At 38.7% G+C, this 1124499-nt stretch overlaps 7 protein-coding genes and 3 long non-coding RNA genes across 36 annotated transcripts; 7 read left to right on the forward strand and 3 right to left on the reverse strand.

Annotated features, from left to right (window-relative positions):
- Window positions 1–1902: 1902 nt before the first annotated feature.
- Window positions 1903–437841, reverse strand: DOCK4 (dedicator of cytokinesis 4). Of its 7 annotated transcripts, none has more exons than XM_070617598.1 (53): window positions 437436–437841; window positions 254062–254145; window positions 251171–251211; window positions 249091–249146; window positions 245074–245170; window positions 239918–240066; window positions 234792–234876; window positions 228219–228370; window positions 209489–209570; window positions 208885–208945; window positions 204289–204421; window positions 200377–200465; window positions 173697–173822; window positions 164519–164643; window positions 163556–163718; window positions 157808–157914; window positions 143024–143180; window positions 137490–137587; window positions 137295–137378; window positions 137022–137122; window positions 134867–134948; window positions 133641–133811; window positions 129164–129356; window positions 116615–116742; window positions 113995–114129; window positions 98864–98962; window positions 82411–82505; window positions 73012–73087; window positions 70991–71091; window positions 70219–70277; window positions 62810–62958; window positions 61046–61131; window positions 56348–56374; window positions 56108–56203; window positions 55195–55255; window positions 50940–51033; window positions 42989–43137; window positions 40922–41008; window positions 39023–39127; window positions 33840–33981; window positions 32042–32208; window positions 29236–29322; window positions 21035–21211; window positions 20190–20273; window positions 17090–17209; window positions 16617–16738; window positions 16222–16288; window positions 15057–15138; window positions 14773–14882; window positions 12977–13049; window positions 11100–11213; window positions 8300–8361; window positions 1903–4534 (listed from the first exon to the last, which is right to left on the reverse strand). In XM_070617598.1, the coding sequence occupies exons 1-53, from the start codon at window positions 437470–437472 to the stop codon at window positions 4091–4093; spliced, it is 5871 nt and encodes a 1956-aa protein (XP_070473699.1). In that variant the 5' UTR covers window positions 437473–437841; the 3' UTR covers window positions 1903–4090. The 7 variants fall into 7 exon arrangements, with proteins under 7 accessions (XP_070473699.1, XP_070473697.1, XP_070473700.1 ...); XM_070617596.1 differs by having other exon boundaries at window positions 16168–16288; XM_070617599.1 differs by lacking the exon at window positions 56348–56374.
- Window positions 437842–437859: 18 nt separating this feature from the next.
- On the forward strand, window positions 437860–556202 carry ZNF277 (zinc finger protein 277). Of its 4 annotated transcripts, none has more exons than XM_070617604.1 (12): window positions 437860–438164; window positions 498572–498773; window positions 506725–506813; window positions 507095–507177; window positions 530045–530136; window positions 536289–536399; window positions 538837–538969; window positions 545258–545325; window positions 546480–546576; window positions 548336–548378; window positions 549408–549582; window positions 551033–556202. In XM_070617604.1, the coding sequence occupies exons 1-12, from the start codon at window positions 438074–438076 to the stop codon at window positions 551217–551219; spliced, it is 1371 nt and encodes a 456-aa protein (XP_070473705.1). In that variant the 5' UTR covers window positions 437860–438073; the 3' UTR covers window positions 551220–556202. The 4 variants fall into 4 exon arrangements, with proteins under 4 accessions (XP_070473705.1, XP_070473707.1, XP_070473706.1 ...); XM_070617606.1 differs by having other exon boundaries at window positions 437987–438164; window positions 498576–498773; XM_070617605.1 differs by having other exon boundaries at window positions 438008–438164; window positions 507098–507177.
- Window positions 556203–610510: 54308 nt separating this feature from the next.
- Window positions 610511–656328, forward strand: IFRD1 (interferon related developmental regulator 1). Of its 5 annotated transcripts, XM_008527851.2 has the most exons (13): window positions 610511–610600; window positions 610783–610847; window positions 638306–638410; window positions 638555–638639; window positions 639443–639567; window positions 641651–641808; window positions 644713–644763; window positions 644850–645025; window positions 645108–645216; window positions 650838–650972; window positions 653080–653208; window positions 653616–653711; window positions 655553–656328. In XM_008527851.2, exons 3-13 carry the CDS (start codon window positions 638362–638364, stop codon window positions 655640–655642), a joined length of 1203 nt encoding a protein of 400 aa, XP_008526073.1. In that variant the 5' UTR covers window positions 610511–610600; window positions 610783–610847; window positions 638306–638361; the 3' UTR covers window positions 655643–656328. The 5 variants fall into 5 exon arrangements, with proteins under 5 accessions (XP_008526073.1, XP_008526072.1, XP_008526071.1 ...); XM_008527850.2 differs by having other exon boundaries at window positions 610544–610847; XM_008527849.2 differs by lacking the exons at window positions 610511–610600; window positions 610783–610847 and adding an exon at window positions 633181–634157.
- Window positions 633706–634023, forward strand: LOC139083051 (uncharacterized). Its single transcript, XM_070617611.1, has one exon. The coding sequence runs from the start codon at window positions 633706–633708 to the stop codon at window positions 634021–634023; it is 318 nt and encodes a 105-aa protein (XP_070473712.1).
- Window positions 656329–660415: 4087 nt separating the features above from the next.
- On the forward strand, window positions 660416–670555 carry LSMEM1 (leucine rich single-pass membrane protein 1). Of its 2 annotated transcripts, none has more exons than XM_008527846.2 (4): window positions 660416–660732; window positions 664392–664523; window positions 666217–666345; window positions 669957–670555. In XM_008527846.2, exons 2-4 carry the CDS (start codon window positions 664397–664399, stop codon window positions 670085–670087), a joined length of 387 nt encoding a protein of 128 aa, XP_008526068.1. In that variant the 5' UTR covers window positions 660416–660732; window positions 664392–664396; the 3' UTR covers window positions 670088–670555. The 2 variants fall into 2 exon arrangements, with proteins under 2 accessions (XP_008526068.1, XP_008526070.1); XM_008527848.2 differs by lacking the exon at window positions 660416–660732 and adding an exon at window positions 662767–662865.
- Window positions 670556–696424: 25869 nt separating this feature from the next.
- LOC139083052 (uncharacterized) lies at window positions 696425–810429 on the forward strand. 8 transcript variants are annotated; one of them, XR_011539546.1, is made up of 8 exons: window positions 696425–696545; window positions 729021–729164; window positions 751744–751854; window positions 751968–752165; window positions 763227–763376; window positions 794058–794172; window positions 797152–804916; window positions 807269–810429. It is a non-coding gene; the product is annotated as an uncharacterized lncRNA (long non-coding RNA). The 8 variants fall into 8 exon arrangements; XR_011539543.1 differs by lacking the exons at window positions 696425–696545; window positions 729021–729164 and adding an exon at window positions 751517–751653; XR_011539547.1 differs by lacking the exons at window positions 696425–696545; window positions 729021–729164; window positions 751968–752165 and adding an exon at window positions 751517–751653 and having other exon boundaries at window positions 794054–794172.
- An 11795-nt stretch (window positions 810430–822224) lies between these two features.
- Window positions 822225–865913, forward strand: LOC139083053 (uncharacterized). The gene is made up of 2 exons (XR_011539550.1): window positions 822225–822283; window positions 865625–865913. It is a non-coding gene; the product is annotated as an uncharacterized lncRNA (long non-coding RNA).
- A 7093-nt stretch (window positions 865914–873006) lies between these two features.
- LOC139083056 (uncharacterized) lies at window positions 873007–986540 on the forward strand. Of its 2 annotated transcripts, none has more exons than XR_011539557.1 (3): window positions 873007–873136; window positions 926368–926534; window positions 986312–986540. It is a non-coding gene; the product is annotated as an uncharacterized lncRNA (long non-coding RNA). The 2 variants fall into 2 exon arrangements; XR_011539556.1 differs by lacking the exon at window positions 873007–873136 and adding an exon at window positions 922940–923182.
- TMEM168 (transmembrane protein 168) lies at window positions 898565–923575 on the reverse strand. 5 transcript variants are annotated; one of them, XM_008542406.2, is made up of 5 exons: window positions 923316–923575; window positions 917537–918793; window positions 904761–904903; window positions 902559–902833; window positions 898565–900559 (listed from the first exon to the last, which is right to left on the reverse strand). In XM_008542406.2, the coding sequence occupies exons 2-5, from the start codon at window positions 918662–918664 to the stop codon at window positions 900012–900014; spliced, it is 2094 nt and encodes a 697-aa protein (XP_008540628.2). In that variant the 5' UTR covers window positions 918665–918793; window positions 923316–923575; the 3' UTR covers window positions 898565–900011. The 5 variants fall into 5 exon arrangements, with proteins under 5 accessions (XP_008540628.2, XP_008540626.2, XP_070473716.1 ...); XM_008542404.2 differs by lacking the exon at window positions 923316–923575 and adding an exon at window positions 922942–923181; XM_070617615.1 differs by lacking the exon at window positions 923316–923575 and adding an exon at window positions 922583–922942.
- On the reverse strand, window positions 937706–1008118 carry SAMTOR (S-adenosylmethionine sensor upstream of mTORC1). Its single transcript, XM_070617612.1, has 5 exons — window positions 1007790–1008118; window positions 992734–992875; window positions 981750–981920; window positions 950540–950654; window positions 937706–940903 (listed from the first exon to the last, which is right to left on the reverse strand). Exons 1-5 carry the CDS (start codon window positions 1007947–1007949, stop codon window positions 940274–940276), a joined length of 1218 nt encoding a protein of 405 aa, XP_070473713.1. The 5' UTR covers window positions 1007950–1008118; the 3' UTR covers window positions 937706–940273.
- Window positions 1008119–1124499: the final 116381 nt, after the last annotated feature.

Here is a 1124499-nt window from a genome sequence, read left to right on the forward strand (position 1 = left end):
TCCCATGTAGCAAAAAACACTACATCAATATCCAATCTTGGAAAAATATTGCTGGTGGCACTAAAATTGGTACAACACTTTTGGGAAATAATTTGCCAATATGCAAAAGAACATCATTCCTTTGCCTTTCCAATTTCAGTCTTGGAATCCATTTTAAAGAAATAATCCAAAACATGGAAAAATCTGTAAGAACGTGTAAGAATAGTCACAGTGGTGTTATTTGTAGAAGCGAAAAAATGGAAACGATATAATGTCCGTTAACAGGGTAATAGCTAAATAAATTGTGGGATATATATTTTGCTTTTTACATACATGTAATAATATGAAAATAAATACTTGCTATAATGTTAAACAAAAAATAAGGATAGTATGTCCAGGTACACTGTGATTACAACTATGTAAAACATACACGTTGAGAACTGAAACCATCTACCCTATTCAACTTATGCCTCCATGAATATGACTTCACTATTCCCATGTTCATTAGCATAACTTTACTCTTCCAAGAGTCTCTTGGCCAGGAAATAAATTTATTGTTCATAACAGGAATTTCTCTATAGATCCATCAAATCATCAATAGGAAGTATCAACTGAGTTTATGATGTCCTAAGACTCTTTGAACCCCTCAACTCAAAATCCTTGCCTTAATGTTTCCACCAAATCTGAACAATTATATCATGATCTTTACTCAATCTTAAACAACGCCTGCTCATTGAAAGACCCAGTTTAACAAAACTCCAAGATTTCAATAAAATCTGGGCTTGCCCTCCCCTGCTCTGAGACACCACCCAAGCTCTGCTGAGATGGAGCTCTCCCTTAGGGCAATGAGCGGTAAATGCAGCCCTGTCTTATTAGCATATCGTGTTGGTGATACTTGGAAAACCAGCATCCAACAATACAGAAAAACTATGCAATATATACAGCTAGAAAAAGACAAAAGGAATATGTAAAAATAAGAACAGTTCTGTTAGGGGATTGGTATTCTGTCAACTTTTCAAGCCTTTTTAAAGGTATTCTTATGTAATGAGGGCAAGGCTTATTTCAATCAATATCTAAAAACTCATTTTGGTACAAGCCGCCTTTTAATGTGTAAAGATCAAAGAAAGGCAAAGCTATGCAACTTGTTATTCTCTTTGTTGTGCTTTGTACAACAATCAATAACAGTCTAAAGAGAAGACTGCTTAGGTAGGAAGCAGAGCTGTTCATATTGTAATTATGCTTGTAGAATCAAAATACTTATGGGCTCTGTTGTAATGAAAATGATCCAAAAATGCTCTAAAATCACTTAATGTTGAGAAACAATCATAAGGACACTGACTATGGCCTTTAAATGGGTTTTGGGTCTTTAATGGGACAGAGGCTTTAGACAATGGCTTGCTTAGCACTGAGTTACATAAATGTTGTCGACCTAACATAGCATAGATGCGTCTCACAAAATTAAAAGCCAGGCTTTACTGACAGAAATTTTGTAGTCAATGGGTTTGGCAGAGTTTGTCAAATATATTTCCTATCATTTTATGAAAATCAGGGAGAAAAGCTGGCATGTGGATAGTTTGTCACAGCTGACAAAGGCGACACTCAGGTACACCTTCATACCCCTGGCAGTTAGCTGTTTTGTGTCAAGTTTTCTAATGCAAACAAACTTTGATGGCTTGACTTGTTAAAATGGGCTCTGGTTAGGCCAATTAAAAGCCACTCAGGTAAATGTTACCTTCTCAACTTTTTTTCTCTAGGGCATCAATAAACTTTGTAGGGAGAAGTACATCAATCAAGGCATAACACCAAAAAACAGGATCTATCAACAAAGAAGTCTGGAAATTTCAGTATGACACAACCAGGAGATTTACACAGCTTCTGCTCCAGGTAAAGACACACCGATGAAAGGAATAAAGACAGAAACGCTAAGATTAATCAGGTAATTTTATTTAATATTTACCATTCAGCAGCAACCAATATGAACATCTGAGCTAACAGAATCTCTTGAAGTTGTCTGCTATGTAGCTGCTTCAGAAATACAAGCACATGATAAATTTAACTGTTCATTGCCAAAATTTTTTTAAAAAATGGCTTCAAGAGCAAATAACACTGATTTATACTGTGCCCAAGCACTAGTCAACAAATCTATTAAATTACAGAGGAAAAGGAAATCAAAGAAGCTTTGTTATCTTATGCATGTCACCTTATTTAAATGGAAGGCTTCATCTCTTTAAAGCAACAGGAATATGGAGCTTCCTATATATATATTTATACATATACTTTTTTTAAAGGATGTGATTACAAACACAAAGTGTTATCATCAAAAGCAAAAGCTAGTTCAAGAAATTTCCAACTGCAAAACTTGCAAGATACAAAGCTAAAATTCATATGTTCCTTTTCTCAATTATGAATACTTTCACTAAACATAAATATTTTAACATATATTAATTTTTCTGACATTCAAAATTGTAGTCAATATGGCAGAATTATTGTTAAAAGCACATATGTACAAATATTCTTTTTCCATACATAAAGTATTTGGCATAATTATAATAACAATCATACTGCATCCTCAACTGTTTGCTTTTATTTTTACTTTTTTTTACACATAATGGTATCTCTTATTAAAATTAACCAGTTATGTACAAAAATACTTGAACATTTATTATAGAAAACCTCTATAACCAGCCTCAACAGCGTATACCTGCTGAATGGTTTCATAAGGGAATATAAAAAAGTGGTCACTGCCTTCCAGGTAAGCTATCAACAAAACAAACACAGTTAAACTACAATGAGCTTCCCAACAAAAGAGGGAAAATATTTAACAGTATGATTTAAAATACAGTTCATATCTATTGTCAATTGAGTGTTATAAACAGTCAGTAAAAGAAAAAACAAAGATACAAAATACATTACTACATACAAGGTGCTTTTTTTCACACTCCTACAACTGTGGCATTCGCATCCCTATCTAGATCTAAGATGCTATGTTGCAATATTTAAGCCAGAGCCGTCCACAGCCATCATCCTTCAACAAAAGGACAACAGGATCAGCTAAGAAGACAAGCTCCACTGGTAAGAATGGAGAGTTGTGAGGAATTTTTTATTTTGTGCAGGACTGAAAGTTAATGCCCTTGGCTTTTTAAAGTCCTTTTGCCATTTAATCATGCTAATATATTTTCTCAAAGGTTTTTATCTTCATTTACACTATTGATTTAATACTGTCCTGTATTGATTCCTGAATTCTTGTTAACGGGACACATTAATTTGTGCCTGTTTAATACATGAACATCTGCTCTTCTTCAATGACAAATGTGGTAGAGGAAACTATCAAGTAAGGAAGCACAAGATTCAAGTAAACATTTCTGGGGTCGTTTGCTTAATCTACCCGATTGGAACTCTGAAAGTAAATTGCACCTTAAAAAGAAATACAGTAGATACTATGGTGTCAGAGTACTAAAGGATTTACCAACCAATTCACAAAGTAGAGTTTTAAGAATGTAGACAGCTGTCAAATGTCAAAAGCAAACTTAAGAAGTATTCTGTTTCAAGAACAAAACAACTTCCGGTCTCAATCCTTGCAACCCCTTAACTATTTTGTCTAACTAGCCTGCTTCAACTTTTAATTCTGATGATGTGCACTGATCAGTCTGCTCATGGAAAGAGCCAGAAATCTCACCTTATTTACAGATGTCTTCTGCAGTAAAGACCGTTATGTTAGGATGTGCAATGACTTAATAAGCTTTCTCAGAGTATCAAGTATTCAGTAAAAAGTATACAACATTATCACGCATCGTATTGTTTGACAATATTGTTTTTAAGATTAAACTATGTAAAAAAAGGGAACATAAAAAGATACAAAAGGAGTCTTCATCATTATTTACCACTTTCAAATGAGAAACGTTTTAATGAAACTCAGCCATACTTCATATAACATCTGGTGCTTTAGATCAGTAACTTAATATTGTGCAACATTATATTAATAAGCAAGTTTTAATTCCATTTAAAGACAAATCTGAGTACGTTATTAAAGTGCCTACACTAAATATCTTATCATACTTCTTATTCTCCTGTAAACGGCAAAGAATTCATCGCAGGTGAACAGAAAAGTGACTCATAACTGCGAGACCTTCCGTGGCAGGGGCCTGGGCCGTGGCGCGGGGTCAGTCCTCCGGGTCCCATTCTCCAGGTGGCTCGATCGCGCCGCCAGCGGCTTGGGGGGCAAGGCGGGCGGCTCGGCAGTGGGGGGGACGGGAATGGACAGGCTGTGAGGTAGCGGGACCGGGCGCCGCAGAGTCCGCTCGTAGACGCTGTAGGGTGGCGGCGTCTTGCTCTCCTTGCGCACCGGCTCCTCCGGCCCGCTGTAGCACGGCCCCGGCCCCGGCCCTGGCGCCGACGGGTCATTCACCTGATTTTCAAAGCCTGAGGTTTCCGACGTGCTACACCGGCTGAGAGAAGAAATCCCACTGCTGTAGCTGCCCGACAAGACCGGGGAGTTGGAGCTCAGTCCTGGGGAGTGATACTCCACGGGAGATGGGGTGAAGGATTGCACAGAGCCCTGCGCAAGCGGAAAAAGGGAGACAGCAGAGTCAGGAACACTGTGATGGGCTGAACCGCATCCCCCCAAATTCATACATTGAAGCCCCAACCCCTAGTACCTCAGAACGTGACTGTATTTGGAGGCAGGGCTTTTACAGAGGTGGTTATGTGAAAATGAGGCTTTTTGGGTGGACCCTAATCTGATATGATTGATGTCCTTAGAAGAAAAGGAAATTTGCATACAGAGATACCAAAGATGCCTGCACACAGAGATAAGACCCCCTGAAGACAGAAGGAGAATGTGGCCTTCTATAAGCCAAGGAGAGAGGCCTCCGGAGAAACTAAGCCCAGCGGACATCTTGGTCTTGGACTTGTAGCCTCCACAACTGTGAAAAGATAAATTTCTGTTGTTTAAGCTGCCCAGTCTGGGGTGTTTTGTTACGGCAGCCATGAGGGACCAACACAAACACCCAGACTCAAATTTGAGTGTTGTCATTCTCAGCACTGAACATATACGTCAGGCATTTATCTGCCAGGCCCACCATTCAGTCACTCCACCTCACTGCCTCCTTCTTATTTTCAGGATAGAAGATAAAAGTAATCAGAAAGGAAATTCAGAGGCATAGAATTAGTCTCATAATTTGAAAGATAGGGAACTGGCAAAAAGAAAAAAAAAAAAGAAAAACTCTGAGGGTGCCATTTCCCCTTTCTAGCTCAGCAGGGCATGAGCTCAGAACGGTAGGACAGGATGGCAGGACGCAGGGCAGCTTGACAAGCAGGCCGGACTCCCACCAGAGAGCTCAGGAGGAATGAGAGGCACCGCGGGCCTGCATTTGATTACTCTGTCCCAGCGCCGACTCCTGAGCTGACGCTGCACACTGGCGGCCCTCAGGCTCTAGCTTGAGATATGAGCTGCTTCATCTGCAGCGTTTTTAAAAACTTAGTTGCTAAGTCAGGTTTAAACAGGAAGATTTCCCCAAAAACTCCAGATTTCTAGCATTTCGTAAAGAACTGGCAGTTCTAGCAACAATGGCTCACATTCTCTTAATGGAAATAATCTTTTGAAGCTGTGCAGGGGCTGTTCCCTTTAGAGGGAGCATGAATTCCTCCCCACCCGTCCATATAGTATTCTGCCTACCTCCTTCACTCATTTATGTTAGCTCGCTGGCATCTGAATTTGCTACTTCCCCAACTGGTTTCCTAAAGAAAACAAGTCCTAAGAGATGTTCTGAGAAAAGAGGGTTCTGCTGGGAAATGCTGCATACTACATACTCCTTGAGTATATTCAAAGCATATTCACATGTAAAAGTCTTACAGTAAAGAAACCTAAATGACTTCGTTCAGCCCAGTGTTTTCTAAACTTACTTGACCGTAGACCATTTTCCTGTTTATCACATAACGGCCTATCAAACTTTAATGTTCTATGGAACACACTTTGAGAAATGTTGTCCTAGATGAACTTTACCTTGATCTCTTTTTCAACAAATTAATACTGGTAGACACAAATCCTTTCATTTAGCAAGAGCCTAAAATTAAGCATGGCCAGTTAAGAGATCTAAGGGCTGGCCCCGTGGCCAAGTGGGTAAGTTCGTGCGCTCTGCTATGGCAGCCCAGGGTTTCTCTGGTTCGGATCCTGGGCTTGGACATGGCACTGCTCATCAGGCCACGTTGAGGTGGTGTCCCACGTACTACAACTAAAAGGACCCACAACTAAAATACACAACTATATACTGGGGGGGATTTGGGGAGAAAAAGCAGATAGAAAAAAAAAAAAAGATTGGCAACAGTTGTTAGCTCAGGTGCCACTCTTTAAAAAAAAAAGAAAAGAAAATCTAAATTCCCTGCTGTTTTTGTCAAAAATGAGACTCCAAGTTCAAAATCAGGCATGTAAGCTCAGTCTTCTCCACAGGGTTAACTCCATCATGTAATTGCTGACAAAACTCTCAGTTAAGGCAGCAACGCTGCATTCTAATCACAGCAAAGTCAGTAACTTGGTAGCAGTGTGCCCTCTAATGAAACCCAGGAGTTACAACACCGATGTTCCATCCACTTTCTCTTCAAATTCTGTTTGTAAAGCTGTAGCTACAAGGCTGCATCTGGCCAGTAAGAACATACGCAGGTCTGCAGGGAGATGGTATACACCACCTTGCTAACTAGGACTATTTTGTAGCTACTTGAACATTTTCATCCCTTCAGTTCTTTTTATTTTTAAAGAATCAATCTCCAAGACTCTTATCATCGTATTACTACTCTGCAAAATCAAGTTGAAAAATGCAGATATTAATTCCATAGAAAGATGCGGGGGCTCTTTGCGAGTACAGGTAAATGTAAAGCTGCAGAAACACCACGTTGCCTTCCTTCCCATCACATCAAGATGACAGCCCGTGGCCACCACAGCGAATGCAGTCGCACATACTTTATGTTTAACGGCTGCACTGCAGAATGACAACAAAACTAGCAAGTAATTTGCACTCACCAGCAAATTTCTACATCAGAAACGTTGGCAATGCAAATGAAATCACACTTCTTTGCATATTTCTCCATCTTTTTGGCTTTGTTTTCCAGATTCTCAATTTCTGTCAGCAACTATCCTTAGCACCACAGATGTATCAGATCACGACCTGCCCCTCTTGTGTTTGTAGAAGGTAATTTGTCTTTTTCTTTCACATTAGCTGGAAATATCTCATCAACAAAAGGACATGGAGCATGTAAATCCTAAGTCACTTGGGTACAAAATCATTCTTTCAATGCTCACTTCAACCTCATCTTTGCCTCTGGTGCGGTAGCTCTGAACACCAACATCTATAGGTATGACAATCCTTGCGGCCAGTCTGATTCAATTTGGATAGAGACTAAATATTATTCTTTACCTTCATGAGGAAGTTTGTATGTTTAGAGATGTTAACTAGCCTACGTCTACACACTAATTCAAATGTCTCACCTTTAAAGCTTTCCAGTTTGTTCCCCAGAATTTTTTAATTCATTTTACTGCTTTGTTTTTTATTATCAAGTATGGTTTTTGTTTTTTTGGTGAGGAAGATTTGTCCTGAGCTAACATACATTGCCAAGCTTCCTTTTTTTTTTTTGGCTTGAGGAAGATTAGCCCTGAACTAACACTGGTGCCAATCTTCCTCTATTTTTTGCATGCAGGATGCTTCCACAGCATGTCCAGTGAGTGGAGTAGGTCTGCGCCCAGGTCCGAACCTGCGAACCCGGGCAGCCGAAGCAGAGCACATGGAACTTTAACCACTTGGCCATGGGGCCCGCCCCATGAAGCATGTATTTTGAATATAAATGAAAGCTTTACTTATTCTCTAAAATATTCAAAGAGAAAAAGTTGGGTTCAGCTTTGTCAAAACGAGTGAGGCTTACCCTAAAGGCAAAAAGGCACAGGAGAATACTAAGTAGATCTTGATTATTGATGTTTTTCAATTGAAGTGATTTGTTTTGGGATGTCTCTTAAACCAAAAGACCAGGCCGAAAACGTCCTGGGAGATACTCTGGGGCCATATTTCTTTCCTAATTTTTGGTCTGTACATTCTCATTGCCACCATTTGGAGAATGGGGCTAATAATCTTAGAACAAATGGCTACATTCCCAGAGAAGGCTCCCTAAAGGGAAAGCCTAGTGTTGTTTGCTCCCCATCCTCTTCTACCCCTTCTTCATGTGCTCTTTGCCTGGTCTGTGCAAATGAAAGCCCCTCACTGATGCACCGGGGATGAGTCTCGGAAAAAAGGAACGTGGGGCCAGTACATTTAGCCTCAGTCTAAAGAAAGGCCTGTACCTTCAATGGAGATCGCCCGGCAGGTGAGGGGGATACTGGTGTCGTGTGTCTTGCTGGTGAAGCTGTAAACAAAGAGAGATCATTTCAATTAGGAAAAACCAGATGGTTGACTATCTGCAGATACCCTCTGTGTGTATAAACCCATACAGATGATGCAGTGCATAAGGATCTCCTAGGCAAGGGGGCGAGGGGGAGAATCTAAATGATGCCTGTCCAAAACAGATTCCTCTCAAAGGATGGCAGCACCCAGACATGGGATAATCAGGGAAAAGTCACCAGAGCATACATGATGCTTTAACCAATGTGACAGGGCCCCAAACTAGTCCAGTGTCCCTTCCATCTCCCCAAAGTTCAGATGCTTCTGCACTGCTTGATCTATTTCAAAAGGTGCTTTTAGGTGGGAGGTGCCAGGGAGCAGTCCTCAGAAAACAGCCTAGGCAACTTTGGCCTGAGCAACGGGAAGATCAAGGTCACCTAGTCAGCTTAGAATAGATCCATGGGAATACATTTATACAAGCCTCCCTTTCACATCCCCAATATTCCCCAAACAGACAGAAAACCCTTGGCCACATCCATAGGAGAGGTGAGAAGTTTTCCACCTCTCCCCCTAATGCCTGTACTCAGGTGTTCCCTTGTCCTCGGGGCTGGTACTCCATGGATTTCATCATCATGGCAAAGAAGAGCTCTCTCTCTGTTTCTCCCACTAGATTTTCAAGTCCTACACCTGGGACACAGCATATGTGATGGCACTGTTTTGTGTGTCTGCTTGTGGAACAAATCCAGCTCTCTGAAGCATCGCCATGCACTCTAAGAGCCTGCTGTGACACAGTCAACACTGAAGCGTCAGCCAGATTTCCCAATTCCACCTACACAGGTTTCAGTGAGTTCAGGGTTTATTGCTCTGTGATGAGCTGCCATTCTCCCAGCTGTCACAGTGAGGTTTGTAACTCTTAAGAAAACTACAGAAAGGCTGAAAGAAAGACAGACAGTTACAGATCCCCCCAACAGTGACCACAGACGATGACATGAGGACAGACCATGAAAGCAATCAGTGCAGAAGGGAAGGCAGCCCTGCCACGTTAACTTGGGAGAGGTGAGGTCATCTGCATGCTCTGGGTCTTAAGGGATCAGGGAGAAGGGTCCAATATCACACTGTGGGGTTGTGCAGTCTCCCTCTTGCATGCTAGGGCATGCTGTCAGTGTGTGTCATGTTCCAACACCAGTGTTAGTTCTATCCCATCAGTCGTGGGTGTTGATTACGGAGGGAAATCACGTATGTATAGAGAAGCCAATCCTGATTGGGAACTGTAAGATTTACTGTTGCTTGGGGCCCTCCCCTCTTCCTCTTGACTCAGGCGTTCACTGACACCACCACTGTGAACTCCACAGCAGCCCCTGCACCCACTGTGTGTTCACAGAGATGTTTCTCTAGAAAGGCATTCTCCCCCAGAGACCTAAAATAATTCTATCAGTATCCTTGTCTACAAGTTTGACTTGGCCTAGGAACCGAACCACCAATATTACTGTTCCTTAGAAAATGCTTTTCAAGTTCCCAACTTTAGGGACACAACTAGGTTTAACTGGAGAGTGCCTGAATATATGTACATCATGAATAAAATACACATTCTTGGTTGATGAGTCTTCATCTTCCATGGTCTCACTAATGCAGACTATCAATTAAGCCTAAAGTTATTTCCTGTTTTGTTTAAAGATTTCACATGCCTTTCAAAACCTGTTGGTGACTTCTAGCTTTGGTAAGTATGGAACAAACTGGGTAACATAGTTTACTTTAAAAAGAGGGAAAGTCAGTTTACTTTTCTTAGTTTAAGGGGAAAAAAAAAGATGAGATACTAAAACACAGCCAATGAAACATGATCAACCCAGAAAAAATCCATGAAGGAATAGTGTCATCTTGTCTCTTGCCTAAGGCCAGTTATATTTGTGAAGCTTCAAAGCTACTCTAGACATAGGTAAGTGTTGAAAAGACTCTCCCCACCACCAGGATAGGTAGAGTCAGTAAAGTAGGTCAGGTTCCTCTTAAAGACTGCACCCTACTTAGGTCACCAAGCAAATAGCTTGTTCAGGAGGAAGGGGCCTGTTATTGCTAAAACTCACAAAGGAAGTTTCTTAAGAATAATTTTCAGTGGCTCTCAAAATCTAGAAAGGGTTAGTAAAATACAGATTCTAAGGTCTTACGCCAGAAATACTGAAATTCTGATTCAGTAGTCTGAGATTAGGCCCAAGAATTTGCTTCTTAAACCACTCCCCCAGGGGAGGCAATGCCCTGAACCAACCCTTTGAGAAACAGGAGTCTTGAAAACAGATCTCTCTAAGCAACAGATAGCTATGGATACAACGCTAGTTGGTCCCCACAAGCCTATTAAAGTTACAGTTAGTCAATTCCTATTTAGGGGCAACCTTAAACCCTTACATGAGCCCCAAATAAGACTGAACAAAGTGGCTGAGTTAGCATAAGAATGAGGTGGGTAAAGCGAAGCACAGAGAAAATGCTAGTGGCTTAGCAAGGTTAGGATACCTCCCCACATTTTGAGATGGTGCCTTGGAGGAGAACATTCTACAAAATCTGTCTGTGGGGTTTATTAGGAACGGAGGACTGTTTGACTTCGTGTACCAGAAGCTCAGGAAAAAGGGACAACACTGGAAATGAATTATGCAGTTACTAAGGTTTTTACCTCAAACACCAAAATGCCTACCTTTCTCTGAGGAATTCACGACAAACTGAAGTAGTCAATAAAAGTTATCTGATAAAAGTGATTGTTCAAATGCTTCAAATACCCACCAGTCTGTGTGGGTCTTGGAGGGACAGGGGGAGAGATAAGCTTCCCACTATCCGACATGTTCTTGGCTTCTTTCCCACTGTCCAGGCTCCAGCTGCTAGGGGTGGGATTCACAGCTGGAAGGGAATAACACAGCTAAAAACACATGGTCCACTCTGCCCTTCAAACGCTTGAGATCTTAAAAGAAAGAATTATCCAGAATAAAAAAAAATAATAACTGGATTTAAAAAAAAGCCAGGAAACCTAACTACTAAAGCTTTATTTAATTGCCTACCTCACAGTTATAGTTGACATTTAACTGGGTGACAGCACGTCTCTTTATTTCCCTCGAGCAGTGAAGCAGAACTACAGATCTCTACACTAGACTAGAAATGTTGAGAATGACAAATGCATCTAGATGTGGGTAACAGATGGAGATATAGTCATTATTTTAAAACTTGTTTTTTAGTGGAAATTTCTGGACAAGGGGCACCCAAAAAGGAGGAAGGCAATGACATGCTAATATTTCAACTGTTTGGCAGAATTATTGGGATGGACTAGCCACTCTACAGTGTGCTGTTGATCAACTCTTTGAGGAAAAGACCCTTGTTCCTGAAATCATTGGATTATACTGAAATACGTCCTAAAAGAAAAATTTGGAATACTGACAGTCTTATTCCTTTTCTGTAATTTGCCTGTTCCATGCTTCAGTAAGATGCAGAAACATGGAACAACCCTGTTAGGAACAAGGGCAAGACACACAAGGTTATAAATAGCCACTATGCAATGAGTTTTACAAGAGCAAGTGTTGCAGGTGGCCGTGGCCTGCTCCCTGTACAGACACTGCCACCTGATGGACATGTCTAGGATTTCAACATTTTACCATTCTTTAAAGCATGGCATTCATTTAATGGGATGGAATTACCACTCTTAGAATCCTTTTTCTCTGTTCCTCTTAAATGTGCCTTGTGGTTTTCTTTGGTAGAGGGGTGATAAAAATACCCCATTCTTAAGTTCTCTGGACAAAGATCAGTATTTGACTTGTAACATTAAAGCAGAATTTGTGTTCTAAAATAATTTTGGCCAGGGTCTTGCTAATTTTGATCTCCCAAGGAAAGTTTTAATGTTAACTTATTGGTGTACTCAAATGACAATACAGTCTAGTTCTAAATGAGGGCAATTAAAGCGCACTTTATGGGGACATTTCGTTAGTGACTCTTGATTCATTGGCTCGTGGGACGGCTCCGAATTTTGAGGCTTGACCCCAAGAGAGGCAAACGGGTGACTTGCTGCAAGCCCCCCACCCCCAGCTGAGGAAGTCACATTTAGTCTGCTCTGCATCTTCCGCTGTGTTGCACAGACTGATGCTAACTGGCTATTAACAGCTATGCGCGTGTTTGTTTCTCATTTTTTGTGTGACCTTGCAGCAGGGCACACTCCATTTTGCACTGGATTGCAACTCTTAAGTAGTATTTGAGTCACCACAAACAACAGATGAGCTGGCAGAATGAGCTTTGTAAGGGAGATGAAGGGTGGGACCAGGGAATCAATCTGGGAAGGTGCTGTTTCCACGGTGCTGAACAAGTAGCCTAATTGGCAAAATTTGCTTCAGGAAGCGCGGGAATTGCCTCAGTGACTCGCTGAATGACACCCATAGCCAGTGAACAGAGGAGTGCCTAACTTGCTCAGATTCTGCTGTTAAATCCTACAAGAAAACAGTTTTTAAAGAATGCATCATGAATGACTGTCTTCATTAATCCCTTAAAGAGCAAATTAGTCCTGATCATTAAAGATCTGGAGACCTGCCTTCCACAAAGACACATGGAAGACTGGAGAAAATGAGAACAAAACAACCCCTGACACATTCCAGGACTGATGAAGGGGCTGGCTTTACACCCACCTTTCTCAGGCGCAGAAAGATTTGGGTCGCTGCGTGGCAAGGCCCCGTCTCCAATGTGGTTAAACAGCAGCCTCTGGAAGGGACAACAGCCTATTTTTATGATGCGATATGCTGACATGGGAAACCTTTTAGAAAACGAGATAATTATCTCATTACTGAAACTTTTTGTTCAAAATAATTTTTATATGGTGTATGATGAACCTAGGAACAAAAAATTTAATTATATTTAAGGAAAAAAGGGGAGAAGAGCCTTGGATTTTGAGAAAGAGAACACAGTGTTTAGAAAGTTTGTATTAGATTTTAAATATAAATGGTAAATAAGTTTTCATAATAGAATGTAGGGAAAAATAAATAATAACTAGCAGTGAAGCTCTGGTGCTCTTTATAAAGATAAAGGCTAGACTGGCAATATGAAATGCAAATAAATAAGAATTAAAGGAGAAATATTAGCAAAAAAAATCTCTAGTGAATGGATTTCACATTTTAAATCCAAATTAGGTTAAAATGTATGAAATGGTCAACAATATTCTACAATTTTTAACCCACAAAAATGCCAGTTTTACATGGTTCTACCTAATATATTAAAAGAAAAAGCATGAGTCCTTAAAAGTAGGTGTGCCATGGCAATGTGTATTATTGAAGTTTTGGCAACATACACACTGCTTCAAATTTTACCAAAAGTGGGACACTTGGGAGGCTAATCATGGAAGGCTCTCAGAGCCCCGATGCTGGCAACATGCTCTCCAAGAGCAGATGGGACAAACTGTGAAATTCCCTTGCAACATCAAGTGGCAAAGGGAAATGAAACTGGTGAGCTGGTTCAGCCAAACGCACTCAGCTATAATTTCTGCGAGACACCAGTGCTGTGCAGATGAGGTATCCTGGGACTTCCTGGAAGATCACACAATCAGCAAAGACAAAGCAATCAAGCCAATTCCCACTCGCTCTCATCCATTTCCAGATGCAGCTACAGACTTCTGCCAGGATGGTGTAGAAAAACAGAGAAATTAGCTGGAGTATAAATAGCTACTGTTCTCTGCTCCTGAGTTATTCCCCAATAATCGGTACAACTCAGGGATACTCTTGAATCTTCAACTTTGAAACCACTCTTCAAAGCCCTTGAAGTGCCCAGAGGGCCAGGCCCTTGCTCAGACTAAAAGGGATCACTTCAAAACGAAGTCCAGGCCGGAGGTGACGGCCGTGTTCCCTTACTCCTGAGGAGCGCAGGGAACGCCGAGGACTCAAATGCTTCTCCCTCCATGCGTTAGAGAAGAATGGCAAAGGCAAATGGAAATGGCCCCTGCACCCTTGGGGACCTCACAAAGGAATCAACTGCAGCTCTCTCAAACTAGGCAGAGGCCAAAAGGAAGACTGCCGGGCAGACCTTGCTTCTCCTCAAGGGTCTTTTGCTAATGTGAGAAGTTTCTCCAAATTTCTACTACACACACAGACACACACCCCAGCTCATTCGCCCCATTAGCCCCGGTAATGTTTAAAGTAAAGTAGCAACATGAAATGCAGTCAGATCCAGGAGGGTAAAATCATTTCCCAATTTTCCTCTCAGCTTTACCGCCCAGGCAACAACCCCTGTATCTGCATCAGAAATAGGGCTCAAACCAATTCCTAACAAGAGGCACAGAACAGAGGTTCACTCTTCACCCAGCTGGAGCTGTTGTCTCCCAGGACCTGCTGTCACAGCTGGGTGCCTCTGGCAGCTACAGCGTGTTTCTGCGGAGATATGTAAGCAATTCCAGACTTTTCCTTGTTTTCTAGTATCGCCATCCCGCAAGGACTACCTGAGAAGGCTCCACAGGTGTTGGATAGATGGCACTGCATGGTCTCTCTCTTGGGGACAGGCAAGAGTTTTCTCTGGAATGTTTGTGTTTGTCAGACAACAAAGGAGAAGCTGGGAAGAGAAGGAAAGAAAGCATCATCAGTGAGGTGGTGGTGCTGGACCTGTTGGCGGGAGAGGGCTTGAGTGTTGTGACAGCGGCCACAGTTTAGGAAATTGAAGCCACAGCTCCTGGGGGCTGGAAGGCTCTCTAAGCATCCTTAGTCTACCCCACACCCTGGCACTGACCTCTGGCACTCGATGGAGCAGAACTTGTCACATTAGGCGAAGCTGAGTGAGTAGAGCTCAAGCTTGAGGTAGATGGACTTGGCTGGAAATACATGGGAGCTGTTATCACACACTGCTCAGAGGCTCCAGACAACACTGAGGCGTTTGAAACAAGATCACTGACATTTTTTTTCAAATTAGCAATAAATAAACAAACAAACAAACAAAAAGAAAGCAAAAGGCCATTTAGAAATATAGAAAAATCTCACTGACTCAGAGTGATAAGGAGGCCTGTCTGAATTAATCAAGAATCCAAGATTTGGACTCCTGCCAAAGGAATGCATTCGTGTTGGTTTCAGCTACATACTGTGACTTGGGACCAGGAAGCAGTGCACCTCTTTCTAAAGTCCAAGCAGAAAGACTCCCAGCCGAGGGCATGTAAACAGGTGAGTGCTTCTCAAAGGCAGGGAATACACCTTCTTATGTTCTCCAAAAATGTGTTCAAAGCATGAATTTGGTAATATGGCTTATGCCCCTTCTCCAAAGATAGTGGTGAGGAAGATTTCAGCTTAGTCTTACTGAATTATTATAAATTCTTTATTAGTGGTGTCTAAAATTTTTTTGTTGCAAGAGTTACAACTCTTTTTTTTTTTACTGACTCTAAAATCCCTAAAAACTATATGTTCTACTTTCATAAAAAACTTTATATTATGGAAATTTCCCAATATGTACAAAAGTAGTGAGATTTTTAGAATGGACCCCTAAACCCTGTATTCTTAAGGAAAAAAAGCCACTTAGAAATGCTAAGAGGCAGGTAGGATGTGGCGACATGCTCCAGGAGTCCTGGACTGAAGAACCACATCCGAGGTAGGTCTCAAAACTAACCCCCGCACCGCTCGCCTGGGCTTTCCCATTGCTGGCTCATGTCTTCTTAGAGTGGATGGGACAGTTCTGAGAGGAGCATCTTTGTAGACTCCAGAGACCAAGATAGCCATGAGAGTGTTTAAAGGTCTGTCCTTAAGTCAAGTTCTTGCTCGTAGGTCTGTTCCTTAGCACGGCAGACTGAACAGAAACTCTCATGATCGAGACAGAAAAGGAATCAACACGACCAGACAAAAAGCTAATCAAGTACCTGCATGTTAAAGACTTCATCAGAGCTTTCTGATTGCCCTGTAATATTGCTTACTTCAGCAGAAGCTTGTGAGGACAGTGAGGAGGAAGAGTATCGGTTGACAGCTGGGTAACTTAATGGGCTGTTTCGGGGAAAAAAACATGGTCATTAACTCAGTCTCTGAATTATACTTTCTCACATGCTGGCATGGTATAAAGCCTGAGGAAAAAATATACATCCCATTTTGTTGTCTCCTGTTTGCCTCAATATAATCAAATGTTTGAGTTTATTTATTTATTTCTCATGCTGTTGCTGTTTTACCAGTGGCAGATGTCTGCAGCTGCCTCGCGGGTTAATTATTTCATTACGAAATAGCGTGTTTGACAAATTGTGCCATAAAGAATGAGAGAATCATTCCAGATCATCTTGTGGGGATGCCAGAGTGTAAGGTAATTCAGAATATGACTTACCTGCGTCTAGGAATTACCCTGGTACCATCTGGGCTCATAGAGGCAGGTGCTGAGTTTCTACACACGCGAGGGCTTCCATTAGGAAAATGGACTGGACTGGCTTGTATACAAGCAGAGAACTCCTAAAGATGCAGTAAAGAAAAATATTTTAGAAGAGGAATTATATGGGCAAAGTAACTCGTGAGATATTTTAGTATATTAGATACACATTGTAATCGTCATGAAATCTTCACATAGGGCTATTAAGATAAGTCTCAGTATTATTAAGGTTTCTCTCACTCTTTTGTTTTCATAGAAGTTGAGTGTGGAAAATAGAAGATAATGCAATTTTAACATTTGAGGGCTCCCTGATAAAAAGGTGCAGTTTGGTAGAAAAACCAAAAGATGTCAGTATTGGATACTTCATCATCATCCTTTTAACAAAAAGCAAGTGGCAGTGGTCAGACTGCCCCCTATGGACACTCTGTACGTACCTGTATCCCCAAGCTCGACTTCATCACAAAGAACTGGTCGACCAGCTTTTTGTGAAGGGGCCTCATATCTTGAGGCACAAACTTCTCATGCACGGCCAAACCAAATTCCAAAATCTGTGCCTTGATAATAACATAAGGAAAAAATCCACATCAGTGAGCAACTCCCTAAGTGCCTGCTAGGGATCAAGCACCATACCATACATTTTGCATGCATTATTGCTAATCCTCTCAATCTGACAAGATAGGAACAACCCTTAACTTACAGGGAGGACACTGAGGGTCAGAAAAATCCTGCATGTAGTAAAAGACCAATAGGGATTGGAATTTAGGGCTGATTCCGAAGACTTGATTTTCCCACTACCCTAAGTTTCCTTGCCATGTATTTTAGATCTGTAACAACAATCCTTTTAAACAGTTATGTGGCCGTTGGCCCCCTCTTGAGTTTCCCAGGATGGGGCAGGGAATGGGGGCAGGAGCTGTTCCCCAACGGATCTCTTTTCTGGATGGCACCCCCTTTTCCACATTACTTGTCTTTCTTCCATCAGTTTCTTGGGTGCCCATCCCTACTTCCCCCAGATTTTTCAAATCTGTCAAGGAAGAAGTAAAAAATGAACAGGAATTCTATAATAGTTGCTATGCTTCTTGTTTTTGTTAGAAAATATTATTCTTGTTCACTTATTATAACACAACATAGAGCAGCTCCTACTTTAAAAAAAAAAAAGGTTTCCTGCCATGAGGACCCCAAAAAAGATGAACATAAACATTCACGTTTCCTTTCTTCAACTCTCAGTAGTGCTGAATTCCTTTGATTTGAGTAGCAACTGTCTCACATTTTATAAAATGCCCCATGCTAAAGTGGTCAAAAGAACAAATTTCATAGACTAGGAGGAAAGCAAATCAGAAATCACAACTTTTATCTTTACAGTTTGTGAAGATTCAAGACTGAAAGCCCGGTCAAATAGGACTGACCTCAGGGGGTTAGAGCATCTAGCACCTTCCCTAAGGGGACAGGACTGTGCCACTCCCACCTACTGCCAGCACATTTGCATAAAGATAAAAATATCTTGAAATAAACATCAAGGACACCTTTGAAAGGAATAGTTTGAGGGAGTGTGTGTTTGAGGCATAAAGGGAGCGTCTGATCTCTGTGATGTGAGAGTGGAAGGGACGCAGGAGCTGAACCTACATGTAGGAGCCTCCAGTCTTCTTGATTTTAAACACTTGTTGTTTGATGACCTCCCTTTTGCCCAAATAATGTTGTAGGTTGGGTTCTCCCAGAAGGAGACTCTGACATGGAGATTAGGACGTTTATGGGGGAATACCCTTGGGATCACTGCCTGTTCAGGGGAGGGACAGAAGCAGGATTTGACAAAAAATGTTGAGCTGCGTGGCAGTCCTGTCAGCCTCTGCCGACACCAGGGGAGCTCTGGACCTTTTAATGGTCTGTCAGAGTTGGGCTGTGTTGGGTCCAAGTGGTCAGGCTTTATATCTCCTCCTTAGTCACTGACTGTGGGCCAGCCAGGAAGGTGTTGATCTCGGGTCAGGTGGCTCTTTGTGGCTGAGGCAATCCCTGAAGGACCTGAGAGCCAAAGCTGTCTGTTGAGGGCCACCACTCCCAGCAGCTGGGGCAACAAGTCCTTTTTGACTTCTGCATCTCTGTGTCTACTAGGTAGGGTTATCTGAATCACCTCAAGAAGTCCAGATGAGGATGGTGCCCTCGCTAGCCCAACTCTCTACTACTAAGGTCCCACAAAAATGATGTGACTTGCCCAGGGTCACATGGCAGTCACTTGTACCGCTTGTCCTATGATAGAGAGCCAACATTTCCTAGGCCATGGCTCTTTCCACAAGGCCCCAGGAACACAGGTAGGCTGTGGAGGAAACAAAGTTTCCCTGATTTTATTTTTCTTGAGAGGTTTCTTGGCCTTTTTAATTTTAATTCTGGAGAAAGAATTCAGTCAGACTGAATATAGCAGGTAAGAGCCCTGGGGTGAGGCAAAAAACTCACAAGGGACTGTGCTTGGGTTAAATACAGATTTTTAAAAATCAACAAAGGCTAACATCATTCCATAATCTTAAGCATTAGATAACCTAAACGGCTCACTTCTAGTTTCTACGTCACTCCCAGGGCCACACTGAGAACTTAACTTATTCTCTATTTCCTTGCAGGTCAACTCAAGTAACTCCTTTCTCTTTTCCAGAAGCTGTACAACTGACCCCCTTCCAGCCATGGCCCTTGTCCATGGCCACGTATTAAGTTCTGTGGACCGAGCCTACAAAGCATAAAATATGAACTAAAATCAGGTACAACCTCATCATTTTCTAATCCAAAGGGGCAAGCTTTATGTGTTTATTAACTTTGGTATTATCAAGTGGGAAGAGATGCTTCTGTCACATTTTATCACCCATATTCTATTTCTCACGGGTATAAAATGTCTCTATTTCCTATTTAACCCAGACTTCCAACCATAATGTCTCCTACTTCAGAGGTTTTCAAACCATTTGCAGGCCAAGAGCTATCAATAGGAAACAGCAGGCAACAGATTACTCACTCCAGTTCTTCATACTTGATGGAACCAAATAAATAAAAATAAACTATGCTTCTTTGGAATAGAAAATGATTAGATTGTATCTAGTTTTGTCCATATCACATCATCTATAGGCTTAGTCTGCAAAACATGATACTGTTTTAAAGCAGAATCGATTGATTGCCCATTTCCTTCTTACAACATTTAAGTAAGAATCTTATTCATTCATCCACTCATTCATTTATCTGGAGTTGGCCTGAACTTATTTGAGCTCAAAATTTTGAGTGAAAAGTCGGCATCAAGCAAGTCTCCTGGGAGAGAATGTTCAAAGAACATTCCAGGAGACTACACGAAGTTATTTGTTACAAGGGGCGGCCATAGTCTACTCATTGTTAAATTTATTTTTGCAGCCAAGTGGCAACAAAAAGTGGAAATCAGCAAGTTGGGATACATTACTGGTGAATCTGTCACCCTTCACTTCCACCAGCTTGATTTCTACACCAATGCAGATCACCATGTAGCTGGGGCTCTGGACAGGCAAGCACATGGCTGGGCGGGAGACAGACCCTTACCTGCTCAAGCATCAGCTCTCTTAACCGTGCAATCTTCTCTCCATCTTCAGGGTGGCTTAAGATATATTCTTTGACAAAGAATGCCTAGTAAGAGAAGGGATAGTCAGTTTACTTCAAGAGAGTCACAAAGGAAGTGAAATAGTTGTTTTTAATGACCTGGTATGTTTAAAGAAATGACACCATTATAAACAACGTTTAGAGGGCAGATGGAGTAATTCGTAGTGTGGGCAGCTGATCAGATGGGAATATAAGGAATAGATTGTTAAAGGGAGATCATAAATTGTATAATAAGTATTTTTTGAAAAACAAACAAACAGCAAATCTAAATCAATAAGCTTTATGGCATTATATCCTAAAAATGCCTTAAGATTCAGTGTGGCCAAGATGGTGGCCTCACCTTCCAACCTATTGTGCCTTTTTGTTTAAAACTCAGAGGGCAGATGAAAAGTCCACTTAAAGTATCTTCTATACAAGATCAGACTTTTCCATGCCCATGAACCTCTTCGCTCAGGGAAATGATTTCAGGTAAGACGTTTGTTAAACAGTCCTGATACCCTTACTGCTTTTATTCATCCAAGAACAGACACTCACACATTTTTATCCTCAAAAAAATCACATATTGGGAAATGGTGTAAGTATGCATCACAAATGACTACGTTTGCTCTATTTATTTAACAAAAAGAACTGTGTCAGCTGTAGCCCTATGTCAGCATGCTAACATGTTTATGTATTAACATAACATTTTATATTAAGAAAATACGATGCGAGTACAGATTTAAAAAAAAATATTTCTAAGACCCTAAGAAATCACATCTGAAAACTTTCAAACAATGCCTAATCCTTACCTCCTGATACCTGGAAACTCCACCATTAACTGCAGCATCTATAACTCCATTCAGGCACATGGTCAGGGGATTAATATTCTGCATCTGTCTTGTCTGACACTGACTAATCAGAGTCTTCAGCTGCTGATTTTTATTTTCCAGCACTTCGATTGCATTTTCCAGAGGACTCATCTCTACCTGAGAAGCAAATGAGCATAAGTATATATTGGATTTTGTGACATTCGAGAAGAAAGATAAAGTAGATTACTCTGTTCTGAATTATCTTTGTTCCCCTTTGGCTCCCATCAATATCTCTACCTAGGGCCATCAGTAGAATAGACAGGGATGTGGAAGACAAATTACCTCTTCGATAATGAGGTCTGGAAAGGGAAAGTGATTATATCCATTGGTTGAAATGTGGTTTAGATAATCAGCAGTCATCAATTATATATTAGCACTGCAACAATCAATTTAATCCTTAAAAGAAAATCCAAGCATCTCATGTCTTTTAAAACTTGTTTTTCTTTTCTTTTGAAGGGCTAAATACTCAGGGACCCTGCATATTATTATCACTTTCTAGATGCTTTCTTAATGTAAGCATCTTAACGGGAGATATGAAGATGCATTTACAGATCTGATGTCAAGGAGCTTTCAGCCCAGTTGGGAAGATGGGACGTATGCCCATATGGACCCCATATGCATATATAACAGCACCATAAGGTGGCACAGGATGGCACACAGTTGGGAGTTATAGAAAATAAGATAATCATATACGCCACAGGATCTATTTGTTGAAGGAGAGCCAAACAGAATCATAATGACTTAAAAATTCTGGGTTGCATGGGGGACCTAATGGTGAAAATGATGAAAGTGCTCTTCAGATGTACAGCACTGTGACTGTTACTGTCATTGACATTCTATTCTAGACAAGGTCTGCCAAGCTCTCAGCTGTGCAGTAATTCAAGCTTACCATAAGCACATTTAAATATTGGTTCTTTCAGTTAAGGAAACAAATTAAGAGTTTTTAAAGGTCACTTAGATCATCTTAAGGCAACACTGAAAAGTATTAGAATAATGTGACTATGTCAAAATTAGGAATACACATTCATCAAAAGACACTATAAAGGAAAGAGAAGCCAGAAAGTAGGAGAAGAAATTTGTAACATGTAAAACCATCAAAAAGCCTATGTCAAGAATATATAAAGAACTCTTACAAACCAATAAAAAAGGGAAACAACCCAATAAAAAAATGGGCAAAAGACTTAAATGGCCATTTTACAAAGGAAGAAACCCAAATGGCCAGTAAACATGTGAAAAAGTGTTGCACCTCATTTGTGATCAAAGAAGTAGAAAATAATACCACAGTAACATACTATTAAGCACTCACCAGAATGGCATAAATAAATATGGCAATAGCAAATGAGGGTGAGAATGTGAGCAACAGAATCTCTCAGTTCCTGCTACTGGAAGTTCAAATTGGTTCAATCACTATGGAAAACAGTTTGGCATTATTTACTAAAGTTGAAGATATACATATAAATATATATAAGTATATGTGTGTGTGTGTACATACATATATATATTATATTTTACAGTCTAACCATTCTATCCCCAGACATATATCTGAGGAAAAATGAAGTAAGAGATATGTGTACATGTGTACCAGGAAACATGTACAAAAATGTTCACAATCACCTCCAAAATCCATATGTCCATCAATAACAGAATGCATAAGAATATTGTGGCATGTTGATTCAATGGAATAGTATACAGCAATGAAACAAACGTCAGTCATATGTAATAATATGGACTAATATTATAAATAATCCTGAGTGACAGAAGCAAGTTACAATAGAATATACACAGTATGACACTGTGACATAAAGTTCAAAACTAGGCAAAACTAAATAGATTTGTTTAGAGAGGCATTTATGGGAATGGATACCATAAACGTCAGGATAAGGGAGGGAGCTGTACTTGAGAAAGGCTGCATGGGAGGCCTCTAGGCTACTAATGACAATGTTCTGTTTTTCTTTACCTGAGTGGTGGTAACAGGTACTTACTTTCTAATTATTTGTGGCATTAAACCTTTGTTTTACGATGACAAAAGCTAAATAATAAAGGAAAAGTCTGAGAGCTCTGATTAACTGAATGTTGCAAAAGTAAACAAAACGTCTCAGAAAGAGAAAGCAGAACAGTGTTTGCCAGGGGCTAGGGGGAGGGGGAACAGGGGAATTGTTGTTCAACGGATACAGGGTTTCAGTTTTGCAAGATGAAAATGATCTGTCACACAACAATGTGCATATAGTTAACATTGCTGTACTATACACTTAAAAACGGTAAGACGGTAACTTGTGTTTTTGACCACAATTAAAAAAAAAAAGAAATTCACGCTCACCTTTACACATTCAAATGCTATTAATATGAAAATTTAAAAAGTAAACAAAACACAATGCAATAAACACAGGCAAAAGACAACAACTTGGGAAGATATTTCCAACATATATTACAGAGGAAGTATTAATATTTCTCAAACACCAAAGAAAATGAGACAAAAGATATGATTGATGCATTCACAAAAGAAATAGAGTAAATACATGAAAACATATCTTTTCTAGCATTCAACAAATGCCAAAAAAACAAAAATCCACTCTAGTATGATCATTTTTGGTCTATTATTTCAAAAAATTAAAACAATATACATCACCCAGTGTTGGAGAAGGTGACGGGAAAATGGGTATTTCTAAGAACACTTATCCACCCAGACACAGCAAAAACCGATACACGTCATCGTTGATCCATGAATCAGAGGGTAAACTGCAGACCCTTTGATAGATCAATTCACTTGTAGGGAAGTTATCTAAGACAGTCAAAGAAGCGTGCAAAGCATAATGTGTATACAAAATGTTCATCGAAGAATTATTTTCCTCCGGCTCCCTAAAAAGAATCAGGAGTCATTGGAGAAATGGTTGCTTTCAGGTCTGGGCAAGGAGATGTACAAGTGAGCCAGGATACCTTATCATACCAATAAGCTAGGAAGGCAGCTGGGAGCAAGGCATTACAGCAGCTGGGCGGGGTCCACTCACTCTCTTTACTGGGGGAATGTCCTTGGGGAACAGAAAAGGCAGGTGACCTGGTCTTACCTCCCTGTCAATTGAACCTTCAAATAAACAGATTAAAACTAAATGCTAGAAGGAAGAAATGTTATCTACAGAATGCCCTTAACAGGAAGTCTCCAGCTAAAGGATTGCATACAGTAAATCAACCAAGAATCCACGAAACGTGATTCCCTAAAGAATGTCTCTGAGAAGCTTCATAACTCTTTAGAGTACAAAATGGAAAGCTGCATAATTTAAATGTGCCCCACATATGAGGAACCCTGTGACTTTTGCTCAGAAACTCCATCTAGGAGGCTGGTCCGGTGGCGCAGCGGCTAAGTTCGCATGTTCTGCTTCTTGGTGGCCCAGGGTTCACTGATTCAGATCCCAGGTGTGGACATGGCACAGCTTGGCAAAAGCCATACTGTGGTAGGCGTCCCTCAGATAAAGTAGAGGAAGATGGGCATGGATGTTAGCTCAGGACCAGTCTTCCTCAGCAAAAAGAGGAGGATTGGCAGTAGTTAGCTCAGGGCTAATCTTCCTCAAAAAAACAAACAATAAAAAAAAAACAAACTCCATCTATTATTCTGAAGTATTATTATTACTGATGTGGGAAAGAAGGGTCTGGAGGACAAGGCTTGAGGTCTCCCATGTCTTTCAGCTTCAACCTAGCCTCTTGATTGCCTTGAGGTTATTAGCAGAGCTTGTTTGCTGGGGAAGATCACAGATTCCTACATCTGACTTGACAATGGGTCTGTGTGTTAGCCCAGCAACAAAGACAACTTGGATACTGTCAAAAGCCTCATGAGTCAGTCAATTTGAAGAGGCTCCCAATGGGCAAAATGGAACAATTTGAGGGGCGGCCTGGTAGCACAGGGGTAAAGTTCGCATGCTCTGCTTCAGCAGCCCAGGGTTCGCTGGTTCAGATCCTGGGTGTGGACCTACGTACTGCTTATCAAGCCATGCTGTGGCAGGCGTCCCACATATAAAATAGAGGAAGATGGGCATGGATATTAGCTCAAGGCCAATCTTCCTCGAAAACAATAAAAAAGGAAACAATTTGAAAATTAATAAGAGTAATGGATTGAAACAAATATATTTAAGTCCATGAGTTACTAATGATATTAAAAACAAAACCAGGGCCAGCCAGGTGGCGCAGCAGTTAAGTTTGCACGTTCTGCTTCAGCAGCCTGGTGGTTTGCTGGTTCGGATCCTGGGTGCAGACATGGTACCATTTGGTGAGCCACACTGTGGTAGGGGTACCACATATAAAGTAGAGGAAGATGAGCACAGCTGTTAGCTCAGGGCCAGTCTTCCTCAGCAAAAAGAGGAAGATTGGCCCCAGATGTTAGCTCAGGGCTAATCTTCCTCAAAATCCCCCCAAAACCAAAAACCAAAACAACTAAACAAAAGCCTCTCTGTCCATTTTTGTAGGGTGTAAGGGAACCAAATTACTATTTTGAAAACTGGTAAATAAAGGGAAAGAATAGAGCATTATCCTTCCTTTCCTATACTTCAGGGTAATCAAATAGTTGACGTGAGTACACTTCTCTTTATAGAACTATCCAATGAATAAATAAAGGAATGATTAAGTATCACCATTTTGTAACCCCTAAGAGATTAATGGACTGGGGCAATGATCATCAGTGGCTGCCAACATCACAAGAAAAGAGACAACCAGAGCATATAACATCACCTATGAAGTAGTCTTGCAAAAAAAAACAAAACAAGGGGCTGACCCTGAGTAGTGGTTAAGTTCAGTGGGCTCTGCTTCAGCGGCCCAGGTTCTTGGGTCCGGATCCTGGGCGCAGACCTACACCATGCTGTGGCAGTGACCCACATACAAAATAGAGGAAGACTGGCAACAGGTGTTAGCTCAGGGCCAATCGTCCTCAGCAAAAAAACTCCAAACAACCTCCACCCCAAATAAAACAAAAATAAAAACAAAATAACACCATATCAAGCCTCTAGATCTAACGGCCAATTTACAAAATACAGGAACAAAGAGACATGTTAAGTGACCTCACTGGTTTGCAATTTGCAAAATCCAGACTCAAGGAAATAATCCAAGATGAACAAACTGGTCCCTTCAACAAAAAAATTACAAGGAAATAAAGAGTGATTTGGGGGAACCTATAGATCAAAAGAGACTTAGGGGACATTTCAGCCAATTGCAACGTATGGCCCTTATTTGGATCTGGATTCAAACAAACAAACAAAAACCCCTAAAATAAATAGACTCTTGGTGCAGTGTGAATGAACACTGACTGGATATTTTATGATCAAGGAATTATTGTTAATTTTTTTAGATGGAGTAATGTATGGTATTGTGGTTATTCTTTAAAAATATACCTACTGAAATAACTATAGACGAAATAATATGATGTCTGAGATTTACTTCAAAATAATTCAGCGTGAAAGAGAATGAGTAGAGGTGCAGATGAAACAAAATTGGGCTTTTTGATAGTTGTTGAAGTAAAATAATGGGTAAATCATCTTTGTTCTATATTTTCTTTACTTTTGTCCGATACAACTTAAGTTTCTAAAGGACACTGGCTACCGTGTACAGAAATGACTGCAGGAGGGGAGGGTCAAAGCAGGTGACCTCTTGGAGATGACTGCAGAAATCAGGCACTAGATGGCGCTGTCAGTGGGGGCGTTGAGGACTGGCGGATTCTGGATAATTTTGAAAGTAGAGTCACAGGACTTTCTGATGGATATGATGCGAGGTGTAATAATAGTCTCATTACCTTTGGTTGGAGCTTAAAACAATCACTATTTGCAAATTCTATTTGACAGTTTTTTTAATCTTATTTAAAATTTTTAAAAGCTTACTTTTTAGTCAGAAAAAACTAGATATTTTTTTCTGAAAACAAGTAAAAACAATTACCAAGAAAACAGCAGTTCAAAGCCATTGTTGCCTTTGAAAGAATGGGATAATATATTCTGGGGCTATGATTTAGAGAATAAAGACCCACAATCTCATTTGAAACCTTTGGTGCCAGATGTTTCAGAGTTCAGAATTTTTCAGATTCTAGAAAGGTAATATAGGGCACATAGAGTATATTATGTAATCCTCAAGCAGGGTCTGCGGAAGTTCCCTTTAATCAAATGCATTAACATTTCTGCAGTAAAACTCATGAATATTTTTCATATTAAGTGAGCTAAAGATCATATAGGTCTTACATTAGATCAGATCAGGTTTATCACCAGTTGAGTTTTGGAGTCAAACTTAGGAACACGTCTGTAGATTTTCAGAATCTTTTAGATTTTGACATCGTACATAATGAATTTCAGTTCAGTTAGGTACATACTTACTAACTACCTACTATGTGCCCCTGATCTGGAGGACCTCATACACTAGGAATTAAGGCAGTAAACTAGCAACTTTAATAGAAGGTGGGGACATTCCAGGCAGCGGGAACAAGAGAAAGACACAAGGTTGTTAGGAGTGGGCTGTGTTCAGAGAACAAAGTACTCAGTTTGATTTGTTCTGTTTGACAGAACATAAGATTGCCTATTCTAATAAAGTAGGCAGCTGAGGTTTGAAAGGCTGTGTTTAGTAATGCTCCTTCAATCATTATCAGCATGCTGCTTTTTATGAGCATTGTGTCCATGTGTGTGTGCACATGTGCGTGTGTGAAATATTTCGAAGGTTAGGACCATTGCTGAGACTTCACAGAATTTAACACTCTGGGCACTAAGGAGCTGAAAAGGTCCTCTGAATCATTAATGCAGCATGGATGACTCAGAACATTTCTGCTGGTTGGGCCCGTGCCACCGAGCAGGAAGCACAACAATACGATTTTCTGAGCACCATGTTCAGCAGCCTCTCCTCTTCCATGAAAGGCACTGGGGTACACCATGTAAGCAACCAGCTTTGAGGACCTTTGACTCAGACCCTAGAGAAATACAACTGCACTGAGGCAATCTAATGAATTGAATTCAATTTGTTTAGGGAGCTATATGAATTCTTTGACACAGCAAAATGAAAATGCCATTAAATCCTTGTCTTAATTGAACACGATAATGGGTAGAGAGATTTCAGGTAGGACAAACCTTTCTTGGAAGACAATTTGGGCAGGAGCTGCTCTCACCTATTCATTGACAGAGCGGACTTGTTACCTAAATAAGGAAGGGGTTAAGTTATATTTGCACAATTGGCATATTTTCCATGAGCTAGAGAACTGTGGCAATCAAAGGGCTGGCTTCAGCCATAAGGGATGTACTCAGGGAGGGAGAAGGGAGGCTGCAAGATTGTAGGGCTGACATCAGGGTGCTGGCAGCCTGAAGAGCAGCCCAGGGAGCAGGGTGGGGTCTCACCCCAGACGTGGTTGCCTTCAGCAACTGCTCTCCCTGTTCACCACAACTGGGGCCTGGAGCTGGGAGCATATTTTACAACGCAAAGGGTACTTGGGTGCTGTGGTTTCTAGGTTCTGTAATGACACCCATTAGTCTCTAGCTGGTGTTCATCCAGGACTGCTTAGTGAGACCAACGCACCAGCATCCCTTCTACTGTGAACTGTAACAGCGTGACCTTAATGTGTGTCAGTCTGTCCTGAGCTTTCCACTAGCCTCACATTGACCATCAGGAAACGAAGGCTAAAAGAGATGAACATAACTGGCTTCGGAGTCAGAAAAATCTGGGCTTGAGCCTATCCTTTTCCAACATCTTGCAATGGGGCTTCTGGCAAAGGCTTTTAACCTCTTGTCACAACTAGTGAAAATAGGGATAAGAATACATACCTCATGGCTTTGATATGGTGATTAAATAAGATAATGCAGATAACCTTCTTGCACTGGCCTGGCACACAGTGAGCATAGACTGTCACAGAGCTATAGTAATTAGGAGAGCTGGAATCCAGTTCTTCTAACTCAGGGCCCGAGTTGTTGACATGCTGCAGTCATAGTTATTTTTGAGGAATCCCTTTGGCTGGCTAAACGAGGACAACAGTAATCTTCCCCTTCAAGCCTTGGTCTAGTGGTCAATATCATAAATATTCACTAACTTACTAGGATGCTTCTAGGAACTTTGAGTCAAAAGCAGAAGCAATTAATAAATGGCATGACTTCAGGTGAGCGGCTGTGATGAGAAGGAACTTGAGAATAAGCTCAGATCCTTACCACTTCACGCTTCTCCACTTCAAACCAGCGGGAAATTCCAGGCAAACTCTGCACCAAGTATAATGACGTTCTCTCCACCCAGAGACTCTAGGAAACACGAAACAAATTAAGTCCCCAGGTTGTCCTGCTTTCTAGTTACTGAGCTATGACTAATGTTTGCCATTCCATTTTATCCAGTTTCCCTTATTTCTGTCAGCTTTTTTTTTAGTATCCATGCTGGACTTCAGCAATCCCTTTGCACTCCTGAAGTGATCACAGGAAGACATTGCTGGAGCTTATGTTAATAATTCCATTGTATATTGTCTGAAACTTTTTTCTGTGTAGAATAAATGATCTACTTCAGACAGCAAGCTTAAATATATAAAAACAAGCCATCACATTATTTTCTTCACTATCTCTCTAAAATTCTAATTTAAACTCTCTTCATTCAAGGGGTCTAGCCATTTTTTTCTAGAAGGGGTAGCAGTATCAGCTGGTCAACACAGGATTAGAATAACAGAATCCTAAAGGAGGAAAGGCTTTAGGAATCATGTAGCCTGATCTTTCTGTTTTAAAGATGAAGACACTAAGCCTCAAACAGGCAACGTGACCTGTTCAGAGCTCTCTTCTAATTACGTGTAGAGCCAGCACTAGAACCAGCCACAAGAACTTCTGATTTTTTGTTGCCAGATCCCCTGTGCCACACTGTCTCGCGCCCATCTGAACTGCTGTAAAGCAGGAGGATCTGTATGTAAAAGCTGGGGCTCCCTCTGGCCAGGACAAGCACCCCCACGACACGTGAATCCACAGCTGCCTTTGGTAAGCGCTGCTGTGGATGGAGGGTTTCTCTTTTGTCAACCAGGTTTCTGTATCTATGCCTCGTTTTTCTTATTAAACAAAATGCATTCCCAAAAGGATAATAAACTTTGCAAAATTCCTAAAATAGTGCCATTTATTCAACAACAACAGAAAGTGGAAGGATTTCTTTGTGCCAGCCAAGATACACTGAAATGATTATGCCAGAGACCCTGTGACAGGAACTCCAAGTGTTCTGGTGGCAGGTAGGGAAGCGGATCAATAGGGACTCGAGGTGAAACGACAGGAATGCTGAGAAGGCAGAGGAAGAGGCAGGCACGCCATGCCACCCTGTGGGAGGAGGACAGCACTTCTCGGAGGAGGTGACACGTGAGCGGAATCTTGAAGAGTGAGTAGGAGTTTGCCAGGCGGAGAGTGGGGGAAGCACTGCAGACAGCAGGAAGCAGCAGCGCAGAGACGTGGGGCGGCTTGTGAAAGGGCATGGCAAGAGATGGGGAGAGAAATTCGGAGTCGCTGGAGCTGAGGGGAGCAGGGGGATGAGTGGGCTGGAGCCAGATGCCGAGGGCTGTAAGCACAGGAATAAGGAGCCAGATTTATTATTTTTTTAGAGGGACTGCTATACCATTGATCACTATTTAAAGTGACGGCCACGAGGAAATGTGGTGCAGTGGAAAACGTCCTAGAGAAGGAGGTATCAGAAGGCACAGGTTCTAGTGCAGGGTCTATGGGTAATTAGAACGTGACTGAGCATGTCAATTGCCTGACTTCCTATTCACTGGAATCGACTGCAATGAAAATTATATCATAAACTAATGATCTTTAATTGGTGTTGGAGGGAAAAAAAGAAAAATATAAGTATCCAAAAGGACTAGAAAATAATCAGAGATCTTTTCAAGAACATCACAGTGCTGTTTTCCAATGGTTTCCTTGCCTTGGTATTTAACCCATCAAACTTCCTTGCACAAAGGCCTGCTCTTTGTTTCAGTCCCATCACCACACTACGCAACTATCACAGCTTCCCCTTCTGATCACTTGTCTGTGAATAATTTCTAGAGTTACTGCTGGGAGCACTGGGAATTGACACTTAGGCGGAGGTGACAAGGTGAGTTAACATGAGACAATCATTACTGACAGTGTTAGGAGAACATTTCCCAGCATAAGTAGAAACTAACTATGGTGAAAGAAGCTAAGCCAATTAACCCATAGCAGTAAGTTTGCTTTGCATTCTTTATTTAGGAGGAGAAAATACTGACTACCTGGGGCTCTATCTGGTCTTGCTATGTCACTGTTGTCAAGGAAAGAGCAGATTATAATTTACCTGTGGAACAACCTTGCTCTTTTCCCCACAGTCGGGCTATAAGAAGCGGCATTCCTTTCTGGCTGAAGGAGCTCTTAATTAGCAAGGCACATTGAAACTACTCACACCAGAGAACTCAAAACATGCAAGGAGTCTTTGGTTTGCTTTTACTCTGTGTCATCTAGGAAGTCCTAATCACACACCATTCTCAGATGAAGCAGCAGCAGAAGATGGCATAGAACCTTCCCATTGTACCAGAAGTCTACCCAACCCTTCTCTTTCTCAGAAATCCTCTTTCCCCCTTCATTAGGTATTTTTTACTCATTGCACTCTACTGAATCTGAAAATACATATCCTGAGGGTCCCACAAGTGGTTCCACAGGAATGAATAGAGGACTGAGCTCAGCAATGAAATCTCAAAGACTGGTCCTAGAACCACTGGCATTGGAATTGTCACAAAGAAGCCAATTTCAGGGGCTTTTCTCAGACCTACTGAGTTAGAATTTCCAGGCTGGGGGCCAGAAATCTGCTCGGTTAGAAAGCACCCCATGTCACCCGAATACACAGCAGAGTTCGAGAACCACTAGACTACGATTTCCGGTCCCTTCTGGTTCCGTCACTTGACACTATCCTGAGTAAATATTTAGCCAGTCTTACCCCAAGCAGCTCACAGTCTAAGTGAGGAAACGGCATGTAATAAGAACTGCACAGTACCTTGAATTCATTCTCTTTATCTTTAGTGCCTTTGTGAAATGGTCTGTCATAACGGAATTTCCAGATATGATTCACTTTATAGAAACTTTTGATGTTGTCTGGAACACCCTCTCTCTGCAGCACCTCCTGGCTCTCCGGAATGGGAGTCACAGCATAGATCTGCAAATCTAGAATTAAAGAGTCAAGGAGGGAACCCAACTTGGCAAACTCCATGGAAATCTGGCTTGAGCTGAGCTGTGGCAGAGAGAAAAGGATGGTAACCATCCGGTGTCTCCGTTTGGGTTGAAGTAATTTAAAAAACTGCCAAGAAGGTCCCCAGAACTCAGTTCATAGCAAATCACTTCTCAAAAAACAGGCCTTGAATTAGTTTTAGGTAGGTGACTCTGAAAAAGTATCGGTTTAAAATTTCTATGACCTGTGAATTTATTTATCGCTGCTTTTCTTTTTGCTTTTTTTTTTTTTTTTTTGGTGAGGATGGGTGGGAATGGTTTAGATCTCAGGTACTCAGAGTTGTATTAATTCTAATCCTTGTTATCTTTAGTTCATGCATGAGATACTCTTTAGTCCATGCATGGCCATTCTTTATTTGTTTTTTAAATAATGTATAAATACCCACACAACCATGACCAAAGACACAACAGTGACTTGTATTTACCTGTGTGATGCTGTATCTGCAGCCTTCCCACATTTGTGGTATCCACTCTCCCATATCTTGTATTGATAAGCAGAATGTTTAGTTGTAGCTGATATTTTAAAAAATTACCTATATTGTAATTGTATATTTACCTCCTTCTCATTCAAACAAGGATAGCATAATATTTTCCTTTGTGTAATTACTTGCTTCTGTTGCATTTTAGTTTCTGCTTTGAAATGGGATCCATAATTATCAGTGGGAGTTTCTGGTCTTCTTTAAGATCATCAATTTCAGGAAGAGACAGAAGGATTCAGAGAGTCATGCTGGGGTGAATTCCCTCTGTCTCTAAGGCCTATGTAATTTCAGTTGAGTTGTTCATGTTTAGACAATAGGAGTGTCAATTATATAGCAATTATAAAAGACTGTCCCAGATGCCTTGGCTAAAAGCCCTCAAAAGATACTGGGGTACCTCTTTCTCTTCCCTTCCTCATTTCACAATAAAAATGTCAGGGGAAAAGGGGGTGAATGAAATGTGTCAGTAAACATAATGCTATTATTTCCTTGAACTAAAGTAGTTTCCATATGATACGCAAATTGTTCTAAAGGAAATCACTAAGAGAGCTTTAAAAGCAGGGTTGAGATACAGAAAAGGAAAAAAATTCTTTAACAGAATCTTGAAGGAATTTCTTTTCAACTGACATCATGATAATAAATAGAACAATTCTGTTTAGAAGGAGCTAAGCTAAAATTAAGATGATGAGAAAGAGGGAGAGTAAGAACATGGCAACTGAAAAGGGGCCAGGGACTGAATAACCTTACATGAAAATTCCTGTTGTCAGTGCCATGGAGTTGATTCCAACTCCTTGCAATCCTGTGTACAGCAGAGCGGAACCCTGCCCGGTCTTTTCGCATCACCCTCTCATCTTGCGGTGCTAAATCAAACAGTGCTCCACTGCTATTCATAGGGTTTTCATGGCCAATTATTTTAGAAGTGACTGGCCAGGTCCTTCTTCCTAGTCTGTCTTAGTCTGGAAGCTCTGCTGAAACCTGTCCACCATGGGTGACCCTGCTGGTATTTGAAGCACCATGAAATAGCATGAAAATGCTCTGCACCTAATGGCCAGTTCACTCTAACTGGAATCCAGCTTTTCTAGGTGTGGATACACTGAGCTTCCGCCTGGAAGATGGTCTCATCGGGCTGGTTGGCATGTTGCATGGCGATGGCGTGGGGGAACTCGTTCAGCATTCTCTGTTGGAAGGCCTCCAGTCTCTCATAGTCATGCCCTCGGCACACAAACTCCTTATTCTGGAGGCGAAATCAAAAAAGAAATTAAGACTATGCCAAAAAAATATGACACTGGCAGTAACTGAGCACATGCCCCACATCAATAGACTATAACAACAAAAAAATGCACTGGAACAGTCTGAAAAATTTGCCCAAATATTAAAATGCACGGCAAAGATCATGAGTTTCACTCTCTGTTGCTTTTAATAAGACCCAGTAGCCTGCCTTACTCTTCCCAGTTCACTTGCATGAGGTGCAAAGAGGCATCTGATTCTCAGAGCACGAAACACAAAGCAATCGTGCTTCCTCTAAATCTTAACGAGCACGTGTTAAAGATTATTTTTATAAACTGGATATCAAACTTACGTAGATAAACTAACAATTTGGAGGAAAAGAAAATAAATGCAATCTCTAAAAATGCATTTTATTGCATTCTTTTTAAAAAGACCACAGAGATCAGCCTTAACACTTTCATTAACTAGATCCCTCTGCAGAAAGGAAGGCTGAGCAGGTGTGTATTCCGGGTCTCAATACGGCGGGCGTGGGAATTTTCCTTGCCCTCATCAACCCAGCTCAGCCTCCTGTAGCCAGGAATCCTATTAACTGGCAGAAGCTAAGACTTAGGAGTTTTAGGGGCTCGATAAATGTTGAACATATTTTTGTCTGTTTTTTGTTTTGTTTTACAATAGATACGAGTACTCTGTGGGTCAGGACTCCCTCTCATTAGGTAGGAATGGTGGAGGTTATCCCTGAGGTAGGGCAGAGAGCTGGAAAGATGGGCAGGTTTCCAAAGAGTACCTTAATGACTGGGTTAGACATGAGGGAAGTCTTTCTGACAGTTTAGTGATAATGAAATTACAATTGCTGAGCACAGTCATTGACTGGCACGTTGCACATTATCTTATTTAACCCAAAAAAGCTTGAGAGGCAGTTACCTGCCCATCCTGCCCAATTTTATAATCAGAGAACTAAGGCTCAAGATCACTATGTACTTTGTCCAGGGGAACTACATTCAAACTCGAGTCTGAGTCCAAGGCCTGAGGTCATTGTGTTCTGAACATGGCCTGGTACATCCAGAAAATACTCCTAAGAGCTACCAAGACCAAGAAAGGTTGCAGGAGAGCATGTCTTGACGGTCTTTATGAAAAAGAGTGGTTTGTGGTCTGGTTTCTCAGCTCCATGAAGTTCCCATGATAGTGTAACATGCCCTAAGGAAGAACTAGGAGCAAAACTGAGGAAGCTAAAAATCACCAGTGGGCAGGGGGCTCAGGGGTGCAGCTGAGAAAAAGCAGCTGCAGGCAAGTAGAGGAAATAGGAGTGGGGACTGGGCTGTGAGAACCTGCCACAGTTCCCCACAAACTCCTGAACAAATCAAGATCCTTTGGAAAACACAAGCTAAGACAGATGACCTAGGAATCAGGACCCCAAAAGAATCCTATATTTAAAACTTTCTAGCTAGAAGTTCTATTTTCTGATGCTTTATTTTTTTTTATTCTACTCAAAAGATAATAAATTGGGGCCAGCCCTTTGGCAGAGTGGTCAAACTTTCACACAATCTGCCTTGGCAGCCCGGGGTTTGCAGGTTTGGATCCCAGGTGCAGACCTATTCCCTTCATCAGGTCATGCTGTGGAGGCATCCCACATACAAAGTAGAGGAAGACTGGCACAGATATTAGCTCAGGGCTCATCTTCCTCAAAGAAAAAGTGAGGAGCACTGATAACGGATGTGAGCTCAGGGCCAATCCTTCTCACCAAAAAAAAAAAAAAAAAAAACCCGATAAATTTGTTTGATAAAACAAGACAATACATACCTTCCTGCATATTACAGAAGTCCCAAAATAAATATCTGAATACTCTAATAACCGAAACATTTTTAAAGCAATGCTTATATGTAACAAGAGTTTGTGAAATCAGCAGAGTTACTTCTAGCATATGGTTGTTCAATGGTATTAAGAAGTCGTTTTGAGATAAAAATAAATTTGGGGTCTGATATTTGAGTTGCCAAGAAATAAAAAGGAATTAAGCATTCCCCCATCAATGCTTTTTTTTAAATCACAGATTTATCGAGATATAGTTCACATACCATAAAATTCACCCCTTTAAAGTGTACAATTCAGTTGTTTTTAGTATATTCACGGAGTTGTGCAACTATCAACGCTATCTAATTTCAGAATATTTTCACTACCCCCAAAAGAAACCCATACCCATTAGCAGTCACTGCCTATTTCCCCCTTCCCCCAGGCCCTGGCAACCACTAATCTACCTTCTATTTCTGTGGATACGCCTATTCTGGACATTTCACATGAATGGAATTATACAACTTGTGGACTTTTGTGACTGGCTTCTTTCACCTAACATAATATTCTCAAAGTTCTTCCATTTTGTAGCATATATGAGTACTTCATTCCTTTTTTATTGCTGAATATTCCATTGTATAGATATACCATATTTTGTTTATCCATTCATCAGTTGATGGACATTTGGGCTGCTTCCACTTTTTGGCATTATGAATAATGCTGCTATGAACATTTGTGTATAGGTCTTTTGTGGATGTATGTTTTCAACTCTCTGCAGTATATACTAGGAGTAGAATTGCTTGGTCAAATTTTTAATACGTAAGATTTTTTATTGTCTTTCTTTTGAAAAAGAAATATATACTTAGGGTAAAAACAAAAACCTAAATAGTACAGAGCATACAATGAAAAGTCTATCTTTTTCCCATCCTTGACCTCAGTCTGTCTCCCCAGAGGAATCATTATCCAGAGATACCCTATGCAGATAAAACATTGTCCATAAAGAACCCATTTTCCATGAGGGTAAAAAAGCTACTTAGAGCATACAATTATATAAATGTATTGTACTTGAGCTTTAAAAATTATCCTGAAATTGATCAATAGAAAGGAAATTTTTAATATTAATATTTGCTTGTTTTAAAATAGAAGAAGTGACTAGAATCTGGTTTTCTAAGAAGTCTAGGCTCATGATTCTGAAGGATGCAATGCCCTCTAGAAACCAATAGAGGGTGACCCTTCTCTTTCATTTTGAAGGAAATGTCATTTATAGTTAGAAAAGCTGTTTTTAAAAGACTGATGATATAGAGATTGATTTATTCTAATTGACTTTTTAACAAAATTTATTTGCTAAATTTCCTTTAAAATTATGGCTCCTAAACTACCACTTATTTTTTAACTTTATACTTTAATTAACATTAATTGCATAAGCTGGACAGATGTCTAGGGTACTTCACAGTACACTGGCTAGCTGAACTCAGAATTTGATTAGGGCTACATTAGGACTTTTGTGGGCCCCTTCCTTCAAAAAACATTAAAAATCATATTGTATGACTGATTTGGTATAAAGACAAGTATATCAATATTATCTGATGTATAATATACAATATAATATATATTGTAACATTTTTTTCAACCTGAAAATTCCCTTTTTCCTTCTGATTTTTACAATAAATTACAAGTTTTGTGGGCCATCTAAAACTATTATGGTCTCTAACCACTGTACCTACTGTGTATAATGGGTCAGTTAGCCTTGAGTATGATATGGAAGAAACATAATCTTTTACTTTGCATGATTTTGAGCCAACAGAGGAAGTGGGTCTGCTGTAGCAGGGTCACATGTGGACCCTCCTGTGGGGTCTCTTATGGGGTCTATGGCCCTCTGTGCTGCTCACAGCTCTAGAATGCCTCTCACTCCACTCGGAACCTGGATCCAGGCCATGTGCCCTCCGCAGGGGGTTGATGATGTCAGCCCAGGCCTAGCATCGTCCACTTTTAAAATTTAGTCTTTCAAATTCAGCAAGTCTTCTGAATTTGTCATTGTTTTTGATTCAGGATCAAGCTCCCCTCTGTCTTTAGGCAGACCCATCTTCAGAGTGAGTTTTGTGACTACGCACAACATCGTGTGGATTCTCTTTTAACCCAACAAGGAGATTTTACTTATGTCTGTGTGGCACCCAAAAACACAGTCATTTCAATCAATTAAAAATGATATCAACCTGTCATTTCAATGTTTGTTCCATGTGATACTAAAATGAATCTTTGCCTATGGTGTTTGGATATTTTGGAATATATATATGACTATATATAAATATATGAATAAATAAATATACGTATAAAACTTTCATTCTGAAAGGCAGATCAATTATTATTAAACAAACAATGAAGCCAAATCTTTCTCCTCTCCCTTCTCCTTCAAGTACCCCTAACCTATATCTACTCATAAGTACTGATAGTTAAAGCAAGATTAAGGGCAACACAAATACCAAAATATTTGTATATCGAGATTTAAAGTTTGTAATGAATTCACTCAATTTTACAAATTACCACAGACACTTCTCCTTAGCTGCTTGGGGAGCTCCATTTCCTCTCCCCACCAATGTTTTCATATAAGTAAGATGTACACACATACTGAAGTGTTCAGTAAATATCAAGCATATAAGATATTACTTGGCATGAGGTGAAAAATCACAAGAATGGAGTCAAATGTTTTATTATCCAGTAGGTACCTTAGAATGTCTGGAAAATTTTCCTTTGTAGAAAGAATTTGTACTAGCAATAAATTGGATCTCTTTGCTGGGTGACATTTACCTTTTCACAAAGTCATCAACTAGGCCAAACAACACGCTTCACATGATTCTGGAGGTAGGGTTTCCACATGATGTGAATCGGCAATGTTTTCTATAGTCTACAACTCCCAGCCTCCACCATGATCTGCTATTTTTCTCTAACTCTCCAGAAACTGCAGACCGAATAGGATAGTGACTATCCATCACACAAAGGAAACAACTACAATCACCAAGGATTGCTCATGAAGTATAGTAAACTTAGAAACTTTGGAAGAAAAATCAAAAGATTGTTTGCCATCTTGAGAAATCATTCGGAACAAAGCATTCTAGATTAGTATGATGTTTGCAAAGGAAAAGGTTAAAAGAAATCTCATTATGTTATTACCTGTCTAAAAAGGATAAAATGTCATTAGTATCTTAGTTTTCTTGATTTGGATATCTATATTGGGAATATAAAGGCAAATTAAGTAGCATATTACTTACTCTTAAGAAAAATGGAAATTTTTTTCCATAAAATCCAACTCTAAAGAACTCTGGTTCAAGACGTTGCTGGTCCATAATTTTGTCATACAAAGAGGCTTCCATCATCTAGGAAAGCACAGGAGAAATTCTAATCATCTTATCTCATCTTTCAGCCCCACCAATTTTTGGAAGAGGATATTTCCTCTATACAAAGGAGAACTCCATTTTAATTCAGTTTGTGAAAAAGAAGGTTTGACTCCCTTTCTATGCTTTAAGGCAGGGATCAGCAAACTTATTCCGTGAATGGTCAGAGAATGAGTATTTTAGGCTTTGCAGGCCATATGGTCCCTGTCACAACTACTCATTCTGTGAGGCCCACAGGCTGTAGTCTGCTGACCTCTGCTTTAAAAAAGGATCAAGTATATTATTACATGTCCTTACCAGAGAAAATGATTTCTATGCACATTCTATTGAGGAAATATTTTCTTAACATGAACATTAGCAGCAAAACCTTTCTGGAGAATCCTAGTGCCAGATGCACTCACCTGTGGCTGTGTTTCTCCTTGGACGTGGTGATTCAGGATACCTGGAAGGGGCAACCTTGCACAGGTTGGACAGGGATAAACCGACAAAGCAAACCAAAGGAAGCCCACAGTGTAAAGTGCTGTCTGGGCTGAAAGCTCTTAGTGTGTCTTTGACATTGTTGGAACTATGAAGCTCATAAAGCTCATGGTTTCCCATTTGTGGCATTATCATCCCCAGGGTTTCCAGAGAAAGACTAATATTGCACTTAAAAACTTTCCCCCTTCCCCCCACCCCCAGTAACAGCCCCCGAAAGAGTAATTGGCATGAAGTGTAATGTTTTGGGTTTATAAAAATCTTAGTGACTACGGCACCCAAGGGCACTCACGGGTAAACACTGTAACCTCGCTTCTGTTACAGGGACAGGATGCCAAGAGAAGCACGGCAACGTTTTTATACAAAACTGCAGGGCCTCCCAGAGTCAGCATGATGGACTGAAGCTAAAACAAGGTTTTTTCTCTTTGGTTTTCATGTTAGGAGAAATGTCGATGAACCGCTGACGTTAAATACTGTGCCAAAAAGACAGGGCTGGCTCCTGCCAGTTAAATAAGTTACTGATGGTGTAAAGGATTTTACGAGCTGTTAGAGGTTTACGATATCATCTCTTATAGTGCTACCTCAGAATTCAAAGACAACATCATTATCTTTTTTTAAAAATACATAAAAGCTGATCCTATTTTAGAAACCCTGAAGAGCTTAAGCGTTACAAGATGACACAAAACATTCATGACTCTGAAGAAGGACTTGGAAGACAAGAAGGACTTGTCTGAACCTGAAAGAAAAGAAGGTATAACACATCTGGTTCAGGGACACAGAACATTAAACTCCTTGACCTTAGGTACTAAGACCTTGGTTTAGATTTAACAAATAAAAACATATCTCTGAAGCTAAAGAGAGTTGACGCCTATGGAATTTAGCCCCAAAATATTTAAAAATGGGTCAGTTAGCCATTTCTCCTATTTAGTGTACAGATTATGGGACTAAGAATGGGATCTTATTACAGAGATTTGTGTACAAGTGAGAAGCTCTTCAAGCAGTGTGGAGATTTCCCTCAATAAACTAAAAGTATTCATCCTGGAGCAGACTGTGAAGTTCAGACGCAGCGTCTAGAACAGATCAAGGGCTCACTTTTTGTATCTTAATCAAAAGCATCGTGCAGATCAACTTGCTATTTCTCTGTATAAATAGCTGAGTATGCCTCAGAGGAAAGACATATCTTAAAAAAGCTTTCTACCAGGCACATCAAGATGATCACAAAGTTAATTTCATAGAACAGTACTGGAAAACTAATCAAAAAAGGATGCCACAGCCTGATCAGCATGCATCCAGGTACCTTACCCTCATCTTGCTCAGGTTTCTGTAGTCATAATAACTCTCGTACTGCTCTGCTATCTTCCGGCACAAGATGATGCCATTCTCCCAACACTGTGGACAAATGAATAATGTAAACATTAATGATCCCAGAACATTTACTTACTTCCACCCAGAGGTCAGGATACGACTGCTTCAGATCATCAAGTCTTACTTCTTTTCTTTCTTTTTTTTGTGAGGAAGATTAGCCCTGAGCTAACATCCATTGCCAATCCTCCTCTTCTTTTGCTTGAGGAAGATTAGCCCTGAGCTAACATCTGTGCCAATCTTCCTCTCCTTTGTATGTGGGATGCCTCTCTACAGCATGGCTGATGAGTGGAGTAGGTCTGTACCAGGATCTGAACCTGCAAACCCGGCATGCCAAGGCGGAGCGTGCAGAACTTTAACCACTTGGCCACGGGCTGGCCCCAAGTCTTACTTCTTAATCTGTATAACCTACTTTTAATAGTATCAGTGCAACATCAAGCAGGAAAACAGCACATAATTAACATGTAAACTATTAAAAATCTTTAGGAAGTTGGAAATGATAATCTATCACAACAGGCATTAACATATGGTGCAGAAACATTTTCTGGTGTCATTTCAGCAGCATCATCTTGAAATAACTACAGTTCCACAACAGCCCAGTAGATGAATAAACAGGCCCTTGGTGCTGAGGGGGAATTACCACCGACTCCTAAGGCCTAATTATCCACAACCGACACACTAGATTCCTCGCTTGGCTCCAATGCGCATGTAAATTGTGAGGGTCTAATCCAGCAGGTTACCCTTAGCAGAAATACAAAAATTCTTCAATCTAGCCCAGGTATTGGGCAAACCTTTTCTGCTAAGAGCCAGACACCAATACTTTAGTTTCTGTGGGCCATATAACCTTTGTCACAACTACTCAACTCTGCCATTAAAGCACGAAAGCAGCCATAGATACGAATAAACTTGGCTGTGTTCCACTAAATCTGTAATCTATGGACACTGAAATGTGAATTTCATGTAATTTTCACATGTCAGATATTCTTCTTCTTTGGATTTCTTTCAATCATTTAAAAATGGAAAAGCAATTCTTAGATTGCAGACTGAACAGAAACAGGTGGTGAGCCATTGGACCCAAGGGCCATAGTTTCCAACCTCTCATGGAGCACAAACTCCTGGGAATGGGCCAATATACGCAGCCAGAGATTGTGTAACAGCTTATCGTACAGGTGGAAACTTTACTGCAGGGGGGCACAAAGGCATTTCCTTGCTATTAACCTAAGGGACGAGAGGCCAGTGTAGTTAGACAAATAATAAGAGGCCGGGAAGGAAGCAATTCCCTTGCATCACATTTTTGGGTGTACAATTATGTTTTGTAAAAGAATGACAGCCACTGGTTTTATTTTAATTGTCTGTTTAACCTTGGCAATTTGGAAGATACGTTTAAATCTAAGACACATATCACCAAAGCATCCAAGTGTTCAACTCAACTGTGGTCAGATTCACAACTTTTCTTTAAAGAGTGTTGCAACCCTTGCAGAAAGAGGCAGGTGGAGTGAGGTGATGTGCTGAATTGTGTTAGCTCAGTGTGGTTTTTTGACGGCCCAGGGCATCTCTAAGTATATGATGAGATACCATAAAATTCTTTAAACAAACTTAGTTTCATTTATTTTGCCTTAAAAAAAAGTGGACTGCAACAGAATACATGCCAATTGGGGGTGGTGAGGGGAGAGTGATAATGGTTTTTCACCCTTATAAAATGCCTGGGTGTCAAAACCTCTAGATCAGCATTTCTCAAAGTGTGGTCCAAAGTTCACACACACTGGAATTTCCTGGAGTCTTCATTAAAATCACAGAATCCCTGCCCCACACCAGACCTACTTCATCAGAATGTCTAGGAGCGGGAACTGGGAATCTGCCTTTCAACAAACTCTTGGGTGTTTGGATGCCCATTAAAATTTGAAGGCCCCTGCTTGAGGAGGTGGGCATCAGTGACCTAGAAATAAAGGAAATGTGACACCAACACAATCACCTTGGGAGAGGTCATGGGTGGGCAGGGCTACTTACTTTGCCTCTGTCAAAGTTCTGGATGATGGCGAGGTGCAGGTGCTCTTTGCGCTGCCATTCTGTTTGCATGGGGTAGGTCAGGAACTCCCGGAGGGGCCGATCAGACCATTCCAGCAGCTCATCGTATAACAGGAGAGTATATGCAGCCTCTGAAAGTCAATGGGCAGACAGTGATTGAGAGAGGACCCCAACAACCTCCCTGCAAATGGGGCTGGTTTGGAACAAATTATAGAAAATACTATTTTCTGAATTTCATGATACTGAAGAAAAATGTCCAGAAAATATGCAACAGCAGGATAATGAATGATGACTTTGCCTGGAAGATGGAATTATCTGAGATTTTTATTAAAGCTTTTGGCTCCCTGTATCCACACACTCTCTCTTTCTCCCCTACCCTTCCCTTCTTTCTACAAGGCCTGCATGCTCCTGGGATAATACAAATGTTTACGGATATCAGTTGTAGCTGGTTCAAAGACACAGGAGATACGCCTTTGTTTGCTAGAAAAGCTCACTGGTAAATCCCCACAGGTGGAACTATGGGTATCTTCAAAAGGGTATGCTTAGGAACCAAAAAAATGGTAGCTAAATTCTTCTGGATAATAAAAGGCTGAAAAACTTGAAACTGGTGTGTGTGTGTGTTTGGGGGTGTCATGGTACAGGCAGAATTTAGGAGGGGCAAAGAAGCCAGAGAGGAGCTGAGGACAGAAAAGAAAAATTTAAAAATCTAGCAACAGAGGAGGAATTAGAAATGGTAGAAGTGTTGGATAAGAACTGTGTGTGTGTGTGTGTGTGTGTGTGTGTGTGTGTGTGTGTGTGTGTGAGAGAGAGAGAGAGAGAGAGAGAGAAAGAGAGAGAATATACACATGGTAATATTGACCTGTAGGCTTAAGCACAGTGGACAGATAGTGTACTTAAAAGAATACTTGCCATTCTGCAGGTCTCTTCTTTTCCCAAACCACAAATATGGCCAAACAGATCAAGAATAGGCACCAGAATTCATTGTCACTGATGAAGGACTATAATAATTTTTTTCCTTTAACATGATGATAGCCAACTCATTTACTAAATTGAATAAAATGGACAAACTCTTATGCTATTAATCCATTTAACTACCATCCCTATATGTCCTTCAAAAGATGTAATAGTAGCTTTTAACACAATATCACCAAATGGTAATTCTTTTTCTTCATTTATTTGCCTTCAGGGTAACTACACATAAAGCCCTAAACAGCATGTTAAGTTCTAGTCCTATGATCTGGCCATCTCAATGTATAAAGTACAGTTGTAATAAGAAAAGCCTGTGTCCCTATCACTGTTCTCTTACCTCTTAAGTGCAGAAGTCCCATGAGGCAAAGGCTCTGGACTTTCTTCCCTTTAGTTACCTTTGGTGAGCTCAACCTCCCGGCTTCAGTGGTTGTTGAGCAAAAGCTTTCATAACCCACCAGCATTCTCTTCCCCCCTCTATTCAGTTTGCACACTGTAACCAATACGATCTTTCTTCAATGCAAATAATCATGTCGCTCCCCTAATTAAAACCAGCCAATGGCTCCCAGTAGCTAACAGGATAAATTTAGGTTTCCTAAAGTGATAGAGAAAGTGCCTATGATCTGGTCTCTCCACTCACATTTTCCCATTGTCCCACCACGTGGTAGGGTAAGAAGGAGCCCTCCACTGTCTCTCCACACTACATAGTTGGAGCTCCTTGACCCCATCATCAGCTTTGGCTGAATGAGACAAGATGCAGCCCGATCCAGAGGCAGCCAGCTATAAGACAGCTGCCCAACAGGGACAGAGGTGCTTTCTATTGCAATGGGCACTAGGTGAACTCTTTCTCGTGCAGATTAAATGTGAGGTGGACAGAGAGAGTATTGCTAAAGGGGGTCAGTTAATTGGTGGATGCAGAAAGTCAGCTGAATCACCACAACATAGGTGGCCACGGAAGACTGCTTCTGACAGGACAAAAAAAGATAATAACAACCAGATCATCAGATCTGAGCTGTATGTGAATAGCCTTCTGGTTTTCTCTGAGGCCTCCTGAGATGATTTCCTGATCTTTAATTCCCCACATGTCCTTATCATAAATGCCAAGTGTCAAAGAAAACCTCATGCATGCATTTGTTCTTCCGTCCACATTCTTCGCTCCTGCCATCTGAATAAACCATAGTTCCCCTCACTACCATGCAGACTCACACCTACAGGCCCTCACATCCTGTTCTTTCAAGTCTTTCCCCCTTAAATGCCGAATAACTCCTATTTTCCCTTAACGATACAGCTCAGGAATTATCATCTTTGTCTCTCAAAATTTCTTTTGTGTTTCCCCCAGCAACTGAGCACTCGAAAACTATCCTTGAGACTAACAATTTCACAGTGAACAGGATGAGGAGGACGGAGGGAAGCCCTTTCACAGCTGAAGCTGGCAGCTGCCCACACAGAGTGACTTAGGGGACAGTGAAAGTCAAATTCACAGACACGGAAAGCAGAAAGGTGGTTGACAGGGACTGAGAGAAGGGAAAATGGGAAGTTATTGTTTAATGGGTACACGGCAGATGAAAAAGTTCTGGGGACAGATGGTGGTGATGGTTGCACAACAATGTGAATGTACTTAATGCCACTGAACTGTACACTTAAAAATGATTAAGATGGTAAATTTTATGTTACATATATTTTTCCAGAATAAAAAATATGGAGAAAAAAAGGGGGGCAGTGAAGGGTTTCTAGGCCTTAAACTGCTTTCCAAATTACACTTGCCCTGGGAAGGACCAGGGGATGACTGGAAGGTCAGGTGTGAGTCAGTTGCCTCTGGGAAGTCCGGGAAAACAAGGCACTGGCAGGCCATCAGAGGAAGCTGACAAATGACCAAATGGTGACATGAGAAAGGTGTGAAAACAAATTACACCTGTTTCAGAATTTGATTCAGAAAAATGATGATGTCTATCTGCAGTAAATGGTGTATGTAAAGGAAGCTGTAGAAAACTTTCATTAAAGAAAACCTATATACCTTTGAGATGTGAACAACATAGCAGAGTATTGATGCTGATTTTTGAACATATTAGCAAACTGTAGATTGTTATTGCAATATGCTGTAAATTTATTCTTCTGCATCTTTAGAGGACAATATTACGTATCGAAAAGGGAAGAATGAATCACATCCAAAATTTCCAACAGTCTTTTAAAAAGTATTTACAATTCTGAACAAAAGGCATCACCACATAACTAAACATGGGCCATCTCATTCCACCATTTTGAGAAGTATACAGTGAGGACAACAATATGCAAAAGAAATAACATAGGAGAAGAGTGGAGATGAATTAGGAATGGAGGCACTGTCACAAAAGGCTGGAAAGAGTTAACTCATTTAAACAGAATTCTATAAAGATAGAAAAGTTTTTCCATCAATTTCATTTTCTTCAAGGACAGACAAAAATGAGGACAGGAGAGAGATGAATAAAATGTTATATGGGAAAAGGACTTATTTCTTATGACTTGGGGGGACATAAAAACTGCAAGTTGAATAAACAAATCAAAGAAAAAAGATTTACCCATTTCCAAAATATAATCAGACAGATTTGGACTTTGTTTCAGAGAACCAAAATATATCTGTTACATATTTGGAAGAGCTTGTCCTCAGTTCGTTCTCTCCTTTCTTACTTCATGGCCTTTAAAATAAAACAAGTCTACTAGGTTGTTTTCACAGATATAAAAACTAGTTTCACTATTTCTCTCAAAATTTGGCTACTAATCACTTAAAAATTACCATTTAAACTCTCAGACAACATCATCAGCTCCAAAATCTTAGTCTACTTAATCAAAACTATCAGCACATCTGTGTGAAGAGACACGGGGGCCTCCTTAGTTATGCAGAAATTACCAACATTGAAGGAGAAAAATCTGCTCTCCAGGTGTTAAAATTTAACGGACTATATTTATTAGTGATGCATTTATTAAAATCTCACATTACTAGGTGCTATTCTAAGAACCCAGAAGACTAAGAAGAAAACATTATCTCTGTCCTCAAGGAATTCACCCTTTAACTGCAGATGGATAACTCAACTGATCAATCAGTCGATCTATCTACCTACCTACCTACGTACACAAACACACACCTTATATAACTATAAATAAAAATAATGTGATATGTGTTTTAATAGAAATCCAAAAAAAATGCAATGGGAAACGAGTTGGAAACATCACTCAGCCCCTGGGAGAGAGGTGGGGGGCATGGAGTTGGTGAGGGAAACAAAAAGAGAACCCCAGGAAGATGAAGACTTCATGGAAAAGATGATAAAGAAGCAGTGTAATGATGGATGAAAAGAAGGAGTGTAGTACAAGTGGTAAGATGAGTCTGAATAGATACGTGTTGGTTCAATTATGATGGACCTCAAATTAAGAGTTTGAGCTTTATTTTGTAAAGACGTGAATTGATAACAGAGTTATACCTAGAGAAGGGGTTGGCAAATTTTCTTAAAAGGCCAGACAGTAAACAATTTAGGCTTGCAGGTCATATGGTCTTTATTGCAACTACTCAATTCTGCCATTGCACAACAAAAGCAGCCATAGACAATATGTAAATAGTGGGTGTGGCTGAGTTCTAATAAAACTTTCTTTACAAAATCAGGTGGCCGGTCTGCAGCTTACAGTCTGCTGACCCCTGCTCTCGAGAATAACTCTGGTGATAGTTAGGAAGCAGTCCAGGTGAGAGATGCTGAAGACCTGAGGCAGTGAAAGTGGGAACAATGAAAAGGAAAGGGTTTTGAGAGACTTTTAGGAAGTAAACTCAATAGAACCTCCTGAAGAGAACACCTGAGGGAGGGGAAGAAGAGAGACATCAAAGAAAACATCAAGGTCTCCAGGCTGAGTAAACAGTGATGCTGTTAATTGATATAGTGGAACCGCAGCTAGAGGCATATTTAAATGCTGGGAACATAAGCGCTACTTCAGAAGAATTCCGTTAGTCTTTGGGGGCTATGATTCAATTCCTTGGAAGAAGAGTGTGTCAAAAGACTAAGATTTGCGGTTCCTAAATCCAGTTAAAGGGTTCTTGTTCTGGTTAAGATGTCGTAAGAACATTCTATCATATCTTTCCCAGTGATTACAAGTAAAAACTCTAGACAGAATACATAATGCAACTGTTGTAGGATTCTGAAAAGTAAGAAAGAAAAGGCAGACAGAGTAGGAAAATCAATGCTCAAAGAATGACCACACAGTGGAGAGTTCCCTGTTTTTCTTTTTTGCCTCTCATATCTCCTGAGTTAGCCTACCCTGTCTCCTGGAACTACACATGGGAACAGAAAGAAAAAGCTCCAAGAGAAGCTCCTCTAGTCAGGGAAGAGGCCCTCCTGTGAGATGGAGTGCTTTCAATGCTTCTGGTCCACTCTGAGCCCCAGGAACATAACTGCAAACCTGTCGTGGTGACACTGGGGGCAATCACAGTGGCGGCAGCAGCTTCCGCAGGCTTTTTACTTTCACTGCTTGGGCCCCAGGAAGACTAAGTGTAGGGAGTGCATCATAGTGTGGAGAGGACCAAGCCTTGGCTTTGAGTACTTTCACTCTGATCAAGCAAGAGGGCTAGAAAAAGGAGCCCCTGGGAGATGGGAAGAGTGAGGAAGATCACAGAGAGGAGGGAGATGGAGAAAGGGATTTTAAAATTCTGTGTATGATGTCCTGAGCTCGCTTCCAAGCTGTACATGTATAGAACAAACCAGAATCAACATAACAAAGGTTTTGAGAAAAGAACTATGGTATAGATCACTGTCTAGGTCTCAGACTCTCCCTGGGAGACACACATGCAGAAAAGATCAAAATAGTAGTGCAAAGGCTTTGAAAACTAAACTGACATTAGAATCACAACTTTCAGAAGGTGGTTCAGGACTTGAGGTTTGAATTTAACTGGACTGACTGTTGCTAAAATTAAAAAGTCAACATTGTGCAAAAATTTTAATAGAACTCAGAGTCTCATAATACAATATTCAGAATGTCCAGGATACAACCCAAAATTACTTGACCTCCAAAGAACCAGGAAAACTAAATAAATCTCAAAGGGACAAAGCAATTAGCAGACGTCAACCCAAGACGATTCAGACGTTGGAATTATAGGCAAATACTATGAAGCAGCCATTATAACCATGCTCCTTGAAGTAAAAGTGAACACTCTTGAAATGAACAGAAAGAGAGAAGTTCCCTGCAAAGAAACTGAAGCTATAAAAAAAAAGGCCAAATGAAAATGTTACAACTGAATAATACAATAACAAAAATAAAAATTTCACTGGAGGAACTCAATAGCTGAATATAAATGATGGAGTAGAGTCAATGGACTTGAAAACAGATCAATAGAAATTATCCAGTCTGAACAACAGAAAGAAGAAAAACTGAAAAATGAAAAATGAACCGAGCTGCAGGAGTTTATGGAACAATACCAAAAGGCCTAACGTTTACATCACTGGAGTCCCAAAAGTAGGACTGGTGCAGAAAGTATATTTAAGAAAATAATGCCTGAAAACTTCCCAAATTTGGTGAAGGAAACAAATTTAAAGATTCAAGTAGCTCAGTGAACCTACACAGAATAAACTTAAAGAAAACCATGCCCATAAATATCATAATCAAACTGCTGAAAATCAAAGATAAGGTCTTAAAAGCAACCAGAGAAAATTACGCATTACATACAGGTGAACAATTTAAATGACTGTGGATCTCCCATCAGAAACCACGGAGCTGGGGCCGGCTCCGTGGCCGAGTGGTTAAGTTCGCCCGCTCCGCTGCAGCGGCCCAGGGTTCGGATCCTGGCGCGGACATGGCACTGCTCGTCAGGCCTTGTTGAGGTGGCGTCCCACCATCCCACAACTAGAAGGATGTGCAACTAAGATATACAACTGTGTACAGGGGGGGTTTGGGGAGATAAAGCAGAAAAAAAAAGAAAAAGATTGGCAACACTTGTTAGCCCAGGTGCCAGTCTTAAAAAAAAAAAAAAAAGAAAGAAACCACGGAGGCCAGAAGACCATAAAAGAACATTTTTTTTTTTTATTTTTAAGATTTTATTTTTTCCTTTTTCTCCCCAAAGCCCCCCGGTACATAGTTGTGTATTCTTCGTTGTGGGTTCTTCTAGCTGTGGCATGTGGGACGCTGCCTCAGCATGGTCTGATGAGCAGTGCCATGTCCGCGCCCAGGACTCGAACTAGCGAAACACTGGGCCGCCTGCTGCGGAGTGCGCGAACTTAACCACTCGGCCACGGGGCCAGCCCCCATAAAAGAACATTTTTAAAGTACTGAAGCAAAAGAACTGTCCACCTAGAATTCTATATCCAACGAACATATCCTTCAGGGAGGAAGGTAAAATCAAGACATTCTCAGCTGAAGCAAAACTAAGAGAATTCTTCAACCATTTGATCTGCTTTAAAAGAAATACTAAAACAAGTTTTTTAGGTTGAATGAAAACGATAATAGAGGGAAATTGAGAACTTCGTGAATGAAGAAAGAGCAATAGAAATGGTAAATATCTGAGTAAATATAACACTATTTTTATCCTCTTTAAAATAGGTATGACTGCTAAAATTAAAAAAATATGATATTATCCGATGGAGTTTTCAATGTATGAAGATGTAATACACACGACAACTAACATAAAGTGGGGAGGACAAAGGGGCTAACTTGTATATAACTCCTATATTTAACTTGAAGTGGTAAGATAATAACTCTAAGCAGACTGAAAAGTTAGGTATGTATTTTATAACCCCAAAAGCAATCTGTAAAAAACCACGCAAAGAGATGAAGTAAAAAAGCCAATACATAAGTGAAAATGGAATACTTGGAAACATAAATCCAACTAAAAATAAATTTCCAGTTTAAAGTAGAAATGCTTGAGTCCTCAGCTCTAATCATAAAAAGCAAAGGAGTTACCATGTTTAATACACCAGTGTCCAGCCCACTTCCCCCAACCTGAGCCCAAAGACAAAGTCACCTGTGAAGTTCTGTGCTTTGAGGTGTAGATCGTACAGTTTGTGGATGTAGCGTATATACATCTCTTCCTTGTTCAATTCAGTCTTGTAGAAGTTCTGTTAAAAAAAAAGGACAGTGTGGATAGTTCCTCAACAGTCAGGCCTGCAAATAGCTGCCTTTTACCCTGCTGAAATTTCATGTCTTGAACCAAGAGAACAAATGCATTTTTCCATATAAATGTCTTTAAAAAATTAAGTAAGGAGGCCCAGTGACATTTTTTTTTGAGGAAGATTAGCCCTGAGCTAACCACTGCCAGTCCTCCTCTTTTTTGCTGAGGAAGCCTGGCCCTGAGCTAACATCCGTGCCCATCTTCCTTTACTTTATATGTGGGATGCCTACCACAGCATGGTGTGCCAAGCGGTGCCATGTCCACACCCGGGATCCGAACCAGCGAACCCCGAGCTGCCAAGAAGCAGAATGTGCGAACTTAACCGCTGAGCCACCGGGCCAGCCCCGCCCAGTGACATATTTTTAATTCAACATTGTCTGTGTTAAACATTACCTAGCAATTATTGGATAAGCTGGTAACTCTTGGGGCGTTATTACCACTGATTCACATTTCTTTTGTTACTCTCTATTATTTTTTGTTAGTTTTACTGCCAATAGACAATCAACCTTTTCCACTAAAAAATATTAAAAATACATAAGAGATTACCCTGTTTACTAAGTTTGATCAATGATATTCAAAGGATAGTTTCTTTAATTTCAAACTTCAAACATGTTTTGCTCTAAAGAAAAAAAGTCTCTATGATATATAATAAGGATGATTAAAAATAATGCAAAAGCATTTTTTTCCTGAAGAATCACATGAAAGGGGGTAAACAAAAATGTGTCTTATTGTTAAGGTGATATTCTGAGTTTCTTACTTGTGTTGGAGTTTAAAGGTTTCCGTTTATGTCCAAAACATAAAAGGATTAATAACAAGAGATTTATCTCAAATTATTGTTATGGAGGCATGCTTATTAAAAATATTTTATTTGTTTATTTAAAAAAAGTATCTGGATCTTACTAACCTTCTCTAAAATGTTTTAACATTAGTTATCAAAATCTCAGCTTCGACTTACCTGGACACATTATGCGGGCATTTTAAGGTACACTTATAAGCATCCCCACCTACTCCTTCACCACGTTAGAAAGTACATTAGTCCTCAGCGAACTTAGTAAACGTAAGAGCGAATGTATATGAAGTCGGTTTCCAGCAAAAGCATGATGCTGTGAGACTCTAAATGAGGTACTTTCAGCGAGCAGATCATTGTCCATTATGAAATCTCTGCTTAAGCCATCAAAACTATCATTATTGTTGCTATTGTTGTTTTCACTGATGCTACCTGGTATGCAGAAGAAGCGATGAGAGGGGATAAATATGCTGATCTGAAGGAGGGATAGGTTTTTCTAAGGGGGAACGGCCAGGAACTCCAAAAATTTCTGAAACTGAGTAGTAGACAAGGATTTGGTAAGGGACTAAACTCGTCAATGTGGCTGCTTAAATTGCACTTGGGCTTCAAGACTGAGGGCCTTCTGTTAAATGTACTTTTTGCTCACTACCTAACAGGTGTCCACTCATCAATATGAGGACTCTTCTAACCTTGAAACACTGACATTTAGTTCAAAGCATCATAAAAAATATTTTTTTCCAATTTATGCCATTATCCCCTCCCTTCCCCTCTTGCCTCCTGAAGAACTTGGAGTTCTTTTAAAAGCTAAGTAAATAATGCTAGTCACATCTCTCTTATTATAACCAAAATCATTTTAATTAGCAAGAATTGTTGTACCATAAACACAAGTCTAACAAGCCCACAGCAGGTTTTTACATTATTAAAGGATGATTTGCTCTAATAGCTTTCTTGTAAGATGCAGCTTTCTTTGACAACAAAATAAAGAATCACTCTATAAATGAATAATCCTCCTCAAAAAAAAGATCTCTTCAGTTGTCACATGAGAATCTTTCACATATGTCTGGCAAGACTTGTGACACAAAGGACAAAACAATAATTACATTTCCTACTGTGAATCATGTCAACGATTATGCATTTCTACCAATTTGACACTACGGTTAACTCCAATCTTGTAAAGAAAGCCAGAGCTCTCCTGAAGACAATCTGGAATTGATCTTTCCAAAGAGAAGAAAAATCTTTAAGAGGAAGTGAATATAGTTGAAGAGAACTATTTTGCTGCTAGAAAATATCAAGAACTTTCCGTATGGAGTAGAAGCTAAAAAGATGAGTTTCAAAGTTTTATATTTGGTTCTTTAATAATAAATATTCTCGTGCTAGTTTGAAACTAGAACAGCTTTCAAACAGTAACATTTTCTGTAAGGACTATTCTTGGTCACTGCAAAGCTAGAGGCATACATTCTGTGTCTCAAGTGAATACTGATGGGGCCACCGATCTTATTAAGTCTCTGGCTTCTTCTTACTGGGAGACTAGAGTAAACACATGTAGGGCAGAGTATTAATTCTTTCATGCAAGGAAATGATCTCTTCTGTTGTACCAACTGAGGAAATGAACCTGGGGTCTACATTTATTTATTTACCTCCAAACAGAGGGCACTGTGAAACAAGATGGAGACAATGGAAGAAGATTCTTCTGGAAAAAGGTGAAGGCTTTCCTTTGAAGTTATTTATGAGACTTTGTGCCTGGAGCTGGGGTAGAGCCAGGATTAAGGAGACAAACTGAGAGGATCTAAAGCTTCTAGAGCCGTTGGTTTTTCTCCCGAAACACTGATATATAAGAGAGGTAGAAGAAACTCAGGCTGAGGATCCTGACCATGGTGAAAGGTTGGCAAAAAACTGGGGAAATACAGATAGGAAATATAAAAGTAGGAATGTCTACGCTCAAGATTAGAAGTGTATGCTAAAAGGAAAGGTAAGTGGGCTGACCCAGTGAGTTTGGCCTGTTGGCCTAGAAGTTACTGTTGGGTTTGGTGACAAAAATTAAGGAAGAAAGTGCACAATAAGATGTGGCCTTACAGAAGATGCTCAGGTCTCACTATTTCTAGTGACTGGTATTGGAGGTGGAGATGTAACAAATTCAAAATGTGGAAGAAGTGGTGGGTGTGGTAAAGAAGGAGATAGTCATATACTCAGACATGAAGAACAGTGCAGTGAGAAAATGAATTAGGAAAAGAGATAAAAAGACGGTCCTAAGAAAGCAGAAGTCCTGATCTTTGAAGGAATAAACAAAACAAAACAAAACAAAACAAAGAGACTGAAACCAAGGAGCTAAGACAAGACAGAATCAGAGTGGGGGCAAACAAAACTTCAAGGTGCAAATAAAGAACAATAAGGCATGTGAGAAATTCAAACGCTCAGAGTAAGAACAAGAATATCTGTATAAGGGCCTACAATAGATGGTGAGGTTTCATCTATTCTGCAAAACAAGAAAAAGAAAGCATGATATTTACAAACTTAGAACTAGAAGCAGTCACATATTCCTGTATTTCAAATCTGATTAAGGTAAATTATCAACAGCAACAATTTACCCTATACTAAACTATGAAAAATGAATGTCTAGATGTATGGTCATTCTTTTGCTCTGTAGTGAGAATATCATTCTATTTAATAGTTAGTTATGAGACATTTTAATTTGGTTTTCCTAGGACAGTTCTGGTTTAGCCTAATATCCTCACATAATATTTAATCTTACTCTCAAGAATGTCCTGTTTGAGTGATAAGTTATATGGTCATCCTAGTTATAATCCAAGCTTTAAGAATAGTGGTGTACTGGATTTATTTTGTAAAGAAGATGGAAAGTAAAAATTAGTGTGTTAGACAGCTGTCATTTGTTCACAAAAGAAGAGATCACTAATATTTATTAGAATGTAGAATGAATATAAGAAGGACAGAAAGAGACTGTCTACACAGAAGTAAAAAGATCCGGGGACATCATGCTTTTTCCTAGGAGAGCAATAGACTCCAGGAGGGTAAAGCGATGCAAGAGGAGAAGGGAGGGCATCACTCTGGATCTTACAGAGGTCCGCCATCAGAGCTGCGGGAACGCAGCGGGTGCATTCTGCAGTGTTCGGAGCCGAGCATTTTCTGGCATTTAATTCAACCTGAAGCTCTCTATGCTTCTTCTAAAAACACTTCTAACCTCTTCCATGAAACATCCAGGTAAAAAAAAAGACACTGTGGATTAAAAGCAAACAAAACATAGTACTTCTGTGAAAACAAACAAATGTTAGGATACAAGGAGGCAAAGGGGAGTAGTTTACTAACCAGGAGGCTAACTGTGCAGCCAATCTTTTTGCCATCTACCTCTCCCATTTTCATGCAGTCCCTAAAAACAAAAAGCAACAGTCAGAACTCAGAACTTCGTTCCTAGGGGCAAACACAGTTTGTCCAAAAAGTACTGTCAGGGTACAAGAGGCAATTTGCAAGCTGCTGTTCAGATAAAGACTCAGCAGACTAGAGGAACTGCCCCAGGCTGCATAATCTCATGATCCAGGTGAGGTTGGGAGGTCAGACACTCCTGAGCACCAGTTTCTGCTGAGAATTTCACTTCCAGGTGGATTGTGCTTCCTCTCAATAGACAGAAGGCTCAGGAGAAAGAGGACTGAAGGTGTGTTATTGTATACCTCCTACAGTGGGGTGAGAAGTAGCCAGTAAGCTTGGCCATCAACAATGAGAATGAGGGTTTCATTCTTAAAATAAAACAAACACCATGCATTTAAGTGGGGCGAACTGTTTTAACAGTTTAGATAAGTAAAAAATTTTAAAAAATTATGTCTCTGAAAGGTAACAGTGTATCAGTCTCCTCCCCTTTTATAAGAAAGCAGCATGGTTGTACAATTTTCTGTTACACTGTCTTCACCCTAAAATCGATGGATCTACTGGTTCTAGTGGGTGAGTATAAACACCAAAAAAAGATTCCTTTCATAATGGGACTCTGAGAACCCTCCCAATTCACTAAGACTTTAGAAGAACCGTCAACCAAAACAAAACAGGAAAAAAAAAAGGGAAAAAAATCCTCTGAACCAACTAGTTAGAAGTCCATTCTCTTATTGCACAAGGTTCCATGGTCTGATGATCAGTTCTTTAGGGATTAACTCAAGTGGAAGGGTGATTCTATTCTAAGTCTGATTTTCTAAGTGGAGCACAGCATATCTGGAAAATGTGGGACTCAGCTTACCTGTAATCTAACAATCTCTCCATTAGTCGAGTTACAGTGGCAATTAATGAAACGCCACTTTCCCTCCATGTTTCCCGCTCAATTTTCTTCAGTAGACTGGAAAAGAAAGAACCCAGGGCATTTTCAACATTTATTTTTATCAGTCACCATGACAACCATTATACTTTCATCAGTACCTTAAATGCCTTAGCAACCACTGCAACATCTCACAAGTAGCACAATTTGCAAACAATGTCTTACCTAGGATAGGGACCAAATAGTGGAATTCTAATCCAGGAAGCATTGACAAAGCAAATTGATTTTCAGATTATCCAAGTCATAAAACATGAACACATGCATAGAATCATACTTTCAAAATATACAAGCACCTCTCAGCTCAAAGACATTTTTTCCTAGCTTCTCTCTTACACTAACAGAAGCTTGCGCCTTACCACATCAAATAACACTGCAAAAAGCAAAAACAGGAGTGCCTCTAAGTTTACTTTTAAGTAAGATCTTGCTTTATTCACATGAAATATTTTCCTACCTCTCAGTGGAGTGCATCTTCATCCAAGCAATTTTACTGCAATGCAACTGCTACAGGAAAATCCTGGTACAGACGGTATGACGTTTTGCGTTTTTTCCTTTCACTTAACATTTGCCCACTCAATACATATTGTACTATCTGTGCACTCGCTCAACAGTTTCATTCATTTTGTCATTAATCACAGAGCATTTTCTATGTGGTTGTTACAGCAGATTGATAACAAGTACTGAACCACATCTCTCCTCCTACATTTCCCCTAGTCTTACGCACCTTAGAGCAGAGGTACTATGTAAACACAAAATAATAACAATCAGAATAATTAGGATCTGTTTTACTTTCACTCCCACCTCTTGGCAAATTAACGATATACTTGGCAAAGCTTTTATGACTGACCTTTCCCGAAAAGATAAAAGTAAGAACACAAGCATGGCAATATGAGGGTACTTCCCTACCCCTCCAAGTCGAATGATCATCATTTCTGTCTCAAATCTTGTTTCCCTTTCATCTTGGTTTCAGGAATAACAGAGAGAGAAAATATTTCTTACAAGTACAATCTAAGCCTACCATATATTTTCCCTAGTGGAAAAAGAAACACTAAAGAAAAAAGCTATTTTGTCACAGCTTTGTTTTGGTCTGTGGCTATGTCCTCTCCCAATTTTTCTCCCCTCTTCTTCTTGCTTTGCCATTCCAGTGCCCAGCCTTCTGTCTTATCTCCTCATCTGTTGCCCATCCATCCCTGATCATTTACTTTTCTGGTTTATTCTGAACCGTTTCCTAGATTGGGGGTGGGAGGAGAAGTAGCATATGAAGGGATGGAGCTTTCCCTGATCAATCCCCCAGGGAAAGGTCTCCTAGTTTGTTTAAAATGTGTTTTCTTTTTCAAAACCTCCGAATAACACCTGTTTCAAGCTGAAATGCCAAATTGGTATTGAACCAAGTACTCAAATGAAAATCTGCCTGCCAAAGCAATGCAGGATGATGTAAAAATTTCCCCATGTGACAGCCCACTCATACCTCATACACTTTAGAGGCTGAAAAACAAAGAACTCAAGTTAAGCAATAATTCTAAAAATATACGGAGACTTCTTTTATGGGCATGAGTTTCATTAATTTGCACAGCCTCCTGATGCAGTAAGAAATCAGCTACATAATCCTCCGGTAAGAAGACGCAAAGCTCTGCAGGGCCTATTTCCTTGACTAACTCAAGACCCAAATGTTAGGACCAAGTCTAGAACCTGATTCATCTGCTTTCTCAGCCAGGCTTGTTCTTTCTGTTGGGAAGCTTGCTTTCGCAGTTTACCTGATACAATCTGAGAAGGGGAGGCATCAGCAAAAACAGGAGTCTTTCTAGATAACTTGTTTGATTTAGGTGGTTGGATGTTTGGACATTTTCATTTGGCCTATAATCATGCCCAGGTGCCCACATTGAGTATACAGGGAACTAATTTAATAACAGTAAAAGGTGATTTCTTATTGCTAATTGATAGGCAATGGGACTCCCTAACATCAGGGAGCAGGATAAACAATGGCTCTGCAGGACGACGTATTGTTCATCAGGCTTTTAGTCTATGAAAGAAAATGGAGGGGTGGGATTTGACCCCCAATCTACCTTTCTCTGTATCATAACAGGATTGTGTTGAGGCTATCACTCTTATATAAAACACCTGTGTCTGTGCACGCTCTTCTTAAACAACCCAAAGAGTTAGATAATCTAAAGTAGGTGTCACATAGTTAATCCTCTGTCTCCAAACTATAATTAAATGTAATCACTAAATAAAGATCTTTGAAATGATTTGGAGTCTTATACCTAAAGTAGGTGTCACATAGTTAATCCTCTGTCTCCAAACTATAATTAAATGTAATCACTAAATAAAGATCTATGAAATGATTTGGAGTCTTATTGAATTATTTAGAGCAACACATGAGGAAGCAGAGTAAAGGACTAGGGAAAGAACTGAACTGGATGTTACCTCTTCTGGAAAGCCCCTTCAAAGCCCCCAGGGCTGTAGATACCCCTACTGTGTGCTCCTACAGCACAGTCTCTACAGCATCCTCAGCTCTGGAAGAGTCCCTGGCACAGAGAGGTGCTCAATAAATAAAGCCAAATCAGTAAATCAAGCGGAGCCAGGGGATGCAGAATTCAGTCCTGAGGCTCTATTCTGGATACGTCACATTGGCGACCATGGTACACAATTCCAGCATTATCAAAAATAATAAATCCTGACTCCTACTTATTTCAAAAAGATGTAGTATGGGTAAACGAAGACAATGTTAGGGGTTAGGGAAAGAAGTTCTTAGAAAGGAAGGTACTATACAAATTTGAAGTCTCATTCTAAGGAGACCATTTTGGCAAAGAACCACATTTTCGGCAAGCAACGAGGTACTTTCAACCTCTGAACAAATTTTAAGTTTTAGACATGAATTACAGAGGACAAATGAGAATCTGTACCATAACAGCATGTGTTCCGAATTCATAACGTGCACAGTGACTCACTGTGATTACACTAATTCACTGGGATTTCCATTGCCAAAAAAGCATTTTATTGTTTCCTGAAATATAGTTAGGTTTTATTTTCTTTTCTGAGCCCAGGTAGTAATGATATTTAATTATTACTTTAGATTTTACTTATTCCCAATATGCTGCTCATAAAAGCATGAAAGAAAAATATTTATAGTAACATTTCTAGTAATACGCTAAAAAATCAACAAAAGAATAAAAATTTCCATTGATGAATCAGGCACCTTAAAATAGTCCTAAGGACAGAGGCTTAATATTTTAATCATTGGTTTGATTCTAACGTCAAGGTACATCTTCTATTTCAATGTCATATTTATATACAAGCAATCCAAATTCATGCTATAAGGCCTTTATTAAAGTAGATAAGAGGCACTACAGAACTATGTATTTATTAATCTTGTGAATTTATTATAAATAATTAATCACAAATCTCAAGAGATTCATTTCACTGAGTGCTTTCTCATTTTAGTTCTTTGTTCAAACCAAGAACTAGTCACTGAAATGAGAGCAGTCTTCAAAAGCAATTTATTATATTGGATGAGGTTTTAATCAGAATTCTTGCTAAACTCCAGCTGTCATGAAAGACAGACGCTTTGCATGCTAGAATGAATGAGGGCTTGGTGAATAATTATTAAAAGTTCCAATTTAATTACAGTATCAGAAGAAAATGGTGTTTTTCAGGATTCAATACAAAGAATGTATTTCATCACCCACGACCACAAGAAATCTGTATACCCCTCTTGGCTTTTCCTTTCAATATAATTTTCTTAAAAGCTTGAAGAATGATTTTGAATCAGGCAGGTTGAAATCTATCAGCCACTAATAACATTTTTCAAACTTATATGGTAATGTATCTACTTTTTAAAATTAATGATCATAAAATGAATTACAGAATTTTGCATTGGCTATCAGTTCTACAGCATTAATATTTAGCTTTAGGTGATACTTGGGCATAAATACAAGTAAAAGTATATTTTGTAACAGAAAAATGTATTGCTGAATTATTTTTGCACTTCTGAAAGAAATGCAAACATTTCCAAGCACACTGAGCTAGCTCTTCCTTAAAAAAAACACTTACAAATATTAGGTTTGAAACAAACATTTCCAAGCACACTGAGCTAGCTCTTCCTTAAAAAAAAACACTTATAAATATTAGGTTTGAAAATGACTAAGATCCATAGAAAGCTGTAGAGAAAACAAGTGTTAGAATTAAAATCCTGAGAACTAAAACATTCTCACATGTCCTCTCTGGCCATTTCACACAGTGGCTGAATACTTGGTACAGGCAATTTATCCTGTGACTGTGATCACATTCTATTGGTAAGGACAACCTCAAAGTCCCTTTACAGCATTCCAGTATTTCTATATCCTCCATACAAATCCAAATCACAGAAGTTACTACAAATGATTTGCTTCTGTGATGTTCTAATAAGAAACATTTAGAAAGCAATTAATAATAGAGTGAGTGATCAGTATTGATGAATTAAATCAAGTGTTGAAGAACAGATGCAAACTAGGTTACTTTTCCCAACAAATCACCCAAGGATATCTTACTTAGGAAAGCATCGCACACCTCTTTTTCTTCTTCCACTCATAACCTTCCTTAAAATCATTATCTTGCAGCCCCAGTTTTAAAATTATTAGGCATGAAAAGAGTAGGATTTGTTACGTAACACATGTGACCTGTCCTAATCAGAGATTAAAATAAGGAGACATGCCTAACCATCAAAACAATAAGATCCATTCACCAGAGTTAGGCAATTATCCTTTATTTCACACTCCACAAAGACAAAGCACTCCTGTGAGACCCAAGCTGGCTTTGTAGCTCTCAGCTGCTAAGCAATGACACCAAATCCCCTGAATAGAATTGACCTGAGATAAACATATTACTCACATACTGTTGAAGAGCTCGCGGTATGTTTCATCACCTTTGCCTTCTGACATCAGGCTATCCAGTTTGTCAATTAGCTTGGCTTCCACCTGAAACATGCCCAAATATTACTCTTTCCTCCCCTTCACAAGTAGGATTTCTAGGCAAACTGAAACATATTTATATCTGCAAGGGGAAAAGCCACAGTAAATTTTGTGAAAGTGACATTATCAGCTGTGGTTAATAGTAGACACCCCCTTGGAATTGTAGGGGGCTAATTTAGATGGAGCAACATGGCTTCAAACTCCCAGCAGGGTGGCACTTGCTGCTGCCACAGACATCTATCTATTTGTTGATTCAAACACAAATGCTTGCAGCCCAGCTTAAATGTTTGAATTCTCTTTTAGGAGCTATAAAAACTGGCAAGTCCTATTTCTTTTTTTCTTTTAATCCCTATATAAGAACATCCACAAACATTAATTTAAATCTTTGATGTGTTTTATATCTATTTTCTTTCTCAAAACAATTTCGAGGTTGCACTAAATCTCTGCTAAAGTTGAGAACTTGTCCTATCCATGTACAGATGGTAGATCCATAGAAATATTCTAAGGTAGCAATAAACAGTATGAGAGAGAAAGGGCATATTTCCTGTAAACTGTAGTCAAAACATTTATATTTTCAAGAACATAAATCCTTTAGGACTTGACTATCAGGAAGGCAGAAATATCCCTTCATCTATCTGAGGCAGCGGAATACAGAAAATGAAAAACCTCTGCATGGCCAGAGAGAGTTAAACAACTAGGAGTTGGGGGGATATTTGATTTTGTCAACAGACTAAGCCCAATTATTCCTTTGAATCAAATTTCAATAAAAGGATAAAGACAAAAGGGAAGGAAAGTGGATCCCCTTCCAATATAATTTTAAAATAGCCTTTCATTCACCTACTAGCTTTCTTGAAAAGAAATGTCCATATTGGTACAGGTGAAATGCCACGCTTTTGGCAATAGGAGGGTTCACTGTATGATTCAGCTTGCTCACACAGTTGACACCACTCCTAAGAGTTGAGAAAGGCTTTATCTGGTGAAACATGAAGGAGGGCCAAACCCTTCACACAGGTTAGGTTAGTGCAGTGACTGTGAACAGACAGTAGGACTACTACCTCCATCATGAGTGACTTGGCATAGCAAAAGCAGCTGATATCTTAGGAGATCTGGTTGTGTGATAAGAACATCTGTCTCTCCAAGACTAGTGTAGAGTTATTAGAACCTATGTCAATGAGAAATGATAGGCTCATCTTCTCAGACTTTCCTTTCCAAGAATTTCTACTGCTTTCCCTTTAAATGAATTCTTGATGCTTCAAGCAAAGAACAATAAAACATACTGTGCATCAAATGCTCAAAGCTAAGCCATTCACCAAATATAATGTGCAGACCACTGAGAGCTCAATGATTGCAAGAATCATTAACCTGATTCCTCTGTGTTGTGTCCAACTGGAAGCAAAATACATCTCTGCCAGTTCTTAAACATAGACCTGGGAAATCACAGAATTTTTTAGCTGAAAGGGAATAAAATGGTTTTTCAGGGCTTCCCCAGAAGCTCAGGGGAACATCGGACTAGAGAGGTATCCAAGGCCACATGGCTTGGGAGTGGGCAGGCCAGGCTGGAATCTGGGTCTCTTGACGGCTGGTTCGGTGCTCATTTCCCAACTCAGAGTTGAATCTGGGAGCTCAGATATGCTTGAGGAGAACTGAAACTCTTCCAGCTGCTCTGAGGAGCACATCCACCTACCTGTTTAAAATTTCCGCTCCGCCTCTGCTCCCAGTCCATCATATCATGAAAAATAGGAATCATGACATTCCGGAGATCCGGCTGGGGTATCAAGGTCACTTCTAGGAAGGGACCAATCAGGGCAGGGATGAAGTGAAGCTTGTGTTCTCCTAAATGGAATAAAATATTTGTGTTTCAGTATATTTAGTCTTAATAAGATTTTAGAAAATTAATATTATAAAATTTATTTAAAACTATTGCTACAAGTATATTCAGTTACAGTTGTCTTCCAAAGTAAAAAAATTTTTCCCTAAGCAGATACATAAACAGTAAATTTCCATGTGTTAATTAACATTTCTCCATCATTTTTTATTAAAACACTAGAGATTTACTTTGTTAACAGTTAAAAAAAGCCATATGATACAAGTAAAAATTGCTTAAATCATTAGGAATTGGTTATGTATACCATTGTACATTCACACGTTAAAACTCTTACGCAGCCATTAAAAATGAGGTTGAAGAAGGATAACAGGCAAAGTTTTCAATATAATTAACTGAAAAAGCGAGATACGATACAGTATTTAAAGGCACAACATCTTCCATTTAAAACATCTATATAGACAAATATGATAGTCTAGAAGATTATATCTGCTAATGTTAACCACAGTGGTTATCTCTGGGTAGAGGATCACAGGTGATTTTTATACATAAAAAAGATGGTTCCTATCTGTATTTTATAATTTTCCTAGTGTGTTTTTACATAATAAACACACGGCCTAAATAAAAATGTAAACGGTGGTCCGAAAAACATATAACAATTTTCTGAAAAGACTACAATGTAATAACAGTGAACTCAAAATGGTATATTAGCAAGTACTCAAAGGTATGGCGCTGATAATTCAGAGGAAAGGATGGTAGAGGGTGAGGTGGGCACAGATGATTTCATCAAGCAGATGAGTGTTGAGTTTAGTCCACTACCCTCATCATCTATGTTAAATCACAAAGAGTTTCTCTTTTTATGGTGAGAATACTGTATGCTACGGAAAATGCACTATTTCTCAAGAACTAACCTTCAACATCATGGATGAAAGCATATGATACTGAAACTATCTATTTAAAACCCACAGAGGGGCCGGCTCCTTGGCCGAGTGGTTAAGTTCACGTGCTCCGATGTGGCGGCCCAGGGTTCACATCCTGGGCGCAGATATGGCACCACTTGTCAGGCCACGTTGAGGCGGCGTCCCACATCCCACAACTAGAAGGACATGCAACTCAGATACGCAACCGTGTACAGGGGGGGTTTGGGGAGATAAAGCAGGAAAAAAAAACACAAAGACTGGCAACAGTTGTTAGCCCAGGTGGCAATCTTTGGGGAAAAAAATAAAAAATAAATAAATAAATAAATAAAACCCACAGCACAAGTTGGGAAGCTGAGCAGAAGATGGCTGGCTTCATGGAAGAGGATGATTTCCCCCTTTTCCTCTTTTCTACCTTTGATCTTTTGTAGTAAGGGTTGAATACGAACAAAATCATACTGTTCAGGCTTACTTGCCAATTTCAGAGTTATATACCTTCACATTAATTATCATTTTCTCTATTTCATTTTTTGTACTCGAAGGCATTAAGGTAGCCACAGAGCTTGGACATATATAAATCCAGGGTGCAAACAGACAGTTTAAATTTCTATTGACTTTAGAGGGATTTTTAAAGAAAAGAGAATATGAAAGAAAGAATTTGGAAAGAGGAAAAAAATGATGGATGAGTCAGCGATGGCAAACCAGCGATGGGTGTTTGTGAAGTCACTGGTTTTTGTGACTGGAAGTGCCGTGGGATATTTCCGCCGTTCTTCAGAAGGTGGCCCCATCCCTTTTTCTCAATGCCATGGGAGCTTAGCAGGACACGCTCGCAGGCTCCTGCCCAGCTGAAAGTCCCTTTATATCACTGAAGTCACACAGTCCTTTCCTCTCTGAGGATTCATCAGAAGTAATTTGTTTCTCATCCTCTCTAAATTACTTATCCACACTCATGCATGTGAGGAATAACTTGACTTTTTCTTTCCTATCTTTACTTTTTTTTTTTTTAAAGATTGGCACCTGAGCTAACAACTGTTGCCAATCTTTTTTTCTTTTTCTTCTTCTTCTTCTCCCCAAAGCCCCCCCAGTACATAGTCGTATAGCCTACTTGTGAGTGGCCCTGGTTGTTCTATGTGGGATGTGGCCTCAGCATGGCCTACCGAGCAGTGCCATGTCCGCACCCGGGATCCGAACTGGCAAAACCCCGGGCTGCCAAAGCGGAGTGCATGAACTTAACCACTCGGCCATGGGGCTGGCCCCTCCTATTTTCATTTTTGACCCAGGTAATATTTAATCTTTCCCAAGGGACTGCTTAGTTTTCCTCATCAGAGCAAGAACATCTCCTTCTTATTCATCAAAAGAAACTTCCTTATGAATCTAACCTTGGATATTTTCCTCCAAAAGAATGAATAATTTCAAGATCAACAAAGTCACTGTAGCACAATACACAGAACCATCAACTCATGGTCTTCTCCCTGTATTCCCCTATCCTCCCAACATACATATATCAAGCAGGTAACTAGCAGCCAGCGTTGGCAATTCCTTTCCTCAGTTACTTTCGTCAGGGCAGAAAGGAGAAGCAACGTGAACTCAATCACTCTTACTATCATTTGTAAAAGCCTAAACCCACTCAATCCTTATTCAAGATGTCGTGGCAAGGGAGAGGAAGAAAGGGAAAAGGGAGAAGGAGATTCTTGTAGAGACAAAGGCTGGCAAGTCCTGAGATTACCTGCCTTACACCTGTTCTGTGACCCTGCCCTGGGAGACGGCGTAGGGCTTCAGAGTCTAGCCACAGATGCTGTGCCCCAGCAGAGCCATGGACTGAAGGGACCACGTACACAGGAAAAAGGCCATCTTGGCATCTGGCTAATAACCAGGAGGGCCTCCCTGCCACCTTGACACTGTGTGAAGTCACCAAACTTTTGCAGAGCTTTTGGTGCGTGGGGTAAAGGGGGATGGGAGAGGCAAGGAGCACAAAATACAATGGAATTTCCTGCCAGCCCGGATAGTTTTCCCACGGCTGCCTTGGTGGAATGAGATTCAAGGCAGCTACATTACGATCTTTGTTTTTAATCTTTCCTGAGCCTGACATCTTTTGGCCTCTCTAACAAAGAACATCATCAACATGCACTTATTTTATTTACCACCATTTGCTTGAGTATTTTTGAATCTCTTTTTTCAAAATCTTTTCCATTTATAGATATTTTACAACCCTATTTTCTTCTCTGAAAAATTTTTTCTATGAAAAATCTCACATGTATACAAAACTATAAAGACTAAAACAGATCCCCACGTACCCATGATCTAGCTTCAATAATTACCAACAATTTTGCCAATCCTGTTTCACCTATTGCCCCAACTATTTTTTTCTCTAGCGTATTTTAAGGCAAGTCTGAGATATCATATTGTTTTACTTGTACACACACCAGTAAGCATCTTTCACAGGTAGGACATTTCATAAATACAGAATCACAATGCCTTTATCACACCTAACAAGGCAAACAATAATTCCTTAAATTAATCTAAAATCCAGCCTATATTGAAATTTCTGATTGTCCTAAAACATGTCATTTCCAGTTGCTTTCTTTCAATCACAACCCCAACAAAGTCCATACAAGACATTTTGTAGCCTGATTTTCTATTGGCAGTAAAGAAGCCACACCTACATTTACATCATCATGCAGGAATGTATGAGGATAGCCTCACTTGCTGAAAACACACTGAAAACACAGAATCTGTGCAAATCTGAACAGGCTCTCCACCATAGAAAATTTAATTCCTCTCCAATCAGCAAAGCAAAATCTTGAGGCGTGTATGGCAACAGCAAACCAAACTTCATTTAAATGATTTCTCTTTCAACTGCAGATTTAGTATACTTTCCCCATCTCTAATTGTCAGCCACATGGTCTTGTTTTGAAGTATTTAGGACACCTGCTTCTTGGGTTGTTGGAGTTTTATATTTATGCACACAGAACAGCCTGCTAGGGAAGTATTGATTTTTCTGCAGCAGTTACAAGATGCTGTGTTTGCAAATGTGGAAGAAAGAGCCCACTGTATATTTAGTAAGAATGTTAGTTCAACTAAAAATAGAAAGAAAAAACTTAACCCTGCAGCATGATGAATGCCAAAGGTGGGACACAGTAGTAAAGACTAACCTCTTTCTTTGCAGACTATTCTTGTAAGTGTAGGTACAAATGTATACAATTTTAGGGGAAGATTCATGCCTTCCCCCCACTCTTGACATAATATTTTTGGTTCTTCTACTCAGAAAATGAAAATACTGAGGAACATTTGAGAAAAGGTGTTCACTTCTCACTACTAGGTCTTTATTTTTTTTTTTTTGGTGAGGGAGATTGGCCCTGAGCTAACATCTGTGCCAGTCTTCCTCTATTTTATTTTTTGGATGTGGGGTGCCACCACAGAACAGCTTGATGAGTAGTGTGTAGGTCCGTGCCCGGGAACAAACCTGTGAACTCCGGGCTGCTGAAGTGGAGCCAAATGTAACCACCATGCCACTGGCTGGCCCCAGTCCTTACTCTTTAAATATAAACTATTTTATCAAAACCACAATTAGATACCACTTCATATCCTTTAGGATGGCTACTATCCACACTTCTGAGTTAAACATAAATTACCAAAATCTGATTTAAAAATATTGTCCAGTAAAATTTGTGTTTTCAAATTAGACCAACCGAACAGCTTCAAGTGGCAAAAAGTGTTTTCAGTGACTGTGGGCATTTCCTCTCTTCTATCTTCTAAAAGTTAGTGTTATTTGTATCTACTAAAAACTACTGAAAATCTTGGTTTATGAAATCATAAAAGCTTATTTGCTTTACTAAAACTTGGCGAATTTGTCTTTATCAAGCTTTTTCCTGTTCCACAAAAAGTGGACAAAAAGTTTAAAATATAAACTTTAAAAACTAAGCTCTTAACAGGTATGGATCATTTTTTTTGTATCCCCCCCAAAATAACTTATACATAGCCAGTGTTTTATGAACTATGCTAAATTGAATTTGTCGGTCTGTTCCATTAAAAATTACAAATCTATCATTATCTAAATAAATTCTCCTTTAGCATTCAAAATACTCAATATGACATATTTATAGGTAAACCAAATTATAACTAACATATTTTGATATTCCTAAGTAACAAGCTGACTTGTTATTTAGGTCTAGATGAGGTGTTAAAATAGTACCCTGAATACTTAATTTTTCTTATCATTTTTCAAAAATATATGTTGGAAGAGATGCTTTAACATTTCTGAACATTTTCCAATTTAAAATTCTTTTTTAAAATTCACCTTATGTTTTGGAAGTCTCAAAAAAGTCAAGACACAACTCTAGGGAAATAATGCAGAAACCAAGGAATGAAGTGAAAATTTACACTCGTCAGACACTTGAACTAGTCATGCTGAGCATCCCTAGTCGAGTAAAATGAGCTTTTCTAACAGAGTCCTAGACCTGTGCTAGAGCTAGTCTTTAGGGCTGGAAAAACAAAGAAAGGGGCCATTGTCTAGAGCATTGCTTTTCAATCTTTAGCCAAGTGCATAAGAATCACCTGGAGAACTTGTTAAAACTCAGATTGTTGTGCCCCTGTCTCAGAGATTCTGTTCCAGTAGGTCTGGGGTGGAGCCACAGAATGTGCATTTCTTACAAGCTTCCAGGTGATGCAGATGCTGCTGGTCTGTTGAGAGCCACTGTTCTAAAGACTACTGACATAGCAATGTGTTACGGGGATCAGTATGCTCCAGAAAATTTTCACATTCTCTAGATTTCTGAGGAAAATAAAGAAGTAATTTAACATAAAACCCAGAAGGATAGAAATATTTCTGTTTTAAAGACAAAACAGAGGAGAAAAGTTTATAGAGGATACAGTGACATCTTTAGGGGGACTAAAGGTGCCAGCTTTATTCAGCAAGCCAAGGGTCATGGGCCTACATGCATAGCTAACCTTGGCTTGGATAAAGATTTATGTGGAAATAACCATACTTGGCAATGCTAAGATTTATCTAGAAGAGGAAATCTGCCATGTTTTCTAAAATTCTAGCAACACAAACGAATCTGCCCTAGTCCTATCATTTTAGCTCTGACAAGAGCCTAAACAACCACAATAGCACTCCAATGCAGCATTCTTCGGAAAACACCTTGCTAAATTTATGCCAAATGCAATATGGACACTCCAAGGGCCTTGATCTGCTTTTGAAAACCAAGGACACAAAGAATCAAGGAAACAGGAAGACTGAGAGGAGTGCTCTTCAAATAAGACAATCTGATGCTATTTTTGAGCCTAATTTAAAGACACATCATGGACTTCTGGCTGGCCTTAGATAGTTGGAAGTTGCTTTCAAGATGCTAACTCACCTTTTTTTCTGAAAGTACTAGCAAGCATTGAACCCTGGGCTCAATCATATATAACAAGGCTATCTCAAATTGCAATGCATTTTTGAGAGATATACATATCCTGGTCAAAACTCACTCTGTAACATGAATTGAAGTAAAAACGGTAATGGTTCTACTTTCGCTTAAAGAAAACATATCCTGCCATCTCTAAGTTGTGCTTGAATGAACCCAAGAGAAAAGATACTTTCAGGTCATTACATATTCAATTCAAATAATTCCATCACTTTAATAAATCGCAAGGAGGAATTACAATGCAATAATAGTAAATTAATACTATAAACTTGCATAGTTAACATACCGAATTAAGGAAGTTATGAATCTCTAGGAAAAACCCCTATGCCAATAAGATTTTAAAATAATTTATTTTCTTAATATTCTTTTTTATGCAACCAAGTCTGTGCCATCAATTTGTTGAAATAGTAGGCTCTATCTGATGTGGCAGATTAACAAAATTGGATCTAATTATTTCTTAGCAACTGTAGATCCTTTTAAATCCTTTGGCTATACTCTTTATGATATAGGTCAATGTTGTCAAGTTTTTTAAGAGAAGCGATGCTTGAGTCAATGTTTCATGAAGTTTAATCTTAATTTTTTTATGATTCACAGCCTCAATCCAGAATTCCAAAAATTTTGAGTTGTTATATTTCCAAATTCTGAAAGGTTAGCTCATTGCTAGAATTGCATGTATTATTGGAGCAATGCTAAATTATAAAATTTGTCATTCAATAATAATGAAACACACAAAGGTAAAGTGATTTTTTCAGACAGATGCCAATTTAAAGAATTAGTTGTAACTCTATTCGATGCCAAAGTGTCAATTACTTTCTATAGATATCTTTATTGATTTAGACATTTGGTTTCAAATGCTGTCATTGGTAACTTGCCCTTCTTCATTTGTACACTTAAAAGTACAGTGATGAACTATAAAATGGAAGTGGCGTCTCTTTTCATCACTTACCTAGGTTTTGCCACATGCTGAAAATTTCACAACCCATTGTTACCCGCATGTCACCATACCTAAAATAGAACAAAAATCAAACCTGACACAAAAGCTCCAGAACAAAGAAGTATTTGTGTCTCTTAGGATACCATCTACCATTCTGAATCAAAAGGCAGTATGTTTCTAATTAAAGATATTTAATGTACATCTTTTTTTATTGAGGTATAATTGACATGACATTATACTAGTTTCAGTTGTACAATATAATGACTTGATATTTGTCTATATTGCAAAACGATCATCACAATAAGTCCAGTTAATGTCCATCACCATGCACAGTTACAATTTTTTTCTTGTGACGAGAACTTTCAAGATCCACTTTCCCAGCTACTTTCAAATGTGCAATACAGTATTATCAACTATAGTCACCATGCTCTACATGACATTTCTATGATTCATTCATTTTATAACTGGAAATTTGTACAATGTACATGTCTTGATGCCTCTAATTAAAATTCTCATATAAATCCTTCAGTAAAATAGATTTGTCTCATAATTTTTCGCTTCTATATTAATTTTGAATCCTGAAAGATTGAGGACAAAAATGTGCGAATAAGTTCGAAATATGGAAATTTCCAGAAAAGATTGCTTATTGTCCTCTTGGTTATTGCCTCTCCACTGTGATTTCCAGTTACAGAAATCTGATTTATGAATCACTTGAACTAAGCACCCTTTAAAAGGCACAACACTTGTGCCTTATAGTCCCACCCGATTACGCACTGGTACTTACTTTTCTAACACCTTTTTCTTTTTGGAAGGTGTGAACATCTCTAATTGCAGACACAACTGGTTTATAAAAATGACTGCAAGGTAAAAGTAGGAATCCCAGATCTAAAATGAGAACAAGATATTTAAATACTATGGTGTTACAAAAATATTTACAGGTGAAGTGACACTATATCTTGGATTTTCTTGAAAAGCGGTAAGTGGATGGGGATATAGTTGCAATAAGATTGGTCATGAGTTGATAATAGTCAGAGCTGAAGATGAGTACATGGGATTGATTACACTATTCTCTCTATTTTTATATATGCTTGAAATTTTCTATAACAAAGAAGTAAACTAACACCATCTACTTATTTATTACTTCAATGATATATCACAGGTTTCCTGAGCTCTCTTGTATATGTTAAATGGTAGATATTTTGATTCTCCTATAACATGTCTGTGTATCTCCAGGGAGGGTGAGGTATAAGATGGTTTACTTTATTCCTATGAAAATTCATTTTTTGGAACTTTTAATGTAGAAGTAAAATAAAAATACATATACTTCTTTGTATATGCTAATTGCCTTAAATTCAGAAAGTATATAAAAATTCCCTGCCCAGACAAATTTTTTGAGTCTAAGGTTTCTTACACCAAAAATAGCATCAGAATAAAATTCCCAGCAATAAACTTAACCAAAAACATTTAGGACATAACGGAAGGAAACAGCTCTACTGACACCATGTAAAATTAAAGATAAACAGCAGGAAAATATTACAAAGAATTAATATCTTTTATACATAAAGAGCTCTTACAAATAAAGAGAATATGATAAAACCCTGAGCAAAACAATGAATGAAGATCAAGAACAGACAACTGAAAAGATATGAATTTTAGTCAATAGTCAATAATTAATAACTATAAACTAATCAATAATTAGTAACTAATAAATAGTAAGAAATGCTAATTCAAGCAAAAAAGATTTTTTCCCCTAGGAAATTGTCAAAAAAAAGTCTTATTTTCTCATGTTGGTATAGATACAGGAAAACAGGCCAGCAAATATAAATGGTACAACCTTTAACTCAACAATTCCACCTATAAATATTTATCCAAAGAAATAATTAGGGATATATACCAAGTTTTATTTTGTGAGGAGTACATAAAAAGGATAAAATTTATAAGAATGAAATAGTAGAAACAACTTAAGTATTAAAAAGTAGAGTTCTGATTATCAAATTCTGATATACTAATTATTACAAGATCTGATATAAAGAAATATTGAGCAATCATTAAAATTCTCTTTTTTTTGTATATGTGCTTTTTTGTATTTTTTACTTATTGCATAAGGAAATTTTATTAAATGTTTAATATGAAAAATGTTATTTAAAAAAGAATAAGAAATAAAGATGCCAAAAAACATATGACACCACTAAGAAGGGAAGCCAACATGGGTACTGCCCACCTTTGTTTATCATTTATCATTTGCCATTTAAAAAATGTGTAAATCAAGAATTCTTAGGCACCCAGACATATCACATTATATTATAGATGTACGGAGAGTTCTGCCTTAAAGAATCTTATTAATCTTCCAGGTTTTTCTTTTGATTAATTCATTCTAAAAAATGGGAAGATGGAAAAGTAAAGGAAGTAAAGGGTTCACTTTGTAAATATGTTCCTCATATAAGCTCTACTGTAAAACATGTCTAAAAACATTAGTTCTAAGTTCCCTTTGTCACGCATGGAGATCATACAGAAAAAAATGAGAATTAAAATTTATAGTAATCATAAAGAACTCTCTCCTCTAAAGCACTATGATTTCCACCAGGATGAGAAGCATGATTACAGCTCTAATTTGTTCACAGATATAATGAAATCTCTTTTCATTTTATTCATAGTTAAAACTAATATGGCCCAAGATTAATTGAGGTAGCTGGAATAAACTTATTTTCCTATTATTAAGAGAAAGAAAATATATTAGGTCATTTCTTGAAGTACAATGTGAAACTTTTTAGCCCAAGCAGGATAGTCACCTACATGGATACTTACCTTATAATCAAAGTTTTCATTTAAGAAGTTCTTGCGAAGTGCATCTGATAGGTATAGAACTGTTGTAATAATTACGCTAGTGACAAAAAAAATACATATTAAGTTGCAGCCTTCGTATTAGTGGAAATCATTTATTAGATAAGAATAAAGAGCAACTAAGACAAAAGAAAGCCTTCTTCAGTAAGCATGTGGAACAAGATTAGATAATTCATATTTGAAATAAAAAAGAGATACCAGGCAAAAAAAAAAGGAAAAAATTTATCACTAGGGTCTGGTTCTTTGTAAAATGATACACAGAAAGATCTATGAATTCATATGACTCAGTCAGAAATACATTAATCTCTTGATGTTTCCTAATGATTTTATTAATTTCTGAATAAAGCAAAAATATTTAATACAAATATAATATTCCATAATTGCTTAACATAGAAGAAAGCCACACTTTTTAAAAATACAGAAAAAGAAATGGAACTCAAGGAGGGAAGGGACAGGATAAAATGATAGAATATAGTTTTGAGTATTTATTAGATGTGTTCTCTCTCCCCTGTTTAAAATGTTAGGGGGCATGAAAGAGCCATAGAAGGCAGATTCCCTCTCTCATGCCGACAAGCCTGTCACTAAAGGAACAATTACAGACAGTGAGATTGTCTATAAAACAGTACTAAGCTGCGTGAAACTGACAGTGAGTGTTACAGCAATTCAGAGAATGGAGTATCTCAGAGCTGGAGAAATTAGGAGGAAAGCTTGACAGAGGGGACATACATAGCCATGTGTTCTTGCTGGGGAGATTAAAAAAGAAGGGTTTGGTGAGCATTCTTGGTTAATTCTAGACTTATGTAATTTGTTCAAAATTTGTTCCTTTTTGCAGCTATAAAAGTATACATACCAAAACTGAATACATTCCCAATTGGTTCATTTAATGTTAGATACAGCATTATATTGAAATAAGACAGGCCACTCTCCAAGCTACTCTAAACTAAGCACCAATGTATAAATGGTTGATACTTAAAACTCTTTGGCCTTTTCTGGGATGCATGCGAAAGACAGTGCTTGTGATGTAATGAGGCGCCAGTCCTCACCATAGGATTTGGAATTGAAGGATGTAGTTGCATGACTCTAGGTAAAACAAAATGAAATAAAACAAAACACCCAACCAACTTCATACCTTAGTTATCTTCCTTGTAAAATATAGATCAGAAGGATACTTACTAATTAGAAGCATATTTATAGTCCTTGAAGGACATAAACGTTCATTACTGTTATCTGCTGGAAAACTCACTATTATAGCCTTCTTGTGGGGAAAGGGAACACTAACTAGATTAAGGGGTTGGATGGTTTAATGTGAAAGCTCATGGTAAAGAAAGAAAAAGAGAAGAAAACCACTACTTCTTGGGCACCTGCTCTATCCTGAGCAAGCACTGTGGTAATGCATGCACATTTTACATATGTCATTTACATCTCTCAGTGAATCTTACTATCAAAGTTAGGTATAAGTAACGCCTATGAAATTGAGAAGTCCTGTGATGTCTTCAGCCCCCCAAATGGCAGACACCATCAGTGAATTTCATATCAAAGAGAGAAATCACCTACAAATAACAGTATAAAGTGGCAGTTTTCTACAGACGCTGGCAAATTCAATGACGATAACTAAAGAAATCATTAAAGTTCCCAAAGTAGTTTATTCAGACCTTATTATATGAAACTAAAGCATAATTATCAGAAAATGGAATGCTATGAGGCAAGGAAGCAGTTCTTGGCCTAGCATCTAGAAGATTGTTAGACTGCTTTTTGTTTCATTTTGCTGAGGAAGATTGGCCCTGAGCTAACATCTGTTGCCAATCTTCCTCTGTTTTGTATGTGGGATGCTGTCACAGCATGACCTGACGAGTGGTGTGTAGGTCTGTGCCCAGGATCCAAACCGATGAACCCCACGCCACCGAAGCAGAGCACATGAACCTAACCACTATGCCACAGGACCAGACCCCTAGGCTTTTAAGTTTAAAGAAGAAAATTTTGCGTCCTTAACATGTGGTTCTAAGCACAGACATTCTACTTTGACATGCAATGGAGAAATACACACAGTCCCTCTATACCTGAGTTTTACATTAAAAAACACCTTCTGGCCCACAACTCTAGCTTGGATTGTTGCTCAGAAACAATAACCTCTGGTGTTAGTGAAATACGACATATCTGGGATTTAGACTATTGGGCTTAACATCCTGGAAAGGAGCCAACCAATTCAATCTTCCAAATGAGAAGCTATTCTGAGGTAAAGATTACTCATTTGTTATTTATATGCTGGGTCCCAAACACAACCAACATAATTCAGAGCTTGTTCAACTGTGCTTACTAGTAAACAATGTGGAGCCTCTGTGGCCTTATTATGGACCAGTGAGTCTCAATTTGGCTGCTTATTGGAAGCACCTGGGAACTTTAAAATACAGATGTCTGGGTCACATCCCCAGGGATTCTAACGATCAGATTGCAGTGCAACCTGGACTTCAGGATTGTTACAACTCCCAGGTGATTCTTTTGTACACCCAGAGCTAAGAACTCTCTACCAAGAGCAGTGCTTCTCAAATGTAATGGGTACCTTGCCATCTAGTTCAAATGCAGATTATGATTCAGTAGGCCTGGGGTGGGGCCTGAGACTGCATTTCGGACAAGCTCCAGGGGATGCTCATGCTGTTGATCCACAGCTCACTCTCTGAAGAGCAAGGCTCTAGAGAGGCCTGAGTCAGAAAAACATTCCAACAAACTCTGCTTCACATTTTCCCGGCTTCCAGAACTTTAGGCCAATGACTGTTCTTATGGTTCTTTAATGGGGCACGCAATCCTTGCTCTAGATGGAACACCTCATCTTCTCATCAAGGCTGCTTTATCATGAGGCACAAGAGGCACAGGGCAAGGGTCTAGGAGCTTCTCAGGGCCTTCAGAAAATACTGAGACCTGAAAAAACGTGATGGGATTAAAAATTAAAACTGCAAAATAAAAACTAAAAAAAGTTAATTACATGTCCACCGAATGCAACATTATCAATTTCATTAACTGTCCAATTTAATATTTGTGCAATTTCTATTACATTAAAAAATTATAGGTTGCTTTTTATAACTTTCCAAGAATTCCTAAACATATAAAAATGCTGAGAAATCACAGCCAATTGGAATGAAATGATTTTACTCATAGGCCAATAATTTAAAAAGCAAAAGGGTAAAAATTGCTTTTCACTTTTTCTTTAGTAAAATATATCTAATGTGGCATCTGAGTCTCTTTAATACAGTTCATATGATAAGGAGTAAACCTACAAAAATAAGACTAGAAAGATCTTGAAATGACTCTACCTCAACTGCTTTCCATTTATGCTTATAATGTTCAGCCCAAGTCACAGAGGCAGGTCCCAGAGCTTTTTATGGTAACTCAGCACTGAGTCAGTTTCCTGGCACACAGGTCCCCAAGCCAGCTAAAGGCATTTATACATTATTGCTCCTTCATTGTAGCGGATACCTGTGGTGGTTAGGGATCTCTCTTTACTTGTTCCTATTTATCCAAAACCATGCGGCTCCCTTGGTTTTATTCTGTTACTCATGACTCAGTCTCTGAATATGGGGACATTTCAAATCTCAGTGCTCCAACTCAATAGCCAAGAAAGGTTTGCAATCTGTTACTGCAAATGGTCAAATTACTGATATCTGCTATAGAAATGCAGGCACAAGGATCACTTGACAACCATAATCTACGGGCACAGCATGATAAAATTTACACATAAAAGAGGAACTGATGCATAGGAAATAAATGTTACTGCTTCAGGTTTTCCAGTTGCCACCTCATTCTGGCCTTTAGGAAGTATCTTTAAGCAATGCTATCTCCCTGAGAGAGAAACCTCATCTCCTATAATGTGTCCTTTTGAAAACTAACGTGATAAGGAGTGATTTTGTTTTCAGTCAAGGAAGCATGCAGTGTGGGTGAGGTAAAAAGAATGAACAAGGATTGAAACAGAAGCATTTTAAAAATGCCCTTGACCTACTCCACTGGGCACTACTGGCATAAAATCACTCATGTGGCAGCAGCCTCAGTTTTGACCTATTAGGCTCGGACCCTAAGGAAGTCTTTCCTTCTTGTATTCATTCTCACTACCAACTCCTGAAACTCACCAGGAGATGCAGTGCACAAGCAATTCCTATGTAAATATTTGCTGTAACTTTATTTAAGTTTGGCATATTCATCTTATAATATATGGTTTTGATAAAAATCAGTATCTTATCTCTCCCTGGACAGTAAAATAGTTTAAGGATAATTACCCTTAACAGAAAAACAACAAAAAACAGTAACAGCTGTGTCAATGAGTGCTTGATAGATTAGCTACTCTCCTACCCAACTTTTCATGGTCAGAATCACATACTCTGTCTTCCTTCCTGTTACCATGGATAAACTGTCAACTCTTAGCTAAGGCCAAGCTTCCTTTGTGTGCACGAGGTCAGTGTTACACTAAGAGTGGTAAGCTTCCTTCATTGAGAAGGACTTCCTACAAAAAATAATGTCACTTGAACTAAGCTGCATGCTTACACAGCTGATTTAATTTCTAGTGCAAGCTGATTGTGAACAGGTAACAGACAGTTCTCGAACAGGCACACTGAGCAATACTACACTCAAACCCCTCCCCACTTGCCTGCCTAAGGACATTGTTCCTTCACTTATCTCTGTGTTCTTTAGCATCATCAATACTTCTGTCTTTATCGGACCATTCCTATTAGTAGACCAACAGGCTATAATATTCCATATTTTAAAAAGAATCCTAGTCCCCACATCTCCTTCTAGTTATAGCCCCATTTCTCTGCTCTCTTTTACAGCAAAACTCTTCTGAAGAGCTGCCTATAATTACTGTTTTCACTTTCTCAATTCCCATCTGTTCTTGAATGCACTCTAATAAGGCTTTCATCTCCACCATGCCACTGAAACAGCACTTGTCAAGGTCACCAATATCCGTACCATGTTGCCAAATCTCAGGGGCAACTGTCAGTCTTCATCATCCTCAACCTCCCAGCAGCTCTGATACTCCTTCCATCATGAAATACTTTCTTCACAGGATGTTATACTTTGCTGGTTCTCACTGTGCATCATGGGCTGCCTGCTCCTTTTCAGCCTCCCTTTGCTGGATGCTTCTCCACATCCTGACCTTTAAAATGTTGGCATGCTCCAGGGCCCAGTCCTAAGTACTTTTCTCTTTTCAATCTACACTTTCTTCCTGGGTGCTCTCATTCCGTTCTATGGCTTCAAATACTATCCACAGGCTGATGACCCTCACATGCCATCTCTAGCCCTGACCTCTTCCCTGAGCTCCATACCAGCATGTCTAGCTTCCCCTTGTACATCGCCACTTGGATACCTAACAGCATCTCAAACTTCTGTTCAACTTAGGATTCATCACCTCTCCCACCCCCAAAGCTGGTCCTCTCTCAGTATTTTCTACCTAAGAGAATGGCACCACCGTCCTTCTGTTCACGCCAAAATTTTAAAGGCCAGTTTCAATTTTTTCTCTCCTATCCACATCCAGTCATCTGCAAGTCTTGTCATCTCTATCTCCAAAATTGATCTTCTTGCTACCTTCATTGCTATCTACCTGCTCACACCATCATCATCTCTTACCTGGATTGCTGTATTAAGCTCCTAACTGGTCCTTCCTGGTTTCTCTTTTGTCTCTCTACCCACAGATATGTGGGCCCTGTCTTTCTCTTCCAATCTCATCTTTATGGGTTCCTTCCCTCCTCGTATTTCAGCCACACTAACAGTCTTTCAGTTCCTTAAATGTGCCATATTCACTCTGACCACAGGGCCTTTGTATATGATATTCCTGTTGACAAGAACATTCTTCCTTTGCTGTTTATCTATTAACTCCTGGTTTAGCTTTCAGCTCAAGTTTTACTCCCTCATGAAAGACCCCTCTTATGCCAGTCCAGAACAAATTTCCTTTCATAAACATCTTCATAGAACTGTGCTCTTTAGCTTTATGGAATTTACTTTACACATTAGGCACTAAAAAATATTTGCTGAATGGATGGGTCCATGAATGAACGGAATCTTCGATTCTATAAATCATTTATTTGCTATATAGATCTCATTTGGAAGCTAAGTTGGTTAAAGGGAATAGTCAACTAAATAATTCAGTGTTTGGTGGGAAAAAACACAAAAGAAAATGTAGGATATATTTGAAGCCAACAGGCAGACAAGATATACAGAATAAGGGCCTGAAATGTCAAGCACAGGCCCAGGGAGCTTTTACTTTCCTCAATAAGCTAGTCTGTTATAAGATTTATTTCCTTGAAAATATGTATAAAGCTGTAACTTTATTTTTGTACCTTAATGTGTATGGGAAGGGGGTGGAGATAAGCTTGTTTCAAAGTGTCCTGTATTTTTGGTACTTAATTTTCATCTCCCTTATGTTCCTTCTTTCTCAGATTGAGCAGTTGTCCTCATCAGAAACATTTACCAAGAACTTACAGTGGGCACAATATAGCTTCGCAAGCAAGCAAGAGAAGTCACGTTTCTCGTCCTTGGGAAATTCAGCCTGGACACACTTACTATGTTACACAATATTAGAGATTCAGGTGGAAATAAACAAAAGACCATCCTAATCACCACGTGTCCAGTCACAGCTTTTGGCAGGACTTCGCATAAAGTACGGAAGCTATAGGATTCTGGACCACACAGTTTATAGATGAAAGTTAAAGGCATTTAACTTACCTGAAAACACAGGAAGAAAGGACCAACACATAGAAGAATACATATTTTGAGGGATGAGCTATTCACTTGAGTTCAAGGGCAGGACAATGGTGACTTCTCAGCTAGTTACTAACAATTCAGCATGTATTAAGTACACGAGTGGGTAGTAAAAGTGGGACTTTGGGTTAAAATGCCTCTTTGAGGGGCCCTAATTAAACATTTGTCTAAGAAAGTTAGTATCTTGGAAGAAGAGGTGGCCAATCTCCGAGGCACAGACCTGCCTCCTGCAACTTGCTTCTATGCACTTCAGCAAAGTGGGAACTTTTCTTTCCAGTATATGCTCTTTAACATATTTAAAATATCTTTAACATCCTTCAGAAATTTATTTTCCTACCAATATTATAGAGGTTAACATTTTTTACAGATAAAGCACACACAGGTGAAACCTTATATGTGGACTATATTGCATTTATAAAGCAAGAAAAATCTCCTATGCTTTCATAATTTGAATGCGAAATGACTATGACAACTAAACAAGAAGAAGAGAGGAAAAGAGAAGCAAGTAGAACAGAATAGAGTAGGTGGTCTGTTCCAAGTTGGCAGGTGCTGCACCGGGCCCTGGAGTCCTGTCTATGAATTAGGTTGGACTTGCCGCTGCCAGCCATTGCCAGTGGAAAAGCAGTGCCAGATTCCTATTGGCACTGACTTGGGTGGCAATGGAATGATATTATTGCATTTAGCAAAGGCTGATGGCCTTTTTCTTGGGTTTGCTATGGGAGTAATCTTCTGTTTAAATGTGTTACAAAGAGTTCATCTCTAACAAAACCATGCTCCTACTTGGTTAACACTATAGATAGAAATCTTGAACATCATGGATTTCCTCAAAAGCAGAATCTATGCTGTCAACCACTTGTGTGACCATGAAGTCTTCATAAATAAAGTAGAGATTTTTAGGTGGGGTAGAGAGAGATGGCATTTAATATCAAAAAGCCACATGGTTGTCATGGTTTTCAGAAGCTCAAGAACAGCCTGTGTACGTAAGGAACAAAATGTCAAGTTTACTTTCAGTTTGAATTTCTGCCACTGAAAATTCTAATTCAAATCAAAATACCCCCTTGCACACAGGGCAGGCAGAATGACCTAACGATGACACTGTGTGATGATGATGTCAGTAGCCTGAACCCCTTCCCATCTGGCTCCCTGGATCACTTCATAGCCCTCTCTAGGTGCCCAGAATGTTTGATGTTTGGTAATAGGGCCAGATATGTGACCAATAGCTCCCACTGAAATCTGCAGCATCAGGACATCCAGATGAAGAGATATTTGATTCTACTCACAGATATCAAATTAAATATGCTAAATTCTATAGAGAGCTATTTCAGTAATTCAATTAGTCTTCAAAATGGAAAAGCTGCTTCTGTACTTATGTAAAATATAATATGCCATATTATACTATTTGTTACTTCACAAAGTTTTTAACACATCATTTTAACACCTCCACATCTATAAATGTATACTGCAGCATAAGCCATATTTGGTATATCTAATAAAAATCAAATCCTGTATTCCTAGGTCTCTACTATCATCATACCTGGGCATCTGGGGAGGACATATGGCATCTTCGGGCTATGGAGGATACCTAGAGAATCCAACCTTCACCCTAAGCATGAGGGTGTTGGGGACTGAAGAAGAGGAGGAAGGAGAAACAAGCAAATGTGGGCTTAAAAGTAAGAATGCTTATGAAACAGGGTAAATTACAAGTGTGGGAGTAAAGATCAGGCCAGTTTCCTAAAGAACTTCATCTCCATTCTGTATCCTGAGACGACAGAGATAAGAAGTGAGAGAGCAGATAAATCTATGACACTTACTCTCTGGGAATGGCTTCTGCCTCCTTGTCTCCTTTTCTGGCTCCGACTCCTTCCAGCACTGACCTCAGATCATTTTATTTTTTTGCTGGATATGCTTAACATGAGCTAATCTTATCAACTCCCAGAGATTCAACTTTACATCAATAGCTTCCCAAATGTCTGTATCTAGTTCTGAACTCTTCTCAGAGCACTATTTTCAACTCTCTACTGGCCAAATCACCTAGCTTTGGAAAGGGAACTTCAATCTTCACGTGTCCAACTCAGGGTTGTATCTTATTCCCAGTGCTCAGCACACGGTAGATGCTCAATGTATTTTGTTGCATTAAAATGAATTAAGAAACATCAGAAATGACTCAGGTGTCCAGCACCAGGGCTAGTTACATAAACTATGGTACATCCATTCAATGGAATACTAAATATCTGTAAAAGAAAAAAACCAGAAAAGAATGAGCAGCTTTCTATGTACTAATGTGGGAACATTGCCAGGATTTTGAAGGGAAAGAGCAATGTGCAGAAGAGTATATATTATGCTTCCTGCTAGGCTCTGCATATAGGAACAGTGGAAGGATATGCAAAAAACTAATAAAAGTGGTTACTATAGGATAGGGGTAGGGGACAAAGAAGGTAGGAGGGAGTGTGACTTCTAAATGCATAATTTTTTTAAAAAAGAGTGAGAGAAGTTAATTCAGAGGCAAAGAAAAAGAACCCCAGGACTTGGAGATTTCAAACTTGAAATCAAACTAAAAAGATCATTTTGTACTCTCCTCTTCCCCTACACAATGCATTGAAATTATCATCAATTTAAATGTCTTACTTGTTAGCCACCAAGCGCATAACAGTCCAGTCCTTTGGAAACATCTCTGGGCGTATCAATATTCGGAACACAGTAAATATCTGCAGCAGGAAATCCTTGGATAAGGAGGAGAAAGACCATTTCACTTAGTTATTATAACTGTCAACACACACACACACAACACTGCTGTTACCATTTCCAAGGCAATTACAGAGAAGAAGGGAGCCATACTTGAACAGTGCACCCAGGAGAAGGAATCTTTACCTTCCCCTTCTCAACACCCAACTGGTTTGCTACTCCTTCCCAAATGTTCCCTTTTCTTTCTCTCTTTCGCATGCACGGTGGAAATGACTTGTCATTTCTCTTCAAAAGCTCTAAAAATTCAGGTTTAGAAATAAAATGGAAAACTACTCATAGAAGATCGGCCGGCAAAAATATTCTTTGTTTTATTATAGGGTTCTAAACATCAGAACTTTCCAACTCAAAACAATGATAAACAGTCCTGGCTCAGCTCTACTTTCTTTTAAATGGGTTAACACCATTAATACTGCATCTTCAGAATGCCTTCTAAGAAACATGGGTTTTTGCTTAAGATGCTTTTTAATGAATATAACTTTCTAAATTTTATAGAATCTGAGTGTGCTATGCAGAATAAATTTAAATAAGGATGTGTGCTAAGCTAAGCCCAGTGACGAGTACTTAGAAGCTAAGAGTGTCAAAGCATTCTTCACAGAGATGCTACGCCAGAGGGCAGTGGTATTTACTGAGGTGTTATCTTTAAACCGATCACCCGGAAACATTCTTGACAAGAAGCTCTTGTCAGACATGAAAATATCTCTTCTTAAAACATTACAAGAGATAGGACACAAAACACTGTAGCACATTACACTTAAAGGGGAATCTAGCAGATAATGTACCACATCTAATAATGAAGTAGAGCTCGCCCTACTCAAAACAAGATGGGTGCAATCTAGCTTTGATTTAGTCTATTAACTGGAAAACTTACAGACTTTTTTGTAACCTTCAGTGCTGCTGGGAAAATATATCTCACTAACAATCTGATTGAAGGCAACAGCATGGTGTTGCTTAAAATTTTTTTAAAAAAACCAAAACAGCAGAGTTTTACTTATCAAACCCAACAACACATTATGTTAAACATGTAAGCTGCCTGAACATAAGATAATGGTTGTCACTCATACCATCAGAAGAGAGAAAGAATCTAAAAAAAACTAAGACACATGTCGTAGCTTTGTGTGTGTGTGTGTGTGTGTGTGTGTGTGTGTGTGTTTTACATACTCTAACAGTTTTGATCAAGCCCATAAATATTTTGACAAGAATTTATTTTAGCTTCTTTGGCATCAACACATATGTTGATATGCAGTATGCGCCATGTGGAAATGTGCCCACTAGGTCATCTGTCTTTAAATGGCCAGACAGACCCTGTCTGTGTCTGCAGAATCACCAGACACAGAGTTTCCCAAATGTATTCCACTGCAGGTCAAATAATTTTGGAAAACACGTCACATTCTAGCCTTCCCTTGGAAGAGGAGGTCATTAGCATACTATAACTGTGAGAAGCCCTTTTTAATGCATTTCTAAAACTTATTCTAAACAGTTTTTCGGTTATTTCTTTTGGGTCTCTCAGACATGAATACATATAAACCCTGCAAAAATTGATGTTTGCATTTACCTTTCAAAGGTTATACCCCACTTTAATTTCCTGTCTTGTTGCATTTGCTTAGATATTAAAGAAAAACCATGAAAGTGGGGAGTCATTTGTTTTTCATAGTCTCTAATTAGTTAGGTATAGTTTAAATAAGTTCTGAAATAGTGAAGTTTCATCTTCTCTCCTCAAAACTTTTAACAGAATTGGAAATTGGAGGCAGCACCCTTAGGGATGGTGTGTGTGTGTGTGTATAGGCAGGGGGATGGTGATGTCAGCTGCACAGAGAAAAAAACTAGCTGAAAGACTGACTGAACTGACTACAGGAGGCAAGACATTTATCTTATGTGCTAGCAACTCTGGTGGTTCTTTTGTAGTGCTGGGGACAAAGGGAAAGTTATCTGAGGTGTAGGGGTTTTCCTAGTCCCATTTATCTCACAAAGTAAAATGTGTGGCAGCCTGTGACACCGTGCCAATGCCTATGTATTGACAGAAATCTTTATTTCTCCTAAGAAAACTTTTCAGCATCTCAAGTAGCTTTTCAGGTATTCATTCAGGCTTTATTCACCTTTATAGATCCAAACACATTCATTTGTAGAAACCTTATAATGAAAATAAAGGAACATTATACTGAAAATCAGGAAACCTAGATTTTAATCCTGGCTCTGCAATTAACTAGCTCAATGACCTCGGCAACTTATTTAACTCTTGGAACTGAGCCCTCTTACTTGGAAAACGTAGGAGCTTTAAGGTCTCTTGCCGTTAAAATCTTGGAGATTTAAAAAAGTTAATATGATCGTTTATTTATTCATGTAGTACACAAAATTTTTCTTATTTCTAAACTGTAGACTAATGTTTCATCAGATAGTAACACAAACACCTTCCATCATAGTACTTACATGTAATTTAGTTCAGCAAGTATTTCTTGTCAACTACCATGCAACACGCTTCATTTCAAACTCAGTTCTAATATTTTAAAACACTAAAACCTGAATGCTGGATTCTTCAACATCCCTCTCCTTTCTTCCCCAAATACAGTGGTATTTCCTTGTCTGCCCTCATAAGCAATTTTCAGCTCTGATTATTTCACTAAATACGTGCTTTTGCATAGATTTGTGAAATTATTTTGCACACATAACAATAACTAAGTAACAGATTCTTTTCATAATTTAAAAAAAGAACACTGCTATAATAATATCCCTGTTTGCATAGCAAGAAATAAGCGTTTCAAATGCCACCATTTTAAAATTGGCAGCCTGGAAAGCAGTTTCTTTTTTTGTTTGTTTACTTCAAATAGCACAACATGGTAACTTAAATGCTACTGCTTTTTGCTCAAATAAGGGTTCAAAATAAAGAAAGAAACAAAGAAGTGCTACTTTATAGAAACACTTTTCCTACAGTGCAAGAGGTGCAAGTAAAAAAGTTCATACGAAACCCTTCCAAAACAATAAAAAGTCCCATATTCAAGTAAAAAACAGGAGCAATTGTTATGATTTTAGAAATTATTACTAATGTTTATTCATCCATAAATATTGGCTGCTTCACTATGTACCAGGCACTGTGTAGGATACTGGGGATACCTAGTGGGGTAAGCTATATCCTTTCATTTATTCGTGCAAGAGAATCTATGGAGGGCCTGTCACACGGCACACCACAGTAAGTAACTGAACGTGATCTTTGCCTTCACGAAGCTCACAGTTTGGTGGGAGAGATGAATGTTAATCTAAAAACCATACAGATCTATGCCTGCACTACAATCTAGGATAAGACTGAGGGCCGGGTATTCCACAAAGAGCGAAGAGCACCTAGCTCAGAGGCAAGAGAGAGCACAGGGTTGCCCAACTGCAAGGGGAGCAGCAAGAAATGGGGCTGAAAGATAAACAGGGACAAATGAAAGATGGATGGATGGAAGGATGGATAGATATACAGACAGACAGAGAGATGATAAATAAACAGGCACCAAAGATAAATAAATAAATGAAAGATAAATAAATAGGGATCAATCAAAGATAAATAAATAAGTGAAAGAGAAATAAAAGATAAATCTCATACCTTTCCCATGGCAAGCAGTTTGGAAATGTACCCTGAGGGCAAACTGGAGACACTGAGGGGTTTTATGCAGATGTGTGAGAGGATCAAATTTGTGTTTTACAAAGCTTATCTGACTATAATACATAAAGAATTGTTTTGTGTTTACACACGATACTATGGTATCAGAACAGCACAAAATAGAAATTAGGTGTATGAAACAAAATTGGTCAGACACAGAAGGAGGAATTCTGAGATCATGAAACTTGAGTTAAGACATTCAAAAAAGAAAGCACCATGAGGTGGGTAAACAGACTAGGACATTGTCTGCTTATGTCAAGAGCAATGAATGGGACAGAGTTTTCTAGGAACACCTTTCCTTTACTTACCATTTAGATGATAGTCAAATCTATTTTAAAAATTTGCATAAACTTCAAATGTGTAACACCCTTGATAAGGGGTTTGAATTCAATTAAAGGGTGTTAATAATCATTATCACATTGAACTTTGTATCCTTAAAATTGAATATTTAAGTACATTATGCAAAGATAACTCCCAAATGGTCTTCAATCTTCAAGAGCTATAGAACTATTTTTCTATAATAAAAGACTCTAAGTTAAAATAATTGTATGGAAAAAGATGGCTTGTGAAGCAGGCAGACATTTATCAAGAGGGTTGATTCATTCAACAAAGATTTAAATATTCCAGGCTCTGTGCTTAGGACACAAAGACATGGTACCTACTCTCAAAGTCCATAGTCATCAAGAAGACAAGGACACAACACATCATTACGATGTATTGTTTCATGTTATCATTGGCGGGGGGTGGGGGGGGGCGGTGAACTACAGTCTGTGAAGGCTTCATAAAGAAGGTGATACACGAGTTGGATTTATAGCATGAGTTGAAATCAGGGAAGGGATTAACAGGGGTACAAATTACGCAATGGAAGCGAGGTGGTGGTGGAATAGGCATTTTAGGTAAACAAAAAAAATTCAGAAAAACAAAACCTTATATACATGTTACAAATATACAAATTTTAAGTGGCTGGAGTGAAAGGTATTTGGAAAGGGGTGCAGGACAATGAAGATGGAAGGTAGACTGAGGATAGAGAAGACTTGACAGAGATTGGATTTTTCCTGTAAGTAACATGAAGTTGTCCGAGTTTTAAAGTTGGATTGAGACTTGATCAGATAGGATTTTTGAAAGCTGGTGGGCCAGTATATGGGAGACAATGAAAGGTTATAATAATGCTGTACTTAACTTCCAGAACACATATAATCTCTTGCTTAAAGAAAGATCCCCACAGCTCTATATGAAAAGCCATGATCAACAAAGAACAGGAAGCTCACTGCTCTCTAAATATATGAAATACCAGGGATATGGACAAAACTTTAGTCCCCCGTAGAAGGTGGGTGTATAATAAAACATTATTGACTACAGAAGGAGGAAAAAACCCAATCACTTCCTAGTTTTTGATTTGGTTCATTTCTAAAATAATGCCATGTTTTAGAGAAGAAAAGCATTAAACAATGCAGAAGAGCAGCCCTCAGGTGCTGGCTCCTACACACTTCTGTTGACACTGTGACTCACACCACTCATGCACAAGTACCTGAGGACCAAGGAGAAGAAATGGCGTACTGTTCAAAATGCCAGAAGCCACTCCAATAGTAACCCTGGAGACATCCAGGTTCTTAAAGCAAGAATGGAGTTAAAACACCATTAGTCTTAGCAGATACTTGAGAAGTACATACTTTCAAAATTCATTTTGACTTTAGAGAACCATTGGGAAATGCTAGGCCAAATCTTTCCTTGAATTGATAAGAAAGAAAAAAGGAGTGATGCCAGGAATAAAGAACAACAAAAATATTAATTTGAAGATTTCTATATATAATTTTCAGTATCAATTAGATTTAAAATATGCATATCCCATGATGCAGCAATTCTACATCCAGGAAATTCATTCTACAGCAATAAGGGCACAAGTCCATAGAGATAAATGTATCAAAGTGTTTACTGTAGTATCCTGTGTAATGGCAAAAATCAGAAATATCCTGAATGCCCATCACAAGGGGAATGATTAAATTATTAGCATCCATATAATGAGATTCAGAAGAATAAATGATATAGTGAGCTATATAATATCCATGACAGATTGTGTGAAAAAAAGAACCACCAATATGAATAGTATGATTCCTTTAAAAAATTTGTGTGTGCGCATATAGCTTAGAAAATTGTCTATGAGGATACACTCCTGTGTGTTAACAGTAGCTACCTCTGGGGATTAGAATACATGTGTGTGTGGGAGAGGGGGACATATACTTTATTATTTTAAATCAGTAGGGTTATGGGGATTTTTAGTGTCCAATTCCAATATGAGTTAGAATCTTCCATTCACATCACTCTATTAAGCTGTACCTTTCCTTACTGACAGTTGCCTTATTTATTCAATTTCTAACCTATGTAGATATTAAAAAAAACTCCAAGTAACTCTCCCTTTACTAATTTGGCCTTTCTCAGACATCCCCACTTTGTGACTAGAACCATCTTACTACTTTTAAAGAGTTGGCAAATGAAATTTTATGCAATTTGATAGCAAAGACTTCAGCTTAGGAAAGTTTAATAAAGTTTAAGAAAAACCTGAGTGTTTAGCTGCCTGAGCAAAGGGCTCAGATGTTAAGAGAATTCCTAGCCCTCCTAATTACCTGGGGTTTATAATAACACCAATATTCAAGGGGGTGGTGGTATGTGAAATGAGATGCTGTAAGAGAAGAGTTTAGCTCCACATCTGGCTCATGGCTGGGGGTTGGGGTGAGCAGGTATTCCCTAACTGAGCCATGATCGCTGTTGCTGTTTATACATATCACACGCATTTATAACTTAATGACTTAGATGCCCTTGATAACATTAAGGAATTAATAGAGATTGTTTTATTAGTCTTGATATCCCTAGTGTCTACCCAAGCTGCTCAACCAATGTTTGTTGAATCAAATAATTGACACTTGTAATAAAATAATAGCAGTGCCTACCTCTGGGGTTCTTCTGAGGATTAAATGAGTTAATATTAATCAGCCTCTTAGAACAGTGCCTTGCATGTGCTAAGTTCTATATAAATGTTTGCTCTTAGAGGTCTTCAGGTCCTTTACCACCACACCCAAATCCCAAAGTCCTCTAAGATTTTTGGTTTTACAATTCATTTGGCAGTAAAATCTAACCTGGACTATTTATAGTCTTTATTTATCCTACATGGAGTGACTATTTTCTTTAACTGCAGAAACGTTAAGATGTTTGATTATAGTTGCTACCCCAAAGTCTGTTGGAGATGCTATAAAATATACAGTACCTGCATCACATTATCTTTTTGAAATCTCAAAAATTCTGATTTCTGGAATACATTTTGTATTAAGAACTTGGGATACGGGACTATGGACCAGTGCTGTTATCTTTGAAAAATCTTGTAATAAAGGTTTCAGTGGCACAGATAGGAATATTTGACTTTGAAGAAAATTGGGAGCAGGAAAAATTTATTTGTTAAAAGATGGCATCTGAACTTTTAAAATACAGATTAAAACCAGATGACTAATTAGTCTTTAGAAAAATAGATGACCTCTAGCCTGCCTTCACTGTAGTTCTCCCCTTCCATTCTTATACTGGGGAAGATGATCTTCCTCCCAGTCAAGGCTAATTCTGGCTCCTCCTGCTGCCTTCTCAGGGATCTCACCCTGTGAGTTAGCACCTCTTTCTTATATCTTCAGCTTCTCCCTCTCCACCAGCTCTGATCCTTAATATCTAAACATGCGTAAGTCTCCTCCATCATAAATATTCCTCTGACATCCAAAGTTGTCCTCTCTTCCTCTTCTTGAAACACTGTATACATCCACTATACATTTTTCGTTTTTTCATTCCTCAATCCATGACAACTAGGATTCCACCCTCACCACTGCAATGAAACTGCTCATTAAGTTCACCAACAACGTTAATGGACCCTTTTATGATCTTACTTGACATGTTCACAGTAGCAGACACGGTTCTTATTCCTCCTTAATGCTTAGGATTCTATTTAGGTCCCATTAACTTCATACTCTATATTCTCCTTCGATGTTCACATTTACTCTCATGATGTCAATTCACTGGCTGACAATTTCCAAATCTACATTTGTAACCCAGTTTAGTCTCCTGAGCTTCAGATACTGTCTATAAGACATCTCTGATTCGATGTCCCTCAGGTGACCCAACGCAGGCTGAAACGGAATTAACTTTGCTCCCAAACCTGTACACCCATAACTCCTGGGTTTCCCATGCAGTGAATGGCACCAACATCTAGCCAGTTGTCAAAGAGCCTGAAAGTCATTTTCAACTCCTCTCTCTCCTTCACCTTTTCTATATAATCAGTCATCGGGTCCTGCCAATTCAACTTCCTAAATGTCCCTACAATCTCTCATCACGATCATCTCAATTTCAGGCCACAGTTATCGCTAGCTTAAATTACTGCATCAGATACTTTACAGGGTTCTTCTTCTCATCTTGACCTCAGCTAATCCAATTTCAATAGTGCAGCCAGATAGGTCTTTCTTAACTCAAATGTGATCATGTCTCTCCCTTCTTAAAATTCTCCATAGTTTCCAAACGTCCTCAAAACAAAGTCCATACACAGGAGGAATGATGTCAGCATCATGGCAGAGTGAGCTCTTCGCTTGGACTCTGCCCACAAGATACAACAAAAAGGACATTCAAAAACCAACGGAGGACACTCACACAACATAAAAGATGTCTGACAGACCCACGCAGAGACATATGTCTAAAGGTGGAGGTGCCGGACCCCTCAGTGGAAGTGGAAGGAGGTAAAGGGATCTCCTTTTCCTCCCTGAATGGTAGCAACCCAGGGTACAGGACTGTGTGCAGCTCTGAGTGGAGATGGGGGAGGGGTGGCTCTCCATGGGAACACCTTTGCTCTCTAAGTTCCCTCACAGGCCATGGGAAAGCCCCACACAGACATGGCTAACCTATTGCAGGGATGTTTTTATCAAGCCAGCATCCTGGGAGAACAAATAGCAAGAGCAGAGCAAGAACGCCCTGGGGATTCTGCACATGAAAGTAATGCCCCTCCCCCTGCGTGGTGCACCAACTCAGCCATTCAGTTAGGGTGCTGCCATATGTTAGAAAAGCAGCAGCTGTGAGAGAGCAAGGTGGGGATCACGGCAGACTCAGGATACAAAGCTCTTGACCCTCACCCAGCGGTGGCAGGTAGAAGCTGTGATAAGATACTATCTCTATGCAGAGGCACAAATCTACGCTATCAAACAGTATGAAGAAATATACTAATACTCCAGACAGGAAGGAAAATGACAAGCACTGAGAAATCTGTCCTGAAGGTACAGCAATTTATAATCTAAATGACAGAGACTTCAAAATAGCTATCATTAAAAAAACTCAATGAGTTACAAGAAAATGCACATAGACACTTCAGAGAAATCAGGAACAAAACTAATAAACAGAATTAGTCACAAAAGAGATTGAAACTATAAAGAAAATTCAATCAGAAATGTTGGAGACAAAAAACACCATGGAGGAGATAAAAAGAAAAATCTGGACTCACTGATTAACAGAGCTGATATTATGGAAGAGAGAATTAGCAGTCTGGAGGGCAGGAATATAGAAATATTTCAGATGGAGGAGGAGAGAGAACTAAGACTAAAAAGAAATGAAAAAATTCTCCCAGAAATCTCCAACACAATAAGGAAATGCAACATAAGGATTATGGGTATTCCAGAGGACAAAGAGGAGGAGAATGGAGCAGAAAGCTTGTTCAAAGAAACAATAGCTGAGAACTTCCCAAGCCTGGAGAAGAAATGAAAGAAGCTAATCAAACTCCTAATTATATCAATGTAAAAAGACCTTCTCCAAGGAATATAGGAGTAAAGCTGGCAAAAGTCAATGGCAAAGAAAAAAACAGTAAGAGCAGTAAGGCACAAGATAATAACTTATAAAGGAACACCTATCAGGCTTTCAGTGTATTTCTCAGCAGAAACCTTAAGGCTAGGAGAGAGTGGAATTATATATTCAAAATTCTGAAAGACAAAAACTTTCAGCCAGGAATATTCTATCCAGTGAAAATATCCTTCAAATATGATGGAGAAATAAAAACTTTCCTAGATAAACAAAAGCTAAGGGAGTTCATTATCACAAACCACCCCCCCCACAAGAAATGCTCAAAAAGGCCCCATATCTGAAAAAGAAAGGGCGGGGCTTAAAAAGCCATCAGCAAGGAGATAAATAGGTAGACAAAAATCAGAAAATTGCAGCTATCAGAACAGGTTACCAAATGCTTAATTATAACAGTGAAGATAAAGGGAAGGAAAACATCAAAAATAAACATAATCTCCTCATTTAAACCACAAGTCACAACACAAGATGAAATAAATTGTGACAATAATAACTTAGAAGGGGAAAAGGAAAAGGATGGAATGGGCTTAGTCTAAGGAAATAAAAGACTATCAGAAAATGGATTATCTCATCTCCAAGATTTTTTATACAAACCTCACAGTAACCACTAAACAAATAAACAGAACAGAGATAAATCATAAATAAAGAGAAAACTGAGCAAACCAACATAGAAAACTATCAAATTGAATCAGTAGTCTAAAATACAGGGGACGAGAAGCAAGGGAAATGCAGAGGAACTGGAAAATGAGTGATAAAATGGCAGCATTAAGCCCTCATTTATCAATAATCACTCTAAATGTAAAAGGATTGAATATTCCAATCAAAAGCACAGAGTGGTGGGACGGATTAAAAAACAAGACACAACAATATCCTGCCTCCAGGAAACACATCTCAGTTCTGAAGACAAACACAGGCTCAGAGTGAATGGAAGACAATACTCTAAGCTAATGGCGAAGAAAAGAAAGCACGTGTTGCCATAGTTATATCAGACAAAGTAGACTTCAAGATAAAACAGGTAATGAAAGACAAAGAGGGGCAGCATATAATGATAAAAGGGAGACTCCACCAAAAAGGCTTAAAACTTATAAATATACATGCACCCAACTCAGGAGCACCAAAATACATAAAGCAAGTATTAACAAACCTAAAAGGAGATATTCAAAACAACACAATAATAGGGGACCTTAAACACCACACTTACATCAATGGATAGATCATCCAGACAGAAAGTCAACAAGGAAATAGTGGAATTAAATGAAAAACTAGACCAGATGGACTTAATAGATATATATAGAACACTCCATCCAAAAACAGCAGAATATACATTCTTCTCAAGTGAGCATGGAACATTCTCAAGGATAGCTCATATCTTGGGAAACGAGGTAAGCCTCAATAGATTTAAGAAGACTGAAATCATATCAAGCATCTTTTGTGACCATAATGCTATTAAACTAGAAGTGAACCACAAGAAAAAAGCTGGGAAAGTGACATATATGTAGAGACTAAGCAACATGCTACTGAACAACCAATGGATCACTGAAGAAATTAAATGATAAATAAAAAAATATCTGGAGATAAGTGAAAATGAAACTACACCATTCTACTCATATGGGATGCAGCAAAAGCAGTCCTAAGAGGGAAATTCAAAGCAATACAAGGCCCTTTAACAAAAAAGAAAAATCTCAAATAAGCAATCTTAAACTACACCTAACAGGATTAGAAAAAGAAGAACAAACAAAGACCAAAGTCAGTCAAAGGAAAGAAATGATAAAAATTAGAGCAAAAATAAACGAAATTGAAATAACAACAACAAAAAACAGTAGGAAGGATCAAGGAGGGAAGGGGCTGGTTCTTTGAGAAGATAAACAAAATTGCCAAACCTTTAGCCAGACTCATGATGAAAAAAAGAGAGAAGGTTCAGGTAAATAAAATAAGAAATGAAAGAGGAGAAATTACAATGGATACCACAGAAACACAGAGGATTATAACAGAATACTATGAAAAACTATATGCCAACAAATTGGACAACCTAGAAGAAATGGATAAATTCTTAGACTCATACAACCTCCAAAAACTGAATCAAGAAGAAATAGAGAATGTGAACAGACCAATCATAAGTAAAGAGATAGAAACAGTAATCAAAAACCTCACAAAAATAAAAGTCCAGATGGCTTATCCAGAGAATTCTACCTAACATTCAAAGAAGACTTAATACCCATCCTTCTCAAAGTATTCCAAAAATTGAAGAAGCCAGAACACTTCTTAACACATTTTATGAGGTCAACCTTGCACTGATCCCTAAGCCAGACAAGGACAACACAAAGAAGGAAAATAACAGGCCAATATCACTGATGAACATAGATGCAACAATCCTTAGAAAATATTGGCAAACTGAATACAGCAATACATTAAAGAGATGATACACCACGATCAAGTGGGATTTATACCAGGGATGCAGGGATGGTTCAACATCCACAAATCAATCAATGCGATAAACCACATTCACAAAATGAGGCATAAAAACCACGATCATCTCAATAGAAGCAGAGAAAGCATTTGACAAGATTCAACATCCATTTATGATAAAAACTCTCAATAAAATGGGTATAGAAGGAAAGTACCTCAACATAATAAAGGCCATATATGACAAACCCATGGCCAACATCATACTCAACAAGGAAAAACTGAAAGTCATCTCTCTGAGAACAGGAACAAGAGAAGTGTGCCCACTCTTGCCACTCTTATTCGACATAGTATTGGAGGCTTTGGCCAGAGCAATTGGGCAAGAAAAATAAATAAAAGAAATCCAAATAGGCAATGAAGAAGTGAAACTCTCGCTGTTTGCAGATGACATGATTTTATACATAGAAAACCCTAAAGAATCCATCAGAAAACACTTAGAAATAATCAACAATTACAGCAAAGTTTCAGGGTACAAAATCAATTTAAAAACTCAGTTGCATTTCTATGCTCTAATAATGAACTAACAGAAAGAGAACTCAAGAATACAAACCCATTTACAACTGCAACAAAAAGAATAAAATATCTGGGAATAAATTTAACCAAGGAGGTGAAAGACCTATACAATGAAAAGTGTAAGACATTATTGAAAGAAATTGATGATGCCATAAAGAAATGGAAAAATATTCCATGCACATGAATTGGAAGAATAAATGTAGTTAAAATGCCCATACTATCTAATGCAGACTACAGATTCAATGCAATCCTAATCAGAATCCCAATGACATTCTTCATGGAAATAGAACAAAGAATCCTAAAATTCATATGGGGCAACAAAAGACCCTGAATAGCTAAAGCAATCCTGAGAAACAAGAACAAAGCTGGAGGCATCACAATCCCTGACTTCAAAATGTACTACAAAGTTATCATAATCAAAACAGCATGGTACTGGTACAAAAACACACAGATCAATGGAACAGAACTGAAAACCCAGAAATAAAACCACACATCTATGGACAGCTAATCTTCAACAAAGGAGCTAAGAACATACAATGGAGAAAGGAAAGTCTCTTCAATAAATGGTGCTCAGAAAACTGGACAGCCACATGCAAAAGAATGAAAGTAGACCATTATCTTATGCCACACACAAAAATTAGCTTAAAATGGATCAAAGACTTGAAGGTAAGACCTGAAACCATAAAACTCCTAGAAGAAAATATAGGCAGTACACTCTTTGACAATGGTCTTAGAAGGATCTTTTCAAATACCATGTCTACTCAGACAAGGGAAACAAAAGAAAAATACACAAATGGGACTGCATTAGATTAAAGAGCTTCTTCAAGGCAAAGGAAACCAGGAACAAAATGAAAAGAAAACCCATCAAGTGGGAAAACATATTTGCAAGTCCTATATCCAACAAGGGGTTAACCTTCAAAATATATAAAGAACTCACACAATTCAACAACAACAAAACAAACTACCTGATTAAAAAATGGGAGAGGATATGAACAGACAGTTTTCCAAAGAAGATATACAGATGGCCAATGAGCACATGAAAAGATGTTCAACATCACTAATCATCAGGGAAATGCAAATCAAAACTATGCTAAAGTATCACCTTACACCCATTACAATGGGTATAATCATGAAGACAAAAAAATAACAAATGTTGAGAGGATGTGGAGAAAAGGGGCCCTCATACACTGCTGGTGGGAATATAAACTGTGCAGCCACTATGGAAAGCAGTATGGAGATTTCTGAAAAAATTAAAAACAGAAACACCATATGACCCAGCTATCCCACTATTGGGTATTTATCCAAAGAACTTGAAGGCAACAGTACACAGAGATTCATGCACCCCTATGTTCAGTGCAGCATTATTCCACGAAGTGGAAGCAACCTCAGTGTCCATCTACTGATGATCGGATAAAGAAGATGTGGTATATATACACAATGGAATACTACTCGGGCATAAAAAAAGACAAAATTGTCCCATTCGCAATAACATGGATTGACCTTGAGGGTATTATGTTAAGTGAAATAAGCCAGGCAGAGAAAGACAAACACCATATGATTTCACTCATATGTGGAAGATAATCTAACACATGGACAAAGAGAACAGTTTAGTGGTTACCAGAGGGGAAGGGGGTTGGGCCGTGGGCACAAGGAGGGAAGGGGCACATTTATATGGTGACTGACAAACAATAATGTACAAGTGAAATTTCAAAACGTTATAAACTATTATGACCGCAATAAGAAAACACCATAAAAAAAATAAAGTCCACACACATTTGCAGAACCTTACATCTTACAAATCTCTTCCTTACACTCTAGTCTATCAATCAACAAATATTTCTTGAACGCCTACAGCATGCTAGGCATGTTCTGGGATTTGAGGGTGCAGCAGTGAACCAGCCAAAGTTTCAGACATCAAGGAACTTATGACGTAGTGGCTAAATGTTGGGGATACACATAAACTAAAATATTCCAGATTCTAGTAAATGTCATAAAGGTGGAGTGGTGGATGTGCTATGTCAGTTACGATATTCAGGTGACATTTTAGTTGAGAGATCTGAATGTCCCAGCCAAAGATATGTCTAGCACTCACCTACTCATCTCTCAGTTCTCAGCTGAGACCTCCCTTGGGGAGTTTTTCTCTTGCCTTGAGATTGGATTGGCAGCAACTCCTGGATGCTCCAAAGCACCGTGTGCTTAACCTGTGCATTTGCCACTCACTGTGTTAATCCCGTTACCTGTCTGTTTCCTCCCCTTACAGGGACTGGCCTTTTTGTTCCCAGTTACATAATAACACCAGTAGTGCTTGGTATGCCTAAATTGCTCAATCTACGTTTCCTGAAGGCCTGATGAAGTAACTAATATCATTAAATAATTTTCCTGGCCTGAAGGCACAGTTAAGTTTGAAGAGGGAAATATATATCCTTTGAAAAGGTGTGTGGCTGACTGAAATGAGGAAAGGCCACATAAAACACTTTATCCTTTATTTCCATTTGCTTTATTATCAATAACCTGAATATTAAAGCATAAAACTCAATACTTAGATTAAATTAATCATGTTTTCCAATTGATACTTTTTTGCTACTTTTTTATGCCCAGGCTCTGTAAAAATATGTAGTCTTTTCCTACGTGAAATTTTTGAAATATGAAGTCATAGACTTCTTAAGTAAAACCTAATGGTTCCATGACTTTGTTAAATATTCAACTTTTGATGAAAGTTAATAACTGCACAATTATCTTCCTTTTTAACCACATCGATTTCTGTATGTAGAGAGGGTAAATTCTAAGCCTTTTTCTCCATTTTTAATTCTAAACTCAAGATTGAATGCAAGCATGAAAAACATGATATTTTCAGACTTGAGCATATGCCAATCAACTGACTGCTAGACAGATTACATTTGCCCAAACCTATTCTTTCTTCCATGGGACTCAGCTTAACTGTTCCAAGGTAAGTGAAAGATTCTTCTGAGATCATCCAACATCCTCCAGGCAGTTAGAAGTCAAAGATAAGTGATTTTTATGCACTATCTATGTTAAAAAAATCTACAAATCTTCCCTAAGGCACCATGAAGGATCCAATCATGCAAACTTTACAGTTAGTGACTATACCCATTGTCCTATAATATCTCCACCTCCCAGTATTTAAGTAATCCTTCCATTATGATAGCTTACATATGAAGTTGTCTGGAAAACTGAAGAGATGGAAGAGAAATAAAAGTAAATAAGAACAGATGACAGGTCATTCCTCCAACTGAGGACAATCAACATCAAAGCTTTTAGTGAACACTAAGAAGAAAGCATTAAATTTCTCTAAATCTCAGCAAAGTTTGAATTTTTATAAACCTGGCATCAATATTTTCTGTTTAATGTCAGCCTGTCAGACTAGCGCAGCATATTGGTTAAATGATAGCTGATAAAGAATATAAAATATATCTCTGCCTCCCTAGTCAGACGTTCCAGCGAGAACTCCTCATTGTGGTTTTAGAGGGATGAAAACAGCTAACATATTTATATATTCTCCCTTATCTTCCACTAAGGCAATTTCTAAGTCCAGTTAACTAGAGTTAGTGTATTCGCTTTTGTCTTGTTAGTTCTGTCACTCTGTTTCTGGTTTACTGGACTTCAGTGACAGGTGTTTCAAATCCTATGCCCTTGCCCAAAATAAGACTTAATTGCTTTGTCTGAGTAGTGGAAATCTTAAAGAGCCGAGAGAGATGAGCAGATCTGCGGATGAAGCTGAGAAAAAACAGCTTAGAATTTAATGGAAACAGGTAAAGTAATTGCCAAGAAGTTAACTGAATGATAATGAATTAGAACAAGAGAAGCTGAAAAGATATATTAAAGGAAATTTTTTAAAATGTTACTTACCCTTAGTTCTTCTTTTGTATTGAAACTATCAAGAAGCTGTTGATAATGTCTATCTGTCATTTGTCGTAATAGGGACAGGAGACAAGCAACAAACTCCCCCTAATTAAAAAAGAAGCAAGCATATTTTTTTAATAAGGACATAAAAGAACATGAGTAACTTACTTTGAACTGCCCTCAAATAGAAACTTGAAAAAACCACTATGATCCAAACTCACCCAGTGAAGTCTTTTTAATCTAATTAACCATAATATCACAGTCAAAATTTCTCCCTGTGATGATTACCATTTACTTGGTATACAAGCATTTTTTTAGAGTGGATTTTTTTAACTTGGGTGGAAGCTTTTCAGTACAGAACTAACTGCACACACTTCAAGGAGGTAAGGCAATGAGGCCCCCAACCATTTATTGAGCATTTACTACGCCCTCATTCATTATATCATTTGAACCTCTTATCAATGCTATGAGGTGGGGGGTATAATACTAATCTAAAGAAAGTAAAATATAGGTTCAGTGAGCTAAAAGATTTGCCCAAAGTCCCACTGCTAGAAAGTGACAGAGCTGTGTCAGAAAGCTGTAGGTCTTTCTGACTCCAAAACTCTTCCTCTAACTTCATGCTCCACTTTTTTTTTTTTTTAAAGATTTTATTTTTTCCTTTTTCTCCCCAAAGCCCCCCCGGTACATAGTTGTGTATTCTTCGTTGTGAGTTCTTCCAGTTGTGGCATGTGGGACGCTGCCTCAGCGTGGTCTGAGGAGCAGTGCCATGTCCGCGCCCAGGATTCGAACCAACGAAACACTGGGCCGCCTGCAGCGGAGCACGGGAACTTAACCACTCGGCCACGGGGCCAGCCCCGTTCATGCTCCATTTTTGAGTTCACATGATCTCCTCCAAATCATCAGCCTGTCTGCTGACTCACAGGGTGTAAAGAAAGCCATACATGCGCAGCGGTTAAGTTTGCACGTTCCACTTCTCAGCGGCCCGGGGTTTACCGGTTCGGATCCTGGGTGTGGACATGGCACCGCTTGGCAAAAGCCATGCCGTGGTAGGCATCCCATATATAAAGTAGAGGAAGGTGGGCATGGATGTTAACTCAGGGCCAGTCTTCCTCGGCAAAAGGAGGAGGATTGGCAGCAGGTAGCTCAGGGCTAATCTTCCTCAAAAAAAAGAAAATAAAAATAAAGCCATACATGGCATAATGGTTCTTTCAATCTCCTTTTAAAAACAGTTTAGGTTATTTGTGACCCTTTAGTGCTTAAGTGCTACCTGATTAACTCCTTAAAAGTCCACTTCTTAAAAATTAATAATGAAAAAGAAAAAAATACATAGCATCCATAGATGTGAAGACCTATAAAATTGCTGTCACTTGCATTTCTCAATGTACTTCTAATTTAAAATATTTATGTTTTCAATGCGACCTTTTGTGCTCAGCAAAGAATTTATCTGCTTTTAATTAGAGCAATAACATTTAAAACAATACAAACACAATAGGAGAAGCAATCAGTGGTAACTGTAAATTTATAGAAATGCAGTTTAATTGGGAATTGGTTTCTTTGCATTTATATGGCTCACATGTACAATTAGAGACTGAAAGCCCCCAGAAGTGGGATTTTCCAACAGAGGCAGCTAAGTCAGGACAGCCAAACGTATCACTACCATCTGCCAAAGGAGGCCTGAGGATGCTACTTAACGGCCATGTCGCGGTGATCAGAGATGCTGGCTGGCTCCTTCCAAGTGGATAATAATTTGTAACATGCAGATACAAAGAATAATTACCCCTACACAATTATTAGAGCAAATATTTAAGAAACTAACCAGTACAGGCTCACAGAAACATCCTCTAAACTCAACATAATACTTTGCTAGTGAACAAAGAAACTCTTGATACTTAACACAAAAAATGGAAAATTTAAGGGAACAATTATTAATATTTTAGTGTATGTGTGTGAGGAAACAACCCAAGGGTGGGAAAATAACTACCCAAAAGGACTGAGAAAACAGTATCTGGTGTTCACTCATGACTGGGAATGGCGCCTTTTCTCACCAGCCAGACTGGAAAAACCTCATGATTAACAGGGCATCAGTTAGACTACTAAAAAGATCTTTCCTGAGTAGCAGGCAAAATTACTCCTAGAATAAATGATGCTCTGAGCCTACCTAAGAAAGATCAACAGCAAGACCTGAAACAATCAAACAGCTCCCAAGAAAGTTAACCTTATTCCAGAGAGAGCTCAAAGATATTTTTAGGAATAAAAAATATTCACCTCCCAACAAGATAAAATTCACAATGAATAGCATTCAAAAAAAAGTTACCAGGAATACAAAGCAGCAGGAAAAAACAATGATGCAAATGAGGAGGAAAAAAAAATCAATCAACAGAAACAGACTCAGAAATGACACAGATATTAGAACTAGCAGTTAAGGACATTAAAACAGCTATTATTACTGTATTCTGTATATTCAGGAAGCAAGAGGAAAGATTTAATATGTTAATTAGAGACATGAATGATATCAAAAAGACCCAAATTGAACTTCTAGAGATGAAGACTATAATGTGGAAGATGAAAATTCACTGAATGGGACTAATGGCAGATTAGAAATTGCAGAAGAAAAGAATACTGAACTTTTGAGACAGAGTAATAGAAATTCTTCAGAATAAAACAAAGAGAGAAAAAACTAAAAAAAAAGGAAGGAAAAAAAGAAAAGTAAATACATCAATGAAATGTAGGACAACTTCACGTAGCAGAATACATACGTAATTGGAGACCTCGAAGAGGAGGAGGGGGCAGAAAAAGTAATTGAACACATAAGGGGAAAAAGTTTCAGATTTCTTGAAAACTATAAACCTATGTATCAAAGACTTCAAGAAACCCTAAGCACAAGAAAAACAACAACAACAAAAAATACACCAAGCTACATCATAATAAAATTGCTTATAGCCAGAGATGAAAACATCTTAACACCAGTTAGAGGGAAAAAACCCACATTATATATAGAGGAACAAAGATAAAGATGACAGATATCTCACTGCAAACAATACAAGCTAGCAGACAGTAAAGCAAAATCTTTAGAGTATTAAAAGAAAAAAACCCCACAACTATCAACCAAGAATTTGTTACCAGCAAAAATCTTTCAAAAATAAAGACTTTTCAAACATCTCAAAGCTTAAACAGTCTACTACTTCTATTCAACATTATACCGAAGATTCTAACCAATGCAATGAAGGAAGAACAAGAAAGAAAGAAATATAGATTGGAAAGGAATAAAAAAAAAAGCTGTCTTTATTCACAGACAACATATTTGTGTTCATAAAAACATGCTATGAAATTTACAGTGAGCTACAAGAAGTACTCAAGTGAGTTAATCAATGTCCCAGAATACCAGATCAATGCACAACAATCATTTTTACTTCTATATCCTAAAAATCAACAATCAGAAATGGAAATCTAAAATAATATAATTTATAATACCATTGAAATACCTGGTGATATAAATGAAATACTTAGTGATATAAATGACAAAAGATATGTCTGATCTGCACACTGAAAACTATAAAACATTGACGAGAGCAATTAAGGAAGACTTAAATAAATGGAGAGAGATACTATGTTCATGAATGGGGAGATTTGCTATTTTTAAGATGTCAATTCTCCTCAAATTGGTATGTAGATTCACTGCAATCTCAATCAATATCACAGCAGGGTTTTTGGGGGTAGAAAGTAACAAGCTGATTTTAACATTCATACGGAAATACAAAGGATCTGGAATAGTAAAAAGAACTTTGAAAAAAAAGAACAAAGTTCAAGGACTTATGTGACTTCAAGACTTATTAGAAAGCTATGGTAATTAAGATACTATGTTATTAGTATCCCCCCAAAAATAGATAAATAAAACAGAATTGTCAAAACCAGGAGCAACCCAAATGTCCACCAACAGGTGAATGAATAAACAAATTGTAGCATATCCATATAACAGAACACTATTCAGCATTAAAAAGGAATGAACTATTGATACACACATTGATGAAACTCAAATAATCATATTGAAGAAAACAAGTCAGATTGTCCCCCTCGCCAAAAAATGTCAACAACAATAACTTCCTGTATGATTCTATTCATATAAATTTCTAGAAAATGCAAACTTACCTGCTATAACACTAAGCAGGTCAGAGATTGCCTGGGGACGAGGTGGTATGAAGGGGCAAAAGGCAGAGAATAGAGATGAACACAAGGAAACTTTTGAGAGTGATGGACATGTTCATCATCCCGACTGCGGTGATGGTTCACAGTATACAAATTATGTCAAAATGTATCAAATTGTATACTATTAACTTCACTTTACAGCAAGATCTGTTAATGCTAAGATATTTATCCCAGGTTCCACAGCTAGAAAATGGTAAAGCTGGATGTGAACCTAGGTATCTCTGGCTCTTCTTCCTACTGCTCAGACTGATTTGACTTTACAGAGGAGACATATCTGAGTTTTGGGCTTATATTTCAAATATAAATAGGCATATAGGAATATGTCAGTTGATAACCAACGTCTGTACTTTTTAAACTCTCTATTATGTCTTGAGTTAAAAATGTAATCTAATTGGTAGAAATCTATTTAATTTCTCATCTCTTAGTTTTTCTACATCCTATCTACACTATCTCCACCACAGCTACCAGATTAATATTCCTAAATTTATTTCAACATACCATTCTGTGAATAGTGAAATACCTTGAAATTGGAAGAACGACATATTATTTATAATAATTTTAGTAATAAGAAAAATCATTCAAAAATGAATAGACTTTTATTAAGTCTTTGCAGTCAATGTACCTAGAAGAACATGTCTTTGAATTCAGGTTATTAACTATTTGTATCTGTCACATCTGGTCTAAGCCCATTGCAAACAACTTAACACCTTGACATCTAATCTTGGCACATTTACGACATGTTGTCAATCCCAACATCTACTCTATAATGTCATTTTATTTATTAATCTATTTAGGAACTCCAAGTACATTTAGTTAGCCCTGTTAAGAAGCCTAGATATCCAATATTTTACTGACATATTTTTCAGCCATAATGTAATTTTCTTTGTTTTTAAGAGATTTTAAGTGTCTATATAAAAAATCTAGACTCACAATCTGTTAAAAAGAATAAATACAAAACCATCGTTGGCCAAGATTCACTTAGTTTTGGTACTGGAAATTTTTACATACAAATCACCTTTGGAATTCTATATGCTTCTGTAGCTTGCATCCATTTTACGTATAGATTAAGTATAATGGGCATTTCTATCAATACCTGTGGATAAGAGTATTAGATGGCTACAACAAGAGTGTTCAAGAAACCTTATATTTTACATAAGCACAAAATTTTTCCAGAAATCTCTTTTTACAGAGTTCTGCATTCTTCTTCCTCCCCAACCACAAGCCCATAGTGCATGAAAACTTTGGATAAGCACACCAGACTTGTATCTTAGACATGGCCTATGCTGAGCTGAGTCATTTGCACTATAAATGGTGCTTAAAATAATTATGTGCAAAGAAAAGAAGCATTTATAAATTGTAAGGAACTCTGGAGTCCAATTACTTGAGGGTGTGAACAACACGGCCATATATGCTGCTTTATAAAATCTGCTTCCATGTACAATTAGATTTTTGAAAGGAATCGATTACAGTGATGCTTTTTTTTTTCCAGTGAGAGAGAGCATTTTAAAGTTCAAAGAACAGTTGTTAGAAGAACAAATAGTACAGTCCTTTCAAATAGTAAAAATAAGGCTGCTGTTATCTGGAATTATGATACAGGGGAAGCCAGTCCTCCTGTTGGCATTACTGGAAGGCAGGGTGACAGCCATGGCACCTTACAGAGAACTGGAACACTTCACCATGACATGCTGTGGGAAATGCTTCTACTCACAGCATGTTCACTTATTGTGGGCACATTTTCTGTAAAGACTGAAAAGTGCTCAGTGTAGGTCCGCCATGTCAAGACTCCCTATTCAGAGCGACGGTTCTATGTGAGAAAATGATGAAGATATTAGACAGGTCTTCAGTGCCCAGGGAGAAGTGACTTTGTGAATGACCACAGCATGCTTCTCACCATAAAATCAGTTATAAGGACAACAATCCAATTATCACTTCTGTAGTAATAAGAAGAATATTACTGTGACCGTTGTTGCTACCACAATTACTAATGGCTAAAATTTATTGATACTGTTTAAACACTTTTACAGATTTATGAAATCCTCACACTAACTTTGAGATAAGTACAATTATTTTCTCTATTTCAAAGACTAAGACACAGAAGCTTAGAGATCTTAGGTAATTTGCCCAAGAGCACGCAGCTAATCCCGGGCCAGAGGAGGATACAAACCAGGTCTGCCCGACTACTCACCAAAAAGTGTCTTAAAGTGTAAAATCAAAGGTGCCAAATAATTTAAGTGTGTCTTGCCTAGGAAATTTCATCCTACGCACCTTGAGAGAGTTTGTTTTTTCACCAGCAAGGGGCACAACATAGCTCCACGGGGGAAGGTCTATCTTTATGTGATTTTCCTAAAATTTAGAACCCTGGACAATTACCCTTCCTGCCCTACCCCCAACCCCATCCACAAACCTGATTCGATGACTTCTTCAAATCTCTTAGTTTGATTATTACATTGTGAAGACCTAAGGGCCATGCACAACCTAGAGAGATTTGACAGTGACAACCCTGCCTCTAGATACAAAGCAGTCTGAAAAAGTCTTTTAGCTTTTGACCTCAGGCGGTCTTTAACCATATCCAGTATTTGCGATGATTTTGTGTGCTGGGCTGTTATAATTTTAGAACCATGTTAGAACTGTATTGCCAGGAAGCAGTTAAAATGTTACCATTAAAACATAATGAAGGAGACTTTCTTGTGCTTTTGGGAAGCAGAAGAATGCATACTTTTCCCTATTCCTCCTACTAAGTACAACTAAAATCCCTCAATATTATACATAAAATAAACAGAGGAGGACTCTGAAAGGTGGAGAGGAGAGCAGCCTGGCTAGGGACCTGGGGACCTGAGGAAGGACACGGTGCAGAGTTCTCTGGGTTTTCTCTGTGCCGGGGCTATCCACACCTGGAGCTGAAGAAGCTGGGCACCTTGAAACACCAGCAACTGCAAACAAGACAAATTCTCAACAAAAGCCTACTCTCCTTGGCCAAAGGACAAGAAAAGGGAGAGTTTAACAAGGCAAAACATTTAGCAATAACTGTTCTACTCTAGCTGAACACCACAAAACACAGGCATTGCCTACACCTGCAAAGGCCAAGTGGGGAGCCCAGATGTCCACCCTCCCAAGGCTGTGACGAGACACCCCAACTTCCCTCTCCAGAGTGATGTGAGAGAAAGCCAAATATGGAGCAGGCACTTTCAGCCCACCAGTCAGTGTCAGTGAGGACAACGTGGGGAGACTGGACTTCTACCTCCGTCTGCTGGTAATGAGTTGGCACCATACCCCTTCCCCTGCCAAGTGGTGTCACATAAAGCCAGCTAAAACAGGTTTAAATAAGATCCAGAGTCTTATATTACAAAAATGTCCAGATTTCAATCAAACCCCACTTATTATACCAATAACCAGGAAGATCTCAAATTGAGTGAAAAAGACAATTAATAGATGTCAACATGAGATGATAAAGATGTTAGAATGATCTGACACAACTTATACAAAAATTAACTCACAATGGTTCATGGACTTAAATGTAAAATAAAAAACTATAATACTTTCAGGAAAAAAACTAGGAGATAACCTTCAGGGTACAGAGCTAGACAAAAGAGTTCTTAGACTTGACATCAAAAGTATGATCCATAAAAGGAAAAGATGATAAATTGAATTTCATCAGAATTAAAACCTTTGCTCTGCAAAAGACTGTTAATAGGATAAAAAACAAACTACAGAGTGGGAGAAAATACTTGTAAACTGCATATTCAAGAAAAGACTAGTATCTAGAACATGTAAAGAACTTTCAAAACTCAATAGCAAAAAGTAATTCAACTAGAAAGTAATAAAAAGACATGAAGAGACATTCCACTGAAGAGGATACAGATGCAACTAAGAATGTGAAAAGATGTTCAGCATCATTAGCCAGTAGAGAAATGTACATCGAAACAACAATAAGATATCACTAAATAACTATGGGAATTGTCCCCTCCCTACACCCCCCCCCAAAGAGTGACAACACCAAATGCTGATGAAAATATTGAGAAATTGGATCATTCATATATTGTATATAATATAAATATATGGAAAGAATGTAAAATGGTAAAGCCACTATGGGAAAAAGTTTGCCAGTTTCTTAAAAAACTAAACATGCAACTACCCTAAGATCCAACAAGTATACTCCTAGGAATTTACCCCAGAGAAATGAAGACTTATGCCTACATAAAAACCTGTACACACATGTTTATAGCAACTTTGTTAGCAATAGCCAAAATCCAGAAACAACCCAGATGCCCTTCAATGGGTGAATGTTTAAAGACACTGTGGTACATCCATACCATGGAAATTACTGAGCAATAAAAAGGAACAAACTATTGATTCCACTTATATAACATTTTTGAAATGACGAAATTATAGAAATGGAGAACAGATTTATGGTTGCCAGGGGTTAAGGCGATGGGAGGGAATGGCTATAAAAGGACATGAAGGATGCTTAGGGTGATGGAAACACTCTCTCTCTTGACTGCATTAACGTCAATATCCCAGTTGTGACATTGTACTACAGCTCTGCACAAGGAGTTCTGTAAGATGTCACCATTGGGGAAACTGGGTAAAAGGCACAGGGATATCTCTGTGTTATTTTTTTTTTCCCATTTTTTTTTATTGAGTTATTGATAGGTTACAATCTTGTGAAATTTCAATTGTACATTAATGTTTGTCAGTCATGTTGTAGGTGCACCACTTCACCCTTTGTGCCCACCCCCCACCCCACCTTTCCCCTGGTATCCACTAAACTGTTCTTGGTCCATAGTTTTAAATTCCTCATATGAGTGGAGTCATACACAGATTACCTTTCTCTTGCTGGCTTATTTCACTTAACATAATTTTCTCAAGGTCCATCCATATTATTGCAAATGGAATGATTTCGTTCTGTTTTGCAGCTGAGTAGTATTCCATTGTATATATGTACCACATCTTCTTTATCCATTCGTCGGTTGATGGGCACTTAGGTTGCTTCCACGTCTTGGCTATTGTAAACAGTGCTGCAATAAACACTGGGGTGCACAGGACTTTTGGGATTGCTGACTTCAGGCTCTTTGGATAAATACCCAGTAGTGGGATGGCTGGATCGTATGGTAGTTCTATTTTTAGTTTTTTGAGGAATCTCCATACTGTTTTCCATAGTGGCTGCACCAGTTTGCATTCCCACCAGCAGTGTATGAGGGTTCCTTTTTCTCCGCAACCTCTCCAACATTTGTTGCTATTAGTTTTAGATATTTTTGTCATTCTAACGGGTGTAAGGTGATATCTTAGTGTAGTTTTGATTTATTTGCATTTCCCTGATGATCAGCGATGACGAGCATCTTTTCATGTGCCTATTGGCCATCAGTATATCTTCTTTGGAGAAATGTCTGTTCATGTCTCCAGCCCATTTTTTGATTGGGTTGTTTGATGTTTTGTGATTGAGTTGTGAGAGTTCTTTATATACTAAGGATATTAAGCCTTTGTCAGATATATGACTTGCAAATATTTTTTCCCAGTTAGTGGGTTGTTTTTTTGTTTCAATCCTGTTTTCATTTGCCTTGAAGAAGCTCTTTAATCTGATGAGGTCCCATTTGTTTATTCTTTCTATTGCTTCCCTTCTCTGACAAGGCATGGTGTCCGAAAAGATCCTTTTAATACTGATGTCAAAGAGTGTACTGCCTACGTTTTCTTCCAGAAGCCTTATGGTTTCAGGTCTCACCTTTAGGTCTTTAATCCATTTTGAGTTTATTTTGGTGAATGGTGAAAAAGAATGGTTAATTTTCATTCTTTTACATGTGGCTTTCCAGTTTTCCCAGCACCATTTGTTGAAAAGACTTGCTTTTCTCCATTGTATGCCCTCAGCTCCTTTGTCAAAGATAAGCTGTCCATAGATGTGTGGTTTTATTTCTGGGCTTTCAATTTTGTTCCATTGATCTGTGCACCTGTTTTTGTACCAGTACCATGCTGTTTTGATTACTGTAGCTTTGTAGTATGTTTTGAAGTCACGGATTGTGATGCCTCCCGTTTTGTTCTTTATTCTCAGGATTGCTTTAGCAATTCGGGGTCTTTTGTTGCCCCATATGAATTTTAGGATTTTTTGTTCTAATTCTGTAAAGAATGTCATTGGGATCCTGATTGGGATGGCGTTGAATCTGTAGGTTGCTTTAGGTAGAATAGACATTTTAACTATGTTTATTCTTCCAATCCATGTACATGGAATGTCTTTCCATCTCCTTATGTTGTCATCCAATTCTCTCAGAAAGGCCTTGTAATTTTCATTATATAAGTCCTTCACTTCCTTAGTTAAATTTACCCCAAGGTATTTTATTCTTTTCGTTGCGATTGTGAATGGTATTGTATTCTTGAGTTCTTTTTCTGTTGGTTCATTACTGGAGTATAGAAATGCTACTGATTTATGCAAATTGATTTTATACCCTGCAACTTTGCTGTAGTTGTTGATTACTTCTAACAGTTTTCCAATGGATTCTTTGGGGTTTTCTATATATAAGATCATGTCGTCTGCAAACAGCGAGAGTTTCACTTCTTCCCTCCCTATTTGGATTCCTTTTATTCCTTTTTCTTGCCTGATTGCTCTGGCCAGGACCTCCAGTACTATGTTAAATAAGAGTGGTGATAGAGGGCATCCTTGTCTTGTTCCTGTTTTCAGGGGGATGGGGTTCAGTTTTTGCCCATTGAGTATGATGTTGGCTATGGGTTTGTCATATATGGCCTTTATTATGTTGAAGTAGTTTCCTTCTATGCCCATTTTGTTCAGAGTTTTTATCATAAATGGCTGTTGGATCTTGTCAAATGCCTTCTCTGCATCTATTGAGATGATCATGTGGTTTTTATTCCTCAGTTTGTTGATGTGGTGTATCACGTTGATTGATTTGCGGATGTTGAACCATCCCTGTGTCCCTGGTATGAATCCCACCTGATCCTGATGTATGATTCTTTTGATGAATTGCTGAATTCCGGTTGCCAAAATTTTGTTTAGAATTTTTGTATCTATGTTCATCAGTGATATTGGCCTGTAGTTCTCTTTTTCCGTGGTGTCCTTGTCAGGTTTTGGTATCAGCGTGATGTTGGCCTCATAGAATGTGTTAGGAAGTGTTCCATCTTCCCTAATTTTTTGGAATAGCTTGAAAAGGATAGGTATTAAATCCTCTCTGAAAGTTTGGTAGAATTCCCCCAGGAAAGCCATCTGGTCCTGGGGTTTTATTCTTTGGGATGCTTTTGATTGCTGTTTCAATCTCTTTCCTTGTGATTGGTCTGTTCAAATTGTCTGCCTCTTCTTGAGTGAGTGGGAGATTGTAGGAGTCCAGGAATTTATCCATTTCCTCTAGGTTATCCATTCTGTTGGCATATAGTTTTTTGTAGTATTCTCTTATAATCTGTTGTATTTCTGCAGAGTCTGTTGTTATTTCTCCTCGCTCATTTCTGATTTTGTTTATTTGAGCTTTCTCCCTTTTTTTCTTTGTAAGTCTGGCTAGTGGTTTGTCAATTTTATTTATCTTCTCAAAAAACCAGCTCTTTGTCTCATTGATCCTTTCTACTGCCTTTTTCGTTTCAATAGTATTTATTTCTGCTCTGATTTTTATTATTTCTCTCCTTCTGCTGACTTTGGGCTTCATTTGTTCTTTTTTCTCTGTTCAGTTAGGTGTGCTTTAAGGTTGCTTATTTGGGATTTTTCTTGTTTGTTAAGATGTGCCTGTATTGCGATGAATTTTCCTCTTAATACAGCTTTTGCTGTATCCCATATGAGTTGGTATGGCATGCTATCATTTTTATTTTTTTATTTCTTCTTTAATTTCTTCAATGATCCATTGCTTGTTCAGTAGTGTGTTGTTTAGTCTCCACATCTTTGTGCCTTTCTCAGTTTTTTTCTTGTAATTAATTTCTAGCCTTATAGCACTATGATCTGAGAAGATGCTTGTTATTATTTCAATTTTTTTAAATTTGTAGAGGCTTGCCTTGTTTCCCAACATATGGTGTATCCTAGAGAATGTTCCATGTGCACTTGAGAAGAATGTGTATTCAGCTCCTTCAGGGTGGAGTGATCTATATATGTCTATTAAGTCCAATTATTTTAGTTTTTCATTCAGCTCCACTATTTCCTTGTTGATTTTCTGTCTGGATGATCTGTCCATTGATGTGAGTGGGGTGTTGAGGTCCCCTACTATTATTGTGTTGTTTTTAACATCTTCCTTCAGGTCTGTTAATAGTTGCTTTATGAATCTTGGAGCTCCTGTGCTGGGTGCATAGATATTTATAAGCGTTATTTCTTCTTGATGAAGTTTCCCTTTGATCATTATATATTGTCCCTCTGTGTCTCTCTTTACCTGTCTTATTTTGAAATCCACTTGGTCTGATATGAGAATTGCAACACCTGCCTTTTTTTCCTTGCTATTTGCTTGAAGTATTGTCCTCCACCCCTTCACCCTGAGTCTGTGTTTGTCCTTGGAGCTGAAGTGTGTTTCCTGGAGGCAACAAATTGTTGGATCTTGTTCTTTAATCCATTTTGCCACTCTGTGTCTTTTTATTGGAGAGTTCAATCCGTTCACATTGAGAGTGATTATTGATGCATATGGACTTAATGCTGTCAATCTGTCGCTCATTATCTTGTTTTCCTGAGTTTCTTTTCCTGTGTGCTTTAGACTACCCATTTAATACTGCAATTTCTTATGCTGGGTTTCTTAGATTTTTCCTTATCTATGATTTGTGACTCTGTTCTGTACTTTATTTTAGTGTCTACCTTGAAGTTTGTATTTAGAATCTCGTGTATAATATAGTCTATTCTCTGGTGGTCTCTTTCTTACTCGACCAATACTGATTTAGACCCTTTGCTCTTCCCCTCCTAAATAATTATTTTCATTTTTTATTCCAACTCGTCTTATGAATTTGTAGTTAGAGTGATAAGATCGTCCTTGCTTTGGTAGTTTCCTTACCTTTACCCTAATGCTATAGTTGAATATTTGCTATCCTGTTCTGGTTCTATCCATCGGTCTCCCTAGTCTGTGGATTGTGTCCCCTTTCTCCCTTTTTTCTTTTTTCAAGTATGAGAGCCTTCTTGAGGATTTCTTGTAATGGAGGGCTTTTAGTTACAAATTCCCTTAACTTTTGTTTGTCTGGAAAAGATTTAATTTCTCCCTCATATCTGAAGGAAATTCTGGCTGGATAGAGTATTCTTGGCTGAAGGTTTTTATCCTTTAAAGCTTTGAATATATCACTCCATTCTCTCCTAGCTTGTAGGGTTTCTGTAGAGAAATCCGCTGACAGTCTGATAGGGGCTCCTTTATAGGTTATTCTCTTTTTTTTTTCTTACTTCCCTGAGTATTCTTTCCTTATCATTCCTATATGCCAACTTTACTATCATGTGCCGTGCGGTGGGTCTTTTTACATTGACAAATCTAGGAGATCTAAAACCCTCCTCTACACACATTTCTCCGTTGATCCCTAGATTTGGGAAATTCTCTTCAATAATTTCATTAAGCACACTTTCTGCTCCATTTTCCTTTTCCATATTCTCAGGAATTCCTATGATCCTTATGTTCTTACTCCTCATTGAATCCATTATCTCTCTGAGATTTTCCTCATTTTTTTTAATTCTTAGTTCTCTTTCTTCCTCTGTCTGGCGCCATTCAGCCTGTCTGTCCTCGATTATGCTGATTTGCTCGTCCAGGTTGTCTACACGGGCATTCAGGGAATCCGTATTCTGTTTTATCTGGTCCATTGTGTTTTTCATCTCAAGTAATTCTGTTTGATTCTTCTTTATGATTTCAATCTCTTTTGTGAAGTAACTCCAGAACTCGGCTTGTTTCTCTATCTTTCTCTCTACCTCATTGAGTTTTTTGATTATAGCTGCTCTGAATTCATTATCACTTAGTTTACCTAATTCCAAGTCCTCAGGACTTAATTCTGTGTTTTTATTGTTTTCCTTCTGGTCTGGGGCTTTTATAAATTGCTGGATGGTAGAGGAGCGGTTTTTCCGCATGGTGGTAGAATTCAGTTGCAGTTACAGCCTGTCGCCACTAGATGGGGGTCGAGAGCGGCATGTTAGCTCTCCGCCTTCGGGGCAAGATGGCTGCGCCCACTGGCTTTGCTGTGGGGGAGGGGATTTTACTCACACGCGCTGGTCTGGGTTCAGATCAGTTCTGTTCTCTGGTCTCCCAAGGCCCTTGATTTATAGGGTCCCCGCGGATGGAAGCTTCCCCCCGTCAGTGGGTCTCCACTGAATCAGCGGCAGGAGTCCTGGATGATCCCCCGGTCGCACGGCCCCTCCCCCGCTCCTTCCCGACCTGCGCAGCAGCGCTCGCAGACTCTAGGGGAGGGAGCGATGTTCTCTCCTACCATTCCAGTGCCTCCAAAGGGGTAAAGCTAGGGTTATGATCTCCGCCTTCTTGGTATAGTAGGTCTCTAACGAGCTGGCATTATGTTTATTCTCTGAAATTCAGTTCTTCCAATCTTGTTGTATTTTGGAGGGGAGAGTATCCGGGGTCAGCTCACTCCGCCATTTTGCTCCACCCCTCTCCAGAAGTGATCTCTGTGTTATTTCTTACAACTGCATGTGACTGTTCTCCATTTTACTCTTCTCACTTCCTCAGGCAATTCAATGGATGAAAAGAGGTTGAAAAGTTATCAAGATGACTGGGGATACAGAATCATGGGTTCATTTAAAGGGGGCAAAATAAGAGCTAATATCAAATTAGACTTTCTGAAAGTAAAAATGTCCTAATCCAAGGTCTTTTAACAAAGATACTTCTTCTCCTCCTTTCCTAGCAAAATGAAGGTTACCTAATTTATATTTGAGATGCATACAGGCCATTCTCCCAAGACCAGATTTCCTAGATTCTTACAGCAAGTCACCCTTAAAGTGACAGAAGCTTTAACAAGTGCAACTAGGCTCTATTTCATGTGTCATTGCTTTATGATCTTACAGTGACATCCTGGAACTGGAGCCGCATTGAGGAGCCAGATGGCTGAGGTCGACTGGTGATCTCCAATATGGTTCTCAGCAGGATGTCCAGCAGGCTGGCCACTATCACATCTATTTCCTCCAATACTGATTTTTCCTTAAGAGAAAAAAATAATGTGTTCAGGAAATTGTGACTTAGTATGTATATTAATCCTTCTTTAATGGAAAAGGAGACAAAGCACATTTCCAAATATACATTCAACAAGTTAGAGAACTCAAGAGCTTGACAGACCTGGACGTCATTTAAGTCATCTATGTAAATGACCTTTTATAGAAAACAAAGGCATGAGAAGTTAACAGCTTACCCAAGAGTACACAACTTGGCAGTGCAGTGGATACCTGAGATACAAATAAAAAGGTCGGGTGAGGGGCTGGTCTGTGGCATAGTGGTTAAGTTTGATGCGCTCCACTTCAGTGACCTGGGTTCGTGGGTTCAGATCCCAGGCTTGGATCTACAGCACTCATCAGCCATGCTGTGGCAGTGACTCATATATAAAGTGGAGGAAGATTGGCACAGATGTTAGGTCAGGGCTAATCTTTTTCAAGCCAAAAAAAAAAAAAAAAGAGGAAGACTGGCAACAGATGTTAGCTCAAGGTGAATTTTCCTTAGCAAAAAAAAAAAAAAAAAAATGTCAGGTGATGCCCTAGAAAGCATACCAGACTAATTCAGAGCATCAGCTATGTCACTAACACAGCATGTGACCATGGCAAGTCAGTTTGCCTTTCTGTGCCTGATTCCTCACTGAAAGTCCCTCTTGGTTCTAAAAGTCTATGAGATATTTTTCTATTTTAGGTTGTGTTTACATTTATTCTTCTCATCACTGGTGTTGCAGGAGTCATTTCCAAAGCTCTATTTTAAGTGCTAATGCCTATTCCTATAAAAACGAATTTTAAAAAATCATACATGTGAAGATTAGCAAATAGCATTCAGTCTAGGTGAGTATCATTAGCTACAGACTGGATCTAATATCAGTGGTCATGGTGGGGACCACTTTCCTGAAGCAAAATTAATACTAACCCAGACCCCAGGACTTGAGAGAGCAACCCGAATTGCTCTGCAATGACTGTATGTCGTGGATTTGAGTTCTTATTCTATCTGCACCAGACGAAATGCTAGCTACAAATGCTCCCTACCAAGGAGAGTGCCTTTGCAAAGAAACCTTCCAGAAAGAGTAAGTGTGAAAGAGCTTTTTGGCTAGAATTTTATGATAAACTTTCTTGCAAGAAAAATACCAAGGTTTTTCCCCCAGAGAAGAGTTTCTGCTCTGATTTCCTTATCAGATAAGTCCAAAAATTGACTGCAACTTCCAAACTGAAATAGAAATAAAAAAAAAATATCACCTCCACTACCACCTGAAGTTTTCAGTTTTCTGCAGCGACTTTCTAACTTACTTTTTACTCTTAGCAATTAAGAGTTTGCAAAACCATTCTAACTAGGCATGGCATAGCCATGCTTTACTGATCTGTGTGGAGACAGTTTTAAAGCAGAACTAATGTCCTCCACTGTCACCACTCTTCTCCCCAGTCCCAGATTGCCCTTGGGGCCTGGGATCATTGGGGTGCGTAAAACTCAATCATCCCTCACCGTGCTGGTCTCTATTATTATACTTACAGACACAGAGCTCCTGGCCTTTTTCTCTCAAGTGCCAACTCTGTTCCCACAGGACTGGGGCCCGATCTCCACCACTCCCACTAGGGTCCCACGCCAGCTGACTGCTGAGCTCTTTATAAGCTGATCATAAGTAAGAGTGACAAAAATGGGGAAAATGCAGCATAGTAATAACAGGGAGGTAGAGAAGCAGGAGTCTCTGTACTCACTGGCCAACCCTGCTTTGCAAAAGTTGTTACAGATGAGTATAATGCTTAATTAACAGGTGCCGATTGACAGAATTGGAATAGGACATCCTTCATAGGGGGATTTCACATCAGATGAAACCTGAGCCATGACCTGAGCCATGAATACTCTTGAGCTTCCCCCATTTATAAGCAAGCATGTGATTTTTCTCTATTTGCACTGCATCCTCTAACGCAATTGCATTGCATCAAGAGTCAGGAACACCAACAGAAATTCGCAAAGCCACAACCATTTAGTGATTACCGTTGGGGCCCAATAATGGTTGTAGTGCAAGATACCCCCAGGCTCCTGGGACTTTCCTCTGCTTCCGCAATGTCCACAGGACCAGGCCCAAGGGCAATGGCCAAGTTCTGAGCATCATCATGCAGGCTTTCACAGAATGGGCCAGAAAAGACTTCACTGTGCAAGTAGAAATTTATTCCTGCCACAGAGCATTCATCAAGATTAAAGACACATGTGGGAGGCTTTGAGATTTCTAATTTTTCTCCCTGAGTATTCAGTTCTTTCTTGAAATATAAGTTTAGGAAACCCAGGTTATTTGGGGTTACAGCAATCCCACAGGTTAAAAAAATTCTTTCAGAGGAAAAGCATCAAGTCCAAACCAGCTGGAAATAAAAGTGAGAACCTCAGAGGGTTACTCTTTAGCTGGTTTCTTTGAAGACTTTTAACACTTTATTTCCAGAAGACATTTGATGGGAACTACATACTGTGATCTGTATTTACTTACTGAACTATTTTTCTTGATGAGACAGAATACGTTGCTAAGGATACGCGCGCACACGATCAGGTCCTTCTGTTCTTGCAAGTGCATGTGGAGGTGATGTAACACGACAGGCAGGAGAATGTACCTGGAATCTGAAGAGAGAAGAAGCATTAGTGTAACATCTGTAGTCCCACGCAAACCTCGTGCAAATCCTTATCTACTCTTTGATTTTAATTGTCAAATTATTAACATATGTGGTTGAAAAGGTACTAGTTCTACAAGGTTGATATTGAAAAACAGTAGCTCCTTTCCCCAACCTGTGATTCCTGCACTCAAGAGGCCTTTGACTCTTTTATGGAAATAGGCTTATTTTTTAATTGCTTATCTCTAAATATCTAAATGGTACGCTTCGCTTGTTGTTCCCTAGTTTTTCATTGAGATTGATTATCTACTGACTTCCTACTATAGCAGATGAGACTTTAGTTTTTTTGCCCCTTTTTCTTCTCCCTAGCCTCTCAAAAGCAGTTATATTACAATTTCTGGCTAAATTAACATTTTGCATTTGCTGCCGTTCTGAAATCCAACCCTTTGTCCATGACAGGATTTGTTTTGTTTTATTTTTGCTTTTCTCTCTCTGAAAGCTTTCAGGAAATTATTCCTGCTAATTCGAAATTTCATAAGTATAAGTGCCTTGACTTGGCTCTTTACATCTATAAAGCCATGTCCTTTACTTCTGGGGACTTGCCTTGAAGTATTTCTAGGATTATTTCCTTCCCACTATTTTTTCTGTCCTCTGTCTGGAACTTTGACTACATTCATGTCATGAATCTCTTAAACGTTTATCTTCTACGTTTCTTGAACATTTTTTCATCTTTTTGTCCAACTTTCTGGGCAATTTCCTTACTTTATTTTCCAACCCTTCTATTCAATTTTCATATTTATGCAATCCTATATTTAATCTACACGAGTTCTTTCTTACTTCTAAGGCCAGTATCATGGCTGTGCAACCCATGTGGTCACACAGGTCTCTGTGCTCAGGAAAGCCCCATGCTTGGTTTAACGCTCTGCTGCACCATCACGTAATTCCTAATAATTTTCAAACAAGATGTTTTGCATTTTCATTATGCAGCCATTCCTCTTTATTTCTCTAGATGATCTCTTTTTATAGTTTCCCATTCTTGTTTCATGAATGCACTATCTTTCTGGGGCAAACAGAGATATTTTTTGACTTTTTCTTCATCCTGAATTATCTTTTTCTTTCAAGTTCTTTTTTTGTTTCTTCATTTTGGCCTCTGCCTTTCGCATTAGAGATTTTTCTCCAGAACCTGGTGATCTTTTGCTGTCCATTCATCCTTACAAGTGAGGTACTAAAATGCTAAGAGGAAAAAAAACACTGTGTGTCTGGGCAAGCTGTGGACTGGTGAAGCTTCGCCGAAGGGAGGGGAGGCAACCAGATGTTTTCATCAGGGGACCCCCAAATTTCAGAATCTGAAATGTCTTCTCGTGGGCTGCTCAGTTTCTCTAGAGAGGAATCTGCAATCTCCTCTCTGGGGAGCATGAACCCATTATCTTTTTGTAATTTGAAATCAAGAAAGGAAGAGGTTTAGTTGTGAGGCCCTGTTTATAGTGTGAAACCTCATCCCCAAATTTAGCAGTGTCTGATTCTTCTCAATCCAGGCATGTCTCATTCACTTTCTCTCGAGAGTAAATTTTCCATTTTCTTGCTAAAATAGAGGTGGGGATTGAGGCAGGGTGCTAACTGTTCCTTCTAAAGATTTTTTTAACCAATTTCCCTACTTCTAGCACTCTTAATCTTTAGAGATATCTGGTATTTTCAATTCCTGATCCTTTCTGAAACCGCCCTGAGTTGTCTGTGGTTCTGCAGTGTAAACTAGTTTGTCTCTTGGCTCCACCCCAGCTCCACACACCTGTCCATGGGTCAGCCTTCTCTTGTCTGCGGGCAGTTGCCACTCATCTTTATAAAAATTGTTGACATCTCTTAAATGTTGTCATCTTCTCTATCATTCTCCTAAACTTGTGAGATTACACACCTTTAAAAAATCCCTTTACTAACTATAGATACAAAAACCTTTTTTCAAAACTTTAGCAAATAAATTCCACCAATATATAAAGTATGTATTATTTCAGGACCAGATGAGCTTCACCCTAAAAGCAAGGTTTATTTAATATCTGAAAATCGTATTTGTATACTGTCATCAGGAAGGAAAAATAAATACAGTCGATTCTTGTTATTCATGGTAGTTAAGTTCTAAAAAGTCACTGGGAACAATGAAACAGCAAAAATTGAATCATTTCTCTTAGAGGAAATATATATATACCTGTACAATCTTACATAGATTATAATCTGAAATCCTTTAAACAACTCACTCAAGCAGATTCTCTTTTGTTTATTTTACAAAAGAGAAAACGAGGATCAGAAGTGTTAAGTGACTCGCCTGAGGCTACCCCACAAACAGGGCCCAGAGATGGGATTCAAACTCTGTCAACAGGTCCCAGAGCTGGAGCTTCTTGCACGGCACTGCCCCCTGCTGCCTCCAGCCTCTGGTCACCTCCATATGAGAGTGGAAATGAAGGCAGAGCACCGCCTTGTTCGACCTCAGCTAGGAATGTGTGCATCTTGCAACTCAAATTTTTTGCCACTCTGTGCATGTCCAGAAATGAACATGAAAGTGTCACAAATATTGATTTTGAGGTTACAAGTAAATTTTCACAAGTAAGTGAATCCATCAGTAATGAATTGTGACTGTATATGTATCAATCCTCCATTAACTGGGAGTCTTACATGGATCCCGAACTTGCCATTAAATAAGTATTTGAAATAGTAAGGTGATAAGTAACCTAAAAATTGACTTATTCAGTATATATTTCAATCTTTTGAAAACAAAATAGAAGGTATGCTTGTTGTCTTGAGTGTTTATTTTTCAACAGGATGTCTCAAGCACAAAATTATTATTTATTATAGGTCCATAATGATCATATCATTTATGGGTGTGCCCCCTTGCAAATGCCCAACTTCTTTCCCTGTTGTGCTCGGTTTTCTAAAAGATGTCATCTGTAAACAATTCAGATAGATTATTCTTGGTTTATAAAAACCCATGTGTCTTATAAATAGTTTGCATAAATTATAATTCCACTTGACTCGTTAAAAAAAAAAGGACAGCCTAAAGAACTCTATACCTATTAAAGAAATCAAATTTGTTAAGAACCTACAAGGAAAATTTCAGGCCCAGATGGCTTCTATGAATTCTATGATGCATTTATGGGAGAAGTCATATCAAATCTACACAAATCCTCCCAGAAAACAGGACAGGGAACCCAACTGACTTGTTTTATGGGGCCAGCATTATTGATGCCAAAATTAGCCAAGATGTTACAAGAAAACTACAGATTGATATCTCTCATCAACATAGATGCAAAAAGCCTTATAAAATTTTAGCAAAATAAATATATTTTACATATAGATATTATATATATATCTATATATAAATATAAAACACTATGATTAAATAAATTTGTCCTGGGAATACAAGGTTGGTTTAACATTTGAAAGTTAATCAATCAACGTAATTCACCATATTAGCAGAAGATCTAGAAAAAACATGCAAAATTCAGTATTCATTCATGATAAAACTGTCAGAAAGGTAAGAATAGATGGCAATTTCCTCAAATTGATAAGAGACATTAATGAAAGGCCTACTTTTAGCTATCATAATAGTGAAAGATTGAATGCTTTCTCCTTAGGATCAAAAATAAGGCAAGGATGGCCAATTTCATCTACTCAATTCAACACTGTACTGGATTTCTAGCCAGTGTAATAAGGTATATCCATAGGTAACAGAATATCTGATTCTGTATCCTGATAAAAGCTGTAAGGAATGCAAAGTATTCACAACAGGGAAAGTGCCTTTATCAGTGTTTGATTTATCTCATTGTTTTCTTGACTTCTTTATGAGTGTGGTTTGGAGTTTCATATTTCGTTTAATGCCTGCCACTGGGCTACCAACACAAGGAGGTCTGGCTTTGGGTTTACCATCAAAACAACCCATGTAAGGAACAGGCATTTTTCACTTTAAGAAAACGAACACAAAGTATTAAAATCCACACTCGTGAAATAATCCATCTCAGGCTTAAACATAAGACTGACCAGGGAACTTAAATACTTATTTATAAACCAATTACTTGACAAAAAGAACCAAGAAAAAGAAACTGAAAGCTTAAATGACAGGAGTCCCTGCCTGGCGATGTTTAATTAGGAAGGAAGATAAAGCTTATCTGATATGTTCCTGGAATCAGTGGGATCTGATTTCTAAAAATTCAATTTGCAACCAACTGTGAAGAAAATATCTACTGCAAAAAAGTAAGTAAGGGAAACAATTCGAGTGTGGTGTGTATAAGAAGAAATACATGACTATCCCATTTACTTTTTCTCCATTACTAGGGCAATGTCAGCCAATGCAAATGAGAGAATCGGGGTAAATGCCAAACAAGCTGACTGGTTAAAATGCTAATTTTTACCTTTAAAAGAAAACACCTGAATTCATCAAGCAGGCCCAAAGAAAAAAGAAAACCCATAGTTAAACGAACACTAACTTTCCATACACTTAACAGTAGAATCTGTTATGCAGGTTCTGCCCTTGAAAGGGTCAATACACTTATGTTCCATATCTCAGGCAAAGCTCATGGCATTGTGCGTCTTGTTGAGTGTATAAAGGAGAGGCTCTCATTTACTTTTTGTTTTGCCTGTACACACTTGTGTGGATAAAGCCAGTTTCCATTAGTAATTCCCAATGGATGTGGGGCTAGGAAGGGGGAGAGGCAGCTAAGAAATGCTGGTAGATTTCCTCCTTGAGGTTAATCTTGAGGCAAGTCACAAACTCACCTTTTGCCTCCTCTATCAACAAAGCTTTAGACTAGGATCCTTGAAGTTAGCTTCTGTCCACAAGGGAGCGAGTCTGTGCGTCCTGTGGTAGGACACAGGGTTGCCAGCACTCTCCACAAACTAGGCCTCAGCGTGGGCTGGACATCAGCGGGATGCCCAAGCAGCTGCTCTGTGGCAGCCCCAGGATGGGGAGATTGTACACTAGGTGGGCGGGGTCAGGTTGTGGCACAGCTTTGCATGTAGAAGAGCTGCTGGCTGCACAGAAGCACCAGAATGGCAGAAAACCTGAAATCAAAGCTGGGCTGGGCCTTTGTGATCAAAGCCACCAGGCACTGAACTGCCAGTATCACAGACAGCAACAAAACCTGCAAACAAGCCTTTCAGACACTGGAGGACAGACAACACTCAGAGCACAAAGGACTGCAGACAATTCAGGGGCTACATTCTCATGCAGACAACGTCAGGATCACAGAGGAAAACAGCAGTGGAGAGCCAAGGAGGATCTCCGTGTGTGGCTTACGGATATTACTCGCTGGATTTAATCCCATCCTGGCTACCTCCACCACGGGGTATCCTTCCCAAAGCAAAATGATAAGGAATGCAAAGCATCCACGACTGGGAAAGCACCTTTATCAGCGTTTGTCTGCTTTCCCTCATTGTCTTTTTGACTTCTCTTAGGAGAGATTTAGTCTCACGTTTCTTTTCATGCCTGCCACTGGGCCACCAACACAAGGAGGTCTGGCCTTAGATTTACTTCTTACTTTTGTCAATTGTGCTCTGCTCCTGATCTGGGACTCCCACACCCCATACTATTCTGTTGTCATATTCGTGATCATCTGTAGCTCAAAAGTTGCTTTTCCAATAAGATTTCCTTTTCTTTTTATAGCATCATTTATTCAATAGCGATTGCTGCTCCATCCTGAGCCCTAGCACATGACCCAGTCCATAGCACTCATTCATGAAACGTCTGTCCAGCACCGACTACGCATTAGATACTGCTATGGAAGTTGGACATATAACTGTGATCAAAATAAAGCCCCTGCCCTCAAAGGCTTTCCTTCTGTGGGAAGGGAGAGAAACTGACATTAAACAACTAAATACCCAATTCTTTAGTTACAGTTGTGTTAGGTGACCCAAGAAGCAAAAAGCCAAAGAAATATAAGCATACTGTAATAGTGATAATGGGGTGGGGAGGGAAGACAGGAGATTTCTTGAGAGAATGAGACTTAAACTGAGCCCTGAAGGGTGAATGGGGATCAACTAGGTTCAGAAAGGAGGAGGAGAAAGTGGGTTCCAAACAGAGTGAAGTAATACAGAGATGGAACCGGGCAGGCAGGCAAGGCCAGATCACGAGGCCTGGAATATCAGTCCTGGAGCGTACTCTCAAAACAACAAAACAATGCGGATGTGAGTCAAGGAGCCAGGAGTGACATCAGCTGGGATGAGTTTTTGAAAGAGAACCTTGGCTACATAGGTGGACAGGAGAAAGGAGAGATGGGAAACACGTATGGAAACAATGGAGGCTGTTCAGACCAGGTGGTAGTTTGGACTGGAGATGTGGCAGGTGGAGTGGGGAGAAGTGGCCAGATGGGAGAGATGCTATGGAGGCCCAAGAGGAGTCTTGGTGATAGGTGGAGATGAAGGGCAAAAGGGAGAAGAGGGTTTCAAGAACAGCTCTCAGGTTTCTAGGTGGATGGTGCTGCCGTATGCCAAGACAGGGAAGAGCAGGCTTGGAGGGGGACAAAGTTGAGATTTCCATTTTAGACATGCTGAGTGTAAGGAGCCCGTGAGACGTCATGTAAAGATTTTGAGAGGACAGATGGCTACTCAGTTTTGGAGCTTGGAGGAGAGATCTGGCCTAGAAGTACAACTTTGGGAGTTGTGTCAGCACATGGATCACTAATTAAGGTTAAGCGAGTGGGATGAACCCCAAGACTCACTCAGGTCTCCCTGCTACGTGGCACCGCGTACACTTGCCCCTGCACAACTGCTGTCATAACTCTAGTTACTTGTTCAACGTCTGCTTTCAGGCTACACTATAAACAGACCATGGACAAGGACTATATCTGTTTAATTTGCTACAATATTTCTAACATAATATCTGGAGTGGTCTCTGCCCACAATAAACATTTGTTGAATGAATAAATGAACTACACCATGAGTTCTACCGGATATGAGAGGCAACTGAAATGGAGGCTGACACTTCTGTCTGCAAATTTTAACACAGCTTAAATGGGAAGTGAGTAGGACGCACATCATCACAGTCCAGTTTACAATGACTCCATCTGCTGGTGCTCGCCCTGAGCCACCAGGAGAACTCAGCTACTACCATATTTTGACACAAACTGCGGCAGCTGCTTATGGCACCGGAAACAAGACACACACCCTGGCCCTGCTCCCCACCCCCTGAAAATCTTTGCAAATGTGGATGAGGGATGTGTAAGAAAGGAAAAGATCCAAATTTCACCTTTTCCCCAGTACTGTGCTTGCTCATGCTAACCAGTATTGAAAAGTTTAGAAACAAAGTAAGAGAAAAAAGTTTAAACTCGATGTTGAGTCGCCCAAAATATGGACGTTGACATTTATTTTCAAACACCACAGATAACACTTAGGGTCACAACTATGATTTTGGTGACATATATTTTTCATCTTAAATTCTATATTCAGTGATGTATTACCTAAAACACTTAATTTTATCTTGTCCCTTCTGGGAAAAGATGTAGAAATTATTTTCCAAAGAAGCTCCTTTTCAAGTACTTCTTTAAGAACTACACTTTAACGTGGTTTTAACTATTATATACTTAAAAAAATTATGTGGACAAACTTTTAATGAGAGCCAAGAATGGAGCCTGAACAAATGTGAAACTATTAAACTTTGAGCCAGTGCTCTCCAAGCTCCCTGATAGCGGAGGACACCAAGAAAGGCCTTCTCTCTTGAGTTTTTCCACTTAGAGAAAGGGAGCCTGAGGGGAACACAGCTGAGGGCAGAGACGAGGGAGGGAATGAAGGAAGCCAGGCTGGAGGCGGTGGAACGTTAAGGATTTTTAACCAAATGCTTTCTTGAAGTCTCAGACAATTTTTAAAAATATTTTTTTTATATTGGATAACCAACATGAAACCTACCTAAAAAAATCTGAAGTCTTTACACTTTTTCCAATGGCCCTGCATTCTCATTCCACTTCTAGAGAAAAGAGAATCCCTTATTTACGCGACTCTATTAGTCTTGATGAGGCCCATGTACTACTTTGTAAGCTCTGGCATGCAGAAAAGTTTTATACAAACGGCATTTTCAAGTGTGAAAGGAATCTAATCATTTGCAATTCAAGAAAAGTCAATACTAAACTATACTTTCACTATAGTTCCAAGAAATAAAACCTACTAGGCACCCATCAACTGTAGTAAGATTTTCTTGTTAAAGTTGTCAAATGAGTAGGTAAACCATCAAATGTCTTCCCTTTATATTAAGGCCTAAAATGGAGGGGGAGGGGAGGCATTAATTCCCAGAATATGCTTTTAAAAGTCTTCTAGTTCACCGTCCTCCCTGTCTCGCTTTCTTTATTTTTTTTGGAGCCTCGTATGAAATACACAAAAGTGCTAATGGGGACTGAGGAGTATCCAGCAAAAACATATAAAACTATATTTGGCTACTTTCTTAAGAAATTCCTATCCTAAAACACCCTTTCTTGGTCTTCAGGAAATAGGAAGAAGAGAACTGTGGGGAGAAAGGAAAAAGTGAGTTGTTCAATTTTTAGATCTTAAATAACTCTGTCTGGACCCCAGATGACTTAGAATTGGACACTGAATATCAATCTACTTAGATTCCAAATCTTAGCTATGTCCTTCAGGTTTGGTCAAATGCCCTAGGAGAACCCTACTACAGGATTCTAGTGCAAAGACAACTTTTGGAACTTTCTGTCTTTCCTGGTGGGTATTGTAACATCTAAGGTCTTTTTCATCAAAATGTTTTGAAATTTATTTTCTTAAAGTGTGGCCAACTGTACCCTGTACTCCTTTCTCCAGCTAATATGAACCCCAGAAAATGAACTGACTTTCCCAGATTCTCCTCACTTCTATATCACTAACCAGTTTTTCTTTGCTGATCAGAATTAAGCTCAGAGTAGCACAATCTTGGCCAGATAGAAGTTACAAATGACACTTTCTTGATTAAAATTATAAATCCCAAATGGGACAAGAAAAAGTAGAGATAAGGACTTTACATATCAACTGGATATGTAGTCAGCTAAGGACAAAGCGCCTAATTCTTGGCCTGCCTCAACGACACTTTTGTTTCTCAGAACAGAGAGTATGTGCCAAAGACAATTGCTGAAAGATGGGTCTTTAGAAAAGTTAGACTCAGAGAGAGATTTGAAGATGCTACCCTGCTGGCTTTAAAGATGGAAGAAGGGAGCCACAAGCCGAGGAAGGCAGGTGGTCTTTAGCTGTAAAAGGCAAGAAAATGGATTTTCCCCTAGACACTCCACAAAGAAATGCAGCTCTGCTGACACCTTGATTTTAGCCCAGTGAGAAGTGTTTTGAACTTCTGCCCCACAGAACTGTAAGATACAAAGTGTGTGTTGTTTTAAGCCATTAAGTTTGTAGTAAACGTTACAGTAGGAATAGGAAACTAACACACCAAAACTGTATCTAATGCATGAGTTTAATTTCTCCATATTTGGGAGACGCAATTCATTTCTTTATGTTTATAGTTCCTAGGTAATTTTTTACCCACTCCCTGTCATTTGGCTATGGTAACTTCTGGGGAAATATGACAAAACTGGGGTATCCAAATTCCAAACTCCCTAAAAAAAATCATTTCTCTGTTGTAAGTAGTAGGTTGTATATGTGCATTTCTTTTTTAAAGGAGAGATCAAAAGTGTTAACCCTTTTACCTGTTATTCCCAGGGGATTGTGGCTACTGGAACCTCTTTTACCGTGATTCTTTGTACCCTCACTATGCCCTTAATTACACAGTTTCACATTGTCCCTTTTCTTCCCCCTCCGGTTAGACGTAATCTGCCTATTTTTGTGAGATGTACCATGGTCCTTGTAGGAAATCACACTTTCCTCTTAACACAATCCAAGACATCCTATCCTATTCTTTGACACCATCTATGGCATCTACCATTTGCATCGCACATCTTCTTTTCCTTTGATATCTCATCCTTCAACTGAACGACACAGATATGCTCCATCTATCCCCAAAGTCCATAGTTTCTGACTTAGAATTTAGGAGTCACTAGAAATGCTTTCCTGGTTTCCCTGTGATTTCCCTATGATTTCTAGGTTTCTCTGTGATTGAAATAGAGGGTAGTTCAAACCTTGGAAGGCTCTTAGGGACGCTTGCTGTTTTTCTCCTTGAAGAGTGGCTCCTTCCTGATGTGCCCTGTCAGTTACACATGATAGTCTCTGTTTTCTTCAATGGTGAGTCACTAAACATCAAGCTAAGCCTCATCCTCCTGGGGCAGTGACAGAAGTCTTTCCTCTCACTAGCATCTGTGTGTGCTTCTAAGTATGCCGTTGGTCGGGAGCTGTTTTTGCTTCTCCACAAGTTTACGCTTCTCCATAGTCATCCTCCACAGGGATTGTCCCACATAACATGAGAGGCAGGTTTTCCCTTCTTTTCTTCCTCCTCTGAACCACAGTGTCACAATCATAGCCTCCCAGCACTGGCTCTGAGCCTCTCCAGGTCACCAGCACAGACACCCAGGGTCCACATTTCCTGGGTCTCCTGAGTCCTTCCACCTCCATCCCAATAAATAATCTCACTACCTTCCACAAAGACCCAATATCTTTTCTCCCAGATTGTAGCAGCTTTTTCTCTTTGTATCTCTTTAGTCTTGATTTTTCTACTACCTACTGAGCATCACTAACCAACAAGGAACTGAATCCACAGACAGAATACATCTCTCAGAGGCATATAATGAACATAATCTTCCCAAATAATTTCCTTATATTTGAAAGCAATTTTCATTATCTGTGTTGCTCTTTCGATGTCAGACTTTAACCAAACAAAGAATTATCTGGCCAGGGAGGGAGAAAGACAGCAGAAATAACCAATTCCTCTGAGATGGGGATGAACTCTGTTTAGTGAAAGCAGAATTGGTGTTCTAGTCAAACTGGGGTGCCTAGTCTGGACCTCCGGCCTCTCCGCTCCATACTCCCTGTTCCCAACCCCAGAGGAGGCCCTGATCACCGCAGCAGAACCCGCAGGGCTCTGAGAGGCAGAGTTTCTAAATCACCGCAAGAAATATCTTTTCTCCAGGATAAGATGTACTTTTATGGGAAGAAATCAGAAGGCTGAACTTTCTTTTACATTGATTGAAGCATTGTTTATTTTAGGGAAAAGAAATCAGAAACATACTAACCATCTATCAACAGGAGAAAAAATAAACTAACCATGATTACTCATTCAGTAAAATATTATACAATAGTAAACAAGTAAATGAACTAGTAGCATGGATAAATATAAAAATAGAATATTAGTCAAAAAGAAGCACTCTACAGAATGATATACAACATAATGTCATCATATAAAGACTAAAAGATGAAAAAAGTTTGAAAAGATAATAAATAATATATTTTTAAAGTTATACAATAAAGGCATAGAAAATGGGAATGGAATCTCTGATAGTGGGAATGTCTATGAAGGAAGTGAGTATACACAGGAGGGCCTAAGTTTCTTGATAATGACGACTTTCTTAATAAAAGACCTAAAGCAAATACTTGATGTTGTTAAGATTTGTTAATCATTTACTCATGTGATATCCCATTCTTGCCTGAATGTTTAAACTATTTTACAATAAAATAATGTAAAAAAAGGTTTGTTGACTATATTTGAAACCCTATTTCAAAAATACTATTACACATATATGCATTCATGTAGAAAGCTAATTTCCAATAAAATCAATTTTTAAGTTTTTAATTTAGCGATACTGATGGAAAGTTCTTAAAACAAACTTTAAAATGAGGTTGGGCTTTTGTTATTTATCTTAGGAAAAAACAGAAGAAAACAAGAGGCAATGGAATTTAATAACAGATAGTAAGACAAAGTTAATTTAGTAACTGATCACATGCTGTTGGGATAAAATAAAAAATGACAATATACCCAAACTCTCACCCAGTTTCAGAACACAGATTGATGGAAAATGTTTTTTTTTTTAATTTTTTTAATTGCACTAACATTGGATTATAACATTATATAGGTTTCGAATGTACATTGTAATATATTTCGAATTCTGTATAGATTACATCATGTTCACCACCCAAAAACTAATTATATTGATGGAAAACTTTTAAGAACAAAAGAGACAAACAAACAAGGTTCATGTCAGGTCCCTGTAAGCATCTCTGAGAGAAAACGTTAAATTTCATTGAAATTTAAAAAAATGACATCTGTAACAAGAAGAAAAGTATGCCCTATATTACAATTCTTTGTGATTAGAACCAATTATTTAATCATTAGAGTTTTCATTCTTGCTAGAAATAAAGTTTTAAGAGCCATATTTTTGTATCTGGTTACTTATTAAATTTATTCTACCATCCAAATAAACAATGCTTTTGAGAAAGTAGTTGTCAGTTTCCTTTTTTTAATTGCTTCTGCTGACCTATGACTGCAAGATGTAAGTAATGGCTTTCTAAAGACATTATTTCATCCAAGAGACTCACTACCCTACCTGGGTTGGTATAGAGCTGGCTTTCCACAGTTTTGCCGATGCACTGCAGTTTAACGGCCTGCAAGGAGTCGTCCACGTGCACGATGGTCGGCAGACTGCCCAGGGTGTCCTGTACCAAGTTGGCCACTTCCCGGACATCAAAGAGCTTCAACAGCTCTGAGTATACGGCTGGGAAGGAGCTCAGAAACACAGCCTGAAAAAGATGAAATTTAAATCAACTCCTAGATAGGCCATGAGAAATCAGATGTAAAAACGCCCATGAGTTTAAAACTGTGACAAATATTTTTGAATGGTAGGAAAATGAACATAAAATGTTTTAGTACCTAAAGCAAAAAAGGACAAAAGGGCAATTTTTAAACAAAAAAGTATAGCAACAAAGGACAATCTTTTGAAGTGAGCAAAGGTGCAACATAATAAAAATTGGGAAATTCTGGAAAATCACTGACATTAGCAAAATGATTGGAAAAACCCCCCCCACAGAATCAGGAAAATGTAGCATGATCACATGGAAAGAATGCTCAACCAAGACCTGGACTGTAGTCACTTTTATTTCTTTCCAGTTTGGAGCAGCTTTCTGAAGTACTCATTTAAATCTAATTTACCTTTAAGAAACCAAACATTAATTCCCTAAAGCACTCAACTTATTGATTAAAGGAAAAACACAGGACAGGGCATCAGAAGACCTAGACTATATATAGTACCAGCTTTGGTTCTAATCAACTCTGCGACCTTAGACAAGCCATTTTAGCCCCCTAGGTTTCAGCTTCATCACCTGTAAAATGAAAAGATCATCAGAACAACCCCTTAGGTTTTTTCAAGATCTACTGTAAACTCTGAACTGTGTGTACTAAGAACAATATCCTTTATGGAAATAAAGAAATCTGATAATCATTTTTTAAGGAAAAAAAGATGCTAACATCAAATCTTAAGGGGCATACTTAAAAAATTGGGCTAGGATTGTACACCAAAACAAAGAAACTCAGCCTTTTAAAATTCCACAAAAGGAGGGCAAAGGAAGGAAAAGTCGATCAGCCTCAACCACCTACTGAGAGAAGGAGGCATACGTTTCTATGACGCTGAAATTTGAGTGCTAGCCGGCTTACCAACGAGATCTGACACCAGCGGAAAGTAGGTCAAGTCTGCATGTGCTGATGATTCAAACAAAGAATCAAATTCAAATTCAAATTCACGGATTTTGGTATTTATCCATACAGAAGCAGCTAAAATCTATAGGAGAGCCAAGACCTGTTTTTGATACCAGAGCCATCAAAATGCTTAAGCTGCTACAGTCAACAGCTATGTTCTCCTTGACTCCTAAAAATCATAGATTCACTTGAATGAGTTTAAAATTAATAACTTGGTTTTCTCTGTTAAAGCTTATATTTATATAACCTTCATTTCACTTCGCAAAGAGCTGAGTCATACAGACGAAGTTAAAAAATAAAATAAAATGGGCTCAGCTTTCTAATCACTGAAAAATCAATGAAGTTGATTTTCCTCAGGAATCCCTAAATTCATCCATTAATTCTTTATTTATACCTTTTTACTTCAAAAAGCATTTGAATGTGCCTGCAGTGTAAGATACATATATTAAAAAGAATAAAGGATAAAGGAACAAGGACTTCGTGATGAGGGCAGAAAGACAGTTGTACCAGGGTATCTAAGCTAAGGATTTTTACTGCAAATAAAAATAAAACTACAATTTTGTTTTGACCTTCTTGATAGCCAAGAAAATAAAGAAGGATAATTAATAGAAATTTGGGGCAGGGTTTTGGGCCTCAACGCCTTCTGTTATTCCTCCTCTTCTCCTGGGGTTCCCAGGGTAGGGATCTGTCCACGGAATGGGAAACCACTGCTACAACAGCTAAGTTAGCAGCAGTCCTGCCCAGGTCGGGGCGCCCAAGGACAGAGTCATTAGAGAGCTGGGCTTACTTAGGTCAAGGGGACTAAATGAGCCTCCTACTAGGACCAGGATGGCCAGATCTGCGGGGCAGCCGTTCATTGATCCAATAGGAAGGACGGCTGGGATGGCTGCTCTGCGTCCAGGAGACAAAATTTGCCCTCAGTTGTAGCCCACATGGAAAAAATGCAAAATGGAGCAAGAAAACTGGGTTTTTGCCTTTACGGCAGCCTAACAATGGATATTCTTGGCTCTGGATGTGATAGGCAGAGTTCTAACATGACCCCCAAGACCTTTGTCCCATGGTGGTGTTCTCATGATTACATCATGTTACATAGCAAAAGGCATTCTGCATATGTAATAAAAGTTATTAATCATTTGATCTTAAAACATGGAGCTTATCCAGATGGGCATGACCTAATCACATGAGCCCTTAAAAGACAAGTTTTCTCCAGCTTGTGATGGGTGAAGTCAGAGAGATCTGAAGCATAAGGATTTGACATACCATTGCTGGCTTTGCGGATGGAGGGGCCACATACCAAGGAATGCGAGTGGTCTCTGGAAGCTGAGAGCACCCCTCTCCTCGTCTCACTGTTGGCTGAGAGCCAGCAAGGAAATGGGAATCTTGGTTTGATAAACACAAGGATTTCTGCCAAAAGCCTGAAATCTTGAAAGTGAATTCTTCCCAGGGCCTCCAGATAAGCCATCAAAGCCAACACCTTGATTCTGGCTGTAGGAAACCCTAAGCAAAAAATACAACCAAGCCTTCTGACGTACAGAACTGTGAGCTGAGAAACAGGTGTTATTTAAAGCCAGTAAACGTATGGTCATTTGCTATGCAGCAATGGAAAACTAACACACTGGATCAATCAGCTTAGCGACACCTTCCTTCTTAGAAGAGAGAGCTATGAAGGTGTGGGGTCAAAAGGGAACCTGGAATGGGAAGAGGTGGGTAGCATTCCTTATCCTCCCAAAATACAGAGGGATGAAGCGCTCATTGCTTAATAAAGAAAACTAACCACTTCATCATTTTATATGAAGTTTTTCTTAGCATCAAATTAAAATAAATTATCACACCAAAATTTACAAGGAAGGGATACTGCACAAAATAATGCAGAAAGACTTCAGTGGAGTTTACAAAGATATTCAGAAAATTTATGTACACATTTTATACATTATCTCTTGATAAAAAGCTAAAGTCAAGAAAAGAAGAATCTAATACAGCTCTTTGAAGACACTAAAGTTGTTTCACTACCTTGATTGAGTGATGGCACTTGGAGCATCAAGGGCAGTGGAAGTCAATATGTTAAAGAGATAAAAGGAGATCTGCTCTATTCCTTTGTACCACAGCAGCTCAAGTCATCTCAGGGAGACTGCTAGGATTCAATGGAAAAACAACTGAGGGAAAGGAATATTGCTTTATCTTTAAAGAAAGAAAAAACCTCTTGTATCTCCAGGAAGACATCTCAGTGAGACATTTTGACTTAAGGTTACTCTTAAGAGTAAAGAAAGTACTTTTCAGATATAAATTAGTTAAGTTTTGTCCCTGTAACTGGTAAAGGTTAAAAAGAAAAATTCAGAAATGGAAATACAAATTTTGAATAGTTTCTGTAGAAGTAGTGAAGTTCTGAGAACAAAAGAGCCCAAATTGTATCCTTGCCCAGATGGAAGACCAATCCACCTCTGTAAAGAAGAGGGTAACAAGAACACCCCCCAAACAGTCAAAAAAGTATGGCATTATTATTGGAGCGTTGGTACATTTTTGGTGTTTTGCTATTTCACATTATGCCTTCCAAATATGAAATGGTACCAAATTATAACAATACTATTAGGGATCTAGTTTTGTCTTCTAATCTCCTATCTTATGCCCCAATTCTCGATAATTATAAGTCTCTAATTTCCAGGGGATGGTAGCAAAGAGATTGCTTCTCCATCTGACAGGTTTTCAACCAAGTCATTAAAGTATACGAGAAGGATTAGGAAAGTGCAGAGAAAGATTCAGAATTATTTCTTGGAGCATGTCCAGGGCCATGTGATTCGGAAAGTGGATGGATCCTGTTCTTAAACAAAACATGTGCAGCTACTGCCAGTAATAGAATTTGGCAACAGTCGCTCAGCACTAGCCATCTAAGATCAGGCCCAGGATGATCAGGGTCAAGTTAAATAAAACAAAACAACATGCAGTTTAGCCAAGTCCAATATAATGAGTCTCAAGCTGACAGATTAAAATGCAGTGCAGGGCTCAGGGAAAACCGCAGCAACTGATTGGCTCAAGGGAAATTCCTTCTCCAAGGCTGAAGGGAACGGTGAGGCTAACCATCAGTATGTGTCCTGGTGACTGGAATTGAATAGCCTCTCCAATCAGTGGGAACAGTCCAAGGAAAGGCAGCCAGCTTCTGTTCCGCCGGAACTCAGAAGCCGGGGGGCTTTCTAAAGCCCATATCAAGTTGGTTAAGCTATAAATATGAACCGCAGCTAGGGATTTCTCATTGAGAAAACATTCACTTATGCTGCTATGTAAAAATAAACAAACTGCATTCATTTCTCTTCTATTCAGCAGAGATGAAAAAAAATTACCTGTGACTGAGATAACGCTCCAGACCCTTTGCTCTCTTGAGAGAGAAAGAAGCGGACGGACATAAGGAGCTCCTGAATGCAGCAGCGGAATTCCTCTTCGTTTTGTCCACCAGTGGCGAGGGAAAACAGCCTTCGAGACTGCACTATATACTTAAAAATATATTCTTGTGCCTTTTTAGAATAAAATGTTTAAAAGGTTAGTTCCAAGAGAAACCAAAGTATTATTTAACAATGACAAGCTAAAAACTATGGTACAACATTAGACTTTTAAATTATTGATTTAAACACTAAGGCCCCATGAGATTTTTGAACAGTATTTACTTGTAGGGGAAGACCCATTTTTCTCCAATGCCTAATGAGAGAAAATGTATAGATAATGTAAAAAATCTATGTAATTCTCAAGAGGTCCAAACATTAAATGTTTTTGATCCTCAGATGGTTTTTTAATTTAGTTAACAAAGAGATAACAGCCTGCCTTTCAAAAATGATCTTGCTTTGCTGGGAAGTCCTCTTGCCACTTGGTATTTTACCTTGAATCAGACCAAAATGATAAATTTATAATTAATAAAATGCTTGTTTTATTAAAGGCATATCTGTCTCGTTTTATCTACTGACATCAAATAGGGTGGCACTCAATAATAGGAATCGAAGACTGCCAGGGCAGTTACTGGACAACCCCTTTAAGAATCTGCATTCTTTCTGAACACGTTTGCAAATAACGTATTAGCCTCTCCATATACACTGAGCACATAGGGTCCAGAGATGCAGGCAGCGTTAAACCATGGGACCCAGTAAAACCTCAGGTTTCCTCTTTGTGATCCCTGCTAAGCCACTCTGTTCTCTCCCAAAGTTTAAGACAAATGGTTCTCAGATGGTCTCTGTCAGGGTGGTAGAAGCAAGAGCCAGGAACTCCTAAGCTTAACTGCCCATCTATAGTCTTCTCTCATAAACTCTCCCTCCAGCCAATCCTAGACTTCACTTCAGGCATTCCGGAGCCCAGAGGAGTAAGGATACAATCCCGAGAAGGTTCCACTGGGCGAGCCTGTCAAAACCTCTTTCAGATTTCAGCTCTGGAGCAGCCATAAACTGATTAAGATCCTTGAATTGGAATGTCAGTAATATATCATCACCAATTATTGCCTGTGTGCAGGAAACCAATTAGTTTAGCATCACCATGCAACAGCTCTGTCAGACTCCGATGTCTGCGATCGACAGTGTGTTATTACCTTCAGCACCTCCTGGATGTGCTCTTGCCGCTCAGCTTCTGTTATCCTGTCCACATACCACTTGAGCACTTTGATGAGATCTCTAAAATACAGGAGGAAATGTGCAGAAAGTAGAACTGTAGACATGGTCTAATTCTCAACTAAATGCCAACAAATCAAACACTTATTTTTATCACGAGGAGTCTTCTCTTCCCATCAGTTCTCACATTTTTATGTCAGACTGCTATAATAATTTTACAAAATCTGCATACCCACATCACTACCCTTTTCGAAGCTGAAGAGAGAAACACTTCCTCCCAATGAGATTCCCCTCAGTCTGGACATATGCCATCGGCCCTACTGTTTCTGGCAATGCTTCCAAATGGATAAGGACAAATACCAGAGAAAAGGACTCTGGCCAAGGAATTGCCTGGAAGTATGACTGTCATGGTCAGTCTTGGACGACAGCTAACTGGGATTTCTTCCTCAGTGACCACATCGATAGCTGGATGAAACATTCAGCTGGAGGTAAGAAGGGGTGTGCCAAGGGATGAAGGCAACACCTCCCCACTTCAAATCACATCCCCAAGGATTTATCAAGCCAATCCTCTGACCTGTGGTAAGACCAAAGCTTACTGTCAAAGGGTCCCTTGGTAGGAGAAGAATTTCCAGAAAAGCCAAGTTTTAATGTTTAAGAAACAAAAATTAAACAAAAGCAAAAAACAACTATTCTCAAGATTGCAGTCTTGCTACCTTTAACTTTGGTCAGTTCTTGGTTACTAGGAAATGGCACAATTTTTTAAAATGCTTCTCTTCTCTCTCAGTCAGGGAAGACTATATGGACACTATTTTGAGGATAATATGTCAGTGCCTTTCTGACCACCCCCAGCCCAAGAAGATTCCACAGGCCTTATTTTTCTTGTTAGGACTGATTATCCTGCTTTCCTGGCCAACCTGATGTCTTAGAAATAACACCCTTGTTCTCCAGCTTCTAATGATAATTTTAGTTGGAAGTCGTGATCCCCTCACACTAGGGCCCAAATTGTTAGGCCAAGTGGCAGAGCCAGGCCGACATTTCAAAACTATTCCTGTTGTTACATTTTACCCTCTGCAAAAAACACGTTGACGGAAGGTCACATCTTACAAAAATAACTCCATCCATTCAAACGCTAGAGGCATAAATCTTAATACGCCATGGTCGGGAATATCCAAAGTAACAGGATCAAATGCTTATTTACCTATTAATCTTTTGCATATCACAAAGATGGGGAAAAGGGGCAACAATCTGATTCCATGCTCTTTTAATATACCTCTTGGAATAGATGATTGTGCACATACAAGCGCACAGGTGCTTAAGGTATAAGGTAAAAATGTGGGCAGAATGGCAATGACAGTATTGGAACAGGGAGAAAGAACATCGGGGTACATTCCAGGGCTGTATTTAAGCAGGACCTAACACCGGGAAGATGTTATGCATTGGACAGAAAGAGAAAAGCTGTTGCCTTCTGGCAATTATCAACTAGGATGCATGGAGGCAGGTACTAGCTAAAGTCTGTCATTCTTCATTCACTTTTAGCCTTGCTTGCAGAATGTGAGCTGAGAGGAAGGATGAGCAGTTAAAGTGGCAGCTGGTCTCAAAGGGTAAAGTCCAGGACTGAACTGCTTGTGGCCAGGCACCAGGTCTCATTAATCAGCACAAAGTATAGTGCCTGGCATGTAGTAGGCACTCGATAAATATTAACAGCTGAATGAATGAATGACTTTAAAAAGCTATGATGGCAAAGGCTGTTTTCCCTTCATAATTCTTTTTCAAACACATCTAGAATCATCAAGGAGTGTGGTGATTAAATGGGACACTTGGAAGCCAAAGTGAAATCACCAGACATTTCAGATCAAAGAATATCAGGCGAAATAGAGACAAGAAGAAAACACATTATATTTTAGGTTTCAGGAATAGAATTCAGGAAGTTCTTTTTTTTTTCCCTTTTAATCAAAATAAGTTCAAGCCATTAAAAAAAGGTGTGTGAGAAAGGAAGATGCTGTCTCAAGAGACACTTCAGTTGTTGTGCTTCAGTTCTTCTTACACTCCCTTTGAAATTTCCCTATGTTGCTGGCTCTGCTCAGAAAAGCGCAAAAGGAAGTGCTCCTAAACCAATTACAAGATAAAGGGCCTTACCTGTATGCAAGTGCCCCAGCAAAATGGCTCTCAATGTAAGTGTCCATTACAGGTTTAAAATGATGAAATTTGCTATCTTGCAGCAAATTTATTATGTGAACCTAAAAAGAAAATTGAGCTTTATAAAACTGAATACAAACCAAGAGGGTTTCTTTTTGGTTCTTTTTAAGTGAACTCTTACGCTATTAAGTACACATTTCCGAAACAGGCTTATGAAAGTGAAGATTGAGAGACAACATTGTTAAGATATAATTAAAGTGAATTTAAACTCACCAAAGAATCAAACACTTTAGACCCATATTTTTGGGAGTTTTCATCTAAAATTCCAAATAAGGTATCCAGTGTATCTTGCAGAAACTGTTAGATAAAGAAGAAGTAAATGAATAAGTAAAATATCATCTGTTCTTCCCCTCCAAATATACTTTATCCCATGAATTTCCAAGAGAGGGATAACGAAACAGCAGGTACCTTTACTATTTCTGAGCCATCGATTTCTTTTAACTTAGAGAGACAGCCTGTGATCTTGTCTGGGTGGGTTCTCCATTTCAAAAGATCAAGCATATCACCTTTCCAAACAGAACAGGAAGGTTAATTGCCTTAATAGAGAACAGTTCCTCACATCAAAGTGTTCTACTGGTAAAGGCTGAATTCTCCAACATGTTGCCTGCCCCTCCTGGTCATCCAAGTTTCACGCTCCCCTACACCATGACTAGCCATCTAAGATGGTATTTATTACAGTGTATTCTAATTATTTCTCCCTTCCCAACGCTCCTGACACACAAACTCCTACTCATCCTTCAGCTCTCAGGTTAGCCGTTGCTTCATCCAGGGAACCTTTGCTGAAATCCCGGGATGAGCTAGCCGTCCCTCTGATGTGCTCTGTCGTATTCCCAGGACTCAGAACAGAGCAGGCACACAGCAAGCAGCTGACAAATTATTTGTTGGATAATTTTCTGTCTCCTCTCATTAAAATGAAAGTTTCTTGAGGCCTGGGAACCTGCTTTATTCATATTTGTCCCCCCAGCACAGAACACTCCGCCTAAAAACCAATTCCACCTGGCAATGAGCGTCTTCTTGATAATATGACCCAAATCTGGCAAGACTTGCAGGTCCCTGCACAAGGATGACAAGCCCAGTCAATTGCTACATCATCCAGTGAGCCTTTGGACCTGAGAGGGCCAGGTGCTGGACTCCTTGGTCATTTTCCATCCCAGATTCTGAGTAAGCTCAGAGCCCAGTTCTTCAATTTCCTCCCCTTCCTAAACTGACAACACATGGGCCCTCAGACTAGCAGGGTCCTCGGAGAACCTCTTCAGCTGGTGAGAGAATAAATCCTTCCCTCAGCTTTCCCAGGCAGAAGTTAGAAAAGCTCCTGAACATGGTGTCCAGCTTGACTACTCTCCAAAGGAAGCAGGAAGCAGCGGCGTCAGGAGGTCAATGAAAACCTAAGAACTGACAAGGCTCATGCTGGCAGGCTGGGAGTGCTCAAGGCAGGGAACTGGCAGGGCTGGCCACCCAGTGCCCAGGGGAGTGGAGACTAGAAAGGCCAGAGAGAAGCCAGGAGGGATTTTCTAGGCTCAACAGTAAGAAATTTACTTCAAAACACTTGTTTCAAGAGAAACCCAAATGGGACTTGCTGAGAGACAGAAAGACTGACACAGAAACAAAAAATTTTAAAAACCCAAGAAATCAAGGAAATAGTTATGATAAGAAAGAAAACCCGTAGTGCACAGAGATGAGGAAAAGCCTAAGAATCTCAAGAGGAAAGGGAAGCAACCGGCACCAACGCCAGATTCAAAAGAAAAACCTCAAAAAGGACTCAGTAAGAAGAAATTTAGTAAAAGGAACATTTATCTACAACAAATGGGGACAGAGAGGAGGAACCTCTAGAATCACAAAGATGAGGGAATTGAAAAAATACTGACTGTGAAAAAGAGATTTATGATATTTTCATAAAGAGAAAAACCTGAAAATGTTTAATATTCATGTCTAACACAGACATCCTGGAGTATGACTGAAACCAAAAATGACTGGTTATCCTTAGAACATTAGGTATTTCTACAGCGAGCCCCGCAGTGGCAGAGGCTCTACTCCATTATCCTCCCGGGCTGTTTACTGCCGCCCTCCCACCTACTTCCTACCTCCCGCATCTACCTTCAGGATACCTCTCTTCCCAGGCATCTTCACTTTTATTTTTATTTATATACATATTTTTTAATATTAAATTAGACATACTTTTTATTCATTTATTTTTATTTATTTATTTTTTGGTGAGGAAGATTTACCCTGACCTAACATTTGTCGCCAAGCTTCCTCCTTTTGCTTGAGGAAGATTGGCCCTGAGCGAACATCTATGCCAATCTTCCTCTATTTTGTATGTGGGATGCCACCACAGCACAGCTTGATGAGCAGAGTGTAGGTCCACACCCAAGATCCAAATCTGTGCACCCCAGGCCACCAAAGTGGAGCATGTGAACGTAACCACTACACCATCAGGTGGGCCCCTTTCTTCTCTTTTAAATTTCCCAATGCATTTCCCCCTGCCCTTCACTCTTCCCTTCTTGCCCCACCTCCACTCCAGCTCTCACTCTGTCTCCTTGCTCTCGTTCCCTGCCCCCTTAGAGTGAGGCTGTTGCAGCGGTGTCCAGGGCTCTGCCCAATGTAAGGAGTGGAGAATTTGTGGAGGAAGGAGGTGGCTCTGCTGACCACAAAGTGGCACCACCAGTGGCCACAGTGGGGAACCAGGAATAGGACTGTTATCAGCAGAGCTGGAAAACAGATGACAGTGGCGCAGACAATCAGGTCAGGATGGAGCTGTTCATCTTTCTTGCAAGAAGTCTGATGAATCTCTAGATTGTTCATTATGGAACAAAGGAAGAGTAGAGTAGTATGTCTGTCTGGACAAAACTAATCATATATGGAAAGTACTCAAAGTCAAAATTGTCATCTCAGGTCTCTATTTTAGCCATTTGAAGATACATTTAATTGCAGTTTAGGGGATATGACCTACAACTGAAAATGTGAATTTTATACATTCTATTTGATAAGCATTTAGGTGTACACTGTACGCCTAACCTACCAAGAGCTATAAAATAGGTGGATTACATGATCCCTACTCTTTTTTTTTTTTTAAATCACAATCTTAGGAAGAGATTGAATGAACCACTTATTATTGGGGCGAGAAGGGGATGTGGGGAAGTCAGTAACTGTGTAACTGTTAGACTAAATTTAGCATTGTTTTTATTTTTTTCTAACTTTTTCTTCTCTTTTGTTGGTGAGGAAGATTGGCTCTGAACTAACATCTGTTGCCAATCTTACTCTTTTTGTTTGAGGAAGGCCTGAGCTAACATCTGTGTCAATCTTCCTCTATTTTATATGTGGGATGTCACCACAGCATGGCTTGATGAGTGGTGTGTAGGTCCACGCCCAGGATCCGAACTCATGAACCCTGGGCCGCTGAAGTGGAGCACGTGAACTTAACCACTAAGTTAACGCTGGCCCCTTTTCTTAACTTTTTTAAAAGTTATGTTTAACAGCCCAAGGAAGCTAACAAAGAAGTAAAATAATCTCTTCCCTGATCCCTACTCTTAAGGAGTTTAAGATATTTACTTCATCTGGCAATCACAGATGTCTAGCAGAGTACTCTGGCCTTGGTACGCTATCCAAGAACGATGCTGGAATGCAGACACAGTGCAGAGACACACACCTTACAGATCCTGAAATACAAATCTGCTCTAGGAAACTGTTCCCAGAGACCACATCACTTACTAAACGCCCAAATGTAATGGAAATGGGATTTGTATATTTTCCAAGTTGAGTAAAACGAATACAAAGCAATTTAATTCCAATTTGGAACTGAATTACTTCTATAGAGAGAAGTGTGTCTAGCATGTAAATTTCAGAAAGATCAACTAACTTCCTTCCTCTTTCCTATCTCTTTGAAACACAGTATTCATTCCCTGGCTCATTTTTGAGCTGTCTTACACTGACGAGGTTAATCAAAGTCAAAATGATAATTAAGCACTTATCAGCTTCCAAAAATGAGCCAAACATTGCCTTCCATATAGTGAGATGTTTAATGTAATGATTTTGTGAAAAGTTTAACCATATATTTTCCTGAAAATGTTCTCTGCTTTTACAAAGTAACAACTTGTGATTTTCAGGATTTGGTTCTCTCCATTTTATGTTTGCAATTCTGTCTAACATCCTAAAGTCTAGAACTAGAATAAATTAAGGCACAGGGCCAAATATTTTGATGGCAGAGACTCTATCGTTAGGTTTATCTGTGTGCTTGGCATAATAATGGCCCCCAAAAGTGTCCACGTCCTAAACCCTGGAACCTGGGAACCTTACACGTCAAAAGAGATTTTACAGAAGTGATTAAGATAAAATCTCTAGATTTTAAGATAGAAGGATTATCCTGGATTATATGGTGGGTGCAATATAATCACAAGGGTCCTTAAAAGATGGAAGATGGCTAGGGAGAGAGACTTAAAGAGGCTATGCTGCAGGCTTTGAAGGTAGAGGAAGTGGTCATGAGTCAAGAAATGCAGGTGGCCCCTAGAAGCTGGAAAAGGTGAGCAAAAGGCTTCTCCCCTAGGGCTTCTAGAAGGAATGTTGCCCTGCTGACGCCTTGATTTTAGCCCAGTGCAGTGGATTTCAGACTTTTGACCCCAGAATTGTAAGATAATAAATTTTTGTTGTTTCAAGCCAGTAAGTTTATAGTAATTGTTACAGCAATAGATAACTAGTACAACCTGAAAATATTCCAGTGGAGACAGTCAGTTAAATGTGAACCTAGGCTCTACACCAGATACACAACTAACCCACATAGGATGAATAAGAATTCTGTCTAAGGGAATCAATAACAAGTTGACTTTCTTATCTTCATAACCTCCATGGAGGTAGATTGGCCTCATTAAAAATACCTGAAGTTTGCTAAATGCTTTATATTAATTACAGAGTTATGTCAATAGAGGTTTTATTTAAGTAAAGTCATAACCACCGAATACTGATAAAGTTTGGTGTAACTTGGCATATCTTAACTTGGTGATAGCTACCTTCAATCAAATTTACTAAACATAAATCACACAGTTGAGTTTTTAAAATATTTCTCCAAAAATACTTTTGGAGGGGGAGAAACAAAAACTAACATAAACGTGAAAGCATCATTTGCTAACATCCTACATAAATATAGTAGCATTGCATGAGAAATTGTTACGTATTTTAAAAGTGGTCAATATTGAAATGCTACATTTTGCTTCTTTTCTGATTCCATGTTCTAAGAGAAGAAATGCATTTCCTAATACAAATGCTGTTCTATGACAGAAAAAAAAACTAATAACACAAATGTTTAGGCACAGGAGCACTTTAGGAGACACAATACTTTATTATGAAGTGATTCTCAACAAAATGAATCTGACTTCTTAATATGGCGTTCAGGATGCTAGCCAGAAGCCTTATACAGCAACCACGAAGAACTCAAAAATGTTTAATTTATTTCCTTCATTACAGACAACGTTTTCGTGACAATTTGCCAAGGAGAAGAGCTTGCTTTATTAATCATAACTTCCTAAACAATCACTGACATAAAAAGTAATGCTAGAATAGAAAAGCAATATCCTTCTAATTAAACAAAAAATAGGCTTTATTCTAAAGCCTGCAATTAGCACTGTTTATGGAGCTATAAAACATGAGAGATTAAGGTGGTAGTATTCTGTCTTTTTCTTTTTTAAGCAGCTGGCTTTTGATGGTTTATTTGAACAGTTGTATACCTGGGTTCCAAGACTGGGATAATTTTGAAGCCCTTAAATTACATACATTTAACAGATCATTGGGTCACTACTGTTTCCATTTTATTGGAAATCACAGACAGAAGGATGAACAATTTTTCTAGTGCAAAGTTCTTAAACATAACGTTGATGTTTATTGAATATGCCTACCAAAATTCACATGAGTACTTAAGTACTAGGGCTTTCAAACAAAACAGTATTATACATTACCATTTTGTGTGAGTTTCGTGGAACACAGGAAAGATGTTATCCAAAAAGATTCCTTTGTAGCCTTCATGGTTTGATTACTATTCCCAAGGAGAATGCCCTTAGAAAAGGGAAGTTTGAGGTAGCGGGTAGTATCCTGAAGATTTGTGTTTTCTTCACACTGTTAAAAATATTTAAAAAGAAAAAAGAAAAGGAGGGGGGGAAAGACCTCATGAGAATTATTAAGCATAATTTCCATTTCTAGTGTTTATGAACTGGGAAACATTCCAAACAGCAATACGAATAGAATTTGGCTTTTAAGTAAAATGCAACAAAAATGTATAAAAGGAATTAAGCACGGATTTTGGACTCAGATCCATCTGGGTTTGAATCCCAGCTCTGTTACCTCCCACACAAGTAACTGTATCAAGTTCTTTAACCACTCGGGATTTCCATTTCTCTCTCTAAAACCTCACTGTGTTGTCATAAGAATTAGATTCCATAAAGCCTTTAGCACAGTGCCTGATACATTGGAAGTGCACAAGAAATCACACTTACAGTGGCCACAGCATTTTTAAAAAATGCTTAAATTCTTCCAACATCTTATCTAAGGCAGCTATTAAACAACTCCTTACTTTGAAAACTGGCAAGTAAAGGAAACTGTCTCTCAGGGTACTCCAATAGAGCCACTATGTGAGGGATATCTCTACTTGACTGACAATGCCAGCTAACAAATGTAAAAGAAATGACAGATTTAGAAATACAGTTTCATATTCCCAAAGTAATTCTTTCTTTAGTCAAGGATTGTCATTTAGTGCTAAGACCAGCAGGAAAATTGTGGATGAGGAAATGGATATATGATGCCAATGTAGGAACACTCACATGACTTTCTACTGGCTAGAGGACAAATATAATTGCACGTGGGGAGATCAGGTGATTGTCACGCCAATGCAGGACAGTGCAAAGAAACATATCATCATCTACAACACATTCTTACCAAACAGCTGAACCTGAATCTATCACACCTACAGAGGCAGCTTGCGCTTCATAGGAAATACAAGGGACAGAGTGACATGCTGAACAACACTATGGGGAAGCAACCAGACAAATCCAGAGGATGGTACTTTCTGAGGATGCTTGGCTTTGTCTCTTCAAGTCAATTGTTGTGGAAAAAGGGATTGTTCTAGATTAAACAACACTTAAGAGATGTCAGATGCAATGTATGGTCCTGGATTTGGACAAACCTGCTGAAAAGATTTCTTTTTTTTTGAAATTTATTCATTGACTAAGCTCTAAATGAGGTAAAAAGTCAGTGATTGGAAAAATCATTAACTGAAAAACTAGATTAAAAAATATACATATATACATATTATGAAGCAACCAAGATGTCCTTCAGTAGGTGAATGGATAAACTGTGGTATATCCAGACAATGGAATACTATTCAGTGCCAAAAAGCAATGAGCTATCAAGCCATGAAAAGACATGGAGGAAGCTTAAACGACTAAGTAAAAGAAGCCAACATGAGAGGGCTACATGCTGTATGAGTCCAAGTATACGATATCCTGAAAAAGACAAAACTATGGAGACGGTAGAAAAAGATCAGTGGTTGCCAGGGGTTGATGGGGAAGGATGAATAGGCAGCGCACAGAGGATTTTTAGAGTAGTATGATATTATAATGAATATATGTGATCATGCATTTGTCCAAACTCACAGAATGTACAATACCAAGAGTGAACCCTAAGGTAAACTATGGACTTTGGGTGATTATGATGTGCCAATGTAGGTTCATCCTTGGTAAGAAACATACCACTCTGTTGAGTGATGTTGATAATGGGGGATGCTATGCATGTGTGGGGGCAGAGGGTATACGGGAAATCTCTCTATCTTCTTCTCAATTTTATTGTAAACCTAAAACTGCTCTAAAAATTTATATATCATATAATATCATTTGGGTAAAAAAATCCACACAGAGAAACATCTAGAAAGATATACACTAAGGGATTAATAGTTAACATCATCTTGGTAATGAAAGTATGGTGGGCTTTTTTTACTTTGAATTTTCTATATATTGCTTTTGTAACAATAAGGTGATTTTAAATTAAAATTTTGAGAAAAAATACTGTAACAGATATAGAGCTGGTATAGCTTAGATTATTCTGAGTATAAATTCTAAAATTCATATGAACTTTATTCCTTAAATTTGTTCAAATATTTTCAAGGCTAGTGTCCTGGTAACAGGCAGGAGTTTAAAAGCACAGAGTCACTTTGGTATTGTAGAGTACTTTGTGTGATTCACAAAATATACGTATTTTAAATTTTAAATAATAAATCTTTAAGAAAGACTTCTCTAAGAAGTTTAGAGAAACAGAATCAGAATATTACAAGATGTTCTTACTAGCACACCTGCCCAGTAACAGGAGTACCAATAAACACAATAGACAGCCTCTATAATTCTCTTCTGACCTTGTAACTTCAAATGCTTTCTTTTATTACTGCAAGATATTTCATATAGACAGAAGAGTTCACAAAACACACATATATGGTTTAAAGAATAATTACAAAGTGAACACTTCCAATGCCTTCTTCAGAAAAAGTGCTTACGCAAAGTGATGTTGTAAAACCCTGGGTCACCGTCCTCTCCTCTCAGTCTTGTTCTTCATATCAGAGCTCGGTATAAGCAAGTCATAACATGAGTCACCGTACCCCCTACATTGATCCTTTTTCCTGCCTGGATCTGGTCTATGGGGTTAGGAACATGCTCTGGTCTGCCATCCCTAGCCCGAGTTAAGCTCCATACGTGTAACCACCACTTCCTATTGGAACCGAAGTCTCATGCAAACGTAGTCCAGACACACTATCCAACTATTTCCAGGCCTCCTCCCCAGGACCTGGAGCCTGCCCTAGCCTGGTATGCTTCATCTGTTCACAGAAATTCTGCCCTTGTAGATAAATCTCTTCTACCCCCTTCCCCCAACTAACTGCCTGGCTCTTGAGCACTTCTGGCAGCCTCTTAGAATTCCTGCTTCCTGGGTTCATCTAGCTCCATTGGTAGTCATGACCTGACCACTTCTGGGATGGAAGATATGATGGCTGTGTTGTGTCCTTAGGGGGCACTGTGAGTAGAAGACATGGCTGCATTCTCCTGGGCCAGTCATTGTAGCCAGGTTAGTGCCACCAACTCTGCTTCACTTTACTTCTCCCCTAGCATGGGAGGCCAAGACCTCAGCATCCAGTCCGTTTAAGTGTGACACCTTGATAGCTTCTTACAGCTAAACTCTAACACCTCACTCAGGTACAAAATACAATAATTAACATAAACATTACTCTGGACACAAAAGTTATTTCAAGACTTTCTACCAAGAATACTGGGGTGCGTGTGTGTGCGTGGCTGTGTGTATGTTTTGGTGGGGAAAGTGGGGCAGGGGTAGGGAGAATTACACCCATCAATTAGTAAAGAAAAGCACGTAATCATTCCTCGGTGTTTATGAACCCTTTGATATAGTATTTACCAGAGGTTCAAAACTGATTTTTTTTGTCCAGTAAGAGTCAAAGGCAATATGCTAGGTATGGGGCTAGAGTTGGAGGTTTTAGTCTATTTCTGAAGAACTTCAGTGGCCTGCAGAAATTGCAGAGAAAGTCTCATGGCATATCTTTTATTGTTCTCTGAGGTTTTCAGCACGCATCCTTAACGTACTACACAACACTGGACATTTTAAAAGCAATTCATGCAATTACCATGTCTGAGGGCTTACTAAATGTTAGGCACTAGGAAGGACTTTGCCTGTATTTTCTTATTCTCAATAATAACGCTGTGAGGTCGAACATTGTAACCTGAGGAGCTAATGTGATTTGCTCAATGTCACAATATTAGTAAGTGTCAGAGCCAGGATTTGAACAAAAGTTTGTGTTCACAACTCCTACGCAACAGGTGTGACCACAACTACTCTTCCACTGTTGTTTTAACCAAGTTTTGAATTTTTCTATAACAAATTTAAAATTTATTGATTTACAGATAACATATTGAATGGTGGGTATGGCTAAGAAAGACCAAAAAAAGTTCGCTTTTCAACAAAAGAGTATGTTTGTGGCAGACCCCCTAGGAGAGAGCTTAGAGTGATTTAAAGAGCTGAAATAGTTTCATACGTAATAGGCCTATGAGCCTTACAGCAAGATGGCTAGTCTGTGTTCTGAAACCACACAGGGAGCAAAACGGATCATATGACCTGGAGGCAGTGGGGAGGAGGGGCAGGTAGGAGCAGATGAGGCATGACACAGGAACTTGGGAATACAACAGGTGAATCAGAGATCACTCATTCATTCATTCGATGAGAGAGAATTGTTAGAAGAGAAATGGGGTTGAAGAACAGTGAAGAATAGAAATGCGGTTCCAAAAGGTAGGCCCCAAGGGCAGGGACTGGTGTGAGCAAGAGCTTAAGCCTAAAAGGTTCTCCAGCCCTTTAAGAAGAAATGCACAGTTTACCAGAAGACACTGAGGAGTGAGGAAGAATCAGCAGTAACTTCCTCAGGCACTCTGCAGCCTGGTGGGAGAAGGCTCTGCACTGTGAGCACGGTTCTGAACCAGGTTAGGGACTGCAGAAAACAAATGGGAACGAACAATCTCCTCCTTAGGTGAAGGGCAAAGAGTCAATGAAGTCATGGAAATGAAGCTGGACGAGTACGGCATGACACTGCCTGTGCTTTAGTGGGAAATATCAATACTAAGAGTTGTGGTTGGGTGCTTGAATACCTGCGAATCTGAGCAATGCAGGCTTAACAGCGTGAGACTGACGCTTTGCACGAAACTACACTACATGTGAGTTGATAAGATGGTTTTGTCACCACAGTAAAATCCAGTTATACCCCTAAATTAGATGGGTGGTTAAATATGGATCACTTGCATTCTGGGGAACACTTGTAAAACAACTGTTTTTGTTTTGGGATAGGGACATTTTTTTCTATCAAAACCAGTGTAGGCATGGAACAAGGTAATACGTATATGAGAATAATAAGACACTGTCCTCCCTGTTCTCTTGTGACAGACACAGCTCAAGTGTTACTGGGGTTACGGTAGACGTACAATGATAGCTAGATGAGGGAACAATTAACTGAGCCATTCTTTCTAGGAGAAATAAGGCAACATGACCAGTCTCATGAGGCTGCTACTGGGTTGTGGGAACAAAACAATGTCATTGTCATAGCAAAGGACAATTCTCTGTGTTTGCTTTGATAGGCTGGGATCTGTGCAACTCATCTTAAAATGGCATGAAGTTAATTTATTACAAATTAGAGAGGAGGGAGACGAGAATCAGCTCTCTGCTTTACTACTCTTGAGACTGAAATCAGATCTGACAGGAGAGCTGTGCTCCTGAGATTCTTAGAGAAGAATTAAAATGCAGACTTTGTGGTAGGAGGAGTAGTCTCAATCTTCTTTAAGATTATATAGCATGGTACACAGTCTATTCTTTGCCCAGAATTAGAATAAGTCGGTATGGTGATGAATGGTGCATCATGTCCTGCGCTACTTTTTTGACCACTGTCTTAGGCATGTGAAAGAGAACAGCAATGGTCAGTTATAAACAGTGTTCTAGAAATGTGATATCTGCAATAATGTAAGCTCTGTGGTTGAGAGATGAACATCTACAATTTATTCAGAAATAAACTGGTACAGAAATTCATAGTATATTAATCAAATTAAGGGGTCTGTAATTTGCAGGAAGTAGAGAATTAAATTTAAAAATGCAGTAAGTTAGACAATCCAGTTGGAACCATATATTACCAGATAATGAAAACCAGATTTAAATAGTTATGGCAGCAAAATACCTTCTTTTAGGGACTTTTTAAATATGATTAGGCATCTTTAATGACATTATTAAACATTTATTAAATTCCTAATATTTGCCAGTCCTTTAATTCAGTATTAAGAATGCAACAAGGAAATAAACACAGTTCCTGTCCTTGAGGACATTACACGTCTGACCTCTGCTCTTGCCTGTTAATACTGATTACAAAGCTGTGATAAAGACCACTGGATTTCAGCTCTGCCAGGGAAGGGAAGAAAGGCCTTATGGGAAAGGGACTATTTGATCTCAACCATAAAGAATAAGAGGTTCACCAAGTAGGCAAGGGAGGGAAAGGCATGTTATGTGGAAGAAACAATACACGCACGTTAAGGCACTGGAACAATACCAGCACGTGTATAACACTATGGAGACAGGGCAATTAAGTGCAACAGGGGATCCTGGACTGGATTCTAGAACAGAAAAATGACATTGGTGGAAAAACTTGTGAAATCCAAATAAGTTTTGTGTTGACAGTATTGTACCAAGGTTAATTTAGTTTCAATAAATGTGCTATGGTTATATAAGATGTTAACAGAAGGAGAAGCTGGGTGAAGGGTATATGGGAATTTTCTGTACTATTTTTGTAACTCTTCTGTAAGTCTAAAATATCTTAAAAAAACAACTGTTAAAAAAGTACAGATATATTCAGACAACTACACGTAGTTTTTAGTAAGGCTGGAGCATGGGATTTTTCAACACAAAGGCTTGGGACTCCCCTAGACCTCTTAAAATAAGAAAAAACCAAGTGATTCTGATACTTGCCTTTGGTTCACATTCTCTAGGTTAAAGCATTAGCAGGAGGTGGAGCTGACCAGTCATGCAACCACCTGTTCAGATACAGGGGGCGGGTGGGAGAAGTGAAGCAAATGCAGGTTTCTGTTCACAGCAGGGGTAGATGGAGGAGGGATAAAAAGCCCAGTTTTGGGTTTTGCTGAATTTGAGGTGTCTCTGGTGAATCCAACTGAAGATGTTCAGTAGGCTGGTAAAAGTACTGGGCTAGAAGTCCAGATCTGGCCGTGATCAGCAGAGACACGGCAAATTAACCCATGGAAGTGCATGAGATGGTTCTAGAGTGTAGGAAACACAGATGGTAGCCAAGGATTAAATCCACAATAACACAAATGTTTAAGGTGCAGATAAAGAGTGACGAATCCTCAAAGGAGAAGGATGAAACTCAGGAGAACACTGTCAGACAGATCAAGGAATATGGGATTTTCAAGAAGGGTAATCAACAGTGTTACAGGCTTCAAGGAAGACAAGCAAGGAAAGATTTTGAAAGGGTATAGTGGCTTTGACTCCTAGGTGGGTGACCTTGAGGGAGAAATTTCATTTGAGCTGTGGGGAGAGAAGCAGCCTGAGGAACAAATGGAATGTAAGGAAGTAGAGACAGTGAATGAAGACTGGCTTTTCCTGTAGGCTGGCTATAATGGGAAGGGAAGAGGGAGTGTGGTAGCCATTAAAAATTTTGTGTGTTTGGGGGCTGGCCCCGTGGCCGAGTGGTTAAGTTCGCGCGCTCCGCTGCAGGCGGCCCAGTGTTTCGTCGGTTCGAATCCTGGGCGCGGACATGGCACTGCTCATCAGACCACGCTGAGGCAGCGTCCCACATGCCACAGCTAGAGGAACCCACAACGAAGAATACACAACTATGTACCGGGGGGCTTTGGGGAGAAAAAGGAAAAAATAAAATCTTTAAAAAAAAAAAAAAAATTTTGTGTGTTTGTTTTGAAAGGAAAATGCTTGAGCATCTTTATAATCTGAGAGAATACTGCCAGAAAAGAGGAAACTAAAGTTACAGTCTCAAGAGCAAGAGGAGACATTGGGTGGAGCAGAGTCCCAGGGGAGTCAGGAGGGAGGAAGAGCCTGAGGGAAGCAGGTGGAAGAGTTCGCCTTGGAGAGGAGTCTTGCCCCACCCTCTGAGACAGGATGCAGGAAGGAAGGGAAGGATGCAGATAAGTTTGCAGGTGGCAAAGGAGAGAGCATAGGAAGTTAAGGAAGTTCCTGTCTGATGGCTTCTGTTTTGTCTGTTAAGTGACAGGAAGTGGTGGGGTAGGGAGAATGGTAAAATTTTGTAAATAGCACTTGTAGAGCCTGAGAGACGGAACCGATTAATTTGCCTGCAGTATTGATGGTCCTGCAACTATCCCCATCAGGCTGATGGTAACCTATAACAACTGTATGATTTCCTCTAGTAATGCTCAACTGCCTAGGGTGGGATATAGAAGGGAGAAATGTAGATAGACAGATCCCGAGCTGGTTTCTTCTTCCCCTGTGGGCACAGCAGAACTAAAGATCAAGGGATACCCTGGATAAGAAAAGGAAGAAAGTGAAGTCAGGTAGGGTCTATTGGAGGAGAACAAGACTGAAAAACAGGTACAGTCAGAAAACTGGAAGGTTGAAAGGTTATGGTCAGGATATTAGGAATTTAAGATTTTTCATTAGAAGTGGTTCTGGATGATTTCATCTATCCATGCATCCATCTACCCATCCATCCATTCAGTGTTTGTTTAGCACCCACTTGGGAGATCCTGCTGGCTGGGAATGAAGCAAGGCCCATGGAGAGGCCATAGCGAAGCAGAACACAAATGAAGGTCACTAGAATTGTAGTGTCCAAGAAACATGGGGATAGGGCACTGGACAGGTCAACCAGAAGGAGAAGACAACTTTGAACTAGGGGCTAGGCTGACTGTGGGAAAGTAAACAGCTGCCCCTCACCCCCACCATCCCTACCGTCTGCTACCCTGCTGGCCAGCAAAATACATATTGGTGGAAGACAGCAACTAGGATGGGTAGAAAGTTGCAGCACTGCATGGAATGAGCCTTATGGAGGGCAGGGAAGCTCTTTACAAGAGGGTGGAAAACCAGTATCTTTAAAAGCACTGGGGCATTTAGAGGCATCTGACCTCCAGGTACGGGACACAAGGACTCAGAAGATAAGCTCATGTTACTCCAGAAGCTACACAGGAAGCTCTCTCAGCAGAGAGCTGGGTGTCAGTTAAGGCAGAGCATTTTGGGCAGACTGAAAATGTAGTGGTATTACTTAGTTAGAATGAAGCAGCTTTCTGGATATCACATTAACAGCCTTCAGTGCTCAGTCCAAGTCCACCTATTAAATTATCTCAGTCTTTTGTTTGTTTGTTTGTTCAGCTTGGCATGCTGCTATGCTAAACTTAGGTCAGTTACTTTTAATTTTTTTGTTGTTTGGCAGGTGTTCATTTTTTAATTTCTTTCACAGTGTGTAATGAAACAAGGGTTATGTGCCAGTTCTCCTATGTCCAAGCCCAGAGTGGAGAGAGATGTTTCTGGCTTGTCTAACATTTATTGATCATAGTTACAGGGGAAGTTTCTTTCAGAACAGTTGGAACAGCATGTTGAGCTCTCTGGGTAGCAAGATAGGTGGCAAACCCATCAGTGTATCTTAATTTTTCACTCATCTCATATTTTCATTTTACTTATGAATGCAAACATACTATAGGAAAGGGTGAGTGGAGAGCAACAGCCTTCAACTGAATCTGAGTCCATCTCAAAGACAGTGGCCAGTGAAGAGTGGCTGTGCTGGACTTCTACAGACCAGGTGGGGAACTGAGATACAGCATAAGAAACTGAAAATTTGTAGGAAGAAACTATGAGCCACAAAGGGTTGATGGACAAACCTTTAGTTAGCAAAGGTAAAATAAACAAACCTGCCACAGACTCTTGCAGTCTAGGCCATCACATTAAATTAATCCCTCTCCAAGCAGCAAACAGGATCATCCTCTATCTGGCTGATTTCTTACCTGGCCCTTCTGCTGCTCAGACGCATTGGATCAGGAAGCCAGTAAGCACCACTCTAAGGAATCAGATTCTCTGCTAAGCAAAACCCCAGCCTGGCAGAGCTCAGTTGTTTTAGCCACGGTGGTGTAAATCAACAATGATGAATTTGCAAAAACCTTAATTTCTCAAAGGTAGATTGTATCACTATTATTATTATCATTATTATTATTTGCTTGTTTATTTTACATACATACATGCTGGACCTGAAGGTGTTTTAGAATGTATTTCCAAGGACTAAAAATCCTTCACTAGCATAAGTCAGAATGGAGACTTGAGTGCACAGCTATTAACCTTTTTTGGATTCTCACATCATGCTCCTTAAGAGACTTGACTTTTGGAAAATGAATTCCCTTATGCTCATTATTTCAGTCTCTTTTCTTAACTTGCTTTCCAGCAGGTAGCTGCACAGGGGTAGCCAAAAATATCCCTACAAAGTTAAGGAAAACAATCCTACCAGAATGCAGGGAAATAAGATTAAATCCTGTTGTTAGCCAATTAGTAATTCCAAAGGGAGGTTTTGGACTTAGCCATCAGCCACGTGGAGATATTAACGTTCTGAGATCTGTAAGAGGGACTCTGGAAGCACAAACTCTAAAGGTGACTAATCAAGTTATTTCACTTACCCTTCTAGAGTTATGACATTCAGATTTTTGTAGATTTCAGAGTTTATTTTCATTGGAAACCACTCCAAATATGTAATCAATCATGTAAAGTTGGAAATGACCTTGAAAAAGTCTTTGCCCTTAGGGTTCTTTAGCTCCTGTCCTAAAGGATGAGTCCAGGTCCTTGCCAGACTATTGACTGTTAACACTTCTGTGTGGACAATTTCCTGAAAATACACACAGAAGTGGAGTCCAGCCATCGCCCAAAGAGAAACTCTCTCTCACAAATTTTAAGCTCAAATTAGGTTATTAACCAGTCTTCAACACAGAAGCTTTCTTCTTAGCTTACTGAAGGATTGAGTCTTTTAAAGTAATACCTTACATGAGCAGCAAGTAGGTTTTAACTCTAAATATCCCAGTATGAACCACAGTTACGCCCTGTATCATATCTGCAAGAAAGAATTAAAGGCACTTTTTTCTTATGAGGAAGATCTGTTGCTAACATCTGTTGCCATTCTTCCTCTTGTTGCTTGAGGAAGATTGTCACTGAACTAGCATCTGTGCCAATTTTCCTCTATTTTATGTGGGATGCTGCTGCAGCATGGCCTGATGACTGGTGCTAGGTCCACACCAGGGATCCGAATCTGCAAACCCCAGGCCACCGAAGTGGAGTGCATGAACTTCACCACCACGCCACCAAGCCAGCCCCTAAAGACACTTTTTTGAGAGCGTTTGTTTTCTACCTCTCATCCTTTGATTTTATAGACAGTACCTGTCAATGAATGATACAGAATATGGTTTAAAAAGATCTAAGACAACTGATATTTCTTCAAAACCTTACCATAAACATTATTGTCAAGATTATACGACAGAGGAATGGTCTTTAGTTAGATGAAACTCCAGAATTAAATGGTATAAAACAAAGCTAAGTCTAACTTTTTGTCTCTTCCCATTTTTCTTTTTTCAAAATGAATAAAGATTTTAATGTTATAAAATGTCACTTATCCACTAACAAAAACTAAGCAATGTAAAAATAAAAAGAAAGTCAGTGTTAATATTTTAGGACATCCTTCCAAGTATCTATGTAAATACATATATATGGACAGGCAATTAAACAATTTTATAAAAATGGTATTACACCAAATATATGTTTCTATAAAGTGTGGTTTATCAATATAGCATAAACATTTATATAGAAATTTCCACTAAACATGATTTCAATATAGTCATGCACCACTTAATGAAGATATATTCTGATAACTGTGTTGGCAATTTCATCATCGTGTGAACATCGTAGATTGCAGTGACACAAACCTAGATGGCACAGCCCACTACACGCCTAGGCTGTATGGCACTAATCTTATGGGACCACAGTTGTATATGCAGTCCATCATCTACCGAAATGTTGTTATATGGTGCATAACTGTAAATATGTAGTATTTCATTCAAAACACTATTCAAAATATTCAAATTATGGATATAAGTAATTTATTTAACCACACCTATGTTATTGGTAATTTTGATTACTTTCAAGTTTTTCATATTTTAAGGAATCTACAACGATCATCCTTGGATCATCTTTGCTCACCTTGTCTGATTATCTTCTCCCAATAAATACCAAGACGTAGGATGGCTGAGTCAAAGGAGACCCACATTTAAAATTATCTATGTGTTGCCAAACTGCCCTCCAGAAAGACCACACCATTCACATTTCCTCTATGAATGCAAGACAGTGTTCATTTTCCCCTTAACCTTAGCTCATTTTTCATTGTATTTTTTTAAAATAATAAATGCAAGCCTACAGTTATCAGTAGGCTATCTGCCTTCCCGCCATGGCAGAGGAAGAATAAGCATTATGCTTACAGTATTTTATAGTCATAAACTGCACGTGGCCTTAAGCTGAAATTGAACTTCTTGGCTCAGTACTATGAAAAAGAAAATAATGGCATCAATTAGACCAAAAACAAAAGTTGTTATACTTGGTGAGCATTCCATATCTCTTTAAATAAGCAACTATGAATAACCCTAATCATAAGACAACTCAGCTACTTAGGGTTTTCTGTGGAACTAATGCCTCCTGGCGGGTTTATGTAATGTAGGTCTGCCCAAAATTAGACAACCTACTGACGCCATCCTGAGCCTCCTTTGTGGATGAGGAAGATCATTGGGAACATCCGCCCTTTAAATTGTTCAAGCTCAAATAAATTTTCCTATGCTTTATGGATTAGAACTCAGTGTACTTAGCAGAAATTTGTGAATGGGCGTGAGCGGATTCAAAGCTCTGACTCAAAGTCCTGTCTTTGAGAAAAGTTCTGGCCCTGCTAACAGGCACCCCTGGTAGGCCTCCGTAATGGTGTAGAATGGTTCTGTCTGGCCATCAACACCAGCTGGCCTCCTAAATGCTCACATGGAGAAGTAAGTTCTGCTACCTGACCTCCTGGCATTTTAAGCATATGGCTGTCTGTAATCAGCAACTGAGAATCTTAGTATTATTTGCACTGATTGAGAAGAGTCAACACAGACTTGACTGAAAACTTAGCATCTGCCCAAAAAAACACCCTCTGACCCACAGGTGAGAGCACCCACACATGATATGAAATATAGAAGGGATTCATTCTTCTATATGTTATTAGGAAGCTGGGAGGCTAGTTTTAATTATCTTAGCCCTGCCTTTGCTGAGTCAAGATTTAATGTTACACAGAAGCAATATTACAAATATCCATACAAAGTACGATTTATGCCTTTTGGAAGGTTGTAGCTGAAGATGTTGCCTGTCATATTACGTATGTCACATAGGGAGACTCAGACCTAAAAGTGAGATAAATAGATCATCTCAGGTGTCTAGTACATTTAGCTCCTCTGTTCGCTTTACTGGTCACTCTCCTTTAAAATATTTTTTCTTTGTATTTTAACATCGTAAGCTCCTTTAAGTCATTTTTTGAAGTAGAGAGATAGCGAGTGCCAGAAATGGAGGGACTTTAACTGTTTTTTTTGCCTTATATTCCTGGTACCTAGAACAGTGTGTGGCCTGTAGTTTGCAGTCAATAAATGTGTTTAACAAATAACTAGAGAATGAGTGATTAAAGAAATATACACATACATATACACACACACACACAAATAGAAAAGGTGTGTTGTGCATTGATACTCATTTCATTAGCAATAATCCAAAGGTCAAGAAAGTTTTTGTGTATAATCTCCTCATTCATTCAATAAATCTTCATTGCCCATCTACCACATTCCCAAACCCCTCTGACACAGCTGTTGCTCTTGAGGAATTCATAAATTTACTGGGGTGAGCCAAGGGATGTTCAGATAATCATGGAGCATGTAATGAGTACAATGGTAAGAGGTGTGTGCAGATATCCACGAACCTGAGGGGAGGGCATCTGACCAGCTTGGAATACAGGGATAGGTGCTAGGGAGTAGGGACTGTTATTATGAAAAGGATTGTGGCCAAGGTGAGCCTTCAAGGATGAGCAGGAGTCAGCAGGGGCCGGGGGGAGACAGGGGAAGGCATGACTCCAGGAGTGCCAAGGGCAGAGAAAGGAGCAGAGGAAACCAGCAGGCAGGGGGTAAGGAACTAGAAGGAGCTGGAAGAGGCTGTGGCACCAAGTAAAGGCTAGGAAGTGGGGGCTGAAGCAGTAGGGAGTCAGAAGCCTGGCATACTCCGAGAAGACTGCAACTGATCCTCTCAGAAATAGGGAGCTTTCCAGTGGGTATAAATTGGTAAGTGGCCTGGTTAGATCTGCACCTTACATGGGTCAACCCTAATGGCTGGGTGGAACTTGGACTCGAGGGAGACCCGACTCAGGTCAGCAGGACCAGTTAGCCCAGGTGAGAGTTGATAAGAACCCGGAATGACACATGGTTACAGGAATAGAGAAATACAAAGGAGAAATATTTTGCAGAAAATTGTGTACATTAATTCTATATTCTAGATTTTATAGTTACTAGTATTTCTATTCTATACTTCATTATTACTAGTATTCTCAGATAACCGCTAAGGATCTCTTGTTTTTCTTTTTATTTCCTACTACAGGATACTTTGTTCCAAATGTTTTTATGATAATTCTTGATGCAAAAAATAGAAAGTAATAACTGTTAAAGTTGTCATGACAAAGTACAGCCACTTCCCCGCTTGCTTAGAGAGAGCAGCAGACAAGAAAAACGTAATGCTGACCTTGCTAAATTCACCTCCGGGGGAATACACATCTTTAGATAAGACAGTATGCATTGGCAATATTTAAAACTTATTTGTAAGGTTTATTTAATCCTATCACAGCAATGGAAATGACTTTAAGGTCAACACATAGACTTACCAAATACCTACTCCTAAATTAAGATGAAACTCTAAATCATCTTTAAAATATGTTTTAGAATATGACATAGAATATAGACATAATACTTTTAAAATGACACTCTCCCTGCCAGCAATCTTCCAAAAAAAGTATTCTTGCCAGCCATTTTTTTCTCTTCTCCAGAGTGATGATAAGATAGTTCATAATTCAACCCTGTTTTTCACAGCTGTCACCAACATCTGAGTGACATTACCTTATGCACAATGAGCTCATGAGTGCCATCTGGAAGAGTCCTACCATCTTCCTGCATCAGGGGGACGAAAGAGAAACCAAACAACTTCTTCTCTCCTTTCTCTTTTGCTGTGGGACAAAAAAGAAAAAGAATTACTTGTTTAAGCATGTGCACAAGCTTACATACCTGTGTTTAGATACAAAGATTGTCAAGAAGCATGATCATCAAAAAATATAACCCACCCTCACCAGCTCCTTTTACACAACAGAGAGCAGCCTTTATGATGGGACCTCTGTCTACAGTAGCCACCCTCCAACCCCATAGTCCTGCCCTGTAATTTTCAAGTTACATTCCTTGACTAATTGTTTTCATGGAACTCACTATGTGAAAGTATGTTTAAAAAATTTGTGCATTGCCTGTTTCTTCTCCTCACATGCCACCCTCCACCCCTGGATGTAAGCACCATCAAGGGCAAGATTGTTGTCTGTTTTATGCTTGGTAGTTCAAAGAGTGCCAAGAACATAGTAGGTTCTCAGTAAACATATGTTAAATAAGTGAACAAGTGAATGAATGAATGTGAAATGCAATGTTTAGCTTACTACTCATGGAAAGGGAAAGGAAACTTGGTAGCCTCCAAGCCCTGTGGAATCTACCTCCTTGGAATAAGTTAGGCATGCTGAAAAACAAAATAAATGGCAACCCATAGTTTGATAAGGACTTGATGCAGTAGTATTCTGGAAGCCAGAAATGAGGCAAGGAGGTTTTCAGATGCCTAATTAAGTTACAATGGATAGAAATGTCAAGGATCCTTGGCAACTATTTGCAGATAAGGAAATTGAGGTCACACAGTGGTAGTTAGGTAACTTGCTCCTGATCTCTTGAGTACCATTCCAATTCTTTCCACCAAACTGCCTTTTCTCCAAAAACAGAGAAAGCATTAAAAGAACCTGGTCTCTTCAACTTGACTCTCCCCTTGTATTTAGATACGCAGGGAGGAGTCCTCCAGGGCCCACAGCCTATTATGGGCTGCATGGTTATTCTTTCCCACACAAGTGTGGAGTGTTATACTTGATAGAAACGTCCAGCTTTGGGATGCAGTAAGACCTGCACTAGAGGAGTCAGACATGGTGATCTTGAACATCAGACAAGAGGCTTTAGAAACACATCATCCCCTTACAATTGATTCTGGCATTTAACCGCAAGGCAGTGGAGCCCCATGCCAAGAATAGTAATTTTGGCTGGCTGGCTTTGGCTCCTAGTATGAGGACATCCCTGAAAATGTGATTATAGCAAAGAATTTTCTTTTAAAGTCATTAATTTCAACCCCAGAGAGAAACTGGGAAAATATTGGTGTTCTTTAAAGTTAAGCGAAAATCACAGCAAAAATCTCTGGGAAGAGTTTCTACATCAGTGAGAGTGCTGTGCTGCGTATAGAAGTTATGATTTCTGGGAGAAGACTTATTTGGAAATAATTTCCTAAGTTTATTTGACTTTTTTGTATTCAATTCAAAAAGACAAGAAACAAAGCAACAGTTTCCCCAAATTTGCCTTCTGTTATAAATTAAAAATAAATACCGAACAAAGTTTGAAGTACATGGCCTTCTGTCTTGAGCTATTAGATCAGGATTAATAAAGTGAATGAACTGTTCCAGACAGTATGCATAATAAGATCCCTGTTTATTAGTAAAAACCCTAAATTTATGGATTCTACCTCCTAACTTCCTAATTTATTCTTTCTAGTGCCGCAACTCCAACAAATGTGCCCCCTGTGACCTCCAATTTATTGACCCACTCCTCCTTCCCCCTCTGCTCTCACTTCCCATTTCTATGTTCTATCATTCTAGCCACTTCCTCTAAAACACCCGAGACCCCTTACTCCTCCATACTTCCATTATAACACTGCGACCTGGTTAAATCCAACTTGCAGCTTATTCTATGCCTACAACAGACTAATCTCACATTAATTAACGCACACTAACCACAAAGGGGCCCTTAGCTGGGCAAACTTTCTACATTTACCTAATCAACTTACTTTTCCACTTTTCTAGACAATTATTTCATCCATTCCACTCCATTCTCAAGCCTCCAATACACTGGCACTTTCCTCACTCTCAGCTGATGTAGTGAGAGCCCAGCATCCACCTATTAACCCACGGCATCTGTGCCCTCCTGTGCTATGCCTCAACCGCCCTACCTAAGGCTTAACCTTGAGCACTGGAACCCACACTCCTTCCCTGGCTCAATGTCCTGTAACCCACTGTTCCATAACAGCTACTATCCCATTTCTCTGCTCTCTTGTATTCTTTATAGCAAACTTTCTCAAAAGAATTATCTATAACCACTGCCTGACCTCCCTTTCCTCCATGTCACTCCTGGACTCACTCCAGCCAGGCTTTCATCACCACAAATCCACTAAAATCACTTGTCAGGTTCAATGACTTCCATGAAGCCAAATCAGGTGATCATTTCTCTGCCCTCATCTTATTTGATTTATCATTGGCACCTGACACATCTGATCAATCTCCTCTTGAAAAACTTTCTTCATTTAGCCTCCTGGATTCTCTTTCAACCTCACTGGCTATTCCTTCTTAATTTCATTAATGGCTCCCTCTCATTCTCTCAAGATCTAAATGTGGAAGTGTCCCCAGGGATCATCCTTGGACTCTTTGCTATCTAAACTCACTACTTGGAAATCTCATTCAGTCTCACAGGTTTGAAAATCATCGATGCATTAGTAATATGTTAGAGCTGGCCTGTACGGGCTCACAAGAACAGACAGCATGGCTTCTTTTCCCAACTCCAAGGTCAGTGACGTCAAGTTAGTAGCTTGAAATTGTCTTGGTGGGAGTATTTACTCCATGGAAATCAGCAAACAGTATAATTCAGGGCTCCTCTCGCCCCTCTCCACCACCCTGAGCTGCTTATTAAATATTTACAGAACACCACTGAACTATCTGTTCTCATTCTCAAGTTTAACTCACCAGCTTGGATCTCTTTCAACTGTCTATTTGACATCTTGAATGTCTAACAGACTTCTCAGATTTAACATGTCTAAAATGGAATGTTTGATTTTTCGCTCTCCAAACAGATTCCTGCTGTTGTCTTCCACACTTCATTAAATGACCACTTCATTCTCAGGCCAAAATCTTAGGCTCATCATTACTTTTCTCCTTCTTTCATACCTGCTTTGTCAATAAATCTGTTAATAAAAGAATCAAACCACTACCATCCTAATGCAAACCACTTTAATCTCTCATGTGGAGGACTGCAAAAGCCTCCTGAATGGTCTTTCCGGGCCCACCTGGCCCAATCTACAGCCTGTTTTCCATACAGCAGCCAGACTTCCCTTCAATCTGAATCCTCTAATGACTCTCCTCACTCCAAGTAAAATCCTAAGTCCTCTACATGACCTAAAAGACAAAATGGGATGGGGCTCCCCTGCCACCTCTTTGGCCTAATCTCCAAACTCACTCACTTGCTCAGTTGGGCCACCTTGCTATTCCTTGAAAATGCCAACCATGTTTCAACCTCAAGTGTTTTGTACTTACTGTTCTCTCTGCCTGCAATATTCTCTCCCTAGATACCCAAGGGCTCATGCCCTTACTTCTTTTAGGTTGTTGCTGACTGACACATCTCCTTACCAGGCAGGTCTTTCTTGACTGCCCTATGTAAAATAGCAACACAGCACCATCGTTTTCTAGGACCTAACCTCAGTTTAGTCTTCTTCCCTGCACTTATCACTACCTTATCTAGTACGTGTTTATTTGATCACTTCTCACCTGTCTTACCTCTTCTAAAACGACAGCTCTATGAGAGGAGGTATTTTGTTGTGTTTACTGAGGTATCTCCAATGCCCAGTAAAGTGCCTAGTATACAATAGGTGTTTAATAAATATTTGTTTCATGAATAAATAACATTTTTTGAATATACACACACACAAATATTTCCATGTGATAAATGATTACATTGATTATTTGTAGTTTATGGGATTATAGAAATTTTTTTTTCTTCCTTATGCTTTGCTGTTTCTTCTGAATTTTAACAATGAACATTTAAAAGAAAAAAAAATATAACCCTGTGAAAAACATTTGAAGTACAGTATACAAGAGGGCAGAGATCTAAGAGGTTTTACTGAAAATAGCCTTTATTTTATTTTCCAAGTTCTGAATTATAATTTCCTCCAAATGCTCTTTCTCCCCTTCCCCTTTGTTTCACCTTTATTTTCCTCTTTTTCTTACCTTAAAGCTCAAAGCTTGTATTAAGCCCAAATGAGAATTTATAAAAAAGATTGGTGGAAGGACAGATATGGCACCCTTCCAAGTCCTTTATGTTTTGCCACTTCAAGTCCTACCCATGAACCACTTCTGGGAATTTGGAAGAATGGTGAGACCCTGCTAGCCATCTGCCTACCTTCTGAAACATCTACAAAAGCATAATTTATAGAGGTGTCTGAGCCAATTCCAAAACATGCCACAGTCCGGCAACAAAGTCCTTCTTCTCTCCCTGCATCTTGGGTGAATCACACAGCACTCAGGTGAAGTCACCACATATCTATTGGGAATGCCCCCATCCCTTCCAGGCTAGAGAGGAGCCTGCTGCTTCTCCAAGAGTGTGATTCTTCTGTATCTCTTGCCTCGTTATACGGCTCCTGAAGCAAGATTCACCAGAACCTTCTCCGGTCACAATGTACACTTCTGGTTGTATCTAAGATAGGCTTCAGGGACACAGGGAATATCAGAAGATCCCTGGACTGCGGGTTGGTGAAGACAGGGAGTGTGGGTTTGAGAGGGTGGCAATGAGTACAAAAGAATTAAAATAGAGACAACAAGAAATTACAACTTTATGGGCAGTAACGTCCATATGGACAAATCCTACAACATCCTTATGTCCTGGTTTTTTAGGTGTTAAATGAGGTAATTACTTCACGCCATCTCTAAGGCCTATTCAGGCTGACATTACTTGATTCTCATTTGAATACTGTCAGACTGTATGGTGATGCAGATATATGCAAATAAGATATAAATCTGAGCCAATCAGCGGCTTTCCTAGTGAACTCACATGCCCAGAAAAGTCCTCATGAGTTCCCCTGAACTGTCTGAGAGCTGGATCAGCTCTTGGCTAGAGAGACAGCAGATAGGCTGGGACTGCCTAAGGTCATCTGAGCCAGTCTAGTTTTCAGTGCTGTCTCTTCCCTTTCTGTCTAATCTTTCTAGACTGTGAAACCAATGAAGTGACTTTTCTAAAGGTTGGCACCTGGGCTAACAACTGTTGCCAATCTTCCTTTTTTATTTCCTGCTTTATCTCCCCAAACCCCCCGTGTACACAGTTGTACATCTTAGTTGCAGGTCCTTCTGGTTGTGGGAAGTGGGACGCCGCCTCAACGTGGCCTGACGAGTGGTGCCATGTCCGCGCCCAGGATCCGAACCCTGCGCCGCCGCAGCAGAGCGCGTGAACTTAACCACTCGGCCACGGAGCCGGGCCCCTGAACTGACTTTTATGAAAGTGATCATTTAAGAAGAACCCTGTAGATTTCCAGAGGGATTTTTTTTCCTCCTTCTCCTTCTTCGATGTTTCAGAGAAGTTATGGGTTCTTTGAGAAGAAGTGAGCCCAGTCACCCAACAGGACTCCCCTTGCCTTCATTTCTCCCTCATGGAGGTCTCTGGTTTGTCACACGTTTTCTACAGATAAGCCCACACTGTCATGACAGCTCAACAAGCACACAATCCCAACACAACACAGCCAGGTAGCCAACCCCACAAAACACTTACTGGAACAATGCCGAAACTCAAAGCGGATATGCGCACCCCTGAATTTATCCACAGGAATGGGAAGTTTCAGCAGTTCGGACCACCTGGGACTGTTGTTATGATAAAGCACAAAGGAGTGGTACTCACTAGCTGGTGGCTCTCCAGAGCCGAAGGAGATATAATCCTAACAAAGAAACCAAACAGGTTAAAGAGAGCTTCATTTAAAGATTATTTTGAAAGCAGGAGAGAAATCACTCTGCTATATCTGCCTGTTCCCCAAATAGCACTTCATGTGAAAGCGCTTGGTCCTTAGCAGCGCTCCTTCTGCACTTGCTTCTGCTAGTGGCTGTGTCTGTTTAATTCTGATGCTGGTCTCCCAGGGCCTACTGTGCCATGGGTGGAGCTCAGTGATGGGACTGAGATGGGCAACTGCATGCCCAATTAGGGGTTCAACTACACAGCAAAGTTCTCGACCTGCTGCCGACAAAGCACATTCTGTGCCTCACTGGGAGACTCACAGAGCCCTGGGGCTCACGTGAAACACTTCTTCCAGAAAGAAACCTGCTATACCACCCAATTAGTAATACCTCAATCTGCATGCCCTATTTTGGTCAAAACGAAAATATGCAGGATTAAATGTGTTTTTGTTGTTGTTTTTACCAATTCCCAAGGACAAAGTGTTTATCACCAAAACTATGACAGATGAAAAGAAAAAAGTCAAATGGCATAAGAAAATACTGCATTTAAAGAATACTGCTAAGAAGAAGTTGTTGACACAAATTAAACTATAAGAGCCTTTTTGTTTTTCTACTTTCCTTTCTGAAAGGCATCTTAATGATTTTTCTAAAAAAGGAAAACTACATAGGGGTGGAAAAGAAAAATAAGATTGAAAACCTTGCAAGTCAGAAATTAACTGATAGCATCAAAGATGAACCCAAAGCGATGATGTGGAATTGTACCGAAAAGTAACCAGCATTAACGTACCTTCAAGGTCTGCCCACCACTCTCTACAATGAACATTGTAACTTCCACATTTCTAGCCACGCTCTTCCCTCCTTTTTCAAATTCTCCTCTTTCTATAGTGATGTATAAGTCATTCCTCATTTCACCTAGTAGGAGAGGAAAATTAAAACCATGTTATATATACTAGGAAGCATAATAAAGGACTCTATCAAGAAAAACTTCAGTTCATAAAATATACTGTTTATAGCATATACATATAAAAGTATAAATATAATATATTGTACTTTTATAAAAGGGTCCCACCCTCACTGCCAATATCCAAAAAAAGTAAAGGCCAGCTTCTGCTAGTATGAATTAGCAATACTGAAAATGTGCATTTAGGAGGTGAATACCGGGTTGAGTAGGAAGGTGTTGTCAGGTTTCACCATTTTCCAATATTTCCCTCATTTCATTTATAAGGTGTGATTACAAAATGACAGCTTAGCAGGGGTGGCTCAAAGAGACCAGTTTTAATATTTTACAGTCACAGCACTTAGAGTAGAAGAAATACCTATATGGAATAAAATGATAGGACTGCAAAGGGTACAGTTACAATTTAAACCTTTTCCAAATTTCATGGACAAAATGATCTCACTGCTGGAAAAAGCCAGATTAGTGCTTTATGAATACACATGTAGAATAATTCAGTCATACAGACAAACTTGGCTTCACATTTCTTACCATGAAGCTATAAAACAAATGGGAAAGGCCCTGGACTCAAACAGACATATTCTATGCACACGTATACCACCTATTTTTTCTCCATTGGTTATTTATAAAACTTGAATGCTTTCTAATCTTGCCCCTTTCTTATTACTGCAAGAAAAAAGAGAAATTTGATGTCAACTAGCAAACGCAGGCAAACACCCCGACAGTGCGTCTGCTGCAAGAATTAAGTTACAGGTAAGTGGTGAGTGGATAGGGAAGTGAGAAGTAAGTAAGCAAAGTGCTACTAGAAAGTTTTTGAAGGTAAATGTTGGTGAGGTTGGCATGGCTAAATTTACTTTTACTTAACATAGCTTTCAAACATTTGAAGAATCAAAAGCAATACTCTTTTTTTCTAACAAAAAACCTCCCCATAAGAAAGCAAATTAGTGGGAAGAACAATAACTGCACAAACATGCCCACAACTGGGAGATTTATAAAACTTCCTGACCAAAGTGTGTTCAAGAAAGTACCCTGGCTTTCAAAACCACGGGGGAATACCAGTGTGCCTGGTCACCTTCCTCCATAAAGACCAACTCTTTATGAAGGCATCATTCGTGAATGACCTGGGCTGACCAGGAAACAGATGGGCCACAAAATAGAGAAATTGAGTAAGTCCTAAAAAGGACGAAATATTAACTACCCTTTACAAAGAGTATAGAAAAAATACATTAATGGAAACAACTGATACAGTGGTCTCTGTCTTACAAATTTCTAGTACTCTCATACAGCCCATGCAAATCAACTTGGGAAGGCAATGAACTTGGAGTTCCAAGAGAAAAGCAACATATTTCAGCATATTGAAAATTATATTTGTAGGCTTTGAAAGTTTTTTGTTTTAATCATCTCCATTTTAAAAAAAAAATTTTAGAGAATGGCCCAGTAACTTCCACAAGATTGCTAGGTTTTTTACAAGCCAGTTCATTTTACTACTATATATATTTACCACTACACACACACACATTCTTAATGCTATTTATTTTAACACTTCCATTATAGAATGAATAATCAACTCAGACACTTTGTCCTCTGAACCAATCAATTTCAACTCAAATTAGGTCTGGTACGCTAATGGTCTGCACATGTGCTATTTGAACAACATGTTTGGGAGGAAATTCTTGACAATAGTTTTCCCACTAACAGATCTGGCAGGTAAAAAACCACACACAAATCAAGGTACTTGAGAGCAAAAGATGTTAGTTAACAATAGCAAAATTCCTTTGCTTCTTCGAGTAGGTGACACATAATGAGTAGCTCTGCTTACAAATAGACTATAAAACAAACACTGATTAATGGGAAGTATAGCTCCAGGGGTTTTTTACCTTAGAAATTTCCCATCATGAGTAATTAGCTTGTCCAAACCACATGGGGACTAACTGTCCTGCAAAACGAAGAGTAAATATTTCTTGGGAGGGGGACTTCCACTTTCATCTGCTGGAAGGACAGGGCAACTGTGACTTCAGCAAAGGCAAGAAAGGATGAGGGAGGTTTCCAAGGCAACCTGTTTCCTGTCTGCAGGCTAGGACCAAAGAAGGATAGGGGTGGGGGAAGAGTAACGTACTGGCAGCACCATGAAATTCTTCCTCCATGTATTCATTCAGCAAATATATCTTGAGCACCTACTATGTGCTGGAGATTATTCTAGGCCCCGTAGAGTCAGCAGTGAACAAAGCAAAAATCCCTTCTCCACAGAGTTTCAGTTCTAGTCATGGGCGGTCTTGAATATAGAACTAAAATATATAGCAAGTTGAACAATAAGTGCTGTGAATAAAAGTAAGACACAGAAGGGGGATAAAGAATGTTGACCAGGGGCATGGGGTGTTATATGAGAGAAGCCCCACTGAGAAGATGAGAGATCTGAGTGTTTTGACAAAGGAGCAAGGTTAAAAATGGCATTAGCCTACTAAGCCAATCCTTAGAGCCTGTTTAGCTTATAACTTAGTTGGAGTCTTCTATCTCTCCTGAATTCAGAAGAGATTCTGAATTCAAATAGGCCTGAAGGATGTAGGGTCACAGGAAGATTGGAATAATAAGATCTGGATTCAAGTCTTTCTTAGCTACTGTCTACTCCATGTGATATTAGTCTAGACCGAGTAATATAAACCTCTGGGCCTCAAGTTTTGGTGTTATTAAAATGGGGTAGGGATGGAGAGGTGGTAGGAGCAACAAGACCACTTTGTTATGTTATGCTGTTTCTATGACTTACAAAAGAACTTCTGGAATATAACACATTCATAAATTAGAACACCTTACACATCTATGTTAACTTTCTGTTCCTTAACCATCACTATCTCTGTAACCCCTTTGTCTTTTGCAAACCTATTAGACAAAAATAAGATTTCTTTGAAAAGAGAACACATGACAAGAAGAACATTTCTTCTGGATGACATTCTACATATGTCTCTCCAGGAATTTTGCAGTTTTCTGTGTTCCAAAACTACAAGGTGCCATGTTTTGCCAAAATATGCAGAAGGATAAAGTTGAAACAAGTGCTAATTAAAATCAATACACTTGAGGTGGGTTCTGGAGAAAACTAATAAGCCCAAAGGTGTTAAGAAAGCATCTTGGGTAATTAAGAGAGAAACCATAAAGTGAGTATGAAATGGATCCATAGCACCAGTGTGAAAAGCTACTTTCCCGACAATGTTTATTAACACCTTTCACTTCTCAAACGTACTACCCTGCAAATTTGATGTGCACGACACTTTGCTCTGGTTAAGCAGACCCACTGGCTGGGAAGCCTTTACACACGTGAAGGCTTCTCAAAATATTACTGTAGATGAGATAAACATAAGGCCACAACACTACGAACAAATTCAAGAGTTAAGTGACTGCAGCCAAATGGGGTCAACTTATGGCTTGACCTTAACTGGCTTGACTTTAACAGGCAAAAGGTCTCCATTAGTAGCTGAACACCTTGATCCTTGCTTCTATCCTCTGAATGCTTTGGATCAAGGCACAGAGTGCATGCTCAACACATCAAGTAAACCATTGCACCCAGCCGCAGGGGCTAGCCCAGTGCCTTATCTGTGCTGTATATTTGTTAATATTTATGGAACTAGAAAAGAAAATTTCTTGTCCTTCAGTTAAAAACAAATCAACATGTGCAAAAGACTACGGGTTTTTTGTGAACTTAGATGATGACGATGACGATGACAGTAGTAACAGATGACAGTAGTATAGTAGTTAGGTACTTTGCCAAGTGCTACAAGTAAAACATCTCATCTTCACATCAACTTTATGAGAAGACCTTATCATTTCCATCTTACAGATGAGGAAACTGAAGTGTAGAAATTAAGAAATGTGTCCAACATATTAACAATATATGTTAAAATAAAATCATATTTTTTCAGTATGAAAAAATGTAATTCAACAGGGTGAGAAAGGCCATCAAATAAGCTAGTGCAATTTAGCCTTTGTTATCAGAAGACCAGTGCCTTCAGTAATGAAGAATGTATTAGTTCTACTCTATTTCACATTGGTCGGACCAGTCTGGAAGTACTGATTTCAGTTTTAGGGACCATCTTGACAGGACAGAAACAGATAGAAACAATATCATCCAGACCATAAACAATATGGAGAAAGGACTCAGAACTCATCAGAGGAGGGATGATGGAGATAAGAGAGTTAACTGAATTTTAAAATGTTGAGGTTCCAAACAGAAAAACTCAACCCAATAGATAGAAGGTAGAGGGACACCAGTCCAAAATGAAAGAGGTCACTTTGAGAGATGACCTGATGATGTGTTCTTGGTCATAAATATCCAAGTATGAGCCAGAAAACTACCACCAGGGACTTGAGGAAGAAACTCACGCACTGGACACATGACTGGGCTAGAGGGCCCTTTATGTGGTGGCAGGCAGAATAATGACACCTCCTTACCTTCCCCCCGCAACAAAGATGTTCAGGTCCTAATCCTAGGAACCTGTAAATATGTTACTTTACATGACAAAAGAGCCTTTGCAGATATGATTAAGTTAAATATCTTGAGATGGGGAGATTTTCTTGAATTATCAGGGTGGGCTCAACATAATTACAAGAGTCCTTAACAAGAGGGAGGAGAAGGGTCAGAGACGTTGATGTGATGAGTGAAGTAGAGGTTGGAATATGTGGGGCCACGAGCCAAGGAGTGTAGGCAGTCTCCATAAGCTGGAAAAGGCAGGGAAATGGATTCTCCCTTAGGGCCATCAGAAGAAATGCAGCCCTCCAATAGCTTGATTTTAACCCAGGGAGATCTGTGCAAATTTCTCACTTCCAGAACTATAAGATAATACATTTATGTTGTTTTGAGCTATCTCATTTGTGGTGATTTGTTACAGTAGCCATAGGAAACTAATACAAGATGCCACCCACACCCAAGCTTCTATCATTCCATGACGCCTGCAAGGGGCGCAAGAGATGGGGATAAGATTCACAGGTAACTGGACATCGAAGCAGACCACAGACAGGGAAAATTTATGGGTGGGTTGAAAAGTTACCTTTGGATTTCTCACAGAGTACACTTCAGTAAAACCCCTCAATGTTTTCTCTAATTTCTGTCTGTTCTCGTTTTTATTTTGCTTTATTTTAGGGGAATACTATGAGATGTTTAGCTTTTTGGGGGGCAGTAGCTTTCTAATTTTTGTTTATGACTATTTAAGCAAGCAAGCGCAAATGATCCAATAGCACCAATGACAGGCTTACCAGAACAGTGTTGCACAGAGACAGGAGCAGGGATAGGCTGTGGCTCCCCGCTGCTCATCACACTCTAAGCCAAAGCATGAAGATCTGATAGGGCCAGTGGGGGCAAGTCCTACACCCTTGGACAGTGGGGCCTGTAAGCTTCATAATTTGTGAGGCACCAGCCCCTGCCCCAGTCTGACCTGGGGCTGGGATCCAATGTCAGCGTGACATGGTAGAACCACAACCTCCATCTCTCTTCAGTCACTGTGGCATCCATCGTTTGAAAGGCCACTATCCCCTCCACGGTCAGGAGGTTCTGCTCTGAGCTGAGTGGTTGCACCTATATGATGCAGAGGCCCATGACTTGGACTGGGGGGTGGTGAGCTTTGGTTAGATTTAGGATATATTTTTAAGTAAGATCAAATCATATCATATTTACTCCCACCTGGTTTCTCCAAAAGAAGGCTTATCTCAAGAAATTCCATCTGTTGATGTACATGTCTCTATCAGTAAGTGGTAAAGAATAATAATGCTTATATTACATATCTATAACATATTTCTCACTGCAGCCTTATAAAGCATTATACAGTCAACTTTGACCAAATAGAAATTTGACTTACCTCAACTACTGCCTAAAGACCAAAGGAAAAGGAGACTTACTCTGGATGATACTCTTTAAATAAATGAATAAATCTTGATATGTCTATCAAAGCTACTACTGCTGGCAGCCATTTGAAACACAGGCTCTGCTAATTGTTTTCAGTGAGTCTCTAGCCTCTACATCTCAACCCTTCTCTTCCCCTATCACCCCACCATTTTTACTTAATTTCTTTCAGGGTTAGGAACTTCAAAGATCTTGCTTATACTAAAAGTGAATGCACTGGAAGGTATTAATTAGGGGTTCCCTAACAAAGAGTGACAGTTTGACCAGTTGATATATGAGAACAAGTCTCCAGGGAACAGGGTACAGGTGGGGAAGATAGGGTAGGGAGACAATGAAGAAAGTAAAGACAATTTTGCCTAGAAAGAATCATAAACTCAGAGTAAGAACTGACTTTCAGGGAGGGGGTGGGGGACACAGCCTGACCTCCCACAACATTCCTGACACATCAGCCAGCTTTCCTCCAAAATGTCTAGTGGATGGAAACTCAGTCCTTCCTGAGTGTCAGCAATGGCTTGGGCCCTGCTTTGCACAGAGTCTGTTAAGACGTTCAGAGCTGGGCTGTCCAACCACTGCCACATGTGGCAACTGAGCACTTGAAATGTGACTTGGCTGAAAAGAGGTGTGCTGTAAATGCACAATACTAAGCAGTTTTCAAAGACTTAGGTTGAAATAGTGTCAAATAACTCAGTCAGAATTTTCTATAAGGGTTACCTATTGAAATGATAATATTTCGGATGTATTGGTTTAAATAAAATATATTGTTAAAGTGAATTTCATCTTCCTACGTTTTTTAAGTGGCTACTAGAAAAGTTAAAATTACATTTGTGGCTCGTATGATATTTCTATTGGAGAGCACTGATTGAAATATTTTTGCTGCTCCCTCTCTCAGGGGCTCAGAGACCAGACGAGGGAACTTTCTGCAGTTATTTGGTTTGTAGGTGGCAGTAATGGAGTTTCACAGAAAGTGACTTTTCTTCTTTGGAAATTGGATACCCTAAGAAATAAAGTGCTGAATGATGGACCGTGAGCAACAAGGAGGGTCCAGAGGACTTCTTGACAGCTCGAAAGCACGAGGGTAGATCTCCTTACACCAGGAGACATCAACTGCCAGTGCAACAGCCAGACCAAAGGGAGCATTTCTGTTTTCATGATTTTCTCATTCCAGAAAGTGTTTGGCATTGATGACATTCTGTGATCCTCAGGAAGAGTTTTGTGTACATTCCTGTCAGTGTCAGGACCACATATAATTCATTCAGCAGACAGGCAGACACTATGCTGATGAACTTGGTCCTGCTGGTATAAGCACGCGCCTCGCCCGCCCTGACCCCTATCAGAACACAAATGAACTCAGAAGGACAAGTCTAGAAAATGGAAAGAAAAAAAATCATGCTAGCAGAATGTCAGTACAACACCGGGATCAGAAATGTTCACATACATTTTCTCATTGAAGAATTCAGCTCAAGTTTTCATTAGAGCCACCATTGAGACTTAACTGACAAGTCAAAATTCTGAAAATAACAAAGAAAAACAAAACAATGACTGTGTGTTGGCCAATGTAAAAACTTCCATTGAGTTGTAAAGTTGCTTTCAGCTGTTTGAGAAATATACACATCTCTCCCTTCTCCATCTAATTTGGAAGATTAAGAAGTCAAAGAAGAAAAAGGAGAAAGGAAAAAGAAGGAGGTGCATTCAAAAACCTCTTGCAGTCCTCGACACTTCAGCCTTACGTCTGGGAGGTCTGATCCCCTGACAGTGTGGACCTTGCTACTCTAACACGGTGCGGGAAACGGACAGAAGCGAGCCTCATTCCACAGAAAGTTCATTTCCATCATTAAAGCCAAACAAGAGCTGCATGAGCACAGCACATCCCAGACAATTACTCAGCCGGTGAAGTGTCATGTTGCTTTATATTTTTCCATTTCTCAATGATACTGCCCAGAGACCAAGCTGAGCAATTCTTCTAGCAGCTGGCTACATTCTGTTCTAAAATATGTTTTTTATATTAGATTTGCCCATCAATTTGCTTCCCAGTGGGATGAAATTTTTTCTTTTTTTGTTAAAGAGGAAATACCAGTTATTTATAGCAACTCAAGGAAATAATGAACGGTTGCAAGAGCCACTGAATAACATGCCACCAAGTAAACAGTTCTATAAACAGTCATTTCCAACAACAGCAGCATGAGATGCTCCGGCATACTGGGTCCCTAAGCCAGGTCAGGTCATCTCAGGAAACTTTCCAGGCTGTTCTCTTATCCTTCCCTGCATGAACAAATTCCCATAAGGAGATGACAAAATGCTGCAACAGACAATGCCGGTCAGTGTCTGCTTCTTGTTAGGTCTTTGGTCACGGCAATCCTACCATCGGTCTCACAGCTGTGCCACGGGCCTTGTCAGATGCAACTTCTTGAGCTTGCCTCTACACACGGGATTTAAACAGTGATTTAGAGGATCTTGTTTCCAAAAATACCGTCAACAATCTGGGACTATTTCATTTGGTCTTTCTATTTTTTTTTTTTTTTGGCTGTGGACGGTGGGATGTGGGGGCACTGACAAATATTACCACTTGGCATTTACTTTAACAGTGTGACTCTCCTTAACCTCTACCTTCTCCACTTAGAAACAAATACTTTTCTGCAGTATTTTTTGGTTGTTAAGAGAGATCTGAATTATATATACAAATAGAGATAGGAAAGGTGTAGAAATACATGTGGCATTTGCACATGGCTGTTTATGTACATATACATATCTCAGGTGGAAAAATCCTTCAAGAAAGGCTAACTATTGCTCAATAACTATTCTTATAAAAACCTGTAAGGATATCCCCTCAGTGACCTCACTAGCATCTTCCTCCAAAGGGTAAAGTATTTCCTGTATACTACTTCAATTTTCCTTCTTATCATGTCATAATGTAACGTAGCCATGGCCCCCACAAGTTACCCACCCTAATATAATCAAAACATAAAGATTTTTTTTTAAAAACTTTTGCTTATTTATTATCACACACCTCATTTCATCCTTCAGGATGGCCCATTTGAACTCTTTGAAGTTGATAATTTGAAAAATTTCTCAGATGTTGAAAACAGACAAAATACTCATATTTCATCATTTGGTTCATCCCAAGTCACTTACCAGGCATAATAATATTAGAAAAACCCAACTTCCTCGTTATGGACACTCCATGAGAAAACACTGATGAGTATTCTCTTCTGATTTGTTCAATATCTCCATGTAATAGTTGTAGGGAAACTGCTAAACCTAAAGTAAATGAGACATACCAGAGTTAAAAACAGAAGAACAGACATAGCATGAACCAAAACTGAACTTGTTCAACAAGCCCAAATCTCTGGTATCACGTTTCAAGCTAAGGGTTAAGAGTCAGACAAAATCAACAGATTCTACAGGAATAATATCTAGATGACACCTTTCCAACTTGACCACCTGAGTTTTCCATTTATAAGGAGGTTTAGAGCAACTGGAAAAAACTTGAGCAGAACACCATGAAGAGGAAATCTGAGTTCTAGCCCTGACACCCTCTTGTCCAACCCCTGCCAGATGGAAATGTCCCTGCACCAACACTCATTCCAGAAACTGCCAGTGGCTACCTGGCCTAGAAGACATTGATCCCAAAATGGGAGTTTTAATTTTTTTTTTAAAACTCTATGAGGTCTACAAATAATTACTTACCAAATATCATAAAGATGAACACAAATCTAAAGACATAATTCAAAAATTTTAAGGATATTTATATAGATTTTCTTAAAACTTAAGTAACAAAGGTGATTCTAATGCAACCAAGATTATATTTTTAATATTATATACAGTATAAACTCATAATGGCATTAGTTTCTACTGAGAAGAATTTAGCAGAATGTAGGTCACTTTGACAAACAAAAGGAATTTAGTCAGTAAAGTAGTAAAATGATATTTTTTTGGCCCCAATTACAGTGACCTTACTACAGTGGGATATATAGAAGATGAATGACACTTTTTTCATATATTATTTTTCCCAACTCTCAGGCAAAAACTACAGAAAGAAAATTAATGTCATGTCTTTGTGAATATGTTTGTATATTTCCAAGAGGCTACTTCTCTTCCAGCTTTTCTAATTACCTCTTCCTTTTTTCTTCTATTATTTTAAAACAAGAAAGAATTTAAAAAGGCCCTCACTTACATTAGTGATAGAAAATGAAACCAGTCAGAGGTGACTTTTTAAAAAAAACTTTCAGACATCATCAACCTGAACTCAATTTTAAAATGAATTTGGATGGTAGAGTCAAGAGGATGATAAATCTGTACTCAAAAGCTATTCCATCTACCTCATTATTTATCACCTCCTTTCACTCAATAATATATATACTAAGCCTAAGTTCTCCCTTTCATTCATAATTTATAGTGCTACAATGCTATCTACAAACATAAACTCTAAGAATGACAACAATCATGCTGGAATGAAAATAAATGCAAAACTAATTTGCCACACATCCAGATTAGGATCTCCTTTCACTCTCCTTCAATAATGTGAATGAACAACACAAAAGCAATGTTTTGTGAGTTTGCTTGCTTGCTTTTCAACAGAGTAGTTAAAACATCAGGAAAATTCATCTTTTTAAAAAAAGCATTAGGTGCAGAGAGATGATGGAGCCTTTGTTGGGGTTCAAATCTGACCCCCAAGATGAGGCACACCCAAGGGGCAATGACATAAGAAGGACAAGAGGTGACTCCATCATTGTGTCCTCACTCTTTCTGGTGTGCGGATCTAACAGAATGTTTGTGTCAGAGAATTGTTGTGAGAATTAAATTAAATCTGGCAGGTACTTTAAATCTGCATCCCATTTTTACCTAACTCCCCTTTATCTCCTTCCCTACTCCCATTAGATTTGAGTTGGGTGACTGAAGGCAATGGAATGGAGGTGCTTCTGTCCTCCAAAAGCCACAAGGAATGAAGTAGGGGCGATCAGGCGGTCTGGATGGTTTGATGGCGACAACAGTCAGCGCAGCTTTGGGATACTTTAAGCAGTACTATTGGTTCCTTTTAAAACCCAGAGGCAGGAGAATGAAGACAAACTAACGTGTTATAATCCATCTGTCCTAGCAGCTATTTCTTCCTGACTCACACTCTCCCACTACCCCCACCTCATTACTGGTATCTCTGTTCTCCCACTTCTGTCCTTTTGCCTTCAAAATACTCACCCACACCGTCACCATCATCATTAACATCCTCAGAAGCTGATATTTGTAGAATAGCAGTGTGTGCCAGACACAGTACAGAATAACGCTCCCTCCCACTGGGGAGAACACTGTTCAAATTCTGGGGTACTATAAGCAACGCTTTCAAATAGAGAATCAGAGGGATTTAACAAAATTCTTGAGATCCTGTGACTTTTTTGTGAGTGAAGATGATTTTAGTAGGACTTCTCATCAAAGGTTCTGATCAGAGACACTGGCAACATCATGTGGTATGTATAAAGTAAGAAGAGAAAAGAATTAAGTGGTAATGAAAAAAACAAAGAGATCGTGCTCTTCAGCGTAGGGGCTGCAGGAAGGCAAAGTGACTAGGATTCTTGTTTTGCCCTCTTGGAGCCAGAATTCATTTAACCATCAGTCATCTTTTTTCTTTTCTTTTTTTTTTTTTTTTTTACATAAGCTGAATACTTTACAGAGGATAAAGAAAAGCATTCAGTCAGAGACAATGAGAATGCTACAGAAAATTAAGGACAGGAAATAGAGAAAAAATATGTTTAAGGAATAGACACAGATGTTAGCATGAACAGAGAAAAACATTAATGTTCTCTAGAAAGCAAGAACCACAGAGATGGGAGAGTGCAAAAGGACACAGAGGACCCACGGAGGAGACAACAGAGACGAGCAAGCTAGTGAATAAGGGAAGGCAATGAGGAAGTGACCAGAAAAACAGACAAAATAGTACAGGGAAAAAAGGAAAACCAAGCATGTAAAAGTTGAATGCATCCTAAAGTTTGGGTAGAAGAAATGGTAGTTTTCAATCTGGAGGTTTAGAAAGATAAAGATAAAAGCCCTAGGTATAATGATTCATTTATCTAGCCAAGTGATACCAATATGGGGGAGAGGGGAAAGTACTGCCATTTTGAGGTGACCCAATTTCTCTAGAATAAAGAACTCACAGACAGTGAAGAATTGGAAAGGTCAACTGGGCCAAGGGCCTGACTACAATCTTCTTGGCTCTTCCCAGATCATCAAATCAATTTCCACACAAAGCAAGACAAAGAAACAATGTGATGCAGTGGTGAATCCAAAGGGATCAGTCCACAAAGAGCCACTGGCATACCATTTATCTCTCAATCAGGGAAACACCTGAGCCTATTTTTAGAGTGGTCCTTAATTATCAGGACTATAGTCAACAGGTTGGATAAATGTACCGGCAGAACAATAAGAAATAACGTATTAAGACGAAGAAACTACTCATCACTTCAAAGGAGTGACTTACCAAATACTCACCCATTCCGATTACCTGAGGATTAGCCCTATCCTTTCAGGAGTAGCAATTTATGACATAGGGTATGTTTAGAGAGCAGTATTTTTCTTTTCATTCTCTTCCTTGACAGATAACTTCACCGTCCTTGCCTAACCTGTCATCTCTGGGGCTGGGGCAATTTCTAAAATTTGATCTGCACACTTTGCCCTACTCCTGCCATAATTCAAACTGCCCATTTTTGGTAAGGCAGTAACTTCCAGCTTAAGAGGAAGGTGGAAGGTGAGATAGAAGGATGTACCTGATAAAGCCCTGCACCAAAGGAACTGGTAATCCAACAATGAAGGTAAGACACACATATAAAAATAGAATATCAAGCACAATGGGTTAAGCACATGATAGGAATATTAAAATAAAGAAAAATTATTACTGATTGAGGGAATGGAAAAGCTCACGGAAAAATTTTTTTAACAGGGATTTATAACAACCAATAAGCTGAAGAATTAGGTTAAATTTTTAATTTCACAAAATATATCAATAATGTTTTAGAATCACTTTTTTCTGGCCCTTAATTTAAGTACCAAAAATGAAATTGCTAAGGGAGAAATATTCCTCTTATTGTAAGAAACAATCATTAAACAACTTTTTTTTATATCAACCTAGATGTTTAAGAGTCAATTATAATGATTTGATATGTAATTTTAAACAAAAGTATAGTCACTAATCTAGAGTCTGTCACAAAACAACATATTTTTCATAATGAAGCTTAGCTTACAGAGCAGTAGTACAGGAAAGAAAGCCTTGGTATCTGTACATCAAATGTAGTTGATTATTTGATAGCTCTAATTTCACAGGAATTGAAACTAACTCACTCTGTAAGATGGTTCCTTTTAAATTTATAAAAATCTGCACTTTCACATAAAAAAATGGCAAGCACAGCATGTTTTATAAGTAGTAGGCAAAATTAATTTTAGACTAGATCAGCCATTTGGCCACCAATGAACCAAGCAACATGGAGCTGTGAATAGCTACAACAGTGCAAAAATGGAAAAGAGTGACAAAGATATTTCATAAATACACGTTGTGATTAAGTGTGCAGTTTAAGAAGTATATCACACAGTCGCATGCCCTGTCTCAATGGCAACTTCTCTGTGCTTTGGTTTCCACATCAGTAACATAATGAAACCAACTCCATAAAATACTTTGGGCAATACCTGGCAAAAAGAAGTGCTCAAAAATGTTAGCTACTGCTACTACAACTAACCACTGCCACTACTGTTATTATATGGTAATAGAAGAGAGCGTTGTTTCTGTTCTTATTCCTCCCTGCTGAAATGTCAAGAAGTTAGCTTCCATCAAAAAACGCTGAAGCTTCCCTAAGCACCATACACAGGCAATATTCCTCTTTTTTTTTTTAAGTGAGGAAGCTTGGCCCTGAGCTAACATCTGTACCAGTCTTCCTCTGTTTTGTATGTGGGACGCTGCCACAGCATGGCAGCTTGATGAGCAGTGTGTAGGTCTATGCCCAGGATCCAAACCCATGAATCCCAGGACACTAAAGCAGAGCACGTGAACTTAACCACTATGCAACCAGGCTGGCCCCCTAATATTCCTTTTAATAGGCATGTCTACTTCCCACAGACTAGCCCAAGTACTGCAAATCTCCCAGTTATTTGAATGATTCGGTTCTATGGAGGTTTCAAAGGCAAGTCTGTCTATTGATCAGGAGCGATATCCTTTTTTTGTTTTTTTAAATTCCCAACCCATATTTATTTATTTTTTTTACCTTATTTTATTTTTTTTAAGATTGGCACCTGGGCTAACAACTGTTGCCAATCTTTTTTTTTTTTCTGCTTTATCTCCCCAAACGCCCCCTGTACACAGTTGTATATCTTAGTTGCATGTCCTTCTGGTTGTGGGATGTGGGACGCCGCCTCAATGGGGCCTGACGAGTGGTGCCATGGCCGCGCCCAGGATCCGAACCCTGGGCTGCCGCAGTGGAGCGTGCAAACTTAACCACTCGGCCATGGAGTCAGTCCCCCAGGAGTGATATTCTAATATGGGAGATTTGACAAACGCATAACTGATCAATGCAAGCAGGGAATGTGCACAAACAGACATGTGGAAACGATGAAATTCCTAAAGGCATAGGGATTCTGGTTTTGTGCCCAGATATCAATAAGCCAAAGCTCTGAACAAGTAACAAATTCTGAAATACCCTTGAGAACATATTTAGATGTAATCTGGTGAGGAGGAGAGAGGTTATTCTATTCTCTTATTCTGTATTTTCCAATTATAACGATTTTTCTTTCTCTTCTTTTCTTCTTCATTTCTATGCTCTAAATGAATTGGATTTTCTCAGTTCCGCTATTTTTCTCTCTACTATTTTGAAAGTTCTATCTTGTATTTCTATTTTTTAAATGTTTACTGGTTCTTTCAGTGAATGTGAATGTTAATTTCTTTCATTTTTCTGAAAATATCTTTATTTCCTCCCCATTTTAAAAAAACAGTTGGGCAAGTACAGAATTCAAAGTTGGCCATTAGCCCCAGCAATTTTGAGATTTTATTCCTTGACATTCTAACCTTTATAACTGCTGCTGAGACTACTACTTCTTTGGGGTAATCAACTTTTTTCTCTCTGGTTTCTAGTTTTGTCTTAGGTATTTCACGGTTGGTCACAATTTCTCTAGATACGACTTTAATTTTATTTCTCCCGCTCACGACTTTGGCTTCTTTTATCTGAAGACTCTTATCCTCTGCAAACCTCTGTAAATTCTCAACCATTTCTTTTCAAATGTTGCAGCTTTCACATGTTCTTTCTTTGGCTTTTCTGGAATTCTTACTAGATGCATGCTGATTTTTTTTTATTCAATCCTTTTTATCATTTAAATGTTCACTCAGGTTTTCCCTTGGCATTTTCCCTTTGGCATTGCATTCTGGCTAATATTCTAAGCTATAATTTTTAGTTTATTCGTTCTCTTTTCAACCACGCTCTGATGGTATTTAAGCAGTCTACTAATTTTTCTTCAATGATTTGTTCTTTAAAAGAATTTTGGAAGATCTATTAAATCTTTCTAGTCACTAGAATCTAAGGACTATAAGAGGACAAGGATTTTTATTTGCTTTCCTTAATGCTGTATTACTAGTGCCTTAAATAATACTACACATACAGATGCTCAATTAATGATTTTGATGCATGAATTTGAAAACTCTCCTTAACTTTTTCATGATGATTTCTTTCTCATTATAATTCTATTTTTTTATCTCTTGTTCGGTCATTTCATGACAGTCTATAATCTAAAATTGTATGAGGTCATAATTCCTGTTTGTTGTATCTGCTTACTCTGTCTCATTGTTGATTATTTCATGATTGATTATTACATTATGATTCATTGTGACTCATTTTCAGTGGGTATTGCTTTTTTCACAAGAAGCCTATGCACCGTAGGTGTGTAAGTGGCAATATGGAGTGGTTATACATTTACTTTTTTCAGGCTACTCAACTGGGACCAGATTTTTTACATTGAATTTTATGGCTATGAATTTTTCCAAACTATTGAGCTAGTATAAATTCAGACTAATGGCATAAACTTGGAGTTTTGATGTCTCATGGAAGAGTCACGCACCTCATCACTTTTTTAAAACAGAGAACAGCTCTTTCTGCTCCAGTATTATAAGAGTCACTTTTGGGTGCCACTTGTACACACCTAAGCCATGTCTCCACTTGCATGGGAAATTTAAAATTTAAGTCCCCAACTGTCAGGGCCTAAATTCATGGCCCCCCTTTCCTGTTAAAGCACCTGCCTGAGTGCTTCGAGTCTTGAGTTCCCTCTTCATGTCAGCAAAACTTCCTTTCCTTGCTTTGAACCTTACTTCTCTATTTCTTACCACGTCTTTGTATAATTTACCCAGCATTTTTATATGTTTGTAGTGGAAGGAGAGGTTATAATAGTTTAGTCTATCATGTTTCAGAAAGCCAATTTACCGTAAAACCCTTGAAATTTTTACTGTTTTCCAATGATGCAAGTAGTCCATGAGTAAACTATGTGTGTCTGCATGCACAGTTAAATAACTGTAAATAAGTAAATTAATTGACTAAGAAAAAATTACTCTACTTATGTAGTATACAAAGAATATCAATCTAAATTCAAAATTTAATTCAAAACGTGTTCTCTGCTCCAAAGATTTTATAAATGTACCAAAGTATAAAATAAAATCATAATATTTATTAAAAGATTGATCTAAGAAATGTAACACAATTAAAAGTAGTTAACACTGCATAATTATATATTTTTTTAATTCTTCTGAGTTTCTATGTATATACAGAAGAAAAACGATAGAATACTAAAATGTATGCTCTAAAAATATACATGCTAAAAACATCTGAGTTAAGAATAGATGTGCTAATATTGCAAAAATATTTTCACAAGAGGAGTATCCAAAGGTCACATTACAAACCAAAAGGAAAAAACACATCCCGAAAGTGACCTACAGAGGGAGGAAATGAAGAATATGTCAAGAAAAGGCCCCCCAAATTGCTTCATTTTACTTTTTCTTAAAATAAAATGTCAAATAGAGAACCCTGAATTAGGCTGCTCATCTCAACTCAGCTATAATATTCTAAAGCTTAAGGAAATTCATTTCACAACATGGCTCTAGTTGAAGAAGATTAAAGAAACAAAAAAAATCATCATATATGACATGGCACAAATCTCAATGGAATAAGGCAGGGAATGGTTTGTTTAGCAAAGGGCGTATTTTATTAGAATTGATTAGGGAGAGGACACACAAAGCACAGCAGGGAATAGTGAGCAAAGACAGAAACATATAAAATAGGTAATAGGCTGTTGGTTTCTAAGATAACTGCCATAAAGGCATGCACTTCTGAGGTATGCATAGTTATAGTATCACAATTCTGTGTGGCTACTAATATTCAGAATCCAAAGAGGGGAATATTGGATTGAGGGTAGGATGCAGGGAGAGGGATGAAAGGTTACAGGAGGAGGCTGGGCCAGATCTTGAAAGATCTGCCTTGCAATGCCATGGGAGGGGCTCAAGCCAACATCAGAAGTGATGAACCAATGAAATAGGGAATGAGGTGAACAGATTTTTATTTGGGAATGAGGATCCGGTAGTGGAACAGAAGAAGATGTGACAGGATACATATTATGGATGAATTTAACAGTCTAGGTGAGAATGAATAAGGGATTCAACTTAATATCATAAGTGATTACAGAAGATGAGAACTACCCTCATCAGTTACCTTGAGTGCACAGAGACTGAAAGTAAACCTACATATAAAGCCAGTCTCTTTCACACAATCCCCAAATAATTTCTTCGTTTCCCATTTTTATTAATTAATAATGCAATTCTGAGTCTTCAGCCTCCAAATCTTCTAAAAATCTTTGATTTCTCTGTCTTTGATGTCTCCAACATCCTATTTTAAGTTGTGTCAATTTTTCCTCCAAAAGGACCATCTAATCTGCTTTTTATTTTGGAAACATGGCAAAATTAATTTTTAAAAAGTCATATTTTCCCTTAACAATCCTATTTCTAAGTCATTATTTTAAGGACATACTACAAAATACAGCACATGGCCCCCACATTATTACTTCTAAGTATGAAAAAATTGAAGCATTTAAAAATCCAAGAATAAGAGTTGGATATGCAAATTAGGGAGTTAGACCTCAAAGTTAGGAAAAATTATGCAACCTCCCAGGATTCAGTAAATTTTTTCATCTTCTAATTATTTTCTATTTGGCACTAGGCAAACAAAGAAAAAACCTTGAGGTAAATATCTAATAATTGTGGTTTTTTCAGTTCTTTATTCATTTATGAAATAAATACTTATTGAGTGTCTACTATCACTTTAATATTGGGCATTTTAAAATTTAACTAGATTAAAATTCTTTTTTGGAAATCAGCATCATGGCTGAGTGAGTTGTTCCCTTACTCTCTCCCTGTTAAGTTATAACTAAGTGGACATTCATTAACTAGCAGAGGATTCCCTGCACAGCACAACAGGATGTTAGAGAGAGGTACACAGCTACACATCTGAAGGTGGGTGGACTGGATTCCCAGAAGGCAGTGGAACTAGGTGAGTGCACCCCTCCCACTCCCGAGTGGCAGTGAGCCAGATCTTGACTCTCACACAATGGTTGGCGCGACTATAAGAGGCAGTGGGGACAGCCCAGCCAGAACAAATGCTTTCGGAGTTGCAGCCTGGCCTATGGGAGTGCTACTGTGTCATAGCAGCCCCAGTGATGGGAACCCTCTACCTGAGTTGTGGTGGCTCAGCTCCTGCAAAGGCAACCACTCGCTGAACACAGTGCAGGTGAAAAGGAATCCTGCCTGCTCAGAAGGCACCCATATCTGGGGAGCACAGCAATTTGTTGGACCCAACAAGTGCTAGCTCAGCCCATGAGGGGGCAGCCCTAGCTCCTAGTGCAGCACAGGTGAGAAGGCACCCAGCTGCACAGAAGGCACCTCCGCCTGAGGAAGACTGCAGCCTGTGGGATCCACCAAGTGGTGGCTCAGCCTCCATGTAGGAGCCCCTCCCACATAGCAAGCAGCAGTTCAGCTGGTTCCCTGCCAAGCACAGAGGCCAGGCCTGTGGCACCCAATCTGCCCACTCACAGCAGAGGCCCTGCTCACATGAGTGTAACCTGCAGGGTGGCTGTGGCCAGCCCAGAGAAACACAGAGTAGCCCTAACTACAAAACTTCCAGCAGATGGGGCAGAAGCAGAAAACACAGCTCCTGCTCCCCCGCAGCAGTGACAGGTGGAATCCATGACCTGATATTACCACAAATGTGCCTACAAAGGATCACTTCATCAAACACCATGAAGAACCACATTAACACTGCAGAGCAGAAGGAAAATGATAAGTCTCCAGAAACCCTTCCTGAACTCACAGAAATTCATAATCTAAATGACAAAGAATTCAAAACAGTTATCATAAAGAAACTCAACTACTTACAAGATAACTCAGAAAGACAGTTCAATGAACTCAAGAATAAAATGAATGAGCAGAAGGAATACTTCACCAAAGAGACTGAAATCTTTTAAAAAACCACAAAGATTCTCTGGAGACAAAGAATACAATTAATGAGATAAAAAATAATCTAGAATCCATAAAATATAGAGATGATGTTATAGAAGACAGAATTAGTGATTTAGGAGATATAAATATAGAAAAGCTTCAGGTCGAGGAGGAGAGAGAAATAAAGTTAAAAAAAAAAATGAAGAAATCCTGATCCAATTAGGAAAAACAACATAAGGATTATAGGTATTCCAGAGGGAGAAGAGAGGAAGGAGCAGAGAGTTTGTTCAAAGAAATAATAGCTGAGAACTTCCCAAACCTGGGGAAGAAACTGGACTTAAAAATAAATGAAGCCAACAGAACTCCTAATTACATCAATGCAAAACAACCTTGTCCAAGGCATATACTATTAAAACTGGCAAAAGTCAATGACAAAGAAAAAATATTAAGGGCACTAAGGCAGAAGAAAATAACCTACAAAGGAACCCCTACGAGGCTCTCAGTGCATTTCTCAGCAGAAACCTTGCAGGCTAGGAGAGAAGAGAATGATATACTCAAAATAATGAAAGACAAAAACTTTCATCCAAGAATACTCTATCCAGCAAAATTAGACTTCAGATATGATGGAAAAATAAAAGCTTCCCCAGATAAACAAGAGCAGAGGGAGTTTATTGCCATTAGACCTGCCTTACAAGAAATGATGAGGAAAGCCCCCCTACGTGTAACAAAAAAGCAAAATAAACAGATAGAATCAGAAAATTTCAGCTCTATCTCAGAATAGGTCAGTAAACACTTAATTATAACATAAAAGATAAAGGTGGGGGAGCATCAAAAATAACTGTAAACACTTCAATTTAGTTACAAGCTCACAACACTGAAAAGAACAATTTGTGACAACAATAACTCAGAAGGGGAAAAGAAAGGGATGGAACCTGCTTAGACTAATGGAGACAAGAGGCAATCAGAAAATGGAGTATCTCATCTATGAGATCTTTTATACAAACCTAACAGTACCTACTAAAGAAAAAATCAGAGCAGAGCCATAATTAATAAAGAAAAAGAAAACCATCAAAGAAAACCACCAAACTGAAATGGCAGAAATACAAGGGAAGAGAAATAAGGGGAATATAGAACAACCAGAGAAGAAGAGATAAAATGGCAGTATTAAGTCATCATATATCAATAATCACTCTTAAAAAAATGCATTGAATTCTCTAATCAAAAGACACAGTCTGGCTGGACAGATTAAAAAACAAGACCCAACAATATGCTGCCTCAAGGAAATACATCTCAACTCTAAAGACAGACATAGGTTCAGAGTGATAGGGTGGAAGATGATACTCCAAGCAAATGGCAAGCAAAAGAAAGCAGGTGTTGCCATACTTATATCAGACAAACCAGACTTCAAGATAAAAAAGAGAATAAGCGACAAAGAGGGGCAGTATATAATGATAAAAGGGACACTCTACCAAGAGGACATAACACTCATGAATATATATGCAGCTAACACAGGAGCACCAAAGTATATAAAGCAACTATTATTAGACCTAAAGGGAGAAATTGACAACAACAGAGTAACAGCAAGGAACCTCAACACCACACTTGTATCAATGGACAGATCATTCAGACAGAAAGTCAGTAAGGAAAAACCGGCCTTGAATGAAATACCAGACCAGATGGACTTAATAAATATACAGAGAACATTAAATCCAAAAAAAACAGCCGAATTCATATTCTTCTCAAGTACACATGGAACATTCTCAAAGACAGACCATATATTGGGAAACAAGGCAAGCTTCAATAAATTGAAGAAGACTGAAATCATATCAAGCAACTTTCCTGACCATAATGCCATGAAACTAGAAATCAAGTACAAGAAAAAGGCTGGAATAGTCACAAATATGTAGAGACTAAGCAACATGCTTCTGAACAACCATTGGATCAATGAAGAAATCAAAGGAGAAATCAAAAAATACCTGGAGACAAATGAAAATGAAAACACAACATACCAACTCTCAGGGGATGCAGGAAAAGCAGTGCTAACAGGGAAATTTACAGCAATACAGGCCTACCTCAATAAACAAGAAAAATCTCAAGTAAGTAATCATAACCTAAACCTAACAGAAATAGAAAAAGAAGAGCAAACAAAGCCAAAAGCAAGCAAAAGGAGGAAAATAATAAAAATGAGAGCAGAAATAAATGAAATAGAGACTAAAAAAAATAATAGAAAGGATCAATGAAACTAGGAGCTGGGTCTTTGAGAATATAAACACAATTGACACTCAGCCAGATTCACTAAGAAAAAAAGAGAGAAAGCTCAGATAAATAAAAAAGTGAATGAGAAGAATTTACAATGGATACTACAGAAATACAAAGGATTATAAGAGAATACTATGAAAAGCTATATGCCAACAAATTGAACAACCTAGAAGAAATGGGTAAATTCTTAGACTCACACAACCTCCCAAAACTGAATCAAGAATAAATAGGGAATCTGAATAGACCAATCACAAATATAGAGATTGAAACAGTAATCAAAAACCTCCCAAGAAACAAAAGTCCAGGACCAGATGGCTTTTCCAGAGAATTGTATCAAAAATTCAAAGTTTTTTTTTGTTTTTTAAAGATGCTTTGGCAGGATTTTATTTGAGGAAGACATGGAGAGGAAGATACAGGTACAATTAATTAAGCATTTCCTCTATGGCAGACATTTCTAAATACTTGAGAGAAGTATCACCTTTTTTTGTGGTGAGGAAGATTGGCCCTGAGCTAACATCTGCTGCCAATCTTCCTCTTTTTTCTTTTTCGCCATGAGGCCCCAGTACATACTTGTATATCCTAGTTCTAAGTCCTTCTCATTTTTCTATGTGGGATGCTACCACAGTATGGCTCGATGAGTGGTATGTAGGTCCGTGCCCAGGATCCAAACCAGTGAACCCCAGGCCACTGAAGCAGAACATGAAAACTTAACCACTACACCACCAGGCTGGCTGCTAAAGAAGATTTAATACCTATCATTCTCAAACTATTCCAAAAAACTAAACAAGATGGAATGCTTCCTAATTCATTCTGTGAGGCCAACATTACCCTGATATCAAAACCAGACAAGGATAACACAAAGAAGGAAAATTATAGGCCAATATCCCCGATGAACATAGATGCAAAAATCTTCAACAAAATATTGGCAACCGAATACAGCAGTGCATTAAAAGGTTCATACACCATGATCAAGTGGGAGTTATACCAGGGATGCAGGGCTAGTTCAACATGCACAAATCAACCAACGTGATACACCACATTAACAAAATGAGGAAAAAAAACCACATGATCATCTCAATAGATGCAGAGAAAGCATTTTACAAGATCCAACATTCATTTATGATAAAAACTCTCAATAAAACAGGTATTGAAGGAAAGTACCTCAACACAATAAAGGCCATATATGACAAACCCAAAGCTAACATCATGCTTAATGGTGAAAAATTGAAAGCCATCCCTCTGAGATCAGGAACAAGACAAGGGTGCCCACTCTTGCCACTCCTATTCAACATAGTACTGGAGGTTTTGGCTAGAGTAATTATGCAAGAAAAAGAAATAAAAGGTATCCATGGGGCTGGCCCTGTGACCAAGTGGTTAAAGTTCGCGTGCTCTGCTTCCGTGGCCTAGGGTTTCGCTGGTTTGGATCCTGGCTGTGGACAAGGCACCAACCATCAGGAAATGCTGAGGTGGCATCCCGCATAGCACAACCAGAAGAACCTACAACTAGAATATACAACTAAGTGCTGGGGGACTTTGGGGAGAAGAAGAAAAGCAAAAAAAAGAAAAGATTGGCAACAGACGTTAGCTCAGATGCCAATCTTGAAAAAAAAAAAGAAATAAAAGGTATCCAAATTGGACAGGAAGAAGTGAAACTCTCATTGGTTTGCAGACAACGTGATTTACATATAGAAAACCCAAGATAATCCATGAGAAAGCTATTAGAAATAATCAACAACTACAGCAATGTTGCAGGGTACAAAATCAACTTTAAAAAATCAGTTGCATTTCTATACACGAATAACAAACTAGCAGAATGAGAAGTCAAGAATACCATCCCAATTATAATTGCAACAAAAAGAATACAATACCTAAGAATAAATTTAACAAAGGAGATGGAAGACCTATATATTGAAAACTATAAGACATTATTGAAAGAAATTGAACAAGACATAAAGAAATGGAAAGATATTCCATGCTCATGGATTGGAAGAATAAACATACCTGAAAATGTCCATATTACCTAAAGCAATCTACAGATTTAATGCAATACCAATCAGAATCCCAATGACATTCTTCATGGAAATAGAACAAAGAATCCTAAAATTTATATGGAACAAGACAGCACCCCAAATAGCAAGGCAATCCTGAGAAAAAAGAACAAAGCTGGAGGCATAACAATCCCTGACTTCAAAATATACTACAAACTTATCATAATCAAAACAGCATGGTACTGGTACAAAAAACAGACATATAGATTAATGTATCAACAGACACATAGAATTGAAAGCCCACACACCTATGGACAGCTAATCTTCAACAAAGGAGCCAAGAACATACAAAGGAGAAAGGAAAGTCTCTTCAATAAACAGTGCTAGGAAACTGGACAGCCACACACAAAAGAATGAAAGTAGATCATTATCTTTCTCTACACACAAAAATTAACTCGAAATGAATAAAGACTTGAAGGTAAGATCTGAAACCATATAAATCCTAGAAGAAAATATAGATAGAACAGTCTTTGACATCAGTCTTAGCAGCATCTTTTTGAATACCATGTTTACTCAAGCAAGGGAAACGAAAGAAAATAAACAAATGGGACTACATCAGACTAAAAAGCTTCTGCAAGGCAAAGGAAACCATGAACAAAATGAAAGACAAACCACCAAATGGGAGAAAATATTTGCAAATCATATATCCAACAAAGGGTTAATTTCCAAATATATAAAGAACTCACACAACTCAACAGCAAAAAAACAAATAACCCAATCAAAAAATGGGCAGAGGATACGAACAGACCTTTTTCCAAAGAAGACATACAGATGGCCAACAGGCACATAAAAAGATATTCAACATTTCTAATTATTAGGGGAATGCAAATCAAAAATACAATGAGATATCACCTTACACTAGTCAGAATGGCTATAATGACCAAGACAAAAAATAACAAATGTTGGAGAGGATGTGGAGAAAAGGGAACCCTCATACACTGCTGGTGGGAGCGCAAAGTGGGGCAGCCACTTTGGAAAACAGTATGGAGATTTCTCAAAAAATAAAAAATAGACATAGCATATGATCTAGCTATCCTACTACTGGATGTTTATCCAAAGAACTTGAAATCAACAATTCAGAGAGATTTATGCACCCCTATGTTCATTGCGGCATTGTTCACAATAACCAAGTTGTGGAAGCGACCCAAGTGTTCACGACCTGATGAATGGATAAACAAGATGTGGTGTTAATATACAATAGAATACTACAGTACTATAAAAAAAGACAAAATCATCACATTTGCAACAACATGGACAGATCTTGAGCGTATTATGTTAAGCGAAATAAGCCAGACAGAGAAAGACAAACACTATATGATTTTACTCATATGTAGAAGATAAACAAACATGGATAAAGAGAGCAGATTAGTGGTTATAACAGGGGAAGTGGGGGGTGGGACTATAAGGGGGCACATATGTATGGAAATGGATAAAAACCAGACTTATTGGTGGTGAGCATAACGCAGTGTATACAAAAATGGATATATAATAATATACATGTGAAATTACATGATGCTACAAACCAATATGACCTCAATAAACTAACTGGAAAAAAATGTTTTTTAAATAATACATGCATGTGTTAAATAATTCAAATTGTACAAAAGGCTCTATTATGGAAGCAAATGTATCCCCCCACCCAAGTTACTGAGTTTGATTTTCTATAATTAATCAATGTTTACAACCTCTTGTGTATCCTACCAGAATTTTTCTCTTTTAATTGTGGTAAGTGTTATAAATAAAATAAACCAGAGACTGAGACAAAAATAGTAAAGGATAAATGGTTACAGAAGGCTTTTTATTTTTGAGCAAGATCAGCTCTGAGCTAACATCTGCTGCCAATCCTCCTCCTTTTGCTGAGGAAGACTGGCCCTGAGCTAACATCCGTGCCCAGCTTCCTCTACTTTATATGTGGGATGCCTACCACAGTATGGCTTGCCAAACAGTACCATGTCCACACCTGGGATCCAAACCGGCGAGCCCCAGGCCACCGAAGCGGAACATGCGCACCTAACTGCTGCACCACTGGGCCAGCCCACAGAAGGACATTTCTGAGAGTAACATCCAAGCTTAGAAAGAGAAAACATGGCAGTGCAAAAAATGGGGAGATAATGTTAAAAGGCAGAGAGAAGAGCAGGTACAAAGGCCTTACAACAGCAAAGAGCTCGGGGTGATGGAGAAACTGGAAGAAGGCCACTGTGTTTGAAGCGAGGAGAATCAAATGCAGCTAGAGGGGAGGCTGGAAAGACAGGCAGCAGTCATTGAGGCCATAATTAATTACTCTTGTTCTACATGCAACAGGAAGTCACTGGAGAATTTTAAGTAACAAAGACAGGATCCAATTTATGTTTTAAATATTCCTAGTCTTGCCTGGAAAATGGAATCAGAAGGGGAAGAATGGAGCTGATGAGTCCAGTTAAAAGTTAAGGCAGATAAGACAAGAGATAATGGAGGCTCACGCTAATGTGGCTGCAAAGGCGACGGGAAAAAAATGGTAAAAAAGCTATAGATGGGAATATAAGAAGTCATGTCTTGATGGTATGTTAGATGTAGGGGAACAAGGGAAAATGAGGAATTAGGAAGATCCCTGAGTGTCTGACCTGAGACTCCGTGTAGAGGATGAGCCTATGAGCTGAGATGGGGAGATTAGTTAAGGGAAAAAAAGGAGAAAAAGCAGCCATTTATACTGGCTTTTATAAATATATGATTAACCTCTAGTGATGTTCTTTATTTTTCACAAGGATTTGGATTATGGTCTGGGGTCACTCGCTTTCAGCCTGAAGAACTTTCTTCAGTATTTCTTCTGAAGTGGGTGTGTTTGTAAAAAAAAAAAACCTTTCAGTTTTTGTTTGTCTTGGAATGTCTTTATTTTGCCTTGAACTTTGAAAGGTAGTTTTGCTGGATATAAGAATGTTGGTTGATGCTTTTTGTTTGTTTAACACTTTGAATATGTCATCACTGCCTTCTGACCTCCATTGTAATTTTATGAGAAGTCAGGCAATAATCTCATTGGGGTTCCCTTATATGTGATGAGTAGTTTTTCTCTTGCTGCTTTCAAGATTTTGTCTTTGTCTTTCAGCAGTTTTACTATGATGGTCTGGGTATGGATCTCTTTCTGTTTATCATACTTCGAGTTACTCAGTTTCTTGAATACATAGATTAATGTTTTTCATCAAATTTGGGAAGTTTTCTGTCAGTATTTCTTCAAAATAATTTTCCTGTTCCTATCTCCCTCTCCTCACCTTCTTGTATTCCCATTTTGCATATGTTGGTGCATTTGATGGTATGTCACATTTCTCTGAGGTTCTGTTCATGTTTCTTCATTCTTTTTTCCAAAAGAAAAATCTTTTTCCAAAATCTCCATTGTTTTCAAGAGCTCCCATAGGCTTGAATTTCTGCATACTCTCTTTCAAATAAGGTCAGTTCCTTTTCACCTGAGTTACTCTCCTTATGGACTGCCTCTTCCCCTGGCCAAATCTCTAGACTCACTGCTCCAGAACTGGAGATGGGTACAGTGGCCCATTCTTTAGAGTAACACCTCTGCTTTATGAGCAATGTGCTAGGTTGGAGCAGTAACCTCTGGTCTTCTCAGCTTGCCTCTCCTCATATGGAACCTCCATCCAATGAGTGAGCTGGGAGTGAGGGTGATCAATGCCCCAATATTCTCAGGCTGCCACACCTAGGGTAGAGTTCCTGCCCTGTGAGTGGGGGTTGTGTGGAAGAAGGGAGCTCGTGACCTCTTAGCTTTTTGCGAGGAATTTAGCAACTCAGAGCTCAAGGAGATGAGAAGCAGTGGCAGCCTTCACCTGCTGGTGAGATAGCGCATCCCATGCCTGGGAGCTGAGGGGAGGAGTTCCATCTTCTTGACTGCATCTACCTGGAGTAGAATTTCCATCATGCTGAGTAGCAGCAAGTGGGAGGAAGGAAATGGGTTGTGGCACAAGTGCCACCAACTCTCTCTGTTTTTATCAAGATTTAGTAGCTATCCCTGAATAAGTATTTCTTTATTTGCTGTAGGCTCTTAGGAAAATTTTCAGACTTTAACACTTTCAAAAAATACAATATTTACTAGTTACGGTTGTTCTAATTTGGAGCAGGTCCATTCAGCTCCTCATGCTATTATTCTCTAGTGAAACTCTACAAACACTGTTTCTTGACATTACCAGCATACTTTGTATCTGGGAGGTGAGGGGCTAAGGATAAAACACAACTGCTAGGACTTTGAAACTTGAATTGCAAAATTACTAACATCATATGAGGTACCCGCAAAACTTCCTAAAGATGGTATTATTAGATTCTTTCAGAAAATCATCTTCAATAAAATCTGTTCACTTCTGAAATACTTAGGACCTCATTGCTCTTAGAGCAATAATTTTTGCTTGTATTCCCTCCTCTGTGCCTGATTCACAAAATTCACCATCAAAATTTTACTTCAGGTATTAGAATGTTATATGATTTGTCTATAAGGTAAGAAAATTGACTTTTTAAACAAATACACTAGAAGCATTTATCCTATTTGGGTCCAACTCGAAGAGTTGGCTTCATCAAGCAGTCAGGTCCTGGTTGGATCAAGCGAAGTGTTTCCAGAGAGAGGTCAGAGACAGAATCTCAGGGTCTCTGGAGCAGTGGAAAGAATGGAAGCCAAATGTCTAGTAAGAGTGGTGTCAAGTGAGACAACACTGTTGGAAAATGAGTCAATGGAGCAAAAGCCATAAGCATTAGCAACAGATTAGAGTCTAGGAATGAGTCAGGTTAGATGAAGAAATAAGATGGGAGCCAAGACAGTACTAGAGGAGTGCTGAATGTTGTGTTAATTACATGATGGAGGGGACACAGTTGCTTAAAGCCTCTACCCAGCAGGACCAGATTACCAAATGACAGCTGTCCTTTAAGACTGTCATCCTTGAAAACCCAGACACTTATGTCCTTACTGTTGCTATTGCTCAAATTTGGGATGCATCTCCTATTTCAGATGCACTTTCAAAGTGAATTTAAAATGAAAAAAATAAAAATAAAAAACAAAGAAAGAAAGAAAATCACTCCCCTTTCTTAATAGTCACACCTTGATTCCTGACTTTCAGCCAGTATTATTCAGTTTTTGCTGACTGCCTCCTTAAACCAAATTAACTCTTAAAGGATGCAATTTTGATACAACTGAAGATAAATCAGAGCATCTGACCTTCTGAAGTCTCACCTGAAGATCTGAAGATCTTTGAACAGGTAACCCTATCTACTAGGACCTGCCTTCCAACATGTGAAGGTATGGTAAGTATGAGCAAATAATCTTGTGATTATAACTGTTAGTCCACAGATCTGTTATTTCAAAGTTTTGGGAAGGCTTTTATGTTTTCTTTAAAGAAGTGGTTAGCCCAGGGCTAAGAGTTATAGAGAAAATAAGACTGAAGCAATACATAATAAGTCATGGAATATCAAACTAAGAGACATAAGAGACATCTCAAATTGTTTCCTTTCATTGAGTCTAAACCAGAAAAGACATTTACTGACCAGAAATGAGAGATGGAGAGGGGCCCCTTGGCAAATAGTGGAAGCCATAATTGTAGGAATGGATGAAACCATTCAGAGGGAATTAACATTTCCTTTTTAACAAACAAGAATTTTCATCTTAAAGTTTCCATCCTTATTTTGATTTGGGATATCAACATTTCAATGATAGACACTGAGGATTATGTCAAAGTTAACAAAGTTTTGTTTGTTTGCTTTTTTACTGTAACTATTATTACTTATTTGTAATTTTTTCACGACAGGAAGCATACAGTAAGCCACACGCCAAAAACCACTTTTTGAAAATATATATAGAACATAACATATATGAGTGCAATTTAATAACTGATTATTTTAACTGATTGAAATCCTTGCTATAAACTGAAAATTTTTTCTATATAGCAAAGCTTCCAAACTATACTGCTAGTGATTATATCTACATTAGCAAAATATAAGTAATTTAGAGAAGAAAATTAAGTGCTAATCGCTGCTTCTATTAGCTTATTACTTGTTTTTTTTTTTTAACGTGGCTTACTCTTGTCTATGGTTTAGGCTGTATATGCAAATGTGCGTGTGGTATTACTTGTTTTTTTTAATACTGCATGAAGCTTTAAGAATTATCTTAAAGTATAATTTAATAAATTTTGAACTATATCTTTTCTTTTCACTATCATTAAAAGAGAATGGTTTAGTTTAAAGGAAACTGAAAAGATATGACAACTGCATGCAATATGGCCTGGTTTCTTTGGTTATAAAGGATGTTGAGAAAATTGTCAAAATCTGAATAAGGTCTACAGATTAGCTAAGAGTATTATGTCAATGTTAACTTCTTGATTTTGATAACTGTAGTGTGGTTATGTTGCCATGTCCTGGAGTAAACAGGGGTAGAGAGGATTCACGCCCGCAATTTGTTCTCAAACAGTTCTGAGGGGAGACAACGCATGTACGTATGTGTGATATGTACATATGTGTGTATATATGTATATGTGTTTGTATGTGTGCATACACTCCAGGAACACTGATGCAATCCTTAAGAATTATACCAATTCAGTAATATTAAATGACTATATATAGAGTTCATATATATGTGTGTACACATATATATATAAACATATATAAACCCATATATCTCTATATATGAACAGTATATATATACATATATCAGTGTGTATATATAGAGAGAGAAAGAGGAATAAGGCAAATGTGGTAAAATGTTAACCTTTGAGAAATTAGGAATTCTTACAAAATTTCTGTAAGTAAAATTAGTTTAAAATAAAAACTTTAAAACAATAAAGAAGAGAGGGGCTGGCCCCGCGGCCGAGTGGTTAAGTTCGCGCGCTCCGCTGCAGGCGGCCCAGTGTTTCGTTGGTTCGAATCCTGGGCGCGGACATGGCAGTGCTCATCAGACCACGCTGAGGCAGCGTCCCACATGCCACAACTAGAAGGACCCACAACGAAATATACAACTATGTACCGGGGAGCTTTGGGGAGAGAAAGGAGAAAAATAAAATCTTTAAAAAACAATAAAGAAGAGAGCATAGTTTGATAATTACGAAATTCCAAAAGTGAGCAAAAGGTCACATACTATATTTCTAGCCAATAGGTGGTGCCAATAAGTACCAGTTTTCTTTTAATAATATTAGAAAGCCAAGTTTCTAAAAGCAATGTTCAGAAGTCAGGAGCACTGATACAATCCTTTAAAATTGTCCAATTCAACAATATTGAGTTAAATGACTACACTGGTACCTGTAGATAGGATGTTCAACCCCTGAAATGCAATCTGACTCACTCAAAAGCCTCCTTTCACCTCAAAGAAAGAACACTGCTTACGTCCCGTGCGAAGTTAACCTGTTCTCCCTGTACACGTGGTCTCTTTATCTAGGTAACTCCCTTTACCCTTCCATGGGGGTTAAAAAGTACAATTGGCAGGAAGACAACCACGTACATTCATCTTACTAAGGCAAAAAGAAGGCTGTAGAACCTGACCTGATTAGCAGAAACGATTTCTTCTAGTTGTAAGCTACATGTGCAAACTACAGGAGTTGGGATTTCACAAATACACAGAGAATACGAAAAGATTTTGAAGTTTCTCTTAGGACATTCTGAACTAGAGCCAATGATTTTTACACAATTTATTTCAAGTCACAGAACTGAATTTGCCTCAGGAAATCATATCGGTTCAGTCTTACTTCACATTCCTAGAATTCAACTGCTAATGTCTATCAGAGGTGACATTTCTAATAACCATTTGCTCAACAAACCTAAACCAGGCTCATTTTAATGAATATTTTTAGAATTTCAAATTCTTACAATATTACTTTTGGATTTTAAAATTCCCACAGAGCACCACTTTGGAAATTTTGAATTACTCAACCTAACTAAATCTAACCGTAGAGATACATTAATTCAATTTTTTTTTTAATCTTTAAAAGTCAAATGGATCACTTGCAATTTTCTCCCAGTTTCTAAACTCAACAAAGATAGTGGTTAATGTAGCTTTGCAGCATAAGTCTTAGGTTAGAAGGAAAAACGCCAGCTAACCAGACGAGTTCCCATATCTATTAAACAGAAAAGATTACAACTCCAAGAAGAAGGAGGACTTCAATGAAGCATAAAGGGCCTGGAAATTAGCCTGTAAAATGTGTTTCAAAACTAATTTCAAAGTTATTCTTTTTTTCTTTTTTTAGTACCAATGACCAAGGAATAGCAGGAAGAAAGCAGGAACAGATACTTTGTTGAGTGAACTCAATTCTCTTGAAAACATTTGACTGCACTGCTTCCATTTAATCAACAATTCCATGGTCCAAGGAGAAAACAATGGAAGTCAACATATCTAGCCATTGTGATAGTCTGAACATTAGGGCACCCCAATTTCCAATTTCAATTCGTGTATTGTTGTTTCCCTCACTATTTTTTGCCCCCTTCCAATAATAAAGGCAAACAGCTCCTGAATACCTATCTGTTGTTCTTATAACGGCCTTTTCTCAAGACAGGGAATAGATTAGGGAGACAGAGAACAGACGACCCACCAAGACTGAAGGGTAGAAACTTCAGTGGAAAGAGTAAAGGGCTTGTTTATTTCTTAAAGTTTCTTCCTGAGTTTCTCTCTCTGGAGCAGTATTTTGGAGAGATGAGGCTTAGGGCTGGGTTTGCCTTGGCTTGAGAGAGCTGGAAGGGATCAGGTGGAGACCAGAGGAATGGAAGGCAGATAGATGCTTGCTGCGTGCAGCTGGCTGGGACTCAGGCTTGAAGGGAGAAGGATGGAGAGGGTCTGGGTCATAAGGAAAAGAGAGCAGACAGGACCTTGCAGCAGAAGCCAAGTACAAAGAGCATACATTTGGCTGCTTAGGAATCTAAGTATCACAGAAGGCAGCAAAAGAGAGGATGGATTCTGCTAAAGGGAGGGGAAACCCTTTATACAGGGCTCTATAGTACAATGGCTTCTTTCACTCTTCCCAAAGATGCAACATGTCGTTTTTCATTTCAGGACAGTGGCTGTAAGCAGAGAAGCTAACACTCAGGGAATAAGGTAGTTTGGATCTCACTGTCTGGTAGTCTCACTCAGGATTCCAGCAAAAATAAGTGGTCAGTTGGTCAATAAAATTGACTAAGCACATGGAACATGTGAGCATATCTAAACACCAAGGAAATAGAATGTGCTGTCCTTCCTTCCTGGAGTTAATCCATGTAATCAGAATGATAACAATTAAATTTAAAACACCTAAGAAGAGATAGTAGCAATCAAATCAGCAGAGACAAGATGGAAGAAATAAAGAGTAGGAAGGGCTGGTTGAATGATCCAGCCTATCAATAATCCAACTATGCTATTCTTGACGTCTTCATTAAGGAGATCACACGAGGATCCATTTTGAGAAAATGAAACAAGGTGACCTGACAACACGAAGGGGTAAAATATTCCAGATGATGACTCCAGAGTAAGTGAACGACAATAATAACTAAATTGAATAGACCCTTCTTATGAATCAAGTCCTCTGCTATGTGCTTTGCATATATTTTCTCTTTTAATCCTCACAATAAAATCTTTCCATCCTTAAAAAATGATGCTACTGTTATCCCAGTAAAAGTGTGATCCACACCCAGGACATCCTATTTCTAGAGGCAAGGCTCTTAGAGGCAATACTCTCTAAGTGATGACTCCTGTCTGTAAGCAGAGAGAAATTGGTGGTTTGGCTTGACTGGAACCCTGACCACTAACAGAGGCTTCCTAGGATATAGAATCAATTACATTAGGAATCTATCTGGAGGTATAATCATCGAGAACTTCGCCATGATTTCAGGAGGCAACTGGGTATCCCCTCAGAGTTAGGACAACGATATATTCAAACAACACAACAACAGAGGAAGTTTGTTCTGCATGAGGCATACTGCAAAGAAGAAAGGCTTGGGAGTTGACAAGGAGTTGGGAAAGAAATGTGTCACAGCGGTCCCCACATTCTGCTTAGTGAAGGCTGCATCTATGATGGTAGAGAGGGAAGGGAATACATGGGAAAAATCAGAGGGCCAGGGTTAGTTTTATATTTATTTATTCACATAAGGAAGCAAATGTAAGCAAATTAAGAGTAAAAGCACTCTTGGGGAGAAAGAACAAGATACACAAGGGCCATAGACTCCCCTCTCCACAGTTAGTGGGCAGAAGGAATGGAGCATGGCATAACAAATTTGTTTGCAAGGCATGAAAAGAACTTAAAAAAAATCCTTTAAATCAAGTCCAGAGCAGCACTGTCTAACAGAAATATGAGTCACCAATGAACTAAAAATTTTTCTAAGTAGCCATTTTAAAAAAGTGAAAACAAACAAAATTAATTTTAGTAATATAGTCCATTTAACCCAATATCTCCACAATGTTATCTTTCAACATGTAATGACTATATAAATTATTAATGGGATATTTTACATTCAGTTTATTGTACCAAGTCTTCAAAATGTGGTATATATTTTACAATTACAGCACACCTCAATCCTGGTGCTGTAGTAGCCTCATATCTACTTCTCAATAGCCACATGTGGCTAGTGCCTACCAAACTGGACAGCACAGGTCTAGAGTGTATTTAATGATAAAAAATAATCCTTGGTATCAAGAAACACCAGAAGGTTTAAAACAAAACTATTGGATTTGGCTAGAAGTCTACCAACAAATTCAGCAAAATAAGTTTTTAAAAAGCAGCAGCTCTACCATTTTACTGAAGGTACATTTAAATGAAATCATTTGGTCCCATACACAATAAGTGCTATTATAATTCTTTTACAGGAAATGCAAAGACAAGTGCATGTACCAGTTTCTAAAGTATACTTTTCACTTCATGTTGTATTCTACCATCTCCTCCTGGTTCTTTAGGGACTCCGCCCTCAACAGTAAGTATAAGGCTCTTGTTTATTTAGTGGGAGATGGAGGACTTAGTGTGAATCCAATAAAACCCAAGCTACCTCCCCAGCTCTTGGGAGAGGGAGGAGAAAACTGACCTCACCACTTATTACAGCCTGAAGTGTTGCCTCATGCATGATTGTGGATATTTACGCCCTCAATGAACTGAACCACAAAGCTTCTGTCTGCAGTTACTTTTTCTTTGTGGGTCATTTTTTGCTTAGCAAAATGGGTGCAGGTCTGAAAAAAGGGCAGTCTGAACTTAAATTCTGGTTCTTCTAATTGCCAGACAAGTTGGACTCTAACACAAATATCTGTATTCAAGGTACTTTAAAAATCAGTTTAAAAAAACAACGCATTCAGTTCAAATAACAGCTTACTTAATTTGAAGTTTCTTTACATCAATGAAAGCACATAGCTGCACAGTTTATTTTGCTTCAACATAGGTTTGAAGGGGGGACAGAAAGCACACAATATTCACCAAGTTTTTGTCTACTGACCAAACTTAAAGACGTCAGTATATGTACAACATATTCAATAATATGTTACTAGGATAAGACTATGTACCATACAATATATTACATATAACTTACAATGCTATATTTCAGTTCCCTTCTGAACAAGTGCACACACATTTTTCTCTACATGACACTGCAGTCGACATCACTCTCCTTCTTAGCCAATTTCAGTACGTGAGCCTGCATGTTTGTTCTCCAGTACAATAATGTTGCTTCCAGCTATAGGCAGTGAAGCACAGTTTTCCTGGACATTACTGACAGATTTCCATTCATCAATCCTATTCCACACAATAGTCATGAGCTCAAACTTAACTGTCATTAGGTTTTTAGCAATCAGTAATAACTTAGAGGTCTCAAGACTTGGTACCATTGAACAAATTCAGACACTCTGCCTTGTTGCAAATCAGAACAGAATACATTTTTTAGAGACAATAATAGCTACAAACCTATCATAGCAAAGGAAGATGTACCAGAATGTTGATTGAGCATTTTTAAAGATAGGGAATGAACAGAGAGGAAAACAAAGGGCAGGTCATTTCCTTCTTACACAGATAAAAGAAAGGGCCTGAGATGAAAAGCGCAAGGAGAGTCGTCAGCTTCACATACTCACCTGCATTGGAGCCAGTCAAATTATAGCGCGCATTCAGCTTTTTGATGATGTTCTCGTGGATTTGGTACCACTCACTCTCTGTGTTACACCTATAAAAACATTAACAATCTGTTAAGCTTTGAGGATGCCTGAGATCAAGCAATGACCTTAACAGCACACTTGCTCTTTTTGGTATAACTACTATAACGTGCTTCCTTAAACCTCCTTGGAGCTTCCAACAACTCACTTCGACTGACTGTCATTTTCAGCACAGTTGCCCCAAGATGAGCAGGAATGCCCATATCTGGTAATGCATGGCCACCTACTTCATGCCAGAGGCAACCAGGATGAACAACTCACAGATTGGGAGAGCACCTCTCCCCCATCAAAATCTCAGAGAACACTGCACACGGGGGAACACAGACTAAGCATCTGACTCCTTGGATTTGAATCCTCACTATTAACTGAGTTATGTTCTTTGGGCAAGTAATTTACCCTCTCTGTGCCGAGATTTCTTCATCTGTGAAATGTGAGTAACATACTAGAACATTAACTAAGCTTGGGCTTAGGATAATGCCCAGTATATGGTAAATGCTCAATAAATGTTAGAATGTGTTAGCAAGTCTCTGCCTACAATAACCTGACCAAGTTCGGCTAGAACCAAAATGCAACAAACCAAGCAAAATGAAATTGAGGGGAATACAACTTGCACTGGCAAAAGGCTGGCAAAGCCTTTTCCACTTCTGGGCTGAAAGGCACATCTCTGTCTTTTCACTCTCTCAGCCATTTCTACCTTGTTCTTTTAGCTCATATCACTTGTTAGCTCATGTTATCTTTGTTTACATGACGTAGTTCATCTAGGAGACTCTTCGGGTTCTTGAGGATTGGATCTAGGACTGCTTGATATCTGTGTCTCCCTTGGTACTCCGAACATTGTGAATGCTTAAAAAACATCAGCTCCAGGAATGAATGGTTGGATGTCCCTCTGACTGGCAACTCCTGATCATTCCTAAATATCTGAGTCTGTTATCCCTCTTTAATGACAGGACTCTCCTAATTAGGCCAGGGAGAATCTCCCTCATCTGGACATGTTTGTAAATTTGCTACTGTCTTTTATTAACCACAAATGCTCCCTGCCAAGAGTCTTGAATATCAAAGTTCCATACACTATCAATCAAAATGTTCCACAGTACAGATTCCTTTTCCTCGTGATTTTGTCTGTAGCCAATAATTCACAATTTGCTTACATATTTATTTATTTCACCACCATAGGCTTTTCCAGGATGAACATGATGGAGGTTATTTTTTGAGCCAGTTAACAGTAGGATACCAAACAGAGCACTGAATCTTGGAAGGCTGGAAAATTAAGATGAAATGAAACCATCCCACCTGTCCAGCTGTAAGACACTAAATTGCCATTTGGTACATCCTGCCTCCAGTTTTCTTATTTCAGCTCAGTGGGGAAGGAAGAAAGATGGCTTGCTTCCTATTAGATAGCTAAGTGACTCCAGAATTCATGCTTTTAACCTACAAGACTCCAAATAAAATCAAAGCTCCCAAAGTATGTGACTGAAATATCTTCCAGACTCAGATGAGGTCCTTGTTATTGTTCTATATTTGAGTCCCAGATGGGCTAAGGATTCATCACCTTAACACAAATTTCTTCGAAATTATTTCTAACTGGCACTTCCGTAAAATGTTTCACTAAATTCAAGTTCCTTCTTAATCTACAGTGACTGTTTTAACTGGCTAGTACTCCTCTTATAACCACTTCATAATTTGCTGAACTGGCATTTTTAAGAGATCACTCTTCCAGCAAGAATAACCCCAAATCTTATGTGATACTTATGAAAAAACAGACATTAAAAACCACAAAGGGCAGTAGAATTTATTTTTATGAGAGCTCGTGTCTCCCATAAGCAGAGCTGGGATTCATGGGTCTTCTTTAGCCAGCTGCATAATCAAGGGTGATGTATGCAACTGTTGGTCCCTCAGTTTTCCCAATGGCAAGATAAATATAACAATTCCTACCCACACCTGGAAAGACTATTCAAAGAAACGATGAGATTGTGTTTGTGAAGAATTTTGGTTTTCTTAAAAAGCAATGTCACATAATAGCATCATTATCACATTACTAGACAGTGGTGTGAAATAACACCCAGAAACATGCAACCTGGTAACGTGAGAGCTCAGGTTCTAAAGTCTGACAGTCTTAACTTCAAATCTGGCTCCCGTTCTTATTAGCCAGGTGACTTTGGGCAAGTTATTTAGCCTCTCTGTCCCCTTATGTGTAAAACTGAACATCTGCTTCAAGGTTTTGTTATGAGGAAAAAGTGACATGATACATACATGCAAAATGTTTAACACAGTTCCTCACACATAGTAAGCACTGTGCAAGGTGGCCATTAACACCAGTATTATTTCAAACAAACTGTATTTTATGACCTCCAGTAGAGTTTGGAAAGTGGATTACCATGGATTTAAGCCCAACTACCAAAATTGAGTGTTGCCAGGTGATAAAAAGAGTAGCAAATCTTACTCTCCACTAGTTTCACCACAAGGTTTCAAGTTTAAAGTCAGCGTCATCGATTTTCTCTCTCTTAAAAGAGATAAACAGAGTTTCTGGTCCTAAACCACAGGCTATAGACAAATCTTTGTCAACTAATTAGCAAATGTGTAGCAGAGGTCCCAGGGGCACTAGGTGGAGAACAGATAAATCCATGAAATCCTGCAGAATAGTCAAAAAGCAATTTGAAGTATATGTCCCAGAGGCAGTGGGCTGGTTGTATTACTTCCACATCTGAAAAAACTATTGACAGACACTGGATATATCAACTCAACTGCCAGAACACGAAACTAAAGCAAGCTTGCTCACGGAGGTGGTCAGTGGTGTGGTCCTCAAACCAGGAATGTGGAAAGCACCTCCCCCACCCTCTCCACCCTCAGCGGGTTTGCTCTGGGGATATCACTGCACATCAACTCTCAACTTCCACACCTATGGGGAGGTGCTCCGGGTGGGATGATAGGAAATCACGTGCATTTTAAACATCATTTAACTTAGGATTTGGAATACATTACGTGATTTTCTTAGTGAAGTGTTACAGGTTGAACTGTGTCCCCCTAGAAAGATAATGTTGAAGTCCTAACCCCTAATATCTCAGAATATGACCTTATTTGGAAATAAGGTCTTTACACAGGTAATCAAGTTAAAATTAGGTCACTAGGGTGGGCCCTAACCCAATATGACTACGTCCTTAAAAAGGGGGGAAATTTGGACACACACACACAGGGAGGTCATGTGAAGATGAAGGCAGAGATCTCAGTGATGCATCTACAAGTCATGGAATGCCAAAAACCACCAGCAAACCTCCAGAAACTAGGAGAGAGGCATGGAACACATTCTCCCTGACAGGCCTCAGAAGGAACCAACCCTGCTGACACTTTGATCTAGGACTCCTAGCCTCCAGAACAGGGAGACAATACATTTCTGTTGCTTAAGCCTCCCTGTTTATGATACTTGGTCACAGCAGCCCTAGCAAACTCATAATATATAAAGAGAAGGGAAATCACCTGAACTTCCCTTTCCTAATTCTAATTAATTTATATTAAAAATGATTTCCATTTTCTAAGAACAAATTAACTCTCTAGGGATAAAGAAATGTTAGGGTTTTAAACTCACAGAGGAGATACTCTACAGTGGACGGTTCACTCAGTTGATGAACTATATTCTTTGGTTCTCAATTTCGTAATTCCTCTGCCTGGCAAATGGTAATTGTGGGCTCACCTGCAGCCGGTCTACAGATTAGTGAGCTTTTGAGCAATGGCTCATAAACTCAACCCATCCCTGCTCTTTCACGTAAAGTAGCATCACCAGGTAGGAGCCACATGTGCCTCTGTACCCGCCCCAGCCCCCAGCACACGTGTGCTTCTTACATGTACACTTTCAGGATGAGGTCATCTTTGGTCTCTCCTGTCAGCAGGTCAGCAATGCTAAGAACAGCACAGCCAAAGGGTCGCCGGTACTGGACACTACAGGCATTCTTTTTCTCTCCTGCCCCCATTCGACCTGTCCAATTACAAAGCAAACATGGCCCAAGGAGCCATTGATTAGCACACCTTAAATAGATACAGCTACAAGATAGGCCACGTGAAATGGGACTGGGCGATGGAAATGACACAGGTTTGGGGCAACAGAAGATGTTGCTTCATTTCTGCACTCTCCTTGCCAACCACCTAGCTATGTGACCTCAGGCTTAACTCTGGGCATCAGTTATCATCTATGAAACATGAAGACGGGAGCTGATCCCAGGTTTGGGAACCCTCTCCCCAAGGACTCAGGAAGCACTCCAGGAGGTTCACATCAATAAAAGCAGTAATAGTGCCTATTTTATTTCCCTATTTTTAAAAAATTCAATTTTCAAAAAACTAATTCAAATATTTCACCTTTGAAAGGAAGTAGTTTAAGATTCTCTGAAGGTACAGCTAGTAAACTAGGGGACCAAATGAGCCTGCCTTTCCCTGACTCAGGGCTCAGGTTGACGGTAACTAAGCCAATCGCTGAAACCTCCTGGGATGGTTATCACTCTGACACAGTTTCAGCTTGTTTAAACTGCTATATCTTTTTAAGTATGTTATTCAAATATTGTTTTAATTTATTATTGTATTTAATTACCAACAAATTATTTTGAAGACAGAAAGCAGAAAGTATATTGAAGCTGAAATATAACAAGTTAATGTGAAGAAAAATAATTTTTAAAAAAATCTGCAAATCTGTTTCCCAATGCTTAGCAACACACCTATAGATGGTTTCCATCCGAGCAAAATTGTCCTACAGCACATTTAGATGACTCTAGCACTTGCCAGTCCAACATTAAATAGACAAAAAGGGATGGCAATACCCAATTTGGCTTTCATTCTTCAGTAATAAAAACTGCCTCTGCAAGAAATCATTTCCAGGGAAATGCTTACAAATAGCAGCTCAAAAACCTCTCATTTTATCAGTTAGAATCAAAACTAAAACATGGTCAAAATAAGTCAGTTGCTTTTAGTTGTGCAAAATGTAAGAATATCAAAAATCATGTTTTCATGACCTGATGGTGTAATATGTGGCCAATTATCAATGTTTTACTATAAATTTCACCTGCAAATCAAACCTTTTATAACGTCACATTTGAATTTATTTATCAACGAATCATACTTTCACTTACAGAATTGATTTAAACAAATTTAAAATTTTGGTCACTCGTTAAATGGAAAAAAAGTCTAGTTTGTCTCTATTTTGACTACTACTACAGACTGTATTAGGATGAAATATATACTCCAATCTTTATTGATATCACGATTTGAAATATAATTTTTTCCCATTTAATCATTTCCTTGTAAATGCAAGCTGACGGAGACAATAGAAAATCTGAGTAGAGTATTTTAAAGTTATTTAACCTCATACAAGAAGTTTATTAGCTAAAAAAAACATAAAACAAAAAACTCGAACCTCTCAACAAGATTATTCCCAAGGACTCTTCTAGACTCTAAATTCCTGGGAGTTTATACATGGCATGCATGTCACTCCTTTTTTCTACCCCCTTCAGCTAGAAGTGCACTAAAGAAAAAACAGTGGGTTCTTGGGGCGGACGGCAATACAGCGGAGATGAGAAAGTGTTCTCTCACAGCAACTTGAGAAGACTCTCCAGGGAAATTCTGTCACTCTCTCACCGCTGTGAACCGTAACTCCCAAACCTCCACACCACTCATGTCTTCACCACCCAATTTTAAGTTTTCTTTCCTGGCTGTGTGGAAACCTTTGGTCTAAGGACTGTACTGAAAAGCCTATTGGATGCCAATCCTCATGCTCCCAACTCTAGGATTAGTAAGATTCAGAGTTTGGTCCAAATTCTAGCAAAATAGTCTAAGTAGGAAGGAAGGTAAGAGTGGGGAAAGGTAAAAATATTTAGCAACCAGCTAAAAGCTAAAAGGGGTGATAGAGAGGTGGAAAGAACTTGAGTGGAATGGGCAGGAGGATATGAAACTATTTCTCTGTTTCTGTTCCCCTTCTCTCCAATCAAAGATCTGGGGTTTGGGGCTGGCCCAGTGGCACAGAAGTTAAGTTTGCGCACTCCGCTTTGGCAGCCTGGGGTTTGCTGGTTTGGATCCCAGGTGCGGACCTACACACTGCTTATCAAGCCATGCTGTGGCAGGTGTCCCTCTTATAAAGTAGCGGAAGATGGGCACAGATGTTAGCTCAGGGTCAGTCTTCCTCAGCAAAAAGAGGAGGATTGGCAGCGGATGTTAGCTCAGGGCAAATCTTCCTCAAAAAAAAAAAAGAGATCTGGGGTTAAATTCCAAGGCAAGGTGTTATTACTCCTGCTCTCTGCAGCTGGTGAGGGTCAGCGTGTCCTTTTCCTACTAAAGCAGGTACAAGGACATGCTAGAAAATGTAAGAAGTGTCTATCCCTAGGATTGTTGTCCATCTAGTCCTTAATTTCACTGCAGCAGACTAAGTCTTAACCTCTCTTAGAGCATCTTACCTTAAATCTTATTTCTCCTCAGTCTCAAAATATCAAACCACTAAGCATGATCATTAGGCAAGTTTTTGCAGTAATCTCAAAGACATATTAATTTGACCAAAGCTCAGGGGGAGGGGAGATTGGTAATTTCTGATTCAACATTCATTCTGACAATGCAATAATCATAAAAACCTGAGTAAAAAACACAATCACTTATCAAACACCATGTATTTGAAAGATAGCCTGTAATGGGTAATACTACTCAAGTGGCTTCCTTGGCAATAGTCCAGTGAGAGAAGGACAGAGTCACCCAGGCCACGGGCAAGCAGGGCATACCGTCACTCTGCTATGTGTGTTTCTACCACCAAAAACCTGTAGATACCTTTTAAAAAGTTCTGAAGGGAAAAGCGGTTTACTTTTCCTCTCAATGCTATAGAAGATTATATTCAAATTTTAAGAATGTTTACATGAAGATATCCAAAACCACACGTTACATTAACAATTGGTATTACAAATTTGAATAAAAAAAAAAACCCGCAAAGAATTACATAACTAACTGCACCCCTGCCATCCTGGGAACAGACAGAGGCTTTATCTCATAAACACACAGCAGCATGCATTCCAACTTTTCCAATGTTTTAAAAGATTCTTTCCAAATTTTTTCCCACATACTCATTTATAAAAAGAAAATTAAAACAAAACCAAAAACAATTTATGTTGTTTTTTATTTCCACTGTCTCTCAAATATAAAAATAGCATAAAATGAAAACAGGTTTTCAGAACAGATTTTTATGATAAAAAATAATAGAAAAATCTATGTAGGAATGACAACATGTTTTATAGTCTCTCTCAGTGCATGATGCAGTTATCACGTGCATAAAATAAAAGACTATAAAGATCACTATGCAGGATTGCATGGAAAGAGATTACTATCCTGCCGAAGTATTCCCAAGCAAATCATGTAGCACAGTTAGTGAAGAAGTGGCAACCAATTCCCAGTATCAGCTGGTTAGTTTTAACAGAAAAACTGTGTAGGCTACACATTCCTCATTTTACCCAGTTCTACTGCTATAAAATGCCTGCTTTTAGAGGCATTTCATGCATAAAAACAAGTGAACACATTCCGGCTCTGTTGTACATGTTCACTGTAGAACACCCATAGTATGTTTGCAAGATGTTAATAAATGTTATATTATATAAATGTTTTCATAGTCAAATCAAATGTGTGGAAAACTAGGGTCAACAAAGTTAAAGAGGCATTTTAATTTTTCCCTGTAGGTTTTCTCAGACCCTTTAATAAAGCTAATGATATTATACAAGTGAAAAAATACACAGTATTCAGTATTTCATTACCCTTATAGCACCTTGTATAATAATGTTCTGCAACGTTCTGCACTGTGGAAAATGCCCACTGGTGTAAAGTTTTCATAAAAACTTGTAGGAAATCCAGCTCTTAAAAGTTTATTTTAGGGGCTGGCCCCGTGGCCAAGTGGTTAAGTTCACGTGCTCTGCTGCAAGCGGCCCAGTGTTCCGTTGGTTCGAATCCTGGGCGCGCACATGGCACTGCTCATCAAACCACGCTGAGGCAGCGTCCCACATGCCACAACTAGAAAGACCCACAAAAAAGAATATACAACTATGTTTTGGGGGGCTTTGGGGAGAAAAAGGGAAAAAATAAAGTCTTTAAAAAAAAATGTATTTTATGCTATTAACGGAAAGTAGAATTTAAAAAGACATACCAAATTTTTGAATCAAATATGTTTAAGTAGTCCAATAAAACAAAATGAAACACAACAAACTAGCTAATGACCTATATGGAAAGAAAACAAAATCTATTCATGGTGGGTGAGGAGGTTGTATGTGAGTTTGGGGAGGTCAGGGAACAATTCCAAAATTCTGCGATTCTTGGATTCAAATCTGGCTTTGACTTCTTTCTGATCCAGAGAGCAAATAAACCATGACTACATTGAGACCTCTCAGCATTTCTTCTCCCTGCTTTTATCACTCTGACAAGTGTCATACCTACCGATTCGGATAATGTGCACGGTGATATAGATGTCCCTTCTTAGCTCACTGCTACCCAAATCCTACCAAAAAACAAAGTGTGGTTATTTTAGAACTCATAAAGTATGCAGAAGCATTAAAGGGCATATCACATTATTTTCACAAATAACAGAAGAAAGATAAAAATGAATGTGAATATTCTTAAAAGAATTTTTGTAGCAGAAGCAAATAGTTCAAATCCTATTCTAAAAATACCATTACAATCAACTTTACTGTAAGTCTATAATGTTAAGCAATACTTAAAAGATAAGCCAATTCTTATTTTAACCTCTCACTCATTCTTTAAACATCTTTTAAGTACGTATGTACTAGACACCACAGGCCATGCTGAGCCCTATCACCACTGTCCTTTAGTTAACAGTCCAACAGGCTCTAACATACACAAAAGGAGAAAAGGTGTGACTGTGAATGGTGGTATTCAGAATTCCAGGCACTACTGTTATTTGTGTGTTATTCACAAAGTTTGAGCAAATTCACTACGTTCTCTCACAATAATTTATTTCTCTTAAGTAACATAAAGTACAATGCGAAGAATCCACTTCCTGGTTGAAACAAGATCCACTTACCACAAAGAGAGAGCAATGTCGTTCTGGTTTATCCGGGGCTTTGGGCAGCCCGTTTCTATTCAGCCTCAAGAAAAATCTCTCACTACAAGAGAAAAAAGTTTGATATTTTGAAAATCATTTACTATTTGAGGACTCATCGCTTTTCCAGTTGCTCTTCATCCTAGAGTTAAACTCAAAACTTATTAGGCCCTTCATCTGACATCAAGTTGCTTATATAAATTAGGAGAGCACTCAGGACAATAGACATTTGCTTCACTTCTGATAAAACTGGCAAAGCAGCAACTCCAAAAACAGAAACTATAAATATACACGCAAACCAAAACTTAACTTTTAAGAGAATGGGTTTCTGTATAAGTGATATCATTGTTATTACTCTAAAAAGTAGAAAACAAGTGCACTAGAAGAAAAAACATGATCTAACATGTTTTGTGTATTTGTACCTAAGAAGATTTTTTTTATGTGTTTGTCATAGTATTTAATTAACATCATACAAGGACACCATTCTGAGTGGTAACCATCCTTTAGAAGGCTTAATATTTTATGCTCTTATAAATCTATAGTCCAAAACACAAAAAGAGAGCCCATGAAATCAAACTTGAATTTTCTTTGGTCCACAAAGGAAATGAAAACCTCAAACTCCCCACAGAACTTGCATTTGAAAATACAGTGCCACCTAGATTTCATGAAACACAAAATGATCAGGCAGTAATTCAAGTCAATAAATACTTGTAGACATCATTTTAGAGCCAAGGCAATGTGTTACCTATACTATTTATGTTCAAAAAAAATAAAATGAATATAAACCCAAGAAAAATGAATCTACCAGCTACCAGGAGCTTCTGAATTTCAACATCCTGGTGCCCATGACAGAACAAAGGGTTGCCTCTCTCAGGCACAGAACACACAGCTAACATCCACAGGACGTGAAATTAGCAATGGTGTGGCCATGCTCAGTGTAGTTTCAGTCGAGGGAACAAGTAGGGAAAAGAGTGTAGGGCATTAGTAAGGCTCAGCTCCTACCAAGTCTCTATGCTTATTCACCACTCCATGGGATCCTTGCCGTAAACAATGGCTCTGTCATCCAAACTCTCCCTTCTCCCATACAGGGGGAGAAATGAGGGCCATAATCAGATCTCTAAGGAAGCATATGGATTTGAATTTATGGCTGTTTGGGAACATATTTATTCTCTTTTGCAATCTGAATCTAGATAGATATATTTAGCAGATTCAACTACCTGGCTTGCCTTGTCTTTTTCTTCTATTATGCCTATTCCTGACCTCTCATATGAGAAAGGGCAAGCAAGATGCATTTCTATGGGATCATTTCCACACCTATTATCTACATTTTTTTCCACAGAGCGGTGGCTGATGAAGTCTGAAGGAAGAGAAGATAAATTGCTGCAAGGATTCTCAAATGAAGCTAAAGTTCCCATATGACATAATTCTGAAGCAGAGGCTGGGATGACAGATACAACTAAGGATGCAGAGTTAAATTAATTTTAACCAATTGTAATTTACTATAATGCAAGGAAAAGGACTGTTAGTTCTTTTCACAGTGGAAAAAAAATCCACTATTATTTCAAATTTAAGATATGCTAAAAGGAAATGTGCAAAAATTTATTTTGGGATAAATGAATTATGTTTTAAACACTCATTATTAGCTAATACTATTTTTTTGAGAATCCACCATTTGATGGGCACTCTGCTAGGAATTTAGATGGATTAATTCATTTTATCTTCGTTATACCCTTATGAAGGCAGTACTCTTGTTATGTCCGTTTTATAGATGGGTAAACAGAGAAATAGTAAACTGTTTTGCCCAAGATCACAAAGCTGGCGCGTGGCTGAGTAGATTCTATGCCATGTATTAATTCAAAACTCCCTTACTTCATTTGAATGTTGTAAGGTAAATTCTTTCTCTGCTTTATAGAAATACTGAGCAAATATTTCCAGAATCTTGAGATAAGGGAGAAGTCATTCGTCTACCTGGGACACCCAATGACTCAGTCAAGCTTGGTCCCAAGAGTTCAGGGTAACTCTCCCCACACCCTTTCTGGGCTAAAAGGAATGAAAGAAGTAGGAATCATTTTTTTTTTTTTTTGAGGAAGATTAGCCCTGAGCTAACATCTGCTGCCAATCCTCCTCTTTTTGCTGAGGAAGACTGGCCCTGAGCTAACATTTGTGCCTATCTTCCTCTGCTTTATATGTGGGACGCCTACCACAGCACTGCTTGGCAAGCGGTGCTGTGTCCGCACCCAGGATCCGAACCGGCGAACCCCGGGCCACCAAAGAGGAACGGTGCAAACTTAACAGCTGCGCCATGGGGCCGGCCCCAGAAGTGGGAATCTTGATGTAGTAGCAGACTTCAAAGCAGTCCCTAGTTTGAAATTGTTCCTTGGTAGTTTTCTCAATGAAACATACCGAGTAAAATGACTTGGGAAATCAATTATTTAGGAGGCAAATACAAAACTCCGAAAAGATATAAGAACTTGGTTTTAGTTAGTCAAAACTCCTGGGATTTAAGACTGGTATTTGATTTTGCTTCTTAGTCATCAGTCACCTACTAACAAGTAATGTCTATTGATTATATTTTAGCCCGAAACACAAGCAACGTGATGGTCTTCCTCCCTCCTGTATCACGGACAGCATGCTCTACTGTCCATTTTTTGAGATGCACTTATGTTTGAGGTTCCTCATAATCCCTGCTAACACATTTGAAACAAATTTCACTTTATCTCCTGACAGGTCAGTCTCACATGATGAATACCAATAAGATTAATAGACAAAAGTCAACAGGGCATTCTAGATATTAAAACCTTAACTTCAATACTGATATAAAATACTATTCTATATTCACAAGTTTCATCAATATTCTGGCAAAACAATGTTTCCTAATGTATTCTATTGTAGAAAGAGATTCCTTTTGCTCTGTCACTATTTTAATTTCACTAGTCTAGACAGAATCCTGATTATGCAAGTATTATACTATATCACATCCTGTTTCAGAAAGAATATCAATATGTAGTAAGCCAATAACATTCCCTTAGCGTAAGCATGCCTTAAGGGGGAGATAAAAATAGACTGAAGATGGATACTATGGAGAAATAAGTCATGTGCTATTTTTTAAAAACCAGACTTTTAAAAGAAAAAGAAAACCTTTGTTGCCAATTTAAAAAAATCTTTTTTGGAGGCCGGCCCAGAGGCATAGTGGTTAAGTTTCCACACTCCACTTTGGTGGCCCAGGGTTCATGGTTTCAGATCCCAGGCAGGGACCTATGCATTGCTCATCAAGCCATGTTGTGGCAGCATCCCACATACAAAATAGAGGAAGATGGGCACAGATGTTAGTTCAGTGACAATCTTCCTCAAACAAAAAGAGGAAGATCAGCTACACATTTTAGCTCAGGGCCAATCTTCCTCACCAAAACAAAGAAACAAACAAAAAAAACCACTTTATTTATTTGGTCACAAGTTGTTATACAAACTCAATCAATTTCTCTTCAGCTCTGGTGGAAATGCAACTACTTAATCAGTAAATGGTTTCAGAGAAAAGACCTATAGCAACGCACTTCAGAATCTTTGGATTACAAATAAATACCCACCCACACTCTCATCACGTTTGGAGAATAACCAAAATGTATGCCTTCAAGCCTGGGGAAAAACTGAGTAAGACAATGATATTCCATTCTGGCACATCGTCTAAGATCCTCTCACAAACTTTTGTGGCCAGATGAAGTGGTATTTTTGACTCTCTATTATAAGTCAAAGGGTGGCATCTCTGATCAGAAAATGAAACTAGTTTTTGTGAATTTAAAAAGTATCCTCTTACAAGATGTGCATACTTTCATTACATCGTTTATACCTTTTTTCCTAATCAAAGAGGTTTGTGTGTTTCTTTCTATTACATTGTGGATAACTAGAGTACAGGCCCATGACTATTAACCTTTACAACCCCAGCTGCTAGCCAATGATTTGGTACTTCCTTAGTGTTTAATTAAAGACAGAACAAATATAATCCTTCAGGAAAAAAATCCAACAAATGCCAAATAATTGGGAAGATTTAACTCCCTCCCAACTTTCTTTCTCTTCCCCATAATGTCCTTCACTTTATGGAAGGGAAAAAATACAAAATTCTCCAAAGAGAGATTTCAGTGAATGGTGCCTCACCAGATGTGAGACGTGAGAGTCACCTAATTAACTTCACGGCACCTCCAGGTTCTAGATCATGCCATTTATCCCTGTTCCCCATGCACATTTTGTATCTTTATTATACTAAACACATAGTAATGGGAATATCTATAAGGACATAATACATTTTCAAATGAGAATATTGCCTCCTTCTTCATCAAAAAATGAATAAGCAGCTAAAACACTTTGAGAAACACTGAGAAATGAGAGTTGATATTATTACCAGAAGAGAAAAATCATCATTTGACTTTCCCCTTTACTGCTGTGTTCTCCCAGAGGAGATTTCACTGCCCAAGAAATTTAGTGTCCACCTGAATTCCATGTGTGAGCCATTATAAATCACTATACTATAAATTAATGACAAATTCTTTCTTTGAAAATAATTTAAAAAATCACATTTATTATTTATAACCTGCCTTCTTGTAACAAGGAATTGAGGAAACCAAGATAAGGAAATCAGAGTGTAAATCAGCATCCTCAGAATGGCCCCTGGGGAAAAATAGTACAAGCAAATATACATCCTGTGCTAGGTATTATGACATGGCTTTACATGGAGTTTCTCATTTATTTCCCACAACCCGCTATGAGGTAGGAAGCACTCCCATCCCCACCTTACATATGAGAAATCCGGGCTTTGGAGATATTAGGAAAGTTGGCAAAGTTGCACAGTTAGTCAAGGATGGAGCCAGGATATTAATTTCCAGGGTCTGACTGCAAGTCTCACCTCTTAACCACAATGCTACATTGTCTCTAAAAGAACAGAGCATCTTGAAATGGACAAAGAGCAAAACTAATCATGTCATGTGAACCAAGGGTTTTTATTGTGAATATTTGAATAAAATAAAAAATAATAATTAAAAACGCATGAAGTCAACAGAAAAAACTAAAGGCACAAACCTATCTGTGTTTAGGGAGTTCACATCTGTGAACCGGCTCAGCTGCACTGCTGACATTCTGATGTACTCAAAAAGACCTCTGATAACGAAGAGTGTACTTCAACAGCACAGTCTGGTAGAAAAGTTCTTACCAGTGTTGCAAATAATGTGGGAGGCATGGTAGAGATCTGAAGACCCTAATGGCTTCTCTTCTTCTCAGGAGGAGAGGATGCTTCTATGTTCCTCCCCCTCCTTCTATCTAACCACTTAGAAGCAGTCATACTTCTCTGTAGGAAAGGCCCTACCTAGCATCTTGGAAGTCTCCAGGCCTGATGTGGGAGGGTCCTCCCAGCCTTCTGAGTAATCACATCAAGTAGCTGTCCCATAGGGTATTCCTAGGACAATCAGTTGCCTTCAAAGAGCAATGTACCTAAAGTTAGAAATGGCCAATGCCAAGGAGATTTTTATATTTCTCTATATGGATTCATGTTTATCACTCTGTAGCTCCCCTCTCATAAGATGTAAAACTGCCTGGTGATTTAACGTATGTGAAAGTTACACGTGTACCTTATCCAAGAATATATGACAGGGTAATATCTCGGGTGAAGCATGTGGTGTGAAAGATTAGGAGTCTGATCAATCTACAAAAAATTACAAAGAACACTTCTAAAATTATTTTGAACACTTAAATCATTGAAATAAATTTACGGTCTCCAAAAGTAACAGTAACAAAAGAGAGAAACCATTTAGATGGTCATGTTCTGGTATACTAATCCAGAAAATCATTGAACTCTGTCGTTCTTTTACACTCCTACTTTATAAAACAAATTTACCAAAAAATACTCCATGTAGCATCTTTGAAAAAGCAAAGTCACTTGTCTTAAATTTAACTATGCCATGTGTGAGGACGACAATTAATATCTATTCTACATTGAGTAGGAGTGAAGGGAGATGCTCCAGGAGCCACGTAAGAAACGTTGGGAGCAAGAAGATGGAAAGGGAGTCGTGAGAAGAGGTAAGAGATTGATTCAGCTGTGCTGACTCTAGAGACTCTACCCAAAAGGCAAGAGAACACAAATATAAGGTGATGTCAGTGCTCTATTTCACTGCTCCCCCTGCATTTTCTCAAATGCTCTCTGACTAACAGTGCATGATGCTTCCAACAATCTGTGCAGGGAACTGTTACTTGTGCTTTCCTAGAATGAGGGGCAAAGAACAACTCAAAATGGGAAAACTCAAGCACCATTCTAAATTGTTGTAATAGGGGCTGGCCCCATGGCTGAGTGGCTAAGAACATGCGCTCCGCTTCCTTAGCCCAAGGTTTCACCAGTTTGAATCCTGGACGTGGACACAGCACTGCTCATCAAGCCATGCTGACATCCCACATGCTACAACTAGAAGGACCCACAACTAAAATACACAACTATATACTGGGGAGCTTTGGGGAGAAAAAGAAAAAATAAAATCTTTGAATTGTTGTAGTAGTGGCCGGCCCCGTGGCCGAGCAGTTAAGTTCGAGTTCTCCGCTTCCACGGCCCAGGGTTTCACTGGTTCAGATCCTGGGCGCGGACATGGCACTGCTCACAAGGCCATGTTGAGGCAGCGTCCCACATGCCACAACTAGAAGGACCCACGACTAAAATATACAAGTATGTACTGGGGGGATTTGGGGAGAAAAAGCAGAAAAAAAAAAGAAGATTGGCAAGAGATGTTACCTCAGGTGCCAATCTTTAATTACTAAATAAATAGATAGATAGATAGATAGATAGATAGATAGATAAATTGTAGTGATGCCCCCAGGAGCTGGTACCACCGAAGTCCAGGCGAGATACTCTGGGGAAGTGGGTGGAAGGTGTGCTGGCGGCCATAGCGTGGTCGCTGGACCAAGAACTTTGGTGCTCACTATGGCACAGAAGGATGGAAGGGATGCTCAGCGGTAAATAGAAGACACCCACTGGCCTTCTTCTCATCCAGGGGCTCCTAAGCTGAGTGCGTACAACTCTGTCCTGGGGAGCTGCAGAAAGCCCAGGCCCTACCCTGGAGACTCTGATTTACCAGGTCAAGACAGACCTAAAAGCTTGCTGTATGTTTAAAAGCCCAGTCATGTTTAAGGGCCACTGTTTTGACCCAAATGCCTAGGTCCTAATGAGTTAAAATTGCTGACTGTCTTTTAGGACAGTCATACACACCAGAAAAAGGCAACGAATGTCTGATACCTTCAGGTCAAAGACTTTTTCCCCTTTCTTCTCCTAATCATATGACTGATACAAATGACAGAGCTTTTCCTTGGCAGTAAATGAAAGCAACTCCCCAAGCAAGTCTTCCTAGATAAAGCTATTAATGGGCTTTCTAATTTTAAAACTAAAGCAACCTTAGGGTCATGAGCTCTTCTGATTAAAGGGAAATGGAAAGAGGATGATCTTTGATACCAGGGTTTCTGTAGTCATCTACCTAAAGAGCAGATGAGTCTGAGTTTTCTTTTTTTAATATTAATGTCAAGCCCAGATTTACTCTACAAACATTTGAGCGTTGAAGGACTAAGTAGCCAGCTAATGTGATGGCCTTGCTAGGACAGTAAAGGATTTGGCTTTAGTTGAATGAAACAGGGGAGATAATTTTTTAAACTATAGTCAACTCTTGCCAATTTTGAACATCAAGCTGACTCTTTCTCACCACTTAGGATGATTTAAAACCACTTCATGATATTTTTCGTTTCAGAGAATAAAGCTATTTGAATCAGAACTCTTTTCAGGAAGATAAAACTCAATGAAAAAAAGGAATGCAATGCTTTTCAAAGTTATAAATAAGCAATGTACGGACCACCTGCTGCTTCGCATCATCAGTGCTGTTACCAGACCAAACTGACAGATAAATTAAAGAAATGATTTGGATTTACTATTAATTTGACAAAACAGTCATGACTAAGTTCAGAAGACTTGAGATTCTAGAAATCACAATGTTGAAATTCAAGTAAAATCCTTAGAAACAGCTATATTGTTTAACTGTACAATTCAGGGAAATACTTGCTTGCATTTATCCCTATAGAACTCATTAAGAATTTCATTAGAAAACAAGCTTCTCAGAGAAGTAACAAAAAGTAGGCAATGATAGGATATGGTCAACAGACACAGGGACCATGAAATAAGAAGGCCCGTATACAGGTAAAATGTCTTATGCTTATTCTTCTGGGAATTTACATAATTTGGTCATTGTAAACACTATGTCGCTGACATTTCACGAGGGATAAATCACTCTGATCTATATATGGTAACTATTCTGACCTTTCTAAAGCATCTGTAATATGGTATTTTGAAAATAAGCAAAGCTGAGCCCTTTATAAGTACTCTGGGTTGAAGTATGAAGTTCCTTGCAAAGGCAAAGAAACCTTAAATGAAAACAGAATAAATAATAAAAATCTAAGTAATTCAGGCCCTGCAGAAACAGTAAGTATAATAAATCTTTCATGCACTTATTCTCTCAAAAAGATGTTTTAAAAGGCGCTTTAGGCACTGACAAGGTTAGAAAGCATTGCTTTAGACATTGCAAATATTTTTGTGAAATGAAAACAGCATATTGGTTACCATACAAAGAGACAGCATAGAAACTCTGGACTTTAAAATATTTGTTGACTTAAAGCCTAATAGTATTTTGAATAGCAATAGAATGCAAGTTCTGAGAGGGAACAATTTTTTTTTTTCCTGTTTTATTTATTGGTGTGTCCCCAGTGCCCAGATCAGTGGCTGGCCCTGAGGAGGAGAGAAATAATTGCCTGCTGAATGAATGAACATCAATGATTCAGTAGGACTAGTGTGAAATCTCTGATGCTCAATGGAAATGAAAAGAAGATGTCTGTTTAACTTGTAGTCAAAAATCTCTAAATAGAAATACTCAAGAAGATGCTATATATTTATCTGCCAATTTTTATTTCCTCTTTTTAGCATGACAGTTTTTGCAAATGATGCTTCCCTAGAGACAGGTCTGACAGCATGGTTCTGATTAACACAGAACAACATAAAACAACTTCATAAACATTTCTGATGCCCTCAACATCTTGACTTTTCCTTCTTATGAATGAGCACATCTCCAGTGGAGCAGAAGGATGATAGCAAAAGTGAAAACAATAATGGCATGACTTTTTAATGCCTTGCCTCAACAACAAAGAAACTTGTAAGCATCCTTTAACTGCATCAATGCTCACCCTGCAGGTAAGGGAACTTACTCTGCGAGGTGCAGGTGCGGGGACACAAAGGTGATGAGAGGGTAAAGCTTTACCTTCAGAAAAGGAGCTAACGAGGGCTGTATCATAAATAATTTCTTTGTCAATACTGAATCATCTTACAACATAAACGACACTGAATACCAAAGACGTCTTTGCGAGGTGGGTTGCTATCTTATTTGGTAGGGAATTTAGGAAAACTAAATTAATTCGAATGCCCTCCAGGCAGCAGACACGGCAGAGGAGGAAAAACAGAGCTGACGAGAATCCTGGTGAAATGAACATCAATCTGGTCGTCTTGTAAAACACAGGAATAGGGGAGAAAGGCCTTCTGATCATATTCTAAAACACTGCACTATTTAAGTAAAAAGAGACAAGTAGCCTGAATAAGAGCTTGGAGCTAAAGGGAAAGAGAAAAGCCAGTTCAGAATCCATTTACCCTGTGAGTTTTACGTTTTCTGCCACTGTGAATTTCCAGTCACTTAATATCATAACGCAGTCATTTACAATTTCAAAAATAACTGGAATTGTATGGCTCTTAAAATGCTACAGAGAAAAAAAGAGGGGATCACTTCTACCCTGTGTGTTCTCAGCATGAATAAAGTTATTTCTATGCTTGTTTGTTTTAATTTAGACTCTCCGCTTGGTATGTTTCTTAAAGGACATCATTTCCTATTAACGACATTACCATATCACTAAAACAATTATTTGTTTTTGCTATGTGACACAGAAGTGCGACCAAAGAGGGAGTGAGCCACAAAATCTATTAACTTCAAAGTGACAACAATCCCCATTTTCATGCACCTGCTGGAAGAATCACACGGAGGGAGAAGAAGGAGGGTGGAAAGCAGCAGTGCCTTGAAACAGGAGGCCCTAGGGAAGGTCACTGCGGGTCACTGATGTACAGACACCCACAGTGAAATCCGTGCCAGCATGTCTAGACACAGCAGGAAATGCTCTGGGCCGTATGGAATAGCTGATATTGCCACAAGCCAAGGAGGATCTCTGAGCACCTCCTTGATCTCTTTTTGTTCTCAGAGTTATGCTTCCTGTACATACGGCCAGTCAGACTTTTCCCCCACACGGCTGCTTTGCTTTGGAGAGTTTGCAATTCTGAGTTCATTTTAGAACATAAAACCATAAAAAGAGATCTATGCCAATGATCCTTCAACGTTCAAAACAATAGACGCTCCTAATTTATGTAAAAGTATAGATGCTGAACTTGTGTGATCACACTATAATAAGTTGTAAATGATGTATGAAATGAGAAATCCTAGCACAGTGCTCAGAGAATTAAAAAACCATATCTGCTGTCTTCACTGTGTTACGTACTACAATATATACACAAAAATATTAGCATTTTTCCTAGTGTAGGCTAAAGAACTATTTTCTCTCCCAGCTCTGGTCTCTAAGTTCTGGAAAAATTTTCCCAATAACTGAGGTTTTTCAAAAGAAACATGAGTTCTTTAATTTCCTGTAAAAAATCAAAAGGCCATTAGATCATGTTAGCCTCTGAAGAGACCTACCGGAAGCTGTGGTTGTAATTTCTTTGATTCTCTACATCATTACGCTAGATTCCCGATCTTCTCATTCTTTTCCAACTGTGATGTTTCATTCTTCACCCCTACCACCTGCTTCTGATCTCTATTTCCTGAGCACCTCGGGCAGAAGCTGTCTAACATGGGCGCCAGGATTCACAATCAAGTTCAGATATCTCTGGTGGGACCCTCACAGCACTACACCAATTCTATTATTTGTCACTAACTCACTTCCTACCACACTTTTGCTCAAAGTTCACTTACCTTGTTCCCACAACTCACTTTCAGCCCTAAACTCCCTTTCATTCTCTCTTTAGCTCTCCAATGGTAGCTGACCTGGCTTCTTGACTTAGTTATAAAAGATCAAGGTCACAAACCCAGTCTCTCCAACTCAACATTGTATACCCATTTCATGGCTCTCACCTCCCTTCCTCCCGTGTTAGAAGTGCCCTTCTTTTTCAAAGTAGATTCCTTCACTTGTGTCCTAGATCCCTTCTGCCATTTGCTCCAGGATGCATTTTTGGTTCTCTAGAAGGGCCTCACACTGCTGGCAGACAACAGTCACTTCCTATGCACTTGTTTAATGAGTGAATGATGAACAAGAAAATAGAGGTAATGTGCCATTCATATAACTGTTGCATTTTCTCACCTTTGAGAGGATGAATCTGTACTAATTCAGAGCTTCTGGGAGGGTGGTCCTTATGTAGACACACGATTTTGCTTAAGCATGTAAGGTATTTCCTCTCACAGAATCTTTATTAATCTTTAAAAGCTGCCTATTTTGCTTTATATAAAAGTCAAAGCTTATGCCTTCAAGGCAATATCATAATGTCTATGTTATATAATACTGAATGTCCTAGACCTAAGGAAAATATTCCTCTTAAGTTTTGTCAAACACATTATCAAAAATATTGTCAGTTCATAGGAACCCAGGAATATTATTCTAAGCAGAATGGACTCCAGACCATCTATGGGGCTAGTGACTACACCAGACTAATACCCTAGTCTTAGTCAAAGAGATTGAAAATAATTTGTGCCCTCATTGCTTTATTGCCCACATACATAAAACAGTAATCAATTTTAAGCAAGTAAGTTATTAACCATACACACTATACACTAAAAATTAAACCAAGAACTCATATATCTATAAGAGGGAATCCACAACCATTAATTTTGTCACACTTCCCTTTATTCTTTCTTCTTTTCTTTCTGTTGTTGAAGTATTTTAAAGCAAATCACATCTCTGATACCATTCCACATGTTTACTAGTAAGTCTCTCTAAATTTTACATAACTGTAACAACATACACTTAAAACAGTAATAATTCCTTGGAATATATGGTTTCTTTAAGAATTCAAGACCAAATATCACATATCATTTCTGGTTATGTTAAAGTATAAATCATCAACATTATAGCTAATATTTACTGACCAATTATCAGGTGTCAAGCATTACACTAAGGAGTATATGTATTATCTCATTTAACCTTCAAACAATCCCACGAGAAAAGTACTATTATAATCCTCATTTAGCAGATAGTTAACAGCCAAAAGAGATATGAAATAACTTGCCCAGGCTGATGTACCTACTGAAAGGCAAAGTCAGAATTTGAACCCAAACCCTCTGACCAGAGCCGGGCCACTTACATACAAAATAGTTGTGCCTGTACAAGATACAGGAAGATATATGTCTTGAGGAGGGAGATCAATTCAGATATATTTCACAGTTCAGTATGAATCCATATTAAAAAAATCTGTGCCTCACCAATAATATTCACTACTTTTCTTTTTCTTAAGTGACAGAATTGGAGCAACATACTGAAAAGAAGGTAATTGTGGGCAATATAAAATTTATATGGAAATGAAGCATTTCAAGGAAAATGGAGAGTTTACTTGTACAATGGTAGAAAAAAAATATATAACTCCAGGAAAGTATGTAAATAAGGTACCAGTAGAAAGTAAACTTTATCTGAATTTAATTATTACAAAAATACTTTTTATATTTAATCACCAGGATAAGACTTTTTCCAGAAGTACTAGCCTGCCGCTGTTTTCTCAAATAACAGCCCATGCCAGCAGCGTGCATGCATGAGCAGCCCTACACGAAGCTGAGTACCCACTGGAGGCACGGATGTCCTATTAACTACATCCTCTGATGAGAGTGAAATACAGTAATGGGTTAGTCCCGAAACAAATTTATAATTTTAATCAATGAAGCCATAGAATACATCAGTAAACAAAGTAACAAAAGTTATAAAGGAAGTAGTCAACCAGGAAACTATGTCATCTTCACTGGTCCATATTATTTACAGCCTGTGGCAGATTAATTGACACATATCAAGGCAGGAAAGATAAGAATACACACATCCACAACTGCACAGCCTCTGGAAAGCACAAACACTATGACTGTTTCCCCCACCAAATCGTGCAACAGCCAATTTTCAATGCAAGCCAAAGGAGACATTTGTAGCATAGAATGATAAGTAGTTTGAGTTCTTTATATAAAAACCCCTCTGAGGCAATCCCATGCCTCAATTTATACACCTCCACACCCTTGCCTTTCTCTGGCCTATGGCTCATCCCACCACCTGCAATCTCAAGCTTGTTTCCTGATGCCTCCTAAAGGACCTTGATCCACGATGACTTTCCCTCTCCCCGAGTGTGGCCTTTCCCTTGTTAATGGATCCTTCCTGTCAATTCTTAACAAGCTTAAGTCTCTCCCACTCCAGTTTCTTAAAAGAATAAACCCTCAGCAGACCCCTTATCACACACTGGTGAGTAAAAATTAGTTGAGGAAGAAAAAAAGAATATTATAAATATTGAGGACAATGAGAACAGGGATGAAAAAGTGATTAAGAGTACTGATACCTGATCAGACTGCACGTGAAAAGAGCAGCTCTACTACATACCAGCTGTGTGACCTTGGGCAAGTTATTAATCTCTCTGTGCCTCAGTTTCCCCATGTATAAAAAAATGGGGATATTAATAGTACCTACCTCAGAGAGTTGTTACAAGGGACAAATAAGATAATATTTTTTAAAGAGCTTAGAACAGTGCCTGGCACATCATAAGCATTATATAAGTGTTAGTTAAATGAATTGAATAGAATCCAATAAAATAAAATAAAATTACAGACGATATTTAGGGAAATGATTCCCTGACTTTTCCAGCTATACCCTGGTAGATTGGGGAAATTACAAACTTTCACCCAGATTGAGCTCTCTAAAAACATTTTACTCATACAAAACTTAGTTTGACAAACTCTCTTATAGTGAGAAATCATACCAAGACTGTCCAAAATTCGGGGCCAGCCCCGTGGCTGAGAGGTTAAATTCATGTGCTCTGCTTTGGCGGCCCAGGGTTTCACCGGTTCGGATCCTGGGCACGGACATGGCACCGCTCATCAGGCCACACTGGGGCGGCATCCCACATAGCACAACCAGAGGCACACACAACTAGAATACACAACTATGTACTAGGGGGCTTTGGGGAGAAGAAGAGGGGGAAAAAATTAAAAAGAAGATTGGCAACAGATGTTAGCTCAGGTGCCAATCTAAAAAATAGACTGTCCAAAATTCAAATAAATAAAAGTATGTTATTTTTGCTGATAGTTGAGTCCAATGCCGCTGTACCTGGCTCTGGGTTGGTGCTGTTACACAAACAATTGAGGAAGGTAAACTGGAAAAGAAGTACAGGGTGGGTGTATTAGCAAGAGTCTGTCAGAACACGACTAAATCTTTACCAAAAGTTAAAACAAAAGGTCTCGGTGATACACATCAGAGGCCTAACATTTTGGGTCGCCTTCAGGCAGAAACTGTTTGAGATAAAATGAACAGGCTTTCTAAGAATGGCCCAACTTCAATGACAATTTGTTTTCAGTTTTTGTCAGAAAATGTACCCTTCCCGGTCCTGAGGAGCTATCACACGCTTCATTGTTCCACTGCGTGAACTAGAAGGGGGTAATTTTCACGTGTTGGCTCCATCTGAGTCCATTTGACAGCCCCAAGGACTGAGTCTAAGACATGGATCACTGGCACATGGTAAGACCCAATGCTACTATGCTCTTCATAAAAGATTCTGAGAAGAATTCAATCTAGAAAACCAATTTCTATAGAGAAGAATATTTCTGAGGCCCTATATTAGTTTCAGTATTATCATTATTAATAATTTATAACAACTTGTTATTAAGACTATCAGTCTCTGAAGCTCCAACTCTGACCAATAAAATTCTGCTCAACTATGAAAACTTTCCGACAAACACTGAAACCCTTGAGGAGGAAGGTGGCTGAGGCCAATGGGGTGGTGTTCAGGGGCCAGGCTTTGGGGCCAGGCTGCCAACTTGGGGCTCTGCTTTGCCTCTTGCCAGTTCCGTAAACTCAAGCAAGTTACCCAACTTTCCTGTGTCTTGGTTTTCTCACCTATAAAATCAGTGCTGATAATATATTAAAAGCACTGAGAACACAGTTGGGCAGATGGTTAGTGCTCAATAAATACTGGCTGTTTGCTTCTTAGAGAACGGAAGTTTAAAAAAAAAGTCCTAACCACTTGTCTGCCTTGCGAGAAGAATAAACATCTGCCTTTCCTACTCACGCCTCTCCAGGTCCTTGTACACATTGGCCCCTCCACCTGAGCCCGGACAAGGGAACTTCCTGAGATCCATGTGCAGGGCAATGTCATAAAGATTATACTTGGAATGTATTTTATTTTTTGTAATTACTCAACTATACCATCTTTTGTCTGCTGAGTTTCATTGTTTGGATTGGACTTTGAAAAAAAAAAATCAAATGATCCAGTTTCTTCGACAAATAAATGACAAGGAATTTAAGAGGGAGAGGGAAATTATAACTGAAAAGTGACTTGTGAGACTTATCAACTGGCTGCAATATACGGGCCTTATTTGGATCTTGTAAATTACAAGTAACTTATTTGGAATTTGTAAAACGATATTTATAAGCCAACAGGGGTGACCTGAATACTGATTGGAAATAGATATTTGATGATGTTGAGAATACAAACTTTTTAGGTGGCAATTCCTTTAGAGTTCCCTTTTCTAGAGATACGCCCTGAAATATTTACATTTGAAAATAATATGATGTCAAGGATTTACCTCCAAATAATCTGGGGATAAAGAAGAGGACTGGAAAGGGATTTGGTTAAAACAAGACCAGCCCTGAGCCGATCACTGTTGAGGCTGGTGTGGGTACATGGGGCTTCGTGACACTATTCTACTTTTTTATATATCTGCAAGTTTCTAAAATAAAAAGTTTAAAAAAGAAATAGAAGTTGACTTTAAAATGCCCACACATCCCATCCTGCATCCATTGTTGGGCATATGAAGAAACACAACAATACCTCAAAATCATCTTACATTTATAATACTTTTTTTCCTGAGAAGACACAAATACTTGACGCTCATTAGCCATGCCAGGCGCAAGGAAGCAGGCAAGACTTGTCATCACTTTCAAGAAGAAGGAAAAGACAGAGGTAAGTAAGTGAAGGGGTCAGGGCAGCAGCAGTCAACTGCAGAGACAATAGTCAAGCCCAGTCTTCAGATCTGTGCATGCTAAGGCCTCTTCAAAAGGTAATGGTGACAAGGCCCTGTGTAGTTTGAACCAAGGCTACTCAGGGCAAGATTTTAAATAATCCCTAAAAGAATAAGCATTGTGCTGCCTGAGGCCTGGGAACGTCAAGAAAATAAATGTGAGATGGTTCCAAACACCTTGTAAGCATATATTTTCATTCTTACTCATTCTTTTGCTAATCATCTTTATGGTGATTATAAGTTTGGGAGGTGACAGCCAATGGCCAAACTCAGTGAGTAGAAGCAGGGGAGAGGAATTTAGTCGTGATTCCTCCTAAGGCCATTACAAATCAGGTGGGATATTAGAGGAGTGTGTGTGTGACAGAAGGGAATGGAGAGGGGAAGAAGGAGGGGCAGAAAAGGGGGAAGGGAGACGGGAGTGTACACATGGCAGCCCGACCACATCACAGAGCACGAAAAAGGCCCAGCTCCTGGCCTGAACTTAGGGACCACAAAAACAATATTATGGGGATCCTACACCCAGGTTATCTTCCTGCTTTCACCAAGTAAACAGATACAAAACAAGTGGAACTCTGCCAATCAAAACCTAAAAGGATGTTTTAGAAAATTTGAAAATGATTATAAATAAGATAAAACTGGGAGACAAGGGTAATATTAATTCTAAATTAATGCAATCCTACATTAGTGCAATTGGAATATTAGCAGCAAAGGGTACTTTGTATTTCTCAAAAACTTTAGCTTAATAGGAAGAAGCAAAAGAGTAACCTCACTTCTCCCTTCTACATTCCATATAGTCTGTTACATAGTTTAGAGACCGTATGTCATACAGACAATGTGATGAAGATTTTTGTTAAACTAGACTACTTGGAAACCAAGCTCTCTATGGTCCACTTAAATATGTAAGCAAGTATTATTTCTAAATAATCTTTCACATTTCTAAAGCAAGTGCTAAGCTGTAACTTGGATCTGTTTTTCTTGCCTTTCTCTTCCCTTTTTGGTAGTGTTGATGTGTGAAGGGAGAAAGGTTTTCTAACTCCCTGATTCATTTCCTCGCACAGTGTATAAAGTAGACTTTATAACTGTATGACCATTGTTATTTCCACACCTCATAAATTCTGTCCTGGTTGCATAAAAATTCACCTTTAAATTCTATGGACAAAGTCCACCGTCAAGAAATAGAAAGTACACTTACTAATAGGTAATGACTAACATATAAATTAATTCACCAAAGATTTAATGGTTATAAATGCATAAAAATAAACACATATTTCCTAGAAAACAAATCTTTTTTAACCAGAAAAGAAATACTCAGGACAATTTTGTGTTTATAAAACAATATATATGGCTCAGTATTAATTAAAACTGTCAGCATTGGGGCCGGCCCCATGGCCGAGTGGTTATGTTCTCGCGCTCTGCTTCGGCGGCCCAGGGTTTCGCAGGTTCAGATCCTGGGCGCGGACATGGCACCGCTCATCAGGCCACGCTAAGGCAGCGTCCCACATGCCACAACTAGATGGACCCACAACCAAAAATATACAACTATGTACTGGGGGGATTTGGGGAAAAAAAGGAAAAATAAAATAAAATTTTTACAAAATCTTTAAAAACTGTCAGCATTTATTTTAGTATTTTTTTTTAAGTATGGTACAATTGGGTCATTACACGTGATTTGTGTGATACAATTTTAAATTTAAAATTTTTACTGTAAAAGATGGTGTGCAGTGTGCTCAACTTCAAAATAAATATACAAAGTTTTAAAATATTAAAAACAACCAAAACATCCACTATAAGTTTCTCCTAAATAGTGAAAACTTGCCTTAAGAGAAGTGCAACAGGTAGGACTCAGAGAACGGAGAAAGGGAAAAACAGTATGTAAAAACTGTATATCATTTCACAGCTCTGAAACTCTAATGGGAAGGTTTCCATTTTTTAGTCATCTCTTGACATCATTTGATGCAGACAGGTAAGAATAATGTAATTGCTGATTGACAATTTGAAAAATATAATGTGTTGACTCACATAAGCAAACTTCAGATTTCAGAGAAATTATATCTTCCTTGAATTATCAATACAAAGTAACTCAAACAAATAACAGGCCTGATATTAATGTCATAGTTTCATTTAATAATAATTATTATGGTTCTACAGCCCTTTTGAGTTTTTCAAAGAACTCTCGCAAGCATCATCCCATCTAACTTTCGTGGAAATCTCCAGAAGGTAGGCAGCCTAGAAACTGACAGAGTTCTACAGATGAGAAAATTGAAGCTGAGAGAAGAAAAGTGTAAAAGGCCATATATCCTAAAGTTTGCCCATTTCAAATCTCCACCATTCCAACACTAAAAAATTCAAGTCCTATCTCCATGTGCACTTACCTGATTGGTCGATTCTCTTTACTGTCAAAGAGGGAGAAGATGACCTCAAGCTCCTCCCCCAGGTTGGAACACATGAGGCTCTTCATTTGCACGAAGAGGTGGTGACTACTGGCCTGCACCGGGGTATCTTTCTTCCGATGTCGATGCTCCATCTGTATGACACCCCCCAACAAAACATGATCAGCATGGACTGAAGAAAATAATGGGACCCTACAAACTGGTGTGATTATGATGTCCTGTTCTGTAATTTTTTTGTTGTTTGCTGTGGATTTGGTATTTAACTGGATGTTAAGTTCCGAATTTTCTCCCAACTTCTGAAATAAGAAACTATGAAGTTTGTAAGACCATCAAATCTTGCTTTAAGAACATGTTTTTTAATCATCAATTTAAAATCATACCAACTCACTGAGTAGATTTAAGCAGCATAAAGTTCAAAGAATTCTATTATTCCCTTATCAACTCCCAGGATGAGAACAATTATTAGTCATGTTTAAAAAATCAGACTAAATTATATCTAACTGATCATTTCATTGATGGTAGCGGAACAATTCAGCTATGACTTCACATTTCTCATAATTAAAAGTTCTTTTAAAGCACACTAAATTGAAAAATTATGGTAGTTTTCTGAGACAGGCTGTGGCAAAAGATATTCAATCACTAGAGCAAAAAAATGTTTCTAACTTGCTGTGGGGCAATAGGGAGGCAGACTTAGGAAAGCTAGTGAGGTGTAGCATCTGTGTTTATCTCTCCTTCTGTCCTCAATACAGCCAACCTAGCTAGACTTGGGAGGCACGACCAGAAGTGAGAATTTCCACACATTGAGGGAGGAAAGGAATCAGCCACGGTTCCAGGCGTGAGGAGAACGTGGGGGTGATCATTCATTTAACATACATTTGTTAAGTATCTATTATGTGCCAAGCACTGGGAATGCAATGATGAGCAAAACCAGAAATAGCCCACACCTTCATGGAGCTTATCTACTAGAGGGAGTATCATCAACAGAATTGTCACACCCACAGATAGACAACTGCAACTGTGATAAAGGGAGGGGAAGAACCAGATTATCACGAGAATCTATAAGGAGGGATTTGACTTGTACCCTGGCAGTCACAGAAGGCTTCCTGGGAAAGTGACACTTTAGCCAAGAGCTAAAGAGTGAGCAGGAATTATGAACCACCTAGGACAGTGCTTCTCAAGCTACCTGCAATGAAGGACCAAGTTGCTTTTCCCTCTAACCCACTACAGACTGATATTTTCACAAATACAACAAAAATGTCATGGTAACGTCAAAATGCTACAAAGGTTTCTAAACATTTACCTGCCATTTTGTACTTGGGCCAGTTACAAACAGTTCACAGTCCAGCTAGTTCTTGGCCCACACTTTGAGTAGAACCGGCTCAGGATAAGAGAAAAGAGAAGACAAATACACAGGCCTGTGTTTTAAAAGAATAGGTGCTAAGAATGTGGAGGATTATTGTTTTCATAACACAGACTACTGCTGAAGCCACCTCTTTCCGATCACTTGACAATTAAAAAAAATAGCTCAGGGATTAACTCCATAATAATGGAGTCAGATCCTTTGCTTGGGGTTAAGGTACATAACTCCATTTCTACATTAGCCATCTTTTTGTTTCTAACGATAGTTCAAAAACTACTGACTGACTGACCAACATTTGAAGGCAAAGAATGCTGTCTAAAATTACAGTTGTAAATGCAGCAGTATAAAGTTTTTTCATGCTTTCATCTTTTAATCTGAACTACTCAAAAAGTGAACAGTTCAAAAACGCAATGAACCAAATGCATCTATTATTATGGAATATGCAACAGGTCCACCGGACACCTGTCTGTAAAAGTGAAGAGTGAGTACACTTTCTTTTAAAATGGACCTCAGCATTGTGGTATGTGTTGGCCATAATTACTAGAAATAAATTCCTGCAGAGAAATATTCTAAGTGTAGACAAAAGCATAATTCTGCCTCATTTTCTATAAAGCTTGCTCTATTTTGTGGTTTAAAAATTCTTTTTACTAGGGCAAAAGAAGTATCATACATTCATAAAACCACACCTCTATGACTGACAAAGAGGCTTTTTATTTTCTGCAGTTGCTACTTACTTACTGATTTACTTAAAATTTCAGGGTAACATAGTACAAAGTACTATGAAGACATGAAGTTCTACTAAAAGCTAAAGCTGGAAAACAGATATAAAAACCTCATGAAAAGAATGGACCTCAAGGAGGTGTCTGGTCTTGACTTTAAACGGTGCAAAGTTCCTACCATCAATCATGACATTCCCTGAAAACTGAATGAAAAAATTAGCTCCCTTACTCATGCAAAGAATCCAATATATCTAGATCAGTGGTTCTCAACCTTGGCTGCACTTTAGAATCACCAAGGGAGCTTTTAAAAAATACTTATGCCCAGGTCCTATCCCAGAACAATTAAATTAGAATTTCTAGAGGATGGGGGTCCAGAGAGTGGTAGTTTTAAAAGCTCCCGAGGTGATTCTAAAGTGCAATGAGGGTTGAGAATCACTGATTGAGATCATATGCAGGGAGATGCAAACCACAGCTGACTGAAAAGCGGATCCCTGCATCTTTTGTCTAATTACTGTCTTGGAACCTTTGGTCTTTGCATGCATGCCAGTAACGAGCCTGCCTGATTGTTCCCTTTGTACGTGTGACATGGATCCTCACAAACGGCACTGGAATCTCTGGCTCTGAAGTCTTCCCTCTCCCCTCGTCCATCGTTCTTCCAGGTCTGGGACGGATCTGGATTTAAGTAGGTTACGATTACTTGTTTCTCTCTTGGGAATTCACTACTTTGGGGAACTTCTAAAAATATCTCTGTGAAAATATCATTACAATAACAAAATTAAAAAGGCATGTTCACACTCGAAGAGCTATAATTTGGTAGTTATAACACAGAGACAAAAATCCAACTCTGAAATAATTTATGGTTAAAAAGGCACCTGCCAGTTACTCTAAATGTGCTTATAATTTAACTAGACCTTTGATGATGAAAAGAGACAGATTCATTCCAAAGATTTATTTAAGTGATGCAAAATTTTAATCCTCATATAATGCATTAATTACTGAGAGAATCGTCTATACCCGGGTTTTTCAACTTCAGCACTATTGACATTTTCGGCTGGTTGTTTCTCTGTTGTAGGGCTTTTCCTGGGCTTTGAAAGACGTTTAGCAGCTTTCTCTGGCCTCTACCCACCAGATATCAGGAGCACCTCTCCCTGTCCCCGCCCCACACCGTCCCCAATAGTGAACACCAAAAATGTCTCCAGACATTGTCAAATGTCCCCAGCTCTCTGTCTGAGAACCACTGGACTATCTACTAAGGATCACAAAACAAGGAGCTAACATGATCTTGGATAAAACCAAGAAGGATGCCTAAAAAGATACTCTGCATGCACAAACAACCAGAGAATCCAGCTAATAAGGTTCTCTCTATTTCTAGGATTGCAATCTGGCCTTTGGCAGTAAACCAAACGTCCCAAGTGGACATATGTTAACACTGTGCAGTTTAGCACTTTTTACTGCTTAGATGAACACAATCAGGTGAGAAAGATCTGCTAACAGGACTCTCCAAAACCTAAAGCAAGACTTTTTTTCCTAATGATGCAATATGGATTTAGCGAGATGGAAACACCTGTGTTTCAAATATGACACGAGAAGACACAGTAAAAGAAGAGAAGTGGCAACAATTAATCAAACATCCTCTGTTAGCGCATTTTACCCCCACACCATGGTCCTTGATCTGCAAGTGAAAATAAATTGTAACAACAGCAAGAACAAGGGCAAGGTGGTGCTTGCCAACTCTCCCTGGTGAAGTCAACACAGTCAGTCACTTTCATGTTATACAGAGAAAAAGACCAGTGCTACAGAGAATCTGATTATTGTGAGCCCAGAATATAAAAAGAAACTTAAAGAAGAAATTTATAATTATCTGTGTTTTTCATGGGCTACTGTCTTTGCTTTAGAAACAGTAAAATGCAACCACTACAGAGGAGAAATTAAATTTTTGTGAAAAATCACAATGTTTTATTTTCCTCATCCACAAAATGAAGATTTGGGACTACGATTTGGGCTATAAAATAGTAAAAACCCCCTCCAATGGCAGTCATGGCTAATCAATGGTAGTGTTTCCCACCACTGGCAGTCATTGCTAATCAGTCACAGCCCAGATGAGACCCCAGAATCTTCTCAACATGGCACTCTCAGCAACCAGCACTAACAAACTGGAATGTTGAAAGAGATGAAATTAATTTGCCATCTCACATATGACATTAAGTGAAAAGAACAGAGATAAAATTACATAAATGCAAAATCAAACTAGGGAAAACAAAATGCATTTGTATCAGACATTGTTAGTTGTATATCAAATGTTTGACATCCCTTGCTAAATATGGTGATGTGACTATGTCTGGCTAATGAAATGTAACTGCAAGTGTTGTATGGAATTTTCAGAAAGGCTCATTAAAGTGTTTGAATCAATTGAGAAGAACCCTTCTCCTTCCTACTGTTGGAGAGCAGATGTAATGGCTAGAGCTCTGGCAGCTATATCGTACTTTGAAGTATCCTTGATGATGGAAGCCATGCCCTGCATAGCAGAAAGATAAGAGCCTGTACTGCTTTTGACATCTTGAAACTACAGCAAGCCCAAAACTTCCTGCCTCTGGGATTACATATTGTGAGAGAGAAATAAATTTCTATCATGTCTAAGCTTCTATTGTTTATTTACTTCATGGAATACAGTCAAATCTAATTTTAAGATTTAGCATACAAGTTATCAACTATTCTTGTCATCTTGCCTCTCTAATAAGGATGAAATGAAGATGAGAAAGGAATGAAAATTGATTGAATGCTTAGGTGCTTGCAAATACTATCTGTCAAGAAAAGGCATTTTACTTGCATTTCTTATTTAATCTTCATGACAAACATGATAAGAATTATTTTCCAATTTGATAGATGAAGAAACTGAAGCTCTGAGAGATTAAACAGTAAGTCCAAAATCACAGGGCTGGTAAAAGGAAGAGATGGAATTCAAATCTAGTTTTTTGGATTTATAACCCATGGTCTTTTCATAACATCATAATGACCTCAAAAACACTGAGTGCTTGCTTATTAAGCACAAAGCACTGCACAAGATTATTTGGGGTTTAATAGAGAAAGTAAGCGTAAGACAGTACCCATTCTCAAGAAACTTCAAATGGAGTAAGAGATTTAGAAAGTGAGAGACAAAATATGATGCTCAATGAGTTAAACTAACAACAACAAAGATGTCCCATTAGAGGATGTAACTGACAAATTATACAAAATTTATTTATTGTATAAACTAAGAATTAATGATGACTTTAACTTGGAATACTCTTATTTTGTTTCCTTCTTCCATCTCTGCCTCCCTCCAACTGACCTTAAACTATGTTCATTGTAAAGGAAAGGAAATTCTCCACAAAAATAGAATTTATTCCAAATGACATAATCAGATGTAAATAATCTGAACAGATTGATGACTAAGGCAAAAATTGTAAGTGGTATTAAGAACTGCTTTCTCAAATCAGACATAAGCCCTAATGGATGTACTGATGATGTTTCCCCCACATTTTTCAGATACAGTTAATCTTGGGTCAAGAATATCCCACTAATCTATGAAAAATATTGTAAGCTTGGGAAGCTATGCAAAAGAAGCAGAATCTTCCAACAAGGACTCTACTATTTGCCACAGGCACTCCTCCTTGGAACATTATGATAAGATGCAGTAGTAACTCTATCAAAGTAAAATTACCCCTGGGGGAATGGCTTTTGAAAGCCCTTCCCAACCACATTCTTCTTCAATTTGGGGTTTGGAAAGAGCTTAGTTAGTATCAAGAGATTAGATAAATTTTATACAAGTATTAAGAATACAAGGCTATATACAAGGAAGAATGGAGCAGATTTGGGGAACCTGGATGCCAAGCAGATAACTGGACTTCAACCTACATGTAACTAGAAAAAGAACTCAAGTCATAGGTGATGCTGTGATGGGCAATATGATCAAATATCTTAGGATTAGTAATAGGCTTCAGCACGTAGGCGTGGATAGGGCTCTAGTAGGGGTAGGGGTAGGACCAGCAGTTGGAGACCAAGGAGGAGCCACTTTGAGCAGTCTATGTATACAGTGATAATGGGGCAGGAGAGAGCTAACATGTTGGTGAGCAGTGACTGGATACCATTAGTCACAGCACTGTCCTGAAACACAACAGAGAAATATGTATGACTTGTAAGCATTTCACTAAACTAGGCAAAAAGTACCAAGATTTTCAAAAGAACTTAAAACTTCTTTGGATTTACTTCCTAGTGTCTGGGAGTTGAGGGCACAGTAGAGAATGTCACGTCATTCTGAGAAAGGTAAAGTGTCTCAGTTTTCTATTTGGAGCATGGTCACCTCAGCTCTCAATTCTCTTTACTTGCTCCAAATTAAACCTGGAACATCCTGTTCTTACAAAATTAAGTAAGTATGAAGAGTGCCATGGAAACCACAAAATTAGCAGTGAGGCTGTAAGCCAAGACTTCTCTACCTACCAATCGGTAGAGCTCAGTAATGCTGATGTCCTCTGGATCCACCATTGCATACTCTTTCCTAGGCACCAGGTCCAGTCCCAGTTGTCTAGAAAACAAATTGCAAAAGTTGGGAGAAAAGTCGCCTCTATAGAATTTATTAAAAATAATTTATTTTTACTACATTACCCTGAAATTAGATATATCACACGCCATGCTTCTCTCACACATACTTTTTACTTTGCATTACTAGTTACCATGGTTGGAGTAGCCAGTGTAACCAGGTTGGACACTGGGAAGAAATTGAGAAACAGAAGACAAAGGCAGGCAAATCAGGGGGTGGGTGAGGGGATGTCACTCTCAGTGGAGAGCTCCTGCAATGGTGAGGAGCATTCAGCACTCCATAAACCACCACCACAGAAACCCTTCCACATTAGACTGGGGTGGAAACCAGAACTAGACATAATTTTGTTCTTAGAAATCAGAGTTGAGGAGAGGGGAGCTTGGTCTTTAGCATTTGACCTGGCACCAAAATACCTAGTTATGGCAGGAGCTAACTCATTCCTAATGTGAATCTCTGGTAACATGCGCATGGTTGTCATTCATTCATGGCAAGTTCTGGGGTCAGTAAAGGCAGGGGACAGAAATTAGGGCAGCGTACTTCTAGGCCTGGGGTGGTTTAGCCTCTTGTGTGTGGGTGACATGTGGCTTGCTGTGCTGAGACTATTCTAAGGTCACACATCCAGCCTCAGAGGGACCAAGTATGGTAACCGATTTGTGACATCTTACCACAGACAGAGAAAAATGAGTATAACCCTGCCAGTTTCCCTCTAGTGACCTTGATAACATATTCCTCTCCAGGGCATACACTTTACTACACTGATATCAATGCAATATAATTCTATTCATCTCCTTAACCATCCACGACCATCCCAAAGGCTTCACAATGCCTTTGTAACACCCTATAGATCAAGGCCAAGATACCATCTCTCTATCAGATGCCCCTCAACCACCCTACTCCAGGTCTCACGCTTAATTCTCTGAGGATGATGTGTTCCACATCCCTTTCACATCATCACTCTCTAACACGGAAGCCTTCCCTCATTGCACTCCCCGTTACAGAACCACAGCTTTCTCACATTTGCAATAAAAAAAATCCTGAAATTCTGTGCCCTCCCCAAAACCTCAGTAGAGGTTTTGTAGTAGAATTTATTAATTTGGCACCTACTTCAAGCCAGGCACTGCCCCAGCCCCTGCGAGGGATAGATTTTCTTAAGAAGATGACAAGACTGTGGCCTTCTTGATGGCAGGAGCTATCTTTTAGATACTAAAATAGTTTCTTAATTACGTTTCCCTTTGAGAAACTTAAAAGTTACACTTGCATTCTTTAACTTTTGTTGAACCTTCAAATAAGCAACAGCACTGCGATTTGTATTTAAATTACCCAAGTCTCCCTGTTATGGAATGAAATTTTTAAAATTTATATATTGAAGCCCGAACCCCAATATGATTATATTTGGAGATAGGGACTATAAAGAGGTAAGAGAGGTTAAGTGAAGTCACATGGGTGGGGCCCAAACCTAATAAGACTGGCGTCCTTATAAAAAAAGGAAGAGACTCCAGAGATTTCTCTCTCTCCATGCAAGCACAAAGGAAAGACCATGAGAGAAGACAGTAAGAAGGCGGCCATCTACAAGTCAGCAAGGGAGCCCTCACCAGAAAGTGAATTTGCTGGTACCTTGATCATGGACTTTTAGCCTCCAGAACTGTGAGAAAATAAATGTCTGCTGTTTAAGCAACCCAATATGTGGTATTTTGTTATGGTAGCCTGAGCTGACTAAGATATCCCCCTTGCTACACTTCAGATCTGATAAAATCTATTCCTCAGTCTCTATCCCCTCCCAAGAGAGAACCACCATACCACAATGGAAGACATCATTTGACAACATGTCAACATTGCTGAGGAAAGATTACCTAGCAAAGGAAAGAGGCTATATAACCACATAGGAATCTTGGCACCTACCTTACCCACAGCTCCTTCTATGAGAAGCCACCTACCCACATTCTCTGCTGAGGGGGGCAGAGGAGAGCTGAGGTAGTCTAGTCATCTGACCATCTCCTCTTCCTGGGCCACATCTGACTGGCCAATTGGTAGGAAACTGACCTAAAGACAATTAATCCATGGACTGGTCAGCAGCTTAGGAGTGGCTGGTATAAAATGCTCAGTCTAAACAGGAATGATAGATACTGGATCTCAATGAGATTCCTTCTTTGCGAACTTGCATCTCAAAATTCAGACAGCATCAGCCATGTGGTACAGGGAAGAAAAGATGCACGAAGGGCAGCTGATCTACATCACTGCAGAAAGAGTAAAGACTAACTCCAGGTGCAGAGGCTGTAGAGCAGGTGTGGGGTCCAGAACCTTCCTGAGCTTGTGGGCACTAGGAGCCTGTAATCTGCAAGTCTCTTCCTCTCTTAAGGCTTTGATTGTTCAACTGCTGGCTCTTGGGAATTCTGGCTGTGTGAAGAGAGTTTTATGTGTTTCTATTTCATTTTGTTAATTCCTAGATATATCCTTAGGATACCCTCCTGCTGTTTGAGGTTTCTGAGCTCACAGAACAGGATCAGGGCAGTGCTTTAAAAACAATAAGAAGAAATGTGACAAGGAGCAAAGGGACAAGATGGAAGGAGAGTTTTCAGGACATGGGAAGCCAGTGGTGGGAGGGGAGGGTCAGGTTTTACATCAACTCAGTCACCAAACTACTCTGGGACATCAGGAAGGATGGATGAACTGACTCTCTTTCCTGTATAATCTTAGCAGGAAAGTCAAAGGACAGCACAGGACTCTATGGGGAACAGAAACAGGTACCATTATCTTCTGTTTGAGCCTTCCAGGGGGAGGACACTTCTCTTGATGACCCCGTTAGGGAACAAGATGGATTATCTTCCCCTCCTCCCAAGCTTCCCCCATCCAGAGGACCTCTCTTCCCCACTCTTCAACAGTCTGATATACAACCTGAGATTGAACACATTCTTAATTTATGTTCATCCAGAGATCTACATGCTGACATAATTTTGCAGGACAATTTGACCTAGTTTAATATGCAAGAGAATTACCTGAATTTGCTTTCCATGTAGCACTATTTAATAGGAAAACTAATTTATACTTAAAGGAGTAAGATAAATGCACAATCTGCATGTTGAAAGTCATTTTTATTTAAGTGATCAAAGAAATTCAAAGAAAACAGAATGAGACGTCAGAAAATTTGTGAATTTGAGGATGATCTAAATACATCATATTGCTCATTTTCAAGCATCAATGTTTTACCAACTTACCATAAATTAGCCCCAGAACTGCCCAAAGCATAAGTTAGAACTCATGTGAGTCAAAAGTGAGTCATGATTCAGCCATAATTAATGTTTTTCCTTCCTTTCCCTTTCCTTCTGTCATTATCTTCCTTCCGAAAACTGGAAAAGCATCATCTTCTTGCCTGCTCTATATTTCGAAGCTATTTTTGATAAGCTAACTTCATCCAACTTTTTCCTGTTTACAAACTAGTCTTTTAAATGAGGACCAGCAAAATGACTAAGAACCAATATAAATCAGTGAAAACTCAAAGTTTTCTCAAAATAAAAAAGAAACAAGAAAGAGAGGCAGCATAAGTCACGCTCAAACAGCTTTCAGCTCCACCCCTCACAGCGCTGCCCCATCCCACACAGCAAGACTGCAGGCTCAATGCAAAGAGCTGGCAAATTTTCTCTCTCAGGAAATGCTGTGTGTTTTGAATCAGCTGCCCAGGAGCTGAAAGTGCCCTTGGACCTCCTCTGGTTCAACATACTCCTTCGATGGGTGAAAAAACTGACGTCAAGAAAGGCTCAGAAATTTGTCTCAAGCCTTAAAAAAAGCAGAGTAGGCTTCCTAGTCCAATGTCTTGTTACCATTCCACACCCTCACTTGTTTTTTATTCCCTAGAAGGAATGAATCTTCCAGAGATAAATAAATTAGGGCTACTCTACTAATTGTCTGTAAAAGGACGAATGGCACATCTTACTTGACAAGATACCAGAAGCTCGCTGTGTGAGATGGAGGTTTAAAACGTTTTAGTAGGTCCATGTATTGAGATCGGTAGTATGGACTGTCTTGGCAGGAATCAAAATTGGCTTCTGATAAAGCGACTTCCTATGGTTAGGGGAGGCAGCCCTCTAGTTTCAAATTGGTTTTTCCGGGATTCAGTAAGAAACAAATTTATCTGCGGTGTACCTCCTGCTGTTTTCTCCATTTCTGTCTGCTTTTTTTTATTCTGTTGCCCTAAGATCCTTCAAAGGTCCCAAAAGCAAATGGGGATTGGAGGAGAGGAAAGGAAAGGAGAATATGGCCAGGTACAACACTGAGGGGCCATTAACTTGCTTAAACTTAAGTCTATCCAAACTTAGGATCATTGTCAAAGCTGGCTTTCCTAATTTCTTAGCTACATATTAACATTCATATTTAGAACAGTATCAACCTTCATCAGAGCTTTAAGTGATTAGATTTACTGTTTAAAGTGCTTGGCTGTTAGATTAGTCACTAACAGTTTTATTTAAAAGTAAGTATTGGTCAAGAACAGCTTTTTACTGAGTTCTCCCAAGCAGCTCCTCAAAGTGGCTAATATACACACACAGGCCGAATCAGGGCAATAATCAAAGGCACCATGGGTGCACCTATCCTAAGACTTTTAATAGAGGCTGTTAGCATTACTGTCACCCTCCAGATCACACTGGCAAGCTATCACCGTGGAAGTGATACAGGTTAATAGAGTAAAAGCAAAGACACATGCCAAACCTAAACCTATTTGAAAATAAGACCTATTTTAGCAGAAGCCATATCTGATTGATCCTTGTGAACATTTCATATTCCATGAGCACATGCACACCATCACACCACCCAGGGCACTAGAGAACAAACAACATCCTGGTGCCCACACCAGCCCTGGAAGATGCGGCAGGCACTCAGCTCCATCAACCTCAGTTTGCACTAAGTCCCCCAAAGGGAAAACTGGAAAAGCCCCATAAGGCGTCTTCCAGAGATATTACCCCATGGTGGCTCACACCTCTGTCGCTTCCGTTGTGTTCAGCCCTCAGAGACTGTCCCTGTAGTGGCCAGTACTCACTCATTGCCCCAGTCCAGGCGGGCGGTGATGTGGCGTTTCACGTCCTTCATCCGGTCGTGAGTCAGATGGCCCACCAGCACCTGCCGCCGCAGATCCAGGATTTCATTCATGATGTGCCACAGCCGGTGGAAGAGGTCACCTTCATTTCTCTAGGAAATATGCAAACGTGGAGATTCGGTGGTCAGTCGCCACACTGAGTTGTGAGGCAACCACAGAGCATAGGGAGGGCAAGTCCTGCTGCCCTCTCTGTGCTCGCCACTCTGTGGACAGACTAACTCTCCCCTCGTGTCCTCAAGCACACTCACTGCTCTATATGCTTTTATTCAACTGCATGACGCTGCTCTCATGTCCAAGAATCCACCACCTTCACTTCTCAGACTCCTCAACACAGACACTTTGTGTCCCAGTGTCCTCCCTGGGCCTCCAGACCCGAGGCTCACGTACTGTGCCTCCCTTTCCACCTCAAGAGCTCCTTTCTTTAGCTCTATCCAAATTCTACCGTCCTTCAAGGCTCCACCTGACTTCCACCTCCGTCAGGAAATCTTCCCTGACAACTCTTGCTCACATTCTGGTCGCCCTTCTCTCAACCACAGCTGTATGTAATTAAGGCCAATTCAATGGAAAACACCATTTTCCAATTATCTCTTGCGTGTTGGTCTTCATGCTTTCCTGCATTTCCATCATAAGATGGGCTCACTGACGGGGCTCTCAAACTCCGTCACTCATGGATTTTCACTGCTATTACCTGGTCAGTATTCAGACCTCTGGAAAAAAGTGGTGTTTTCTTTCTTACTAGCTAAACATTCATGTAGATTCAAGATACTCTCCTGTGAAATTCATCAAGCAAGGTGGCTTAGCTGAAAGAAGACGGCTTAAACTCCTGGCTTCAAATCCTGGTTGTGCCACTTACTAGTTTTGCAGGCTCTGAGAGTGAATTTTGTCATCGTGAAACAGGGACAGTGCTTTCTCCCTGGAAGGTTGTTTTAGGGATCAGAGGGAATATTCGTGAAGAGAGCAGTACAGCACAGTGATAAAGCGCACAGACTGGATAGCCAAACCACCTCGAGCTGCTTTCCAATTGTGCCATTTACTAGCTGAAAAACCTTTGGCAATTTATTAACCGCTTTGTGTTTATTTTCTCATCTGTAGAATGGGTATCACAGTAACAACCCTCATAGGGTTGTTGTGAGGATTGATGAGTTAATACATTAAAACTTTGAGAACAATGTCGGGCCTCGAATAAATACCATGTAAGTATCAGCTCCTTCTAATACTGTTATTATTATGGGCTTGGTCCGGAATAAGCCCTCTACAAATATCGTGTCTTTACCAACACATAAGTCTATGTCTGTTACCCGGAAACTCTTAGGGCAAAAACCCTTTATAAGTATTTACTTTTCATCTTTCTTAACTTCTTTAGAAGCTATGCTTTTACTTTCTACAAAAAATTATTACTAGACTACATGCACAATGGTATAAAAGTATTGAGATCACCATTCACCGAAAGTTCTCTACAGTGATAAGGTGCCAGAAATATCAAGTTCTGTGTAATGGGTACAGAAGTTTAGTCATAACATGTTTTTTATTTTGAAAAGTAGTGACGTGTCTTCTGCTTTATCAACTCTTGGTGACATGAAGCGTTTTCACGTACTGTGCAGGTTAGACAAATGTGCCACCTCGACAAGACACATCCTCCACAATGTCATCCCTGATCCTCTGACATATAAGTAATCTTGCTCTCCTCTCAGCTCCTCCTGCACCCTACCGAGGCTACTCTTCTATTACTTCTCGCTCTCTACTCATGTTATACACTCCCATACAAGTCACCACAAGGGCACTGTAAAGCAATATTCTTGAAATTCACTGCTCAGTGTCTGTCTTCTCCTCTTGCTGGAAGCTCCCAATGACAATGGCTGTGACTGCCTTGACTAGCCCCAAGAGCTGGAGAATGAATGAAGGAATGAATGAATGAATACTGTGACGTATAGGAGGTCGTTTTTCTGGACCTTGAGAGGTGGATTCTGCTTAGGTCATGGAAAAGAATAAGCAGGGAAGATGAAGAAAAACTTGAGGAAGCCAGTGGTCAAAAGGAAAGGTCTACTCAAGTCAAAGAAATTAAGGAAGATATAAAATAAGTCAAATTGTATGCAGCAAAGCAAAGAGCCAGCTCCCTCTTGAACAGACTGTCACACTGTGAATGTCACTTGTCCGGTCCTTGGGGAAGGTGTTCGGCACTGTCCAGTGCGATGAGCTTGATTTTCTAGATGCCACCTCTAGTACTCAAGTTTAAGAGAATGCTGAGATGAGAAGGAAGCTGGATCCTTTATACAAATGAAAACAGCTGGTCAGCTTTGCCTTCAGGGCAGGGGTGGCAGGAACACTGACATACTGCAGCCCTGACCAGCAACCCCACCCTACTAATGTATGAAAACAGTACCTATCTGATTTGACAGCTAGTCATAAAATGATGTTTCTTTAAAAAGTGGATTTTAAAAATTGGTTATGAAGACTATTCAGAAATAGGAAAAATGCTTTTCATTTAATATTAAATGAAAAAGGTAGGGTACAATGTTAAACACTTGGAATAAAATAATACCTAAAACTTTCTGCAATATGCCAGAAATGTAGCAAAAGTTAATTGTGAGTATTTCAGTGTTTTAGAAAATGGATAAGTTTTCATTTGCCTCAAAATGAAAACACAGGTTTTGGAGCAGCAGATCCAGATTTAGGCTCAGGCTTTACCACTTAGCATGGGGCCCTGGATAGATTATCTTTGATAAGATTAGAGAGGTAAAAACTGTCAGAGCCCCAGGGCAGACAGAAGTAAAATATTCAGCCAAAGGCCTGCACAAAAGTACTCAGTAAAAGATGGCTGCTATATTTCTCTTAAATTTTCAATGGTTATATTACTGCTATTTTATTAAGTGATATTTTAGAGAATATTATTTAGGCTCTTACTGATGTTATTAAAAAGATCAACTAGCATTTCCCAAGTGGCTACCACGTGCTTTTATGCTAAATGTTCTACTCAATTAAGTATATCTCATATACTGCTTACAATTTACAACACATTATTACCCTCATCAAACATCTTCCAGAGAAGAAAACAGGCACCTTACAACTGTTGGAAAAGGACATGGACAGCGCTTCAAAACACTCAAGTCTAATAGACTTGAACCAAAACATCTACATCAAGAAAAGAGAAACCGAAGGTCCAACAAAGCCAAGTCAGCCTCATTCTCAAGGTCAAAAATCTAATGTCTTCAGGTTAAACTTCTCACTTGCTCCTAACATAACCGACTACCTTTCCCGTACCCAGGGAAACTTTTAAATAATTCTCTGTCTCCATTACTCAGGATACGAGGAGGTGAGGTTACTCCGAGCGCTTAGAACACACAGATTTAAAGCCAATCACGTATGTCCCCAAAACAGATGCTCACAACCTCAAAAGCAAGTAAAAATAGCTGGAAAAGGCGGAATCAAGAGGAATTCAACTTCGTTCCCCACAAGCAGCTACATAAAAGGATAAGTGCTGGTGCTCCAGCTCAACTAATGGATGAAACTTAGACTGTCATTATTTTTATAACTCTTAGGCTGGGCATTAAGGATGCAGTGATTTGAACATTTCAAATAATTTCATTTTCTATGTTAGTGTCATGCACAATATTATTTTAAGAAAAATAATACTTGGATTTTATATTCTTTCCAACATAAATTTTTTTAAAAAATCTAAAAAGGAGATCTGCTCTTCCTTTGTAGTCTCCTAGCACAGAGCCCTTGAGCTCAGTTATCTTGACTTTCCATCTACTTCATTCCAGCAAAGCTTAGATTCTGGCATTTCATCGAAGACTGTCTTACGGATTTTACTAGTGAGTCCTGAAGCCACCAGCTCGAGCAGGGCATGGTCAGAGAAATCCAACATCAAAACGGTTTTTATTAGTGACTTTTTCACATTTTTTTGCCTCAATGAAATATCCTATTACACTTTATATGTGCCAGACATTAAAAACTGTCATTCTGTGCCAATGTCCCTCACTAATTTGGATTTTCTCTTTGACAGGCTGTTTCAAATTGCTTTGTCAGGCTAAGCACACCTTTGTATTTTGAACACATCTCTCCAAATGGTTAAGCTGTTCTATAAATTTCTTTGAAAATGAAAGAAGAAATAGTATTTATCTTCCCCAAAATTTCACTACTCCCAAGGTTCCACATATGCAGTGGTTCAGAGTAAGGATATTAGAGTCACATCAGGCTCCCAGCTCAGCCATTTTCCAACTACTTGATCTCGAGCAAGTACTTTACGCTTGGCCCCATTTTCCTCATTTGTAAGCTGGGGACAATCACAGTCATTATCTCTTGAGTGGTTGTATGGATTAAATGAGATACTGCATATGGAGTACCTCCCTCAGGGTGTGACATAGAAAGCTCTGAATAAATGTAATTAGTTATAATAAGTAAATAAGTACATATACATACCCCCAAAACAGTGACCACTGTCTCTTTTTTTTAAGAAACATTCCTTTCTTTTACATATTTAGAATATCCTCATTGATTCTTGTTAAGCAGTCTATCATTTTCAGAATACTTGAATCATTTACAGAGAATTAGAATATTGTATTGAAAATGTTTATTTCTCCCTGAAAACTAAAAATATTCAGAAAGCCTAACACTAGTTCCATGTAAACCATCCTATTTGATTAGATGCCAGAAATGTATCTTTTACATTCCTGCAGCTTGAAAAAGAACTTATAAAACCCATGCTTGGTGGACATAAGATTACAACAAGACTGTCTGTTTATGCTCTGTATCTCCAATTCCCGGAGGAGTACTAATGACTTACCGGGTGCTCAAAGCATAGTTGATGCCTACTCTGGTTCAGTTCTTTCTTTTTTTTTTTCTGCTTTTTCTCCTCAAATCCCCCCAGTGCACAGTTGTATATTCTAGTTGTAGGTCCTTCTGGTTGTGCTATGTGGGACACCACCTCAGCATGGCCTGACAAGTGGTGCCATGTCCACGCCCAGGATCCGAACCAGCGAAACGCTGGGCTGCTGAAGCGGAGTGCACAAACTTAACCATTTGGCCACAGGGCCGGCCCCTCAGTTATTTCTTAAAACAATTCACGACCTGAAAAATTATGCCCTTAAAAAGTTACTTACCACATAGAGTTGTTTCCACATGGTTCCCCAGTCTCTTAATGTTGATGTCATTTCTGTGATAACAGAATCTTCAGTGGGAATAACCATTTCAAACTGTCTGTAAAATTAAAAAAGAAAAACAAAATAAACATCAAACATCAGACAATTTTCTTTTAAATACTCTAAAAGATAAACCAGGAAAAAAAGCTGCCTCGTTATTTTTGGTTCTGCAGGAAGTAACCAGCATCTGATTATGAACTTGTATCAGGAATGCTCTGTGGGTTATGGTGGTACAATATCAAAATGACCAGTCACTTCATCCGGATCAAGTTGGAGCAATGCGGTGGAGAAGCAACAACATCAGAATTTCTGCTCCAGCCACAGTTTGACCACTAAACAGAAACTCATTTAATCTCCCTGAGCCCGAAAGCCCCATGTGTAACATGAGGTCACCAGGCTTACACAAACTGTGAGATGGCTTTTGCTTTCCAAGCACGATGACCACAGAACTCAAAGGGAGTGACGGACTTGTTCAATGATCAGGATAGTATGCTGCAAGCACCCGAACTAACTTAAATAACTAGATAACACGGTACTGATTAACTAGACACACGATACTGATTAAACACTCCTTGATCTCATTAACACTCCATTTTTATTACTTGCAAACAGGACCATGAAAAATGATTAGTACTATTACTAATGTTATCACGAATTTTAGAATTTATTAAGAGTTTGTGACATCACAAATATTTGAATATCCATTGCAAAGTGCTCCTCTCTATGATTAGGGGAATATATTCTTCCTATTTCTTCTGTACAAGTCAGAAACTACACTTGGAAAATATTCAGACCAACATCTAGTAGGGTATGCACAGTGGTCCTGATGTTGAGAAGATACATAAGGAGATGAAAGGGAAAAAAAAACCCAAAAAATTTCATTTGTCCCCTGTATCCTATCTTTGACACACAATAACCTTTTTCTTCATCTCTAATTTCTTTTTTCAAGTTCTTTCAGTTTAGTTGTAGGTTAAGTGGCGAGCATTCCTACAACTTCTCAAAAGAATGCTACTGACTATATCAACGGGGGTTATTTTCTTCATTTGAGTATATTTTTTTCAAGGACAATATCTAATATGTAGAACGTAACAGCATATTAGATATCGAACATGGTTGTCTAGATGATCCAGGGGAAATGACTTCTTAGCATGAGGCTAATAACTGTTGTGCAGTTCCTATTTCATGTTATGTCCAAAGTTTGTATAACTATCTTTTGCAAAGTCTTCATGACAGCAAGTATAAAATTCTTGCCTTGATTTCTTCACCAACAGAGTCTCACCTCCTCATTTCATACTGCTACTAAAATACTTGCCCTGTGAATATTTTCCTTCTTTGTAGAGCTTAAACACAGCTGCAAATGTAAAACTGGGATTTAAAACTAGAAATAAAAGTAAACAGTAATATATGAACTGTGACATACATGGAACCTTTCATCAAGTCCACATATGACACTTTCAAATGGTAGTACGTTTATTTTGCTTTTGAAACAGCTGTTGCAATTTCAATGATTAATATTTTGAGATAGAGATTATAAAATGATCGGATGCAAGGTTAAGGAGGGAACAATGAATTTCCAGGAAAACTCGACAACGTATTTAACATTTAAAAAATGACATGACCTCAGCAGGAATTAAACAATACAGAAGTGGCCTCACTGTTCGCAAACCATAATTTAATTTAAGGACCCCCATCAGTCCTACATTGCTCCGAAGAGCCAGGAAAGAACATAAAGGCAATTCAGTCTGCAGGAAGTTGATTTGGGGTTTGTTCAACCAAAATGTAAATTTTCAAGAAGCACAAAATTGCCATTTTAGATGAGGCAGCTGTTTCTTCCTAATTATACCAAAATCAATGTTCAAATAGTCATAAGCAGTTGTCCCTGAAATTATATTTTGTTCAGTTATTTTATGAGTCCTTTGCAGCTATTTCATGCTGGTGGGCCAACAGGCTGTTAATCCCCTTAAAATAAGACAGGTAACATCAAAATCCCAAAGAGCTTCCTCTCTGGGAAAGCAATCACCTGGTACTACGTGTTCTCAAACGTTTTCAGGCTAAACTTTTTCTTCCAGTTAATAGTCCCAGAATCTAGGGTCTCAACCAATTCCAATGACATATTTTTACAAAATAAATTTTAGTTCTACCCCAAAGTTCTCCTGCTATTTAATGCTCATCATGCCCTGTGTCTAGTGGAGAACCCATAACCAAGTCTTAAACTTACACAACCAAATTCTGAGACAACTTTACCCACAACCGGCTACTTACTAGGACAATTAAATAAATAAATAAACAAATATATAAAAGTACTTATTTTAATTAAAATTATGTCCCACCCCAACCTGCTTTCACTGGGTGGAGTGATGTCTTATACCATCTTTGCTAGCATTCTCTCTTTTCTCTTCCCCGACAGGTCAGAGTGTAAGATGGGGCTGGGGAGTCCTTGGCTCTGGAGAGTTGAAAGAGTAGGTTCGGGCTTGGGGCAAAGGCAGAAAAGAGGACTGGCTGCATGGATCTGCCCAGGTGGACACTTCAAGGGCCAGGGTAGAGACCCTGACTTTCCACATTGCCTAGCCCAGATCACTAGGGCAGAAAGGTCTGAACAAAGAGTAAGCCTATGGCTAAAGTGTTTTCTGGAGTGTTCTCTGGTTTAGTCGAGCGGGGCTGGATAGTGTCAAACCCAGCCTGGTGGGAAAACTCCAAAAGGACTGATAACTCTGCTGGACTCACTTCTGGTGGATTACAGCTGCACAATATTTCTGAAGGACAGACGTTATTAAAAGAGTAGCGGTGGAGGTAACTATTAGTATTGGAATTACGATGATTTTAATCTAGTGTTTTAAATAATTACCACTACTACTACCAAAAGAATAATATTGCTTAAAGTAGCTGACATACATAAGATATACAGTGTAAGGATCTCCTACACTCTTTAAGTTTTAATCCACATAGGGAACAGGGTATTTATACCAGAGACTCTCAGCCATCTGCAGAAGTTATTTCATTGAACTCAGATTTAATATCCTACCTTTACAGAGGGTGGATATAAGAATCATCCATTTGAATAACATCCTTGGAACTTTTTTGGTGAAAATGAAGTTTGAAGATATCATTTACTATGCTTTAAAATGTGCTTTACTAATTCAAATAAATTGCTATGTTTTGCTATTTGAGGAAAAATGTTATTTCTCTGGCTGAATCTGTATTCTTTCTTTTGTCATAAAATGAAAATTATTCAAGGATCCAACTCATATGCCTTGTGGCATTGGCAGCAAATGTTAGGGTCCAAATCCATGTCCCACTTATAATGAATGATCTGCTCAGATTAACCACTTAATAAGCAAGTTCCACTGTTTTATCCTGTAGTATTTTATTTGAATGATCTGTTATCCTGATAGCTGCTTCAAGTCCTTTTGGAAATAGACTGGAAAAACTTTTTAAATATATGAGAAATCCTAGTAACCGATGGACTCAATCAAAAAAAATATATCATAGAAATGCTGTTCCCTGAAGTAGAATAGAGGCTTTGTGAAGTGGTCACACAAGGATATGGGGATAAGGTATTATCCCCAATTAGGAAAAGACAGTCAGATATGGCTGCTTATAATCAGTGGTGAATCCAGGAAATTCCTGGGGTTTGAGACATGACTCAGCAGTCAATGGGTCTGACTGCCATGATACCCTACATAGCAGGAAACCAAAAAGAACCAACTCCTTCTGCATAGGTTTAGGCTGATTCCATGATTTGTGGACAGTGAGAGACCTCCAGGGCCCTGGATCCTACGGTTGTTCAGCACACACAGATGTAGTGTGTTTAATCTTCTCTAACAACCGCCTTAGTGTAATCTATCTTTATTAAACAACATAGACAATGGCATGATCATCTATAGTTCATTTTTCAAGATAATTACTAAGCCTTCAGGTTTCAAAATAAGCATTGGTTCTGTGAAAATCCTCCAACTATTAATAAAACTCATTTCTTACCCTTTGTTCTTTACACAGGCATTTTTCAAGTGAACATAGCTGGAAGGAAATATACCCTAGAAGAGAAAAACGTGAAGGTTACGGTGCTAGCTGTCTGTTAAGGGAGGGTTAGTTTCACAAATCATATGGATAAAATACAGCCATACACTAAAAAAATACCAAGAATAGGGAAAAACATCTCTATCACATCTATAGGCTAAAATCTATTATAGCTTAGATCCATTCCTTTTATTTTCTACTATTCATTTGTTTACAAATTGAGATACTCTAAAATAAATATAAAAATTAAGTCTCAAAAAATATATTCTTTATAAAACAGAAAATTAAAAATTTTTTCAAGAATTCTGTATAAAAAGCATGCTGAATAAGAATCTTTTAAAAATATTGCATTGGTCTGAAAGAAGGTTTTTTGTTTGTTTTGGTTATTCTTTTTCTTCTCTCCAAAATACTCATGTGTCTATTTAAAAACACACACACACAAAAAAAATACCATTGCGAATTTGGAGATAACATGTATATTATGTGTTACGGAAGATCTCTGGTGAAAACAGAGCAGCAATTAATCACCAGGCTGCCATTCTGATGGAACAAAAATTAAACAAAAGAAGCCATGCTGGCTTAAAGCTCTTTATTGTAGGGAAAAGACAGGGCAAGGAAATTGTTCCTTTGTTCTAAATGAGAAATTGAAAGAAACAACATAAAAACAAAATGAGCATCAATTTTATTATCCATTAAATGATAACATCCTCTGAATGATTTTTCATGTAGTATCAAATGACAAATTCAATTAAATATTTAGGAAAACAAATGTCATTTGAATACATTATCACCATTGTGGATCCAAGGATAACATAAAATTTAATAAGCAAATTGTGCATATTCAACAATAGTAAATAATTATATAGGTTAAAAAAAAACTTTATTTTCTTCGGAACTTAAATTTACCTCAATATGATAGGAATAACAAATAGAGTAATTATAATCAAAAGGAAAAGTCAGAACTTGAGGTTTGTTAGAACAATGAGACAAGTAACAGAAACCATAATAGATTTTTTCCTCAAACATGGGTAAATGAATAATTAAATACTGAAGCTATATTTGCATGTGCCTTGCAGATGTTCAAAAATAACTTTAAATGAGGGCTAAAGTATTTAAAAAAATTAAATTTGTATACTCTTTTGTCCCTCAGGCTCTCTTTTAGAATGACCTAAAATAAATGAAATAAAGTAATTAAATACAGTTGGATGATCCAGAAAAAGGTATAGTTAAACAGAAAGGCAGGCAAAAGAGATTAGATTACTTATATTTTGAGAATGAATAATGATACAGTGTCTTATCTACAATTCTAATAAAGCCAGAATTAAACCAAAAAATGAACATGACATATAAGAAAATATTAGAGAATGTGGGAAGCATGGGAGAAAGGTGGGAAGATTAGAATAAAGTAGAAAAACATAGATATTAGCAAGGATTAGCATCAAAATCATAAACCATACACACGAAAGGTAAAAGAAAAATCATATTTCTTCCCACTATAATTCCTGAGGATTCATATAAATTATATAAAGGATAATGAGTCTTAGTTTCTGTCTGGAATGGTAAGAAAGAGGGACTCTCTGTAATATGGTTTTCTCACATTTCAGCTCCTCAAACCCAAAGGTACTCTTAATATACCCTAAAATAAACTCATTTCTCCACACCACTATCTTATAAATGATACCACAGAAAGCATAAAGATTAAATACTTCTATTCAATATTTCTTTTGGAATATATATTTCTCCTGCCTGAATTTTAATTTCGCTCTCTGCGAAACTAACACTTCAAAAAGATTTTGTTTATATATAATGAGCTTATTAAGGTCTTCTCAGTACAAATTTCAAGAGCTACATACGATTATCATTTGAGTAGCATGTCTTAACTATAATCCAAGATCAAAGGAATTATGAAAATCTGTATTGCCATTTAGCATTTCAACTAAGGGTCCCAACTGTAATTTTAATTGCGTAATGAAATAAAGTAAAATAACTATCTTTTACAAAAAGAAATCCCATAATTACGGTTAGAAGTAATAATTTTTACCTTGATATTTGGGTTTTTTAAGGCAAATCCTCTGTACCAGCCTGTGAAGAAATAATCATGATCATATTTTAATAAAACATAACAACATTTTAAAGAAAAGAAATGACTACAAATGAATCTAAACTTTGCTGATGAAATTTTACCCTGTATGTAAATATTCTAGGTATAAACACGGTGGGGGCTGGGATTATGCCAGACTGAAGCTCAATGGACTAATAGTTTAAGTATTCTATTAATAAAAATGTTTAAAGAATAGAAACATGTGGGGCCAGCCTGGTGGCACAGTAGTTAAGTTCGTGCGCTCAGCTTTGGTGGCCCCGGGGTTGGAGGTTCGGACCCGAGGTGCAGACCTACGCACCACTTATCAAGCCATGCTGTGGCAGGCATCCTACATATAAAATAGAGGAAGATGGGCACAGATGTTAGCTCAGGGCCAATCTTCCTCAGCAAAAAGAGGAGGACTGGCTGCGGACGTTAGCTCAGGGCTAATCTTCCTTAACAAAAAAAAAAAGAAAGAAACGTAAAATTGAAGTAAAGTCTTTAGAATCAGAGCATTGGACTTAAATTCTGGCTTTGTGACTAATTAGGTATTTAATCTTGGGCAAGTTAATCGACCTCTCTGAGTACAGTTTCTCTCCATTTTATTTTATTTTATTTTTTTTGAGGAAGATCAGCCCTGAGCTAACATCTGCCAATCAGGCCGCCAAACCAGAATGTGTGAACTTAACTGCTGTGCCACCGGGCTGGCCCCTCTCTCCATTTTATAAAAGGCTACACAAGATTTCAGGGAAATTCAAGAAGCTACACAAGATTTAATATACTCTCAAATTCTCTTTGCCTGACTATAAAGCCCAGACTCTATTTCCACAGAATGGTGCTCAGCCAGCAGTCACGCAGTGAATTCTCACATCCTTCAGCCCACCATCTTGGGTTAGGATCAGCCTGATGACATAAGAAGAGTGAAACCAGGTCTCATCCACTAAGAGAATTAATGGGTACTCTCTCATCGACACAATCTCCTACTAACTGAGCTCACCATAATTTTTATTCTGTAGAATGCCTATTATGTAACCCCAAGCACCCCTCAATCAATTTTAAAGTACTATCCTTAAGGGGGAACATACTTGTTTTGGTTTAAAACAAGTACAGAGTATATATATGAACTTATATGGTTAATATACAACTCCCTTATAACTGTATTATTTTCAACTTAGAGTTTCTTCAAGTATAGAAACCATTTTGCTTATTGGTAAGAAATTATTTTATCATGTAACAAATGTTCTGTCAAATTGGATTTTTTAATAGAATTTTTAAAAAGAAATATTTGAGCTTTGTATTTAACTAGTTTTGTTCCTCATAAAGTTTTCTTAAAAGAATAGATTGTAAAATATTGTGCCTAACAGTTTTAAAACCAGAAGAAAGCAAAATGAATTGAGAATCAGAATCTCTCTATTTCAGAGTTTATTAGATCCCTTAAAGACATATCTGAGAAATATATCCATTCTTAATTAAGTATTCCAACAGAAACCAAAACTTTTTGAGAATTGCAGAAATGTCACAGAGAGCTTTCTGTCCAACTGCACCATACAGAAAGGTTTTTAGATTACAAAACAGTTCCCATAAGCCATGGAGCCCATTTTCATGCACCAATTCAAAACAGATTTTATATTTATCTGCGTACAAAGTAGAAACACACAAAAATACATCTAGCAATGACAGAGAAAACCTTATTATATTTTTAAATATATCAATTCCATTGGACAGAACAAATGTCCACATATTATCACCATTTTTTTTTTTTGAGGAAGATTAACCCTGAGCTAACTACTGCCAGTCCTCCTCTTTTTTTGCTGAGGAAGCCTGGCCCTGAGCTAACATCATGCCCATCTTTCTCTACTTTATATGTGGGACTCCTACCACAGCATGGCGTGCCAAGCAGCGCCATGTCCGCACCCGGGATCCGAAACCGCAAACCCCGGGCTGCCGAGAAGCGGAACGTGCGAACTTAACTGCTGCGCCACCGGGCAGGCCCTATATTATCACCATTTAATGCCAGGCTCTACCTAATGTAACAGTTCTTTTTGAGGTAACATAATTTAATAATGAAGCTTGATTTGATAGAATGTTACTATATTATAAATTCCTAACCAGGCAACATTTTAGTAGTAAATATAAATATTATAGACATACTGATGGGGCTTTAAAATATGGTCATTTGGTTAACGAGAAATAAAGAGTAGTCACTTCAACTGGGATCTTTTTAAGGACTAGAGTTTAAGGATGTTTTGTGGAACAGGAATGGAAACATGAGAACATATTAGCTATTTCGATTTAATGAGTTACCTGCTACATAAATTAATAATAATCATACAAGTTCATATAATATATTCCACTAACATTTCAAATGCAATGAATAATTTCAGTCCTAATTTAGGAGAATGAGAGGGGGAAAGGCCTGGCCAGGAGCCCTTCCTGAGGCATCTGGCTACTCAAGCTTGAGTAAGCCCTTTCTGCTCTGGACTTCTGTTTCTTCTTGTCCTGGGGGACCTAACAGATCATTGAGATTCTAAGAAAGTCCTTCTAGTTTGGCACCGAGTCATGAACTCCCACAAACACAGCAGTCTCGTTGCTTTTTGTGTTGGCATCTAGTAAAAATAAGGAAATGATGTTAGGAAAAAATACCATCAACTTAACAATACCAAATGATGCTTTCCTGTAAGCCAAATAGTGAATATGCAAGAAACAAGTTTTCTCAAAAACGTTCCCTGTGACTACTGGAAAAATTCCAGAGATTAATAGAGGTATGGACAGAAGTTTATAAACTTTATGAACTGTCCTATGGTAAGGAGGTCGTCCACACAACCTCAAACAGTCACCACTAGCCCACTTACCATCACATTTCTCCAGGATCTGAACTGTATCTCCAATTTCCAATGACAGCCCATATGGGACGGTTCCTCGAAAACTGGCAATAACTGTAGAAAATGATATAGAATATATGAAGATAACCACATCAGTTACAGCTGGTTATATTGCTTACTATTAAATGTTATCGACTAGGAAATGTGAATGTGAATAAAAAGTACACTTTAATAGCTGGTTTAACTTTATATATTTTTGAAGAGAGTCAATCTCTAAGCTTACATTACTTTGCCAACTTCTTGGTTGAATAAGTATTATAAATATGAATTTCGAAGACATGAAATTTACTACTAAAATAGTACACAATATCAAGAATATCACCCAGTAACAGATATAAACAAAAATATTGCCTGCAGAGCTCCGTAAGGAGCTGTGCCCCTCTTGCTCACTGCTAAATTCATGCTCCATCCAGGTGCCTAGCACACAGTAGTTACTCAATAAATACGTGTTCTATTTTTAATCCATGGTAACATTTTATTTAGTAATGACTGCACCCCTCCCGTAGGATTAAACACACAGCCCCCATGACCATTCCCATGGGCCTTAGCTCTCATGCCAATTGGAATTGTTGGATTGGTGGGGGGGGAGGCTGTCAACGCTAAGCCCTACCTGCTGCTTATAGATTGACTGGTTTCTGAAACATTTCCCAGGGCTGGGCAGGACTAGGATGTAATACCAGAGAGAAAGTGTACATAGATTAGTCATCCTCAGATGACTCAAGGGATTAGAGAAAGAATGAAGCACAGTGATGCTCCCAGAGATGGTAATGCTTGAGTCATAAAGGAGACAACAATGGAGAAATAAAGAAAATGAACCTCAGCACTCGAAAAGACAATAGACATCTCCTGTTCAACACAACGTATGCTGAAATCAACTTGCAATTCACATCAAAAGAAAATGAGAGTAAATGCTTTGACTGCACGATTTTTAAAAGATCAAAATTTTGGAAGTGAATTTTATAATTCTGTTCCAGATAGTGAGATTTAGATACAACCCCAATCCCCAAAATAAATCATCGCCACTGTTGTGAATGTATTTTAAAAGCCTGAAGGAACACATGAATCTGTCAAAAATCAAAACATGCCAATAAGTAATGGGCTTTTAGAGAAGTCTAAAGCCCTTTTACGATCACAAAACAAAATTAACAGTAGAAATCAAAACACAGGACAGAAAACATAACCCAAACTACATGAGTTGGATGAAAATAACGACATTGTAACCAAGTTAGAACATTTTAGACAAGCACTAATTCGTGATGTCATTTGCTAACTATAATCATAAATACCATATGGCCTCATACTGATGTGCTAGAAGATGTTCAGTGGAAAAATAATCAAGGGTCTGTATATCTTGACAGATTACATCAAATGACTGTCAGAGCCCTCTTTGTACAAGGGGTCAACAACTGAACACAGTAGATTGATTACAATTTAAAAGACTTCAAAACAAGCTTGCACCCAGAATGGCCTTTCTAAACTCATGAAGTTACCTTAACCTCTCACAACCCTAGTGGTTCGACACTGCTCTACTGACGTTGCTCTTAGTGGTCTAAGTGCGTGGACTCCCTAACACAGCTCCACACACAGCTCTCACCACTCAGAAATCTTCTACTTCCCAAGGCTGCCATGAATACCTTCCCCACTGCTGGTTGCTCTCTCCTACCGCTCATGACCTTCTTGAACACAGCAGTCCCATTCACGGATTTCATTTCTTCACCCTCCCTTCATGCCTCAGCCCACAATACAGCCTTCACCGTGTCCTGAAAATGCTCTAATAAAGTCACTAGTCCCCTCACTGTGACTACATTCATATCACCTTTCAGGAGTCTATCCTCTCTTGAATCTTCTACTGTTTCTCTCACCCTCCAGCCTTCTTCTGCAGACCATCTTTTCTTAGCTGTCCTTATAAATATTAGTGTCATACAGGGGCTACTCTCAAGATGCTGAAGTGTAAAGACCAGGCTATAGGAAAATAACATCAAATTTGATATGATGAGACATGGGTTTGAACTCAGATCTTACTACTTATTAGCTGTATGACTGGTCAAGATGCCAACCTCTCAGAATCTCCATGACCTCATCAGGCAAATGGGGGTAACAATAAAGGAATTGCAAAAGGTAGTGGAGGATTAAATAAGGCATCCATCAGAAATAATTTACCACACTGTCTGGTATATTCTAGTTACTTAATAAATACCTCAATTGTTTGAACCACACTTTTTCTCTTCTATCCATTCACATTCTCCCATATACAGTTGGAGAGAGTTCTAAAACTTCCAGATCCCCTGTTGATATGTGACTTGCCAAGTCTTTCTCCAGTCTTGATCTGTGCTCTGAGCATCTGACACAAACTTACAACTTGTCTATCTCTATTTAGATGTCCAAGCACCTAAAACTTAGCATGCCTCCAACTGAACTCATTACCTCCCCTCAGTCCCTAACCGAATCTAAACAATTTTCTCTCTCCCAACCACCCATTCTACAATGTCAGTCTTCTGCTGTTAGTCCTACTTTATCCTGCTATTCCTAGGTTGATTTCTCTGCATCTCTCAACAGGTCCACTGCAAAGCCTTCTGGGAGGTCTCCCTGTTTCCATGGCTGTCCTTCCTCAACACACTGTCCACGATGCCACCAGTTACCTTTGATTTTGCCATGTTTGTGATTAAGCAGGTTCTTTTTTTGTATGTGGCATCAGGAAATTTTTTTATATTTCTTTTATTAGGTTCAATTTCTTTCCTAGTAAAGGAAAAGGTAATAAAATATATCATGCAGTAAAAGACAACAGCTTAATGAGGTTAATTGTTTTCCTCTTATTTCATGATGCCGTTTAGCTCATACAGTCCTCGGGTGTCTCCAAATCAGATCCTCTTCCATTGTTCCCAGTTTCGTTGAATGCTAGCACCGTCCATCAGCTATACACGCAAGAAACCCAAGGGTCATCCAGATGCCCCCTCATCCACATATCCAACCCATCTCAACATCACAGTGACCTTAGCTCTTAAGTATCTCCCCAAATCATCCTTTCCTCAACATCTCCACTCCCACCACTACTCCAGCCTTCCTATCACCTCTTGCCCAGCCTTCTCTAGCAGTCTCTTCATAGGTCTGCACCCATATAGTCAGGTTCTTCTCCAATCCATTTCTCACACAACAGTTAAAGAGGTTTCTTCAAAATCCACATTTGATGATGTAAGCATCCTCCTAAATATATCGAAGCTCTGAGAACAATATAAAAATCACTACCACAGCCTATAAGGCCCTGCCCTCTCTACCCTGACTTTCTGTACTCCAGTCACAATGACGCTCTGTCAATACCCTCCTCACTATATTCCCTCCCACGCAGGACTTTGCATGTGATTGACCCCTTAAAAGAATACTCTTCCTCTCCCTCCTTTCCAAGTTAAGCTGTATTCATCCTTCATACATAGATTCAGTGGTGTCTTCTCAGGGAAGCCTTCATTGATATACATCCCCTCAATCCAACTATATGCACTCATAGCACCATATACCACTCAACCACATCACTTATTTGTGCAAGTTTTGGAATGATGTCTCCTGCAATAGACCATAAGTTCCATGGATGGAAGGACTGGGTTGGTTTCAGCTTCCAATTGTACATCTGACTCAGTACAGAGCCTGGCACACAATTTGAGCTCAGTAAATAATCAATGAGGGAAAGAATGATGGCACGGCCATTACTGCTAAACGTTCTGGTCTTAAGCAGTCAGGTTCCTTTATTATTGGCAATACTATTTTAAGAGGGCACTCAAAATTCTAAGAAACAAACTACATTACCTGTGAAAATTTATTCTTTCATAGGAGCTGTTTAAAACTGGGCTGACAGTTTGTCTGGGTCATAACTGTGTATCATCTCATTCCTTACCCAAGAAGTCTACGTGGGTGAATTCTGATGTTACTCTTCAGCTGTATAATATTTAACTCTTAAAGGGAAACTAATAAGTTCTTCAACTTCACTGGGCTTCAGATGCCTCCTCTATAAAACAAAGGAGTTAGATGAGGTGAACGGAAAGGGGCCCTGCCAGCCTAAAATTCTGCAAGTCTGGAGAAGGCCTTTCAGCTCAGCACTGACACAGCATAATACATACTGAAGAACTCTATCCCCAAACCAGCCTGACTTTGGTTTTAGTCACTGCCTGAGTTCTGAAAGAATGGACATCTGTCCCCACCTGAAACAGCCATCTTGATAAAGCAGAAGGGAGGATAAAGGATGCTCTCAGCATCTCATACAAGGTCGTTTCCCACTGCTCTCCTGCCACTTCTCCTGCTTACATCCTACCTACTTCTCCACACACTGCCCTATATTCAGCCATCCCAAATTCTCATCAAGCTCTTTCATACAGGCCTCAGTGCCTTTATACATATTACTCCCTTTTGGGGAGTTACTTTCCCCTCCCCTTCTACACTAGGAAAGGCAAAGGAGCCTTAGTTTAAGGTCTAGCTGCAAGGTTAGCTCTTTCAATTTCCTGATGCTTCCCCGTCCCTTTCCTCATCCTTGGACTCAAATGAAATCAATCACTCTCTCATCTGTGCCCCAAGGACACTCTAATCACACCTTAAATACAATAAGGTATCACATAATATCACAGCACTTTATTTATCTTTGTCTTTCTACTTGAGAACATGAACTATTTCTAATCCATCTTCAAGACCCAGCATAAGAGTTTCTGACTGCATGAATGGAGAATGAATAAACACATAGAATGAAAGAATGAAGCCACTGAAAAATAGCACCCAGGTTTTAATGAGTTCAGAGAATGCAGGGACACCTCTCACAAACCTACAAGTAAGTGTTAAACTGTGGATCATATTGGAGAGTAACACATTTTCAGGACATAGTTCAAGGCATCACTTTGATCTTTACCCTCTAAAACGGCAAGCCATTTTCAATCTTTGAGTTATACAAATAACTCCACCTTGCAGTGTAGTAAACTCACAAAAGGCTTATGAAAGAGAAAGTTGAAAGGGGGAAGGCAGTTCTAGGCAAAAGAGAGAAAGATTTGAAAACATGATTGGCTTATTTTATTACTAGTAGCATGTAATGTATCATAAACAAAGGAGAACTGGTTTAAGTGGTTACCAGAGGGGAAGGGGGGAGGGAGGAGGGCAAAAGGGGTGATTAGGCATAAATGTGTGATGATGGATTGTACTTAGTCTTTGGGTGGTGAACATGATGTAATCTACACAGAATTTGAAATATATTACAATGTACAACTGAAAGTTAAATAATGTTATGATTCAATGTTACTGCAATAAAAAAATAAAAATAAAAATAAATGACTTTTAAAATAAAATTTAAAAATAAATAAATAGTGAGTCAACTTAGGAGTCAAATCAGTATTGCTGTGTTCAAATGGGAACAACCATCTTTCTGGTTTTATGAATATCCAATAAAAAAATAAACTTTTTTTGAACGACAAAAAAAAAAAGGAAAACTGGTTTAGGAAAGCAAAGATTCAAAGATAACACAGGCATGCGTGAAACCTCAATTTGCACTTCCATCAAATGCACTTAAAGTATATGTTATTTTTAGATTCCATTTTGGATACTTTTTAACTAAATCCCTTTAAGTTCTTCCAAGCATTTTTGCATGAAATAAGTCTAGAGGTGAAAATTCATTTTGTCCTCAGTTATTGTAAAGTAGCTATGTCTCTACACAAAAGTCTTCTCAGTGTACACTTCCCAGGGGCATTTTTCCTCCAGTAACACTGGGGTTTTGAACATGACCACACGCTGTCTTGATCCCTTGATTTCCTTTCCCTGTTTGTTTTCTTATGAATTGAGCAACTTTAGTAGCTACAGAAAAGATCACAGAGAATGAACCCTCTATAGAGCTGGAAATATAAAGGCCCAAAACTATTATTTCTGTCATAAGGACCTGGAGAGCACAATTTTAAATAGCACACAAAAACAACTGCATGGTATTATGTTCACCTCTGCCCATTTGCTACCATGTAAAAATTTATTCAGATTAACAAACATGTATATAAACCTAGTTTATGTTTAAGTCCTTTAAAAAATATATACGTAAGCTGAAAGTGCTAAATTTATAGCATATGTATCTGGAAAATCATGTTATAAACAGTGGCCTATTATCACTTATAGCGTTATTCCTTCATTTAATATTAGTTTAGACTTATTGACAGCTTATTAAAAATTGAATGGCTGTGAGAAACATCCTCATATACAACTCATAAGTATTTTCTATGAAAAAGGTAAAAAGAAAGCAAAATTCTCCTGTGAAGTAGGAACTCATTTCTTAGCTTCAATGATACCGTTTGCTCATGCATAGAACAAATTCCAATTTTGAAACTTTTAAACTTACTACAAAGAAACTCAGTCACAGAGTTCTTTGACTTTTAAAAGCAAAAACAGAAACAAATTATAAAAAACTATTAAAAGCCAATCACGTAGCTCTACATGGCAGACAATAACATATTCTTCATCATCATTGTCAAAGTAACATTTACGATGATTCTACTCGCCACAATTCAATTCAAGCCTGGCAAATGCCGCCCTTGCCCTTTATGGGCTGACAATCGAAGATGAATGGATCATAATGTAGAAAAAAAAGAAAATGCTTTGCCCTTTGTGACACAAAGGAAGAAAATCCATCTGTCAAAGTCGGACTTTTGGTTTCATCTTTTTGTTAAAAGGATCTGCAGCTCATGAACAGGTTGTGGTCTGAAAGGTCACCTGTGAGCTGCCTATTTGCAACACAGAACACGGAGCTACTATTCTCAAGTTCTGAGATTATCCCACAGAATCCTATTTAATACAAAAAGGAAACCACTATTTTTCACAACAAAAACGCACCAGAAGTTAAACAAACATTTCTTCTTTTCTCCTTCTTCTTCTCCCCAAAGCACCCCAGTACATAGTTATATATTCTAGTGGTGAGTACCTCTGGTTGTGCCATGTCTGCGCCCAGGATACGAACCGGTGAAATCCCGGGCCACCAAAGCGGAGTGAGCGAACTTAACCACTTGGCCACAGGGCTAGCCCCTAAACAAACTTTTTTTTTTCTTTTTGAGGAAGATTAGCCCTGAGCTAACATCTGCTGCCAATCCTTTTTCTGCTGAGGAAGACCGGCCCTGAGCTAACATCCATGCCCATCCTCCTCTACTTTTTATGTGGGATGTCTACCACAGCATGGCTTACCAAGTGGTGCCCTGTCTGCACCTGGGAACCCAACCGGCGAACCCCAGGCTGCCGAAGCATAACGTGCAAACTTAACCGCTGTGCCACCAGGCCGGCCCCTAAACAAACATTTTTATGTGAGTAGTTGTAAAATCTTGAATGCTGGTGCTTGAAGCAGAGGAGCGACAGTTAGAAAACAGTCAAGACACAGGTATTGACCTCGCGAACATTCTAAAGGAACTCCGTTTCTCAGAGAACACTTGAATTAGTTCTTTCCTACGTCCACATTCATGTCACATGGCACATTTGGCTCTGGGTTGTCATTGATGTATCCACGTAGGTTTATCCGTTTTTATGAGTATCACGGTTGGGGGGACCCACAAAAGGAAAAGAGGAGAAAGAAATAGAATTTCTGAGGAACTTGGATAAGAGCTGGAGGAAACAGAGAAAAGAGAAGGAGAACTAAATTCATTTCAGGGACTTTATTTTGTGAAATGGTGAAACGTGGAAGAAGAGAACAAGGGGTCATCTCTTCTGCACATGGACACAATCCTCTTAAAGAAAGAAAATATGGTGGAGAAAACCAAGTTAAGTGTCTAAAAACAGATGCTTCCCTTTTTACAGGTGTCTGGGGTAGGGCTTGAGGGAAGACACACTAGAATTCAATGGAGATTTCTACTGGTATTATCACTCGTGTAGGACAGAACTGTCTTTCTCCCATATCCACAAGATGTCTTTCCCTTCCACAAGACAGAGTTAAGAGCAAAGTGGTCATTCCTAACCTGAAGGGACTCCCAGCTGAATATCAGTAAGTATGACAGCAGGACTATGGGAGCAAGTGGTCCAGAAAGAATGAAAAAGAAAAAAACTCAAAGGAAATGTGGGAGGGGGAGACAGGGTGGTAGCTCCTGAACATTGATTTGATGTGGAAAATGAACACATCAGGAAAATTAAAGAAATGCCGCGCTCCGTCTTTTCGTCCTCAGACTTGCCATGTGTTTGGGATCTGCCTCCGTTCTGGTAATGGACTGTGCCCACAGGCCTCACACTCCTGGCAGGCACAGCTGTGAAGCACAGATGTATGCACACTTACAAATAGGACTCCATCATATGCCACAGGTACCATGGTCAGGCCTTGAGACATGTCACACGACTCCCTCTGGCCTAAGCGACTATGAAAAATCAGAAGCGTATGGAATAAAATGTATTCGTTTCGGACATTTTACAAGTACCACTTGAAAATGTATTGCTGCACTTGACTGTTATGAGGATAATTTTACCAAGGACAGCAGAACTTCATCCTGCTTGAACCAGTGCACGTGAATATAAAGAATGGTGGTAGTACCGTGATGCAACACCAAGGTCCTTCTCCAGAAATGGCTGAAATTCTCCCAGTTGCTGAGAGCGCCAGGGCAGGGAGGCCTGGGGTTGTCTCTGCTGAAGAGAGCTGCTTTGCCCAAGGTCATGGCCTCTTCCCAGGACCGCTTGCCTCCAAGGACTGACTAGGTGGGAGTATGAGGGCCAGGCCCTCACACTACAACTCAGTACAACTCTGAAGGGCCAATCCACCCCAAGCGACAAAGGCTGTCAGTGAGTCAGCATCGCGGTCAACTTCTCCCTCCACCCAGTCCTGCTTCCTCCCTCTCCCTTCCACAGGTGTGAACCCCAAGAGCACTCCCTGATAAACATCTAGCTAATCTCCATCTCAGAGACTGCTTTCTGGAGAGTCCAACCTGCTACAGGCTTCAAAGGTTTACCCACACGGAATTTACTTCTTGTCAGATTTATATCCAAGGCAGAAGGAAAATAATATTATTGGATCCCTATTTTGTGTTAAGAGTTTTGCTAAATTCCTTATGTATTATTTATAATCTTCTATGATGTAGGTGTTTATTTTCCCACTTTAGAGACAGAAAAGAAAGAAGAAAGAAGCAAAAAAGGAAATGAATGAACTATCAGGAGGGAATTAATCTACATTAATATTTATTTGATGACATTGTCACTGTCGCAGTAAATGAACCAGTTTTATTCCCCAAAGAACCACAGACATACTCCTCACCTTAGTTTTAATGTTACAAACGCAAAGGGACTTTCTGAAGTGGCTACAAGAATAATTGAAGGTCAGGCAATAAAACTCGGAACTAATTATTGTATTCATCTATCAGTACTTTTAAAAACAACTTAATATGGAGCCAGCCTGGTGGCATACGGTTAAGTTCGCATGCTCCACTTTGGCAGCCTGGGGTTCACAGGTTCAGATCCCAAGTGTGAACCTATGCACCGCTTATCAAGCCATGCTGTGGCAGGCACCCCACATATAAAATAGAGGAGGACTGGCGGTAGATGTTAGCTCAGGACTAATCTTCCTCAAAAGAACAAAACAAAACAAAAAAACTTGATATGATAGGTTATGGTTTTGGCCAACTGCCAGCCAAGAGTAGCATCTTAGAAGAGACAGAGTTTGAACAATTACCTCAAAAGCACCCCAGCACTTAGGAAAGGGAGACAGTGTTAAGAGAGATGGAGGCCTGGGGCTGGACTCCATTACCTACGAACCAAGTGGTCCTTGGTCTCTCCATTTACTTAGCCAAGATGACATCATCTGCTGGGCCTACCTCACAGAGATGTCACGAGGATCTAATAAACGCATGAGAACAGGATTTGTAAGTCTATAAATATAAGTAAATATGAGATACATATTAGTTTTTCATCATCATTGATAAGTGGAAACTTGGAGGCTGGATCTGAATCTGTCATGGGCAAAAACAAGGTTTCCACTTACAATAGTAAGTCAAAAGCTCCTTCTGTTATTACAGCATCTTGGAAATCTTTATTAACAAGTTAAACTTAGATTCAAGCTCAGCCACTCGAGAGGAAAAACTAGCTGATACTACCGCTGTCTCTGATAAAACAGGAAAAAAAATATCTTTGGCAAATGAGACTGATAAGGAAAGTAAGATAGTTAAGAGGGATTTTCCTAAAATGCTAAGGCAGAGATGAGAAGGAAAGACACTCAGCTTTTAACATGCACTCCACCACAATAATGCATCATTTGTCCGAGGGCTAGCAGACAGCATCAGGAGGGAAAAATTACAGTATAATGCCTCCATGTCACAAAGTAGACGAAGTTAAAGAAAACAGTAATTTCTTTCCCCACAATCCAAGTGAAAAATTTTCACTAAGTAAATAGCATTTGCAAGCAAACATTGAATCTACTACCAAGAATTTGTTTAAAAAAAATATATATATATATATATGGGTGTGTGTGTGTGTATATACATATCCCTTTTCCAATGTGAGATGGTTAATGTTAAAATTACATTATTTAAGGGGCCGGCCTCATGGCCAAGTGGTTAAGTTCACACGTTCTGCTTCGGTGGCCCAGAGTTTCGCTGGTTCAGATCCTGGGCACAGACCTAGCACTGCTCATCAAGCCATGCTGAGGTGGTGTCCCACAGAGCAGATCTAGAAGGACCTGCAGCTAGAATATACAACTATGTACCGGGGGGCTTTGGGGAGAAGAAGAAGAAGAAAAAAGATTGGCAACACATGTTAGCTCAGGGCCAATATTTCCTTTAAAAATTACATTATTTAAGAGAATTTTTTATTCTCTTAAACACAGGACTAAGTTTCCTAACTTGTTTTTGATTTAGGTTTTTGCTATAAGGGAACAGAAAAAAATAATCTTTTATATTCTTCTGTGTCTTGTTTTTCTGATTTATCTCTCTGAGCACTAAATACCCAAAGTCATGAAACAGCTAGCACAGGAGAACTGAAGTGGTACACCTGGCCCAAACCATCTCTGCCTTCTCTATCCTGCACCAGCGTGACTCATGGGCCCCCAAACATGGGGTGAGGCCTGCTTGTTACCACAGACTCTTCTAACCTTCTCTCCAACCTAATATTCAGTTCTGTCTCATCTCTGGTCATCCATCTTCCCCATACAATGAAACAGTCATGTTTCTAATTTTTCCTCCATAAGGTTTTCTTTTTCAATTTGAATTTTTACATCCATTCCCAAAGCTGACTTTTCAAGAGGTCTGCTAGAATATTACCTACAAATTGCATAACTCTCATCTGAAGAGAATCAAACTCTAAGGTCCTACTCTTTATTATTCCCCCTTCTGCTCTGATGACTAAGCCAATTTTCAATTTTGAACAAACCCTCGTTTTGGCCATGGAAAATCAGGCAAAAACAACTTCTCTAGAAAGCGGGGAGCTCTCAATGGAGAAATGGAACAAAATCCAAAGTTCTTTGAAACTCTAGCTCCTGCACACTTTTCCAATCTCATCTTTTATACACCACATTCAACAGCCTCACTGAACCTCTTCTCTGTGCCATAGCAAATGCTGCAAATGCTTTTCCCTGTCTACTTGGGATTCTGGCTCCTATAGGCCTTTCCCACCAGGCGTTCTTCAAAACAACTCAGGCATCATTCTCAAGGAAGGCTTACTCCATCCCCCATTCCACTGCACCCTCCCATTTATATCCCTCTAACACTTCTTACATTCATTACCTCAAGGTTCAGGGCTCCTTTATGTTCTCAATACCCTGCACAATATGTGACACCCAGTGGGTACTCAACAAATATTAGTTGAATATAAAATAGAATGAAATCACTAAAGTGTGCAGTTTACTCATTTATTCAATCAATGGTCACCTTCCTGTATGTGCCAGCACCGTAGCAGAATAGTGAAAGTATCACTTGGTACCTGCTTCATCAAATTCATAAGTCATGAGAAAAAACATTTCCTAAATCTTTTGTTTCCTACAAAATACAGTATCCCCAGTGATTTTTAAATGTATACGTAAAACCGATACACATAGTTCTATTATTCTTGTGTGGGGAAAAAAAATAATTAAGTCCATGGTCCTTTTTTCAACTTTCAATTTTGAAATAATTTCAGATTAATATGAAACTTACAAAAATAGTATACAACTTCATATACCCTTAAGTTAACTTCAGCAAATGTTAAGATCTTAAATAAACATAGTATACTTACCAAAACTGGGAAGTTAATGTTTATACAATACTATTAACTACTGTACAGATTGTATGCAAATTTCACCAACTGTCCAACTAATGTTCTTTTTCTGGCTAAGGATCCAATCCAGGATTCCATGTTACATTTAGCTGTTATATTTCCTTAGTCTCCTTCCATATGACAGTTTCTCAGTCTTTCTTTGTCTTTCATGACCTGGATGCTTTTAAGAATACCGCCCAGTTATTTTGCAGAACGTCTCTAAATGTAGGTTTGTCTAATGTTTCCTCATGATTAAATGGAGGATATGCAATTTTGGCAAAAATACTACAGAAGTGATGAAGAACCCTGCTCAGTCTACTCCGTCAGGAGGTTTATGATAGCAATGTGTCTCTTTACTGGTGATGTTAACTTTGATCACTTGGTTAAGGCGGTGTCTCCATGTAAGACGTACTATTTTTTCCTTTGTAATTAACAAGTATCTGGTGGGGAGACACTTTGAGACTATGCAAATATACTAGTTTTCATCATACTTTATACCATCCATTGATGACTCTTGCCTACAACCTTAGCAAATTTAACTCTGAGGGTATTTCACAGGGTTATCCAGACACCGGTGGATTATTTTAATTGCAGTCGAAACATGTAATGGGTCCTTTTTGAGTAGGCACAATATCCTGACTTTAGTCTTGATTTCTTGAGCATAAAGCATAAAATTAACACCGCTACTACCATAGGTATCCTTGAGATGACCTGCTCATCACAGCAAATGAGATAAAACCTCAACCTCGCACAACTAAAAAGACCTGCAACTAGAATGTACAACCATGTACTGGGGGACTTTGGGGAAGAAAAGAAGAAGAAAAAAAAATTAGCAACAGACGTTAGCTCAGGTGTCAATCTTCAAAAAAAACAAAAAGAGAAAAAGCTTAACCTTAATGTTTCATTTGTTTCAGAAAATGAACAAAATTAACATTTTGCCCAATTTTCAGTACACAACATGATCTCTTTATTTTTTTTTTTATTTTTATTTTTTTTTATTAATGTTATGATAGATTACAAGCTTGTGAGATTTCAGTTGTACATTTTTGTTAGTCATGTTGTGGGTACACCACTTCCCCCTCCGTACCCTCCCCCCACCCCCCCTTTTCCCTGGTAACCACCGATCAGATCTCCTTCTCAATATACTAATTTCCACCTATGAGTGGAGTCATATAGAGATCGTCTTTCTCTGAGTGACTTATTTCGCTTAACATAATGCCCTCGAGGTCCATCCACGTTGTTGTGAATGGGCCAATTTCGTCTTTTTTTATGGCTGAGTAGTATTCCATTGTGTATATATACCACATCTTCTATCCAGTCATCAGTTTCTGGGCGTGTAGGCTGGTTCCACGTCTTGGCTATTGTAAATAATGCTGCGATGAACATAGGGGTGCAACGGACTCTTGAGATATCTGTTATCAGGTTCTTAGGATAGATACCCAGTAATGGGATGGCTGGGTCATAGGGTATTTCTATTTTTAACTTTTTGAGAAATCTTCATACTGTTTTCCATAGTGGCTGTACCAGTTTGCATTCCCACCAACAGTGTATGAGGGTTCCTCTTTCTCCACAACCTCTCCAACATTTGTCGTTCTTGGTTTTGGATGTTTTTGCCAATCTAACGGGGGTAAGGTGATATCTTAGTGTAGTTTTGATTTGCATTTCCCTGATGATTAGCGATGATGAACATCTTTTCATGTGTCTATTGGCCATATTCATATCTTCTTTTGAGAAATGTCTGTTCATGTCCTCTGCCCATTTTTTGATCGGGTTGTTTGTTTTTTTGTTGTTAAGCAGTGTGAGTTCTTTGTATATTATGGAGATTAACCCTTTGTCGGATAAGTGGCTTGTAAATATTTTTTCCCAATTAGTGAGCTGTTTTTTTGTTTCAATTCTGTTTTCCCTTGCCTTGAAGAAGCTCTTTAGTCTGATGAAGTCCCATTTGTTTATTCTTTCTATTGTTTCCCTCAACTGAGGAGTTACAGTGTCCGAAAAGATTCTTTTGAAACTGATGTCAAAGAGTGTACTGCCTATATTCTCTTCCAAAAGACTTATTGTCTCAGGCCTAATCTTTAGGTCTTTGATCCATTTTGAGTTTATTTTGGTGTGTGGTGAAAAAGAATGGTCAATTTTCAATCTTTTGCAGGTGGCTGTCCAGTTTTCCCAGCACCATTTGTTGAAGAGACTTTCTTTTCTCCATTGTAGGCCCTCTGCTCCTTTGTCGAAGATTAGCTGTCCATAAATGTGTGGTTTTATCTCTGGGCTTTCAATTCTGTTCCATTGATCTGTGGACCTGTTTTTGTACCAGTACCATACTGTTTTGATCACTGTAGCTTTGTAGCATGTTTTGAAATCGGGGATTGTGATTCCGCCGGCTTTGTTTTTCTTGCTCAGGATTGCTTTAGCAATTCGCGGTCTTTTGTTCCCCCATATGAATTTTAGTATTGTTTGTTCAATTTCTGTGAAGAATGTTCTTGGGATTCTGATTGGGATAGCATTGAATCTGTATATTGCTTTAGGTAGTATGGACATTTTAACTATGTTTATTCTTCCAATCCATGTACAAGGAATGTTTTTCCATCTCTTTATGTCATCGCCTATTTCTTTCAAGAAAGTCTTGTAGTTTTCATTGTATAGATCCTTCACTTCCTTGGTTAAGTTTATCCCAAGGTATTTTATTCTTTTCGTTGCGATTGTGAATGGGATAGAGTTCTTGAGTTCTTGTTCTGTTAGTTTATTGTTAGTGTATAGAAATGCTACTGATTTATGCACGTTAATTTTATACCCTGCTACTTTGCTGTAGTTGTTGATTATTTCTAATAGTTTTTCTGTGGATTCTTTGGGGTTTTCTATGTATAAGATCATGTCGTCTGCAAACAACGAGAGTTTTACTTCTTCGTTACCTATTTGGATTCCTTTTATTTCTTTTTCCTGCCGAATTGCTCTGGCCAGCACCTCCAGTACTATGTTGAATAGGAGTGGTGAAAGTGGGCACCCTTCTCTTGTTCCTGTCCTCAGAGGGATGGCTTTCAGCTTTTGTCCATTGAGTATGATGTTGGCTGTGGGTCTATCATATATGGCCTTTATTATGTTGAGGTACTTTCCTTCTATACCCATTTTACTGAGGGTTTTTATCATAAATGGGTGTTGGATCTTGTCGAATGCTTTCTCTGCATCTATTGAGATGATCATGTGGTTTTTGTTTTTCATTTTGTTGATGTAGTGTATCACGTTGATTGACTTGCGGATGTTGAACCATCCCTGTGTCCCTGGTATAAATCCCACTTGATCATGGTGTATAATCTTTTTGATGTATTGCTGTAATCGGTTTGCCAAAATTTTGTTGAGGATTTTTGCATCTATGTTCATCAGTGATATCGGCCTGTAGTTCTCCTTCTTTGTGTTGTCCTTGTCAGGTTTGGGGATCAGAGTGATGTTGGCTTCATAGAATGTGTTAGGGAGTTCTCCATCTTTCTCAATTTTCTGGAACAGTTTGAGGAGAATAGGTATTAAGTCTTCTTTGAATGTTTGGTAGAATTCTCCAGAGAAGCCGTCTGGTCCTGGACTCTTGTTTTTGGGGAGGTTTTTGATTACCGTTTCTATTTCCTTACTTGTGATTGGTCTATTCAGATTCTCCATTTCTTCCTGATTCAGTTTGGGGAGATTGTAGGAGTCTAGGAATTTGTCCATTTCTTCCAGGTTGTTCAATTTGTTGGCATATAGTTTTTCATAGTATTCTCTTATGATCTCTTGTATTTCATTGGTATCTGTTGTGATTTCTCCTCTGTCATTCCTGATTTTATTAATTTGCGATTTCTCTCTTCTTTTCTTGGTGAGTCTGGCTAGGGGTTTGTCAATTTTGTTAATTCTTTCGAAGAACCAACTCTTTGTTTCATTGATCCTTTCTATTGTCTTTTTTGTTTCAATATCGTTTATTTCTGCTCTTATTTTTATTATTTCCCTCCTTCTACTGACTCTGGGCTTTGTTTGTTCTTCTTTTTCTAGTTCTGTTAGGTGTCGTTTGAGGTTGCTTACGTGAGCTTTTTCTTGTTTAGTGAGGAGAGCCTGTATTGCGATGAATTTCCCTCTTAGGACTGCTTTTGCTGCATCCCAAATGGTTTGGTATGTCATGTTCTCATTTTCATTTGTCTCCAGATAATATTTGATTTCTTCTTTAATTTCTTCAATGATCCATTGTTTGTTGAGAAGCGTGTTGTTTAGTCTCCACATTTTTGCACCTTTCTCTGCTTTTTTCTTGTAGTTGATTTCTAGTTTAATAGCGTTATGATCAGAAAAGATGCCTGATATTATTTCAACTCTCTTGTATTTATTGATGTTTGCTTTGGTTCCCAAAATATGGTCAATCCTTGAGAATGTTCCATGTGCACTTGAGAAGAATGTGTAGCCTGCTGTTTTTGGATGAAGTGTTCTATATATATCTATTAAGTCCATCTGGTCTAATTTTTCATTTAATTCTATTATTTCCTTGTTGATTTTCTGTCTGGATGTTCTGTCCATTGGTGTTAATGGTGTGTTGAGGTCCCCTACTATTATTGTATTGTTGTTGATGTCTTCTTTTAGTTCTATTAAGAGTTGCTTTACAAATTTTGGTGCTCCTGTGTTGGGTGCGTATATATTTATAAGTGTTATGTCTTCTTGGTGGAGAGTCCCTTTTATCATTATATACTGTCCCTCTTTATCTTTCTTTATCTGTTTTGCTTTGAAATCTACCTTGTCTGATATTAGTATAGTGACACCTGCTTTCTTTTGTTCATTATTAGCTTGGAGTATTGTTCTCCCTCCCTTCACTCTGAGTCTGTGTTTGTCTTTGGGGCTGAGGTGTGTTTCCTGGAGGCAGCATATTGTTGGATCTTGTTCTTTGATCCATCCTGCCACTCTGTGTCTTTTGATTGGGGAGTTCAATCCATTTACATTTAGAGTGATTATTGAGACGTGGGGGCCTACCACTACCATTTTGTGTCTTGTTTTCCGGTTTTCTTCAGTTTCCTTTGTTTCTCGTCCCATGGTTTAATCTGTTCTGATGTAGAGCTGCTACTCTCTGTTGTTGTCCTTCTACTTATCTCCTCTGCTCTTGGTTTTGTAGCCCCTTTCCTTTTTTGGATTTTTCAGGAATGAGGGTTTTCCTGAGGATTTCCTGAAGAGGAGGTTTTGTGACAATGAACTCCCTTAATTTTTGTTTATCTGGGAAAGTTTTTATTTCTCCATCGTATTTGAAGGATATTTTCGCTGGGTAGAGAATTCTCGGCTGTAGATTTTTGTCCTTCAGATTTTTGAATATATCATTCCACTCTCTTCTAGCCTGTAAAGTTTCTGCTGAGAAATCTGCTGATAGCCTGATGGGGGTTCCTTTGTAGGTTAGTTTCTTTTGCCTGGCTGTCCTTAGTATTTTCTCCTTGTCGTTGAGTTTTGCTAGCTTCACTACTATATGCCGTGGAGTTGGTCTTCTTGCATTGATAAAGTTTGGAGATCTATTGGCTTCTGTCACCTGAAGATCCATCTCCCTCACCAGATTTGGGAAGTTCTCAGCCATTATTTCTTTGAATAGGTTTTCTGCCCCTTTCTCCTTCTCTTCTCCCTCTGGTATACCTATAATCCTTATGTTGCATCTCCTAATTGTGTCTGATAATTCTCGGAGAGTTTCTTCATTTCTTTTAAGTCTTGCTTCTCTCTCCTCCTCTGCCTGCAACAATTCTATATTGCCATCTTCCAAATTGCTAATTCTTTCCTCCATATTATCGGCCCTACTGTTCAGAGCATCTAGATTTTTCTTAATCTCCTCTATTGTGTTCTTCATTTCCAATATTTCTGTTTGGTTCTTCTTTATCGTATCAAACTCTTTTGTGACATAGCTCCTGAACTCGTTGAGTTGTCAGTCAGAATTCTCTCTTAACTCATTGAGAATCTTAATGATGGCTGTTTTGAAGTCATCATCATTTAGGTTATATATCTCATTTTCTTTGGGATTGTTTTCTGTGTATTTGTTACTTTCTTTCTGTTCTGGAGATTTAATGTATTTTTTCATATTGCTTGATGTTGTTGATTTGTGCCTCCGCATGGAGATAGAGTTTAGTTGCTCCTTTCACTTGTTTCAGCTGCTGCGGTGGGGGGAGCAGCTGTTTATACTTCACCAACCAGGAACCCTGTCCGTAGTTGCTAACTGGGCCTGGGCCCCTCTTCGTAGCCACAGTGGCCCTTTGGATTCCCTCCTCTGCCGTGGGGGCCGTCACAGGGGGGCTTCAGGCTGCAGGTGCCTACTGTTGTTGCCCACCTAGATGCGCTCTCTCCTTGGGGTCTGCAACGGTGTTATGGGCTTTTCCAGCGGCCAGGGGTGGGATCACTTATATTTGTCGCTCCGTTGCTGTCGGCACCCACCAAATCTCACTTGTCCTCTATGGGTCGCAGGAGAGCTATTGGCATCTTCTACAGTCTGTGGTTAGTACACCTAGCTATGCTGCTTTTGCCCTGGGGTCTTCCAGCCTTGTGGCTGGCGGCTGGGTGCCTTCTACTGGTGCTGTGCAGAGGCTTTCCCTAAGGCTGCTGTGAGCCTGTAGGGTTTCCCCCTAGGCTACTAAGCTGGGTCTCTGGAACTCTCTCCAGCCCCAGTCCTCTCCGAGATCTCCGGCAATCCCTAGCCTCACCGGGTGGGCAACGGCAGCTGGGGGTCGCCCCGCCCTCTGGGATTCTCTCCGGGCCTCTCCCGGAGCCGTGAATGCTCAGCGTGGCCCCTCTGCTAACGGCAGACAGAGAGTTTTGTCTGCTGCCCGGGCGGAGCTCCGGCGCTTCCCCTCCGGGTCGCAGAACCGGCCTTTGAAAGTTCCCCCAGCCCCGGTCCTCTCCTCTCCGAGATCTCCGGCAATCCCTAGTCCCACGGGGCGGGCAACGGCAGCTGGGGGTCGCCCCGCCCTCTGGGCTTCTCTCCGGGCCTCTCCCGGGAGCCCTGAATGCTGGGCGTGGCCCCTCTGCTAATGGCAGACAGAGAGTTTTGTCTGCTGCCTGGCGGAGCTCCGGCGCTTCCCCTCCGGGTCGCAGAACTGGCCTTTGAAAGTTCCCCCCGCCCCAGTCCTCTCCGAGATCTCTGGTAATCTCTAGCCCCACGGGGCGGGCAACGGCAGCTGGGGATCGCCCCGCCCTCTGGGCTTCTCTCCGGGCCTCTGCCGGGAGCCCTGAATGCTCAGCGTGGCCCCTCTGCTAACGGCACACAGAGAGTTTTGTCTGCTGCCCGGGCGGAGCTCCGGCGCTTCCCCTCCAGGTCGCCGAACCAGCCTTTGAAAGTTCCCCCAGCCCCGGTCCTCTCCGAGATCTCCGGCAATCCCTAGTCCCACGGGGTGGGCAACGACAGCTGGGAGACCTCCGTGCCCTCCGTGTCTCTCTCTGGGACCCTCCGGGCGCCCCGAGCACCAGGCTGGGTCTCCCCGCCAATGGCGGGGAGAGACTCTCCCCGCGGGCTCAGGTGTGCAACTCCAAAGTTTCCCTCTGCGTTTAGGAGTAATTGCGGGGGGTTTAGGTAGGGTTCTGGTAACCTGTTTCCACCGTCGCTCCTCTGTTGTGTTCTCGCTCCTGCCCTAGATGTGTGTGGATCCTCTGGGGGCGTCCGTTGGAAGAAAGCCACTTGCGGGTACTAGGCTGCCCGTCGGGGTCGGAGAGTTTTCACCTATTTCCACATCCTCCCGGAGGAAAGTCCATCCGCCTTCCGATGTATAGTCGCGTGGGTGTCTCAGACGTCCTGAGATGCTGTCTGGATATCCTTTGTCAAGCGATAAGTGTCCAAATAATTGTAGACTCGAAGGGCGAGAGACAAAGAGGACTACTCACGGTGCCATCTTCCCCCTCTCAAGATCATCTCTTTAGATACTATTTCCTTAACCAAAGAACTTACATATGTGTGCTTGGTGAAAGAGAGCTTTTGAACTAGTTTCAGCCAACATTTTCAAGGAAAACCGGATGGGTTCTGTCATTAACTATAACCATCTGCAAGTTTGAATTAAACCTGTCTTTACTGCACTTATTAATGACCGATAAGGAAATTGTGGTAAATTTTATATGTATTTTATTCCATGGCAGGAATCTAGCCTTCTGTGATGGCTAGTTTTAGGTGGTAACTGGGGCACAGGGTGCGCAGATTTAACATTATTCCTAGGTCCGTCTGTGAGGGTGTTTCTGGACCAGATGAGCATTTGAATCAGTGGACCGAGTAAAGCAGACGGCTCTTCCCTCCCCATGGGGTTGGGGGGCGTCAGCCAATCTGTGGAGAGCTGAAAAGAACAAAATGGTAGAAGGAGGACTTCGATCTCTCTGCCTTCCCGTCTGAGCTAGGACAGGAGTCTTCTGCTGCCCTGGACTACAACTTACTCCGCCAGCCCTCCAGTTCTCAGAACTATCTCACTGGCTTTCCTGGGTCTCCAGTCTGCACTGTGGGACTTCTCTACCTCTATAATCACATGAGCCAATTTCTTATAAATCATACCTATATAGGATTATATAAATATATATAATATGCATAATATATAATATAAAGTATATTATTAAAATTGATTATCAAAATCTTAACATAAGACATTGACTGCAAACTACAGTGAGTCTCTAACTCACAAATGATTTACATCTTAGAAATTTTATAAAGTTGGGTATTTAGAATCAATGACTGGATTCTCAAGCAACCACCTAACAGCCTACTTAATCAATTAAGCAGCTGAAATAACAACTTCATGCAGTGAAGATCGGGGGATGGGAGGGATGTATAGTGGAGGAGGCGTACCATGGGGGAGGTAGCGAGGTACTGGCAAATGCGCAGAGACAAGGGCATGAGCTAACTGCTTCCCAATACCATGTTTCTCATCTTGGTCTCCTAGAAAACCCCAGTCTCAGACAGGGCCACCACACCTCACTTTGTCACGACCTGGTGATCCATCCACACTGCTCAGTGCCCCCAGTACAGATAGTGCATCTTGCTTTTCTTTTATCATCTCCTTTTTCCCAGGGGAACATGGTTGCATTAGGAACACCTCTCTCTTTCAACCCCACTCCCACCCCAAACCCCAGGGCAGACACAGTAGTTACCTGACCCACGGGAGCTGAGGGAAAGAATACCCACGTCCTCTGGAACCTGATAGTTCAGCCCAGTCATTCTTTAGACTTGTACAGTATTAAAATTGGAAGAGCCTTACAGGAATAATCACATCATTACACACACGGTATTTGAAAGCTGGTATTCATTTGGCTTATGTCATCCAAGAAATTCATCTAACCTTGTTATTTCTACTTGGTAAATTCTCTATGAAGTGTTTCTGCTTCCCCTCAATGATTATTTTTTAAATGAAAAGATATTAAGAGAAGAAATGCTGCTAGTTTATCTTTGAGGTTTTAATGACATGTTAAGGCAAAACTCAGGAAACTAGAACAGCCAAATCAGGGAACCAAGATAAAAATGAACATTACCAACTCAGCACTTATCAATTATAAATGAACTTTTAAATCCTTCCTCAGGGTTTTTAGCAGGCACCAAGTTTCCCTGGGGATCATGCCCTCTGTTCTTTCCCTCTCCCAATTTGATAAACTAGCGAAGCAATTGCTTCCATGCCTTTCTTCTCACTGTAAATTTTAGCTAATTATTGATCCCAGATGTTGTCTACAATAACTGAAATCCAGATTTGTTTTTAGCACACTGCTGCACTACTTTAAAAAAAAAGCTTTTTAAAACTACTCCTTCTCCCACAAACACATCTCATTTTTTCATAGAGATTAAAAATCACTGTGCTTGCCTAGGGTTAAAAATCTTTGTAAATATTTTTCCTTTTCTCCTCTATAATCAAACTTGCCAAATAAACTGGATAAGTTTTCCAAAGTATCTTCAAAAACAGACAACAGGTCTAGTGTTAGGGCCAAAGCCAGTCATTTATTTCACAATATGCTAATTAGGAACAATCCATCTATTGCAATTCTTTGGTTCAAATGATAATTTTGCATTTGTTTTTATTTTTCTGAGCATCACTGGAGGTGACTCAGTCTGTTCATGAACTAAATCTGACAATGTGAATGCCCTTGAGGCTATGTACAAAGTCAGTGCCTTTAATATGCCAGCCAACACAGAGTGAAATAACAAGTGCCCAAAGATAATAAGATTAGAACGAGAAAAAAATATTCAAACAACACAGAAAATTTTACTTTTTGGAAGATAACCTCAAATTTCCCAAAGTAACCTCAAATTCAAAAATTAAATTGAAGATGAGACGTATTTTTCCACAGGTGTTTGAGAATTTAAAGATAATTCCACTTAGAAAAAAGAATTAGGAACTAAAATTCCTAAGCATCACTAGAAGTTATACTTACACGGAATATACATATAAAAAGATATGACTGTTTCTTCTTTTATTAATAACTACAACTGTTTAAAAAGTACCTTGTTTTATAGCCTCTGGTAATAGCCATATATTACTTACGCCTTATAAAGCATTCACAATTTTCTAAAAGTTTCACTATTAGTAATAAATATAGGTAAATGAAGTGAATTCTTCAAGTTAAAAGTTAATCTCTATAAATGAATAATTTAGCTATTTCTAAATATTAATGAATGGATCAAAAAACAGACCATAGGCCATCAAGACTCCAAAATAATATGCTTTAAAACTCTGAATTTATCAACTTCTTATAAAATTCAAAAATACAAGCAAATAACTAAATATAAATAAATGTCCCTGACAACTCTCTTAACTCTAGCTCTTATAGCTGAGTGAAATATTAGTAAAAGATTAAGACAGTTCTTGAAAGTTTTTTCAATCACTGAGTTTTAACATCTTTTTGTGTACTAAATATTTGTGCATTTTTTTAACTTTTCCAATGAATCCAGAGTAGCAGACCTGTCTACTAGAGAATGCAGTCAAAAAAAAAAAAAAATTTGTCTTTCTCTGAGTTCTTTCTAAAAACATCCACAGCCAGGAAGGTCATTTCTGCCTGTTTATTTACCAGGAGATATATGTAGAACTAAATTATATTATGCCAGAAAATTCCAATTTACAATTGGAGCTACACAGTTAAAAATACCAAACATTATAGGGAAAAACTTTCTATACTGTATTTGAAGCTGTAAGACAGGTATATAAGTCTTAAATCTTTCTCAATCATGTCCTCGCCACCACCTGCCCCAGTTCTGACAAATAGCAAGCAACTAGGACATATTAACCAAGATCTCATCAAAATAGATGAGGTTAAAATGTACCCACCCACCCCTCCATCAAGCTAATATTTTTCTTTCTTTGCCATAAGATTGAATCTTTTTTAGCTCCTGATACACATGTAGAAATAATAGATCATTCTGTCAGTTTCCCAAAGACTAGTGGGGCCCTGCTAGAAGTAACATCTGTCAAGCTACTTAACGTGCCTGAATCTCAACCCTCCAAGGTGAAAAAATTCAACTTCACACAATTCCCCAGCTGTGGAAGGTCTTTCTGATTGTTAAACAAAACATCACCTCAGTTTGAATCCCTGATGCCCTTCCCTTAGTCTGCACCTTGCACCTACTGGCCTTGTGAGAAACAAATTTCTGAATTCACATTTGTTTTTGGAAATTGAGTAAATGTCAATCATTTCTCGAAGACTAGTCTTTCGCTTAAATGATCAAATCTTGAATATTCCAAACCCAAGAGTCCTGTAAGATCATGTGGCACAGAAAATAGACTGAAACTGACTTAGCTTTCAATGCCAAAGAGCCATTTGCACCCCACAAGTAAAATTTCTAAAGCAAATTTAATAAGTGAACAAAAGCTGGGCAACAGAGTCAGGGAGCTAGAACGTAACGTGAAGTTGTAATAGCTGTTAATAACAATGGCCTGGCTTCAGAGGAACACCATCTCCAGAGATGATGTCCTTCAGACTTCAGGGTCTACAAAATAGTGTAGTTTTGAGAAGTTAGAACTGGCTCATAGAACTGAAAAGAACACCTCTCTCTCTACAGTCCCGCTCTCCTCTCCATTTTATACCCCACTACTCAACAGAATACTGTCATTAATGAGTTTCAACATCAGGAAATTGCGGAGGAGGGTTCTTGGATACACCAGTGCATATTTGATTCTACAGCTGGGCAATATGTTTATAAATCATTTGTATTTTTCATTCCCAGTAATTTCCTGTGTTCCTTAGCCCTCCTCCTTGCATTGTTTCAGTGGGACAACAAAACAAATAAGACAATTCTCAGTCTTCTACTTCCCAGACAGGCTTATTCATTTCCCCGTCAATAGTTGAGAAAGTCAAGCCTTCCATTTGCCAAGGCTTCATTAGCCTAGAGGTCTGTGCTCACTGCACCATGGTATTCTGGGAGGGACCGCAATAATAGCAGCCAAAGTAGAGTAAAAACGGCAGCCTGGTATAGCTAATAGGTTGGGTCTGAATTAGCTAACTTCCCTCCTACCCTCAAGAGAGACTACAGTAGAAGGCAGCTGAGAATACAGAATCACATTCCTGCCAGGTCTGCAGGCTGTGGAGTCGACAGCCCAGAACACAGGCTGGATGGAGGCTGCAAGCTGAGTCTAGAAAGGTCAACACCACCAGCTGGATCTAAGGTGGAGGCCAAGTGAGGATGAGAGATGGTCCATTACCATGGCCTACCCATGCAAGGAAACAAACACTAGAGGGTACACAGAGGGCAAGAGCTGATGCCCAAAGCCACTGTAACTTCTCTCTTCTAAATTATTTTGGTTCAGAAACCAGCCTTTTAGATTCAGGCTAAAAAGAATCAATAAACTGCTAGAATGAGTATTATGAGCTTTACATGATGGACTTCAGCAAACCTATGTTGTTTGTTCAGAAAATTACTTGTCAGTTCTCGGCCGTGTTGTATATAGGTGAGTCCCAGAGATGAAATGTTATAGATACTTAAAACTAGGTGCCTGTTCTCAAAAGGCCTATACTTAGGTGAAGAAAAAGGGCAGACACAATGAAAAATAAGTTAAAAATCAATCCTGTTAATCCTTTGACTAGCTTAGAAAAAAAAAGTAGTGCATGAATTTCATACATAATTCTCACACATAAACTGAATAAAAACTCCCCAGGCTACTTGCAGTACCGGAGGAAGCCAACATCTTCCAAAAGGCAAGTGAGACTAACATATTCCATGAGTCTGAGAGTCAGCTCCAGCATCTTATATCATGCACAAAGGATTCCATCATCTCCATAAATTCACCCAAATCTACTCAGTTAATTTTCCCCTATATTTTAACAGCTTCCTTAAAATCTATGTCTTCTAATTCACTTACTGCACAGGGAGTTCTGATCGAATACTTTCCCAAAAGATCCCCCAACCAGTGCTATCTGCCAAACGTGCCTATACACAAAATGGACCAAGGCTCTTTCTTTTTCTGGTGCGGAAGATTGGCCTTGAGCTAACATCTGCGCCAATCTTCTTCTATTTTATGTGAGAGGCCACCACAGCATGACTTGAGAGCGGTGCTAGGTCATCACCCACGATCTGAACCTGTGAACCCCAAGGCCACCAAAGCAGAGCATGCAAACTTAACCACTATGCCACCAGGCTGGCCCCCAAGGCTCTTTCTTACGGGTGTCCCACGAAGCACCTTCTCCCTTCTTCCCAAGTGTAAATAGACCAACAGACTACAGGACAGCCTGGGGCAAGCCCCAGAAAGCTTGCGCATCATGCTAAGGGCGTACAAAATGCTATTTTTATAAAATTTGCATTGGATTATTTATGCTAATTAATATCAAAATTGTAAGATGAGAAAGCCCACTAGCCATTAGCAGGGACACACTTTACTTAGTACTGTTCTATATCATGATGGCGTGAGAAACATTTAGAAGTAAAAGTTTTACCTGACACCCCTCATCCCTTGGTTTCTCCCAGGGGATGCTTGGTATGTGCTTAGCACATTATAATCACCCACTCAGTAAATGTTTATTAAACATCTACCATAGACTGGGTACCACTCTATGTACTGAGCCAGGAGTATCCACAAATGTATTACAATTACTCCTCTCAGCAACTCTCTGCAATAGGTATTATTATCTGTATTTTACAGAGGAGGAAAGCTGGGCCTAGACAAGTGAACTGATTTGCCTAAGGTCAAAAAGCTTGATGGAACCCCAGGAGGGTTCAAACCCCGGTTGGCTGATAGACGTCCCAGCTGTAATTACAGCTCCTTGAGAGGGAAACAGGCACCACAGCTATGGTAAGAGCACCACTCAGACTTCTGTATAAGTGGGTTCAAATCCCACTTCTGCTACTTATTAACCATACTATGCCTCAGTTTCCTTAAATGGTAAAATTGGTGTAAAAGCAGTATCTGCCTCATAGCATTATGTGAGGACAGAATGAGTTCCACAGAGAACACGGAAGGCATTCAGCACAGTGATTGGCACACTTTGGTGGTCAATATATGTGGGCTGTCATCATTGGTACCTCTTCTACCACCACTACTGTAACCACTTGGCAAGTAGGTAGCAGCAAGAAATGTTTCTCTGATGAAATGCTTATTTCCTTAATCTCTAACTGCTGTGTTTTATTGGCTGTAAAATTTCCCCTAAGCATTCAAAGCCAAAGGTCTGCAGATTGCCCCAGAAACAAAGTACAACTTTTATCAAAGAGAAGCCTTTTCTAGCTGGCCTTCGTGACGAGATTTCCAGGCTTTGTACATAAAGCCGAGGGAAACACGCAGAAGCAGAAGCGCTGCAGCTGTGACGTGTACTTGGTGCTGAGTTAATGCAGAGAACACAAGCAAAGGCCTCTGCTGTCCCCCTTAAGATTCACTATTTACTCCCATTCAAGTTGTAAAGAGCATCCAAGAAAACCCGGCCAAGCGATGGGGCAAAGCTGAGCTCTCATGCATAAAGACACGCCATCGGCAAAACCGCAGTAAGAAAGTCTGCTACTAGATAACACCACGCCTTCTGGATCAGAGAACAGAGGTTTTATGTCATTGTGCTTACTATTTTTAAAATCAGCAATGGTGAAGGCTTTTTTCCCCTAAACTTTGTCCTTGGAATCCCACCACTAGAATACTAATGAAAGAGAGACAGGCTTTTGTACTCCATCTCCTGAACAGTGGTGGTATGTAACTTGTGCGGCATGATTTCTACAACTCGAAAATCCGCATAGAGAATCCTCAACTTATCAATTCATGGTATGTCTTTGAGGAATTAACATAAATAATTCTCAAAGGCAGACTTGTTCTTTAATTTACATCCTAGCTTTTTTCATGTCATTATAAAACAAAACCTTGATATTTAATGTTGCTAACTGCTGGCCAGGAGACCAAGTGATACCAGTACAGAAAAATGTCTCTTTCCCTTGATTTGTCAACCATACGCTGGTCAATAGCTTTCCTTCCTAAACTGCTTTGTTTATGCCTTTCAGAGGCAAGAAAACGTTTATCATGTATATGTTGGTTCATCTTGACTTGTTTTCAAGAAAGATTACTTATGACATAAGTACTGAAGAACATTGAAAAGACGTAATCAAGGACACAATGTTTTCAATTTTCTAATAAAATGATTTCATACAAATAATCAATTTGCTTTAAAAACTTAGTATATAATTCAAGTGTTTCAAGAGACCATTCTCAGCCTCCTGGCTTCAAATATCAAGTAAATGCTTATGATTCCCAAATTGATACAGCTAGTTGAGATTTATCCCTTAACTCCAGATTAGTATATTCCAACTTTCTGCTTGATAATTCCATGCAACTGAATCCTAATCTCTTTCCCACCCTATCTGATTCCACAATCCAAAATCTGTTCCACTCTCAGCCTTCATCTCAGGAAATGGCACTGCATCCTTCCAGCTGCTCAGGGCAAAACCTAGGAGTCATCCTTGCCCCCTTCCTCTTATATCCTTTAACAAAACCCATGAAAATTTACTACTTGTAAAGTATTTTTAGAGTCTGGCCACTTGTTACCCTCTCCACCAATACCAATCTGGTCAAACCACCATCATCACTAAGCTGGATTAGTTGCCTCTTAGAGCTCTCCCTGGTTCTAAAACCTTGGTTTTCAGATAGTCAATTCTCCACATAGCAGCCAGAGTGATTCTTCTAAAATTTAAGACAAATTATGTCATGCGTCTGCACAAAATAATGAAACTGGCAAACAGCCATTGATGATTAAGTATCTAGGTACTAAAGTTTTTTCCTTTTTGCAATTACTGATTATAGCTTTTAGCTGTTTAACCCACTCGTTGTTAACCATGCTGCTTAGGCAATATGCTATCTGACTCCCACTAGGTTCCTACAGATAACATCTCCCTGGAGCCTGGGTCACCATGGTAATGGGTGTGTGGGTTGTTTTTCAGGAATTAGAACTCCTTGTCCACTTCAGGCCGGTTGAGACCACCAACTCATCAACTGGGCCTGCAGAGATGTCGGATAGGCAACCTTTTGACATCAAGAGGCTAGAAAATCCACCCTCAGATCATGCTAACGCCGCCATTTTGTGAACAGGGGTCATATGAAGAAGCATGAAGTCTGACTACACTTGCGCAGATGATCATTTACCTCACCTCTCCTCACCTCCAATCATCTAACATCCACATTTCATACCACCTTGCCCCCTCCCCCATAAATATCCCTGAGTCCTTATTTTCGGGGAAGCAAATTTGAAGTTCATGCTCTTGCTTCTTCACGTGGCCGCCTTGTGAGTAAACACTCTCTCTGCTGCAATCTAGTCATCTCGGTGTTTGGCCTTCTGCACGGCGGGCAAAAACAAACCTGGCTCGGTAACCATAACACAGTTTCTTCCTCCACAATACATTGGTTATTTTCATATCTCTGGCTATCACAAACAGTACTGCTATCAAGACCTGTATTCTTAGCCATGTATAAGGTAAAATTAGCAAAATGATACAAAATCTTTCACAAAATTAGCAAAGTGATACAACTTCTTCCTCACTATTTCATGCTACTAAATACATTTACAAAATAACCACATTTCCAAGTTTAGAAATTTAGTTTGCATAACACAGCTGGTCATTAAGAAAGCACTAATCAACAGAAATGTTGAAGACCAACCTAAAGTTATTTGGTGACATGGATGATAGTACAGATGTTTTCCAAATGCTGATATAAGCCAAATCCTCAGGGTTCACTCAGCACCTCCCATATGCCAGCCCCATGCTGGGCTCTGGGATCCAGTGATGGATGAAAAAGCCGCTGTTTCTACGTTCTCCTCGCTAAGCTCCCTATTCAGCTCTATTCTATGTGTGAAATCACCGCCAGCTCAGAGGCGCTGTGGATGAGGACAAGGAATACACACAGATCCAGCTTCTGATCTCTATTGTGAATGGTAGCAACATGCTGTTTATTTGAGTTATTTTGGATATTTCTTGGCCTTTTCCTCTCAGTTCAGAGTGCTTAGTAATCAGATCGGCCACTCCACCAGTGTGATATACATTCTCCTTTTTCAGCCATCCTCACGCTGCCTCCTGCCTCAGCCCCTCTGATTTTCCCTCCATTCAGGTGCCAGCATGATCTATCCCAAGATGAGCTGATCGCGTCTTCCCCACATAAAACCCTCAGTGACCCCCTACAACTGCCAAGATAAAGACCTCAGCCTCTGTAGCCTGGCCTGGATACCTGCCTTACTTTGGGGCCTCCTGTCTCACCATCCTTTATCCCGCATCAGCATCACCAGATTCTTATAGTTCCTCTCACTCATGATGCTGTTTCTTAACTCCCAGTGGCTTACATGGATCTTTCCGCTGGGAATAGCCTTCAGCCCCAATCACCGCCTGGTTTATTCTAAATCATTTTTAATTCCACTAAGAGGGTGTCACCTCCACCAGGTAGCCTTCCCTGCCTACTCCTGTACACATATAGAGCTATCTCCTCACCCCCAAGGCTCAGTAAATGCCCTGTCGTGGTACTCCCATGATACCCAATGCAAACCCTTCTCATTGCACTCACCTCTATACTTGTACAAGCATCAGTCTCCCCCATTAAACTTTAAAGTCCCAGAACTTTGTCAACACATAGTACATTGTCTAACACAAATGAGACGCTTAATAAAGGCCCACAACCACCTTTACACCTGTCCCTTAGAACAGGTATCAGCAAACGACAGCCTAGCAGAGCCACATCCAGCCTGTCACATGTTTTGGTAAAGCCCATGAGGTAAGGACGGGTTTTACATTCGTAAACGCTTAGACAAAAATCAAAAGAATGGTAATAATTTGTGATATGGGAAAATTATGTGAAGTTCAAATTTCAGTGTCCATAAATAAAGTGTTATTGGAACATAACCATGCTCGTACTGTCTGTGGCCACTTTTGTAGTACAAAGAACAAGACTAAAGGTGTGCACCAACCAGTATGTAGAAGAGGGAATATTGACAGATCTGGGAGACGGATGATAATGCTGCTGAACAAAGACAACACCTGACTGGAGTTTTAAATGATGAAAAGGATTGCAAGAGATAAAGGGAAAGAAACAGCAAGCCATTTAGAGAGCCACTAGAGCATGAAGTACAGATCTGAAGGCATTGGAAGCAGTGACTCCACTTTTTTAAAGATTAACTTGAAGAAAGCCCCAGAATAGGAATACGTTCAAAGTCTAAGCTCTCTGAGGGCTGAGACCCTTAGGCTGAGAACTTAACAGGTGACAGGAAAGATAAGAAACAGGTTCCAATATCTTCCTAGAACTCTATGAAAACGTACTCCAAGAGTGAAAGCATTTTGTTGGCAGAGTGGAGGCCAGAGCTTCCATCGAAAGAACCAACCAGCGTTTGTTTGAAAACTGCTACCTCACCATTCCCATCACAGAACCACATCATCTCATTAGCATGATCTCAGCACAAGTAATTAGCTAAACTGGTTACTGCCTGATAATGCCTTAAAAAGACCCAGTTAACCTCTTCACTTAACGAATCATCACGTGGCCGATATCAAGTGGGAGAAATTTCAATGCAGAAGGAAGCTTCCTGAAAGAACCTGGATCAAGTGAAATGGAAACTCAGAGAAGAATGAACATCTTCAGTCATCCGCTACACAGCAAGTCACAGCAGCACTGAGTCCAACTGCCTCACTGGGTTCCCTTCGTCTGTCTCTCTCAGCACTGATGACACACATCTCACACTGAATCATACCACAACTCTGTCTTGCTCGTGTGGTTGTGATTTTTTTCAGACTTCTAATTGTTTAAAAATAATGATAATAATAATAATAAAATAATAATAGTCATTCTCCAGCTGACCACCTAAAATGTACAGTCATGTGCCGCATGACGACATTTTGGTCAACAATGGACTGCATATATGACAGAGGTCCCATAAGATTAGTACCATACAGCCTAGGTGCGTAGTAGGCTATGTCATTCAGGTTTGTGTAAGTACTCTATGATGTTCGCACAACGACAAAATCGCCTAACAACACATTTCTCAGAACATATCACCATTGTTAAGCGATGCATGACTGTAAATCAGATACCTAGCAGGGCTGCTCCTACAATATTATGATGCAAGCAAGGTACATTCTTAGTTTTCCCTCCTCTGTCTCTCGTCACCCAGCTCCCTCCAGCTGCCCTTGAAGAATCTGTCACTGAGCCTGTGGCACTCAGCTCGGAAATGTGCCTGCATATTCCTTTGTTCTGTGTCCCATGATTGGGGCCCACGGGATCCAAACCAACCCGATAAGCTAATCACTATGAATGTGCAAGTAGAGAAAAGCTAAATGGCCACTCCCAGGAAGCATAATCATTTCAGCTACAGCCTCTGGATGAAGAGCACACCTCCAACCTCCCACTCCAGCACATCTGATTCATCTGGTGCCCACAGGAGGAGGAAGAGCATATTTAACCTCTCAGGTTGTACAGCATGGAATCGCTTCTTTCCTAGGTAGGTCCTGGATATAAATCTGTCTTGTAAAAATGAAAATCCTAAGCAGCCTGAAGGGATGAAAATAAATAGAGAAAAATAATTCATAAAATGTCACCACTCATTTTCAGCACAGGACCAAGAGTTGGTGTTTGCAACGTCTTTTGCAAAGTCAAATTGACGTTGGATGAGAACTGCTATTAACCGTTGAACTTCCACGGTAATATGAAGGACAGAACTTGTCACTTTGGTTGGGATAATCTAAAATGTCAGCCAGCAGTCACTCTTGCACTTACACGGAAATTCATTAGTTCCAACAGATAGCAGTGTTAATGAAGATGGTAATTGCACTCACTGGATGGTCTGTTTGCTTGTGTTGACAAAAGGAAATATTATTATGAACCAATCTGGTCCCATTTAATCCTTGCAAATACAAGGGTAAAATACAGATGCATCACAGAAAGAAATTATTTGTAAGTAATATGGCTGAAATTAAATTGTATCATGATTATTTTTCTAAACTTTTATGACAAATAGCTGTAATATTTCAAAAAAGATCTGAATGTCTAAATCATTGCAAATGTAACTCTCTGGTTCAAAATGACTTAAGTGCTTTGCTTATATTACAAAAGCAAATTCCTTAAGTGCAAGAACCACTTTATTGGCACAAAAAACTTTATTGGTGTCAAGAACTTAGCTACTGGCATGTTATGTCTCTAATTCAAATGCTAGCTTCAGATTCATAATGACTAACACAGAGGATCGGGATCTTGGTTTTGCAGAAAGCAGAAAATATGCCCTGTCAAGCCTATATAGCATTTGGGTGTGGAACAGCCATCTGATTCCTAAGGAGAGCACACTGAAGACTGAGATGAAGGCTCGGATGGGAGCTGAGGTTGGGTTTCAACAGTGAATGCTCAAATCTGAGACACAGACGTCCAACTGTACAAATACAATCCCTGTCCAAAGCCAATCACAGAGAACCCCCTTGGGCTGTGTTAATGCCACCAGAGTTAATGCAGCTAAATAATGGATTCACATTTTCCAAGTGTTTCTAAATCACAATGGAACTACAAAAATCATGAAACACTAACAAGGTGGCTGGAGTGAGCACATATTGCGCAGCTTGCCTTTCATCTTTTCTAATCATTCTACTCAGTCTCTGTAGCGCGGGGCTGGCGGGGGGGGGGGGAAGGCCCCACACATTTCATACCCCCTCCAACTGGACAATAAGCAAGGTCTTCCAGATTCTTCCCTCCAACTTTAACCAGAGCTGATGAGAAAGAAGATCTTTGATTCTTTTGGGACTTTGAGCTCTAAGACATGAAAGGCTAGAGCAACACAGATAGAGCTTGCTAGAAAAGGAAGCTTTCCCAGCGGGATGAAAAGAGCTCTGGGGATACAATGAACTCTTGGATCTAGCAGTTGCTGGAGCAAGAGTGAGCGGCTCAGATTTTTCAGTTAATGGACATTTTTCTAGCTGGTTTGAATTTGGGGAGATTGCCATTTGTAACTAAGTGTACTGGCCACATTCTATTGCAAACGCTCAGAAAGGGATGCAACGTAGGAGAAGGAGTGGAGTCTTTTAAGGTAGAAGTCACTGGTATGTATTCTCTTGTATCTACAATTGATCATGGTGAACCTTTTTCCCCTTCACTTAGTGCCACCAAACCATAAGAGAGCAGAGGAAAAAATAGCAAGAATATTACCTAACAGAGGCGTTCCACAACCATGGCCACTATCTACCACCAACTAGGCCACAGAATCAGAGGCACCAGCAACCATGAAAAAGTAAGCAGGGATCCAAGGATCCAAGGATGCTGAAAGAGAGGCTGGTTTAGACTCCGTCTTAGTCACTTCCGGCTGCAATAACAAAGTACAAGAGACTGGCTGACTTACAAACAACAGAAACTTATTTCTCACAGTTCAGGAGGCTGGAAGTCTGAGATCAGGATGCCAGCATGGTCAAAGAGCCATAAATGCACTCGGCTGGTGAGAGCCCTCTTCTGGGTTGCAGACTGCCGACCTGCTGTATCCTCATGCGGCATGGCAGAAAGGAGTGAGCTAGCTCTCTGGCGTCTTCTTCTAAGGGCCTTAATCTCATTCATGGGGATTTCACCCTAATGACCTAATTACCTTTCAGAGACTCTACTTCCAAATACCATCACATTGGGGTTAGATTTCAACATAGGAATTTGGGGGGAAAACAAACATCAGTCCATGACAGATTCCCAGCAAATAAGAGTGGCCTTGACCCCAATTCACTGCTGACCCAACTAAGACATCACGCAGTCAATCGACTCCCTTTCTTGTCTGCTGGTCTTCAGTGGAGCTAGCTGCAGCATCTCTCTCTCATCTATTTAAGGTAAGATGCCAAAGAGCTTTTTCTTTAGGAAACCTTAATTCTACTCCTTTACTCTTCACAGACCTCCCCTTCTCTGTCTCCCTTCCTTCCTCCCTCCCTCTCAATTGTCCTTCTCCATATAAGCTTTATATTTTAAAGACTGATTACATCTCCCTACAAACTTCTCAAAAGGAAAACCAGGCCCGGTTTTTATAACGTTTCAGTGTGTGCGCTGCTTTCTAACCTTTCATTAAGTTGAAGCCTCTTCCCTCAGCCCCCACACTCCTCCTTTTTCTCTCTTGAGCTGTACCTCATGGACTGACTGCTTTCCAAAGAGAATTTGCTATGTGTAGTTCATCATTTCAAGCCTCTTCAAATTAATCTCATTGCTACAGGGTGATTTCTTGCTTCACTCCAAGAACATTTTTGAAACTATGAGATTAACCCTTAAAAAATACCGACTTATAAAGAAAATGTTGACAAACCAAAACTAAAGTGAGGTGAACATATCATTAAAATGCCTCCTGCCAAAATAGCAAAAGATACATGCAATGTACATTAGAAACTCAAATCAACCAAATCAAGTGATATTGCTTCCTGAGAGTGACAACAAAAAGCATGTCTACCAAAAAAAGAAGGCAGTGGGTTTGCATGACAAGGCTGGCCATTATTATCTCCATAGGAACAAGACTAGAAAACACAAGTACAAATGCTGAATCCACGCAGTGTGCGGCACAAAATTCATCGGAATTTTTAATCTTGTCATAAGACTCTTAAGTAGGTCACGGCTAGCTTAAAAATTTTTGACAGCAAGAGAAGTGTGACGAGTGACAATGTGGACATCATCTTGGAGGAAAAGTCGGTATTTTGCTATTCTGACAACGTCAGCTGCATTAACATTATGAAATATTTAGGAAGAGAGTATACAAAAATATCTACTCCAACAGAGAAACTAAAGTACTATACCATCTTCAACTAAAATATTTGATAACTAATTAGGCTTAAGGTGATGCTGACCTTCAATTGGAAATCCTAAGTGAATGGCTACAAACACCAAATACAATTAAGAAGTTATTTATACAAATAAGCTGATTACACTTTAAAAAAAAGTCTTTCACATATTACTACAGTGATGTCTCATATGAATGCTGTCCTGGGCTTCCACTTCTGGGGCTGCTCGCTTTATTTTTAAAAAGGGCCTTTTGGTATTTTGGTATTCGTTGCAAGGCACCAAAGCGTTCAGGAAGGATCTGTCTTATTCTGAATTCCTCCCTACACCATATTACGTTGCAGTCAGATTCCTGTGCCTTATGTGAACGCCATATAAAACAGCAAGCAAGGAAGTGGTTGAAAGGTAGACTAGATTTTATTTCCAGCCCTAACATCGTGACCCTACATTAGTTATTTTTATTGTCTCACTTCGCCCCAATGCCTCACATACTCACCTGAAAAGGGGGGATGTGTAGGGAAGAAGTGAAAGTAAATGAATTGCCTTTTATTCATAGCTTCAAATGAACATCTAAATATCAACTGAATAATTTTCTCTAATATATTTTACTTCCCATGAGGAGAAAACGTTCTAATCTCCGAGAGAAAAAAATCTTTTGTTATAACTCCCAAAGGAAGGGGGAAGGGAGGAGTTAAAGCATTCTTTATATAGCTAACAAATGTAAATAATAAAAATCTCATTGGAATCACTTCTGACTTCAAGGACTAAATTCATCTGTTTATTTTAGCCGTAATAAATCTGAGCAAGCAAACAATCCTAAAAGACACAAAGGTATATTTTTAATTTTTTTCCAATTTCTATATTGCATTTGTTTCTGGAAAGCTAATATAAAGCAAAGAATTCCAAAAGAAATTCAATATACAGACAGATACAACAGAATTAGAAAATAGGCCAAATCTCCTTTTCTTTCTAGAATAGAAAAAAATGGGCTAACAAAAGCAAATATAAAAATGATCATTTCTCTTGTTATCTACTGGTTTGAGGCTTGAAGAAGAGAAAGATTTTGGAAACACATAAAACTTGAAATTTATAAATGGGTTTTTGAATACTCCTGACCCCATCCCCTACAACAGAAGAAAGCCAAACAAAAAACCCTGTTCAGGAGGCTGGAGGTAAACGCCATTTACTCTGATGGCGCATACTACATCCTACTAGTGAACTCTGCTAGCAGCACTTTCAAAATGTGCCTCAGATTTCTTCCTGAAATTTATTTGTTTTCACAATGTTTTCTCACCTTCATTCAAAACTTCAAACCTTACTCCCTTTTAGGCTGCATCACTGTTTTCCTGACCCTGTAGGTTAAGACTGGACTTCTCTTTCTTGACTTTACAGGTTAGGGATACTTGATCAGCTTTCATGGACACAAAATTACTGAAGCAGTTCTGCAAAGCACATGGGGAGACAGCCAGAACTAGTTTCCAATGCTCATACTTATTGCCCCAAGTAACACTGTCCTTGGAAATCTGAGCCACTACTTCACTACTAGGACTTATAATCTTCTCTATGCCTAAAAAAAAAAAAACTTAAGTCTCAAGAGAATGAGTAAGCTCAATGTAAAACCTATATCAGCATTCATGTTTCAGTGTTAAATATAAGGCACAGTCTGAAGCAATCCTTAGAAACAAAAGTCTCAAATAGTAATATCTAAATGTACAAATCCTGGGCCAACCCGATGGCCTAATAGTTAAGTTCGGCGTGCTCCACTTTGGCAACCCAGGTTCGGTTCTCGGGCGCAGACCTACACCACTTGTCTGTTAGTGGCCACTCTGTGGCAACTCACATACAAAAAGAGGAAGACTGGAAGTAAATGTTAGCTCAGGGCAAATCTTCCTCAGCAAAAAAAATTTTTACAAACCCTGCAATAAAGGAGCATATTTTCAATTCCTGGGCTAATCTATTGTGCTTTTGATTGCATTTTAGTTCTAAGCTCCCTCTCAAACCTTTTTTTTTTTTTTTTTGGTGAGGAAGATCAGCCCTGAGCTAACATCTGTGCCAATCCGCCTCCATTTTGTATGTGGGTTGCCACCACAGTGTGGCTGATAAGTGGTGTAGGTCTGCGCCTGGGATCTGAACCTGTGAACCCAGGCCACCGAAGCAGAGCTCACTGAATTTAACCACTAGGCCATGGGGCTAGCCCCTCAAACCTTTATTTTTATTCAAAGGGCCTAATATTTTCACTTGCATACATAGTATGGGAAAGAGAGGGAGAGATTCATGTGTGTATTTGAGCGGTAGGATGGGAAAAGGAGAAAGAGGAAATATACAAGGAAAAATCATTTGACCAACTGCGATACCAAAGTTTTATAATGGATTGGGTAACACTAGTGGAATCAAACAGGATTATTGAATCTACTTCCTCAAATGGTTAATAGAAAATTTAAAAAATCTTTTTAAAGTAACTAAACAAGGAAAGGAAACTAAACTATGTGCCATCTTTTGAAAAGTGGCAGCTGGAGGAAAGGGACAACACCCTTGAATAACTGAGTCCTGCCTAGGTACTCCGCCCAAGAAGTGGTGATGGGGAAAAAGAATGAGCTGACTAAATCTTGAACATTCTCACTTAAATGCTCTCAACTGGAGCAGCTGAATTGAAAGTCCTAAAAAAAAAAGAAAATCTTTGAGACTAGCATTCTGTACCTCCCCGGGTGCCCCAGGCTTGCCACATTTGAGAATACTGAGCAGAGTTAGGGTCAAGCTGAATCAGCTGTGACTACATCAAGGGGGCAGGGGCCTAAGGTATTTAAATTTGTAGAAAAGCAAGAAGATCCAGATAGGATGACCAACCATCCCAGTGTGCCTGGGACTAAGAGGGTTTCCCGGAAGGTAGGACTTTCAATGCTAAATCTGGGAAAGTCCTGGAGACGCCAGGTTGGTTAGTCCCTTAGATCTAGGTCCTCCAGCAAAAACAGCTGGAGCTGAGTTCTCCCCATTTTCAAGCCTTTGGATTAACAGTAATGCACTGAAGCTGATAGTCAGCCCTCAAATAGTAGGTAGGGATTTGAAAGACAACTTAGTCCCAGATAAAGTAGAAACAGGATCAAGTGAATTCACTTCATCAGAAAAAACAGATGATGCGGAGAGTGGCCACCATTATGCATGAGCGAGATGAAATAAGGAAAGTTATAAAAATATATTAAAACAAAAAATAAAAGGATCTAGCATGCAAACAACAGATGTGGAACTAAGAGTGTAAGGAACATAACCTCTGATACAGAAGACTTTCAGTGAATGTTTCACATTCTATAACAACTTCATGAAACTATGAATTCTATAAAACAAGGGCCCAAAGCCTAGATTATATGAAAGGAAGATTACAGAAACAAAAAAATGCATAGAAAACAAAACAACAGTATTAGACAGTTAATAAGAACATTAGAAGTGGCAAGTGGCAGAAGAGATGAAAATCTACTTAATGGCATCAAGTAAATGTTAGAGATAATCACACTGAATGAAGCAGGAAAAGACAAAGGAATCAGGGAACTAGAGAGAAGGTTATACACGAAGAATCAAGATAACCCAATGTAAGGACGATGGTGGTTCTTAAGTAACGCACACATACACATGCAGGAAAGACAAAAGAAGAAAAAAGTGTTCATATTCAAAAAATAGAGTAACTATACAGAATTATAACACACTCATACAAAGCTATCCAAAATAAAGGAAGAACTCCAGTTGCAGATCAAAAGGGCATTCTTATGCCAGGGAAAATGTACACACAATTTTTTTAAAAATCAAGCAATTAAGTTATTGAACATAAGAATAAAAAAATTTCAGATGTTAAGTATAAAAAGCAAGTCATCTACTAGAGGAAGAAAGACAAAAAAAACAGACTGACTACAGATGTCTTTACAATAATATCCAATGTCAGAAGACAGTGGCGCATGTCTTTAAAAGAGGACGGCACGCATGACCCAAGAATATTAAACCCAGCTAATCTGCGGTTCAAGGATAAAAGCAAAAAGCAGGCATTTGCAAACACTTAAAAACTCAGGAAACAGGGTATCCACGAGTCTTCCCTTAGAATAAACAAACCAGAAACACTACTTGACCATGATGAAATCTGGATAAACAAGAGATGAATCAAAATAAAGAACTCAGAAATGGAAAAACTGTGGCGAAAAGACCCATGATGAGCACAGACTCTATTTAAATACAGAACTAAGACTAAACAATTTGGGGATTATGATTGCAGATCAGAGTATAAATGCTGTGAAACCTGAAAAAAGAAAAATGAATACAAGAAACATCAGGGGAGGTGGGAGGAAGCACGAGTTTGTTAATCTCCTCCTGTTTCCTAACAAGGAGACAATCCATAATGTCTAAGCTGTTTTAATTTAGTTTGTTTTTAAAATTTTTAAGTCGAGGTATAATTATATATAATAAAGTGCACAGATCTTGAGTATACAGTTTGATGGGTTTTGACAAATATAGACACTTGTTTAACCAGTACCCCAATTAAGATACAGAACACTGACATCATCCCAGAAAGCTCCCTCTTCAGTCAATTTTCCTCCCATTCATCTCATAGGCGACCACTGTTCTGATTTCTATCACCATAGATAAGTGTTGCCTGTTCTGGAACATAATATAAATGCACTCACATAATATACACTCTTTCATGCCTGCTTTCTTTGCTCAGCGTAACATCTATGAGAGTCATCCATGTTGTTGCCTATCTTAAAGTGTTTTCCTTTTTTGTTGCTGGATACTATCTCGTTGTCTGAAGGTACCACAGTTTGTTTATGTAAATTGTTTCTAAGTGCTTAAGAATAAATCAGAAATGAACATTCTTGCAGAAACCTTTTTATGGACATGGGTTTTCACTTTTAGGAGGTAAGTATCAGTAGAATTATCAGATCCTAAGATAGGGAGGGGTTCATTTAATTTTATAAGAAATATTTTCCCACAGGGTCTGTATCATTTTACATTCCCACCAAGAGTATATGAGAGTTCCAGTTGTTCCACATCCTCACATAAACTTTGTATTTTCAGTATTTTTAATTTCAGCCATTATCATGGGTGTGTAGTGGAATGCCATGATGTCTTCCTAAAGGTTCTTAACTCTTCTTTACCTTGGAGCCATTATTTTAGATACTAATATTTTTATGATAAGAAACATAATCAGAAGTTCAAAAATTCCTCCAGTGTGATTTCATTAAATATAATTCTTTAAATTTTAAAATAGGATGAATAACATAACCACACTGTTATAAAATTATTCATTCCTGTCTCCCTCTATCCATCCATCCACCCATCTATCTGTATACTTGCAGAGACTGCATATTCCCCAAATGATAACATTCTATTTCTGGCAGGTAAGATCTGGAGGTGATTTGTAAACGTCCTCTTTGTATTTTTGTCCATTCCATGAATTTCATAAAATGAACATGCCTCATATTTTAGAAAAATTGTGAAACCATTATTTGTTTAGTGAAAAGTGGAAGCCATATAAACGCACATAGAGAAAAATATGGTGTCGACATCAAAGTGCTTTTGAAAAATTAATTAGCAGGCATATTGATAAGGTCATCTCTATTTTGGAAACTTATGACTCCTCAAAACCTTTGTAGGGAAGGGGCTGGCCCCGTGGCTGAGTGGTTAAGTTCGCGTGCTCCGCTGCAGGCGGCCCAGTGTTTCCTTGGTTCGAATCCTGGGCACGGACATGGCACTGCTCATCAAACCACGCTGAGGCAGCGTCCCACATGCCACAACTAGAAGGACCCACAATGAAGAATATACAACTATGTACCGGGGGGCTTGGGAGAAAAAGGAAAAAAATAAAATCTTTAAAAAAAAAAAAAAAAAAAAAAAACCTTTGTAGGGAAGAGTGATAGAAGAGGCTGAGTGGTGACAAACACTAATGTCACCCTGCCACACAACTGGATGAGGACCGAAAATCAAGATGCCAAGTGAGGTCAAGAACAAATAGTTTGGAGGTGACAGGACTGTCACTCCTGTGTCACCACTGGCTGCAGAGCTTCAACTGCATTCAAGACAGGTTATATCCTACCCTGTCACTGAGTGTGTATCCTGAAAACCAATACCAGTGGGACCACCTTCTCCTCCAGGTGATCAACGTGACAAAAATATAAAATTCAAGTAGAAACTGAATAACCCTCAATCAGAAAAGTAAGTCAAACCCTGTTTTGGTCCACAGAAAGGACATAACCTTTGGCACCAGCTAGAATCACCAACTCTAATGTTTTGTGCTCCTTAGTCACCAACTCTAATGTTCTGTGACTACAAAAAGGATTGTGTCTATTCCACTCTGTAGGAACTTTTTTAAAAAGCAGCATATTAGACCAATGTCACTACCTTCTCAGCCTAAATGGTGCATACCAACAAGTTCACCCACATGGAGGTGTTCATGTCCACTTTAGGCAGCTCCTTCACTTCTAAGAGGTGGTTTAGTCCGTTCACAACACAGAGTGAATAACAGGAAAGTGATTTAGACAGGAGAGGCAGAACAGAGAAGCTGTGGGTCTTAACAGTCATATACCATAATACATAATATTGTCCCAGGCTCAGTGCATTTCCAAGATCCCCCAGAATCATCATCCATATTTAAACATATACTTCCAATGCATTCCACACTTAAATATAAATGATGTCAGAATTCTCTGTAACTCTTACATTATTATTTGAATGAAATGATATTTACCGATTACCTATAGTGTAGAGAATCCTGACAATTCCCGCTGATAAGGTTGAACTATCAAGCCCTTACTGGGCTCTGTAGAAAATTGAAGGTTTTAAAGATGATTTCATTTGGGGGTCCCCTAGAAACGCATCAATCCAGTTGTAAACTGTTATTCTTCCCTTTTTTTTTTTAAAGTAGTTGTCTTCTTGAAATCTTCTGGATTTTATATACTATACCTATCCTTAAAGCAACCCTGGAAAGATGGATGTGGGAAGCAAAGCCTTCCCTTTCTGAAGGATTTCCTGATTCCCAAAGAGCTGAAGACTTGTCCCTGGCGAACCTCCTTCTAGACCTGTGGACTAGATTAGATGCACAGGTTTCTCCTGTTTCACTGGTACTGCGCTTTAAAACAATTATAATTACTGCGAACATTTAAGAATTTGTAGTTTTTCATAAATAAATTTAATTTCCAGCTTTTCTTGAAAAAAGAAAAGTTATTTCTCATGTCAACAAGTTAAGTAACTGCTGATCCCTTTAGACGAAAAAGATAGCCTCCAATTATCCCTATTATTTACATCTAGCCCTGTCCATCACGCCTGGCACCAATAGGCACTTGAATTTTCAGCCCCTACCATATACCATGTGTATTCTACTGCAATTACCTTATTCATGTTGCTGTTTTCATTAATAAAATGTGAGTGACTTAGGCATCTTGTGTGAGTGATTAAGCTGTCTTGTATGTACCCTACAACCTGGGAAAATAAAGACCCTCCATATATGTATGCTGGCCCAATTTAAAGTGAGGTCAAAATGTTTTACAGAGGAAATTTAGTGAAATCAATAATGAAATAACAATAAGTGATTAAATGGAAATCTTCCAACAGGATTCTCAAGCAACAGAGATTAAATGTCCAGTTTCTGCACTATCAGATCTCATCTTATAACTGATTAGCATTCTAAACAGAAAGGTCTTCATGTCTAAGTGACACAAACAGGAGAAATTGTGCCACATGCAGACTGTGTACTTTTGTTTTAATATGTAATGTGATAATAGAAGTTTAACTAAATAAATCATGGCACTCCATACAGAGGGATACTCGCATTAAGAATGATGTACGACAAACAAACACATAGCATTGGAGATTGGATTGGTGGTTACCATAGGGAAAGGGGGGAGGGGGAGGGCAAAAGGGGTGATTAGGCTCACATGTGAAGGGATGGTCTATAATTAGTTTTTGGGTGGTGAACATGATATAATCTACACAGAATTCGAAATATATTATGATGTACATCCGAAAAATAAATTAATTAAAAAACAAATGATGTTGTAGAAGGAAACTTAACCGCATGAAAAATTGATCAAGAAATATCATTCAGCGAAAGGAGCATGTTCTAAAATAATTGACGCAGTATTATTCCCTTCAAAAAATATGTATACAATCATACATATATGCATTAAGTATGAACATTTGCATATATTAGATTCTATAAACATGCATTAAAAAAGAAAAAAGTATACTGAATGTCCAGTTACCTTTGGGTGGTGGATTTAGAAATAATTATTATTTTTCTCTTTTTTTACATTTTTAACCAGGTATCATTTTTCAGCTCAGCTCAGGCTGAGATACAGCCCCAAGTTGAAACCATTAGTTGAGACATCTTATGAACTATTTTCTTTGGGTTTGACAGGGAAACATTGATGAACACTGCTGATAAAAATCCTTCCAGAGTCTCAAATACCCATCTATTGTGACAGGAAGGTCACAGAATGCCCAATTATTATCATTCTTTTCAGAAGAGGTGAGACCCTGAGGTGTAGCTGTCAGAATAGATAAGAATACACAATTATAAGAGTAAAAAAAGTATTTCCTCTGACCTCAAGGAAATGGGGGAGAGAAGAAAATGAGGTCAAGGTATATTTTCATATTAGTCAACATTTTTCATCAAATCACAACCTTTAGCAAATTTTAAGTATCAAAATATGCTATAATTTAATGTACATGAATAGACAACAGGTAAATTTTAGAAGAAAGCATTGTCACTGACCATCCAACCATTCAATGGATAATGAACAATTTCAAAAATGATAAAAGTTAACGATTCCAAATTGTTCAAATATTATGTAATAGACGTGGACATAAAACCCACATCTTCAAATTGCAAACCCAATACAGTTTCCACTCTATCACTGCTTCTTGTTCCCTTTCACCATAGGGGTAACACAGGACTAAAAAGAATTTTAATTATAGTTCCTGTACTGCTATCAACTCTCATTTTGCAAAGACACTTCCCATTTATGAGTTTCCTTTCCTCATTAGTAAAATGAAGGATCAGACCTACATGATTTCCATAATCCTCCCAGCCCTAAAATTCTGTGATTTAATGTCAAAGAAAAGACATTTGCTTAGGTCCCAGGCTGCCCCTTTTTGTACCCCATAGCCTACTTCTGGAGAGCCAAGCCGAACACCACCGGGTTCAGAGTGCCACCCAATAGGCTCACAGAGGAGCACTGCTCCCAAAGTAAGGATTCTCCAGTTTCTAGATGGAGTGAAAATAACAACCAGTTGCAAGGTGGTAAAAAGTAATAATCTCTGAGGATGTCCATCTTTCATTTAGTGACCCTCACTCCATGTGCTGGAACAGACGTCACTGGAGTCCAGAGGAATCACCGACTGGAGATGAAGACACCACGCTCCAAGCTCATGCCTTATTTGACTTAGGACAGGAATAGCATATCAAAAACATGAAAAAGGATATTGGACCATAGACAATGAAAAAGGATCAAGAAATTGCCAAACACTATTGGACAAAACTCAAATCCAAGACAGCAGAGATACATAAAACTCGTAGCGCTATGTGAAAACGCTGGAAGACCAAGACATGCTGAATGAAAATCGCATGAAGGCCACGTGACAAAATTTAGAGCAATGATATCGGGGGGGGGAAAAGGTATTTAGTTAATAATGCACAATCTATTTAAAATTAAATCTTTGCTGTCCAACCACTTGCTATCTGAATGACCAATCATCTACGGACAATAATGCCTCTATTAACTCACCTTACTTAACACTCAGCATGTCAGACGGAAGAAGAAAATAAGTAGTCATTATCACTTACCCATGAAATAGAAACTTTCACATGTCTTAACCAATACTATGTCACTAAATCTCCATTATAATCAAAAAGAACCTAAATAAGGTCATTATTCCCTCCAAAAATATTACCAACTTCACTAATAAATCATACTCAATTCTTCTACCTTCAAGAAGCCACCACAAATTAACTCTTACTCACAAAAGACGGGGTCTTAAAAACAGGAGCTTACTTGTTTGGATCCGTACACAATGATGCATTGATAAATAAAAGAACACCAATGAGATGTTACAATGTGGATAACCAACACATTGTCTAAATGTTAAAGGCAAGATTAAGATCTCTATTAAAAAGGCATCCAAAAAAACCATCAATGGAGAAAATGAAGTGTCACAGAATCATGAATGTTTAATGAAAAGGCAGATAAGTCATTCTCACAGAACTCAGTCAATTTAAAGAAGAAAATAATGCAAAATAGCAGTTTGTTAGCAACCAATTACAAGCACCAGTAGATCGAAATGTCAGGGAGAGAACAGACAACCCTGAAGAGAAGGAATATTTGAATATTTGATCTCAATATGGTTTATTCATAGTATTTGAATACTCCCAGATATCAAGCAAATTCTGGGTCCCCTAAAAGTTGTAATAAAAGCTCTTAGCTTCCGTTCTGAAATAAGAACCTTAGACAACACTTAGCAGGCTACATTACTTTGCATTTGAGCTATGGACACTCTGGTTTAAAAAAAAGGATTTTCTGAAGATCTCCAACTAGTTAATGAGAATAATAATAACAATAATAATTATTATTATTTTATTTTTATTATTATTATTATTAGAGCTGCAGCTTTACTTGGATAGCACTATCTATCTAATAGATATTGACAGAAGTGCTTTATTTATTTCCTGTCAATTAATCTTCAATTACTCCTGTCAATTACTCTATGAGGTAAATACTATTATCAACCCCACTTACAGATAAGAAAACTGAAGTACAGAGAAGGTAAGTTGTTTATCCAAGGTCACACAGCAAGTGAGTGGGAGAATTAGGTTTAGAACATAGGAAGTCTGCTCAGAGTTTGTACTCTTAAACATTGTCTGACACCACTGCTTACCATCCTTGGCTTTTATATTAGTGGGGTGCCCCCTTCTATTACTATAGCAACATGAATGGAAAACTGTGCTTGGGTGGAAATAATACCGAAGAGGAGTTAAGTGACATGGGTCAAGTGACACAACTTGTGTCCGTGGGTACCTCACTCTGCTTCCCTGGGCTTCAGATTCTTCATTTGCATAAAGTATGTTCTGTATTAGATAATCTTAAATATTATTTTTATCTAGTGCTCATCACAGTGCATAAATTTGTTTCTTCTACTTTCATTATAAAATGCCATAACAAATTTTTACCTCTAGCCCAAACTTCTCTCATTCTTCGCTCGTAAATCCATGTATCTACTCGATACTTCCATTTGTGTCTAATGACGTACCTTAAACATACCAGGTCCGATATCAAATTCTTTCTTCCCACTTCCCCCCTCCAAATCCCCTGACCCACTCCAGTTAAACTAAACAGAATTCTCTTCCAGCAGTTGTTGAGGCCAGAAACATTAGAGCTATCCTTGATTCCTTTCTTTTTTCACACCCTACGGCCATCCTTCAGCAAACCCAAAGATGAGTTCTCCAAAATACATCCTGGGTTGACCACTCTCACCACATAACCACCCCCACCCCAGCCCAAGCTCTCCATAATCCTCACCTGGACTATTTCAACAGCTTCTAACCACTCCCCACCACCCCCAAAGCTTCTTCCCTTGCTTCACATGGCAGCAACCAGTGGTATCCTTCTAACATCAAAGTTCCTCAAGACTCTCCTCTACTCAGCATCCTCCAAGGGCCTTCCCATCTCACTCACAATGAAAGCTCACATCCTTCCCACCATGTTAATAAAGCTCCAGGTTATCTAGTTCCTCACTCCATGCCAACCCCCATCTCCTCCCCACCCGCACCTTGCGGAGCTCACCCCCTGCCATTCTCCCCTTGTTCATTCCACTTGCCACTCTGGCCTCTTTATGGTGCTTCAATCACAGTCAAGCACACCCTCCTTTTCTAGTTTTTATACCTCTTTCTGTCTAGAATACTCCTTCCTCAGACACCTGCATGATTTGTCCTCTTAATTCTTTAAGGTTTCTCCTCAAATATCACCTTACAAAGAAAGGCTTTCCTGACTACTGGACAAAAATAGCATGCTGCCACTATCAAGCTCCATCCCTTTACACTAATTTACCTTTATAGCATTTGCTATTCCTAGACCCCCACCCCATTATCCCCTCATTAAAATGTTACTTCCATGAGACTAGGGAACTGTTCACTGCTATGAACACAAGGACTGGAACAGTATCTGGCACACAGCAGATTCTCAATATACACTTATTAAACAAACAAACCAGCAAATAATGATCATAATGGGTTACAATGATCATTTGCCACTAAAAGCTCCTTGGCCGAGAAGGATCAAGTCTTTTCATCCATACCCACTTGAAACTTAGCATTTCCCTAAAAGAGAAAAATTGCTTAATAATATTTATCAAACAAATGAGGGCTTCCCGCCCCCCACCCTGCCAAAACATTCTAACTCCCTTCTGTGACAGGAGAACTAGCAGATTCAAAGGTCATGTCTCTAAATCTCATAGGCTGGCAAAAGCATATCATTGTGATCAAGAGAGCACTGTTGACTGAAAAAGCCCTAACAGACATCAAAGGCACCACCAGAGCAAATGCTGCCATTTAAAAGATGACGGAATATATTTCAATTGCCATTTGCCAAAAATTTTTTAAAAAGCATATTAAAATTCATGCCTCATAACGTGAAGGAAAAAACAGGACTCTTTCCATGGACTAGAAAGCAAGCAAGTTCCCCTTAGCTATCATTTATAAGTTTATATTCATGGCATATGGAACTACTGCTTAGGGAAATCATTGTTCAACACCCTGCCCTTTGAATAACAACTTAAAATAAAATAAACAGAATAACTGGTCAACTGAAAACCTACATCTCATTTGAGCTTGTTTCTTTGCTGGATATGCTTGTTATTTGCTAGATTCTGGGAATTTTTACTAGTACTGGTGAAAAAAAGCAATCCTAGGCCATTATACCTCAAAATCTATAGAAGACAATATAAAGGCAATAATCACCCATATTCATGCAAACATAATCACCATCTATACAACTTTCGAATTAACAAAAAGACAGCATCCCTCAGGGAGCTTTGGGTACCAGTTAGCCTTTGTCCAAGTCAGGGGCTGATTTCAAGAATCAAACGTCTATCTCATTTGTCCTACCTCAAAGCATTCATGAAAATTCAGATAGCTCAAAAAATAGATTTAGGGAAATTGTATTCTTGTAATAAAGAACAAAGGCTAGTAGTAAAAAAGTAAAAACCATGATAAGGAGAAATAGTCTCCTAGGAAGCTGCCAAATTGGAAAAGAAGAAAAAATCCTTCACTGTAAATGTATACCTAATACTTCTGCTTCCAACCAAGACAGAGCAACAAAAACTAGACTCAACCTGCTGCCTGAAACAACCAAAAAACTGGATAAAATATATGAATCAATGGTTTTGGAGACAGTAGACATGAAACAGAAAAAAGGATAGTGATCCTTGAGAGAGGGGATGCGCAGGATGTGAGCCCTATGATTGCCTCAGCTTACTGCCTTGAGAGAGTGTCCAGGCCATGGAACACTGAGGAGGAGCCCAAATGGAGCCCAGCAGACTCCTTGAGTTGAGGAAATAAGGGCGGGGAATCTGGGGAGACCAAGGTAGCTTAGAGTAGCAGAGAGGATAGAGCAACACAGAGAAAGAACTGCAAAGGTCTGCCGAAGTTCTGCCTCAAGTATTCAGGAGAGTAGTGATCAGAGCACGTATGTGAGGAAACTACATGAGTCTGAGGAAAGAATCACCCTAAGGGATTGGGAAGAATAGTGTCTGGAACCCACACAAAGCCTGTTGCCAACAGCCAGGCTGGAAAACCTCACCATTCACGAGGCATTAGGTAGAAAGGAGCTGGCCTCAGCAATGGGCCAAAAGTAGCCCTGGACTAAACACTACTCTGTCCTAACAAATCTTAATACCAAGATCAGAAAAATCATATTAACTGTATCCCAGAATGAAGGTTATGAATATTTATAGGAATTCAAAATATTCATCACTCAGAAAGGTAAAATCTACTGACAGGCAAAAAAAAAGTACCAGAAACGCAAATAGGCAGGAAAATATAGCCCTTCATGTGAAGAAAAATCAACCAATGTAAAATGATTCCAAACCAATACAGATGTTTTAACTAGCAAAGACACTGGAATAGTATTGTAGAGACTTTTTAAAAAGAACCACTAATGGGCTTAACAGTAGACATTGCAAAACAAAAGATTAGTGAATTCGAAGACAAAAATACCAACTATACAAAGTGAAATAAAGACAAAAAAGTTTTTAAATGAGCACAATATTAGTGATCTACGGGACAACATCAAGTAGTCTCTTATGTATGTAATTGGAATCTCCACTGGGGACGCAAGGACAAAAAATGTACTGAATAAATAAGGACTAAAATTTTTTGAAATTTGATGAGAACACAAACCCACAGACCCAATAAGCTTAAATAAGCCCAAGCATAAGAAGCATAAAGAAAAGTACACACCACACACAACGAGATTGCTTAAAACCAGTGATAAAGAGAAAATCTTAAAAGCAGAAAGAGAAAAAACACACATTATGTACAGAGCAACAAAAATAAGAATTACCACAAACTTTTTGTCAGAAACAATGCAAGCAAGAAGACAGTAAAGAAATATCTTTAAAGCATTGAAAAAAAATCAACCTAGAATTCCAATCCCATAAAAGTATTTCTCAAAGACAAAAGTTAAAGACTTTTTCAGACATCCCAAAGCTGAAAGAATTCATCAGCAGGGAATATTAAATTAGGAAGTCCTTCAGGCCAATGAAAATATGAACATACACAAAGGAAGAAAGAGCACCAGAAATGGTAACTACATGGGCAAATATTTCTTAAAATTTGCTATTATTTAAAGCACTTTAAACGTCAATTGACTGTTTTAACAAAAACAATAATGTATTCTGGAGTTTAAAACATATACATAAATAAAATGTATGACAATAGGACAAAAGTCTGGAGGGGAGAAATGGAAGTATATTATTATAAGGTTGTTATACTATATGTGAAGCGGTACATCATTTGAAGGTAAACTATGATAAGTTAAGGATGTATGCTGAAACCTTAAAGCAACCATTAAATAACCAAAACAGGTACAGTTGATAAGCCAACAGAAGAGAAAAAAAATAATTATAAAAAATACTCAATTCAAAAGAAGACAGAAAAAGAAGGGACAAAAAACATATAAGACAAATAGAATATATATAGCAAGATGACAGATTAAAATCTAAACATATCAATAATCACATTAAATGTAAATGGTCTAAGCACCACAATTAAAAGGTAGGGATTGTCAGATAAAAAATTGAGATCAACTCTATGCTGTCTACAAGAAAAGCACTTCACATATAAAGGCACAAGTTAACATTAACATGGCAACATTAAGTAAAAGAAAGTTGGAGAAGCTATACTAATATTAGAAAAAGTAGATTTCAGAGCACCAAATATTAGCATGAATAAAGAAAGTCATTTCATAATGATAAAAAAAAGTCAATTCATTAAGAGGGCATAACAATCCTAAACATTTATATACCTAACGACAGAGCTTAAAAATACATCTAATTACAGTTCTAAGTCAGATGTGCTTGAAAGAGTGTGGTGTTTGGAGCCTTAGAGACCTAAATCTGATTATTAGCCTTACCACTACTAATTTTGTGACCCAGGCCAAGTGATAAAACTCCTCAGAGCTTCATTTCTTCATCCATATTATAGGCATATTCAAACCTACCTATTTTAAGGATTTAAGAGGATTTGTCTTAACACTTAGCATAAGGTTTGATACAGAGCAGGAACTCAAAATTGGTTATTTTCCTCTCCTTTTACTTGTCACTGTATCCGTTTCAGCATTCCTTCTAAAATGAAGATTCGCCATCACAAATAAAATCTGGCATTTTCTCCCAGAATTTAAAGAGGTCTCTCCTATAAGTTTTTAAAATACTGGTCATCTTTGCACCAGGCTTGTTTTATTTAAATTTTAAGAGAAGCCTCCAACTGAGATAAAAGGAAAGTAGACTATGGTGGTAGCTCTGTTACCATCCAATTCTAAGGTCACTGGGTTTATTCCTAGACTTTAAATGAACTGTACACAAATCAGAACACTCCTAAACTTGGTGTTTACTTGCCCAAAAACCTTTTTAGTATTCTGTTTAATCCATGTAGATTATATAACATTATATGGGTCCAGAAAGAAGTACTTTTGGGTACTGGATTCCAATTGGTCTTCCACATTGTCAAACAACTATTTTGTAGAAAATTAAAGGTAATAATTGATATGAGTGACTCATACAAGTAGTCATGATCATACTTCTAAACAAAAGACAAATGTTAGAATTCATTGGGGAGTCATAAAAAAACAAAGAGCTCCAGCTTCTAGTACATACTTCCTCTTTCACCATTAACTTTCACAATAAGGAAACGGCTAGTCTCAATTCTGATTTTTCACTGATTTACAAACCTACCTATGAGTTTGTGCTGTCAGGGCCAGCCCAGTGGCAGAGTGGTTAAGTTCATATGCTCCACTTCGGTGGCCTGGGTTTCGCCAGTTCGAATCCTGGGTGCAGACCTACACACCACTCATCAAGCCATCCTGTCACAGCATCCCACATACAACTAAGATATACAACTATGTACTGGGGCTTTGGGGAAGAAAAACAGAAAGAGGAAGATTGGCAACAGATGTTAGCTCAGGGCCAATCTTCGTCACCAAAAAGCATACCTTAAAAAACAACAACAACAACAACAATTTCATGTTGTCAAGACAAATTGAGATTGCCAAGTATTATTAAAATCTAAATTCCGAAGCTAGAACATCTATGGCTTGTTTTTGTTTAGCTCAATATTTCAAAATTAATAAATTCTGATTATGGCATTACACAGATGAATCAATAAATTGTGAACAATACCCTGTGGCTTCGCAATACAGCCAACCAGGTACACAATTCTAAGAGTATACAGCCATTGCCCACAATTAAAAAGAAAACAAACAAAACAGTCTTAGGTGTACATATACATTAGTGCTATAAATACGATTGTACTATACAGTACTATGATCACACACAGAACAATTAGTGGAACCATAAAAAAATAAGGTGTTACTTTTAAGCTTTAGGAAGGTAGGCAAATGTAACAGCAAAATCAGTGTGGGTGGGAGTTGTAACAAAAGGTTTCATGAATGAGTTGAGAATTCCTCAAGGCTTTGTGGGTGGAAGGCTAAAAATTCTCAGACAGGACAAGGTAGACCATTTCAGCAGCAGGATTTATTCAAATAACAGAAAGTAAATCTAGTGGCACCAGATAACAAAAGACCTTTTAGCTTCTGCATACACATTGTTATGCTTTTGAGATGGATAGTTATCAATGACACTAAATGACAGATTCTTTTTAAATGACCTCTTTTACTGAGGAGAAGAGCTCAGAAGAATGTAGAAGGATTTAGAAGAACATGTAGGCTCAACACCCTTTGACGTTAATTTCTGAAATAAGATATCTAAAAATGATTGGAATCATTTTTACAGAAGCCATTAATAGGTCAGGAAAAGATCAGTGAAAAGAGTAACATTTTCTAATAATAAAATTTAATTTGCAACCTGGTTGCAAGTATTTTTTCAATAAAAACTTGAGAGTATGAGGGAAAGAACCTCTGGAGCTGCTCAAATGATACTAAATTATTATATGAGATGATTTGATATTGCTATGAAAAATATTCAGGCATTTTTTTAAAAGGAAAGAAAAAAACTCTTACATCATCCCAAGACTATTCCAATTTATTTCTCAGAAGACTTACTTTTTTTTTTTGAGGAAGATTAGCCATGAGCTAACATCCATTGCCAATCCTCCTCTTTTTGCTAAGGAAGATTGGCTCTGAGCTAACATCTGCGCTCATCTTCCTCTATTTTAAATATGGGACGCCTGCCACAGCACGGCTTTATAGACGATGCAGAGGTCTGTGCCCAGCATCTGAACTGGCAAACCACAGGCTGCCAAAACAGAGTGCACGAACTTAACCGCTATGCCACCGGGCCAGCCTGGCCCCTCAGAAGACTTACTTTTAATTCAAACCTTAAAAAAGGTCTAGCTAGATAAACAGATCTCTATATACCTATACCCATATTTATAGATCTATTAAATTTTTATATATATTTATGTTTATATAGATGGTTATATATATAATATTTTATATATAAAAATATTTTTAAAGTTACCTTTTAACATCCAAATCCCAATACTCCTCTTAAAGAAAGCTCCATAAATACACGTAACGTAGCATTCAGTAGAATTCTGGACTTTGATTCAATATTCCTTCGTATTTTTCCTTCCTTCCTCCTTTTTGGGCATATAGTGTATTGAAGATTCCTGTGCTGGATTTCTTTCAAATCCATTATAAGGTTATGTTATTTCATCTTGGATCTCCAAGTCTCTGTTGGGTCAGACTTGTTTCCAACATACCAATTTACCATCTTTATCTTCACATTCTGTTGTAATGCCCTAGACTCAGCCCCAAACCACTATACAAAAAGCTTTGCTGCTTCGCACTCACCCACTAGCAATAATGGTTGCTGTTTCCTCATAGAAGCAGCTGGGCTTGTACACCCACCCCCTCCTCCCACCACTACCCTTTGATATGTCCCTGCATTCATTTCACGCTCCTCTCCAATATTATTATTAAGCTCTTAATTCTTCCTCTCAACTTTCTCATTTTACAGTTTGACAAACTAAGGCCCAAAGAAATTTCTGTTTTAGAATCAATGGACATAACACATCCATGTGATTCCAATTTCTTGTTTTGCTTTCTAACTCACCAAACTTACAGGAAGGAGTTAAAAAGCTAAATGAAAGCCAGTTAAATGCTACAGCTTCCCCTACCCAGTGTTTATTCATTTCAATTATTGTTATTTCAAAGGACTCATATATAATGAGACTCAACTCTCTTAACCATTCAAAGCCTGGAGCTAATAAAAGCACTGATTCTCACTGACCAGCCATCATTCTGGAGAGGCAATGGCAGGCCATAAACCTTACTAATTATAGTACAATATTTGGCCACAGGCAAGACCCCAGGGTGCTATTTATATCCTACTCCTCAGATCAGGTTCAAGGGTTTGAAGTTCAAGGGAAGGACAAGCAAGGTGCCACAGTCAGACTTCACTGCTGCAGACCATACCACAAGATTAAACACAAGGCAAGTAAAAAACACCTTTGTTCATCTCATTTTTATGATTTAGTGCACGTGCCTATCTTGAAAAGGATTTTTCTGTAAGAAAAAACAATCATTCCACTCATTTCCTCCGTGCACAGATCCTCATTTCTCTAAAGTCCAAGAAGTAACTCTGCCCCCTCTCATGGAAGAATGCACCACTAACTAGTACAACCCAAGAAGGCATCAGCCAGCTTAATTACAAAGGGTCACAGACATCATAATAATAAACAAAGGGCTCTTTCCAAACACTTGACAATACTCAACTTATGCTATAAAATATAAGGATTTATTTCAATAGTTTATTTAGAATTTTGCTTGCTCTCCCACTCAAAGGTACGCATGGAATCACTAGATCTTGTAAAACCAGTTACAACTATTGGAATGTGTGGGAGAAAGGTCCAAGGGGAAGGCATTAGCAATATCATCAGCATCACACCCTGAGCCAATCCTTTGGGCTGGAACCTGACCCAGGTACCTGGGTGAGGAGTAGAGAAGAACAGATCGCCAAGTGAAGACGGGAGCTGTTCCTGGAAGAGGGGGCAGTGGTTGCCAGAGAGGCACACGACAAATGTCCAGGAGGACGCCCGCTGAGCTGCTCCAGCTCCCTCTGTGTGAAGTCATAAGGTATTTCTTAGGAAGCACTCCTCTGAGGAAAACAGGGACTAAAAACGAATGTATTCAGAACAGTGAGGTTCAGAAAATGAGCACCCCCACTTCTGAACTGGTCACAAAATAAGGACTCACTCAGCATTAGGTGTGGGACTGCAAAACCTTAAATTCCTTGGATAAAAGTTATTTCCAACTTCAAAACGATAAGATCTACCATTATACACCTTGGTAAATCTCCATGTGGCCCTACTACAACTGCTCTCAATTTCCAGAGAAAAGAAGCTCCATTCTCCAAGTACTCCCAGCATTAAAACCCTGACCTGGTTGCCAAAAACAACACAGAAGTCATGATTCTATTAACTGACTTCCAGCTTTGCATCAGAGAGCCCGGATGTTCCTCTTTTCTAAACTAGCCTCTAAACTGCAAATTTTTGACCAAAAAAACCCCACAAAACTACAAAATAATGAAATACAACTATGTATTTTCTAGTTCTTGTGGGGAGAAAAAAAGTTTTTCGTGTAACATTGGGTTTGCCTGCCTCTGCTCTCAAATCCTTTTAATTACGTATAAGTAATTCACTACAGGTTGAATTCACTTATTTTATTCTTACATAGAACTTTTAAAGTTAATTTTTGAACAATAAAATAGGCAATATTTTCAACACCCTTGAACTTATTCAAAAAAAGATTCAAGTAATTTAAGCTATATATATTACAGGAAGTTAAAATAAATTTAACTTGTTTAATATAAAAAGAAAATATAAATTAAAGAAATATGAAGCAAAGGAAAGTAAAGGTATGAAAGGAAGATAAAACCAGGAGGAGGCCTTGTATTCCAAAGGTACTCCATGCATTTCCATATACTGCAAAAGATGGAACAAAGAACAGCTCCAAATTCTTCCTACACAAAGACAAAGAGGGAAGTGTGATCATTGACAAGGATCTCAGCATCCGTAAGATAAAAACAAAGATACGGCAAAAGAGAAACACAATGAGATCCGATACTAAGATCAGAGAAAGCTTTTTCCTTCCTATCTTGGATCAAACTGTGTTCGGCTAGCTTTGGCTGGGGAGGTCCGAGGGAGGCAGCTGGGCAAGGAAGGAGGCAGGTAGATCAGATGAGATTTCAGCTCTTCAACGCTGCTTCAAGAAGAGCAGCTCTGCTTATTTTTCCATAATTGGCCTCTCTGTAAGAAGTTATTTGAAAAAAAAGGCTTATGTGGCTTTATTTTAAACAAACTGACAACCGTTGATAGAGTTAAGATCAACCACAAGATGAACCACTGACGCATGGGAATACATATTAGAATTTCTTTCTCTTTTTTTTTTTTCACCTTAAATATAAATTAAGGTCTCCTAATGTCTATCAGATGAACTCTCCCCGGTGCATTCCCTTAATCCCGTGGTAACGGAACCGTGAGCCATCCGGAGAGAAAAGGGGGAATTCCACCAGGAGGGAGGGGGCCGTGCAGTCCCACACTTGCAGCATATTGTGAAGGCTGCAGTGCACCTGGGCCGGGCTAAGTGGATTTACAAACAAGATTATATCAGTTTAATTGAACTCATTTGCAAAATGGGCCGATGGCTTAAAAAGATTCTTGCAAAGAAAACACGGATTAAGGATATCGCTACTAACCTAAGCACAGGCAAACAAACAAAAATGGTAAAATTGACACTTCTGTAGATTTACCCTAATCACAGTACGTAATAGGTAAAAAGTGAAGATCTAAACAGATCTGAAAATAAGAGGACAAAAACAAGTCATACAACACAAGGCTGAAATAATCAAGAAAACGATTTGAAATAGGGATTTTTATACCCATTATCACTAACAATGAATTGTGTCCTAACGACATTTTGTGTATTAAATATTAGCTATTAAAACTAAACATCAAAATAAACTACTTAATGCAAAACTTATCAAACTGCATACTTCAAAATGGGCGCAGCTGATTGTACACCAATTATAATAAAAACAATGAGGTGAAAGATAATAAAGGACTTCGATATCAACCTTCAAACGCCTGTATCACAAAAGAAGTGAACTAAGCTTAAAAATAATGAAGCCTGTTTAATCACACTGTTCTCACTAAAATTATATGATTATGTTATATGATTTAAAAAGGTTTTAGAGTATTAATAAAAATTAAATGATGAGGTTTACTTTACCTTTATCTCATCCTATAAAAGTTTTTGTGCTTTATATTATGCTTAAGAGTATGTAGTACATGTATATAAATTATAAGGAAAAGTAGATATTTGGGGAGTACAGACTCAGATTTTTTACCACTAGAGTTTCACTAAGATAGAAGATATTGTATGAACCGTATAAAGTAGAAATGTCTGGAAAATGTGTGGATATGTGCCTGGAGAGAGAGAAGTCCAGCAGCACTGATAGCACCTTATCTTTCTTTCTTCCTCCCCTTTTTTTATTCCTCTATCTTCATCCCTACCTTTGCAAATATATTTTTGTAATCTATGGTCTAGGTAACTCTTTTTTTTTATATATAAATCATTGAAACCTCTGTTATAAGGAACAGCAAGCATTGCCTCCTCTATTCCACAAAGGTTCCAAAAGCAATATGAAGTGATGACATAATGTAATGTGCCTAAATTATTTTCTTAGTATGAACTACCCCAGGATAATTCACATTAAATTTCATTTGTGACCTTTCATCTAAGCCACCCTGCTTGATTAGAATCTCTAGCATGTCTTTTCAGCCCTTTCAAATACTTACTATCCTGAAAGGGGCTTCCATAAACTAAATTTGTCACCTGCTCCCTGTTTCATTAACCCAATCATGAACACATTAAATATTGAGTCCCTGGGGCAAAGGCCTCATGTAACCAATTCTCAGAGCTTCAGTCAGGCAAGAGCCTTGATTATAGGTTTGTTTGCTATCTTATAAGGGACATGGGCAAATAACGAGCAAGAAGACAATGAAGTAAGCTGAATAGAAGAAAGGGAGAGAGGAGGAAAGGAAAAAAAGCAAATTTGGGCATGGGTTCCATGGGTATAGACTGACAAAGGTCAAAGTCTGCTTCTTCTTCCTCTTCCCAGATCGCCAAGGATCACACTGTCCCGGAAACTAGGAAGAGAAGGCAGGGAGCTACAGTTCAGAGAGCAGAGAAAAGCTAAGTCATAGCTCAAAACTCTGAAGAAAAAGCTGATCTGAGTCAAACATTAACCTCCACTCTTTAGGACACCAAGGGCTTCCTAGTCTAATTTGGCCTAAATTTCAGAAGCTTCAGGAAGACAACCCTGTTTCAACCACTCAGGACATTCAGAAGCAAATGAAATCACAACAATGCTCTTAAACACACGTAACAATTTCACATTCATAGAATTACACTGCAGCTTTCAGAATTTTCTCAATTCAATGGAAAATAAGATCATCATAACAAAACTTAGAACCTACTCCCAATCACCTAGCAAATTGAGGTGTGATGATAATAATCATCCTATATTTTCCTTCATTTTCATTTAACAGCAAAAGTGATATATAATTATTTCACCAACTCACGATATGATTTAATCAAGGAGAACTCTAGATACACAGCCCTGACAAATCAACCCTGTCTCCTCAAAGAAGTCTCTCTACTAGATTTAACAGGGATAGTTGACTAAAGCAATAATTTTTTGATTAATACAAAAATTAATTTAAAATAAACATGAACACATCAAAAGAAAAAAGGATGAAAGCCATGGGACATGGAGGCTGATAAGCAGTTACAGAGATGGCGATATGGACACCTTCCAATGTCTTTGTCTAAAACTTTGAGAAATCTTCCTTTTCAGATGCTGGCAGTTACTAACCTCCCTCACCAACTCAGAATAAAAAGAAAGAGAATACACTGAAGAGCTAAGAAAAAATTTTAAAGAAATTTTTTTAAGAGAAAACCTTAGGAAATTTCTTGGGTATAATGGAAAGAATGAAGATCATTTCCAAGGTGGTGGCTAGAAGGATCACCACGTTTAATTCAGGAATGCACAGGCTTGACATTCGTCCATGTGGCCCATTTTCCAGTTAGGCACAGAGAAAGCACATCTGCAAGGGCTGCCAGCTCCACCAGAGAGCGAATTTCATTTCCAGCTCCTTCAAGGAGGAATTACAGAGAAAAAGAATGGATGAGCTTTCATCTTTGATTTTCAAGCCATTTATAAATGTCAAAGCAAAATCTAACAGGAAAAGAATGACTTGAGATCATAAAGTTAAGATGTATTTGAGATAACAGTTAATAATCCCTCACATCCTGCTTTACCACTTTTTCCTTTTTTTCATCCCTTTATTTCACCCAAATGAACACTTTCGATATAAAAGAGAAAGGATGGAGTTAAAAACTACTCATCTCCCTCCTCCCCCATCTGGGGGTGTCTTTCCCACAAGTGATGACGACCACACATGTGTACAACAGCATTTCCAATAATTACCACTTGGGATGGATTCGAGGCTACACCCTCACGTGTGAAGGGACTGTTGTGCACCCTTCGGAGAACAGCTGCATCCTGCCCTGGCTGGCCTGCCCTGTGCCCTCAAGGACTGAAGGAGGTGGGTCACACAGCCAGGCAGTTGCAGGATTAAACCACAGACATTCAGTCACAAAGCAACAATAGCCACGCTGGAAAAGACTATCCCTGAGTGCCAGGCTTTGGTTCATGAGGTAGCTCAAGACAGATGCGCAGGAATTAAGAAGCAAACATGGCCTTCCTTCAAGGGAGCTGAGCCCTGGGTCCGCTACACCAGCCTTCCTGTCACCTGCTTTCTGTTATCTCATCCTTCTCTCTGATATGGAACAAGGGTCAGCACACACAGCAAATTCTTTACCAGCTCTCTGGCCACTTAAAATGTCTTATAAATAAATACACCACAGTTTTCCTTTAAAAAAAAACTTATAAATCTAACTTTGATTCACAGTAGTCTTTCTCGAATTTTATTTTGTGGAACAATATTCTGGGAAGATGTGAATAATGTTCCACTCACACACAAAAAGGTATACATGATTTTAAAAATGTCAACAGGTTCCTTTGCTGGAGAACTTCCCAGTGTCTTTGTTACATTAATCTTCACTGGGAATCTCCCAGAGGGATACAAAGTGATGATGGTAGTGGTGATGGAAATGTTTACTGAGTGCTTAAACAGAAGCCAGACCAGCATTATCTCATATGTTTTACATACATTATCTTATTTAATCCTCAAAACAGACCTACCTAGTAACTAAAATTATAGAGTATAAAGAAAGAGAACTGAGGCTCAGAGAGGTCATAACACAGCTACTAAGTAGCAGAGCAGGAACCTGAACCCAGATCTGGCTCCAAAGTACTTTTTTTCATTCATTCATTCAGTGAGCTAGTAAATATTTACTATGCGTAGGACACTCCTAATTAATATGTATTCTGTCCTACTGATAATATTGATAATTATGACCACCACCTCTCCTCCCACCAACTTTATATTTAAAAATATTTCACACCTACATGAGTTGAAAGAAAATCACAACGAATATCCATTCCTACTGTCCAAACAATTCACTTTGTGTAAAGCAAAGAAGTTTCAAAAGAGAAGAACATCATGGAGATAGGGAAAAAGCACTATAAACATTCACAAGACATTCCGAAAGGACGGTTCTGCCTCCAGTAAAAACAAGGCTAATTCTTCAATCTTATATTTTATTCCAAAGTGAAGGTGGTTGTCATTGTGTGTATATTTACCTAGCGCTTTATATAGCACCTCCTGATGAATACATTGTAAGGACCACCAAGATGAGCTATCCTTATCTCTGCTGCATCTCCAGAACCAAAAGCAGTGATACCATGAGAAATAGCTCAGGGTTGAAGTTAAAGAATTCAATTTGTAAACACATGCATAACTAGAAGCATATATTCTACAACTTTTGCTGTGTCCTTCCTGATAGTACAATAGCTCTCATTGCCTTTACATCATGTGTGTACTCAAGTCTGGGTGTACATCTGAACACAACAGCCCACCCTGCAAAAAAAAGAAATTATAAGCAGAAAACTAATAAAGAGAGAGTCCACCTAAAAGATACAAAGCACGCAGAATCCCCCAACCTAAAGAACCACATGGGTGAAGACATCTACAATACCTTCCACTCTCCTGAAAATTAAAGCTTTGGTTCAAGAGGAGTCTCAAGACAGACACCCAGGGGCTCCGGAATGCTAAGGCTGCACTTGCTGCATGCCAGCCTTTCACAGCCCTTCCATCATCCTTCCATCTTACAAAAGGCAACCATAAAAATGAAGGGCATTTACTGATGGGAAATTCTCTTTAAAATTTCTCCATGCTTCATCTCCTACTTTATGATCTCTGTATCTCATTTGCACCCTCTCAAAGATGTAACAGACAATGAATACAGACCTGGCTCATGTTTTACAATTTTGCAGGGTAGGAGTGGAAGATGTAAAATATGAGCATATCTTAGAAAAGGGGATTGTAGAGGACATCTGTCATAGGACATGTGTGAGCACCCAAAATCTGGTTATTTCTTGTCTTCTTTTAAGAGGAAGGGGCTGTCTTTGACAGCTCCCCATACCGTGAATCCTCCCTTGCGGCTGGATGAAGCCATGAGACCAGGGTCTATCACTCAGATGCAAGTGTTGATTAGTAAGTGAACTATGTGAGGAAACAAGCTGTGTCCAGAACATCCATTTTGCCGACAGAGGTGATGACAAAGGTGTAGCGTTCTGGAGTCAGAAGTGGCAGCAACTTTGTGGATCACAGCAGAGGCAATGTGATTCTTGGCTTGGCGGCAGCAGCAATTCTCTTGTCAGACTAGTCTCACGGAGTGTGCAAGGAAACGTTCGTGGAAATTTAGCATAGAGCATGTGTCAGCATCCTTTCAAAGAGTCTACAAGCCAGCTAATATCCTATAATAAATCCCACTTAAACCAGCTAGGGTGGACTCTATTATTACATCAAAGAAGCTCAGCAGATACAAAGCTCAGGAAAGGAAAGGTTTTGAAAACCGCAAAAGATCCCGGCCAGTGGAGCAGAAGTTTCATAAGCTAGTCCCACCCCACTTACCACTCCTCCATCTGTATTACAGTAGGGACACTAAGCCAGTCCCTCTTTCGTTTAGGGTTATTTCAATCCAAAAAAGTAGTACAGATTTCTCTCTTGGTCCCAATAGCAGGTAAGTAACAGGTGCTTTGTCTTGTTAGACTAACTCCTATGGCAAATAGGGGATTTTGTCAACTACAAGAAGGCAGATTTTGTGAGCCGAATTGTGTCATCCTCCCCCTGACCCCCCCACCCACCAAAATTCATATGTTGAAGCCCTAATCCCTAGTATTTTGGAATGTGACTATTTGGGGACAGAGTCTTTAAAAGGTGATTAAGTTAAAATGAGGCCGTCAGAGTGGGCCCTAATCCAACCTGACTGCTGTCCTTCTAAGAAGAGGAAATTTGGACACACACAGAGACACCAAGGATGCACGAGCACAGAGGAAAGATCATGTGAGGACTCAGGGAGAAGGTGGCCACGTGCAAGCCAAGGAGAGAGACCTCGGGAGAAACCAACCCTGCTGACACTTTGATCTTGGACTTCTGGCCTCCAGAAATGTGGGAAAATAAATTTGTCACCTAAGCCACCATGTCTGTGGGACCTTGTTATGGAATACAACAACATACAGGGCACTGACTGGACATGGAATCAACAAAGGAGGTTCTTGCCTTCATCCTGCTGTGACCAGCACTGGTTCCTGGGTAACTAGTTAAAAGAACTTTGAACTCATCTCTGCACTGTCTCTTCTCTCCGTACATTGCAGATGCACTGCTCTCTTGATTCCTCAAACACACCAAGCTTTTGCTCACATCAGCACGTCTGTGTGTGCCACACCTCGGCCCAAAGCCTCTTTCCCACACTCTTCATCCGGCTGGCTCATTCTCGGTCTGCAAGTCCTGAGACTTTGTGTCTTTCTCTGAGAAGCTATCCCTGACCATTATGTCCAAAGTTATTTTCTCTCAGTGCCTTGTCTTTGAGCTACTTACCACAATTTTAATGATTCTTTTTGCTTCCTTGGTATTTTGCTGTCTTCCTTGGTAAAACATAAACTCCATGAGGGAGAATGCCACGTCTACCCTGGTCATCACTGTATTCCCAAAGCCTCGCAGAGTGCCTGCTCCCAGCTGGTTCTCACAGATGCTGATGAATAAATCCGTGAACTGGCTCTTGAACTCCAGTCCACTGAATGGTGTTGGGCTGACTATAGAAACCCCGAGAGCTTATTCTTCCCAGGAATCTGGGAAGAATAATCATCCCTATGATTCTGATTCAATTGGCCTAGGAATTTAACAAGCTCCCCAGATATTTGTATGAACAGCTGGCTTTGGAGCCCCTAAACTAGATAACTTCCCAGAGCCGCTTCAAAACTAATTCATCTCCATACTTTTTCCCCCTTAAGTTATCATATAAGCTATTTTAAGATAGAACAAACACTGCTGGTGGAATCACTAAGGGAGAGCCACCATCATCGCCATGTGATATGACACCAGGCATCCAAAATGGAGCTTCTGTCCAAGGATCAAAAAAATTCAGGGAGAGCTATGGCATCACCACGTGATAAAACACCAGGTGTCCAGAACGGAGCTTCTGTGCGAGGATGGAGCAAACAGACACACTGACTCTCACACCTGAGACTAAAAGCAAATGACGCAAATGTCCACTCTGGTTATCTCCTGGTAGTGAGTACACGAGTAATTTCATATCCTTTCTTTTTAGCTCTTTAAAAAATGTTACACAATGAATATTATTACATCTTCACCATGAAAAATAATCATGTAACCTAAAAAAAAAAAAAACAGACTATTCCTATTCCTAGAACCGAACTGGATACTGCCATGATACCAAACAAACAAAACACACCAACATCCTAATGTTGAGGAGCTGGTCAGAAACGCCCTCGAGGCGGTGAGTCTTCCTGAATGGTTGGCTGGAGCAATAAAAGGCATTCTGAAGTAGGCAGGAGACAGGAGCATGGGTATGAGTCAGCCAGGGAGGTGCTCCCAGAGGAGATCCGACTTCAGCTAAGTCATAAAGGAATGGAAAATACACTGGAGAGAAAATAAAGTCTTCTGCATTCTCATTGGGTGAAAACCAGAGGCCTAAAAAGAAAAACGTGTAAATGACACGGTAAAGTCCTGGGGCTGCTGCCTGCTGCAAAGCTGCATTACCGGCAGGAAACAGGCAGGGACGAGTTTCCTGCCAGCCCTTCTAGAACGGATAGCTTTGACTCACCTCCAGCACCTACGGGGAACAGGAAAACTCCCCAGAGCAGGAGAGATGTACAAAACATGCCTTCAAAGGCCTCCGCTTGAAATCCGTGGGAACTCTGAAACCCTTGCCATGTTACTGTTATGGAAAACTATAGCAGATACCTATCAGATGAACTCTGGATGTTTGTTGTCACCAGCAGTTTAATTATTAGCATTTTTGGTGAAACATATTGAACGACTTAGGCTGCACTACAACTACAGCCAATCCCAGTCCATTAATCATTGTACTTAGAGTGCTCATCTCAAAGCAGGTACATAATTATATACAGAGCCAAGAAAATTACGCATGTCCCACTCAGTAAGGGAAAGGAAATTGAATTGAAGGAAAATATAATAAACTCTAGATCTCTTTGTTCCTGAATAATATATTGTTCTTGTTTGTTAAATTGCTACTGGGGAGTTGTACAAAGAGGACTGGACTGTTGTGTTCACAACCCAGTATCACCAGTTAATAACAGGGGTATGGCGGGGTCCAGACACAACCCCTCTGAGGCAGTTTCTTCAACTATAAGATGGGAAGAGAGTCTTGTATCCCTCACTGGTTTCTTGAAATGATCAAGTGATGTTAGAGCACCTGGCAATGACACCAATAGTTCTATTTTCCTAGATGGCTTTGGGTCAGACGGGAAGGTAGAATAGCACAGTGATTAAGAGCACTGGCTTTGGGTGTAGATTCCAGCTACGTTCTTTCTAAGTATGTGAATGTGGGCAAGTTATTAACCTCTCTAAGCCTCAGTTTCCTCATTTGTAAGAAAGAGGTAATAATATCTATCCCATAGCTTTACTGTGAAGGGTCTTAAAAATAATTCACATAAAGTGCTTCGCATAGTTCCAGACACATTACAAATTCATACAAATTATTATTATTACTTCTGCCTGAAGCAAAGATCAGCCTCAAGGCAACCCAAAGAAAAATACACCTTCCCTGACAGAAACTTTCAGGAATCCCCCCATCAGCTAAAGGGAGACTCACCTTTCTAGAGACAGAGGTGGTGTCCCTTTCATTCCCGTATCCCCAAGCACCTCCCATAGTGCCCTGCACACTCTGGTTGAATTAATGGTCCCAAGGCCATTCTGGCGGATTCAGAGAGCCCTCTGATAGAAGCAGGATCTCTGTTTCCTTGGATCACCCCCAAGTGGTTCACCAGGGAATCACTTCTTCAAGGAGTTAACATGAAAGTACCCAAGCGAAACAATTAAAAACAAAAAAAAGGGGAATATTAATGAATGCTATCATTAGGATGATTTCCCAACTTCTCTCTCTGATTTCTCACTCCTATACAAAATGTGCCTCCTTCAGAGCAGTGAATGTGCCTGACATTTAAAACGCACTCTCAAGTACCTTGAATAACATTGACCAGCTATTCTGAGCACCCAAATGATTATTTGTTGCCTGACCTGAACACTGCCAGACAATGAATAAACACACAAACTTTTGTCATCAGGTAGATGATGGCTCAGTGCTTGCCTTCTGTGAAGAATGAGTTATCTTTGGCTTTGTAAGGTAACTACATTTATAACATTCACACTTTTGCTCATCTTCTCATTCAAGCAGTCGCTTGACCAATTTAATGAAAGACACAATTTTTGCTTTCAAGGGGCTCTCGGTCTAATGAGGAAAGCAGAAATAAAGTCATTGTTAAAAGGTAGGGCTTTATAGTAAAAATAACATTTAAATCTCAGTTCTACTTCTTGTTGGAAGTCTTAGAGAAAATGACTTAACTTCAATTCTCAGTTCCTTTACCTGTGTAAAACGGGGAAAATAGTACCTGCTGGTCTCCTCTAGGGTTAGCGCCTTTTTAAGAAGAGACCAGAAAGCTAGCCTGCTCTCTTTCCACCATGTGAAGACACAGCAAGAAGACAGCCCTTTGTAAAGCAGGAAGAGGGCCCTCGCCAAGACCCAAACCATGCTAGCACTCTGATCTTGACTTCTGGCCTCCGGAACTGCGAGAAGTCAATGTTCATTATTTAAGCCATCCATCTATGGTGATTTCTTATAGCAGCCTGGATTGAGTAAGGCACTATTAGTAGTAGCGGTAGTAGATGTGCAATGACTGAAACGTGTGGGTTGGTGTCAGAGCACAGATTAAGAGTAGCCAATTCACTAGTAAGAAACAGAAAAGACCTCCTGGAAAAGGAGCTACTTACCTAGAAATAGTCAAACAGAAAAGAAGAGGGAACAGGAAGGATGGCAAACCAAACACATTTGCCTGCAGGCTCTTTTACTATAGAGGTAGGAAGAGGATGTAGCTGGATGGCCCACACCTCTGGATTCTCCCCTTTGAGTAGCAGTTACTGCTTATCTCATGCAGGCAAACGCTTAAAGCAAAGTACTGGGGCAGGAGAAGATTCATTGTACAGGATTTCTTGCAATCAAATCAACAGTGCTTTGGGTACATAACAGAAGGAAAAAACAACTTGTTCTCCAAACTCATTTTGTTTGTAAAATAACAGCATTGGTTACGATAGGATTTTACCACAGCCCACAGTGGGCTCTCCTCCTAAAGTATCGGCATTTTTGTTGATATCGGACACTGGCAATGAATGTGATTGCTTTTACATAGACTTTTTCTACTGTTCTTAAACCATTATTACTTAGCTCTCCTTCATTTTTATCTTCCTCCCAACTAGAAGTTTTAAGTATTTTCAGGTCAGGAACCTCTGCTTCTTCATGTGTCTTCCACAGCCCCTGCCTGGCAGAGGGTATAAACCTGTCAGAAGAATCAATAAATGCTGATTGACTGAAGAAAAAAGAATTCCTTAGCATCATTACTAAGGCCAGTTTGAAACTGGACCCTAAAAGATTTAAACTGTAAATCTTTATCATTCCACAACGTGAAAACAAAAACCTTAAAGAAAAATTTAATAGTTCTATGACTTCTCTAATTGGAATGAACTCAAGAATGATTCTATTTCAATAGGAATGTTACACAAATTGGAAAAGTGTTACATTCTCAGAGCAGTCTTCAATCTTCTCCAAGGAATGTAAGTGTAATCCTCTTAAATATTTTCTAGCCTTTGAATTTATTTTTATTCACAATTACCTGCCAAACTCTTATCTTCTTACTTGTATGTCCTTGCCCTTAGCATAGAAAACTAAAGGTACACTAGTTTTAGAAAAATGTACCAAGAGCAATATGTAATACGGACAGAAACAAAGCTAGGAGGAAGTTATCATCTGAACCTTGTCAAAGGAAGGGTAGAGCTTTACCTTCTATTTCTAGTTGAAAAGATTAGACTGATGAAACCCCAAATTACTCCTCTTTCTATGTGTTTACAATTTCAGTGGAATTTCTTGACTCATAAGTTAAAGTGGAATACATACCTCTTTTGAGCTCACTTTACTATAAACTATAAATTAATTCCTGAGTCATCACCTGCTACAATGCCTAGCCACTAGGAATTCAAAATATCTTCTGTTTTCTTTCTCAGAGTCTCTAACAAGAGAGCTTCCATTTGCATCTGCAAAGCTCTACTAAACCATAATATTTCCAAGTACTCAGGAAGCACCGAGTTCCTAGATTTGTTATTACCTCTTTAGAAATTCCCATGTGTAAAAAATACTACTCATGACCAGATTATCAGCTTGTAAAATAACACGACAATAGCAAGTTAGTTACCAATCTATATTCATTTCATGGAATCTTTACAGAACATCTACACAAGACATGATGTACGCTAGACCCTTGTGATCCAGGATCCCCTTATGTGAAACCTCAGAGACCAATGTATTGTGTAATTCAGAATTTTTCCAGGTTTTGAAAAATAAGTTGAGTTAAATATCATGTATTACTAACTTTCTCAGGCAGACGTCAGTCAGTGTCTAGTTGGGCTTCATATTTCTGCGGCAACATGTATGAATTTTACATCAAGGGTTTATTGTCAAATGAATTATGAAAAGATTTAGATTTCAGACATTTGGGGATGTGGGGATGGCGGATAAATAAGATACAACTTCTATATCAAGGAGCTCATAGTCAAACAGCAGCAAGATATTTATCCCTCTGAGTCAGTTAATAAGCCTTTATCAATCAGCTCCAAATTCACCCTTCCATGCTCTGTTCTGGGATGCTGCGCTGGCACTCTGCAAACCACATTTCTGCTCTGCCAACTGCTGGTTCTTCTGTCTGCCATAGGGATGCTCCTGGAAGACGGGCAGACTGAGGAGGGAGATGGGACACACTCCTTCTGGTCTATTGCTGCTCCCGTGTTGCCTGTTATCTGCTGGCGGTTCCTCTGAGAGTGAGCCAGGCAATGCTTCTTCCCCCAGGCAGTGGCAGGACCCTCTAGCTGCATTCAAATCCAGTTGGCTGATTTCCCCACACCTGCACAACCAGCTTCACCCAGCGATCTCAGGACCAGTTGGCTGGCCACTGGATCTGAGGCCGACAGGGACCCTCTTCTGAACTCAGCAAGAGCAGCACCCTCTCCCCAGGTCTGTTTCAGTTCTGTAGGATTCTCCTCTAAATCTTAATAACCTGAGCTCTTTCCTACAATTGCAACATCCATGATACTTTAGTATTCTCTTCTCGCCTTGTCAGTTTCCTAGGTAACATATTTATAACTAGCTAACAATTCTTTATATTGAAGTATCTCTGTTCAAATAACTAATGTGGTTACTGTCCCAATTGGACTCTGCTTCATACACTATCTGCAACATGCTATAATAAATATGAGAACACAGATTATGGAACAAAATATTCTAACACTGGAGCTAGTGAAAGATCCTGAAAGGCTAGTAGTACTAGAACCTTACAGGACAGTACTAGAACCTTACTTACATTACACGTTAGTAATACATGATATTTAACTCAACTTATTTTTCAAAACCTGGAAAAATTCTGAATTACACAATACATTGGTCTCTGAGGTTTCACATAAGGGGATCCTGGATCACAAGGGTCTAGCGTACATCATGTCTTGTGTAGATGTTCTGTAAAGATTCCATGAAATGAATATAGATTGGTAACTAACTTGCTATTGTTGTGTTATACACAAGACAGGACAAGAAGGAATTCACCCAGTAGAAAATGGGGAAAATAGACATTCTAGTACAAAATGCAACAGAAGAACCACACAGAAAATGCAGAGTCTGCTCATGAAAAGAATTTTTGCAGGGTAGGGAAAGGCAGCAAGGCTGGAGGAGAGAAGTTTTGCTGGTACTAAGAAATGTTTTCTGTAGACAATAGTTATTGGAGACTCATATGCAGTTCCCTGCTTTGGATGGCACAGCACTGATGGTAGTGTAGAGGACAGCTCATAGAGGAAGTAGAGCATAGAGAATTTTGAGATCAGTCAGAAAGCTTAATGCTAAGACAAAATCTTCCCTCTAAAGATTTATATAATTTAGCAGAAAATTCAGACATAATTCACTAAATACTGTATAATTAAATACAACTAGTTCCCAAATTTTGGGCCACACTCATTGGCAGCAAACAATGGAATTTTAGCCTACCCCAAAAAGTGATAATCAGACAACTTTAATTTCTCAACCAAAGATTCTTATTAAAAAGTATTTCCATAGGGCTGGTCCAGTGGCACAGCAGTTAAGTTCGCACCTTCCGCTTTGGCGGCCCAGGGTTGGCAAGTTCAGATCCCGGGTGTGGACATGGCACCACTTGGAAAGGCATGCTGTGGTAGGCATCCCACATATGAAGCAGAGGAAGATGGGCACAGACGTTAGCTCAGGGCCAATCTTCCTCAGCAAAAAGAGGACGATTGGCAGCAGATGTTTGCTCAGGGCTAATCTTCCTCAAAAAAAATGGTATTTCCACATAGATCCAACCACCCTCCCACATACGCACACATAACCACAATGAAACTTGTGATGATGCAAACATTAGTGGTGCTAAACTTTCCCTTTATTGAAAAGAAAAGTTCCTTAGAGAGATGAATAGCACAACAGGACAAACTCTTGCAGTCCAAAAAGAAGTACCGACATGATGCACTGACTACCAATTTCTTAACTTGATTTTCTTTGGACTCCTTTGGCACTTAGAATTTTAATACAATTACCATCTACTCATGTCCTTACACTATCTGTTATTTTATCTTCTCTCTTAAGCTAGATCATAAAATTATTTTCTCATGGGGAAGTATCACATGTGATAATATTTCTATATTCTCCTACAATCTGTCACAATGAGTAAAAACTCCTAAAATATTTGTTGACTTGTATGCTAAAAACGTAATATTTTCAGATATTCACTTAAAGAACTCTATAATAAATACTACATGGAACTATTTTGTTAGAACAGCTCCCACTTATTTGAGGTGAATAGTGTGTTTTAGGTACCTTTATTTCCCATGAAAATAAGCATACCCCTTGCTCATAATAGGCACACAATAAATATTTGCTGATTTGAGTTGACTGAGGAAGAGAATTGAAGGTCTTTAAAAATATTTTGAAATCAGATTTTTCATTAATTTAGGATCTGGACAATCAGAGTTAATAGACAATCTGGATTTGGTAAAAATAGTTAAAATGTTCAGAACTCATTTTCATATTAAATGAGTTGTTTAAAAAAAAGAGATGAGGAAAGCTTAGGACACCTTGGCACATTTCCACAGATTATTTGATGATCAAAGACATCTGGTTTTTTTGATTATTTATGGAATTCCACCCCAAGCCCCACTTGATATTTTCAAACTATGTTTTGCAATATTTGGACATTCTCCAAGTGGCTGGTTTAATTCACATTCCCCAAACACTCATCTTAGGGAAAAGTTTGATTATTATTCCCTCATGGTTACACATAAGTCCTAAATTCTACTTAAAGTGTGTTCAGGGTTTTATGAAACAAAATGAGATTCTTAAAAATTCATTTTTCATTTAAAACTGCAGTTAAGCTTAGAATCACCTTATTTGTCAATTTGTCCTAAGTCTCATTTTTCTGAATATAATACAGGTGAGAACTAAACACTGTGCAAGGTTTATTTTTCAGGAAAACAAAAACTTATGTTTAACCAAGAGATGACTAAATATACTATTTCTTAAAGGTTGACAAGTACAAGTATTCTTTCCAATAGCATAAAACAAAGATAGTATAGTTTGGAGATTCTTTTCTCCAAGAGATCTGTTAAACATAAATGGCAAGGCGTGTAGTACAGTAGTTAGACATGTTTGATTTTATTCAACTTGAAGCAAAAATGGGAGAAAGGAGAGAAAAGTCAATGGGACAGGGAAAGAGCAATTGGACGCCACCCAATATTGAACAAATGAGGTTAATGTCTACCAGTAGGCAGAAGTTCAAAACCCAAAAGCAGTACACTTTTCTGAAGAAAGTAACCTTTGGGATAAATCTTCCTGCCACCTCCAATGTGGATGATTATGTAGTAAGTTAAGCTCTCCAAAAAGGAAAAATACTACGAAAGTTAGCCGAATATCCTATTAGCAAAAAATGCAACATATTTGGGTTCCTTGTGAACATAAAAGACATAAAAGGAACACCATTCACATCTACAAGATGGGAAAAAGAAATCACACAAAAGGAATCCAAATTAGAACAGTTTTCCCATTATACTTCTTATAGTATAAAAATAGTTTAAATATATAGAGGACAACTAGAAGGACCCACAACTAAGAATATACAACTATGTACCAGGGGGTTTTGGGGAGAAAAAGGAAAAAAATAAAATCTTTAAAACAAAACAAAACAAAACAAAAAAATATATATATATAGTTTATAAAACAGAGAAAATTATGAATCGGTTTTGCCATGTGCTTAAGAATGACAGAATAAGTATTTAGAAAAAGTCTCTCATTAATAAATCATTTATAAGTATTCTATAATGAGTTGTGGTACCCACGTATTATAAAATCATGATCGAAACTATGGTGTGTAACAGACTGCCTTCAAAGGGCATCTATAATTTATTTATGTACGTGTGTGTGTGGGTATTTTTTAACACGCCAGTTATTTGTCTTCAATATCATGGCAAGATTTTAGGCTGAAGGTTCATATTGGAAAACACCAAGTAACACTTATAATTTTCTCTATAATGTTCTAAAATATTTATAAAATATTATTCATTTTAATATCTTTGGGAAATAAAAACTATAATCAGCAATGCATAAAAGGTAGCTAAGAAATGTCAACGCAGTCCCAGAAAGAGAATAACAATAAACTTTAATTACTTTGTGGTAGGTATTCATTAAAAGTACAAGCCAAAGTGAGTGCAATTCTATTTATTCAACACATTTACATAGACGTTACATTAATAAATTAATGTTGACAAATACAGAAAACTGTTCTCTATTAAATGGTATATTGATAGATGGAACAACTCAAGATGCACAAATGTATTATTAATAAAATTTTAGGGTTATCAGGTATATGAATATAATTTTATCTCTCCTGTTTTTTTTAAGAGATGTTAGAAGATGCTTAATTAGTTGACATCCAAATCTGAGCTTTCATTAAAAACAAACCAGAAGACGTGCCCTGTCTCACATTCCGCCCTTTTTCTCTCAATATATTCTGCCCCAGCTGTATCTAATACCACTAGAGCAGTCATATTTTTTTTTTTTTTTTAAAGATTTTATTTTTTCCTTTTTCTCCCCAAAGCCCCCCCGGTACATAGTTGTATATTCTTCGCTGTGGGTCCCTCCAGTTGTGGCATGTGGGACGCTGCCTCAGCATGGCTTGATGAGCAGTGTCATGTCCGCGCCCAGGATTCGAACCAACGAAACACTGGGCCGCCTGCAGCGGAGCGCGCGAACCCAACCACTCGGCCACGGGGCCAGCCCCTAGAGCGGTCATATTTTCTTACATGAAATATAAAGAGTCTACAATTCCCCAAGTAAATACTTCTATTATTAACTTTCTCCTATTTTGATTTCTAAGAACAAAGTATTATGAGTAACAGTCTTATTATTTTGGGAGAAACTTTACAGCTGCAAGCAGGGCACAGAATGACATAATGATTTAGGGACAATGTATCTGACTAGGCAGGATTGCGTCGGATTATCAAAGGAACGTGACTTAAGAGTTTGTCAGGTTACAAGGGAGAAAAATGCTGTAACATAGCTCCAACCTTCTTCCCCAAGGACAAGACGGCCAAATAGCATAGAGACACGGGGGTCCACCCATTGTCTGTCTACTAAGCCAAATGGGGAGACAGGCAGAGGCTACAGAACGTCCAGGTAAAGGAAGGGCACAGGAGGAGCTCATACACTCAACACATGTGCTTTCCCACGGAATCTGGGTCTCTGTTCTAAACACCTATCGTTACAACCATTATGAAATATTATAAAGCATTATAATAACATGCTGCCAGGCAGGATGAGTGAGGTAAAACAAAATACTTTCTAAAAATTATACAAGTGAATTCCTGCACGCTTGTTCAAAAAATAAAACTACATGTATAGAAACTGAGGCAGACCTGGCTTACTTGCATTTTGTGTAGATAAAGAACCTGGAAGTTTTACTTGACTGAAAGTTCAATCTGAGTCAACCATGTTCTGTGGAAATATATTCACGACCAAAAAAATAATAAAAACTCATGTGATCCTTGGGCCATGATTAGAACTACAGCAGCCAGTACAAAAGCCATTAAAAATCCCACTGTACCTGGCTTATAAATTATATTACATGTGAAGCTTATTTTTAAATTTTCGTCATAATATCTACAAGGGCACTGACAAACCAGAGCAAGCCGAGAACTGAACAAGACAGAAAGGGCTCTAGAGACCTTGTCTTCTAAGGAATAACAGAAGGAAATGGGAATTTGAAGACTATAAAAGAGAAAATACTTTACAAGTTGACAGACAGGTGGGGCCGTGGTTGAGCTAATTAACTTCTCTGTGCTCTAGTTTCCTAATTGGTAAAACAGAAATCATAAAGCACCTATCTCATGAGGCTTCGTGAAGATTAAATAAATTAAAACAAATACTGGAACAGTGCCTAGCACATAATTGATCTCAGCAAGGGCTGGCTATCATTAATAGCATCATCTTCATTATTTTCTGTGGCCTCCAGAGGGCAGAATTAGTAGCAATGGAGAAAAGTTAAAGGAAAACAAATATAGACTGAATATTAACTGTAAATCCCACTTTCCTATTTCTGGGATTCTTTATCTCCATTTTTGATCTACTCTAGTTGCAGGGACTTCATATAGTCCAGCTTTTAAACTCCTATGCTTCCTTAGCAGATTCCAATTAAATCCCTATCAGAAGAGCTAAAGCTAGAGCAATTGCTTTTGTATACATTATTTATACTTAAAAAACAATAAATACTCTTAACTTACTTATTATGAATCATTAAATATTCTTAAAAGTAGGATTTCCAGATAAAATACAAGATGCCCAGCTAAATATGGATTTCAGAAAAATAAATAAGTTTTTAGTACAAGTATAACCCAAGCATTGCATGGGACATACTTACCCTAAAAAAAAATTTTTTGTTTACCTGAAATTAAAATGTAACTCGTGGCCTGTACTTTTTTTTGCTAAATCTGGCAATTCTATTTAAAAGGGTAAATGCTAACAAAACTCAGAGTAACTGAAAATGTTTATTTTTAAATAAATTTTTGGAAGAATCCTTTTTCATTTAGGATGTTTCCTAACATCAATAGGAAAATGTTATGCATCTGCCATTTCTTGTTTAAACAACATTTCAGAAATTTTTCCTCCCTGACACATCCTTTAGTCATATCTAAGATTTCCTGTGCCCGCTTAAATTGCTCAAGAAAAGGTTATGATCAGCCATGTGCTTGTAGCAACGCCACTTCCCATTTGGCTAAAGGAAGACAGACCTTATGGTAGTCTTTTGTTTTCACCTGTTAGGCCCAGATGACACAGTTCCTCTGTTCCGGTGAATATTTACATAACCAACGTACCCAACTATTTGAGATGACAATCGTCAAAGAACACATCTTTTGTCATTTTCCTTGTGCTCTACAAATACAGCCGCCAACACCTGCATACTATAAACTAGTAAGTGGAGATAGTAAGATATCTTGATGTTTCGGCAACATTATACTTCTGTCATTAAAAACTTATGTTGTGTGATTTGTGGGGTGTGAGGAATGAGATTTAAGAATGAAATATTTAACTGTTTTAAAATTTAATTTAGATTTAAATAACTGCTTTAGCTGTTGTTCAACAATACAAAAGAAATTTCAAAATGACACAAACGACTGTTGAGGTACATTTTTGGAGGGTCGGCCAAGTAGCCCACAGGCCATGGATGGGAGGTTGCCATCTGAGGAGATTGCTTTATGAGGGTAAGGCCAGTAACAAAAATGCTGAGATGTGAAAGGGAGTGATAGTGCTGCAAAAAGTCTATGAAAGAAGAACCGAAACAGGAAGAAGACACCCCAAGTCAGAGAGGAATGCAAGTCCGCTGGACAATTCAAGGAAGCAGTGAGGTTTGAAGGAGCTTCACAGAATGTGGGCAAGCTGTGTTACACGATTCAGTTTCCATATGACTGCTAATTCTCAGGGTGGTAGAGAACAAACAAGACAATTCATGTGAAAATATTCCAGACACTGCAAAATCTTTAGGAGATGATGGTCATCATGGTCATGAATCAGGATGGCTTGAATCCAGGCTGAATGTGAGGGCAGAGCCTCCAGGGAAATCTGAGATGGAAAGTGCCCACAGGAGTATTCATTATGTCCTGCAGAACAGATCAGGTAGACAAATAAAGAACATGGAAGAATGACCCTCATGTGGGACTCTTCTAGATAGCCCCCTTGAGGGAATTCCTTCTATCTTGATGGTCTTTGAGACTTAGTTTTACCTCTTTCTTATTTTATATATTTTATCAGCTACCTCAAATGTTTTGTAGACTGTAATAGAAACAGATACTCCAGATACTACCACAGTACTCCTCATACAGCTGATGTTTAATACATGTTTATTAAATTAAATGATTAATTACTGGCTATCTCTTTAAGGAACCAAAAAGAATGGTAATTGAACTTGGAACTCAAGAATGAAAGTATCTAAGGTGACACAATCCAAAATGTCAAGACCAAAGGAGGCAGATGACAGAGTAATGGGACATATAGCATAGTCCTCATGAGTACAGGCTCTACAAGGAGACAAACTTGGGTTGGAGCCCTGCTCTGCCTCCTACCAGCCATGTGACAAACTAGGCAAGTTGCTGATCCTCTCTGGGCTTCCAAATCCTCCTGTGTCAAATGGATGCTGTAAGAGCACCTATCACAGAGATCTGTGGGAATTAAACGAGATTAGACATGTAGAGGTCTCAGCACGGTGACTGGCATCGAATGAACACTCAATAAACAGTAGTAGAAGTAATAATGAAACATTGAAACATGAAAAACTTCTTTTTCTTTTCGGACACCATGCCTTCTCAGAGAAGGGAAACAATAGAAAGAATAAACAAATGGGACCTCATCAGATTAAAGAGCTTCTTCAAATGAAAACAGGATTGAAACAAAAAACAACCCACTAACTGGGAAAAAATATTTGCAAGTCATATATCTGACAAAGGCTTAATATCCTTAATATATAAAGAACTCTCGCAACTCAACCACAAAACATCAAACAACCCAATCAAAAAATGGGCTGGAGACATGAACAGACATTTCTCCAAAGAAGATATACTGATGGCCAATAGGCACATGAAAAGATGCTCGTCATCGCTGATCATCAGGGAAATGCAAATCAAAACTACACTAAGATATCACCTTACACCCGTTAGAATGACAAAAATATCTAAAACTAATAGCAACAAATGTTGGAGAGGTTGCGGAGAAAAAGGAACCCTCATACACTGCTGGTGGGAATGCAAACTGGTGCAGCCACTATGGAAAACAGTATGGAGATTCCTCAAAAAATTAAAAATAGAACTACCATACGATCCAGCCATCCCACTACTGGGTATTTATCCAAAGAGCCTGAAGTCAGCAATCCCAAAAGTCCTGTGCACCCCAATGTTTATTGCAGCACTGTTTACAATAGCCAAGACGTGGAAGCAACCTAAGTGTCCATCAACCGACGAATGGATAAAGAAGATGTGGTACATATATACAATGGAATACTACTAAGCTGCAAAACAGAACAAAATCATTCCATTTGCAATAACATGGATGGACCTTGAGAGAATTATGTTAAGTGAAATAAGCCAGCGAGAGAAAGATAATCTGTGTATGACTGCACTCATATGAGGAATTTAAAACTATGGACCAAGAACAGTTTAGTGGATACCAGGGGAAAGGTGGGGTGGGGGGTGGGCACAAAGGGTGAAGTGGTGCACCTACAACATGACTGACAAACATTAATATACAATTGAAATTTCACAAGATTGTAACCTATCAATAACTCAATTGAAAAAAAAAAAAAACCTATGTCATGACTTGGGTAGAGAAAAATCCATGCTAATGAAGTCATGCTTTACGATATCTCACATAGATAATATTTTACCCTGAAATTCTCATAAATTATAGTAACGTCAGTAGTGGAAATAAGAGCCACCTCCACGCCCTCACCTGCGGGTCTGGAAAACTGAGGACACACCAGGTAGGGAGTTGGTAATTCCACAGGAAAGTCAAGGAGAAAGGCAGAATGGTTAGAAGTAAGAGTGGTGGTTTCTGAGGTATAAACTCAACCTTTTTTTTTTTCTCTACTAAGGGATGATAGGATTGCAAACCCCTTGGCAGGCTGGGATTTCCCATCGAATCAAACATCATAATTGTAGATTCTTACAAAATTCTTTTTCTTCCTGTAAGAAACCGGAAAAGCCTACAGACAATGTATTGTGAAATTAAACCCTTACCTAATGGAGATGGGAAAGCATTTACCAAAAGCAGCAATTCACTACTCTCTCTCCTACTTATATTCCATTACATTTACTACATCTAAGGCTTTATACGAAAAAAGAGAAGGGAGAGAAAAATACTAACCTCCACTTCACTTGCTGACACATTTCACATCAAAACAACTATCTGAGATTGGCAGTGCTTTTCATGCAACTGAAAAACATGTAATTTTGTAAACACGCAAAATCCTACCAATGTGATTTACTTAGAAATACATTTTGAATTAAGAAAATATCATTTGTTGTGGAACATATTTAAATAAAAACCATTCCATTACTTTTAGTTCCTTATGGAGACTGCCAATTTAAAGTCCATTGGGTCTGCTTTGTGAATAGATTAAGCACACTTGAAATTAGCACTAATTATAATTAGCATTAATTATACCCCCCAAAAAAGTTCTAATTTTTATAATGTACATTTTTTCAGTGGGTTCATAACACTAATCTTTTTAATAAGCCCTTTCTCCATCGATTGCACTAAGGTAAATTTCAGTGCAGCTTAAGCAGAGTGATTGCAAATTAGGAATTAGGAGAATTTTATATTAATATGATTTTAAAGTATTGAAAATAATTTTATTTGATATGTGAATACCAACACAATTGCCTCAGGCTTTCACATCTATCATCTCTACTGGTTTCATTTACAAACACCCAGATTAGGCAATTTGCCTCTGGTTGTTCTGTGAGCTGGTTGAAGATACAAGATTAGAATCTGAAAATCTAGAGTTACTGGTTTAGTGCATGACCCAGTTACTGGAACAAAATGAATTAACCTCTGTTTCCTAGAGGTTTACCTTACACGCTGAGTTAACCCCTTGCTCCCAGAAGTCAAATTTCTGGCAATAATCAGGGATTCTTTTTCGAACAAACTGTGTAGAGAAAAATGAACGGAGAGGCTACTGAATACCCAAAATAACCATGAAAATATTGTTCACTTCCCAGAGAAAGACCTAAATTTTCATACAGAATTTACATATCCTTACATAAACATGATTCTTAAAAGGCTTGGTTATCTGCCCTAAAGAATGAGCAAGTTGAAAGGTAAGATTAAGGGCAGGGTTATTAAAGGGACAAATAATAACTGTACGTAATATAAAATCATACTAGATAATCACACCAATGATCCTGGTTATTATGATAAATGTGACTACTGTTTGGCAAACTTTTTCCCTCCCTGCCCCCAAGGAAGAAGCATAATTCCCTGCTCCATTGACGTTAGGCTCAGGAATTGACTGACTTTGATGAAAGGAGTGGAATCGGAGGTGATGCAAGCAGAGTCTTGAACTATGCTTGTACAGTTGGGCTAGCCTTCCTGCATCTCTGCCATCACCATAAAAAAAGCTTCCCTTGGTTTGCTGCCCCTTCATATTGGACCCCCAAATAAACATTTATGGAAGAGACCTAAGCCTAAGCCACAGTGAGGACCCAAGCACAGACAGGCCCGCCACCTGGCCTAGACCAGCCCCTAGCCAATCAGCATCCTGCAGAATGAGAATGAATGGAAATTACTTTAAGCCACTGAGTTGTGGGGTTGTTTGTTCCATAGCAATAGCTGACCGATGCATTCATAAAAAAAGGTTAAGAGATGTTTAAATTGCTTCTGATTAAGCAGTTAAATTTTTAGTAAAATTTCTATCAGCAGCTTATTAAAATTTTTTCAAGTTTAGAATTTGAAGAGAATAACTTTCAACCACCTGGAAAATTCATTCATAGGGAAAGCATCCCAAAGCCACTATTAACAGTGTGATGCATAGTTTTTATGAGTTTTGTTTCCAGAAACAGAGAACAAGCACTTTCTTTAAATAAAGTCTGCTTAGCTTTGCTGAACAGTTGTCCCAGACCCCAAGTTAATATATTTCATCTGAGGTTTCACACTGCTGACTAGCAATAAGAAACAGTCACATGATGCTGTGGGCTGAGAAAATGTTTTCTTCAAGTCCCACAAATAAACCAACGCAGGAAATTTCAAGACCTGAATAATGAAAATGAAAGAAAATCCCTGTTTTCTTAGAAAATTCCCCTTTCATGTCTGTACAGAGTGAAGTAAAAGATTCAGATGTAATGCCAAATCATAGGGCCATGACTTGCTACCATTTTTGCGCCACCACTTATGGAACACTTCCCGTGTGTGGCAGGCTTTGTGCTGGGTGTTTCACCGTTACCACTTCAAGTGAATCACACAACCACCCTAAGAGGTATGTGTTATTGCCATCTGCACTTTAGAGAGTGAAAAAACGAAAATGTAGAGAGTGTGAGCAACTTAGTCAAGTTGTAGAGCTAGGAAGTGGTCAGGCAGGGATTGGGAGCCAGCCTGTCTTATTTCAGACCAACACTCTTTCCCATATCCAATACGATGAGAAAACAGTTCCAGGATCTTCATCTTAAAATCAGAATCTGCCAGGCAGATCTTACCACAAAGCTATCTTCTACTCTTTTCTCCTCAAATCAAAGAAGCGATCAAACACGGTAATATTTGGAGAAAGGCTTCATCGCTTCCCCTCAGCCCCCAAATGCTTACTTGTAATCAAACGGTCAGGACGCCCACAGAGCAATTTCAAATACTCTTCAGAAATCAGTAAACAAGATTAGTGATTAAAAATCCACAGCTGATCAAAGACTGATCAGGGTGTGTCAAAGAGCACAGGGGTCAAAGTGGCCTAAGATACAGCAATTTGAGCAAAAAGAATAATGACTGCAATGAATTGAAAGGGAGCCAATGCATAAAAATGCATGAGTTCATAACAATACTTACGGGAAAAAGTTAATTACTCCTTACTAGGGGCTGTAAGGACACAAATCTATTACTCCAAAAATTTATAAGTATGGAGAAAGAATCAAGCATTTATCTTGTGTTTCCTATACAAACTATAAAGCATGGATCGAGGCAGTGATCATCAAAGGATGGTAAACTCATCAGGTGAGAGGTTCATGGGGAACTTTATAATGGGATCAGGCTGACAGCATCTGAAACTCCTGATAGAAGTATCTTCAGTAGCGCCGTTGAAAGAGACATCACATCCTTGTTGAAGGAAGGTAAAAAGCACACAGCTGCCACCTACAAGATATTTTTGCCAAAAGAAGTAAATAAACAAACAAGCCTGAATCTAATCACATCTCTAAATCTAATACCCAATTTACAGAAAATACAGGTTATAGAGGAACAAGTGAAAGATAATACACCATGAGAAAACCATCAGGCAAATCCACAACATGGCACACCTGAATCTACAAATGAGCTTATTTCATCAACAAATCAATGGCATGAAGGGAAAAAACCAGCCAGGGAAGGAAGGACAAGAATAGAATAAACAACGTATGCAGCCCAATAACCACTGCAAAATGTGGACCTTGGTTAGATCCTGAATTGGGGCAGACGGGGAGAACAGCAATAAAAACACATGTTGAGACTGCCAGAAATATGGGCTGTTATATCAACTCTCGAAATGATTGTTCATTATATTAGGTGTGATGTTAAAATGATGATTAGTTTTAAAAAATAGTCTTTCTCAGTTAGAAATGTATACTGAAGAATTTGGAGGTAAAAAGACAGCAACTAGGATTTGCCTTAAAATACTCCCGAAACCGAAAAAAGGAAGGACATGGTGTCGGATAAATAAGATTGGGAAATGTGGAAGTTCATGCAGAAAATACATGGAGATATTTATACTACCTTTGTATATATTTGTATTCAAATTTCCATAATAAAATAAAGCAGAAAGAAAAATCAGAAAACTGAACCCATCATAGCTAATGCTCTTTTAGATATGTTTAGTAACGTTTCATTTGATCTCTGTCTTTTGTTTTTCTTTATTTTTAAAATTAGAGTTTTGTACTAAATAAGTTTGGGAGCGGTGGTGTTTTCTGTAACATGAGAGCCAATGAAATAATTTTTTAAAAAAAATTAGAACAGAGAGCACTAAAATTCATTCATTCAGTAAATATTCATTGAGTCACTACTTCCTCCTTACCAGTCAAAACCCGGGGCTGTGGGGATGCATCCGTGTAAAAGACGCAAGTGCCTCTTGTTAAAATAGTGGTTGCTAAAAATCTGGCAAATGTCAGCTTCCCCATCAGGGTCAGAAATAAGGATGTGGTAACAAAGGCAATTTCCCAAATCAACGTTGGCATGTAAAATGTCAATAAAACTCAACTCCAAAGACACATCGAACTAATCCTGACAGGATTTACACTGAGCCAAGGCTATCCTGCCCAAGCTCATTAAACGTTAACTATGAAGCACATGCAGGAGAATTAAATAGTATCCAAAGATTAGAATGGGGTTTTGTCACAGTTTACATGATCAGTAGCACCAGGAACAGGAAAACAAAGTAGACAGGAGGACTGGAACATTCCACCACCACCACCACCACCACCACCTCCACCACCACCACCAGCACCACCGCCACCACCAGCACCACCGCCACCACCACTCCCCACCTCCACACCCGGAGAAAAAAATCAGAAAAAGACAGGATTTTAAAGAGTAACACTGTCTGCTAAACCCTGGGCAAGAAGGAAGAAAAGTCAGAAAAATAAAGAGGAAACCGTCAGGATTCTCAGTTCTACATTTTGTGGTGCAGACAGGACAGCTTACCCCACTAACGCTGTGACAAACTATTTCATTTTTCACATTCAGGATGCCAGTTTAGATGATGTCAGTCTCCAGGGCTGATCTCTCTTTTCAATGGCAAGTTTCCACTCATTCAGTTTTCTACCCTGAAGGATTGTGTTAATTAAAGCAGGACAGCCTGCCGGTTAACAACACACATTCTGGAGCTGCACTGCCCGAGACTCTATCCTAGCTCTGCCACTTAGTTGCTCTGTGACTTTTGGAAAATTCCTTAACCTCTCTGTGTCTCAGTTTCCTCATCTATAAATTGGGAATAATAACTGAAAGGATTGAATAAGTCAACGCAATTAAAGAGCTTACAGTGATGCCTGGCAAGTAGTAAGTGCTCAAGAGTGCTTGTATTATATGTTGTCAACGTAAGAGACACGCTGGATTTTGAAGACTTGATTCTAAAAAACAGAATACAGAGTAACTCATAATTTTTACATTGTTACATATTGAAATGACAACATTTTGGATATATTGGGTTAAATAAAATATTATCAGAATTAATTTCACCATTTTATTTTTACTTTTATTACTTCTTTCTAGTGTGGCTACTAGGAAATTTGAAATTACACATGTGATTCACATTTTATTCCTGTTGGACAGGGCTGCTCTGGAAGGTTGATCTTTGAAACTAGAGACCTATCACCTCTCCTCCTTTCCAGAGCTGCAAATTAGGTTTGCTTGAATTTCAGAACCCCTGTGTACATATGATCAATAAGTATTCACCACACTCAGCAACGCGACAGCCCTGAAATGAGCAGAGGAGATTCACAAGGACATCTGTCAGGTCCTTCTTCACCTAGAGAAGGCAGCTCTACCCATTGAAGCCCCCAGTTAACAATATCCATGTTGGTGAGATTTGAAATGAATGGCGGCTCTTAACTGACACCCAGAATGGTTCCTGCCCCTTCTGAAAGCATCAAGAACTGAAAAGCATCACACCTCTAAAGTCTATTTCCTAAGCTTGTTATCTCTTTCTAAGCATCCTCGGGGCAATCCCACCAGCACCATCTTTACCTCGTGTTGGTCGCACCAACAAGCCGCACTGCATTCTGCCCTGGGTGGGATGCTCTCCCTCGCTCACAAAATAACAAACACATGCAGATGAGCACTCTGCAAGCAAACTCCTGGAGGATTCTGCGTGCTGTTAATCGAGCCCAACCTGCTTTCAGCTCTGCGAACACCCCACATCCTCACCGAGGCTAGTCAGACAGCAACTTCGTTTAATAAATGAAGATGCCGGGCATTGGCATGAACCACTTCTTGCCTAGCACATTGTAAATATTCACGTTCTACCTCATGTTCATGCCCCATGGAGGTTTGCCACACTGGTCTGTCATCTGTGAGGAGATAAATGAACACTCATTGAGCTCCTACCATGTACTAAGCACTATTTCAGGGGTTTTCACCTTTTACTTTTTACACCCCTCAACAACCCTGTGAGATATTTTTACCTATACTTTCCAACAGAAGAAGATGTTGAGATTCAATTATATGTCCACAGAATAGCTCCCTGCAGCTCTAACATGCACATTTTTGATGTCAAGGATCAAAGAAGCCTAGCCAAGGGAGTGACAGCCTCCCTCTACCTGGACGGGAGAAACCTGGGCTCTAGCTTGTCCTTGGACCTGCACAAGGACTTTGGGTCCAAAGCATCAAGTCTCTGCAAAGCCACGTGTAAAAGCACCCAAGTGAGAAACAGTTTCTCCAAAGGCTATTGCAGTGTGAAACAGCTAAAGATGACCCTGCCTCAAAGAGACGACGATTTGCATTAAACTTCTCTTCTTTTCCTTTTTTAAGATGCCCGACAGGCAGCTGTAGATCAGAAAGCCATAATCACTATTCCAGCTTTGGAACTGCACTGTCCTCCTTCCCTAAGAAGACAGAATAAAAAGCACAGGCGGCAGGCTCTGGGCACCAGTAAATTACACCCCTGCACACCTCAGTATGTCAGAGACGGGCTGCTCTCTCAGGGGGCATTCGGGAGAAGTGGGAACAGAATACTGAAATCCCTGTCAGCCTGGAAACTCAAAGCGTTGGGAGGAATCAAACTCCAGATTAACACCTTTTCTATCTTTCGCATATTGGCATTATTATGGCAGATTTGGGCCCACGTGGAGATAACTGTATCAGAAGGCAAAAAAGAAAGTAACCCAAACATGGTGAAGCGTGTGGCTGCATTCTTAAGTAGGCAAAGTTCACTCCTGCTTGAAAGGACACAGCGGGTACAAGATCACCCAGCAATTGCTTAATGGTCACCTGATCACAAATAAACACAAAGTGGTTCCTACCATATATGCCCCCTTTCAGTTCCCCTCCAACCCCACTTCCCACAGATCACTGTTCTTATTAACACTGTAATTAATTCTCTCAGGCAACTGACTTGTTAAAAGTATCATTTAAGCTAGTCTACAAACCATCATTAATATACTCTTCACAAAAAGTCCATTACTTAATATTGCAGATTAAATTAAAAGTCATCACACATTTCAAAGGGGCAAAAACAATTATATTAATATGACCACTTTGGCATCTAGGGATGACTACTCCCCTGACTGATTCAAGTGGGCCAACCACTCCAAGAAGTCAGTCTGTTTTCCTGTTTTAAAACATTCCCGCAGTAGAGCTGGTAGTCAGCAAAGACGTTTCTTTAAATGAGAAATGCTGTATAAGCAAAACTTCCTTTCTGTAAGGAAACTCTTATTACTGTAATATATCACCTCAGAGACTAATGCAAAAAACTCAGTGATTTTATCCTAATTTTTAAAGGAAAAGAATGTCCTATACTCATCTAATATGAAGTTAGTTTTACAAAGTTTGCCTTGAAAAAAAAAAAAACAGATTCTAGTGAAAATGTGAGATAAAAAAACTGAACCACATTCATCCCATCTTTCTCTAAAGAACATTTATAATTCATTTAATCCCACTAAAATAATCTACTCTTACTTCAATTATGTTGGTCTGTCATAGGTTAAATTAATAGTCATCATGAGGGGGAACAAATGCAATGATATCAGGTCAGAGCTCAGGGATGAGGCACAGGGAATTTTCTTTTGTGACAGAGTGACAACCTCTATAGATGAAAAGGGAATATGAAAAACAGAGCTGCATTTCAGCAAGGCCTATTCCTTCCCAAGTGATAGTCTCATCAAATGGAGATACTTTTAGGTCAAAACATCTTCCAAAGATGTTGAATTTACACCTGGGGAATCTCTAGTCTTTATCTGTACCACAATTTAGGAAAGGATACTTTTCAAATTACACCAGCTTAGTTGTAGCTAACTTGAAAGACAGAACCATGACAACTGTCTATTAAAATGGGATGTATATGTATGGATGAAAAATATATCATAGATAGAAAATGACAGTATCAGCAACAAAGAAAGTTCTGAAACTGAAAACTGACCAACGCTCAACAGGGTATTTCCATGATCAAAACAGAGACTTTATTGTAAACTTTTGTAAAGCAAAAGAATAATGTGCAATCCTGGAAAAAAAAAAATCCCTCTACTTTACTTACCATTGATTGGCCTTTCAGTGATATAGGACTGAATTTAGGCTTTTTTATTTTATATAGAACAGGGACAAGTTGGAGTCAATGAAAGGCAATACAATGAGTTGACAGGGTGATGTTCAATCATCAAGGAATGAATAAAAACTTGCAGTTATTAAAGGAAAATAAAAGGCTTAAGAGGGAAGAAATGGGGGAGGGTAAGGGATTTCATTTGTTATAAGACATATTTAGTTTAGATTTACTTTGAAATTAGAGAAAAGGTGAATAGGACACAAAAGGGAGTCAAACCCAAAAGTTTCAATCTATTAAGAGAGAGAATATGTAATAAAGTGACCCATGACATTTCTTGAAGTTGTCTGGCTGTATGAATCTTTTGGATAGAGAATTCAGCAAACATTTCACAGAAGTCTTCTTTCTCCTAATTGTTACAGTAATAACGCCATCCACAAATGGCTTCATTCTTTCTAAAACATGCATGCTAATTTGAAATACTTTTATAAAGTTCATTGATGTAGAAAGGGACAAAATAAAAGCAAGAAATTTTAAGAAACAAGCCATGAAACAAAAACATTTCACCAAATTCCCTTAAGAAAATAGAATAAGCACATTTCATGAATTCAGGAGTATCCAGAATTGTAGATTAGGTCTCTTCGGAGTAAGTTCTACAATTACATAAGATTGTGTGTGTGTGTGTGTGTGTGTGTGTGTGTGTGTGTGTGTGTAATTTTTTAGGCCATTCTTTTATTCATTATGTATCACGTACTAATTTTATTTTGTTCTCTCAACTGATAAAGTGGCTCTGGAAGTTGGGATCAGGTCTTATCCATCTCTGTGTCACAACACAAAGCATTGCGTTACACACAGTTGGTGCTCAATAAGTGTTTGTTCAGCCAAAAAGAAGTCTAATGCCTTTGAATTCCACCCAGCAGCCAAGATAATGTTAAGCATCAATGAGGTGTTCCAAAATGAGTGAGATTTGGTGCTGGCCAGACCCACAGACCAAGACGAAGCTGATTAGCAAAGGTCCCAGTGAGAAGATCAGAAAAGACACAAACCAAACCAGTACAGAAATGGGCAACTGCACATTCCAGCACTGGACCATAGGGCACAGCATTGGGGAACGCAGGAACAGAAAGTCGACTGGTAATGCAACAGAGAAGTAAATAGTCTGTGTAAGAAAGGCAGAGTAGCAGGGGCTCAAGGACAGGATTTCAGTCCATGGGGGTCTGTCTGTATAAAGCAGGATGCCGATACAGAATAAACAGAATGCATATCAAACGGAGAGCAGAGAGGCAGGGCAGCGGAATGGAACAGAGGACCCAGTGACCACAATTATAGCCAACTCTCATCCAAAGGAAAAGAGTAGAAGCTGAGTCAACAGAACCCAAGTAACCACTCAGAAGAGAACAAGCAGTAGGAGAGTACTGGTACTAAGCCATCAAGTCATCAAATTACAGATTCTTAAACTTCTTTGGCTAGGAAAGGGATTGGTTCCAGATTTCTTACGGAAAGGTTTGAACCTTTCAGTTCATACCGAACATACTGAAAGGTTTACAAAGCTCTAGGTAAAAGGATGATGAGAAGGATTCAGGTTGCTCCAGGGGCCTTCTACAGACTAAACATATGTTTTGAACATTATTTTTATAGCAACATGCTTAGTCATACATACCTTTGTTATTCTAATCAGCACTGTTTGTAGTGATCACACAGGTGAATGTATGGACAGAACTTTTAAAAGGTTCTGGGCCTATGAATTCAAAGCCAGTCAGTACCACCTAAGCTGAGAACAACTTATTAATGACTTTCACATCTTTAGGCTGGGATGCAGGAGGGAATGCTGAAGGTCAGAGTAACTCCCAATCCCAACAGTGTTGAGGACATCAGAGGCTGACACATAGGAAGCTGAAATTCCTTGGTGGAATTCAAGGGATTCTGCTATGCATTTCAGGACTGAAAATCTGTTATACAACCAGGGCTTTAAATGTTATACACAAACGTATGCTCTTTCAGCAGAAGCTTGCCTTCTCTTCCGCCTTGTGTCTCAAATGTTTCCATTGTGCACAGTTACTAGAAATGGCTTAAATGTGAGTAGGCGCCAAAATGAAAAGTCATAAGCACTAAAAAATACAAAGAAAATCCACATCCCTCTGCTCAAATTCTCTAAAAATAAACTATTCACTGCTAAAGGAAACCACATTTTTTAATTTTATAAATTATATCTATTTTATAATTAAATTCTATATATAAAATTTCCTTCAGCAGTGATTTGTTTATTATTTATATATATCTTATTTTAAATTGTGTGCATGAGATATATATATATATAAAGTAAGATAAATAATCCAAGAAACTCTTTCACAACACCTAAAAAGAAAAACTGCAAAAGAGACAAATTACTAAAACTTATGATCAACATTTACAGCCTACAAAGGCAATAAACAATAGTCCACCAGCCCTGATAACTGTATCTATAACAGGACCCTCCACACACACACACACACGCCTCTCTTTAACAGTAGCCCCTTATTCTCTTTAACAGGAAAAAATAGTTTATTGTATTCCTTAACACAGTTGATAACTATGTATTTACTTGTGTGTTTACTCATTCAATGCCTGTCCCCAATACTCCATTGTAAGTTCCATGAAGTCGGGGAAGGAGACAGTTCTGTTCCCTACTAAGCAACTATCACAGCACGTGGCAGACGTTCATTAAAATTGATAGACTGGTTGACTGAATTCATGAATAAACAGTATTTTCTTTGAGGTTCACAGACCGTATACAGACACATCAATGAGAAAAACCTGCCTTTCAAATCAACCAGGTATGAAGTTGGCCCAGAAACCCCATAATATGCGTATAAAGAAAAAAATGTAATAGAGGCAATTAAATAGACAACTGGCTAGACAGATGAAACTAACCCTTCACTCATATTTATAAATACATTTGGTGGTATTTGAGTCCATTAATATATTACTACTGACATGACTCTAGGTAAGATGTACTAAATTTAAGAATCAATTAAAAAAATGAACAGGTTTTGTTTTCGTGGATTTACTGCACAAATTAAATACTGATAAATATTTGCAAAACAAGAACTCACAAATCGTATTTTATCCTCTTAATTCTAGCTTATTATAATTTTACAATCATATCTGTATTTTTAGACTCCATGAAATAGTTTAACAAAAATAAATTCTGGCAATGAAAATGAGCTGTGTTTCAAACCTATGCCAACTATCATACCTCTTTCCAACTGTGAATAAGGAATACTACATTATGCATGAAGTATTTCATATAATGTTTTGATATAGTGACAATTCAAGTATTAGTAACTATGTAAAGCAATTGTTAAAATTAGATATCTCCAAGGAATAACTACACATAACTCTACACAGAGATAAGTTAGTTGGGAGATTGTTCTTTTGAGATCTCTGGCACTCCCCTGAGATTCAATGTGGAATACATACGGCTTTGGATGCTGAGTTAACACAGTAAACCAGGCTATCCTTCCTTTGGGAAGAAGACAGAGCAGCTATTGAAAGTCAATTTGTCCTCCAGCAGAGGCAAGTGGACATGGATGCTCCAATTTTCTACCTAAGCCTGAGAAGATCCTCATCCTCCCCAAGCCTGACTGAAGACCAGCTTCAGTCTTAAGATTCAGGCCAAGAGTCCCACCTTCATCCCCACCCATTGGGAAAGCCTTTCCATAAAAAAGAGATAGCTACTCCCTCCTCTGGACTCCCACTCAACATCTAGGATTGCCACATAGAAGAGTGCATTAGGAGTCTTTGTTCACATCTTTCTCCCCCATTAGACTCAGAGCTCAGTGAATTCAAGAACCATACCATATTCATTCTGATAGCCTCCAGGTCCAGTATATACTAGACAACCAAATGTTTACCAAAGGCAAAGAGGAGGTCAGAAATTGTAATTAATGAAAGCTTGCTCTCTCTATCTTTATATCTATCTGTCCATCTATCTAGTATGTGTGTATATATGTGTGTGTTTGTATACACACAAATATATATATATATATAAAGATAGTGTAAGTAAAACTGGGATAGATAGATAGATGGATGGATGGATGGATGGAAAGGTAGATAGATAGGTAGACAGACAGATATAGATGTCATCAAAAAATATCAGGGCTTAGGAAAGCATTTAAAATAAATTCCACCCTTAAAGAATGGTTTATATTCCAAATTTGGAGGTTTAAATTCAGACTTAAATAACTGAGTGAACAAGCCAACACTGAGAAGTGTCTATGGAACAGCCATTCACCTATTGTGGGAGTCTCCTAGGAACTGAATCCGGGTGTGTGCTACGGAAGGACAGGGCGGGGGGACACACAGTGAGAAGATTTCCACTTTTGTCACCACTTCTAAAGATGAGAATTATTATGGTCAACAACTCACCAAAAACAAATGTCATCTACCCAGAATTAACAAGCAATTTTATCATAGGCAGACAGTGCCTCAGTATAAATCCAGCTCCATTATCCCACTGTAAGGTCATGCTGATTTACCATATATTTCACACGCTTGTTAAGAAACTCATCTATAATATATCCCTCAAAATGTCTTTAGAATCAAGATGATGGTGACCCTGTCTACCCCATAGCTCTGGTCCCCAGAGAGGTGAAATATGTGCTATAAAGAAGAGAGGCTTGATTTTTACAGACGGTTGCTTAGCATCAAGTACTTTTATGTCAAAAGACAAATGGCACCAATAAAATAGCTTATTACAAAGGCTACCAAGCAGCCCTAAAAAAATCAGGACCCAGTGCCAACTTCCCAAAGCAACTCTCTCCGCTGAATTTGATATTTATTGTTGTTATGATTTTTCACACAACGAAATCCCTCAGAAGCCCTCTCCCTTGGTAATTTTTAACTCCAATATCTCGTCTTCCAACCATAACCTTTTTGCCTTTCACACCCTGGCAAATACACTCATTTTTCCTTTTGCCCTCAAATAGATCTGTAGTTCATTCTTGATTCTTCTACATTTTATACCCGCTGACCAATTTTTCTTAAGCTCTCTTTTGCCCCGCCCTTCTCCTTTGCCCTTCCTTTAAATGCTGATGCTCCAAGGCCTTTCATGAGATTCGCATGTCCCCGCTTCCTGGGGCAGAGTGAATCTCTCCCTTCTCCTCCAAGTCTTCCACACAGTTCTTGCTATACCTCCTTCTGCAGCATGCTCCTCCCTCTGCGGCTGCTTATCTATCTGTCTCCCACTGCTGGGCTCAGGTTTTTGAGGACAGGAAATATACTGGACCACAACACCTAATTAATAGCAGGTCTTCAATAAATGGGAGATTACTGAGCAAGTGCTGAGAAACTGGTAAGTGGGTGAGGAAGAAAGAGAAAGCTAGAAACAGTGAATTCTGAAAGTAGGCATAGAATAGTGGTTAAGGGGAAAGACTACAGAGCAAGCTGTCAGGGTTCAAACCCCAGCCCTGTCATTTTCTAGCCGTATGGCCTTGGGAAAGGTACCTACCTTGTTGAGTGTTGTGACAAATAATTGAGTTAACATATGCCAAACACTTAGAAAAGTGTCGTTAAGCATTTCTAAATGCTTTGAGCATTAGAAATTAACATTTACACAGTGGATTAGTCCTTTAAGAATATGTTTACTCTCTATTAATAAAACAAAGTTATTAATAAAATTAGAAGTTTAATTTTTTGAAAAGAGTCTTCTTATTGAAAAGAAGCAAACCCACAGATGCCTAGACCTCTACCTCTGGTCATGTTGACTGTGCACATGTCCTAGTTTACCTATGACAACAAAGAATTCACTTAACATACCTACCAAAAGTCAAGTTATATGAAACAGTTCCATTTTTTAAACATATGAATTATACCAATTTTTCCCACAATATTATATGAAAAGAGCCCATAATTAGTTTTTCAAATTCTCAGATCACAATTCCCAAACTTGGAGAGCAAATGGAAAGTAAGAACAGGTGGAATTTGTCTAACAAGACTGTGGATGCAGAGGTACAAAAAAATGAACGGGAACTTGAGTCCAGGGAAGTCATAACCACAAACTCAGAGCATCTCCTTCCTCCCTTCCTAGTCCTGGCGCCAGGCTCCTAGGAGGCAGTGGGAAAGCCCAAAGTGCCGTCACCTGGCCTAGGCAAGAGGCCTATTTATTCAGGAGGAGTCAGAGCTGCAGAGTATTTGGTCATGGCCCTTAAAACCAAAGGTTCAGTCGTGGAGGAGGGAAGATTGGTGAAAGATGATCTATATGGGAAAAAAAGAAAAGCTAAACTGATTGGTGCTCTTGCTCTAAGGGCAGCCCTAAACAATCCTCTTTTCTGAGATCTGGGACCCAGTCGTGCTGATCCCTCAAGACACGACACACGGCCCAGCTTCTCAGGGGCCACCTTACCAGCCTGAGCTGTATCCTGACAGGGGAAGTAAATCAAAGCTCCCGCACCCCACTCCCAACTGTCTTGTCCCTGCTGAGGCCAGTGTTTGCAGGGCAGGCTCTGCAGAGAAATTCAGTCTGATTTTTTTCCTAAAATCGTGGTCCTGAGAGAACAGGGGTTAGGCAGGTTAATGCTCTCTCCATCTTATAACAGTACTTTCACAACAGATGTGTTATTGCTATTTTGTGTTCTGGAATATGAATCATAACATGCAGCAATTACTACTGAATTACTTTTAAGTACACCACTGAAATAGAAAGCCTCATTAACCAGCCGTGCTCTCTCCATTAGCAAACTAATCATTAGAGTAAGGCCCTCTAGGAGGAAGGGGAAAAAACTCCCAACGCAGAACCTTTACAGCCTCTTTGCACATAATTGCAGGCCTCGGCTTGGGAAACCTGGCTCTCTGATTGCGAGGGAGACACCAAAATTCAGAACTAATCTTGGCTGCTATCAAACTGAGAATCAATCAGGAGAAGAAATCTGCTTTTTCCCCCCTATATTGCCCAGCATAATTTAGATGACACAAATACAAAATTCCACTTTTTAGAAGAAAAATGTCCAAATGACTTCCTATGTTTTAAATGTGTGCTAAGGAATATAGAAAAACAATATAAAAAGTATTAGGCAGTCTTTCAAAAATGTTTGTCATCTTTGGGGAGAATATATCAAAAAAATAGGTAGAAAAAGATAAGGTAGTATATAATTAATCCAAAGCTAAATTGGTGTGATACCAATGATAAACTGTAAATGGGCTCAAACAAGAGTGAGATCAGTAACACTGGGGGATGGCAGGTTCAAGAATAAATATTATGACTCGAGAAAGGAAAGGAAGTATCATTTTAGGTTATCCCCTAAAGACTATTAGTTTAATATGCTGCTAAGATCATTAAAAAACAGGAAAATACTGGCCATTATCAGAAACATGTCAAAGACCATAGTGAGGACATTATTCTACTCTTGCATCCAAGGAGAAAAATTCCCAGTCCCCGTCACCTCGGAAGGTGATCTGAAACATGTTTAGGTGAAGTCACAGACGACAGAATCCCGTTATTTTTCTTTACCAGCTTTTATTTATTTTTAACCTTCCTTTAAATAAGCTACGGAAAATTACCATAAAGAACTTAGCAGCAATAAGCGTAGGGAAACAAATTTAAAAATCAACGTGAAAATCTATAACTCTTCTAAAATAAAATGTCTATTTAAAAAACAGTAGACACTATGAGGGAAACTGGATAATGGGTACAAGGGACCTCTTGGTATTATTTTTACAACTTCTTACCAGTGTATAATTATCTAAAATTATTTTTTTTAATCATCATGAGAGCAAAATCAGAATGCAAACATTGTAACTATATGAGTTAATTTGAATAACCATGATGAAGTTTAAAATTTGTTTCTATGCATCCTTAAAGCAAAAGCATAAAGCCACCAAATTCTAAATGAAATTTCTTATAAGAAGCTTTATGTTATATAAAGGATGGGAAGGCATGTAATGGACAATGGACTCCACAATACATTCCATTTGGCAGTTTGTAATTGCCACAGTCTAAACGTTTGTGTCCCTCCAAAACTCGTATGTTGAATCCTACCCCTCAAGGTGATGGTATTAGGAGGTGACTAAGTCATGAAAACGGAGCCCCAATGAATGGGATTAGTGCCCTTGCCCCCTTCCACCATGTGAGGACACAGCAAGAAGACAGTCGTCCATGAACCTAATGCAAGCCCTCATCAGACACCAAATCTGCCAGTGTCTTGATCTCTGACTTCCCACCCTCCAGAAGTGCAAGCAATAAATTTCTGTTGTTTGTAAGCCACCCAGCCTCTGGTATTTTGTTATAGCAGTCTGAAGGAACTAAGACACTTACGCAGGCTTCAGCAAGAGGAAAGAGGGGCGGTGTCAATGGAATCTAAAAGAACCTGGGACCTCGAGGAGTGACCAGGTACAAGTCCTGTAGGCACACTCAATGCCCCTTTCTCTTAGGCAAGTTTCTGATAAAAGCTGTTTGTCTGAAAGGTTCTGGGTACATTCTAATCTGCCTCCTGAGACCAATATTCCAAACTGCTGATGACAACTCTAAATGCACAGGAGATCAGACAGCAGAAAGCAGGGCAAGACCTTGTTAGTCAAGTTGAGAGATTTAACCAGACCTTCCCCAACAAAGCATATACCCGGGGTGGGGTGGGAGGGGGGGCGGCTAAGGAGGCTGGGGGCTAAACACGGTATTTCCTTGGGCAGCAAAAAGATTCTGCTCTGACATTTAGACAAGTATTTGATAGAGAACCCAGGAATCCACACACGGGAGGATGGCAGAAATGCTGTGAACTTCGTAAGTTTTCAAAATGAGCATTACCAGTTTCCTAACCTAGTCAATGATAACTTCAGATAGTCCCAAGGCACATCTAATTCTGACAAGCATGGCTTCCTGAAGAGGTCTTTGATGTCACTAGTCCCAGAGAGCTGAATGAATTGGCTTCTTGCACCTGAGCAATATTTAACATTTGCCAACTGAATGCAGAGTAACTGCCAAAGACAGTGAAGATTCATGTGTGGATTTAGAAGGGGGGTGTACCGAGTTCTGTCTTGACTTCTATTTTCACCTTGAGTTTATAAGAATGAGAGAGGATGTATGTGCAAAAGAACAATGAGGATTACTTAAGTCTGAAGGAAGAATAAAGACAGAAGAGTAACATATTATTCTGGCAATGCTTTGTTTTATAAATTACTTGGCCGCATTTGGCCAAATCCATAATGAAATTTTAAGTACCGTGTTTTCGTCATCGATCATTTTTCCATAAAAGTCTAATAACTACATTAAATTTTTGAAGAGTTGATTTAATTAAAATTAAATTCAATAGATGTTTATCACCTATTTACTATGTATGAGGCATTATACTAAGACTTGATAAACCCATTTGTACAAGGCCCTGTCTTCAAATACTTCACAATCTAATCAGGAAAAGGAAAGAGGAGAAGATATGTAATGAATACAAACAGCACTGTTTTGGACTGAACTGTGTCCCCCCTAAATTCCTATGTTTAAGTCCTAATCTCCAGTACCTTAGAATATGACTGTATTTGGAGATAGGACCTTTAAGAGGTAATTAAGATTGAATGAGGTCATTTGGGGGAGCCCTAATCTAATCTGACTGGTGTTCTAAGAAGGGGATGAGATACCAGGCAGATGTGTGCACAGAGAAGGGCCATCTGAGGACACAAGGAGAAGTCTGCAAGTCAAAGAGAGAGGCCTCAGGAGAAACCAAGCCTGTGGACACTTTGATCTTGGACTTCCAGCCTCCAGAACTATGAGAAAATAAATTTCTGCAGTTTAAGCTATCCAGTCAGTGGTATTTTGTTATGATGGCTCTGCAGACAACTACAGCCACCCTGTAGGGGAAGCAGTGATACATAGCATAAGTGATTTTTTACTTAATTGCAGGAATCAGGAGAGACTTCATGGAAGAAGCTCCTAGGATGGGTTCTAGAGGATGGGTGGCATTCTGAAAAATGAAGGTGAGGGAAAAGGGGGAAAAAATCATCCCAGGCATGAGCCAAGATCCCAGGGTAGCAAGGAATAGAATGTTTGGAAGGCAGCCAGTTGCCTAGTTTGATAACATTCTGATGTCCTGTGGGTAAGGAAAGGAGACCCTATTAAAGCTATACAGTAATGGGCTTTGAATGGTAGCATGAGGAATACATCTAGAATTTGGTAGAGACAGGACTACACATAAAAGAGAAATTATTAATTACCCAGCCTTTAGGTGCAACAGGAATGACTATTTCAGGAGAATAGCCTTGTACACGGCAAGGAAGTTTATAAAATTTCTTACATTTTCTTTTTTTTTAAAAAGTACACACACTAAAGTTCGAAGCATAAATTTATTATAAGATTCTGAAGTTAGTGTGATACAATCATTTCTGAGATTACATGCTTAGATATACAGTGATATTATTTCACTGCGAGCTAGTCTGAATTCTGAAAAGCTTGCAAAAATAAAAACCACTCTCTAAAAAAAGGACACTAACCCAAATCCTAAATTCCTACTCTTTACATAGTCTGTTAGGTGTCACACACAACACTGAAGTGGTACATGTCCTTCTAGGAAACTGAATAAAAAGTGACTGAACTAAACAAATCCCTCATTAGAAGCCAGCTCTGTCTTCAAACTTGATCGTACAACTCAAGGAGACACTCAGGCTCCCTCTGAATTGAAATGTCTACTTCAATTAATAAACACGAAGGTATGATATTTTACACCATTAATTACACTATTTCTCATTAGACCATGGAGAATACTGTTAGATCGTTCTCCCAGTAACATTTATTTACACCCCCTTAATTCGCAGACCCCAGTGAAACTTAGATAATTAAAGGAGTGTTTAAAACTTAGATCATTAAAACAACATTGGCCAAACACAGTAAGTTTCCACAGACATCAGAATAAAGTAAAAACCCATTTCAGGCTGACCTTTAATTACATTCTTTCTGTTTGTCACACACAAATGTCAAAATACCCACGTTATTGCATTTCAAGGCGAATAAAAACCCAACAATTGCTACAGAAACCATGAAAATGGATGCTGTAATCCTGTTTCTTAGGTATGTAACCTAGTAGAATGTAGGGAATTTTTCTTTTTCTTTTGGTGAGGAGGAGTGGCCCTGAGCTAACATCTGTTGCCAATCTTCCTCTTTTTGCTTGAGGAAGATTCGCCCTAACCTGAGCTAACATCTGTGGCAATCTTCCTCTATTTTGTATGTGAGATGCCACCACAGCATGGCTTGATGAGCAGTGCGTAGGTCCACACCCGAGATCCAAACCTGCAAACCCTGGGCCACCAAAGCAGAGCGCAGAAACTCAACTACTATGCCACCAGGCTGGCTCCGAATGCAGGGAATTTTAATTTGCAGTAAATAAAGCCAGATTCCTTATTTTTGAATGCATTTGGGGACCTGGGATGTGAAGGTGACAATCCCTTCCAGGCTTTGGCCCAGCTTTATTTATTGAAGGAGGAAGAGAAAAAAAGAGAAAAACTACCCCAATCCTAACACCATTTCACAAGACTCATGCAAGAGGAAAGAGGTTTGCCTCTCTTGAAGGATTTCGTTCAATAACGGAAGTTTCCTTCCTTTAGGAGCAAGAGATGAACTCCCCGGCCATAAGGTGACATTTCAGTGGCATGGGATGGCCCAAGGCTGGGAGTTCCCTAGTGCAGCAAAATGGGGAGGCTGGTGCCCATGAGACTGCAGCTGTGACTCCCAACAGCTCTCTTCCCGCTGCATTTCCCCCAAGCAAACAACAGGGGACGCTTTCCCAATGGAAAGATCTTTGCTGATCAGGCTTCCTCCCTCCAGTTAGGACTGTGGAGGAGGCAGCACTGAGGGGTACACCACTGGCCAACTAACTCCTCCGCAGCCCCAAATGAGACAGAGAGAAGGAAAAAAATACCTGGTAAGCTTCAAGTATAAAAAGCAAGGCTGTCCTTTTGAAGAACATTCTATATAAAGTCAGGCAATCCACCTCTCACACAAATGCAACTTGCTTTCATGATAGAAACTCCTGGACCACCTGCTCTCTCAAGGTAAAACTATTGAACTAAAAATAAGAATGTATTGATTTTGAGGGATATTGTGTCTCAGCAGAAAAGGAAGGTCCCCGGGTTTTAAGAAAGTTTGGAGGGAGGCTGGTTATTGAACAAATGCTACATATTTGTGAGCAACCAGGGTGCATTTCTATATATAGCACTATTTTTTTGTGAAGCTGCAGTAAAAATCACCTTTGGACACAGCATCTTATCCAAAAGCAAAGTCATTTGTGGATGCCCTCCCAGAGAAACCAAAGGACTGCCAAACAGGAACGCGAGCCTCCAAGTCTCCTGATGCTATTCTTTTTCATTAAAATGTAATATATTAAGTTAACAGATAAAAATTTTCCAATAAATCCAAAAAAAATTTAAATACTAGAAAATCTTGTCTTAAAACATTAACACTTACAGAACCCAATTATGATTAGAACGAAAGTCCAAGGAAATGAGTATTCCATACAGATACCCACAGCGACATGCATATAACCACCCACATTTCTCACTCTGTGGATTGAGTCCAGTGTGACATAGGTCTACCAACTGCCCATCCCTCTCAGAGCCTTAGTCTTCAAAGACATGACTAGATTATTATGTGCCAAGAAAGTAAACTAAGTGGGACAGAAAATATTCATGAGTTATTACCCCTGAACCGGGAGCCCGGACATTGGTCCTGTTCAGGGAGGAGCCACGTGCCAAACAGGATCTTCAGGCCACCTTCACCAGAGAATGAAGCAGGGTAATCGGTAAAGGTGCCAAGCATCAAGCACCACGGGGGTCATCTGGGAATCCCTCAGCAAGGAGAAGGTGGCCCTGTTTTCAGGGGCAACCTCGTCCCTGCTTGGGGTCACTTTCTGAGTGAAGTCTTTCAGATCAGGACTCCCCACTCCCATCTTTTAAGACACTCCCACTACAGACCCAGTGGCCAGTGCTCAGAGAAATTAGACAGGTGGTCAGCTGGAGGGTGGCTGTGGCTGCAGGAGGAGCCGGCCCTACATGGTCAGTGCAACTCACCTCTCCATGGTGAAATGTGCAGACACATCTGCCTGCATTTTCCCCATTCAGAATGCACTTATACATCAGCAAAGAGAATTCCCACCTATGTCCCATCTATTCCCCTCCTCCAAGCTCCCCTTTGACATTCGCCCTCTGGTCTTTACATAGTGGAGCATAGGATGTGCAAGTGACCCACATCAGAAAAGGGTGTGGTCATTTCTGAAAAGTACCCACAGCACATGAAGTCATCTAGGTACAGGAAGAGTTGGCCATTTCAACTCATTACATCTAAGGCATCTGGTCCTGCCACAGTTCAACAGCTGGTTCTTGACAGCATTAAAATAGACCAGACGACACTAAGGAGGGGTTGCAGGGACACTGGGGAAGAATGGAGCCATCGGAGGATCCCAGTCTGGGTAGGAATGTCTTGAGGCATGAGCAGTGAACAAGAGGACCCTACCCGAAGTGTGGAGGGGATAAGGGACTGCCTTAGTCCCAGTTATTTCTGCCTGGTTGTCCTTAAGACACAGATGGGAGGCCTGGTCTCAATGGTGTCTGTATCAGGCTGAGAAAAACACTTTAATTTTACAAACGGGTTGAAAACCACCAGTTTACATTTACATCATTTACCATATACTGAATTTCTATCTATGTGAGCCATGTGTGCTAGTCATTTATCTCTTTATTTTTACTTCCAGCCAGTTAATTTCCATTTTACATATTTAGCCATCTTCTGCAATTTTTTCATTGAATACTTTTAATGTTTATCAAGTTTTTATTCAGAAAATTTATTCAGAAAATTTTATTCAGAAAATTTCAGTTGCCTTTGCTTTTGTTCTCAGAACTCACGTGATAGTGCCCTGACTTAGACAGGCCCTGACTGCTGGTACAAGGGTCAGGGGTGAGGTCCCTGTTCTGGACAGAGCATGCCCTGCCTGTCTAACCTGGGATCACTAGATACCTCAAATAAGTACAGGCTTCTTCATTCAAGTAAAAGAGAGATGAGTAATCTACCTAATATTCAATAGTCTACATAACACTCATAAGACTCTCCCAAGGCTTCCACGATTCTCCTCAGCCCCAACCTGAAAGAAGATTCCTCTCAGAGTACACTGAGTGAGCAACGTGGATCTTACTAAAGATTTCACAGGGAGAAGTTTACACCCACAGAATTACACCAAGCCCTGCAGGCACAGCTCTTCTCAAATCTTTCTTTTCAGCCTCCAGCCACCAGTCTACACTCTCTCCACCTCTCCATGAGAAGTCTCTGAATCTCACTGGCTTTTGTCTCCCCTTCGGGGACATTTTCAGGAGCCTCTCAATCTCTCCCATTTTCCCACACAGAGAAATTTAATTCTATCCCAGTTCCTACTTCACATCTTGTACCCCTCACCTGGCACGTAACACTGGCTTCAAGGACGCAATGGGCTATCATTGTGACAACGCTGATTCTATACTCAGCAAACCACAGATTTTCCACAACTAAAATCCTTGGAAGGCAGTGGTGAGTACGAATAGGAAAAAACTTATACTACTGCATATTCAATAAAAATGAGCCTGCAAATAAAAACCAACAGCAACAAATTAGGTTAGAAGCTATGGTGAAAGGACCCATTATTATGGAATTCCTAGGGAAAAGTGGTGTGTTGGCCAGTTCTAGTAGTTTAAAAGCCACAGAGATCTGTTCCTGAATCCTCAAATACAAAGACAAGTATCTGAGACCAGGAAGGAAAGTCTCTGGTGAGCAGGAGCAATAGAAGAAATGGGATTCTGGCAAAGCATCTGGGCTGTGAGGAGAGGAAGCTACGCCAAGTCCAGGGATTCTGACAACAAGGTCAGCAGCCCAGAATGGGCTAATTTTTGGCAACATCGAAGATAAAAAAAGGAAATTATGATTACTAAGGTAAGAAAAGGAAAAGGAATCTTTGAAAATTGATTTCTCTATATCTTACTTCATAAAAGTCTTCCCCAAACAGAAAAGCTTCAACAAGTTTAGCTTCTTTTCAAAAGATTTTATAAAGGATTAAGGAAATTTCCTATCAGGATCCAGTCGAAAGCAAAACATCATTTTCCTTCACCCTTCCCCTAACCAGCTTCCTCGCCTGATTTTCTTGTTTCATTAGAAATATTACTGCTTTCTAAGTCCACCAGGCTCAAAACATCCGTTTGTTTTTGGTTTTTTGTCTGAACATCCATGCAAGGGCCAAATGCTGAAAATGTGACCCACCTCATTTTACTCCCTGAACGAAGGCATGAACAAACCAGCCATTCTGGTCAAGCCCTCATGGCACAGTCTCTCCCAATGATTAATATCAGAAAATACTGGTTCACTTAGTAACGCAGATCTTCCAAGGGTTAACACACTTCACTATACAATATCAAAATACTGCAAAATCTCACCAGAAAAGTTTTGCAGTACTGTATTGGTATGCTATTAAGCTCACAGCGGCAAATATAAATTTTTCCAAATTCTCATTTTCTCTCGAAGGGGCAAATTTTATCATTGGCAATAAAGGCTGTCAATGCTTTGAAGTGACAGGCTCACACTGCCCTTTTCCATGAAAATGTTTGCCAAATACCCAAGTCTGAATAACTATAATATGTCAATTAATCTTCCACATAAAAATGGTGCCCCTTGAAAAAAGCAGCTAGTTCAGCTTGCAACTCAAACGTGTGGAAGTGCTTTTCCTCAAGACAACCAATCTTCTTCAGGATGCAGCAGAAGGGTGTTATAAGTACTTCCCATATTGTCACATAGAATACTAAAAGGATGTGAACCTGAGGGTTGAGATTTTTACTGATTCATCAAAGACATTCTTGAGTGAAACTGGTATTTTCTTCTGCAGGGGCACAGAGGTGAAAAATACAATGACTACAGCTTGGTGGCATGGCCTCCATTTATGCTAAGGCACCAAAAGTTTTCCCAGCATTGGCTTTGCACCATCAATACATATGTCAAACCCAGTGAAAAAGGCAAATTACACCTTAGTATTATTAGCAAAATAGTTTTGTCTTTGCAGACCCTCCCCGAAAACGGTCTAGGGAGACCCCTAGGAATCTGCAGACTCCATCTTGAGAACCTTTGATCTAGATCATTAAAATTCATTCCTAACAGGCCTGCCTGTCTCCAGTGATCTACATGGCAGATAATTCTTATCTCAAATGCTGCCAGATTCACCTATCTAAAGCACAAGTACAGATAGCCATCCCTCCTGCCCCCATCAAAATCCTTCAAGTCCCCCACCGCACCCCCGGAGGACAAAATTAACTGCAGATTCCAACAGTGACATTAAGGATGCCCTGTGAGATTGTCTAAGCTGTTTTTCCTGCCTGGCTCTCCCATCTCCTGCACTCATACTCTTCTGTCTGGTCAAACAGAAGTTTGGTTTTCCCAGCTGAGCATATCCTTCTATAATTTCCTCTGCCCTGAATGCACCTGTCAATATCCGATTGTTGCTTAAACCTATGGTCCTCACTCCTGACTGGCTGCATGGGAGAATCACCTAGGGGTCTTTTTAAAAAACAGACCTAAGCTCCTCCCTCTAAAGATTCTGACTTAATTTGAATGTGGCCAGACCTGGGAATAGGTATTTTTAAAAGCTTCCTAAGTGATACTCAGTTGAAACCTAATGAGTCCATCTTACGTGCTACTGCCTGAAGGAAAGACTTGTAGATTCCTTCAGGACGACAAGTGCACTCCTTCTTTGGACACCTGCAGCCTACTGTCCCCATGTCCTCCATGGCAGGCACATTTCATTTCTGCCTTGTTGTTCTGTTTATCTCATCTCCCAACCAAGCTGCACACTCCTGCAAGACAGCACGTTGCTGCATTCCTTCCTGTGTCCCCTGTAGTGCCAAACACAGGGCTCTGCCCAGGAAACAGATTCAACAGATTCTTTGTACATGTGTACATGGTAAAATACACATGACATAAAGTTTGCCATTTTAAAGTATACAATTCAGTAGCACTAAATAGATTCACAATGTTGTTGCAACCATCACCAGTATCTAGTTCCAGAACTTTTTCATCATCCCAAATGGAAACCCCATAGCCTATAGCAGTCATTCCCCATACTCCACTCCCTTTAGCCTCTGGCAACCACTAATCTACTGCCTCTATGGATTATATATCCATATGACACATAAGCCAATGCATGTGGTTTATATATCTCCATATACACATAATATATTATATGTATGATCTATAAGCCAATACATGGAGGGGGTGGGGGAGTGGGGAGAGTCTAACTTCCCTTGGAGTTCCACAGCCCTCCTTCCACTGCTTCACAAGAACTCACAAGCTGTAGCCCTCTGAAGCCTACCTTCCCAAGCAAACTTCAGGTCTTTTTCAAGTTAAAGTGCCAAGTTTATTGTAGTAGTTATGTATTTCTTAATCATTTAACATGTGTAAAACCATGCTACCATTTTTATTTGGTTCCTACTTTTTCTTTTTTTAATGTGTCACTGATTATGCTTTTCAATATTGGGTCTTTAACCCTATTTTTCCCGTCAGTGCTGTGGTTCCCATTGCGAAATTTTGCGCAGCATCGTGATTTTTAGCAACACAGAAGGTGCGTTATAGCAGACCTGACTGTATGGCTTCTACTTCAAAACAGAAGCTTAGGTCCGAGACCCAGCTTTCTGCTTCTTCCTTTACTTTGAGTCAATCCTGGACATCCAAACAAAGATGTCACTGCATTTATAAGTCTCTCTGCATGCAGGTCCCTTTTTAAAACTTATTCTCACATCACTGTTAAGTAGGAACAGCCTCCTCCTCCATAGTCAGAAAAAATCCACCTAAGACTTCCTGCACGAGATACAGAGCTACCGGATAAGGCAATTCTCATTGCCCTTATCAAATCACCCGTTTTCCACAAAGATCTCCGATCTGCTTGCAGATCTCTCAGTTAACAGAACCACAGAAACAAGATTGAAGGAGCAGTTTCTCTAAAAATCCCTGGAGTGAGCTTATGCTATATACACTTTTCTCCTTCATAATTTTTACAGAATTTATGAGAATTCTTAAGAAATTTATTGCCAGTCAACAAAATTTAACTGAACTGCTTCAAATGAAAATAATTCAGAGAGAGAAAGGCAAGATGATAATTAGAGTAAGACTGAGAATAATTTGGGGAAAACATTTTGGCCTCTTAATGTACCCCAAATATACCATCAAAATAAAATTCATACCACACAAAAACAGAGTAACAAATATCCAATGGCTTTACATTATATATAGAAATAACTGCCCAAAAGAGCCTTCCGCCTATGCCTCATATTCAGGTGGCCACAAGGGCTTCTCTGCTTGCTTCGAATTCCCCTTCTCACCTTCCTCCCCTCTGTAATGCAGACTAAGATGCGAAGACTATCTTCTTTTCTAACTCCAGAACCCCAGCCAGGGTGTGTCCTCAACCCATGAATCAAACAGGCCTGTCTGGCAAAAGAGGGCGTGGTGAGGAGGGAAGAAAGCTCAGCGAACTGCCAGTCCTCCATTCCTACTGCTGCTTCCCAAACATTACATCTGCTGTGTACACACAGTCGTAGCCCACTCACTTCAATGACCATGCAGAAGACACAAAAAAGCTCCACTTGCCCCCAGATGTAGATGGGTCTTTCCCCAGAAATCTAAATTTCCAGCACCCACAAATAGCTCTTATATATCTCTTTATCTTTTCCTAATGAGACTGTGTATCCACGTGAAAAAAGAGACAAGGATGGGGCCAGAGCTAGTCACTCCTGTTAGCTGCCTGTTTCCAATAGTTGTTGGCAGTAAAAACATCCTTAGACAACAGCCAAGGAGTTATGTCATTCCATCAAGGACCGGGAGCAGGGGAGGAGATAGGAATTCCGCTCCAAGACAAGAAGTGGAAACCATAGCAGAAAAAATAGGATGGGGTGGGGTGGGCGGCAGAGGAAGATAGGGAAGTGAATGAGCTGCAGCATCTCAGAGGCTCTGCTAGAAGCCTCCGCCTCACCCCCACCACAGCCCAGAGCCCTCAGCCTCTGTCCCCACCCTTCTGCTGCAGTAGACCACCATCAGCCCAGGCAGCAGAAGGGGTGCAGGGCAGAGCAGAAATGCCCAAGGACATAACAACACTGAGGAAAGTAGGTTCTGCCTCTCCAAAGTTAAAAAGCCAACACGGTCTCAGGATCTTAGAATGGCTTCACTATCTACTGTGCTGTTGGCACTCAGACGCCTCAGACACATTAAGGCCACATGAGAACCTAATACTTATTGAAACATAGCATCTATGGCAACCTGTGTGCCAAATCCAAGCAACCGCATCCTAATGAACTTTGGAAATGCAGCCCTTTCATAAGGAAGCAGTACGGGGTGTTGGCTCTGAAGTCAAACAACCTGCGGTTCAACCCAGCTCCACCCCTCTGGGGGCTCTGATTTCTGGCAGTCATCTTGTAAAGAATGCATTTATGAACTAGCAACTCTTACTTACTGAGTACCTACTATATGACAGATACCATGCTAGATATATTATATTTGTTATACCCTCACAATCAAACTGCAAGTTAAATAACTTATTCAACATCATGTATGCAGAAAATGGCAAACCTAGGATTTGAATCTAAGTCAGCCTGACTCCAAATCTCATGCCTCCTTCCCGTCTCAAATAGCATTCTACACTATATATGACATCTTCTGTAACTCTCAATAAAGAGTCTCTAACTTCCAAGCAGTCTTCTTCCTTCTGGGGACAGTAGCAAGACTTCATCCTGTGCTAGATTCAATGAATTCTCCTGTGTTCTATGGAGCACAGGTTCCTGATGCTTCTCACAGAGGTCCATACCTACTCTCCCCTGACAAAATGTTTAGCATAGTTTCATACAATCCACAGGGGCAAAGTTTCTTCTCCTCTTGTGCACTTTATGTTCCCACAGTCACTAACCTCTTGGCATTAGGTTTGATTCTCTTGAACTTTCCAAACCTTCCCTTCCAGGCTTCCCATCTCTATTATTTCATCATCCTTGTGTAGGAACCCTTCAACCACTCTAACGTGAGAGAAAACAGAAACATGCTGTTTGAAGACTTTTACCTTTTAAAAATTTAGATTGCATTTGCACACATCAGCAAAGAAGACAACTCTAGGCAAGAAGACTCAGAGACCAACAAACAGATATTTTAGGGCCTGTGGGCCCCTCTTTATGGTTCCCCTTCATTGACCCCACCCATCCACCAAAACTGCTCTCTCCAAAGTCACTGATGACATTCCCAGTACAAAATGATAGCTGATCTCTTATTTAATATAAGTGATGCCCACTTCTATTTGTATACAGAGTATAAGAGTTCACCACCACTACTAGACTTTGATCAATTTCTCCATCCACTTCTATTAGTATTTGATTTACATTTCTTCCTGAGTGCAAAAAATGCTGCAAACAATATTAAATGATTTTTTTGCATTTAATTTATCCCTTGAATTCTGCTTTGTCTGGTATTAATATTGTCATAGTTGATTCTCAGATCCTAACCTATCTTTTTATTTTTAATTCTGGCAAGTCATTATGCTTTTTAAATTGTTGTTAAAAAACAAAAAACAAAATTTACCACCTTAACCATTTTTAAGTGTACAGTTCAACAGTGTTAAGTTTATTCAATTGTTGTGAAACAGATCTCTAGGACTCTTTCATCTTGCTAATCTGTAACTCTATATCCATTCAACAACTCCCCATTCTCTCCTCCCTGGAGCCCCTGATAACAACCATTCTCCTTTCTGTTTCTATGAATTTGATTTCTTTAGAGGTGGGTCATTATGCTTTAATACTGTCTCTTATAAACAGTATTTAGTTGGATTTTTAAAAACCCAATCTGAATTTTAACCCTGTAGTGTTTAGCCCAGTTGCATTCATTGAGATGACAGATATATTTCCATTTATTTTTGACATTTTATTTGAGCCTTTTGGGCGTTTCTGTACTATGTATTTATCTTCTATTTCATTACAAAGACTAGGTTTTTGTCTGCTTTTACTTATTTTAGTATTTTGGAAGTGGAAATTGTTTCTACTTTACTAGTGGATATCTTTAAGTTACCAAATACACGTCAGATCCGGTATTTCTCTAATGATGAAGTCAAAAACAAGATCACTTCCAATACTCTCACATGCAGGGATAAGAGATTTAGCATATTATCACAAAACATGCAACATGAAGGGAAGGCTGTCTTTGTAAGAACTACCATGAACAAACCTTTGACTCAAAGTCAAAATAATGGCCTAGTTAACCAGTCTCAGTTTCCATCAATCATTTCTATAATTCAAGCAAAGAACATCTAGAATTTTAGCTATCAGAAACCTCTTATTCCTGTATAGAAGAGGAAATACTTTTCTAAATGATTCCACCCACCATATCAACTATTTACTCAAATTTTCCACTACCTACTCACAGAATACTCATGGTAAATTTTACATTCTGGATCTGATATGGCCTTGCACTATCTTCTTGCCATGTCTTCCTATTAAAACTCAAGGCAGGCAAACTAATTTCCATCCTCCCCTAAATCAGCTGTAATAGGAAGGAAAATATGCTTTAAAAATTAAAGGATATGCTATAATCCCTAACAGAAGGAATCTATAAAGGAATCCGTCTAGAAGTAATAGAAGAGCTATTCCCAGTGGCACCCCTATTGCTCCATCCTTGTACTAATTATAATTAGGACTTTATCATGAGAACAGGGTATTAGTTTTCCTGAACATGGAGAAAACTTTTTAAGCGACATCATAAGTCAACATTCTATACAACTTATTCTTACGTGTAACATACTGGGTAAGTGAGAAATGGACATACCTTGTCATTTACATTTCAGTAAGAAATGAATTGACTAGAGTATTCCACGTGACCTCACAGCCATACTAAAGGACAGTCCACCAGCATAACCCCTCTTTTAGCCAAGGACCAAAGCCCAGCTCTCTTTCTCATTCCTCCAGTGTAAAGAGGGAAGATGACGGCCTGGAAACAGATGAGCAATACATGAAGAGAGATCTAGCCATTCATGGGCCATGTAGACTTGGGAAACCTCATTATCTCATTTATAAAATGGAGATAATATCACCAACTCCTTCATAGGACAATTTTAAGGATTAAATAAGGTATTAGTAACTGCCTAGCACAGTGCCAGGCCCATAGTCGGCACTCATTGAGTATTCTTTAAAAAAAAAAAAAAACCACTTGGTCAGTTTCCTTGTTTTTAATACAAGGAACAAATTCACACTCATTAAAGCAATACATTCACTAATACATTTCATGCATAATTTAGTTTCATTTCTTCTCATCACTTTAAAATACAGGTTGTATTTGAATCTATTGGTGTGCTGAAAAGTGATAAGAAATAAATAGACTCAGATGAGACATTCATATCAAAAATGAGTTTGGCTTCCCAAGTACCAAACATCTTTTCATAAGGAATCTTCATGTGGGAACGTGACCCTAAAGCACTGAGTTAAACTGGGGTCTCCTTGTGAAAACAACAAACCTGAAATTCCATAGCTCCACCAAATTTGAAATTATAAACAATACTGAATTATACATTTTAAAAGTTATGTCCCTAATGAAGGGATGAGTGAGTTCACCCTCAGGTAATTGTAATATCTACTACTTTCTATAACATCTTTATGAATTAAATTACAGTGTGTGGGGAAAATCATACGTTTTAGAGACAATGCTTTCCCCCTCATCAGGATGACCCAAAGCCTTCTCTATCATGTCATTTGCAGTAATTATCTTGCTTCTCAAAAATCCAAACTAGCTATTTTAAAAATACCAAGGTTTGTCAGATTCTTTCTGAAATGCGAGGTGATTTTGTTTGCGTGGATGCTTCTATTGACCTAGACAAAGCTCAAAAATACTTCTTAGTAGGTTGGCTCCCAATGAATGTGGCAAGTATTCTTGGCACTTCATTTATCACTTATACCACACAGAGAACTGCATTTGAAAAAGCAACTGACATTAAGGAATAGGTATAGGTTAATGATCAAAACTGGAGCACTAGAGACAGACCACCCGTCTAGGTTTGAATTCCAGCTTCCCAAGGTATGTGACGTTCGTCGAGTTACTTAACCTCTCTAAACCTCAGTTTCCCTCATCTGAACAATGGGTATTATAAGAGTACCTAGTCATAGATCTACTGTGAAGCTCAAATGAAAATTCCTGCTTATCCGGTGTGGCATTGTACTCAACAAGTTCTTAATAAATGGTAGGCTCTTCACCATTGTCCTTTTTATTAAAAAATTATCAATGGATTTTTCTCTCTTCCATAAAACTAGAGCTGATGGAAATATTAGGTATTTCTAATCAAAATAAAAATTAATCAAAAAGGCATAATATTGAAATCCTCAAAGACAGAGGATCTCTGAGCACCTATCATAATCCAGGAACCACACTATTATCCTCCTTAGTCCTCACAGTGGCCCAGTGAATTAGATATTATCATCTGTAAATTAGAGATGAGGCCAAAACTCAGATAAATATCCACAGCTAAAATGGAGAAGAGTTGTGAGTTAAACATAATCTCCCTCACTCCTAAATCTGTATCCCCACATTAGATCAGTTTGTCCCCCTTGGTGTCTGAAATAAACACACTAAATGCTTGCCACTGAAAAACAACAACAAAATAAACCACTATTACATAACCAATAAGTATGTTCATTTGTGTCTCTGTAAAGGAAGTCTAAAGTTATGGCTCATTTATGTAAAACAGTATTCAATTAGACAAACAGCACCATAAACACATAACATAGACAGTCCCTTAACCTCTCTCGGCAAGGGAAGATTCCAGTACTATCTTTCTCCAATCCTAGAAGATTCTGAATTCTGTACCCAGATGATTTTCTCAGTGTTACATGACTATCACCTTAAAAACTGAGCCCTCTCATGCATTGCTGGTGAAGATGGAAAATGGTATAGTTACTCTGGAAAGCAATTTGGCAGTTTCTTATAAAACTAAACATGCACTTACCATATGACCTGGTAACTGTACTCTTGGGCTTTTTACCTAGAGAGATGAAAACTTATGTGCACACAAAAACCTGCATACGAACACTGATAGCAGCTTTATTTATTATAGCCCCAAACTGGAAACAACCCAAATGTCCTTCAAAAAATGAATGGTTAAACAAACTCTGGTACAATCATACTATGGAACAGTACTCAGCAATAAAAAGGAATGAATTATTGACATATGCAACAACTTGAATGGATCTCAAGGCATTTAGCTTAGTGAAAAAAGCCAATCTCACAAGGTTATATGTAGTGTGATTCCATTTACAGAACATTCTCAAAATGACAAAATTATAGAGATGGAGAACAGATAAGTAGTTACCAGGAGCCTAGGATGGTGGAGGGATGGGTACACCTATAAAGGGGTAGCATAAAGGAGGTCCTCTGTGGTGATGTAACAGTCTGTATCCTGATTATGGTGGTGGTTACATAAGTCTATACATGAGATTAAATTGCATAGAACTACACATACACACACACGTGTGAGTGCACATATAAACAGAACAAGGCATGTAGTCTAGTTAACAATAACGTACCAAAATCAATGTCCTGGTTTTGATACTGTGTTATAGCTACATAAGATGTCATCATTGGAGGAGCTGGGTAAAGGGTACGCAGGACTCTTCATGTACAAGTGACCTCCTGAGTCAATAATTAGAATCATTTCAAGAGTAAAAGTAAAAAAAAAAGGTTCTAAGCAGGTTTTTAGCTCATCCATATGTAGAAATAGCCTAGGCAACATTCCTCCTCTTATGAGGTTGTGATTTCCCCAAAGTTCCTCAAATTAGCAGCAGATTGGAGGCTAGAATTCATGTCACCTAACTCACAACCCAATTCTCTATTACACCTTTCATAACGGAAGAAAATGAAAAAGCAAATGTACTAATATATTCAGTCTTTGGCTTTCAGTAAAGCCATTCCCTCAGTGTCAAGTCCTTGGGAATCCTCCTCTAAATGAACAAGGACTTGAATACATCTAGGCGCAGAAGCACTTGACTGCTTGCAAAGGTCAGGGGAGACTTCCTCCAAGAAGTGAAATTTGAGCTGACTCTGAAGGTTGAGCAGGAAGTCACTTGGCAGAACTGGAAGGAAAGAGCATTCCAGGAAGCCACTTGCCTGGGACAGCACCCCAGGTTTAGAGAACCGCAAGGAAGGGAGAATGGGGCATGATGACAGTACAACACACCTGTGGGAAAGTAGCGGGCACCAGGTCTTAAAGGTCCATGGTGCCACGCTACAGGTGGAAAGTCAAAGCTCAAGGATACACACCAGCCATGCTCCACTTCTCTTTATAATTTGTTTAAGATACCTACCTACATTATATTTCTCTTCCTCACATGCATACCTTTTGCTAGTTAATATAAATAAGATATCATGGCTCTAACAATTGCACCAATAATTATGATAATGTGACACTTTGTTGGTTTGTTTTCTGACTAAGCAAAGAAAGCAGATTATTTTAGGGGAGCAAAATTAAGCCAAAATCACTCGCCCAAATTATACACAAAAGCTAACAGAATCTCATGTAGCATATTTCAAGTATATCTGTTTTAATTCAGTCTTGCCCTTTCTCAAAGCTGGTGTATACTCTCAAAATAAACTTAAGCCATGTTTTAAAGTTAGTAAATGTGGAAAAAAGTAAAATGCACAGGGAGTGAGTAAAAATACAGCGGCTTTCTACCAAAAGGAACCAATAATTCTTGATTTAAATTTGACAGCTTTGTTCACTGTGGCAGTAAAATATTAATAGCATTGCAAAGTTGAATTCACATGGGCAGTAATTCACAATCTCTGGAACAGAGTCTTTATTTTATGTCAAGTCATTACATCAGTAAAAGTTACCAAAAATAAGCCCATTTGACTTCCAGTATTTTGGACAATAAATAGAGCCATTTCTCCCAATGTCAAGTTAACTTTGAAATACACAGGCTTATAATAGTGAAAACCTCCAGGAGATAAGGAAATGGCATGCCATATCCCATAAATATGTCTCAAAACTAACAAATGTGATTCTTCTGCTTGCAGTTTTTGAGGTATCTTCTGCTCTTTGAATTAGTCTAAAACTCTGAGTATGCAATATATGCTATGTGCTGGATGAGATCAGCTCTCCTTTCAGCACTTGAGATTGTTTTCAAATGTGCTGCAGCCCATGATTGATCAATCACGCTATAATGACTAAAGCATCAAGTATATGCAGTCATGTGATCCCCTATGGAGGGCAGAAGGAGGCAAGCAATTCTAGTAGGATACAGGGATGCCAACTTAATGGACAAACATCAGGTTGGGTCGTTCACCTACATGAGGCACTTAATTGCCCCCAGCTTTATAAGACATGGAAGACACCAACTACCTTCACAGCTAATAAACCACAGGCTTTTTAAGGGTGATAACTCTGTCTTATTCCTCTTCATATCCTCAGTCCTTAATACAATGCCTCTCAACAAACATTTTTTGACTAAATGAATGAGTGATAGAATGAATGCATGCCTGGTGCAATCCAAGAAACAGTGCACACATTACTTAATCATTCACTTATTTTTTTGTTACAAACATTTATCAGGTACTTATAATGAGCCAAGTATCACGCCAGCTGATGAGCAAGAGATAAAAAAAGCTTTTATGGCACAGATGTAGTAAGAGATGTGATAGGGGAGAAAGACATGACCCAAATGACCTAAGAGAGGAGAAAAGGAAAAGGACGAAGTATGGTCCTAACAAAACTCATGGTTTCAAACTGATACACTGATATGGAGGAAGGAGGAGATGCTTTTAAATTCTGTCCCTGGAAAGAGGCCGATGTCCTGTGGAGAGAACATGCAGGGTCTGGAGGGAGAAGACCAACTCAGACACAAGGGTCCTTCATTCGCTCATCATCACTGTGGGCCTGAAAGCTTTAAAAAATATCATTTCACAAGTATTTGTTAATATCTGCACTGAGGGCTAAGATGAAAGGGATGTGGGAGAAGGGGGTGGCAGTTCCTCAGACCATTAGGAAAACAGTGAACTGTCATGGTGTTCAGTTAAGGAGTCTCACTTTGATAGGATCCCTTAACCTCATGTAAATTGGCCCCCTACTTCAAAGCCAGAGGTCATTTTCTCTGTGGTCATTTTGTCTTGAACTACAGGGATTCTTGAAGAGGTTTAAGTCACAGAGTTTCAAAGGCACAGTTTTCACTGGAATTTCAGTTCAACACAGTTTGAAGAACAGATTGCCATCCCAAAAGGATTTCTAGGTATTGTGAACAAAAGAATGGAACTTAACCAGGAAAAACCTGGGGGGAAAACAGGACATTTGGTCATCCCAGCCTGATGGCAGCTCACATAAAGGATGTGATGTTAAAAATAGAATCAACAAACATTCACATGGAGATGGTATCTAGAAACAGCAAGAAGATTGATGGCATCCCTCTCCTGAAAGGACCTGAAAGGAGAAAGCTACAGATCACAGGCATGCATACACACAGCAAGGCACTGGGATAAATGCTTTAAAGAAAAAAAAAAAAGGACTTCAGTCTTGTTATTTCACCTACATTCAACACCCTTCCTTACAAAGAAGGAGGGAGCATGGGAGACACGGAGAAAGGTTATTAAAGGATGAGCAGATTATTCTCTGGCCTCAGGGAAATTTACTCCTGGTTTATACTTTTTTTTTTTTTTTTTTAAAGATTGGCTCCTGAGCTAACAACTGTTGCCAATCTTCTTTTTTTCTTCTTCTTTTTCTCCCCCAAGCCCCAGTACATAGTTGTATATTTTAGTTGTGGGTGCTACTAGTTGTGGCATGTGAGACACCACCTCAGCATGGCCTGATGAGCGGAGCCACGTCTGCGCCCAGGATCCAAACCAGTGAAACCCTGGGCCACTGAAGCAGAGCACGCAAACTTAACCACTCAGCCACGGGGCTGGCCCCTGCTTTATACTTCTTTTTGGGCACATGGCCTCACTGCTTGACAGACCAGATCCACTTGTCCTGCAGGATTCATGAAGCAGGGAGGCCCACATAAACCAGTTCTCACTCTTTGTCAGGAGTTCAAGTTTCACTCCTGAGTTTCAGTTGACAATGGAAGCGAAATGGATGAATCCAGACGTTTAGTATTCAAGTTCCTTAGAAGTTAGAACCCCAAATTCCAGGATCACCACACATCCCTAAATTCTAGAAGAATTATCTACTTCTCTAATATTCAAGTTCCCCTGAGACTTCTAGGTCTCCATTCCAACTTGATTCCTAGACTAGGGACACAGGCCATATCTCTTCTCTCAAGTGTTGGAGGGAGAGGAGTGATAGGCGAGGATGATGTGGCACCTATGGGAGCCACCGAGTCTCTGAAATGCAAAAGCATGTCCAGGTATAGTTCTTTTCAACTAGACAGAAACCAAAATAGAATCCAGGACTGATCGAGATACAATTTATCTTGCCACTCCACACATGTTTTTGTCATGAGCCTTCTTAACCTTCCTCAAATAAATAAGCCAAGCTTTCTTGTTTAATCTTGTAATTAGGCCTTTGGATTTACACCTCCTTGCCTGAATGAAAAAGAATATGGTATAAAATGTATGCTAATAAAGGACAAAGATTGCTTCTTTGGAAAAACATCACATACAGGCAGGTGTTTATTACTTTGGATCGGTGTTTCTCAAACTGTGAGTTATGTCTCATTATGGTTCCTATAATGGTTCATGAAATAAATTTTTTGAATGTAATGGAGTGCAATGAAATGGAATAGAATGGAAAAGAAAATATTAGAATGTATCACATGTTGTCTGGTTAACTATTATTTGGTGAAACTTATACCATGGCAGACGCCAGGACTTGGTTTTTAAAGTAAAAAGCCACTACTTTGGATGATATCAGCTCGACCTTTTGAAAAATCTAAATGCACTATTCATATTACTTTGAATTCTTCATTCCATTACAAAGCTTTAGAATTATTTCAATTGTAATTAGACTAATTCTTTCTACAATTTAGTTTCAAGATAAAGATTAATAAAATGGGTTGAGCCTTTATGATAGTAACAACATTCCTCCTCCCTAAAGCATAGAAAACCTGAAGTGACATCAACAGCTGAGCAAGGGGTAAATCCACTATCCGAAACCATCAGGATCCTAGTCTCTTAAAGTGATCTGTTCCAAAGACATCAGACTTGGACATGGAGGGCTAACCCAATGAACTGCGGAAACTCACCCAATAAACTCTGAGTGTTTTTACTAATATTTCAAAATAATTTTAAAAACTTATAATAGATAAACTATCTAATACCAGAATACTAAAGAAATGGAGTCTAAAATGGTAAGCATATCAAGGTATGTTTCAAAAACCGTTGTGTATGTTACCTTATTTAATAAGAAAATGCCTGGCTGATGTTTCAAGAGGTATACTCCCTTTCTCAGAGTAGCAGTAATATGTCATGATAAGAAAACATTTACTTCAATAATTTTCTTAATCAGTATTCACCCTTGCTTGCTGTAAAATTTATTTCACTCTTAAGACATACATACACAAATAAAAATACAATCTCTACTTAATAAAGTCCTTTCTGTATAATTTACTCTTTCTAAATCCTTGGTCAACCAATTTTGCCTTAATTAAGGCATAATTTGCTTCAACTAAGACATAATTATTCTGATTGGGGCTCTTCAAATGATTCTTTTACATTGCTAAATTAAAAGTCAGTTTACTTTTCAAGTAAATATGATTCAAGCTTATTGATAAAGATGGACTGAACTTTACATCATTTAAAAATAGTTAAAACCATGGAAGTAAACAGCTTTTTTATTACTCTATTTAAGCTTTACCTTTCTCGCCTTCTTTATATTTTTGTCAAAACTACGACATTAAAAATATATATTCAGGGACTGGCGCAGTGGCTTAGTGGTTAAGTTCGCACACTCTGCTTTGGTGGCCCGGGGTTCTCAGGTTCGGATCCTGAGTGCGGACCCATGCACAGCTCATCGAGCTATGCTGTGGCAGCATCCCACATACAAAACAGAGGAAGACTGCCACAGATGTTAGCTCAGTGACAATCTTCCTCAAGCAGAAAGAGGAAGATTGGCAACAGATGTTAGCTGAAGGCCAATCTTCCTCATCAAAAAAATATCTATCTATCTCTTTATACTTTTCTGACAAAGTACCATATATATAGTAGGTACTTGAGAAAAAATTATTTTCTGAATGGAAAGATTACATAAGATACATTAAATTTATTCCAATACCCAATTATAGCCCAATTTATTTATTAAATTTTATTCCCCAAAGCAAGTTCTTATTAGCTATACAAACTATCACCACTAATGAACAGAAAGCCATCAACCCAAGTATTCAGTATCACAGCCACTCAGTCGACAGCTTGCTGCCTTGATTAAGCTGCATGCAGACTATTATGCAAGGAATTAAAGAGCATCTAGAGTAGAAATCAACCATTAGGGACTAAAAACAAAAAAGAACATAGACCCAATAGCTTTTTTTAACTCTCTTTTCCAAGGTTTACATACAATCCTAACCATTCCTCTCACCAAAAAATTAAAGCACTCCAAATTCTCCAAAATATAATGAAGAAAAACTGAATTTTATTGCTTTCCCAGGAATATCTGAAATGCCAATGGAAAAGGCCGATGGGCATATAAAACAATAAAAAACACCAACCATCCTTGTCAATTCCCTTCCACATTCATCCTAATTCCAGGCCACCCACCCCAAAATAATCATCTAAATCTGCCAAAAGGAGAAAACCAAGTATTAGGCCACAATCAAGAACTAATCAAATTTTTCTCTGTGTCATACACCACTGCCACAGATTGAAAGGAGAATTCTTTGGGCCAATTTGAAAAGATTTCACTGTAATTAAACATTTCCTCAAAAGCTTTTACCTCACTGTGGTTTATAACCCAAATCAATAGCTTCAAAATTTCAAAGCTCTGAAGCAACTGTGAATGAAAAAAATGTAACGTGTTTATAATATATATATGTGTTTTAATACAGAAATGTCGAATATAAGTGTTTTAACATAAAAAAATTAATGTAGAAACTATGAAGAACCAGTAACACACAAAAAGCCATTATCTGCTTGTAGATTTTTTCTCTCTGTGGCTTATTTCACGTCTGCAATCCAGGCTGGCTTGTAAATCACTCAGCCTGAAATCATGCCACAATTCTCACTCCCACAGACAAGTACAATGCACTCAGGGAACACAAAATAATTTTTATTAGCTTAATCCAGACATTTATGAAAAGATAAGTCTGCCACAAAATGCCATAATTCACTCACTCATTCACATATGCATGTAGCACCTGCTGTGTATCAAGCCCTCAGCTGGAGGACGATATGGCAAATAAGGCTTGTCTTTGCCCTCAGAGCTTATAATCAGGTGGAGGACAAAAGACAGGATACAAATAGCTAGAGTTCAAGGTCAAATGTTGTAAATACCATCAGAATGGTATGAACAAAATCCTCTAGGAGTCAAGAAGAGGCAAATTATCATTGGTTTATGTGATCAGGCAGGGTTTTTTTTTAAAGGAGATCAAATTTAAATTAGGTCTTGAAGGATGAACAGGATTTTGAAAATCAGAGAGGGATGGATAATTTGAAAAATGAGAAGAGAGAGCAGCAACATTTCCCAGAAGACTAGTATGCATGCCGACACTGTGCTATGAGTTTATTTACGATATCTCATAATTCTTTTTCAGTGGGAAAGCACAATGGGATTCAGCTATAGTGTTTGAGAGAGAAGCAAAAAGACAAGGAAGGTGGGGTTGGTTGCAAATGTTGAGCACCTCCAACGTTGAGCCAAAGTCTGGACTTTACCCTAAAGAAAAATGGGAGACTACCAACTATGCTTCTGAATGGAAACAAAGAAGGAAGGGAAAGGAAAGGAAGAAAAAAAGAAAGGTGTTGGGTCGTATATTGCTATGGATAATTGGCAGAGATAATTGTCAAGCACATTTTTTATTTTGTGTGATTGCTGTGTGGTGCTCTTTATATTTATATTTCATAGAAAATGTTAAGATTTGGAAGGGTCCGAAAAGGTCATTTATTTCACCTTCTACCCAATTGAGTAAATCCCTGTGCATCATCTCTAGCCAGTCTCAACACTTACAGGACAGGCAAATTTACACTGAGCCCCTGCTATGTGTTGAGCTCTCTGACACAGGGCGTTATATTTCTCAGCAGCTTTGAGAGATTGGGAAGCATTTTCTTGAGCCAAAATCTCCCTACAGCTTGATCCTTTGGTCCCAGATCTGGAAGAACACAAAACAACATTTTTCCATTTACTCTAAGACATGCTTTCTTCACATTTTAACAACTATAAAATCAGGAGACTTACAATTAATTGTGTGTCATAATACTAATTGGCAGCAGTTTTTCTTAGTGGCAAATAAAATAATGATGGTAATCAGCAGCATCTCAGAGGCTACAAAACAGTCAGATAACAGCGTCTTACACAAACCTGGCCTAATCCCTCTTCAACGGCTAACTCTCTTCCACGTCTGGCAAATGTCCTCAAAAGTAGAAGTAATGAACATAGACCCTTGAGGCAGATACTACTGGGTCCCAAGACAGTCCACCATTTACTCAGCTGGTTGACCCTGACCTGGGTCACACTTCGTAATTCAGTTCCTTCATCTGTAAGATGGTGCTGACAATAACACATGCTTCGCAGGCTTTTTGTGTGTGCATTACATAGGATAACACATGTAAAATCCTTGGCACAGTGCCTGGCACACAATCAACATTCAGTAAAGTGTTAGCCATTATCATCATCTACCTCTAGAATAAATAATTTCCTCCCTTCAATCATCCTCCACGTGACATGGTTTCTAAAACATTTATCCACTTCTGAGTCCACTCCAATTTTTCAACATCCTCCTAAAAAATGTTTTGTCCAGAAAGGAACACACTATGTTCTCTGTGGTTTGGCTTGAATATGATGCAGGAGGACAACGACTGCCCTCACTCTTGACACTGAATATAGAGCATGAGTTACAGTCTCTTTGGCAGAGCTGAAATAGTATGACCAAGAAAGTATTTGCCAAAGAAATTTCATCATTTATATATTCAGGTAACACATGTGGATGTCAAATATGAATACCAGAATGGTAGTACACCCTACAAGAGGAGGACAAGATTGGGTCCTGACTCCACACAGATCAGAAGAGCTCATTTAAAGTCCGGATTCTGAGAGCAGCTGCTCACAGCACTCCTGCCCATACCCAACTCCACAACCGCCTACTCCCACAAGAAGCTGGTAGCATCAAAAGCAGCAGTAGCCCCTGTAATCAACTTTTGCTAATCAAAAACCAGGGCCTCTGGGATCTAGGAAACAACAGCTAATGGCATGGGGTCTGGTTATCTCTAAACTAACAAAGAAGCCACCTCCTGCCTGTTAAGTAGCAAGCACAAAATAGACCCCCAAGAAGGGGTGAGTCCTTTGACCAAAAACATCATTAATCCCCAAAGCAAGGCAGTTTGCCACAAAGAAAAAGGGGTTCAGGATCCAGTAACCATTAATCCCAATAGCAGGCACTCCCACTGGTCTTTTATCCAGCAGTTTCATCAAGAGTACCATTTCTGAAATTTAAAGAACAACTTGTGGACAAGACACAGCTTAGGAAAATGGCAATATCTAAGTCTAACCTTAGAAAATGTGAGAACAGAATTTCATTTTCTCTAACCTAAAATGAGAGGGAATGGGAAAAGTATCAAATTAACAAATTCAGCGTCAGGCTGATACTTCTGTAGCCAGGTGTGACAAAATAGTAAGTGCTTTACAAATTAACAGTGATAATTAAAAGTTTTCCTCAAAAAAAAAAAAAGCAAGGCCACACAACTAAGGGGACCAATAAAGATGTGCTGAAAGGATAGTCAAGCCATTGACTGAGGAGGAACAGAGAGATGGCAGAGTCGGAGGTCTGTAGAGAGGAAGAGAACTGAGATACTGACAAGAGAGCAGTTGACGCGATAGACCACAGGTCACCAGGAAATAAAGAGTGGATGTCAGTTGAGGAAAAAGTTGAGGAATCAAGGGACTACAAGAGGCTCCAACTAGGCCATAAGTTTTTGCCAAGGTGCAGTTTACAGAGCAAGTAAAATACAGTATCTCTAGAATTTTAGTCACCATCCTGCTCAACCGCCTTGTGAATAAGATGAGGAAAAAGACACGCAAGTGACTTGCCTAAGGCTGTGAAGCTAAGGTACCAACTGAGCCAAGACTGGATGCCACAGCTCCCAAGTCCAGACTCACTGCTCTTCCCACCCAAAAGCTCGTGACCTTGTCCAAGAATAAAAACGAACACCGCTGGAACTCTCCCAAAAAAATTAAAGGCTAATCCCCATGGTTCTAAGGAAGGATGAAAGTAGAAGATCAGTTAGAATAACAAACCAACCAATACAAGGCTTTATGCTCTCCCCTAGAACAGGAAATTGTGAAATGTAGAAATGTTGATGCCTCGACCCCCACACCCCACTGTAGGACACTGTCCTTCACTTCAACACAGCAATGTCCAGTCTACACCCAGAGCCCACGAACTCAGCTCCTACACGTTTGCTCTCTGGCATCTAGGTATGTTCCATACTTTTTGAGATTAAAACTCGGAGGCTGAGCTGCTGGGATTTTTGTGTCGTTCCCTAAGATTAATTTTGGATCTTCTAGCCAGTCTATTTTTTCATGGAAATAAAATACAAATATTCTGTATTTTCAGTTGTCGTGAATTCTCAAAAGACATGAAGAAATCGAATCTTGAGGCTTTATTCAAAGTCCTTACCCTCCCCCACAAAAAAACTAAGCTCAAAATCATCTTATCTGGTGCATTAAAAAAAATAATGCACAGACAAACACACATGGAAGATTGCTTTTGTCTTGCCCTTCAGCCTCTCTCCTGCAGCTCTGCACAAATCTCTGAGAAACAAAGAAGGCTTTGGGAGAATTCCTTTCAAGCCTTGTTGGCAACCTTCCAGTGCACAAAGCCACATGAGGCTAATAGTGGAGATAGTATTCAGAACCTGCATTAATACCTGACCTTCAGCAGGAAGAGCACACACCTGTACTCCTGTTTGCAGAAGGCTCTACTGCTGGTGAAGAAATCTAGTTCTTTCTAAATATCCTGTCTGCCTCCAAAACTCCCCTGAGAGTCCACTCTGAATGGCAGAGCCAGAACTACCAAACCCAGCATCTCTGTCACCCCTACCTGGGGGAAGCATCCTGCATCTTCAATCACCAACACGCTGCCTCTTAGATCCCAGCCCAGACACAGCAGCTTTATGCACAAAGCTCAGAGGTTCTCAGAGTTTTTTATATTCAACTCTTTCCAAAAAAATCCTAAATGCCACCACAATTCTCTCCCATAGGGATAGAAAAATGTCTATAGGTGCCACATATATATCACAAGATTGCTCAAAAAGATGCAATCTGTGATGGTTAGTTTCATGTGTCAACTTGGCTAGGCCATAGTACCCAGTTATTCAATCAAATACTAACCTAGGTGTTGCTGGGAAGGTATTCTGTAGATGTGGGTAACACCTACCATCAGCTGACTTACTTAAGAGTTACTCTTGATATTGTGGGTGGGGCCTCATCCAATCATTTGAGAGACCTTAAAAGCAAACACTGAGGTCCTGAAGAAGAAATTCTGCCCCAGGACTGCAGCATCAATCTTGCCGAAGGATTTCCATATATATATATATATATATAAAAATATAACTATATATATTTTTATATTTATTTCCACATATGATTATATATATTATATACACACATATGTATATATAGGATATAATATAAATAAATATATTTGTAAATTCTCCTACTAGTTCTTTCTCTGGAAAGCCCCAACTACTGATACATAATGCAATTTCCCATTTGCATCACTACAGACCTTTTAAAATCAGGGTTGCAATTTCAAATGCCAATGGGGGTCAGGCAGGAAATGTGACTGGGGAGAGTGGCTGTTAGACAATAGATGGCAATAAACAGGCTGCCTCGGTGTCCAAGAGATATGAGGGAGTGAGGGCTGGGAACGACACTAACTGTGGACACGTCTACCTACAGGGGACAGCAGTTTTGCCAGGCTGCAATGGGGAACCAGTGCCAGTAGATGTTCCATTTGCTCAAGAGAAGTCAGAAATTCAAGATTTTTAGATGTAAACCCTCCCTCTCATTCTTAAGTACAGGCAACTAATTCAAATTTAAAGCATCTAGTAATCCATTCCTATGGAGATCAAATAAAATGAGTCCGGGAGCCAGATGGGAGAGAGGAGGAGAACAGGCCCTATTTGTTCTATGTGCATGATTCATTTAGTCCTGAGAACATCCCTGTAAGCAGGTACTATTCTTATGCCCCTTTTACAGAGGAAACAGCAGCATACAGGGTTAAATAACCCAGGCAAGGTCACATGGCTAGTAAGCGAGGCTGCCAGGACATCAACCCTGGCAGAGTACAGGGTCACAGACAACTTTGCTTACTTTGTCTAGTGTCCGCATATGTTCAACTTTCATTTCTGTATGTTATAACAGGCTTGTAAAGGCAGTCATGGAAACTTTACAGGTGGAGAAAATGTGACAGAAAACTAAAGACATATATTGAAGGTCTCACCCACATAGAAGAGCCAATAACTCAAGCGATGCCTCTTTTCTTTGCCTTTCAATCTGAGGGTACACCACCTCTCTCAGGAAAGCTAATCACTAATGCACTTCTAATGAAGGGCCTGGCTGGGCTTTTGTATTATTATTTACTAAATTTTAAATGAAGGATTTTAGTCATTGAAAAAGTTTAGAAAATAATATAATGAACTCGAGAGTGTGTAACCTTCGGTTTTAAAAATTAAATATCACAAGTACAATAGAAAGCTCACACGTATTCTTTACCACTGCAGAAGTAACCAGGACCCTAATTTTGAGTGTATTGTTCACATGTATGTGCCAGTGTTTACAGTGTTACTTCACACGCATATACAGCATCCAGTACTGCTCTGAATGCTTTTAAGCCTAAGGCAATGGGACTTTAAGGTGTATATACCCTTCTGCAATTTGCTTTTGTTTCCTCTACATGATGCATTTGACAGTCACTTATTTCTACTATTGCACAACACTCCATTGTATGAAAATAACACAAGGTATTTATCCATGTTTGTTATAAGACATTTAGTTTGCATTACACACAATACAACAAAGCACATTCTTACAAGTGTCTTCCTGTAGACAAGCGTGAGGCTTTCTCTGAGGGTGGATAAATTGGGGTGACAATTACACTACGGTTATGTAAGATGTTAACATTAGGGGAAATGGGGTGAGAGAGATGTAAGCGGATTCTGTACAATTTTTGCAATTTTTCTGTAATTATAAAATTAGTTCAAAATTAAAAGTTTTTAAAAAAGAAAAAGAACACCTCCTTTGAGCCCTCAAAGCAATTCCCCATAGGATTACAAAGCTTTCGACTAAATACCAGGCCCAGACGGGGCCTCCACAGTCAGGGGAAACAGGAAAATGCTGGCTCCTGAGCACTCAATCCCAGAAATGTCACAACCCTGCCATGTGAACATGGCTGTTTGGAATGCCTCAAATAGCTGAGCTTACATATGGTCAAGTACGGTTAAGAAAAATCAAAGCAATTCCTTGAATATTTATAAACCAAGACAGGAAGAAGTTATTTAAATTGAAAAGACAGCAAAGATTCATTAGAGTCAAAAAGTTCTCTCAAGCTATAGCAATTCTCTATCCAATATATGAAATGACTCACCTTTTTCATAGGTTTAAATCAGATCTGACATATGTGTTTAATTCTGTGCATTTGGGGTCACATCTAAAAGCTTGAGACCTCCCAAAGTATGAGGGGAAAAAACCCTCTCGGAGTTCAAACATCTTTTCTGTTTCCTCCTATTCTTTCCAGTCAGATACCCTATGCTATAAGAAAATTATGTTTATGTAAAGGCCCAGAGAGTAGGACTGAGAAGAGTTCCACGGGCCAAATCCAAGCCCAGCCACCTCCTATAGGAAGCCTGCCAGGACTAACCTCATCTGAACCACATCACTCATCTCCTCCTCTCTCCCTCTGGACTTCCACATTCCCTTAGGCCTCAATCACTTAGCACTTGTAGATGTTTTGATTGGGATCATCTGTAAGTCTCTGTTATGTTTTGTCTTCCTACATTGATTGTAAACTTCTCGAGGCATTAGTCAATCCATCAACAAGGGCAATTGCCAGAATATGGCAGAAAGAGGCTGAACTGGAAAGGAAGATAAGACTTGATTTCTAGTAAGATTTCTGCAACTACAACCTAAGGATGTTAAAATCTTTTAGGGGATGGAATTTCTTCATCTTTCTTCAGTTTCTAAGTCAGTTTACTCCCATTAAAATCTATTTGTGGGGCTGGCCCCGTGGCCGAGTGGTTAAGTTCACGCACTCCGCTGCAGGCAGCCCAGTGTTTCGTTGGTTCGAATCCTGGGCGCGGACATGGCACTGCTCATCAGACCACGCTGAGGCGGCGTCCCACATGCCACAACTAGAAGAACCCACAACGAAGAATACACAACTATGTACCAGGGGGGCTTTGGGGAGAAAAAGGAAAAAAATAAAATCTTTAAAAAAAAAAAAAAAAATCTATTTGTAAAACATCCATTCATTTCACCTTCCTCTACTGACAAGTTCATTGCATGCGAGATACATGAACCCTGGGAGACAGAACTTTGCCAGTAAGAAACATCTGATTATTTTATTTTATTTTTTGGGACCTCTCACAATATAAGTAACCCACTATCAACCAAACACTACCTAATAAACACTGGTTAAAATAACAAAGTGATAAAGCCAGTGGCTGGGAAATAAAAGCTTCAGCAGATCCTTTATCTGAAGTGTGTTTTCTCTATCTAGCCTCCTCAAGCGTGGCCCACACTCGGGAACAGTTTGACATTTTAGCACCATATGGCTCAGCGAGGATCCAAAGGCCACACTTAGATGTGCCAGGCCATTTGGCATTTCCCACATTTACCCATGCGGATGGCACCAGGCACCCAACTCAGCTGCAGCCTGAGTCAGGTCTAGGAGGACCTGGGTCTCTCCAGGATGCCAAGTCAGCAAGTCGCCAGGGCAGCAGCCACTGAGCTTTGTGGTTCAGCACTACGGTGCCAAAACTAATAACCTAACATTCATTTACTCAGATTTCTGGCACAACTGAGAAAATACACTTGGGGGTTTTGCAACCAACTGTCTTTCCACCAGAGGTATCCTTTAATCACGCCCTCCACAGAAATGCCATACCTCTGAAGCACACTGTGGTATGCTCACTCTCCTTGGGATGCTTGCAAACACCAAGGAACCTGGGAACCAAGGACGACTGGGACAGAGAAAACACAAAGGTGTGAAAAGACGGATCCTATTCACATTGTGCCTGGCTTTCATCATCAGAGATTATTTCCTACTGGGTTATGAAACACCTCTTGCTTGTTAAAATTTTAAAAAGTGCTACACTTCATAAGCTTATAAACTCCGAACCTTTCTCGTGCCTCTGCAAGGGTGGGCTCCCTATGTAATGAAACAATAGTTATGCTGTGAAAAGGAGGAAACTTGCAGGTGCTAAGGCAGGGACTGGGCACTCTGGGGAGGGGTGCAGGTAGTCGGCACCAGAGAAAAGAGGGAACAGGCAGCAGGAAGACACTGCAGAAAGGAAAGGCGAATGTGAACTGAAGACAATTTGTCTACTCAAGGTCTGTAATGAGGGTGTTTTATAAACATAAGTGTTCAGAGTTAGGCTGAACCACTGAACCACATCCCTAAGCAACGCTTTGCTTTAACCGGCCATGTCTCATTACTCCAGGCACTAAAATCACTCCCAAACATACACACACACACACACACTCTAATAAACTCCCATCCTCGACTTAAGACTGGTTTGGCTCACATAAAACCAAGCCCCATGCAAGGATATGTTGTTCAGGAAAAGGGCCTTAGGGCTTGCAATATTGCAATGTTATATATTCAGATACAAAAGAAGTCTTCCCGGTTTATAGTGCCAGAATTGGCTATCCAGAGGATGAGAAATTCCAGACGGACTTACCATTTCTCACTCAATCACAGTTAATCTATATAAAAACCTAACAGGGTAATTAAACAGGATTTTTATATTTCCTTCAGGCTCACCTACTTTCATCCTTTCTCTAGTAATCTTTGCATTCCACTAGACATACACGCACTCTAGGGATGATTTTAGAAACATGATTTGCATGGAAATGCTTTTTCATCTGACTTCTCCTCTAAAGTCAGAAGTCCAGGTCACAGCATCCAAGTCATAGAACTTAGTTATCTGTAAGAAAAAACAAAAAGGGCGGGGGGGGAGACCGGGGAGGGTATGAGGGCAAGTACGTAAACATATATTGATGACAATCTATTATTCTATGTCATCTAACTTCTCTTAAACTGCATGCTTTATTAGAATGTGCTCAAATGTTCATTTGTGATATAGAAAATAAGAGAAATGGATTGAAAGAGATAATACTCTAACAGGGTAAAATGTGCCTACCATAGCAGGAAACCCATGCAACGAATTCAAAGATCTGACATCTGAAATCAGAACTGCAGTGTGGCAGCATTTATCAAACACTTACAGCATAGGTCAGCTTTTGTAGCAGGGAACCCAAGGTGACTTTCCAGAAGGACTCAGCTTTGGGAAGTGGCTGGATCTTAAATGCTTCTCCAGAAAGACTTTGTTAAATCAGTCTGTTCTAAGGCTGGCAAAGGGAGGAGTTTCAGTCTCCTGCCCAAGGCTACAGAGGTCCCCAGAGCTTGGTCATCCTGCAAGGATTTTACCAAGGCTTTCCTTAATAAATTGGCAAAACTTGATCCCCTTCCTTCCTGGGCACCCTGATTTCAAGAGTGCCAAATAAGAGGCAGGAATTTCAGAGCTGGGTAAGCTGCTTTGTTGTCAGTGTAACTGAAAGAACTTTGATACAGAAAGAATACTTGACAACCAAAATTCTGGACAGGCTTGGGTAGACTTTCATCCCATCTAATTTTTTCATTAATTTGGGGTTAAGAATTCGTGACGAGATAAGTTTAACATTATCTAAAATTTAACATTTTCTCTAAAGAAAGAATATGATAGGGAACTAGTAATACAAATAAAAAATATTTTTAAATATTTAAGAGAATTTCTTAAAAGCCTCAAAGCATTTTTAAAACACATCTACCTATTAATGGTATATAACTGAAATTGTATTTATTTATTAAAGCAGGAGCCTCAGTAACATAAACTAACTAACAATTTGTTATATTAGATCTGGTTATTAAAAGTATTTGAAGGCAATATAGTTCTTGTTTAATAACATTTATATATACTGTCTTGTCTCTAATTTAGATTATCTTCGATCTGAATTCACTGTTGACATTAGAAACACATACAGGTAAGCAGTAAATTACGTTTTTTAAAGACTATAATCCACATAAATCCAACTATTCAATACAACTGTCTTTCCCAAATGGTAAGTAAAACATGTTTTGGAGGTTTTCAAGGAGATTCACACCTAGGTTCTACAATTACCAGAATAAACATTTTTTTTTTAATTCTGTAGAATTAATTTTTAAGCATAGCCATTTACAGATATATCAGTGCATGCTTATCACTTTAAATTCTTTCCCACATCTACTTTATCTGTAACATTTCCCTCTGGGCTTAATAAAGACTCAACATTCTTACTGTTATTGGATATTCTGCCTATAAACAGTTTCTTTCGAAATGGTTTTTACTCTTTGCCCAACACCTCCAAACATCCTCAAAGGTAGACAATATTTCCTATAAGTAAAGAGTGCGCCTACTTTCCTCTATTTGGTATAGAATCTGGTAATAAACATCAGAAGATTCTGGCAATAACCTGAACTAAAATAAGGGAGTTATCTGGAAGGCAAGGGAGCCTTCACAGAAAGCCTTGAGTCACAAAAGCTCCATACTGAATTCAAGCAATTGAAGACACAGGTGAAGAATCCATCCTTAACTACACAGGAACAGTTCCCAGGAGCAAAAGCAGATTTTGATAAGGAGACGCCTCCACCAGGAGTAGGCTGGAAAGCCTCAATTTAATTACTTCTCTATCTCCTTATTATTCCACCCGACTTACTATTTCCCCGTCTCATTTCACAGCCTCTACCAGCTCTCCCCTAGGGCCTCATATGATCCCTTTGTACATGCGCACGCTCTCTCGCTCTCCTCCGCACTCCCATGGCTAAATGTTCTCTGCCTTACTGTGTCTTGCTTTCACAGCATCCAGCTTTCCAGTAAACCAACACTGCATCAGCACCTTTCTCTGGAAGTCTGTGTAGACAGTATTGCATTGGAAAGATAGGAAAGCTAAAGAGAGTCTCCTCTTTTAAAAGATGTAAACCAAAGGCAAAAAACGCCAAAGTATTTTTGTTACCAGAGTCAAGAATACAGAATAGATAATAGCGATGTGATTGCCACTGGACCTTTCAAAGTCCACATCTCAGCTCTCCAGAGCGCAGGAGGAGGGGTATGGTGGACAAGAAAAAGTCAAAAGAATGGCTGAGAATCAGGACTAACATAAAGGCAAAATACCGCAGAACAGGGTTAACTTTCTTACCCCAGAACCCTTGGGCAATCTGATGAAGCCTATGGACTCTTCTCAGAACAATGGCTTTAAAAGCATAAAAAACATAAGATTACAAAGAAAACAATTACATTGAAATAGTTATCAAAATATTAAAAAACAAATTCCAATATAGTTGTATTTACACTCTTTATTAACAAATTGAATAACAGGATCTAGTGGCATATTTCACAAGTACTGTAATTTCAAATGCCAAATACGACCATGACTTGTTGTCTACATTCAGAATTGAGAAAATGCTAAATTCCAGTTAGGGATTAGTGAAAATGAAGATTTTTTTTTTCCATCCAAGTTCAGACACTCTATAATTCTATCCATGGGCTCCTTGATTAAGAACCCCTGCCACAAATATTCTTCCCAGATTCTAAAATGATTCAGGCTTCTTGAAGGAATTACCTCTAAATTCATATCAATAAGAATCCAATGCCAAATCCAATTCAGTAATAATGGGGTGCACAACTACTGGACCAAAGGGTAACACATTAACTCCAGTGTGTCATGGATACAATGAAGCCCCTGTAGCTAAAGTCTGATTCCCTGGAACTGAGCTGAAGACTCTGGCCACTGAGCGTGACACGCCTTCCCTCAACGGACAGGTGTAGCAACCCCCTCACTCCCAAGCATTGATTTTGTGCTTCTTGAACTGAAGACATATAAACACATTTGTGTGGATCCATGAATCACTATGTTTCCTTGTTCAAAGACAACATTGATTTTTTTTTTAATTGCAACATTAATTAAATAAAAGCTTTAGAGGGGTAAGGGTGACAGTCTATTAAATATATCCATTGATTTTAAGATGTAGACAATTTTCAGACAATAAAGTGTGTGAAGAGAGGTAGAATGTCTCAGACTTAAACTGAATAAAAATATAAGTGATTTCATTTTATTACAAGTATGTGAAGTATTGTGCTTAGGTTGAAGATATTTGATAAATGAAATGCTATATAAAGTCTCAAAATATCAGCCCCTAGATTTTATGCAGTCATCAAATCCATCAGATAATATATTTAACCAATGCTTCCCTGTATTTTAATCTTCTGCAGAAATATGCCAAGCGGTCAGACAGCAAAATACCCATCATTATCAATTTTCAGTATTTAATTACTTAACACTTATATAGTGCCAGGCATCATTTTAAACACTTTATAAATGTTAACTCAGTTAATTTTCAAGAGAAGCCTATGAGACAGTAGCTAATATTCCCCATTTTACAGATGAGGAAACTGAGGCACACAAATGTTGAATGGCTAGCTCAAGGTCATACAACTACCAAGTTACAGGGCTTGGTTCAACCCAGGCAGATTGGCTGCAGGGTCCACATTCTCAACTATGCTCTATTGCTTTGTCTTGCTCTGTTTCTGATGATGTGAACAATACTTTTTAAATTTTTTTTCACAGTTTAAGAAGTGCTATTTGCTAATACATCTCTTTCTGGCATGGATATAGTGTCTCTCCAAGGACATTTTTCATGACAGTCAACAGGGACTTTTTAATTCATTAATGTCTATGATAGAGTAAGAGATGGTGCAGCTGCAAGACCATCCCCAGGCTCTGCAAGAGAGTGTCACCGCCATCCCCTCGTCATTCTGGATTCTTAGCTTCCCACTTGAATATACCACTATTTCTATGCTTAAGCACTCAGCCCACTGGCTGACATAAGCCAGCACTAAGGAGAAAAATGAATCACGTTTTCAGCAATTGGGCCTTTCAGAGTAGAAATTCAGAGCACATGTGATAATTTTTCTGTTACCACGCCAACACGGGTCTGATAACCCCTCTGTGTACAAGAATTTAGGGTCTTCTTAAAGTCTCTGTAGAAAAGAAAGAAACCTCAAGAAATTTAAAAGAAAAGGAGAGAACAACGTTATAAAAAGTATACAATGTATCCTTATTTTGCAGAAATGCCTGCATTAGAAGATATTATTTCTAATGGGCCTACTTCCTGGATTCAGTAATGGAAGAAGGATGAAAAATATTGGTAGAAGAAATAGGAATGAGCTGCCAGGCCAAGCCACCTGATCTACTTGTCTGATCAACAGGCAAGCACTCAAAGGCTTCTGAAATATGCCCTGTGGGCAGCCCCAAGAGAAGGCATCTGGGCCAGGTTCAATTACCACATGCTCAGAGAATGGGAGAGATGGGGAAGAGGCAACAGCTGCTGACATTTACTGAACATTTACTATGGGCCAGGCAAGGTACCAAGAGCTTCACACACACTATCTAATCCTCACAAAAGCACTCTGTGTATTACTATTGTCCACCATTTTAGAAAAGAAAACATAGACTTAGAGAAGTTAAGTAACTTGCCTAAAATAACAAAACTATTAAGAGCCTAGGCTTGGATTTGAACCTCGGTCTGACTCCAAAGTTAATGCTTTGAAGTACTTCCCTGCCTGAATAATTTTTTTCTCCTAAGACTCTAACACCACCTTTTCACCAATCATCTCCCAAAATGTCCACTGCATATTTGCCCCTGCAATTGCAACTGCAGTGGGAAATGTATATTGTTTTATTACAGTTGGCAGAAATATCAGGGTACAAATCACCCAACAACTAGGTAATTTATGGGTAAATGGTCTTGATTTACTCAACTACCTTTAGTTCAAGAAATGAGTCCTTCTCTGTCGACACCCAGTTCCAGATTCTTTGAGTCAGCTCGCTCTCAGTCTTCGCCCCTCATCCTAGGAGATAGCCTTGTCTCGTCTTGCTTTACCCCCCTATATAGTCCTGTGCTGAATTATTTCCTTCAAAAACAGAAACAAAGTTCACCATTTCAACAGCAAGTCCAGCCTGCTCTCCTTGCAAACCTTCAGATGTTGACCTATTCGGCATCCTAGTTCCTACCCACAGATCTTCCCCAAAGTGCTTTTCCATCATCTGCTCAGCTCACCTATTGCTTGCTCATCCCATACTCTGAGCTTCTGACAGAGCTCCAAGTCCTCTGCTCAGCAAGCCTCACAGCTCTACGCACCAGCATGACTTAACAAGCACCATCCCCAATCTCCCCAGGACTTTCAAAGTTCGAACATGTGACTACAGTCCTTTTTCAGGGCTTCCATATGTTTAGATGCCATTTCCTAGCCACTTCTAAAATATTAGCAAGACTGATAGCATCTTCCCAACTTAATTACAAGGCACCACTTGGCTCCAGCCAGACTAGGGATGCTGAAAGACTTGGGGAGGTTTGCTTGTTTAAGACACACATACCCCTTCAAGACTGGTCTTCCCGAGTTATTAAGTGGAGGGTGGATGCACCATTTCTTTATCTCCACTAAGCATGACACACATAAAGCAAGTGACATTCAGCACTGGGGGGAGTAACTTAATTCTGTATACTTTTATTACACCCTAGAGCCAGTTCCTAGCAGAGATGATGCAATAACTGTCTCCGAAGTGGTTTTACAACAGGAAAGATTTGTACCTACAGCTAGGTCAGTTTAGTGGTTAGAGCCTGGGGCTGTGATATCTGAATCTGAGTTGGGAGCCCATACTCAGTAGTTACATTCGCCTCTTACAGCCTCAGTTTCTTCACATGTATAATGGCAATCATAATAATACCTACCTTACAGGACTGTATGGAGTGAATAAAATAAGTGCATGTTAGGTACTTACTGAGAACATAGCAGATATTACTTAGTAGTAGTAAAAAGGGAAATGACAATAGCAAACACACGGCACCACAACTGTCACACAGCTAGGGTGAGAAAGTCAGTTGGAGGAGGATGCATTTAATTTTTAGTTCAGCAGAAAGGCAGGTACATTCGAGATTCAGATGGACGCCCCAGCATCTGGAGCTCATCACCGATACGCATCTCTGACTCATACACCGTATCAGAGCATCCCCTCCCAAACCCCATTTTCATGCTGAGATTAAATTGGCAAACACAAATTTCTCTTATTGTGGGTCACTGAATACTTTTCTTACAAACAGCTCTGTTGTTTTTATCAAACAAACGTCTTTTTTCAATAATGAAGAAAGTTCAGCAAGAAGTAGAGATATAGAGGAAAAAAGGTATGGTTTAACATAAAGGTTTCTATGACGCAACCACCTACACAAATCTGATGATCAAAAAGAAACTGTGGCTGTAGATCCAGCATGACGGGAAGGAACAGCGGTCACACACAAATGCAGAATGTACAACTATGTATCTTTAACTAGAGCACCAAACTGCTGTTGATTTTTTAATAAAAGAACTCTGGCTGCTTCAAGCTAAAACCCAATGATTTGATGCCTAGTTGCATCTGAGACAGAGGGAAAAATCGAAAAAACTAAAATCCATTAAAAGATCTACAAATGAATAATGAAGGCTATTTTCTCAAATGCTCTATTTATTTAAAAGCACATGCTCAACTTTAATTTTAAAAAACTAAAGAAAAGATAACTCTCCCATTTACTATGTAAGTAACAAGCTCAGAAAATGGACAATAAGACCATTCCACGACAGAGAGTATTAGCATTTAACAACCTCTTCTATAAATATAAGCAATAAACAGTTTCAGCACAGCTGGCTTCTGAGGACTTCAATATTAACAAACAGACTAAATATTCTTCATTTACTACAGATTTTTCCATCAAAAGAAATAGTCATGGTGATGATAATTGGGCCCACATGCCACACAGCACGCCTCCTAAAGACACAGCTCCGTGGTGTGATGGGGTGCAAGTCACAGGGTCCAGCAGGAAGGCGATGTCTATGGCAATTACTAGCTTGTGGTATTGAGAAGGTTCTGTTCCTTCAATTCAACAAAAAATAAACAAATGGGATATATGCCATCCTAACGTCCCTGTCACAGATTTTAAATCACAAAAAACTCATCCATCACTCAAACGTAACAAAAATTGACTCTTAAGAGTACACTTACAGTTTACTGTAAAGGATGTGTCTTAAGAAGCAAAACATGAAAACGTCAACATTTATTCAAACTAAGATCCTATGAGGGTAAATGTATAGTTTATGATGTAATAAGAGTTTAAACGTATTTTCGTATTTTCATGTTTGACCATTTCAAAAACCCGTAACAAATAGGATGAGTAATCACATGGAATACCAATGTCCATTTCATTGGCAATTTAAAAATTATAGAGTTCCAAATGGCAGATGAGAAATATTTATATTGTAGTCTTTATATGTCAACATTATTTTAAAGTAAATTGTATTTACCTTTGCAGGATGTAACACAATAAATTCTTAGACTTAGGCCTTTGTTACTACCACTATGTACTACTCGCTGAGTTTTTAAGGAATTCTCTATAACAAAGGAAAAATAGTGTAAATCAATGAAATGAGACCATTTTAAAGTTGCATTTTATCAAAACAAAGAAAAAATCTAAAAACCACAGTGCTAATTTTTAGCAACACTTTGGCAAATAAACAGATAACATTAAATTTAGCTCAGCTTCCACCAGTTGCTAAATTTTGATTTGTTTTAGATTTAACGTTAAAGTTCCCATGAAGGGAGGAGGTTCATACACTGAGAAGCCAGAAATAACTTAAAATTTAACAGATATGATAGTTATTTGAACTTTATAATATAAAAATAAATAGGCAGCTCCCAACGTACAAACTTAAAGTTATTAGCTGTGTAAAACTTAGCCCTGTCAGTTTCTGAGAGAGTCTTCAGATTCTAGCACATTTATTTCTCTAGCAGCTAAGCCATATTATGGGTTAATTTAGTTTGGTGGACAATTCTGGGAACCAACCCATTATTTATAACATTATTCCAACTGGAAAATTAATTGCCAGTTCCAATATAGAATGTGGGATGTGTATGAAGGACACTTTGTCCTAGCAAAACAAAGAGTTCACCCTCCAATTTCTACCAACCCCAGTTACTGAATCAGCAAGCAATATGTGCAAAGCATCAAACTAGGTACTTTGGAGGACCAAAAGTAGCGACATTTCAGCAGCATCAGCCTCCAGGTTAAAAGCCAGCACTATTAAAAATGAACCATTGTGACAGAGATGACAAACTTCCTGTCAAAATAATCTAATGATGTAGCACATTTTTAACATTTTTCTCAGGTGAAAAGAATAAGTAACCTTTAAGTGACACCGTATCTGAAGAAAGTGTAGGTTTGAGAATTACAATAATCACTAATCAAGAGTCTGCTGCTTTCTCAGCCAAGAGCAGCATCTCCATACTGCTTAGATATTATTTGAATGACTCCTTTTTCTTTGCATTTGCTTTCTGAAATACAGATTAATGTGAAATTCTACAATGATGTTCTACATTTCTCACAACGTCCTTCTAGGGCTCATTAGTAAAGTCTTAGATAACTTTCCCTTTTTATGAATAAAGATGGCAGCTGATATCTAGAGTATTGTCTACTATATATCAAGACAATTGTTCTCTGCTATGGAAGTGCTAAGACAGAGACTAGTGTTTATTCCTCCATGAGATAAAGACTCTCTCATCTTCCAGGAACATTGGCTCAGGGTGAATGAGTTCATAAAGGGAAGACAGCTCATGGCATCAGGACTCCTCCTCCCCAAACAAAGTATTTTTCATCACGTCAATCATATCACTACTGACTCTGTATTTAGAACAAGATCCATCATTGCAAGTGCATGCCATAGACATACAACAGCAGAGAGCATACTTAAGGAGAGCTGGCCTTATGGAATACTTTGCTGTTCTTCAGATTTAAAAAAGGTTCAGAAAAGAGAGGGTCAATGAAACAATGCCATATTGACATTTGCACAACACTGGTAGTTTCCCAAACACTACCACATACGTGGTTTCACTTGAGTCTCCAATGACTCTGACGAGCAAGGCAGACGTTATTATTCCAATACATTGTTGAAGAAATGCACAAGGAAATTGATAAAGTTCAGAGAGGTTAAATGACTTCATACAGATCCACACCAGTAAAGTGCTTTTTCTTTTATCTGACACTGTCTCACTTATCAAAATGACCTCTTTTATCCAACTACTTTCAAATGCTATAATAACAAAATATATAGACAGTAGGTTAAAACTCCTTTTATGTAGCCACCCCCTGCAAAACAAAGTCCTTTAAAAAGTCTATTCTTTGCATCATAAAAAGTTCCTGAGGAGAATACAGAGAATTTTAATTTAATATGTTCAAAATTCACCAAAGAATACTCTGAATTTCAGTTCTCGCCAATTCCTCCCATTTTGGTTTATCCTTCCCCAACTGAACTAAGATCCTCTGTTGAGTAAACATTAAGCAAATGTAAAAGAAGAATTTGTACCTGGGAGATATACAGTTTAGCATTTATCATGCAAAGAAACAGAAATCACTACTCTTCTCATGGTCTGACCTATCAAAAAAAAAAGTTCTGGGCCAGCCCCAGTGGCTTAGTGGTTAAGTTCACTGCACTCCACTTCAGTGGCCCCAGGTTCAGTTCCTGGGTGTGGACCTACACCACTTGTCTGTCAGTGGCCAACCTGTGGCGGCAGCTCACACAGCAAAAAGAGGAAGATTGGCCATGGATGTCAGCTCAGGGAGAATCTTCCTCAGCAAAAAAAAAAAAGTTATTTGAATAATATTCCATATAAACTAGTAAAATGATTATGCTGCAATCACCAACCAGTGGGTTATGCAAGCCCTCTCCCCTCCTTTAGTCAGGAGGCCCCAGACTGTAGACAATTTGGATTCCAGAGTTCAAAAGATGTGTGGGTGCATGAGCAGTTAAGTGCAACTATCAGTCAGAGTCCCAGGTAAGTATTGCTAGGCTTATCAGCGATTCTGTTAATGAAGATAATGGATGGAAGCCTATAAGGACTTTTCCAGAGGCAGCCTCCAGACCAGCATTGTCCCAAGCAACCATCTGTCTGGAATACTGTTAATGCTATGTGTCTGCACTATCCAATGTGGTAACCTCTAACCACATGTGACTACCGAGGACTTGAAAAGTGGTTAGTGTGGTGGAACAACTGAATTCTTAACGTTATTTAAACTTAAATAACTTAATTTTAAATGTAAAGAGCCACAAGTAAATAGTGCAACTCTAGAGTAAGGATATCACTCCACACAGGAATCACAGCCCAGCTTGTTTTCACAGGGCTCACAGACCCCAAGACAACTGGATGTAACAAAGACAGCAAGGGCTTTGGCGACTGACAGACCGGGGTCACTTACAAGCTGCATAACCTTGAAAGTTACCTTATCGAGCCTCAGCTTCTTCACCTCTATCATAGGAATCTCAATGCCAACTTCTCAGGATGGCTGGGAGGACAGTGCTTCCCTCTCACTGTGTCTCGCACGTAAGACACTATAGAATATTAGTTCTCTCTCCTCTTCCATCCTCCCCCATCCCTCTCAATCCAAAAGAACTGTACACTTGGAACTGACAAGGCAATTATGAGATAAAATTTCATGAACAATCTATAAAAATGTCTGAGTTTCTAAGACGTAGGGTAATGAAGAAAAAAGAAAGTCATATCTGGGCTTACATTTTAACTTGGTAAAAAAATTTATGGCACCAAAGAATATAAACTGTATTCATTTTTTAATATTTGGTTAATTACAACTGCACTTTATTAATGAGCCAGAAAGCTAAAGCATGCTCTGCTTTTATCTCACAGAGCATGACATTTTATAATAGAGACTATAAAAACCACATAAAATTGTTTAAATGTTACTTTATAGGATGCAGTCATCCCAAGTGGCAGATTTGGAGACTCTGTACATTCCTGTGTAAGGGAGGACCCACCCAGCATAGTCCTACTGCTTTACAAATGTTTGATTGATTATAAAACAGATAAAGTGCAAGAATAATTCCTGACATCCTTACTTATACACTTGGCTGTAGAGCTTATTAAAAGACTATTCATGCACACACATTACTAAAGATACTCAGTGTAGTTTTATTTACAAAGGAAGAAAATAGACAACCACCTTAATCTTCCATAATAGTGAGATTACATTAAGTAAGCAAAGACACATTCATTCAGTGGAATTTCATGTAGTCATTAAAACATGTATTAAGAGTTTATAATGAGAAGTTTATAGTGTACTAAAGGAATAAGATTAAAAAATTATATACAGTATGATTTTAAAAATTAAAAATATACACAGACAAAAGTAAAAAGAAAAATAACAGCTATTTTCATTAGGAGATAGAGCAACACATAATTTTTTTTCTTCACACTTTTCTTCTCTCTTCCTAGATTTTGATAATGAGTATGCATGACTTTTATATTAGGAGGAGGGGCACAAATGTTTTTAAAGTTATTCACTGTGGTTGAGCCCCAGTCATCTTTGTTTCCCATCATTTGAGAGCAGCTCACAGTACTGTGGGAAGACAAGAGCTCAAACCACAATACCTCAAATGTGTTTGGCCCCCAGCAGCCTGGCAACCAGGCAAGGAGAGTAATTACAGAGTGCTCATCCCACACCCTCCTTGTGGCGGCCCATGAAGACATGAACTTCTCCTCCCTGCCCTGAAGGATGGCATACCAGATTCTGCACCAGCTACTGGCTTGCTCCTCAGAGGTATGAACTGGTTTTTTTTTTTTTCAAACATTGGCTCTGAGCTAACATCTGTTGCCAATCTTTTTTCTTCTTCTTCTTTTCCCTAAAGCCCCCCAGTGCATAGTTGTATATTCTAGTTGTAGGTTCTCTGGCTGTGCTATATGGGACACCACCTCAGCATAGCTTGATGAGCGGTGCCATGTCCCCGTCCAGTATCTGAACCAGCGAAACCCAGGGCCGCCGAAGCAGAGCACATGAACTTAACCACTTGGCCATGGGGCTGGCCCATAGGTGTGAACATTTTAAGGGTGAAGGAGCACCCTCCTTTGGCAATTATACACCTAAGTAATTTGTTTGAGAGGTCTTCATATGGTACCAAAGATTTTAAAACATGAAGTCTGTGGTTAAATAATTTTTGGAATGATCACATGAAGGAAAAAGACATTACAGCAGCTCAGAGAATGGAGCCCCTAACTCAGCCTGGGTTGCTGAGGAACACCTGGTTACAAAACTTAAGAGTGAACAGAAGTTCACCAGTCAAGGAAGCAAGGGAGGGATGTTCCAGATGGAGGAACAGTTGGTGCCAAGGCTGCGATGTCATGTACAAAGAACTGTGAAACAACTTCTGCTAAGGCTAAAGTACAAAGTATGTGCTAAAAAGCATATGAAGGAATCTGAGAAACACAAACAAGGTCCAGACCATGAAAACTCTTTGCAAGGCATTCTAAAGAATTTGGACTTAGGGCTGGCCCAGGGTTCACAGGTTCAGATTGCATGTGCAGACCTATATGCCGCTCATCAAGTCATGCTGTGGTGGTGTCTCACATACAAAATAGAGGAAGATTGGCACAGATGTTAGCTCAGGGACAATCTTCCTCAAGCAAAAAGAGGAAGTTTGGCAATGGATGTTAGTTCAGGGCCCATCTTACTCACCAAAAAAAAAAAAAAAATTCTGGACTTGATCCTATGTGCTTAATGACTTAATGATTTTAATGAGTTAAATGATTAGCACCTAAGAATCATCCCTTTGGGCACAGTGGGGAGGATGAGTTGAAGTAGTGAACCTAATGAGAGGCAGGATACCTAGGTTGTGATTGCAGTAGTTTAAGAAAGAAATGAGTCTTAAGCTAAATTAACAACATTGGGGATAAAGAAGAAAGGGCAGATTTGAGAGATATCTCAACAGCAGAATCCACAGGATTTTATGAATTGATGGATAACAGAGAAACAGGGGAGGGAGAAAGGAAGGAATGTAAGCCAACAAGATTCCTAACTAAGCTTTCCTGTGCCTTAGGACCATTTTTCTAATCTGGTGAGGCCTAGAAATGTTTCTCAAAATGCTTTTAAGTGCCTAAAATAAAACACATAGAATTAAAAGGAAAATAATAACACTGAAATACAGTTCTGTCCATAAATAAGCCCTGAATAAGAGCCTACAGCTCTCAACCTTTAGCCCATATCAGAATCACTAGGAGGGCTTGTTAAAACAGATTGCTGGCCCCACCTCCAATTTCCCACATGATGCTGATGATGCTAATGATGGTGGTCTGGGGAACACTCTCAGGAACCACTGTACCAGAGTGATGGTCAGATTTCTGGTTGGAAACTTAGGTGGACTTGGTACTACTGACATGCTTGCTTACCTCTATATCCCCAGTGCCTATAGCTTGGTACATAGCATGAATTCAATAAATACCTTGTGAACAAATGAAGTAGGAATACAGATACAATATAGTGAATTTAGTACTTAATATGTTTGAATAAGTTATACCACTCGGTTTTTCTTGTGCTTTTTTTTGTAATCCTTGGGACTTCTAAACATAATGGATTACGCTATTCTGATCTAATCTCCAAGTATTTCTAAGATTCAGAAAGTGTTCTTTAAGTTACCAGTTATATTCCTCTATAAGTATAGCATGAATTTACATTTCAACATAATACTTGGACAACCAGTTAAAATGCTGAATCCCCTTTATCCATATACAAGAAATCTCCCTCCTGTTAAGCGTAACAGTGTCAAATACTGAAAAGATCAAAGAAACTATCCCTTTCAATAAACTCAGCAAGCAAAGTTCAAGGAGTTGTCCAATGAAAATCTTCAGGGAATCTAATAAATGGCTGAAAACTATTTTTAATTAGCATCTCAATAATTTAGCTATAAACAGATGTTTCTCTAGCTCCTGACAGTGCTTTAAAAAATCATTTGTGTCCATAAATATTTCAAATATTCCTGGTCCATTCTCATTTACTATAACCACAGTGTGAGGTTTATACTTAAGGTAAGATTCAGCCCAGCTTTACCTAAGTTACTACAAGCCAAGTAAAAAAATCCCATTACTGAAGTCAACATGTATTTGTAAACTGGCCTGCTCTGTGTTGGTTGCTATGGAGGATGTTACAGATGCCAGAGAAAGTCAGCCACACTTTCGCTCAGTGAGTGTAACCAAATCCACTTGGAATATACCTCTCGGTATATCACCACAAACATGCCCTTCTCGGAAATATTTTATCTTCTCCTGGAATGAAACTCTAGCATCTTTCGAAGTCTGCACCACTCTACAAATTACACAACCCCACCACTGTCCCATCACTTCACTGGGGCTGTCCTTTTTTCCCTCACAATCTCTCTCACATCTGCATTTCTTCCCCTCCAACTCCCGCCACCCCTGTTAAAGCACCTTTCAGGTGGATCTCTGCAGCAGTCCCTAACCCCTCTCTTCATCCCTAGTAGCTCCCTGCTGCATCCCCACCACGCCCCCTTTATCACATCACTCCCTGCCTCAAACCAATCTTGGCCCAACCAAGCAACTTGCTCTGGGAACAAAGGTCCTCCATCATTTGATCCCAATCTGAGTGTCTGACCTATTTCCTTCCTGCTTCTCTAAACAAACACTCCAGCCAAACTGTCCTACTTCCTCTTATCAAAACATGGCTTGTACTTCCATATTTCTTTTGCTCTGTTATCTCCCTGACAATGATGTCCTGCCTCTGTAAAGTCTTAGCCATCTGTTGAGATCTAACACATGTATGACCCCCTTCTCTTCCAGAAGCCTTCCTTATCCCAATAAACAATCTCCTCTTCCCACTTTCCACAAAATAAATTGTCACATATTTCAGATAATTGTGCATAACTTCTCTTCTTGGCATGATTGTAAGCTTCTACCCAACAAGGGTTGTGTATCACACTTAGCAGCACCAAACTGTCTCCACAGTGCACTTGCATTCAGAGCAAATGCTCCATAAATACCTGACTCCAGGAACCACGCTCTGTGCCTCAGTTCATCTGTAAACGTAGGTTCCTGCTGTGTTTCTCCAAAGGGCTTTTGTGAATATCAAATGAGATAACAAAATATTTCTTCTGAAAACACTCTACAAATTGAATTGGTGGGATAATATAATTGGAAGACAAATGTGCATTCACATAATACCAGGGGACCAAACAAGCCAGCACAATCTCCAGCTCTAACAGAATTAGAATATCACAGGAATTCAAAGACAGCCAAGACTATTCCAGGCTCCACTGGATTACTGAGGAAAGTTTTCTCTGGAGAGGATTTAAGGTACGCCCTGAGGAACGTGTATCATCTATATTAGCAAGCAGAAAAGGAACAGCCAGGACAAAAGACGCCTACCAACCCCATCTAGTCTCTCTGAAAAGCATCTTACTCTCTGCAGTAGATCATCAAGAATCTGAACATGGCAGCCAGAGGTTACTCGGAAATCTCCGGAACAGTACTTGGTGGTCTCCTTAAACAGGGAGCACCATTTCCCCAACCAGAGGTCAGGGGCCACAGCAGGAAAGAAAACAGAATGTTCCTTCAGCAGGAAACAGCAATGAATTTGTTAAACTTTAGCTTTCTATACACTTATCTTTCTAAACTTACTTATACTTGGCTATAGCCTCTGTTAAAGAACCTACCACTGCACTCATCAGTTGACATTTCACAACTTTTTCCCGAGAATGCAGGCTCAGCAAATACCTTCACAGGCTAACATGGACTCTGGCTTCTGTGAAGCAGGACCCAAGGCCCATCATCAGGATCATCACTGTGATCCTGTACTTCCCATACTCCAGTAGGGATATTTAACTAATATTTGCAAGGGGACAGAAAGAATTCACAACTAAAGTGAGTTACATGATTTTAATAATTAAAAATTAGCCTTGAAAGTGGACACATACAGAAAAGGCCTATCTGTGGCCAATTTCCTATTGTTTCCTTTCCTGTTATGATGTCTAATGATAACTAGTTAGTCTTCAAATATACCCCATCGCAAATATTTCTAGAATATTGAACATATTTACTACTGCCTATATAAGTCCAATATATAAGAAAAGGTTGAGAAAACGCTTCTGTGAACTAGTGAATTTGTTTAGAAAACTGAATAGGACACAAGCCTGTTGCGGAATCCAAGCAAGATAATTTCTTCCACTGCACCACGTGACCCAGGAGCTAACAGGAGGAAACAATCCGGCTAGGCACACAGTAACAGGAAGGAAAGCTAAATGCATCTTTCATGTCTGGCATGGAAAATCTAATGGAAGGCTCCATTTCCTATAAATTCTAATTAGACCAGAAAGGGTAATCAGCGGATTTTGCTTTGATCCCGGGATCTGTCTTTATCACAGTATCACCCTGCGAAACACAAAAGCAGCTTATTAATTCTGCATTCCAATTTCACACAGCAAAGCCTTTTAGGGTAAAACAAAATGCAGTCCGTGCTGACTTTCTAGAGAGATTGAGCTAATTTACATGATGCAAGGGATGCTTTATTGATGGAAAGGAAGGTAGGGTAAGCTCTCCTGGGGATAACAACTTGAGCTCTTGAACAGTCTCTCTGGACCACTTAAGCAATATCAATAGTTCACTTATGACATTTACACATCTTGGTTAATGTGGCCTAACAAAACTGGAGGACCTTTATGCCAAAGTAATTTTTCCACTGTGACTGTAAGTAAAGGAAGACAAAAAGCCGTCATCTTGAGCACCCCAACTAAAGAGTATTCGGAACTCACGGTTGCTATTCCCCATCCAGATTGTTTCAACTTTCCTCTTAAGATTTGGAGGGTAGAAATGGGATACATCATTACCATTGCATGGTTTAAAAGCTAGTGAAAAAAAGATCACTTTCCATGAGAGTATAAGTAACAAAAATTTGATTAAAAAATGATAGTGAGTAATTTTTTTAAATGCATCACTATTTTTATTTTGCAGGTTCCCAGAGAGAGTAAGTAACTGGAAGTAGTGTGAAACCTCAATTATTTGGCATCAAGAGAGGAGAGCTCTGGAGGAGTGGTTTCCTGAATAACAAACACTCTGCCATTCATTTGCCTGGAGTGGAAGTTTCTCTTCTGCCAGCGCTCCTCCCTTATGGGGCCTCCCCTCCTGGGCCTCCCCTCCTCCACTCTGCACGGCCCGGCTGGACTGTCACTCATGGTATCCCAACCCCCTTGCCTCAGAGGTTACATGTGACTCATACTGGACCAATCACAGCCAACATCCCTCCCCCACCACTGTGGTACATCTAGAAGTAGGCATGTGACCCAAGCTGGACCTGCGTCCTTTCACTTAATTTTGTGTACCGACATTAGGAAGAAGAGGGTCTCTTCTTTTTTTATCCAAAAGCCCCAACCATTTAGACTTGGAGCATAAGCAACAGAGCTCTAAGAAATTCCATTTAACCTCCTGAGTACTGCTCTGCCCCAACTCAGCCATGCCTTTGAACTACTGGTTACGTATGTCAACCTTTTCAAGGTGGGTTTTTATCACTTGGAACCAGAAGAATTCAGATTCATACAGTGTCCAAACTTCATCTGATTTAAAGTTTACCTGATGTAAAAGGAAACCTTCCCAAAGGAAACTATGCTTCTCTACCTGAGGTTTTTTTGTTTTTTTTTTAAGCCATAGTAAACACAATTTAACCTTTTCTTATTGATCTAGTCACTTACGTGGTAACATACCATGTACTCAAGCACTACTGAATTATCCAGGGATACTTGATTTTTTGCTAAAGAGGTCATCACTGCTTTGTAACAGATCTCTGTGTTTATTATACGGTAAGCAACATAACACTGCCTGAGTGTGTGGAGGCCAGATGTGACTTTGTCCTCCCTTGCAGCCGCTGCTGCCTCTACTGCCACAGCCCACAACAAAAGGTGGGGGTTTTTCCTAAACAAAAAACCATTTACTACAGACGAATCAATTAAGACATGCCAAGCTAGTTGTTGTGAATGACTAATCACACCACGTCCTTTGTCTCACTGAGGAACAGAGCTTCACTCAAGTTACAAGACAAACAAACAAAAACATGAGGGGGGCAGGAAGTGCGGGCTACACAGGCACCATGACTTGGTTGAGCACCCCCACCCTGGCATCCTCCCCTCCTCCCCACCCTCTCCACTTCCTCTGCTTCTCTCTGCATGAGCATGCTCCCCTCTCACCTCTGCCCTGGCCAATGCATCCCTTGCTGCAAGCACCTTCTAATGGCTGCCCCCTCTCTGGGTAGTGAATCGCCTTTCTCTCAGCTAACTGGCTTTATTTCTCAGCTTCCCAAGTGTAACTTCCTGGAAGAGGAATCTGGCCTAGCTGTTCTTTTTGAGTTGGACCAATATCATGTCCATGTCAGCCAAGGCCAGCTGACGGATGGCCATCTCTGAATTGTGTGTCCACTCTGGGCACAATTAGTGGTAGCCAAAAAGAAGTCCCTTTTACTTACTTATTCATTAATTATTTAATCATTTATTTAACAAACATTTACATAGAACTTAGTAGAGGCAAGGCAGACACTCTTTTAAGTGCTTTACAAATATTTATTACTTTAATAATCATAATAAACCAATGAGGAAGGTATAATTATTACTCTATTAAACAGATGAGGAAACAGGCATGCAGAAGTAAATAATTATCCCAAGGTCCATAGCCAGTAAAAAGAGAGGAGCTGAGGATGTCTGGGGCCAGAATTTATATATATATACACACATACTTTTTTAATGCTTATCCTTTTTATCTATTTACTTATTTTTGCTGGGAAAGGTTCACCCTGAGCTAACATCTGTTGCCAATCCCCCCGTCTTTTTTTTGCTTCCCAAAGCCCCAGTACATAGTTGTATGTTCCAGCTTTAAGTCTTTCTAGTTCTTCTATGTGAGCTGCCACCACAGCATGGCTACTGACAGATGTGTGGTGTGGTCCTGCACCCAGGAATCAAACCTGGGCCACTGAAGTGGAGTGCACCAAGCTTTAACCACTAGGCCATCAGGGCTGGCTGCAGAATTTATATTCTTAACCTCTATGCCATGGAAAAATTCAAAATCACTTAGGACTGCAAGGGGCTGGGCAAGTAGACATTCTGAAATGAGCTTAGTACACATTAATTAATTCATTCAAATTTTTAGAGCATCTAATATGTGCCAGGTACATTTTAGTCTCTGAGGAGACAGCAGTGAACAAAACAACAAAGACCTTGCCTTGAAGGAGTTTATATTCTGATCATATTCAGATTATCCTACACATCTTTATTAGTTATATAGCACACTTAGTGTTCTTTAAATATATACTTTTATTATTGTTTCATAGTCTACATAAAGTCCTATTAATAAGGCATGCAATTGGTAGACTTTTTGACAACTGAATAAATAACAATAGTCGTAGTAGTTGTTCTCTAACCCACCTAGATTACTTATTCCCTCTGTGCCAGGAACTTTACTAAGTGTGCATTACTTCATTTGCACATATATACTCCAAGTCTATGTGCTCTATCTGAAATTCAACAGATGGATATCTATCTCACTTAACCAGTCTCAGAACTGTCCAGACAGCCTGTCTGATGCTCAATATTTGCAATTAATTTTAAAAACCTTTCCAGAGCAATAAGTGTGCCAGGCGTTGTGCTAAACACATTACATGCTTTGCTTCATTTAATCTTCATGACCACCCTGAGATGGTGCTATTATTCCTTCAAACAGATGAGGAAGCCAAGGCTCAAACACCTAGTAAGTGGCAAAGCCAGAATATAAACCAGGGTCTGCCTGGGCTCCTCTACAGACCACTGGGAAAACGTCACTTATTGGTGATAGATGTTTTTACAACCCCAGGAGACACAGAATGATCCATTAAGGAGTAAAAAAAATCTATCTTTCAAGTACTAAGATCAGCAGAAACTGTCTAATTAATATTAATATTAAGCAGAGTATCAATGTGGGCTTCAATCTACGACAATAAACAAAAATTGTCCACTACACGTCTATAAATTAAATTTCTTTCCCTGGGTTACAAACTCCAATATGAGAGCTATTACTCTATTCTCTTATCTGTATATTTAAATATATCAAGCACATTTCTTAAAGTGACATGAGAAAAAAAATTGAGAAGTTCACATCTTTCTCTGAGAAACTGAACTAATAAGCATAAGGATAAATTCTGTTAGAAGTAAATGAGAGCATCTAGAAATCACTCCATAACACAAAGCTGACCAAAGAACACTGCTACTTCAACATCCTCTTCACATTCCTCATCCTGCTCCAAGCCTTCTGACCCCTCCTTGAAGTAACTGCCCCCTTCTGATAGGTGTAGCATAGTCACAACCAGGATGACTAGCGCTACTGAGGAGTAAAAAGGCCATTCTCCCCAGCCATTTCCGTCTTGTCTTTTCTCCCCTTCCAAGAGGAAAATCACATCCTCGCTAGCCTTCTTCCACTTCTCTTTAATATCAGATCTATAAGAGGCAAAGAAAGCAAGGAGCTTTCAACCACCATCATCCACCACACAATCTGAGCCAGGCCTCATGGGAAACTAAAGGGCATGTTTTAAGTAAAGAAAATCTAGCTATTATGCCATTAAAGAAAAAAGAAAAAACAATTGCCAGGAAAATGTGTTTTCTTCTTCTAAGCAAGCTGGAAGACTTACACAATTACTCTGGCCATATCTTGTCACCAGAAGTGCCTTCAGAGCCAACAGTATATTTCAAATCTGGGGCCAGCCTGGTGGCATAGCAGTTAAGTTCAAACGTTCCACTTCGGCAGCCTGGGGCTGACCAGTTTGTATCCCGGGTGCAGACCTACGCACCGCTTATCAAGCCATGCTGTGGCAGGCGTCCCACACATAAAACAGAGGAAGACGGGCATGGACGTTAGCTCAGGGCCAGTCTTCCTCAACAAAAAGAGGAGGATTGGCAGCAGATGTTAGTTTAGGGCTAATCTTCCTCAAAAAAAAATTTCAAATCAAATTCTTTAAGAGCGGATTTGACTTCAAACGCAAATCTCAATTCTCTCAAGAAAATGAGGTGTAGCTAGAACCGGTAAGGTTTAAAAAAAAAAAAGTGACATTATTAGGCTGTAATAAATTCCCATGTTTTCAACAATGGCAGATATAACTGGAAAACAGATTAAATGTTTAAACTAATTTATCTTAGGTTATAATAATGACTTGAAAGAATAAATTCTGGTAATTATAGCTGTTTTACATTCTCATCACTTTAATGAAATCTACTTCATATTTGTTGGCGGGGAGAGGAAAAAATAAGTGAAATGGTTTATAATTTTCAAGGTTCCCATCAGACATCTCCAACAATTCTCAACTACAAAAAAATTCATTAATGGACAAAATTCCACTCAACCAAGTGGCTTACAGCTGGACCCAAGTCCCAGGATCTCAATTAAGAGTTGCTATTCTTCAGGGAACAAAACCAGGAACACGGGTCATCCTATTGCCTCCCCTTTCCAAGTTCTTCCAAGGAATTTTTTGAAACTGATGTTGATGCCAAAAGAAGAACAAACAATCTCCATTTGCAAGTGGAACAGAAAAACAGAAGCAGGTGGTCAAATAGCTAAAATGGCAAAGCTTCTGGCCGGTAGCCGGATGGCCTGAATTCAGTCTTGGCCAAGGTCACCAATGACTCCCCAATGCACAGCTGTATAGTGGCCAGTCCCACCTTTACAAGAAAACGCTTGTGAAAGACAAGAAGGCATGACCAAGGAAATACACACTTGATTACAGCATCTGCTAATGCCAAGATGAACATCAGAAAATCAGCCCCTTAATTTAAAATGTTCATGGCAAAAGGAGAAAGAGCAAAGACACACAGATGCTCTTGGTGGGGATGGGTCATATATATTCATGGAATTTATTTTAAGATATCAATCATCAAAGCTGTCCCTCCCTCACTCTTAGTGATCATCCTTTAAAGTCTTTATAGTTCATTTTAAATGCCTCTAGGCCTTTGTACTGTCGACTCAAGCACTGGTTCAAACACACGTGAATAAACTTAAGAAAGTCAATTACCTACTCTGTGCCTTGATTTTTCCTTCATGAATAAGATGAGGTACTATACTAAACAATCTGTAAGATCTTTTTAAGCCTTTTCATTTCATCATCATAAAAGTGAAATGTCTTGACTTTCTCCTATGCCACCAAATTTCTCACCAGCCCCTCCTCATTCTCCATCTCTCAAAATAACAACAACAGTCCTATATTTTAAAACCTATTGACTTGAATGCATAATACAATCATGATCAGGATTCACCTGAATGAAAACTAGAAAACCATTATCACTTTTTTGAATCAATGAATCCAGCACACACCACATTTTCTGGCAGAAAAATACTACTATCCATAAGTATTTGAAAATATTCTCCCAGTTTGGAATAAAGGCTGATACTTATCAATAAAAAAATCAAGTATTAATCAAATGTTATAATGTCTTTACATCTTATATCCATCACACCCATTCTGCTATCTGTGCTTTCACTTGAATATGTTTGGAGCTGTGTAAGTCAAAGTCTCTGGAGAAAGGGACTCTTCATTTTGGGCAAAATGCCAGCACACACACAAAACATTACTTTATAAACATGGTTAAACAAAACAAAGAATTAAGCAAGGTAAGCACTGACCATAGCTGATGAGGAGAATAATTCTGAATTCTACTTACAGCTATATTTGAAAATCACTGAAGGGGAAAATCAGGTACATCTGCTGTCCCATGAATAATGGCAAGTTAAGCATGGCAATCCTTAAAAAAGTCAGCACCCAGGGTGGTCCTTTTTAGAAAGATACACATCCATTTGCTTTATCACTATCACTCTGAAGCTACTGTTTTCCAAGCAAAACCGGTAGTAACACAACTTTAAGGATGAAATTTTATACATCCACATTAAAATGCCACTTAGAACAAGCTCATTTAAGTCTTTCAAGGATGAAACTGAGAATTTTACAACCCAAATATTTAAAGGCAGCGCTTTCTATGGAGGGCCAGAGGGAATTATAAATTATTCTGTGGTTGATTTCAGGAAGAAATTTTTGAAAAATATCATGCCAAGAGCTAAGGATGTAGAATTAGGCACACAGGTCTCAACGATGCATTTGTGGACCATCCAAGCCTTTCTCTTGTAGCCTTTGATGAGACTTTTGGCCTCAATTCCAAAGTACAAATCAAGGCTAAGAGAAGTGGAAACTTTTATTTCTGAACGGCAAAAATGGTCATGGCTGATAAGAGGGGAGAGAGACAAATCACCTCTGCACTTCACCAGCTCAAATTCAGGGAAAACCAGAGCTAGCATGGGGTGGGGCTTGCCTACAACATGCACCCAGTCGAAGTTATATTCATCTGAACAGATGAGCTACTCAACTAGACGCCACAAACCCCATTCACACTTTTTCCTGAAGCAGAGTTTCTTAGGCTTCTCAGGCCGCTGATTTATACACAACGGCAGTAAGTTCAATTATTATCATCTCCATTCCCACAAGAGAAGCAGATGCAGCAAATTACAAGGAGGGAAGGGGCTGCAAAAAGCAGCCAAGAAAATTGTGAGTGACAGCCCAATAACAAAATAAGAGACCAACAAAGTAAAAAAGCCAAGGAAAATATTCAAAACCCATATACATTTAGGGTTATTTATTGTAGGAGCAAACTATATTTATCTCAGTGGTTCCAAAGACATCATTACATTGCAGAACGAGAATTGCTTTCATAATGAAGACCTTGATTATTTACACAAAAGGTCAAGATGTATTCAAAATACTCTAAGAGGGAAAGGATATTTAATACATTTTATAACATTTTCCTGAGAAATATTTTTAATTAGGGTGCTAAAGGGGGAATCTTAGGTATCCAGAAAATCTTATAACGTGCTCTACTGACCTAAGAAATTTTGAAGCCAAACGCTCCCTTGAATAATTATCAAGATATTGAGATACACAGAAATGTCAACCACTACCTCAGAGGATCATATACTCTGAAGCAGTACCACATGTGTTAAAAAGAGTGTTTTTCTAGCACAATGATCCAGTCTGACATTCTACCTTGAAACCACTGCTATGCATTTGAAATGTGATTTATCACTGTGAAAAATGTCTACAGTCACAGTACCCCCCCCCCAAAAAAAAGTCTAAACTGCCATGAACATAGATTGGACCCACTGCCACCAAACACCCACAACTTACTCTCCAGGGCACGGTAAATATTTTCAATTCTAAACATTAGAACAACTGTCACAAACAGTCCCGACCCTCCTCTGCAGCACAGATATTTCAGGATCATGCTTCAATGGCATAAGCTTCTGCATTTTCATATCACATTGGCAAGGCTGAATGGCTCACTTCTAATATTAATTTCCCCCTTAAATGGAAAAATAATTAACCTATTTCCCATAAAGAAATAACTAATGAATACAATGACAATCTGCTTCACAGAATAAACTAGCTATTGAAAAGAAAAACCATGTAAATGACAGTAACAAGAAAGAATTCTGTCATATTTTATTTCACTAAATATAACCCATGTCAACAAGTGTTTTTCCCTTTTTTATATTTAGTGGGTGTTTTTCTTTATCTTTAATGTAATATTTGATCTATGGAAAATCACATAATGTTAAACAGACGGAAGTTAGAAAGCATAATAATGTCATGGAACACAACAAACCGACCACACCATCCAGGAGCTGGAGGTTTACCAAAACTCTGCACCCATCTGGGTACTCCCCACCCCAGCCCACCTCCCTCACCCCTGAGATGACTTCTTCACATCCACATGGAAATGTTCTCCACATTATTATAGTTAGAAAATATATTCCCAAATATTTCAAGTGAGTCTCCTGCTGCCTTATTAATTTGCTAGGGCCGCCATAACAAAATACCACAAAGGGGGGGGCTTAAACAGAAATTTATTTTTTCACAGTTCTGGAGGCTAGAATTCCAAGATCAAGGTGTTGGCAGAGTTAGTTTTCTCTAAGGTCTCTCTCCTGGGCTTGCAGACGGCTGCTTTCTTGCTGTGTGTCTTCACATGGCTGTTCCTCTGTGCACGCAGATCACTGGTATCTCTGCGTGTGTCCAAATTTCCTCTTCTTATAAGGACACCAGTCAGATCGGATTAGGGCCCACCCTAAAGGCCTTATTTTAACTTAACCACTTTTTTAAAGGTCCTATCTCCAAATGCAGTTACTTTCTCAGGGGATTAGGACTTCAACATATAAATTGGGGGTTGCGGGGGGAGGGGAGAGAACGACACAATTCAGCCTGTAACACTGTCCAAATGAAATTCAAAGTAGGGGCCGGTCCATGGCCCAGTGGTTAAGTTCCTACGCTCCGCTTCCGTGGCCCAGGGTTTCGCTGGTTCGCATCCTGGGCGTGGACATGGCACCAATCATCAGGCCATGCTGACGCAGCGTCCCACATGCCACAGCTAGAAGGACCCACAACTAAAATATACAACTATGTACTGGGGGGATTTGGGGAGAAAAAGCAGGAAAAAAAAAAAAGAGAGAAGATTGGCAACAGTTGTTAGCTCAGGTGCCAATCTTTAAAAAAAAAAAAGAAATTTAAAGCAAATATTCCAGTAAGGGACTCTTCACAGCAATTTAAGGAAATGCTTTCCATCTAGTAACATTCATTTGGCCAGAGGAAATGCCCACAAAAGCAAGAGAAACATTCCTAGAAAAAGAAAAGCCAGAGGCCTTCTCTCTACTTCCCAGGCTCACTTTAATGCACCGGCTCTGGCTTAGGGTCCTGTAATATTTCCCTGTAGGGAGTTTTGACCAAATCTCTGACAGGGCTCGTCCTCTATCTCTACTGGAAAGTGAACCATTAGAAGCACCTGATCTCAGATAAAGCCCAGGTAATCCCCGTTTCCAGTGTATGAAGAAAACAAGTGACTCAGATACTCACTGCCTGTGTTAGAGGTAAAAATCAGGGCAATTGCTTCCTCCAAAGCCAGACTACACTAATTACCTAAAATTACAGTAATTCACAATTTCAAGTGTTTATCTTCTGCAGTAGAGATAAATTCATTAGCCTGCAATTTATCATTAAGTGGAAAAAACATAATACCAAATGGTGAATATTATATGACCCTGTTATTAGAAAGAATACATCAAAACCATAAATAAAAAAGGTAAAGACACTAAGGAAATAGCTTAAAGAATAAAAATAGGCTATTTCTGGTGGTGAAATTATAGGCAGATTCCCATCCTTTTTCTTTACATTTTTTGATATTTCCATATTTTCAACCATGAGCTATTAAATCTTATTTTCCGCTATATAGATGCGCAGGTAAAAAGGACAGTCTGTTATTCTGAAGGACCCTCACAGGTAGACCTTAGCCCAGGGACACAGTCTCAAATATGAACAAAACCCAGGATCTAGAAAGAAGCTTAATAACCTCCTGTGAGCCGTTCATACAACCAGTCTGATCACACGGACATTTATCATTTCACTGATACCGAAGACATCTGGCATGTCAACAGCTCAAAGGCCAACCAATGACTACCCAGAATCCCGTGTAATCCCTCTGACATTCTATACATTTGCCTGATTAATTTAGTGTCAGGTTTTGCAGGCATTCAGCCCAAAAACCAGGGACGAAACAAACTGCCAAAAAGCATGATCTCCCTCGTGCATTGTGGAAAAAAGAAACAGCAAGAGGGATGACGCCCCCAGTCCTCAATTTATAATTACTTTTCCATGTTTCAACACAACTGTTTCAACTCAAGGGAAGGAGGGAAATGTCACTCCTGGACAATAGCCCTTGTTGTACTAGACTATTTTCCATTGTCTCCTTCTAAAGACTTAGTGGCCAGGCAGCTGTTTTGCAGGCAGCAGGTCCTCTTATCCTGGTTCCCTAAGGAATCATTTCCTAAAGAGATTAATAACAGCGCCAAACAGAAGCGGCTTTGAAGCCTGCACTGCTCGTCTGAAGGCAGTCAGCAGTTAGTTCAAAAGGGTTCCACTGGGATCTAGTCTGGCTTTCCAAATAGTCATTAGTTGGGCAATATTTAGGAATCACCTGCTCCCAAAGTCTACCCTACGCTCTGAACACACCACAAAGACCTGCGGGAGACTTTGGTCATAGTATGCCAGCTGAGAGAAAGCTAGGAAACGCCCAAGGACACATGCTGGCCCAACAAAACCCCACAGCAAAACATCTTCATTGGTAATTGAGGTGGAAAATGCCCCCCAAGAAAGGCTACCTAAGCAGTATTATGTCCAACAACGTAGTGACCAAAATAAGTCAAGACAGCAAGCAGTATCTGCGCAGCCTGACAATGAGGGACTGGGACTCCGGCAGCAGCCCCTGGGGCAGATGACCCAAGAGGATGCCTCAGAGATCTGCTCGAGCCCTCCCCATGCAGGCTTTCCTTTCCTCTTCACCTTTCCTCACCTCCTCTCCTCTGCACCACTTCCCTCTCGACTCCCCACCTGCATTCATTCTGCTCAGCCTCAGCCTGCCAGGTATGGTCTGCGCCATGACCAGGACCGTGCCATTTGCTGACTCCCACCCCTGACCAGCTGAAGACCTTTAACTTTTCAGTTGGCTATGAGAGTCTGAGGTATCCCATCAGACGTTGGTACACAACCTGAGATGGCTCCTACCATTTAAAAACAGAAACTGTTCACACACACACACATGTTCTGTCATGACCCTTAAAACACACTCTATGTTTTCTAGCTTGACCTTTTCTCTCCCAATGGCTTGAACGACTCAGAGACTCACCCAACTCACTGCTCAATTTAAGGGTCAGCTGCTGACATTCCATCATGAACAGGTACATGGGTGCCACCTTGCACAAAATCATAAGCTTGCTGAATTTTACCTTTGGCTAGCAAAAGGACCCAAAAACCTTCTCGTTGTTATCACACCAGAACGACTACACACATGCACACATACACCCCATAAATACGAAGGAAATCATGATTACAGGGAATAAAGGTGGGCTTTTTATTATTATTATTAATTTAATTGAAAGTTCTCAGCACTACCTTAGGATAATAGAATGTGCTTCTCCCAGCATCCTTCTTCATATGACCCCAAAGTGCTCCGGAAACTTGTAACACCTCCTTATTTGAGGGCTCTTTGTTACTTCTATATTGTATTCCCAGATGAGGTACCTGGTTCCCACTACATGATGCTTTATCTCAATATTTTCCAAAGTGTTTTTGCTTGCATGCCTACTAAAAGAATTGTGACAACTATGTTTCTCCTTGCACATTTTTAAGTTGACATGTAAATTTTTTCTCTCAAGTGTAAACAGTTAAAAACGATCTAATTTCCAAGGTATCATATAATGACATTTGAAAATGATACTATAATGTGTTCTCTGAAATGTATCCAACTTAAACCACCAGAGCTATTTGCTATCTACGATTATTCATTTAAAAAAAAAACCGAAGAAACTCTTGCATAACAGAAATTTTACATTGCTCCTTATTCTCTTTGAACTTGTATTTCCATTCCAATATCCCCAAAGAATTTTATCCTAAAATATTTTTATGTTTAAAAGTTTTATTATTCATTCTATTACACGTCTCTGCAAATTAAGTATAAATAATATATATGCATAATTTATAGAAAAATGTTATATATATGTAAATATCTATGGTCACAGCAAAGCTTAAAGATTTGCATATAGAATATAAATATTTTATGGTCATGGGAAACATAAATGTGAATTTTTAAAGGGTTCCTGTGACCTTAAGACTCTGATTATTTTTTATCTGGTTTGCTTTATATTAGTTATTAGCGGTACACAAATGATAAAAACATAAGTATTACATATTTTATAAATGATTATTAAAAGTAAAAATTAGTTGTTTTAGAAATGCATCACTTAAGGAGACTGATGAGCCATTTTTTTCCAAGTGAATTCCTCAATTGTAGATGAATATTGCTAAAATGAGACAAAATTCAGCAATTTTATTCCTATCTGCCCCTCCGCTTTTATTAATCACAAGGCTGAGAAAACTTGTTCACAAAAATAACTACATGGAATTTAAATTTGTTGTAAGCATTTTCCTCAATAGTTTCAATTCCTTCTGGGACATGTAACACAAACAATCTCAGGGTGATCTATCATCAAAATTATTTTTACTGATCAACTGACAACTCAATTAAGTCCTCTTTCAATTTGTGGAAAATAAAGAATTGGATGCCACTTGAGTTGCAAAAGAATTTGTTATCCTGTCATTAGAGTCATTAATTTTCATCAACAGTAACACTACCATTTCAATCATCCCTTTGTTTGGAGCCCAGGAGTTTTTTCTACCTCAGGGTCTGAAGAGCATTCTGGCAAGATCACAGATGCACAGGAGACTGGCCTTTCCCTTGTCAAGTGGGAGATCTGGTGGAAAGGGAGGCTGCAGGTACTGAAGAAAGAATATATATCAAAGTTGAGTCTGGAAATAGATTTCCTGAAATCCACCCATTTCCCTCACCACCACCATCACCACCACCACCATTACTCATTTGAAAGTCTGTGGGGGGCCACTCGGTGGTGTAGGGGTTAAATTCGTGAGCGCCACTTCTATAGCCCAGGGTTTGCCAGTTTGGATCCTGGGCACGGACCTACACATCACTTACCAAGCCATGCTGTGGCAGGCATCCCACATATAAAATAGAGGAAGATGGGCACAGATGTTAGCTCAGGACCAATCTTCCTCAGCAAAAAGAGGAGGATTGGCAGCAGATATTAGCTCATGGCTAATCTTCCTCAAAAAGAAATAATAATAATAATAGAAAGTCTATAGTCTGTGAATCCCTATCTGAACATCTCCACTTGACCCCACAATGTTCTATTTAGTCCAAAGACAACACAAGGCTGACAGCTTTGTTCCTCCCTCCTTCAGTAATGCAACTCTGTCCGCGTGACCTCTCAGTTTAACTTCCCATTATTAATAACAATATGAAATTTTTAATGGTTTAATTTGTTGGCACTGAAAGATGTAATGGAAAGAATCTCATACACATAATGCCCTTATCCGGCTTTTTCAGAATCAAAACAGAAAAACCTGTATTTTGCATAAACCTGCCAATTACCGTATTTTAATTATAGCAATTTTTACCCCCCAGAGTCTTCTAACCACCAAGTCCTGCTCAGTAACAATGTGGGAACTGACTCATTATAGTAAGCTGTCTCCTGAGTACCTACTTCTTTTAACCAAGTGCATTTGCTCAGAGAGCACCGTATTCAGTGTTGAGATTGCACATAAGATAAAAACAAGTTTGATAGTAGGGGTTGTTTGTGTTTGTTTCTTAATGAAATCATTGCACAGATGTTGATCATCTAGATCTAAGCAGGCTTACATTCCATTTTCCATCAAGATCTCAGGTAAGATCATCCTTTTGTGATCTAAGTTGCCCTTGGTTACAGGGATAGTGAGGTGGGGTGAGGGTGGGAGGGAAAATAATTCTCTTGCCAACCAACTCCCAGTTCCAGTCATCAGTGTCTGACAATTAAGCTCCAGGGCACACAATCACAGCCAGACCAATTAGTTAGGCAGAAACACTGGGAATCTATGCCGTCCCTGCAAAGCGGTGGCTGTCCTGCTGTTACAGACATCAGCCCACAGTCAGCGTAGGCTGAGGACTTTGTTAAGAGTTTATTTTCTTAAGCCTAGTGTTATCCCTTACTACACCTGTGTGACCTTGGGCAAGTAACCTTTCCAAACCTTAGTCTTCTGAAATATAGGGATGATAATAACAGCGTCCACCTCACAAGGTTATTGAGTGAAGTAGACAAGCTGATAATGCATTTAAAAGCACTTAACCTAGCGCCTGATAAACAGAATTGTTTGTTTAATAGTAGCTATTGTTGTTAAAACAAAACATCATCTTATACATCTGCAGACCAACTTCTTTGGCAATCAATTCATAGATAATATGTCAAATACAATAGAGGAATACTGATTTTTTTTTTCCACAGAAATTTGAAATAAGCTCTTTTACAGGATTAAAAAAGGAGTCACTCTTTTCGGGAAATCTAGATCTTTATCAATGCAACATTAGGTTTACTTAAAGGAAAGGACATCTGCTTTGCAGAAATGCTGTTCTTCATGCTACAGAGACACTTAGGCATGGCTGGCCACTAGCCATCATCTACTTAGCATAAGCTGAACGTGTTGTGTGCACATGCACATGCATGCAAACACACAACACACCCTAAGACACTCATCCCCTGGGACTTTCATGGTGATAGTAAAATGGCTGTGGGACTATGGTCAACCCAATAAACAAATTGTTTTAAGTACCCAGCACCAGGATTAGGAGAATCCCAAAACGCTACTGACACCAGAAGCACTCGCTTATTTCCTAAGACCCTTCTGAAGGCTGCCTTCTGGTCTCCTTTTCCTTCAACACAGTTACAGATGAAATGCAACACAGTGTTACAGCAGCGCATGCAGTAAAAGTCATAGTGTTCCTGCCGCAGGATGGAGGAAGGAGCCTGGCTGTCTCACTCACCTGCACGCTTATGAAGTGAGGCTTACAGTATGCCTTTCTTCTTACTTAATTTTATGGTCCTAAGTCATTCTATAATTTAAATGAATAAAGAGCTTTCCCAAAAGAGAGTCAAGGAAAAGAGAAGATGAGACATTAGCAAGGGGATAAGGGCACTGTGAGAGAGAAAACCAGGAGGAGTAACACCTCCATCTCATAGTCATAACTATTCAAAAGACTCACTTTGTAAAACTCTTCAACCTCTCTGCTTCCAGCTTCGACAACTTAGCCAGGAAGAGAAACAACCACCAGAAAAAAGCTGCAGAGAAACACTAAGAAAAGGGCTCAACTGAGCATATACAGTTTCGTTGCATTGCTCCTCAAGTCCCAGACACGCAGCATACACTGAGCCCCAGCCTTACAAAGAAGCTGCCTGAACTGCGATGACAAGGGCATCACTTGGTTGCTGGTAGCAGCCGGTCACGTGGAAATGATTGATTTTGCATGCTTTTAAAAAAAGTGATCCGAAAAATAAAAATAATTTTCCTATCCATCATACATCACACTTCCCTTCATTTGGCTCTTTCATCCTCGGTTAAGAACTACAAAAGAGCTCACACACAGAATATATGTGCATAGACAGCAGGCTGCCAAATTAGAGGTTTTTGTAAAGATCTCACTATGGTAACCAATCCACAAGAAACCAGGACAATATCCATTACAAAGGTTACCTGAAAGATGCAGCAACTTCAGACATAAAATGAGCCTAAGAAGATAAAAAGAAGGAAAATTTAAAAGTTGTGTTTGAGTGTAGCCAACCCTTCAAAAGTTATAAGAAGTACTCAAAAAGTTAGGCTGCTTATTGAGGAACAGAAATAGAGATAGAAGTGACCACAGGAGAAAAACGACTGAGTGAACTCTCTAGAAATGTTGCCTTATAGATACCGAGTAATATAGTGCCAACATATCATTATTTGCTAGGGAGTTTCAGCAAAACATCCAAGACAAAGAGTTTTTTTAAACCTAGATACACACAAAAAAAACCTAAAGGCAGATTAATGATGCTTGGTGCTCAAAGAACTCCTTCACGGAGAACACAACTACTTCAAAAGGAAGTTTTGCTAAAATCATTACGTGATTTTTAACTGACACATAAGGTCATCTCAAAACCCTTTCTTCCACACCCTACGAAAACCTAGCTTAATTAGAAATATGAAAACAAAACTGGCAGTTCTACTGACAAGATTTAGGAGATTAGGAGAGCTTTATCGAAAACCCTCAAATCAGGAATGTACCAGTGGAATAGTCATGTGTGATGAATATTAAACTTAAGCTCACATCACTTTAGTATGAGCATAAACACTTGTCAATTTGGACTCTTCCTATTATACGAATTTCTGGCATGTGGTTAGTAAACTGACAAGCTGTCAATTCAATTTTAAAAGAGGGATGAGGAGGGCATGACATCAGTTCCTTGTTCTGCAGTAACAGTGAGCACAAAAGTCTAAAATAGAACATGACTAGAAAACAGAATTCCAGAGTGAAAACTAAAACTCGATAGCTTCCAAGTCAATCACTGAGCGGATGTCAGTAGCACGTGCCCATAGTCCATCAGGCAGAAAACTGACCACACAAGAGAAATGGCATCCACCAAACCCAAGCCTGAGCAGCAGCAGAGAACAGCAAGGAAGGAGCCAGCACATCTCAACTCAGAACTTCCTGGCGGCTGCAAACGTTCTGGAGAATCTTCCCTTCCCAAACCATCCCAACAAACACTCACAGGACCAGAGACCTCCAGAAAATGGAGGCACACCACTCCCTGATACACAAAAATCTCCTCCTCCTTCAGCAAACAACCATTTACCCCACAGGCCCACACAACGCAATCTGCAATCTGCCAGGCATTAATCAAAAGGAAATCCTGCTCTTCTAGGCTGGAAAGTACGTGTGAGTTGATCCTGTGCAGCCAAAGCACTCTGAGACAGAATCTGGGGGCATGTAGTTTAAGGCACTGGCTTTTCCTTAGAAAAGTCTCATAGAAGAATGGTGCTAACGATAAAAGCCACAAGCTCCAGAGTCACTTACGGAGCTTTCTCAGTTCTGGGATGACAACATGAGCTTCCTTCAGTTTGTGTGAGGCACTGTCCCAATGATGGCATCCTTCTTTGGAGTAGTGGGGGTCCCCAGGGTGCTACTGGGACTTTGTGGGTATGCACTGCTTCACTGCCTTAGGGGGAGAAGTTAGCAAAGTGGGCTGGTTTATGTCTTAGAGGGCAGTAAGTACAGATTCCCAAGTCAATAACTGCTTACCCCTCTAGGAAGCATCCTCAGGTTGGTGACATGGTGGAGGTTGTTTTCCTGAAGTAGATAAAAATGGCACACAACAGCTGCTTTTTAAAGGAAAAAGAATGGAAGATATTTCTCGGAAAAACAAGGAATCTGCATCACTTGCATGTAACTTTTCTTCTTGAGCAAGTGAGTCCTAGCAGGACTGGATAAACTAAAAGATAACTAACTTCAAGTGTTGCTGATTTTGCTCATTTGGTGTACTGACATCACTTTGAAGACTAATAAAATATTAGAGATAATATGCAATGTTCACAAAGGACTAAAGAAACAAGTACGCTGGTGGGAGTAAAAAATGGTAGAGACAGAAAATAATTTGTCAAGATCTATAAAAAGTGTAAATGTGCATCCCTTTTGGCTTAAGAATTATACTTCCAAGAATATTTTCTACAGAGATATTCACACGTGTAATTACATGACGGCACTTAATTGCACATAATATAAATGCAGACATCTTTGAGACAGCATTGTTTAGAATAGCATGATACTGGAAACCACAAAGAAAGGTGTTTAAATAAATTATGATATATTCCTACTGTGAAGAGTACACAATTATTAAGACTAATTATTCACGATAGCCAAGATATGAAAACAACCTAAATATACGTTGAAGGATGAACAGATAAAGAAAATGTGTTATTTACATACAATGGAATATTATTCAGCCTTAAAAAAGAAGGAAATCCTGCTATTTGTAACAATATGGATGGATTTAGAAGACATCATGCTAAGTGAAATAAGCCAGACACAGAAAGAAAAATACTGCATGATTTAATTTATATGTGGAATCTAAAATATTCAAACACACAGAGGATAGAGCAGACTGGTGGTTTCCAGGGCCTGAAAAAAAAAAAAAAGGGGCAATAGGAAGGATTACAAAGTTGAAATGGATGGGACAGTAGATGTATCTCACTGGTATAAAGAAAAAAAAATTAATGTGCCTGTACAGCCTCTTAAGCATTCTGTGTTAATAGGTCTGCAGTGGAGCCTGGGTATCTGTACCCAAAGGGCTCACAATGAACTGGGAGACAGCTGCCCCTGGGATGAGAATTTGAGGACCAGAGCCAAGACCCTCAATTGTCACCACATCACTAACTTTTTGCACCTTTTCAATTTTATACCATACGCTGTCAAGTATATTTAAGAGTGTGCACTCTAGAGCCACGCCATCCGGCTTCAAATACCAATGTTACATCCTTACCCTGCATGATCTTAGACAAGTTATCTGATCTCTGGGCCTCAGTTTCTTGAGCTGAAAAATGGTACTAACAGTACAAATCCCGTAGGGTGGTTGTGATGCATGCAAAGGGCTTAGAACAATGCAGGGACATAGTAAGCCTCAAATTTAAGTATTACGGTTAGTGCATAATTTTAGTTAAAACTTATTAATTATCTATTAACTAATAATAGATAATTAGATAATTTTTTGAATAAATAAAATTTAAAATATATTTATTTTTAAAAGACAGCTAGATTTATAATGTACCTGTATGGAAAGATATAATTTTTTTTTAAAAGTTGCAGAACACAAATAAGGTGATCACATTTTCAAAAATATACACATCAACAGAATAGAAAAGGATCTGAGAGGCTCCACCTCAAAGCATTAGCAATGATAACTTATGAAAAGGAGAGCAGTGTAAGGAGGTGAAGGAAGACTTCAGCTTCATATTCCACGCTCTTCTCTACTGTTTGAACTTTTAACCACGAGCATGTATAAACTGCATGTGTGTGAGAGACAAAATTCAGAGCTCACAGAGCACCAAAGCCTCATTTCACTAAGGAATCTAAAAGACCAAATAAAATAATAAACAACACCCCCTTCATTCACTGGAAAGAGAAAGGAACAGATCAAACCAATGAGGACCAAAATGTCAGCTTTACCATCAATCAACTCCACACGGGAGGATATAGTTGGGTGTGTAGACGTTTGGCTCATTACGAAGGCAGAGCTTACAAGACCTAGAACAGTAGACAGTGGACACAATGGTGCCCTCTGGAGTTGTGCAACAGGGTGGCCACTGGACTACACAATGCCCTTGTTCAAATGAGCAAAAGGAACTGCTTGGGTCCCAGCACAGCTGGCTGAGTCCAGTGGATCTCTGGCTGGCTTCCAGCCACCACTTGCTCCCTTTGTGCAGTACACAAACCACATCGCTGTACACAGGACTCAGCAAATGCTCCCCTATATTGAGTTTAGATCACAAACATGCAGGCCTCCTGCACCACCACCAAACCTCACAAATTAGAAGGCAGACTCTCTGCAGAGGGCAAATCCCAATGGGAAGGAGGGAGTGGGCCAAGCCAGCCAAATACCTTCTCTCAAACCAACTGCCAATTGCCAATTAAGCAAGGAGGGGAGGAAGGGAGAGAAGCGGCAGAGAAAGACTAGGCTGTTTCTTTAATGGAGTTCCTTCACTTGGGACCAGGAGGAGAATTAAGTGTTTCCTCTTAACAAAGATACTATCAACAAAAGGTATTACCTACAATTTTATAAGGCAGAATAGCAATAAAACATGGAAACCAGAAAGAGCAAAAGAAATTTCAAACAAAAGATATTAATGGAAAAAAGCATTCCAAGCCCTGCTGAAGTCCCACGAGCTGTGTGACCTTGGTTTTCACGTCTTAGTTAAAACCAGTAGGCATGCTCACTGCCTTGTTACCTCATGGGGTTATGTCTACCAAGGTTTTGCAAAGAGGATGCCATAGGCATTTGAGATGGGAGATTCCTTCCTTCTGAAGGCATACAGCTTTCCTGTCCCTGTCCAATGAATGCCACTAGGGCCTCCCAATCACTCTATTCATCAAAAACAACACATTTCTAAACACCCATGGGAGTAGAAGTGAAGGGTGGGTGGTTCAGGCAGGTTGAGAGCCGTGGATCTAAACTGGAATAAGGTAATGTGTCAGCTCCATGTAACAGTATCATGATGATGACAATTTTTATAGGAGTCATCTATGTGCAGCTCCCTAGCCATTCCACAAGCATCTTTAGGATTACTTGCCTTTACTCATACTATTTCTTTATCCAGGAGAGTCCTCCACGATTTCTTCCACCTAACTAACTCCTACAATTCCTTCTTAACTCTATTCAGATATCACCTTCTCCAGGACACTCTTGCCTGCCTAGATACAAAGGCAAGGAGCCCTTCCTCTGTGCATACTGCCTCTCCCAGAACCACAATCAATGATCCCTTCTCTGTCTTCTCCATGCAGGTTTGAGCTCCTTAGAATTCACTGTTCATCTCTGTAACCACAGCACACTGCACATGCCTAATGCACATACCTAACACATATTTAATGGAGGAGTGAATTGCTAAGTTTCCTGAAATCCAAAAACTTCATCCTCCCCAATGTTGACCCAACACCTAGCACAGTGCCTGGCACAAAAGAGGAACTCATAAATCAGGGAATATTACACAGATGTAGTTGCACAGGTGACCACCACTTGCTAATACACCTGGTCAGGGTTAGGTTCTCCCAAACCCTCCCTCCCTCCCCACTGCATGATCAGCTGGCACTTCCTGTGGGTGCTGCTCTAGACAATTTCTTCACAGTGCACTGCAGTCTCCACCTCACCCTCATATAGGAGCATCCTATAGGAAACACTAGAATTCTGGCTAACCCTAACTAATTTGAGGTTTAACAAAGTATATGCTCCAACTTGTCTTTCATTTTTCTTTTTTCCTTTTTGAGCAAAAGGTACAAGCTACTATCTTTCTTTTGGCTAATTCCAGGCAACACGGCACTGATTCATGTCATAAACACCCAGTTCCCTGGAGATCAGCTGGTGGCTCCTTCCTGACAGTGGGTCCCTGTTCCTATAGTCATATGCCTTGGACACTGGCTTCTAGAAATGGAAGCCAGGTCTTTCTCAAGGGGCTTTAGATGTCATTCTGCTCCTTTATAAACACCTGTGTGACCCTCATGGGACTTGCAGAGGGATTTGAGAGAATGAGTTACGGATGGTATCATGACCATCCTAACTAGTGTGGACTTCCATCTTGAACTCAAGGTCATCTATAATAATTCCTTATGCTTGTAAAGACCTCTATAATTTACATGGCTTCCCTAGAATGATCTCCTCTGATCATGATAATACACTGTGAATAAGCAAAGCAGGCATTATTATCCCTGTTTACAAAGTAGGAAACTGAAGCTTAGGACACATTCCACGCTTAAAAAAAACTGACATGGGTTACAAAAAGGATAAAGAATCCACAGGACACCAGTAATACTGAATTACAGAGTAGCCAGTACACACAGCACCAGCAGCATGGAGGCTGAGGCTGGTCGGGGGAACGGAACAATGAAGTACAGGCTGCATACTGGTGTTCTCGTCTAAACATGGTGACCGCCCATCAGGATCGGGTAAGGTCCACTACTTGTACATGCACAAAGCATGTGGTGGATGGTCAAAGTCCTGAAGATGTGCAAAATAAGTATACAGAGAAACAAACTAGGAGAGTTCCTCAAACAAACAGCAGGGCTGGGCTGTCTTGACCTGTTATATTTTATTTGTGCTCCACTGGTTAGTTCACTCACTGTGCCTTAACCATCTCATCATTAAAATAGGAGCAACCCCCTCCTCTTTACCTTCTAAGAGGCTGAAAGAATCAGACAGGACAAGTGAGAAAGCGCTGCAAATAGTTAAAAGCCCCATATCAATGGAACGGGGTATTATTATTCTACACACACCAAAGTTATGATTTAAGCATTCAAGTCATATTCTGTCTATCAGGTCCGATGACTTCACAAGGGAATCAGAACGTGGGTCACCCTCAGTGAGCTATCGGTGGTAAAAGTCACTTGGAATTAAAGACGCACTCAGCTGACCACAATACTTACCTTGACGGTGTGTAGCTGTTCCTAGTACTGCCACAGACTCCCCCTAAAGGCCAGGCTGGTCTCTACTGTCATGCATTCTATTTTCATAACTTGCCTTTCCCACATTATGACTGAACAGTCCTAAACTGCCTTTCCTAAGTGGAATCCAGTGTTTTTTCCATCACCTGACAAATGAAGACTACTTCAAGGTGGGAAGGTACCTGCCACCACTGGCTGCAGCTGAGGAAAGGAGTCACTTTGGTCGAGGGGCCATCACAGCTGCACACTTAGGGATGCTCCAACCTCTGGAAGCACTCCCTGCTTGGCGGAGTCTCAGCCCCCAGTCCCTTCTGATGAGCCCTGCAGCAGTGATGGGCTGCGCTGGAGAACCTCTCTGGGACATCCTGGGGGCTCTCAACAGGGAGCAGATGGTCAAGAGCCAAACCCAATGCAAAGGTTTCAAAATCCCAGGCTATCCATGCACTAGCCTTGGCTCTGTGTCAGTAGCCACCCTATATCCCCTCATCCTAGTGCACTTGCCTGGTTTCAAAAGAAGAAACACGGGCTGCAATAAGAACTATGGATTTTGTCCATAGCTTAACTTCAGGGTAATAATAGACACCTGCAAGTCCCACACTACCACTGCCAAAACAAAACAAAACAAATGAGCAACAAAGACATGACTGGGGAGACACTATAACACAGCAGAAGGCACTGGGCTTTGGAATGTGACAGCAAATCGCAGCTCCACAACTCCTTAGCCTCAAGATCTTGGGCAGGTTCGGCAACATTTCTGTGCCTCAGTTTCTCATTTGCAAAACTGGGATAAGAATATCACCCATATCATGCATTTGTCATGAGCACTGACTGAAACGATGTGTGCACTATCTTGGCATGATGCCTGACACATAAGAGTTCAGTAAATATTTACTATTATTATAAAACCAAAGCACTGCCTATAATAGTCCAAGTCATCACAAAATATGGCTGCATTAACAATCCGACATCAAAGTAACATGAGTACTGAGGTAGAAATGTAAACACAAGAATGTTCTCATTGTGCTTCACGAGACACCCACAGAAACACTGCAAGATTTGGACCTAACGTTCAGCAAATATGTCATCATTGTTTTCCTTTTGGGAAATATTAAAAACACAAAAAATGTCAGTACCCTCTTCAGTGTGCTGCAAGAACTTTGCTTGGAGGGTGACAGAATTTCAGAGATGTATAAAAGAAATTGCTTATGTTAGAGAAACAAAAGTCATCCAGGAAAAATGCTAGGACTATCAAAAAGAAATAGATGGTAAGGGGAGCTGTAGGGGGTCCCTAATTACACATTTTTGTACACATATTTGTTTCTTTTTTCAAAAGTAGTTAATACTGGTGCTTAGAAGGGCAAAAAGAAATATTTTTTAAAGCCAACCATGAAATAGACTAGCATTTGTCAGTTACCTTTTTCTTTTAAATCCTGCTTAAAATGTGCAATTGCCCAAATAAAATTTAAGTATGCCAAAACACTAAGAAATTACAAAATTCGATACCAAAATAATTCCTATGTTACAACCACAATTACTTCTATAGTTAGAAAACTATTATCCTCATAAGAAAATCCTGGCCAATGGTTGTACGTTTCCCTTGTGAGTGAATCCAGGAGGAACAAAATGAAAATTCAGAGTTCAGTGATTTTGATGTCCCCATGCCTAAAAAGACTTTATCTCCATCAATTATCTACATGCGAATAATCTTAAATGTCTCTGTAATAGCCACATTTCCTTGGTTTAGGAGGTCTTCCTTCTCCCCATGCTCCATTTCCATTTTCACAGCTGTTTCTGTGGAATAAAATGCAAAGGAAAGCTTTCTTCCTCTGTTTCTGTGCCCTCTGCTTTGTGCAAGTCTTTGTGTGATCTACTCCAGGGACATACAGCCAGAAATAAAACGAGAAGGGAGAGTGGGGAAAGGAGGATTTGGTTTTGCTAGTAGAAGCCACCATTTCTCAGGTGGAAAATAAGATTGTCATGCCATGATGACATTTTGCCTTGTGTCACAATGATTAATAGTCCTAATTTTTTCCAATTAGGGAAGTAATCGCAACCAGTTGGTGGAATCTGACCAGTCTTGCACAGTGTGGTCTGTGAGCATTATAATTTGGATGTGAAATGAGATCTAAGATGATTCTTTTCCTTTTGACAGCTAAGTGTAATATTGTATTTCCATCCCTGAGCTCTTTTTTCACAACTAAGAAAGAAAAGAAGCCATTCAATAAATTATTTCCAAATCTGACCCCTTTAACCAATTTGTTTTCTCTGAATTGGTACAACGTGACTCAAAAATAAGAGTATGGAGTTGAGTTTATTCATTTGAATATGTTAATTATCCTGGCAATGCCTTATTAGGAATAGAAAGACTTACGAAATAGAGTGGTTTTAAACGATATTTGTCAAACACTTACCAAAATTCACAGAACCAAGTTCTATAGGGAATTGCCCAACAGCTTCAAGATAACACATAAAGCTGCAAATGCAGTAAATTGTCTGGCGGAAGAGACCACCACAAAGAGTAAATATCTCACACACTTCACCTTCAGTTACCTAAACACAAACCAAAACATTTCAGGTACAGAATATTCCAGACAGTTCCACTGACATCTAGTCAGAGTGTCCAAAGAAATCTCTAACTTACAATAAATTTTAGAATTTCAAGGAAACTTGGATATCACCTTATCTAACTCTCTCATTTTACAGAGAGGCCCTAAGAAGGCCCTAACAGATACATGCTTTCATACTATTATTATTAAAGAACAAAAATTAGAACCCTAGGCTCTTACTTTCATAAGATAAACTCATGTTAACCCTTCCAGATAGGTACTTCACACCATGATGGCATCAAACAAATGGTTTTTTCAGATATGAATAGCTTTATTGCATCAATATAAATGGTACAAACTGTGCCACATGGCATATGTGCTCTGAAAAATGCAATAATTACATGACAACTCATATCTCCAAACCAAAAGATTTCTCCACCTCCACTTAAAATAGAAAGATGTCAGCTCATCAGGAGAATTCGGACAGTAATTTCAAAGCTTGTCATAACAGAAAATTACCTGCAATCCTTCCATCTCATTTCAAGGCATTCTGCCATGTCAGCAGCTTTCAAACTTTGGTTTTCACAGTAAAGTTTTCTTGTTTTTTGTTTTTTAATGAACTCTTGGATAGAAGCTCAACATATAAAATTAATAAAAGCAGCACTTTATCCTAATAAATTTATTCTGTATTTTCAAATTTTTATCTACTCAGTATCAAGTCAGTCAGTGAGAAGAATGATCAAGGTTCCTATTAGCCCATATTACACCACCGTGCAAATTAGAAAGAGGGCATCCCTTCTTCCCAGTGGAGACATTCCCAAATCCAGCCACCCTGCACAGAGTACAACTACAGTACCACACATGGGGCATGACAGATGGCTTCTAATAAAACGTTCTAATGAAAAAGGCTGTTCTCACGAAAACAAAAATAAAAAATGGGAAGCTATAAATAACAACTGGAGTCTATGTCTTCAGCACGCCATATAGCTCTATATTTTGTTTTGGTTGCACAGTAGAGGGAAAATGCTGTTTCTTGCCAATGGCTAACTGCATACTGGGTAGCAGTTTTGTTCCTGTCTTTTGATAATAGCTTGCCCTGCAATCTCAGGACATTCTTATTCTGAAAAAGCAGTGGTAGGAAACTTATGTTGCAAAGTTGAATCATTAAAACTTTGGAAAAGCACCCCAAACTTGCAGGAAGCACTAAATATGTCTAAGCTGCAGTGTTAGCCATTGTCTACAATAGACCATTACACGGTGGCCAGAGCATATGACAGACAGATGTGCTTGAGCATCTTCTGGTATTTAAATAGAGTCCAATAGCTACATGCTGTTGTAGAGACTTCACTTGTAAATACTCTATTAAAAATTTAGACCTGCCTACACGGACTCAAACAAAAGTTATCTTTTATCTTATAAACTGATTATAAATTACAATTTACTATGTAGCAAAGATGCTAAGACCAGAGAATACAATAGGAAAAAAAAATCCAGTCCGGTCTTCATAGAGTTTAGTGGTTAGCAGTCTGTTTCTTTCTGAAATAGCACTCATAACCTTCTAGTTTTTATTCTCTATCTGTATTTTTAATGCCAATTTTATATGGTCACAGAACAAACAGAACCACGCTATATGTTTCAGAATTTATGTAGGTAATTTCATATACTTTTGACATATTCCGTCACTTCTCTGGCAAGTATTTGTCTTCCTCTGGGTCCACACTATAGGACATGGAGGGCATGCCCCTGCCAGTCTGGTTGCCCTCGTCTCCTCAGAGCCTGGTTTATACAGTCTGCACAACCTGGTACATAACTTAACAAATTACTGCAACACACTGAGCCTAGAGCTTTCTCCCTCATTCAAGGAAGCTGTTGGCAATGGTCTGAATGTTTATGTCTCCCCTAAATTCATATGCTGAAATCCTAATGCCCAATGTGGGGGTGTCAGGAGGTGAGGCCTTTGGGATGTGCTCAGATCACTGGGGATACAGCCCTCAAGAGTGGGATTAATGCTTTTATAAAAAGAGACCACAAAGAGCTCTCTGATTCCTTCCACATGTGAGGACACTGAGAAGTCTGCAACCCGGAAGAAGGCCTTCACCAGAACTCTACTGGCTGGCACCCTGATCTTGATTCTCAGCCTCCAGAACTGTCAGAAATAAATTTCTGTTGTTTATAAGATACTTAGTCTGTGGTATTTTGATATAGCAGCCCAAACCAACTCAGTCACCATTCATTCACCTATTCACCACTTACTGAGCCTACTAAAAGTGGGCACTCTCACTCTCCAGGGAAATCAAAGCTGAAGAGCCCAGCATCTCTGGCTTTAAGGGCTTCATGAGCCTGGAGCAAAGGTAGGCAGCTCCAAACAGCGGTAACAAGGGCCCTGAGAGAGGCAACAGCAGGTGCAGATGTGGAATGCAGTTTTCATTTCTGCCAAGAGAAGTCAGAAATGGAAGCTCTTAGAGAAGAGACACCGCAGTTAGGTTTTCCAGGTAAAAAAGAAGAAGGAGGATGGTCAAGTGAGGCAGAGTTCCAGCAAGTGCTAGAAGTTCCTAGAGTGCAGAAGCAGCACGGCACTTCTGAAAAACTGTAAGTGGTTCCCTAGGACAGAGCACAGGGTGCAGGAGGGAGAAATGCCCAACACAGGACTGGACTGCAGACAGAAGCCAATTTAGGAAGGGCCCTGTATGCTATGAAATGACTCTGGACTCTATCCTGACTACAAAGGAAACATTATGGGGATTGTTTTTGTTTTTCCAGATGAATAGCATCAACAAATTTGCTTTATAAAAAAGACCACTTATGGTTTAAATGCAAAGTGCGTACTAGAGAGAGAAGAGACCATAGGTAGGGGACAAATTAGAAGACTACTGCAGCAATGCAAACAAGAGCACATCATCCAGCACATCATGGCTGCTTATGGCACCAGCTCCTTGGCCCTGCAGAACAAGGCTTCCCTGAGCATGGACGGGGCAGAGTGAGATGCCAAGGTTCATGCAAAGAAAGGGCTTCCAACATCAGGACCACAAGCCTCAGAGATCAGGGTTTCCATGGCTCCTCCAACTAATGCTGACCCTCCCTTCCTTCTAGCTCTCCTCCCTCTAGTTCCCCCTGTCACTGAGAAGTTGGATTTTACCCCAAAGTTGCTCCCTGTTCCTGGTCAAATTTGGCTAAGGTCCATCCTCAATCACAGAAGCATATTTTTATTCCCTTCTGGTCACGTAGTACTATTTGATCCCTGGCTCTCATTCCCCTATTTCCTGCCCCACGCCCCACCCACCAGCACCCATCCATCTCCTGACCTACCTAGTGGCCCTTCCAGCACCACTGGGCTCCAGAAACCCCACCCAGAAGCAGAAGCCTGAAGGGGCTGACCATGCCCACCAGAGACTAATGCTGGAGCAAAAATACAATGTGGATACTTATTTCACATATTATTGGTATTAATGGCAATAATACCACCATCTTATTTACAAAGAAAAGTATGGTGAGCAATTTCTTCACCACTTTCCGTGGAACCCCAAAGCCTGGGGCTTATGCCTCCAGATTCCAGCTGTAGACCTGTGTGCGTGTAGGAATATGGTACCATGACAGGGTCACAGGCTTCAGACTCGGACAGGGTCTCGGACTCTCCGCTCTGCCACTTACCAGCTGAGTTACCCTGAATAAATCACTCACCCTCTCTAGGTTTTCTGTAAAGCTTCAGCGTGTATGGATGGGGTCAATCATACAGGCCTAGCCCCCTAAATATTCATCTTAAAGTCAGTTTTTCCTCAGCCTGCCTACTCTTAGTTTTCTGTGATTTCAACATACACTACGATTTTTATTTACTGCTCCAAAAATCTCTTGAAGGAGAATAATAAATACAGAATCTATCTTTCTTCCTCTGCCCAATCTTAGAAGGAAACCACAAAAAAAGATACACCATTGTCTAAGATACTTAACATTGGTCAGGTGACAGGAATGACTGGTAGGGGGATGTGAGGGAGGGGGGTGGTGGAAATTGCCCAGTAGCAAGAGGAAGAAGGTTTTCCAGCTATTTAAAGTACAAGACCACTCAGGTGTTTATATTGGACAGTCTCAGCAGCTGGTGACTCACTTCTATGGGGAGCAGTATCTTAAAATGAAACTTCTGTTCTTTTGTACAAGTTCTGAGTTTTCCAGGATATGAGACACTCCCTCCTCAGGGCTGTTTCCTCAGGCTCACAAGTCAATGTCACCATCCCAAGTCCTTATCTTCATTTTAAAGCTTGAGGGGAAATATCTGTCTTAACCTTCACACTGATTTCTCTGTGATACGTTTATGCACTGCCTTATTAAATGAACATTAAAAAAAAAAATAGATAACATCTACCTTGAAAAACCGTTGTGTAAATCAAATGAGATAAAACTATGAAACATTTCCAGCTTCTTCACTTGTCCATGGATCCAGTTCTACACGTCTTTGTATGCCCCATCAAACTAGCGTCAGGCTTTATACATAGCAGGCATACCCAATAATCATCCAATACAAGTTTTTCCATCAATGTGTCATAGGATATGCCTTCATACTTAGCACTAAGAAAAACAAAAATACACACCAAGTAAACTCTTAGATGGATGGACTACTTGCTATCAGCAAACACAGGTTTAAGGATAGAAAATGGAGGGGAAAACAATCCCCAAATATTGCTTTAATTCTCTTCAGGGACCTGGCCTTCAACACCCAGGCCTTTCAAAAACAAAGTATACCAAAGTGATGTCTCCAACCAAATTTCCATATAATAAAACTTCATCTACCTGTTTCCAGTACTAACCTAGATGGTCAAACCTGTCACTCCAGGTTTTTTATAAATAATTGTAGCAGGGAGAAATGAAGCATTTCAAGACCCTACTTCTGTTGGTTGCTTTAAAGGCACCCAAAGTGATTTGACGACTTAAGACAATGTGAGCAACTTTGCAAAAATGCCATTATTCAAATAAACATAAGCTTTGGAGTTATTAGTAAATAATCATCACGGAACAGCCTGACTCTATTAAAGTCTGTGCTTCCAAAGGTAGGTCAGGGGAGTCAGACTTCAGACCATGGAAAAGGCCCACACTAATTACATCCATTACGCTGAAGTCCAGGATTCCGCTTCTATTTTCTTTATCCTTCTTCCTACAGTGCCTAAAACTGTCCTAATCCATTCTATTAGTCAGCTTGGGTTACCATAACAAAACACCATAAACTGGGGAGCCTAAACAACAGTAATTTCTTTTCTCACAGTTCTGGAGGCTGGGAGTCTAAGACCAAGGTCCTGCAGGATCGGTTTCTGGTGAGAGTCCTATTCCTGGCTCAGAGACGTCCAGGACTCACTGTGTCCTCACAGGGCCTTTCTTAGGTGCACTGTGTGGAGAGAGCGAGGAAGCTCTCTAAGGCCTCTTCTTATAAGAATACTAATCCTATCCAATCGAGGCCCCACCCTTATGATGTCATTTAACCTTAATTACCTCCATACTCCAAATACAGCCATGCCAGGGATTAGAGCTTCAAAATACGATTTTGGGGGGACATGAACATTCAGTTCCTAACACCCATGAATAAGTAATTATGCCCCATAATTACAAAATAAAGCCTCTTCAAGTTGTTGACTCTATGTTGAAAAGTTTCTCCTGCATAAATTATCCCAGGACCCACAGTCTCACAGGACAGAGTTTACAGAACAGTGGAAAGTGAGCAGTGACACCAACATCCGTCTTCTAAATGAACACTTCACGGAGAGAACAGCGTTTTTATCTTAGGTGAATTCGTTTGAAGCTCTTTTTCAAAGACTTATACCCCAAGGCCATCTGAAAGCACAGTTTCACTGTGGCTACTGCAGATTGAACAGGGCAGCGACATCGCAAGTAATCAAGCCGGTATATAGCAAGGAAAGCCACTTTGAAACTCTAGAACAGAGTGCTTCCTGGGCATGAATGACAAACTAAATTCAGGCATTCCACACTCAACTTGCACCAGTCTAACCTCTAATCCTGAGAGGAAACTCAATATAGGAAATAATGCTCAGCTTACAAAGGAGTTTATATAATTATTTCTGATTATAAAAGAAATTCATGTTAACTTTGGAAATTATTAAAAAGTAGAATGTTGAAAAAAAAATAACACCACCTCTCAATTATAACAATTGGTTGTTACAACACCACAGCATGTAATTTTGTATCCCAATTCTTCACTTCTCATAAGTATTCCCCCATTTTAAAACTCAGTATGGTAATTTTTACATAATTCATACATAATATTTCCTCTTCTAACTTGGGGACAAGACCTTAAATGTTTGGTCTTCTGAATCAATTTCTATAAAGTATAGATGGGAGTATTAAAGGAAATGTAAAGTGCAATTAATACAAACGTAATTCTCCTAGAAAAAACAATCTGAGGAAGGGGTAAATTTTCACTCTGTGTGTAATTTTGTAGGAATCCTCCTGTCTTATTGTCAGTATGCATCATCCAGATTTCTGGAGAAAACCTCAGAGATGTCGCCTCTCTTTGTTCTTTACTGAACTGCCTGTGCGCATTTTGGATTTTCCTGTTCCTTCAAGAGCCCGGCTAAACCCTAAGCCTGCTATCAGGGAAGCTCCACAGACTCTTCGACCAGCTTTGGACACCTCAGGAGAAAGGCCAACAGGCTCTCTCCCCTCCCCAGAAGACAGAGTAATGTTTTATCCAGGATCCGCGTTGGGGTTATTTTTAGTGGCCTCACATATACGGATGGCCATGTTCTCAAAAATGTTCACCCCTGGTCACCAGAGACAGACATGATTCTTGCCTTTTAGAGAAAAAAAAAAAGAGAACCAAATCTCTATATTTCTGCTTAAAGATTTCAGGTGACATGTTTAGGTTAATGCCCAATTAATACTTTCATAAAACGAAACAATAAAATGCTTGGTTTATAAAAATGGTTCTCAACTTGGGGGAGGAGTGGTTATCAAATTCACCTAGGAAGATTTGCAAATGTCATATCCAGAAGCGTTCCAGCCAACCTCCCTCCCACCAACCTTCTCTTTCCGGCACACTCACAGGGGACATGAATGGGGGTGGAGAACAAATACATATGTGTAATTGGTAGTTTCCCAAAGCCTCCTCTATGAATGTCATGCTCTCCCCTCTTCCTCCTGAGCTGAGCAACAGTCACGTTTTAGTTCATTATGAAGTGACAGATGCCTGCTTCCAGATTTAGTTGCCTTCCTTTCTTCTGCAGAAATGCAAATGTGACCACTGACCAATGCAACCTGGGTCTTGAACCTCCCTGCAGTGCTGTGGACAGGGCTAAAAATAAAGATGTGAGTTCAATCCAACTTACAGGTCTTCCTTCAAGGCTGGTTGATGTGCACAGCTCCAAGCCAAGGTCTTAGTTATAAGCCATCATGTACCATGTACTATGGTTTTTGGCAATTCACATGAGATCATCTCTTATCCCACCGCTTCCTTCTCCATCACCAATAGATTGCAGGCAAAACTACAATATCCAGCACGCTTTGTTACTACAGCACTTCAAGGGCGCCCATGAAATCACTTCCCTTCGGAAGACACAGTACACTGCTCAAAGACAAAGTGACATCCTCTATAGACTCCTTTCCACCCACCCAACCACCCACCTTCCTGTCCCAGTTGTTTCTGGAAGTGGTCATCTCTCAACAGAAATACAAAGATGAGGTAGAAAGAAAAGGACCATACATGCCTTAGGCAGTAAATGACCACTCCAAGTTGAATGTACTGACCTAGCCTCTAAGCTGGTGACAGTTGGGAGGGGCAGTGGGTCTTCCAGTCCACGTCATTGAAGTCATGGAAGCTGCTTTGCTTAATGAGGGAAAGCAGAGAGAAATCACCACTGTTTTTCTTAATCCAGTTCCACATGCCTTGGGGAAATTCCTCCCAAATTCTGGCAGTAGGCTTTCTGTCAGACTTGATTTTTAACATTAGCAATATTTGCCTCCTTGTGTGCATTTATTGATGTTTCAGTGGGAAGCTATAACAGGTTGCATTAAAGGAAGGGAGTCTAATGTCATCTTAAAGTGGAATCCCTTACTTCAAATCACATATTTTTCAGGAATGCAATGGTATAACTTTGAATTCTAAACTTGACTTTGCAGTTCCTAAAAGGTATTATATATTTACCACACACACAAGAGAAATCTGTATGTACAAACATATTGCTTTGGATATCTGAGCATTTTCCCATTTTGGGATGTGTGCACATACTTATATGCTGTTTGAGGGATGTATAAATCTTGTTTATTGAAATATTATTTGTGCATTCTCTTTTTCAACATCCTGTTGGGGAAATCTCACAAACATGCACAACCTGGCATGAGATATTTGCTTGGGGGAAAACTGTCACAGAAACAGAAATAACTAATGCCTCAGGCAATGCACTAGTGGGAAGCAAGAAAAGACAATAAAATTTTGTACAGCTCTACGTGGACAGCTAATATTTCTTACTTTAGACCCCCCTGTCCCCCTATTAATAAAGTGCTCCAAGATGACTGCTCTTTAAAAATGCAGGGCCTGTCACTTTAAAAGAATGGACAAGCAGACTACAGAATCAAAGCCAATACAATTAATAAAGTCTTATCTAAGTCGATCACTTCAGTCATCACACATAAACGAATGACTTTCTAATCACACTCTTAAGTCCAGAACCTGTCTCCTTCGCTCCAGACTGACTTCCTACTAGATATCACCACCTGACTGACTGACAGGTATGGCAAACTCTTGATGGCCAAACAAAACTCTTAATCTTACACCATAAATCTGCCCCACCTACAAAAATGTCTCTTTTGCTGAGCAGCAGTTCACCCAGTTGTTTGAGGCAGAAACCAGGAAGACATCCTAAACTTCCTCCTTTCCCTAACTCCTCACATCCAATTACTGAGCCTTGTTGCTTCCATCTCCTGAATATCTCAGATCCATCCACATTTCACCATGCAAGGATTCCTAACCTGGTTCAGGTACTTACCTCTCACCTCATCTACTGCAATAACCGCTCTTTACTCATTTTATGCCACCCTCCGTCCTCCGTAAGCAACAATATGAGTGCTTTAAAGTTTAATACTGCTCATATTTCCAGCTAAAAGGAATTTTTAAAGAAAAAAGTTTGCTGATAATCTACATATTCTACAAAAGAATTATTCTCATTTGTGCATTAACTGCATCTTCTCTATACGCTACACATTTTATGTGATTTCTTTCATCACTTAACACTAGATAGCTGCAATATATTTCAGAAATAGCACTATTTATGAAATCATCTCATTTTGTGACTATATAATACTGTGATGTGCTGATAACCAAAAATGATTAAACTATTCCTGTATTGGCATTTATGTTGTTTCACAAACAAGGAATTCACAGCAAATTGTTAAAATTCATAGCATAGTTATCCATAGCAAGGAACAACTTGGGGTAAAAAGCATCTTGTGGCTATTTTTTTTTCCCAGTAAACTTCAAGAAGTGGGATTACCAGTTCAAACTCCTGCTAATTATTGTCATATTAGGCAATACAGCACAGCAGTTAAGAAGAGTACAGGCTCTGTATAAGATTTTTTGAGTTCCAATCCTAGCTCCACCATTTCCTATGTGACCTTAGACAAGTTACTTAACCTCTCAATGACTCAGTTTCCTGTGAAATATGAGTGATAATTGACTCTTCCCTCATGGAGGTGTCACGAGGATTAAATGACCACACATGACAAGATCCTAGAATCACGCTTTGCATATAGCAAAACGCTATCTTATATACATATATATTAGTTTCCAAAAGGATCATGTTAATATTAAGTATCACCAGGAAGGTAAAGCATATCAGTTTTACCGCAACTTTGTCACCTAAGGGCATTAACACTTTTTTTGGTGATTCTTATTTACTTAGGAGGTATCCAATGATATTTTAGCACACATTTTTTTTTTTTTTAATGCCAGAGTTAAGCAGTTGTCCTTAAGTAAATTTAAATTGCTTAAACGAAAATAGGCTTGGGAAACTTTACTTCCTTATTCTTTAGTATTCTACATACTCTGGCCAAATGAGGTTACCAGTTCAGTTTTTTAAGAAAACACGTTATACAAGTTGCCTTATTTCTTCTAATAATGATCAGCAACATGAAAAGAGGTAGAAAAGAATGGTGGGTGGTAGTCCCACAATTGGCAATATACCTCATTAGATTCATATACTTATTCTTCTGTTATAGTGGCCAGAGATCATTGTCAAAGGAAATTATATAGAAGAATCCAAAACTGGTCATTATGCAGTTGATCCCAGTCCTTGCTTGTCAAAAAGATCCTAGTAGAAAGACACACGTGAACTTAAAGAGACAACTCTTACAACGTATGTGATGGCTTTGGATATTTGTTCCATCTTTAATGAGAAATATTATATATAAAGACAGAGTTTGACTTACATTGAAGGAAAAAAGTAGGATTATTAAATTCTAAGTGAAAATGAACACAAATATCTGACTGTTAAAAAAAATAAATAAATGTGGGGCCAGCCTGGTGGCATAGTAGTTAAGTTCGCATGATCCACTTCGGCAGTCCTGGGTTTGCGGGTTCGGATCCTGGGCATGGACCTAGCACAGCTCGTCAAGCCACACTGTGGCGGCATCCCACATAAAACAGAGGAAGACTGGCACAGACATTAGCTCAGTGACAATGCTCCTCAAGCAAAAAAAAAAAGTCATGAATGAGCTTGAGTAGAAGAAACCCAGCAAGGTCTGAATTCCAGTCCTTCTGGTAAGGCATATGTGATATCTACAGCAGTGCTTTTCAAACTGTGGGTCAGGACCCATTAATGAGTCATTAAGTCAAGTTAGTGATGAGTACTTTTTTCTTTAATGAAAAAGAATAGAACACCACACAGAGTACGGGCAAATCTTGTTTTACTTATATGTGTGTGGGGTGGTGCTGGTGGTGTTTATGTATACATTAGGTCAGGAAATTAAATTTATTTCCTATTATGGATGACAGTCAAACAAAATTGAAAGCCACAGATCCACAGTAAGTTACTTAACCTCTATGAAGTTGATTCCTGTTCTCTTAAATGGACATTATGGTTCTACTTCAGAGAGTAGACTCAAAATAATTTCACACCACTTTTTTCAGCTATAAAACATTGTATTATTATGTTACAGTTACAGCATTTTGGTTGAGTTTCCTTAGAGTTTAATATTTCTCTCCCATATATGCTCACAGCATAAAGTCACGAAGCTAGAAACTTGGACATATTGTATCAAAGACAATTCTAAAAATGTAGTCTCCTAAAGCAAGCTAGAGGCAGGAAAACCTAAAGGGTCTTGAAATTTTTATAATCTCCATTGTAGTACCTACCATACAGCCTCTGGGAAAAACCCTAGAGTAGAGAGGAAAGGCAGCATTTCTGTGTTACTGTGGAGGCCTCGTAAGAGAATCATTACTTAAGAGAATGACCCGAAGAGGGAAACATGTTTATAGGCGATTCCCACAGGAGGCCAGATCAAGACCATCAACTGCCATCCCACTGTCTGCACAGCCCTTCAATGGTACTTTACTTGGAGATATAAATCCCTCCTTTTCTTCCCACTTAAAGTTTAGCATCCTGTGTTAGGCTCGAAATGCCACAAACAATTCCAGGCAGCACATCATCATTCAGCTACACATGTTATCTGGACACATGGTATCACAACTAGGAAACATTTTAAGGCGCCACTAGCTAAGAAAATGAAAACCGCTAAGAGGAAAGGCACACTCCCTCACAGCTCTCCCACACAAGCTGCCATTAAAGCACCCTTCCAAAGGACAAGGCATTCTGAAGATCCTGTATAAATAGGGGAAGGGACCTCTCCCCCTAAAATCGAAGGGGCTTTAAAAAGGAACTGGATTCCTACTTGGATGAGTTCCAAAACCACTTCTAGAAAAATGGAGGACAGGAATACTTGTGAGGACTCAGTGATACTAGTACTTGTGACCTTCAGATCAGCTTATTCTGAATTCTGTTTCTTGTACGGTTCATGGATTTTTTGCACTGATCCAACCAGCCCATATTCTCTGTCTAAGCTTAAACAGGCTCACACATGTAAAACATCTGGCCAGGGTGGAAAGGTGCAGCTTGCAGCTCAGGAAGACTCACTGGCTCACCTGGGAACGCTGTGCATAAATGCTGACCAAACAAATGAACATAGAAACCTATCTGCCATGGGTTTAACTTTCTCTGTGACTAACTCCTAGCACTTTAAGAGAGGGAAGGGAGTATGACAGATGAGGGCAAGCAGGAGGCAGATAGCGATCGTGAGGAAATTTGTGAGGGGGCAATCAGTCACTGCCCGTGGAGTTCCTACTGGAGAAAGAATCACGATTGAAAAAGTGAGCAACCATCACCTCGGTTCTGGCCATTTGCCAGGTAGCTTTTGCTTACCTCTGATCTTAGTTAAAAACTATGTGGGATGTATCACAGCAAAAGTGTCTCTCTCATAACAGTCTCTACACAGTGGAGATGTTTTTCTACCCAAAAGACACATTTGCTTGGAAGAGCTCTACAGAATCAGTACTGGGAAGGACCTTGGATACCATTTGATCCAGAGGTTGGGACCCAGAAAGGTTAAGTGACTTACCTAAGGTCATACAGCTGGCAGCAGTGTCTAGACTAGGAGCAAGAGCTAGCCAGAATCTCCCAAGATAAAATACGCCTATCACTGTAACTACTAGCATGTTTTTAAAGAGACAAGGTTCCCAATCTCTCAAGACTTTAGATTTATCACCATACCTTTCTAATTCCCTAGAATCAGAACTCAGGTATGTGACTAAGTACATAATGTTTTAAGACCATTCACCAATTAAATGAAGGAGATAGTGCCCACATATCAGGTTTGAAAAGGAATTTCTCTCTCTGATACATCTTACTTCAGGTATGAAATTTTAGTAATTTTACCCATGTTTTAGTATGTTCCTTGCAATTGAAACAAAAAGATATAAAGACATAATTATCTCACATATAATTGATGGTAGATAAGAAGTATTATTGTAGAAATATACAATTTGCACTGAAACTTCAGGTATTCCAAAGTTACAAAGACTGATTTATTTCAAAGAAGGAGGAAACCAAATTACTACTACATCTGATATCAGCCAAACATTTCTGCCCATAAAGTATCTTTTCTTTAGTATTTACAAAAACTAGATGAGAAAAGCACATACACTAACCAAGGTTAAAAAAAAATAACAACTTGCAGCACAGGTAGCTACAAATAGTGCTCTTCACGGTGAGAAATAAAGTCTATACGTAAGTATCCTAGCAAAATTTTCACAACACACACACAGACCTAACAGACAGATTCTAAAAAACAGCTAAGCATCCCATAAGCAAAATGCTCAAAAATTAATAAAAGATGATTAACATTCCTGTATATGTGATATTATATAAATGAACACAACACACCCCTCTCTGCTCTCACCTTTCATCTCACTCAACCTCCTTTTTCCAAACGTGTGCTCACCCTTCCACCTCCCGCTATTCTGCAACCAAATCACAACCACCCAGAAGCAAGGCGTCAGCTGCAGCCCAAAACACTTGAGTGATAATATCCGGTTTGCCATTCCAGGAAATCCCAGAGTGGGTTTTAAGCCTCTGCCCACAGCTTGTAAAGAAAGGCGAGAGAAGAACTAATCGATACCAGCACCCCAGCTGTGACCTGGCACGTAAAGAAATCAAGAAAATAAATGCCATCCATAATCTGTATAATTTAACACTTGGAAGAAAACAACATCTGGGATCGACTCCAAGCAGGACAGTATTGCTGGATGGGTCTGGGTTTCCTGCACTGAGTGTCAAATCTGGTGACAAGGGGATGCTCTGGTTCCTCACCAGTTCAGCAAAGGCAATGTCTTTTCCCAACAAGGGTTAATCACCTCCAAAAAGAGGGAGAGTGAGGAGAAGGAAAATCACCACCAACAACATCTACTCCTTGCCAGCAGAGTGCCTGGCAAAGGTTCCCCTTACACTCTGAAGAGAGGGAAGGCTGGAACTCCTTCTCAAAGGTGGGTCCAGGACAAACTATTGTCTGGCTAACCAGTCACAATCCAGAATGGAACTAATGTAAAATACGGGAATGACTTTGTTTAATCAATCATACAGCCTCTTCAGTGGACTCCAGAGTCCTATCCCCAGGCGAAGTTGTAAAAAAAAAAAAAAAAAAAAAAAAAAAACCCCTTAACTACGACTTCCTGGAAAGGCTTTTCAGATTTTTTAAATTACAGAGAAATAAATTTAGAATATAAGCGGATACCTACACATCACCTAAATCACTAGATCTGCACCCAGTTAAAAAAAAAAAAAAAGCCAATCGGCAAGACAAGACATTACAGAAAATACAGACTGTTAGTAAATTCCGTAATGTTTTCTCCCTGTTAAACCTTCTGAGAGGTTACAATTACATTTGGCCGCTGCAGGCTTGTCAGAGAGCCCGGCTTCTTAATAGTCACAACCCTAAAAGGAGTAACTGTCAAGGGGCGACCCAGCTGAAATCAAACAACAAAAACGGGAACTGTAATCGGCCTGAAATGGGAGGAGGGAAAGGAAGGGAGACTCCTGTATTCATCAGTCAACATTAATGTCCTTTGTTGTTCACCTTTGCACAGAACAGCGAGCGCTACCCTGTGCCTTTTCCTCCGAAAGCCAGCGTTAGAGTAGTCCTTTCCTAAAAACTGCCTCCTCGCCTCGAAGACCCAGGCTTTCCAATCCCGCTCCCTATTATCACTCCACAGCCGGCTTCCACCGCCACCCCCACCAAGCTCACCCTGGGCCGAGAAGGTGGCCAGAAGTAAAAACACTGCTGAAACACCCGTTGCCCTCCAAAGACCAAAGAGCAAAGCGGCGCAGATGTTGAAATTTACCAACCCCCCGGCCCCTCAACACACACACCCCATAAACCCGGGAAGGGAGGGAGGAGGGAGGCTCGGGCCGGGCTCGGTCTGTCAGAGCGGCTCTTTTGAGCACCGTGCCACATTCCGCACTCCGGGAATGTTGATGGGAGCCACAGGGAAGGTTTTGCGCTTCCCTTCTGTGTTGGGGGGTGTTCTCTCTGCGCGGTTGTTGTCGTCCCCCTCTCCACCCTGGGAAATCGTTGCAGTCCATTGCCGTCACCCCGCCGCTTTGGCGAAGGAGGAAGGAGGGTGAGGAACGGCGTTCGCCCTCCTCTTCCAACTTGACACACAGACGCCCCGTCGCCACTCCAAACTCCGCAGGCAGAGCCCGGAGCGGGCGGACTAGCCACGCGCTCCCCACAGACGTCCCGGCACTCCGGCAGCCGGTGCCGGGAGCGCCGATCGAGCTGTGAGGGGCGACACCCCGGCGCGCACCCCTCTGCTCGGAGTTGGCTCGGCAAAGCCACAACCCGCAGCGCGATGCCAGGATTAGGCATTTCCAGCCCGGCGGAGCGAGAGGGACGCGGGGGCAAGGACGCGAAATGCGCACCCTCTCCAGCCAGAGCGGAATAAAAGTTCGCCCCGCGGAGACTCACCCACGCCGTATTTCTCGTGCTCCGTAGGTATCCACATGGCTAAAGCGGAATCCCGGGTCTTCGGGCTTTGTAATCCCCGCGCCCCTTCTCCGGCTCACAACAATGCACAGCTCCCCACTAGCGGCTGCAGCGCTGGAGCCCGGCGGCTCCGCGCGGGCTGCGGGCGCTGGGCAGGGTCTGCACTGGAGGCTCCCGAGCCCGGCGTTGACACTGCGCGGCCGAGGCTGCGCCGCCCGCCGCTCTCCCGGCGGCGGCTGCTCACAGTCCTCCGACGCGCTCCCGAGGACCCGGCGGCGCAGTCATTGTTCTGATTCACTGAACTAAGCGAACACGCCGGGGCACTCTCGGGCGCACCCCCGCCCGCCGGCGCCTCTTCCAGCCCACCCCGCACAGAGCCCCGCAGCACGCTGGGAATTGTAGTTCTGGGCCTCTCCATCCTGGAAGGGGCGTGGCATTACCGGTTACGGGCGGGGATTAGGGTCCTCTCGCCACGTCCTATTGGCCCAAAGCGTGACGGTGCAGCGTGGGCGTGGAGGAAACGCTGCGTTTATGGGGCGTTCTCCTCCAGTCGCGTTTCCATTGGTTCCAGGCCGCACCCGCCCCGCCTTGCGGCCCTCCCTTTTTTCTTCACCCGCGTAATGGCTGCTCCCAAGACCCAGGGGGCTGCTGCCCGAGGGGAGGAGAACAGTGATGGCAGCCGTAGTGGAACCGGGGGTGTCAGTTATGAGGGTGAGTACGGTGCCTCTGAGATGCAGGTGGCTTGTCTTCCTTTCTCTCGGACCGGGAGTGCAAGTGACCGCCGGGCGGACCCAGGGAGCCTACCAGCTCTGAGGCCACCTGGGCGCGAGGGGGCCACGAGTGTGGCCCAGCGGGACGGGGTGGGGTCGGAGGCGGCTACTAGAGGGAACTGTCGAGGGAGGGAAGAGAAAATGAGTTGGAATGGCCTTCCCCGCAGCCAGGGAGGTTCCTCGGGCGTTTGTCTTCCATTTGGAGCTCCCAGCTTTGCGCTTGCTGCCGAGTGGGTGTGGGTCAAGTCAGGCTCGCGCGCGTGTGTGATTATAACTCCGGGATTAGCAGCTCATTTTCCTCGAAGTGCCCTTCCCCCGCCTCGGTGTGCTTGGTTTGGCCTCAGGAGATTTGTTTTATTTGGGTTCGGGCGGATTTCCAGTTGCAGACTGGTCACTACCCTGCGCTCTACAGATTTGCTGAGTTGCTGGCGGGAACGGCCTCCGAAGGGGAAGTGTGTGCCTCTCGCTGCCTCGGTCGCTTGTTGACTGCCCCTGGCGTTCTCCAGGATTGCTTGTGGAGCCTGGGACATCTTCCCAGGCTTCGTCCTTAGAGAAAGAGGAAAGGAAGTGGTGTTTTGCACTCGTGGCTTCAGAGGAAATTTCAAGGGGTTATGAAAAGCATCACAGCTACTTTGGCTCTACTTGACTTTCAAGTTGTTCTCTGATCCACTGTAGAGATCAAAAACCAGACTTTGAAAGCTGCAGAGAGGTTGTCTTTAGCATTCCTAGCTCCATTCTCTTACCTTTAGTCTATCCCGCCTGCCTCCCCTTCTTTTTTTTGCCTTGATATGTCATTTAGCACTGCAAGCTGTCTTTTTTCTGATGGACATGTTTTGGGGCTTAAATTTGTTTCTGAGTCCTTGAGGTGTTTAGTTTTGTTATGTTGTTTCTTTCTTTGTTTCCACTTTCTTGGTTAAATTGACGTTTAATCTTAAATTTTCATCTCAGCAGCACAGAGATAAAGTGCAATTTCTTCCCACTTGTCATCAGTGGAACTCCCTGGCCCTGAAATTATTTCAATACCTCTACCAAAGAAATCTTGGTAGGCTCCTGTGTTAAATATTGAGTTATACCCACACTCTAGACAGTTCATTATTGGGTTGGCCATGTAGTGGGTTCTTAGGTGATGGTAACAGACTACAGTGTTAAGCTTTTCCAGATTTTCAAAGTTCCAGAGGGCTATGAGTTTAAAAATCTAAAGATGAAATCTTTGGTGAATTTATCTCACAGATTAATTCATAAAAAAGGAAAATTGGGTATGCCTTTCAAAAACATTGTAGAACATTTAAAAATCATTAGTTATTTTAAAATTATAAAAGTTTCCATTATAAACATTTCAAACCTTTCAGAGGTGTGTAAGGTAAAAAAATGAAAATTCCTTCACCACACAGTCCCTGTCCAAAATAACAAGTGGTAAGGGTTTGGTGGGTGCACTTTCCAACGTATTCCTATATGACACTCATCTGTATGGTTTAGATTTTTTAAAAATAAAAAAGGGATTATTCTATGTAAGGTCAAAGATCTACACCTTCTTTCTCCCAATGATCTGTTAAAGATGCTCTTGCATATCAGTACATTAGTTTGCTTCCTTCTTTTTAAGAACTGTACCCATTGTATCCCAAAATATGAATGTGCCATACTTTAGCCATTTTCCTATTAATGAACATATAGTGTGGCTTTAGTTTTTCAGTAATGTTGTAGTGAACAGCTTTATATACATATACTTGACCGCTGGGTGTGTATTTCTTTTTTTAAAAAAAAGATTGGCACCTGAGCTAACATCTGTTGCCAATCTTTTTTCTTCTTCTTCTTCTTCTCCCCAAAGCCCCTCAGTACATAGTTGTATATTCTAGTTGTAGGTCCTTCTGGTTGTGCTGTGTGGAACACCACCTCAGCATGGCCTGATGAGTGGTGTTGTGTCCTCACCCTGGATTCAAACCAGCGAAGCCCTGGGCCAGCGAAGCAGAGTACCTGAATTTAACTGCTAGGCCATGGGGCCCACGCCGGGGTGTGTATTTCTTGATGAATTGCTGGGCCGAAGGTTACACATGTTTAAAACTTTAATAGATGTCAGATTTTCCCCTTGAAGAGTATCAATATACATTCCCACCAGTATCATGTGAGTGTCCTTTTCCCCATATCCTCACCAACTATGAGGAAATTACTAATCTAAGACCAATGTTTAAATGATTATTGGGTTGAACTGAGTAACTGATAGAAAGCTTTATTGTGGGTTCTCATTTTTCAACAAAAGTACTGAGCAGCAGTGAATCTGCTGTATCTGTAACATAAAAAAAAAATTTCCTCACCCTGGCTCAGAACTGCCCAGTTGTCTCACTATTTTGTAGCAGTCAGTGGAAGAGCTTAATGGTTTATTTTTATGTCATTCTTAAAAGGTAAAGGTATGATTTAAAATCTCCTTAATAACCTATGTATCATTCTGAGACTTCATCCAATTTTTTTCAAAGCCAGCAAAGTGATACACATTTTGGGTGGAAATAATATTAAAAACATTCATATTTTTTGTTAAGCAGCCACTTAGGTTATCAAGTATGTCTTTCCCTGTAAAATCCTTAATTTCTTGAAAACTGCCTCTTTTAAGAGGTTTCTCTCTAGCTCTAATTAAAATGTCAATCTCCGTGTTTAATATCCTGGGACAGAAGGGACCAGGGAGTCTTTTTATAGAAATACTTGCAATTCTAGAAGATTTCTGCTAGACTGAGTCACTGGGTAGTATGCAGGCAGGTGCAGCACCTTCCCCGGGACCCGTGTTGACAGACTTTCTGAGGTGCCATCCCTCTCCAGGAGAGTCCCTTATCTTTCACAACACTGCTTTCCATGCATTTGAACAGTAACTAGGATTTCATGTTGTCCCCTAAAATTAAGAACAGGTAGTAAATAGACTCAACATTTCTCACATTTGAGGGTGTGTTATTGGTATTATTTTCTTTTATTGTTTTTAGTTAGAAAGCACTAAGATAGCACATCTATAGTTTGTTAATTGGCAGTACTTTTACAGAATTTTGTGTAACTGAGGTGATTTCTTCTGACACTGTTCACCTGTGCCTTCATGCTGTAATATTCTGACAGAGTCAACTTTTTTCCTTGCAAATGCATGCCTAGGAGATGATGATCATGGTTATCCTACTTTGGATTTATAATGCTTTTCCTCTGGAGACCTTATTAACTCATTTGTGATGTCTTTAGAAGAAATGTGGGTAGCAGGTGGTGTCAACTCCTCATTCTTGTATGTCCTATTTCAATAAATGGCATCAAACCTTAGCTAGAAACCTGGGAATCCTTGATTCCTATCTTGCCCACAGGTCCTGAATCTGATCAGTTACCGTGCCTTGTTTTTCTGTGCCTGAAATAATCTTCTGAACCTGTTCTTTCTCTTTATCTCACCAGCTACTATTCTATTTCTAACCTTCACCATCTTTGCTGAGTTACCTGTGTCCCCCATATTCCAAACTGCACTCTTGGGGACCAGAACCTCCTATACGTTTTTGTCTGCCTGACTCTGTTCGTAGCACATTGTCAGTGTTTAATGAATGTTAGACCAGAAATGAATTCTAGTCTGGACAATTGCAAAACCTTCCTAACAATCTCACACACTGATTTTCCCCACTTTAATCCACATTCTAAAACACAAATGTATTTGTGGGTCTGCATTTGAAAACTCCGGTGTAACTATAATGCATGTACAATTAGGTCCAAATTCTGCATGTGGCATTTAAGCTTCTAACTTACTTTTCCAGCCTCATCTTCAGTCACCCTGCTTCCCTTCCCAGATCTCCATTTTCACACATTATCAGACTCTAGTTATTTGTTGGCAGCTTTGTCTACCCCATTAGACTGTGGACTTCTTGAGGGCAAGAATTGTCTTATTTTACTTTTATGCATCCAGTGCTTATCAGAGCTGCATGTAGTAAACACTCTATAACCATGTAATGGTTAGAATCTGTTTGAAATTTATTCAGAGTACTTGGAATGGCAGCTATTTTAAGCAGAGGAATTGAAATAGAATAAAAAGCTGAGTAGATGTTTTATGCTTGTGAAAGTTATGCATACCAACTGGAAAATACAGAATATCATCTTCATAGTTAGCATTTTAGCATAGTTTTTCAGTTTTTTTATTGAATGAAGTTTTAGTGCTATTTAGATAATGATTAAATTTTATAAAAGAATACTTCAAATCTGTCCTTTATAACTTTGAACCCATAACCGAATGAACTGCTACATAGACCTTAAAATCTGTCTTCTGGGCTGGCCCCGTGGCCAAGTGGTTAAGTTCGCTCGCTCCGCTGCAAGCGGCCCAGTGTTTCGGCGGTTCGAATCCTGGGCGCGGACATGGCACCTCTCATCAAACCACGCTGAGGCAGCGTCCCACATGCCACAGCTAGAAGGACCCACAACAAAGAATATACAACTATGTACCGGGGGCTTTGGGGAGAAAAAGGAAAAAAATCTTTAAAAAAAAAATCTGTCTTCCATCCTTGTATGGCTGTTATCCAATTTTCCACAGGTTATCATCTTATTTCCAGCATTAATGCTTAAGTCTAGTCTTATATATTTGACATGATAGTGGAAAGAGGACTAGACGCTATCTTGGAAAAACTGTATGTAAATTTCAGTTCTGACATTTAGTAGTTATGTAACAGATTTATTGCACATGTGCTACATTTATGAAAATATAGATATAATACCTACTTCACAGAGTTTTTATTATTTCATTGAATTATATACTTATGAAAGCCCAACATATTTCCTTTTATAAAGTTGGACCTCAATAAATATTAGTTGCTTTCAATAGAAAGGTATGCCTGACTGAACTCTAAAACTCCCTGCTCTCTGATTGTGTAGTATTCACTTAGGAAGCAATCTAAATTGTGGTGTAACCCAGGGGAAGCTTAGGAATGTGTGGGTGTTAACTGCTTAGGCTGCCCATGCATTCCTGGAATTTGGGGGTTGTCAGTGTCTGTTGGTACTCTGTACTAGTACTGTAACTATGTGCTCTGAAAGCCTTTTATATTATCTTCCGTACCCTTTCTCACTCCTACCCAGTGCTGCCCCCTCAAATCCAGTTCCTGGCTCCCCACACATACACCCACACTCTGAGTCAGCAAGAAGCTCAGATGATCTTGCATATTGGGATGGCCTTGCAAGGTACAGGCCAGAGGATATCATGGACGAAAAAAAATTACAGAAACCTAGTCTTCCGGGTTTGGTGTAAGATTCTGAAGGGGCCTCCTCCAGAACACCCTTTTATTTTCCTATAAAAAATACACAGGACCTAGCTTGTAGGATATTAAGAGGAGCTATTGTAATAATGATGATGCTGGTGGTAGCTAACATTTGTTGAGCAGTAACAGGTGCCAGGTACTATTTCAAATGCTTTTACAAGTCTTATTTCATTTAATCCTCACAACATCCTTGAGATAGATACTCATATTATCTCCATTTTGTTTACAAATGAGGAAACTGGTGCAAAGAGTAGCTTGCACAAGGTCACACAGTAACTGAAGGAGAACTTTTATCCTATTAACTATTATAATGATGTCTCATAGTAACTAAATTCCATTGGATGAGGTCTGAAACAGACTTTCCTTAAACATAAATATGTTCTAAAGCTAGTGTTACTATAGAAAGGAAAAATGGTATAGAGAAAAGAGTGTATGTGTACATGTTGAGGTCAGGCCAACTTAGGATCAAATCCTGATTACTTACCAGCCACAGGCAAGTTAATCAACCTCTGAACTTCAATTTCTCTCCTGTAAAATGGGTAATAGTCATGTCTCTCTTGCTGAAATGTTAAAATGATTAGTGAAATGACAGATATAGTAGCCTGGTCTTCAGTAAATGGTGACTGTTATTTCAGTCATAGGTCTAGGGACATCTTTGGCATGTGTGCCAGAGGTGATACAGGTGATGATTTTGAGTGCTACAACTTTAATATGTCTTCTCCATTTCATGACCAGGTGTCTGCTGAGGAATTTGGTAGGTACTTGTAGTATGAGACGCTGGGTTTACATATACTTCTCATTGTGTTGACATAGACCTTCTATTCATGCAAAAGAATAGTGTCACCCTCCACAACACATACTCATACACTTCCCATCTTGTAAAACTGAAGATGATGTTGATAAGATTCATATAATAAAAATCATACTTTCTTCTAAACATAAATCCATGGGTGTATAGAAAAAAGCAGTGTACGTAAACTGTCATCTCCAGCAACTGACTCTTTAAATGCTTCTATTAGCTGTTCTTGGAGAACTTTGCCACAGAGTTAGGGTTCACTTTTGCTATGATTTATTTAATGAACTCATCAGAGTCTGAATGGGTTGGCATTTCACTGACAGTAACTTAAAGAGTTGTCATCTCTTGCTGAAACAAGTGTGTTCTAGTGACCTCATTGAGCCAAAGGTGAGCAGGGCAGCTTTTTCCAGAAGTGGTGATGCATTTGACTGATCAATCTTCTGCCTCTCTTTACATCTCAGCCTATACTCTTTGTTACCAGTGCCATTTATTTGTGAGATAGCCAACTGGAGTTGGGTGATACATTTAGCTCTAGGAACCAAGTAAGGTTTTCTAGAATTAAACAGGACTTAACTCTTTGCTTCATTCTTGCAGGGGTCAACAATTGAGAAGTGGTAGAATATTTTAAATGATATAAGCTAACGTGGGATACTATTAGGCTTTCTCCATGTACAGTAATTTGAATTAATCAATACATTGAGTAAGAATGTGTGGAAGGAAAAACTGAATTAGGAGTCAGGAAACCTGGATTCTGATCCTGAATTTGCTACTTTGTAGCAGTATGAACTTGGGAGAAATCAGTTAACCTCTTTGAGCTTCAACTTGATCATAAAAATGCTACAGTTAGTTACCTTGCTGGTATTATTGGGAAGTTGAGTAATATGCAGTAAATGTGAAAGCATTCTGTAAACCTTGATGCCCTGTGAAAATATAGGGATGAAGGATGTTGATGATAAAGGTTTATCACAAGAGGCAGTGGTGGGTCTTTGGAATTGGACAAACTGGATTCAGAGGTAGCTATCAGTTAAAACCTGTGTGACCTTGAACACATCATGTGACCTCATTATTATGACAGCTGCTGCTACGGCTACTACAAAAGTCTGGATATGACTTTAAAATGATTACAGACTAATCAACATGAGAGTTTGAATCAAGGCATATCCCTGATTTTATAATATGTAAACTCTGTCACATACACCTTTGGATAAACTCATCTTCTGGAACAGTGCCATACTGTGTTGGCATTTGGTGTTGGTCTAGTGGTGACCGTGGATTGGCTCCATGCTTGGTGCTGTATGGAGCTCAAATGAAGAACCCTGGCGTTATCCCTGGGGACATTTCAATGTAGTTGATGGGCCTCAGCATTCATAGTTTACCAGAGCTAATTGGAGAGTCCTTTCTGTTTCCATATCACAGTGTGGGAAGAAGTGGATACATTTGAAACAGTAATTTGTATGCTTTGACTGAGTTGCCGAGCATAGTAAAGCTTTTAAATGTGTTTATTTTTAAAAGAAAGGAAATGCATGCTCCTTCTCCTAGTTTCCCTAACACTGTCCTCATTACGTGTTTTTTCTTAACTGAAAGATAAACCCTCCCCCAAGTAATTACACAGGCCCTGTCTTTAAAAGAATTTTTTTTTTAGTGTTTTTATCCAAAAACTTAGAGAGAGTTGTTTTTTAAGAGAAAGACTTCGGAATTGTAATTGTGGTTATTTATTTAACACAATCTTCTGTTATGTAACAAGCTGCTATTCCCCAGTAATAGCCAATTAGAAAAGAAAATATCTTGTACCGCTAATCGTAATTACCATTATAAAGCAATTAATAGCAGGAAGTGTTGCTGAACAGTAACATAACATCAATCAAGCTATCTTTGCTGAAGCACCATACAACTAATTTCCACAAATGGAGGAGGGGAGGGAAAGGAAAGGAAGGTGAAAAAGAGTATGAAAGCTTATTAGAATTTCTCACAAACCAGTTGATGAATGACTCTTGAAAGCATTGTAAATATGTACCCACATGAAGGAAAGTAATGCTAGTAATTTACTGGGACTTTGAGTTATTTTTCCAGCAGCAGTGATCATAAAAAGAATTGTTTAGGGGAAAGCTCACTGAACAAGAAGTCAGAAGACCTGGGTTTTAATCCCACTTCTGCTTTTGACTGACTCTCTGATTTTAGAGAAATTGTTTGCAGTCATGGTTAAGACTTCCTGGTTTGTAAATGAGAGAATTCACTTATATTAGCATCCTTTCAACTGTATCTTCCAAATATTAATAAAAAAGAAGGTAGGGTTACAGCTAGGGAGACCATATTATACATATCCCAGAGTCCGTGTAAAAAGAAAAACTATATATCTGGGTAGGCCCTTAAGAATTAGTTGCACATGTGAGAGCCATTAATCAGGTGTATCAAGTTAGAAAATTGGTGGAGAACCACCGCAATAGATGACATATAGATAGATATTAGTGTGCATCCTGTCTCACCCCATCCCCTCATCTTTCCATTTCTTAATAAACAGTGCAAATCTGAAAGAGCTGTTAATAGAACTGAGACTTTGTTCATTCAGAAAATTTTATTCAGCATCTGCTATGTGCAAGCTTCTGTGTTCTGTGTTCTAGATGCTATAGAAAACAAAGATGAAAACAAGATAGTTCTTGCCATCAAGTATCTTCTGGCCAAATAGGGAAGTACACAAATAACTATATTATAAGGTAGAAAGTGTAAGGGACCATCAGAGTGGTCAAGTTGCAGTTGAGCAAGAAAGAGATTGTGTGTACCCCTGAAACTAATACAATGCTATTTGTCAATTATACCTCAATAAAATAAGTAAATAAATACCATCTAATTAAAAAAGAGAGAAGGAGACTTGTCGAGCCAGTGAGTCATGTTTTAACGATAACCATAGTAAAAGGGAGAAAAATTAGAGCAGTAAGTTAAATGAAAAGCTAATAAAACTTGGGAAAAAAAGAAGGAAAGAAAGATTATGCCCAGCAGTTGGTACTGAGCCTTGAAACTGAGTAAGATTTGGATATGCAGAAATAAGGAAAAGCCTTACAGGCCTAGGCAAAGGGAGGGAGCAGTAGAAAAAGCAGGTAACAAAGCAATTCATTTTGCCTGGAGAAAATGGTAGGTAAATGGGAGTAGTTAAATTGAAGCTAGATCATATAGTCTCAGATGTTAGACCCTGACTCTGCAGATTATGGGGCTTGAAGGTTTGAGGGAAGAAAATGACAAGATCATAGTTTAATCAGGTAACAGTTGTCCACCTACAAAAAACAGAAACCACTTGAAGAGGGTAAGCATTTATTTGGGATCAAAGAATTGCAGTTCCGTGAGCACAGATTCAGATAGAAACCCAAATAGTGTCCCAGTTACAGGAGAAGGGCTCAGGGTTTTTATGAAAAAAAGGGAGGAAGATGAGGTGAGTTGTATTAAAGAAGAGTTCATTGGTGTTAGATAAGGTAAGATTGGGTTTGTATTTCGTAGATTGGTTAGATACTCAGTTATCAACAAAGTCCAATTTCATCAGTCCTTACAAACGTGATAATCTTGTCCTTACTGACTTCTTGGAATGTTGGTGATTTGGTCCAGTTTGGAAGATAAAGAAGACAAGATATGCAAGGCAATTCCTCTGAAATGGCTGCCCTAGCTCTATTTTAATATGGCTCCATACGTGTCATCTTTCACGCAATGTGCTGATTTGCCAAAGCAAGAGATAATGAAGACCCACACTAGACCTTAATAATATGCCCTTGTTAATGAAGTCAGGTGATAGCTCAGTCCTGTAAAGAAATTCCTGAGATTAGAAAAATATGCTGGGACAGAGCAGATTGTATATGAAGATTCTGTCTTTGATAGATTGGGGTCTACCTGGGCTCTGACATGAGGAAGGCCCTAGCTGACTGCAGGCAGAAAACACCGTAAAGATAAGACAGCCATCAATTAGGGTACAGACAGGTGGAGAGATCTGGTAGTAGATAGTGTTAAAGAAAACCAGAGCTGGGCGGTAATTAAAGCTGTAAAAACAGATTTTATTCAGGAACTATTTGCAATAGAGTGAAAGAGACCTCAGTGTAGAACTGGGCTCAGTTCCGTATACAACACGGAAAGGTGGGGGTTTTTGGCCAAAGAGCATTTGGGAGCAGTGGAGGTGGGGGAGATTGGGTGATAGAAAATTACTGAGAGGAAACATCAGGGGGATTCTGGCTAAACAGACTTGATAAGATTCTTACTGAAGTCAGGCCAGGGTGTTATTGCCTGGAGGATAGTAGAGAATGAGGAATCCCGTCAATGTGGAAGGTGGTGGATTTTGTCTAAACTGATTTAGCAGGTTTATTGCTAAAACTGGACTATGCAGGTCTGGCAAGGCCTAGTGGAGAAAAGAGTTCAAAGGAATCTGACTAAAGTTTAGTCTAGGAGAGAGTTTTTGTCAGGAGCAGGAACACAACCACAAGTTAACTGGATTTTAGGGACAGGACTCGAGTCATTAAAAGCCTGAGAGAAACAAGTTTAGAGGAACATGGATTCAGGGTGAGGCATCAAGTGAGAGTTTATGGAATCAGGGCAATAGATTGAGGACACCATTACTAGAAAAGGAATACAAGTTGAGGCTTGGTTCCAAGAAATTACCCACATGCCCAGTGACTGGCATCTCAGACCCAGGTGGAGATGAAGCCAAGAAGACTGGGTTGATGCAGAATCACTGGCTCAAGGTGGTCCCCTGCTGGAGCAGAGCCAAACCACCAGTGGACTTAGAGACCCCTACTATGCTGATTGGCAGTACTGGCAGGGTCTTAGCTCCAGGCAACTCATTACAGTTGCCCATATGGCCACTGAACTCCTAACCCTGAGCTCATTAATCCTGAATAATCAGCCAGTTGTAATATAATTCTCAAGTATAAGGTGATAACACCCTTTCTTTTTCATGACTCCTAGACTACATGGAATTTGATTCTGCAAAGATTCCTGTTCTTGATCTTTTTCCTTGTGAAACATCGTAGAGTTTGACAGAACAGATTAAGTTATAATGTTAATAATTTCTCCCCTATTAATATGATATTTTTAAGTATCAGTAGTTATACTGGTTTCTATAAATAGAGCACAATCCTGTTTTTCTTTCATTCCATAAAAACCCAGAGTAAATCCAATCATACAAATTTATGTGTTCTTAGAGCCTAAGTGAATTAAAAATGACTAAACATTTAAGTGATGGGCTGGAAAGAAATTCATTTCTTTGCTATCATACTTTGATATATTTTCATAAAAATTTGTGTTCTTGTTTCTTTTATTCGTCTATGTGACTAAAGTAGGTAGGGCTAATGTAAATTTTGTATGCCGTTTATGTTTTTAAGGACAGTATTCCAGGACTCCATAGAATTATAAGACAGAAAAGTATGATACCTTTTTACACAAAGGGGATTTTATGATCAAATAATTTGCAAATAGTAGGTTAAATAAAGTTACGTAAGTTCCTTACTTCAGAATTTTAGTATGCTAATTTTTGTGACTGTTCAAGAGATAAATATTATAATGCAGTTTCCCAAATATTTGACTACACTACCTTTTTCTCAAATAGCCCCTATTAACATTTCATGGGATGCTAGTGTTCCATGGAATTTGATTTGGGAAATGCTGATCAGGGTCATCTTCCCCTTAAACAGATCGTATTTATTAAGAGCTTAGACATTCCCAAACAGTTCCATATGTGAACATCTTCAAGAAGAGATTGTTCACCCTGTGTCTGTAATAATAACCATTGTCATTCATCTTTATAGCTTTCCTATTTTACTTCATGCCCTTAGTGGAGTAAAAAATAAGTGTAGACTATTAAGCAGAAGATAAAAACAACAAACATAACCATTTGTTCTGTCTCAAGGAGATGTGACATCCTCTAAGGAGCATTTTTCCCCCATTAAATCTAAAAAGCAAGAGTTCTTTTGAAAATGTCCAAGGTAGCATTGAAATAAATATTTGTATAAACAAAACCTACCCCTTTAGCATAATATAACATTTACTCTTCAAATTGGTGTCTTTTTTCTTTATTTTAATGCCTCTTCCTTAGTACATTTGAATTGAGAATTGAATATTGAATGACAAAACAGGAAAGTATTCCTAAGTATCCAATTTCTGACCTGCTGTTCCAGAGCACTCAAGCCTGTGTTTCTTGTTAAGTCAGGTAACCATAGCTATTTAATGCATTATTTAAGGTTATAAAAATTTAATTCACATTCCTCTATCAGCTTTCATTGACTTCAAGAATGTAGGTTAGTTGCGTTTTTTTTTTTTAATTGCCTGCGTGTGGCATCATTGTCAGAAACGTCAGAGTTTCTGAATTACTGTTTGTTAATGAAATGATGAATCCAGGCATCTCTTTGATGTAAAATCTACAACGAGTGGAATATAGAGGAATTTTTTAGTGAAAGGCTTTTTTAAACAGCTTAGAAATGATTCATGGATCCATTGTTATTCAGTTCTAGTTAGCAGTATTCAGAGCCAACTGGCAAGTCTCCATTTCTTCAGGATTCTCACTTACATTAAATGTGGTTTCAAAGTAGACTGATTTAGGCAAGCAGCGTATAAGTGAGACAACTGGATTGCTCTCTTTGTCTTGTCATCTTTTTCTGAAATTACATGTTTGCTGATATCCCTTGTGACAATACATTAATGAAGCAGATTCTGAATTCGTCTTATTTATGGGTAGTTATCAAAAATAATTATAACATTGGGGCTGGCCCCGTGGCCGAGTGGTTAAGTTCGCGTGCTCTGCTGCAGGCGGCCCAGTGTTTCGTCGGTTCGAATCCTGGGCGCGGACATGGCACTGCTCGTCAGACCACGCTGAGGCAGCGTCCCACATGCCACAACTAGAGGAACCCACAACGAAGAATACACAACTATGTACCGGGGGGCTTTGGGGAGAAAAAGGAAAAAGTAAAATCTTTAAAAAATAATAATAATAATAATTATAACATTATTAATATTAGCTAATCCTTGTCCTGCTGTGAAATTCATACATACTTGTGGAAACTCAAACATATTTTTGTATAATTGTGGACATCTTTTTTTTAACTTATATCCTTCATAAGTTATACTTCGTAAATATTGCAACCCTCATTATAAATATACACCTCCTCTCTCTTTCTGGTTGTCATACTCATAGTTCAGATCTTAGCTTAAATGTCACTTTTTATGTGAAGCCGTTCCTGAACCATAGGCTGAATAAGCTACAAGTTTCATTGTAGAAACAACAAAACGTTTCCTTGTAAAAAACGTTTCTTACTCATATTATACTATATAGTTATCTAGGAGAATCCCACTTTGTAGAGAGAGAAATTTTAATTCTACTAGTTCAACTAATATATGCTGTATTAGTTTCCGAAGGCTGCTCATAACAAATTACCACAAACTAAGTGGCTTACAACAACAGAAATTTATTCTCTCATAGTTCTGAAGGCTAGAAGTCGGAAATCCAGATGTCAGCAGGGCCACACTCTCTCCAAAGGCTCTAGGGAAGGATCCTTCCTTACTGCTTCTGGTGGCACAAGGTCTTCCTTGGCTTGTGGCAGCATAATTCTAATCTCTGCCTCATCCTCATATAGCCTTCTCCCGTCTCTTTGTCTTCTTTTCTGCCTCTTATAAGGACTTCAGTCATTGGATTTAGGGCCCACTCTAATCCAGGATGATCTCACCTCAAGATACTTAATTACAACTGAAAAGACCCATGAAGTCACATTCTAAGATTCCGAGTGTTGATATCGCTTGTGGGTCACCCCTCAATCCACTACATATTTGAAGATATTCCCTTATTTCCAGATAGTCTTCTTTCTGATCTGGCCAAGGCATGTGTACACAGGTGAGTGCGTGTTTTTATGTGAGTTGGGGTAGTCCTTTTTCATTCTTTTGTAAGCTTTCTATAGCAGATAGTGCCTGCTGCTTGACTTTATGGACATTGGATGTACGCATTAACCTTATTGTTCTCATGAATATTAAATTCTTTCCACAAAGTCACCACTGAGGATTTGGTTAGGGCTTATTAAAAATGTGTAGTCTTTTGGGCCAGCCCATGGCCAGGTGGTTGAGTTTGCCTGCTCTGCTTTGTTGGCATGGGATTTGCCAGTTCACATCCTGGGTGCAGACCTACACGCTGTTCATCAAGCCATGCTGTGGCGGCATCCCACATAGAAGATCTAGAATGACTTACAGCTAGGATACACAACTAGGTACTGGAGCTTTCGGGAGAAAAAAATAAAAAAATGTGTAGTCTTGGGGCTGGCCCAGTGGTGTGGTGGTTAAGTTTGCACACTCTGCTTTGGTGGCCCAGGGTTTGCAGGTTCGGATCCCAGCTGTGGATCTACACACCACTCATCAAGCCATGCTGTGGGAGCATCCCACATACTAAAGAGAAGACTGGCACAGGTGATAGCTCAGGGCTGATCTTCCTCACACACAAAAAAGTGTAGTCTTTTTATGCTGGGGCTTTTCCATCACTGTTATTTTCTACTCTCCTTATCTTTTATTGTTTTAGGGTTCTCAGATTGTACACAATACATGCTAAGTTCTTTTGCCTATTGACTGATAGCTATAAGTGTATCCTTTGTGCTTACAGCCCTTGAAATTTGGTCTCATAATAAAGAGTATAGAGTAGTGCAAAGAACACTGAATTTGTAAACAGAAGAATCTGGTTTGCATATTAGTTGTGTGACCTTAAATAAATCACACTCCCTGAACCCTGTTTTGTTATAACTAAGACAGAAATAATAATCTTTCTTATCTTGCAGGGTAATAGTGGGATATTTAGGAGATGTTTTTATAAAATGTAAAGGGTTATACATATAAATTAAGCAGTGGTATATTGATATCCTGCATGAAGTGATCATCTTTGGATTTACTGATTGGTGGTCTTGTATCCTTTGTAGTATGACTAGCCTCTTCCCCATTTAAACTGTCAGTCACTTCTCATTTAATCTAAATATCTATAAAATATTTCGTCTGTGAGTGACATAGGGATAAGTCACTTTGGGAAATGTTTTAAAAGCATAAGACAGTTTCTGTCTTCTTTGAGCTTATAGTCTAATTGGAGAAGAGAGACACATACCAGTAACTAGGTTAAACTTTGAGTAAATGGATAGAGAAAATATTTGCTTGAAAGTGGTGGTCATAGTTTGCTTCATGGAAGAAGTAAGAGAGATCAGAGGACTAGGAAAGACTCCAGCAGGCATGTAGACGGATACAGAGTACCTGAGCCTAGAGTAACAGCTTGCATAAAAACAATATGCAAAAAAAGAGCCAAGTTTCATCCAGGGACGTTTCAGAAACTGCTTAAAGCTTCAGGCTCCAGAGAGAAGTATTGGGAGACGAAATAAACGACTACACCTATAACCATTTTATAAGAACCAAGAAACTGCCCAATGTTCAAGCCCTTATTTATGTGGATGTGGATGTTTCACAGATTTGAATCTTTGTTCTCCATCAAGCCAAATGGTCTCTAAAAGCAATTAGTAGGAGTTAGCAGAATCTCCTGAATTAAAAAGAAGAGAGCACACAGACAGTTCTCCTTCCAGATCAAAAAGGACGCTTTGATCTTCCCTAGCTCTTGAGTTCAGCAAGCATTTCTTGAGTACTAATTATGTGCTAGGTCCTAAAGGCACCAAAAAGAAGCAGACAAGTTCCTGTCCTGAAGGTGCTGCTTGTCTACTAGAAGGAGATAATGCAGAAGTGCAATAAAAGAATGACACTGAAACAGCGAGATAACTGTCATCTGTGCTTCTAACCTATTTGGGAGGTTAGGGTAGGCTTCACGAGGAGGTGATAACTAGCCACAGGTCTTTGCCAGGTGGGGTAGGCCTTCTTGGTAGAGGAAGCTGCTTGAGGAAAGGCTTGGAGATGCCCTACACCTGCATATTATTCAAAGCCTCTGATGACTCAGTAGAGTAGAAGACAAGGCTCGAGAACAGGGCAAGGGCTGTATTAAGGAGCTTGTGGGCCATGCAAAAGAAAGTGGATTAACTCCTACATGATGGGGGGAGTGTTTTACGAGGATGAGCAATATGAATCAGATTTGCTGGATAGAAACAGCCTTGTAGCAGTCCTAATGTGAAGATGCATAGCGGCAGGGCAGGTAGTCCAGAGACTTGTTAATAGAGCACGTTCCTTCTGCAGTCCAAACTGGATGCCAAGCTAAATAAGTCTTACTAAAATGTGTAAACCATCATGTATCCTTCCAGCTCAAAAACCAGCTGTGATTTCTCTACGCCTATAGGAAAAAGCCCAAAATGAAAGCACATCTCATTCAAGGTTCCTCATTGCCTGGCTCCCGCTAATTTAATCTCCTGCTGCTTTTCAGCCATAGAAATAGCTGAGGGTTTTCTTTTTCTCCCTTACTTGTAACCACTCCTCAGGTGTAAGCTCCACATTAAAGGAATAATCTAAGAGGCACAGATGGAGAAGTTAACGTCTGTTCCTTGAGTGCTCACTTGATACTGTCCTGTGGAAATCTGCACTTTCAAATTTAATTTTCTAGATGAAAGTAAATTTTTTAAACTTATGTTTTTCTTAATTATTTCTAAGAAATTTCAAAGTTTATCTTTTCCATAATTAAAAATGGCCATATACCCCTGCAATTCTGAATTTTTGTTTTGATCCATGGAGAGTTTTATCAGATACTCCTAATCAAGCTCCAGATTTTCTGTAAATCTAGGAATTTTCAGAGAAGACCCCATATCATTTGGGAGGCAGAGTGATTGTGTGTCTTTAAAATTATATATGAGTGTGTATAGCAAAACTAAAAACTATTTTAAAGTGTTGATGTGTTGATTGGGGTGAAGTTTAGTCTGATAAACCAGAAAGGGGAAATGCTGGTTTGTTGCTATAATTTTTCTCTTGCTGAAAACTTACATACATATCTACTGCAAATGGTTTATTTTGGTTTAGCACAACTGATAAGTTCAAGGTCACCCTTAGCCAATTTTCAGAGGTATTTAATCTTCCACTATAGTACTTCTTTTTGGTGATAAACTGCATTTTTTTTAAGTAGCTTAGTTACTGCCAAAGTCTCTGATGAATGCTGTCTGGTCCTAACGATGGATTGCAATTTTTCAAATTGTTTTTTGGCTCCTTCCCATCTCCCCATTACCCTATTTTTTTTTCTATTTTGATAATTTACTATTATAATAGATTACTTCATTTCCTATGAATGTTTTTACTCTTTTTCTTTAAATTTTCTTTAACGTGAATGATATCTCTCTTCATTTCTGAAAGTTAGCAAACATCAGCAGGGTACTATTTTACATACTGTATTGGGATCAAGATAACCATATAACTTTCCTAATTCAAAGAATTTTTCAATTGATCAATGTACAACTTTTCTTGTGTATTCATTCCTAATATCAAGTATATTTGCTTGAAATACATAATTTTGGGGGCAAAAATCTAGTCTATTATTTCAAAAAACAGGATAATAGCTTCCACCCCGTTAGGAAAGAAGGTTGGTATCAGTTTTAAGGTTTTCTGCTGTTTTTATCCAGTTAGCTCCCTTGGTGAAAACAGCAGCAGCAGCCAGGGACAGCCACCAAAAAAAATCTTCTCCTCTTAACTAAAGTGATTGCAAAGCCTTTGTCCCGTAAGTGTCATGTATTAAAGACTGGGCAGATGATTTAAAAAGTGAATAATGAGATCTGGGGAATTAAGATAGGGTTGGGGAGTCAGTGTAATTGGGATTAAAGTCTCAGGTAAAGACAACATGAATTGCAAGAAAAAGGAACAAGGTGTCAACTAGACAACAGAGGAAACCTTGTGAAATCAAATAAGATGCGTCCATTTGGAGAATTAGAACAAAATAGTCTGTCTGAAATAGTTTGTGGATTAACACTTAAATCCATGTAGGATAATGCTCTGAATTTTCAAGTGTTCCTCTCCAGTACCTATTTTGAGGTTATTTACCTAATTTGAATTAATTTGAAAGCCAGCTTACAAACGAATAACTGAGAAGTGAGGCCACTTCTCTGAGGTTACTGATGTGCACTAATAATAGCACACATTACTAGTTGATGATAATCTAAGCATTGCAAGGGGTGGATAAGAGTTGAAACTGACTGCTCTCTGGGGTGTCCTTTCCTCAAGATCCCCTTGAATCCTGAATCTGAATAGCACTGTAATAGCACTTTTGTTGTTAGAGCAGTTGTGTATCAAATGTTTTATGCAGTGCCCAAGTGCAGAATGTAGTGATGCAGTTCTTACCACATAAATCTCACTACGCTGAAGTTTTGTCTGTCGTCAGTGGAGTACCTTGTAATTTTCAGGGTGATGGCTCGTGGTTCTAAAAGCCTGAAGTTACTTGGATAATCCACTCCCATTATCACTGCATATTTTGAGAAAGTTTATCATCATCTAACCAGTCTAACCAATTCGTGTGTTCTCCCTGCCTAGAATATCTTTTCTCAGCGTTTCTACCATGCAACCCCTACTCATTCCTCAAGACTTAGTTTAGATATGACCTTCACCTTTTCTGTGAAATGTCTTGCTGACTCCTTGCCCCCACCCAAAAGGTAACCCAGCATTTTCCTCTTCTTAATGCTTCATTTTCATTATCAGTTTCTGATTTCAGCTCTTGTATTGGGATTGTGACTGCAATACACTTTGCACTTGTATTTTGTGTTCAGATACTCAGTAAGTTATGTCGGTGTTACTCCTGACTTGCCACTTGCCACATGGATGGGATTCGACATCTGTGTGCTGTATGTCCAAGGCTGAAGCTGAGGCTCCCCTGGTTCCATCTTCTTTCTCCCTGCCTCTTAGCTACTGGAGGACACTGTCCTTGCAGAGCCAGTGCCACACTGGCTTCCCTCCATAGTCCTCCCCACATCATTAGCAAGTCATATTTTCTAGAGCATCATTCCATGCTTGATGTCATTTTATCACCTGTGTCAACTACATTTAGCAGATAAGCAAATTACGAGGCAAAAAGCACAAGTCACACAACTAGTTTTTAGCAGCAGCACTGTCATTGAAACCCCTAGATCTATTTACTGTTAGTGTGTTATCGTTATACCACACCACAGATTCTCTCACACTTTCATTTTAAGTATCTGCTTTGAATGAATGGTATTTTTACTTAATTTTTGTATATATATTCTTTTGCCTAGGGACATCCAGTTATTCTAGCACTATTTGTTGAAAAGACTGTTGTTTCCCCAACTGAATTGTCTTGGCATCTTTGTCAAAAACCAATTGACCATAAATTTGAGGGTTTACTTCTGAACTCTGAATTCTCTTCCATTGATCTGTATTGATCTTTTCTTGTGCCAGTACCACCCTGTCTTAATTACTACAGCTTTTTAGGAAGTTTTGAAATCGGTTGTGAGGCTTTGTTCTTCTATTTCAAGATTTTTTTTGAGTTACTTGCTGATTTTTCCAGCATCAGAGTTTATAAAAAAAAAAAAAAAAGACAAATATCAGCAGTAACTCTTTGTTTTAGCTTATAAATAATCTCTTGAAATCTGTTCTGATGGGCTGTTTTCAGGTACTGTTCTTTGATTCTGCTGGAACCAGGCGCTAATCTGGGCAAGTGGTGTTTGAACTTTTCTGGGCTTTAGTTTTTTTCAATGTTTAGAGTGTGGGTCACCTAGATACCCTTCTAGGTCTCCTGTAACCTTTAAAAATTTGGGCTCAGTAATCTCTATTTTCTTCCTTCTATAGTTGAACATGTAAATAAAGTGTAGAAGGGAAAGGGAATTTCCTGGTGAGTCAGTATTAATGAAGCAGCCCTGTTGTACAATTGGCAGTAAGCTTTAGAAGGAAAGGCTAAAATAGTTGTGAGTGCTATGGTAAATACCTTAAGTTTTGGTGACCCTAGAAATTCTACAAATCCTCTTTCACTAACAACTATTCACGTTTCATCTTTGAAATTAAGCACAGGGGCTGGCCCTGTGGCCGAGTGGTTAAGCTTGCGCGCTGTGCTTCGGCGGCCCAGGGTTTCCCCGGTTCGAATCCTGGGCGCAGACATGGCACTGCTCATCAAGCCATGCTGAGGTGGCATCCCCCATGCCACAACTAGAAGGACCCATAACTAAAAATACACTACTATGTACTGGGGGGCTTTAGGAGAAAAAGGAACAATTAAATCTTTAAAAAAAAAAAAAAGAAAGAAAAAGAAATTAAGTATAATCTAATATTTTAAGTTTAAACCCAAAAAGCAATTTTAGAAACATTTACACTGTAAAAAGGTCTCTGTGCAAATAAGACATATTTCGTGTGACAGTGAGTGAGGTCTTAAACCCGATTGGAATATATGGATATTTATATTTCTGACTATTTCACCCATATTTCTCATAACAGATATTCTTCCTTCTAGGTTCTCTGTTTATGTAACTTATTGAGGGTCAAAATAGTTTTTTTCTGTTGTAATTTTTTATCATAATATACTTCTATTCATCAAGGTGGACTCACTGACATTCTGGGTACCAGTAACTTCAACTGTTTTAGAATTAAAACAGAAAAATTATTAGACATAAATTAATATATACAGAGATAGAGTAGAAGGAGAACAGGTGTATTTTCCCTAATCAGATGAGGTTTGTTTAATAATCATATATGTATATGGTTTTCTTTATTACTTCTCTCTAGTAAGACACCTGACAATCTCTATATTTATGATGTCATTTAGTTGCCTAATTTTATTAAAGTATCTAGATTAGAATTGATGGTCATATGATTAGTTGATATGTTTCATAAGCCATTAATCTACATTTTCTATTTATAATCTTGATATATGCTTTAAAAATAATTTTTATAATTTAGTCATTTAAAGCCTCTTAATATGCAATTACTTATATGGTTAGAAAAAAATTTCAAAAGGCTTTTATGAGCAATTTTCACAAATGTAATGTGTTCCACCCACTATTACCTAGGAAAGGTAGCACAAATCCTATTTTATTTCTACTTTGAATACCTAGTTACTGGCACAGAAGAGCTCAAATTATATATCTTTTGAGTAAATGTTTCTGTTTACAGTGTCCAAAACAATTTTTTTTCCTTACAAATACTCTTCATGAGAAACTTATTCCTCTACCTGGCTTTCTGATGATTAGTGACTACTCTTCTTCCAGTCATTTTGGCTCAGGGTTCTTCAAGTCCTCATTTCCTCTATTCAGTTATCCCTTCACCTCTACCCCATGACGCTGACAGCAGTCGACCCATTCTTCGCTTTGGGATCCATCAGGTCTGATAGCCAGTGCAGCTAGGTGAAGGTGAGAGAGACTGCTAGCTGAGTTCCAACCACTCTTCTCTGTTATTGGAGTTCTCACATGGGTTGAAAGCAGGGGAAGGAAGAGAAAAAAAGGAAGAGCAGGCAGAGGGAAGGAAGTGAGGAAGATTTCCACTCTGTGTGGATGTGGCCTCCTAGATCCTGTTCTCATGTCCTTTCCAGGGCATTTCAAGGGAGAAGCTCCATTCCACATTTGCAAGTATATTTGTTTGCTGCAGCTGCCATAACATAGTACCACAAATTGGGTGACTTAAAAAACAGAAATTTATTGTCTCAAAGTTCTGGGGGTTGGTAGTCTGAGATCACGGTATCAGCAAAGTTGGTTCCTTCTGAGGGCTGTGAGTCAGAGTCTGTTCCATACCTCTCTCCTAGCGTCTGGTCATTTGCTGGCAGTCTTTGGCATGCCTTGCCTTGTAGGTGCATCATCCTCATCTCTACCATCACCTTCACATAGTGTTCTCCCTGTGCGTGTCGATGTTTTACTCATTGTTCTATGCCCAGTAGCTAGCCCAGCTCCTAAGACACTTTAGTGAGGTGCTTAGGAAATATTTTTTTGTTCATTTGTTTCTCTGGGCACTCACTGACTGACTGCAAAGCCTGAAATGGTGAATATCTTAAGTGTCTTACTGTATCTCATGGTCATTATTGTATCCATATTATGCCACTGCGCTTGAATATAGAGGCCTAACTCTTTCATTCGAGGAGTGCGCATCACTGCTTTTTTAGATAAAGAAACAGAAGCAGAGAAGTACCAAATGTTTTGTCTAAAGTCCAAGGGTATCACTGGCAGAGAACATTGCAGGTCCCCAGATTCTAGGTTTGCTGTTCTACCCTGACAGACTTAAGGAATCAGGCAAAGTTGTTTTTCTCCTAGAGACAGTATGGGCTTGTGTATAATGTATCTTTTTGCTAGAAGAGAAGGGTTTTTTTTCCTCTCAATGACTCAAGAAAACCACAACTCTACTCCTGTACTAGACACAGGAACAATATCATCATGCTTTCCTGCTCTGTTCACTCACCCTTTTAAGGAAATGCTTAAAGAACAGCAGGGCCCTATGGTGACAAAGGCACTTTATTCTCAGTTCAGTATTCCACTTGGTGGCCTTATCTTCATTCTCCTTACTTGCAATAAACTAACCTCTTGCATCTCAAATGTAGTTATAATCCAAAGGAAATAATGACATCAATGATTGTTTCACTAGCTCTATATTTCTTAATAACGAAATAAAAACATAAATGAAGCCTTAGCAATGCATATAGTTCAGCAAAATGTACCAGTTCGTGTATTTGTGCATCAGTGTACAAAGAGTTATATAAACCCCAAAGGCATAAATGGGATTGAGAAGTTAGCTATATGTCCCCAAACTCGGCCAGTCTCACAAACTAACTGCTGATTTGCCAGCCTCTTTTGAGGGACATTGGAAAGGCCTCTGTTCCTCAGAAATCTATGCAGAGAGGTAGTATATTGTGTCACTCTCCTCAGTATATGTCCCCTCAGTATGAATTTTGCCAGATCATTTGCAGAATGGATTAAAAAATGAATCAGTCAACAGAGTGCACTCCTTTGGCTCAGCACTGAGCTGAGCACAGGGGGGAAAAGAAAGATAAGCTAATTTCATGGAGCTTCAAGTATAATTTATGAGACAAAACATATACATGTAGAACAGAAATGCCAGTAACAATATTTTATTAAGTAACAAATTGTTTGGTATATTAGAGAGCAATATTTCTCAAGCTTTTTTTTTAAGTCATGGCACTATTTCTACGTTATCTTACACAAAATTCCAATATATAAAACCTGTAATAGCTGGGCTTCTTTGGTTAAAGATGGTGGGAGGAGGCCAAAAAAGCCATCTCCTCTGGTTGTCTCTTTGTCCCCAGTGAGACTCCCTTGAGATCTGAGGCATCTAGGATTACAGTTAAAAATCATTAAATTTAGCATGTAAACATGGGGTAAATTGAGAGAAGAGAAAATCCACTGTGAGTCTGACAAGGAGAGGAAAGCTCCAAGTAGGAATTCTTCCTCAAGTTAGTATTTGGAAGGCTGGGCAGGATTGAAATAGATGGAAAGGAGGGAAGAAACAAGAAATGAAAAGAAAAAAGGACATAGATAATATGGAACACAGTGAGAAATAAAATTGAGTAAGGAAAGTGGGTAGACATTAAGTAAAAGCTAGAGAAGCAGGCAGAAAAGTTGAGATTTGTTGAAAAAGAAAATAGGGAGGCACTAGGCTCTTAATCTTAGGAACTGATGTGAGGAACACAGACTTGAAGAAGGGAAATTGATATAGGTGCAAGGCGGTTTACATAGAGAATTGATGTTTATTTTCAAGGTATTTTTTCCTCTCTGTCTCTTCTTAGTTTCATAATTGGAGAAACAGAGTAGGCCATCCATCTATTCTGCCTTCCTCAGTCCCCAGAGCTGTGTGTCATCCTTGCCTGAGCCCTCCAATTCCCTTACTCTGCAAAACTGAATCCAGTTGGGCAAAATGTTCATCCTTTCCACATAGCCGCTAGCCTAGGGGTCATCCTACCTGACTGTACTTAATAAAAGCCCATAATGCCACTTTTCCTTCTCTTCCTTTTAAAAAGATTTTGTTTTCGTTTCCCTCCCTGAATTGCGAAGGGATTATGCATCTTCGAAAGATGGAGAGATCTATATGTGGCTTTGTCTCATTGTAATGAGACATATTTATATAAATGCCTGATAATGGGCAATATGAATTGGCTTTATTTTCTTAGAAATGTTAGGTTTTGTGTTTTTTTAATTCATCAATTCCCCTTTTTATTTTCTTGTGTGCTGATTTCGTCGCCAGTTGGTCCCCATAGCAACAATGGATAATGCTAATGAAACTGCAACATCTTAAGCTTTCCCACAGAGAATCTCTGTTAAAATAGCCATGGAACACAGTTGCATTTATTACTTTCTTTCTTTAAAAGAAATCAATATTTTGGAATCTCCCATGATCTAGACTTAACTTCTTAAACTGTCTGAATAGAATTAGAGTCTCTAATTTCGACCGGTTTTTTTGAGGTTGATAAACCACAGTTGGATACCACCTCCTCCCCCACATTCACACTCCGTGTTGGTGTACGACAGTGGTTCTCAAAATATGGTTCCCCAGCAGCGTCAGCATCACCTGGGAACTTGTTAGAAAGGCAAATTCACATACCACACCCCAGACCTACTGAATCAGCAACTCTGGATGGAGCCCAGAACTATGTTTTAACAAGTCCTCCAGGTGATTCCCATAAACACAAAAGTTTGAAAACTACTGGTGTACAGGATAAACAGTACTGTAGTAGACCACACATCACATCCAGTTTGTGATGGATTCTGCTAACATGATTAGAAATTATTTAGTTTGTTTTTGTCACCTAAATTTATTTGTACTATGAAATATTAGCTGAATACCAATTTGTGTTAAGATAAAACATGGCAGTGGAGAGTGTCTGATTGATTTTAGCTACTGAAAAGAAATGTTTCCTAATCTTTATCCATTATTAACAAACGTAAGAAAAAGGCAAGTAATTGCCATTGTCTATAATAATAGGTGATGACTCAGACTATAAAAGCATGCATTTTTTTTCTGTTTTTTTTGTTGTTATTTCTTATGTTTTGATGTGTGGAGGCTGACAAGTATCCACCTTTTTGAAAGTGTTTTAAATAGTACCTTTTCTGCATGTAGTAAGTAATTCATCTTTTATATCCTAAAACACATCAAAAGCATGCAGTAAAAGCAAGGATCTTTTGTAGGCCATGACTTAAAGAATTGCAAAAAGGACAAGTTTACCTTGTTATGTAAAGTTTTTAAGAGGCAGGTAAGACCCGGAGCTTGGAGATCCAGGCAGAAATTTGAGCTGGAGAGAGGCAGTCTGAAAGTTAAGATATTTAAAATTGCTGGTTATCACAAAAGCTGAACCATTTGTATACCAAGATGTTGGAAGAGAACCTAAAGAAGTTGCACTTGTCGGTGGTCAGGTCTGACCTGAAAGCCAGGCAGTCAGGCATTATGAAAAAGAGCTAACAGGGTTCAGAAATCAAAACAAGTAAGATTCATCTGGTCAGGAATCCAGAGGTCAGTTAGTCCAAGGAAACAATAGCAGCAGAATGATTGTGATCACCCATTTAAGCCTGATAAGCATGTGGCACTTGCTACCTCCTCTTGAGCACCACTGCCCTAATTCAGACCCTCTCTATATCTTACAAGGACTTTGCTAATGCTTCCTTATTGGGGTCAAATCCCTGAATATCAGTCATATTCATAGTTCTCTGAATATACTGTCTTTCTGCCTTTCTGTCATATTGCTCCTGGAAGTACCCATGGCCACCCTGTTCTCCCCAGCTAGGTCTGCTCCTCTCATATACTCATATTTGCCCTTAAAGTCTTAGTTCAGATAATACACTACTTAGACTTTGATTGGCAGACTTAGGTGCTCTCCTTACCCTGGATTTTCCCTATACCTTGCACATCTCATCATTTACAGCAAATCTCATGTATTGTAATTGATAGTGTCCCTACCTGTGTTTTGTGAGCAGGAGTCGTGTCTTTATCTCTCTAATCCTTTCTCCTAGCTTGGTGCCTAGCACACTGTAGATTTTCAGTAAATATTTTTGGAATGAATGGATAAGAGATTTTTACATATTATAGTCATAGCGAACAAAGTATGGATTTTCTGAAATAAGTCTAATTTGAAATTTTTTGCCATTTCTCTCAGCTGTCAATAACTTCAGCTATCTCAGTGCCCAAAATTTATCTCCTGTCTTATATGCAGAAATAGCAAAAATCCTTTAAATAAGGTTAAGCATATACCAAAGATCTGGAAAGAGGAAGAGTGATCTCTCCCCTTGGGGAAGGATGTTAGCCATTCAAGAAAATTTCCGGGGAAGTCCATTAGTGAAGTCTGAACCTGGGGAATAGGATAGGTCGTTTTTGTGCTTGTTTGAGATATTTAATTACCATAATTCTTGGACTAAATTGTTCAGACCTTACAGAAAACCTCTTCTGTTCCTTCCTCTCTTTGCATTTCCATGCTCATGCAAAATTCACTCTTCTAGGGGAATATGGTTAGAATTGGGAAATAAAAAGAAATTCTAGATTCTTTCCATGGGGTAATGGATTATAGTGCCCTTTAATGTATCTGGCAACATCTCAGAAAACAATACAATATTTTGTATAAGGAACATACCAGGTTTATGAAGATTATTATGTTGAATAGTTATTTTTCAAAAGGATTACATATGTCACTGATTACAAACATCATGTCTTGATGACAACATAATCAACGCACATGTTTTTACCTGCTGATTCCACATCAAATATTCCTAAATTAGTTTACTTTTTTGGATTTTTGTTTCCGTAGTTATTCCTACTTCTCTCTGTTTGATGATCGTTCATTTATTAGTCAAACAAATATTCACCCAGTATCTGTTGTGTGCTGGGCACTGGGTTGGGTGTTAGAATAAGAAGAATGTACAAAATGCACAAGCTTCCTACCTTTGTCAAACTTAAAAACTAGTAAGAGAAATAGACTTCAGTAGCATTTCATATTCTCTCCATATCATAATTTGTGGCCTCAGATCTGTGGCAGAGAGAACTAGGGATAAACTGCATGTATATTGCAGAACCTAGGACAAAACTCAGAGCCTACGAGGGACCTGCCAGGTAACAAATGGTAAAAGTGGGTGAAAAATGGGATTAGATGAAGTCTAAAAACAAGTGTTAAACTTCATCTAATAATGACCACTTTGAATTAATAGTACCTTCAGCCTGATGTCAGAATAATAGGGAGTGGTGAGGATTGTGCCAGACTGGAACATATCTACCCTGTTTGAGGAAGCAGCCATCCAGATCTGGATTGTTGACATGGGAATGGGCTCCCGGTGTTATCATAATCTGGAAATTTGTTTTAATGTATACTCTTTCAATTTTAATGATGGTAGCTAATTAAATAAAATACTCTATATACTAAATACTCTTAAGAAAGTATAGCAGGGAGGTAGGTTTGGCATGAGGGTTGCCAATTTGTAGGCTCTGAGAGAGTCTCAGCCCCCTGTGAGGCAAGTGCATGAGTTTTAGCATCTTATTTGAATACACAGAAGCCTATTTTGCTTGCTTCTTCCTTAGGATTACCAGATTAAGTAAATTAAAATAACAGATAAGGCCCAGTTATATTTAAATTTCAGATAAACAATAAATTTCTTAGTATATATCCCAAATATCACACCAGATATACTTATATCTTGCAATACTGTGCATTATTTGGGACATACTTATACTAAAATAATATTCATTGTTTATCTGAAATTCAAATTTAACTGGGCATCCGGTATTTTATCTGGCAACCCTATTCCTACTACTATGCTACTGGTTTGAACTTAAGTTTGCCAAATAAGTGGCCTATGAGTAAATGAAGTATTTAATCATTTTTCCTAATATTAATAATTAATTTAAAATAATTAAAAATTTAATTTTTATTGAGTGATGGCTGTATGCCAAGCTGGGTAAACCTTCAAAGAGGAAGTTAAAAAAAAAACTGGCTATCTATGGGGAAACTTTTTTATTTAGCCTTTATATGTAAACTTCTAAAGATGTTTTTGCTTTGTTATATTATTTTGGCACAAAAAGTATTTTTTCTGTGTTTCAAATGCACATATTTATCTACGTATTTATCCCCATGCCACCAACTTGCCTTTGTGACATTTAAAAAAATCTTTCTAAATGTCCTCCTTACCATGTTAGCACATTGATTAATCAAAATCAAGTTCTTAGCACTTTGCTTCAGATAGTATTCTCCCCACTGCCCATGCCACTTTGCAATTGTTTTTGTAGTTTTTGAGATTCTCTTATTCTTCTCTTCCTGGTATTAACCATCTGTATTAATGAGATAATAAACCAGGCTTGTTGCTAATGAATTGATTCATTCAACTGCTAGATTTAATTAGAAAGACATTTAACATGCCAGCAGATGTTCTGGTTTTGTTTCATTATCCCGAAATATAATAAAATAAAATACAGTGACTTTTTATATTTTTGCATAAATTAATCTACATCAAGATTTGTTACTCTATCATGTATTATAAAAGGCTGACCAATGAAGTTTTCTTACCATTGTATTCCAAATATTAGAAGGAAAATCAGTTTCCTTCTTAAAACACTCACCTAACTCGTTGGCACGGGAGTAAAGTGTAGGAGTGAAGAGTGGCATGACTCTCAAATCTGTAGTAGAAAGGAAACTAAGCCACAGATGCATCCCAAAGATTGTTTTTTTAGTACTTTGATAAGGGATGCATTTTCTAAATTTATTAACTACTCAAAAAGTTACTTTAAGAATTATAATTCCAGAGACATTACTCAGTTTGTTTTTGTTTTTCTAAATTGTTTGCTTTTCCAGCATCCAAATTGTTTTGCTTGCCGTATGCAAAGGGATTTTATTTAAAAGGAAGAGAGAAAGAAAGAAAAAGTCAAAGTTTTGGGAGAGATTTTAATGTTTGGGGCTTTTATTAGAGAAATTGGGACTGAAAGTTTTAACTGTGTTAGTGCATGCACAAAAGTAACAGCTCAAACTGAGCAGTCCTCATTGTGGACCTTTAGCCTCTGACATGCCCTTCCTAGAAAAGGAATAAAATGATTTTATGCAGTGTCCCAGATACCAAGTCAATAGATAATGTGAATTAAGCAACACACGTAGAAAACAGATGACAGCTACGTTAGAAGAAACTGTCTTTAAAATATTACCCATTTACCAAATGGGTACATTTATCTATCATGGACAAACTTCCTAAGATCCGAGCACAAAGTCTTCTAGAGTAGCTAAAGATGAAAAGGAGGAAGACGACAAAAGTAATCCCGCCCCCTACCCCAGTTTAGCTCTTTTTGTTTTCTTTGGTAGCTTCTTTTGTTTAAAAATACATATTTTTAAAAATAGGGATCGTAGTATAAATATGGTTTTGTATATTTTTTTCTGAGTGTTTTCCCATGCCACTAAATCTCTCAAAACACATTTTTAATGACTTGCTTAATTTATAGAATTCATTTAATCATTCTCTTATTGTAGGATATTAGGTCATTTGTGGGGTTTTTTCTCTCATTAAATTAACACCAATAGATATTCTTGAATAAACCATTCAGTGTTGCTTTTATAGGGCGGTTATTTCGGGGAAGGGGGTAGCCTTAGTTACCAGTTAAACTTTAATTTTCAAGTTACATTTCAAAGTGAAAAGAATACATCAGTTTTCTAAAACTAGGGCAAGAAGTAAATGAAATTAGGAGGAGAGATTAGGCAGAGAGCAAAGGTGATAGAAACAGTTGTTCCTGCTCTGGTGTCTAGGCTATCTTTCCTGATTTCTGAATAGTTACAGCATGGAGTGATTGTGGGGTTTTTTGTCTGAGGTTCACTTCTTACAAATTTGCAATATTTTTCTTTTAGTCTTAACAGTTCTTAACAAGATTTGGTAGAATTGTTAATGTCATTCATATTCAATCACAGAAATGTATGTGAGAAAGAGAGATTAGAGTGTGTAATGATAGGCCACCATAACACCCATAATGATGGGTCTCTAAGTGGAACTTGCCTCAGTGGTTCTCCTGCTCATAAGTTTGCTCAGGCAGCTTAGGAAGATTCCAATCGTCACAAAAGCTTCAGGCATTAAGTAGCTTCATAAATTTTAAAGCTGTCTTTCTGGTACCACATTAGAGTCTTTGAATTCTCTATTGGGCTTCCTGTGTACTATAGGCTCTCTGGTGTCATCAGCTTGAACCAGATGCTTTGGTCATTGGGATGGGGATGAAATTTTAGCTTTGACATTTTCCTTGAGAACTGGTAATAATGTACTTGGAGACCAACTCTGTTTCATTTCACCATTTGTAAAGTCTGTTTTACCTAATAGTCAACGATTTGATTTTCTTGCTATAAAAAATGGGAGAATGCAAAAGAAATTTTTAAGTCCCATTAAGAGCTAATGGATGGCATTTCATAGGCCTAGCTATGGCTTTCTGGTTGTGTCTTTGATTTTCAGATTAAGAAAAGTGATTACTTCATTTGGGCCCTTACTGATAAACATTTCTTGGGAGAAAAGAATGATAACTCTCGTGCTAAAGATGGAAACAAAACGTCATTTTTTAGTGTTAACCTCTCCCCTCTTTTCATTCTTCTTGTCTGAATATTACCAAATGTAACATTTCGCCCCAAATCCTTATGTTCTTTAACCTTCCTGGTCCCTTTAGGATTGTGTCTGTTTTTATGAGTTTCTTCATAATGTTCTCTCCATTAAAAGACACCAGTGCTCATTTGTTTAATCCTCTTGAATATCAAAGCCTGCAGTTGAAGCTCTTGTGTCATTCTGCTTGCTTTTTAACTGTAGTAGACAACTTTTTAAAGCAAGGTGACCTGAACTACCCTTTGTACGAATGAAGTTAGTTATTTCATTTTTGAATAACATCCTTTGACTTATACGAAGGCAATAAACATCTTAGATTTCTATTTTGTTTTTTTAAGCACTGTGCTAAAAGTTGAGAGTCTTATCCTCTACTAAAGATTTCTTCTTCTGTTCAGTGTCTTGTAGCATATGAGTACCAAGGGTGTACTCATTTTCTGTAGAATTTGGTATTCCCTAACTCATTACTTTATGTTTCTCTACAATGAATTCTGTACACTGCTCTCAGCCTGCTTGCATTTTATAGCGCTCCTCCTTCCTACAATCTGCCCCTCTAGTTTTGCAGCCTCAATAGATTTCATCTCCCTTCATGTTCTGTCTTCCAAATTACTGAGACATTTTAAAAAGCAATAAAATAAAAAAGATTATTATTGAGCCATGTGTATAGACTGCTTGCTTGCCCAGATTTATGAATCTTAAAATGGCCAAGTTGCTAGCCAAGAATTTTCAGCTTTTATGTTAAAGCTCAGAAAGAAAGCCAAGGGTAGAGCAAGGTAGGGGTCTTGTCATTACAAAGAGACCTTTGGACTTTAAGTTCCCATGGTAAACAATGTTTTTAGTTTCTCTTGTTTTTTTAGAAAGAGAGATTGTCTTTTTGCCTTAATTACTTTATTTATGAAAAATATACTGCACATGGTCTATTTTCTGTATTAATACATTAAAAGCTAAGAAGTTAATTATATCAATAGAAGTAATTTAATGACAAAAATTTTGTTCCATTGGATTATCTCTGAGAATGTCTTATAAACAATATAGAGGGTTATATATTTTTTAAATGTATTTTGTCTTAGTACAAAAATATGCTGTTATTCATATTTAGAAACTTCACAGTTTAGCATTTAAGAGATTGTTTTAAAATTGTTTCAGTTTGAAAAATAGATACTTTTGATTGTAAAAGTTGATGAATAATACTCAACTTCATTCACAGTGTCCATAAAAAATAATAAAATTAGAAAAGCACAATACTAAATTACCATATAATGTATTTAAATAACATTTCTACGGTCAAGAACGGGAGGGGAAACCAAGATCTCTTGATCATAATCCAAATATTAAGATATTTGCTCTGGAAGGGTCTAATGACTCAAAAAGCTTAGGCTGTGGCGTCGGACTGCCTGGATTCCAGTCCTCTCAGATCTTATTGGCTGTGTAACTCTTTGGTCAAAGAAGAGGTCGCTACTAAATATCTGAAATGAAAAGCTGGATTTGCTATTGCTGGACAGTGGAGACCTGTACTTGTAAGGCATAGTCTTTCTGAACAAAGCAGACTGCTGATCTTATTTTGGGTTTTGGGAATCAGAAGTCAGGAACTGGCAGCTCTGAGAAGCAGGAGTGTATGGGGATTGGTGGACCTTTAGCTATGGCAGTATAGTCACTGAATGAAGTTGTTGCCAAGTAACTGACTTGCAGAAGTGTGGTAATGAATTGAGTTGTCACTGACCCATTGAGATGAGTTTAAAACTGTTTATGATTCTGTTACTACTTGACAGTGACAAAACTGCCCTCCTCATAAGGTGTTTCTGATAATTAAATCAGACATCGTATATAAATTTCCTAGCAACAAACAGTCATCTTTATCACTCTGGCCTTGAAGAGAGTAAAGCCCCTAAACTATGAAAGCCTCAGCTTTTAGAGCATTAGATCTTTACACTGGAGCCATGTAACACCTCCAATTTTTCTCACTCCCCATTGTTGAATAGTACATGCCATTCATTTTCACTTGTGTGTGTACTTAATACACAGTTCTACAATGTCAGCATTTTATGCAGTGTTTATCACTTTTAAATAGATATCATTCACTTTCTAGACAAGTGGGCTTTTTGTGGGTTTGGTCTTGTTTTAAGTTTTTGTAAGCTTCATCACAGATCTCTTTGAGAACCTGGTAAAAGCTGCTAACTCTTTCCCCTGAGAGATATATATGTGCATATACACATTTTTATCTTCAGTTTCTTGGGTTCCCAGACTCCCTGAAGGTTCAGGCCCTGCTCTTCAGAACTACTTGTGTTCAAGAGATAGTTCTCTGTCAGAGTCTTCACCTCTAGGTTTCAGTTGCAGGACATTGGGTAATACCAATAAAAATGGCCCCTTATGACAGAAAACATAAAATGTATTTTGGAGTTTGAGGGTAAAGGTTGAAATGGATTAGACAGCAAGGTGCCCAGTCCTAGAAGCTACAGTGGCCCTTTCTAGGTGATGGTGTGGGCTGGGGCAGTAGGTTTTGAATATTAGCATGCATAAGTACTACCTGGGGATCTTGCTCTGGGCCCTACCCTTACAATTTGATTAATTAAGTCTGGCACTGGGTGATTCTGGTCGTGATCACTCTAAGAGAAAAACTGAGTTACTTATCAAGTCTAGACATTGTTATGACAAAGCAAGGTCTCCCTGACCAATTAGTTACCTGCCTTCCTCTCCAGTCCTGTTGTCTGCATCTATCACCCTTGAATCTTACAAATCCTGTGAAACAACTTAAGCATTTCTCTAGAAGATCTTATCGTGTCAGATCTCTAGACCAATGGTTCTTAAACTGCATCACCTGGAGGGCTTGTTAAAAAACATTTCTGGAATCCACTCCCAGTTTCTGATTCTGTTTCCTGGACTGGAGCCCAATACCTTGCATTTCTAATGAGTTTCTAGGTGATGCTGATGCTGCTAGTCTAAGGACCACACTTTGAGAACTACTACTTTAGGCATTGATATGTCATTGGTCCTCCAGGCCCACTTACCACTGGTCCCAAACACTAGATCGTTTATACCAGCTACTCAGTAATGTGACTCATGTTAAGTAATTGTTTATAGTAACTCTTGGTAGGTTGAAAGGGGTACTTACTCCTGGTTACTATCTAATAATCAATAGAAGTATTGCAGACTTAAGAGAATAGGACAAAGGCAGAAAGAAAGTTTTAAACAAATTATTCAATAAGATTTTAAAAACAAGCTCTGACCTTAGTATAATGTAGATTGCTTCTTCTGGACTTAGCCTGCCTCTGGTTGAAAGAAACTTTTGAGCAGAGGCAGAATTCCTACACAAGAATAGGTCACACTTGTCATAGGGCCTATGCGGGTTATGTGCTTTCCTTGAAAGGAAATAAGGAGCACCTGCTGCTGGAGAGATTGTTGACCGTCCTTTCTGACGTTCTTCATATCAGAATGAAAGAAAGAAATCAGGTTATGTTCAAAGTCAACCATTATGGTATCTGGTTCCCCCTACTAATCCTGCCTCCTGATTGCTGAGGCCCAAACTTTCTTAGCCACTCTATAACTGAAGATATAAATGATCCATATTAAAATATTCATACACTTTGACCTAGAAATTCTACTTCTAATTAATCCTAAGAAAATTATCCTTTAAAAATGCAAAGATATATTCACTGCTGCAGATATATTCACTGAAATTTTGTTTATAATAGCAAGAAATGTGTACAATCTAAATATCTAACATAGAGAAGTACTTAAATAAATTACATTGCGATCTTAGAATACTGTAGTTATTGTAAGTAATTTTATAAAAGGTATTTAGTGGTGTGGAAAGTTACTTGTGCATGTTAAGTGGAGAAAAAACATATATCAAGAAAAGATTTTTGGATTTTTATTAAAAATTTATGTTGATATATATGAAGAAAAATTATCATGTTAATTGTGGTTATTTCTGAATAGTGGTATTATGGGTGCTTTTTCCCTTTATTTTGCGTACAAGTTCAACAGTGAACTGTGTATTCATTTTTGTAGTCTGAAAATTTTGTTTTAGAAAGCTGTAAGGTTTAGTCAAAATAGTTTAGTGAGAGCTTTAATCAATATATTACATCAGTCAACCAAGAAGTACAGAAGACAGCTGAGAGCTGTTCCCTATATTTTAAAGAAGAAAAGGTGAAAGTCCCAGAACAGTAGTGGGTGCCTCTCTGCAGAAAAAGGGGTCAGCATTGGGAGGGAGAAGTGTACAGAAGGAAGCTACTGGAGGCAGCTATGTTGCTCTGGCTCTGCTCTGTTAACCTTCAAATAGTAAGGACAAATGGAAGCTGTGAGTAGTATTGTCATCTTACTACAGAGAGAGGCAACTCTGCCTCCTATTATTAACGTTTCTGCATTCCTGTTTTAATTCTTAAGAGGGCTGTATAGTTACTGTCTGGCTAGTAGATCACTAACAATGGTCCAGGGTTATCACTAGCTAGAAAATCACAAACCAAAAACTGAAGATGTTTTTAAACGGTGGGTAAGAGTTGCAACAACTTGTGAAATTTCCAGTAAGATATTTGAAGACCTCACCAGCATATCATAACAACATATCATAACAACAAACTGACTTTTGAAAATATTATAAAATTTAGATGTGTGGAACATTGAAAACCCTGTTGAAAGCCCTAAGTTCTATTGTACTCCTAAAACAATTGCTTCACCAAAAACTAGCGGTACTAATAACGTTGTGTTTTCCCTTGTTTCTGAAATACCCCGTGGCCCTTTTATTTATTTATATTTTTTTTGAGGAATATTAGCCCTGAGCTAACTGCTGCCAATCCTCCTCTTTTTGCTGAGGAAGACCGTGCCCATCTTGCTCTACTTTATATGTGGGATGCCTGCCACAGCATGGCTTTGCCAAGCAGTGCTATGTCCGCACCCGGGATCTGAACCGGGGAACCCCGGGCCACCAAAGCGGAACGTGCAAACTTACCGGCTGCACCACTGGTCCGGCCCCTCCCTTGAAGCCCTTTTAGTTGAGGGTCTTCTCTTAAGAAGTTATTGGTGTCACACATATGTTAGATTTTAAAGAACTCTTCCTTGAAGTTTCTCAATAATGCCTCAATGCACCAAGAAAGTATATTTTTCTTTTAATAAATATAGGAACCATCTCTGATATTCGTAACCTTTCTGCTCTTTATTCTTTTTCGCATGAGTTTGTTCACCCCAATGGCTTTCACCTGGAGGAGTGGTTTATGAAGCTTTCAAATTATAACAATATCTTCCTCCCCTGTTGTAAATTACTGGTTTAGATCACAGCAGAAATGACAGCTGGCAGTGAGATTCAGAGCAAAGCACCTTTCTGCTCTGTGATAGATTCCTTTGACCACTACTCTATCCTCTTAATATATTCCTAAGTATATTAGATATATTGAATAGAATTATTGTCCCATTAGCTTATTTTATACAATCCAAATAGCTTATTTTGCATTTTTACATTTTATTTAGTAGCTGTCATGCAGGATCAGTAATCTTTGTTCAGTGGAGTACTGGGATTTCAGAAACCTAGCATCTTTTGATGCTGATCTCGTCTTTATCAATTTCATCAAACATTTCCCTATTATGTTTTAACTACAGGATCTTATTGAAAATAACTACTGAATAATTATTGAATAACTCTTCAAAAAGTCTCATTTCTTAAATACTTTAAAGGTGAGGCTGAGAAGAGGTTGGGGAATAAAGAGAGAATAGAAGAATGGCAACAAACAGCCCTTTTAATAATTGCGAGCATTTGATTAACTTTGATGGCTGGTTTTTTTCCCCCTCCTGTCTGCTTCTAAAAGCCGCCTTCATATTTTCCCTTTCCTATTTTCCTATTCTTTTTTGTTGGTATACCTCTCATTACTAGGGAATATCTGCTGACAGGAAGAGGACTAGAAGGTTTGAGGCATCAGGCTTAAGAGGCGTAGAGGAAGACAGAGTTTTCTCTACTGTTGACATCTCTTCATTCCACAAAGGGAATCTGAGCCCACTGTGCTTTCTAAATAGCAGTGGAGGCAGCTTGGCCCAGCAGAGACCTTCTCCAAGATTGCCCTGATGCTCCCACAGGTGATTGAAATTCTCAAGGAACAGGAACTCAGCCTCTCCCTTGGTAGGGAAAGCTAAGCATTTTTGTTAACTGGCCCAGTATAAGACCACAAGTCTGATTGTTTTTGAGGGCCACTCCTGGAAAGTCAAAGATACTTCATGACAGTTTGACATTAAAGTGGATTTAACTGTATGTTCTTTAAGGATTTACAATGTGTTGATTTTTTGCCTTTCTCTGTTCTTTTTGTACAGAACTTTATCCCACATAGGATCACTGGGTGAATACTAGAAATTTTAAGTGATTTTATAATGCAAGAAGTATGAAGAATAGTTTATAGATCATTCTGTCTGAATATTTTTTTTTGGCATGTCCAAGATTAAAATTCAAAGTGGGAAGATTTTCTGGAATCATGTTAAGATCAAAGTAAAACATACCAAAACTATGGATGGACTACTGTTGTTTTGTCAGTACATATAATCTTTCCTTGGCTTGCTTATTTTGATTTGCTCTCAATTTTTTGAGGATAATTACTGTATGTCTGTTTCATGTGGTTTATATAAACATCTGGTTAGATTCCATTGATTGTTAATTAATATCTTCAAATGCACAGTCACTTAAGCATTTGCTTTAATCTAGATTTCTTCACTTTTAAGACTATCTGCATCTCTTTGATATCAGTATTTTATTCCATGATTCAGTACCCTAATCTTACAGACTAGGAATCTTAAGTGATAATATCTTTTTCCATTTAGTATTTTTATCTCTGTGTATGGCAATTTTATATCTGGATTTTTTGGGGAATAAATTCATTCCAGTAAAACTGGTTATGAAGCATGTTTTGGTAAAATAAGTGCTATTTTCTCATTATTTTGCAGAATGAAACTGGAACTGCATTGAGGAAGGACAAAGCCTATTTGTTCACTTGGTTATAACTTGATGCAGAAACAGTTAAGATAGCCAGTCATTTGGCATAATGAGCACTGGCCCATACAAGAAGGCCTGTTGTAATGCTTTACTAAGGAGGCAACGTGCAAGATAGAAAAAAGCTTGTAGGTCATAGTTTTCTTATCTCAAGTGACGTTTTGATTCTAGGTTCTCCTAGCTGTAAGCTATGATATACTATACCGGAAACACTTTTTCAATATGTGAGATACCGTGATTCCCTAGTCCCACCTTCTTTTATTAAGGGCTTATAAAACTCTAAAGCTGAGCTGTACTATCAGACTTAGCCAGTAGATGCCCTCATCTATCCCAATATATTCTGCCCTAAAAATACTTTGTTATATACAGGTGCTTCTGCTTTAATAGCCTAATTTGCTTTCCTGAAAAACTTTGTATTCTATAAAATCACATAATAAAAATAACAGATCTTAGGGGTAGAAATAGGGTTAGGGACAGATAACTGAAAATCAGTAGAATTTTATAACCAGAGCAATCCTGATAAAAAGAGTAGCATGGTTAAATCTCCAGTGAATTTACATCCAGAATCTCAGTCTAGTTGATTCTTTGCATCCTTGAACTCTAGAATTTGTGCTACCTTCTTCAAATGTAGTTCCTTGGGAACATTTGCTCCTAATGAGGACCAGTTACATCAAAATTAAATATCTGACTCAGTGTGTAGACCTCTATCAATCAGGTGTTTTGTTTTGTTTTTAAGACTTTATTTTTTTAGAGCAGTTTTGGGTTTACAACAAAATTGAGAGGAACGTAGAGAGATTTTCCTTATACCCCCTACCCCTACATATGAATAGCCTCTCCCTTAATTACCCAAAGTCCATAGTTTACCTTAAGGTCCACTCTTGGTATTGTACATTCTAAGGGTTTGGACAAATGTATAATGACATATATCTATCATTATAATATCATGCAGAGTATTTTCACTGCCCTAAAAGTCCTTTGTGCTTCCCCTAATCATCTGTCCCCTAACGCCAGCAACCACTGGGCTTTTTATTGTCTCCATAGTTTTGACTTTCCCAGAATGTCATATAACTGGAACATACAGTATCTACCATTTTCAGATAGGCTTCTTTCACATAGTAATATGCATTTAAGATTCCTCCATGTCTTTTTATGGCTTGAAAGCTCATTTCTTTTTAGTGCTGAATAATATTCCATTGTCTGGATGTACCAAAGTTTATCTGTTCACCTACTGAAGGACATCTTAGTTGCTTCCAAGTTTTGGCAGTTATGAATAAAGCTGCTATAAACATCTGTCTGCAGATTTTTGTGTGGACATTAAGTTTTCAACTCCTTTGGATAAATAACAAAGAGTGTGATTGCTGGGTTTTATGGTAAGACTATGTTTAGTTTGTAAGAAACCACCAAACTGTCTTCCAAAGTGGCTGTACCATATTGCATTCCCATGAGCAATGAATGAGAGTTCCTCTTGCTCCACATCCTCACCAACATTTGGTGTTGTCAGTGTTCTCGATTTTGTGTGTATAGGGGTATCTCATTGTTTTAATTTGCATTTCCCTGGTAACATATGATGTGGAGCATCTTTTTGTATGCTTATTTGCCATCTGTATCTTTTTTGGTGAGATGTCTCTTAAGATCTTTGACCCATTTTTTAATCGAGTTGTTTTTTTTCTCAATTTTGAGTTTTAAAGAGTTCTTTGTATATTTTGGAACAGTCCTTTTTTAGATATGTCTTTTGCAAATGTTTTCTCTCAGTCTGTGGCTTGTCTTCTAATTCTCTTGATATTGTCTTTTGTAGAGCAAAGGTTTTAATTTTAATGAAGTTCAGCTTATCAGCTGTTTCTTTCATGGATCATGTTTCTGGTATTGTCTCTAAAAAGGCAGCACCATACTTAGGGTCATCAAAGTTTGCTAAACACAGGAAGAAATGCTTTTTCAGCTTACTCTTCTGCATTCTCAGCTTCCTTGCATAGCTTAACATAGTGGAAAAGGTAGCAGTTCTTGAAGCCCCTACTTTCTGTAGGGAACAACTTACCTAGACTTTTCAGTTTTGTTAAAGATCTTTATATATTGTGTAGGCTTCCTTTAAATAATGAGAAAGTTTGCCCTGATTGATTCAAATCATCATTTGGCTGGAAAAAATACATATTTGAACCCATACAACTTCTACATTATGCTGACATTATTCTTCAGTTTATCAAATGTGTATGAGCAGACTTGCATTAATGAAACATATTATATCAATAAAGACGTTAATTTGATTACATTTCATAAAGTCCTTTCTCTTTTCAATCACCTACCTGTAAAATATAATTTTGACTATCAAAAAAATCCTTTCTAAAGCCTATAGAAAAGTTGTTTTTTCCAAAACCAAAAATCATTTTTTACTCTTCCCCCATAAAATGTTCATCTTTTTTACGCTTATACCAAATTATAAAGTCATAGAATTGATCATATCGGTTCTCCTTAGAACGCTAGTTTGTGGCTTCACATAAAACATATCGCAGTCACCATAGAGTAATTACATTAGAATCTCTGTGTAAAAAAATCAGCATGTTTCGAAAGCTCCCTGGTTGATTCATAATGTACTGTCAAGTTTGAGAACCACTACCTGAAAATAAAAATAACAATGGTATTCATTTGGGTGTTGTTTTTAGTAAACTTGCATTTGAACATTCCAGTGAAGCCAATGCTAGTGAAATTACCATTGGCAAAATTTAGTATTTGCTGTTGCATAAATAATTTGCAACAGGTACCATTTATGTTAACTGACTTCCACCTATTCTTTTAGAGATACAAAATTTAATTTTATATAAATTTATATTTATATATAAGATTTATATCACTTTTTGGATTCATTTTTGTAATTGTGACATAAAACACAGGAAATTTACTTATTATAAATGGTTTCTGGTTTGTGATTACCATGAGGTTTCTATATAATATTCTATGTATATAACAATCTGTGTTGAGTTGATAGTCTCTTTAGCTTGACCTCTTTTTAAAAGCTTCCATTCTGAATGATGATCTTGCTGGATAGAGTATTATTGGCTGTAGATTTTTTCCTTTCAGCACTTTAAATATGTCTTGCCACTGTCTTCTAGCCTGTAGGGTTTTGGCAGAGAAGTCTGCTGATAGCCTTGTGGGCTTTCCATTGTATGTCACTTGTTGCCTTTCTCTTGCTGCTTTTAGGATTCTCTCTTTATCTTTAATTTTGAACATTTTAATTATAATGTGTCTTAGTGTGGGCCTCTTGGTGTTCATCTTGTTTGGTACTCTCTGTGCTTCCTGTACTTGGATGTCTGTTCCTTCCTTAGATTAGGAAAGTTTTCAGCTATTATTTCTTCAAATAGATCCTCTGCCCCTTTGTCTCTCTCTTCTCTTTCTGGGACACCTATAATATAAATGTTAGTGCACTTGATATTGTCCCAGAGTTCCCTTAGACTGTTCTCATTCTAATTCTTTTTTCTTCAATCTGTCCAGCTTGGGTGAGTTCCTCTAGTCTTTCTTCCAGCTCGCTGATCCATTCTTCTGTGTCATCTGCTCCACTATTGAGTCCCTCTAGTTAATTTTTCATTTCCAGTACTGTATTCTTCATTTCTGATTGGTTCTTTTTTATATTTTCCAATTCTTTGTTGACGTTCTCACTGTGTTCACCCAGTCTTCTCCCAATATCAGTGAGCATCCTTTTGAGTTTTTGTTTGAACTCTTTGTCAGGTAAATTGCTTATTTCTGTTTCACTTAGTTCTTTTTCTGGGGTTTTGTCCTGTTCCCTTGCTTGGAAGGTATTCCTTTGCCTCCTCATTATGCCTCTTTCTCTGTGCTTATATTTATGTATTAGGCAAGTCAGCTGTGTCTCCTGATCTTGGAGCAGTGGCCCTATGTATGAGATGCCGTGAGGCCCAGCAGTATGCCTCCCTCTCATTACCAGTGCAAAGGATTCAGGGGTGACTCCTCTTTGGGCTACTTGTGTCCTTCTGCTATGGCAGGGTTGCTCTTACTGCAGGTACCCAGGGAGTCTAGTCTTTCCCTCCCTGGCCGGGTGTTTGTAAATTGGGTTTGGGGAGCCCCAGCACTGTTGGCTGCAAGGTCTAATAGCACACTCCTGTTGCAGTTTCCCTGTTAATTGAGTATGTACCCAGTGTAGCTGGTTGTTAGGCTCAGGGGCTTATAGTTGCTGTAGTCCTCAGGCCTGCAAGGCTGTTGTCAGCTGTCTTAGGATTGAAGCTGAGTGGGGCTGGCCCTAGGCACGGGAACACCCAACTGTTTCAGGCTTTGGAAGGTGGAACCAGTCCTCTTTGTGGCTGATTATGAAGCAGAGCTCTTCTGCCCAATGATAAGCCCCACCCCCCACAGGTCCAGAGACACCATCAGCGCAGCCCTGGTCCACGCACACTTCCCGACCCCCTGGAGTGTACCCTGTTGCCCCACTGCAGAGGCCCCCACCTCTCCACTAACACCCCCCACAGTTCACCTGGTCCTCACACAGGCCCTACCCAAGAGAGGTAGACACACTCACCTGCCTGTAGAGGATCAAGGCACCCAGTCTATGCAGGCCAGCAAGTAGCCTGAGGGCTTGCTATTGGGTCGGGCTGGTCTCTAGGATGGCTGCCTGCCCTGGCTGAACTAGATTAAATCTTTGCTCTAGTGGGGTGGCAGACCCCTGGGCTCTGAGGCCAGAGGAAGAACTTCAGTAGCATCTGCCAGCGTCTGTGTCAGCACACCTGTACTAGGTCACAATAATGGCTGCCACCAGTGTCTCAGTCCCAGGAGAGGTCTCACCTTTCACCGAGCTGCACTCAGAGCCTACCAGGTGAATCTCTTTTCACCAAAGGACTGTGTAGCTGTCTTTTTGGTGATTTTAGGTTGCTCTCTGAGACGGGTGAATTTGTGTGTGGGCCCTTTAAGAGCTGGGTTTTTTCAGCTTTTGTCCGATAGCTTTTCTGGGGGTATCCCCTTTGCAGTTAATAGCCAGCAAAGCCAGATAGCAAGACCCTCGTCTCAGTTGTGCTGAGTCTGAAGGATGCTTATAGCGGTAATGGGCCCCCACTAAGGTCTCCACTTCTCCAGGGAGGGCTACATACCTTAGGGTGGCTCCCACCTGGCCACCTGTGAAGGTCTGCTGCTCGCAAAGGTGGCTTTTTTCCTCTCCAGAAGCAATTTCTGCCCCTTCTTCTTCAGTCAGGACTGTCCCTTGCTGTGGGGGTTCTTTCTATCCAGTTTTCAGTTTTCTCTCCAGGGTAATTTTTCCAAGAATAGTTGTAACGTGGTTGTGTTTGTGGGAGGAGGTGAGTTCAGTGTCTGCCTATGCCGTCATCTTGACGAGATCCTCCAAAACATAGGAAATTTAATACTATATCAAATTGCTAGGACTAAAATCTGCTGTGTGTTTTATTGTCCAGCATCGTTTTGTTCCCTCGTCCTTCATATTGAAAGTCAAGTGATTTTTGTATGTGGCCACATATTTGTAGAAGATTGTGTTATATTATGGAGATGGGATTTATACTAAACTTCACTGGAGATACAAGAGGTTATCAGTAAACAAATAAATTCCAGAATTAAATATTTTTTAAATATCCTGAAAACATCACTGCATCTCAAGTGTTTTGCAGAAGCTTTGAAAGACCACTCATAACTATGTCTCTATGAAAGCAGCCCAAATCCTGGCAGGTCCAAGTAACTTGAAGGAAAAGGATTTGTTAAATGCCTCAAAGTAAAGCCAAACCACCTACCTGAGCAGGCTGGCATGTGACTGGCACTGAGGAAACGAATCCAGTGCTTCACTATCTTACTTGCTGCATTTGGGCTATTTTAGCATTGTGCTTTGTTCTTTTCTCTCCTCTGGTGCTTTGGACATTCTAACTTGTGTTAGGTTTATTTGTGAACATGACCAGCCTCCCTGGTGGAAAAGATGTGCGTTCCTTGAGGGCAGGGGCACTCATATTTTTCTTCATTTGCTCCCCAGTATCTAGCATAGACTTTTGCCTGAAAGTGGGCTGGAAGGGAGAATTACTTTCTAGGGAAACTTGTAAACTGGGATGATACAATGAATAGCAGTTAAGACTTTGCCTAACTTTAAGAAAGTTTCTGTTTCAATACCAGGACTAAGAGACAATTCATTACTGTTTTTTATCCTCAAATCCTTTAGAGCTGTTATTAAAAAGCTGCTTTATTGTTGATAAAGCTGTTATGAAGAGGTCTTTTACTATTTCAACAATTAAAATCCGTTGGTAAGTCAGTCTCAACTGATTTACCCAATGCTGAATAATCTAGTAAATATCCTAGCCAAGCCCCACTGTATTAATAATAGGCTGTCTTCTAAAGAAGTTAGACTAAATTAGTAATCGTTAACTCTAACGTCTCACCCAAAGATCAAAAAAGAATTAGCATGTTTTCTTAATTTTAGAATTTATTGTGGTATTTACTGTTGAAGATGGCAGAATTGCTTGTTAAAAGAGCAGAGAATATATTCAGTGTCTTCTTTCTAAATGAAAAAACCATTCAACAGAGATATTGATTTGAAACTACCTCTTGACTTTATTCTAAATTATTAATATGTTTACGACATAAATCAAAGAGAGAAATGCATTTGTAGAGTTGTCAACAAAAGTGGACACTTTCCATTCGGTAGAAGGGCAAAAATTAGTTTTTTCAAGGAACTAATTTATATATCATATATACATGCATATATATATATTTGAGGAATTCAAATGATCTAAAATAAGAATTTAAATCAGTGATTGTGGTACTTGTGAAAAATCCATATTTATTAATGTGTTTTTCTATGCCTAAAAAATTATCATTCTTAACCTCTTCCATAAAAACAAAACTATTTATTGTACTAAAAAATTACTCATATTGATGAATTAGGACATCAAACACTAAAATAAAAAGATGACATAGCTGTTTAATTTTGTAAGTAGAGACATATTAGTCCCACAACACAAAAATTTATGATTCTATCAAAAACACTAATTATACTTATTAGGGAATATCAGATAGGTAATTTATAATTTTCTAGTTGCCAACCCCTTTTATTACAGTATTGACTAGAATACTAATTCCAGAGTAATTGCCTGTCAAATCAAATCAGTTAAATTAGGTTAAACTCAACCTCTGTGAATGCACTGTGAAATTTCCACTGGGCATCACTTATTTAGAAAGCATAGGCAGACCAATAACCAATCAGATCTTTCTAAGTCAGAATTTACCCTTCTTCCTTTCCATCTTTTCCCCCTTAGATTACAGTAAATAAGAGCCTTCATCAATTCCTTTGTTTCCCCATTCCTGCCAAAAGTTCTTTTGTTTCCTAATGTCTTTTATTACATTTACCCTCCTGTCAGGATCTCCAGCGTTGTTTGTAATACGTTATTCTGGTTAATTAAGTTTATCATTGAGGTTAACATTTTAATGCCGCCTTTGTTTATTTCCAGATTTATAGTCCCAAATTGCTAATGTCTGCCCCCTGACTACTACTGCCTTCTACTGATGGGAGGGAGATAAAGTTGAGGACTTAGTTCCGTTACTTAGAATGAAATGTATGTACCCAGCCTGGAATTCCACTTACGGCCCCAACATTCCAAGTCCTGGCCCTTTCAAAATAAGAACTTGTTGTAGTTTCACATTTAGCTGCTATGAAGTATCTTTGATAGTGTAGAGTAGGAGTAGTGGAGGAAATGAAATATCATTGACATGAAAGAATATTTAAAGTAGTCATGTACCACAGAGTATGGTCTTTTATCCTTCATTCCAACTCCTTTTGTATTCTAAATTTCTCACTGGCAGTAAACATTAGAGTTAGAGGAAACAGTTCTGCAGAACTGAATATACTTAACCGTGTACGTTTTAAAGCATATTTTTAACAGTAGAAATCTTGTCCGATTTAAATCCACAAATAAATCAATCATTTATCATATTGGATCTATCTTTATCCATTTGCTTTATCTTCATAGGATTTATTTCCCTCTAAAATGTCATGAACTTTTAATATTTGAAACAGCTGCTGCTTCCACATTATTGTTATTACTGCATTATTAAAGTAGACAACACTAATCCTCTTTATGAGTGGATTATGATAAGAATGTGTAAACCAGAAACATATGTAATCGATAGCCAAGAAATGAAACCAGTGTACCCTTTAGTTTCCCAATTTTGCACCAAAGTTACCTGAGAAAAGAAACTTAATCACATATTCACCATTAGGTAGTTTTGAAACTAAGAAATGCTGCATGGAAGAGAGCTATCAGCCAAAATTTTAAATTCTGCAGTGTTTTCATAGTACAATAAAGGAAAGGAACTTAATTAGTATTATTTGATTAGCTATGATATATGTGGGAAATCAAACCATTTCTACAACTCTAGTCTACTATATTGTTTGCTCCTGAGCTCCATTTTTCAGTAGCTCATAAGCTAATTGAGAGTTTTCTAGACAAAAAGAATAGATTTACAAATAACCTTCTTCCCAGCCAGTCCTGGCAGAGTTTGATAGGATGGATAGTGCTTTGGGGAAGTATGAGAAAGCAGTTTCTGGGCATTTCTGGAAAGAGTGGCTATGTGAATAGCTTTAATATTATAGTAGGATGGTTGCCCTGTGTTCTTATTCAGTCACTGCCTGACTCATCTTTGCTATTGATTATTGCTTGTACTGAACAAACCTGTTTCACTAGAAATGACCAGATGACACAATATGCTACAGAATTTAATACCTAAAACAGTTTTTCTTTAAGGAATGGGAATGTAAAAAGAAAAATCTTTTGGAGAACAAGAGAGTTGTTAATCCTGATTCTATGTGAAAAACATGTTGGTTTTTCTCAAATAAATCTTTATTGTAGACAGGATGCAGTAATCTGATTCTATTTAGAGACTCTCTGGAACATATATCCCCATAGATAAAGAACCCCTTCTATTATGTCCGTTCTCAGATAGTAAATTCCCGTATTTATATAAAAGGTAACATTTTACTTCCAGCAACAGTAATCAAGAGGGTTAACTTTAATAGTGGAAATTTCAGGCATTGTGATAACCAGTTAAAAAAAGTACTTTTGCCAGAGGGTTTATCTGAAGTTTCTATATTATAGCCTATATAATTATTGCCTATTGTGTCTTCAGGCTATCTCCTTCTGCTCTGACTGCACAGTGAGATCATTTAAATCCTATTCCCAAATGGTGGTTAATTTAGTTATTTAATTACTTGAAATCCAAACATAAGGACACTATTCACATAAGCATCATAAATAAAAATGTTAGACTAAATGACAGAAAAATACAGTATAAGTGACAGGATGCGTGGGTTTTAAATTGTTGGGATCCCCAGAACCCTTTAAGAATCTATTAAATCAAAAGACCTTCCCAGAAGAATTCATATACACATAATTTTGAATAATAGCCAATAGTAACTTGTGGCTATTTCAATTTAAATTAATTAAAATTAAACAAAATTGAATTTCTCCAGTCTCACTATCCACATTTTCAATGCTCAAAAGCCACATGTGGCTAATGGCTAACATATTGGACAGAGCAGTTAAAGAACATTTTCTTCTTCATCTCAGAACGTTCTATTGGACAGCACTGGGTTAAAATTTCTAAAATACTCTAAGAATCTTATGATTATGTGTATTTATGTATATATGATTGTGGAGAGCTGCATGATTTGACAGTCCAGAACATAGGACATATTACTTATAAGAAAAGTCAGCCCCTTCTAGGCACAGAATACAGATCTGTTCCTGAAATATAGGTATGACTAAAAAGTAAGGCAGCTAGCTAACCTTAGGCGGGCCTTCAGGACTGTTCTACTATCATTGTTTTTATCTTATTATATCTAAATTGCATTTTGTATAGTAGTAGTTCTAAATCTTTTCCACTTTTCCTTTAGCTCTTGTCTTCAGTACGGTTGGAGACCCCACCTCGTGTGCTCAGAAAACCGAGGCTGTCAATATAAATTCTTTCAACTTCCTTTTTGTCTGTATAAAAATCTCATCATGTTTTCTGTTATTATAATGTGCTACAGAAATAGCAGGCTAAATGCAAAAGCCTTTGAATTTCAACAATATAATCAGGACCTAAGAGTAAATAGATAGTTATGAAATGAGCTTATTCTTTTTTAGAAGCGTGGGCTCCACTCTCATATGGTTTGATCCTTTAGATCTGTGTTAGGACCACGGAATATGTGTTTTGAATTAATCCACAGGAATTTCTAACACACACCAGTGCGGGTGATAGCTGTCTCTTTCCATCCTCAAACTTTCAGCTATACTCATTATTATCAGTAGTAATAATAGGAGCTAGCTTTTATTGAGCTTATGTGTCAGTGCTTTACATTATTTCCTCAATTACATTAATTTTCTCAATTAACCCTCATAACAACTCTATCAAGTGAGTTTATGAACCATAATCCATTTTATATTATAGAAACAGGCTGGAAAAGGTTAAGTAACCTGCCCAGGATTAGTTAATAGGAGTTAATGGGACCAAGTGTGCAGTACAGTATTTTTAAGTATATGCACACTGTTATACAGCAGATCTCTAGAACTTTTTCATCTTGGAAGGCTGAAACTATACTCATTGAACAGCACTCCCCATTTTCTCCTGCCGTATCCACTGACAACCACCATTCTACTTTCTGCTTATGAGTTTGACTACTTTTGTTGTTAGTGCCCTCGAGTCAATTCTGACTCTTAGCAACCCTGTGCACAGCAGAGCTGAACCCTGCGCAGTCTTTTTCCACCATCCTCTCACCTTCCAGCACTATGTCAGATATATGCTCTGCTGCTATTCATAGGGTTTTCATGGCAAATTTTTTGAAAGTGGCCAGGTCCTTCTTCCTATTCTGTCTAGTCTGGAAGGTCCGTTGAAATGTGTCCGAGTGACCCTGCTGGTATTTGAAATGCCGATGGCATATAGCTAACAGCATCATAGCAATACACAGCTACCAGAGTATGACAACTGACAGACAAGTGGTATGGTTCCCTGACTGAGAAATTGAGTTGGGCTGTGGCAGTGAGAGCACCGAATCTTAACCACCAGACCACCACGGCTGGCTATTGACTGCTTTAGATTCTTCATCTAAGTGGAATCATACAGTATTCGTCCTTCTGTAACTGACTTATTTCACTTAGCGTAGTGTCCTCCAGGTTATCTATGTTGTAGCATATGATAGAATTTCTTTTTTAAGGCTGAATAGTATTCCATTGTATATCTGTACATTGTATATCTGTATTTTCTTTATCTATTCATCCAGGTTGTTTCTGTCTCTTGGCTATTGTGGATAATGCTTCAATGAATATGGGAGTGCAAGTATCTTTTCGAGATTGTGTTTTCAGTTCTCTTGGATAAAAAATACCCAGCAGTGGTATTGCTGGATCATCTGATAGTTCTATTTTTAATTTTTTGAGGAACCTCTATCCTGTTTTCATAATGGCTGTACAATTTACATTCCCACCAACAGTGTACAAGAGTTCCTCTTTCTCCACCCCTCACCAACACTTATCTCTTGTCTTTTTGATAATAGTCATTCTTAATGGTGTGAGGTGATATCTCATTGTGGTTTTGATTTGTATTTCCCTCATGGTTAGTGATGTTGGGCACCTTTTCATATACCTGTTGACTATTTGTATGTCTTCTTTGGAAAAATGTCTATTTAGGTCCTTTGCCTGCCCACTTTTAATCAAGTTATTGTTTTTTTTACTATTGAGTTGTATGAGGTCCTTATGTATTTGGATATCAACCTCTTATCAGATATATGGTTTACAAATATTGTCTCCTATTACATAGGTCATTTTGTTGATTGTTTCCTTTGCTGTGCAGCAGCTTTTTAGTTTGATATAGTCCTACTTGTCTACTGTTGCATGTGCTTTTGCTGTTATATCTAAGAAATCATTACCAAGGCCAATTTTATAAAGCTTTTTCCCTGTGTTTTCTTCTAGGAGTTTTATAGTTTCAGGTCTTATGTTTAAGTCATTAAACCATTTTGAGTTGATTTTTTTGTGTGGTGTAAAGTAAGGGGCCAATTTCATTCTTTTGCATGTGAACATCCAAGTCACCCAACAGTGGTGTTCTTTGACAAATGGTTGTTGAAGAAACTGTCCTATGCCCAGTGTGTAGTCTTGACATCTTTGTCAAAGATCATTTGACTGTATGTGCATGGGTTTATTTCTGGGCTCTCTATTCTGTTCCTTGATCTCTCTCTATATAAATAGATGATATGTATGTGTATGTATGTATGTGTATGTGTGTGTATATATATATCTGCCTTTATGCCAGTACCATACTGTTTTGATTACTGTAGCTTCGTAATATGTTTTGAAGTCAGGAAATATGAGGCCTCCAGCTTTATTCTTCTTTCTCAAGATTGTTTTGGCTATTCACAGTTGTCTGTGGTTCCCTATGAATTTTAGTATTGTTTTTTCTGTTTCTATAAGAAATGCCATTGAGATTTTGATCGAGATTGCTCGCTTTGAGTAGTATGGACATTTTAACATTTTAAGTCTTCCAATCCATGACCATGGGCTGTCTAATTGTATCTTTAATTTGTTTCTTTATTGTTTTGTAGGTTTCAGTGTACAAGTCTTTTACCTCTTTGGTCATGTTTATTCCTAAGTATTTTATTCTTTTTGATGCTGTTGTAAATGGAATTGTTTTCTTAATTTCCTTTTCAGAAGGTTCATTGTTAGCTTATAGAAACACAACTGATTTTCATATGGTGATTTTGTATATAGCAACTTTGCTGAATTTGTTTATTGGTTATAAGCATTTTTGGCTGTGTGGACTCCCTAGAGAATTCTATATATAAGATCAGGTCATCTGCAAACAAACATTATTTTACTTCTTTTCTGATTTGGATGCTTTTATTTCTCTTTTCTTGTCCAGTTGCTCTAATTAGGACTTCCAGTGTTATGTTGAATACAAATGGCAAGAGTAGATATTCTTGTCTTGTCTTGTTCTTGACCTCATAGGGAAAGCTTTCAGTTTTTCACAGTTGAATTTGATGTTAACTGTAAGCTTTTTTATATGGCCTTTATTGTGTTGAGATAATTTCCTTATTTTCCTAGTTTGTTGAATATTTTTATCATAAAAGAATGTCAAATTTTGTCAGATACTTTTTCTGCATCTATTGAGATGATTGTGTGGTTTTCATCTTTCATTATGTTAATGTGGTGTATCATATTGATTGATTTTCATATGCTGAACCATCCTTGCATCCCAGGGATAAATCCCACTTGATTCTGGTTTATATCCTTTTAATGTGCTGTTGAATTTGGTTTGCTAGTATTTTGTTGAGGATTTTTGCATCTATATTTATTGGAGTACAGTAGTTCCCCCTTATCCATAGTTTTGCTTTCTGTGGTTTTACTTAGCCACAGTCAACTGTGGTCCAAAAATATTAAGTGGAAAATTTAGAAATAAACAATTCATAAGTTTTAAGTTGTGCAGCATTCTGAGTAGCGTGATGAAATCTCACACCATCCCACTCCATCCTGCCTGGGACATGAATCATCCCATTGTCCAATGGATCCGTGCTGTATACACTGCCTGCTCATTAGTCACTTAGTAGTTGACACGGTTATCAGATAGACTGTCACAATATCACAGTGCTTGTGTTCAAGTAACCCTTATTTTACTTAATAGTGGCCCCAAAATGCAAGAATAGTGATGCTCACAATTCGGATATGCCAAAGAGAAGCTGTAAAGTGCTTCCTCTAAGTAAAAAGGTGAAAGTTTTCAACGTAATAAGAAAAGAAAAAAATTATGAGCTGAGGTTGCTAAGATCTATGTTAAGAATGAATAGTTCTATCTGTGAAATTGTGAAGAAAAAAAGAAATTTGTGCTAATTTTGCTGTCACGCCTCAAAAATGTGTGTATAGGAAAAACTGTAGTATATATAAGGTTCAGTACTATCTGAGGTTTCAGGCATCAATTGGAGGTCTTGGAATGTATCCCTAGCCAGTAAAGAGGAACTCCTGTATTGGCCTGTAATTTTCTTGTGGTGTCTTTGGCTCTGATATCAGGGTAATGCTTGTCTTATAAAATGAGTTTGAAAGTGTTCCTTGCTTTTCAGCTTTTTGGAGGAGTTTGAGAAGAATTGGCGTTAATTCTTCCTTAAATGTTTGGTAGAATTCTCCTGTGAAGCCATCTGTTTCTGGGCTTTTCTTTGATGGGAAGTTTTTCATTACTGATTCAATCTCCTTATGGGTCTGTTCAGATTTTCTATTTCTTCATTATTCAGTTTTGATAGGTTGTATGTTTCTAGGAATTTATCCATTTCTTCTAGGTTATCTAATTTGTTGCATATAATTATTTGTATTAGTCCCTTATGATCCTTTGTATATCTGTGGTATCACTTGTAATGTCTCCTCTTTCAATCTTTATTTTATTTGAGTCTTTTCTCCTTTTTTCTTAATCTACCTAAAGGTTTGTCAATTTTTTCTTTTCACAACACTGACTTTTAATTTCATTGACTTTTTTCTGCTTTTTTCTATTCTCTATTTTGTTTATTTCTGTCCTTAGCTTTAGTTTTTTCTTCCTTGGAAAATTAGGAGGGAAAGTTAAAAAGTTAGGTTGCTTGCGCAAGATCTTTCTTCTTTTTAATGTAGGCATTTACCACTATAAACTTCCCTCTTTGCAGTATTTTTGCTATATCCCATATGTTTTGTTATGTTGTGTTTTCATTTTATTAAGACTTGTTTTGTGACCTAATATGTTACATTACTTTCCTCTTGAAAGGCCTTCAGGATCTACTGATAACTTCTAAATTAAACATGAATCTTTGACCTGGCATTAAGGCCCATCAACATGTGATCCATTTGCCTTTGCAGCCTTTTCTTACTTATACTCTAGCACTAATTGGACTATTTTGATTTTTTTAACTACCCATATTTACTTGCTGGAATTCTTCCCTATTTCAAAGACTTTATCCTCTATGAAGACTTTTCTTCGTTTCTCCTGACTTGAGTTATTTTTTCCTCACTATCCCTTAACCCTTGAATTATACAGCCAACTTCACATGTGTTGACATGTATTATAATTGTTTGTACAGATGTCTTATATATTCCTCTAGATGAAGACCTCCTTCAGGATAGGGATTTTATATTAATAATCTTTGTATTTCTGATAGTACCTGGTGTACACCTTATGCATAGTAGGCATTCCATTTTTAAATGGTAGATTTAATCAAAAATTTCTGTCTTAAATGTCAAGACTTAGAAAGTGACCAAATAAAACTGTTTGCTTTGCTTCGTAATTTTGTCTGTCACAGTCACATTGAGGAACTCATCAGATAACATGCTTTTTATTTTAAATTTTTTCAGTGTTAACATTTTGGATGAATAAATACATTCATAATCTCTCATTGTTTTTCTTTTTGTATATTTCTTTCAAACTTTAGACATTTTTGTGAGTATATGTACATGTATGTTTGTGTGTGTGTGTGTGAGGTATTATGTGCAATTCATTCTGGATTAGGCTCTTTTCAGTTACTATCAATCATATTTTGCAATATTTCTCCATTGTCTTCATAACTACCGTTTATCAAATGCATAATATACAGCACCAGTATACCATATTTTGTAGAACTGATTTTCCTTTCCATAACATTTAGGTTGTTTCTCTTACTTTGCTTTATAGGTGGTGGTGTAATAAAGTTTTCATAGCTTTTTGCTTGTGTTAAATTAGCTCCTTAAATTTTCAAGCATGGGTTTATTAGGTTTAAGAGTTGAATGTGTATATAACCCTGTTTTCATATGAAAAGGAAGTGGCAAACCTGCCAGCTATATATGAGGATACTGATCCAACACAGCTTCATCAGTAGTCTCAGTGTAGTATTGAGAGAGAATGTGTATGAACGCTGATTTATTTGTCCATCCCTCCATATTTTCCCACTCTTACTAGGAAGACAGTAAGTTAATCTTTTAAATATTGGGCCTCAATAATTTATAAGGGGCCAGCCTGGTGGCTCAGTGGTTAAAGGCATGCGTTCTGCTTCAGCGGCCTGTAGTCTGCCGGTTCGGATTCCGGGTGCGGACATGGCACCACTTGGCAAGCCATGCTGTGGTAGACGTCCCACATATAAAAAAAGTAGGGTAGGATGGGCACAGATGTTAGCTCTGGGCCAGTCTTCCTCGGCAAAAGGAGGAAGATTGGCAGTAGTTAGCTCAGGGCTAATCTTCCTCAAAAATAAATAATTTACAAAATGAATTATTAGCCCAGAGGTAATTAAATAAGGGTCTTATATTCTTACTCTGAGCTTTGTGATTAAAAAGACTAGACTCAGTCTCTTCCATTTTCCAAAGGCATCTGTAAGGGACACGCACTCTTAGTAATTAAATAACTGATTTGTTTAGGAACTAGAAGGCCATTTTTAGTCTGAGAGAGAAAAATCCTCAAGAATTTAGAAATAAAGTTACCTTCTTGGAGTTTAATTATCAGAATAAAATCAACAGATAATAAATGAGATTGACTAGGTGTTGGAGTCCTATGGAAAGATACGATGTCTGTCAAATCAAAAACTTAGAGAACAGGCCTACCTGAAAATATTATTCAGCCTTGACAAAATAAAACTTAAGAAAGCTATACTCAAATAAATTACACTAATATAAATAAAGAATAAATGTAAAGGAGATGTTTACTTTGGAAACTAGCAACTTATTTATAGCATTTTCTGAACTCAAACAGCAAAAACAAACGAAATACCCTGCCAATCTTGAAATTCCAGTTTTTATGATGGTTATCAATTAATTAGATTATCAGAGTGTGATAGAGTAGCAGCTAAACCATTTTGGTCTTGGTTGAGTATATCACCAAATTACTGCTTTATTTTTTTTAGAGTTTCAGTAGTAGTGTGGTAGTGTGCCAAGCAAATTGTGATGCCTTTCTTAAAGGGGAAATGATGTGTGAGGTGTTCTGCACTTCCCTACAATGGAATGCTGAAAAATTTCTCATCAATTCTTTGTTGATGTGAGCTTTTTTTATCTCATTTGACTTAAAGAGGACGGAAACCTCAAAGGCTTCTTATTTTTCCTTCAAAGCACCAGCAGCCTTTATCTACTTGGCAGTAAGGATACATTGCAAGTCTAGGGTTACCTATTTTAGCACATGGATGTATTATGAATTCATGACTTGTTTGTTCCTTAGTTAGAACTTTACTACTCAAAGTATGGTTTGTAGATGGGCAGACTGACATCAAGTAGGAACTCAGACATGCAGAATTTCAGGCCCTTCTACCTCCCAGACCTACTTTGTTAGTTCATGGTGTCCAAGAAGCACACTCCAAGATAGGATTTGATGTGTAAGAGGTTTGTTGGGGAAGATAGCAGAAGAGAGAAAAAGGAGAGGGAGCTGGAGGAAGTTGCATTGTAGGTCTGACCTCTGGGAAGAAAAGAGGGAAGGGAGGAGGGGTGAGTAGAATCTCAGACTGCAGCACGGTTCTAAGCAAGTTTCTGGCAAGCTCATGGGAAGTCTTCCAACCAATGTTACATGTCAGTGAACCTCCATTTCTCAAAGGAAGGAGTGTGCCTTGCTATTTCTGTTGCCTGTAATCATTTACTGAGAGAGCCTGTGGAAAGCTTGGCTTCAGTGCGAGTAGGGTTTCAGAGCACAACACCTGAGGCCATCTTTCAGTTATGCTCAGAGCAGCGGGAGATTTGACTGGCACATTTCCCTGGTCACCACACCTGCTGAATCATGATCCACATTTTAACAAAATCTCCAGGTGATTATATGCACATTAAACTTTGAGAAGCACTGTCCTAAAATAATAATTTGACACTTTGTGGATCTTACCCAGAGTCAACCAAATTTTTCATAATCAACTAGAATCTCCTCAAAAACTCAGCTCTCTTAGGATGGTATTTTTTACAGTTCATTTGAACAGAGTGGCTGTTCAAAGTGAGAACTAGAGCAGATAATTTGTTGTTAATTTGTAACAAATGTGTGAAGCCGATTTGGGGCCAAGGCAGAATTTCCAAGATACTTTGCCTTTTTGCTGAAAGGAGCTAGATAATTTACTTCCTTTTGCCTTTTAGAGTTCAAGGTCCCTGTATCAAAGAATTATATATTTCTGCATCTGTTGTCTTTTTACCATGTGGTAAGTAGTAGATATATTTCTTGTGGTGACAGCTGGAAATAACAATCTGTTAGACAAATCTTACAGAGTTACGTCTGCTGGCCTATTGCTTAGTGTTTGAGGGGCTCTCTATAGGACAGAATAGACCATCAAGTAAGTTTTGCCACAAGGCCTTGTCACCTAATTTGTGTGCTTTTCCATGAGTTCAAGATACCTCCACTCTCATATATGATCAGGATGCTCACAATCACCATGTGATCATCCTCATAACCACTGATTCCCAGGCTTCAGTCTAGGGACTACTGCTTGGTAAAAATTGCATTTCCTCTGTCTACAGTAAGGTCTTGAAATCAGTACTTTTAAAAGGTCCTCCAGGGGCAAGCCCATGGCATAGTGGTTAAGGTCACGTGTTCCACTTCAGTGGCCCAGGGTTCGTGGGTTTGGATCCTGGGTGCAGGCCTACACACCACTCATCAAGCCATGCTCTGGCAATGTCCCACATACAAAATAGAGGAAGATTGGCACAGATGTTAGCACAGAGCCAATCTTCCTCACCAAAAAAAAGAAAAAAGAAAAAGTCCTCCAGATGATGAAACACAAACAGATTTGGCAACCACTGCTCTAAATTAAAATAATATATTTAGGATTCAGGTCTATCCTGTAGAAACATCCTTTGATGGAGTGGTATAATTTACTCCACATTCCAAATGCCACTTGTTCATTGTTCACTGGAGAGTATCTTTACATGAAAAATTTTAAATGAATTTAAAAATCCCTAATTAACTATAATAATGCTTTTATTATACTCAATAATATTTATTATCTTAGAATTCAATGTAATTTTTACATCATTATTTATCAATTACTAATGGGCCTGTTACTTGAAGGCCCACAGCACTAAAAATCTGGCTGTAATTATAGTTGGACTACTCTCAATCCTGGGCAGAGAAAGTTTTCCTAAAGATAGACAGCCACTGGTCTTCCCTGAAATAGGACTTCCCTAGAAACGTGAGTTAAAGGTGTAGCTCTAGTTGTAAATACCTCTGGTCTGTTGTTCATTCTTTCATTTTTTCATCCAACAAACACTTATCAAATACTATCTATATTTTAGGCACTGTATAGTCTACACTCTAAATATGAAAATAAGTAAGACATAGTCCTTGACCTTTAGGTGTTCACAGACTACCCAAGTGGCAGAGATACACGTAAATAATTAGTTACAACAGAGATATTTGCTATTGTTGGACGTTGAGAGGTGGAGTGGATCGAGCCCATAAGAGGACCCAGAGAGGAAGGGCATGGCAAACAAAGAGAATAGTGCAAATAGATCACATGAGACGCCCATCACTGCCCCCCTTGTGCACCAGCCGTGTCAGGAATATCTCACTTCTGAGCAGATCATCTGAGCTCATCTAAAACTTGTTATTCATCCCTCTTGCAAAACAAAAAACCTGCTTCTCTACATGTATTTTTAGATTGGTGACTATTACCCCCATTCATACCATCTTCCCAGCCAGAAACCTGGGAGGCTTCCTAGTCATCTTCTCCTTTACTCCCAACCATTAACCAGGAACTGTCAGTTTAATCTCTGTGTTATCTCCTCTGACCCTCCTCCCTAAATACTGCTCACATTGCTGCCTCAAACAAACCCTCAGACTTGGACATCTGCAGTAGTCTCCCAACTGGTTGATCTCCTCATCTTGAGACTTGCCTCTTTCCAGTCCAATATCCCCATATCGGTTTAAAACATAGGAGTGGCTCTACTTCCTATAGGAAAACGACTAAACTCCTTAATGTCGTGTACAGGTTAAGAGTGCTAATGCTTAAGCCAGACTGCTTGGATTCAAATTCTGACTCCACCACTTACTAGCTGTCTAGGGCAAGTACTTAGCCCCTCAGTGCTTCAGTTTCCTCAACTGTAAAACAGGGGTAGAAATGGAATCTCTGTCATAGGATTCTTGTGAGGGTTAACTGAGTTAATAATGTACATATAAAGGGCTTAACAATGCCCAGCACAAAATAAACACACCATGGTGATGGTGGTCATGGTGGGATAACTAACATACGTTGGACGTGCCAGGTCACTAAAGATGACCTTGCCTTCCAGGGATTAACAGTCTGAAGGGGGAAGGAGTAACAGGTAAACAAATTATTTTATATGATCAGTGCCGTTATAAATTTGAGCACAATGCTAAATGATTAGGAAGTCAGAGAGAAAACTGTAAAATCTTGTTGTATAAAAATATTATACTAAAATTTTTATTTTCTGGACTACATGGTAGCTCAAGTTCCCAAATACAACTTAGTAACTCCCAAAACAGAAGTTCCTCATACATGAAATTTGCATGTTTATGATTTTGTTCCTGTATACCTTTACAGTGACTGCAAGCAATTTGGTTCTAGTATGTGTGTTTATTTGGGTCTATTCTCTTAGGAATAATTTGAAAAAAGAGAAACTGGGCATTGAAATTATAAAACGGAAAAGAAATGAACCACAGTAGAGTAGTAGAGAGTTTACTGTAAAGCCTTAGGAAAGAATAAAGACAGTGATAGAGATCAACTGTACCCAGTGGTTTCTGGAGGATGAGGGCTCCTGAGATCGGTTTAAGAGTTGCTGGTGAAGGTAGTAATGGGAAGACTGCAGGACGCTGGCAGAATACATATACATTCAGTGTGGCTTGTAAATATGTATTAGTTCAAAACAGGATTAAAGAAGAAACAGAGAGTTGGGGACATGCCTTTTGGTACAGGGGTCAGAGTGATATAGTGTTTGAATTTGGGCTCCACTTACTATGCTTAGGCCACTGACTAGTGCTGTGACGTTGGAATATTATTTAACTTTTCTAAGTCTCAATTCTCTTATCTAAAAGAGGGGGGTTATAATAGTACTAACCGAATAAGATAGTTAGGAGTAATTGAGAACGTGCCCTAAAGCGCTTTGCTGGTAATTTACAAATAGCAAGCGCTTTGTAATGTTAGTTCTTGCTGTTGGTGATGATTATTAATACATTGTTTTCTGCAGTCATGCAAAATGAATTTACCAATATCTCATTCAAACTTTGGGAGAAGGGTATAATAGAGTATTTGTTATTTCCTAGATGGCTGATAATATTTACTGTTGTTACTTTTATTTAGAATATGCTGCCTTTTGTTGTCCTATTCAACTAAATGTAAAATATTATTATAGAGTTTTGTAAGTATATTACTTATCTCTTTTCCCCCATCCTGTTTTTTCACATGGGGGTTTAAGTTCCTACAGAAGTTAGCCTACAACTGAAGAATACCACCTACAACTGAAAACTATAGAATTCCAAAACTCCTTGATTCCATTACCTAATTTAATAAATATAATAATGCTAACACACCAATTTTAATAGTGCTTCTGAAGTGCTTGTATATTTTAAGTATTCTTCCTATTGTCATGTATACCCTGTTTTCACCTTTTCTGGTATTAAATAATTTTATGGAACTAAGATAAACAGTTTGATTTAACATACTTTAATATAAGCAGAGTATTGTAAGTGATGTATTAGAGGACATCTCCTGTGGGATGCCTTCCCTCTCTAGCTCAGTTAAGTGACTCCCCTATCCCCATGCTCTCGTAAACCCTGTACATTCTCACTCTCTCTATCCTTGTGACTTATTTGTACATTCAAACAAATTATAAGCACTTTAGCCTTGATAGTAAGGATCATGTCATGCAACAATGAGCAGGAAAGATCAGCATTCCGTAGGTACTCAGCTGATTTTTAAGAGAGCAAATGAATACTGTCCTCTTACATCACTTATCCAATTCTTAGGCCATGGCCAACACTGTACCAGGAACTGAATCAATGAATCAATTATTCAATTAAGAAGGCCTTTAGAAGTAAGATAAAGTAAGATAAAAATAAGAAATAAAATTTAACAGAATTAATAGTAACCTAATTCCAAAGACTGTTGTCTATAGAATGGCTGTCTTTCTGAAGAAGCTTCCCTGCCCTTCCTCAGATGCCAAATGCCTTACCCTAGTTGCCTGCTTACTAACTCCTCAATAGCCTATGTAAGGTAACAAGTCCAGCCTTTCACCCTGAGAGACTGAAGAGGGCTCCTGGCACAAATGGCTGTAGTTTGAGACCCTAAATTCAGAGCTGCGGACCTTACACACCTCAACTCTTAAAGATACTATAGGTGATGTTAGGAAAAGGAATAGTATAGACAAGAAAAAATGTTTACCGTGTGTCTCTAGTAATTGAGCATTCATCTCTTTGTTCACAAGAACTTGAATTATGATACATAATTGCATAAATAAGCAAATGGTAGTCATAAATCAACATCAAAAATTGCCACCTGGGCCACCCAGCACATGCTGTGTCAACCCAATATAAGAGCTATCTTCTTTGCACATGACAGATAATCAGAAACTGGAAAGAGTTTGCAAGTGTAACAAGAAGCAGTTTAAAAGACTGGTGTGGCATCATCTATGGCCTCAGCATATACCATTTACTTCCCATAGTGTGATGACTCTCAGCCATAGGTCACAGTTGGGCCTTAGAACCTTAATCCAGCATGTTGCAGCCTTCCCCTTCCAAGTACCCCCAGAATTGCTGCCATTGGCCAGTGTCCAAGAAGAAGGCTTGAACAGCTGCCCTGACAAATGGATTTCCCCCATTCAAGCCAACAAATGGGGAGTTCTTGCTGCTTTGCAATACTCCCTCTGGGTTGCAGAAGCTGTTTAAAATGATACTAAAGTATACTGCTCTCTGACACTATGTATTTTTCATTTTGGAGATATGTAAATATATTTAGGATCTTTTTAATGCAGAAGATGAGAAATCTTCCTTCTAAAGAGAATTGGTTTCAGCTTTTCTCTTTTTTCTTTTTCTTTTTGTCTCTCCCAGACAGTAAGGATTGTATCTTGGAGCCACTTTCTCTGCCAGAAAATCCAGGTGGCACCACCACTTTAGAAGGTTCTCCATCTGTGCCTTGTATTTTCTGTGAAGAGCATTTTCCTGTGGCTGAACAAGACAAACTTCTGAAGCACATGATTATTGAACATAAGATTGTCATAGCTGATGTCAAGTTGGTTGCTGATTTCCAAAGGTAAATTTTTTTTGTCCATAAAAGAATTCAATTCATTATTCTTAGAGGAAAGTCATAACTTATGTGTAAGATATTCCTATACAAATATGAAAATTCATATTCTTTCTCAGGTTTCTCCTTAGACTTTTTAAAAAATCTTTGCATTTACTTGCCTACTTGAGTGTGTAAGTTGTATCTGAGAATATCACATACTGTTGCATGTCCTACAAATTCTGGAAACAGACCAACTTTCCAAAGAGTAGATAGTATTCTCTTTGCCACATTCCCCGAGGTTGTTGACATTATTGATCCCTATTAGACTGATGTTCGTTTCATGTTTCAGGCCATAGGCATTTACCAACTGAGTAAGTCCTTCCAGAAAGTCCAGAATAGACGTGGTAAAATGCCACTCAAAGGGCAGTATTTGGGAACAGGAATCCTTAGAGCCTTTCAAGCCAAAAGGATATTGTCCAAAGAACTCTCAGCTTAAGTCATGTGATGAGGTTGAAAACCAGAAAGAAATTGAGTTGTTCAACAAACCACGGGGGTATAAGAGTAGACAGCTGTTGACATCAATGACTGAGGTACTGAGAGGAAGGTGAAAGTCAGATAGAGGTGAGTAGTTGAAGAACTGCCAACTTTGGGCATGTGTGAAATGTAGGAACTTGACCTCCACAGCCAGGAACCAAAGTGAGCTAGACTCCAACTTATGAGCACCCGACTTAGAATGATCTATACCAACAGACAAGTAACATGGTCAATTATTCCTTTTTTCCCCAATTCTTAATTCCCAGAAGTAACAGTCCAAGAGAAATGTCTTCTCTTAAGCAGCTGTAGTGGAATAGTTATGTTCATGTCATGATTAGTTGAAACTTGGAAAGTTTTCCATAGAAACGACATCATGATAGTTACCAGCTTTATATAGTTACTGAAAACATACATTTTGCTATATCTGGTAAGGTACCATTTTGAGATATTCTGTGCTGATTTCTCTACAAAACATTAGAGTAGCCCAGATATTGTCATATCTCTGCATCTAAACTCTGTGTCTCCCAGACCACATTGCTAGCAAGCAGCTTCTTTCTTATGTTGAGTCTTGCAAAGCAGCAAGCTATATTGTTAAAGTGTGAACTATAAAACCAGGCAGGCCTAGGGTTGAATGCAGACTTGGGGACTTCCTAACCATGTGACTTTTAGCAAGCTACTTAACCACTGTAAGCATGAATTTCTTAGGGGTAAGATGAGGGTAACACCAGTCCTCATAAGAATGTCGAGTATTATATAAAACAAGGTATGTATAGCACCTGCTAGTGCCTGAGACATCTTTTATACCTAATTGGTAGCCAAAAATTTCATTATATTTTAATTACCAAAGATATGTTTGAAATCTTAGTTTTCTGCAAATATACCTTGAGTTTTCAATAAGCGTTTATGATGGTCTGAAAACCTAATTATCATTTGTAAAATTTGACTTTTGAGAAAATTTCATTCAGGATTCTAAATAGCCTAAACTTCTAGAATGACAGTTCGTTTTTAAGTTGGAATAGCCAGAATACCCACAGGGGTAATATTAGCTATTCTCTAACCCTTCATGTCCTTCTCAACTGCCTAGCACCAATACTAAATGTCTGCTGCATCCCTTCTGTGTTATGGCTACTTATATCCAGTCTGCATTGCTATTTTGGAGTAGACTTTGGTGCTGTCTGGTCAGGGAGAAGAAATAGAACAGAGTAGGGGAGGAGAGTTACATGAATTATATAGGCCACCAAGTGATAGAATAAACTAATTCTTACATACTTTTAGAGGACCACTCCATGCTTCCCATTCTCATTCATTGTTCTTCCTTTTCAATTAAAATATCTGTGTGTTTATGTATATATATATATATCTCACATATGTATATATGTCCCAGAGTGCTCCCAGAACTTTCTCATATATGATACCTAGTTACACGTAGTCAGATCTGTTGATTTTGTTTTAGACATTTCTTAATCTAGAGATCTTGGGACTCTGTTCTTATTCAAATAACCAATGACACTACTATCGAATGAGTTAGTCTTTTATAAGTCTTGTATTACTCAGCACTTCTTGGATGTGAAACTATTCTTTTACTCTGTTTTGTCATATAAATGGAAATTCTCCCTCAGGAATTGTAGAAAATTATTACCTACCAGTGATAATTGAGCAATGTTAAGATTTTTCTTTCTCTTCTCCTAAAATCTGGGAGGAATGACTGAATGTTTGTGATTGTGTATGATATCTGAGTAGCTGTATTTGTACTAATCTCTCTCTCTTTTTTTTATCATTGGTGTTAACCTCATCCATTTGCGGGGAGGAAAAATCAAATTACTTACTTGGTCTCAGAGTTTAGGAGTCAATAATTAAATGTTGGGATCAATCACCCTCTAAATGCAATTATGTAATAAAATGGATGCTTTAATTAAAAAGAAAAAGATATGTATCTAAATGCTTTCTAAATAAAATGTATAGTTAATGTATACTTTAAATTTGAAAACTTAGGTTTTCCTTGTCAACTATCCTCCTAATTATATAAAATTTTCACTCTCAGGAAGTAAAAATGTGATTAATTCAAATTTACCAGGACTGTATATGAGTAAACTCTGGTGCTTTTAAATACTTTTTAATATATTCAATCTCCTTTAGATAATGCCCTCCTACTATTTAGGGAATCTAAAAATTCCTCTCCAAAACACCAAGGATTGACTATTTGTGATCAGAGTTAAATTGGAATCTTCTCAACATTACCTGACTTTTTCATAACTTTAGAAAAGCCGTTATAAGGGCATGTGGGGGACAGTATGAGGTTCAATTGGCATGAATTAATTCACTCAGAACTTCTTTACAGATTGAATAATTCATATATATATGACTTCTCAGAGAGGAGTTACTTCCGAGTACAATAAGTAGTAAAGATGATAAATAAGAGATGGACTTACCTTGGGCTTTACAGGAAATAAGTTATAAGTTTTCGTGTTAAATATATTTGACATTTTCTTTATTGGAACAAAGTAACAGTAAAACTTTCTCAGGCAGAGGGGATAAAACAAAAACAAAATAAAAATCTTTCCTTTGAACCATTTAACATAGTTATTTATACTGAGCTATTTGCCAGCTTTATTCAGTAAATAAAGTTTCTCCAGATGCTAAATGTTAACTCCTTCATTCTTGCCCCTTTCTATATTAAATCCACTCATTCAATGCTACTTAACTAAGAGCCCTATCTCAAATCTTTATGCTTCTGTCAATAAGCACACCAGTTACAATGTAGGCAAGATATTACTACAAAGATTTTTTTGTGAGGCAATTTTGGGAGACATGATTAAAGTTCTTTTAAAAGAAAAAAGTATTTGCTGATGACTTAATAATTACTTTTATGACCTTTTTAGTAAAGTATGAAATGCTTTGATAACTGTCATTCAAATAAAGGGTTCATACTACATGTTATTTCTTGGCTGCCTTTATATATTGAGTGGCTGCAATTGTAGCTTTAAATAAACTGAAGAAGTAGGGAAAAATGAAGAAGAGAAATACTAAGTAATCCCTTATAATTGAAAAATATGTTTTAGTGGATGGGAAAAATGCCACAAGAAGCATGTTTTGAAGATCTGCTATCTTTAAGCCATCTTTCAATTGAATACAATTTATCTGAATGCTTCTACCAACCGCAGGGAAATGTATATACTGTATTGACACTTCTTAACTCTAATTATAAACTAAAGTACTGTTACATGTCTAATTAGGTTGCATCTTAAATTTTGACTAAGGTCAAGTGTATGTTGCATTTCAGATCTGTTTATATAGTATACTACAATAAGATATACATAATTTTATGTGTGTAAATTGTATGGTACTTTATGGTTATGTTTTGTTTTTGTAACATGATTTTTTCTTTGATGTTGTTGTCACCCACCCTTCCGTCAGGAAGAGAACACGCAAATGACAATTTTGTGCCTTTGGGGCTCAATACCTGCTTTGTCCTCCTTCCCTTAGAAGCTACCAAACAACATCTCAGAATTGTTCCTAGAGATGGTATCTGAAAAACATCATTTCCAAAATTCATGACTACTTATTCATGGAACAATAAAATAACGTTTAACCAACGTAAAGACTGCCAGACTATGAGCATATAGCAGTATTCTCTCCCCCTCTATCCCCTGGGAAGCCCTCCCTAACTATTTGAAGAGGGCAATCAAGGTTCTGCCAGCCAGAATCTCCCCGTGATTTTCAGTCATTTGGTGTTAGTAATTGCTACCCTTGTGCCTACGACCTTGAAGTAGACTCTGATACAAAATAAGTACGTGATGAGAACCTTCTCTTCGAAGATCAAGGAGACAGTACTCAAATATGGAAGTTCTTGCAGACTAAGACCCATTGACTGTTAGAACCAGGACGTTGTTACCTCTGTAGGGGCATGTCTTAGCACCTCTTGCCTAGCCAAGCAGTTCCAAACCAACAGCCCCAAACAGCTGGTGTCAGCTTTCAGTACTTAGGCAGGAAGTTAGAGCGATTCAGATAAAGAGCTACTATTAGGTAGTATGCGTTTCAGAAGTTTCTTCAAACTCCATTTCTGTAGTTCAGTTTTGCTTTGTCAAAGAGCAAAACCTGGGGCAAGCCCGGTGGCATAGCAGTTAAGTTCGTGCCTTCCGTTTTGGCAGCCTAGGGTTCACTGGTTTGGATCCCACGTGCGGACCTATGCACCGCTTATCACGCCATGCTGTGGCAGGCGTCCCACATATAAAATAGAGGAAGACAGGCACAGATGTTAGCTCAGGGCCAATCTTCCTCAGCAAAAAGAGGAGGATTGGCAGCAGTTGTTAGCTCAGGGCTAATCTTCCTCAAAAAAAAAAAAAAAGCAAAACCTTCTCCTTTGTCTTTAAGGGAAAAAAACATGCTTCAAGTATCCATTACAACTATAATTCTAGGGGCTTTTTTCTGTCCCTGTCTTCCCTTTTCTGCAATTCTTGTATAGACCGCTTCTCACTTGACACTAGAGGCCCTGTGTTGTAGAAGATCTGAGTTTCAGTTTGGAGCTGGAGAGACCAAGTTCACATCCCAATTCTGACATTCTAGTTGTGTGACCTTGGGAAGGTAAGGTCTCCGTAATGATAGCTGCTAATAATTGTCATCCTTATCGTCATCATCATCATCATCACTCTACTCTACCACCACCATAGCCACCTATATGTGCCCTCTGATACTACTAATAGAACTGTTTTGACTTGTTCATGAAATGTTTGTTGACATTATTGTTTTTGTTGTTTAAGCACCAGTATTTCTCTAAAATAAACAAATTCTTTACTACTTTAATCTCATCCAAATGTTACTTTTTCTTATAATAATAACTACCATGTATTAAACACCCAGGATGTTAAACACTGCTTTACATGTATTATCCTACTTAATTATCAATAATTTATTTTGCAAATGAGTAATGTGAATTTCAGAAAACTTAAAAAACTTTAAATTCAGGTTCATATCTCTGAATGCAAAGTCCCTGCTCCTCTGTTCACTATTACCTGGGGGCTGGTGGAGTCACTTAGTAAATCGTCAGCTGTGAGAGTTTAACCGCAGTCTTAATTTAAAAAGCAACACTTCTTCTAGCACAAGATCTGTCAGACAAGAAACTCATTGTATTGACTTTTCTAACCCAAAAATAAGTCAATGGCAGTTCAAGGGACAGTCTGGTCACTAGTACAGCTCTTACCCTAGTCATCTACTTCATGGAGTTTCAAAGAGATACTGTTCTAAGTCTGTGAACATCTTCCTAAGGTAAGCAGCCTGTATATTCAAGGAGTTGTCACTGCCTTTTAACAAACCTAGACCCAGAATGGAGCTCATCAAGGGCTGACCACTATTCTCAGTTTTGTCCAGAGGATATCACCTAGCTGGTCTTCAGTGGAGTGGTAATCAGGAGTGACGAACCTCTCCTTGGCACATTCTACTGGTAGCCATGAGGGAACTCCAGATAGAACTTGGCTGTCCTGTTTTTTTAAATAAGTTATCTCAGCATCCGGTTCTGCTGTATGAATTTGATTAGTCATGAAAATAGATGCCTCTCTATTTCAACTTGGAAGAACAATCCGTCTTCTATTCCTGACGTCTCCCATAGAAGTTCTCCTGTGTTCCTTCATTCCTGTCACCACTTTGCAACAGAAAATATGCTGAAGGGAGAATAAGAAACGTGGCTGGAAATGTCATTTTTATTCTCTTAAGTCTTCTCTTGCCTTTTCTTTCTCCCTTTTTCCTCTCTCTCCCAAGGGGAAGTAAAGCAACTCATGAGGAATGAAGAGGAGAGTAAGAGTAGTTATGTAAGGTCCTAAGAACTGGAGGGTGCCGAAGCTGGCCCAGGGTGGCTGAGGAAATATGTTTCAGCCTTTTGTAGATACTTTTCCTCTTTTTGTGTATTTCGATGGATCTAATGTGCACTTGCTTTCTTCTGATACTTCTAATATGGAAGCCAGGGAGCTAACCATAGAGTCATAGTGCATCATTTATAGTATTTATAGTTGGAGGCTGAGCTGGAGCCTAAGATATGTCATTTTCAGATCTCTTAAGGTAAGGTCTAGCCCTATTCTGTAAGGAAAGTTCTCCCCTTTCTTACCCATCCAGGTTGACAGTATTGACAGTACGGTTATACATGAGAAGAAAAAATTAAAACGTGGTTCTATGTTTATACATTATTCCTTTACTTCTTTTCTTTATATATTCTGTACTCACTGTTGTCATCCATTTATATTTTTGTTTTATATTAGCTCATGTCGTGGTTCTCTCTTTCTCTCAGACTTCCCTCCCAGCACATATTTTTTTCTAATACATGAATGCCGTTTCTATAGAGCACCATGGGATTGGGAAATTACTGTTAAGAAAAAGAGAGGTAAGAATAAAAAGTTAAAAGGAGACAAAATATTGGGAGTTAGAGGTTACTTAGAAAACCTTACAGGAATCTTTCTACCTCTTTAAAATATTTATTGTGGACCTACTATGTGCAGGGCACTGCTAGATGCTATATCAAGCCATTTAAAATATCCAAATTCCTACTCTTTCTGTACACTTCATTTATTTCACTGAGTCCCATCTCTTTTACAGGTTTTGGTTCTTTGTTCGAAGTGTCTCGTTTTATCCATCAACTCTGTAGCCTGAGAAATTGTCAGCTATAGAGTCAACCTTTCCATTTCCTTTCTCCCCATGAAAGAGAACACATTTTCTTCTTGGTACCATTTGATAAATGAGATTGTGGTTGCCAATATAAATCGTGTTAGATAAACGGAAAGATGAACAGCTTGTTGAATCCTGTCATCTTACTGCCTCTTTCATCCGATATGCAGGTCTGGGTGTTAGGCTTGCTTTCAAATTTAGTCAGTGTGCTGCTTCTAACTCTGCTCATTAGATACGAGAATTGTAAGCTTAAGTATTTTTCCAAAGGCTAAATTTGCCTCATTGCAGGCACAGTGTGGATGTATGGAATTTTTCTGTCTTGTTATACAGATATTGAATTTAAACTGACTTCTCATTGGGTTATTATTATGACCTCTGTTCTTTTGATGTATAAGATAACCACCCAATTTTCAGTTTATCGGAAAACGTGTGATAAAGCCTATTTAATCATTGTTCCATTTTAAATTCGCATAAACTTAGATGTGATTTCAGAAAAACTTAATTATTACTAAAAATAATTCAGTTTAACTCTCCTGTATGTCTGTTTATTGAATTTGGGGATAGTAAAGTTTAATCGTTTCCACGCCTTTACAGGATGATTTCATTTCATTAAATATTTATTTCATATTTCTACAATGCCCTGCCACCTTTCTGTGTACAAATTTTCTGGCAGTTTTCAGTCACAACATTTGATTTGTTGCTTTGGGATAATTAAATGTCCTTATAAAATCTTGTCATTCTAAAGTAAATAGTGCATTGAGTTTTCTCATCATCCTTTCTTTCTGATTGTTCTAAGGTACATTTTATATTGGAGGAAAAGGTTCACTGAGCAGCCTGTTACAGATTTTTGTAGTGTGATAAGAATCAACTCCACAGCTCCATTTGGTAAGTGTACTTCTTGGCTACCATCTTTTCCCTACAATTCAAAAATTCAAAGGAATAATCTTACTTTCTTAAATTAGATTTCTCTCACTTTCGTGATAGCTAAAATTAAACTGCTGTGTTTATGTTGCGTAATTTCAATAAAGCTGAAACAGAACTATATACCAGAAGAGAGATCCTCATAGACATATGCATATACATATATATATATGTTTTTAAGAATAAATCCTTCTGGAAAAGATGATAAATATTGTTTCTCGTTTACTTTCCTAATCTTTCAACAGAAGAACAAGACAATTACTTTTTGTTATGTGATGTTTTACCGGAAGATAGAGTACTTCGAGAAGAACTTCAGAAACAGAGACTGGTAAGAATTGTTTTAAAGGATGAACAGTGTGTTGGAAATACATACAAAATCAGTTTTGTTGCTGGTGTTCTTTTTTTGTTTTGCTTTTACTTTTTATTCTGGAAACTTTCAAACATACACAAAGGAAGAGACCAACCATACATAAAGATCTTAAAACAGAAAAAAGTATACACTTGATTGAAGATTAAAGCATTTCATGTTAAAAATGCAGAGAGAATTTTTGGCTTTGTTTTGCTTCCTGGATTATCTCTAAAATAACAACAGAGCTTACACATTTTAGTGTAATTTTAGCTGCCTGACACATGCTAGGGTTCAGCAGTCGTGGAAAAATGCTCTCAGCTAAAATTGAGTTGAATTGATTAACTTTTCTTTTTTTTCTCCTTTTCACTGGAATGTGCTATGCACTAGCACTTCTTTTATTCCACTTTATGAGTTAAGCATATGGTTTGATCAACATAGTAGCCTTTCTCATTTGCAATCTTAGCCATAAGCAAGCTAATTTGAAAACTTCAGCATCTTTAGTCTTTAAAAAAAGATAACAGCATTATACAAGTGTGAAAATTTTCATTTTCATAACTTGAATAGAAATTGGTTAATTTTTAGTTATTAATTTTGTTTAAAAGTATGTAGTTTTCCATTATTTCTGAATTTATCTCAACTATTACTTGAAATTTATGTGCTCTTCCTTTATTGGCTACTTATAAGGGTTCCTTGTATCTTTGGATTTTGCTAAATATGTTGTGAGAGAAAGCTATGAATTCATTGTTTCTGCTAAATCCTCAAGAGATCTGAGAGGAAAATAAATGCTACCTACCATAGTCACTCATATGATTTGAGAAAGTCCCCTGAAGCACATTATATTTTGTAAACATCCCAAATGATTATTTCTCCCATAAGGAGAGATTATATTGTTGGATGTTGATTTATATGTAAGAAAAATCATGCTTTTCCTGTAGCAGCAAACCCAATGAAGAAACGGGACTTCGTGAGTTTCTTTTCTTTCCTTATTGTAATGTCTTAAGAAATGTACAAATGAGGATGAATTTACTGTCATATTTTATGGATTTTGTTTGCTTGTACTTGTTCATAATTTTTAATTTCCATGAGTTTTTTCAGTCTTGCTCAGAGTGGTCTTAAGAATGATCTAACTGTTGTAACCTAATACACCTAAGGATTTTTTTATGAGAACTCAAACCCTCCTGCTTCAGCCATTGCTATTGCTCAGTACACAGAATCTTTACTGTATGTCTGCAGATAGACTCAACTCCCTAACAATGTCTACATCTACAAAATTTAGATGACCTTTTAAGATTCTAACACCAATTCTAACATGTCGTTTTTTTCCCCACCCCACCAAGCAATTCTCCAATACCAGCTGAGTGTCCTACAGTGCAGCTCATTCTAACACCATCTACCTGCACATAGCATCAGATCCCACAGGTTAAGGGCCCAGTCCCACAGGATTGCCCTCCATTTCAGATTCTAGTCACACCAGGTTACCTCTCTTTTGACCAACCAGCTATAAATCAGAGGTTCCCATGACCTCTCCTTGGGTTTGATTAATTTGCTAGAGCAGCTCACAGAACTCAGGAAACCAGTTTACTCACTAGATTACCAGTTTATTACAAAAGATATTAAAGAATATGAATCAACAGCCAGATAAAGAGATACATAGGGCAAGGTCTTGAACAAAGGAGCTTCTGTCCTTGTGGAGTTTGGGGACTGGCAAGACAGCATGTGAATGCATTCTGATTCATCAACCTGGAAGCTCTCCAAAACGTATCCTTTTGAGTTTTTATGGAGGCTTCATTACTTAGGCATGATTGATTAAATCATTGACCACTGGTGATAGAGCTCAATCTCCATCCCCTCTTCCCTCAAGGAGTTCTGGGGAGGGGAGCTGAAAGTTCTAACCCTCTAATCAAATGGTACGATCCAGCCCTCATCCTTAGGTTACCTTAGGTGCTTTCCAAAAGTCACCCGTTAACATAACAAAAAACACCTTTATAGCTCTCAACACTTAGGAAATTCCAAGGGTTTTAGGAGCTATGTACCAGAAATGGAGACTAACACCAAATATATATTTCTTATTATAAATCACAGCATCACACCTTTTTACCACCTTTGTAGTTTAACCAAGTGATAGATTTGATGAAAGTGAGCATTTTGGCAGCTTAAAAGAAACAAAATAAGATGAAATTACAGTCAATTTGTACATATTTGTTGAATTGCTGCTTAACTAGATGATCATACACAGAAATACAAGGCATGGTTCATGTCATAAAAGAGTGTACAGTCTAGAGAAAAAAGACAAAATATGTTTTCTTATCACGGTAATGCAGATAATGATAGACCATCTTATAGGGCTAGTGAAGAGTAAGTGAGATAATGCATGTGATTTGCTTAGAACAGTATCTGCCACATACCACTCAATAAATGTTGCCAATAATACAAATAAAAATTATAATACTATATGTCTTAACAATGAGAAGGATATGGGTAGTTGGAGAGTTGTTGAAAAGGGAGGAAAAATGCATAGGGATCTAAATGTTCAAGATGTATTCAGGAAAGTTGAGTAAGTCTAGTCTGGCTGAGGTAGAAAGATTTTTGGAGGAGGAATATGAGAGAGATTTGAAGAGGTAAGATGGAGCTAAATTGTGAAAATCCTTCAGTGCCAGGAACATTGACTTTGTAGTCATAAAGACCCATTGATGTCTCCTCATTGCCCATGAGAGTGAAATGAAGAAAAGATGATAACTGTAGCTGTGTAAAAATCCATTTAAAGGTGATAAATCCTAGCAAAGAGCAGACCAACTTGGAGATGTGGGAAGAAACTAACAATGACTGAATACCAGCCATATGCCATGCCTTGCATTAGGTCCTTGCTTCATAGCAACTCTGTGAGTTAGCTCTTAAATACCATTCTGTTGATAAGGAAACTGTGGCATAAAAAGATTAATTTGCCCAGGATCCCATAGTGAATGAGAAGCAGAGCTAGGGCTGTAAACCAAATGTGCCTGATACATGCCTTTTTAAGCCGTGCCATGCCAGTCTAGTAGTTATTTATTCAACTTCCCACATGTATTGTACTCTTAGTCTAGGCTCTGGGAATTGCTGTGTCCTGGGTGCTCATGGTCTGACAGATCTGTGGAGTGGGTAGATTCAGGCTAAGCTTGGAATTTAGGGAAAGCAGAGGGGGTTTACAATAGGCTGCCACTGGGAATCATGGCTAGAGGATCAGCAAAAAGAAAAGATTCCCAAATGCAGAAAGACAGATTGAATTTGCAGTCAGCCAGTTCATGACAATTTTATACTCTATAGTGTGGAAGCATGAGGTTGGTGTGGGTGATCTTCCTTTGGGAGTTAGCAATGTTGACAGGTAATGAGCTCTGCAAATCAGTAACAGGCATTTCCAGAAAGAAGTCCAAATGATCAAATGAAACAACTTTCAATAAGTGTAATAATACAATGTTTTCTTCTATCAAGTTAACAGGATTTGAAAATAATACTACTAAACGATGACAAGAATGTCAAAAGACAGGCACTTTTTCAGCCGCTTTTAAGTGTGAGAATTGGTATACTATTCCTGAAGGGCGCTTTGTCCTTGATCCATATTCTCAAAGAACTCATCTAGGAGAATCATACACCCAAAGGGTTATGAAGTCACCTGCGCTACGACAGCTTAGTTGTTTTTTCCTTATTTGCCATCAGTGTTTTATCAAACAATTCCTCTTCATTAATCACAGTTTCAATCTAACTTCTGGAAAATGTAATTTAAACCAGTTAAATTGCTTTATGTTATTGGGTATACAATGCAGTCTATGTTTGAGTGAATTTAGCTAAATGTCAGTAGGATCACAACTCAAGTCCATAAGGGAAGCCCTTCAAACTAGAGTACTAGTGTAGCATTTACTCTCCTGATTTATGTTAATGATGACTTGCGTATATATCATTCTTTAATATTCTCTCATTTTGAACTCTAAATAAAGTATTTAGGTTAAATACTTTTGTATGACTTATTCTTAGTTCACAATGAATTTATAACTTCTTTGAGGGCAGTAATTCTTATATTTAAACATCCTTCAGTAGCATTCAATATACTGCTAAGTTCATGTTGGTGTTTTCCCCAAACTCTGTTTTTTTAGAAATATTCCTATTTCTGTGTGAGTGACTCGAGGCATATAGAGTCTAAATGATCCACTTAAGGTTACCATAGCAGATTTAAGGCTAGAACCATATTTCTTTTTTACTTTTCTGCTACCTCACTGGTTCCTTGTGACATTTGTGACATTTGTGTGTGTTCCTTAGTGTTCTTTTGAAGAGCTTGATTCCTGCTTGGCACTTCTTTGAATTTTTTCATCTGTACTCTGAAGGAGTCCACAGAATTAGGAAAGATTCTTGAGGGTTTGAATAGCTTGTACACCTTCCTCTCTTTAGCTTCCTTCTTTAAAAATTTTCCCTGGTCTCTTCATTCTACCTTAATCTCCAGTGGGTTTTTTTCCCTCTTTTCTCTTAAATGAGTAGATGTAAGTTTCCCAAGGTCTTGTCCCCCATTGAGAGTATGCACTCTCATGCTACCACTGCTGTGCTGGTGGCATAAATTTTGGTGCTGACACTGAGTGGGCAGAGAGTGGGCAGTGGGTAAATATCCGTTGATTGAGTTCATCTGCAGCTTTCATCCTGGCTCACCTCTGAACCCCAATTTTAACTTTCCTTATTTGAACTTTTCCATGTAGATTTCCAATCAGCATCTTAAGTTTAATATACCTAAAACTGAATTTATTATTTTTTCTACCAAAATTTGCAATTTGCCAGTTTTCCCTTTCTTACATAGTGGTACCATCATTCTCCTGGTCACTGAGTTTGGAAATTTCTAGAGTCATCTTTAACTCATTCCTTTTCGTCATCACCATACCTAAGTCACTTGTCACGTCCTGTCACTTCCACCTCTGAGTTCCATATCCATATCCTTCTTTGCAGTCCTAGTGCCTTTTATCTTAGCATGTCTATGGACTCGCTTCTCCAATCAATTGACATTGCCTCCAGAATTTTAATTTTAAAATATACAGTAGTCCCCCCTTATCCATGAGGGCATACTTTTCAAGACCCCCAGTGGATGCCTGAAACTGCAGATAGTACCTAATCTTATATGTACTGTGTTTTTTCCTATGCATACATCCCTGTGATAAAGTTTAAGTTATAAATTAGACACAGTAAGAGATTAACAACAATAACTAATAATAAAATAGAACAATTATAATAATATATTGTAAGAAAAGTTACAGTAAATCTTAGTAACCTGAGCATACAATTTTTTTTCTTTTCTAATAAGTTGAGAACTTTCACCTTTTCACTTAAAAGATGCACTTTGGGGCCATTTTTAAGTAAAATAAGGGTTACTTGAACACAAGCACTGCGATACTGCGACAGTCGATCCAATAACCAAGACAGGTACTAAGTGACTAACAGGCAAGTAGTATATACAGCATAGAAATGCTGGTCATAGGGATGATTCACATCCTAAGCCTGATGGAGCTGTACAGCATGAGATTTCATCACGCTACTCAGAAGGAATTGTTTATTTTTGGGATTTTCCATGTAATATTTTCAGATCGTGGATGACCATGAGTAACTATAACCATGGAAAGTAAAACCACAGATGAGGAGGGAACTGCTGTATAGTATATCATCTTGTTCTCTTTTTCTAAAACCTGCAGTGGTCTTTATTATCTACATGTTCTTAAGCTTGTCTAGGCTCAAAGTGCATTTCCAGTGCCCTTCCCCATTCTTCCTTTCAATTACCCAGTGTCCAATTCATTCGTTTATTCAATAAATATTTATCTTGCACCAGACATTGTTCTAAATGCTGATCAAATAGCAGTGGATGAAATGGGCCAGCCCCTACCCTTGTAGAGATTGCACTCTAGAGAAAACACTGCTTGTCTTACATTTACTCCAGTATGTTAGGTACTTTCAGGACTCTGCTTCATCAGCCAGGAATGCCAACCCCCCCGTCCACCTCTGTAAATAACATACCCCTCAAGACATTTTCCAATGCCACATTTTCCACAAAAGCTTCCTGATGCCACCTGTCAGAATTAAGAACCTCTTCTAAGCTCTATTAATACACTATTTTATTTGGCTTTTCAATTATAGTTAATTGTTTAAAAATCTGTCTTCTTTACTGGATTAGATGCCTCTTAAGGGTTGGGGCTGTCATGTTCACTTTTGTATCTTCTCTGAGCCGTGTTCATAAAGTATTTAATGCTGAAGTATTGGCTTGGTATTTCTATGAAGCAGTGTAGTCAGATCTCCCTGATTTGACAAAGAGATATAAAATAGCCAAGGCAGACACCTTCAATCACTGGGTTACGCTTTTCACTTAAGCATGAAAAAAATACTAGTTTTTCCAATTGCCTACAGAACAAGATATGTGGCATTCATAAACTCTCAGTAGCAAGAAGAAACTTTTAATTAAATCAGGACAAGGGGAAACATCCATTTAACTGTGTGGAAGCATTTTTTTAAATCACTATTATAAATGTCAGCTTACTAGGTCATTCATGACAACTATAAATATTTTATAAAAATGTTAACCTATATAGCAATTTGATTCTCTGGAGAGAAACAGTGTTTTTATGTTTTTAATACTACTTCATATATCCCTCTTCCCCCCACAATAAAAGAACAACAAATTGAAGTCACATATCTCCCGCTAAGAATATTTTTCTTCCTCATGCTACTTTTCTTTATAGATTTTAGAGAGTCTTAGTAAAGGATCAAATTATTTTATATCAGTGACTTCAAAGTAAAAAGTCAGTTTACCTTCTTGCATAATTCCTAGCTTTGTAGCACAAATTCTCTAATTGCGTCTAGAGTAACATTCCCAAATATAAGATGATATTTCCCATAGAATGTAATATTTTTATTAACAGTGCAACAAAGATCAAGTTAATTAGAATAACCATTGAATGATTTTAACCTTAAAATTAATTGTTTTCATTTAGAAAACAAATGTAAACCCAGTCTGAAACAGTACTATTGAATTGAATCCTAAAGTGTACCACTTTGAACTCTTCAAGATGAGCTTAAAATTTACATGGCATTTTTTATATACATTGGCTCTCTGCGATCACTAAAGCAATATCATTGTTTCTGTTTAGATGGAAAAACAAGGTTGAAGATGTTAGGAAATATATTCTCAAGGCCACAGTTATATACATATTAAATAGGAAAGGAAGCAATTCAAACTCTTATTTTCCAACTCCAAACACCATTCTCTTTCCAATTGTACCAAAATCCTTTATCAAATTTGGTCTTTCTTCTATAAGCAAATGTGACATTTTCTAAGTTGACATTTGTCAGAATTAATAAAAATGGATGAACAGGACATAAATACATATGTAAATAAATAGTAGTGTTTTGCTTCCATTGCTAGGAATCTTTTTAGGAAAATCTAATTTCTTATTATCTTAGGTCAGTGGTAGATAGGAATTTCTTATTCCTTTTGGCCTAACCTTCTTATATTTTCCTTTAAAACTTAAAGATAATGTGTTTTCAGAGTTTCCTCTATCTTTAGAGAAACATAGAGCTATACCTGAACTTGAGTTTATCCAGGAAAATACTTCCTCATGCAGGTAATACTATCCATACTGATCCATCCCATGCTGTTAGCTCTCTCTTCTTCAGTCTAAAAGGTGGATGCTTTAGTGTAAAAAGGGCAATCTCCCATAGCCATCTTTCAGTTTTTAAAAGTCCTCCTTTGCTTGCCTAGGCTATATTCCCTTATATCTTTAATACAAATAAAATTAGGCTTTTCTAGTTCTCATGGGTTTACTCTTGTGGTTTTTTTGTCCTATGCTTCTACTTTTCTTTTTTTCATTATGATGATCTATTCCATGTAAATGGTTAAATTTATTTAATTTGTTTCTCTACTAGTTAATTCTTTAAGATATTCTATTTTTTCTCTTCCATACTCTTTAAAAGCCACCTCAGTGAGACTCAAAGTAGAAGAAAACTACTGTTTTCCTATCCTCTGTAGCAGGCAGATGGTTGTTGCCTTTATCCTTGCAGTTTCAGAAAGGGTGGGAGGTACTGAGTCTTTCAAGAAGGTGAAATATTAGTCAGATCAAATCTCATGGATTTGGGGGAGTATATCATCATTCAGTTAAGAAATTTCTCTCTGGGTTTTTATGTTTTACTGTTTTTCTTTAGTCATTGACATGTGTTTTCTCATTTGTTAAGATCCTTGATATTGTCACAAAATTAACTTTCCATCATCTCATAAAATACTGAGAACAGTGGCTTTTATTGATTTACTTTAAGAAATTGTATTGTGTCATTGATAATCCTTGTTTTAATACAGCCGTTCCTGCGTCTGCATGGAGAGGTGTGTTTTTGTTTAAGTATATCAAATATATTATATGAGTATATTGCTAACATAAATTCAAACGTGCAAGTCATCAGATTCTGAAAAGCAGGTTAGTCTTTCTCAGGGCTACCTAACATTTTTTGACACTTAAAAGGGAATTCTTTGGGCAAAAAGTAGCTTTTTACTTGACTTCTGGATCAGAGGGCTTCTAAAATATTTAAGTAAGTTGCAGGCAGATTCTGTTATGAAAGAGATTGAAACGATACAGCAGTATCTGTACAGATACTGTATTCATGTTTCCATTTTACTTTGTTAATCAGACTTGTCCCCTAATCCTTAAATTAGTGGAAATTTACTGAACTTTTTATATCTTAATTTCCTCATATTGAGTATTACATCAGATAGTATAAAGGATGTGATAGAAAAAAAAAATAAGCTTTTACCATAACTCTGAGTGAGATTAAAATGAAAATACCACACTTACTGTCAGAAGATATAAGAAATGGCAGAAACAACAAGAGGAGATGATGTTATTTTTTATCCTCCCTGAGTCTGAAACAATTTGAAGACTCATTTCAATAATTTGTATAATGTTCACTCATTCAATTCATATAACGCTAGTAATTAAAGTTCTTCAATACTTTCAAATTTATTTAAAATAAAAATCCAGACTCCTTACCAAGATCTCATAGGGTCTGGTGCCTGTCTGTCTCACCCCTCTCTTCTTTGCTCGCTGTGTCCAGCCACATTGGCCATGTCTCTGTCCCTCAGACTCACCAAGCTCTTTGTAGCATCACTTGCTAGTCGCACTTGCTATTTGCTCTCCTTGGAATGCTCTTCCCCAAATCGCATGGCTTTTCTGAAGGGGAAGGAAAAAGTTTGGGGACAAGGTGATATCTGAGGTGAACCTCTAGGATAGTGCTGTTGGCAAATGAATGCCTTGGAAATGCTTTTGGAAGATAAAGACATTTAGAGTAATTCAAATGTTTGACTGAATTGAGTTAGGGTGAAATGCCTTCTGTGGAGGATTAACTTTAGTTATCATCCACAATGTAGACACTCAAAACTTATGTTGACTGGTTAATTTCCTGAAAAGTCTTCTCTCAGTGGGTAGGAAAGATTTAAACCTATTCTGAATTCGAGATGATGACCAAAAAGAAGTCATAGGTTGCAACAGAGCCCAGTGTAAAACCAAACCTTCTGTTAACCTTGGGGAAATTTTTGGTGAATAAATGGCATTTGTTTTAGCCCATTGGAGTGTCCAGGTCTCTTATTTTCACCAAAAGACAACGAACGTAAAACCCTCTGTATGTTATTTTCAGTTCGGTTACTCCTTTGGTTGGCAGGGGATGGAGAACAGGAAGTGGACCACAAACAAACTTCTTTGGTCGCCTTGTTTTTTACCACCAGCGATAGCTGACGTACCATTCTCCATGCCTTCATGTCAGTTCCTCAAAGGAATGCCAGTCCAGAATCTCCAGTGCTGTACTTATAAGCTGTGGATGTTCACACTAAGAGAAAAGGCTCAGCGTTCCATATGTATTAGGGGTTTTGCCATTTGGTGTGCAGTCTGGGTTCTGGTATTGTAAACAAATCACTTCAAAAGAAAGCTAGTACTTTGTACATTAGCACGTTTTTATCAACAGCGCAGACCTTTTTCTGCATGTGACTAAGGAAAATTTTGATTTCTTTTTTCAAGATTTTATTTTTCCTTTTTCTCCCCAAAGCCCCCTGGTACATAGTTGTGTATTTTTAGTTGTGGGTCCTTCTAGTTGTGGCATGTGGAACGTGGCCTCAGCATGGCCTGATGAGTGGTGCCATGTCCGTGCCCAGGATCCAAACCGTTGAAACCCTGGGCGGCCAAAGCAGAGTGTGCAAACTTAACCACTCGGCCACGGGTCCAGCCCCCAAAATTTTGATTTTTATTACTTTTAAGCCTCCATTTTGCTGACTGGCCACTGTTTTATTTTTCACCCTGAACTTTTATTCATGGCTGAAAACTTAAGAAAATCCTCAGTTCTAGGATTGAGTCTTCTTTAAGGTCTTTCCTCCTCTAAGATCCCTGAATGCTCATGCTTTTTATCTCTTTTCTTGAGAGGATTGTGTGTGTGTGTGTGTGTGTGTGTGTGTGTGTGTGTGTGAGGAAGATTGGCCCTGAGCTAACATCTGCGCCAATCTTCCTCTATTTTGTATGTGGGACACCACCACAGCATGGCTTGATGAGTGGCATGTGGGTCCAGGCCTGGGATCTGAACCCACGAACCCCAGACTACTGAAGCAGGGTGTGTGAACTTAACCACTAAATGGATCTTTTATCCCAAGAGGATCTTTTATAATCCTAGCATGTAAGCAAAAAGTAAATACGCTCTGGACCTTTATTGGTCCCTGGACATATTAGGGGAACAGAATGACCAAGCGATGGTGCTACAGGTCTCATTGGTCTGCCTTCTTTCCCTGCTGTCATTCCATCAGGTTGTGGCCAAACCTACCCCATCTTTTAAAAAGACAAATCTTCATTTCCATAAATTTTAAATATCTTAAATATTTATTTTTTAATACTTAGATTCTTTAACACTAAAATACATGCCTGTAACTTTCTTGAATGTTCTAAGAAAAATGCATTGCAGAATTTGCTCGACAGACTGCAAGTTAGAGTCTTCCAGGCCTGTCTTTACATCCAGCACTTATACCACAGAACACTATTGTACGCTCAGAAAGAACTCCGGAATAATGTTGTTTTATTTCTCAGCATTCCTACCCCTTCCCCAGCAGTACCAGACCTCCGTTTTGTGTCAGTGCAGGATTTGAGCCCTTTACCCAGTAGCTTATAGCTTTTGCTTTGTATGCTAAAGAATGGTCCCAGGAAGGAAGCAAGTAGGGCTCTTTATATTTCTTTGCCCTACTCCCAGTCTTTCTCTTGAGAACTTGGAGAAAACCCATGGAAAAGAGCTGTACCCCTTTGTGTCTAGGGCTCCCAGGGACTTAGCCTGTAAGAATTCTTTAAAATTCCAGCTATTTTCTTCCTATTTGTCTTTTCCTCCCATGCTCTGCCAAGGGTAAAATAGTTTATGAGTCCCTGCCTCTCCTCAGAGAGCCTTATCACATTTTGGAATTCAGTTTGGTTGCCTTATGACTTAAGCTTTTTGGATTCAAAATAAGCCATGATTCTTTTGTTTGTTTGTTTGTTTGTTTTTGATTATCCAGCTTTTTCTCATTATAAGGATATTCTCTTGTGGCTTTCTGCATCCTAAGCTGAGTGAAACAACTCCTCCCTCCTCTTTATTTTAATTAATATCTTAGTAATTAAGTGCCACTTTTGGTTAAAGTAGATGCTTTTCCTCCTTTCATAGCGTTCAAAAAGACACACACACATGTATTTGTCTACTAAATGAGGTATAGCTTGACGAGAGACAGTTGACCCTAATAACTAGCAATCATAAGTAAATTCTAAAATCTATTATTGTTTGGTGTCTAATCTTGCCCTTTTTACTGAGTTATCAGTGATAATTGTAACAATAAATTGCTACATTTAGTTACCTTGGTATACATTTTGAGAGGAGCTTGTCTTTGGACTATATGCCAGCAAATTATGTCCTTCATTGCCAGGTGTTCTTTGCATAAGATTCTGACAACCACCCACCCACCCAATCAGGGCTAGGCTTCTGGCGACACCTTACTTAAAATTTCATCCATGTTAAAAGTTGTGACCATGATAAATGAAGTTCAACTTTGGAGGCCAGTAGTTGGTGTTGGGAGAGCAGGGTAGGGATTAAAAATTATTTTTTTAGAAGACTCTTTTGTCTAGTGTGTGGCTATTCTCAAGTCACTTTTGACAGAGAATTAAATGTCTTTCCATGCAAGCTGCAGTTCATGTTTAGGACTAGGCAGTTTTTATAAGAGAGTGTCAACCCCAGTGGCTCCCAATGACCTTCTAAGGCCTGTGGCTCTACATCCACAACATTAGAAACACAACATCCACAACATTATAAAAGCAACATGCCAGGTACTTGACAGGAAGGACAAAGTCAAGATTATCATCAATAAGTATTTGTAAAAACCATGTTCAGAGAAAATTGTTTGAGGAAGTTCATAATTTTTCTAGATAGTATTAAACTTTCAGCCTCCAATCAGGAGGAAGCAGGTATCTGTAGTGTGTCACGACAACCCTTACCCTACCTCTCTGCATTGCTTTCACTGAGTTTTGGAATGTGATTTGGCATGAGAGTCAACTTGTTTTGAGGATCAATATGAAAAACAGTCCATCTTGTTTGGTCTATTTATTCTAAGTATATTGTCCATTATATCACATAGTATACTTATTTTCAATGACTTTTAGCTCCTCAGTTAGGCCAAACTTCACAAAACTGTGCTCACTTCAAACACAAGTTGCAAGTTGGGGGATCCCCAGGCCGCCTTCATTTCTAAGCAGCTGGCTACAAATTCGTGGATTCTAAGTACCACCTGAGGTTCATTGACTTGTTATGACAACTCACAGAATGCAGGAAAGCACTATACTTGTGATTACATCTTTATTATAGAAATAGGTACAAATTAGAACCAGCCAAACATAGAGATACATAAGGTGAGGTTGGAAGAGTCCTAAACACAAAGTTTCCATCATCCCCAGGGACATGTTGCCCTCCTGGCACATCGGTATATGATAATACACGGAGTATTGCCCACCGGGAAAGCTTACCCAAGCTTTGGTGTCCAAAGTTTTTACTGAAACTTCATCAAGCATGAGTGTTTGAGTCATTGGCCACATGGCTGAACTCAATCTCCAGTTCCCCTCCCCTGCCTGAGATCAGGCTGGTATCATGCACCTCAAAACCGTAACCAACTAATAGATAGCATGGATGGTCTTTAGGGCATGGCAGCCCCATCCCGAGTTAGCATAAACTATCAGGTGGGGTCAAGGGTCCCATAGTGAATAACAAAGACACTCCAGTCGCTCAAAAAATTACAAAGAGGTTTCCTTTAGAGGTTTCCTCCCAGTAACGGGGACAAAGCCAATCAAATTCTCTGTTACCTAAAACTGTGTCTGATCTGTTTCCCTTTTCTAAGAAAGATGATAGCCAAATTTGGGGCCCACCTTTAAATTTGAATATGTGTGTGTATGTATGTTTGTGTATGCTACATGTACATGTATATTTCTTTTTATTTATTATCTTCAATTCATGTGCCCATCCTACTCCATTTTTTTCTTTTTTTTACTATCATTTTTATGCTACATTGTTTTATAGCAGCTTGAAACACTTATTAGAACAAGATGGAGGTGTAAATGAAATAATCCCAAATACCTTAGAGATAATCTAGGGTTCTGGAAATAGAAAGCAGGAGGATAGGAGATTCTGCTGCCTTCCTGTGGAGCATTTGGGCCACTGCTCTAACTTTAGTAGGGAGATTTGTTGTGTTCTATTGAAGGAGCTCAACTGGGATCCTAGACTGAGAATTCCTAGCAGGTTCTGCCGTGTTGTTTCCTTGGGGCTAGGGTGGGAACCTTAGGTGTGTGCTGTTTTCTCTCATAAGCACTCATAGAGCCATTCAGCCAGAAAACTATTGTGAATCTAATATGTCAGTATCTATAAAATGTTTTTGGTATCTATAATTAAGAACATCTGCCTTAGTTCTACTTCCTTATGTTAATGCAACTATTTCCATTGGATTTGTCATTCTAAGCATCAGTTTTTGCTTTTTGTATACACATACTTACCTAAATTGACATTTTCTAAATTACTTTTTCCTAAATTGGCTGATTTTTATAATTGTCAGCCTAGCTCTCATTTTCGTTTTCTACCTATATATCAGTCCCCTATGACTATGTTGAGTGCCATCTGCTATATCTGCTGTTTCATTAATGTTTCTTCTGTTTTCAGTTTATGAATAAAGATGAAAGACTATGCACTGACCCCTTGGCTACCATACTTGACATTTTAAACCAATTACACAAACATACAGCTTGTTATTATGACTTTTTGCCTAATACATAAGCTGATCTTATATTCATACAACTATGGTTTTTATCCAAGCCTATTTTGTAATGAAAATTTTATCTGATTTCATCAGCTGCTTTGAAAAGTTCAAACATATAACATCTGTGACATTCTCTTCATCCCTCTATTCTGTAAATCTATGAATAAAATCTAGTATACCTACCCAGCATGAGATTTTTTTTTAGAAAAATAAAACGTAAAAGCTGGTGGGCTTTGATTTGCACATCTTTGTGATGCCTTCCATGGATTATCTCCTGATATTATATTTTTTGGTTCATGAGTGACTTCAAACATGCTACAACTAATGCTATCAGATACCAAGCTTTACAAAGGAAGGAGGGAGAGAAGGAAGGAGAGAAAGAAAGAAAAAGAAAAGAAAAAATATTTTTCTTGATTGCCCAAGTGGCTTCCACTCGATTTCTTCCTCACTAATGCCTGATCAGCAGCTGTCAGCATATGTGCTGCAGAAGAAGGAAGCACAAAATTGTTAAGGCTCAGTTTTGTTTTCTCATATCATACAAGTTAACGGCAATGGGAATAAGGGTGTTAGGACATAGTGACAATGTGGCTCTCTTCTACCTAGACTCCTCCTAACCATTCAAGGGATTTGAGGAAGTAGAGATCAGAGGAAGCAGAGCACCTCCGTTCAAATTTTGTACTCGTGTCCGTGAAGCACACTGGGGACTACAGAGATGAATAAAGCAGTTCTGCCCTCAGCAAACTTATTCTCTGATGGAGTACATTTTGAGTTGATTACATAAAATAGTAACATGAACAAGGTTTTCCTACCAGTCATCCAAATACTTTAGAAGACCATTATTTAGTTTGGAAAATTTTCCCTTTTCCATACATCAAACCCTAAATCCTAGGCTGTTGAGTTATTTTGTGGTTCAAGATTTAGAGCATGAGGAAATTGGATGAAAAAATTATTTCTTAAAAAAACGGATTTGGAGGCAGTCCTCCCAACAAACAAATGAAATGTGTAAACTTAGGATGGCCTTGGTGGGAGGTGGAAAAGAGAAGAACATTGAAAGACATTCCTGGGACAATTGAAGAAATTTAAATATTGCCTGGACGGTTGTGCTATTTTGGAATTATTGTTGATTTTCTAAGGTATAATGATAATGGTATTGTGGTTTGTATGTAGGGGAATGTCCTTATTCTTAGGAGAGGATGCTGAAGTATTTAGGAATGAAGTGTCATGATGTCTGAAACTTATTTTCAAATGGTTCAACAAACAAAAGGTGTATAGTGCATAAATATATGTGTGTGTATTGTGTGTATATGTGTGTGTGTAGAGAGCGAGAGAGAGAGAGAGAGAGAAACTGTGGCAAATAGTAACAATTATTGAATGGAGATATTGGGTATAGGAATGTTCATTGTACTAGTCTTTCAAATTTTCTGTTTGTGAAGTTTTCATGATAAAAAAATTGGTGAGAAAATAAAAGAGACAGTGACAGAGTTACCTAACTTTAATAGCTTCCAGGTTTACTAATTCATTTGGCACGTTATGGCATAACTATGTCAGCAAAACCAATTTCAACAAATAAATGAGAACTTTCTTCTTAATTTACTGAATTGATTACAATAGGAAGAAAATTATTACAGATATAATAGTTGAAGAATTAAAATAATTTCTTTTTCATCTTTATATGGTTTATTTTACGTATAAGTAAAATTTGATTAAAATTGTAATCAATCAAAATATATAATGTATTTGGTGTTCCTATTTTAAGAAATAAGGATAATTTCCTATTTGTTTTATGAGGCACAGGCACTTAATAGAGTAGACTTTATTAGAGTGGATAGGACAGAAAGCATGTTGCCGTTATTTCATTTCTTAATAGTTTTAAAGAATAAGGAAAAAATAATTATGTTCTAGTTTATTTTCTTATCTTGACTTGTATCTCCTGTTTTCCTCAAAAAGTCCTCTTAGTAACAAACATGTAGTTATGCTTTTAAGATATATACGTAGGGGAGGAAAACTTTTTCCTTTACCCTTCTAGGTTCTTTTGGCTGATCTGTTAATTAAATTGTTATAAGACATTAACAGGAGAAAATCAAATTTAATTATGTACATACAGGAGCCTCAAATAGATATGAGAGGGTCCAAGACAGTCAGGCAGTTGAGGCTTATATGACATCCTGAGCTAAGGAAAAGAGGGTAGGGATTTGGCACTTCAAAGGGAAGGAAGACAATCCACAGGAAAATGGGAAAAGCAAATATTTGGTAAACAAATATTTGTTCTGCCATGCAGAGACACTGGGACACAGAGAAGAATTTGAACAAATAGTCCCTGCTGAGCTCCTCCTAGGTTACCACACCTAGCCCATACTCTTTGTAATTATCTCTGGTGATAGCTGTCTTCCTGGACCAGGCCCTCCAACTAAGTTCTTTTAGGCAGTGAAGGGGGAGGTAAAAAGCTCTTCCTGAGTCCTTCGAAATTTGATTGTCTTCAGCTCAAATAATTTACATGCCAAAGAGGCACATTTTGGAGAGACTCCTTCTGAACTCCTTCAGTAGTTATAAAAATTATCTATACAGTATTAATAGTACAAATGATTAACTGAAAAGAAAAGTAAAAACATATTCCCCAAATCCGTATCCCACAGCAATATAAAATTCTCTGAGTAGCCTGTATATTTCTAAAAATTGTCAGTTGTGAGTTTAAAAAAAAGCCAAAACTTTATAACTTAAAATCATAACCAATAATAAAAATAACTCCTTTTTTAGAGTAGTTTACATGTACAGTAGGCTATTATCTTTGTTTAAATAATATCAACCTACTATTGCTGTGAAAAGTTCTCCATTTTATATTATATACGAAATATAAGCCATGTGATAAGTGCCAATCCTGTGTCAGTAAGGGATAATCAAGTGTTTTATAAACTCCTCTCCTTTGAGAAGTCCAGTTTGATTTTCAAGAAAGCATTCAGATTTGGAGTGTGTATGTTGTTGCAGCTGGGGTGTAAATTTAGTTGTCATGTATTTATTAAGAATTTACTGTAAGAAGTTGTGTGCATATGGTGTAAAGGAGTTCATGTTCTATTGGTAGACATGGTTGAGAAACAGCTTTTTTAAAGATCAAGCAATATAGATGCCACTGGAATGCTATAAACTGTGACAAAAGAAGGAGATATCACTTCTAGCACAAAAGTGGTCAGGAACAGTCATGTTTATGATTTGTAGAATGTTTCTAAAGCAATTTAGAGATCACCAGAAACTAATTTCTAGGAAGTGACTTGCCTAAGCCCATATTAAGAGCTAGTTAGTCACAAAAACAAGATGAGAATACAGATCGCCTGAATCCCAGTCAATTGTTCTTTCCACTCACCACAGAGTTGTAGCATTTGAACCAAGCTCTGAAGGATCAGGATAGAGAACTCCAGTAGTCAATGATGGATGGAGAAAAGAGAGAACAATTACTTCTCTTTCCGTTGAGTGTCTTGAGAAATCATAATAGGGAATTGAGAACCGCTATTGAGAATAACAATATACAAATAAATTATAGTAGATGTTCTTGTTTTTCCTTATAACAGGGTTTATATGAGGAAGTAATGTCAGAGAAGGCTTTTCAAAACCTAGGTTAGAATCAGGTACGAAGCATTGAGAATGCCATTCTAAAGATTGTGGATTTTATTCAGTAGAAAACAAGGAGCTGTTTAGCGTTACTTAAGCCTTTGTCAAGTACAAGTTCTAGTTGTTTCACTTTCAGATATAGCCATTACATATTTATGGACTAATTTTTCAAGGTCCATTTACAATCAAATTTTGACTTCCATCCCTCTGGGCATGCATCAGGTAAACATACTTTTAAAATGTACGTATAGGGAAAGTCTTATCTATAACCTGTCCGTCTGGTGTCTAGTAACCTCAGTAGATCCAAATAGCAGAAAACCCAGAAATAAGAGATCAGATGAAAATAACTGCCACAAAGCCTATCCAAAGAAGATAACCGGGAGCTACTCTTTCTTGGGTACCAAACGTATTTGACTTAATTTTATCCATAGAGTTTGACTATCTATTTTTCTTTAGCTGGATTTTAGGAATTCTTAAAGTTTGTTCTAGGTTAAAGAGAAGAATAGGAGGTCTAAAGAGAGGATAACAAATAGCAAATGGAAAGGAGATGTAGATGAGGGAGCCAGTTCCTGGGTACAGAAGTAGACTCATTGACAGTGATGAAAAGCTTCAGTGAATAAAAGGAGATAAACACAGATGGCCATAAAAGAGTGAGAAGTTAATCAAGCCAGAAGAGCCCAACAGTTTAGAGTCATTTGTAGGGGCAAAGAGATCCTGAAAGTAAGATATATGTTACAGTACAATGTAGTAGTGATTGTTCATAGCAAGGACTCTGCATCATACAGAACAGTTAAATTACATCTTGAGTTTAGAAAGGAGAGAAAAATGAGAAATGTCTTGGAAACCAACTTGCACACAACTATTAACCCTTTAAGTACCAAATTAAAATTTCTGCAATCTAGAAAATCTACTTATCCAGAATACCTATTTTTCTAATTGTCAGGAATAAAGCATAATTATATTTGTATATATTATCTGTCCTGTTATTTTAGTGTGTTGTAAAGTCAAATACTGAGAAGCTAATCCACATCAGACTCATCTAATGAAGCTTTCACGTGGATATTTTGTAAGAAACATACTCTGTCTCTCCAGGTCTCTATCCCCTTGATTCTGAACTTGTTTGTTCACTACATAGAAAGGTTATTGTTATATGCTATGTGTCTACCTATGCTACAGTGGGTACATTCTGAGGGAAAAAAAGGAGCAAATGGGATGTCCTGAAACTATCACCATCTTTGGCACCAAATAGCTATGTAGCTTTAAACAAGTCACCCTAACATCTCTTTGTAGGGAGTTCATAAATAGTTTCATGAGGTCCCCTTTCAATTCTCAAATTCTAAAAAGCCAGTACTGAGCAAGATTGGCCATAAAGGAAGTCTTTCCAGAGAGGTCAGATGTAGTTAGTAGAAATAGAATATGTTAATGAGGAGACAGGAAAATAGCCAAGAAGGAATAGTCAGAGTATTCACAGTATTGCAACCGGAAGAGTCACGTGGCAAGAATACAAGTTGGAGCTCAGCAATTGGAGCAGAGAACCCAACTAAAACTGAACTACCTAGTCACTGTGTCCATTTTCCCAAATTATAGAGCTCTTGCTGACATTGATGATATTAAAATGAGTTTTTAGCAAATGAATAAACAGCAGAGGTGGCAGAACAAACGGTTTAAGCAGCTCAGCTTGGAAGAAGGTCTGGGAAAGAGTTTAAAAAGAGTTTGTGCAATGGACAAAAGGCAGATCTTGAAAGAATGAACTTAGGTAAAAATTAAGGTTGTATAGAGCCTGCAAGATCAGAGACAACACAGGTACTCCAGAGCTGTCGTTTCTCTTATTGTGGTTTTAGGTAGCGCAGATAAACTAGCCAAGAATCCACTGTACCACGTCATCACCACGTGAGAGGAGCCCCAGAACAAACAAGAACAGCATGATTTCAGTCACTTGCCGTTAAAGCAGCTTCTTTCTTCATTCCCCTGTCTATTCTGTGCTGCCTCTAATTTACCCAAGTGTAAATTAGGCTCTCCTAAGAAGAACCAGTTTTTATTCCAACTTCAAGTGTCTACACTCAGGATGTGCAATTCACGGTCAGCTGATAAAATTTAAATTTGGCCAAAGAAAACCTTAAATGGCTTAGTATCACTCTGGTTTAGACTCACAGATCTTTTATGTTTGGCTGAGTCAAAACCAGGGAAATATTAAGTTGAGTAAGATTTTTCTTTAGCCAAATTTGGGTTATATCATCACAAGCTTAAGAAATAGGAGCCAGAATGATGATTTTTAATGAGCACTAACAGGTCATGTGGGCTGACAAGAGAAGCAGGCAGAGAAAGTACATGCTCAGCCTTACTGCAGAGTAGTAATAGCGATCTTTTTCAAGACCTTTATCTGCTGAGTTTTTGTTTTTGCTGCTAACAAAGTTGTCGATATAGGGCTCTGAAACATGTTTGCGTTTTTTTAGTCAAATCATGGATGTTTATAAAAGTTGTTTTCCTTTTCCAATATCTCTATTTTACTTCTACTGTCAATTTCAGTTTTTATGTAAGATTTGCTTAAACTTAAAAAGCAATAATTAGGGGGCTGGCCCTGTGGCCGAGTAGTTAAAGTTCCATGCGCTGTGCTTCTTTGGCCCAGGGTTCACGGGTTCAGATCCTGGGTGTGGACCCACTCCACTCATCAGCCATGCTGTGGAGGCATCCCACATACAAAGTAGAGGAAGATCGGCACTGCTGTTAGCTGGGGGCAGATCTTCCTCACACAGAAAAAAAATAATTAAAATTGATACATCAGCATTACCCTTGCTATTTCTTTTGCTTTTATCCATCCACATGATACCAGCACAAAGCCCTAAATTTAATGAACTAAAAAGTGTTTTTTTATATTTGCTGTATTCCTGAAGTGTTGAGCAAGGTCTTTTCATCCTGCAAGTCCAACTATTCCAATGCTGTAACTTCTGGAATCTCCATTAAGCTTCACAGCCCTTGGAAACTCCTCTATCAGGCCTCACGAGGTCCTGCCCTATACATGTACACTTCAATATTTGGACAAAGATTAAAAGAATCCCAGTGCAGTTTTCTTGAGCTCCTTCTCTGCAGCTCTCTTCTCTCTAGTAGTGTGTCCCACACATTCCACTTGCTTTAGTATCCTGAACTCCAATCTTTTTTTTTCTCCGCCCAGTGAGGTAGCTACACTTCATTTGGGTTTAACTTCACTGTGTTGCACTTTGGAAAATACGACCCAACAGAAAACTGACAATCAATTATTTTTTTCAAGATATTTTCCAATGTCTGTTTTCCAATGTCTGAAAATAGATAAAATATATAAAGCAGTTTGTTTTATAGTAGTTTACAGAGGAAGGATAAGTGTGACATTCATTATTCCATTGTGGCTGAAACCAGAAGTTTATTGAATTGATTTTTTTTTTTTTGATAATTGAACTTTATTGAAAATCTTTAAGGAAGTGGGGTTTTTTTGGGCTTTTTTGTTTTTTTAGGAAAATCAGCCCTGAGCTAACATCTGCTGCCAATCTCCCTCTTTTTGCTGAGGAAAACTGGCCCTGAGCTAACATCCGTGCCCATCTTCCTCTACTTTATATGTGGGACGCCTACCACAGCATGGCTTTCCAAGCGGTGCCATGTCTGCACCCAGGATCCAAACCAGCTAACCCCGGGCCACTGAAGCAGAACGTGTACACTTAACCACTGCGCCACCAGGCCAGCCCCTGTATTGATTTTTATCTTAGTGGCTTCTTAATGTTTTTTTTCTTCAGTGGATTAACATTTCTTGGTGTTTGGTGATACAGTTCCAGAAATGCCACATGGAATTTATTAAGCTTCTAGATACTAGCTCATTTTTATGCTTTTCTATAAATATTTGTAGAATCAGCAATAAACTTTATGAAGTTCCTATTTTGAGCTCCCTGTTATAAGAGAAGCTGGAGAGTAGTATACCAGTGTAATATAAGAACAGCATAGGGGCTGGCCCCGTGGCCGAGTGGTTAAGTTCGCTCCCTCCGCTGCAGGCGGCCCCGTGTTTCGTTGGTTCAAATCCTGGGCACGGACATGGCACTGCTCATCAAGCCACGCTGAGGCAACGTCCCACATGCCACAACTAGAAGGACCCACAACGAAGAATATACAACTATGTACCCGGGGGCTTTGGGGAGAAAAAGGAAAAAAATAAAATCTTAAAAAAAAAAAAAAAAAAGAACAGCATAAAGGGGCCAGCCCAGTGGTGCAGTGGTTAAGTTTGCACATTCCACTTTGGCGGCCACGGGTTCGCCAGTTTGGATCCCGGGTGCAAACATGGTACTGCTTGGCAAGCCATGCTGTGGTAGGTATCCCACATATAAAGTGGAGTAAGATGGACGCAGATGTTAGCTCAGGACCAGTTTTCCTCAGCAAAAAAAAAAGAAGAAGAAGAAGAACATCATAAAGACTTTCTTTTGACTTCAAAGAGTTTTCACATCCCTTCAGAAGACAAAGCAGGCAGTAGTTACCAAAGAGATGATGGGTAATAAGCAGTAGAAATTGATGTTGGCTGGATAACAGTAATCCAACATTTAATGACCCATGCACACTTTGAACTCTTTACATAAATTATCTGATTTAATCCTATAAACAATGCTGTGAGATAATATTTTCATTTTCATCTTAAAAATGAAAAAACTGGGGATTAACAAGGTTAAATAAAATATCGAGTACAGATGAGAGCTACATAGCTATCCAACTAGAGTATTCTGTAGGCATTTAACAGTGTAGACTTGAAGTTTTGATACAAGGACAGGAATGGAGAAATTTGCAATATTGTCAGCACTCATATACTTCTTTGTGCTTATACCCCAATTTCTTCCCATGCAGACTATGACATTTTTCACTAGCTAACTGTGCATTTATTAAACATAATATCACATATCTGTTTCTACTTTACAGAAGGAAATTCTGGAACAACAGCAGCAAGAACGAAACGATAACAATTTTCATGGCATTTGTATGTTCTGCAGTGAGGAATTCCTTGGAAATAGGTTTGTCTTTACGCATGTCTTTAAGTGTTACTGTTCTTCCTCTGAAAACTCATCAAAACATCCATAGTGGTTATATAAATTGAGTTCCATGGATTGGCTCAGGACTCTTTCATATATCAGCAGTAATTTTTTTTTAATATGCGTAACATCAAAGATGGACTGTAGTTACTCTAGGCAGAGCAGGGGAATAGATTTTTTAACTGCCGAAATAGATTTGTTTAATGTTACGGGGATTCTTAAATTGGCTGGCAGGCAAGGCCATGTGCAACAGACTTCTACAGACACACCCTTCTGTATAAGCTTGTTACCTCTAAACCTTTAGCAGGTTTTGGTGTTTCACTTTTGGATATTAAAAATGGTAAAGATCTAAGGAAGAAAAACTGGGGGATTGGGAGTTCTGTCACCAGCCCCAACTGGTCCAAAACCAACTGGTGTACTGTCATCCAATTCTAACACTGACTTAACATCAGATTCTATAGATTTAAGGGCTTCATTCCCAACGAGATCTCCCCCACTTTAGACACCAGCCACAAGTTCAGGGGTTCCCCAGGACACCTGCACTTTTGACCAACTCGCTACAAATTCAGAGATTCCCACCAGTAACTTGCATAGGTTCAATAGTTCACTAGAATGACTCACAAAATTCAGGAATGTACTATACTTACAATTACAGTTTTATTATAAAGAATACAGATCAGGAAGAGCCAAAAGAAGAGACATACAGGGCAAGGTCTGGAAGGGTCCCGAACCGGAGCTTCTGTGCCCTCTCCCTAAGGAATCAGGACACATCACTCTCCCAGCATATCAATGTATTCACCAACCAGGAATATTCACTGAACTTTAGTGTCCAGAACTTTTAATGGGGCTACATTATGTAAGCATGATTGATTAAATCATTTAACTTAATCTCCAGCCCTCTCCCCTCTCTGTAGGTCAGGCTGGCTCAAAGGTCCAGCCCTGTAATCCTGTGGTTAGTCTTTCTGTTGACCTGAAGCTATCTAGGGGTCCACTATGAGTCACCTTGTTGGCGTAACAAAGATAATCCTATCATAGAGAAATTACAAGGGTTTTTAGGAGCTCTATTCCAGGAACCAGGGACAAAAACCAGACAAATTTCCTATTATACAGTAGTGATATTTATAAATGTATATTCACTTAAAAACAAGTCATGAAATTGTAACCTCTAGGAACTGGAAATAGTTTTAGTGACAGCATACAGTGGACAATCAGAAAAATATCATCTTCTGCCCACTTTAGTTAAAAAAAAAAAAAAAAAAAACAGCTTAGCACAGTAACTGACATTGTTGTCTAAAAAACATTGAAAAGGAGAGGGTAGCTACTCATTTGAATTTAGAAAAGGGTTTGGTTAAAGCGTTAATGTTTAAAACACCCATGATGAAGATTTGATTCTCATATAGATCAGTTAGCATAGAGAAAAATCTGTGCCACGGTCACTGGTTATGCCTCTAACTCTGTCCTTCCAGAGCTTTCAAAGAGCTTTATGGTGATGGGAGTGAAGACCAAGTGTGAGAGTTGTTATGGATCAGTGAAAACCCACCTACTATCAAAAGTTTAGCCAACATTGTTATTGACAACCTTTTAGCAGGATATCTCTGACTTTAGGTTAAGATTGTTATTAACCTAGCGAGGAAGCATGTGATTATTGTTAGGAATCCCTAGTATTGACATATAAGAAGCTGCAAATCATATTTTTAAGTTCTCATGATAAATGTAGTATTGATATGATTTAAATATATGTCCATATGATATTAAATTCTGGTAATATTGGTATTTCAACCTACTGAACATTGGTGCTCCTCTAGCTCCTAACATAATCCTCCTCTTCTTCTTTTCTATCTGTATCTGTATTCTCTGAGTGGGATCACATGGGAATTAAGTGAGCTCCTCAGTAGTCTTGATTGACTATGTCAGTGTTCTCTAATAAATGAAATTTTTTTTTTCATTTTGACATTGGACTTTTAACTTTTTCTTGTTTTTTTTTTTTTGAGGAAGATTAGCCCTGAGCTAACAGCTACCATCAATCCTCTTTTTTGCTGAGGAATACTGGCCCCGAGCTGACTTCCATGCCCATCTTCCTCTATTTTATATGTGGGACACCTGCCACAGCATGGCTTGACAAGCGGTGCGTAGGTCCGCACCTGGGATCTGAACCGGGAACCCTGGGCTGCCAAAGTGGAATGTGCGAACTTAACCACTGCGCCACTGTGCCGGCCCTCAATAAATGAAGTTTTTAAGAAATTAATCAGTGACAAAGATAAGCAGCATCTAGTTTTTGTAAAATGTCCCCTTTCCTTCTGCAGTTCTTGTTTATGAAAAGGTCAGTTTATAATAAAAGATTAAAGATACAATCTGATTCCAGCTAGGCACTATGTTAGCAGTGTTTTGGGCTTATGTTTGTGTCCTCCCAGCCTAGAGACATAAAAAGAATAGAAAGATGAAGGAAGTAGATAAAGGATGGGATAGAGGAGTAAATACTTTTTTGTTATCCTACATCTACTCTTTCTCCTATATCCTCTTGACTCTGCAATGTATAAAGCTATTTCTTTTAACCGGTTTGTGTCTTTGAATCTGAAATGGGTTTCTTGTAGACACATATAGTTGGATCATGTTTTTTTATCCAGTCTCCTAATGTCTGCCTTTGATTAGAATGTTTAATCCGTTGATGTTTAATGTATTTACTGAGAAGATGGGATTTACTTATACTGTTTTGCTATTTGTTTTTGTTATGTTTTAGGTCTTCTTATTCCTCTCCTTCTCCATTACTGCCCTCTTTGTATTAAATAGATATCTTCTGGTGTACCATTTTAATTTCTTTGTTTCTTTTACTGTATTTTTTGAGTTGTTTTCTTAGTGGCCCATTCACCATTCACTACAATTCACTGGAGATTACAACTAACATGTTAATTTAAAACAATCAAGTTCAGGTTAATACCAATGTAATTCCAATAATGTACAAAAACTTTGCTCCAAAAATCTTTCCCACCCCTTTGTGCTATTGTTATACAAATTACATCTGTATGCGTTGTAAGCTTATTAGCATGTTTTATAATTTTGGCTTTATGCAGTTGTCTTTTACATCAGATATGGGAAGAAAAGAGTTATAAACAAAAATTCATTCATACTGCCTTTTATATTTGACTATGTAATTACCTTTACTAGTGTTCTTTATTTCTTTATGTAGATTTGAGTTACTGTCTAGCATCCTTTCATTTTAGGACAAAGGACTTCCTTTAGTTTCTTGTTGGGTAGATCTGCTATCACTGAATTTTCTCAGTTTTTGTTTATCTGGGAATGTCTTGATTTCACCTTCAGTTTTTGAGAAATCATTTTTTTGGATATAGAATTCTTGGTTGACAGTCTTCTTCCTTAAGCACTTTGAATATGTCATCCCACAGCCTTCTAGTTTCCATGATTTTTGATGAGAAGTCTGTGTTAGTATTATTAAGGACCCTGTGTGCATGATGAATCACTTTTCTCATGCTACTTTCAAGATTCTCTCTTTGTCTGGGTTTCAGCAGTTTTTGTCTTGGTATGAGTCTCTCTGGTTTATTCTGCCTGAAATTTGTTGGGCTTCTTAGATGTTTGGGTTAATATGTTTCATCAAATTTGGGAAGTTTTCAGCCATTATTTCCTCAAATGTTCTTTCTGCCCTTTTCTCTCGCTCCTTGCCTTTTGGGAATCCTATTATACATATGTTGTTAGACGTGATGGTCTCTAATGCTCAATTTTTCCTCATTCTTTTTTCTTCTATTCCTCAGACTGGAAAATCTCAATTGACCAATCTTCAAGGTCGTTGGTTCTTTCTTCTGCCAGGTCAAATTTTCTTTTGAGTCCTTCTAGTGAATTTTTCATTTCAGTTATTGTACTTTTCAACTCCAGGATTTGTTAGGTTTTTAAAATTTTCTATCTTTTATTAGTATTCCCTCTTTCGTGTGATAAAATTCTCATATTTTTCTTTGATTCTTTAGGCATGGTTTCCTTTAGTTCATAGAACATATTCATGTTAGGTGATGTAAAGTCTTTGGTAAGTCCAACACTTGGGCTTCCTCAAGCACAATTTCTATTGACTCCTTCCTTTTCATATGAATGGGCCATAGTTTCTTGTTTCTTTGTATGTCTTATAATTTTTTGTTGAAAACTCAACATTTTAAATAATATACTGTGGTAACTCTAAGATTCAGATTCCTTCTTTCCCTCCAACTAGGGGTTTTTGTTTGTTCTTGCAGTTTGTATATTTAGTGACTTTCTTGGACTAATTCTCTAAAGTGGGTTCTTGGGTGTGTGTGGCCACTGAACTATCTGCTTAGTTAAGTTCAGTGTTCAGCTAATGATAAGACAGAGATTTCATTAAATGCCTTCAACCAGTATATTTTCTGCCCTTTTCAAGGGGCTCGGTATGTGGCTTGAGGGACACCTTCAACACTGTCAGCTTACAGCTCTGCCCTAGTCGTACTACTTGTGGTAGAGTCTCACAGTCAGCCAGAGGTCAGAGGCTAGGGTCTTCTCAAGTATTTCCTGCACATGCACAGCCCTGCATGTGTGCATGGTCTTCTAGATCCCTGGGAGTATGTTGGAACTTTTCAAAGTCCCCCACGGATATCTCATTCCCTAGATTTTCGGCCAGCCTATTGTTTACCCTAACTGGTATTGCCTCAGGCAACTGTAGTGTTAAACTTTGTAGGGAAATCTTTATTCCTACAGTGTAAAGAGGGAAAAGTATTTGAGAAGGAAAAATACAGTAACTTAGCTCCCATCTCCTAACTTACGGACCCTAGAAACCAGGCCTTTAGGCCCCAGAGCGATCAAGAGCAGAACTGGTCTCCCATGAGTACATTCATTGTGACCCTTGAAGACAAGAGATCCGGATGCTACATAGACTGGAAATTAGAGAAACCTCCCAACTCATGCATACCCCTTGAGCCAGCTGTTATTTATGACCCCCATCCTGGTACAATCTAGGGTCTGGATCTTTGGCCTGGAAGTTCTGGGCAGGTATAACTATGGCTAGGCTACTTGAAGGAGTACCTCCTTGGATCCAGAGTCACTGTACCCTGCCTCATCACAGCCTTGGGGGTGGGGGAAGTTTCCAACCCTCTGCCTTACACCTCCTGCCACTCACCCACCCCACCCCACCCCCTGCAAGAGACTCCCAGCTCTGCTTCCACCTTGACCCTTCCACAGACTGGGCCTCAGGCCTAGAACCCCTGGGAAAATCCAGCTGTGTCTGTGGACCCAAAAGTCACTTGGAAGTACTCCACCAAATATTAGTTTTATTCAAAGTTATCAATGACAAATGGGCATATTAACTATGAGATTGATAAATGTGTCTCCAACATAGTAAAAAAAAAAAAAAGATCAGCAAACATTTTCTTAGAAGTAGTTGCTTTATTTCCCTTTCTAGAGGGGAAACAACACTAAAAACAATTCTTTTGAGGCCAGCTACATGTCTAAATAAGCTAGATAAACCGTATAACATGTCACTATACTGTCAATGGTATGTGTACTAATGAGTTCCAAAAACCTATCACCTTTATTTTATGAACTAAACTTGTGATAAAGGCCCAATAGAATGTATTTTACATATAGTCTTTTTTGCTATGTAAAAGTTACATAAATTAAAATTTTCCTTTTTGGCATACACTAATCAATAGGCTGGTCATTCTGTATCCAGGTTATCATAACCCTTACGTGTAAATAGATGTGTGAACTGTGGGTTCCAGGTCTGTCCAATGATAAACTGACTAAATGTCTATAATCCCAGGTCATAGCAGGTCATATTTCTCTTGGGCAGTCATTGCTTCCTCTTCCTCATGATGAATTAGAGAAGTAGGCAAAGCATAGTTTATTTAATAGTTTAAAGGACAGAAACCCAATTCACCTGTGCAGAGTAACCCTTTCCACTGGCAGATAGTGGAACAAACTTGGACTCTCTTTAAAGAACTGGTGTGACTATATATGTACTTAGATACTTTGTAACATATCACTCTTTTGTAGCCCAAATGTGTGTTTCCATGTTTAACACTTGCTTATACTTCTAATTAGTGTTGTTATCATTATACAAATGCTATTCCTGACTTGATTTGTTCCTAGATGATTTATAAATAATACACATTGCTTGAATTTCTTCCTAGATCTGTTCTTTTGAACCACATGGCCAGAGAACATGCTTTCAACATTGGATTGCCAGACAACATTGTTAATTGCAACGAATTTCTATGTACATTGCAGAAAAAGCTTGACAAGTAAGTACTTTTTTAAGGAACATGACCTGAAGCTATTTTAATCTTGGACTTTGTTGTGAATTTTTAAAAATTAATAATTAGAAGTAATTAAAGAAATGGAATTTTCTCATTTCTCTTGTTGGAGGAGTTCTCATTTTGTCTAGATCATATTGCCTTTTGGTGCTTTTTAAATAAAAGTGTCATATATACAAAACAATGTACATAACCGTGTAATGTATGTTACATGGGATACGAAAAATATATTCAATGTCTAGCCTAAGACATAGAACATTATTAATTCCTTTGAATCTCCCTTTCTGCCTTTCCTCATTAGTATCTCCCCAGAAAACCACTGTTCTTAATTTTGGATTTATAATTCCTTTCCTTTTCACTATAATTTTTCTACATATTTAGTAAAGTAAATATATTGTCAAATTGTTGTATGTTGTTCAGCTTTATGCAGGACATAACATACTGTATACATTCTTCTGCCTTTTAGTATTTAACCACGTTTATATATCGTAATGCTCTGCTTTTCCCAAGGTCATATTCTGGCAACCTTTGGTATCTAGAGCTTTACTTAGAGAAATAAGGAAAGAAATTCTCTGGGTCACCAAAATGGCTTTCAAAAATCCATCCAATTTTCTTTCTAGGAAAGGGCACAAGATTTTTTGTCTCAAACCTAGTTTTCTTCATTTAAATATAATACTAAAGAGTGTGGTATCTCAGCCCACAACATTTGGAGCAGTAACCTTAAAAAAGAAGTATCAGAAGCAACCTAAGTGCCTGTCAACTGATGGTTGGATAAAGCAGATATGGTATATATATATATATATATATATATATATATATATATATATATATATATGCAATGGAATACTACTCAGCCATAAAAAAGGATAAAATCGTCCCATTCACAACAACATGGATGGACCTTGAGCGTATTATGTTAAGTGAAATAAGCCAGATGGAGAAAGACGAACTCTGTATGACTCCACTCATACGTGGAAGTTAAACATATAGACAAAGAGAACTGATTGGTGGTTACCAGGGGAAAGGCGGGGTGGGGGGAGGGCACAAAGGGTGAAGTGGTGCACCTACAACATGACCAACAATAATGTACAACTGAAATTTCACAAGGTTTTAAACTATTATAATCTTAATAAAAAGTTTTTAAAAAAGTATCAAGTGATATAAATCAATTATAAAAAGTTCTAAATTCAAATTCTGGTATCAACACTATGTTAAAACAAGTCCCTTCGCTCTTTTATTGAATGACCCTTCATTTATAAAATAATACCAAATGTGCTAGAATTTGGTAGCACAAAATTCTAATTTGTGCAATAATGAATATTCCTAATCAGCTTATCGCCTATAAATTGGTTACTGTAAAAGCATATAGTTATTTCTGTGGCATAAGAAATAGTTGAAAGGCTGTTTAGTAGAGTTGAAAAAAATTCAGAACTGAAACAACAAATTTCATTCATTTAAGAGTTTTCATGTAGAAGGGAGATTAGACTTAATCTATGTGACTCCAAAAAGTAGAACTCTAATGATTGTTGGGTAGATATGACTGGCAGTATCAACTGTCCAGTTTAGGAAAAGAAAGACATTTTGTTAGTAATCTGTTTAAAACTGTTAATTACTGCCTCGTTAGGTAATGAATTCCCAGTCAGTGGAAATATTCAAGGAGAGAGTACATGAGAATGATAAGATAGTAGTAAAAGCTACCATTTATTGAGCGCTTAACTGTGTGCTATGAACTGTGCTAGATATTTTATTTATATATGTTAATTATACAGAGATACTTTATTCATATATACAAAAATTACACATATATATTTTTTGTGTAGATGTATTAAATCTTCAATATATAAACTATATATGCATATATATGTATAAGTAATCATAAAAATCCTCTAAAATGTAGGTATTATCTTCACTGTAAAGGTCAGAAAATGAATGACAACAGAAAGGGCAAGTAACTTAACCCAGTCACATAGTCCCATAGCTAGTAGGTACTGGAGCTGGGAATCAAACCCTGAAAGTCAGCTCAAAGGATATGCCAAACCATGGACAAATTGTTATACTCAGTGGAGGTAGCCAATGCTAGTTATCATTATAATTATTTGAAGAGCATACCTATATTTTCATTTTTAGAATAGGTAATTTGATTAGTAAAGTACCAAAATAATTTTTGGATATTAACTATCTTTACACAGTTTTAACTACATAGCAAAGCTGGCCAACTTAGCCAACTACAAAATAAACTGTAGCATGCATCCTACAAAGCCAAATGAATAAAGTGAGAGGAGTTCTGACAAGGATGTCACATCCCATTTGAAGATTCCCTATGACCTAAAATGAATAAATATAAGACTTCAAGAAAATAAAAGACTATTTCAGCTACTATCCAAGAGACTTCTTTAATCTATCAGTGTTTATGTATTTATTTTAGCTTGCAATGCTTGTACTGTGAGAAGACCTTCAGAGACAAAAATACGCTTAAAGATCATATGAGGAAAAAACAGCATCGGAAGATCAATCCTAAGAACAGAGAATATGACCGATTTTATGTCATCAATTATTTGGTAAGGCTTTCTCTTCATAATTTAAAATTTGATTGCATTTCTGCAAATAAAAATCTTTCTAAGAGCCATCTAATATTTAAACAAGCAGTTAGTATAAAGGTCAAAATGTAACTGAGGGATACTTTCAAGCAGTGATTAGCTTTAAAATGGTTGGTTTACAAAGTGTTACTTAATTTGATTTGTCAGATGTTTATATAGTAAAAATGACGTGTCTCAGGGCCGGCCCAGTGGCACAGTGGTTAAGTGCGCACGTTCTGCTTTGGCGGCCCCGGGCTCACTGGTTTGGATCCTGGGTGCAGACATGGCACCGCTTGGCACACCATGCTATAGTAGGCGTCCCACATATAAAGTAGAGGCAGATGGGCATGGATGTTAGCTCAGGGCCAGTCTTCCTCAGCAACAAAGAGGAGAATTGGCAGCAGTTAGCTCAGAACTAATCTTCCTCAAAAAAAAAAAAAAAAAAGAATGACGTGTCTCTAGAACTCACAGTGATCTTGACCAAAAAAAAGATGAATGTAAAGCTCTTGGATATGCACACACTCTTCCTCATTTATTGTGTTATCTATTACCTTGAGGGCAGAGACTTTTGTGTTCTATTCAAAAAGCATTTGTTGACCTCTGGGTGTGCTAGGTGCTGGATAATTATCTATTCTAGATAATTATTTAAAAACAATCTCAACAGATGTTAGCTCAGGTGCCAATCTTTAAAAAAAAAATTTTTAATTAAAAAAATAAATAAAATAACAATCTCTTAATTCTTCCCCTCTCTCCTTATTAAAGAAAAGCTTCCCTTGCCCACAAAAAAATATATCTTTATTGTTCTCTTGGGCCAGCTTATTTTTCATGGAAATTTCAGAGAAACCAAGTTATTTCACTAGGCAAGAGGACTTTTGTTTGTTTGGCTAGTAGGATGGACTAAGGAGTTTATTAGGTCAAGAATTTTAAATACATGGAAAGAACTCTTTGCCCAGAAACTTCACTACCAGTTGTTGACTTCTGTAGATTACAGTCCCTTTGATTCAGTTGGAGGCAGGTGTTGCTAGGGTGGCATTTGGAAATTTGAGTGGATTTTTGATTGACACAATGACTGGGGAGTGCTACTGGCCCTGCCCCCAATTGCCTGATTTTTTAGGTGTACACAACAAAGGAGGGAAACTACTCCTCTAAAGAGGGGGATTAAGTAACTCTCCAGTGGGATTGAAAGAAAGATGGAGAGTTCTATTTCTGATAGTTTTCTTTTTTCTTTCTGTTGAGGAAGATTAGCCCTGACCTAACTTCTGTCCCAGTCTTCCTCCACTTTATATGTGGGTCACTGCCACAGCATGCTGACAAGTGGTGTAGGTCCACACCTGGGATCGAAACCTGCAAACCCAGGCCACTGAAGCTGAGCGCACTGAACTTAACCACTACACCTTGGGGCCAGCCCCTCTGGCACTTTTCTTAAGCAAATGGAAACTGGTATTTTCCTCTCTGTATGAATGAATTAGAATCCAAAACCATTGGCCACAAAAAGCATAATTGATTATAATCAGCCATTTTATCTATTGGGCAGAAACAAGCATATCCTGAATTATATTGGAAATCTCTGCTCTAGGGTGGACTTTTTGTCTGTTCTAACTAATCCTTATAGTGTTAAAATAAAACTCCCCTTGAGGGGCCGGCCCTGTGGCCCAGTGGTTAAATTCACGAGCTCTGCTTCGGCAGCCCAGGGTTTCACCAGTTCAAATTCTGGGTGTGGACATGGCACCACTCATCAAGCCATGCTGAGGTGGCATCCCACATGCCACAACTAGAAGGACCCACAAGTGAAAATACACAACTATGTACTGGGGGGCTTTGGGAGAAAAAGCAAAAAATTAAATCTTTAAAAAAAAAAACACTCCCCTTGAAAAGCAAGTTTAGCATGTGTTTCAAGATTGGCTCTTGAGAGGTTGCATGGTTTGCTACAAATGTTTTACAACTAGCTAAAGGCAAAGGCACCCTTTGAGTCCTTCACTCTTGAACTTGCTCAGTCGTTAATTCCCTAGAGCAAACACTGCTTCAGGGCTCAAGCCAGACCCAATAAGGAGTGGACTTCAGTGTTAGCTCTGAGAAATATTCAGCTACTGCAGAAAGCTATGGAAGAATCTAATAGTACTTTCTTCTGGGCTCTTTTAAACTAACATTCAAGAGCTTGGGGCTAGTGGGACATTATATACCTGGAGGTGTTTACCTTTTAGAGGAGACCTCAAAGGGACTGCTCACTCACATTGTTCTGGGACTTTTAGGAAAGTGTGATACTTCATTCCCTGAGCATCAAGTAGTGCGACTGTCAAAACTGAAATTATCTGGGGGGGCCAGCTGTCTCTAGATGCGCATGTTAGATTATACTGCCCAGAGTGCCCAGATCTGATGCGCCATGAATCATGGCTTGAGAGAAGTGCTTCAAGGGAATGTACAGGCTTTGATAACATATAAAAATGAAAATTAAATCACTTTAAGATAATATTGATAGAATTTTTTTTAACTAGCAGCATCTGAGTGCTTGATATGTGTCAAGCACTGTCTTAGGTATTTATATTAAGTCATATACTCTTAACCACATCCCTATGACGCAGATTTTATCATTATCCCCATTTTATAGATTAGGAGCCTGGGGCACAGAGAGGTTGAATAATTTTCCCAAGATCACATAGCTGGAGCTATTTCCTTAATCTCTCTCTGCATCAGGTTCCTTCACTTTTTTCTCAATTTTTACAGTTGAAATAATACTAGTACCTACCTCTTACACTTCAAGTTGAGTCTTTGATCAAGTAACAGTGATGAATTCGTAATGATCTGTTCACCCTTCCTTGCCTATTCTCTTTTGCGCTAGAAACTAGAAACTGAGCCAAGTTCAAAGCTGACTTTAATCAGCTCTTTAAGGGCTCTGGCCCCACAACCTTAGCCTTCTTAGCCCTGTGTGCTTTCAGGCTGAAGTAAATAACCAACAACAATAAGAATGATTTTTTTAAAAAACTAAAATGTGTTATGATGCCTTAGCATTTTGGAAATGATGTAAACTTACCTTTGAAAAGGATTGAAGAAGCTAATAAAGTCCCTAAAGATGTGTAGGTGTCCTAACCCAGAGAAGTGCTTACCAGAGATGCCCACCGTAATCACAGTCTAGGAATATTGTCATAAATAAAAGGTATACTAATACATAGAATGAGTATATACAAGATTGTTCCAAATACTAGTAGTGTGAAATTAGAGATAAATGAGGGCCAAAGGTTTCTCAGCATCATTTTAGGTTTTTAGACCCCATTAATGAAAAATATTTAACATGAAGAATAAAATATTCTAAAAGTTAATTAAGCAATGAATAATAGTATTACTTTATTTTTTTTAAAGGTAAAAATAAACCACAAAAGAATGAGAGGCATTCACTGTTTATTCCTCTGAGGGAAAAGGCTGACATGAGTGCATGAATGTGGGCAAAAGAGAGAAGAATTGGTATATTAGTAGTCAGTGTCTGTCTATCCATTTCTCACATCCTCTTCCGTGCAGAAGTAATTTCATTGGCTTCATACATTCTATACACATTTGAGTGCCTGCCAGGTACCAGACCCTGGTGGAACAGAAAGACAAATATTGCAGATAAGGTGGTTGATTTGAGTCACTACTCTCAAAGAGTTTAGAGGTTGGTATGAGAGACAGACATGTAAGCACATTAATTTCAACACCTGTAATGGTGTGTACAAAGCTGAAGTTTTGACTTCTTCTATAGTAGTATATGCAGTAATTGAGTCATGCACCCATAGTTTCTTACCTCCACTTTAAACAGAATCTCCAGACCTGCAGTGATGGAAGCATCCAGGATATTCCTGGCAAGATGCACTCTAATAGTCATAAAAGGTGGGAGAGCCACGGGACAAAGAGGCTGTTTCTGGTTCTCCTCTGAGCTCAGCAAATTGACAAATTCCTTTTTCCCTCCTTAGGTGAGATAATTTCCATGCTTAATAATTCATATCAGTTTTTGATTCATAACAGACTTGCAAATACATTAAACATCCTTTGTATAGTCCAGATTATCTGCTTAAAGTTCTTTCTTTGTTCTCACAAACAAAAGGGTTCATGGATAGTGAGGATGCTTAAGAGGACAAGGTCCTAGGCAGTTTCACATTCAGATACTCCTGCCTCAGAGGGCAACAGACTGCATTACATCATCATCAAAACTTCAGCTACATATTCCTAAGGGGCTCATGTTCCGAGCACTGAGTTTTTCTAAAGGGAACTGTTTTTACAGTGGTTTTATCATCTTTTTATTTAAATTTTTATTAACATATACGGAGCCATTTGTAACAAATGTAGGTTTTTGCCCTGTTTTTCATAGTTTTGCTATAGTTCTCTCTAATGAAATTATTTACATTTAAAACAGCTCTATCTCTCTGTTTCTAATGGATTTTTTGTGTAGCACATGTAAGTGCGTGTGTTTTGGGGCAGAGAGGTAGTGGGTGAAGGGAATCTTTTTTTTCCATGGTTTTTTCCACCCTCTCATTGATCATAAGCCATCTGATGCAGGGGTTTGAGAGGGTGTTCTGAACATCTTTACAGACATGCCTTCCAAACTTTGTTTTTCTTGCATTCTTTGCTTTCCTGACATGATTCATTAGCAGGCACAGAGTCTTAATTAGAGACTTATGTGCTTTTTTTTCTCATTGGGTCTTGTTCCTGTTATAAATCATGTGTTTAACTGTACAAGGCAGAGCCCACTAGGAAAGTCTGGATCACTGTCACATGCAAATCACATGTTCCCTAATGTACTAATGAACACAGTGTTCCATTTTCCTCTCAAGTGGTAAATGGTTAGTGCTGTTTTACCTAGCTAAATCCCTACGTATTGTACTGAATACTGAGAAAGTTGCCAAGTGATGCTTTGAGTTTGAAAGTTTGACCGTGAAAGACATTTTTTGTCACTTTTGGCTCAAAACATTTATTGATAAGCAATATTTGCCCCTATCATTGAGAATGGTAATACCACAGATGGCCCATCCTTGAGTAAAATCTTGCAACAATATCCTTAAGTCCAAGTCCAGAGAGACCAAGTATTGCATGAAACATTTAATTCATCACCAAAAGTTCCAGATAACAAGGATCCTTTTGGCAGTGTTGAGGCCATTCTTGGGTCCGTAATGAGGTTCAGACACTTCATGATGACTCTGGAAAGTACATTATAGAGTCCAAATTAACAGTCTCTAATGACATTATGGTAAATCCATGCATGTCTGAGTTTATACATCATTTAACTGATAAATAATGACAGCTTCAAATTCTCTCATTAAGTCGATGAATGATAGAGATTTTCTTTTTTTCCTAAATCCTAATGGCACTTGTAGTTCTTTGTTTTTGAATGTCCTCATGGACATTCTAGTGGAGGAGATGGATGGCAAATAAGGAAACAGATCACAAAATGATTGCAGGTGATGATCAGTGCTTTAAAGAAAAATAAAATGCCACAGAGGAATAGAAAGTAACTTGGAAGAGGGATATTGTTTTAGACAGAGAGTCAGAAAAAGAGGCAGAAACATTTAAGTAGAGACCAGAATGACTGGGCCATGCAGATATGTGAGCGAGCAGTGTTTCAGGCCGACGATTCAACAAGTGCAGAAGCAGTTGGGTGGAGTTGAGCTTGCTGTGTGCAAGGGATAGCAAAAAGACCAGTCTGGCTGGAGCGGACTGAGCCACAGAAAAAGTGGTGGGACATAAGGGATGGAGAGAGAGCCAGGACAAAGTCAAGAGGCCTTAGAGGCATGGCAAGGACTCTGAAGTTTATTCTAGGTGTGTGAGAAGCCATGGGAGGGTTTATGCAAGCAGGGAAATATCCTTTAGAAAGATCACTGTGGCTGCTGCCTGGGAAATAGACTATGGAGGACCTCAAATAGAAACAGAGTCCACCTGGGAGCATATTTCAGGGTCTCTGTCAAGAGGTATTGGTGGTTTTTTAAAAAGATCCCCGAGAGATTCTTATGTGTGTCCAATGTTGAGTAACACTGGTTTGCATTTAAGAGAAAAGAATTTGGTTGAAAGGATATTGCTGCTTCTCCAAAAAGAAAAACATATTAAAAGCATTTTAGGATATATATCCTCCTTATCGCTGAAATAACAGTTTTTATATATCCTACTTATATTGTTTTAAAACCAGTCAAGCGTGGGTTTTTTGTTTGGGGTGTTTTGTTTTGTTTTTGAGTTCTGTGTCTGTTTTCTCTCTCCTTTCCCCTCTTCCACCTCCCCCTCCATCTCTCTAATCCCTCTGTTCTTTCTACAAAGGAACTTGGAAAATCGTGGGAAGAAGTTCAGTTGGAAGATGATCGGGAGTTGCTAGACCATCAGGAAGAGTAAGGCTTGTTATCGCTGCTAATTAATTACAGGGTTTTAAGAGTAGAAAAACAGTTCCTTCGTTTGGTTTAAAATTATCATTCTGGGGAGACAGAATAAAGAGAAAGAAAACCTCTCTAAGCCGTGTATCCTTTCATGTAATGTAGCAAAAACGTGGATTCAAAATAACTCTGACATAAAAATCACTAAAGCAACTGTTATTCTGACTAAATAGTGTTTTGCCATTATAATTGAACACAGAGGTGATATATAATTCAGAGAAAAATACCCTCCAAAGTGCTTTGTTCACTCGATCGGTCCCCAGACCTTGAAGTGATAAAATCTTTGAACTCTCCATGCTGCTTGTCATTGAGTAGAGAATATAACTCAATTGAAGTTAACCTTGTTCTCTGTTCTTCTCATTGGTGACCGACTTAAAACATCCACAGCTTCTATGCTTGAAATTATAAGCTTGCAAAGTGTTCTTTTCAACCTACAAGGATTCCCTATTATTCCTCCTCTTTTCATTCAAAGCTGTTCAACCTTTTCTCTCCTGGGATTTTGATTTTCCTGGTTTAGGAATGACAAGAAGTTGGCAGTATCTCAAAAAATAAATGCAAGGAGGGGAAAAAATGGCAAAAGGGGTCTTGTATGCTTTTTGAGTTCTCTATCTACCACCAGATTTAATACTTGCCCCATTTAAAATGATTAGTATTTCCCACATGAAAGATATACTGTTTGCCTTTTTTAAATGCATTATTTGTCATGCAGAAATATACTCTCAGCATCGCACCTCACAGCATGTGCACTTTGTGCTTGTGGTTAATGAGAGAGAGCATCACGTCTCCCGATATGTTTCCTTTGCAAATTAAACCTAGTTGTCTCAGAAAGACATTGCATTGATTCTGTAGTGAAATAGCTGCTCAGAAGAGAGGCAAATATAAGAAAAGGGAGCAGCACCTGTTCACTATTTATATTAATTTCATGGTGCTGCTTTGAATTTCAAAAGCTGTATCAAAAAGTCATAATATGATATGACAGTCTTTACAAAAATGTCAGAGTTGAAAGAGATTGGCAGGGTTTCCTACGGAGGAGAAAGTAATACCAAATCATTGTGCAGTACACCCTCTTAATGAAGGGAATCTCCATGTCTGCTCTTTTCTTTTTAATACAGTGACTGGTCTGATTGGGAAGAACACCCAGTCTCTGCTGTCTGCCTATTTTGTGAAAAACAAGCAGAAACAATTGAGAAATTATATGTTCACATGGAGGTGAGATACTTTTATTCATTTGAATTTTGTGTTGTTCTGACATGCGGAAGCTGATAATTATTGCAATCTTACCAGCTTATACCTTTAGTTTCTCAATCATTATCCCATTCCTAAAAGTGCCATAAGCAAAACAGAAGAGACAGGCCAAGTCCATTAAGGAGAACAGGAACTCAGGGCAATTTAGTACAATTGACTGGACCTGGGTGAGCTGTTAATGTGGGATTTCACAGACCACTGATGCCATCCCACCTTTGAGAGGCTTATGACATAATTCTAGCTTATAATGTGGGATCTGCAACCATGATTAACAGTACCCAGGATATGGACACATTCTGAATTTTTTTCCAGTGCTTCCTGTGCTGGTGAATAAGGAGAACAAGAAGGGAGAAATTTACCATTTATAAGGCCCGTGGAGAAAATGGCAGGGGGAAGTGCATGGAAGTAGAGAGGGTACAGGGTATGGTCTTGCAGCTGGTTTGGTTACAAGGATTTGGAAAGAAGAAATTTAAGGGCATTTCCAGTTTATGCTTTCCCTTTTGGATGCCATTTTTATGTTATAATGAAGCTTGAAGCTGGTAGTTCTAAACCTCTTTTTCACTCCAGTATATCTAAGAGATGACACTCCCTATACCTCTGATCCTCAGCTGGACAGTGGGGATAGGGAAGGGGGACATCTAATGACTCATGACAGTATTGCCATTTGAGGATAGAGAGATGATTATAATAGAAAATCATTACCGGATGATTCTGATGTGCTCTCCCTACCCTCCCCCACCAATCTCTACGAATAGTGGAGCAGGCTCTCCTGTTTCCCCACCTTCACTCCACTCTCACTCAGAAACACTGTTCTTAGTTCAGGAAGGTAAGGACTCGGAAAGTGCTCAAAAGGCCATGAGCATTTACCTTTATGAAAGCAGATGACCAGTTTCTCTAAAACAGATTGCCACCAGTATGTGTATATAGTTTCCAGTGTTGAAATTTAGCTCATAATATCCTACTATCTTTGAATTGAAAGGAACCTTAGTACCCTTATGCTGTGTAGGAATTCTCCTTGCAGTATCCTTGTGACTGGTATCCCCAGCCTCTGCTCAGTCACTTTCAATGACAACATACCGTGGAATTCCTAATTATTCTGCCTGTGGTGCTACACTAAATGCCTTCACAGAGAGTTAGATGGGCTTTATTCTCCGTAAGCTTGTGAGTTAAAACTTTAGCCAGATGGACGATTGCTAGAATGGAAGAGAATAAAATGAGTCTGCTTTGTAAAAATCAAAAGGAATGTAATTTATGGGAAGCTGTGAGTGAAGAGAAACTTGCAGGTTTAATCAGTGTATTTGACAGCATAAAATGAAAAGCAGAATTTGTAAAACTACCTATCTGCTGTGGAGCAGAGGACCTATGTCCATAATTCTAGTCCAGTTGCCCAATACAGTAGGGCCACATCTTACCCAGAGACTGAGGACACTTTTGTCAGATTGCAGAATGCAGACATAGTAAATTGGAAAAACTGTAGATACAAGCAGTGAATAGTTAAAATGTTTTAACTGATTGGCATGACTTCTTTGGACTGTGTTTTACAAAGCAGTTAGATGTGGGGGGAAGCAGTTAGGTTTCGAAGACTTCAAAAGCAGAAGACGAACTGAGACTGAGTTTCTACAGTGTTCAAACTCCTGTGAATGAGCTGTCTGTCTGTTTATAACTTCAGTCTGAAAGATTAAATAATTTAGATGCTCACAGATATATTCATTTCTTTTTTTAGGATGCACATGAATTTGATCTCCTCAAAATAAAGTCAGAACTTGGTAAGTTTGATTCGGAAGTTGTTTTCCATGACACTGCGTTTTTTATACACTGCCCTCTAAAGGATGCCTGTGTTGTGTAGTCATGATTGGAGAGTGCACGGCCAAGATGTGTGTCTCCACAGATGGTCCCAACAGAACTGCCTGAAGCAGTGATTTGCAACAATTTCAAAGTGGAATATTCAAATATGGTATTTGATTTCATATAGTCTTCCTTCTTCTTTCCTACATATATGAATGCTTCAAATAAAATTCAAGTTAATTGTTAATATCTATCATAAAGTGGAGGGAGCTAATGGAAAGAGCATGGATTTTGAACTCAGACTGGAGTTTGTATTCCAGCTTCAGCAATTGCTAACTATATGACGTTGGGCCTCAGGTCAACAGAATGTTATAGGGAGTAGATAATATATGTAAAACACCTACTGCACTTCTTAGCAGTGTAGCTAGATTATTTATTATACATGTACCCAATTGCATCATTTTCAGTATCACTATGATAGAAAGATTAGGAGCATGAAGACGTAAAGTGCTGACTTGCTAATGGATCCAAGACAGGAAAAGCTCACTTCCCACACCTCAGCTCACTGACTACTTTCCTAGACTCTTTTATGTGTTACTTTACTTTGCTTTTCTTGTAGACGTGTATATTGTTGTATGTATAGTTAGCTCAGTAGGCAAGAACATGGGCTCTGGAGCCAACAACCTGACGTCAGATCCTATCTCTACTACTTACTAGCTGTGCAACCTTCGACAGTTTCCTAATAGAAATTGTAGATGTGATAATACTATGTATGTGATAAAGTTTTTCAAGGATTAAACGTATTAATACATGGAAAGTGATTAGAACAGTGCCTAGCCCATAAGCCCTGTATAAGTATTGGCTGTTATTTGATATCTGTTATTATGCTTTATAATTGCACTGCCTCTTCAAGTTAGTTAATAAAGAGAAGTGGCTCTCTTAAAAAATTGTAACAGTGCAAAAGTGGGTCTGACCAGTTGTCTAATGATTCTGTATACTGTCATTTTCAGGATTAAATTTCTATCAGCAAGTGAAACTGGTCAATTTCATTCGGAGGCAGATTCACCAGTGTAGATGTTATGGCTGCCATGTGAAGTTCAAATCCAAAGCAGACTTAAGGACTCACATGGAAGAAGCTAAACATATATCACTGCTTCCTGAAAGAAAGACATGGGATCAACCAGAGTGAGTACTGCTCAACCAGACGTACACTTCTTTGCTCTGTCTGCTTTATTTTGTCCCTTTATTTAATTCCTTTAAACTTAAATAAAAAAGAAATACATGTTTATTGTAAACAGTGAAAATCTTCAGAAACCTTATTTTTAAAGTAATCCTCCTATTACAAATGTAACCAGCTATTTCAGATTTCGTGTTGTGGAGATAGATATAGATGTAGATAGATATGCAAGTATAAATTTTGAAATTACGTTTTGTTAACACCATAAGTAGCTTTCCATATCCAATACAAATTTACTGCATCATTTTTAATGCTTTCCAAATATCCCATGGTGTGGATATACCTTAATTTATCAGATATTTAGGTTGTTTCTTTTGTTTTGCTCTCATAAACAGTGATACAGTGAGTATCCATATGCCTTCATATTTGCACACTTATCCGATTATTTCGTTTAAACTCCTAAAAATAAAATTACTGTGTCAAAGAGTATGCAACTGCTAGGGCTTTGATATATGTATTTTGCATCTTGGCACTTTAAACAAGTTAAGCAATTGGTCTACTGGTACACACCTATCAAGGTGGTGTCAGACTCCCAGGTATCCTTTGTCAGTCCAGCCTTCTGGGCTGGTTCTCACGTCACTCTGAATAACCTCAGCTGAGGCAACCTCTGAGAGCTTGTGGGTTGTAGCTGCCCGGAGTTCCACTATTCTCAGGGTATGTTAAATCAGGTCCCCCCAGTAATCTAGCCAAAAGCTCTAGTTTTTCCTCTTTAGAAGGTCCCAGATTTGTGACAGGCAGAGTCAGCCCTGGATTGACCTGATACCCTATTCTTATAATTCTTCTTCTATAGGTTGAGATCCTTAGAGGTACCTTAGGACTAACTCCGAAGTGTTTCCAGAGAAGGAACCAGAATAATAGACCTAAAACTGTATAGATGTTTTAATTTTTGATCATCTAGAATGAAGGAACCAGTAATGATTAGGTTGAGAAAAACCAACACACAAAGGAGAAACCATTGTTTTCATCAGATATTTGAAGGATAAGTGTATGAAAGAATAACTATATTTGCACTTTGTTAACCTCTAGGAAAGAACTGGGATCCTTGAGCAGAAATGAGAGGGATGTCATTTTTGCTTCATATGAGGAGGTATTATCTAACAACTAGAGTTGCCCGATACTGCAGCAGGCTGCCTTTTAAGGTAGTAAGTTTCTTGTTATGGCAGATATCAAGCAAAGGCTGAATGGCCAGCTAGCAAGGATACTAGTAAGTCTGACGTCAGCCAGTAAAGGTCAAAGTGAAAGTAATTCAGAAGTTGTCTCCCTTATAGGTTTTGCAAAATGCTGTTGAAATTGTTGGCAAGGAAACCTAGCAAAATGATAGTAATATGTACATTCACTTGCCTAGAAATTTTCCGAATAATTTATACTTTTGGTTAATATATCTATGGTTATTTTCAGGTATTATTTTCCAACCTATGAGAATGACACTCTACTGTGTACACTGTCTGACAGTGAAAGTGACCTAACAGCTCAGGAACAAAATGGAACTGTTACCGTCATCAGTGAAGACACATCTAAACTGCATGCTTTGAAACAAAGCAGTATTTTGAACCAGTTGCTACTACATGAGTGCTTGAAAAACTAGAAGAAACTGCCACAGAAGCAATTTTTCATGTTTTCTCCTATGTGATAAACATGAAAGAATAGTTTAAAGCTGAACATCAGCAAAGGATTAGTCCTTGGTGAAATAAAATTTTAAAAAATGGATATTCTTTTCAAAAACTAAAGTAGAAAAATAAAATGAAGACTTTTTGTATTTGGCTCTAAAGTTTTATTATATAATCATTATAAATGATCTCATTAGATTCATGATTATCTGTAATAAGGAGGACATATAAATCACAAAGAAATGAAATGTTCAAATTATTTATAAACCTAATTTCAACCAGTGGTTTCAGTAGTTTCAGTTTCTTCCCCACAGGCTTTCTTCATCCAACAAGTCAAAAATTTGACAGATGTGTGCTTTCTGTACTGCATTGGGCAAGCTAGAAATGTAGTAACCAAAAGAGGAGCCACGGAGGAAAGGAAAAATGGTCAAAGATCAGGAGAATGCACAGATTGGACACTATTTCAGAATAATCAAGAGCTGACTATATTATCATTACTACTTTCTTCTTAGAGTTATCAAACTGCCTAGAAATGGATGTCAAGCCAAATAACTTCACTTTCCCCTACAATGTATATATCGCTAACAGATAAGTACCATTTTTTGAAAACGAAACCACAATGCCATTATGACATCTAACAAAATTAACAATAACTTCTTAACATCATATATTTTCAACTTTACGTAGTTGTCTCAAAAAATCTTTTTACAATATTATCACTTACAGAGCAAATATAGGACAAATAGGACAAAATATGCCTCCTGATAAGATGCAGTGAGCAGGACAAAATATCACTTTTGAAGATTCCTCTCCAGAACGTATAATGTGAATGTAATGAAGAAACATCAGTTTAATCCAACTTGAGGAATAGTCTACAAAATAGTTGGCTTTTACTCTTCAAAAATCAAGGTCATGAAAAACCTCGAAAGAAATACTCTTCCAGATTAAAGAAGAATAAAGAAAAATCACATGTAATCCTGGATTGGCTCCTGGACCAAGAAAAAGTTCTTCTGCTATAACAGATATTAGTTGGACAATTGGCAAAATTTGAATAAAGTCTGTAGTAAATGTTATGGTATTGGTGTTAATTTCCAGATTTTGATCATTATGCTCTGGTTATGTATGACTGTCCTTCTCTTTAGAAAATGCACACTGAAGTATTTAGGGGTAAAGGAACATTTTGTTTGTAACTTTTTCTCAAAAAACTGATAAGGATATAGAGAGATAATGATAAATGCAGTAAGATGTTAACATTTGGGTAATCTAGGTGAAGGATATGTGGGAATTCTTTGTACTATGGCAATTTTTTGTAAGTCTAAAATTGTTTCAAAATATAAATTTTTTAAAGATGTCTTTTTACAGTTTAAATCAGGTTTTAAGTGAGATAACATGCATTACATTTAGTTCATGTGGTTCTTAAGGGTCTTATAATCGGTAACACCTCATGCTCCCCTTTTTTGTTTTTTTTTGTTTGTTTTGAGGAAGATTAGCCCTGAGCTAACTGCTGCCAATCCTCCTCTTTTTGCTGAGGAAGACTGGCCCTGAGCTAACATCTGTGCCCATCTTCCCCTACTTTATATGTGGGACGCCTGCCACAGCATGGCTTGCCAAGCTGTGTGTAGGTCCACACCAGGGAACCCCGGGCTGCCAAAGTGGAACGTGTGAACTTAATCGCTGCACCACTGGACTGGCCTCTCATGCTCCCTTTTTTAAAATGCCACCTACTTATTAAAGAAACTGGGTCATTTGTCTCACTTTCTGAATTTGTATGATTGTATCCTCTTTGTGTCATTTAACATGTTCCTCTATTACCCATTTTTCTTGCAAACTGGTAGATGTAGAAGCTCCATTAAATTTGTGTTCAAAAAACTTTTTTACAAAAATAATTCGTAAGAGATACTTGTGGTTCCTGTTGCGTCACATCAGGCACATTGCAAAGGGTTCCTGCACTCGGTGTCAAGGTGTGTGTCTGGAGGCTTCCACACCAACAGGCAGTTCTCAGGTGCCAGCAGGGTGTCCAAGAATTCAAGTCAGTTCTGACGCTATCTACCAGAAGATAGAATCAGATTCCACAGTAAAAGGCTCAGTCTCACAAGACCACCCTCCACTTCAGACACCAGCCACAACCCTAGCTTGGTACCTGTGCTTCTGACTGACCGGTACAAACTGGAAGTTCCAACATCCTCCTCCAATTCAGGATGCCAATTGCGAGTCCAGGTTGTTACCCATACTTCTGACCAACTGGCTATAAATCAGCAGTTCCTATGACCCCCTCCTCAGTTTCAGTTAATTTGCTAGGACAGCTCACAGAGCTCAAGGAAACACTTAACATTTATAAGTTTGTTAAAGGATATGATAAGGGATACAGGTGAATATCCAAATAGAAGAGAAACTTAGAGCAAGCTAAGGGAAGGGATGCACAGACTTCCAAACCCTCTCCAGGTGCACCACTCTCCCATTACCTCCATGCGTTCACAAACCCAGAAGCTTTTGGGGGAAAAAAGGGTCAAGAAGCTATTCTTTTGCAATTTTATGGAGGCTTCATTACATAATCATGATTGACTAAGTCTTTGGCTATTGGCAGTTGAGTCAACCTCAAGCCCCTTGCCCCTCCTGGAGGTCAGGAGATGGGACTGAAAGTTCCAAACCTCTGATCCCATGGCTGGTTCTCCTGGCAACCAGCCTCCACCCTTGGATGGGGTCCAAAAGTCATCTTCATTAACAAACAAGAAATTCCAAGGATTTGGGATCTGTATACCAGGAACTGTGGACGAAGACCACATATATATGAGAAATATACTTTGGTCATCTGAATGACCAAATAGGTTTTTCTTATAGATCACAATGTTGCACACATAATAACTGATGTGCTGTTTTTAGAGATGTCAGAATTGATCAGTGCATTCAGGTATTGTCAGTCTGATGAATCATTATAAAGTTTCCCATCAGTCTTTTAAGTAACCATTTTAGTATCCATTGGTAATTTGTTACCTAGAGCTATTATTTTTTAGGAGTTACAAAATGGTGATTTTCTAATTCTGTCATTTCTTTATGAATGGGCTCCTTACACAGCATATGTGCTATAGAGCACTGGAATCTGAAGTTCTAGTTTTCAGTTGTTAATGCTAGCCTATGTAGGCAGTGCCCCAAGACTAATCTTAAAGTTGTATGGCCTGTCCAGAGTGTCCAGATTAATCCCCCACCATGTGACCTGAAATTGACTGGATTTGTAAATTACATGGGCTCTGAGCAGAGGCTTTAGATTTCTAAGCCTCCAGCTGTGCAGATACCCATACAAGGCTTTTATTAAAAACCAAGCAAACAAATAAATGGGAGCCTTTATTATAATAAAAATTGCCTAAGTTAAAGACACAAGTTAAATTGTTTTAGAACCAAAGCTTAAGAAGGCAATTAGTCCTGTGCCTAGAACCTTGTGTTTCTAGGAATCAGAGTTGTTGAGGAAATCAAGGAATGTCTGAGGCGTTTCTAGAATGTGCTTCAGTCTTAACCAGAACAGGAGCAATGGAAGAATGAGGACAAAATGAACTAATTAAGCTTGAGAAGGAGAAAGCTTTTTTGGGGATAAAGTTTTAGAGAACAGATCAGATAAGTATAAAAGGATAAATGAAATTGAAGGACAGACCATCAGATAAAAGGGAAAAGATTAGATGCTTAGGATTTAATTCATCTAAGAGGTTATTTTTTAAATGGGTAGATAGATGTTTTGGGGGTTTTTTAGGACAAAAGTAATAACTTAGTCCCAAAGAAATGGAGCGAGAATAGGAACAAAGTCAGCAAACTGCATTGACTCTCCCCGAGGGTGCACAAATATAGGCCACTGTTGGTGAAATACTCTCAGAGCCTCATGGGTCTGGTGAGACCCTGTCCAGGCTGATGAAAGAACCACAGTGCTCTCCAGGCATGAAGAACCCCTCTAGTTCACAATGAGCAGAATCAGATACTGGGAAGGATGTGTTTTAGATTTTAATGTCTTAGCTTGAACTCAAGCAGACAAGAGAATCTAATCTTTGAACTTTAATTTCTCTCTGGGAAATTCACTATGGTAGAAGGGTTATATTTAAATTGGGGACACCAATATTTTACCGGACTGTTTTTTTATTGAAGCGTCTTTAAACTGTCATATAATCTCTTTGCAGAACCTTTGATAGACTGTTCGAAACAACATGGTTAGACATAATTCCAAATGGAAAATGAAATGGGGAGATTTCAGCTGGCGTTCAGCCTGCCCATGGAATTACTTCAGTCAATGAATTGCTTTCTGAGGGCAATAGCTACACTCTTCACCACCAGGCTCAGGAGAATATACATAGAAAGAGGAGTTGCCATTTGGGTGGGAGGAGTGGGGGGATGGGCTCATGGTGGAGCCGCACTGTCATGACAGATTACTGATCTCCTGCAGAGGAGGTGGTCATACTCTTGGTTGGCTTGGAGCTTAATGGTTAAGCCCAAAGAACTAAGAACAAAAACCTGGGAAACTCCTTTCCCCTAGTATCTTAAAGAATCAATCAGGCTGTCTCCATAAGTGTGTTTGAGTTCCACTGGGTTCAGGATACTGCCCTCTAGTGGGAACTGGGCATTCTGTCCCCAGACTGTGGACCATTTCCACCAAGTGGATGTTTTCACAGTGGTCCCTTGGACTCCATGTTTATGAATGAGACATATACATTTTCTGAAATGAGTTCCATTAAGCCAGTTTAATTCCTGAGTCATATTCTGTCATATTCTGTCTACTTCATATTCTGTCTTATAAACTTGTCTCTAATATATTTTACTTTTGTTTTTCTTTTACTAAACTTATTTTCAAATAATTTAATTCTGTTCTGTGTAAATTGTACAAGAAATATTTCATACATCTATCAATTATTTCCATTGTAACTTCTGCCATTGTAAATTTTCCTTTGTGACCATTGTTTTTAATAAATCCAATTTCCCTAGACAAATATTTTGCATGTCTAAATTTTATCAAGACAATTTTATCCATTTTTTTTAGTCTCTAACAAACTGTGTACTGTGACATTTTAAACATTATCGGTTCTATTTTGAGGAGATTATTCCTTTATAATAAAATTCATAACGACTAGGAAAAAGAATTCTTTGATAAAAATCTGTCATCAAAGTTTCTGGTGTTGGATCTGTGTCCTTTTTGGATGTGCCAGGCAGAGGCAGGCCCTAAGACAGCCTTGTTCGCAGTCCAGTTACATACGGATAAACACAAACCTCAGGTTGAAACTTAAGTGTCTCCTTTTACCAATGAAATTCCAAGCCACTAAGGAAAGAGTTCTTTTTGCCTTTCCAAGCTGCTACCTTAACAATCAATGAATGGTTTAAGCTCTGGAGAATATCTGGCTTATTCATTTGTAAGATAGCTTTCATCTTTGCACACTATTCTTTTCCTCAGAAAGTGACAATGTAGTTATTTTAAATATTCCTTGAAACCAATGACAGTGTGAATCGTGTTTTTTAAATGCCTTGGTTAGTGAAATTCTTTCAGCCACTGAAATAACCTGGGTTAAGTTATTAAAACAAGTTCCCACCATGGTACACACAATAAGCAGACATAATTAGGTTGACCCGTGTAAAATTCCTTTAATTTTAGCATTTGGAACCTACAAAAATGGCAAATTCATATGGGTCAAGCTAAGATGATTGATTTTACAAGTTAAGGGGGATAAAGATTATCTGGCAGCACACAACATGACAAGAAGAAGATTATTTTTGTGTTAAGGTTGAATTAGAAATCCTCATGTCTAGGCAGTAGATCTAACATCGAAGCCTGAAGTGCCCACCAGCTCCGAATCCAAAACAAGTGACTCTGGTGGACTGGGCAGTCTGCAGTGACCCCAGGAGGCACGCCTGGGCACCCTCCCTCCAAGGGGCTCACTTCTCGCCTCTAGTCCATTTTCCTTAAGCAGTCCCTGCCAAGTGTTATTTTGGAAACTCAGGCCCATGTAGCCAAATTTGCTATTTTTCAAAAGAAGTCAGATATCTGGATTTTTATTTGAAATTTCCTGATTTTTAATTCCTGTGTGAAGGCTAATTCCAGTTTGTGACTCTCGATACAGATGACATGATAAAAGAGGATAGCAAATTCATATTGTGTTGAAGACAGACCAGTGTTCTCAAAAGAAGAGTGGGATGTGTGCACTCAGAGGATACTTTCAAGTTTTTATTTGTGTATATTAATGGTATACATGATACATCAAAAACACGGCATCTGTATATTAAATGTAAAGAGCAATTTATAAAGAATAGATACAATTTGGAGAGAGAATGAGAACACACCAGGAAAACATAGTGTAAAACATTTTACAGACAAAGATGTGGAATCAAAGAAGTTCTGAGAACCTCTGAGGGAGACTATAACTCAACGGTACGTCTTGGAGTCACAGTTCTCAAACATGGGTGGACTTAAAAAACTTGCTTCAAGGGCCGCCCCAGTGGCACAGCAGTTAAATTCTCATCTTCTGCTTCGGCGGCCCGGGGTTCTCCAGATCAGATCCCAGATGCGGACATGGCACTCCTTGGCAAGCCATGCTGTGGCAGGCGTCCCACATATAAAGTAGAGGAAGATGAACACGGATGTTAGCTCAGGGCCAGTCTTCCTCAGCAAAAGGAGAAGGATTGGCAGCAAATGTTAGCTCAGGGCTAATCTTCCTAAACAAAACAAAACAAAACTTGCTTCAGACGCGTATTCCTAGACCTGACACTGTGGTGTTCTGATGCACGGGGTCTAGAGTGGGAATGAGAAATCCGCCTGTTAACAAGTCACCTAAGTGATGTTGAGTCAAAAAACCCATGGACCAGACTTAATAAACACAGGCATATTGTTAGGAGCAAAGGCTCCTGAGTCAAAAGTTCCTGGGTTCAGTTCTTGGGTCTAACATTTACCAGCCATGGAACTTTGACGAAGTTAACTTTAACTTCTCAAAGCCACAATTTTCTCATTTGTAACATGGGGATCTAATAACGGCTACCTCATGTTTGTAAAACAGTGCTCAGGACATAGGAAAGGCTTAATAAATGTTGACTATTTTTCTCATGATTAGTTTTTTCTTAAATCCTGTGGGAGGAATGAGGAATGTTTCCAGGGCAAGGTGAGCTGTCACCCTTGTCATCCAAGTTATAAAGAGCCTTTGTCTGAGCGTGACCCCTCCCTTTTGTCATGCCCTCCTTTGTCTGTTCTTTCTCAAATTCTTTTCCTCTTCAAAGCTGCCCTTGATGTTCTTGTTAGCTTGACTTCATCTATATAAAAACATTCAGAGACATGGCTGCTCATCATCCTGATCTCTCTATTTATGAATATGTTCGAAATTTTTCTTAATAAAAAGGTTTTTAAAGGTCTTTAGTTACTGCTCATCAGACCACGCTGAGGCAGCGTCCCACATACCACAACTAGAAGAACCCACAAGGAAGAATATACAACTATGTACCGGGGGGCTTTGGGGAGAAAAAGGAAAAAAAATAAAAAAAAAAAAAGATCTAAAAAAATAAATAAATAAATAAATAAAGGTCTTTAGTTACATGAGCTGCTCCAAACACACCCTCCCTAAGGATGGCTCTGACTAATATCACATAAAATTTAAACCTGGGCGATGATTTTCAGGCACCATCGCTTGAACCTCTTCCACATATGACTCACTGGGAGAGCCGCTGGGACACCGATGTGTCTAAGGTATGAGCCTTATTCATGGCCCTAGCATGGCATTCTCTGTGAAGAACATCAACCATCCTAGCACATCCCGTGCGGGTGTGTCAGAGCTGTCAGAGCTGGTGTTTCCAGGCAGACTACAATCTTGCTGTTGGGATGATCTGGTTGGCCATGTCCTATCCTGGATCCTGGAGCCAAATCCTCAACGCTTGCCAAGACACTCCATAGAAAAAAGTAGATGGTTATAGGAACAAGGTAAAAAGAATGTAGACAGATGAATATTCATTATTACTACTGGGAATGAAATTCAAAGCACATGCCCTAATTTCCGTAGCCCAGTGCCAACATCTTTGTAAAAAGGTATTAGATTGAGAAGTATAACTTAAAAATCACCAAGAAAGTTAAAAAACAGATACCAGCAAACATTGAATGCTATACACATATAACGATATTCTATTCTTGAATAAATGTTTGGAAACCTCATTATGCTGAACACAGAAATTCCGACTGAACCTTTCCCCTAAAGCTAATTCTGTTACTTAGGATTTAGGCTAAGCTGCTGTAACAAAAAGACCCAAGGGTACATTGGCTAAACCAAGAGTCTATTTGTCTCTCTCATCATAGCCTTGAGGTGGTCCAGGGCAGTAAGGCTGCCAATCCAGTCAGAGGCAGAGAGGAAAAAGCCCAGGAGTGCATGAGTGTTCATTATAGGTACACACCTCAGCAGTGCACAAGTCACTTCCACTCACACCCATTGGACAGACTTCATTCACAAAGCCACACTTAGCTTCAGGGTATGCTGGGACATGTGGTGACCAGCTGGGTGACCATGTAACCACCAAAACTTAGAGTTCTATTATTAAAGAAAGGGGGAATGATTTCAGTGAACAGCTAGCTGAGTCATCCTCGTGCACGCCTCCACAGTAGAAGTGCAGAAACTGGTTCTCTCACTCTTTGTACGACTGTGAGCAAGTTACTTAACATCTATGCACCTCTGTTTTCTTATGTATATTTGGAAATAATAATAGTACCTACCTCATAGGGTGTCAAAAAAAATGAAATTATATATATATTTTTTTTTTTAAAGATTTTATTTTTGCCTTTTTCTCCTCAAAGCCCCCCGGTACATAGTTGTATATTCTTCCTTGTGGGCCCTTCTAGTTGTGGCATGTGGGACACTGCCTCAGCATGGCTTGATGAGCAGTGCCATGTCCGTGCCCAGGATTTGAACCAACGAAACACTGGGCCGCCTGCAGCAGAGCGCGCGAACTTAACCACTCGGCCACGGGGCCAGCCCCTGAAATTATATTTTTAAAATGCATAATAGTTTCCATAACGCAGTCTTGACCAAAATCCCAATGGCAGTTTTTGCAGAGATAGAAAAAAACCCTATCCTAAAATTCAGATGGAATCTCAAGGAAGCCAAATAGCCAAAACAATTTCGGGAAAGAAGAACAGAGTTGGAGATCTCATATTTCCTGATTCCAATATATTACAAATCTACGGTGATCAAAGCAATGTGGTCCAGGCGTAAAGACAGACATCTAGACCAACAGAATAGAATAGAGAGCTCAGAAACAACATAGGCTCTCAAAACAAAACAGAAACAAAACAAAAAACATAGAAGCAGACAATAGGTGGTTACCAGAGGGGAAAGGGGTAGGGAGAGGACAAAATAGGTAAAGGGGGTCAATTCTATGGTGACAGATAGAAACTAAATTTCTGGTGGTGAGCCCAATGTGGTGTACACAGATGTCAAATTATAATGTTGTATATCTGAAACCTACACAATGTTATCAACCAATGTTACCTCAATAAAAAAAAGAAAGAAAGAACATAGTTTCCAGCATGCAGGAGAAACTTAATAAATGCACCACTATTATCATCATCATTATCATCATCGCCATCACCACTAAGCCTAAATACAATTACCAGTTTTTCTCTCAGCCTACTTTTCTATATGTTGGATAATGATGTCAGTCATTTAGTTTAGGTTCATTTCTTTATTTATTTGTAGACTTTGAGTTTGGCAAGTGTTGACTAAGTGTTAGGAGAAAGGTGATTTAGGCAGGGGTTAAGTGAGGAAGAACAGATCCCGAGGACTCAACTGACAGAACCTTTCCTACCTTCCAGGGTTTCTAATAGAAACGAAGGGACGTAACCTTGTCCCACTGTTGGGAGTTGGAGGATGGGCCGAGGTGGTCAACAAGTTTACAGGCAAAGCCACAGCTCACACAAAGCCAATTTTGTTCTGCTAGGGGCTGTTAATAACTTATAGAGGGTCTTCAGAGCATAGGAGTCCAAGTGGGGTTTGCGCTCTTAAATGCCACCCTGCTGGGTACACCTTCAACATCTGACCACACACAGAAGGAAACAAAATGGCTAAAGGGGAGCTTTATTGTGCAGGTAATTTCAGAGCAGACTTGAGGTCAAGGAATAAAATGCCAGACAGACAGCTCCGAGGTCAAGGCCGGAGCATGCACTTCCACAACTGCTTCTGGAGTTTCAGGGGGGCTTAACGAGAGCCAAGAAAATTTCCAAGTGTTTACCGGCAACTATGCCAGAATGCTGGGTTGACATTCTTTCAGAGAAACATTATTATTTGATGTCCTAGGTGGAAGCTGTTTACTTTTTTCTTCCTTGATATAATAGCTGCAATTTAAACACAGTAAACGGTAATGGCCAAATTTGAGTTTTAATTCATATTCCAAAAGTGTTAGTCCCTGCTTATTCCACTCATGCCATCGTGGAAGTCTCCTGCTGATATTTATTTAAAGGTCTATGTCTGGACAACTATCTGTTTTCAGTCCTACTTTTACCAAGAGATAATTATAAATTCTTCAACCTGTGGGAAGGTGTAACTCTTACAAACACAGTCAAGGAGGGGGTGCCAACTCTTCTTCTCCGTGACATGTGCCATTGATGCCATCACACATGGATTCTACTAGTCGCCCTTCTCTTCTGGCTTGACCATGCCCAGGGCAGTGGGTGACTGCTCCCACACTTACACACTACAACAGGGAGCTGTCACCCCACTGAGTGCTGGGATCCTGGGTGTCTGCAGGTCCATTCTGTGGAGCAGAGGACAACCTAAGCTTTCCAGAGAATTTATATAATAGAGAGAGTTCTGTCTTCCCAGGAAATGGGCCACGATTTGGGCCATGATGAAAATCAAAAGGACACTTGCATGACCCCCAGCCCCCAAGGAGTCAGAGGATGAAAAGCCTTCAGGTGAATGAGTAGGCAGTAGCTGAAGGATTGCACAACTCTGGATTCCAGGGAACATGGGTTCTGGATGTCTTAGAAAACAATGGGACAAATCAGGGGCTGGGGCTGTGCTATAGTCTCCGTTAGGGGTTAGTAACCTGGGGTCTAGGGCTAGAAGCAAGGGGTCTCTGAACATGAATGGGAAAAAAGGACATCTTTATTTTCACTAACCTCAAACTAAAATTTAGCATTTCCTTCCACTATAAACATGGGCAATACATCATGGTATAATTAGCAATGCGTTTGATGACAGAAACCACAGATCTATTCATGTCACACTCAGCTGTCGCAGACATCTCAAAATACCATTTACGCACTTCAAAATTAGTACTTCAAAATTCAACAGGTCCTGGACCCACCACTGGATCTTATTGTTGAATGCATTAATAAAGATGCGTATATATTACTGTATCTTAAAATTTTTTAGTGTTTTTATAACCATACTTATATTTCATTTTCTTTTTATTTAATTTTATTTTTGAAAAATGTTATTTTGAAAAAAATATCATTCATAGTCTTCACCAGGTGGCAAAGGGCCCATGACACATGAAAAGCTTTAAAAAAAACAGGAAAAAAAGCCCTGGTCTAGAGTGAGTTCACCACTGCACAAATCGTGGGACTTCTCTCAAAGTACACAACTTCAGAATCCTACTCAATACACTGCATCAGGCAGCTACCAGCGATCAACTGGAGTTGGCCTCTGAGATGACCCCTATTTACCATCTCTGGTCAATAAGAAGGAACTGACACAATGACAGGCTGTGTTCCGGTCCCACAAGGTTCAGGTCCACTTGGAGATTAAGACATAGCCCTGGATTATCACCTCTGCCCTGGGCCTCTTCTGCCAGCGGGAAAGGCTTTTGAATGCTTGCTGAGTGTTTGCAATGAGTCCCCAGGTGTCCAGAAAGCTCCCAAAGAAGACTGGCCCCTGGAAGAAATGAGCAGCAGCTCGGCGATTTTCTGGCCACAGCACTGTGGAAAGATCTTTCAGTGTTCTTCAGGAAGCCATCATGTGTCCCTGTGTCATAACCAGGGCGGCTACGAGTACAGCAATGAGCACTGTAAAACATTAAATGCCCCTTACCAGTTAGTAAACAGATACTGGCCCAAGCTCCCTGAATGTTCTTCCACCACTCCAGACACCTTGGCACCAGGAAGCCCTGGTGGGCACCAAAGCCGGCAGCTCCAGACTTGGTTAAGGCTCCTGCACACCTGAGACTGTCCTGCATGCCCACCTCCTCCCTCCACCCTCCACCACTGCAAAGAGAGCAGGCTCAGACACCAGCCCTCCGGGAAGAGGGACCATCATCCTGTAGGGAAATAAGCCTAGTGCCCGCCTGGCCGCCCAAAAGCTGCAGCGTCTTGCTGTCTGTCTCCAAGAGTCACTTTAGTGTGGCCTCTTTGGGTCCATAGTGTTGAAATATTTTGCCGATCCTCGTGGTCACAGCCACCCTACCCAGCCCCTAAAGCTTTGCCATTTTCACAATAGAGATACTAATGCCTTATAGTTGCTGAGACAGTTGTGTGAAGGACTCCAATATCACTTCTCTACATTTTCCTAAAAATGCAACGACCGGATGAACTGGAATTCAAAAGAAAGGCAACGTTGCGTTGGAAGGGAGGCGGCTCATAAGTGCTTTGTCTCAGCCGCTTCAGCTGTCATTCCCTGAACCAACCTGCTCCCCGGGTCTCAAGCTCTGTGGTCCTTGGAGGGCTGAGGCCATGGCATCCTCCTTGCCTCTAAGCACATGTCTAAAATAACTGAACTTCACTAAGATCTAGTCTTGGATCTCTGAGTGAAAGTGGCTAAATAGCAGCTCTCCACCACGTATGACACCTCCCACCCCCAAACGGAGGGCCGTCTTTCTAACTCACAGCACTCGTACATTTAGATGGCTTCATTATTGCTTTGAAGCTTTAAAGTAAGAAAATGAATGGAAAATTTTGCAAGTTTCTCCATTGATCCAAGATTGTCCTACTCAAATATTTTCTTTGCAGTCTGGTATATTATTTCAGACCCTACATGGTGAACAACGCCTTTTGAGCATTAGTCAACGATAAAAGGTATGATGGTTTCTGTGCTGTGGGCTGTTGCTAACGGCACCGCGTTGGTGTGCCAGCTGGGAGCGGCTTTCCTTGGGCACTTGAAGTCAAAATAGCTGAGTGGATTTTTCTCTCCACCACTTCTAAGCCGCATGAGGAGCCACTTAGGCTTTCCAAGCCTCAGCTATTTCTCTAAAATGAAGTTGGTGTGGGGTTTGGAGGAATGTAAAAGGCCCAGCCCAATGGCTAACATGGAATGAGGACTCAGTCATTTGTTATTTTTGTTGTTTCAATGCTCTTTGGTATTTGAGTGAGCCAAGAGGCTGCATGCAGGCAAAGTAACGGGGCATTTGGGAGGCTATAGGGAAGGCACATCCTTGTTATTATGTAATTGTTGCCCAGAATTCTCCATGAGAGAGGCATTCCTTGTATTAATAACTTCTTTAAAATGCAAATAACTCTAAGGATGTACTTTATTAAACTATTAGTACTAATTTGCACTGATAGGATATGCATGATTGGGATAAAAATGAAACATGTGAGCATCCAGAGCTTCCCCTCCCCTGGGGATTGGCAGCGAATGTGGAAAAAGAAATACAGTTAGAGAGACAGAGTGTGAGAGCGAGTGCGAGAGAGTGTGAGAGAGAGAGAGGGAGGGAGAGAGAGAGGGAGAGAATGGGGGAAGGTCTCTGTTGTCATGGGGCCTGGTGATTCTCTGCCAGGTGGGCGTGGCGTCTGGGGCCTCTTTCAAGTGTGTGGCGTGGGGAGAAGGGAAGACTGCTTTGGGGAAGCACTTAAAAGAGAAAACTTGGAGCTGTTAAAGTTTAGGAAGACAGTGCATGGGAGCAAGGGAGAAAGGGGCCTCTGAAGAATTACTGCTGTGGTGGACATAATCCATGTTTCAGGTTGGGAGCTCCAGAAACAGAGAGTAAGATGGAGTTTGATTTGCAAAAGATTTACTAGTGATGTACACCTGAGAAGGGAAGTGGGAGAAGATGAAGGAAGAGCTGGCCTGGCCTGGCCTGCCAAGCCTCCGCCATTGGCCATCGTTAGGGAGCTCTGGAGCCTCTCCCAGGGCCCCTGCGACTGCCATCAGCCTGCCTGTCTCCTCCCTCAGGCTCGCTGGGCTGCTGACAGATCTGACAGCTGATGGCTGCCTGCTACTGCACTCCCGCGGCTGAACAGGGCTGGGGTGGCAGGGCTCTGTGACTACCATGTTCTCCTGGCGCAGGGCCTCAAGCCACGTTTCCGATTGCAGGCAGTCCCCCCGCCCTGCTCCCTGGGCCTGTCCTTCTGAGGGAAACATGGAGGAGGGAGGAGAGTGGGCAAACTACTATTCAGTGTCTGCCTCCTTCACTGTCCATTCTAAGTTCCCCCGAAGCCCTCAGCTACCACCTCTGCTGGCTTTAGGCGCCTAGCTGGTGCTGTGACCCAGACCTTTATCCCCAAGGGGTCCAAGGATCTGGTCACCAAGCCCTTCTCAGACCAGGGCTGCTACACTCGCCCAGTTATAGTCACAATTGGGCAAGGGAATGCCAAAAAGTGCCCAAGGGGGCTGCGCCTATATTCCTCCCTGTTCCTACCGTGTGACAACAGGCCTGCCTCCTCCTGATGTCCAGAGTCAATTACCCAGCCAAGATGGTAAGTTCTTTTGTTCTTGCTGGTCCCCAACTGCCAGAGTGGAAGCCATAGCTTATAATTCGAGAGACTCTTGCTATGTCCCCTGGCGAAAGTGTGCCTGCTTTGAGTGCCAGGTCTTCTAACCTTGCAGAGCCAAGAACCAAGGAAGCGCAGTCCCTGTATGGCTGGGACATTGAGAATGGGGAGTGGGTCCACTCCCGCTTCCACCCTTGTTTCCTGGTCCTATCTATTCTCTTAGAGCATATAACAGTCTTCTGTTCCACAAATATTCTGCATCCTAGGGATTGGCACCATCTTTTAAGAGTAATGCCTTTGATCTGGTGCTTCAGCTCTGCCCTCAGCAGGCTGTTTCAATGCTTTCTCAGACAGGCAGCTTCTGAGAGATATGGAATGTGCTGTAACCAGTGGATCCCGTGGTCATGGGCCCACTCCTGCTCCTCCTCTGCTGTGAAGTGCTTTCCACGGTCTGATGGGATGTTATGTGGGATCTCGTACCAGTACATCAAACACTCTGAAAGCCCTTGGGTGGGAGTGTTGGCTGAGGCCTACAAATGGGAAAGGCAAATCTTACCCAGAACATATGTGTATTCCTGAACTGCTTGCTTTTCCAGGGTTGAAAGGGCCCAATGTAGTCAATTTGCTGCCAAGTTGGCCAGTTGGTCTCTTTGGGGAATGGTGCCATATGGGGGGCTGGTCTCTGTTGCTGGACATCCAGCAATGGCAATAGTTAACCTTAGGCCTCTTCTCTTTCCACTCAAAGGGGATGACCAATAGCATGATCAGTCTTGGTAAGTGAGAGTCCATGCTGCTGGCCCATGCATCACCTCCATCTTTGCCACCATGGCCACTTCATTAATATGTCAGCACTGGACTAGCTGATGACAAAGCCTGGCAGACATTGATTGGCCTGGTCATTTTGATTACTGAGTTGTTCATTGCCTCTTCTGTGATAGACACTGTCGGGGGATGCCAACATGTGATTCAAAGATCGTCACAGTTTGTGCCCATGCCCAATGTCCAACCAATGCCCTCCCCCAGGTTTGCCTTGTCCCCAGTCTTCTGATCTTTTTCCTTGCAGGCCCCTCACCAGCTGGCTAGCCCATTTGATACCACCAGTGAACCTATAAATATTCTAATCGAGCCATTTCTCTTACCACACAAAATGAATAACTAGATATACCCCAAGTTCTGTCCATTGGGAGAATTTTCCTTTGCCACTGTCTTTCAAGTCCACCCCTGAGTGAGGCTGAAGGGTGGTTGCTGTCCATTTTCAGACTGCATACATGTAGTGCACTGACCCATCCATAAATCAAGTCTGAGCTTTCTCCTCCTTTCTCAGTTGTCATGTAGGATCACCCATGCAGCATATGTGTGAGCTGAGGAGGGAATGCTAGCGAGTTGAGGGATGGGTGGTGGTGTAACAGCAGTGGGTGCCATGGGGGTCTGGTCTATTTTCTCATGCAGTTTGCTTATGCCCTCTGGTCCTGTTCATGCTCAATCTTGGGTATACCACTTCCATTTTGTGAAGGATTATTGTTGGGCCAGTCCAATATTACAACTTGGTGGATCTTACAGGCTTATGATGGGCAGCTCTAGAAGCTTGGTCATTTGGTATCCTATGTCAAACATTCTGTCTCTACCAGGGCCTGGTAGCATGCCAGGAGTTGTTTTTCAAAAGGCATGGCCTTGCTTGTGAACCTCAGGGGCCTATATTTTGACTCTTCCACTGGGACTTGTCACAAACTCCACACAGCAATTTTTCCCACAGTGATACCTGCAATACCATAGGATCTGCTGAATCATGTGACTCACACAGGAGGGCTGCTTACATCGCAGCCTGGACCTGCTACAGAGCCCTTTGCTGTTTTGCAGCTCTCAAACCCAGCAGCCACTCACCTCACTCAGTGTATGGGCCATAAAAGTATTGATAGCTGTAGAACAGGACATCCTCAGAACCCAAAGAAGGAGGCCTCCCAGGTATTGTGCATCCTTCTTCATGGCAGGAATAAAAGATGTAGTAATTTGTCTTTCCCTTAGGAGGGGATGTTCATCATGCCCCAGACCACTGGACCATAAAAGTTTAATGGATGTAACAGGCCCCTGTATATTTAGAGTTTATCTCCCACCTTCTGGAGCACCTGTGGAGGTCTTACCAAGGGCTCCAGGCTGCTGGTTACCTCGTGCTGCTCTGGCCTGATTAACACAATGCACACTCTGTAATGGGTCAATATCATGTTCTGAGGAATGTCAAGATAGTCCAGATCTCCTCGTAGTATATTGTGACAGAGGGCAGTTTACATAACTCTGGGGCAAAGCTGAAAATGTTTGTTGTCGTCCATTTGATATGAATGTGAACCATTTCTGATCTCCTTTCTTGACTGTGATAGAAAACAATGCATTCACCAAATCAAGACCACATACCGTATTCCTGAGGCCATATTACTTTCTCTAGCAAAGATATCTCATCTTGCGTGGTGGATGTCATGTAGGCTATTACATGGATGTGCTTGTTGTGGTCTACACCAGGAGTCAGCAAACTTGAGCCTGAGAGCTAAATCCAGCCCTCTGCCTATTTTTGTAAATAAATTTTATTTTTTTTTAATGTTATTGTATTTCATTGGAACATAGCCACATTTACAAATTGTCTAGGGCTGCTTTTGTGCTACAACAGAGAATTGAGTAGTTGCAACAGAAACTCTATGGCCAGCAAAATCTAAAATATTTATTATCTGGCCCTTTATGGAAAAAGTTTGCCAAACCCTGGTCTATAGTAATCTTTCAGGATCCATCAGGGCCTGGATTTGCAAATTAAATGGAGATGCCTTGGGGACCACCACCCCTGAAATTTTTTATCCTCAAGAGTGGCACAAATCTCTGCTTTTTCTCTCAGGATACAGTATCACTATCTTGAGGGGAGAAGAGGTTCAGAGACTTCCATTTGGCCCTTCCCATGATGAGCTCCTGTCCAACAGACCAAAGGACCTGATGTGGGAGTTGCACCCTGCCAAGTATGTAAATCCCAGGTGAACATTTAGTGGCAGGACAACTGATCATAGGGTGGGTCCATGGACACAGAGACCACTAAGCCAGAACTTGAGTAGGATTTCACTTATTACCTAGTCTCTATATACCCTCACTATAACAAGGCGGCTACAGTGATGCTTTGGGTCTCTGGGTATCAATATCTACTCAGATCTTGTTCCAATAACCCTTGAAATGTCCAGGTGTTCCCCTTTCTCCATTGCACAGTTATCTGAGTAAATGTCACATAATACCTTGAGGAGGGAGAGGCTTCTGCATTGTCTTCTGGGGTGAGGAGATGGAGGAATGATAGCTCATAATAGCATAGGTGAGCAGCATCTGTAGTCTGCAGCCTCACCAAATTCAGAGGAGTCTGGGAGTCAGAGGTCTTGACTGAGTGTTCAACCTTCCTGCACTTGGCCGCTGGCTTTCTCCACCCTCCTGGAGGAGATGAGAGCTTCTTTGTATGCACTTACAGAGGCTCTCTGGCTTTCACTTGCCTATCACTCAGCCCTTAAAAGTTCATTATCTTTCTGTAGAGCATCATGGGCACTTAGCAATTGCTATCCACTACTCTTATCCTTGCACCTGTTCTTTTCTCCACACATCTCAAATGTCAGATAAATCACTCCAACTAGTTCATTCCCTTCTACGAATACAGCCTCCCAATTCACTGCAGTGAAAGTTTTAACAATTGGGCTGCCCCCTTGCTCCAGGGATGTTCATGTTCCTCCTACTTCCAGTAATTGGTATCCTCACTGCCAGACAGAAGTGGCAAACTGCTCCTAAACCCCATCTTATTGCCTGCTTTCTTGGACCACTCCTGGTACCAGCTCTCGTAGCTTGGGTTGTCTGGAAGCAGATGCTGAGGTGGAGTTTGGATTGCAAGGTGTTTGTTAGGAATCAACACCTGTGCAGGGAAGAAGACGGGAACAGGATCAGAGAGAGGAAGAGGTTGACCTGCAAAGCAAGCTCAGCGTAGACTTGGTCAATTTGTCAAGGAGCTCTAGAGCAAGGGTTCTGTGCCAAGCCAGAATGAATGTGCCTTTACCTCCCCAGTTGGCTCAGTCAGAGAATGTGGGCTGCCCTGGAAAGGCAGAGAACTCAGGAGAAGCAGTTCTCTGCAGCTCACTGCACTACATGCTCCTTCCCAACCCCCAGGTGAGAAGCAAGTCCTGCTCTGAAGGGAGTTTGGGCCACCCATCTATGTGTCGACCCCAGCCCCTATTTCAGTGTTGAGAACTCAAGGAAATAACTTGAGTTACCATAAAATGATGTTTGGGCTTGTTAGCCTGTGCTTCTTGAATGTGACATCCCTCAGAGTATTTGAGTAAAAAGCACAGGGGTTTTGAATGAATATGTCTACCTTGATAAGTCAATGCACTCGGTGCTCACCTCATCCAATCCTCTTTCCACGTAAATGACCTCCTTCAGTTTTCTCTCTTCCTCTTGCTCCCTAATAACCATTTTCTCTTATTCAGTTAACTTTAAGATATGTTCCTTTAGTAAGTAATCAGAATATCAAATTCTACTCTATATAAAGCATTTTTAATAAAGTATTCAGGACATTATAGTTTTGTATCAGATCCTCGCTACTATATTATAGATAGTTGACCATACTGTCAAGATCAGAGTCACACGAATGTTCTAGAAACATTATAGCAAGAATCTCAAGCTCAATGAAATAATTGGATTAATTACCGTCTCTTCTGAGACTTGGGATTTTCCTCCATCTATGAAGTCTCTTTAGAGAGAGTCTTGTTACCTAGCCCCGTGCGTCTGTCTCCATCTGTCTCAGATGATTGGTTCAGGTTTTGCTATGTGCTCTTAGCTGTTCTGGGAAATTGGTTGCCATTACTTCTTCAGTTCTGTTATGATTTGAGACACTTTGAAAGCAGAGTGGTTTGTTGCTGACTGCATTATGTTGACCACATCCTCACCTGTGTCCATTTACTTCAGAGTTCCTTCTTGACCACATTATCAATCTCCATAATAACAATTGAGTTTTTAAATATTACAGATGCTTTTCCTACTTTTATTTTATTTTGACTTATACAGCCTCCCAATTTAAAAGAAACTAATGGTATTCATTCATACTTCAGGTTGACGTAGGAAGTTCTGAAATTTTGAGTCCTTTGAAGTAGGATACTGAAGGAGGTGTGCTATTTCTAATTTTCTTCTTTTCAAGATTTTATTTTTCCTTTTTCTCCCCAAAGCCCCACAGTACATAGTTGTGAATTTTTAGTTGTGCGTCCAGAAATTCTAGTTGTGGCATGTGGGGTGCCGCCTCAGCATGGCTTGATGAGCGGTGCCGTGTCTGAGCCCAGGATCTGAACAGGCGAAACCCTGGGCCACCAAAGCAGAGTGCGCAAACTTAACCACTCAGCCACAGGGCTGGCTCCCTTTAATTTTCTTTATATCTCAGCATTGAAAATTTGGAACTGAGAAGAATTTAAGAAATACTGTATAGATCTAGATACTCCTTTGAGAGACGATGTAAAGGGCAATTGAGTGCTATTAATTTATAGAATAAAATTTAAATATTTTGTAATAATTTCCGCAATAAAGACCCCATTATAATATTTGAAGATGATATCTAAATTTCATGGTTTATTTCCAATCTAAGAATTGCTTTAAAAAGTTACTGACAGTTTTAGTTGTTTCTGCCTCAGCAGAGCAGTTTCCTCAAATTGAAACTATTTAAGGAAAAAAACCTAAAAACTTTACTTAAGAAAGTTTGCCTAATTTGATATTACTGTCAATAGGACTCAAATTATGTGAAAATCTTGATTATAACTACATGATTCGTGCTTTATTGAAATGAAGTCAAGAAAAAGAAGTGTGTGGAATAAATATAAAGTACATTGTGAATTATGCATCTCTTTATTACTCTTCCAAACGCCACCAAACTATCAATGGGCCATGCAGATACGCTCAATAATAATTTAATTTTATCGTGTTTGATATTTTGCCAACTTTCAAATTTTACACTTTTTTTATCTATTTTGTCATTAAAGAAGTTTAGTTATCAAGGTAGGAGAAGAGAACATATTTTATTTAGCAGTTTGTTAGCTTGATTTATAACTTTCCCATGTTTGGACTTATAGTATGTGGGCCGTCATTTACACTTGTGCTCCAGGTGCCACAAATGCTTGAGGAAATCTTGCCTCATTCCTTAGTTTAAAAAAAAAGACCACAAGGGGCTGGCCCTGTGGCCGAGTGGTTAAGTTCACGCTCTCCACAGCAGGCGGCCCAGTGTTTCATTGGTTCAAATCCTGGGTGCGGACGTGGCACTGCTCATCAAACTATGCTGAGGCAGCGTCCCACATGCCCCAACTAGAAGGACCCACAACAAAGAATATACAACTACGTGCCGGGGGGCTTTGGGGAGAAAAAGGAAAAAAATAAAATCTTTAAAAAAAAAAAAAAGACCACGACATTCACATGATTCTAATTTTTTTTTGTTAAGATTATGATAGTTTACAACCTTGTGAAATTTCAGTTGTACATTGTTGTTAGTCATGTTGTGGGTACACCACTTCACCCTTTGTGCCCTCCCCCCCTCCTTTCCCCTGGTAACCACCGATCAGTTCTCTTTGTCTATATGTTAACTTCCACCTCTGAGTGGAGTCATAGAGTTCGTCTTTCTCTGTCTGGCTTATTTCGCTTAACATAATACCCTCAAGGTCCATCCGTGTTGTTGCGAATGGGCCAATTTTGTCCTTTTTTATGGCTGAGTAGTATCCATTGTATATATATAGAAAAAGGCAAATGTTAAAAGTCTAATTGCCACCCTGATCCCATGCACCGCAGTCCCACCTCTGCCTGCAAACCCTTTCCCAGGTAACCACATTTATTGGTTTCTACTACTTTACACGAATAAAACCTTATGTAAACATGGCTTCTTATCTTCCACCGTCCTTTTTACAGAAACATTCACGTACTGTGTATATCACTCTAGATGTTTCTTTTTCCACTTAATACATTTTGGAAATCTTTCCATATTAGTACATGGGGAAGTTTCTCAGTCTTTTAAAACGGCTGCATAACATTCCATTGCATGAATGTACTATAAATTATTATGTAACTAGTCCCACTTTGAGAAGAGCATTTGGGTTATTTCCATTGTGTTACTATTTGAAACAAAACTACATTGAATAATCTTCTACATTTATCATTTAGTTTGTGTGCAAGGAAACCTGTGGGAAAAAATGACAAGTGGGAGAGCAGCCTTAGAAGGCATGGCAGGGTTTCTCTGCTAGTGACACTTCGGGTGGGAACTCTTCATTGTTCAGGCCTGTCCAGCTGACTGTAGCATGTTCACCGTCGCTGCTCTTCCCCCACTGAACGCCAACAACCCCCTCTGGTCACAGAGGTCAGCTAATGTGTGCTTACTCACCTCTCCAACTGCCCCTGAGCAGCCATCCACCAAAATATGCCACCTGGCTATTCGTAGGGAATTGGTTAGATAAGTTATGATGTATGCTTATATTTAGATATAATTTGTCCTCTAGTTAACCCTTCTTGCATGCTAGGCCCTGTTCTGAGTACTTTAAGTGTTAATGTGCATTTGATGTTCACAGCACTCCTGCCAGATAGATGGTGTTAATACTCTCATTTTACAGATGTAGAACCCGTGGCATCCAGAGGTTAGATAACGTGCCCAAGGCCACACAGCTGATTGTCATGGAGCTGGGGGTGGAACCCAGGCAGTCTGACTCCAAAGTCCACGTGTTTGACTCTTCTGCTGTCCCATCTCTTAAGAAATGAGAGACACAAAACAACATGTGTGGACTTGACCAGCTGAGCTGTACATTTAAAAATGGTTAAAGTGCTAAATTATATGTTATGTGTATTTTACCACAATTTTTTTTGGAAACCTATTTAAAAAGAAAAAGAGTGAGGCAGATCTGTACATCCTAATCTGGAGGGAAGAACATAACGTAAGTGGAGGGAAAAGGAGAGAATGATAATAAAGCACACCTACTATTTCATTTTTCAAATAATTTTGCGTGTGTGTGTGTGTAACATAAATACATATGAAACATACATTTATATGTGAGGAATTATATATGCACAGAAGGTCTAGAAGACAAACATCAAATTGCAATTGTGACTACCTGTAGTTACAGGGGTTCTAGAGGAAGGATTGTTTTTTTACTTCATACTCTCTTTTCATTTTAGGAAAACATTTTGAATGAATGAGCATCATTTTGGGAATCAAATAGGTAGAGAAGATGTAGAAGGGCCCCCCAAAAGACACTCACCACAACATCCCACCCACCTGCCCCTCCCAGGGACTGTGCACCCTTGGTCCTCTACTTCTTTACCCCAGGGACAGGGGTCAGTGCCCCACTGGTGAATTTGTCTGATAATGCCTGTCAGAAATCCTCTTTTTCTTGGGAAAATTACCTTACCTCCCTCTCAGTAATGGCTCTAGCTCCTTTGCTGTCAGCGAATGTGGACTGTAAGTTCTTTCTTCTGCTCCTAATCACAACCTCCCTCCCCTGTGCCTGCCTCTACTCTTCACACTGCTTGACTTCTCTTTCTTTCTTCTTTCTCTCTTCTCCAAGCCTTCCTTTGCACTTCTCTATTTGGGTACCATCAGGCCGCCTGTGAGAGTGCTGGGAGTAACCAGTCACAGACAGAGGGCTCCTAACAGGGTGAAGTCAGGCCTTTTCTCTTCTCTGCTCAAAATGCTCCAATTCTACCCAGGGCAAAAGCCAAAGTCCTTCCCAGGTCCCCTGAGACCCTACACGACCTGATTCCCATTACCTCCTTCTCTACAACTCTCTTTCTCTTGCTTACTCTGATCCTGGAACATTGGCCTCCTTGCTGTTCCTTGCACAAGCCAGGCATGCTCCCAACTTGGGGACTTTGCACTTGCTGTCCCTTCTGCCTGGAACACTTCCTCTGGGTGCTGCTTGACTCACTCTCTCACCCTTTGCTGGGGAGTAGCACTTCCACAGTGAAAGCTTCCCTGACCGCTGCAGTCCACTCTATACTCCTTCTCTATTCTTCTTCCCTACTTTATTTTTCTCCCCAGCAAGGACTTTTGTCTCTTATGCACTGATGAATCCCCAGCATCTTGATCAGTATTGAGCAAATAGAACGTGCACACAAAATATTTTGAGAATGAATTTATTGTACCTTTTAGAATCATGAGGTCTTCAGGCTGGCTAAGCTATTTTCATCTCAACCTTGATCCTTGCAATCTTTTGAATACAGTAGTGTTTTCTGCAGTTTCACTTTCCAAGGTTTCAGTTACCCGTGGTTAAGCACTGTGTGAGAATATTAAATGGAGAATTTCAGAAATAATTCACAAATTTTAAATTGCCTCACCATTCTGAGTGGCTTAATAAAAGCTGCATCGTCCCACCTGGGATGCAAATCATCCCTTTGTCCAGCGTATCCATGCTGTATACACCACCTGCCCTGGAACACGAAGAAGTCCCTAAGGTGAAGGACCGTGAGAGTCAGTCATGCTGACTCTAGGGGTGGATGGGAGGGAGGGGGAGATGCAACATAGCAGCCCACATCCCAAGAGACTTCCGTCAGTCTGCATGAGAGCTCTGGGAAGTTTCTGTGTCCCATCAGCCCAAATCTAATTCCAGGCCAGGCACCAAGTCCCATATGCTAATGCCGGTATCTCTGATAGAAGGATCTCACAGTTTCCCCAGCAGGAGCATCTCACCCCAATTTCCCTAACTGTAAGAGGCTTAACTCAGACAGTTATGAGAATTGAGCCCTCTTAGCACCTGATCCCTTACAGGAGAAGCCCACTTTTAGGGGTGTAGTGAGTCAAACCGGAAGACCTAGAAGAGCCGTCCACTCCTTCTTCATGCCCAGACTTGAAGGGAGGGTGTTTTTCCTGGATGACTCTTCCACAGTCTGTGGGGAGAGGGAGTTATCTGAAAAATAGCAGATGGTATGGCAGGTGCTCTTCCCACCCATCTGCGGGGCCAGGCAGAGCAGTCCCTAGACCCAGTTGCAGGAAAGGAGTGAAGAGTTGGGGAGGGTCTGACCTGGCCTCTCTCAAGTAGCCTAGAAGCCCTGTAACAGTGGCCCCTCCGCTGTCCTGGCACAATGTGGTATACATGACATTGTTATTATCAGGTCTATTTCTCGATTTCAGAAAAGGAACATGTTCCGGGAATGGTTAAACCTTGTATCTGGATGACTGTAAAGGACTCAAAGAGGGGGTCCCCGTCTCTGTTTCTTTTAAAAAAGCAAATAAATCTGGTTTCTGGAAAATCTTTGTTCTGTGTGTGTGTGCTTAACAAATCCCCCAGTATTTCTTCATCTTCATTGCTCCAGGGCCTCTGGTACACAACAAACAAGGTTACTACTGTTGGTCAGAGGACCTTCAGAACACCTTTGTCCTTCCTAAATATAGTCACGTGACACAAGCCCTGTGGACCTACGCTTGTCGAGCTTGGGCCGTTTCCCTGACCCATAGTATTCCAGGGTTGGGTTTGCTAACATTTCTCTGACAGTGCTCAATCTGTGCTTACAACCAGGAGGAAGAAAGGTTTAATAATTCCAGTTATTAATGAAAATGAATAAGAAGATAGGAATATGGATTACTGTACATTAGTATAGATATGAGCTGCGAGGCATATCTGGGGAGGAGAACATTTTTAAGATCATTTCATTCCAGGACCTGATACCTGGAATTTTATCTTTTGGATTCTTTCCATTCTCTCTAATTCTTTCTCTCTGATTTTCTCTCTCTCTCCCTTGCAAAGTTGTTTGCTAATTGACATTGTATTGTTATTTTCATCAAGTAGGGGAATGTTTGGTTTGTTTACTAGTATTTGTTTGCCTATTATTATGAGTCCATTCAAATATGTGTTCATGCAATATTCTCTGAAGTGTTCTTAGACTATGTTATATGTAAATTTTCTTTATGGATTCATACTTAAGGGTTCATTGCATCTTAACATTATTATGCCTGTTGATATAATCCACTAGTTAAGTGAGATATTTTTCTTTCATTATTGTAGAAACCGTAACGAAAATTACAATTAAAGCAGTTGATTGAACAGTGCATGAATATATAACATAATAATCTCATACTTAGATATTGCTAATTATAGTTCAATATAATAAACTCTTTTAAAATTATCCATTATCATTTATTTGGGCCAAAAGAAAGCATATTCTGAGGTTTTTGGCTGTCTGCCTAGGCCTTTTAGTGTGAATGATAAAACAATGCCAAATTCTATAGTAATATGTGTATGTATGCACACACACAAACACACACATTTAATTTCTTTTCACAGATTTCCTCTGTACGAGGCAAACATTCTACCTTATCAATTAAAATCTGTTAGTGAAACTGTTCATTTGGGTAGGGAAAGCATGGAATACACATAACGCCCTGAGGTTTAATAAGCAGTTTCTGGAAAGTTGCATGGCTGTTGTTGTGTGACTATTACTACAAGGTTGTTATTATTTGATTAGCTCGCTACAGAGGAGACGTCTACTGGGATTTTGCCTTGGTTCACTGTCTGCATTTGATGGTTTCTCTCCTTAGTCGTAGAAGTGACCCACCAGTTCCCTCTGGAGGCTCAGTCCAGGGATGTTGCCGCATCCCAAGTGTGCTTAACCCCTTTCAGACTGGTTAAAAATGAATTTCCACAGCCTAATTTGAGAAAAGAAAATTTTTTTCCTTATTTGTTGATAATCTCAGAAACAACTCTTAAATATGCAGAGTAATAATCAGTTTCTTGAACAGTTAGAAACCCGGTGAAAAAGTCACTTTTGGTGACAGATCTTTGTCATTACAAGCAACACATCTCTTGTCGTCTTTGGCCTCAGACTCAGCCCTACATGCACATGGAATGCCAAGGAAGGAGGAACCAGTGGAACATTCAGGGAGGCATCAAGAAAGAGGCAGCTTTGAACTGGACCCTGAAGACTGAGAAGAGTTTTTAAGAAATAACATTTATTCTGAATTGTTTTAATGACGTAAAGAGACCATGAAAGATTTGGAAAACATAGACAAGAACGAAAAAGATTTAAAGATTTAAAGCCTTCAGTAATTGTCTTTATACATAATACTGTGATAAACGTCTTTGTGCATAAATTTTGTGTGTGTCTGATTCTTTTCTCAGGATAGATTCTGAGAGCTAAAATGTTGGGGTTTAAGGCTTCTGAAACTTACTAGTTAAATTGCCCTCCAAAGGAGTCATGCTAATTTGTCTTTGTATCTGCAGCATATGAATCCCAAAGCCCCTGCATCTTCAGACAGATGTGAGGAGACATTAGTGTTGTCCTTCTCGGTAGTCACTTGAAAGCCATGTTCAGACAAACAATGCCACTGCTTCTCCAGAGTCTTACAGAGCAATTGCTTGGGAACTGTGTATAGTCGAATTATGCCTCACACAAGAATTTCTTCTTTACTATGTTAGCAACCCTAGGATTCTTTTCTGTTCTGGTTGGTGGTATTAGTTTTACTTCATTTTACCAAAACTTAATTTTATCAAAACCTTATTTAACACCCACTAAGATGCTATTTTTAAAAATACTGATAATAAGTCCTGGTGAGGATGTGGGGAAATTGGAACCCTCATACATTGCTGATGGGAATGTAAAATGGTGCAGTCACTTTGAAAAACAATTTAGCAGTTTCTCGAAAAGTTGAATTTAGAGTTCCCATGTGACCTAGCAAGTCCTAGATAGCGCCCAAGAGAATTGAGAACTGAAACCATATGGCCATGCAAACACTTGTGCACAAATATTCCTGGCAGCATTATGTATGATTCCTTTTATATGAAATGTCTGGAATAGGTAAATCCATAGACATGGAAAGTAGATTCGTGGTTGCCAGGGGATGGAGGGAAGGGAAGTAGGGAGTGATTGCTAATGGATACAGAGTTTCTTTTGGGGATGATGACAATGTTCCAGAACTAGAGAGTAGCAATGGTTGCACAACTCTGTGACTGTACTAAAAACCATTGAATTGGACACTCTAAACCCCTTATTCAACAGAAATAAAACATATCCATACAGAGACATGCACTTGAATGTTTATAGCAGCATTATTCATAATAACGCCAAACTAGAAACACCCCAAACGTCCATCAACTGGTGAATGGATAGATAAAATGTGGTGTGTCCATAGGATAAAATACTTACTATTCAGCAATATATTGAAATAAAGAACTGATACGTGCTACAATGTGAATGAACCTCAAAAATGTAACGCTAAGTGAAAGAAGCTAGTCACAAAGAACTATATATTATGTGATCCCATTTATATGAAGTATCCAGAAAAGGAAAATTTATAGGGATAGAAATAAGTTCAGCAGTTACCTAAGGCAGTGGGTGGGAGTAGGGATTAACTGTAAATGGGCTCTGAGGAGGACTACAGGATGACGGAAGCATCCTAAAACTGGGTTTTGATGATGGTTGCAGAACTCTATAGATTTGTCAAAAATCATTGACTTATACATTTATAATGGGTGAATTTTGTGGTGCATAAATTAGACTTCAATAAAGCTGTTAAAAATAAAAACTGACCAACTGACTTGGCTGTGAATGTCCTTTAGACATTCCCCAAATCCCTTGCTATAAGTTTGAACACTTTCTACCTGCCATAGAGTCTGCGCGGAAGAGGAGTTGCGAAACTGTTTTGAGCAACAACAGCATTAGAGTTCTCAAGAAACTGGTTTGAAGGGAACAGCTCTCATTTAGATGTCTCAGTGCCGGAGTGTTCCTCAAGCCGTCAGATGCCTGCATTGTTGTGTCTGCTGTGTGACTCCTCCCTGTGCACGCCATGTGGGCTCTGGAAAGCTGCTGAGGGATGGGGGCAACAAAGAATAAACATCAAGACTCTTCCCAAGTCGCAGAAATAAAGACCTCCCTCTCTTCCATGATAATGGAAGTTTCTCCTAATTAAACAAGATTACACAAAATTAACACAGACTTCATTTACAGAGGCCATTTGGCCATCCTAATAGAGATAGTGGTGTGATCCAGGGCTATCAGGCAAGATAACCCTTCCCCCCACCGATCCACCCCTATATATGTACAACACCTATACAAATGCATCTCTTTTTGTCTCAACAAAGACTGAAATTCTTCAATGGACAATACGCTAAGGTAGGAATGACTGCTTTTATGGCAGACCATGTGAGTTTGAATCCTGGCTCCACTACTTACTAGCTGTGTGGCCTTGGACAAGGTTTAGCCTCTCAGTGGCTTAGTCTCCTCATCTGTGAAATGAGGATGACATACGATTTTTGTGAAGATTAAATAGGTTAATGCATGTAAAGTGCTTAAAATATTGCCAGGTACATAGTGCTCAGTATGTATGAATCATATTCAGGCCCTGGTTTCAGTAAGTACCAGTTTTATGACCTCAGGGAGTTCTTTAGACTGAATGTTTGTGTCCCCCTAGAATTCATATGTTGAAACCTAATCCCCACTGTGAAAATATTAGGAGGGGGGCCTTTGGGAGGTGATTAAGTTACAAGGGTGGGGCTTTCATGACTGGGATTAGTGCCCTTATAAAAGGGGCCCTGGACAGATGCCTGGCCCCTTCCACCATGTGAGGACACAGTAAATAGATGGCTGTCTATGAACCACCAGGCATCAAATCTGCCAGAGCCTTGATCTTGGACTTCCCAGCCTCCAGAATTGTAAGAGATAAATTTGTGTTGTTTGTAAACCATCCAGTTGATGGCATTTTGTTATAGCAGCCCAAACAGACTAAGATAGGGAGTCATTGAATCTCTCTGTACCTCAGCTTGGTCACATATGAAATAGAGATAACTCAACATTCTGGATTGTTGTGAAGGTCACATAAAGTAATGTGTGGATAGTCCCTCAAAAAGCAGCAGCCCTTATGTAAATATCTGGATTTTTTCCTGTCTCAGGTCTATGTAAATTGCTTGGAAGCATAGTGGCTCTCCCACTTGTCGAGGGGTCGGAACAGTGTTTTCTCCTCTGTCTAGCCAGTTACTTCTCTTCAAGTCTTAGCTTAGATGTCATTTCTATAGGAAGTCTTCCCTGGCCTCTCTCGGTTCCCAACATTTGTGTTAGGAACCCATTCTACACCCTCCCAAACATACTGTACCTACCTCCACCATTGCAGTGTTCTATGTATTGTAAATACTTGCTTACTTGTCTGATTTTGAGATCCTTGAAGAGAAGGATAACAATGTCTGTCTTGCTTACTATTTGTGTCCTTAGCACTTGTCACAACATCTAGCACATTCTGTTTAATGAATAAGTGGATGAATAGCTGAAAGTCATGATGCTCTTTTAAAACAATACAAATATGGATATATTTAACACCATGATACCAAAAAGGAACTAAATTTACTATTTACTATCAGATCATATGTCCTTCCAAGGTCCCCTGAGACCCTACACGACCTGACCCCCATTACCTCCTTCTCTACGGCTCTCTTTTTCTTGCTTACTCTGGAACATTGGCCTCTCCATTAACTCTTTGACTTATTTTCTATAGCTCTTCTCGTCCCCACCTCGCTTGGCTCTGTGCTGTTTCCCAACATGCCAGGCTTCTTCCACTTCAAACTCTTTGCATTTGCTATTCCCTCTTCTTGGAATACTGTTCTTCTAAATCCACATGGCCAGCTTCCTCTCCTCCTTCAGAGATTTGCTCAAAGATCCTGTTTTTACTGAAGCTTTCCCAATTACCCCTTCAAAAATAACAACCCAGTCTACCTCAGGGCCTCCCCATCCTCCCTCCCTATATTATTTTTCCCCATTGCATTTAATCACCATCTCGCATACTGTTTACTTATTTGTTAACCTGTTATCTGTCTCCCTCACTGGCTTGTAAGTTCCAGAAGAGCAGGGATTTTGGTCAGTTTTGTTTGCTGTTTCTCCCCAGTGTCTAGAATAGTGTATGACACATATGAGGCATTCAGTACATATTGTTTGAATGACTAGATCTTAAACAGAGTGTATGATATAAAATGCAAAATTTCATTTACGACTTGCAGTCATCCGTATCTGGGTAGTGTTTCCTGACCACCCCTTTCTTCTCCAGTTCTTGTACAAGCAGTTTTTCACTTTCTCTTCTCTGCTACTGCTGTTCTTGCACCTGCTTTTATAATTGGACTCATCACAATGAATTCTAATGTATTTATAAACATTTCTGGCCTCCTTTCCATGTTGTAGGCTCTTTAGGGCAGTGACTATATCTCATCCATTTCAAAATCCCTGCTACCTTGAATCGTGTCAGGTAGACACCAGCTCAGTGTCAGTTGGAATGAACTGCCCGCACTTAAAGAGTAGGTGCAGGTACAGAGTGTGGGACATTTGATTCAGAGTGTGATTGAGTTCTTTGGTCTACTGTGTACACTGAATGTCCCCATCCCGTTCTCTCAGCTTACTGAATCGTAGGATCGGAATACTTCTACTTGGCACGCGGAGGTCCTCAGGGATGAGTGAAGTTCAAGAAACTTCCCACCCCCTCCACCCTCTGCTCCTTCTGCACAGTACAGGCTCCCTGCATGCCACCTCCAAGAGTAAAGAGCAGAGACACAGCTCCTTTCCACTCTTCTTTGCCTCCTTCTCCTCTGCTTACAGCACTGCTAACTCGATCCAAGGCTGCCGACAGGACTGCCCCGTCCCATTCCTGCTTCCCTTCTTCAGTTGTTCATTCTAGGACCCTCAAGGCTCTGCCCCAAGCCCCTTTCTCTTCTCACAAGCTCTTCCTTGATGATCTTATCTACTCTTCTACTTCCACCTGTGAAAATACCATCAAATCTATGATTTGAGAGATAATTTGGGACTATTGAGCATGAAACACCTTCTAGACAACCTAAAATTTGGTTTTCCGAGCCAGCCCTGATGGCCTAGCAGTTAAAGTTTGGTGTGTTATGTTTTGGCAGCCCAGGTTTGGTTCCCGGGCGTGGAACCACACCACTTGTCTGTCAGTAGCCATGCCATGGTGGCAGCTCATGTAGAAGAACTCAAAGGACTTACAACTAGAGTATACAAGTACGTACTGGGGCTTTGGGGAGGAAAAAACAGAAAGAGAGAGAGAAGGGGGAAGACAAAGCAAGAGATATTGGCTCACAGCGAATCTTTCCCAGCAAAGAAAAAAAAAAAAAGAAAGAAACAAAAAGAAAAAGAAGCAACTCCTCATCTATTAAAGTCAAAAAGAAAGGAAGAAAAGAAAAGAAAAGAATAACAGCAACAAATTTGGTTTCCCAAACTTATCGTTTGCAAACTATCTTCACAATTTCTACCTTATCAGTGTACTGCCTGTGTAATTTATGTAATATTTCTTAAAAATCAACATATTTTCCTCTTCACTTGGCCAAAGAAACAATAACAGTGAAATCAAGATTTTGTTGTGCAATATTTTTTTCTAAATACATGAAAATAAATATAAAACGGTAAAATAAAAAAGGTTTTTGTTTTGCTTTATTTTGCTGAATTTAGGTTTCATAAAATTAGCTGGGGGGCCGGCTAGGTGGCACAGTGGTTAAGTGTGCACATTCTGCTTCAGCAGCCCGGGGTTCTCCGGTTCGGATCCCAGGTGTGGACATGGCACTGCGTGGCAAGCCGTGCTGTGGTAGGCGTCCCACATATGAAGTTGAGGAAGATGGGCATGGATGTTAGATCAGGGCCAGTCTTCCTCAGGAAAAAGAGGAGGATTGGCAGATGTTAGCTGAGGGCTAATCTTCCTTGGAAAAAAAAACAATTAGCTGGACTTGGCAATAGGCGGCATATGAGTACAGGGGGAAAGAGAGGGGCCAGGAATAATTTCCCGGTTTCTGGCTTGCATAAATACATTGGTAATGGTGCCATTTCCTAAGGTCAGGAACAATAAAAGAGGACCAGCTTGGCTCAATCTTGGGAGGGGGTAGATGAACGGGTTGGTTTGGGGCATGCTGAATTTGAGGTGCTTGAGACCTCAAGAGACGTTAAGTAGGCAACTGGAGATGGGGGTAGTGCTGCACCTTTTCTGTCTGCCTCTCCAGACCTGCTCTCCAGCCTGCTTGCAGCCCCGGGAGGCTGACCTGCATCAGGGAACTCCCTTGGGCTTCAGATTGGGTTAGTTCAGTGAGAAGCCCTGGCAGGAGATCAGAAGAGGAAAAGGAATGAGGTGGATCTTTATTTCCCCAGCTTCTCCCCTGTAGAGTTGCTGTGGTCTGGCAGCATCCCTGAACCAAAGGCCAGAGCTCCTGTCAGACAGCCCTCCCCACCAAGCCCTCTCCAGGGTCTGGCTGTACTCTCGTTTGTTCCAGAATACTGTACTACTTGTAATAGTTTCCCTATATCCTGTCTACCCACTCAAATTGTGCCAATCTGAGTGTATCATTCATTTCCGCCAGGGTCCTCACTGATATATGCATACAGAATTTAAAAGACAGGTTCAGGCTAGAGATGTATTTTGTGAATCATCTGTTTATAGATGTAGCAGAAGCTGACATGGATGATGAATTTCATTGTGGGGGAGTATAGTCAAGAAATGGAGAGTATTTAAGATTGAGCTTTAAGAAACTCTATCTTGCCTCCCACTAAAACAGGGCAGTGAGAAGAAGGCTCTGACGAAGGGAGCCTCTGGGGACCCCCTTGGAGAGAATAGAGGGCTGGCCGGTGGCGTGGTGGTTAAGTTCACGCACTCTACTTCAGCGGCCCAGGGTTTCTGGGTTTGGATCCTGGGCACAGACCTACACACTGCTCATCAAGCCATGCTGTGGTGGTGTCCCACATACAAAGTGGAGGAGGATTGGCATAGATGTTAGCTCAGTAGCAATCTTCCTCAAGCAAGAAGAGGAAGATTGGCAGCAGATATTAGCTCAGGGCCAATCTTCCTTACCAAAAAAAAGAAAAGAGAGAGAGAGAGAATAGACACCTGTATTGACCATCCCACTATGACATTATAGGGTGAGAGAGGCAATTCATTAAAAGGAAATCAGAATGATATTAAAATGAGAGAATGGATGCTGAGTTGCTGGACCCAACACATAGACACACGCACACACAATGTATGTATATACACCTGCATGGTTTTATTTAAATGGGATACAAATATTCCTGCTTTGCCAGTAAGATTAATTCTGCTGTGACAGGAAATCCAAAATGGTAGTGATGTAAATAAGATAGCAGTTTATTTCTCTGTCACATAAATGAAGTTTGTGGATAGTTCAGAGCTGGTTTAGATAATACTCATGATGTCAGGGATCAAGGTCCTCGGTCACGTTGCTCCACCATCCTCAGCATACAAGTTCTATCTCATGGTTCAGGATGGCTACTTGTGCTCCGGTTGTCTTGCCTGCATTCCTCATGTTCATCTCTCATTGGCCAGAACTTAGACATATGGCCATATTTACTGGTGAGCTACTGAGAAATACCTTTGTTTCAGATGGCTATGCCCTGCCTAAAACCCAAGAGTTCTGATATAAAGGAAATATGGAGAATGGGAATTGGGACATCACTAGTGGTCTTTCCCAAACATGAGATTTTGTAACCCGTTTCCTTTTCCATTCAAATATTTCCTTCTTTTCAACTAGTTTTGATGACTCCTTGATGGCCATAGCTATACTGTAACGTCCTTCCATGTGCACTATGTGTCCCAATCCAAAGCACCCGTGAAAAATATCAGATGACATCCAGGATCCAGCAGGGCAGGCACAGCTTAGGAGAATTCCTTAAACCAACTCAGCTGGTCCACAAATCTCATAACGTTAGAGTCAAACCTGTAGAGGACATCCCATCCAGGAAACGGAGCAGTGACAGATCAAGGCACATATTTCAGCCAAGTGCAGCCTAGCTACAAAGCCTGCCTCCCGCAGCTAGTTCTGACTTCCCGTGATTTAAAAATACTAGAGTACCTTTGATTCATGGGCACATTTTACACCCTGCTTCAGGCAGATGTGAATGTGCACATGTTACCGCTGGCTACACATCAATTTCTAGACAGGAATAAACTACTCACTGCTTCTCTTTCTAGGAGGCATATGATGCTGGGGTGAATGGGGCCATAAATTTCTGCAGGAGAAGAAAATCCCATGGTAGGCACTCATTATCATGTCACTGGACGGCCTTTTCCCATAACAAATACAGTCAATTTTGTTTATGGGGCTGGTAGGGAAGGTTGTCGTTGGCTCAAAGAATTTGGCTCATTAAACCAGAGTAAGGCAAACAAAAATAAATTTCTTAAGCAATGTGGAATAGAAACAATTTCGAAGTCCAGCCCAGGGTAGACTGGGAAGGCGGTAGGGTAGTACCAATTTTTCTCATTACGATGGATCTACTTACTTTTTATGCAGGCATTTCATGACTTAAGGGATCAACAACTACTCTGTGGCAAATTGTCTTTGAATTCTAGAGTTATCAAACCCTGTCCTAGAAACATGGCAAAGAATGGAGCTTGGTGAAAGGACTTTATAATGAAATTAATATCTAGCAGATAAGATTTTTGGTGAGAAACAAATGCAACTGTGAATGACAAATAATACTACAAACTTTAAACTGCTCTGCCGGTGTTATTTTAATCATCACCTTCTTTGTCTTGTGGCTCCAGCCCAGATGCTATTATTTAGCCAGCAGGAGTTATGCATATTAGTCTGACATAATTATTGGGTCCCAGGGAGCCCTGGGTTATTAGTCCCAAAGGTGCTTTCTTAGCCAGATGGCCAAAGGGCTGTGTGCAGCTCTGTTCAGAGGGAGAATCGGTGAGTCATCACGTAATTCTCCCCATTTGTGTGGGTAGAGATTTCTTTAACTTGGACCTAGCATCAGCAATTAAAGAGATCTCTCTGGAACACTTTCAAAAGAAGCTAATAATTCTCTAAGATTATAAAATGGTAACAAGAGTTGGATAATGGAAGTGTTACTTTGGCTCCTGGTAAATTCTGTCCTCTGAACCACATGGCTCATTGGTGACAATAGTTGAATATATCACTGGGCCAAGTTATTACAGATTATGATTCTCCATGTAAATAGCTTGCCATTTGTTGACTTTTTTGCTGATCTGTGAAAACACCATGGTACACAAGATAGCCAGTAGAATTATTTTCCCCTATAGTTACATAGAAAGGGTCTTCACAATTTCTTCATGAATAAGATATTTAAACTGCTGAATAACAGCTGTATTAGTTATCCACACCTGTGTAACAAATAACCCAACTCTTAGAGGCTTAAAAGAATTCCTGTGGGTGAGGAATCTGAGCAAAGCTTAGTTGGGTGCCTCTGGCTCAAGATCTCTCAGGAGGTGGCAATGAAGCTACCAGCTGAGGATGTGGTCTCAGCTAATGGCTCAACTGGTGAAAGTGGGGTCCACTACGAGGCTCACTTACATGGTTGTTGATGGGCCTCAGTCATTTGCCACTTGGGCTTTGCCACAGGGTCGCCTCATCACATGGTAACTGACTTTCCATGGGGCCAATGACCAGAGGGAGAGAGAAAAAGGGAGATTGAAAACACACCCCAAACAGAAGCCAGTCTTTCTATAATTTAATCTCAAAATTAACATGCTGTCATTTCTGCCATATTCTATTCATTAGAAGTGAGCCAATAAGTCCAGTCCACAGGACTAGGAGGGAGTACACAAGAGTGTGAATATCAGGTAGTGGGGATCATTATGATTATCATAGGAGCTTCCTATAACAATGGCATTGGAGTTTTATATTTTTGAAATCATTTTTTGGTAGATGGTCTTGATTTGATAAATTATTTTGTTTTTGCATAGTAACTAATATTGGATATTTGTTAATGAAATGAGGCTCTGTGAAGTTAGGAATCAGCTGATAATTTTCTAGAAAGTGCTTGATATTATGTCAATTTTTATGATCTACTTGCACGTACTATGCTTGTAAAACCTACATACTATTTTTTATAGGTTCGATATATTTCATCTAGTAAATTCTCAGTAAATTAAATAGTAAACTAATTTCTACTTCTCCCCCCTCCATTTTTTTAAACTAATGGACAGAAAGTAAATTTTACGTGGTGAGAATTTGGTTTACTGTATATTTGGCATGATTGGGCTAAATGTTATACATGCTTCCTAAATATAAGACAAATATGTGTGTGTGTTCATGACTTTAATCTCTGGGAGTTTATACCAATTAGCAGAAGCTATGCTATGATAAAACCAACTAGTACCTTTTTTTGTTTTTTTGCCTGAAGAACTTCATGTAGTATTTCTCTTAGTGCAGGTCTGCGGTCAATGAATTTTCTCAGCTTTTGCTTATCTGATCATTTCTTTGAGTAAAGCGTTCTAGCTTGACAGATTTCTCTGTCAGCACTTTAAAAATGTTGTTGCAGTCTCTTCTGGACTGCGTGGTTTCTGATGCGGAGTTTGCTGTCATTCTTATCTTTGTTCTCTGTACACAATGTTCCATAATTTGTATCAGCATGGCTTTCTTCCTGTATGTTCTACTTGGGGTTTATTGAGATTCTTTGATTGGTGGATTTACAGTTTTTATCAAATGTGGAAAAATTTTGGCCATTATATCTTCAAATATTCCCCCTTGTTTCTTCTGGGACGCCTATTACACATATGTTAGAATCTTTGATATTGTTTGTGTCACTGGTGCTCTGTGTGTGTCTTAGTCTTTTTTCTCTCCATGTTGCATGGATAGTTTTCTACTGCTGTGTAACAAATTATCACAAGCTTTGAGGCTTAAAATAACACCCATTTATTAACGCACAGTTCTGTAGGTCAGAATTCTGGCACAGCATGTCTGAATTCTCTCCTCAAGATCTCACAGGCTGAAATCAAGCCAGTGGCTGGACATGAGGTTTTCATCTGAGGCTCAGCATTCTTTTCCAAGTTTACTGGTCGTTGACAAAATTCATCTTCTTGAGGCTATAGAATTGAGGTCCCTATTTCTTTGCTGCCTCTCAGCTAGTAGCTGGTCTCAGCAAATAAAGGCTGCTCATATTTCTAACCACATGGGCTCCTCCATTGTCAAGCCAGCAAGAGTTTTTTGAATATTTCTCATGCTTTTGATTCCTGACTTCCTCTGTGATCAGCCACAGAAACTGTGCTTTCAAAGGGCTCATGTGCTTAGGTTAGGCCCACCTGGATAATCTCTGTTTCTTAATATTGTCTGAGTCATATAACACAACATAATCACCCATCATCTTCACAGCGCTGCGGATTATGTGGGGTATATAGACCAGGGGCGGGAAATCTTGGGAGAACATCTTAGATTCTGCCTACCACAGGTACTTTTACTGCTATTTCTTCAAGTTCAGTGATCTTTTCTTCTGCAGCATCATATCTGTTATTAATCCCATCTAGTATATTTTTCATCCAGATATTGTGTTTTTTAATCTCTAAAAGTCCCATTTGGGTATGTTTAATATCTCCCATTTCTATCCTCACAATGGTCATGGTTTCTTTCTTTCTTTTTTTTTTTTTTTGAGGAAGATTAGCCCTCAGCTAACTGCTGCCAATCCTCCTCTTTTTGCTGAGGAAGAGTGGCCCTGAGCTAACATCCATGCCCATCTTCCTCCACTTTATATGTGGGATGCCTGCCACAGCATGGCTTGATGAGCAGTGCCATGTCCGCACCCAGGATCTGAACTGGTGAACCCTGGGCTGCTAAAGCGCAACACCCGTACTTAACCACTGCACCACTGGTTTAGCCCCTTCCTCTCCCTTCTTAAATATGGACCACATTTATAATAACTGTTTCAACATCTTTGCCAATTCCGTCATGTTTTTCATTTCTGGTTCTGGGTGGTTGTTTTTTTTAGTCAAATTTCTCCTGGTTATAGGTAATATTTTCTACTCCTTTGCATGCATGATGATTCTTGATTGGATGTGAATCAATCAAGAACGATTTGTAAATTTTACATTTTGATGTAAAATGTCAATTTTACATTTTTTCATGTTTGATTTTGTCATATTCCTTTAAATAGTACTGGAGTTTGTTCAGGCACTGTTAAGTTACTTGGAATCAGTTGGATCCTTCCAACCTTTGTTTTTAAGCTTTGTCAGGGCAAGTTGAGAGCTGCTTCAGTCAAGGGATAATTTAGCCCTACAACACACTTTCGAGGTGGCACACTTTTAAGGATTCTACACAGTGCCCCATATATTACAAAGCCTTTCCACTCAGGCTTGTGTAACACAAACCATTCCCAGCCGTGTGTGAGCTCTAGGAATTGATAGGCCTTCTCATTTCCAGCGGTTCCTTTACTGGCTTTGGGTAGTTTCCTTTTACACATACAAAGAGTCGTACTCAGCCAAATACTTCAGAGTATTTCTCTGAAGATCTCCAGAACCCTCTCTTTCTTCCTCCCTCAGTATCTCCCTCCTTTCTGGCAATTAGTCTTGAAAATTCTGCTTGCCTTGGCCAATATGTGCTTTTCAGCTGAGCAAGACTTCTGGGGTTAATCTCCATAATACATAAAGAACTCACACAACTCAACAACAAAAGATCAAACAACCTGATCAAAAACTGGGCAGGGGACATGAACAGACATTTCTCCAAAGAAGATATATGGATGGCCAATAGGCACATGAAAAGATGCTAATCATCACGGACCATCAGGGAAATGCAAATCAAAACTACACTAAGATATCACCTTACACCCATTAGAATGGCAAAAATAACCAAAGCAAAAAATGACAAGTGTTGGAGAGGTTGCAGAGAAAAAGGAACCCTCATACACTGCTGGTGAGAATGCAAAGTGGTGTAGCCACTATGTAAAACAGTATGGAGACTTCTCAAAAAATTTAAAAATAGAAATACCATATGACCCAGCCATCCCACTACTGAGTATCTATCCAAAGAACTTCGAATCAGCAATTTCAAAAGTCCCATGCACTCCTATGTTCATTGCAGCATTATTTACAATAGTCAAGACGTGGAACCAACCTAAGTGTCCACCAACTGGTGATTGGATAAAGAAGATGTGGTGTATATATACAATGGAATACTATTCAGCCATAAAAAAGAATAAAACTGTCCCATTCTCAACAACATGCATGGACCTTGAGGGTATTATGTTAAGTGAAATAAGCCAGATAGAGAAAGACAATCTTTGTATGACTCCACTCACATGTGGAAGTTAAATATGTAGACAAAGAGAACAGATTAGTGGCTTCCAGGGGAAAGGGGGGGTGGGGAGTGGGCACAAAGGATGAAGGGGCGCACCTACAACATGACTGACAAACAATAATGTACAGCAGAAATTTCACAGGTTGTAAACTATCAAAATCTCAATAAAAATGTTTAAAAAATAAATAAATAAATACATGGGAAAAAAAAAGAGTGGCGAGAGTGGGCACACTTGCCTTGTTCCTGTTTTCAGAGGGATGGCTTTCAGTTTTTCCCCATTGAGTATGATGTTGGCTGTGGGTTTGTCATATATGGCTTTTATTATGTTGAGGTACTTTCCTTCTATACCCATTTTATTGAGAGTTTTTATCATAAGTGGATGTTGGATCTTGTCAAATGCTTTCTTTCCATTTATTGATATGATCATGAGGTTTCTATTTCATTTTGTTAATGTGGTGTATCACAACGATTGATTTGTAGATGTTGGACCATCCCTGCATCACTGGTTATAAATCCCACTTGATCACACTATATGATCCTTTTAATGTACTGCTGTATTTGGTGTGCTATATTTTGTTGAGGATTTTTTGCATCTGTGTTTGTCAGTGATATTGGCTTGTACTTTTCCTTCTTTGTGTTGTCCTTGTCTGGCTTTGGGATCAGGGTGATGTTGGCCTCATAGAATGTTTTAGGAAGTGTTCTGGCTTTTTCAATTTTTTGGAATAGTTTGAGAAGGATAGGTACTCAATCTTTGCATGTTTGGTAGAACTCTCCTGAGAAGCTGTTTGGTCCTGGACTTTTACTTTGGGGGAAGTTTTTGATTACTGTTTCAATCTCTTTACTTGTGATTGGTCTATTCAGATTCTCTATTTCTTATTGATTCAGTTTTGGGAGGTTGTATGAGTCAGAATTTATCCATTTCTTATAGATTGTCCAGATTTTTGGCATACAGTTTTTCATAGTATTCTTTTATAATCCTTTGTATTTCTGTGGTATCCATTGTAATTTCTCCTCTTTCTTTTATAATTTTATTTATTTGAGCCTTCACTCTTTTTTTTTAGTGAGTTTGGCTAAGGGCTTATCAGTTTTGTTTATCTTCTCAAAGAACTAGCTCTTAGTTTCATTGATCCTGTCTACTGTTTTTTGGTTTCTATTTCATTTATTTCTGCTCTAATTTTTACTATTTCACTCCTTCTGCTGACTTTGGGCTTTGTTTGTTGAAAGGAATAAAAGGAATCCAAATAGGGAGTGAAGAAGCGAAACTCTTGCTGTTTGCAGATGACATGATCTTAAACATAGAAAACCCCTCCAAAATCCATTGGAAAACTAATAGAAATAATTAACACTACAGTAAAGTTGCAGGGTACAGAATCAACTTACAAAAATCAGTTGCTTGTCTATATTCCAACAACAAACTTACAGAAAGACAACTCAAGAATACAATTCCATTTGCAATCTCAACTAAAAGAATAAAGTACATAGGAATAAATTTAACCAAGGAGGTAAAGGACTTATACAATGAAAATTATAAGACATGACTGAGAGAAATTGATAATGACATAAAGAGATTCCTTGCTCATGGATTGGAGGAATAAACATAGTTAAAATGTCCACACTACCCAAAGCAATCTACAGATTCAATGCAATCCCAATCAGAATCCCAATGACATTCTTCACAGAAATAGAGCAAAACAACCTAAAATTCGTATGCGGCAACTGAAGACCCCAAATTGCTAAGGCAATCGTGTGAAAAAAGAGCAAAGCTGGAGGTATCACAATCCCTGACTTCAAAATGTACTACAAAGCTATAGTGATAAAAACGGCATGGTACTGGTATAAAAACAGGCACACAGATCAATGGAACAGAACTGAAAGCCCAGAAATAAAACCACACATCTACAGATGGCTAATCTTCGACAAATGTGCCAAGAACATACAATGGAGAAAAGATAGTCTCTTCAATAAATGGTGTTGGGAAAACTGGACAGCCACATGCAAAAGAATGAAGGTAGACTACTATCTCACACCATACACAAAAATAAACTCAAAATGGATGAAAGACTTGAAGATACATCCTGAAACTATAAAACTCCTGGAAGATAATATCGTTAGTAAACTCCTTGACATCGAACTAAAAAGGATCTTTTCAAATAACGTGTCTTCTCAGACAAGGGAAACAAGAGAAAAAAATACACAAGTAGGAGCTCATCAGACTAAAGAGCTTCTGCACGGCAAAAGAAACTAGAATCAAAACAAAGAGAAAACCCACCAATTGGGAGAAAATATTTGCAAATCATACATCTGACAAGGGGTTAATCTCCATAATATATAAGGAACTCACATAACTGGACAATGAAAAAGCAAACAGCCTGATCAAAAAACGGGCAGAGGATATGAAGAGACATTTTTCCAAAGAAGGTATACAGATGACCAATAAACACACGAAAAGATGTTCAACATCACTAATCATCAGGGAAATGCAAATCAAACCTACACTAAGATACCACCTTATACCTGCTAAAATAGCTATAATCACTAAGACAAAAAGTAACAAATGTTGGAGGGGGTGTGGAGAAAAGGGACCCTCATACCCTGCTGGTGGGAATGCAAACTGGTGCAGCCACTATGGAGAACAGTATGGAGATTCCTCAAAAAACTAAAAATAGAACTACTATACAACCCAGCTATCCCACTACTGGGTATCTACCCAAACAACTTGAAATCAACAATCCAAAGTAACATATGTACCCCTATGTTCACTGCAGCACTATTCACAATAGTTAAGACATGGAAACAATCCAAGTGCCCATTGACTGATGATTGGATAAAGAAGATTCCATATATATATACATATATATACATGTATATGTATATACAATGGAATACTACTCAGCCATAAAAAAGACAAATTCATCCCATTTTCAATAACATGGAAGGACCTGGAGGGAATTATGCTAAGTGAAATAAGCCAGACTGAGAAAGACAAACACCAGATGATTTCACTTATATGTGGAATATAAACAAATACATGGACAAAGAAAACAGTTCAGTGGTTGCCAGGGGAAAGGGGGTTGGAGGTGGGCAATGGGGGTGAAGGGGAGCACCTACGTGGTGACAGTCAAGTAACAATGTACAACTGAAATCTCACATTGATGTAAACCATTATGAACTCAATAAAAAAATTAAAACATCTCTTATTTACATAATTTTGATTTAAAATTTTGATGATCATGCTACAACATGAATGAAACTTGAGGATGTTATGCTGAGTGAAATAAGCCAGTCACAAAAAGAAAAATACTGCATGACACTCAATAATACACTTATATTAAGTACCTAAAGTAGTCAGTCTCTTAGAAAGTACAACAGTGGTTGCCAGGGGCTGAGGGGAGCTGTTCAATGGGTAAAGAGTTTCAGTTTTGCAAGATGAAAGTGTCCTAGAGATCTGTTCCACAACAAGGAGCATATAGTTAACAATGCTGTACTGGACACTTAAAAATGGTTAGGATGGTAAGTTTTATGTTCTGTGTTTTTTACCGCAATAAAAAAGTTTTGAAAATCATTCATTATAATTTGTATTTTGTCTGTTCTTTTTTTTTCTTTTCTCTTTTTTTTTGTTGAGGAAGATTTGCCCCGAGCTAACATCCACTGCCAATCTTCCTCTTTTTGTCTGTGAGCCACCACCACAGCATGGCCACTGATGGATGAGTGGGCCGCTGAAGCAGAATGCACTGAACTTAACTACTGGGCCACCAGGGCTGGCCCTTGCCTTTTCATTCTAATATTGAAATTAATATTTAATATTGCAATATTGTTCAGTGTGTGAGTTCCTTTTACATTATGGAGATTAACCCCTTGTGAGATATATGATTTGCAAATATTTTCTCCCAATTGATTGGTTGTCTCTTTGTTTTGATTCTAGTTTCTTTTGCCTTGCAGAAGCTCTTTAGTCTGATGAACTCCCACTTGTTTATTTTTTCTCTTGTTTCCCTTGTCTGAGAAGACATAGTATTTGAAAAGATCCTTTTTAGTTTGATGTCAAAGAGTGTACTACCGATATTATCTTCCAGGAGTTGTATAGTTTCAGGACATATCTTTAAGTCTTTGATCCACAAAAATAAAAAATAATTTTCATTTATACTCTGACCCTAGGACCCATGAACATCAAGATCTGCTGAGCTTCCATTTCTCTGAGATCTAGGCCTCTCTGCCCTAAGTGTAGCAATCTGACCCTAATGGCCTCTTTTTATGCCCACTTTGTTTCAGAAATCTGATTCTCAAGTGTAAGTTGTCCCAGTTGATTTAAAACAGTGGCAGAACCCCGTCCCCTGGGTCAAGCAGACCGAGAGAAGGGTAAAGTGGAAGGAATGAAGTCTCATGGGGGCAGAGCAAGGAGACTGGTACAATATTTGCTGTAAATGTTGCCAAGATTGCAACCAGCAATGAAGAGTGGGCATTAGAAGGCAGGAAAAGTATCTCGTCTTCAGAGGAAATTAAATAGTGAACTTAATTACAGCCCATAACTGACATACCTGGTTTTTCATTTGCCTCAAAGAGAAAATTCACATAACTGACCCACTCTTAAGACAGTTTCAGCTGTCAAGTTAAGATGTCGAACAGAACGGAGTATGCTCAGAAATATTAACTGGAAACCTTGAACTCCTTCTCAAGCTTTTCATTAAATCAGACTCACCTGGCTCTTTGTGCTCTTTTCAAAAGGCTAAATGCTTGGCAGGTGGTGTAGGTATTTGGGGAAATTTTAGAATTGCATATATTGGAGCAAATTAGTTGTGTCCAAAAGTGGTGTTATTGGGATCACTGAATTACTATGTTATTGTGTGAATGAATACAAAATAACAGGCCTGGCTGTGCAACATCCAGGTGGCAGCACTTCCAAGTTGTTTGGCTTTGGAATAGTCAGTTAGCCTCTCTGTGCTTTGCATTCCTCATCCATAGCAAGGTGGGATAATGATAATTCTTCTCTCATTAGACTACTATGAGGATTAAATGAGATTATGCATGTGAATAAAATACTAGAACAGGGCCTGGCATATACCAAGCATTCAAATATTATTTATAATTATTGACTCTTTATCTATGTGTATTTTTTTTCTTTTTAAAGATTGGCACCTGAGTTAACATGTGTTGCCAATCTTTTTTTTCCCTTTTTTCTTCTTCTTCCCCTCAAAGCCCCCCAGTACATAGTTGTATATTCTAGTTGTGAGTGCCTCTGGTTGTGCTATGTGGGATGCTGTCTCAGCATGGCCTGACGAGTGGTGCCATGTCTGTGCCCGGGTTCCAAACTAGTGAAACCCTGGGCCACCGCAGCAGAGAGCCCGAACTTAACTACTCGGCCATGGGGCTGGCCCCTATCCTTGTGTATTTGCTCCCCTCTAAGCTTAGCCAGCTGCCTTGCAAAATGTGCTCATTAGGAGAGTGTTGAGTGGATTAAACTCATCGCCACTGATATTGAACCTGAAGTGAGTTATCTCACCTGTTGCATAGCAAGTCAATCTCTGACACTGGGTGTAGTGGAAGAAAGTAGGAATTTTATTGTTGCGCAGTGCTGAGAAAGGAGAAAGGGCAGCTAATGCTGAAATCCCAAATTCCCCAAAAAGCTAAAAGGAAGGGTTTTTGTTTGGGGTTTTAGGTAGGGGAGGGGGAGCATATGGCCTTGTTGGTGGGAGCTTTTACACCAGCCTGTAGCTCCTTGCAGGGAGGAGATAATGAATCCAGGTGGTTGTCCTTGGCCATTTGTCTCCATGGTGTATAGTGGATTCTGGAGCCAGGAAGCCAAGGTGTAAGCAGGAAATGACTGTTTTGTGGTTTTTTTTTTTTTTTTTTTTTAGGAAGATTAGCCCTGAGCTAACTGCTGCCAATCCTCCTCTTTTTGCTGAGGGAGACTGGCCCTGAGCTAACATCCATGCCCATCTTCCTCTACTTTATACGTGGGATGCCTACTACAGCATGGCTTGCCAAGCGGTGCCATGTCCAAACCCAGGATCTGAACTGGCAAACCCTGGGCCCCCGAAGCGGAATGTGCGCACTTAACCACTGTGCCACTGGGCCGGCCCCAACTGTTTTGGTTTTAACCCCATATATGCTGGGTTTAATGTAGGGAAACTGATATCAGGGCTGGTATCACCACTACAAATTATTAAAATAAAACAGCTCAAGGATCCTGTGACAATGGCAGTGGGTCAAGCTTGCACTGAAAGACAAGTATTAGATTAGAGTGGACAGTCCATTTTAAATCACTGTTGTAAACCTACCATGTAGGTTTCGAAATGATTCTTCTAAAGGGCATACAAGGAGTTTATTTTTCATGATTGCTCTTAAAAGATGCTACAGACACCATGAAAAATGAGGAAAAGAAGTGGAAGGCAAGAGTTCTTGGAAGAATGTGAGATTTAAGATACTACTTGCCAAAGAGTTTTGGTCTTGTTTCCTTATATTTCAAAATTGTGTCCCACAGGGTCTCAATAACGACATCCTAAAGTTGGTTGAGGAGCTGATAAGAAAAGCGAATGGTTCTCTCTGGTACGCCACGGCTTCTGCTCTGCTACTAGCCACCATTCACCCCCAAAGGCCAAGGAGCCATGGGACCAGAAACCCTCATATCTCCTTGGAATTCCAAATTGGTAATATCAACAGGGAATATGGGAATTTAGAGGCCTTGAAAATAAGTTGAAATAATTATATAAAATTCTATTTGCCCTTTTAGATTTGCTAAGATTTCTTTCTTCCATTCTGGCCAACCTCATTATGCCTTAGAAGCCAGAATCCCTCCTGTGTCCTCCTCACCCCCACCCCCAGGAGTCAATTCTGGACATTTGTCTTCCTTGAGATGCAGACCTAAGGAGAACAAGGCCTGTGATAGCAATTCCATCCTTGCCTGCTTCTCAGTCCACCTTTGAGTTCCAGTTCTATGTCTGCAGAATATTCTCTCCTTCACACTGGACATTTAAAGGGAGAGGGAGCTCCCCAGAAGGGAATGGCCTAGTGTGTTAGGTTTAGGATAACTGTCTCTCCTCAAAGATACCTAGGAGTCATTTTGACTCAAAGGTTCCTAAGACAAAACTCGCCACCCTCTAACACTCACACAATGGCTGGTGTACCATCTGGAAGCACACATAATGACTGCTACCCTGAGGCAGACCACAGCTATCAAAAGGGAACCCTTCTGTCTCTGTCAGACACAACATCTCAGGTTCCTTCCACTCGCTCATTTATCAGGGCTTCAAATCTCCTTCCTCTCCTGTTTGCAATTCTTATATTACTTGGGGGCCACTTGTCTCTGCAACTAAGGCCCATAGAATGAAATATTTGACCCCTCCAAGTGTGGTGTGACAGGTCCAGGTAGGTAAGTGATGACCAGTGAAGCAGATTATTTCTACTTAAGAAGTTTCTGGAGAAAACCTAGACTATACTCAATAAATACTTTATTGACTCTTAGGATGGCTGAAGTGTCCAAGTCATCATTTTAATCTTTCCCACTTTGAAGTTCTAGGAAGAACTTGATGTCTCCCTGCTCTTATCCTCTGACTTTAATTAAAAGGCTTCTCCATCTGCCCCCAAATCCTGCCTAAGAATCCAACATCCGCAGCCTGCCTATCAACCTTATGATAGCCAGTAGACTCTTCTCACCTACTGGCTACAGACAGTCAAATTGTGTAACCAATTTATGGATTGAGCTGCCCTCCAATGCACCATGTTGGATTTTCTTTTCTGGCCCTGTGGACATCTTGGGAAAATGCCATCTGTTTCTGGTCTCTTTCAGTTATTGGAACAGTCTTATTTTCAGGTATTAAAAACTCCAGTCCTAATTAAGGCAAAATTTTACCTCCTAACCCCTCCCTGACCCTCTGTGCTCAGCCCGGGCCTGACCTGCAGTCCCACAGGCCAGCATGCGGAGGGTCGCCTTTCCCTTCCCTACTCCCTGGCTCTTTCTCCTCCAGCATCCGGTTGTGGGCAAGGATTACAGAATCAGGACATCCTCCCCTTGAATTTAGTTGCTGCCGTTGGAAGTTCTCACCTGGATAGCAAACGCCCTTTGTTATGGAGAAGTCCAAGTGCTGGGCTTCGTCTCCTGAAGCATTTCTAAGGACACGTGCTTCCCTCCATCCCACCAACGGCCTTCTAAGAACACTATTTTCTGGCCCAGGTACTGTACTTTGTGTCTGATTTCTTATGACTCCCTCTCATGTGCTATTCCAGGGTCCTCACCCGGGCTGTCTTCATCCCAACAGGTGTCCTTTGGGGATCCTATGAAGATTATGACTGTGTGATGCCCCTCTGCAATGTCAGTTTGGCCCATGGCAACCAAGCACCCTCATCCACCCTTGGGAGACGTGCTGCTTGCTTGCACCACGCTTCTCTATTCTTGCACCGGCAGCTCTAGCCAGTCCCTCTTCTTACAATCTTCCAGGTGAGAATCAAGTACCAATTTCTATGTTCTTCAGACTCTGGGGGACATGTGTCAAGCTGTCTTACTTTGGTCTCATGGCAGTCCCTTCACTGACCTCTCTCTCCCCCTAAAATGTTTAATTGTAAGCTGACAGTTCCTTCAGTAGAGTCCTCTTTGATCAATCTCCTCGATAGTATTTCTTCATTGAGCTGTACTTTTAATATTTTTGTTGTTTGCTGCGTGTATGCTAAACTTCGATAAAAAAATTTATTTAAACATTTTCAAATTAATTTTGCATTGACAGTTACACATCATCTTAGCTTCGAGTTGCTTAGCTACAACCTCTAACAAGTTTAGAAATATGCACATGTGTGTAGGGAGCATGCAAGGTCTTTACCCATGCAAGGACCTAACACAGGGTTCCTTTAAGGCAGTGGCAGCCATACTTATGTGACCTGGGGGTTCCTTTGCAATCACCATTAATCCATATAATGAGGCAACATCTCCGTACCCTGGAGAGTCTAACAGAGGAATTAGAGGTATTCGAGAGCTGCAAGCTGCGTGTGAAAGAACTTTAGCAGCTAACAGACTTGTAATCTGATGATGAGAATAGTAGGGAATTTGTTTCTCTGTTTTATAACTTTAGACTTGTTGAACAGGTTTTTAAAAACTGAGACATATATGAACGTTTTTGTTGAAATCAAGAAGAGTCAGTTGAACTGAAGAATGAGCTAAATGACTGAAAGGCGCTTCATCACCTCAAATAGAAATATATATATATACATTTTTACATTTTGTCTTATTGCTCAAATACTAGGCGTAGTGACAAATACCTTAGACCTTTCGTATCTTGCCTCTCATTAATCCCTCCCTCAGAGAACATGTCTAACACTGAAAGAAACAAAAACTTCCCTTTTAGGAGATAATTCTGTATTTCTAGGTATTAGCAATTGTCTTAGCAATTGTTCTGTAAACCCTGTAGCCCACGCTGACTATTACAGATACCAATGGTGGTGTCAAGCTTTTGTTTGCCTTAGCCTAGTGCAACTCTTTTTATCTCAATGGATGACCTTGAAAGTCAAGCCACATCCTTGTTGTCATTGGGTGTTTCTTTTTTAAAGCAAGAAAGACTGTTAGAGAAGGTGACCTTCTGAGGCAGATCTTCATGGTTTAACATGAGGCATAACAGCTGTGTTCTGTGAAATAAGCAACTTTTCCCAATAACGACCCTTATTCATCATTAAGATTTTCACAGGGAGGTAAAAATCGCACCGCTTAAAGTTAAAAATAGGTTAACCAAATTTGCAGACCACTCATTTTAGCATATTGTATTACTGTGCAATCCGAAAGGTAGAAAGACCCAGTCTAACAGCTTACAGAGGAGAATATAAGAATTGACGCCTAGGATGAAGGTTTTCTGATGAGTTACAAAACGGATTTCACTCACAGGGGCAAATCTCTCTTGTAATCCTGGAGGCATTGTTTTAAAAAAATGCACAGCTACTTTATGCACGATAGTTTTGGCATTTTATCAGCATGTAATTAAAATCCCTTTGTCTGAGGTTCTGGTTCTAAATTCTTGAACAGATAGAAGCCCAGAATGAACTGTGTTATGAATTTCAGAAAGAAGAAATTAATTTGACAACTGGTACAGCTCCGTCCCCGGGAGGGAGTGAGCAGTGCAGTGCTGCACTCTGTTGGGCTTCCGCGGAAACACACAGCATGCATTTTGTTTGCCAAAAAAATCTTCCCAAGGAAACATCTCCAATTGCTTCCCTGGGAATAATTTGGCTGCTTACTCAACAGAGAGACTCTTTTTCAACAGAAGACCAAGAGAAACACAATAAACTCAGAAATAGAAGAGAAAACAAAATAAGTCAAAACTCCTTTGGTGGGTCCTGAGTGTTTGTGTCCCCGCAAATTCCTGTGTTGAAGAACCCCTAAACCCCAATGTGATGGCACTTGGAGTGGGGTCCTTGGGAGATAATTAGGTCATAAGTGTGCAGCCCTCATGAATGGGATTAGTGCCCTTATAAAAGAAACACTTTTTCTGCATCTGTTGAGATGATCACATGGTTTTTATCCTTAATTCTGTTAATGTGATGTATTGCACTTATTGATTTGTGTATGTTGAACCATCACTGATCCCAGTGATAAATCCCACTGGATCATGGTGTCTGATCCTTTCACTACGCTGTTGAATTTGGTTTGCCAGTATTTTCTCAAGGACTTTTGCATTCGGCTGGCACCTTGATCATGGACTTCCCAGCCTCCAGAACTGTAAGAAATAAACGTGATCTAGTTCTGGCCAATGAAATATAAGAGCAAGTTGGCTGAGGGAAAGATTTTCCTCCCTGATGAGAGCAAAAGTTGCAGGAGAAGAAAGTTACACTTGCCTACTCATGCCCCCTGCTGATTAAGCTGTTACGTGAGGTGGGCTGCCTAGAACCTGGCAGACATCTTGTCACCATCAGGTGTTAATTCTGTGGATGAAACCACTGAGCTGCTGACCACCCCTGGAAGAGCCTAGCTCTGATCTTGTTCCTTATGGTTTGAGCTTCTGGGGTCGAATATTCTGTTATTTGGAGCTAACTGCATTTCAGCTGCTACAGATGGTCTAAAGTCTGGGTAGGAGCTAACACTTCTTCACACCTCTGCCTGGAGGAATATTAGAACTGGCCATTCTGCCTCCTATTAATTCTCTTAGTTGCTACTTTCATGGCTCAGCACTAAGAGTCCTAAGGATTATGGTTCAGCAAGGCTTGGGGATTGTAAAAGCAGCGTATATTTCCAACCTGAAGCTGGCCTCTAAAAGTATGGTTTCAGTGGCACCAAAATCTTCTACCCTGCATATAAAATAAAATAAAATGAATTTCCTTATACCCTGCTTTCAGGTCTGAAATTCTATTGGTAGAGATTGACAGTCTCAGAGTTTTCAAGTCTTTTGTGTGTGTGTGTGTGTGTAAGATTACCCCTGAGCTAACATTTGCTGCCAATCTTCCTCTTTTTGCTGAGGAAGACTGGCCCTGAGCTAACATCCATGTCCACCTTCCTCTACTTTATATGTGGGACAACTGCCACAGCATGGCTTGACAAGCAGTGTGTAGGTCTGCACACGGGATCTGAACCAGTGAACCCTGGGCTGCCAAAGCAGAATGGGCGAACTTAGCTGCTGCACCGCTGGGCCGGCCCCCAAAAAAGACTCTTTTCTACAAAAATCTCTCCCAAAAGAGTAGTTGAAGGGGGCCAAGCCGGTGGCGCAGCGGTTAAGTTCACCCGTTCTGCTTCTCACATGTTAACTGAGATGGAGAACTGTAAGACGAGGACAAACGAACAGAATCTTAGGATCTATGAGTTGGTAGGGATCATTGAGATCACCTAGCCTCACACCTTTATTTTGTAGATGAAAAATACTGTGGACTAGAGAGGTTCAATGCTTTACCCAGATAATGTCCCTGGTCTCCAGACTTCCAGCCCAGAGGATTTTATACTCTGTTGCCACCCCCAAAGTGTGTGAACAGCACATTTTAAATGCCTGGAGGAGTCTTGTTGCAATTTCTCTGTCTGGGTCTGGAATCTGTGGGCTTGAAGCTTCATTTGAATAGTAAGTATACTTTTGCAACTGGGGGGGGGGGGGTGCAGGGTGAGCAGCATGAAAGGAGGAGCTGATGGACGCTGGAGGGAGCAGACACATGGCCACTGGCCTCAGGGTTCTGCTCTCTAGCTAGCGGAAAGGTCAGTTCCTTCTCTCACTCTTTCCACCTCCATCCTTACTTATCTTGTAGACTAAACACGTTTGTTTATAATCAACAACCCATTTAACATTTTGACATTTGTTAGCACATTTAACAAATGTTATTGCCTGCTATGTTTACTATAGGATCACAATCTTTAAAGAAGTCTATTTCTGAGATTTATAAAATTAGTCACTGCTATGTATATTTATTAAAGTTTCAGAGACTTTCTTTTTGTGGGATCGCCAAATAAAAATGTTTCTTAAAATGTTAGGTTAAATTACTCAGACATACTCCCTTATTTTTGTCAAGCATTTAAGGATCTGTAAAGAAATGCATGCACCATTTAAAGAAATTCTGACTTTTCATAAAAAAGCAAGAATTTGTTGCAGTGTCAACAGTAATCAGTCTCTGCTTTACACACACAGTTTTTAAACATATTCTTTCAAAAATCCACATTTGTGATTGTTTTGGTTGTTTATTTTTGCAGAAACATCTATATAGTTCTATTTCAAACATTCCTAAGACCATAAATCTAGGAATGGTTTCTGTGCTCTCTTGCCCCCTGCTGGCTAAATTGAGACCTTCCTAAGAAGCATGTCAATCAGACACCTGATGGTCACCAATGCCCATCCTCTGTCCTGCCCCTTTTTTTTTTAAAATTGAGGTAACCTTGGTTTATAACATTGTGTAGGTTTCAGGTATACAACATTATAATTTGACATCTGCATACACTACAGTGTGCTCACCACCCAAAGTGTAGTTTCCATCCGTCACTGTATAATTGACCCCCATTACCCATTTTGTTCCCCCTACCATCTTTCCCTCTGGTTGGGAATCTGTTGCTTGCTTCCATGAGTTTGAGGGGTTTTTTTCTTTTGTTTGTTTGGTTTGGTTTGGTTTCGCTTTGGTTTTTGTATTCCACGTATGAGTGAAATCATATGGTATTTGTCTTTCTCTGTCAGACTTATTTCACTTAGCATAATACCCTCAAGATCCATCCATGTTGTCACAAATGGCAAGATTTCATGTTTTTTTTATGGCTGAGTGTCCTGCTCATTTTTAGGTCCCTGTGGTAAAAACCTCTTTAACAATCTGTATGCCAAAGATAAAAATCTACCTTTAGACCCTCGCTTCTCATCGAGATATCCATGACCTGATGGCTCCAGCTCACGAGATCTGTCCATTCTCAAGCACCTTTTGTATTTACCCCTTGCATCCTATGACTAGCACTTTATTATATACTGTACTATTCCCAAATTGTCTCTACTGCATAATTTAATAGATATATCAGTGTGTAAATATAAGCTGTATCATTCTGTTTTGGTTATTAATTGCTTGGTGTTTGTCTTGTTTTCCCAGCATGACTGTCAGTTCTCTAGGCCTTCAACCTCATCAACTGGATTCAAAAGCGGCCTGAGCTATGGAAACTAAGCCCTCACACACCCCTTAAACCTTCATGGGTTGATGAGGGGGCCCTATTTCTTGCTGTGACCCTGGCAGTCCCAGGCATCCTCCAGCCCACCTGCAGTGGTCAAAATGAAGCACACACACTCGGGTGAGGCCAGCCCTTCCGTGGGGGGCCTGGTGGAGGAGAGCAAGCTGGCTCACGGTCTTCCAGCTGTATTCCCCCACTCTCCTGCTGGTGGTGAACGCGCGCTGATGTTATTTAGGTTCTGCTACCACTGAGACCCCGCTGCTCTCCTCTCTTCCCTGTAATTCTCACGAGTCTGGGGTTCTGAGGGAGGCTCCAGAGTGACTGCTGCTCTTGGATTTCTACTTTCTATTTACATCTAAATTGTAATCTGTATTATTCTCTGTCTCCTAGTTATTCTGCAGGTATGAGCTTTAGCTTTTCTCTCTGTTTCTTTATTAATCTATATTCCCCCCACCTCCCCCAAAGGAAGGGTGTGTGGAGAGATTTGAATTTGGGTGGCTGGCATTATCATCCTATGGGAAAACTGCAGAAATTCTCTTCTGATTTCTTCGGAGTGTTTGTTTTGCGTTGTTTTCTCAGCGAGGTAGAAAACAAGACAATTAGCTGACTGAGGATGGGGGTGGAGAGGGGAGAGGTGTGAATAGCTGCCTGGAGGAGCTGGAGACTGAAGGACGGGGCAGTGTGACTGCCTAAGGGCATGAAGACACCACGTGAGGTCTGTGGTAATAAATTTAAAGTAAGACCAGTCAGCATGATCACGGGCTTTTCTCCAGCCATGTTCAGCTGCTTCCTGTTGTGGTTTACCAAATGAGTACAAAGAAATGTGCAAAACAGAGGAGGAGAACTTTAAAGCACTCCTGTGAAACACAAAAGCAGACTGAACAAATAGCAAGACATGCCATGCTCTTGGATTAGACAACACAGCAACAGGGAGATGCCAATTCTCCTCAAGTTAATATATACGTTTATTGTGATCACATTCAAAGAAGAAAACATTTTCAAAAAAGAAAATGGCCCTTAAATATCTGAAAAGCTATTTAGTCTTGCTTATATTAAAAGTGAATTAAAAAGTATTTAAGAATATTACTGCTAACCTATCTGATTGGCAAAACTCAAGAAGTTTGCTAATACCCTCTGTTGGTGAGATTGTGGAGAAACAGGTGCTGTCGTAATTGTTGGGGGTGGAAAATGATGTAGCCTCTATGGAGAATAATTCGCAGTTGCCTAATAAAGCTATATTTGCATTCACCTGCTGACTTAGCAATTCTATGTTTAAGAATCTCTGTAAGTTCAAAACAATATGTGCAGGGAGGTATTCATTATGACATTATTTATAATAGCAAAAGATTATAAACAATCCAAATATCCATCAATAGGGGGCTTTTAAATAAAATAAAATACAAAACAGAGCAGGCTGTTAAAAGAAAAAAGAAACAGCCCTCTAAAAACAAGATTCAGAACAAAAGATTGGATAGATAAAAGATGTGTGTAGAGTAGTATCTTTTGTGTGAGAAAGCAGTAGAAATAAGAACATTTAGGGGCCAGCCCAGTGGCGCATTGGTTAAGTGAGCATGTTGTGCTTCTTGGTGGCCCTGGGTTCGCCGGTTCCGATCCCAGGTGCGGACAGGGCACCGCTTGGCAAGCCATGCTGTGGTAGGTGTCCCACAGATAAAGTAGAGGAAGATGGACATGGATGTTAGCTCAGGGCCAGTCTTCCTCAGCAAAAAGAGGAGGATTGGCAGCAGATGTTAGCTCAGGACTAATCCTCCTAAAAAAAAATAATAATAAAAAAAGAATGTTTGATTATTTTTGCAAAAACCAAAACCTTGGAAGAATGAGTCAACAATTAGTAAAAATGGTATCGTAGAAGTGGAAGGAAAAAGGGGCAGAGGAGATAGAGATGGAAGTAACACTTTTCTAAATATATTGAACAATGTAAACATTTTACAAATTTCAAAAAGATAATAAAGTAAAATGAAAAAGGAAAATAAAAGTAAACCCTAACATTGGAAACAAATTAATTTAAATGAACATCAGATGGAGAGATCACGTGCCTTTTCTTGTTGGCCCTCCACTTGTGAGCTTCCCAGTAAAGCCTGCTCTTCATACCCAAACCATGGGAAGCTGTGGAATTTGTACCACTTGCCTCGATTATGTTCATTTTGTCTATGGTCTATCTTTTCCCACTGAACAGCCAGTTCTACAGGGCAGGGGTCTTCATTTGTTTTGTTTACTGATGCAGCCCAACAGCCTACACAGGGTCTGGCACATAGTTGGTGCTCGATGAATGTTTGTTGAATGAATGAAACTCTTTGGGGGCAAGGAAGCCATTTAGTAAATGTACTTATTTTGATGCCTTAAAGCTAGTACAAGGCTAGCACAGGAATTGCTTAATATATATTTTTATCTGAACCCAGATATTTTTAGCAGAACTCCAACTACATTTCTGTCATTTATCCACATCTGGCCAATAGCCCTGGCCCCTTCTGCCATGACTTTATCTGCAGCTGGCGGTCCCTGGCAGCCAAGACATTGCCCAGGCTCATGCTGTGTTGAATGTGGCCCAAACTGCCAAAGATTTACTCTTTCTCCTTTAGTGTGCTTCCAGCTGAGCTGCTCTGTAGATGTTTCAGAGGTATCTCTCTGTTCCTTTCTAGTTGGCTGACAATGACAAGCAGTGATACTTTGGATTCATGGAGAAATAAATATCTCTTTAAAAATGGCTATATACAGATGAAATTTCTTTCAGTCGGTCTGATTTAATCATAAGCTAGGTAGATCTACCATCAGTAAGAATAGCATCAAACTTCTGACATTCCTCTCTTAGCACTTCATTCTCTCTGTAAAATCCATTAAAGGGCTTCAGTTGGGAGTCCACTTCTTAAAAAGTTTTCCCTGAGAGCGAGACGTGTAGATTTGAATCCTCGCTCAGACAAGTTACTAACCCACCTTCCTGGGACTCAGTTTCCATAATTTCAGCAATATTTATCTTTCCAAGTTGTTGGAACTACTAGCAAATATGTATGTCACACCCCTAGCACAGCACCAGTTCTCCGCTGAAGGGTGCTGTTAATAAAAATAGGTTTCCTATTGTTGCTGCACAAAGGGCGAGATCTGCTTCCCGCGAGACAAAAGCCAATCACCAAGAGGCAAGATGGTGGGAGTGAAAGGGCACTTTATTACAGCTTACTAGCAAGAGGGAAGATGGTCGACTAATGTCCAAAAGAACCATCTTAAGGGGGCACAGAATCTTGAAGCAGTTATATAGGCCAGTGGGTTATAGGGGAGAGGGTTAGGAATGTTGACCCTCTGGTGTTACAGACTGGGAAGTGCCACACCAGATCTTTCTGTTTTCATTGATGGTGGCCATCAGCATAGACTCTCTGTTTGGGGGGGGTCATCACATTCCTAAGGAACTCAAAAGAATGCAGTTATTGTCTTATCGCAGCTGGAAGGTACATGCACTAGCAGGGGTTATAAAATCTACAGAACAGGTGGATCTCCTGGAGGGTGCAAATCCAGCTGGGTTAGTTAGTCAGAGGTCATTCAAAGTTAAGACATGGTCTCTTTTCTACAATATGGCTTCACTTATGTCAAGCTTGTGTTAAGCCGGTTTCATTATTCCTACTAAAAATAGAAAAAAGAGATTGGAAGGACATATATCAAAATGTGGACAATCATTGCCAGGTGGTGGTGAGATTATTGTGCTTTTTATTCTGGTGATTTAAACTTTCCTGGGCTTTTCATATCCTGTAAAATAATTATACAGTAGTTTTATAATCAGAAAATTTAATAAAAATAATAATTTATATAACCTTTAATAGTTAAAAAATTCTCAGTTCTCCTTCTGTGATTCTGTCTGGTTTTTCAATATAACTCACAACAAAAATCAAACTAAATAAAAGAAGTTGTATTTGTTCATTTCATTAAGAATCAGGAGAATTAGTATGAGCATATAGACCCAGGGCCTGAGAAAAGAAGTCAATCTGCAAACAAATATGAACAAGAAAGAAAAGTGAGGACTTGATCTTTAGAACAAATATTGAAGTTGGAACTTTTAGGACCTGGTGACCAGATGGCAAGTCTTTTAAAGTGATGGCAAAGAATAATCATCTTGAGATCAGGGAGTGGCTTGTAGGGGAGGAAGAAATATTCCTTTCCCCTTCTAGGTTATTCTGGCTGGTCTAAGAATTAAGTTGACATGAGACAGAATAACAGGAGAAAATCAAACAAATTTAATTACATGTATATGTGGGAGACACCAGGAAAACGGAGTAACTCACCAAAATGGCTCAAGCCACCACCTTAAATCCCATCTTCAGCTAAAGACAAAGGAGGATGTTGGGGGTAGTGGTTTGGAACTTCAAAGGGGAGGAAGGTGGTTTACATGGAGATGGAAAAGCAAATGTTTGGTAGACAAATGTGTGCCATGCCTTGCAAAGACAATGAGATATAGAGAGGCCTTTGATCAAATGTGCCTTGCTAGGTTCCTCCCTGTCTACTGCACCTAGTTCATATTATACTATAGTTATTTATGATGATAGCTCCTTTCTGGAACAGGCCTTCTATCTTAAAACTTTTTATGCAGTTTTGAGGAGGTCAAAGTTTTTTCCCGAGTCTTTGTTCTTAAAAATAATCAAGCCAAAGAGACACACATTTTAGGGTAGCAAATTCTGCTGCCCTACAGGCTCAAGAGAATGCCCTCTGTGAACCAGAGAGAGCAGAGTGGGGGTGCCTCCTATAAAAAGAAGTACCCTCTCTCTGCTGGGAAGGCAACCTCTTCGAGGGTATTTCTGGAGAGTCATGCACGGAGCAGTGAGGCAAGAAGCACACATCTGTACTACAGCCACCCTTGGTGATTAGTGTGGAGAGAGATGTCACAGCCAGGTTGCGCACATCCCCACAAAGGGATGGTTACGTTTGCATCATCTGGTGAGGGGAGGAGCCGGGGCAGTTATCAGAGATTGGAAGCCAAGAGGGAAGGAAGTGGCAGAGTTTGTGGTTGCTGTTCTTTGGACCTGCCGGCTACTCCCTCCTCCTGTCACTTGCAGGGGCTGTGGTCAGGGTTGCAAGAGGAGCAGTGGGGACAGAGGAGGCACTTGCAACCACTCAGTACATGTGCCTGAGACTTTTAACCTCTCCAAATTTCACAACTGACGAGATAGGAAGTGTGGACTTAGAAGGGAACATGGGGCTGGCAGTGGTTTACTCAGGACTTCAAAGGGCACATATTTGTGCCAGTACAAGTTCTCCAGTAAGCAAAGATGCTGAAATGCATTTCCTCTGTGGCTTCTTTTATAGAGTGTTGACCAGCTCTATAACTCAGGACATCTGCAGTCTGTCGCAGAGCTCTGCGGCCTGAAAATCAGAACAAACCATTCATCTCAGTCTTACGACATAGAGCAAGGGTCAATTAGTTACCAAAATTGATATTTATTATGGGGAGAATTTATAACAGAGAATAGATGGCAAGCCATCTTTATAACTCTGGCAATGCCCTCAGATTGCACAGATAAGATGAAGAAATTAATAAAGAAATTAATAAAGTAGTTGTGCTCATCTGTCTTCTGGAAAACACATCAAAATTGTTTTCCTATGCTTCACTTCCATGCATTTCCACTATGAGCAGTTCTTGTATTTGCTTTCTCCTCACTCTCATTTAACTCTTGTAAAAGAAGAACCTGAGCAACATTCCCAGGCTGAAAGTTAGCACCTTTTCTGCTCAAAGCACCCCCGTGATTCGCAGGTGGAAATTCCCAGGTGTCAGTAACAGCACCTGCCCATTTGGCTGCGGCTGGAGAACTGAGGTCAGGCTTGTGCCCAGAGAAGGAAAATAACCAGTTGGATCAGTGGGCGAGAGATGAGAGCATAAATAGTGCTGAGACAAAGAGAAGGTCAGCTGCAAGTGGGTCAGGAGATCAGAGTGGACCGAGTAGGCCCTGGAATGCTCTGCTGGGAGGCCTGCCAGGAGGACTTCAGTCCCCCACCCTGCCCCCATCCTCCCCCCAGGGGCAGGATGACTCGGCATTTCCTATTATTATTATTAAGGCCAACCCCAGAGGCCCTGGCAAGGCTGACTGCTGTTAAAACTGGACTGTTCTCCTTCTGGTTCCTGGTTCATTCTAGGTCTGTGTAGTAAAAGGCTGTTCCAGAAGGGATGTATAATCCATCCTTGTATTTAATACTCTTTTATTACTTTTTTAATTTGGGCCAACAGCCTGAGCTGGTCAGGCTTTGGGCTGACACCAGCTGCTTTATCTGGCCACATTGTCACATAATAATAAGTAATCTTTATTGGTGATCGCTAGGTGCTGACATTGTGTGGAAGAACTTTCCCGGACATCCCTTTTAAATCTCAGAAGCAGGCCACAAGGTAGGTATTATCATCTCCATTTGCAGATGAGAAAACTGAGGCTTAGAGATGTTAATTAAATTGCTCAAGGATTGAGAATCTAACTCAAGCCTTTTCACTTAAGCGTCCCTGCTCTTATCCTGTACCCTCTACTGCCTGGCAGAGATTAGAAATGGTTTATTGAGATTAAACAAAAATCAGAAGGTGATCATATGCAGGAGAAAATTAAAGTGAGCCAAGAATGTGATGAGAAGGGAAGGTTAGAATGGGGGAAGCACCTGCTGCTGGGAGAAAATCCGACGTGGCTCAAACCACTGGCCCTTTCTGGCCCCAAAAGCTCCTCCCTAGAGGCTCCTTTACCTGATTAACATCTCTTCAAGATGGACTTGTCTTGTTATCTTTGTTTTCCATGTATGCATTCCATGGATTTTTTTAGATCTGTATTCTTCCAGCCATCAGGGGACAGGTGTGTATTCAGTGAGACGGGAGAGGCACCTGTCATACTGTTGCCCCATCTCCAACCCTCACTAAAATTTTCACTGTTACAGTAACTGGGTAAGGCAGTAAAGGCTGGGGCATTGTCTTCAAAGGTTATCACTGAAATGCACACATTGTCCTTGTGGGGGACTGGCATTGGCCACCCGAAGATATGTCTCTTTGGCATGAGGATTATTTGGGGCTGATTACTTTTAATGACCTGCAGACAGGAAAGGAGCTCTGAGAAGTAGAATTTACTTACCATTTGTTAAGAAACATTTACATTTGTAAGGGAAATCTCCATCTGTAAAGTTGTCTCCCTCTCTGTACCAGGAAGAAGGGGGATGACCTTATCTCTAGAAACTCCTATCAATACAGAATGCAAGGACTTAAATCTGCATAATAATCTTATTACTGTTTATTGTGCTTGTCTGGTAACCTCCTGTAACTGACTTCCCCCACCCCCAACATCCTCCTTTGTCTTTCGCTGGATATGATATTTAAGGTGGTGGCTTCAGCCATTTTGGCGAGTTGCTCAGCTTGCCTGACCCTCTCCCATGTATACATGTTATAAAGCTTTGTTTAATTTTCTCCTGTTATTCTGTCTCATGTGAATTTAATTCGTTCTCTGGCCAGAAGAACCCACAGTGGGTAGAGGAACTGTCTTCCTCCCCTACATCCTCAAAGGCAAACTCCACGAAGGCAAAGATTTTGTCTTGTTCACGTTTCCATATCCCTAGCTATGGGAACATAGAAGGTGACCTTTATGTATTGATAAAAGAATTTATAAGTAAATGAATTAAACAGATGAACAGGAGGCATAGTGTCCTGTGAAGCCTTTGTTGACACTCTTGTCTAGCTGATTCATTGACTTTGCAAAGCAGAGAATGGGGAGGAATAGGTCACAGGTAATATTTTTTGGGGATGTGATTGGGCAGGATTAGGGATGGGAAAGTTTGGAGCTTGGGGCTCTATAGTGGGAGCCCCTGGAGAACTGGTGGGGAGTGTAAACTTCCCAGTCTAACTCCCTCTCCACTTCAGTGTCAATGTCTGTATACTGTCTTCGCATGCTTCCCTCAACTTTAGAAGGAGAGGTGTCCTTCTGACTTAAAAAGGCTAAAATCTCTAGTTTTAGCCCTTCTCTGGCATTTTTGCTCTTTCTCCCCAGTGATGGCTTCAAATAAGCACAGGTGTTCCTCCTTCAAGAAAAACAAAACAAATAAAAACAAAACCTGGTTTGACTATGCAGTTTTTTCTGGTCATCACCCTATTTCTCTTCCATTTACTGTTACACTTGAAAAAATGGTCGCACATTTTATCTTCATTTTTCTACTACCCACTTACTCTTAATTCCTTGAAATCTGGCTTCTCCTGCTGCTGCTTTACTAAAACGTTCTCTTTCTGTCTTTTGTAGAAATCAAACAGAACGAAACACTTTACATCAGACTACTAGTTGTCCCTGAAAATCCTTTCCCTTTCTTCCTTTTATGAATAAAACTTTCCCGAGTTTTAGCTGGGCATATGGATGCCCACCTAGAGACTACGTTTCCCATCCTCCCTTGTGGTGGGGCATGGACATTTAGCCAGGAGCTGGGGGCAACTTCCTGCTTCCCCCAAATTAACTGTCTTGTCCTTCCTCTTTTGTTCTCACTGTTGACTAGAAGCAGCCTGGGAAATTGGTGGTCAAGTGGGCAGGGCTGGCATGTTCTGCACAGCAGTGCCTTTCTACCAGCCCTGGACTATATCATTTCTGGATCTTTATGTAAGAGAGAAATAAGCTTATACTGTATTTTAATCTTTCTGTCTTGGGGTCTCTTTGTTACAGCAGCTTAGCATGTATCCTAATAAAATCCTTTATTTCTTATTTAAAAAGTAATATGCATTCACTGTAGAAACTCCATAACTTAATGATACATAAAAGATGACACAATTCCTGTTGAACCTCCTACTTTTCTGATTGATTATTCTCAGTAGTCTGTGCTTAATTGCCTTCTTTTCTCTCTCCCACCTACAGTCTTGGGCACAGCCCAGAACTAAGTTCTCTGCTCTCTTGTCTCTCTACTATCTCAGAGAATGATTCATATAGTGATTGATTTAATCATTAATTTGTTCATTCATTCAAAAATATCTAGCGAGAACCTACATTCTACTAAGTGCTGGGGACCTACATTCTGCTAAAAATTAATCAGACATGGCTCCTACCCCTAAGGAGATCACAGTCTGGAGAGGAGAGGGAAAAGCAGACATAAACAAGTCCTTTTAACATAGTGTGGTGAGTACCTTGACAGAGCTCTGCATGTGGGACTACAGAAGAGGGCACCTAACTAGCTTGTTGCAGGTGGAGGGGTGGGTGTTGATGAAGGCCTCCAGGAGAAGGTGAGCCTGGGAAAGCGATGAGGCAAGGAGGAGGGATGAGGAGTTTCCAAGCTAAGAGGTCAACCAGGAACCAAAAGCCTGGATGTGAAAATTTTCCAGGTGTTTGCAAGGAACTACAGGCATACAGGCAATATGGTGTTGATACTGCCAGTGATACAATAAGTTGTTGAGAGCTAAGGGTGGAGAGGTACAAAGGGTGATGTCTTGGAGGCTTTGCTTGTCATGCTAAGGAGGCTTGCAGCTTCCTCCTGATAAGGCTTTGATGAGGGATATGCAACAGAAGTGTGAAACTGTAGATTTACCTTTTAGACAGAATTCTGGGTGGCTGAGTGAAAGAGATTTCTGGGAGGTAAACAAGAGTGGAAACAGAGGACCAGTTATGAGGCTATTTGCAGTGGGGTAGGTAAGAGGTAGTGACAGCTAGATCCAAGGTATTGGCATTAAGAAGGAAGAATGAGGGGCCGGCCCTGTGGCCCAGTGGTTAAATTTGCACGCTTTGCTTTGGCAGCCCAGGGTTTTGCCGGTTCTGATCCTGGGCCCAGACCTGGCACCACTCATTAAGCCATGCTGAGGCGGCATCCCACATGCCACAACTAGAAGGACCCACAACTAAAAATATACAACTATGTACTGGGGGTGCTTTGGGGAGAGAAAGGAAAAATAAAATCTTTAAAAAAGAAAAAAGGGATGAAGAAAGAAATGGATTAACAAAGATTTAGGAAATAAAATGTGAATGACTTGGTGACTGAAGAAGAAATAAGAGGAAGGATCAAAGACGACTCCTGAGTTTCTCACTTGGGTGGCTGGGAAGATGGGGATGACAGTCTTAGTGGCTTTAGCTATCACTTACTCATGAGGTGGCTTATCGTGAAGGTAAGGAAGCTTAACCTTCAGGCTCCCTTCCATGCATGGACCCATCAAAGGCTCTGCGAGTGGCCCTACCAATTTTGTATTCTTAAATCTATATTCTTTTTCTTAAAGAGGGCCCACATCCTCTTTGAGCTGGTATTAGCTTCAGACACACAAAACCTGAATCCACCCCTGTCCATCCGCTTTCAATTCATTCTGATTACTACTAGATTAATCTTCCCAAGAAAACATCATGACATCATGTCAATCCTCTCCTCGAAAGCTATTGTCATCCTGTTAGCGACCTTTTACCCACATGAAAATTTTACCTTGGGATTGCCTTTTACCTCCTCTCTCTAAAATCACCTCCTAATAGATGTTTATAATTTCAGAAAAATAACTTTTGACCTGTCTGCCAAAGAGCAGGGACGTCATTTACAAATGTTCAAAGTCTTTGGTCCTTTAAGACCTGTTTACTAGTCGAGCTGCTTTCATTACAATTACTCTGCTGAACTTTCTTATTTACTACCAATCTTCTTGCTTTGTTTTTATACCAATTGTGGCGTTTCTACCTTAAACACTTGTCTAATCTCATTCAGTGGTGACTGGTGCTTGGAATGTCTCATACCTACAGAAAGCCTCTGGCATAAGCAAACATCACTTTTTACTGTGGCCCTGGGGGACATCCAGCACGTGATTACACTTCAAAATTCTGGTTTTGATAATGTTGAGTCAAAGGCAACTTGTACTCTAGAATGTTCATTCTGAGCTATAAACCTTTGAACATTAGTTATCCAATAGCTCCAGCATCTGGAATATAACACGTTGTCTTCCGCAGTCACAGAGCTGTTCTGGACCATTCTTTCATCTGAAAGAAGAGTTGTCTTCATTGTTGTTCGCTGCATTTGCTGCCTGAAAAATTACTTCTTAGGATCTTTCTGCTATCTGAGCAGCTGCTACTCTGTGTATGAAAAATCTAATTTCACTTCCAAAGCTTTGTTCGCATCACGTCCCTTCTGCTTCAACAGACTCACTCAGACACAGTAAAATGGGACTCATCGTATCAATTTATTATCTTAGCAATCTCAGTAAACAAGGCAGTCTCACCATGTTCCTTTTTCTTTAGAGATAAGGCAGGCCTAGCATCTTTCGATAAAAGAACATACTGTATGGCATCATGTTACAAAAATTGCAGATTGGTTAAATTTTCCACTGACAATCCTTCAGTTTTTCTTGTAAGAGGATAACTTATTATGGTGAGAGGTTGTTATATAAATAAAATAAAGACAGAATGTTACTATTAGAAGACAATTCTGAGCGATAGAGCACTGATGTTTCATACTCTCTTTCTCATCTCCCTTCTTCTCAGCTTCTTCGTAGTTCTTCAGTCTCTCCATCTCTCTACTATATGTTGGCAGATACGAGTCAGAGGGGCAATGAGGTTGACAGCATCTGCAGAGCCCCAAGGACTTCTCTTGGAGAAAGGGTTCCGGGTCAACCCACCATAATTCCACAGAGGGAGGTATGAGCCAGGGAAAGCAAAAACTTATAATCCTAAGTAACATAGAATAGATACAACCTTGGGCAGGTGGAGGATTTCGGAGTCCAATTCTTTTTCGGGAAAATTCTGTTTACTATATTGTAATTCTCTTCTGATCTTTGTGGTGCTTTGGGGAATTCAGGGACAGGCATGTGTTGGTGCTTGGAGTAAGGGAGACAGGGAAGCCTGGCAGTAGCCTGGGGAAAGTGGTCATGAGACAGCGAGAGGCGACTGCTGAGAGCTGAGCAGCAGCCTGGCTCCATGCTGCTCGCTGGGGACAGGCAGCGGCCAGTGCAGATGTGCGGAGCAGGCAAATAGTCCTTGAGGTTTCTCAGAGCAACCTGGAAGGGGAACCTGGGAAAAGATAAACATTTTTGTCACACATGAGCTCTGATCCTTGTTGTCCTTGGAAGTCTAGAGAGGTCTTTAGCATCTGGCCTACCCAGAATGAACACGGATGAGCCCATATCCAGGAACGGGGCTAACTCCCATCTCCCATCCACACACACTCACTCCTAGCTGCCTTTCCTGCCACTGCTGTCTCTCCCATTTGGGGTTGTCCAAGTGGGAGAGGAAGACTAGAAGGTATTTTATATAAAGGGAGCAAGGAGGATGTCAAAGACCCACATCATCTGTTTGCAGCTTGGTACACCCAAAAGCGGATCTGGGCCCTCATGTAGCCTGGTGTCTGAAACAGAGGATTCTTCCCACATCCTGTTTCATATAGGTCAGCCTATGTTCCCCAAAGGCCACTGAGGGTGGAAGGGCCCTTCCTGAGAGCTCTTTCAGCTCAACGTTTCATATAATTAATCCTTAAGATGGATGGAAATTGTAGGTTATTTTGCTAGGTTATTTTGCTATTTCTTTTCTTTCTCTCTCTTTCTTCTCTCATCCTTCTCCCTTCCCTCCCACCTTCTCTCTACCCTCCCTTCTTTCCTTCTTGCATCCTTGGTCCTAGGAAATTTTCTGCTCATTATTTTTCAAGCAGTGTTGTGGCTACTCCCAGTGTCCTGTGTTGCCTGTTGTGGCCAGGAATCTGCTTCCATCCTTAAAGGCTTAGGGGGCACAAAGGGAGCTGAGCAAGCTTAAGGCTGGGCCTTGAGGTTACTAGTTAGAACTTTTTGCGTAGAAATGATTATATGAAGACATATAAAGCTTTTAACTATATGTCCTATTATATATTTTGAATTAAGAATCTCAATACATAGATGTGTGACAACAAAATTCCAATTGATAATTCAGCTTAACAGCCCTGGACTTTATCCTTCTCTTTGATCAATAGTACAGCTTATAGAATTCCACTTTCCTGCTTATCCTGGAGGACAAGAATGACATGCATCAGTTTGGAATGTTTTAGGTGAGATCACCTAGAAGCCAGGTTAAAGATGAGGTGTAATCATTTATCTTTAGACTCACGGCGTGGTTTACCCTCCCTGCATCCATTCCTCAGAACTGGGTAGTCCTCCTCCCCATTGTTGTAATAATGGGAGGGTAGTATCCAGGGCAGCAGGAAACTCCTTGTTTTGATCTCCATAATCTGTGTTTCTATACTGTCTCTATTTGTGACAAAGGTCGTAGGGGCTATCTCCCTCTGCCTAAATGGGTGGGAGCAGAAAGGTCACAGTTATGAAAGTAGTAGTTGAAAGAGAGAGAAAAAGGGCTACCAAGTAACTTGTCTGTTCATTATGATCTTTTTTGAGTCTGCTTTACATGGAAATTCCAGATATCTGAGGCTTCAGATTCTTGGAATGCAAGTACCTCCATGCTGTATCCCTGATAGATGTACTTGTTACTAAATATTTTATCCATTTTTGTGTTCTCTACATCCTAAGTGCTCAATAAATATTTACTAAACAAATGATCCTTGCTGCCTATAATAGTGTTATGTTGGAGGTATGAGTACAATTTAATAGTAGAAGGTATTAGTCACCAGGCCAGCCATTTAGCCATGTCTTCTGATTGCCTACTCCTGTAATCACATGATAAATACTAGGCAGGAATGCCCATAGCATTTCTTTTTGTTTGTTTATTTCCTTTTTTTTAATTAAGATTATGATAGTTTACAACCTTTTGAAATTTCAGTTGTACATTATTATTAGTCATGTTATGGGTACACCACTTCACCCTTTGTGCCCTCCCCCCAGCCCTCCCTCCCCTGATAACCACCAATCAGTTCTCCTTGTCTATATGTTAACTTCCACTTATGAGTGAAGTCATACAGAGTTCCTCTTTCTCTGGTCTGGCTTATTTCGCTTAACATAATACCCTCAAGGTCCATCCATGTTGTTGTGAATGAGACGATTTTGTTCTTTTTTATGGCTGAGTAGTATTCCATTGTGTATATATACCACATCTTCTTTATCCAATCATCAGTTGCTGGGCACTTAGTTTGGTTCCATGTCTTGGCTATTGTAAATAATGCTGCGATGAACATAGGGGTGCATGGGACTCTTGGAATGCCCATAGCATTTTTTACATCCTATTTTTCTGTATCAATTGGGGTTTTTTTTTGGTGAAGAAGATTGGCCCTGAGCTAACATCCACTGCCAACTCTCCCCTTTTTGCTTGAGGAAGATTGTCCCTGAGCTAACATCCATGCCAATCTTCTTCTATTTTGTATGTGGGATGCCGCCACAGCATGGCTTGAGCGGTGTGTAGGTCCATGCCTAAGATCCGAACTGGCGAACCCTGGGCTGCCAAAGTGGAGCTCGTGAATTTAACCACTAGACCACTGGGCTGGCCCTGTATCCATTTGTTTTGACAACCAAAAATCAGTTAGTGTGGCCTACTATGTACTAGGCACTGTAACTGTGACTGGCACTTTATATATACATTCTTTGGAATTCTTACAATAGTGTTATAAGCAATTATCTTCATTTTTTATTCATTCATTGGTCCATTAAGCAACTACCAGGCTCTGTGTTAGATGCTAATGACACAACAGTGAACGAGACAGACAAAATCCAGCCCTCACAGTGTTTAGAAGCTGAGACTTAACAGAAGTAACTTGTAGTTAGGGGACACACTAAGTGACCAAGCCAGGATTTGAATATATCTGATTCCAAAACTCAGGCTGCCTCTGAAAAACAGTGAGTCTGTTACAAAGAATCTGCTAAGTGCCAATCCTTGACAACTTCACTCATTTTTAAACCTTCAGACCAATCCCATGTGTTAAGTGTTGTGATCTCCATTTTATAAGCGAGGAAATGGGACTCTGAGTGGTTAAATAACTTGCTCATGATGACAGAGCTAGTAGAAGGCAGGGCCAAGATCTGGATGCAGGTCGGCTTGGCTCCAGAGCCCCTGCTGCTTCCACTTGACCACACTGCTGCCCTGCAGAGCAGAGAAGACAAAGGTCCACAGGCCCTGCCCTGTAGGAGCTTACAGATAAGAGGAGCAGGATAAATTACAGTACAAAGCAGAGCAGGATAAGGCCACAAGAAGAGTAGAAACAAAGTGCTCTGGGGTTGGCAGGGGGATTATTTTAGTCTAAGGAGTCCTTGAAAACAGAGGACAAGGGAAAGGGCTCTATTTGATAGATCTCCAGGGTATCATCTTTCAAGTAGGAAATGACCTAGTATTCTGAGTGAAAATGTAATAAATAAAGTTAGAATTATTTCACTTCCTTAATTTTTTTTTTTTGCTTAAAAAGTGTATCAGTATATAAAATTTATTGAGTGGCTGAACAGTATAGCACTGTAAGACACATTCATTTGGATCTTAGAATCAATGAAATACAGTTCTTTTTTTTTTTTTTTTTTTACAAAATAAGAGTATATCTTGGTCTCTGTTCAAGATATTTTAAGTAGAGAAAGTACTGAAGAGTCATAGTATATTTTCACTTCCACTGGGGTCCTAGTGGGACTGCTGTGTACAGTTGTAGAATTTGTGTACTACACAAAAGTACCCAGCTCAGGGGGTAAGACAGGGTTGAAATCCAGTCACAGTTCCCATGCCAAACAATGCTCCCTATTGCAGGACTGCCTCCCTTCCACCAAGAGGAAGGGCATCTTGGTACCTTTTAAAATTTTGTAGAAGTTAGAAAAGATTCTCAGTGGGCTAGCAGTGACCCTGGGTCCCACAGCAAGAACAATGATAATGGTGCTGCAGCAGTCAGGGTAGAGATGTACTTACTATCACAACGTGGCTTTTTTTTTTTGAGGAAGACTAGCCCTGAGCCAACATCCATCACCAATCCTCCTTTTTTGCTGAGGAAGGTTAGCCCTGAGATAACATCCTTCCCCATCTCCCTCTACTTTATATGTGGGACACCTGCCTCAGCATGGCTTGATAAGCGGTGCATAGGTCCACGCCTAGTATCCGAACCAGCAAATCCTGGGCCACCGAAGCAAAGTACATGAACTTAACTGCTATGCTAGCAGGCCGGCCCTGACAACACGTTTTTTTAATATGTCTACTATAGACCTTAAAACACTGTAGGAGTTTATTAAATCCTAAATTAAATTTAAGATTAACTCAATAATTAAGTAATTACTAATGTCATTGTAAAATCTGTTAATGAAAAATTTTACCGATTCCATGTTACTACACAAAGACAAATTGTAATATGGGATAAAATTAAATAACTTTAACTCTCAACTATATAATATTTTCACATAATTTCAGGGATTTCACAGACCATCTAAATCCCATTTTTGGGCCTCAGATTAGTACACCCATAATATTGTACAGAATGATTAAAAAAGAATTGAATATTTAAATATAAACATGTGGTCAAAACCTAATACTTTCCCTATGACTAGTCACTTAAAAGGTCACCACAGTTTGGCACATACATGATCGTGGATTACTTGGTTACTGAGTAGTCCATCTTGGAAGTGCTCGATTCCTTTTGAGTTACCCTGTATCATTTAATAGCTTCCTTCGAGAAGTTTCAAATGCCAATTTGGCACTCCTAGTTTTGGGTGCTCTTGTGCCATGAAGACGTATTTATGACGGCTCACTTTGCAAGGTGCTTTTTATAGGTTGGATTAATGATGAACAGAGTAATCCTTTATCAGATGACAATCATTTGACTTTAGATTTCAATGAGCGATGGTGGCAATACCTCCCTACTGCAACACTCTCTCAAAATCAGATCCAAATATAACTTCCCCCCAGATCCAGAGCATCTCTGAAAGGTTCAGAGTTGTCATAGTGACCATGAAATTATGAGCTATGCCCGGGCTCATTCCCATAGAAAGTGAAGTTTCCCAGGACAATGAGTCATTATTAAAGCAGAGAGACCCTCTAAATGGTTCGTTCATTAGACCAGCCAGTCTGCGGCTGTAAAACATGCACCCGACAATGTGATGATCGTCATTAGCCAGAGGCTGTCTTCCACTTCACAGACTGTGTCATGAAACTGTCATGTTAAGTGTTTTTTTTTTTTCTGGCCAAATGTCATTTTTAAGAAATATTATTTCCCTGGAGAGTTTGCTGCGAGGAGACTGGTTTGAGAGTTTTACCCTGAGCTAGAGGAAATCTATTGCAGGTGGAGGGGGTGGGGACCACTAGTTCACTAGTTGAAAATGCCACATGATCTGACTGTAACCATATACACGAGTTCCATCAGCCAGTATAAATTAAAGTCGACCTTCACAGCAATATATTTATCTGGTAAGTTTAGATAATAGCTTTCTATAAAGTGTTAATTGACTCATTAATATGAACATTTATACTTCAATGTATCATTAATTTTGAAATGTTTTATTCTTTTTATTCTCTATAAATGTTTTTTTTTCTTTTGTTTTTTAGAGGAAGATCAGCCCTGAGCTAACATCTGCTAATCCTCCTCTTTTTGCTGAGGAAGACTAGCCCTGAGCTAACATATGTACCCATCTTCCTCTACTTTATATGTAGGACGCCTGCCACAGCATGGCTTGATGAATGGTGCCATGTCTGTACCCAGGATCTGAACCGGGATCCGAACCGGTGAACCCCAGGCCACCGAAGCAGAACGTGTACACTTAACCGCTGCGCCACCAGGCTGGCCCCTTTTCTTCTTGAAGGTAGCAAATAATGGCAACTGATTAAAGTAGTCCATAGTTCATTACATTTTTCCTTTTTAAAAAATAGGAATAGTTGTTCAAAGAAGACACTTTAACCATGAACGAAAGCTGAATGTAAGCAGTGCAGTGTGAAATCCCCAGTGCACACGGCAAGCCTTTTGCTCCACCACTCAGAGCAGCAGGGCGCAGGGGGATTTGTATGTCAGGGATATCCACTATCAGTGATCCAGTGGGTAGCAGCTTTCCTTGCCTAAGACACAGATGATTCATAAATATTTGTTGACATTTTATTCATTCAACAAATATGTGCTGAGTGCCTCATCTGTGTCAATCAAGGAGTTGGGTGGTTGGGATACAAAGATGAATAAAGCAGAGCCTCTGTGTGCTGCATCCTGGGTAATCAATGCTTCACGAAAGGGGCAAAGGGTACTCTGGGAGCATGAAGGAGGGAAGGATCAGTTCTAGCTACGGTGGCCATGAAATCTGGGAATGTAGATATATTATTTCATCCGTATTTTAATATAATTCCAACAAACCATTCATTATGTATTTGCCTGTGTTTCTAGACTTGGTGGCCACCTGTAAGAAGGTCAGGAAAGACTTTAAAGGAAAAGATACTTGACTTGGGTCTTGACTATCAAAAGAAGTTTACCAGGTTTGGGGAAAGGGCCTGGAAAGACATTCCCAGTTGAAGAGAATGTCTGTTTGGAAAACTGCACGTGGCCTTGCTTAGCTGGAGTGTAGGAGATGAAGTGGAATGGATGAGTAGGAGTCAGATTTCAGAGGTCTTGTAAAGCATGATAAAAAGGATGCATTTTACACGACAGGCGATCAGGAGCCAATGAAGGGTTATGAGCCAGGCAGTAATGCGGTCATTCAACCAAAAAGTGCTCATGGTGTCTACTAACTTTTCAGTGCTAGGTGCTGAGCTACAAAGATGAATTAGAAAAAAAAAAAGCCTAGTAAAGAAAAATATAAACAAGTTAGTGCAATGGAAGTCATAGATTTTCTGTAATAACAATAATATTATTATTAGATTTATTGAGTATTTACTACGTGCCAAGCATGTGCTAAGCACTAACATGCATTGTCTTATTTAATTCTCCCAATAACTCTAAGAAGCACTATTGATTACTGCCATTTTATAGAAGAGGAAACTGAAGCACAGAGATTTGATGACTTGCCTCTGGTAAATGGTGGAGCCAGGGTTCAAATCCTAATGGTCTTATTCTAGAAAATGCACTCTTTACCACTAAGGGTGATGCTGCTTCCCATGACAGAAACCTCTCCAGAGCACTAGGAACCACACTGGAGAGGACAATCCATTCAGCAGGGTCAGAGGTGGGGTTTGGAAAGTCTTCATGGGGATAGTGATGGTATTTGCCTTCAGGAAGATCATTCTGACACCCTGGAGTTTGGCAAGACTAGAAGTGGGAAGGTGAGTGAGGAGGTTAAGTAATAGTTGGTAGTATCAGTGGGTATAAGAGAAGAGAATAGAGTCCAGAGGTATTTCAGGTGTAAGAAATGGTTTAGTGTGCTGGGTGAGGTTAGGTTTCTGACTTGGATATTAAGGTAGATAGTAGAGCCATTAACCATGATTCATAATGCCAAAGTTGAGACAAGCAGGAGTTGGGTAGGGGTAGAGTAGGTACATTTTTAATTTGTTTAATTTGAGGAGTCTGTGAGACAGTAAATGTCAGTAAAAGTCCGTGATTGGATATAGGGCTCTGGAGTTTAGGAGAACTATCAAAGCCAGAGATTGCATTATGTCTCATCTTTGAAGATTTAAAAGCCAATACATTACTTAATTGATTGTATCTCTCTAAATGTCGAATCATAACTATTGAATCCATCCAAAAAAACTGAGTCAAATATAACAAATGGATAACACCACAAGAAAGCAAATAGTGAGGCTGGCAAAATGTACTACCTCATTTTAAAGAAAACATATAGGCAGATATTCTAGCTCACGGGGCAGTGAAAATGGTGCTGTGGTACTGTGTACACTTTTAGGAGGAAATATTGGGGATATGGAGAGAGTGGGTTAATATAGAAGAGGTAGAACTTGGGAGAATAAGAGTAGGGAAAGAACATTCTTGAATATTCCCTGAAACATATGAAGAGCAGAAAAGTATAAATGTTGTTGGTTCACTTCCTATTTTGAGAGTTCCTTGATCAGCCTGGGGCTTCTTAAAATCCATCCTAAGAAAGAGAACCAGGAGACAAAGGCAAATTTGTCTCAACGGATGCATGAATGGAAACAATTTGTGACAAGAAAATGTCTCCTACACAAAAAAGACTAGGCTGCGAAAATCAAGCCAACAAATAAATAACCTTCAAAGAAATAACAGTCATGACCTAGAGAGAGAGAATCAAATTAACCCTGTTACTATGTGAGTAGAGTACATTTTACTCCCTCAGTCTTTGGAACATAGAGAACGCACCATTGCTCACCCATCATGGCAGTCCTTGTTTAGAAGGAAAACTACCATTCATGAATTATCAACCATAGCTTAAGGAAAGTTAGCCCCCTGGGATATCATTGGCTGAAAATCGATTCCTCCCCTTGAAAGATGTTTCAATCACAAAAATTCTGATGCCAGTTAACAACAACAACAACTGACGCTATTAAGGACCATTAAGGGAAATAAAACTTTTAATTAGCAATGCCAAAGATGGAGAAAGAAAAGGAGACTTGGGAAAAAAGTCCACAAAACACTCAAACACAATAGTGGGAGTGGAGGAAAAGAAATTCTCCAAATAAAGCGTTTTTCACAGGGTGTCCTTGGACAGAATTCTGTGGAGGCGGCGTGAAGTGGGCAGTGGCACTATGTTGGTAGATTCTATGTACAAAACAGCAGATGACAGGAGTGAGGATTTCAAAGACTTTTTCTTTCTTGGAACATATGGCACTTTTAAGGGTTGTAGGGGAATAGTTGGGGGATTATTTTTATTTAACTCACTTTTGAACATATATAAGAATGTTAGAAATCGCCGAATGCTATCATCATTTTAAAGGGATTGTTAGATAAAACAGTTGTCAGTTGGGATGCTTTCAGCCCCAAGTCACAGAAATCTCCAGTTAAAATTGACTTAAATACTTAGGGTCTTTATTATCTCACTTACTGAGCATCTAGAGGTGGTGGGTGGCACCAATTGGTAATTGAGTGACTCAAAAATCTCATCCAGCTTCTTTAATCCTCTTTCGTCATTCCTGGTATGTTAGCTTTGTTTGCCCTCGCCGTCACAAATGACAACATCCAGAGAAAGACCTTCTCTTCATTTGTATTTTTCTTGGGAAGGAGAAATCTTTCAGAAAAACCCCTCAACTCTTACACCTCATTGGCTAGAATTATGTTGTGTGTCCAAGACTAAACCAACCATTTGTAAGAGAAATCCATCATGACCCAACCCGAGTTGAGGCTAGGTCCAGTCTTCCCTGAAGCATATGTTCACTCAAAGAAGGTTGGAAATCTGGATAAAATTGAGGTTCTGTGAATGAGGAAGGAGGGTCAGATAGATTTTAGGTAGGCAATCAAATTAACTGCAAAAGCCTTTCTGGAATGGAATGAAAAAATATTTACTAAATGTATCTTATTAATAAAATTTTCAGTATTTTAGCCATAAGGCCAATTTTCTCTTATTTTTAATAAAATAATTATAATTTTAGAACTATTTAATATAAATACTTTAGTGTGATAAACTTGGTATGGTCAGTTCAGTTTGGCTTAGGTTTTTAAAGTGTCTTTTCAGAATTCTTTGGCTGAATTGGTTCACAGTAAAATACCACTGATGATGAATGAAATTTGGCAGTTCACTCATTCTCCATAATTTAGAAAAATGCTAACATGCCTCCAAAGTGTTGGAGAATCTGTTCCTCCTTCCTACTGCCTTTCATCTGAGAGTAAAAGACAGGCTTTGCAAGTCCCATTTGCAACTGCCTGGACAGTTTCCTGGGTCTCCAAGAGATACCAGACTCAAGAACATAGGGAAGTGCCAAGAAGAAACTATCAGTTACTCTGCCTTGCAAGAAATAGAAACTGACTAGACCTAACTTAAGCACAAAGAAAGAGTTTATTTTAGAAGTTCAGGAGTGTCTCCTGGAACTCGAAGGCGGGAATTCAGTTGAGTCTTGGGAAATTCTGCTACCTGGAAGCGGAGGCCATCCGGAGCTGGTCAGCTCCATCTCTCACCTCTGCTTCTCTCTACAGTCCTGTTTCATTCCTTTCTCTCAGCAAACTGGCTTTCTTGTTTTTTCATGTCTGTGGTAAGCAGATGATAGACACTTTTTATTCCTTGACATTATATCTCCTCCACTCAAAAGACTAGTACAGGCCCTGAATGTCTTAGTTCTAATTCTGAAATCCCAGGAGAGAGAATCTGAGTTACAAATGAGGAAACCATGGCTTAGATTAAGTATCTTGCACAAAGTCACCCAACCAGTAAGTGGTAGAAAAGGCATTTTGACTCTAGGTCTGTCTAGATCTAAAACGTGGTGACCTTCTGGCAACATATGTGGCCACCAATGAGATTTTGGGAAGCAATGCTGGATCCCTTGTTGACTCAGTCCAATCTGGTCCTTGTAGGTAAGCCTGACTTGGGGGCTTGGTTAGGTTCCTCCTCTCACCCCTCTCTATCTACTCCTAGCCAAAAGATCCTCCCTTGCTGACTGATGTCTAAAATTCCATCATTAGAAGAGTCTTTCTTTCTTTGGCTTAATACAAGGAATATTTGTCATTATAGAGTACCGGAAGGTTACAAAGACCACATAATGATCTCATTTTTTTTTTAGGACAGTCCAGGGACTTAATAGGTAGGAATTATTTACTCCTATTCACAAATAAGGAAATGGAGGTTCACAGGGACGAGGCAACTTGCTCTAGAAAAGAGGACTGAACTGCCTGGGGAGCGTGTGGATTAGCTGCTTACCGGTAAATGAAGGACTTCGTTGGTCATGTCCCTGGGGGATGTAAGAGTATTGCCTCCAAGTGGGCTGAGAGGGCAGGACAGTCACAGGCCACCTGGTGGTGAGTTCTCTTGTTAGAATGGGGACTTCATGAGGCCAGATACCCTGTTCTCACTCATCTCTTTGTTCTCAGGTTCTAGAACAATATATGGTACATAGCAGACACCTGATGAATATCTGTTGAAGGAATATAAGACTTTTCTGAAACTGATAACTATCCAATATTGGAAAGATCTGCCTTGAAAAGTGGTGTGATTCCTAGCACTGGCAGAGCCTGAGAAAGATGGATAAATATCTGCTTGCTAATATTAAAGGCTAACATTTAATGAGTGTTTACTAGTACTGGGCACTGGGCTAAGTGCTCCACATATATTATTTCACGTCTTCCTCATTCCAACCATGAAGTAGGTTCTATTGTTATCCTCTTTGAAACAGGTACAGAGAGGTGAAGTGACTTGCTCAAGAAACCGCTGCAAGTAGTATGGCCAGGATTTGAACCCTGGAAGACTGAGTTACAGATCTGGATCTTAGTTATGTTGCCAAAGGGTTTCCTGGATGAGACAGGATTTTGAAGTAGATCACCTCTCAAGTCTTTTTCGACTTTAAGATTCTCTGGTTATTTGTCAAGAAGATTGGTGCTATCATACACAGAAAGCGGGGAAGGAGAACTGGTTGTAAGATATAGGGTAGAGAGGTCAGTAGAGAACAAGTTGATTTTGATTATGTTTGGCATAAAGGGTCAGAGGATAGCCAAATGAAAAAGTCCAGTGATACTCTATCTTCAAAGAAAAGATAATTCACATGTGTGCCATTGCCATGAAAAGGTCTTCCAATACAATATGTTATAAACATCATTGTCTAGCTGTGCGTATGATGGTACTTAGGGTTCACGTACTCTTCTAACAGAGCCTCATACTGTGTTATTGATAATACTGCAACTTTGTGAGACAAGCAATATTCTCTTTTTAGAAGACAATTGAACTTACTGTCTTTAATTTGTCAGAAATTTCATTAGAGAAAGTGTAAGCAATTTCAAAACTGAAAACCACAAAGAAATGTCTCCTATATAACAAAAAGAAAAAAGGCAAACAAAATATATTTCAAGGGTTAAGAGTTCTACCTAAACTTGCCACTGTATCCTTTCTTAAAAGAAACAAACAGGGACCTCAAATTTAGCATGTTGCATTATCACCATTCCCGGCAATAAAACTTCAAACACATTAAGAAAGCAACATAACCTAGAACATAAGTGATAATCTATTTTTAAAAAACTATTTGATTGAATAACATTGCTATTTGATAATATAATTCTGCTACAGCCTTAGAAATATCAGAAAGATCTAAATCTGCCAAACAGTTATCATCAGTCAACAACACTTGGGGTCAAGGGACACTAAAAAAAGGGGAACCTGGCAAGACTTTGCCCACACCAGCCTGTCGTAGCAGGACTGCACACAAAACCCATGGCTCCTGGGAAGCAGCAGTTGGGTTTCTGTGTGGCCAAGGCCAGCCAGGGATAACTTTGGAATCAGATGGGCCTGGGTAATCACAGACTCATTGTTTACTAATGGTACGACCTTGGGGAAGTTAGGAAACCTCTCTGAGCACATTTCTTCATCCACAAAATGTTAAAACTAATTTTTCCTGTATACAGGTGTTGTAAGAAGTATATGAGATGTGTGAAAAGAACCTAGAATTAAGTGTTCTTATCACACACACACAAAGAGGATGGGAGGAAACTTTTGGAGGTGATGGGTAATGTTTATGGCACTGATTGTAGTGATGGTTTCATGAGTGTACACTTATCTCCAAACTCATCAAGTTCTATCCATTAAAGATGTACAGGTTTTTGTAGGTCAATCATACCTCAATAAAGTGGTTTAAAAAAAAAAACTTAGAACAGTGCCAGTGACAGAGTGGACTTTTTTTTTGAGGAAGACTGGCCCTGAGCTAACATGTGTGCTCATCTTCCTCTATTTTATATGTGGGACGCCTACCACAGTGTGGCTTGATGAGCGGTGTGTAGGTCCACACCTGGGATCCAAACCGGCAAACCCTCGGCCACTGAAGCAGAGCACGCAAACTTAACTGCTATGCCACTGGGTCAGCCCCAACAGAGTGCACTTTTGATAATTGTTAGTCTCACTCTTTTCCCCATGATGGTTTCTTTGCCTTTAAGAAAACTGCTCAGATATAGAGGAAATTCACTCCCTCATTGACTTAAACAATTACTGTCTACCAGGGCCTCTATGTACAGGTGTACAGGTTGTTCCCTGCTCAAGGGAGAGAGGGGGCTGAATTTCAGCCCATTATTACTCATCAAGCTGGGTGCCCTGGCCTCTCTTTCTAATTTGCACAAAAGAGCTACATATGCTTGTAAAAGCCCTGTGTCTGATTCAGAGATGACGAACTTGGACTTTGCCCACTTTGTGTCTGCTGGGGAAATGGACGAGTAATCAAGAATTACAATACATATAATTAATGTTATTATAGGGAAGGTACTGTAAGAGAACAGAAGAGAGACATTTAAATCAGATGGAGTGCGGGAGTCCAAGATCTGTGACTTAAAGGATGAGGAGATGGTGGAGAAGAATGGTCCAGGCAGAAGAGTGACAATCAATTACCTATCCATTTCTTCATTCAGTAAACATGAATTGAATATCTACTAAGTTCCAGTACTGAAGGTACAGTAGAGAGTAAAACAAAATCTCCTTTCTCATAATTCTAACATTCTAGTAGGGCAGAGAGACAATAATATTAGGTAGTGAGACTGGTGCTTTAGAAGAATAATACAGGTGGGTGGTGGTGGGGTAAGGGGATTACCTTAGAATGGAGAGTGGCGAGGCCTCTTCAGGGAGGTGTCATTTAAGCCGAAATCTGAATAGCAACTATCGGAAGCTCAGGGAATGATGATATCAGGTAGAGGGAAGAGCTGTTACCAAAGTCCTAAGGGGGGCGTGAACTTTGTATTTTGAGTTGGCAAAGAAGACTGGTGTGCCTGAACTGTGGTGGGTAAGAAGAGGGGCAGAAGATGAGATGCAGAGGCAGGCAGGTACCAAACCTGTGTGAGGCCCAGAAGCTTGAGCATGGTGAGCTCAGAGGCTTGCGAGGAGTTCCAGACGGCAGAAGGGAAGGGACAGTGTTGTTAGGTGATGAGAGGTGAGCTGGGAGAGATAGGCAGGAACTAGATAATGACAAGTCTTAGACGGAGGATCTGAGAGACATTTACTTCTGCTAATTTATGCAAAGAATCCCAAGGAAGCCATGATTAAGGTTATTCAAAGAAAACCTTTCATGTTTATGCCTTCAAGGGAGGTTTGAATACTAGGTCTTATTTGCGTTAATTGTTCTGGAACCGAAATCTTTGAAAAACAGACCCCAGGAGATTAGAATTCTTCTCAGGTATGCCCACAAATTTAGATTAATGTAAAATTTATTTTGGCACCATCTGAGTATACTTACCATGATGGTGATATCTGTTAGATGGAATGTTAAATTGAGTCGGTCATGTTTTATAGGAGGATATGTCTTACTAGTAAGAGGGAAGAGGCAGCACATAATGTCAAGTTGGTAACGAATATGTGATATTAATTTATTAGAGCATGGGCGAACTTTGCCTCATAGTATATGAAACAGACACTGCTGGCCACCTACCTTATATCCATGATCTCCCCTTTATTTTTAACCACAGAATCTCAAATTTGATGGTCTATGAGCCCAACCAAAAATACTTGCCTTCTAGACTCCCTTTTGGCTAGAGACCATCATGTGACAAGAGTCCGGCCAATGAGATGAGGCAGAAGTTTCTGGGGAAGGTGTTCTTTCCTGAATAAAAAGGCAAAGCCTTGCAAAGAGAAAGCCCTTTTGTCCTGTTCCCCTTTCCTCCTGGTATTTGTAGTTGTTTGGTCACTCACTTAATGTTGTTTTGAGTCTTCTAACTTCTTTAAATATGTTGCAAAACCAATATGTTGAGTTGAGGACTACTGTCGTATGAGGACAACAGCTAAATCTTCTAGTACTTGTACTGATCTGGAGTTAAACTGTAGACATAAAGATACAGTAAGATGATTTTATCAAAAATACCTCTCAGAGTTCATTGAATTGAAAGAAATACTCCATGTATAGAATGTTTCTCCCGGGGCCAGCCCTGTGGCCGAGTGGTTAAGTTTGTGCGCTCTGCTTTGGCAGCCCAGGGTTTCCCCTGTTCGGATGCTGGGCGAGGACATGGCACTGCTCATCAAGCCATGCTTGAGGTGGTGTCCCATGTGCCACAACTAGAAGGACCCACAACCAAAAATATGCAACTATGTACCAGGGGGCTTTGGGGAGAAAAAGGAAAAAATTAAAAAAAGTCTTAAAAAAAAAAGAATGTTTCTCCCTTTTCTTGACCCAGAAAAATCTAGTCAACAATTATTTCTTAAACATTCATTTAACATATACTGACTATCTATAATTGCAAAAACAACAATTCCTTATGTGCGATGAGGGATAGAGATAAAGAAAACAAGGTTCTTGTTCTTCAGGAGCTGACAATTTCATGAGATGACATGTGTTTACAAATAAATGTAAAACAAGTATGTTTATGATGTGGTAGGCCATGCTAGGCCCGCCCAAGAAAAGCCTCTAAGTGGACATGAATGGTTGCAGACAAAAGGAGTGTCTCTCAAATGCAGGCAAAGCACACGTTTTAGGCCCTGGAACCTGGACATTAAGCCTGGTGATATGGCTCACAGAGTAGCAAAATTATTGCCTTACGTACAGTATAAGCTGTTTCTGGATGATGAAGAGCTGGGGTTATAAAAGCTATGGAGTTCTATGCTACTCCAACCTGGGGTCAACTCAATCAATGTGGGCCAGGGCCACTGGACTTCAGAAGTGCCACCATCTGAAGGGATGATACAAGGGAATCAGTGGGAGCTGTGTCCACCAACCTGCATCCTTATCTGGTTTATGTGCTCTGTGCAGTTTACTTGTTGCTTTAGGATTAAATAAAGTAAAAGCAACCCTGAAATGTTGCCCTTTGAATAGGCTGTGTGGCCTGTGGGGATACACTAAGTGACATTAGAGCATTACAGAGTGCTAAGAGTTGGGAGCAGGAAGAACAATTCTGGTTAGAGGCTTCGTGAAGGAGGTGGCATTTGAGCTAGATCTTGAAAGATGGATAAACTTCTTTAAGGTGAAGATGGTAGGAAGAGCATTTCAAGAACAGGGAACAATGTGAGGGATCAAACGGAGGTAGGGGAGCAGAAGAGCAGAACTGTGTACTGGAAATGAGGATCAGTTCAGTCTGGCTAAAAACAGGGCGTGTATGGGCAAGCAGTGAGGGATGGGACTGGAAAGGGAGTCCAGGACAGGCTAAGAGGGTTGGCATTTAATGTATTGGTAATGGAACCAAGGAATGTTTTTGAGCAAATATTAAAGCAGGTGAATTAATAAAATAGGGGATACACAAATAAATGTGGCAGCATTATCATGCATGAGACATTGGTGAAAAGGCTGGGAGATCCCTTAAAGTGCCCAGGCAGGAACTGAGGCCATGTGTGATTGGAGAATACGACACAAATTTAAGAGTTTTACTGTAAAACATTGTATGGGGGGCACTAAAGAGAGAGAGAAGAACCATGTATAAAGTTGAGGTTTTAAATTTGGACATATGGGAGGATAGGAGTACTGTGAACACAAGGGAAGACAGGAAGAGGGAAACATGGCATTTGTTTTAGAGATATTGGATTGAGGTGCAGGTGGAATATTTAGGTGGAAACGTGCTACAGGCAGTTGAAAATACGACAAGGAGCTCAGGAGTGAGGTGGAGAGGGGCATGAGTCACCTACATTGAGGTGAATAAGTGAGTTTGATCTGTCTTAAGCATAATATATGAACCTAACAACAGGTCCTAAATACACGACCAATATAACTAGGAAGACAGATCTAGGAGGACCTTGGAAAATAAAAAACGCCGCGATGATTGGTATTTATAGCTCATGTTTGTTTTACCAGCTGTTAAGTTCTCAGAAAACAACCTTATCCCAGATTGACCTCCTAATTGGCAGGTAGAATTGTCAAAGGACACATTCTTGTATAGAAACCTGTGACACTGAATCGCCAGATATTTCTAGTTTAGAATAGGAGAAATCCACAAACTACACGACTAAGTAGATTAAAGCACACTTTTTTTGGAGGTGGGAGGCACATAGCTCTGAACCACACTTCAATTATAGATATTATAGAGGATCGCTAAACTAATTCAACAACTAAAACCAGGGAAAAAAGTTCCCAAGGAGGGGTATGGCTGGGCCAGCGCAGAGGCCGCAGGGAACTAGGAGAAAGATTAAAGAGAAGAACGCGAGTCTCCGCCGATAGATGAGCAAAGCCGATTGCGTAGCTCCCAGTTGGAAGTTGGATGTCGTCATTGGGCATACCCGCGGCGTTGCTCATCACCAGGGACCACCCCAGGCAATTCCAAGGCGGGGCCGCGCCGAGGCAGGGGAGGGGGTTAGGAGGCAGGAAGGAAGCGCGCTGAAAGGCCTGTTGGGAGGAGCTGGGAGACGACTCCCCCCGCCCCGCGGCCTACTACATTTCCCAGAATTCAGTGTGGCACCGAAGATTCGCTCCCTGCGCGGGACTGGAAGACTTGCGGCATGGGATTGGTAGTCGGCATCCATGGGCCACGCGAAGTGGGACTCGGGTGGGGAGACCTATGCGGATTGGCTAGTGAGAGTTCGAGCCCCACCCACAGATGGTGACGACAGGCGACAGTCTTGCTACTTAAGGCGTCGTGGCCTCGACCGCCCCGCCTTAGCTCCCGCGCTAGAGAGAAACATGTATCGTTTCCGATTACAGCTCTTCACGGGGATTTCTGCTGCCGCCACCGCCCACTCTTACCCCCGCCGCTTCTCGCCTCTCTTGTTAGCCGAAGACTCACCTCTCAGCCGCCTGCCGCACAGACGCACGAGTAAAAAGTGCAGCTCCATCGGCTGATCCTCACTAAGTTCCGAATTTAGGCGGCACCGGGCGTCCCACGATGCCGAAGAATAAGAAACGGAACACTCCCCACCGCGGTGGCAATGGTGGAGGCGGCTCAGGGGCAGCTGCAGCGACGGCGGCGACAGCAGGTAAGGGAGTATCCTCGCCGCCGGCATCCTGGTTGCCGGCCGGGCTAGCGAGTCTTTTGGTCTTGAGCACCGCGGGAATTGTAGTTTTTTCCCTCCAGACGTTTGCGTCTGCGAGGATCCTGGCTTTCCTGGTAAACTAGAATTCCCAGCATGCGCTGGGGGCCGTGCCTCGCGCGATGTGGATCTGGCATGCGAGCCGGACTTGGGCGCCGGCCATGGGGACGAATGGGTTCTTGGCCTTGAGAGGGAGTCGCGGTCGGGGTGCCGGGGAGCGGGGCGGGAGAGGAACTTTTGTTAGAGGTCGGTGCTTGCTCTCCAGAGCTCTCCCGGACGGGGGGTGGGGCAGAGCTCGGAGTTGTGTCGGTGCTGTCACTGGTCGCCTTTGACCTCCCGGCTCCAACATGGAGTTCTTGGGAATGCCAAACGTCCGGTGGGTTTGGACCGGCTCTAGCGTCACGCGGCCTCGGCCTTGCGAGGTAGGGCCGGGGTGACGCAAAGGCGCAGGTGTGGCATCCCCTTCAGCTGCCGCCTTGCGCATCCTGCGTGTCCACCTGGCCGGGCGGAGGCATCAGAAACTGTGAGCCACTGTCTCAGCCTGGGCTCTGCTGCCACTCCTGGCTGGCACCTGCGGAAATCCCGAGCCCCCAGCTCCACTGTGACCCGTTGAGGCGACTCCCCCGGGCAGAAACCGCGTTGTCCTTTGTGCTGCATTCTATAGAGTCTCTGCCGTGAGCCCGGGATAGGCGGGGGTGGTGAGGAGCTCAGGCTGCAGTTGGCCAAAAGTTAGGTTTTTTGTGTCCTCACTGCAAGGTTGCGCCTTTTCCTGGATGGGTAGGTGCTGAACTGAATTAATGATTCTCTGCTACTAACTATATGGTTATGAAAAAAGGACTTGAAGCGGAAAGTTCTACGAGACCCCACACTAAACTCTAATCGAGTGTTACAGTAAACTAGGTAAAATCATCTCATTTAGTAATTGTTTTGTTGAAGTTTTGAAGTTAAATATTGGAATATCCTGAGACATTATCACGTCGGAACTACTAGTAGCCATTAGGTATTTGTCAACACCATTGCCAGTGTACCCCCCAGAATGATATTCTTTTGTACATTAGAAAGTCAACAGGCCAGTTTTCTTGTTAAAGATAATTGGAAACTGGCATTTTAAAAAGCTTTCCTATATTTATAGCAGCGCGAAAACTTGTAATCATGTATTAAGTATTTAATAATTGACAATAGGAATGAATTGTTATAAGTGGTGGTTTTTTCGTTTTCTTTATATCGCTCTTTATTTTGATCAAATGCTCTCGATATGCATGAAATTCATTCTTGATCGAGATGTTAAGTACATAATTAGTGTGTTGTGGCATCTAGTTGCTCTGTGTGAATTGAGGAGACCTCTTTCCTTTGCGTCAGCTTTTCCTCATCTGAAGTAAACATGTATTCTGTCTAGAAGGACCTTATTAATTTTATTCTTCTTTATGTTTACCTTTTGTTGATGAAACAAATAATGGAGAAGCAGTAGCTAAAGTCGTTTTGAAAATGGTAACAATGTTACTAATCACCTCCTTGAATCACAAATCTCTATTCCCTTCTGAAGCTTCCAGTCTAGCCTCATTCCTTTCTGGTACTTAGAGAATAACCTCAGAAGGCAGTGGTGGATTGCCTTTCAAGTTTTCCATTAAGGCTCATTCGCAGCCTTATTGCTGCTGTCTTTTCTTTCTCAGTAGAAAAGGTTATGTAAAGTATATATATGAATTTTAGCATATGTAAGCAAATGAAAAAGAATTCTTTGATTAGTTCATAAAATTATACATGCTTTGAATATCTTTTGACATTTACACTAGAACTTAACTGCTTGTCTCTGGTAAGTGGAGTATGTGGGTGAGATTTACTTTTTTAAAACCTTAATTTGGTTCCGTGTGAATGTATTACTTATTCACTAAATAAATGAATAAATGGTTGTTGAGTATAAGAGAGAAAATTGTGACAAACTTGGACTTCCCTTATTGGTATTTTTAAATGACATCTAGAAGAAATGGGATTCAAATGAGACCTTTACATGCACAACCAAAAGATAACTAACTTCTCTCTGTCTCTTTAATGAGTTTTCTATTTAAATTCTTTATTTTTTTAAGTTGGGGGAGGGTTCTAGGAAGCTAACCAAATTGACCTCTTATACAGGTGTGCATACTTGTCATAGCTCTTAATTTGAAGAGAGCATTTTTAGGAAAGAACAAAACCTTGTCAGTAAGCCATCCCTCTAAAAAATAAAGACTTTGTGTGTCTAGAGTGCCACCTCATTAATGGTACTTGAGATCACAAGGTGGATGAGTTTGACCTAGATATCAGGTGTTTATACAGGGTTCTTTTCCTTGATTTTTTGTTTTTTTAAATCTCTCTTTCTCTTGAGTCTTGGGAAGTCATTGAAACTTAAAGAAGGGAGCTGAGTAAGACTTGCATGGGAAATACTCTTCTTGACCGATTAGAAGTAGGCTGAATATGAAAAATAAAAACCTTAAATCGATTCATGAATAAATGTTAGTAAAAGTTACTCAAATGATTCTCAGCTATTGCCATGGCTTCAAGTCATGAAAACAAATGAAGATAGATCCAGAAATAGACTATGATGTCATAGATCTTTGTTTATTTCTGTCCTAAGCACTCTGATTAAGAAGTTTTGGGATCTTGGCTTCATTGCTTATTGTTTATGCTTTACTGCTTTGATTGGCACCATTTATTCCCTTTAGGATAGCAAGCAAGTTGGTAAGCCCACTTGCTTCCTGTGTTGATTTAAAAATCTGCTAAATTCTCTTCTCTTTTGATTAAAATAAAAAGACAACCTGTGTTTAAAAAAAAACCAAGAGCAACAGGCTTAAACTTAGAGGATTTAGAAAAAACTTATTTTAAGATAGTAAATGTCACGAATTTCTTGAACATAGGGGCCTAGTGATATTTGGTGCAGTCTTAGATTTTACTGATAAGGCAGTGGGCTCAGAGGTAACTCAAGGTCACTTTGGGAGTAGAATTTGGGACTTATTTTAAACTCAGTGCTCGGTGTAATTCATAACTAGGCAATCTTTTTATTAATATGAAATTCCTATTAAAAAAAAAACTGGCCAGAAATGACAGTGACTAGGAATATGGATTTATTCCTTAGGTTACGTGAAGTTGAAAGAAAGATTCTAATTTAAAAAAAAGGAGGCACTCAGCCTCTTGGCACAGTAGTTAAGTTCACGTGCTTTGGCAGTCTGGGGTTCGCTGGTATGGATCCCGGGCGAGGACCTATGCACTCCTTGTCAAGCCATACTGTGTGGCAGGTGTCCCACGTATAAAGTAGAGGAAGATGGGCACAGATGTTAGCTCAGGGCCCATCTTCCTCAGCAAAAAGAGGATTGGTGGCGGATGTTAGCTCAGGACTAATCTTCCTCCAAAAAAAAAAAAGAGAGTATTTTTTTTAGTGACAGCACTTTTACTAACAACAGTAACACAACATTAGTGATACAACAGTAATACATTTTTTTAAACTGTTGGAAATGTCAGAACCTTTTTTTTAAAGGTAATTTATCTAACTGGCTTTTATGCTATATCAAATGCCAAAGCTTCACTTTTAAGCCTTTTTTTCTCTCAGTTCAAGTTATCTTTAAAACTACCATCTCTTAACTCCTTAAATTCCTCTTCACATAAGACATATATAACCTAAGAACTAACCCATTCACTAGGTAAAGTTTACTAGTTTCCAGTCATTCTTGTTGGAAAATATGTTTGTCTTATGGTGTTCTATGACATATTCTATTTTTGGATCTATTTTAATTTTCTTTGTGATTTGAAATCTTGATTTGGAAGTAGTTTTTTCATCTGTAATACTAGTTTTTATATCATCAAAAACTGGTGCCTTAGGTTAAATGATTGATATATTTCTGAACTTGATGTATATTGTAAATAGTTGGGGCTCTAAAATACGTGTTAGGTGAATTGACTTATTTTAGGACTATTTAAATGTGTTCTTTTGTAATATGATCATCTTTTTTCTTAAATAAGTTTGGGTTTCTATTACTGAATTTCTCTTAAGTAAATTTAAAAATTCCTAAGTTAAATATTTATATATATGGCAACAAAATCATCCACCTCCACCTTCTTTTGCCTAACAGGTGGCCAGCATCGAAATGTTCAACCTTTTAGTGATGAGGATGCATCGATTGAAACAATGAGCCATTGCAGTGGTTACAGTGATCCTTCCAGTTTTGCTGAAGATGGTATGAGTTTTAAGTTTTAATTTGCAGCTTTAGATAAAAAGGATGTTCAGTTGGAGGAATTCTTGTAGCTGAGGTATACTATACTGTTCCTTATCTGCTTTTTTTCTACTTAAATTACGGTGGTTGGTTTAAATTATTCCTTAGGACCAGAAGTCCTTGATGAGGAAGGAACTCAAGAAGACTTAGAGTACAAATTGAAGGGATTTATTGACCTGACGCTGGATAAGAGGTAGGAAATACTGGAAACACTTCATTCTGGGTGATTCCATCAGCCGCCTTACATATATATAAAATATGTGCAGTTCTCTAAGTTAACAGTATGTTTTTCAAAAGCTTGATTTGTTTACTTTGGATGTTTTAATGTTTCTTGTTTCTTTGGACTTGTAATGTGGTTAGGAACATACCACTAGAATTAAATTAATTGACTCAGATTAGTCATTGTTCTAGCATAATAGCACATAACTGTATTTGATTATAATTGAAATGGATTTGTTGAATTAAAACTTAATCTTCAACTAGGAAGGACAACTAAACTTGGCATTAAGCCTTCTGTCTTCTAATTTTGTTACAGGCCTGAAAAATATCAAAGCTAGATTATTTTCTTACTTCACAGTAGCTCTAGAACTGACTTAAAACATATGGAATTTAAAAGTCCAGAAGATGCAAACATGAACTCTAGACTTTTGTAGTGTTAAAAACAAATGTGAGTTTACTTAAATATGTAATATAGGAGAACATGTCTTGTACATTGAAACTATAAAATACTATGTGGTCATTTAAAGTTGTGGTTATTAAACTAATAAGCAGAAAAATGCTGTGGTATATAGCAGCTTAAAAATCTTTTGTGTAATAAAGTGAGTTGTAGAGGAAAATTAAATTATTATTGGAAAATGTTTAGAGCTTGATGACAGTTAGATTAAAAAATCTTTAAATAGAAAAAATTGAAAGGAAAATAGGTTAAGTTTTTAAAAGTTATTGACGTGTGGTACACTTCAGCTGGATTCTCTTTCTCTTACGTTTTGTTTTAAATAGTGCGAAGATAAGACAGGCAGCTCTTGAAGGTATTAAAAATGCACTGGCTTCAAAAATGCTTTATGAATTTGTTCTGGAAAGAAGAATGACTTTAACTGATAGCATTGAACGCTGCCTGAAAAAAGGTAATGTCCTTATTTTTGAGTCACAGGCACAGAACTAAAAGGAATTTGCTAGCTTCTTTGCAATAACATTTGTTAATGGCACTAGAAGACTGGCTCACTCTTAAAACTTTATAATTGTCAAGGAATATAGCATGCTTATTAAGACTCAAAATCAGACTGGTTGGAAGCTTTGTTTTTGTTTAGGTAATAAACAGCCTGAAACTAGCAAGGATTGGAGTAGATTGTCATCCTTTGGTGTATCGGAAGAGGTGATTGCCATTCTTTGTATATAAGAAAGACTTGTAAGTGTATGTCAGATGTCAACAAAAAGTATCCTACTTTATTTTTCTAAAATTGGAAAAGTATCATAATTATCTGCCTCATTTTCCCTTATACTCATTTAAAACATCAGTCATAGCTGTGGATGACATCATTTTCAGGATATCCTTGGAATATTTGAATTCTAGAACTTGTAATAGAGATTCTGGAATTCATATTGTTAATAATTATAGAACTTCTGAAAAAAAAAGAAACCTTAAAGATTGTCTAGTATTACCAGACTTTTTAGTTTTAGGAACCACCAAAATTAAAAAGATTTTGGGCTATCAGCTTAATTATTTGCCAAGTAAGAACGTTATGACAATAATTACGTTCTATCATTATCACTTTATTAACAAAATATTTCTAACACTAAAAATGTATGAAGCACACATGCTCCTTTAAATTGAACGAGCTTAGCTTTATGTCCTTGTTTTTCTCCTTTTGCCTGAGGTGAAAGCTTTGTCAGGAATGATTGTTTTGAAATCTTTCATCTAGTCTACCTCTCTCATTGTACAGAGTAAAGAAAGGCCTAGGAAACATGAGACTGGTCTAAGGTTAAATAACTTAGTATAATTGACAGCAGAGCCAACTTTTTTGAAATATTAGAATGGCTTTGTTAAAGGTGTTTACATTGAACCTGTTTCCTGTAAGGTAGTTGGACCAGATGACCTTTAAAAATTCATTCCAACTTGAATATTTTATAAATTTTTAATTTATCAGGTAATAACTGAAGTTCAAAATTTATTCAGACCCTTTGGTATATATGATTCTCAAAAGAGTTAATTTATATTTACCTTTATAGTAATGTAGTTTTTATAGTTTTAAAGAATCCCTTATTTTTATTCATTTATTTTTTGCTGAGGAAGATTCGTCCTGAGCTAACATCTGTGCCAGTCTTCCTCTATTTTGTATGTGGGACGCCACCACAGCATGGTTTGATGAGCAGTGTGTAGGTCCATGCCCAGGATCCGAACCTGCGAACATGGGCCACCAAAGTGGAGCACACCCAACTAGGCCACGGGGCGGCCCCAAGAGGCCCTTGTTTTTAATCTCTTATTGATTGATGGATTGATTGTGAGGGTGATTGGCCCTGAGCTAACATCTGTTGCCAGTCTTCCTCTTTTTGCTTGAGGAAGATTCTCACTGAGCGAACGTCTGTGCCAATATTCCTCTGTTTCACATGGGATGCCACCATAGCATGGCTTAACGAGCGGTGCTACGTCTGCGTCTGGGATCTGAACCTGCAAACCTGGGCCACTGAAGTGGAGCATGCAAACTTAACCCACTATGCCACCAGCCCAGGCCCAATCCTTTATTTATTTAAAAAAATTTTTGTGGGGGAACCCGGGAAGGTTTAGTTTACCTCATGGGCTGTGTACATCTGAAATGCTTGGGAGGTTAATTCAAGGGCTACTTGAGCACTATTCTACGAGTACATGAAGCATTTGGAAGGTCACACAAGGCTTGAAACACATTATTTTGCTGAACTGTTACAGTATCTCTTAAGATAGGTGTAATCTCCATTTTACAGATGAGGAAATTGGTTTGAGAATAAGAATAATTGAAGATCATTTGGTTAAAAAGTGGTGGATCTAGGATTTGAGTAGGGTCTGTTTCCAGAGTTAACCTTACTAGGTTTATAGCTCATGTGAAAGCCTGGAGCATAGTATGGGTTTCATAAGTTGGAGATGCCATTTTTAAACGAAACAAATTTGGGAAATTGCTGCCTTAATAAGTCTACTGAAAACAATTTGTCACAGTTGCATCTTGGCTTCTTTTATAGGTAAAAGTGATGAGCAGCGTGCAGCTGCGGCGTTAGCGTCTGTCCTTTGTATTCAGTTGGGCCCTGGAATTGAAAGTGAAGAGGTTTTAAAAACTCTTGGACCGATCTTGAAGAAAATAATTTGTGATGGAACAGCTAGTATCCAGGCTAGGCAAACTGTAAGTATAAGATTTTTAAATTTGTAGATCTATCTAGGCATGACACCCAGACAGTCTGATGAATAATCTAGGAAAGCAGCATTTTTTTAAATAGTGACTTTTTATTAACATTTTACTCTCATTTCTCTTTCAGTTTTAGCAAGCAGACTCAATATGACAATTGTTTTCTTACATAGAGCATCCCAGATGGAGCAAATGTCTACATCTTTGAAATTGAAGATCATATACAGTCATGCGTTGCTTAATGACAGGGATATGTTCTGAGAAATGCATCATTAGGCAGTTTTGTTGTGTGGACATCATAGACTGTACTTACACAAACCTAGATAGTATAGCTGTCTACACATCTAGGCTATACTATTGCATATGCTGCCTGTTGTTGACTGAAACATCTGTTACATGGTGCATGACTGTACTGATAGGAAATACAATATTGTGTTGAGTTATTTAGGATGACTGAAGGATAATTTTGATTGGAACTTAAAGATATGGTCTAGACAACATTTATTGTTTGGTTACTTTTTATTGGGTGTTTTAAAAACTTTTGGCAGCTGTGGCCTACAAGTCCTTATGAAAAGCTGAATGCTGTAATTTACATGGGTGGATTTGGTAGATGTAGGAAACTCTGATGTGTGAAATGTTCATCTGGTTTTGGGGTTTGGAAAAGCTTTCATTCTCTAATTCATATTTACCCCTTAGAACATTTGACTTTAGATTGTAGGTTTTGGGCTTTTTTTGTTGTTTGTCTTTGGTGTGCTAATAAGTGGTTTAAATGATCACATGCGTGTGAATCTTAATGGAGCTTACGAATCTTAAGAGTCTTAATGGATCTTAAGAATTTAATTTTAGTGGTTTTGAATCTTAAAGCTGTTTTCCTAACAAGAGAACCAGTTCAAGTTTGAAACTTTTTAATACTGATTATTCAAATTAGCTTCCTCATTAGTATTACTTAAGGCAAATGATGTTAATCTTTATATCAGATAAACCCTGAATCCTTGATAAAAGTTTATTTCTCGTTCGTATCACTTTCCATTACAACAAGTTGGCAGGGTCCCTAGGCATCCGTCCTGCAGCTCTGCCCTACTTCTACGCCCTCTCCAAATGGCAGCTGTGGTAGCTAGGTGGGAAGGCAAGAGGACAGAGGCACATCTCTTCTGCAGCGAGTTTCTTGGTCTTACCGCCTGCGTGGAATACAGTTTCCCCTGTCTGGCTGTTTCCCCTGGAGGCAAAGAAGTAGGAGTTTGGTGACTTCATAGGAATCTCTGCCCTCCAGTAGTTAGTAATCCTAAAGTATCTAATTAAGATTTTGCTATTTACCTTTCTTTCCCCCCCCTTTTTGGGTAGTTTCATGCAACTATAGGGGTATTTAAAATGTTCGACAGAAAACACTGTTAGATATTTGGAGCGATCATTTAATTTTGGTTGTGTGTGAATTTGTTGTGGTCATTTAAAGGCATGTTCTTCAAAGCCTTTTTCTTCGTACTTACTCTTGCTATGAATTTTTTTAAAAAAACTTAGCGGCCTTCTGCATATTAGCAGAAGAATCTTTATTAAATGTAGGCAGTTGTAATTTTTAATCTACCATTTCTCTTAGAATAATCAAAAGGAGAAATGTGGTCTTGCTTCTGCTGCTTACTTAGGAGAAAGAAGAGATACAGATTGAAATTTTCCTTTACTGAGAATAATGCTTAGACTGCTTTTTAATTTTAACAATGTCTGATTTTTACCAGGATGAAATAACATAAAATAGTGACACCAAGCAGATTAATATCACAGGTGTCCTCACAGTACCGGAACAGGACGAGCTGAAACTTGGGCATGTGAATGGTGACTTTAAAGACTTAAGCTTTAGGGGTACTTGGAACACCATGAGGGAATTTTTAGTGACAACATATAGAGAAAAGGGAAATGGAGAATAATAAAATCTCACAAATTTGTATATGATTAATTTCTTAAGAGTAGTGTTCTGAAAATCGATGTTTCCTGTTTATATTGCAAGCAGATTATTTGCGTAGAAATACTGTCTTGAGTCAATTTCATTAGGTAAGCTTTACCTTGATAATCTTGTAGTGTACCCACTTGTTTAGCTTTTTTCCCCCCAACAAAAGGATTCCTGACTTCTTTTCAACATATTCCAAAATAAGTAAAATCTGAGTTAATGAGATCCTTCTTTAGGTGGAAAGTTTGAGAACAGTTATTTAAATTTTATGAGATTACTCCTCCTGTTTGCTCATTTTTTGGAAGCTAATTTTTTTGGGGAATTGTCATAGTAGAGTTTACGTGTAAACAAATGAATATACAGTCATGCGCTGCATAATGGCATTTTGGTTGATGACGGGCTACATATATGGTAGTTGTCCCATTAGGGTAGTACCATATAGCCTAGGTGTGCAGTAGGCTATACCATCTAGGTTTGTGTAAGTATGCTCTATGATGATCGCACAGTGACGAAAGCACCAGTGACACATTTCTCAGAACATATCCCTGTCGTTAAGCAATGCATAAACTGTAAGTGGTTTTAAAAGCTTAAAAACCTATGGCAAACTTAATGTGTTTTAAAGACTTTTAATAGAATAGGTTTCTTCATCACAAATGTCCAAACTTAATTTCTGACTTTGAGTTGGAGTTGAAGTTTGAAATGATCTGCTAGGTTAATGAAGGAAGACCCGAGAGAAATGGAATAACTTTCCTAAAGTTGTACTCTGATTTTGGTAGCAGAGTGTGTGCTAAGACCCACTTCCCTTGAGTCTTGATCCTATGTTCCCTCTCTCTTTTTATACTATGCTTGGGACCTAATGTAGTTACGTAGTTGAGAAAATTTTCACATTGAACTGTAGAAGCAGCAAGATATAAATTAATAAGAAAATGACAAACATTAATATCTGAATTTGCTTTTTTTTTTAGTGCGCAACTTGCTTTGGTGTTTGCTCTTTTATTGCCACAGATGACATTACTGTAAGTAGAAGACCTTTGACTCTAGTTATTTGCACATTTCTAATTTAAGAGGGTAATTTCATATCCTTATCTTATTCATATATTAGGAGCTGTATTCAACTCTGGAATGTTTGGAAAATATCTTCACCAAGTCCTATCTCAAAGAGAAAAATACTAATGTTTGCAGCACCCCTAATACAGTGCTTCATATTAGCTCACTTCTCTCATGGACATTATTACTGACCATATGCCCAATTAATGAAGTGAAGAAAAAGCTTGAGATGTATGTATGTTTAGTTTCACATTTTATAAAAACATTTCTTGACATCATTGTGTTCACATAGTAATGACTGACTATTTTCTAGGCATTTCCATAAACTTCCAAGCCTCCTCTCTTCTGATGATGTAAACATGAGAATAGCTGCTGGTGAATCTTTGGCACTTCTCTTTGAATTGGCCAGAGGAATGGATAGTGTAAGTATCTGATGAGTAGAGGAAAAAGCTTGTGTCACAAGTACCATTGTTCTTTCATTACCTTCACAGTTAGGAATGGGTGATAACTTTGGAGCATGGCCAGCTTGAGAACCAAGTGATTAATTGCCCTGCTTCTTGGTAGTGGTGTTGTAATACTTTTTAGAACATAAACCAATAAGGGCTGGTTAGAGCAACATTTGAGTGAAGTTCATTACACTTAATTGTTGCTCTGTATAAAACTAGAGTTTAGGGATGCACTCTACTACCCATGGAGAGAGTTGTGTCTAGTATAGATTCTGTGAAGGTACTTGGTTTTCTCAGCCAAGGGACACATTAAGGTAATTCGGGCATGGATGCTTTATAATAAATGTCAGACAAATGGATGAATTATTAAGTCGGCATAGATTTGGGATCAGATGAGTTTAGTCATCGTTTAATTTCTCTAGGTCAAAGACGGAAGTAAATGTGGCCCTTTAGATGAGACGTGCTTAGCAGTTGTTCATTGTGTTCAGTGCTCCTGGATATTCATTACCACCATTTGGCTTTTTGAGTCTGTGATAGGTAACCTGCTGTCCTGCTAGTGTTCCAGGTTTAGGACTGAAAGTCCTGTGTTCTAGGAGACTTCTCAGGCATTTGGTTACCCTGGTTTGTGACCTCTATTGTGAACCTTGGGTTATTTACTAGGTGCTTTTTAATTTAAGGAGAAAGATTGTATTTCCAGAATGAAACTTTTAGTACTATTAAAGAAGTTATTTGACAGTGAATAATTTCAGATAGGATTAATACATGTTGTGGGTTGCTTTAGTTCATCACATTCCATTCTAGGCCTGTGTTTAAAAAATCTTTAGGCTCTTAAAATTTACATCTGGGAAGTGTCTTTCCCTAGGCACCCCCCTTTTTTCTTGAAGCATAGCAGGTAGGAATGAAAGGTAAGTTGTTAATGCTGTCAGTAGCTAATGATTCTCCTTATGTGAGAAATTGGACTCAAGTTTAGCAATCACTTTAATTTTATTGAGCTGGTTAATGGCTCCTTAACCTCAAGGCACAGAAACCAGATGTCCCAGTTTTTAATCTTGTATTCCTGTCCTGGCTATAAATGGTAATTTCTTTTCTTTTTCCCTTGAAGTACATCTTAGAAGTGAAGTAATAATGCAGTTTAAATTATGCATGTTGAATTTGCTTGTTTAAATTTGTGTAAACATAAATATATTACCACCCACATATCTTATGTTCTCTGGCTTAGTAAATTACGTGAGATAGTCAGGAGAACTCATCCAAACGTGTTAAATTTGACCTAAGTTCTTGACAAGGATAAAAATGAACCTGGTTATAAAAACGGAACCTAGTGTTTTGTTTGCTGTTTTTGTTGAGTAAATAAACTTTTTGAAAGGAGTGAGTGTGTGGTGGTGGTGGTGGCGATTAAATCAGGTGTTGATGAATACATAGGTTGATTAAAATTAGAGTTTGTAGCAAACGTGGCATTGAATTATTTGGAGCCTTTTGCTAACATAATTATTTTGTGATGTTATTAACCTGGAAATCTAGCAGTATGATGAATTCTGCCTGGGAGACAGAAAAAAACTTCTGAAGAGCTGACTTTTAGGTTGAGTTTTTAGGAATGAGTTGGTGAAATATTAGTAAAAGCTATTTGTTCAAAGTTGACCCGAGGAATTAGTAATCCTTGAGAGCTCTCTTAGTTTACTAGGCGTGTTTGCCATATAACCAAGTAGATAAGAGTACACTCTGTAGCCGCGCTGCCTAAGTTCAGATCTCTCTTCTGCCCTTACTAGTTGGGTGATGTTGGGTGACTTCTTATTCCTTAGTATCCTTATCTTTAAAATGGAGAAAGTAATAGTAACTACCTCGTAGGGTTGTTGAGAATGTATGGCGGGTACAGTATAAATAGTATCTGTTACTGTACAGTCATGTGTTGCTTAACAATGGGGATATGTTCTGAGAAATGCGTGCTTAGGGGATGTCGTCATGCAAACATCATAGAATGTACTGAAGGGATCAAAATTTGCCCCCTCACAATGTGTCTCTTTAACGTGAGGATTATTTTAGGCTGATTATTTTTATTTATTTCCTTTTTCGTGAGGAAGATTACCCCTGAGCTAACATCTTTTGCCAATCTTCCTCTTTTTGCATGAGGAAGATTGTCCCTGAGCTAGCATCTGTGCCAGTTCTCTATTTTGTATATGGGACACTGCCACAACATGGTTTGATAAGTGGTGTGTAGGTCCACACCCAGGTTCCAAACCTGTGAACCTTGGCTGCTGAAGTGGAGTGCACGAACTTAACTACTATGCCACTGGGCTGGCCCCTAGGCTGATTATTTTTATTTATTTTTTTTTTAAAGATTTTATTTTTCCTTTTTCTCCCCAAAGCCCCCTAGTACATAGTTGCATATGTTTTAGTTGTGGGTCCTTCTAGGTGTGGTACGGGGGATGCTGCCTCAGCATAGCATGATGAGCGGTGCCATGTCCGTGCCCAGGATTCGAATCTGTGAAACCCTGGGCCACTGAAGCAAAGCCTGCAAACTTAACCACTTGGCCACAGGGCCTAGGCTGATTATTTTTAAGGAACAAAAGACTCAAAGTTTTTCTTGTTACCTCCCCCTGAACTGCCTGAAAGAATTCAGATAAAAAACCTGTCTTAGGAAGTGACATATCACCTTACCATAACATAAACTAGGTGGTAGGCAGGGAAGAACCTAGCAGAGCCTGTTTGTTTGGCTCCCCTCTGTGTTCTGTTTCTGGGTGGCCAAACATTTGCTCCTTTTTGCTTGCCTGTGAATTGCCTTCCCTCCTCTTGAAGTCCCCTACTCTCCTCACCCCCGACATTTTCTTTTTGTCGTTAGCTGAGAATGGTATTTAAAGTGAGGGCTTTGGCTATTTTGGAGAGTTAACTCGATTTTCTTGGGTTTCTCCCATGTATACATTAAACTGTTGTTTTTCTCCTGTTAATCTATCACGTGTCAATTTAATTCTTAGATCAGTCAGAAGAACCTAGAAGGGTAGAAGAAAATTTCTTCCTCCCCTACAAACCTAGATGGTATAGCTTACTACACACCTAAGCTGTATGCTATTATCTCAGGGGACTACCATCGTATATGTGGTCTGTCATTGACCAAAATGTTGTTAAGGCAGTGCATGACTAATTGTTAATTGAATTGAGTATTACCTCCCCCTCTTTGGCAGTATTCTAGTAGTAGCTTTTTAGGAGCTCTCTCGGGTGAATTAAAATAAGACAAAGCCTATCTAGTAGGCAGAATTACAGATCTTGGGGCCACATGATGTGTTTACTCAGGAAGATAGACCAAAATACAGTACAGTCTGACCTTCTCTAATTCTCCCTATTCCATCTCCCACCTAACCTGGCAGGGGAAGACACACAGACAGACAAACACACATGCATCTTGTGTGATAATGCTTATTTTCTTTTTATTTTTGATAAGAGTTAAGGTGTGTTTGTACCTCCAGGGGCCCTTCTGTATTTGTCCCTGAGTGTGCAGGTCTTCTGAGTACAGTTGTACAGTCATACATTGCTTAGCTAGGGGGATGCGTTCTGAGAAATGTGTTATCAGGCACTGTCATTGTTGTGTGAACATCATAAAGTGTACTTCCGCAAGCCTAGATGGTCTAGCCTGTGCTGTACGGTATTAATCCTATGGGACCACCGTCATACGTGTGGCCTGTGCTTGACCAAAGTGTCGTTTTGCAGCACCCAACTATAGGTTATCGTAGACTCCAATAAATTGCTTTTGGATGCTATTTATGGACTATTTTTATTATATTTACATTTTCTTTCTTTTTAATGCACTGCTCATTTTATGGAGACATTTCTCTAAGATATTAACATTTTCCCAAGTTGGTGCTGTGTTGAATTCAGTGATTCAGACTATAAAACTACATTGAGTTTTATTGATTGCTGAGCTCACTTAGAGCAGATTTCTCAGCCTCAGGACTGTTGATATACTGGTCTGGATAATTTTTTGTTGTTGGAAAGGGGCGCTCTCTTGTGCATTTTAGGGTGTTTAGCAGCATCCCTGGCCACGTACCCACTAGATGCCAGTAGCAACTTCTACCCTGGATGTGACAACCAAAAACTGTCTCCAGACATAGCCAAATGTTCCCTGGGAGGTAAGATTGTTGAGAACCATTGGCAGTGGTTCCCAGTTCTTAGAACAAATTAAGGTAATGTGTAGAGTTTTCTTAATTTTTGGTTTATTTGTCCACATGTATTTTTAAATCTTCCATACTTTTTTTTTTTGTAAAAGAACAAGTAGCCAATGAAATGAGTAGGAACCTGCCAGTGCTTGAATGTACTTGTTTCTACAAGTACAGCTCTTCCCATCCTGTTATGATGGAATCAGATTGATTGGAATTTAAATATAGAGATCAACATAACTTTGATCTGTTTTACGTACCTTATTAGCTTTGATAATTGCTATTCTAGATGCAAATCTTAAAGAGGGTTGTCTCCAGCTAACTCAGACATAAGAGGTTGAATTGGAACATTTGAAGAAAACATTCATTAGGACAATTAATAATAAACAATGTAAAATATTGACAGTAAGAAAATATTTGTGTATTTGAAGTTAGAATATCTGTTGTGTTAATTTCAAGCTTATTTTCCACAAGTATAATAATCTTTTTTATTTTAGACATTAAAAGAAATACATTTATATTTTTTGAGATTAAACAGTTATATATAAAATTTGAAGAATGCCCAGAATAAGAGCTGCTTATTTTAATAGAATAAGTTAGATGATTATTACCACTAGTGCAAAAAATGTTAAACAGGCACTAATACCTAGAATTGGAAGTTGTTCAACCTTCTGGCTTCTATAAGTGTCTGCTCTAGTTTTGGTCAGCTAAATAACTTTGAATCACTTTTAGTTTTTAATATGGTTGTCAAATGTAGTTAGGGAATAAAAGTACCCAAAATAAAGAAACTTCATGAAAATGTAGCCACTTAAACTGTTACAAGAAGCCCATAGTCAACTCAAGGTAATAGCAAACAGTAATGTATTTTGTGGCTTTCCTCCAAAAGGGATTTAAAAATCTCCCTACCTTAAATAATTTAATCACCCAATTTGTGCGCCTGATGTAAATGCTTTATTGCTTATTTGAAATATGGCCAGTAAATTAGAAATTAGTTACTTTAAAAAGCATTACTAATAGCTTGTACTTTTGGAATTAAAATGTTTGGAATTCTGGGAATGTGTGCTTTGGGGAGCCAAATAATAGAAGATATATTGATGTATGCGTATCTGACTTGCACTGAACTTCTTTGAAATTTCAGTAATGTCTTGAATACAGTAGGAGCACAATAAGCATTTGTTGAATGCATCTAGATATACTTGGAAGGGGAATTTAATTGTTTGGTGGAAGTATATCATCTTATAGTCAGCATTTCTGGATTAAATTTTTGCATGATAATATAAATGTGATTATGTATGCGTGTGTGCAAGGTCTCTAAACAGCTCAAAGATTTATCCTGCTCTGTGCAGTGCTGCTGGATAGTTTCCAAGGTGGACTGTTCTTTGTTAGCTCTAGAAGCGGTTGGGGGGAAAAAAAACAATAAAAAAGTAAACCAAATTGTTTTTTCCTGACCAGGACTTTTTTTACGAAGACATGGAGTCTTTGACTCAGATACTTAGGGCTTTGGCTACAGATGGAAATAAGCACCGGGCCAAAGTGGACAAGAGAAAGCAGCGGTCGGTGTTCAGAGACATCCTGAGGGCGGTGGAGGTAGGCCTCTTGATGCTGTACTGGCTACTCATTTTGAAATTGGATTGTTTCATGCCATACTTGACAACTGGCTCGTTTTGTTGATTGAACTTACAATTTCCTAATTTTAAGACTCAGTGGATTTTTACCAACATAAATGAAGACTTTTTTTTTAAACAAGGGAAAATTTAATTCTAATGTATAATTTTTGAGTTAAAAAAATCAGAAAGAGTCATAATGACAGAAATGTATTTCACCTTGGTGTATTTGCCATCGCTTAAGCAATGGTGCTTGCTTAGCACATATGTACTTAGTATAGTGTTTTTTGTGAATAGTAAATTATTGCTTACTCCTCAGTACCTTTAAGCAAAGACCTTTGTGATCTCCCCGGGAAAGAATAGGAAGTGAAGAAGTGGAGATAGTGTGTCTTGACTGTTCTTTTAAAAAATGTACTGTAATGGGAAGAGGAAGAGAGTTGATCTTTAGATTGTGGCAGAGTTTGTTATTTTGTTTTGTTTTAGAAGCTCATGATAGTTTATGCGAGAAGGAACCAATGAAGAAAGGAGCATTTGGAATAGAAGTGAAAGATTGGGAGTATGATGTGGTTAAAGAATAATGATTAGCCTTGAACTGGGGAGGAGAGTCTGTCTATCTGATTTAGGAGACAGGAATAGGTAAGGATGCAAATGAGTCTATAAAGAGTTCTTTCCTGCTCTCTCAGTGTTTCCTGAAATAAGGCTTAAATAATAGAATCTTACTCGTTTTTTTTGAGCTGCTGTAACAGATCAGGCAATGGATATGCTTTTCACTCATGCTCTATCTTACACCTCTAATAACCCTATGTGATATAGGTATAGATTAGCCACATTTTACAGACAAGGGGACAGACCCAAAGAGGTTAAATTACTTGCCAAAGTCACAAGCCAGTGAGTAACACACCCATGTAAGTCTAGAGTTCTCATTCTTTACTACTACGTTGTATGCTATGTCTGCTGAAAGAAAAGGGGGCTCGGTAGATGTGGGGAAGGCGATTGGAGTGGTCCCTACGCCCATCAAGCTCCGTCCCCTTCTTTCTCCTGTCTTTGTTGCTATCGGCTGTTCCCTTCCTTGTTAGTCTTCCATATTCATGATTCGTCAAAGAATGGAACAGCCATTTTTTTTTTCATCTCAAATTCTGTCACCATTCTGGATGACTTCTCTGTCCATTTGGAAAATCCTATGCTATGTTTGTGTCAGTGGCCTTTACTTACATTTCACTGGGGCCTACCTCCCATAGTTATGCTTTAGAAATTGTCTTCTGGCAAAATTGTTTCATCTCTGAAATCTTAAACTGAGATATTACCTCTCATTTTCTTCATAAGCCTGTTCTTAGACCCTCAGAGCCCTCTGCTTGTTGGCCCTCTGCTTTTTGCTTGGTCTGTTAACCCATTTGTCTTCTCTTCCTTTCCTAGATCCCTACTGGCCCTCAGTTCCACCACTGGCTTGTTGGGGGCATTTTGTATTTCTCTCTTTTTTTCTTTTTTTTTTTTGAGGAAGATTAGCCCTGGGCTAACTATGGCCAATCCTCCTCTTTTTGCTGAGGAAGACTGGCCCTGAGCTAACATCCATGCCCATCTTCCTCTACTTTATACATGAGACGCCTACCACAGCATGGCTTTTGCTAAGCCGTGCCATGTCCACACCCAGGATCTGAACCAGTGAACCCCGGGCTGCTGAGAAGCAGAACGTGCGAACTTAACTGCTCTGCCGCTGGGCTGGCCGTGGCATTTTGTCTTTCTGACTTGTCCTGCAACCTTCTCTGTCTCCTCATCCCACCCCTCAGTCCTAGACCACTACACATAGCTGACTTTTCTCAAGTTTGTTGAGTGCTATCAAAATTTAAAAACATTCACAGCACTATGGTTTTGCCATTAATATTTCCCCAGTCCAAGTTGTGCCTTAAAGTCTACCACAACTCTATATAGGTTAGTACTTTTTACTCTGTTCACATTCAGAGATGGAGGTATCCATTTAAACCATATTGTCCACTTATCTTCACATGTATATGTCTATTTAGAAACTGTATTTATGTAGGATCTCTTTAGGCCATTTTAGGTCCTCTTATAATTTTGTTTCTTCTGTTGGGTAGGAACGGGATTTTCCAACAGAAACTGTTAAATTTGGTCCTGAACGCATGTATATTGATTGTTGGGTCAAAAAACATACCTATGACACCTTTAAGGAGGTTCTTGGATCGGGGATGCAGTACCACTTGCAGGTGAGTGGGTGACATCCTTTCTATATGTTTGCTTTTAAATTAGGGAACGGTTTTGAATGTAGCTCACTTAATTGGCTTTTGAAGTTAGTTAAATATACAGAATGCTCTCCAGATGATACAAAACAGTAAGTTTATTTTTGAAATTAAAATTGAATAAATATGAAACTTTTTTTTGTATTGAATGTCTAGTGGAGCACTATTGATATCTTTGTATGAAAGCAAATCGTTTGACATAGCTTTCTTGGATTCAAGGTATTGTAATACAATTTGGTCTTGTGAGAAACAGAAGATAAGTGACCTAAGTTCATATTTATAAGCTCCACATAACTTCTAATCAGATTTTACTTTATGTAATAAAAAAGAGCTGATACTTAATACTGAGCCTGTTATCTTTTCCTTTACCTAAGTCAAATGAATTTCTTCGCAATGTATTTGAACTTGGACCCCCGGTGATGCTTGATGCTGCAATGCTTAAAACAATGAAGATTTCTCGTTTTGAAAGGGTAGGTTTTATTTTGTTTTCAGCAGAACTGAATGCACCAAGGAAAAGCAGAGCCAGAGCTTTGATTCCGTCAGGTGACCAGTAGTCAGCAGCGTCTGTGGGGTTTTACTTCTTCATGATTCCATCATAGAATAGCTGTACTGCAAGTGTAGAAGCTTTACTGCCCTTCGAGTGGGGAAGTTTAATGAAAACTTTTTACACATAATTCTGTTATCTTAACAGAAACTATTTTCACTTTTTGTTTTATTTTATTCTATGAAGTTTTATAATTAGGAATAAAAATTTACACCGTGCTTCTTTGGTACCAGATAACAATCTGCTTAGTGAGTACCAGACTCATTTTACAAATGAGGAAACTGAAGTTCTTAGAGAGCTTGCCTCATTAAATAGTAAATAATATTATTTTCACTTAACATTCCAAAATTCCTTAATTGCGTTTTTATTTGTTTACTGAAGTAAAATTCACAGAATATAAACTATTTTAAAGTGTACAATTCAGTGATGTTTAGTATGTTCACAGTGTTGTACAACCATCACCTCTTAACTAGTTCCAAAACATTTCATCACGTCAGAAGGAAATTTATAGCCATTAAGCAGTCTCTCCCCATCTCCCTCCTCCCCCTGGCTGCTAGCAACCACTAATGTGCTTTCTGTCTCTGGATGTACCTGTGCTGGGTATTTCATAGAAATAGAATCATCTAACATGTGGCCTCTTGTGTCTGGCTTTCTTCACCTAGCATAATGTTGCTGAGGTTCTTGCATATTGTAGCAGGTGTCAGTACTGCAGTCATTTTTGTGGCTAAGATTCCCTTTTACGGATAGACCACATGTTTATCCGTTCCTCAATTGATGGACATTTAGGTTGTTTCCACTTTTTGCCCCCTTGTGAATAGTTCTACTACGAACATTTGTGTACAAGTGTTTGTTAGAGTACCTGTTTTAACTTTTTTTAGGTGTATACTTAGGAATTGGAATTGCTGGGTCATATGGTAATTTTATGTTTAACTTTTAAAGGAACTATCAAACTCTTTTCTACAGCATCTGCACCCTTTTATATTCCCACCAGCGGTGTATGAGGGTTCCAATTTCTACATCCTTACCAACACTTATTATTCTCTGTTTTTTTTTTTTTATTTTAAATTATAGCCATCTTAGTGGGCGTGAAGTGCTTAATTAGATGTTTATAGGATCTTTAAATTTAATCATTTTTATGGCCACATAATTGATTTTCGGGTTTTTGGTAAATATTAATATTCTTACATACCTTTCTCTTTTGAATTATTTCTTGGAAGAAATCCTTGCATGGGAGTATGGGGCTGGATTATGACTTTTGGATATGTATTGCCAAATTACCTTCTAGAGGTATTCTATCATTTTTAATTGTTTCCAGCAATGAGTGAAAGCATGTAGCTAATACACACATATTTGACAGCATTGAGTTTTATAATTTTAAAAATTTGTTAATTTAATTAGTATTAAAATGGAACCTCATTGTATTTTTCCTTATTTTAGTTTACAGTATGGTTGGACATTTTATTCACATTAGTCCATGATTTGTCTTCTCCTTGATCAGATTAAATGTTCATATATTTTTTCACTGGTATTTTCTTGGTATTTTACATATTTGGTTAGTACTTTTCTTAATATAGCTAACCATTAACTATTATATGTGTTAATTTTCCCACTTGTTCATTTTGTGTGTGTGTTTTATAAACATTTAAAATATTTATAGGTCTGAATTAGTTCATTTCTTTCCTTTGTGATTTGTATTTATAATTTTTTATAATTTTATGAGAATGTCTTAAGCCTTGGTGACTCACATATATTTTCCTTTTGTTTTAGCACTTATATAATTCTGCAGCCTTCAAAGCTCGAACAAAAGCTCGAAGCAAATGTCGAGATAAGAGAGCAGATGTTGGAGAATTCTTCTAGATTTTCAGCACTTGAAGAATACTTTCTAATTTCTAATTTTTTCCCTTTTTTTTTTGTAACTTTCAATGTATTTAAACTCTAGAGGCAGTTTTTATCTTGGGTCAACATAGGTTTTGTAGCAGGGGTTATAGTACTTATAATTTAATGTACAGTGTTGCAAATGGTGAATTCTGATTATTGAATAGTCTCTGAATATAATCTGTAAACATGAATAAAGTATTTCTAGTGTTTGGTCATTTTCTGTTATGAAGAGAGCAGAAATTGGAGATTTCACATGATTTCAGGAAGAGAAAAAACTCTTGGCCAAGGTTAAAATTTCTTATGCTGTGGTTGTCAGAAATATTGATTGTAATAATATAGATATACAAGGTATTTAACTTAAAATCTTAGACAAATGAGTTTTGGATACAATTTTGGGAGATGGTTCTTCTGGAAATGCTGCTATATTTTTAATTTCAAATGAAACCTAATAATTTTAATTTTGTCACTGGGATCAACAAAGGGAATCATACCGTGAGACCTTACAGCTGCGCTTAAGTGCAGTCCAGCTATTGGGAGTTCATGATGAGTTAGCATATGCCAGAAAGGGTGCTAACCTTGACCTCTGAGGGCAGTAACACTAGTTTTATCTGCTGTGTAAGACCTTGTACTCTTTATTTTGAAATAAAAATCTTTTCACACTAAAAGTGCTTCTTTTCTAATAGAATAAACAGTATTTATAGGTTTGAGGTACAGAGCTCAAAATGACCAAGCCAGGTAGGGAGAGAGTGAGACAAAACATACTTTGTATATTTGGAAACATGAAAATAGATGAAAAAAATGAAGCAATGTATCATTGGGATTCCAGCTAATGACTTTTAAGACTACTGCTGCTTGGATACCCATGTGAGGTGATTTTTCACTTTATGAAATGCATTTTGAAAATGCATTCGGATTTTATTGTTAAACTATATGAAAATGACATTGCACAGGCAACATCTGCAGTTTAGAATTCATAGACTTATTTCTTTGACGTTAGTGCAGAAAACAATGATAAGAGGCATGAGGGTTGGAGAAGCTTATACACTGTAGAGAAGTACCAAAATCACCAGAGGTGTTTTTTCCAAACTAGCGTTCTTCCTCTCCCACTTCCCCCAACAGCAGCTGGAAGGTCTGATGTGCCCTCTAGTTGAAAATCCTTGGCTGGCTATAGAGTCCCTGCTGGGAGTGTGAGTTCTATCCCTCAGATGCAGTGCAGTGGAAAACTCATTGGGAATCTAGAACTTGGGTTCCCCAGTTGTCACTTAGTCATATCCAAGTAGGTTAGAACTCACAGGAAAGAGATTGCATGGTGTTTTTTTCTAGATTTTAAATTTCATATATGCCTACATATTTTTAAATAAAAATGAGTTTTTATTGAAGTGATATGTATACATACTTTAATAGTACTTCAAGGCTTATAAGGAAAAGAGCTCCCTGCTCCATCCTTTCCCATTTCTCAAGCCCATCCCAGGAAGCATTTCAGCCTTTAGGTTTTTTCCTAGTACTTTGGTTTCAGGTTTCTAATACGCTTCTACACGTAGTTACTTTTAGACATCTGACAATTTCCTATTTGATAGGTGAAAATTTCTGCCTTTTTACTTTTCCTCATTCTCCCAGTGCATCATTGTTTGTGTCATAGTGAGCATATTTCCATGTTCATTACTGAGCTAGATAGTTACTGTGCGTACATTTCCATTCTCAGAACATTTTATTGTAGTTTTACATACACATCACTAAATCTTCCAGATCAGTCCCAAATTAATGTATAAAACTCTTCTTGAATCTGTTTTCCACATGCTCAAAGCCCAGCAGAACGCTTGTTTCTTGTTTCCGTCTGGACTAATTTCTCTCTCATCCTAGTATACATCTGTTTCCCGAAACTTTGGCATCCTGGGATTTGTTGTCTTCTCTTTAGGGTTGGATGTCACATTTCCAGGACCCCATGTCTTCAGTATTAGATTATTTTCTTGTTAAAGTGGAACACTTCCTTCAGTAACTTCTGGGACTGGCTACATGGGAGGTTGGTTATTTTGAAACTTTGAAGCATAGTTTGGCTTGGTATATGAAATTCCAGGTAGAAAATCAAATGTGAAATTTTGAAGGCATTGCTCTATTGTTTTCTAGTTGTCAAGTGTTGCAATATCTGATACAATTTTTATTTCCGATTTCTTTTGCTTTTAGAATCACTTTGTCTCTAGCGTTTTAAGGACTCTGGTAATCTGGAAAGTGTTTTTAAGTTCTTGGCCATGCTCTCGCTCCCTTTTCCCCATACACATTTTCTTTCTTCTGAAACTCCGTAAAGTACTAGAGTTGCTGGATTGAGCTGCTGGCCGTATTTCTTTCTTACTCATTTCTTTTTCTTTCTTGAGAGGTTTACGTAACACGGTTTTCCAACCTTCGATTGCATTTTATTCAATTTATTTTTTTTGCTGAGGAAGATTAGCCTGAGCCAGTGCCAGTCTTCCTCTACTTTATACTTGGGTTGCTGCCACAGCATGGCTGATGAGTGATGTAGGTCTGCACCTGGGATCCGAACCCATGAACCCAGGCCACCTAAGCCGATGTGCTGAACTTAACCACTATGCCACAGGGCTGGCCCTCTATTGCGTTTTACTTTTGGCTAATATGAAATTACCTGCCTGTATTTAGCTCCATGCTTCACTGGTGCCTCCAGCTCCTGAGCCTGCCTGAATTAAGGAGGCTCTCTCTGAATTAACCAACCACTCTCTCCTTTCAATACATTTGCTGAAATCTTGTTCAGTATTGCTCTCTTGTACTTTTGTTCTTGTGGTTTTGTAAGTTTTACCTATTCTGCCTTTTTACTGGGATTTTAGGAGGAAGAAGGATAAATGTTAATCTGTGTATTGTTTACAGATAGGTGCTTTTTTACTCATGAAATTTATGGGTAGTTGCTGGACAGATTTACTAGGGATTCACTGTGTCAGAATGCTTGAGTTTTCTTGAAACTAGTAAAATGGTGTACGATAGACCAGTTTATTCCTTGATTCTTGGTTAATCTTGCTGGTTTAAAGGAATTTAAAATGATCCCTGCCTAATAAGTTCTTTATTTTGAGGCTCAAGCATAAAATTTGAAGCAATCAGCATCTGTGACTCACCTTTTTTGTGTGTATGTGCGGAAGATTCATCCTGAACTAACATCCATTGCCAATCCTTCTTTTTTTTGCTTGAGGAAAATTAGCCCTGAACTAAGATCTGTGCCAGTCTTCCTCTACTTTGTATGTGGGACGCCTCTACAGCATGGCTGATGAGTGGAGTAGGTCTGCATCCAGGATCCGAACCCGCGAACCCAGGCCGCCGAAGCAGAGTGCACAGAGCTTTAACCACTCGGCCAGGGAGCAGGCCCCTGTGACTCAAGTCTTTGAGGGCATTACTGAATTTCCTGGGAGTTGAATCTAGATACAGTGAGATATACTATTTGAAAGGAAAAGCAAGAAATACTTGACAATGTCCCTAGATTAAGGAGTTCAGGGGAGAATACCTATTTTCTTCTTGTGACCCAAAACTCTTCTTGATGTGGCGGTTCAGGTCCATAATAGATAAATGAGGTCGGTTATCTTGCTGTGCTCTTAAGTGGTTCTCCAGAAGTCTAACTGGTCACAAGCCATTAAAAATCTCATTTCCCTCACTTGTGTGAAACATGGTGAAACATAGAATTCAGACTGCAGTGTGTGGAATTGCTTAGTCTCCATCTTCCTCATCCCTGAGGGGGGATTAATACTTCACAGGATTGTAAAGTTACAGGAGAGAGAAAAACACACGGTAAATGCTCAAAATGTGGCTATTCTAGTATTTCTTCAAAGGATAGATAGTTTAAGATCAGGCAGTTGGGAGATTATTTTTAAAACCAAGCATGATAATTAAAATATTAGCTAACATAAACATTTTAGTTTTTCAAGAAATTTGGCATAGCTTTTTAATGGATAATGTGCTTCTGAAAACAGTTGCTGATTATATTGTCTTACTTCATGAATCGGTCCTCAGGTGTAGATGAAGCTTAAGAAAATATGGTTCCTTTTCCCCAAAAGTAGAGTGAGATCTATGCTGAATACTATAGATCTGAAGGAAATTTTGTGGAGCAAACATTTTCCAATTGACATGCAGTATGTTTCAAGGATGAGTAAGGTCCATCTAGTCATGGCAATGGAAGGTGGGATTATGAGGGATTACGTTATCAGTTTACCACCTAACCCTTAGTATCCTGCCAGGATAGTTAGTCCCTGTGGTCTGGGGTCTGGGTTTATGGGATTGTAGGTGTCCTCCTCACTGTAGCTTCCTTTCTGTACACTAGGGGGCAGAAGCTCCTTGGCATGTGTGTGAGAGAACCACACAAGAGAAAGGCTGACATTCCTGAGAAAGGAGGATGCATAAAACTCACCGAACAAAGCCTCCGAAAAGGACAGGACATTGAGGAGACAAAGTGCTCCCATTACCTACAGTGGGTCTATAGCCGTACACTCTCTCACTCACAATCTTTTTTCATTGCTACTGGAAGCCCTAGGAGTCCTCTGACCGGCTATTATCCTAGTTACGATGTCACAACCTTATTCTGTCCCTCTTTATTGTTGTTATCTGGTTGGTCTGGTAGTCCTGTGCAAGTTAGTTGTCAGAGTGGCAGCTCCATCCTGCTACTGGATATTTATATACAGGAGCACACCGTGGCAGAAGTGCTGGAAATGAGTCAGCTTACACAGTTGCGTTGGCCAAATAAGGACATTAACTGCAATCCCATAAGAACCTCATCAGTTACCAATTGCATCAAGGCATGGTGGCTTTTTCTTTTTAAAGCATAGTTTCAGTAATACATTTACTAAAAATCTCAGACATCGTGAAAAAAGTCAGTATTTGGAATCTTACACTGCTTGGCTAAATTAACACTAAATATAGACCAACAGTTTCATGCTGGGGTTTATGGGCCTTATGGGAGCACCCGTGCACTGAAGGAAGGCAAAGAAGGAAATACAGAATTTGTAGAACATTTTGTTGTAGTTGCTTCTGAATAATTAGTTTTCTTTTTTTCTAGTAACCTAGCAGTCAAAGCTCGCATTTTTGTAAGTAATTTGCATGCTATTTCTCTACTGAGACTGAATTATGATTCTGAGGCTGGGATGTTTGTTGTTGCATGTGCTCTGTACTTTTAACTTTTGATAGAAATGATTTAGACTTGATTTTAAAAATTACTTCCTGAATGTGAAGAGGCACTGACTCTGAAATGAGATTAAAGAACCAATTACTATGACTCACTCAATAAAGCTTCCTATTAACTTTGAATTAAGCCCTATTATAACAATTCTGAGTTTGTGGCAAGCAATACTGGTCTGAGTTATTTCTGTGGTTTGATACCGAGCACCTATGAGAAAAAATAAAGAGTGAAGCAATTTTTCATAGACTATATTTGTTAGAATATTTATTTGTAGGTAGTCAAAGAATTCTTAAATGACAAAAAGAGTCAGCTGTTAGCATTGATCTAAACCAGAGGAAAATGAAATTACTTACATGTTTCAGCTCAAGGTATTAGAAAGGGTTCCATTGCTTTGGTCAATCTTACTTAATGAGCAAATTTGCACACCAGGGTCCAGGAAGGAGGGTTGAGTTAGTGCAATGCAGAATTTAGTAACCCTCTGGCTTTTCCAGCCCTGCTGGTTGTTCCCAGGTGCCCTCATATGGAGATGCCGAAGATAGCAACAACTGGGTGTCAAACAGCTGTGGGTCCTGGTTTTAGGGCCACGTGATCTTGTATCCGTTTACTCACAGAGTCCTTTGCAGGCTCTTGGTGGCCATAACCACACCTAACTCAGTTTTCTCTACTAGTTCTTTTTTCTCATTTGCATGTTGCACTTAATTTAAAAACACATTGAAATAGCTTCTATTAACTTTGTGACTTTAACCTAAAGAAGAAATTTTTTTCAGAGCGCTTCATACTTCACTTTAAGTTGTCTTAGTGCTTTTGGATTTGATGTTGCATTGAGTCACCTTTTGAGTTGGTAGCAAGGCCAATCATTTGGAGATTTTATTAGCTGCACTGCTCCTCAGTCAGTTTTTGTGGCTATGATTTTCTAGCTGGTCCTCCACTTTGTAAACGTTGCTTAAGCGTCAGTATGAGAGTTAAGCAATAGTAATTACATTCCTAAAGGGGAAGCTAAGGCTCAAGGATAGTAAGTCAGAGATCCAAAAATGAACCATGCGTCAGTCACCAAGGCTAAAATAGAAGTTGTGTTTGGAATGATGATCCTGTGATGTGACACGTACAACTTTTATTTCTCATCAAATATTAGTATTTAGGATAAACTATAAAAGATGATAAAATATAAAACATTTCTAGAAGAATAGTTTAGGAATCCGTGACCACACATTTGTCAACATGTTTGGTTTTATCTATGAAAGGATAAGATTTGGTTGATGTCTAAGGCCCCTCTACTCCATAGGCTGTTGCTGCTGCTTTTTTTTTTGCCACTTAAAGTCATTCCCTTAGGAATGATCCATGAAGTAAATTTGGAGTTCAATAACATCAATATATAAAGTGCTTCAGTAGTACCTTATCTAAAATACTCAGGGAATTATGTGTTCTTGTTCATTAAAATTTCAGGATAACTGAAACAACTCCCCCCACCTTTTTTTTTTTGGTGAGGAAGATTGTCCCTGAGCTAACATCTGTTGCCAATCTTCCTCTATTTTGTATGTGGGATGCCGCCACAGCATGGCTTGATGAGCAGTGTGTAGGTCCGTGCCAGGATCTGAACCTGCAAAGTGAAGTGGAGCAGGCAAACTTAACCACTATGCTACTGGGCTTGCCCCTAGTTTTTAACTTTGATTGAAACAAATGTAATTATTCCATGACTTTTCCGGTTCACTGTTTTTCTTAGCTAAGGTTCTGGGAGCACATTTTTCACAAGTATTAGTAGGTTTTAGGTATTACTTGGAAATTGCTAGTTTTTAATATTTTAGAGTGCAGTTTAAGCTATTTGGTAAAAGGCTGATACTTTTTTTTCAGATCTTTTATAGCTGTTATCTTTTTTCCTCTGAATTTATTTTTTCCTAACTCTAATTATATTTCCCTTCATTCTGTGGCTGGGGATTAAAGGAAATTTTAAAAATGTTAACAGGAAGTAAACAGTGTGTTGCCACATCTAGGCAGGCATGAAGTTTATTGCCTTGACTTTACTAAAAGTCTGGAAAGGTGTCACGTGAGTATTTTTACCCTCGGTTTTATTTCTGTTAATGTCCTTATTATTAGCTGTCTCAAATTCTTTTGAAAACAGTGAGATTTAAATCCCAAATAAAATATTTTAGGTGTTCCAACTTCAGTCACTGTCTTCTAAACTTATCACTGGGCATTTGAAGAATATGATTGGTGTTGACCCTAAGGAGTTTTCAGTTAATTGAGGCAGTCAAAGCAATAAACAAATAAGTGGGATAAACTATCATAGATGTTCTGATAGAAGAATGTACCGCAGCCAGCAAAGGCACAAAGGAAAGACAGGTTGATTCTTAGAGGAGGCGAGGTTTGAGCTGAGTCCTGAAAAAGGGTTAGGGCAGAGTGCGGAGCAGGAGAGAAGCACAAGGGAAGATGTCGTGAACTCTGAAGCAAGAGGCCGCTTCCAGCTCCACAACTAGGGAAATGTATTTACCCTCTGAGCTTCGATTTCCTCATTTGTGGAAAGGATGGGGGCCAGATGAGAGCATGTCTAAAATCCTTTCCAGATCAAAATATCCTATATCACTATTAGACTCATTTTATGAAGAGACGTAACTCTGAAAGAGAAAGTGTTTATACTCATTGGAATGTGTTTTCCTAGAACCTTCTTCTCATGTAATTAAAAGGCTACAAGTTCTCTGTTGTGATAGAGAGATACCTTAAAACAGAGCTTTTTAATCCATTCAGGCTTTTCAGTGTTGCTTGAAGTTGTGCTGTCGTTAGACTATTACCTTAAATGTAAACCTCAATTTTAAAATTATTTATTACTTAAGTGACCTCAATCTGAGGAAACTCAGGGGAACAGATCTGAGAGGTCCTGGAGTGTAGCCTTCAACCACTGCAGGATTCCTCTTTGTGGCGTCTAAGCTTGCTAAGATTTTGTCTTGAGGATTCATAGCCAGCATCTCATGGCTAAAGGATGCATTTTAAGGTAGAGACTCACATACCATATTGAGGGAGAAAATTAAAATTACAGCTTTGTATTAAAGCCTCATGCAATTAGGATGGGTCAAAGTAACATTCTCTCCAAATCTTTACTGCCACGGGCTGACTAGCTTAATTTTATCTTTCTATATATTTATATATAGTTTTCTTGCATAAAGGATTTGAGGCATTTCCCCAGAATATGAACAATGTAGTAAAAAAGAAAAATTTAACAATCAGTTACAAAATAAAAAGCAGGCCCAGAGAAAATGTAGGCAGAATTGAGAAATCTGAGGAGAAGGAAAGAGCATAAGCAGATAAGCAGGGTATAAAGCACTATACAATTCCTAAAATTGGGCCTCACGCTGGACTCCAAGCTTGCTGGCGAGCAAAGCAAAAAGCATAGTTACAAAGTTGTCCCCAAAAGGAAATATTTTCTTCTGGACAAGCAAAACTTTTCTAGACCTTCAGCTGGAAATAATATTTGTGGGTAGTTCTTTACGTGCCTGTCCGGCTTCCTGTGGGCTGTGATTCCTGTGAAGCTGAGCTCCCCAGACCAGCCTCTTGTTTAATGTCAGTGTTTTCTTCCAGGTACAATGAATCGTTCTTCCCAGGACACTGGCTCTCGCGGCATTCATGAAGATAGAAAGCTTTATGTTGTGGATTCCATAAATGACCTAAACAAACTAAACCTCTGTCCCACCGGATCACAGCATCTGTTCCGTATGTGTGCCCTCCAAGGCTTGGCGGCCTTTCCTGGCTTCTAGGCCACCTAAAAATAGCAAATGCTAATCTCAATGTGTGGGTGTTGGGGGTGGGTGGGTGCAGGGTGGCCATTAAGAACAGCCTGGTAATGAAAATGCTATTTATTATTAGGCAATTTTTGCTTTTGTTCTCTGAATACTTAGACTTCCGGGCTTTCTTGGCTCCACAGAGAGAACTGAATGCTTGTCTTTAAAAGTTCTGAGAAGTCCCTGTGGAGTTTCTCTCCCTGGAAAGGGGTGGAGGCTGCAGAGCCTGTCTCCCAGAGGCTTGCTCATCTCTCTTGGCTGCTGCTGTGCCTTCTAGTGACCACAGCCACGTCACGGATGGTGCCTGCTTTCCTAGAGGGATCTTACTTCATAGTGATTGCTGAGAAAATTCTCTACACACTCATCCTATTTTTAAATTCTCATTAAAATTTTGTTGGACAAAAAGTCAACTTCATTTTCTATTTACAGATTACGAATTGTCCTAATTAAAGGCCTAGAAAAAGGGGGAGGGAGAAGCAAAAAAATCCGCTAAGTACTAAATGTGTGTCTTGCCCCCTAAATATTGTAAACGAGTTCTATTAGGTCATTCTGAGCCCCATTTTTCTAGCTTAAACGCTGACATTCAAACATGGGTGTTAATTGTCCACTTGCCATTTGTTTCATGTGCATTCTAAACTCTTATTGTCCCAATTTTATATCTATTATTCCCCTTCTAAATTCTTTCTGAGTCCTTGCTTTTTTCTTCATCTTAATGCGTTCAGATTTTCACCTGTTTTCATTGCAATCCGTCTCAATAAAAGTAGGTGTTTGGGTTCCAGCTGATGCTGTTGCTTTGATTAGGAAGCAAAAGCTATTGTGGGGTTGACATAGGATGTACTTATAAAGCATAGGACATGAGCCACCCATCTATCTGTAATCAAGTAGCACAGTGTGTGGAACTGAGGCAAAGTAGGAGAGAATATAGAAAGCAATTCAAGGGTCTCCATTTCCCCAAGTTCCTATAATTCTTATTCAATTTAATTTGAGTGTTACTAGGCAAATAGGCCTTACCAAGTGATAATCCAGTGCAGACAATTCATGGTGAACTGGGTTAACCAGGCTGTTTTATAAGCATGGCTGCGTTCTCAGTTCAACAGCAAAACGTTTAAAAGAACCTTGCTTCCAGAACATGTCCATCCTGAAAACAACTTCAAGAAACCGAAATACATCAGGGCCATTTTTTGTTTAAATGGGTGTAGGCATAAACTGACTATTCCTATGGTAAAAGGAGTTTCCTGGGAGATATCCCATAGTGTTCAGCCTTCCACCCAGAGGAGGTGTCCCACAGGCAGCTGTGTTTTACTCCTAGGTCACCTTGGGTAAAGGGAAATAGAGCCTCCATCACTCTTAACCCTTACCTTCTTTATCCAGCCCTCCTCCCCTGCCCCAAACAGGGGTAAGGAGGTAGCTTGACTCTGCTTGTTTTTTGAATACCATACAGAAGAAGGTAAAAAATTCACAAAGAGCATCCCGCCTAGACACTCCCAAAACGTAAGTCACTTTCTAGAGTGATCAGAGGGAAGATGGGCATATCCCTTACTCACATCTCCACTAGCCGGGGACTGTTCTGTTCTGCTGGCATGCTGTATGCTCAGGAGTTTTTGCTGTTCTTTGTTTCCTCTTAGCTCTAGAGGAGAAAATGCCGGACGTTGGCACTAACTCAGGAAATGGAAGCCACAGTCTGTTTTTTGTGGGGTTGATAATCGTGCTGATCGTTAGCTTGGCACTGGTTTCCTTTGTGATATTTCTAATAGGTAAGTACCACCGACAGGTTTTTTGTTACTTATATGCACTGACTTCGTAGCTGGTTGTTTCACTTTGCTCCTGTAGCAAGTCCATGCTTTCTGGCCATCAGTGTTTATACTGAGAGACAGAGGGTGAAGGAGCGCCTAGAGCAAACGCTGCTGTTCACTGGCGGCGGGGTCACTGGGGCATACGCCCACTGCCTAAGCCCACAGAGCTGGAAATTCACAAACACATACATTAAATATTTCTAGAACACTTCACTTTCTCACTTGGGGACCCTAGCTGTCAAATGGTAGGCAGCTTATTCCAGTTAATTCTAAGTTCTTTAATTCAATGCATAGATCTTTCCATTAATTCAAGTCTATAACATATGGTCACATTCAGGTTTCAAAGTCCTTTCCAGGTTTTCTCTTTTGCCAGAAATCAATTAGAAGCACCTGAGGCAGTCCTGGGGACGTGAGGAGGCTGGCTTCTTTCCTGTTTGGCCTCACCTGGGCTGGCATCCTGCTTCTGATACAAACTGCCCTGCCTGCGCCTGCATGTTGGGTCCTTGAGTGGTGACCCAGGCTTTCCTACACAGCTCCTCAGCCAAGAGATCCCCGAGGTCCCAGTGCCACTCTCTTCTCTGCCTTGGATGGGGGTGGGGTGCTGTCCACTTGTGATGCTGTCCGCTCCTTCTGCACATTGCCTCCTCCCACCTGTATTCTCTCTCCGCTAACCCCTATGTACCATCATCAGGAATTATTTCAATTCCTTCCCATGCCCGCCTCAAAAGTGGAAGGAGCCTGCGAGGAGGGAGTCGTCTCTGACACTCTTTTTCCTGGATCTACCACACTATCGTTTCTTCTGCTTTTTCATGCTTTGCAGGCTTTGTAGCCTTCAAAAATCCTCAAGGAGAAGTAGAGCCCACATCTTTGGAATGCCACTAATTTAAGTTTATTCAGGATTAGAGGAGGTAGCAGTGGTGGTGATGGGAGGAGAGAGGTGGGCAGAGGGCATGACTCTTTTCCAGTTCCTAATCTTTTTTTTCCCCCCAAACTCCTTCCTCCTTCCATCTTAAAGGTCTTTATCTGGCCTGGGGTTGGGGCCAGCGGGGAACTTCCAGTGCCGAGTTTAATTGCTTCTCTCTCACCCAGCAGATGCCCTTTTGCACTTAGAAGCTACAGTGGGAACTATCTTTACAATAATGGTGCCCTTGTATCTGACTATGAATGGCAGGAGAGTTGGCCCTGAACCTGCAGGGCCGGAAAGAGCACATAGATTGCCCTTCTGAAATGTTATCCCAACATAAATTGATGTTCCAAATATCGTCATGCCACACCCATCTGGGGTCATGACTGAGTTATTGGGAAATTTTAGGAATTGCCTACTGTCCTAGGAGCAACCCAAGGAACTTCTCTCTTCTATGGAATGATAAGTAGAAAGATTAAAGGTAATGATGCTAAAAAGATGCTATATATTGGGTGCTCACTCTGTCCCAGGCACTGTGCTAGGCACTTGAGGTCTGCTTGTGCACAACCTCGTAACAACTCTATAGTGTAGGATCTATTATGATTCGGGTTTTCCCGATGCTGAAACTGAAGCTTAGAGAGATAAATAACATGATCAAGGTCACACAGCTAATGAGTGCGGAATCAGGGCTCAAAGACACTCCTGTCTGACATCAAAGACCATGCACTTTATCACCATTTTTATAACTCTCTGGTATAAATAGAATTTATTTTATATTAGCTTCTAGTGTTTTATATTGAGGGCAAAGTTATATGAAGTAAGAAACAGAAAGAGGACATGAAGAAAGAAGAATGTCTTTTTACTGGACAATTACTCTGCACCAGACACATTACATTCATTATCTTAAATCCTTACTCTACCCCTCAAGGTAGCATCTAATATTTCTATTGTACTGATGAAAGACTCAGGCCCAGAGAGGTTCCCTCTCCATGTTTACCCAGCTAATCAGAGGCAGAACGGGGATTCACACCCTGGCCTGTCTGCCTCCAGAGCGCCCCTGCACCCCACTGCCTATGTTGAAGTAATAATAAAGGCTTCCTGTGGTTTTCAGACAACCTGGCACAAGCATCTGCAAATGAACTTGACCTGTGCTCATCTTTAACGAGGAAACCTTTTTGCTCTCAGTGGGATTCAGTGCAAATTTGCATTCTTTTAACTGAAGTGCAAAAACTTGTGTATTCTTTATAACTCTGGCATTTTTATGCAAGAGAAATAAGACTATTTTAGACTGATTACATTCTTATTAAACCATTGGGTCTTATGTTTTTGTCACAATCTCAGTCCTAAAGAGGAATAATGCACAGCAAGAACTGTGGATGCCTGTCTGGCCCGGGTAGCAGTTTCCAGCGGCTCAGCAGTGTATTCCAGACAATACTAGGTGTGTGGGATGTTATTAAGTATTGCCTTAAGGAAAAAAAAAGGGTTCTCTGCTCAAATGAGTTGGAGAATTGCTGGGTTAGGTAATGCTCAATGTGTTATTTTTCTTCTTGTGAATTTCCAAGAGGCGTATTAGTATATAATTTTTCTCTAACCTTTTTGCATATGGAACCCTTTTTGTGTTTTTGGAATTTAATTTGCAACCAGTGTATTGTGGAATGGACTCAGGCCAACATGGCTGCTACTTCCTTCGGTGTTTGATTAATGTAGGAGGTTCCCAAGAAGGGAAAGGACATCGCATGTTATGGATTTACTTCATTTTCACACTTTTCCTCAGAAGGAAGTGGTGTCTCTGCCTCGCTCTGCAGCAAGGCTCAATTAAGACTCTTCTCTCATGTCTTGGACCATAATTCATCCAACATAATTTTTCAGATATGGGGGAGAAGCAGCTCTGGGCAATAATTTGTCCCAAGGCTGGGAGGTGAAGCTCTAAGATCTAGCTTACCTTCTCACGCTTGTTTGTTGGCTAAACCCAATAGCACATTACCAACATTATTAGTTCCTGAAAGATACCTTGGAAAAAACTTGTCGGAAATGGAAATGATAAGAAGCTCAACTATTAAGTACTGATTTTGTGCTGCATTTCTTGGAAATTTTGACTCTGATAAACAGACCTCAGGATGTTCCATTCCCTAGCTTACTCTATTACCAGGAGTTCTGTTTATTTTGAAAATATTGTCTCTCTGCCTTCAGGGTGGTCTGAGGGGAATTATCACACATTCATTATGCGCTGGAAATTCAAAACCAGAGAGCTGTGACAAAATAGGCTAGAACCCAAAAATTCTCATTTCCCAAATGAGGAGGGAAAAGCTTTTCTGAGAATGGATCTCAAAACTGACAATGTTAACAATCATTTCTCGGGGGGAGTAATCAGACACACCGGTGGTTTCCTTTGGTTGCTCACAGTGATGTCTTTCTCAGCCAAAATCTGTGCAGAGCTGCCAAAGGTAGTCTAGTCTGGCACCAAGAGGTTGTAAAAATAATTCACTTGGTAGGTAACTTCAGTCTTCAGCAATTTCTCCCCGGGGCTTCTGGGCTGCGTGGGATACTGGAGCAAGGGATTTGCCAAGAGGCAAATCTGAGCCCACCTGAACATTAACACAGGGCTCTGACGAGTCTTGATGGAATATGTTGGAAACCTATGTAACACAGTCTGTTTTCCATTTTGAAGTTCAAACTGGAAACAAGATGGACGATGTGTCAAGAAGACTGATAGCTGAAGGAAAGGACATAGATGATCTTAAGAAAATCAACAGCATGATTGTAAAGCGACTCAACCAACTGGACTCTGAACAGAACTAAACAAATGATCTTGCAAGAGCAACGGCTAACAGCTGAGCTTCTCTCCTGACTGGGCGTGTACAGAGTTAAGAACTGAACAAGTGCATTTCTGCAGGCAACAGATTATCTAGATAGTGAACCCAGCCCTGGGGCCAACTTTCTGCTACAGGGATGGGACTAACTCCAAGAGAAGGCGGAGTGGGGATAGCAGCAGAAAGGGGCTCATTTTATGGTAAGGTCCTTCAGCTTCAATGGAGGTTAAGGGTGGCCAACATGGAAGAGAACCAACAATAAGCAAGAGAATTCGGTTCTGTACATACAACTTCCCTTACAAAAGGAGCTTTGTCCTCGGAATAAGTTCACTGTGCCGGTGAGGTTCCTGGTGCCTCAGGCACCTTTACAAACTTCCACGAAAGCCTAAGGAATGCATTGAATTATTTGTGTTCAAGGGAACCAGGTGATAACTCTTCAATAAAAAAGATTCTGTCCGGGTGATTGTCCTTTGACTCTTATTTCCCCAGGGACAAGAAATGGGGGCCTTCAGGATAGTTGCCTTCTGGTATTTGTTAGTGGTAGTCATGGGTGTGTGGGGACCTGGAATTGGCCATCCCAAGATATGTCTCTTTGGCATCAGGATTATTTGAGGCTGATTGCTTTTGATAAACTGGGACAGGGAAGGAGGCTCTGAGGAATGGAACGTGCCCTTTGTTAGGACACATTTACGTTTGTTAAGGTAAATCTGTATCTGTAAAGGTGCCTCCCTCTCTGTACCAGGAAGAAGAAAGGCGATGACCTTCTCTCTAGAAACTCTTAGTCAATACCAAAGGCAAGGACTTAAATCTGCATTTTATTGTGCTTCTCTGGTAACCTCCTGTAACTGACTTCCCTCCCCCACTGTGCCGACAGGGCAATCTTGTGACTATTGTGGGAGGGACAGTTCAATCACATGTGAAACACCATGTTTGGGGGTATATAACCACTATGTGAACCCCACTTCTTCGGTGCCCTTTATTCCTTCGGGAAGAAAGGCCCCAGGCCATGGTTCCTCATAAAGCTTTGTTTAATTTTCTCTTGCTATTCTGTCTCATGTGAATTTAATTCATTCTCTGGCCAGATGAACCCACATTTGGGAAGAGGAAATGTCTTCCTCCCCTACAGGTGTATGGTGGGGTGGGGGTCAAAAGAGAGAGCCCAATTTATTCAACTAATGTTTTTTGAGCTCTTTGTGCAAACCATCCTACCCTAGAGGAGCTTACATTCAAGTGGGGGAGCAAATGAGATGCAGTGTTATATATAATTATACAAGCTTTGTTGGCTCTGTTTCTCATGAAAAAAATAAAATCCTTCAGTACCTCGCTGATTAACTTTGAAGAAATCTGATTGGTTTGTGGCCTTTACTAAACTATAGCATAAAATTGTATATTTGCGATATTTAGAACCTGCCTTGTTTTAGCAAAAGAGGTAAGGCACACAGTTTATAAGATATGGTGTGGTAAAAATGAGCTTAAAAAGCATATGAGTCGGGGCTGGCCCCGTGGCTGAGTGGTTAAGTTCGCATGCTCCACTGTAGGTGGCCCAGTGTTTCGTTGGTTCGAATCCTGGGCGCGGACATGGCACTGCTCATCAAACCACGCTGAGGCAGCGTCCCACATGCCACAACTAGAAGAACCCACAACGAAGAATACACAACTATGTACTGGGGGGCTTTGGGGAGAAAAAGGAAAAAAAATAAAATCTTTTAAAAAAAAAAAAGCATATGAGTCTTAGAAAATCTTTTATTTAATATAAATATATCGTGCAAGTCTATTGAAGAATGTATTGCAATTCTGTCATTTTGGGTTGATCAAAAACATTTGGGTTTTCACTAAAATTAAACACACCACACATTTCATAACACTAAATAGTTAATGAAATAAATGCAAGATGTTTTACTCATTTTGCACTCAAAAACGTTTGTTCTGCATACTTATTTTCTTAAAATTGATAGGTATTGTGCAGAATATTTAACGAAGCTTAAATTTTTGTTTACTGAAAAATTCTTATTAACCTGTTGATGGGGTGTGGCAAAATAATTTATCAGGATGTGTTGTAACATCATTTCAGAAGCCACAGAGAAGCTGAGGCAACAACTCTTCTTAAAAATATTCATTTCAGGGCTGGCCCCGTGGCCGAGTGGTTAAGTTTGCGCGCTCTGCTGCAGGCGGCACATTGTTTCGTTGGTTCGAATCCTGGGCGCGGACATGGTGCTGCTCATCAAACCACACTGAGGCAGCATCCCACATGCCACAACTAGAAGGACCCACAACGAAGAATATACAACTATGTACTGGGGGGTTTTGGGGAGAAAAAGGAAAAAAATAAAATCGTTAAAAAAAATACTCATTTCTTTCTGTGAATTGGTTTGCTCTTATGTCTTTTTTCTTTCTACTTATGCAGTGGATGTATTTCACGCTCAATAATAAATGATCCTTATTCCAAGAAATTTGTGATTTATGATGCGGGGTCGGTGAGCCAAGGAGTCGAAAGAAAGATTTCTTAGACTCTTAAGATCTGGCAGTAGTGCTCTTTTATTTAGAGAATCGAATAGCATGGGGACAGGACCCATGGGCAGGCAGAGCTGCTGCCGGCATGTTGCTGCTGCTGCTTCTGCTGCAAAGTTGGGTGGAGAGTAAGGCTAAATTTAAGGCATAGGTATGTGAGTTGTCTCTTTACAAGACAAAGGAAAGAATATGTAAAAAAGTTAAAATGGTATCAGTGCCTGTAGGGTCAGGCCATTTGGCGGTCCCACAACTTTTAGACAAGAATCAAACAGGATTGAGTAAATAGCAGAAGTCACCACTTGAATATTATCCTCAGCTAAAGACAAAGGAGGATTTGGGGGGGGAGTCAGTTACATGAAGTTGCCAGACAGTAAACAACTTAAGTCCTTGCCTCTGGCATTGATTAAGAGTTTCTAGAGATAAGGCCATCCCCCTTCTTCCTGGCACAGAGAGGGAGGCATCTTTGCAGATAGAGGTTTCCCTTACAAATGTAAATGTTTCCTTCTCATCTGTAGTTTTAAAATTAACCAGCCTAAAAATCCTCATCAATTTTTATAACATGAAGAAGTGTCAGATAAGTGGATAAGTCATTTCATCCATCTTTTTGGATCCGCACTGTCCTGCCTGTGTGGTCTAAATGGAGCCGTGGTCACTCACAACCTGGAGAACTCCCGTCACCATGGCTCCTGGTATTTGGAGTCACAGATTAACAACTTCCATTGACCCTATTTTAAATATTGGCTGGCTGCATGTCTACATATCGTAGTTTTTTTTTTTTTTTTTTTTGCAACACAGGGATTTTAATTCACTATAAAGGCTATTATTGGAACAACTAGAACAATCTGAATAAGGTCTGTAGACTAGACGGTAATATATCAATGTTCATTTCCCTATTTTAATAATTGTATCATGGTTATATAAAAGACTGTCCTTATTTTTAGGAAACACACAAGGAAGCATTTAAGGGTAAAGGGACATCACGTCTTCAATTTCAAAGTGATTCGGAAAAAAAATGTGTGTGTCTGTATAAAGCAACTATGGTAAATGTTAACATTTGGAGAATTTTTTTTAATAGAACCACCCATTTTTGTTCTTTTTTAAAAACGGCTTTACTGAGATATCATTGACATATAAAAATTGTATATATTTAACATGTACAACTTGATGTTTTGATGTATGTGTACGTTGTTAGATGAGCACCACAATTAAGCTAAACAACATATCCATCACCTCTACATAGTGACCATTCATGTGTGTGGGGAATGGGGGTAGAAGATTTGAGATCTATCACCTTAACAAATTTCAAGTATACACTTACAATATTGTTAACTGTCCTCACCATGCTGCGCATTAGGTCTTGAGAGCCCATTCACCTTGCATAGCTGAAACTTTGTACACTTTGGCTACATGCTGTCTCACGACAGTCAAATATGGCGCTTGAGACAGGCTCAGGAACCCAACTTCCTGGTTCGAATTCTGTTTCCACTATTTACTGTGAGTTTGGAGAAATGAATCTCTTTGGTTGTTTATCAGTACAATTGGTTATTTATAAAATCTATTTCTCTTTTTTTTGGTGAGGAAGTTGGCCCTGAGCTAACATCTGTGCCCATCTTCCTCTTTTGTGTATGTGGGACACTGCCAGAGCATGACTTGATGAGTGGTGTGTAGCTCCACATCCAGGATCTGAAGCCCGGAACCCCGGGCCCCTAAAGCAGAGTGCATGAACTTAAGCACTATGCCACCAGCTGGCCCCTAAAATCTATTTCTAAGTAATGTTCAGAGGCTTAGAAAAGTGATAAAGGATTAAAACTGTCAGAAACACAATAAATATTAGTTGTTGTAATTACTATTAAAGTTAAAAGTAGTAAGTGTGCTATGTTGGAAATAACCCACGATATTTAAACTTCTTACATGTGGGGACTTAGGGCCAAAATAATTTTCTGCTGCACTGGTTAAGACCACAGCATCCTGATTTTATCTGGCCAAGGATGGTGGGGTGTGAGCCTTTTAGCAAAATAACTTATGCTATGTTACAAGACGTGATGAATATATGCGGGAGGGTTTGTTATCCAAATGATCTAGTCTGAAGAATGTAATGGTCCGCATTTGCCTACCTGAGTTGGAGCCAGGACCCTGTCTGTCTTGGACTAATGACCACAAGGTGCAGTGAAAGGAGGGAGCCAGGACACTAATGTGAGGCGGAGAAGTAGGAAAAGAAGTAGAAAGGACGGCTGAACTGAGATGCGTCCCTATAGGAAAAGAAAGGAGTGTTTTGCACCATACTTTGGAATTTGTATGTGTTCACAAGAGGCTAAGAGATGTTTTTGTTCGTTTGTTTTCTTTTTTCTGACAATGAGCTCCAACTGCATACCCCTGCTGATGTTGCCAGCCAAGCTGGAAGGATCACACACATCTCTGACCCCAGGTCCAATGCCATGTACTTTCCATTCCGTTTTGTGGACCCTGGAAGAGTCTTCCTACAGCCCCTCAAATTGTTCTGCCTTGGCAACCACCTGCAGGTGAGCCTGGACCAGCCCTGCCCGCCACACTCTGCTGTTGACATCTGGAGGCTTTTAGGCTGTGGAGCAACCTAAAACCAGGAGGCCCCAGCTTCCCAGTGTGGCCGGTGAGCTGCCATTTAGGGAAGATAGCATACTTACTCCTCAGGAAAACACCAGGGTCATCCGGCTAGGACTCTGCCAGTGGACACCAGTCTTGAAAGCAGCCTCTTGGATAAGAACAAAGCAAACCAGCAGAGTTAAAAATAACACAGAAAAATGGCTTTTTTGTTTGATTGTTTTGCTAACAGTCTGTGGAAAATAGAAGAATTTTGGTGTGCATGTCATTTGGACTAACTGAGGTGTCTTGGGAAATACTGCTCAAACCATTGTGTTATAACCCATTTTTATTGCTTAGAAAGATAATTTTAACGGAAACAAGATTTCTCTGAGGCAGGGTGTATAAAATTATTTTATTCCAGCTTAAAATAATGATCCCATTTAAATTCAGTAGAAGATGAACAAAAGAAATAGATCATCAGAAAAAGCTGGTAATCTATCCCCTCTGAATGTTTGCCCAAGAGAAGCCGAGAAAAGGAGAAAGAGCGTTAAGACCATGGGCTATCTTTCCACCGAGTCAGGAATCAGGAAGTGTATTTTTTTAAAAAAAGGAAAAATGAAAATATTTATTGAAACCCACATGTCCACTTATTCTTATTTAGTGACGATAAAAGCTTCCCAACAAATTTTGTTTGTTTGTTTGTTTTTTTATTGTGGTAACATTGGTTTATAACATTATGTAAATTTAAGGTATACATCATTATATTTCCATTGCTGTGTAGACTACATCATGTTCACCACCCAAAGACTAATTACGATCCATTAACCACACGTGTGCTTAGTGACCCCTTTCACCTTCCTCCCTCCCCCTTCCTCTCTGGTAACCACCAAAACAATCTCTGTCTCTTATGTGTTCGTTTGTTGTTTTTATCTTCTACTTATGAGTGAGATCATACAGTATTTGATTTTCTCCCTCTGACTTATTTCGCTTAGCAAAATACCCTCAAGTTCTATCCACGTTGTCACAAATGGCCAGATTTCATCCTTTCTTATGGCTGAGCAGTATTCCATTGTGTAAATACCACATCTTCTTTATCCACTCATCCCTTGATGGGCACCTAGGTAGCTTCCAAGTCTTGGCTATTGTGAATAATGCTGCAATGAACATAGGGATGCAGGTATCTTTATGCACTTGTGTCTTCAACTTATTTGGATAAATACCCAGCAGTGGAATAGCTGGATCAAAGGGTAGATCTACTCTTAATTTTTTGAGGAATCTCCATACTGTTTTCCATAGTGGCTGTACCAGTTTGCACTCCCACCAGCTATGTATGACAGTTCCCATCTCTCCACATCCTCTCCAACACTTATTATTTCCTGTCTGGTTAATCATAGCCATTCTGATGGGTGTGAGATGATATCTCATCGTAGTTTTGATTTGCATTTCCCTGATAATTAGTGATGTTGAACATCTTTTCATGTGTCTGTTGACCATCTGTATATCTTCTTTGGAGAAATATCTGTTCAGATCTTTTGCCCATTTTTTTTATTGGGTTGTTAGTTTTTTTGTTGTTGAGATGTATGAGTTCTTTATATATTTTGGGTATTAACCCTTTATCAGATATATGGTTTGCAAATATCTTCTCCCAATTGTTAGACTGTCTTTTCGTTTTGTCAATGGTTTCCTTTGCTGTGCAGAAGAATTTTAGTTTGATGTAGTCCCATTTGTTCATTTTTTCTATTGTTTCCCTTGCTCGGTCAGACATGGGACTTGAAAATATGCTGCCAAAACTGATGTCGAAGAGCATACTGCCTATGTTTTCTTCTAGAAGTTTCATGGTTTCAGGTCTTCCATTCAAGTTTTTAATCCATTTTGAGTTAATTTTTGTGTATGGTGTAAGATAATGCTCTACTGTCATTCTTTTGCATGTGGCTGTCCAGTTTTCCCAACACAATTTGTTGAAGAGACTTTCCTTTCTCCATTGCATGTTCTTGGCTCCCTTGTCGAAAATTAGCTGTCCATGGATGTGTAGGTTTATTTCTGGGATTGATTCTGTTCCATTGACTTGCGTGTCTGTTTTTGTGCTGGTACCATGCTGTTTTGGTTACTATGGCTTTGTAGTACATTTTGAAACCAGGGAGTGTGATGCCTCCAGCTTTGCTCTTGTTTCTCAGAATTGCTTTTGCTATTTGGGGTCTTTTGTTGTTCCATATAAATTTTAGGATTCTTTGTTCTATTTCTGTGAAAAATGTTGTTGGAACTTTGATAGAGATTGCATGACTCTGTAGATTGCTTTAGGGAGTATGGACATTTTAACTATACTAATTCTTCCAATCTAAGAGGACAGAATATCTTTCCATTTCTTTGTATCTTCTTCTATGTCTTTTGAAAATGTTTTATAATTTTCAGTGTACAGATCTTTCACCTCTTTTTTTAAGTTTATTCCTAGATATTTTATTCTTTTTGTTGCAATTGTAAGTGGGATTGTATTCTTAATTTCACTTTCTGCTACTTTGTTGTTAGTGTATAGAAATGCAACTGATTTTCATATGTTGATTTTGTGTCCTACAACTTTACAGTATTCATTTATTATTTCTAAAAGTTTTTTGGCAGATTCTTTAGGATTTTCTATATATAAAGTATAAAGTCACATCATCTGCAAATAATGACAGTTTTGCTTCTTCCTTTCCAACTTGGATGTCTTTTATTTCTTTTCCTTACCTGATTGCTCTCACTAAGATGTCTAATACTATGTTAAATAAGAGTGGTGAAAGCGGGCATGCTTGTCTTGTTCCTGTTCTTAGAAGAGTGGCTTTCAGTTTTCCTCCATTGAGAATGATATTAGTTTTGTGTTTGTCATACATGGCTCCTCAATTTTGTTTATCTTTTCAAAGAACCAGTCTTTGTTTCATTGATTTTTAGTCTCTATTTCATTTATTTCTGCTCTGATTTTTATTACCTCCTTCCTTCTACTGATTTTGGGCTTTGTTTCTTCTCCTTTTTCCAGTTCCTTTAGGTTCATTGTTAGATTTTTCTGGTTTGTTGAGGTAGGCCTGTATTGCTATAAACTTCCCTCTTAGAATGACTTTTGCTGTATCCCATAAATTTTGGCATGTTATATTTTCATTTTTATTGATCTCCAGGTATTTTCTAAATTTCTCCTTTGATTTCTTCGTTGGCCCAATAATTGTTCAGTAGCATTTTGTTTATTCACCACATATTTGTGGCTTTTCCGATTTTCTTCCCGTAGGTCATTTCCAGTTTCATACTGTTGTTGTCAGAAAAGATGCTTGATATTATCTCAATCTTCTTAAATTTATTGAGACTTGTTTTGTGGCCTAATATGTGATCTATCCTGGAGAATGTTCCATGTGCATTTGAAAAGAATGTGCATTCTGTGGTTTTTTTGATGGTTTATTGGTTTATTGCCATTTGGTTACTTTTTTCTGGGTGTTTTAGTAGTTCTTCTCTGTTCCTTTCTTCTTCTCTTGCTCCCTTCCCTTGTGGTTAGATGGCTTTCTTATTTTTTGGGGGTTCTTTTAATATTTTCTATATTTATTACAAGTTTATGGTTTGTGATTAGCATGAGGTTCATATATAATAACCTACATTTATAGCAATCTATATTAAGTTGATGGTCTCTTTAGTGTGACCTCTTGCTGAAAGCTCTACTATTTTACTCCCCTCGTCTTACATTTTATGCTTTTAATATCATACCTAACCTCTTTTTTTGTGCATGTTATCCTTTTCCCTCTTATCATGGGAATAGATAATTTTACTATTTCTGTCTTTTGACCTTCATATTAGCTTCATAGGTGGTTGATCTGCTATCTTTATTGTATATTTTTGCCTTTACCAGTGATTTTATTGCATTTTTCACTTGATGATTTCTTATTCCTATTTGTAGTCTTCTCTTTTCCACTTAAATAAGTCCCTTTAGCATTTCTTGTAAAGCTGGTTTCTTGGTGATAAACTCCTTTAATTTTTGCTTGTCTGGGAAACTCTTTATCTCACCTTCCATTCTGAATGATAGCATTGCCAGGTAGAGTGTTCTTGACTGTAGGTTTTTTCCTTTCAGTACTTTATTTGTTTGTTTATTTGTTTAATTATTGTGAGGCAGATTGGCCCTGGACTAACATCTGTTGCCAGTCTTCCTCTTTTTGCTTGAGAAAGATTGTCACTGAACTAACATCTGTGCCAATCTTCCTCTTTTTTATGTGGGATGCTGCCACAGCATGGCTTAACGAATGGTGCTGAGTCTGTACCCAGGATCCGAAACTTCGAACCCTAGGCCACTGAAGCAGAGCACGCGAACTTAACCACTACACCACCAGGCTGGTCCCCTTTCAGCACTTTAAATATATTGTGCCACTCCCTTCTAGCCTGTAAGGTTTCTGCTGAGAATTTGGCTGATAACTACATGGGGTTTCCTTTGTATGTAACTTGTTGCCTTTCTCTTGCAGCTTTTAGGATTCTCTCTTTATGTTTAATTCTTGACATTTTAATTATACTATGTCTCGGTGTAGGCCTCTTTGGTTTTATCTTGTTTGGTGCTCTCTGTGTTTCCTGTACCTGGATGTCTGTTTCCTTCGTTAGGTTAGGAAAGTTTTCATCTATTATTTCTTCAAATAGATTCTCTGCCCCGTGTCTCTCTCTTCTCTTTCTGGGGCACCTATAATACAGATGTTAGTGTGCTTGATGTTGTCCCAGAGTTTCCTTAGACTGTCCTCATTCTTTTTAATTCTTTTTTCTTTTATCTGTTCAGCTTGGGTTATTTCCTTTAGTCTTTCATCCAGCTCACTGATCTGTTCTTCTGAATCACTTACTCTGTTATTGAGTCCCTCTAGTGAGTTTTTGATTTCCAGTATTGTATTCTTCATTTATGATTGGTTCTTTGGTATATTTTCCAATTTTTTGTTCAAGTTCTCACTGAATTCATCCATTCTTCTCCCAAGATCAAGGAGCTATTTATGACTATTTGTTTGAACTCTTTGTCAGGTAGATGGTTTATTTCTGTTTCATTTAGTTCTTTTTTTTTTTTTTTTAGGAAGATTAGCCTTGAGCTAACTGCTGCCAATCCTCCTCTTTTTGCTGAGGAAGACTGGCCCTGAGCTAATATCCATGCCCATCTTCCTCTACTTTTATATACGGAATGCCTACCATAGCATGGCTTTTGCCAAGTCGTGCTATGCTCACACCCAGGATCTGAACCGGCAAACCCTGGGCCGCCAAAGCGGAATGTGTGAACCCAACTGCTGCGCCACCAGGCTAGCCCCTCATTTAGTTCTTTTTCTGGGGTTTTGTCCTGTTCCCTTACTTGGAACGTATTCCTTTGTCTCCTCATTTTGCCTCTTTCTCTGTGCTTATATCTGTGTATTAGGCAGGTCAGCTATGTCTCCCGATCTTGGAGAGGTGGCCTTATGTAAGAGATGCATTATGAGGTCCAGCAGTGTGCTTCCTTCTTGTCACCAGTTCCAGATGTTCCAGGAGTGTCCCCTCCGTGGGCTACATGTATCCTTCTTTTATGGCAGGGTTGCTCTTGCTGCAGGTGCCCTGGGAGTTTAGGCTGTCCCCCTCGCTGGCTGGTTGTAGCGTTCAGTTGTGTGTGGCTGCTATGGTCCTTTCAGTCACTTTATTGGGTGTGGAGGACCCCAATACAGTTGGCTGCATTGTCTAATAGCACTTTCCTGTTACAATTTTTCTGTTAAGTGAGTAGGCCCCGAGTGTGGCTGGTTGCTAGGCTCAGGGGCTTACTATTGCTTTAGGCTTCTGGCCTGCGAGGCTGTTGTCAGCTCTCTCATGGTTGCAGCTGAGTGGGGCCATCCCCAGGCAAGGGAACACCCAGTTGTTTTAGGCTTTGGAAGGTGGGGCTGATCCCTTATGTGGCTGTTTGAGAAATACAAGTCTGATGCAGCTGACAAGCCCCACCACCTACAGGGCCACACACACCATCAACACAGTCCTGCCTGTGCATGTACCCCAATCCCCTGAAGTGGACCCAGTCCCTCCACTGCAGAAGCTCAACTCATGCCACCAATGGCTGCCCTTCGTGCACACCCTGCCCCGCCTCAGTGGACCCACTCACCTGGTTTCACAGGTTCCAGGCACCCTGGCTATGCAGGCCCATAAGTTGCCCAAGGGCTTGCTGTTGGGTGACGCCAGTCTCTAGTGTGGGCTGCCTGCCCTGGCTAAGCTGGATTAAATCAGTGCTCTAGTGGGTGGGGCAGACCCCTGTGCTAACAGGCCAGGGGAAGAACTCCAATGGCATCTGCCAACGTCTGTGTCAGCACACCTGCACTAGGTCACAATAACGGCTGCTGCCAGTGTCTCAGTCCCTGGAGTGGTGTTACCTCTCACTGAGATGCACCCAGAGCCTATGAGGTGAGTGTTTTTTCACCAAAGGATTGTGTACATTTCTTTCTGGTGATTTTAGGTTGCTTTCCAAAACTGGTGAATTTGTGTGGGCCCTTTAAGAGCAAGGGATTTTTTCCTTTATGTCTGATAGCTTTTCTGAGGGTGCTCCTTGTTGTAGTTAATAGCCAGCAAAGTCAGATATGGCACTTGTCTCAGTTTTGCTGAGTCCAAATGCTGCTTATTGTGGTGATGCTCCCCTGCTCAGATCCCCTACTCCTCCTGCGAAGGCTTTGTACCTTAAGGTTGCTCCCAGCTTGCCGTGAAGCATTGTGGCTCAAAGGTGGCTTTTTTCTCTCCAGAAGGGAATTTCTGTTGCTTCCACCTCAGTCAGTATTGTCCCTTATTGTTGGAGTTGTTTTTATCTAGTTTTCAGTTCTCTCTCAGGGGTAATTGTAAGAGTAGTTGTAAATTTGTTGTGTCCATGGGAGGAGGTGAGTTCAGAGTCTGCCTATGCTGCCATCTTGACACTGTCTCTCCCAGCAGATTTTTTTATAGTGAAAATATCACTGAAATATAATTCTACTTTTTATGATGAAAAGCATTTTTAAAAAAGTGATGGAAGAGGGGCTGGCCCCGTGGCCGAGTGGTTAAGTTCGCGCACTCCGCTGCAGGCGGCCCAGTGTTTCGTTGGTTCGAATCCTGGGCACGGACATGGCACTGCTCATCCCACATGCCACAACTAGAAGAACACCCAATGAAGAATGCACAACTATGTACCGGGGGGCTTTGGGGAGAAAAAGGAAAAAATAAAATCTTAAAAAAAAAAAAAAGTGATGGAAGAGCAATTCAGAACAAACTTGTTTCCATGTAACAAGTGGGCACGGAGCATATATGCTGTGCTGTGCCCAGCAGCATGGGCTGTGAGGGGCTGCTCTGTGCTGACACTGCAGAGGATCTAAGAGGAGCTGTTATGTGGTCCCTTCTCCAAACAGGCTTCTGATCTATGTCATATTTATGTTAGCAACGAATTATTTTCCAGCCTGGAGCAGCTATATGGGACATTACCTTTGCTGGGAATGGAGGGGATTTTCATTAATGTGTAGATTTATGAGAACAACTGTTCAAGTAAATACAAATCAATTGCTTATAACAGTAATACTTCTAGCACCTGATGATAATATGCTGTCCTAATGTCTTACTCTGGCAGGCCTTGACATTTGAAAATTGTTAAGAAATTTTTTCCTTGAACCAAAAGATTTGGTTAAAAGCCCCATATTCCTTGCTTTTAAATTTCGAGTAGCCAGAGAAAACAGACAGAAGGATCTAATATGTTGAATTGCTAAATGCCTGGCTCTCTGCTAGTTTCTTTATGTAATTTTTTAATCACAAGTAGAGAACGTGTTGGATTTCTTAAAAACGGATTAGATTATGTCTTCAGCCTGAAAAAAATATTTTTAAATGTTTTCTTGTTGTTTTCTATTTGCTTCTACAGAAGAAATAAATTGTAATCACTGGAAACAGGAAAAAAAAAAAAAAAAGGAATGATTGTGCAAATAAGACATGTGTAAGAAACCAGTAAGGACCAGTAACCATGAAAAGGAGACAGTGCTTCCCCAATGTGCCCAGAGCAGGATCATCTGGGAGGCTTAAAAATGCCAAGATTCTTAGACCCTACTCTCTGAGATTCTGATTTGGCAGGCAACGGGTGGGGTTGGGAATTGCTATTTTTATTTCTATTTTTTTGAGAAAGATTAGTCCTGAGGTAACATCTGCCGCCAGTCCTCCTCTTTTTGCTGAGGAAGATTGGCCCTGAGCTAACATCCATGCCCATCTTCCTCTATTTTGTATGTGGGATGCCTGCCACAGCGTGGCTTCATAAGTGGTGTGTAGGTCTGCTCCTGGAACTGGAACTGGCAAAACCCAGGCTGCCTAAGCGGAACGTGTGAATTAACTGTGCACCACCAGGCTGTCCCCAGGAATTCCTGTTTTTAAAAAGCTGCTGTGAAGAGTCTGATGCTCAGTTTGGTTGAGAGGCTGAACAGATAATGTATTTGGAGTAAACTTGGCTTTGGATTTTTGTTCTATCCTGAGTAACAGTGTGGCCTTTACCTCTCTTGACAACTTCCTTTGCCTCCCTTTCAGGATTTTCCTCCATAACGTGGGAGGGTGTTGCTGCTGGTGAGAACAGGGAAGTTGATAGAAACTCTTTCAGGCTTTGTGTAGTTTATAAGTCACTAATGTGTATTAATTCAGGGGGATCACTTGATCGTTTGTGGGTATTTGATCCCCAGGGAACACTAATAATCTCTTGGCAAAGGACCCATAAATGTGTTCAGAAGAACACTCCACTTCCTCTCGCACCCCTTACTTTTCTCTTCATTCCCTCCACACCCCCCACCACGTAGGACCTTCTTAACTGTGCTTTACTTAGGCTCCAGTTTAAGAGGCTATTCAGCTTTTCTGAAAGGTGGTTGAGGGCTATTCTGATAACAGAAGGTGTGAGTGAGAACTTGGGAACCCTGAATGATGAGGAACCTGAGAAGACAGACAAGGGCTCTGTTCCACTTTCTGCCCCAGGAGAGCCTTCTGGAGAGCAGAGAAGAATTATTCTTTAACAGAAGCTTTGTGACATCACAGCATGGGGGCTTCCTGGAAATGCGAGACATGCAGACCTGGCCAGGCTGGTAGACTGACCAGCAGTTTGTCTTTTCACATGCATTGAAAAAGTTGAGTCCTTGATCTTGATCTCAAGACACAAATGATTCAGACTGCAAACTTTTTTTTTGAGAAAAGTAGTGCTGCTCGGGGCCTTGCCTGAGCAAATGGCCTGGCTGCAAGTTAGAGTCACCTCTGCTCTGGCCCTTCCCATACCAGTTACATCAGAATCCACCTCCTTTTTGTTTTGAGTGGGAATCTCCTGTCTTGAATATTTTCATTGGAAGACAATTTTAGGTCCTTTGGGAGAATGTTGATAGTCCCTGGGGATTGAGAATAATGTCTAGGAATGGTCAGCTATCCCTCCTCTTTGAAATAATGGTTTCTAAATAAAGCGATTTAGAAACAACTCTACTCTTCAGAATTGGTGGAATAAAAAAATGAAATTAATCAATACCAAAGTGTTCAATGATCAACTGAAACCAATGATAGTCATGGACCATGAAGCGAGGCAAATGATTAATTCAATCTTCAGCACCCAAGGAACAAAACAGTTGAAATGGGCAGTGACTTGGTTCTCAACAGTGTGGTGCAACTCTTAAAACCACAAAGAGATTAAAACCTGTCTTAAATTTAGTTGAGTTTTCTGTCTTTGCAAGGGTTAATTTGGACAAAATCTTTTCCCCCTGAGTTTCCTTCGCCACCTAAGAAAAATCAAACTGGACCCATAGGAAGTCACACAATTGGTCAGAGGAAGCTCTTACTTTTGTTTCATTTCTTCTTTTTTTTCCTTCAAAGTTGGTTTTGCCAATAAAATACTTAGAGATTTTTCTGTAGACATTTGCTTTTAGGCCAGGACGGTGGGGCATAGGATGTGAAGGCGAATAAGGGCAGAGAAAGCTGCCAAGGCTAAAACATGGAGCCCACCCATGAGGCTGCAGCATTTGAAGTCTTCCTGGAGGGAGGAAGACATGAGACATTCCATGTTCTCCCCAGTAGGTGAAGAACGAATGGGTTATGGGAAAGGAAGTCACGATTCTAATTTTTTGTTGTTTCCTGGCCTCCTCTGACTCTTGTGTCTCTTTTTAAGTTTTGAAACATGATTTATTATTCACACACGAATCCTCAAAGAAGTGGATTGTAACAAGTTTGTTCCATCAGGAATATTCTTCCTCAATGTGGAGTGCTGCTGCCACAGAGCATTTATTGTCTGATGAACAAATGGAGCAGGACAAACAATGGAAAAACCAGTTAATAATTTAATTATGGCTCCACAAATGCTAAGGATGTCTAATTTCCCATTCCCTAAAATGATTTTAAATATTGCCACAAATAGACTAAACTAGAATTCGACTCTGCATCCTTCCCCTCCCTGAACCTAGGCAACTTCTTTAATATTGATGAGTTGGGGTCAACTTCTGAATCACTGTAAATCTGTTTAGGAGCTCAAAAATAGTTTCTTATAGACTCAGAAAAAACCGACAATGGAAAACACTTTAGGTAGCCTTTGAGCTACAACCTAGGACTTATTTTAAAGCTTTATTCAATACAGATGATAGAAAACCCAGGTTCTTTCCATATTACTTGCAGCTGTCACAAAGAGATCTTTCATAATTGTTTCCCCCATTGACTGGATGTAATCCATTTCCTCCTCTGAGTCTAGAATTTCATTGGAATCTCTCAGATTTTGCCTTGTAATTGTGTACTTGCGTTGTACCCTTTGTATGACTTTCTCAGTTGGGCATCCTTGGGGTATAGCACATTGCTCAATAATATGAATTTGTGTAATCGAATTAAACTAGGAAGAGTTTCCAGGCTGCCTGCATTGCCTCCGATTTGCAATTAGAGCAAAGTGGTGCTCATTAATAGGAGAGGAGGGACACCTGGTGGCAGTTGGTTATTTCAAGGGAAGGATGTCAATTCGAAAGGAAGAAAGAAGGCAAGAGTTAAAATACTGTGTGTGATACTGAGGGAGAGTGAACAACGTTGCATCAGCCACAGGACAGCTGGAGGTTACATTTGGAGGAAGTGCCTGCCAGGCTAGCAGGCCACCTAGATGGTGGTGAAGACTGTAGGCTTTAGAGTTGAAGGAACAACCTTTGAATCTGGTTCTGCTGCTCACAAGCTGTGTGACCTTGGCTAAGTTACTTATCTTTCCTGAGTCTTGGTTATCACATCCATAACATGGGAATAATACGTACCTCACTGGGTTGCTGTGAAGACTGAACAAAATGATGCCTAGCCCTTGGTAAGCACTTGATTAATGAGAGTGGCTATTGTTTTTATTATTCACAGTAAGAAAGTGAGAGCAGGGTTTGAAGCCAAGGACAAGCTTTCTGTTGGCTCTAAGTGAGGGGCTGACAGTTCTTTCAGATTTTGGGAAATTCCCTGGAAGGGGCCTCTCTGAGCCCACTTTAGGAAGGTCTGCACAAGGTAACCTTTAGTCAGGCTTCTGTTGGGGAGTATCTTCCCATGAAGTAGTAGGAATTTATGAAGCTCCAGTGTCTTTTCACCATCCAGACATGCTTCCCCCATGGAGCTTACCCCTAAGGGGAGAGACAAGGTTACTACACAATGGCAAAACAAGAAATAAGGCATAGTTGGGTGTCCAATTTTGCGGCTCAGAGAATAAGAGCTGGAAAGGTTTAAGGGAGGGAAGGCATCTCCCTGAGCACACAATAGGCTGACCAACTGTCCTGGGAAATCTCTCAGTCCCTGACAAACTGAGAAGGTTGGTCACTCTAGCTTCAGAGACAATAGTGAAACTGCTGGGGGGCTTTCTCTGGATGCGCACCTTCTCTCTCTCAGACCCATGTACAACCTCACCCCAGCTGTGACTTTTTCTCAAGATTCAGATCAAGGTGAAATGCCTTTTATCGTTGATCCCAATCTGTCTTCCTGGGACCAAGTTCTGTCTAGTCAATCTGTTCCTCTCTACTAGCTCCTTCTTTTCCTGTTGATACATGTAAGTCTCTCCTATCCTTATAGATCCTTCTCCAGTTACCCCCTTTAGCCACGACCTTTTTTCTTACTCTCCTTCCTGCCTAGACTTCTCAAATTGTAGGCTACACTCACTGTCTCTTATTGTTTAACCTCCCATCATTCCTCAAAGCCTGCTGCAATCTGACATCTACCCCTATCTGTCCATTGAAACTGTTAAGGTTTTAACCAATGATTCATTGCTAGATCCAATGACTATCTCTCAAACTTTTTCTTATTGCATCTTTTTGTTGCATTTGACATTGTTGATCATTCCTTCATGAAACTCTTCACTCCTTTGACCTCTGGGTTAACACTCTTTTGAGTTCCTTCTGTATTCCTAGGGTTTCTATTCTGTTTTCTTCCAGGGCCCCTCTTCCTCTGCCTGCCACTTCACTGTTGCTGTTCCTGCCCCTCTGTCTCTACACACTATTTCTGGGTTAAGTTCATTTTATGGTTTCAAATGTCGTTTATATATAGATGACTTTCACATCTGTTTCTTCAATCCAGATCTTCCTACTGTACTTCAGTATAGAACTAACTGTGTGCTCAATATCTGGACTTAAACTCAACATATCCAATATAAAATGAACCATCTTTCCTCCCTAAACTTACTCCTCTTGTATCTCCTGGCAGCACCATCTCCCTAACTACCCAACCCAGAAAACTGGGCATCACCTTTGACTTACCCCTTTCCCTTACTTACCATATCCAATTATTCATCAAGGGCTTTTGCTTTTACCTTCTAAATCATTTCTCTAATCCATCCCTTCCTCCCTAGCCCTACCTCCTGTGCCCTACTTAACATCATCTTTGCCTTTTGTCTGAATGATCAGAACAGCCTTTCAACTGGTCTCTCAGATTCCAGGTTTGTCTCTTTCAAGTTCTCATTCCACAAGGTCATTAGAATAATCTTTCTAAAAACGTAAACCCATATCCTCCCAGGTGAAAAATGTTTAATAGTTCCTAAATCCTGCTTTATAGATCCTTACTCACAGTATGCTGTTTCCACTGCCGTGCCTTTGTTCATAGCATCCTTTCTGTTTGGGAGACCTTTTCTCATCCCTCCCTCTCAACACCTCTTCTTCAGATATCCAGCTTCTCAGACATATAATCTAATACGTTTTTGGGTTCATTACCTCAAGGAGACCTACCTTAATACTTTCAGGCACCAGAAAGACTTTGGAGTCAGATGAACTGGATTAGAATCTTAGCTCTACTTCTTGATAGTTGTCTGACCTTAGGAAGGAAACTTAACCTCTCTCCATCTTAGTTCTCTCCTTTCTGAAAATGAGGATAATAATCATTGACTTCATGGCATGTTTGAAAGAAGATAATGTTTGTGAAGGACTTAGCATACGAGCTCCTGGCTCATAGTCAGCTTTCCCCAGGACTATAACTGCCGTGAGAGGAGAAACCATGTCTATCTTATTCATCCCCGTATTCTTAGTGCCTGACCGTGTCTGGAGCAGAGAGGGACTTTTTGAATAAAGAAAGAAAGAAATTGTAGCTCTTAGGAATGTGTTTGTGTACATATATATTTCCTACAATTTCCTGTTTATTCATATTGTTTTGGGACAAGAAATCTATTATTCTCCTAGGCCTTGAAGGCCTGCTTTCCTATTTGATTATGTAGCTCTTTACTCATCAAAGGTGGATAATGGATTCTGCAAGAAAAAGGTGATTTAATCTGGAAAGATTAGAGATGTCAGTTGACCAAAGAAAGACTTTATTAACATGCAGTGACCTCTGTGGAGGAATCCATTGCTTAGTGGACTCTGAGGACACAGCTTGTGCTGTCAAAGCGCATCCTCCTTAACGGTGTGGCTGCTGTCCTTGGCAGGATGGCTGGGGGAAGCTCAGTGGGTGGGTAAGACATAAAGGGGGTGCTGCAGAGAAAAGAGGCGAGTGGATTGTCCTTGTTCTTACTTTACTGTCTCTCCAGATTTGTCCGTTATTTTAGATGTGGGGGGAAAAAGACGTTTTGCCAGCACTGGTGAAATTCTTTGCAGTCCGAGTTTATTGCAGCATCAGCTATATAATTTGTGGGATCCAGTGCAAAGTGAAATTGCAGGCCCTTTGTTTATAAGTTAAGAATTTCAAGATGACAACAGCAGAAGGTCCTGTGCAAACCAAGCACAGGGTCCTGTGCAATTGCACAGGTTGACTGCTCATGAAACTGCCCTGGTGTAGAGACTGTAACCATGTTGGCAGACAAGAAAGTCTGTATGTTCCTGGTGCTTTCTGTTGTGTTCAGCTCACTTCCTGACACGTGAAGTTTAGAAAAAGAAATACCCAGCCAGCAAGTCCTCTCTCCTTCGTAAAGCTGGGCTGGGTTCCCTAATTCAAACCCATTTGTTTGTTTGCCCCAAACCCTGAAAGTTCTTGCATTATGGTTTCTCCAGGTTTAACTGTTTTGTCTTCCTGCTCTTGTCCTGCTCTAATCATTTCTAATAGGAATTTGTGCACTTTTTTTTTTTTTGGTGGGGATGATCGGTCCTGACCTAACATCAATCACCAATCTTCCTCTTTTTGCTTGAGGAAGATTGTCCCTGAGCTAACATCTGTGCCAATCTTCCTCTATTTTGCATGTGGGCCTCCACCCCACAGCACGGCCCAACAAGCAGTGTGTAGGTCCACGCTGGGATCCAAACCCACAAAACCTGGGCTGCCGAAGTGGAGCACACAAACCCAACCACCACACCACCAGGCTGGCCCCTGTGAACTGTTTTTATGACTAAATTTCATCCATGCCTCCTTCCGTATTCGCCTTTGCTGTCTTTTGACCAGATTTTTCATCTTGATTCATTTAGCTTGTCCTAAAAAATCTGCACTTCTGTAGTCACTTTTAGTTTTCTTTCAATTCCTTCCAATTTTCATTTGTTTCTTAGCAAATAAAGTGCTTAAAAAGGAGTGTGGTGTTCTAGGAGCCGTGGATGTGTAGGCAGCACTAGGTTGCCTTATCGTAGGAGACCCAGCTTATCAGCAGATGGCTCGCCAACCCCCAACCGTTCTTATGGTTCAAATTATAGTCACATTCTTTTTTCATAATTGGTTCCTCTCACACAATATACTTGGCATTTCCTCTTTTTCAAGCTTTCCCCACATCCATTCAGTATCAGTTTCCTAGGTAGAGTTTTACTTCCAATTATTTTATTTAGCACTCACCTTTAGTTGAATCTTGATTGATTTTGTGTCTATTTCTTGATGTTCTTTGGCTCCATATGAATTTATCCTTTGGTCTTAATTATTGTCCTGAGATAAGAAAGGCCACCCATATTGAGTCAGATCAGAGATTTAGTTAGCTGATCCTGCCTCTGACACTCAAGGATATTTTGTGGGCAAATATGGTGACTCTCCATAGCCCACCTGACTCATTAGAAATTAAAAACACATTATGGATCTATAGCCTATGATGTTACTTAAGTTCTTCTTTGTAGCTACTTATTTATATATCCTATTTTATTTTGATTTTTGACTCACTGACTTCCCCTGACAAACTATGACCTATATCAGAGATATAAAATATCCCCTGCAATCAGTTCTCTTTGTCCCTTTTCAGGAAGGGAGGTATATGCGGAAAGGTGCTAATAATGAGTAGCCCTATGCAGACTGTCCAGCCTGAGTTTTCTTCTAAGATCAGGAGAAGAATGTTTACTTCCCAGCGAAGAGATTTACAGGTAGAGGAGACTATATCTATCTATCTGTCTATCTATTTTATCTATCGATCTATCTATCTATTGATAGATAAACTATCTATTGATAGATAAACTATCTATTGAATTATAAACCCCATCAGTTCTACTTGTTCAATGTATCAGATACATTTGCTTAGGCAAAAAAGAGAATTTCTTTGAAGGACATTGGTTAATATGATAAAATCCAAGGAAAAGTTGAACAACAAGGCTTTAGGAAATGGGAGAAGGGACTTCTGCTTCTGCTTGGCACAGAATCACTGGGACTGGATTTACCATCCTCCTCAACAATCAAAACACAGACAAAATATATGCCGCTGTGGTTTCAAGACAATGGGTGTCAGGCGTAGAAGGACTGTTATCTCTGGAGATTGGAAACAAACATGGTAAACCTTACAATTACCTCAGTTTACTTCCTTGAACTCTATTCCATATGTTTAAAGAGCTAGAGAGAAGAAAGATATAAAAAGACCCAAATTGGGGCAGGCCTGCAGCCAAGTGGCTAAGTTCAAGCACTCCGCTTTGGCGGCCCAGGGTTTCACCAGTTCAAATCCCAGGTGTGGATGTGGCACCGCTCATCAGGCCATGCTGAGGTGGCATCCCATGTTCCACAACTAGAAGGACCCACAACTAAAATATGTATACAACTATGTACTGGGGGGCTTTGGGGAGAAAAAGGAAAAATAAAATCTTTAAGAAAAAAAGACCCAAATTAAAGCATCTAGAGATGAAAGTTACAATATGTAAAATGAAAAATGCACTAGATGGTGTAAACAACAGATTAGACATTGCAGAAGAAATTATTGGTGTATTTGAAGACATAGCAAAAGAAACTACTTAAAATGAAACACAGAGAAAACGGAACCAACAAAAATAAACAGAACATTAGTGAGTTGTAGGACAACTCCAGCAGTCTAATTTAGTGTAATTGTAGTCCTCAAAGGAGAGGAGAATGAATTTTTTGAAGAAATAAAGGTCAAAATTTTTCCAAACTTGATGGAAACTAAAAATCCACAGGTCCAAGAAGCTCAATGAAACCCAAACACAAGAAACATGAATAAAACACATCATAATCAAAATCTTCAAAACCAGTAACAAACAGAAAATCTTAAGGGTAGCCAAAGAAAAAGACACGTTACATACAGAGAAACAAAGATAGGGTGACAGTAGATTTCTCATTGGAAAGAATATAAGTGAAAAGACTGTGAAACAGCATCTTTAATGTACTAGAATTTTTTTTTTAAGTCTATCAACCCAGGATTCTGTACCCAGCAAAAATAACTTTTAAAAACAAAATAGAAATAAAGACATTTTCAGACTTACAAAAACGGAAAGAATTCATCCCTAACAGATCCACACTACAAAAAATGTTAAAGGAAGTACTTTACCAGAAGGAAGTGAGAAGACTAGGGACAAGGAAGCCTGATGGCACTCAGGCATTTCCTCACTGTTTCCCTGGGACTATGCGGTTTTCTGTCTCTACTTTGTTCTTCTTTCTCTGCAGACCAACCTATGCTTTACTGTGGAATAACTTCTTGACAGCTTCTGAATTTATATACCCTCATTTCTAAACATAGTGTGGCTCTCTTTGAACCCCATTCCAAATTTCTAGGAGAATCTGAGGCTCAGTTCATACCAAGTTACTGATTATTTCTGGCCCATTCACATGTGCCTGAATTGGGGTGTGGAGCCATATTGTACAAACATGGCTTTTGAGGGGTAGTTCTCAGAGAAAGGGTTTTATTATGAGCTGGGCATACACCCTAAAAGGTAACGAATCAAGCCTTAAACTTAAACTAATCCATCACTGGCCCCATCAATCCATTGAACTCATTCTGGTAACATCTCAATCTGGATTAATCCTAAAAATCTATTGAGAAATGGGAATACCAAGGAGTCATCAACATGGGTTTTCAATGGAAATTTTATGGGAGAAAGTGAGAAGGGAGAGAGAACATTAGTTTGGACTCAGACTTGCCAGAGAAGCAAGGACATAAATTCTGAATGTGGGTGAATATTGATGTTGGTGAGTCAGCGTAGTACGACATGGACTTCAGAAGATGCAAATTGAAGAGAGGAGAGGATATTTGTGAACTCGTCTCCTCATTAAGACAAAATAATCCAGAAAAGATTAAGGTTCCATGTAAAAAGGCAGAGAGGGAGTCTTTGAGAGGAGACAGCCAATGTTTTCCTTGACTGAGGACATAGGCAGAAAAGGGAAGACATATGTTTAAGACACAGGGCATTCGTATATTGGGTAGAAAGTTGAGGTAGATGATTGAGGTAGAGTGTGAAATGTGAAGATAGAAGATGATCTGGGGAAATACGACATTCTATTTCATGGTGCAGGAATCCTAAGGTGAATGCTAAGAGAGATGTGCAAGCACCTAGATATTTAAACAGATAAGCAGACAAAGTATAACATAAGCAAAGCAAGACCTGGGACTTCTGGAAATATTATTCCTGTGTCCCTAATGGCAGATTTTTTTTCCTATCCTGTCTGGGGTCAATGTGGGCTGGGGCCGGTGATGGATTTTCAGGAATAACCTGAAAAACCAAGATTCCATCTAGAAGAAGGAGGGAAATGTGGACAAGTGCGAAGATCTTATTTTTCTTTTAACATCAACTCATGTTGATTTAGTGCTGGAATAGACTGAGGTCTCCCAGGAAAATTAGTCATTCCCCCCACTCGTCTCCTCTTCTCCCTATTGCCTTAGGTGGATACTTAGTCCATAATTTCTGCAGCAAGTTCTGTGCTTTCAAAACTATTTCCTGTGATGGGGTAGTCCAACTAAATAAAGCATTGGAAAATCCATGTCTATGCATGAACATAGGATTGTTGTCTATTCATTGTAAAACGCAACCTCAAAATCTGTAAGAATGGGACCCTACTTCACAGACTTGAGGGAAGAGAAAAGACATGGCCCTCGATTCTCAGTTGGAATGACTCCCCTAGATAGATGTGGATGTGAATTTATCATGCTTAACATGTGCAAGAGAGTAAAACTATACTTGAAGTCACCCATTTGTGCCTGTATCATGATGTTATTAACACTAAATGGACACAAAAATGGAAAAAAGTGCTCACAATGGAAGTAGATCTCTGCAGGTCCCAGTAGCTACTGTCTCTCTAAGAAGTGGTAACATTGCTGAAGTCTCTGAGGCCAAACTTTGCACAATCTTTCTTTGATTAAAGGTGTTTTAACAGTTCATTCCTTAAAGCAAAGTTTTAAAAGTGGCCAACACATGCATCTAATGGCTAAGAGCTAATGTATTCTAACTGCTAAAGAGGATTTAGAGCAAAGAATGGAGAGCTTTCCCACTAGGTGGTAGGATTTTGCCATGGTCGTAAGTCTCAAAATGTTGGGAGGAGGGAAAGTAAGTTAATTCAGAGGAGTTGAATTAAGATAAAAAGTGTAATAACACTACACATGGATCAAATAGATTGTTTTTCTTGGTACAAACACAGAAAATTCCTCCTAATGCTATCCTTGAAGTAGGCCCAAAATAAAGCAATTCAAACATTTTCGGTTTTAGAATAAAATTGAGCATTTAAATACCATTCTTAAAAGGAGACTTAGTTTTGTAGTTTTTACCCTTTTATGCTTGTTGAATTTGATATCATGTGTGAGTTTTACATATTCCAAAAATCAGTACAGTCTTGACTTTCCTCACTCTTTAAAGAACCATCCTGAACGTCTGTGAGACCCCAGTCCTCTCTGATTATAATGTGTTTTAGCAAGTATGTCACTCCAGCATTTGTCAGAATTGGTTATTTTATTAACAACTTCTTTTTAATACTGGTGCTTTTGAGAAAGAAAACCCAGAGAACTGAAGAGAGGAAAATCTCAAAAGATGTAATTCTTTACCGTCAAAATAGTTTTTTACTGAATTTCTAGTTTCTTTCTAAGGAAATCATTCTAATACTCAACTTCCTTTATCTGATTTTATGAATGTTGTTGACAGTAATAATTATTTTATATATCAAAAAACGCACTTGTAATCCATTATTTCTTGTTCTGAATTAGGAAATAAGATCAGATAAGATTCCCTGCTTTTTAAAGTATTTACTAGTTTCTCTGAATGAAACCTTGTCTCCTTTGCTAAACTCTTTTAATTTTTCCTTATCCAGTAAGTGAATCTTCCTGATCTTTTCATCATTCCCAGGTGTGACACCCTAGCCCTTGTCCCTTGAGCTTTTGAGCACCACAAAGGCCTCTGTTGAAAACAGGAGTTAGCTCTCACCTCCATAGATTTGGGTTAGGCTCTATGGTCAATAATTAATTTCAGGGCTTAGAAAAAGGTCGGCTAGACATTGTTTCTCTCTCTGAGTCCCTTTGTGGTCAAAACTCACAGTATAATTTGCCATCCAGAGCCATAGCCCTAACATTTTAGCCTTTCTGCTATCTGGGTCTTTTTTCCAGGGCCGAGCTTGCTTTCCTTTCATGAAAAGTTCACAAATTGGGGGCCGGCCCCGTGGCCGAGAGATTAAGTTTGTGTGTTGTGCTGCGGCAGCCCAGGGTTTTGCTGGTTCAGATCCCGCGCGTGGACATGGCATCACTCGTCAGGACGCGCTGAGGCAGCATCCCACAGAGCACAGCCAGAGGGACATACAACTAGAATATACAACTATGTACTGGAGGTCTTTGGGGAGAAGAAGAAAAAAAAATAAAGGAGATTGGCAACAGATGTTAGCTCAGGTGTCAATCTAAGAAAAAAAAATTCACAAATTAAAAGCTGGCTTTGTAGTAGAATTGGGCTTAGGCTCTTGTTAGCTTTCACACTGACCTGAGGTACTTCCCTTCATACCAGAAAATGATACATCCCATTCACTGGGTGTGTGTTTTTTCCTGTTGCGTGACGCTTTTGGCAAATCTTCAGGTGCTTTTGTGGTGCTCCTTTATTGGAGATTTGCTGGACAATTATTATTGATTGCCTATTTTTTGCCAGGCACTGTGCAGAGTGCTGAGGAGATATAGATACATAAGGTAAATGTGGTCTATGACTTCACAAACTCGATATCTAGTGTGGGGTAGAGATGAGTGAGCTGACAATGATAATTCAGCATGGAAAGTTAGGATGGGAAAGGTACAAGATGCCATGAAAGTCCAGAGAACTGGGAGCTGAATCCAGACCTGGGTGACCAGGAAGGTATATCAGTTAGCAGTGCTGGGTAAAAAATTGGCCAAAAACTTAGTGGCATAATATCACCATTTTATTATGCTCACAGAATTTGTGGGTCAGTAATTTGGGAAGGGCACGGTAGTTCTTTTCTGGTCCACAATGTCTGGGACCTCAGCCAAGAAGACTCAAGTGGCTGGAGGTCACTCGATGGCTGGGGGCTGAAGTCATCGGCAGTGTCTTTACTCATGTGTCTGTCACCTGGGCACAGGCTATCAGCTGGAGCACCTCCATGTGGCCTCTCCATGTGACCTGGGCTTTCTCAGAATAGTTGGAGCTCTTATATGGTCAGCTCAGGTCCCCAAAGAGCATGTGGGATAAAAGATTATTGTGACCATCTTTGGAAAAGACTTCCTAACCGAGTTCCTACCTAGTGTCCCATAAATCACACTGTTAGATTATCTGGTGTGGCACAAGGCCCCCAGCGCAACAAAGACACTCTTATTATTGCAAATATTTCAAGGGCCTAGAGATCACTTCCCATGAGCCCACAGCAAAGGCCAGACCTCTCTTCGGGTAAGGTTAATTCTTTACTACACAGCAGGATCAGGGGTAGGGTGAGTGGAGGGAAAGTAGCAAGTAACTTGATGGTTTCAGTCTGGTGACTGAGAGAACAGAGGTGCTATTATCAGAAACAAAGCCAAGAAGTAGACCTGGTTGGGAGTTCAGGAGGACAGGAAGAATGGGGCATGTCTATTAATTCAGTTTTTGCATTTGAGAGGGCCCAATATCCAAGAATGTTTACTGACTTCAGAATGGCAGTGGTGGCAGAGGTGGCAACCCTGCATCAGCAGCAAGGGAGGTGGGGGCAGTGGCAAAGGTGGAAGGAGAGAGACAGAATGATTGGAGTTTCCATGGCCCCAGGAACCACCATGTACCCTGCCAGGCAAGTGTCAGACTAGGAAGTGACCTCTGCACAGCACTCCTCCCACTACCAGGCATGTTTGGGGACTCACTCTTTATAAATGCGTCCAAAAACAAACCTTCACTCTGGGCCATTCCGTCACACTGTGAGAAAGTTTTGTCTACCACATGGATGTGAATTATTTTCTGATAATAAAATCAAAAACATCTTTGAGGGGCCAGCCCTGTGGCTGAGTGGTTAAGTTTGCATGCTCTGCTTCCCCGGCCCAGGCTTCACCAGTTTGGATCCCAGGCATGGACCCAGCACTGCTCATCAGGCCATGCTATAGCGGTGTTCCACACAGAAGAACTAGAAGGACTTACAATTAGAATATACAACTATGTACTAGGGCTTTGGGGAGAAAAATAAAAAGAAGATTGGCAACAGATGTTAACTCAGGGCCAATCTTCCTCACCAAAAGAAAAAAAAGCATACCTTAAAAAAAAAAACAACTTTGAGGTTTATTTCTCTTAGGGTATTTTTGCCCCTATTTCAATTTATAATTTCTTCAATCCCAGAGATATCTGCCAGATAATTCTGTCTTTATCCAGAGCACACAGTATACAGATCTCAGACTGTTTTCTCTTGCTAAGTTCCAGTGTTCATTTTTCTAGCAGACCTATAACACTTTCCATTTGTAATATCCCTTACTTAACGCTAGTCTAAATTGCCTTTAGTTTTTCTTTGTAAAGATGCTTTGGGGATTAACAGAGCTAAAATGTCTCCCCTGGATATGCTTCTGCTTTCTGTGTTTCCTCCTACAAAGCAAAATATCCCAAGACTCCTCTCATTTACATTGTCACTGAATTGTCATTGCTTTTGCCCAGAGCCTTCCTGATGATGGCAGCAAAACCGTAAATTAAGGAAGAACCAAAGCCAGGGATATAAATGGGACTCTGCAAAGCCCCAAGCAGATGTTCCTGGAGCCCTGGAAAACAAACACACACAAGCTCTCAGGGAGGCAACAGGATGGGCTGAGGCACGAGATAGAGGAGCTTCTCCTGTTTCCTTGCTGGGCCCAGAAGAAACAATGCATTGGATCTTTCTTTCTCCTGAAAGATTGCAAATCCCCACTGTTGTTGACTGTCTTGCTTCCTTGCAGAGATGGGCTGGCTAAGTACCTCTCAGAGTGTGGAAAGGAGATGCAGCCCCTAGATGTCTTTCTCAGAACTTCCCAGACCCTTGCAGAGTCTCAAGTTGGGGGAAAAGCCTATTGAGGAGGGGTCCCCGAAAGCCAGTCTCTTTCACGCACTCCCCAGGTGACTGATCACTGTTAACATCCTCACTGTGATCTGCCAAGTGCCACCACCTCCCCACCTCCCCTCCCCTCTGCTCCCAGAGTTATTGGAATGGAAATTTAATCACTAGGACTCAACATAGCCCAGACCAGGTTGTAACTGTGTGTCTGTGTCACAAAACCTGTGCTAGAACAGAGGTGCAGCTCTATCGGGCAGATGGAGCGACAATCCTCCCCCTCAGGCATCTATTTGCCTCCGCTTGTATAATAAAAGGTGCCCCAGTGGGTGCTTTCCCTGAACCATTTCTTTGTTTGTTTTGAGAGAAACTGACAGCTGCATTCTTAGTGGAAATACATGGGGCAGGATGTTTAATTAAGAGTCAGTGGAGTGGGTCCTCCTAGTTTGTTAATTTAGCACAAGCTGGCCCCTGCTCTGGGTAAAGCGGTGAGGGAAACTTTGGTCTAACTTGGAAGAGGCAGCCTCTCCTTTGGAGTATAAAATCTGGGGAGAGGATAGGCTGATTTGCATAAAATGCCATAGGGTAGACACCTATCTCTTCTTCCTAAGATTCAGGATGTTGTGTTAGGAAAAATTCAGGGTTTTGAGTGAGTTCTAAGTGGCCCAAATCCCAAGGCCTTTAACACTTGGGGGCTTGTGAAGCTCAGCAACTGAATGTTACCCAGAGAGAGGCCATTCTTGTCCCGTATTCTTGATGGAGATAGCCTCTGCACTGCTGAAGCACCTGGAGGAGTGAGGTCAGCAGGATGGTGGCAAGACTATGCAGAGGCCACAGGGAAGGTGGAGTGGCAGAGGCTGGTGTCTAGGGACAGCTCTGGGTGTCTAGGGACAGCTCCGACTGATGTGTGAGAAATTGTGAGATAGCTTTTGCAGACTCCTCCTGAGGAGTTGTAGAGGCTCTTCATGGGATGGAATTCCTGCTTGATCGGGATGATGCCATAGAGTCAACAAAAATTAGACTTTAAGTATTAATAGGACACCGTTTGTCAACTGAAGTTGGGGCAGCCTGAGAGCACTGCTAACCACCCACTCCACTGGGTCGGGACTTTTTTTGCTGAAAGCAGTGGTGATAATCAAAATATTGAATAACTAGTAACATGATCAGGACAGATGTTGACCATAGACCATAGACACTGCCATACAGGTGCAAATTAGCAAAATATCAGTTCTGGTTGCAAGTGCTAGGACTCCAACTCCAACTGGGTTAAATAAAAATAGGCTCCTGCAACTGGGAAGCCAAGGAGTGGGGTGAGAGTGGATATGGCTTAAGCTTGGCTGGACCCAAGGGCTCAAATGATGCTGCTAGGGTTTTGCGTGTGCTTCTGTCAATCGTTTACCTCTACCTTCCCTCTGTTGTTGGCCTCCTCCTGCAGACAGGCTCTCAAGGTGGAGAAAGATAGCTAATGAGATTCCCATGGAAACATTCATCCTGTTTAGCAATCCCAGGGGAAAAGGCACTTCTCTCACTCATGCGTATGTCAACATAGGGCAGGACTCTGATTGGTCCACAATAGGTCATGTGCCTATTCCTAGACCAATCGCTATTGCCAAGGGTGTGGGATCAACTTTGTTACTCTGTGTGCATATGTGGTTTTGCTTGATGGCATCATGAGACTTATAAGGAACAGGAAAGGAATAGTTCTCCCAAAGAAATAGAGAGGTGCTACCAGGCAAAAACAAGAACCATTTACTATCTACTTGTTGATTGAGAGCAAGGTAGTGGGTAAAGAGCAGAAGAGCTTCTCTCACCACAAACTTGTGCAGTGCTGCACTTGATTCAAACCATATCTTGGATGCTGCTTCTAAAATAGGTGGGGGCACATCCCAAAAGGTTGACTCCTGGTGATTAGAGTGGTGGAGGGAGGAAGAGACTGCCTCTGTGACGTGGCTTTCCTTCTGTGGGTTTACAGATGAATTAGTGGGTGCCCTGCCTCTGCCTTATCCCTAGGAGTGTCTAGTAGACTCTGGTGCAGGGCAGGGAAGGTAAGGGGGCCCCTGGCCACCTCCCAGCAGCTTTCTCTCATGAACTCTCACCCACACAGAACTCCCTGTCTTGCACATGCTGTGTTTCTGTGCAAGGCATGAAGACAAAGCTCCTCCTGGTGCAATGAGGAGAGGTTGGATTAATCTGACTCATTCTGTTTTTTAAAGGTTTATTTTTATCTGCTGTGGGTGGGTTGAGGTTAGAAGGTAGTTGATGATGTTTAGGTGTGAGTGGGAACCAGCCTCCTCTTTCAATTCACTATAATTGGATGTAGATGGGTTTTTGAGGAGATGGTAGGATGAGAGGGGGCTTATTTCTTTAAGGGCCCACAGTGGGAGATTGTTCCAGGCAAAGCAGCTAGAGAGCAAGGAAGATTCATAACTGGAGGTGGGCGAAGCCAATGTAAAGGGCAAGGAGCAAAAGCCATCTTCCCGGGAAGAAAGGTTGTGGGTGGAGATGGATGGAGATGCACGGAGGGCGAAAGGTGCAGAGAGAGGGGCCGAAGGAGGATATGCAAGCTGGGAGTGATTTAGTGAAGCAGCGACATGGTAAGAAGGATTTGAGAAGAGTTGTGATGTTTGTGAATCAGCCATTCAGATAAATAATTTTAGCTGTCATGGTAGAAAATGTGTATCACAATTCATGGGGTATACAAAATGAAATCTAGGAGGGAAAAGATTACAGATGGATGTCCACTGTTACCCACACTTTGCTACTTTGATTCCACATGCCCTGAACAGGAGTGAACTCGCATTTTTTGAATGCTTACTGCGTGACCAGCGTCATCTCATTTAATCCTCATAACAACCCTACAGACAGGCACTACCTAAGCAACACCATTTTATGGATGGAGGAGTAGGCTTGAAGATCTAGCCAGTTGTCTAAAGTCACAGAACTGGGCTTTGGAGCACGGCAGCTGGATTCCAGTGTGGGGAATTGAGTCCCCTCCCACCTACTTAAACCTGCTTCCTTGGCCCAGGGTTCTAGTTTCCTAGGGCAGCCGTAACAAAGTGCCACAAACTGGGTCGCTTAAAACAACAGAAATTGATTATTTCACAGTTCTGGAGCCAGAAGTCTGACATCAAGGTGTCAGCAGGGCCATGCTCCCTCTGAAGGTGCTGGGGAAACATCTCTTTCAGATCTTTGTCTTAGCTTCTGGTAGTTCCTTGGCTTATAGCAGTGTAACTCCAATCTTCACATGGTTTTCTTCTGGTGTGTGTCTGTCTCTTCACATGGTGTTCTTTTTATAAAGACATCAGTCATATTGGATTAGGGGCCCTCCTGACTCCAGTATGACCTCATCTTAACTAATTATGTCTGCAACAACTGTATTTCCAAATAAGGTCACATTTTGAGGCATTGGGAGTTAGGACATCAACATAAGAGTTTTTGGGGGACACAACTGAACCATCACAGCCAGGAACCTATAGACAGGGTCCTGAGTGTGCGCAGTCCTCTCAGCTTATTCCCACCTCCAACTGGGCTTCTGCCAAGGTCCCTTTTGCTGGTGAGGCAAATGTCCCTTTGGCTCTTCTGCTGGCTTTGGGGCTCAGCTGTGGCATGCACACTGCAGTGATGGCCTTGGCCTGATGGACTGGAGTCACTGCCAGGGGCAGGTGTTCTTCCCCTGCCACCACAGCCAGCTGCATCTTTGTCATCACCACCATGTCTTGCTGACCTGCTGGATAAACTCCTGTCATCCTTTGTTCACCATTCCTTTTTGTCCTCCGTGACAGAGACTCCCGGCCTCCATCTGTATGCCTCTCTGTTGATGATGCCTGTATCGTTGTTTAATAAATGCTTTTGAAAAATGACTTTGTCCCAATCACAAATACACCATGATTCATTTCCCCTTCCTCTCTGTGGACTTAAAATGGATCTCTACCTCCCCCTGCTAAGACCCCAGAAGGCAAATGTAAACAGTATGCCTGCTTGGGGGTCCCCTGTCTTTGAGATTGAAATTACCAGCATCCTTTCTCTTTCTTAGACTGACTTCAAAAGCTTAGGCCTGTTGAACTAGTTTCTTGGGTGGTTTCTGCAGCAGCATATTTGATAGGGAACTGTGATTTGAATGATTCTCTTAACTCCCCAGAAAAGCAAGCCTTGCTGCCCCTCCTCTCTCTGATTTGGAAGTCTGTAGAGGACACACACAGCCACATTCCCCTTTACTGTATAATGTTCCAATCAGCAGCCAGCATAATGAAATCCAATTAATGTGTTAGGCTGTTGTGATTCTAAAAATATTTCACATCCCCCAGAGGGGCTGAGGAAATTGGAGGAATCAAGGTATTATAGCCAACCTGTAATTTGCAGAAAGGTTCTTCAATCATTTTGGAGGTGGTAGATTTGTTCTTGAGAAAACAAAAATAGATCACCTCTCCAAAATGAGGCTGTCCCTGAGATCATTGCAATGATCCTTTATTCAGACGGCAGGCCTTGCGCGCAAGTCTAATGATCCCTTGGTTCAGATATATATGAATTATTAAGGTCAGTTAATTAACACATTTTTCTTCTGCTGAAGTAATTAGATGAATAGAGCTCTTGCCCTCTTTTTGGCTTTCCTGGCAGTTGCTCAGGGCCGAATAGAGGCAGTAAACATATTGCCACACAGATGCTAACCAGAGAAGTAATTTTTCGGTTTCCATTTGATTTCTGAAGTGTCATCCTGCAACTGAAGGCAGTTCCCACCTGGAGAGTGTGGTGGGGGGCGGGGGGGGGGGGCGGGCAGTGGGGAGCTAGAGGAGAGAGCGAGGTGAAGAACCAGCAACAAGCCTTCGTACAGAGCTGCCTGAAAGCGTCTTCTAGATACCCGATATTCATTTGTCACTCCACCTCATTTTAGGCTTCACGTTTTACAATTTTGTGCTTCCCTTGCAAAGTCTCCATGTCATTTATATAAAGTTATCCAAAGTGAATTGTTATTATAGCTACTTGTTTTGCTGTTCCAAGGTCATTTCCTTTCTATCTCTAGTATGGTCAGAAATTAGAATTTGATGTGTTTGAAGTGATTTTTCTGTAATTTGTGGTTCCTGATTTTCTAGGCCAATGGTTCCTAAGACTGCCTTTGTATCAGAATCATCTGAAGAGCGTAATAAAGTACAGATTCCTAGCCTTCCCCTCACATCTATGGTCTCAGAATCTCTGGGGTTGGGACCTGGAAATCTGTATTTTAAAAATCTCCTAAGGTGAGTCTGATGCTCAGTCAAGGTTTGGGAACTGCTTTTCTCGGTAAGGATGATGGAAATGCCAATACGCAGCATCCGTCCTTTTCTTTGCTGACAGGCAGCCTGCCATCATTCTGCTTGTCAGGCCTGATCACCAGTCCAGGGAGGCCTCCCGAGTTGGCCCAGGCAAACACACAAAACGGCACTAGTGGCTGGGTCTGTAGGTGTGATGGGTCTTGATCTGCATTGCTTGATGTTGTTGCCTCCAGGGCCTCCACTGCCCAGAACAACCAGCATTTTATGGAAATTATCTGCTGTGAGAAGGCTGGCTAGCTGAGGAGGTAGAACCTGGCAGAAGAGAAGGATAAAGACATCGGTACCAACTACCAGACTTCCCAGGGCTTCAATTTCCTCACCTGTAAAATAGATTTAATAATAACAACCCCATGTGGCTGTGAGGCCGAAACAAGGTGACATATGTAAGAGTCCTAAGTAAATTTTAAAGCACTATATCATGGAAGGATGATGAGGTTGATGGCGATGATGACTTAGCAAAACTCTGATGAAGGCAAGGGGGCAGAATGGAGGGTTGGAGCAGAGGAGGCAGACACTGTGCTATCTTCAGAGTGGGGCAGGTGGCCCAGCAGCACCCTGCCTGGCCCATGGGACAGAGTCAATAAATGTTTCCTTCCTGACCGTTGCCTCACTGAGGTTTTATGTGGTTCTCCTGGTATTTCTTTCCTATCGTTAACACTTTACGATCACTTTTGCTGATTTTACAGCATTTTGTCTTAAAAAATATTGTGGATGCAGGGGAAGGTCCCGCACGGTGTGACTCACCCCAGCTTCACGCCTCCCACAGTGGCCCTGCAGATGGGTCTCTGCATGGAGATGGGGATGACTGGTCTGCTCTATGGCATCCAGCTTAGGAACTTGGGGATTTTTTGCGTGAAGACTTGCTGGGATTCCCCAGAAAAATGGTGAAGTGGGCATTATGATTGGTGGTAGGACTCATAGACCGTAATGATTAGAATTCACTATCAAAAGTGGAACTGAAGCCATATCCAGCTTTGGGGAACCTATGACACAGCAGAGTAGAGGCCCTTGGGCTCTATAACTGGGCTACTGGGTCGCATATGTTGTCACTTGGGAGGAATATCAGATGCGAAGTGCTTTATATGCGTCACCTAATTTAAGTCTTACAACTCTGAAGCAAATAATGTTATAAGAGGGGCGCAATCCTTTATCTGCAATTCTGAAACCCCCAAAGCTTTGAAACCTGAGGTTTTTCATAACTTATTCGAATGTAAAACTGACTGGCCTGAAATCTTTTGACAGGAAAACATAACTTGAACTTCTGTGAGCCTATTTGTAGTTTTGATTTCTCCCACTTAGTGTGAATATTCATATGTTTTGCTGCAGAAATATTAGTCGATTTGATTCAGGGGACTATGTCAGACCTCGCTGGGCGTGGTAGATAACATATGGCACAGGCAACACGCTACTGTCCTATAATCCAGAAAATCTGAATTCTGAAAACACATCCGACTCCACTCCGAGTTTTGGAATAGGGATTTTCATTCTGTTTCTCTACTTCTATAGAAAAACTGAAGCTTCAAGAGGTTAATTTGCCCAGGGTGAAAAAGCTGTTAAGCTGGGAGCTGTGGATCCAACACAGGTCTGTTTCTAGCTATTCTGCTAAAAGTTGCTGTTTCTTCCCTGGTTTTGATTCATGTCCCCAAAAGCTTCCCTTTTGGTTATCCTGGCTCATGCGGCAGGCCCAGGAGGAGGTGCGTGCGTGTATGAGTATGTGGGTCTGGGTGCGGGGAATGGAGTCACGTCTTCCCTCTTAGTTACCTACCTCATTCTGCCCTCCACTCTGTAAACCCTTTGCGTTTGTCCTAAACCATGAGTCTGATCACTCCACTCATCTGCTGAAAATCTCTCAGCGCTGCTAGAGAGTCAAGTCCAAGCTCCTTCAAGCGGGATGTAGAGTCCCCTCTGAGCTGGCACCCATCTGACCGTGGCGTGGTGAAGAGTGGACTCTGGAGCTCCATCAGAGGGTAAACTCCCTCCCTGCTGCTCTCTAGGGGGGTGTAACCTCGGCCTTGTCACTCACCTCTCTGCCTCAGGACTTTTGTCTGTAAAATAAGGGTGCTAGAGTCATCTACCTCCTGGGGTTGTGGTGAGGAGTGAATGAGTTAATGCAGGGTAAGCTATTTAGAACAGGGCACGCAGTAAGCACTCGGTAATGTCAGCTGGGATTGTTAGGTTTCTCTAGCCTTTTGTCTTGCTGCCAACACTCCTACCTCTCCCCACCCAAACCCAGCTTCGGCTGTCCTCCCAGAACTGGAAAGACTCTCGCAGCCTCCTTGCCCTTGCTCATGCCTTTGTCTTTGCAAAGTGTCCTCTTGCCTGCTCATCTTTTACAACTCAGCTCAAGGGTCATTTTTCCCTTGAAGACTTTCTCAACTTTCTTGTCTCCTCCCTGTCCTTGGGTCCCTCTGATGCCACATTTGTTTATCTGTTATGGCCACCTACTGTATTTTAAAGTTCATATTGGTCTGCTGATCACTCTATTTCCTTGAATTTTAAGGCCTTTGGGAATGAGTCTTGTAAATGTTTTCATCTCCAGTCTCTGGCATTGAGTCTGACACAAGCCACACCATCAACGTGTGTGGGTAAATGCCATAGAGAGAATTCTTCCCAACTTGGATAGGAATTTCTGCTGTGGATGCTATTTACAAGTAACAGAGTCCACTCTTGCTAATTTGAGCTGAAAAGGAATTTATTAAAGGATATGAGGTAGCTCACAGGACTCCCAAGAAGCCAGAGAATGGGACTTGGATGTTTTATAGCTAGGAACAAGAGGTCAGTGAGTTGTTCTGGAGGAGGCCCTTCTGCCCAGCTGGGCCAAGACAGGGATACACCTTGCTGATGCTGAGCACAGGGCACTGCCTCCAGACTATTGCCACTGCTGCCACTGAAAGCTGAGTGTCTCTCTTGCCACTCTCCTCCATCCTCGCCAGGATGTTGTCAGGTAGTGCCTGGGTGTTGCCTTCTATGTGTGTTCCTCTCTTCCAAATTGAAATCTCCCATGGAGGCACCTGATTGGTAGAGCCTAGGTCACATGCCCTTATGTAGCCTGCCAGGGAGGCTGGCAAAGGGAAGGCATCTCCTTTGAGAAAGCATGGGTTCACAAAGTGCGGGTACCCAAGCACAGAAAGGGATTTCCAAGGTGTTGAAGGGCCAGAGCATCCTGCAATGGTGGCCAGAATTTACACCAGCAGCAGTGGAGGTGCTGAAGGTGTGGAGGATGAACACGGTTGTGAAGGGCTGGCATGGTGAGGTTTTCCCCAGGCAGCAGGAAGTGAACTTTCATAGATTTGGAGTGAGAGACTCCGAAGACTGTGCAGAAAAATGGGGGAGACGCTTAAGCTTAAAGTTCTAGACCACTGACTTTCTTACCTGTGCTCTTCATTGTCCACTCTCTAGTCTTCCCTGGCAAGACTGATGTTGTCTGGACAGATGAGGATCATGCTTATGCATCACAATTGCTCTCCTCTCTAAACTGTTGACTGTGAGGTGTTCATTGATAACAAAGAAAAGGAAGGAATTATTCATTGTCTAAATCAGTGTGGTTCAACAAAAGTTCTCTATCTGCCTGTCCACTAGCCACATACGGCTATCACACACTTGAAATGTGGCTAATGTGACTGAGGAACTGAATTTTTAACTTATTTAGTGTTAATCAATTTAAATGTAAATAGCCACATGTGGCTAATGGCTAAATTACAGGATAGCGCAGGCCTAGGTAATTTGACCTGTTTAGGAAGGCAAAAGGGATCACTTTTTTTAAATGTGAAAACATATTTTTAAATGTATCATAGCCTAGCATATACTCGAGTGTTGCTTCTTGGCAAATAAAGCCTTTTTCATTGATAAAAATATTCATGGCATGTTGATTTAGCAACAAACAAGTGAATGGTGAGATATTGGATTTAATTCTCAATAGTGATTCCTCATATTAGGGTCTGTTAAACCAAGAATCTAAAAGTAGAGTTTGCAATAACTATTTCCTGAGTAAACCACTTTGGAAAACGCTGTTATTTGCCAAAAAAAAGAAAAAGGGTCAACGTTTTGGACCGTGGTCCTGAAACCACACATCAGAGTCACCTCGGCAGGCTTGTGATAACAGACTGCAGGGTCCCACCTCCAGCGCTTCTGATTCTATAGGTCTGGGTGGGGCTGAGAATTTAGATTTCTAATAAGTTCTCAGGTGATGCTCATGCTGCCAGTCTGGGGACCACATTCTGAGAACCCCTGACTTAGGAAATGCTCTCTTAAAAAAAATTAAACCAAGCTTTTCCTTGTAAGACCTCTCCGAATCTTTCATCTGCAATATCACACTGGTACTCTGGAGCTCCCAGGGGGAACTATGTGTGTGCCACATCCCACACTGGTTTGATCATAAAACCCTTTGCCCACAGAATCTCCTAAGATCTAGAATTGGAGAGTCACTACTTTATGAAATTCCACTGAGTTAAACACAAATCTTAGTCTCTCATTCTTCCACTTCCTCTATCCAGCCACAAAATTGGAGTCTCCAGGCTTAATTCTGAGATGACTTTTCTTTTCCATCTAACCTCTCCTCGTAGGAGAGCTCATCTAGGGCCACGACTTTAAATGCTGATGACACCCAATTTGACATCTCCACCCAAACCCTCCTCTGAACTCTGCATAGGGTATCCACTGCCTACCTGGCATTTTCATCTCAAATAGAATGTGCCCTGAACTGAACTCTTGTTTATAGCTCCCTTTGACCCAATCTGACTTCTCTCCTAGTTTCTCCTTCTCAATAAATGTCATCACCATCCACTACCTGGATTGTCATGAAACCCATCAGCAAGATCTGTGACTTCTGCCAAAAAAGATGTGTGTAAGAATGTACGAGTACACACTTACATACACGTGAATGTCACCATAATACATATGTGTGTACGTATGTGCATACTCATAAATATAAATAATATGTCTACTTTTATCCATCTATAATGCCTCATGCTATTCAAGACATGTGCCTTCTTTGATCATATTGCCACTTTTTTTTTTTTAATAAGATAACTCCTATTTCCTTGGGCCGTGCTATCTTAGAAGTTTCAATGGGGTCATAATGTAAGAGAGAAAAAAGGTATTTCTCCACCTCTGCTCCCATCTATCATTGTGGAAACTCAGACGGCTTTCAGATCTTTCCAGCTGGTTCAGGAAGCTCCTGAGATGTTTGGCACGTGCTCAGGAGTTAGTCCTCTGTGCCAGGTTGCCCGCTCTTCCTCCCTCTGCTGTGGTGATGTCGCCTGTCACTCAGAGAGGAGCTCAGATGATATTATTCTTTCCTACTTCTCCTCTATTCCAGAAAGAGTTGAGTCCAGCTTCATGCCCAGGCTGCTGTATCCCACTTCTCTGATGAGCTCCACATCCTTCTGAAATGGGATATGAAGGGACAATGAACTCTTCTGTATTCTGTTATACAGGCTATAGGATTGCTGGTTTTTATGTTCTGCATCTACCTGATAGATCTTTTATTTTTCATTTCTTGTATTTCAGCCTCTTTTTCTGGGACTCAGGCAAACAACTGCCCCTAAATCTCTTTTCCCTTTCCATACTGATTTAGTGTTCTTGGATTAAGTTTGTACAACTTTATCCTCCTTTCTTTTAAGGAAGACTTTTTAAAAGTGGCTTCTCGTTCCTCAAACAGTCAGGACTGTGGGAAGTCTAAGCCCACTGGACTTGCTTGTTTTCTCCCTGGGGTGTACCCAACCTCTTGCTTACTGTGCATCCTGCCCCCACATTGACGTAAATGCTCATGTCTGTGTGTATATGCAAGTATCTGTGTGTTACATATAAATGAGATCCCTACTTCTCTCCATTTTATTTGCATCACACTATAAAACCCAGAAGTGGCTAATCTGTGGGCTCCTCTTTTTGCCCCCTTCCTTTTGGAGCGTCCTGAATTGTTCTTGGTTACTTTCAAAAACAGTGTCTGACTTAAAGCTAAGACCTGAAACCATAAGACTCCTAGTAGAAAATATAGGTAGTACACTCTTTGACATCAGTCTTAAAAGGATCTTTTTGGACACCATGTCTTCTCAGACAAGGGAAACAATAGAAAGAATAAACAAATGGGACTTCATCAGACTGAAGAGCTTTTACAAGGCGAGGGAAAACAGGATTGAAACAAAAACACAACCCACCAACTGGGAAAAAATATTTGCAAATAATATATCTGACAAAGGGTTAATCTCCATAATATATAAAGAACTCACACAACTCAACAACAAAAAATCAAACAACCTGATCAAAAAATGGACAGGGGAGATGAACAAACATTTCTCCAAGGAAGATGTACAGATGGCCAATAGGCACATGAAAAGGTGCTCATCATCACTGATCATCAGGGAAATGCAAATCAAAACTACACTAAGATATTACCTCACACCAGTTAGAATGGCTAAAATAACCAAAACAAAAAATAGCAAATGTTGGAGAAGTTGTAGAGAAAAAGGAACCCTCATACACTGCTGGTGGGAGTGCAAACTGGTGCAGCCACCAGGGAAAACAGTACGGAGATTTCTCAAAAAATTAAAAATAGAGATACCATATGACCCAGCCATCCCACTACTGAGTATCTGAGTATCTATCCAAAGAACTTGTAATCAGCAATTCAAAGAGACACATGCACCCCTATGTTCACTGCAGCATTATTCACAATAGCCAAGACAGGAAGCGACATAAGTACCCATCAACTGATGATTGGATAAAGAAGATATGGTGTATATATATACACAATGGAATACTACTCAGCCATAAAAAAAGGATAAAATTGTCCCATTCCCAACAACGTGGATGGACCTTGAGGGTATTAGTTTAAGTGAAATAAGCCAGATAGAGAAAGACAATCTCTGTATGACTCCACTCATATGTGGAAGATAAACAAATGCATGGACAAAGAGAACAGATTAGTGGTTACCAGGGGAAAGCGGGGTTGGGGGGTGGGCACAAAGGGTGAAGTGGTGCACCTACAATATGACTGACAAACATTAATGTACAGCTGAAATTTCACAAGGTTGTAAACTATCATAATCTCAATAAAAAGTAAAATAGATAAATAAATGACAAAAACAAAACAAAACAGTATCTGAGGGTCAGAGATATAGATTTTATACTTCAACCGTGTTGGAAATCTAAAGATGATTAGGCCTCTGAGTCTAGGTTCTTCAGACTTTATTGACTTTATTCACCTTAAGGGAAAGATCCAAATTGCAACCTGAGCTTCAGGGGAGAGCAGCACTGAAGGGCAGGACTCTCCCCCTGCCTTTCCCTGTCCACCCCTCAGTTATTCTGCTTCCACCAAAGCCAGGCTTCTCACACTCGTGGGGCACACTGCGGCCCGTAGAGCTGCCAGGAGTCGTGCAGGTGGAGTGGGCTGTAAGCACAGCTTAGCACGCGTGCTGCCTTGATTGCTCATCAGAAAGCTCAGGGGACAGATGGAGGCTCTTTTTAGTTTTTCACTTATTAGCGGTTTCTCATGTAGCATAATCCCACTTAGGCAGCTTGGTGCAGTTATAGCTGCATAATTTGAAAGATTAATAAACAAAGAATAAAGGAGTCACGAATTAAGAGTAGTGTGTGTCTTTTCAAATGCAAAATGGTCCCAACGTAGATTTAAAACACACAGTTAAAGGGAAACCTTGTCTGTGGTCAGTTGTTCCTCTTTGTATCACAGTTGTGAATAAACAACTTAGAGATTCATTTGTCTAGACCCTATGCCAGTTTGATCCCAAATCATTGATGCCATTGGATGGACCTGATTTTCACTTCAGCCTTTTTCAGCAATTAAAACAAATCTTATAGTAGAAAGAGAGAAACACCTCCTCCTGTATGTTTAAGGAAAGGGAGGGTCTTGATACCTGGGAGGGAGGGCAAAGGTATGGGAGCGTTAAGTCAAAAAGATGATTCCTGATGCTGTGTTTCCAGAGCATTCTGAAGGCCTGCTGTAGTGCCCCCACCAAGATACCAAATGTGTCAACATTAGCTTTTTATTTTTCCCTCCAGAGCAATGGTTTCCAAACCTAGCTGACCAACAGAATCACCTGGAGAGCCTATTAAGAACACAGATTCTCAGTCCAGTTGGGATAAGAGATTCAGTAGGTCTGGGGTAGAGATGAGGAACTAACCCACCTTCAGAGTAGGTAGCAGTTATTCAAATCGCCTTGCTTCTGGGATTTTTGCCCAAAAGAAAACACATGCTGAAGACCACCTCCAATTTGTCATTAAAACCTAAATTCACTGAAGAGCCACTGCTGGGTGACTCTGGTCCCTCCATGATTTCTTATAGAGTGTTTGGAACAGCTTTCCATTTCTTCTCAATTTTCTTGCAACTCTCTCTTTAAATTAGATGCTTTGTTCAAAATTTACTGCTTGCCTGGCAAATATTTGGTGGGACACCATGTACCTCCCAAAGGCCCTCATTATCATTAGTGACTGTTATTAATTAATTGCTTCCAAATATATGCAACGCTTCTTGGCAAGTATTGTGTGTTGGTTTCAGAATTCTATCAGTTATTCAAATAACTATTCATAGTCCATTTGGCTATGATTTCTTATATGGTGGTGTTTATTCAGTTAAAATTTCAGCACATAGTCTGTAATAATAACGGTATTTCAAATATATGTATATATGGATGTTTGCTTGTATTTATGTAAATAGGTAAAAACATAATCAGCCATTTCCTCTCCAGAAGTGACAAGTAAAGGAAAAATGTAATCGCCATCCTCATATTAGTATTTTGAGAAATGGATTGGTAATCAAAATTATTTAAATATTAGATGCAAATGGAACTATGTGCATTATTATAAACATTTCTCTTTATTTGACTGTTCCATATGTAAAAATTCTCATCATATCTCCTCAAAGAGTGATTAGAGGAAACAGAATCCTCTGTTTAAGGCAAAAACAACTTAGAACCTTATCAATTTGTTTTCTTGTTACTATGAAGCTAATTTGAATAATGCTCTTTTTTTTTGCATTGAAATAACTCTGGTTTAAAATTCATCATTCAAGTAAAGGACTAACTCATCTGTATACTCCTTAAATTTGAAATGGTTGTGATTTTGTCTCAACCTCACCTTTCACATTTTCATCATTAAGAGACAGCTCTATCCTTTGCCAGGCTCAGATCCCTGCCTGATGGCCAATTGCATGGAGTGGCTGGGAGCAGCCAATGCTTCTGGATTCACAGAAGAGTGAGCGCAACAATTACTTACGATCCCTTCCATTTCACCCTTGATTTTCTTGTGAAGCATTGATCAAATACTACCCAAAGGGGCGATTAATAGCATTTAAACATTTCTGCTTGCTCTCCATCTTCCCCTTTTAAAGGACGTGCAGTTTTTCCTCTCCTTTTTTTTTTTCTTCAAAGTTAGGTTGCCTCTGAAATTCAGGACTTTCTTGCAGGAGACAATTTTCCTCACAGGAAACAATTTTTACCTTCAGGCAGTTCTTGCTCCAGGGAGCACTTTGCACATGAAGTAGAAGTAGACTCCTTTTGGGTGCCTCCTCAGCTCACAGCAACATCCCCCTACCCCTGCATCCGAGAACCATCTCCTGGTACATAGGGTGGGTCCTCAGAGGCCATATTTATTCTTATAGCCTTGACTATCACCTCGAGCCATAGAGGTTGACACTTGACCCAAACTGAATCTACTGTGGTCTCTCTCCTCAGAAAGTGAAATTGGTATTCAGACACAGTTGGTCTCTGTGAGTAACTGTAACTGGAACATGTATCAGTTAACTCTGGGAACAATAATGCTGCAAAACAACCAACCACAAATCCCATAGTCATACAACCATCAGCACTTATTTATGCTCACGCATCTGTGCTTGCCAGGGTTCTGGCTGATCTAGTCTGGGCCCAGCTGAGCAGCTCCTCTCCATGTGCTTTTTATCTTCATCCCAGAACCAGTAGCCTAGGCTGGGCATGTTCTTATGTGCTCAGGTTTGAAATGTTTGTGTCCCTCCGCGAATTCATATGTTGAAATCCTAACCCCCAAGGTGATGGTGCTAGGAGGTGGGCCTTTGGGAAGTGATTAGGTTCTGAGGGTGGAGCCCTCATGAATGAGATTAGTGTCCTTGTAAAAGAGATCCCAGAGAGATCCCTTGCCCCTTCCACCATGTGAGGACACAGCAAAAAGACATCGTCTTTGAACCTGGAAGTGGGCTTTCACCAGACATTGAATCTGCCAATGTTTGATCTTGGACTTCCCAGCTTCCAGAATCGTGAGAAATAAATTTTGTTGTTTATAAGCTACCAAGTTGATGGTATTTTACAGCAGCCTGAGTGAACCAGGACACATGGCAATGGCAGAGCACAAGGGTACATGTGGAAAGGCAGCAGGCCTTCAGAGCCTAGGTTTGGAGTTGCATACTTTCACTTTTGCCTCATTCTGTTGACCTAATAAGTCAGGGTTGAAGCCAGTGTTAAGATACAGATAAATACACTCTTCGCTGTGGTGGAGTTACAGTCATACGGCTCATGGCATGGAAATGAGGCTTGAGGGGTGGGTGGGGGGTGCTGAGAAGAATCAAAGCCAGTGATGTCAACTTGGGTTCACCTGTGGGGTGGCCAGTTTCTAAAATTACGTACAGATCAGGAGCTTAAGCAGCTTCTTACTTCTTCTCAACAAAGCAGAGGCAGTTGGAACAAGCCCTAATGGTTCCTCAAAAGAAGGTTTCTGGAGGGTCTTCAACTGTTGATAAACTCTCCATTCACTGGAGAAAGCCTTTAAACTTCTCTTTGGTACCTTTTCCCAGTAGGAAAGTAAATAGAATGCAAAACTTTATTGGTCAGTAGACAGAGTAGAAAACTTTATTCTAATGTGTGGTATCTTACACATGGTGGATGACCTCCAAATTTGTACCTACAGTCAGTTCTGACTTCTACTTTAAGCTCCAGATTTGAATATTCAACTGCCCTTTGACCTCTCTATTTGGATGTCTAATGGGCGTCTCAAACTTAAAATGACGGAATCAAAACTCTTTACTATCCTCCCTTCTGCCCCAAAAACCTTGGTCCTCTTCTAGTCTTCCCAACTACAGTACGTGGTACTTCCTTCCATCTAATTGCTTAGGCCAAACACTTAAAAGACATACTTGTTTCCTTTTTTCCCTCCATCCAATCCATCAGCCATACACTTTATTTTATAAGCTGACTGTGACCATGTATCACCTTCACTTTGTCACATTTCCTGAGCCATTGTCATTTCTCACTGGTTTCCCTGCATCCTCTCTTGCCCCCCTAAACTCTATTCTTTTTAAAGTCTTTATTTTATTTTTATTTTTTTATTTTTTAAAGATTAAAAATTTTTTTTTTTCCTTTTTCTCCCTGAAGCCCCCTAGTACATAGTTGTATATTCTTCGTTGTGGGTCCTTCTGGTTGTGGCATGTGGGATGCCGCCTCAGCGTGGCTTGATGAACAGTGCCATGTCTGTGCCCAGGATTCGAACCAATGAAACACTGGGCCACCTGCAGTGGAGCACGCGAACTTAACCATTCGGCCACAGGGCCAGCCCCCCTAAACTCTATTCTTACAGCAACCAGAGTGATCTTTGAAAAACATCATCAGTCATTTCACTCCCCTGACCAAAACCTTCCATCATACTTCTAATATAATTCTCGCTCCTTTTGGTTTGCTCCTTCACGTCATTCATGGGTTCACTTAGCTATTACTGCTCAGAAAGTCTTACCTGCTCATTTTCTCTAAAACAACTTACCTACTCCACCCATCTCCATCCCCTGCCAATTTCCCTAATCTTTGTTTTTCTTCATAGCACTTACTGCTACTTGAAGTTATATGTTTATTGTTTACTTTTTTATGGCCTCTGTCTACCCCATGAGAAAAAAATCCGTGAATACAGGGACCCTGCCATTTGTGTTGCTGTATTCTCAGCTTTTAGAACTGGCCTGGCACATAGTAGTTGCTCAATAAAAATACTTTCTGAATGAAGGACTAAGTGAATCCTAGGCTACAAGGTATTCTTGTTATAACTTGTTGCACAGCTCCATTGGACCCTATTCATTCCATAGTCACACACAGCGGTACTGAAGTTGGCAAAAGACAAGCCTATATAGTGGATATTTTACAAATAGGTTGCTTTCTAAAATTATTTCTGTACTCTTTCTGGAGGACTCAGAGATCAGAATGGGGGTTCCAAGTGCTTAGGTGGCAAGAAGCTGTGTATGTAGATGAGTATCTTCTCTGATTTTTATGAGATGCAACAAAAGTCATCCCAATAAATTTTCTGTCCACCCAATCTTCTGTTGTCTCCCAAACCATGTTGAGTTAATTTGCATATAAGAGCTTCTGGTTATTTTATGAACACAGAGAATAGAAACAAGACTTTTATAGATTAGACAATAATTCTATTCAACTAACCCTAAGTATTTCATCTAATTCAGAGTAGAATAAAAGTAGATTCCCATAGCAGCCTTTTGAGAAGGAAAGGAAATCCTGAGCTGTGGCTTCAGGATAGGATGAGGAATTTCTGGGTCCATTGAGCACCCACTGGGTTGTCCACACTCACATGTGAAAAGTCTAACATATTAGGTTAACACATTAAAATACCAGGGACTACTGTTTGCCCTTGTTTTTTTACTTTAATATGCTACCTCAATAAGGTCACTAAGAGGATTACTTTTTACTGTAATTCCCAGATGAATTAGTCTTACTCCTTTATGCACCTTAACTGACCCAGAGGCCAGCTATCATCGAGATCCAGAGGGAGCTACACTCCTTGAAGGCTCCTGACCACCCACAGTGTTCTTCTTCAGCCTCTCAGCCTGTTGCTCAGCAGCTCACTGGAAATAGTCAACTTCCTCTGCACAGCCCAGCAAAAGTGAGTGCCATTCTCATGTGAGGGATGTTTCCTCTCTCCTCATGTCTTCATTTCAGCCTTCCAATGGCAGCTCAATTTCAGTGCATCAGCTCACTCTAGAACCTTAATTTCTCCAAGACAAAGTCCTCTTTATTCCTGTTTCTGCCTTTCTGATGTAGAAACTCCCTATTTCCTGTGTGTGAGTTTCTGGTCTGATTGAACAGAGTAGAAGCTCCTGGAGTTGTTTGGGTCATCTCCTCCCTCCAGAGTCTCCCATTTGAGCTCTGTATTAAGTATTAGATCTAGACTGTCCTGGAGGTTGCCTGCTAAGCAACTCTTGTTTGATACAATATCTAAAACTCAATTGATTTTGCTCTGATTTGGCTGATTTGGCCAGCAAGGGGCTCTGAGTTCCCCTGAGATTTGGTTAGGAGTTTTCATTTTAAAGATTAAGCAGATGCAGCAGAAGGCTCTGTTTGAGAGGTCTTAAGCAAATTTATGGCCTCAAATGTTGACCTGGAAGTCAATCCCAATTGAAACAAATTTTTTTTTTTTACAACTATTGCACTCCTTTTTAAAAATCCTTTTTGTCTTCTGCTCTTTTTCAAAAATACCCTGGCAACTCATATGCAAATGAATGTCTTTACAAGGGAGTGTCTGCTCTCCTTCATTTCTCAGGAGAAACTAAATTTTTATCTAATACAGTACTGAACATTGTAGGGGGGCAGTTGAATTAATGATTTGTCAAAAACTCTGAAGCCTCCCCGTAATACAGACTTTAGGAGATGTGTAACAGAATTATGTACTCACTAAAATATAGTGAAGTGGCTTTTTTGAGAATTAAAATCCATGGTACAGGATCCAAGACTGATTTTTGTCTTATACTAATTTTCAAGCTTAATGGGACCGGGTTATATTGGCAACCCTCTAGCACCATTATTGTGGCTTTAGGGAAGTCACTTAAATTGATGATGGCTGGTATGTGTAACAAGAGAACAATGACTCTTTTACAACTTTCTCAGAAGACCAGAGATAAACTAGAGATTATTGTATTTTATTTTAGCAGTTTATATTTTATTGAAGAGATTTAGCACTAGCTTTTTCAGACAAGATTTTATTTTTATAAAGCATTTTTCTTTGTAATTTTACAACATTTCCCCATAGGGCTATTTACATTGCTGGACATAGTCTCTTGTGAGGTTTCGCTATTATTATTTAGATCGGCTGCCTAGCCTGTCCCAAATTCAGGAGATAATTGACTTTTCCAATATTTTCCTCTGGATGTAGGCCTTGACAAAATGAGCATAGGGGAGGTTAGAAGGCACGTGACATTTTGAGATGGCCTAATGTGCACATTTCTAAGCGTTTGTCTTCTTAAAATCAAGCCATGCGTGTCGTAGATACTCTCACCCCATTCCCGCCCTCTTAGGCCCAGGGGTAGAGTGAGGCTTAGGGAAGTCAATTGCATACATTTCTAACTTTTGTTTAAAAACATAGGGGATTTTTACATTTTGATGAAGCTGCATCCGGATGACTACATCAAAATGTCCCTCTAAACTGAAACGAACATTGCAAATTGACTCTGCCCTAATAAGCTGCTTTTTGAAACCACTGCAGTTGAGAAATCTACATTTTAAAAGTATGGAACACAGAATTATGAATACAGAACAGAATATAAATGGTATTAACTTTGAAAACGGAAAAGCTAAGAGGTAGCTGTCAATAGATAGAAGGTGGAAGAGGAAAGAGAGGTGGCAGTCAGCGTAGGGTGTTAATATCCTCAGTTTACAGCCGTGGAGTCAAGAGACTGTGTTGAAAATTGATAGCAACTTGAAGTATTATTTAAAATTACAAAGATAAGCAATAAATGAATTAAAGATAGTTATCTAAGTATAAAAATGATGATGCAAGAGGAGGAGAAGGTGGATGAGGGTGTGAGCTGAATCCTTACTGATTGTAGCAGAAAGTCAACAGACACATAGTCTGAAGTTGATAAATCAAGAAATAGCAGTATGAGTACGTTCTTTAAAATATTCAGATAACAAGCAAAAGAGCTCAAACCGGAAATGGTTTCAAGTGGTGATCTCTGTAGAACAGGACTGGGAATCAGAAGGGATTGGGTGAGAAATGCTTATTTTTCAATAGAAGTTCTGGGCATATTTACTTATTTATACCATGTATATAAATTAATTTTAATTTTTAAATCAAGAAATATTTCAGTAGAGATCTTCTTAAGATCTAAAAATTATTTCTCCAGGAAGGAAGAAGAACCAGAGTCCCCTGTAGCCTAAGTTTTTGCCCAGCACCTACAAAGGAACCCTCCAGTGCTGCTGTGGGGGCCATATGAACATGACTATTTCACAGCTAACTAGGGAGTGGGGAATGGCCTTGGCAGCCAGACTGTGGTTTTGCCATATATAGAGAGAGAGAATAGAAGCATCTGGGCAGGTGAGAATTACCCTCATGTCTGTCCGTGACCATCTTTCTGCACAGAGGGCTTGTTCCAGAATGTTCTCCCCCTTTTTCTTTCCACCAGATTATATCCATTCCATCCAGTTCCCTCAGGGGCCATTACTCTCCAAAGTTTTAGCTATAATCTGCTAAGTGATCTGCCTGAATACGATAGTGGTGGCTACATTCCTAATGGGAAGGAGCTGGCTCTTGAGGCCTTTCTCCCATCCCCCAAAAGGGAACATTTGACTAGCTGCCTTTGAAACAGCTGTCTATACCTTCCTTATTGAATCTCCGTCTTTCTTGCCCTCTGTGGCCACACATATACTTTCCTTCCTACTTCTGAGGGCTTTCCTCCTGAGTCTCCTTTGCTGGTGGGTTCCTCAGGCCTTGGTCAGAGGCCCTCTTCTTTTTCAATCCATAGCCTCTCATTCATGCTTATGGTTCTAAACACTGGAACAAGGTTTCCACACTTATATCTATGACCAAACTCTCTATTTAAGTGCCTACTTCATATCGCCATTCAGCACCTCAATGCAATTTCTTCCCAACTGGACTCTATTTTCATCCTCAAACTTGCTCCTTTGAATGAGTAAATGAATGAATTGTGGTTTTCTGCAGACAGTGCTGTAATCAAAGAACTGGATCTAATGGTGAAATTTTAGGCAAAATTCAGGTTATTAGGCAACGTGGGGTAGTCTGTATCTTATATAAAACTGTGACATTTTAAAAATCTCTCTCTGTCTCACATTGTAGACTCACCAGAGAGAAAGTATAATTCCCTGTTGCCCTTTCTCTTACTTCCCTAAGAAGGAGAGGTCCTTGGGGCGTGAGGGGGTGAGGGAGAGAGGGAAGTGAACTTGTCTTTGTGTGTGTGTCTTAGAAAGACGAGACTTTGCAGGAAGGTGGTGAAGGAGACAAATCAAGACAGGCTTTTGTGTGGAGGAAGCTGAGACACTGGAGGTTGAAGAGCTGAAGTGGGCAGTGGCATACTATCTACCTGCCTTTCAGATGGAGAAGGGAAAGGGAGGGTTTCCAGTTCTGTCAGAGGAAAGCATCTGGCCCCATGTGGGAGGATAGTTACCACCTTATAAGGTTGCAAGGCCTTAGTAAGGTCCTAGAGAGGCCTGACCATTAAGTATATGGCCCTGGGTACTGTGGTGAAAGTTTCCTTGGTCAAGCTTGGGGTGGAGGGAGTGGAGTTGCCATTGAAACCAGTTGCCTTCCAATGGCTGGGGGCACTACCCACATGAATGAGAATCAGATGTCCCTTCTCATTTTTCTAGACCTTGAAAGGCCTAGGATTCTTGTATGATCCAAAGAGAAGCGAGCGTATCCTTGAAAATCTACAAATACTTAATTTCTTTTCAATCTTGTTTAGTGCGGAGGAGGGGTGAATTTAAATCATATCTATTTTGAAATGTTGCTTTTGGAGGGTTGGGAGATATATCTGTTATATTTGTGGCAACATCAATTCACGCCAGATGACTGTCTCCTCCGTGTTTCCAGATTGACCCAGGGAATACATTTCTAGTCACAGAAAGAACCAAGGACTCAATCATGCAAAACGCAAATTGGCCCTGAAAAAACCACTTTAAAAAAACACTTTAGTGGCACTGTAAAAAAAGAGTTTTAAATCATGTTCGTTTAATGCAAATGTTATCTTCTAAATATTTGTCCTTTATCAAAGTTGTGATTTCTGTCCGGGAAGCCTGCATAGTAAAAAGAAAAATTGTTCTCTTTTTCTTTTTTTTCATGTCTGAAACTGGGAAAATTTGTTGCAAAGACATTTGAGACGTTATCTATAATATATTGATGGTCTCTTCTGCCAAGGCTCCGTGGCATCTGTCTGAGAATCATGGTAAACATGTAGAGAGACAGAGAGGGAAAGAAAGAAAGAAGTCTTGAAGATTCCTGTACTCAAATTACTGGACTACTGTGACAGGAGATCCTGAGTTGATTTTTAAGTCTGTTTGTAAGAGGCATTTCAAACACTCTAGAAGAGTTGTCATTCCCATGTTGCAGGACCAAGACATCTAGCAAAGCAAATTCTCGGTCTTGTAACTGCTAGGTCACGATATTTTACATGCTGGTACTCCTGGTTGTTATTGGTGGCTCAATATCAACCCAGAGGACCTAGTGGATTACCTACAGATTGAGACTGAGCCTATAGCCCAGGTCATTTGTGGGGGAAAAGGGTTGGAATCTGGGCTGTATGAAAATAAGATCATATGCAAAATCCTTCTATTAGTGACACACTTGTTGGGTTACATTATATCTATTTTTGGCCAAAGCACTTTAGTAAAATAGGGTAGAAACTGAAAAAGAGTTTGGAAAAGAGACTAAGAAGATCAAAAGATGTAAAATGCAGCAAGTCCTCATTAACTGTAGACCCAGGTCCTTATTTCTGTTCAAAATATACCAAGTAAGAGGTATCTCATAGATTTTATATTTCTCTTAAGATAAAATGTGGCAATATTGACTTAGCAATTAGGATAATTGCTGCTTATGTAAATCTGGCTATGACTAAAGCCAACAAGAAAGATTTATTAAAAATTTTAAAGAAAGCCACCATGCTTTTACATCATTATTCTGCTTTTGCTTTAGTATTTTAATACAGTATTACAGATGTGGTTGAAATCTCCTTTGCCCCCTCTGCAGTTTTACTCCTTTTTTATCTTTCCCAAAGCTAACCCATTATCTTGAACCGTGTGTGTCTTCCAGTCTAAATTATTTTTAAGACATATACTGTATTTGTACCCATAAACATTAAAATTTTTGTTTTGTTTTTAAAACTTTAAATAAATGGTGTTATAACATAAATATCATCCTACGTATTATTTAACTGAATAGCAGCTTTTTATTAGCAGTTTTATTGAGATATAATTCATATACCATAAATTTCACCCAATACAAGTATGCAATTTAATAGTTTCTAGCATATTCACAGATATATGCAATCATGACCATGATTTTTAGAACATGGACATTTTCACCATCTAAAAAAGAAAACCTGTGCCTGTTATCTATCATCACCCTACCTTCTGCCCTGCCCCTAGTCCTAAGGTACTGCTAATATACTTTATGTCTCTTGGATTTCTCTAGTATGGGCATTTCATACGAATGGACATTTCATATAATATATGGTCTTTTGTGACTGGTTTCTTTCACTTAGCATAATGTTTTCAAGGTACATCAATGTTGTAGCGTATATCAGTACTTCATTCCTTTTTATGGCCAAATAATATTGGATTGTGTGAATATACCACATTTTGTTTATCCATTTGTCCATTGATGGACATTTGGGTTGTTTCCACCTTTTAAATATTATAAATAATGCTGCTGTAAACATTCATGAACAACTTTTTGTGTGGACGTATATTTTCATTTCTCTTGGGTATATACCTAGGAGTGGAATTGCTGGGTCATATGGTAACTCCACATTTAATCATTTAAGGAAGTGCCAGACTATTCCCCCAAGTTCCTGGGCCATTTTACTTTCTCATCGGTAGTATCTAAGAGTTCTTATTTCTCCACATCCTTCTCAACACTTGCTATTGTCTGACTTTTTAATGCTACCCATCCTAGCAGGTGTCTCATTGTGGTTTGATTTGCATTTCCCTGATGACTAATGATGTTGAGCATCTTTTCGTGTGTTACTGTCTACTTTTATATCTTCCTTGGAGAAAGATCTTTTGCCCATTTTTAAATTGGGCTATTTGCCTTTTTATTAAGTTGTAAGAGTTCTTTACATAGTCTGGATACAAGTCCCTTATCAAATCATGGTTTGTAAATATTTTCTCCTGTTCTATGGGTTGTCTTTTCACTTTCTTCCTGGTATCCTTTGAACCACATTTTTAATTTTGATGAAGTCCAGTTTATCTATTTTTTCCTCATGCTTTTGGTGTCATATCTAAGAATATATCATTGTAGTTCAAGATTGTGAAGATTTACCTCTCTTTTTTTCTAAGAGTTTATGGTCTCAAGTTTATGCCTTTGATCCATTTTGAAGTAACTTTTGTATTTGATGTGAGGTAGGGGTTCAACTTAATTCTTGTGCATGTGGCTATCTAGTTGTCTCAGCACCACTTGTTGAAAAGACCTTTCTTTTCCTATTGAATGGTGTTGGCACCCTTGCCAAAAATCAGTTGACCATAGATAAATAAATTTATTTCTGGACTCTCAATTCTATTCCATTGATCGATATGTCTATGCTTGTGCCAGTTCCACACAGTCCTGATTACCATTGCTTGGTAGTAAGTTTTGAAGTCAGGAAGTGTGAGTCCTACTTTGTTCTTTTTAATATTGTTCTAGGGGCCAGCCCCATGGCAGAGTGGTTAAGTTTGCATGCTCTGCTTTGGCGGTCCAGGGTTTTGCCGGTTTGGATCCTGGGCGCAGACGTGGCACCACTCATCAGGCCATGCTGAGGCAGCCTCTAACATAGCACAATAAGAAGGACATACAACTATGTCCTGGGGGGCTTTGGGGAGAAGAAGAAGAAGAAGAAGAAGAAGAAAAGAAGATTGACAACAGATGTTAGCTCAGGTGCTAATCTTAAAAAAAAATTTTTTTCCTAGCTATTCTGAATGCCTTGCAATTCCATATGCATGTAAGAATCAGCTTGTCAATTTTTACAAAGTTAGCTGGGATTCTGATAAATATTGAATCTGTAGATCAGTTTGGGGAGTATTGCCATCGTAATGATGTTAAGTTTTCCAATCCATGAACATGGGATGTTTTTCTGTTTATTTAGATCTTTAATTTCTTTCAACAATGTTTTAGATGTTTTCAGATGATAAGTTTTGCACTTCTTTTGTTAAATTTATTCCTTAGTATTTTATTCTTTTTGATGCTGTTTAAAATGGAGTTTCTTTGTTAATTTAATTTTTAGACTGTTCATTGCAAGTATATATAAAAACAATTGATTTTTGTATATTGATATTTTATCCTGCAATCTTGCTGATCTCGTTTATTGGTCCTAATTGATCCTAGTTCATTCTTTAGGATTTTCTATACACCAGATTATGTCATCTGTGAATAGAGATAGTTTTACTTCTTCATTTCCAATATGTATGCTTTATTTCTCTTTCTTGCTTAATTTCCTTGGTCAGTTTCTGATTTTAAAGGGAAAGCATCAAGTCAGTCACCATTAAGTATAATGTTAGCTGTGGGTTTTTCATAGAGACTCTTTATCAGGTTGAGAATGTTCCCTTCTATTCCTAGTTTGTTGAATGTTTTTATCATAAAGAATGAATAGTATGCTTTTGAGTTTTATCTATATTGATGTATGTAGCTCTAGTTCATTCATTTAAACTATTGTATAGTTTCCAATATAAATATACCACAATTTATTTATAAGTTGAAAATTTTCCCCCTTCTTTGTTTCCTATTCACAAACTATGCTGCAGTGAACATGCTTGCATATATCTCCTAGTCCATGGGCTATAGTATCTCTAGCACATATTTCAAATAGAATCATTGGATCTCAGGACAAGTTCAAATTGTTCTAAAATGTTGTGGCAATTTATGCTCCCACTTGCTTATGAAAGATCCCTATTCCCATATCCTTCCTCAAATTTCTGATTGCCATGTTATTAAATTTTTGTTAATTTGATGGATGTAAAATATATCTGATTTTAAATTTATGTTTTATATATGTTTATTTATTGATTAGGTTTCATCTGTGTTGTGTACATTCCCAATAATCTTTGCCTGTTTTTCTATTGGATTTCTTCTTAATTTGTAGAAGTTCTTTATATAGCCTGGATTCTAGTCTCATTGGCTTTCTACAGTACAAATATCTTCTCCTGGTTTGTGGCTCATCTCTCTTTTTGGTGTTGTGTCATATAGAAGTCTTAAATTTAAATGCTGTCACATTTATCGGTGGGCGTCTTTGTAGTTTGTATTTTTAATTTTGTTTAAGAAATCCTTTTTGCTAAAGCAATCCTGAGAAAAAAGAACAAACAATGGAACAGAATTGAGAGCCCAGAAATAAAACCACACATCTATGGATAGCTAATCTTTGACAAAGGAGTCAAGCACATACAATGGAGAAAGAAAAATCTCTTCAATAAATGGCGTTGGGAAAACTGGACAGCCACATGCAAAAGAATGGAAATAGGCCATTATCTTACACCATACACAAAAATGAACTCAAAATAGATTAAAGACTTGAATATAAGATCTGAAACCATGAAACTCCTAGAAAAAAATATAGGCAGTACACTCACTTTCTAACATTGGTCTTATCAGTATCTTTTTTAATATCGTATCTCCTCAGGCAAGGGAAAAAAAAGAAAAAAGAAACAAATGGGACTATATCAAACTAAAAATCTTCTGCATGGCAAGGAAGCCATCAACAAAACAAAAAGACAACCCACCAAATGGGAGAAAATATTTGTGAATACATATAAGGGATTAACATCCAAAATATATGAAGAACTCATACAACTCAACAACAAAAAAATGAACGACTCGATAAAAAAATGGGCAGAGGATACAAACAGACATTTTTCCAGGGAAGACATGCAGATGGCCAGCAGGCACATGAAAAGATGTTCAACGTCACTAATTATTAGGGAAATGCAAATCAAAACTACTATGAGATATCACCTCACATCTGTCAGAATGGCTATTATTAGAAAGACAATAAATTACATGTGATGGAGAGGATGTGGAGAAAAGGGAACTCTCATACACTGCTGGTGGGAATGCAAACAGTTGCAGCCACTATGGAAAACAGTATGGAGATGTCTCAAAAAATTAAAAATAGAAATATCATATGATCCAGCTATTCCACTTTTGGGTATTTTTCCAAAGAACATGAACTAATTCAAAAAGATACATGCATCTGTATGTTCATTGCAGCAATATTCCCAATAGCCAAGACCTGAAAGCAACTTAGGTGCCCATCAACAGATGAATGGATAAAGAAAACGTGGTATATTTACACAATGGAATACTACTCAGCCATAAAAAAGACAAAATCATGCCATTTGCAACAACGTGGATGGGTCTTGAGAGTATTATGCTAAGTGAAATAAGTCAGACAGGGAAAGACAAATATCATATGATTTCACTTATATGTGGAAGATAAACAAAGAAACAAACACATAGATATGGAGAACAGATTGGTGGTTACCAGAAAGGAAGGGGATGGGGATAGGGCAAAAGGAATAGCAGGGCAGATATGTACGGCGATGGATGGAAACTACACTTGTGGTGCTGAACACAATGCAGCCTATACAGAAGCTGACATAAAATGATGTATACCTGAAAAAAAAGAATAAATCTTTTCCTATTCTATCATAAAAACACTCCTGTTTGTTGTTCTATAATTTAAAAAATTTTGCTCTTTAGTTCTTTAATTCTTCCAAAATTTATCTATTGTGTTTGTGTAAGCAGGAATCTATTTTTCCCCACATAAACTACCCTTTGTTGAATAGTCCATTTTTTCCCCTCAACTGATTTGTAATTATACCTCTGTCACCTATCAAGTTTTCGGATATGTGTTAGCCTGTGTCTGGCCTTTCTGTTGCATTCTATTGTCCTATTTTTTTTCCCCACTGCATTGGTAACTGCTTTAATCTCTGGAGTGGGAGTAGATATACATGGTATAAATATAATAAGCTATAAAATATAGCTAGAAGAGGAAGAGAGAATTTGTATCTGGCAGAGCAAGTCCTCCACTTGTTATTTTCTAAAATTGTTTTAGCTTTTCTTGATCCTTAATTTATTTGTTTTTGGTAAAAAGATGTATTTCTTTCTTCTCTCTCTCTTTTTTTCTTGCTGGGAAAGATTTGCCCTCAGCTAACCTCTGTTGCCAATCTTCCTCTCTCTTTTTCTTTTTTCCTCCCCAAAGCCCCAGTACATAGTTGTATATTCCAGTTGCAAGTCCTTCCAGTTATTCTATGTGATTCACCACCATAGTCTGGCTACTGACAGACGAGTGGTGGGGTTCCACGCCTGGGAACCAAACTCGGGCCACTGAAGCAGAGTGCACGAAACTTTTAACCACCACGCTGTCAGGGCTGGCCCCAAAAAAGAAGTATTTAAAAGTGAGAATATTAGGATGAGCTGTTCAAGTTCTGTGAGAAGTATTGTTGGATTTGCATTGATCACACATATTTATTTGGAGAGAATTGACACTTTGTACATGTGTTGATTTGGTATCTAGCCACTTTTCTAATTCTAGTTCTAACATTTTGTCTATGGAGTCTCTTGGATTTCTATGTGGATAACCATATTTTCTCCAAAAGATGATGATTTTTGTCTCTCCACATTCTGTTTTTAAACTTCATACAACTCTTTTGTATTCTTACATCAATTACAACTTTCATTATACCTTGAATAGTACAAGAGAGAGTGGCAATTGCTCTCTTGGTTTTTACTTCCCTGAGAATGTTTCCAAAGCTTCATCCTTTGCTGTTCATTTTTTGTAGACTACTTAGAATAAAGGCTATTCCATAGCAGTGATTCTTGTCCTGGATGCACAATGGATTTCTCTGAGGAGCTTTATAAAAATACTGATGCCTAGTTCCTACCCCCCAAAATTCTGATCTAATTAGTTTGGGATGCAGCCTGGGCACTGGGACTTTTAAAAAACTCCCCTGATGTTTCTAATGTGCAGCCAAAGTTGAGAACTACTATTCTTGATTAATGCCTACATTTATTGGTCAAGAGTCTATTAGTCATGGGTGACAGAAACACAAGTACAACTAGCTTAAGAAAAATAAAGAGGAGGAGAGTTTATAAGCTTGTAAGATCACAGCATTTGCAGAGCTAGGAATAACTGGATCCAGAGACTGAGGCTGTCTGGATCCTCTTTCTCTCCATCTCTTGTCTACACTCTTTTTGTGAGTGGCAATCATTCTCTACGACAGCAGTGGACTGTCTTCACAGAGTGATGGAAAGCTCAGAACTCATCTTGTAATGGCTCCAGTGAAAAAAGAATCTCTTTCTTGCTAGTTCCAGCCAGAGAAATCCCCAAGAATGACTTTTATTTCTTGACGTGGGTACCTGACTTCCTCTGGACCAGTCACCATGGCCCAAATATGGGTAGGTGATTGGGGAGAAGACTTGTTGGGCAAGCTGAGAGTAATTTATCTAACATTTAAACTCTGGTTAACTTTAACCTTATTGAATACTGCCATAAATCTGACAGTAAGAAAAAGTCTCTAAGAAGGTATGAAAACAATATTCATAGGAGAGATGTGAAGCCATTCTTAAGTATTGTGTTGGATTATGCCACTCATTTAATAACATTTGTAATTTGGTTTTCCATGGCAAATTGCCTAGGTTTCAGAAAAAAAGATATTAGGAGCAGGGAGGGATTCCTGCTGAAGCTGAAATACTGAAAGTGATCATTGGCAGCAAGGGAGGAGAGAGGTAAATAATCTTTTAACGGCCCAGTAATGGGGCGGGCCCTGTGGCCGAGTAGTTGGGTTTGTGCGCTCCGCTTCAGTGGCCCGGGGGTCTAGCCGGTTCAGATCCTGGGCACAGACATGGCACCGCTCATCAGGCCATGGTGAGGCGGCATCCCACATGCCACAACTGGAAGGACCCACAACTAAAAATATACAACTATGTATCAGGGGGCTTTGGGGAGAAAAAGGAAAAATAAAATTTTTAAAAGCTCAGTAACTTGGCCTGTTTAGTTATAGGAGCAAACAGTCTTTGAAGGCACCCCTGGCAAGAAATAGCTGTGAAAAACAACTTCCAAAAGTTGGAGGGGAAAGCCTGGGGAGGGGACTAGGAAGGTTTTGGAATCAGACACAACTAGATACAAATTCTGGTTAAAAATATGTTTGATTTTGGACAAATTCATCTTTCCAAACCTTAGAGTCTTTATCTGTAGAATGGAGATAACAATGCCTAGTGTATAGAATCCTAGAGGAAGTTGTGTATAGATTAAGCACATAGTAGGTGCACAATAAATGTTACTTCTTCCCATCCTTTCCATCTTTTACCATAATAAATAATGATTATAGTGGTGATCTTGAGTTTTCAAGTAAGATTATATTATGTCCAGTGTTGTGTGTATTGGAAAGGTAGGGAAGTTTTAGTGAGACTTACATTAAAAAACGGCTAAAATTAAAAGTTTAGTTCCTAAAATCGTAAACTTTATCTAGAAAATTCACTTATACAAATAAGGCATTACTCTACTGCCTCAATGTAGAGGAATTTGAGAGTGCCTACTCTATATGTCCAACATATAACTATAATCTCTAACTTATTTGTTAATAGGCAGGTTGTTTTGTCAAACTTCCATGATTCTATGCTTTCTAAAACTTTTCCCACTAGCATGAAGTTGACATGGGTCAGCTGCTGAACAGTGAAATAAACTTCTCTCTGCTTCATGGAACTTCTAGCTGACCTGAGACGTGATTACAGAGGAGGACTGCCCTGTGTGGGCCACTGCTGTCATGGAGGCTTCCAGGAAGGCTGGTGAGTGGTTTCAGGTGTACCTAAGGGTTCTCTTGGATACTTGGGCCTGAGGTCCTAGAGAAGACCTCAAAACTTGTGCATTCCTAGACAAAACTTCGTTTGGGTTGATCTGATGAGGAAGGAACACCTGATCAGGCCCTTCTCTCTCAAATTCTCCCCCTCTTTCTTCTGTGTCACTCTCCTCTCCTGGTTTCCTTGCAAGCTCTCTGGTATTCCTTCTCATCATGTCCCTCCCCACCCCCAACCTTTTTATATTCTACGTGTTTCTCCTGGTTCTCTCATTCTCATTTATTCTGATGGTGTCAACTACCAATTATGTGTGACCACTCACAAATCTGTATTTCTAGACCTCAACCCCACTCCTGACCACAGTTTTCACATATCAACATACGCATATTTCTAACTGGATGCTTCCCAAACCCCTCTAACTTGTCATCTTTTGCATCTTTCCCTCCTCTCACCCAAACGTGTTTTACTTCTGTGTTTCCAGTCCAGTGAAAGGCCTGTCTATTTATCAGTCATGCAATCCAGAAACCTGGGAGTCATCCCTAGCTCTCACTGTTTCCATCCAATATTACTAATGATACTAATAGTGGCTATTTCTGTTAGTCTTACTAAGCCGGAATTATTAATAATACAGAGCCAAAATTCACTGGTTCCAGAGTCCTACTCTTAATCTCCCTAGTTTAACTGCCAGTCAGTTCTCAGGTCTTACTGATTCTATCTGGTTACTATATTTTAGATCTTTCTTCCTGATGTGTAACATATTTGGCCTGTCCTTTCTATCCCACTCTATCCTTGCAATGGTCTCTCTGCTCCAGTCTTGCCCTCTTTCAATCCTTTTCATACTGCAGCCAGATCTGAACCTCTTCCTGGGGTTGACCACGAACCAAGGAAGCTTTTGGCATTTACCCCCCTCTGTTAGATTATTCCTTTACACATCCTCAAAGCAATGTCTTATGTAATACTTTACCCATCTTTTCTTTTCTCCTAGAACCTGAATGCGATAAGCATTTTAATTCATTTTAAGCAACTGAAACAGTAGCTAATCAGGTGTTCTTTCGGTGCTCAGTCTCAGTATATTTAGTTTTCACAGAGGATTCATTTCAGCTTTCCTCAGCACCTTGCTGAGTTCCTCCCAGCTACAGCTCTCATTGACGGAGATGAGTGCTGCGGGACAAGGGAGTTAGATGAAAAATGGTCTCATAATCTCTATCGACACAGGGATTGAGAGGCTACGTGAACATAGGAAGTAGGACTTGGTGGAGAGCCATGAGAGAGCTTTGAAAGACTGGTGCTAAGTACAAATAGGCTGATTTTCAAGTAGAGATGAATGCTACCCACTATAATCCTCCCATGGAGCTATCATGGTTAATTAAGGACAGGTTAAGGGTTATAAGATCCTCTGTAACCAACAATAAACTATGCTGGCTGGCAAATCGAGGTAAACAAAAGGCTCCTTTCTTTAAAAAAACAATTAAGACGAATAAACATAAAAGCTTGTTAGAAATTGTTAACTTGCTACACTGTGAAATGACTTTTAATGAGATATAAAAACCCATTACATGTTGCAAATTATTTTCTAGAGGATTTACGGAATACATAGGATTTTAGAAACCAAACTTTTTGTGTAAGTAATACATAGACATAAGATATCAAATTCAAAAAGTGAAAAAGGGTGTACTGTAAAAATTAAGTCCGTTCTCAAGAGGCAAATCTGTTAACAGTTTCTTGTGTTTCCAGAGATAGCCTGTCATAGAACAGATTTAGAGTAAAGATTTTATCAAAATAAGCATCTCCATTTTCCTAATACCTAATATGTTGCCTGCTATAGTAGGTATTCTGTAAATGCTGATTAAAGGAGTCTATTTCCGAGGAATGTTTTAGCAAATTCTATGAGCGTATTTTTTCTAAGTTAAAATTTCCCTTTGTTCACTACATTAAAACAAAAACAACATGAAATTAAGCAATGACACAAAAAAGGAAAAAGAGGTATATGTAATCTGCATTGCTTTATTGCAAACCACAGCTAACATCGTGTTCAATGATGAAAGTTTGAAAGCTTTTCCGCTAAGATCATGAACACGACAAGGATGTCCACCCTCACCGCTTCCTATTCATCACAGTACTGGAAGTCCTAGCCAGAGCCATTAAAGCATCCAAATCAGAACGGAAGAAGTAAAATTGTCTTTGTTTCCAGATGACATGATTTTATACACAGAAAATCCTAAAGACTCCACCAAAACACTGTTAGAACTAATAAATGAATTTAGTAAAGTTGCAGGATACAAAATCAGCATACAAAAATCAGTTGCATTTCTATACTCTAACAATGAACCATCTGCAAAAGAAATAAATAAAACAACGCCATTTACAATAGCACTGAAAATAATAAAATACCTAGGAATAAATTTAACCAAGAAGGTGAAAGATCTATATACTGAAAATTACAAGATATTCATGGAAGAAATTGAAGAAAACACAAATGAATAGAAAGATATTCTATGATCTTGGATTAGAAGAATTAATATTGTTAAAATATCCATACTACACAAAGCAGTCTATAGATGCAATACAATCTCTATCAAAATTTCAGTGGCATTTTTCAAAGAAATAGAAAAAACAACCCTAAAATTTGTATGGAACTGCAAAAGATCTCAAATAGCCAAAGCAATTCTGAGAAAGAAGAATGAAGCTGGAGGCATCACACTTCCTGATTTCAAACTTTATTACAAAGTTATAGTAATCAAAATAGTATGGTACTGGCATAATATCCAAAATACATAAATTTGGATATATAAAAATATCCAAATATAAAATATATTAATATAAATATACAAATTTGGATATAAATTAATATCCAAAATATATAAATAACTCATACAACTCAGTAGCAAAAAAAAATCTGATTTAAAAATGGACAGAGGAAATAGACGTTTTTCCGAAGAAGATATATGGATCACCAACAGGTACATGAGAAGATGTTCAGTATTGTTAATCATCAGGAAAATGCAAACCAAAACCACAATGAGATATCACCTCATACCTGTTAGAATGGCTACCATCAAAAAGACAAGCGACAACAAGTGTTGCTGAGGATGTGGAGAAAAGGAAACACTTGTGCATTGTTGGTGGCAATGTAAATTGGTATAGCCACTATGGAAAACAGTATAGAGGTTCCTCAAAAAATATTAAAAATAGAACTACCATGTGATCCAGCAATTCCACTTCTGGGGATATATCTGAAGGAAATGAAATCACTATCCAAGAGAGATATCTGCAACCCCATGTTCAGTGCAGCACTATTTATAATAGCCAAGACATGGAAACAACCTAAGGGATTCATCAAAGAATGAATGGATAAAGAAAATGCAACATACACACACAGAGTACAGAATATTGTTCAACCATGAAAAGAAAGGAAATCCTGCCTTTTGCGACAAAATGGATGGGACTTGAGGGCATTATGCTAAGTGAAATAAGTCAGACAGAGCAAGACAACTTCTATATGGTATCACTCACATGTGGAATCTAAAAAAGCCAAACTCATAGAATAGGGAGTAGAGTGATGGTTGCCAGGGTTAGAGGTGTGGGAGAAAGGGGGAGATGTTGGTGGAAGGGTACAAACTTCTAGCTATATGATGAATAAGTTTTGGGGATCTAACGTAGAGCATGGTGACTATAATTAACGATACTGTACTGTATACTTGAAAGTTGTTAAGAGAGTAGATCTGAAATTTTATCACTACAAAAAAGGTCATTATGTGAGGTGATGGATGTGTTAACTAACCTTATTGTGGTAATCATCTGGAAATATGTACATGTATTAAATCATCACTTTGCACACCTTAAATGTACAGATGTTATATGTCAATATTATCTCAATAAAGCTGGAAACATACCTTTTCAGATCAATCAAAGATTTTAAAGTAAAAAATAAAACTATAAAAGTTATAGAAGAAAATATAGGAGGGAATTTCCTGGGGAATAGGGAGTGAAGGAGACTTTTTTTCACTGTAGACTCTTTTGTACTTATGAATGTTGTACTATGTACATATATTACCTGGTCAAAAAAATTTTAATTGAGTGAAATAAAGATATTGTCTCTTCCTGAATATTCGAGTCTAATTTGTACATCAAAGTCTGAGCATTAACTCATTTCTTTCCAGCTTCATTTCTGCTGTAACAACACAATCCTAAAGGCAGTGAGTGTAAGGCACCTTTGTTCTTGCCGCTCTCTGAGTGGGGAAAGGGGAGAGAGGAATTGCAGGGCAAGAGGAAATACTGGAAGTGAGAAATAAAACACATTGGATAATATTTCAAAATATTTACCTAGACTCCCCTCTCTCCTCACTACCTCACTTTCCACCAAGAATACTTCTCTGCTTTATAATCTAGTATTTCAAGAGAAGGACCACAATCTGCAGGTTTCCTGATCAGTGAGTCTAGTCTGATTTGTGTAATTCAAAAATATAAGAACCTTGATAGAAACTGTGTTTGCTTTGTTTAATTTGTTCTTCCCATTTCAGGCGGACGCTGACTAACACTAAGATGTTATCATAGTGCAAACACCATGATGTGACTGGATGACACTCAACAGTTTAAACCTGAAAAAGTTGACAGAACTTAGAGCAGAAGGGATCTTTAATCCTTATTTTAGACATGTTTATTATTATTTAAGATTTTTTAGGGAATTAGCTTTTGGTAATAATGGAGGAGTGAAGGAGTCCCATATACTCTGAGAAAATTATAAAAGCTTATTAAATAATTAAAAAGAAACTATTTAAAGATTTTGAAAAGTATCTAAAAGCAGATGAAAGCCAGAGGAGAGTTTAGTTCCTGAACCAGAAAGGGTAAGAATTATGAGTTTGTCCAATACCCAGAAGAGCAACTGAAAAAACTATAAAACACTGCTGAGAGAAATTTTATAAAATTTAAACAAATGGAGAGATATGCCATGTTCATGGATTGGAAGGTGTAGCATAATTAAGATGTCATTTGACCCCAAACTGATTTATAGATTTAATAGAATTCCAATCAAATATCCCAGTGGGAATTTTTTAAAAATAGAAATTGACAAGCTGATTCCAAAGTTTAAAAGGAAGCGTAAACTACCCAGAATAAGCAAAACAATTTTGAGTGAGCAAAACTGAATAGCTCTGAGTGAGAAAAATCAGTCAGAGGACTCACTCTAATTTCGAGATTTATGATAAGACTACTGTAATCAAGGAGCCAGCCTGGTGGCATAGTGGTTAAGTTTGCACACTCTGCTTCAGTGGCCTGGGGTTTGTGGGCCTGGATCCCAGGCATGGACCTACATACCACTCATCAAGCCATGCTGTGGTGATGTCCCACATACAAAACAGAGGGGGACTGGCACAGGTGTTAGCTCAGGGCCAATTTCCCTCACCAAAAAACCCCCCAAAAACAAAAACCCAGAAAATACCTACTGTAATCAAGATAGTTTAACTGGTGTAGGGATAGACATATAAACCAGAGAGTCCAGAAATAGACCTATACATATATGGTTAAGTGATTTTTGACAAATGTGCTGATGTAATTCAAAATGGGAGAAAGAAAAGATGTTTTTTCAACACATGCTGAAGGTATTGGATATCTATACACAAAATAGTAACTTCCACCTTTGCCTCACACCATCTACAAATTTTAACGCAGATTCGATGCTAGGCCTAAATGTAAGAGCTAAAACTATAAAACTTCTGCAAGAAAACATAGGAGGAAATATTTATAGTCTATTAGTTAAAGATTTCTAAGGCAGGACACAAAAACCATGAAGAGAAAAATTTGATAAATTGGAATCCATCAAAATTAAACACAACCTATTGGACCAGTCATCTGTTTTCTCTTAGCTCCAAACCCACCCTTTGATTCCCAGCTTTGTAACAGTGGAACTGCATGCAACCTGTAAACATTTCTTAGCCAGATAGTGTAATGCTAGGCTCTGTCAGTAGAGGGCACTGGAGTAACATTGCCAGATGATAGCAATAGGAAATTTTTGGGATGATGGAAATGCTATGCACTGTCTAATATGGTGGCCACTCGTCATATGTAGCTATGTAAATTAATTAAAATTAAATAAAATTAGTTCAGATCCTCAGTCCCCAAACCACATTTCAAGTGCTCAATAGCCATTGTGGTCAATGGCTACCATATTGGGCAGATACAGAACATTTCATCATCATCAAAAGTCCTATTGGACGGCACTGCTCTATATCTTTATTGTGTTGAAGTGTACGCGGCTGTATACATTTGTCAAAACTCGTCAAATTGCCCATTCAGAATTAGTGGATTTTGTTATATATAAAGTACACTTCATTAAAAATTTAGCAAAGTGCTATTACTCTTTGATTAAAAAGGTGTTAATAGGCTAGTCAAGAGTTTTAGTCATTTTATCACTGAAATTGCACCATTAAATAAAAGAAAATTCTTGCAAACATCAATCTTGTCCACCCCCCTCAACCTCCCGCCAGTTTTTTGCTTTTTGAAAGCCAGGGGCAAGCAGTGCTGCAAGTGTTTGTAGTCTTGTGTTTAACATTTATTCTGAATTTCTGTCTTTAAACCAGGCTTTTCAACTCTTATCTTGCTTTAAAAAATTAAAAACATGTCCTTTGGAGATTTAAATAATTTTATAACCATTTTTTCCAATATTGCTCATGAAGTTTAATATCCTAAGAGAATTACCAATCATTTAAGTGCTTTTCTAAGGTGGTTAAACAAATATTAAAAATTATTTGATGCATGAAAAAATCTTCCTATCTAGTTCAACTCTTAGATGCTAGATGATTGCCCTTCCTAGAAAAATGAATAGGTTTTGAGTGAAAAAAACCACGGAGGTGACTCCATGAGGGGACAGAGGCCATGTCTGTTCAGTTCAACAAATTGCATTTTGAGCACCTGAACAGTATCTGACAATAAAGTTTTGTTAAATGACTGACTGAGCAAATGAATGAATTCAGGTATCAGAGCAAGTCTGTGATTGGTTTTGGATTTTGACACATGATATATATCACCAGCAAAGAACAGAAGAGAACTGGGGAAACACATAGCTATTATTTATCTTGTACTGAGACACTTCTCCAAAGTTTCTTTTGACTGAGCACCCCGGTCAATTTCCTAATTTCAAATTCCGTTTACTGTGACAAAAGACGAACTGGATGGCACATTCTTGGCATTTAAATGAGCGAATACTGAGCTTCTGTGCGTCTATGTAGTTTAACCATTTGAAACAGACAATTTTAACTACTACCTCGGGGACTTCTATCCAGCTGCCTGCCAAACTGCTCCCTCTTGGTCCCCAGATGCCCCAACATCAATGTGCTTAAATCCATATGCTTCCTCTTTCCCTAACTCCTCTTACCTGTTCTGCTTTTTGCACCTTAATAAGCAGAACTACTATTTTACCCAGTCATCCCAGCCAGAAACCAGGGAGTTACTAGATTCTTCTCTCTTTCCCACCTTTTAGAGCCAATTAATTACCTAACTCTTGCTAACGCATTTTAAACTGGACTGCCTCTAGTTACATCCAGAAGCATTGCTGGGGGTTGATGGAAGCTGAAAGAGCAGACTGGAAACTTGGTAGCTAGGAAGTAGAGGCTCCCTTGGGACACATTCTCAAAAGTGGTTCCCATTTTTTTCATGATTGTTGTTAAAATTATGGTGAAAAATTCTTAGAGGAAACAATGTGGAATCCAGATGTTCGTATTATAAAGTATTTGGAACGATGGCACCATTTTCACTTGTTATCTTTCCTCAGCAGCCAATGACAAAGACGTAGGTTCATTCTCGTTGTTAGAATCCTTTATCTCTAGTTCTACTTCTCATTTCAATTCTTTTCCCTTCTGGATGTCACTGTATCCTTCTAAAACTAAAATTTTCATCCCTGTTTAAAAACCTTTAGTGATATCACTTGACACCCAGTAGGATGGTTAGAATAAAAAAGGCCAATAATAACAAGTGTTGATGCGGATATGAAAAAGTTGGAACCCTCACACACTGCTGGTGGGATTGTAAAATGGTGCATCCACTTTGGAAAATAGTCTGGCAGTTTCTTGAATGATTAAATGTAGAGTTACCATACGACCCAGCAATTATACTCCTAGGTATATACGCAAGAGAAATGAAAACATATGTCCACAAAGAAGCTTGCACACAAAAGTTTATGGCAGCATTACTCATAATGGGCAAAAAGGGAAAACAACTCAGATGTCCATCAATGGACAAGTGGATAAACAAAATGTGGTATATCCATACAACAGAATATTATTTGGGCATAAAACGGAATGAAATAATGACTCAAGCTCCAGTATGGATGAACCTTAAAAACATTATGCTAAGTGAAAAAAGCCAGTCACAATAGACCACATATTATATGATTCCATTTCTATGAAACGTCCAGAATAGGCAAATCTACAGAGACAAAAAGTAGGTTAGCAGTTGCTTAGGGCTAATGGAGGGCAGAGCACAATAAGGGTTGATAGCTAAAGAGTACAGGATTTATTTTTGAGGTGGTGAAAATATTCTGAAATTGACCATGGTGATAGTTGCACATATCTGTGAATATACTAAAAACTAATGAACTGTAAACTTTAAATGAGTGAATCATATGGCATGTGAATTATATCTCAATAAAGTAGTTAAATTAAGTAAAAAATTTAAAAAACCTTTGGTGCCCTACTTAATAAAACCGAAACTCATCTCACCCCATTCTTCAGGCTATGCAGGGCTGTCTTCATGACCCAATGCTCAGACATACCCCCTCACTGGGCTCCACAAATTATATAATCAGTCCTGACTGAATGTTTCATCCACGTGATGCCCCTGGATGTTCCTGACTGCTCTATGTGTCAACTCTTGCTCATGCTGCTTCCTTTGCTTAGAATGTCTTTCCAACTGTCCCTTCCTCCCAAGGACTGCCAGGAAAATACCTACTTACCTTCCAAATCCATTCACTGATCACCTTCATTGCAAAATCTTTACCCAACCTTCTCAGGCTGAATTGACCACTCCCTCTTTTGTGTTCAGTTCTGAAACTTGTACAGATTTCTATGACAGCATCTCTGGAGCTTGTTTGCTTACATGTTTCTTTCTCTCTTTTTAGACCATGAACTTTTCAGTGGCAGGGATGCTGCTGTCTTCTTTTTCTTCTACATCTTCTCTCTGCTTGATTCTGGAGGTGCACACACCTACTACCCCTTACCTGCCATATACTGAAATCAGAGCTGAGGACAGAGAACAGACAGTCCTGTCTTGATTTCATTCACACCCCACCCCTGCTACTCTGTGGTTCTATGCCTTCTGATGGTAGTGGAAGCCCTCTTTCCAGATTATCCGTTCAAATGCTGAACTTGAATCTTGAACTCTGACCCATGCCACCAAGCTTTTGGCTGTGCTATGCTTCCTGCCTGGCCCCTGCTGGACTTGCACCAATGGAAGTTGACTGCGGCCTGTGGACTGGACAGTGTACCTTGCCAGGTCTTTCCACTTTAACTAGATAGCCCACACTCTCGACTCTGCTTTGCTCTGAGACTGACGGGACCAAGATCTCTAACGTGTACACTGCCTAATCTGTGCCAATCCAGCTCCTGGTTCTGCTGTTCCTGATCAGCCTTACCCCATGTTAGCTACATCTTGGCACAGTTTCCTCTATTCTTAACCACACCCTCTCCTATCAACACAGTTTTCTCTGACCCTTTCTCCTTCTCTGCATGCCCGAAGCTTCCTGTGCATACATCAGTTGCATAGGATTGCACCTAATAGACTATTCTGTAATCATTGTCTATCTGCGTGTCTCCCTCTTGCACCAGACCTCTAGGCTAGAGCTTGTCCCTACTTTTTTCTACTTTGACACATGCTGGATGATTTTCCTTTTCTGACACACTCCCATGGATTTACGCAGATGATGGGCTGCAACAAAGGCAAGATAGGATGCAGATTATCTGCAGTTTGTGAATTGTAACTCCACCCCTTTTATTCCTACTGAAGAATGTGTATCATGATGCCAGTAAATGAGTACAAAGCTATTATAAGGAAAACTGAGGGGCTGGCCTGGTGGTGTAATGGTTAAGTTTGCATGTTCTACTTTGGAGGCCTGGGGTTTGCAGGTTCGGATCTTGGGTGCAGACCTACACAGCCGCTCATCAAGCCTTGCAGTGGCAGTATGCCACATACAAAGTAGAGGAAGACTGGCACAGATGTTAGCTCAGGGACAATATTCCTCAAGCAAAAAGAGGAAGATTAGCAACAGATGTTAGCTCAGGGCCAATTTTCCTCACCCACCCCCCAAAAGAATAACTGAATCTGTTCTAATGTTTTAAAGTAAATATTTCACCAACTTCAGCACTTGGTTATCAACAGTAAATTACTTGTGTTCACCCTTGGAGTTGGCTGCACTACCCCAAGGTGTTGTGAGAGTCTCTGCAGAACTGTGACTTCCTGAGAGCTGGAGCTCTATCGCAGTTGTCTCTGTAAACCCAGCATGTAGCATACTTTCTGACAATTGCAGGTGCTCAGTGTGTGTTTAATTGGTGACTGGTTGATGAATTATAAAATGAAATTGGTTTTTAAAAATTCCCTGGGTTTGCATAAAAACAAACAGGAGACTGAGGCTGACTATCTCCAGATATTTCTAGCTGTCTAAGAGCAGCTCCTAAGGCCAGAGTCCTTTAGAATTGGGTATCCTTTCACAATAGGACGATGATAGAGGTTACTGTTCAGGAGAAGTAAAATACAAAATAGCTAATGAGTTGGTCCACCCTGGAATGTTGTTACTTTTACACGCTAGTGAGAGGCTTCCATATCTTTTGGGTATCCATATGGAATTCACTAGGTGAATCCATAAATCTATTTCACAGTCTTTTGGCCAGATGCTCACATAACATTTTTAGGGTATTATTACTCCAAGGAGCTCACAATTGCAAACGGCACAATGTCAACAGCCTCTGTCTTAGAGAACATGGTTCTGATATTGTGTTTACTACTCTCTAACCTATGGCTTTAGCCTAGTCACCCTGCTTTGCTGAGGATTTATACTGGGGGTTGAATGAATAATTTCAAATCTCCTCATTGGCTCTAAGATTCTTGATTCTAACAAGTGTCAGAAGAATTTAGAAAGTATGTGGACAGACTGTCTCCCTATAAAATGAGAATAAAATATTGTAAAGTTTGATCAAAATCTTTATGTACCCTTCTGGGGAGGAAAGATTGGTGCCTCAGCCTCCAAATCACAGGAGATACTCAGCTCCCTTGTCTATTCCTATACAAAATGGGTACCTGGCTTGGAGTGGGGAAAACAAGGTAAGCACTGCCAGGATTTCAGATTTGCCACATGGCTGACACATATGGACTGTGTCTTGGGGTAGCTTCATAATTAGAGCCAGACGCTGTAGTTCAGGGAAGCATGGTAGGGTGTGAATTAGAACAGGGTGTAGACAGAGCTGTGCTTCTTCTTGGCATTTAGGATCCATGAGCCTGTCGGTGTCCTCACCAGTGTGTAAGATTTGCGACAGGGCACCCTATCTAACTTGAAAGAGTGGTGTGATGGGATCCAAAGCCAGTGGAAAGATGAGCCTTTGAGGGGTAGAGAGATACATTTTCCATTCTAACAGGAGAAAAGATGGAGAAGCAGGTAGGCGGGTTTCACATACGGAGGTGAGAATATGAGGAAATTCCTATCTAATGATGTCTATTTTCTCAGGAAGTATGAGTCAAAGTCATCAACTGAGGGTGAAAGGGAAGGGTGTGTAGGAAGTTTTTGGAGAGGGAAGGAGGTATGAATAACTGTCTTAGAGAGTGGGGAAGTGAGCTTACTGGGAAACGTTGTAGGCATTCCATCAAGTGTTATATGCCCATTTGAGATTTGTAATTTTGAACTTAAACAATGTCCTCTAGCATCGTTCAAGACACAGGAAGAGTGGATTTTCAGGTTCAACTAGGGTTTTGTTAGGATAGTACACTTGAAGGAGAGTGCATCAAAGGAGTGATAATCCTGATGAACCACAGCATCTAAGCTTGGAAAAAAGATAATTGAAGATAAGAGATGGATGTATTAGCAGTAGGTAGAAGGTCAAGATTGAAAATTGTAGCAGTGGAGGAGGTTGTTAATAAAATAAGTGATCTCAAAGAAAGAGAAGATGGGGGCTAGAAATGGGATGTTTGAAACTAAGATTATGGAAGAGATAATGACAGGACCCATGATATGGTTATGGGAATGGCTGGCTGTGATGGTGTGGAAGAAAAAGTCCCTGGAGTTGAGACAGCTAAGAAATTGAGACACTGGGGGTGTATGATGAGTCATCCAGGTGGATGTTCTTGTCACTAAGAATGATTAAAAAAACTAGGGGTGATAAGGAAGACTCTGTTTGAGGATCTAGGATCTAATCTTGTTGAAGGAGGAGGGGAGTAACTGGGAGAGAAGGTGATAGCGTTGAGGAGGTGGAACAGCTAGCATAGCTGGCTGGCATGAGCTTCAAAACAGTAGAATGAAGGGTGAAATGATTTGAGGTCACAATAGAAAGCATGGAAGATCATCTACCTTCTAACTCTTGCGTATGTGAGATATGAGAGAAAAAAAGAAAACACCTCTGTATGAGAAGATTGCCAGGGAAGCAATGCCCTTAGGAGATAGCCTGGCTTCATTTAAGGAGAAGAGGAGAAGAGAATGATCAGAGAAGATGTTGAAGATACAGTGTTTACTGATGATGAATTTTAGAGAATTCAAGAGGCACATTTGGAAGGGAAGATGGGGTGGAGTGCTGGATCAGAGTCAGGGATGTACAGGGAGCAGAATGGAGAAAACGGATGACCATGGAAGAGTGTTGGACTTCTAAAAGGGGAGGGAGAGAATCACAGATATGAGGTCTCCACCCCAGAGGGCCAAGAAGATCTCAGAACACTTAGCTCAGTAATAAGACATCTTACGAGACTTCCTTTTCTGAACATTAGAATTGTGGAAGCTTTTGGTAAGAGTAGCAGTAAAACAAGGCTCTGGGGCTCGTGCTTATTTTCAAGTTATAATTACGAACCTATGGGTCAGGTAGGACTTCTTTAATAAATGTACAGGTGGAAACATTTAGAGCTCAGAAAATGTTAAGGCATTGGCATTTGGAGACTAATGATGCACAACTGGTCGATAAGTGAAAATCACTGTTTTTTCTCCACGATAAGTTCTTCACTTTGTCCAAGTTTTCTGGAGGGACAACCGATGACTTTCATTAAATTCTCAAGGTTACCTTTCACCCCCAAGAGATTACCAATCACTGATCCACATGATCAATCAAACGTTGGGAGAGTTTTCTTTTTTTCTGAATTAATTGAAATTTAGACTGGATTTACCAAACTTTTTGTCGTCACTTGGACACAAAACTTAATCTTTAGTTTATATAATTGAGTTCTCTGTGAACTCTTGTTACAGTATAATGAGAAATACCACACAGAGGAACCTTAGTAATTTCCCGTAATTACTAAGAGACATTTTGCAACATATTGCACTTCATAAATCCATGAGTAAATAAACAAAGAGACCTGTAAACAGACAAGGGCATGTTGAATATGAATATGCTTGATTGCATAATAAAATATGTCGCTATGAACTACTTGGGATTTACATGAATAGTTTGACTAGTATGCTACACAAGAACAAACAGCTCATTAACAGACTTCATTGGAATTGGTGATAATTCTGACCTGCAGAATTGGGAGAAGGGTTATCTTTGCATTAGGAAAAATGCGTTTGATATGAATATTAATCATGTAAACAAACGAAGTAGATAGCTTATTTGAATGAAGTCCTTTAGTCCAATAAGCTATTTTCAAAAGCATTTGGAAAACTATATTTATAGTATTTGAATAATACCAATGAATTTGCTAATGACAAATGATTATTTAGTTACTAAAGAACTCATGAACATTTTCTAAGAAGCACAGCCCTGCTTCACTCCCCTGGCAGTTGGCAATGTGACTGGAGGTCTGCATGCTAGGAGCCCCAGACTTGCTCTCCCTCCAGTTAGAGTACATTTGTTACAGTTAATCCGATTTTAAGTCTCTCTTTCCTCTCACATCCATAAATATAAAAACAAGTGATAATTCTATTGTAAGAGATATTTTGACACAGATATTCAGGCTTGTGAGTTACTGAAACTAATAGTTTCCTTTGGCTTGTGATAATTTGAAATGACTTGAAATGATTAAATGATGGTTGAATAAATTAAAGTTTTAAGTCAAGGTTTCATTTTCCTATACTTAGAACAACAGGAGGTAAATCAAATCATATAATGTCATGAGGTAGAATAATAAAATTTGGAATACAAAATGAAACTACTTTTGTCATAGGAACTAGAGTATAAATTCCATGATGGCAGAGACCATATCTGTCTTTTATCCCCAATACTAGCAGAGGGCTTGGCTCATTGTCAGTGCTCAACAAATATTTTCTATAATGAGTGAATAAAATTTAACAAATAATTGACATTTTTGACAAATAGAAAACATTGACAGCTTGGAGAGACATTGTATTGTAAGTCATTTTCTTGTGTCTCAAACTACATAATTAAAGATGCATATGCAAATTAACCTGGTATATCGAATTAAGGGCTTTCTGACTAGTGTGCATTTTCTGACCCAATGATCAGCAAATACTATAACAATTACTTACTTATTTATATATGGATGCAGAAATACCAAATAGTCAAGCAAATCATGGTGTACCAACTGGATTTTATATCCAAAAAATCTTGTGAAAGAAATAATCTACTACAAATTTATTTCAAGAAAGAATAAATGGGAATCGCATTTAAAATGTAGTCATTAGGAATGAAAACCTTAAATACACTTTTTCTTCTTTAGGTTAATTAGGTCTGCAACTTGGAGCCATAGGCAATTCCTTAAATAACCAAGTTTTCCTACAGAATTAATAGACGCTGGCAGAATTTACAATTTGTCATATTACCCAATGTTGGTAGAGACCATATTCCTATTACTTTCTTTCCCTGTTTGTATGGATTTCATTAACAAAAATTCATTTGGAAAATGCACACAATAGGTGTTTAATAAATATTAAGTGAACAAATGAAAAAATGATGAAGAAAAATGAATTTGTGACCTATTTTTATACTTGAATGTTCTGGTTCATTCATTTAGTAAATATTTTTTGAGCGTGTAGTCTGTGGTAGGCGCTGTCCTAGGACTGCAGATACAGATAGATACAGTGGAGGCTAAGATCCAACCACTGTGGCAGTCACATCTTAGAGCAGCCCTGATGGAGTGCTTATTCAGTGCCTGGCAGAGTTTTAGTGCATCACATATATTAACTAGTTTAATCTTCACAACAGCTCCACACAGTAGGTGCTATTATTATCTATCTTCATTTACCAATAAAGAATCTGAGGCTCAGAGAGTTTGAGAAACTTGTTCATAGTCACACAATTAACTAGTTGATGGGTTCAAACCCAGGCAGTACAGCTCCAAAGCTGTCTCTGTGGTGTGTTTATGAGTAGGGGAGAAAGCGAAAGAAATAACATTTGGTGTTGGGACCCCAAATGGGCAACTACTCTACTAATGGGTGAAAGTTTTATCATAACTTAGTGTCCATTGTCAATCAAAGATCTTTCCACATGTATTGCTTGGATAATTGAGTAACTCTTCCTAGATATTGGGTAAAAGTTTTGGTGATAGTAGATAAGATTCTCAGACTAAATTTTCTCTTTATAAACTACTAAGACGATTCTCCCTGTCGTGATTATAATTTTTTAAATAAGAAGTATGATAATACATTCTGTCAATGTATTTTTCTTTCACAGTTTAATTCTAAAGATTTGAAAGAAAGAGGTCCCAAGAAAGAGTAACTGGAAGGATATAATGCCGTCTTAGACATTCCTAAGTAGGAGAAGAAGCTTTCAGATATTATATTTCCAAAGGAGTTACATTAAATCCATTTACTATAATACAAAGAAATCTGATTTTTTGCTTACTTTTCACACATTCTGACCTGCATCAGAGATTGCTTATTCGTAAAATCCATAAATACATACAGCTTCAGAGCTGTATTAAGATGCTAGCATCATGACTAGAGAAATGAAGAAGAGTGGAGTTGGGCTATTTGGTGGATGTCTAGCCTGCTAGTCTGAGAAGGTTAGGAGAGAAGAGTGGATTGAGACCAGTTTGAAAAGTAGACTGAAGGGGGCTGGCCCCGTGGCCGAGTGGTTAAGTTCGTGCACTCCACTGCAGGCGGCCCAGTGTTTCGTTGGTTCGAATCCTGGGCGCGGACATGGCACTGCTCATCAAACCACGCAGAGGCAGCGTCCCACATGCTGCAACTAGAAGGACCCACAACAAAGAGTATACAACTATGTACTGGGGGACTTTGGGGAGAAAAAGGAAAAAAAAATCTTAAAAATAAGTAAACCGAAGCCTCAAAAGGCTTAAAAAGAGGTGTGTGAAAAACAATAAAGAAAGGTGCTGAAGGATATATATTAATTAGCAAGATTGTGAGCTAATGTCACTAGGATGAGAGAACTAATAGTATCCTTAGAGAGACTTCTCTAGCTCTAAATTCCCGAGTACTCAGTGGGGAACAAACTGTTGCTGAAGCAAGAGGCTCCATGCCCCATTTACGTCCTCAGTCATCGACAGAACTGAAGCACTGGCTGGCGTCTTTCTCCATTCTGTAGGCAGAAGCGACTGAGCTGACAAACAGGGGCAGGAGGCTCAAAAATCACTTAACTGAGCCCAGACCAAACTGTATTTTTCTCTTAATGTTTGGAATAGGATTCAAAGTCCTTAAGATTTTACATTGTTTAGCCTTCAATAGATTTTCAAATGTATGACATTTAAAGTATGGGTCTGTGCCCTTGCTTTTCCATGATTGGGCATATTTATGAGGACAACTGAAACTTTAAATCTCCTACTTTCATTGTCAGTAAAAGCAGCAGAAATGATAGCGATAAAAAGTCTTGGCTTCTATTACTGAATCAATGACCAATCCGCTCATACCCAAGGAAGCTCATATGACGATAAGCAATGGTCTGTAACACCACTATCAGTAAAGGCCAGCCAGCAATTTTGTTACAACATCTTCTGAGGCAGCTTGTAATTTGGCTGTTTTAATTAAACCTCACCAGCCCAGATTGCAGAGGGAAAGTACTGGGAATTTTCCACTGAACTGTCACTCTAAAACAGTGTTCTTCTATGGATCTGATGTCAGAAATCATAACAGTATTTAATGCCAGATAATTGGCATAACAATGATCTTGCGTGACGGCTTGCGTGCCTGGGAAGTTAACGTTGAGACGCTTATTTGTCTCTTGAACTGTCAAGTCAACACACGCACCTTTTGCTTTTCAGCACTGCTATATCCTGGAGCAGTTGGCTGCAATCAGGAGTTAACTCAGTGTATGTCAGCAAGAGACTGGATTTGATTCCATTTCTTTCTCCTCCTTTTTTAACCTTAGATAAGGATAATGAGAATAATGGTAATGGTAAATTTACCAATACAAACGGGGGCCATAAAAAGCTAAATATTTAGAATATTTTCTTGGCTTAAAATTTGTGTGTTTAGGGAGTTTAGGATGGGTAAAGCAGGCAATAATGGCTACGGCTACCATTACCAAGGGTTTACTCTGTGCCTGGGTACTAGGCTAAAACTCTACCATTCCCTTATTTAAAACTTAGAACCATTCTATAAAGACAACAGCACTATTTCATAGGTGAGGAAATTTACCGAAGTTCCTCAGCCGGTAAACGGGGGTTTCATGATTTCAACTCAGGTCTGCTTAACGCTGGAGCCCATGTTTTGTTTTGTTTTTTCTGCTTTATCTCCCCAAATCCCCCCAGTACATAGCTGTATATTTTAGGTGCAGGTCCTTCTAGTTGTGGCACGTGGGACGCCGTCTCAATGTGGCCTGATGAGCAGTGCCATGTCGGTGCCCAGGATTCAAACCGGCAAAACCCTGGGCCACTGCAGCGGAGCGCAAATTTAACCACTCGGTCATGGGGCCAGCCCCTGGAGCCCATGTTTTAAACAATGATTATATCATAATGTTTCCCACCACAAACTACTCTCATCTCTGCCAAAAATCAAATTCTTTCACCATGAGTCCAAATTGGGGTGAGTTTTTTCTTATAGCCTTTTACCCCAAGGAAAAATATTTATTCTAGAGTGACATTTAAAAAAAAAGGTAGCGATAAATATAAAACACTCAATTCATCTGCTTTTAGCTTAAGAACAGTCATAAAACAACATAATTTTACACAAGTTAACATTATTATTTTTGTTTCACTTCTATATTTTGTCTAGGTGGGAGAGAGAAGTGAGGTGAGGGCAAGAGGAAATGGAAAGAAATGTAAAGGAAGGCCTGGGAAGTTGAGGGGAAAGGAAGGTTGGGGGGAATGAGGAAAGGGAGGCATGGAAACAATTCCTAGAAACAGTGGGGAGCAGTCCTGGGGAGACTTTTGTGCCATCTTTGACCATCGCCACTGGGAACTTTCTCCCATGTCTCTCTTTTAATCAAGATCTTTCTTTTAACATGATCAATTTCTTCCCTCCACTGGCTTAATCTTCTTTGCCTTCATAAATACACAGCTCTCTTCTAACATGGGAAAATCTTCCCTTGGTCTTGAGCCCTTTCTATCACTGGCTAAATTAGTGATTGACTTGAGAGAAAAGGTCTGAGCATCCATTTGCCAGGCATTAGCTGCTAGGTCCCAGGGTACAGAGTAACAGAAGATAGGGTTCTTTCCTTTTTATAAGCAAACTTTCTGAATGATTGGACATTAATCATTGGAAGGTAGATATCTAAGACCAAATTTTATAATGATAATTGACTCAATTAAGAATTAAAACCTGCCAAACTAGCTGATAGTGTCATATAGAAAGGTCAACCACCATAGTGATTGTTTTCCCTCTTTTCAACCACTTTTTTTTTTTGGTGGACTATAATCACCATCTTCATTTCCTTTCTGTCCAGTCATTATGACAGTTTGATGCAGACCTACCCCAGTCCTAAGCTGCAACATTGAATGTCACCAATTACTTGCATATTGAAAAATCAAATATTTCTTTTACCCTCATACTTTCTCTTCTTCCTATTGTACATATTATATGTATATAATGGATGATTTCCTTCACCTCTTCTCCCCACCTTCAAATTATTTCTTTCTAGACCTATAGCTCAAATATTCATTCCAGTCTAGAAGAGCTTTATCTCAAACAGGATAAGTTTGGTTAGAAAAGCTTTACCTTGAACTGTGTGAGCTTGGCTTGCTAAATTCGGGCCAAGCCACTCAATGAGAAGTTGAGATTATCTTCTGCTAAGTCATATCTTCAAGTCATAGATTTTATTCTTTCACATCTGGAACATACCTTCTACTGATGATGGTTCCTCTCCTAAAAGGAGATAAAGTCTTTATTGTGTGTAATTTTGAGGCGGGGGTAAATTATTTTACAATTGGTATGAATATATCAGAAGGAGACTTGAAGTTTAGAAATCTAATTTTTTGATATTCAATGACTCAGGCCCTTTGGCTGTCTTGGTATAAGGGATGGGGGTAGGGGTGGGGGAAAGCTCAACTTTGCTGGAAGTAATCGAGGCTGAATTCTAACTTTGTCCAATCTACCTTCTCTTACCTTAGGGGGAAGTCCACCAAATTCCCTGGATTTTACCATAAGAATCTTTCCTCTGGGCCTTCAACAACATCATCCTTCCTTTAAAGGCGTAGACTATCTGCTTAAACATCTGGTTACAGTCTCACATGTTTCTCAGATCTACTTTGTGTACCCTCATTGTGAAGTTACTTATTTTGGGAACTGAGAATCCTATGAAATTGGTTATCAAGTTTATTATAGAGCTATTTCCTCTTTGCCCTTCTCTGTTTAGAATTACAAAAGTTTACATTTTTTTTTATTGTTCCATGTGTTTTGTTTACTGACATAATAAAGAGATTTGCATTGCATCCATATAAAGAATAAATAAGTGGCTGAAAAGAGGGAAAACAGTTACTATGGTCATTAATCTATCTATATGACATTAAACAACTGGTTTGGCAGACTTCTATTCTTAATTTATTCAACTATCATTGTAAAATATGGTCTTAGATATTTACCAGCTCATGACTAATTTCTGATTCATAATCCTGCCTTTTATGACTATTTGCCTTTAGAAATTTTCCAATAGAAATGAAAGCTTGAAAAATGAATATAAACTAATTTGAAGAACCCAGAGCCCAGATGAAGGGAATAGAGCCAATTTATATAATGAGGCTCTAATTCATCCAACTTTAAAAGACCATACAACATATGGGCTCTTGGAGTCTTAAGAATATGGTTTAGACTTAGATTTGCTAGTAAATATTCACAGTTGCATTCATTATCTATAATTATTTTTCCAGTAGAGCTGGTGAGGTCTGAGTTTTAATAGTCATGGATAAAGAATGAGAAAAGAGATAACACATGTGAATACACTTACTGAACTGTAATGTCTATGTAATTGTTTATAACAACAGTTACTGTTTTAAGTACCTCTGAAAGTCAGGCTAACTCTCCATTGCTAAGGTAAGGAGCATGCAGTCAGTGGCAGATTGTATCAGTCCCCATCCAGTCAGGAGAAAAATGGCTCACTTAAACCAAGTAATGGAGGAGATTTTAATGAAAGGACTGTTTACAAAGATGTAGGCAAGGTAGGCAAGGTCAAAGTGAACCAGCAAGCATGATGAAACACTACGAGCTAGCAATAATAAGGAGCCATTATCTTCCTAGGCCTGAAGCAGCAAGACAAAAGATTAGTTACCAGAATGCAGAGAGAGAGAAAGCAGGTGTAGGAGAGTCTGTCTGACAGGTGTTGTGGCCTTTGGTAGAAGGAAGGGTGAGACCATGGCCAAGAGAACAGATACCTGGTCTCACTCTTCTCTCCTCACTTTAATCTTCTACTAATGCTTCCCATTGGCTGGTCCCAACTAGAGGCCAGAAGACAACACAGTTCATTGATGCAATTTATACAAATCAGCCTCTGGAACACAGGGCAGGGAAGAGAAGTTTGGAGAGTGAACTTGTTCTGGAAGAGAAAGAAATATATCCAGCTCACAAGCTAAGCCTGATATCTATTGCTGACCTCTATTCACTTGGGGTCAGTTAACTTTTATTGGCTCAGATATCAGCATCACTCCTTCCCTTGAATACCACTGATTACTTCCTTCTTGACAAATGGAATGTTTCTTTTACTCTCATACTTTCTCTTGTTTCTTTTTGTACATACTGGTCATCTCCTCTACCTTTTTTCCACCTCAAATTTATTTCTAGAACTATAGCTCAACTCTCCATTCCAGTCCAGAAAAGCTTTATTCTGAATTGGATAAGCTTGGCTCCCTAAATCTGGGACAAGCCACTCAAAGGGAATTAAGGTTCTATCTGATTCTTTTCCCCAAAAGACTATGTAACACTTACAAGGGATCATTGCCTTGGGTGGGGAGTTGGACCATGACTTCTAAAGTCTATGACTATTACGAGTTAGAAACATGACAATATTGGCATCATGCCAAGGCACACACTAGCTGTCTTTATAGATCACTATCTGCTGTACCAACCTCTCCTGAAAACTGTCAGGCAAATAGGAAAAGGAAAAAACAATTTTTTTTCTGAATTTATACAGGAACTTCTAATCAGGAAGTGTTAAGCTGTTAGAAGATGTTAGTGTATTTAAAACACACCTTGTGACGGTATCCAGCCTTGTTGACTTCGTCTTGGTGTGAATAGAGTCCATTGAATAATGGCTCTGGGCAAGTTTACCAACACACTTTGCCAAGATGACACTACATTTAAGGACACATAGTTTCAACCCTGCTTTCTCTTTGCTCTCATCTTTCACTATTCTCTCCAACATTCATTGTGCATGTGCACACACCCAGACATACACCCACAGATAGACATACTCCATACCAGCATAATTCCTTCTTAACTCTTCTTAACCCTGCTCCTCCTGCCAGGAACACTCTTTCTGCTCCTTGTATTTTTCCCATCCTGCCACTCATCATATTCTATTATATTTGCTTATTAATGACATTAAGTTGTGAACACCCTGAGAGCAGGGGCTATTTCTTACTTATTTGTCATTTTATCTCCAGGACCTTGTCCAATACCTGGCATATAATAGCTTTTCATTGTCTGTTGAATTAATAAATAAATGAAATAGCAATGGGAAAAGTTTTATTCACCAATATTTATCCTAAAGTTAGTGCTGCTTAGGATGATCTCATTTGTAATTGGGAAGGAAAATTGGAAAGTGTCTGAATAAGTCCCAAGGACAGTTTAGTTCCTGAATGAGCAGCAGAACAGTAGACAGTGCATTGCATTGTGACGGCGCTGGATTGCCAGACAATTGTGAGGAAACTGGCTGTACCAGTGCTTCTCAGATTAGATGCCCATCAGAGTCCCTTCAGGTTACTTGCCACAATTATCGAAGCCAGACCTGCCTCCCAAACCTTCTGAGTCAGCATCTCTGCGTGGCGGAGGGGGGAGGGGTTGGGGGGGAGGGCCTCTGAGAATCTGTGTTTTATAATCTGCCACCTCCATCCCCAGGTGGTGGTTCTGGTGCACACTCAGGCAGGAGAAGCTTTGCTCAACGCGTGAACGGTCTTGAAGCTCCCGAAGGACTTGTGATCTTGTCATGGGCATGAGTCCTCAACATCCGTAAGTTTGTAAATGATATTTGTAAATATTCAGTTTTATGTTTTAATTTTTTATGACTTGCAGGCTTTCCCTTAGGGAGGTGTTTAATTTTCTTTGGCTGTTTTGTATTGCAGGGTCTTATTCACTTGATTAATTTTTAATCGGGGAATCATGCTGAGCTATTTCCAGACTATGAGTGGAGGCAGCTCTGTACTGCTGTCCCAGTGGAATTCTGATTAATGCACTTTCTCTCTGGTCCCTGTGGACCACCAATTTCCTGGTCCTCCAACTATATTTGTTCTGTTGAGAGGGAGGCAGCAAGTTGGAGAAAGGTAAGCACAGCTGAGTGAGGTTGAGGTATGCAGGTGGCAGAGTGTTAAGACCTACTTTTGCATGCCCGTAGGTATGAATTTACTTGTGTGTTTCCATAAAATCATCCAATATAATTCTACCTCTTTGTTTTCACTTGCCTTTATTGGAAAATTGCTTTCTGTAAAATTAAGCATTTAACTTCATCAGAGACGTATGCTAAAATTTCCTAATATGTATCCCAGCCTGGAAAATGGCTGTTAGAGTCGTTTTTGTTAGCTGGTTTTGCTGATTCTTCTATTTAGGCTTGTTATTGAAGCCAAGTGAGTCATTTTCCCATAACAGCTCATAATAACTCAACAAATGATCTTCAGAACGCTCAACAGACCTCTGCTGACAGTTACCTGGTGGACTCACTGTTTCTCCTTGTGAGTCACATTTTACATCTTTGTACAAAGCTGCACGAAAATATTAGATACAAAAGCAGCATGACACCTAAGTTCCCAGAAAGATAGGGTGTTGGTTATCTGTTGCTGTGTAACAAATTACCACAGAATTAGTGGTTTGAACATCACTGATTTATTAGCTCACGGTCCTGTGGATTAGAAGTCTGACCAGAGCTCGACTGGGTTCTATGGTTAAGGTCTCACAAAGTGGAAATCAAGGTGTTGGCCTTGTGGGAGAGGGGGGGAGGGTCTCTTATCCAGAGGCTCTGGGGAAGAATGTGCCTCCATACTCATTCAGGGTGTTGGCAGAATTCAGTTCCTCTCTGTTGTGGGACTGAGGTTGCCATTTCTTTGCTGGCTGTTGGTTGGGATCTCTCTTAGCTCTTAGAGGCTGCTCTCTGGTCCTTGCATGCGGTCCCCTCCATTTTCAGAGCCAATAATGGTGCATGGAGTTCTTTTTCATGCTTCAAGTCTCTCTGATTTCACCCTCTCCTGCCAGTCAGAGAAAATGCTGCTTTTAAAGGGCTCAGGTGATTTAGTTCAGGCCCATCCATGTATCTTCTATATCTTAAGGTCAATTGATTTGGGACTTTACATGTTAAAAATCCCTTTACAGCAGTACCTAGATTAGCATTTGAGTAAATAACTGGGGGACAGGAACCTCTGGAGTCCATCTCAGAATTCTGCTTAAAACAGACGGGGACATTATTTTAAATGGTAAGACAATTCTTATACTTTACAAATACGTAATTTATATTATTCAATTTTAATTAGCTGATAATATGGCTGCTATCTTTGGGAAAAATACTAGTTGTGTCAGTGTATTATAACATGTCTGCATTTTACGTAAGCCAAAAATCAGAGCACAAGGATGTATGATCTTTTACTGAATTTAAAGGTATGCTTCCTCTTGAGTTTTGAATGAAATAGCTCATGTCTACAGGCAGAACTTTCAGGTCATCTAAATGCACACTCCAATGCTGAAGTCTACTAGGAATTTCTATAGTTTGATAATTATGTGCTAGGCCTGAGGCCCCATTCTTTCCTAAGTCTCAAGTGTCAAGAATTCAATTATGACCCAAGATAGCTAAGGCAAAACCCCTGTCCTGATTGGTGTATCTTATGTTTAAACCACAAACATTTAATGAAAAGTCCTTTTCCTGACCATTTCCATAGTCCAGCTAGCATGTCGTATCAAAGTATTTAAAGTTCTTGCTAAATGTATACTGTACTTTTTGTTTTCTTCAATAGCATAGAGTAGCAAGTGAATGGGATCTGTTTGGGATAATATACTTAAAATCGGTGAGAGAAAATAGTTTTTCCTATAAGTGGTGTCATCAGACCTGGGTCAAAGATTAGCATGTATGGTTGAACTATGGATTTGCTTATTGACATTGGGATCAAGAACAAAAGCTATAGCAAGGTGTGCAAAGAAGAGGGGAGACGCAGGAGGTGGATGAGACCAGGAAAGTGCCCAGGGGATGACTGCTCAGCACAACTAAGGGCTGAAACAAGATGAACTGTCCAAACTGGTCAGAGTGAGGTTGTGCTTCTATATCTGTGCACACCCTGAAGCCTGAGTTTGAAGCAAGGCAATGAGTCAGACTAGAAAGAGTGCAGGAACCAGGAGAGCACAGGTAATGGAGACCAGTGGTTCTTAACTTCTCATAAAACCTATTGTCCTCCTTCCTCAAAAGAACACATACATGAAACCACACATACTGTTTTATATTTAATTCTGGACCACATAGGGACTGGGACTCTGTGTAGATGTTTAGATCAACAGCACCCAATACAGGCTCCGGAGTTTGGGTGGAGACCCAGAACACAGGGACCAGCTCTGAATCAGCCACCAGAACCCTAATGTGGCAGCCTGAGTAGAAGGCGCCAAGATCCTTGATTCTGAAGTTACCCCATTCTTTCACCAAGAACCTCCTTATACCCCCTGGTCACTCAGAAGCTAGTCTTGTGGTGCAACCCCTACAAAGTCTAGAAGGAGTGAATTTAGGGGATGGCCTTGGGCTTGTCAGATAGAAAGAAGGAGAGTCCTAATATCTAGATTGTATTCTCAAACAGATCTAATGGATACTTAAATTGGAACTACATTTTTTTTCTTTAAAGATTCTTACTTTTCTTACACATTTCTGACACCTTTATGATACAATTCTCAAACCTGCCCATCTGAGAAAATTGTTAAAAGGCTTTTTAAGCTGGAAGTTCACATAAGCTTATTTAGTTTACGTTCCTGAGTATTTAAATTATTAAGGAGGAGCCTCAAGAAATTGTTGAGTGAGATTGGTGCCTAATAATTGATGAAATACAAATAACTTTGAACTGGAAAGAGAGCAATGGCAGAGTTAGTCTCTAAGGCAAGATAGTCAAGAGAAAGCATTTAAAAAATATTGTTTGGGTTTTGTCCAGGAATATTTGTCAAAAAGTCACTGAAGTTAGAGTTCTAAGATGTCAGTCTTTCCTCTTCCCTTTATCAAATCTATAGGTGGAAAAACTAGGCAGGTTGAGAAATTCATTAGTGAAGAGTATCTACTCCAGAGAGGCCTGAGAATTACACACGTAGATTGTTCCATTAGAGGGGACCATCCAGGCCTGTACGCACCTTGTGCTCAATGGAGACCCAGTGTTTCAGTTATTCTTCCTGACTGGTATCACCATCAGTGGCTGAAACTTAGTTTCAAGAAGAAATAGTTTGGGGAATTTTAGGCCACTAAGCATGTTGTTGGAGCCAGAACTGAAGGTTGGTCTGTGTTCCAAGTTTAGCTCCTCTTTAGGAAGGAAACACTGCTGCTACCTATGGACATCTCAAATGTGTGAGACTCCTTCGTAGGTAGGGCACTCATGTGCAAGGACAGATCCCAGGAAGGGACTCTGGAAATGAGGCTGTTTGGGGGAAATCTATTTCAAATGAATGTGTTTGGAAAGCTCTAACTACTCTTACTTCTAGTGAGTAATCATTTGCATTGAACATGAGTTAATAAGTGGGAAATATAATTCATAAATCATTTAATATTTGTTATCCTTTCTGTGTGTGTGAGCATGTGCATATTTACAATCCTAAACCACATATGTATTCAGGGTGCAGTGTTCTTAGCTGCAATATTTCGTTGATGGCTACAACTCTGTGAGGTAGGCAGGAAAGTTATTAATATTCTTATCTTTAAAAGATGCTTAACTGAGGCAGAGAGGGATAAAGTAACTTCTCAAAGTTACGTGCGTTATAGATGGCAGGCGTGGGATTTGAACCCTGTCTCCTTACTCTAGCATATTTGCAGATGTGCTTATGCTCCACCATCCTCAGGAAAGGTGCTCTATGATTTGTTTTTTCAGAAGTGATGGTAAGATTGTGCTTTTTAGTGGTGCCCCTTAGGAGCACCAGTAGCAATACCCATGTCAGGAGTGAGTGGCACAGCCTGTGCATCTGAAGTGGGGCTTTTATTCCGATGGCATTTAACTGGCATATTATGGTGATCAAAACCATGTCCTATTCAACATTAGTAGATGAATACAAGCCAACACCAAAGGAATGCCTAGAATGGTGCCTTACACTTGTTAGACACATAAACATATTTGTTGATTTGACTACTGTTCCTAGTATTACATATATGATTGAAAATTCTATAGAGTGGGTTTTGTCAAAGAGTTCACTTATTTACTCATTAATTCAACAAATATTTAACCAGCAGCCAGTCTATGCTTGGCATTGCTCTGGGCTTTAGGAATTTAGGACGTAAGACCACAGATTCCTGCTTTCACGGAGCTTATAGTCTAGTATGGAGAGACAGATACTTAATAAGAAAAGGTCATGTATGATGAGTGATCCAAAGAAAATGTAAATGATTAAGGTGATAAAATGGCTGAGCTGGGGAGTTGGGGGGTCTATTTCAGAAAATTCTTCTCTGAGGAGTTAACATGTATGCTGAGACTTGAAAGACATGAATGTGCTGATCTAGGGGGATGAGCTTTCTGGGAAAGGACTCTTAGAAGTTAATAAGCTAGGTGTGTTTGAGGGACCAGAAAACCAGAGTGCTGGGGTCCAGCTCCAGCCGAACAGGGTCTCCTGAGGGATGGACGGCTTTGGCAAAGGAGGAGGCAGTGAGACAAGGAGTTTGGTGTCCAAGTCTAACTTTATTTTGTGTATGTATGATTTATATAGGGCTCAGGGTACGCAAAGATGATTTCATGAAACAGTACTGGGCTCGCGAAAGGGGGTTTTTGTAAGGTAAACAATAGTCCTAAGAGCAATTGATTGCAAGGTAGACAATAGTCCTAAGAGCAATTGATTGTGTGTAGACCTGGGGGAAGTCAAGCTTCTGCCTAAGAGTAATTGATTGTGTGCAGGCCTGAGGGGAGCCAAGTTTCTGTAATTCTTTACTTCAAGGAGGCCACCCCCTGCGGCCTCCTGACTCAGTGGGCCGTGGTAACCGCCGTCCTCCTACAGAGATCTGTGGGGGCTACAGATTTCTTTGTTCCCTCTCCACTCCCATTGCTCTACCTAACCAAAGGACGGGTCAGAATGTTCTTTCCCTAGAAGATGTTTTTTCCCCAGAACTTTCCCTAGAATATTGCATTGTATCATTCTCATTCCCAGGGCCGGGCTGACTTCCCCTGAAATAACCCCAGGTGTAGAACAGAGTGAGCAGAAGCAGAAAAGTCAGAAGTACCAGGGAGACTCGTTGCAGGGGCACCCTGGTAGAATCCCTTGAGGGTCGCCGTGCGTCCCCTCATCTCTCTCCCGGACTGTGTCACAAGGCAGAGGCTTAACTTGTAGGCTGACAGCTCCTGGCACCAGAGGAACAGTGAAGTTGGAGTGTCCACACTGAGGGGACAATGAGAACACGATAAGGATGAAGAGATAAAGCCTTATGGACCATGATAGGAATTTGAAATCTATTCTAATTATACTCAGAAGTTGCAGGAGGGTTTGAAGCAAGGCAGTCATAAAATCTGATTTATAGGGGCTGGCCCGGTGGCACAGCAGTTAAATTTGCACGTTCTGCTTTGGTGGCTCCGGGTTTGCTGGTTTGGATCCGGTGTACCAACCTACACACCACTTACCAAGCCATGCTGTGGCAGGCATCCCACATATAAAGTAGAGGAAGATGGGCATAGATGTTAGCTCAGGGCCAGTCTTCTCAAAAAAAAAAAATCTGATTTATATTTTAGATGATTCAGTCTCACATAATGAGTGGACTGTACGGGCAAGGGAAGAAGCAAGGTCCAGGTGAGCGATCTTGGTGGCAGGGCAGAGAGGCTATCAGTGGAGGTGGTAAGTGTTTGACATGTAAATATTGGAGATAGGACTTGGCTGATGCGATTGGCTGGGGATGGGCAGCAGGGAAAGAGACGAATCAAAGATCGTTCCTGGGCTTCAGGCTTGAGCAACAGGTGGATGTTAGTGCCAGCTTCTCAGGAACAGGGTTTATGTGGGGGAGGAGAGTGGGGATAGAGAATCAAGAATTGATGCCCAAGAGTGCTTTTGCCATGAAGAAAACTCTGTTTGTGAAGAGAAGCAGAAACAGAAGAACAGGTAGAACTAGGATGTGAGAAGATTGGGGCTTTCTTTGGTCTTCTGCTGTGGTACGTAGGTCCAGGAAAGTACATTCATAACTCTTTGTGTCTATTTCCTTTCTTAAGGAGTGGCAAGATTAAATCCTTAAAACGCATCTGCACAATAACCTCCCCCAAGAGTTTTGAGCTCCTTGTGTTTCAGTGTTATACAAGTGTAAATGGTTCCCCCAAAAGGTCAGGCAGTATATCTCTCGAGAGTGATTTATTGTTAGTAGCTCTGGTTGTTTATCTCTTCAGCAAGTTTGCTGCCAGGAATAGAAAGAAAATCCTGAGACATCTTATTCTTCATTAGATGGCAGGGGAAATGGTTTAAAGCCCCTGTCCAAGTTATTAATTAACCACTTAACTCTGTTCTATAATAAATTATAAGGAATTCTTTTTCCTCCTGTAAGAATAGGAATATTGAAGAAAACAAAATATAGAAAGTAAACAATGTGAGTAGTGTAGGTTACTGAAAAATAGCACTTGTCTCCTCCTTGCAGTTCAGTTTCCACAAAAGTGATTCAAGGCTTTGAGCATCCATTAATATTTGGTTATAATTTAATCAACCTTCTCATTCACTGGGGTAAAATAAGCTGTCACCAGGAGGTAATCTTTGGGTGCCAGACAAATGACTTCCCTGATTTCACCAAGGACTCTAGACAGTCTTTAGATTGACACTAATGGTAGGAGTAATGAGTGAAGTTAGCCAGAACCATTATCACCCATACACTGATGTGAACTTTGGGGTTTTTTCTCTTTACATATTTAACACTCAAAGACTGCCAAGTATTTTTAAAACCCTAAACTTGTGAGACTTTTGACAGCTGAGAATTTGAGGCATTGAAGTGATGGAGGGCTTATCTAAAGTTAGGCCAGAATGAGACTGTGAAGAATCTAAGTCTATTGTGGGGGAAAAAATGGAAATTCCTTTCCATTGACTAATGCCCCCAGCTCCCTTATCTGCATCATTCTCCTCCCTGGTGGACCAGGGCCTTACTGTGTACGCTTCCTGGACCTCTCACTTCAGAAGAAAAGGTTATGATTAATGAATTCATGGTTGAATCAGACTGGTGACAATTGAAATTGTTATTCCTCCAGAGGGGATTTGAATTTTTAAGAGTATGTACTCAGAGAAATGCTTAGCTTAAGGGGGTAAAAATGAGTCTTTGACAGTGGACTTTTAGTCACGTGGTCTCTGGTTGGACATTGTAACCACAGGCCCTCGTAGAACCAGTTCAAACTGACCCCATCTCATCAATAGAAGGTTTTTCAGGGTCAAGCCAGAAAAATTTGCAAAGTCATGTAGCAAAAGCGTGTACAGAGAAGAAAATCTTGACCCAAAATGACCCCGGAACAAAAGATTCTCTCCCACAAGGAACCAAAGACCAGAACACAGCCAGAACCTGAAAGTTGGACTCTTATCGGAAACAAGGAGTCCGTTGTCTAGGAAGCTCCAGGATTAAAGCCCCTTCCAGGAACCCTCATACACTGCTGGTGGGAGTGCAAACTCGTGCAGCCACTATGGAAAACTGTATGGAGATTCCTCAAAAAATTAAAAATAGATCTATAATATGATCCAGCTATTCCACTGCTGGGTATTTATCCAAAGAACTTGAAAACACAAATGCATAAAGATACATGCTCCCCTGTGTTCCTTGCAGCATTATTCACAACAGCTGAGACTTGGAAGCAACCTAGGTGCCCATCAAGGGACGAATGGATAAAGATGTGGTATGCATACACAATGGAATACTACTCAACCATAGGAAACGATTAAATCTGACCATTTGTGACAAGATGGATGGACCTTGAGAGCATTATGCTAAGTAAAATAAGTCAGAGGGACAAAGTCAAATACCGTATGATCTCACTCATGAGTAGAGGATAAAAACAACGACATATAAACACATAGAGACAGAGATTGGATTGATGGTTACCAGAGGGGAAGGAGGGTGGGAGGAGAGCAAAAGGGGTGATTAGGCACATGTGTGTGGTGATGGATTGTAGCTAGTCTTTGGGTGGTGAACACGTTGTAATCTACACAGAAATAGAAATATACAACAATGTACACATGAAATTTATGTAATCTTATAAACCACTGTTACCACAATAAAAAAATAATTAAAAAAATAAAATAAAGCCCCTTCCACACCTTTCCATAAATGTTTGAAGCCCTGCAATCAAAACCTGCTGTGCCAGCCTTTCTACATACCTGCCTGTTCTCCTTAACCTCTTAAATTTCACCCCAAATCCTGAATTAGGGAGACTTATCTAGGAGCTTATGCCTCCTGTCTCCTTGCAGATTGATCTCGAAATAAACCTTTTTCTTTCCTCAAAAGCTGATGCTGTAATAATTGGCTCTTTATACTCCTCGGGCAAAAGAACCCCAGTTTTGTACAGTAACCACACGTGTTTGAGGCAAGGAGCATCTTCCTGGTTTCCTCAAGTCATAACAAATCAAAGATCGTCTGCTTTGTCAGTGTGAAGACTGGTCCTGGTGCAGCTTCCATCGGTTCTCTGAAGCCCAAGAAACAACAGAGGTGGAAATATCTATCCCATCACTTGTAGGGCTATTTTCTTGAAAATGAAAAGAGTATTTTTACTCATGCACCCTCTATTAAATATCATTTACATACATGTATTTGAGAACAATAGCAAAATGTTTCTTTCTTAAATTCTCCTTTCTGCCATGCTTCCTCTTTCCTGCTGGTAAATAAATCAAAGATAGCAGGTTAAATTAAAGGCACCAACTGGTTGCATGTCAAGGACTGAGAGCTTACCTTAGCACAGTGGGTCTCAAATTTGAATGTGCCATGTGCATCAGCATCACCTGAGGAGCTTGGTGAAACACAGATTGCTGGACCTCATCCCTGGAGCTTCTGATTCAGTAAGTCTGGAGTGGGGATTGAGAATTTGCAGTTCTAACAAGTTCCCAGGTGATGCTGATGCTGCTGATCTGAGGACCACGTTTTGAGATCTACTGACAACTTTTACTTTCATCTGACTCCCCTCATTGAGTCTCTGTTGGAATAATGAAGAGTGGACACAGTAGTAACCAGTATGTTTTGCTTTGTACCAAAGAAACATAAGCCTTAAAACGTAAAACTTAATCATTAGGGACTGGGCCAGTGGCGTAGTGATTAAGTTGGCATGCTCTGCTTCAGTGGCCCAGGGTTGGGAGGTTCAGAACCCCAGGTGCGGACCTACACACGACTCGTCAAGCCATGCTGTGGTGGCATCTCATATACAAAATAGAGGAAGACTGGCACAGACGTTAGCTCAGGGACAAATCTTCTTCAAGCAAAAAGAGGAAGATTGGCAACAGATGTTAGCTCAGGGCTAATCTTCCTCACCAAAAACACAAAAACAAAAAACTTAACCATTAAATTATTCCCTACCTTAATTTTGTCAAGACCAGCTGTTTCACATGACTTACATTTTTTTTTTTTGAGGAAGATTAGCTCTGAGCTAACTACTGCCAATCTTCCTCTTTTTGCTGAGGAAGACTGGCCCTGAGCTAACATCCATGCTCATCTTCCTCTATTTTATACACGGGACGCCTACCACAGCATGGCTTTTTGCCAAGCAGTGCCATGTCCACACTCGGGATCTGAAGCAGAACATGCGAACTTAACTGCTGTACCACCGGGCTGGCCCCTCATATGACTTACTTTTTAAGAACTAACAATTGTGTACACCTAGACAACTCCTCCAACTTGTAATAATAACAGTTCTATAGACTCCACTCCATTCAATCAAATAGAGCTATCTGTCTGCTCACAGACTAAGTTTCTCTGATATGTTGGAAACTCGATGTGTTATCCGTCATTTGGTTTAAAAATCAAACCACACATGGAGTATTAAGACTAGTTGGTGTCTTAATACTCTTCAGTGGGTTGATAAAGATCTGGTAAAGATTACCTTGTGTTCTGATTCCATTCAGCTGCATTGTGATAGAATAGATTTCTTCAGGAGCTATTTCAAATGTCACCTTTTCGTGAAACATTCCCCATTTCTCTCAGGCAGGAGGGAATGTCCCTTGCATGGTTCACATCACACTTAGTTTACATGCTGTTGTTTATCACAGGGAATTACAATATACTCTAACACAGGTGTTTTTTTTTTTTTTTTTTTACCCTCAGTAGATTGTGAGCTGTTCAAGGAAGGATGGACTACAATTTTTTGTAACCTCAGTGCTAATTATAATGCTTAATAAATGTTGCTAAATGAATGATATTTTTAAAAGTCATTGTGAGACAAACATTGATAAATAGCAGAAGAGGAGAACCTCATTCTGTCAGTAACGGTGTATTTTTTGGAGTAAATGATAAACTCAATGATAACAAATACAATTTATTAATCTTGTGGCTGTTTTGAAATATAAAGAACATTTGATGAATGAACTGGTTTTGACTAATAAAAAGATGACTTATTATAAAACTAATGTATATTTATTGTAGGAAATCTGGAAAATACAGAAGATATTTTAAAAATCACCCCTGGTTCCACACCCAAATTCAATAACATATGTAGTCAAAATGAAAGTCCCTTTTTTACTACCATGTTCATTCTCCTTTCCCAAAAGATGATCATGTTAATGATTTGGTTTACCAAATTCACATAGATGAGATCCTATTTAATATACTGTTCTCTTACTTGAATTTTCACTTAATATTCTATATTTTGATTACTCTGGGTGCCAATAATCCTAAATTTACATTTTATTCAACTGCTTCTTGTCAGGGGAAGAATATTTTCATGTTTCTGCATAGTTTGTCTTCATAAGCAAAGGGAACCCACAAGTTAGAGAATGTCTCCACTTTGCAGATCCATTTGCTCCTCCCACTCAAGGGAGTTACACCTGGAGCCATCTGCTCCCCTCCAAAGAGTAATAAACTTCTCGCCTCCAAACTATGGAAACATTGCAAGATTGTAAACTCAGAGATGCTTGTCTTATCTTCTCCCTGGGGACATTTATTTATATTCCAAAGGGTAAGAACCTAGCATCCTTTCTCTTTTGTTCCCAAGGAGAATTTGATTATATTAAACAATAATGTTTTCTCTCCCTCTCAGGAGAGAAGAAGGAGAGCAGCTGTTCCCCTTGTGTATGAACTCCCAGATTCATATTTATGGGCTTCCTCACCTACAGTACAGACCCTCGTATATGTTGGGTGACATCTATCTGGCTTTCATCATGAATGATGTTCCATGAAACAGATTTCTGTAAGTCGGATTCCTAGAAGTGAAAATGTTCAGTTAAATGGCATATACATGTAAAATTTTGTCGGATATTATCAAATGGTCCTCTAAAAAGGCAACGCTAATTTTTACTTCCATCAACTGTGTATATTACCAATTAAAATTTTTTTTTGCTAATCTGATTGATAAAAATCATATTACCTTATTTTAATAGGCATTTGACTCTTTACTGGTTAGGTTAATAATCTGTCCTTATGTTCATTGTTCGTGCATTTTTTTTTCTGGTCATTGCTTGCTCTGATGCTTTGCTCATTTTTCTACTGTGTTGTTTTCCTTAGTGATGCAGAGATCATTATATATTATGAACATTAATGTTCATCTGTTCTATATATTACAAAGTTACCCCCACCCCCAGTATATTGCTTTTTGTTGTTATTGTTTATTTTACTTTGTTTATGGCTTATTTTGCTATATCAAAAATTTAAATTTTATGTAGTCCATCTATCAATCTTTTCTCTTGTGGCTTCTGGGTTTTCTATCTTTCTTTATTGTGAAAGGAATTGCAAATTGACTCCCTTGGTGAAATCCAGCCCCCTTGAAGCATGGCTTAACTTCACACTAAAGGCCAGAAAGTAGAAAGTCTAGAATGTAGAAAGAATACATTTCACAAAATCCATCAAAGCTTGAGTTCTACATGTGAACTGTTCCTAGAAGACAAGCCCCTTCTCCCCAAGATTTAGAGATGGAAGTGATGTGGGTCCACGCCTTTGCTATCCTAGCTGTTTCCACAGGGGAGCATAGTGGGAGGGGCATTTGGTTTTCAGAGACAGCAGCAGCAGAAGCCCCAGTTCCTGGTTTTCACTTTCATGGATGTTAAGAAACAGGGCAGATGGGGGATTCATTTAGCTGGTATGGAACGGCTGTGGTGGAGGAGTCTTAAAGTTAGCTGATTCCCCAACTTTTCTGATCATGAAGTTTTCTGATCACAGAAATTATTGATTATTTTGGTGGGCCAGATCTGCAGTGATGTTCTGGGAATCTTTTTTGAAATTTCTGCTTAGATCCTGCTCCTCCCATCCCTTCTGATAATTTTCTAAGCATTAGGTTCTCCATATTTCATTTTTTCTGCTTAAGCCAGTTATAATACTTTCCATGTTCAGTTGAACCCTGACTGATATGCTTTGCAATGCCTCCTTAAAGTTATACACTCATTTTCTTATATTTTCTTCTAATACTTTTACAGTTGTGGTTTTTTCATTTAAATTGGGACTATATCTGGAGTTTATCTTTGTGCTTGGTGTTGAGTAAAGATACAATGGATAGTTACTAGTTCCAACAAGATTCTTTGAATAGTCAATTCTTTGCCATGGATTTCAAATTTTAGATTATCTTATATCGTATCCCACATATACAGATCCAGGAGTCTGCTTAGACCCTTTATTTCATTCTCTTATTTCATTCTCTTTTTGAAAGATTTGTCTTTTCTTTTTCTTTCTTTCTTTTTTTTTTGCTGAGGAAGATTCACCCTGAGCTAATATCTGTGCCAATCTTCCTCTATTTCGTATGTGGGTCGCTGCCACAGCATGGCCACAAATGAGTGGTATAGATCCACACCCAGGAACCAAACCTGGGCCACCAAAGTGGAGTGCACTGAACTTAACCACTAGGCCACAGGGCCAGCCCCAGGTTTGTCTATTATTTTAATAGATATTGCAGTGTTTTAATGACCAAAGTTCTCCAAAGTATGTTTTGAAATCCAGCACGGCAAGTTCACCATCATAATCATGTTTTCATATTTCCATAGGAAGTTGCTAACGTTTACATTTGTAGATGAACTTGAGTTATCTTTTTCATGCTCATAAAAATCTTTTTGAGATTTTATTTAGAACTGCATTGAAATTATAGATTAATTTGAGAAGAATTGACATTTTTATTATTAATAATAATTATATTGTACTTTACATCAATTAACTCATTTAGTTCTTATAACAACACAGTGAAGTAGATACTATTTTCATTTCTGTCTTACAGAAAAGGGAAAGAAGACAAAGAGAGGTTAAGTAATTCACTCTACTTATACAACTAGAAAAATAACATATCCAGAAACATAGTATGTCATTCCACTTAAGTGTTTAAATATTTCATTCAATAAAGTTTGATTTTTTATCATAGTTTTGACACATTTCTTAGGCTGTTTATTCCAAGGTGTTTTATAAGTTTTCTTGCCACTGTGAGTGAATATTTTCCCCATTACTTTGCAGATTGCTTAGTGCCAGCATATAGGACAGCAAGTCACTTTCACATGTTGATCTTATGTGTGACTATCTGATAAAATTCTCTTGCTGGTTCCCAGAGTTTTAAAATATTTCACAAGTATTATATATTCACTGTGATAACTGATAAGCCAAAACCAGAGCATCATACATGGGTGTATACATGCACATAATGTGTATGCATACACACAAATATGCAAAGGACACACATGCACACACAAACACACATAAGCATGTACAATATGCTGCAGAGTGCATAGACACTTCAACAGGCTTCCTGGGTTTCAGCCCTGCTGGCTCAGCTTCTACAAGTCCTTGACATCTATCCCTCCAACAATAGGATCCCTGCCAACTCAGAGCCAGAGTGACAAACCAGTTGTCTCAGGTCATCCCCCACCCTTGAAGTCACCACCTGTATAAAAACTGCAGTGTTTTCCTCTTTTGAGTTCTCAGTTGAGCTGTTCATTCCTTTCAAATTCCACCAAGTCAAAGCTCTTTTCTGCCTACTCTTGGATAGTCTAGTTTAACTGCCCTTGGGTAACCAGATCTTCTAATCAGCCTGATTATCTCCAAGGCAACCAGTACTTGAGTGCTAACTTCTCCTTTACTAGCCTGGAAACACAAAAGCTCCAACCCAGCTCTGGGTATGGAGAACCTAGGCTGTGGCTTGGCTTTCCTCTTGGGAAGGGGTAAAGCTATCTTTTATTCCTAACCAATCAGTCTAAAGGAGTGGGAACAAAACTCACATTAATTTCTTATAGAGCATCCTATTCTCATACTATTCCTAGATTACTGAGCTTATTTCAGGAGTAGGTGTGGGAATTTTTAAACTCCTTTTTCAGCATCTATTGCAAGAATCATATAGATTTTCTTTGTTTTTCTATTTATACAAGGAATTAATACATTCCCCATTAACTATTTAACCACCCTTTTACTCTTATAAAAAGTCCTACTCCATTGATACTGTGGGGGACTGGAATTGGCCACCCCAGGATATGTCTCTTTGGCATGAGGAATATCTTGGGCTGGTTACTTTTAAAAACTGCAGACGGGAAAGAAACTCTGAAAAGTAGAATTTACTTAACCTTTGTTAAGAGACATTTACATTGTAAAGGAAATCTCCATCTGTAAATGTGTCTCCCTCTCTGTACCAGGAAGGAGGGGTGACCTTATCTCTAGAAACTCTTATCAGTGTGGAAGGCAAGAACTCAAGTCTGCATAATAACCTGACTCTTGTTTACTGCACTTGTGTGGTAACCTCCTATAACTGACTCCTCCACCCCCAACATCCTCCTTTGTCTTTAGCTGAAGATGATATTTAAGGTGGTGGCTTCAGCCATTTTGGTGAGTTGCTCAGTTTGCCTGAGCCTCTCCCATGTACACATGTTATAAAGCTTTGTTTAATTTTCTCCTGCTATTCTGTCTCATGTGAATTTAATTCGTTCTCCAGCCAGAAGAACCCAGAACGGGTAGAGGAAATGTCTTCCTCCCCTACAATATATTATTCTTGTAATGTACTGCTAGTTTTGATTTGAAATATTTAAAAAAGATTTTTACTTTTATAATCTTATGTGAGATGTAGAAAAAGCTATTTTGGGCAGTCTTTGCTCAATTTGGTGTTTTGCTAGCCTTATAGAACAAGTAAAGGAGTTTCATATCTATTCTATGCCCTGAAACAATTTAAATAAACATGAAAAAAAAACCCCTGTCCTTAAAGGTTTTGTAGAACTCACTCATAAAATGGTCTGGGGCTGATGCCTTTTTTAAAGGGAAGATGTTTTAAAATTATGTTTTAAATTTTTTCTATTGCTACTTACTCAGTTTTACATTTTCTCTGATATTATTTTGATAATCCGTATGTCCCAAACAATTCTTTCCTCTAAAATTTTAAATTTATTGACATAAATATTAGACATAATTCTCTTTTGATTTTTCAAGTATTATCTGTATCGTTGGCTGTCCTTTAATTCTTATTTCTCGTGTTCCTTCTGTCTCCCTCTCTGTCATCAGAATTACCAAGACTTATGTATTTTATTGGACTTTTTAAAGAACTAACTTTAATTTATCTAGTCTGATTTTGGGGTTATTTTCTATTTAATCTATTTCTGTTTTTCTCTTTTAAAATTCATTCCTAATTTTTTTTGTTTTGTTTGGTTCTTTTTCTATCATTGTGAGTTGAGAGCTTAATCCATTTATTTTCTTTCTGGTTTTCTAATAAATGCACTTAAGAATGTACATTTCTGCTAAGTATTGCTTTGGCTGCATGCCATAGATGGGAAGTATACTACTCTCACTGATGTTCCTTCTATCAGTAATTTTAGATGTGATTTCTCTTTTAAGCCAAGAATTGCTTGAAAATGGTTTTAAATATTTCAAAGTGCCTTCATTTTACCCTCACATCTGTTTTTCAATAGATGAATTCAATTGTGCTCTTTAAATATCACAAATAGGTCTTAAGTATCATTAGCATCTCATTGTTTCCAGAGCTGGGCAGCTCCCAGATGTTTTTCATCTGCCTGCAGAACTATTCCTTTATCAGAGACAGATACCATCCAAAACCTTTCTGATATCCTTGTTTTTAACTCTCATGGGTTTTTCAACTAAAGCAGCTGAATTCAATACAAGTTTAAAGCTGTTTCCTTCAAGAATTAACTCATCTTTCTCAGCTTGAGATACTGAACAAGAAATGGTCTGGCCTTATCCAAATCTTGTGGATATATTTTTAACCCAAGCAATTTCAGATTTCAAGAAGAGACCCATTGTCCTGAAGAACCCGTTGTTGGGGAAGTGAGTATACCCAGACCTCACTTGTAACGAAACACCGGTGTCCAGCCTTGATGATGTTTTGGACATGATGGCAGAGAGTGGGAACTATGTGTAGCAAGCGCCTTTGTACTTCTCCGCTATTTGTCAACCCAGGCCTTACTCTTTATGTTTCTAAGGAGATTGAGTTCTAAATGTACATCCCTTAAGGTTAACTAAATTCTATGCTCTTGGAGTTTAAAAAAATAAAAGACAATTCCTAAAATAACCCAAGACAAAATGCTAGCAAAGAGTGTCATTCTACCATCCTTCAGGACAGGGAAGACTTGAGTGCCTGCCTGGCTCCTCTGTAACCTCCCATGGGACAGAAGGAATAGGGGGCCAAGGGTCTCCACAGGCCAAGCTTTCTCTAGAACCCTCAGCTACTGGTCTGCTCTGCCTCCAAGGCCTCCTCATTGTTGGTCCCGAGGTGCTCCTTGGGTTCATCTCCCTCCTTCAGGACTGGCCAGGGCCTCAGCCTGCTCACACTCTCTCAGCCCACGAGCCATCTGGCTGGAAAGTGGCTGGTGTGGCAGTTGGATCAGAGATGGGGGCCAGTGAATATGAAAGCACAGGTCCAGTTCAAGCCACCACCTTTCCCTTCCCAGACTTTCAGGTTTTCATCAGTCCTATGAGCATAAAATTGCATTCCATGGGTTAATTTGATTTTCTCTAATTGCTAGTAAGGTTGAATATCTTTTTACATGGCCCATCGAACTCTCTCTTTTGTAAACTGCTACTTCATATTCCTTCTCATTTTCCTGTTGGGTTGTTTATTTTTTTCTAATAATTTGTAGAAATAATAATATATAAATATCTTATATATATGTTTATATACATAAACACACACACAGTCATGCATCCCTCGACAATGGGGACACATTCTGAGAAATGCGTCAGTAGATGATTTTGTTGTTGTGCAAACATCATAGAGTGTACTTACAGAGACCTAGATGATATAGCCTACTACATACCTAGGCTATATTGTTCTAATCTTATGGAACCACCATTGTATACGTGGCCCATTGTTGACTGAGATGTCATTATTTGGCGTTACATATATACATGTACATATACATATACATATGTACAGATGTATATATATAAAATATACATATATATTCATAATATATATAATATACATTACATAATATATGTGATACATATATATATTTTTTCATTCTGGACACTAACTCTTTGTTGTTAAATGCATCACAACCCTCAGATGGTGGCTTATCTTCATTTTGTAGTGTCTTTTGTTGTACAAAAGATTTTAATGTTAATCTAAGCAGTTTATTTTTTTCTTTTTAAAGAAGAAAATAAAATTGACTGAGGATGTCCTGTCTTCTCCACTGCCTCCAGTTCCTAAGAAAGTGTTGAAAGGGGAAAATTGACAGTTCACTTCTCTGACTATGATAATAAATAATAGCCAATGTTAACAGGAAAAAACACAGGCTGTTTTAACATTTTTATACTAGAGCTTTAAAAAGCTGCTTAAATGTCAATTTGTGCTAAATGACAGGCTTTAAAAGAGGCCCACAAAATTAACTGTCAAGGTTATAAATCCTAAGAAAAAACCCAAACCTTGGGTCACACGAATGTCTGCAAGGACTGGGTAATTTTCACTTTAACTACATTTGAGTTGACAGGAGTAATCTGTGAATGTCGAAACCTTATTATTTACAGGACAGCGTGGCTGAGTCATCTTGATATTCAAAGCAAAAGGTTTAAGCGTGTTGTGGATCATCTTAATGCTGTAATGTTAATGGGGAAGAGACGTGCGGAAGGAACAGAGTTGAAAACAATGGGTCCAAGGCATTACTTGTGCTTCTTCTATTTAGGAGGGAACACTGGCCACCATGGTAACTGCTTTTACCTGTAAACTCAGAATCACATAAGGATGCAGAGTATACTAGAAACAATACAGATGCCGATTTTTATATTTCAAAAACAAAAGTGAACATCTCACACAAAAAAATGTTCTCATGACTATATTTCTTATGGCCCCACATCCTCACCCCAAACTGCATTTTTAACTCTTGATAAGAGCATACGTGTGTTGCTAGTTGACTTATTCATTTTGAGAATCTGCTTATGAAATTTTTGACAATTTAAAGTAGTGGCTTTGGCTATAATTGGCATTTTTTGTATATCAATGAAGGACATAGAAAAAAACTCGAAATAATCAACCTCTGAACCAATAATTTAAGCAATTTATTTCCCAATCTTTAAAAAGTGACCTCTAGCAAGCTCCTTCCTTCTTCCCTAGGCTCCAGGCAAGCTTAGCCCTATTTCGTGAGGTGGATCCTTTCCAGGGTCAGCCTTTGATTGGCTCCATTGTTGGGGAGCCAGCAGGCCCGAAGCACGCAGGGTTAGAGAGCTACCGCCTGTCTTAATTCTGGATGCTGACCTGGTACCCGATTCTACATGATCTTGTCTATGTGATTAAGTCTAGGCATCTTCTCCTAGATTTAATCCAGGCCTTCTTCATCTGTGACATCCTAGACTTGAGACTTGGACCCTGGGTAATGCCATGCAGCCTCATTTGTTCTCTAGGTGGTTCTTGTTTCCTCAATCCTGTCAGCACCCCCAAGCTGGTTCTTCAACCTGTTTTAGATGGCGATAGGCAGCAACTTTAAATAATTATAAAGATATTCTTCTTTAATAATTGTTTGTTCTGATTAATTAGACAAGCTGATGTGTTGATGGGAATGGGGAGCAAGGGGCCTTTTCTGTCCCATCAATGATCTCTGTCTCCCCAGGTAGGCTGTTCCTACCTCTTTCAGTGCTAGGAGCTCTTTTCCCTCAGACAATCTAGTTCTCGGGGCCTCGGCTTTCAAATCAAGGGCTTCACATTCTCCTCCAGAATGAGGGTAGCCCCAAATTCTCCAACCCCAAGCCCAAGGTATTCTCTTGGAAGGGAAAAGAAAAATGCCTCCCTCTAAGGAGGGACAGGACTAAGTGGAGTGGGGGTCGGGCACCCTGAGCAGAGTCCCTAAATGATGCAGAATAGAGTGAGGCTGTTGTCATGGTTGTTGCTGTTATTATTGTTATGATTGTTAGGTTTTTCAGTTCACCATGAACAACTTACATTTCCTCTTCCAAATGTACCTGGGCTTCCAGGGTAAAAACAGGGAATATGTGTTAAGTTCTCTCTAAGGGCTTTACTTGCAATACCTCCATTCATCCTCACAGCCACCCTATGATACAGGGACTGTGATCATTACCATCCCCATTTTACAGATGAAGACACTGAAGTCTCGAGATGCTAAGTAATTTCCAAGGTCACACAGGAGGTGATGCTAGAGGCAGTTCAGAAGCCCCTATCAGAAGAGTCCAGAGGCTATGTTCTTACTCCCAGGTGCTGCCTTGCAGCTGCACCCTGTTGCTGGCTGCATCTGGAACTACTCCTTTCTGCCAGCTAAACTGGGCCGCATGCCAGATTCTTCTTTCTCTATCTAAGGTGGAATTCTCTTTCAGGAGCCACCTGGATTCTCTCAGCAACCCTGCTTCTTGCCCTGGTTCATCAGATGAGTCTTTGAATTATGTACGTCTGAATTTGACTTGTGGTTAAGGATTTTTTCCCCAAGAGGTTCCTTAGATCCTATGTACATCAGAGGATGAGAATAAGTATTTATTTGCCAAGCAATTCCAAATTCTGGCTATAGTCTAATCAGAACTTCTGCTACATGTAGGAATCAGGATCCTGAAATGTATTTGCTTCTCCCTCTCTCCTCACCTCTCTCCCTTGTATCCTTCCTTGTTCCCTCCCTCCCTTCCTTCCTTCCTTCTCTCCTTCCCTCCCAGAAGCTATGTATTTCCTCTTACTCACTAGGTCTACAATGCAGGTAAGTTACTACGAGGTGAACAGTAGTACACATTGTATTTTTATGGTGTGACTGCAGATTTGGTTTAATTGAAATTATGAGTGGTCATCTTCACACTCAAGTCCATTTATCTCTCTATCTATCTATCTATCTATCTAATCTCTCTCTCTATTCTTATCTAGCATCTTTTTTCCTCGCAGAGCTGATATTCAGGAGACATGTATTGGTGTGACTATACTGGTTGTTTACAGCCAGCCTCTGTCATGATTAGTTGATGCTAAGCTGGTTGTGAAATATTTTGAATATTACTCCTGTATACATGTGTTCACAGCATCGTCTATCTATCTATCTATCTATCTCCATTAAAATAACAAATCCATAAACTTAGAGTCATATAATTTTAGATTTTTGGTTTGTGTAATTTGAACCATACAAAAAGAAAGAAATCGTTAATGGCACCACCTGGAAACCAGAGAGCTTCTGTGGTTTATCCAAGGAGACAGGGCTGGTAGGAGACAGAATCGAGCCTATAACCCAGATCTCCCAAGTCCCTGGTTCAAGTGCACTCTGCTGTCTCTCAATAGCTTCCATTGGAGATCGGGATTTAAAGAAATGTAAACATTTGGGCATATTTTGGTAAGTTGCCCTCTACCTTTAACAGAGCCCAATCATTTTTATTCTAAGCTTTGGTTCTCCCGAATGACCTTAGTATTTTAACTATAGCTAACAATAGTGAATGGAGGTACTTAGTGTAGGATTTTCCCCTCTTGATGACAGTTTCCTCATCTTCCAGCTCCTTTTCCCCAGCTTCCTCCTCTTAAACATTCCCAGAATTCCCATTCTGTGGAAAGTGTCTTGCGAGCTCAAGGTTCTCCCAAATCTGCCTGGGTCATCTTTCTCTACTTGAATTTCTATGCCTAATTTTTTCCCATATAGAAGACAGTAATACTTACTTCTTTTTCCACACTCCCTTCCATCATAGTTCCCATTTGCTCCTTTCCATTATACACACTTAAAATTAGCATATAATGGTTTAAGTTTCCTTATTCAGCATTTTCTTTGTCAATGTACCTTTCCTAAATTTTTACAGTCTGGCTTTTGCCATAGATTGGGTTTGAAAGACATATGAGATATAAAGTTGCCATTTGTCCCAGATATAACTTTTGAAAGTTTATTTAAGGAAATAAAGTAAGATTTCAATTTGAAGGATTTCTTTACATATATTTCCTAGTCTGATAATTGAACTGATTTTGTGCTTACATTGGATTCCACAATCCCTAAAACCATTTAATTCTGAATGGGAGATTTTCATCTCCATAAATCTTGTGATTTAATTCAATTCTGGCGCTACTCCCATCAATCCTTTGTGGATCACTATCAAAATGTTTACAAAGAAAAGCATTTTTCTCCTTTTTCATTTTAGGAAATGGAAAATGAGCAATGCCAAGTGCATCGCAACATGGGGAAGGGTATGGCTTATGGAAGAACCTGTCAGGTCTCTAAGGAAACATTAAATTCTGTGCGTTAGTCGGAAGGATTCCGCCATGGGGATGAAGGAGCCTCACCTTGCCTCAAGGAAAGTGGGATTGTCAGACTTTCGCTTCTAAACATAAATAAGCTTAATAACATTGTGCGTGCTTTTAACGCTACACAGCTGTGGTTATAAGATACGTTTATTTATTCACCTGGCATTTAAACTCATAAGATATCTTTGCAAACTCTGGACCATATGAGAGAAGCAGAGGACATATTTCCTGTACTTAAGGATTCTATTTCTAGTTTGGCAGAGAACTACATTGAGCTTATTTAAACCCCTAAAATAAAAATATAAATACATACAAAATCATCATATCAAAAACCTTTATTAAGTGCCTACCAACTGCAAGATAATACAATGTCAACCTGGATCAAAATTGTTGCCTTCTTCTGCCTTTGTGATAGTAGCAAATATTTACTGAGTATTTATTGAGTGTCAAGGGATTTTCAAATACCGTTTCTTATGGGTTGAATTGTGGGAACTTCCCCTCCTTGCTCCAATATGTTGGAATCCTAACCCTCAGTATCTCAGAATGGGACTTTATCTGGAAATGAGTGGTTGCAAACATAATTAGTTAAATTAAGATAAGGTCAGGCTGGAGTAGGGTGGGCCCTTAATCGGGCATGACTGGGGCTCTTATTAGAAGAGGAAAGAAACACTCAGGGAGAACAAGGTCGTGTGATGACAGAGGCAGAGATTGGAGTGATGTATCCACAAGCCAGGAACACCGAGGATTGCCAGCAAACACCGGAAGCTGGAAGAGGCAAGGCAGGACTCTCCCCTACAGTTTTCAGAGGGAGCATGGTCCTACTAAAACCGTAATTTTGGATTTTTAGCCCCCAGATCTGTGAGTCAACAAATTTCTGTTGTTTTTAGCCACCCAGTTTGTGGTCCTTTGTTATGGCAGCCCTTGGAAACTAACATGCCACCTCATTTAATCCGCTCAGTAAACATATGAGTTAGGTAATATTATTACCCCTTTTTAGAGACTAGGAAATGAAGTCACTTGCTCAAAATTACACAGCTGGTAAAGGAAAAAGAACAGAGCCAGGATTTGAAGGAAGACTGTTTCATAACTGTTGTCCTTAACTACCACCCTCAACGCCTCCCGCAGATGCAAGAGTCGACATTCTTTCCCAATGCCAGTTACCAAGAAGTCGTCAACCAGCCTGCACCTGCTCATTAGATGGAGCTGTTCTTTGTGCAATCCCATCCTAGTGCAGCCTGCCAGGGATGAGTCTCACCTCCTGCTCAAGCCATGGATTTTGGGGGCAACCGGTTTTTATCTAATGTTCTATGGAAATTCGCTTTTCCCACTAATAACTATCTAAAATATTTTAAAATAATTCATGGAAACAAAAATTTCAAGGAAAAAAACCCCTCATGTGGAGATTTTGTTATTTCTATAAACAAATAACTTTATTATAAAGGATATATCTGGTCAGCTCTATTTTTCAGAAAACCTTTCTCACTTCCTGATAAATATGCAAACATAATTTGGCACGTCCGTCATAAGCTGATGGAGCCTCCAGCTATCCCCCTGAGGAATACTCCACCTGACTCTGCCCTTCCTCCAACTCACCATTTCTAACACTTTCCTGCTTCTCTAAAGTTCTTTGTTCTGCTCTTCATTTCTCAAATTCTTGGACATACGTCAAGGCCCCAGCGAGGTGCCACCTCCTGCATTCAGCCTTCTCCAGTCTTCTCAGCCCAGGGTCCTCTCCCGCTTTGACGGTCTATAGTGGGTTAAATTATGTGTCCTCAAAAGACATGTCTAAGTCCCGAACCTGGTGCCTGTGAATGTGATCTTATTTGGAAATACGGTCTTACAGATGTAATTAAGTTAAGGATCCTAAGATGAGATCATCCTAGATTTAAGAAAGGCTCTAAATCCAATGACAGGTATTCATATAAGAGACAGAAATGAAGACGACCCAGAGACACACAGGTACAGACGACCACACAGAGGAAAAGGCCATGTGCAGACAAAGGCAGAGATTGGAGGGTGGCCACAAGGCAAGGAATACCGAGGAATTCCAGCAGCCACAGAAGCTAGAAGAGAGTTATGGAACAGATCCTCCGTTGGAAGCTCCAGAAGAACCAACCCCGCCATCACCTTGATTTCAGACTCTGGCCTCCAGAACTGTGAGAGAATAAATTTCTGTTGTTTTAGCCAAGCTTGTGGGAATTTGTTACCAAGATTGTCACTGCAGTACTTAAGCAGTCATGTTCATAAGAGACAAGGCCACTAATTTATTTCTGGTATCCTAAGTTATTTTGATAATATAACGCCACTATGTACAAAGCATTTATTAGCATTTGTGAGTTATAGTTTAGGAATACTAAAGAAGCTCAAGTTGCAAATTCATCTTGACTGGAAGTAATGGCAATGTGATTTTCCTTTATTAGTGTTGCAGCAGGGAACAGACATGTGTAATGCACGATTTCCTCATTCTAAGTAAGATTATCTTGAACTTAAATAACTGGGTAAATGAGGCCATACTTTTTTTTTAATTATATTTAATAATTTATAATTTAATTTAATTATATTGGATTATAACACTATATAGCTTTCGGATGTACATCATAATGTATTTCCAATTCTGTGTACATTACATCATGTTCATCACCCAAAAACTAATTATAGTCCATCCCCTCACGTGTGAGCCTAATCACCCCTTTTGCCCTCCCCCCTTACCCTATGGTAACCACCAATCAAGACCATAATTTTCATTGACCTTGACATCCTAAACTTGAGATATTTTTACATAGGAAAGCTGAGATAGACAATCTTGGTGAAGAGTGATGTTACTTCCTACATTAAAATTTATTATTAGGGGCTGTCCCAGTGGTATAGCTGTTAAGTTCATGCTCTCTGCTTTGGCAACCCTGGGTTCACCAGTTGGGATCCCAGGCATGCATCTATGCACCGCTTATCAAGCCCTGCTATGGCAGACGTCCCACATATAAAGTAGAGGAAGATGGGCACAGATGTTAGCTCAGGGCCAATCTTCCTCAGTAGAAAAGAGAAGGATTGGAGGCAGATGTTAGCTCAGGGCTAATCTTTCTCAAAAATAAAAAAGTTAAAAAAATTTATTGTTAGCTTTTTAATTATAAAAACAATATATGAGAAAATTCTTGTTAAACGTTCAAACGGTATAGAAGTATATGGAGTAATAAGTGAAAAAGTGAGTTTCTTTTTATGAGTATGTGCTCTTTATATATTATGGATACAAACTCTCATCTGTTATATAACATCGAGTATTTTCTACCAGTCTGTCCTCCCTGTCCACTTTTTAAAACTTTCTTCATGGTACCTTTTACCGTAAAGAAGTTTTAAGTTTTGGTGTAGTCCAATTCCTCAGCCTTTTTCTTTATAGTTTCTGGGTTTTGTGTCTTGCTTAGCAAAACCCTTCCTTTCCTAAGATTTTAAAACTTTTCTCATTTTTTTCAAATTCTTTCATGCTTAGATATTTCATTTTTTTGTTGTTCTTAATGATAGGTGAGTCTGATATGTGTGTTGTTTGTAAACTCTTATTCTTGCAACTTTTCTTAAGTTTGAGATTATTTCCATATAAGAAGCTTTTAAAACAGATGGATTTTGGAATAAAAATTAAGGAGTTTTGCTATTCTTAGAAAAGATCAGTTGACTAGGGTGAAATATTTGCAACATTTACACCCACAAAGATTATCTAGAATACAAGAAACTCCTGAAAATCAGCAAGAAAAGGACAACTAGCCCAATAGAAAGATGGGCAAGTATTGCATAGGCAATTACAGATGAGTAAACCAGAATGAATGGCTAGATACTTAATTTAATACTTGGTGGGGAGAAGAGATTTAGTTTTCCCCCACTCTAAGGTAGAGCCAATTTGCACACCATATTTCAAAGAGTTCATCATTTCTACACAGATATTAAACACCAACTTCATCAAGTATTCCATTTTCATATATCTGAAGAACAATTTCTGGACTCTCTAGTCTGTTTTGCTGATCTGCTTTTGTATATCTCAGTGCCAGTTCAATTCTGTTTTATTATTGAGGCTCCATAGCACAATTGAATACATGTTAGGACAGTTCCTTATTCTTCTTTTTCAAGCATTTTTGGATATTATTGAGTATTTTTTCTCCCAGATGAACTTTAGATTCTGCTTGTTAAATAATATACACAACAAAAATATTGTTGGGATTTTTAATGAATTTACATTAAATTAATAGATTAACTTGGAGTAAAACCATCCAAAAACAAGGTGGGCCTCTGTATTTATTCAAATGTAATTTTATGTCTTTAAGTTTTGTTTCTGTCATATATATTTTGAACAATTTTGATGTGTCTTCCTATATATTTTATACTTCCTTTGCTATTATAAATGGTAGTTTTTTCCACTATATTAAAATAATTGATTATTACTGGTATATCACAATGCTGTAGATGTTTTTATACACTGATTTTATATCTGCTTATGTTACTAAACCACTAGTCATTTCTCGACTGGTTTCTATTGATTTTCTAGGTAAGCAATCCTATTTCTTTGCAAATAATGATAGTTTTATCACTTTTCTATTATTTATCTCATTTATTTAATTATCTCATTGTGTTGGGCAGGATCTCAGGTACATGGCTGAATAGTACTGATGAGAATGGGCATCTTTGTCCTGTTCATGACGTCAGTGGAAGTACTTCCAATGTGTTCACATTGAGTATCATGTTTACTCTCTGTTTCTGATAGGTGTTCCTTATAAATTAAGAAAACTTCCTCCTATTCCTAGCTTGATAAGATTTTGTGTTGCATTGTTCTTAGAAAATAAGAGGTGTCAAACTTCATCAAATGGTCTTGGGCTGTATTGTCTACCGTCTTTTTCAATCTGTTCATGTAATGAATCACGCTGGTTGATTTATTAGTGTTAAACGATCCTTGCATTACTAGAATACACTTGACTTTGTCAGCATATTCATACATGTTTTTAGTCACAGGCAACAGAACCAACTCATGCTAAGTTAAGCAGAAAATAAATTTATAAAAAGCTCTTAGGGAACTACTGGAATCTCTGGGAAGTTGAAAGAATCAGGCTTGTGGGCTACATGGTCCAGACCAAAGCCTCACATTATTCTGTAGAACTGATCCAGGAAAGACACTGCAGAAACTGCTGGCCACAGACACCACAACTTTTCACCTAAGCCAGACAGTGGATGCTCCCCTTGGCCCCGCCATCTTTGTACTCGGATGTAGCCTCCACTGCCCAACCAGTGGATTCTGAGCACTCCCTGCTTCTTCATGTCAGTTGCTTCCAACTCAAGGTCTGGGGTGGTGATATATGATAGGCAAAGCCAAGGTCATGTACCGCTTACTTTAGTTTTGAGGAAAACTGGGAAAGAAAATGTACACAGCTTGGGCAAATCCTAATAATTTGCCTCAGATAACTTTTTTAAGAAATAAAATATTTCAGGGGCCGGCTGCGTGGCCGAGGGGTTAAGTTCGCAAGCTCCGCTATGGCGGCCCAGGGTTTTGCTGGTTCGGATCCTGAACGAGGACCTAGCACCGCTCATCAGGCCACACTGAGGCGGCGTCCCACATAGCACAACAAGAGGCACTCACAACTGGAATATATAACTACGTCCTGGGGGGCTTTGGGGAGAAGAAAAAAAAAGATTGGCAGATGTTAGCTCAGGTGCCAATCTTTAAAGAGAAAAAAAAAAGAAAAGAAAATATTTCAGATATTAAGTCCCTTATGTATCCCACACGAGAGATAATTACTATCCTAAGTTATATATTCATCATGCTTTTCTATTTACTACTTAGATATGTGCCCACAAGCAACACAGAGTTTATACAAAGTTTTTAAACTTTATATCATTGGATCATACTGTATGTATTATTTTGCAAATTGCTCTTGCTTTTGCTGGACACATATGTTTGAGATTTATCTATGAAAACACGTGTAGCTCCAGTTTATAAATTTTGGTTACTCTATAGCTTCTTTGGATGAATGAGTCACAATTGATTTATATAATATCATGTTGATGAGTCTGAGGGAAAAAAAAGCTTTATCTGGGATAATATTAAAAGGAGCAGAAGAGTGTCTTTAGACAGAGGTATCAGAGTTCAGACACTGCTCTAAGAGTACAACCAGAACTTCAACTGGCATCATGTTCGGAAATTGACTATCATCTTTGCCATTTCTTTTTCAAAAGTTTTTGACTATGTTTACTTAGAAATTTTTTTTGTGAGATCCAAATGGAGACCACTTAAATAATGTGATTGATATTACTTAAGTTTGTTTTTCATTCAATGATCACAAATTTTATAAAGCATGTTTTTCTTTTCCAGTTTAAAATTAGGAAAATAAAAAGAATTTCAAAAGAAGTTAGATTTTCTGGGGTTAGGGACAGCAAAGTAATACTGGTGAATCCACTCAACTTTGGTCCTTTCAGAAAGTGATGAATAATTTTATTCTACCTACTTTTTTAGATTTTCCTCTTTTTTTCCTCTCTTTCTCATCTGTTACACTCTATCTTAAATGAATACAGTACAGAACTAAAATATTGAATGGTTTGATGTTCCCTGTTCTAAATTTTAATGTAGAATATTTCTATTTCCTGTTTAGTATAAAAGTTGCTTTTTGATGGATTTCTGTTTAGGTCAGAACCTCAATTTAAAATTGGAGAGATTCTCCTCATCTGATATAAGGCATTTGAAACTACAATAAAGCCCTTGATATTGGTGGCTTTGCACATTGTTTTACAGAAGCTCCATTCTAAAGGGTGGACCTAAGCTAGATGGTTTGTCTGCATTGTGGCATCAAATCTTTCATTAAAAGCACTCTGCAACATCTCCAGGTCAAAATTACATATATATTTATTTTAGAATCTCAAAACAACTCTTTATTCCTAGGCATTTTGAACTCAAGAAATATATGTGATTATTAAGAATGGATTGTCTTTTTTTTGACTTTAGACATGTTATTGCAGAGGTAAAAAAAAAACAAACAAAAAGTGCCAAATGTATGTTGCCAAAACTGTGTAAGGTTAAGAAAAAATGGTTGACACTCAAAGAATAAGAATGTACTATAACATTTCGAAATGTGTTGTCAAAATATCTTTTAAATTTGAAAACAAAACTTAAAAAGAAAAAATTCGGCTCCAAGGGAGAGTGTCAAAGAACTTGGAGTGAATCTGTGTCATTTGTAAGTGTTTCTCGGAGGAGATGCCGACGCGCGAGAGGTGTGGAGAAGGTGGATTTCTCTTCACTGTCTTCCCTCTTGACAGCAGGGCCAGACTCGGGAAAACTCAGGAAAATAGCCTGAAGTTCCTACTCACTTCTTTGTGACTTCAACCAAAGTAAACTTCTGGAACTTCTTAAGGCATTCACCATTTGTTTATTTAGTCCAGAAAAGTGTGTTAAGTGTTCACTTTGTGTCAGGTGCTGTGCTGCTTTCTGGATATACAGGTGAATTGAGTAGATATAGTTCCTGCCCACAAAAGGACTTCCTGTCTAAGCCATTAATTTGCTTGTGTACGCCAGAAGTTTTATTTTTTTAAACCTATTCTTTGTAGATTGGAGTCTTTTTACTGTTTTCCCTCTCTATTAAAGGTCTAGAACCTGTCATTTGTCTTCTGCTTAAAGAACAGAAGTGTTCTCTGTCTTGTTTGTGGGCACAGACCCTCAGAGAGGGACCCAATGAGCATGGCCTAGACAATAGCGGTAAGACAGAGCCAGCTGGGAAGGCCCAGAATGTGGACTATTCCTTCCCCCTGGCATCAGACAGACACTGGAGGGCAGATGAATGTTGGGGTGCTGAGATGCTCATCCAGTGGGTAAAATATAGCACTTAATAATAACAGCAAACACTTGCATAGCTCTAAATATGCTCTAGGTGTAAACGACAACATACTTGTATTAAGTTCTTTACACCACACCCCCGTGAAGTAGATAGGAGAGTTTGCCTTCCTGTCTTAATTCAGCAATCAAATAGATTCAAATAACATGGGATGCTCTCTTATTAACCCCATGTTAGAGATGAGGAAGCTGAAGATGCAGAGGTTAGTGACTTGCCCAAGGTCACATGGCTGGAGAATTCAAGGTTCAAATCCAGATAGTCTGGCTCTAGAATCTGTGCTCTTAACCACTGCGCTACACAGGCTCTCCTTCTCCCTTCTCCAAATAACACATATATCATAAGACTTCAAATACCAATATAGATCTGAACATTTTTACTAGAAAACTTCTAGATCCAGGATAATTCTCTTTTGGTTGAGGGAGGGCCTGAGCACAGCTTGAGCTGTAGTGAGAACAGGGATGGGACCCAGGCAGGGCTGACACTCACAAAGGCCCCTCCACCAATATATTGGAGATTATTGTATTGTATATTATATACAGTATATTTCTATCAATACACTTAGCCATACTATATTAAAAGTATTTGCTCATGTGTCCTTATCTCCTACCAGAGAGAACCCTAACCTATGTAGCCTTATGATACACATAAAAACCCATACTTCTCTCTCTTCATGGTCCCCTCTCTTCTGATTTGGATGTGTTTCCTTGGGAATGGTCCCTTCTTCCCTCTAGAAGCTTAACTGAAATCCTCATTTGTGAAAGTAAAGCTTCTTAAAATCCCAAAGACAAGCAGGTGTGTTGATTTTTCCCATCTATTTTCACGTTGACATGGTACCTCTGTACTGCAGGGAGATGAAGAATCTTGAGAACAGTCTCGTAGCATGGTAGAGACTGCAAGTTAGCCAAATCAATATACGTTATCCCCTTGTTACTCAGTAATAAAGCTCCCAATTTACAGCTGGGCACTTGGTTGTTAAAAATCAAGAGTAGGGGCCGGCCTGGTGGCACAGCAGTTAAGTGCGCACGTTCTGCTTTGGAACCCCAGGGTTCGCCAGTTCACATCCCGGGTGGGGACATGGCACTGCTTGGCAAGCCACGCTGTGGTAGGCGTCCCACATATAAAGTGGAGGAAGATGGGCACGGATGTTAGCTCAGGGCCAGTCTTCCTCAGCAAAAAGAGGAGGACAGGTGGCAGATGTTAGCTCAGGGCTATCTTCCTCAAAAAAAAAAAAAAAAATCAAGAGTAAATTCCCCAGCCTCTCTTGCAATTAGGTATGGCCATATGACTAGGTTCTAGTCAATGAGGTATAAGTGGAAGTGTTATGTACAATCTCAGGAAGTGTCTTTAAAGAGATGGAGTATGTCCTTCCTCACACTTCCATCCTGTTGAATGGAATGCAAAAAGATTGTTGGAGTTTGAGTAGCCATCTTGGATCCATGTCCAAGCAATAGCATGGGAAGAAACTGGTGATCATGGAGCCACAATTTAGCCCTGGAGAGTTTACCTCCAGGCTTCATGAGAGAAAGAAATACAATTTTAAAATGTTTAAGTCACTGTTATTTTAAATTTATATTTTTCATAGCTAAACATAATCCTAATACAGATCCAAATTAAATCTACTCTCTGCCTCTATCCTGGTAACGGTACTTGCCCACTTATCTGCCTTTGTGTCCCTCCTCCATGACAACCACCATTAAGCCTTCTTATTGAACTTTCAATAGACTTCCCACCACAGGCCATTTATCCTGCCTCCAAGACCTCAGGATGGTCATGCCCTGGAATTGGCTGATGCCTTAGGAAATACAAGGGGATTTTGAATAGGATAGTAAGGTTCTCTAATTATTAAGGAAGATTTGTTATTGTCCCGTGACCATTGTATAGTCTATTTAGAGAAGGCAGGGGTGAGAAGGTAGGGGTGTGTGACTCCTTTGCCTTTAAGGTTATATTTTTGTTGTGATAATAGGTTGTGTGAACTGGTATCCTGAGGGTAAAATGTTGGCCATGCCTTATCCTTCAGTCTTATTGAGTGTTCTGGTTTATGAGTCCTTGCTGTCCAGCTTGTTGGCCTGGTTTCTGACTCCCCAGTGTTGCTGAGTTTTTGGATCTCAGATTTCTAATTCTTCATTTATCTGGTTTCTTCTATAGCAGAGGTCCTCAACCTAGGATCCATGTACTATTGAGGTACAGGAAGCCTGTGAAACCTTCTTACGTTGTGTACAGACTTTTGTGGAGGTGTGCGTGCATGCATTTCTTTTTCTTTCAGGTGGAGAGCCTACATTTTATTAAATTCTCTGACTATGAAAGGCTAAAGGTTTTCCTTATGTTAAACCTTGATTGAGTCTCAATACTTAGCTGCAACTATGGACCATGTTATTTGGCATCATATAGCCTGCTTTTATACAATTGCTTTTCTAAAATTTCTTTTTTTTTCGTGAAATATAATTGACATATGACATTATGTTAGTTTCAGGTGTACAATAAAACGATTCAATATTTGTATATATAGTCATGTGCTGCATAACGACATTTTGGTCAAGGACAGAAAGCATATACGATGATGTTCCCATAGGATTAGTACCATATTGCCTAAGTGTGTAGTAGGCTATACCATCTAGGTTTGTGTAAGTACACTCTGTGATGTTTACACAATGATGAAATCACCTAATGACACATTTCTCAGAAAGTATTTCCGTCTTAAGCAATGCATGACTGTATTGTGAAATGATCGCATTTCTTAGCATCCATCACCACACAGAGTTACAATTAAGTCTACTTAACATCCATCACTAGACAGTTACGATTTTTTTTTCTCGCAATGAGAACTTTTAAGATCGACTCTCTTAGCAACTTTCAAATACAATACAGTCTTATTAACTATGGTCACCATGTTGTACCTTACATCCCCAGGACTTATTTTATAACTGGAAGCTTGTACTTTTGACCAAGTTCACCTATAACGCCCACCCCACACTCCCACTTCTGGTAACCACCAATGTGTTCTCTACATCCATGAGTTTTGTTTTTTGGTTTGTTCTTCTTTTTTTTTTTTTTTTTTAGGAAGATTAGTGCTGAGCTAGCATCTGCTGCCAATCCTCCTCTTTTTGCTGAGGAAGACTGGCCCTGAGCTAACATCCGTGCCCATCTTCCTCTGCTTTATATGTGGGATGCCTGCCACAGCATGGCTTGCCAAGTGGTGCCATGTCCGCACCCGGGATCTGAACTGGCAAACCCTGGGCTGCCAAGAAGCAGAACGTGTGAAATTAACCACTGCATCACTGGGCTGGCCCCTGTTTGTTCCTTTTTAGATTCCACATATAAGCGGGATCGTATTTGTCTTTCTCTGTCTGACTTATTTCACTTAGCATAATACTCTCCATATCCATCCATGTTGTCGTGAAGGGCAAGATTTCCTTCTTTTTTATGTCTGAATAATATTCAATTTTATATATTCCATATATTTTTAATCTAGTCATCCATTGATGGACACTTAGGTTGCTATTGTAAATTGCAATACTTGGACACTTGGCTATTGTAAATATTGCTGCAATGAACGTGGGGGCGCATATATCTTTTTGAGTTAGTGTTTTCATTTCTGTTGGATAAATAACCTGAAGTGAAACTGCTGGATTATATGGCATTTCTACTTTTAATTTTGGGGGGAAGCGTCTTACTGTTTTCCATAGTGGCTATACCAATTTACATTCCCACCAACAGTGCACACAAAGGTACTTTTTTCTCCACGTCATTGCCAACACTTGTTATCTCATGTCTTTTTAATAATAGTCATTCTAACAAGTCTGAGGTGATATCTCTTTGTGGTTTTGATTTTCATTTCACTGATGATTAATGATGTTCAGCATCTTTTCATGGACCTGTTGACATCTGTATGTCTTCTTTGGGAAGATGTCTATTCAGATTTGCCTATTTTTTAATAAGATTTTTTTTATTGAGTTGTATGAGTTCTTTACATATTTTGGATATTAACCCCTTATCAGATATATGATTTACAAATATTTTTTCCCAATCAGTAGGTTGCCTCTTCCTTCTATTGGTGGTTTCATTTGCTGTGCAGAAGCTTTTTAGCTTGGTGTAGTATCATTTGTTTATTTTGATTGCCTTTGGTTTTGGTGTCAAATTCAGAAAGTCGTTGCCAAGACCAACGTCAAGGAGATTTTGGCCTATGTTTTCTTGGAATTTAATCGTTTCAGGTCTTTCATTCATCTGTAGTCCATTTTGAGTTTTAATTTTTTTTTCAGTGATTTGACATTTATTTAATATACAAAGAACTACTAATATACCATAGAATACGGTAATATGTACATTTGATGTTTTAAAGAAGGAAATTTTCATTGTAACTCAACTTGAATAGCTATTAAAATGCCATTCAACATAAGAAAATCAACGGTACTTCATAATATGTAACTGACAGGCATTCCTGCAACCACGTGTATGGCATTATCCTATGTACTTCTGGATTTTCAGGTCTCAGCGGAGGAGGAAATTCTACTTTCTGGGCATAGGATGCATCAGATCTTCTTACCATTTTTTTTTTTAATTAATGTTATGACAGATTACAACCTTGTGAGATTTCAGTTGTACATTTTTTTAGTCATGTTGTGGGTACACCACTTCCCACTTTGTGCCCTCCCTCCACCCCCTCTTTTCCCTGGTAACCACCGATCAGATCTCCTTATCAATATACTAACTTCCACCTATGAGTGGAGTCATATAGAGTTCGTCTTTCTCTGACTGGCTTATTTCGCTTAACATAATACCCTCGAGGTCCATCCACGTTGCTGTGAATGGGCCAATTTTGTCTTTTTTATGGCTGAGTAGTATTCCATTGTGTATATATACCACATCTTCTTTATCCAATCATCAGTTTCTGGGCATGTAGGTTGGTTCCATGTCTTGGCTATTGTAAATAATGCTGCGATGAACATAGGGGTGCAACGGACTCTTGAGATTTCTGATTTCAGGTTCTTAGGATAGATACCCAGTAATGGGATGGCTGGGTCATAGGGTATTTCTATTTTTAACTTTTTGAGAAATTTCCATACTGTTTTCCATAGTGGCTATACCAGTTTGCATTCCCACCAACAGTGTATGAGGGTTCCTCTTTCTCCACAACCTCTCCAACATTTGTCGCTCTTGGTTTTGGATGTTTTTGCCAATCTAACGGGTGTAAGGTGATATCTTAGTGTAGTTTTGATTTGCATTTCCCTGATGATTAGCGATGATGAACATCTTTTCATGTGTCTATTGGCCATATTCATATCTTCTTTTGAGAAATGTCTGTTCATGTCCTCTGCCCATTTTTTGATCAGGTTGTTTGTTTTTTTGTTGTTAAGCAGTGTGAGTTCTTTGTATATTATGGAGATTAACCCTTTGTCAGATAAGTGGCTTGTAAATATTTTTTCCCAATTAGCGAGCTGTTTTTTTGTTTCAATCCTGTTTTCCCTTGCCTTGAAGAAGCTCTTTAGTCTGATGAAGTCCCATTTGTTTATTCTTTCTATTGTTTCCCTCAACTGAGGAGTTATAGTGTCCGAAAAGATTCTTTTGAAACTGATGTCAAAGAGTGTACTGCCTATATTCTCTTCCAAAAGACTTATTGTCTCAGGCCTAACCTTTAGGTCTTTGATCCATTTTGAGTTTATTTTGGTGTGTGGTGAAAAAGAATGGTCAATTTTCAATCTTTTGCATGTGGCTGTCCAGTTTTCCCAGCACCATTTGTTGAAGAGACTTTCTTTTCTCCATTGTAGGCCCTCTGCTCCTTTGTCGAAGATTAGCTGTCCATAGATATGTGGTTTTATCTCTGGGCTTTCAATTCTGTTCCATTGATCTGTGGACCTGTTTTTGTACCAGTACCATGCTGTTTTGATCACTGTAGCTTTGTAGTATGTTTTGAAATCGGGGATTGTGATTCCGCCGGCTTTGTTTTTCTTGCTCAGGATTGCTTTAGCAATTCGCGGTCTTTTGTTGCCCCATATGAATTTTAGGATTGTTTGTTCAATTTCTGTGAAGAATGTTCTTGGGATTCTGATTGGGATAGCATTGAATCTGTATATTGCTTTAGGTAGTATGGACATTTTAACTATGTTTATTCTTCCAATCCATGTGCATGGAATGTCTTTCCATCTCTTTATGTCATCATCAATTTCTTTCAAGAAAGTCTTGTAGTTTTCATTGTATAGACCTTCACTTCCTTGGTTAAGTTTATCCCAAGGTATTTTATTCTTTTCGTTGCGATTGTGAATGGGATTGAGTTCTTGAGTTCTTTTTCTGTTAGTTCATTGTTAGTGTATAGAAATGCTACTGATTTCTGAACGTTAATTTTATACCCTGCTACTTTGCTGTAGTTGTTGATTATTTCTAATGGTTTTTCTATGGATTCTTTGGGGTTTTCTATATATAAGATCATGTCATCTGCAAACAGCGAGAGTTTTACTTCTTCGTTACCCATTTGGATTCCTTTTATTTCTTTTTCCTGCTGAATTGCTCTGGCCAGCACCTCCAGTACTATGTTGAATAGGAGTGGTGAAAGTGGGCACCCTTGTCTTGTTCCTGTCCTCAGAGGGATGGCTTTCAGTTTTTGTCCATTGAGTATGATGTTGGCTGTGGGTCTGTCATATATGGCCTTTATTATGTTGAGGTACTTTCCTTCTATACCCATTTTATTGAGGGTTTTTATCATAAATGGGTGTTGGATCTTGTCGAATGCTTTCTCTGCATCTATTGAGATGATCATGTGGTTTTTGTTTTCCATTTTGTTGATGTAGTGTATCACATTGATTGACTTGTGGATGTTGAACCATCCCTGTGGCCCTGGTATAAATCCCACTTGATCATGGTGTATAATCTTTTTGATGTATTGCTGTAATCGGTTTGCCAAAATTTTGTTGAGGATTTTTGCATCTATGTTCATCAGTGATATTGGCCTGTAGTTCTCCTTCTTTGTGTTGTCCTTGTCAGGTTTGGGGATCAGAGTGATGTTGGCTTCATAGAATGTGTTAGGGAGTACTCCATCTTTCTCAATTTTCTGGAACAGTTTGAGAAGAATAGGTATTAAGTCTTCTTTGAATGTTTGGTAGAATTCTCCAGGGAAGCTGTCTGGTCCTGGACTCTTATTTTTGGGGAGGTTTTTGATTACTGTTTCTATTTCCTTACTTGTGATTGGCCTATTCAGATTCTCAATTTCTTCCTGATTCAGTTTGGGGAGATTGTAGGAGTCTAGGAATTTGTCCATTTCTTCCAGGTTGTTCAATTTGTTGGCATATAGTTTTTCATAGTATTCTCTTATGATCTCTTGTATTTCATTGGTATCTGTTGTGATTTCTCCTCTCTCATTCCTAATTTTATTTATTTGTGATTTCTCTCTTCTTTTCTTGGTGAGTCTGGCTAAGGGTTTGTCAATTTTGTTAATTATTTTGAAGAACCAACTCTTTGTTTCATTGATCCTTTCTATTGTCTTTTTTGTTTCAATATCGTTTATTTCTGCTCTTATTTTTATTATTTCCCTCCTTCTACTGACTCTGGGCTTTGTTTGTTCTTCTTTTTCTAGTTCTGTTAGGTGTCGTTTGAGGTTGCTTATGTGAGCTTTTTCTTGTTTAGCGAGGTGAGCCTGTATTGTGATGAATTTCCCTCTTAGGACTGCTTTTGCTGCATCCCAAATGGTTTGGTATGTCGTGTTCTCATTTTCATTTGTCTCCAGATAATATTTGATTTCTTCTTTAATTTCTTCAATGATCCATTGTTTGTTCAGAAGCGTGTTGTTTAGTCTCCACATTTTTGCACCTTTCTCTGCTTTTTTCTTGTAGTTGATTTCTAGTTTCATAGTATTATGATCAGAAAAGATGCTTGATATTATTTCAACTCTCTTGTATTTATTGATGTTTGCTTTGTTTCCCAAAATATGGTCAATCCTTGAGAATGTTCCATGTGCACTTGAGAAGAATGTGTAACCTGCTGTTTTTGGATGAAGTGTTCTATATATATCTGTTAAGTCCATCTGGTCTAATTTTTCATTTAATTCTATTATTTCCTTGTTGATTTTCTGTCTGGATGTTCTGTCCATTGGTGTTAATGGTGTGTTGAGGTCCCCTACTATTATTGTATTGTTGTTGATGTTTTCTTTTAGTTCTATTAAGAGTTGCGTTACAAATTTTGGTGCTCCTGTGTTGGGTGCGTATATATTTATAAGTGTTATGTCTTCTTGGTGGAGAGTCCCTTTTATCTTTGTCTTTCTTTATCTGTTTTGCTTTGAAATCTACCTTGTCTGATATTAGTATAGCGACACCTGCTTTCTTTTGTTCATTATTAGCTTGGAGTGTTGTTCTCCATCCCTTCACTCTGAGTCTGTGTTTGTCTTTGGGGCTGAGGTGTGTTTCCGGGAGGCAGCATATTGTTGGGTCTTGTTCTTTGATCCATCCTGCCACTCTGTGTCTTTTGATTGGGGAGTTCAATCCGTTTACATTTAGAGTGATTATTGAAATGTGGGGGCCTACCACTACCATTTTGTGTCTTGTTTTCCGGTTTTCTTGAATTTCCTTTGTTTCTCCTCCCATGGTTTAATCTGTTCTGATGAAGACCTGCTACTCTCTGTTGTTGTCCTTCTACTTATCTCCTCTGCTCTTGGTTTTGTAGCCCCTTTCCTTTTTTGGATTTTTCAGGAATGAGGGTTTTCCTGAGGATTTCCTGAGGAGGAGGTTTTGTGGCAATGAACTCCCTTAATTTTTGTTTATCTGGGAAAGTTTTTATTTCTCCATCGTATTTGAAGGATATTTTCGCTGGGTAGAGAATTCTCAGCTGTAGATTTTTGTCCTTCAGATTTTTGAATATATCATTCCACTCTCTTCTAGCCTGTAAAGTTTCTGCTGAGAAATCTGCTGATAGCCTGATGGGGGTTCCTTTGTAGGTTAGTTTCTTTTGCCTGGCTGTCCTTAGTATTTTCTCCTTGTCGTTGACTTTTGCTAGCTTCACTACTATATGCCGTGGAGTTGGTCTTCTTGCATTGATAAAGTTTGGAGATCTATTGGCTTCTGTCACCTGAAGATCCATCTCTCTCACCAGATTTGGGAAGTTCTCAGCCATTATTTCTTTGAATAGGCTTTCTGCCCCTTTCTCCTTCTCTTCTCCCTCTGGTATACCTATAATCCTTATGTTGCATCTCCTAATTGTGTCTGATAATTCTCGGAGAGTTTCTTCATTTCTTTTTAGTCTTACTTCTCTCTCCTCCTCTGCCTGCAGCAATTCTATATTGCCATCTTCCAAATTGCTAGTTCTTTCCTCCATATTATCAGCCCTACTGTTCAGTGCATCTAGATTTTTCTTAATCTCCTCTATTGTGTTCTTCATTTCCAATATTTCTGTTTGGTTCTTCTTTATCGTATCAAAGTCTTTTGTGACATAGCTCCTGAACTCGTTGAGTTGTCTGTCTGAATTCTCTCTTAACTCATTGAGTATTTTAATGACGGCTGTTTTGAAGTCATCATCATTTAGGTTATATATCTCATTTTCTTTGGGGTTGTTTTCTGTGTATTTGTTATTTTCCTTCTGTTCTGGAGATTTAATGTATTTTTTCATATTGCTTGATGTTGTTGATTTGTGCCTCCGCATAGAGATAGAGTTTAGTTGCTCCTTTCACTTGTTTCTGCTGCTGCGGTGGGGGAGCAGCTGTTTATACTGCACCAACCAGGAACCCTATCTGCAGTTGCTAACTGGGCCTGGGCCCCTCCTTGTAGTCACAGTGGTCCTTTGGATTCCCTCCTCTGCTGTGGGGGCCGTCACAGCGGGGCTTCAGGCTGCTGGTGCCTACTGTTGCAGCCCACCTAGACGTGCTCCCTCCTTGGGGTCTGCAACGGTGTTATGGGCTTTTCCAGCGGCCAGGGGTGGGATCACTTATATTTGTCGCTCCGTCACTGTCGGCACCCACAAAATCTCACTTGTCCACTATGGGTCGCAGGAGAGCTATTGGCATCTTCTACAGTCTGTGGTTAGTTCACCTAGCTATGCTACTTTTGTCCCGGGGTCTTCCAGCCTTGTGGCTGCCAGATGGGTGCTTTCTACTAGTGCTTTGCAGAGGCTTTCCCTGAGGCTGCTGTGAGCCTGTAGGGTTTCCCCCTAGGCTACAGAGGTGGGTCGCTGGAAATCCACCCAGCCCCCATCCTGTTCCCCAGGAACTCGGGGAGCCCTTTGCCCTGTCGTGGGGGATAGCCGGAGATCCTGATTTCAGTGGTAGCTGGTCAGCTGCTGCCCTGCCTGATATTCTCCTCTCCGGGACCCTCCCGGTATTGTGGATGCTGGGCATGGCCCCTCCGCTAATAGCAGACAGAGAGTTTTGTCTGCTGCCCAGGGAGAACTCTGGAGCTTCCCTCCGGGCCGCAGAGCCAGCCTCTGGAGCTTCACCCAGCCCCAGTCCTCTCCGAGATCTCCGGCAATCCCTAGCCCCACGGGGTGGGCAATGGCAGCTTGGGGTCACCTTGCCCTCTGGGATTCTCTCCGGAACTTTCCCGGAGTTGTGAATGCTGGGCGTGGCCCCTCCGCTAATGGCAGACAGAGAGTTTTGTCTGCTGCCCAGGCAGAACTCTGGAGCTTCCCCTCCGGGGCGCAGAGCCGGCCTCTGGAGCTTCCCCCAGCCCCAGTCCTCTCCGAGATCTCCGAGATCTCCAGCAATCCCTAGCCCCATGGGGTGGGCAATGGCAGCTGGGGGTTGCCCTGCCCTCTGGGGTTCTCTCCGGGACTTTCCTGGAGTTGCGAATGCTGGGCGTGGCCCCTCTGCTAATGGCAGACAGAGAGTTTTGTCTGTGGCCCGGGCAGAACTCTGGAGCTTCACCCAGCCCCAGTCCTCTCCGAGATCTCCGGCAATCCCTAGCCCCACGGGGGGGGCAACGGCAGCTGGGGGTGGCCCCGCCCTCTGGGATTCTCTCCGGGACTTTCCTGGAGTTGTGAATGCTAGGCGTGGCCCCTCCACTAATGGCAGACAGAGAGTTTTGTCTGCTGCCTGGGCGGAACTCTGGAGCTTCCCCTCCAGGGCACCGAGTCGGCCTCTGGAGCTTCACCCAGCCCCAGTCCGCTCCGAGATCTCTGGCAATCCCTAGCCCCACCATGCAGGCAGTGGCAGCCGGGGGACCTCCGTACCCTCAGCGATTCTCTCTGGGACCCTCCGGGCGCCGTGAACACTAGGCGGGATCTCCCCGCCAATGGCGGGGAGAGACTCTCCCTGTGGGCTCAGGTGTGTAACTCTAGAGTTTCCCTCTGCGTTTAGGAGTAATTGAGGGGGGTTTAGGTAGGGTTCTGGTCACCTGTTTCCACCGTCACTCCTCTGTTGTGTGCTCGCTCCTGCCCTAGATGTGTGTTGATCTTCTGGGGGGCGTCCGTTGGAAGAAAGCCGCTTGCAGGTACTAGGCTGTTCGGTTGGGGTCAGAGAGTTTTCACCTATTTCCACATCCTCCCAGAGGAAAGTCTGTCCGCCTTCCGATGTATAGTCGTGTGGGTCTCTCAGACGTCCTGAGATGCTGTCTGGATATCCTTTGTTAAGCGATAAGTGTCCAAATAATTGTAGACTCGAAGGGGGAGAGACAAAGAGGACTACTCACGGCACCATCTTGGATCTCTTCTTCCATTTTGAGTTAATTTTTGTGAGTGGTGTAAGATAGGGTTTGAGGGGCCTGCCCCCCGGGGCGGAGTGGTTAAGTTCGAGCTCTCTGCTTTGGTGGCCCAGGGTTTCGAGGGTTAGGATCCTGGGCGCGGACATAGCACCACTCCTCGAGCCATGCTGAGACGGCATCCCACATAGTACAACTAGAAGGACCCACAACTAAAAATATACAACTATGTACAAGGGGGCTTGGGGGAAAAAGGAAAAATAAAATCTTTAAAAAGAAAAAAAAATAGGGATCGAGTTTCATTCTTTTTTGTGTGGCTATCTAGTTTTCCCAAGACCATTTATTGATGAGACGGTACTTTCCCATTGTGTATTCTTGGTTCCTTTGTTGTAAATTAATTGACTGTATTGCGTGGATTTATTACTGGGCTTTCTATTTTGTTCCATTGATCAATGTGTTTGTTTTATGCTAATATCATACTGTTTTGATTACTATAGCTTAGTAATATAGTTTGAAATCAGGAAGTATGATGCCTCCAGCTTCATTCTTCTTTCTCAAGATTGCTTTGGCCTGGTGACTTCTATAACTATTTAGTTTCTTTTATTTTTACTGCAAGAAACTCAATCAAAATTTGTGGCCCATCTCTAGCTTACCTATGATTTTAGCTTATTTTTCCCAACCCAATTTTATAATCTGCTCCTTTTTAACCTCTTGTGTGTATGTTAAGTGAGCTGCCTTAAATTCTTTTTAGAAGTTATATATGATAAAAATATATAATTATAGCTTATTTGGAGGATTCATCGTTAATTTTCTGTGTCAGACAGGCTCTAACGTTGTGCGAAGGCTTGCATTAACCATGTACGTCCAACATGAAATATAACTTCCCCATTCATCTTCAGAAATGTTTAAAGCAATTCCAATCCAAGATGATACCAATCCGTAAGTACTGTGGTCTACCTCATGGATGGAGGATTCTGAAATTTGGGATTGAAGGAAATAGGAAAGGATCAGAGAGAGAGCCTAGGAAGATAACATCAATTTTGAAGGAGGAAGTGATATCTCTTCTGAAACAAAAGATGAGAAGGGATGGAGGCAAAGACAGAGATATTCTAATGTGGATAGAAGGAGAGACGAAGGAATATACAAGTGATGGTTCAAAATTTTAAGGAAAGAAAGAAGTAAGGGGAAGATTTAAAGTAATCTGCGTGAAAAGGGAGGAACACCGGTTAGTTCTGATATGACCAGCCCCATTGGGGTGACAGAAGTCAATAGAAGAGTAACAACAACAAAAAGAGCGAAAAAGGTCATTTCAACAGTTCATCAAATTTCTACGAGTGTTACCATTTTAAGATACTGTGTAGGCTCAGGGTCAGAGAAGATAAAATCCCATTCCTTGCGGTTGTCACACTTAATGGGAAGGCCACCACCAGAGCCCAGTTGAAAACAGACAAAAGTGAAATACTAGCATAATCACATGACAATCTTCAACAATGCTTCTCGGACTTAGGAGGAGAGGGAGATGAGTTGGGGTTGTGAAGGTTCAGGTCTACCAATGACCTTGTGGAGGTATTCAAGGCAGTACCAGTCCTGGTGAACCCGATGCCCTGCCTAGGAAAGGAGATATGTAGAGTAAGAGAAAGTACTGCTCCTGTGTAGAGGGAGTGGAACAGGTGTCCAGAAAGGTGGTGCCACCTATAAGGGGCCATCAATTTAGAGATCTTTTAAGTGATAAGAGACCCCGAGGTTAAGCCCTGAGGGTGAGTCACTGAGACAGTGTAGAGGGACGTGGACGAGCAAGAAGTGTTGTGAAGATGTAATAAGGGCTTGCATATGTCATAATGTGATGTAAACAAATAGGAAGTACTATACAGGGATTGTGGGGAGTTGGCTCCCCACAAATCTGAGAGAGACCAGAGCATGTAAGGTCCTGCTCACCCATGAGACTATCTACAGGAATTCTGATTCTAAAGTCGTCTCCATTTATATTGGCTTATCTTTTTGAGACACTAAGTTGTTTCTGAGCTGCCTTGCCATGAAGATTCATTACATTTTCTTAGCTCTTCTTTTCTTTGGCCTGTTATCTGTCTCAGGTAAAACTTTAGCAAAAATAAGGGAAGAGTTGACACAGATGAGAAGGCTATAGGAAATGACACAACAGCCATCTGTTGGCAATGGTAGTACTTTGTGGTGGTCAAAGAATGTTTTGAATGACTGAATCGTTATTTCTTTACAAATGACTCCTTGAGAATAGAATAGAATTTGGAGAATTCCAGAATTATCTTTCTATTTTATACCAAATTTCTCACCTCAGCTATAAGGTAGAATCTCAGATTATTTCCAAGGAGAATATAGGGATTATCTCCTCTACCCCCTCATTTTACAAAAAATGATTTTGAGACCTTGAATCCAGGTCCTCTGCCTCCCAGTACACCATGCAAATTTTATTTCCACTCTCATGGTTCTCTGCTTATTATAAGGAAAGTACAAATAGTATTCATTTCACAGAGTTTCATTGTGAGCCTGAAATGTGTTAATCCATGTAAAGGGCTTTTAAGAAATACTTGACAAATAGTAAGTGCCCAATAAATGTTAACTATTGTTATTATCATTATTACATTTTTCACCTCTTCTTTAATTTAGTCCCTTCAGTAATTTTTCCGTTCGGTCAAAGAATATCCTCTCAGGATGAGCCCAGAAAAAACTGAAGCTACTGGAGTTTATCTTTAGAACTTCAGGTACCCAGGAAGTGATAAGGGCCTGATAGGGCTAAGAATGGAAAGGAAGGGATGGAGAAGAGGGACAATATCAGGAAGATGAAAACATTGATGGCATGAGGGTGAGAAGAGGGAAGAAGCGTCAATGATGGGACATGGGGTTGGGTTGAGTGATTTGGAAAGTTTTGGTGCCATTAATAGAAATTTGAATTCAGGGAAAAGGAGCTGGTTTGGGGATGAAGCCAGTTAAAATGATTCCAGAAATGGTTACTTTGAAGTGACAATGAGTCATCCAAGTGGAAATAATCTAGCTGCTAGACAAGTGGAGATATGAAACTAGGAGAAAGCTTGTGGCTGAAGCTAAACATTGTGGGACCTTCCAAAAAAGTATGACAGTTGAAATTATGTGACTAGATTACTACTTCAAGGTACTTCTCCCTCTCTCCTTCTCTCCGGCATATTATGTTCTGGGCACAGTGGTGATAGGCGCTGTGTGTTAGTGGAGGACAGAGGCAGTATAGAAAACTACCACACTCTCTTCCTTTCTTCTCCTCCTTTCTCTTCTCCCCTCCACTTTGCTCTCTCTCTTTCTCTATTTTTTGTTCCTGAATATATAAGGAAGCTTACAAATTGTATCCAATGAGTTTTTTTAAAAGCTAAGTAGGGAGATTCAGGCAGAGGAAAATCAGCTTAGAAAAAGTAATTTGGAACAGTGATGATATTATGTTCCAAAATGATCCCTGGGTGAGGTTGCTGAAAGTGGAGGGTAGAGAAAGTCCTTGATGTGGATTTCAATTAGGAGTAGTGTAGTCTAGGCTCCCTCCAGAGAAACTGCACCTAAGCTTTATGTACCTGTTGCCCCCACCTGAACGGAGTGACAGGACATCCAGCATGGCATGGTCTTCTACAAAGTTCAAGGCCTTTTTTGTAGGATGGTCCAATAACTCTGGACTTATCTGGTTGACAGGGAGGTAAATTGGTCTTCCACAAAACGTCAGGAACACCTGCAGTCCTTGTCAGTTCCTTTAAAAATCTATTTTTAAATCTGATTAAAAACTGTTTTGTTCCCATGGGCCATTATCACCTTTAGTTCCATAAGTCTTTATATTTGCAGTCTCTACTAGAACTTCGTAAATGTATCTGCAAATAAATGTAGTCCCCTGTTTTTGTTTATTTGTTAACTTATCTATCTGCTTATTTTTAGGAACTGAAGATACTCATGAGGTCGTTAGCTTCCTGGACTGTAAAAATCAAACATTGTGCAATTCCTCAAATGAGGATGGAAGCTGTTCTCGTGCTAACCTAGAGCTTGGAATGTGTGTCTTGCGTTTTAGACATGAGAAGCTAACCTTAAAGAAGTAGAAAATCAGGAAGACAGGATGCTCAACTCCCTTGTCTTATGAAAAAATAAAGTTTGTTTTCTTTTCTCTCTCTTCTTTTCTATAGTGACACACTTATTTATTTATTGATAGTTCAGACAAAAGTTTATCAAGGAATTACAATGAGAGCCAACATCTGTTCTTGAGTTCCAACAGATCCGAGAATACAGGTTAATAAAACCAAAGAACACCTGTTCTGTCTGGGTTGGGGTGGAAAGCTTGGGGGAGTGTGAAGTGCCAGAGAAAAGGATCTGAAGGGGCATCTATAGCGTGTCTGTGAGATACGGATAGGGCACGTGGCAATAGAAGTTATTAAGTTTTACTCTAGATTAGGAAGAGTTGTGGGAGATTAGAATTTGCCAACCTAAAATGTGTCTCTTTGGTTTGATTGTTTTTAAGAACAAAATGCTGGGGGCCAGCCCCATGGCCGAGTGGCTAGGTTCACATGCTCTGCCTTGGGGGCCTGGGGTTTTGTGGGTTCAGATCCTGGGTATTGATGTGATGCCACTTGTTGGGCCATGGTGAGGTGGTGTCCCGCATGGCACAGCCAGAGGGACTTACGACTAAAATGTGCAACTGTGTACTGGGGGGCTTTTGGGAGAAGAAGAAGAAAAAAACAAAATACTCAGAAAGAAACTTTGACCTTCCCCCTAACTGCCTAAAAGAATTTAAGATAGAAGGCCTGTCCCAGAAAGGAGCTATCATCATAAATAACTCTGGGTGTGGTAGACAGGAAGGCACTTAGCAAGGCCCATTTTTTTCTTTTTTCTTTTTGTTTAGTTTTAAGCGCCACCCCCCACTTTTTTGTGGTGAGAAAGATTGGCCCTGAGCTAACATCTGTTGCCAATCTTCCTCTTTTTGTTTGAAGAAGAGTGGCCCTGAGCTAACATTTGTGCTCATCTTCCCCTGTTTTGTTTGTGGGATGCTGCCACAGCATGGCTTGATGAGTGGTGTAGATCTGCTCCCCAGATCTGAATCCAGGCAGCTGAAGTGGAGCATGCCAAACTTAACCACTATGCCACCAGGCCTACCCCTTAAGGCCCACTTTTTTGAAGTTCTGTCTCGTTGTCTATAGATGGTCCAGCAAACATTTGTTACCAAACATTTGCTTTTCCATCACCATGTGTCTTGTCTTCCTCCCCTTTAAAGTCCCAAACCACTACCGCCAACATCTTTCTTTGTCTTTAGCTGAAGATGATATTTAGGGTGGTGGCTTCAGCCATTTTGGTGAGTTACTCAGTTTTTCTGGGTTTCATCAATCTGTACATGCTATTAAATTTGTTTGATTTTCTCTTGTTATTCTGTCTCATGTCAATTTAATTCTTAGCCTGAAGCCAGGTACTTGAGGGTTACTGTAAAATATTCAATAAGAACATGATTATTCTTGACCTTGTTCCCAACATAGACACAGATGAAAAGAAGTTAATCTTGTTAATTTGCTATTTTCTTGTTTAACCAGAAGGGTGACTCACAGGTCATAAGGATTTATGAGCTGTTTTGCAGTAAAAAAAGAACACCTTCAAGAAAGTTATGATCACCAGATAACCAGCGCCAGCTGCTGAGAAGATGCTGAGAAGTCTGATTGCCCAATGACTTATCTGGAGTGAAAGAAACGTGGATTTCCCTTTTGTTTCTCTGAAACTCCTCTTCCCAAGCCTCTTAGCTCTATAAAACCCCCTGCTTTCTTCTTTTGTTAAGGTGGATTTGAGAGAACCTATCCTTCCGCCTTCTTATTCTGACCAATTGAACAAATCTTTCTCTGTCTCCAAGCACGGATGTCTCAGTCATTGGCTTGTTGCACATCAGGCACGCAAATTTGAGATTAAGAGGTTCGGTATTAAGACCAGCCACGAGAACCTAGAGGGTATAGGGATAGTTCTTCCTCTAGAGAGTCTTTCCTCTATGTTTTGCAGATTTTGGTAAAGTCTTCATATGCTTTTAAAGATTACTTTTGGCTCAAAATCTTGGATTGTAAGATGTTAGTGTTTGTGTCATGATTCCTTTTCCTGCCTTTAGAAGTCAAATACCCACATATTACCCAGACCAGGTAAAGTAGGAAAGTGGTTCCTTGAGCTTGGGACTGTTTCCCGTTGCCCCCCGTGCCTGTGATGCCCAAACTATCTGCAGTGACTATTTGCATGCCCCTACTCAGCATGCAAACAAGGCCGTGCTCCCCAAGTACCCTATTCATCAAGGTTCACTGATTCCACCACACCAACTTCCCTCTGGAACTGCTCTGTTAGATTTTTAGGAAAAAACAACCTGATTGAACAATTTTAATTTGTATGGAAAGACTGACTACTTATGCAGAAATATCTGCATTTTGAATAGGAAGCTTAAAGCTAGTAGTGAATTTCAGACTATAGAACTAAAGTGAAGAATTTCAGGCAAATATGGGTCTATCAGCCAGAGTTTTGGCTGCAAATAGATGAGACATTCAAAGAGGTTCCCAAAGGTTTGGGCAGGGCTACTGTCCAGGAATGGGGTAGCAGGCAGGGAAAGAAATGGAGGGATGGAAACTTTAACTAACAGGTTAACTAATAGGCCTCCCCTGGAGGCCCACAGGGAGGGAGCAAGAGGGAGTTCCCCAAACACTAGCAAAGGAAATACAAAGGAATAGCCAGGGAAAACAGCAAGGGAACAATGGTTTGACTTTATTAATAGAAGGAGAGACAGCAGTAAGGCTTATAAATGGAGATATTGGTATGGGATGTGCTTAGAGGCAAAAGTTTTTGCTTGCCTGCTTGTTTAAAAATTCAGTGTGGCAGCTGCAGGCCCTGCGTGAGTCAGAAGCGATGTGGCGTCCCAGAGGGAAGCTGCCCCTTCTCCTGTGTCCTGCCCTGACCCAGGTGAGCTGGGTCCCTTTGTGATGTTGATGACAGTGCCCAAGAGGGGAAAATGAGGATGGCTCCCTCCCACCCCCACCCTCAGTCTTCCCAACCTGCCACCAGCCCTCCAGCCCAGCCCAAGGGGATCAGATGTCCCTGTCTAGTAGGTTCTCGAGCTTGGATTAGGGGCAGTGGATGTGGCAGTCGTGTGTCCCATGTTGTCGCCCTCCTGCCAAGCAGCCAGCTGCAGGACGTGGCTTTGGAGGTGCTACGCCAGTCCCTCCTGGGCTGCAGTGGGAAGACCTGGCCCCCAGATGGTGTGAGAGACACAGGCTGGGCCAGGCTGGCTATTCCAGTTCCCACAAAGCCCGCTCTGTCTTGTGGATCAGGGAAATTATAGCTCTAGTCCCTGCTCCCAATGTTCTGTGTGCTTTAGAAAATGTGTATTAAAAACATGTAAAATGTACTGTTTATGCTTCTCACTGATACACATTCATCATTTCCTGTTTCTGTCCACCGCCCCCTCCCCCAAGCCAATGCCCAGGGATGGTTGCACTAATTTTCCAATTGGCCTCCCAGCCTTGGGCTTGCTCTCAAATTCATTCTTCACAGACCCGCCAGAGAGACTGTGTGCATGTGTATCTGTGTGTGTGTGTGTGTATGAGAGAAAGAGAGAGAGAGAGGATTCCATGGCTTATCTCTTTCTTTGGAGGGAAAGAGCTGAATTTCATATGCACAGAATCACGTGTTTACTGGTGTGGATACTCGGAGAGGACTTGAGTGTGTATATGGTGTGTGTCACTTAGAGTCTCTGGGAAATGAGTGCTGGAGATTCCCATGAGCTGCGCTTTTGCTTTGGGAAGCCAAAGCACACCAAGATCACAGTCCCCGAGTCAGTGGGGCTGAGAAATTAGAAAGGATAGACCACTATTCCAACCATGGCTATGTTGTAAGCTGGAGAGAGTTGCAAGAGGTACACCCTTCATGCCCCCTCCCCTAAACTAGCAAACAAAAAACAGTAACATCAATGAGCAATGGCAAAAACAACCAGGCAAAATGATGATAATTAATACATAGTACTTGCTCAGTTATCGGTGGGAGGTAGGTAGTATTTATCACTTGAGTACATATGAGGAAACTGAGCCACCTGAGAGGTTAAAGAGCCTTCCTGGGAGCACGCAGGTTGTAAAGGGTGATGCTGTTGTAGGGGAAGAGCTATTCCCCTACCCTCTAGGTCCTTCTGGTTGGCCTAGGAATTAAGCTGACATGAGACAGAATAACAGGAGAAAACCAAAGTTTAATAACATGTATACATGCGAGAAACCCAGGAAAACTGAGTAACTCACCAAAATGGTAGAAACCACTGCCTTAAATACCATGTTAAGCTAAGGACAAAGGAGGATGTTAGAGGTAGTGGTTTTGAACTTCAAATGAAAGGAAGGCAATTCACATGGAGAGGGAAAAGCAAACATCTGGTAAAATCTATAGACAACGGGACCTGAGAGAGAAAACTTTGGTGAAAATGGGCTTAGCAAGGTTTCTTCCAGTCTACCATACCCAGAGTTATCTATGGTGATGGCTCTTTCCTGGGACAGGCCGTCTATCTTAAATTATTTTAGGCAGTTAAGAGGAAGGTCAAAGTTTCTTTTTGAGTTTTTTTGTTCTTAAAAATAGTCAAGCCAAAGAGACGCATTTAGGGGTGGCAAATTCTGATCCTCCCCACTGGGATTCAAATCCAAGCAGTGCGAGCCTTTACCTACTGTCCAAAGAAAGCAATTGAAAGCAAGTGTACAACTTGAAGGATAAACTTAAAGCAACGTATCATGACAACGGCTGGAACAAGTTCATAGCAGGCAAAGCCAACTAGCTTGACTGAGCAAAAGTTGGGGGTCCTTTAATTTCTACACAAGGAGACATGTTGCCCTTTTAAGTAGAGTGAGAGGGAGCTGTAGATAGCAACAGGATTGCAGGTAATACGCAGGACAGGAACAAATTTTAAAACATAGTCCATGAAATAAATGTCCTTTCAGTCTGTAATAACTCAAATGAACTCAGGTAAAAATATAAATACATTACAAGAGACTGCAATCTCTTTTAAGAAAAATAATTATGTGTATTAATATCAGAAGAATATCAATTGGGATGAACCCGGATCTTGTCCCATTAAGATTAGACAATGAAGCCAAAAGACTTTGAACTTTGAACTCAACCATGATATATTCAGATGTGTGATGCATTGTTCTTGGGATAACTGGAAAATGGAGTACATTTCAGTAAATTTTTATGTGAATTTATACTATTGATTGACAAAGAAATGTGTTAGGCATTACCCATTTTCCAAGCAATGTTAAAAACATTAATAGAATGATTTTGAAGTTCCCAGCCACATGGGGAAGCACCGTTATTGAGAGTCTGTCTCCTTGAGCAGCATCCTGGTAGTGACTGCTGGAGGAAAGACTTCTGAAGGTGGCTCTGCCTGAACTGACCATCTGAGCAGTCTTGGGACCTCCTCCTCATGGCCAAGGAAGCAAATATTGGAACCTTTCCTTGTTAGAAACAGACTATGAAAACAAATGATCATATTTTAAATTCAATTTAAGTCGATAAGTTTGTTGGGCATTTGCTGTTTGCTACCTAGTCCCAGTTTAAATACGATTCTGCATTTGCGAGCCTCTTGATCTTATTTATGTAACAAAACCATTTACACTTCCATAATACAAATTGTTTCTTACAGTTGCCTGAAATAATAGGATGATGCTTTTATCCACCAAGTTGACAAAGATATTTAGTGCTGGTAAGGGGGAAGAAAGTTGGTGTAATCTTTCTGGAAAGCTGTTTATCAGTCTGGATCAAGAGACTTTAAATGCTCTTTAATCTAATAATTCCACTTGCAGTTCTATACAAGAAATAATTAGAAATATGGAGAGAGATTGGGAGAGAAGTGTATTTATTACAGTCTTTTTTTTTAGTTGCTATCCTCTTGTATCTGACCATAGATGTTGGAGTTCCTCACTGTTCTCATTCTCCGCTCTTTCCCAAGACCCCTTCATCTTGCCAGTAATTTTGTTTACCTCCTCATTGTAGGAACTTGCATGTTTTCTTCTCACAGCACAGCCAAGTGACTAATTGACACTTCTACTTGGATGTCTCAAAGACATTCCAAATTCAGGAGACCAAAATTCAACTCATATTTTTCTACTTGGTCCTCTTCCAGGTTTCCTATGAGAAAACCACGTCATTCCGGTACTAAAGAGACTTCAATAACTTCTCATTGCTCTTAAAATAAGGTTCTGCCATGGTAATTACAAGGATGAAAATCAAATTCTAGAAATTAATATAACCAAGCTGGATAATTTATTGAACTTGTTTTTTCCTTCCAATTTTAGGTTGTTGAATATGACACTGACCTACTGGATATTAAACCAAGTGGAAATATACCAGATGTCTGACCCTGACATTCCTTTAGCTCAACTGGTCATTTTAATTTTCTTGCCAGAGTCTTATTATGGGTAGTAATAAGGTGATCCTTGAAAATAGAATTGAATTTCTGGCATGAAAAGTGCAAAGTATATATAATGATTTTCATTATTGAGTTTTGTTGGTTATTATTATCCTAAGAAGTATTCTGTTGTGGATTCAAAGTAGGGTTCTTTTGTTTGTTTGTAATTCAGAAAACTCACTGAGACCGGAGCAGAAACAGATGTGTCATCATTAGGCTATCCTTAAATAATTTATGCAGAATTATTTTGTTGGATTTGCCATTGCAAAGAATAGAAGAAAATAAAAACCAAAACAGTAGACAGAAAACCCAAATCTATTCACTCAGCTCAAGGAATGTACAACCTAATAAGGCTGACAAACATACAAACTTTGTGGTGTTGAGAGCACCAGTTCTCCAGAGCAGTGCTGCTCAGCAGGGGCTGCACATTAGACTCACCTGGGAGCTTATAAAAGTTCGAATGCCCTGGCTGAACCTCTGGGAATGTGATCCAGGATGAGCACTTGTTGAAGCTCCCCAGGCAATTTCAATGGGCAGTCAAGTTGGAGAATTAAGTATGAGTGTATCACCTTGTTAGTGAATTTCATTCTTTTAAACCTTGAGAAAGCCTTTTAAATAGAAGCCTGAACTTAAAACAAATGCAAATTTTAATGTGGGGATCACAAAAGCAGATTTGGAGTTCTTTTAATACTGTTCCACTGACTGAGAAGGGGAAGAATTAGGAACCAAGATGGTGTGACTTTAGGCAAGAAAGCAATGTGCAAAAAGATTCTTAATTCATTGTGATACTTCAAAACTCAACTTCTTAGATTGGGGGAAGGAAACATGAGAAAACAAACTTGTTTCATGGCAGTCTCTGAAAACGTGCTCATCAGCATGCCTTGAAATCCAAGTGTGAAAAGAAGCTTCGTGGAAGCCTGTGTCTTTCCTGTGGAGGCACTGAGGGTGCTGATTTTAGAAGCATTCACTTGTGGTTTATTTTTTGGCTCCTGATGATTTTCATTTATTCACATATTCAGGTTGGAATAGCACTTCTGATTAACTAATTTTCTTCCTCTTGAAGATATTGAAGAGGCAGAACTAAAGCTATGCCAGGGGCTTGAACGTGTTCTTCAGGAGCTCTTTCTGAGTATCTTCTCTGATGATACCCTTCATTTTGCCAAGCAGCACGTCTCTTAGCATCTTAGTGGTACTCATCCTCCTCAGAAAGCCACCCCATTCATTGCGAGCTCAGTAGCAGAGAGGAGGTCTCATGCTTATGAGGTACGATTGATATCCAAAAGCTTCTTGGAACAAGCCGTAACAAAGTAGAAATTAGCCCCAGGCATTTTCCGGTTAATGCTGTCCCAGCCCTCCTACCCTCAAACTGGGTTTAGACCATTTTAACAAAGTCTTCTAAACCATTAATTACTAAAACTTAATAATTGGAGATTTTGAATTCCACACTTTTATTAAATACCGTAAATTATGTTGGTCTCATTTTTAGGAAAGAATAACAAACCCAACTAAATTTATTAGGCAGCACATATTTAGAGGATTTTTTCTTTTAACTGTACTGAAGCTGTAGTTTCAATTAATGAAATTCATTATGTTTTGCAAATAATTGATTCTTATAAATATTGTTCCAAGCATTTTGGTGGAAATGGTATCTGATGAAGATATTATAAAAGTGGCAAGTGTCATGCTTAAATAGAAGAGATTATTAGCGGAAATTGTGTGGATGATGTTATCCAAACCATCTAGGGCCTGACCACTGTTGGAATGAACACTCACACTTGAGGAAACCCTGCTTATTGAATTGCAGGTCAGGTTTAGAGTTGCCTGCACCCTGGCTTTCTGTTCCTAACAGTGATAATGGAGATTTTTCAGAGATCATGCTTAACTTTCATGATCCCTCAGAAGGCTAAGCTGTCATTCAGACATCCCTGCCTCTTTTTATGCCTTGGCCATAAATTTATCATGAATTTTCCTAACCATTTGCTGAATCAGGTTATATTTTTAGCTTAACCTACAAGTCATAGTGTGGGAAATTAAAATGGACAAACAATACCTTCTTCAAATATCAGCATTTTCCCAGAATGCATATAATCACTAAACACGTACTCCATGATTTAATGAGTCCTTTTCCAAAAACTTATTTTTATCAAAGTAATATTTGGATATAATGTTTAAAGTCAAATACTACTATAAGATTTTTAAGGAATAAAAAGAGTTGCCCTCAGATATATCCCCTCCCAACCCTGATTCCGGCTCTGAGCTTTTTAATTTAATCTTTTCCTCTTAGCATGTACCTCTGTGCTTAGCAATTACATGCATATATTACTAGTTCTTGATGTTTCTGTTGTAAACATTACATGTAAGCTTTCTACTCTGGAAAATGATGATTTCACTCTCCTACGTCATCTCTCTCAGACACAGAATATCACACACACACACACACACACACACACACATTCTCAACTGCACATACTGCCCTTTCCCCATCCTCCTGATGTAGTTATTTCACAATTTTTGCTCGAGTCCTTATTCAATATTTACATCATTATGACACAATTATTCACAGATGACCACACATAGTGTATAACGATTACATTTCCTTTTTTGTGCAGCTTGTTATTTTTCCTGGTATTAATATATTTTGGTGTTTTTTTTTTTTGTTTGCTTGGTTAGCTGTGTTTTACTAAACACTTTGCATACAGCAGACACTATGCTAAACACTTTACAATATAGTAACAATTTACTTCTTGTGCTTCTCCTATGAGGTAGGTGTTATTATCATCTCCATTTTACAAACAAGGAAACTGAGGCACAGAGCGGTTGGATAACTTGTCCAGGTCATAAAGTCAGTACTTGGCTAATTTGAGATTTGAACCAAGGCTGTCTGATTCCCCGCTAACTACAGCAAAGCACAAACAAATGTCCAAAGCTTTTGATGCCAATGGCCTGAGAGGAGAGTAGTGTTATTAATGAAAATGAAAGAACTGGAGAGATGATCTTGCCTGGATTTTTCTTGGCAAATGGAGAAGAAGAAAATGGTGAATTTAATTTTGGACATGTTAGAATGACATGATGTCAGATTATATAAATATCTGTTCTATAGACAGACATGTGCTTAGGGCAGAAACCTGCATTTGAATATGGATTAGAGAATCTTTAACATAGGGAAAGTAGGTAACAGATGAGAAAGTAAGATTTCATCAACAAGTGAAAATACAGAAAGAAGAGCAGAGGAGATTGAGTTGAACTTTATGGTAAATACATGGTTAAGTTGGGGGAAAAGGAAGAGAAGCTAAAGTCAGAGAGGAACAACCATAAAGATAGGAGGAGATTGAGAATAGGGCTAAAAGCTGAGCATGAAATAAAGAGGGTTAAGTCTTTCAAAGAAATGGAGGAGATTGATGAGTGAGAAAAAATAGATTTGGGGAGAAGGTGGCTATTTACAACCTCCACAAGCTAATATAAAAATTAAGTATAGATCACAGTAGATATTACTACATTTTATTTTGTCTTATTTGTTTTTAAATTTTATTTTGTTCCATTTCTGGCATTTTGTTGTTTGTTTGTTTGGGGTAGACAGAAAGAGAGAAGTATTATTGTTTCTCCTGGTGTTTCTAGGTCAAGCCCTGGAAATCTCTCCCAGAACTTCAACACCGGCAAAGTCAGAAAACCATAGACTGTTAGCAACGAGAAGCACCTCGGGAGTTCATCCTGGTTCATTTCAACTTATTCGTGGGGAAATTGAAGCACACAATGGTTGAGTGACTCTGGGTGGAGAAGCTCCCTGAGATGGGCCTGGAGGTCTGAGCTGATCCACATGGCTTTTCCTTCTGCTGTGTCTCAGTGCAGCTTTGGAACAACAGGCAGAGTCAGCTGAAAGCCTTACAGTCTCTTCCGATTTCCATTTATCTCAACTTGCACGATGAGAGGGAGACCCAAGACCGAATGAAGACATTTTTAAAAATCCTCCATTGAGTCAGAGTGTTGAGCTGTGTTTGGTTTGTTTAGTTCAATGCTTTGGGGGCCTCAGTGCCTCTTTTAGGTATAATAAGAACATATTTAGAATGGATAGTGTCAGAATGAAATACTTACTCTTTCTGGAAATGGATATTTATTTAAAGACTTTAAAATTGTAACTTGTAGCATTGAGAATAACAGTGGTTGAGATTTTAAGAATGAATTTCTGTATAATTTTGTGTAGTTTAGCACATCACCATAGAGACAGGCTGCTGGAGTCAGCCCTGTGATTTTTCTACCTCTGTCGCCTGTCCTTCTGGCCATTAACACATCTTTTCACTCATAAGCCAAGAGATTTGCTTGTACATGTTTAGGAGTGTAAACCAACTGACAATAAATATCAGAGTATCCAGGAACCCAAAGGAGGTGTGTGTCATTGTTTTGGGAGGGAGCTGTAAGCTAGTTTGTAATATCAAAGAACGTGTCTGCCATTTCAAACTACTAAACTCCTAGACTAGTGAAGGTTGGAAGCGGTACATGTAGGTATCTATATAAACATGATCATAGAATTGTGAGCTTGCTTCAGCTTGTGTGTCTTTGGATTGTTCTGTTCTCAGTGGCACTGAGGCAACTTATCCAATTTTGTGCATGACATTGGTAAAGGGGAAGAAAGAAATTTTGTTTTATAGTTTAAACTTAACCAAAAACTTGCTACTTAAAAAAATCAAAACAAAAACCCTTAAGTGCTTTGACACCATTTTCATCTTTCAGCTCTATGAGAGTAATTTTCATTTAGCAGTAGCTCTCCAAAACCTGAATCTCCACAAGAAGCAGTTAACAAACACTGCAAGGATCACCTCTATGCCAAAGGTAAAGCTGGGGAGCTGTTGCTTATGTTACCGCACAAAGGGCACAATCTGCTTGCTGAGAGACAAAAGCCGATCATCAAGAGGCAAGATGGTGGCAGAGAAAGGGCATTTTATTACAGCTTGATAGCAAGAGGGAAGGTGGCTGACTAATGTCCGAAAGAACCATCTTAAGGGGGCGCAGAATCTTGAAGCAGTTAGATAGGCCAGTGGGTTATAGGGGAGGGGGTTAGGAATGTTGACCCTCTGGTGTTACGGACTGGGAGTTGCCACACCAGATCTTTCAGTTTTCATTGATGATGGCTATCAGCATAGACTCTCTGTTTGGGGCGTCATCACATTCCTAAGGAACTCAAAAGAAAGACGGTATCGTCTTATCACAGCTGGGCAGTGTGTGCACAAGCAGGGGTCATAAAATCTACAGAACAGGTGGATCTCCTGGAGGGTGCAAATCCAGCTGGGTTAGTTAGTCAGCAATCATTCAAAGTTAAGACGTGGTCTCTTTTCTACAATATGGCTTCCCTTATGTCAACCTTGTGTTGAGCTGGCTTCACTTGGAATTTTAAAAAATGTGCAAATGGTAGGAGTATAATGTGCTTGCTTTGTCACAGCATATTTTCTTGAAGGTAACCAATAGCCATGTATTTCCAGGGGCAGCACACAGCATCATGCAAAATATATGAAATACTCCAGCCCACAGACACAATACATTGCTTGGTTCATATCAGGCAGTACCATAAACTATTTTTGTGCATATTTTATGCTGCCTCATACTTTGTTGTTGTTTTTTTTAAGTAAATATTTTTCCGATTGTAGAGGTCATAGTACCCTGTGTTGAGAATTTGGAAAATGAAGAGAGGTACAAATCCCACCAACCATAGTGTCTTCTGCATTTGCTAAAGTGATGACAGCACTCTCAAATATGTAAATGAAAGAGACTTTAAGAACAGATTTTTTCTTTTCTTTTTCATTAAATTTATGTCTAATATAGCAAGCTTAGGGAGAAATTAGCCCTTCTGACTGTTCTTCAATGTCATTTTACTTATATAGATATTATTACTGCTACTAATAATAAACTTTCTCCCTGGGCACTCAGCACATGTCAGGCGGAGTGGTGAGCACTATACCTGAGTTGTCTCACTTAATCCTCACAAGAAACCTAGGAGACTGGCGTTATTCCCAGTAACTTAATACAGGTGGGTTAGTGGAAGCATGGAGTGATTATATAATTTGCCCAAACTCATGCAACCGGTAATGAGAGAAGGAAGATTCAAATCTCAGTCCTCTGAAATCATTACTCTGCCTAATCAGGAAAGGAACAGAGGGAAGGAGCTAATTTACTGAGCTTCCGCATTATGTAAGACACGGTACTGGTTACCTCCCTTGCTAATTTTATTCAATCCTCACAACCTCACAAGATAAACAACGTTATTGCCATTTATAAATGTGGAAACTGAGGCTTTAGGGGAATTAAATACTTTATTAAAAGTCACATAGCTAATAAGTTATGGTAGAGCTAGGGAAAAGACTCAGCTGTCTATTTCCAAAGCTATCATTTCTACTCAACCATCCAGGAAAACTGTTTTTACCTGCATGGATTTATAATGTAAAACTTTGTTGCCTCTTTATATAAATTTGTGCGGGATAATATACAAACTGGATTTGAAGAGTCTTTAGCCCTGCAGATTTATGCTGACTCAGACTCTGATGTCCGGCTTGGAGAATTCCACCAGAGATTCAATATAAGGCCCAAAGATTGTATTGAACTCACAATCTAATGTCTTGATGTTTTAATATTTAATCTGAATTTTAAATAAATTAGAAACAATAGATACAACACTCGAGCTTCAAAGAGACAGCATATTAAAACTGTGTAGGAGGAATTCAAGTATATTGCTGAAGGTTTTCCCATCAAAAATGTTCTCTCATTTACTACTTAAATAAAAGAAAAATAAATAGGTTTGTCATGTCCCTTAGATTATATTTCTGCCTATAAAATAATTTTTTAAAAAGAAATTATGTATATTAGAGAAAAGTTATAAGAGAAACCTGGGTCAAGAGTGATATCATAGTTTATTGATTCAACAAATATCTATTGACCATACCATTCTAGATGCTGGAGATAGAGCAGTGGAAAAAGCAAAATCCCCACTCCTAAGGAGGTTACTTTCTAGTGGCGAAATGCAGACAGTAAATATATAAGCAAGCTGGTATGTAGTATAACAGATGGTGAGTTGTGCTGTGGAGAACAATGAAGGAGGATAACGGGAGACAGGAAGGGTGGAGTGAGAGGGGAGGTGACTGTTGAAATAGAAAGGTCAGAGATCTCCCTGTAAGATGGAAGCTATAATTCCTGCCTGAAAGTGATATTGTAAGAATATGGGATAAATAAAGTACTCAAACTCCCTGTGCTGAGCATAGAGGAAGCTATTATTATATTTTATAGATGAGAAAACAGATGTGGATTAGTGAAGTTGAGTTCATTCAGTTGTTGCTAATTGGCAAAGCCAGGATTTGAACTCATGTCTTCTGGCTCTAGACTCTGTGATCTTCTCATTTCACCTTGCAGTTGTGCTGTTTCCCATGGGTTTTAATCACACTTGTACAAATGGACAGACATTGAAAATACTACATGCTCCTGAATGAACCCAAAATAAATGCTTATTTTTCACTTTAATTAAATTTTTCTGTGTGGTGCATTTGTGTTTTGAAACTATATTTACTGTAATCTGTAAATTCTATTAAATATTTAAAAAATTATAATCTCTAAGTATGTGAATTGATTTATATTCATGTGTAGCTAATGTTATATTAGCTCCTTTTATAGCCGCTTGGGTTTTCAAGTTGTTTTTCAAAACTGAGTGCAATTATAGAAAACACATTTGGAATGATGGCATTAGTCAGCCCTAAGGGAACAGCAAAAGTCCTGGGAGTAGTTCTTTGGAGTCCTGTCAAGATAAATAGGGATAGTGATTTAAAATAAAGAACCAGTTGTGCTAATGCCATTATGATACAAAAATATCATTAGATTTGTCATGAGGGATTTTTATATTTGGCAATTCTAGTTGATCATTAAATTGCTCTGAAAAATTGTACCACCAAAGAAATGACAAAGTATTTCAGCAGATATAATTAAAGCTAGAGATGACATATGAAGAGTACATTCAGTTATGAGGAAAAAAGTAGTACCCCAATATGACTGGCAAACACATAAATAAAGTTGCAGAACTTTATTTAGAAGAAGAACTATTAGGCAAACAGTAAAAATATTTGTGGTTGCTAATATCAGAGAATGCAGTTTAAAAGGCAAAATAAGTTATTTTTCCACTCAAATTAGTTAAAGGAAATGATTGAGAGGGTATAATGAAAATAGCACTTTCACACCTTGCAAGTGGAAAGACATGATGCAACCGTCTTGAAAAACAACGTGGCAACGTGAATCAAGAGTCATAAAAAGATTTACACTATTTTAACTAGTAAGTCAATTTATTGATTTATTCTACAAAAGTAAACTAAAATAAGGGAAAAAGTTTGTTGGGGAAGATGTTCATTGCAGTGTTATCTGTAACAGCAAAAATGTTGGAAGAAAAAATATCCAACAATATCATACTACGTAAATTGGGTGGATCCACTTGTTAGAAGATTGTGCAACCAGTAAAAATGATAATGAACATCACATAGCAATATAGAAATGCCTTAAATAGAATCTTAAATGAAAAATGGGTGTATAAAATAGAACGCAGGCTATTATTCTAACCGTATACCATTATGTAGAGAAGACTGAAAGGAAACATATAAAACAGTTTATAACTAATTTAAAAATGGTGGGATTACATATTTCCCCCTCTATTTTTCAAATATTTTGCAATGTTGTTATACTGCTTTAATAATAAAATTTTTAATTCATAGTCTATTAATGATATTCTTCACTTATTTCCAGAATGGCTGTAATGTCAGCTGAAATATGAAATTTTCTTCTGCGCACCAATATTTTCGAGAATGTCATATGCTCAAGCAGTGTGTGGTAAGACGCATCATTTATCTCTGAATTGGGCTGATATTAATTTTCAAGGTAACAAATCTGTTTCCTCTATGGAATTAAGTTTCTGCTAGAGAACTTACTCTTGCTATGCTAAACAGTAGTTAACAAAAAGCCATTATTTTCAAGTGTCAAGTGCTTCCTATACTAAAATGTTTTTATACATTCATAACTCACAAACAATCAGCCTGATTACAGCTCTGGGATCTTAAAAATGCATTGGGACAGCATTTTCATATGCCCGGCAACCCAGAGGTTCAAACACAGAACTACTGTTTATGAAGGAAGTCATGACTTTTTTACTACTTAGGAAAACCAGGCTATGTGTGCCAGGAGAGATGTATTTAAATCCACGATGAATAAGATCACTTTATTTCTATCTTTCACCTCCTAGATTTCCTAAAACCTAACTTAGAGAGCAATCCACTTCTGTGTGTTGAGCAGAGAACGGTGCAAATAGCTTAAGCTCAAATATTGATGCTATATCCAATTTCGTAGAAGATTACACATTCCTGAGCCTTTATCCTCAAGTCCGCAACTCTTCCTCTGTTCCACCTTTTTTTTTTTTTTAAAGATTTAATTTTTTTCCTTTTTCTCCCCAAAGCCCCCTGGTACATAGTTGCGTATTTTTATTTGTAGGTCCTTCTAGTTGTGACATGTGGGATGCTGCCTCAGCATGGTTTGACGAGCGGTGCCATGTCCGTGCCCTGGATCTGAACCAGTGAAACCCTGGGCCGCTGAAGCAGAGGGAGTGAACTTAACCACTCTGCCACAGGGCCAGCCCCTCCTCTGTTCCATCTTTGATTCCTGGTTCCATCTTTCGGGAATTTACCTAAGATAAACAGGGTTATTCCAGACTTGCTTCTCTCCTTCATCGAGAGACTGTCAACTTCTGTCAACTAAACCTCTAAAATGTTTTTCTTTTTAAAGATTGGCACTTGAGCTAACATCTGTTGCCAATCTTCTTTTTTTTCCTTCTTCTTCCCCAAAGGCCCCCAGCACATAGTTGTATATTCTAGTTGTGAACGCCTCTGGTCATGCTATGTGGGATGCTTCCTCAGCATGACCTGATGAGCGGTGCCATGTCCACACCCAGGATCCGAACTGGTGAAACCCTGGACCACCGAAGCGGAGCATGTGGACTTAACCACTCGGCCACGGGGCCGGCCCCTAATATGCTTTTTGAGTTGATTCCCTCTTTATTTCTACACCTGGACCATTATATTAGCTTTTTGATAAAACTCTACCAAAGTTAACCTCCTCAAACAATATTTAAATATTTTTTACTTTCATATTAAAAAATCTTTGGTGGCTTTTCACTGCCTGTGGAAGTCCAAATTTCTTTTAATTTGAAAATTAACAAGTGGTAACTGGTCACCCACCTTTAACTCTTCTAGTTTTATTTTTTAAATCTCCTTATGCACTTCATATCTGATTCTGACACAGTAAGTTGCTCTCATTTCCTCAGTTCAGGAGGCCTTTGCATGACTCCATGCCTGTGCTAGAATATCTTTTGTATAGCACATTACAAACACTTAGCCATTATCTGCTTACATCCACCTCCCTCACCAGGTTGTCAGTCACTCAGGACAGAGACCCTGTCTCGTTCATTACTGGATACCAAGCAACTGACAAAGGGTAAGAACTCAGGATACATTAGTTGAGTGAATGAATGATTTAATGAATCCTATGCTCCAAAGAGATGACTCTGGTTTTCCTAGGTGAGAAACTTTGGGAGGCGAGGAGCTAGGATGGGGAGTGTCCACAGAGCTGGCCCAGATTGAGCTGGAAGCAGAGTTCTGATAAGTGTTCTAAAGATAGAGAGGAGGGAGCCAAACTGGAAACATGGTGGGGGCTGCACTTGAGGTCAGAAACCAAGAACTAAAGAAATGGATTGAGTCAAGAATAAAATTGAGTGTAATCAGAGAAACAGAGATCCTGTACTATCTTTCCTATGGCCTCCCATAGATAGCTTTCTTGTCACAGATGGGCCAAATTATATTTTCTGCTAAGAACCTGAGGTAGAGAGAATCCGTGTAAGTAAAGTAGAACCCAATATTTTGACAGGAAGCTGAGTGGAGGGCAGAGCTGACTTTCAGTCCTGACTATTCAGGAACTTAACCAACACATGCATGGACTGATGGCTAGAAGTGGAACAAAGACATACCAGTCAGAAGGAACAGAATGTACAAGGGCTCAGAGATGTGAAAGTGCTATATCATGTTTGAGGAATTCCTAATACTCTCATTTGGTGGGAAAATAGGATGTGAGGGAGCAGTAGAGGAGAAGAGGATTAGCGACTTTTGGGAAAGAGTGAAAAATCCAAGATGGCCCCTCTAATCCCTGCCTCCTCATATTCACATGTAAACTTTTCCTCTTAAATATGGGCAGAAACTGTGATTTGATTCTAACCAATAGAATATGGCACAGGTGAGGAGATGTCAGTCCCATGATTACATTACATTCTATAATAGTCTATCTTGCCAGCAGACTCGCTCCCTCTCCTACCTTGATTGTTTTGAAGAAATAGGTGCCATGAATTCTATAGCTACCAATAACCACATGAGCAGGGAAGTAAATCCCATCCTCATTGAATGTCCGCATAAGAATGGAGCCCTGGCCAGCACCTTGATAACAGCCTTGAGAGACTCTAAGCAGAGGACCCAACTAAGTCATATCCACATTACTGACATACAGAAACTGGAAGATAATAAAAGCGTTGTTTTAAACCACTAAGTTTGTGGTGATTTGGTGTGCAGCAATAGCAAACAAATACAGATTTTAGTATCTGGAAGTGGGATGCTGCTGAAACAAACACCTAAAAATGTAGCAGTGGCTTTGAAACCAGGCAATGGGTGGAGTCTAGAGACATTTTAAGTATCACGATGGAAAAGGCCTAAATTGGCTAAAATAGGCTGTTAGTAGAAATCTGGACTTTAAGGACCCTGTCTGAGGATTCAAAAGGAAGTGAGGAGCATGTTATTGGAAAATGGAAGAAGGGAGTCTCTTGTTATGTAATAGCAGGAAGGTAGAAAATTGTTTTTAGCAGCTATGTAGAAAGAAGGACTATAGCTAAACATATTTCCAAAGTGTTGAAGGCACTTATAAAAAAATGTAAGAGGAGAAAGAGAGAGATTGCAGAAAGAACTATTTAACAAAAGAGATCAGGACTTGATGATTTTGAAAATTCTCTGCCTCTCCAGAGGACTAAAGATGCTAAAATTAAGATAATGTGATCTAGAGAAAAAGCTGAGGATATGACTGTACAAACTTTTGTTAAAATTTCAGAAAGATTAAAAGGCCAGAGTGTTCAGTCACACAAGGGGTCTTTTCAAGAGTTTAAGGGTTTTCCCTACAGATCCTCTGAATCAAACCAAAGGGACTCTCGGAGACTTAAGTTTGTTGTCCAACCATCTCAACAGGAGCCAAAGATAGAAGAAGGATTATCTTGAACAGATCTGTGGATGTGAGTTTTATCTGGTGGAATGAACCACATTGAAATCCATGGGAGACCCACAAAATTTTTGAGAAAATTATTTCAGCAGAAACACTTCCAGCTTGGGTGGAAAGGAACAGAGAAAGTACAAAATGGAAGGAGACTGTGGGACTCCCAACATTCTCCTGTCAGGAAGTAGGCTGATAAAACTACTTGGCTGTTCAGGGTAGGCCCAGTGGCACAGCGGTTAAGTGCACACATTCCGCTTTGGTGGCCCAGGGTTCACTGGTTCGGATCCCGGGTGTGGACACGGCACCGTGTGGCAAGCCATGCTGTGGTAGGCATCCCACATATATAGTAGAGGAAAATGGGCATGGATGTTAGCTCAGGGCCAGTCTTCCTCAGAAAAAAGAGGAGGATTGGCAGATGTTAGCTCAGGGCTAATCTTCCTCGAAAAAAAACTACTTGGCTGTAGCATATGCTACCATTTATGAAAAAGGAAAGATGAGTCAAAAAGCAGAACAAAGATCCCAGATGACTGTGCTGAGAGCCATGGAGAATTATTTCCAGCCTTTGAAACTTAATAAAGAACCTCTCAACTTTTTTTGTCTGGCTGGATTGATTTCTGAACTACTATGGACCGGTAACTTTTTTTTAACCTTCCATTTTACACCTTTATAAACCGGAATGTCTGTAGCTGTTTTCCTACACCTATCCCACCATTGCACGTTGGATATATTGGGACAGATAACTTTAGTTTTACAAGTTCACATATGCTTCTCAGGAGCTGTAATTAACAGATTACACTGAGGAGCCTGATCTGCTCCTGGACCTGATTCAGATGATGAGAGTTTGAACTTTGAGCTTATGTTATAATGCAATGAGGGGCTGGCTGGCGATGCAGTGGTTAAGTTTGCACGTTCCCCTACAGCGGCCTGGGGTGCGCTGGTTCAGATCCCGGGTGTGGACATGGCACCGCTTGGCAAGCCATGCTGTGGTAGGCTTCTCACATATAAAGTAGAGGAAGATGGGCACGGATGTTACCTCAGGGCCAGTCTTCCTCAGCAAAACGAGGAGAATTGGTGGCAGATGTTAGCTCAGGGCTAATCTTCCTCAAAAAGAAAAAAAAAATAATAATGCAGTGAGACTCTTGGGAATCTTAGGAAGAAGAAAATGCATTTTGCATGTGGAAGCGATGTGAATCATTGGTGTCCAGAGGGTGGACTGAGTCAAATAGACTCTAAAGTGGCCCTCATGATTGAAAATTTCCTGGGGAAATTACCTCCTCTTGCAAGACCTGTGACTTGATTCTAAATAATAGAATATAGCAAAGGTGATGGGATGTCACTCTAACGATTAAGATATACTAGATTCTGACTTGCTAGCAGACTCTCTCTCTCTCCACTTGCTGTTTTTACACAAGTAAGCCTCCATGAATCCTTTAGCTGCAAGGAAGGGAATGCTTCCAATAACCACATGAGTGGGGTGGTGGATACTTCCCTAGTTGCAACTCCAGATGAGAGCTCAGCCTTGGCAGGGTCATTTTTTTTTTCTTTTTTCTTTTTTTTTTTTTTTTTGAGGAAGATTAGTGCTGAGCTAACATCTGCTGCCAATCCTCCTCTTTTTGCTGAGGAAGACTGGCCCTGAGCTAAGATCTGTGCCCATCTTCCTCTACTTTATATGTGGGATGCCTACCACAGCATGGCTTGCCAAGCAGTGCCATGTCCACACCTGGGATCCGAACTGGTGAACCCTGGGCCACCAAAGTGGAATGAGTACACTTAACCGCTGTGCCACCGGGTCAGCCCCAGCAGGGTCTTTGTATTGTGTAATTTGTTTCTCAGCAATAGATAACTAATACGTTAGCATAGGAGGCAAAAACCCCTGATAATCTCCACTTTCATCCTCAGTCTATAAAAGCAGTTAAAATACTAAGTTTTGAGGAGGAAACAATTATATTTTGTCTTATCAAGCTTTGTCAAAGCCTTCTCAAACATTTTATTAGTTTACTATTCAAAGAAGTAAAGAATTATTAAGGCCAGTTTTTCACTCAGATTAATCTTCTACTTTCTTCTCTAATATTGCCTTTCATATCTGCTGATATTCACCCCCAACACAAGCTGTGTCCAACTCTCCTGATCCATTTGAAGTGGTAGGCCCTTTATTACCATCAACTGCTTTTAGATTACTCCAGTGGCTCATTTTCATTTTGAAAAACCTTGTCTTACTTTATACATCTGCGGGAATTCCAGCATGTCCTTTGGTACTTTTTCAGTGAATTACAACCATCTTGAACACAACATAAAAATGAATATTAATCAGAATATTGTATGCATTTATTATCCAGTTTATCCTTGGTGAATAATTGTAAAGAGAGACTATGGAAAAATATCCTTCTGTCAATGTTCTCTACATTGATTTAGGACAGATGAGAGAAGCAACAAAGGATGCTAACAAAGCTATTTCTTTGGACATTCTGAACCCAGTAGGTTTAAAAAATTTTAATAGCAAAATAAATGACCAATAATGTGTACCATTCCCATGTTTCTTTCCTTTATCATCTCTGCTTGCTATTTTTTGGATATAATACTTTTCCCTGTTTTTATGTATGTCTGTGCCACTGTATATCTCCTTGATTAGTTTTTAAGTCAGTGAAAATTGTGCACTTTGGGATATAAGAATGAAATTTAGGAAGACTTTACATTAAAAATTATTGTAATCAATAATATTACACTATAGCTGATTTACTACTACACATCATCTTCATAAAATGTGCCTTAAAAAACTTCACTTTCAGCGAACTGGATTGATCAAATATTGTATTAACATTTTGCACAATTTTTCACCAAATGGTATATGTGGTTTTCTGAAACGGTAAGCAGACCTAATTAAGGTAATGAATGTAAACCCCCAGAGAAGATGATTGTAAGTCTACAGCTTGAGAACTCTGAAAGGTATCTCTTCCATTCTCTTATTTTGCAGATGAGGAATCTGAGATCCAGGCAACCGAATGGTTAAGGTTATGCGAGCTCCAGAGACATCAGATTGTAAATGACACCCGCACTGGGGGACACCATTCACATGATCTAAGTTTAACCACAATTAGTACAACCTTGTCAATTAACAGAACTCGTGGGACAAAAATCCTGATCTCTGAACTCCTGGGCTGGGGCTCTTCCAACTCTGCTGCACTAGCTTGCTCTACGTCTTCTTTGTTTGTTTTTTTTTTCCTAATTTTTTTAAATTTTATTTTTCATTTTTCTCCCCAAAGTCCCCCGGTACATAGTTGTATATTTTTTAGTTGTGGGTCCTTCTAGTTGTGGCATGTGGGATGCCACCTCAGCATGGCCCGGTAAGCAGTGCCATGTCTCAGCCCAGGATTTGAACTGGTGAAACCCTGGGCTGCCGAAGCAGAGCGTGCGAACTTAACCACGTGGCCATGGGGCTGGCCCTCTTCTTTGCTTGTTTTGATCCCCCTTTTTTTTTTAAACCTAAAGATTAACCGCTTTTTTCATCACTTTTATTTTTTCCAGGCAGTGTACCATGTTAGAGCTCTCATGTGGAATTCACGCAAAGAAACCAAAAGAGCCATTTATGTTCTGAACTATGGCGTCAGGCTAAATCCTTCTCACATTTGTACCTTAATATCAAGAGGGTCCATCACTAACTCTGTTATAGATGAAAAGAAGAAGTTAGATGAGAATAAAGATTGTGAAAAAGTAAATGTAATTTCCAAAAAGTTTTTGACATCATAAATCTTAAATTGATATGTATTCCTTCTTTTACCTAAAGTTTTAACTCTCATAAGAAATGCAATGTGAAAAGCTCTAAATTAATAATTATAAATTTGGGGCAAGAAATTTAGAAATCATTGCATCATGATAGCGTTAGCCTAACCAAGAACGAATTATAAAACAAAATAAGAAGACCTTGTGTCCATGAGTGATGTAAAGGCAGATCCCATAAGCTCTTAGAGTAATATACATTGACATACACTTTTTGAATTTTAATGACCTCTGAAGAAAGATATTTAAATCTTTGCATATTTTAAATATTTTTCAAAGAAACGTCTAAAAGAAACATTTATTTCTATACCTGTTATGTCAGTGTCACATTGATGGCATCCATTCATTAATTAAGCATGAGATAAGCTGAAAATAGTCCTACTTTTGCCACAAGCCCACTTTGCAGAATCTGAAGCTACCTTCTGGTATTATGGAAGAAGCAATCCCTTGACCAATCTGAAGTATGGATCCTCTTTGGCTTATGATGGGGTTATGTCCAATAAACCTGTCATAAGTTGAAAGTATTGTAAGTCGAAAATGCGTTCACCACACTTAACCTACTGAACCTCATAGCCTCCCTTAAACATGCTTAGAACACTTAGATTAGCCTACAGTTGGGCAGTCATCTAACAAAAAGCCTATTTTAAAGTGTTGACTTCATCTCATGTAATTTATTCAATACTGTACTGAACGTGAAAAACAGTGGTTGTGTGGGTACAGAATGGTTGTAAGTGTGTCGATTATTTACCTTCGTGGTTGCGTGGCTGACTGGGAGCTGCGGCTCACTGCCACTGCCCAGCATCCCGAGACAGTACCGTACTGCATCTCCCTAGCACAGGAAAAGATCAAAATTCAAACTACAGTTTCTACTGAATGCATATTGCTTTCACACCATCATAAAGTTGGAAAAAACATCGTTGGATCATCATAAGTACAGGACTGTCTGTAATCTTCTGGAATGCTTTTGAGCTCAACTGAAAAAACTTAGAAAGCTTAGACTTCTAGTCCTTCTGTTTCAGTCAGATCTATTGCCAGTAATCACACTCAAAGCTCTTTTCTGGAACATCCATACTGTTTTCCATAGTGGCTGCACCAATTGACATTGCCACCAACAATGCACAAGGGTTCCTTTTTCTCCACATCCTCAGCAATACTTGTTATCTCTTGTCTTTTTGATGATAGCCATTCTAACAGGTGTGAGGTGATACCTCATTGTGGTTTTGATATGCATTTCCCTGATGATTAGTGATGCTGAGTATTTTTTCATGTACCAGTTTGCTGCTTGAATACTGTCTTCTTTGAAAAAATTCAGGTTCTTCACCCATCTTTTTAAATTGGATTGTTTGGGTATTTATTGTTGTTAAGTTGTATAAGTTCCTTATATATTTTGGATATTAACGCCTTACCAGATATACGGTTTGCAAATATTTTCTCCCATTCTGTAGGTTGCCTTTTTGTCTTGTTGAGTATTTCTTTGGCTGTGCAGAAATTTTTTAGTTCGACATAGTCCAACTTGTTTATTTTGCTTTGTTTCTTGTGCTTTGGGTATCATATTTATGAAATTATTGGCAAAACCAATGTCAAAGAGCTTTTTCCCTAAGTTTTCTTCTAGGTGTTTTATGGTTTCAGATCTCAGTTAAGTCTTTATTGTGCGGAGCTGTCCTGTGCATTGAAGGATATTTAGCAGCATCCCTGGCCTTTACCCAGTAGATGCCAGTAGCATACTCTCTCTCAGTTGCAGGAACCAAAAGTGTCTCTAGACATTGCCAAGTGGTCCCCGGGGGCAAAATTACCCCAGTTGAGAATCGCTGCTTTATTCCCCTGTTTGGATTCATGTGAGGTTTTTGAAAAAGGCTATGAGTAAAAAGAGTCTTATCTTCTGTCGTTTAGGACTGCATACACAGTTAAGTTTTTTCAACCTTGTCAAACCCCAGATTTCTGGATACGGTATCCTTTTACATCTTACAAAGTGGCCGAGTCTTGTCTGATCTCATCTCTTTCTTGTAATAACTTGCCAAAAAGTAGCAAGGAGCTGCAGGTGCATAGTGACATTCTGGCTTTTTTCAGCTGCTTCCCCTAGAGCTGTAGGCACGATAGGCATATGATTTGCCTTCCAAATGATCACAGGAGACACTGCTACTAAAAGTTTTGCTGTGGCATAACGAGAGTTACCAGATTTTTAGCTTGCAAAGTCTGTATCCTTTATTCCTGGGATCACACTGCTAAGCCAATACCACATTTCTGTTATGGCAGCACTCCACTTCTGAGTATCAGTCTCTGTTATAAGTTTGAATGACAAGAAAAAATAAGCCCTTCAAAGATTAAGGGGAAGAAGAATTTTGGTAGAAGGAATAGCTAGTGGAAAGGTTCAAGGGTGGGTGCATATTGGTCTACTTGAGGAACAAAAAGAAAGCCAGTGTGGATGGAACTTAGTGGAAAAGGGGTGGAGCAACCTGAGATGAGGTCACAGAGGCAGACAGGGGCTGGGGTGTAGGACTTTCTGGCCAGTTTAAAAAGTATGGATTTGTTCTAGGAGCAATGTGAAGCCATGTGAGTATTTTAAGCAAAGAAGGGAAAGAAGTTGATCATTCTGGGTACCATGGGGGAAAAGAGTTGTAGGGAAACAAGAGCAAAAGCAAGGAGTCCTATAAAAAGAAGTTCAAGTGAGATGCGCTGGTTGCTTAGCTATGGACTGTAATTGAAGAGAGAGAGGAAAATGGATGGATGAGGGGTGTTTTAGAGATAAAGCTGGAGGGACTTCTTGATAAATTGAATATTGGGATGACGAAAAAAGAGGAATCAGGATAATTCCTGGATTTTGACTTAAGTAACTGAGGGAATAGTGGTTTAATTTATTTAGCTGAAAAGGACTCAGATAAAAACAAAAATTCAGGGGTTTTTTTTAGTCAAATTAAGTTTGACATGCCATTAGTCAACCCTGTGGTGATAGTAAGTGGCCAATTTGCTCTCTGATTCAAGATTTACTGGAAGACAGAAGGAATAAGAATTTTGACTTAAGACTTCATCAGCATTTGAGGCTATTGAAAGCCATGGTCCTGAATGAGGTTGTTAATGGAGAGTGGAGAAGAAAAGGGAGCTTAAGATAGGTCCTGGGGCTTACCAAAATTTAGAACTTGAGCAGAGTAAGAGGAACAAGCAAAGGAAACTGACAAGGGGCAGAGAGAGAGAGGTAGGAAGAAACTGAGAGATTGGGTGCCAAGGAGATGTAATGAGAGGTAAATCCTCTTCCTACTGCTGATTTTCAGTCCTCTTGCCAGTAGCAGTTTTGGGTATATACTTCCAGGAGGTATAAGCAGGTAGTTTATACAAGAGAATTCATATTCTTTAAAGATACTCCAACCCAGGGACTGGTCCATAGCTGAGTGGTTAAGTTTGCATGCTCCACTTTGGTGGCCCAGGGTTTTGCTGGTTTGGATCCTGGGCGCAGATCTAGCACTGCTCATCAGGGCATGCTGAGGAGGCGTCCCACATAGCAGAGCTAGAAGGAAACACAGCTAGAATATACAACTATGTACTGGGGGGCTTTGGGAAGAAGAAGAAAATTTAAAAAAAAAAGATACTCCAATGCAAATAGGAAGACACCATAGTATGAGTTTGCAACCTACTTATAACAGTATGTCTTGAAGATCTTTCCATAGTAATACAAACACATTGATGTCTTCTTTTCTATGACTTCATAGTATTTGAACCTTATCTTCAAAATCCAAGCAACCTCCCAATTTTCAGATGAGTTATATAAAAGGATGCTCTATTTACACACACACATGCACACACTAATAATAATAATAATTTAAAGAATAAGATGCCACCTGAACACAAAACACTCTAATTTGAATTAGTGAATACTTGGGGCTTCAGATTCGACCTTAACTTTGGGATTTAATAATTGCCAGAACTGAGGGTTATAGAAAACCAGCAACAATGTTCTCAACATCCAGAAGAGTGAAATGTGTAAAAACAAGAGAAAATGTTCCCTTGTGTAGGTTTCATGCACACAAAAGTAATGGAATTAAATGAATACCCTCTGACAATGCAGTGGAATGGAGAGTTATTAAAACCATCCAATCATAAAACCTGGCTGCTGGAATCCTGGTTCCAATTAAGTAAATAAAGCAGCTTATTCTGGTTTTATTGAGTCATAAGTAGAAAAACCCAACCTGTTGTTTTCTGAAGGAGATAGTGATTGTAGGTCTAAAAAGTTTCCTCTCTCCGTCTGTATTTCTGAACAGTTATGTTTCTTACTGCAATGAAGGAATGAGCCTGATAAAAGGACTAATCACTGGATGTTTACAATACCATCAAACTATTCAGATTCATTTGTTAGATTGCTTGTAATTGTGTGAAACAGCTTTTTGCACCATAGAAATAGACTTTGTACAATAATAGGTTTACAAATAGTCGCCATAAACAACCAGATGACTTAAAACAATAATGACTTTTGAGATGAAAATTTCTCACATTTTTGTTCACTCAGTGATCATTGCATTTAAGCATCATTAATGAAGCGTTAGCAACATACACCAATACGGTTGAGATGTCATCTTTTCTCTTTGATAAGTTAGTAAAATACGCCTGACTAATAATTGTTTCTTGGATGTTACAGTCTTCAAGAGTCCTAAAATGGCTGATTTCTACGACAAATAAGTACTCTAACAGATGAGAATTTAAGCTACTTAAAAAAAATTTTTGTTATAGCAAAATAGGCTTAATTAATTTTTTTCAATCTGTTGGTATAAACATGCATCGATACCAAGACCTGAGAACCTGGGATAGGAAGGAGACTCAGGCCTGGGGAGCCATATCAGGTCTGTGTTCTTTTAACCTAAAACACATTCCAAACTCATGCAAAGGCCACTCCCTGACTTGGGGTCTATACTTTCCCTGGAAGGGCTCTCATTCTGATCTGATGCACTGGCCTCCAGCTTTGGTTTCTCCTATTATTCTCCCTCCTTCTGGTCAAGCTTATGTGTGTTGTCAAGGTCATTACACTTAAAACATTTTTCTTTTTACCCGTTTTGCCTTTTTTCTGCTGGTAGAAATTTTTAAAGAGCAGAATCTGTGTGATTCTTTAGCACCAGGTGAGTCTCTGTCCACTGATCGTAAGGAAGAAGGTTCCTCTTGGGGTGTTCTTTTTTCTCTCTTAGAGTGCCACATGCCCAGGCTCTCCCCTCAAAGTAAGGTTAAGAGTTTCTTTTGTTTTGAGCAGTGAAAATTACTCTCAGAAACTGAGACTGTCTTTGTCGATATGTTGTTTTTTTGGCTAGGAGGATTTGGCCTTGAGCTAACATCCATTGCCAATCTTCCTCTTTTTGCTGGAGGAAGATTATCCCTGCGCTAACATATGTGCCACTCTTCCTCTATGTTGTATGTGGGACGCCTCCACATCATGGCTTGATGACTGGTGTGTGCGTCTGTTCTGGGGATCCGAACCAGTACATCCTGGGCCGCTGAAGCAGAGCCCTCTAACTTAACTACTACACCACCAGGCTGGCCCCTGCTGATAGTTTATTTAACACAGGTTCACTGTGGGAATTATAATAGTTTCACAAGCCAATAGCATACAGGGTAATGTCTCTTAGTAAGCCAATAAAGAAATAATGTATGCCAAACCAATGATAGATTAATCACACTATAGTTCCAGGCAAGGGGAGATGAAAGGAATGAAGTCCAAATTTAGTTGAGGTGTACCTTTTCTAGGAGTTGGTTCTGGGGAGAGACGGCTTTGCCAACTGAGAGCTGACGTCCTGCTGCTAGTGCAAAATAAGTCCCTTGCTGTCGAGCATGTTGCTAAGGAAGGAGGGTGCTGGCGTTGATGCGCAGGCTGATCTTCTTCATTGGGCCACTACACAGCTTCCACCACTGCTGGTAAAAGTCACCTTTACCACAGCAGGAGCTAATGCCCCAAAAGTCTTCAAAGAGCTACTTCGATAGCAAAGGGTAGCCTTGTCCAGACAGCACACGATCGAATATTCCTCACAAAGTTTCAGTATTCATTGTCTAAAAGTCTCCTTCTTGTGGTTGTTTCTTCATATGTTCTTACCCATAAGACCCCTCAGCAGCTGAGCTACTGAGTGCTTATTGACAGCCACAGATGGCCAATGACAATATCCCAAGGCAGCTTCTTTATATGAAAACAACTTTACTTATAAAAACAACTTCATTCTCAGATCAAAACAACCTCACTCTTAAAAACAATTTCATTTTTGTCATAAACAAGTTGACTTGCCATCATATCTGACGAATAATTATGAAGTAGACTCTGATAGACTTAAAACAAAAGAGTTTATTCGGTGTTTGTGAGGACTGCAGCCTGGGAAGCACAGATTCAAGTAGCACTTGAACTGTGTTCCGGCCGTTGAAGGGAAAAGGAAGGTTAATAGTCATGGCTAACAAAAGCAAAGAAAAAAAAGAGAGAATGAACGTCTTTTAACAAATTCCAGGCCCAAGGTAATCATCAGGGTGAGGGTCAGTTGAAACAAGCCATTAAACTTAGGAATGTGGAAGATGACTGTGACAGGAATGGAGTCTCTGTCCCGGTCATCTTACCTTCCTTGAGAAGACTTGCAGATGCATTTCAGGTGTTTAATGAGTTTAAGAGTTCATCTTCAAGGAGGAATTTGTTCCTCTCCTCTTCATGTCTGCCCAGCTCCATTTTAGTGCCTAGCATAAGAGACTTCATCTTTTTTTCAATTCCACATATCAAACTAATACATAGCATAATATTTTTTTCAGAATTTTCTCTGCCTTCTTCAGCCTCACTACACTGATTTCCCAAGAGAGTATATAGCATGTTGATTCCTGGCATTCTTTTCCCTTTGTTCCAAATTGTTCTGGTTTTAGATAATATTTCTCAAAATGTAAAGTTTGTTTTGGACCCCTTCCTATTGGCGGTGCTGATTATTTGTTATTTGCTATTTTTGTTGTTTTTTCATCTGGCTTGGGGGATGGGCTTCTTCAAGTCTGCACTAAACTACCGCTCACCAGGACACGAGGTCCCCAAGAGCAGTGATTTTGTTTTATAATCCACTCTTTCCCCAGTACCCAAGGGCAGGGACCTTGTTTTATAATCCACTCTCTACCTAGTACCAGACTATTTCTGAATAATGAACGACTCTTTCACAACACTTTTAGGGGCATAAAGCATGTGGCAGGTTGTATCAAGTGTCCTACAAGTCTCTGGAAGCTCGATTCAGTTGAGTGGTGTAGACCTACTAGACTGAAAGCCTCGGGGTATGGATGTTTCCTTTACAACCGACAGCTCCTCATCCAGGTGAACGGTCCTTCTTTCCAATCCATGGTCTCTCCCGCCCATCCAGCTCCCCGCAGAAACCTGCCTCTGGGCACCCTCAAACCTCAGCCAAGCACTGAGAATTGCAAGGAATGAAGTCCATTTTAGGCAATTGGTCTGTCTCAAATACTACATGCTAAATATTAAATATTTATATTTATATACAGTTCCTCTCCAGAAGATATAGGAAGGGTTTTTCCCCAATCATGTAATATTTTTTCTGAGCATGAACAATTATGTGTGCATTAACTAAACAAGGAGGCACACTATCTGCCTGCTGTGTGCCCGGCCTTGAGTACCAAGATACAATCATGACGAACATAATCCCTGCCCTCCGAGGGCTTATAGTCTAGTGAGAGAAGGAAGTAAATACAAATTATATACATCTGCAACCTGGTTTGTTGAATTCGGTGAAAAAATTTCAAATATAGTCGCGCACCACATGACATTTTGATGATCGATGGACCACATATCTGACGTGGTCCCATAAGATTAGTACCATATAGCCCAGGCGTGTAGTAGGCTATACCATCTAGGTTTGTGTAAGTACATATAAGATATTCACACAAGAACGTAATCACCAAACGACTCATTTCTCAGAATGTACCCCTGTTGTCAAGTGACGCGTGACTCTAGATATGTCCTGCAGGATTCAGTGATTATTGATGATAGAGACGAGAGTTCAGGGAAGTCTTTGCATTTTATTCCCCTACAGATTGGAGGAACAGATTGGTGATTGTTTTTAAAAAGCAAAATACTTTTGAAATTTTGCCTGAAATTCAAATGAAAATTTTGCATAAAATTTTTGGGCTTCAAAGAGAAAAAGCATAAATATTTGGCAACCTAAGTATCTATTGTGTGGTTAGGAATCTTTTAACATCCGCTTAGTATGCACTTAAAGTCAGAGATTCACATCAACTATTCAAATGCAAAACTCTCATTGAATTCAACAGCTGTCTCTTCTGCTTTTAGCTACTAGTTTATTTTCCCCTTGTTCTTTGAAAATGAATGCTGTATGGAAATTGCTAGCTATCCTTGTTAAAGTATAGGCATAAACGGTACAGTCTGGAATTGTCAAAATGCGTTTTACCTAAATAGCCGTTCCTCGGACGAAAGTTAATTATGATATTTCATTTACTAAACCAGGAAAACTTGCCACGTTTGTTTTAGCCCAATATCTTTTCAAGATTTTGTTTCCAATGTTTTGTCAAGATTTTTGCAATAGAAAATTAAAATACTGCTTTATTGTTTTTTAGAAAAGCCTTTTCCTATTTTATTTCCATTCCATTCCATTTTCCAGCAAGCTGCTAATCCCACATTCCATGAGCAACAAAGTACTGGTTCATCTTTAAACTAGAGGTCTTCTTTGTTCTCAGTAGCCTGCTTGGAAGCAGGCTCTGCACCCTGCTTTTTAGATGTATGGTCTGGAATCTAAGGGAATTAGAAAACAGACATGTAAAAGCATTACCTTCTCTTCACCTGCCTTCTTCTAGTACCACTAGAGAGAGATTGAAAGCATGTCCTGTTCGTATGTGGCAGCCCCTCAGTGCTTTCTCTGAGAGAGGAGGGGCATAAATCCGAGGTAATCTACAGGTTACCAGGACAAAGGTTCTGGGTCTACTTAAATCCTGTGAGGAGAGAAAGGTGCCTGGAATGCTACCTACACCTTGATGAGGTCCTGTAGATCTTTGCAGAAATGCAAACTTGCATAAGGCTGCCCTACACAGATTTCTTTCAGTCCCACATCAGGAAAAATGTGCAAGTATAACTAGCTCAAACCTCTGGTCCCCAGCACAGGATTCTGCATCCGACATTGGTACCAAGGGAATTGGTTCCTACCTCAATTTATCAAGTAATTATTGCATGCTTAGGATGTGCCAGGCACTACTTTAGTTGCAAGGAATAACATGGCAAGTAAAACCAGATGCAGTCCCTGCCCTCATGTAGCTTACAGTCTAGTAGAAGAGACCTTAAATCAAATAATTACATAAATAAATGTGCACTTACAGCCTAAGTGAGCACAGTGCTATGAGAGTGAGGAACAAAAGAATCCAATCTGGTTGCTGGGGCAGGCAAGCCTTCCGAGAGGAATGATATTTGTGCTGAATTAATTTGGCAAAGAGAGATTGTCGGGTAGAGGAAGAATGTTCTTGGGAGAGGGGAGAGCAAATGCAAAGGCACTGTGCTTAGAGGGAGCAGGATGATTTGAGAAACTAAAAGAAGATAGTGTGGTCAGAATGCAGAGGGCTGGTCAGGGCATGGTGTGATATGACCCTGGAGAGGCAGACAGGGGCCAGATCATACTGGGATCTTGTGGAATTGGGGGTTTTATTACAAAGAGAGTGGGAGGTCACTGAAAGGCTTTAAGCAAAGGGCTGGTATAGAGAAAGGAAGTTAGGGTGAGGTGACATACCCAAAAGTTTATAGATTCTTTGTGAGTTTAGCATTCTTAAATAGTCTAACCTTATTTTTACCTTTTTTTGTTTTGCTGAGGAAGGTTCACCCTGACCTAACGTCTGTGCCAATCTTCCGCTATTTTGTTTGTGGGTCACCACCACAACATGGCTGCCAACGAGTGATGTAGGTCACTGAAGTGGAACACACTCAGCTTAACCACTAGGCCACAGGGCCAGACTCTGTTTTTTACTTTTTAATATCATCCATACACAGCCAAACAAATTTTTATTTTCAAATAAATGATGATATTCTTTGAGTATATAAAAGTAAATAAAATTAAAAATTTTATTTTTAATAAATTCCCAAATGGAAGACCAAATGGTTAACACTACTAAAAGAACATAAAAATTTGTTTAATTATTTCTCTAATGAAAATTTCTACTCTACTATTTGCCTGGCTTAGCCTGAAATTTTACTCTTTTTGGGTTGACAAATTACATTCTTTTAGTGCCTACCCTATAATACACTATTTTTTTCATCTTTAAATTACTTTTGATTCTTAAGGAGTTCCCCAATCTCTTTCACATTCAGACGATCTAAAACCTTAGTGACTTTTTAAAATAAATTTTTATTTTACTTCCTCTCAGTCTTTATATGTCTAGATCAGTTTCTTTGAGGACATCACTCAACAAGTTCATTCATCCATACTTAGTAAAGTTATCAAAGAAATAGAATCCCATAGCCAAATATGTACTTGCTCATACTTCTCTGTCTTGGGTCTTATCTTCATTCACCCTTACTGCTTTGTGGCTTCAGGTCCAGCGAGACAGGCAGGTAATTATTATATCTGGAAGTGCTCCACATGTGGGGAGCTATATCAGTTAGAGTTTATTGGATGCCAGCAACAGACCAATAAAAAAATGAATTTATTAGAAGAATCTGCTCACCCAATTTCAGAAGGAATGGGAATCAGGCCCTCTCAGGATCTTGGTAGCGGTCTCATCAGAGCACTCTGGAGACATTTGGCTTCATGTATTTGAGAGATGAATATGTTACTGTATTGTGGCAATGCCCTCATATTAACATTAGAAATGTAATTTAAAGGACAAAAAAAAAATCCAAATAAAACAGAATCTAGCATACAGAAAAAACCTGTTACCCCTGATCTGGGAAGGTAACCTGGCAATGAGTATTAATTGTTAGGAAAACGGTCATGCCCTTTGATCCAGTAATCTTAACCTTATAGCAATAAAAAAAGTTTATGTTATCTATTAAGTTTACATTTTTGGTAAATTTTCAAAATGCATTTAACCTTGACTTTCATTTGGAGAATATCTTTGTAAATTATGATTTTATAGAACTCAAAACTTAATCAGGGGGCCGGCCCCATGGCCGAGTGGTTAAGTTTGTGCACTCTACTTTGGCAACCCAGGGTTTCGCTGGTTCACATCCTGGGTGCAACCTAGCACCACTCATCAAGCCATGCTGAGGCGGCGTCCCACATAGCAGAACTAGAAGGACCTACAACTAGAATATACAGCTGTGTACTGGGGGGCTTTGGGGAGAAGAAAGAAAAAAAAATTAATCAATATTTCAAAATATTTCTTGGGTAGCTTTGTGACTATGGGATTTAATACTCTCGATCAAATTGTGACTTCAAGCTGAAGTAATCCCTCCTGAGAGGCAGCATTCCTAAAGATGTGCAGAGTCTGAGGCAGTGACTGGTAGAGAACCTTAATGCACAGAAAGCTGGTGTAGACTCAGCCAGCTCCCTGAGCCTGAGACTCACAAACGCCTCTCTGCCTTGAGCTGAGTGCTTTTACCTTGGAATTTGAATCAAACTTGGCACCCAGTCTTATGAAGTAAAAGGTCAGCTATTTAATGAAATAGTTTTAATTAAATGGTAATCGCTCTTTGTATTATATAAAAAGAAATTAAGTAAGTTCCAAACTGGAAAACTGAATAACTAATTCTAATGAGGAAATCAGACTTAGGAACTCAGACAGCAAAATTCTTATTAATTACTTTCTGTAATGAAAATTTATTTTGTCCCATTTGCCTCTGCATTAAGTTTTGTAATGGACTGTATTTCCTATATTTATGCTAAGTTTTTAATTACAATAGGTATTGCTGAGCAATCTCACCCAGAATATGAAAAACAGAACAGGAACGCAGAAGCCATACGGCTACTGGAACTTGAGATGAACTGTATTGACAATTAAAACTTGTTTTTCAATATTCATTATCTTATAAACAAATTTTTAAGCCAGATATAATATTAATTCAAAATCAAAACTATTTTTCCTCCAAGACTGGCCATTTATATCTCAAAGCTGAAAATGTTTCTCATTTCTGTAGACAGGGTTACAGATGTTCATTCTTTTCTTTTTAAAGATTGGCACCTGGGCTAACAACTGTTGCCAATCTTCCTTTTTTTTTTTTTTAAGGATTGGCACCTGGGCTAACGAATGTTGACAATCTTTTCTTTTTTGTTTTCTGCTTTATCTCCCCAAACTAACCCTGTACACAGTTGTATATCTTAGTTGCCGGTCCTTCTAGCTGTGGGATGTGGGACGTCGCCTCAATGTGGCCTGACGAGCAGTGCCATGTCCGCGCCCAGGATCCGAACCCTGGGCCGCCGCAGCGGAGTGTGCAAACCTAACCACTCGGCCACGGAGCCGGCCCCGGGTGTTCATTATTATTTCATGGTTACTATGGGTTAATTTAAACGACAGGAGCCAGAATAACTTTGTGAAGGTTTGCACTAAAGCAAAATTAAAGACTGAGTAATGAGCAAATTTAATCTGCACATAAACAGATATGCTTAGCATTGCTTATATCTGGGTGAGCTGTTACTGGTTGCTTCAATTTATTCAACATTTATATATCAGCTGCTTCCATTTCTTTCTTGCTTTCAAGTTTTTAAAAAAATCTTTAAATCTGCCTGTTAGCCAAATTACTCTATTGAAAATGTCCTGAGACATCCAATGATTTTTTCTAATTGCCAGTGCCAATCATTTTTAATATATTTTAAACTGAAGTTTAACACTAAAAAATGCACAGATCATAACTGTACATCTCAATGAATTCTCTCTTCTAAAGGCAACTGCTATTCTTATCTTTATGGTTTAGGTTTGCTTGTTTTCAAACTTTATATAAATATAATCACACAGTTTGCTTGCTCTCTCTCTCTGGCTTCTTTTGCATCACACTGTATTTTTTTTTCTCCCCAAAGCCCCAGTATATAGATCTATATCCTAGTTGCGGGTCATCCTAGTTCTTCTATGTGGGATGCTGCCACAGCATGGCTTTGATGAGCAGTGCATGGGTCAGCACCCAAGATCCAAACTGGCAAACTCTGGGCTGCCAAAGCAGAGCGCACAGACTTAGCCACTCAGCCACAGGGCTAGGGCCACACTGTATTTTTGAAATTCTTCTGTGTTGTCAAGAGTAGCTATTTATTTTAATTTTTGTAGAGTATTCCATTATACAATATATCATAAATTTGTCCATGTATAGCCAGGTTTTGGCTATTATAACAATGCTTCTATGAACACTTTTGTGCACATATTTCTACTGAATTATATATTTAGGAGTGAATTGCTGTGTCACAGGATGAATATTCACAACTGTTGTAGACGATGCCCCAAAATTTCTCACGATGATGGTAACAATTCACGTCTCCACAAGTGATGTATGAGAGTTCTAGTTCTACAAACACGTGTTATTGAGTCTTGAATTTTAACTATTTTGGTAGGTGATTAATGGCGTCTCATTGCATTTTTTTTTAAAGGTTTTATTTTTCCTTTTTCTCCCCAAAGCCCCCCGGCACATAGTTGTATATTTTTAGTTGTGGGTCTTTCTAACTGTGGCATGTGGGACGCCGCCTCAGCAAGGCTTGATGAGCAGTGCCATGTCCACACCCAGGATTCGAACTGGGGGAACCCTGGGCTGCCAAAGTGGAGTGTGCGAAGTTAATCACTTAGCCACGGGGCCAGCCCCCTCGTGCATTTTTTATTTGCACTTCCTTGATTACTAATAAAATTGGTCACTTTTTGCAAGTCTGTTATCTGAAGTTCCTTTTGTACAGTGCTGGTTCAAGGTTCTTGTTCATTTTTTTAAAATGTGTTGTTTGCCTCTTTCATATTCATTTGAGTTACATCTGTACGAATATCTCCTCCCGTCCATGGCTTGCCTGTTTTACTGTCTTAACTGTGTCTTTTGATGAACATCTGTTTTCAATTTCAAGTCAAATTTGTCATTATTTCCCTTTATTGTTAGCACTTTTTATGTTCTGTTGAGGAAGTCAGTGTCTCAACCTGAAGGCATGAGAATATATCCTATATTGTCTTCCAAATGTTGTATTGATTTGCCTTTTAAAAATTACTTTTGGACACTGTGGGAATTAGAGAACACACCAACAAGACTATAGGAGTGTTATGGAGGAAGAGTGGAGGATCTTAAGTCAGATATAGATGGCTCCAAGTCAAGGGCTCAAGCACTTTTACTTAAACAAAAAACTACAGCATATATTCCGAGTTTCAGAAGAAGGGATATATGAATAGCATTTTTAAGAACAATGATGGCTGTTCATCCTGGCATCGGTAGGCTTTGTGATTTCCCACTTAACTGGGTTGCAGTATTCCTCCACTAAAGAGAGCTAAAGAGCGAGTGGCTTGGGGCTGTGAGGGATGCAAGCCCAGCTTCCCTGAGGACCATCAATGGGGAGCAGCTCACCTCCTACAGAGGAAGAGCTTTGAACTCCCTGCAGGACAGGTAATATGTCTCAGTTAAAAAGTACATTTGGAAAAAATCGTAGTCCTTATTTTTTTCCCATTCAGTTGGATTTTTATCTGAATTCTGGTATGTTTGTCACTGAACGGAAAACAAAACGAGCCATTTAACTGAAAGACAAAAGTATCAAAGGAAATCAGCTTCACAATTACTTAAAGTGCAATCTGTTCTACGATTTGGTTCTCTTTTTTACAACTCCTATTTTGTACTTCCCAATTAGCAATACTTTCATGAAATAGCTAACAAATGAAAGAAAATGCATATCAATATGAAGATAAATATACTGGTTCCACTTGCCTTGTTAAATTAGCTTCCAGACAAAGTAGTTCTGGAAGGTAATTTCTTTAACTAAGAGTATATATACTCCTATTTACTCTTAGTTAAAGAAATTAATACTGACTAGAGTAGAAGGGATTTCTGGAAATGGGCGAAACTTGAACTTGGTCTTGGATGAGTTTGACTTTAGTCATTTGAAAGGACTTGATTAAAGAAATCACAGAAGTGTAAATGACATGGGTTCTTCTGGGTTCTTGCTGGGGGGCGGGGGGGATGGTGGGAAAGTTTTCAAATTTGAGTGAGGTATGATTTGGAGGGTGTTGAAAACTGGGCAGAGGTTTTGGATTTGATGCATCAGGAAATATGGAAAACTATCAGAGAAATTGAAGAGTGATGAAAGCGATGTTTATGAAATGCTAACGATGCAGTAGTGAGTAGAGGGGACGGCAGTGGTGAGATTCTGTGATGCGCAGGTCAGCTGAAGAGTAGGTGTGGCCAGGTGGAATGGACAGGGGTGTTTGAATCAGAAAAGCCTGGCTGTACCCCCAGTTGTACCATTTAGTCTCCCTGAGCCTCCTTTTCCTTGTGTTAGTAAGCAATCTTTTGCTGGCAAGTGATTGAATCTCAATTCCCCAGGACAGGCCATCATCATAGATAGTTCTGGGTATGATAGACAGCGAGGGTCTTGCTAAACCCATTTTTATCAAAGTTCTCTCTCCAGTCGCATCGTCTGTACATGGCCCAGCAAACATTTGTTTATCAAACATTTGCTTTTCCATCTCCATGTAAATTACCTTCCTCCCCTTTGAAGCCTCTAATCACTACCCCCAACATCCTCCTTTGTCTTTAGCTGAAGATGATATTTAAAGTTGTGGCTTCAGCCATTTTGGCAAGTTACTCAGTTTTCCTGGATTTCTCCCATGTGTATGTGTTATTGAACTTTGTTCGATTTTCTCCTGTTATTCTGTCTCACATCAGTTTAATTCTTAGACCAGCCAGAAGGACACAGAGGGTAGAGGAATAGTTCTTCCTCCCCGACACTTAAAAAAAATTATTAGACAATTACTAGATTGACTCCCAAAGCTGAGGGAAAGCTGAACAACCAAAACTTGGGAAAACACCGAATGAGTCTACCGGGGGGACTCAAGATGTGGAACTGGAGATTTAAAACCTGCCAGAGTTCTCTTTTCCACTCTGGGGAAGGTTGGGGGGCAGATTTCATCATGGAGTAAGGTGTGTGGGTCCTGGTAAGTGCGTGCTCACCTCTTCCTCGTTTCTTCACCAAAGAGAAAAGGACTCTCTCCATAGCTGCAGTGGTTGTTCTGAAAAGACTAGCTTAGGACCTTAGGGAAGTTCCTTAACCTCTCTGTGCCTCTGTCTCCTCATCTGATACGTGCAAAAAACACTAGGACCTACGTCATAGGGTTGTTGTGAGGATTATATGCTTTAAAGTATTTAAAACATTTGGAATATTTGCCAGCACGAAGCTATTATTGTTGTTGTTGTGTCATTGTCATTAGCTTACCCCTGGGCCAACACTGCGGTTCCATGGTTGACCTAAACATGCCTGGGAGGAGGGATAAGGGCACTATCATTGGCACCAGATGAATGAGGTATGGAAGGAGCAATACCCCAGAAGACTATGAGAAGGAAAACGGTGTCAGGCAGACAAAAACAATAGCTTTCCTCAATTCCTTATTTGTAGAAGCTTTACTGTTGCGTTACAATGTTACTATGAGAATTAATAATAACATATGTAAAGTGCCTTTATGTGGCAGGCCTCCAAGATGTGTTAACTGCATAACCTGCACATGAAAAGACGAAGGCCTAGGCTGGATACCAGTAATGGGGATTAATGAAATGAATATTTTGAAGGAAAATCACATGGCCTTGGATTGGTTTGTGGATTATATTGATGGTGGACAGAGGCTGTCACTTCAGATGTTTTACCTTTTGGTTGTGCCTTACAACAAAGAGCAGTCACAAACATAAATGTTCACATTAAAAATATAGGTTTTGTTACTTCCTGCGTGGGTGGGAAGGTTCCCCAGCAGGAGGTACATCCTGCAATCTCTCTAGCGGGGTGGTACTTGGTCCGTTCTAACAGAGAGTAAGGTCTCAGGATCCTGCAGGTCCTCGAGGCCCTTGGGTGATGCTTCCTTCAGTCAGAGAAGGTGACCTCTTCAGTCATCAGGTCCCAGCAGAGAGAGCAGTGTCCCTGGCTGGCCAAAGAGATATTGCCAATCCAAACAAGTTCATGGTTCATGGGAAAAGAGCCTCCGTTTTTATGAGGCTAACTGGGTATTGTGGTTCTTTTTTTTTTTTTTTTTTAAAGATTGGCACCTAAGCTAACATCTGTTGCCAATCTTTATTTATTTATTTATTTATTTATTTTGCTGCTTTTTCTCCCCAAAAAAGCCCCCCAGTGAGTAGTTGTATATTTTAGTTGTAGGTCCTTCTCGTTGTGCTATGTGGGACACTGCCTCAGCAGGGCCTGATGAGTGGCGCTAGGTCCGCACCCAGGATCTGAACCAGCAAAACCCTGGGCTGCTGAAGCGGAGCACATGAACTTAACCACTCAGACACGGGGCCGGCCCCGTGTTGTGGTTCTTACCAGCTGTTGCCAGATGACCCAGCCGTTTACTCTTTGCTCCATACCAACATTCACATTGTTCAAAATCCAAACCAACATTTATATTATTATTACATCGTTCACAAATTTGGGTCTATAGGCTTCTACTAATTAATTTAGTACTCTGGTGATTATCTTTTAAAAATCCATTATATGATGCCATGAAAAGGGAAATCAGGCCCGAGAGATAGAAACCCAGACCTTCTCCAGGCTCAGAAATGAAAGAGAGGCACGAGTCAAGGATAATGCCAGGCTTTTAAGGCTTCAGTTGAGAAGTAGGAAAATAAGTTTTTCATTTCAAACCCTTTGGAATGTGAAATAAACCCTCAAAGAACCTTGTGTATGTGATGTGCTCAAAACGAGCAAGAAAACTACGTATTCCAGCAAAACTACCACTGCGACATTGTTCTAAAAAAATTATGTGAAAGAAGGGGTTGTATAAGGATTTGATTGACACAGATTATCCCTGACAGGGAGAAAATCCTATGAAGAGAATGAGGCAGAGAAAACGGAACTTTTGATTTGTCCTACAAGAGCACAGCAGACCAGAGGGAATTAAAGAAGGGGGGTTAGTGAACAACAGGGAAGGTAAAAGGTAGGGGTTAGAAAAAGAAGCTCAGAGGATTCTGTGAAGCAGGAGATTGTGAGATATATTTGCTTCAAGATGATACTCTCTAACGTGCAGAAAAGTGAGAGAAGGGTTATTATTTCACAGAGGTTTGTTTGATCTCGTGTTAAGTGTTTATAACATTCATTGACCAGAGTTTTGTTTGACATGCAAAATGCCTAGCTTGTACCTAAACTTTTACTATTTCTTTACAATCGTAATCTCGGGGGCTGCCATATGTACACATACACACACCCACACCCACACACATCTGTGTATACCTGTGTATATATGTATAAATATTATAATTCTGTTAGAGAAGAAAAAAGTAGCGCTGGTCACATCCATTTTGGGGGTGTGCCTATGGAACATGTATCTCATTTACTTGTGTATCGGTTTCATGTTAACTTTATTATTAATGCATCAGTTCACTTTAGAATTCAAGTCTTCTAAATTAGCTAATCGTATTGATCAAATGAATTAATTATTACCAGTCACCATCCTAAATTAATTAATAGCAGCAGAAGCAGTAGCAGTAACAATTTCCAGCTCTCTAGTATTTTACAATTTACATAGTGCTCTCCCCAATTTATCTCATTTGATAAACGAGCTTGCACATGGGTGCAGCATGCATTCAACCAGCTCTTTAGGCAAACAAAATGCCATGTTTAAGTGAGAGTAGGTATCTCTTTTCTCACAACCATAGAGATTGACTTCAGTTCCAAGGACTATTTCAATAAAAAAATTTACGTAGACAACGATCAGTTGCAACATGAGTAACAGATTTAATTAACATGAAGGACGGACACAAAGAGCAGTCCAACATCCAAAATTACAGTGGTCTACCCGCTGAGCATTGCACTGTGCTGAAGAAAATGACGCAAGCTCACTGCTGCTTAAGGTTATTTGGAAGGAGTCCTATAAAGTAAGAAAGTGCAGCTCATTTTGGCTTTAAAAATGTTACATATATTTAGCACTTTTATCCCTTTTTTGTGATTTATATGTGCCCAGTAATCATTTAAAACCAGTTTTTGGTCTTTTTCTTATAGGTTTATTGAGGATTAATTGACATACAATAAATGGCACATACTTACAGTGTACAAGTTACTGAGTTTTGACATATGTATACACTTGTGAAACCATCACCACAACCAAGATAATAAACACATCCATCACTGCCAAAAGTTTTCTTGATGCCCCTTTGTAATTCATTTCCCACACCTCCACTCCCCAGGCAACCACTGATCTTTCTGTCACTACAGATTAGTTTGCATTAGCTAGAGTTTTATATGAATAGAATAAAACAGTATGTACCCTTTTTTGGTCCAGGTTCTTTCACTCAGCACAGTTAATTTGAGATCCAGCCATGTTGATATTGTATATAACTAGTTCGTTCCTTTTTATCGGTGAGTTATATTCCGTTGTACAGATAGTCTATGATTCGCTCTTCCATTCACTTGTTGATGGATATTTTTTTTTTCTAACTTTGGGCTCTTGCAAGTAAAGCTGCTATGAACATTCATTTACAAGTCTTTGTATGGCTATATTCTTTCAGTTACCTTGGTAAATACTTAAGAGATGGATGGCTGAGTCCTATGGTAAATGTATGTTCAATTTTTTAAGAAACTGCCAAATTGCTTTCCAAAATGAAAATCAGGCAGATTGTTTACAAAACAAAACATTCCTTCAACACAAAACTTGCACTGTTTGAAACAGTTGATTTCCCTGGGAGGAAGGGGTATTGTTCACACTAATTAATGAAAATTAGTCTTGATTGAGTTAATACATGTTTTAGAATTTCTGATTGACATGCTAAAGTTTGCTGCAATATATTTTTTCAAACTATTTCTGCTTGTTATGCCATATATAATATCACTATCCATTTGAAGCCTCCATTTCATTGCATGAGCTGTAGCACAAATACGTCACTCGCTCACCCTGCACCTTCCCTTGTTTATGTTAGGTTAATGGAAAGATCATTACTAAAACACCCATGTTAGGATTTTCATTATATGGAGATTTCAGTACAAGTACAGTAATGGAAAGTAATTGAAACCAGGGACCTCAGAAGAAGATTTGTTTCTGGAAATACATACCCATTTTCTTAGAAACAGTAAGTGATCTGGCTTGACACCCAAGCTGTAGAACACAGAGAGAATTGAAATGCAAATCTACAGATCCCTGTGCCCAGTCCTCCTCTCCCAGCTTATGGGGGTTTCTTCCTTTAACATGAAAGGAGAGGGGGAGTCCTTTTTCCCTTAACGTGTAAATGGCTGTGGTCCCCATTCCACACATGGAACCAGCAACCCCACCCCTTCCCCCATTAGTGGAAATGTGGGGGCCTGTGAATCTCCTTGTCTTTTGCTTTAATTCCTACTTCCACCAAGTTCTTGATCTCCTCCTCTGAGTCTTGCCTCCTGCGGCTGGCCTCTTCTGTCTGCCCAACACCAACACAAACATGCAACAGCCCACTTTTCTTCAGTTCCACAGAGTAATACAGACTCTTGCAAGCATATAGCAGAGTAGTACTACAGGTTTGGGGACATGGGGGACATGAGAGGTGAGGGGCAAGGGATGGCATCACATCACAGTACACAATTTCATTGAATATTAATTTCCAAAGATCTTTAACCAGCTGCCTTAGAAAATTTCTGCCCAACACCATATTGCACTTCCCTTCCCTCCTTCTCTGGAGCCTTGTCAGTCTCCCCCTCTCTCAGCTATCTGGAATCCATCAACACATAAAGGTTTTCAAAAGTGTCTTAATTTTAGTAGATGGATTAGAGAAGTCGTTCTCAAATTTAACGTGCATATGGATCACCTGGAGATTGTGTTAAAATACAGATTCTGATTAAGCAGGTCTGGGGTGGGGCCTGAGATTCTGCATTTCTAACCAGCTCCCAGGTGATGCTGCTGCTGCTGGTGCAAGGACTACAAATTTAGAACCACTGGCCTGGAACAGTCTAACTCTGGTCTCTATCTATTTCTGAGCCTACCTTTGTCTATCCCAGTGGTTCTCAACTTGGGTCAATTTTGCCCTCCAGGGGACATTTGGTAATGTCTGGAAACATTTTCACTTGTCACAACCAGGGAGAGGGTGCTACTGGCATCTCATGGGGAGAAGCCGGGGATGCTGCTAAATATCCTACAGTGCACAGGACAGCCCCCCACAAAAAGGAATTATCCAGTCAAATGTCAATAGTGCTGTGACTTACAAACCCTCGTTTACCCCAACACTCTCAGTTGCTTTGCTGAACAAAAGGCCGCCTACCCAGTTTCTCCCCCCTCAGAAGGACACTTGTGTGGTTATTTTAAGTTTTAACAGGATTCAGCTTTGCTCTCTTAGCTCATTTGCTAGTTTCTGTATGGAGATTTCATCTTTCCCTTCTATAAATTAAATCCCCTCCCCTTTATTTGAAGACAGAAGCAACTGAAGTCAGTTCTTTGTTTTGTTTTTTGTTTGTATTAAATATCAATAAAAAATTTTTTCCTGCCAAGTACAAGTGCACGATAAATGTATATTTGTGATGAGTACACGTTATTAGCGAAACTCTGCTTATCTTCTCATATATGTTTATTCTCTTCTATGTTGGCATCAAGAACGTAAAGAGACCTTAAACATCCTGCTAGCATAATGACAAAAATCGTCTTATAAATGTATAAGGAAAGGAACTATTTTACTCCAGAGTTCTGGTTTAGATTAAAGAATATTCTCTGCTTTCCTCAACTTCTACGGGTCACAGTTCTAGCTACTGAAGGTTCTGTTTAACTGGAGTGTAAAAGCAATCTGCATGATAATGAGTAGCCCCCAGATAATATAAAAGAATTGACTTTGATGGAATCAGGGACTCACCAATAGTGAGCTTTGAGGGGTTGGTATTGCCAACATTCCTAAGAATAACCCCACGGGGGCAGGAATGACATGAAAGGAAAAAGACCTAGGTTAGTATAATGGTTAAGGGTAGCAGCTGGAGCCAGGAAGCCTGGGTTAGAGTCTTAGCTGCACTGAGTACTAGCTCCATGACCTTGGCAGGGCAACTACATACAGCAGTGCAGGATATATAATGGTGCCCCCTGGAGTTGTACAGTGCACAGTCTGCACAGCCGTATGTATAGTCCTAGACCCTGGGCACCTTTTAAAATTAATCTGTGTTTCTTGTTTTCTTTATTTGTAGATGAAAATAATAACTACATACCTCATAGATTTGGTGAGAGTTTTAAATGACTTCATATTTATGAAGTGTTTAGAACAGAGGCTGGCATATGGTAAGTAGTCAAGTGCCATGTTGTCACCAATTTTCTTTACAACGTAGGCAAAGAAGTAGTAGGCATTTCCATGAAACTCAGAAATTTCTTGTGGCTTTTGGAAGAACTACAGAGTGAGATGTCGAGGGAATTGAAGAGAAAAGAATATTTGATATATACCATTACTGTTAATACAACTCTACTCAAAATTAATAGGACAAAATCCTAGACAACTAACAATTATGCCTCCAAATACCCAGCTTCAGCCCTTTTAAGTCAGAATGAGAGACAGTCTCTTTGCCTAGGAAAAAGTTGGGTCAGGATCAAGAACAGTAGAAATAGCAAAAGGAGAGAAATATGAGAAGGCTTTCATTCAACATTATTCAGTAACTTATTGAACACAATGCTAGGTGCTGGAGAAGCAGTGGTGAGCAAGATTACAAGGCCTTGCCCTCTGAAACTTTTTTATCATTCAGCAGGAAAGACAGCCAAGAAAACAAGCAATTACATTGTAATAAGTGTTGTTATGGGAAGGACAGGGTGATTTGAGGGCACACATTTATTTGTGTTTCAGCCTAGAAATTGCCATGTTTTTCTGGAAATTTTGAAAGGAAATGCTTAAGAAAAAATTTAATGGTAACAATTGAAAGGGAGGAAAGTTGCAACCATAAAATACCTTCGTCCTCAGAGTTCACATAGGTCATATGCCTTTCCCGCCATCTCCGGGTGGAGCATGTGACTGCGCGGGACTAGCCTCCATGCTCACACCCTCAGCCGTCCTTCACCTCGCACACCCATGCCAAGGAACAGACTGGGAAGGGGGCATATGTGCTAGTTTCCTGTTGCAATAAAAGGTGGTTTTGTTTAACTTTGTGAGGATCTTTTGAAAGTAGTGGACTATTTGTTCTCTACCAGTGAGATCCCAGTGAAGATGGAAAAATGGCCAGAGGTTCTTGAAGAATCATGGCCAACTAGCTTCACCCTTAGACCTTGTCCTCTTGTTCTTTCACTCTTGGGCCAAGTCTTAGCATCTCCCTTTTTGCTCCAGAACTCAGGTTGGGTATCTGTGGCACAAAAAGGGATGTGCTATGACTCGCATCTCTACCTTCGCCCAGCTCCACGCCTTAGTCCTGAACAGGCTCAGTTCTCATCCTAGTTGATGCGAATCAGCCTTCACAGGACTGTAACTTAACACTGGGCCCACAGCTTTTCTCAAGTGTTGATCAATGTGTCAGCCATATGAAAAGCATTTTCTTATCTTTTAAGGAACCACGATGAGATCATATCTATTACATTACTCAGTAAAGATCAGTGTGATTTGTTCCAGAATTTACTGCCAGGCAAGTGATAGTCTCTTGAGAAAATGGTACAGATAGTTACAGCTGTGAAGCCACCTGCCTCAGCTGCAAGGAAGTTCAGAGCTAAATTTAGTACTCAGCCAGAAGATTACATCATCCTCGCTTTCCTTTTTTCCTATTAATTTAGATCTCTGGTTAATCTTATTTCCCTCTGTATATACGTATGTGGCCTTTCTATAAGAAGATTGGATTATTTATGAAAGTAGGAAAGGTATAAATTATACATTTACTTTTTAAATAATAAAATGTTTGAGAATATCTCCTCTATTTTCCAGTTATCCAGGGTCAAGTCTTTTTCCCCTCCCGACATTCTCTAAAGCTATGTCATGTCAATTTTTCCTCTGGAGAATCTGTATAGCCATTTTTCCTGCCATCACCATTGCTCCCACTGAAACCCAGGCTCTTACCACATTATGTCTAGATTATTACAACCTCCTCCTATCTGGCCTCTTGGCCTTAAGTGTTGTCCCCTTGAATCCAGCCTCAATATCCATATTCAGTGAGTGCTAATTTCATCATGCTACTCCTATGCTCAAAAACTTACAATGATTCTCTATTTCTTCACTGTTTTACCTTCATTGTCAGGTCCTTTGGTGGTATCTTCCTTGCTTTTCTCAGCTATTTTCTTTTAACTTCTATTATCCAAACACCACCTCTTATTTAGCTTGTTTCCTCACTGCCCCGTGCCCATCTCCAAACCTTTGCTTATGTTCCTCTCACCAAGGATGCTTTCCTTCTCCCTTCCTCTCCTCAGTTGAAATGCTGAAGTATTAACAGATGGCACCAGTTTCTCTTAGGGAGAGGATCATCTTTGTCTAGGGAATATATAATAACAATGCTTGATAAGCTGCTTGGAGTGAAAGACGGGACCTTGAGGGCACGGGTCAGCAGCAGCTAAGGCAGGAAGGAAATACTGAATGCCTCTGCCTCTGCATCAGAGATAGACAGAGCTAGGGATGGGAGAGAACAGAGGAGAGAAAAGGGGAGGACAAAGCAACAAGGTGGAATGCTTTAAGAACAGGGAGGTTCGATATTCAATATGAAATTATTTTCTTTACTGTGATGGAAACTCCCTCCTCCATTTTCCCCGAACTTCACTTTGATTTGCTCTCCGCACACAGGCCTCGTGGGAGTGTTTCCTGATAGAAATCACAGAAACGAGTTGAGTCTCACATTTGATTCAATGCAGAACAGAACACTGTTCTCTCCTGAGATAGATTTTTAGCTCCTTGAGGGCAGAAGTTACAATTTATATTCCTTCAGAATTTTCCACGGGGCTGAGCACAGAGCTGGGGAAGCATATACCCAACCTACCAATGATGAAACCTGCCCTCAAGTAGATTTGATGGACGATACTCAGGGATATTTACAACTGGTAGAGTAGATAACATACCCACATGTAAGAAGAAAGTAAATCATTGCAGAACTTGTTTTTAGGAACTGAGCTAAAATGTTGCCAACCAGCAGAGGCTGGCAAACGTTTTCTGTAAAGGGCCAGATGGTAAATATTTTTGGCTTTGTGGGCGATAATGTCTTTGTCACAACTACTCAAGTTTGCTGTTGTAATGAGAAAGCAGCCATACACAATAGGTCAACAAATGACCACGGCTGTCTTTCAATAAAACTTTATTTATGGACACTGAAATCTGAATTTCATATACTTTTCATGTGTCATGAAATACTCTTCTTCTTTTGATACTCTTCAACAACTTAAAAATATAAAACCATCTTGAGGCTGGCCTGGTGTCATAGTGGTTAAGTTCGCACACTGTGCTTCAATGGCGTGGGGTTCATGGGTTCGGATCCCAGGTGCAGACCTAGACACCTCTCATCAAGCCATGCTGTAGCAGCATCTCACTTACAAAATAGAGAAAAGATTGGCGTAGATGTTAGCTCAGCAACAATCTTCCTCAAGCAAAAAAAGGAAGATTGGCAACAGATGTTATCTTAGGGCCAATCTTCCTCATCAAAAAAAATATAAATAAATAAATAAATAAATAAATAAATAAATAAATAAAAATTATTCTTAACTTGTGGGCTGTACAAAAATAGGCGGTGGGCCAGATTTGGCCCTTGAGCCTTGGTGGGTAACCTTTAATTTAGAGAATCTTGCTTGCTTGTGTGTTTTACGAAGTAAGCTCTTATTTTTAAAAATCTACTTTCCACTCTGGAAAGTCCATACATAATTTTGTTTGAAAATAGGATTTCCCTGCTTTAAAAAAAGTTTGAGACCTCGTGGTAATGATTTTGGACCATCATCACATGGTTTGATTTCCCTTGAGTCATTATCAGAACTTTGAAGTGTGCATCACAATTGTCAACTATAAATGACTTGAACACATGGGTTGAGAGAGAACACATGTAGGGTGTGAATACCCAAGCATTTGTGTATTAGATGGCCATATCTCAGAGACTGGGGTTTTTTCCAAATCTCCAGAATAATTGTAGACTCTGTTGCAATTAGCTCCTTAAACGTATGCCCATGTGCATCTTTGCCAGTGTTGGAGGACTTAAAATGTGTCTATAGTAAATTTCTGCAACATCTCTGAGCTTGGTATCTGGTGACTTTAGAAACATTGTATAAATGTTTAAGCCAAAATTCAGACGAATATTTTGGCTTCAGACCAAAAATAATGCAAGGTTGTGGTTTTCTTACAGAAATTCCTAAAGTTAGAGCTTGACTTGCCTGGGGAAGAAATTCATAATTCAGTAGTCTCTGTTAACTTTTCTGAAGCCCAGAAAAGCTTGAGTCTAATTCATATACTTGTACCTATCAAACATTTATTTTGCATTTTTCCCCACCAGGGGTCATTTAGCTTTAAAATCTTATTAGCCATTTTCGTAAAGATATGACAATATACTGAAGAGATTATTGTAAACGTTTAAAAAAATCATTCTGATAATTCATTTTACATTGATTATACCCCTGACTCATCATATTTACGACACATTCCGCTCCTAATTTGTCCAAAAAGCCTAGAGAAAAAAATGAAGAAAGATAGGAAAGGATAATGATACCAGGAAAGTGAAAATACACTTCAGCAAACCCATGGAAAAGAGGTGTAGGTATTCTCATGCCAAACGAATGCAAATGTACTGGTCCCTCAGTGGAACCAAATATGACCTGATTCACAACCTGATTTCCCCCAGTGTATATCGATATGATTTGCCTTCTTATTGCTATATTGAATTGTGTTTGAAGAAGATACCAATTTCTTCTAATGTTTTTTTTCCTATTGTATGTAGCATTTAATCTTTTTGCATTAAATTAAAATGTATGCAGTTCATAGCACATTTAAAATAATCAAAATGATAAAGTTTGAAGAAAGGAAGGTAACAGTTACATTTGGCTTATTAAAATTATCTTTTCCCTAGGTTATTGTGGTCTCTGGACGTCCCTCACACTATCACAGTGGAAACTATCAGAAAGTCATACTTCATCTTCTAGCAGTATTTATTCAGATCTAGATTTATTCAGTATTTATTCAGTCTTTATGTGTGCTTAAAGTTGGAAATAGGATGTTAATTAGAAAAGCCGCATTGATTTTCAAGCCATTAAAATGATGACTAAATAAAGAAGGGAATGTGTTTTTCCAACTAGAAGCAAAGTTACTGGAAGCATAGGCGGAAACTAAAGACAAGGTTGGGCCCCAGCTGTGTGTATGGGTCATGATGATTAGTGTCAGTTCAGTTTCAAAAATCCAGTCAAACTATTTTGTAAATAAATAAAATTAAAATTTGGCAGGTTGACTTTTTCTCTTTTTTCAATCAGTTTTATGTTACTTAGCTACAATGTGTGCATTAGAAAATAACGCATTGATTGGAAGTGTAAGGTTATGAATGATAATAAAAGAGAGAGACAGAGAAGGAGAGAGAGAGAGGTGGAGAAAAAGAGGAGGTTTTTTTTTCTGGGCCCCTAGGAATGGTTGGATGGTCTTTTTCCCCCCAGTGTCTAGTTTTCAAGATTACAGTGACTATAAAATTCACTCAGTTGAAGAGGATGAAAATCAGTTTTCAATTTACAAGCTTGCCAAGTACATTACGTAGCAGCTTGGGGATTGTTTGTTTGTTTGTATTTATGTTCTCAGTCAATTCTAGAATTAATTTTAATTGTACATAATTAGATTTAAGAAGTTTTAAGTGTTGAAGTCACAAGTGTGATGCTTTTGATAACTTTCTCCCCACTCCCACCATGAGCCCTAAGTGGGATATGTGGAGGAAATAAATATGTTTTCAAAGGTTGATATTTATTTTAGGAAATTTCCTTGGTTCTATCTCTATTCAGTCATGGTCAAAGACAAGGGTCAGCAAATTATGGCCCATGGGTCAAAGCCAGCTAGCCACCTGTTTGTATAAGGCTCATAAGCTAGGAATGTTTTTAAATGGTTGAAAACAATAAAAAGAAGAAGAATATTATCCCAAATAATGTGAAATATGAAATAATATGAAACTCAGATTTCAGTGTTCATGCTGAAGTTTGTTGGAACACAGCCACGCTCCTTCATTAACAGATCGTCCGCGGCTGCTTTTGCGCTATGTCGGCGGGGTAGTCGAGACAGACGCTTTACCGCCACAGAACCTTAAGTATTTACTATTGATCAGATTTTCCTGTGTCATAATTTTTTGTTAGAAACTGGACATTTTAGAAAATGTATTGCAGCAACTCTGGTACTGGTCCCCCTTGCCCCACACCAGAGCTTGTTATTGTTATTTAATTATTTTGTTTAGTGGCTGACTGGATTTTTTTTACCGAAGTCTATTTCCTCCTGCAGTGTGAAGTCTCTCATGTTGCTTGATAGGGGGTGCAGACTTCAGCGGGATGCGGTCACCCTGGGTTTTGGCAGGGCTCCCTGAGATGGCCTTCTCCCTAACCACACACATCTGTTAATAGCCAGTACTAATTGCTGGTTGATTGCTCTATTGTTTTCAACACGCCCTGGGTCATAAATTGCACCATCATCTGATCCAATCAAATTCAGGTCCCTTTGGAGGGATACTCCAGCTGTCAGCGCTTGAGTTTTTACTGAGCCCAGGAGGGCTCCTCTGAGATGTCTCTCCTAACTGTCTGTTCTCTCTGACAAACTAGTTGACAGACAGTTTCACTTTTATCTCCAATGAATCGATCAATCTCTTCCCAGTTGCCTTTTACCACAACTTTCACTGTTTTTGAGAGCACTCTTAGGCTTTAACTTCTCCACAATCTGTTATAAATGAAGTCAGTTACTTTAGGAAGAGATTTGGAGCTCTCTGTTTTATGGCCTGCTTCTCACTCTGAGCAAAATCTGAGTCCGGGCTTGAGCTGGAGGTGGGGACCATATTGCTTTTCTCTCTGAGTGATACCTTCACTCTAGAAGCTGAGCAGTTGGTGGATGGGATGGCAGTAGCTTCAGATCTTCTCAGCTTGCCTCTCCTGGCTTGGAACCTCTGATTTACAAACTACAAAGGAGTCACAGTAAGAGTGACCTGCTCCGAATATCCTTAGCATGCTTCACCCAAGGGAGAGACTGCATCCAACCAGTGGTGATAGGTGGAAGAAAGGAGCTGCCACCTCTCAGCTACACTCACCCAGAGCTTAGCTTCAGCAATAAATAGCTGGGGCAAGATGAGAAATGTTGACCTCCTGCTTCTCTATGGATGATAGCCCTCTAGCTGGGACTTGGGGCAAGAGGGAGCCCTGTGTAATTGTCTGCACCAGTCTGCAGAGGAGTTTCTGTCTCACTGAGCTAGGAGGGGTTAGGGAGGAAGCAGGTATTAATTCAAATATCACAGACTCTGATGTTAATGGGTTTTATTAGATCTTGAATATATGTTTCTTTGTTTAATATATGCCCTTAAGACCATTTCCCATGACTTTAAGTGGTTGTTTTTTAAAAATAATTTTCACCAATTTCACTGTGGAGCTCCTCACACTGTCTTTCCAGAAGTGAAATTCAGTTTTTATTTATTTGTAAATCACACACATATGCACACATGTATACGGTCAACGATGGACCACGTATACAATGGCAGTCCCACAAGATTAGTACTATATAGCCTAGGTGTGCAGTAGGCTATACCATCTAGGTTTGTGTAAGTACACTCTATGATGTTCACAAAAACAAGGAAATTGCCTAACAACACATTTCTCAGAACATATCCACATCATTAAGCAACACATGACTGTATAAATATGTGTGTGTTTATATGGGTATATATGTATGTATGTATACATGTATATATATGTGTATACATATTTATGCATGTGTATATATATACGTGTTTTACTAATACATTATGCACTTTATGAATAATATACTAAAATACAAATTTTTGAATGATAAAATAATTTTAAATAAACATTTTTAAAAAGTACTTTATATTTATCCATGATAAAAAATATCTTATGGTGCTCATCAAAAATATTCTTATATCATTATATTGTAAGTGATTACATTTATACAGATATTGTTAGTGAGAGTAAAGTGATTGAAATGTTTCTTTATTTTTAAAGTCTTGGTTCTGATTCAGTTTCTTTTGATACTTAGGTTTAATGATGCCTCAGCTGGAAAAACACCTAACAAAGAACTTTAGATCTAAATGGAAAAAGTACATCATTGGATGTACTTGCTAAATCACTTTTCAATCTTATTCAGCAATGAGTCAAAAACTTTTGTTGAAATTTGACTAGTAAATTTCCATCTTCTGTCATTCCCATCACTTGCTTTTGCAAATTAAATTAGATGGTTTTGCATTTTTATACATTTTTTAAAAGAGGTTCAAAAGCCAATGAAACTCCTTATTTGAAAGATTTTAAAACAAATTATAAAATTCTTTTTCTAATTTTTAAAGTGTTCAGATATAAAAATTTGTTAACGTGGTGAGTTACATTGTTTTTCCCCAAAGATTACATAGTAATGGAAATATTTGCAAAGTACTGTTTCTGTGGCACAATTCATTTTGAAAGAATTTTCTTCAGAAGATTAAGTGCTTTCTCTCTCTGTTTTTTAACCTTTAAAGGACAGATTAGGTGTGTTATGTGTTTGGAAACATTTGATGGGTAGCACTTTATATATTGCCACCTGTTAGCACAGAGGTGGTCAGCAAATTTGTTTCTGTAAAAGGGAAATGTCCACCATCTTTAAGGCTGGCAGCTCTCTCAAGTGTGGGATAACCAATGAAATTCTAATCAAAATTTTAAAAATTCACTATTAGCTGCTCATCTCTTTACAAAATATTAGGAATACACTATAGTCCAATGTCTTGTTTGTATATAATTAACTACATTGCTGTACACGTTAGCATTTTGTTTACTCCTGACTTGAATACTTCACTGCAATACTTTGCTTGTAATATTGACCTAGAATCATTTTTTAAAAAATTATTCCAGATAAAGTGGCAGCTCCAACAACCATAGTTTTTCTACAAAACATTTTTTCAAACTAAGACACCATTTACTGTGGAGGCTATATCTTCTCTGATGCATCTTTCCTTTATTGACTCAGAAAGCAGGAGCTCTGTGTGTTTCAGAATTTAGAGGCTCTTCTTTAACAATTGCGGATCTATCTACTCATATTTCAAATAGTATTCTTGGTCCTTTCTTTCTTTCTTTTTTTGGCTGACTGCTTGTCAGTTCTAATTTCACCATCCTTGTTTTCACCTTGCAGTGTGGCTGCTAAGAGCTTATTCCAGGAATTGAAGGATCAGGTCTGCCGTTTCTTACTGTTTGCCTGTATTTACATAATTAGGTCTTTATTTCTTGTTTTCTATGCAGACATCTTTGTAAGCCACTTATTCATCTTGTGAAAGTTAGTCTCGTTAAAATTAAAAAATGTAATCTGTAAGCTCCCTATCCCAGCACACATCCTGTAATGCACTGCAACACACTGAAAGCTAATGAGTGAGGATGAGCACCACTGTTCTCCCCATCACTCCCCACCACGGTGTGGAACACCTGCCCTGCCTTTAGGACACTGTCCTAGCATATTGACAGGCCCACTTGTGGAAAGAATAAGAGCGCTGGTGTCTCTCTGAATATTGAACACTAATAAAGCCTAATTTATTGTTATAATTTTTTTTTAAAGATTGGCATCTGAGCTAACATCTGTTGCCAATCTTCTTTTTTTCTCCCTTCTTCTTCTCCCCACACCCCTCAGGACACAGTTGTATATTCTAGTTGTGAGTGCCTCTGGTTGTGTCGCATGGGATGCCGCCTCAGCATGGCTTGATAAGAGGCACCATGTATACGCCCAGGATCCGAACCGGCGAAACCCTGTGTGGCCAGAGCAGAGCACAAGAACTTAACCACTGGGCCATGAGGCCGGCCCCCTAATTCATTATTTTAAAGAAAAAAGTATAAAGATAAGTACTGATGTTCTTCTGCTTCCCAAAATATCGTTTTATGCATCCCTTGAGGATACACTTGTCTTTACAGACCTAGGAAAATGCTCACCACCAGGGGTTATTTTTTAAAAGTGAATATTCTAAAAACCAATGAGATGTAGCAGTTTCTATTAACAGAAGGATTTGCTAACTCATCAAAAGAGTTCTATTTTGCTGACTTTACATAGCACTTACTATGTGCCAGACACTATTTTAAGCGCTGTAAACATATTATGTCATTTAATCCTCATGATGATCCTATGGTGTGGTCACAATTATTTTCTTATTTCACTTAGTAGGGAACTGAGGCCCTGGAGCTGAGAGGCCATCTGGCTCTTAACTTAGCTGTTTCTGCCTATTGAACAATTAGTAGAAAAGTGTAACCCAAGTTGGGAATGCAAATGGCAAATGGCAAATCGGGTCCCAAACTTCCTTCCCATTCTCACTCCCATCAATTCGAAGGTCAGAAGTCCTTTCATGCTTCTTTCTAGATAGTAAACCCTGCCACATACTGTTTTATTTTCTCAAAATAAGTCTTTTCTGAGGAATGACCTGAGAATACAAGTGGAGTTAGAAAATTATTTTATTCTGGTGAGAATAAACTCTGCTTTTAGGACAATCCAGATGGGAATACAGGAAGTTACTACGGATGAAAAAAAATGAGGACCTGTGACGCCAGACGGTGATTAGGAAACAAGAAGAAAACCACATATGCGTTAGGGAAAGCAAACGGGGTTTAACACAGTTCCTATATGGTGCTGGGAGAAGGTGAAGAATAGCATAATGACGCAGAGGAAGGAAGAAAGGTCTGTCAACAAAATTAGGAAGGTTAGAAAGAAGTGTAGATTTTTAAATTTCATTTTTTAACCATTTCTTGATTTTTTAAAACCTCTTTATTATGAGAAACTTTAAACAAATACCAAAGTAAAGACAATTATGTGCAAGACCCCCTGTGTATCCATTGCCAGCCTTAATTCATGTCTCGTCTTATTTCATCTATAACCCCTACTCCCTTTCCTGCCAGAGGATTTACAAGGAAAATCTCATGTATTACATAATTTCACCCATAAATATTTTAATATGTATCTCAAAAAGATAAGGACTGTTTTAAAACATAACATCAATACTATTATCACACCTAAACAAATTTGGCAATAATTCCATAGTATTATGAAATACCCAGTCAGTGTTCAAATTTCTCTGATTGTATCAAATTTTTCTCCAGCTTGCTTGAGTCAGATTCAACATAAGATCCACAAAGTAGTTATGTCTTTTAAGTCTCTTTAATCTGTAGGTTTCTCTTACATTTCTCTCCTGCTTTTTTTTTTAATTGCAATTTATTTGTTGAAAAATGGGCAGGTATTGGGGTGAAACGATCAATTTGGCATTCCTCATGTTGTGTGGAAGTGCCGGTTGAACGTCCAGGTGGAGCTGTTCCGGAAACAGTTGGCAGTGTGGGTCAGGAGCTTAGATCAAAGCAAATTATTGATTTGGTAAATATTTGAGCAGAGGTTTATAGTAGGGCCATAGGAGCAGGTGAGATCACCTAGTGAGAGGCCACAGGGCAAGAAGACTGGATGAATAGCTGAGCCGTCAGGGGAGCGCGAGAACAGCCAGAGCCAGAACAAACCAAGGGAGGGAACTGCTTGAAGAAAAGGTTGTCAACAGTGCCAGTCCTGGAACAAGCACTAAAGAAGATGACTGACAAATGTGTTCAAGTGCACAGTTATCCTGAGAGCTTCCGCAGGGAAGAGGAAGGAGAGCACGCAATTTGAGGGATTTGTGTTTTACTTTGCTTCAAAAATGCTGGAACTCTGGGGCTGGCCCGGTGGCACAGTGGTTAAGTTTGCACGTTCCACTTCAGCAGCTAGGGTTCGCCGGTTTGGATCCTGGGTGCAGACCTACACGCTGTTTGTCAAGCCATGCCGCGGCAGGCATCCCACATATAAAGTAGAGGAAGATGGGCACAGATTTTAGCTCAACGCCAGTCTCCCTCAGCAAAAAGAGGAAGATTGGCAGCAGATGTTAGCTCAGAGCTAATCTTCCTCAAAAAAAAAAAAAAAAAAAATCTGGACCTCTGAGCCTGTTTTGGTGAACCCATGAGAAACAACCAATGGAGAAGATCTCTCCTTGGAGAGGGAGAGACAATGGAGATAGGAAAGGATCATTGAAGGAAAAAGGTCTTGGAGGCTATGATTGACCATAGAAGCAAAGACACATGTACAGGAGTTGGCCTTGGGAAGATGGAGGGGCCGAAATCCTCTGAGAGAAAAGGGAAGGAAGACGGGATGGATGAAGGTACAAAGAAATTTGGAGTGGAAAGGAAGGGAAGTTGAGGGAGCCCACATGGAGTGGCTTCATCTTCTGAGCGACTGAGCGTCTAGGAAGGTGAGGGTAAGTTTGGGGACATGAAGAACAATAGCTAGTCTTTATTCTGCCAACCCAGTTCGATATTCCTAACCTTATAAACCAACCTGAAAGATGAGAAAGTGGGGAGTTGGTGAATGTCCAAATATTGGACTTAAAAAATGACCTAATGGCACTTTTTCAGCCCATCTTGCTTTAGAGCTAATGCCAAGGCAAATTTAGTTTGTGCAAACTTCCTAGCTCTTCTAAAACTTTCCACTCTCCAATAAATGATCTTCTTGACTCTACTCTGGCGAATTTTGAAACGTGGAGCAGATCTCACCATTTGAACACCCTCTACTAGAGAGGAGAAGACCACTGTTATGGGCTGAATTGTGTCCCCCCCAAATTCCTGACTGTCTTTGGAGATAGGGCCTTTAAAGAGACTATTAAAGTAGAATGAGATCATATGGGCGGGCCGAATCCAATATGACTGGTGTCCTTATAGGAAGAGGAGATTGGGACACAGACACAGAGGGAAGACCATGTGAAGACACAGGGAGAAGACAATCATCCGCGAGCCAAGGAGAGACGCCTTCAGAAGACAGCAACTCTGCTGACACCTTGACTTTGGACTTCTAGTGTCCAGAATTCTGAGAAAATAAATTTCTATTGTTTAAGCCACCCAGTCTGTGGTACTTTGTTATGGCAGCCCTGGCTGCCGCACAAGTACTTTCTTGTGAAAGTCATTTGCATCCTTCACACATCAGAATATGGCTCCTTACAGCAATGGCTGCAGCTGCAGAAGCATCAACAGTCGGCCTCAGCTACCGCTCCAGTGGAGAGGACAGATCATCCCTTCAGGTTGAATAAGTGCCCTCTCTGAAGTCAACACAGTTCTCTCTGGAGAAGTGATCAGAGCAAAACATCCTCCTGGACAGTGTGCGTTTAATGAAAGCAGAGACAGTGTGAAAGAAACTAAAGGAAAATTGGTGTGCTGGTAGAAAGTAAAAATGGATTTTGGAGAGCCAATAAGTTAAAAGCCATTTAATGCAATGTTGTGGTTGGTTTTTTGTTTTGTTTGTTTTTTTTGAGGAAGATTAGCCCTGAGCTAACATCTGCTGCCAATCATCCTCTTTTTGCTGGGAAGACTGGCCCTGAGCTAACATCCGTGCCCATCTTCCTCTACCTTATATGTAGGACGCCTGCCACAGCATGGCTTTTGCCAAGCAGTGCCATGTCCACACTCAGGATCTGAACTGGCGAACCCAGGGCTGCCGAGAAGTGGAATGTGCGCACTTAACCGCTGTGCTACTGGGCTGGTCCCTGTTTTTTTTAATTTACCAAATTATCATTAGATTCTTTCAAATTTACCAAACTGTTATCAAGCATCAAAGGGCATTGCTTCCACATATGAGCGAAATCTTATAGTATTTGGTTTTCAAAAACCACCACCACAACAAACAAACAAACACACAGACACAGAGAATAGATTGGTGGTTACCAGAGAGGAATGAGGGAGGGGGAGGGCCAAAGGAGTCAAGGGTACATGTGTATGGTGACAGATGGTGATGAGACTTTGGGGTGAACATGCTATAGTCTACACAAATCAAAATATAAGGATGTACCTCTGAAATTTACATGATGATATAAACTAATGGTACCTCAAGGAAAAAAAAAAGAGCATTTTCTTGTCTCTAACATGCAAAATCTAGCCATACTCCTTTGTACTGCTAATTCTTAAGGTTCACAATTTTCCCCCACTTAATCTCCTTACTCTCCTCAGACTACATTTTCTTTTTAAAAGATCATTTGATAAGGAATCGAAACAAGATAGGGGAAAGCGTCTTAGTATTGCACTGGACAAACACACTGATTGGGTGGAGCTGGCGGATTACGTCCATACATCATTTTTGTGATTATCTTGAAAGGAGTTCTTGAATCAGAGAAAGGAATTTGCCGAACTGCAAGGGTAAGAATTAGGATAAGTAAATCTGAAAAGAAATGAATCCTTGGGGCCGGCCCCATGGCCAAGTGGTTAAGTTCACACGCTCCGCTTCCGCGGCCTGGGGTTTTGCTGGTTCGGATCCTGGGCGTGGACATGGCACCACTCATCAGGCCACATTGAGGCAGTGTCCCACATGCCACAACTAGAAGGACCCACAACGAAAAATATACACCACTATGTACTGGGGGGATTTGGGGAGAAAAAGCAGAAAAAAAAAAAAGAAATGAATCCTTGTTCTGATACATTTTGTTGTTTGCCTTAAATAAAATTTGTCCTCTGGCCAACGGACACGTTCCAGTTGGAATTGGTAACAAGACTGCAGTAGGATCTTTAAGGCCCTTCATTGGGCATATGATCGAGTGTTTAATATGCATGACTAATTCACTTTAGTGGCTACGCGTTACCCAGAGGGAGCGAAACTTCCTGGTCAGACAAAGCTCTGGTGAAGATCTGTGCCCTCAGAGATATTTAAGCATTTTCTTGATGGCTGACTCCCAAATCTAGTGAAATGCTTACCCAGATTAGTTTCCTGCTGGATAGAAACAGAACATTGTCCTCTGGATATATATAAAGGGTAATGGATAGACAGGACTGATAAGCTCCTTTGGATATGGTTATAGAGACTGGGAACAATCTAGATTGGTGTGTCCTCTGAGCAAGCTTGTTTTAAAAGGAGACAAAAACCAACTATTGCTTAACTCTCTATTATTTAATTCACCATTCTTCACATCTTCATGCTGTACTGACTTCAGTTTACACTCATATTGATATCCTTTTGTTCTGTTTTAAAAGCCTCATAGGCATACTATTAACAAGAAACAAATAGGAATTCCTAATTCTTGGACAGACATGAAATCAATAGACTAAGTTATGGAAAAAGTGTGTGGACGATTTGATATAGAGGAGGCCAGGCATGTTAGTCTAGCCAAAGCAACTTCACGTAAAATCATTAGAAATGTGAATAGTGCTTTCTCCTCATGCCGTTCAATCTGACAACCTGGCTATTCTACTTAGCCTGCTTCTGGTAATTGTGAGAGAATGCTGAAAAGGTGTGCCATGATTTATCTTCTGGGTGTGGGACTCACTTCCTGGAGGATGGTAAGCAGTACAACTAGTAGTAAATCAGTAAAACTAACTGGGGCGCTGCCTTGCCTTACTGATACCGGAGAGATGGTTCCGACTCTAGCCTGTAGGAAGATATCACTCATGAGTTAGTTCCCACTCCATCCTCCATCAAAAAACCAAAATGGAGTCTCACAGCCAAAAGACACACTCTGCTCACCAAGGGCAAGCAGGGAAGGGGGCAGTGTTCCAACTGCAGCTGCCTACTGGCCACCTAAAATTTGCCCAATGATCTTTTTTTTCTTTTTTTAAAGATTGGCACCTGAGCTAACATCTGTTGCCAAACTTCTTTTTTTTTTTTTTTTCTGATTTTTCTCCCCAAATGCCCCCAGTACATAGTTGTATATTTTAGTTGTGGGTCCTTCTAGCTGTGGCATGTGGGACGCTACCTCAACATGGCCTAGTGAGTGGTGCCATGTCTGGCCCCAGGATCCGGACCAGCAAAACCCTGGGACACTGAAGCAGAGTACATGAACTTAACCACTCAGCTATGGGGCCAGACCCCCCAATGACCTTTTTTCATTCCTTGGGTCTTTTGAGCTTGAACTTGAAGCTTCCCTGAAACTAACCCTGTAGCCACAGCAATCTTCTCTTTGGGGCTTGTTTGGGCTATCATTTCCTATATTTTCCCCAGAGATCTCATCCTGTCTACTTTTATTTTGCAGGTATTTCTCAAAATTTTTGACCCTCCTTATTGTCTTCTAGGCTGTTAATAATTTACTATATTTAGAAATCTATTTTTTTTCTTTCTTGAAATTTAGAAGGAATAGTGAAACATGCCATTTTGATTCAACTAAAGATGACAGATTACTTTTAAAAAGAAATCATAGTTTGCAGGAAGAAAATCCAGCTATTTACGTTGAGTGTTAAGGTATCATCTTGCCCATGCGTGCTAGATATTAAATGAATATATAGGTAATTAAAAAAACTCTTTTCTAAGAAATCATATACTGAGGTCATAAAGACCACAGTTAATAAAACCTTGAGATTCATTTTCAAATTGCATTGTTTTAAAGAAGGTATCTGACTTAGAGAATTATAATTCTTTTGTGTTAAAGAAGAGGGAAAATTTATTTGTAAGACAGAGGAACTAGGATAATATCAAATTTACCAAACAGATGGTTAAACAAATACTCTTACATTTTCCTGTCTACTCTCTAGTTAGAAGATGTTCCATATTACTTTGTAGTCTAATTCCCTACACTTGCTCCAAGTTGAAGGTTTTGGCTGGTAGCCACTCTAGAAGGCCATAAGTAGCAAGTTATTTATTGTTAAACATACACATGTATGTGTCCATTGGACTCTATCCTGACTACTTCAGAACTTAGAATTAAGGCTGTTCGTATACTGAGGGTACAACAATGGTGCTGCTGGGGTACAGGAGGGAGCACTAGTGTGGAGCTTGCTTCCTCTTTGTTGGGAAAGCACCTGGAGAGTAGGGCAGACTCCCAGGGAAGGACCATAAAACAGAGGACCCTGGGAACATCTTGGCTTTGGAGAGTTGGGGACCCCTGTGGAAAGATAAACATTAGTCCCACATGAACATACCATGTCTTCCCCCAAGAGTCCAGGAAGGTGCTGACTGGGTGAGCCAAGCCTACCCTGCCCCTGATGCCAGGGGTTGGGTAAAGGAAGACCAAGTCACAAAGAGGTCTTCAGAAAAGACCTTAGCAGGGAACTGGCTACTTCCTGCCTACTTCAGCAGCAGCAGCAGCCCACATGGGTAGAGGTTACTTTGCTTGCCACCACCCACAGGGTTGCTACCACTTAGGGTACCCTAATTAGACCTTAGCTGCAGTCAGTCAATAGAGAAAAATAACATCCAGGGGAACTTAGCATCCAGAAGTGAAAATTAGTCAGGCCAAAAAGACAAATGCTTAGTGAAATAGAGCTGTTAGATAAGACGAATTAAAAACTTGAATTATAAAATATCAATATAACTTAAGGACATTCAATGAGAGGCCATAAAATACTCTGAATTTTGTAAAGTGTGATAAAAATATAATTCTTTCTTTTTTAAGGATGCTTTTTGGTGAGGAAGATTGGTCCTGAGCTAACATCTGCTGCCAATCTTCCCCTTTTATTTTCTTCCCAAAGCCCCAGTACATAGTTGTATATCCTAGTTGTAAGTCCTTCTAGTTCTTCTATGTGGCATGCCACCACAGCGTGGCTTGATGAACGGTGTGTAGGTCCACGCCGAGGATCTGAATTGGTGAACTCTGGGCCATTGAAGTTGAGCACATGTACTTAACCACCACATCACAGGGCTGGCCCCCAAAATATAATTATTTAGTTAAGTGATTCAGTAAATAAAATGAAGTGGATTTAAATTAGTGATCTGAAACATCTAGTGGAGGAACTATCTTGTATTAGTTTCCTAGGGCTGCTGCGACAAATTACAATAAATTGGGGGCTTAAAATAACAAATTTATTCTCTCACAGTTCTGGGGGCTAGAAGTCTGAAATCAAGGTGTCAGCAGGACCATGCTCACTCTGAAAACTCTAGGGAACAATCCTTCCTTGCCTCTTCCTAGCTTCTGGTGATTGCTCACATTCCTTGATTTGTAGCTGCAAGAACTCCAATCTCTGCCTCTGTCATCACATGGCTTTCTTCCTCTTTGTGTTTCTGTGTATCCAAATTTCTCTCTGCCAATAAAGATATCAGTCACTGGATTTGGGGTCCACCTCATCATAACTTATTTACATCTGCAAAGACCCCATTCCCAAATAAGTTCACATTTATATGTACTGAGGGTTAAAACCTCAGTGTATCTTTTTAGGGGACACAATTCGACCCACAACATATCTCAAAGTACAAAGCAAAAATGTAATGGCATATAAATCATTAGAGACAATGTAAAAGAATTGGATAATTTCTCTAGGAAACTAAGCCTAGAAATAATAGCAGTTCTGGCGGAGAGATAAATCCATAAACGGAGGTAAGCCTGTAATGAAAGCAATGGAGGAAGATGTCTCTGAGCTAAAGAAAGATCAGAATTTTTAGATTGAAATATTCACAAAGTTCCTGGCCAAACTGATGAGAAGAGTCATATACTTAGACATATCATAGGAAGTTTTTGAGTTCTAAGGAAAATAGAAAATATTCAAAGCTTTCTGCCAAAAAGAACAAGCTAACCATAAAGGGGAAAAAATTATATTGGCTTTGAACTTCTCATTTGCAACAGTAGAAGCTAAAGATCAGTGGAATAATATCTGAGGACTATTTCAATTTCAATTTCAATCTGAGGGGCTAGCCCTGTGGCTAAGTAGTTAAGTTTGTGCACTCCACTTCAGCAGCCCAGAGTTTCACTGGTTTGGATCCTGGGCATGGACTCAGCACCGCTCATGAGGTGGCATCCCATGTAGCACAACCAGAGGCACTCACAACTAGAATATACAATTATGTACTGGGGAGCATTGGGGAGAACAAAAAAAAAAAAGAAGATTGGCAACAGATAGTAGCTCAGGTACCAATCTTTAAAAAAAAAAAAAGAATTTCAATTTGGGAATCCTATATACACCCAGGAAATTGTTCACCTGTCAGGGAAAAATAAAGATATTTGAGGATATGCAAGTGTTCAGAGAGGAAAATTGTCAAGAAAAGACTGACGTAAACAAAAAATGAATGCCACAGATCACAGCAGAATCCTTAAGAAGGGTGAATCAAAGACATGAGAGAAAAGTGATGAGCAAAAAATGTTTATATATTAAATCAATATTACCTTTTCAATCAAAATCCAAATGGATAAGAAAAGACTATTATAAGGTAAGTGCTAAGTAAAAACCTTAGAAACAGAAGGGATATATAATAAGGGAAATTCTAATAACAGTTTAAGATTAATTGTGTTAAACTATCTCAACAAAACTCAAGAATTAGGAAAGAGTAGAGAGGAGGAGGGATGGGAAAGGAAAATCTCTCATCCATGGGAGGAGAGGAGGAGAGACTAAGGGAAAATGAAATTATTAAAAGGTCTTATCTTGTTCGGGTGAAGAGGAGTAGGGATAAAAGAGTGTCTTTGTGGCATCTTGTTTTTAGATTGTAGTAGAAAAGTATACGCCCTTTATGAGACTAAAGAAGGGAAAATAAATACTAATAGAACTTTTTTTTTAAAGATTTTATTTTTTCCTTTTTCTCCCCAAAGCCCCCCGGTACATAGTTGTGTATTCTTCATTGTGGGTTCCTCTAGTTGTGGCATGTGGGACGCTGCCTCAGCGTGGTCTGACGAGCAGTGCCATGTCCGCGCCCAGGATTCGAACCAACGAAACACTGGGCCGCCTGCAGCGGAGCATGCGAACTTAACCACTCGGCCACGGAGCCAGCCCACTAATAGAACTTTTTTTAAAGAATAACATTCAAATTAACAGAGGAAAAAATTGAATGAAGTATAACTTGATCAATTTGATAAAAATAAGAAAAAAGAAATAGGAAACAAGAGTGTAAAAGTAGTAAGTAGAATATATGTTAGAAGAGTAAAATCAGTGTCATTGCACTAAATATGAATAGACTAACTTCTTCCATTGGAGGGCAGAGAATATCAGATTGAATTAAAAAATACACCTAGTTGTGAACTCTTTATAGGAAACACACTTAAAACACTAAAGAAATGTTGAACATATAGGAGTAGAAAAAGAGATATTAGATAAACTGAAAAAAATATAGACTTGACTATATTAGTATGAGATAACATAGAATTTAGAATAAAAACACTAAAGATATAGGGATAATTTCACAATGAAAAAGATACAGTCTAAGAAAAATATACAGTCATAATTGTGTCTGAATTGAATAATATAGTAGATAAATATACAGGCATACCTTGTTTTGTTTTATTGTGCTTCACAGATATTGCATTTTTTATAAGACCTTCCACCGCAAAACGATTATGACTCACTGAAAGCCCAGAGGATGGTTAGCATTTTTTAGCAATAAAGTATTTTTTAATTAAGAGACATACATTATTTTTTCAACAGAATGCTATTGCACACTTAATAGACTACAGTATAGTGTAAACATAACTTTTATATGCACCAGGAAACCAAAAAATTTGTGTGACTCCCTTTATTTTGATATTCACTTTATTGCAATGGTTTAGAACCAAACCCACAATATCTCTGAGGTGTGCCTGTACAGTCAAAAACTGTCAGTTATACAAAGAGACTTCTTTAAAGTTACAGAGAGAGCCAGCCCTGAAGGCCTAGTGGTTAAAGTTCGTTGCTCTTACCACTTCGGTGGCCCAGATTTATTTCCTGGTTGTGGAACAACAACACCCATCTGTCAGTTATCATGCTGTGGTGGTGGTTCACATGTAAGAACCAGAAGGACATACAACTAGGATATACAACTTTGCAGCGGGGATTTGGGGGAGGAAAAGAAAAAGAGGAAGATTGGTAAGAGATGCTAGCTCAGGGTGAATGGTTTCCTGCAAAAAATAAATAAATAAATAAAACTCAACCTTATTCTCTTAAAAACGAACACATAAATAAAGTTATAGTGAGAGACTTTAATACATGATTGGACAAAATGAGCACAACTTAGAGAACTGATTTGTATAATCAAAAAGTGTGATGTAACAGATAATGTGTGTGTACATATTTTCTACCCCTTTACTAGAAAATAAATTTTTTCTCCTATATTTCTGAAAGATTTATAAAAATTGATCATGTTATCAGCTACAAAAAAACTTCAATAAATTTGAAGAAATAGATCTCTTACAGGCACATTCTTTGGTTATGATCCAATAAAACTAGAAACGTTAAAAAGAGTGGCCCAAAATATCATAACTCTTGGAAATTAAGTAGTCTGTTATTGGATAAACCTTATATCAAAGAGGAAATAAAAAATTTATAAACTTTTAGAAAGCAATGAAAAGAAGAACACTTCATTATACTTGATAATTTGAGACCCAGTGAAAACTCAGAGGAAAATTTAAAGCCCTAAACTTTTTAATTATTAAAGAAAAAGGAGAAAAATTGACACTAAGCATTTTTTACTGCAATGTTTAAGGGGACCCAAAAAAATGGCACTCCTCCTTCTTGCCCAATAAGAAAAAGTAGTAAAACAGATGAAGACCATAATATCACAACACATGACCTTGATCATTTTCATTTGATTGGCCGGAGCAAGTCATTTGATCACACTTGAGGTCCAAGGGGAAAAGTAAGTGCATTCTCGCCATTCACCCAAGAGTAGAGAGAACAGGAATATTTTTGAAGAGCCCTAAAGACTCCCATATTTCTTATTCCTAAATATTATTTGTCTAGAATTTAGATGGCATATTCATATTTAACTTTCTAATCTCAAAGCCTATTTGATACAAAATGTACACGAAATAACATTTATATGGGCTTTTAACTACTGAAAATCCCAGTCCAATAATCCTGAGCTTCCTTTGAACATTCTTGAACTTTTCTGGGTCTGATAGCTGATTTCTAGGAATCAGTGGGTGAAGTGTCCGGTGAGAGAGTAACAGCAATTCTATCTCTGTGTGTCATTATTAGATCAAGTGTTAGTAAATCAGTGCACGTACACCTCATAGTCAATGGGATCTGAAAAAATTTTCATTGGTTAGAAAACACGGGTCTGAATATAAGTTATTTTATAATGTGGGCATTTTCATGGCCAGCCCTGGTGGTCTGGTGGTTAAGTTCAGCTCTCTCACCCACTACCAAGGCCTGGGTTCATTCCCCAGACAGGGAACCACACCATCCATCTGTCAGTTGTCATACTGTGGGGGCTGCATGTTGCTGTGATGCTGAAAGCTGTGCCACCAGTGTTGCAAACACCAGCAGGGTCACTTATGGCAGACAGGTTTCAGCAGAGCTTCCAGATTAAGACAGACTAGGAAGAAGGACCTGGGCACTCACTTCTGAAAAAATTGGTCATAAAAACCCTACTGACAGGAGTGGAGCATTGTCTGATACAGCGCTGAAAGTGAGAGGATGGCTCGAAAGGACCAGCAGGGTTCCGCTCTGCTGTCCACAGGGTCACTAGGAGTTGCAAGTGATTCCACGGCACTAATAACAAAGGCATTCTTATATTTAGTGATAGTTCAATGGTGTAGTAAAGTATTTCTACTAAAAGAAGCAGCTTACTGAATTAATAAGCAGGGCTAATCCAAAATGTAGCAATAATACCATTAGTGTTTGTGTATTTGCATTTACATTTGCTACCCAATTAGTTAAAAGATTATGCTTATACTGGGGTGTTAAATGATTACAAAAAAATTATTAGTCTCTTAGAAAAGAAAGTTATGTCTGATTACTTGTTTAGCATACCAACAAAAGACATACTGAATAATATTTCAGTTACTAATTCACAATTTGAAATTGGACATTGCTACACAAATATTGAAGTATAGAAAGGATATGATACAGAAAATTTGTATCAATTCTCTGGAGAGCAAGTTCTCAGAGACAACAGAAAGAACTCCAGGACTATCTTCTTTATCTACTAATAAGACTTTCATGACTCACCAATGACAAAATCATCCACTATCTCTTTCAGTTAAAAAATAATAAAGAAAAAAATTTCCTTGATTGAAAACAGAATGGACATATAAACAATCCATTATATGTAATATGTACATCAAAAATAAAGATCTTTCTCCCTCTCTCTCTTTCTCTCTCTATAATGTATGTATATATATAAACCTTATTGTTCTGTTCATTATAGTAATAACAAGACCTGAAACATTCAAGTCATTTCAACTAAACTTTTTCCTCCACCTTGTAGTAGTGTATCAGGATATAATTGATCTTCTTAATTTCTTGGACGCTCACATCCTATGTAAAGTCTTATAATCTCAACAGGAACTCTGTCTTACAGTTATAAAATCACTGATTAGCTTTAGTTCATTTCAACTCTCCTCAGAATTTTTCTAAACTCAATTTTCTCTCTCTTTTTCACCTTGTATATTGTTTTTGGAATTCTTAAATTTTTTGGAAGATCTTCACAAGTATCCCTCTGTAGCATCAAACTTTCCCCTTATTGTTTCCTCCTCCCCCAAAACCCAGCACAGCCTGCTGTAGTCCAGCCTCAATTTACCAAAGGTGCTCAGATTACGAGTCTTTAAGCCAAGCAATTTATTTAGAATTCTCCAAATAATTTTTAAACTAATACCAGATTTTTATATGGTTATGATGATCAGAATATCAAAGGGACAATAGAACCACAAAGTGCCTAACTGCAATGAAATAAATAGACCATTAGTTTCTTTAAATTTATTTGTTTGCTTATGGTTACAGAGGTAGTATATGAGCACTGTAGAAAATCTGGAAGATTCAAAAAGAAAACAGAATAGAAATGACTATAACTTCTCCACTCAGATATAACTTAATATTTTGATTAAATCACATTTTAAAATAGAATATAAGCTGCAACAGACTTCCACAAGGCAATAAAAATAAGTATATTTCTCTTTCATTTTTCTCCTTGTGGAGATCTGAAGAGCAGTACAGACTAAGCGAAGGAGAAAAGAATGAGGAGCAGGAAGAGGAGAAAAGAAAGACCACCATGTATGCAGAGTGCCCAAAGAGAGCCATTCCTGTGCTTTTTCTGCAACAGCATCTTCCTTGGGAAACAGCTGAATGTGGCTACTGCTTCCACTTGGAAAATTAGAGTACAGCAACCATGCTATTAGAAATCTTGTGCTCTTTGATGTTGGCGTTTGGTATTTTTGGCTAAAAATTAAGCTGAGATCGTTTAAACATGTCTGACACATGGACTGGGCCTGTATCTTAGTGAGTTTTCTTTGTTTTGTCAGTCTACCCATTATTTCATCTCCTTTAATCAAACATTTTATTGTACTTTTGCAATATTATCAGGCGAGACGGTGAGTGTCAATATCAGTAAGATTACCTGTGCTGTGATGTTTCTGAAACATCTGGTGTCTAGGTCAGGCTTTTCTCAGCTTTTTACTTTGTTTTTGGTGCACTTAGGATCTTTTCTAACACATGGACACTCCTATTCAGCCATCTCTTCTTCAAGCTATTCTTCTTCATATAATTTTTCCTTAAAGTCCAATTTTTATAAATGATTAATTCTTATTGTTTTCTTCAGGACCACTCAAAGATAACTTCCCTTATCTCCTTCAATTTTTACTTGAAAATAAAATATTACTCTAGACAAAAAAATTTTTGACTTAAATTCTCCCACTACCCAGGCCACCAGATTTTATAATACGCAAGTAGTTGGAGACTATTCAAAGTCCAGTCAGGTGCTTACCTTTCTATCCTGACTCTTTATCTGCAAATCTCTTTCTGTCTTTCTTGTTTTCTTTACCCTATTTTCCTCACTATCAAATATTTTTATCACCCTTAAATACAGTTCACTGGATTAGGCTTGCATTTAAGAAAAGTTATGCTGTCTATTCTTTTCTATAACAATACCATATTTAAAAATTTCCTGTGATATGGGTATACATTCATTTCATTTTCAGAAAATATTAGCAAGACAGTATTTTCAATGTAAAAGACAAATCAGAGCTTGTTAATTGAGAAATAAAATTAGATCCATAGAGGATGAAATGGCTTTTATTTAAATAAACTGCAGCATCTAGAAATCTCACCTAAAAACACATAGCCACTTGATATTACGTAAATAAATAGCTTGAAGAAAAATAGTTTTAACTAGAAAACTTATGGCCTTAATTTTATATATGTGTCTCAGCTAAGTATACTTTTAAAAATAAATGGATAAATATAAGTACAAGACTAGCTAAATGATTCTTTAAAATTTATTTCTAAAAAGCAAACATTACTTCATCACATGGTAGTAATAAACATATGTTAATGACATAATTAATTGCTTAGTTGATTATAATGCCCAGAAATATATCTTTGAAGTAGGGGGCAAAGTTTTAAAAAAATCTTGAAAAACAGATGTCCTTAAACATGAAAGATTTCCAAATCTGGCACCAGCTTGTCAGATGCTAACATTCAAAAATATGCATGAGTAGAACATTAAAATCCAGCAATTACTCTAAATCAGGATATTATAAAATCCATGTGTACTCTGATTTACCTTGGATCTAGTTTATTGATTATATTATTGAATCTTACAGATGAATTTCAAGCCAGAAATCTTGCCTCAGACTTTACAATATGCATTATATTGACAAATGGAGGATAACTGAGCCATTATTGAACAAGTTTTCCCCAGAAGGTATTAAGCCTAATTCCTGAATGTTCTGAGTTTGTCGGATTACATACTAAAACTTTTCATTTGCTTGTGTACACTGATAACTAGTCATTGTCTCTCAATCACTCTCAAATTCATTCTTCCCCCTTCCCTTTATTTTCTTCCTTCTCTGAATTTATAGGTTTACATATTAATTCATGTATTGATTTCTCATTGATTGTCTCTTTAAGAATTGTGCCAAATGCTGGGAATACAATAATGAGTAAGAAACATTTCTACTTCTGACTATTGCAGAGTAACTGGCACTAGATTAGCTTTCATGCTGCAAAAAACCATATAACGGTGCAAAATATATGGGGACATTATCTTCAGGCATTGGGCAATAGACAGCGCAAGATTGTGATCCCTGAAAAGAAAACTCATCAGGTAATATCCCATAATCATTCTGGCTCTCTGTCTAGAGACAATTAATCAACTGTGGCACAGTGAGACAAAGTCTGAGCACAGCATGGAAAGGAATCAGAATTGGGGCAGATGTAGTCACTGGAATGTGCAGGGTTGGAATTGAGGAGGGAGTAGTGTGGGAGAGGGCATGGAAGTCCATGTGTCCTGTGCAAGCATGGGGTGAGACTACATAGGCTCAGCAGAAAGCATTTGCTACAAGATAGAGGTTGAAACAAAGATTCTAGAGGTTGAGCAATTCTGGGAGACATTGGAGTTCCAGCCCAGAAAAAATGTTAACCCCCAGGCATCAAGATGAGACACCAGAAAAGCCATCCTTAAGAGTAAGGCCTATGCTTTTAGACAAAGTACATTCTAGAGCTCTCCTAATAAAGATGAAAACCACCAACCTAAAAATCTGTATCTAGTAAAACTATCTTTCGAAAGCAAAGGAGAAATAATGACTTTTTCAGGCAAACGAAAATTGAAGGAGTTGTTGCCAGTGGACTTGCCTTATAAGAAACATTAAAAGAAGCTCTTCAGAAAGAAGGAAAATTATATAGGTCAGAAAGTTAGATCTACATAAAGAAAGGAAGAGTGTTAAAAAGGGATAAATGAAGGTAAAATGAAATCTTTTCTTTCTCTTAACTGATCTAATAAATAATAGGTTGTTAAAATAATAATAGCAACAATGTATTGGATGATTATAGTGTATGGATAAGTGAAGTAAAGGACAGTAATGTTATAGAGGACAGGAGTGGCTAGGAATATCCTGTAATAAGGCCCCTACACTATCCACAAGGCAATATAATGTTATTTAAAATAGTATTATTTGAAAGTTGACTTGGGTTAATTGTAAATGTATCTTATAAAATCTAGGGCAACCACTAAAAAATTTTTAGGAAATATTATTGAAATGCTAAGAAAGGAGAGAAAAGGGAATCATATAACATGCTCAATTAAAAGCAGAAACCAGAGAAGGCAGAAAAAGAGTGAAAGACAAAGAAGAGGAATAGGAAGAAGAGGAAGAAAAAGAAAAAGAGCAACAAATAGAAAACAGAAATGTGGCCAATGTTAATCCAAGTAAATAATAATCACTCTAAATGTGAATGGTCTAAATACACCAAACTATCAGAGTGGATGCAAAATCAAGACCCAACTATATATATTGTCTTCAAGAAACCACTTTAAATGTCTACTTGCCTAACAATAGAGCATCAAAATACATGAGGCAAAAACTGATAGAACTGAAAGGAGAAATAGATAAACCTACTATTACAGTTGGAGACTTTTACACCCCTCTACCAGTAATTGACAAATCCAGCAAGCAGAAAATCAGTGAGGATACAGTTAAACTGAACAGCACCGTCAATTAACTGTATTTACTTGGCATGTATAGACTGCTTCATCCAACAACAGTAGAATACACATTCTTCTCCAGCTCACATGGAACATTCACCAAGATAAACCACATTCTAGTAAGTAATAGAGATAAAATACACCTCCACAAATTTGAAAGTATAGAAATCAAGGTAAGTATACTCTTAGACTACAATGAAATTAAACTAGAAATCAATTACAGAAAAAGAGCTGGAAAATCCCCAAATATGTGGAGATTAAACATCAGACTTCTAAATAAAAAATGGGTTAAAGAAGGCTCAAATTGAATTTAAAAATAAAATTTAGAGAAATTTAAAAATACTTTGAATAAAAATACAACTTATCAAAATTATGGGATTTCATGAAAGCGGTGCTTAGAGGGAATTTTATAGCATTGAATACAAATACTAGACAAGAAAGATCTATAATCAATAAGCTAAGCTTCCACCTCAGGAAATTAGGAATAGAAGAGTAATATAAACCTCAAGCAAGCAGAAGAAAATAAACAATAAAAATTAGAGCATAAATTAATGAAATTGAAAACAGAAAATCAACAGAAAAAATCAAGAAGCCAAAGCTGGTTCTTTGGAAAAAAACTCAATGAAATTGATAAAACTCTATCCAGCTAACGCGAGAAGAAAAAGAAGACACAAATTACTAACATTGTTACTGCCCAAGGTGGGGTCGTCTGCTCACCACAAGACAAGCCAATAGTCAGGAGGCCAGGTGGTAGGAAAGAACTTTATTACAGCTTGCTAGCAAGAGGGAAGATGGCCAACTTATGTCCAAAGAACCATCTCACAGAACAAAGACTACAGACCTGTTATATATGGCGCTATTCTCCAGGTGGGGGAGGTGGCTGGTCTCTGGGTGGGGCACACATCTGGCCCCAGTTCCTGATAGTTCTTTGTTTTACTGGATATGCATCAGAGAATGGAGCAACATGCTATACCCAGAACTTTCAGTTGTCATTGATGATGGCTATCAGAACAGGCTCTCTGCCCCGGAGTCATCACATTCCCAGAGAACTCAAAGGAACAAAGTTATCATCTTAAAGCAGCTGGGAGGGGCCATGTCTGGGCTAGTTAGTCAGAGGTCACTTAAAGTTACAATATGTTTTCTTTTCTATAACATGGCTTCCCTTATGTCAACCTTGTGTTGAGCTGGTATCAACATCATAAATGAAAAAGAGGCCACCACTATGGATCCCATGAACATTAAAAGATCTGTTTCTCTGGTGAAACCCTGAATGACACAGGTACATACATGTGAATTCATACATGTATGTAAAATACAAGGCGTGAAAATATACTCATCAAAATCAATAAAATGGTTGCCTTTGGAGAAGACCGTGGGACAGAGTTTGAACTTAGCAGTGGGTTTTAGTCTCATCAAGATTTTTTTTTTAAACCAAATGAAGACATTCCTATATTTCTGTGCAATTAAAAAACATTTGTCAAAGAAAAGAACAGTTGGGGCCAGCCCCATGGCCGAGTGGTTAAGTTTGCGCACTCTGCTGCAGTGGCCCAGGGTTTCACCAGTTTGGATCCTGGGCACAGACATGGCACTGCTCGTCAGGCCATGCTGGAGCAGCGTCCCACATAGTGCAACCAGAGGGGCCTGCAACTAGAATATACAACTATGTACTGGGGGGCTTTGAGGGGAAGAAGAAGAAGATTGGCAACAGAGGGTAGCTCAGGTGCCAAGCTTTAAAAAAAAAAAGAAAAGAACAGTTGAAAGCCTGGATGGTCATCTAATGATCATTACACGAGGCCAAGTGCTGTTAACATGAGAGTGAGAAAAATGAATAAAGGTGTGAAAAGAAAAGCTTTCCATCATTTCTGATGGCATAATACTCTTTCAGTAGGTATTTACAATGTGCCAGCAAGATATCAGCCATAAAATAAAGAAACGAAATGGTGTCTGCCCTCCTGTGAAGGAGACATTATCATATGATACTTCGAGCTCCTACTTTTATTCCTAAGAGTCAACATTTATTCAGTGCTAACCAAATGCCAGGCAGTGTTCTACCTGTTTGCCATGTTTTACATGTATTTTCCAGTCAACCCTCATAACAACCATACACACATAGGCATTATTTTTATTATCCCTGTTTTGAAGATAAGAAACTGAGCACAGATGGGTTAGTAACTTGCTTAATGTTACTCACCTAGAAGCTGGGATTCAAACCCATGTAGTCTGATCACAAAGCCTGGCTTCTTAGCCACTGTAGTTTGCTACCAATTCTGCTTTGCTGTCTCATTTAATCCTCATCAAAACCTGGCCAAGGCAAGCGATGCTGTGGTTAGGCGTCCCACGTATAAAGTAGAGGAAGATGGGCACGGATGTCAGCTCAGGGCCGGTCTTCCTCAGCAAAAAGAGGAGGACAGGCAGCAGATATTAGCTCAGGGCTGATCTTCCTCAAAAAAAAAAAGAAAAAAACAAGGACAAGGACAACCACTATTATTTTACAGATGGGGAAACGGAAACCTGAAGAGGTCATGGAGTTGGTGTAGGTCACACCGATTGTAGACAGCAGAACCAGGTTTTAAACTAGCCCATTCTCCAATATTCTTCCTTATGAGACTGTAGAAACAAACAACTGTATTAATGTGTGATGTGTCCTAGAGGCTAGGATGACGCTCCTCCTGGGTGACTATGAGCTTCTTTGCCTCTCCATTTCTCCTGCACCCTAATCAGTTCCTGTCTCCTGCCCTTCATTCCTTCTTTTCCTGCTATTTCTCTGCATGGATCTCCTCCTCAGCCTCTTGGTGGCTGCTTTCCCTGTCAGCCTTTCTCCCTTTCCCCTCTGTCTGCCTGCCTCTCTTACTCCACCGTGTCTGAATACTTATACCAAACTCCTAAATTAAAAAACAAAATTGTTCGCAGTTCTCAGAGGAGGGAGGGGCGGGAGAGGAAGTACTCGGGCTCTGGGTTAAATTCAGGTCTTTGACTGTTGATCAATTGCTAAAAAGTTAACAGTGTTTCCTTCCTGTGCATGTTCACAATTATTGTGGTTGCAGTGGTTGTGTATGTGCATCCGTGTGTCCTCCTACATGACATATACAAGTGTGGGTGGAATATTGCCTTTATTGGTAAAGACCTGCCAGCTGGTGCCAGGGTGCTCAGACTGCCTACTGCTCTTGAGTCACATGCTGAAAACTTCATAATGAAACCCGAAAATCACAGAAGCATAAACACAGCTGCTTTTGCCTATTAAGTAAGTGGTTTACAAGGGAAAGCATAATCAGAAGAATCTAGTGTTTAGTCAATTACATTAACAGCAGACAAATAGAAATCATATGTATTTGACAGGAGGCCATTTTAAGAAACTGTATATTTGTATGCAGCAAACATAATGAGACATCTTAAAAGAAATGTCATCCATTATTCATAAACTTGAATAAAACACAAAGAGTTCTCCAGAAAAACCAGAAAATTAAAATTATGTTAAAAATGTGAGGGTTTTGATTTTAGTAGCTCATTTTATTTCTTAAATTGTTTCAGAGGTGCTTTTTCTTTTTAAGTGATTACAACCAAAGAGATTTACTATATCTTGAATATGCTAGAGATATTATTTCAGAAAACCCTGTATGTTGGGGGATTTCCAAGGCTGTGAGAATCACAATCTCTATCGTAATTTGAATTGGTTGGGAGAGGGCCATAAAGAATAGTCAGACCCAGTGGGGTGTGGCAGGTGATTAAGAAACTTCCCTCCATGGATGATAGAAGGTCATCAGTGAAGACAGCTGGACCATCAGGGAAATCTTGCAGCAGGCAAAGGTCAGAGGTCAAAGCTCAAAAGACCCATTGTTGCCTCATTGGTGGAGTTTCAGCCCCCGGGATCAGAACACAAAAAAATCACTGATGAAGTTGAAAAGGAACCAGGAAGACCCCTGTGCTGGGAGGAGGTACAAGGATCGTGCTATTGGAATTGGGGCTCAAGTCAAGGGCGTGGCACAAGAAGTATTTCCAGCACATCCAGACATAAGGTACAGTGATTGCCACTTGTTTCTTAGATTCTACTTGTGTTTTGAGAGCGTGGAGTGGGCCGAGTCTTCAGGTTCCAGGTACGTTGTCTTAGTTATAAGGCCTGTGGGGAGTGGGAATGCAAGTTGCTAATGAAATTTTACTAATCCAGTATAACTGCAGTGGTGATACTGCAGTAGATGAAAAAGGTCCAGTGTGAACAACTAATAATTGCAAATTTCTGAAAGCATTTCTAAATTTCAATTATTATGGGACTGGAAGTCCTTAAAGGATCTATCTTAATAGATGAGATGCGTGGTTCTGTAATTTGCAGAGATCCCCAAACAATTGTGCATGCATCAGCTGCATCAGAATCACCTGGTGGTGCTTCAAAAAATAGACTCCCAGCCCCATGAGCTGTCTACAGAATCAGTATCAGAGAAAAGCGTAGGAATCTGAATTTTCTGCAAACGCCTCAAGGAACCACTGACATTATGACTAAACTCCCATTTGGAGTCCTGTCAAATTTATTCCACAGAGAGCATTTCAAGAGTTCCAGAGAATTTGAGTTCGAAGACTTTGTTCTCTCAAACAGTCTAAGCATTCTCTCTTCCAACAGTATCCTATAAATACACGGATAAATACAACTCTTTATTATACCAGGATGTACAGCTTTAATTCAGTGCTTCCCAGAATTATCATGAATTCCAATTTAAAAAGTCTAAATTTTTAATTCTATAAAACTATCCCCCTAAAATCATCCTATTCCTCTGCAATTGTGCCATACACAGCTGGGGCGTGTCTTCTCACAGAGATAACGTCCTTGGAACAATCCCATCCATATGCCTATTTTGTGTACCTTGGGGGTTTTTTTCTCTGCCATAAATTTAGTTAACTGATAAGTCGAGTGTATGTAGGAGACTGACAAACCTCTTTCTGCTCTGGATGCATAAGAAGAGCGAGAAATCTGGGCCGCTCCGTGGTGGAGTGGTTAAGTTCGCGCACTCCGCTTCAGCAGCCCAGGTTTTCACCAGTTTGGATCCTGGGCACAGACATCGCACCGCTCATCAGGCCATGCTGAGGCGGGTCCCACATGCCACAACTAGAACAACCCACAACTAAAAAATATGCAACTATGTACTGGGAGGATTTGGGGAGAAAAAGCAGAAAAAAAAAGTTGGCAACAGTTGTTAGCTCAGGTGCCAATCTTAAAAAAAAAAAAAAAAAAGTGAGAGAAGAAAGGACTTCTTCCAGAAGGACTGGAAGAAGGAAAGACTTATGTAGACAGAGACAGCAGCTGAGCTATAAAGAGTATAGAGATGCCTTCTTGGCTAAAATGTATCCTGATAGCCCAACTTGGGCCCTGATAGCTGGAAAGGGTAAAGCATTAAATCTGTATCTTCCATTGGCAATCAGCACCATGTTGCATTCTACACTCAATCCATTTTCCTGATGTCCTCCCACCCACTTCTCTTAAAAGGAGTGAGGAAAGAAGAATAATTACATCTGGATGAAGGGCTTAATATTCCTATAGGACAGGTCCAAATTGAAGGCTGCAATGGGAGGCACTGGGACTGGAACACCTTTAGGACCCCTTCAGCGCAAGGACTATGTTGGGTCTCATCTCAACATGATGAGACTGATCATGAAATGCTTTGGCAACCAAGTAGTGTTGCAGAGAGCTACTGGCAAGTGAGCTGGGCACCAGTCCTTCATCTTGCCTTTTCCCACTCTTCAGCCTTCCCTGGAGGAGCTTGGCATTCTCTTGGCTTCTGAGAGCAACTATATTCTGGTGATCTCAAATTTTAAGTTCCAACCCAAACCTCTTTTCTGAGCTACAAATTCATACAATCTCGTTGCCTATTTGACGTCTCCACTGGGATGTCTCTGGAGGCACTGGGATGCAGCACTGACCAAAACAGGGAAAAAATCTGACCTTGTGGAACTCACATAGTAGTCCATACTCAAAATGTCCCAAACTGAAGTCATATACCCTAAATCTGTCCCAGCCACTAGCTGCTCCGGCTAAAAACCACATCTTATTAGCTATACCTCTAAGGTATTATTTTCTTTGGTCAATTTTCAATTGGACGATAGTCCACGGAATTCATCATTTCTCTCCAAGCATCTATAAAAGGCTCCTAATTGGCCTCCCTCAATCGCTTTTATTTTCCTCCAATCTAAGCCAGAATGGTTACTTTATTTCATTTTCCAAGGATGCAGATCTGATCATGACAATCCCCTGCTTAAAAATTTTTCAAATGCGACGAATAAAATCCAGAGCCTACGAGAGCCAGCATGATCTGGCCTTGATTTCCTCCCGAGCTTTCTCCTCTTGACTCTCTGAGTTCCAGCCACACTGACGTTCAGTGTGTTGGTAACTATGCCAAAGTCCTTTTCACTCTAGTGGCATTCTTCCTCTTCCATTTGACGCTGTTAACTCCAAATCATTTTCAGATCTTAGGTTGAACATCATTTTTTCCAGCCTACAATTCCTGCTAGATTACAATGAGTCTATTTATGTATACATTTGTAGCATTTTTTTTAATGCTGGCTAACATTGTAATTAATTACTTGTGTGATGAGCTGCTTATGTCTGCTCCACCGTTAGGCTGCAAGGTCCCTTAGGGCAGGAACTATATCCATCTTTTTCACCACAGAATCTCCAGTGATATCACAGTGGAAATAGTAGGCATTCAATGATTGTGTGTTATATTTGTTAAATACAAGGAAAGGCTATAACTCTGCCAAGTAAGCCAGTAATATAGCAATAATGAGAAATAAAAACTCATCATTAAGGCTGTAATTATGGGATAATAAGGAATTCTAGTGGACTAATTAGAAAAAAAATTTAAATAAATTTTTTATTATCCAGATGACAACAGTGAATTACTACAAATGCAGCAAAGGAAAATGAATGTTAATAATGAACGAGTGATAGGAAAAAGGAAAACCACTGAAGCAGCTCCAAACTGGAAAGCCTGGTGATGGACATGTCATCAAGGATGAGAAGGGACCTTTGTCTGTATAAAAGGAAACAGCAGACCTCACAGTGATTACAGATAGGATTCTAGGGACCTGTCCTGCACCAAACGTCTTTGGGGCTATGATCTCCCTCATTGAGATATTCAGATGTGGTAGAGTGGAGTTGTGTAGAGAACAGCATAAAATGCTAAACTGGAGTAGGTGGGAACCTAGGCAGCTGGTATGTAGAGAAAGAAAATATTGAATAGTTTGCATGCAGGTAGATTCCCATGATGACTTTTAAATCTGGTTTATGATGCATAAATATTAAATGAACTAAAAAGCTTTAAGGTTGAAAATGACCCTGTACAGGCAGAACATGAATGCCTTCTGTACATGACTCCTGTTGACTTCAGATTTCAAGAGCACAGACTGGGCCAAAATTACTTGCTGTGCAGCAATGATTTCATAATAGGAATATTATGTCTCAATGTTTAGAACCTTCTAAATTATTCAGAAATCTTCTGAAATTTTTATTTTTCAACCTCAAAGGATATGGTTTATCTTGTTTTGGAAAGGGAAAACGTATCTATATTTCTGAGGGCTTGTTCTTTAATAAAATAAACCAAGATAAATAGGTTTACATATTTGAGAATATATGGAGTATGTTTCCCACATTTTAATCCCAAAATGCTAAATAAAACATACGGAGTCTGCTGAATGTCAAATATGACATCAATACACCATGGAAGAACTACTGATGTTGAGTTCCTAGGTCAACGTTAAAAGTATTTGTGAAATTTTGAGTAGATTTTATTAATAAATTGCTTTTCTTTCAAAGACTCCTGGGTAATAATGCACTGTCACCTTTTCTCATTAGTTGAGTTGTGATAAGGGGGTCTGAATGGACTTCCAGTTTCCTATCCCTGTGAAAGACCTAAGCTTGAAGAAAGATGCATTTTCTTTGTCTTTCTCTTGTCTGGTCAGTGTTAACAATAAAACAGAACTACTTTTTAAAAGATCGTTCCCAGACACTCTGGAAAACACGTTGGGTGATTTCTTAAAGAACTAAACATGTACCTACCATACAACCCAGCAGTTGCTCTCTTGGACATTTATCCCAGAGAAGTAAAAACTTTCTGCTGATTGATTTTTCTCCTGGGTGTTGGGCGTATTTTCCTGCTTATTTACAAGTGGAGTGATTTGTTTTTTGGTCGTTTACTGGCCATTGTGAATTTTATGTCATTGACTGTTGGGTATTGTTGTTTTCCTTTAATGAGTATTTGGTTTCGTTATGGCACTTTTACTTGCACGTCATTTTGACCCTTTTGAGGCTTGCTGTTAAGCTTTATTAGGGTGAGCCCAGGGCAGACGACTCTAGGGCTAATGTAGCCCTGAGACAACAGTACGACGCCTCTGAGAATCTGCCCAACACCCCATGTCGTACCAGACTTCTTCACTCAGGCTGGTGAGAACTTGAACTCTCCCCATTCCCACGTTAGCCCTGGGAATTGCTCAGCCCACTGCTCCTGATGGCTCCTTTCGTGGCTTAGAAATATTCACCCCCTGCATGCGCAGATCAGTATTTAGCCAAAGACTCAAGGGGAACCTTCTGCAGATCTCCAGAACTTTCGGCTGTGTAGCCCTGTTTCTCTGGTACAATCAAAACAAAACTTATCCCCACATAAAAACTTATAAACAATATTTATAACAGCTTCATTTGTAATAGCCAAAAACTAGACAAAAAAATAAATGTTCTTCAATGGGTAAATGGTTAAACAGTGATATATCCTATATGCTGGAATACTACTAGTAATAAAAAGAAATGGATTATTGATATGTGCAACAACTTGACTGAATCTGCAGTGAATTATGCAGAGGGAAAAAAGTCAATCCCAAAAGGTTACATGCTATCTATGTGATATGATTCCATTATATAACATTCTCAAAATGACATAATTATAAAAATTGAGGACACATTCAGGGTTCCCAGGGGTCAGGGATGGGGATGGGGGAGTGAAGTGGGAGGTACAGTGAGGAAGGGAGTTGAGTGTGGTTATAAAAGGGCAACAAAGGGATCTTTATCATGATGAAAGTATTCTGTATCTTTGTTTATCTATTCATTAAATGATGGACATTTGGATTACATCCAGGCTTTGGCTACTATGAATAATGCTACTGTGAATACTCACGGAAAAGTCTTTATATGGACATGTGTTTTCATTTTCTTGAGTAGACACCTAGGGGTGAAATTGTTATATAATAGTAAGTTAGCTATGTTAATAGTAAGTTAGGGGAGGGCTCTGTGGCTGAGTGGTTAAGTTTTCACACTTTGCTGTGGCGGCCCAGGGTTCGGATCCTGGGCGCGGACAGGGCACTGCTCGTCAGGCCACGTTCAGGCGGCATCCCGTGTCTCACAAATAGAAGGACCTACAACTAAGACATACAACTGTGTACAGGGGGGTTTGGGGAGATAAAGCAGAAGAAAAAAGAAAAGATTGGCAACAGTTGTTAGCCCAGGTGCCAATCAAAAAAAAAAAGTAGTAAGTTAATGCTCAACTTTTGAAGTAATTGCTGAAATGTTTTCTAAAGTGGCTGTACCATTTTACATTTCCACCAGCAGTGTATGAGGGTTCCAGATTCTTCTCATACTTGCCACCACTTGGTATTGACAGTCTTTCATTACAGCCATTCTGATGGGTAAGGAGTGGTACCTCACTGAGGTTTTAATTTACATTTCTCCAGTGACTAATGATGTTGAGCATCCTTTCATGGGTTTATTAGCTATTCACATATTTTCTTAGTAATATATCTGTTAGACCTTTTGACCATTTTAAAATTAGTTTACTTGTATTCTTATGATTGAGTTTTAAGAGTTCTTTATATATTCTGAATATAAACCCTTTATCAGATATATGATCTACAAAAGTTTTCTCCTAATCTATGTCTTATCTTTTTATTAATGATGCTTTTTGAAGAGCAAAAGTTGTTAATTTTATGAAGTTCAATGTATCAACTTTTTCTTTCATAAATCATATTTTTGAGGTTATGTCTAAGAAATCTTTCCTAACTCAGTGTCACAAAGGTTTTCTCCTATATTTTCTTCTTTAAGTTATATCTTTTTAGCTCCCATATTTAGATCTATGATCCATTTTGAGTTTAGTTTTCTTTATAGTGTGAGGAAAGGGTTTATGTTCTTTTCTTTTTTCTTTTTCTTTTTTCTTTTTTTTTTTTTTTTTTGCACAAGGACGGCCAATTCTTTTAGCACAATTTGCTGAAAATAATTTTTTTTCCCTATTGAACTGCTTGGCACTTTTGTCAAAAATCACTTGACCATAAATGTAAAGGTTTATTTCTAGACTCTCTTCTGTTATATTGAACTATATGTCTATTCTTATGTCAATACTATGATATCTTGATTACTATAGCTTTATAGCAAGTTCTGAAATAAAGCGTAAGGACTCCAACTTTTGTCCTTCTCTTCAAAATTGTTTTGGCCATTCTAGGTTCCCTGCATTTCCATATAGGGTTTAGCATGACCTGTCCATTCTACAAAAAACTTGCCGAGTTTTTACAGGGCTGACATTGACTACAGATCAGTTTGGGGAGAAGTGTCATTTTAATAATATTGAGACTTCCAATCCATAAACATGTTATGTCTCTCCATTTCTTTAGGTCTTTTTAAAATTTCTTTTAGCAAAGTTCATGGGGTACAGGTGTATGCCCCTTTTGCTAAATTTGTTTTGAAGTATTTTGTTCCTTTTAATGCTATTGTAAATTAAATTAATTTTGTTTTCAGATTTTCCATTCCTAGCATATAGAAATATAATTGATTTTTGTGTATTAATTTTGCATCCTGAAAACTTGCTAAGCTGGTTTATTAGTTTTGTTTTTTGCTATTCTTTAGCGTTTTCTACATATAACACCAAGTCATCTGCAAATAAAAACAGTTTTATATCTTCCGTTCTAATCTGTATGACTTTAATTTCTCTTCTTGCCTTATTATGTTAGCTAAACCTCTGGCACAACATTGAATAGAAGTGATATGAGTGGTATCTTTGCCTTTTTCCTGATCTCAGGGAGAAAGCATTCATTCTTTCACCAGGAGAGATTATGTTAGCTGTATTTTTTTTTTAGTGTAAAGCCTAAAATTAAGTCTCAGTGTTGCATGCTTCCTTGGTATCTGGTAAAATTGGTTAAATTGGGAAAACCTCAAATGGCTTAATTACAAGTTCCCATCCCCGTTCTGTCCCCACGAATAGGGTCCCATAGGCAAACAGTCATCCTTGTCAAACAGACCTGGTGCAGTTCCTGCTTATCTCTGAGTAGCTGGTTTCAGTTTCCTGCTAGCCCATGGAATTATTCAAACAAACCAATCACATCCTCCTGCAGGCACCAGGGGGCATCTCACCCTCTTGATACTACAAAGCCTCCTACAGCCCTTGGTGTTTCACTCTGTTCCCCAGTGCAACCACCGTGTGGCCCTGCATGACAGGTAGTGTGCTCCTCCCCTGGGCTGTGAGTGTGTGACTAATAAACTCGTGTTGATTGCATCTGTCAAGGAGCAGGTGTTGTATGTTCAGTCATCCCCAAAACTCTAGGGTAAGAATCCCTGCCTCACCAATGGGGTGGATAGGAGGCAATTAATACATTTTTGTAGACTCCCTCTATCAGGCTGAGGAAGCAATCCTCTATTTCTAGTTTTAGTTTTTATCATGAATTGGTGTTGGATTTTGTTGAATGATTTTTTCTGAGTCTATTGAAATAATCATGTGGTTTTTGCATTTATTCTACTAATATGCTGTATTAAATTAGTTGATTTTCATTTGGTAGCCAAGTTTGCATTCCTGGGATAAATCCCATTTGGCCATGGCATATAATCCTTTTGATATGTTGCTGGATTCAATCTCTAGTATTATGTTAGGAATTTTTGTGTCTATGTTTATGCTGGCCTGTTTGTCTCCTTTCCTGTGAAGTCTTTTGTTTTGGTATCAAAGTACACCTGGCCTCTTAGAATGAGTTGGGAAATTTCCCCGTTTATTTCTTTTCTTTTGCTTATTTTGTGTTTAATTTGCTCTTTGTCTATTATTCTTAAGATAGAACTTACGTTATTGATTTGACACTTTCTTCTTTTCAAATATTGGTATTTAGAGCTATATATTTTAAGTACTGCTTTAGCTGTATCCCATACATTTTGAAATGTTGTGCTTTTTTCATTTAGATCAAAAAATTTTCTAATTTTCCTTGTTATTTCTTCTTAACCTCATGGATTATTCATAAGCATGTAATTTAATTTCCAAATATTTGGGGATTTCTCAAATTTGTTGGTGCTATTGATTTGTAATTTAATTCAATTGTGGTCAGAGGACATATTTTGAGTGATTGTTTTATGGCTTACCATATGGTCTGTCCTGGAGGATGTTCCATGTACACTTGAAATCAATGTGTATTTCTCTGTTGCTGGGTGGAATGTTGGTGGTTACATGCATCTTAACTTATCACAGTCTGCACTGTTTGGGTTAAAAGGATTGATAAGTGTTCAATTCTTCTATACCAATTTTGATCTTATGCCTATTTGTTCTATCCAATATTGAAAGTTGAGCACTGAAATCTCTAATTATAGTTAATTGTCTATTTCTCCTTTGAATTTTGTCGGTTTCTATTTCTTGTGATTTGAGGCTCTTTTTATAGGTGAGTTTAAATTAAAAATTGCTTTATGTTCATGATATGTTGACTCATTATTATGAAGTAATCCCTCTTTGTCTCTAGTAATATTTCTTGTCTTAAAGTCCATTTTGTCTTAATGTAGCCACTCCAACTACATTAATATCCTTTTGTTTTCAAACGGTTGTGTCTTGGAATCTGTATTGCATCTTTTATAGACAGCATATAGTTGGATATTGCTTTTTTAAAACCAATCAGGCAATCTCTGGCTTTTGATTAGAGTGTAATCACATTAGTATAATTATTACTTTCATTGGAAGTAAGTCTGCATTTTGCTATCTGTCTTCTAGACGTTTCATGTATTTCTAGTTTATCTGTTCCTTCTTTATGGCCTTCTTTTGTGTCAAATATTTTTTAGCATATCGTTTTTTTTTTTTTTTTTGAAGATTTTAATTTTCCTTTTTCTTCCCAAAGCCCCCTGGTACATAGTTGTGTATTTTTAGTTGTGGGTCCTTCTAGTTGTGGCATGTGATATGCCTCCTCAGCACGGCTTGATGAGTGGTGTCATGTCCACACCCAAGATTTGAACTGGCGAAACCCTGGGCTGCTGAAGCAGAGTGCGCAAACTTAACCACTCGGCCACAGGGCCAGCCCCAAGCATATCATTTTAATTCCTCTTTCAAGTTTATTTATTTATTTTTTTTTAAAGATTGGCAGCTGAGCTAACTTCTGTTGCCGATCTTTTTTTTTCTCTTCTTCTCCTCAAAGCCCCCCAGTACATAGCTGCACACTCTAGTTGTAGGTCCTAGTTCTGCTATGTAGGATGCTGCCTCAGCATAGCTTGATGAGTGGTGCCATATCCACACCCAGGATCCAAACCAGCGAAACCCTGGACCACTGAAGTGGAGCCCACAAACTTAACCATTTGGTCATGGGGCTGGCCCCTCCTCTGTCAAATTTTTAAGTATACTTTTTGAGTCATTTTCTTAGTGATTGTTCTAGAGATTCCTATATGCATCATAATTTATCACAATCTACATCAGGTTAATACAGAGTTAATCCTGGTAAAATATTGCAACTTTGCTCCAGTATAGCTTCTTTTCCTTCTTCCTTCTTTGTTCTATTATTGTCATACATATTACATCAATTTACATGATAAACTCAACAATATGGTATTATAATTACTGCTTTATACAATCTTGTGTCTCTTACATAAGCAATTATAAGAATTACAAGTAATTATAAGAAGAAAATCAAAAGAACATTTATACATTTTCTTATCGTTATCCGCATATTTACACTTTCTGGTGCTCTTCATTTCTTCCTGTGGATTTAAGTTACCATGCTGAGTCATTTCCTATCAATCTGAGGAACTTTCTTTAGCATTTCTTTTCAGATAGATCTAAGTTCTCTCAAACCTTGCTGGGTACAGAATTCTTGGTTGGCAGTTTTTTATTCCAGCACCTTGAATATATTATCCACTGTTTTCTGCCTGCTACTGTTAAGGTAATCCTAAGCAAATTTGGCTTCTATCTTCTATTTGAGCTCAAAATCCAGGTCCTTCCTGCCCCAAATCTTGGCCTTTATATTGTCCTCTTTGGGGCTCTCTTGGCCCTATGTTTCCTCTTAGTCCTGAAAACCCCTGAGCCTTGGTGATTGTGCCTTCCCATTACAAATGGACGAATCTCTGAAAGAAAAGGTGGACTTCATCTTACTTGTGTATAAAAGCAATCATATTTCCTTGGCTTGCCAGAATGCTGAAAGTTAAACTTTATTTGAAAACATAATCATTGACTCCCCATATAATCATCTCTTTCTTTACAGAACCAGCAATTTTTCTACAATCCTTTTAAATGTTTTGTCTTTAGCTACTTTGACAGCAAATCATCAAAGAAACCAGACCTCCTGTTGGGTTTAGTTTTTTAGCTTCTAAAACCATCATCTTCACTTTATTTACCAAGCCATCAAATAGAAAAACTAGCCCCAGGGTCTGGGCTTTTCTGATCCATGTATGATTCATGCAGTCATGGATCTGACTTACACGGTTCATTTACACATTCAAAAGAAGCAAATTACAATCTTTACAATCAGCATTTTGCCAAAAAAATAAGAGAGAGAGAGAGAAATAAAACAAAGTTTTAGATGTTTCCTTGCTAAAAGAAACATTGTATTTAACAAAAATTGAATATCATGGGAAGACTTTGGCATTAATACCTCGGGAAGAGTCTGTGATGGTCTTTGGAGGTGGACTGCTTCATGATAAGTGAATATGTCAGGAGAGATGGCCTGTATCCATTGTAGCCATTAAGATCTAATCAGGAAACAGCAATCACATTGATTATTTAATAGAGAAAATATAACAACATAAGGAATTGTTAATTAGGTATAAAGATGTTCATTAGGTGACTAAAAAGGCAAAAGGGAACATGAAAAAGCAACTACAGGAAGCAGCTACCACCCCCGTGGCTGGGAGAACAAAGGGAAGAGGTTGGAGGTAGCAAAACTTGGAAGCTTGTTGAAGAAGCCCCATGGAGCTGAAACTCAGAACTCTGAAGACAAGTTTATAGACAGCTGATCCTAGTGTCTCTGAGGAAATATAAAAAGGCTAGCTCTGCAAGTGTTGTTATGGGAAGGAATTACCAGCTCGGGGCAAAGAAGCATCGCTCAGTTGATGCTTCCAGGAACAGGAAGCAGACAAGTAGGAGCAAGTAGTCCTCTTCCTCATTCCAGCTTGCACTCTCCCTCTAACACTCCACCCCCCACACACACCACCACACACATACACACCACCACGACACACAGACACACACGCCGCCATGCACAGGCACATACACACATACCACCACAACTGGCAGAGCTTAATAGGGTTCCAGCTGGCAAAGCAGAAACGTGGCTTGCAAAGTTCCAGCTCCAGCATCATGTAACACCATAGAAAGGTAGATTTGGTGCTGAGAGACAAAAACTTAGTAACTGGCACATTCATTTAATTCTGAATAATAACTGCCCCCACACTCCCCACGCCACCATCCAGATTCTTTGTTTCCTATGTGCCTGGAATCACCAGAACGTTCTGATATGAAATAACCAAATGTTATTGTGGCTTATAATTTCCTATAGTTTTAACATAGGATGAATGAAAGTTAACTTTTTTTTCCTTTTTATTATTGGTGGGGAATAATAGGAAAGAAGGGAAGGGTTACTTTTAATTTCCGTAATGGTAGTTTTATTGACGACCACCTCAAATATTTTGGAGGTATGTTGGGTATAAATTGTAACTAAATACAACTAGTTGTGCCAACTAATAAAAGAGATTCCTAACAATTCCTCAATTGTCTAACCTGGGGAAGGGTGCACATTTTTAACAGTGGACATTTCAAGCTAGATAGCAGGATACGATGGAGGAAAGAAGAGACAGTTTGAGCAGACAGACAGCATTTCTTCAATCTCAGCTGTATTTCTCATTCACCTGAGGATCACCAGCCAAAGGCAGTGCCTTCCAATTTCTGGATGGAAAAGCCACTTAGGAGATACAGAAAATGACAATGGACATACAAATGTAAAGTGAAAGAGCCCAGATTTCCTTAAATTAAAAGCAAGATGGAAATAATTTTACTCTGAAAACATTCAGCATATACTGTTGAATAATCCATGGTGCATTAATAGAAGGAGTCTTTAAATTGTTTCCTTTAACTGAGATTTAAACACTAATAGCATCTTTGTCAATTTAGGGATGAAAAGAAAAGTTTAAATTGCTACAAAAATATATATGATACATCTTGTTTTGTGATGGTGCTTAACATAAAACAGGATGTTTTTACTTACGCCAAGGACAGCTTGTTACATAAGTGCATCTAAACACAGAACCCTCCTACCTGCCATCAGAAAAAGTGGCCCATAAATTCCTAAGAATCTTGAAACTCTTGTTTGGGTTTAAGAGTTTTGAGGAATTAGGGAAATATAGGTTATGCCCCACTTTTTCAAGAATGGTGGTTTTCAGCATAACAGCCTTGCAGAAGGGAAGGGTAGAAGGGTAGGAATTATTTTAAAACCTTTCCTGGGTGACTTTGAAATCAGCCTCACATACACCAGGTTTAAAACCAATGGAAAAGGTAAACATGGAGGTGGAGAATTTCAGTATGAGAAAAGATGTTGCCCTTAAAAATATTTTTTTTCCATCATTGATAACTGGTGATTAAAATGGCCCATGATGGCAGACAGCTCAGTCTGGCTGGAATCTGCCACAGGGAATCTTGGATTGCACAAAGCAATAGAATAGGAATGCAAACAATTTAATTAGAGCGGCTGAGACAAGGCCAAGAGACATAGAAACCAGAACCTGTGGGGCTGCCTTCACATCAGGCCCAGGAGGCAATGGATCTGCCAGGAGTCGAGAGCTGCCCCAGGCTTCTCTGGGGAGAGAACCCCGGGTACAGGCTCTTGTTCCTAATTTTTCTAAAATACAGCTGAACAGCTTCATGCTGCCAGGTCACCAGCCCAGCTGAGGGCTTTTTCTTTTCCTGCTGAGGTTTATAATTCTACTTCTGCAATATTGGATCCCCTTGCCTTGGAAAAACAGTCCATGAACCAACCCAGTTTCCAAATTATCCAAACATCATTACCTCATATATCTCTTGTATAAATTTATCTGTGTTAGAAAAGCTGTTATAGAAAAACAGACCATCAGAATAACTTTATGTTGATATCTGCTGTCTCAAGTTTTTAAGGCAAGACTTTTCACAAATAAATCTGTAAAAAGGATGTAGAAATATATTAAACCCGTGGCATTTTCAAAATATTTGTGGTGACATCTGTCCTCATTTTCATAAAAGTCCATGTCATGTGTTAATTTAAATGAAGATAATAAAAGCTACTGCAGTCTATAGGGTTGTTGTGAGGATTAAATGAGATAATGTAGAGCACTGAGCAAGAATTTAAATCTCAGAGTCTGAAAGTCTTCAGGGTGAGTCTTTTGGGGGAAAAACCCAGTGAAAGTCTACTAATCCAATGAATGGTTGGCTCAATTTTAAAGATTCTTCAGGGCTTCCTGGATATACTAGAATTCCTCCTAATATTCGTCTATGCCTTTAATGAAAGAAAACATTTTACACTCCATTTGGACACTTCAATTGAAGAGAGACCTACTTATCATAGTAGTTAGAATCAAGCTTCAGAGTCAGACCACCCAGGTCAGCCTTCCCTTTCCTACTGAATGATCTCCGGTGAGTTACTATACCTCTCTCCCTCATTTTCTCATGCCTAAAATATCGATAATAATAGTACCTCCTTCACAGGATGATTCAAAGGATTAAATGACTTAAGATGTCAAGGCTACAACAGAGGTTGGCTATGTTAGCCAGTGTTAGCTTTCTTCTAGTGGTAAATTCAAAAATCTCTCTCAAATCAACCTGGCTTCTGGAAAATGTATTTTTAACTTAGTTTCACTAACAGCAAAGCTAGCCTTAATGATTTTGCCCCACCACTGATTATGAGCAAACTTATAAAACTACGTTTAAAACCTTATTTTCTACTTACTTTTTAAAAATGACTTTCTTTTAGGAAAGAAACCAAACTAGTCCAAGCAACTCAACAAAGTTCAAAGGTTTGTTTACTGAGTCGAGGAATTGGCATTTCTAGAACCCACTTTGAAAACTAATGCGTTTGGCTCACTTTAATCCGCTTGCTTTGATGCGCAATAATTTCCAAATCTGTTATCTTTCTATCAGTGACAAGTACGTCATGATGCCGATGGCCTCACTGCAGTGTTGTCAGAAACCTTGGCTGAAAGACGCTGTGGAAATACAATAAAAGAAGGCAATGTTATCTTGATTTTCCAAAAGTATCTTCATGATATGCTGGCTATTTTTTTTTTTTTTTTTTTTTTTTTTTTTTAAGATTTTATTTATTTTTTTTCCTTTTTCTCCCCAAAGCCCCCTGGTACATAGTTGTATATTCTTCGTTGTGGGTCCTTCTAGTTGTGGCATGTGGGACGCTGCCTCAGCGTGGTCTGATGAGCAGTGCCATGTCCGCGCCCAGGATTCGAACCAACGAAACACTGGGTTGCCTGCAGCAGAGCGCGCGAACTTAACCACTCGGCCACGGGGCCAGCCCCTATGCTGGCTATTTTTAAGGTCATTTCAAATAGAGAGGCAATTATAACTGCCACATTTGACATTTAATAATTAGTAATTTGCATCACAAAACAACATTGGCTCCTCAGCTTTCTGTTTCTTCTCTGTGAATTATTCTTCGAGATGCTTTATATAGATGATGCAGCGAGCATCGTGAAACAACTAGTTCATCTTGTAAAGCTTAATTTAAAATGTATATAAAGAAGGGTAGGAGCTCATAAATGATGAACATAGGCATTAAAAATCAATCGCTGCTAGAACTTGGGTATAAAGTTAATGAGGCAGTTCTTGTTTTCTGGTAACTTTTCATCGATTGCATGGGATTTTCCATTAGAAACAGAGTTTAAGGGCCAGTATGTCATCCATTCATCTTTTCTAGTGATGATTTTTCTGTCCCCAACTTGTTCTCTTGTAATGGTCTTGGGACAAGCTACAGTCATTTCAGAAGTACAATGTATGACATTATAATACAGTTAACAAATCAATATGAAAAGTGTTATGAATAAGCAGTAAAAAAGTGAAGGAAATAAAAGTGAATGTACCTGGAAGTAAATGACCTAAAGGAAAACAATCAAAGTCATCCTTTTTATCATTTGGGCAACAAAGTTCTCATTTTGTGGCAAATAGATAACACAGTCCTCATTTCTGAAAGAGCATAAAAATGGATTGAATGCTTTTAAAAGGCAATATGGTTGGAAGATAACTGGGCTGTGTAAAGAATCATAGCCAACACCAGTTTTTTCCTGAGAAGTCGTTAGAGAATTGATTAGCAGGTTTGATATTCTTTGGCATAAATTAGATTTTATTTTGCACAAATCTTGGCTGGGAATGAATTTGCAAATTAAAATGTCTTCTAATGTAATTACATTGTCTTCTAGTATAAATCATTTCAGAATGAAAACTCTACTTTTAACAAGGAGTGAGTGCATGTTCTTAGCAGAATTAAATGGAGATCTAAGCAGAAACTGAAAAGCATACGCAGTGTGGACAACAAAATGGAAAAATATAGGATGCATAGTATCTCCATAAATGCTTGCTTTAATATGATTAGCTGTGCACAGGGCTGTAGGCTAAGTTTGGTACATTTGTTTGCAAGATCTGTTTATTTGTAACTTGAGAAATCTCAGGAAATTTGCTTTGTTAAAGGAGTTGGGTTTGTTGCAAAATGTTTGTCCATCTGTTTTTTCTGGGCACTTAAGAACTTAGGACATATTTAAACAAGAAAACTAAACTGTGTTTATTAAGTGATGGGAATTGTGTCATACTGGGATATGTGTTGGGGATGGGGGGCCGGCCTGGTGATGTAGCAGCTAAGTTTGCATGCTCCACTTCGGAGACCCAAGGTTTGCAGGTTCAGATCCTGGTCATGGACCTACACACCACTCATGCAGCCATGCTACGGCTGCATCCCACATCAAAAAATAGAGGAAGATTGGCACAGATGTCAGCTCAGGGCCAATCTTCCTCACCAAAATAATAATAATAACAATAATAATAAATAATTAAATAAACAAAAAGTAAAAGAATAAAAAATATGTTGGGGTTGGGATGAGTTTGACCTGGTTTGAATCCTGTCTTCGTCACTTATTGTCTGAGCAACCTTAGGCAATCCTCACCCGTAAATTGGGGATACAAAACCTACACTGCAGGTTCATCATGAGGATGAAAGGACACGGTAGATGCAGTGTGCTTTGCTGGGCTTCCTGGTACCTAAAGTATCCAAGAAGTAGCAATTTTTAAACTTCGTTTATGGGAACTTATTAAAAAGGACTTCTTAGGACAAGGCAAACTAAACGACCAAATCAGTTACTCTCTTTTCTGTCATACTCCTATATACTATCCTCAAAGGTCTTAAAACAGTAATTGTGGATTTAAACTACCTTCTTACTGTGCTTTCTATTTATCCTGCCTGTCCCAGGTTCTATTTTTCCCCTTTCTTGCTTTCAGATGGAGTCATTGATTTTTTTTTAATTCCCTTTTTTCCTGTTAGTCTGAAAGTTATGCAACATTTTACCCTAGAAATTATAAGTTAATTAGTACTTCAACCCTCCAACAGGAAAATACAACCAATATGCTATTATTTACATTTTTATTTTATTATTATTTACTATTATTTATTATTATTTACATATTTATTTTAATTCTCACTATATTTTAAACCCGACAAGACTTTATTACTAATACTTAGTCATGTTCATTTAGATTACACTTATTTATGGCTTTCTTTGGAATTCTTTCCTTCCTGCATAGCTAACCTTCCAACTAGTATCATGTTCCTTCTGCCACAAGAATATGCTTCCTTCCTTCTCGAAGGTCTGTTGGTAGCAAATTCTCTCAATTTTTGCCTGACAATGTCTTTATTTCATTTTTATTATTGAAGGATATTTTTGCTGGGTATAGAATTCTATGTTGATCGTTATTTTCTGTCAGCATATTGATTATATAGTTCCATTGTCCTTTGATTGTTCTTGTTGCTGTTGCTAAATCAGAGCTGTCAATATACATTTTGCCTCTTTGAAGGTAATTTGTCTTGGTTTTTTAAAATGTAGCTGCTTTAGATTTTTCTCTTTGTTTTTTCTGCAATTTCACTACATGTCTAGATGTAGATTTTTAAAAATTTCATCTTGATCAGTATCCATCACTAAAATGATTCCTTTTCATATCATAGCTAAAGTTATAAGATCATTCCCAGTTCAAATTATTTTGTAAACAAATTATTTACAAAAGCTAGTTACAACCATAATTTTCTATAATCCTAACACCCACTACACTCAAAGAAAACATTAATTTATGGACGTATAAAATAAGGAAATATTGACATCTTTTTATTCATTTTCTACCTCTCTTCTGAATGACAAAACATGAATATAACACTTATTACCTTCTTTAGCATTTCATTCCTACAGGTGTGAGGTTAAAAATGAAGGGTAAGCAACTGCCCCAAGGATGCAAGGAAATCAATTGAATGGTTTTGATAAACCCTTTTTTTGAATATCCAAAGCCAGTTGGGCCTGAAAAAGGGGTTTCAATCTATTATAGCAAGTATGACCAACCAAAGGGTTGGCAAGTATGATCCCAGGGTTAAATGGTTGAATCTGTGCATTTATCCAGAAGGATTCCCAATTGGAAATTAAGGCAGCAATTTGGAAGGGCCAGATGAAAAGACTTGGGTGGGACTGAAGGTGCTTCAGGAACACTCAAATGTAGTGTGGATTTGGGTGAAGTTCTCTAACTAGAAGCCTTTTATCTTAGTTATGGCAAAGCTGTCATTCCTCGTCTAAGGTAGGAATGTCTAATTTTTAAGCACCAGAATAAGCTAGGCTGTATCTCTTGGTTAATAATCCTACTCACTTAGATAAAGTGCTTCAGTTACTGTATCCAAGGGGGAGAATCACTTCATAAAGTCAGACTAGGTGCTCAGTTGAAATATTGTCTTCTGTCAAGAGGTAGAGAGAACGGTTCCATGTGAGGCAGGTCAGCATTCATTCTAGTGTTGGAAGTTTTACATGGCTCTGTAATCCTCCACAAGGAGGGTGCCAGGGACCCTAGATTTGAAAAATTCCTTCGAGTTTCTTATATATTAATCCTTGGAGAAATCTTTATGATTTGGTTGTTCTCTGCAATATACCATTACCATATATATAAATTGACAAACTCCTTCCAGATATCATTTGACCCATACATGTAGTAAAAAATGAATTTCTGTATTCTATGTACTGACTAAAGAATCTTGTCTCAGTGCTGACTTTACTCTAGCACTTGCTTAAAGTACCAGCAAAGCAGGGGGATGAAAACAAATTATTTTGAAGAACTTTGACATTTAATTAGAAATATTTTTCCCTTGTGACTTTGTCTTTGATCCAGGGGTTACTTATAAGACAGCTTCAAATATTACTTTCAAATATTTGGAAATTTTTCTGGATACATTTTCATTATTGATTTTGATTTGTGTTGTGGTCATAGAAGACATTTTGTTTGATTGCATTCATTTGTAATTTAATGAGACTTGTTTTTTGGCCTAGCATATGGTCTATCTTGGTTAACATTTCTAGGTGCACTTGAAAAGAATGTATATTGTTTGAGTGTAATATTCTGAAAGCATCATTTAGGTCAAGTTGGTTAAAGACATTCAAATCTTCTATAACCTTACTGATTTTCATCTATTTGTTTTAGTAATTACTGGAAGAGCAGTGTTTAATCCCTAAATATGTTTATAGATTTCTCTGTCTTTTTCCTTTGTTTCTGTCGATTTATGCTTCATATATTTTGCACCTCTTTATTAGGTGCATGCACATTTAAGTCTCTTTGATAGGTAGATCTTTTTGTCATTATGAAATATCTCCATTTCTCTAAATATTGTCTTCAAATCTACATTGTCTGACATTAATGTAGTCATGCCAGCTTTCTTATGAGTAATATTTACATTGTTTTACCATTAAAACTATTGGTGTGTTTGTATTTAACATGTATTTCTTGTAAATGGCATATTGTTCAGGCTTTGTTTTCATCTAGTACAGTGGTTCTCAACCAGGCATGATTTTGTCTAGCAGGGGACATTTGCAACTATCTGGAGACAATTTTAGTTGTGGTAACTGAAAAGAGAGGGGTAGTGCTACTGATATCTAGCAGGTAGAGGCCAGGGACGCTGTCAAACATCCTGCAGTGCAAAGGACAATCTCCTACAGTAAAGAATTATGTGGCTCAAAATGCTGAAGTTGAAAAACTCTGATCTAGTTTGACAATCTCTGACTTTTAATTGAAGCCATTAGTCCATTTACATTTAATGTAATTATCAATATGGTTAATTTTCAATCTGGTATCTTGCTATTTGTTTTCTTTTTGTCCTATTGGTTCTTTGTTCCTTTGTTCTTCCTTTCTTGCCTTCTTTGGGATTAATCAAGTATTTTTTTTAGTATTCTATTTTACCTCTTCTATTGATTTTTTTATTACGCGTCTTTGTAATGTAACTATCCTGTTCTTTATCACAGTTTTCATTTATTACTTTATTTATATCAGTATGGGCATATAGAGTTTCCTGTGTTACTCAATGGGCTATAGTCTGTTACTATCATTGTTTATTTTAATGCTCAAATTGTCCCAGCTCTGGCCATTGGGAGTTACTTCTGGATGACTTTAATGCCTTTTTGTCTTGTCCTTATAATTCTGTGAGCACTGCTTGCTTTCTGGAACTAACAAACTCATCTTGCTTTTTGCTGCTCCAGCAAAAGAAATCAGAAGTAATCAGTTATTTCTCCAAAGAGCCCTGGTTCCTTTTAGTGGAGAAAAATATTCAGAAGCTATGATCTAGAATCTAGGTGTGTTCATTGCTATTGGGGCATTGATAATCTCAGGCCCTCTTAGTAGACAAAGCTAGGGATTATATGTATAAAAATACCACACACATGTATTTACACATATGTACATCTATATTAATTTCTCTACCTACCTGATACTTCCTCTTCCAATCCTACACCTTAGGGATCTTTCTAGTTCTCTCCATTGCCATATTTCCAATTCCTTTCTTGAACAGAAGAATCTCTTCCTATTCTCTTTATTTTTCTTATTGGATAATTCCCTCCTTATGTAACCAATCTCCCATCATCATCTCTTCCCTATCCCTGGTGCAGATGCCCTCCTTAGCCCATGCCAGATCACTTCTCTTCGTGGTTTCTGCCACCTGCTCTGATATCCCATGCCAGGCATTGCTCCCCTGCATAAGTGCCATACAGCGATTTTTAAAAATTTCTGATACATTTATCAGTTCTAAAACTTCCATTTGGTTCTGAAATTTCTTATCTCTTTGCCCTTCATCTCCATTCTTTCCTGTAAATTCCTCAACATTACTTTTTTAAAATGTTCTTGTCTGCTAGTAATCTACAAGTCTCTGTCTGTTGACTGCTTACTCTTGAAAATGGGTCCAATTCCTCCCCTCCTCATATATCTCATAATTTAAAAAATTTTATTCTGTATTGTGCATAAAAGAACAGTGGAGAGTAAAGTGTAATTTTGTGTGTGTGTGTGTGTGTGTTCAGAGTGCATGCCATTCATTCTGTGCTGGTTAGCATGAGGGACCTGTCCCTCAGAATCCCCCACAAGTTGAACTGAGCTGGAGCTGGGCTGCAGCCTTAATTAGAATGAGTTCAGCTCCAGTTAGTCCAATCCCTAACCTCCTATGCCTCATTTGCCAAGAGATTAAGCAATTTGATCTTTTTAGTGTTTGAACTGGAACAAGAGTCCAGTCTCAGTTTAGTTAGGATTCAAATTTGGTTCCAACTCTGGCAATTAAGTGTGACATGCAAAGCTACACAAATTCTCTTTGCTTACTGGGTCCTCCTCCATAGCTACTTTCTTGGCAAAATTCCAGGAAAAATAGCCAGGAGAATTGTTGGGTCAAGCACTTAACACTCTTGCAGACCCCTCTCATCAGGCTACGATGTTGTCAACAGTTCAGCCAGTTTCCTTCTTTCCTGTGAAATCTCCTAGTCCATGGTAGCTCCACTTCTCACCTACCAGCACCCAGACAGGCATTTGCCTCAGGTATAGAAGCTGCTGCAGTCTCTACTTATTTGTGAATAATTCATCTCTCTCTGGGATTTATTTCATCTAGACTTGCTTGTATATACTACTCTGTAAAAGCACCGTTAAAGATTATGTTTATTATATCTGGAATTTTTCTAATGTTTCACTGGATCAAAGTTCTTTTGTATTTTATATCCTAACCAGAAGTGAAAGTCAAATTCACCATGTTCTTTTAAAGTGAAATTTACATTGGTTTCGAGTTCAAGACAGTGAACATATGACTTTATATCTTGTTCTCCAGTTCCCATTAAATTAATAGTAAAGGAATAAACAAGTGACTATACCATCAACATATAGGGAATGGGAGGACCTATCACCAGACCAGAGATTTTAGCACACATCCAGAAGCCAAAATGAATAGAAGAGTGGGAACTGGGGATGCAGAGAGGAGCAAGCTGTAGCCTTGCAGCCTCACAGAGGAAGCATCTGACCAGTCCAGCACAACCCCGGAAAGGCTCTGGCATCAGAGATTTCTGGAAAATGGAGGGAGAGGTTAAGAAGTGGGCTGATATTACCTTGGTTAATAATTGAAGGTCTTCATATTGACCAATTGTACCTCTTCCATTTGCTCACGTGCTTGTAGCCAGGTGGTTACCCCCTTTATAAAATACTCAAACATTTCTCTAAAAGGCATGCAGTTATTGATACCCAAGGGTAAAACCTTCCTTTTCCTGGCATGTGGAAGTCTCTACAACATAAAATCTGGCTCAAAGCTGAGTTTGAGACCCAATTCTTAGTCATAGCTGTGTAATTTAGGGGAGATTACATAAGTTCATAGCCTCAATTTCCTCATTCATAAAGTAAAAGTATATCCATCATTAAAGGTGGTTGTGGGAATTTAACAAAATCATGTATATCAAAGTGCTTAGCCTTCTTAGCACACTGCCTAGGACACAGTAAACATTAAATAGATGAAAGCCATTGTCATTTTGTTATTGATGAATTAGTTGTTTTATGTGGAAAGTAAGAAAGGAATCCACAGGTTAGGTGTTGGAGAGAAAGAGGAATATAGGTAGGAGAGAAATAGGTGAGGGTACCCATGCACATGGATGTGGATTACAAGTTAAAATTCCCATTCCATTTTTCTAATCAATACCTAGGCGTGTAGAACAAGAAATCATTACGTATAAGGACTCCAAAGAACCTAGAAATATCTATTATAAAATTACATGAAAATGGCATCCATCTGAAATTCCACATATACACAAACAAAATGATTTGTTTAGAGAAAATTCATTGTGCTATTTGCATTCCCATGCCATAAGACACAGGATTTTTTTTCTTTCCTTCTAAAAAAATACTCTGTATAGAGCGTCACTAACATCCAATGTTGTATCCAAAGACTCGTCAGTGTGCTGGGGTGAGGAAGACAGAACAAATGATCCACTGCCAAATTAAAACTGCTCTGAAGTCTTGTGATTTACACTAAAAATTAATATAAATTTTGCTCATCAATACATTGGTATGTGTTCTAATATAGAAATATTTTTACTTCATATGGAATAAACATTGCCAGCCTAGGAAGATAGGCCACATTCCTCTTTATCCCCAGGACACTGCTAAAACTTTGATATGGAATAGGTCGATATTTTTAGGTCGACACCACTTTACTAAACCTGTCCTTTTATTCTAATTATTTTAAGTTCATACTTATAAAATATTGTGAGGTCATCATACAAGATGACTGGGCAACTCGATGTTTTTTAATCAATTAAAATGGTTTTTATGTATTAATATAAAAAAACAGTGATTAGCCTATAGTTTTCCATCTTGAATCAGCTTTGGCCTAAGTAATATTACTTCTTAATAAAAATAAATGTCAATTACTTTATCAACAAAATAGTTCCTCAAAACGATTACTGCTTAGATTTCATTGTTTCATACTTTATATCTATGTATTGCAACTAGTGAATAGAGAAGATACTTCCAAAATGAGATATTTGTCATTTCCCTAGCTTGTCCTTAACCTGCTCATGTTTATGGGCTGACTTTTCTGACTCTACAGTGTAGTTGTCACTGATATGCAGAGCCACATTCCTTCTTTGTTCATCAGACTTTCTTTTAATAATTAGTAATTTTCATTTGTAATAAATCTCCAGTCTGTCTACATCTTTCTATTGGGAAATCAATGAAAGAGTCGATCTAAATTATATCTGAGTCATGATGAAAATGGATCCAACCCACAAAAAGTCCATTTTTTGGTGACATCAATTATGTTTTCATTCAAACCTATCTGAAAGAGTTTTTCCTTCCCTAATCTTGACTTATTACCCTTTTACTACAAATGAGATTTTTTTTCCTTTCACTGATTCTGTAACAGTCTTTAGTAATTAACTTAATGAGGATCTTGAAATAATATCAACTTAAAACTGTTAAGAAAATGTAGTAATTTACAACCAGGTGATTCCAATTTCTCCTTAGGATCCTAAACTCATTAACTCAGTCAAATACATTCTTAAAATACCTCCTATTATGGACAAAGCACTCTTCTGGGTAATTGTGTACCAGAACACCAAGGTGTGTAAGTCTCCGCCTGAAAAGAGATGACAGTCTAGTAGTTTCGGATAGCAGAGATGTTCAAAAGTACTAACAGATCTAACTCCTCTGAGCATTTACTATCAAATATACCTAATCAAATTCAGATATACCTAATCACATTCTTAAATTAAACCATTTTCTTCTGGCATTCCTAATATTAGCTATCATATCACCTGTGGAAAGGTAATATAGAACATTACTTTAGAAAAGACTAAGTTCTAAATGTGAAAGAATACATATAAAAAGGCACTACCCAAAACAGCAAATATACTTAAGCCAAAACTTACAAACAAAACATACAGTTACAAATAGATTCTAATGAAGATTTTACCAAAAATAAAAAAGTCTGCCCACTAATGCATTAAATATAAATGCATTTTAATTAACAATGTAATTTTTTAAAAGCATAGAACTTACAAAAACACTGGTCATAAAAATGGTCTTCTGAAAAAGGTCTTTTCTGTAGAACTCTGTATTTATTAAGAAGAACAAGATAGAAAGCTATGCAAAGATAAATCCAAGTATCCTAGGGAGAAAGAGTTTAATCAGAGTAAACTAAAACAATTTTTGAATGAAATAATAGCATAACTGAAAAGTTATGGGAAGAGAAACAACTTGGTTCCTCAATTTATCACATAACAGTGTACACTTTTTAAAAAGATGTTTATGGGGATAGTGCTTTTGTGGTTTTAGCAAGGTATCATATAAGGAAACAAAGTCGGTCAATAATATGTTGAAAAATATCTCCATGTTATCTATTTCTTTCTAGTAGAATGATAAAGTTTTGCCCTAAAATAATTCCTATCACTCCGAGTAACTCCTTCCTAAACATTGATATATAAAATGAAAGCCATAAGAAAATCAGTCTGATTGTTAGATCTGTTTTTAATCTTTAGGTAAAAGTAACCAATCATTTTATCCTTCTTATAATACTCCTTCTCCATACTATCAGTTACTTTAATGTTTTAAAATTGGTAACTTTAATTTAGGATGCCATCTAACAATCATTTATAGTTTTTTGTTTGTTTGGGTAGGAGAATTCACCAAAAGTGGACATTTTATACTTTTTGGTTAATAAATTGGCTCAAGTCACGTTTTTAGCCCAGATCTTGTTTGGTTGTACTTTCACAGAAAATATGTATTAAAACATTAGCTTTGTGGCTGTACAACTGTCTGCTATCTTTTGAATGTGACTTTCAGTACCATCATAATAATATCACTTTATAAAGGATGCAGAATATACTTTTATGTTTGGCTTTTTCAGAGCAAAGAGATATGCTCGATATTGGCTTAGAAATTTAAAAAGAGATTTTACTTAAAATTAATTCAACTGTTTCTTGCAGCTCTAAGCTCATACTTTTAACACTTAGCTTTTCTGCTATACTATTTCTAAATAGTAATGAAACACTATACAATTTCATTTGGATGATCTTGATATAAATATGTAACCAAATATTGGAAATTTTCAAATCAACCTGCTACCAACCGTAAACTCTAATACATGGGAATTTTCTTGTGACTATCACTTTTAATATACTAAAGTATTCAATAAGTGTTATTTGCACATTATGTGAGAAATGAATTTTTAACAAAATTTTATTCAAAGCATTAGGAAAATCATATTCAAAACACAGAAATAATCAGACTATAACAACGCTGCATAGATAGTGGTATACAAGTTCCCTGACGCTAAGTGACTTCTTCCTAACTAAAACTTCAATTTTCAAGTCACCAGGTAGAAAATGGTAGAGGCATTACGTCCTCTCTGAGGCCGGAAAAATGGCTTCAATGTGAGAAGTCACACCATTTAAACAACAAAGATTAGATTATCCCTCAATTTAAATCTATTCCCTCTTGTTATTTCTCACAGATGAAAATTTAGAATGTAAGGATTATTGGAAGGGAATAGGAGGTAAACTACCTCTTAGGAGATACACTGATCAGTGCCTGCTTTAATCAGACGAGACACTGAATTAAGTTTTAAAAATTACACCCACACCATAATGCTTAACTAAAATTGCCAACATGAATACTTTTTCACATAACACGTTACATGGATACAAGAACCAGTTTCCAATCCTCTGACCTTCAATAGAAAAAAATGTTGCCACTAAAAGGGATTTGAAAAATAATTTTCAAGCAGACAATTAATTCTACAGAGATCAAAATCATTTCTGAATACTGAAAATAGCCTAAATCAATTGAGAAAGTGCTAAAGTTCTTTTATAAGATTACTTTTTGAAAGGGCAGATAATATACTTGGAAGGACTTTTTAGCTGAAAACATTGTTCATTAAGAAAACATTAAGTTACCCTGAGAAAGACTCTTAAAATTGCCAGTGCTTTCAGAGACTCCCAACAATGCATGAAGAAGTAATTTGTAGGCACTAGCCTCTTATAGTTACCTACATGAAGAATGTTTTGATCTAAACAGTGATTTGGGCTTCTCTCCTATACTGGTAACAGGTCACAACCAAGACATTTGAATGTGATGGACTAAAAGGAAATTTTGCATTCATTTCAAGCAGACTTCTTCCTTTTTTTAAGAAAGAGTTTGTAATTCTTCAAATGGTCTTGGACTCAAACCTACTGTTCACAAAAAATAATCTCCTGTAAGCAAACTGGTAGTCTTCTTGTAATAGTAAACAAATTGTCTGGTCTACATTCTCTAATCTATGCCTAGAAAATAAGGCATTAGTAATTCTTCATTGGCCACTGCAGAGCATAGACAAATGTTTTCTTCCTAATCAGAGGCATATGCAAACATTCCTCAAAGTGCATTGTTATTTTTAACATCTCTTATGCATTTACAGAGTCAGAATTTATGACTCCCTACATACTTTTAGTATAAAATAATGCTCATTCCCAACACCTTACATATACCATAATTACTTGAAAAAAGACAAAGTGAGAGCAGCTACAGAAGTAGCAAGATAACTTTTCACAAATAAAAATATACAAAAAATGGCAAGTTAGTGATAACTAGTAGTATGAACTCTCAATAATATTCCACTTTGGGTTCCAAATTAAGATTTGACAAGTTTGAAGCCTTGTCCTGTGTCCAGCACAGTAGGAAGAAACCAACTCATTTTTAATCTTTTCAAGCACCTAAAACAAGTTTTGCAGATCCAAAAAAGGTTCAGACCACACAACCAATTTGCCAAATGCACTAGTGGATATGTAATACGAGGAAAGTGTAACATCCAGTGCTTGGCCACGTCGCTTCCCGTTGGCAAGTGCAGAGTGTAATCACTCCACCGTTTTGACACACCATATACTGCTTTGACGGTGCGTCCCTTTTCAGTCCAGCAGATGTTATTAGTGGAGTTGCAGTTATATTCTACCCAGTCTTTCGTAAAGTCCCCCAGCTGAGGTGGGTCAGCTTCTTCGATGTCTACTGTCTTTGTCATTTCTGCTCCTTGTACTGCAATATACTGGTCACTGATTTTTCTCACTTCTTTCACCCAAGGGGTTGAATTCTCACTATCTAATACAATAATAAGTCGGGAACAGAAGGAACCATTCTTTTCTCTCCACCACTCTAGAAGTGTGTCAAGGCGTAGTATGTCTCCACCTGTGAACAAAAGAAAATTCAGTAGACTATAATTCCTGAAGCCTCTCATTAAGAATACTCTTTGACTTAGGTGTACTTTCTTTAATTCTTGGAATTAAATTGTAAGCGAAAAAACAGATAAAGCCTTCCTTTCAAACAAAGATTTTTTAAAAACAGACTTAATTAAGAACATATGCATAACCACCAAAACTATGCCTTTCTTTCCCATTTGATTTATAGTTTGTTATTATAACCATTGTAGTAAGTTTTCAATAATCAATCCCTGCTTTTAGGTCTGAAATTCTATTTCTAAAAAGACTTCTGAATTGACTAAAACTTTTTCTCTTGTGCTCCGAAGTACACAGAATGCTAAACTTTACCAGGAATTAAAGGAGCTATAAGGTTAAAAAGTTGTTTTCTACACTGAATTATTAGAAAGTTACAGGTCAAGTAAATGATTTTATAAGCTATATTCAAGTAGTTTTAATGTTGACTACCTTCTTCTATATTCCAATATTTTGAAAATGGGTGAACTATACTAATAAAAAACACCTACTTAACCAGAACATGCCACTTCTCTACATTCACGGTTTTTGCCTTTACTGGCAACATGGTAATGGGGAAAAAATACACTTTAGGAGTCAGGCAGATCTGGGCTTAAATCATGGTTCCATCACTTATCAGTAGTATGACCAAGAGATATTATGTAACCACTTTCAGCTCTCATGTCATCTTTGGAAAAATAAAGATGATAGAAGTGACAGTAGTGTTCTCAAAGGATTTCAAGTGAAGGTTAAATCTAATAATGTGTATAAAGTACCCAGCATAGTAGCTGTGCTTCAAATGTGCCCAATAAGTATTAGTCTGCCTTTACTCTTTCTGGACAGCTATTGAGTTGCTCAATATTTATTTGCAAAAACAAAAAATTAGAAAAATATTTTTCTTTATGATAAAATCCTGTTACAAATCGGGCATGAAATTAGTAAGACCACGATGGCTTAAAATCATTTCCAACTTAACCTTGAGTTTGTTTCCTTCCTTCTGAAGTTCTTGTATTGGCAGCTCTGCCTCTGTCCTTCTACAATAGTTCTGTTTATATTTTTCTTTGATCTGAATATCTATTTCTATTTACATTTTATGATTTTTATTATTTGTAAGTATTCCTGGTGAAACACATCTAAAATTTTTTATGGAAAAAAAGTAGAGTACAATTAAGCCTAAAAGAAGTATTTCTAATGTAAAAGTAAGAAAATTATCCTTTTTTTCATGATTCATTCAATGATTTCATCCATTTATCAGTTACTTAAGGATCCCCTACTGTGTGCCAGGCTCTGTTCTAGGCACTAAGCAAATAACTCATAAAACAAAGCCCTTGACTTACAGGGTGTATATTCTAGTTGGGAAGACCTACACACAAACTTACATGTAATGGAGCTACATCTCATTTCTCCCTGACAGAGAGATTTAATATTACCCCCTCATTTTACAGATGGGAGAAGTGAAGCTAAGAGAAGTTAAGTAACTTGCCTAAAATAACACGGTTGGGGCAAATCAGGACCAGAACCAAAGTCTCCTGACTTAAGTGCTACTCCCACCATATCACACTGCCTGCTATTTAAAATTTTGATGAGCTTTCTAACATAAGTAAAACCGTACATGTGCAGGACTACTGAAATCACTACTAGAGGTACTAGTCAAAAATTTAACCAGCTTCTGAAAAATGTAACTATATTTAATAATTTGGAAAATACTTCAAAGGGAAAGTGATTATAAGTCTCAGATCAAACAGATTTTTTTCTTCCAATCAATATAAGACATCATTCTCAAAACCTGTAGAGATTACTAAAATTATCCTAAACAGGTATACTAGAGAAAAGAAAAACAAAACAGTCATATGTATACTTTGTAAACTATGAAGTGTAAAATTGAGAATTCTGGAAATTTAATATTTCCATGTGAAGGACCGACTTCCACAAACAGTGTATCTTCACAACAGTGAAACTGCCAGAGCTGAATTTACCTGCAAGAGCCCACTCTCCTGTACCATGCGTGTGCCCACTGTAATACAAAACATATGTATCGTGTCTAGGTCCGTCCACAGTCCGAAGTTCAAGGAAAGCTTTCAGTTTGGAATGTAGAGTATCAAAAGACAGTCCACTTGTGGAGTAGTCACATCCATAGGTCTCAATCATATGATATGCAAAAAATCTTTGGATAGCATTGAGCATGCCCGTAGACCTCAAATTTAACTCTTGTACATGTTCTGGCGGAAGAAGTGTCGGCTGACCATCAGGACTGAAGAAGGAGAAAAAGATATTATTTTGATGTTAATAAGTATTCATTCTATGTCATATTTTTATCCTTTATAATTAATTATCTAAGAATCAAATAGTTGCTGCTAACTAAATGGCAGGATTTTTTAAAAATCATCTTTTCTAAAATTCCTACAGTGCTAAGAACTGAACTTGGAAAATCAAAGCCTAGTTTGTAAAAATTATATTTCTTATCAATAGAACAATAACCAAACTGAAAGCTGGGACAATGTCTCCAAATGTAAACAGTACTACTTTTCACTCTTTATGCATATCTTCTTACCAAATGACAGATACTGGACAAGACTTTCTAAAAGCAAGATTACACTAATTTTATCACAACAGTGCTTCAAGAACACTGGGGTGGGGACTATAAGGAAAGAACCTTTTTTTCTTGAGAAATAAAATCTTAACAAAACATGAAAGCATTTTTTTAAATTACATATTTACTCTGTACTGAAAAAGACAGTCTTTATAAAGTTGTGTTCAAGTTTTACTAAACTAATGTACACAAATTATAGAAGCAATTACCTACTAGTAAATGGCATTTTAAAAGAGTTACTAAAATTTAGGTCCATTGCCTTATGCTGCTGAACACTAACTGAAGACTTAGATCTGATCCTGGAATTAAGTAAAATGGTACTCTAGTAAAGATGGTAAACAAAGTCTTACAACTAGCAGAATCAAAATACTATCAATATTGAGGGAGAAAAAAAATCTTCACTCCTATCCAGAAAAAAAATTTCTATCAGGAATTTTGAAAACCTTACATTTTGCTTCATATATTATCAATGCTATTCTGATAACATTCTAGTTTTCATCAAAAGAATAAAACATTTTGTTCCATATTTGTAACATTTAACAATCACAAAAAAAGAATAAGCAATGCATAAATAAAAATTATAATGAAATAAAAATCTGTACAAATTACTATTTCTACATATTCTTTCTGCAGAGTTACCACATCTTACTATATAGGACCCTCTAAATCTGTTTCTTTTACTTCTCATGCAAATCTTCAAATTTTATCAAGCCTTTAACATGGAGGAAAATATTTACTACAAATAGTCTATTTGGGGTTTATATGCCATATATCTGAAATCAGATAAAAACTTTTTGATTTCAAGTCATTGTTTCCCTCTGCCAAGGAAAGTATGAAGAATACTTGGTCATCAGAATTCATTAATGGCAAAGAACAATGTATTTTCTATTTCAAAGGTACTTAACCATAAAAGAAACATTAAAATGTGGCAATATTCACAGTTCAAACAGATCTGCCATACATTCAGGGCCAAAAATTATGTTGGAATAAAACTGCAATCCAACAAGTATATATATAATATTCATTGCCAATCTTTTGAATTCCTGGTATTTGTATGACATTTTCCAGTGGGCAGTATTTTTACATTCATATTCTCATTAGCTTCTCATAACATTCCTCTGAGATAGGCAGAATAGGTATCGTCATTTGCATTTTATATAAAGACACTGAGGTTCAGAGAAGTTATGATTTGCCTAAGGTAACAGAGATCTAGAAATTCAGGACTCTCAGGTCCAGAGTACATTCTATTGTATTTCCCCATGTTGTTTCAGGGCACATTTTCTTAAACAAGAGACCCCTTTCTAAAGAAAGGACAGGACTTTTCCTTAGTAAATTCATTCATATTTTCTTATTTCTAGCTAAAATATAAGCTGATCACATTTATCAAAAACATATTTAAATTGAACCCTGAAGACTACATTATTACTCAGTAAATGTTTTTAAATACTTGGGATAAATGAAAAAAATGCAACAGAGTATTTTATAGTTTTGAAAAAGTGAACTACCAGATTTTCTGTTTATATTCACACAAATATTGGGAAAATGTTCGAGTCAAGTAGTTATTACTAATTTTATTAGATTACTATACCTGCAAAAGTTGGTGGGAATCACAATAGCATATCCAACAGATGTTCCTCCTAAACAATTACCCAATTCATGGAAGAGCCCATGAGCCATAGATTCCAATGGCAAAACAATGAGAAACATGCTCAAGAAGATTCCATTTGTTGGCTAAAAGAAATTTAATACAGCATGTTTACATATTGTGTATGACTGCACTTACGTGTGTGCATATGTACATACATTTTCATACAAGCATATTTATTCACATTTTTTACCTCTATTTGCAAAAAGGATAAAAAGAAAAATTACCTAAAAACAATTATAAGCTGAAGCAGACAAGTATATATGGATGAGCAACAAATCCTAAACTTATGTCTAAGCTTCTTAGACGTCATGGCAAAACAAATACTGCACATCATATTTTTTTTAATTTGTCAAATAACATCTCACCCAAACTACAGAAACAAGGCAAAAACATAACCACTCTTGACATGACAGAGAAACAAATCCTTTCCTATTAAAACCACATGCCCTAAATCATTTTTCAAATAACACACTCATTTACTTTATCAGAAAAGGTACTTTAGAAAGGGCCCTTCTTTTTTCCTGTGAAAAGTCTGGAAATTAAAAGAATAAAATCTTAAAGAAAATTTAAGATCCTAAAGCTATCAAAATGAATTCCACTCTTATATTTAATTAAACTTATAATACAGCTTTCCTTTGAAAAGCTCAAGACTCTCTATAGACTAAATGCAAAATTGTAAAAAAAGAAAAAAGACATTTAAGCATCCTAAAAGCAGAACAGAAAAAGGGACGAAAGAGAAATATTAAAAGAAGTAGGCAGGCTGGCCCTGTGGCCAAGTGGCTAAGTTTGCGTGCTCTGCTTCCGTGGCCCAGGGTTTTGCCAGTTGGAATCCTGGGTGCGGACTTAGCACCACTCATCAAGCCATGCTGAGGCAGCTTCCCTCATAGCACAACCAGAAGCACCTACAACTAGAATATACAACTATGTACTGGGGGGCTTTGGAGAGAAGAGGAAGGGGGAAAGAAAAAAGAAGTAGGTAAGATTAGGTAGTAATTGCGATAAAAAGACAAAAAATTAAAGGACGCATTTAAGTGAAAAGAAAATGGAAAGATGACAGTCACTCAATCCTGATCTGTATCTTTACACTACTTGTAAAGATACTATTCTATATTATTTCTGTGTTGCCACGGCACATACTACACAGCCACGTGCCTATGTGCATGAATGCACATTTTTCTAACACTAAGAGGTTCATTGGATTAGAATTTTAATAAAAAATAGCAAGTTGACTCCCATAATGAAAAAATGGACATAATGCCCTATTTTTGGTACATTCTGTTATCAATTACATAAATAATATAGTACATGCTCGATTTAGAAACATTAGAAAGTACAAATAAGTAAAAAAGATAGGGGATCAAAATTATTCCAAGTACCATCATCCACACATAGTTACTAATTTTTTGAAATATTTCCAGATTTAATGGAATATATTCATATATACTTGTTTTTTTACCAAAGTGGGATCAAATCTAATGTTCTGTAAATGTTTTAATATATTGTAAGGCTATTAATATAATTCTAAGTCATTTGTAAAGACCAAATGGCATCCCATCCTAAGCATGAAATATTAACTATCTGATTCTGTTATGGCTATTTAGACTCCTTTTAATTATCTATCATAAACAAAACCAGTATAAGTATTGAGTTCTCTGATTATTAATTGTGTTAAATACCTTTGATTATTTGGGTTTCATCTTTGGTGAAGTGTTAAATATTCTGCCTGCCTTTCCATGGGGCTGCCTTGTTAATAGTGATCTACAGCTTTGTTTTTCTCCCAATATATTTTAGATAAAAGTCTTTTGTTGATTGTACTGCAAGTACCTTTCCTCCTCAGTGACTCCCTTAATGCTGTTTTTTGCTTAACATAAGTTCTTAACTGTAGTCACCTTGTGTCTTATTAAGGAAATCTTCCTCCCCCAAGGTCAAGAAGATATTTGACACCATCCTCTAAAGGCTTTATTGGTTTGCACTTTACACTTAGGTCTATAATCCAAATGATATTGACATTTGCTTATAATAATGGTCCAATTTCATTTTTTCTATATGAACACCCAATTGTCCAATTACCAATTACTGAAAGTTTCAAACATTCCACATTTCTCTACAGTGCCATCTTTGTCATAAATCAAGTATTCTGGGATCCATTTTTGTCTATCCTTTCAAATATTTCCTTTGGCCTGTATTTCCTCCTTTTTTTTCTGGGACTCCAATAAAACACAGATAAGGTCGTCTCACTGGATCCTCTTTGTGTCTTACCCTTTTCTCCTGTATAGTATTTTCCCTTTTTCTTCTGTGCTCCTTCTTGCGTAGCTTCTTCTGAACCATATCTTTCAGTTCACTAATGTTTGCTTCAGCTTTGTCTAACCTGTTAAGCTTGCACGCTATTTCAGCTATTTTTATTTTATTTTTGAAAACTTCTTTTTGGTTCTTTTTCTAATCTGCCTTGTCACTTTTTTATAGTTTCCAACTTCCTACCATTATGTACTATCTTTGCTTTTATTTTTTTCGACTTAATAAGTATGATGGTTTTCTTTCTGTTTGATAATTCCAATATCTCAAGACTTTTTGGACTGCCTCCTATCTGTTGGTTCTGCCTCTTCCTCTTGATGTGGTGTGTGTGTGCGTGTGCATGTATCTGGTTATATTTATGAACTGGACACTATGTAAAAAAACACATGACTAATTTCAGGCCTAAGATGATACTTTCTCTAACAGGATTTTTGTTTGTTTCTTCCAGGGAATTGGGGCATTACTAGTCTACATATCATAATACAGGTTTGACCACTTAATCGAGGTTGGGTCAGGATGCAAGTTCATGAGATGACTTTCATATACATGGCTCCATCCTTTTCCTTCAATGTGTCATCTTAAAATGGGAGGTAATTTACTGGTGACCCCACTTCTGAAGCTCTGGACTTTGATTTCTGCTTCTCTTTCAGCACTAAAAGTGTAGCTCAGCTTTGAAAACTGTTTCCTCTATATTAACAAATGTCCACAGGGCATAGTGTTGAGTCTTCCTATCCCAGAGGTATGGTATGTTTTTCAATTTATTCAAGTCTCCTTTTACAAACTTCAGTGGAGTTTTATAGTATTTCTTTATAAAAATTCCAGAATTTTCTTTTAAATTTTATTTCTAGACATTTTATGTTTCCGTTGTTCTGTGAACGGAATAATTTTTATACATAGAATAATTTCCACTATGTTTTCTAACTGATTAGTAATTTCCAGGATATTGATTTTTTTAATGCTTACATACTATTTGCCACCTAAATGGTATTAAAAAATATAATTCCACTATAAACACTTTTAATTTCTTCTTATACAACTTAAGTTATATAAGTCCAAGAGAAGTTACACAGTTTTTATACTGGTTGGGCTAATGATAACTGTACCAGTGAGCAAAATCAACCTTTTCTCGACCTTTAAACATAGTTTACAATTTTAAAGATGCAGCATAATTCTCGCAATTATTCCTACAGCATTTTCAATTGGTCTTTTGGTTAACTCTCAGGTTTGCTGGATAATCATCTTATCTATCAATACTGATAATTTCATTACTTTCTTTGCAACTTATATACCTTCCATTGAATATGTTGGTCCTTTATAATAGATAATGCTTTAATCAATTAAACCCCTATTCACACAAAAGGATTACTTTCAAATTATGTCAACCATTCATATAGAAGAATTACTAAAAGAATTATTAAATAACATGACCAATATATGACAACTTTATTATTTCTACCTTTAATTTTACATAACTAGCACTTTTCTGATAAAGATAGCAATATAAGAATAAAAATAATTCACTATGTTATAATTTATAGCAAGGGTCACAAACTCAAATGCCTTCAAGGGTCAGAAAAGCAAATCTGTGAAGCAGCTGTGGAAGTAATAAGTAGTGGTAAGGATTCTAAAGGAAGGTGCATTATCGCTACCTGAAGGCATACATTTAAAAAAATGTTCTGGCTGAATAAAACTGGTCTACTCAACAGTCTTACAGGCATGTTTATTTATTTACTTTGCTATACAGACATAATTACAGGATTTTAAAAAATAGAACTACAATGAAATCGCATCCTCTTTAAAAAAGAAAAATCCCTGCATGTTAATCCTAAAATTAGGACAGATAGTTTTTAGAAGAATGAGAAGTTCAGGTGACTAAATAACCTTTCTGTACCAAGAGTTACTAGGAAATTTTATAACATAGAGGGGGGAAAATATATATATATATATATGTATATATAAAAGAAAATTCATAAATAAACATTAAGGAATTTGATATTCTACTTGGAATGGGGAACCAAATTTTGATATGTAAAGGATAAGACTAGAATGTTGTACCATCAAAAAAGTTCACTTTTCATTTTGTTTAGTCAAACTATTTTTCTTTAGTTAAGACTGCTTACTAATTTGCCATCTACCAATTTTTCCTATTTCCTACAGAAAAGAAAATGAAAATTTCCATTCCTGAAAGCAGGCCTAGAAATATTTATTTTAAAGTTGGCCCTATTTATTTAATGTGGCCTTTAAGTATTCATATGTATAGAATACCAATGGTTATTACTGACTACTTCTGAATTAAATAATCTTATAAAGCTACTACAACTAAGGTTTTCATTGTGCAATTAAAAGTTTCTACTATTAGAAAAAAATTAAACAGTTTATAATTTATCAGTGAACTACATAAATGATAAACTTCAATTGCCAATCAATTTGTAGATGGCAAGACAGAAGCTCAATTAAATTTAAAATTTCAATTAAAAAGTTAATTGATGGTGATGTTATTCAATACCCTCATGTCAGTTGTACAACACTGATGATACTTAATACAATAGGACTAAATAGCAGATATTCAGAGGTTTACTGATAATTCACAGACAACAGGTGATCTGTTATTACTTGCTTTTTATAATCTTAGTAAAAAACTGATAATTTTATGTTGCCATTGATTTTTAAAAAGCAAGTTTATCTGGAAAAAATCATTAAATACTTCCTTCAGGTTATTTTGAGTAAGCAAGCTTAGAAAAACAATATTAAATATATTATCAAGATAACACACAAATAAAAGTGAAGTTCCACAGTACAAAAAATTTTCAATCTTAACTGATGAGACGGCAAATATGTCAAGGGGAGTCAAAATAAATTTAGGATGTTTTATCCACTTGCCACTTTCAGAAAGCTTCAATTTCAATGGCATGCAAACCTTTAGTCTATAGCTTCAAGCTAAAAGCCATTTGTCACTTTGGAGTGTTCTTTCCATTTTAAACAACTCCCTGTAACAAATAAGATCAACTTGATCAAAACCAGTAAGTGTAGGCACTTTTCTTCCTTTGCTTCTCCAATCTTCCTAAGCTCACTATCAAACTTTAAGACATGCTTCAAACTTCAAAGCAGATATAAACTGAACATAATAACAGACCAATAAACAACTATAAGTAATATCCTTGGCATAGTTACTAGATGTTAGTTCTCTATTCAGCTGGGCTTTCAAGTCATGGACAAAATATCCTAAAATTTCTCAGGTAATAGGAACAAAAATCTCTTTATGCAACACCAGATACCAGTGTCAGAATTTCATTAAAAAAAAAAACTTGCATTTACATGAGATATAATTATTGTTTGTTTAGAAGTATTTTTGTATAAGTCACCTCAAGTAAGCCCGATTTGGGAAATATTATACATAGAAGTCTAAAGAAAAGGAAGCCCAACAAAGAAACAGAATATATAAATGTATGTTACAGAGCAACATATAAATGGACCTCCATATAAGTGGAGGTATTGTGCTCTTCAATGTGAGAAACGCATACTTAAGAAACAACAGGCAACTTCCAAAACTTTGCTTAGTTCAGGAAACTTAAGACCATTGGGAAAGATACAGTTTTTTGGGTTTCTTTTTGCAGGGAAAGGTTTGCCCTGAGCTAACATCTGTTACCAATCTTCCCTTTTTTCCCCTCCCCAAAGCCCCAGTACATAGTTGTATATTCTAGTTGCAAGTCCTTCTAGTCCTTCTGTGAGTCACCACCACAGCTGGCAATCAACAGACTGGCAGTGTGGTTCCGTGACCAGGAAATGAACCTGGGCTGCCAAAGAGGTGAGACTGCTGAACTTTAACCACTAGGCTGTCGGGTGTGGCTCAGGAAACCTATAGTTTTAAAGTCAGGGGATTTCTTTGTCTACTAGAGGCAATAGGGTATAGTGGAAAGGACTCAAGCTTTGGAGGTAGACTTTGGTTCACCCCTCACTCAGCCACTTACCATCTGCATATAGAAAACAGTTAATACATGGTAAGTCTTGCCATTATTATTAAAATGGAAAAAATTATCTCCAGTCATTAAAATTTTTAAAAGCTAGAAAATCAGTTGGGGGAAAAAAGAAATATGTTCTTACTTCATGAATAAAACAATATTCAGACCATTGTTATTGGTGTTTTAGGAAAAAGAGCCATCTACTCCTGTTTCACAGTGTTCTGGCAGAAGTGATAAAACATCAAATTAAAAGTATACCTTCAAGCTAAAAAGAGGTAGTGTCCCCCCTCTCATCTACACTAAAATAGCTCAAAACTTTAGGAACAGAAATGAAAACAAAAAATTATGAAACATGCATTTTTAGTTTTGGCAGCAGATTTGACAACTCCCTGCTCCCCATGCCAAGTGAAGCAATATGGCTGATCCTGCCATCTTGCTGGAAACGAAACTGCTGCATCTGTGGATTCCAACCCTTCACTGGATGCAAGGCTCATCTTGTTACATCTGTCATACCTGGTGATTGCCACTGCTTCCCCTATGGAGAAATCAACTGTGATTGTGGTTTTTCTGGTTTGGGGCAAAAGAGTTTCTACAAAAAGTTGTATCAAACACCCACGGAATCTGCAAATGACCATGGCTGGTAATGAAAGGAATAACAAATCTCATGACAGATTTCAGAGAATCTCTAAACATAAGAGTGAGCCATGGGCTGTGCTTCCTTGGGTATCTGGACACTTTCCTCCCTTTTCATCCTTATGTGAATTATCAATTACCATAATTTCAGAAAAGCCTATAGTTGAGCAATAAAACTAGCACCAAATGCTATGGTACTGTGTAAGTCTTATTGACTTATTTAAGGAAACAAGTATAAAAGAGAAAAGCAAATAACACATTTAATAAACATAATACAAACTGCAGGAGATAACAGCTGTAATATTGCATTTTAAAGTTGGAATGAGATTATGAACAAAGCACAACACAAGTGAATGGTAAAATTCCAGCTTTTTCTTTTCTTTTTTTTTTTTGAGGAAGATTAGTTCTGAGCTAACATCTGCTGCCAATCCTCCTCTTTTTCCTGAGGAAGACTGGCCCTGAGCTAACATCCGTGCCCATCTTCCTCCACTTTACATGTGGGATGCCTGCCACAGCATGGCTTGCCAAACAGTGCCATGTCTGCACCCAGGATCCAAACCAGCAACCCCCAGGCCGCTGAAGCGGAACGTGTGCAATTAACTGCTGCACCACCAGGCTGGCCCCAAATTCCAACTTTTTACTGTAAATGAATCGGAATGATACTACTGACTCATTCTAAAATGTTATTAAACTCAGTAAAACTAATGAAAAACAAGAAACAAAGCTATCCATGTGGGGTCAGCCAAAGATTCTACTCAGATGAGGTCAAAGATTTCCTAGATATGATATTAAAAGATGATTCATAAGGGCCAGCCCAGTGGCATAGTGGTTAAGTGTGTGTACTCCACTTCGGTGGCCCGGGATTCACAGGTTCAGATCACAGGCGTGGACCTACACACGTCTCATCAGCTATGCTGTGGCGGTGTCCCATATACAAAGTAGAGGAAGACTGTCATGGATGTTAGCTCAGGAACCATCTTCCTCAAGCAAAAAGAGCAAGATTGGCAACAGATGTCAGCTCAGGGCTAATCTTCCTCACCAAAGGGGAAAAAAAATGGGAAGACGATTCATAAAAGAAAAAACTGGATTATAGCAAGATTAAGAACTTCTGCTCTTCAAAAAACACAATAAAAGAATGGAAAGACAAGCCACACAGTGGGAGAAAATATTTGCAAGTCATATATCTGATAAAGGACTTATATCTAGACTATATGAAGAACTCAGTAACAAGAAAATAACCAACCAATTTTAAAAATTGCCAAGAGATCTGAATAGGTACTTCACCAAAGAAGACATACAGGTGACAAGTAAGCACATGAAAAGATACTTAACACCGTTAGTCACTAGGGAAACAGAAAATAAAACCACAATGAGTTACCACTACACACCTATCTGAATGGTTAAAAAAAAAAATAGACAATACCAAGCACTGGTGGGTATGTGAAACAACTGGGACTCCCATACGCTGCTGGGGAGAATGCAAAATGACACAGCCAATTTGGAAAACAGTTTGGTAGTTTCTTATAAAGTTAAACATATGACTCATATGTTTATCATATGACCCGGTAACTCCGCATCAAGTAAAATAAAAATCTTATGTTAACACAAAACCCTGTCTTACGAATGTTTACAGCAGCTTTATTTATAATTACCAAAAACTAAATAATTTCAACGTCCTTCAATTGAGTAATGGATAAACAAACTGTGAGACATCCATACAATGGAATACTGCTCAGCAATACAAAGGAATAAACTACTGATATACACAACATAGATGAATCTCATATGAATTATGCTAAGTGAAAGAAGCCAGACTCAAACAGGTATATATGGTATAATTTCACATATACGACATTCTGGAAAAGGAAAGTGTTTAGGGACAGAAAAAAAAATCAGTGGTTGCCAAGTACTGGGGGTTGGGAGAGGGACTGACTACAAAGGAACAGGAGGGAACTCTGGGGGGTGATGGAACTGCTCTATATGTTGATTGTGGTAGTGGTGGGCACGCAACTATACGTGTTTTTCAAAGTGCAGACTTGTACACTAAAAAGGGTGGATATTACCATACGCAAATTTTTCCTTAACAAAAAAAATTTTGTTATTAAGCTAAGTAAAACTAACAAAACTCAAAACTACTGACATGAAAAAAAAGCTTAATGTAAGAAAATATGGCTAAGCCCATTTTGGGGAATTAAGTTCTAAACTACAATTATGTTCCATGAGGCATATTAATCTCATGTTTTTGTTTGGTTAGTTTTACTTTTCTAATAGTAAAATGAGAGTACATTTGACTCCCTAAAAATATACTTTAAAAAATAAATAAACGTACTATAAAATATTTTAATTACAAATGCCCACTATGTCATTAACTCAGTGACATCCATTATCCTACATTCCTATCTGCTCCCTTCAGTCTCTCAAAATCTTTCCAACAGTTTTAGCCTATCCATCATGTCAGAATATTCTTCAACTCTACATTGCATCAACTTGCTTCAAATTCTCTTTAAATTTTACTTCTCAATAAGATCTATCAGTTTTTTCCTTGATGATTCTCTTAGTCTTATCCTTAGCACAGCAATTTTCCCCTATCACTTAGTCTAGGTCCTTATCTCTTACTCCTAGGTAGCTTTCTTGATTTCAGTGTCTCTCTACTTTAACTGATCCTATCTATGGCAGACAAGCAGATCTACTCAAAAGGCTTCTTTAAGGAAGTTTATAGCAGTACAGGCCTACCTCAAGAAACAAGAAAAATCTCAATCTAACACTATACCGAAGAGAACAAGAAAAAGAACAAAGCCCAGAGTAGAAGAAAAGATATAATAAAAATAAGAGGAGAAATAAATGAAATAGAAACTAAAAAAACAATAGAAAGGACCAATGAAACTAAAACCTGGTTCTTTGAAAAGATAAACAAAATTGACAAACCTTAGTCAGACTAAGAAAAAAGGAGAGAAGACTCAAATAAATAAAATTAGAAATGAAAGAGGAGAAATCACAATGGATACCACAGAAATACAAAGGATTATAAGAGTATACTATGAAAAGCTATATGCCAACAAATTGGATAACCTAGAAGAAATGGAAAAAATTTTTAGACTCATACAACCTCCCCAAACTGAATCAAGAAGAAACAGAGATTCTGAATAGACCAATCACAAGTAAAGAGATTGAAACAGTAGTCAGAAACTTCCCCCAAAACAAAAGTCCAGGACCAGGTGGCTTTTCTGGTGAATTCTACCAAACATTCAAAGAAGACTTAATACCTATCCTTTTCAAACTCTCCCCCAAAATTGAAGAGGATGGGATGCTTCTTAAATCATTTTACAAGGCCAACATTACCCTGATATTAAAACCAGACAAAGACAACACAAAAAAGAAAAATTACAGGCCAATATTGATGAACACAGATGTGAAAATTCTCAACAAAATATTAGCAAATTGAATACAACAATACATTAAAAGAATCATACAGCATGATCAAGTGGGATCTATTCCAGGGATGCAGGGATGGTTCAACATCTGCAAATCAATTAAGAAAATGAAGAATAAAAATCATATGATCATCTCAATAGATACAGAGAAAGCATTTGACAAGATCCAACATTCATTTATGATAAAAACACTCAATAAAATGGGTCTGGAAGGAAAGTATCTCAAAATAATAAAGGCCATCTGTGACAAACCCACAGCCAACATCATACTCAATGGTGAAAAACCAAAAGACGCTATTCCTCTGTAAGAACGGAAACAAGAAAAGGATGCCCACTTCCTGCCACTCTTATTCGACACACTATTGGAAGTTTTAGCCAGAGCAATTAGGCAAGAAAAACAAATAAAAGGCATCCATATTGGAAAGGAAGAAGTAAAACTGTCACTCTTTGTGGATGACATGATTATATATATAGAAAACCCTAAATCCACCAAAGAACTACTAAAAATAATTAATGAACACAGTAAAGTTGCAGGGTACAAAATTAACATACAAAAATCAGTTGCATTTCTATACACTAACAACAAACTAGCAGAAAGAGAAATCAGGAATACAACCCCATTTACAATGACAACAAAAAGAATAAAATACCTAGGAATAAATTTAACTAAGGAGGTGAAAGACCTATACACTGAAAACTACAAGATGTTTCTATTATTATAAGAAAGAAACGGAAGACATAAAGAAATGGAAAGAGATTCCATGCTCATGGACTGGACGAATAAAAACAGTTAAAATGTCCATATTACCTAAAGCAATCTACAGATTCAATGCAATCCCCAATCAGAATCCCAATGACATTCTTCACAGAAACAGAACAAACAATCCTAAAATTTATATAGAATAACAAAAGACCCTGAATAGCCAAAGCAATCTTGAGAAAAACGAACAAAGCTGGAGGTACCAAACTCTCTGAATTCAAATATACTACAAAGCTGTGGTAATCAAAACAGCATGGTACTAGCACAAAATCAGTAACACAGATCAACGGAACAGAATTGAGAGTCCAGAAATATTCACACATCTATGGACAACCAATCTTTGACAAAGGAGACAAGAACATACAATGGAAAAAGGAAAGTCTCTTCAATAAATGGTGCTGGGAAAACTGGACAGCCACATGCAAAAGAAGTAGGCCATTATCTTATACCATGCACAAAAATTAACTCAAAATGAATTAAAGACTTGAAGGTAAGACCTGAAACCATAAAACTCCTAGAAGAAAACATAGGCAGTACACTCTTGCACATCAGTCTAAGCAGTATCTTTTCAAATACCATGTCTACTCAGGCAAGGGAAACAAAAGAAAAAATAAACAAATGGGACTGCATCAGACTAAAAAGCTTCTGCAAGGCAAAGGAAACCATCAGCAAAACAAAAAGACAATCTACCAACAAGGAGAAAACATTTGCATATCTGACAAGGTGTTAATTTCCAAAATATATAAAGAACTCATACAACTCAACAACAAAAAAACAAACAACCATTAGGTCTTTGCCATAAGTACTCAACTATGCTGCTTATCATAATAATAAAAAGGTCAATATATGAAGAAGGTATAACAATTAAAGATGTATATACATCTAGGAACAGAGCCCCAAAACACACAAGGCAAGAAAAATGACAGAATTGAAAGGAGAAACACATAATTTAGCAACTATAATGGAGATTTTTAATATCCTTCTCTCAGTATTGATAAAATTAGACAGAAAATCAGCAAGGATATAGATACATGAACACCACCGTCAACCAACTTGACCTAGGTGATTTTGTTTTTTAGTGAGGAAGATCGGCCATGAGCTAACATCTGCTGCTAATCTTCCTCTTTTTCTTTTCTCCCCAAAGCCCCGGGGGGGGGGGGGGGGGGGGGGAGGGAAATGTGCTGTAGTGAGAAGGAAGACCAGTGGACTAGATAGGAGTTAGGTAACCTGGTTCTGGCTAGTACCAGTGACTCTGGATACATCTTCTCTGGCTTTCGGTTTCCTCACGTGTAAAATGAACCGGTTAAAGCACAAACTCTAAGCACCCTTCAAATGTTAATATTCTAAGGATCTTCAATCTGTGAGTGTTTTATTAACGCATAAACAATCAGATGGTAGGAGGCATGTCACATGCTGAGTATTCCTAACATTTTGGTACTGCTTTGCCAGAGATCAAACTACATTATCCAGTCAATATTCATTCATTACTTCAATTCCATGAATAAAACTAAATAAGCACCAAAAAAGAATCTCCTTCTGAAATCCAGAACTTGACCTTTCAATTCTAATAATTCAACTCTTGAAGCAAGCATTTAATCACACATCATAGGCGCTGACATAATAAACAAACTATAAGCTTACCTGCCAGGATACTGCTCCCAAAATTGCTGTTGCAAGAAGACTAAAAAAAACTAACTGTTCTGAAATTAAGCAAAAATGACGCATTCCTTTGGATGCCATGATTCTATCAAGGCTATTGTTATCTACCCTGTGTGTAAAATATACTTTATGGCAGTCGTTTAATTTGGTATGGAATCCCCAAAGAGTTAAAAGAAAAATAATATGGCAAATCATCCAGAAAATTCCAAAAATGGAAAAGCCTGGTATTACAAAATACCAGAGATGAGTATCTCTAAGTTTAAATGCTGAAAGAATAAAAAATGTAAGCTCTATCATTCCAGTGAAAACAACTGAAAATCTTCTGCAAATTCTTCCACGGTACAAAAAGGGTTTCCACCTTTCAGTCACTGAAAGTCCACTAAAATAAATGTCAAGGAAAGGATCAGTTATCAGGCAAATAAAAAAACATGCAAAAGCAACTGGATTTTTTGGAGTTTCCAATGAGGAGAAAAATAACAAGACTGCAAAAATAACTAAGTTTAGAATAGCTAGGAAAGACTTCATTCTCAAGTCAATAATCAGCATGGCCAAAGCTACAACAAGTAAAATGACACTCAGAGACTTCTCCACCAACATAGTTGTGCTGGCAATGGCAAATCCAACAAGTTCCAGAAATTCAACTGTGGTTAATAAAGTGGGTCGATGACAGACGTAACCAGAAATTCTCTCCACCAAAGCGCATAATATCCTTAACACTATGGAAGTTAGAAGCAAATATTTGGTTGATTCCTCTTTCACATCACTTTTAAAGGAGGAATTATCAAGAAAACATAGGAGGCCAAGCAAGAATCCAAACCAAAGATTGGAGAGACTTAAGCTTGCCGCTTCCATTGAAAAATAATAATAGAGTATGCTGGCAATTCCAAGAACAAAAAGACCAAGAATAAAAATTACCAAAATTAAGGAATTTGCTGTTTTTTCCCATCTTACATAAAGACCTAAGCATATAGCAACCAGTAAATTGAACCTGGCTAAATAGCCAAGATAACGCACTGAAGAATGCATGTTCACTTCTCTGTTTACTTCTTCCAGTCTCGTCATTGCTAAGTAGAGACAATGACTAAAGCAATAACGCAGTGATTTACACATGTACTCTGGCAATTTGGGCTTTCTTCCCACTTGACAAAAATTAACCACTTGTGTTTCATCCAGCAAATCCAATGTATCTGTAACTTCTATTTCAACATTTTGTCTGGTGGAATTTTTGTTTATAGCGATCTAAAAAGAAGAAAAAATATTTCAGTGTTAATTTAATTTACCTTTCACATGTATCTTTTTTATACAAAATAATGATTAAGTGAGAAATAAAGTTTCTTCTGAAACCCAGTTTAAAACCCAATTTGCATGTATCTTAAATGTAATTGTCTCTAGCTTAAAAACTCTGAAGTTTATCCAAACAAAAATGGCACTCCCTTCTACACGTCACACGCTGGGATTGCATGGCTAAATCACCATTAATGAAACTGTTTTTCCAGAGATGGTGAGGAATTCACCTAATCCAGTCTTCTTCCAGTATTTGGTTTTTCAACAACATGCAAATGTGAGATATTCAATTTAGCTTAGATTGTGGCAGATGGGTTTGGCACAATAGAAAGCTACTCAGCTTTTAAACGGAACAAGGGACTTCACCATCAGCTCTAATTTGAAGGCACTAGTATACAATAATTAAGACCATTACTATCTGCCTAAAATCCTCTACATCTTTTTACAAGGCAACTCTATAATGCTATAAAATCTTAGTCTTTGTTTAACTAACAATCTTAACAGAAGTTTAACTGTATTAAAGTTACTCAGTCCCTAAAGTTGATCCATAATTCTTCCTGTACTTTTACCTCTAGTAAATTACTGTGATTACAAACCTACTTTCTAAATCTAAATATTATCTCTGTAGCAAACCAATTCCTGAACTTTCTAGCTAAAATTGAAAAGGTGTAATGTTGACCAACAGTTATTTTAAAGTATATTAGAAACATTACAGTTCTATTTTAAACAAGTTTCTACAAGGATTATTTGTTAGAGGAACCAGATAATTATTTCAACCTTAAGTGACCCCACAATTTGCACTTAAAACATGACAGCGGTCAAAAAATGACTTAACTATCTACTACATAAGTCTTCAAATTTTCTAGTCTACTGTTTCAGAAGAACCGATCCATTGCAATGGCTCATGGTCACACTGATATCCATGGAGAATTCAACTAGATTAAAATTCAAAAGGTAACTAGTTTGTGATCAGTATTTACACTTTCTTAATAGCAGGACACTAAAAGAAAAATCTAACAGAAACATGATTTGACCTGGAATTAACCTTTAATTATCCACTTTGCTGGAGAAGAATGTCACTGAATCAACCTTAGGGTCTCTGGGAGGTTCAAAGTATTATTATTATTAATTCTACTTCTATATGTTCAACAAGTGTATTTTTTAGAGCTAAATCTATCTATCTAACTAGGTATTCTAACTGATTTTCCTCAATTACATTTTCATTTAATCATTTCTTACTTAAAATACCACTCAACACTAAAACTAATGTTTTCCTTTGATATATTTTGCTTTTATCTTTTTACTTAAGTATGAGAAACTGATAAAATCTAGAGTACATTGAATTTTTTTAACATGACTGCTTTGTGTTATGAAACCATTCAACAAAGATGTTAGAATTTATATCCTCTACAGGTTGATGGTACAGTCTGGGTTCAGATTATGGAGCACTGCTGGCAAAAAGTCACACACTAGGCTAAATGGTTGCCACTCTAAATTCACGAGACATCCATCTGTGTTTCTCTGGTCAACATTCTCTCCCAGCCTCTGTAACTATCCAGACCTCTCTTCCCTATCCTCAAATCTCTGATGCTCACTTCCCACTGCATTCTCACCAGATGACTCTGCCTTCAACAGAGATGTGAGAAGGGAGCTTACTTCAGTTTCCAACACCACAAACCCACCTCTATCTACATCTCCTGACACAAGGAAAGAAGGGTGTTCCCTCCCTACCTAAGGCTGAATCTTTCAGCCATACTGTGTATCTCTTCCTTCTGCCTCTTCCAGAACTTGACAGTCTCTCCCCTCTCTTCAAACTCTCACTCCACTAGCACTTAAACATTTGTAAATCACTTTTTAAAAACAATACAAAAAATTTCCCATAGAAATAAACAAAACAAAAACAATCCTCACTCATCCCCATTTCCTCCTCCAAGTTCAATCTTTTACCCTCTTTAACAGCTAATATTTGGTTGCTTCACTTCTCACACCACAAAACAGTGGTTCCCACCACACAACAAGCTGCTCTGCAAAGTTCTGAAATGACCTCTAAGTTCCTACATCCGATGGGAACTTTTCACTCGTTACCCTGCACATTCTTCAAACAACCTTTGACACTATTAACTCCTCTCATCTTCTGAAACCTGCCCTTCCTTTAGCTTTCAAACATCAGTCTCCAGATTTTCCTCTTAACTCATTGTTCTCTCCTTCTCAGTCTCCTTGCAGGCTCTTCATTCCCAACTCATCCTTTAGATGTTCAGTCTCAAGTCTAGGCTTTACTCTCAGTACACACTTTCTATGAGGGATCTCATCTATTTCCACGTCTTATAATTATCTCTCTCCTTAAGTACACATATATATTAATCTACCTGACAGAAATAAAAGCACTAACTCTGTACTGCACTGTTAATAGAGGTAAAAATCTGGAAACAAAGTAAATGTAAATATGTAAATAACTTAATAAAGTACAGTACATCCATTTCACAGAATACATGCAGCCACTCTCTTATGGGCCAAAACCAACACGGCAAATAATTATTTTTAAATGGGTAATTTCAAAGTCTTTCCCCATTCTGACCTTCAAAAGAAAACGTGAATCAGAGAATAAAACAACAAAGCACTACAATCCTTTACAATTGTCTGCCATCACTAATCATTCAATGGGAAATTAATTTAGAGGCAGATAAAAATGGAGTAAAAAAAATTTTTTTTTACTACTTTCCATTTCCAAGGTTACTATCCCAATTTTGGCCACCATTGTCTCATGTTTGAACATCTCCCCGTATCCACTCTTGCCCTTCTCCAAGAAGTATCCCCTATAAAATCAAAATTTGTCATGTCACTCTGCTATGTAAAACCCTCCAATGGCTTCCCATAACCCTTAGGAATAAAGTCTAAACTCCTTAAAATGCCTTATAAGGCCCTCCATATTGGACGTGAATAACTCCCCTGCCTCATCTCTTACCACTCTCCCTCTTAAACTCTGTATTTCAGCCATACTCACCTTTCAATTCTGAACTGCACAAATGCTATTCCCTCTCCAGGTGCACTCCTTTCCCTCCTCCTGGCCTCACTCAAGTTCTCACATGTGGCTTAATCCTACTCTTCAGGTCTCAGCTTAAACCATTTTCTCAGGGAAATCACCCCTGATCCATTTATATGATCCCCCTACTTCCTGTACAATAGCAAAATATTCATCAACACTTGTTTAACGTCTGCATCCTCCACTAGATCACAAGGTCTCTGAAGGATTGTCTTCAATACTGTACGCCCAGAGCCTAGCAGAAAGTAGATACTCAACAAACACTTGTTGAAGAAATAAAGTCTAATACAGAAGTAACTATATTTAATAAGAATGGCAACCAGTTATTGGACACTTTTTAAGACACAAAAAGAACAACCTGTCTCCTATCCCACAGGTAAGAAGTAATAGAGCTAAGGGAGATTCCATGAATATTTGGTTTCCTTATCGGCCTTACTCTAGCCTTCACTTAATTCATCCAAATTCCTCCAAACCAGTAAGTTCTCTTCCATGTCTGACCTCTAGGGAATGGCTCACTAAGGAATCCAAGACACACTGTATTATTTGCATCACCTTTGGACTCAGAAACTATTTCTGTCCCATCTAGGGAAGTGTCAAAAGCTGAAAGAGCCGTATTGAGCAGCCAGGGTCGGGGAACTCCAGCGTTTGGGTTCTGTGAATTCATGATAACTCTTTGGGCCCATCTTATACAAGGAGAAAGGTACCTCGAACACTAAATCTCTCAGCAATAGGGCAGCAATAGTAATTCTTCTTCCATTCGGCCTCCTTCTAGCAAGATGCGGGAGGCGTGAGAAGGATGCTGGCTGTTCTCGACCATCCCTCTATCTTGGGAGAAGGCGACCACCACTGGGAGCCCAGCTGAGTGGGGAACCGCTGGGGGACCCGGAGAGGCGCCTCCGCCTTCCATCCTCCACCCCCCACTGTCAACTTGTCTCGGGCAGTATCCCTACTCCCGCCCCGGGAGGCCAGCTGGGCGGAGCCTGGGGCCAGCACCACGCAGAGCCCTGGGCGGTGTCTGTGCTCGGGTCTCGCCGCCCCGCCGTCCACCCTCTGGTCCCCCTACCTGACTCGGCCGTCACCACCAAAGCTCTCTCAACCCTCGGAGTCGGCTCTGGGAACAACACAGTAAAAGGAAGGCCTTTGGGGCTGAGCCTGCTACTCGGAGCGAGGAGGTGGCACGCCAGGGGGCTCGAGCCCTCGAGGGCCCGAGGCCGGCCCCACTAGCACAGACCAGTCTCGTTGCAAACTTTCTCCGTTACCAGCCCGGCCGCGGCCGCCATGTTCTCGCCGCCGAATCCGCGACGGTACGGAACGCCGCCGGGGTCAAACCGCGCGTAGCGCTTGCTCCCCGAGGCCCGGCCCCTCTCCCCGCCCAAAGCCGCCGCGCGGCGGGGGCCCCAGGTGCGCCCGGCGCTGCGCGGCCCCCGACAGCCCCACCTGAGGCGCAGGCTGAGTCCCGAGACCTGGAGTCAGCGGCGGAGGATAGGGAGCGGGCCGACCGTGACCTCTAGTATCTAGGCCGCCGCCTCAAGCTCGACCGAAACTGGGGCAGGACGGGCGGGACGATCACACGTGGGCTGTAAAAACTGCAGGAGGCGTTGCTGCTCTTTACTATCTATGGCATAATACAGGGCTGTGAGTCCCCTGACCAGCTAAAGACCAAGCTCCTTCGGCTCGCCCCCTTTTCTAATTCAGACTCCGTTTAATACACCGCCCCGGTCTTGACTCCACCGAGAACACGAGGCTCCCCCAGCCCTGGCCTGTCCATGTCGCTCTTCACCCCGTGCGTTGCACGGTCGCCAGGCTCGTCTCCCGGGGGTCCTTGAACTCCAGGGCTGATGCTCTGCGCTCTGAGCGCTCTGGATGAACTTAAGGGATACTGCTCGGAGGCAGCGTTTTCACAACAGCTCTGCAGTCAGATAGTCTTGGGGTTTGACTCCTGGTTCCTCCCTTTCTTATGTGCCACCTCGGTTTCTCCATTTATGAAATGGTAACCTTTGCAAGGTGGTTGTGAATATTAAGTGAAACAGTAATTTTTTTCTGGCATGAGGGAGGCCCTGAAAATGTATAAATTCCCTTTCCATCTCTAAGAAGTCTTCCTGTCGGCCTGCCTTTTGTCCCCACCATCTGCTACTGCTTGTAGTTTAGGTCAGTTAATCTCTGTGAACCCGTTTCGTCATACCGAAATGAATGCTAATATACCTACTTTACAGAGCTCGTTGTGGAGGTTAAATGTAATGTATGTAAAAAATACCTTAAAACCTTTCAATGGTTTATCCCCTTTAGGATAAAGCTCAAAATCCTTAAACAGGTACAGACAATTTGTGTAATCTGGACCTTTTACCTCCAGTTTGACCTCCCACCACACTCCCCCCAACTCTGCACCCCAGCCTGGTTTCATTTCCTCAAATGCAGGGACACGTCTGGTTTTGCTCACCATTAAATCAGCCAAGCATAGTGCCTCATATATAGTTGGCACTTAAATTTTGTCAAATGAAATAATAGTACCAGATAGGACCTCACTAGTTCTCTTCACTCACTTATTTTCTGTTAGCGTTATCTATATACTTGTCCTATCTCCCCTAAAGAGTGTGAATTTCTTCATTTTCATTTACTAGCTGTTGGGGGTCAGAGTGAGCAGGACTTCTATAGGGATGAAGCACTCTCAGATTCCTCATATTTAAATGGAAAGTTTGACTTAGATTCTCTCTAGTCTCCTGTCTAACGCTAAATGCAATCACTATCCAGCTCCCAAATCTGGAACTCTGGCTCTCTGGGGAACACAGTGTCACATTTCTAACTGCTGGGTACAAGTTTTGAATATATTGTCATCACTTCCAATTCAAGTTGTCTTTAATGAACATTTATCCTTTTTTTTTCTTTTTCATTCTTACCACCTGAAGCCCCCTTCCGTTTGGAGAATTCTCTACCTTAGGAGTCTAGTGGGTGAAATTGAAATGCCAAATACCTGCTGAATCAATCATGTGCACCAGCTGGAAGCTAGTGACTCAAAAAAGCTGGCACAGACAGCTATGCTCCCTGGATAACTGCAGGAGTGTAGCAAGGTAAACTCCTGGGACAGTAGAGAGAGTGCTTCTAGTGGAAGCATCAGCATCCAGTATTAGCTGAGTCAGTGATTCAAGATGCCTGTGCATGGTGACAGCACCCCCAGAGCCCTCTCTGTCAGTTCTGTGGTCCGTTATTAATGGTTGTAGTCTCTGGCTGTGCAGATCAAAGCCTCCGTCTCCAACCCTCCGAGCTACCCAATATCCTCTAAAAAATTTCTTTTCTGCTTAAATCACCTGCAGCTGTTTTCCGTTTCTTAGCACTAAGACGCCTCATTAAAACAGTGCGTTTTCGTCTTCCTCAAACATGATCCTCTGCCTTGTGACCTTGAAACCATTTTTGATGCTCATTATCTTGTCGGTATACTTTAGCATACTTCAGTGAGATGTGTATGTGTTTGAGAGTTAACTTTAATCTGCACACTCCAGGGTGAGTAATTAGCATTTGAAAGACACTAATCAGGAATCCTCACTACAAAGTTGGATGCACAAGTGCTTCCAATATCACTATGTAAATCTGCACTAGAGGTATGTTAATTAGCATAAAGGATTAGAAATGATTTTTCATTGTGGAATTAACAGGTGTTCAAGCTATGCGCTTGGCTAGGATATGGCACAGGCACTTCTGTTCTTGCCTGAACATGGTATTAGATTCCACTGAGTCTAGCAGACTGACACCCTTCAGGATGGCTCCCTGACTCTAGACTGCTGTTTAGTACTTTGCCACAAAATATTGTTTGTGTACTGTTTTTTGTGTCTCCTTGTTGACAAATATTTATTTGTGTAGTAGCAGTAAGTCTGAGACTTGCTTTCACTGTAGGACATTACCCAATAGCAAGAGAGAAGACAGGTAGCTCACGTTAATCTTTAGTTGTTGAGGGCTACCTGTATTTACTAAAAGAACCTGACAACTGTGAGGGCCAAGTGTCGTCCATTTTCATCCATCATATTTCTTGAACTTATCACTTCCTTCCAACTTCCTTGGCCACTACCCTAGTTGAAGTCCTGACACCTGAGTTACTTCAGTAACCTCTATGCTGGTCATCTTGATGTCAGCCTCACTCCAGACTAATCCATCACACTGGTCCCCTGACTGATATTCTGAGCACCACTTTCTATCACTTCTTAGATTAAAACCAATGACTTCTACAGGTTACCGAATAAAGTCTAAACTCCTTAGTCTGGCACCTGAGGCCCTCAGGGGCATGATCTGAACTCCCCTTTGCCTGGTGCTATTTGTCCTGAAATTAGAAGTATTGGGGTCAGTTCCTGACACCTGGCACGTACACAGCCAAACACTTGGATATAAAACAGCCCCCTGGGAAACATTGCAGTGACAGGAGATTTCAAGCTGTGGTTATTGATGGCAGTGTAATGATCCTAATAGCTGGAACATCCATTCTTCAACACTTGCTTCTATGCAGGCTCCAGGCCAGGAATTTCACCCAGAGGAGTTGTTTCAGACTAAGAACAACTGTTGAAAATAGAATCATGATAAAAAAATCAAGGAAGGCAGGAAAAGGCAGCACCTGTGGCAGGAGAAACGGATGAGCTACCGTGCATCCCAGTCCTCTGCGGCAGGGAGTCACAGGTGAGTCCTACATTCTTTCTTCCTAGGTTCTCTCTTGTTTTCCTTCTACTTTCAATTCTCCAATCCTGTTCCAGAGCTGAACCAACTCCGCTTCCCCGTAGAAGATCTGCTGGGCCTCCTTGCTTGTTATTTCTTTGTAACACTTTGCGATTCAAAGTGCTTTCAACTATATAATATAATCCAGTCTTCACCAAAACCTGCTGATGTGTATGTTTTCATCACCGTTTTACAAATATAATAACTAAGATCCAGATAAACTACACTGTTCCTTGTCCTCATAACTGTCGCAGAGCAGGCACTTAAACTTCAGTCTTCTGCTTCAAGTCCTGGGCCAGTAAGTGCAGCTTTCTAAGTATCATTCCCCTCCCAACTCAATTGCAGTCTCATTACAGCTGGTCACAGTAAGTAGGGCAAGGGTTACAGTATTCAGTCCTGGTATACTTCTTAGAATCATCTGGAAGATTTTTAACCTACATCCATACCCAGCGCAGCCCAGATCAATTAAATTAGCGTCTCCTCTGGAGTGAGTCCCAGATAGTTTTTTTTTTTTTTTTTTTCAGGAAGATTAGCCCTGAGGTAACTACTGCCAGTCCTCCTCTTTTTTTGCTGAGGAAACCTGGCCCTGAGCTAACATCCGTGCCCATCTTCCTCTACATTATATGTGGGACGCCTCCCACAGCATGGCCTGCCAAGCGGTGCCATGTCTGCACCCGGGATCCGAACCAGCAAACCCCGAGCTGCCAAGAAGGGGAATGTTTGCACTTAACTGCTGCACCACCAGGCCAGCCCCCATAGCGTGTTTTTCAAAAGACCCTCCCCACCCGCCTCCCCAGTGTTTCTAATATAAAGCAAGGGTTGAGAACCACTGAGTCATTACTTCCATTAGCGCAGTGGTTCTCCAAGTGTGGTCCCTGGACCAGATGGATCAGCGGCACCTGGGAAATAGTTAGAAATGCAAATTATCAGGCCCTCTGCTCAGGTCTACCGAATCAGAAACTCTAACGGGGGGCCCAGATTTTAGGATTAAGTTCAGATGCTTGTGTCAGAAAATAACAGTGAGTTTAATAGCACTTTATTAAACAGTGGCGTAAGAGCAGTTTATTTCTCTCTCTCGTAAAAGCAGTGTAGACGTGGGTATTCCAGAGCAGATGTGGTGCTCCTTGGTGTTAAAGATCCTGATTCCTTCTCTCTTGTTGCCCTTCCACTCAGTACATGGCGTCCACCTCATAGCCCAAGATGGCTGCTTAATTTCCAGCTATGGCTTCTGAAGTCCAGTCAGCAGAAAGGAGGAAGTACAAGAGGTGATTATACTCCCCTCACCTGTACTTTAATGACGCTTCTTGGAAGTCGTATAAGACATTTCAGCTTTCATCACACTGACCAGTATTTAGCATTTATAGAGACTGGGAAGAGTGGTAAGTTTTTGAGTGGCTATATGCCTATCCAAAAGTCAGAGTTCTCTTTCCGAGAAAGAAGGGAGAATACATAATGGATAACAACAAGCAGTCTTTGCCAGGGTTTAACTAACTCTGCTTTGTCCCTACCTGCTCAGTTCCTAAGTGAGGTAGTAAATATCATTATTGTTTGAACCACTTTTGGTTTGCCATTTTAACTGATGCACCTTATTTCTTTAGCCTTCCCATTGTATTAATGATGACAAATATTTCATCATATGACTGGACCATTATTTAGTTAACCTTTTCCTCAATTTTGAAAATTTAGGATATTTTTGATTTTTGCTATCAAAAATACTACAATGATGAGCACTTCGGCTCATTGCATTTGTGATATGTTACATTTCTGATTATCATTTTGGAATAGATTCTTAGACTGGCTAAAGAATATGAACATTTTTAAGGCTCTTAATGCATACTGCTGATTTTCTTACCAGAAAGGAATCATTTTGTGCTCCCACTGTCAGTGAACTACATTATTTCCTCTTTTTTTCTTTGGTATTAATTTCTCAGTTTTACTCATCCTAACCTTAGCTTTTCCTTCAAAGCTCATTTTAATGCCACTTCCTCTAGGAAGTGTTCCCTGATTGCCCCAGCTGAAAATATTTTCTCCCTTTGATTTCTCATAGATTTTATCTGTTAGGTGACTGAAGACACCACCTTTTTAGTATTTTCCTTTTTTGTTGTTGTTTTAATTACTTTTAAAATGTACAGACTAACTAATTCACACAATTCAAACAACTTCAACTATACAGAGTAAAAAGTGGAAGTTTCCCTTCAGCACTGTGCCAAAGTCACTCCCATACCTATAGGAAAACAGGATTACTCCGTGATACACTATATCCTTCTAAGTCAGTGTTTCTCAAAATGTTGGCCACAGACTCACTGCCTCGAATCCCATGGGAGCTCGTTAAAGACAGAGGCGCCTGTGCATCAGCCCAGACCCTCTGAATGAGAATCTCATGGAAGTGGGACCTAGGAAGCCCCACTTTGGTGGTTGTTAATCCTACTAAATTTTGTGAATCATTGATCATATCCTCTTTCCATATGTTAATAGGAGTTCTTATACAATTGTATAATTTTGTTTGGTTATGTTCCCTTTACCGTTATTTGACTTGCTTTTTTATTTTTAGCATTTTATCTTAGAGATGTTCTCAAGATAAGCCATAGAGATCCCTGTGGGGTTTTGTTTTTTTTTAAAAAAATTTTTTAAACTGTCTAGAATGACTGTCCTGTGATTCATATAACTATTTTTCCATTGATGAGCATTTAGACTTCCAAGTGTTTTGTTATTAAGAACTGTGCTTCAGTGAATATGTAAAATTTGCAGACATGTATATGTTTATGGATTAGAAATTGCTGGATTAAGTGCATATTCAAAATGTCGATACTGCTAAATTGTTCACCAAAAGGCTTTTTGGACTTATACCAAATTTCTACCCATAGTGAAAGAGAATATTCTTATCCCCATCCCCATACCAATAGTGCATATTATCATTTTTCATTTTTGTTGGGTTGATGGATCAAAAACAGTATCTCTTTGTTGTTTTAATTTGCTCTTTTTCTCATTACTAGTGAGTTGAGGCCCTTGTCATTTTATTTTTTTCCATTTGTATTTTTTCTTATGTGAACTGTCAGTTCCTATTTTTTTGTTCATATTTATTATCATTTATTATCTACCACCAACACTATTGAATTGCCCATTGTTTCTCTACTGATTTGAAACATCACGTTTGTCCTAACTAAATTTCTGTATGTACATTGGAGAGTTTCTGGACTTTTTACTCTGTTTTATTAATTTTCTTGCACCTCTGCCTTACCATTTATATTATAGCTTGTATGTCTTTATATCAATAACTTCTTTATTCTTTTTCAAAAAATTTCTTGGTTTTTCTTGCCTATTTTCTCTTTCATATGAAATTTTAATAAGCTTATAAAATTGATACAAAAACCTTATTTGGATTTTGATGGAGATTGCAATGGATTACTGATTAATTTGGGGGAGATTTGACATTTTCCAAATCTTGATATATCCCCAAATCACAGACTTATCTCTGATATTTGGTCTTCCCATCAGAAACCTGGCAGTGTCTGCAGCAAAAGTCTTATGTTCTTTGGTAAAGTTTTAGTATTTTCTTTTTATAGGTCTCCATATTTTTTATATTTAGTTTATTGCTAAGTATTTTTAATAGTTTTTTGTTAATTTTGCAACCATGATTGGGATATTTTTCTCCATTATATTTGCTAATTGGTTTTTGCTGCTTTATGGGAAATCTAATCTACTAAACTTTCTTATTCTAAAATTTTTTGTTCATTTCCCTTGTGCTTTTTAGCAATATCATCTATAGATAATGAGCTTTATCTCTTCCTTTGCAGTATTATACCTCATTTATTTATCTCATTTTACTAAATTAAGTCTGTTTGTTACATTGAATAATGATGGTGCAATTGGGTGTCGTTGTTCTTTCTGCCCTTAATGAAAGGCTGCTGGTATTTGTTCATTAATAAATGAAGTTTTCTGGGATCGGCCCCATGGCGGAGTGGTTAAGTTTGCGTGCTCTGCTTAGGTGGCCCAGGGTTTCACCAATTCAAATCCTGGGTGCTGACATGGCATTGCTCATCTAGCCATGCTGAGGTGGCATCCCACATGCCACAACTAGAAGGACCCACGACTGAAAACACAACTATGTACTAGGGGGCTTTGGGAGAAAAAAAATCTTAAAAAAAATGAGGTTTTCTATAGGTTTTTGGTAAATTCTTTTTGTTGCGTTAAGGAGGCTTTCTTCTGTTAATCTAAGAGTATATTCATGAATGGGTGTTGGATTTAATGAATGCTTTTTGCAGCATCCAGATGATCATACGGTTTTTCTTTTTAATGGATGGATATAATGCCTTACATTATTACTTACTTGAATTCATTTTTGGAAGGAAAAAAAACCCTCTTTGGTAATAAAGAAATGTGTCAATATATCACTTTTACGTGATATTTTCTAATATTTTATTAGTTTTGCTTTAACAGTTATAAGTGAAATAGCCTTTGAGGTAGGCAGAATAATGGCCATCCAAAGATGTCCTAATTCATGGAAACTGTGATTAGAATATCTTACTTGGCAAAAGGCACTTTGCACACGTGATTTAGGTTAAAGACCCTTTTGCTGAAGTGATTATCCTAGATTATTCCTGTTGGTCCAATCTAATCACAAATCCTTAAAAAGGGAAAAGGTTTTCCAGCTGCAGTTAGAGACAGAGAGAGATGCAAAGATAGAAGGGCGTTCACAGCTGTGATGTGAGAAGGACTTGACCTGACATTGCTGATTCTAAAGATGGAAGGAGAGCTGTGTGCCAAGGAATGCAGGTAGTCTCTTGCTGGAAAAGGCAAGCAAATGGATTCTTCTCTGGAGCCTCTAGAAAGGAACACAACTTTGTCAACACCTTGATTTTAGCCCAGTGAGACTGATGTGGGGCTTCTGACCTACAGCATGTAAGATAATAAATTTGTAGTTTTTTAAGCCACCAAATCTGTGGCAGTGTGTTACAGCAGCAATAGAAAGTTAGTACAGTTTTACTCTCTGTGTGTTCCCTTCAAGTTTGAATCAACTATAGCGGAACGTTCCCTTTTTTTCTTTTTTGAACTTATGAGTTCTTTTTGAATGCTGTGGAACAGATTTTAGAAAAAAATCCTTCATAAAAGTTTGATAAAACTCACCTGTAAAACTGTCTGGTTCTCATGCCTTTTTAAAGGAAAGAGTATTTGACTCCCTTTTCAACTTCTGTGACATCCTTTTTTCTCCTTGTATTATAATTTCCATGTACCTATTTTGTCTTTCCTACTAGACTAGAAGCTTCTTGAATGCATAATCTGTCTGATTAATCTTGGTATCAGAACTCAGTACGTAAAAGAATGCCTTGCACAGTGTAATGCAAACACTTATCATATGCATATCTTTTTCAACTTTGCACCCTCACAGCACTGTAGACAGTGCCCTGTGTTTATGAAACTAGCTTCAAAAGTATATTGTCATTCAGACAGCCACATTGATCAGGCAATTCAGGTAATGTGGTGAACAAACACAAGCTTTGAAGTCAGACCCAAGTTGCATTCTAAAAAATTATGCTTTTCTTTTTTTTTTTTTTTTTTTTTGAGGAAGATTAGCCCTGAGCTAACTGCTACCAATCCTCCTCTTTTTGCTGAGGAAGACTGGCCCTCAGCTAACATCCATGCCCATCTTCCTCTATTTTATATGTGGGACGCCTACCACAGCATGGCTTTTGCCAAGCAGTGCCATGTCTGCACCCAGGATCCGAACCAGTGAACCCCAGGCTGCTGAGAAGCAGAATGTGCGAACTTAACCACTGTGCCAACAGGCCAGCCCCAAGTTATGCTTTTCTAACTCTGTAACTTTAGACAATTGCTTAATGTTTCAAAGATTCAGTTTACTCACTAGTACAATAGTGATAGTAGTACTTTGTAGGCTTGTTGAGAGGGTGAAGGTGAAGTAGTGTTTGCAGAGTGCTCAGTTAGCATAATACCTGACACGTAATAGTTGCTTAGTAAATGATATTCATTATCATGACTATTGAAAGGACTTGATTTAGAACTGAATGGTATTTTAAAAAAATGTGTCTTTTCTGTTGCTCCTGTTGTAATTTTCTAGGCTGTTGTCATGTCCAAAGGGGATACTAAGTCTCCAGTTTGTTCTTGCATACAGGCCTTTGTAGTGCCATGACTTTCATTGGTGGATTCAGACCAGTACTTGCCATGGATGAGGTTACAATTGTAATTTGGAATGTGATAGAAGCAACAGTAGTGGGCTTTTGTAGAGCAAGAGAAGTCAGTACTTTAGAAACTGAGCTATGTTTCGAGGGTTTTCTTCCCATTTAATGCTGTACTATCCCTAATCCCTTCCTACTCTTAAATGAAAGTGGTGATTCTCCTAGTTCATACTAACTGCCGTCCTTTATATTTACGGACACTCCTTCATGGTTAATAATTAGACAGTTGAATCAAACATACTGAAGAAGTGGTTACCCATCTTTATGAATTCTTATTTTAAAGAGATAAGATAATCTTGCGTTGAGATTTGTTTTGTAGTTTCCATTAAAATCTTGCAAATTAGGTTGTAGTGACCTGGGTATCTTTTATGTCATTTTCTGGGAATTCCTGGGGAGAAAATTGAAGAAAATTTAACACTGACTATTTAACTTGCTCAGTGTGATGTTAAGGAGTGGATATGAGAGATTTTGAATTGGGTGGTGATGGTGGAGGTGAAATGGTCAAGGTGCATGAAAGCATAGAATAGGCAAGATGGGGCAAAAAAAGGAACAGGGCTATTAAAGGCTATTTGCTAAAATAAATAACAGTCACTCTGTGCATACCTACTATGTGACAAGATTGTGTTATTTGCTTTATAGAAATTTTTAAACCTCTCATTGACCCTGAAAAATGAATTTTGTGGATTAAGAAAATGGTCCTGAGAAGAAATTTGCCCAAGATCTCATAGTATTTAGTGGTGGAAACCTATCTGGACATAAAGCCAGAGGAAATTAGTTGGAATAATGTATCCCTTACACAAATTATGAAATGCTGGAGCACCACTTTTCTTGTGGGGTTGAAAAGATCAATTAGCTAAATCTTCCTTTTAGATATATAGTAAAGCTAATGATGGTTTATAAATCTAAATTCTTGTATTGACAGTGAGAGGGAGGTGGTGATTGAATAGTATTGACAGAGACTTGATGAGAAAGTAGGATCTGAGATTAAGATACAAGAAATTTAAATGAGTAGGGATAAGCAGAGGGGAGAAAAAGAAATTATATGGCTCCAAGTCACTTAGTATTGATCTAAGCTGCATTTTATACAAAGCAATGCAGACTTTTCTGAAGTATAAATTGAGCTATATCCTTTCTGGGAATACATTCAGTAATAAAGTAATTAATATAAAACAGAATCAGACCACCCCAAAAGGTTCATAACTAAGTATCAGCAGTGGTCCTGTGTTATCTCACTTGTGTTTTATAAGGTAAAATGAATTCACTTGCCAATATTTATTGATCACCTGTCTGTGCAAAGCACTTTTCTAGGCTGAAGATACAGAATGGGATAGATGAGGGTCTTGCCTGTATATAAACGAACAAGGAAAAAGATAAACTTCAGATCATTAGAGTCATGCAGAGACTTTATGACGATGTGAAGAGACTACTTTAGACTATGTGGACTGGGAAGGCCCTCCTGAGGAGGTGACATGTGAGTAAGATCTGAGTGACAAAAATGAACAAGCCATGCAAATCCAATATAAGAGGAAGAAATGCCAGCAGAGGGACTAGTTAGTGCAAAGGTGGGCACAGACTTGTTTTTTTTCCTCCTAGGACCTGAGCATAGAAGGTGAAGGAGAGACTAGAGGAGGTTGAATTAGGAGGCAGGGAGGGGCAGCATCATTTACATTTGGCATTTCCGTGATGAAGGATACCCATATTTAAGTAAATTGCTTCTAAATTGGTTATGAACAGTGTGTCAAAATGTCACGTGAGGGGCCGGCCCTGTGGCTGAGTGCTTAAGTTCGTGCGCTCCGCTTCGGCAGCCCAGGGTTTTACTGGTTTGGATCCTGGGCGTGGACATGGCACCGCTCATCAGGCCACGTTGAGGCGGTATCCCACATGCCACAGCTGGAAGGAACCACAACTAAAATTTATGACTATGTACTGGGGGGATTTGGGGAGAAAAAGCAGAAAAAAGAAAAGATAACTGAGTTGTTAGCTCAGGTGCCAATCTTTACAAAAAAAAGGACGTGAACAGATTTCATCGATATGTACCACCAGATGCTGCAGTGCAATATGCTATTTTACAATTTTAAAGTTTTCGTTTCCTCATATTAATGCTAATGTATTTATTAGCATTTAAAAATGCTAATACATTTTTTATTAGCATTTTTTTTAAGTTACATTGTCAGCCCTGAAGAGCAAAGCAGACATCTATCTGTTCCTTATAGTATCTAGTGCAATGTAACAGTGTAGTAATTAAGCCTCAATTTGTGAATCAAGCAAAACTAAAGAGATGGTTTGTGATATCCTAAATCTTGTTTTGTAGCTCCTCAATCCAATCGGCATCATTCTCCAGGCTACCAGGGTCCCTCCTACCTTGATAATACTTCTGGTTACACAAGCCCCAGACCATCACTTTTCCTTTCTATCAAATGTTTTCTTCTTACTTTCAAATTCTCAAGTTTCCACAGTAACCTGCCCTCTGGTACTTTAATCTGTGCTAATGCCTTCAGTGGGGCTGGAAAACATAAAGCTCCTTTTTACAGTCAAGCCATTAGACCCTTTCTGTCTCAGGTCTGTTTCCTAAGTATCTTTCTTCTTGCAGGTGTCCAGGGATTTGGCCTGTTTACCTCTCTTCTTTCCAGTAATCACCCTTATTTCTAGAGAATGTTTCACCCATGCCTGGCTTTGGGAAACATGTTATCCCTTGGATTCCTAGTGAAAAGGCCCATGGCAATTTGGAAACTACGGTTTTTTCTTGCTGACTTTATCCTACATATTTTAGCCTGTCTCTGCTCTTATCCAAACAGAGATGTGTTATAGGAGTTTGAGAGAGAACTAAATTAATGCTGGCCATGGCCATGTTTGCATTCTTTTTCCTTGGTAGAAGGCAATGGGCATTGCTAAAGAGTGGCATTAGGTTAACTGTAAAAAAGATTTGTAGATCTACGGAATAAATGTAAATGACTTCAATGTGGATTCTATATAGCCTCATAAAGAATATCTCTGTGACCACAAATCATATTCTTTTAGATATCTAATTCCCCACACCAGCTCACAGTCTATAGAAGGAATGTTGTCATCAGGAGACCGCTGAAATGATTTACTTGATTGTAAGTGCCTTCAGTAGTATGACATACATGCAACAAAAGGATGCAAGTATATTCGTGCTTTTCTCTGTCAAGTGTTGCAAATAGGCCTGGATCTAGGAAGTACTATTAAGGATTGTTTTGTCTTTTGTGCAAAACTCCCTACTATTTTTATGGTTTACAGGGGCATTCCAATCCAACAGTATTAACAAATTTATGTTTTACAGTCTGCTAATTATTGACAAATTCAAGAAACAATTATGCAGCCAATGCTCATGACCTAATTCTTTTTATTTTCCTTTAACTTAAAAATAGGTACCATCTTTGGTACTGCTGATGGACCCAATCTTAGAAATTGTTAAAATCTATGATGCAAAATAGTTATCAATATTTTTGATTACTAAAAAAAAGCAGTGACATTAATAACAGTGTTTCATATTGCAAAAAGTGGAATAGCTATTAATCAAGCAAAGGTGTTATAGTTAAAAATAAAATTCCAAAGTTGAACAGTGCTTATGTTGACTAAGTTACAACTCGAGTGCCATATGTAACAAGAGTCTTAGTTGAAAAATACATACTCAACTACTGAGCTCATTCTGAAACACATTTAGGATACAATATACATTCAAACCTGAGTTTAAGATAAATTAAAAAGTCATATTTTACAATTGTTGAGGTTTGAATTTCTCCAATAGGACAAAATAGTGTTTAGAAAACCAATAGTTTTCTCTTTTTCTAAGATTTAGTTTCTTAAATTAATGAAATTGTTAGCTATTGTAGCATGCTTGTTTATTGGGTATCATGTAATATAGGCCACCACTAATAATCTCAGGGAGGTTTGTGTTCAGTGGATCATGGATATGAATTTCTTATTGTGAGGTGTCATGGAGGTTACTGCAATTCAGTTTTTTGGGAAGAATCAAATTATTATAACACACATTCTTTGTAATAAACATTTGTATTATGTTTTTTGGACTAGTAATTTAGAAGAATTTGTTTTCCACCTTTGCTATCCTCTAACAATTTGCAACACCAAGAAGGAACCAAATCTTAAATCTGTCTTTTCCTTATCCAGTGTGTGGACTCTTGAAGAGGAATACATTGATGCACCATGCTCAGAAAAGTGTGGGAAAATGGAGTGAAAGCTCAATTCCACTTTTTTTCCTGCTTTTTACAATCAGAGAATTTATTTTGAGCTTGCACTTTTCCAGTGGTTGAACAATACATCCCTCTTACCCAAAATGTGTTTGTAATTTGCAGAACAGTTTTTTGTGTAAAACATTTTTTGCCTCCTGTTCCATTTTTTGGAAACAAAGGACTTACACAGGGGCAAAGTGTAGGATCAACAGGCAGTCATTCCTAGATACAGACATTAACTCGATGTAGAATGCTTGTCGTCTTCATTAGATCATAAGTTCCATGAAATTGAGGTGCTGTGACCACCACAATCCCTGTTGTTCCCCAGCATATTGCACGTGATAGAATTCAAGAACTTGTTAAATGAATAAAGAACTCCTTCACATCATGAGAAAGAATCCACTGCCCTAAAAAAATTGATATACTTAACTAAATTATCTCTGATGTAATTAACTTTGAAGGAAAGTGGAGTATGATGTGGTTGACATACAATGACCTAGAATTTATGCTGGCTGTTGTTCTGGTTCTTCAATAAACACCATGACAATGGAGAAGTCACTTGAGCTCTCTGGATCTCAGTAAACAAATTTATGAAATTAAGGGATTTGACTGATGAATCCAGCTAGAAAATTCTAAGTTATTCAAGTTCTAAATGGCTTCCCAATTCTGAAATCACTTAGTGAGATAGTTCAAAGACCATAAAACTTTTAGTTTACAAATAATAGACAATGAATATTAGAAAATTTAAAATTTTTAATAAATGTGCTTTGTTCACAAAATGTGAAAAAATACAACAAACACAAACATACATTTTCAGGTATGCCACCTTCCACCACTTGGCAACTATGATATAAATCACTTGATCTAGTCATGATCCTGAAGAATCCAAACAAATGATCATTTGTTTTTGAAACACCAAATTATTTTGGAGAATCCTGTTGTGAATGTGACAGGAGGCCCCTTAACTTCTTTATATCCAAATAAAATCATTCTTAAGAGTACCCATACAGTATTAGAAGGCTCTATTAACTTCTCTTGTCATTACATATATAATCTGGCACCAAGCCACAAGACTGCTTATATTTTAACACATGTTGAATTGGCTTTGGTGGAATATGTATTAGTTTAAATCCTCTGCCAACTAATTTGAATAAGCTGAATTTACAGTAACAAATGATATTTATAAATCCAAACAAATTTATACTAAGTGGGAGTATAGGTTTCATAAAGAGATTTTTCTTTAAAGTACTACGTAAAATATATCATGCACACTTTGGAGCATAAGCAGAATCAACATCTGTAAACAATCAGAAGAATTTATAGCACCAACGTTTTAGCTGTAACACAAAGGCTGACTCCAAGGTCATACTTACACCAGCCTCTCAAAAACACTGTTTTTCATTTACTTTCAAAGCTTTCGTTTGGTATAGTTTTCTTTGTCCTTTACATAGTATTTAGCCAAATCAAAGAAAATAGACAGTATGGTAAAAGAGGTACTACCAAAACACACTTCTGTGTTATCCTGAACACAGTGTTTTTTTCTTCTTTTGGAGGAGTTACAAGACTTGACCTGTAGGGCTTAACTGGAAAGAAAGTCAATCCTAATTATGAAGGAATCTTACGCTATTGAAAGTAAATGAAAAATTTCAAGTTACTTCTGGCATATTTGAACAACCAATATTTATTGCATTTAGTCGACTGACTTTTTTAGGTTAATTATAATCTTCCTACTTGCATTTAGAATGTGAAATTTAATTTGAAATATCGGGTACACACACAACCATTTATATCTTAAAGGGTAAATTTTGTATTTCTAAATAAAGTTTAACATTCAAAGTTAACTACAGCAATTCACAATAAGCACAAAAACATCAGTTTTACCAGAGTAAAGAAGTGCAGTTTATGAAATTTAGGATCAACTATTGAAAATGCAAGTTTCCTTAAAAACACACACACACACATAACATTAACCATGAAATCTGAAACTGTGATATTTCAGTGCAAAAACCTCAGTATGAGGTAATTTTAATGTAATAACCACTTGAAAAAAAATCCACACAGTGGCACTCTTAAAAATGATAGTTTACATGACAATTGCTGGCTGACAAGACAATGTGGACTAAATGTTCTTAGCTACTTAAACTAATCTTGTCTTGTTTGGACATATATTTCTCCTTAATCATTTGCTTCTGATTCAGAAACACAGAAAGGCATTTATCAATGTGGAAAGGGAAAATTCCCACAGCCAACTAATGGTTTATATATTCAAAGAAAATTTTCTGCTAGGATTTAGACAGAAATTAGAATACCAAAAGACCAAAGCCATTTTATGAGATTAACAGCAGAGGGTTAATTTTAAATTTTTCTATATAATTCCAGACTTGTAGTGCAGCACCTCCTTAACGGAAAGGCGAGGACCCTATCAAGGTTGGTCTAGATAGAACATAAGCTCTCTTACAAGTGCAAACCCTTTCACAAAGGTGTTTCAGGTCAGAATCGAGTATTATATTGTTCCTTGCTTTAAGAGAAAATTTTGTAAATGAAACCTAAATTTAAAAAAGTAAAACTGAGCTCTCACAGTTAAAAATACTTAACACCAAGGCCCAAATCAACAAGAAAGATGTGAAAATTCTACTTTGGCAATGGTGTTTATTGTACTGTGCTAATCAAATGAGAATACATACTGTGGGGGACATCTCTCCCCCAATGTCTGATGCTGCCAAATGAGCAAGAAAGAAGGAAAAAGAATGATCAATTCCAAAAAGTTCCGGAAATACTGGATCATCAGACAAAACTGAACAGAAAATGGCTTTCTGTAACACATAACAATTTAGTTAGAAAAAGGAATAAGTGCATCACAAAACAACTACACCAATCTACCTCTGTGTCACATTTAACTTGTGAGTCATCAAAGTGCAACCTACAGCTTTCTACATATCTTAAAGTTTCTCACTGCAATGGTTTAAAGTCAACATTAAAAAGATGAAAAAAAATACATAACAAATTATGCGTTTTTCACAATAGCACTAAAGAGAAAAAGGTACCTTTCTATGATATCTTAGTGCTAAATGCTAAAGTAACAGTGGTTTCTGCTATGACAGGAGTCACTCTGCATGAAACTAAGCTTTCTATATAAGAATAAATTTTAAAATCCAGAAGTAGAAAAAAATAGCAAACTCTGTAAACCTTTGCATTTCTTCTTTGCAAACCAGGTTTTAAGTACTGAGTTCACGTTACTATTTCTGATTAGTGTAAGCAATTAGTTTTGGAGTCTGGACTGAAAGGGCCATTTGCTTTTATATTAACTTAAAAGTAATATGGGATCTTCTAGCTCATAGAAAGGAATAGAGCTGGCTTGACTTTCTCCAGAATCTGAGTCATATGGAGCATCAGGGAGCTCTGTGAAACCGTATGCTAGTTGTTCATCTTCTATATCTGATCGAACGTAGCAGGAAGGGTTAGAATATTCCTCATCTTCTATACTGTTGAAATCTTGAGGAATATACAACATCCCTGGGTAGTTTCTACTAACCAAGTCACTTGTGGTTTTTAGGGAGATTTTTCTAAATGCCATCAGATGCATATGTGAAAACTTTGAATACTTGAAACGTTTAAAGCCCAGGGACTCTATAGCAATCTTCCAGCTTTTCATCATCATAGCATGACGGTTCTGATGGGAGGAATCCGGTGTGATGATAAGCAATAAACCATTTAACACTAATAGTTCATGGGCTTTCTTGCAGCAAATCCATCGCTGGTAAGGTGATGGAAAATAAGAAAGGAGGAGAGAGAAAACAACCACATGGAAAAGTTCTCCAGGAAGAGAATCAATAGGGTTTTTCAGCTGCTTCAAAAAGGCATCTATAGCATCCTGTGCAAGCTGGAGTGGTTGCTGAAGCTGCAAGTTCAGGAAGTCACATTTATATACACTCTGCAGAAAGGGAAAAACAAGGCATATTAAGAATTTCAAGATTATTTTCACCTTATTACACAGATTTTATACCAAACTATTTCATAGCATTTCCATATAATTCAAGCTTTACTTATGCACCTTTCCCTTCTAAATTATTCCCCTTGCACAGACTTATTCAACCACAACTTTTACTCACAAAAATCTCAGAGTAATTAAGCCCAGAGAATTTCTAGTCATCACTTAAAAAAATGTTTCTGCCTAACAATTAATTTGAAATTAGAAATAATTTTTAAGCATATATTTTTAAAAAATAATAAGGGTTTATTTGAATTAATTAAATTGAAATTAAATTCAATTAAAATTAAAAATTAAATTGAGGGGCTGGCTCCGTGGCTGAGTGGTTAAGTTCACGTGCTCCGCTCCGGCGGCCCAGGGTTCAGATCCTGGGCGCGGACATGGCACCACTCATCAGGCCACATTGAGGCGGAGTCCCACAACCCACAACTAGAAGGACCTGCAACTAAGATATACAGCTGTGTACAGGAGGGGTTTGGGGAGATAAAGCAGAAAAAAAAAAAAAAGATTGGCAACAGTTGTTAGCCCAGGTGCCAATCCTTAAAAAAAGAAAAAGAAAAAAGGAAGATTGGCAACAGTTGTTAGTCCAGGTGCCAATCTTTAAAAAAAAAAAAATTGAAATTTAATTTGGCTAAGAGTTTACAGGAATGATTTATTTCTAAACTTAGTCATATTTACATTCACTTCAACATTTACAGTTACCAAAAACAAGCTAATATAAAAACAACTTTAAACAAGAAATACCATGAAATAAAGATGAATCAAAGAAGTCAGAGGATAATGAAAGAGGCATAAATTTGTGAAAGCAGAATACCAAAACTTAGTTATGAAAAACATTTTAATCATTAACTTTAACTATCTTAAAAGCAATTTATTCTATCAAAATGTTAATCCCTGGTTTGAAACAAACTACACATCAAATTTAATTTACTCAGATGACCCTGGGAAATACTACAAGTAAAGGAATAAATAGCACCACATCACTTGCTGAATATTAAAACTCTATGGAAATGATCCAGAATAAGAAAGCAGTTTTAAAATTAGACAAAAATTAGTTACCCTTATAAGAACAGTTATTAATTAACAAAGGTATGAGCTAATACCTTAGTCCCCATTCTTGTTAGTGGGTAGACAAAGTGGTCACATACTCATCTGGACTATCTTTTAGGGAAAGTGATACATAAAGTTCTATAACATGGAAAAAGATTCTTGTTTTTCTTCTTCCCTTTGCTTTTATGTTTTTGGTAGCTTTATTGAAGTATAACTAGCATAAAAACTGAAGTATAACTGACACACAAACATATTTAAAGTGTACACTTTTAAGTTTTGACATTTATACACTTGTGAAACCACTGCCACAATTAATGAATAGATCCAAGACCCCCAAAAGTTTCCTTGTGCCCCTTTATAATACCCTCCCTGCTCTTCCCCTGCCATGAGGCAGTCATTGATGTGTATTTCCTAGAATTTTACATAAATGGAATAATACAGAATAATGTACTCTTATTTTGCCTGGCTTTTTTCACAAAGTACTCTTTGTATTCTCAAAATAACTTTCACAAAGTTGTTTTTTGTGAAAACGCTTTGTGAAACACTGTGTGAAAGTTATTTTGAGATTCATCCATTTTTTTGCATGTATTGATAGTTTATTCCTTTGTAATTGCTGAGGTATCCTACTGTATCAAAGATTACCACAGTTTTTTAAATCAATGTACCTGTTTATGGATATCTGGCTTGTTTCTAGTTTTTGGCTATTACAACTCAAGCTGCTAGGAATATTCCCATTTGTCTTTGAATAGATATGCTTTCACTTGTCTTGGGTAAATATCCAGGAGAGGAGTGGCTGGATCATATAATAGGTGCATGTTTAACTTTTAAAGAAACTCCAAAACTGTTGTCAAAAGCAGTTATATAGTTTTACATTTCCACCCAGAGTGTATGAGAGTTCCAGTTCCTCATCAATATTTGGCATGGCCAGCTTTTTAAATTTTAGTCATCGTAATAGGTGTGTAGTGGTATACTGCGGTTTTAATTTGCATTTTCCTAATGAGTAGTGATGTTCTTTACATGTACTTATTTGCCATCTTGATATCTTCTTTGGTAAAGTGTCTGTTCAAATCTTTTGCCCATTTAAAAATAACTGGATTGGGGCCGGCCCAGTGGCTTAGCAGTTAAGTGTGTACGTTCCGCTTCAGCGGCCTGGGCTGTCACCAGTTCGGATCCCGGGTGCGGACACGGCACTGCTTGGCAAGCCATGCTGTGGCAGGCGTCCCACATATAAAGTAGAGGAAGATGGGCACGGATGTTAGCTCAGGGCCAGTCTTCCTCAGCAAAAAGAGAAGGGTTGGCAGCAGATGTTAGCTCAGGGCTAATGTTCCTCAAAAAAAAAAATAAATAAATTGAAAAAATAAAAATGAAAATAACTGGATTGCTTTAAATTTTTTTTAAAATTTTCTTATTATTGAGTTGTGAGAGTTCTTTATTCTGGATACAAGTCCTTAATCAGATACATGACTTGAAAATATTTTCTCTCAGATTGTGGCTTGTCTTTTCATCCTCTGGAAGAGCAGAAGTTGTTAATTCTGATGAAGGCTAATTTATCAATTTGTTCTTTCATGGACAACTTTTGGTGTCATATCTAAGAAGTCTTTTCCTAATCCAGCGCCACACAGATTTTCTTCTAGAAGCTATATGGCTTTACATTTTTCATTTAGTTCTATGACCCATTTTGACTTCATTTTTTGTATGTGGTATGAGGCATGGACTGAAGTTTTTCTCTTTTGTATATGAATATCTAATTGTTCCAACCACTATTTGTTTAAGAGACTATCCTTTCCATCTTGGTTGAAAATCAGTAGTACATAAGTATGGCCCCATTTGTGGACCCTCTATTATATTTCATTGATAATCTTGACACCAATACCACATTGTCTTGCATACTGTAGCTTTAAAATAAATTTTGAAATCAGGTAGTGTTACTCTCCAACATTGTCCTTTTAAAAAGTTGTTTTAGTTAGTTGTTTAGTTTTTTTATTTTAGTTGTTTTAGGTCCTTTGAATTTCTATACAAATTTTCGAATAAGTTTTTCAATTTCTATTAAAAAACCTGCCAGGATTTTGATCAGGATTGCATTAAATCTATACATAAATTTGGGGAAAACTGACAACATGTTAACAACATTGAGTTTTTCCACCCATAAACATGGTATATCTCTCCACTTATTTAGGTCTTCTTTAATTTGTCTCAATAATTTATAGTTTTCAATACACAAGTTTTTCCATATCTTTTGTTAGATTTATATTTCATTTAAATATATGTTCATATATTAAATATTTCATATTTTTGATGCTACTACAATGTTTTTAATTTTTAATTGACTGTGGCTAGTATATATAAATCAATTGATTTTTGTATATTCATCTTTTATCTTGTAACCTTGCTAAACTCACTTATTAGTTCTAGTAGCTTCTCTGAAGATTACATGGAATAATCTAATAGTTGATGAATTTTATCTGTGAATAAAGACAGTTACTTCTTTCTTTCCAATCTGGATACCTATAATTGCTTTTTCTTGCTTTATTGCACTGGCTAGAACCTCTAGAGAATGCTGAATGGAAGTGGTGAGAGTAAATATCCTTATCCTGTTCTCGTTCTAGTTCTAGTGGGACAAGCATTTTTCTTTCACTATTAAGCATGATGTTAGCTGTAGATTTTTCAGATACACTTCATCAAGTTCAGGAAATTCCCTTCAATTCCTTCTGACAGTTTTAATCAGGAAAGAATGCTTGGATTTTTGCCAAATGTTTTTTCTATGCCTCTTGAGATTACTTTTAGTGTATTACTGTGGTGAAAAGATTGTTTTTTGAAGATAAAACAAATCTTGCACTCCTAGAATAAACCAAACTTAGCCATGATATATTATCTTTTTTGAAATACTGTTGGATTCAATATGCTAAAATTTTGTAATATTTGCATCTATGTTCATGAGGGATAAGGTGTATAGGTTTTTTTTGTTGTTGTTCTGTAATGTCTGTCTGGTATTGGTATCAGAATAATGGTCTCATAGAATAAGCTGGGAAGTATTCCATCCATTTCAGCTTTACGGAAGTTTGTGTATGGCTGGTATTATTTCTTCCTTAACTATTTGGTAGATTTTACCAGTGAAGTCATCTGGACCTGGAACTTTCTTTGTGGGAAAGTTAATTACCAATTCACATTTCTTTAATACATGAGGGCCACTTAGGTTATCTATTTCTTCATGAGTGACCTTTGGGTGTACGTGTCTTCCAAGGAATTTTCCATTTCATTTAAGTTGTGCAATTTATTGGCATAAAGTTGTTTATAATATTTCCTTATTATCCTTTTAACATTGATAAAATCTACAATGATGTCACTTCCTTCTCTTTATTTCCTAATCAGTATGGCTACTGGTTTATCAATTTTATTGAACTTCTCAAAGAAATAGCTTGCTTTCATCCCTTTTCCCTACTGTTTTTCTGAAAGTTTTCTATTTCATTGATTTCTACTCTGATCTTTATTATTTTCTTTCTTGTACTTTGTATGTAGTATGCCTTTTTTTTTTCTAGTTGGAAAGTTGATGTCATTGCTTTGAGACCTTTCTTATTTTCTAATAAAGGTGTTTAGTACTGTAAATTTTCCCTTGAGTACTACTTTAGGGACTTTATTGGTATCCTATACATTTTGATAGCTTATGTTTTTTATATATCTTCGTTCTAAGATATGCTCTAATGTTCCTGGTGAGTTTTTCTTTGATGATGTCCTAATTTTCTATCAATTATTGAAGGGGGGTATTGAAATCTCCAACTATAATTTTATTTCTCCTTGCTATTTTATCAGTTTTTGGTTTATTTTGAAGCTCTTTTTATTAGGTGCATAAATGTTGAGGATTGTTTTGTAGTCTTGAGGAATTGACCTTTTTATCATTATGAAATGACCATCTTTACTGCTGGTAATATTCTTTGGTCTGACATCTACTTTGTCTGATTATAATATAGGCACACCAGCTTTCTTTTTTTTTTTTTTTAAAGATTTTATTTTTTTCCTTTTTATCCCCAAAGCCCCCCGGTACATAGTTGTATATTCTTTGTTGTGGGTCCTTCTGGTTGTGGCATGTGGGACGCTGCCTCAGCGTGGTCTGATGAGCAGTGCCATGTCCGCGCCCAGGATTCGAACCAACGAAACACTGGGCCGCCTGCAGCGGAGCGCGTGAACTTAACCACTCGGCCATGGGGCCAGCCCCCACACCAGCTTTCTTTTGTCCATACTCTTGCTTTTAATCTATTTGTGTGTTATAATTGAAGTGCATTTCTTATAAGTAGCATATATTTGGGTCTTGCTTTTTAATCCAATTTGACAATCTCTGCCTTTTAATTGCGGTATTTAGGCTATTTTTATGTGATAATTGATACACTTAGGTTTAAACCTATAATCTTGCTATGTATTTTCTATTTGTCCCATCTGTTCATTGTTTCCTCTCTTCTTTTTTCTGCCATCTTTTGGATTAACTGAATTTCTTTATGATTCTATCTTTATCTCCTTTGTTGTCTTATTAGCTATAATTCTTTTTTTCTTTTAGTGGTTGCTTCAGGATTTATACTATACATCTTTAACTTATCATAGTCTACTTTCAAATAATATTTCACCACTTCATGTATAGTATAAGAACTTTCAAATAGTATATTTCCATTTCTCCTCCTCTCATCCTTTGTGCTATTGTTGTTATATGTTTTATTTTTACATATATTATACATCTCACTGGCTATTATTATTCTTGTTTAAACAGTTGTATTAGTTTACTAGGGCTACCATAACAAAATACCCCTAACTGCATGGTGTAAACAACAGAAATGTATTGTGTCATAGTTCTAGAGGCTAGACTGCCAGAGATCAAGGTGTCTGCAAGGTTGGTCTTTTGAGGGATTGTGAGGAAGAATCTGATCCATGCTTTCTCCTAGCTTCTGGTTGTTTGCTAGCAATCTTTGGCGTTCCTTGGCTTATAGATGCATCCCACTTGTGTGTTTCTATGTCAAAATTTCTCCTTTTTATAAGGACACAACAGTCATATTGAATTGGAGCCCACTCTAATGACCTCATTTTAACTTAATTACATCTGTAAAGACCCTATCTTCAAATAAAGTCACATACTAGGGGTTAGGACTCCAACATATCTTTTTAAGGGGCACAGAATTCAACCCATAACAATGGTTGGTTATCTTTTAAGAGTTTAAATAAAGAGGAAACATCTAATATTTTTTACACCTATGTAGTTACCACTTCCTGTACTCTTCATTATTTTGTGTAGATCCATATTTCCAGCTGGCTGAAGCACTTCTTTCTTAACATTTCTTTTAATGCAAATTTGCTGATGTGGAATTCTTTCAGCTTTTGTATGTCTGGAAAAAAAAAATCTTTATTCTGTCTTCATTTTTGAAAGATATTTTTGCTGGGTATGGAATTCTAGGTGAAAAATTTTTATCTTTCAGTACTTTGGCATATCTTTTTTTTTTTTAAATCTCTGGATGCTTTTAAGACTTTCTCCTTATCACTGGTTTTTGGGGAGTTTGATTACCATGTTCCTTGGTGTAATTTTCTTTGTTTTGTGTGCTTGGGGTTTGCTGAGCTTCTTGGATTTGTAGATTTATAGCTTTTATCAAATTTGGAAAATTTTTGGCCATTATTTCTTCAAACTCCTCCCCCCTTTCTGGGGGCACTCCAGCCACTTGAAACTGTCTTACTTCTTGCTGAAGCTCATCTGTTTTACAAAATTCTCTTTTCCGTGTTTACTTCTGGGTAGTTTCTATTGCCATGTCTTCAATTTAACTTTTCTTCTGCAATATCTAATGTACATTTACTTCCATCTAGTACATGTTTCGTATCATACATTGTAGTATCCACCTCTAGAAGTTAGATTTGGGTATTTTTAAATATCTTCCATGTCTCTAATTAACTTTTTGTACATATGGAATACAGTCATAATGTCCCCACTTTAACATCCTTGTTTACTAATTTTAACATCTGTGTCAGTTCAGGGTTGGTCTCTGTTGGCTGATTTATCTCCTCACTGCAGGTCCTATTTTCTTGTTTCTTTACAGGGCTTGTTACTTCTTTACTAGATGCCACACATGGTGAATTTTACCTTGTTGGGTGCTGGATGGCTTTGTATTGCTATAAATATTTTTGAAATTTGTTCTGAGATGTAGTTAAGTTACCTGGAGACTGGAGACGGTTTGATCTTTTGAGGTCATGCTTTCAAGATTTGTTAGGTGGGACTAGAGCTATGTTCTGTCTAAGACTAATTACTCTCCACTACTGAGGCAAGGCTCACTCTTCTGTGTACTCCTCCCAATGCATTATGATTCTTAAGGTTTCCAGTGTGGCTGGTGGGAAATGGTACTATTTCTAGCCTGTATGAGTGCTGGGCAATATACCCTCTAGTCCTTTCAGGTAGTACTTCCGCCAGTCTCATGTAGTTTTCTCACACACAGGTAATGATCACTACTCAGCTGAGTACTCAAGGAGGACTCTCTGCAGACCTCTGTAGTTTTCACTCTGTGCAGCTCACATATCTTCAGTACTCTGTCCTACCAACTCTAGCTCTCTTGGTCTCCTAGGACTCTCAACTCCATCTCCACAACTCAGGGAATCAACTGGGCTGTGCTTGGGAATCCCTTCTTTGTGCCACATCCTGGAAACTCTCTGAAGGCTATACGCTGGTGCAACTGTAGGGCTCATCTCTTTTGTTTTCAGTCTCAGGGATCACTGTCCTCCACTACCTGATGTCCAGTGTCTTGTAAATTATTTTAAATATTTTGTCCACTTTTTCGTTGCTTCAAGTGGGGGAAAGAGGATGAATCTGGTCCATGTTATTCCATCTTGACAAGTGTAAGTCTCTTGCCTTCATTTTAAAATTAGTTATAGGGTTCTGGAACTGTGAAAGTCTGATTCTACTATTGAACTTATCTATAGCAGTTCTTTTGACTTCCCTAATGACTTCACAGTTGAAAGTTTATAACCCTTTCTATAAACAAATTTAGTATTTTAAGAATAATACTTAAGCCTGAGGTTTATATCAAATGGTCATCATGTCTCAGCAGTCTCTGAAGGACATCTCTAATGTGTCTCCTGAGGAAGGGAAGAGAATCCATGTACAAAGCTACCAGCACTTTAAAACTATAGCTCCTGATGGCACAGGAATTCTCTGCAGTGATAAGCTAAGAACAGCTGTTTTACCATAAAGCAAACATTTGTCCATCTTTAGGTAGTAGAGATAATAGTAATGGTTTTAGCATTTTATTGTTCCTCACTGTACTCACATAGATTCAATCTAGACAGTTGTGCTCATCAAAATTAAAGAAAAGATTCATGTGAAAGTTGAATCTTTATGGGGGAACATTTCAATAATAATACAAACATTTCTTTAGCACTCAATATAACATGTACTGTGCTAGGTGCTTTAAATACTTTTTCTCAAGTAAACATTACAAAAATCCTATGAAGGTCCATTACTAACCTCATTATACAGATGAGAAAACTGAGGCTCAGAGATTCAAACCTAGGTTGAAAGTAAGATTCCCTTCTTTTACTCAAGAAGTACTTAGTGAGTACTTAATGTAGCAGGCACTCTTCTAGGTGCTGGGAATGTAGCAGTGAGGGAAAAAAAATCCCTAACCCAAAGTTGATACTCTAATACAATCTCTTTATAACAATAAAAATGCAATTTGTAAAAGATTTTTTGTGCCTGGTGCTATATCAAAAGTAAAATGGCAAACATCGTGAATTTATGTCACTGAGAAAAAAATCTAATTTTAAAAGTAGAGGAAATATTCTATGTAAAGTTAAGAAGTTTCATTTACTAAGTACCAATAGCTGGAATTTAATAAAGTTTTAGCTGACTCCAAAGCCCTTGCTCTTTCTACTATTCCGTAATGGCTCTACTTCACAGGACATGTCAGAAAGAGATGCATTAAAAAAATAAACCAAACTGGGACCAGCTCAGTGGCATAGTGGTTAAGTTCACACACTGTGCTTCGGCGGCCCAGGGTTCATGGGTTGGAATCCTGGGTGTGGGACCTATACACTGCTCGTCTAGCCATGCTGTGGTGGCATCCCACACATAAAGTGGAGGAAGATTGGCACAGATGTTAGCTCAGGGGCAATCTTCCTTAAGCATAAGAGGAAGGCTGGCAGCAGATGTCAGATCAGAGCCAATCTTCCTCACCAAAAAAATACATACATTTAAAAAATAAATAAAATAAACAAAAAGCCCAAACACTACAGCTATCTGGAAATCTGCAATCTACTAAAGTTTCTTGATTGCAACAGTAGATGATCACAGGGAAGAAAACAAAGATAATATAGAACTGTTCAAATTAATATTAACTAAATTCTCAGAAATGTTCATGGAATATATATTTAGTTTTGAATAGAAACAATCTCTTATCAACTTGTACACAGGAATATATTTGCTATTTCAGGAATGCAAAGATAGTGCTCTTCCTTTGTAAATATACATGTAAAATATTCAAGTCTCAAAATAAAACAAAATAGAACTATGCATACCTCTACAGCAGGTACAATGTCTATGCCAACAGTTAGAAATTCTTCAAACTTCAGAAATGGGTTAAAGCAGCTGCCAACATCAAGTAATCTGATCTTTCCTGAGGTTTGTAGCAACCTAAAAATAGATTATTTTTAGTTTACCTGTTCTAAGATAAAGTATAAAAAAAAAATTTAAACATTTGAGAATTAAAAAGATAATACAGATTATTGGCGCTCTAACTTTTTGGTCTCAGGATCCCATTACACATTTAAACATTACTGAGGACCTTAAAGAACTTTCTTTTATGGGGGTTGTATCTATCAATAATACCATATTTGAAATTAAAACTGAATAGTTTAAAAACTTGTATTAATTCATTTATAAAGCAATAAACCTAGCGTATATGTTAAAGTAAATTCAACGTTTTTAATGAAAATTCTAGATTACAAAGATAGTAAAAAGTAAGGCGTTGTTTTACATTTTTTCAAGTCTCTTAGTGTCTGGCTTAATAGAAGACAAATGAGTTCTAGCTGCTTTTGCATTCAAGCTGTTGCAACATCACATGTAGTGATGTAGCCAAGTAGTCTCTGGAAAACTCCAATTTACACTCATGAGAGAATGAGAGTAAAAAGGCAAATGACAACTTAGTATTATTATGATAATCATTCCCACGGCCCCCCCCCCCCCCCCCCCGAGATCCTGGAAGGCTCTCGGATCCCCAGAACACATTTTGAAAACTGTCTTTGTAGATCAAAGAATCCATTCATAAATCAATTCTCAGTAGTCAATGTAACGAATGGTGTCTTTGGATTTGACTTTAATTTGTCTCAATAATTTGTTTCGAAGGACCAAAGAAAAAAGCACAAATAGAATAGCATTTTTTAAGTTATGAAAAATTCTTGTGTGCAAGAACTTTCCTCATGTCCAAAAATAGTAGGAAAAAAGGAAAACAAAACCAGAAATGACTATTTTATAAAGTTAGTTGAATGTAACTGATATTGAGCTACACAGCAGTAAGTAAGGATGAAGAAAAACAGTGGATTTTGTTGGTGTGAAGCCTGTAGTCCTAATGTTCAAACAGTAAAGCAATAATAAAAATCAACTTCAGACATATGCCATTTTCATTGATCTTAACTTTCTTTAAAAAATTTATGGAGAGTGGGAAAATAAAGGAAAGAAAATATAAGGAAATAATTGGGTAAAAACAGAGTCTTGATTCCTTGAAGCCTAAAGAGCAGAAAGAACCTATCCAGCTTCTCTTTTATACCTTGGCTAGCATATTACCTTAGGGCCCATTAGGATGTGTTAAACTACAGAAGTACGTTAAGCTCCTAGAAAAGACACTGTAAGTGAAAATAGTATAATCTAAAGTTGATTTTTTTTCAGAAAAAGAATGCAATAAAGAGAGGTTACATTTTTAACCAAGAGCTTAATGTCTTAACATTTTCTTTCTTTATTTTTTAAGATTTTATTTTTCCTTTTTCTCCCCAAAGCCCCCTGGTACATAGTTGTATATTTTTAGTTGTGGGTCCTTCTAGTTGTGGCATGTGGGACACCGCCTCAGCATGGCCTGACGAGAGGTGCCATGTCCACGCCCAGGATCCAAACTGGCGAAACCCTGGGCTGCTGAAGTGGAGTACGTGAACTTAACCGCTGGGCCATGGGGCCAGCCCCTTCCTTAGAGTTTTGAAATTTATCAAACTACAATATTGGGAGAAATAAAACAAATCTCCCCAAAACAACTGTAGACTTGTTTGTCAATTTTTGCTTTATATATATTGAAGCTATATTATTAGGCACATACAAATGAAACTGTTATATTCTCCTGTTAAATCACACATCTTATCATTAAGAAAAATCTCCTTTCTCTCTAGAAATGATATTTATTGTAAAGTCTTATGCTTTGGATATGTCTCTCATAAGCAGCATCAATTGGATTTTTAAATCCAGTCTGACAATCTGTCTTTTAACTACAGTATTTAGATCTTTTAATGTGATTTACTGACATATTTTGATTTATATCTAGTATCTTACTTTGTGCATTTTCTATCTGCTCTACCTGTACTATGTTTCTTTTCTCCTCCTCCTTGCTTTCTTTAGAATCACCCTAGGAACTTTAAAATCACTCAGAGATTCTGATTTAATTGGTATAGGATGGAGTCTAGGCATTAAGATTTTTAAAATCTCCTCAAGTGAATGTATTGTATAGCCAAGGGTGAGAACAGGTTTTAGATTTTTTTTTTAAATTTTAATAATCTCATGTTTTTTCATTTTACTAATTTTAATATTTTACAGTTTCTATTCTCTTAGAAAAACATATACTCAACTTCTGAATAACCTTAGCCTTTTCCCAGACCATACAAATACTTGAGAACATTTAAATTCTATTAACCACACAACTTAACATTAGTCTTTTGGTGTATTCTGTTTTATTAATGTTTGTCTACATTTTTACTAACAGCTATTTTTTGGCTCTTCGGTTCCTTCTTTTACCTCAGACTTTCCATCTGGGATCATTTTCCTTTTGCCTGAAATATATCTTCAGAATTTCTTTTAGTAAGGGTTTGCTTTCCAATTCTTTCCTCTCCGCCTGCAACTCCAATAAGAAGTCAGACCTTCTCATTTTATCTGCCATGTCTTTAACCATTTTAATTTAATTCTTTGTTTATTGTATTTTCTTGTCTGTATGTGGCATTCTGGATAATTTCATTTAATATGTCTCACCCAGTTTAATAATTTCCTCTTCAATTCATGCCATACAATGAGTTATTTATTTTAATTATTTTATTTTTCACTTCTAGAAGTTCTTTTTTTTAATTTTGGCTTTCCAAATGGTTAATAAATCAAAGTTTCTAGTCCTGGCAGAAATTTTCAAGCAACTCTTTTCTAAGAAATAGTTTATTTTATAAACTGGGACTCATAATTCTACTATCTGAGGCCTTTATAGATCTGTTCTTGCTGTCTGCTGGCTTTAGATCATGGTATCTTTTTTCCATACATACTTGGTAATTATTTTTTACTGTGAGCTGTTTATTTTTCTTGAAAAATTATTTATGAAGACTCTTTGAGCCTAAGTATTCATTTTTGCTTCTGTCAGGCAACCTGGGATACCACCAGTGTAGGACCACTTTTAACTAAATGAATTCAGGGTTTGAAGTTTTTTGGACCACTCTGGTGATGTGAATTTGGACTATGAGATTATGCTTGGGATGTCCTGTAATTTCAACTTGTCAGGGTCTGTCACGTTCTAGGTGAATGGGGTAGATTTATTCTGGTTCATCCTTAAAGTGAGAAGGTAACTCTTTGGATCTTCAACTCTGTCAGTGGAGTATAAAACCAAAGTCCAGATTTGCCAGTTTAGACAAAAGCTCTCAAGGCAAAGAAGCTTTGTGCTCTGCCTACCTTTCTAGGTTCCTGCCAGTATTTGCAGTTTGGCCTTATCAGCTCTTTGGTGTTTTTAAGAATATTTACCCAACTTTAAAAAAAAAAGGCTTTCAAGTTTGAGAGATGAGTTGGAATATTGTGCTAGCCATATTCTAGTTTAACTTTTAAAAATTATTTTATTGAGGTCACATTGGCTTATAACAAGGTGTAAGTTTCAGGTGTACATTATTATATTTCAGTTTCTATGTAGACTGCATTGTGTTCACCACCAACAGTCTAGTTTACATATGGGCCCCTTTCGCCCTCCTCCTCTGGTAATCACAAATCTCCTTATTCGTGTTTGTTTGTTTATCTTTCACATATGAGTGAAATCATATGGTATTTGTCTTTCTCTGTCTGACTTATTTCACTTAGCATAATACCCTCAAGGTCCATCCATGTTGTTGCAAATGGCAATGATGTTGCCTTTTTTATGGCAGAGTAGTATTCCATTGTTCTTTTAAAGTAGAATATATAAACAGATAAAATTAACTTAGTCTAAGTGGTCAGCATAAAATGAGTTTGTGACAACAGATCCAAAAGTTATGAAAGGATATTTAAAAACAGAAGTAGTGTTTCATTATTGTTCACTGATATGAAAGTATTGTATTATGTGAATACATTAGCTGTGCTAAGGGCAAAAATTGGCTCTGAATAATCTATTAAATGACTTTGAAGTTTCTTCAACAAAAAAGGCCAGGGAGCTAATCTTAAATGATCTTAACTGAAAGACTTTACTAATACATTAATATGTGCAATATATATAACATCGGAAGGAACTTAATGTTAGAATCAATTCTTCATTAAATTATTAAAAAATTAAAAACTACAGACTAGTGCTAGCACTACTACTAAATAATAAGGATCTAGCAGTGAATCTAATAATTATAATAATTTCAAAGTAGTGATGAGTAAATAATATTCTGAGATATGTACAGTAACTACAATATGATACCTAAATATCTCTGCTTTCTATAAGTGACAAAGTCATAGATACTGAATTTCGCTGCCTACATTTGTAAGAGAAGGATCTGTTAAATTTTAATTAGAAGTAAGTGAAAATAAAGACTAATTTTTTCTCATTCAAGTTCATGGACCCCTGAATTCTATTTATGGGCCTCCTAAAGGGACAAGGTCTAATGAACTAAACCAGCACAGGTTCATTTCACTTAGATAAAAGCGATCAAGTGGAAAGAAAATGATTTTGAAGGAATGGAGCACTTCCTTTCTAGGAAACCCATGGTGATCATAGGCTAAATTTGTAGCTCACTTCTAACAAGTATATAGGAATTCTCAGTAGGTATTGTTTACATTAACCACACCGCTGGTTCATATTATTCTTCATACATTTTGTTTTCCTCACTCACAATATTTTTCATATTTTAAAAATTGTATCTGTTTTTTTAAGGCACTTATATCCTTTTTGGAATATGGGCATTCTAGATATTTTCTACAAACAAAATTGTTAAAATACTGAATATAGATATGACTAAAATGACACTGAATTACCAGTTTTCTCAAGAACTACTTTCACATCAAGATGATTTTTACTGGTAAAGAATAAATCCTGACACCAATATTTGAAGCACCAATACTTCAAAATTCAACAACAAACATTACTACTTATGCAAATTCTCATCGTATATATTTACTTGGAGGAAAAGCCCCTTTTATTTGCAAGGTAAATGGTGATTAATGTGGTGGTTAGATATCTGGAATTAAAAAAATTGGTCTAAGCAAAGTAAGAATAAATCATTTAACAAAAGAAATAATTAAATAGTATAATAGGATCTTGACCTTTTTCTGAATAATACCAACTGAACTACTCTTCCTCAGTAAAGCTGAAGAATCTGGAAATTCCAGTATCTTGGCATCCAAACCGTATTTCAGAGGACCTTTCACTCACAAAATACAAAAACAAAACAAGCAATACAAAATCTTTGTCAGGTCATGTGTTCTAATTTTTGATGTGGAAATATAAGGGCTATCAACCTGAAAGTTCAAGTTATAAAATCAGAAATATAGATTAGATTTTGGAAGGCAATTTATAAAAGTTTATAATAAACAGCTATACTCAAATATATAGTTAAGGCTGTTTAGTTTAGGAGTTATTTTAATTTAAAATTATTTATCTAAACAGTATTTCAATTCTTTTACAAAAACTCCAAGTACTTTTAGTATCATTTTTAAGAATAGATTTAAATGTATACATATCTATAATTTGACAAACCTTTTTTGAATACCTATTGGTAACTGTCTGCCTCTGTTTATCAGATATCGAGTTTATGAGATATCAAGAGAGTCCTGACACCAAAGGAATTCAGTACAGTGAAGAAGACGCACATGCAAATATATAACGTGAAACAAAGCAATGACTGCATAGTAGAGCAGTGTGTAAAATGTTACACGAATAGAAGAAGACTGGTGGACAAGAAGGGAAACCCACAGCTGAGACCTGCCAGGATAAGCAGGCTTTTCCCAGGAGAAAATGGGGAGGGGAGAGTGGAGAATAAAGGGGTGGATTGTTGAGGTGGGTGACTGTCATTCCAGTCAGAAAGCACAGTAAGTGTAAAGGTGTTTCCAAATAGTGTGGACTTTCCATAGAATCTCTGAAACTCATAAAGTGCCTTTTGAAATATTATCCAGTCACTGATTTCACTGTATTGTAGTTCTTTTTTTAAGTCAACAGTGACACTTTGTTGTTTCTTCTGCCCTTAACATTGTTTTAAAACTCACTTTGAAATTTAAAAACAAACCAAAAAGTGAGCCTCTAATCACATTTCCTAGAAAACAGAGAAGAAAATATTATCTGAAATGGCTCTTTCATTGACTTATCCATGACTTGTAATCCAGTTCCACTACCATGAATAAGCACCTATATGTATATGGCAGTATTTTTCAAACTGACTTTCTTTTTTTTTTTTAAAGATTGGCTCTGAGCTAACATCTATTGCCAATCTTTTTTTTCTTCTCCCCAAAACCCCCCAGTACATAGTTGTATATTCTATTTGTAGGTCCTTCTAGTTCTGCTATGTGGGAAGCTGCCTCAGCATGGCTTGATGAGTCATGCTAGGTCCGCACCCAGGATCCAAATTGGCAAAACCCTGGGCCGCAGAAGAAGAGCATGTGAACTTAACAACTCAGCTACGGGGCCAGCCCGACTTACCTGTTTTGATAGAACAATAACAATGTAATTTCCCCCCCAAAATAGAAAACAGTTATTAAAATGGGAATAATAGTAGCACCTTCCTCAGAGTGTTGTATAAAGATTAAACGAGTTAACTACACATCATAGATGGGGACATGGAGTAAAGAAATAATAATTATCAAAAATTTGGTATAGTAAAAATGCTCTGGAGACAGAAAACAGAACTCTATCTTTACTTATGCTTTACTACCAAGTCATCTTAGAAGTTTTACTTATCCTTCTTGTGTATCAGTTCCCTCATCTAAAAATGAAAAAGTTGGAGTAGATGACCTCCAAAGGCCATTTTAATTATAAAATTTTAGATCAGTTCTTGACAGAATAAAGTATCACTCTCTTACCCAATTCAAACCTGTTTATATCAAATTCCAGCTGAAAATAATAAAAATGAACAAAAATTAAGACATTAGGAAAAAGGTTACTACCCAGTGAATTTTCTCAAGGGCCAAACTTTATGAAAATCTATGCTGTCAGATTGTTAATATATATCTAAGCAGCAAAGCTCTAAGGGACACCTTTTAAAATGTGCCATATATAGGATAAAAACTGGTGTAATTATGGCACTGTCAGATCCAATGATAGTGAGTCAGTCTTTCACTGTCTCAACCTAGAGGCAGAATAGAAAGCACTGTCACTTAGGATGTGAGGGTCGCTGCATGAGGCTAGCAGTAGTTCTTAATCTTTTTGGGTAACAGACTTCTTTGAGTATCTGATGAAATCTATGGGGTTTTTCCCCCCCAGAAAACAATGCACATATATGACACAAATCACATTTTGATACAGTTTTGGGTGGTTCACAGACTCTGCTTGGATCATCTGAGTTTCCAAGCATAGGCAGTGATGATGAAGACAAGGGTTTATAGAACCATTGTCCTGGTCTGGTACAGTTTAGTTGTAAGGAACAGAAAACAGCTGAAGTAAAAGGCAGATTTATTTTAAATATGAAAAGATATCTCATGGAATTCAATTTTAAGAAGCACAGTTGGTCTTCATCGGAACAGAAATTAACATCAAATTCAACCAAAATAGACAATTTACCACGATCAAGCATATTCAATAGGAATGTGGTATAGGCACTGTAACTTCATTAAACAGTTTAATAAAATTTGTGGTCTACGGCAGCACTATTTATGTTCTCTGGAGACTGCTCTGGGGCATTTGAACACATTTTCTAAAGGTGCAGTAGGCTGTATGTAAGCCTTATATTTGAAAGCAATTTTTTTTTTAAAGATTTTATTTTTCCTTTTCTCCCCAAAGCCCCCGAGTATGTAGTTGCATATTTTTTTTTTAGTTGTGGGTCCTTCTAGATGTGGTGTGTGGGTTGCTGCCCCAGCATGGCTTGATGAGTGGTGCCATGTCGGCACCCAGGATCCGAATTGGTGAAACCCCGGGCTGCCGAAGTGGAGCGCACAAACCCAACCACTGGGCCACGGAGCTGGCCCCTCGAAAGCAATTTTTTGACATGCAAAATGTGATTCTGAAAGACTGAGCAATAAAAAAAAACCCTGTCATTATGTCTTATGAGAAACAAAAAAGGAATAGCTGAATTTACTAATGTTGGTAAGGCAAATATTTGGAAAAATTATTGTTCTAATAAGGAAAATTTATATAACAAGCCAAGAGGTTGATTAGTCAGGAAGCAAATGACTTTCTGAAGGACAACTAATTGAAATACTGTTAGACTGGGTTCTATTTTCAGCATATCTGCACTACCTCCCTTCATTTACATTCTGTCAAGTGATAAAACACACTGATTAGAAAACAGTTTGGCTAAAAGTTTATGCTTCCTCTACATTTTAACCTCTTTGAAACGTTCATTTACGTTCCTCAGTAAATTTTCATTTTGTTTCTTTAGAAAAATTTATGCAGAGAATCTTAGAATTGTATTATGTGAAAACATTTTTAAAACTTAAGAATTCATAGTCTTCTTTCTAACTTCATTTGACAGTTTTTCCTTTTTTACACAATAGAAAGTATTAAGAAAAAACCTTATTATATGTAAAAATGTATAGGCTTTCAAATGATAACTTTCTATTTAAATTTCCTATGCTGTGTTTTACCCAATATTGTCTTTGTTCTCTTTTCCAAAACAAGATCATATTTCAAAATCATATTTCTTAACTCTCTCCCCCTCAATTCCCAACCTGCTGGTTAAGTAGTTTAATAAGGAAATACAGGATTTTATTTCCTACATAATTTTGTCTGGCATGCTGCCAGTGTCAACAACAGCATCTTGAACTTCTCTATTAAGAGGGATCTGTAAACTCTAAGTAAAATTTTTTGCTTGTTACATAAGAAAACCTGGCAATATTTACTCAAGTGTGTACTTTACAACAGTGGTTTTATTTTCTGCTTTTTCTCTCCAAATCCCCCCAGTACATAGCTGTATATTCTTTAGTTGTGGGGCCTACCAGTTGTGGCATGTGGGATGCCGCCTCAACATGGCCTGACAAGCGATGCCATGTCCGCCTAGGATCCGAAGCAGTGAAATCCTGTGAAACCCCGGGCCACTGAAGCGGAGTGTGCGAACTTAACCACTCAGCCACCGGGCCGGCCCCTACAACAGTGTTTTTTTCAAAGTGCTCTCTATAGAACTGTAGGTATTTTCTAGACTCCATTCAAGGGCTAACAAAGGCATATATGGGAGATATGTGGAGGCTACAACTTCTGTACCCTTTGACCAGACTATAAAATGTTTCCTCTGAAGAAAACATTCTACGGTTAAAATGGTTGAAATCAATGATCTAAGCCTTATTTACTATCCCTGCTGGTTTGAAGTAGGGAAAGGGGAACAACAGATTTCCACCTCATATCTTTCTGAGGGAAAAAACAAGAAGAAAATGCATTTTTGAGAATATTTAATAGCACGGTCACTCCTTGAATTCATGATAGTCATATATATAAGAGAAATTATTCTAAAGCCAACTTTTAGGGCTGATAGATGACAAATAAGTGGGTAAAATTTATTACTAGATACCTTGGATCACATAATCATTAGTTCTATCTGTCCTCTTGTCTCAGTCATTTCTTCAAGGAATAGCAGAAAAAAATACTTAAAATAGGAAACTTCTGACTCTCATTGAAGGCTTATTTTCATTTATTTAGCCACTCCTTCTTAGCACTTTTCATATAATCCATTTCATTTCTATATGTATCACACATCTCCGAAATTCTGATTGCCAAACATTATTGGTTTTGATGGCAATGTCTAACAGCCAGACAACAGCTTCTCCTCCATATTTTGGTAGTAAAGAACAAAAAATATATTGCAGGGAGATTAAGTGTGGTGAGTAAAGGCTGCTTATGGACTAAATAATCTGCACTAAGTAGATAAATCAAGCTTTAACAATGAAAAGACATGGAGTTAACGATTTATATCTGAAGGGACAGTTTTTCCCAAAGTGCATTTCATAAAATAGCCTTGCAAGATGCTTCTTTGTCAATAGGTCAATGAATGTGGGAAATATATTCTCTTTTTCAAGAGCTACAGGCATGTAACCATATAATAGCTCTATAATTAAGAAACTCAATTTAATTTTTTTAGTTCAATGTTTTCCCAAATTCATTTTGCTGACAAATTCCTTTTTCAATTATGTATTACCTATTTTACAGAACTTCTCTGGGAAACTTTGAGATTGGTGATAAAGTAATAGAAACTTCATGGGAAAGGCATGAGTATCTAGTTTCTAAGCAAAACATCTGAAGTAGAACTGAAAAGATAACCCAGAAATTCCATGTACAGAGACCGGAGAGGGGTATAAAGAATTAGGTGCAAAGATCTCAGCCATAGCTTCTCAGCCAATGCCCAGATTCCTGTTTTTTTTTTTTTTTTTTTTAGGAACATTAGCCCTGAGCTAACTACTGCCAATCCTTCTCTTTTTGCTGAGGAAGACTGGCCCTGGGCTAACATCCATGCCCATCTTCCTCTACTTTATACGCGGAACGCCTACCACAGCATGGCTTTTGCTAAGCGGTGCCATGTCCACACCTGGGATCCGAACCGGAGAACCCCAGGTTGCTATTTTTCAAATGAAGGTGAGGACACTTGGTGTCTAAACTGGAAGTTCCTCATCTTTTTTGGTTTTTTGAGGAAGATTAGCCCTGAGCTAATATCTGCTGCCAATCCTCCACTTTTTGCTGAGGAAGACTGGCCCTGAACTAACATCCATGCCCATCTTCCTCCACTTTACATGTGGGATGCCTACCACAGCATGGCTTGCCAAGCAGTGCCATGTCTACACCCGGGATCCGAACCGGCGAACCCTGGGCCACTGAAGCAGAATGTACGCACTTAACCGCTGAGCCACCGGGCAGCCCCAATGTTGCTATTTTTAAGCTATAAATATAAATAAGGATACAACTTAGAAAATTCAGTTAAAATGAATGCCCTCATTTTGATTACTGTTAAAAAATATAATATCTGAATTACAGACTTTTAAAGAAAGAAAATACAGTTTATTATCTTTAAGGATGTAAAGGAGTAAATACCAGCCTAACAATACTAGCCTCTGCATAACAACGTATTTTTTGTTAAAGGATAGTTTTAATGTATTTGAAAAACTTGTATTTGAAGTTAACTGATTTTGCATAACTGATAGAAAATATAATAAATATCTCATCTAAGGACAAAAAACTTCCAAAAAGAAAGCTATAAAACTAGTTATGAATATCTCAATAAATGTTCCTATACAGGAAAACTAAGCAATGTAAAAGTGTTTGCTGTCCCAACTTATTTAATATTTAATTCAATTGCAACCAATTATCTCCCCAAAAGATCCCTTTTGAACTGAGAGGAACAATGAAAGGGATGAGGGAAAATAAAAAATCAAACTAATTTCTAGAAATTGAAACAAAAAAATAATATTCAAAACTACAGAGTAAATAAAAACTGAATTAAGAACCAAAGAATAGAATACAGAACAGCTTCAGCTACATAAAAAAACTTATCTGATAAGTTAGATGCGTTCCTTAAATCATATATAAAAATAAACCTCAGAACAAATGGTATTGAACCATACATACAGTCATGTGCATATAACGATGTTTTGGTCAACAACGGACCGCATATACGATGGTGGTCCCATGAGATTATATCATACAGGCTAGGTGTGTAGTAGGCTATAACATCTAGATTCGTGTTAAGTACTTTAGGGAGGAAGAAATTTTCCTTTACCCTTCTACGTTCTTCTGGCTGGTCTAAGAAAAAAATTAACATGAGACAGATTAACAGGAGAAAAACCAGTTTACTAACATGTGTACATGGGGGAAAACCAAGTAATCTGCCAAAATGGCTGAAACTCTCACCTTAAATACCATCCTCAGCGTAAAAACAAAAGATGATGTTGGGGAGTGGGGAAGAGTCAGGGACTTCAAAAGGAAGAAAAGCAGTTCACAGGTAGGTAAAAAAAGCAATGTTTGGAAAACGAAGTGTTTGGCCACACTGAAACAGAACACAGAGGTGATCCCAACAAACAGGCTTTTCTAGATTCTTCCCTGTCTACTACCTAGTTTATGTTATGCTAAGGTGATAGCTCGCTGAGACAGGTTTTTATCTGAGTTCTTTTAGGCAATTAAAGAAGAAGTAACAAGAAAATCTTTGAGCCTTTTGTTTCTTAAAAATAATCAGCCTAGGGGCCAGCCTGGTGACACAGTGGTTAAGTTCATGCACTCTGCTTTGGCAGTCCAGGGTTTGCAGGTTCAGATTCCAGGAGCGGACCTAGACATCGCTCTTCAAGCCACACGGTGGTGGTGTCCCACATCCAAAATAGAGGACTGGCACAGATGTTAGCTCAGGGACAATCTTCTTCATCAAAAAAAAAAAATAAATAAAATAATAATAATAATCAGCCTAAACCAATTCTCATGTTAAAGAGACACATGATGGGGTGGCAAATTTTATTCCGCCTCAGTACACTGTATGATGTTCATACAATGACAGAACTGCCTAATGATGCATTTATCAGAATGTATCCCCGTCGCTAAATGAAGCACGACTGTAATCTGAATCCCAGGCAAGTCAGATCCAGAATTTGTGCTAAAGAAAAAAATAGCTGAAAATATCTAGTCTGAAGAAAAATAATCTTTTTCTTAAGCTTTGAAGCACTAAAATAAAATCATAAAGAAAAAAATCGATTATTTGAATAAAAATGTAAACAAACACAATAAGTAAAGAAAGGTCAATAATAGTTTGCAGAAAATGTCATAACATTAGAAGAAATTTAAGTTAAAAGCAAAAAGTCAAGACTTGTACATATAAATGGAAAAATGATGTACAGAGATAATGAGGAAAATGCTAAAAGTAAACTAAAAGCCATTACCATTAACCCACATTAGTAATCACAAAAACTAATACAAATATAGACCTAAAGTTACAAATTGCAAAAATTATAAAAATATTTTGTACTTACTGAGGTCAAAGTAAAGTTCATATACACAACTGTCACACTAATGACAATGAAAAATGATAAAATTCCAGAGCCATGCTGGTCTATATGGTGTCTTTGTGATTTAGAGAAAAGGTACCCCCTTCAAATAAAAAAAGTATTAAGCAGTATATACCTGCACAAACTAAACAACTGAATGCAGTGGCCCAGCCTGGTTCTGCCCAGAGAGGCTTTTCAGAGCCCATGAGAAGCAGCCTGGCTGTGCAAATATGTGGGTCACACATATCCCAAACCCTGAAGTGCACACACTACTAGCAACCTATTACAACCCCTACAGTACCTCCAATGAGACGAGCTTGTCAGTGTCAGAGTGAGAGGTGAGCCAACACTGGGCCTCCAAGAGCAGCAAGTGTGAGAGGGAGGTGACCCCTGGGATGCCCAGAAAGGCTGAGATAGAACAGGCAATGTTGTGAGTGTGTGGGTTTTGTTTTACTAATGATGGTGTTCTCTCTTGCTGCTCCAAGCTAGGCCAGAAGGCAAGACGACTATCCATACATCTATTCTCATTTAAGTGTATATATGCCTACCATGTGAATGGCTCCTCCTTGAATGTGGTGAGCTTTTATGGTGCACAACCTGAATACTATTTGTGGTAACCTTTTATAATTCCTTTTGTAAAACAAAATAGAAATATTTAGCAAGAGCACTGAAATATTCATACCTTTTAAATTGTAATGTCACTATAAGTTTTATCTTAAGCTCAACATGACAGAAGATATCAAACATGAACTTGATGAATTATTATACAACTATTAAATTCAAAGACCACAGAAGACATGTATGTTTACCTGCCGGTGAAAATAGAATAGCATACACACTTTGAAAGCAGCAATGTAAAAATGCACATGCAAATGGAAGGCAATAGTAATTTTGAGATGTAAAATCATTAAAGAATTATTTTTTAATTGAAGTAACACTGGTTTATAACATAAATTTCAGGTGTACATCACTATATGTCAAATTCTGTATAGACTACATCATGTTCACCACCAAAAGTCTAGTTGCCATCTATGTTTTTTAAGAAATAATGTTTTTCAAATATGTATATTGACTTTTAAAATAAAAAAGTCTGAAGAAAAGTTCCCATTCTTAAATTTTTAAATATCCCAACTGTAATACTTCTTACATTATTTGTTTAAAAATCCTTTTTCCAGGGGCTGGCCAGGTGGCACAGTGGTTAAGTTTACCAGTTCCGCTTTGGCAGCCTGGGGTTCGCTGGTTCAGATACCAGGTGCGGACATGGCACCGCTTGGCAAGCCATGCTGTGGTAGGCGTACCACATATAAAGTGGGAAGATGGGCACAGATGTTAGCTCTGGGCCAGTCTTCCTCAACAAAAAGAGGAGAATTGGCAGCAGATGTTAGCTCAGGGCTAATCTTCCTCAAAAAGAAAAGAATGTGCTTGATGGATTAGTAAAAAGTATTAAAAAAATAAATCCTTTTTCCAGTTATAGCAGAGATAAATTTATGATGAGTTAATAATCATGAATTTCAAATTAATGAGGTTTTACTATATGTCAGTGATTTACTTATGAAAGCTCATACTTAATGAAACATTCATAAGTATTTTCTTTGAGTTTTAACAAATAAGACTATTTGTAAAGTGTAGCCACTACACTGTTCCTAAAAGTGGGGAATATATAAAATCATCCGTTGGTATGGGAAGCCAATATCAGAACTTCTATTTGTCTGTGATTTTCATTTCTACAATAAGAAATTAAGCTTTATTGGTACACTAATGGACACTGACACCCTGTGACAGTTAATTTTACATGTTAACTTGACTAGGTCACAGTACCCAGATATTTGGTCAAACACCAGTCTAGGTATGTCACTGTGAAGGTATTTTTTTTAGATGAGATTAACATTTAAATCAGTAGACTCTGAGTAAAGCAGATTACCCTCTATAATGTGAGTGGGCCTCATCCAATCATTGGAGGCCTTAACAGAAAAAGACTGAGGTCACCTGAGGAAGAGGGAATACTGCCTCCAGACTGCCGTTAGACTCAAGCTGCTACATCACCTCTTGCCTGGGTCTCTAGTCTACTGTCCTGCCCTGCAGATTTTGCACCTGCCAGCCCACACAATCATGTGGGCCAATTCCTTAAAATAGATCTCTCTCTCTACACACACACCCACGCACCCTACTGGTACTGTTCTTCTGGAGAACTCTGACTAATACACACCCCCACAGAATCTCTTGTGTCTGGTGGTCAAGCTCCCCATTGTTGTGTAGGGTTAGCTGAGGGATGAAAAGAAGTTCCAAAACACAGAGAAATAACAGTGGCATATCACTACTATTTGTTTCCCAGCACACACAACATATTGAGTTTCCTTGCTCCCAGGTTAAGTGAATAGATAGACTGAATTATTGGTTTTAATTAAACTAAGACTCATGAAAGAGTAGCTTATCAAGATTCCCAGCAAAGAAACTCAAGATTGAAGATAATCTAAAAATGGAAATGCAAAGGAACTACAAAAAAACCCCCACAGACCTGACATTTCTTTTCTTAGTAAAAACATTTTTTAGCTACACTGAAACAAAAAATGACTAAATCAGATAGGGCAAGTTGGAAAAAATTCAAAATTATAAAGAACGTCAAGTTGAAATGCAGATTTATACTCACTCATGACCTTGTCCTAAGTGACTGTCTTGAGATATCATATAACAACACAGGGAAGTTATAATATTTTAAAATACTGTTTATTTCAACTTTCTCATCTGTTATTATTTATGACATAAACAACTTGTTGGCAACCTGCAGTTCAGTATTTTTTAACAACCTGCAATTCTGTGGTAGGGCATGATTCTTTAAGGGCAGGCATCTAGTGCTTGAGTGAGAATGTATATGCAATGGAAATCTCTAAAGAGTTAATATAGACTTACCTGTCTTTAAAAAACGAGTTAACAAACATTATCTTTTCTTGAATAGGGGTATTCATGATCATTAATAATTTTTCTAGATGTATATGACTCTACTCCTACAATAAATATGCCTGTTTCTGGAATTATTTGTTGCTTTTCTTTAAGATAACTGGTCTTTTCTCTCACTGTCACATTTTGTGATTATGTATCTGACCTTTCGTCTGTCTTCTTACTTAAGGTTTCTAATTTGCTATGCTTTGAAAAATTCTCCCTTTCCCTTTCTTCCTCCTATTAATTTTTTTGTATGATGGCCCTAGTTCCATAGCAATAACTACTCCTCTTTATTCAGGGTGATTAAGTACAAGTCGGCTGAAAGTGGATATATCATCTTATATTAAGTAGGGTGAGAAGCCAAATAGTAGATAAAGGTATTAGATTACCAATGTTTTCTGAAGATATAAAGTGCCCCCCCCCCCCCCGACTGCCTTTTTAAAACCTTTTCTTAGTCTACTTCTAACATTTTAATCCTTTGTTTTTCTCCTTGGTTATCATCCATAATCTGTTGCATTTATGGCTGCATCCTACTCTAAATAATTTGGACCAACATCACCTTACGCAATGGTAGACAGAACTGAAAAGATATTCTAAGGATACAAAGAAAACAGAGTACTATTAATTTTCCTAGTTCTAACCTAAATTAAGTCATCTCTATGTTCTAAAGCCAGTTAACTTAATCATGAGATTGGCACTATTGGGGATTTGGGTTAAAATTAATTCTACAGTGCCTTCTGACAGAGAATTCGTTCACTGATTGATTTACTGGGTTCCTTTATATGCGAGGTTACTGTGTTAGGCCCCAGAATTACAGCAGAGAATAATACGGTTCCAACATCTGTCCTCAGGGAGGTTTACGCACTAGTACAATGGTTTGGAAAATTATAATGGTTAAGAAGATTATAATGCCCCTTGGGCAGTTACTAAGTGAATAACAACGCTTTTAAAATTCTCTAACCTTTTCATAAGTTCTCAGCTACTATTAAGGCCTAAAAAAACCCTGTCTTTTAGACAAAGTGTTAGTCTATTGTGATTTTAGGATAGAGTAGATTAATTTACTTTCAAACATACAGACTTTCCCAGGTTTTCAAAATTGTTTCTACCGCTGAGGATAGGTATTCAATCTAGAGTTAATCGATAACAGTATAGAGATCTTGGGAGGAATAGGCTTTTCCTCCTAGATGGTTCTTAAAGCAAATAAACATTGCCTAAAGGCTTAGAGATTGAGTAAGGCAGACAGACAGCGTCATTCTGAAATACTTGACTATTCTACATTCATATTTATAGCTTAAAAGTTCTGTGCTGTGACCTCTATCACTGCTGGCTTAGATAAAAATTAACACAGGTAACAATATTTCTTTGAAGCCTAAAAATCACTGCTTTGGAAACCTGAGGTAGGAAAGAATCTAGCTAGCTAAGGTTCTTCAACAACTTACATATTTCAACGAAGGCTTCTGCCTGAGGTTCACATTTCATCTCTGGTCAAATGTTTAAGGCCACGCTCTTAATTTTAAAATATTCTCCAGAAGTAAAGCAATTTCCCTTAAACTTTCTATATTAGATTATTCAACTGTTTCCATATTTTTTCTTTCATTTATTCAAATATATACTGAGTACTTACTAGGTGTTGATAGTGTTAAACAAGATAAAGTTATTGTCCTTAAATTTACACAGCAGGAATATAGTTTAGGCAACTGCTATATAAATAAATGTCATGTATTATTTTCAAGGCTTTCTGTAAGTAGAGCTGAACTGAGGGAGAATGGGAAACATACACAATATAATAAATATATAGCACTACATGAGGAATACCACTTCAAAAAAATCATAAATAATATATGATTTGAGAATTGAAGTATCTATGTACTCTTCCATATACAGTTACCCAATATGATGAATTTGGCTGTTATCAGTATAATAAGAATAAACTTAGAATTAATGTGTTAATAAATTTGGCACAGAGGAACATTTCAGAATTCTGTGCAACACTGCAACTCATCTAAAGAAGATAGTTCTGACTTTGGCAGATCCACAGGTAGGTAGTCTCCTTAAGCCAAGGAGAGAGCCAGAAAAGGAAGGTAATGACCTCCAGGAGCCAGCTGCCAGTGGCTGCAACAGGTGCTGCCTGGTGAAACCGAAGAGGTCAGGGAGGGAGTAGGCTGAAACCCAAGAAGGCTGTTTATTGATTATAGAGTTTCAGCTCCCACTGCATCTCTTTAAATAGCAGCTTCCCTATAAGCTTCATGGTGAAGGTTTAGAAAGGCAAAAGACTCTAACCCTGTTCTTCACCACAGGTCTCAAACTACAGACCTTGTCCAGGCCTGAGTACTAGATCTCAGAAGAGTTTTATATTTCCTTTCTTTGTTTTACTTAATTAACAGCAGTCTTCAAATTTATCCATACTTTTCTTGTTTTTTTTCCCCCTTTACTATGCTTTATACAATGTTACAACTATACTTTCTGAAAAGAATGAGTGTAAGCTAAATAGGGAAACGTAACACCAGAGGAAGGGATTTAAAAACTGGGGTTCATGCTTCCCTTTAACATATGCCATTGTTAATTATGCCATTTACTGCACTGTCCACTATTTCATACTAATAACTGGAAAATTAAAATAATGCCAGTGATAAGGAGCTTAGTTGTCACTTACTACAATTGAGACAAAGATAAAATTCATTTAGCTGCTTAAAGCGGTGGATTTTCAACCTCTCAATTTCATATTCACTGAATATGTAATTGAGAAGTTAAAATTAAAATTAAACTGTGTACTTGGTTTTTTTTGGTGAGGAAGATTGGCCCTGAGCTAACATCTGTGCCAATCTTCCTCTATTTTTTTGGATATAGGATGCTGCCACAGGATGGCCTGATGAGCAGTGCATAAGTCTGCATCTGGGACCCTAACCCATGAACCCCAGGCCACTGAAGCAGAGTGCATGAACCCAACCACTACACCACTGGGCCAGCCCCACATTAATCTCCCTTAGTAACATACTATGTTTTTGGAAATCTTACCTTTCTTTTTCTATTTTCCTTGTTACCTAGCACAGAGAGCTAGAAATATAGTAGCACTCAGCAAATATTTTTTGAATGACTGAAAATATACCAACCTATGTGTTCTGGTGGCTGGGGTTACTTGATACTTCACGCCCTTGGTTACTAGTTTTTCTGCCTTTCAATTATAGATTTTCAGACTGAATATCTGTTTTCAATTTCAATAGTCACCACCTTTTCTGTTTGCTTGCTCTTCTAAGCCATGAAAAAAAAATTTATCCAGTTTTTACTGCTAGGGAGAACTGAAGTCATCTGATAGGTCATGATATCCATTTACTCATATATCTCTTTTGCCTCCTCTCTAAATGTAACTTACTTTTCTTACTGTACATTTCTAACTGAGTTATGGTTATATTACAGCTTTTGCATTTTTATAGGTAGGGTCATCACATAGTTTACAATCAAAGTTTACAAATTAGGACCCTTCTAAAAATAAAACAAAGCACGATTAACAAACATAAACCAGCACTCTACAAGACAAACCAGGGAACATGGTCACTCTGTTTGTAGGCAGTGTAACAAAAATTATAGTACAAATTGACGGTTAAGCATTCCACCAGTTAAAATTTGTTTTCCAATAACTCAGTATGATTCTTCACTGTCCAGCTTAGAAGTATCCCACTATGTTCAATATACTCTAGCATGAAATGTACTTTTTTTATTTGAAATATCTGAAAATTGGTATTATATGTATGGCATAAATAGTAAAAAAACTTCTCATACTACTATCCTTAACCATGACAGTTATCACAGCAATATTTTGACACTTTCATATCAAAATGCTGTGATGAAGAATGAGTTATCAAAATGCAAGTGATTTAAGAAAAAAAAAAGGCAATAAAAACATAAGTATCATCACTCTCCAACACTCCACATAAAATTAGTAAATGTTTTCTGAGGTTCAATACCAAGAAACCAAATTATTCTAATTAATTAGGTAAGATGGCATTAAATAATGGAAAATCCATTCTCTGAGCATAATCAGTGATTTAAAAAAATTAAGTCTTGGGGGACGGCCTAGTAGCATAGTGGTTAAGTTCACACACTCCATTTTGTCAGCCCAGGGTTCACAGGTTCAGATCCCAGGTGCAGACCTACATACCAATCATCAGGCCATGCTGTGGCAGCATCCCACATACAAAACGGGAAGACTGGCACAGATGTTAGCTCAAGGACAATCTGCCTCAAGCAAAAAGTGGAGGATTGGCAATAGATCTTAGCTCAGGGCCAATCTTCCTCAAGCAAAAAGAGGAGGATTGGCAATAGATGTTAGCTCAGGGCCAATCTTCCTCACCAAAAAAAGAAAAGAAAAGAAAGAAAGAAAAAAATAAGTCTTTCTGGTCCATAATTTTTTCCTTTATCTACAAAAGAGGGGGAACAAGAGCAGAACCTTCAAGTAAAGTATTTCTTTTGGAGAAGTACTAAACAGGAGATTTTTATTAAGAAAGTGATCCTCTTGGGGATAAGAAGAAGGTGATGATTAAAGTCACAGCACTAACAATGTAGTTTACTCTTCAACCCACCCGACTCTACATATGCCTAAATTTTTTGTTTCTTGGCTTTAGCCAATTGCTACTCTCTTTCCATCCCATAATTTTGTTAATGCTGTTGTATTAGCATTAAAAATAAATTCAGTTAAATTCTTATTTAGGTGACTCGAGATAATGAAAAATTTACTCCATAGACTTACGTGTACAAAATAAAATTGTGTTGTACTCACTCAGGTAGATCTCCTGATCTGAATTTCCCTAAAGATATCCTAACTTAACCCTTCTACTTATCATCACCCTTTTCTTAAGAGTATCATTACTCTATAAACCTCCAAAGAACATCCTTTTAATCTGTATCCTATTGAGGATTATCCTTCTGAACTCTTATGTTCCCTGTAGCTTCCTTTTCATTCCTGTTATATGTAAGCATTCTCTAAAGTTCCACAATTAAGGTTTCTCTCTTTCTCCCTTTCTACTCTACCATTTTTCTCCAGACTGATTCATGTGATATTCTGTATATCCAGATGATACCATGTGGTTCCACCAATCAAAATAATAGCTCCCAAATGCAGATGAGACTTCTGTATCTATCTTCTGATTTTTGAACTTGTTTCTTAGCTCTAGACTCACATTTTCAGCAATATGCAAGATAATAATAATCAATATATGTGCTGGCACTATGCTAGGAGTAGAGTTACCCACAAGGCAGATGTGGACCTTATCTTCACAGAGTTTGCAATATGGGCTAAATCATAAACAGAATAAGGGAATGACAATGTGTCAGAGAAGGGGTTTTCAAACTTTTTGGTCTCAGGATCCCTTTGTACCCTTAAAAATTACTGAAGACCCCAAAGAACTTTTGTTTATGTAGTTAATATGTATTAATATTTACTCTATTAGAAATTATAGCTGATAAAATTTTTAAAAACTTATTCATAAAAAATAGCAATAAAATAATCTTTTGCAAACATAAATAACATTTTTTGAAAAACAACTATTATTTTCAAAAGAAAAAAATTTACTGAGAAGAGTGGCACTGTTTTATATTTTTCGTAAATCTCTGATATCTGGCTAAATAGAAAATAGCTGGATAATCATGCCATCATACTTTAGTGTGCCGAAGTACTTTTTGTGTACTTCCCATGTCATCACATGGCTTATTAAAAAGACAGTTATACAACACTTCAGTTTAATAAAATTTATAATCTTTACTGCTTTATCAATGACAATCTTAGGTGAAATTGGCTTTTTTTAAATTGTGAGTGCATGGTGAAGAATACAATGACTATTAATATAGTTTGATTCCACTGCCTTGATTTGTGCTAAGGTGCCAGCAGTTTTATTCACCATTGCTTTTGAACTATCAGTACAAATGGCCACACAGTAAAAAAGGCAAATAATATCTTAATATTAACATGAAAATAAATTCACAGACCTTCCCAAAAGGGCCTCTGAGACTCCTAGAGACCGATGGACCACACTCTGAGATTAGCTGTGTTAGAGGAGTATGTAACCTTGTTGACCATACCAAGGAAGTTCTTCCTGAGAAAGTGAATGTTTAAGACTATATAGGGACTGGCCCCGTGGCCTAGTGGTTAAGTTCAGCACACTCTGCTTTGGCAGCCAGGTTTGGTTCCTGGGTGCAGACCTACACCACTTGTTGGCGGCCATGCTGTGGCAGCGACCCACATAAAAAATAGACGAAGACTGCCACAGATGTTAGCTCAAGGCAAATCTTCCTCAGAAAAAAAAAAAAAAGACTATATATAAGAATTAACAGGAAATTATCCAGGTGAAGGTGATGAATGATGGGGTGTACGAAAATGTTCTAGGCAGAAGAAAAAACATCAGAGAGGAACTGAAATTCTACATGAATAAAACGAAGATCAATATAGTTAAAAGGAAATGACAGTGAGAAATGAGGGAGGCAAAGGTCAATCATGAAAGAGTTTTTATATTATTTTAAGAAGCTTGGATTTTACCTCAAGGGCAAAGGGAAATCACTGAAAAGTTTTAAGTAAGAGAGTTGGCATTACCAGGTTTATGTTTCAGAAAAAATTTTCACGTTGAACTGTGGAGAATGGATTGGGAATAAGACTGGAAATCAGAGACTACTGCAATAGCCCTGGTGAGAGATGAGGATAGACAGAAGTAGACAGACTGAAGTGATACTGAGAACTTAGAACTGATAGTAGGCCTTGTTGATTAACTAGAAGTGGGAAGTGAGATAGGGGGAGGGGTCAAAAATAAATTTCAAAGTTTTAGGTTTGGGTATATAGATACGTTAAATGAAACAGGGAACAGTGGAAGAGGAACAGATTTGGGTGGTTCAGAGAATAGGAAAGGGGACAATATTAGCTCACTCATGACACAAGGATATCTCACAGGCACAAATGCAAATAGAGATGTCTAGTAGGCACCTAGATCAAGATCAAGGCACCTAGATGAAGGTCAAATCAGAGGTCTCAATTGGAGATACAGATTTGGGAAAAAATCTATGGGAGTAAATTAAGCTACTATGGGAGGATATGCTGAATGTGAAGAGCAGAGAGCCCAGGACCAGCATTTAAGAGACAGGCAGAGAAAGAGAATGTACTGCTATTAAGAAAGGACAAGTAAATGGACTGATAAAAAGACATGTCCTTATAGCACATGAGTTAGGATGAAGACTGATTTATTTTTTAAAGATAACACTGTAGTGATAAGGAGACGTATATGGAAGAGGTTGATTGTTAATAACACTAAATTACCATTAAGACTCATAAAACAGGTAATAATAGCATATGCCTCTGCCACTTGCATGCAATGAATGATATCCATTGACATTTATTTCAGGAAGGGTTTTAGGCTTTAGGTAATTCATTAGAAATTAGTAATTTGTTAGTTAAACACTGAAGACTCCGTTTCCTAAATTATCTTTCTATAATTTCACATATAAGCTTTACATTTTTTATTAGGTCAAATTAGATTCAATTACAGTTACTAAAAAAATAAACAACTTGTTCTACATAGTAAATCTTTAATAGTTCAGGACATAGTACACAGAACTACATTAAGAATCTTACAAACTGAGGTTAACAGAAAGAAATTTTTTGGAATGCTTTAAATCTTACCAAGGAAGCACATTTACTTTAAGAATCCCTCCAGACAGAATTTCTTTTGGTAGAAAATATTTTGTAGTCATCATTTTCTTTTATACACAGTCAGATTACAGAAGTCTGGATCATGGTATTCTTCTCATGATTTGCTGATTGAGCTCTTACCCAAATGATGATTTGAACCTATATAATCATTACTTTCCTTCTCAACATCTAGTACTTTGAGTCATTATCTGAAAGCTCAGAGCTTTGGGTTTTTTTATACGTAGTTCTTCCTACTTTTTTTAACAGCTAGAAGACTATAGAGTATTATTTTACTTTTTTAAAGAAAAGGAGACTCAGGAATGTTAGATATTTCCCCAACGTTATTCTCTGGCCCATTGCTAAAATTAGGAAAGGAACTACCTTTCTAACTTTTTAGAAAGAACTAATTGATGAGCATGAATTATTTGCATTCAGTTTATTCATAATCATCAACATACATATTTGAAACCAAGAAAACCTCTGGACGAAAACTGTACATTTTGGAGTTAGTAATACACATTGTTTCTGTAGAAATAGCTTTAAAAAATTACACTATACATGGCTTTAAATGGAACCTAATATTTTGAGACTATTACTAAAACTCCAGATTAAGATATGTATAATCATAATTTTATCCTATTAACATTTCAGTAAAATAAACGAATTTTACTTTCAGGTTGAAATTTGTATTTGTATATATAGTTTAATATATAATGCATTTCAAACTAAAAGCAAAACACTACTGAAAGACAAAATTTTTAATTTATATACTGAATTATGTTCAAAAGACATTTAACTTCCTCCTTTACCAATGTAACACCTTTTACTTACTAGGATAACCCTCAATATTAAAAAGCCTGAGAAAATAAAAAGGATGATAAAACTGAATAGAAATCAACTGCTAACTAAAACTTAAACCAAAAAAAAGACAGAAATATTAAAAATGGACCAGCATTAACATGTCTAATTAGGTCCTCTTTACTAGACAATACCTATCATCATGTATTGTATTCCCTCTCTCCGTCACAAATCTTTTAAGAATATGTCCAATATCTTATACCCTAAAGCAGAATGGAGATAAGGGCTATAGTAGTGCTCTTGGATTAGTAGTGACCATCTAATAAACAGTCTTTCTTTTGCTCAGTGCCACCTCTTCCTTCCCCCTTTTCTCTACCAATTAACTAAATCTCAAGTAAATGACTGTAAAAACATGATTCTACTGTCCTAAATATGCCTTTCTTTCTTTCATCTCCTTCTGTTCATCTGTCTTTCTTCTGTCACCCCACCCATGTAGCATGTATTAAGCCCCTACTCCAATAACTATAAATATCAAGTAATATCCTGAGCACTAAAGAGCTGATACAAATTGACAAACACTTAAGATCCCAATACTTAAGTGAGCAAATGACACAGACAATTCTCAATAAAAGGAAATAAAGAAATGATCCTACTTCATAGCCCCGGCTTAGCTGCTAAGAGTGAACTTAGAGTGAAAACTGTGGTCCTATTTATAGCAAGGGTAATGGATATAAATGGCAGATCAGTTTCTTGTCTCATACTGACTCATTAATTAGTAATGGCTTCTTAAAGAGTGCTGTGTGAAAAAGATTCTGAGGCCAAGTCCAGGCTCGGTAGGAAAGATCCAGTGACCAATTACCCACGTTTATCATGCATTTTGGAAAGTAAAATGACAGCATGTATGTTTCTGCCATGGCAAGTACTAGAACTTCAAAGAATGAATTTTATTTTCTTGATTTCATATGATTTTCCTTCCTTTTATTTTAAAAATTTCCTTTTTCTTGTTTTATTTTATGTATCTCTTAGAAATGCATATTAATACAATGTGAAGCCATTTTATTGCATCACATTTATAGAGTGAAAAAAATGAAAATACTCAATGCCTGCGAGTTTTGGCAAAATGGACACTTATACTGCTAGAGGTAACAGAATTAGTATTATTTTTCTAGAAAGTCACTCAGTAATATGCACAACTGCCTTGAGCCACTTATACTCTTCAGCCCAGAAATCTACTTCTGGCAATCAACCCAAGGACGTAAAAATTCAAGTACAAAGAAGTTTAATGCTGAGATGAAACAAGTGTGAGAAAGGAAACAACCTAAATGTCCAAGAAAAGAATAATGTGTATAAAGCAAGATTCTTTCCACCGTATTATCCTTCAAAAAGGGGGCATTATATTTGAGTCCTTACAGTCTCTACATTGAGCCCTCTCAATTTCTTTACTCTGAGCAATAAAGTACTATTTGGGGAAAACTAACACTAGCTTGAAATGACTTCACACAATATAGCTGGATTGCTTAATGAGAAACCACTTAATTAACTTGGCCAAAAAAGAAAAAAAAAAAGAGGGCAAAGAAATTTAGTACAGATTTAGTAATTATACACAAAGGTATAGCTTTACAATTGCACTTGTTAGGTGTTTTCTTATAAAGATCATATTAAAAAGCAACATGGTCAGGCAGCTAGATGAATTCTCTAGTCTCCTTCTAGCCTTAGATTTGTTTCCATCACAAGCACCTAAAGCATAACTTAACCCTCAAATACAGACGACAATATAGTCAATCATGTTTATAAAGTCAGTGAGGATCATGTCAATTTTACTTCAGATTGGGAAATGGGAAGACTGGTTCAGTGTCTTAAACTACATTCTGCTTGCCTCTCAGAATGAATTAGGAAGTGTTCTCTCTGATTGCATATTCTGGAACAGGTTGTATAAAATTGGTATCATGTTTTCCTTAAATGTTTGGTAGATTTCACCAGTGAAACCAACTGGGCCTGGTGCTTTCTGTTTTGACAGGCTATTCATGATTGATTTAACTTCTTTAATAGATATACCTATTGAGATTATCTATTTCTCCTTGTGTGAGTTTGGGAGATTGTGTCTTTCAAGGAATTGGTCCATTTCATCTAAGTTATCAAATTTGTGGGCATAGCATTATCCATAATATTCCTATACTGGGATCAGTAGGGATGGCTCCTCTTCCATTTCTAATATTAGTAATTTGTGTTTCTCCTTTATTTGGTTCTTGGTTAGCTTGGCCAGAGGTTTTTCAATTTTATTGATCTTCAAAGAACCAGCTTTTGGTTTCACTGATTTTTCTCTATTGTTTGCCTGTTTTCAATTTCATTGATTTCTGCTCGAATTTTTATTATTTCTTTTCCTCTGCTTACTCTGGATCTAACTTGCTCTTGCTTTTCTAGTTTCCTAAGGTAGAAGCCATATTATTGATTTTACATCTTTCTTCTTTTCTAATATATGCATTCAATGCTATAAATTTCCTTCTGAGCATGCTTTCACTACATTCCATAAATTTTGATGAGATACATTTTCATTTAGCACAAAATATTTTAAAATTTCTCTTGAGGCTTCTTGTTTGACCCATGTGTTAATTAGAAGTGTGTTGTTTAATCTATAAATATTTTGAGATGTTCCAGCTTTCTTTCAGCTACTGATTTCTATTTAAGTCTATTGTGGTCTGAGAGAATACTTTCTTATGATGATCTATCTTTTTAAATTTGTTAAGGTATGTTTTATGACCCAGATATGGTCTATTTTGTGAATATTTTGAAAAAACATAAATACCTTTTCAAAGGCAGCAAAGTAAATACTTACTTTGTATTATTTACAAGTATATATGTGTAAGATGAAGGAGGGTCAGGACACAGCTATCCTAATGTTAAAATGAATGGGTGGTAATTGGGGTTTAGGATAAAATTTCCAGTAATCACATGATATACAGATTCAGTAAACGTGACATCTCAATTTTGAGATATAAATGACTTAAAAAGTGACTCTAATAGTAAACATTTCGTTTTCATGAAATGTAAGGACAAAAAAAAATTACAAGTATTTTTGCTATATGAGCCCTCGCTTTCTGAACCCAGAAATCAAAATGACTTAAATAGATATTTTGAGGTAAGATTGGCAAAAAGATAACCTTGCTATCTAAACTTGCTTTCCAAAGTCAGAAGTCAAATAGATTTAGATAGTAAGGGGTACATATCCTCCTATATGATAATATCTATAAATAAATGAACATCTGACCTTTGACTATTTCATCTACCTCTCTAAAAGTGTGTGTGTCAGAGAGAAAGAATGACAGACTCTTTAGGAAAATTGAGTATTATTTTGTATTCAGGATCATTTTATATTTAGACACAGAGTAGCAGATTTTATGATGAAATATACTGCAGAATGAGTAGTTTAATAGAATGAGAAGAGCAGTTTACAAAATTCTTATATGTGGTCTCTGTTGTGTAAAAAGCAATGCCCATTAAAGACTGGAAAGAAATGTGCCTAAATGTAACAAGGTTGGAGTAATAACTTTCTATACCTATAATCTTCTCTACACGCAAATTTTTCATACCGTGATCTTATTTCATTTGTAATCAGTGATTTTAACACAATACAATAAGTACTATAATAAAGGTATAAAAAGTTTTAATATTGGTACCAAAAAGTACCAGTTCTTTTGAGAAATTTATGTTAAGTTCTGGAAGGGAAGACACTTCAAGTATAGCCTAATATAATTTAACAACAGTTTATCAGAAAGAGGATATATCACACTTGCAACTGCCACAAAGTGAGAACAAGCATGTACCACTAGGGGAATTTAAATTGTTCCATATGATTAGAATACAAGCTGCAAGAATGGCAAGGAAGAACAGGAAGAACAAGTCTATACACACACATTGGGGCCAGATGCTATACAAAGGAGTCCAGTTTTTAGAATGAAGAAAATCCAAACCTAGCCATCCTAGGTTAAATCATTTCAATGTTTAATTTCAATACTAAGTAAATCCTGACCTGCAACAATCATATTTGGATGCTTTCCTTTAAACACTTAAAACCAAATTAATTTTTCTTCTTTAAACCAAAGACAGGCATTTCTTGACTATGGCAAGGCAGAGGTGGGCAAATCCACTCAAGAAACAGCTATAAAATTGGACACAATCATCAAAAACAACCATTTCAGGGCTCAAACAAAGGCAAATAAGTCAACAAGTGTTTATTCATGAAAACTAGCTGAACCCAGGTTAACAAAGTGGGGATCTGTGGTGTCCTTGCCTGAAGCTGCTCTCATCACCCCAGCCCCTCTTCAGTTGGTACGGAAATTCTTCAAGAACAGGGCTGTGAAAAACAGCAGCTTTACTGCTGGAAGGGGCTAACATGATTTGGAGCAAAGGGTGAAAAATCCACACAGCATTGTCAGTAAAAGTAGCAAACTTGGTAGGAAACAAACAGGGAAAGTCAGCAGCTATGCTAGCCTCAGGCTGCAGTTTTGGTTGGGCTGAGCTGTGGACTGGAGGGCTAGTCAGAAATTTAACAGAAAAATCCTGTAAATGAGAGAGGCTAGATAAGCTCCCCACATAGCCTTGGCTGACTGGGAGGCTAAATGAACATGCATAGGAGACCCAAGAGGGCCTAGTGGAAAGTTAAAGGTGAAGCCGACTTGAAAACTGCCTAAATTTTAAATACTCTCTAAAGTCACATACATCCACAGGCAGAGAGGGTGGAAGCCTTACTGGCTCAAGAGGTGTCTGAGCACTAAGCTATGCAGATACACATGCAAACCTTAGGAAACCAGACTAAAAAATAAAAATAACAATAATGTACAAAATAACCAGAGAGACAGACCCCACAGATTAAGTCCAAGCAAATTACTAAAAAACCACGACTACCACTACCACCATTACCCTCCTTGGGGGAAAAAATCCAAAATGAGAGTTTCTAAAATATATCAAAAATATATGGGACAGTTTTCAGAAAAAATTATAAGACATGCAAAGAAAAACAGGAAAGTGTGGTCCACACTTAAGAAAAACAGAAGTAAATGGACTCTGAGAAAGCCCAAATATTGGATTTAGCAGACTTCAAATCAGCTATTATAAAAATGTTCAAAGAATTCAAAGAAACCATGTCTAAAGAATTACAGGAAAATATGATATCAATGACTCATCAAATATGGTAATCTCAACAATGAAACAGACAATAAAAAAGAACCATACAGAAATTCTAGGGTTGACATTTTCCATGTGTACCTGTTTTTGATACAGTATAACTATATAATTTCTTACACTAGTCAGCATTTTAAAAATATTTTAAAATGTTCATAACAGCTAAGTTATAGGATGTTTAGTTAAGTCATTATACTTCGTAAGCTTACTAAAAAGTAACCTCTGAATAAAGGTAAAGATGTAGTAACCTTTGAATAAAGGTAAAGATTTGCCTACTGAACTAATCAAAGGTACTTTAATTTTTAAATGAAATTGCTTATAACCAGATAACATTTTCAACATGGTGTAAAATCAAATAACCAAAGGTAATGCTATGTTGATATCTACAGACTTGGGACTGTTTTGAGAGGTTAATTTAATTTAGTTTTCATGGTTAGCTCTCAGTGTTTATCAGGAATGTTTCTAGAATTACTCAAGTTTATCATTTTCAAGAGATTAATAAAATATTACTTGATACCACAAATCTATTCTGGTACTAGGACATATAAATAATTTTAATGCTATTAATAATTAATTGGATTATAATACGCACGTACATACATACACACACACATACACAATGGAATACTATTAGTCGTAAAAAAGAAGGAAATCCTGCCATTTGCAACAACATGGATAGATCCTGAGGGCACTACGCTAAATGAAATAAGTCACACAGAGAAAGACAAATACTGTATGATCTCACTTCTATGTGGAATCTAAAAAAACCAAACTCATAGAAACAGATATCAGATTTGTGGTTGCCAGAGGCAGGGAGTGAGAGTGGAGGAACTGGATGAAAGGTACAAACTTCCAATTATATTCTGGGGATGTAATGTACAACATGATGACTGTAGTTAACAATGCTGTATAGTAAATTTGAAAGTTGCTAAGAGAGTAGGTCTTAAAAGTTCTTATCATAAGGAAAAAAATATAATGTGAGGTGAGGGATGTTAACTATGTGAGGTTATAGATGTTAACTAACCTTACTGTGGTAAACATTTCACAATATATTCACATATCAAATCATTATATTGTACACCTTAAACTTGTACAATGTTTTATGTCAATTATATCTCAATAAACTGGAAAAATACTTAAGTACTTATTAAATAAAACGTGCCTATATGCATACATATATTACTAGCAGGCAGATTATATCAACGATAAAATAATGGCAATTGGTTCTATTACCAATCTTCCATTTATTCCTTATTTGTGCTTTCTTAGTGAATAAGCCACTTTAAACAAAGGTTAATTGAATTTTGCTGTTTTGATTCTTTGTATTACCATAAGAATAAAAATTATTATAAAATTTAATAAACTATTCTTTCTTGTTTTTAGTGAGGACATTCTATGTTATAGAACCACTAGGTTTCCAGACAGCTCTTAAAATTTTATGCTAGTTTTCTATCTAATAATATTACAAATCTATATTTCTCAATGTAACATATTACCAGCAAACTGTCCACTACTTGGTGTAAACTGTTACACTGTTTTTACATTATTAATACAGCTATCCAGGATAATGTTAATAATCGAAGTAGAAAAACTCTACTTACTCAGTTATAAATTCAGGGTTTGTAAAGCTGAGGTTGGTTAAATGACCTTCAAGTTTAGAAGACTCATGTGTATTTAAGGCTGGAGTGGTCTTAGTGGCGAGTACAGCTCTTTTTTCGTCTTTTTCAAGTGCTTTTCTCTTCCCACCATTTTGGAAATATTCTCTGCATACACTACAAAGCAAAATAAAATTATATTTTAAAACACTAGGTATGAATATAAAATAAAATAGGAAAACAGCATTTATTAATCAAAATGGGAAACTTTCAAATTATAGATTGCTATTTTGAAAATGTCACATAGAGGTAAGTTTGAGTACCTGTAGCACTTTCAAATTTTTAAAATTACCATACAACATAGCATGATCATAGATTAGGTTTAATAAAAGTATGTTTTTCAGGAGTACAGATATACCTGTATGTTTTGCTAAACTTTATTCTTAACTAAAGCATAAATTCCTCCAGAAAAGCTTAGATAACTCTGCTATTCAGTGACAGCATCCAAAAACAACAGTAGTCACAGTTAATTATCAGCCAGCTTCACTGGTAGTAGACAGATATCTCATCAGTTTTTCACATTCCTCCTGGTTTATGAAAACAAAGTCAGGTTGTCAACATACTAAGAATCATTTATCCTCTTATTTGCTCTGAGAGAAAGGCATAAAAATCTAGTTCAGGTAAAAATGGTATCATGTCATAAAGGTATACATTCAGAGAGAACAAAGGTTTGAATATAGTAGTGGTTTTTATAACATTTAGAAATTATTCCTGTTGATCAAGGGATCATTCCTGCTTGTCCCAATTCTTATACTATTAAAATGTAGATTTTCCAAAATGTCTCATTTTAAGCTCATATAGTTTAGTCCACATCAGGTTGCTATCCAGAATCAGAAACTGATGACCGGCATAACCTTAAACAATTTTCTTCATACCTAATATAATTTTTCTGTGAAGATAGTAGGGCACATGCCTGGGTATGTAATAGGACAACAAACATGAACCATAGAATCAACTCAAAAACTCAAACACTTATTAGCTATTAAAGCCAAGAAATAATAGGACAACAAACATGAACCATAGAATCAACTCAAAAACTCAAACACTTATTAGCTATTAAAGCCAAGAAACTTAAAGGAAAAAAAGAACAATGAGACCTAGATCTGGCCCTTGAGCTTCCAATGTGAAAGGAGATACACACTTGAAAACAATTAACTGATGTACTTATCAAAGCTACTTAAAGTGAATGAGAATGGAATCTAAACACATTTTCTTTCTTTTCAGATTTTTTTAAGAATACATAGTTGCATATTTTTTAGTTGTGGGTCCTTCTAGTTGTGGCAGGTGGGACGCTGCCTCAGCATGGCTTGATGAGCAGTGCCATGTCCCCGCCCAGGATCCGCACTGGTGAAACCCTGGGAACCGCCGAAGCAGAATGCGCAAACTTAACCACTCGGCCACGGGGCCAGGCCCTCTTTTCAGATTCTTAAAATAAACCACATTATTATTACATATAGCTCATACTTTGAACAAAGCTAGACTATTTTTCTCCATAGACAACACTTGGTGAAGTTCCAAAAACAAATGTCAAAAATAGTTAAGAATTGATTAATTAATTTAAAACTGATTTCTGCAAATAGAACTATGGCGTAAGGGAATAATACTCATTTCTCCCCATACTTATAGGATGCTATTAGTTTAACTTCAGTTTTTCTAAGTATCTATTTATCAACTTACCTATAGAAATTTAGTTTTAACTCTAATTATATACAGGAGTTGAAACTCACTCATCATTAATCAAACATTTATTAAGTACCTATCAAGTGTCAGGCACAGGGGTGACGGGAAAGCCAACTGAAGAAAGCATAGCTGCCCTCAAGGAGCTCAGACGAGTGAAGGAGACAAATAATTATATAAAAATGAAGAAAATACAATTGATAAATACCTAACCCAACTAAAATCAGTAATACAAGCTGATTTTAGAAAGATAAGTTGGAATTAATCAGGCAAGGAAGAATGTTCGTTAAGCAAGAAAGTGCTTTCTTGGCAGAGAGAACAGCATGAGGAATGGCATGGAAGAGAAAAGCAGTATGGATCCTGCAGAGATGGATATCGGTTCAAGGCATGTGAAATTTAAAGTGCCAGGCAGAAAATGGATGGATTGATGGATGAACTCCTAAGTGAAAAGGCCCTGAGGCTAGCACACATAAAGAGAGGAATGGTAGCCAGGTGACACTGGAGATTAGCAAGCTTCAGATCATGCAAGATTCAGGCCAATTTAGAAATGTGGCCTGTAAAACTCTAACGACAGAAAGTGGTTTAGTAGTTTCCTAGAGTGGGGAGTGGGGCTGATTGCAAAGGTGTACAATGGAGCTTTCTGAGAGATGGAATTGTTCTATTATCTTGACAGTGGTGGTGGCTATATAAGTGTAAATAATTGTCAATACCCACTGAACTGTACACTAGAATGTATTTTACTGTTTATAAATTAAACCTTAGGAAGATTCATAAAAAAATGTAGCCTTGGGGCTGGCCCCGTGGCCGAGTGGTTAAGTTCGCACGCTCCACTGCAGGCGGCCCAGTGTTTCGTTGGTTCGAATCCTGGGCGCGGACATGGCACTGCTCATCAGACCACGCTGAGGCAGCGTCCCACATGCCACAACTAGAAGAACCCACAACAAAGAATACACAACTATGTACCGGGGGGGCGTTGGGGAGAAAAAGGAAATAATAAAATCTTTAAAAAAAAAAAAAAAATGTAGCCTTTATCACCTTGGAATTAATACTAAAAATAATGCCTCTATCATATAACATTTCACTAAGGCATGAAACAAGAGTAAAGAGCTTGCCTACCTTTCTATGAGGCAGAACCATATACAATTGCTGATATTCAATAGTTCTTGAGCCACAAAAATTGCCATTTTATACGGTTCAATCTCATAGTTGTCTAGAAACTCAGCAGCAAAATACTTAAAGGTTTAGAATTCTAGGTTCTCACAGGAATAATAACAGCCATCTAAATTCCAATCTCCCTATACACCTTCCAAAAAATATAAATTTTTAGGAAAAGTAAAAACAGTTCATACCTATGGCATATCTAGGAAACAGAACAGAATTTCATTTTACATATAATTGGGGAAATAAAAATCTGAGGCCAAGTGAGTTGGCCTTGGAGCCACCAAAAGCAGAATTAGATGAGGACTCTGTAAATGAGAGGAAGGTATGATAGGGTCTTAGAGGTGGCAAAAAACAGATAACACCAGCTGAGTTTCACCATCAAGAGAGGATCCGATTCTGAGTGAGGGAATCTTAAGAAGAGATTTGGGACAAAGTGAATCAGAGCATTAGCCACTGGAAGGCCAAAACGAAGGAGTTTGGAAAGTATATGGGAAGTGCTGTCAACAAAGGTGAGAGCCTTGAGAAGATATTCTTTCTGGGGGGAGAAAAGAGGCACCTTGAAAAAAGAGAAATATCTCTGAAAGTGTGGTCATAAAGGGAAAGAATGAAGCAATTAAGGATAAGGAGCCTACTGAGATGTTATAATCTATACATATAATCTATACATAAACAATCATAAATCAGATGAAAAGAGGACAATATTTATTAAACGAATTCCATTTTTGTATTTGTAGCAATCAAGCAAGGTTCTTTGGAATTAAGAAACAAAGTAAGCCACCCAAACTCCTACCTACACATCTAGAGATGCTCCAACATAATAGACAAAATACATAAGAGCAATGCCCAGTGAATCCAGCAATCATACAAGTTTCTAGAAGGGAGGAGAAAGACAACCAAAACTTTCATGAAAATTATATGTAAAAAATATACTCAACCTCATTCATAAGAGAAATGCAAATTAAAACCACACAGAGATACCAATTCCCGTCTATCAGACTGGCAAAAATTCAACAGGTGAGCAACATAGTCTGTTGGTGAGGTTGTGGAGAATTAGGTATTCTTGCTTTTTGCTGATGGAATTGTAAAATGATATAACTTCTGTGGAGGATGATTTGGCAATATCCAACAAAATCACATATGCATTTAGTCTTTTACCCTGCAATTCCACATCTAGGAATCTACAAAGATAAAATGCCCAAAATACAAAATGAATATGCACAGGGTTATTCATTACAGCACTATTTATAACAGGAAAAGCTTGTAAATAACTTATCAAAACGAGGACGATATCTATATACTTGTGATGGTTAATTTATGTGTCAACTTGATTGGGCCACAAGGTGCCTATATATATCTGGGTCAAACATTCTGGGTGTTTCTATGAGGATGTTTCTGGATGAGACTGACATTTTTTTTAAATTAATTTTTTACTGAGGTAACATTGGTTTATAACATTATATAAATTTCAGGTATACATTATTATATTTCAAGGGATTAACATTTAAATTGGTAGACTGAGTAAGGCAGATTGTCCTTCATAATGTGGGTGAGACTCATCCAATTACTTGAAGGTTTGCATAGAATATAAATGCTGAACCTTCCTGGAGTATGAGTGATTCCTCTTGTCTGACTTCCTTTGAACTGGGACAATGGATTTTTCCTGCTTTCAGACTCCAAGTGAAACATCAGCTCTTCCTGGGTGTCGAGTCTGTTGGCCTTAGGACTGGAACTACACCGTTGGTTCTCCTGGGTCTCCAGTGTGTCAACTCATCCTGCAGATCTTGGGACTTGTCAGCCTCCATAAACATGTGAGCCAATTCTCTGGAAAACCCTGACTAGTACAAAATCAAATAGAGTGATCTCCATGACATATTATTAAGTAAAAAACCAAGGTACAAACTAGAGTGTATAACATGTACCACTTGAATAGATAAGAAAGGGTGGATGTGTGTATGTGTATGTGAATCTGCTTATTTCTACAAAAAGAAGCACTGGTAGGAAAAACAAGAAACAAATGAAGAAAATGGACAGGAGCCTTTTCTAAGTATAGCTTTAGATAAAGCTTTCACTTTTGAACCATGTAAATGTTTTATAACCCCCCAAATTAAAAAAGGGGGAAAAACCCCATAAAACTGAAAATAAAGTGAAACCAACTGTATAGTAAATTGGTAACGTAACCATACACAAAAGAACTGTCTGTAACTTTTTTTTTATTATTTAAAAAATTGTTTTTTGAGGAATATTAGCCCTGAGCTAATATCTGCCGCCAATCCTCCTCTTTTTGCTGAGGAAGACTGGCCCTGAGCTAACATCCGTGCCCATCTTCCTCCACTTTATATGTGGAACGCCTACCACAGCATGGCTTGCCAAGCAGTGCCATGTCCACACCCGGGATCCGACCCGGCGAACCCCGGGCCGCCGAAGTGGAACACGTGAACTTAACAGCTGTGCAACCAGGCCAGCCCCCAGAACTGTCTGTAACTTTTAAACATAGTATTCTCTTAGTGGGATATGTTTCAAAGACAAAAGAACTGCAAAGAAATCTTAAACTTTACTCAGTTTACTGTTAGAAGTAAAACTGGTAGTGTAATTTTGAAACCATTTTATGTGAACTGTAGGACAAAGCAAATGTGTTAATGTTACTCAGAACTAAGTCCTTCAGTGTAACAGAAAAGATACAAATATGAAACGAAGAAGTTAGGCAAAAATCCTGTAATGATACATTTAAATAGAAAATATCAATTATGAATTTAAGACTATATATGAATATTTTTTCTAATTCTCTTCACTGAAAATCTGCACAAGAAAGGACACCCCGGCAGCACATCTAGTACCCAGATCTTAATTTCTAAATGCCATTTCCCACTAAAAGAAACTAGGGCTCCTTGAATAAAGAGTTTGATTCTAGGTCTTGTGCAGGGAAAGTAAAGGCTCATCTTATAATAGGACCGCAAGAAAGTCCTCAAAGGTGATTTAAGAACACAGAAGCCAACTGTGAAAGGGCTCCCACTGGCTAAATATAGAATTAGAATACCAAAAAAAAAAAATCAAACACTGATAGAAAAAGTGAATAAATAACAATCCAGGAGGCTACAGTGATATTCAAAACAAAAAAAAAACCCCAAAAAACCCACCCCCCAAAACCTCACTTGTCCCAATTGAAATTAACTATTACATGAACTCCTTACTGTGAATATTGGTAATTAAACAGAAAGAATTACTAATATATATTTATTTTTACCCAGACTTTCTGGAGAACATGTAATCATTCCCTGATCATAAAGGAAAGATTTTATTTATAAGAATGACAGCTAATAAATGCAAGGAATGATACAATTTAAGAAATCATTTTGCAACCCCAAATGAAATAATTAATGGAAGTAAACCTGTCAGTTGAAAAACTTTTGGGAGACAGGATTGATCCACGAGCCAACATATCACTTTTACTTGCTAATTGCAAAGGGAAAACATAAGCTTATAACGAAAGGATCTGGTAGGTACCACCCTAAACAAACAGCAAAATTTAGCATCTCTAATGGTGGAATAACCTGACAATAAGAAATTGCTAATGTGATGCAATGTGAACTATGCAGTTTCACCTAATAGATATTTTGGCAAAAATATGTGACCTGAATCAACACGTTAGACCCAACTTTCAGTTCACAAGAAATAAAGAGATTGAAGAAGTAGTTAAATGGTACCATGAGAAAACAATCAAATCCAAAACAGGACACAAAGCTGGTTGTGGATTAGGATACAGACAACAATCATAACAGATCCTTGGTTATGCTGTAACTAGAAAAAAACCTACCCAATCTAAAAATACAACATATTAAAAAGAAGTCGAGAGAGCTGAGGATGCAAAGTCTTCTAAAGGAACTAAATCCCAGAGAGAGACAAGCCCTTCCTAGATGGGAAGGAATCACAGGCACTTTGTGCATTTGTTGAAAAGGTGCATAGGCAGCAGAGGATCAAATCTTCCATTTAGAGGGACTCTGTTTGATTAAAGGAAAACCAGCACAGCTTTTAATGGCTGCTTAGAATGATGTGACAGATTGGAATCTTTAAGAAACCCAAATGCAGAGATAGTTCTCATTTTCTTCCTGCTTCCCCTGATACGTCTTTTTTCTATTATGAAAAAGGCAGTGAGGCAGCACTGGAGGCCTGGTGTAGAACTAAAAAGCAGAGAAAATTCTCTGCACTCTTCTGTGGGATTAAGTCTCAGAGTCCTGTTAGAGGATGGTGCCTGCAATAACCATAGAACAGGATTCGCTTTCAAAGCATTTGAAGCCAGAGGTGAACTGAAATTATCTAAAGAGTTAATCCAGCTTCAACCCAGCTTAACTCCCGATGGGATCAAAGGGTTCAGTCCTAGCTGCCTGTAAGAGGAAAACTGCATGTCCTCTCTGGGGAAAAACACTTATTTATGCCAGTCTCTTCTAAACACAATGCCAGTAATATATGTTTTTAAAAATTACCAGATGTACAGTGAAGCAGGAAAAAATGATCCATAACCAAAAGAAAAAACAGCCAAAAGAAACAGACCCACAGATAAACCCTATGCTGGAATAAGCAAAGACTTTAAAATAACGATTATATATACTTTTTTTAAAAATGGAGAAAAAGATTAACCAAATAGACGAAGAACTTCAACAGAAAAATGAAATCGCTAAAGAAGAAGTAAAATAATAATTATAGAAAAATGGAGAAAAATGCCATCTTGAAAACATCTCTCTTGGTAATTGATAGAATGAAAAGCCAAAAAAAAAATGAGTAGGGATATATCAAATATTTAAACAATGCTATTAACCACCTTGAACCCACAATCACAAAATACAGAATGTGGGATACTTTATGAATCAACTGACATTTCTCTAAAAACTCAAAGTAATGGAAAACAGAAACAAGAAACTGAAGAAAGGTAACCACTAAATGCAATGCATGACTGGATTTAGAAAAAAAAATAAAGTACATTTTCGGGAAAATAAAAATCTGAATTTACAAACTAGATATTTTAGGAAATTACTGTTAATTGTATTAATGTGATAATGGTACTGCAGTTATGTAGAAGAATGTCCTTATTCTTAGAAGACGCATGGGGATGAAAAGTCACATTATCTGCAATTTACTTTCAAATGGTTCAGGAAATAAGTGTGTTTTTATGTTTCTTTGTGTGTAAAGAGTTAGAAAAGGCAAATTCTTTTATTAAATGTACAACTATATCTTCATATTGTGTTTTGTTTCTGGTTTTTAACACCTCACATTACAGGTAAAACTTTATTATTTTTTTGAAGGAAATCTTATGTAGAATTTTTCAAGCTCAACAGTCAATAAAATTGTAGCAGGATAATGTCAGTAAGGCTTATCTCACATACCAAATTCCTATAAAGTTTTTAAGTATAACCAACTGGAAACAAACTTTCATCAAATCCTTTTTAAAGCCCACTTTAGCTTTCAAAGTGACATTGCTTTCTTAGAATTGTCAACAGAGAAAGGAATTACATATAACCCAAGCTGGAATTACAAATAACTCAAATTTCAAAATTCAATATTGTTTTGAAGCCTTTTTCCCCAACCTAGTTTTAAGTTTAAAGTAAAGACATTATAAAACTCCTCTTGGGATTACTTTCCATAGTAAAATCTTTTTATCATATTTGCCACTGTTCTTTTTCAGCAGTTCGACCTAAAAATGACCTCCTTTAGAACACATGTAGATACAATAACTATTGATAAAAATACAAATCTAAGGAAAAAGAAAAAAGAGTGAAGTGTGAGGCAGATGCATTATTCAAGTGAAAGGTACAAGCAAATGCTCCCATGAGAATACCAGCTATCAAAGTCCATGTAAGAAATAAAGTCTGACAGCTTGCCTGATGTATTGGAATACTAATTTAAAAGTAGTGCTACTAAAAGCCAAGAATGATGGTCTTAAATAGTGATGGTGCTGATTTCCTGACCGGATTACATTATCACTTTGTGTTACAAGGGCAATATTTGGTTTATAATACACCTCATTTTGCGTTTCTTAGTGTGAGGGAGAATATGTATATTCTGTAGAACAGTCAAATTTATAATCATTTTCTCTCTTGAACCAAGCAAAAATAACTCAAACATTTTAATTCCAAGCATCCCATTTCCTGTTATTCTGGCTCCTTCAGTTAGTTCTCCAACTCCACAACTCTTTGACTCCACAATCCATTGATGATACCACTTTTTCACTGTTTCTCACCCACCTCATATTTTCAACTCCCTCTTACATCTCATCATAATCACTGCAATGTATACACCATCATCTCCCTTGCCCCTCTCTTGACTCATTCTACTCATTTGAGCATTAATTCTACTACACTATCCTGTCCATTCGCTTTCTCACTCTTCAAGAAAACTGTTTCACTATAACTTTGTGCCTTGATTAATTATTGCAGTAGCCTCCTAACTAGTTTCCTTGCTTACACCCTTGCCCTTCCCATAGTCTATCTTAACACAGCAATTAATTCTTAAAAATCCCTGACACAGGGCTGGCCCCGTGGCCGAGTGGTTAAGTTCGCACGTTCTGCTGCAGGCGGCCCAGTGTTTTGTTGGTTTGAATCCTGGGCACGGACATGGCACTGCTCATCAAACCACGCTGAGGCAGCAGCCCACATGCAGCAACTAGAAGGACCCACAGCAAAGAGTATATAACTATGTACCTGGGGGCTTTGGGGAGAAAAAGGAAAAAATAAATTCTTAAAAAAAAAAAATCCCTGACACATTTTAAAAGGTTAAGAAAATCCTGTTACTCCTTTTCTTAAAACATCCAATGACTTCCCATCTCACACTGAATAAAAGCCAATGTCTTTACAATGGTCCACAAGACCCTACAAAATCTAGCTGTTCATTATTTTATTTTCTACCACTCTCCCCACTCTCATTCTGCTCTAGCCACACTGGTCTCCTTGCTGTTTCTGAAACACGCCAGCACGCTCCTGCCTCAAGGCCTTTGGACTTGTTAGGGAGTACTTTCTTATTTCCTTCCTATCTTTTACACATATCACACCAGTGAGGCCTTCTCTATCTACCCTACTTAAAATTGTTTTACTTTTCCTTGCTTATTTTTCTCATGGCACTTACTATTACCTGACCTAGTATATATTTAGTTTATGTATTGTTTCTTGCCTTTAACCCCGACTTGCATGTAAGCTCCATGAGAGCAAAGATTTTGTCTGATTGATTGGTTGTTGTACTCCCAGTGCCTGTGATGTGACTGGTACACACTAGACAAACATTAAAAATTATTTATTAAATGAATTTAAGTAAAAGAACTAAGTTAAAGTCATATTTTTGTCTGGATTACTTGTTGAATGAGTGAAATATGCATTATTACATAATTTTTAAATGAGATAAAAAACAGAAATTTTGAATAGAAAGTAATTCCAATGAAACATAAACCTGAAGTTACCATAAACTTATTCTGCATGGAAAAACATAATACTTTTGCTTTCTGGGAATTGATTTTTAAATTCAGTCAATATACAAATCTGTTCTTATAATTTTATCACCTTGAGAGAACTGATTAGCAGTACTCCATTTTCTGATGTTTTTAACATTAGAATCTATACTATGACAAAATAAATATTATCCAAAGTTAATATAAATGCTGGAATACACTAATCACACATCAAAAATTCAGCATTTTAAAACTTTTAAGATGTTTTCAAATTTTAAATTATAGAAAAGTACTCACTTTTACTTTAATCCAATATGGATATTTATCTAAGGAAATTTCTGTACTATAACTTATTAATGATGAGTAAAATGTTAAGTCCCATATTTTAAATGTATTGATGTTTAAATATATTAAATGTATTTAAAGCTATATTTTTAAAAAGCTGAAACAGAAAATTTTAAATTATATCAAGGAAAACCATTTTGATTTAAAAAAGATGAATGAAATAAACCTAGAGAAAGTGAAGGGAGAGAAGTTGTTTAAAAGACATCATCTGTTGTAAAACATTTCGATTTCAGTACAATGAATTACATACAGCATTACTTAGATTTAAGAGTTTGAACAATACATTAGAAACCAAAAAAGTTATTTCATAAAAACACTCACCTACAACACCATTCAATACGACCTTCGCCCTCACAAGTTTTTGCCCAATGATTATCTGCCAAATTTTTCATTGCAACAGCATATTCACAAAGTGTTTCCTCATCCTCACAATGTTCTCGCCAGATCTTATCAAAATCTCCCACTAAAAACAAGGAAAAAAATGAATTAAGTTACTTTACTTAAAAATAGGTCAGGCTCTTAAAAGTTCAGCATAATCTAAAATTACTTAAAGGTAAGTAGAAGCAAAATCATGAAGCAGTTTCATAAAGTTGAAATTTTATAATTTTAAAAGCTCCTTTAGGCAAATGGATGCATCATTTTAACTATGACTTGATAATCAAATAAATTTTACCACTTTAAACAGTTGGATTTGTGAAGCTGAATAAAACTAATCAATGTAATTAGACATAGATGAGTTACCAGTTTATAAACCAAAATCGTGCTGGTAGGGGACAAGTATGGCCGGGCATTCAAGCATTAATTGTCCTGCTACCCTTAGGCAATATGACCTTGCAGCAAGAGAGTAAAACCACTTAAGCCTGCTTCTTGCCTGTTATTTTTTTTTATCTCTACATACTTATTAGTTCTCTATATTAAAAAGGGGTTGATAGATAAGACAGCAAATAAAATAGTAAACAAGTTAAATATTTTTATTTAAACACTTGGACTTGCTCTAGGCATACTGTATGTTAAAAATTATAATCCTAGGGCAAAAATGTTGCTACAGATATTACCTTGGAAGCCTCTCAAGAGTTTTGAGTCTTTATAAAATGTTTTGAATAAAAATAAGCTGACTACATTATCTGGCCACAGTATTACTACTAGCTACCTCTTTTTTAAAAATTAAATCAGTAATCACATTTAATATAAAATCTGAAACATCAGTGTGAGTTCTGATAAAGAAAGGTATGAGAATGCTATGGCCAAATAAATGACATTGACATAATTTTAAGGGTAAAAGAGTATACAAAAATTATCAAAGTGGCTTCATTCAATGTCCTTAGACATAAAATTTAGGTTCTCTTGCCTCATGTTCAAATGTAAGCAATTGTTTGCTAACAGAATAAACTTAAAAACATAAAAAGAAAAGCCAAATTTGGGAATGACAGTTATACTCAAATTCTCTCCCTGGGTGAGACTATTAGATTCTAGTATTTAAGAGTTAAAAAAAAAAAAAAAAAACAGAAAAGGAATTATAATAGTTCAAATATAACAACACATCTATTCAAAATTTGAAAAACTTTATTGGTTATTTTAAGCACACTGTCCAGTAAGTACTGACTTGAAAACCAAACTAATTAGCCTTTCAGTTTAACCAAATCAAGAAAGCAATAAGGGTACAAACATGCCCTTACACACACATTGCTCAGTTAAGATGAGTATGTATCAGTCTCAGGCTTGGCCTGAATACTGATTTTTAAACCTACAAAGGATGAAAGGTTTTCTCTTTTTGGGGGGTTATGTTCTTATACAACAATATTTTCATTAATCACTAATATTTGTGTAGTGACAGGGCTCTCAATTTGTTACATAGGAAATTGGCAATAATTGTCCACTAAAACAGGCAAACAAAAGTTTTCTAAATTCTCAAAGAAAAACTCCTCAGTTTTAGCAATATCTTTCAGATGTAGTTATTTATCAAGTCTCTAAATAGAACTACAGGAAGTAAAGTCTTTAAAACAAATATTTTGATTAATGATACTTTAATAAACTTATGATGGTTCATAACACGATTCCTGACTTTACTCATCAGACTTGAGAGCAAACGGTTCATTAAGGTATAGTGTCATTTTAAATGTGCTATATCTTTTTTTTGAGATGAATATCTTCAACTCTAAAAGGACCTTTGTTTGAATTTGTTTCCTTGTCCTATTTAATGTACATATTATAAATAAATAAATAAATTTACTAAATTTGCTGCTAAGAGTCGTCATCCAAACAAAAGTTCTATGATCAAATATGTTTGGGAAAAGCTCTTTCTAACATAGTCAAACAAATTTGCTTTATATGACACTTTTAATTTAGATTCTACAGAATGTACAACTTAAGACAAGGACCTGGGTGCAAGTAATTTATCTGGGAGAGAATCCTAGAAAATAGGAACGAGGAAGTGGGGAGAAAGAGCCAAGGAAGGAGAAAATGCTCATTAAAGGGTGCATTATTGAGGTTGCTGCTGTGGGCAACAGAGAAGCACACAGAATGCCTCTGGAATTGTGCACCTAAATGACGGGAGGCTGGAGCATTTATCTATCAGTTAATATCCCCCATTAATTGACGGTTGTTAACAACCTGTACTTCTAGTCTGCACTTAGGAACTGACTAAGGGGACATCCTTAGTGGGCTCCAGCAGTGTTGGAGAAAGGTGCAAAGTAGAAAGGAAAGCAGCACACATTTAAAGTGGGACTCTATCACAGCTGGGTACCTTTCAACTCAGTGTCTGTCCACCACAGCTGGTGACCAAGGGTATGTTGTTTATGTGGGCACCAAAGGAATCTATTACAAATTCTCAGAGTCCTCACTATGTCATTGTATACTGTGAAACTCAATTTACTCTAGAATTATTCTACTAGCTGCGAGATGTAAAGACAACTGTGTATATATATATATACATATCTATATATGTATATATAGATATATATATATATACAGAAACATACTGCCCTTCAACTTTTTAGAACACCTCTAGTTTTGCACACTCAACAAAGTTCTCTTTAAACACTGTCAATTTCTCATGGAGTTTTAAGGCTTACTATCTGTTCCACTGAAGTTTTGAGGAAGGACATAAATTTTGTCTGTAAGCCTATACAACTCACAATGATTGCAGATAATTTTCATGTTTTCACTAACATTTAAGAGTCTCCAGACTCTCTCCAAATATGCTGACACTAAAATTCATGTGTGATTAGTATAGTACACTTAATATACAATCAAGACTAAACAATGCAATTGTATATACTTTTCATTCTTTCAAGATTTGCTGAAAAAATACTCTATGTCAAACACCATAGAGAATAATAGAGTTAATGAGCAAGCACTGGCATCAAAGGAAAGGGAGAAGACGTAATAAAATGTAGTAGATGCCATATTAGAGAAATGAATCTGATCTGTTCCCTATGTCCCATGTAAGGCATCCTGGACACACAACTTTTAAATCATTTATTGGTTCAACAAAAATGTATTAAACCGCAACAACTAGGTATACACTACATATGTTAAATGTCTGATGGTTACAAAGTTGAACAAAAAACACAGCCTTCAGTTATGAGAAAATTCCACTTTCCAGAACATCTTTATTAAAGCTTATTAAAGTTATTTTTCTTTTTTCTTTTCTTTTTTTTTTTTTGAGGAAGATTAGCTCTGAGCTAACATCTGCTGCCAATCCTCCTCTTTTTGCTGAGGAAGACTGGCCCTGAGCTAATATCCATGCCCATCTTCCTCTACTTTATATGTGGGACGCCTGCCACAGCATGGCTTGACAAGTGGAGTATAGGTCTGCACCCGGGATCCGAACCGGTGAACCCCGGGCCACTGAAGCGGAATGTGTGAACTTAACTGCTGCGCCACCTCGTTGGTCCCTTAAAGTATTTTTTAAATAAAGTTATTAAACAAAAATAGAATGGGAAAATTCAGTTTTTTAATAAGAGCCCATTATTTGTCTTTACAGTATTCAAAATAGTGGTATTTACCTTTTAAGCAAAGTATTTTCAAAATAATTTATGACTTGGGTTCTAAAAGTCAAAAAAAGTCAAAGTTGACCAGTGCCCAGTATACGTATTCAAAATCCTTCTGCTAACTTGGCCAAACTGCATACACACAAAAAGTGTTAAAACTGGACTCTAAGGATTTCTTGTTATTTAGTTGTTAAGTCAACCAATACTTAAAAATTGTATTTGAAACACATAGCATTGGAGATTGGATTGGTGGTTACCATAGGGGAAGGGGGGAGGAGGGAGGGCAAAAGGAGTGATTAAGCTCACATGTGAGGGGATGGACTATAATTAGTTTTCAGGTGGTGCACATGAGTAATCTACACAGAATTCGAAATATATTATGATGTACATCCTAAAATAAACAAATAAATGAAGAAAAAAAGAAAGTAGTCAATTCTGAAGCATAGTTATCAAAAATACCAATTATTCCTTGTTGCCACATGTGTTAATCAGAATGTTTCAACTATTTGTAAAGGGATTTGAATATTTGACTTATACACTGCCTATGCAGTACAATGTTAAATAATAAAAAGAAATAAATATCATATGGAAAAAAATACTGTATTTGAAAGCACATGAATGTATAGAAAACTCTAAAAATTGAAGACAAAGCTATAGTGACAAGAGATTGGTGAGACAAGGGTAGAGAGAGAGAGACTGACCAGAAAGGCGCACAAGCAAATTTGGGGGGTGACAGAAATGTTCTGTATCTTGATTGTGGTAATGGTTTCAGAGGTGGATTCATCTGTCAAAATCCATTAAATTATACACTTTAAATGGGTGCCATTTATTGTACATACATAGTACCTCAAAAAATTTCATTTTAGGGGCTGGCCCCGTGGCCGAGTGGTTAAGTTCGTGTGCTCTGCTGCAGGCAGCCCAGTGTTTCATTGGTTCGAATCCTGGGCGCAGACATGGCACTGCTCATCAAACCATGCTGAGGCGGCGTCCCACATGCCACAACTAGAAGGACCCACAACAAATATACAACTATGTACTGGGGGGCTTTGGGGAGAAAAAGGAAAAAAAATAAAACCTTTAAAAAAAAATTTCATTTTAAAAATGATGTGCCATCAGCACAGTAAAAGTTACAAAATAAAAATTGTATTTCATTAAATTTGAGCGTCATTAAATTCTCTAAAAAAAAAATACAAAGATTTACTCTGAGTATCACAAACAAATTTTGCACTTTTAAAAATTCAGAATTAACAGTTTATTTGATTTTTACTTCCATATATTACCAAATACAGGCTGTAAAATGCATTATCTGTCAATGACCAGATTACTAAATTCAAGTTAAAGAACATTTAAAGGTCATTTCCTCTAATACGAGACAATAAGCACAGAAACTCGGGGGCTGGCCCCGTGGCCGAGTGATTAAGTTCGTGCACTCCATGGCGGCGGCCCAGGGTTTCGCCGGTTCGGATCCTGGGCGCAGACATGGCACTGCTTGTCAGCCCATGTTGAGGCGGCGTCCCACATGCCACAACTAGAAGGACCTGCAACTAAGATATACAACTATGTACCAGGGGGAATTTGGGGGAGATAAAGCAGGAAAAAAAAAAAAAAAAGCACAGAAACTCATGACCAAGTAGAAACAAGTTCAGCAGCAGCCATTCCAAGACATTAAAACAGTGTTTAGGACCAGACTGTCTCACAAACATAGTTAAACCACACAAAGACCAGCCTTTTCAGCATTCTTGAGTTCCTGATATAGTGACATACCTAAAGGTGGGACAAAACATCCAAGGTCTTTCATGTTGAAGTAGCTCCTGACACTCCAACAAAGGAACCACTTGAAAACCTGCATCTTACACTCAATACGCTGTGACTAGTCATTTCTCTGATGAGGGGAAAAAACGCAATATCCTAATTTGCTAAAAAGGTCCAACTTTTCATATAAAAACTGAGAAAAACAGGGGACAAAAAAAAGTTACAGCCATTCTAACACTTGAGAAGAGACTACAGAACAGTCTAGATAGAAATTCCAGGAACTATTAATCTCCAATGTTATACCTTAAATGCATCCAGGCCAATACAGCTAGATACACCTCTATTATTTTTTAAATTATGTATTTAACAAACAATGCTTCCTACGTGCCAGATACTGTTTTAAGTACTTTACAAATATTAACTCATTTAATTCTAATGCCAAACCATTGAAGCAGATACTTTATTTTACAGATAAGAAAACTGAAGTACAGAGAGTAAGTAACCTTCTCAAGGGTATGTATCAAACCTGGCAGTCAAGTGCAAAAGTCCATGTTCCTAACCACTATGCAACATTGCCTCTCTTTATGAGTTTTTAATTTATGAACTTTCATGAATATGAACAAAACTTTGCACTAAAGCAAAGTACACTGACTCTACTAGCCACAAACAAATGGTCTTTTGTTGGTCAAATGCAGTTATTTAGTCTCTGCAACTGAATTATTTGTTAGATTCCTGGCAGTGGTTTCAACTCTGGCTGCACACTAGAATCACCCAGAAGTTTCATTTAATTGGTCTCAAGTGGTAACTGGTCATTTATTTTAATGTTCCCCAGATGAATCTGCTGTGCAGCCATGGCTCAAAACCATGGGTCTATGGCAAGTTTGTAAACTCAAATGCTTCGTGAAATAATATACAGAGCAGTGAAGCTTGGGGCAACCTGAACAATCAAATTTAATTAAAAACAAAACACCGCATGGATAAAACTTACAATCTACAAACACAATTTGGCCCATGTTCTATCTTCTGTGTTTGAAGTGCTCTTTTACTGCAAACATATTTATCAAAAAAAATGGCCAACCCAAAATGTAAAACTCTTTGAATACATCCTGTATGAAACACTCAAGAAAAGTGAGAACCAATAGCATCAAAATCTGTTATTCCCTTGTGAAACAACATTACCAATGCATATGATCACACAGATCATTTATTTAGTGTAAACAAAGGACTTATGAACAACCTTCTGAGACTAATTTCTGTATAAATGGGAATAGGAATTTCTATATAAGTAGAGGAATTTCCGTATAAATGAGAATAGGGGATACTCAGATGCCCCTCTAAAGGCATGGGGCCTAGCCATCTATTCTAAAACAACCCTAGCAATGGGCACCAGTACATCTCGACTTTAAGCACAATAAATTAGTACAGTTTAGATCAGTGGTTGTCAGATGTTTGGATTTTGCAATTAGTACAAATTTCACCTCCAAAATTTAAGAGACTGACGTTGGGGTTGCAAAATTTTTATCTGTGAAATTATAACATATAAGTAAATTTATAAACATACACAGAAGTATTACCATCATCTAACACCAACACACACAGAGACACACATTTCACCATTACAATATCCTTATTCTCATTTTTCTCTGGACAAAATTTTTATTTTTTTAAACTTTGGCTGACACTGGTATGTGGAACCAATACTTAAGGAAGGGGGAGTAGCAGATAAGAAGGGGAGAAATAGAATTCACAGTATACAGTAAAATAAGACAAGTTGATTCAACAAACATTTATAGAATGTTAAGGACAAGGCACTTTACAATATCCATATCCTCCACTATTTACAGTTTTATTTATAGAAAAACAGAATGATGCTCATAATAATAATTTTAGGCCATTTTTAAAAATTAATGTAATATACTCAATTTAAGAAGATATGACCATAAATTCATCACAAAAAATTTGTATCCAAAAGTTAAAATTTAAAAGTTATGAATATAAAAAGATTAGATTCAACTATCTGGAAATAACTATATTGGCTTCTTTTTTTGTGTATGTGTGCTTCAAATCTATGAGGCATTGTGCTAGGTAGGAGGGATACAAAGATAAAAGGTAGAGTTCTACTCGAGGAACTAAGTTTAGTGGGAAAGACAGACAAGTGAACTGGTAAGTGATAAATACAATAAAGGCAAGCATAATTGTGCTATGGGAACATACGGCAGAAAGAGGAGCACTGACTTATGTAAAATTGTGGACACTACTTGTGTCTTCCAAGGATCTATCCTCAGTTACACATTCTCATCACTCCATTGGGCAGTTCATCTGCCCTCAAAGCTTCAACTTCCACAGAGAGGGCTTCCAATGCTACACTTTGAAGGGATACATTCCAAACTAAATCATTACTACCATCCTATGACAAACCAACCTGCCTGTCTACTCTGTTCTCCCTGGCCCCATCCCAACAAAGTGGATGGAAATAGCTACTTATATTTTCCCAGGCATGAAATCTTGGCATCATCTTTGACTCTTCCCCTTTACTTTCACTAAAACTGCTCACTCTGACCTTCAAATAGTCTTTTTCTCTATTTTCATGATCACTACTGTTATTTAAGCTATAATTAACTCCAAATCAGATTAGTGTAAGAGTCTCCTACCTAATCTCCTTTCTTCTAGAATTCTTCCTACTCTAATCTATTAGCACTTTAGCTCAGTGTTCCTCAGCCTCTTTGCCCACTGTATAATCTATGGAGCTTTTAAATAATATAGATGCTGTGTTCTACAGATGATACTGATGTGGAACCAAGGCTAAGATCCACCGCATTTGTTATGGGTTTTCCCCCACAAAATATCAAAGGATCTACACCAATACTTTTGATTTTTATTGTATCTTTTGAAATGTAAAAAAAACCCTAAAAAGAAAATTACTACAAAAATGACTAAAAATAACAAAATCAAGTTGCTAACATACTATTTGCCCCTCACTGAATTGACTATTTATCAGCCAACGTTCCCTTTATCTTTTAGTGTTACTGATTATAAAACCCTTTTCATTTTTTTCCCTAATAGAATAGCAGTTCAAACTCTTCTAGGGTAAAGTTAATAAGCCTTTCTGTGGACAGCCTTCACCTTACTTATTTTGATGATTGAGCAAAGATTCTATCACAAAAAGCAGCATTTTCTGATTCTACATCAGAATGAGCATGACTGGAAGAACATGTAAAGCAAAGAGTTAAAACCTCACTTGAAAAAAAAAAGAAAAACAGAGAACCTGTTCAAAGTTTCTTGGGGTCATGGAGTTGCTCAGTATTTTAAAGCAGTGTTGAAGGCCATGTAAGGAAAAACAATCTTAGGAAATTGAAATTAAAAACAGTCTGGGACCAACCCTGGTGACCAAGTGGTTAAGTTTAGTGCACTCTGCTTCGGGAGCCCAAGTTTGGTTCCTGGGTGCAGACCTACACTGCTCTGTTAGCGGCTATGCTGTGCTGGCAGCCCACATACTAAAAAATAGAGCAAGACTGGGATCGATGTTAGCTCAGGGCAAATCTTCCTCTGCAAAAAAAACCCCCCAAAAAACAAACAAAAAAACCAGATCGTCTGTTATCTTAACTTTAAAAACAATTGCAAAACTTTGTTTCAGGAAAAGCACTAACATTACATTCGTTCTTTCAGGGCTTTTTTGTTTATTTGTTTTGCTGAGGAAGATTAGCCCTGAGCTAACATCTGTGCCCATCTTCCTCCACTTTATTTGTGGGTTGCTGCCCCAGCATGGCTGACGAGTGGTGTAGGTCTGCATCCAGGATGTGAACTCACAAACCTGAGTCAATGAAGTGGAGCATGCTGAAGTTAACCACTATGTCATTGGGCTGGCCCCCATTCTTTCATTTTCAGACCTTTTGGGTTTAGTTTAAAACGATTTCTCATTTAGAGATTTCTCCCTTTCCCCCACAATTTTCCTGTTTTAGGTGTTTGCTAAAGAATACTCAATCACAAATGTATTTTTCAGCTTATCCTAAACTGCTATTCTAGCTCACTCTTTGTCTCAAACTATGAAGATGAATTTGAATAATCAATAAGAATTACACATCTAAACTAGGCTATTTAGTCACTGACTTTTAGTCTTTTTGTTTTCTTCTTATTCTTCTCCCCAAAGCCCCCAAGTACATAGTCGTATATTCTAGTTGTAGGTCCTTCTAGTTGTGGCATGTGGGATGCCGCTCAGCACAGCTTGATGAGCGGTGCCATGTCCGCGCCCAGGATCAGAACCAGTGAAGCCCTGGGCTGCCAAAGTGGAGTACATGAACTCAAGCACTGAGCCACAGGGCTGGCCCCTAGTCACTGACTTTTAAAATACAGTTCACAATTGTTAATCTTTATAACACAGTTTTTTCTGGATTTAGTCTACAGAACCAACCTATCCTGTGTTCTCCTTTTCTGTTTCAGTATCAGTAATCTGTCTTGCTTATTTTAACTACTTTTATAATATTATCATTGCTACTAACAATTGCTTTTTTTTGGTGAGGGAGATTGGCTCTGAGCTAACATCTATTGCCAATCTTCCTTTTTGCCTGAGGAAGATTGTCCTGAGCTAACATCTGTACCAATCTTCCTCTTTTTGCCTGAGGAAGACTGTCCTGAGCTAACATCTGTGCCAATCTTCCTCTATTTTGTATGTGGAATGCCGCCACAGCATGGCTTGATGAGCAGTGTGCAGGTCTACACCCGGGATCCAAACCCACGAACCCTGGGCCACCGAAGTGAAGTGCACGAACGTAACCGCTACACCACCAGGCTGACCCTCAACATTTTTTTTAATGTAAAAAAGTATAATAAAGGTCACCCATAATCCCAAAATCTTGAGAATACCACTGTTAACAGGTTAATATGTATTTTTCTTCTCTGACTGATTTATAAACTGCAAGGGTTTATGTGACGAACTGTTTTAATCTGTTTTGGCATACAGAATAAGTAAATTCAGCAACTGAATAAATTGACAAAATTTGTTAAAGTAAAGACATTCACAAAATAGGTCAAAAAATCCAAACTAGGGGTGGCTGGCCCTGTGGCTGAGTGGTTAAGTTCACTTGCTCTGCTTCAGCAGCCTGGGGTTTCACCAGTTCAGATTCTGGGCATGGACCTAGCACTGCTTATCAAGCCATGCTGAGGCAGTGTTCCACATATCAAAACCAGAAGGACCTACAACTAGAATATACAACTATGTACCGGGGGGCTTTGGGGAGAAGGAGGAGGAGAAGAAGAAGAAAAAGACTGGCAACAGATGTTAGCTCAGGTGCCAATCTTAAAAAAATTTTTTTAAAAATCCAAAATAGGGGCCAGCCCCATGGTGGAGTGGTTAAAGTTCCATGTGCTCCTCTTTGGTGGCCCATGTTCATGGCTTCGATCCCGGGCATGGACCTCCTTCACTCATCAGCCATGCTATGGAGGCATCCCACATATAAAATAGAGGAAGACTGGCACAGATGTTATCTCAGGGCTAATCTTCCTTAAGCCAAAAAATAAAGAGGAAGATTGTCAATGGACATTAGCTCAGGGCAAATCTTCCTGACCAAAAAATCAAAAATAAATGGAATGGAGATCATACTTTTATTTCTAACAGCTGTAGCCTTTACATCTTCTTGGAACTTTTACATGACTTATGTTTGGAAAAAGAGATGCCAAGGATAATACCAATCATTATAGGAATGGGCTTATGTGACTACAATTACGGGAAAAAAAACAAAAGACAACTGAAAATAAACATGGCTCTACTTCAGTTCTCAATTAGATATGTACTTATCAGGTAGATCTGATTAAACAATGAAGTCCATGCTGGGAAAGCAAAACTACCTGTTTCTTATTTAAACACTCTTAAGATTTATTTAAAATATTTTTGGCTTGCATGGAGGTCATATTTTAAAAGTTCTATATAGCAAAGACAGAAAACACCTATAGCTACAAGCATATTTCCATTTATATAAACTCAATCCAAAAGACTGTCCCTTACCTATAAATGGCTGACACCAGAAACATGCCTTTGCATCATCACTCACTGCTAGACATTTCCCTACCATTTCCTCTTGATGACTACTTCAGATATCAGCACTGCCCAGAACAGTGACTTGATATCCACCTCTCACTTTACCCTTATACAAATCAGCAAAGCCTCTTTAAGTGGTGACACAGGACAGGCAGTAAAATGAAGTAGAGAAGGGAAAAGTGGTAAAAGAAGAGTGTATTAAACCTACCTGCTAGTCTTTACCATCTTGTTCGCTACCCTATTCCCCAAGCCTGCCCATCACCATCAACAAGAATCAGCTGGACAAAGGGACTGGGAAGAGTGGGGAGAAATCTTTTTCTACCACAGCAGAAAAGAATTTTATTTTCATTTTTATTTCTGCTTCACTTTCAATTCCACTACAAGAGGTAAGGGAAGGAAAAACTATATTATCTAACCCTGACTCATTATCCAGTTCTCACTCCTGTCCTTACTATCCAGTGAATGTTGTGCCTCCTTCTTCACTCTACCCCAACTTATTTCCTTCCCTGCAATCTCTCCCCAAAACACCCACACCTCACATAGCCCCAACTCAGCTAATCATACCTATCCTATTCCCATCATTTTTTTTTTTTTTTAAAGATTTTTTATTTTTTCCTTTTTCTCCCCAAAGCCTCCCGGTACATAGTTGTATATTCTTCGTTGTGGGTCCTTCTAGTTGTGGCATGTGGGACGCTGCCTCAGCGTGGTCTGATGAGCATTGCCATGTCCGCGCCCAGGATTCGAACCAACGAAACACTGGGCCGCCTGCAGCGGAGCGTGCGAACTTAACCACTCGGCCATGGGGCCAGCGCCTATTCCCATCATTTTTATATCCTTTTATCTAACACAAATTCTAGGGCTACTTTCTGCTTACCATTTCCTCTCCCACTCTACCAACACTTGGAGTCACCATTAGGCATGGAATTGGGAAGAAAAAACCTATTATTCTCATAAAATATGTACAATGCTAATGATGAACTATCCAAACTTCAAGCAGGTTATTTTACTATTTTGGGGATTTGGCTCACTCATGTAAAAGTTAGAAACTAGTTTAGATCACCACTCCAAAATCTGACAGAATCCCAATGATAGGGATTCTGAAACTGTACATCTGAGGTGGAATTAATTATGTATTTTCTAAAAGACATCCAGACGAATCTACTGATCAGCATGTTTGGGAATCAGTGATAAATGCTAAGCCTTCCTCCAGTCTAACATTCCAAGATTCTAAGCTGGAATTTTCATTGCATTTTCTGATAGGAATATTATTATAACAGGACGGTAGTTTCCATAGTTATTGGTATTACAGTTCAGGTATGTTACTAATTAAATGGGCCTTTGTAACCTTACCTAGCACCTAAGCACCACTTATATTATTATTTTATGACCACAGTTGACTTGCAAATGAACTTGTAAAATGTGTCCACAGACTGGGGACCATCAGCATTATGATACTAAGACCTCAAAGGAAATCACTAAAAATTGTTTCTTTGGGATTATTATGTGCATAAACAGACCTTTTTTTTAAACAGATTGTCAAATCAAAACTGAGATTTGAGCTACATGTCCGAAATAAAGGTAGAAAGGGCATGCTCATTAGAATCTTTTACTTTGCTAGTTTACTGATGAGGCTTTGTTCATCATTGGAATAAAGCCTAGGGAAGTCTAGATCATTGGTGGAATTCAGTGCATTAAAATGCCTAAAGAACAGTCTCATTCAAATGTTTACAGACTGCCAGAACTTTACCTGCCCAGAAGCACAATAGATCATTCACTTAAGAACTACAAGTATCTATTCCAGCTCTGGTAACTTCCATCTACCAATTCTCGTTATACACAAGTGTTCCCTTGGTTAATATTCAGGCTTAAATACATGTTTCAACACGTGGGAACTAAGCAAGTATAAACAGCACTTGAAGACATGATGACACATTAGTAGTGTGTTAATTTAAGTGGAACCTATTCATGTATGAATAAATGAATAATGAATAATAATTATTATTAAAAAGGTAAAAATGGAAACTGAATTATATGCTAGTCATCTTTTTTTCTCTAAAGGTGTACTTGCTTAAATTTGCACAAAATAGCATGATAAAGGAAAATTTGTCCATTTATTTCCTCATTTCTCCAAACATGAAAATCTACAGTGAATGCCATTATGTAAGTGCATTCTCTGAAAATCAAGAATGATGCAATGGTTGCTATGGTAACTACTCATTTTATTGAGTAAATTGTGGGTTGGGGTTTAAAGCATTCTTTTAAAAAACAAATTTCAACATCTTTACTATACCCGATAAGTCTCTTTTTATTGCTACCTATTAAACAATAACTATAGGCCATCTTTGAGGATGACTATTTAAGCAGCTATTTAAAAAGCTAGGCTTGAGTTGCCAAGGGAGGAAAACTTTGGATTCAAAGTTTGAAAAATGAAGCACATCCACGACATTCAAAGGAACAAAAGACAGTTTTAATCTTCTAGAGTAACTGAAAAGTGTTTGTAAATCAAAGGTAACATGATCTTACATGTCTGTTCCCTCACTGTCATAATTTTACTTCCAATCCTAAATTAACTAAGTATAAAACACTAGAAGACTGCTGACTTTTCAGTTTGCAATGAAGCCAAAGCGAGAGCAAGTTGAAAGTTATCCTTCATTTTGATACTTAGAAGAAATTTCTCCTGAGCATACCAAAAAACTGGGAAGTTTCACTGTCATGTTATAAAATAGCTTAGTAACAAAGCCTATATTTGAAAATACCAAGGATAACTGTAGACCCCAACTATAAACACTCCTCAGGCACAAGCAAAAGCTACTAAGGCTTCTTCGTTTGCTTAAGATCTTGCATACGGGGGGTTCCCAGAGATGGCCGGCTTCGCTGGTAACTGTGTCCTGAGGAGGCTTGGTAGTTTCAGGGTCTTCAAAGCTAAACAATATTTTAAGAACCTGCGCCAGATCTCTTCCTCGCCCGCCTAAATAAACACTCAGACCCAGCTTTTGAAGAAGGTGGTAGTGGTTGGGGGGTATGGATGGAGCCCCTCCCCGCTTTAACAAGGTGAAGTCCACTGAGCTAAAAGGCCTGCTGGCTTCGCAGCCCTGGAGGCCCGGGAAGCCAGGCTCACCCGCAGGAGTGAGGTCCGAGGAAGGGGTCTGACCGGCGGCAGATCAGACAGGCCGGTGAGGCGCGAGGGAGCGAGGGCAGGCGGGCTCCTCGCAGGCCGTCTTTCTCAAACAGATTTTACCTGCCTTCGTGTTTTACCTCCACGTCTCTCTCCCTCCTCGGTGGGGCTGGACGTGTTTGTGAGTGTGGTGACAACAATCTCAGCACCCCGGCCGGGGACAGGGGACGGGAGGGGTGGGGACTCAGTTCCACCACAGGCCTGGAACTCTCCTGAAGGGCCCTCGAAGAAAAGGGGGCGGGAGGAGCGCGCCCGACGCCGACGGAGGACTCGACCAAGAAGGGGGCGTCCGGGCCTGGGAGAGCGGCAGCGGCTGACGTGCAGCTCCTTCAGGTTGTAATGGTGGCCCCTGGGGGGGAGGGGAGCGGTGACAAGGGGCTGGGGGCGAGGAGGCCTCCCCTCCCCCCCGGCTCCGCTCGCTGTTTACCTTCCCGGTACTTCTTGCGGAGCCGCCGGTGGACGCTCTTCACCACCCCGGAGAGCTTCTCCTGCTCCAGCTTCCGCTCCTGCTCCCGGGGCGGCGGGGTGCTGGGGGGCCCGGCCCCTTGCCCGCGAGCAGCGCTTCGGCCGCCGGCGCCCGGCTCCATGTCGCTGCTGCCGCTGCCGCCGCTGCCGCCGCCCCTCGGGCCCCCGCAGACGCCCGCCTGACGGAGGAGGTGGGGAAGGAGGAGGCAGCAGCGGAGGCAGCAGCCGGAGGAGGCAGAAGAGCTGGAGCGACGGCCTCGGGGGTGGCCTCTTTCCCAAACGCACAAGCTGATTGGTGGACTGTGGAGGGCTGGGCGGAAACGGAAAAGGCCAAGGGCCAATGGGCGGAGAGCGCTGGCGGCGCACAGGTTGTTTGGGAAGGCGAGCAGCTGGAGGAGGCGGGGCTCGCAGGCTGAGGGGAGTGAGGCGGTGGGAGCGCTAGGCCCCGGCTCCTCTCCGCTCCCCGCCCGTCCTCGGATTCTGTGCGCAGGCGCTGTGATGCGGCCACCGGAGACGCGCTGCGAGCCACGCGCGTGCGCGTCTGAGTTTACTTGGTTTGGACATCGGCTTTCTCACCGCCTCCATCCGTTTCACTACCTGAGAGTTGTATTCTGGTGTGATGCGGTCAGGGTCCTCTACCTGAGCCCCAGCTGCACCTTGTGACTTGAGGATTCCCTTTGTTTGCCTAACTCTGAGAAGCACTTTTGAGATGACTTGACGGCACAGGATTGTCACACTCCAAGGGACACAAGCATAGATGCTTTAATTGGCGCGAGGAGAGGTCTGGCTACTAAGTAGTGATTTCATTCATGGGCCGGCAATGGGTAATGCCTCTAGTGCCAGTGCTAGGGGAAAGACACAGAAAATGGGGAAAGGAGAACGCCAAGAAAAGGAATAGAAGTTAACCAGGAAGAGGGTAAACCCACAACAGGTGCTTTCAAGAACTTTCGTGGTGTCTCAGGTGTCACAGGAGGCATACCCTTGTCTGATTCGCATCCGAACTCTGAGCGCTTTTAAAGTTGGTTTGGGTAACTTCCTGGCCTTTGATTTGGTGGGTTAGTCCATACGGAGTTTGCCTAAGTGGATTTGCAACCTGTTCTACCTCCCCCACTCCTCTCTCTTCTTTTGGGAAGTTGATGGGGAATATGGTGGTTGACTTCTGTCCCAGAAAGTTGGAAGACTACTCTCCAGAGAGACATAGCCTCTGTATTAGTTCCTGAAGTGTTACTGAGACTGCTGGAGTATCAGAGATTCAACCCACTGAGAGAGCTTAATGAATTGTGCTGGGTTGTAGTATACCCCTGCGCTGCAGTTGTTGGTTACAGACATCGTTTGGAAATTTTTGCAATGAAAACTTTTTGATTAATGATTTTATAAATGTGAATAAAGTGTGCATTATGTAACTATTTTGTATGCCACCTTCTGAGTAATGAAAACTTTGAAGAACAAAGCATTTATACACACTCTCCAGAACATAGGAGGAGTGGGAGGAGAGAAGAGAAGGGAGAAGACTGGTGGAATTTAAAGATGGGAGATGTGTCCCCTACTGGCACCGTGAAGAGGCAAATCAAACACAGACAAACTTCAAAAGAACTAATTATAATTATGAAGAGAAATTACATGAAAGCGCCTTACAAATTGAGGATATGGTGGTCTTATTTGGGGGGAATTTCATTTGGGAAGAAAGGGGAATTTGAATGACATACCTCTTTTGGCTCTTTCCATATTTTTAGTACATATGGGAGACAAAAAGAGGTGCAAATGTTTCGAAGTTACAACCATGGTAAAGACATTATTAAATTTCATTTGTACTGAACTGTAATTTCAAAAAAAACCTCTCTTCCATACTACTATGGTAGATGAATTTTTAAGTCCTTTTTAAAAGTAAGGATGTACACTGAATGAAATTTGGAAAACATAGAAAGAAGTAAAGAAAATAAAAGTCACCTGGAAACCACTGAGAAACAACTGTTAACATTTTATTTCTTTGCTTGTCTATACTTATTTTAAATGGAAGTTCTTGACGCCTATATGGTAGTCTATTATATGAATTGACTATTTTAGTAACCAGTCCCAGGCATTGTATACTTACGTTGTTTCCAGTTTTCCTATATTAAAAATAATACTGTGATAAGCACCCTTGTAAACAAGTTTGTTCATTTCTTTAATTATACATCTCACTAGATTAAATTCCTAAAAGTCAGATTTCTCAATCAGAGTCAAACATGTTAAGGTTTTGATGTATATTGTCAAATTGCCTTTTCCAAAAGGTGGTAGCAGTTTATGCCACCTGCAGCAGTACATGTGAATGTCTATTTTACTGCACCCTTACCAAATACAGGTATTACAATTTACAAAGTCATCAATGAGAATTTTTTAAGGTCTATATTTTTAAGAAACATGGGAATTTTCTGCAGTTTCTTTTTTTTTAAGATTGGCACCTGAGCTAACAAATGTTGCATCTTTTTCTTTCTCTTTTTCTCCCCAAATCCCCCCAGTACATAGCTGTATATTTTAGTCGTGGGTCCGTCTGGTTGTGGCGTATGGGACGCCACCTCAACATGGCCTAATGAGTGGTGCCATGTCCATGCCCAAGATCCAAACCAGCAAAACCCTGGGCCACCACAGCGGAGCACATGAACTTAATCCCTGGGCCATGGGGCTGGCCCCTGCAGTTTCTTAACTAGCTATTCTGGTTGGCATACTGTTTACAATTAAATATTAATATGAGAGCACATAAAAGAAACTTCACTATCTAGTTGTCATTTTTCAAGCAAATTCAAGAGCTCCATATTTTGGGTTTTTTTTTTTTAGGAAGATTAGCCCTGAGCTAACATCTGCTGCCAATCTCCTCTTTTTTTGCTGAGGAAGACTGGCCCTGAGCTAACATCTGTGCCCATCTTCCTCTATTTTATATGTGGGATGCCTACCACAGCATGGCTTGCCAAGTGGTGCCATGTCCGCACCGCGGATCTGAAGTGGTGAAACCCAGGTCACTAAAGTGGAACGTGTGCACTCAACCACTGTGCCACCAGGGTGGCCCCGAAGAGCTCAATATTTTAAATTTGTTTTTTTGATTTCACATTCTCTTGAGAAGCAACTCAAGAAATACAAATTGGACAGCTGTATTTTGTTTTAGATTTGCATGAATTCAAATAGAGCAAGGGCTAACATGTCCTGAGAAACATCAATACTGAGTTTTCTTAGGAGGACTATGGCAGCTGGCCATAGATCACAGTATAAAAGGGAGTTTATAACTTTCCTCCAGTATGATTAGTAATATTGGAAAATGCTTTCTGTCTTTTAAAGTAGTGGAAGAATGGTAGCGGGCTTTTCCATTTAAGTAAAATAATTGTCCTAATTGCTAGTAAGAGGGATTCACTGCAGGAAGTAGGTTTGGTGCTATATTCAATGTTTAGGAGAATTTCACCACCTTTCCCCCCCATGTAGTGACAGGATTTCATTTATTTTAAATATATTATTTTATTTAAAAAATTATTTCATTACTATTTTAAATGGCTGCTGGGAAAAGGGATATTGGAATAAAACAGTATTCACTGAACAAGACAAACCAGTCTGGGAGGAAGAGGCATTTCTAAGGACTGCACTAACCCCCTAACTAAATTTCTCATCCTCATTCTTTGCCTTATCTGACTAACTTTTGCACCCTTCCCCATGCACATTTGGTGTGTCATAGTAAGCTTCCTATGTCAAAGAACCACTCAGTATAGGAAAAATGTCCTTGGCAAGAAAAATACCTTATCCTCTTTGTTTGAGGTTGTATTCTTTATAATGAAAACAAAGTCCCATAGACAATGAGAAGAGTCAACATTCTTCTCGTTGTAGAAATAAAGTGCATTCTATTCTCAGTGAGAGTTTAAAAAATATTAATCAGTGATGAAAAGTCAACTTTTGAATTCATATCAAAATCTGTGTGGTGGCACTGAGTTAGTGAATAGAAAGATTCGGGGTGCACTTTGCTGAAGTGTTGTACTTTTCATTACCACATTTATTGAGTGTTCCTGTAGGACGGAGAAGACTACACAGCAGAAATTGGGATTCCTTGAATTACCTAAATCATTAATCATTTATTTTTATTCTTCACTGAATTTTGGCATTATTGACTCCTTTTTGACACTCTTTATCATCAAAATCTTAAAACCAGGTTTTGCTGTTGTATAATAGTATTAATATTAAACATGTTTATGACTCATACAATGGTGCACAACGGTAGTACAGAAAGACTTGATGAACTTCCTTATTATTGAAGACATAGATATATTCCAAGCTGGCCAAATCTTTGGTTCATGGCTATTTAGAAATAGAATGTTAAAATGAGGACTGGAAAACTAAAATCTATATTATTTTGAAAATCTTTGTATATTATTTCTATAATTCTTATCCATGAATAGAAAAATATCTATGAAGTTAAAATTCTTTTTTCTAGTAATTCAAAATTTTAAAATGTGGATGTATCATTAATTGGACACATTCTAGAGAAACTGTTGAAAAGCTTTTGTTTTTCACATTTTATTTCAAATCGTAGAAACTTTCTTTGGAAAATGTTTTAAATGTTTTGATAGAAACAAACATAGTGGAGAACTAGCAAGAAAAGAAATTTCTGTGGTATATTTTCATTCAGTATGGCAGATTACAACTTTAAAAATCCTTCTATTTACTGAAAATAGAATTATTTTCTTTAAAATTTGTTTATAGTTACTAGTCCAATGTCTCTCCTGCAATTTTTAATGTATCTGCCCACATAAAAATCTTTAAAATAAGGCAGATTAACTGTCTTTCCAGAGTTAATATTCAGTATGATATTAAGACTAGTATTAACTACAGGAAGTGACAACAATTAATTACTGCCTAATTCCAAGTGTGACTATAAAATTTACAATATTTTTGTGATATATTAATTAATGAAATACATAATTATCACAACAGCGCTATTGTAGGAAGAGCTCTATATAGAAAATGGGAAGTGTTCTTCCAGGCGATACATGATGTCCTTACAATGGAGAGTAGAACTGAGAGATTTTCTGTGTCCTGATTCCAGCTTTGCATTAACCACCAGAGTGAGGCACTTGATTTCTCTGAGCCTCGTTTTTGCTTCTTCGAATGTAAAATGAAGAGGTAAGATTTGACTAGTGTTCTTCAATTTTTTTTTTACCATGATTCACAGTTAGAAATACATTTTTTTTAAAGAAATACATTTTACATTGGGGCTCAGGATACTTATACATATACATATGTAAATATAGACACTCATGTATAGTTAGGACAAAAGTTCCACCAGACAATACTTACCTTCGCTAAGTGCAATACATGGTGATATTTTCAATTCTATTTTAGTTTTTAATACCGTGGAGCACACTACATTGATTTTTATGGTCCTCTGAGTCATGGCCTAAAATTTGGAAACACTGGCAATTTAAAAGATCCCTTTCAGCCCCCAAACCACTGTAATTCTGTGACTCATATTAATTTTGAGAACACTTTGTGAGATGTACCTTGTGATGTTGAGGCTACTCAGCTCCTTTTTAACATCACTTTTATATTTGAGGGATTTCCCCCATTATGAATGCAGGCTCAAATAAGTGACTTTGACTCTGCTCATCATATTCTCGAGTGAGCTATTTGGAAAAGAGCAAAACAAGCAAGCACAAGCTACAGGGAATCATTTCATCTGTTGAGGAAGACTGTGGAGGTGTGGGTCTTTTAGTATCACAGTGACTGAGGTTCTATCTTCCAGGGTCCAGTATTTGCCCTGTAAGCCAAGAAACAGAAACAGTGGGGTCTGACCCAGCAGAGTAGTCTCTGGATCTGGCTTAGGTATTGATCTGGGCTGGGTAGTCTCCAAATCTGCTTCTTTGGTCCTTCTGGGGATTAGAGGTCACCTAACATCCTTTAATAAATGCCTTTTCTATTTAAATACCTAGAGTTCCATTTTTTGCATGAAGGTATCTAATGAAGAGACATCTCAGAAGAGAATAAGGTGATCTGGAAGCAATTTGCACTGGCTTTCACTGTGACCTTTGGTGATCTGTTATCTGCTGGCTTCCTCAGTTTCCTCAGTTGCCACCTGATGATGACCTGCCATTCCTACCTCACATGTTGTTGTATAAGTAAAAGGAAATCATGGACTGGAAGTGCTTTGAAAAGTTAAAAAATTACGAAAGCAAATAAATGAGATAGGCATTATTTCTTTCTAAGGGTGCTGAAAAAGTGAAATTTTCCTGGCTGCAGGAAGCTAAATTTAGTCTTTCTCTTATTGAATGTATATCAGTCTCCCTGTAGACTTTAATACTTTGTCACTGATTCACCATTGTTTTCTTTTTCTAAAGGTAGAACATGCTCCAAAAATTTCATATTAGGTCTGAAATTACAAGGTTTTATGTCAAAGTATGAAGCAATCACCATACATATCCTAACGTTGACTGTGTCTCTTCCAAAATTTTCTTGTAGGATAATTAGCATAGATGCTTTTTTGAAAATCAAGATCAAAATTCCCTGCCATAACATTTTGTTGTTGTTGTTTTGATAACTCCTTTATTAGAAAATATATATTAATTTTTCTAAAAAATGATTATTTAGGGGTTGTTCCTTGTCTAAAAGAAGGGAAATAGATATATTAGGTGCTCTAAGGGTTTGAGACCCAATCATTCTGCTTGTAAATATACAATCTTGGAAAAATTCTCTATTCAAAGGAAAAATAGTCATTTTAGTAGATAATTTTAGGGGAACAAATGAAAATTGACAGGGGCCGATTCAGCTCAATACGTAAAAAAATCTTATATGTAAAGCTAAGTTGCCTTTAAATGTTTCTCTTTTTTAATTTGATACATTTGTATATTGCAAAATGATTACCACCATAGCATTAGCTAACATCCCCATCTCACCACATAGTTACCATTTATTTTTGTGGTGAGAGCATTTAAGATCTACTCTCCTAGCAATATTCAAATATATGATTGAGTATTATTAGCTATAATCATCATGCTGTACATTTGCTGTACATTAATGCTGTACATTAGAGCCCCAGAATTTGTTGATCTTATAACTAAAGTTTGTACCCTTTGACCAGTGTCTGCCTGTTTCCCACACTCCCTAAATTCCTGATACCCACCACTCTATGTTCTCTTTCTCCAAGTTTGACTTTTTTTAGATTCCGAATATAATTGATATCATACAGTATTTGTCTTTCTCTGTCTGACTTATTTCAGTTAGCATAAGGTCCTCAAGGTCCATTCATGTTTTTGCAAATGTCCAGATTTCCTTCTTCCTCATGGCTGAATAATATTCCATTGTATATACATACCACATCTTCTTTATCCATTCATTCATTGATGGACACTTATTTCCATTTCTTGGCTATTGTGAGTAATGCTGCAATGAATATGGGAGTGCAGATATGTCTACAAGATCCTGATTTCAATTCCTTTGGGTATATACCCAGAAATAAGGTTGCTGATCATATGGTAGTTCTATTTTTAATTTTTTTTTTTTTTTTTTTTTTTTAAAAGTTTTCTCCTCTTTTTTTTTTTTTTTTAAAGATTTTATTTTTTATTTTTTTCCTCTTTCTCCCCCAAGCTCCCCAGTACATAGTTGTATATTCTTCGTTGTGGGTCTTTCTAGTTGTGGTATGTGGGACGCTTCCTCAGCGTGGTTTGATGAGCAGTGCCATGTCCGCGCCCAGGATTCGAACCAACGAAACACTGGGCCGCCTGCAGCGGAGCACGCGAACTTAACCACTCGGCCACGGGGCCAGCCCCTCTATTTTTAATTTTTTGAGGAACCTACATGCTGTTTTCCATAGTGGCTGTACCAATTTGCATTCCTACCAACAGTGTACATGGGATCCCTTTTCTCCACACCCTTGCCTAAGTTTGTTATCTCTTGTCTTTTTAATGACAGCCATTCTAACAGGCATGAGGTGATATTGTGGTTTTGATTTGCATTTCACTGATGATTAGTAGTGTTGAGCATCTTTCATGTATCTGTTGGCCATTTGTGTGTCATCTTTGAAAAACTGTCTGCTCAATTCCTCTGCCCATTTTTTAATCAGGTTGTTAGTTTTTTTGCTATTCAGTTGTATAAGTTCTTTATATATTTTGGATATTATTCCCTCATCAGATATATGATTTGCAAATATTTTCTCCCATTCCATAGGTTACCTTTTCATTTTGTTGATGGCTTATTTTGCTGTGCAAAATATTTTAGTTTGATGTAGTCTTACTTGTTTATTTTTTCTTTTGTTGCTTGTGCTTTTAATACTGTGTCTGGGATATTGCTGCTGAGACCAATGCCAAGGAGATGTTTCCTTATATTTTCTTCTAGTTTTCTTGTTTCTGGTTTTAAATTTAGGTCTTTAATCCATTTTGAGTTAATTTTTGTGAGTGGTATAAGATAGGGGTCCAATTTCATTCTTCTGTATGTGGTTATCCAATTTTCCTAACACCATTTTTTGAAAAGAGTATCCTTTCCCCATTGAGTCTTCTTGGCTTCCTTGTCAAATATCAGTTGACCAAATATGGGGGGTTTATTTCTTTGCTCTCAATTCTATTCCATTGTCTGTGTGTCTATTTTTATGCCCGTACTGTACTGTTTTGAATACTATAATGTTGTAGTATAGTTTGAAACTGAGAAGTGTGATTCCTCCTGCTTTGTTCTTCTTTCTCAGGATTCCCTTGGCTATTTAGGGTCTTTTGTGGGTCCATGAAAATTTTAGGATTGTTTTTTCTATTTCTGTGAAAAATGTCATTGGAATTTTGATAGGGATTACATTGAATCTATAGATGGCTTTGGGAAACATGGACATTTTAACAATACTAATTCTTCTGATCTAAGAACGCAGGATATCTTTTCATTTGTTTGCGTCTTCCTCAGTTTCTTTCATCAAAGTCTTGTCATTTTTAGTGTACAGATCTTTCACCTCCTTGGTGAAATTTATTCCTAAGTATTTTATTGTTTTTGATGCTATTGTGAATGGGATTGTTTTCTTCATTTCTTTTCAAGATGTTTTGTTGTTAGTGTATAGAAATGAAACTGTTTTTCTCAGTATGGAGATTCCTCAGAAAATTAAGAATAGATCTACCATATGATCCAGCTATTCCACTGCTGGGTATTTATCCAAAGAAGTTGAAAACACAAATGCATAAAAATACATGCACCCCTATGTTCATCACAGCATTATTCACAATAGCCAAGACTTGGAAGCAATCTGGGTGCCCATCAAAGGATGAACGGATAAAGAAGATGTGATATATATACACAATGCAATACTACTCAGCCATAAGAAATGATGAAATCCAGCCATTTGTGACGACATGGATGGATCTTGAGGGTATTATGCTAAGAGAAATAAGTCAGAGGGAAAAAGTCAAATACCGTATGATCTCACTCATAAGTGGAAGATAAAAACAATGACAAATAAACACATAGAGACAGAGGTTGGATTGGTGGTTACCAGATGGGAAGTGGGGAGGGAGGAGAGCAAAAGGGGTGATTAGGCACAAGTGTGTGCTGATGGATTGTAATTAGTCTTTGAGTGGTGAACATGATGTAATCTACACAGAATTTGAAATATATTACGATGTACACCTGAAATTTATATAATGTTATAAACCAATGTTACTGCAATAAAAAAAAACAAAGAAACTGTTTTTCTGTATGATGATTTTGTATGCTGTAACTTTACTGAATTCATTGATTAGTCCTAGTAGTTTTTTGGTGGAGTCCTTAGGATTTTCTCTATATAAGATCATATCATCTGCATTGCCATAAAATTTTAGTGAATATGATATTTCCAATTTATATAGATCTTCTGAAAATTATTCATTCCAAAACTTAACTTTCGATAATTCTTTTATTCATTAAAAATGTGCTTAGCCATGGGTCAGAAGACTCAATATTGTTAAGATGTCAGTTCTCCCCATATTGACCTAAATATTTAAGGCAATCCCAATCAAAATCTGAGCAGGACTTTTTACAGAAATTGACAAGCTGATTCTATGGTTCATATGGAAATACGAAGAAACCAAAAGATCCACAGTAATTTTGAAAATGCAGAACAAAGTTGGAGATTTCAATACTTAGTATATAGTCACAATAATCAAGACAGTGTGGTATTGACATAAAGATAAACAAATAGATCAATGGAATTGAAGAGAATGTTCAGAAGTAGACCCGCACATGTATACACAACTAACTTTTCCACAAAATTGCAAAGACATTCAGTGGAAAAAGGATAGTCTTTTCAGCAAACAATGCTGGAACAATTGGACATTCATAAGCAAAAAAAAAAAAAAATGAACTTCAAATCCATGCCTCATACCATATGTGAAAATTAACTCAAAATGGAATACAGACCTAAATGTAAAACCTAAAACTATAAATGTTCTGGAAGAAAACTTTTATGACGTTGAGTTAGGCACTTTTTTCTTTTTTCTGAAGAAGATTCTCCCTGAGCTAATGTCTGTTGCTAATCTTCCTCTTTTTGCTTGAGGAAGATTTGCCTGAGCTAACATCTGTAGGCACACATTTTTTAGATATGACACAAAGTACAATCCACAAAAGAAAAACTTGATAACTTGGACTTCGCTGAAATTAAAAGCATCTGCTCTTCAAAAGACACAGTTAAGGAGATCAAGAGACAAGCCACTGGGTGGGAAAAAATATTTGAAATTATGTGTCTCATAAAGGACTTGTATCCAGAATATACAAAAACTTTCAAAACTCAATAATAAGAAAACTGACAATTTCTTCCCTTCACCAAATGGGAACAAGATATGAAACACTTCTCTGAAGATGATGTACAGATGGCAAAAAAGGACATGAAAAATTGTTCAGTATCATTAGTCATTAACAGAAGACAAATTAAAAACACAGTAAGATACAATTACAGACCTATCTGAATGGCTAAACTAGAAAGACTTGTCATAGCAAGTATTGGCTAGGATGTAGAGGCACGGGAACTCTCACGCAATGCAGGTGCAAATGTTAAATGGTTCAAGCACTTTGGAAAACAGTTTGGCAATCTCTTAAAAAGTTAAGCATAACAACTACCATATGATCCAGCCATCCCAATCCTAAGTATTTACCCAAGAGAAGTGAAAGCTTCTATCTATATAAAGAAATACATTAATGTTCACAGCAACTCTATCTGTAGCAGCCCCAAACTAGAAATAATCCAAATGTCTATCAACAGATAAATGGATAAACAGGCTGTGATATAACCATACAATCAAATACTAGTCAGCAATAATAAGAAATAAAGACTATTGATTCATACAAAAACATAAATTAATCTCAAAATAATTAAGCCGAGTGAAGGAAGCCAAACAGAAAACAATACATACTGTATGATTTCACTTATATAAAACTCTAGAAAATGCAAATTAATCTATAGTGACAAAAAGTAGGTCAGTGGTTGGGGGATGAGGTAGGGAGGGGCAGGTAAGAGGGATTACAAAGGAGCATGAAGAAATTTTTGAGGGTAGTGGATATGGTTAGTATCTTGATTTTGGTAATGGCTTTATGAGTGTGTACATATGTCAAAATTTGTCAGACTGTACACTTTAAAATGTGTGCACTTCATTGTATATTAATTATACCTCAATGAAGCTGTTAAAAATAATACATTCAGTACCTATTATATGCCAGACATTCTGCTAGGTATTGTGGCTTCAGTAGCAAAAAAAGAAAAAGACATTATATTTTTATAAAGTTTGCAGTTACTAGTAAGAGGATGCAGACCAGTGAAATTATTATTTACTTACTGCTTATAAAATAAAGTAAGTGGAAATTTATGCAGATTGGTTATCTCTTTTACTACCTAGATCAACCAAGTAATCAATTTAGTATGAAAATAGCAAGGACTTAGCATATATGTTAACTGAGAAGATACATAAAAGTGAAAGAGAGAGAGAAAGATCAAATAATTCTTGAATATTAGTTTCTTACCAATGCCCATGACTTTAAAATAGAAAGTGATAGGAAAGTTTTAAATTTTTAATTTGGTCTAATTCCAAATAGTTAATAGTGGTAGGAAATGAAAATATTTCTTAGATTTTTGTGTTGAATTAAAATATAAGCTACTTAATTTTAGGAGAATATGTTTTTTAAAGAAAATTTCCCATCAAAATTTCAGACCGATTTAAGAGAACTAGTGGCAGGCTAGTTGAAGACAAGTATAACACATTTTTTGTTCTACTCTCTGTTTCACTTTACATGTTTTAGGAAAAGCATCAGATGGAAAAAGTCGTTTGTTAGTTATTTAAAAATATTTTTCTACCAAGTTGATTTTACCTTGTAATGAATTGTCATATGAGGTGTATAAAATAATGATAGTTAGTAATTAACTTTTCTCAAAAACAAATAACTACAATTAATGACATGATACTTTTAAGTAAAGAAATTAAGCAAAGAAAAATTGGGAGCTAGATAACCTGCAGTGATATAACTTTAATGGGATGTTTTGGGCTTCTAAGTGGTGGTTTTATACTTTTCCTTTTCTTTATTCTTTAATTACATACATGCGCCTACCCCCTATCCTTTTTAGCACTTGCATCTTAAAGATATTCCTATCTTCCTTTGTTAAAAGATAACATTAGACGGGACACTCTGAACTTTTTTTAAAAAACAAATTGACCAGTCATCACATGACATAGATTTTTTTTTTTTGAGGAAGGTTAGCCCTGAGCTAACATCCGTGCCCATCCTCCTCCACCCTATATGTGGGTTGCCTGCCAAGCATGGCTTGACAAGTGGTGCACAGGTCCACACCCAGGGTCTGAACTGGCAGACTCGGGCCACCAAAGCAAAATGTGCAAACTTAACCGCTGCACCGTGGGGCTGGCCCCATGACATAGATTTTAAGGATAAACACTTATGGTAAGTAGAAGAGAAGACTAAGTTGGGAAAGTGAGTAATAGTGAAGCAAGAGGTTCTCATGTATAAACTTTGCTTATGTCACAATTTTAACCCGTATCAAGATAAAAGGCAGTTATTTACCCTCAAAGTTAGTGATTTAAAACAGTATTAATCATTTATTTGCTCAAAATTCTGAATTTAGGCAGGGTTCAGCAATGATGTCAGGTGAGGAGCTCAAACAGTCCTAGAAGACTTACTTCCAAGTGGCCTCCCTCAAAATGCTGGCATGTAGGTGCTTTCTGTTTCAGCTGGGAGCTGAGGGCCAACGGCCTCAATTCTCTACCTGACCTCTCTACATGGGTAGGTTGGGCTTTTCACCCATAGTGAGCATAATAGGTTGACTTTTTACATGGTAGCTAACTTCTCCCAGAGCACAAAAGACACTTCCAGGCCTTCTTCAGGCCAGATTGGTCTAATCTATCTTGAGCAATTCTACAGTTCCTCTGGATCATTGCTTGAGTTGTCCCTTCTACCTATAGTGCCTTCCTCGTGCCTTTTTGCTAACCTACATCTTATATTTCCTCCAAGATCCAGCACAAGGAGCATTTGCTTCATGAAACCTTTTCTAATTATTCCATATTGGCATGGTAGCTCTGTCCCTTTGAAATTGGATAGCTCTTATTATCTGTGCTACTCATTTCTCACTGAACATAATGCTGTTACATTATTATTTACTTTCCTATAGATAACATATCCTGTTTCCTCAACCCACAGTACGGTCCTCGAGGACACAAACCAAGGCTCATATCTCTATGTCACAGTGCCCACAAGGTAACATGTGCTAAATAAATGTTGGATAGCGAAGGTTGCACACGGGGGCAGTTTAGTTCTTTTTAGATGATATTATTCCAGTTGAAGTGATGTATATCTCAAACTTATATAGATGCTTTAAAAAGTGTGTTTGAGAAGATGTTTACCTGCACTACCAAGAAGAATTTAAATTACTCATTAGATATAATGAATTCAGATCATTTATTTTATTACGTTTTTTAATTCTTTTTTTTCACTTCATACCTCTTGGTCTTTCTCACTGATCCAAAGAAGCAAAGGCTTTTTAGGATGTTCAGCATCAGTGAGGAAAGCCTAGCAAATGCAAAGATAAAACTAGTTAGCATGGAAGTAATGAGTAGAAATGTTTATTAACCTAATTGTCTTCAGCTAGAGAGAGAACTAGAAGAACTTTAATAGTGTTCTTTTTCTGAACCCCATTAGCTCTATCAACACAGATAGAGCTGTGATGAACACATTAACTGATGTTGTCCTCTACATTTTGTATGTTTGCCACAATTATGACTTGGAGAGTAATAAATGTACTGTTAGAGTGAGAGAGTAAAACTGGTGCAAATAGGAACTTGATAAGGAATAAGTTTGATCTGCAAAACAATGATTTCAATCCAAACAAATGTCTTGGCTTACAAACGTGTCAGCATCTTCAAAAGTAGTTTCTTTTCAGGACACTGCAATGACTTCAGTTTGAAGAAGTTTCTGAACTTTTAGCTCAAGGTAATGAGCCAGTTAATAGGAGACTGGGTTTTGTGTAGGAAGCAATTACCCCGATTGATAGGAAAGTTGAGAAAATGAGCACAGACTTTAATGAGATCTGCAAAAAGGTCATGTGTCTGAGAGCTGAGATGGAGTAAAAAGGAATGATGGTGGAAGAAATCATTAAAGACAATGCTGTGAAAACCAGTGAAAATAAAGATGAGATATAATATCATTGGATCTACCTCTCTAAAAGGCCATAGAATTAATTTATCTAAAGACAAAGCAATCTCTAGATATTTGAGAGTTGGGAGTCCATGGTTCAATTGGAGATTTGTCAATAATTTAGTTTTAGTCCAACCCAATACAGTGACAAAATAAGTCTGAACAGAGTAAATCATTATGTACTGATATATATTCTAGTTTATACACAACTTTTGGAGAAAGCAGGTTATAGGCACTGCTTCCACTTCCTCTTCTCTCAGTCACTTCTCAACCCACTGCAATCTGGCCTCCACCTCCACCACTCTACTGAAATTGCTCTGAGAAAGGTCAGTAATGATGTGGTTGTCAAACACATTAGCCTCTTTTCAGCTCTCAGCCTACTTTTCCTCCCAGCAGAATTTGATATTGTTGATCATTTCCTTCCTTGTAAAGTTCTTTCTTGGCTTCGAAGATAAGTAATCTCTTATTCTTCCTGGATGTCTCTGATTGCTCTTTGTTTTTCTCCCAGTTTCATCTCTTCTGCTGGAGTTTTCCAAGGGAGCTACTATGTTTTCTCACTTTACATGCTCTTCCTGAATGATCTCATGCAGTACTGAAGTTCCAACTATTACCTATGTCTCTCTCAAATATGGATTTATCAACTCTTTCTTGAGCTTTTGATCTGTAATTGGATTTACTATAACTCTTCAGGCTCAATATTGCCCCCTCAAACCTTGTTTTTAGTTTCTTTTGTTGTTTTCCTTGTCTCAGTTATCAGCAATCCTATTTATTCTATTGCCCAAGCTAGAAATCTTGGAGTAATCTTTTCTTTTTCACCTTTCCTTACTACCCATATTTAAGTCTGGTCCATTCGACCTCTGAAATGTGTCTAGTATCCATCTGTGCCTTTCCATTACTACTGTTGCTGTCACAATCCAAGTTCTTAATTTTTGCTTGGAATTTTTCATAGTGGTTTCCTAACTGGACTTGCCTCTCTGAATCTGGTTAGTCTCTATTCCTATCTGTTCTTTTTTGCTGCCAGGGTTATCTTTTTTTCCTTTTCTTTTCTTTTGGGTGAGGAAGATTCACCCTGAGCTAACATCCATTGCCCATCTTCCTCTTTTTTTTTTTTTTTTTTTGTCTTGGGGAAGATTAGCTCTGAGCTAACATCTGTGTCAATCTTCCTCTATTTTGTATGCAGGATGCCTCCACAGCATGGCTGACAAGTGGAGTAGGTCCACGCCTGGGATCTGAACCTGTGAACCCAAGCCACTGAAGCAGAGCATGTGGAATGTTAACCACTTGGTCATGGGGCTGGCCCCCAGAGTTATCTTTTTAAATGATGGATTTGATCATATTACTTCCACGTTTAAAATTCTTTTTCCTATGTCTTTATGCTTTGAGAGCTGCCTGCCTAACTTCTAAAAACATTATCTTCTATGAGTTCCACTGCTGGTCCACAGGAATGGACCTCCAGAAGCCATATGTATTCCAAACAAGTCCCCACTCTTCACTCATAGTTGATTGAAACAGGAGTAGAAACCTGAACGGGGCCAATCACACTCCCTCCTGTAAAAAGTACACTTATGAGCTATGAGGTTACCAGATTTTAATATCGTAAAACGGAGAAGGAGTAAACAGACTGAGAAAGAAAAGGAGAAAGAGTGACAAAGTACTGACAATACTCCAGACCCTTCCTAGGCTGCTACTGCTTTCCTGCTCTTGGAGTCTATGAGACACTTGTATCCTAATAGTAAACACCCTCATTTATTCATTCATTCGTTTGTTGTTAAGTTCACCAAAGTAGATATCTGTTATTTGCAACTCAAAGAGTCTTAGTAATTATGGTTATCAACAAGTCAGGTTCAAATTCTTTGGCAGGCATGCAACACCCTTCAAAAACTAGCTTTTGAGCTTCAAGTTTCATCTCTTTTCACTGCCTCTACTCTCCATTATAGCCTCAAAAGATAAGAACTTTCCCTCAACCTTATGTCTCCATGGGACGGTCTTCTTCCTTTCCCAAGTATGCTTCTTTCTCAGAAGCACGCGTACTCTTTGTTCTTTCTAGTTTTTGTTATTCATAGCTTTGTTTACCTTTCATTAGACTCTAATCCCCCACTATACCCTCTCCCCTCCTTCTCCAGTTTAGACTCCTTTGGCCATCATTCTCTTGAGAACATCCTTGATGACCGTACTCCTTTCTCAGACTTCTTTATTAATACTCCCTTTTCCCTGAATCATCAATCTCTTTGTCTGTACTAGAGCATTTCCATCAGTGTACAAATACACTCTAGTATCTCCTCTTGATCCAATAATTTCCTCCAGCTCTCATTCCATTTTTCTGCTTCCTTCAAAACTAAACTTCTTGAAAGAGTCTATTACTCCTTCTTCCTCCATTGCTTTACTTCCCATTCACTCTTTGGTCATCTCTAATCTGAATTTTATTCCAATAAATTCTACTTAAATTGCTTTAGTCATGATTACCATCAACTTCCGTTTTGCCATATCCAGTGGATACTTTTCTGCCCTTATCTTCACCACTTAGCACCCCTGAACATATTTCATCACTTCCTTCTTGAAATACTCTCCTCTTTTAGGGAGATTTTTGGATTCTGAGGTTCTGATGCTCCAGAGTTTTCTCCTCCTTCTCTGGTTACTCCTTCTCATCCTCCTTGGCTCCTTTTCTATCCAAGCTTTCAACGTTGGAGTTGACCTATTCTTCCCCATCTGTGTAGATACTTCCTCAATCATCCCATTCTTGTAAGCCAGAAACCTGAGGGTCATTATTGATTCTTTTCTCTCCCTCACTCACATTCTATCCCTCAGCAAGTCCTATCAAATTTCTCTTCAGATGTATTTAGAGCTGCTCACTTTTTTCTGTCTCCAGTGTAATCTCTCTAATTCACTACCTCAATCATCTCTCACCTGGACTTCTGCAAAAGCTTCCTAACTCATCTCCAAGCCTCCACTTTTGTTCACCCTCTAATCTATTTTACATTTTGAAAAAGGAATACTCTATTAAATATATAAATTGTATCATGCCATTTTATTGCTTAAAACTATTTAATGGATTCATATTGCACTTCGAATAAAACCCAGACTCTACCATGACCTACCAGGCTGTGAATTTAATAACACCACCTATTATTCCACTTTCAACGTGTTCTACTATCCATTTCTGCTCCAGCCATTAGATTCTTTCAGGTCCTTGAACATGCCAAGTTCTTTCCAACCTCAAGTGTTTTGAACATGTTATTTCCCCGTTAGAAACTCTCTATGCACTTTGAATTCTTGGTTTCTTTTTTTTTTAATTTTTTTTTTATTTTTTTCCTTTTTCTCCCCAAAGCCCCCCAGTACATAGTTGTATATTCTTCATTGTGGGTCCTTCTAGTTGTGGCATGTGGGACGCTGCCTCAGCGTGGTTTGATGAGCAGTGCCATGTCCGCGCCCAGGATTCGAACCAACGAAACACTGGGCCGCTTGCAGCGGAGCGCGCAAACTTAACCACTCGGCCACGGGGCCAGCCCCTGAATTCTTGGTTTCTTATCATTAAAATCTGAACACAAATGTTTCCTCCCTAGACAGGTATTTTATGATCATCCAATACGAAATAGTGCCCTCTACCTGACCAAAAGTCTTCATCACAACATTATAATCATTCCCTTCATAACATTTATCATAAATTGTATTTTTTTTATTTCCTTGTTTATTATCTTTCTCCTTCACTAGATAGTAAGCTTCTTGAGGACAGGTATCATTTTCCTTGTTTGCCACAGCATACCCTGGCACATATGTTCATGGCACAGAGTAAATGCCTAATAAAGAAGTGTTGAATTAGTGAATAAGTCAATGAACGTTTACATGCTAGACTTCCTCTTTACCACTAATCTCTAACTGACTGGGAGCTTCTCAAATGCAGGACCATATCTTATTCACATTTGTATGCCGCACTTGAGCATGATTCCTGATCCATAAAAAATAGTTGATAAATGCTTAGTAATTTTCAGCTAAAATGAATACAAATCATCAGACATTTCTGTAAAATAACTGCTTCACACTGCTGTGCTCTGCATCATCTGAAGAAATTCTGCCATTTATACAAGACCAAAATTGTTCCTTGGCTTGTAATAGCTAATTTATCCCTTATTCATTCATTCATCAAATATTGAGAGCCTACTATGTGCCAGGCAATGTCTAAGCTCTGGGGATATAAGAATGAAAAAAATGTAAAAAAGAAAAGAAAAACAACCCTTCCCTCATGAAGTTCATATTTCAGTAAGAATAATATCTCAATGATTCTGGTTTAATTAGTGAGGCTTAAGACTTGGTATATAATATTATAAAATCTACTGAGGTGATTCTAAAGTACAGCTAGGGTTGAGAATCATGACTTTAGGATGACACACTCCTTATTGACTTTTTTAAACTATGCATCTTTAGTGACAACTTTTTCTATCAGAGTGTGGATTAGCTTTCAATGTGTCACTACTTGCTTTTTAACTTACGAGATTTTAGGATAAAATGAATATGCAATATAAAATGCCATGTTATAATGATTTACTCTGCTTAACTAAGCACAGAATCCTTTCCAATGGAGTGGACCAATTTGAATTTTCTCCCACTTAGAATGTAAATTTGAATACTGAAGGCAAAAAGAATTTTAACAAGGAACAGGAAATATCTTTAGTAGTTTCTTTTTCCCAGGTAAGTACTGTTTTGTAAGATTGGAAAATTTCTTGCTCCTTTTTTATTTTGTCTTCTCATTGCTTTCTATATTTAGTATTTATATTTGATTGTATGGAGAACTATATACAGTGATAACTTCTCATGGAGAATAATTATATGCAATCGGTCTATATTCTCTAATGGTTTTGAGAAATTGAAATTTTATGAGAATATGTAGTTGATAGATTTCTGATACCATTTTTTTTGAGGTAAAATATAGGTATAATTTGGTGAGTTACAATAGATGAACACAGCCATGTAAGCATTAGTTCAAAAAAGATATGGAACATTTTCATTACTCCAGTAAGTTATATAGGGTCCCATCTAGCCGATCTCCACTCACCATATGCAACTGATATTCTGATTATATCACCATAGAGATATTTTGCCTGTTTTCGAGCTTCTCATAAAAGGAATCATGTAGTATGTGCTCCGTTGTGTCTGGCTTCTTTCAAACAAGATAACATGCGTCATATTTTTTCATGTTGTTGCACAATATTACATTCTTTTTTTCTATTACTGAGTAGTATTCCATTGTGTAAATAGATCATAGTTTATTTATCTGTTGATTGTCATTTGAGTTATTTCTGCTATTAACATTTGTTTTCAAGTATTTTTGGACATATGTTTTCATTTCTCTTGAATAAATACCTAGGAATGGAAATGCTAAGTCATGGAATACTTTACTTTACAAGAAACTGCCAAAACTTTTGTCCAAAGTGGCTCTATCATTTTATACTTTTACTGGCAAGGTCTGAAAGTTCCAGTTGCTCCACATCCTTGTCAACATTTGTTATTGTCATCTTTTAAATTTTAGCTATTTTAAGATTGTGAAATGGTATTTCATTGTGTTTTTAATTTGCATTTTCCTGATGACTAATGAAGTTGAGCACTTTTTCATATGCTTATTGTACTTTTTTCTTTTGGGGGAAGATTAGCCCTGAGCTAACATCTCCTGACAATTCTCCTCTTTTTGCTGAGGAAGACTGGCCCTGAGCTAACATCTGTGCTCATCTTCCTCCACTTTTATATGTGGGATGGCTACCACAGCATGGCTTGCCAAGTGGTGCTGTGTCCACACCCGGGATCCGAACTGGCGAAGCCCCAGCCGCCGAAGCAGAATGTGTGCACTTAACTTTTATATAGTTTCATTTCTCTGCTGAGATTTGCCCATTGTCCATTCATTTTGATCATGTTTTTCTTAAGCGATGAATATCTTCATAGTTATTTCTTTAAAGTCCGTACCTGCTAATTTTGACATCTAGGCCCACTTGATATCTCTTTCTATTAACTCTTTTTTCATTTGACTAGGGGTTATGCTCTTTTGTTTCTCAGCATGTCTAGTGCTTTTTGATTGCAGACTGGATATTGTGGACGATACATTGTAAAGACTCTGGATTTCATTATATTCCTTTGAGAAGTGTTGATTGTTGTGTGACAAGGCAATTAAGTTACTGGCTAATCAGCATGAACTTGTGGAGGCTTGCTTTTTATATTTTGTTTGGGAAGATTTTGCCCATAATCTTAAGAGTTAGTTTTGCCCTTAGTCTTAGGATATACAATTTATTCCTAGATAGTAGTCTTTTTCTCAACAGTTGAGATTGTTCTGGGATCTCAATGGAAAGCTTGAGGCATTTACCAAGCCCCTTCAGCTTGACTGCACTCAAACTTCAAACTCCATTTTTCCCAAGGTAGTCAACAGCTGGATTCCTTGCCCCGTTTTTTCAAAGCTTCCAGCTGTTTCTTTTCCCTGGTCTCCTTGGTATCTGCCCTAGACATGTACAATTTGGAGGTTACCCAAGAATTTGAAGGTAGTTTATATCGACTTTGGGGATTGACTTCTATAACCCTCTGTTTTCTGGATTTATGCCCTAAATTTCCAGTTACTTTGAAAACCCCAAATTCCGTCCTCTAATACTTAAGGAAGTAAGATTGTGCTTTCTGGTTATGTTCTCATTGCTTCATACCCTCAGGGGGAAAAAATGTATAAATATGGACCTATTGAGTGCAATTTCCTTCTTCTTCAAAGGGTCAAATTCTTCATTAGTTCCTGCTTCTTTTGATCACTCTACAGTGCCTTCAAATAATGTGTGTGTGTGTGTGTATTTTTTCTGAGAGTTTGTAATTAATGTCTATAAAAGATTTAGTCTGATACTAGCTGCTCTGCTATTACAGTACTGTTACCATTATTGTAAGGACAAATTTCCCTATATACGCCCTCTCCTTATAATCCCTCTTGATGACATAACAAGAATTGTGGAGCATGGTCCCAACAGAGGGGACTGAGGTTATTTAAGGAAGAGAGTAGCCAAATTCTCATTTCAACATAAATTGCCTACTAGATTGTGTTATAATGCTCTTGTATTGTTTTTCCTGGGGGTAAAGGATGAAATCATAACATGAGAATGCTGAGATGTTACTGATAATTAAGAATAAACTTGTGATTGTCACAATTAATAAACATGCCAATTATTGCTAGATTGACCTAAAGTAGAGAAATCAATATTTTGAGGGATTTCCAGTGAATACCAAGTATTATGGACTGAATTGTGTTCCCCCAAAATTCTTATGTTAAAGCCTTAACCCCCAATGTGACTGTACTTGGAGATAGGGCCTTGAAGAAGTAATTAGGATCAAATGAGCTCATAAGGGTGGGGCACTAATCCAATAGAACTAACATCCTTACAAGAAAAGGAAGAGACACCAGATCTCACTCTCTCTGCACACTCACACAGAGGAAAGCCCATGTGAAGATGCACCCACAGGGTGGTCTTCTGTAAGCCAGGAAGAGAGCTCTCACCAGAAACTGAATTTGCCTGAACCTTGATCATGGACTTCTTCTGAAAGAAAATAAATTTCTGTTGTTCAAGCCACTCAATCTGTGGTACTTTGTCATGGCAGCCTGAGCAGTTTACTACATCAAGCTTGAAATCTTGTTGACTATTCATTATTAAACTCATGATTCTAATTACTAGGGTTTATAACACATAGCTATTTAAACTCTTTGAGCAGATAATACTATTTTTTTTCCTTAGATTTTCTCTTCCTCTCCTTTTGCTATATACTTTGGGATTATTCATATTCACAAATAAGAAGATGGGGCCTGATGCTTAAGATTTCTTGAATGATTCTGAAATTCTCTAGGAACATGGAAAACCTGACAGTGAAATGCAGTATCTCAATCATGGTATTTCAAAATGTGGCATCAAACTTACTTCGGCTTCATATAATGTCCAGCTGGAATCCAAACATTAGACAGTGTAAGGAATCTTTCACCATCATTCCTGGTTTACTCTTGACAAGGGGGAATGTTTTTAGTTTTTCCAGTTTAGTTCTTAGGACTATATTGCTAGTGTTGCTACACAAAATAAACATTTTGTCAAAAGAATCTATAACCCAACACTGTAGTTGATTTTATGTAATTTTTTAATAACATAGTATGACATTTTGCTTAGTGTTCCATTATATGGTGTAGCATAATGCTGATTTATTGTCAGTTTTTAACGAGTTTTAACCACACAAAGGAAATAGCTTAAAATCTAAGGGGGGAAAAGGGCATTTAAAGGTATTAGACAACTACAACTTCAGAGAAAGTCCACTTTATTTCATCTTTAAAATCCTGTATACTTTATACTATATAGTAAGTTGACTGGATTTACCACAATATCTATAATATCACATGTGTTGTGATTTTATAATCAAAGAGACTATTGCTTCATTCTTCTGTAGAGCTGCCACCATGGTGAAAAAATATCACGTTTAGACATTTATGGGTCTGTTGGAAATGAATGTTTATTTAAAACCTGAGTTTAGGTATTCAGTATGAAAGGAGAGACACATTTACTGGCTAACAAATTGCTGGGCTACATTATTATCTGATTATATTACTGTGATATGTCATGGGATAGATATTGAAGTGGCTTTAAACTCTTAAATTTCCCATAATTACATCTTAGATTACATATTTAGCATCCCTATTTTATAGATGAAGAAACAAAGTTTCATAGAAGCTGATCGCAGAGATTCCTCAAAGAAGTGAAAAAACACATTTTAAAATTGATGTCTTTCATTTCCCCGTATTTGAATTCAGTTGTAAACATGTCTCTTTGATAATCATTTCTCTAAGTGTATCATGTCCCATGGATGTAGGAACACAGATAGAGCTCTCTGTTTGCAAATGTTAAATGTTTATTTCTGTTACTTGAACTGAAAAAAAAAAACTACACTATGAGAATGAGAAATGACAACTAAGAATGAGAAATGGGATTGCATTGACAGTGCAGGTGAGTAGCAAAAATACCTTGAGTTTTTTAGAGAAGGGCACTAAAAAGCTCAATACAAAACGTATAGTCAAAGAAAACAAGAAAATGCCAAGTTAAATCTTTTAAAATGTAATCAACAATATTCAACAATATTTAGACATTTCTAAGTTATTGTAAATCTTAACTGACTCAGTTATTTTGCACCTTGAATGGCTCTAACAGATGTTAGATTTCATACATAATTTGGGAGATATAAAACCCTTACTTTTTCAGATAGCATACTCCATATTATCACTATGCTTTCTGATGCTGCGGAGTCAGTTATTAATTTAGATGCAGTGCCATTCTGGAACTTTGTCAATTACCAGAAAGCATTGAATGTATATTACTGAAAAATTATCTTGGCTCCCGGGTGAAAGAACCCACTTTACATTCTCGCTTATTTATGGACCTATCTGTTCATCCTTTGTTAATTCATGTAAAGTTGAAAAAAAGACAGGGAAGGAAGTAGACGGTTTTAGGGTTAGTAGCAAAATTATTACACAAAGAATGGAACGTGAAAAAGATGCTTATTCATAATAATTAGGTTTTTGAGTAGATATGCAGAGGCAATAGGTCTTCTCCAGATAACTTCACCATAAGGTGCTATGTTACATTGAAAGCAAGACCAAATTTGCCACAAATGTATCCAAACATTACGTAGCAATGTTTACTGGAAAAAAGTCATACAATGTGCTCTGTGAAGTGCATCATTTTAGGCACTCTCACAGATCCTTGCATACACGTTTCAATACAGATGAACAAGACTATATTTTAATGTCAAATATAGCTAACCTTTTAGTTAGAGTCAAGTGACAAAATCTTCCATTAGACAGTCAAGTCATTTATTCATAATCCTAAACCAGGGCTTTATTCTAAAAGGTGTAGGATACTGGGCTGCCTAGATACTAAGCTATTCATTCAAAAGTGGGAAAATTTGTGCAATATTTCTAGCCAATGTGTACATCTTAAACACCATTCATTTCACCAGTGGAAAATCCCTGCTAACAACTAGCAAAGCCTCTGGTGCTGATTGGAGATAAAGATACTTGAAAGGCTGGGGTAACAGCCTCTGTATCGTAGGCTTTGATTAGAGCTACGCAAAGCTAACCAACCACCCATGAAGTATATGTTCCTGATTAGGACACTTCAAATGATAATTATCTGCTCCCAGGGTAAAATTAAACTGAAACTCATATATCTAACTACACCAGAGTATTGTAGAGTAAATTAGACAATATAGAGGAATTTCTTTAAAATTTTAAAATAATAATTTGGGTTTTATTTTTAATATAGATAAATAAAATAATGAAAATAAATATTGGTCTAAAATTCCATCACCCAGGTAATATGTTGACATGTTAAATAAATAAATATGGTTAGAAAAATTCATGCTGTAGGGAAAGACAGAAACCAAAACGTTGAAGCATCTCTCGTTCATCGCCTTCCACACATCTTCACTCACAACCCAGTCTCTTTTGCCACGTCTCCAGAGATAGGCACTATTTTCTTGCTTTCTTCCAGAAAAAAATAAAATCAGATATGTTCTTCTCTCTTTCTCACAAAACGATCATCTTTTTCTTATTGATTTATATGAGTTCTTTATAAATTAAGGAAATCAATCCTTTTTTATGCGTTACAAATTTTTTTCCTCATGTATTGTGTGACTTTGTTTATATTTATAATTGTAGTTTTCACCATACAGAATTTTTTCCAGATTGATTTGAAATACAACTTTAACATAAGAAAAATCTCTTTACATATTGTGCTTTTTAAAAAAATTGAGATATAATTGACATATGACATTGTGTAAGTTTAAGGGGTACAAGGTGTTGCTTTGATACATTTATATGTTGCAATATGATTACCACAGTAGCATTAGCTAACACCTCCATCATGTCACATAACTGTGCTCTATTTCTTGTCTTTTGTTCCATTGATCTATTTCTTCTCAACTTCCAAACTATTTCATTATGGAAGCTACATGGTGTCTCAAGAGCTAGTAGGGCTAGCTCCTTTCATTCTTCCCTTTGAGAATTTTCTCAACTATCTTTCATGTTTACTTTTCCAGATGATCTTTAGCATAAATTTTTCAGTTGGAAAAACAAATCCTTTTGCTCTTTTAATTGTCATTGCATTTAACTTATAATTAGAGGAGAAGTGACATCTTTACAATATTGTCTCCCTTGTGTACAGTGCATGGTGTATGTTATAATTTCTTTAAATCTTTTTTATCTATTCCCTAGTATAGTTTTAAAGTTTTAGGTGTATAGACTCTGTATATTTTCTGTTAGTTTATAGTTAGATATTTTGTCTCTTTATTGTTCTTATAAATGGGATCGTTTCTTCCTGTATAGTTTCTGTCTTGTTATTGCTTGAATATTGGAAAGCTATTTATTTTTAATGTTAATTGTGTACTCCATGGACTTATGAATTTTCTTATTATTTCTGATAGTTTTCAATTACCCTTAAAAATACAGACACATAAACACACACACATACACACATTCACAAACATACCTGCTCTTAATTAGAAATAGTAAAGATATGGATATATGTATTATTTATTGAATCTGCACAAAATTTAGTGCCAAAAGTGAGACAGGAACCAGCCTAACCAGGCAAGGCCATTTGCAAGGCCCGTGGCCTAACAATATAAGGCCCCTAACCAATCTGTAAGCCAGGAGAATCAGATAGAGACCACCAAGATCCACATTCCGCAGCTTCTGGACTCTCCTGGCTTTATGTACGTGCCCTAGCACCCAGGAGTCCATTGAAGGTGACCCTAGCCCCATTACCATACTAAAAATCACATCCATGGGTGAAGAGCTAGCATGCTAATGGTGTGTGCAATGCATGTGGTGAGATGATGAACAACAGCACAAGCGCAAGCACAACCCCACCTCTACATGCCATGACAAGGCACTCTTCCCCAGCCTTTGCCTAACCAAAGCTCCAGTCTCACTCCCTCATGAGCTGGTCACCTGCCCCTTACCTTTCTGTACCGGCTCCCTTGTGCCTTTCCTGTGCACAAGCTAATAAACTTGTACTTTTCTCCTCTCGTTTGCTGTCTCTCTTGATTTCTATCCTGGAGGACATAAGAACCCAGTGTGCTGGTAACAAAAGGGTAAAGTATCTTGCAAAAGTTTATTTCCACCTCAAGCAGAATGGACAGACTAGATATGAATGTTATTTAGGCAATGACTGTATTGGACAAAGGAGAAAAAGAATTGTGGCTATTTATAGCATTGTTACCGTCGTTGAACTCTTTGTCTGAAAGGGTTAGGATTTACAACTATGACTGAAACACTGCAATTTTGTGAACAGTTTGGGAAAAAGGTAATAGGTTAATCAATTCTTCAGACTTTCTGACATTATTTCAAGATTTAAATCTGACAACATAACCTAATTGGGCCGTTAGCCTTACTCTACCTTTTTTATTGAGCCTTTTTTTTTTGTTTTTACCTCTTTGCTTTTATCATGGGCAAGGGGAAAAAAAGCAGAAACTGCATGAACCCAGTTCATAAATGAAAAGAGGGCAGAGACAGCTCCTTCCATCTCCACCAAATAGATCTAACATGAGGAGCAGTAACTTTCAGGCCTGAAGTGACTGAGCCCAAAGTAGAGGCTGCTGTGTTAGGAGTGGCCCCCAGGGAGCCTGGGGCAGAAGTGGGGACTAGGAAGTGACCACGAGTCCCTGAGAGCCAGGTGATAGACTTCTGTAGGTAACATTCTCCGCCAGCATATAGGAACATAATATTTTGAAATAAGTATTTTCTTGAAAGTTTTCTCATAAGATTTCTGAGATGTGTTGCTTATTTCCTCCCCAAGTGTTTGCTACCCATTCTAGAGACCTGACCTAACCTCAGATAGAAAATGGCTTCAGATCGGTTTCAGATAGTAACAAATTCAAAATGATGACTTTTTAAATGTGATGACCTTTTTCAATTGTCTCCTCACTTGCTAAACTCATCCTATGTATCTGTGAGTGACTGAAAAGAATTGTACTTAATATTTGTGACTCTGCAAAATAATTTTACAAATAAATAATTTCTCTAGGTCTAGACCAATAGACTCTTTACATTTAAAATGTCTATAGATATGAATGAAATAAAATAAACTTATGTTAGGAATAATACACCAAATAGTACACTGAAAAATAAAACAAAACAACTTCCTTAAGAATTAGCATAAATGTGGGGCTGGCCCCGTGGCCGAGTGGTTAAGTTCGCGCGCTCTGCTGCATGCGGCCCAGTGTTTCGTTGGTTCGAATCCTGGGCGCGGACATGGCACTGCTCATCAGACCACGCTGAGGCAGCGTCCCACATGCCACAACTAGAAGAACCCACAACAAAGAATACACAACTATGTACCGGGGGGCTTTGGGGAGAAAAAGGAAAAAATAAAATCTTAAAAAAAAAAAAAAAAAACAAAAAGAATTAGCATAAATGTGCAAGTACATTATGCAGGTATGGAAAAAATAGCCTTCTTATATTGTAAAAGTGAAGAAGAAAAATGCACTTTGCATAATATTCTTCTTAAGTTTTATGACATAGAGAAACTTATTTTTAAATAAGTTATTTACTTTAGAGAAGTTTCCTATTATTCAGGTATTAGATAAATTAATTCAAGAAGTCATCAGAAGGGTTGGGAGTATAGACAGATTTTTTAATATTATAGACTCCTTGTTCATGATCATTAGAATGTAAACCTGGGAAACATCTTTTTGCCCATTTGTTGTTTTGTCCACAGAGCGTAGAATAGTGCCTAGAACAGTGCCTGGCACATAATGGGCATTTAGACATAAATGAATCAGCAATGTTTGGGAAAATATATATAAGTATGATTTTATCTGTGTCAACTTGAACCTCATTCAGGGCAAATTAGCACTTAATTTGTGGATTTTTTTGCATAATTAAACTCCAAGATCCTATTGTCAATTTTGTTCTTTAAAGTGAATTCTTTTTAACCACTTTAATCATTCTTTTACTTAAAAATGAAAGGCTTTAATATATTAATTATATTAATTCAATAGAGTCATATTATAATATATTGCTTTCCTCATTGGCTCAGAATTTAAAAAATAAAAGACAAAAGTTATGGTAATGGCTAACATGCATGCCATTTACTCTATGCCATGCATTGTTGTAAGCATCTACATGTGTTAACTCTAATCTTCTGTTGTGGGCTGCAATGTGTCCATTTAAAAATATGGACACTTCACAATTTTCTTTATAGCTATGAATGACTACCTGCTCTAGTTCTGTCCAATGAGATGTAATCAGAAGTCATTAGACAGGGAATCCAGGAAAGGCACAGACTCAGTGGACAGTGCCTGAAAGTGAAGCAGCCTTCTTAAGGATGAGAGGAAGGAACCCCATGCTAAGGATCATGGGGTGGAAAGGAAAGGCATAAGAAATATGGTACTAACTGGGACTGCCTACTTTACATGAGAAAACTTAATTCCTGTATAAGTCACAGTAGTCGTGTTTCTATTACATGCCTCTGAACTCTAAATCCTTAACTGACTCAGGTGATAACAGAAATATTTTCCTTTTAGCAATTCATTCATTCTTTCATTCAACAAATATTTGTTGTACACTATGTGCCAGACACTGTTCTAGGTGTTTGGGAGGTATCATTTCACAAAATAGACAAAGATATCTGCTCTCAGAGAGCTTATATTGCAGAGATGGTGGACAAGCAATAAATAATAAACATAATGAGTTAATTATTTAATTTATTAGAAGATGATAAGTGCCGTGAGAAAGAGAAGGTAGAGCAAGATAAGCAACATCAATAGTGCCAAGAAGAAGGTAAAGTTGCTGTTTTAAGTAGAGTGGGCATGTAGCCGGATTGAAGAGGTGACATGGAATATGGACTTGAAGGAGGTAAAAGATAATTGCAGGTGGATGGCACAGCCAACGTGGAAGTCCTAAGTGGCCGGATGGCTCGTCTGTTTGAGGAACAGCATGGAGGTCAATGTGGTTTAGGTGGAGTGAGCCAGGGAAAGAGGTCAGAGAGGTAATGTGGGAGGTGGAGTTGGGTGGGGTAGACCATGTAGGGCCTTGTGGGCCACTGTAAGGACTTTGGTTTTTACTCTGAATGAAATAGACAACTTCTGCAGGGTTTTGAGCAGAGAAGAGCAGACTTAAAATGATCTCTGTGGCTTTTGTGTTGAGGATAGACTATAGGGGAGAAAGGACAGAAACACAGAAGTTTGGAGGCGATTGTAATAACTCAAGGTGTAGTAATTCAGGGTGGCCCAGCTCAGTGCTAGCCCTGCCAGGGGAGAGGGGAAGGAGTGAGAGGTGGTCAGATTCTGACGTATTTTGAAGGCAGAGCCATCAAGATTTCCTAAAGATTAAATGTGGGTTGTGGGAGAAGGAGATGATCAAGAATTATTCCAAGGGAAATGATGTAGACGCTTTTAAAAGAACTTATCTTCTGTAGCTCTTATAGCTAATATAGTATAAAAAGCCTGTTACCTTATCTGGAACCCCAGAAAACAGTGTCTTCAGGATACATTAGAAAATTCCAAGGGTTAGAAAGTCCAAGCTAAACAAATAAATCTTGGAAGACTCCTCAATTAATGATGACTGGATGTTCTAGACACTTCAGGGTTTCTGAACAAGCTGCCTAACTTGGGCATTGTCAAGTTTTGTGAAAATCTTCCCTTTCAGCAAGAGTGGAGTTGATTGACTGCAGGTATTGGTCATGAGAGTTGCCTCAGGACCTTCTTTCTGTCCAATGGGTATTCACAACATTAGGCTTGTACAGGTAGAATTAATGTAACTGCTGAGAACTAGAGGCAGTATACCGAAGGCTAGAACAAGACGATCTGAGAACTAGGAAAAATAAGTGAAATTCTAAGAGCTAAATTACTAAAACCTTCATACAATTGATTAACTTAGCAAATCTAATGTTTAAAATCTGTATGTTTAAAATATGATTATATGTGAAAGGAGCTAGAGCCTAATTGATGATATTAACATATCTGAAGACAGATTGGTTTACAGTAGAGAGAAAATCTGCAGGGATCTGGAGAAGAACAGGAGCAGGGGTCTGTATGTGTTTTCTCTCACACTGCTTACTCTGATCAAAACATATGTGCAGTTTTACAATTGCCTGTATTGGAGAATTGCTTTGGACTAGCTTGAGGAATAAAAATTAGTTTATCAAAAACCTTCTTTTTTTGGGTTCCTGGACCCAATTCCAGCATAGGTACCTATGTGTGTATGTGTGGGGCGGGGGGTTCCCCATTCCAACAAGTAATGATTGGGATACCAACTAGGTGTACTACAATTCAGCTCAATTCTGACAGGATCTACCTAGAGATGGTATCAGATTCCACAGGTTGAGGGCTCAGTCTTACAATATTGCTTCTCCCTAACCACCCCCCAACCCCAATTCAGAGGCCAGTCACAAGCCCAGGTTGTTACCTGTGCTTCTGATTTACTGGCTCTAGTTCAAAAGTTCCCACAACCCCCTCCTTGGGTTCAATTAATTTGATAGAGCAGCTCACAAAACCCAGGAAACTAATTTACTCACTAGATCACCAGTTTATCATAAAAGGATATAACTCAGGAACAGCCAGATGGAAGAGATGCATAGGGCAAGGTATGAGCAAAGGGTGTGGAGCTTCCATGCTCTCTCTAGGTGTGACACTATTCTCAAATAGCCATATGTTCACCAACTCAGAAGCTCTCCATACCCCATCCTTCTGGATATCTATGGAGGCTTCATTACATAGGCCTGATTGATTTAATAATTGGTCACTGGTGACTGAACTCAATCTCCAGCTCCTCTCTCCTCCCCAGAGGTGGGGGAGGGGACTTAAAGTTCCAACTCTCTGGTCACAGGGTTGGTTCCCCTGGCAACCAGCCCCCATCCTTAGGCTACCTAAAGGCTTTCCAAAAGTACTTTCATTAACATAACAAAAGACACCTTTATTGCTCTTATCCCTTAGGAAATTCCAAGGGTTTTAGGGGCTCTGTGCCAGAAACAGGGCTGAAGGACAAATATATATTTCTTCTTGTAAATCATAATATCAAACCTTCCTAGCCCACTCAGAAGTTTAAGCCAAAATAAAGACCACTCTCCGGCCTCGAAGAAGAAAAAGATACCTGTACATTTGGATATTGCAGACATTCAAGATTTCATAGACTCTTATTTCTCAGTCCTGGTACTAAAATAAGATTAAGTTGACTGTGTTCTTTCTCAAGACAGCCTGGTCTGAAAACAGATGGGATGTTAATCATCCCACTAAACTATTCTCTAATTTTCTGAATCGTATTGTTCTCTGTTTATTCCTGCTTTCTTGAAGAATATCTTGTGAAATCTCTTTACAACTATTTGTAATTTGGCCAGACTAAAAGTGTGAATGCCTTGGACACAAATTCATAATCAGCTGAACTAGTTTTCTCCCAAGATGTTTTAACCTTACCTTTGAAATGGTGAAAGCACTTTCACGAAGGAGCAGGACTATGTACATACAACTTTCTTTTCTCCTGTTTCAGCGGAAGAAGTATTTTGCTTCCCTTCTAGGTCTTAACCACTCTGAACTGATTTATTTTTTCATTAAAAGTCCATGTAGCATTTATTTTGTACCAGCTACTTTGCCAGATCCTGAAAATATATCAGTAAACACAATATGATGCTTGCCCTTAAGGATCTCACAGTCTAGAAGGAGATATGAATGTATGTGAGATGAACTACAATAAAAGATTGTGGGGGAAGTGGCCACCCCAAGATATGTCTCTTTGGCATGAGGAGTATTTTGGGCTGGTTGCTTTTAAAAACTGCAGACATGAGAGAAACTCTGAAAAGCAGAAGTTACCCTTTGTTAAGAGACATTTACATTTGTACAGGAAATCCCCATCTGTAAAAGTGTCTCCCTCTCTATACCAGGAAGAAGAGGGGAATGACCTTATCTCTAGAACTAATCAATGCAGAAGGCAAGGACTTAAATCTGCATAAAAATCTTACTCTTACTTCCTGTGCTTTCCTGGTTACCTCCCATAACTGAGTCCCTCCACCCCCAATATCCTTTGTCTTTAGTGGAGGGTAGTATTTAAAGTGAGAGCTTCTGCCATTTTGGCAAGTTGCTTGGTTTACCTGAGCCTCTCCCATGTATACATGTTATGAAGCTTTGTTTAATTTTCTCCTGTTGTTCTGTCTCATGTGAATTTAATTCGTTGTCTGGCCAGAAGGACCCAGAGTGGGTAGAGGAAATGTCTTCCTCCCCTACAAGATGCTAAAGGTTTAGAAAGAAGTGTGGATAAAGACCTAGGATCTCAGATAGTTCAACGAGTGATTCAAATCTGGTTGTTAATGTTGGCTTCATATAGGACCTTTGAGTTCATCTTAAAAAATGATTATGAAGCTGCCAAATGTGAAGAAAAAGTCCAAGGGCCTTTCAAGGCAGATGGGTATAACAGTGGGCAGGAAGGAGTTAAGAGTAAATGAGGCTGGAGAAATAATTTTTTCCCCTATTATAACAAAATTAGAATTTTTTTCCTGATAAAGGAAACCACCAAAATAAAAGTGTTTTAACCAAAAATGCAAAAGAATATGTCAAGTTTACTATTTTTCAGAATCTTTAATTTTTTTTTCTTCTTCTCTCTCCAAAGCCCCCCAGTACATAATTATATATTCTAGCTGTAGGTCCTTCTGGTTATGCTGTGTGGGATACTGCCTCAGCATGGCTTGATGAGCGGTGCCATATCTGTGCCCAGGATCCGAACCAGAGAAACCCTGGGCCGCTGAAGTGGAACGTGCAAACTTAACCACTTGGCCACAGGGCCAGCCCCCTAGAATCTTTTATTTTACTATTAGGTGCTAATCTAAATAAAAATTTTAAAAATAATTTGGCAACTGAAAATACAGAGAGTTTATTTTCTGTCACTGAAAGTGTCTTGTAAGCTAGTGTGGGATCACAAATATCTGTTTCCAAATATTCAACATTATTGTTTTATCAAAATCTTAATATAATCATATCATTAAGAAATATGAGGAAATTTCTGAATATTGCAATTTATTTTCTAGGAGCCCTGAATTAGAAAAATGTTGTAGTAGATTAAATCTATGCTTTTGAGTGACTGTGAGGACAGTTTAGTTGGTAGAAAGAAACAACTTTATATATCTGTTTAAATGTATGTTATCTTCTGTTTTGAAATGAAAAGGGCATGTCCTTTTAATTAACAAAAACAATAAGTAGATTTCTAAGTGAGGTAAAATCTGCTATACTCCTTCCCACGGGAAAATGCAATGTGAGCCTAAGTTTCCAGTGCAAATTTGAATTTAAATAAGCCCTGGTTCCCAAAAGGGAGAAGAATGGCAGTGAAAAAGAAACATGGTCAGAAGAGGAAATTTTTCTGCTGATTTGAAAAATGCTATCGCGTGGAAGTTATACTGGGAAATATAGGACGTATTCAACCTTGGCTTCTTTGTGTCAAATCCTATAAAGAAGGAAAAGTTGCAACTCTGAAGCAAAGGGAGTTAGACTCTGGGGAATTACTTCACTAGCTAAGTCAAAGTAAGCTGAGATCATAGATCACTATTAAAATAAGAAAAAGTGCAGTAAAATTTTAACGCCAACAATTGAAGAACTCTGGACTTCCAAAACTTGAGAAAAAGAACATTCTGTTTAAATCTGTAGGGAACAGAAGAATTGGATTAAGATTCATAATTGTTACATTGTTACATACACAATTGTTAATAAAGATGCTCTCAAGTTTTGCCCAAGCATTTATATTCCTTTATACTTTGACCTAAATGATCTAATCTTTAAAATATATTGTTTTCGTTTTACCATTTATTCTAAATTTTATAATCTTTAAGATATATCATTATTTATTTTGGGCAGTTTAACTATAACATGCTGAAATATTATTTCATTTTATTTTGCATGTTTGAAGTCTGATGAGGTTGAACATTTTTTTCAGTTATCATCTTATGTGACCTGTTGATTCATTCATGCCCTGTCTCATCTATTATAGTTTTTCTGTCTTTTCTTACTGATTTGATGAACACATTTTTGGAATGTTGAAACTTTGCTATTTTTATTGCCTAAATATAATATCCTAATATCAGTAAATAACAGAATTTGGTATAGATAAATGTCATTTTTCATTACACAGTAACTCTGCCCATGGAAAGTCAGACTGCTTGAATCTGGAGGTGATAGCTCAGGAGCTCCCATTGATTGGCTGGGTTATTACACGAATTATAGGGATGTAACTTAGAGGAAATAACCCCTGGAAGGCTTTCCTTGCAACTGAAGATCTATATAGTGGCAAATAAAGTTGCAGCATGAAAAGTCAATTAACTTAAAAAAATATTAATGTTCTCTGTGCATAATAACCTAAAACAAGAGCATTTGACCCCCAAGAAAAATGAAACAGTTCTTTAAGATTTTTTAAATGCTTTTATGACAACATAAATAATTTAATGCTATTATTGTTATTATTAACAGTAAGTCCTTTGAAAATGAAAGTCATTCTGCAAATGAAATTTCTGAGGATAGTGCATAGGGTCAAAAGAATGACATATTGTGCTTCACAACCCATCCCACAACTTGATAAAGTTCAGGTCAAATCCTAGTATAAAAAGACTTACATAAATGATGATACTTAATATTTTCATTGAACCAGATTTTCCCCTCTGCTTAAAAATACCAAATCAGTCATGCTTGAAGGCTGAATCACATTTTTTAGACATCAAAGAAATAACAAGTTAGACACTGTGGAACATTTCAGAGCTCATGTAAGCACACCTTTCAGTCTAGCTGATAAGATCCAGTCCATCCTCTTAATAGTTCTGGCGTTTCTTTATCTGTCACACTGCTGTGTAGGCAGCTTGCAGCAGATGTATTCAACAAATGTTAAGGTACATTGGGCTCAGGATTGCCTCTGACACCAAGTGCATAGAGGTAAAAGTTTATCGTTTCCAAGTACAGGCTGATCCCTAGCCAAGAAAATGTATAATTCTAGGGCATCTGACTTATAACGAGGAACCAGTTAAGTGCCCACAGACTAGCTTGTCCGCTCCGTCTTTGGAAGGCAGAAGTGTTTGTGTTAAATGTTTGGTTGCATGGAGTTGATGAGCAGTCTACGTTTATTTTAGCCTTTCTCTTGTGGCAATTAGTAAACAGAAACCTCATTAAAATGGAGTCAGGAGGCCAAAAGGGGGAGCTCTCATGCCCTATGTCCATAACACAGCACAGTGACACAGAACACTCCGCAGTAATTCATACCTCTATTAATACTGGACTTTTGCAACAAAAGCATGTGCTTCCCTTAGTTGTAGAATTTCTTGTTTTAAAGTTGTCCGGAGTAAATTAGGGAGTTTTGCTACCTGTGACTGTCTCTTCCTTCTCTCTCAAGCCCCGTCCCATGGCTAGAACAGTCCTTGCAAAGAATAATAAATGACCCAGTGTCCTACTTCCAAGTCACTGCAAAATTACACTTTACAACACCTGTTTTGTACCTCTGAAAGAATTCAGCCACAGGGGCAATTCTACCTCAGGATGTAGTGTCAAGAAAGTTCAAACACAAGCTCTTTCCCATTTTATTACCTAACAAATTTATGTCAGAAGAGGAAGAGGAAAATTCTTTAAATTTCGCATAATAAGCTACTCAACTTTTTAATTTGCTTAGAATTTTTCTTAGTAAATAAATAGTGATGATTAATTTCCATATTCTCAAAAGGCAACATTTTTATAGTTTTTCTTACAATATACATTTTCCTTAGTTGTATATTTCTAGGTATTTTTTGGAACCAGGATAAACCTAAACTTTAGGTAGCTTAGCTACTACACATAGCAGGAGGTTAGAACAAATGAAAAATTGAGAAGAATTTAAGAGATGATGGTTAGACTGGTAATTGAGTCAAGGCAAACTACTATCATGGAAAAAGAAGCAGAAGAGGATAATTTAAGAAACAATGATTTCCTTTATGCCTCATGAGTAACAGATTAGAGCTCAACTGATTTTTTAACATAACAGGGTGCCAAGGAACCTTGTTAATAATGCATCACTGAAAAACATTTACCCAAGGTATAAAGAGCTGATAAAACTGGAAATATATCTACCTGCCAAACATCAGGGTTGCAAGGTTTTTAAGCACTTTCTGTGCAGCAGGGGGTTGTATTCATTACTTGAAAGGGTGACCCACTAATGGGATCCAGCAGTATTGGAATCTGACATAGAACCCAGAGACAAAATTGGATGAACTGGGTAACTTTTTGAAATGAGTACCAGGGTAGGAAAAATGATACTCTTCATCATTATTAAATAATGACAATAGTTCTTTGTGTCTAGGGGGATTTTCCTTTCTATATGTTAGCAGTTGTTCCTGAAAACAGCTTATAAAATTGACTTTAAATATTTTTCATGCTGATACTCACCTCTATGAGATGTGTATGTGTGTGTGTGTGTGTGTCTGTGTGTGTGTCTGTGTGTGTTTAAACCAGAATCGAATTTCCATCTCCTATGGGCTTTTAAAGGCTGTCTCCATAGTGATGGCCAATGAGAGGAGAGGATTTCACAGGTTTCTTTCTCAGTATATGTGGCACAGTCATCTCTTTTTATGTCCTTCTGTTTGTTCCCTATACACCATTACTGGCTGCCTCCATGGCAACAGCCAATGAGCTCTTGCACATACATCACTGTACCCTCTGTGCATGCTCCTCTGTGTGTGCCCTCGTGCACTCAGTGGTATCATAAAGCATCTGAGAGCCATACATGTCCATTCAGTTGGTTTCGTGCCCCTGGCAACCTCCTCTTCTTTCCATACCCTCAGGGTAGCACTGATTACAATTGTCTTAAAAATTGTACCTGCTTGAGTTGTCCATCCACACTGGTACGCACTGATTTTCTCCAACCTAGGTTCCATGGATTCAAGTTGTTAACATATTTAGAGATAGAAGCTTATTGGCTACATAGCTTTGGGAGAGCCCTAGCTTGTAAAATATCAAGGCTCAGTATGGGATAACTGCTTAAGTCTAGCAGTGTTTTCACATAAAAGGAGACACTGTATTCATACATTTTTGGCATTTTATGCTATTTCTCAGTAGGATTTAAAACAATTTAGCTTTTAATTTTTATTGTTTTGTAAACAATTCTTTTTTGACTTCTCTCCATGTGGTATTTTATTTTTCCCTAGAGATAGCAGGCAACATTAATTCTGCCCTCAAGAAGCTTGATTACTTTTGGCAAGCAATCATTTGCTATACCCACCTTGATGAGATAAGCTCCTAATGAGAAGGAATTGATGGCGATCTCAGGTAATATGTGGACCCATCAGTTAACTCACCTATGAAAAAAATCTGGCCATGAATGCAGGACTGAAAGTACATATTATTATTTTTGTTTACAAGAAAGGGAAAAGAATAAAAATGAAAAACAATTTGATGTAAAATCTCTTTATGTAAAAATAAAATATCAGTAGCATATTGAACAATTACTGCTGTTCCTCAACACACATATTTGGGAATTGTAGGGCTGAAAGATATGCTTCCTTTGAATTGGTCTAAATTGTACGTGGATAAGTGATTTGTTAGCTGCAATAAACCAAAGATTGATTACTAGATTTTCTTGTCATATTGATACCTTAGTTTGGACTGATGAATTTGATTTAGACCAAATGACATTAATCACAAAGTTTCCAAATTCAAAATATTTGACTCATAATAAAGTAATGAACCACAGGATGGAATGAACCCATAACATTATTAATAATTTTTTTCAACTTATTTTAATTCCTTTTATAGAGAAAAAAAATTTTTCTTTTAAAGATTTTAGTTTTCCTTTTTCTCCCAAAGCTCCCCTGGTACATAGTTGTGTATTTTTAGTTGTGGATCCTTCTAGTTGTGGCATGTGGGATGCCGCCTCAGCATGGCTTGACAAGCAGTGCCATGTCTGCGCCTGGGATTCGAACCAGTGAAACCCTGGGCCACTGAAGCAGAATGAGGGAACTTAAACACTCAGCCACGGGGCTGGCCCCTTTAGAGAAAATTTTTACTTGCTCTTCCTAAACTCTATAACGAACTGCAGAAAATGCAAATTTACTCATTTGGTACTCTGAATTTTGAGTCCTCAAGAATATAATTCTATCATCAATTATCTCAGAGTAAAGACTCTGTAAATAAGGGCAATGTTAGCCATTCAAGGCATGAAAACATTTTTGAAGTTTCTTTAACTCCAAGCACAGAGTAAAAAAATTGCAAAAATGTGAAAGTAGAAAAGTCTAAAGTCTAAAATACTACATTTACAAGTTTATTTTAAGTTAAAAGAGGCAAAAAATTAAATAACGAGAAGTGTTGATTAATAGAAACATAAAGATATTATGCACGTTTAAACATCAATATGAGATTAAACTAAAGAGAAGACTACTGTGGTATTTAGCTGTTTTTGTTATTTTGCTTATCTTTAACTCTTAGATTTTCCTGCTGAGATATTTTAACTAAAATCCAATCTATTATAATACCACACTTGTAATTCCTATTTCAAACCCTAAAAGCATCATTTAATTCAAATCAATTTAGAATTTGGGAGCATAGTTTAGACTATTTGAACTTAACTACAGCCAGTTATTTAGTCATTTTGTGTTTTTTAAAAATTAGCAACAAATATTGCAATTCCCTATAATGTCTTTCAAATTAAATTGCTTATAACATGTTTCAAATACGTATTTCATATGATATGTTTCATTACATGATTTAATTGCATATTATATGTTTCAACACATTTGAAATACATGTTTCAAACAATTTATATATAAATTACATATAATATATTTCAAACAAATATGTGATCAAATGGCAATAGGACTCCTTGTAAAGAAATGCTCCAAAGACAACATTCTCATGAGGGATAGGGACCTATTGAATCGGTTGTTGCCCATTGGAAGGAAAAGAAGATACTTGCTCTTCACTGATTGGATCCTCAGGTCTCCATGGGCATCCTTCTTGACGGCAGGGTTGCCATTGTCCCTTCTGTCTAGACAAGAGACATGGGCTAAAGATAGAGCAGATGTGGGAAGATTGAAGAGCTCACATTCAAGAGCAATTCTTAGAGAACAGAAGTCGGTTCTTCCAATGACCACTCAAAAGTCAGCTACCACAGATCAGGAAGTATAGCCCTAAGAACACCATAAGATTACTTAGACCTTGTAACTTTCCCATCCGTTTTGGTTTTGTCATTCCCTCAAACCAGGAATTCTGTGTGTTTGTCTTTGGGGACAGCAAGAAAGCTTGAAACTGCAGAGAATATTCCTCTTTGCTAAAGTAGTAGTGTTATTCCATCCAAAGTTGTTATTAAGCAATACTTGGGAATCCAGTTTGTTTGGAAAATTTCTGATGCTTTTTAAAAGCAACTTCATATTTCTAACCCATAGCTCTGTTTCAGCAGTTCCTCACATGCCTCCCAATCTTCCTCTCTAGTTTTATTTACCTCCTACTGCAGTATCAAATTACCAGCTATGGAACATTTGTAGTCATTCTTTGGCTTTCCCTGTTTGCCAAGTGTCATTTCATGTGGTTCTCCAATAGCAGCCTCTCTCGCCTACCCTGTCTCACCTGTAGGTATTAGGTTCTATCTCACTTTTATGTAAGATGTTAAACCGTCAAGGAAAATGAGTGATATTTCTAGTGTTAAAAATTATTGTTTTCTTATTGCACAGTTTTTAATCATGTATCCACATTTATTCCTATTTGTTGCTTTTATCGATAGTTGAACCTAAAGTTATGCAAGACCAGAAATCTTTCAAAGTTTATTCCCTTGCTATGGTTATGCCAACAAGTAGAAAGTAATTTCCAGAACTAAAATTCACTAGGTTAACAGGGAATGAAAGTTTCTGTTCCCTTTTCCCCTCCAGTTTTCACACTGATAATTTAATCTCATGGACTCATAAGTAAGTTACAATTTTTGTGCGTTATTATTGTTATGGAATCATTCTTCTTATTAAGAAATCTTTACATCCCTCCATTTACAAGCTGAAATGTTGTCAAAAGGGTCATGAGAGTCACGACAGCCCTTTTCTGCAGCCTCATTTCCTACCTTCCAATGACAAACCCCAAGTAAACCACACTATGAGAGCTCTTAAAGTGCCACAAAAGTTAATTTGATCTTTCCTATATTAATGGTCACATTTATTGAGGGCTTACTATATGTTAGGCAATGTCTTGAGCATTTTATATGCATTTACTCCTTTCCCTCAACTATCTCTAGCAATTCAGCTCTTTCCCTTGGCTTCCTTTTCCATCTTGACAAAACAATCAGCCATCTATTATTTGCCAGGTGTGCCTATCTGGGCTGTAATTTCACCCTCCCCAATGTGGATTTCATATCTGTCTTAGTCTGTTCAGCCTGCTATAAAAAATTACCATAAACTCTGTGGCTTATAACAACAGAAATTTATTTCTCACACTTCTGGAGGCTGAGAAGTTCAAGATCAAAATGCTGGCAATTTGGTGTTTGCTGAAGGCTTGTTTCTAGTTCATAGATAGCCATTTATCTCTGTAACCTCACAAGGGTGAAGGGGGCAAGGGCGCTCTCTGGGGTCCTTTTATAAGGGCACTAGTTCCTCTCATGAGGGTCCCATCCTCATGACCTAATCACCCCCCAAAGACCCCACCTCCAAATCCCCCATCATGTTGGGGATTAGGTTTCAACATATGAATTTTGGAGGGACACAAACGTTCAGTCTATAGAAATAGCATTCACAAAATATGTTTCTGATTGAGAGGCTTTAAGAAGCTGTTTCTCCAACCTTGTCCTGGAAAGTGGACAAATGATGGTGTGTTTAGGCTATGGGAGGTGGAGGGATGGAGGAGGGGGCCTTCAACCGAAGTTTATTCATGCCATTATACATCACCCACTTGTGGTACTTATACTTGCTGTAATATTTGAAGTAGAAGAAAAGAAAGGAGAGGAAAGAAGAGAAGAAGGTGAAGCAAGCAAAAGGAGTTTATTTTTTCTCACTGGGTGTTCTTTTAAGTAGCCCACAGTATTTTTGGCATCTATTACCTTCCTTTATGACCTGTCTTCCTTTATGCCTTCCAGGACCTTTTCATGGTTCCCAGACTTACATGCTTTCTGCTGTACCAAGTCCTCCTCAGTACAGGATCCAGGTCTCCCATCACCGATTACCCTCTTTCACACACTTACAAATGGTACATCTTTTCTCTCCTCAGTAAGCCTAATTTTGGCTGGCTCTTACAAGGACATAAAATTAAACTAACATTTACTAACGTGTGAAGAGTGGCTAGCGCTTTACTCTCTCAAGAGGTGCTTGTATTTTAAAGAAGGATGTAAACCAAAGGATGATCTTTTTGGTAGAATTCTTTGGCGTATAATAGCTGCAGTGCAAAAAACCCAAGCAAAGCAGGAAGGCTTTTGGGCTTGCAGGACAATATTTAAGCACGAAGCCCTGTTTGGGAATCTGGATTCAGGGTCTGTTCAGTTTTCACAACTTCTTCCCTTACTCATTCCTCTGAATACACAGATTGTAGAAAAAAATCTGCTAACTGTACTCCCCCTTTTCTACACCTTACAATAGCCCACCTGGAAATAGTTGTGGGACTTTTCTGTGGGTGGCATTCTGTCCAACTGAAGGGAGAGAGAGTAGGGATGGGAGTCAGGGCATGGAATTTGTGGGTCATTGGTAAGTGCTGTTTCTCTAAGTGAGAAATTGCTTGAACTGAGGAGCAGCATTATTTGACATCTGGTCAGAAGTTTCAATAACTAATTTTTAAGTTGAAAAGTAATATGTGATCATTACAACCAATTAAAAAAATCAACACAGAAAATAAATGCTATAAAAGTGATAACTCTCCTCTTTCCCTAGCTCAAATTCTGTCCTGTAGAGGCAACCACTGTGAGCAATTTGGGGTATATCTTTTCAAACTTTCATCCATGCTCAGCTAATTTTGGCTCTGCATAGTCCTGACATTTAGCTTTTCTGGCATTCTCTTGGGCTATCTTGTGCAAAAAGGTAGGTCAGATTTACATCTGGGCAATGGCACATAATATTTAATAAAGGACATAGTACTGTAGAAATGAGAGTTTTCCAGAAGATTATTTTAAAGAGGCTCAGCTATTGAACATTTAATTCTTTGTACTCCTATGATGGTATATTATCTTTCACAAAATTTTTGCTTATAAGCACGACTATGCCTAAACTACCCATTTATACATTCTTGTTTTCTTCTTTTGTCATTTTAACCTTAGATCTCTCTTCATGTCCCTATTCTTTGAATTCTGTTTATTTGGGGATACATTTGAAATGGAGAAATGGAATACTGGTTGGAGCACAGAACCCAAGACAAACAAAAAACACCCTCAAATTTGGAAAGTTTTCTATTCTTCTTCCTATATTGATCAATGATTAATTAACACTTCTATTTCTTCATCTTTAACTGAGGATAAATTTTTGGACAAGTTTGCTATTCGATATACATTTTAGAATAACCTTTCATATCTTAAAACTATGATTATCTTCCTCTGTTTTCTTTTCTCCAGATGGAATAATTCAAGTAATTTTCATGTCAGTTTACTGTCATCTCCAGTTATTGTTAATTTGTTTCAAATGCTGAAGTGAAGACTATTTTTTAAATGTGGTCTTTGCTTGAGAACAGAGGTCAGCTTTTGTTTTTTATTGACACCACACTTTTGAGATGCTCTCCTTTTAGAAAACAAATTTACTTGAGTTCTATTGATTGTACAACTGCTCTACACTTCAGATAGTATTTTAATAATCTATGACTGGCAGAAAACAATGAAAATCAGTGGCAGGAGTAGAATATTCAGTGGCGATATTGGAAAATAACTGTGTAAGCTCTAGGAGTGTTAGTGTACTTGAAACTCAATGTGAGTCAGCCATGAAATGCTCTTGTCAAAAAAGAGAATGCATAAATGAGGCAATTATCTATGCAAATTGGGCAACAATATGTTGAATTTACTATTGGTTTATTTTAAATGATTAAATAAACAGTGTAATATAAAAATGTAGAAATTAAAGCCTGTTCAATTGTAGCACTATATTTCAAACCCAGCGATATATGAATTCTGTGGAAGCCTGAAGAACCTGACTCATGTGGAGACAAAGGCGAGACTGAATGGGAAATACTTTTTATCAAGAACCATAATTACTTGTGTAAAATCTTTATTGCACTTTAAACTCTATGTTAGGATCTATGCCTTAAAAGTAATGCACTATTTATTAGTTCTACCCTTGTTTCTCTCAGGACATCTTCATAGAATGAAGGTAGGAAATGCTATGTGCATATCTCTGAGAAGATGTCCCTAGCAAGCTCTCTCTGCTTTAGAATTAGCTTTACCCTTTCCCACATGCTAGAGTTAGGCTGGCTTCCATCTTGATTATCAGTGTGGTAGTGAGTTTCCTTCTCCTTTCTGTATCTTTATCAGCATTTTAGTGAAAAGCTGCATGTAGGGCTGCTGAGGAAATGCTTGAAGAACCCATCAGTACCCTGTATTCAGCATGGGCTTAGTCAGTAGTTACTAAATGAACAACTGCATGAGCAGAGACAGCTCTTTGCATAACAGAGCAGGCAGCTAATCACCTGAAGTGGTTTGAAAGGCACTAAAAAGACCACCTGGTTCCTTAATTTGGAGATATAACACAGTGCCTGGGATTCACACCTTAGGTTTATGAATACTTTATGTTTGGGGCTTGAATGCTGTTCTAAATTGGAAATCATTCTGGAGATAAGTCAAAATCAACAATCAAAACCTAGTGTAAACCAACATGGCAGTTTAGCTAGTTTGTCATTAGTCTGAGAGAATTAGTACAGGAAAAGCTTTGATTTCAGGGGAAGAGAGATGAGAAACGGAGGTAGGAAAGGTTAAGGACCTTTGTGTTTGATTCAGAGTGTATGGAGCAGTGAGGAGAGGGCTGGCCTAGGGGGTGGTGTTCCTCTCTGAAGATGGGGCCAACAAAGGGAAGGTGCCTATGATTGTGATGGTGGTGGATAGTGGTGTGTGGATCACAGGAGAAATCGGACCTCCTCTATACTCTGGCCCACCTGTGAAGGACCGAAACCCAGCCTGACTGACTCCTTCGGTTTTCTCTTTATGGCCAGGAGGGCAAAAGAGGAAAACAAAAAAACAAAACCAAAAACAAATCCCTGAAACATTACTTCCAACTGGCTATTGGTTGAATTCTCCAGAGAATGGTCGAATTGTCACAGTGGTTGTTTGGGGGCCTGGAGAAAAAGTCACTTCCTTACCTTGGTTTTTGCATTCATTAGACTTTCACTGTAGATTCTGAGGTAAGGAAAGCGATGGTGAGAAGCAAAAGGAGGAGGAGAAGAAGAGTGCTGTGGGAAATAATCACCCCAAATCACTTGCTGCTTCTTACAATCTTCCTCCATCTTGCCGTCTCAACAATTTTCAATGTTGAGTACTATGCACCGTGGGATCCCTCAGAATGGCAGGAAAAAAGACTAGGTTGGTGAGCAGAGAAACAGCTCTCCTCTCCTATTGGGGAAATGTTCTCTCTTCAAAGAAATACTCCACTGGCTCACGTCTCCAGTGTAGAGTCTGGGAGTCAATTTAAGTAGAAGCAGATTCGTAACATTTCTAATGCCCCACTGGATTTTCCGTATAAATGAACTATACATAGATACATGCTATAGCTCTATACTTTTATTATATTTTTATTATGCTTTTATTATTATACTTTTTTGGGCATAATAACACTTAGGCATAATAATAAACAGCAAATTGATACAGAATCCTTTCTTTCAAGAAATTAAATTTTATAAAGCAACCAATTTAATTTTTATTTTTAATTGACAAAATACACATAACATAAAATTTATCTCAATTTTTTTTCAATTTAAAAACTTCATTTGTTTTTAGAAGAATTTTAGATTCACAGCAAAATTGAGAGGAAAGTACAGAGAGATCCCGTATACCCCTGCCCCTACACGTACATAGCCTCCCCCATTATCAGCATTCCACCTCCCACTCCCAGACTGGTACATTTGTTACAAATGATGCATCTATATTGACGCATAATTATCACCCAAAGTCCGCACTTACATTAGGGTTCACTCTTGGTGTTGTATGTTCTAATTTATAATGTCGTTTATAATAACACGTATCCACCATAATAGTATCATACAAAATAGTTTCATTGCTCTAAAAAAATCCTCTGTGTTTTGCTTATTCAGCCATCCCTCCCCTAGGTCCTGGAAACCATTGATCTTTTTGCTGTCTCCATTGTTTCGCCTTTTCCAGAACGTCATATGGTTGGAATCATACAGTATGTAGCTTTTTCAGATTGGCTTCTTTCAATAGTAAGATGCATTTAATGTTCCTCTGTGGTTTTTCATGATCTCATAACTCATTTATTTTTAGCACTGGATATGATTACATTGTCTGTATGTACCACAGTTTATCCATTCACCTACTGAAGGACATCTTGTTTGCTTTCAGGTTTTGGCAATTATGAATAAAGCTGCTGTAAATATCTGTGTGCAAGTTTTAGTGTGGATGTACGTTTTCAATTCCTCTGGGTAATAGCAAGAAGTGTGACTACTGGATTATATGGTAAGAGCATTTAGTTTTGTAAGAAGCTGTCAAATAGTCTTCCAAAGGGGCTTTACCATTTTGCATCCCCATCAGTAATGAATGAGAATGCCTCTTGTGCCACACCCTCACCTTTGGTGTTGTCAGTGTTCTGGATTTTGGCCAAGCTAACAGATGTGCAGTGATATCTCATTGTTGTTTTAATTTCTTAACTATTTTTAAGTGTACAGTTTCAGTAGTCTTAAGTATACTCATATTGCTGTGGAACCAATCTGCAGAATTTTTTCATCTTGCAAAACTGAAATTCTATATCCATTAAACTACAAGTATCCATTTCCTCCTCTCCCTAGTACCTGGCCAAAACTATTCTACTTTTTGTTTCTGTGCGTTTGATTCCTCTTGATACCTCATATAAGTAAAATCATACAACATTTGTATTTTTGTGACTGGCTTATTTCACTTAGGATAATGTCCTCAAGGTTTATCCATGTGTAGCATGTGTCAGAATTTCTGTCCTTTTAAAGGCTAATATCCCATTGTATGTATCTATCACATTTTGTTTATCCATTCGTCTACTGCTGGACACTTGGGTTGCTTCCATCTTTTGACTGTTGTGAATAATGCTCTTATGAATACGGATGAAATATGTCTTTAAGATGTTGCTTTTAAGTCTTTTGGGTATATACCCAGAAGTGGAATTGCTGGAACATATTGTAGTTCTATTTTATTTATTTTTTTTTAAAGATTTGCACCTGAGCTAACATTTGTTGCCAATCTTCTTTTCTTCTTCTTCCCCTTCCCCTTCCCCTTCTTCTTCTCCCCAAACCCCCCAGTACATAGTTGTATATCCTAGTTGTAGGTCCTTCTGGTTGTGCTATGTGGGATGTGGCCTCATATGGTCTGATGAGCAGTGCCATGTCTGCACCCAGGATCCAAACCAGTGAAACCCTGGACTTCTGAAGCCGAGTGCACAAACTTAACCATTCAGCCACAGGGCCGGTCCTTATTTTTGATTTTTTGAGGAACCACCATACTCTTTTCCATAGTGTCTCACCATTTTACGTTCCCACCAACAATGCACAAGGGTTTCAATTTTTCCATAGCCTCGCCAACACATTATTTTTTGGTTGGTTGTTTTGTTTAGCTTTGTTTTGATAGTAACCACAATAACTGATTTTTTTTTTTTGGTGAGGAAGATTGGTCCTGAGCTAACATCTGTTGCCAATCTTCCTTTTTTTCTTTCTTCCCAAAGCCCCAGTACATAGTTGCATATCCTAGTTGTAAGTCACTCTAGTTCCTCTATGTGGGATGCCACCACAGCATGACTTGACGAGTGGTGTGTAGGTCTGAGCCCAGGATCCAAACTGGCAAATCCCAGGCCACCAAAGCGGGACATGTGAACTTAACCACTATGCCATCAGTCCAGCCCCAGAGTAACTGATTGTTTAAAGGTTACTTTCACCAAGCTATCATCTTTCCTTTACAGATGTGGAAATTTCAGTTCAAAGGAGAAGTGATTACCTTTAATAATAGCTAAAAGATTGAAACCCAGGTCTTCTGAACCCAAGTACAAGTCTCTTTGTACTACAGCAGGCTTTTCACAACACATCAGACACAACTACCAGATACAGCAATCAGGAGGATTTTAAAATATGAGAGATGAGGTATTAGAAGCATGATGGAGTTTTCTATTCTTTAGTGTTATGTTAGGATCTGTGACTATAAGAATCTGTTGGTAATAATACTGTCAAAAGGAGGAAATTACTTTTAAAAACAATTAGCTATGGGAACAGTAAAGCTTGACCTCCATTAATATGCACACATTAGCATTATCTGATTTACATAGGTGTTAGCCCAGGTGTTTGAAAGAGCAGCCAGAACAACTCAGATCGTTACAAAACTGGAGACGTATCTTCTGTCCCTCTCTGAGGACTTTTGAATAAACATTAATTATGATGGCACTGATTTAGGAATGGCTGATTACATAATTTCAGCAAGCCTGTCATTATCCATAAATACTTCATGAAATACAGAAATACAGTATTTGTCGTAGCTTCATGAAGGTACTCTTTTCTCTGAGAAAAGACAACAACAACAATAAAAAGAACTATATTCCTTATATAATTCTCAGATTAGGCAAATACTATTTCTGGAGCATAAAATTGTACCTACAGTGTCAGATATCATGGTTAATCTTTTAAGCTTTATATTTTGGGTATAATGTGGCAGAAACTGATAAATCCTTATCTGATGGTAGACTTCCTCTCTTGCATTATGGAGGGAAATAAGATGATGTGATGATATAAGTATAATGCAGTGTTCTGCACAGTTCAATATCCTGCACTTTCTTTGTGTTCTTCCTGCTTGGTATGCAAGTTACTTCTAAGCATCCTGAAAAACCACTGATCACGGAGAACTTAAAAGTAACACTGGGCACTGTAAGGGTATTGTGCTGAGAATATAGTAAGCAGCTGATCCCAGTGAGGGTCATGTTCAGTTCACACTTAACACCTCATCACAGTATTACCTCAATTTTCTGAAAGACAAATGTGAAGAAGAGAGAAGTCAGGAGAAGACAATGCCAAACTAATCCTAGAAATGATAGACTAATCAATTGATTCATTCAATCAAGGAATACTTACTAAGTATCTATTATGTGCCAGGCATAGTATTGGACACTCATGGGAGTGTTATAAAGATGAAAAGACTCCATTCTCGCCCTCCAGGACCTTAAAAATAATCTCTATGATGCAGCGTCTCTCAAACATCAAAATCCCATCAGAATCACATGGACGGCTTGTTCAAACACAGGTTGCTGGACCCCTACACTTTCTGATTCAGTGGGTATGAGGAGGGGGGCGGCTGTGGCAGGGAGCAATCATTTGCATTTCTAAAACATTCCCAGAGGATGCTGAGGCTACTGGTCCTGGGACCACACTTCGAGAACCAAGATTACAATGGAACTTCTGTAGCAGCAAAAGGAGAGCCTAAATCTTAGAAAACTTAACTTGTAAAAGCATTGTTTACTTATATGTGATAAAAATACTGAAGTTTTAGATAGTCAGTTGAGGCTGTGCAAGCAACATAGGCCCTAAAGGGGAACTTCAAAGGAATAGAATAACTATGCTTCTGACCTGTATCTATACATTTAAATAGAAATGAAGAAATGGGACTAGATGAAACCATTTTGGAGACTATACATGATATTTAATGTTCTATTAACAAAAAAGAAATATCTATAAGGAAAATGAGGCGAAAGCAAAAATATTCAGTGAAAAAGAGATTCAAATTTAATTACATATATAAAAAAATTCCAAAAGCTCATCTCTAGATGAAGCCACGCAAATATTAGAGAAATAATAAAAGAAGAAAAAAACTTAATCGTTATTCTGTTACGTTAAAAACGATAGAGAACAAATAATTGATATGTATTTTGACATAACACAACAGCAGTTGTGTTTGATTTTAAGAAAATGATCTAGTTTTCCATGGATTGGTTCCTTGATGGAATCTTTTCAGTTGTTTAATGATAAAACTGATTTAATGATAATTGAGAAATGATGGATATAATTCTTTATGTAACTGTACATGCACATAGTGCAAAGTACAAGCAATGACTTGCAGTGATGAAGAAAAATTCAAGTGTAATACAAATGAGTGTAGAAATAGCAAGAGTGGCTAAAAGTAAGCAGAAGGTGGGTCAATTTAGAATTATGTGACATCCTTTTTCTGCTGGTCTCAAAGAATATTGACAATTAAACTCATTGATCTGCACTCACAATGTCAGTGAGAGGGAGTAGCCAGGCATTACTACCTATGTTGCTGTATGTTTAAGACGGCCATACAGAGGGATGGAGATTTCATGGTGCCCCCAAAGACTGATACTTAGAGGAGGGGTTAGGATCTGTACCTAGGTTTTGTTCGTTTGTTTGTTTTAAATTTTAGTCTAGCTTTAAACACCAGACCACGTTGTTTTATGTAGGATTTTTAGTAGCCTTTGTTTGGAAGAAATTTCCAGGGATTTAAATTTGTTAATTTCTACATAGCTGAGTTCATCTTCATCATAGGTTTTTCAGGCAGTTGCTCTCGGTGTGATCTGAGTTTCACCACAAGACTGTCATCATTATTAAATCTCTCTCTTCATGGAGTGCTAGAGTACCTCTCTAGTATTATTGACAGTAGAGTCAATATTGCAGAATGGTGACATAGGTAGGCTTTGGAATCAAGCTGCTGTGGTTCAAATCTCAGCTCTGCCACTTATTAGGTTCGTGACCTTGAAAAGATGACTTAACCCTTCTAAGCCTGAGTTTTCCCATCTGTCAATAGAGATTTGCAGGTGCTGGGCCTGAATTGATGGGCAGGTCAGGGAACTGGAATAAAGCCTTTCTGGAACCAAGCCAATCTGCAAAGTTCAAAGAGGAAGAATCTCTTCTGGAATTTTGTTTGGCTCTGAAAAGTGACAGGAGAGCTGGCCAATTATGGACCAAGTTAGATTCATCTAACGCTTGGACATATTTGATTGGAATGATCAGTTTTAAGCTGTTTTGTCACTTTGAGGGGCTTCTCTGGACTGAGGGCCTTCTGGCTTTTTGAGAGGACCATCCGTTTGTTTAGATTGCACATTTTAAAAATAAGCCTTGGTCCTAACCTAACCTAATAGGACATTTCAGTGGGTTCTGGAGCCGCTTGAGGTGCTCTGAGATTTAGGTCGGGTGCCACTGTAGCTTTTTGGAGGTAAGTGCTTAACTACTGGGAGTGACTAATCCAGCCTGTTTGACCACTGAGTAGAAAAGGAAATTGTACCAGTCTTGGGGTAGAAGATACACGTCAGACTCTAAGAAGCAGATAGAAGCTAGCTGTGGCTTTAATTAAGAACTGAGTTTGTAATGTGAGTGGTAGGAATGACAGGAAATAAAATAATTTGGGGGAAAATTCCTGTGTATTTTTATATTGAAGAAAGAAGCTGTTAATCTGTAAATTATAAAAGTAAGCTTAATTTATTTCCTAATTAACAACATCTAGGTTAGGGTTTGCATATGATTGTGCTAATTCTTAGGATGCACAAAAAAGAAATCAAAGGCTGTTTGAGGGGTTAATTTTTCTAACCAAGTTCTAGAATAGCACAATAGGGCATCCTTCACTTCTCACTTGACTTTTGTGGCATGCTCATAAAGGGAGTTATCTCTGCAAAATATTCAAGGGCTTCTCCAAAGCCTCTTTTGAGGGAACTACTTTGTCATCAGATCTTTATTTCTCAATAGCTGTTTTCTAATTGCACTTTTATGGACTTCATGAAAGCCTGCACCTTTTGTAAGATTTTCAGTTTCACTGATAATTATAACGTCGCAATTTTTATAAGAAAATGACAAAGATATGAAAATGATGCATAGGATAAAAGCTAATGTGAGGCAGGAAGGGATTTTTGAGCATGAACTAGTTTTATATGTCGTAGTTCCTCAGCAAATATTTTTGTGTCATAATACGTTTGCTTGCCTATGAAACCTTGTAAATGTGAGAACTTAAATACTAAATACATGCATAACAAGGATGGCCTGTATAATTTTGTTGTTTACTCAGACAGGGCAGGAGTCTTGTGGCTTTGTCCTTCCTAATGTGTTATTGACAATAGAAACACCCACGTTACTTTGATAATGGCTTCAACCTAGAGCTGTATTTCCTAGAACTAGAATTTAGAGATTTGATGAGTCTTTTCTCAAACCAAATATTTCTACAAGTAAGAGGATGCCGACATTCATACAATAGTGTTCCAAGTTGTAATTATTTGACACATATCATAGAATTGATATTTCTGAAGAGAGTGAGGACACCCAACTAGATGAATCCTTAAAATGGCAATCCATCCAGTGGTTGCCCTGCTATGGTGGACAACAGATTTCTTCCACTAGCATAATGGTCCTGGGACACTTGGTAGAGCAGGCTCCACTGGGGCTCATAAAGTAAAGATTTGTCCCTATTTCTTGTTCCCTCTTTGCCAGGAAAATCAGAAGGAATTCTCATAAATGTAGACTGCAGTGGCTCCTGTATTGGCTGGATGCTGCGTGTCTAAGCAGAAGTTTTGACTTTAGATACCCTCTCTCTGGAAACATTGGTGGATAAAGCCACCTCTAAACAGAGTTACTCGCTATTCCTAGAGCAGACTCACTGGGGAGGTTTCTTTCTAACTTAGGCTTTGAGTCCACTGGCGGAATGGATTTTACTAGTCTGTCCTTTCATGTGGCTATTTGAACAATGGTTTTAGCTTAGTGTCGAAATTCTTAAAGTGGGCTCTCCTAAAGCCTATAATAGGGAAACTCACAGGATAATGTTTAAAGTACAACTAGAGCAGGGTTTCGCAACCTCAGTACAATTCACATTTTGGACTAGATAATTCTTTATTGTGGGAAACTGCCCTGTGCAATGCAGGATGCTTAGCGGCAACCCTGGCCTCTATTCATTAAATGCCCACCACGTGCCCTTAGTCATGACAATCAAAAATGTCTCCAGACATTGCCAAATGCCCCTTATGGGTAAAGATGGCCCCTGGCTGAGATCCAGTCTAGAAGATTGGAAAATCCTATCGGCTGTATCTTCAAAATATATTCAGAATTCAACCACCTCTGACTACTTGCACTCTCTGTCTTTGTTCAAGCCACCATCATCCTCTGCCTGGAGTACTGCAATAGCTTTCTAATTAGATCCTATTGTCTGATACCTTTTCAGTTTTTTCTCAATATAGCATCCAGAGTGATCTTTTTAAAACATGTTAGTTGAACGAGCCCTCATGGCCTAGTGGTTAAAAGTTCGACACTCTCACAGCTTTGGTGGCCCAGGTTCATTTTCTGGTCGCAGAACCAGACCACTCATCTGTCAGTTGCCATGCTGTGGTGGCAGCTCACATAGAAGAACTGGAAGGACTTACAACAAGGATATACAACCATGCACTGGGGCTTTGGGGAGGGGCAAAAAAATTGTCAGTTTATGGCACTCATCTGCTCACAATCCTCTAATGACTCCCCATTTCCCTTAGAGTGAAATGGCCTACTGGGTGAGTTCAGGACAGCAGTGTGTCAGAACCTATGTCGTACATTACTACAACTGGCTGAAGGAGGGATCTGCACAGGAGCCAGACATATGGGCAATCAATTGCTCCCGACAGAGCTCAAAAACTTTCAAGAAGGCCTTTCTGAAATTGTCGTCAGAGCCAGTTTAGTCAGACAAGAAGACTCCCCTCTTTCCTTATAGTCAGATACTTTTTCTCCCAAATAGGTTCTCAGTCTGATCATCAACCTATTCACCAGACTATGGATGATGATTATCCCTATCCAAACATTAAAGTCCACACTTAAAGGAAGAAGATTGACTATGGCCTAATTCATTTAAAAAAAGCAGCAGGTTCCAAAGGCAAATCCTCAAAAGGAGTCTCAAAAATTATTTTAAAAAATGGCAAGATCAGGGGCTGGCCCAATGGCATAGTGGTTAAGTTTGCACACTCCACTTTGGTGGCCTGGGGTTCATGGCATCCCACATACAAAATAGAGGAAGATTGGCACAGAAGTTAGCTCAGCGACAGTCTTCCTCAAGCAAAAAGAGGAAGATTGGCAACAGGTGTTAGCTCAGGGCCAATCTTCCTCAATGCCCCGCCCCCAAAAAAGGGCAAGATCACTGGAATAAAAGTAGAAATTCCTAAGGCAGTTATATTGAAGAAGCAATAGTCCTTTTGATTTTTAAGTTTTGGGTGTTAAGTAATAGGAGCTTTCCTATCATATTGAAATTACTTCCTAGACTAGTTTAGTAATTTGATATTTTAAAATAATATTTTGTAAAATTTCAAGAATATGCCCTAGAAATATGAAAAATATGACACAAATTCAACAATAAGACAGATAAATTAATAGATAGAGAACTGTAATTGCAAAAGAACCAAAAGGTATTTTTTCTCCCAGATCAACATGAAGTAAGATTCTATGAAAACAAAAAAAGTAAAGGACAGTTAAAGGTGGCAAAGTTACATAAAAATCCTCACTTTGATCAACAAAAAATGTCAGCAATCTGTTAGAGCACAGAAATAGTGATCGCCCCTCTCACTACAACTTGGGAAGATCACACTTGGCTTTACTAGTCTGCTTTCGGTCTCTCCATCTGGGAAAAATACAACTGGATAATTTTCAACCAGAAAAAAAGGAATGTAAATTCTAAGAAAATTATGTAAAAATTGATATAAAATGATAAAAATTTGATAAGTTCTAAATGGGGATGCAAATAAGAAAATATTCTATAGTTGTGTGTAATGAGGTGAAGTTAAGCAAAAGGAAATTTGGAAGTGAAATATCACAGAGGACATTTTGATGACAAGTGGTAATGTCCTATTACATAGCAAGAGTCCCATACATAAGAGAGTTTGAATGTACACTGTGAATACTCAGAGAGGTTCTTAAAGGTACAATCCTTTTCCAGTGAGGGGGAGATAATTCCTTGGTTTTTAGTTCCTGACATACTGCAAACTCCTCATTTTTCAGGTGTTTTGTGAAATATCATTAAATTTTTTTCTTTCACTGCCTGTTTTTTGGCTATCATACTTCTCTAGGGAGGGAGTATGATAATCTGACAGAGCATGTTGGCTCATACACCCTTAACTTTAATCTGTTAGAGCTGAAGTTTACTTTTTCTCCAGGCTTTTGGCTTGGGATAACTTTTTTGCTGCCACAGAAAATAGTGCCATCTTTCATAGACAGTTGCAAAAATAAACTTCCTCTAACAACAGTCTAAAAACTTGGTTATTAAATTCGAAGATGCTCTCTAAGAAGAGGCAGAGCCCATGAAGTCATTTGTTAAATGCGTTCATTAATAAAACACATTTTCCCTCACTAGAGACTACGTAAGCGGTGGTTATGGTCTCCAGCTGGCATGCCAAGTTTGTTTAATTCACAATGAGGTTGAAACTGAATGTTCCATAAATTAGATACATTATGGGTTAAAAGGGCCTTTGGGGAGTCTGAGATTGGAGGCAGTAAGAGGAATAGTCAGGGAATCTGACTGCCATTATAAGTTATTTCTAAGGTAATTGGTTTCCAAGTTAGGACTCAAGATGCCCTGAGATGGCAACTATAATATGTCCTAGGAAATTGAGAGATTGGGACAAGGGAAAAAGAAAGTGCAGGAGATGGAATTTTCTTCCTGTTAGACCACAAATGACAGTGGAAGCTCACACCAAGGTAAATCCTCTCACCAAACTCCCCAGTATGTAGAAGCCAGGTCTCTCTCAGCACCAGAAAAGTCACGAGGAGAGGATTCTCTCTCCCTCCAAACTCTTTCCCAGAAATCAGTTTAGAATCATTGAGAGACAATCCTCCGTGAGTCTCTTTCATTTCTGCATGCCTTACAAAGCAAGGCACTGACTGCTCTTTGTTCTTGACTATCTTTTCAAGGACATTTGTTAAGAGAAAAGACTTGGAAGACAGAGATATCATCTCCCTTCAGAGAAAAGGTAGGGTTGTTTACAGCCTTGGGACAGAAAGATAGTATCTCCATCTGGAGCAATGACCAAGTACTCTTACCACCCATTATCAAAGATTGGGGTCCCTAAGTTCAGGGTTCCTCTCTGGTCTTGCAGTTCTATGGGAATTGGGGATCTGGATATCAGTGTAAATGCTGACCCTCTGGCTATGGCTATTGCTCTGAGTAATAAACTGTTCTTTGTCTCTGGTCCAGGGGGCTCATTTCTTCTACCAGAATCCATGAAAATGCGGCAGGTTAACTTGTTAACTTGCAAGTAGCCAGTGTGTTAGCTTGTAGCAGGTTAACTTGTTAGCTTACTGCTTTTTAATAAAAGCAGCATATTTTGATTATTATTCTGATGTACGTATATATCAAAATCTACAGTTATTAAATGTATCTCCTATTTCTTTACAGATAAAACCGCTCATTTATACAGTAAATAATTCAGCATAAGGAACAAGATGTTTTGAGAAAAAGTAGACAATTGATTTGTAAAAAGAGGTTTGGGGATTAACTAGGAATGTTAATTTTTATGCTATTTAAAATTTTATTTTCATCATAATACTCAAAGTTTTGCTGTTTGCTGTTTTCCTTTTCTCTTCTAAATATTAGTAGGAAAAAATAAATTTGCTCAGTGGTTCAAAGGACAAACATAACTGAAGTTTCCTTTTCTACCATCAAATCTGTTGAATTTAGCCTGTGGCTGGGGAGCCTATTGTTCTGTTTTCCTAATGTTTGTGGCAAACAATGGCTCAGTCCTTGTTAGGTGTTATCGAAAGTAGAGCCTAACACAACTTTAAGGGTTAAACACAAAAATAAGACTCACATCTTATGCCTTTGGAAAATATTTTATTATTAGCTTTAAATGTAGATTTATGTATATATTTTTGGTGGTGTGTTCTCAATACATATTCATTCATTGACTCTCTTTGCTTTATGGTTTATATAAAGATTGAGAAAGCTCTCTTAATTGTTAAAACAGCTTTCTCTCAAGATCTACCAGCTTCTGGTGTAGACAAGCTGTACAGAAAATGCAGCTGCTTCTCTTGCTTCTTGGTGACTTAATTATTGTATTTTTAGGGCTTTGTACATAGCAGGAGAGCAATGAATAGTGGTTAAACACCAGAGTTGAATATAAGTATATCATTGCTCTTTAAGACTATCCTAGCACTAAGATTAGGATTTTACCCAGGTTATTTCAACCAATAAAACAGCAGAGTAACACATGTCTTTTCCTTCTGTAAATGCAGACATAGAACTATCTTACTGAACAAGTAATTCCTTTTTTTTGTTTTTGGAGGAAGATTAGCCCTGAGCTAACATCTGCCACCAATCCTCCTCTTTTTGTTGAGGAAGACTGGCCCAGAGCTAACATCCATGCCCATCTTCCTCTACTTTATATGTGGGATGCCTACCACAGCATGGCTTGCCAAGTGGTGCCATGTCCACACATGGGATCTGAACCAGCGAACCCTGGGCCACTGAAGCAGAACATATGCATTTAACCACTGTGCTACCGGGCCGGCCCCTGAACAAGTAATCCTTTAACTAATTAACAACCTTGAAAAATTCAGAGATTACAGTGAAAAATATACTCATATTAGGATCTTTAAAAGATTGGGTAATTGGAAATGTCAGGATAATAATCACTTGATTTTAGAGGGTCTTCTGTTAGATAAATTAGACAGATTTGACACAAAGGAATAACAGAAAATAAGCTGAAAAATCATTTAAAATACTTGCCTTTGCTCAAGCTTTGGACCTCAAGTTTAGTCTTGCAAATTAAATACCCACATGCATAATTATTTAAGTAGAGGATAAAACCAATTCTTAAAACACTTGCTACTAAGAAAAAATTGGTGGAAAATATTTATCTGCCTAACAAATGTTGTCTCATTCCTGCATTATCGCATTTGGTAGTCACAGCTATTGTTAGTCCTATTTTATATGCAAGGAAACTGAGAGTGAAATTAAGTAATTGACCCACGTTCACCTAGCTCGTAAGTGATAGAATTTTAGTTCAGTTCTGTTGACTCCTACAATCAGAAAATGATAGCATTTTTCAAGGAAAATGAAAATTCTGCTGTTTTAAAAAATATTGTCTGGCGCTTGATATTATCTCAGAAACCAAATCTGAAGAATAGAGCTGCATTTCTTCTCTTTCATTCAATTCAACCCTCAACCTGGGACTACCCCTGGAAAAGAAAACAATTTATGCATATGTCGGGAATAGCTTGTTAGAAACCCATTAACTTTTAACTATCAAGATTTTAACCACTGAGGGTATTAGGTTAAAGCTATCACTTAAGAAAATTGCAAATGCCACCCTTGGGAGGAAATTAACTCAATTCTGTGAAGCTAAAACTACAAACTCTACAACTGGATGGTACACACTTTAGCAGCACTACTCAATTAAGCCTCATAATCCTGCTGAAATGGAGCTGTAGCTTTCCCGGGAGGCCGTATCAGCGGACATCTATAACTTTCAACTACAGATGCTCCTATTAGTTTTTATCCTGGGCAGTTGTGAGGCTGCTGCTGGATCCTATTAGCTGCCTGGGTTATAGGAGGTTTCTAGATTATCCGGGTTTGATCAACCTAAACTTCCTGTGTTGGTCAGGAGAGAAAGCATTTACTCTTGGTTCTGCTCTACCCTTTCTCCCCAGCAGTTCTGAAGGGCAGATACTCTCTCTAAACCATGGTTACTTTATTCAGCCCAGCAGACCTAAGAGTGGCCTTGTACGTAGTAAAAGAAGGTAACTGCTTCTGTGGTGTGATTTACAAGCCCCTCAGCAAAGGACCTTGCTAGACCCCACCCTACTCTCTCACTCTCTACCCAATTTCCAGGGATTAACCTCCTATAAACTTGGCATGCCTAGAAAAATTCTAATTACTTTATAAAAAAGGATTTAAATGATTCGGGGGTAGGGGGGCACAATCATATTTTCTTGATGAAATTCAAACTTCTGCCCACTCTTTGTTTTTCCACTTGCTTCTTAATCACCATCAACCTCTCTTTTCTCTTCTGATCTCTTCTATTTAGGTTCCGTGTTCTAGAAAAGGATCCCTGACTTTATTCTAGCCTGTGCTCCTGCCTTGGCCAAGTAAGCCCTCTATTAAAGGCCCTGAGCTCCAATTTCTCAGTCTTAATGCCAACCTACCTGAGCAGGATCCCCTCCTGTGATCCAGGATTCCCTCAAGCTCTGACTTAACTACTGTGTTTGACCAAGCCATTGCTCTCACAGCTGAGCATTCATTCACAACCAAACTGTCCCAGCTTCATAGGGGGTAATCTTCAAACCTCTCAAGACTACCCATCTTAAACCTAGTATTATGCTGGTCACACCAGAGCTCAGCTCTGTGTATGTATGCACCCGCTGTTACTCCATCTGAGGCACTGCCAAGGGGAATTAACATCAGAGCCATTGCCTCCAACTCACCCAAATGAGATCAAAACCTGCCTGTACAACTCCCATCACTGTAACTGCAGTAGTTTCCAACCTCTGTTTTCATCAGAAGAACTGTTTTATTCAAACAAACTTTTACCCAGAACCTCAGTATTGATTGATATATTCAACAGCTATTGATCATAGATTATGTGCCAAGCACTGAATATTTGCCTCAGTAAATGGAAATGCCATCCATCCACCAAACAGATCCAGCCCAAAGTCCAGAAGTCATCTCTGATTCCTTCTTTCCCTCACTGCATATACCCAGTTCATTAGCAAGGCTTGTCAATTCCACCTCTACTATATATCTCCATATTTTCCACTTCTCTCTATCTACACTACAAACACCCTGATTCAAGTCACCGTCATCTCTTATATCTGCCAGGACAAAGCTCCCTGCTGCTTCGCTCTTGCTCTCCTATAATCTATTCCACACATAGGAGTCAAAGTAATCTAATACTTTAGCATAATCTATATGCCCTGTATGATCTGTCCCCTGCCTGCCATTCCCATTTCATCTTATCGCTGTCATTCACAAACCCCTAGATGCAATGGACATCTTTATGCCCCTTTATGTCAAAATTTTTCCTAACTTAGGACCTTTGCCCTTTCTCTTTCCTCTTCCTGGGGTGCTCCACCATCAGGTCCTCTCATGGCTGCCTCCATCATATAATGTCCACCTGACTCAATGTTACTTCCTTAGAGAGGTCATCCCTGAGCAGCCAACCTAAATCAACCCTCCAACCCTTAGGCACTCTTTATCACCTTCCCCTGTTCTATTTTCCCCAAAGCATTGGTTACCATCTGAAATATCACATTATTTTACTTGTTTATTTGTTTACTGTCTGTCTCCCTCACTCTTCTGTAATGTAAACTCCTGTCATGGAGTGTTCCTTAAAATGATGCTTGGCACCTAGTTGGTACACAATGACTATTTGATGAATGGACAGTGGGGAACACAACAAAGTCCCTGCCTTCACAGAACTTTCAATTAGACAGGCAAAAAAAGGTAAATAATGAATAAATACAAAGTGGGGCAGGTACCATAAAATAACAGATTGCTCTGTGGTCCGGGAAGGTAGCTCCATGCAGGTGACGTGAAGGAAGTGAGCTGGAAGGAGTTAGCCATGTGGATATATGAGGCAAGAGTGCCCAAGGCAGAGGGAAAAGGCAATGCGAAGGCCTCAGAGGCCTTTTTGAGGCATGTCTACCCTGTTTGAGGCTAGAGTGGATGGGCCAGAGGGAGAGTTGTAGGAGATGAGGTCAGGGAGGTAATGGGTTACAGTAGCAGAGCTGTTTCATTGAGCATAACTCCTAATAATTTAGACAGTAAAGCTCACATTCCTCTGGAGGAATGTGTTTCAGGCCTCACGGAAGGTTTTTGTGTGGGGTCTAATTGGTTCCACTGAGGGTGATATCAGTCTGGATGATACCAGATTATTCTAGAGTATCAAATCACAATACACTTAAAAACCCCGGAAAAGAATTCAAAATTTCAAAGAACAATCAGATCTTAATCATACTGGACCTCCCAGAATTGATTATTTTTTCCTCTAAACCCTCACTTAATTATACTGTTGGTATTTTGATCCAAGGTCAAAATGGGGAGTTCAGTTTGATTCTGATTCTTGAGTCCAGTAATCTGATTGCTTTTGGCAACTTGTAGGCAGACTGTCTGTATACTATACTATCCTTTTTGTTTTCAGAAACGCTTTTAACTTTTTTGGGATGTATTCCATTTCAGAAGGTAAACTTATAATGAAAAGGTAAACTTCTTTTTTATATGTAAAATTCTCACATAGCTCAGTAGAGTGGTGGGTACACAGAAATTAGCTAAATTTATAATTGAATACAAATATAGGGAAAACTTTGCTACTTAACTTCAAGGTGTTCATGGTTTAAATGATACATAAGACAAACACACATGAGAGAAGAAATACTGTAGGAACCATGTGTCAGTGCAAAAATGACTGTTTCCATAATGCTCTGCCCATCTTCCTTCTACCATGTGAGGAGTAGTTGACTGAAAAAAGCCCAAAGGGCCATCTTTGCTTCTGTGTAATCTTTGAATCCTTTTTAATACTCTACCCTCTTGTACAATAGTCTAATCAAGAAGCAGCGTTCTTCCTCCTTGGAGACGGAATGCAATGCCTACCTCCTAAGACATTTTTAGGAGAGAGAGTAAGGAAGGCAAGGGGACCTTTAATTTCCTCCCTAGGATGGAAAATGTTGGACAGACAAGTTCCTGATTGGGGAGCGACAGATGTTGAAAGAGATGGGGTGATGTGAGGTGAGGGTGATTAGGTAATGTCAGGTAGATTATGGACAGTCTGGGAGTGATGATGAAGAGAATGCATTTTTTTCTTTTAGTTTACTTATTCATTTAGTGAAAATTTCCTAGGTGCCCACACGATGCCAGGGCTGAGTTGGTGCTGGGGTAACAATGACAAACAATGTAATCCTTTGTACTCAAGTAGCCTATATTCTCTAGGGAGATATAGACAATTAAAGAGGCAATTGAAATAACATATCATTGTCATGACTGGAGCAGATGGAGCTGTGCCAGGAAGACATATAACCTAATTCTAGGAAAATGGAGAAAGCTTCCCAGAGGAGGGAACATTTAGGAGTTAGTCTCAAGGAGCTAAATGCACAGAGAGGGTGGCAAAAGGCACTCAGGGGAAAGGGCCATTATGCAGATAGATCTGAAGGTGAGTATGACCTCTTAGAAGACCTGTATTACCTTCAGCTTGTGTGGAGTGCAGAATGTGACCAGGGAAACAATGAGTAATGAGACTGGAGAGATCTTCAAGGACTGGATTGTCAAAGGCCTCAAAAAACATGTGTTAAGGAGTTCAAAATTTGTCCCTAGAGCAATGGGGAGCCATGGAATGGCTTAAGTTAGGGAAGTGACATAATCGTACTTTCACTTTTAGAAAACTCACTCTGTCTAGTGTGGAGAATGGACTGAAGGAGGCAAGACTGGAGTCAAGAAGACCAGTTAGGAGGATATTGCAATTATCCAGGCAGAAGACGATGTCCACTTGTAGTAAAATTATGGTATGGCAGGATATGCTTAAACTCTTGTGTGCATCTCCAGACCCACTCACCCTGCTACCTCCTCTCCCCCCCACTTTCTTGCTGCTACACTAGTCCTTGGGAAGCTGCCCCACATGGGCCACGTCAACTTTGCCTTCTAGCTTCTTCGTAGATGTGACCAATGGGAGGTACCTGTAGGTGATCAGGGGGATGAGAAGAGTGAAGTTGAGATGCCGATTCCCTCCATATCCCTCCCAGTTTGGTCACAGCAGGTTGGCTGCATCCTTCTAGGAAAGCTGTAGCTAGTGTCTGGCAGCCCTACCCATATAGCTCTCCTCTCGGGTCTGGTAAACACTCACTACTCTTGCTGATTCTGGCCTAGGTGTAGTGGCTCCCAAGGTAATGCATTACCCTTATGGTTTCCTTTAGCCCTGGTCATACCTTTGTAAATATTCTCATCTTTAAACGCATCTCAAATTACGTAGCTAGAATGTAGCATCTGTTTTCTGCTGGGGTCCTGATTGATGCAGAAGAGAACAGTGAGCGTAGATAGATGTGGGAAATTGTGAAATGGTATAACTGGAAGAATCCTGTGTGAGACAGAATGCAGGAGAGGGAGGAGTTGATGATAATTCCTATAGATAATGCACTTGAGAGGTGTTTTGAAAACAGACAAGACAAGAAGACTTGGTGAGTAAATGTGTGGTGCAATGAAGAGGAGGAATAAAAAATGATTCTGAATACACGTAGTGATATTTGTGTCATTAAATATATGTAAAAGATGTAGGCACCCTTGACAATGTTCTTTTTCACATTTTCTGGCCAGTGGACTGGCTATCAGTTTTGATTAGATCCAGAAATGATTAACTCTGGGAAGCTGACTATATTACTGTGATGTCATTTTATAGTATTAACTAATTTGCATATATTGGCTTGAAAAACACAGAATTCTATTTCTGCCTACTCTTTTCTCCCTTACCCCAGTAATCTGTAAGTAGAAACCCAGGAATACCTTCCAATCCTCCTCACTAGTTTGCCAAGGGGAATATTTCTGCACAGAGACCTAGTTGGGCAAAGGACCCTCCCTCTTATTACTGGCTGATGTCTTGGCTTTGATCGATCTGGAGATAAAGCAGACCAAGTAGCTTTCTTTGCTTTTTCTTCTCTAAATTCATACTCAAATCTTGGATTGTATTTCCCTGATGGAAAAAAAAAGTCAGTGCTGGGGGAAAGAACAATGACAAGAGCTCACGGAAGTGATGGGGACACGGGGCCTGGTCCCTCTTATTTTAGCTGCATTGGCAGGCATCCAAAAATACTATGTGAGATTCTCAAGGAATAGAGTCCCAGAAGAAAGACAGAACATGTCCCTGGCACTATGCCCACTACGGTGTTTGTGCCCCTGACCAATCTGTGTCAGCATCACTTCTTCTTGGAAGGAAGGTTAAGTAATAACAATGCAAAATATCTATCTTCATAAATGAGATTTGCAACAACTAACCTTGGCAACAAAATCCTTAAACATACACATTTGTGGCTGTATATATGTATAATTAATTCAATCACAAAATTAATAACACAATCACAAAACAACAATCAAAGGAATGAGGACAAATAACTTGTTTTAACGGACCAATCAAAACTTTTAAAACAGTTATACACACAAGCATCATTTAAGTCATGATCAACATTACATGTTATATGAGACAATTATTTTGTTAAATAAGTGCAAAAAGCTTTTACTAGGAGACATAAAATTACCTTTGCTACCCTTCATCTCTTATAGCAAATGTAAAAGGTTATTAAAATATTTTCTTCCTTGAGGAGAAAAATTTTGTTTCCCATAGATCCACATTATCTCTTAGCTCAGGAATAAGCATTGGTATATTGACTTGAGCCATGGAAACATAGGCAAGTTTGAATGAAAGGGGGAGTCCTCTGATATTCCATCACTGCAATTAGATGTGGTATGTTGGAATATCAAGATACCATATGCATATATAACAAATTAGCTTCATTTCTGCAGTGTGTGCTTTTGCTTGACCATCACTTGGCAAGTTGACTTATGAATGCCACTCTTCACCTTTGTGAGCTTGGTCTAACATGAGCCTCATCTCTCTAGCTCTTCTGAGGCAGTTACTCTAAAAGGTTCAAATAAAAATCAGGTAGACATCTCAATTTTCTAATTATTTTTGCTTCAATTTGTTAATTAAGAAGAATAACTCTAGGGGCTGGCCCAGTGGCATAGTGTTTAAGTTCTCATGATCTGCTTTAGCAGCCCAGGGTTCGTGGGTTCGGATCCTGAGTGTAGACCTTACACACTGCTTGTCCAGCTACTCTGAGGTGGCATCCCACATACAAAAATAGAGGAAGATTGGCAACAGATGTTAGCTCAGGGCCAATCATCCTCACCAAAAAGAAGAAGCAGAAGAAGAAGAAGCAGAAGAAGAAGAAGAAGGAGAAGAAGAAGAACCATAAGAATAGCTGGTGTCTTAGTAAACATCAGGCACAATGCTAGATCTTTAAACACATTGTCATGTTTAATCCTTACAACAAGTTCATAAGGTAAGCATTATTCTGTTTTATGGACATGAAAACCATGTCTCACAGAGGTTGGGTAAGCTACTTAGGTTACCCATTCATCGGGCAGCAGAGGTAGAATTCAAATTCGTCTCTGAATGACCCTATCATATATTTGTATGGAGCTCTGAGGGTATTTTCTGGATGCATATACGTAGGTTTTCTTAGGCTAAGTTTATATGTGACTATGAACAGACAACCTTTAGAGGAATTGAGGTTGAGTTTTTGGGAGTCATTTTCTTTAATTAATTGTTTTAGTATTTTTACATTCTGGTTTGATTGTTAAAAGGCTGCATAAACTCTTTGACACCATTTTCCAGGCTGATTTTTGATGAAGAGATTCAGTCTATTTCTGTATTGATTGAACTGCTCATTTTGACAGCTTCCAGTGGTCACATTAGATGTGGATAGCTTTAAGACAGAGAAGAAAACTTCAGGAGGGAGAGAAAGAAATCATTGACCTCACATGAAGAGAAATGTATACATGTATATTTGTTGAAAAAGATTAACATTCCATGCTACGTTTACCACCAGAGGGAGTCATATGAATACCATAATATATTGACAAAGGAAAAGGAAAAATCATTAAATATTTCCTTCCAGTTCCACTGATATTTTAACCAGCATTCAGAATTTGGTAGAACTGGTGTGACTATGGGAAAGGACTTAAACATCTCACTGTACGGTTGAAAACAGAAGAAACGTCTGCTTAAATTAGTCATGTAGGGTGAAAGATAGACATCAAAACAAACTAATAGGCACATTCCAGGTTTTAGCAACATGATTGTAATGTTATGCTGAAACTAAAAAATCAAGCTGTGATCTCTTTTGTTCCAAAAATCATTCTCTGCTATTACCAAAATACTGTTCTAAAAAAAATTCCTGGAATCAACAATTTCATTAATGTTTCATTAAGCACATTTCATTTTACCATTACATTGCTTGTACCAGGATGACTGTGATTGTTATTGGCAGGAAATAAAATAAAAGCTCATTGCAAAGAAACTTAATAGTTAGAAAGATTCAGTACCCAAAGACTGTTTTATGTCTCTATGTTCCCTGAAACCTAGGCCAAAATTTTCTCAGTTGGTAAGCTAGGAGAAAAGATGGGTTATTTAATAACTGGCAGATTTGCAACCCAATTTATTTTATATCTAATCTTAGAATTGATTAAACAGCATTTACTAAAACCTGCTATATACATAGCACTGAATTGTCCATTAAAATCAAGATCCAGTGACAATAAATCTTAGAAGGATGAGTTCTGAAGTGATGTTTAATGCCTTTATATAGATCAGTAATTCTCAAACTGTGGTCCCTGGACCAGCCCCACCACAATTGCCTGGGAAATTGTTCAGAATACAAATTCTCCAGTCTCAGTCCAGATCTATTTTAATTCAAGAAGTCTAGATGTGGGGGCCCAGCAATCTGTGGGTTTTGATGCACACTTCATGTCTGAGAACATCTGATAGAGCTCCGTTACATAGTCTTGTGACACTAAGTCCAGCGACTTATGCAATTGGAGCAGGTGCTTTCTGTGTTCTGTTGTAATAGTTATTTTCTTATGGGTAAGTTAAATTTAAAAATAAAAAATAGGGGCCAGCCCCGTGGCTGAGTGGTTAAGTTCGCGGGCTCCGCTGCAGGCGGCCCAGTGTGTCATCGGTTCGAATCCTGGGCGTGGACATGGTACTGCTCATCAAGCCACGCTGAGGTGGTGTCCCACGTGCCACAACTAGAAGGACCCACAACTAAGAATATACAACTATGTACCTGGGGGCTTTGGGGAGAAAAAGGAAAAAAAAAAATAAAATCTTTAAAAAAAAAAAAGTGAATTTTATGGAAAAAAATTGCAACTTTTTGTAACACCTGATAGTCATAGATTAAAGTAATTGAATTTAAAAATAATAAATATGTGTTAGAGAAGCAAGAGTAAACACCATGTACTTCCTGTTAAATGGCAATGGCATTTGTTTTTTCTCTTTCTCCACAAGCATGGATTTTCCTAAAGATCACAATGTATTGGTTTTTGCATTTATAATTTTGAGACCATATAATCACTTGGGAACTTGGAAAGAAGATGCTCTAAAAACTCAGACTTTACAACGACAAAGTAAGATTTGCCTAGAAAACTAGAAACAAGGTTAATATTACAAGATAACTTTAATTTTGTACTTTATGTACTGTACTTTTATATTGTCTGAGTTTTTTACAAGATGCATGAATTACTTTACAACAGGAAATATATTTCTAGTAGATAAAACATTTCAAATTAATTTTTAATGTCTAGTTGCAAGCAAATAACTCAAACATGACAAAATAAATCTGAGTTTTACTTTGGTTTACCTAATAAGTACTGAATTACTGATGTAACTATTTCTGTATTGTATTGACTATTTCAGATATAATCAAGTACAATGTAATCAATTAGATTATAAGTGGATGGGCAATCAATTCTTTATGATTGACCTACATGCATGTAATTGGTTCCACTGATCATTTAGAGTTGACCTTAAAGATCGACCTGGATCATTTGGTAACAATATATTACATATAAGGCATGAAATAGTAAGCACACCAAGAAAATACAGCTGCAAAGATTTAGTTGGTGCTCATCCAATTAGACTGGCATGTCAAACTAATATCTCCCTCTAATTATTTGCCTTTCCTTATATACAAAGGATAAGGTTAAGATGAAGTTCTTTCTCCTGTTAGCAAGGAAAAGTAAGGTTATATAGACATTTGTCGAAGATGGGCTAGATGGATGAATGCCTGAACTTTCCTGACCCTTTTGTAGGAAGTAATGAAAATTTTTGGTCTTTCTTCTTGTCTTGAAATAGCCAGATTCACATAATAGAAAACAAAGTATTGGGCTGGCAATTATCCATCTATAGTAAAACTTCTGAAATCTTAGATGTTGAAGAATGAGGTCACAATAAACTTTCCACAACCTATCTTCCTAGGGCTCAAAATTGGAAGCTCCTGATTAATATTTCAAGATTACCCTCATGATTGTGGATGGTCAGTGGTTGGAGTTATGTGAAGAGCATGTTGTTAGTTTAGTACAGTTTCCCAGAGAGAAGTCATGGACTTACACTGTAGAGTTTAACGTAAACATTGTTCTGAGTGTATTATCATTAAGGGCATTTTTTTAAATTGAGGTTATGATAGTTTACAACATTATGAAATTTCAGTCACGGATTATTATTTGTCAGTCACCTTTTAGGTGTACTTCTTCACCCTTTGTGCCCACCCCCGTTCCTCCTTTCCCCTGGTAACCACTAAATAGTTCTCTTTGTCTGTGTGTTTATCTTCTACATATTAGTGAAATCGTATGGTGTTTGTCTTTTCCTATTTGGCTTAAGTTTCTTAACACAATATCCTCATGATCCATCCATGTTGTTGTGAATGGGATAATTTTGTCATTTTTTATGGCTGAGTAGTATTCCATTGTATATGTATACCACATCTTCTTTATCTAGTCATTGGTCAATGGAAACTTAGTTTGCTTCCACGTCTTGGCTATTGTGAACTGTGCTGCATGAAAATAGGGGTGCATGGGTCTCTTTGAATTGCTGATTTCAAGTTCTTTGGATAGATACCCAGTAGTGGGATGGCAAGGTCATATGGTATTTCCATTTTTAGTTTTTCGGGAAATCTCCATACTGTTTTCAATAGTGGCTGGACCAGTTTGCATTCCCACCAGCAATGTGTGAGGGTTCCCTTATCTCAACATTCTCTCCAGCATTTGTTATTTTTTGTCTTGCTTATTATAGCCACTCTAATGGGTATAAGGTGTATAATAGTGTAGTTTTGATTTGCATTTCCCTGATGATCAGTGATGTTGGGCTTTTTTTTCATGTGCTGATTGGCCATCTGTTTATCTCCTTTGGAGAAATGTCTGTTCATATCCTCTGCCTATTTTTTGATAAGGTTGTTTGATTTTTTGTTGTTGAGTTGTGTGAGTTCTTTATATATTATGGATATTAACTCTTTGTCAGATATATGATTTGCAAATATTTTTTCCCAGTTGGTGGGTTGTGTTTTTGTTTCAATCCTGTTTTCCCTTGCCTTGTAGAAGATCTTCAGTCTGATGAAGTCCCATTTGTTTATTCTTTCTATTGTTTCCCTTGTCTGAGAAGACATGGTGTCTGAAAGGATCCTTTTAATACTGACGTCAAAGAATGTACTGCCTACATTTTCTTGTAGAAGCCTTATGGTTTCAGGTCTCAGCTTTAGGTCTGTGATCCATTTTGAGTTTATTTTGGTGACTGGTGAAAAAGAATGGTCAATTTCATTCTTTTACATGTGGCTTTCCAATTTTCCCAGCACCATTTGTTGAAAAGACATTCTTTTCTCCTTTGTAGGCCCTCAGCTCCTTTGTCAAAGATAAGCTGTCCATAGATGTGTGGTTTTATTTCTGGGCTTTCAATTCTGTTCCATTGATCTGTGCACCTGTTTTTGTACCAGTACCATTCTGTTTTGATTACTGTAGCTTTGTAGTATGTTTTGAAGTCAGGGATTGTGATGCCTCCCATTTTGTTCTTTTTTCTCAGGATTGCTTTAGCAATTCGGGGTCTTTTGTTGCCCCATATGAATTTTAGAATTCTTTGTTCTATTTCTGTAAAGAATGTCATTGGGATTCTGATTGGGATGGCATTGAATCTGTAGATTGCTTTAGGTAGAATGGACATTTTAACTATGTTTATTCTTCCAATCTACGTGCATGGAGTGTCTTCATTTCTCTACGTTGTCATCATATCTTTCAGTAAAGTCTTGCAATTTTCACTGTGTAGGTCTCTCATTTCCTTGGTTAAAGTTATTCCAAGATATTTTATTCTTTTTGTTGCAGTTGTGAATGGGATTGTGTTCTTGAGTTCTCTTTCTGTTCATTCGCTATTAGAGCATAGAAATGCAATTGATTTTTCTAAGTTGAATTTGTACCCTGTAAAATTGCTGTAATTGTTGATTATTTCTGATAGCTTTCTGATGGATTTTTTTAAGGGTTTTCTCTGTATAAAATCATGTTGTCTGCAAACAGTGAGAGTTTCACTTCTTCAATACCTATTTGGATTCCTTTTATTTCTTTTTCTTGCTGAATTTCTCTGGCCAAAACCTGCAGTACTATGTTGAACAGGAGTGGTGAAAGTGGGCACTCTTGTCTTGTTCCTACATATGATGTTGGCTGTGGGTTTGTCATATATGGCCTTTATTATGTTGAGGTACTTTCCTTCTATACGCATTTTATTGAGCATTTTTATCATAAATGGATTTTGGATCTTGTCAAATGCTTTCTCTGTGTCTATTGAGATGATCACATGGTTTTTGTTCTTCATTTTGTTAAGGTGGTGTATCACATTGATTGATTTGCAAATGTTGAACCATCTCTGTGTCTCTGGTATAAATCCCACTTGATCATGGTGTACGATATTTTTAACGTATTGCTGTATTCAGTTTGCCAATATTTTATTGAGGATTTTTACATCTATGTTCATCAGTGATATTGGCCTGTAATTTTCTGTCTTTTTGTTTTGTGCTTATCTGGCTTCGATATCAGGGTGACGTTGGCCTCATAGAATGTGTTAGGAAGTGTTCCATCTTCCTCAATTTTCTGGAGTAGTTTGAGAAAGATAGGTATTAAATCTTTGAATGTTTGGTAGAATTCTCCAGAGAAGCCGTCTGGTCCTGGGCTTTTATTTTTGGGGGAGGTTTTTGATTACTGTTTCAATCTCTTCATTTGTGATTGGTCTATTCAGATTCTCTATTTCTTCTTTATTCAGTTTTGGGAGGTTGTAAGAGTCTAAGAATTTATCCATTTCTTCTAGATTGTCCAATTTGTTGTATTCTCTTTTCATCTTTTGTATTTCTGTGATATCCATTGTAATTTCTCCTCTTTCATTTCTAATTTTATTTATTTGAGTCTTCTCTCTTTTTTTCTTAGTGAGCTTGGCTAAGGGTTTGTCAACTTTATTTATCTTCTCGAAGAAACAGCTCTTTGTTTCATTGATCTTTCTACTGTCTTTTTTATTTCAATTTCATTTATTTCTGCACTAATTTTTATTATTTCCTCCTTCTACTGACTTTGGGCTTTGTTTTTGCTTTTTCTAATTCTGTTAGGTGTAGTTTGAGATTGCTTATTTGAGATTTTTATTGCTTGATGAGGTGAGCTTGTATTGCAATGAATTTCCCTCTTAGGGCTGCTTTTGCTACATCCCAAGTGAGTTGGTATGGTGTGCTTTTATTTTCATTTGTCTCCAGATAATATTTGATCTCTCCTTTGATTTCTTCAATGATCCATTTGTCGTTGAGTTGCATGTTGTTTAATCTCTACATCTTTGCCCCTTTCCCAGCTTTTTTCTTATAATTTATTTCTAGTTTTATAGCATCATGGTCAGAAAAGATGCTTTCAATACTCTTAATTCAATCCTCTAATTTCAATCCTCTTAAATTTATTGAGGCTTGCTTTGTTTCCCAACATATGGTCTATCCTTGGGAATGTTCCATGTGCACTTGAGAAGAATGTGTAATCTGTTGTTTTTGGATAGGGTGTTCTATATATATTTATTAAGTCCACCTGGTCTAGTTTTTCATTTAATTATACAATTTACTTGTTGACTTTCTGTCTGGATGATCTATCCATTGGTGTAAGTGAGGTGTTGAGGTCCTCTGCTATTATTGTATTGTTGTTAATATCTTCTTTTAGTTTTGTTAATAGTTGCTTTTTGTACCTTGATGCTCCTGTGTTGGGTGCATATATGTTTATAAGTGTTATGTCTTCTGGTGGAGTGTCCCTCTTATCATTATATACTGCCTCTCTTTGTCTCTCTTTACCTGTTTTGTCTTGCAGTCTACTTTGTCTGATATAAGTATGATAACACCTGCTTTCTTTTGTTTGTCATTAGCTTGGAGTAACATCTTCCATCCCATCACTCTGAGTTTGTGTTTGTCTTTGGGGCTGAGATGTATTTCTTGGAGAGAACATATTGTTGGGTCTTGTTTTTTAATCCATCCTGCCACTCTGTGTCTTTTGATGGGACAATTCAATTAATTTACATTTAGAGTGATTATTGATATATGAGGGCCTAATGCTGCCATTTTATTGCTTGTTTTCTAGTTCTTGTGCATTTCCTTTGTTTCTCGTCCCAGGTATTTTGGAGTACCAATTCAGTTAGGTAGTTTGCTATGCTGGTTTTCTTCATTTTCTCCTTATTTATAATTTGTGTCTCTGTCTAGTTATTTGTGTAGTGGTTACCATGTGGTTTGTATAAAAAATCTCATAGATGAGTTAGTTCATTTTCTGATAGCCTCTTATTTCCTTAGACTAAGCTGGTTCCATCCCTTTCCTCTTCCCCTTCTAAGTTGTTATTGTCACATCTTATTTCATTTTGTGTTGTGAGTTTGTGGTTAAAACGACAAGATTATATTTATTCTTGGTGTTTTCCTTCCCTTTATCTTTAATGTTGTAATTAAGCATTTGTTAACCTGTTCTGATGGAGAGTTGCAATTTTCTGATTTTGTCTATCTCCTTGCTCAGGGTTTTGTTACCCCTTTCCTTTTTCCCCCCCAGATATAATGGCCTTCCTGAGAATTTCTTGTAGGGGGGTCTTGTGGCAATGAATTCCCTTAACTTTTGTTTATCTGGAAAAGTTTTTATTTCTCCATCATATTTGAAGGATATTTTTGCTGGATGGAGTATTCTTTGCTGAAAGTTTTTGTCTTTAAGAATTTTGAATTTATCATTTTACTCTCTCCTAGCCTGTAAGATTTCTGCTGAGAAGTCCACGGACAGCCTGATAGGGGTTCCTTTGTAGATTATTTTCTTCTGCCTTGATGCCCTTAATATTTTTTCTTTGTCATTGACTTTTGCCAGCTTTACTACTATATGTCTTGGAGTTGATCTTTTTACATTGATGAAGTTTGGAGATCTATTGGCTTCTGTCACATGAATTTTCAGCTCCCTCCCCAGGTTTGAGAAGTTCTCAGCTACTATTTCTTTGAACAAGCTTTCTGCTCCATTCTCCTTCTCTTCTCCCTCTGGGATACCTATAATCTGTATGTTGCATTTCCTAATTGGGTCAGATATTTCTTGGAGAGTTTCTTTATTTCTTTTTAGTCTTAGTTCTCTCTCCTCCTGTATCTGAAGCATTTCTGTATTTCTGTCCTCCAGACTGCTAATTCTGTCCTCCATAACATCAGCCCTACTGTTCAGGGAGTCCAGATTTTTGTTTATCTCTATTGTGTTTTTCATCTCCAACATTTTTGATTGGTTCTCCTTTATAGTTTCAAGCTGTTTCATGATGTAGCTCCTGAACTCATGGAGTTGTCTATCTGTATTCTATTTTAACTCATTGAGTTTTTTAGTGATAGCTATTTTGAATTCTTTGTCATTTACATTATCGATTTCTGTGTCTTCAGGATTCATTTCTGGGTACTTGTCATTTTCCTTCTGTTCTGGAGATTTAATATATTTTTTCATACTGCTTTATGGCATGGATTTGTGCCTTCTTATAGAGATAAAATTTGGTCACAGCTTCTTGCTGCCACTGGGAGGAGGGGGCAGAAGCTGTGTAACCTGTGCTCACCAGGATCAGCTCAGCTGTTCCTGTCCAAGCCTGGGCCACTCTTTGGCATTGCAGCAGCCCTGTGGGATCTCCCACCAACTGTGGGAACAATCACATGGGTGGTGCGAGTTGCTGCCACCTGCTTCCACAGACCCACTTAGATATACTCCCCCTTAGGGACCACAGTGGTGGTATGGGCTTTTGAGGCAGCTGGGAGCTTGTTCCCCCTGACTCACAGCTCTGCCGCCATCTGGTCCTAGGTTGTCCCAGCTGTTGAGCTTGGTGGGTGGGGCCTCCCCACGGGGTCTGAGCCTGTGCCACTCCCTGAGACTGTGGTGGGACTGTAGACTCTCCCACTGGTCGAGAGAGTGGTCACACAGGGGCTCAGTGCTGCTGCCACCTGCTCCCATAGTCCCACCAGTTGTAGTGCCCCTTTGGGGCCGCTGTGATACTGTGGACCTTTACAGTAGCTAGGGGCACTTTTGCCCAGGCTGCAGATATGCAGTCATCTGTTCCTAGGTCACACCAGCTTTTGTGTTTGGTGGGCGGGACCTCTGCACTGGCATGGAGCCTGAGTCACTCCCTGGGGTTGAGGTGGTACTGTGGACTTTCCCAGTGGACCTAGGAGCAATCACGCTGGGGCTCAGGGTTGTTACTGCCTGCTCCCATGGTCCTGCTGGGTGTCACTTGTCCTTTTGGAGCTGCAGTAGAGCTATAGGCATTTAAGGCAGCCAGGGGTTTGTTCGCCTGGGCTCACAGCCATGCTATGTCTGCTCCTAGGTCACACTAGCCTTCGTGCCCAGTGGACAGGGCCTCCCCACTGGGTCTGAGCCTGAGTCACACCCTGGGGCCGTGGTGGGACAGTGGATTTTCTCACTGGACCAAAATGCAATCACAGGTGGCCTGGGGCTGCAGTCACCTGTTTCCACAGTCACAATGAGGTGCATGCCCATCCTAGGGGCCGCGGCAGTGCTATGAGCACTTCAGCTGGGAGAGCAGTCGCTTGCGGGTACTGGGCTGTTTGGGATGAAGTTTTAAAATAACACTCAGAATTTTATACAATGATGTTCCAAAGGAAGAATGTGCAAGAAAGTTTCATAAATGACTATACACATATAAATTATCATTATTCATATGAGCTATGATTATTTTCTATGTGTTTCAAAAACTCTGTATTTATGTTGATTCTTAAAGCACTTGAGAAAAACAGTTAGTTTCAAAACTCCTTGACAGTTATCTAAAGGCAGAGTATATCCTGGTGATGAAGAACATGAATTTTTGAGTCAGGTTTGGTTTGGAATCTCTGCCATGTGTAAGCTGTGTGGCACTGGACAAGCATCAGTTAATTTCCTTTGTCTCCTGCCCCTATTGCTTCATCCATAAAATGGGAATAATAATAGTTCATTGTTCATGGGATTATTCATGTATCATTCTTCATGGGATTATATATGATAATTCAGGAAAAATATGTCTATTTTCTAAATTCTTTTGTTACCTTCCAAAATGCAAAGAAATAGATCAAGTTAAGTTTATGACTTATGAATATATAATTATGCCTGAGAGCATGCCTCTTGAAACTTGAACACCACAGACTTTTATTGATCTTTCATCTTATTTACTGCTATTGCTTAGTGGCAAGTGCATTCTAATCCTTTGACAAGAAAAACACGTCAAAAGAAGAGGCTGTTATCCCAATGACCACAATTTGCAGCCTTTTGAAGATCCCAAGAATGGTATCATATTTTATCATTACAATTTTCATGTTTAAAAAGTTATGTATCAATAATAGACAGATCAGGAAATGGAGAGGGCAGCTTGTTTTTCTTCTATGTTTACATTGATTGAAATTTTGGCACATTCTTTATATTTTGATTTTAAGAAAGACTTTTATTTTTGTGAGGAGGATTGATATAGAACTAACGTCATTCACCAATCTTCCTCTTTTTGCTTGAGGAAAATTTTCTCTGGGCTAACATCTGTTCGAATCTTCCTCTATTTTTTGTGTATAGGATGCCACCACAGCATGGCTTGATGAGTGGTGTGTAGGTCCCCACCCAGGATCCGAGTCTGCAAACCCCAGGCCACCAAAGTGGAGCATGCAAACTTAACAACTATGCCACCGGGCTGGTCCCGAGAAAGATTTTTTTTGTAGCTGCTAAGTGACTATAGTTGAAGTTAATATTAACATAAACCTTATTTTATTTTTGAAAGTAAGAAATGTTTAAGGAAGATTTAGAGAGTTAGTAAGACCATGGGGCACTAAGCTATCACCAAGGGTGACTAAAGTGTTGCAGATGTCAGGGAACCACCTGACACAGCTTGCTTAAGAAAAGAAAAATATTAAGTTGCTTGTGAGTAGCACTGTGATGTGGATTTTTGCTTCCCTGAACCAGAAAAGAAAGCAAGAAACTGAGAATGGAGATTATCCCTTCACATAATTTAAAAAGCAGAGGACTTTTGATTCCTAGTTACTAAAAAAATACCTTTCAATAAAAGAAAATCCTTACAAAATGGGAAGGGTAGATATATTATGATAAGAATATCTTCTTAAGTCTCTGTTTCATTATTTTAAGTAATTTATTTAAATTACTCTTTATCTCTCCACAAGATCCTATTTTCGGAGGATTTATCGCTCCATAAGATCCTATTTTTGCTGTGCTGTGAAAATCAACTCAGATTCAAATGGCATAAAAAAAAACTATTCAAGGGAAAATATAGCAATCCTTAAGAAGATTTCTTTGGAACAGATTATATGGCAAGGTGGGGCTGAGGCTAATGTGTTAAATATTCTTGCTGTAAACATCTTTCATGATATTTGAAAAACAGTTGATCCTAAAGTTCGGAATTGCCCTTATTGCTAATTTGATTTTCACTGTGCTTTTGCTTGATTAGGAGAATAAATGAATATAAATGAGATAGTTGTTAATGGTTTATGAAACCCCTGATATCAAAAGCTGGGGCTATTGCTCCACTGCCCTCAAGATTCATGTGCACTGAATTGGGATGCTTGTAATGGTAGTCATTGCGTTTGTTGGCTTTCTCCTGCGGCTTTAGGCTTTCATTTTCAAGACCAACAGTCAGACTAAGTGTTCAGTCTAGGATCATAGGTTAGAGGGACCTAACAAGCCCCTAACTTCTTTGAAACCACATTCTAACCAGAGAGGTAGCTTGCTCATTTCTTTAAATGTTCGTTTGGTAGCCGTCTGTCTACTCATTCACCGAACATTTATCAGATCTTTACATCTACCCTCTTCTCATTTCTTTTAAAAATAATTTTGTTTTTCACGTGGACAAAAAGAACAGATCAGTGGTTACCAGGGGAAAGGGGAGGGTGAGTGGTGGGCACAAAGGATGAAGTGGAGCACCTACAACATGACTGACAAATAATAATTTACAACTGAAATTTCACAAGGTTGTAAACGATCATAATCTCAATAAAAAGTAAAAAAAAGAGAAAAAAATAATTTTGTTTTTAAAAATAATATAGTTTCTCAGCAATGGATTTAAGTTGTTTGAGTGTAGCCTCTTGTTTATTTATAGATGCAAACTGCAAGTTCTACTTCCAATACTAATATTGGAAATAATATTATTATTACTATTTTCAATAATCCGACTTTCAACTGGTACAGTATACTTTTGCTTCTCTTATTGTTTCAGTTTTTTTTTTATCAGCTCTAGTTTTTGCTATTGTCTAGAAGAAGTTGTTGCAGTTTTGCTAGTATATCTTGGTCAATATAAAGATAATTGTGAAATCACATTTGAAAATAATTTTACACACATAAACACACATATACTATTATACTCCTACTCGTGATTTGGTGCATGGATATCTATATGGACAAACAGAAATAATGATATAAATTTCTACTGAATGAGAGATTCTCTCATGAAATCCAGGAAGACTCTTTTCTTGTTCTTAGTCTGGTGCTAAAGACCATGAACAAGACCACCTTGAAAATAGTACCTGAAATATTAAAAATTTTGTAATGCCATTTTGTCAATTCTTTTTATTCAAAAGAGATTTGAAAGTAATATTAATTGCAATCAGTGATGCGCTAGTAAATGTTTAATAACCAGCTCCCCAGAAATAAAAAGCCTTGATTAGTAGTGTTTGCTGATTTCCATGGTGTAAATACTTTCACCAAGGCTGATTTCAACTACCAACATGACTTCACTGAATGCTGAGTGGGAAGAGATGTACATAATTGGTTCTATCAAACTAGTATGAGCCAGCTCCAGCCCACGACTGATTATAATCCCAATTACATAAATAGTCATTTGACCTAAATAGTCATTTGACCTAATAAAAGCTGAAATTATAAGACTGTTTTAAATGATGTTTAAAAAAAGTCCTAATAGATTTTGCTATATGCTAAATTACTTTTTTTTTTTTTTTAAAGAGGAGCGAAGAAAATGATCTGAGTACTTCTAAATAGATGATCATTGCAGGAAACTCTGTGTTAGAACAAATCCCAGACATCAGATATAGTGCCAAGTAGTCAGAGATAAATTACCTCAAATCCTTTTTCATCTGGAGGGCAATCCCTCCAGGTTAACACTGAGTTTCATTGCTGCTGTTTCTAATATTTGCTGTTTATAACAATGATGAGTAGAAAGCATCCCTCTACAGTGAATTAAATGATTTTGAAAACATGCAGCTTTATTTTGTTCAGAGAAAGAGTAGTTTAGAGTAGCACTCCTCAAACTATAGTTCATAAACTGGTGTGGGTCTAAGAACTGTGTGTAACTTTTCTGTGATGAGAAAGTACAGGAATTGAAGTAAGGATTCAGAAGCTTTTATGGCAATTTGACATTGCTGTGACCTCCAATTTCGTGATGAGTGGACTCGTAAGATAGGTCTATCACTGAATAGGGAATAGATCAGTTTGGGCTTTAACTATACTCATAGGGTAAATTGTTAGATCTGCCTATGACGAAGGATTGAAGACTAATTTTGAAAATATATCACTTGCCTAATTCTGTATAAAAGTTAAAAATAAATATCCTGAGCTTGCCAAAATTACTTTAAAATCTCTCCTTTCATTCCTATTCCTATTCTTCTGTGAGGTTGGTTTCTCTGCTTTTGAGTGTTCTTAAAACAAAACACAAACCATTTAGAAATACGTTGTTGTCAATCCAACCTTGATTCGATAATTTAGCAAGCAAGAAGCAAACTCATTTATTGCACTAAAAGTTTTAAATATAGGGGCTGGCCGGTGGCCCAGAGGTTAAGTGCGCACGTTCTCCTTTGGCAGCGTGGGGTTTGCTGGTTTGGATCCCAGGTGCGGACATGGCACCGCGTGGCAAGCCATGCTGTGGTAGGCGTCCCACATGTAAAGTGGAGGAAGATGGGCATGGACGTTAGCTCAGGGCCAGTCTTCCTCAGCAAAAAGAGGAGGATTGGTGGATGTTCTCTCAGGGCTAATCTTCCTCGGGAAAAAAAAAAGAAAAAAGCTTTAAATATTGATATACTAGTGTTAAAAGTGTGTAAATAAGGCATTTAATATGGGAAATTGCTATTTCCTTGCATACTCTTTACTACTGTGGAATGACAAGAAGTTACAAGTATATTAGAAATTCTCGATATTCATCCCCTAAGCATGTACTTTTAAATGTGTCTAGTTTTGCAATTCTTTGTAATTCTTTTTTTCTCTTTTTGGTATGTTTCTTTTGATTATATCTATTGGAATGTAATTTTATGTTTGATGAATCTAATAATCATAAATTAAATTGTATCTTACATATATTTTAAATTCACTTTTCTAATACTTTATTTTTTATTTTTTTAAAATATAATTCTTTTTTCTTTTAAAGACATTATTTTTCCTTTTTCTCCCCAAAGCCCCCCAGTACATCTTTGTGTATTTTTAGTTGTGGGTCCTTCCAGTTGTGGCATGTGGGATGCCACTTTAGCGTGGCCCTATGAGCAGTGCTATGTCCGTGCCCAGGATTCGAACAGGCGAAACCGTGGGCTGCCGCAGCAGAGAGTGCAAACTTAACCACTCAGCCATGGGGCCGGCCCCCCAATACTTTATTTTTTATTGTACTGATTTACCGATATTGTAAAATATCAGTCAACACTGAATTAAGAAAGAAAAGCAAAAAACTAGTCCTTCACCACAGATAGCTTGAAAAGCATTGGGCCAGAACAGTACCTGGCATATAGAAGCTGTTCGGTAATTGCTTATTGAACAAAAGGAAGGTTAGAGCTGCCAATAAGGTAGAGATAGAACCAGAGATTTTGAAGTCTCATGCTATTATTCATTAATTTTATAATTGTTATAAGCTTTTAATTAATACTGGCCCTGATATCAGTTCCCTGACATTGAACCTAGCATATATGGGGTTAAAACCAAAAGCACTCATCCCCTTTCACTGCTTCTTTAGTTATGTTCATATGTAAGTATATGTCTCTTTAGCCTTTGAGTCTCTGAGCTTCACAATCAAATAGAAGTTACAAATTGTTAAAGCATAGGAGGCCTCACTCTGGGCTCACACCAAAGTTTTGGCTAATTATGGGCCCTTGAAGTTTATTACAGGGAAATTGATGTCCAGAAAATATCAAGAAATTGAAGCTGCTCAGGCCCCAACTCCTCAGCTTCCTGGTACCAGAATCCACCATCCACCACGGAGGCAGACAACCAAGGATATGTACCTGCAGATTCCCTTATCTCACCATCCTCTTTTCTGAAAGTGGCCTCACAAGGCCAAACACAGGCTGGTGGGAAAGTGCCAACCAGCAAGGCCATTGCTCCCCACTTCCGACAAGCAGCCACATTCCTTACAAGCTTGAAAACCCCTTACCCACTTCTTAATGGAGAGCCAGCAGTTCCTAAGACGTTAGCTGGCTGCCACTCCCTTTAAAAGAAAATAAAGCTGATTTTTGTTTTCACCCAAACTCTGTTCTCATTATTTGGATTGGCACTGAGTTCAGAGACTGAACTTTTGGTAACGTAATCTTTAAAAATAAGATTAGAAAAAAATTAGGCTGTTAGTCATAAGATACTTCTTACTTGCAGACTATAATTTGCTTTGTTGGGTATCAGTGGTAGAAATTTCAATATATCAGTCCTGAATGGAAGTTGCTGCATTTTCTATTGTGGCTACTATTGGGTCTAAGGTCACAGCAGACAAAATAATCTTTTAAAAATATAAATCTGATTGTACTATGAAATTCCCTGCTTAAAACTCTCTAATGGCTTTTCATCACATTTAAAATAAAATCCAAACTTTTTTCTTTGAAAACTCCTTTTAATGATATGCAAAGTCCTACATGAGCTGCACCCCACCCACCTTTCTGACTTCAATTACCCTTGGTATACTCTAGCCATACTGGTCATATTTATGTTCCTTGAACAAGCCAAGCATCTTCTCAACTCAGGGCCTTTTCCTTGATGTTCCCTCTCTAGATACTCCCTGCCCAAATCTTTCCATGGCGGGCTCTTCCTCATCCTTTGAGATTTCATATCAGTATCACATTCTAAAGAGTCTCTTTTCTCACCTCAGTGACTTATCACATGACCTTCTTTTATAGTCTTCATGGCACCTATAACTATTTGAAATTATCTTGGTTACTTGTTTACTTACTTATTGTCCCTCTTCCTTTCCACTGGATGCAAACTTCATGAGAGTGTGAACCTTGTCATTCTTCTTTGTGTCTGTGTCCTCAAAGCCTGATGTTCTGGGAAGGATCCTAACATATAACAGGTACTCAATAAATATCTATTTAATAAATGAATGGATGTAGGGGAGAAGGACTATTTTACTTGCATTGGCAGCACTGAGCCACTTGAGTTGGTAATGATGACAGACCTGGAGAAGACATCTCACCAAAGAGACGAATAAGCCAGTGGAGACCCTTTTGTTGCTATAAAAGCATTCACCAATGGAAATGAGACATGTTTCTCAATAGGCAAACTCCACTTCCAATGTCATGTGTAATCACCCCCAAAATCTTCTAAGATCCCATTCAATAATCTCACTGATCCATTTTTCTTTCAAGAAGTCCAACACATTTCATACATCCTCCTTGGAAATATAAAATGTTTGTTATGGAACACAAGTTCTTAACCTGGGACCCATAGATCTCCTGAAACTGGATACAAACTGTGGATATGTACATTTTTATAAAAGGAAAGTATCATAGCCATCATCAGATTCTAAATAAATTCATATTCCTAAAAGATTGTGAACTTCTTTTACATGATCTCCAGAAAACATAAGCAGGAAAAGCTCAGAAATAAACAGTCTATAATATTTTAGCACAATTTATAACACATACAAAGATGAAGTAGAAATTTACAAAAGTACTTATTTCTGTATAACTATTTTTGGATATATCTAGAATTAACTTCTCCATCATGCATGTGGTAAGATTGATAAAGAAAGTTAAGTGGCAGGCTCTCTGAAGATAAGACGCATTCTGCAATTAATTATTCTGGCAAAACAATATAATTAATGAAGCTCACTGCATTGATTTCAGATAAATCAAAAGATACCAACAAAAATCATATGAGATTATTTTCTTGGTAGGTTAAAATTTTCCCCTGTTAAGTATTCTAATAGCCCTAATCATGAATAATGGCTGAAATCCATCACACTTAATTTTCAGTCTACTTTGATTCTGATCAAAAGGTCTACTTGAACTTTGGTTTTTTAAAATTAGGGCCCAGAAATACTGACATGATTTATCACTGCATATCCACTGTTTTATTTCTAGTAGAGGATGCATTAAATGGATTTAGATGTAGATTTCATCCTAATTTAGTTTGGAAACAGGGATCCTTTACCTCATGTCATTTAGATGTATTCAATCAATTCTAATCTATTTCAGATTATTGAAAATATCACACATGCCAATTTCTGTTGTATCATTTTAACCTTTGTGATAAAGAATAATGGAAGTGCCACTTTTAGAAAATCTACTTTCAGTGTGTAATATTTATTTTGCACCTATGACTTGCTAGATGTTCATAGGCTGGCTATTATTGCCTTCAACATTTTAATTTTAGATGGATGAATATATAAGCCTTACTTTTCTATTTTAGTATTTTGAAACACATATAATATAGAAATATACTTTCTATAATTATTTTTCACAAGATATTTATGTAAGTTGTTGAGGTCACTATGGACACACAGTTGACGTTATAATTTGAATTATGTAGTGAATATGAAGTATTTTAGAATTTTAAAGCTTTGATCTTTTAATTTTCTGGTGCTTCATGGAGCTTCTGGTCCTTCTAAAATTCTAGAGTAGATCCATATTTCATTTCTAGACCAATACATTAAGAACTCATAGACAAAGTTTAGGAATTCCTTTGTGATTTTGATACGCAATATATCTGAATTAAAAGGGATAAAGATGTAATTAGAACAATTCTAATATCTTTTTCTTAGTCGCAGCATTAGCCATTTTTATGTTCACTCTATCTGGGAAACATTATGTAAAATCAATGATGCATCTTCTCCAAAAGTACAGGAAAAGCTTTGAGCATTCCTGAGGCTACTCTAATTTCTTCCATGTTTTCCTTAAAGAAAATGAAGCAATTGAGAAAGCTACCAGAAAAAGTCATTACATGCCTTGCACAAAAATGCCTTCCGTTATGTCAAGCACTTATTATCTTGTGAATCATAGCAGAGAACGGTAACATAAAGAGGTGTTTCTGAACACTGACGCCCTATTTTTTGGTGTTGGAGCTGGGCCTCTACATAAAATATCAGATGGTGTTGAGGTAGTGGCTGCTTTCAGATCAAGAAGAGTATCACCTATAGAATAGAACATGACTCATAAATTCATAACGAGATCTGCTCTTTTTCTCTGGGTCCTAAAGTTCCACAGTTGAGTCTATTGCCACACCATTACAATATGTACTGTTTCAACCACTGAGGGTTTATAGGCTTTCTTTTTAAATACGATTTTAGTTTTTTGGTTGCAAAAATGTTCTACAATGAACATGATTCATTTTTATCATAAAAAACAATCAAAGTTATTTATTTTTAAAAGTTAGTCTTGTATAGAAGGTAGAATAGTCCAGTGTTGAAGAATGGGGTGGGTGATTGTGAGTGTTGGTTTGGGGTCAGATGGTCTGAACTTGTAATGTAGCTCTGACCCTAAGTAGTCAAGTGATGTGAAAAATTATGTAGTCTCTCTGAGCCTCAGTTTCCTCAAGTGGAGAATGGAAATAATAATTCCTACCTAGAGGATTGTTATGACGATAAGTTAAATTATTACATGACAGGCAATTTAGGCCTGGCACATGGTATGTGCTCAATAAATGTAGGTTATTAGATGGACATTATATTATACTTATTGTAACACAGGTAGTCTATATAGGAGTTTTTAATAAGAAAATATTTACTAGCATTTACTTTTGGTAGGTTGAACTGATATGGATATTGAAAAGACTGTAAAAGGCTGCCTTTTATAATATACATAATTCTCCTATCTTTGCATAGGAAGTGACCAAGAAGACTTGCTCAAGAATCCAGTTTGTTTTATTGAAGTATATTTGACAATTAAAAATTGTATATATTTAAGGTGTACAATTTGATGATTTGATATGTATATACATTGTGAAATTATCACTACCATCAAGATAATTAACACATCCATCACTTCAGATAGTTACCATTTTCTTTCTTTTGTTTTTAATGGTGAGAACACTTAAAATCTACCCTCTTAGCAAATTTCAAGTGTACGATAAAGTATTGTTAACTACAGTCACATTGTTGTGCATTAGCTCTCCCGAATTTATTCATCTTGCATAACTGAAACTTCATACTCCTTAACCAACATTACACCATTGTCTCCTCCCCCTAACCCCTGGTAACCACATTCTACTCTCTGCTTCCATGAGATTGATAATTTTAGATTCCACGTATAAGTGAGATCATGCAGTATTTGTATTTCTGGATTTGGCTCATTTCACTTAGCATAATGTCCTCCAGGCTCATCCACATTGTGCAAATGGCAGAATTTTCCTCATTTGTAAGGCTGCATGGTATTCCATTGTATGTATATACCACATTTTGTTTATCCATTCATCAAGTGACAGACATTTAGGTTGTTTCCATATGTCGGCTGTGGTGAATGATGCTGAAATAAACATGGGAGTGCAGGTATCTCTTTGAGATTCTATTTCTTTTGGATATAGAAGTAGGATTTCTGGATCATGAGTTAGTACTATTTTTAATGTTTTGAGGAACCTCCATACTGTTTTCCATAATGGCTGTAGCAATTTACATTCCCATGGATTTCATACAAATGCTACCTTTTCTCCACATCCTTGCCAATACTTATCTTTTGTCTTTCTGATAATAGCTATTTGAACAGATATGAAGTGATATCTCATTGTGGTTTTGATTTGCATTTCCCTGATGATTAGTGAAGTTGAGCACCTTTTCATCTACCTGGTGACCATTCGTACGTCTTTTTTTGAATAATGTCTATTCAGGCCCTTCGCCATTTTAAATTGTGATATTTGGGTTTTTTTGCTATTGAGTTGTATGAGTTCCTTGTATATTTTGGACTAATCCATTATCAGACATCTAGTTTACAAATATTGTCTCCCATTCCAGAGGTTACCTTTTCACTTTGTTGATTGCTTCCTTTGCTATGGAGAAACTTTCTGTTAGTTGATTTTTCTTCCTCCAACTAAGACAGCGGAAGAGAAGATTTATTGTACATATGTGACACTCAGCTACAATTGAGAACAGAACTAGTCTAGAATGTTACCAGGTCCAGGGCAAAGGACCAAAAGGGACTGTTTTGGTATGAGCAAGGTGGGTCTCTCAGAGGTGGGCATGGTGATCAGATGGTGATGGACGTTCCAGATTCAGTGAGACAAGTTCTAGATAGTAGCATGCAGCCCAGCAATTTCTACCAGCATCACTGACTTCTAGCTTTCTGCATTTCTGCTTCCGTGGCTTCCATGGGTGCACAAGCTAGTGGTTTACTTGGACCTCTGCCCCATCTTTCTTCTTTTACCCTTCAGCCTGTGCATTCTTTTTTTCCTCCACTTAGCTCTCATGGTGCGCAGGTTTCTAAGAAGATGGTGCCAAGGGTGAGAGCTACAGAAGCTTTTTAGTTTGATGCAATCCCATTTGTCTACTTTGGTTTTGTTGCTTGTGCTTTTGATGTCATATCCAAAAATATCACTGCCCAGACTGATGTCTAGACGCTTTTCCCCTATGTTTTCTTCCAGTAATTTTTTAGTTTTAAGTCTTATGTTTAATCCATTTTGTGTTAATTTTTGGATATGGTGTAAGATAAGGCTCCAATTTCATTCTTCTGCATGTGGCCATCCAGTTTTCCCAACACCATTTATTGAAGAGACTCTCCTTGCCCCATTTTGTGTTCTTGGCACTCTTGTTGAAGATCAGTTGACTGTAGATGTATAGATTTATTTCAGGGCTCTCCATGAATCCATTTTGATTTTGCAGAGCCATTTCAGGGCAAGAACTTTTTGCTTCTAAGAGACTCTTCTTAAAAATACTTTGACACTGCTCCTACTACTGCAATAATTAACAGTTTGTGTCAATAAATTTCAACACAGATATTTAAAGTCACTTTTTTTCTAACCACAAGTCAGTCCTTACTTTAGTTGAGTTTATTGACCTTGGGAAGAGATCCTTTTCTGTTACATTTTTACCTCATCACCAGCAAACAAATGGTGAGGTTGAAAGGAGCTTGCAAGTGACAAAGGATGTCCTGAAGCAGGTTTTTTGTGGGAAACCTGACCTCCCACACTTTCCAGATTTGTCATTACTAAGCATGCTCTGTAGAGGTTTTTCATTCATTGAGAACAAACAAAAGTGTTTTTGAATGAACTTCTGCCTATACCTACTCTTTGCTCTATTTTTAAAAATGCATAGTGAAGGATGTGCTAATTTTTCTCTATGCAAGGAATATATTTTCACCCTTATGCCCGTTATGAGAGGGATATTACTATGCTGGGGATGTTTTTGTAACTTTTTTAGGTCACTGTATTAAGATTAGGCAGCAACTGAGGCTGGGGCGAGCTCATGGCAGTGATTGTTCATTGTCTAAACCTATCTACAGTTCCACACAAGGCAAATATTCATGGAACACTTACTGTGTGCCAGCCATGGTACTAGGCACTGGCAACACAAAGATAAGTAAGACATGATCTCTTTCCCCCTAAATGAAAGAGTTTAGTGAGTAAGACAGACTTTAACAGAGAACTTACCATTTCTGGTAGTTTCCCTGTGAAAATCTTTGCTGTAAACATCTTTGGCACAAACATTTCCTCTGCATAACTTATTGACCATAAGGCAATTTTGCTGTAAAAGATAAAATAGTGAAAATAAAAGAGGGACACTAAAATTAATAACAACATTATAAAGACTTTAGTAGCCACCTCTTTCATATAGTTGGCATAGATTGTTGAACTTTTGGTTTTGATAGGTGTGAAGGATGACTGTGCTCATGAAGGATTTGCAAACTGATATGTTAGCATTTTCTAGTGTAGTATGCAATCTGGCTTTACACTCTCCTATTTCACACTTTGAATAAGTTTTATCACCATATTTTCAATCAAGTTGATATATAGAGAACTGTTATCGTCCTCTATTTTAAGACCACCACGTCTGCTCATTGCTGTATAGACCATTGTGAGGGCTAAGATTCATATAACATGACAATGGGAGTACTGTGAGAACTTGCCAGTGGAGAAGAAATGAAACCCAACTGTCAACCACTTATTTTATCTTTTATGGCAAAATTGCCTTACAGCCAATTAGTTACATGGTGAAAATGTTTGTGGAGTAAATGCCTGGGGCAAAAGATGTTTATGGTGAAACTACCTAGAACCAGAAGTTACAATACAATGTAATAAAAGCTGTGATAGAAATATAAATAAACAACAGTAAGTCCTCAATGAGGGGTATCCCCATAGGTAGGAGTTTGTCAACACAAGAAAAGAAGGACAGTGGAGGTGGAGGAACAGTATGTGCAGATGTGTGGAGCTTTTCAGGATACTGTCTGCTGGGATGTACAAGGAGAATGAAAGACGTGGCAGGAAATGAGGGAGCAGTGGATCAAATTATATGGATCTTTGTCTATAGTGGTAAGTCTAAAGATGTCCAAATCAGCCAGTGAGCAGGTGGAGAAGCAAAGCTTTTCGACAAGAGGTATGACATGATCAGATTTTGTAAAGAAAATTTTGGCAAAAGTTCTGGAAGCAGGGGATGGGCAACAGCATCACATCTCCTACTTCAGCAATCTCCAGATTTTATGAGCTCTAAAATTTTCTGTAGTTTAAAAAAAGTGATTACTGCAATCATTGTTGAAGAAACAATCTCTCTCTTCCTGACCTTTTTAGAGATATTTGTTTTAAGGGGTAAAATATATCAACTTAAAGCTGGAAAAGACCCTAGGACCCCTTCCTATGTGTTCCAGGAAAAGACCCTAGAACCCCTTCCTATGTGTTCCATGTAAAGACACAGAATCAAACCACATGGTTGACTGAGGAGCGAGGCTGTAACCTGCCCTGTAGTGCTCTCTGCTGCACACTCTGGTAGTCCGTTCCGGTTTGTAAGAGCAGATCAAATTGAGAATGCTGCTCAGCTCACCTGCATTACGTGTACAACAGAAGGTTTCATTAGGACAAATGGATAGTTAAATGAATTCTGATATTCCTGGAGGGAAAGAATGGAATAAAGTTTTATTTGATTTGGACTTGATTTATTTTCTCTACACCATCTTCAGCATGAAAGTGATTTGTTTGACAATGGATTCACATTGTAAAAGCCAACCTTATACACAGACTGGTAGCTTGAAAACATATTGCATATATTAGTATAACATAGAGTTGCAGCTAGTAGTCATCTGCTCTATTTTATATGAATATGAAAATCATTTTTCTTTCCCATATTTTCCTCACAGACTAAGCCTATTGTAAAACACCCAATCCCAAGTTACTCCTTCAGAGTCTTGCAATATATTGTCAATATTTCAAATAGTTACATTGAATAGAAAAAATAATATGGCAAAAATTTAATGTACGTTAGTTAACAGATTTGGCTAATCTCCAAGATGTCTATTCTCAATATTAAAGTATTTTTAGCATTTTCCCAGAAAAATCTACTTTTTAAATTATCTATTTTAACAACATAATAAAGTTGGCCTTTTTTACACTATTTGATTTGAGCTTTGTAGATTTGCCGCTAGAGAAAGCAGCTAGGGAATTCATATTGTTTTAGCCAAGGAAATAGACTCCAGAGAAAGAGTTTTATCTTCCCATTCAAAGAAGGATGTATTTCTAATATAAAATAGAATCCCCAACATAAAAATTTGCAAATAATCTTGGAGATGATTAAATTTCATTTGGCTCTTTTTGCAAACATATATTGTAGGGCCATTTTAAATATGGAAACGAGTTCCTTAAAATGAGTCTGTTACTTAAATATATATAACCTGTTAGGGCTTCTTCATGGAAAACAATGGCTTGACCTGCTGACGAGAAATTAAACTGGTCGTAGTGTGGGAATTATGATCGTTTTAATCCTTGAGCCAATAAATGCAGATCCTTGCACACCTGCCTGGCTTTTATAATCAGCTCAGATATCCTTCAGTTTGGATTTAATGCCCCAAACTGTTCACACACACAGATGGAGTAGAGGTTTCAGAAGGTTGTTAGATAATTTCATTATTGTAGATGATTAAAATGTATATTTCTGAGCCACTCTGTAATTACCCTGAGGGCCAGAATTATCTAGATTGGTGTTTTCTTTGCTACATTCCTAGTTTATCTTGTGAACATACACAGTGTGAATCATCCTAAAGTAAAGGCTGCCATTCTCCAGACACGTATTGTGTGATATAGACAAAACCTGGGTCATATTGAAATCCATGTAGCATTTCAATAATAATCTCACTGATTGATTTTCAGAATGAATTCACCTTAAGTGAAATGCATGTTCATTCATTCTTTACTTTATTCAACAAGTATGTGTTTGTTAAGCGCTGAGTATTTGCCAGGCACAATTCTACGTGCTGAGGTACAGCAATGAACAAAATAGATGAAAGTCTTTATCAAAATGGAAATTTTTGTCTTAGTGAGGGAAGACAGACTGTAAACAAATGAGTAAACATATAATGCTCTGTGGTGAAAAATACTCTGAAGAAAAATAAAACAGGGTCAAGGGAGATGGAGGAGAGAGGGCACGTGTGTGTGTGCTATTTTGTATGCGACGATCAGAGAAGGTTTCTGATAAGGAAACAATATAAGCAGAGACCCGAAGGAAATCAGGTAGACTCCACAGAAATCTGGGCGTCGTGGTTATTGGGAAAAGAGAACTGCAAGAGCAAAGGCCAGAGGGTGTGGTATTATTTCCATTTCTACAGAACAAGAGACTGGAATAGAAGAAAGGATAGTAACCACGGCAGAGTCACAGAACTGGCAGTGGGCAGCGCTGGGATTTGAACCTTTGTATTCTGGGCAAAGCCAAGGCCCTTAGGAGAGCATGTCTTTTGTGTGTCACAGGAACAGCAAAATCGATGAGACTGGAATACAGGGATCTAGGGAGAGCGTGGAAGGAGATGAGGCCCTGGAGGTGACATGGGGAGGGATGGAGTAGGGAGGGGCAAAGATTGTGTAGAGCCTTGTAGGCTGTCAGAAGGATTTTGGATTTTATTCTAAGTGAGGGTTGTGAGCAGAAGAGTGATATGACTTTATTTGTGTTTTCCAAAGATACTCTAGCTGCTGTATGGACAATATCCTATAGGAGTGGCAAGAGTGCCAAAGGGAAATCATTTTGTAAACTATTACAGTAGTCCGGATCAGAGGGAGATTACTGTGGCTTGTTTGAACGTGGTAGTGGAGGAAGAGGTGAGGAATAGCTGCACTCTGTGTATATTTTGAGGGAAGAGCCATCAAGATTTGGTGACATATGACAGCAGATATTATAGTGAGGTTCTAGTAGAAAAATCATAATTTATATAGTCAAAGTAAGCATGTTTAAATTGATTCACTGAGAATAATGCCCACATTCAAAATCTGCATTTCTTTAACTAGAATGCTTCCAGCACCTTCCTGCTAGTGCCATTTTCTGTTTGACCTAAATAATGCTGCCTAGAAATTACTCACTCAGCCTTCATTTATACCGAGAAGGCATGATCAACATCTTAGACTCCTGCACAATATATTTATGGAACATTGTATATCAGTTTTTGTTGCAGCAAACGCTACTGTGTTTTGTTATTTTTAGATAATGAAGTCATCTCAAGCCCTATTATCCACAAGACAGAACTGGTCCTTTGATGACATTTTAACTATTTCAAACGTTTATACTCACACACATTAAAGACATAGTGTATTATTATCAAGGATATGGTAGGTGACCCTAACAATTTAAGAAAGATGAAAATAGCAATTGGAAAAATATGCAAATGAGAGTTCCTACCTAATGCATCTGGAAGAAAATTGTCTTGAATTATTAAATTTTATGTATTATCTTACATCACATTTGTTGCTTATGTTCTGTTTCCCTGAAGTCAAAGGAATTGTATGATATTAGGTGGAGTAAAGAAATCTCTTCTTCAGAGGAGGTGAAGCATTTTTTCCAGTTATAACTATATATACATTAGCATTATGAATTAAATGACATGAATTATATGCATATATTTTGAGTCCTATACCTTATGGAGTTAAAACTGCAAAGTTTGCTATGTCTTCGTGTAGATTCAAATGAGCAGGTAATGAATTCTCTTGTGCATCTCTTTGGAAGTAATGAGACAACTGAGTGGAGTTGGTAGTGTAAGGCCTAGGAAATAGATTTGGATTGAGATTTGGGGGTCATAAGTGTATAGCTGCTTGAGATCAAGGGATAGCTGGGAGCTCCCATGAATGTGTATAGGACAAAATAGTGCCTGGTATAGAACCTCACTGACACTACTGTATGAAGGGCAGGTAGAAGAGGAATCGTCCAAAGCAGCTGAGTGATGAGCGAGGTTAAAAAGTCAGGGATGAGAGCCATTGTGGAAAACGTTAGGAAGTGTGCAGTTACCACTGTCAAAAGTTACAGAGAGAACAGATAATACAAAGGCTGAAAATAACATATTGGACTTAGTAATTAGATCTTTAGCAAGAACAGTTTCAGTGGTGTGCTAAAGACAGAAGACATATTTTAGTGAGTTGAAAAAATAGGTGAGACAATGAAGTTAGAATACAAAGGCTTGAAGGAGAGAAATAATATCTGATAACTGGAACAAGTATGGTAGGAGTATTATGGGCCAAAATCAGGGAGCCCTTGGAGAGGGAAGGGGGGGGAGGAAGAGAAACTAACTGTTGGAGGAAGATCTCATGCTGAGACATCCTGCAGGGCACGTGGGAAGGATAAGTTTTTGTAGGAAAGGCTTCCTTTTGATACAAAAGTAGAAAAAGCAAAGATGTGTGTGGTAGAGGTAAAATTTGGGGGAGTCTAGAGCGTGGGGAATGGGCAGAGATGATGCTTGAGTTCAGAGCTGATAATCTCTTCTTGTGTCTTTATCAGCACTACACTTTTCTCTATGATGCAAATAAAGACATTTCAGTTTATTGGAAAGTAATTGATGAAATTTTCTCCCCCCACCCCCCAAGAAAACTACACACATATCTTTTGTGGAGATTTTGCCATATGACTTTAGTTATATATTCTTAACATATGATAATGCACTCAGAAAGCTGGTGTAACATACAGGGAAATATGGACATGTTTATTCTGCACATTTTCACAGAAGGAAAAGTATTAAGTAAGCATATCTGCAACATCTCTTTTATTTCATTATTGAAGGATTTATTGCATTGAGAGTTAAGTTTTATTTGGGGAAAGAGTACTAATATTGAAGCAACTGCAAAAGTTAATATTTTAGTAGATAGGGTCAGAATAATTTCTCATTTCGCTGAGGAACCATGAAACATTGAGAGATTGGTGACATCTCTCAGACTCCTCCAGGTGACCCAAGGCCTGAAGTCAAACCTGACTCATGTTCTTCCCGCCAACTGAAGTGTTCCAATGTATAAGAAGACAGAGCATCATTATTTAGGTCAAAGGCAGAGTGTGACACTCTTCACAGGATAGAATTTCAGTAGCTAAGCTGTTTTATTAAATGATGTCTAGCTTCTATTTTATTATCAATTTATTGTGTAGAGATGGCTGCAATGAAAACCACACTTCTGAATGCTTGATGAAAAGGCAGAGAGAGCAATAAAGGCTGTGTTTTATAGATTAGCTCCTTTATCTTTCTTTCTCTTTTAGTGAAAAGAAACACACGGCTAATTTTAATTGCTTAAAAAGAAAGAAAGAAACAGAGAAACAAAGAAAGAAGGAAAGAAGAAATGAACTGTATGTAGGCCAAGTAAGATTATCTTCTTAGTGATGCTAATGTGAATTACTTTTAATAGGATTTAATCTCATGGGTTTGGAGTAATATAGAAAGAATCATCTCAGCCACTGAAACAAAATGTGCCTAAGTGGTGTGTGAGGATTCTAAATAATATCAGCATTCTATAGGTAAAGAAGTGCTGGACATAATTGAAAGTCATCATTTAAAATTGGAAATTATGTTCCTATTCATATTTAATTTAATTTCTTTATATCAAAGTATTCTTTTTTGAGAAGGGGTAGGAAACTTTGGCTAAAATGTTTATATACAGCACCATCCTATGCAGCATGACACATTGGAGAATAATTTTCACGAACTGTTTTTCAGTAAGGACCCTGAAAATGGATTAAAAATCCATTCGATATTAGTATAGTAAGAATTTAGAATGTGATAAAGATGGCATTTCAAGACATCAGGGAAAAGATAATTCAATAAATGGTGTTGGGACAGTTGACTATTTGGGAAAAGATAATTTCCTTACCTTATATATACCAACAATTTCCAGATAAATTGAACATTATATATTAATATACATATATGTAAATATATATACACATATATAATAACTAACAAAATACAGATCAATATTGATATAATCTTGGGGTGCAGAAGACCTTCCTAAGCATGATTCTCAAGCCAGAAATCATAAAGAAAAAGAAAAATATTTGACTATAAAAACTAAAAGCTTATTTTGTCAAACACACAAAAAATTGAATATAAATATACAGACTTAGAAAGAATATTTGCATTGTTTATGGAAGGTTTAGTATTCTTAGCATATAAAGAGCTTTTAAAAAAAGATTAAATCAACCTTCCCCTTGGCAAATCACCCAAATAGAAAAATGGGCAAATATCATGAATAGGCAATTTATAAAAAAAGAAATACAGATTGCCAACAGACAAGACACCATTATTCACCTTTCAAGCAACAAAGACGAAATAACTGATGACAGCAAGTGATGTCAAAGTGAGGGGAACCAGGCACTCTGGTACAGGACTGGTGCTGTTAGTGTGGGGGACACTATGCGTGGTCCAGATCCTCCTTCAATGAAGCACTCATTGATCCAGCTGCTGAGGTTGTTTACCTGCAGGGATTCAGGGATAGCCTCAGTGGAAGAAAGCCTCATTCGGGACACATCCCTTCCTTGGGTAGCCCACATGCAGTGACTGATCAGTGTGGAGGTGGGAAGCCCTAGTCATCTCAGCCCAACTCAGGACAATTCTGAAGATCCAGAATAGTTCCAGTGGGCAACTGTTTTGTTTTGTTTTGTTTGAGGGCAAAATCATAATGAGTACCAAAAGACTTAAATGTGACTTGTAGTTTGATTCAGCAACTCCGTTTCTCAAAAAATAGCTCTGAATGTAAGAAAAGTGTATTTCTAAGGATGTCATTGCAGCACAATTGATAATACAGAAATTGTATAGACAACCTACATGGCCAACTGTTGAATACTGGCAAAATTGTTTCAACCATAAATTATCACAAGGCCATGAAAAATGATACTGAGGGAAAATATTTAATAAAGTAGAAAAACACTTATGATATAGTACGTAAAATAATAGGTTTCTAAGAAGTATATTCAGCATAATTTCTTTTTTTCAAAGTATGTATCAACACTAACAAAAAAACAGAAAAGAAATATAATAAAATGTTACCATTGGTTTTCTCTGGGAAGTAAGGTTATATAACATTTTTATTTTTTTCTCTGTGCTCTCTGAGTTTTCTAAATTTTCAGCAATAATCGGAAAAGTCATAAATTTAGAAATAAAATGTGTATTTTTTTAAAAGTAGATTTTTAAAAATCTCCTTCACAAACTCATGAGAACTACCATGGAAACTGCCTCAATTCTGACTTATTTTGTTCCATTATAGGGGGACTCTCTAGAAACACACTTCTCTTTGGCAGCCTGTTGTTGGTCACCATTTCCAATGGGGCATACTACTCCCCTATTCTTTGTATCTTGCGTGTGAATATTTCTCTTGCAGCAACGCAGTGCATCTACACTCTAGACTGTTACCACGTAGCCTAAGCTTAAAGTGACAGCTATTCAAAATCTGCCAAAGGCTAGTTGACACGAGCTCTATTTGAGAGGTGGCCAAAGGATCAGTTAACCAACCGTTTTTTCGTAGGACAGTGGCTTTCAAAAAGTGCTCTGAGGAGGTTTACCCAGCCTTGGAACTGACCAGAAACAGGGCTGTGGAGTGAAGTAAAGAGGGGTAGCTGAAGGTTGGGTCCTCGGCCTCCCTCATCCTTTCTTCAACCAGAGTGGCTGTACTTTGGTCTGTCTTCTATGTCTAGCTTCTGAGTAAGGTATGGTTAGAATAGAGTTTTCCTTGGTCTAAGCACCTTGAACGACAGTTTTCTGTGGTCTTTAGTTCTATCTCTTAGAGCACTCAAAAGTGAGGATTTGTATAGCATTAGCTTAGCTACTCTTAGAACTGTTCTCCATGAATTATGACTTAATATCCAGTTTATATATGGGATGAAATAAAAAAATAAACGCAAAACATTTTTGTGTTTTTCAGAAACACTTTGAAAAAGTCCATTATGTTATTATTTAATACCTCTTTCACATAAAAAGGCATGTAGAAGCTTTCTCCTAGAACTTGAGGTGAGATGGATTTTTTTCTCTAATGCAATTGACATGGATTTTTTTAAATTAAGATTATGATAGTTAACAACCTTGTGAAATTACAGTTGTACGTCATTATTAGTCATGTTGTAGGTACACCACTTCACCCCTAGTGCCCTCCCCCCACCCCCCCTTCCCCTGGTAACCACCGATCAGTTCTCTTTGTCCGTATGTTAACTACCACCTATGAGTGGAGTCATACAGAGTTCGTCTTTCTCTGTCTGGCTTATTTCACTCAACATAATACCCTCAAGGTCTATCCACGTTGTTGTGAATGGGACGACTTTGTCCTTTTTTTTGGCTGAGTAGTATTCCATTGTATATATATACCACATCTTCTTTATCCAATCATCAGTTGCTGGGCACTTAGGTTGGTTCCACGATTTGGCTATTGTGAATAATGCTGCGATGAACATAGGGGTGCATGGGACTTTTGGAATTGCTTATTTCAGGTTCTTAGGATAGATACCCAGTAGTGGGATGGCTGGGTCATAAGGTATTTATATTTTTAACTTTTTGAGGAATCTCCATACTGTTTTCCATAGTGGCTGCACCAGTTTGCATTCCCACCAACGGTGTATGAGGGTTCCTTTTTCTCCACAGCCTCTCCAACATTTGTCACTCTTGGTTTTGGATATTTTTGCCATTCTAACAGGTGTAAGGTAATATCTTAGTGTAGTTTTGATTTGCATTCCCCTGATGATTAGTGATGATGAGCATCTTTTCATGTTTGACATGAGATTTTTAATCAAAGAGAGCTAGACAACAAATTAAGTTTCCATTTTTCCATTGTCTACAAGGATGCTCAGAGTCAAATTCAGTGCTCAAGTTTTAGTAATTATCTTATTTTTCAACCACTATTCTGCAAGTATCTTTCCTTTTCATGATTTACAATCTCTCTTATTTTCACATTTAATGACATATACTCATGGTCTATTTTTGTTATAAGCAGTCCTAAAACTTTTTGACAATTAAATGAAGTATATATCATAAGTGATATTTTAAAATGTCACAGAGAATCTTACAAGTGCTTTGTCAACTATGACTCATTTAAATTACAACAAACTTGTTTATTATTTGAGTGCGAATAGGCCTTTGGTCAATACTGTTCACTTTCCATATTAGATCAGTACTCCCACTTCCTTTCTGCCCCTCCACCATCATAGATTAGTGTACTTGTATTACCAAGGTCCTGTATGCCTCCATAGCACATGACCAGCTATTTCCTTTGAATATTTGTTTTTCTCCTTACAGCTGGGAAAGTTGTTTTCCTGCTGCAGAGGGAGAGATTAGAGCAGAACCATGATACATAAAAGTGTTTTCCTAAGTTTCCAAATTTCATTGCACAAAAAAGAAAAAAAGTGTGTGTGTGTGCATATAAATATGAAATCTCTTTAGGGGAAATTAATTTTTGAAATTCACTGTGTATGCAATTTGAAGTGTAGGATGTTTCCCTAAGAAATGAATGATTTGTTTCAATTACAGAGAAAGGAATATCATTAGTCAAAAACCTATCCAGACAAGAATTACATGAATCTGGTAAGAGATTTTTTTTTCCAGTTTATATTCCTAAGTAGTGGAACAAAAACTTGTTTTCCATTACTTTAGGTGTTGGTGAACATTGTCTCTGTGTTGTTTCTGGAATTAGTGGGCAGTCTATCTGTTTTTAAACATGTAGGTACTAAGATTTGGGAAAAGAGATTTACTCTCCCTTTTTGTTCCTCTAAAAATGGGAGATTGCAACATTTTGGGGTTGTGTGAAAAGTCTGCAATTGGCTGTTTGAGTGGGATCCTTGGTTCCTAGTTGAGGAATTGATGATGGTGCCAAAGGGTTCTCCTTTGTAGCCCTAGCACAGACTCTATTCCCTGGGGGAACTGAAGGCCTGGAAATGTTGAGAGTTGGAGGAAAAAAGTAGATCTATACATAATATCATAAAATAGGTATGCTATTATCCTCCCTCTGTTATCAGAACTAGTTAAGCAGCTTAGAGTAAATATTGTTTACTGTTTAGTTCTTCTACCTTAAAGTCTTTGTTCATTCATTTATTGAGCAAATATTTGTGGAGTATCTATTTGGACTGGGGATACAGTGATGAGCAAGAAAGGCATCATCTCTGCTCTGGTGAAGTTTAGAATCTAGTGTGGGCAGTCAGGAATTAAACAATTTTCATAAATACATTTGTAAGTTGGAATTCTAATATTTTGAAGGAAAAGTTCAAGGAAGCGTACTTAAATTGGGGGCAAGGGTGCTGGTGTGAAGTCAGCTTAGACCTAAAGATGTGAAGGTGTTAGCAGGGTGAGAAGTGAAAGGTAGAGTATTTCAGGTTCATTTTGTTTTGACAATCTTTTTTTTTCTAAATGCTGAATTACCAATGTAATGGGCACCTTTCAAATTATCACACAGATCACAAAGTGAAGAATCATTTGAAAAATGAAAATAAAAAATACAAATAGTTTTTCATGTCATCCTCCATGTTACCCTCAACAACAGTTTCATAGGTCACAACATTTTATGCATATATTGTCACTTTAGCCTTTTTATTATTATTTTTTGGAATACTAAAGGGCAAGTGTTCTTATCGTTGGATTTTTAGATCTTACTTTTGAGGGATTCCTTGGGAGACCAAAGGCATAAAAGGTGAGTAGTTTTCTGGGTTGCTAAAAATCTCAGCATTTTGAATGTTGTCAGCTTTTCCTAAAGGAGTATTAGCCTAAGACCTTTCTAGGATGAATTTCTATTCTCCTAGGACTATCATTTATTCTATCTCTGAGCAACATCTTCAATGAAGGACCATTTGTATTCAATAACTTTTAGATCTTGACATGTTTTAATTGTGGTTCATCAACCTCATATTGATTGTCTTGTGGCCTGGGGCTGAACTCCTCTTTCCGCCTTGCAGAGAGAACACCATGGGAATTCAGAACAGAATGATAATGCTTGTCTCATGGATTATCATCTTACAAATTTGCCATCCTTTGCATTATTCCCACTTCTGCACTTGCACTTGAATGACTTGTATACAGTCATTTTAGCAGACAGTTATATGCACACAGGTTGTGTTTATGAATCTATGAATGTCTAAGTATCCCGACAAAAAACAAATAATGCAGTCAATTATCCAAAGGCTTTGTCTGCATGAGACCAAACATGCAGAAGCTCGCTTTTACCTGCTTTCTTCCCTGCTGGAAGCTGAGAAGACATTAAGACCAAACGTAGCCCTGTGGGAGACCGGATCTCACACCTTCCATTCCATCAGCATTTTGCTAAGTCTACTGTTACGGGTTGAATTGTATTTCCCCAAATTCATATGTTGAAGTCCCCCAGTACCTCAGAATGTGACCTTATTTGGAAATAGATTCACTGTAGATGTAACAAGTTAAGATGAGGTCTTTGCTGGAGTAGGGCAGGCCTCTAATCCAATATGACTGATGTCTTTATAAAATGGGAAAATTTGGACATATAGCCCCATGGAGAACGCCGTATGAGAATGAAAGCGAAGATCAGGATGATGTTTCTACAGGCCAAGGAATGCCAATGTTTGCCAACAAACCACTAGAAGCTAGGTGCGAGGCATGGAGCAGATTCTCCCTCACAGCCTTCAAAAGGGACCAACCCCGCACACACCTTTATCTCGACCTCCTAGCTGCCAGAACCAGGAGACAATAAATTTCTATTGTGTAAGCTACCTGATTTGTGATACTTTGTTACAGCAGCCCTAGCAAATAAATACACCCATGTTTCAATTGGTCTGCCAGGGCTAGTCAAGTCTCCAAACCCTTTAATGAAGAACATTTTACCTACATTGCAGCTCCCTTCTTGGGTCTTCCAGCTTCCCTCATTTCTGTGACACTCAGCGCCTTTTCCCTCTGCCTCTGCCTCTTATGGAATATATATTTATTCCATTTCAGCTCTCTCCATCCCTGCTCTACCTTACTGCCTCTCCTCCTTATCCTTACTAGTTTCTTCCATTATGCATTGCAAAAACCTTTGCATCTTCTCCAAGTATTTCTTCTGCTTTTTCACTTTAAATAAAAACTGGCATTTTTTATCCCAACTATTGGCATAAACATACTTTGAAATCTGGTCATCATGAAATAATGTTGAGCAGCCAATCTTGTCTCTGATTCTTCCTCCGTCTGTCTACAACCATTTTTTCTCCTCCCTCATGGCTACTCTTTCTGTTCCTCCCTTTTGAGCTCTCCAAGTCCCGGACTTCTCATTCTTCTGCCAGACCACTAACGCTGTGTCTTCACTTGCCTTCTTTACTAGGCTGTACCTCTTGGTACGTCTCTTCAGTTTTTTCTTTGGCATCCTAAAATTCTTTGCAGTTTTAACTTTCTGACATATCCAGCGTCAACAATAAGTTACTCACACTGCCCATTTCTCTGTCCCAACTTTGTTGGATAAAGTGACAAAATAGTACTGTTGAGTCCAGTAACCATTCATGCTATCTAATCTCAGCTGGGCCCTTGCTATTGCATAGCCATTATGGTATTTTCATAGCAATTCCTCTCTTCTGTTCTCCTCTCTAATCCAATTTACCTCAGGTCTTGGTAAATCATCTTGTCTTCCACTTTGGTGAGGTTCAGCCTATACAACTCAGTGCCCTCAGTGTCTAAAAATGGAGTTCATTGCATTCCTTCTCCAAGTAAGTCCACTCTTGGTATTCCTCATAGTGGTCTATGCAGTCAGCCAATGCAAGCCTGCAAATGTGAACCCAAATTTACTTTCCTGGGAATATTTCCTATTTACGTCTTGGGCTATACTTCAAGCAGGATATATGACTTTCCCCAAATAGGCTTTAAAATTTCCCAACTTCATGCCTCTGCTAATATTTCATGCTTCTGAATGCTGCTATTTTTCACTCCCCATCTTGTCTATATCAAATAATTTCCATCTTTTAAGACCCAACTCATATGCTGCCTCTCCATCAAGCCATTCCTTATCACCTAGATGGTAGTGATATTTTCCTCTCTATGGCATATAGTCCACAAATATTATGGTACTTATTTTATTATGATAATGTATGCATCCACCTTTTCTATATTAATAGATTCTAAGCTTCTTTACAGCACGCATGGAATTTTATTAATCTTTCTATCTCCTGTGTTGCCTGTATATAATAGATATAAAGCAAATAGCACTGAGTAAATAATTTAAAAATGACTGTTAAGTAATTATAACGAAATAACTAGTTGCATGTTTAATTATTTATCCAGATATCTGGAGACATTTAAATATAGAAATCTCAATATAGAAACCTCATTTTTTTGAGATGATAGCATAATATTCCCAAACCAAATCAAATGAAAACCATGACAAAACAAAAATAAAAACACTAGGAATCTAATACATGACGCTCAATTTTTTATAACCAATGTGCTTTAGTGTTTCTTACTGTAAGATATTTCCTAATTCAAAGGGAAGCTGTGAGGATAAATGGGAAAATAGATCTGCTTTATTCTCTGCATGTTGGTGAGTAAAGGTGTGCAAAGCTGCCAAGAGCACCCCTTTAGTGTGCATGTCTGTGATAAATTTTTTAGATTTACTCTGACTACTATTTATTGTTTCCCTGAGGATTTTCAGTGTAGGCTTTCTTTGCTTTTATCCTGTCTGCAACAAGACACACTAACATAATTCTGAGAAATGCAAATACAAAACCAAGAGGATAAATTCTGGACTTCTCTGTTCTGTAACCTCAAAAAAGCAACAATGCATAAAATGCTGTCATTCTGGAACACAAAAAGAGATTCATGCCAAACATTCTGTTCTATTTTTTTTTTAAACAGCAATGGCTACTGTATCTAGTGCTTTACTGCATTCATTTGACACATCTTTTCTGAGGTATGCCTAGGAATCGCTAGTGTGGCCTCTCCCCATTTAATTGTAGCTCCCCTCCTGTCTTCTAATCCTTCTGTTTATAACTTCTCTCTTGTCCTTGCTGCCTAACTGAGTTGAAAGATGGAACTAGGGGACCTAAAAATGAGTTTGCTTGGATTATAACAATTAACATTTTACTTTTTTTGGTCATCTTGAGCTATACATTGTTGACTTGATAAGATATCTTGTTATTGGTGAATAGAGCATGTACTTTTGGATTAGATAAACCTGAATCTGAATTCCAGTTCTACTATTTATCCTCAGTGACTTTGAGCAAATTGCTCTACCTCTCTCAGCCTCAATTTCCTTATCTTTAAAAAGGAGATAATAACATTAACTTTGGGAGTTTTAGATGAAATAGTGTATGTAAAGCACGTAGCACAGTGCTTGGCATACAGTGCTTAATAAATGGGGTATTATTCTGTTTCTCTTTAGGGTGACATATGGTAATTTTCATTTAAATACCACAAGTTTCAATGGTCCTAAATTCTCTTTTTTATAATGCTAACAATTCATAACTATGAATCAAGTTTAGTCCGTGTCTCCACCACCACTTTGCCCTCCGACTCCAACTTTTGGAAAGTATTTTCCCTGGGAAGATAGAGATAAGCTCCTTAGTTCCATGAACCACTGCAGTAGAGTGGGGAAGGGACTAAAAGCTTTCTCTTCCATACCATTCTTATATAACTTACCTACATCCACTCTTTGCTGTCTTTTATCTCCCCTTCCTGCTGAGGAAAGTCTGTCTTTAGTGCCAAGCACAGGAACTATGTCTGCTGTGAAGCTCTCGGCAAAGGATAACACAGCTTCTCTCAGAGAAAAGTCTTGGTTCTCCTTGGGATTGGACATCATCATGGACATTTCCCCTGGAAAGAAGAGTTTCTCAGGCCTCTCTTGAGAAAAATCTTCTTAGACATCCTAACCTGCTTATCTAAGTGATTGACGTTGTGATATTTTCAAGAAAAGATTTCCTTTTTCATTTGACAGAAATCAAGTGTATGCAGGACATCTAAACTTCAGTCTGCATAGGGGGCACTATAGACTTTTATACAGATTATAAAAGCATCAAAAGATTTAGTGGTTTTTTCACTTTTACTTTTCAGAAAAATATTATAGAAAAGAGCCCAAATGAATATTTGACAATGTTTTAAAAATGAACAGAAATTTTAATTTTCGCGTGATAATAGTGATAGAAATATTTCACCAACTCATTAGATTGATTATTCATACTCATGGTACTATTTCTTTTGGGGTAAATATGCAGCATTTTCCCATTTCCTTCTTGCCTCTTTAATTATGAAAGTTCCAGAGATTGTGTATATAGCTACAGTCATTTTTATTAAGCAAAAGTTAATTGCCATTATTTTATAGACTTACTAGTTTATAATGTATATTTATGTATCCAATTGAATAATAATTTCCAGTTTTGTTTTTGAAGGTTTGTCTATTTTCTAACAGAGTCATTTAATATGACATTAGATTTCAAATTATTAGTCTTTTTAGAATAAATTCTAAGTATTGGTAGGAGTGTCTTATTTTTTCCCTCAAATTTAAATTGCTGTTTCTATAAGCTGTATTGAAGAACACAGGGCAAAATTAGTTATATGGAATTTGTAGTTTGTTTATTGGAATTAAATGTCATTAACTACTTATAGCGAAATCTGCTGATTCCATTCATATTGAGCCCATGAACAGAAAGTATAAAATTAGTTTTAGATAAGATTCAGCAAATTTAGTCCCCATAAATGATGTCAGGTTGGCAGCCTTTGAATGGTGCCAGATGGACCTGGGAGATTTTATTTTTTTTATTTTCATGAACAAAATAGAGAAGCAGGTGCTACAGGATAACACTCAGGGTGCTGTGAGGAATTTGGCCTCTATTCTCATTCTAGCATGATTCCCTATTTTGAAGCAGCAAAGGACCAGGGATGGGAGGAAGGGGGCGAATGGTCACCAGTTGGGAATTCCGTGATATGAATTCCTACCATAACTGTGACTGTGGCATAACTAGGCTGACAACCAGGATTTCAACACTCAAATACCTAATGCATTAGAGCTGTTAGAATCAGCTTAGCATCACTGTATCTCAGAAGTGAAGAGCTTCTTAGCAATCTTCTATCCCATAACCATATTTTTACAGATGAAACAAAAGAGGCCTAGAGAAGGGAGGAGATTTGCCTAAAGTTACATGGCTAATTAGTGATATACTCCTAACCCAATGCCGGATTCCTGACTTTGAGTCTGTCACTCTTGCCATCACACTATATTGCCAAACTCTTAACAAGGAGAAGAATAAAAGCATCATCTGTTGACTTTTCTTCCCCTGCAGTATAAACTTGAGAAACAAACAAACAAAGGAATTAGCGGCCTGTTGGTACTTTTGCATCAAGACAGGTCTTCCTTATCTCATAGATTCTCCCCATGAGTTTCCACATAGACATTCTTCTTTGGCAATTAGCAATTAGAAAGGAAAAATATTTGCAGCCTAATTTAAATCTTCTAATTAACAGTCATTATTATTTTTAATATAATCCAATTGCATTATAAACATTGGAGAAAACAATTACGGCAAGCCGAGAGAGAGAGAAAACCTATCAAATCACTGCACTACTCTTCTAGATCATTTCATATCATGGATCTTTTCCTGGAGTTAATGAAAGATCATTCCCCCGTCTCTTCATCTGGGTTGTATGGTATATGACCGTGTCCATAGAACCTAAAAGAAATGCTCTATGGTAAATAATTATAGCAGTGAAAATTCTGTCTCATTACAACATTGCAGAAAGACCAAGTTATAGGATCTAAAGTGCACAGAGGAGAAGCACGTATAAATGTGGAAATGTGCGTTGGTTTTAGCCGGAGCTTTTGCTAACCAAACTTTAAGCAGTTAAGATGATTTTACATTGCTTTCTCCACATCCATCCTTTTTCCTTTATTATTCTTATCAGCTGCCATTCATTCTTTGCTTGACATCTAGCCTGCCTGGTTCTTGATTCTCATCCTTAGAACCATTTGGACCTCTGGGCAGTCTCTGTCCAGATTGCCTGGGACTTCCCCCTCCCTTCTTTTCATAGACCTCTGCCCCCAATCCATCCACCCCTCATCCCGACCTGAGTGGCCCTGACTGGGATTATTCATGGCCAGAGGCTGGCTGCAAGGAGGATTCAAGTCCTTTTCTTCTAGCTCAGTATTGAGAGACTCCATCCCCACTCACCCTTGTTCATCATGTGATCCTAACCCAGGACCCTTCTCCTGATAAGATTAATTTTTCAGAAGAGGGGTAACAATGCTGAGGATAGACATTTGGGCTTTGGAGAGAGGCAGACCTAGATTTAAAGCACAACTCCAACAAGTCTTATTACATGGTTGACATTAGGCAAAATACTTTTCTTTTCTTTTTTTTTTTGAGGAAGATTAACCCTGAGCTAACTGCTGCCAATCCTCCTCTTTTTGCTGAGGAAGACTGGCCCTGAGCTAACATCCGTGCCCATCTTCCTCTACTTTATACATGGGACGCCTACCACAGCATGGTGTGCCAAGTGGTGCCATGTCTGCCCCCGAGATCCCAACTGGTGGACCCCGGGCCTCCAAGGCGTAACGTGTGCACTTAACCACTGAGCCACCGGCCCGGCCCTACTTTTCCTTTCTAAGTCTCAGTTTTTACCTCTGAGAGGTGTAGGGAGGCCTAAATGAGAGAATTAATGCAAGTAATCTGTCAGAGAGAAAGCTGCAATATACTGTACGGTGTTTATAATGAGGGGAGGCAGGAGAGCATGGACACTAAGTGCTTGGGCTTGGGAGGCAGACAGACATTTATTTGCATCCTGACATCATCCGTCACTAGCAAGTTCTTTTCTTCTCAGAGCCTCAATTTTCTCATCTGCAAAATGGAACGAATAATAGTTCCTGCTTCCCAGAGGATTTAGAGAGAAAATAGCTCTAAATCATTTGACACCGTGTGGTTTATCTGGGGATAGGTTGCAAGAAGGGAAGTTCATGCTCTGCTATATTGTCTCCTGCCTTCTTCACTGCCATAGTCACCTTTTCCACCGGGAGACCGGCTTATTCTCTCATGGGTCTCCCAGAAGCTGAGTGCATTGCCCAGAGAATTGGAGGAAATCTACATTCATTCATCCATCCATTTTCTCATTCATTCAGCAAATATCTACAGTTGGCTGTTGCTGTCCTTCCTTTCACCTCTATGTTGGACTTCCTCCCAGAACTGCCAGCTAGGTCTCTCCCCAGAGTCTCCCTTCTCTCACTGGTAGCCTTAATTTCAAGTCCTCAGCAACTTTCCGTCCTCTTTGTCCTGCGCGGTTACTGAAGCCATATCCCATGCCTACTGACCTCTGAGTTTGTCCTCTCCATTTGTGCCTGCTGACTTTCCTTTTGACCCAGAGCCTTTTGCTTTTAAACTAAGACTCAACCATTCCTCCCCCTTAAAACTTCTTTCTTCCTTATTTCTTTCTTTCAGGTCTAGGTTCTTGTCCCATTCAGTGTGACAATGAACTAATTTGATAAACAATTCTGAGCTGATGGGGAAAAGTCATAGGATATTATTCATCCAAACGCTATATTCTGAGGACATGCCAGAAGCAGGGCACGGTAGTAACTTCTATGGAAGTCAATGGTGAATTAGATGGATGCAATACTTGTCTCCGTAAGTCTTAGAGTCACGAGGGGAAGATGGGGAAGTAAACAGACAATTAAAACACTGTGTGCTGAAAATTTCTACAGTAGGGGAAGCACATAGGATACGCACCAAATCCAGACTTGAGGGATCAGGAATGGCTTCCTGAAAGGAGAAATGTCTTAACCAAGACAAAGGGTGGTTGGAAGTCAGCGTTCCAGGCCAAAGCACGTGAAAAGCTCTGAGCAAAGAGAGGGCATGACTTGCTTAGGGTATTGGGAAACATTCTGCATGGCTGGACAATGGGGTATAAAAAGGACTAAGAACAGATTAGGTGATAGAAGTAGGCAGGGCCTAGACTGCAAGTGGCTTTATAAGCTACATGAAGCAGTTTAGACTTTATCCTAAATGCATTAGGGAACCAGTCAAGGGTTTTAAATAGGGCAGAGACATTATCAAGTTTGGTTTTAGAAAGCTCCTTTTGGCAGAAGTACAGAAGATGGTCTGGAAGGAGGGCAATGCTGGAAACAGTCCATCCTGTTAGAAGGCTTCTGTAGCGGTTCAGGTGAGCAATGAGGTTGCTTGAGCCATAGAAGTGAGGAAGTTTGTGATCATTTCTGAATCCTCTTATTTATTTATTCAACAAATATGTATTGACTCCGTGCCAGGCGCTGTGCTGGCTTTTCGGGATTAGATGGTGAATGGAAGAGACAGGGTCCCAGCCTTTAGTGGGGGATTCTGACTGGTTGTGGTAAGTATTAGGACAGCATGCTGAGATAACTCGGGGCTGGCAGCAGGCTGGCACTTGGAGGGGTCAACTGAAAGGCAAATAAAAGAAGTAAAAGGCAAACTCAGATCTGAATCCAGTTATTCCACAAATATTTATTGAACATTTTTTGTATGCCAAGAACTCTTCTTGGCACAGAGGAGATAGCAGTGAAAAAGACAAATTCCCTAGGTCATGGGCTTACATTCTAGTGCAAAGCCTCCTTTCTAGCCTCACGATTTATGAGTATCAGTAGGAAGCTAGAATAGGGGATGACAATAGAGAGATTTTATGAGATAGATTGACAATCAAGGTGCAAAAGACGAAGAAAGCAAGACCATTGTTCAGAGAATTCAGGAGGAGAAGCAGGACCGGCTAAGGAATGATGAGCTCAGTTTTATACATGTTGAGTCTGAGGTGTCAAACAAGAATTCTTCAATAAACTGTATTGTAAAATGGTCAGACATCTGGGCTCTGCATGCACATTGCCTGGGTTCAAATACTGAATCCAGCACTTATAAGCTCCATTATCTTGGACAAATTACTTAACTTTCCTGTACCTCAGTTTCCTCATCTGTGCAATGGGGATAATAGTATCAACCTAATAATGTTGTTGTGAGGATAAATGAGCTAATATATGTTAAGTGCTTAGAACAGTACGTGGCACATAGTTCAGACCTAAGTAAGTGTTAGTTATTGTTATATCTGAAGCTAGAGTTGTATATTTTGGACTCATACCCATACATTTATATGAGTTATGCATGTCACAAAGGTGCCATACCTAAGGTGACACCATTAATATAATAGATGTAGTCAATTTGCATATTTATTGTAACTGCTATCTAGCAGATGTAAGCAAGGAGGGAGTATATTTTTCTAGTCTGCACAAAAGTACTGAAATAGTTAATAGTGGCCCTAATACAGTTGACTATCAGTGCTGCTTATATGATATGAGACTTCTCAAGGAGAGAGCGTTGAGAGGCATGAATGGCTTAGGATAACACCTTAAGGATCAGCAACAACATTTAAGGAAGAAGTGAAATCTGCAAAGGCGACTGAAAAGGCCTGGCCAGGGAAGTAGGAGGAAAACCAGATGCTCACGATATCGTGAAAGCCAAGGAAAGAGAATGTAACAGGAAGGGCAGAGTGGTAAACTGTGCCAAATGGTGCTGAGAAATCCAGCAACCTAAGCACCAAGAAGTGTCACTGAATTAGCAGCCAGGATATTATTGGTGACACTGGGAACAGAAATGGTGGAGGAAACCTGGGTGCCATAGACAGAGAAGTGAACAGAAGATGATGTTTGGTTGTGAAGAGGTGAGAAGGTCTGATAATGGGGGAGATAGCGAATCCAGAGGGTGTTTTTCCTGCTTAATTTGAGGCAGGAGAGTTATGAATATATCTGAATGCTGAATACAAGGAACTAGCAGAAAGAGAGAAATCAAGCTCCAGGAGTGGAGTGGTGGTGATTGATAGAACAAGGTCTCTTGGAAGTTCGGGAGAGGATGCGGCAGGATATGGACCTCCTGAAATCTCCAATATTACACACGTACAATTTACCAATGTCCTTCTGGAGACTACTCCTCTTGCAAGGCAGGAATTTCAGGTCAGGAAAGTGGAAAAGATTTTGGGGGAAAGAATTTTGTGTTCCCTCAAATTATACCCTGTAAATGGTCATCAACTCTGTGTAAGGTTAATGTTAACCAGCAATTGTCCATATTACAAGCGACCCCTTACCTGCAATAGTTCTGCTCTCTATGATTGCATCAATAGCATACCTTTTTGATTGATTTTAAGCGACAAGTCCCTTATAAAGCTGCAATTATTTCTGTTATCTAGGTTGTCTTGAGCTTTTATTGTATACTGTTAGTTTCTGCCACTATTTGGTTCCTATAATCATAAATAAAATAATGACTGGCTTCCACTTCCCAAGTCCCCGTGGGATCTGAATCAAGATGTGTCACATGTCCCACCCATCTAATTTGTTATTTCAGTCGTTCTCTACTTATGTCCTTAAAAGTATCAAAATGGCATAATTATCTTTCTTCCTAACATCAAAAATATTTTTTTCTCAGTCATTTTATAGCTTGTATATCTTTTAGGATATATATGTATATATTCCTTTTCACATACCGAGGACTTTATGTGTGTAAGGTAGATCCTTTACACACATTTAAAATCTCTGTAATTTCTTTTAGACGGTTTGGGTACTATTTATGAAAGTAGGGTTTATTGTTATTATATGGATCCATTTTTCTTTAATACACTTGAAAGAAATATGCAGGATGTATGAATTAAAATTTCATCATGATAGTCTTAGTAGAATAAAAAAGCATAGCATAGTTGAAACAGTAGAAGAAAGAGACTGAGTATCAGAACAGAAAGGGTTTGTCTCTGAGGTTCTTTTGAGAATGATGAAACTGAGGTCCAGACAGTTCGGATGACAATCAGCGGGGCACTCAGTAGCTTAGTGGCAGCATCAGAATAAGAATTTGGGTCTTCTGACTCTTAGATAGAACTGCAAATTTGTCATATTATGATACTTAGGAATTCTGGTTATTTCTAAAACATGCCAGTTTGATCAATTTAAAAGTAAAAAATATAAATAATACACATACATTTTTGGCAACATGATACCTATGAGTAGGTTAACTAACGTTTTTTCCTGTAGAAATTTTTTATTCTATACTAATAAACCAGTGACTTGCTGTCACTTGATAACAAATGGAAACTGGAATACACAAATACTTTCAGAGAAAGCTTTCAGGATGATCAACGAAACACTTCCTGCCTTCCTGAAATTTCACTCTATCCAATGACTTTGTAATTCCTTTTATTTCACTGGAACAATGTGATATGCTATAATAAGAATTCAATCTGTTGTGATATTATTGCCTAGGAATATTCATCAGACTCATAAGCTTAGACACAATTAGATCTGTCCTCTTCAGAGCCTTTCAGACTCCATTTTCCTATTAACTTATCCCTGATGTGGCATTTATGCTTAGAAATGCCTTTTTATTTCCATAGACTTAAAACAGCTGTTTGTATTATTCATCCCACGGTACCATTTATTTCATCAGCAGGAATCACAGCCTTTGTTGTGTGTTTTCTCTTCTCCTACTTTGATTGGTGAGACTGAGTCACTGGGCTCCTGAGGGCAATGTGGGGTGAGCAGTCTTGGTTTTGCAGCCCCTGCTTTGCCTTTCTGTGGGCATTCATTCACATACGGATTTACTCAAATTCCTTTTAGCACAATAACCTTGAAAATCTTTATTTTGTGGTATATCCTTTACAAAGAAGAAGCACCTAACAATGACTAGTCTGTGGAATGATGACGAAGAAAGAGAAATAGGAAATTGCATTTTGCATTTGCCTTCTTTTAAAGCGAATAAAGTGTAATTGTATCATGCTCCCTAAAAGTTTTGAAACAATATAGAAATTAAAAGTGAAAGCAATACAAATTTGTGCAAAATAAAAGCATGCATTCTTTTACAAAACAAAATCAGTATAGAAACGCTTGTATTGGTCATGGTCACTCAAAACAATCATTTGAATCTCTTGACCCAAAAAGCATTTCCTTTTATCACTGATGTGTTTGGCATTGACGTGATGGTGTCAGGCTGGTATTAGCCTTTAGCTCTTTTATGAAAGGATGACAGGTGAATTGTGGAGTGGAGAAGGTATAGCTAGCTCTAGAGAAATAACAGGTGTTTGTTAATTTCTTCTGCTTTCCAAAAAGCCCAATTTCTCCCACTGCAGTGTTGGCTTGTTAAATTTTCAAAAATTAAGACTCACTTGACTATTGAACAGGACTGAAGTTCCCAGTGGGTCACACTGAGTCCTCCCAGGTCAATAGTGTTGTATCATAATACTATTCTCAGAGAATCCATTCCAGCCACAGGTGTGTTCCTCTCCTAGGCTTGTCCAGCACTGCTCGCATTTATGGAAAAGGTGGCTTTGGGGTAGATATTTCTAAGCTATAAAAAGAAATCCATGCTGCCCTTCATTTTTGAGCACCTTTCCTTGCAAATTAAAAACCAATGCTAATTGAATTCATTTGATTCAATGATAATTCATTTCCTTTCTACTAAGTATAGAATATACCAAATCACACAGCCCTGATAGAGAATACTCTTGCTATGTTGCTGAACCTTGAATTTTACCAGGAAGGCTGGGGAGCTGGCTAGCAAAATGACTTCACTGATTCACTGCACAAAACCATATTCCCACCTGCTGGGAACCACTATAAGCTTAGAAGCAAAGGGTCTCATTCCCCTAGCAGTGCCTGTTATCTGTGAAATGTAGTTTTAGGACATAACTGATCTTTTGAAGTTAAGGTGCCTAGATTTCAATCCTTTTTGGTAGATGGAGCATTTGCTTTCCTGATTTGGGAAATAAGCTGTTTCAGGTATGAATCTAGGCATGACTTTGTTTTCTTTAATGACTGAGTTAAAAGTGAGGGTGTGAACATTAGTTATGGCAACACTTTTTAAGTGGTAAAATTCTTTTTGGAGTTGAGATAATCAGCTGTCCAGATTAACAAAATATGTATAATAGCTATGACATATTTATAAGAACAGTTTTTATGAGGCAGATGTTGTGTCTGTGTTTTATTCATTATTTATCATTGCACTGAACATAGTGGAACATGGTAGGTGGTGCATAAATATTTGTTGAATGAACAAATGAATGAATTCTCTTGAAAACTGATTTATAATCATTAAACAGTCTTCTCGATGATATCTCCTTAAGAAATAATCTGCAAACCAAGTTCAGTTAGCCGAATAGAGAAAGACATTACTTTTAGTTTTTCTGGGTTAATAAAATAAAGGGTTATAATTATTTGTCCTTGACTCTTATAGTTATTTAACTCTCAATTGAACTAAAGGTTTCAGTTTAAAAAAAAAGTATGAGCCGTAGAAATGGGCTTATGTAGACATAAGCCCAATTTTTCTTTTAAATTATTGTAAAATCAAGAAATCCAGCCACCTCATTTTATTTACCACTGATAAATACCCATTGTGTTCATTTCTCTGACAAACTAATAAGATTTCAAGGCTCTCTTACTCCTATGTCTAACTAACACCCAAATTGTTCCCATTTATTTTGATTTAAAATAATTATGATCATGATAACAATAGCTTAATAAAATAGTAAGTGCCCTCCTACACCAAACTCAAAAGCATAGCCTATAACATATTTGAAATGAAACAAAATTCTTCTAAAGTATATTTGAATACACATTAGAAATTGAGTTGCTATTAGAAGGTTAATATTGTCAGCACATAAAAAATGGAATATAAAATCATAGGGTCATATTCTTAAAGGCATTTCAGACGGATTTCTCAATCACTGCATTTGAATTATCTGATAAAAACTGGGTTATTCTAGAATAGATTTTACAAATTTATTTTAAGTATTGGGGAAATTTATCGATGTTAAAACACTATTTATTTATACTAGATAAACCTAACTCTTGCTCTTGATCTTGTTCTTAGTGATGTAAAATACATTAGTGTGCCTTTTAAAAAAAATCCCTCTACAGTTTAACTGATTTCTAAAGGATGATGTTTTTGAAGTTGCGATGAGTGATCTATTAGAGTCTGATTTAAGTCCTTACTGAAGCATAAATTAAGAGAGATCCATGGTTTACACAGTGTGCCCACCTGTGAATACTGTCCAACTAAAGAATGCTCCAAAATAAAAACGTCTTTAAAAATTTGAACACACAGCTTCAATACTGCTTAGCATGTTTATACTAAAATTGCAGAGCTTTTATAAACAAAACGTCACATAGTCTTTCTGATTATCTAGGCCATTTTTCTGAAACTGATCACAAGGACGCCAAGTGAGAAAGTGTGAATTGTTCAAAATTCATCACCACTAAAGAAAACGTTAAAGTTTATTTGCCCTTAAAAGATTACTGGTATATTCATTTACAAAAGGGAGGGCAGGATTATTTAGATTTTGATTACAGATTCTCTCTCTCTTTGCCTGTTTTGGAAATAATACTTGAGTTAACATCTCAACTGGGACAAGGGCAAAGAGATTCCTAATTAAAAAAAAACTTCTAAAATTAATATTTTTGTTTTTCTATCCTTCTATGTAAATAATATTTCTACTTTTTAAGCATTTATTTATCGCCTAGTAGGGTGCTTTGTCGGGGTAGAAAATAGGCAGATGACACGGTGCAGGAGCTTACAATCTTATTAGAGAAATCTGAAGCAATTAGAGAATGCCATCGTATCATGTAAAACCAGAGACAAATTACATATAATCTAGGTATGCAGAGAAGTGAGAAATTAATACCGGTTAAGGTGATCAAAGATGAAACTTGAGTGGGCCTATGGATTGAGTTGGATAGACTGCGGGAAAAGGAGAAGTCTGTGCCTGTATGTTGCAGGAGGTGTCTGTGTGTATTTATGTGGTATTGATAAGGAATGGAAAATAGCAAAGAATGAGAGAAGAAAATGGATAGATGAGAACAGTGTTATATCATAAAAGGTCTTAATAATGGGCTTTCAATTTGATCCTATATATACAAGAGAGACATTGAAGGTTCTTAAACAGTGAGGTCAAATTCTAAACCACTCAAAATATTAGTCCCATGCTTTCTTCCTATTATGTACTTTCAAGCTTTTCAAACTCTCCTATTAATGAAGATGTTTTTTCCTCGTGTCACTTGTTTCTATCACTGAAACAACCCTACTGTTTTAATTTCTTATGTGGCTTCTCTTTGGTGATTGGACATGTGTCCTGCTATATCTTGGTTTCCGCTACTAATGGAAAAATGTATTTAACTATATTTTTCTGTCTCCTGCCATAGAGGAACATCTAAGGAGGAAGTCGGATCTACAATTTCCTTTATATTTCCCCTCTGTTCATTATAATGAACACTCTAAAACTGATCATGACTATCAATATAAGTATAGTTCTAGCTAGTTGAAAATAGAATAGTTCTTGGTTGAATATTTATGAGAATCTGTTTTATCATGTACATACAATTTAAGCTGGTTTTTATATTATAACAGAGAGCAAATATTCTTCAGCAAAACTCAAAACAGTAGAAAAAGTCTTTCTCTTTATCTTTTCTTCCTGAAAATGACAGTTTTTCATGCCCATGATGGAAATACAAAGCACTAGAGCTGTGGAACTGCAGAAAATGCTCAAGACCTTCCAGGCATAACAAATAATAGCACCACAGAGAGGAACACAGGTTCTTTCTGCATCAGGGAGCTGAGTGGCATTATATCTAAAAGCATTGATGCAATAATTGTGCAGAATTCCCAATGCACAGTGGGTGTATCAGAACCATGTAAAAATGGGAACATTTGTTTCATTGAATTATAAATTCTAGGATGCATGACTATTTTTTCATGCTACCTACCAAATTCTTTATTAGTAGCTAAAAAGTTACTACCATGATAAGAATAATATCTTTTCTAGTTCATTCTCTTAAAAGTCAACAAGCCACTGGACTCAAAATATATAAAAAAGGGTGTTTTATGATAACTAAATAGTTTTTGTTGTAAATCAGAAATTATAAATTAAAAAATGCACCATTAATTATAGCCATTTAAATCTAAGCCCTGGGTGTGATTAAAAATAGAGGAAATCGCTTTTCTATCTGGTTGAATTTAAAAGCCAATGTCTTCATGCATGTAAGGCATAGCAAAAACAACTATAAAAAGAAAACTAGATTTGTGTTCGTTTTACAAGTCTTTAAGACTAAAACCTCAGCCAAGACCAGATTCAACTGAAAGATTTATTAAGCACACAGTACAACTCCTTGTACACAGTAGGTGCTTATTAAGTATCTGTTCAAAGATAGATCATTCTGTAATTGCAAACTGTGAAGGTACTAAAATACCTTCCTAAATTTTATGTTTCATGTATCTGAAACAGGAACTTGAAACAAATTTGACACTCTCTAAAATAAATCCATGAATTATTTATAATTGAGAATAAAACATAAAAAGGAATAACAGGGCACAAATATCCATAATTTGGTCATTTGAAATGGAAGCAGAACATCAAGTCTGTCTGATTAAAATTAAAAGTGCTATTATGAAGTTAGCATATGAATAAAGCAGGAGCCCAGTGAAAGAACATTTTAACATGCGAAGATATTCTTTAGCATTGATATCAACAAGCTGGGATCAGCTTGGGCCTACAACTGCTTAGGCAGGAACCTACTTAGTTGAAATATTGTACACAGCAAGTGGCTCTCAGTGGATCAATGTCAGCTGTGGGAAGCTATGTATGTCAGAAATAACCACGTCATTATTGTCCTGGGGACATTGCTGACCCAGATGGGCAAACCATAGATTTTTCCAAGCTGGAGGAATTTTAGATCAACCCCTTTATTACTCAGTTGAGGGAACTAAGAGGTCAAGCGAATTGACCATGGCCTGTAGCTGGTCAGCAGCTCAGTGTACCACAGGATAATTAAATAGAAACTATGCTTACTGAGACCACAAATATCCCCAAACTGGAGTGTAGGAGGGGGGAGGTGGCAGTGACTGTCACTTTAGAAGATGGAATCACCTTGGTATAATTACTGGTAAAGTAAGAGGTCAAATAAAAAGAACGAAGCTGAATTGGAATGAATGAAGGGGGATTCAAACGGGCAAAACAACAGCTTTAAAAAATGCAGTGAAGGATGGCCAGGTGTGTGAACAAGAGACTGTGAATGAGTCAATAGTTAGAAAAGTGTGAGGACCATGCGGTTGCATGAATACCAAGCAAACAGGACTCATGATGTAATTCTGCCGTGATAGTCTCCATTAATCATCCCTTTCCTATGTATAGTTATGAAGGCTAGTTACAGAAGGCTCTGGAGAGATTTCAGAGCAGGGAAATAAGTGTAAGTAGCTGGGACTTGGCTGGGAATGATGATCTTGAACGGTGGACTTGAAAAGCAGATTTGACAACACACTCCATGAAAGAATTTTACCCAGCCTATGACAATCATCCATTTAAAATCTCCACTTTACATACAATGTCACAAAACTGATTTAGGACTGAAGACTATGAGCCAGATCAAGGTAAAACTCTCCACGGAGTATGAGTGGTGTAGCCTACTTGTAACATTTGAGGGATCTAATCTGAGCAATGTCCCTCTAAAACGTCATTTGAAAGATCAGATGGATTCTCCTGCTTCTGTGGTAAGAGGATCCTACGTGAAAGTGGGGAGGGGTATTAGGCCATGACTATGATTCTTGGCTTCCCTGAGATTCTCCATGGGAAAAGAGGAGATCAGCAAGAGGGAGCTGAATTCTGAAGGCTGGAGCTCTGTTTCTGCTCAGTCATTTCAGCTCCCATGAGTCTCTAACCTTCTTCGATTATTTTTTTTTTAAATCAACAACAACAGCAGCAGCAACAACAACAGGCAACATTTATTAAAAGTTCACTCTGGGCTGGGTACTGCAGTGAGCGCTTTACATCCATGTTTTGCCTATTACTAACTTGTGCAAGTTACTTAACTTCTCTGTGCTTCAGTTTCTTCATTTGCAAAGAATGGATAGCAATGCCATCTACTTATTGTGGTAATCAGAGTTAAATATGAAGAATATTTAGAACAGTCTTTGGCAGGAAGTAAGTACTTAATAACGGTTGTTCTTATTATCTCACTTAATCTTCAAAGCCAAGCGTTGAAAGTAGTGCTTGCTACTACCTATTCCCTCATTTACAGATAAGCAAATTCAGATTCAAAGAGTTTAACTAACTTATTCAAGATCATCAGGCCAGCAAGGAACAGAAGGACTTCAACTTCCAAGTGTTGTGCCTTTTAACCTCTATGCCATGCTGACCCTCCCCTTACAGGGACCTCAGTGCCAGCCACATCGCATTAAACTTCTCTGATTAGTAGATCTCTGGGTTGAACACATCATGAGCTTTCAGATCTCTTTGCCGTTTGCTCATTTCTTTATTTCCTCTGTCCGAAACGGCTTTCCTAACTTTGTCAAGAAGATAAAATTAAAGTGATCCTTCGAGACTGAGTTCAGTTGTCACTTTTTCTCTCTCACCTTCCTTCTCCCATCTTCACA

This window comes from Equus przewalskii, chromosome 4 (genome assembly GCF_037783145.1).
Source record: "Equus przewalskii isolate Varuska chromosome 4, EquPr2, whole genome shotgun sequence".
In the NCBI taxonomy this organism is placed as follows: Eukaryota; Metazoa; Chordata; class Mammalia; order Perissodactyla; family Equidae; genus Equus; species Equus przewalskii.

Excerpts from the sequence above, each read along its gene's own strand:
- SAMTOR (XM_070617612.1), bottom strand. The coding sequence starts at position 1,007,949 with ATGGAGCCGGGCGCCGGCGGCCGAAGCGCTGCTCGCGGGCAAGGGGCC. Across the intron at positions 981,921-992,733 it reads CGTATTGAATGGTGTTGTAG|TGTATGCAGAGAATATTTCC; the intron begins GTGAGTGTTTTT and ends TTTGCTTTGTAG. Across the intron at positions 940,904-950,539 it reads ACATTGTACCTGCTGTAGAG|AGTGTATATAAATGTGACTT; the intron begins GTATGCATAGTT and ends CCCTTTCTGCAG.
- LOC139083051 (XM_070617611.1), top strand. The coding sequence starts at position 633,706 with ATGGGCCACGCGAAGTGGGACTCGGGTGGGGAGACCTATGCGGATTGG.
- IFRD1 (XM_008527849.2), top strand. The coding sequence starts at position 634,067 with ATGCCGAAGAATAAGAAACGGAACACTCCCCACCGCGGTGGCAATGGT. Across the intron at positions 644,764-644,849 it reads TTGCCACAGATGACATTACT|GAGCTGTATTCAACTCTGGA; the intron begins GTAAGTAGAAGA and ends TTCATATATTAG. Across the intron at positions 645,217-650,837 it reads TGGCCAGAGGAATGGATAGT|GACTTTTTTTACGAAGACAT; the intron begins GTAAGTATCTGA and ends TTTCCTGACCAG.
- LSMEM1 (XM_008527846.2), top strand. The coding sequence starts at position 664,397 with ATGAATCGTTCTTCCCAGGACACTGGCTCTCGCGGCATTCATGAAGAT. Across the intron at positions 664,524-666,216 it reads CGGATCACAGCATCTGTTCC|CTCTAGAGGAGAAAATGCCG; the intron begins GTATGTGTGCCC and ends GTTTCCTCTTAG. Across the intron at positions 666,346-669,956 it reads CTTTGTGATATTTCTAATAG|TTCAAACTGGAAACAAGATG; the intron begins GTAAGTACCACC and ends TCCATTTTGAAG.
- TMEM168 (XM_008542406.2), bottom strand. The coding sequence starts at position 918,664 with ATGTGTAAATCACTGCGTTATTGCTTTAGTCATTGTCTCTACTTAGCA. Across the intron at positions 904,904-917,536 it reads TGGGAGCAGTATCCTGGCAG|CCAACAAATGGAATCTTCTT; the intron begins GTAAGCTTATAG and ends AATTTCTTTTAG. Across the intron at positions 900,560-902,558 it reads AGGAGAGTGGGCTCTTGCAG|GTGGAGACATACTACGCCTT; the intron begins GTAAATTCAGCT and ends TTTTGTTCACAG.
- DOCK4 (XM_070617596.1), bottom strand. The coding sequence starts at position 437,472 with ATGTGGATACCTACGGAGCACGAGAAATACGGCGTGG. Across the intron at positions 249,147-251,170 it reads TAAAAAACCCAAATATCAAG|GGTATATTTCCTTCCAGCTA; the intron begins GTAAAAATTATT and ends TTTCTCTTCTAG. Across the intron at positions 56,204-56,347 it reads CTATTTGGTCCCTATCCTAG|TCTACTGAAGAAAATTGAGC; the intron begins GTAAGACATTGT and ends TTTCTTTTCCAG.
- ZNF277 (XM_070617604.1), top strand. The coding sequence starts at position 438,074 with ATGGCTGCTCCCAAGACCCAGGGGGCTGCTGCCCGAGGGGAGGAGAAC. Across the intron at positions 506,814-507,094 it reads CAACTCCACAGCTCCATTTG|AAGAACAAGACAATTACTTT; the intron begins GTAAGTGTACTT and ends ATCTTTCAACAG. Across the intron at positions 549,583-551,032 it reads AAGACATGGGATCAACCAGA|GTATTATTTTCCAACCTATG; the intron begins GTGAGTACTGCT and ends GGTTATTTTCAG.